General features: G+C 40.5%; 150 protein-coding genes, 2 long non-coding RNA genes, 6 other non-coding genes and 1 pseudogene across 237 annotated transcripts in view; 74 read left to right on the forward strand and 85 right to left on the reverse strand.

Annotated features, from left to right (window-relative positions):
* The window catches only part of LOC108049748 (protein sickie), a 146593-nt gene extending 72946 nt beyond the window's left edge, over nt 1-73647 (reverse strand). The window contains 3 exon segments of the mRNA XM_044459770.1: nt 7294-7658; nt 40138-40308; nt 71965-73647. Coding sequence (XP_044315705.1) covers nt 7294-7658; nt 40138-40308; nt 71965-73554 — 2126 coding nt within the window. The 5' untranslated portion in view covers nt 73555-73647.
* LOC108043823 (xenotropic and polytropic retrovirus receptor 1) lies at nt 540-3088 on the forward strand. The gene is made up of 6 exons (XM_017122635.1): nt 540-636; nt 698-1050; nt 1292-1626; nt 1696-2403; nt 2550-2716; nt 2774-3088. The coding sequence occupies exons 1-6, from the start codon at nt 568-570 to the stop codon at nt 3086-3088; spliced, it is 1947 nt and encodes a 648-aa protein (XP_016978124.1). The 5' UTR covers nt 540-567.
* A 17624-nt stretch (nt 73648-91271) lies between the features above and the next one.
* On the reverse strand, nt 91272-91467 carry LOC123037858. The gene has a single exon (XR_006417665.1). It is a non-coding gene; the product is annotated as a U2 spliceosomal RNA (small nuclear RNA).
* A 2059-nt stretch (nt 91468-93526) lies between these two features.
* LOC123037844 lies at nt 93527-93634 on the forward strand. The gene has a single exon (XR_006417651.1). It is a non-coding gene; the product is annotated as a U5 spliceosomal RNA (small nuclear RNA).
* Nucleotides 93635-94637: 1003 nt separating this feature from the next.
* On the reverse strand, nt 94638-94833 carry LOC123037835. Its single transcript, XR_006417642.1, has one exon. It is a non-coding gene; the product is annotated as a U2 spliceosomal RNA (small nuclear RNA).
* Nucleotides 94834-95777: 944 nt separating this feature from the next.
* LOC123037842 lies at nt 95778-95901 on the forward strand. Its single transcript, XR_006417649.1, has one exon. It is a non-coding gene; the product is annotated as a U5 spliceosomal RNA (small nuclear RNA).
* A 1187-nt stretch (nt 95902-97088) lies between these two features.
* On the reverse strand, nt 97089-97228 carry LOC123037839. Its single transcript, XR_006417646.1, has one exon. It is a non-coding gene; the product is annotated as a U4 spliceosomal RNA (small nuclear RNA).
* A 17445-nt stretch (nt 97229-114673) lies between these two features.
* Nucleotides 114674-117803, forward strand: LOC108039120 (probable RNA polymerase II nuclear localization protein SLC7A6OS). 2 transcript variants are annotated; one of them, XM_017116044.2, is made up of 4 exons: nt 114759-114959; nt 115563-116032; nt 117250-117428; nt 117494-117803. In XM_017116044.2, exons 1-4 carry the CDS (start codon nt 114765-114767, stop codon nt 117739-117741), a joined length of 1092 nt encoding a protein of 363 aa, XP_016971533.1. In that variant the 5' UTR covers nt 114759-114764; the 3' UTR covers nt 117742-117803. The 2 variants fall into 2 exon arrangements, with proteins under 2 accessions (XP_016971541.1, XP_016971533.1); XM_017116052.2 differs by lacking the exons at nt 117250-117428; nt 117494-117803 and adding an exon at nt 116293-116721 and having other exon boundaries at nt 114674-114959.
* Nucleotides 117804-117987: 184 nt separating this feature from the next.
* On the reverse strand, nt 117988-118640 carry LOC108039135 (RNA-binding motif protein, X-linked 2). The gene is made up of 2 exons (XM_017116063.2): nt 118342-118640; nt 117988-118286 (listed from the first exon to the last, which is right to left on the reverse strand). The coding sequence occupies exons 1-2, from the start codon at nt 118564-118566 to the stop codon at nt 118044-118046; spliced, it is 468 nt and encodes a 155-aa protein (XP_016971552.2). The 5' UTR covers nt 118567-118640; the 3' UTR covers nt 117988-118043.
* A 154-nt stretch (nt 118641-118794) lies between these two features.
* LOC108043753 (GTPase-activating protein CdGAPr) lies at nt 118795-135572 on the forward strand. 2 transcript variants are annotated; one of them, XM_044459460.1, is made up of 8 exons: nt 118795-118944; nt 119318-119387; nt 128776-129174; nt 129243-130516; nt 130777-132408; nt 132476-132785; nt 132882-134749; nt 134810-135572. In XM_044459460.1, the coding sequence occupies exons 3-8, from the start codon at nt 128812-128814 to the stop codon at nt 134886-134888; spliced, it is 5526 nt and encodes a 1841-aa protein (XP_044315395.1). In that variant the 5' UTR covers nt 118795-118944; nt 119318-119387; nt 128776-128811; the 3' UTR covers nt 134889-135572. The 2 variants fall into 2 exon arrangements, with proteins under 2 accessions (XP_044315395.1, XP_044315394.1); XM_044459459.1 differs by lacking the exon at nt 119318-119387.
* A 1622-nt stretch (nt 135573-137194) lies between these two features.
* On the reverse strand, nt 137195-138271 carry LOC108043754 (C-type lectin 37Db-like). The gene is made up of 2 exons (XM_017122560.2): nt 138137-138271; nt 137195-138079 (listed from the first exon to the last, which is right to left on the reverse strand). The coding sequence occupies exons 1-2, from the start codon at nt 138209-138211 to the stop codon at nt 137441-137443; spliced, it is 714 nt and encodes a 237-aa protein (XP_016978049.2). The 5' UTR covers nt 138212-138271; the 3' UTR covers nt 137195-137440.
* A 4960-nt stretch (nt 138272-143231) lies between these two features.
* On the forward strand, nt 143232-146824 carry LOC108043752 (brain-specific homeobox protein). Its single transcript, XM_044460088.1, has 4 exons — nt 143232-143668; nt 144205-144473; nt 145112-145414; nt 146010-146824. The coding sequence occupies exons 1-4, from the start codon at nt 143232-143234 to the stop codon at nt 146282-146284; spliced, it is 1284 nt and encodes a 427-aa protein (XP_044316023.1). The 3' UTR covers nt 146285-146824.
* Nucleotides 146825-148776: 1952 nt separating this feature from the next.
* On the forward strand, nt 148777-151631 carry LOC108049172 (fructose-1,6-bisphosphatase 1). Of its 2 annotated transcripts, XM_017130273.2 has the most exons (4): nt 148785-148874; nt 149460-149518; nt 150232-150575; nt 150910-151631. In XM_017130273.2, the coding sequence occupies exons 2-4, from the start codon at nt 149497-149499 to the stop codon at nt 151573-151575; spliced, it is 1032 nt and encodes a 343-aa protein (XP_016985762.1). In that variant the 5' UTR covers nt 148785-148874; nt 149460-149496; the 3' UTR covers nt 151576-151631. The 2 variants fall into 2 exon arrangements, with proteins under 2 accessions (XP_016985763.1, XP_016985762.1); XM_017130274.2 differs by lacking the exon at nt 149460-149518 and having other exon boundaries at nt 148777-148874.
* Nucleotides 151632-151768: 137 nt separating this feature from the next.
* LOC123037837 lies at nt 151769-151965 on the forward strand. The gene has a single exon (XR_006417644.1). It is a non-coding gene; the product is annotated as a U2 spliceosomal RNA (small nuclear RNA).
* A 320-nt stretch (nt 151966-152285) lies between these two features.
* LOC108049173 (tRNA-dihydrouridine(47) synthase [NAD(P)(+)]-like) lies at nt 152286-154619 on the reverse strand. The gene is made up of 4 exons (XM_017130275.2): nt 154537-154619; nt 154331-154478; nt 153975-154275; nt 152286-153788 (listed from the first exon to the last, which is right to left on the reverse strand). Exons 1-4 carry the CDS (start codon nt 154566-154568, stop codon nt 152422-152424), a joined length of 1848 nt encoding a protein of 615 aa, XP_016985764.1. The 5' UTR covers nt 154569-154619; the 3' UTR covers nt 152286-152421.
* Nucleotides 154620-155019: 400 nt separating this feature from the next.
* On the forward strand, nt 155020-156601 carry LOC108049165 (GTP-binding protein 10 homolog). The gene is made up of 3 exons (XM_017130264.2): nt 155020-155117; nt 155177-155699; nt 155932-156601. The coding sequence occupies exons 1-3, from the start codon at nt 155076-155078 to the stop codon at nt 156516-156518; spliced, it is 1152 nt and encodes a 383-aa protein (XP_016985753.1). The 5' UTR covers nt 155020-155075; the 3' UTR covers nt 156519-156601.
* Nucleotides 156602-157123: 522 nt separating this feature from the next.
* Nucleotides 157124-171897, forward strand: LOC108049169. Its single transcript, XM_017130269.2, is given in 9 exon segments — nt 157124-158076; nt 159764-159909; nt 159970-160051; nt 160054-160298; nt 160360-160624; nt 161225-162307; nt 162394-164891; nt 164961-170901; nt 170957-171897. Coding segments are annotated over 9 exon segments (11280 nt in total). The 5' UTR covers nt 157124-157481; the 3' UTR covers nt 171382-171897.
* A 450-nt stretch (nt 171898-172347) lies between these two features.
* LOC108049167 (transcriptional activator hap3) lies at nt 172348-173525 on the reverse strand. The gene is made up of 3 exons (XM_017130265.2): nt 173374-173525; nt 173000-173307; nt 172348-172938 (listed from the first exon to the last, which is right to left on the reverse strand). Exons 1-3 carry the CDS (start codon nt 173444-173446, stop codon nt 172849-172851), a joined length of 471 nt encoding a protein of 156 aa, XP_016985754.1. The 5' UTR covers nt 173447-173525; the 3' UTR covers nt 172348-172848.
* A 99-nt stretch (nt 173526-173624) lies between these two features.
* On the forward strand, nt 173625-177004 carry LOC108049171 (zinc finger protein 574). Its single transcript, XM_017130272.2, has 7 exons — nt 173625-173769; nt 173903-174024; nt 174254-174475; nt 174532-175015; nt 175068-175868; nt 175946-176370; nt 176428-177004. Exons 1-7 carry the CDS (start codon nt 173667-173669, stop codon nt 176755-176757), a joined length of 2487 nt encoding a protein of 828 aa, XP_016985761.2. The 5' UTR covers nt 173625-173666; the 3' UTR covers nt 176758-177004.
* Nucleotides 177005-177106: 102 nt separating this feature from the next.
* On the reverse strand, nt 177107-177844 carry LOC108049168. 2 transcript variants are annotated; one of them, XM_017130267.1, is made up of 2 exons: nt 177802-177844; nt 177107-177715 (listed from the first exon to the last, which is right to left on the reverse strand). In XM_017130267.1, the coding sequence occupies exon 2, from the start codon at nt 177648-177650 to the stop codon at nt 177195-177197; it is 456 nt and encodes a 151-aa protein (XP_016985756.1). In that variant the 5' UTR covers nt 177651-177715; nt 177802-177844; the 3' UTR covers nt 177107-177194. The 2 variants fall into 2 exon arrangements, with proteins under 2 accessions (XP_016985756.1, XP_016985755.1); XM_017130266.1 differs by having other exon boundaries at nt 177107-177746; nt 177802-177839.
* A 731-nt stretch (nt 177845-178575) lies between these two features.
* On the reverse strand, nt 178576-302246 carry LOC108049170 (tyrosine-protein phosphatase Lar). Of its 6 annotated transcripts, none has more exons than XM_044459533.1 (20): nt 301590-302246; nt 285497-285571; nt 274478-274751; nt 240721-240852; nt 240471-240632; nt 212028-212207; nt 200388-200624; nt 200183-200329; nt 199572-199847; nt 199274-199297; nt 195774-195874; nt 194822-195014; nt 193540-193690; nt 193334-193470; nt 190797-191093; nt 184473-184612; nt 180857-184198; nt 180622-180732; nt 180084-180389; nt 178576-180018 (listed from the first exon to the last, which is right to left on the reverse strand). In XM_044459533.1, exons 3-20 carry the CDS (start codon nt 274572-274574, stop codon nt 179950-179952), a joined length of 6102 nt encoding a protein of 2033 aa, XP_044315468.1. In that variant the 5' UTR covers nt 274575-274751; nt 285497-285571; nt 301590-302246; the 3' UTR covers nt 178576-179949. The 6 variants fall into 6 exon arrangements, with proteins under 6 accessions (XP_044315468.1, XP_044315469.1, XP_044315467.1 ...); XM_044459534.1 differs by lacking the exon at nt 301590-302246 and adding an exon at nt 301204-301447; XM_044459532.1 differs by lacking the exon at nt 301590-302246 and adding an exon at nt 301168-301447.
* LOC108053755 (protein screw) lies at nt 201061-202271 on the forward strand. The gene has a single exon (XM_017136468.2). It carries the CDS (start codon nt 201072-201074, stop codon nt 202269-202271), a length of 1200 nt encoding a protein of 399 aa, XP_016991957.2. The 5' UTR covers nt 201061-201071.
* LOC123037726 lies at nt 280601-285776 on the forward strand. Its single transcript, XR_006417604.1, has 3 exons — nt 280601-281260; nt 282363-282440; nt 285666-285776. It is a non-coding gene; the product is annotated as an uncharacterized LOC123037726 (long non-coding RNA).
* Nucleotides 302247-302431: 185 nt separating the features above from the next.
* Nucleotides 302432-304619, reverse strand: LOC108048567 (zinc finger protein weckle). The gene is made up of 3 exons (XM_017129317.2): nt 304347-304619; nt 302995-304280; nt 302432-302922 (listed from the first exon to the last, which is right to left on the reverse strand). The coding sequence occupies exons 1-3, from the start codon at nt 304545-304547 to the stop codon at nt 302667-302669; spliced, it is 1743 nt and encodes a 580-aa protein (XP_016984806.1). The 5' UTR covers nt 304548-304619; the 3' UTR covers nt 302432-302666.
* Nucleotides 304620-305008: 389 nt separating this feature from the next.
* On the forward strand, nt 305009-306282 carry LOC108048553 (proliferating cell nuclear antigen 2). 3 transcript variants are annotated; one of them, XM_017129296.2, is made up of 3 exons: nt 305009-305184; nt 305380-306048; nt 306099-306281. In XM_017129296.2, the coding sequence occupies exons 1-2, from the start codon at nt 305077-305079 to the stop codon at nt 306037-306039; spliced, it is 768 nt and encodes a 255-aa protein (XP_016984785.1). In that variant the 5' UTR covers nt 305009-305076; the 3' UTR covers nt 306040-306048; nt 306099-306281. The 3 variants fall into 3 exon arrangements, with proteins under 3 accessions (XP_016984785.1, XP_016984784.1, XP_016984786.1); XM_017129295.2 differs by having other exon boundaries at nt 305380-306278; XM_017129297.2 differs by having other exon boundaries at nt 305174-305192; nt 305380-306282.
* Nucleotides 306283-306711: 429 nt separating this feature from the next.
* LOC108048558 (E3 ubiquitin-protein ligase Hakai) lies at nt 306712-308589 on the forward strand. Its single transcript, XM_017129304.2, has 3 exons — nt 306712-307190; nt 307308-307807; nt 307874-308589. Exons 1-3 carry the CDS (start codon nt 306833-306835, stop codon nt 308348-308350), a joined length of 1335 nt encoding a protein of 444 aa, XP_016984793.1. The 5' UTR covers nt 306712-306832; the 3' UTR covers nt 308351-308589.
* A 122-nt stretch (nt 308590-308711) lies between these two features.
* LOC108048560 (probable phosphomevalonate kinase) lies at nt 308712-310304 on the forward strand. The gene is made up of 2 exons (XM_017129307.2): nt 308712-309043; nt 309442-310304. The coding sequence occupies exons 1-2, from the start codon at nt 308970-308972 to the stop codon at nt 309935-309937; spliced, it is 570 nt and encodes a 189-aa protein (XP_016984796.1). The 5' UTR covers nt 308712-308969; the 3' UTR covers nt 309938-310304.
* A 65-nt stretch (nt 310305-310369) lies between these two features.
* Nucleotides 310370-311844, reverse strand: LOC108048559. 2 transcript variants are annotated; one of them, XM_017129306.2, is made up of 2 exons: nt 311571-311844; nt 310370-311506 (listed from the first exon to the last, which is right to left on the reverse strand). In XM_017129306.2, exons 1-2 carry the CDS (start codon nt 311745-311747, stop codon nt 310553-310555), a joined length of 1131 nt encoding a protein of 376 aa, XP_016984795.2. In that variant the 5' UTR covers nt 311748-311844; the 3' UTR covers nt 310370-310552. The 2 variants fall into 2 exon arrangements, with proteins under 2 accessions (XP_016984795.2, XP_016984794.2); XM_017129305.2 differs by having other exon boundaries at nt 310370-311515; nt 311571-311843.
* A 380-nt stretch (nt 311845-312224) lies between these two features.
* On the forward strand, nt 312225-323196 carry LOC108048563 (protein spitz). Of its 3 annotated transcripts, none has more exons than XM_017129312.2 (3): nt 312225-312356; nt 319185-319375; nt 321872-323196. In XM_017129312.2, exon 3 carries the CDS (start codon nt 322106-322108, stop codon nt 322811-322813), a length of 708 nt encoding a protein of 235 aa, XP_016984801.2. In that variant the 5' UTR covers nt 312225-312356; nt 319185-319375; nt 321872-322105; the 3' UTR covers nt 322814-323196. The 3 variants fall into 3 exon arrangements, with proteins under 3 accessions (XP_016984801.2, XP_016984803.2, XP_016984802.2); XM_017129313.2 differs by lacking the exon at nt 312225-312356 and adding an exon at nt 318374-318483; XM_017129314.2 differs by lacking the exon at nt 319185-319375 and having other exon boundaries at nt 312232-312356.
* A 645-nt stretch (nt 323197-323841) lies between these two features.
* LOC108048554 (transmembrane reductase CYB561D2) lies at nt 323842-325704 on the reverse strand. The gene is made up of 3 exons (XM_017129298.2): nt 325096-325704; nt 324841-325033; nt 323842-324227 (listed from the first exon to the last, which is right to left on the reverse strand). Exons 1-3 carry the CDS (start codon nt 325399-325401, stop codon nt 323917-323919), a joined length of 810 nt encoding a protein of 269 aa, XP_016984787.1. The 5' UTR covers nt 325402-325704; the 3' UTR covers nt 323842-323916.
* Nucleotides 325705-327337: 1633 nt separating this feature from the next.
* Nucleotides 327338-328423, reverse strand: LOC108048555. The gene has a single exon (XM_017129299.2). The coding sequence runs from the start codon at nt 328140-328142 to the stop codon at nt 327474-327476; it is 669 nt and encodes a 222-aa protein (XP_016984788.1). The 5' UTR covers nt 328143-328423; the 3' UTR covers nt 327338-327473.
* Nucleotides 328424-329291: 868 nt separating this feature from the next.
* On the reverse strand, nt 329292-330622 carry LOC108048551 (annotated as a pseudogene).
* A 120-nt stretch (nt 330623-330742) lies between these two features.
* LOC108048557 (alpha-2-macroglobulin) lies at nt 330743-339246 on the reverse strand. 2 transcript variants are annotated; one of them, XM_017129303.2, is made up of 8 exons: nt 339072-339246; nt 337888-337957; nt 335326-336051; nt 334838-335264; nt 334435-334775; nt 333767-334320; nt 331121-333267; nt 330743-331053 (listed from the first exon to the last, which is right to left on the reverse strand). In XM_017129303.2, the coding sequence occupies exons 2-8, from the start codon at nt 337908-337910 to the stop codon at nt 330814-330816; spliced, it is 4458 nt and encodes a 1485-aa protein (XP_016984792.2). In that variant the 5' UTR covers nt 337911-337957; nt 339072-339246; the 3' UTR covers nt 330743-330813. The 2 variants fall into 2 exon arrangements, with proteins under 2 accessions (XP_016984792.2, XP_016984791.2); XM_017129302.2 differs by lacking the exon at nt 339072-339246 and having other exon boundaries at nt 337888-338133.
* A 1844-nt stretch (nt 339247-341090) lies between these two features.
* On the forward strand, nt 341091-342909 carry LOC108048562. Its single transcript, XM_017129311.2, has 3 exons — nt 341091-341378; nt 341912-342134; nt 342200-342909. The coding sequence occupies exons 1-3, from the start codon at nt 341214-341216 to the stop codon at nt 342529-342531; spliced, it is 720 nt and encodes a 239-aa protein (XP_016984800.1). The 5' UTR covers nt 341091-341213; the 3' UTR covers nt 342532-342909.
* LOC108048561 (protein ref(2)P) lies at nt 342817-345869 on the reverse strand. Of its 3 annotated transcripts, none has more exons than XM_017129310.2 (4): nt 345812-345865; nt 345356-345749; nt 343250-344794; nt 342817-343193 (listed from the first exon to the last, which is right to left on the reverse strand). In XM_017129310.2, the coding sequence occupies exons 2-4, from the start codon at nt 345534-345536 to the stop codon at nt 343048-343050; spliced, it is 1872 nt and encodes a 623-aa protein (XP_016984799.2). In that variant the 5' UTR covers nt 345537-345749; nt 345812-345865; the 3' UTR covers nt 342817-343047. The 3 variants fall into 3 exon arrangements, with proteins under 3 accessions (XP_016984799.2, XP_044315968.1, XP_016984798.2); XM_044460033.1 differs by having other exon boundaries at nt 345356-345756; nt 345812-345848; XM_017129309.2 differs by having other exon boundaries at nt 345356-345869.
* Nucleotides 345870-346357: 488 nt separating this feature from the next.
* LOC108048556 lies at nt 346358-347417 on the reverse strand. Its single transcript, XM_017129301.1, has 3 exons — nt 346739-347417; nt 346506-346683; nt 346358-346442 (listed from the first exon to the last, which is right to left on the reverse strand). Exons 1-3 carry the CDS (start codon nt 347037-347039, stop codon nt 346388-346390), a joined length of 534 nt encoding a protein of 177 aa, XP_016984790.1. The 5' UTR covers nt 347040-347417; the 3' UTR covers nt 346358-346387.
* An 841-nt stretch (nt 347418-348258) lies between these two features.
* LOC108048552 lies at nt 348259-349591 on the reverse strand. The gene has a single exon (XM_017129294.2). The coding sequence runs from the start codon at nt 349500-349502 to the stop codon at nt 348366-348368; it is 1137 nt and encodes a 378-aa protein (XP_016984783.1). The 5' UTR covers nt 349503-349591; the 3' UTR covers nt 348259-348365.
* Nucleotides 349592-350902: 1311 nt separating this feature from the next.
* On the reverse strand, nt 350903-354914 carry LOC108048564 (ethanolaminephosphotransferase 1). Its single transcript, XM_017129315.2, has 5 exons — nt 354518-354914; nt 354149-354217; nt 353434-354056; nt 353196-353376; nt 350903-352147 (listed from the first exon to the last, which is right to left on the reverse strand). The coding sequence occupies exons 1-5, from the start codon at nt 354593-354595 to the stop codon at nt 351818-351820; spliced, it is 1281 nt and encodes a 426-aa protein (XP_016984804.1). The 5' UTR covers nt 354596-354914; the 3' UTR covers nt 350903-351817.
* Nucleotides 352260-352929, reverse strand: LOC108048565. The gene has a single exon (XM_017129316.2). The coding sequence runs from the start codon at nt 352756-352758 to the stop codon at nt 352315-352317; it is 444 nt and encodes a 147-aa protein (XP_016984805.1). The 5' UTR covers nt 352759-352929; the 3' UTR covers nt 352260-352314.
* Nucleotides 354915-355506: 592 nt separating the features above from the next.
* Nucleotides 355507-363321, reverse strand: LOC108048550 (centrosomal protein of 104 kDa). 2 transcript variants are annotated; one of them, XM_044459383.1, is made up of 8 exons: nt 363088-363321; nt 360872-361039; nt 359425-360517; nt 357893-358007; nt 356514-357532; nt 356189-356334; nt 356029-356130; nt 355507-355965 (listed from the first exon to the last, which is right to left on the reverse strand). In XM_044459383.1, the coding sequence occupies exons 1-8, from the start codon at nt 363125-363127 to the stop codon at nt 355823-355825; spliced, it is 2826 nt and encodes a 941-aa protein (XP_044315318.1). In that variant the 5' UTR covers nt 363128-363321; the 3' UTR covers nt 355507-355822. The 2 variants fall into 2 exon arrangements, with proteins under 2 accessions (XP_044315318.1, XP_044315317.1); XM_044459382.1 differs by having other exon boundaries at nt 357893-358031.
* LOC108042259 lies at nt 359348-362645 on the forward strand. 2 transcript variants are annotated; one of them, XM_044459384.1, is made up of 5 exons: nt 359348-359363; nt 360840-360951; nt 361500-361830; nt 361952-362144; nt 362212-362645. In XM_044459384.1, the coding sequence occupies exons 3-5, from the start codon at nt 361666-361668 to the stop codon at nt 362538-362540; spliced, it is 687 nt and encodes a 228-aa protein (XP_044315319.1). In that variant the 5' UTR covers nt 359348-359363; nt 360840-360951; nt 361500-361665; the 3' UTR covers nt 362541-362645. The 2 variants fall into 2 exon arrangements, with proteins under 2 accessions (XP_044315319.1, XP_016975939.2); XM_017120450.2 differs by lacking the exons at nt 359348-359363; nt 360840-360951 and adding an exon at nt 360987-361091.
* A 12-nt stretch (nt 363322-363333) lies between the features above and the next one.
* Nucleotides 363334-364258, forward strand: LOC108042258 (dolichol-phosphate mannosyltransferase subunit 1). The gene is made up of 3 exons (XM_017120449.2): nt 363334-363501; nt 363559-363769; nt 363833-364258. Exons 1-3 carry the CDS (start codon nt 363398-363400, stop codon nt 364241-364243), a joined length of 726 nt encoding a protein of 241 aa, XP_016975938.1. The 5' UTR covers nt 363334-363397; the 3' UTR covers nt 364244-364258.
* Nucleotides 364259-364261: 3 nt separating this feature from the next.
* On the reverse strand, nt 364262-371787 carry LOC108042255. Of its 2 annotated transcripts, none has more exons than XM_017120446.2 (10): nt 371454-371787; nt 369937-370057; nt 369670-369875; nt 367881-369147; nt 367396-367501; nt 366523-367337; nt 365597-366332; nt 365285-365475; nt 364751-365226; nt 364262-364695 (listed from the first exon to the last, which is right to left on the reverse strand). In XM_017120446.2, the coding sequence occupies exons 2-10, from the start codon at nt 370005-370007 to the stop codon at nt 364475-364477; spliced, it is 4089 nt and encodes a 1362-aa protein (XP_016975935.2). In that variant the 5' UTR covers nt 370008-370057; nt 371454-371787; the 3' UTR covers nt 364262-364474. The 2 variants fall into 2 exon arrangements, with proteins under 2 accessions (XP_016975935.2, XP_016975936.2); XM_017120447.2 differs by lacking the exon at nt 371454-371787 and adding an exon at nt 370464-371439.
* A 2664-nt stretch (nt 371788-374451) lies between these two features.
* On the forward strand, nt 374452-383014 carry LOC108042246 (protein lev-9). 2 transcript variants are annotated; one of them, XM_044459938.1, is made up of 16 exons: nt 374452-374726; nt 375136-375435; nt 375819-375998; nt 376059-376250; nt 376316-376492; nt 377039-377221; nt 377572-378368; nt 378421-378628; nt 378894-379882; nt 380032-380139; nt 380199-380509; nt 380564-380709; nt 380814-380928; nt 380989-381107; nt 381165-381324; nt 381869-383014. In XM_044459938.1, exons 1-16 carry the CDS (start codon nt 374675-374677, stop codon nt 382809-382811), a joined length of 4980 nt encoding a protein of 1659 aa, XP_044315873.1. In that variant the 5' UTR covers nt 374452-374674; the 3' UTR covers nt 382812-383014. The 2 variants fall into 2 exon arrangements, with proteins under 2 accessions (XP_044315873.1, XP_044315874.1); XM_044459939.1 differs by lacking the exons at nt 377039-377221; nt 377572-378368; nt 378421-378628; ... (6 more) ...; nt 381165-381324; nt 381869-383014 and adding an exon at nt 376547-376891 and having other exon boundaries at nt 374456-374726.
* A 373-nt stretch (nt 383015-383387) lies between these two features.
* On the forward strand, nt 383388-389482 carry LOC108042252 (rho guanine nucleotide exchange factor 18). 2 transcript variants are annotated; one of them, XM_017120441.2, is made up of 3 exons: nt 383388-383766; nt 383835-384604; nt 385365-389482. In XM_017120441.2, exons 2-3 carry the CDS (start codon nt 383902-383904, stop codon nt 388586-388588), a joined length of 3927 nt encoding a protein of 1308 aa, XP_016975930.1. In that variant the 5' UTR covers nt 383388-383766; nt 383835-383901; the 3' UTR covers nt 388589-389482. The 2 variants fall into 2 exon arrangements, with proteins under 2 accessions (XP_016975930.1, XP_016975931.1); XM_017120442.2 differs by having other exon boundaries at nt 383839-384604.
* Nucleotides 389483-389878: 396 nt separating this feature from the next.
* LOC108042253 (DNA topoisomerase 3-alpha) lies at nt 389879-394084 on the reverse strand. Its single transcript, XM_017120443.2, has 5 exons — nt 393851-394084; nt 393145-393778; nt 392628-393089; nt 390239-392560; nt 389879-390178 (listed from the first exon to the last, which is right to left on the reverse strand). The coding sequence occupies exons 1-5, from the start codon at nt 394004-394006 to the stop codon at nt 390006-390008; spliced, it is 3747 nt and encodes a 1248-aa protein (XP_016975932.2). The 5' UTR covers nt 394007-394084; the 3' UTR covers nt 389879-390005.
* A 170-nt stretch (nt 394085-394254) lies between these two features.
* LOC108042254 (zinc finger protein swm) lies at nt 394255-398749 on the reverse strand. The gene is given in 6 exon segments (XM_017120444.2): nt 394255-395084; nt 395150-395278; nt 395471-397771; nt 397828-398105; nt 398108-398292; nt 398352-398749. Coding segments are annotated over 6 exon segments (3177 nt in total). The 5' UTR covers nt 398411-398749; the 3' UTR covers nt 394255-394859.
* A 618-nt stretch (nt 398750-399367) lies between these two features.
* LOC108042264 (cytoplasmic tRNA 2-thiolation protein 2) lies at nt 399368-400818 on the forward strand. Of its 2 annotated transcripts, XM_017120459.2 has the most exons (2): nt 399368-400634; nt 400704-400818. In XM_017120459.2, the coding sequence occupies exons 1-2, from the start codon at nt 399431-399433 to the stop codon at nt 400712-400714; spliced, it is 1215 nt and encodes a 404-aa protein (XP_016975948.2). In that variant the 5' UTR covers nt 399368-399430; the 3' UTR covers nt 400715-400818. The 2 variants fall into 2 exon arrangements, with proteins under 2 accessions (XP_016975948.2, XP_016975947.2); XM_017120458.2 differs by lacking the exon at nt 400704-400818 and having other exon boundaries at nt 399368-400678.
* On the reverse strand, nt 400639-401869 carry LOC108042265 (nucleoside diphosphate-linked moiety X motif 19). The gene is made up of 2 exons (XM_017120460.2): nt 401741-401869; nt 400639-401684 (listed from the first exon to the last, which is right to left on the reverse strand). The coding sequence occupies exons 1-2, from the start codon at nt 401831-401833 to the stop codon at nt 400689-400691; spliced, it is 1089 nt and encodes a 362-aa protein (XP_016975949.2). The 5' UTR covers nt 401834-401869; the 3' UTR covers nt 400639-400688.
* LOC108042266 (nucleoside diphosphate-linked moiety X motif 19) lies at nt 401612-403626 on the forward strand. The gene is made up of 5 exons (XM_017120461.2): nt 401612-401696; nt 402105-402286; nt 402345-402559; nt 402621-402963; nt 403095-403626. The coding sequence occupies exons 2-5, from the start codon at nt 402194-402196 to the stop codon at nt 403497-403499; spliced, it is 1056 nt and encodes a 351-aa protein (XP_016975950.1). The 5' UTR covers nt 401612-401696; nt 402105-402193; the 3' UTR covers nt 403500-403626.
* A 48-nt stretch (nt 403627-403674) lies between these two features.
* LOC108042267 lies at nt 403675-404847 on the reverse strand. The gene is made up of 2 exons (XM_017120462.2): nt 403972-404847; nt 403675-403912 (listed from the first exon to the last, which is right to left on the reverse strand). Exons 1-2 carry the CDS (start codon nt 404823-404825, stop codon nt 403810-403812), a joined length of 957 nt encoding a protein of 318 aa, XP_016975951.1. The 5' UTR covers nt 404826-404847; the 3' UTR covers nt 403675-403809.
* Nucleotides 404848-405887: 1040 nt separating this feature from the next.
* On the reverse strand, nt 405888-407724 carry LOC108042271. The gene is made up of 2 exons (XM_017120470.2): nt 406620-407724; nt 405888-406557 (listed from the first exon to the last, which is right to left on the reverse strand). Exons 1-2 carry the CDS (start codon nt 407548-407550, stop codon nt 406046-406048), a joined length of 1443 nt encoding a protein of 480 aa, XP_016975959.1. The 5' UTR covers nt 407551-407724; the 3' UTR covers nt 405888-406045.
* A 109-nt stretch (nt 407725-407833) lies between these two features.
* On the forward strand, nt 407834-409827 carry LOC108042272 (nucleoside diphosphate-linked moiety X motif 19). Its single transcript, XM_017120471.2, has 6 exons — nt 407834-408002; nt 408061-408302; nt 408370-408627; nt 408794-408875; nt 408936-409143; nt 409206-409827. The coding sequence occupies exons 1-6, from the start codon at nt 407913-407915 to the stop codon at nt 409406-409408; spliced, it is 1083 nt and encodes a 360-aa protein (XP_016975960.1). The 5' UTR covers nt 407834-407912; the 3' UTR covers nt 409409-409827.
* Nucleotides 409828-419589: 9762 nt separating this feature from the next.
* LOC123037694 (collagen alpha-1(I) chain-like) lies at nt 419590-420381 on the forward strand. Its single transcript, XM_044459402.1, has 2 exons — nt 419590-419681; nt 419857-420381. The coding sequence occupies exons 1-2, from the start codon at nt 419616-419618 to the stop codon at nt 420379-420381; spliced, it is 591 nt and encodes a 196-aa protein (XP_044315337.1). The 5' UTR covers nt 419590-419615.
* A 7809-nt stretch (nt 420382-428190) lies between these two features.
* On the reverse strand, nt 428191-431798 carry LOC108042274 (transcription factor Maf). Its single transcript, XM_017120473.2, has one exon. The coding sequence runs from the start codon at nt 431318-431320 to the stop codon at nt 429746-429748; it is 1575 nt and encodes a 524-aa protein (XP_016975962.1). The 5' UTR covers nt 431321-431798; the 3' UTR covers nt 428191-429745.
* A 7403-nt stretch (nt 431799-439201) lies between these two features.
* LOC108042249 (alpha-tocopherol transfer protein) lies at nt 439202-442687 on the reverse strand. 2 transcript variants are annotated; one of them, XM_017120439.2, is made up of 6 exons: nt 442562-442687; nt 440678-440837; nt 440515-440609; nt 439828-440172; nt 439574-439752; nt 439202-439514 (listed from the first exon to the last, which is right to left on the reverse strand). In XM_017120439.2, the coding sequence occupies exons 2-6, from the start codon at nt 440811-440813 to the stop codon at nt 439385-439387; spliced, it is 885 nt and encodes a 294-aa protein (XP_016975928.1). In that variant the 5' UTR covers nt 440814-440837; nt 442562-442687; the 3' UTR covers nt 439202-439384. The 2 variants fall into 2 exon arrangements, with proteins under 2 accessions (XP_016975928.1, XP_016975927.1); XM_017120438.2 differs by lacking the exon at nt 442562-442687 and adding an exon at nt 441081-441199.
* Nucleotides 442688-444619: 1932 nt separating this feature from the next.
* Nucleotides 444620-450764, forward strand: LOC108042263 (DNA topoisomerase 2). The gene is made up of 5 exons (XM_044459945.1): nt 444620-444879; nt 445848-446435; nt 446491-446917; nt 446973-449992; nt 450053-450764. Exons 2-5 carry the CDS (start codon nt 445872-445874, stop codon nt 450392-450394), a joined length of 4353 nt encoding a protein of 1450 aa, XP_044315880.1. The 5' UTR covers nt 444620-444879; nt 445848-445871; the 3' UTR covers nt 450395-450764.
* A 356-nt stretch (nt 450765-451120) lies between these two features.
* On the reverse strand, nt 451121-453439 carry LOC108042273 (ran GTPase-activating protein). Its single transcript, XM_017120472.2, has 5 exons — nt 453186-453439; nt 452446-453127; nt 451898-452378; nt 451627-451803; nt 451121-451551 (listed from the first exon to the last, which is right to left on the reverse strand). The coding sequence occupies exons 1-5, from the start codon at nt 453289-453291 to the stop codon at nt 451222-451224; spliced, it is 1776 nt and encodes a 591-aa protein (XP_016975961.1). The 5' UTR covers nt 453292-453439; the 3' UTR covers nt 451121-451221.
* Nucleotides 453440-454396: 957 nt separating this feature from the next.
* On the forward strand, nt 454397-455103 carry LOC108042250 (C-type lectin 37Da-like). Its single transcript, XM_017120440.1, has 2 exons — nt 454397-454495; nt 454552-455103. The coding sequence occupies exons 1-2, from the start codon at nt 454405-454407 to the stop codon at nt 455019-455021; spliced, it is 561 nt and encodes a 186-aa protein (XP_016975929.1). The 5' UTR covers nt 454397-454404; the 3' UTR covers nt 455022-455103.
* Nucleotides 455104-455626: 523 nt separating this feature from the next.
* Nucleotides 455627-457608, forward strand: LOC108042260 (heparin sulfate O-sulfotransferase). 2 transcript variants are annotated; one of them, XM_017120452.2, is made up of 5 exons: nt 455627-455891; nt 455948-456266; nt 456319-456457; nt 456517-456737; nt 456858-457608. In XM_017120452.2, exons 1-5 carry the CDS (start codon nt 455765-455767, stop codon nt 457099-457101), a joined length of 1050 nt encoding a protein of 349 aa, XP_016975941.2. In that variant the 5' UTR covers nt 455627-455764; the 3' UTR covers nt 457102-457608. The 2 variants fall into 2 exon arrangements, with proteins under 2 accessions (XP_016975941.2, XP_044315455.1); XM_044459520.1 differs by having other exon boundaries at nt 455627-455888.
* Nucleotides 457609-457986: 378 nt separating this feature from the next.
* On the forward strand, nt 457987-466601 carry LOC108042261 (alpha-tocopherol transfer protein-like). Of its 4 annotated transcripts, none has more exons than XM_017120455.2 (6): nt 457987-458114; nt 459038-459137; nt 463409-463588; nt 465250-465344; nt 465409-465562; nt 465836-466601. In XM_017120455.2, the coding sequence occupies exons 3-6, from the start codon at nt 463420-463422 to the stop codon at nt 466321-466323; spliced, it is 906 nt and encodes a 301-aa protein (XP_016975944.1). In that variant the 5' UTR covers nt 457987-458114; nt 459038-459137; nt 463409-463419; the 3' UTR covers nt 466324-466601. The 4 variants fall into 4 exon arrangements, with proteins under 4 accessions (XP_016975944.1, XP_016975945.1, XP_016975942.1 ...); XM_017120454.2 differs by lacking the exons at nt 457987-458114; nt 459038-459137 and adding exons at nt 462280-462406; nt 463099-463230; XM_017120456.2 differs by lacking the exon at nt 457987-458114 and having other exon boundaries at nt 459002-459137.
* Nucleotides 466596-470492, reverse strand: LOC108042245 (ras-related protein Rab-9A). Its single transcript, XM_044459521.1, has 3 exons — nt 470004-470492; nt 468067-468261; nt 466596-467665 (listed from the first exon to the last, which is right to left on the reverse strand). Exons 1-3 carry the CDS (start codon nt 470193-470195, stop codon nt 467297-467299), a joined length of 756 nt encoding a protein of 251 aa, XP_044315456.1. The 5' UTR covers nt 470196-470492; the 3' UTR covers nt 466596-467296.
* A 195-nt stretch (nt 470493-470687) lies between these two features.
* LOC108039037 (RNA-splicing ligase RtcB homolog) lies at nt 470688-472785 on the reverse strand. Its single transcript, XM_017115937.2, has 2 exons — nt 471394-472785; nt 470688-470961 (listed from the first exon to the last, which is right to left on the reverse strand). The coding sequence occupies exons 1-2, from the start codon at nt 472684-472686 to the stop codon at nt 470734-470736; spliced, it is 1521 nt and encodes a 506-aa protein (XP_016971426.2). The 5' UTR covers nt 472687-472785; the 3' UTR covers nt 470688-470733.
* Nucleotides 472786-473005: 220 nt separating this feature from the next.
* LOC108042270 lies at nt 473006-480117 on the reverse strand. Its single transcript, XM_017120467.2, has 2 exons — nt 480012-480117; nt 473006-473967 (listed from the first exon to the last, which is right to left on the reverse strand). The coding sequence occupies exon 2, from the start codon at nt 473959-473961 to the stop codon at nt 473239-473241; it is 723 nt and encodes a 240-aa protein (XP_016975956.1). The 5' UTR covers nt 473962-473967; nt 480012-480117; the 3' UTR covers nt 473006-473238.
* Nucleotides 473993-480114, reverse strand: LOC108042268 (alkaline phosphatase). 2 transcript variants are annotated; one of them, XM_017120463.2, is made up of 2 exons: nt 480012-480114; nt 473993-476261 (listed from the first exon to the last, which is right to left on the reverse strand). In XM_017120463.2, the coding sequence occupies exon 2, from the start codon at nt 476220-476222 to the stop codon at nt 474417-474419; it is 1806 nt and encodes a 601-aa protein (XP_016975952.1). In that variant the 5' UTR covers nt 476223-476261; nt 480012-480114; the 3' UTR covers nt 473993-474416. The 2 variants fall into 2 exon arrangements, with proteins under 2 accessions (XP_016975952.1, XP_016975953.1); XM_017120464.2 differs by lacking the exon at nt 480012-480114 and adding an exon at nt 476907-476979.
* LOC108043349 (leupaxin) lies at nt 477154-503453 on the forward strand. Of its 9 annotated transcripts, none has more exons than XM_044460365.1 (9): nt 489836-489919; nt 492362-492548; nt 493595-493767; nt 493831-494029; nt 494504-494645; nt 494716-494807; nt 494880-495025; nt 499437-500120; nt 502877-503453. In XM_044460365.1, the coding sequence occupies exons 2-9, from the start codon at nt 492464-492466 to the stop codon at nt 503141-503143; spliced, it is 1788 nt and encodes a 595-aa protein (XP_044316300.1). In that variant the 5' UTR covers nt 489836-489919; nt 492362-492463; the 3' UTR covers nt 503144-503453. The 9 variants fall into 9 exon arrangements, with proteins under 9 accessions (XP_044316306.1, XP_044316301.1, XP_044316303.1 ...); XM_044460367.1 differs by having other exon boundaries at nt 493834-494029; XM_044460373.1 differs by lacking the exon at nt 502877-503453 and adding an exon at nt 500548-501212.
* Nucleotides 484988-485677, reverse strand: LOC108042248 (C-type lectin 37Db). Its single transcript, XM_017120437.2, has 2 exons — nt 485478-485677; nt 484988-485398 (listed from the first exon to the last, which is right to left on the reverse strand). Exons 1-2 carry the CDS (start codon nt 485551-485553, stop codon nt 485025-485027), a joined length of 450 nt encoding a protein of 149 aa, XP_016975926.2. The 5' UTR covers nt 485554-485677; the 3' UTR covers nt 484988-485024.
* LOC108042247 (C-type lectin 37Da) lies at nt 485838-486543 on the reverse strand. Its single transcript, XM_017120436.2, has 2 exons — nt 486418-486543; nt 485838-486358 (listed from the first exon to the last, which is right to left on the reverse strand). The coding sequence occupies exons 1-2, from the start codon at nt 486506-486508 to the stop codon at nt 485889-485891; spliced, it is 561 nt and encodes a 186-aa protein (XP_016975925.2). The 5' UTR covers nt 486509-486543; the 3' UTR covers nt 485838-485888.
* Nucleotides 503454-504710: 1257 nt separating the features above from the next.
* Nucleotides 504711-513962, forward strand: LOC108044204 (peroxisomal acyl-coenzyme A oxidase 3). Of its 2 annotated transcripts, none has more exons than XM_017123112.2 (6): nt 504711-504847; nt 510062-510216; nt 510777-511700; nt 512158-512283; nt 512339-512684; nt 513130-513962. In XM_017123112.2, the coding sequence occupies exons 2-6, from the start codon at nt 510082-510084 to the stop codon at nt 513678-513680; spliced, it is 2082 nt and encodes a 693-aa protein (XP_016978601.1). In that variant the 5' UTR covers nt 504711-504847; nt 510062-510081; the 3' UTR covers nt 513681-513962. The 2 variants fall into 2 exon arrangements, with proteins under 2 accessions (XP_016978601.1, XP_016978600.1); XM_017123111.2 differs by having other exon boundaries at nt 504711-504843.
* LOC108044205 lies at nt 507659-509504 on the reverse strand. Its single transcript, XM_017123114.2, has 3 exons — nt 508650-509504; nt 508294-508489; nt 507659-508233 (listed from the first exon to the last, which is right to left on the reverse strand). Exons 1-3 carry the CDS (start codon nt 509434-509436, stop codon nt 507741-507743), a joined length of 1476 nt encoding a protein of 491 aa, XP_016978603.1. The 5' UTR covers nt 509437-509504; the 3' UTR covers nt 507659-507740.
* A 619-nt stretch (nt 513963-514581) lies between the features above and the next one.
* On the forward strand, nt 514582-518392 carry LOC108038753 (keratin, type I cytoskeletal 9). 3 transcript variants are annotated; one of them, XM_017115579.2, is made up of 6 exons: nt 514583-514710; nt 516061-516169; nt 516814-517096; nt 517200-517274; nt 517370-517598; nt 518038-518392. In XM_017115579.2, the coding sequence occupies exons 2-6, from the start codon at nt 516109-516111 to the stop codon at nt 518266-518268; spliced, it is 879 nt and encodes a 292-aa protein (XP_016971068.2). In that variant the 5' UTR covers nt 514583-514710; nt 516061-516108; the 3' UTR covers nt 518269-518392. The 3 variants fall into 3 exon arrangements, with proteins under 3 accessions (XP_016971070.2, XP_016971068.2, XP_016971069.2); XM_017115580.2 differs by lacking the exon at nt 514583-514710 and adding an exon at nt 514808-514896; XM_017115581.2 differs by lacking the exon at nt 517200-517274 and having other exon boundaries at nt 514582-514710.
* Nucleotides 518393-519718: 1326 nt separating this feature from the next.
* Nucleotides 519719-523160, forward strand: LOC108038752 (fibroin heavy chain). Of its 2 annotated transcripts, XM_044459662.1 has the most exons (5): nt 519719-519837; nt 520422-520434; nt 520515-520541; nt 521003-522545; nt 522894-523160. In XM_044459662.1, exons 1-5 carry the CDS (start codon nt 519789-519791, stop codon nt 523044-523046), a joined length of 1785 nt encoding a protein of 594 aa, XP_044315597.1. In that variant the 5' UTR covers nt 519719-519788; the 3' UTR covers nt 523047-523160. The 2 variants fall into 2 exon arrangements, with proteins under 2 accessions (XP_044315597.1, XP_044315598.1); XM_044459663.1 differs by lacking the exon at nt 520515-520541.
* Nucleotides 523161-523443: 283 nt separating this feature from the next.
* On the reverse strand, nt 523444-526242 carry LOC108038751 (keratin, type I cytoskeletal 9). Its single transcript, XM_017115575.2, has 4 exons — nt 526055-526242; nt 524782-525051; nt 524536-524673; nt 523444-523960 (listed from the first exon to the last, which is right to left on the reverse strand). Exons 1-4 carry the CDS (start codon nt 526134-526136, stop codon nt 523482-523484), a joined length of 969 nt encoding a protein of 322 aa, XP_016971064.1. The 5' UTR covers nt 526137-526242; the 3' UTR covers nt 523444-523481.
* A 9874-nt stretch (nt 526243-536116) lies between these two features.
* Nucleotides 536117-549237, reverse strand: LOC108038948 (parkin coregulated gene protein homolog). 2 transcript variants are annotated; one of them, XM_044459967.1, is made up of 4 exons: nt 548823-549237; nt 540613-540683; nt 540169-540548; nt 536117-536553 (listed from the first exon to the last, which is right to left on the reverse strand). In XM_044459967.1, exons 3-4 carry the CDS (start codon nt 540467-540469, stop codon nt 536291-536293), a joined length of 564 nt encoding a protein of 187 aa, XP_044315902.1. In that variant the 5' UTR covers nt 540470-540548; nt 540613-540683; nt 548823-549237; the 3' UTR covers nt 536117-536290. The 2 variants fall into 2 exon arrangements, with proteins under 2 accessions (XP_044315902.1, XP_044315901.1); XM_044459966.1 differs by lacking the exon at nt 548823-549237 and adding an exon at nt 540878-541538.
* Nucleotides 549238-549655: 418 nt separating this feature from the next.
* Nucleotides 549656-550833, reverse strand: LOC123037749. Its single transcript, XM_044459968.1, has 2 exons — nt 550681-550833; nt 549656-550204 (listed from the first exon to the last, which is right to left on the reverse strand). The coding sequence occupies exons 1-2, from the start codon at nt 550786-550788 to the stop codon at nt 549689-549691; spliced, it is 624 nt and encodes a 207-aa protein (XP_044315903.1). The 5' UTR covers nt 550789-550833; the 3' UTR covers nt 549656-549688.
* An 830-nt stretch (nt 550834-551663) lies between these two features.
* On the reverse strand, nt 551664-558718 carry LOC108040195. Of its 2 annotated transcripts, XM_017117522.2 has the most exons (3): nt 558511-558718; nt 553188-553365; nt 551664-552153 (listed from the first exon to the last, which is right to left on the reverse strand). In XM_017117522.2, the coding sequence occupies exons 2-3, from the start codon at nt 553359-553361 to the stop codon at nt 551779-551781; spliced, it is 549 nt and encodes a 182-aa protein (XP_016973011.2). In that variant the 5' UTR covers nt 553362-553365; nt 558511-558718; the 3' UTR covers nt 551664-551778. The 2 variants fall into 2 exon arrangements, with proteins under 2 accessions (XP_016973011.2, XP_016973019.2); XM_017117530.2 differs by lacking the exon at nt 558511-558718 and having other exon boundaries at nt 553188-553376.
* LOC108040191 (tyrosine-protein kinase Dnt) lies at nt 554785-567796 on the forward strand. Its single transcript, XM_017117509.2, has 4 exons — nt 554785-555335; nt 565354-566521; nt 566817-567113; nt 567192-567796. Exons 1-4 carry the CDS (start codon nt 555164-555166, stop codon nt 567301-567303), a joined length of 1749 nt encoding a protein of 582 aa, XP_016972998.2. The 5' UTR covers nt 554785-555163; the 3' UTR covers nt 567304-567796.
* A 42135-nt stretch (nt 567797-609931) lies between these two features.
* On the reverse strand, nt 609932-611225 carry LOC108040466. The gene is made up of 4 exons (XM_017117948.2): nt 611043-611225; nt 610531-610985; nt 610189-610476; nt 609932-610132 (listed from the first exon to the last, which is right to left on the reverse strand). Exons 1-4 carry the CDS (start codon nt 611153-611155, stop codon nt 609993-609995), a joined length of 996 nt encoding a protein of 331 aa, XP_016973437.2. The 5' UTR covers nt 611156-611225; the 3' UTR covers nt 609932-609992.
* Nucleotides 611226-612411: 1186 nt separating this feature from the next.
* Nucleotides 612412-614219, forward strand: LOC108052131. Its single transcript, XM_044460005.1, has 4 exons — nt 612412-612706; nt 612917-613371; nt 613611-613898; nt 613990-614219. Exons 1-4 carry the CDS (start codon nt 612594-612596, stop codon nt 614139-614141), a joined length of 1008 nt encoding a protein of 335 aa, XP_044315940.1. The 5' UTR covers nt 612412-612593; the 3' UTR covers nt 614142-614219.
* A 41071-nt stretch (nt 614220-655290) lies between these two features.
* Nucleotides 655291-657719, forward strand: LOC108042276. The gene has a single exon (XM_044459403.1). It carries the CDS (start codon nt 655406-655408, stop codon nt 657695-657697), a length of 2292 nt encoding a protein of 763 aa, XP_044315338.1. The 5' UTR covers nt 655291-655405; the 3' UTR covers nt 657698-657719.
* Nucleotides 657720-695559: 37840 nt separating this feature from the next.
* On the reverse strand, nt 695560-696246 carry LOC108042586. Its single transcript, XR_001769212.1, has 3 exons — nt 696106-696246; nt 695973-696035; nt 695560-695908 (listed from the first exon to the last, which is right to left on the reverse strand). It is a non-coding gene; the product is annotated as an uncharacterized LOC108042586 (long non-coding RNA).
* Nucleotides 696247-718909: 22663 nt separating this feature from the next.
* Nucleotides 718910-738405, reverse strand: LOC108042370 (tyrosine-protein kinase Drl). The gene is made up of 4 exons (XM_044460157.1): nt 737930-738405; nt 720610-721954; nt 720034-720330; nt 718910-719885 (listed from the first exon to the last, which is right to left on the reverse strand). Exons 1-4 carry the CDS (start codon nt 738042-738044, stop codon nt 719774-719776), a joined length of 1869 nt encoding a protein of 622 aa, XP_044316092.1. The 5' UTR covers nt 738045-738405; the 3' UTR covers nt 718910-719773.
* A 2238-nt stretch (nt 738406-740643) lies between these two features.
* LOC108038835 (protein pigeon) lies at nt 740644-744652 on the reverse strand. 2 transcript variants are annotated; one of them, XM_017115703.2, is made up of 9 exons: nt 744496-744652; nt 744026-744433; nt 743662-743963; nt 742333-743496; nt 742040-742272; nt 741766-741980; nt 741481-741705; nt 741251-741398; nt 741024-741136 (listed from the first exon to the last, which is right to left on the reverse strand). In XM_017115703.2, exons 1-8 carry the CDS (start codon nt 744557-744559, stop codon nt 741274-741276), a joined length of 2736 nt encoding a protein of 911 aa, XP_016971192.1. In that variant the 5' UTR covers nt 744560-744652; the 3' UTR covers nt 741024-741136; nt 741251-741273. The 2 variants fall into 2 exon arrangements, with proteins under 2 accessions (XP_016971184.1, XP_016971192.1); XM_017115695.2 differs by lacking the exon at nt 741251-741398 and having other exon boundaries at nt 740644-741136.
* A 424-nt stretch (nt 744653-745076) lies between these two features.
* LOC108038850 (tubulin gamma-2 chain) lies at nt 745077-747606 on the forward strand. Its single transcript, XM_017115714.2, has 4 exons — nt 745077-745250; nt 745307-745509; nt 745997-746587; nt 746967-747606. The coding sequence occupies exons 1-4, from the start codon at nt 745202-745204 to the stop codon at nt 747495-747497; spliced, it is 1374 nt and encodes a 457-aa protein (XP_016971203.1). The 5' UTR covers nt 745077-745201; the 3' UTR covers nt 747498-747606.
* A 332-nt stretch (nt 747607-747938) lies between these two features.
* On the forward strand, nt 747939-748504 carry LOC108038859 (male-specific sperm protein Mst84Dd). The gene is made up of 3 exons (XM_017115725.2): nt 747939-748068; nt 748117-748191; nt 748249-748504. The coding sequence occupies exon 3, from the start codon at nt 748252-748254 to the stop codon at nt 748393-748395; it is 144 nt and encodes a 47-aa protein (XP_016971214.1). The 5' UTR covers nt 747939-748068; nt 748117-748191; nt 748249-748251; the 3' UTR covers nt 748396-748504.
* A 1164-nt stretch (nt 748505-749668) lies between these two features.
* LOC108038799 (keratin-associated protein 9-2) lies at nt 749669-750123 on the forward strand. The gene is made up of 2 exons (XM_017115643.1): nt 749669-749780; nt 749838-750123. The coding sequence occupies exon 2, from the start codon at nt 749910-749912 to the stop codon at nt 750057-750059; it is 150 nt and encodes a 49-aa protein (XP_016971132.1). The 5' UTR covers nt 749669-749780; nt 749838-749909; the 3' UTR covers nt 750060-750123.
* Nucleotides 750124-750286: 163 nt separating this feature from the next.
* LOC108038825 (zinc finger protein weckle) lies at nt 750287-752327 on the forward strand. The gene is made up of 3 exons (XM_017115685.2): nt 750287-750576; nt 750638-752004; nt 752066-752327. The coding sequence occupies exons 1-3, from the start codon at nt 750433-750435 to the stop codon at nt 752094-752096; spliced, it is 1542 nt and encodes a 513-aa protein (XP_016971174.2). The 5' UTR covers nt 750287-750432; the 3' UTR covers nt 752097-752327.
* A 112-nt stretch (nt 752328-752439) lies between these two features.
* On the reverse strand, nt 752440-793729 carry LOC108038807 (brain tumor protein). 7 transcript variants are annotated; one of them, XM_044460183.1, is made up of 5 exons: nt 793281-793729; nt 779653-779714; nt 765526-765786; nt 760678-763843; nt 752440-754626 (listed from the first exon to the last, which is right to left on the reverse strand). In XM_044460183.1, the coding sequence occupies exons 4-5, from the start codon at nt 763790-763792 to the stop codon at nt 754547-754549; spliced, it is 3195 nt and encodes a 1064-aa protein (XP_044316118.1). In that variant the 5' UTR covers nt 763793-763843; nt 765526-765786; nt 779653-779714; nt 793281-793729; the 3' UTR covers nt 752440-754546. The 7 variants fall into 7 exon arrangements, with proteins under 7 accessions (XP_044316118.1, XP_044316120.1, XP_044316119.1 ...); XM_044460185.1 differs by lacking the exons at nt 779653-779714; nt 793281-793729 and adding an exon at nt 775682-775698; XM_044460184.1 differs by lacking the exons at nt 779653-779714; nt 793281-793729 and adding an exon at nt 773088-773293.
* Nucleotides 793730-794183: 454 nt separating this feature from the next.
* On the forward strand, nt 794184-794661 carry LOC108052190 (probable DNA-directed RNA polymerases I and III subunit RPAC2). The gene is made up of 2 exons (XM_017134532.1): nt 794184-794270; nt 794332-794661. Exons 1-2 carry the CDS (start codon nt 794253-794255, stop codon nt 794632-794634), a joined length of 321 nt encoding a protein of 106 aa, XP_016990021.1. The 5' UTR covers nt 794184-794252; the 3' UTR covers nt 794635-794661.
* Nucleotides 794580-795335, reverse strand: LOC108052189 (dynactin subunit 6). Its single transcript, XM_044460187.1, has 2 exons — nt 795268-795335; nt 794580-795199 (listed from the first exon to the last, which is right to left on the reverse strand). Exons 1-2 carry the CDS (start codon nt 795282-795284, stop codon nt 794659-794661), a joined length of 558 nt encoding a protein of 185 aa, XP_044316122.1. The 5' UTR covers nt 795285-795335; the 3' UTR covers nt 794580-794658.
* A 543-nt stretch (nt 795336-795878) lies between these two features.
* Nucleotides 795879-797964, forward strand: LOC108043592 (asparagine--tRNA ligase, cytoplasmic). The gene is made up of 2 exons (XM_017122367.2): nt 795879-796054; nt 796149-797964. The coding sequence occupies exons 1-2, from the start codon at nt 796021-796023 to the stop codon at nt 797789-797791; spliced, it is 1677 nt and encodes a 558-aa protein (XP_016977856.1). The 5' UTR covers nt 795879-796020; the 3' UTR covers nt 797792-797964.
* Nucleotides 797965-799048: 1084 nt separating this feature from the next.
* Nucleotides 799049-801079, forward strand: LOC108043593 (asparagine--tRNA ligase, cytoplasmic-like). Its single transcript, XM_017122368.2, has 2 exons — nt 799049-799177; nt 799275-801079. Exons 1-2 carry the CDS (start codon nt 799159-799161, stop codon nt 800915-800917), a joined length of 1662 nt encoding a protein of 553 aa, XP_016977857.2. The 5' UTR covers nt 799049-799158; the 3' UTR covers nt 800918-801079.
* A 1446-nt stretch (nt 801080-802525) lies between these two features.
* Nucleotides 802526-804474, reverse strand: LOC108043589 (general transcription factor 3C polypeptide 5). 2 transcript variants are annotated; one of them, XM_017122362.2, is made up of 4 exons: nt 804347-804474; nt 804088-804289; nt 803902-804031; nt 802526-803597 (listed from the first exon to the last, which is right to left on the reverse strand). In XM_017122362.2, exons 1-4 carry the CDS (start codon nt 804464-804466, stop codon nt 802613-802615), a joined length of 1437 nt encoding a protein of 478 aa, XP_016977851.1. In that variant the 5' UTR covers nt 804467-804474; the 3' UTR covers nt 802526-802612. The 2 variants fall into 2 exon arrangements, with proteins under 2 accessions (XP_016977851.1, XP_016977850.1); XM_017122361.2 differs by having other exon boundaries at nt 802528-803600.
* A 281-nt stretch (nt 804475-804755) lies between these two features.
* LOC108043595 (pre-mRNA-splicing factor ATP-dependent RNA helicase DHX16) lies at nt 804756-807734 on the forward strand. Its single transcript, XM_017122369.2, has 4 exons — nt 804756-805160; nt 805225-805361; nt 805435-807004; nt 807066-807734. Exons 1-4 carry the CDS (start codon nt 804811-804813, stop codon nt 807691-807693), a joined length of 2685 nt encoding a protein of 894 aa, XP_016977858.1. The 5' UTR covers nt 804756-804810; the 3' UTR covers nt 807694-807734.
* A 391-nt stretch (nt 807735-808125) lies between these two features.
* On the forward strand, nt 808126-810178 carry LOC108043596 (protein l(2)37Cc). Its single transcript, XM_017122370.2, has 3 exons — nt 808126-808236; nt 808439-808873; nt 809407-810178. The coding sequence occupies exons 2-3, from the start codon at nt 808442-808444 to the stop codon at nt 809803-809805; spliced, it is 831 nt and encodes a 276-aa protein (XP_016977859.1). The 5' UTR covers nt 808126-808236; nt 808439-808441; the 3' UTR covers nt 809806-810178.
* Nucleotides 810179-812223: 2045 nt separating this feature from the next.
* Nucleotides 812224-816281, forward strand: LOC108037866 (aromatic-L-amino-acid decarboxylase). 2 transcript variants are annotated; one of them, XM_044460416.1, is made up of 4 exons: nt 812224-812468; nt 813141-813288; nt 813360-813445; nt 814581-816281. In XM_044460416.1, the coding sequence occupies exons 2-4, from the start codon at nt 813190-813192 to the stop codon at nt 815926-815928; spliced, it is 1533 nt and encodes a 510-aa protein (XP_044316351.1). In that variant the 5' UTR covers nt 812224-812468; nt 813141-813189; the 3' UTR covers nt 815929-816281. The 2 variants fall into 2 exon arrangements, with proteins under 2 accessions (XP_044316351.1, XP_044316352.1); XM_044460417.1 differs by lacking the exon at nt 813141-813288 and having other exon boundaries at nt 812278-812468.
* On the reverse strand, nt 816191-818028 carry LOC108043590 (protein anon-37Cs). The gene is made up of 2 exons (XM_017122363.1): nt 817930-818028; nt 816191-817872 (listed from the first exon to the last, which is right to left on the reverse strand). The coding sequence occupies exons 1-2, from the start codon at nt 817935-817937 to the stop codon at nt 816351-816353; spliced, it is 1530 nt and encodes a 509-aa protein (XP_016977852.1). The 5' UTR covers nt 817938-818028; the 3' UTR covers nt 816191-816350.
* A 307-nt stretch (nt 818029-818335) lies between these two features.
* On the reverse strand, nt 818336-824093 carry LOC108046297 (3,4-dihydroxyphenylacetaldehyde synthase). 2 transcript variants are annotated; one of them, XM_044459652.1, is made up of 3 exons: nt 823904-824093; nt 823606-823840; nt 818336-819702 (listed from the first exon to the last, which is right to left on the reverse strand). In XM_044459652.1, exons 1-3 carry the CDS (start codon nt 823981-823983, stop codon nt 818485-818487), a joined length of 1533 nt encoding a protein of 510 aa, XP_044315587.1. In that variant the 5' UTR covers nt 823984-824093; the 3' UTR covers nt 818336-818484. The 2 variants fall into 2 exon arrangements, with proteins under 2 accessions (XP_044315587.1, XP_044315588.1); XM_044459653.1 differs by lacking the exons at nt 823606-823840; nt 823904-824093 and adding an exon at nt 821976-822424.
* Nucleotides 824094-826088: 1995 nt separating this feature from the next.
* Nucleotides 826089-860082, forward strand: LOC108043887 (LIM/homeobox protein Lhx3). Of its 6 annotated transcripts, none has more exons than XM_044460064.1 (8): nt 826089-826806; nt 828160-828614; nt 857147-857321; nt 857424-857635; nt 857704-857896; nt 857963-858114; nt 858579-858773; nt 858830-860082. In XM_044460064.1, the coding sequence occupies exons 2-8, from the start codon at nt 828248-828250 to the stop codon at nt 859138-859140; spliced, it is 1605 nt and encodes a 534-aa protein (XP_044315999.1). In that variant the 5' UTR covers nt 826089-826806; nt 828160-828247; the 3' UTR covers nt 859141-860082. The 6 variants fall into 6 exon arrangements, with proteins under 6 accessions (XP_044315999.1, XP_044316000.1, XP_044315998.1 ...); XM_044460065.1 differs by having other exon boundaries at nt 826089-826518; XM_044460063.1 differs by lacking the exon at nt 826089-826806 and having other exon boundaries at nt 827226-828614.
* On the reverse strand, nt 832033-832696 carry LOC108049372. The gene has a single exon (XM_017130523.2). The coding sequence runs from the start codon at nt 832694-832696 to the stop codon at nt 832169-832171; it is 528 nt and encodes a 175-aa protein (XP_016986012.1). The 3' UTR covers nt 832033-832168.
* LOC108049373 lies at nt 832788-833111 on the reverse strand. Its single transcript, XM_044460067.1, has 2 exons — nt 833047-833111; nt 832788-832984 (listed from the first exon to the last, which is right to left on the reverse strand). The coding sequence occupies exon 2, from the start codon at nt 832982-832984 to the stop codon at nt 832802-832804; it is 183 nt and encodes a 60-aa protein (XP_044316002.1). The 5' UTR covers nt 833047-833111; the 3' UTR covers nt 832788-832801.
* Nucleotides 860083-860347: 265 nt separating the features above from the next.
* Nucleotides 860348-861976, forward strand: LOC108043885 (apoptosis-inducing factor 3). The gene has a single exon (XM_017122700.1). It carries the CDS (start codon nt 860348-860350, stop codon nt 861974-861976), a length of 1629 nt encoding a protein of 542 aa, XP_016978189.1.
* A 1410-nt stretch (nt 861977-863386) lies between these two features.
* On the forward strand, nt 863387-864026 carry LOC108044454. The gene has a single exon (XM_017123467.2). The coding sequence runs from the start codon at nt 863518-863520 to the stop codon at nt 863872-863874; it is 357 nt and encodes a 118-aa protein (XP_016978956.2). The 5' UTR covers nt 863387-863517; the 3' UTR covers nt 863875-864026.
* Nucleotides 864027-865044: 1018 nt separating this feature from the next.
* On the forward strand, nt 865045-868777 carry LOC108044452 (chymotrypsin-like protease CTRL-1). Its single transcript, XM_017123466.2, has 6 exons — nt 865045-865215; nt 865638-866012; nt 866338-866446; nt 866523-866707; nt 868109-868410; nt 868593-868777. The coding sequence occupies exons 1-6, from the start codon at nt 865143-865145 to the stop codon at nt 868704-868706; spliced, it is 1158 nt and encodes a 385-aa protein (XP_016978955.1). The 5' UTR covers nt 865045-865142; the 3' UTR covers nt 868707-868777.
* A 1586-nt stretch (nt 868778-870363) lies between these two features.
* On the reverse strand, nt 870364-875452 carry LOC108044459. Its single transcript, XM_017123475.2, has 2 exons — nt 875089-875452; nt 870364-870602 (listed from the first exon to the last, which is right to left on the reverse strand). The coding sequence occupies exon 1, from the start codon at nt 875360-875362 to the stop codon at nt 875105-875107; it is 258 nt and encodes an 85-aa protein (XP_016978964.1). The 5' UTR covers nt 875363-875452; the 3' UTR covers nt 870364-870602; nt 875089-875104.
* On the forward strand, nt 870423-875088 carry LOC108044457 (insulin-like growth factor 1 receptor). 2 transcript variants are annotated; one of them, XM_017123471.2, is made up of 7 exons: nt 870423-870523; nt 871199-872065; nt 872344-872585; nt 872676-872804; nt 872857-873210; nt 873272-873575; nt 873635-875088. In XM_017123471.2, the coding sequence occupies exons 2-7, from the start codon at nt 871691-871693 to the stop codon at nt 875060-875062; spliced, it is 2832 nt and encodes a 943-aa protein (XP_016978960.2). In that variant the 5' UTR covers nt 870423-870523; nt 871199-871690; the 3' UTR covers nt 875063-875088. The 2 variants fall into 2 exon arrangements, with proteins under 2 accessions (XP_016978960.2, XP_016978961.2); XM_017123472.2 differs by lacking the exon at nt 870423-870523 and having other exon boundaries at nt 871199-871586; nt 871676-872065.
* Nucleotides 875453-875579: 127 nt separating the features above from the next.
* On the reverse strand, nt 875580-876954 carry LOC108044458 (tRNA-dihydrouridine(20a/20b) synthase [NAD(P)+]-like). Its single transcript, XM_017123473.1, has one exon. The coding sequence runs from the start codon at nt 876873-876875 to the stop codon at nt 875685-875687; it is 1191 nt and encodes a 396-aa protein (XP_016978962.1). The 5' UTR covers nt 876876-876954; the 3' UTR covers nt 875580-875684.
* Nucleotides 876955-877288: 334 nt separating this feature from the next.
* LOC108044451 (protein phosphatase PHLPP-like protein) lies at nt 877289-882597 on the reverse strand. Its single transcript, XM_017123465.2, has 5 exons — nt 882059-882597; nt 881795-881948; nt 880591-881387; nt 879589-880215; nt 877289-878466 (listed from the first exon to the last, which is right to left on the reverse strand). The coding sequence occupies exons 1-5, from the start codon at nt 882260-882262 to the stop codon at nt 877378-877380; spliced, it is 2871 nt and encodes a 956-aa protein (XP_016978954.1). The 5' UTR covers nt 882263-882597; the 3' UTR covers nt 877289-877377.
* Nucleotides 882598-883335: 738 nt separating this feature from the next.
* LOC108044460 (trithorax group protein osa) lies at nt 883336-888076 on the reverse strand. The gene is made up of 3 exons (XM_017123476.2): nt 886516-888076; nt 886029-886457; nt 883336-885765 (listed from the first exon to the last, which is right to left on the reverse strand). Exons 1-3 carry the CDS (start codon nt 887233-887235, stop codon nt 884509-884511), a joined length of 2406 nt encoding a protein of 801 aa, XP_016978965.2. The 5' UTR covers nt 887236-888076; the 3' UTR covers nt 883336-884508.
* Nucleotides 888077-888473: 397 nt separating this feature from the next.
* LOC108044462 (probable 26S proteasome non-ATPase regulatory subunit 3) lies at nt 888474-890240 on the reverse strand. Its single transcript, XM_017123478.2, has 2 exons — nt 889946-890240; nt 888474-889886 (listed from the first exon to the last, which is right to left on the reverse strand). The coding sequence occupies exons 1-2, from the start codon at nt 890107-890109 to the stop codon at nt 888566-888568; spliced, it is 1485 nt and encodes a 494-aa protein (XP_016978967.1). The 5' UTR covers nt 890110-890240; the 3' UTR covers nt 888474-888565.
* A 260-nt stretch (nt 890241-890500) lies between these two features.
* LOC108044461 (FAD-dependent oxidoreductase domain-containing protein 1) lies at nt 890501-892250 on the forward strand. The gene is made up of 2 exons (XM_017123477.2): nt 890501-891009; nt 891069-892250. Exons 1-2 carry the CDS (start codon nt 890614-890616, stop codon nt 892206-892208), a joined length of 1536 nt encoding a protein of 511 aa, XP_016978966.1. The 5' UTR covers nt 890501-890613; the 3' UTR covers nt 892209-892250.
* Nucleotides 892211-892990, reverse strand: LOC108044463 (calcium load-activated calcium channel). Its single transcript, XM_017123480.2, has 3 exons — nt 892862-892990; nt 892733-892810; nt 892211-892675 (listed from the first exon to the last, which is right to left on the reverse strand). The coding sequence occupies exons 1-3, from the start codon at nt 892920-892922 to the stop codon at nt 892263-892265; spliced, it is 552 nt and encodes a 183-aa protein (XP_016978969.1). The 5' UTR covers nt 892923-892990; the 3' UTR covers nt 892211-892262.
* Nucleotides 892991-893320: 330 nt separating this feature from the next.
* On the reverse strand, nt 893321-897082 carry LOC108044464 (apoptotic chromatin condensation inducer in the nucleus). Its single transcript, XM_017123481.2, has 6 exons — nt 896987-897082; nt 895367-896901; nt 894812-895022; nt 894507-894747; nt 894335-894447; nt 893321-894181 (listed from the first exon to the last, which is right to left on the reverse strand). The coding sequence occupies exons 2-6, from the start codon at nt 896857-896859 to the stop codon at nt 893999-894001; spliced, it is 2241 nt and encodes a 746-aa protein (XP_016978970.1). The 5' UTR covers nt 896860-896901; nt 896987-897082; the 3' UTR covers nt 893321-893998.
* Nucleotides 897083-897583: 501 nt separating this feature from the next.
* Nucleotides 897584-899076, forward strand: LOC108044456 (tetratricopeptide repeat protein 19 homolog, mitochondrial). The gene is made up of 4 exons (XM_017123469.2): nt 897584-898249; nt 898305-898468; nt 898551-898698; nt 898751-899076. Exons 1-4 carry the CDS (start codon nt 897716-897718, stop codon nt 899012-899014), a joined length of 1110 nt encoding a protein of 369 aa, XP_016978958.1. The 5' UTR covers nt 897584-897715; the 3' UTR covers nt 899015-899076.
* On the reverse strand, nt 899012-900789 carry LOC108044455 (protein catecholamines up). The gene is made up of 2 exons (XM_017123468.2): nt 900349-900789; nt 899012-900292 (listed from the first exon to the last, which is right to left on the reverse strand). The coding sequence occupies exons 1-2, from the start codon at nt 900698-900700 to the stop codon at nt 899316-899318; spliced, it is 1329 nt and encodes a 442-aa protein (XP_016978957.2). The 5' UTR covers nt 900701-900789; the 3' UTR covers nt 899012-899315.
* Nucleotides 900790-901260: 471 nt separating this feature from the next.
* On the reverse strand, nt 901261-908375 carry LOC108044450 (E3 ubiquitin-protein ligase MIB2). Its single transcript, XM_044459518.1, has 6 exons — nt 908030-908375; nt 907198-907303; nt 904840-905007; nt 904056-904725; nt 903831-903993; nt 901261-903703 (listed from the first exon to the last, which is right to left on the reverse strand). Exons 2-6 carry the CDS (start codon nt 907262-907264, stop codon nt 901619-901621), a joined length of 3153 nt encoding a protein of 1050 aa, XP_044315453.1. The 5' UTR covers nt 907265-907303; nt 908030-908375; the 3' UTR covers nt 901261-901618.
* Nucleotides 908376-908449: 74 nt separating this feature from the next.
* Nucleotides 908450-909341, forward strand: LOC123037722 (uncharacterized protein C1orf50 homolog). Its single transcript, XM_044459519.1, has 4 exons — nt 908450-908612; nt 908673-908830; nt 908884-909045; nt 909103-909341. Exons 1-4 carry the CDS (start codon nt 908558-908560, stop codon nt 909292-909294), a joined length of 567 nt encoding a protein of 188 aa, XP_044315454.1. The 5' UTR covers nt 908450-908557; the 3' UTR covers nt 909295-909341.
* A 132-nt stretch (nt 909342-909473) lies between these two features.
* On the forward strand, nt 909474-912148 carry LOC108053015 (protein hook). The gene is made up of 6 exons (XM_044460180.1): nt 909474-910471; nt 910584-911144; nt 911204-911322; nt 911484-911536; nt 911595-911771; nt 911830-912148. Exons 1-6 carry the CDS (start codon nt 909581-909583, stop codon nt 912066-912068), a joined length of 2040 nt encoding a protein of 679 aa, XP_044316115.1. The 5' UTR covers nt 909474-909580; the 3' UTR covers nt 912069-912148.
* A 110-nt stretch (nt 912149-912258) lies between these two features.
* On the reverse strand, nt 912259-915507 carry LOC108053473 (protein hairy). The gene is made up of 3 exons (XM_044460181.1): nt 915151-915507; nt 914267-914578; nt 912259-913817 (listed from the first exon to the last, which is right to left on the reverse strand). Exons 1-3 carry the CDS (start codon nt 915197-915199, stop codon nt 912646-912648), a joined length of 1533 nt encoding a protein of 510 aa, XP_044316116.1. The 5' UTR covers nt 915200-915507; the 3' UTR covers nt 912259-912645.
* Nucleotides 915508-931879: 16372 nt separating this feature from the next.
* On the reverse strand, nt 931880-932570 carry LOC123037790 (dynein light chain roadblock-type 2). Its single transcript, XM_044460207.1, has one exon. The coding sequence runs from the start codon at nt 932433-932435 to the stop codon at nt 932088-932090; it is 348 nt and encodes a 115-aa protein (XP_044316142.1). The 5' UTR covers nt 932436-932570; the 3' UTR covers nt 931880-932087.
* Nucleotides 932571-934285: 1715 nt separating this feature from the next.
* On the forward strand, nt 934286-935014 carry LOC108042005 (histone H3.3-like). The gene has a single exon (XM_017120098.2). The coding sequence runs from the start codon at nt 934370-934372 to the stop codon at nt 934778-934780; it is 411 nt and encodes a 136-aa protein (XP_016975587.2). The 5' UTR covers nt 934286-934369; the 3' UTR covers nt 934781-935014.
* A 471-nt stretch (nt 935015-935485) lies between these two features.
* Nucleotides 935486-936507, forward strand: LOC108042004 (60S ribosomal protein L30). Its single transcript, XM_017120097.2, has 3 exons — nt 935486-935564; nt 935627-935817; nt 936250-936507. Exons 2-3 carry the CDS (start codon nt 935651-935653, stop codon nt 936416-936418), a joined length of 336 nt encoding a protein of 111 aa, XP_016975586.1. The 5' UTR covers nt 935486-935564; nt 935627-935650; the 3' UTR covers nt 936419-936507.
* Nucleotides 936508-936512: 5 nt separating this feature from the next.
* LOC108042001 (probable multidrug resistance-associated protein lethal(2)03659) lies at nt 936513-941765 on the reverse strand. Its single transcript, XM_017120095.2, has 7 exons — nt 941560-941765; nt 941105-941359; nt 940886-941039; nt 938717-940509; nt 937445-938654; nt 936969-937385; nt 936513-936906 (listed from the first exon to the last, which is right to left on the reverse strand). Exons 1-7 carry the CDS (start codon nt 941625-941627, stop codon nt 936886-936888), a joined length of 3918 nt encoding a protein of 1305 aa, XP_016975584.1. The 5' UTR covers nt 941628-941765; the 3' UTR covers nt 936513-936885.
* A 1819-nt stretch (nt 941766-943584) lies between these two features.
* Nucleotides 943585-948344, reverse strand: LOC108042002 (probable multidrug resistance-associated protein lethal(2)03659). Its single transcript, XM_044460482.1, has 10 exons — nt 948280-948344; nt 948082-948185; nt 947942-948027; nt 947575-947880; nt 947306-947514; nt 945668-947250; nt 945083-945597; nt 944755-945020; nt 943768-944697; nt 943585-943709 (listed from the first exon to the last, which is right to left on the reverse strand). The coding sequence occupies exons 2-10, from the start codon at nt 948156-948158 to the stop codon at nt 943665-943667; spliced, it is 4017 nt and encodes a 1338-aa protein (XP_044316417.1). The 5' UTR covers nt 948159-948185; nt 948280-948344; the 3' UTR covers nt 943585-943664.
* Nucleotides 948345-948961: 617 nt separating this feature from the next.
* LOC108045805 (probable multidrug resistance-associated protein lethal(2)03659) lies at nt 948962-954314 on the reverse strand. Its single transcript, XM_044460483.1, is given in 9 exon segments — nt 948962-949007; nt 949069-949998; nt 950057-950322; nt 950407-950909; nt 950959-952526; nt 952587-952795; nt 953036-953344; nt 954083-954168; nt 954233-954314. Coding segments are annotated over 9 exon segments (3987 nt in total). The 5' UTR covers nt 954310-954314; the 3' UTR covers nt 948962-948968.
* A 608-nt stretch (nt 954315-954922) lies between these two features.
* Nucleotides 954923-959517, reverse strand: LOC108038246 (probable multidrug resistance-associated protein lethal(2)03659). The gene is made up of 7 exons (XM_044460484.1): nt 959282-959517; nt 959012-959220; nt 957396-958951; nt 956844-957346; nt 956515-956780; nt 955527-956456; nt 954923-955465 (listed from the first exon to the last, which is right to left on the reverse strand). Exons 1-7 carry the CDS (start codon nt 959454-959456, stop codon nt 955430-955432), a joined length of 3675 nt encoding a protein of 1224 aa, XP_044316419.1. The 5' UTR covers nt 959457-959517; the 3' UTR covers nt 954923-955429.
* A 1086-nt stretch (nt 959518-960603) lies between these two features.
* LOC108038222 (probable multidrug resistance-associated protein lethal(2)03659) lies at nt 960604-965939 on the reverse strand. Its single transcript, XM_044459622.1, has 10 exons — nt 965300-965939; nt 964987-965082; nt 964835-964920; nt 964417-964725; nt 964155-964363; nt 962563-964103; nt 962046-962506; nt 961721-961986; nt 960732-961661; nt 960604-960670 (listed from the first exon to the last, which is right to left on the reverse strand). Exons 2-10 carry the CDS (start codon nt 965061-965063, stop codon nt 960647-960649), a joined length of 3903 nt encoding a protein of 1300 aa, XP_044315557.1. The 5' UTR covers nt 965064-965082; nt 965300-965939; the 3' UTR covers nt 960604-960646.
* A 102-nt stretch (nt 965940-966041) lies between these two features.
* LOC108038215 (probable multidrug resistance-associated protein lethal(2)03659) lies at nt 966042-966634 on the reverse strand. The gene is made up of 2 exons (XM_017114965.2): nt 966179-966634; nt 966042-966126 (listed from the first exon to the last, which is right to left on the reverse strand). The coding sequence occupies exons 1-2, from the start codon at nt 966562-966564 to the stop codon at nt 966048-966050; spliced, it is 465 nt and encodes a 154-aa protein (XP_016970454.2). The 5' UTR covers nt 966565-966634; the 3' UTR covers nt 966042-966047.
* Nucleotides 966635-967764: 1130 nt separating this feature from the next.
* On the forward strand, nt 967765-970853 carry LOC108038223 (variant-specific surface protein VSP4A1). The gene is made up of 4 exons (XM_017114972.2): nt 967765-967923; nt 967982-968089; nt 968930-969817; nt 970225-970853. The coding sequence occupies exons 1-4, from the start codon at nt 967848-967850 to the stop codon at nt 970428-970430; spliced, it is 1278 nt and encodes a 425-aa protein (XP_016970461.1). The 5' UTR covers nt 967765-967847; the 3' UTR covers nt 970431-970853.
* A 321-nt stretch (nt 970854-971174) lies between these two features.
* On the reverse strand, nt 971175-971774 carry LOC123037695. Its single transcript, XM_044459404.1, has one exon. The coding sequence runs from the start codon at nt 971772-971774 to the stop codon at nt 971175-971177; it is 600 nt and encodes a 199-aa protein (XP_044315339.1).
* A 1838-nt stretch (nt 971775-973612) lies between these two features.
* On the reverse strand, nt 973613-974867 carry LOC108038224 (mucin-7). The gene has a single exon (XM_017114974.2). It carries the CDS (start codon nt 974689-974691, stop codon nt 973684-973686), a length of 1008 nt encoding a protein of 335 aa, XP_016970463.2. The 5' UTR covers nt 974692-974867; the 3' UTR covers nt 973613-973683.
* A 703-nt stretch (nt 974868-975570) lies between these two features.
* On the forward strand, nt 975571-977555 carry LOC108038218. Its single transcript, XM_017114968.2, has 3 exons — nt 975571-975662; nt 975730-975861; nt 976076-977555. The coding sequence occupies exons 1-3, from the start codon at nt 975602-975604 to the stop codon at nt 977551-977553; spliced, it is 1671 nt and encodes a 556-aa protein (XP_016970457.2). The 5' UTR covers nt 975571-975601; the 3' UTR covers nt 977554-977555.
* Nucleotides 977556-977615: 60 nt separating this feature from the next.
* LOC108038219 (ER membrane protein complex subunit 5) lies at nt 977616-978244 on the reverse strand. The gene is made up of 3 exons (XM_017114969.2): nt 978080-978244; nt 977957-978009; nt 977616-977888 (listed from the first exon to the last, which is right to left on the reverse strand). Exons 1-3 carry the CDS (start codon nt 978159-978161, stop codon nt 977694-977696), a joined length of 330 nt encoding a protein of 109 aa, XP_016970458.1. The 5' UTR covers nt 978162-978244; the 3' UTR covers nt 977616-977693.
* Nucleotides 978245-979227: 983 nt separating this feature from the next.
* LOC108038216 (proline-rich protein 36) lies at nt 979228-1004638 on the reverse strand. 2 transcript variants are annotated; one of them, XM_044460398.1, is made up of 8 exons: nt 1004238-1004638; nt 981909-985726; nt 981734-981848; nt 981196-981672; nt 980722-981140; nt 980131-980655; nt 979826-980073; nt 979228-979755 (listed from the first exon to the last, which is right to left on the reverse strand). In XM_044460398.1, exons 1-8 carry the CDS (start codon nt 1004455-1004457, stop codon nt 979605-979607), a joined length of 5973 nt encoding a protein of 1990 aa, XP_044316333.1. In that variant the 5' UTR covers nt 1004458-1004638; the 3' UTR covers nt 979228-979604. The 2 variants fall into 2 exon arrangements, with proteins under 2 accessions (XP_044316333.1, XP_044316332.1); XM_044460397.1 differs by having other exon boundaries at nt 980131-980658.
* Nucleotides 988637-989183, reverse strand: LOC108038221. Its single transcript, XM_017114970.2, is given in 3 exon segments — nt 988637-988830; nt 988833-989082; nt 989140-989183. Coding segments are annotated over 3 exon segments (483 nt in total). The 5' UTR covers nt 989179-989183.
* LOC108045163 lies at nt 990020-1003434 on the forward strand. Of its 3 annotated transcripts, none has more exons than XM_044460400.1 (9): nt 990020-990211; nt 997039-998161; nt 998529-998746; nt 998847-998999; nt 999606-999735; nt 1001697-1001891; nt 1002172-1002583; nt 1002641-1002803; nt 1002880-1003434. In XM_044460400.1, the coding sequence occupies exons 2-9, from the start codon at nt 997087-997089 to the stop codon at nt 1003345-1003347; spliced, it is 2814 nt and encodes a 937-aa protein (XP_044316335.1). In that variant the 5' UTR covers nt 990020-990211; nt 997039-997086; the 3' UTR covers nt 1003348-1003434. The 3 variants fall into 3 exon arrangements, with proteins under 3 accessions (XP_044316335.1, XP_044316336.1, XP_044316334.1); XM_044460401.1 differs by having other exon boundaries at nt 990020-990207; XM_044460399.1 differs by lacking the exon at nt 990020-990211 and adding an exon at nt 993297-993809.
* LOC108038217 lies at nt 992201-992695 on the forward strand. The gene is made up of 2 exons (XM_017114967.1): nt 992201-992220; nt 992295-992695. The coding sequence occupies exons 1-2, from the start codon at nt 992201-992203 to the stop codon at nt 992644-992646; spliced, it is 372 nt and encodes a 123-aa protein (XP_016970456.1). The 3' UTR covers nt 992647-992695.
* Nucleotides 1004639-1004875: 237 nt separating the features above from the next.
* On the forward strand, nt 1004876-1006837 carry LOC108045164 (rabenosyn-5). Its single transcript, XM_017124388.2, has 3 exons — nt 1004876-1005810; nt 1005865-1006475; nt 1006532-1006837. Exons 1-3 carry the CDS (start codon nt 1005144-1005146, stop codon nt 1006769-1006771), a joined length of 1518 nt encoding a protein of 505 aa, XP_016979877.2. The 5' UTR covers nt 1004876-1005143; the 3' UTR covers nt 1006772-1006837.
* LOC108045165 (acyl-CoA-binding protein) lies at nt 1006827-1007458 on the reverse strand. Its single transcript, XM_017124390.2, has 3 exons — nt 1007325-1007458; nt 1007138-1007252; nt 1006827-1007077 (listed from the first exon to the last, which is right to left on the reverse strand). The coding sequence occupies exons 1-3, from the start codon at nt 1007337-1007339 to the stop codon at nt 1006935-1006937; spliced, it is 273 nt and encodes a 90-aa protein (XP_016979879.1). The 5' UTR covers nt 1007340-1007458; the 3' UTR covers nt 1006827-1006934.
* Nucleotides 1007459-1008578: 1120 nt separating this feature from the next.
* LOC108046745 (piezo-type mechanosensitive ion channel component) lies at nt 1008579-1039438 on the forward strand. Of its 12 annotated transcripts, none has more exons than XM_044460441.1 (31): nt 1008579-1009000; nt 1022014-1022201; nt 1022417-1022681; nt 1022740-1023044; nt 1023439-1023565; nt 1023645-1023764; nt 1023834-1023996; nt 1024478-1024696; nt 1025404-1025460; nt 1025945-1026178; nt 1026233-1026430; nt 1026486-1027045; nt 1027128-1027746; nt 1027810-1028302; nt 1028363-1029167; nt 1029237-1029394; nt 1031424-1031489; nt 1031744-1031889; nt 1032581-1032955; nt 1033020-1033096; nt 1033498-1033749; nt 1034244-1034279; nt 1034533-1034685; nt 1035380-1035518; nt 1035575-1035936; nt 1035999-1036145; nt 1036205-1036349; nt 1036412-1037345; nt 1037407-1037926; nt 1037987-1038128; nt 1038190-1039438. In XM_044460441.1, the coding sequence occupies exons 2-31, from the start codon at nt 1022138-1022140 to the stop codon at nt 1038385-1038387; spliced, it is 8079 nt and encodes a 2692-aa protein (XP_044316376.1). In that variant the 5' UTR covers nt 1008579-1009000; nt 1022014-1022137; the 3' UTR covers nt 1038388-1039438. The 12 variants fall into 12 exon arrangements, with proteins under 12 accessions (XP_044316376.1, XP_044316377.1, XP_044316378.1 ...); XM_044460442.1 differs by having other exon boundaries at nt 1032584-1032955; XM_044460443.1 differs by having other exon boundaries at nt 1026233-1026424.
* Nucleotides 1039439-1039723: 285 nt separating this feature from the next.
* On the reverse strand, nt 1039724-1040278 carry LOC108046753. Its single transcript, XM_017126630.2, has one exon. It carries the CDS (start codon nt 1040190-1040192, stop codon nt 1039833-1039835), a length of 360 nt encoding a protein of 119 aa, XP_016982119.1. The 5' UTR covers nt 1040193-1040278; the 3' UTR covers nt 1039724-1039832.
* Nucleotides 1040279-1040398: 120 nt separating this feature from the next.
* On the reverse strand, nt 1040399-1046542 carry LOC108046752 (probable phosphorylase b kinase regulatory subunit beta). Of its 3 annotated transcripts, none has more exons than XM_017126627.2 (11): nt 1046422-1046542; nt 1046210-1046361; nt 1045671-1046023; nt 1045264-1045611; nt 1044657-1045205; nt 1043634-1043648; nt 1042657-1042761; nt 1042026-1042598; nt 1041350-1041966; nt 1041020-1041292; nt 1040399-1040877 (listed from the first exon to the last, which is right to left on the reverse strand). In XM_017126627.2, the coding sequence occupies exons 1-11, from the start codon at nt 1046439-1046441 to the stop codon at nt 1040586-1040588; spliced, it is 3297 nt and encodes a 1098-aa protein (XP_016982116.1). In that variant the 5' UTR covers nt 1046442-1046542; the 3' UTR covers nt 1040399-1040585. The 3 variants fall into 3 exon arrangements, with proteins under 3 accessions (XP_016982116.1, XP_016982114.1, XP_016982117.1); XM_017126625.2 differs by lacking the exon at nt 1043634-1043648 and adding an exon at nt 1044083-1044109; XM_017126628.2 differs by lacking the exon at nt 1043634-1043648.
* Nucleotides 1046543-1046829: 287 nt separating this feature from the next.
* On the forward strand, nt 1046830-1048558 carry LOC108046746 (chitinase domain-containing protein 1). Its single transcript, XM_017126616.2, has 5 exons — nt 1046830-1047201; nt 1047260-1047449; nt 1047509-1047712; nt 1047876-1048275; nt 1048333-1048558. Exons 1-5 carry the CDS (start codon nt 1046929-1046931, stop codon nt 1048472-1048474), a joined length of 1209 nt encoding a protein of 402 aa, XP_016982105.1. The 5' UTR covers nt 1046830-1046928; the 3' UTR covers nt 1048475-1048558.
* Nucleotides 1048559-1048830: 272 nt separating this feature from the next.
* On the forward strand, nt 1048831-1050527 carry LOC108046756 (metallophosphoesterase 1 homolog). Its single transcript, XM_017126633.1, has 3 exons — nt 1048831-1049330; nt 1049403-1049907; nt 1049978-1050527. Exons 1-3 carry the CDS (start codon nt 1048912-1048914, stop codon nt 1050155-1050157), a joined length of 1104 nt encoding a protein of 367 aa, XP_016982122.1. The 5' UTR covers nt 1048831-1048911; the 3' UTR covers nt 1050158-1050527.
* On the reverse strand, nt 1050336-1054570 carry LOC108046755 (sodium-coupled monocarboxylate transporter 2). Its single transcript, XM_017126632.2, has 10 exons — nt 1054461-1054570; nt 1053495-1053604; nt 1053286-1053441; nt 1053065-1053224; nt 1052378-1052443; nt 1052268-1052319; nt 1052142-1052209; nt 1051669-1052082; nt 1050924-1051615; nt 1050336-1050856 (listed from the first exon to the last, which is right to left on the reverse strand). The coding sequence occupies exons 1-10, from the start codon at nt 1054467-1054469 to the stop codon at nt 1050781-1050783; spliced, it is 1803 nt and encodes a 600-aa protein (XP_016982121.1). The 5' UTR covers nt 1054470-1054570; the 3' UTR covers nt 1050336-1050780.
* Nucleotides 1054571-1055479: 909 nt separating this feature from the next.
* Nucleotides 1055480-1059415, forward strand: LOC108046758 (tripartite motif-containing protein 45). The gene is made up of 5 exons (XM_017126635.2): nt 1055480-1057326; nt 1057379-1057627; nt 1057710-1058268; nt 1058324-1058472; nt 1058528-1059415. Exons 1-5 carry the CDS (start codon nt 1056145-1056147, stop codon nt 1059143-1059145), a joined length of 2757 nt encoding a protein of 918 aa, XP_016982124.1. The 5' UTR covers nt 1055480-1056144; the 3' UTR covers nt 1059146-1059415.
* On the reverse strand, nt 1059315-1060755 carry LOC108046759 (heterochromatin protein 1). The gene is made up of 5 exons (XM_017126636.2): nt 1060592-1060755; nt 1060366-1060492; nt 1060185-1060301; nt 1059993-1060113; nt 1059315-1059809 (listed from the first exon to the last, which is right to left on the reverse strand). Exons 2-5 carry the CDS (start codon nt 1060471-1060473, stop codon nt 1059535-1059537), a joined length of 621 nt encoding a protein of 206 aa, XP_016982125.1. The 5' UTR covers nt 1060474-1060492; nt 1060592-1060755; the 3' UTR covers nt 1059315-1059534.
* A 311-nt stretch (nt 1060756-1061066) lies between these two features.
* LOC108046761 (RNA polymerase II transcriptional coactivator) lies at nt 1061067-1061692 on the forward strand. The gene is made up of 2 exons (XM_017126639.2): nt 1061067-1061229; nt 1061292-1061692. The coding sequence occupies exons 1-2, from the start codon at nt 1061167-1061169 to the stop codon at nt 1061574-1061576; spliced, it is 348 nt and encodes a 115-aa protein (XP_016982128.1). The 5' UTR covers nt 1061067-1061166; the 3' UTR covers nt 1061577-1061692.
* Nucleotides 1061693-1061995: 303 nt separating this feature from the next.
* LOC108046760 (transmembrane protein 222) lies at nt 1061996-1062878 on the reverse strand. Of its 2 annotated transcripts, none has more exons than XM_017126637.2 (2): nt 1062728-1062878; nt 1061996-1062677 (listed from the first exon to the last, which is right to left on the reverse strand). In XM_017126637.2, the coding sequence occupies exon 2, from the start codon at nt 1062668-1062670 to the stop codon at nt 1062092-1062094; it is 579 nt and encodes a 192-aa protein (XP_016982126.2). In that variant the 5' UTR covers nt 1062671-1062677; nt 1062728-1062878; the 3' UTR covers nt 1061996-1062091. The 2 variants fall into 2 exon arrangements, with proteins under 2 accessions (XP_016982126.2, XP_016982127.2); XM_017126638.2 differs by having other exon boundaries at nt 1061996-1062653; nt 1062728-1062877.
* A 284-nt stretch (nt 1062879-1063162) lies between these two features.
* On the forward strand, nt 1063163-1064420 carry LOC108046751 (cytidine deaminase). The gene is made up of 3 exons (XM_017126624.2): nt 1063163-1063320; nt 1063376-1063568; nt 1064066-1064420. The coding sequence occupies exons 1-3, from the start codon at nt 1063257-1063259 to the stop codon at nt 1064283-1064285; spliced, it is 477 nt and encodes a 158-aa protein (XP_016982113.1). The 5' UTR covers nt 1063163-1063256; the 3' UTR covers nt 1064286-1064420.
* A 108-nt stretch (nt 1064421-1064528) lies between these two features.
* Nucleotides 1064529-1066106, forward strand: LOC108046750 (cytidine deaminase). 2 transcript variants are annotated; one of them, XM_017126623.2, is made up of 3 exons: nt 1064529-1064763; nt 1064969-1065448; nt 1066090-1066106. In XM_017126623.2, exons 1-2 carry the CDS (start codon nt 1064694-1064696, stop codon nt 1065409-1065411), a joined length of 513 nt encoding a protein of 170 aa, XP_016982112.1. In that variant the 5' UTR covers nt 1064529-1064693; the 3' UTR covers nt 1065412-1065448; nt 1066090-1066106. The 2 variants fall into 2 exon arrangements, with proteins under 2 accessions (XP_016982112.1, XP_016982111.1); XM_017126622.2 differs by lacking the exon at nt 1066090-1066106 and having other exon boundaries at nt 1064969-1065544.
* Nucleotides 1066107-1066163: 57 nt separating this feature from the next.
* On the forward strand, nt 1066164-1067125 carry LOC108046749 (cytidine deaminase). Its single transcript, XM_017126621.2, has 2 exons — nt 1066164-1066521; nt 1066589-1067125. The coding sequence occupies exons 1-2, from the start codon at nt 1066164-1066166 to the stop codon at nt 1067023-1067025; spliced, it is 795 nt and encodes a 264-aa protein (XP_016982110.1). The 3' UTR covers nt 1067026-1067125.
* Nucleotides 1067126-1067190: 65 nt separating this feature from the next.
* Nucleotides 1067191-1068271, reverse strand: LOC108046748. The gene is made up of 2 exons (XM_017126620.2): nt 1067973-1068271; nt 1067191-1067911 (listed from the first exon to the last, which is right to left on the reverse strand). Exons 1-2 carry the CDS (start codon nt 1068183-1068185, stop codon nt 1067264-1067266), a joined length of 861 nt encoding a protein of 286 aa, XP_016982109.1. The 5' UTR covers nt 1068186-1068271; the 3' UTR covers nt 1067191-1067263.
* A 104-nt stretch (nt 1068272-1068375) lies between these two features.
* Nucleotides 1068376-1071054, reverse strand: LOC108046747 (sorting nexin-32). Of its 2 annotated transcripts, XM_017126617.2 has the most exons (8): nt 1070957-1071054; nt 1070379-1070768; nt 1070202-1070323; nt 1069695-1070139; nt 1069451-1069633; nt 1069183-1069200; nt 1068900-1069009; nt 1068376-1068833 (listed from the first exon to the last, which is right to left on the reverse strand). In XM_017126617.2, exons 1-8 carry the CDS (start codon nt 1070960-1070962, stop codon nt 1068740-1068742), a joined length of 1368 nt encoding a protein of 455 aa, XP_016982106.2. In that variant the 5' UTR covers nt 1070963-1071054; the 3' UTR covers nt 1068376-1068739. The 2 variants fall into 2 exon arrangements, with proteins under 2 accessions (XP_016982106.2, XP_016982108.2); XM_017126619.2 differs by lacking the exon at nt 1069183-1069200.
* Nucleotides 1071055-1071375: 321 nt separating this feature from the next.
* Nucleotides 1071376-1072265, forward strand: LOC108046743 (myb/SANT-like DNA-binding domain-containing protein 3). The gene is made up of 3 exons (XM_017126614.2): nt 1071376-1071778; nt 1071832-1071878; nt 1071934-1072265. Exons 1-3 carry the CDS (start codon nt 1071376-1071378, stop codon nt 1072243-1072245), a joined length of 762 nt encoding a protein of 253 aa, XP_016982103.2. The 3' UTR covers nt 1072246-1072265.
* Nucleotides 1072266-1072274: 9 nt separating this feature from the next.
* On the reverse strand, nt 1072275-1094001 carry LOC108046754 (vascular endothelial growth factor receptor 1). Its single transcript, XM_044459392.1, has 20 exons — nt 1093837-1094001; nt 1083031-1083228; nt 1081154-1081665; nt 1080287-1080461; nt 1079422-1079670; nt 1078906-1079054; nt 1078531-1078714; nt 1077999-1078468; nt 1077575-1077601; nt 1077188-1077497; nt 1076666-1077115; nt 1076126-1076605; nt 1075870-1076029; nt 1075277-1075503; nt 1074528-1074797; nt 1074212-1074461; nt 1074075-1074147; nt 1073869-1074019; nt 1073119-1073754; nt 1072275-1072577 (listed from the first exon to the last, which is right to left on the reverse strand). Exons 2-19 carry the CDS (start codon nt 1083092-1083094, stop codon nt 1073186-1073188), a joined length of 4770 nt encoding a protein of 1589 aa, XP_044315327.1. The 5' UTR covers nt 1083095-1083228; nt 1093837-1094001; the 3' UTR covers nt 1072275-1072577; nt 1073119-1073185.
* A 542-nt stretch (nt 1094002-1094543) lies between these two features.
* LOC108051615 (serine protease inhibitor 42Dd-like) lies at nt 1094544-1096074 on the forward strand. Its single transcript, XM_017133759.2, has 4 exons — nt 1094544-1094574; nt 1094627-1095471; nt 1095523-1095661; nt 1095727-1096074. The coding sequence occupies exons 1-4, from the start codon at nt 1094562-1094564 to the stop codon at nt 1095849-1095851; spliced, it is 1122 nt and encodes a 373-aa protein (XP_016989248.2). The 5' UTR covers nt 1094544-1094561; the 3' UTR covers nt 1095852-1096074.
* A 484-nt stretch (nt 1096075-1096558) lies between these two features.
* Nucleotides 1096559-1097475, forward strand: LOC108051629. Its single transcript, XM_017133779.2, has 3 exons — nt 1096559-1096773; nt 1096838-1097239; nt 1097299-1097475. Exons 1-3 carry the CDS (start codon nt 1096711-1096713, stop codon nt 1097341-1097343), a joined length of 510 nt encoding a protein of 169 aa, XP_016989268.1. The 5' UTR covers nt 1096559-1096710; the 3' UTR covers nt 1097344-1097475.
* A 721-nt stretch (nt 1097476-1098196) lies between these two features.
* The window catches only part of LOC108051623, a 1393-nt gene continuing 577 nt past the window's right edge, over nt 1098197-1099012 (reverse strand). The window contains exons 1-2 of one of the 2 annotated variants that reach the window (XM_017133772.2): nt 1098740-1099012; nt 1098197-1098572 (exon numbers count right to left, since the gene is read on the reverse strand). The exon at nt 1098740-1099012 is cut by the window's right edge and continues 577 nt beyond it. In XM_017133772.2, coding sequence (XP_016989261.1) covers nt 1098438-1098572; nt 1098740-1099012 — 408 coding nt within the window. In that variant the 3' untranslated portion in view covers nt 1098197-1098437. The remainder of the gene's footprint in view (nt 1098573-1098739) is intronic. The other variant, XM_017133773.2, reaches the window with a different exon arrangement.

Genomic DNA, 1099012 nt, shown 5'->3' on the forward strand with positions numbered 1-1099012 from the left:
CCAAACGCAGTCACTTCAAAACAGGCGGAAAACGCACAAAAAAAAAGGGAATAAATATAAGCTGCTAGAACATGAAAAGCCAGACAAGTTTAAGGAGGATGAGCTGTGTTTCTGCGGACATCGTCTGCTGAAACAAAAGCGAAATTGTCAACTCTCAACGAAAAGGAAAGGGAAACGCATGTCAAAATTTGCGTGGGTTGACCGCGGACAATGGCAAATTTTTCCTATCTGAGGGATATCCTGATGACCGGAAAGGGAGCTCCATCGCCATGAAAGGGATGAAAAATCTGCAATTAGAGATTTCAAGGGCGGTTGATTTTCGTACCTAATTATGGTTAAGGTAGGGCACATTTATAATAATAATGGGCATTGAGCAAACTAATAATATGGCTTAAGGGCAATATAGAATGATCAAAAGGTTGTTAGCATAATCTCTCAACTTTTTTAATGGCGTACACATTCTGTAAAATTTAAAGAGTTAAAATACTTTAAACACTTTACCCTTCTCCAAGACTTCATTGTCAACATATCAAAACTCAGAAATAAACAGAGTAAAAGTCAAATAAAATGAAGTTCGGCAAGACGCTTGAGACTCTTATGGTAGCGGAATGGCGGTATCAGTATATGAACTACAATGTAACTTTGACTTATTTGCAATTCTGTCTTATTTGATTAATATTTCAAATACATTTCCAAGGAGCTTAAGACCTTGATAAGAAATGCAGTGGACAAAGCTCCGGATTCTAGCGTGGTGAATAATGATGTGATTGTCGCTTACTTCAAGGATTTCGAGGAGCTCTTTTTCAACACCTGCGACGAGGAGCTGACCAAAGTAAACGACTTCTTTGCCCACAAACAGGCGGAGGCACATCGCAAGTTGGCCAGCCTGAATTACCAGCTAACACTAATGGTCCACGATCAACAGGATCCCCGAGAATCGCAATCGACTTCCAGGGGATCGGCCACATCAAGGAGCCGCCAACTGGAGGACAACCGTCAGAAGCCGCCCATCAATAAACTCCGGCTGGCCATGAGCGAGTTTTATCTAAGGTAGTTGCACTTTTATTTTATCATAGCTTATAACATAACTAGAGAACTAGTCAAATTTGCATCCTGCCAAATCAAAAATTGAGTTAGTTAACATGCTCGATAAAAATTAAAAGAGAATTCTTTAAGACAAAACTTTAAACATCAATCTTTTGATAATTCATAGTCTTAATAATATTAAAAAATTATTTTTGATTAGAACATATATATTTTTTCTATCACATTGAAACTATACCCCTCTTAGCCTAATTATGCTGCAGAATTTCCAAACGCTAAACATGACGGCCTTTCGCAAGATTTGCAAAAAGTACGATAAGAATTTAAAGTCCGATGCTGGATTGATCTGGTACGAGCGTTTTGTTGTTCGGGCGACCTTTTCCACAGGCTCGCGTCTCGATCGAATGATTGTGACCGTGGAGGATCTATACACGGAGTACCTGGCCAATGGAGATCGGTCCAAAGCGATGGCCAAGTTGAGGGTGCCGCCTTTGGGCCATTCCACTTCACCGATTCACGTTTTCTGCGCAGGACTTCTTCTGGGACTTTTCTTGGTGGGAGCCATCATTTGTTTCATTTTGTGTAGGTGGTTTTACCATTGAATAGCAAGGAAACCCCTTCTTAACTTTATATTTTTCTCTATACCCCTAGATTTTTGCCTGGATCTAAGCGATGAGTTCCGGTTCACGTTTGCCAGTCTTTTTAGAGGACCCATTTCAGGTGTGGTCTTTGGTTTTTGTCTGGTTTTGAATGTGAAAATCTTCGAGAAAATGGGCATCGACCATGTTTTGATTTTCGAGGTGGAGCGAAGAAATGCAGTGAGTGCCATGCGTGGTTTGGAAATAGTTGGTTTCTTTGGATACCTTTGCACTCTGAGCATTTTGCTGTACTTGCTCCACAAAGAGTTTTATATAAGTGATCCGTATTATATACCACTTGTCCAGTTCCTAACTGCGGTCGTATTCTTTTTCAATCCCATACAAACCTTTTTCTACTCGGCCAGGATTTGGCTGATGACCACAGTGGGTCGCATTTTTTTAGCTCCCTTTTTCTTTGTGAATTTCGTGGACTTTTGGGTTGCGGATCAGTTTACCTCGCTGGTAATCTGTTTTGTGGATCACTATTACCTTTTGAGGTTCTATGTGAGATATATTCTGGATCGAAGCGATGCCTTTGACTTTGAACCCGACTACGCAGTGGCCATCATTCGATGCATTCCCGCTTGGATTCGATTCTGCCAGAGTCTTCGGCGATTTAGGGACAGCGGCTCCAAGTCCACTGATTATCTGATCAATGCATTTAAGTACTTCCTGACCCCGATGGAGGTTTTATTTTCAACAGTCCAAATGGAGACTATGGGTGAGTGGCAAATTGATAATACAATAAAAACTAACAGAGTTATTTGGAAATACGAATTTTAAAAGGATTTTTTCTTAATAAATAAAATACAAATATATATAATGATCAAATTTCCGCGATTTCTAAATCATAAAATACAATTTTAGACAAGTACAGTAATATTTTCGAAAACCCCTGGACTTGGGCCTATATAATGATATGCATTTATTCGTCAATATACTCTCTACTTTGGGATTTCCTGATGGACTTTGGTTTATTTAAAGTGTGGAAGGGTGAGAACATATTTCTGCGCGATAATCTAGTCTATCCCAAGGTAAAGCCTTAAATCTTAATTAACTTATGAATATTAAATGGAATTGCCTAATTGCAGGGGTTTTACTACTTGGTGATTGTGGAAAATACACTGTTGCGATTTGCTTGGACTTTGGAGATCGTTTTGGTTTATCAGGAATTGTTGGCTCCCTACAATGGCAAATCGATTGTTTGTTTCAGTGAGATAGTTCGACGATTCTTTTGGAACTTTTTGCGACTGGAAAATGAGCATCTGTATAATTGCGGACAATTCAGAGCCACACGGGACATATTCGTAACCAGATTAGATCCGCAAGAGGAAAGGTTTTTGGAGGACATGATGGATGAAACAGAACACATGGGAAATGAAAACCTGAATAAAAAGTATTTTTAAGATGCAAATTTGCTAATATTTAATTGGGTTTTCTTCTTCAGAATGCTTTGTATAAATACATTTCTTAAAGTAGTGAAACATTTTGGGTCCTGAATCAAAATCTCCACCTTTCAATGACTTTATTGCATTGACCACATCCTTTCCTTACTCCTCAGTTTCCTTTCTCACTGCTTCAATTGCCAACAATTGACAGTCAATGAAGTGTTAAGCCCAGACCTAAACACAGGCTTGCAGGACTTGCCTCACCCCTTTCCCCATTCTGGGCACACAAATTGAATAAAATTAATCTCACATTTACGAAATTAAAACCACAAATGGAATTATAAATTCAGCACAGAGGAGCAGACCATGTGGAAAAAACCAAGCCTGCAGGACAACAAAAGTTAAGCCAGACGAAGCGACCAGGGGACTTGACAATTTGCCAGTGAAGAGTGGCCACACAGGAAGGACGAGTGCATTTTGGTTGGAGCAAAGGATGGCAGGACATCCTGTCCTGGGGGAGTGAGACTGCTCCTTGTTCATGGTCACGCATAAATGCATGCGAATTAGAGAGCTTCGGGAAACACACGCACGTGGGCGGATTTATCCCATTCAGGGGGTGGATTCGGGGGCCAACATCCATGGGAATTTCCTCCCCTTTAAAGGACCTCCCGTCTTCAGGGGTTACTTTCAAGCCAATTCCAGAAGGAAAGCTCGGTTACAACTGCTATAAATACATTTCGGTGGGGGCAACATATTGTTGGCATGTCTGCCAAAGCAATTTGCAGTTATAAATGGTGGGAGCTCTGCACTCTGGGGTTGTATCGTCATCAGCTGTTGCTGAAATCTTGAGAATATTTAAGGAGATTTCGGGAATCTATGCAGGAGCGGCTTGGGAATGTCCTCTTATTTTAATTATGTGCGTCAGTGCAACATGTTGCTCCTGCCAGCAGGTTGTCCCCAACAAATCACAGCCCGCGCTTTAAAAAATAGCAAACTTGTGAAGTGCCATGAAATTGGAATTCCCCAAAAGCAAACGACCCCACCTCTGCCCAAAAAAACTCAGTAGCAGCTGCCGTCGTTAAAATGCTTTTGAATTTTGCATTTGAAAAATACTAGGCAACGACTGTCGTTAATGGTACACTACTAAAAATTACCTTATGTATGTATTGTTTATATATTTCTGGCGAAGTTTATTGTCTCTAACAGGATAAGTTTATGATTTTAGATAAACTTTAATAAAAGAAAAATTTAACTAAAGAATTAAATGAAAATTGTTGAATGAGAATTCTATTGAAATAATTAATCAAAATATATTTTTCTTATTTAATAGTAAGATATTGGAAAGAACTTAGAGATTTCTTGAATGGCGTACTTTAGATTTATTTCATTAAAAATAATATTTTTGTGCTCCTTATTGAAGAATTTTAGAAAGAATTTAAGCATTTCTCTATATAATTGTAGATATTCTGAAAAAGTTCTTGACTTTCTAATGTTTTCGTTTAGGTGTACCATTTTTGGGGTTGCTGTTTTGTCACCGTTCCGGGTGGCTGGCGGGGAATCCCCTGAGCTGGGTCTAGGTCGACAGACCGCAGACATTATAAACAACGGTCCGGAGGGTCGCCGCCCGACTCGCAAGTGAAAGTTTAATGGCGCAACTTTAAATGAACCGACCGCTGCAGCCTGCTGATTGCGTCGCCTACCACAAACTAGGCGCAAGGACGACCATAAAAATCCTTTGTAATTTATTTGTCTGCTCGACCAAAAGCGAACGCAAGACATTTCCGTAACGCATTTAAATTTCATAGTCAGTGAAAGTCATCAACACATTGGGCCCGTGCCCCGAGTTAAACGACCGATTCGAAGGATGGGGAAATGGGAATGGGGGCGCCGCACAAAAGCTTCCGCTTCCTGTCTGCAACTTCAAGGATTTCCCCGAGGGTTGCAAACACGGTGCGCAATGGGGGAAAACCCCACAGCGAAGTCAAAACCGAAGACCTCCCAACAGACATTGGGCAAATAAAGTTTTCTAATTTTGCCATCTTCTTGCTTTGAATTTTTCAGAGAGCACTTTGCGGAGTTTTCCCCCTTGGCAGAGATTTTCCTCTCTTTAAACTTGTAGCATGCCAATTTTGTTTGCCTTTCAGGGGTTTTTCCTACCATTTTCCTGATGACATCTGTTGGTCGAGGTGTGAGGCGGAACCCCCAAAAAAAATGGATCAAGTTAAACCAGGACCCAACTGCCTGTAATTTCCGGCAAACAAACCAATAAATCATATTAAACTTGCTCGGAATTCTAGGAAAGCGCAGAAAGAAATGCGTGCCGGATGTCTTATGACAGTCTAAGCGAAATTCAAAGGAAATCTCCGACATTGGATATGCAATGTTTTGGGTGGGTAAGGATTTCTGCATCGAAGGGGAGTTTTGGGAAACGCTAAGAGTGGGAAGGAGAACTAGTTGAGTTTGATTAAGTGTTGGTAGCAGAACTGAATTCAAATTATTTTGAACGAGATTTGCTAACATTTGTAAGTGATAATCTCTAATTAATGGCGTACTGGTCTAATGAATATTGTCTTGTCTGAACCTAAAATCGAGGGACTGGGGTGTGTACATTAATTGCATTGACAATGTCCTATAAAATATATTTATATATTGCGCTCTCTAGCGCACATGGCATAGTTGGTAACCCCAATTAAAAGAGGTTTTAACCTATTTTGTTAAAAAAACTTTAAAAAACATTTGAAGATAGCCTAAGGATTAAATTTACTAGGATATATTTACTAGACGTTATTTAGTTAGTTTCTAAAGCGCCACCTTTGGTTGGTGCACGTGCTAACAGTATAAGAGTGAGCAAGTGCAAATGCAAAACATAGCGATTACTCAAACCGATACAGAAAGAAAAGCTGGCTGCTACATCACTTTTCTCAAGATAGAGGGCGCTGTGCAATAAAGAGTACTGAATGTAAAATGTATAATATAAGTAAAATAACATAGGAGTCGTGGAGGTCTTGAAAATAGCAGGACCAGATATAAGGCTTTTCCGCCCTTTTCCGGCGGAACAGGACTGTGAACCTTTTCCGGCAGTTTTCGTGGGTGGGACTGTCTCAAAATTCAGTTCGACGATCAGGACGACTTTGTTTTTTAGGTGGGTAATTAGAGCGTCTGGAAAATTAATATATCGCCTCCGGCAACATACGATAATACTTTTGACACGCGGAAAATGAGGTGGATCGGAATATTTCGCGAAAATTGGTTTGGAAAAGCCTTGCGCCATATATAAAGTTTTAAAGTAAGGCAAAAGAATTTAGGATCTTTTGATTTTCAAACAAGAAAGGCAAGCTAACTTCGGGCGGAGCCGAAGTTGATATACCCTTGCAGAATACTCTGTAAATTATATTCTCCAAAATTATTCATATGATGCATTCTTAATACTCATAAAAAATCCCAACATCCTAACTTTAAAAACACCAAAGTTATAGCATTTCCAATTGTTCAGTTATATGGCAGCTATAAGATATAGTCGGCCGATCCCTATGAACTTTGGTAGGTCGGATTGATTGGCCAAAAATAAAACCCATAGAAAATCCCAACTTCCTAACTTAACAAACACCAAAGTTATGGCATTTCAGATCAATCAGTTATATGGCGGCTATAGGATATAGTCGGCCGATCCTTATGAAATTTGGTAGGTCGGATTGATTGACCAAATATAAAACCGATAGAAAATCCCAACTTCCTAACTTTACAAACACCAAAGTTATGGCATTTCCGATCAATCAGTTATATGGCAGCTATAAGATATAGTCGGCCGATCCTTATGAAATTTGGTAGGTCAGATTGATTGGCCAAATATAAAGCCCATAGAAAATTCCAACTTCCTAACTTTACAAACACCAAAGTTATGGCATTTCCGATCAATCAGTTATATGGCAGCTATAGGATATAGTCGGCCGATCCCGGCCGTTCCGACTTATATACTGCGTGCAAAGGAAAGAAGGCTGTGTGCAAAGTTTCAACTCGATAGCTTTAAAACTGAGAGACTAGTTTGCGTAGAAACAGACAGACGGACAGACGGACATGGCTATATCAACTCAGGAGGTGATCCTGATCAAGAATATATATACTTTATAGGGTCGGAGATGTCTCCTTCACTGCGTTGCACACTTTTGACCAAAATTATAATACCCTCTGCAAGGGTATAAAAATGGTATTCAAAATTCACTTACCGGTTCACCATCTCATTGCCGTTTTCCAGGGACTGGGCCAATTGCTGCGGCGTCTGCTGCTGCTGCTGCTGATCCTGTTGGTTTTTATCCTGGTGCAGACTGGATCCCGGGGTCCTCAGACCGCCGCCCACTCCGATTCCCAAAACAGAGCCGCCCGAGAGGGTCGACGAGGAGCCCACTCCGCCGCCGCAGCCCACGCCGATGGACTTGGTCTGCTTGGCCTGCTGCTTGAAGCGACTCAAGGCGAAGAAGAGGGCGAGGACGGCTTTCAGGCGACCGGCGCAGATGTCATTGGTGGTGATGTTCTCCAAGCCGCCGACCGACTGACTTCGCAGCACATGCAGACACGAGTTGACGTTGTCAAACTAACCGGGAAAACGGGGAGAGAAGCGGAATGCAAATGAAATCAAAGCACGGAAAATGCCAACACTTAAAGCTATTTAAGTACAGCGATGATTCATTGGGCGGAGCTCTTTGAGCTGCCTAATATAAATGTAAATCCCCGAGCTGTTTTATCGCCGGGCGCCTGCGATGTCGTGATTTTGACATGGCTTCCAAATGAGGCGCCCCAACACCGATACACAAATGCGTTTTTTATGGCTAATTTCCCCCAGTCGTTTTAAACTGCTTCACGCACACGACCTGGCCAGAAAAACCCTTCGAATCAAACCAAAGCCAAACGAAACAAAAAATTGACATTAAGATAAAGTGTTCAGACATCAACTGCCCTTCTTCAGCACCCTTTCTCATTTGTCAACACCAGGAGAATCTAGAATGACAGGCCGCACGACTTTGAGATACCCTAAGCCGGGATTAAAGAACAGAAAAGGTTGTGGAAATCTTAAATATGCTAAGTTAACGACTTCTTGTTGACTATTGGAAAACGAAAATGCATTAAAATATATATTTATGTCAAGCAGTGTCGTGGGTTTTGATTAAAGAAATTTATTTATAAGTTTTGTTGAATGTTTCATCATAAATAATAAAACTGTGTTCCTTAAAAATCTACATAGATTTCTCCCACAAGCAAATATGGAAAAATATAAAATAAGAAGCTCTTACTGTGTATTCTCTTAAACTAATGGAACTTCAAGTTTTCCCAAGTTCCAAAAATCATTTCTTGACCGTCGACACGACTAACCACTTTGCTGAGACACCCACAATCAGCAATTGTACAGAATAATGTCAGCGCGCTTCCGAAAAGCTTCACGAATTTGTCTTTTGTATATCATAGAGCACTATATTTCATATTTTTTTCCCCACTTTATCACAGTGGTTGCAACAATTTAGGAGACACAAAAAGTATTCATATAGTAAAATAGAACTGGGAGGCAAATGTCGAAAAATCAAACTTGACAACTGACATGACGGCAGACAAATGACAAACGTCTGCCGGCTGTGTGCACTCAATTTGCTGGTCGAGTCGAGTATAGAAGTCGGAACTGAGATGAGATCCGATGCAGCATCGCATCCAAGGGCCCAAAGTTATCTATCCAGATGACAGTGGGGCTGGGAGATGGCGAAACTTTAAAAGGCTGCCAAACTTATATGGCAAACTTTATAATAACTTTCTGAGAGACAAAATGGCAGCAACTTTTCGCCCAATGACTTTGGCAAACAATTGAAAAACTCCAATCGCAGATAAGTTCAAGTTCAATGCCGCGTCAGAACGGCAGTATCTACCAGATACTTTCCTCTGGGATTTTGTCCCCGGCTGCTGTCAACATTCATTTTTGGCCAAAGTATCTTAGCCGGCTCACTTTGCTCGATTTGTGGCATTATAAATTGAGACAATAAATTTACATTAATTTTTGCCTCCTCTTCTTTGTTCAATGAAAACGGGGGCCATTTGTGGAAAGAGGAGAGCTCCCACTTACGTACTCACAATTTGTATCTGTTGCCCGTTATCGATGGGTGTATATTTATCTTCTGATAGATACCTCCTTTCAAATGCGACAATAACTTTTGTACTTGCCGATGAAAGTTTCGCTGTTTTCCGAACAAACTCTAACAACTATAATGTTGCACTAATTGGTAAGAGTTTTCACTTAACTTTTAAGGATACAAACTTTGAAACTTACTAATGGGCTTAAGCAATTCTTGACAAAATTATTGTGTAATCAATGTGTTAAGTCTTGAAGATCAAGTCTTTATTTTAGTTATATGAAGTAGAATACAAATTGGGTACTTGCAGAAGTAACTAATTTTTTTTATTGGTTGAGAATTGTTATATTTACTAGCTACGCATATTGAAGAACGCCAAAATGTAACATGTTTAATATACAATTAATCGCCTTTGTATTTCCCTGCGTTTAATCAAACTGTCTAGCTGCGATTGAGCCAACAGATCGTTCCATTTGTTATGGGCATGTTAATGGGGAACTCCTCCATTAGCTCTCGCCCTGACGACATCATTTCTCTCCATGGAACCCCTTTTCCACCCGATTCGAGGGGCAAGTACTATCGCTCGATCAATCACGCACCGCGTTGACAGCTGCAAGTGTCAAACAGAGCGGTGCACTTATTTACTATGCTCCGCAATGAACACCGCCCACAGTAGCCACAAAGCCATGGTAGCCTAGTGCACTCAGAAAAAAATCCTTCTCAATCTGATAATTAGGTTAATGTTTTACGAATTTGAAAATCAAAAATTTGTCCAAAGTAGGATAGTACAAATAACTTAGCACTCTTCAACTCTTAGCACTCTTTAACTCTTCAAAAATAGGTAAAAATTGTAAGTCACCTGTTGGGATCGAACTCGGCCCTTCCGCGCAAAAGTTTATTGACGGGATAACGTTTTCGAATCAATGATTTAACTGTCTTTTTTCTCCTAATAACATAATACCAATCCTCTTTCCCTTATATTTCAAAAACATTTCTTTTCAAAATAGCAAGTACACAAAGATTCTTTGTCAACAGCATTATTTCTTGATTTTATACAATCTCAAATTGTTCAAGTGTAGATACGTAAGGGCACCAATCAAGAACGCGGGTGTGGGTGTGTGCGGCACAGTTAAGACCCATTGAATCGCGTAGTTGGTGCATGCAAAGAGCATTGAGACCCCGACTTACGTAATATGCAACAAAAGTCAAATAAACCACAATAGATGGGAGTAGGAGGGGCGGAAAGTGCAACGCGATGCGGCAGCTGTTGCCTCTCAGAAGAAGACGGCAAAAACCACAACTTCAATGTAACGAAATCGCGAACTCGCGAAACCGATGCGATACTCCAGCAAAGTCTGTGAAGCCACAGAGTAAGGAGCTCCACTCAGATGCCCAGACGCAAACGGGTTGAACAACAAAATATTGGGAAATCTCCCTTCCTTGCGGACCCCACTCCTTTTTGGCAAAAACGAAAAGTCGAACAAAAATAAATGCAAATAATACTGTTCCCATTGAAGTTGTCAATTGCAGTGAAGAGCGCGAGTCTTATCAATGACCCCTCCACCAAATTGGTAAACAGTGGTTCAAAAAGTTGAATAGTATTCGGCGAAATCAATTGTAAAATTATAAAACAACAGTATCTAATGAAAAGTGTTTTTTATTCCTCAATTATTTTTGTCATTTGATAATTCAAAGTACCTATTGTCTTATTTAACATTCCTGCTTCGTGAAGCAATAGTTTTTTTTAACATCAACATCAAAATAAAACTTACTTGCTTAAAGTTTCCTATTTTTTAATCTGCGAAAACCTTTGTTTTTTTTAAATAAAACTAAAGAATTACAGTTGATTGTAAGATGCAAAAAAATAGCTTTACAAAGTTATCCTTTCTCCTACAATAAAGTCTTCAAACTTATTTACTTTTCCACATCGCTTGAGCAATGTAAGCACTGTAACGAAATGATGGGACTTTTCAACTCGCATTCTGTGCGATCGAAAATGAAGACAACAAACTGGCCAAGTGACGCTTATTGTCACAGGATGCAGCGTCATTAAAGCTAAAATGGATGGGCGAGGGGGGGTTCAGGACGAGGGAGAGGACGAGGTCCTGAGGCAGAAACTGCACCAGCCATTATTGACATTCTTCGATTTTTCTATCTGTGTGTTTGTGTGCCAAGCGCAGAGAATTTCTGAATTGCACTCGTCGACGCATTGTTGGTGGTGGCCATGGCCAGTGAGTCTGTATTTAAGTCCCTTGCCTTCGGAGCAGCAGAGCTTCACTCATTTAATGCGAATTTATCGCAGAATGCAATGCGCTTCTCCTTTCATCCGGCTCGAGGCTCCGCCAAAGGATTAAGAGTGGTCAACAAAGACGACGCAAATGAAAAGGCAAACGCAATCGAACGGTCTGCGGGCAGGGAAAGTCCTTTGTTAATGGTGCTAAAGAGTTGGCCAGCCAGAACAGGACATGTCGGCCCACCGCCAAAGTCAACTTATGCCAACGCTCCGCTATGACATTTTATTTAATATATCCGAGTGTATATGTGCCTTTCATTTGATTTATACACACTTTAAAGCGCACTGCTATAAATCAACGTGGGCGTCTGCTTCTCTACCCAAAAACCCCGCGGCCAAGCCCCTTTTTTTAATTAACCGCCGGCCAAAGGAATTATACAACAAAAAAGCTGAATACATGTGTGTTTTCGTCTGCGATTTCGGCCACAATACCAATATGGTTGTTATATCTGTGAATCTGTCAGGTGGGACAGCCGAAAATTGAATTATTTAATGGGTATTCGGCCGGCAAATTGATCATTCAATTAATGTATAAGTCTATTTAAAAAATGAGTATAAATTAAAACGACATTTTTTATTTAACAAGCTTATGTAGAAAAGGGTATAATGACATTTAGGTAAATTTAAGTACTGACCGTAAGTATTAGTTTAAAGTATTTTTAAAAAATTATGTTCCTAAAAGCGTCAGTGCTTAAATTTTTATTCAGGGGTCCATTTTAGATATTTTTTTATAAAACAAAGTGTGTTTTTCTCATGTCTAAAGCAACAATAGCATGTCACAAAGTCTGTAAGTGGTCACACTTTAGTTCTCCGTTCAATTAAAACCAATTAGAAACTAATTAAAAGCTCAAAGTAACACACTCACTTCCATTTTCCAGCCAAGAGAGATCCTCGTGCTGCAGAGCAGACATCTTGGCATTCGGCGGAAATCAATAACCAAAATCCACACAAATTCTTCGAATCACTCAAAATGAGAAAATTCCAGAGCAATGATAAGCAGACAGACAATTGCATTCAGACACCCACTCGATTGGGAATTTGGGAATGCGGAAGGGCAGCGCAAAATGGCAAAACAATTTCAATAATTTCAAGTGTCCTTCGTGGCCGACAGGACTCACTCACACTCCGGCAACGCCAAGGATTCGAGAACGATTTCGGACAATTGTCGCCAAAGTCACGACTCGTAGTCTACCAAAAGGGCGATAAGAAATCGACAAATAAAATAAAAATCAAGTGGAATTGTTCAGGGGAGTTGAGGAAATAAGGCCAGCTAAGACTGAACTGTAAATTCAATTTACGAATGACTGAAAGTGCAACACGCGTACTGCACAAACTATTTTTTCGGTTGCCTGAGATGGCCAAAGGCCAAAGGCCAAAGCGAAATGCGATTTGATTGAAGTGAAGAAATGTAATTGAAATCGCCGGACATATGTGAGTGCAGAAGACAGGAAGCGGCGCAGAAAGAGCCGGGGAGTTCGCAGATAGAGCCAGTTTAATTTGCCAAGTGCAATCGAGTGAAAGTTAAAACGGCAATCGCCGCTGCAATGGCTTTCTGAACACTTTGCCCAAGTTTAAGTTTCCAAATTTAAATTGTTGTAGTTGCAGTGGCTATCAAACTCAGCTTTTATGACGGAAAAAAAAATACTTTAAATTACACAACTTCCTTAACTTTAGAGAATAAATTGTTAAATTCCTTTTTGGCCTTAAAGTGTATTAAAGAGATTTATTGTACTTGAGTTCTTATTATTACTAATGAAAATAATTTAAAATAATATTTGATGTCTTGTTATATAAATATTCTAAGCACTGATTCATCTCCACGACAAGCTTAAATACCTTAGTTAAACTTTGCGATTCAAAAGCATCTTTAAGCGTCGAATAAGGAAGAGAAAGCCAAACTGATTGTACTCAAACTTACAATATCCTGCCAAAAGTAATAAGTGTTGCGAGGAAACTTAATTCCTGTTCATATCAATAAAGTTAATAAGAAACTTGTATGGTTTTCTAAAGACTCTGGAGACCTCCATCCCCTCCACTTGAATTGCGCAACACAAAACTCCGCTATATCCCCCATTTCCTACCCACTCCGATACATTTTCCAGCAGCCACATCGTTACTTTCCTCTGTGTTGAAATATTTAGTAAGATTTCAGCGTATTCGCAGCATTTGTAGCAACTTTTCAGCAAGCAAACGAAATCACTTTCAGGGCTTCTCCGGCGGGGAAATCCACCCACTCCATGAAATCGTTTCTATAGCGACCTTTAGCAAAGTGCGTGTGCTTCGGCGCATTAAATTGATTGCGATAAAAATTTTTCCAAGATGAGGCGCGGCCAATTTGAGTTTAAGTTGCCTCATCCACCCACACTTTTCTCTGGGATTCTCTTTTATTTTGTATGGAAACTGTAGCAGAAGAAAATGAAATTATTGATAAGGCCAGGGGAGGAGTTTAAAAGCGTCTTAATAAAACTGCAGCCATGAGATGACGATAGCTATCGGAGGTGGTGGCTCAGGAAATGCCAAGGAAGGAAGTCAGGAGGAAAACTAGTGGGGAACGGAGGTAAGCACACGCCACTATTCGCATACACGGTCACAATTTAAATATGTATTATGATTATTTACTGCCAGCGCAAGTTAAATAAAAATACAGTGGAAAATAAAAATAAAATGTGCATAAAGAGGGTCTGAGCTCGAGATGATGATAAGCCTGGGGTTGGCTGTGGGGAAAGGAAGGCATAAGCAGGCAAATTGCACACGCAAGCCCCTCAATTTCCGCCCGTAGATGCGAACCTATGTTCCCGGGGACCAAAGCCTCCTCCTCCTCCTCCTCCTCCCCATCCTTCTCCTCTTCCCCTTCCTTCTTAGCCAAGATTAGCCTCGGCGATATGGTATGCTAAGGTGCCGCTCCACTCTGCTCCACGTTTCGTTTCACTTGAGGCTGCTTTCAATAGGCGTCCGAAGAAAGTGCAGCGAAGGCTAAGAGCATTCGCAGCGAACGTGCCTGCAAATTGCACTTGTGAAAATGGGGGAAAAGTAGAAGAGAATGATTTAACAAGCCAATCAATTCCCTAATTAAAAACATTTTATTCTTATATAGCATTGACTAACAATACTTCTATACTTTTTTATACTTTTTTATTAACTAAAGAAGAGAATCCCAATCAAAATAACTTTTTTTACCATTTTATCCTATTTAAAATATGGTTTGCCTTATAGATGTATTTACTGAAAAATGTTTAGAATTTTGATTACTTAATTCAATTTGTGGACGATGACGATTGCACTATTTTTTGGTATACAACATTTATATAATATATATATATAAGTTAAGAATTTTATTTAAAAACTCAGGTTGCTGTCTACTCAATTTTCGACTAATATTTATATTTTGGAGTTATGTGTCCTTTGAATTAAAGTGGATTTAAAATTGTTAAAGCCTCTAACGAGAAAATTGTTATTAAATTTATATTTCTGCATGAATAACAACAGGTATGTCATTATTTTGACTCCCAAATTTAATTAGTTTTGGGATAAATCACCCTGCAAGGTTTTCGAAAATTTCTGATAAAGAAACTTTTTTCACAATTCATAATCCAATGCCAATGAATTTCTTTAAGTGTTTTAAGCGCTTTGTACTGCATTTGCCAATGGCACACAATTGGGTGAATTCTGTTTTTTTTTTCTGAACTGTCGGGTCGCAACACCATCGCCTTAGCTACGCCTTAAGTTATGCTGTGCAAGTTGCGCCCTCAGCCCCGAACTCCCACTTTGGCGTCCTGCCACCCAACACCCAACTACCAACAAGCAACTACCAACATTCAACATTCAACATCAAACAGCCAACACGGATGCCGCTCTAAGCTGTTTTCATTTTTATCCTTCGCGCTGCGATGCGAATGTTTAGATTGCGAGAAATTGCTAGTTGCGTCAAAATATTTACACCGACTGACACGGAATGCAAGCTAATATTATGGGAAAATGAAGGGGTTATCGAGTATAAAAACTAAATTCCCCGCAAAACAACGCATTTAAATTGGCTGCGACGTGTGGCGAAGGATCAAAAGCACAAAATTTGTAAAATTAATTAGAAACATCAATATGCGTTCGGAGTTTGTTTCATGCCCGGCTGCATCGATGCATCGATGCATCGATGGAAAATATTTGTCCAGGTTTCAGCATTTTCAAAATCACTAATTGGCTGGCGTAATCACTGAGCACAAAATATGCCCATAAATATGTATGAAACGGCGCACAAAAATCATATAATTAATAACCAGTCATTTGTTTTGTTTGCTGACTCTCCACACCCCACGAAATAAATGCAAACATTTAAGTTTAAATTTCATTTTGTACAGAGAAACAGGGAGCATCAATGCCAGCTGCAATTTGCATTGTTTGCATAATAGTCAAAGATTCGTTTGTTTTACAAATTTACAGATATAAAATCAATACAAATACCGTGTTGGTGAAACGTCATCAAGTCCACTCACCTGCAATGAAAGAGAGAAATGATTGGTCAGAATGGTTGAATATGGCCAAAGTGTTAAGCTTTAAAGCGAGAATATTTTCGAATCGCGAAACAAATGATAATGGAAAAAAAATATGGAATATGTATGCTGAGAGCGTGAGCGGCTTTCATATCGATGATAAATTGTGACAGCCATTGAAATTCCCAACAAGGATACGATGGCAAATGAAACATGATTGCTCCTTCATTTTTTCGAGTTTTATGAAAGCCAAGTTGATGGGCTTTGTCTTTAACGATTATTTAAAAATAAATTAATAAGTCTAAACAGGTATTTCCCTTAATTTTCGCATACTTAAAAAGATTTTCCCACTTCAAACATCAATCACATACATGCATTTTCTGGATAGATTCCATCATTGTCTTTCATTTTTTCCGCAAATCGCTTATAATACATTTTCAACTTGCCACAAGTGTTATTCAAAATATCGTCTATAGAAAAACGTCAGAAAAATACATGAATATATTACCAAAAATATATTTTGCTTCATTTTTACTGCAATGCATTTTTCAATTACTTCTTTTTTCTTTGCACACATTTTATTTCGATATTTTATCCTGTTTGGATTCTCTTTTTACCCGGAGAGAGACTCATAAGTTCTCGTTCGATTTTGGCGTTTGTTGTAAAGCGAAATTGATATTTTATGGCCATGCTCATCTGCAGCAACAACGTGGCCAAAAGGGGGAAAACGGGGGCACTGGCGTGAAGCATACGATTTTCGAAGTTTATGGCGCGTGTATCTGTTAGATACGTTCCCCTACACTTTTTCAGTGTTATTTACATGAATACTTTGTGCGGAGATTTGCTAGTTTTTTGTTGCAGTTATTTATGCATGGGGCATTGTTTAAGCCGCACACGAGCATTGCACAAACTCAATCGACACATGGCCAACTGCAATGCGCGTTTAGATTTTGATTTAAACCCCGATGCAGTTTGTAAATGGATTTTCCTTTTGAAGTTGTTTGTGAAAAATAATTTTGCCATTTTGTAATTAGTAAAACTGGCAGCATAACCCTCTGCAAAACAAATGAAATAAAAACCCAAACAAATATTCTTTTAACCATCAATTATTTGTATAAGGGAATAAAAGGGCATTCAATTAAAATCATTAAATTAAATATGGGCAAACAAAAACTAAAAAGTCAAATACAAATATTTTCTTTATCATTGAGCCCAGGTATTGTTTGTAATATCATTGAATTGTAACTAATTGATGAAATAGACTTTGATGAGAACAAATATTTTAACGATAAACAGAATATTTTGTTCGGTCTTAATTTTAAGTTTCTTGGCTGACTTTTAGGCTCAGTTCGCACTTCTTAATCAGAGTTATTTATATTTTTATTATGTTGCCTAATAGATGACCACTGGTTACTCTTGAAATAGCTCACAATCTTTGCAGCAAATCTGGATAACTTCTTGAGAAGTCTTCAAGACAGAACACGTGCCATTTGTCAGTCCCCAGACTCATTTGATTAGCATGTGACAGGACTGAGGTAGGCAATGTACTTGTACATGATAATCAACTTCTGACAACTTCAAATTGTATCTTTTTCTTAGCAGCGAGATGTATTTATGGGGCCCATAAATAAAATGGCACAGCAAGACGAAGAAATGCCTTTGGCCAATGAGAAATGTGGAAACGTGTTGGGCATAAAATTTACCAAAAATTCAAATTTTGTTTTAGCCCCCTATCTGCCAGTCGCTCACGTAGGAGAATGCCGAAATAAATGGTCTGAGGCAGGTATAAAAAATCCGAGTGTGGTATTCAAACAAAATTTGATATTTTCATTAAATGATATTTGGCTGCTGCGATGTCATAGTCACATCGCACATCCGTTCCCAGCATTTTTGCTGTGCTAAAACTGCAGCCGAGCGTGAATCCGAGGTTCTGTCTCTGTGGCTCCGTGGCAAAAAAATACATCGTATATATATTTTTTGCGATTCTACCAACGGCAACGCGGACACCGAAAATGTAAACAAACAAATGGACTGTGCAAGCAAATGAAATATTGAAACTAAACAAGCTGGAACAGGTGTCAACGTCATCGTTTGGAGGTTTCAGTTGACGAGTCTCTGTATTGTATTATTTGCATTTCATTTACGTTTCCCATTTTTATTTACCCGGGCCTCTCTCCAGATTTTTTTTTTTTTTTGATGTTTGTTATTCTTTCATTTTGCAGGTGTCCAGGCCAATTCGGAGCCCAGAAATCAATCAGCATTCGATACGCTCACTTATTTATCAATTGTTGTCGGCGGTTGGCTCTTTTGTTTTCGGCTCTTTTGTGCCATGAACTTGACACTTGCCACTTGGCCAACAAACTGGCCAATACCGCTAGACCCCTGGCCCAAAATAGGTCCGAAACGTTCGTACTTGAAACGTTTCTAATTTCATGCTAATGACAGAGCCAACGCAAACGGAAGTCGTGATTTGGGAAAGCTCAAATTGTAGCTTATGGCAGGAGAAAATGTTTCGGTTCGAGCGAGATGGTAACACAGATAATTATGGCTAATTGGGTAAATAGGCTCGTCGAATCAGTCAACAAATGCAGCTACAAATCAACTACGCGTGGACAATTTGAGTTAATTAGGTGACGGGTGAATGAAAGTTTAGTTGCTAATTTATAGGCACACGTATTTACCCAAAGCGACAGTAAAATTGTAGCTCGAAAACTTAATTTGGTAATGGTGTTCTTTTTATAGAAATTAATTGGGATTAAAGGCAGTTCAAGTTTACTTGGTAATAACTTAGTTACCAGAAAAAATTTATGGCTAGAAAATGAATTGCTTGGTTGAAAAGTTAGAAGTGAATGTTAGAGGTGTAAAAAATATCTCATCATCAACATTAGATTAAATGTATAAGATTAATTAAATGTATAAGTTTTTAGAAATATTTTTAAAATGCATTTTTAGTTTGAATGATATACAAAATATTTACAAATGGAATTTTTTTTAACTTAATAGTTGCTAAAGAGTAATCCAATTTTCCTTTCTTGTTTTTAAACATTCTGTGAATACAATTTAGCAGTTGAAAAAAAACCAAGTCAAAATTTAAATGATCGATCTAAAGCAACCATTTTCATTAAGGTAATATCAGCAATTTCTAAAATCAGGTCAGCAATCAAAGGTTGCTATGCAAAAGCAACCGAACAATCAAGACAATCGTTAGAATTTCGAGTTGGTGGAGCCAAGGCGTTTGTAATTTTGCATTTATGGGCGCAAAGTGAGCTAGATTTAGATATGAGTACGAGTATGAGTACGAGTACCAAGGTGTGTCACAGCCAATATTTTCTGTACTTTGGAACTGGCTACAATGAGCGGCAGCCAGAAATATGACATGTATGAGCACTCGGCGAGATGTCAGCGTCGGCGTTTAAATAATTGCGCTGTCAAAATGCGTTAGGCGTTCTACTCCCAAAAACCCACTCCTCCGCCAACCTCCTCAATTTCGCCATCTCGCTGCGCACAATATTTAATTATAGGCTACATTTAACACGAACTCCCCTTGTTGCTGTTATTTGTTATGCATAATGAACTTACGCATGCAAAATTAATCAAATTTACCACGCAACGCGAACGCAGAATATTTTATTTCGCTTGATAGAATTGTATATTTTTCGACGATATAAAAAAAAAATGGTTTGCGTGTAAAAAATTATTTTAAATGTAATTTTCATAATTCAGATTTTTATACCCTTGCAGAGGGTATTATAATTTTGGTCAAAAGTGTGCAACGCAGTGAAGGAGACGTCTCCGACCCTATAAAGTATATATATTCTTGATCAGGATCACCTCCTGAGTTGATATAGCCATGTCCGTCTGTCCGTCTGTCCGTCTGTCCGTCTGTCCGTCTGTCCGTCTGTCTGTCCGTCTGTCCGTCTGTCTGTTTCTACGCAAACTAGTCTCTCAGTTTTAAAGCTATCGAATTGAAACTTTGCACACACCCTTCTTTCCTTTGCACGCAGTATATAAGTCGGAACGGCCGGGATCGGCCGACTATATCCTATAGCTGCCATATAACTGATTGATCGGAAATGCCATAACTTTCGTGTTTGTAAAGTTAGGAAGTTGAGATTTTCTATGGGTTTTATATTTGGCCAATCAATCCGACTCACCAAATTTCATAAGGATCGGCCGACTATATCCTATAGCTGCCATATAACTGATTGATCGGAAATGCCATAACTTTCGTGTTTGTAAAGTTAGGAAGTTGAGATTTTCTATGGGTTTTATATTTGGCCAATCAATCCGACCTACCAAATTTCATAAGGATCGGCCGACTATATCCTATAGCTGCCATATAACTGATTGATCGGAAATGCCATAACTTTCGTGTTTGTAAAGTTAGGAAGTTGGGATTTTCTATGGATTTTATATTTGGCCAATCAGTCCGACCTACCAAATTTCAAAAGGATCGGCCGACTATATCCTATAGCTGCCATATAACTGATTGATCGGAAATGCCATAACTTTCGTGTTTGTAAAGTTAGGAAGTTGGGATTTTTTATGAGTATTAAGAATGCATTATATGAATAATTTTGGAGAATATAATTTACAGAGTATTCTGCAAGGGTATATCAACTTCGGCTCCGCCCGAAGTTAGCTTTCCTTTCTTGTTATAGCTATAACTGTACGATTGTGTTGACAACTTAATTATGCATTGATATGTGGTTTTAATGCTTACTGAGGCGTACTGTTATTTGTTCGGTAATATCATACTAAAATTGCTCACGAGATTAAATTAAATTTTTCGAAAAGGTGATTAGGTGAAATTCCGTTAATTAGTTCTCTGTTCACCTTTTATAAATTCAATTATGGAGACTGAAGCAGTAGAAAAAAAATAAATATATACTTTATGTTATCGTACACGTTCTCTACATTTCATGGATTGTTTGTATTTTATTACCAATAGAATCATTTTGCTTGTATGATTTACAGTTTAATTTTCAAACCTCCGTAATATTTTTACCCGGAAATAAAAGCCAATCGGTGTAGCATTAATCAGTAATTGTATAGCTGGTTGGAAGATCAATGAAAATCAGGAGATGGATATTATTGAGACCTTTTCCAGGAAGTCATGTTAACGAATTGTGGCTCCCATTCAGGCCATCACGCACAGCTATCTTTTTGCAGGTAATACCTGAAAGGCGATGGGCTAGGTAGCATGAAATTCCCAGGTTCCCTGGTTGGACACATCCTTGAAGCTTACATTTCTCGGCTGTCAACTGTTTAACTTGGCTTAACCCGCCCCACTAGCCCCCCTTTGGTTTTTTGCATATTTGACTTTGACACTTTGCAGTTGCTATTGTGATGTTGTTGCTCTCGCTCCTGTTAACATGTCCAACTGTTCGTTGTTGGCTCTGTCCGTCTGTTTGTCCGTCTGTCCGTTTGTCCGTCTGTCTGTTTGTCCGTCCATATGGCGGTCTATATGTCCGTCCGTTCGCCAGTCGGTCGGTCTTGCAGCTCGACTATAGCTCTGCGTCCATTCCTCTTGAACACGCAACGTGCAATTGTCAGTGTCAAGCGTTGTGGCAACTGCAAATATATATGCATGCCTACAGCGAATATATATCTGTATCTGCAGATAAAATGTACGGATGGAAGATATATGTGCAGTGCATGAGTAGGTAGCAATGCTGGTGCCACTCAGTTATATTTGCCACATACTGTAGCACCTTGGTAAGAAATGGTTGTTTCTTAAAAAAATATTAATATTTTAAAAAAATAAAATAATAAAATGCCTTATCAAATGTTTTGTTATCAACAATTATTAATAAATTTCATTTCCTCAGGGCATTTCCACTTCGTTGTTATTTTGAGAAGCCATCAATTTGACAACTTTTTTAATGTCACCATCAGTCAGTTGAGAGATAAACTCAGCAAATTGAGTGATGGTTCTCAGGCCGAATGCATTTTGTTCCTTTTTTCCCATGAGCCGGGACAATTGCATCTTGCTGACCGAACACAATAGCATAAAGTTGGCAATTCAATTTAAAGGCCACGACTTGAAGTTCATGGCCAACGCAAATTGTCGGTGGAATCCCGTTTGCCCGGCCTAATATGCCGTTTAACAAGCAAAGCTCTTCAAATGACTAGAGGCCATGGAAAAATCCTTGTACACGCGTTTTCTGGTCATGTTTGACAACTGCCGAAAATGCAATTAACATTTGTGCCCGGTAGTTGTCAACAGTTTCGCAGACAAACACATTCTCATGCGAAAACACGCTTCGAGCCAAGGGCGGTGCTTTGGAAATTACTAAGGGATCGTTAAAAGTATGAAAAATGTTGTTCATATATAATAGGGGAAATCTAATTAATGTTACATGCTTCACGTGATAAACATGTTTGAAGAAATATAAGGGCGCTCCGACAGCCCATTGAAATATTTCTTTCCCTCCAATTACTTAATAAATTTATTACAAATAATTGATTGTACAAATTATAAAAATACTGACAAGAAATGGTACTTTCTTTTAATACGATTAAAGGATTTGTTTTAATGTATTATTTTCTGCATTCGTGATTTTATCAAAACAGTGTTTGAAATGTTATTGATTTTACATTCCGCAATTAGTTTTAAGCGAATATAGGCATGCCCCTCAATGTTCCAAGCGAGTTTAAATAAAAACCGTTTGATTTGGAAATACTTTGAATAACTCCCCCCAAATTGGGGGTCCAGTTCGAATCCCCTTGCCACTTAATTGGGACTGAGCCACTGCCGCGGGCGGAGGTTGTCATGCACAAACAGAGCCAGAGACAATTGCACCGCTAGAACTGCACACAAATGAATGCCCTTTGGCACCTGTCGACATCAACCTGGTTGTCGAGAATTTTGCATAGTTTAGTTGCTCTCTGCGAAATTAGCCAATGGCCCGGGCCCCACCCAGAACTCCAAATTCGGCATTTGGACTTAGATTGCACTGGGCCGGGCCGGAGCAACAAATTTACCTGCATTATTTGCACGTACAAACCCCCCAGTGGAATGGGGGCCGACCTGGCCGACATTAATGCATAATTTTGCCAAACTATTTTGAGGTTTGTTTGCCTGGCAGCCAAACCGCATGCAGCAGCATCAGTAGCTTCCCCTTTTCACTCACTCACTCTCAAGCAGGCCAATTTATTTGTCATGTCAATATTAACGTCGTGTATCCCCACAGAGGCGGCACGAATACGTACACTCAGAGAGAATTTAGCTCTGTTTAAAAATATTAATACAGAAAATATATATATAATTCTTAAGTAAACTCCAATTTTAGAAATCAAGAACAATTATCAATAAATTCATTGCAGCTTTTGAAATCCATACATTACATTGTGAAAAATATACAAGTACTTTTTCTACTGAAAAATCTCATTATATATAGGAACCGATCATGAAAATATAAATAATTCAAACAAGTGGAAAAGGAATGTTTATACAGCATTAAATGTTCTTACTTAAAAAAGGGCACTCTTTAAATTAAAAACCAATGTTCTCCATTATTCGAAAAGAATTGCTTTAAAATAAATGAAATATGGGGCGGATTTGTTATAGTGCTTTATAAAAAAGGTAAAACTGTGACCCGAAAAAATATATAAGCCCTTTTTTTGTGACTTTGCCATCATATATTTCGTTTATTGTTTAAAATGCGTTTCCACACTTAATTCAATTTAAAGATTATTTTTCTCGGTATATGGACGTTTAGCGAACATGTGGAAGTTGCAAGTTGCTGCTTGAAGCCGAAACATAATTTACTGTGCCTTCGGTTAAATTTCGTTTGGGATGCGGTTTTTGTTGCTGCTGTCAACTTGCCGAGCTGACAAATATTTGCCAAAATCCAGGCAACCAACTACTCAGCAATTGTGAATTTAATTAGATTTTATCGGACAGGGGAGTTGCAGAATGGAAGTGAATTGGTTGTCTAATGCAGTTCGACGGTTCTAGAGCGTGCCAAAATATCTGGTAGTCACCGATAGACAGATGTTAATTCACTGATTGAGTTTCATCAGTGGAATATAGTTTCCTTATTTGTAGAATCGTTTTGTTTATGGTTTCGAATTGCCAATCTGCAGTAGTTTACTCTACCCACCCGACAGTATTCAATTAGGCTGAACAAACGCGGCGCAGCTAGGCCTCAAATTATAGTCTTATGATTTCCTGTCAATCTTAATGAATGTCTCTAACTGCACTACATATTCATACAATACGGCAGCTAGAAATCGTTTGAGCAAACAAGTAATAACCATAACAACGAACTGATTTGTCGGCCCATGAAGCGTGGCTAATTGCCGGCACTTGAATGCGTCAAAGTGAAAACTTGTCGACTCACCTAATGAAGTCATAAACAAGAATGCAGACTATGCAAATCGGCGAAAACCCTATTCCCATGTTGGACCTGACATAACAATGGCCAGAAGGCGCCTTTCGACCAGGCCAAAATCGCTTCGAAGGCGCAGCCTTCAGTGCCCAACTGTTGCCACTTTCAACTTTTTACTTCTTACGATTTTTTAACGCCTTTGCCACAAGATTTATGGTCGCACAATGCGTGACCAAGTCGCGGGAAAATAAGGAGTGGTTGCTCTTAGGCGGGGCAGACTGTGGGGCGAGTGGGGCACGCACCTTTCTTCCATGTTCATTTCGCACGAAATAAGAGTTGTCGTGTTAAAAATGTGTTCAATCAATATTTTTATTGCGTGCAATTCATTTTCAATGCAACCGAAGAAAACGAAAGAAAGGCAGAGTTTTGTAAATTAAATAAATTAATCAGGCATTAAGGAATGCAATTCGAAAGGCTTCTACTAAGTATTGCACCCAAATGAAATTTTATTATTTTCCCAGTTGATTACAATTTAGATATATACAATTTTTATCTTTTATAACTTTCTTTAATGAAGTCATTTAATCATTATTAATTTTCAGTAACGCATTTCATTTTAAAAACAATTTTAATTTAAAATTTTCGCATTGTCTTCGTCATTCCTTGGCAACCGGCCAAATTAAAAAGAAAAACATTGCGGCCGATCCCCCATAATTTATAATTACTCAGTTCCCGTAATTCAGTTTTCCTCGAATTGTAAAATGTGTCACACCATTCGCGCATAGAATTGCGTGGCGAATATTTTATGCTAAAGAGGCGAAAACTGAAACCGCAAAATGCAGCTGCAAATGCAGATGCAGATGGATATGGAATGGAAATGGCCATGCAACCGGAGGCGGTGGCATATGTGGGTGGCTTGACTGTCTGCCACCGTCATCACATCATCATCATCATCATGAACAGCATTGTAATCTGCGGCACGATCATCATCGTCATTGAGATTTATGTTTGTGTTTATGCTGCTGCTTGACATTTCCGCTGCGCTTCTTCAATCAAAAGACGAAGAAGCGCGAAAAAAATAAAAAAACTAAAATAAAATAAAACCTGCACGTACCAAAAAAATAATACAAGACCATCGTATCTGGACAGAGTGACAATGTGAACCAAAGTGGCAAACAATAAAAAGCAAGGTGGGGCGATAAATGATAAGGCACGTCGACTGCCTGATTGCAGTTCGAGTTGGACTTGCAGTTTAAGTTGAAGTTGAAGTTGGAGTTGAAGGAGAAGTAGTCCGTAATAAATGGGACTCTGCCCCACTTGGTTTCCTTTTGAGTGCCAGGGATTGCAGGGAAATGACGTGCTGCAGCAATTGTCCAATCTCGAACTGATTGAGTGGACGGCTATCTATTCAGCCGAGCTCCTTTGAAGGGCTCGACAGCCGAGGAAAATCATTCACGTGCAATTAATTAAGCCATTAGGTTCTGTTCAGGTGGGTTCGAGGAGTTCAATCGGCCAATAACCAAGACAAAGTGTATTTATATTAGAGGTATGGAAAATAAAAGAAGGATAGGAAGCATAGGCATAAATACACCCATTTATAGTATTTTAAAAAAGCTTTTAAGGTTCAGCAACCAAAAGATATATACTTTATAAATTATAAATAAATGTAGGTTTTATAGTTTATAGACTGCCATCTCCAACCTTCAACCGAAATTTGCTAAGATTCTGTTCTTTAATGTCTATGATTTTGAAAAAGTTACCGCCCTTTTGCAGCCTTTTGTTTTATCTGATTTTCGTGCTACCGTCCAAATGCGTCTACGTTTATATTTTATTCTTCCTGGTTATTATTAAACGTATTTTGATTGCCGGTTAGCTGAGCTACCTAAAAAGTTACTTCCTCGCTAAAGTCCTATATAATTAATGTGAATTTCGCCCACGAAGTTTGGCAATAATTCGCCCTCTGGCATACAAGAAAAAAAAAATTGGAACAAAACTGCTGTTGACTGAAGTTCGCCGACCATCGAGGGGCCCTCTAACAAGCCCAACGAAAACCCGAAACAAAATAACCGCAAGCCATAATAAATTAAATCAAATAATTTGTTTACTTTTGTCAAGAAATTTGTTGTGGCCACACAGAAAACACCAACGGGTATTACTCTAAACTCTGAACGACTATTTGATGAGCTGTGTTATCCATTAAGATATAGTTTAAATCACATCAGTTTGAATTATAACTTTACAGGTATTTTAAGTCCTTGATGTATCTATATACTATTTATAGCTATTGTATTTTTTTTACAAAAATATAATGTGTATATCAACTTACAAATTTGAATACAGATTTTATAGATTCAGCTTATGTTTTCACAGCCTAATATCTCACATGTATTGCCCTGGCTTATAGGCAATTGGTTATGAAAATATAAGCAATTTGTTTGTATACAAAATGTATTGATCAATTAAAGTTTCCAAGGCCTTATATGCCACTTCCATAGCCCTGACTTACAGGGTATCTCCGATTTTGGTTCACACACTGGCCAGAGCCAAGGCGAGACATTCGGAGTCGTGCTAATTTGTAGCGCCCATTTCCGTTCTTTATGTGTCGGATCCTCCGCGGATCCTTTGCTGCGGTTTTTTTGTGTTTTATTGGCAACCTCCGATTCGCGCTGTGCGGTCCACGAAAGTTTTTCTTTATTGATGCCCCACAATTAGCACGCCGCAAAGCCAACCGCCGTCCGTCGGCCGTCGTAAACAAAGCTTAACGCCCTTTAACCAGACGATACTTGGCTAACACAAAGTACACAAACCGCAAATAAACCAGCGACCTTGACTGCAGACCACTGGGTGAGCCCTGTGGATGACCACTGGCCACCGCCAACTGCAGCCGAACTGAGTCACTTTCGGTAACCCGGGAACAGGAAACCGGTTTAACATTCAACATTTGGTCGGGACGGCAAAAGGTTCTTTGAACCACCCGTTCTGAACCCGCTGATGGATTTATTTTGTGTTTAATGCGGCCGATTGTCGAGTAACGCGTGCCGTTTTTGAAATTTATTTCAAGGGAAGCGCGCCAGTTGACACAACTAATGGACTGCGTTAATGATGGGATATTAAAGGAATGTTTAGGGTAGTATCTCTGTGAAATCTCCATAAAATATGGGACGCTCTTCGTGGCCTAATAAAGTTTTATAAAATGCCACAGCAATATATCAAAGGAGTTTAGAATTAGGGTTTCCGAGAATGATGTTCAAATCTATTATTCATATGTTTATTAAAAAGCCAAAAGTGAAATAAATCATAATAAACTAAAATAAAGGATTTAAGCTATCCTCGATTATCAAAATTTTATCAAGAGTATCAGTGAAGTAATTATCAGTTAAATAATAATATATTGGCTCCCTAACAATTTACCTTTTTGGGTCCTTAATAATTTCATAAATTAAACCAAGACAATAAAGAAGTATTGATGCTGAAACACCTTAGATAGCCCATGTTTAATAATGATAAATGAATATTCCACAAGTTAACATTATGTTATGTCCCAAATCAACAAGCAAGTTTATTTTCACAGTCCAAATGTGCAAGAAAAGTAGTTTAATTTAAGCCCGGCATAAAATCTGCATTAGCACAGCCCACTAACCCACTCGCCACCCACTAATTGAGGTCTAGGGTCTTTCCACCTAATTGGCAAACACAATTTATGGCACCGAAAAACACTTTCCACACCTTTGCGACCACCACAGCCAGCAATAATTGGGAACAATCGGGCTTCAAGCAATGTTTGCCGTTTGCAAATTGGACAAATGTGTTGCGGAAGTTGTTAGAGAATCAAGAAGGGGAGGGGGGTGGTTGGTTAAATACGAGACACAGAATTCCATTTGCCATTCCATCGAGTGGCAAATCGGAAACAGACAAAACCAACTGACATGTCCGTGTTTTGAGCAAGTTTCGCCGTTGGCATTAATGGGTAACCAACTTGACAATGCGCATCGACGATTAGCAAGAGGTTTTTTGTCTTCTCCTCGCTTTGATGGCATTTTAAATTTCTCTTTGCATTCAATGAGAATGGAAAATCAAGACATGAAAAAAGAAGTGGTTAAAAATACAAGAACATGAACCTTTTTGCTCGATTCATTATACTTTTTAAATGGGATTTCGCAAAAGCTTATAATCATTTTTTATATTGGATATATCATCCATCATCTTTATTTATTTTCATTTTTATTGCATTTAATACTTTTTAAAATTTGTACTTTAAGTTTTAATAAAACACAAGGTCTTTCATGGTAAGCTAAAAGTGGGTTTTTAACTATACAATTCGTCTAAACGGAGTTAAAGATTTATAAATTTATAAATTTATTGATTTATAAGTATTAAAAATAAAAATAGTCGGACTTTCATATCTCGAACTTTGCCAACTTGAAAAGTCTAGCTAGTGTAATGGAAAAGACATACATGTAGAATAAATTCCCTCACTAATTGTTTATGTTCAATGACAGATGTTATTTCTGAACTTTAAAGCTCCACTTGGATTAATTCCGATTTCTCCCTAATTTCAGTTTGGTATGCCGGATCACACTTGTTGGTTTTATGTACATTTGGGAAGTCTCAATTAATCCAATTCCTCAGCCAGATCGGAGAACATGACGCACACGATGACTCACCATCGAGGGCAACTTCAACTCTACCACTTTGCAACTTCATTGGCCCCGCGGGCCAAAGTCCACAGACACACAGTTGCAACAGTTGTTTGTCTCGTGGCTGCGGCTTCAATTCAACATTTATCCGGCTAGACAAGCGACCAAAAACAAAAAGGCCTAATTCCGTCTGGCCAACCAGCTGTCAGCTTTGCCCATGCCGCACATATGTAAGGCTATGACTACCTCATTCCCACTAAACGGAGATGAATCCGGCCTAACTAGCGGGGAAAATTAAATTTAATTTTTGCCACACCGCCCAAATCTCGTTAAATTAATAAACTTCCAAGTCACTAAGACAGTTCGCGATGCAGTGGCAAGTCGGGCTCGATTTAACGCTCAATTTGGTGGCTTAGGCTTAGAGTTAAGCTCGAGTCTTAGCCTTCCATGGATGATGAATAGCCGGCGGTGGCCGAGGCTCATCGCAGTGTCAGTGATAAATAAAAGCTCATTAGTTGGCCCAATCTTTTGGCCAGGCCAGCTCAGCTCAGCTCAGCACCCACCCCCCACAGAAAACAGGGGCAATCGGACAATCTTGACAGATAGCCAGCCATTGACTTTTCGGTTCCCGTTCCCAGAAAGCCCAGCGGGTATTTCTATAAAATCACGATAACTGCACACGAAATCTGGCCAAAAAGCCACCCAAAAGTCGATCTCTCTGGGGGATTAGTTCAACGAAATTTAATAAGCCCCCGCGTTAACAAAGGTCAATAGCAATAATTATGTAATTTGTAGTTAGAATGGGCATTTTATTGTCAACCTCTGAAGAGCGACCGCCATCATAGCCATTGGCATCAACAATAAGAGGCAATAGAATGACAATAAACTTGGCCAACAATGAAGGGAAATGGGAATGAAAAGGTAATTTAATGGATGGAGAGTACGTTAAGAGTGGCTTATGAGGCAGTGGCTTGGTTTAGGACTTTGAGAGGGGTTTATAATTTTACTACATTTATTTTAAATAAGATAGAAATTAAGAATTAAGCCCTTTGGAATCTTTCAATATTTTGTTACATAGCTTGTTAGAAAAGGTAAACCATTTTTCCCACATTGGAAAAGTATAACAATTTTGCCAGTAATTTACTTCTCACGAATTTTTAATACATTTTTAAAGAAAAAATTAAGTTTGTACCTTAATTAAAAAGAACCAAATGTTTAATATTCGTTAAAATTTAGAATTTGCAGAGGCTAAGGTAATTAAGTTAAAATCCTAAAATTGTAATTAATTTATAAATTTGCTACTTATTTGTATGGTTTACAATCAACACAGTGTTCTCCTAGATTCTCCTATCACAATTAATATCCATGAAATTCCAATTGACCTATTGACTTCCATTCCTTTTACTACCTATATGTGCTACCTCCATTCACACCGATTACAGCAGAACCCCCGTGGCCAAGACTACGCCACTGATCCGGCGCAGCTGTGCCCCGATTTTAGCCGGAATAGATGGGCACGTAGCCGAAGTTTTGCCGCACACGCCTAGCCACAAAAGGCCAAAAATTACCTATAGGTATGGGTATACATGTGGCTGTATGTAGGTGAAAAGGTGAGCCGAAAGGAGGCATATAGAGTGGTGGGGAAAAAGGTTCACGATTTGGGCAGGGGAAAGTCATAAAAATGACGTGGCTAACAGGACGCGCAGATGGGAGGGGCGGGGGTTGGAGATCGAGGACGATAGGTTAACTGGGGGCGTGGCAATCGCGCCTGCCAACGGTTTTCTTTTCGTTCATTTTTTCCTTCACCTTTTGACAGATGTGTCATGATAATTAGTTTTGGCCCGGTCTATTCCAAAAAACTGACGGGGGTTTCATGCGTGTGTGTGGTGACTTCTTTTTTATGACTCCTCGCATTGTTTATGTTGATTTGATGTTAATTTATCGTAAAATTGATAAATATCTCAGAGGGAAACAATGGGGGAATAGGTCAAACATTTTCATTTACCTCTTCAACTTTTTCGTTTGTTTTTTGGCTGCTGTTGTGTTAGCTACTTGAGGTTACTTGACCTGCATACGTCGGTGGCACGAAATGGTTTTCGTTTCTCTTGTTTATTTTTAAGTTTCGTTATTTCTTTTTTTTCGAGTTTAATTGGAGCAAGGCAAAAGACACTTGAACGAAATTTTTAATTGATATAATCTATTGTGGAATTCGCGCACAAAATTGTATGTACAATATGCACATTTAAGGCAATCAACGCTCGCAATTAAACAAATGAAATTTTCTTTCTCAAGCTTAAAAGATCATCGAAAAAAATTTGCATGAAATCAGCATCTGCACTGGCAGAAAACTCAAGCTTACACACTTTATTTATTTGTTTTTTATGGACACTTAACACTTCTAATTAGCCAATCAGCTGATTTTAATTAGCAATCAATTTTATACGCTCGTTTTTATTAATTCCCGCGTAAACTCTGTTTTATGTTTCTTTTTTGGGGAGTTTTTAACACACACGAGACTTTCGAGCGATGAAAACCAAACTGACTTCAGCAACAGTTGGTTGTCTACTGACTCGTAACCGGCAAAATATCATCGATCGTGCCATCGATTCTTCGGTCGACTTCGGCTTGACTTCGGTTTAAACGTCTTGATTGTTTTGGATGGTATCATCTGTTTCTGCCTTTGTTTTGTTTGTCCATTGATCGCACAGCTGTGAGGCCCAAAAGTCCCCAGCAACATTTTGCAGACAGGTTTAGTGTGTTGACAGACACAAATGACTGGGAAATGTTGCCGAGCATGGCAGTGTTTTTCTGACAGTGCTGACGGTTTGGCGGGTTTTTGTTTAACTCAGATGTGTGAGATATCTGCTAATTATAACTTTTAGATATATTTTAACAAGTCATTTGGTATTTAATTTGGATCAAAGATATTATTTTGCTTTCTTCTTAAGTTTTATTTTTTCATGAGAAGTGATATACAAAAAATCAATATTTTGTTAAAACAGTTTATCCATTTCTTTCCAGTTTTTTGCAATATTCTTATTTAAATTAATAATTAAATCTTTTCCCTTTTGATATATTTTAATTTAATATTAAAACGTGCGAAACTTGGGAGCACATATGCTACTTTATAAAAATATACAGTTTCGATATATATTTATTAAGTAGCATATGTACTCCCCAGAAACTCTTGGCAACATGTTGCTGAAAAGATATTGTACTAGCTGGATTGTATTTGTTGTTGCTGCCATGCCCAGACATAAACACATTTCAGTTCTTCAATTTTGATTTCTGCTTTTTTTTGACAGTTGTGGGGGTGTGCGGGACTGTCTGCTATATCGTTCTGGTTGCAATGAGTAAACAAATTTTAAATGGAATTTTCAATAAGTCATCAAAGAGGTACGCAAGCCATACATATATCCCGCAGCATCTAGATGATGCCTTTGTCTTGACGGATCACCTCTTGTTTTTGTTCCCTTGAATAGGCTCGTAAACTCCGACTGTCCCACATGCCACACTCCCCAAGATAAACTCAATGATCTCGCGGGTAATTCATTCAATGAACATCGCCGAGTTCAATAGTTTCATAAATTTTAATTGCAAAAACATTCAAGACAATGCCCAAAGAACAAAACCCGAACTCACTGCCAAAATGAAGAAGTAGGCCAAGCTGTGCAGTTTGTTCTTTCGAGTTGTGATTTACATGGCACAGCGAACTCGCGAGTCAACAATTAAAGTAACCACAAGCGAATGAATAACAAAAGTGGCAATCGATAAATCTATATGATGATCACGATTTGTTCGCATCGCCAAAAAATAAGTGCTATTGAATTAAGGAGATGGATTGAGTTGGGTTCCTAAAATACTCTTTTAACACATTTTTTTTTAAATTCAAATATTTTTATCTTTTTATCATTCCCTAAGATCAATAATTTGTTAAAGAAACAGCAGATCAGAATGCAAAAAAAATATTAATCTATGAAATTTTGAATATTTAACTTACAAATTAAATCATGTTTAAAGCATAATTACAAAATGCTATTAATTAAAGCTATTATTTTAATGTTCTGCCAGATTTTATTTTTATTAATTAATTTCCCTTTAATATTTTTAAAGAATTTTTTAAGTGTCTAAAGGGATCAATCTTTGTCGCTCTTTAACCAAATCCTCTTAAAATGAATGACCCAACCATATCTCCTCGCCATTATACTTCCATCCCAAGACCACAAAGCAATTGCGACATGCTGAGATCCCAGATCGTTCCTCAGATCGTGAAAATCCCCTTTGTAACCCCAGCAATGCCAATCTTAAATAATGTGGGTGGCTTCGGCCACAAAATCCGAATCGATGATAAATTGCAATGAACTTCTCGCTGTGGCCTCCAAAAAATGATGTCAACAAGAAGTTCGCTGCCCATAAATTTGGAAAAAGCCAGACCACAGTGGAAGAAATCGGGGGGGAAAACACACACAGAAATATGCTGGCTGGGTCAACCTGTAGCCACAGAGCACAAAGACTGCCAAGTGTATGTAGAGGCCTTTGGAAGTCTGCATCTCCGTCTAAATTTAGATAAAACATCTTGCAGAGCACTCGAAATGAGGTCGACGCTATGTTCCGCTGTTTGAAGTCGTTTTCGAGGAGGCAGGCAGTGCAATTAGAGGAGCATCAGCAGCATCCATAACGCTTTTGGGGCCCCGTGTCTAATTAAGTGCGTGAATCTTGGCAAGACTTGCTCAAAAAAACAGACCGAAAATAGAAATGTATTTCCACACATTACACATTTTGGACTCGGTCCAAACTTCTAGCAGTTTAGCCAGCCAATTGAAGTGTATTTCACTTCCGCTTTTGTTTGTCGACCAAACAACCAGTCGCAAAGCCAGAGAACCCAAAAACCATAACCGCAGCGAAAACAAAATCCAGACGGACCGAAGACCAAAGACCATCCATGTCCATGTCCATGTCAACTGGCACAGCAGGCGACAACCGGCAAACATCTGTCCAAGTTATCAGTGGAGCTAATGCCAGTCGGACTAGTCGGAATCCTTTGGCCATGAGTCTGGGTCTGGGTCTGGACTGCCCCAATGACAATTAACGGGGTACAACCGCAGTTAAGTACCAGACTGGGCCCTGCACCACCGCAATCCCCTCTTGTGAGTTGCTGGAAAAGCTAAACAAAGTTCTCGAACACACAGAAACACACACGACCGAAGGGGGATTTACATTTGTAATTAGAAAGCTTTGGCGAAACTTTGACGAATGAACAACCAAAAAACGAAAAAGGGAAAATACATCGAAATAAACTGCTGATGGATACCCTTAAAATAACACACATAATTCAGGAAAAGGTTTTAAAATTAAATATTACATGGCGTTTATTTAAATAAATACAAATTTTGTGATAATCTTAAAGTTCATGGATAGGAAATGTGTAGGAAATTACACATATAAATAAGACAAATATCAAATAAAATAAGTTATGGAGAACCCGTAATTTTAATTTTATAAAAATTAACATTCTTTTATTTATCAATATATTTCTAAAGTACTCTTTTATAGCATACATATATCCAAACGCAATTAAGAAACTTTCAGTTGCCAACTTGTTTATTACAAATTATATATCCAATTAACTGGAAGAGCACTTCAGAGAAAAAGAACAAACTAATGAAATAATGTTGTGGTCCAAACAGTTTTCGAGATGGCTCAATTTTGCCATTTCAACCGGCTTACATGGCGTATGATAAACAAACTTTCAAAGCGAATCAAGTGCACTTGTTCTGTTGGCCAATAGCAACTTGGCTTATGGGACCCGCTTAAAGCAGGCTTAGAGTTGTTATATTTCTAAGTGAAAAGAATTGCCATTTAAGTGGAGGGGTAACTAAAGTTTAGTGCGGCAACTGTACTTGAAAGTTTTCCGCTGGCCTGATCACGTGCCGCAACTAATTTATGCAACAGAAGGCGCCGTCATTGATTGGCTGCCACGCCCTCTTTTCCAGCCACATCTCCGCCGCCCACAATTCTTTTCTTCTCGTGCAACTTAATTTGTGTGGCGAAATTTATGGATGCTGCACGTGCAAAATGGGCCTGGTTGGGCCTCCCAGAAAGTTTTTACCGCCTGATTTGTGGTTACAAAACTTTTTTGTGTTTCTTTTTTTCTTTTTTCATTGAAAAAGGGAACAGTTGATTTTAATTTTGTTTGTTTAACCCGTAAAATTGCAGAAGATTGTGCAAGCGAGAAGTCGACTAAAATTAGACAATTGAAATGTACACAGAAAAAAGCTTAGCCCCCGACCAACATTTGTGGCATTGTTAACTTTAATGTAGCCATAAAAAAAACTATGCATTGTTTACCATGAAAACGATGCAGGAAAGGCGAAAGAGAAGGTATTTGGGCAACGAGAGGAATTTCCCTAAAAATAAATCAAAGTCTGCTGCATTAATGAACTTCAATTTGAGGCCAGATGCTGCATCCTGGATGCAAACACGGAAAAAAGGGGAGGAAATCCTATCCCCTTCCTCTGTTGCCTGCCACCTAAGCAGATTTCATTTTAGATAAAGCAAACGTAAGCTTTTCCATTGAACTGCGAACATTGAAAATGCCCGACAGGTGAAGAGATGGAAAAGCCAACGAAAAAGATTTAGGAAAAGGGATTGGAGTGGAAATAGGGCTTGTGCACGAAATTTTTATGCATTTGCATTTATCTTAAGTGGGCTTCGACGTGTAAACTGATTGGAGCCGTAATTTTTTTGAAAAGATTGAAATTGGCTGGGTGCTTTCGATCCTTGCTTACATTTTGTCCGGAGTCGCATTATAATTTAAAAGGAATTTTATTGATCCATAAAGGCAAATCTGTTTGCAATTTTCATATTTTTCTAATAAATCAATTGTTTGCTGCAAAGTTCTTAAGCTGTTTAAATGTTCTCTCTAAAATCACAATAAGTCTTTAAGTCATATGAACAATTATTTTTGCATGGTCTTTCCTTGCGTATTTGCATAATATTTACTCAACTTTTTAAGCACTTAAATCCATTTAAGCCTGAAAAGAAAACCTCAAACTCCCTTATTGCACTTCAATCAGGGCGTTTATCATAACAACAATGGCAAGGATTACTTCCTTCGAAAGGCAAATCAGTCAAGCGCATTAAATTGTGCTATTGTTTTAGTTTAATTACATAATAATTGGCTTGTAGGTTGTTATTCATGTTTACCCTGTGCTAATAACTGCAAGCAGCTTATGGAAAAAGCCACAACAACTCCAGCAAAGCGTAATCAATGCAGGAAGAATGGCCATGGAAATTGGCAACAACAGGCGTTTCTTGGCCTGTAAAAGACAGGACCAAAAGGACAAAGGACAAAGAAGCAAGACGGGCAATTATATAAGACACAGCATGTGCTTATTTTGATTTAATTTCCCATTTAAGACTTTGCCTGCACGTTATTTACATACTTGATTGGGAAAATCTTCATGTAAGGCAGAAAGTGGGAGCGTTTACCATTTTACCTTTTTGACTTGCAGCTTCCACATGCTCCCTTTGTTTAGTTTGAGAGTGGAAATCAAATTAGTAGCGTAGTAAAATTCATTTGAGTAAATTTGCACAAATTGCTCTTTGTTACGGCAATGACTCAGCTGAAGGCAGGACCTTAAGAACAAAGTGAAGGGAGTCCAGTTGAAAGGATTCTTTAAGATTCACAGACATGTTCCATTGGAAAATTTTCACAAAGTGGATCCTGGCAAATATAATTATTTGGTTTACTTTAAATCGTTTGCCTAAAGTAATTAAAAATTAAGCTTGGTTTATGGTAATTACACCATGGACATTAGCCTGAGGCAGGAACAATTAAATATTAGACTAAGTACAAGAAAAGCTTTAATATATCTTTACTCTCAACGACAAAAAATTCCCAAGGAGAATGTTTAATAAAAAAGGCACTTTTTCAATGGCGAAAACTATTTTAACGACTCTGTTAACTCTTCCATATTAACAAGAGTGCAGTTCAAACTGCATTCCGATGTTGGCAAACTTTAAGCCACCTTTTCAACCCGTTTCTGCTTAAACTCAATTTCTGCGGTCTTTAATTTGGATGCCTGAGAACTTTGGTGTTCGGGTTTTCTCCTACGCGTTGGCAAGTGCCGTCGCTAAAGTTGACTTTGAACACTTTTACGTTTCGCTGATTTTTCAAGAGTTTCGTTTTCCCATTTTTTGTTTTCGCCTGTGGTTCCAGCCACATTTGACTTTGGTCCGGATCCTTTGGCCGTTTCAGCTGCTGCCGCTGCCTGCTTCGTCGTCACTCATTAGAAAAACGTTGCAAAGTCGAAAAAAATGTGCACTACGTGTTGCAGGGGAGAAAAAACGGCAATGAAAACCCTCATGTAAAGTTTGCACTGGCAAAAAGTAGCTGGCAGCAAAAAAAAAAAAAGAAAAGGTAAAGATGGTGGAGAAAAGACCAAGAAAAGTTTATTACAAAGTTTGGACTGAAACACGCGCCAAAGAAAGGAGAGCGAAAAACTAAAGTTTAATATTTGATTTAAAAGTTGATAAAATTTACTTTAGTCTGCACTCAATGCACTCAGCACGGTGTTATTTGTTTTTATTGAATTTGTTCAAATGTGTCTTGGCCAGATTCCCTTGTTCGTCGTCCTTTTTTTCGTCCTTTCCCACAGGCTTTCATTTTTTGGCCGAGCTGCACTTGGTTTGCGTCCTGGCTACCACGTGGATTTCTCATTTCGCCATGCAAATATGAAAAACAAATGGGGGAAATGAAAGAGGAGTGCAGTGAAGAGAAGTCGCCGGTTTTGCAACAAAAAGCACTGCCCTGAAAATGGGAAAATTTTCAAATGCATTGTTTGCTGGCTTTGAAATGGAAAACACGAATAGTGCGATAAAAAGGGACAGAGCATGGGCATTGTTATGAGCCAGGATATGAATGCAGTGGCGGGGGTCACTGGGGGGTTGCTAAACAGGTATAAAGCCACGGGGGCACTCTGTTTTGGGTAATAGATAAAGTTGTAAAGGTACAATCTGCGGGGAGTATGGGGCCACAACAAACAGAAATTTAAATGGCACACGACGCAAAATGATTGAACAGGGAATAACAATTGAATTCTATTGCAATTTTACCAGCAACAGGGGTTACATAAAAATAACATTTGAATTGATTTAATATTAGAGTCCTTTGTACTATGTATGTTTAATAAAGAATACAAAATTACTTAACTTGGAATCTTTAAATTCAGTTTTCAAATGTTTTAACTAATTTTCTACCATTCAATAAAATATTTTTATATGTTACAACCTGTTCCAATTTTCAGTAGTTCATTAATTCCTCAGAGCCACTAAAACTAAATGTAGAATGTTATAGAAAATTATATAATATTGGTAATAGCAGGTATAGATATATATAAAATTATAAATTTAATTGAACCAGTTATCAAAACAAGGAACTTTATTAGCAAATAGACTCTTTAGAAAGTTGCACCTGGTTCAATCGTCGAATAAATGTGGCTACATTTAAATATAGGTGCATTAAATTTGTGAATTTCATTTTAGCATGCAAATATATTTTCATGTTTTCCTGTTCCGCCCGCAGTTATTTGCATTTCCATTCGGAGCGGAAAGCATTCGCTCGCCATATAATCATAAACCTGCACCTAAACGTGTTAGCCTTCCCCTTCCACATAGAAAACACACAATTTTCGCATGCTACCTACTAATTTCGGTTATATTTTTTTACCATTCTTTTATTCGTCTATATTTGAGCGGCAAATTGGCAAATTGAGTTTGTTAGTCCAAGCTCCTGCTCGTCAACTATATATATATATATATAGATATATAGAGAAATGTGCAATGCATTGCATGGCTCCGAGCTCCTTCATCTCAAATAAACCCAATTTGGCGCCCATGTCACATACGTCATCGCGACTGGGCCACGCCCATTTTGGGGCAAGTTTCGCTGGCAATTTGTCAGCTATTTTTTCCCCGTTTTTTGGTTTTTGTTTTCCCGATTCTTATATTTTCCTTTGCTGCATCACGTGCCACAACGGCGCACGTTTAGCTGAGCTTATCATTTTCTCAAAGTCTTTGTGTCTCGTGCCATCTCTATCGCGCAGTCCCTGCTCACTATTTAATATGCAAAACGTCAACTAACCAAAAACTGACAAAGTTGAAATAAATTTTTATTTCATGGACCCGCTTTCAGTCTCTGTTTATATATCGGCAATGAACTTGCCGCAGATTCAGCGCAGAACCTTGGGGAGCCTTTTTTGGCGTTCTAAGCTGAGAGAGCCTAGCGAAAGCATTTTTTTTTGGCAATCTTCTCACGTAGCAGACGGAAAAGTAAAAGAAAATGAAAATAAAAATAAAAAACACCGACAAATTCACCGCTGTGAAGAATCCTTGCGGCATCCGAAAAGCCAAACTTTTTAATTTTAATTTTAATTTCATAAATGCAGTGAAGTGCAGTGCGGGCATCGCTGCTGCAGTTTCGAAATCGCTGTCATCATCCCAATTCAATCAGAGGAACCGGAGGAGCAAATGCCACCTGGCGCCAAATTGCTTAGTGCGGCGGAAATCATCATTTTCCAACTCGTAACTGAATTGCGGAGCTGCCGCCGCAACACGGATAAAAAAGTTTGTCATACGCCCCGTGGTACGGCCAACACGGCAGATGACGGATCTACCTTTCAAATGCACGCCACACTCGAACTGTCGCGTGTGTGTGAGTGTGTGTGTTTGGAATATTTTCACGTTGAGCCGGCATTTGCATATGCCGGATAATGGTCTGGCTTTGGCCGCTTTCCCTCTGTTTTTCCATTTCCACTGCCCTTTTTTTTGTCATGTAAAAAACAATTAACGCGAAAAAAGGGAGTGACTCATGGAGCTTTTGGATGAAATAATAAACGCTTAGATTTTTTCACGTTTTCAAGGGTATTTCATTGATGCGGAAAATGAGCAAATGCCAAAGGAGTTCAGCTAGTCATCGTCTAATGAAAGTTTTTTCTGCATTGGACTGTTGGCCTTTAAATCAAATTAATCAAGTTCAATTGGAAAGGGTTTTTCTTTAAGCGAGAGGTCATAGGAAATCGATTGGATAAGAAGTAATCCAGAATAACTACGTTGACTTTATTATTAAAAGAAAAATATTTATCCCAATTATCTTTTTCTAGAGTGGTTTTTTGCATATCTTAAGGAATAATTTAGTGCTATAAACTTACCATTTGTTGTTGATTTTTTGGCTTCTTGACCAAATCGGGCACCTTGAAGCTGGTGACCGCCTCGATGACCTCGGCCAGTAAAAGGCCATCCCGACAATCGGCCGAAAGATCTGTGACTTTTCTTTTCGATTTGGCACGTTCCAAGTAATAGTTTGCCCAGTCTGTGTATATCTGAAAAGAGATTAAAATATATGAATTTAAATGTTTACGAAGCGACGGCCTAATGGTCCATTCAAGTTGTAATTAAGAGCTGTCCCTTGGAGCTGCACAAACTGCAGTCCTTTACGCAATTTGGTTATCAGGAAATCATTAGCCATCCTGCCTCTCTGCCGAAAACAACATATGCACAAGGAGTTGAGCAAACAAATTAAAATTGAAGACATTTCCGCCCAAAAGAGCCCTTCGAAGTCGTTAAGAAAATCTGTGCAACAATTTTGGCTAAACGAAAAATCCTTTTTATTTCTTTGGCAGTCCTAGTGGCCCTATCCTTATCCTATTTATATCCTCTTTGCCTCGCAATGTCCTGCAAAGTTTCATTTGTTGTCTTCCGACGTCCTTGGCCTGGTCTATCCCTCATCTGTCTGTCTTTCCAGATTTGGTTATATAAATTGGACTGCTAAGACTACAAGTTTGGTGATATAATGGCAAATGGGATTAGGTTTTTATAGGGTATTTGGGAATTTGTGATGCCTTATGTAAGTTAGGCTTGGTAATATAAATGATTAGGCATTATTGAGGAAAGTAAGAAATATTTATAGAAAAATTGTTTAAAAATGTGCACACTCAAATACATTTATATAGCTTTTTAAATGATATTATTAATAAGTAAAGTATTTATTATCAATATTACAAATGTTGAAAATGCAAAACACTCTTTGGGGATTTTCTAATTCAAACAGAAGCAACTTTTATACACTTTCTATTGCCTAACTTCTGATCTTCAGGGTATTTGAACTTTCCTTTTTGTTCATCGCAAGGGCATTATTAGCTTTCCAGACATTGGCTGCCCTCACGTCGTTAGCCACATCCTTACATAGTTTTTATTGTGGATCTCCCCCCTCCCCCCTAGTTGTCAGTGGTAATCCTAATGTGGCCCTCATCTCCCAACTCCTCTGCATATGCATGCGACACATTTTATGTTCGCCTTGCTTGGCAATAAAAATATCTTGCATTGTACTTTTGCTATCTTTTGAAAGCCTTCTGTTTGTCTAGCTGCCATTCTGTTATTGTCCCTCGGTTCTGGCCCTCTACTGTTTAGCCATATTCCATTTCCGACCAAGTTACGAGCGGGCTTTACATCTCAAAGGGCCAGACACACAACAATGGACTTGGGCCAGGACTTTGAGCTTGCCTATGCAACTTTTCCACATTTTTTAGTACGTTCTGGTGTTTTCTTTAGGCTTGGGATTTGGCTTTGGCATTGGCTTTTTGAACAATAAACTGAAAACTTGTTAGTGGAAAATAGCTGGCGAATGTCATTGCCACTGGCTTATAGCACATATACTGGAAGGACACCCCTCTGTGACTGCATATAAGAGATACTTTTGTTTATGAAGCGACATTTTTCCCTTTTCCACACTCGCATTGTTACTTAAATTTAGTTAGCTTTGCTGAGCACAAAAAGCTACTCTTTCACTAATTAATTTAGTTCCATTAGTTAGTTTTCTTTGTCCCTTATACAAACCTCTGCATAGTCACGCGTCAGGATGCCGTTGATATTATCACAGGATCCTTGATAGCTCACACAACGAGCCAACATTTTTTCTCTGCTAAAAGGTTCGCTGATTGATGGAGTTGATTACTTTTTTTATTTACACTTTTTTACACATTTTATTTGCATTTACAGAGAGTCATTTATCAATCGGAATGGGAAATGGCTTTAAGAATTGATTTAATAATAAAATGTATGGCAGTGAAAATAATAATAAACTTTTTTAAAACCTATACCTTATTTATACGAATTTAAAAAGCTGGGACCCAAAATAATCCCTATTTGTGACTTTTATTTTTAACGGACTACATGGATTTTCATTTATTAACGTCACAAAAAAAACTCTTGTTCAGAAATTGTATACAAATCAAACAAAATGTAAAACGGATAAAACTCAATTCGGTTTTGTCCATAAAGTCTATAACAATCAGTCAAATTGGGGAACAATTGTCTCAATAGTCACAAAAACCATTATTTTTGGTGGCGCCTTAAAAATTTTAGAATAATTCTTTATAATAGTAACCTAAAATCTGATGAAAGAACAATACCCGCATCTAACCAAACCCATTTGTTACACCCGCGTACTTATCACGCATTATGCACCTTTCAACCGCAGCCATGTTTATGGGTAAGCCCTCTCAACACTCTTTATTTTCTCTAGACCGTTTCATAAATATTAAATTACTTCCAACGGTTGCCCGCAAGTAAGTATGCTCTAAGCACTGTGTGTTCTTTGCTGTAAAATGTATGATTATTTTTTTGCCATCCCCATTAAAATGTCAATTATGATAAAGTTTTATTGAAACACCGAGCCCCGAACACATTAAGCCTTATCAGCGGGGCCAGAAAGGAACCAGCTCCGGTAATAATAATAATAAAAAACATTAGGCAAGGTTTTCCCTTTCACCCTTTTCAAACACATTTCCCGTCTTTTGAATATTACTGGTAATTTTCGGGGTGTATTGCTTTCTTGAGAAAGATGTTACTTGCATTTAGAAGGGGTTATAAATTTTAAATTTATTTTGCAATGAATTTTAAGCAAATTTTCTTACAGTCTTGTACTATGTCGAAGTTAATTTGCTTAAAAATTGGTAACGCAGGATATTTAAATTAACTAACTAGTACATGTCACACAAACTCCCCAATTTAATGGGTACTTTCAATTCGATTAATTTGTAAAATCGTTTTCACTTATTGTATTTTTTTTTAAGTTCCGTGTTGAAAATCACACGCCCACTTGGACAAACTAATTGAAAATGAAAGTGGCACCCAAAAACTGACAGTAGCAGCAACACCACCGTAATCATTTTGCCAACAGGTTGGTTGCTGTTGAACCCGCGTTCCCGGAAATGGGTTTTTGGGTCCACTCCCCCAACTTTTCCGCTTTTTTGGTGGAGGTAAGGCTTATGCATAATTGGGGCTGACACCCTTGTCAGCGACAATTCAGATTTGTGTAGGCCAAGCAATTTTGTTAGCCTGATAAATTTTAGTTTGCCCCTGAAAAGGGGTTGACAAATCGCCCAGGAAATCAATTTCGTTGGGGTATGAAAAAGGTCAAACAGCCATTTAGGAAATGAAAAACCAGCCACGCCCACCTTCTGGAGCTCTCTTATCTAGTGTGTGAACATTTTCCGAGGGTTGAGTGGTGGGTTGGCTTGAACTTTGGCCTCGAGTACTTTACTTTACTTTCTGTGAAATGTCAGTGAAATGTCAGAATAAAAGTAATGCTGATAAAAATTTTATAGCTTGTCAGAAATGTGCAAAAAACAAAAAAAAAAAAGAATGTAACCGCCCCCGAGGGGTTGCTGTCGCTTTCCCTGCTGCTTCTGTTCTTTATCAAAAAATGTCGCGACTTTGGTACTTTAGTTTATTGGAATTTGCATGGCAGTACAGTAGCGAAAGCGACAGGTGATTGGCGTTGCGTGGTGGGAATTTCACTTCAAATTTATGTTAAATCGAACGCCCGTAAATGTTGTCTGCCGGCTGTTAAATAACTCCATTGATGTGTGTGGACTGGGCCCCAGTGGGTTTCGGTTATCTCGCAGTTAACAGTCGCTTTAAGCCGCTTTAAGGATTGGGCCGAAAAGCCTCCGAATGTGAACTCAGGTGTGTAAGCTCCTAGCACTCGGCACAATTTAAACACATTTCAGATTGAAGAGTTCATTGTATTACAGTGCGTTTCAGAAACGATATGGCACTTCTTTTTTACTAGTAAAAAGGTAGCTTAAAGGCCACAGATTTTAAAAATGTTTAACAGTAACCATACCTTACTCCAATCATTTAAAAAAAGGTTATTTAAATGCAATTATCATTTAATTCAATAAAATGTTCAAATATTCGTTACACACTATTCATCATATTTTCAATAAACAGAATTAAAGTGCCAATAAATTCAGAAAAAAATATTAAAGTACAAGCCATTTCTGTTTTGTTGCCTTAAATGTATGAAACGCATTGTAAATGGGCTTTCAATATTAAGCATCTCAAATTCGTTGTCCCTGGAAAATCGAATAGGCTCAATGGCATCCAATGACAACCTGTTGTCAGAGAGGCCCTTTGATAATGGAGCTCCCGAATCTCCCCTTCGCAATATGAGGAAAACTCACCCCAATATATGGCTTTGTAGTCACCATCCCCCTCTAACCTCATTAAATTCGATTGTATTATCGGCTTTTATCGCATTTGACCCCAACAGTTTCAGGCATCTCCACTTCCACCTGAAACTCAATTTGCCCAAACTCAATGAAAGCCTCGGAAGAAGAAATCAAATCACAGGCGATTGACATTTGAAAGTAATGTCAAAACAATCTTGGACACCTTTTGCCCGGCAACTTTGATTTGGCCAAAAAGGAAGGGGATCTGGCTGAAATGTAAGGCAAGGCGAGTGGACTGATTGGGCAAATGTGTTGATGTGCCCAATCAACTGAGTTTCATATCAAAGGCAAGTACGTTGACATTGCCAAGACTTGGGGGCGGAATGGGAGCACAAAATATGACATCACTTTAGATGGGTCAATCGCATGAAAGGGCCATAAAACGGCCTTTAAACGATAAATACATTTCAAATGCTTTAAAGTGAGTTTACAGAGTGCAACATATAAAAACTATAAAACGGGGGCTTATTTTTTATGAACTATAAAGTATTTATTAAGTGATAGTCTGTTTTATATACATACCTACTTGAAATATTCTACAGATACATAAAAACAAACATAAAATTTAGTTTTTAATCTATTAAATTGACAAAACTGTTTTCATTCGAAAATAATTTACAGCAGTGAACATAAATAGCAGACGTACCTACAACATCTGCAGAAAAGAGTTACAGTTGTTTTAAATAATGCAATAAATTCTACTCTAGTGCCAATTACTTTTCGCAGGGTGTTTTTTCAATTTCGAATTTACAATTTAAAATAAAAAGGCAATTCAAATGTTTTATGACACTCAAATGGCCGGCAAAATTTCCAACAAATGCCCTTCGTTCATTTTCACAGACACATTTCCCACCACACTTTATCGCCGACAAAGGCCAATAAACTAAGCCCTTGTCTTCGCCATATAAACCCCTCCCTGGCCATTCAACCATTTGTGTAGGTGTGTCAAGTGAATAAAAAAGAACCCAAAATGATTATGGGCAATTTCCAATGCCCACGCAGAAAAACTCGTGAAAGAAGATCGAAAAGAAGCTCCCAACGAACAGACTATTGCTATTTGTTTTTCTCTATTGGCGTCCCATTCATTAATTGATAACAATTCGTGACACAATTAATGGAAAGCTTTGCCTCAATTCTTTTATTACCCATAACAACTAGGCAAAATTCAAGGCAAAACAAATAAAGAAAAACAAAAGTTGCAAAAAATTGTCAGGTGGAGCAGAAGTGAAATCAGCAAAATGAAAAAGGAAAATATAAAAGTTGAGACAGAAACGCTTGTCAACTGTCACATAAATAAAATATATAAATATATTTTTAGGCAAAGGCAAGCGGAAATTCCCTCCCCTTCGTTTAGTGATGTCAGGAAAAAAAGGAGAGGTGAGGGATGGCTTGTCGCATTTAATAATGACAACTCATCAAAAATGTATATGACCCAGTTGCCTGAATTTCACTCACCCCGAAACAAATCAACAAACTAAAAGATGCCAAAAATAAAGGAACAACTTTTACAAATAAAACAAACACGAAACCGAAACCGAAAAAAAAACAAAAATATATATATATATATATCATCCGACAAGTTGGCCAAACTTTTGCCTCACTGTTTTGCTAAAGTGCCGCCGGCTCTTTTATGGCAATTGGATAAGGTCCTTGGTGGGGAGATCCCAGCTGGGGCTAAGTGCCCGAATTAGCGATGCACGGGGGGCGGTGGCCTAAAAAGTCTCATCGGGGGAGTATTTACGGGTCAGATGAGGGCAAAAATAACATGCTGGGGCACCAAACATGGGGCATCGAAAGATGTATTGATTATTAATAAGTGTTTTATGAATTTTATATCTCTCAATAAGCGGAGTCAAAAAGACTTAAAAAGTGCTCACAGTTATTAGAAGCAGCAAAAGTAAATAACAACCAATTTTATTTCCATGAGAACTTTATTTAAGAAAAGTCTTTAAACAAAATGCTCAACTAACTAATTTATTAATTTGTATTACACTTAAAATATTAGACAATACATATTGTCCTTTAATTTTATGTATATTCACAAACAAACCCATTAAAATAATGTAAGCCTTTTAAAATTTGGCAATTCATTTGAGTCCGGTAATGACAATTTATCCAGCCTTTCAATTACTGGTATCTCTTAAAATCAATGTGCATTATTGAGGCAATTATCGTGATTCACACATCGACAGCACTTGAATAAACCGAACATTTTCCTGGTAGTTTTCCCGACCATTAACCGGCTTGACCTGCCTCTTCTGCTGGGAATCCAATGAAAGCGGCTTTATACAGACATTAAACTAATTGCCTGATGCATCAGCTGCTTGCCTAATTTTGCATAAAATTTGCACATAGTGAAGAAAAAACATCAATGGTTGACCGCCACAGGCAGGAAGAGAAAGCCGGAATGACCGCATATTGGACCGCAGGATACACACGAAAGGACTAAAAACAGGCAACTGCGGCAAAGTCAATGGCCATTCGGGCAATTGGGCACAGATGCGATTCGGATTGCTCGAATCCGAGTGTGAGTGACACGTGGGTTGGGTTGTCAAACCCCCAGCATCCTCGTCCTTCAAAAAGCGTAATGGAACAATGGAAATCGATATGTGGGCATCTAAAAATAGCACAGGAAAAGAAAACCCAATTTCATAATGAGCGGGAATGGCTGACCCAAAAACTTGCAGCCAAAGAAGAAAACATTTTTAATTATGTTTTCAATTAATTATGCGCCAGCACATTGTGGCACCCTTAAAAAATGTAAGAAAACGCAAAGAAAAACTTTTTGGCGTTAATTTAATTACCTCTAAAATGCGGAATGAGGGACAGGAATGGGCTTAACTGCTTATTATTATGCCACACGAATGGCAGGGCCGTGTTAACAGCTGTTAAGGCCATGGCGTGTTTGGGCCAACTTAACAGCCATGAGTCACCTGCAATTGACGTCAGTGGAATGGGGAAAATCAAGACCCCCTCGAGAAGCTTAAGGCTTATATTACGCATACGCAACGAGCAACGAGCCAACCGAAAAATCGTTGGCAAATGAAGGTCCCACCAACAAGGTGAAAAGTTGCCCGGGGTGGCAAACAATCAAAGTTTGCCACAGGCAAAAGAAAAAATGTTTCGAAAAGGGTGCCTCCTTTTAACAGCTTGTTTCTACGTTCGAATTTAAAACAGCTTGCAGAAAGGGGGAAAATCAAAGTACACAGCGTGATAAAGGGTTGGGGTTTTGTGAAAGCAAAGTGGAAAGGGGAAAATAAGTGGGGCTAAAAAGAAATTGTTGCCTAATGGCTTCATTGGTGATGGGTTAAATGGGTTTGGGTTTCAACGACGAACCCGATGGAGCTCGTAATGCGCCGTTTTTCCAGATGCCTAGGGGATTATTAGAATATAATATAATTAGGTTTTCACCCTGGAAAATGATTTGTTGTTCATTAATGAAGTGAAGATTTTTCCAAGAAAGATTCAGATTCTACATTTTTTAGTCTGGAGTTTCATTACTATAAAAGCTGGCCTGTTGTATTTATCAATTGATTTAAATATTGCATTTAAAGTTCAGTAATTTGATTGAAAGAAGTATATAAATTATTTTCACTGGTTATATTTATTTATACATGATTAAAAATTCAACTGACATCTTTAAATTTATTTCTCTATTAATAGCTATTAAAATGGTGTTTAATTCAATTTAACTTTTAATCATTATTCAAATTAAGTTAATTTTATAAAGTCTACGACGCACAGTTTTATTGTCTTATTTTACTTTAGGAAAATTTATGTTTTAACATTCACCACAACCTTTTTCATTAACTGTCATAAGTAGTAGTTGAAAACTATTTAATTTGAAATTTATTAACCACATCAATTACCACGCATTTTGGTCATTATAATGTGAATTCAATTATATTGTTTGATAAACAATAAGCCCTCAGCACTCCGAGAATTGATTTATTGTTGGTCGCACTATCATTTAATCGAACATGTACATTATTCAATAATTTCTCTTTCCTGAGAAAAAAAGGAGGCATTTTCCGCCCCCATCAATCGCAGAGCGAACTTTTTTATTTACACTTAATTAACTGCATTTTCCGGAGCACATAAATTTCACTTGATTAAACCATTTGGTGCACTATTTTCTCAGAATGCGTTTTAAACAAAAAACGAACGAAGGGGCAATTAATTCATTAAAAAGAAGCCAAGGCGGGGGAAAACTCTAGGCACGCTTTTCAATTCTATTTTCAACCGAACAGAACTTTTTTCCAACCGATACGCGGCACGATCAACAACGAACTGAGAATCCGAGAGAAATGGGAGCATCTTGCCCCTCTTCCAGTTGGGGAATCTATTTTTGGTAGAATGCCAGCAACATTTCCGAGCTGGCCGGCAACATTTCGACGAAACATACGAAAATAAATGCATGTTAAGCGGAAATGTTACTGCCTGCCGGATTATGCGATCGTCAGATGGAAAATCTGTGCACACTCACCGAAAATTCAATTACTCAACCCATTTCGGAAAAAATCTCAAATTTAAATTACAAAATAAACAATTAGATTTGGGCAAAAGTGAGCGATGGCAAAGCAGCAATGGCAATGCCAACATGCCAAATGCAGTGCCATGAAAAACAATAAAATGAAAATATTCATGAGTCAGGGAAAACAGGGAAAACCGGGGTGCAACCGGGGTTGCTGCTAGTGAGTTCCTGTAATACAATATCACTCAAGAAGAAAAGTTTTCAGTTTCAGTGGTGAAACTCCGGTGTGGAGAAGATGGTGGCCAATGCAAATAAGTCAAGTTAAAATTAATTTACATTTTACAATGGCAGCAGCAACAACAACAACATGTTGACTCAAGGCAAATGGTTAAACAAAAAATAAGAAAAGAATCCCTTGCATACTTTCTGGGGATGTTCCGAACAGCAAATTGATAGGATGGACAAAAGGCAGGACGTGAAAGTCAAGATGGAAAGTCAGCGAAGGAAAGCCATCTCCTTTTTCTATGCTCACACCGAAGCACTTTAAAAGTTCTCCATCCCAAACGCTCGTATTTAATTTTCTGTTAAGTCAACTGTCAAAGCAGTGTAAAATTAGCACTGCAGCCCCTACAATGAAAAACTACAAGTTGTGTGCCAGTCATGCAACAGTTTTTCCTTATCCAGCCACAAAACATGCAAAGTCACAAGAGAGGCGAACAAGCATATTCGAAATCTTGGGTTTGGTAAGGGAGTTGAAAAGGATTTTGATATGACTGCTGCTTGCAAACACATAAATTAAAGATTTGTAGGTATTTCTATGCTAAAGCTTATTTTTGTTATTTTTTAAAGTGACTTGACCATAATTAATCTCAACTTAATCTTAATATCTTTACGAAAATAGTTAGACTTAAGAGTATCCGACTTTCCATTGATTTAAATCAACTATGGTAAACTACATTATAGAAATAGATTTTAATACAATTTGTTTATATAGTACGTAAATTTTCTTATAAATTTTAATTTTCGATATATACATCATGCAAAATTATTTAATTTTAAAAATGTATGCATATCAATTTAGGAAAAAACAAACCAATACAAAGGACTTTATAAAATGTTTTCCACGCAAGCTTTACCATTTTTTCCACGACAAACTTCCTTATTAAACATGAAGCACGACAATATTAGCATTTTGCCAATTTGTCCCTAGTTTATTTTTATTTTTTCTAAAACCCACACTTGACAACCAGCCGCAGACCACTTCTGATTAACCCAGGCTGAAGTTTATCGATGCAACCGATTTAATAGGAAGCCACTCGTGAGACCCCGTTGAGTCCCAACCATACCAACCATACCAACCATACCAACCATACCAACCAAACCATCCACACAATTCATGCCACCTTGGCAGCACTTCGTCTACATCAAAAGCAATTGTTAAACGGAGACCCCCTCCATTCGACGCCACTGAACCCAGACAATGCATCAACAATATCTAAATATATGCAGTTTGTCCACTCTTTTAGCCAGCATACCCAATGAAAAGAGTGCCCCACCAACTTTATGCCACTGCCACACGCTATTTTTACAAACAATTTTGCCAGTTGACAAGGATTGGGGAGCAGAACAACGAGACGTCTAGGATGGAGCACACGACATTGAACCACAACACGGAACAGGCAATGCGGATTGGGGATTGGGGATTGGGGGGCATCTGGGGGAAAGAAGTCCTCAGAACAACATGGCAACTAAGTGGCCCTCCACCTAGTTAGTTGTTTTGCAAATTTCCCTCTGGCTTGGCCAAAGTCAATACAGCAATACAGCAAATTTTTGCTGACTGCTGACGTTGGCACTGATGAAGACTAATTGCAGTTAATGTGGCGTGAAAACGGCGTCATCTATCGGGTCTTAAAGTGTTGCAAGTTATGAATCCACTATATGTGAAAAACCACCACCACCACCACCATTCCACTGCAGACATAAACAAAGGGAAAACGCGAAGAGTTTACGCCTAATTAAGTAAACTACTCATGTTAATTAACACAAAAGACAAACAAAAGGCGCGGCAAAGCGCATTTCGGGGCACATGAATTTGGAGCTATTTATAGGACGCTGACAAGGGGCACTTCAAAACCAAAATTCTTCCAATAAGCAAACAGGCAGCGGGAATCAAAGGGGAAAGTCAACAAACTTGAGAGTGGGCAAATCGTTTCGAAAACAAATTACTTTGCTCATATAAAGTTCAAGGTCCGAATAGCTAATGAGAAACTATAAGGAATTTGGGTAGCCTAACCAATTAAGTTTGAAAAATATATTTTCTTGTATATATATAGAAACACTTAATAATACAAAACTATTTCGAAATTGTTTCAGATTTTCAAGAACCAAATAATAACGAATTGAAACTATTTTTGGTCATATTTTTAAGCGAATCAAATCATGTTTATAATAAATAACTATCTTGAAAACTGTCTGTTTTAGATTTACCCAATTTTCTATTCTATTCTATTATTATTTATTTTTAATGGGTAGAAATCTGGCTACACGAAACTGTATTTAGATTATTGGTTTCCAAGTAACTTTAGATTGGCTAAAAATTTGTATATTAAATTATGTTTTTGGGACAAAAAACTATATTTTTCTAGCTGGCTGGAAGTTGAATGCTTTTAATCAGTGTTTGCATATAATTCGAGTAATCAACTATTTTTTCCAGTAGAATCAGAGCTGTGAGTCAATGACTGGGTATTCCCCAGTGGCAGCTAAGGTGCCAGTTCATTTGACTGTGCGTATTTGTATATTTATAGAAATAACACAAGGAAAACATGTGCCACACTCTCAACTAGGCGTGTCTGTGTCTGATGGCGCTGCATCTTTGACAAAATAAATTGCGTCAAGTTCAACGCAAATGTCGAAGTCAAAATAGGGAAACTCGTGGCTAAAAATAAGTTATGAAATAGCGACAAGTTGTGAGCAGGGCCGAACAGAAAAAAACTGTCAACGTGCTTCATAATTAATTGCAACACTGCACCGACCGAAGGGCAACTTCCTTCGTTATTAGAGAGGCAGCTTCAATAAAAAAGGAAAATGAAACCCATGTGCGAAGCTGGAAAAACTTTTGACTGATCACATGCGGAAGGAAAGGCGGAGGAGTGTTCTCAGCCATCTGAGTTCATGGAGACATAATTTATGGTCTCTCATTAGGAGTTGTTATAATTTCATAATTTTTCAAGGAAAAAGGGTTCAGCATGTGACAACGCGGCATAATTAATTTTCCCACTAAGTCTTTAAACTTAATCGTAAAATAGTTTTCACAACGAACACTTCCAAATATTGTGTCACGTTTTTATACGGACCATTGCGAAAGAAGTTTATGGGCACACAACTTAAGACCTCTTTAAGAACTACTCACCCTTTGGGCCGCCATCGTAAATTACGAATAAACCACAAATCACACATTATTACAGCATATTAAACCATTCCGAGAACATCAATAAAACAAAAAGAAGGAGGACAAGAACAAGTATATGCCCTGCGTCTCTCGATTTCTCCCTCTTAACTTTGCGGCCAATGGGGCATTTGCATGTTGCCCCGCAACATTGTTGCAAGGCCCAGACCAATGTGTTGACAGTTTCAGTTTCTGGCCATTTTCACTCAGGTCGGTTTTGTGGTACCCAGTACATGTCAAATACATGAATATATTGCACCACATTTTGTGGAGTAAGTAGGACTTCTCAGGGGGAACATATTTCCATTCAAAAACAGACGGTTATGATATTAAAGGCAGGAATTGTTCAGAATTTCTGAGTCACAACATCATGATTTTGACATTAAAATAATAATTTGTTCACAAAATTTAAAATACCAGATAAACTTAAAAATGTAGACATATTATGTAAATCAATAATTGTTTTAAAATATCAAAACAAAAAGAATCTTAAATAAGATCTTAACTTCTATTAATTGTAATTTAAAATAATAAAATGTGCATTTTTTTTTTGCAATGTATCATTAGCAAATATTAGTTTTTCAAAACTTTTACTAATGGGTAATAAAAAAAACAATTTTCCCGTATCAGGTAACTTTTAGTCGACGTATTTTTGACACAATGTCAGAGTACATTTTTTGTGCAATTTTCTCCGTCTTTTCGCCTCTACTCTCGGTATTTTTAAACTTTCATGCGGCAGCTCGTCGGATGTCACATAATTATGAGCATGAAGCACGCTTCTGAGGCAGCTGGCTTTATTATTTAAGCCTTTATGCGTGAGCATGTGAACTATGTGCAACATGGCAGCATATAACATATACGGTAGGTATGTATGCATAATTTTGTGTTTTTAATATGTCTGTTTTTTACGATCCGCTAACTAGGATGCGATGGCCTCGACAGGCGCCACTACGACAAGCGATTTCCTTTGGCTTCCGTGGCCGTGTCTGGTCATAAAGTCAATTAAATGTGTATAAATTTAATGAGGACGGCGGTGAGGCTTAATGAGCCCGTAATGCGCACTGCACAAAGAGCGATGAAAGCTGCTTGTCTCTAGGTGCATAAAGGGGATTTCGATGGACATACGCAATAATATTCACATGCCAATGATGAAATCGAGACTATTAATGGGTCTGCAGTTCACAGGTTAACTACGACACAACGAAATATGAAAGCCTTTAAGCATTACTTGTGATTAAAAAGGGGCTTGTAGGTATATTTAAATTTATTTACTTAAGCACTTACTTTCTGGTGAAAAAAATTTTTAATATATTTAATAATGCCTTGTATAAAACTCTGACAATTAAAAATATAATTATTTTATCCTATGTAATTCTGAATTAAAGAAATACTCCGCAGAATTTTTAAAATTTATTCAAAAGTTTATTATTAATAAGGTACAAAAAAGTATTGCAAACTTAATTTTTCTTTTCACATTTAAGAAATAGATATTATTCAAATAAAATTATGTTTCTCGTCTCTCCAAAAAGATAATATAATTACAAATTGACACATTTGTTTTACAACAACAACTCAGAAAATTTGATTAGAAACTCTTGCATAATTAATGCTTTCATTCGTCCAATGTTTTTTGATACGTTTCTAATCCACTTACAACTTATTAGCATCGACAACATCGAGCGAACAAACCAAATCGCAAAATCGGCTTACCTGAAACGGAAGAATAGGCGGGGCAAATTAGAATTTTGATGAAGAAACCCAATTAAAGTTCATTTAAATATGAAAATGAAACAGAAAGCTAATTAGCGGCAACAGACTCAGATTAAGTTACCAAGGCTTTAGGCCAAGTATCAACAGCAATTAGGGGGCCAAGATTTAAAATACGTGAAATTCCCTTTACATTTACCACAAAATCCCTTCCACTTTGGCCTGGTAAATATTAAGAAATTCCTTGCATTTGCCATGAGCTTCGTCGCTTCATTTTACGCTTCAAGTGTAGTTAATGCCATGAAAATTCCTCTGGTCTGCCCAAAAAAAAAATAGAATAAAAGGAGCAACAAAAGGCAGGCTACTACTTGCAGTTGGGAACTTTGTCCATTGGCCATCTGGCGACCATTTTGGCTTCAGAATGGAGAAACGAAGAGCCAACCATGTCAGCCAGCTTCCTGTCTAATACTCTAATATCCGTTCTACTCGTTATCCCTTTTCTTTGTATTTCTTTTTTTCTCCCCCATTTTTTCTCGGTTTCCTAGTCTTATCCACTTTGGTGTTGTTGCATTTGACATGTGTAAGTGGCTGTCAAGCGTTTTCAGAATGATATTTTTCCTGTCGAGCGGCACCTTCTGCTTTTTGCTGCCCACCATTGTTGTCCCTTTTTGTCCTTCCGCAGTTGATTTTATTTACATTTCTTGAATTTTCAACCTGCCCAGAAGCCCAAGACTCGTCCTGAATTCGGGGCACTTATGCTAATATTTTTTGGGAGGGTCAGGCAACAACAACAGAAAGTATTTCTATTTGCACTCATCCTACAAATTGTTGAATCCATTTCACAAATTGTAAATCCTTTCTGCAGGCCTTTTATAAAAAAAAGGCATTGCCTACTTCCTGGATAAATCTTTTAGTTATTCGCTACCTTAAATAGATCCTCGTCGTTTTCACCTTTTGACAAGGGATGCCAACAAATCAGTCAAACAAAATCTTTCTGATACATTTCCACTTTGGGCACATGTGGAAAAGGTTATAACTTTAAATTGAGCTTAAGTTTTTGACATTAACAATCATCGAATTAGGATACTGTAACAATAAGAGGGGTATTCAAATATTTCTTTTAATATATTTACAGCTCTGGTATTGCCCATATTTTGTATATATAAAACTTAATAGATAGAACTCTTCTTAAAAACTTACTAAGCTTTAAGCAAGCTGAAACGAGTTATGTATTCTAAAAACAACCAAAAACAACTTTATCCAGATGGTCTAGACTTTTAAAACCAATTATAGAACCACACATAAAACATCGCCTGAAGTTTGCATCAGAAACACAAGCAAATTAACCTTTTGAAAACCAGGAAACTTTAACACCCGAAGACTTTTAAACTCACATTTGGAGCTTCACGAAACCTTTCAAATTCTAGTTAGGAACCCAAGCGAAATAACCTTTCAAGTTTAGTTTTACAAGCTTAGCCTGAACTCCCAACATTTCCAAGTTTAATTCACTGCAGCCCCACTGAAGGAAACCATATTCTGCACATCTTTGGGCACACGGAGTGTGGTACAAACAAAAGTTTATCATTAAACCGAAACTTTGTTGCATTAAAACCGACTGGGCCTGGGACTTTGGGCAGCCCCAGACTCTTAACACCACCGACATGCATATGAGTTTTCCAATCCCCGAAGCAAACGAGTGTCTTTAAACTGATAATTGGATTTAATTTTTGAATAGACGACCGAGCTTGACTGGACCGGGGCCAAGACAAAACCCATTAAAATTGTAGTCACCTTAACCCTAAGTCCTCCATTCGGGTTTCTAAGGCCCCATACAAGCGACTGGTTTTTGGCCAGCAGCAGTTTTCCTTTTTGAGCTGTGAAAATTTTGACATGTGCTTGCCATATAACAATGGACTGAAAGTGGGGGACTCCCCCGAGTGTCGCATAAATATTCATTTTCTTGACTTTAGCGTCGTCGGTGAAAGGGTGACTGTTTCCATGGCCCAGCTCCTCTCTCCTGTTGACTCGCCCGAATGCGTGTTACATAATCCCCTTAGAGCTGCCACGGGCTAATTTTTAATTTTTATGGTTCACATGCTTTCCCCACGTTCAGCGAGAGGGCTCATAAAATGAATAATTGCCACTTTTTGGCTCCAGTAGCTCGTTGGATGCTAATAAAGCGGGACCCGAGCCAGACTGGTCGTCCACCCCATCAAACAAATGGAGATTAATTTTATTATAATGTTTCCCGACTCTGGCGACTCTTTTCCATTCCACACTCCTCCACTCCCCCCTTTGGCTTTCCCTTTTTGTTTTGTTTGGGTGTTTTTTTTTGTCCCGGTATTAAATTAATTTGGGGGCTACGTTGGGCTTTGGCCAACGTAATTCTGTTTGACCAACTCCAACGGCTGTGGAGTGGATACTTGATTACATTACAGAGGTCCTGAATATTGGGGGTGGACATGTGACTTTGAGTGCCGGCTTGAGTATGTGATGTGGTTTGGCTTAAAATGAGCGCTTATTTGCCTTTGATATGGTCTTTGGGCGAGTGGCTTTTGTGTCCTGGCTTAAACGGCTCATTAAGGTCTGTTATTGGCTAATAACTTCTTATGCTCTTGCAAAACAGTTGGCACTCGAGTTGGCTGAATATAGAAATGTTAATTAAACATTTACAAGATATTTAGTTACTACAACTCGGGTCTTTCTTTAAAAAACAATAAGAATATCAAACAAATTTTTCAATTTTAAAGAAAATTATTATTATTTTATTATTATTGTTAATATTGAAAACACAAAGTATATGTAAGCTCCGTCCTAGATAACCCTATATGATCATCTTTAAAGGGTTTTCTTAAAATGTTTTAAAATATAAACAAGCCAAATATTTTTTTTGAGCTTATACAGTATTCTAAAATCAATTTTCCTTTAATTCTCAGACGTCTACTTTCGCAGCTTCAATTTCAATACGAATATTAGGTGTTCGTATTCCGGATGAAAATTTCTGTTCCAAAGGCAATGCATTAAGCCCATCCAGACAGCCCCCCAAAATTTTCAGATATTTGTATAATGCTTATGCCTTAAAAGGACGCAAATCCAGACACTCGAAAACAATCATTCGGCTGAGTCAACAAGGACATGAAGTTGGAGCTTTGGGAGCCACGCATTTCGGCGGGCGTTATTCCAATGACAGGTTGAGCGGTTGTGGGCGGACTTTTGGGTATGCATAAATCACTCTCACTTGTTTACACAAATAGGCGCAGATTCGAGCGTGGGGCGTCCACCGGAAAATAGAAATATTCCTGCCAGTCCTGCTGGGCTTAACGCAATTTTCAATTTTTTTCCTGTTGCTATTTTGCTGTTTTGCTGTTTGTTCTCTCTTACCAACAGCAGAAGGACAAAGGACCAAAACCGGACGTAGCTGTGGGTCAAACACTCGTTCATATATATATTCAGACCAGTTTCATTTGGCAGGACCTTCCACCAATCCTCCCACACACACACACATGGGCAAATATTGAAAGGGAATAATAACAACAGTTAAGGCAAACAATGTGCCGCCCGTTCAGGTCACGTTCCTGGGCTTAAGCCTGTCAAATCGGGTTGGTGGGGGGAAAAGGGGGGTCTGGAATTTCGGGAAAACCATTTCTCGAGTTGTATAAACAATTTAAACGATACATGGCATATTTTTTGTTTATTATTTTGTGCTGCGCCTGCCGCAAAATGTTAAATTAATACGCAGCCCATCGCCTCTCTTGCTTTTGTCCCTTTGTCAATTGGCATGTTATGAATTTTGTCGCTGCATACTTTTAGGGTGCCGTATTTGCCCTGTTTATAAGCCGCTTTTTGTACACTCCCCCTTAGAACGGAAAAATAAATAATTAACTGAACGACAGCCTGCCCTTTCCCCGCCTCCTCAATTAAGTTGATGGCCTCATAACACATTTGGCTCAATTAAATCAACACACGACGAGCGTTCACATCTAAATAAATAAACAATGAAATCAAAACAAGTTCCGACAAAAAAAAAACAACAACATGGAAAAGTTTAGCCGAAAAAAAAAATAACATAACAATCCAGCGAAAGGAAGTTTTGTCAAAACTTTGGCAAACTCAAACTTTGCCTTCTATTAGCTGAAACAACAAGGGAAATGGGCGGAGGTTTCGAGATGGCAAGTTTCAGGGTGAGGACACTGTCCTGTCAAATTATCTAGGGAAATTATTTTTTAACACGCACCAGGACTACAACGACAGAATTCGTGGGATACACTTTGGGAATTTGCTCTGGGAAGTGAGGAAAACATGTAGCGAAGCCGTTTTATGTTTCATAAGATGTTGTTATTAATGTCACTGCTGTGGGGGATTAAAAATAAATATGACAGCCACCCATTTTATAAGTAAAGTTCAAATTTACCTAAATTTATGTTCGCCTACCGAAAAAATTCTGTGACTTAATTTCATATAATTCTGTCTTGAAATATTTCTGAGCAGCACGCAAATTTGTTCTGGAAAAATTATAATAGCATGCTTACATTACGGCGATAGAAATCATTTCCGTTTCTAAGCCAAGAAAAAATATAATCTTGCTACATATCGTTTAGGTTTAAATGGTGTTTTAAATAGCATTTTAAAATGGCTAAGACCCTAGTTATAGTTAATAATTATATCATTTAAGATTTTTAAAATACAATAAATTAATATTTTTATATTCCAAAGTTTATTCCCAAAAATGGCAAGTCCAAGTTAATTTGGGGGAATTCACCATATCACCAATTAGTTGGAACTCCGAATTCTCAGTCCAATGGCACTGTTGCTTTTAGCCAAACAAATAAAACGTAAACAAGCAACAATCTAAACACTCCCAGCAGAATCATCGGAAACAAGTTTATTTTAACTTCCATTTGCCCGGCACTTTTTGGGTGGAAGGGGAGGGGGTAATGAAAGGGTGGTTGGCGGAACCAGGGGTATTTACACTGGCACCGAAAACGTCCTTAATTAACCCCAAACAATTTCAAGTGCTAGTGCGGAAAGCAACAGAAATATTTGCACTACAATTTAGCAGGAGGCCAAGCCCACTCCGCTGCGAAAAGTCGCTCGGTTTCTGAAGGATTTACCTATTCGTTTCGGTTGGCACCTGCGGCTAGTTGGCCAAGTTATAACTGTTGCCTAGGTAAGTTTGCGTTTGACTCGACCACAAATCAAGGCAAAAGTTGCAGAATATTTTTATGACTTTCTCATAAGTTCGTCCACACGCAAAGCAATTTTTCAATTTTGTGCCACGCTGATAGGCCGGCACGATTTCCGCTGACTTGACAAATCGTGCAGGAATGAAATGTAAACCTTTACATACAAAAACTTTCATTCCAGCCCGCTTCTTTCTTTATATTCATGCCCTTTTCTTTTTCTCTTTTTTTTTTTTGCTTATTACGTGAGCGTGTTACCAAACACGGAATCGTCACAGGATTCGAAGGACCCACTGATGATGATGATGAGGAGGCACAACCGGCGACCCAAAGGGACCTTTCGGGACAGCCTAATATGTTCGGGGGCTTGCGGCCTGAGCTTAAGTGAAATCAACGAGAAATATATCCATTTATCTAAAGTAAGAAATCATAAGCAATCAAATGCAGTGAGACTCTCGAAAAGATACTCTGTAGTTTTTGAGGGATAGTTTGGACTATGTCCTATGTTCGTTGCTTTTGAATACTTTACGAAAAATATAATAAGAACTTTTTTCTGACAAAAATTAATATATTAGTAACAATACATTTTCTTTAGTTTCTAATTTAAAGTTGTAGGGCCTAGAAAGATTTTAACAGTTTTTTGGAATAGACTGATAAACTTTTAAGAAATTAAAGTTAATATAGCAGTTTCAATGCACTTCTAAAGTGTTTATGTTTCTTCAAAATGATAATAAAATACTTAAATAGATTGTAATGCTATGAAATTAATTATGTTTATTTATGTTTATGTTTAATTATTAATTATTGAAGATTAAAATCTTTTATTTTATAAAGAAACATACAACAGGGATCCTATACCTGCGAAATAATAAGCTCCAAAATATTTTCAATAAATGTTTTTCATAGGTAATATACTCAGATCGACTCACTTCAAGGAGTGCACCATGGAGGCCAGAAATCACGACCAGGACGAGCTCAATGGTTGCCTTTACTGCTAACACTGTCCATTCATCACTCACGAAAAAGAAGCAAAAAGTGGGGGATTAAGGTGGAGAAAAAGTTGAGTTCAGTCTGGAGAAAGATGAATGACTTGACAAATGCTCTGGTCATGAATCAAATATCAATTTGACAAGCGGAAAACTCCAGGGAAGCTCAGGTGGCCCTCTCTCCGGAAAATAATCCAAACTTTATTCAATTTAATTGCGGCGGACCCAGTGTAACTGACGTCTTGCTGTGTGGCTAAGGAATTTTCGGCTTAGATTAAACTTCAAATACGCTGAGGGGCCAAAGATTAATGAAAAACTTTATCGGTGCACTTTGCAATTTTCGCCGAAAGTGTTTATTAAGTTGAACTGCAAGTTAGATTGGCCTGCTCCGGCATAAAAGAAGCCAAGGAGCCATCAAAACATGACGACGTTTCATTAGCAGGCGGCGAAAAGCTGAAAGCTTAAGTTAGAAGGACAGGACAGCACGTCTGGGGAATTTGCATAGAGCCAGCGAAACACACACACATCACATTAATTATAAACAAGGCAGCCGCATCCGCATCCGCTGGGAATTTCGGGAAAGCCCAATCTACTTGATTAATAGTGTGCAAGAGGCAGGCAGCTCGAAATCTCTTCGTCACTCGCCTGTTCGCCGCTAGATAAATGGGGAAAAAGCAAACAATTAACCCAACAAAAGCAGTGTCACCTGCGACTCACGATTGGGGGTTTAGGGGGATACAAAAACATCCCCATACCATTCCATTCCGGACTTATCAAACAGACAGACAGAGCTGGACTCGATGGAAATAGTTCAACTTCCTGGCGCTGCACTCCAGGCGTTTCCACTTTTATTGCCACTGTCCGGGGAAAAAATCAAGCGAGGACCCAAAACGAAACCGGAACTCGAACGGATGCCAAATGCCACAGTCAGTTTTTGCAATATGTCGCCAGTCGATATGGCCACTCCTATCTATCTATACATATATCCATGGCACTCCGTTCCTTCCTTTTCCCCCTCATTGCCATGCAAATCTATGCCAAACTCAGCGACATTTATGCCTTCAAAATCGGAATAGGAGCTGGCAAAAAATATTTTATACTTTCCCGTTTCGCAGTCTTAAAATATTCTAGAAAATCTGATTTAAAGCATTGAGTAAAATAAAGATATTTGCAATATTTGAATCTGTGAAACGTTGTCAGCAACTCAACTTGCTCTCAAGAAAATAAAAAGTTTAGATATTTTAACATTTTGATTTTGATCTATTAGAGCACTTTTTTTCTGGTCCAATTTTTATTTAACTTCTACCTCTTATTATACAGACTAGATATATTAAAGTAAACTGCTTTAATAAAAGATTTTTTTTCCTTTCATAACAAAGCTTTAAATAAATGATCTTTCATAAGCTCGTTAGCCAAGATGCATATCTTATCCAGCCATACGTCTTTTATCTTATTATAGCTCGGATCATTATTTACGCCGTCAACAGTCTTTTCAGATATTTAAAAAATATGTAAATGCAGCTGCAAGTGGGTGAGAAAAATTCCAAGGGGTCTGGCCGTTTAGCAAAACGAAAAAAGTGCAAATGCATTTTTCAATGACGCCCGAGAGCTAAAAACTTGCATTTGCATGCGTAAGCTAGTAAAACCAAGGGGATCCCTCAACCACGAAACATTTGAAATGAGGCTTCGCGGTGCTTTTGCACAGTTGAAATGTGGCCAAGCCAGACGAGAAGCTGGAAAAATGGGGGGCTAAACTGAGTTGAAATGCGGTTGGTTTGGGGATATTATTAAAAATTCTCGCAATGCCAGTGGCAGTGAAGTCCAGCTATGCGACGAGGTGTTAGAAAATACCCAGCTCATTACTCCTGACCCTTTTTTCCCCCTCCACTCGAAAGTGTGACAACCCACTTCCAAACTGGTTAAAACATTTGAAACACTTTCGCAGTGAGTGCTGCTGGAAAAGTGCTGACGAAACCCGCATTCCTCTCCCCTTTTTTGGCCCAAAAAACGGAACCATCAATTTCTAATAATGTAATTTGGTAAACGTCATTTTGTGCGAAGAACAACCCCCCGAGGGTGGAAAACTTTCTCTGCCCCACACTCTATCCGCACTTTCATCACGTTCCGCTGGGTGAAAATTTGCATTGCCCCAGCGCAAAAAAAAAGAAGGAAAATGTTGTTTAACGAAGGCAGTTAGTCAAATATTTGCAAGTTGCATCAGCAAATGCCAAAATGAGCAGGGAGACTGAAACTCAATTACTGGCCATGACACCTCACAACAATGCTGGCGGAAAATTCAGGGGAATTGCCTCCCCCAAGGGGATTGAGCCATCCACGCCCACTCAGCAAAAGCAAATGCAAATGCAAATACAAACACAAGCCAGAAACATTCGCACGCCTTATCCCGAATGAAATCGGTTCGACAAGGGTGGGCAATCATTTCCATGGGTGCAAGAAATTAAAATCTAATAACACAGCTCAGAGCATAAATATTTGTTATACTTTCCACATCAAGTTTAAGGCTCGAAATCGGCATAGAAAGGGGACCTTTTTCCGACCCACCCACACAACCCCCGGTTTATATAGTTTACGGTCGCCGGGAAAAAGATGCGAATCCAGAGGGATGAGTTCCGGCTACATAAAAACAAATGATTCAACACTCCATAAGCCCCGGATGGAAGGTGGGTGGCCTGGACTCCAGGGTAACTGCAACAGACAGCCTTGATATGTCCGCATGATCCTGTTCCTATTCCAGTTCCTGTTTCTGTTGGCAGGGCAACCTGTGCAACATTCTGCTGCCGCCTTAGGTGAGGCTTCTGTTTTTCCGACCGTCTGCAATGCTCAAACTCCATTTCCGCAGATTGCTCTTTGTTGTTTCGTCCCCTTTATTTTGCGGTGGGTTTTTCGGTGGTTGCAAAGGCGAGGGTTGACTCAGGAGTTATCCTTTGACTGATCCTATGATAGATGGTAGTTTAATACTGTTCGAGAGATAAGATCTTTCTTTGTAATTTGTCATATCTCTGACAGATCTGACAGCGATGAAATATTTTTAATTTTAGATTAGATTTTCTTATTGCCTAACATGATTTTAATAAATGTATAGAAGGGGAAAATTGGTTTGGTTATAACTCATTTTTACAATTTATAAATTATAAGGATAATATTCTGCTTAGACTAAAACTCATTTTGCTTATCTTTAAAGCCAATATAAGAAAATTCGATTAAAGATATTGATATTATTTATCAATTGCCCATTTTAAAAATTTTAAACAAATTATGAAAGTACAAATTATGTGTGCAAATTCTTAAACATTTGTATTATTTTTTATACTTCATACTTTTTTTTATAGAATGAACAATTTTTTTTTAGAATACTTTGCTGAATCGACCCTCTTCATCCGGATGTGAACCCCCGCATCATTTTTGAGCTTAGACTAGCACAAATGTCCTGAGATGGGAGTTGTCTACGGCAGGTCTATTACAGGTAGAAACAACACTGGCAGGAGGGTTACTTTTCCTGTTCGAGATTCGAAGTTTTTAAATGAAATTTAGTTCAATTTGATTATGACAGAGGCACATACTGCATTTTATATGGCACAGCTGGTGTGTAGTTGACGTTTAGTCGATGGGTGTAATCTTTGCTGGGAATTTATTTCAACACCCTTTCACCATTTTCCCCTTTGTTCAGTGGGCGTGATTGATGGGAGAGAATTTTTTTCTTTTTGCCGAGGAAAGTCTTTGAAATTCAATATGCAGTTTGGGTCCAACGTTGGGCCAACATACCCTTATCGAAGGCCAATACAGAATCAATTATGGGAATCAGCGCGCCTGGGAACGTACACACACACACTGATACCATATATCATGGAGGTCCTTCGAACTGTACGTGCGTGTAAAGCAAGTTCTAAGCCTGTGTAAAACTATAAATGGCACACAGGACTCGGCGATGTCGCCTGCGTAGGCTTAAGTGTGTTTGACTGCGGCTAATATTTATTTCCGGCAAATAAATCCTCCCCAAACCCGAACCCTAAGCCAACAGCCAGCACCCCGTCCTGGGGCGCAAAAAAAAAAACAGGATCAGCAAACAGCAAAACAAAAAAGAAAATACAGTAAAACCAGGTTATTAATTTCTCACAAAGGGTCCCCCAAATGTATCTATATGGCTAACCTTTGACAAAGGAAAGGGTATATTAATTTCAAAGAAAGGCAGCTCTTGGAATAAAGAAAGAAACAATTTGTAAAGTTATTTGAAAAGTGTAATCAACAATTTTAAATATGCTTAACAACATTGGTTATTAGATATTATGATAATGAAATTTTATATATTGCTTATGTAAGAATTTTTCAAGAGAATTTGAGGATTCGAAAATATGTTCAACATTTTTTTAATTTTATAGTATCATAATGCCCTTGGACAGTCAAAGAACCTTAAGTGAAAAATGCAGAAAAATTAAAAATGTGTAGTTCAACATTAGTTATTGATAATTAGTGGTCATTAAATTTTAAATGCATTTTACCTAACAACTTTCCAAGAGTATTCGAGGTTCCAAAAACCTTTGTGCCAATTTTTTTATATTTTATTTCCCTTAATGATTCTGCACGGGGACACATTTGGGCATTAGTTTTATGGCATTTATGTCGCAACCCCAAAGTGGCACAATAACAGCGGGAACCAGGGAAAAAATCGTTATTGATAGCCCCCTAGTTGGAGGATATGTTGTGTGTGTGTTGTATACATTTTGGGTGCACATCATAAATTTACCCCACCCTTGGTTTCAGTTGTTATTTGCTTGTTATAACTCTTATCACTAGGTTACGTCTGTGGCCATTCATCTTGTCAATTTTTGTGAGTTGTTGTCTCTTCTAATTAGCTACAAATCTCAGACATTTGCCTTTGCCGTAGCTTTTTGACAGCACAACCATGATAAATATTTAATGCTATTAGTATTTGCACAAAAAGCCAGCCATTTCCCAACAAGAAGTTGAATTCAAAGTAAGCCATTTCCACAAGAAACCCGAAACGGATTCTGGATCTGACTAAAAGGTGAGGTACAAAATAATCTTTATGCATTTCACTTTGCTTGCAGAAATATTTTTTGCTTATTTACCTTCAAAGTTGGGCAACCCACATTTAGTGAACTTGTGGGTATATGTGTTCAATAAACAAATAGGAAAATATTAATGAATTTCAAATTATGATAGACATAAAAGTTGTAATAAAATATTCATTTAATTTTATTTGAAAATATCCATGTGACAGAATGAAGAAGAGATTTTATTTTGATTATTTATTAATTTCGTTGGTATTTACTTCTACTAATAGCAATCATCGCTGAATTTATGAGAAACTCTTAGTCCTCAGAGTATTTCTGTTTACTTCCATTCACATTTATGTAAAGTGTGTCAGCAAAGCTCTTTTGCTGAGATAATATTATCTCTGATTCTCAAGTTTCTTTGGTTACAAAAAGAAAAAATCACAGACAAGAGAAAACTCCTTTCCCGGCATTTTGCACTGATTTATTTGCCATGTTTTCTTACCTTTCAAATGCACAAATATACAACAGCTGGAGAGGGAAAAATGGGGAGGATAGAGGGCATCATGCGCCAAAAGAAATGTAAATAATTGCGCCGAGAAAATCTTTTTGCTGTTTGCCAAGAAATGCCAGAAACAATGCAATTATTTTATGTGCTCAGCATACTTGGCTGCATTGACTTGTAAATTAATTGCATATTTTCGAAGGCCAAGCTCGGGCTTATGGCGCCAATGCAATGCAAGCTGTGCCGGCCCAAGGGCAAAAAACCAAAAACTTTTAATTAGTTGCACAAACAACAACAAGCCATAGACTTGAAGTAGAATTTAATAAATAAATTTCCCAATAAGCCAAAAATGCGCAATTTCAGTTACCCACTGAAACTAGACGGCGAAGCAGTTTAAAATATGCATTAACTGGCCGAAAGCGCCAACAAAGTGCCGAGTGCAAGCCTCCGTGGAAGCCTGCCCATTCTGGTTAGTGGCCAAAAATTATGGCTATAATTTTTCACAGCTTCCAAAAGAACCAGAACAGCCGGAACGAGGCCCAGGAAACTTTCCCAGCTCCGCTCCAGCGATTATCCCATAAGCAACAAAAAAAAAAAAGGGGAAAAAATAAAAGAATTCTGAAACTTTTCCCTTTTCAACATTGCTGGTCTGATGCATTCTTGCAATAGAAATAGGGAATTGCAAACCAGGAAGCAAAACAGGATCTGGGGACATTATAAATCTGTCACGATTATTGTTAAATAATGCATAGGACTTGATGTTTGGCTTGGCCAAGGGAAAGCAACTAAGTCGCCGTCCAGACGGTGCCATTGCAAATTTAAATTTAAAACTTGTTGGTTTACCTTACCGTTTCAAGTCGTTTGGGATACATTACTGTAAAAGTTTGGCAACTTTTAAGCCAGTTAGCACTCTCTTTTATGTATTTGCTTAAATATGAAACAAGGAGTGCTTTTCATTTTGAATATTATATCAGTAAAACCTCTAAGCTACTATGCATATAAAACTCAATAAATCTTGTTGTTTTCTCCAAAAATATCTACAAGTTATGTCAGTAAAATAAATGTGTATTTTAGGTAACTCAAAAAGATATCGAAGACTTGTAACTAAAATTAAAATTTATAAAAGAAAATAATTATTTTAAAAACTAGTAACTAGTAAAAATATCTAACTGTTTTAGAAAACTTATACAACTTAAACCACATTCAATAAGGCACCTGTGTATTCTAAGTAACTCATAAATTTATTTTATTTATTTAATTTACCTTCTAATTTAATTTAAAACATACTTAAGATAATGAAATGGTTTTCCCTTTATAGGACATGACCTTATGTTACAGTAAATACTTATATTTTTCTCCAACTATTTGCAGCGCTCGCTAAGTCCTTTGGAGAACCATTTCCCCTGAGAACCTAATCTTCGGCTTCTGTTCTATTTTCTGCCGGTCTATTACTCTAACTATAATTTAAAAGTGGGGAGTGGGGAGGGGGGAGTTTGGGGGAAGTCCCTACTGGAAGAGCTTCTTTCTACGTCTGTTTGAGTGCTGTCTGGACGGCCTGACATGTTTTAAGCATAAGTGCAACGCATTTAGCTGTCAGGGCTGCATTCTGCAGTGGAGTGCGAGTGCAAGGAGGAGCCTTCGTCGTCCTCGTCCTCGTCCTCATCCTGGCTGACTGCCTTTAATGTCCCGCATGCGGCCACTAAGTGACGTCGACGGAGCCGCCGTCCATGTAAATAAAATGGATACGAAAACCCGAGGCCTGCAGCAAAGGACACTTCCCAACTGGTGGCTTATAGTGCGGCAAATTGAAAACTTTAAGTGTGCCGGAAAATTATGAAATGTGCATTTAAGCAAGGCATTTCGCATTTCCCATTTTGAGTTGGAAAATGGAAGAAAGGGGAAGTCGTTGTCCTGCTGTCGCCATCACATGAGCAGCAAACTTTGGCATTAATAATTCAGTGCCGCCAGCTGGAAAATGCCTCGAAGGACAACTGCACTGGCCACCAAATTAATGCAGAAACATTAAAATTATTATTTTTCTCCGCCAATATAATTATGGATGAAAAAAATATATTTTCTCTATAAATTGCAGCTTAATATGTTTTTTTTTTTTTTGTGGAGGAATGGAATGTCCGTTGGGGAAAACATGCAGGGCAATGAGTTGAAGCATTTACAATATTGACAGTGGCAGTTGCAGTTCCTTATCGAGGACATCCATGCTCGCTTAATTGTTAAATGCAAAAGCGAAAATAATTTCTCGTTTTTTGTTTGCATGGATGAAACAGGCTTTTGTTGTTTTATTTTTTAATCGCCGTTGCCTGAAATACAAATGGAAAATGGATTCACGTGCACCATAAACTGAAAGCTGAGATGATTAACCATTTGAAATGGTTTTTTTATTACAGCTTTCAGCTTTTATCCTGATGATCTTTATGGAGGGTTTTGGTGTTTTAAAGCTGTTTATTTTTTCTGTAAAGAACATATTTTCTATAGTTTATATGTGCCTATTCATCATTTTTAAACTTCTACGCAATTTAATGATGGAAAATGCTTATGAAACTAAATTTTCCATTTCATTTGATTATCCCCTTTGAACAAAAATACTCTTAAATTATTGTAGTTAAAACTGTATGCTGTATAAAATTAATCTATTTTTTTTGCTATTAGCAATTATTGGTAATGACATTTAAAAACAGTAATTCCTCTGCAAAGTCATAGAAATACTAGTTAAGCTTTAAAATGAATTTAATTTTATGATACCCTTTCAATAATAACAGTGCATTAACGAGCTGCATAAAATGAAACATAATTTTCGTGCAAAAAAGTAAAAATCCAATTCATAATTATGTGCAGTTTCGCACATATGGCAATGGCATTTTCCGTTCATTTGTCGCTGCAGGCGCAACATAATTATAAAATGCATTGAACATTTATTGCCGGTCATAAATCAAAAAGTTATCGAAATGAAATCCCAACCCTCGGAAGGCAGCCCATCTGATAATCACCAAGGGAATGCAGCAGCCGTAGCGACACTTTTTACAACTTATTGGACTAATCAGTGGTGTTTTTTCGAGGGGAGACAGGGTGTGTGTGTGGGTCTATAAAGTGGCCGCACGACACGCGACTTGCGAATGGCCATCCCCGGGATGAAACTGCCTCCCCCGCGGAAAAACAACCCACTTTTCCTCCCCAAAAGGGTAAACGATTTTTGGGAGCCACCCCTTTTCGGTGGCGTTGCAGGATGCGGCATCCTGTAGCTGCGGCAAGGACACACAACTATGCCCGACAGTTGACAGCTTAGCGCCTCGCGACAAGTTCTCGCTGTGCGGAAAACTCCGGGAAAATTCAAGGAACGCGTCAGGGGTGCGGCTGCATCATTGCATGCCTCACTGCTGTGTGCAATTTGCAATTGCAATTGAGACTTTCGCTCAAGCAGGGGCAAAGTCGAAAATTTTTGGACAAAACTGGCAGTAGCCAAACACATAGACCTAGTCCAAAAAACCCATTGACCATTCCCAAGCAGCGAAAAAGGGGAAGGGGACAGTAATTTATGGTTGTGCAAGCGCCAGCCGCCGTTTGCATAAATTCCAAAAATGTTTTTGTTTGCTTTGACTTTGATGGAAAGTGGCATTTGGAGTCGAGCCGGAGTTGCGATATAGTGGACTTGAGCCATGGGGGTGGAATATGTGAAGTGGAAAACTGTGGTTTAAGTCCGCAATGAAAATTGTGCAGACAATTACAACACTTGACTCTTGATGCTGCAGCTGTTTGTATCTTGATTATAACTTCTGGTTTTTACTGGCGATAAAAATTTTGAAACAAATGAGATACTTCAGAGTTGTGCTGTATAATTTTTATGAGGAATTTTTGGGTTTAATTATAAAATGTACAAATATTAAACAAGAACATAAAAGTAAAAAGGAAAACTGATTTACTTGAGCAAACACCTTTTTGATTTAGAATATTTTTCTCTAATAAATTTGATTGTGGTACTTAAATAAAATATATATTTTATAAACTTTCTTAGAAGAGTTACAGAAATGTTAATTTAACTCTTAACCCTTTCAGAAAGATCTACTTGTTCTTTCCTTTTGCTCTATTGTAACATTTTTGTACTTTATTTTATATACATTTTGTTAAGCAAAGTCATTCTTTTATCTGGTCAATGTATGCCACCTTCTCGACTGACCTATTTTTTTCCAATTTCCTTTTCTAATCTATTTTCATAACTATCTCTTGTGAAACTAATTTTCCCTTCTCAACTACATCCATTGCAGGCTATGACAGCATTTCACCTTTGAGCCCGCCAGCTGATCCTGGTGTGCCCCCCTATCGCGTATATCAATTTACATCCCATTTGCTGCAGGACACCCCCTCATGCCTGGCTTTTGGCGAAAAACCTTCATTTGCAGCTCGCCCGGCCATCTATCCAGATCCTGGTAACCACCACCGCCCACAAGGATATGAAAAGCAGGCCACTCCAGTGGGCCAAAAAGTGTGCTTCACTTGATGTCCTGTCGTCGTTTCATTAGATGGTCCAGACAGCAAAAAATCGCCCCAAGAGTTTCTTTTGGACGCACTTGCTCAGGGTTGTATTTCTTGCATTTTTTGGTAGCATGCCTCAAAGCAAAAATGTACAGCGCGTATTTCAATTTGCAAATGATGGAAAATGCCTGTGGCTGGGAAAATTGGAAAGGGAAAAGCTTATGTGGCCCTCCGTATACGTAAGTACTTCCCCATTCTGCACTCAACACCATGGCAACAATTTTAATTCAATTCCATTAAAAAAAGAGAAGTCGCTAAGATTGAAACACAGCTGGTGTGGTTGGTTGTTGTTTTCCCTGTGCTCGGCACTTTCCCGGCTTTTCTCTCAACCTGTCCCTCACTTGGCCACACAATCAAACTAATGTTCGGCGGTGGAGAAACTAATGAAGCGAGCAGCGAAAACGCGACGATTGATTGCTCCCCAGAGGCAACAAGAACAAGAGACGGGGGGGCCAAGGAAAATCGGGAAATTGGGAAAGCCAGATGCAACCCAGCAGAACCAAATTCCTTTTCCCGAAGCCCGGGGAAATCATTCGCAATGCACTGTGCCCCCGATGCACTGTATTTTTTGATAATTTATACCCAACGATTCGGGGTTGACAATTGTTCGTTCACCCGGCCTTTTGCGGGTGGTTTTGGCCATGGGGTTGAGGGTTTTGCGGGTTTTGCGGGGGATGTGAGGGACTATCTAACACCTCCCCTGGGGTGTTTCAAGATGCATAATAAGACTTGTTAAGTTGCTCGCTCGTTAAGATAAGTGAGCCGGCAAATGGCGACAAGTGCGACATCGGAAACAGCCCGCAATGATTACCGGCTTAAGATATGCGAAATTATACATATAGATAAGCCGATGTGACCTGCTGTGTGGGGTGCTTCCAATGGTTAATGCTGCGATTCACATTACGGTAAGAGGATTATATGCGAAATGGATGAAAGTTAGTTAAATGCCCTGGGAATATTGTGGAGGTCATAAGAACGCCAAAAGTAAGCCATGAGGCGACCCCACGTTTTGAACATTATGGTGGCACTTTTTGGGCTGCATCTTAGCATTAGTACTCAAATTTGCATTGGGATAATAGATTTTTAATCTTTTTGAAAGCTCTTAAATAATGGAAAAATCCGAATGCACTTAATTTAAGTCAGATATTTCATAAAAGTCGCATATCCTCCCAATTTTGTAATTTATTTATATAAACATATTTTTGGAGGTGTTTCGGAACTTCCGAATATAAAATATTTTGTTGAATACTCTTGGTGGTTCATGGTCCCACATAAAATAATAATTTAATAATAATTTAAGTAAAAGAAACATTTTCTATTTGAAAGATAAATAAATAAGCTATAACTGTATTATGTGTATTGCCACTCTAAGAATTTTAAATTTATAATTAAATAAGGAAATCCTTATTTAGATTGTATGAACGTTTTGTATTTCACTGTTTTTATGAGAATTTAAGAGTTTAGGAGTCAGTGACAATTTCAGATGAAAGTATTTTGAATTTTTAAGGTATTTTAAGGTATACAAAGTTAATAACTAAATACAACTTGTTAAAATGGATATATTTTTCGAATCAAATCCAAACTCACCTCCAAATAACCCTGGACACTGTCGCACTGCTGCAGCACCAGGATGGCCGGATTGGCTTTCATTTCGTCGGGGGAGCAGGGCGATAGGAATCCGCTGTCCGCATCGCTGTGCGTCGATTGAGGTCGTGGCTTCCGTATCTTGTACTGGACATGACGACTGGGCACCGGACCAGGATTGAACAGCACGTAATTGGACTCCGTGGGCACAGTGTGCGATCGCTGGTCCCTGCGCTGTTGCTGCAACAACTGTTGCAGGTGCAACATGTGATCGGTGCTGACCAGTTCGGAAATGGCCCTCTGCTGCTCATAGGTATTCTTATCGCTGGACTTTTTGCCACTCCGAAAGGGCGAAAGATTAAGGAAAGTCAGCTTTTTCTTCATCGATTGCTGGGCGGGATTGGCCATGGAGCAACTGCCCGCGGAACTGGCCGAATTGGTGGAGGTGGATGACTCCACCAGGGCAGTGGAAGTGGTCTCTGTGTCCTTGGACTCCTGGCTATTCGACATACTTGCAGTGTTCTCCAGCTCGTTGAAGAGCTTCTCCAGATTCTGCTGCTCCAGCTTGGCATTCACCAGCTGTTCGTTGGTATAGGGATTGGGTATGCCAATGTCCAAGGAAAAATCACCTGGTTCTATGATAAAGTAGTTGTGGTGATCAAAGCTGGCCAGGATCTCTGGACTCTTCGGCCTCTTCGGTTCTGCATCGGATTCGGCCTCTGGCATCGCAGAAGTCTCTATGATAATTGTCTCCTCCAACTCCAGTTCATCGTTGTCGTATATGACTTCCGGCACCAATTCATCCTCATCCTCGCAAACTAAATGCTGTCTGGAGCTGAACAGTGGATCCCTTAAGCCATGGACAGTGGAACTAGGATACCTCATGGCTTTTTCATTGATAAAGTCCACTGGATCGAAGAGGCAGTAGTTTTCCATGTGCGAAGTGGCAGCCTTTCGTTGTCTCACTGGCAGATTCTTTAGCTTCTCGGAATAGTCGGCTATGTCTTCATTATTATTTGCCGATTCTGGGGCCGGCGGTGGCGGAGATATCTCCTGGCTGGTGGGTCTCTCCTCCTGCTGTTGCAAGGACTTCTGCGAACCGCGATGCAGGGTGGCAAACAGGCCGCGAGCAATGCAGTTCTTCAACTCACTCACTCGTCCTTTGTAGGGACTCGACTGGGCACTGCTGCTCAGGATGGAGGACTCATCGATGCCCAGCTGCTTGCTCAGCTCCTTGCGCTCCTTCTTGCTCAGCACGACCTTGCCCCGACTGGGCGTATTGGGGGCGGAGTGGAGCAGCCGGGAGGGCATTTGCGAGAGGGGCGGTGGTGTGGGCGGCGGTGGATCCCGATAGGGTGGTGGACCCACCAAGCATGTGGCATAGCTAACTGGCAGATCCGGATAGGCCGCACTCGATGTCGTCGGCTCCGTGGCCAGGAACTCCAACTCCATGTAGTTGGGATGTGGCAGCATCTTCTGCTGATTGTCAGTTCTTTGGCCCTTCGGCTTGGCGCCCAGTTGATTCTCCTCGTTGGCATTGCGATCCGGTTTGCTAGAGCATCCCGGCCGCAGTTTACCCGCCTGACTGGACATTTCTAGGATTTCATTGCCGCTTCCATGGGTCCAGCACTTTGCACTCGCTAACTCACTCACTCACAAATTTGTATACATTTTTTCCACGCTTCGGGCAAAATTAATGGTTTCATAAATCTTCATCTTTATGGAGGGCAAAAAGGCGTTAATGGGGTTTCTAGTCTCACAACATAAAAAAGGGACTGCCTCTCTCTCTCTGTTTGCATTTGTGTTTTGTAATTGGATTTTTGAGCTGATGCATGTCAAAGTTAAATTAAAACTGTCCCAGCGAGTCAGTAAAAAAAAGAGTTTTTTTTTTGGGTTTTGTTGCGGGCAAAGTCATGGTCATGGTTACTTCGTGGTTTTGTCTGCTTTTGAAGTGTTTCAGGGAGCCCCAAAACAATGCGAAAGTCGAGGTTTTTATAATTTGTCTACAAAAGCAATTAACAGGAACGACATCGCTTCAAGGGTTATGCAAAAAAGGTGAACAGTTCATATTAAATTACTGCATACTCCGTTGTATCTTAAATTATTGCAATAAAACTAGAGAATAGCATTTTCACTTAAAGAATTTATCTTTGAAAGCTAGATATATCTCCAAACAAACGTAGGTTTGTTGAAATAATCAAGAACAATAGCCATAAATTCCACCTTTTGCTATAAATTTATTTAAACATTTTGAACAAGTTTTCCTTTTCCCCTATTTTATACCACTTCATACCTATTTTTGTTTCTAGCTACCGACAAAAGCACCGGAACTCTTTTTATTTGTATAAATATACTTCAATAAAAATGTTTGTGCGATGAAAGGAGAAAAGGATATTCAATAGGAAAATGCATATCAAGTGCTCACTAAAGTTTCACATTTGATTAAGTTTCGTTTTACCTTCAGTTTCCTTCAATGGAAACATGCCAGGGATATCAATAACAAATTGACAGAAAATGGATACATGAATTTATTAAGTGTAAAGCGAAATGAACACAATATAACTGTTGAACACTCAAGTTTAGGTATCTTTCCACTACATCAGGTATCCTTCCCACTCAAATTTAACAGGAATAAATAGAACAAATATCATTCTGTTTACCGAAAAAGCGATTATCTCAGCATTGTTTCCACTAGGAAAAGCAACATGAAACTTTTCGTTGTACGGTTTTTAATTTCTTTTATTTTAGCTTACTCACAAAACTATGACGAGGCACCCGCAGAAAAGAGCAATTGTGCCGGGCCAATGTGGAAACAACTGAGAGGGAAAACCGAAATGGAAAAAGTTTTATTGGCAACAAATTGAAAACCGCCTGGCCATTTGAGCCAGTGAACCAACAAGTTGCATAATTGTTGGCGCATGATAAAATTAAACGCCCTGAAATGAGCCGATGTCCCAATGGCTCCTGCTCCTTTTCCAGCTGCTTTTCCAGCTTTTCCTGCTCCTGCTCCTGCTCCTACTGCCACTTCTTCCGTTTCCGGCAGGCTGCAGGTGGCATATAAAAGAAGTTACTCCACTTAAGTGGAGTTTCTCCAACGGTGTCTGTGCGACGCCCCATAAAGTATACACAAAGTAATTTGCAATTAAAATGTTAATTTTTAATTGAATTGCAGATGGCAGTATGCAATGGCAGTTGTCTCGAATACTGAATCAAGTTAATTAGTGCCAAAGAAGGGGTCGGGAAAAGGGGAAATGCACTCCAAGGTTGATTAATCCAGATTAGAGATGGTTTCGTGAGCAAAGTATGCAAATTAGATGGTGATAAATTGTAATAAATATGTTTGCCACTTTGGGTTACTTCTGTGACTAAAAAGGAGCAGGTACTCTTTTGACCCATTCTTCGCATATTTAATTGGAAAGAGATACAGAAACAGGTAAATAGGAGAAACAGGAGATCATAATTCTAATGGTAGTTAATAGTAATAAACAAGATAGAACTTATATGGCAATAATTAGAGATTTATAAAATAATAATTCATAAAATAAATGTATGTTATTAAGGTCTATGAAGTATTTCAAGCCAATTTTTTATGTTTTTCAAAAAAACAAGATTAGGTGCTTGTAAGTTAGTCTAAAGTTTAAACACTTCAACATTTTTTGAACGAGTTTGGCAATCAGAACTTATAATACATAGCCAAAGCAAATAAATTTAAAAACTCAGCTTCAAAGTCTCAGTCCTCATCTGTTCCTTTAAGCTTCAAACCCATCTGAAAGCCAGAAGACTATAGTGCACTACTCCGCCATCACCTAATCCCTGACACTTTCAGTTTCTATGACTACTCACATAAAGGAGAAGGAAAAAAGTGAAAGACACCGACAAGAAAAGCGGGCGGCAGGACTTAAAGTTAAACACTTTTGCTTTGAGGTTGAAGTTACTCGCACTTCATCTGCCTTTGCTTCCAGCTGGCAGCAGTCAAAGTTGACAAAATACTTGTCATGATTTGTGCATTGAGTTCTGGGCGCACTTCCAGCCCACAGTTTTCAACTTGTAATTGCAGCTTTTCCAGCTCTGCAGAGGGAAAAAAAACGCAGAGTTCCACCCACTGAGAAACCAGACGTTTTGCTCTGGGCCATCAAGCCGCAAACTTTACGAGTTTGATAGCTGAAATAAAGTGGAGCATGCATTGCGGCGCTTTTAGCCCACCCACCCACTTCATGACATCATTTTATTTGCACTCAATCTCGGCTCCCTTAGTGGAGCTTTCTGCGCTCAACACGCTGTGCAAACTTCGCTGCCAAGTTGGTTAGAAATGCTTTTGATTTGCTGGTAAGTTGACCAGCCACCCCTTCCCCCCATTACTTTTCTCGACTCCCTTTTCACACAAAGCCCACTTAGAAAAGTGCACGCTTTTCTTTCTTTCTTTCAGCTGCTCTTATTCTACCAAAAGCCCAACCAAACCTAAAATGTTATTCAAACAGAAAGGCAAAGTATAAGTATGGTTATGCACAAATAAAAACTAGCTGAGGAGAGAGCCTTTAAATATCTTTTAGATACACTATTAAATAGTTTAAGATTTAATATCATAACTACTTATTATTGCACGCAAGGAATCTATTCAAATCGCTTCAGAATTCTTTACATATTATTTCACTTTGGCCCAATCTTAATTTTTCCTTCTTTAGTAAAATGACATGTTAATCAGATTAACATTCGCACATTATTTTAGAAAACTTTATGTTTAAATTTTATTATTATTAAATAATTTAAAAAATTTCGAAGTTTAATTTTATTTCTCTAAAAAGCACTAATCCAAAGTATAATTATTAATTTCGTTGAAAAGCCTTTAAAAATGCTGAACGTTCTTTATAAGCAACACTATTTTTGTAATAATTATATTTATTAAGTATAAACATTAATCAAAATTATACCTAATACTTTATTTGAAATCAATCTAAACTATCTGTTCACCTCAACTTTCTGAGATAGGGTATAATAAAGTGGTAAAGCCTGTAACAAAAATCAAAAGAGAGAAAAAAGCGAACTACAGTGCGTATGACAGTTTGAAACACTTCTAAAGACTTTTGAGTTATGCTGCAAGTTGGGGGGCGGTAGGCGTGGCAAGGACCCACGAAACCAACGCTTCAGCTAGAGGGCAAAAACAAAAAGAAAATCCTAAAGCAGAATCTATGTGCAATTCAATTAAAGCGCAATTTGCAAGCAGTCATCATATTTTCGTTACTTAACGAGCCAACTACAAGGGCGGTTGGTGGATAATGAGGGGCGTGGGGCATGTGGCATGGGGCATGGGGCATGTGGCATGGGGAATGGGGCGGTTGCAATTTAATAAGACCCATCGAGTGGGGAAAACGGAAATCGCTTGAGGAAATTGTGTGTTTCAAGCAAAAGCATACATAATAAACTCATATAAAAGATTGTTGCATACTTCGGGGGGCAACCGGGAGCGGTGTGGCAGGACATAAATACCCATATTTGCAATTCGAAGAAGTGGAAGTGGAAATGGTAGTGGAAGTGGAAGTGGAAGTGGAAGTGGAAGTGGATGGGGAAAAGGCAGGAGGAGAGTCAGGAGTGTGGAGACAGGCGTATATCCCCAGGCGGACAACGGCGAACACGAGGAAAAAGCGAAAAACCAGCGGGGACTACGTCGAATGTTATTAAAAAAAGGAAAGCAAAGCACTCATTTCCCCTCTGCTCCACCAACGAAATCATAAAATTTATTAAATGCCTAAAAGTATGACAGCAATAGACAATTTATGGTGGGGGCAAGAGAAAAGGAAAACGAAAAAATGGAAAAAAAACAAACTAACTGCGGAAATGAAAACAAGATTTTTCTCTGCTTTCGTATACCCTGAGAAATTCTGTAAACATTAGCGGAATTTTAATAGCCCTGTGTTAATTCAAGCATGATTTATAAATATTTATCAAGGAGATTTTTATAAGCGTCAGCTGCAATCGAAATTAGCTGGAAAATATATTAATATTTATGAGAGAACTGTCATTCGGCAACCAATAAAGTACTTGTCGGAATTTTGAAGGGCTTACTGTTGGTGACTCCTGTACGATTTTTAACCAAGACAATTGGTTAAGAATAAAATATACTATTCTAAAAACACCTTGAAATATTTCTCATGCATTTAAATATAAACAAATTTCAAGGATGGCTTATTAATTGTAAATTTACAATAGCATTCAATAAAAGTGTAAACAAAAAATTCTAAAGTTGCTTTAAGACTAAATAAAAATTATATATGTTAGTATTATTAAACAAATTAAAATTCTGCATTTATTTGGATTAAATAATTTTCAGTCACTTATGTCATAGTTCCCAAAATAACAAAGCTAATTCCGAACTAAAAGTACCCATGTTCTGTTGGGTGTGTACAATGACTTGTTTCTCCATTAGTGAAATAGCCACCATTTGCGCCCTTGATAACAATCGAAAAACCTTTGAATATTTATAAGCCAGACCGCATACAATTTACACTAATTTAAAGTTACTTCCAAGCGACGCCCCGACAATTTTCCGAGTCATTGTCGACGTGGACGGCAAAAGCATATTTCAACTTCATAAATTGAGCAAATAAACAGGGACGAGTGTCCCTGCAGACGGATGTGCAACCATATGGTCACGCCTCAAGCTCATAAATTAGCACCATACGACGACGGACGCACCGAGGACTATTCAATTTGAGGATGGCAAGAGGGACATTTGTAAGGATTTGGCCAGGTGCACGAAAGCCATTAGCATAAATGGTTCGAAAGCTGCTAACAAGGATAACAACCAGTTCGCATTCAATTCGCCGCCCTGTGTTTTTAATTACGTAAGCGGAGAAGACATTTCCAACTTATTACGTGTCTTCACTAATCCGCTAAGGACAAAAAATTGCGTACAATCAATTCTCAGGATTTCACAGTGCGAGGAAAACAATTTTCCTGGCAGCTTGTTTCGCATGGCGCAATTTTCCACTACATCGGATTAAAATGTGATATGTTTGCGATTGTTTACACACAGTTGGGGGAGTTTTTTTGGAGGGGGTGTTCGCCTTTTTTGGGGGGCGAGTAAACGGGAGCAGACAGTCGAGACATGTGTTTGTTTACGAACTTTTGGCAGCTTTGTTTTCGGGGGCGTGGCACGTTACGTTTCACTGGAGTGGGTCTTAATTTCCGCTTCGTAAGCATTTCTTTTTCACACACAGCATCTTTTTTTCTTCGTCCTTTTGCTTGTATTTTTTTATTCTTTGTATCCATGATTTTTGTTTATTTTGGATTTGTTTGCCCTTTTCCCTTTACATGCTTGCTTGAGTACTTCCGGTTACACCGGAAGTGAGAGGAGCACATATCAGACGCAGTGGGACACAACGCATGTCAGGCGATGGGGAAGGGGGAGGGGTTGGATGGTCTGTGGGGGCTTTAATTGCTACGAGTGGAAAATTGAATTTATCTTCAATGCCTCCATATGTGCGGAAAGTATGTTCCACATCCTTAATGCAGTTTGAACTTGCCAAGTCTTCTTTGTATAATTGTATGTTTTTAAGCCCCAACAACTAAAAGAAAATTGCTTAATTAAATATTCTGTTTTAGTAAAAACGGGGTCACCATTCAGGATCCAACCAATTCAGATATATACGAAAATAAGACTTTTTAAGTAAATAAAATAATACTTTAGCCTAACGGCAAAAGCATATCCTACACATTTTCTAAAAATATGCTTTTGTATATGAATAATGTAAAGCGGTAAGTTAAAGCCTTCTTAAGATGATGTGTAAAACATATTGTGTTAACAAACTTTAAGCAGATTTTATATTGCTCAACACGTTCGCGGAAGTTTTGGCTTCCGAAAATTAGACAAACACGTCTTATTCTTGTGTTCACTTCCACTTTCGGCAGCACTTGACGCATAATAAGTAAGGCAAACACACATGAAGAAAATAAATGCCGATGGATATGTAATGTTTTGTTCAAGGATGAGCTAAAATTAAACTTTTTATTTGAGTTCGGATTAAATGAAATCTTTATACCCTGGAATTCCTTTTTAAAGTATTAAGGATACGTTGCTTAAAAATTAAATAAATTTTGAAAGTTTTGTAGAGCATTTAGCGTTTTAAGACTAACCTTAGGTTTAACTATCAAACGACAACAGTGTTGAAATTCACGAAATAATTTGTTGAATAAATAATGCGCAAGCCTAAAAGCTCACAAGCTGAATCTAATTAAATCAATGAATTAATGTTCAATTGAATTTTAAATAAGTTTGCATATTTAATCAGGCATACATAATACATCGCTTTAATACATAGGCTTAACAAAAAAGTTAGTTAGTTAAATATGTATCCTATATGTGAAGAATTAAATGCCCTTTTGTTTTTCAGCTCCCATTAATGAGATTTCATTACTAGAGTTCAATACATTAAGCTTAACTTTAACTGGCTATAAAGATTTCCCTAATCCTTTCCAAATCCATCCTACAGTAAGCTTTCCCCGAGATCGTACAAATTAATATACCCTGTTTATTTGACTCAACAACAACGCCCACAAACGCACTTTGAGATCCTCATTATGGCACATCATCCCATCTAATTTAAGGCATGACGATGGCTTGTCGTTTCTTGATACATTTTCGGCGAACGAGAGATTTTCTGCGACTGATTTTTATTATGCCCACAAGCGCAATAATCGAGCGAGGGCACGCACCAAATGTCAAAGAGGCGACTTCCTTAAAACGAAACATTCCCATTCCGGGGGCCTAAGCCAAAAAGACGACGTTACATTTTATTATCTATTATATCGTGGCGCCTACATTAGCTAAAAATCCAAACACACACACATGATAGAGAGAGAGAAGGACTTGTTTTTGTCGGGCATAAAGCAAAGTAAACATTAAAACAGGAAACGGAAGTCACGGCGGTGCCAAAATGGCAAACCGACATTCATAGACAATGTCCTGTGGCGGTGGTTATGATTATTTTGACTCGCTTATCCTGGCGAGTGTGTGTTCTGGCATTTATGATTTTTTTCGCCTCGCTTTTTGTTTCACATGTTTGTCGCGGGGGAAAGGGTTTAAAAGGGGTTCGGCAGTGGGGTTAATTTACTATGCATAAAGTGTTGCCTGTGTCGCGAACTTCTTGCCACGTTTGCATAACAAATCACTTGACGATTGCACATATATTTGTTAATTCTTCACTTTTTTTCGCTGGTCGTTGGCGGTCGGAAAAAAAAGGAAGACATTTCTTTATGATAATCCACAGTTGGTAAAGAATGCCGAGTTCCTTTGGCCAGGACCCAAACTCACGAAATGACGTAAAAAATGCGGCAAAAGCGACAAACTGAAATCCTTGCGAACGCGTGCGTCGAGCGGTGAAAACGAAGCGCGCGCCACCACAGTCAAAAAAGCACTGGCAGGACTTCGAAGGACTCGCAAAGCCAAAAACACAGAACAACAGGGAAATTTCCCAAGGACATTTGCCGCTCACTGGAAGTGCCGCCGGTTTTCCCCTGCGCCGATTGCAATTGACCTTAGCCTTCGAGGATATCCGCCCGCCAGCCGGCTTCGGTTCAATGCACCACCAGTCCAGGACGAGGGTTGAATTCCTCTCTCGTCTCGGGGAAATTTTCTCCTCCTTAGCCTTGTGCTAGGTCCTTGCTCTGTGAATCGTTGAATGCCACAGGTCTAACAGGTTGATTCATGACGTCACAGCTGGACAGGGGAAATGTCGCCAAGGGATATTTTTTTGGGATTCCAGGATATGGCTTCGGCGGGAACGGAAGTTACCTTTGTGAGTTTTAATAAATGTTTTAATGATGAGAAGGTTTTAACGTCAACACGTTATAAAAAAATTCTAGTATTAGGAAATTATTATTAAAACAAATACAATTAAAATTAAATTTAAAATTTTAGCTTTTATTTTGGTATTTTTTTATTAGGCTCGATATTTGTTTTTCATTTCTATCAATTATATCATGTAAATAAGATTTAAATTGTGACTCAAGAAACAGTTTAAAAGATTTAATTTAAAAATAAATATATTCAAATTATATACACAATTGATGAATTATTCAAAAACTATAAAATCTTAATTCACCACAAAAATTAAACTTAACTGACAATCTTAGTTTTTTTTTATAAAATAAAAGCCCAGAAAGTTTTTCATTGTCTTGCAGCACCGTAAAATGTATTTAAATTATGTATAATCTAATACAGTTTATTATAAAATATCTATTTATTATAGCATTTTGAATACATCATATTATAGAAGTTTCAATATATCAATCTATTTCTTGTGGCTCTTTGGCCTGCCAAGTTCTAACAACAATTTAAAGATCCCGTTCTTTTATTATTGCCAACTTGATTAGTGCCCTATACGAGTAAAAGCCCTCCAATAAAGCCGAAGAAAGACCGTCTAAATGAGTTGTGTTTTCCATCCCTCTTAGTCTGATGTCTCTTCCGATTCTCCACAACTTGTTCATCATGTGTCTAGGTCTATGCACTGATAACTCCCCGTTGCGACTATAAAACAATAGAGCCCCAATTTCCATAGCACGGACCTGCACATTCATTCAAACAAAATAAAACCAAAACAGCATAGAAAATGGATGAAACCATCTAGGGAATTTCGGAGCAATAACTATAAAATGTCCGTCGAGTCGCGTCGCGTCGCGTGTATGCAGTCAACCAGGACGCAGGACAACACAACCAAAAAAAAAGGTCCTTCGCTGTCGCAGTCAATGGGTAAAGGATTAAAAAACAAGGCAACGGCGACAACAAAATATTATCTCAATAGAAAAATCTCAGGCACATGGACAAAACAAAAGCCAAGTTAAAAAAAACGGGGAGTAGAAGAATTAAGGACAGACTTTGATAAAAACAAAGTGAAAATTTATGCAAAACGCAGATAGAAAGCCTCGCAAAGAACAGAAAAGCCGGAAACGATGAAATAAATTGAAAATAGGCGTAGATAACACTAGGTAAAGGCCAAACTCAAAGAGTTGAAACTCTTTTTAAACATTGCTTTTTAATTACGCATTTAATCTACACTACGAAAGTCGCTTTTAAAGTGAAATCACTTGTATAATGTTTTAAAAAAATATATAAACTTTATTGACGCCAAATTTTTGTTAAAACAATTTGAAACATTTCAAAGATGAATCGAACCTGGGATCTTAAAGCAGCAGGTTTTGCATAAATCATAGCAACAATTCTAGTTCATCAAATGAAATGCTCTTAGCAAGAAGCCACATTTCTTCAATTACAAAGGCAAAAACATTGGCGGCATGAAGTGAATTTTCATTTAAATACAATTTAGTTTCTATTAATTACGATCAAAACTTCAGTGCCACCTGTTAGTTCGTTCTGCACTCAAAAGATATAAAATAATTTTGGACACTATCAACATTTTGAGCTACAAGATTTAAATAGTGTCCAAAATTAGTTTATTTATTTTAAGTGCCTTTCAAAGTGTCAGATTGAAAGAAAGGGCACCTGTTTGTTGCAGATTTGCAATCTGTCAATGGAGACGGAACACCGGTAGCCAGTGAAGCTAATAACCTAGTCCGGCTCCTTCGGTACATGCCACATCTTGGTGGAGTTTCGACGTGTTACCACAGGCCGGGTTTCTTTGTAATTGGCACCTTCCATTCGCAGGACGTCTCAGAGGACTCTGCTTCCTAAAGAACACGTATTATTGTAGTAAAAGTTTATTTTCAATTTTGAGAACGACAATAACTTACACGTTCTTTTTTCAGATGTTGAGCTGTAAATACGACGTGAGATCGGAAATGGAAGCTTACGTGGAGCTTATGAAGATGTATAAACTTATAACTGGGCTCCAGTCATTTATTTTTTGGACTTTCAAAAAAGGCCTCTGATGTATTACTGTTCCAGGTCATGATAATCCTTTAAAAAAGGTTGTACTCTGCTGGTTTCGTGCACATTTATTTAAATAATACACGGAACCGAAAACTCGATTTCAATACTAAAACTAATCTAGCGCTTCATGAGTAATGTCTATATGATGTGGGTTTTGCCCTCTTCTATTTCCAGCCTCTTCTTATCATCATCTCATTGATATTGATATGAAAAAGATCTTACGTGGAAAACATAAAGTTTAAAAGCTAATCGCTGATTCACGGTTTTTATGTATAAATGTAAGACTCACTTTAGTCAGAAATATAAAATAAGCCCACTAGAGTAATAACCGGGGTGACACAGAATCTCTTGCAACCAAATTAAGTTGATTATTTTTTAACACCTTTATTCCGTAAAACACTGCCTTTGTTCCAAAAATTTGCATACATATAAACTGCTAGTATGTAAAACCATTCTAACTGACTTCAAAAAATCTAAGAGCAAATAACTCAAAGTAAGCTTTGCGGTTGTGACCTGAGCTCAAGGGGCTGAGCCCATATTTTTTGTTTAAAATATACTTTAGTCGGTTTTGCCACCTCCCCTGTATTCGTCCTTTGCTGCAAAAACGGGAAAAACTTTTTGGAGCGAAGAAAATGGTTGTCTAGTAAAGACACAAACCTTGTAGTCCTTTGTTGTCCATTACAGGGAAATTTAATATTGGCAAAATTCCTAATATTCGAGTATCCTTAACTGTTAGCTTAGTGTGGGATATAGATGGCGACTGTTTTTATATTCTTTCTATATAAAAATAAATATTTAAGTTGTACAACATCAATATTGTTCCAGACTTCCAGAGTCCATAACTTTGCCAAATTTTAACCGATTTCAAAGTGGCATACCTCTAAAGACTTCTGTTTCGATTCTCAAAAAAACTACATTCAAATTTTTCATTTTAACGTTGATCAAATTTTCGACCCATTTTCATGTCAGTTATTTCCAAGTTTCCGAAGACTTGTAAAAAAGGTGACTCCCAATTGGACTTCCTGAGTCCATAACTTTGCCAAATTTTAACCGGTTTCAAAGTGGCATACCTCTAAAGACTTCTGTTTCGATTCTCAAAAAAACTACATTCAAATTTTTCATTTTAACGTTGATCAAATTTTCGACCCATTTTCATGTCAGTTATTTCCAAGTTTCCGAAGACTTGTAAAAATGGTGACTCCCAATTGGACTTCCTGAGTCCATAACTTTTTCAAATTTAAACCGATTTCAAAGTGGCATACCTCTAAAGACTTCTGTTTCGATTCTCAAAAAAACTACATTCAAATTTTTCATTTTAACGTTGATCAAATTTTCGACCCATTTTCATGTCAGTTATTTCCAAGTTTCCGAAGACTTGTAAAAAAGGTGACTCCCAATTGGACTTCCTGAGTCCATAACTTTTTCAAATTTAAACCGATTTCAAAGTGGCATACCTCTAAAGACTTCTGTTTCGATTCTCAAAAAAACTGCATTCAAATTTTTCATTTTAACGTTGATCAAATTTTCGACCCATTTTCATGTCAGTTATTTCCAAGTTTCCGAAGACTTGTAAAAAAGGTGACTCCCAATTAGACTTCCTGAGTCCATAACTTTTTCAAATTTAAACCGATTTCAAAGTGGCATACCTCTACAGACTTCTGTTTCGATTCTCAAAAAAACTGCATTCAAATTTTTCATTTTAACGTTGATCAAATTTTTGACCCATTTTCATGTCAGTTATTTCCAAGTTTCCGCATACTTGTAAAAAAGGTGACTCCCAATTGGACTTCCTGAGTCCATAACTTTTTCAAATTTAAACCGATTTCAAAGTGGCATACCTCTACAGACTTCTGTTTCGATTCTCAAAAAAACTGCATTCAAATTTTTCATTTTAACGTTGATCAAATTTTTGACCCATTTTCATGTCAGTTATTTCCAAGTTTCCGCATACTTGTAAAAAGGTGACTCCCAATTGGACTTCCTGAGTCCATAACTTTTTCAAATTTAAACCGATTTCAAAGTGGCATACCTCTAAAGACTTCTGTTTCGATTCTCAAAAAAACTGCATTCAAATTTTCCATTTTAACGTTGATCAAATTTTCGACCCATTTTCATGTCAGTTATTTCCAAGTTTCCGAAGACTTGTAAAAAATGTGACTCCCAATTGGCCTTCCAGAGTCCATAACTTTGCCAAATTTAAACCGATTTCAAAGTGGCACACCTCTAAAGACTTCTCTTTCGATTCTCAAAAAAACTGCATTCAAATTTTTCATTTTAACGTTGATCAAATTTTTGACCCATTTTCATGTCAAGTTCCAAGTTTCCGAAGACTTGTAAAAAATGTGACTCCCAATTGGCCTTCCAGAGTCCATAACTTTGGCAAACTTAAACCGATTTCAAAGTGGCATACCTCTAAAAACTTCTGTTTCGATTCTCAAAAAAACTGCATTCAAATTTTTCATTTTAACGTTGATCAAATTTTTGACCCATTTTCATGTCAGTTATTTCCAAGTTTCCGAAGACTTGTAAAAAATGTGACTCCCAATTGGCCTTCCAGAGTCCATAACTTTGGCAAACTTAAACCGATTTCAAAGTGGCATACCTCTAAAAACTTCTGTTTCGATTCTCAAAAAAACTGCATTCAAATTTTTCATTTTAACGTTGATCAAATTTTCGACCCATTTTCATGTCAGTTATTTCCAAGTTTCCGAAGACTTGTAAAAAATATGCCTCCCAATTGGCCTTCCAGAGTCCATAACTTTGGCAAACTTAAACCGATTTCAAAGTGGCATACCTCTAAAAACTTCTGTTTCGATTCTCAAAAAAACTACATACAAATTTTTCATTTTAACGTTGATCAAATTTTCGACCCATTTTCATGTCAGTTATTTCCAAGTTTCCGCATACTTGTAAAAGGTGACTCCCAATTGGCCTTCCTGAGTCCATAACTTTTTCAAATTTAAACCGATTTCAAAGTGGCATACCTCTAAAGACTTCTGTTTCGATTCTCAAAAAAACTACATTCAAATTTTTCATTTTAACGTTGATCAAATTTTCGACCCATTTTCATGTCAGTTATTTCCAAGTTTCCGAAGACTTGTAAAAAGGTGACTCCCAATTAGACTTCCTGAGTCCATAACTTTTTCAAATTTAAACCGATTTCAAAGTGGCATACCTCTAAAGACTTCTGTTTCGATTCTCAAAAAAACTACATTAAAATTTTTCATTTTAACGTTGATCAAATTTTCGACCCATTTTCATGTCAGTTATTTCCAAGTTTCCGCATACTTGTAAAAGGTGACTCCCAATTGGACTTCCTGAGTCCATAACTTTTTCAAATTTAAACCGATTTCAAAGTGGCATACCTCTAAAGACTTCTGTTTCGATTCTCAAAAAAACTGCATTCAAATTTTCCATTTTAACGTTGATCAAATTTTCGACCCATTTTCATGTCAGTTATTTCCAAGTTTCCGAAGACTTGTAAAAAATGTGACTCCCAATTGGCCTTCCAGAGTCCATAACTTTGGCAAACTTAAACCGATTTCAAAGTGGCATACCTCTAAAAACTTCTGTTTCGATTCTCAAAAAAACTGCATTCAAATTTTTCATTTTAACGTTGATCAAATTTTTGACCCATTTTCATGTCAAATATTTCCAAGTTTCCATAGACTTGTAAAAAATGTGACTCCCAATTGGCCTTCCAGAGTCCATAACTTTGCCAAATTTAAACCGATTTCAAAGTGGCATACCTCTAAAGACTTCTGTTTCAAAAAAATTGCATTCAAATTTTTCATTTTAACGTTGATCAAATTTTTGATCCATTTTCATGTCAGTTATTTCCAAGTTTCCGAAGACTTGTAAAAAATGTGACTCCCAGTTGGCCTTCCAGAGTCCATAACTTTGCCAAATTTAAACCGATTTCAAAGTGGCATACCTCTAAGGACTTGTGATTTGATTCTCAAAAAAACTGCATTCAAATTTTTCATTTTAAACGTTGATCAAATTTTTGACCCATTTTCATGTCAGTTATTTCCAAGTTTCCGAAGACTTGTAAAAAATGTGACTCCCAATTGGCCTTCCAGAGTCCATAACTTTGCCAAATTTAAACCGATTTCAAAGTGGCACACCTCTAAAGACTTCTCTTTCGATTCTCAAAAAAACTGCATTCAAATTTTTCATTTTAACGTTGATCAAATTTTTGACCCATTTTCATGTCAAGTTCCAAGTTTCCGAAGACTTGTAAAAAATGTGACTCCCAATTGGCCTTCCAGAGTCCATAACTTTGGCAAACTTAAACCGATTTCAAAGTGGCATACCTCTAAAAACTTCTGTTTCGATTCTCAAAAAAACTGCATTCAAATTTTTCATTTTAACGTTGATCAAATTTTTGACCCATTTTCATGTCAGTTATTTCCAAGTTTCCGAAGACTTGTAAAAATATGCCTCCCAATTGGCCTTCCAGAGTCCATAACTTTGGCAAACTTAAACCGATTTCAAAGTGGCATACCTCTAAAAACTTCTGTTTCGATTCTCAAAAAAACTACATACAAATTTTTCATTTTAACGTTGATCAAATTTTCGACCCATTTTCATGTCAGTTATTTCCAAGTTTCCGCATACTTGTAAAAGGTGACTCCCAATTGGCCTTCCTGAGTCCATAACTTTTTCAAATTTAAACCGATTTCAAAGTGGCATACCTCTAAAGACTTCTGTTTCGATTCTCAAAAAAACTACATTCAAATTTTTCATTTTAACGTTGATCAAATTTTCGACCCATTTTCATGTCAGTTATTTCCAAGTTTCCGAAGACTTGTAAAAAAGGTGACTCCCAATTAGACTTCCTGAGTCCATAACTTTTTCAAATTTAAACCGATTTCAAAGTGGCATACCTCTAAAGACTTCTGTTTCGATTCTCAAAAAAACTACATTAAAATTTTTCATTTTAACGTTGATCAAATTTTCGACCCATTTTCATGTCAGTTATTTCCAAGTTTCCGCATACTTGTAAAAGGTGACTCCCAATTGGACTTCCTGAGTCCATAACTTTTTCAAATTTAAACCGATTTCAAAGTGGCATACCTCTAAAGACTTCTGTTTCGATTCTCAAAAAAACTGCATTCAAATTTTCCATTTTAACGTTGATCAAATTTTCGACCCATTTTCATGTCAGTTATTTCCAAGTTTCCGAAGACTTGTAAAAAATGTGACTCCCAATTGGCCTTCCAGAGTCCATAACTTTGGCAAACTTAAACCGATTTCAAAGTGGCATACCTCTAAAAACTTCTGTTTCGATTCTCAAAAAAACTGCATTCAAATTTTTCATTTTAACGTTGATCAAATTTTTGACCCATTTTCATGTCAAATATTTCCAAGTTTCCATAGACTTGTAAAAAATGTGACTCCCAATTGGCCTTCCAGAGTCCATAACTTTGCCAAATTTAAACCGATTTCAAAGTGGCATACCTCTAAAGACTTCTGTTTCAAAAAAATTGCATTCAAATTTTTCATTTTAACGTTGATCAAATTTTTGATCCATTTTCATGTCAGTTATTTCCAAGTTTCCGAAGACTTGTAAAAAATGTGACTCCCAGTTGGCCTTCCAGAGTCCATAACTTTGCCAAATTTAAACCGATTTCAAAGTGGCATACCTCTAAGGACTTGTGATTTGATTCTCAAAAAAACTGCATTCAAATTTTTCATTTTAAACGTTGATCAAATTTTTGACCCATTTTCATGTCAGTTATTTCCAAGTTTCCGAAGACTTGTAAAAAATGTGACTCCCAATTGGCCTTCCAGAGTCCATAACTTTGGCAAACTTAAACCGATTTCAAAGTGGCATACCTCTAAAAACTTCTGTTTCGATTCTCAAAAAAACTGCATTCAAATTTTTCATTTTAACGTTGATCAAATTTTTGACCCATTTTCATGTCAGTTATTTCCAAGTTTCCGAAGACTTGTAAAAAATGTGACTCCCAATTGGCCTTCCAGAGTCCATAACTTTGGCAAACCTAAACCGATTTCAAAGTGGCATACCTCTAAAAACTTCTGTTTCGATTCTCAAAAAAACTGCATTAAAATTTTTCATTTTTACGTTGATCAAATTTTTGATCCATTTTCATGTCAGTTATTTCCAAGTTTCCGAAGACTTGTAAAAAATGTGACTCCCAATTGGCCTTCCAGAGTCCATAACTTTGCCAAATTTAAACCGATTTCAAAGTGGCATACCTCTAAGGACTTGTGATTTGATTCTCAAAAAAACTGCATTCAAATTTTTCATTTTTACGTTGATCAAATTTTTGACCCATTTTCATGTCAGTTATTTCCAAGTTTCCGAAGACTTGTAAAAAATGTGACTCCCAATTGGCCTTCCAGAGTCCATAACTTTGGCAAACTTAAACCGATTTCAAAGTGGCATACCTCTAAAAACTTATGTTTCGATTCTCAAAAAAACTGCATTCAAATTTTTCATTTTAAACGTTGATCAAATTTTTGACCCATTTTCATGTCAGTTATTTCCAAGTTTCCGAAGACTTGTAAAAAATGTGACTCCCAATTGGCCTTCCAGAGTCCATAACTTTGGCAAACTTAAACCGATTTCAAAGTGGCATACCTCTAAAAACTTCTGTTTCGATTCTCAAAAAAACTGCATTCAAATTTTTCATTTTTACGTTGATCAAATTTTTGATCCATTTTCATGTCAGTTATTTCCAAGTTTCCGAAGACTTGTAAAAAATGTGACTCCCAATTGGCCTTCCAGAGTCCATAACTTTGCCAAATTTAAACCGATTTCAAAGTGGCATACCTCTAAGGACTTGTGATTTGATTCTCAAAAAATCTGCATTTAAAATTTTTAATTTACCGTTGATCAAGTTTCTGTCAAAAGTTTGCAACGCAGTGAAGGGCACATTTCACACCCTATAAAGTACATTTTTCTTGAACGCAAAGTAGTCCCTCAGTTTTTTAACCTATTTTTATAAAGTCTTCTTTCTTTTGCAGGTTATATATAAATTTTGTTCTCTTATTGGGCTCGGCGGCTTATCAAAATGAGCACCGAAAGCTAAAAAATCATTAAACTTTTCAATAAAAAGTATTTTGATTCTTAAAGTTTCTGATTGGGGGCAATCAATACAGTTTAGCCAGCCAGCCCGCAGTTCAAAACAATTAATCAATTCAATTTTCCAAATCACTTGACAACGACGAACGACAAAACAATTTCCGAAGGACTGAAACTTAAAAGAAGCTTGTCTCCGCCCAAAAGTAGCCAAGCCGGAGCAACGGCAAGGACTCGTTGGCAATGTCAGCAAGAAACTATCATGACAGACATCCTTCGAATTTGCATGTTAGACAGGAATTTGTTTCAACGATGGAAAAGGAAGGATTTCACAACTCAATAAAGAAAAGTGTTTTCCACAAATGGTAAAATTTATCAATCAGTTGGGCCGAAATCCCGGCGGTACTGCAATACCGGGCCAACCCGCGACAGAGGTGGAGCAAGCCCCTAGCACTCCGTCTGATTCCAAAAATCAGTTTAACATTTGTTGTCCTCCAATGGAGGAACTATCAGATGTTAAGCTGATAAGAACAGATACTACACTTTGATCTTAGCCATAAGGCCGAGAAGCGATAACTATTTCAGCACAAACCAAAGCACTTGGTTCGTATGCAGCTAAAACTAGTTGTGAATTATAAGGTTTACAAATAAGAAAAAAACAACAAAATATTGCAGTACACTTTGGGGGATGTTTATCACATACTTTGGCGTATAGAATATTTCCATCAAAATAATTCAACGACAACGAGAAGTTATTAGCCAACATCATTTACTTCCGGATCACCAGTTTGTCTTCAGACATGGACATGGCACAGTAGAGCAGGTTCACAGACTTGCCTTGCACATCCTGCAGGCTTTTGATGAGCGTGAATACTGCAATGCAGTTTGATACGGCATATAAATATGGGGGATCGCAGCCAAACAACAAGCAAAACCGAGCTTTGAGGAAAATAAAGAATTTCCCTTGGTATGTGCGTGGGTCCACCCTCCACAAGGATATAAAAAAAAAATCAAAATAATAATACACTACGGTCAGGAGAAGACTGAAAGGCCATCATCCTCAAGACCTGCTGGCTCGGGTTTTGACTTAATGATTACCAGTAATGCTATACTTAAATTTCTCGCATAATCTTAGCCTCAATTTATTTAATTTTTCTATAAATTATATTTATTATGTGCTGCTGACATAATTAATTTTTCCGTTTATTATTTCTGATTGGTTTAAGTTCCCCAGTTAGGTAACAGTGAACCAATCTTTGTTACCATTTCGTTGTTATATCACAATAAAAAAAAATAATAATAATAAATACATATTGCCAATATAGTAAGTTATGTTTTATATTTGTATTGCATTTTTAAGCCATTTATTCTCTTAACAAAGTTTCAGGGCCACATGGAACTCCTCGGGCGGTTGTACATCTACCCTCAATATTAACAAAACAGTCATTCCTCCAAGTGGTGCACCTTCGACGACCTATTGGTACAATTTTTGTCCAAGTAGATTCAGTTGTAAATAGTATAGAAAAAAAAACAACAGCCAGTAAAAAGGTCATCATCGTGTTGATTTTTTAAGGCACTCTGTTAAAAAGATTGATGCGAAAGAGGTTTATATGTACAAATGAGTGTCCAGACACAATTTTAAAAAAGATAACCAGATTATATAGAACCAAAAAAGTTAAAAATTTAATTTGTTCTGTGAAATTAATTTTCACACAAAGCTTCCCAAGACTAAAGTGTTTATTGACTGCAAACCTAACGACCTCGACAATACTCAGCAACACAACTAACATAAGAATTGGTTTGAATTTAAAAATAATGAGGACGGCAACCCGAAGTTTTATTACCCCTGCAGACTTTGCCGAAATTGCTAAAATTTAAAAAGTAGCGAAAGAAATAAGTTATACATAAATAAACTAGATTTGCAGAGTTTCATGTCAATAGCTTATATACTGCAAAAATGTCATATAAAAATAGAAAAAAAGGGATACTTTCGCAGCCTTTAACAATTTTTTCTACGGAAGCTATAAGATATAGACGTCTGATCGGCAAGCGCTTTTACCCTGATCAAGATGTGCGTAAATAAATAAGACTTGGAAAATGTATTTCAATTGCTTACACACTGCGCGAAATATTCTGAAAAACATCAAATTTGGACCGATTTCACCCTATTGTTCCGATGGGAGCTATATGATATAGACATCCGATCGGGGTTTTCAAACTTGAAAACACATGTTTTAGGATGACTGTGAATGTTTCAGATCGCTAGCTTTTAAACTAAGCTCGCAAACTGTATTGAAACAGACGGACATGGCAATATCGACTCCCCTATTGATCCTGATCAAGAATATATATACTTTATGGGGTCGGAAACGTCTCCTTCATCATTAGGAAAATGCCGGTATCCCATAGCTGTAAAAACATACATATAATATCAATTATCTACCTCATAATGTATAAACATAAACCCTACAATTTTTTTGTTTAAATTAACTCCCTTATTCCCCTTAACACCCTTTCCAGGTAGCTGGATTGACCACCTTTCAGTTGCAATCTACTTCGAACAGTCATTTTAATAATTCCCAACTAGTTCTAGCCATTTCTGAACCTAGAACCGTGCGTTTGGTGTTGTTAAATCACTCTGGTTTCTCTTCAATTGTCGAATAAATCTTTCGCCTTTTACTAAAGATTTCCGTGGAGAGGGACACTCAAATGAGTCTAAACTCAATTTTTGTTTAGGCCTAGCGACTTCGGTTGCCGGGCAAATCGATTATAAATTTAACAAATACTCAAACAAGTATATCTCATGAAAGATATCAATGCTGTTGTTTTAATACCTTTTAAAGTTTGTGGCTGCTACCTCCAAATGTTCAATAAAAAGGTGAAATACAAGACACGTTATTGTAATAATTCGAGTTTTTGGTGACGGAGTCTTAACGAAGGGCTAACAAATTTGAGGAACACCATTTTCTGTCCTTAAGCGTTTGAAACCAAATTAAAGAAATAAAGAAGCAGCAGCAGCAATGAACTATTAAAATTAATAAAAGTAAAGTTACCATTTTGTAATGGTTTTTAAAGGAACTGCCAGACTCTTGGCGCTAATTAGCTGTCAGCTCTGTATATAAATACATATAAAGATTCAATTATTATTCATATTCAGTTTCTATTATTTAATTATAATTTGTAATATTATATGACAAATTAAAATATTCCAAAACGAACACAGATACTTTTGAGGAAGTAGAAGATCACACCTTGACAATACCGAAATCAAGTAAAAGTCTTATGGGAGGTGATAAAAATTGTGCCTGTGGAGCACAGAACACATTTTATTAAGTCCCCTAAGTTGATATTGTTTTTAATCGCACTTATTTAGTACTTATAAAACAGCGAAAACTCTTCGGCTGTCGGTAAGAACTTAGTCTAGAAGCATTAGTAAAGAGAGACAACAGACAACAAAAACGGTATGACTAAAAAATTAATCCATTCAATTTTCCAAATCACTTGACAGAGACCGAGTGGCAAAACAATTTTCTATAAAACTGAAAAGCAGCTTGTCTCCACCCAAATAAAACAAAAACAAACCTGGGCCAAAAGTGCACACTTGCAATGTCAGCAAAAACAACTATCATGACACACAATCCTTTCAATTTGCATCCCACACAGGAATTGCTTTCAACTATGAACAACAGGGATTTCACAACTCAATAGAGTCCTGTTTTTCTCCCTAGATATTAGCATTTATCAATCAGTTGGGCCGAAATCCCGGCGGTACTGCAATACCGGGCCAACCCGCGACAGAGGTGGAGCAAGCCCCTAGCACTCCGTCTGATTCCAAAAATCAGTTTAACATTTGTTGTCCTCCAATGGAGGAACTATCAGATGTTAAGCTGATAAGAACAGATACTACACTTTGATCTTAGCCATAAGGCCGAGAAGCGATAACTATTTCTGCACAAACCAAAGAAGTTGATTCGTATGCAGCTAAAACTAGTTGTGAATTATTAGGTTTAAAAATGAAAAAAAAAAAACAAAAATTGCAGAATACTTTGGGGGATGTTTATTACACACTTTCGCTTATAGAATATTTCCAGCAAAATAAAATATACAATATTGCCAATATAGTAAGTAATGTTTTATATTTGGTTAACATTGTATTGCATTTTTAAGCCATTTATTATCATTTATCTCTTATCAAAATGTCAAGGCCACATGGACCTCCTCGCGTGCTTACACAATTTCCCTGACTATTAATATAACAGTTATCCCTCCATGTGCCGCACCTTCGACGACCTCTTGGTACATTTATAGATTGAGTTGTAAATAGTATAGCAAAAACAACAGCCAGTAAAAAGGTCATCATCGTGTTTATTTACTAGCGATGTTTATAGGTACAAATGACAGTTCAGACAGAATTTCATAAAAGATAACCCGATTATATAGAACAATAAAAGTTAATAATTTAATTTGTTCGGTGAAATTAATTTACCAAGACTAAAGTGTTAATTGACTGCAAATCTAACGACCTCAACAATACTCAACAACACAACTAACAAAGGAATTGGTATGAATTCAAAAATAGTAAGTACTTCGGCAAAACTTTGATGTTCTTCAGCATAGCTGTCAAAACCTAGTCGCCAAATAAACATAAGGTGATACAGGTGATTGTTTAATAAGTATAATATCAATTATCTACCTCAAAAAGTATAAACATCAACCCTACAATTTTGTTGTTTAAATTAACTCCCTTACTCCCCTTAACACCTTTTTCCAGGTAGCTGGATTGACCGCCTTTCATTTGCAATCTACTTCGTACAGTCATTTTAATAATTCCCAACTAGTTCTAGCCATTTCTGAACCTAGAACCGTGCGTTTGGTGTTGTTAAATTACTCTGGTTTCTCTTCAATTGTCGAATAAATCTTTCGCCTTTTACTAAAGATTTCCGTGGAGAGGGACACCCAAATGAGTCTAAACTCAATTTTTGTTAAGGCCTAGCGACTATTGTTGCTGGGCCAATTGATAATACATTTTTAAATCAAAATACCATTCGAAAGAGTTATCTGTATACTTTCTAATTTAAAGAAAAATCCATTTTATTTGCAATAAAAAGAATTTGAAGCCTTTAAGAAAACGGAATTCCTTGAACAGTTCTAAAATAAAGATGGTATCAACAACAGTACGCTTTGCACCTTCCTTTTTGCCATTCCCATAAATTTTAATTGAATCATTTTATCTCTTCCTGGGCTTTTCCCAGGGCTCACGGTCCTGGCTTTATTCGAAGGCATCTTCATCAATGCGGGATTGTTTTGCATAAATAACGCATAAATTGAGGCGATCCAAGAAAAGGCCACAATCCAAATCAGTGCTACATGCTCGGCATTGACAAAAAGTAGGCTAAGCGTAAAAAATGAAATATGTTCGGGGTCATGGGTCGCTTCGGAATTACATTTGCTAAGTTCATAAAAAGGAAAACAAGCCAGCCCGTCAGTCTCTAGAGTTGAACCGACGTTACGCATCGGAAAATCTGAATTCAGTGTGGGGGCATTCTTTTTTTTTTCTCGTGTCTAAATTGGCAAAAGTAAAAACCAAAAAGGCTCGGTTGAAGTTTTTCGAAAGCCAAAACTAACCAAGTAGTAAATTCACACAGAAGTTAAAGGTTTCAGTTTATCTGGTTTCCTTCCCCTGTCGAACTTGAACTATAAAAACACAAAAATCTAGCCAGAGGAAAAAGTTTCCAGTCACATAAACATAAATTGCGACAGTAATTTTCGGTCAGGAACATTTGGGGAATTTTCCCGCATTCACACACCAACAGGCATTTGTATGCAAAGGACGGTTATTGTAATTTAGCTGAAGTAGGCTATAAATGGGAGTTAGCATTAAGTTTAATTTGTCTAATGTCCATGAACCCTTTAGCATGGCTTTGCTTGGTCTGAAATTAATGGTTGAGGCAAAATAGTTTTACACAATGATTTGCCATTTGTGTGGACTTCATATCCTTTTTAAGCCAACTCAGTTTATCCCAAGTATCTTAGTTATATGGTCACTTAATGATTATGACTCATCAAGATTTGCCTTTGGTGTCGTTTCATTAACACGTTTTAAGGACTTCCTTTAGAGAGAAGATGCTGAGTTCAGCAGCTACTACTTTTGGGATGTTAATAGAGTAAATCTAATATTTTAATGTATTTTTAATGGCCCTCTCGGGCTCCCAAAAATTGCCGTAGTGGACGGTATTTCACGTCCCCATGGCGGGGTATTGGTTAAAGTTTTCAACTAGCAATAATCGCACCTCAGTAGAACTTCATTGGTTACGATATCGCCTCTGCGCAAAGATAACTTTCAACTCCAAATCTATTCCTATACCACTCGAAAAAGGATAGAACTAGTTGGGAATTATTAGAATTATTAAACTAAGGGTGCATCGTGAGATAGGGAATTGCTGCATACTTTTCAAGGACTACCTACCTGAGTAGTAGTTTTGATCTCATGTTTGGAAAACAGGGAAAATGCATTTAAGGGTGTTTTATCTAAAGAGCTGAGCAACTGTACGATACCTACATTAATATAATTGGTGAGTTTTGTTGAATGTACTATAAAATATATTTTTCAAGTTAAAAAAATTATTTGGACGCTAATTTTTTTTTACGCTAATTTGCATTTTCGAAACTAAAGAAGAATAAGGATTCATGAATTAACTATTTGTTGCACCTATAACATATGATCTTTTTTTGCGGGGTACAAATTTACTGCGGCACAGTGTAATTAAAATAAATATTAACCATTTTCATTTAACCATCTACATTTAACAACAAAATTTATAGTCAAATTTGAAACAGTTAGGAAATAATATTAACACGTTTGGACTTTAAATTTAAGTGTTAAGAAGTATCCTTTTTATGTTTCTAATCTCTACCACCTTGAAATTTTACCCATTACCGGTAATCATTGTTAAATTTAGCTCATTTAAATTTCCACTTGTACTTTTTTCTTCGGCGAACCATTTTAAATACAATTAATGAAAAATTCAGAGGCCCAAATGGCAAAGAATCAGAGGAGTGCGGTGAATGGGGGCACAAGGTTCCTTGAGGTCATGTTCGCCTACTCTAAAATGCTAAATAGCCACTTTTGCGGCCAGGCACGACAAACTTTTTTTTTCTTTGCGACTTTCCATCGTTCTTTGCTCCTCCACGGCTTTGTCATAAAAAATTGAACAAGTTTTCCTAGCGAAAGCCAAGTGGGGATGTGGATGGGCGGTATCCAGTGGGGTGGCAGAGACAGCGACGACAATACCGGAAATCCGTTTCATGACAAATGCGTCACATTGTCCTTTCGTCCTGGCTGAGTGTTAAGAGAAGTGCCAGTGCCAGTGCCAATGCTCGTGCCCCCATCTCATCCGGCTGCTCTCCTTTACGACCCAGCCGGCAGTGAAATTCCTTCAATGGCAGCACGTGACTTGGCCCAAAAGAGAGCAGGAACATGGCTAAGAGAGCACGACATTGACATTGGGGGAGAGCAAAACAAATCGAATGCGCAGGCTCCGCTCTCGCAGGACTCGAAGGACTCGCAGCATTTCCATCTACGTGCCGGCATAACTTTGGCATTTTAATGAGAAATCCATATTTATGTTGTTTGTTTTGCCAAAAAAAAGAAGAAAAATGAAATGGCCAAAAAAGGCAAGTTGCAAGTGGGCAGCATATGCGGCGAAAAGTGAAATTAGATTCGTGGGCGGGTGTGCTAAGGCATTTCTGTAATCATTTTTAATGGCCGCGTCGTCTGCGGGTATAAAACACGGCATATGGCCGCTATTTACGTTCAGATACACGACCATTAGGCAATACTAGAAAGCTGTTAATGGTATTTAGGCGGGAAGAAATGGGTGATCGGAAATATAGCTAGTTGAGTCTCTAACTCTTTAATACTTAAACAAAATGAAAGTTATTTTAAAAACATACGGCTTACATAGCGATACTAATATTTTACCAATTAAAAGTGTAAGAGAAATGCTTTAAGAGAAGGTCAACACTTAACAAATTTAATTTTGTTAGTTCTCAAAATCAACTAACTACTTCTTCTAACTTTGAACATATAAAGTCTTTGAACAGCAAGTTTTAAGTTGATCAAATTGTCTACAAGCTATAGCAAATATATGACATATGTTTGATATATATATAATATATATCAATACTGATCAAAAAACTTAAAATTTATTTATCTTTTTGGCTGCCTAAAAGCATGTAAAAATATATTTTTTTAACTGACTAAGAATAATTTTACTGATTTTAGTAGCATTATTTTTGATATGATCAAAATAAAAATATATATCCCATGCTCTTGTATTATTTGTTTCTAAATTGTGCTGCTTATCTCATGAGTGAGAATAAACCATCCTTTCAGATAATCCCGCATGACCAGACAATTTTAACTAAACCACGTTCGCGACTTGTCACAATGGAGTCATAACGTTATCATTCCAACGTGAAAGCCATAAAAATAGCGGCTTAAATAGCAACAGCCAGCACGTCTAGCATGACAACCAAGGGATGCAATTCCCCGGGAAAAGTCCACTTCACACATTTTGCTCTGGCGCTTTTTTCACCCAACTTTAATACTAGAGAAGCAACTCTAGCGAAACAAAAAAAAAACGTTATGTTTTTATTGTGCAAATAAAAGCACGCGGAAACTACTTAATCAAGTTTCAGAGACGAAGTCTCCCCTTCTCTTTCGCCGCTTATGTCCATCTCGCTTTAACGCAGGACTAAAGGAATCCGGAAGCCACGTTCTCTACGAGGAAAAACACAAAACGAAAGCAGCTGGGAAATAAAAAGCAACAGCAGCCAGTACAGACGACTTTCCCGACGTTGTTTCTAGCGATTTTCATTCCGGGTGACAAGGGAGAAAGCGCGGGGAAAGTACGGGGAAAGTGGTCGCGGGAAGAGCCCAAGCTGAGACAACATGCAAACCAAAACAAATGGAAGCTAAAGAGTAACACCATTCTATTGTTTCGAATAAAATATACTCTTTAAAATGATTTACCAGATAATGTTATAAATATTAGGATCTACATTTACAGATTTAGCCTTGTCCTTCCTCAAACCACCCTTTATATAGTCTTAAAATTATATGTCATAAAGTAAATATAATTTTTTATTTTTTAAATTTTGGGAAATTACTTCTACAACAGCATTAGACATTGAAATTTAACATTTTCACACTTATATTTTAAGAAAAATAGGTTTTCCATTTAAGAATCCCCACATATTCATTGATGGATATAATTCGCTAAAATCCTTTTCAGTTTCAAGAGAACATTCATTAATTTAATAAATAATCTTCATGAACTTAACACAAGTACCACCAAGATATCGTTTGTAAGTTCCGAATTTTAAGGGAAATAGGCTTAGACAATTTTTGTTTCCCTCAAGAACGCTTTCCATTAAGTTATTTCTTTCTCTAATTGCTCAATCTTCAAACTTGCCCTATACAACCCTTTGGTAATAGCGTATCTACCCCCTTTTCACCATTTTCCTCAACGACCGAATACAACAATTTGCCGAAAGAATGTTTCCCAGCGAGTTGAGTTCAAAATTTATGACAGCAATTAGCGGGACAGTAGGCGTGTCTTGGGGGTTGCTCCCAGGATTACCATTGCCCAGCGCACTCCATTGCCGAAAAAAAACACGGAAACTCTTCAATTAATTTGTTGAGCTCTGCGCAAACAACAAAACGACGGTGCACATCAATCAAGTCGGTGGGCAAGTCAAACGTAAAGTCTCCATTCGGACATGACCAGTGTCTTGGGTGTGAAAAATCGCCAGGATAGATAGAGCTGGGAACGCCCACAACTTTGGTCGCGTGCCAGACTCCTCAGATCGCACTCGTAAATTGTTCGTTTCATTTTTAATTATCGCACTTAAGTTGTACTTTTTAATGCTCGCCCAGCAGGCGATTCGACTTAAATGGCAAAGAAATTGGCGGAGCAGAAGGAGCTTACCTGAATCGTTTCCGTGGCGGAATACTTTCGATTGTAGTCGACGTGATGGAGGTTCGGCATGTTTGCTCACAGTTCACAAACTGATAATGACTATGGATAGGGCTACTTAACACGTGTCCTTGAGCTGGTGGGTGGCTCTTCCGTTTCCCGTTTCCGTTCCCTTTCCTGTTCATCAAGATATGCCAGTTTATGAGGCATTTGTGTTAATTTCTCTTGTCGTTCCACTTTTTCGCCTTTTTATTGTGGGTTCCCTGCAAAGGAGAGCAAAGTTTGTAAAGTTGAAGTTAGAAAAGTGTAAATTACTTCGAGCAATCGAGAGACCTCTCCCCAGATCCCCCTTGGGCATTTGTTTACTCATGTCGATATTGTTAATACGCCACGTGTTCCACAGCGGGATGCGTGTAAGTCGGGAATTTGGGGTGGTGGTGGTGGCGGTCCATGGACGGTTGGGCTTACGGATTTATTGCCAAGTTTACGCTACGTGCTTTGACTAAATTTATAAGCCGAAAACGCACAAAGAATCGAGCAATGGCCCAAAGGCACCGGCAGAAACAAATAAGCACGCACACACAAATATGTACTCTAAGAAGACATTCGAATACAGTTGGATTCAAGCTATTAGAAGCGGTTACGTGGCTAAACGATGCTGGGAATATCGATTTTTGCTTGAGATAAATGTTTTATCATTTGATGACTTAAGTCTTAGTTAGTAATAATTAAAGCAACCAATTAGAGAAGTTTCCCTTTTCTAAAATTATTTTTTTTAAATGAGTAAAACGACATAAGTCTAAATCCAAATAACTTTGTAGAAAGTTGTTTTACTAAATACAATGCAGTCAAAAGTACCAATAATTAAATGATAACAACCCATTTGTGGATTAATAATGACTAATAATCTTTAGTTTCCAATTAATTATTTAATCTGTATTCTGGCTTCGAAGAAATGGAAGAAATATTGTAATACAAGAGACTAGAAAAGTGTGTTAACCCTTTATAAAAGTTTTAAACATTATAGAAGTTCATTAAAAATTTGTTTTTTAGACTTCCTAAGCTAAAGTTTGCTCCTTTGCTGTGAGCGAATGTACTTAAATCTCTCAAAATGTATCTCGCTGTTATATGTATGATGTACGTGCAGTTAAATATCCAAAAGTTTGCCAAAAGCAAACTTTCCGCTAAGCTGTACACAATCCCCAGCCTTCCCAAACCCATTTCCCTGGCAAAATGTCATTCCGTTCGTGTCCAACTAGACTGCTTAAGCATTCATCATCATGGTTAATACGCTTCAAATAACTAATTAGTTAGTATCCTAGCGATACCGGATATTGGAATTCCCTTAAAAAACAGCATCGTTTCTACATGGCTAATTGACTTTTGTTGCCGTCATAAATGTTGACACACAAAATAAGGACGATAAACAACGTAATATCCATAGCGAAGGGCAGAGGTCGTGCAACAGCTGTAATTTTGTAATGCCCATTAAGTTTTATGCGTAGACAAAGCCAAATTTACGTCCAATACAAGCTATGAGAAATTATATCGTAAAGTGGATGTTATGCTTTCGTTTTCTTTGGCCTCATAAAAGTCAAGGAAAGAAAAACTTGTTGATTGCCGCAAGTTTTTTACATAGTTCCATAATAAGTGGGGAAATCATATTCGGATTTTAGTGAAGTAAAGATCAATAAGTAGTAAACTGACTTAATTTACAAGAACACTTTATTAGCATTTGCTTAAGTTAACTACTTAATGGTTAAGTTATTAAAGAAATCAACTCAAATAAAACCATTAAACATTTTAAATCGTATAGAATGTTGCAATGGATAGAGTTATCGAAAACTTGCTTTACAAAAAAAAGGGAACAATATTTAAAAATCATTTTAAAGAACATGATAAAATCATTTTTAAAGAATATTATCCCCCATTACAATATATAACATTATTATTAAAGATGTTAACAAAGTATATATCAACTTTCAGTCACCATTAATAATATGTCAGCGCTCCCTTGGCAGTGCTTTAAAATTAATGATGCATTTCATTGGAGGCGTCAGAGAACGTGGCAACTTTAATCATAAATTGTGGAGTGGTTCGGTGGTTCCAGTCATTTCACTAATTACGCCCAGAACAACATACATGTTTGCCCTCCAGTGGGGGGTCCTTTTTGGCCAGGAAATGGAACTGAAACTCCGCCCAAAATCTCTCCACACGATGCATGACCAAAATTTATTAGCTGCTTATGGATTAGAAATGTATAGTGTGTTTGTGTGGGGGGCACGCAAATGTGTTGAGGACATGTTAATCTCAGAACACTCAGATGGCCAGGAGCAACAGGAAGTCGGACCCTGAAAGTCAAGCAGTGCAGGCCTAAATTAAATTGTTCAATAATTGAGTTAGCAGCGGAGAATTCCCCCAAACAGACCTGGGGCGCTTAAAGCCATCGATTCGGACTGGGTGTAAATAACCTGGCCATATATCAATCGATTTACAAACTGATTTAAGGCTCCGCCATGAGGTCCTGTCCCTGTGTTGTTGGCTAACAAAAAACAGCTTGAGTGCCAGCCAGCCAGCCAGTAAGCAGTCATAAATTATGCAGCGACATAGTCAAAGGACAACAGGCCAGGACACGGCCCGAGCAGCCAGGATATGCAGTTGCATAGTCAAGCTGTCCCTTTTTCCTAGCAGCGCCCCTTGTGCGCCCCATCACAGTCTATTAACTCTTCTGGAGAACTCAGAATGGCTGAGCAGTTAATAAGAACAACTGGTGCAGGAGGTGCAGGGGCAGTGGTAGATGTAGTGCAGCAGTTGCAAATTATGACAAAGTAGTGAAAAAGAGCTGTGGCAGGAGGCGACTCGAACGGGTTGAATGTGCCTCATGGCGTGGCAAAGGAGGCCCCTGAGAGGCGCTAACTTGCAGAGGAAAATACACCAAACAGGATACTATTTTCAATTAAAACACTGCGGCTTGCATGGCGCAGTCAAATGGAAATTGCAGTTGAAAGTTAGCTGAATAAGATCAAAGAAAAAGAATTCCATTCATACTATATTTCAGTTATATTCACAAAATTTTCAATTAATTTAAATTTTATTTTTCTAAAAAAAAACGGCTTTAAGATTCTTTTTCGAAGTAAGCTACAATATGTAAACCAAAACTAAATTTCTTTATATCAATAATTAAATTGGTTTTATTTTTACTTATTACTTATTTATTGTAATATTTTTAATATTATAAAGAAAAACGGACTATTTCAGATATATACAAATTGTTTTTGTATAAATTATATAAACAATGATTTCATAACAGTTTTAAGAGCTTCGAGAAATATGCCGATGTAAATAGTGCGGAAAGTGCGATAATCCTATTAAAGCTTATTTAAAACTCCATTACGTTTACATGAAATATAATTATAATGAGCTTGCATAATATGAGTTAATCGGATTATGCTGTGAAGGTGTCAAAAAAAGAAATCTGTTTAAAAATATTTGAGCCCATGATTGTTAATAAAATTCAAAATTATAAAAAGGGATGAATATGAACATCCTACTTTCTAACTAACTGTTCTACACTTCAGAAACTTTCAACCCCACTTAATCCCCTTTGAAACAGCACAACAATTCCATTATCTTTTTGGCCACATTTGGTTCTTCAACAAGTTACAAAACTTCGCATCGCAGGCAGAATATCTTTATTCAGAGACACAACTGTGTTGCCCTGGAAACTACATGAAAGTGTAAAAACAGGCAACAGTTGTAACGGGAGAAAGCCCAACAGGTTAAGAAAAAGCAGACGGCGATGTTAATTACAAAAAGTCCCCACAGTTATGACAATTTGCACAAGTCAGCTGGCAGCCCCACCCATTATCCTTTACTGTTGTTCTGGGACATTAACTTGGTCCTTGTGCTGCAGACGGCAAATTTGACAAACGGAAAGAGGAAAACAACAAAAATTAAAAACCTAATGAAGTTTACAGTTTGCTCGGCAGCTATTTAATTGGATTAAATAAACTTTCAAGCAGAACAACCGCCAAGAAAAAACTTTCCGACAAAGTTTAGATCATTTGTCAGCCACAGTTATAGCCGCAAGTATTGCCAAAAAAAAACACAGAAAAAACAAAGAATTCTTTCGCATTTGAAAATTCAAACAAAAAATCAATAAATGAGAAAGCAGCCAGACAAATCCAAAAACACAAACCCAACAAACAAGTAAAAACGAAATGCGGCCGTAACAACAATAAAAATTGATGGTTTTCCCACAGAAAAGTGAAACAATCAGTAATAAAAACCAAAAATAAAAAGTTAAAGAACTCGGAGGGTTCGAATACCTTAAAGTAGTTGAAATATGCCAAACTTCAGGTTTTCGGAACTTTAAATCAACCTTTTCTAAATGGTTAAGTTAGTATTTTATTCAAAAGAATCTCTGCACTCAAGATAAACAAAATGTTTAAATTAAGAGATTAAGAAATAAACACACTAACAACTTGTTTTATTATTGAAAATTATTTAATTGATTTGTGTTAACTTAATAAGCAAATTATAAATAAAATATTTGTTCATAGTCACATTCGCCATATGCTGACTAAAATCATTTTAAGTAATGACTAACAAATGTATAATATTAGCATGTTTTTAAACCACAAATCATATACAGTTCACACCATAATACAAGCTTCATCTGAGACCCACAAAACTCTCATCCAAGGATTAAAATAAAGATAGAAAAAGTAAAAGAACATCAAGGAAAATCAAAAGATAGCACACATTCTCCCCTCGATGCGTCATCGCACCCATCCTTACAATTTTTTCGGCAAGTAATTGTAGCTTTGCGTACTTTTAGGCCGCAGAAGCGCGTGAAAATACTTGGAATACTCGGAATGGGAGGGCGTTTAGCCTAATCCGGCAAGGACTTAGCACGGCTGTTAGGTGTATCAAGCTGCTACTCGGAAATATAAGGTAGATGAAGATTGGGATTCTGGAAAATTTTGGGGTGGAGCCAAAGGAGCAAAGTTGCCAGCTCGGCAGTTTAAATTTGGCAAGACCTAAAGGGCCATCTGCGATTTTTAATTCAAGTGAAAGGCAGCTCGTATGTCTTCACCAACGAAGGTGTAATGCTCTTTACCCTGAAAAATATATGCAACAAAAATAAATAAATTAGAAACAAATAATTTACATCTGAAACAAGTAGTGAGTATTCGACAAACTTCCAGTTTTTCACGTTTTCAACTGAAAAGAATACCCTAAAAATTGGTTAACCCACTTTAAATCTTAAATACAAGCAAAAACCATCTTCTTGATCCAACAAAGTGAGCCAAAGTGTTTCAAGAGTATCGAAAAACAGGTGTACAAACAGCACCAATAATAAAGCAGGCATAACCGTAAAAGCACAACGCCCCAAACTCACATTTTGGGCTTAAATTTCGAAAAAGGCCAAAACGACCTAAAATTCAAATAGAAAAGAAAACACTTGAAATTGAAGTGCTGTGGAACAAGGATATGTAAGGATGCGAGCCCAATGTTACCCCACTTGTTTACGCTTGTAGTGTTTTGATTGAATTTTTTTCAAGAGGAGGGAAACAGCAAATGGGGAAGAAAGGCAACAATCTGACGAGGCAACAAAATTATAGAAACTCTGTAGACGGAAAAAACCGTATGAAAAAAGTACAAAATATCCAGAATGTAGCGATCCGAATTCAAGTTTGGCTGTTGTCCATCTGCAGGTGGACAAGTGGGCTCATCTGCCCGCTCCTTCGACTGACTTTTTCCATAGGAATGTGCAGTGGAAAATTCAAAATCAAAATGCGCGCAAAATGGAGGCCAAATGGGGTTACAAAAACACAAACGCTGTCAATTCCCATGAGGGCCATAGTATCAGGCTTTTAAACAGTGGAACAAGTCGGTTAATTACCTAACAAATTTAATGTTCTAAACGTACGCATGTATGTATGTATACAGTTTTATTATAATAAATATGTTTAAGTCTTAAGCTCTGTAATACTTTTTCTGTTGAAAAATAATTCTTAAAATAATATTTTTATTTATTTAACTAAGCTTAGAGTATTACAAAAACTAGTCCTCATTTAAAAATAAAGAACTAAGCAATTGATGATTATTTTATGTTTATGTTTTTTTAAATTATAAAAATGAAAAAAATTTCAAGAATATTCATACATAGACAATGAAATGCAGAATAGGCGTTTGGCCACTAGGTTTGAGGGGTTGTCTATTAAAAAATGTACCACTGCAATTTGATTATTTCCATTAAAATCAATAAATAAAATGAAAATAAAATGTATACCACTGTGATCCTACGGCCCTGGGGGAATACTAAGAGGAGGAGCATTCGCTTCAAATGACAGCGGTTGAAATTGAAGTTGGCAAACGATTTTCGAGGGTGGATTTTAAAATGCAAACATACTCGATATGGAAACATGGACAGGGGTAGCCACAGGACCTGGTCCCGCTCCTGAATGTCCTGGGGAGGCGGCGACCCGTGGCATAGCTTTACATGCCACTGGAATCCGAACACGTGTCCTGCTCTTTGGCCTGTGTCCTGGGCAGCTGCCAATTCCACGGCTTGCCTCAATTTATGTTTATCCTGTTTTGTGCCCAGGCCAAAAATCAAAACAGGAAAACAGCCAAGAAACCCAAACAAAGACTAAGAACTTATCTCGAGGCAGTTAAATCAAGGACGTTTTCCCATCGCGTGCCAATGAAAACAGGCTGGTGGGTGGGGCAAATCCTGTGGGTGGGGCTAATAACCAAAGCTAAACAATAGCGGAAATAATTTTATTACACTTGGCATGCTATTTGCATTAACAAGCAGACCATAAAAGTCGCCCGAGCAACGGATGAACGCACTTTTTGTTCCACTCTCTTGTGGCCTTAATATTAATGTCACTCAAAGTGCTAATGAGAAAAAAGGTCAGGAATGTTTTTCCTTTTCCCAGTCAAGCAGAAAATTATGGTAAATGGAAAGAAAATCTTAAAATCATTTTTTAGGATCATAAGATGATTTATAATGGTTTAAAAAGCTCTAAACTGTGATTTTTCTATTACATTTTTCTATTTCTTTAAAACATATTTACCTGCTCATTCTTGTACTGATAGCAAATACTTTTAAGCTGAAATATAAGGTTCCTGCATTTTTGTTTGATATATTTTATCTAATTTAAAGTTTGTCCTGCCTTTAAGTAAGGACCAAAGTAAATAGCTCCTGTGCATGTAGCTCGAATTTCAATTCCTCTCATATTTTATTCAAGTACAGAAAGTGGAAAGAAATAGAAGCCAGACTAAGCAGAGTATTCTGTAAAATGAAAATGGATTTATGCGTCTTTTGATAACTAATTCCCTTTGGGCAGCTGTCAACAAGCAGATAAACTGCTAGGCAACCCAAAAAAAACATAGAATAAACTCATATTAAGCCGAAAGGAGGAAACTGCGAACGGAGGGGAATCCTTTAAGGACCTTTAGCGATATTACGCCAGAGAACTTTGACTCATATTAGTTTGGTATTAAATGAAAAGAAAGAATTTTCGCATTGCCTCCTCTGACACACGACCACCCCCTTCTATCCTGTCACAGTTAAACGCCTGTCAAATGTGTTCGAAAAAATGGGCGAAAACAATTTGAGGCAATCAGCTGGCAGGAGTACGTGACAAGAGCGGTTTCCTCACTCCTTTTTCGAATGTGGCTGGCCATCTACACTCTCAGAAATTTATTTATGAATATATAAATTATTAGAAGAAGTAATAAAGTATTGGTTTTAAATAAAAATTTGTATAATAAATGATACAAGCTTAGAGCTTTAAGGACCTGAATTTGAACTCTTAACCATACATTTAAAAACTGAAGTTCATATGGAAAATTTATTAAATTACTTAGATAAAATATTTAAAAATAAAATATTTCTGATTTTAAATTTAAATAACAGCCATCTATTTTATGATACTTTTAAAAAAGTCTGTTAGATCGGTAATCCTTAAATTAAGTTGCTTTTATAGTTGAAATAAATGAATATCAATTTAAGCCACAAAGTATTGCACATTTAAGGCGGTTATAACAAAGTACAAATTATCTTTAGGAGGCCATTAAACGAATATTTTTTACTTGTGCATTGTTAGGAGAACTCTGAACTTGAGTAGTGCAGAATGCAAACATCTGCTGCCCAGTGGCTCCACCCGAGACCAAGTCGGGGGAGTCCAAGGATTCGAGGGATGCTGGTCGAGTGTCAATGACCTGCTGCTCCTTTGGAACTGGATGCTAACGAGCACGTGAGGCAAGTGTAGCGGAAAATGAGCTAATTTGTGCTGCGTTTCTTTTGGCCAACTCCACCGGCCACGTGTGACCCCCGACTTCCCATCTTTTCCCCCAGACTTTGGCCAAGAAAAAGTCAAGAAATTCAATTGCGAACATAAATCATGGCCGAGACGAACATGCAGGACGTCAGACAGGATGAACACGCAATCAGCTGTTTGTCACAAAGCATATCGGGTGAATGAGGCTGTGCTCGAGTGTGTGGGTGTGTTGGGGGCATGTCAATCAAGCCGCAAGCAACCACTGGCACCCACAACCTTGGCTGCACCACCACCACTTACCCTTCTTTGTGACAGGCCAAAGGGAGTGAACTGAAGAGAAAGGACCCAAATCGTACCAGTCTCAGAATCCTGCTGTGGGTGTCAAGTTCACCTCAAGTTCTTACGACTTAAAATGTACCCAACCAAACTTGTGAATTGTTTTTCTTTAGAATTTGTTTTTTATATTTGTTACTGATTGATTAATATAATTTTACATTAGGAATACAAATGTATTGGAATAAAAAGGTAATACAATTTTACTAACCACATAAGAAATATACCTATAAATAGGAGATCAAATCAATATACCCCAATATGTAAACCAAAGTTACATGAGGGTTCTTTTTATAATTTTTTGGTCAATTTGTTTTTTTGGTGCATGGATAGAACCGACATTTTAGAAGTATAACATTGCGTTTTTATATCTTTATAATCATTTCTTTTTAAAATACTCTAACCCACAATTAATAACATTTTGACACTAGCCCAAAAAACTGTTTAGATTAAATTTCATCAGCAGATTTGATCAATCAAACTACCATACAAGATCAAATGCAATTTTCTTAAAGGGTATCACAAAAGGCAGACTCAATGGCAGCGATTTCATCGATGGCTCTCCAAAGCGTAGGCGATAATTTATTTAACAATGTGTGGCATGCGTTTTTCTGGGGAGCCCCAGTCGAAGCCTTTGTCCATTGAAATGTAAACGCCATTGGGATGTGTTGGCCTGGCCAGCTGCGAGCTGTGAGCTGGCTGGGAAACATTTGTAGCCCCGGGGCTAGAACAAAGGAGAGAATCGTTTTTATCTGCCACAGCATTCACTCCTTTATTTGCCAAGTGCAAATTGCAAAATGATATTAGAGGGGTGGATTCGCCGCTGCACCAAGGGAGTTGGACCCCCCATTTGGGAAAAAGTGGCACGATGGCCAGGGTGAAAGTGGAAAGTGGAAAGTGCGTCCGGCACCAGTCAAGCCGAGCAGCTCGTCCGTAATGAGCACGAACAAAATTAATGTGATTTGTGTCGAAGGGTGCAACGACTGTATTATCGAGCAGGATTACAGGAATATAGGAATAGGAATACAGGAAGCCCGATGATGCTGGTATTGTGGCTGGCAGCAGATTTCTATTTGCACTTGTAATTGGCGCGTTGGTGCTGGTCCGGGTGAGCAATCCCAATCCGTAAGCCCTGACACTCCCCCCGATTTCACTGCACAGTCATCGACTTTAATGAATAATTGAGCACACAACTCCCCAAAAATAAAAGTGAATAATGTTTGATACGTGAAAATTTTCACATTTTATTGCTATATTCGGTTGTGGGTAAACACGGCGTCCCATTTTATCAAATTAAATCAATTTCCCGGGTTTTGTGAATAAATATTTTATCACGAACAATTATTTTAAAAATATTGTGCATAAAATTGAATTTTCATTGATTGGATTTATGCTGTCTATGAAACTCAATATTTTCTCATTGATTTTTCCATTTTATTTTAGTTGCTTTTGAAGAAGTGAAAATTATACATCTTTGCAATAAACACAGAAATAAAATAATATTGTATATACAAATAGACTACTGGAAATTACAAATACTAAACTTCTATTCTTCACATTTCACATTTTTTATAACAAAAATTAAACTTTCCACTTGCCCATTATAAATGGCTGTTGTCCATCATCATCTTCCATTTAAAACACATAATGAAGATGATAAATACGTTATTGAAATGACCACAGCACTTGACCGTAACAACTTGTCCCAAACAAAATGCATTATAATGATTTATGGACGCGAGTCCCTGACCAAAAATCAACCCTCTAGACAAATTAACAAGGATATATGATGATGATGATGCCTTTCTCCAAAACACACACACCCACACCCACCCAAAAACAAAGGCTGTCAAAGCCACAAAGAGACACTCGACCCAAGCAGATGCCCCAAGGTGTTTTCCCGACCAAGTTTAAACAAAAATTAAAACACCTACCCTCCCGCATTCGATGTCCACGACCTCCCAGCCCCTTTTCCTTGTTCTGAACTTGAAGCTAATCAAAAATGTTTCACAAAAGAGCGAGAGGAAGGAAAAGGAAAGGGCCACGCTTACATCGAAATCTTTATACCCTTTCTTTGATATTTAAATATTATTCTGAAATTCTATTTTTAAGCAAAGTATCATGATATTTAAAATATTTTTTATATTCATTTTATATGAAAGGTTTTTAAGCCCATAAATTAAATGTAAAACAAAATATTTTCTGTTTTTCCAAAAATGAGAAGGTTGTATTTACAGGTAGGTACTGATTTTTAAAAGTTTAAGTCCACTTTTGTTCTCTGCATGGTAAACTCACTTTTCAAACTACTTTTGACTTACCATGAAGACGAGAAAATAAACCTTAAGACCTCAAATAAAATAGACATTTTCCTCGTTGACCAACTAAGTCATGCTACCCGATTCAAAGCTAAAAAAAACTCCAAACTTGTGTTAAGCGAAAGTGCAAAAGTTGTTCAAGGAGTTTTTTCTGCTCAAACAACAACCACCGAAAAAAATCATAAAAAAAATTCCCAACTTGGATGGATACTTTCTTGTTGTAGTGGCAAGTAAGCCAACATTGTTGCCATGATTAGCATTTTATCAGCAGATCCTTTGCCTCATCATGCCGTGTCTTAGGACAAACACTTGGGCATCTTTATGGTAATTTAGTTTTTGCTAAGATGCGACAACAGCTGACAATGTTTCAGGAATTTCGCCCCCACCAAAATAAGATCACGAAAAACCCGAGCTCACTCCCTTAAAGTTGACTGGTAGGCAAGTAATACTTGCCACATGAGGAAGCTGCGTGTCACATAATCAAAATTGAGCAGAAAACAAAACCTGCAGGGTGCTTTTTATGTTTTTATGTGCGGATCCCATTAATTTATTGCCAGAGACATTGAGACACCTCCAGCCGAACAAAAGGCGACATTATTATTTCATTATTATGCCAAACGCATCAGGATCTCGCCCCCCCAAACTCAATGCACGTGGGCCGTCTCATATTACACGCGGTGGATTCAATGGAGGATTCGGAGGATGGGAGGTCGGAATGGAGGCCTTTGGAGGCCTTTAGAGGTGGCAGATGATTCATGCGCTGGCAAATTTTTTGACGCCCGCCACATAAATAAAACAGGCAGCCCGGGGGGCCCAGACATATGTTTGGATAGTCCCCGGGTCAAAGGGCCCAGGTCAGAGGCTGTAATATTTACTCGTAAATATTTTTATAGGCACTAAGGTTTCCGCTACAGATGAACAAAGCGCCAAGAGTCCACAAAAACAGGTGCTCTATAAAATTAAATTAAATATTTCTTACGAAAACCAAACTTATCTCTCTTTATTTAGGAAATCATGGTAAGTGCAAGTAACTTATTTTCTGCCCTATTGTCGTTATAAGGATTTTAAGTAAATTAAAACTTGGCCCTAGATTTGTTTTTCTGTAATATTTTCTTCACAAATGAGGATTGTATTTCTAGGTTTAAATATATGGTACGCTAAATTCGTTAAATTAATATATGTAAATATTTATTAATGAAGTTGAAATCAGGAGCATGGTAATACAAAGGGTTATAGCCACCGGATTGGACCCACAGACTTCTAGGAACCCCAAGCGTAAACGTATTTTACATTAAACAGGTGACTTGTTTCTTCTTAGGAACAGCTTCAAAAATCGAAAGTTCAAGATTATTATATTAATGGTGCTGCATTTTTATTCCGTATACTAATCAAAAAATATGAACTGTTTTATATCTATTTACAAAACTAATATATTTTATCAAAAGCATTTTGCATTTCTGAGTTATTTTGTTCAAATTAGAAAAAGAAATAAATACTTCGAAATGAAATCATTCGTAAAAATCAAAATAACATAAAATGGTTTCTTATTTTTTCAATTTCGAAAAGAGTTTGTAATTCAAGGATGAGCTTTTTATTCATTGAAATAAGGAAGAAAAAAACGTTGGGATTATACTTTAAAATTTGGAATGGTATAAAAACGTTGCACTCGTTCATGCAGCAAAAACTGACTGGCAGCTTCCAAACAATTTCCCTATAAGGATAAAAGTTCGTTATTCCGTTTGACTGCTTTATTTTCAATAAGCCCACATCATCTTCTCCTCTGCCAATTTGTTCAATAAATTTCCAATTTGCCAAAATCAACAGTGTTAAATACCTTCCACCAACCAACACATCAACCCACCTTTTTTCACAACGAACTTTTGACTCCTGCTGCTAATCCTTTTGTGCGTGCGCGTGTGTGTAAACCATTTAGCGCCAATTAAAACATAATTGCGGCATTCGCGGATAGCAATCGGGCACTAAATCATTCTCGGGCCTCTTCGTCCTTTTCCATTTTGGCAGGACGAAAATTGCGGCACATAAACGTTGAGAAACCACAACAAATGGCAAAAAGCGCGGGCGAAAACGCGTAAACACTTGGGCGCCATTCACCGTTTAATGGCTTCAATTCAATCTGAGGCGCACTTTAATCTTATTGCACTTGAAACGTTGATTAAAAACACAGAGCCACCGATACCCACACACGGCTCCACATTTTGTTTTAAGGACGTATTTCCGACGAGAGATTTTGGCTGGAAATCTCGAGCGCAGAAACCACCCGCTTAAACCACCACACACCGCCGGTTAAGAGCACTAACTGTTATTCCTAAGCGCTCCTTTTGGGGAGTTCACCCTCAGGGTGGTGAGTTCCAATCAGCTGATTTTGGGGTAGAACCATAATACCGGAAATGAGGGTGGAAAACTTTTAAAATTGCCGGGCTTTTCACTGGCGTATACAGGAATTTACATAAAAAAGCACTAGAGGTATTCCGTATGATTAAGACCTTTAACCATTGAAATAATAAAAACATCAATCTTACAAGTGTAACTTGATTGGAGCTTAAAACTAAGAAATCAAATTACTCTGTTAGTCTTTCCCAGTTACCTTCATATAAGTATTCTCGGATCAAGTTCGGATCTACAACATTATCCAATAACTGTCGTTGGAACCATTTCGCTGAATTTTTATTGCAAAAGTTATGAGTGACAAAAACTAGATAATCTTCAGAGTTTTTAATTAAACTTTTCAGATTTAAATAAAGTATGCGTTATTTTAACAGCCAGTATTCATCGCATCCAATCCCACCTCTATGTGGGTATGATGGTATTTCTGCAATGTTATATTTTGGCACACCCGAAACGGTCACACTGCGCGTCTATCACATTTTTGGTCGAATCGAATTGCATTGACTTCAATTGTTTTACGTATTTGCCGAATAAATCAAAATGCCAGCGGTTGTGCGTATAAAGCGGCGCATCGACGAGGAACCCCACACAGCATTTGTGCTAAATGGCAAGCGGAGGCGCCTCCAAAACGATGAGAATGCTCTGGATGATGCGGGGGAGGTGGCGGGAGCGGTGGCATCAGACAAAGACGAGCTGACCACCGTGCTCAAGTTTGCCGGCACGCTGGAAAAGCAGGTGAGAAATCCGGACTCATGATACTTCAAATAGCCCAATAATTTGTATGGATTCCAATGGATCCAAACACAAAAGTTGAGATATTCCTAAACATTTGATATAGTGTGTTGAGTTTGCTGTTCTTATGTTTAAAACTTAAAAAAATTGGCATATCAACTAAAGTATTCTGTAGTAGACCGAATTAAATAGAACTTCTTAACATAATTATTTCCAAACCCTTCCTAAATCAATAAATTATGTAGTTCAAAGAACTTATCTTTATAAAAATAATAAATTAAAGTAAGCAATATCAGGAAAGTTGGCACCATTTTAAAAACATTTTTTACCTGGAATGAGTTTGTTGCTATACTCGACTACCTTTTCAGTTCAATTAAATTATCTTTAGCCCAAACCAAACTCTGATAAAAGCAATATAGAGTCAATAAATTCTTATCTTTAAAATCGATGAATAAAGTTTAGGAACTTGTCAGCCGTATTCTTTATTTTATCGATCATATTGAGTAAACCTTTGCCCTTTGTCATGAATGAATTGCAAGGAAATAGAAGGAATTATATGAAGTCCATATTTCAGTTGGCTAATTTGCATTTAAATTCTCTCCCCAGGATGACTGTGCCACTCGACAATTCGCGGCTGCCAGACTGAACAAAACCACGGCCCGTGAGTTGGTGCAGCAGCAGCGATCCAATGATGCAGCCATCGCAAGTGCCCTGCGGCGGGATCGGCAGCGCCAGGAGGCTCAGCAATACGCCCGAGAGCAGCGTTTCCGGGTGGTGAACTGTCTACGCAGTACTCTCGAGGATAATGCCAGTGAATCTGAATTCTCGGAGAACCAGAACGAGGAACCCCAGCCCAGCAAACGTCACATAACCATTGTGGACATTGAATCGCAACAGCAGCAACAGCAAACGGGATCAGAGAATCCAGCAGTTCAAAATCAGCAACAGATTATAGAGCCCACCCATGATCAGCAACAGCCCGCCGATTCCGATGTGGGTTATGTTTACGATCTATATGTTCCCGAGAACGAGATGCAGGCGGCCTATGTCGATATGATGGATGACAACTATCTAAGGTTTGTCATACATATTGAGCCACAGAAAACGTTGAGCCTTACCAATTACTATATGTAACCGATTACTATATATCCATAAATATGGCATACATATAAGTAAGCGGTGTGTTTGTGTGTCGGTGCTAGCGTATCTGTGTGGGTGTGCGTGTGTCTGTATTCCTAGTCCTCGGGCCAAGTCTCATTTTCATATTACCCCCTACCATATAGACATAATTGCAATCACTGATTATAGCTCAATAATACAATTCGTTCTCCATAAGGTTGTATTATCCGTTTAATTACTACAACAACTGCTACTGGTAAACATGACAAAAACAAAGAGAGAGAGAGAGAGAGACAAAGCCCAGGCAATTAAGAAGTGTGATGACACCCTACACTTCACCCACGACAATAAAAAAAGGACTGCAACTGGCTACTCACATCACAAATAGTTCATTTATATCAGCATCTGACAAATGCCTAAACACTACCCAATGAATGGTTTGATTTTATGAGGTTAACGAGGCATGAACTAAAAACCATTTCAATCGACATTTCTATTAGAAAATCTGAAAAGTACATTTTAATCTGTTAACAAAACTGTGTTTGTGAGATTCTGTACAATTTTAATAAAAGTGTGTTATCCCATATTCCAATTTAAAAATATGTTATAATAAACAAAAAAGAATTTATTTAAATAATGTATCATAAATAAGTAAAGTTTTTATAATTCCTTCTTGCCAAAGTCTTAATAAAAATTTATATTATTAAGTTTTCTATTAAATTTTAATTTTAAATAGTAATAGTTTTCATTACTACTTGTTCCATAGTTCGGGTTCGAGTTTTAGGCAAATGTCTCATTACCATAAGCTTCTAGATTTAATTAGCTATTAGATTAGTATGACTTAGTTACACACGCACACAAACACACGCCGCATATTCTATCACTGTTATCACCGAGTATTTTTCATTAATTTTTTGCCAGTTGTCAGTTGTATTTTTTGTTCTTTTTTCCATTCCGAAAAAAACAGAAAACAAAAGTGCTGAAGTCTAATTAAGTGCATAGTTTTAATTTAGTTTGCCTAATTTTTGTTGGGGTCTAGCGTTGCCCAAAATCGAAAATAACTGAATAAAGAAATCGACTAAATACATGACAAACTTAGCTGTGTTTCAATTTCAAAGTGCTACTCGATAACAGCTCCGAAATAAACCCATTAATTATTTCGCTTATTCCGCAGAGTGATTCCAGTGGGTGAGATTGTGCTGGAGGATTGCTACAACGACCAGGATGAGGAATACGATTCGGAGGATTCAAATCAGGAGAATTACTTTACCAATGATTACCCTGACGACGAGGAACCGGGCGCCATGGGATCCGATGAGGAATTGTGCCGGCAAATGAACAAGTTTATGCTCGGTAAGCAAGGGGTAAATAGTATTTTTTCATATTTCATTGAGCTAATGAATGGATCGTACTTTCAGATGACGACGAGGATGAGTTTGCCACCACCAGCGATGATGAAGACTATGCCACCTACCAAGATCCCTATGTCCACACGATTGACACTCAAGAGGACTCATTTGTGGACGATGTGGACTTTTACAATGCGGAGCGGGAAAGAGGCAGCGCCTATGAACGTTATAAGAGAAGGATTCTAAAAGAGTTAGAGGGTCAGGATGACGATGAGAATGATGATAGTGACTCATTTGCGAGCGCTGATGGTGAATGAATGATAGCAAAACCATTATACCAATTGAGAAATTAAATTTCTTACCTTTTAAGTGTCAGTTTTAAAAGAAAAAATTATATATATTTTAACATTACGGAAAATAAATTATAAGCTTAACTTACAATTGAAACAAAAAGTCGCCTAAAAAAAGTAATTTATTCGGCTTAAAAAACTAATTAATTTTGGATATTCATTTAGAAAAGCCATATAGCTAGCCACAACCGATCCCAAGTATTAGTCGAAGTATATTTTGATAAATTGTTTTATTTTCTAATGCTAATCTATTAGAAGTTTGTCGTTCATTATCTATACTTCTTCATGTCTTTTGTTTTCTCAGTCTTTATGTGTTGAATTTGAGGTTTCGGCGCACATCCTTCCATATAAAGTCGAAGAGTCTCCTCATCCATCTTTTCATTTTCCTTGGGGGGCTTATAGTCCGCCACATGGTCCACCCGTAGTGTTCTGTCAATGATTTTGATGCCATTTAGATTGTCAACGGCTAGAACTGTAGATCTTTGATCCTCGTAGCACAGGAAACAGAAGCCCTAATATGACAAGACATTACTATTATGTTATCCATTATGTATACTAATAAATTACCTTCGACTTTCCCGTTTTGGAGTCACGAATCAGGTTAATGTTGACCACCTCTCCGTACTGGGAAAACACACAGATCAAATCTCCCTCGGAAAGAGTATACGGAAATCCAGCGACGAATATCCAGGCTGAATCCCGGTACATATCATGCCAGCTCTTTTTTCCTCCATGTTGCAGCTCGTGTTCGCTCAGCTTAAGCACATTCTTCATATTTGTCAATGGATTCATTTCGAAAGCAAATTAAATTTATTTTTTTGTTTATATTTTGGTGGTAATATGACCGCTCGAAGTTTATTGAAAAACACCTTTGGAAGGGAATAGATTTTACTACTGCTTAGGTGTCATCGATAGTTTCATGGGCTGCAAACTACGGTCACATATAATAATCGCTGCCAAAAGAAGTTTATCGACTTCGCTCAATCGATATTACCTATCATTCTTCCACCTCCAGCAAGTAGTAGATATCGATACTCGTTCTCTGCTGAGCCGCACATTTGTTGTCGCGTTGTAAAAGGCTGCGGAACCCAGTTATTTGTGCAGTAGGGACAGTGAAAAATGTTGTAATATTACCACGATAGCACGGCCAGTGATCTGTTCGAAAATAAGGTGTGTACGAATGCGAAAATTTGGATTACATAGCCTCCCGTCTGACTGTGTGCGACTGTGCGTGTGTATGTCCGGGTGTATGTTCGTGTGCGTGCGAAAGAAAAAAGATATGCTGAAAAAAAGTATCTCTTCTCTATTTAAAAATGTGTGTCAGTGTATTGAGCGGCAGCAACAAAAATAATAAATAATAGCTGCCGCTGCTGCTACTGCTTGCTGAAAAGACCAGAAAAACCGTTTGGCGTCTTTGGGTCTTTTAATTGTGCCAAAGCCATTGTTTTATCATTTTTCCCATCATCATTTGAGACGCGTTCTGTGCCGAATAACAGCGAATAACGCCCCGTCTTTTTTTCTTTTTGTCTTTATTTTTGCGAAGGAAGCTGAGTGTTATTCCCTCTCTGTCTGGCACACGCAACTATGCCTGCGCCTTGCTATTTGAATAGTTGGTATGTAAAAGACATAAGTGCGATATGTCCGTTCCACACTAGATTTTTGTCACCCTGTGCCAGCCGCTCACACCAACACACATACACTCTCACCTGAGACAACTCCACCATATGTCTGTCTGTCTGTCTATCTGTCTGTTTTTCCTTAACACATTCACATTCCACCCCATTGGCAATGCCTCTCTTTCGTACAGCTGCAGTCAAAATAGTAGTAAAGGGCCTTCCGTAAACGTATCTTGTTTTTAAGGTCCTTGGTAATGGGAGAAGAGCGAACAAAAGCATTCCTTCAAAGCTGTTTTTTTGTCTTACTACTTCAACCCCAGGGAACCTGAGTTTTGAACCCTTTGTAACACCTTTAGAAACTTTACTATGATGTTAATAATAATATATAATAATATAATAATAATAAGAATATTAGGAGAATACAGAAACAAAACCATTCCTTCAAATCTATTCTCTTTTGTTTGAACCCTTTGTAATACCTTTAGAAATATTAATATTGAAAGTCAACTAAGATAGCTTCATTTTGTTTCACTGCTCATTCTTATTACTTTAAGTGTACCAAATAAAATAATGGCTCCCAGTGAATATTATAAAAATAAATTCCTTTAAAGCAACTTTCAACCCTATAGGGAATATGTAAAATTCCTTAAAATCGACTTTCAACCCTATAGGGAATTCCCAACCACTTTTGTTTTGTCCGTTTTGGTATTACGTTTCACTTTTGATTAACTTATAGTGTACATTCGCAAGCAATAAGATTTCTTTTATATATTTTCCAATATGTGTTTACATATTTTAACCCAGAGCTATGATAATAAATCTAAGAATTTTCTGTTCGGAAACTAATCTAGTTGATGATGTTGCAGATATATTAAAATGTGATTAAATATATTTCGGAAATCAGATTATATTACTGACCACTACTGTGTGGGCTGTTTGTCTTTTTGTTTTTGTCCACGCAAAAAGGAGGAAATATGTATTTTTCTTTGCTTGTTTTTAATGTTTAGGTGTGGTCGTGCTTTAGTTGCGGGCTTACACATATCCAGTTGTATATATTTTTTTAAGCGGAAGCGGTCGTAAAAAGTTTTCGTGGCGGTGCCCACACAGTTGACATTGAACTCTCGCCAGTGTCTCTGGATATCTCCCTCTCTCCTGCTCCTGGCCCAAAACCCCCTCCCCTTCCTACCACCCTGCTTACTGACTGATATTTTGGCCTGCTCTGTTACTTTCCAAAAAACCCAACTCCTGGCCTTTCATTTTTTTCGCTTGCCGGCCACATTTACTTTTCTTCATACCCTTTTGCAAAGTTAAAAGTTTTTGTGAAAGGAGAGTAGTGTGCGCTAAAACAATAAAGTGTTAAGGTGGGAGAGAAAATCAGTTAACATATATTTTTAGCTAATTGTTAAAGGGGATTTTATAAAAGCTTTTCTATTATTGTTTTACACCTCATACGAAAAGTCTAGTTCATCCAGCTTTATATCAACGCAATTTAGTAAGAGGATAAATTTAGTTACAGCTGTAGCTAAAATGTTAGAATAAAAAGAAATTTATTTTAATGTATTTCTTATTTTACCATAATTTTTAAGTTTTTAAGATGAAGATTGTAGGGAGTGAGACTTAGTTTATTTAAGAATTTTTAGATTAAATCATTTCTTTAAGTTCCTTAAAAATGTATGGTAATATTAGACGAGAGACTCTTATCTCTCTTTAAAGAATACCCATCTTAAATCTCCGCCCATCCTTATATTCCACCCACAATTTGAATTATATATATTCTATGAGAGCATTTTGGGTTCATGTTGGTTGACTCATTTTAGCTGTTGTATGCGGGGGCCTGTGCGGGCAAGCTTTCTCGTTATTATTATTACGAGATATGTACAGATATGTACTGGTGCGCCGTACATATGTACGGCTCCTACTGCGGTTATTATGTGGCTCACGTCTCTGGGAAAGATTCGCGCCGCGACTGCGCACGATTATGGCACATTTCGAGTGACGAGAGCAAAGTTGACTGCTCTGCGACCGCCTGTTGCAGAAAACGTGTCAAGTTGGCCAGATACATCTACTATATGTTTATTTGTTGCCTTTTTTTCTGTTCGACTATGGCTATATGTGCAAGAGCATAACCGAGCTAGCTGCCCCGGCGAGAGCCCGATTTCGAGTTCGATTAATTTCGTTGCGCCTCGGTAGCTGTGCACTCAACTCAAACATCCGCTCAAACGGACGGCGAGCTCACACTAATTCCGATGGGGAACGTTTAACTCGCAGCCGTCCAACCCATTGCACACTGCCCACATCTGCCAGGCCCAGTCCCCGTCCCCCGGATTCCCTTCCCATCGGCATACCTTCGAAGAAACCCTTTTTATCTACGAGGGTTGCGTTTACTCGGCTGACAACATCTGGGAGGGGACTTTACCAATTTACACTACAATGCATTGTATTGACTCACTGAAATATGTAAAGCGAGCCTTATTGTATCGGATTTGTTTGATTTTGTAATATCTTTAACTCGAACTTTTGCAATACAAGTTTGATAACTTAGAAGTTATGTTACAGCAGCTGCATATATACACTCTGTTTGAACTACGTGATTATAAAATGTTCTTTGAATCACTAATTGTGGTAAATAGCTTTATATCTAAGGGGCCTATATTACGTGATTATATATAACCAACCCCATATAATCATTTCGCTGCAGATATCAAAAACAAAGTATGTAGGAGTAAAGACGTCCTACTATTAATGCTGTCAATTGTTTGCCTTTTATAAAATATGGTTGCAGAAAGAACATGATTTTAAAAATGTAATCTTAAGTTTTTAATTAATTTAACATTTAATTTGCCCTATAACAACTATGTAGAAAATTGTAACCTGCTTACAATAGCAGAAACATAAAACATTTCAAAGAAACTGGCAACAGAAAATTCGCTGCTTTACACATTTTACCTTGTATCTTATTGCTGTTTACACCTGTTCATGCCGACGCCGCCGCCGTCGACGTTTTTTATTTGCATTTTGTTTTTGTTTACATTTATGTAAAAAATTCTTTTTTATTTGGCGACGGACACACCCCCCACCGTTTGCGGCTATATATGTGGGGGAAATGCCAAACCCACATACGGAGTATAAGAATTTTTGGGTTGGCGGGCTTTTGTTGCCGCTGCTGATGTTTCATATGCGTATCAAATAATTGAGCTCAATTGATTTCAATTAAAACTGACAAGTCGCTGAGACTTTTGTTGTTGCTGCTGTTATGGTTGTTAGTGCTAAGTCAGATGAAACAAAAACCATCAAAATGCTTGAAATGTGTGGTCTCTGTTTTCTTGATCAGATGAGTCGAATATGAAATGCGCTAAGAATTATTTACTTCATCAGCCAATGAAAGACACCTGTAGAAAATATAAGAACTAAGGAAAAACGAATGCTTAATCTTATATTGACATGCATTATTCAAATAATGAGTGTGTTTTTCCATCGCTTGATATAGTATATCAAATATTGTGTATATTTGATCACTTGATTCTGAGTTTCATTTACATGTTTTTGTTTGAGTGTGAACATGACCTGCTGATAAGAATTCAGCAATCATTAAAATTATGAGTGATTGCTAGAATTGTATTTTTTGATAAGAATATTTTGGTCGAATTTGGTAATTATTTTTCATTTCCATATCTTCCTAGTAATCCCAAGACTCAGATAAGAGAGAAAGTCCCATCTATCTTAGTGAGTCACCATTGTGACACAGAATCATGTTTAACAAAATATATAATTTATCCATGAATCACCTGGGGAAATAGAAGGTTAGGAATGTTGCGGTATTTGAATAATTGGAGCTCGAATAGATTCAATTGAACATATGTAATTTATTGATAGACAACTTTGCTGATTTCTAATAAGCACATGAACACTTACCTATATATATCGTAACCCAAAAAGAGAAGACACCAAATTTGGAAAACAAACTCTAAGCTTTTTCTGCCAAACGCCCCCGCGAATATTAAATACCATTACGAAGATATATTGCTCCCATTGTCAACAGACTTTCAATAACGATCGTAGAATAAATAAGGAATACATAAATAAAATAATTTTAATTGCGGTTGGTTATTTTAGATGAGCGCCTTCTATATTAATGAGACATTTCATGAATATACAAACCAGATTATTTAACATTTGTTTTTACAAGTAATATCTTGAAAACGGGAGCTGGTTTTATTCGCCTTATTTTTAGAATATCAAAAGCAAAAGCAATTCGAACGAATTGCTGTCCATCGAAACTATTTTTCGCTTCACTACAGGAATAGATATTTAAGAATAGCTCTTTGAAATACCAAATTCCTATAAAGGATTTTGCAGCCAAGCGATGATCAACCCTTAAACTGTGGAAACAGCCTTATACGCTCCACAATTCGTAGAGCACCTATTGTTTATTAATACGAACAAGTTTCATATGGAGGGTGATATTTTGTGTAGTTTTTCGCATTTGTTTATGAATTTCAACGCTTGTGCCAATTGCCCCCGTTTGTTATTGCCGTTTGTCTTATTGAAATTCAACACTTTATTTAACAATTCATATGCACGGCCACTCAGTCGGTCGCGCTCGGACAGAAATGAATAATAATTAAATTATATTGCTTCTGTCTGTGTCTCTGACTCTCGTCTGACGTTTGTTTCTAAATATTTGGCCAATGCGCTTTCTTCCAGCAGCTGCTTCGCATATTTGTTAATGTGATTTTTATTGTACGAATTTTTTTATTTTTTTTTTTTGCTTTTGTTTATTTTTTGAAAATTTGGCATGCCGGCGCCACGAGCCTAAGACAACCTAAAGAAAAAATATTTGGATATGGCCGGGCGCGTGTGTTTGACTTTAGTTTTGTATACGTATATATTTTTTTGATGCGCGCAAAACTTTCACTTCCATTAAAAATATAAAGTCTGGTCGGTGGAAGTGTCGTTGTGTGTGTTTATGTGTACCTGTTTGTCGACATCGTTAAATGACATTAGGCTAGGTTTTATGGTTCGCTGGGAGAGAAGAGTTCGGGGGCAGGTGGAGCGCAGGCGAAATTCTGCACAAATGTCAAAGTAGAAAATATGCATGGGCAGCGGAATTGAACGATTTCGCTTTTCTTTTCTACCCTTTTGCTTTCCTATCTTTTTCTATATCTGATGAACTCTTTTTTTTAATGCCCTAACAATGGCATTTTAATGGCCTGTTTGTAAAGTACCTTTTAGAAATTTGCTGTTGGTACATTTTGATTGTTATGCAATCTCCCCTATAATAAAGTATTTATGTGCGAATGAGACTGAAACCGTGCATGACCAATTATCAATTGTTTTTTAAATAGCTTTCAACAATATTACATGAACCACTCTGATAAAAAAATTAAAAGTATTTTTTTTTAGTCACAATGTAATCCTAAGGTAAATTTAAATGGGCAGAGTAAGGGTATTCAAACTTCATGGATAAGATAAAGTTTTCTCTTTTCTGTGGCACCTGCTATTTTGTGTGTACTTTGCATTTGTGTGTGCTACAGTCCATAATTGTGTGAACGGAAGTTGAAAGCTCGCTCGTCAATTAAGCCGGCCATGGGAGTATAAAGTTGGTCCGACGCCCAGTTAGAAATAATAGAACGGACTTGGGCAGTCCGAACCACGACCGTTGACTAATATGCCGGTTAGACTAATTGCATTTCTCACATGCTGGGCCCACAGTTTTTATTATGAGTCAGTCGACGGTGGGGTTGTGGTATCGATTCAGGAGCACTCCCCACAAAGGGCTCTAAAAAACTCGAGTATAGATGTCTCTGGCATGTAAGCCAACCCGCCATATGAGTCAGCCAAGCGAGCCAAACTGATCAGATTTCCAAAAGCACAAGTGCCACGGCGAGCTGTCAACTGGGGTGCAGATTGATACTGCTCTGTTCAACAGATTAACGGCAGTCGGCAGCCAGCAGCATATAGCAACCGGATCAGCCTTGGGCTGCAATTTGTTCATGCTGCATAGTTTATAGGAGCACTGGCATCAATTGGCCAGTTTAATGACTTCATGTTAGCCCATTAGTCATTCTGTCTGTCTATGTGTCTGTAGTGAAATTGCTTTCATTTAACTTGGTCCCGGCTGGATATATAATTAGGTTATATAATGCGGATCCGTCAAGGCCAATTATAATGTTTTGCAGTGACAATTTCTTGTGAGTCAGGGCTAGAAACACTCATCGAACAACCACAGAAAGGGTTGTCATTGATATTTATCGGCTAACTGAATCAAATGAATATATTAATGCACTCATTAGCTATCACTTTTTTTTTTGACTCACACAATTTGGAAGCAATTTAAAAAAATATATACTTTATAAGTACTAGAACTTCTTTAAAATCTTGTATATGTTTTAAAAGAAGAGTGATAAATCAGATCAACCAGAGACTAACTTGACAAGCATTTTCTTAAGATAAGATATCTACGAATTTTTGTAAACGGATCTCTAAGATTTTCATAGAATTGTAAATGTGTTAACTATTATTTCCGTCCAAAACCTATTTCGGTTTCAAATGCTTAGGAGAATAATGGTGCTTAGATGAAAATGGTCGATAAATGCATTCTATGTCCTGTCGTGAAGTGTGATTTTCGAGACCAGCTTCCTGGCATTTCGCAAGATAAACCGTCGCGGATCTATTTAATTGTCCGTCAGCGTATCCGTCTCATTTAGATGCACACCAGCATCGTTTAGCACTTGCCTGCTGAAGTGAGTGAGCGACTGAATGGAGTGACTGACTGACTAACTGGCTGAATGAATGAATGAATGTCGAACACACGGACTGGCAGTCTCAGCAACTAGGTTTAAGCACATTATGCATGCATTTGCAGCCTCGTAAGTCTTTTATGGCCGACAACCGACATCATTCGCTGCAATTGTTCGCTCTAGAAACCAGTGAGTGAGTGACCCACTTTGGGCCATAAATTAGCACAAACAACAGCAGCCTAGACAGGCAACTTTTATTCAGCTTATTAAATACGTACATGTATGTCTAGTTAGCCTCTCGGCTCTCGGACTCACGCACTTACGATTCCAGTCTTGTCTTTTTTTTATAGATCATTGTCATGTTTAGCTTTCGGTTTCTCGCTGTGAGTCAATTGGGTCAAACCCGAGAAGTCGGCTGTTGGGGGCAAAAAAGCAGACCAAGCTGAAGTGGAAAACGGAGCCTGAAACCTGCCATTAAAAAGCCATTAACTATTGTCCAATATTAAGTTATTTCATAGCATTAAATTAGCCTCTTGCAAAGCCGATTGAAATGTTTGCTCCTCCGGTGCTCTCACACACTCCGGACATAGACAATGTTGTTTAATTGATTGGAGAAAGTGAGCTGGTCGAACCGACCGATGGGAAAATGTCTTCATTGGGTTCGATTTTGGCCAAAGTGCAATGGGCAATCAAAGAAATTGAATATGCACACAGGTTCCAACTAAACATTTATATTATGTTGTTGCTTTTCCTCATAATTGGTTTGAGATTCATATGAATTTGAAGCAATCATCATCTGCTTAATTATATATGTTAATTTTAATCTCACAATCATTTGAATTTTCAATTGCAAAATATAACAACGTTTATATTTGTAGGTCAAAGTTACCAATCATTTTACCCCGTAGCTTATATTTATAATGTTTATTAAACATTAAAATTTTCAACTGTTATTTATTCAAAAAAAGCACAAAATATTTGATTACAGGAAATATTTAATTTTTATTTATTTAATGGCCATTGTTTGAGAGATATAAAGGAAAATCCAAATAAAAATTTAAGCAATAAATCTTCGGAAATAATTTGCATTTTCAGATGTATACATCATCCAAAACAAAATCATATGGTTTGTATCTTAAGAACGTGACTATAAAGAATTCTTTGGATATTGATGATGGGAGAACAACAGATTTAACAATATGAACCTTAATTAATTCATAAGAATACGATGAGAAAGCGGTAGATTGCGGTTTATGTGGAGTATTATCTCACTCGTTTATTCAACCATTGTTGGGTAGTCGTCGATTACAAGATCATTTTGATGACATCGTTTTGATCTTTTGTTATTTGTTTTGTTCCCAGGTCTTTGACACATGGTTGTTATATTGGTTTTACCAGATTTTATATGCACACTTTACATTTCTGTCACTTTGTCGATTGCTCTTTCTTTATGTGGCTGTATTTTGAGACCGTTAGCGTTAACAATTTTTAATAGTTTTGTTGCGCTTAGGCTGCAAGTGATGGACGGCCTCACCAGGCTGGACTTTTTCCTAGGCGAGTGGAAAAACCCGTTTCCGTAGCGCTCAAATGGTTTCGCTTCGGCAAAAGTTGTCCGCTGCTGGCTTAATTTATGAAAGTTTAAGTGCTGCAGCCTGGCGGCGATTGCATTTCGTGTCGCCTGTAAATCAGAACTACCGCTAGGCATCCAGCTTCATCCACATCTCCTCCAGTGGCATCCATTTCGAATCGCAATTCGAATCCGAGTCCCATTCTCATTCCCATTCCCAATCCCATTTCGAGTCCCCCAACTGGTTTGAACTTTATAAATATTTATTGTATATATTTATGGGACCGCGGCGAGCTGAGCCATACCCCTACATGTGCCACATCCTGCCGCATGTGTGAGCCAGTGACCTTATTTATTCCCGCGCCAAGACAAGGCAAATCCACATCGCCGAGAGAGTACAGCTTTTATTTTTGCCCGAAAGTAGAACATTTTGGCCTGGCGAGACTCCAGGTCGCTTAGTTGATGAAAAGATCGCGCGTGCCATTAGAAAGTAAACGCCAATAAACGAGGCCTGAATGTTTAATTTGGCCTTTGGTTAGTTTAAATTAAACTGCACTCAATTTGGGGTGGGAATTTCTACTGAGGAATTGGATCAGACGAAAGTGAAACACTGGCTACTGTCTGGGTTCCGGATTCAAGCTCTAGATTCTGGAATTAGAACGCCAAGATTCTAAGAACAAGTAGATGAGATCTAAATAACTAGTTAGAAAGGAGTTTAAGTGTAGAGTATTTTATTTATTTTGATATTATAGGTATTTTACTTAATTTGGAGGGCTTGCTAAATAGCTTATTAATTATACAGGTAAATTTGTGGAAGAAATTTATAAATAGATGTATGCAATTTACCAACTTTAACGTTGAGTATATAAAGTTTGTGAATGGTTTATGCAAATGACATCGAAAGGCTTGAGAGCAGAATAATAATGATGCCCCTTGTGAAAAGAATAACTGTGGGAAGCCATTAAGCCTTCGCATTGTTCTTTTTGATGGGCTTAAACCTTTGAAGGCCTAAAGAATAAAGAAAATAAATGCATTGCCAACACATTTAATAAAAATTATATTCTTTCCCTTCTTTCAGATGTTGCAACTGGCGTAGAGTGATCGAGTGGCCATCATGTCGGACAAGATCAGCACATCCTTGGCAGCCCAACTGCACTCCCATGCCCTGGCATCGGCGGAAGGTGGTGCTGGAGTGAATGGTGGTGCTCCTGTGTGCCATGCCAGCACTGAGAAGGACATCCAGGCTCCCCTCCAGTTCGAAATGGATGCCCCGGCTGCTGTGATCGGCGCCCAGTTGAACTTTAAAATCGTGCCCGCCGACAGTTTGCCCGGGCTGAGCCACCAGGACATGTTCGCCTCTATGAATACATCACAAATCTCCAATGCCTCCACGGAGTCCAGCTGCAGTCCGCTTATCCAGGGCATGGTACCGCCTCCAAAACCCAGTCGACATATGGCTGTGCAGCCGCTGAATAGCGTGAGTAGTCTTAAAAATGCAGTTCAAAACCCTCGAAATTATAACTTAATCTTATTTCATATCTTTAGAAGTCCTGCCGATTTCCCAAGCTTGAAGAGTGCGCTCACTTCCACTATGAACGGGTCCAGCTGGGCCCGCTATCCGTGCAACTTTTGGATGACAAATCGGAGCACATGGGCAGTAGTATTGCCTCTCAGTCGATCGGCGGCGATCTTCCGCACAGCTCTCTGCGCAGCTTTTCCCCGGAGAGCTGCTGGTTCATCATCCGCGTGTGCCCACAGCGCTGCGAACCGTTCCTGATCAAGCGCAGTTTCGAGAATATGCAGCTTCTGGACGAGATGCTCCATCGGTGCGTGTATGATCGCAAGATAAGTGGATTGCGCAACATGGAGGAGTTGGCAGCCGAACTTCCAAGCGAGTCGGATGTGGAGTATGCGGTCGCCAAGTACCTGGAGCGTTTTTCGAAGATCGCCTCCGATTCGCTGACCTGCGGCACCATTCTCACCTGGCTGCAGTTGGACAATAAGGGGAGGCGACTTCCCTTGGCGGATGGTGAGACACAAAGGACGATCAATACCCCGGCGGTGGGTGCCGCCTACGGAGTGAGGCGTTATCAGGCACAAGCTCCCGATGAGATCAACATCGAGGTGGGCGACATGATCTCCGTGATCGATATGCCCAGTCCGGCGGAGTCGGTTTGGTGGCGCGGCAAGAAGTCCCACCTGCAGAAGTCCCTTTATGAGGTGGGCTTTTTCCCCCAATCCTGTGTGGCCACCATCGGCGATAAGGTGCCCAGGAATTTTCCAATGCCAGCTCCACTCGTCGGCCACCTGGATGCTTCCCCCACCAAGCCGGTGCTGCGTAAGCACGGCAAGCTGATCGCCTTCTTCCGCTCCTTCATACTGTCGCGACCATCTCGTCGTCGCCTAAAACAGAGCGGCATCTACCGTGAGCGCGTCTTTAACTGTGACCTGTCCGAGCACCTGCTCAACAGCGGCCAGGACATTCCCATGGTTCTCCGCTCCTGTGCGGAGTTTATCGAGAACTATGGCGTTATCGACGGCATTTACCGGCTCTCTGGCATCACCTCTAACATCCAGCGGCTGAGGCGTGCCTTTGACGAGGAGCGAGTACCGGATTTGGGTAACCCCGAGATGAAGCAGGATATCCATGCGGTCAGCTCGCTGCTCAAGATGTACTTCCGTGAGCTTCCAAATCCTTTGTGCACCTACCAGCTGTACGACAACTTTGTGGAGGCCATCCAAGTGAAGGCCGACGAGGCGGACGAGCGGCTGCGACTCATGAAGGAGACGGTCCTTAAGCTTCCACCTCCGCACTATCGGTGAGTAATATAGAAATCATCCATTTTATATGATTTTTATATTTCAATTAAATTTTAAACGAAATTCAATTGAAATTCGCATGTGTGAATGAATACTTAATTATGGTTATACACATATACACAGCTTGGAAAAAATACATCAATTTTTATCGTTTCTTTGTGATGTTTCATCATTTTAATTTACAAGTTAATTTCTTATTTGTTAAATATAATTGAATTATCATTTTCAAAAATGTAATATTTTTGTATCTTCTTTGCAGAACACTTAAATATCTGGCCGAGCACTTGTATAAGGTGTCGCAGCACCACGAGCGTACTGGAATGACGGATAAGAATCTGGCCATTGTGTGGGCACCGAATCTACTACGTTCGCCCGCCCTCGAGTCAGGGGGCGTGGCCGCCCTGCGAGGAGTGGGCGTTCAAGCGGTGGTCACAGAGTACCTGATACGGAATTGCCATAACATCTTCGATGCTCTGGAGGATCACCCGGCGCGTCAGTGCATGGTGACAAGTGCTGCTGCTGCTGCTTCCAATGCGCCGGGTGGAGAGCTACGTTTGGAGTCACTCACAGATTGCGAAAGTCTTCTGGTGGAACAGCGGGAGCAGGATCAATCTTTGGGCATGGTGGAGCGTCCGAAGAGCCTGAGCACCGGTGGAGCCAAGTTGATAAGCCTGGAAGAGGCGCAAGAACGACACTCGCGGGTCGAGGGCGGTGATCTCAAACAGTCTCTGCCTATTAGCATGCTGACGAGTGCAAGTAGCAATGCGGCCAGCAACATTGGATCTTATATCGAAGTGGGCGGTGGTCCGTCTAGTTTGCCGGATAAATACCACACCGTACTTTCGGCACCACGCAGCTGGCAAAAGCGAAAACCGGACAAGACCCCCTCCTGGAAGTCGATATTCACCCGCAGTCAGCGGCAGGGCAACCCGGATCCTGGCCAGAAAATCACGACCGATGCCAAGGATTCCGTTGCTTCCCGGGTAAGCTTTGTGCAGGCTTCGCATGCGCATGCCAGCAAGGAACTGACGAAGCACGACAAACCCAAATCTATTGAACTGCTAGAGACAACAAACAATGAACGCGATCCGAAACCGATGGATCTGTGCATACGCTCCAATTCGATTGATAGCCTACGCACGGTGGGACATTCGAGGAGCGTTTCGCATGACTCCTACTTCGATCTGTTGCAGTCGCCGCAACGGGGTCACATGACCACCTGTCCGTCGCGCGAGCTCTCCGAATTGGGACTGAATTTCGACCGTGAGGAGCCGGAAATGCGCATCTTCTCGGAGAGCGAGTCCTTGGTCAGCTCCCCGCGGGTGGGCAAGGAGAATGTACCGCCTGCCTCTGGATGTGCCACCCGTCGCATAATGCGCGCCCGTCCTGAGGAGTTCTCCAGTCAGACGAACAGCGTTAATCCCAGTCCCAAGAAGCAACCACGTCTCAATCTACTGTCTCCCAGTGCAGCCAGGACCATGCCGCCACTACCTTCTCCAGCGGCTGCAGCTGCATCATCCACCTCCTGTGGCCACGAATCCGCTGGAGCAGAGAACTGTTGCAAGCGCTACAAGTTGGAGGATCAGTTGTGCGACATTCAGTTCATTGACTGCGGCACTCCGGAAAATGTGCCCACTGCACAGCAACAGTTCGCCAGTGTCGAAGTGCATCCGCCGCCAAAGCCGGCGCGGGCAGCCCAATCCCCCATTTCGCCATCGAAGGGTGCACCTGGTGGATCCTCCTCCTCCTCGTTGACCCGCTACAGCTATCCGTCGGTGCAGCTGGGGGCCAAGCGGAAGGAGCAGCAGGCTGCCAAGGAGCGATTTAGCTATCAGGGCACCTTCACGCAGCCGGGACAGAAGCAGGAACCACCTGCTCCGAGATCAGTGCAGTAAGTATAGATCAAAGGCTATATATGTTCAGTTGAAAAATGTAACATAATTTTAAACCACCTGCAGTACCAACAATACCGCACTTCTAAGGAAACCACGAGTGGAACTTCTGGATGATGGCCAGACCAAGCTCGCTGTGCCCACGCCCACAACTCCTGCCCGCAGTCCTCGTTACTCCTTGCTGTTATGTGACACCGAAAGCTCCGAGAACAGTTCGGCGGTCAACACGCCGCAGTACGACATGGAGCCCCTCATGCTGACCTCGGCCATGTCCGGCGTATCCGGAGTTTCATCAAACATGCAGCAGCAGCTGCTTTTGGGTCTGGATGCGGCCAGCAGTTATCTGGGCAGCTCGCACGAGAGTCTGGGCCAACACGTAAGAAAATCCTCATCAATTTGAAGTGTTCCTCAAAAGATAATCTTTGATTGCAAAAGTCCCCAGAATATTGAATTGACAATTTCTTTATTGCAGTTCAACAACCTTCAGGATGCTGAGCAACGTGATATGAATGCTCTAAAGCGGGAGCTATCTTTAGACCTTCAACCAATGCAGCCACGATTGCCACAGCCGGCGAATCGAGCTGCCACATTGCCAGTGAAGGAACAACTGCAGGCAGCGGCGGCGGCGGCCATGTGCTCCTCCCCCAACAACTCCAATTTCACGGACAATACTAGTCAGTCGGTGACGCCCAGCGAGTTTGGGTACCAGCATTTGCAGCGGCAACTGAGCATGCACTCACTGCTGGCCACCGATGATAGTTCGCCGGTATACGAGGATTTTGAACAGACTCCCGTCAAGATGGTGGCCACCAGCCCGATCAAGTCAACCATTAGCATAACGTACAAGTCCCCGGAAAAGGAGAAGAAACCTTCGGCACTTTTGGAGACAAATTTCGATGAAAACATTGTCTATGAGCAGGTGAAGCTGTTCCGCAACTCGGTTACCGAAGTGAATCAAATGCTGCATGAGCGGTCCAGCCTAAAAAAGATAGCTGAGGAGGAGCAGCAGGATGGGTGTGCCTTTAAGGCTGCGGAGATGACCCAGCAACTGCTGCAGCTAGAACAGGAACACCAGGAGCAGGAGCAGGAGGCGGAAGAGCCGGAGGACGAAGAGCAGTCCCAGTTGCTCTACGAAAACATCGAGCTGCGCAAACCGAAAACAGTTTACGAAAACCTACGTGGCGAGGAGATGAAATTCAACATAGAAGAACAAAAGCCTAGTAGTGATAGAATCGAACTCGATAGTCTAGACAGTTTGCCGGACAACATGGAGCACGAGCAGTCCTCACCCAGCAAGTCGCCCTCATTCAGTGTCAAGGAGTTGGCCAACAAATTCGAGAGCTCGCCGGTGGAGCAACTGCCCTGCTTCGATTTTTCGGTGCGTGGTGGTTCCATGAAGAAGCCCAATGAGCTGAGCGTGCCCAAGGCCATGCCAGCACCAGTGCCGCTAAAGAAACTGAGCAGCAGTGCCCAGAAGATAACGCGGTCGCTGGATGAAAACGCGTTTGTTCGGGAGTTCGGGGGTAAGCAGCTGCAAGATCTGTCGGCTTCGGGCAAGCTGCCTGAGGTTATGCCAGAGCTCAACAGCAGGCGCAAGAGCTTCGACTTTACGCGACCCAAAACCCTGAATCCACCAAAGCGTTTGCCGGGTATGAGCATCACCGAGGAGATCTGCCAGAAGCGCGGAGGAGAACCGGAGCCCATCACTCCCACCACCGAGAATCGCATTTCGCTTATTCAGCAGAATAATATGCCTAAGGATCAGCAGACGGCCGCTAATCAGTTCCTGCCTCCGGCGGGACGCAAGAGCGTGCTAACCGGTGTGATCCTGGATCGCGAACGCATCGACAAGATTAAGGAGGAAAGGCGTCAGCAGTTGACGCAGAAGTACTACGGCGACACTCTCAAATCTCGCTCGCGCACGGAACTCAATGCGGAGGACAACTTTCAGGCAGCCGAATCTCTGCGCATCAAGTCGAAGTCCCGCGGCGATATGCACACCCTGCAAAAGGACATGGACATGAATCTGAGGCAGTTGACCCGAGAGCCTGCGGGTGGATCGGAGAGCACCCTCCACATGGGCTTGAGCCAGGGTAATGGACAAGAACAACTGGGACAGCAGCGGGTGCGGCGCATTTCGGACGAGAAAAATCAAAATTGTGATACCAGTAATGGTGGCGTGAGTGGAATAACATCCACTTCGCTCCTCAGCGTCAAGACGGCGGCCCAGAAATATGGAAGCACCAGCAAGGCACCAGCGAATAAGTTTGAACGTGGCCAGCCGATGCCACGCGAGCGTTTGCAGCGGAACTCGTTGGCCGAGAGCAATATAGGCACCAAGTGAGTGGAAAGACAATAAACCCTAATTAAAAATATTTTCTAATCGTTTTTCCTTTACAGCAACAGAGAAAAGATCTCACCACAATTCTCAATACGCGACGTGACAGCGATGTTCGAATCTCGTTCACAAAACCAATAGGCTAAGGCAACTTTAGCAACTAATTACATCGAAATATTGAGACCGCTACCTACATATAATCACAGTACTGGCGCAACAGCATATATATGCATATAAGAGCATATATATTTTATTTAGTTTTTAAACATTCACTTAAGCGCATCCAAATTCTCGAAAGTGTTATTGATATTTACGGCGCAAGCGGCTCCAAAGACATTCAGATTTACAACGCCGCGCTTGATTGCAACATTTATAATGATACTGATAATCATAATGACGACGCTTTGCGCCTTGAATCATATGCAAAATTCAATTTTGTTTTGAAGAAGCATGAAGAGAGTTTAACTAAAAGACCATCATCATCACACCCCGAAAGTCCTTCGATCCTAAACAATGCATATTGTTATTGCATTTTAGGCGTTTCTTTACTTAGGTGTTAAGTTTCATTCGTTTAACCTTAAAAGAAAAAACAGTGAATTCAGAATATTTGAATTTAATTTTGGTTTGTTTTTGCGTGATTTGTGTCTCGAATGTTTTTATTTTCTTGTTTTGCGACTAAATTGTGACCCGAATGTATCGGAATGAATCGTTTTCTTAATTTAAAATTAAAGCATTTTCAACAACTTAAACAAGTTGTTCTAAGTTAATTATTATACGATTAATTTATATATATTTTTTAAAACAATAAACTCAATTGCATTGTCACTCAAATACTCTTTCTTCATCCAATACCTGTATATACCCTTTGGCTTTGCTTATAAAAACTGTTGTTAGGGAAACTATAAAGATAACTGGAGATTTGAAAAGTCTGTGTACGCGACTTAAGCGAAATGTCGATTGAAACTAAGACTTCCAGGAAGCTTATATAAATATCATAATTAATGTTTGAAATGACGCATTTGTCAGAATGCAATGAATTAATATGACTCTGAAACTGAAGTTACAAATATATTTTCTTTACAAATAAAAAGATTTAAATTGAGAATAGTAAAACAAAAAATAACAAAAAAATGGTTGTCTATTAATATATATTAATACATTTACACTAACTGGTAACAGTTCGCTATAAAAGAAAACTGAATATTTTATATTTAGAAATATTCACTAAGAAATGCAGTAAACAGAATGGTTATCTACTATTTAGGGCTAGAACTCATGTACTAAACTTTACACTTATCATTGAAAGTAATTCAATAGGTTTTATTCGTAAACATTTGAATAATTTTGTATACTTCAGAAAGCCTAATGAAATCCAGGCTTATTAGCTTGGTGGATATTATATTCCTGAAATCTAGACATAAATGGCTGGAAACCTGCTGAATGAAATTGGCCAACGGCTGTTACAATATTTAAGGGCAAATACAACTTTATTTTGGTCGAAATATTTATTTTTCCTTTTTTGCTCTAACCAATTTTTAAGCTTTGTTAAGTTTAATATGCGATTTTGTTTTATAAATATATGAACTTAAAAAATACTACCCTGGAAGTCATGAAGCGCGTACACAGCAAGCATATTCTTACAATACTAAAATTTTGACCAATAAAAGGCACATTTGATGCATAACTAAATAAAGAATTTTTACGTGGGGCTAGTGCTTTGACTAATAGATAAATTTGATATTGAAAAAGAAAGCATTAGTTTGAAAAATTATTCATCTTTTAAATTACTCCAGAGCAGCTGCCAAAACTTTTATATTCAAATTTATCAAAATTTTAAAAGGGAATGACAACAAAACTACAAAATGGAAGCAAAACGGAGATTAACAGAATTGTAATACAATAACTAAATAGAAAGCTTTAAAACATAAGTTAGCATTTGATATATTTTGATAAAATACAAGAAACCCTTAATATAGTTATAAACAATTGTATTTCATAATGACTGAACCAACAAACAGGCAAAGGACTAAAAGAACATTTGAGCAACGCTTGCGACAACAATTACAAGCAAAACCATTTATATATATATATATATATGTCATACTTACAAACTGGATAAAAAACGTATATTTAATAGGGCAAGGATCAATCAACCAATAAATGAAATGGAACATAAAACATCATGTGATGAGTTCACAATTTGCATTAACATTTTTATAAGCAGTAACATACGACATGAATAAATCAACAACTACTATAACGCATTTAAATAAAACCAGATTATTAAATACAGACAATTTCGTTGTTTTATCTCGGCCGCATTTTGTTTGTGGTCAATGTGGTTATGTGTAATTAAAATTATCAGAATAAGTGTTAGAGGGGACTTAGGTTCTCATTAGCCCAATTGAAAAATAGACAAGAAAGCTAGATAGCATTTCTGCAAGATGTTATTTATCACGAACTTTTCGAAGTGTATATTTTATTTATTCATTTTTAACTTTGATATAATATTTCTCCTCTCCGCCTTTAATTTTTATGTACAAATTTGGATATTCTCCATGAAACTGCTGTTTTTAGTTTATTTCCCAAGTTTAAGGTCTGTTATCCAATCTTTTTTAAATTAAATACATTTAAATACCAATATATTTATTGATCGCTAAGATACTACGAAATCGCGGAATAAATCAAAATCCTTATATCAAGGATGACTCGCAAATGAAAAACTTTCGGTGGGAGCAAAGGATATCGTTCATGACAGGAGCTCCTTCGAAGGTATGAAGTTCCACGCAATGTTCTCCGTCACCAGCATTGTTGGGTTCGTCGGGACCCCATTTAAAAAAGGTCGCATTTAAGCCCGTTGAAACGGACACAAATGCTCCTTCCTTATACTGATCGGTCACGTCAATCCAGTAGCCAGAGTACTCCTTCAGTTTCCCATCAATAGCGTCAATATCTTCTTGGCTTTGGAAGCTGGCCAGGTGACCACCTAAATCATAACATCTCTGTAAAGCTCCGTGCCAGGTTTTCCTATCGGTACTTTCAATGTAAAATAGCTTTGAACCCAGTTTTTGAAAATTCCGCTTGATTTTTTCTCCTATTTCGGTACTTAAAGTGTTACCAGGAGGAGTAGGTGACATTTGTTGCTTCAGTTGAAGTAGTTCCGCCTGGGTGTTTCTTCCGATTTCCTCTAATTGGGCTATCCTACCAAGTATATCGGATGGCCCAGCAGCCTCACAAAGCTCTACCCGCTTCAAGGTGTTTTCTAGTTGGGACAAACAGGTCTGTACAGCTGAGAAGCAATACTGCCCGCACTGGGATAGTTGTTCATCCTCCTATTTGAAATGAGTATTTGAGTTTCCCTTAGTAATATATTATTTGGTGAAACTTACCAAGAAACTTGTCGAAATGGAACAGGAACATCCAAAGCTAATGGACAATAAAAGCAGAAAAACCGTATACTCCATTTTTGGGATTGAGATTGACTTGCCTGATCGCAAGATGCAAACAGACTGACTTAAATTCGCTAGTTTAATAAATATCAGAGTTTATTTAACCCCTGCTCAACTGGTAACGACGAGTCTCGGAAAATCCCAGCTGATAACGACGAGTCTCGGAAAATCCCAGCTGTCTATCAGCTTACATAAAGATGTAAGATTTTCGCAGTCTATTCCTTATCAGTTCTGAAATGAGGTCTTAACTTAACTTATTCTTTCTAGATAGAACAGAATCCTTTTGCGGTTTCAAATATGCAAATTTAACAGAATTGCAATTTCATTGCTTGTCTGAAACTAGTAGATTTTTTCCGTATCCAGCTTTTAACAATAAACTGATTGTAATATTCGCCCTCTGTCAATTTAAAATAAGTTCATAGAAAAGGCGTCTTGCCACCCATGGTTAGGACATAGGTCCATAACTTTATTAGCTTAACGCTTTGTCCTTTGCATTTATTGTTGAACCTGCTGGGCGGCAGTGGAAAAGAGCACGTGAGAAAATTAATTTGATTAAATTTCCATAGAGACGCGCAGCAGGTCAGAAGTGTGGCGGGGTGGGAGAGTAGCGATATGGGATGTCTTATCGCAGAATCTGTTGTTGTTAGCCGGCTACTTAACGCGGATGCGGAGCCACCACCAAAGGACACACAGGACACATCCTTCGATGCGGGTTCACAGCGGTGAACGCACTAAATGATGTGCATAAGTGCGAAAACGTTTTGCACATGGAATGCCTCCTCGCCTCTGATGTTTTACTTTTTATTTTCTCTTTTTTTTGCCCTGGCTGTCTGTTTGGGTTGATTGACGCTGATAGGGCACGTGCTGGCAATTATTTTAGAATAAACATAACAAGCCTCTCCACGGGACCAAATCATCAGATGACTTCTCCTCTCCAGCTTCTCGCTCTTGGGCACGGTCGAAATATATTTTCACAAGAAAATATGCAGGCAGATTAGAACAGGCGATAGGAAATCACTACCACTGATAACGCAAGCTTGAATAAAATTATTTAATTCTGTTCCATTTCACGCTGTTGATTAAAAATTTGTTTTCTATATAGTCACTTAAGTTAGTTAGGTTATGAAGATTTTTTACACAGTCTGATTTCTAATTATTTTATTGGTTACTGTTTTTGCATCATTGGAGTACTTTTTACATTTTAATTTTAAGTTGGGAATCAAATTAATTTTCATATCCGATAGATTTACGACATTGTTCAGTGACTGTTACTTCTAAATATTTAAGCACCTCATTACTTTCCATTTTTCAAATGCATTATGGTATTAACCTAATTGTAGGTTCCGAAACGGGTCGAAATCACTGAGTTCGGATCGTTTAAACACCCACTATTTCCTCCCTCGAGGGTATTCGAATTCCCATCTGATTCCAGTGGCTGCTTTTATTAAGGCTTGGGTTTTGGGGCGGTCGGCTGCTTATTAAAAGTCTCTTGTTGTGATCCTAGGCCCAGTAACCTTTTCACCCGGCCCCTCGTCCTCGAATTAGTCCGCCGCCCTGACAATTAGAGCACTAACAAATGCAATTATCCCGGCACCTCCCTCCACTTGTGCGCCATTCCTTCACCCCTTGCGGCACACAATTGCTCTCATTGGCAACAATTGTAGATGAACTCTTCGCACGGAGTCACAAGTCCTTTCCCAGCCAACAAACAGCGAAAATTCAAAGGAAAAAAAATGAAAATACGTGAGGAGTAGAAAAAGCCAAGCTAGGAGAGTGCAAACAGCCAAGGCAAAAGTTTCCCAAACGCGTGCCACATATTAAATTACATCGAAATATGTGCACACGATGATTTGTCGAAGGGCAGTTTGTAATTTGCTGGCATTTTTTCGATTTTATCAGCCGGCGGGGGCAGCATCGCTGTTATTTTGATACAGTTGTTGGATTCTACGGCCATGTAGTGCGCTATTTAATTGAATTTATCTCGCGCAATTATCGTAAAATTTACTGAACAACCAAGAGCTGCAAAATGGGGGATTGTTCGGGCACAGGATTTCCGGATATGGCACTTATGGTGGGCGTAACGCAACAATTTTGGAACATATTTGTTATTTAAATGTGGTTGAATTAGAATAGTGTTTTGAAAAGAACATAAAAGAGGGTTTTGAAAAATAGTTTTATTTGTTTTATTTACCTATTAAATTTGCATATCTTAAAGGTTACAAGGCTTTTAAATGAGTCTGAAACTTCTAAGTCGTTTAGTTTAATAATTTTGGGGATATGGACTTTGAAAGCTTAGCACTTTTGTGTTTATTTTTTAAGAGTTTCGACCAAAATATATACTTTATAAACTTTTCTATAAATTAAGAAATAAAACATTATATATATAATTTCCTATTTTATCAAAAAACACTTCATTGAACTGCTGGTTTCTATAAGATAAAAGGACCTATGTATGTAAAGGAAGTGCCACTTGCTGAGGATGTAGCCACTTGAGCTTCTGCTCTGAGCCCTTCCCCAAGGACAAAGGACCCGCAAGGATGATCAAGTTTGTTGTATCAGAAGTTAATTTACCGAGAATCAAACTTAAATGCGAAAAAGGATCTGAGGATTTGTACCGCCGACATTTCACCCCTATTCCAAACACCGGCACGACCTATGGCTTATGTAACCCGATCGGTGACACACTTCAACTTTGATTTCAGGGAATTATGCTAACACAAAAAAGGAAACGGAGACGTCGATGTCGACAATACAAAAGGATTTGCCAGGCAAACTGACACAAAACGCTGTAATTGCCCCAAGGAAGCGCACCCTCCTGCAGACTCAACCGCAAAGTGGCTGGCAATTCGATGCCCGAGACATAGTAGCATTTTTATTATTATAAAAATTAGGCTTAGCCAAAATGACGGGCCACGTGCAACAATGGAAATTAAGCAGACTAAATGATGGCTCAAAAATATGATCAGCTTTCTGACTTGGCCATGGGAAAATCTCTTCGAGTTAAGGAAAAAATCAATAAACAACACAGGCACACAGACTTAAAAAAAACTTTAAAAAATGGTATACCCATGTTTTTCACAAAATGCCCTTTGGCACGTTCATGTCAGCGGGTTAACAATGGATGACAATGAGGTGGAGCAGCAAGTTAAGTGCTTTCAGCCAGGTGAGATGAGCTAAGGAGTGCTCATCTCTGTTAGTGAGAGCCCTAGTTGACAGACTCCACTTGTCCATTCCTTGTTCGGCTCATTTTGTGGCAGTACCAATTCAAATATGATGTTCCAAATTTTTCAGATCGATAAGCCATTTTATTTCAAGTTACCGACCGAACCTTTTAATTCTTACCCTCCAAAAACAAAATGACTAAAATAAATTTCTAAAGTCTTATAAATCTTTAAAAAATCTTTATTTCAGTTTTTATTATCAAGAATAATTATTTTAAAGCTTTTCGGTTACTTTCATGATTTATAAAATGTTGGCTTTTCAAATATAGTTTCAATGATATATAATTTTGTAAGCATTTAATTTGAGGGTATTTTAGTTTTCAAAAGAAAAAATAATATTTTATTTAACTAAACTACATTCGTCCCTGAAGGTAATATAAACAAAGTCTAATGGCCAATTACCAGTAATTAGTACTCAAAAAATATAAGTGATTTAAATTCATTAGAGAAGCAGAGACATTTGACTTCAGGGGCACCATAGCCCCCTTAACCTCTCCTTCGATCCCTCGAATACCATCCTAACGCGCCCGTTTTAGGGCTTTAACCTAATAATGATGTTCGACTTAGTTTGCGTGACTTATTTTATTAATAAAACGAGCAAATTTGTCTTGCTTTTTGGTCGCATCCTCGCCATGCTCTCTCTCCCTCAGTGATGTCTCGTTATTGTCTGCCTTCCTGCTCTCTAGTTAGTCATTCCCCGCTATTACGCGCCCCTCAACGGACCTATTCTCGATCTCAATAGGAGGAAACAGGACGAATATACTGGCGAAAGCAACCCCTTGGCAGGCTCTTCGCTGATTGGTGGCTAAAAGCCAAGGACTCACGCCCTCTTTTCGGATGTGTTATGGGTGTGGGAATTAGGTGTCCTCTTCTGTGGGTGGTGTTCTGCTATGTTGGACACTGATTAAATTACCCGCGGCGCGGGGAATATATATATAAATTTGAGAAGCAGGAGAATATGTCAACCCAAACCCAACAGGCGGTACAGTTGCGTTTGGCTCCACCTAGCAATTATCCTGTCGCAGCTCTTTTCACCACCCCGCGGCAGCAGAATCGATTGTTTAATTCAATTATAATAATTGTGGCATTTAATGCATGCACATCATCGCCAGACAGACAACAATGGCGGCCATGACACGTTAATTATGATCATTGGGGGGCCAAAATGGGTGGCAATGGGTGGATGGAAGGACGGGTGGACGGCTCAACAAAATGGCGGCAGAGCAAGGACGCATAGTTGTGCAAATTATTTGCGGTTAACAGGGGTCAATTAAACTAAGGTTTTATTTGTTTAGCAGGGGGAGGGGGCTAAAAGTACTCGGATAATCGGAGGTCCAGCAGATGCCAGCAGAGAAATTTTGGATGGGCGGAGGGGGTATGCTAAACTTCAGGGAGAAAGCAGGACAACCGTATGCGCATGCAAATCCTGGGGGTGTGTTCTCCGTATAACACTGCCGGGGATTCCCCCGAATTGCCGCTCTAAGCGGGCACCGCAAACGACAGCCAACTGCAACTGGATTGAAGAGGGGGTGGCGCAAGTTGAGAAGGGGTTTCTTTTTTCTTTTTTCATTGCCCTCCGTTTGCAGGATGCAGGACATTATCGCTGGCTCGCTCGCACATGTCTGCTGGCAGCTCGTTTAGAGCAATTTGCTGGTTGATGTGCGGTGATTGCCGCAAACTCAACGCGACCGTCAACGAGCAAACAACATAAACGCGCGCGCGGCCAAAGGACATACATATACATATATCCTGGCATATCCTCCGCCGACTCCGACACCGCCACCTCCACCCCCACCTCCTGCTCGTCCAGCGAAATGGCAATGCTTAATGAGGCCAGCTTGAGTCCTGCGGACGCACATGCTCATGCCAATGCCACCACGCCCACGCACAGCAAGGCGGCGATGGCGATGGCCAGTAGTGCCACCACAATGCTGACCACAAAAACGCCGTTCTCCATCGAGCATATATTGTTTCAAAATTTAAATAGTGCCAGCAATAATAATGCCAACAGTATCACCGGTAATAGCAGTAATTATGCGCAAAAGAGCAGCAAAAACGCGATGAAAAGTGCCAGGAGTAGCTATGCCCACCTCGACAATAATCCACAGAAACATCCGTCGCATCATTCGCATCATCCGCCCCAATCACATCCGCCGGCATCCGCATCCGCGACGGCAACAACGCGAGGCAATCAGGCAGCGTCGGGATATGGCAGCGAGGATTACGCCAAGTCCTTGCACAACGCCCAACGGTTGGTTGTAGTAACAATAATATGTGTACAATGCAATGAATAGTGGATTTATATGTGAACTGTATTAATTCAAACCAAATTATTCCTATTTTTAAAACATCAAATTTGGAGGAAACTAAAAAAATACAGTTCAATTCAGTGAAATAATTAAGAAAAATAGAAAAAAAAAATATTTGTTCGATAATTAAATTGAAAAAGGATACAGATTGTGTTATTTTGTTTAAAAAAAGGGAAATTTTGAAGATCGTAGGCTTACTATTAAAGCGAGATAAAGGGCAAAACAGTTTCTTCAGCATAATGAAACATTGATTTAAACTTAGTGTAATAGCAATACATTTGTGTAACCTTAGGTGCAGAATTTAAGAACTAATAATTCAAAAGACCACTACCGAATAAGCAGTGAATAACAGAAATCTCATTAAGAATACATACATAGTTTTCAGGAAATTAAAAACTTAGGAGACTTAAGATTTTGTAGAGCTTCTGATGAAAAGGGATTAAATAAATATCAAACTCTTTCACCCATTGAAATCTAGGTCCAGTCACCATTCCCGTCCAGGAGCTTCCCACTACAGCGGAGATCAGAATTCTCAGCAATTGGGATCTGGGGCAGGACAGCATCCGCCAGTACCAGCGCCCCAGCCACCTCCTCCGCCGCCACTGAATGGAGGAACTGGTGGGTCCAATGGGGTCTTATACCCAAATGCCCCGTACACCGATCACGGATTTCTTCAAATGACCCTCGGCTATCTGTCTCCGTCGTCGGGCACTTACAAGTCCGTGGATCCCTATTTTCTATCACAAGGTGCGTGTTGTTTGGAGAGTATGATTAGATAAGAGTATGTCTCAACCAAGTGACATTTTTAGTAATAAGAACCTTATTTGTTTTTTTCTTATTATGTTACAAGCCAAGTACATGAGTAATAATTACTTAATTAAATTTAGGTCTAATATTAAAACTAAATTAAACTTTGACTTTCTCAAACAAAAGTTCTCGCTACTGTCTCTTCAAAAAGTAGGTGCAAATCGACCACGTGGCGTATGAGTGATATTTATAATCTTTAGATCACATAATAAATTTGAACTAAATATAACGTTTACCAATGAAAATATTTGTGTTAACAATTCGTATCAAGATAAATGCTTAATTATTTTGGTTGGATTTTTTCAAAACAGTTTAATAATCTGAAAAGTCTTTGTAATTGACCAAAACAAAAAGTTGTGAAGCAACCAAATAATTAATTTTATTTTTCTGTGTCCGAATTAAAAGAACCTTTATTTTTTTGTCTACTTACACAATTTTTCAAATGGTGCCCAAATTGAGGAACCCCTTTAAGGGAACTAGATAGCATCTAAAGTCGGTGTAAATGTCAATCAACACCGAAAGTTTCCATTTCTGCAAACTATAACAAAGTTAACGAATTTTGGCATTCGACCTTTCAGCCAGCCTTTTCGGGGGAGCACCCTTCTTCGGGGGACCTGGTTGTGTTCCGGAATTGGCCCTCGGATTGGGGATGGGCGTGAATGCCCTCCGTCACTGCCGCCGGAGGAAGGCCCGCACGGTGTTCAGCGATCCGCAATTGTCCGGCCTGGAAAAGCGATTCGAGGGTCAGCGATACCTCTCCACGCCGGAGCGAGTGGAACTGGCCACGGCACTGGGTCTCAGCGAAACCCAGGTGAAGACCTGGTTCCAGAACCGCCGCATGAAGCACAAAAAGCAGCTGCGCCGCCGTGATAATACCAATGGTGAGTCTTTTAAAGTTAAAGCACTTAAACTTTAGTTATTCCTGGTGACAAGTGCCTTTAAAATAACATATACCCAACTTTTAACCCTGAGACAAAGTAAATCTAAAGTATTTGCCAAAGATATTAAAAGTACATATGCGAATCAGCATTTTAGAGAACATATACATATATTGTTGTTAGCCCTTTTTAAGGGCTAAGAAAAAACGAAAATATTTAACAATAAGATAGATACCAACCTAACATTAACTTTTGATAAGATTAAAACTTTGATTAATACAAAATTATTTGTCTCAAATCTGCAATTGTAATAGCCTTGTGTTAGTTTTTAAATAAATAATCAAAATAAGTTACGCATCTTAAATAGAATTGGTTACAGTTTTTAAATTGTTTAGAACGCTCAAAAACTAGACCACTTGAAAATAGTTGAACAGACAAAAGAGTGTGAGTAGTTTCTTTGTGAAACTTTTGGACTTTCAATTAGACCTTTTGGCTTTTAGCTGCCTCCTTGAGTTGCAAAAAGTTTTGCTCAAGTTTCTCCACAAATCAAATTAGTTCTAAATTTGGTGGAAATTTCTTTGACTCTTCCATGCCGCAGAACCCGTTGACTTCTCACGCAGCGAGCTGGGCAAACAGCCGGGCGAAGCCACCTCCTCCTCCGGAAACTCCAAGCACGCCAAACTCACCTCCGGATCCGGATCCGGGGGCACGCCCACTCAGCCCACGAGTGAGCAGCAGCAGCTGCAGATGTGCCTCATGCAGCAGGGTTACTCCACGGACGACTACTCCGACCTGGAGGCGGATAGTGCCGATGAGGACAACTCCAGCGACGTGGACATCGTGGGCGATGCGAAACTCTACCAGTTAACATAGATAGTTGGATCGGGATCAGAACCTTGATCTTATATTAGTAATGTTTTTGATATTTTTGTTGGGGAAATACAACAATTAAATCATTGTTTGATTTATGAGTGGCAATTTAAGGAGATTATATAAGATTTGTCTTATATAAAGTATTAAACATTTATCAAGGTTAAGTTTGGAAAAACTAACAACCATTTTAAGTATGTTCTCTTATTTATCAAGGTTAAGTTTGGAAAAACTAACAACCATTTTAAGTATGTTCTCTTACTATTTGTTTTATATTTATTTTTCTCACGCCCTTTTCAAAATGCTATCCAACTAAAATCTAAATGTTTCCTTAAAATTTAATTTAAGACAAATGTTTGATCAAATTGTAAGTGTATTTCCCCCAATTTTAAAATTGAAAAGAAAAACCGTGTAAATACTAACGAGCTGCTTTCTAGTCATATATTAAATCTTAAATCTAATCAAATTTAGTGATTGTATTCGAGAACTTCCATTTTAAGATATTTTAGTTCCCTGCCCGCTCGACTTCTTATCCAGAACATAGTGCTTACAATAAACAGAACAGAGCAGAATTATGTGAATATCCCAAAAGTGTTAGTTGGTTGGGCGAATTTTTCCATCTATGCTGGGCAATCAAATCCAATTGACAACATAAAGTAGCAACTAATATGGTTAAACATCAGGGGTATTTGAGCATGGGGTTCACGTTGACTGACTGCCACGCCCTGCGCATGTCCAAGTGCCCGTGAGTGGGCGGATTCGGGGAAAGATTGGATTGATTCGGGGTGGATGTGGATGGGAATGCACTTAACAATGCGAAAATAATTGCGGGTTTTCAGACAGCCATTTTAGTGAGACACTCATTGTCAAGAGTGGGAAGTGAATGTTAAATGTTTCAGATTGATTGGTAATTATGGGTTAACAGAAATGCCCACCCAAATATTTAACTATTGGATGGCAGTAGGAATATGTGCTTTATAAGAGCAATAATGAATTCAATCTCTTACTTAACATTTTAAAGTTCTCCATTTTTAGATACAACAACCTCCTAAAAGATATCATCGAAATGCAGCTGTAAGTATTTCCTAAATTATTATTCTTATAAACTTTTGGTTAAAGACTACAATTCTTGATTTGATAATTTATAAGAGTTTAATTAATCTTATATTACGTCTACCAATCACTTAATTTCGTATTGTAAAATCATTTCCTGACGTCAAAGAAGCAAAGTGCAAATTTAATCCCAAATCTGAATAAAAATAAAACTACAAACTGATAGACATATATGTATTTCTATAAAATATGTATTATTGTATTTCTGAATGTGTTTTGTTTTATGCTCAACTTGGTAGACACACTCTAATCAGACGCGAATTAACAAAAAGTCGGGAGATTGGCAAATAATGAAATACTATCTGAGGTCGAAGCAATGACAAGGCGCCTCTGGTATTTTCGGAACGAATACATAGTTTAATAAGTAGTACTTTAAAGCTTATCTTATTGTTGATTAGGTAAATACGAAAACAAACTGGTGGAGGCGAGCCTCCCACGATTAGAATGGGTTGGTAATAAAAATCACACATTCCACTTAGGAACTATAACCATTAAAGGCTTTAATTTGAGTGCTCTGTTTAAATGAAACACCTAGTATACGTATAGAAACTAACACACATTCATTGTCCATTAAATAAGTAAACTTATGAGTTTATTATTTTAATATTTTACCAAGATACTTCTACTTTATAAAATGGTTTTTAATTTTTTCTTCGTAGCTTGCCTTTATTGTATTATAAATTGTTTGTTCACAAGTACCCTCCTCTCTTTATTTAATTTTTGTTTTTTGACTCCCTCTTATTTTTTTCAAGCCATATGTCTGCAATTTATGCTCCCCATCTGCACTCTCTTTTACTCCGACACTCTCTTTTATATACTTTTTCTGTATGTATGTATGTTATTTACATGCTATCAGTCGTTGAAAACAAAACAAAATAGTAGAAGAAAAAGAGAAACCGATGTTCGAATACTTTACCATTTAGATCTGCAATTAACAATTAGGTCCCGGGATCTTAACTGTATTCTCCAGATTTAATAAAAATGTTACAAAGTTTTTGAAGGACCTATAATATGGTATTTTTCTTTTTCTGTGAAATAATTTGAAAAATTATAAAATAAAAGCTTGAGTGAGTATAAGTGTTTCAGCTCTCCGGTATAAAATACAACATTACCTAGAAATTTAAATTTCAGAATGAAAGCGAATAAATAATATCAGTTTACTACTTCACTTGACAAAGTCGGGAACACGACTATAGTCTTCAATTCAGTATATTTTGGACATCGAAATAAAACATTTTTAATTTGCATGCGTAAAGTTAAAAGGATTAATGTCGTATATTAATGTTAGAGTAGTAGGGTGTACTGGCAGCCTGATCGTCAAAGTGCATATACCCTCTGAAAGGGCGTGGCAAACAGTGACGTTTCGCTGCCTTTTTTCCGCTGTCGTCGTGGCCGTGGACTAAAGCCAACAGGCAGTCTCTTTAGTTCAGCCGTCGACCGCGGTTCGTTGTTTTGCTTGCCAGTCTTTCCCCGTTTTGTTGTAAGTGAAAGTGCATTTCGGTCTCATGTATTCTTTGAAGCTCCACAAATGTTGGGGGTCATAGTAGTGTTAAGGACAAGTCTGAAAGTCATTTAGTTCTCATTGATATAGATGAATGAAGGAGATACATATATGTACAAAAGATATTTCTCTATAGATACTCTGTGTTTACTTATACTCTATGCGTTGGTATATATTCAGCTAATCGGGTGCTACTCAGAGACGTTCCAAAAATAAATAAGGGGGCACGTGTCGATCTATAAAATCGGCCGGCAGAAATATTATTTTGCGGTTCCGGCTTTATAAATTTTTTCTTTATATGTACATTTGTATATTTTTGTAGAACAAACAGGTTATCAGCTAGTCAAAAACAAAATAACAACCAGTAACCACAACCACACAAACAAACACGCATACTCAGAGTGACAAGTTTTTGATAGTGATTTTTTATGCAACAAGCCCCCGAAAAAAAACAGGGGAAATAGTGGTCAACAGAAAGATACTAAAGAGGGTCACTTATATGACCTTCATAAAACGAACTCACAGACCCTTGGTAATTGTTTTTATTTTTATGGATCCCCACAGGAACCACATCATTTAGAGAGCGTATATATAACCAATAATGGCGGCTAGTAACGGTGATTGTAAGTGAAGTTGCTTTCTGCCTCCTTAAATGTTGCCTGGCTCCTTTCGCTCCAATATGAATTTTCCCAACTCACACTTTATAACACCCGCCTGCACTTCCCTCAATTCGCAATGCTCCCAAACTTGTTCCTCTGCCTTGAAAAAGTATAACCTGTTGCTAAGCTCAACGTTTTATGTCCTACCGCACAATTCCTTTTTTTATTAATCCCCTTTTAAATCCTTTACATATAAATATTAATTAAGTATGCTTTTGTATAATATTACCATTTAAGGGTTAAACAAAAAATATTCTTATAAATACTTTCACTGAAAGTAAGCCGCAAATATATTTTATTCAAAGAAAAGTTTAAGGACCTAGAAAAGCCACAACCAAAAAAAGACATTTTTGGGATTAGTTATAAACCGAAGTTAAAAAAATTTTTTAAATATAAATGATAAGTAAAAAAAACTTCTTATTTCAAGCTAGACAGATTTCGTTTTCGCAAAGCTCTTTAAATTTTCATCTCAGAAATATATATACATATGTATGCACAAATTGTTTTCAACTTTGCTTATTGAAAACAATATTTTACTGATATGGTAGTATACCATTACATAAAGCATATTAATTAAATGTATTGAATTAATCCCTAACCCATATGCTAATCCTATTCCAATCGAAACCCGACGAATAAAACTTACCATTTAAAAAAAAATTTTTAATTCCCAATAGCCAAAATGAGCCAACAGGGACCAGCTTTTGACTCCAATGCGATGACGCTGACGCGTTTCGTGTTACAGGAGCAGCGTAAGTTTAAGGATGCCACCGGAGATTTGTCCCAGCTGCTTAACTGCATCCAGACGGCGATCAAGGCGACTGCTTCGGCAGTCCGAAAGGCAGGAATCGCCAAGCTCCATGGAATTGCCGGCGACGTGAATGTTCAGGGTGAGGAAGTGAAGAAACTGGACGTGCTTTCCAATGAATTGTTCATCAACATGCTCAAATCCTCCTACACCACATGTCTGATGGTTTCCGAGGAGAACGAGAATGTGATTGAGGTGGAAGTGGAGAAACAGGTAATATTTAAATAAATAATAATTTTGAAAAACAATAATACTTATGTTTAATCGCTCTGGTGACCTTATTAAAACTCCTAATAATAACTATTTGTTTATTCTTAAAATCAGATAACTGTATCTTTAAAGCTTTTTCTAATTTTCGAATCCCAAAATCCTTTAGCTATTTAAGTTACGTTAAGTTTAGTTATTTAAGTTACCTTTATCTTTTTTTTTATACAGAGCCTTAATCAAATGTATTTTTAAAGCTTATTAAGTAAATCGTAGCTTTAGATTTATAGATAGAAATCCAAATTTACTTTTTTAATGAATGCCAATTTATTTTCCTTTTCAGGGCAAATACATTGTGTGTTTCGATCCGCTGGATGGATCCTCCAATATAGACTGTCTGGTGTCGATCGGCTCGATCTTCGCCATCTACCGCAAGAAGGGCGATGGTCCGCCCTCCGTCGAGGATGCACTGCAGCCCGGCAATCAGTTGGTGGCCGCCGGCTATGCGCTGTACGGCTCAGCCACGGCTATTGTTTTGGGTCTGGGATCCGGAGTAAATTGCTTCACCTATGATCCGGCCATCGGAGAGTTCATCCTGACCGATCCCAATATGCGGGTGCCTGAGAAGGGCAAGATCTACTCGATCAACGAGGGCTACGCCGGCGATTGGGAGGCGGGCGTGTTCAACTACATTGCCGCCAAGAAGGATGCCACCAAGGGCAAGCCCTACGGAGCTCGGTACGTGGGTTCCATGGTCGCAGATGTTCATCGCACCATCAAGTACGGGGGTATCTTCATCTACCCAGCTACCAAATCCGCTCCAAACGGAAAACTTCGCCTGCTCTACGAGTGCAATCCGATGGCCTATCTAATGATACAGGCTGGAGGACTAGCCAGCGATGGAAAAATCAGCATTTTGGACATTGTACCCAAGAAGATACACGAACGCAGTCCCATATTCCTGGGATCCAAGGCCGACGTGGAGGAGGCGCTTAGCTACTTGAAGTGATTTTTGAAATTTCTGTAATTTATGAATAAAGGACATTTTTATTTTTTACTAAGGAATCGGAATTCCTATGACATCCTGTCCCTAAAAAGTATGCCCAAAAAAGTTGTTAAGAACTGTTACCAATGTAAGTTAATAATTCTCAGCCGGTTCAACCCACTTTTGAATGAAGTTTTGTGTTTCGGACGTTTTAATTATCGCTTCTCGGCCTTATGGCTAAGATCAAAATGTAGTATCTGTTCTTATCAGCTTAACATCTGATAGTTCCCCCATAGGGGGACAACAAATGTTAAACTGATTTTTGTAATCAGACGGAGTGGTAGGAGCTAGCTCCACCTCTGTCGCGGGTTGGCCCGGTATTGCAGTACAGCCGGGTTTTTCAGCCCAACAAAATAATACATGTGACCTTAAAGAGATAACCATAATAAGGCGTGAACCATCACTTGGGTAACCTTCCTAAGCGATGGTTCACGCTTCGGAATTATGAAATTAAGGCTTGAAGTTTAAATAGGTCCTTTTGTTGCTGTTTGTTCAGTCCATATCAAAATATTTATTGATTTCTGAAATATTTGAGTTGCTTTAATTGCATCAGTTCGGCTTGGGCTTTGTTCTTCAATTGTTGTGAAATTTGATAAAATCAAAAGGTTTTCCAAGTAAGAGTTACAAAATTGTATTTTTCCAATTTACTTGACCAAGATAAAGAAAACATCAAATTTTTCAGTTTTATAAAGTTAGGACTCAACGTCGCATACTTAAAAAGATTTTAATTAATTTTAATCATTAAGGGATTATAACAATATTGATATTGATGTTACAAAACATACATATTCATGTATGTATAGTACAATTCTAAAAAGCGTTTGCCTTGTGTTTGGGCACAAAGCTGAAGCCATCTGGCACCCGACCCAGGAGCGATTCGCTAAGCTTCACCCAGTCAGCGGCGTTGCCGGAACTCATGAGGGTTTCCATTTCGTCGCGTCCCCGGTATTTTTGCGGCCGAGCATTGATCTTTTGCGGCGGAGCTGTTTGCAGGGCTTCGGGTATGTAGCGGTACAAGAAAGACTGCCACTCGAGGAGGAAGCGTCGTGTGGTCTCCACACCCTTGGTGTCCGAGCCCCAGTGTTCCAGTCCGTAGTTGGAGAACTTTTGCAACATCTCATAGCGTTGGCTTGAAGAAGGAGACCAGGCTTGTTTCTCCTTGATCTCCTGGAATATCCACGGTTTAATTAACGCTCCGCGACCAATCATCACGGAGCTAACGTGCGGTGCTAGAGTTCTTCGCTCCACATAGTCCTCGTAGCTAAGTATATCGCCATTTCCGATCACCGGCATCCGCTTGGCCTTAGCGGCACACTCCTCGATATAATTCCAGTTGGCATGCTTGGTGTAGCGCTGCTCCCTGGATCGTCCGTGCAGGGTCACCGCCGAGGCGCCCCACTCCTCGACCAGCGGCAGGAGTTCGTGCGCCACACTCTTGTCTGCATAGATACCGGTGCGCATCTTGACGGTGAACGGCAGACGATCGGATAACACAGCACAACTGCGCACGGTCAGCTCCAAAATGTTGGTTCGTCGCATCAGAGCGCTGCCCCCACCTTGCTGGTAAATCAAATCAATGGGGCAGCCAATATTAAGATCGATGAAATCCGCCTGGGCCGTCTCGTGAATAACCTGCGCGGCCTGGTTAAGCATGTTGGGATTATTCCCGCACAGCTGGACCCCGAAGACGTCCTCGCTCTGGTGGCGCTTGGTCAGAGCCCACTCCTGGCCCATACCCTTTAGCAGGGGCTGGGCACAGGCCATCTCGCCACAGGTGATATCCGCCCCGAACTCCTTGCAGATCCGTCGGAAGGGCAAGTTGCCCAACGTGGTTAGTGGTGACAGGACGAGTTTCTCGCGAAAATCAACGGCTGGCTTTTGATCAGCGTCTCTGCCGACAGGAGAATCATCAATTGCACATCCAGTGGAAGCTTCAGTTGCTACTGGTGGGTTATCCTGTGTGACCGGTTCCTTGGAATCGATCTGTTGCTCCCCGTCCAATTTTTCGCTGGTCTCAGATTGTTTTTCCTCTATAGTTCCTACAGATTGTTCCTGTTTTCCATCCTTTTTCTTTTGCTCTATTTGTTTTCGAACATCTCGCAGTTTCTCTGCTAATTTAATGAGCTCCTTGCTGCGACTAAAATCGTATTCATGCTTTCGCAGGCGCACCTGGATTTCTGAAAATGATGTAATACATTTAGTTATGTATTTTACAAAATAATAATTGTGTTTCGTAAACATCTCTTAATCAGTTTATGTTGGAATATATAAGCTAAATACAAATAATAAATACATAAAAAACTTTTTCCACATAAAAACTTTTGTACAATGTTGAAAACAATGTGCATAGGAATATATCCAACCTGAACTAACGCCATTGAATGTGGTCGGAGGAGCCTTGTCGTCGTAGTCTTCCCTTTTGAGGTTCCTGCCCTGCTCACTCGTGTGGGCCTTGCTGAACCGGCAACTCACACCGCGGGCACAGTATCCCTTGGTGGTGTACACATAGCACTTGGGGCCCAGATCCTCACCCTTGGCGGCCAGGAAGGCATCTAGATCATGGACATAGCGACAATTGGCCAGGGAGCACGGTTCCCCACCGGTTCCATCGATCAACGAATGACACAGATGCGAATACCGCTCGTCCTTGAAAACTGGACGATTCTGTGGGCAGCAAAGTATTAATAATATGCCAAATTACCAAAAATTGTTTACTAGCCTTGTTCTGTCCACGCTTGCGTTCCTTTTTATCCCATTTCTTATTCCCACCGGCTTTATCTTCGCCATCCTCGCGTTTTCTTTTGTTAGTCTCGCTGTTTTCGGTGTTAATTGTATCACTGCTGCCATTGGCTTCAGTCACCAAGTATCTGAAGGATATATCAAGTAAATTAGTTTAATAATATTTTACAAAACAGGGGTACTTACTCTGGTTTTATATAGCAAATACCCGCTTCCATTTCACAATAAACAATCGCACGTGTTGGTCTATGTTCTTTTTCTTTACCTTTGTTTTTATCAGTCAGCTGATTCAAGTGCCCTCGTTATCGATAGTTTCAAAGTCACTGAGTGCGTTCAGCATAAACTTCTGAATCGATGAAAACTCTATCGATAAGAGTTTAAACTATCCAATATGTTTAATTTACACGGAAAGTATGTAAACATATATGAACTGGCACCTTCAAGAACTTGCAGAAATTATTTGAAATTGACACACATAACTAGATTAGTTTCAAATTATTAAAGTAACAATATATTAGAGAGTGTATATTGGCTTATCTGTTATATTATATTTACATATATTATTTATACTTCATTGCGTTGAAAACTTCTAACTAACATGAAATGGAATTCAAAATATTCTTTGTTTCTGTGATTATAATAAAATAAAATTATATCGATATATTCCTCTTCACGGTCACTGTAAGTTAAAGCGCTCATCACTGTTGTATAATGCCGCCAGTGAGATGGTGCAGCTGTGTAAATTCCTGTTAAAATCTAGCAAATCGGTGAGAGTAGAGCTAAAATAACTTATTAAAAAATACCATAAATGTTTTTCAATGCTTAGCCCGGTCGTGCCCACTTTCGGCCCACCTTCCTGGACACCCTGCGTCTGGCGGTTCGCGGAGGACATGGTGGCAATGGATTTCCCAAGTACGGAGGAGTCGGTGGCCAAGGCGGTTGCGTTTACTTGGTGGCCAAGGAAGGTCTGACTCTACGGAAGGTCGTCCAGGGATTGAAGGACAAACGGGTTGCCGCCTCCAGCGGTGAGGACAGCAGCAAGGCCAGCATCTTTGGACGCCGTGGAGTCGATCAAAAGATTGAGGTGCCGGTGGGGGTCCAGGTGTTTGACGACCGGCAGAAACTCATCGCCGATCTGGACGAGCACGAGGCTACCTGCATTGTGGCGGGTGGAGGTACCGGCGGCTGCACGGCTACCAATTTCCTGGGGCGTCCCGGAGAGAATCGCACTGTGAATCTGGACCTGAAGCTCATAGCGGACGTGGGACTCGTCGGATTCCCCAATGCTGGCAAGAGCACACTACTCAAGGCCGTCTCCAATGCCAAACCCAAGATTGCGGCTTACCCTTGTGAGTAATAATAAGGTTCTAAATAATATAAAATGCATTAGCCATATTTCTGGCTTATGTACATATATAATCTGCTCACAACAAGTTACTCTCAAATGAAAAGCAATATAGGACTAGAAATCCTAATTTTTACTTATTTATTCCTTATTTTGACTTAGTGGCTTTTCAATTAAATAGAAATCGACAGAGAAGAACTTCTAGTTAATAATGTCACCTTCTTTTTTTACCCAAGTTACCACCATACGGCCCCAGATTGGAACCATCGAGTATAGCGACCTACGCTCCATCACCGTTGCCGATCTTCCCGGCCTCATCGAGGGTGCTCACTCCAACTTCGGAATGGGTCACAAATTCCTGAAGCACATCGAACGCACCCGCCTACTGCTCTTTATGGTGGATATATTCGGCTTCCAGCTGAGTCCTCGCCATCCGCATCGCGACTGTGTGGCCAACATATATGCGCTAGTGAAGGAGTTGGAGCTCTACGATCCATCGCTGCTTGAGAAGCCCAGTGTCCTGTTGCTGAACAAAATGGACAAGGAGGGTGCGCATGAGATCCTCACCAAAGTCAAGCCGATCATCAGCGACCTGGCCAGCGGCCTGGAACAGTGTCCCGAGGAACTGCGTCCAAAACGGGTTGTGAAGTTTGACAGTATTGTCCCCATATCGGCCATGAACTCCACGAAGGTCACGCAAGTGAAGTCCCAGCTGAGGAGGACGCTGGTGCGACTGGCGGAAAAACAGTTTCTGGCTAATGAGGAGCAGATCAAGGAGCAGTTGAAGCAGCGTGTGGGCCTGGTGGGTCCAAAAATTACCTAGTTCTAAGTGTAAAGTAATTTGTCTTAGTTTAGTAGAGTTCGAAATGAAGAAATTAAGATTTAAAATCCTTTGAACATTAAAAAGTTTGATTGTTGCATTTTATTTAATACAATTTGTATCTTAAGTTACTATTTACCTTCTACTCCGTGCAAATAATTTTTGAAGTTATACACAACAAAATGTTAACAATAAAGTTTCAAATGATTTGTTACTAAAAAAAATGATGTTAATAGGATATTTTTTTATTTTTATGTTTCAAATGTTATGTTTAGTTTTTAAGTAATGTCTTAAAATCTTTCGTTTTATTAATAAACTACATTTTGAAAATGTGTTCAAAATAAAAACATGATTTCGGAATAAGATTTAAATTCGAAATGAAGTTTCGAGAAAAAATTGTGCGGAATTACAAAGGGTTTTTGTTTTTTAAGTTATAATTATATATTTCGAAATTTAAACCAGAATCCTTTTTAATGCAAAAATATTGCGAAAGCTCCACAATCGATAATAAAGCTCCCTTTTCGATAAGGCGCTCAGGTCTGCTCTCGATAACGGGGTTAGCCCCATCGCTATGTGCGCTCCTCAAACAGTTTGTTGTTGTGTCTCGCTGGACGTTTCGTTCGTCGCGCGTTCGGGAGCAAAAAAAACGAAAAATGATTAAAACCCAACGCCCGCCCAGAGCCAATAAGATTAGCAATTGCAGAGCAGTTGCAGAGTGCCATGTGTGAAGTGCATCCGCAGTTGTACAATGCAAATGCCGAAGGACAATAGCAACAATGCCAGTTCGATACATACACACAGACGAGGGCCGATGAAAAACTGGTATATAAAAGACGCCAAAAGCTTGCGAAAAAGAGAGCAAACGCGCCCCTAACTTGGCTGCAGGATATCCAAGAAAAGGCGACTCAAAACAGGCGACGATTTGACAGGGACAGGATAAACAAGAAGAGCAACAAACCGTCCGCGATGTCACAACAACACCCCCATCACGCCCACCCCCACTACCACCACTACCCGCCCCCTGCGACGCCCATGTCCCTGCAGCAGCAGCAGCCGCAACAGCACCAGCAGTCGCAACAGCAGCAGCAGCAGCACGCCAATTGGTACTCACATGTTGCTTCCTACCCCACACCCCACTCGGCCTTCAGCTCCGCCCACCCCTCCCCCTGCAAGGCCACCAACAACAACATCATCATGGGTGGTGGCTATGGCTCAGGGGTACCAGGGGGTGTTGGTGGTGGCACGCAGGGGTATTATGGCGCCGCTGGCGGTGGCCTCAATGTCAGTGGGGCGGCGGTGGGTGGTGGCCCAGGCTACGGCCTTGGGGCCAACACAGTGGCATATGCCCACAACCAACTGCTGCAGTACCAACAACAGCAACAGCAACAACAGCAGCAGCAACATCAGCAACTTCAACAGCATCTAAACCCGCAGCGCTCCTATATGGGCCACGAAATCATGACCGGCAGCTACCCTTATATCAAAAGCGAACCGCTGGAGGCTTTCCAGCAGCCCCCCAATCCCATGGCCCCGCCCCCAGCTCCAGAAATATTAATAAAATGTGAGTTACCTCTTCATAATAGTTATACACAAAATGACTATACCTAAAAATACACACTAAATGGTTTTTTTTAAAACAGTAGAACTCCCTTTTAAAAGCCCAGAGAATCAAAAAATTTGTGTATTTTATTAAAAAGATTCTTACAGAAAATGTTTGTAACATAGAGATGAAAATATAAAGTGTAATAATGCTTAAATAATATTTAAATATATGTTATAATTTATCTAGGCAAACCGTTTAATTTTGTAGAACATTCACTATTTCATATATACTTCATATATATTACGAAGATTACAATTACCTAGAAATAATAATCCCTTAAATTAGGACAGGAAAATCGGAAAACTTAATCACCAAATTATTTAAATGTAAAATCCATTTTAATTAAGCCAAGCGATTCCGGGAAGTTAAGCGCAAAATCCATTTTTGCCATAGATACAGATACAGAATACACGCACTACACCAAACTTACTTGGGGCCATTTTCCTATAAGTAGCGTAATTTCAGCTCCGTTTTGGCGTTGAATCAATAAAACGTTTGTTGAGTTTCGCTGAGGTTTGGCGCTTGTTTCGTTCGGTTGGTTTTCGGATTGGGATTCGGTTCTGTCGCTCGTCTCGTCAACCTACGGCTCTGTATCTCTGCCCTGTTCGGTTCCGTACCGGACAATTCTGTTCTGTTTGCGCGTCTCTCGGTATGTGCGAAAGTACGGTTGTCTGTATGTATCCATTTAGCCAATGTATACTCGGATAGATGCTTTATACTACCGGCGTAACCTATTCAGTTCGATTCGTACGCACACATATAACCCAATAAGTGTGCATATCATCTCCCCCTTTCGGTTTTCGGAATGGGTTGTAGGTTGTGGGGTACGGAACTGTCTTCCAAGTCGCATCTTATGTAACGTGCTCCCATAGACTAACCTAAAAATGATTGGTTCCGCCCGGTACTCCCCGCACTGTCAATTTAATGGGCGTGTGGGTGGGGCGAAATCCAGAGAGTAAAACAAATATTATTGAGTACGCACAAAATACGTAGCCCGCCCAGAAACAACGATTTTACTATAATTAATAAGTTCAACCTCTCATATCTGATATGTTTGCCAACTCGTATTCCACTTATGTGTTTTTTTACAATCCATACCAAAACATATATGTACATATCTGGTTGATGCAAAACTGAAAATTAAAAAGAGAATAAATATAAGTTCTCTTATCTTTTATTTTGTCAATCAATCAGATAAGCATGTATTTTTAAAACTATTTTATTTAGTTCAAATGTACAAAGGCCAATTTAGTACCATAAATAATGTAAATGGATGAAATATCTGTTTGTCTGCAGAGCACTCTGTTATCTATCAATTTTGTGTAGGCGCATTCTTATCAGCAACCAAAGGGGAGTTCAAAATACAATTCGAAACCATAGAAACAAACAATGGGTACATAATTTTCATCTGCGCAGAGTTTTCCGGAACAGTTTTTTTTTGTATTTGTGTAAGACTCGGTTGAACAAATTTATATAATTCTGTAGGAATAAATAAATAAAATAATTACAGTTACAATTATATAACAACTAAAGGCTCACATTTTTTAAAAGACTTAATATACTTTTTGTATAAGTTTTTCTGTCAAAGCTAACTAACTTTTAAAGTAGTCGTGCAATAATTAACAAAATATTTTTTTTTCCACAGCGGAACCTATTGATGAACATTCCTACAAGTCCAACTATATAGACGATAACACGCCATTTGCCGACTTCAGCAAGTTCAGCGAATTCAGCGAGGACATGCTGAGTCCCAAAGTGGAGTTGACCGTCAAGGATGAGTCCTACGGAAGAGTAAGTGAAGAGGTCTACTTCTCAGACAAAACGTCTAAACAATCATTATTTCCATTTCAGAATCCCAACAGCTTTCTGCGCCGGAAACAGCAGTTGGATCGCAGCGCCGAAAGTCTGCCGATCTGCCAGCGTTGCAAAGAGGTCTTTTCAAGAAGCAAACCTATCTGCGGCATGTGGCCGAGAGCAACTGCGGCATACAGGAGTACGACTTCAAGTGCAGCACCTGCCCCATGTCCTTCATGACCACCGAGGAGCTGCAGAGGCACAAGCACCAGCACCGGGCAGACAGGTTCTTCTGCCACAAGTACTGCGGCAAGCACTTTGACACGATCGCAGAGTGCGAGGCGCACGAGTACATGCAGCACGAATACGAGAGCTTTGTGTGCAACGTAAGCCGATTTATTTTGATGGTCGTCTGGATCCCTGTAACATTGATCTACCGTTTTGCAGATGTGCTCAGGAACCTTCGCCAATCGAGAGCAGCTATATGCACATCTTCCTCAACACAAGTTCCAGCAGCGATTCGACTGTCCCATCTGCCGTTTATGGTACCAGACAGCCCTCGAGCTTCACGAGCATCGCCTGGCAGCACCATACTTTTGTGGCAAATACTACACGGGCGGACAGTCCTCCTCAGCTTCACAGCCGCAGACACAGCAGCACCAAAACCAGACGAATTACAAGCTACAAGATTGCCATATGGCAACCATGGAAAGTAAGTGTGAAGGCAGGCAGATTTTTCCAATCAAATGAATTATGTTTATTGCATCTGTATAACATCACTTTTGAAATGCAATTAATAGCTGTTTTATAAGCATATGTAATCCAATTTCACTAAGGGTTCTCATAGAAGCTTATTTACTCACCTATAACAAAACTATTACTTACAAGAAATATTCAAAAATTGTGGCACCAATATTAAAACATACCAAACTCAACATAGAAAGACGATTTTTGTGGCACCCAGAAGATAACCTTGTGACCTCTAGATGATTTAAACATTCAATTTTAGAGGAGAGATGGGAGGTTGAGTTTACATTTCGTACTCATAGAACAATGTTTTGTATTGTACCATAAAGCAGCGTTTCCAATTTTATAAAGCACCGAAACTTATAAACACTTGTAATGCACACCCATGTCAAAATTGTTTTAATTTTGATTGTTTTGAATTGCTCAAAAACAAGACAACTGAGTGATTAGTTTATGTATAAACTTGTATTTAAGGAAAGTACACAAATTTTCTGGTTGGAATAGTTATACCCTCCAAAGCTACATAAAGCTATTTATAAAACGAGTTAATTGTCTTTCTTTTTAGTGCCCACCGCCCCGCATCACAAATCTAACCCATCCAGCTCATCCTTGCCGGCTACAGCTGCACTAAATTCACTGCTGCAGCAGCGGCAGGCGAATGCCGATGGAGCGGCCATGTTTGCCGCATCCGCGCTGAAGAATGAGGTGAATGTTAAGCTAGAGCGTAGCTATAGCAACTCGACCAGTGAGTCATCCTACAGCGTTCAGGATAGCAGCTACAACAATGCCTATGGCAGCGATAGCTCCATCCACGGCGGAGCCATCGCGGGTCCGCAGGCCCATTCTTCCACGCTGGACGACTCCGAGGACGCCCTGTGCTGTGTACCGCTGTGCGGAGTGCGCAAAAGCACAAGTCCCACGCTGCAGTTTTTCACGTTCCCCAAGGACGAGAAGTACCTCAACCAGTGGCTGCACAATCTCAAGATGTTCCACATACCCGCCGCAAGCTACACCAATTTCCGCATCTGCAGCATGCACTTCCCGAAGCGCTGCATCAACCGCTACTCGCTGTGCTATTGGGCGGTGCCCACCTTCAACCTGGGCCACGACGACGTAGCCAATCTCTACCAGAACCGGGAACTTACCAACACCTTTACTACCGGCGAAGTAGCCCGCTGCAGCATGCCACACTGCACCAGCCAACGGGGTGAGAGCAACCTGAAGTTCTACAATTTTCCCAAGGACATCAAGAGCCTGATCAAGTGGTGCCAGAACGCACGACTTCCTGTGCAGGCGAAGGAGCCGCGACACTTCTGCAGCCGCCACTTTGAGGAGCGCTGCATCGGCAAGTTCCGACTGAAGCCCTGGGCGGTGCCCACTTTGCATCTGGGTGCCCAATATGGCAAGATACACGACAATCCAAAGAATCTCTACGTGGAGGAAAAACGCTGCTGCCTGAACTTCTGCCGCCGAAGCCGATCCTCTGACTTCAATATGTCGCTATATCGATTCCCCAGAGACGAGGTGCTCCTGCGGCGCTGGTGCTATAATCTCCGCCTGGATCCGGGAGTGTATCGCGGAAAGAACCATAAAATATGCAGCGCCCACTTTATCAAGGAGGCGTTGGGTCTGCGGAAACTATCACCGGGTAAGCTTTGAAATAATAATTGCATCTGCCTTTTTATCTAAAATTAAAATATTCGTAAGACATACTAACCAATTTCCTTAATGCAGGTGCCGTTCCAACGCTCCACCTGGGTCACACTGACACCTTTAACATCTACGAGAACGAGCTGTGGCCCCCGCCGACAGCCTCTGGCAGTGGCCTCCAGCAGCACCAGGCGCAACATCACACCTCGCAACACTCATTGCAGCAGCAGCTGCACAGCAAATCCTACCAGCGTCACTCGGCGGCCTCTACGTCGTCCTCGGCCAGTTCTGCCACCTCGCACTACGTGGATCCGGAAATGAACGCCTCCTATCTGGCCATGGGTGCCGGCGGATCCTCGGCGATTAACGCCAGCGACTGCATGGACATCTGCTGCGTGCCTAGTTGCGAGAGCAAGCGGCACAACAACGAGAACATTACATTCCACACCATCCCACGCCGGCCGGAGCAAATGCGCAAGTGGTGCCACAACCTGAAGATACCCGAGGAAAAGATGCACAAGGGCATGCGGATCTGCAGTCTGCACTTCGAGCCCTACTGCATCGGCGGCTGCATGCGTCCGTTTGCGGTGCCCACCCTTCAGTTGGGTCACGATGACGAGGATATTCATCGGAATCCGGACGTGATTAAGAAGCTCAACATCCGGGAAACGTGCTGCGTCGCCGTTTGCAAACGAAATCGGGACAGGGACCATGCCAACCTGCATCGGTTCCCTAGCAACGTGTCGCTACTGACAAAGTGGTGTGGCAATCTGCAGCGGTCTGTTCCGGATGGCAGTAAGCTTTTCAACGACGCCATCTGCGAGGTGCACTTCGAGGATCGATGCCTGCGCAACAAAAGGCTAGAAAAGTGGGCGGTGCCCACCCTGATTCTGGGTCACGAGAACATCCCCTATCCGCTGCCAACGCCGGAACAGGTGGCCGAGTTCTACGCTCGACCCACGGCTCCCAATAATGGCGAGGAGCAGGGCGAGTGCTGTGTAGAGAGCTGCAAGAGGAATCCCAGTGTGGACGACATCAAGCTATACCGGCCGCCTGAGGAAGCCTCTGTGCTGGCCAAGTGGGCGCACAACCTGCAAACGGAGGCCGGTCAGCTGACGAGTATGAGGATCTGTAATCTTCACTTCGAGGCACACTGCATTGGCAAGCGAATGCGGCCGTGGGCCATACCCACACTAAATCTGGCAGGTAACATAGAGAATCTCTACGAGAATCCGGAGCACTCAATGCTGTACAAGCGACGAACTCATGCAAAGACTAAGCTTCCGGCCTCGGTGAAGCCCACTTGGGTGCCCAGGTGCTGTCTTCCACATTGCCGCAAAGTTCGAGCTCTTCACAACGTCCAACTGTATCGCTTCCCCAAGCTCAATCGCTCCACTCTGGCCAAGTGGTCGCATAATCTGCAGGTTCCCATGGTGGGTAGTGCCCAACGCCGGCTATGTTCGGCTCATTTTGAGCCGCATGTGCTGAGCAAGAAGTGTCCGGTGCCGCTGGCGGTGCCCACGCTAGATCTTAACTCTCCGCCCGGCCTGAAAATCTACCAGAATCCGGCCAAGCTGAAGGCAAGCAAGCTGTGCCTACAGCGGGTGTGCATAGTAGAAAGCTGTCGCAAGACGAGGGCGCAGGGCGTCCAGCTATTCCGACTTCCCCATAGTCCCACGCAGCTGCGCAAGTGGATGCACAACATCAAGACGCGTCCGAGGGCGGCGATGAGGGCTCAGTACCGGGTTTGTTCCCGCCATTTTGAGACGCACTCGTTCAATGGCCGGAGACTAAGTGCTGGCGCCATTCCCACCCTGGAACTGGGTCATGACGACGAGGACATCTATCCCAACGAAGCTCAGGCCTTTGCGGACGAGCACTGTGTTGTGGAGGGCTGCGAGGCATCCAAGGAACAGGCGGATGTGAGACTCTTCCGTTTTCCGACCGATGACGACGACATGCTGTGGAAGTGGTGCAACAACCTCAAGATGAATCCCGTGGATTGCACCGGAGTGCGCATATGTAACAAACACTTCGAAGCGGATTGTATCGGACCCAAGCACCTGTACAAGTGGGCTATTCCCACCCAAGAACTGGGCCACGACGACGCCCAGATCGAGCTGATACCGAATCCCAAGCCAGAGGACAGGTATGTGGACCCGGTGTTCAAGTGCATCGTACCCACTTGCGGAAAGACGCGTCGCTTCGACGAGGTGCAGATGAACAGCTTCCCCAAGGACCCGAATCACTTCCAACGCTGGCAGCACAACCTGCGGCTGGAGCACCTTAATTTCCTGGAACGCGAGCGCTATAAGATCTGCAATGCCCACTTTGAGGATATCTGTATTGGCAAGACACGGCTGAACATAGGTTCAATTCCCACTTTGGAGCTTGGTCACGACGAAACGGAGGACCTGTTCCAGGTAAATCCGGAGGAGTTGCAGAGTAACCTTTTCGGACGCCAGCGGCGGGTTCACGAGGAATCAGGCGGAATAAGCATCAAGCAGGAACTTTCGGAGCCGGAAGACATTAAGCCGGATGTGACGATCATGTCCGGTCTCAGAGATCCCATTACCAGACAGGTGAGTTTCTCTATGCTAAGTATTATTCTATTATTATATTACATACATTTCTGTTTTTTTTTAATTCAGGCTAAGTTCAAGAAAACGATGTGCGAACTAAAGTGCTGTGTGCACAGCTGTGGACGCAGTCGCCTGGAGCACGGAGCTCGGCTCTTTCCGTTTCCCACCGGCAAGCAGCAGCATCTCAAGTGGCGCCACAATCTGCGCCTGGAGCCCGACGAGGTGGACCGTTCGACGAGGGTTTGCAGTGCCCACTTCAATCGGCGCTGCATCGACGGCAAGCAATTGAGGAGCTGGGCAATGCCCACCCAGCAATTGGGTCATCAGGAGCAGCCGATCTACGAGAACCCAAAGAACATTCCAGGATTCTTCACGCCCACCTGTGCCCTCGGTCACTGTCGCAAGCGGAGGAGCATCGACAACGACCTGCGCACGTATCGGTACCCAAGAAGTGAGGATCTGCTGGAGAAATGGAGGGCGAATCTGCGACTATCGCCGGATCAGTGCCGCGGTCGCATTTGTGCGGATCATTTTGAGGCCCAAGTGCGAGGCAAGCTGAAGCTCAAGACTGGGGCGGTGCCCACTTTAAAACTGGGCCATGATGAGGGCTTAATATTCGACAATGAGGCCATTAAGGTGGGCGTGCCAGAAGATGAGGAAGGCAGCTCGGAGTTGCCGCGACTGAAGCCCAAAAGGGAGCCAATCGATGAGGAGGAGGAAGACGGCGAGGTTGACGAGGAGCACCATGACCAGGATAACGAGGATGAAGATGAGAAAGACGACCACTATTTTGATCCCCTTGAACTGGTTGAGACCTTTGCCGAGCATGCATCCGATGAGGAAGCGGAATATCGTGGGGATGAGGAGGACGATCGAGACGAAGAGGACCTGGAGGAAGTCCTGCCGGACATGCCACCCACTCCTCCAATCGTGCCTCTGCGTCGCGAAAAGCCCGCCAACAATGTGACGCCCATTTGCTGCCTCAAGCACTGCAGAAAGGAACGCACTGCCTTTCACTTGCTCAGCACCTTTGGTTTCCCCAAGGATCGCCAGCTGCTGCTTAAGTGGTGCGCAAATCTCCACCTCAATCCGGATGACTGCATCGGCCGAGTTTGCATCGAGCACTTCCAGTCGGAGGTACTCGGAACCCGTAAGCTTAAGCAGAATGCAGTGCCCACTCTCAATGTAGGACATAATGAGCCACTCAAATACTCATACAACGGCGTGGACCAGGATCAGGAGCAATCGCCGGCACAGCAGTCGGTTTTTCGGCTTTGGAGCCTAAAACACTGCCGCAAGAGGAAACTAACAGAGCCGCCGGACATTCGCCCAAGCAAGTGGAATTCGATGGAGGTTCAGATGATGCGGAGATTGAAGATGGAAATGCAGATAGAGAGGGAGATCAAGATGGAGATGAAGATGGAGCGGGAGATAAAGACAGAGGCGAAGACTCCAACGAAGAATCTGAGGGAGAGTGAAGTGGAAAGATGTTGCATCAGCACCTGCGAAAACAAGGATGTTAGCCAGTTACTTCCAATGCCTGAGGACCCAACTCTTTTAAGAAAATGGCAGCATAACCTGAAGCTGTCAATGGACACGGTGCCAAGCAAGATTCGCGTATGCCTGGATCATTTTGAGCCGAAAGTTGTGCGAAATAGAAAGCCCACAGAGCAGGCAGTACCGACCTTAAAACTGGACCAAATAAGTTCGAACATCTACAGAAACAACGGGTCGTGTTTGGTGCCCGACTGCGCCAGTTCCCTTTCGGATCGCTTGAGCTTTGTGGATTTGCCGGAAAATATGGTCATAAGAGCGGAATGGATGTCCTACCTAAAACTGTCTCTCAGTGAGGGACTATTATGTGGTATCCACTTTATAGAACTGTATGAGAATGTGGTTTTGCCAAAGGTTTTGCCCGCACAAGATTTCGAAATGCTGCATTTGACTTTTGATGAATTTAAATGCGCTGTGCCGGACTGCTCCTCCAAAATTGACCATGATCTTCAGCTTGTCCCGCTGCCAGACAAGGAAGTGACTCTTTTTAAGTGGCTGCATAACACTAAGATTGCATACGATCAATCAAGGCATAAGAGCTATCGCATCTGTCTGCATCACTTTGAGCCAACGTGCCTAGAGTCGGATTTACCGAAGGTTTGGGCTTTACCCACTTTGCATCTGAACCATGAGGACAAGATTCATTTGAATCCTGGCCAGGAATCCCGCAGTGAAACCCCTAATAGCAACTCCAGACTGACTCCTCTAAGAATAAAGACAGATCTTGCCTCACTAGGCAGTCCCTGCGCGAGTGCAAGTCCCAGTCCTCGAGGCAGGATCAGGATATGCTGCATTCCTTCATGCGGACAGTTTGGGAATAGTCAAATACGTCTCTACCGCTTCCCCACCGAAGAGCAGGCCTTGCTACGTTGGCTGGTGAACACACAGCAACAGCCTCGCCTGGTGGATCCCCTCGAGCTTTACGTGTGCCAGTCCCACTTCGAACCCGATGCCATATGCAAGAAGCAGCTTCGCAGCTGGGCGGAGCCCACCTTGAACCTGGGCCACGACGGTCATGTCATCCCCAATGCCAGGCACAACGGGAACATCGCCGACAGCCAGGAGACTGAGCAAGCGATGACGTTCATCCGGGAACGCTATTGCTCCGTACTGACCTGCTTCCAGGCTGAAGGTAATGGAGTGAGGCTCTATGAGTATCCCAAGGATATGGCAACTATACGAAAGTGGGCAGCAGCATGTCGACATCGCTCCATGCAAGCCAGCAGCCATGGGTTCAAAGTGTGCCAGTCTCACTTTGCTCCGGAGTGCTTCGATCCTATCACTTTAGATCTGATTGACGGATCGGTTCCCACTCTGGAGTTGAGTAGAGATGACATTGAACGACACTGCCTAGTGTCGGGATGTGTGAAGGATGCGACTGGAGAACGTCTGCGCTACTACAAGGTGCCAAAGACTGCGGCTCAGCTGGATGCCTGGAGTAATAACCTGAAGATCAATTCTATGGACCTCCTTCAGGGAGATCAGCTCATCTGCGAGCGTCACTTTGAATCCTTTTGCTTTGGTGCCAGCAAGGGACTGCGGCCTGGAGCGCTTCCAACTCTCCAGCTAGGTCATGACGAAGAGGTGGAGATGTTACCCAATCCTGAAAGCCTCTGCCAGAGCAAGTCGCAGGTTTGCTGCGCCCCAGGATGCGGTAGTATTTGGCAGCTTGGAGAAACTCACTTCAGTGGATTTCCCAAAGTATGGGCGTTGGCCGACAAATGGATGTATAATCTCCGACTGAAAGCATCTAAGGATCAGATAGGCAAGCTGAAAGTCTGCGGTTCCCATTTCGAAGCCTCCCTATTCGATAAAAGCGGATTAATATTTGGTGCGATCCCCACTCTGGAGCTGGGTCATTCCTCTCCGGACATTTTTCAAACGGATAAGCAAAGCCTTGGCAAGAGCTTAAAGTTGTCCAAGCGTTCCCAGATAGCGGAGACCGATTGCTGTTATCCTGAGTGCAAGGAACTGTCTAAAAGCTTGTCATTCAATCTGCCCCAGGATGAGCACCTTAGAATAGCATGGTTGCGTCATTTGGGCATGGAAGAGCCGTCGAATGGTGTCGCACTGCTTTGCCCGCTGCACTACGTCATTCTATATGAGCTTAGTGTCAAAAGTTTTCCAGAGCATGTTCCAAATCGAATACTTGAGGATAATTACCATTCTGCTAGGAGCAACAGGCGTGTAAAGATCGTTAGCTGTGCGGTCAGAGGTTGTGATATGATCCGGCCCCGGGATAAGGTTCTCCTGCACGGATTGCCGCAAAGAAAAGACATCCTGATGATGTGGGTAGAAAATGGCCAGTTGGAGATCACCGAGCAGCAGCAACAGTACATGCTCAAGGTATGCCGCAATCACTTTGAGTCACGATGCTCGTTTGACGACAGGCGTTTGCATCCTTGGAGCGTTCCCACTCTACTTTTACCAGCTGATCCAGTGTATCAGATTCCCACCAAAGAGGAGTGGCTGGAGATGACGGCCAAAATTAGACAGGATCCAGGGGAAATCAATGAGGAAAGGGAGGAAGAGCTGCCGGTGCAGGAAGAGGATGAGGCGGATAACTCTCTGTTGGAGCCAATTGTGAGAATGGAGCACATCGAGTCGGAGGAGGAAGACTCGGAGATGCAGGCCCTGGAGGTGCTCTTGGAGGTCGGTCACGTTGAGCGGATGGACAGCTACGAACACGTGGACACCGAACATGCAACCTACCAATCTGGTGGCATTCGGAACCAGTATAATGCGAACCACTGCGCCGTTGAGGGATGTGAGGTGACCGCCGAGGACGTGGACGGAACCATCAAGCTGCACAAGTTTCCCGCCTCTTCGGAGGCCGCCCAAAAGTGGATGCACAACACCCAAGTTCACATGGACGAGAAGTTCTGGTGGCGCTATCGCATTTGCAGTTACCATTTCGACCAGGAGTGCTTCCAGAGCGCCAGGATTAAGAAGGGAGCGATGCCCACACTGCTTTTGGGACCTAATAGACCGGACAAGCTGTACGACAATGAATTCGCATTGCAGGAGGCAGAAGAGCCGCCTCCCTTGCCAGCAGAAGTTCTGTTAGAGGAGCAAGAGGAGCCGCTAATTGAAAAGGTGACCAATCTGTGCCTGCCGCCGCCAGCTCCGCCTCGAAAGTCTAGCAAGTTTTGCCAGGTAGACGGATGTACGAATCACCTGACCACCGAGAACATGACGCTACACAAGTTTCCCCACTCAGAGGACATGTGCCTCAAGTGGCAGCACAACACGCAGGTGCCATTCAATCCCTACTACCGGTGGCGGTATCGCATCTGCAGTGCCCACTTCCATCCCGTGTGCCTGGTGAACATGCGCCTAGTCCACGGCAGCGTGCCCACCTTGAAGCTGGGAACTAAGGCTCCCACCGAGCTCTTCGACAACGACTTCGAGGCCATCAACCTAAGGCTGGACAAGCGGTCGGGAGCGGAGCCAAGTTCCGTGCAGATCAAGGAGGAACGGGATGAGGATGAAGACTCAATGCTGTTCCTAGAGCCCGAACTGCAGCTGCACGAAGACAAAGAGGAGGAGGAAATGGCAGAGACGCAAATACCCTTCAATCACTCCAACTGGAAGAGCCAGCTCCGCCTGCCCGTAAAACAGGTGAAGGTGTACTACAACCAGGTGAAGTCAGGCTACGATAAGTGCTCGTTGAGTCATTGCCAGCGACAGAGATCTCAGCACGGCGTCCACATCTACAAGTTTCCGAAATCAAAGCAACAACAGGACCGTTGGATGCACAACCTCCGCATTCGTTACGATGAGCGGCGACCCTGGAAGTTCATGATCTGCAGTGTGCACTTTGAGCCACACTGCATCAGTCTGAGAAAGCTGCGTCCCTGGGCGGTGCCCACGCTGGAACTGGGCGACAATGTGCCGGAGAAGATCTTCACAAACGAGCAATGCCAGGAACTTTCCACTGATCGCAGCGAGGCGGACAGTGAAGGCGACGAGGAGGAGGATGGCCTGCAGGAGGACGAGGAAGAGGAGGAGGAAGAGTATGACGAGGACATGGAGCCGGAGGTTCGCGTCAAGCGGGAGCGACGTTCCAAGCTGGATCCTTGGCCTCCCGGGCAGGTTCCGCCCTGGAAGGTCAAGCAGTGCTGCCTTCCATATTGCCGTGCTTTCCGGGGTGATGGCATCAAGCTTTTCCGACTGCCTAACAATCGCAACTCCATCCGCAACTGGGAAGTGGCAACAGGAATGGTTTTCAAGGAGTCACAGCGAAACACTCGTCTGATCTGTAGCCGCCATTTCGAGCCCGAGCTGATTGGAGTAAGGCGTCTCATGCGAAACGCCATCCCCACAAGGCATTTGAATTCCCAAGGAGCACCTGACGATGTGAAGAGGAAGCCGGATCCTCCTGTTCCCATTGCAACTTGCTGCATGGCTGACTGCCATCACAATGGAAACGTCAAGCTGCACAAGTTTCCCAGTGGTAAGTGAAGAGCTTTGTGCAAGCGGAATTCAGTTCAAACGTTTCGTTTTTATAGATCCCGCGCTGCTTAGGCAGTGGTGCCAAGCACTCCGACTAACGGATACGCAACGATACCGGGGCAAACATATCTGCTCGGTCCACCTGCCCACCGACAAGACGATTAGCTGCGTTGTCTGCGGGGTGGACAACGTTCAGCTGCCGATGCTGGACTTTCCGCAGCAGCGCAATCAACGCGCAAAGTGGTGCTACAATCTCAAGATCGAGGCCATACCAAAGTGGGACCACTCCAAGCACATCTGCTGTCGTCACTTTGAGTCCCATTGCTTTGTCCAGCCGGATGAACTACGACCAGGAGCGATTCCCACGCTGCATCTGAATCACGATGATACAAACATATTCCTTCTCGACTATGCCGCTGGTCCGACGGGCAATCGGATCAAAGACGAGCCCTTGTTCAACGACGACATGCTGCTGGTTTAGTCTACCCACAAGGAATCATTTTAGTCTAGTTTTAGCTGTACCATTTTATAGACCTTTTTGTACATTCATTGTACCAATGCCACATCACGTCTTCTAGTTTTACCATGTAGTCTCTACCGGTGATTTTAATGCGTTATTAACTCGTAAGTGGCTTTAGGATAAAACGCCATACAAAGAAACAAACAACACACAATGTTCCTTAAGTTTTTGTTTTTACTTTTTATACATCGTACTTTAACTGTGAATGAAATGTGTTTTAGTTTCCATGATACATATATAGATATAAACTATAGACGCATACATATTATGTAATATCCTTGAGCGTATATGTGTAGACTTGTAGAAGATGACCCAATAATAGTTGGTGTTTTTCTAAATATACATATTACTGAAATTGAAACTGAGCGAATTGAAAAGAGTATGATTAACTCATAATATCATACATAGCATTTCTTTTTGGGAAAAAGGCTCTGTAAATCAAAAATAAAAGGTATTCCTTACTAACAAATATGGTAATACAACAACACAATGTTTGTGATATCCTGCGGTTTAAAATTTACAAAAAATTTTAATAATGAATTAACACAAAATTAATGTTTTTTAAAAAGTAAATATTTCAGAATGGATTCCGAGGATGCCGTTAAAATGTGGCTGTACAACACCCAGGTGAAATTGCCCAGGGAGCTGCAACTTTCGGATCTGAGGCCTCCACTTTAATCAGGATTGTTTTCAAGCATCCAGGGTTTTGATCAAAAAACCGAAATAAAAGTTGATTTTTCAGCATCTGCCGGATTTTGGCATTTTTCATAAGATTTTTTGCGGAAAATCGACTGAAAGGATATTATTTTAGCTGTAAATGCCACTCGGTTGGAATTTAACGAGGTATGCCATTCCAACATTCGACCATTATTTGCCAGGGCTTCAAAAAATTGGATTTAACAGATCATAATAAAAAAAGACAACAAATGAGTATGTGTGTCCTAACTTTAGCCATTTATTTTAAATTTATAAATGGACATGTTTTCTTTATAAATTTGATTACTGGTTATATATATTGGTAATTTTCTTAATTTACGTATACGTAACAATTAATATCCTTAATTTTTGTAATATGAATACCTTAAAACTTGAGTTTGACTATGTTTTGTGCAAAAACGGCGTATGCTTACAAAATCTGTTATTACAATCCGTAAAAAAGATGTACATATATTGCTTAAACACTACCTGATAGTTTTGGCAGGGAAGTGTTCTTGTTTATGTTCTTAAATGACAAGTTTCTAACTTTATTTCAAAATTTTAAGAGATGATAAAAAGTTGAAAAAAAATATATTTGTGAAGGTAATGCATTGTTTACTTAAAAAGCTAACGCTTTAGTTTATAGAGAAACACTTTAAATTATTCTAAGAATTATTCTTTATGCCAGAACTTTGTTTGGAAACTTAGCTACCAATGTAGGTGAATTTGGGGCTACTGCTTTCCGGCCTCGTTCGCGGATGATCCATCTTCGTTATGTGGGTAACCGGCGTCCAGGAAGAGATTGCGATCCGATTTGTTTGACTGCAATGGGGCATGTGATTGGATTAATATGGATAGTGGGGGATCCAGTAACCTCACTTACATCTCGGTACTTTTGCAGGTAAATGGAGAGTGGTTCCACGTAATTGTCAAATCCCAGATTGCTGAACGCCACCAGCAGGTCGTCCCCGTTAACCGTTTTGCGATTCTCCGCCACGCTGCGTTCGATTGCCTCGCTGCTGATGAAGGATATAAACTCGGAGACGCACTCCTGGATGCATTCGCGGGCGTCCTTGGCGATCTTCCCGTTCTGCGGCACAGGCACCTTCATGATCTTGATGATGTTGCATATGGGCAGGAAGCGGTCCTGTTCGCGCAGCATAATCCCCCCATCCTGTTTGTCCGATTCGTCTGCGGGGGTTGAAAGCAGGAGGATTCGTAGGCAAATTCATATTGCGTAGTTGATTTCCCACTTACCGCCGGAGGCCTCGTCTTCCTCTTTGACCAGCATGTCGTTCAGATACTGCTGCGAGTCCTCGCTATTGCTCATATCTTAAGATTTACCTGATTTCCTCAAAGGATTCGGTTTTGTTTACTTTACTTTTTTGCTTTTGGTTATTAGTGGTGGTAGCTTAGTGCGCCTATCGATATACGTACTTCAACCGATAGTCGCTTTGTGGGGTCTGGCAACGCTCTGAATATCGATAGAAAGATAGATCAGTGAACGGATCGCAGCGGTATATTTATTGCATGCAAAAAAACGGAGCAAGATGCGCGTGGATTTGGCTCTGGTCAAGGAGGAAATGGAAATAGATGAGGTCAAGTTGGAGCCCCAGGACGATTTGCAGGACAGTGGCATCAAAATATTGAGCGGTAAGCTTGCAATTGCTCTCCGCTCACATGGGCCTGTGTGTGTGCCGCTGGGTGCACGAGTGTGGGTGTCGCTATTCTATTACGCACTATACCGTTAACTTTTAATTTTTGCTACTTTTTTGCAAAACTTCAGCATGTGATACGTTGAAAATCCTTGAAGAGGGTTCCCACATTATAACCGTGCCGGTTAGGGATCGCCCGGAATCGGAGGACGAGCGCGAATTCATTGCCAGCCTCGGACTCGATCGGCAACAGGTAAATATAACCTAAAAAGCACGCCCACACAAGGGCGTAGGGAAATGAGCCTGGGAGGATCGCTTTTATTTCATGAATCGTTTCTGTTCTTAGAAAATATAAAAAGCGTATTTTCTTTTCTTTTTCTAATGTTAAAGTATTTTGTATTAGGCAAACTTATCTCAGCTTGAAGATCATGTTATTTCTCTATGTACACATAAAATATACATTTTAATATTCTTTATTGCAGATATTTTCGGTTTCATCGGAAGGCAACCCATTGCAAAGAAAATGCAACATCTGCAATTATGTCCTTGAAAGTCAACTGGAGATCTCGAGCCACCAAGTCAACCATGAAATGAACCGGCATTTCTGTCGTCTGGGATGTATCATTTGGTTAGACACCCTAGAGCAGATCCTTGAGCATGAATATCGCCACCACTCACAGCCAGGACATGTATTCTGTTGTAGGGTAAGCTCTTAAAAGTATTATACATTTTTTCAAATGCATTAACAATTTATTTTTAGGTTTGTGATTATCTAGCCACAGACGCGGATTGCCTGGCTACCCATATGAAAACACATATTTATCTATATCGTTTTGTTTGTGCCATTTGTCGTCGCCATTTTGAGTCCCACCAGAGCCTTAATCTGCATTGGAAGGATGACCAGTTCGTCTGCGGGCAGGTGCAGTACATGGAGGCGCTATCCTCCAAAGCAGAGCTTGTGGCAGTTAAGACACCAGTTTCTACAGAGTCGCTGTGCGACGTACAAATCAAAACGGAGCCGCTCAGTTCTGAGGAAATAGAACAAATGCTATTGGAAGGCATTCCTCCAAACAGCGTTAAATTCGAACCCCAGGACGAGGAAATGCTAGAAGATAGCATTAAGAAGGAATTCAAGGAACACTCTATCGATAATGGTTCTGTCTGGCCAACCATACCTATTCCACTCAGGAACAAACTGCGCCTGCCTGCTTTGAGCTCCAACAAACTGCATTCGGATTCAAAAAGTAAGAACTTTCAACTATAATCTATAAATTCATTAAAATTCGATTTTTGCAGGTGTGAAATGGAATAATCGACCCATTTCAAATGTGATGGCCGACAATACAAGGATTCTACAAAGTGGTAGACAAGACTCAGTGGAACAAAGAAAGACGCCCATCGCAGCAAATATACTGAAAGTATTGCCCAGCAACTGCATGGTCATTAAGTTGCCGCCCAACACAAAAATCTTTAAGATGCCTGATCAAGCTCCGACTGGCCTTAAGATGCCAGGTCAAGCTCCGGCTGTCTTAAAGGACTCCCTTCAAGTTAGTCTAAGTGGCATGGAAAAGGCAGCAAGTGTCATTAAGATACCGCATGCAATTAGTATAACCAAAGTCAATTTTGCGGAAAATTCTGTTTCCACTCCTGTTTCCATTATCCAAACTGCGCTCCCGGCACAGACCCACAATCGGTCGTGCTTTCTCAGTGACGCGTTTAACAAATCGGAGAGCCGACCCGAATCACTGAAGATAATTTCCGAAATTCGTAATCAAATTCGCTCCATAGAGAAGACATTGCCTCTGCCGGGAACAGTGCTGCAAACTTCAAAGATGAAAAAGGATAACCATTTGCCAACTCCTTTGATTGCTTCAAAGGATGCACCAAAGCCCATTGAACTAATTCTCAGCCCATTGTCTTTTATGTTGGCCAAGGAGCTGCAGAACAAGCATCCACTTTATCGTTTTATGTGGACTTGTCCGGAATGCCAGCGCTCTTTTGAGAAGCATTCCGCATTTCGTACGCACTTGACTACCAAGCATGATTTAAGCCAGGAAAAACTGAACAGTCTCAAAGTGATCTTAATGCCATACAAAAGTAAGTTCTTGAAATTATTGTGGGTTATTTGTTTCCTTGAAATTTTTAAATTTTTTTCCTCTTCTTTTTTTTTATAGTACTCTCACAGAATTCATTGGAAACGCTTGTAGACTCTAAGCTACAAGTACCTGAACCTTCTCCAGTCCCGGACAAGGTTGTTAATTTGCCTTGTCCGCTAAACGCTAGTGAAGGTGTTGCTCCCTTGATAGATCAGACATCGGCTAAACCAAATATTTGTGAAGATGTATCACCGCCAATGAAAACCGATGAGAAATCAGCAGGCTCGAAGAAGTCGACGAAGAATAAATTAAAATGCACAGAGTTCCAGTGCACGGAGTGCTCTAAAGTATTTACCACATTTGGAGCGCTACGCATCCACAAGTCAATTCACACAGGAGATTTGCCGCATAAGTGTAACTATTGTGACAAACGCTTTCGAACTCCTGGCCAGGTGCGGGTACACCACCGTCGTCACACCGGGGAGAAACCCTTTAAATGCAAGGTGAGCACTGGTAAAAGCAAACGCATGCAGTCTTTAATATTTTTTTCCGTTTTGCAGGTCTGCTCATTGGATTTTACTCACCGTGAAACTCTAATTTCTCATCTATCGCGCCATATTGGAATGAAGCGTTATAAATGCTATGGATGCGACAAATATTTTGTAGTTGTCAGCGGATTACGAGCCCATCGTCGCCTCCGTCCGGACACCTGCGGCAAGGTCAAATTTACTGCGCGAGCGCACGGCCCTCGGGTAAGGGTCATCAGGGGGGAGGTGGTCTTCGAACATCACCCAGAACACAATGGCTACCTACGCAGTGAGGATCCGCTCAACATTTTGTCACAGCGCGATCAGACCGACTCGACCCCAGTTGAAATTGCTAGGGTCTGAACTAATTGTTATGTTTGTTTTTCTCACCAATCTATCTTTACCTTTTCCATTCGAATGGCACCACTATGATATATTTTGTATTTTTTTAAAAAATGCATTCAAAATTAAAATATTTAAAGGTTTAAGATCTTGAATCATAAGATACATTTGTTACCAATGAATATTCATTGACTTCTAAGACTTCCTTTATGTTTGAACAAAACCCACGCACATATAAATAAATCTGTTTATACAAAGACACACATAATTATTAATGATTTAATTATTCAAAAAAATCATATACGATAATTTAATAATTAAGGAGAAACTTCGATTATAGAAATTGCAAATATAGGCTAGTCTTCCCTTATCGCTAAATCACGAATTATGATTAAAATTTGATGACAGGGGGTTGATGTTATTAAATGCTTTAATTTTATTGCATTGCTTTGAGCATTTTAGTACCTATTTTTGAAGCTTAGAAATTGTTGAATTAGGTCCTCACGATGGTGAAAATCAGAATTTATGCATTCGTTGATCACATTAAAAAGATCGCTCTCTCGGGCTATTGTGGTTGGAGTCAACTTTGCCTTCATTTGGGATGCTCCTTGAAGGAATTTATTGTGGAATTTTTCACCCTCCCTGACGAAATCACGAGAAACGTTTAGTAAACCCAATGATGTCAATCCGATCACTTGAGATTCGTGTGTCGATGGATCTATGTTGCCCTTTACTGTATTGATTATATTTAGCAGATTGTAGAAGTAGTTATATTTTTCATCACTTGTGCCGCGCTCAATGAGCTCTCTACCATGGTTAATATAGGACTCAAGAGCAGCTGTTCCCGGTCCACGATGCTCATTCGGCACGCTGTCCACTATTTCCTGCACAAACTTTATTGTGACCATCAGCATATTTCGAGCTTGAATGCTACGAATGGTCTCGGCATATCCAAAAAATTGAGCAATGATCTCATTTTCTGTTTTTGGTGGAGCAGCCCAGGCAAGGCTCTGGGGAACAATTCCAACAATTATGCGATAACAGACGTCTTTTGGGAGTACTCACCAAAAACAAAATCGAAATTGTCAGCGTGTAACCCATATTTGGCAAGTGCATTAATTCGACTAAAATGTTTTTGAGCAGAGTCTGAGTTTTTATACAACTGTCACTATCAGCGGGTACGAGAATTAATTGACGGGAAAGATTAAATCTGTGACACTTCAATAACAATATTTCTTGATCATAGGAAAATTTTCTATAAGAGAATCATTAAGAGAATCATATAAATGTAGGTCAGTCTAGAATCAAAGATGAAAGAATAAAATCTTGGTTCGTTTCTTTTATTTCATCTTTTATTATTTATTTTCATTCGTTTTTGCAGTTTTTTGAAAATGATATATTATTTATATGGTATTTTTAAACATAATATGATACTCTTACTCATACATAATTGCGAAATACATACGCTCATCTTTTGCTTGATTAGTATAATCATTATAATGTTTGCTTGTCAGTATTATTATGTTACCTTTAAAATTGTTATATCTTTCTATTTGGTAAAACATATAAAACAATTTATATTTTTAACAAAATTTGACAAGCCGACAAATTTGTGTAATATACAATATATTCGTACTTTTCAATTGATTTATATGTTATGTTTAATACGATTGCAACACTCTGCGGGGGTACCTTTATCTAGACATCTATTGTTGCTAGCACTATAGTTTAATTTTGTATCTCTCGTTTTATTCCAAACATGCCCAGCCAGCCAACATCGCCGCCAAATTTTCTACTTTCTAACACTTCCGATCCAATTGGCAGGGCAGCGCGCTAAAGTTGTTGTAACAAATACCTTTATTTCATATAAATATTTAGTTTACATATGACTATTGTTGTTTAACATGTGTTTCAGCTAATAATTTAGTGTTTGCTTTTACGCATTTGCTTGCTAACTTTGTTTATTATATATTAATGCATAAATACGAGGCCGAATTTAAACGTTCTGCAAAACAGCTTATCAGTTATATACATTATAATGTACTTAAGACCTATTGCCAATGTCTCTTTTAATCATTATTTTGGCTTATGCCGTTCTAATTTATGGTAAAAATTATAATCTACAGTACATATCTACAGTTATCATTCTAATCTGTTCGCTTGGTTATTATCTATGCCTTCATACACCTTAGGTACAATAATTGTTTAGCTTTTCAATCTAAATTACACATACATACGTGGCTAGCTTGGGTATCGACTGTGGTATATACAGAAATGTACTGGAGAACAGAATAAAAGTCGTGGGAATGAGGGTAAAGTTCCAATTAGCTGATTAGCTGGAAGTTACGTCTGCGTCTCTTATCTTTGAACCGAACATCGATCAGTCCTTCAAGTTCGTCATTTTTTTTGGGAGAGATCAAAACTTAAGTCGTGTACGAAAACTAATTTTAGAAAATAGCTGCCTTATAAAATATGCACTATGCAAGACTTTTGACTAATTGCACGGATTGTTTATACTGGTTTCCAACAACCTAGGCATAAAAACTGATTAACATAGCAGTATTTGATTGATTGTATTACTCATACGTGTTTATAATATATTGGAGATTGGATTTAGCTGCCAATCCGCCAGAAGATTGCGTTTTAATCCAAATGTCTTTTACTTGCGACCCTATCCTTTCGTTCGAGATTCGCATTAGGCGGTAAGACTAATAGCTACCAAGTCCTTAGTTCAAATATGTATCGGTTTCCAGTGGTTCGCCCCTTTCATGACCATTCTGGCGGCAGTTCCACGAACAACAAGTTGATTGACTTCCTCCTTCGTTAGCGAGCAAATACTTGATGCACATATAGAAGTGTATATGAGCTGATATATAAATTTCTGATAATTAAACGTGTAACAGTCTTTTTTAGTTTACATTATCATTAAAATCAAACGCAGTAAAAGACCGAGGGGGCCCCGAAAAGATCGTAATGGTAACATAACCTGCGGGCGGGGGATGCGCTTATCAACTAAAATATCCACGTATATAAGTATAGGTGTATTAAGTAAGTGTGGGCAGTAGCTGGCTATAATACTTTAGAGTTATGATATCCGTGTATATCGTAAATGCGTATTATGCGTAGAGTTCGAAATAAGTATGCAACGAACGCAGGGTCAATGAGTTTTTAGCTCTGTGGGTGGAACAATTCCGTCCAGAGTTCGGAATGCACTCAATTCGCATAGTTGTCAAATGAGCCCAAGTACTCCAATGCAGCGCGATAGCAAAAGTGGTATTGATCCTGTTGATGGTTAACAAAATATGAAATTAATCCTTAATCTTTTAAAATGCATGTGTAAGACCCACCTCGGTTTGCACCATAGCCGGACGCTGGGAGCGCAGGATGCGCACTGTCTGGAAGACATCCAGCACTCCCTCGTACTGCATCCGCTCGAGCACGATGCTCAGGGTAATGAAGACACCCGAACGTCCCACACCCGCCGAACAGTGCACGGTGATGGGTCCATCCTGGCCAAACTGCTCCTTGGTCTTGTGCACCTGTCCGATGAAATCGATGAAGCCTTCGCCCGACTTGGGCACCCCCTGCTCCGGCCAATCGATGAACTGGAACTGCCGAACTGTACGCGAGGACCCATCTCGAGCATCGGTCACCTAAAGAAGAAAATCATTCAATTAGTTTCGAGGTAATTCACTTTTATCGCTTTTATTCGTAGAGTAACAATTATTTCACGTGTTTAGAAATTAAGTTCAACACAGTCAATAACGTCAGCTCTAACATATAAATATACCCTAACGCCAGATGGCGCCAATAGAATTGCGAATGGCGCCATCTGTGAGGGGGAAGAAATAATTTAACAGTCGTGGACTCGACTATAGTGCTCACCTTGAATTCACGCAGCTTATACTGCGGCATGTTGTACTCAGCAATGGGATCCACGACATAATACTGATAGCGCACAGATCGCTCGTGAGGCCAGTACTGGAAGCATTTCTCCTGCGAAAACAACAAAAAAATTGTATGTCATTTAATATTAAGATAAAGCTATACGATAAAATTGTCCCCATTTTAAAAAGACCCAATGGCTAATCATAAAGTAATAATTGCAGAGATCGCTTACCCTGCCCATTTCCTTGAGCTTGGTCAGCATGACCACAATGGTGGAGTTGTGCTCCCAGAGCATGCGCCAAAAGTCCTCGGCCGCATCCTGCACCGGACCCTGGGCGGCGATGTAGGCGGAGCGGTAGCGGTAGCCGTCGATGAAGCTGGCGTTGACATAGTCGCTGCCCTCGATGCCGTGGATGGGGGTCAGGAAGACGCGACTCGATTCGTAGGGCAGAATGTGGACCAGGCGGTTCTTGTGCTTGTTGCACGGCAGATTGGCCGTGACGAACTTGGACGAGTCCATCTTGACGTTGGACAGCTTCTTGAACTCCACCTCCATGCCCGAGATGCTCTCGCCAGGCTCCGTGATCAGTAGCTTTTGCAGGTGCGTGTGCAGGTTGCGGGCCGGCACCTCCGTCATCCCGCAGATGATGGCCTCCAGGATGGCGTCGTGTATGAAGATGTACTGATCCTCCGTCTGCACCATGTAGTTGCGCTGCGCCCGCAGGCAAGTCACATGACCGTAGATGTCGATTATCTTCTCGTGCTTCATCCGCTCTAGCATCGAATCGATCACAATGTAGCAGCCGGTGCGACCCACTCCCGCCGAGCAGTGAACGATCACGGGTCCGGACTCCGGCGGCGTGAGAGCGCGGCATCGGCGGAGGAACTGCAGGAAGGGAGCCGGATGATCGGGCACTCCGTGATCCGGCCAGGCGGTGAACTGCAGCTGCTTGATCTCGCGACGGTCGTTGAATCCCTGCCGGCACAACTGGAACGTCCGGATGCTGTAGGTGGCCAGCTCCTGCGTCTCCGTGATGGTCACAAAGATCTGGCCGTAGGTCTCCGTTCCGCGTGTGGGCCAGTACTGGTCGCACTTGATGCGCGTCCGCTCCTCCAGCCGCGTCATCATCACAATGGTGGCCGTCTTCAGCTCCCAGCACATGCGCCAGAAGTCCACGAAGGTCTCCTGCAGCGGTCCCTGGGTGGCCACGTAGGCGTTGTGCTTCCGATAGCCATCGCAGTAGTTGGCATTGATGTAGTCCGACCCGGCCACGCCCTCCGCCGGCGGCAACTGGACACGGGAGTGATCGTAGGCGGTGACATTGGCATAGCGATTCTTCGACTTGTTGTGCTCCAGGTTCGAGTTGTCCCACGTGAACTGCTGGCCCGGCTCGATGCTCTCGTACTCCTGCGAGAACTTCTGATTGTCGTTGGTCTTGAGGCGCTCGATGTGGTTGGCGAACTCCGAGATGGGTATGGGCGGGTGTGAGATCATTCCGGGCGTCTGGAAGTTGAGGCGCCGCATGTCCACGGGATCGCTGGGCGTGGGTCCGGCTCCCAAATCGGCAGCCATCAGAGGACGCGTCACGGCCGCCTGGTCCGGAGTTTTGCACGGCTGGCGACGACGCTTGACCACACAGAGCACAATCAGGGCGGTGGACACGACGAAGGTGGACACCATCAGGGGCAGCACCACCCATAGGATCTCCGGTTCGTCCTTGTTGCGATTCACCGACACCTCCGGCTCCGATGGCCAGTTGGGATCGGGTCGGTGGGGCCGTTCACCCGGCGGCGCTTCCCTCATGTCCAGCGAGAGGAACTCGGAGAAGGGACTGGAGGTGTAGAGGTGCTTCTGCGGCGTGTCCACCACCGCCCGCACAAAGATGCGGTAGCGCTTCTCCCGCTCCAACTTGCGATTCGTGAAGTTATGGTAGTCATCACCAGATCCCAGGTGGAAGGTGAAGGGTATGGAACGCTGCGGGAACTTGGCCGCAATGTAGGGGGCATTCGGACGCTCCGGCTTATTCCTGCCCGGCAGAAGGTCATCGGTGAGGAACTGATCGGGAATCTTGTGTAGATTGGACTTGTCCTCCGGCACCACCACCAGATAATAGTGCGAGATGGGTCCGTATTCCTCCGAGGCCTGAGGCAGTATCACCAGAATCTCCTCGCCCAGAACCACGCCGTAGAAATCTGGCTTGACCATCGGCTGAGGGGCGGCCATTTGGGTGGTGACCGTGATCTTGGTGGGCGGGCGGTAGGAATAGTCCGAGGGAATGGCACTCACGTTCACATTGTATGTGGTAAATGGACTCAGCTCGTTGATCGTGTGCGTCTTCATATAGTGCTTCAGGATGATCTCTCGCTTGGGAACGATCTGGGTCTGCGAGAATCCCTGCGAGTCCACAAACACCTTCATGGCATCGAAGCTGATCTTGTAGTTCACGGGCGTAAGGCGAATGGGCGGCGACCAACTTAAGGTCATTGAATGGGTGCTGACATCGTGGGCGCGCAAATTAAGAGGCACATCCTCCGGCTTGATGCGTACGGTCACCTTCTCACTGAGGCGTCCCAATCCGTTGTCGAACCTCGCCGCAATGGCCACGGCATATTGGGCAAACTTCTCGAGATTGACCAAATCAGCGGATTCCGTCAGTCCAACGGTTTTCGTCTGCCAATCGTCCAGATCCTCGACGGCGGTCATGGTGTAGAAGATCTTGTAGCCGAGCAACTTGCCACGACTTGTCACCGGCTCCCACCAGATCTCCGCCGTCTGCTCCGAGGTGGCCTCCGCCTGCAAGGACATCGGTGCGCGTCCCATGTCGCGCTCCGTCTCCACAATCAACTTGTCGCTGAAGGGTCCGGCTCCCTGCTTGGTGTAGGCCCTCACCCGGAATATGTACTCGGTGTTCTCCTCCAGATTCGTGAACACCGCCTTTCGAAGCGTCATATTCCGCTCGGATCCCAGGCCATGGTCGATTTTCTTGTGGAACTGGACGTCGTACCGGGTGATTAAGCCATTCCGATGCTCCCTCGTGGGCGGATCCCAGGTCACGCACAGCACATCCGGAGTTTGGAAGCGAATGGTGATGTTCGAGGGCGGTCCACCGGGCGTTCCTTCGGGCGTCTGGAATATTTTCACCGTCTCCTGGCCGATGCCGATATGATTGCTACCCGCCACTCGGAACTCGTACTCCACGCCACGTTCCAAGTTGTCGAAGCGTTTCTTGGTCATCTGCGGACCCGACAACATCTCCTCCTTGAGAGCCTGATCCTTGACGCCCCAGCGCAGTCGGTATCCGCGCAGTTCGCCATAAGTCTGCGCCGGACGCTCCCACTCCAGTTCGATGGACACGATCGGTTCCCGCTCCATGATCTTCAGACTCACTGTTGGCCGGACTGGAACACCTCCCGGCGTTTTCACCACTATCGCCGCACTTCGGTCGCCGTCGCCCTTGCGGGTTAGTGCGGCCACCTGGATGGAGTACTTGGTGTCCGGCTGCAAACCCGTCACATTGAACTCCAGCGTGTCCACCACATCAAACTTGAAAGGTTCGTTGAGGAAGCCCTTGCCCTGGTTGCGAATTTCAGGTGAGTAAAATTAGTATCTAAGCGATATTTCTTTCGTATTGATTGATTTTAAAACCAATATATAAAATAAGTATCACTTAAAACAAAAACCCTTAGCTTGATATTAATGGGAATTGTAATTTATTTATTTCAAAAATATAATTTTTATACGTATTTCATTTAAAAATTGATCATACTTAATAGTTTATAATTCATTCTAGTTTCTTTAATAATTTGTTAAGTGTAGGTAAGTAGCATTCGTTTTTCTATTAATTTACCTCATCGCGTAGTTCCTGGGCATGTATGTGATATCCTCGGATGATGCCATTGCGGTCCTTCTCGAGTGGGGGCTTCCAGCTCACATGGATCGATGTGGAGTTCAGGGGAGTGGCCTTAACATCTTGCGGATCGCCGGGCACTAAATGCGACGACGAAGAAAAACGAGATTAGAGGGAGGTACTCACAGTGGCGAAAACAACTGAAATTATTCACTTTAAATGTAGCTTAACTTATACCAAGAATATTGGCTAGGGTGATTAACACTAACTTACTTAACGAGGTTACATACATGTTTTTAAATGTTTAGTATACAGACAGAAAACTAGGCAACTAATACTAAGTGCTTAGACCCTAGGAGTAATACATATATGGAGGAATATATGTTGGTAGTACAGAACCAGAACAAACCTAGTTCCAAGTCAATGCCATCACCACATCACAGACAAAAACAGATTCAAATCAACATAATAATTGGGAACTGGAGGAACCAAACAATAAAGTGCTGCTTAGGTGCTATATAGTTGGTATTTGGAAGGGGTTGCTCAATTGGTGCTCAAAAGTTATTAGGAGGTGCAGTTTATACCTTGCTATAGTAATATAGTATAGTATAGACCAGTACTTAAGGAGTATGGTGGCAAAAAAGTACACAAAAATGTTGGCTATCGTAAACACTTTGATTTCGATGTCCATCTCGTTTCACTTAGCAAAAACAAACATGTAAGCATTCAAAAATTTGTTACTTGGTTGTGTGCAAAAAACATACATTGGTAGTTCAAAAAATTGTTTATATATATTTTCTATACACGTGTGCTGCCTTTTTAAGAGCATCAAAAATCCTTGCCGACCTCTTAAATGGTTTGGTAAGATTTTCAAAAAATGTCGAAATAGAGAAACAAATCAAAAAACAAAAGAGATTTGATTCTTTTAGTTATCGGTCGATATTTTATGGACCAATTCAAAAATATGTTTTTGGGAAAAAAGAGTATAGGTTTAGAAATAGAGATGTAAAGTAGATAGTATAGATAGTATGTTGCTATAGGGCATTCTTAAACATAATACATAGTCAACCATTAAATATACTCACTCTTTTTCTCTAAATAGTTTTAAAATGTTTTATTTGTATTATATATATAAACCACCATCCATTAAATGTTGCGTTCAAAAATCAAATTTCGCATAATTTCGTATTCACATCAAAAAAGTTTCAAAAAGATTTTGGTTTATGTTTTTTTTTTTTTGGTTTTTTCCATTTTGATTTGCATTCAAAAAAAGGTGCACGAAACAGAGCAATTGGTGCAAGGTGCGAGTGGCCAAGCAAAGTTATTTGGTTTTGTTTTTATAGTATGTGAAAAAAGATATAAAATATAGGTATTTAGTTTACAGTATACAGTTCCAAAAAGGGTTACTAGTGCACAAAAATAGTTAAAATCCAGAAAAGGAAAATTTAACAACTAAAGATCGAAAACATGATACAAAATCTACATATTTGTTGGCACACCGCTTTGATACTGTACAGTGTTTTTTTAAGGATTTAAATTTTTTTAATTTTTTCAAAATTATGTGGTAGTTTGTAGATTTAGAACACCTAATTAGTATTATTTATCGATTAGCCTAAATTAACTTACCTTATAGATCTTAAGAATACCTTAAAGAAATTGTTGTAAAATTAGTCTGAATTATTTTCAACTTAGCATTTGTTACATTGTTTTATAACGTTTTCGAATAACTTTTTAATATAAATTTATACACTTTTGTTTAATTTTGTAGCAAGAAACTCTTTTAACGCTGAACATGCTTCTTAAATATAGCCTTCATTATTTAGACAGAGATTCACTGCTTGGCGGTTCCTTGCCCTCAATCATTGCATTTGGGTTCATTAAAAATGTTAAATAAATGCATAATACAAATTATTCAAATGCAACTGACGGCGCAAAAATGTTAAATTATGCTTCATTAGTGTCCTGCAGCTTGGCAGCTCATCTGGTTAACTTTTGCAGCCGAAAGCAAATGGAAGGGGTCAAATGCTGTAGTTTTGTCTCATTTTTTGTCGTTTCACATCCATTCACACCAGGTGAGATACCTGCACACACTCACACACACACATCAGTGCACTAAAAATATAAAATAATTAAAATGCCACCGTAGAAGTGTTCTCTATTTTGTGTTTCTTTTTTTTTCCCCGTGCTTCTTTCTGTGCTGAATGGAACAAACGAAGCAAGGAGCGCGTGCTAAGCTTCCAATGCTCGAGGTGCTCATTTTTTAGCTTTTTTCTTTATTTTGATGTATGTTTTATTTTTTATTTTTTGGTGCATATAAAACGTGGGCAGGACGTGTGCGAGACTGCGAGAGTGCGACTGTCTGGGTGCACAAAGGGGAATCTGCTTGCCATGCGAATCTCCCAGGCGGATTGAAAAGCAAGTGCCCAGCTTTAGACAGGTGGAATGCATTTGCGTTTGTGCTGTGCCAGCTAACAAGCGCATCACATCATAACGAAATACGCTCCCGACATACGAAACACAAAAATTAGTAGAAAAAGACAAGAATGAATGAAATAGTCGAGTGTCCCGACCATTGAATACCCGGCACTTTAAAAAAATTATTTGCTTACTATCTTGCGAACGATTGTATATAATTTAAGCCAAGATTTACTCTTTTAAGACTGTAATATTACTCCGAACAATAAGACATTGGTTATGCGGCTGAAAAATTAAAAAAAAACAAAGTTTTTGTTTTTAACTTGGTAGCCTGGTATCCTTGACTTGGTATATCTTGGAAGTCCAATTTCTCTACCTGTTTGTTTTAAAACAGATGGTTGTAGAGTCTAATCAAAAACATAACAGGAACGTTATATAATTTCCCTTGTAACATACTTTTTACCAAACACAATATACCTTTTTATCTACCAGGTACCGGGTATAATAAAAATTAGTGTAAAAAGAAAATGGTGAAATTGGCAAATAGAGTTGTATGTACTGAGAGCACTACCATGTGCTGACCTGACCCTTTAATGCTGGCCCAGAAACTTCAACTGCAGCTTGCGAGCCGCAGGCTACAAGTGCGACAGGGGGAAACTGAAGGGAAGGAAGTGAGTTCGGTTTGAGATATGTGGCCGGTTGCCTCTGGTTATGCCAAATTGAGTACAATTAAAACGAAATTCAAGTCAGTCACATATAGCTCAATGGCAGTGCGGTGCTTTGATGCTGTTCTTGCTGCTGCTGGGTTCTGCACAGAGAGAAAATATAAATCGACAATCTCAGTATTTGACTCTGCCTAAGGATTAAAAAAATACTTTTTCTTTTAGGCGATTTATGTTATTTTTCGTGTGAAAGATGAATATATTTATCCAAAAAATAAAAATTATTCAGTTTTTATATTATACGGCTACGTAATAAATATAAATATTACGTAGCCGACTAGTTGAACCTCCTGTTCTTAGCTACATTAAATATTAACATTCAAATATCATTGTTATTGTTATTGCTATTATTATATTATTAAGGGATCTACAAAACTGTCAAACTGATTATAATTTTTCTCTGTGCTGCCCTGCATGTGATTGTCGTAAACTTTGTGCAGAAAACATTCACTCATTTACGTGTCCTTCAAATTGGCATTGTGTGTGTGCCTGTGCATAAGGTGCGGTGCTATCGGTGCTGCAGACTTAATGCTAAGCTTATTATAACATCTAGAGTGAGCTAAAAGATGCCAGGAGCGTGTCACAATAAGAGAGAGAGAGAGGGAGAGAGAGGGGGCGAGTGAGACGTACACTAAGGTGCTTAACAATAAGTACATTTAATTTACAGTGCTTAGCCAAAATAAAACGAAGTGAATGGGCCACCACACTCAGATGGTGTTGAGCTCTTAAAACACACAAATTGAGTAGGTACTTTATAAAGAAAACTGTTTTCTGTTGAACAAGCAAGTAAACAGCTAACAAGCAAATGAAGGAAGGTTTAAACATCGTGTGGATATATGTATATGGTTCTTGAGGGTATTTTTTTAATTGAGTGGAATTCATGATTGAGAACAAAAATAAAAATCATGTTAAATGGATTTGGGTCATGGGCGTTTGTCTGACTCAGATTGAAATCAAATTCACAATTTATTTCTTAAAAATTGAGTTTGAGTATGAGCGTTTAAAAATGCTCCATATATGCATGATAATTTGGATTGGTTTTAAGTTTGGTTGTTATTGCCATAAAGGCAATCATATTTTTCAGACTGGACAAGAGTATGTAACCAATGAGTTCATAACATATAAAGTTGAAGTTCAGCAAAGTGCTTGTGTAATGAAAACACTGATCAGTAATTCACAGCGACAAAACCATTTTCAATCGGACAAAAACGCTTGAGGAATGGGAAAGCAATGAAAAGTGCAAATATGCAAATGTGTTAACTGTGCAAACATGCAGGTGATTGCAAATAAAACTTAATAAAATGGGTCAACAATACAAAATCTACAAAATTATGTGCGTAAATAAAAAATTCGGTTAATTTTGTGCAAAAATCAATTTAAGGATTTGTCATTTGCTGTGCCTGGCTTCGTTATTTGCATAGCAATACACAAAAAACAAAAAACAAAAATCCATTTAAAAACGTGCGACATTGCGGGGCTTACGAGGCATTCGTGGTGGGATGTGTGGAGCTTCACTGGTGACAAAAGTGCAAAAACCGTGTGCCAAAAACCAAACAGATAGGGGAAGGCAGTAGCTGTATACTGGATACTGGATACTGGATGGGGGCTCAAAAATTATAGTACACCGAGCTTTTGTAAACGTTATTAAATATGTATGCATTTATGTAAATATCACACATGTGGATGTATTGGCAAAGGTATGTTTGCAGGTGAGCGCAACTGAGAAAAAAAATAATAAATAAATAGAGCGAAACATTTTGCGCTATTTGCCTTGGGTAAACATTTGAAATCAAAATAAAAATGTGCGGAATATTTATTGGGTTCAGGAACGGGGTTATTATGGTTATAGCCCCTGTTTAGTTTGGCCTGGGTATGTTTACATTTATAATTGCATACATTTAATTATGCAAATAATTAAATAAAATATTTAATGCAAACAACCTAAAATCAAATTTGTGTATTGGTTTTGGGAATTCGGTTGTTATTGTTGTTGTTGTTGTATAGGTTGTGCTTACAAAAACTATATGAAAATGCCAAAAATACAAAAAGATTACATTGAGTTCATGGCGTTTTTTTGTGCTATACAAATTACCACAAACAATTGATGCATTATATTCAAAAATATTTATTTATAAAATTTGATTCTTTATTTATATTAAGAGATATATCTTGGTTTTTGTGCATTTCTCGAGACGATTGCCAGTCAAGAAGTAAAAAGAACAAAAATATTGTTGCTTGCATATAGTACACAATACATAGGAGTTCTTCTAAAAAGAGATATTTCTTTTTTCGTAAGAGATTTTGTGCAAAAAAGTAGTCAAAAATTGCGCCAAAAAATATGCAATTTTATAGTGCCAATAAGAAAATTTTGTAAATATTTTAAAATTTTATTTTACAAACGAATTTTTATAAAGTATAATAACGTAAATTATATAATATGATTATAATAAAACTAAATTATACATGGTGGGTGGTAAGAGACCGCAAATATGTTTCTCTTAACATAACAAATTTATTATCACCGGATTTCTAGCGATCCTGCGTAAAGAGAAATGTTTTTATGAAATTTAAAGACAATATCAGACCAGATAAGATTAGAGATAACAGATAAGACTTAAGATCAAACTGTTTGCAGCCTGGAAGGCAAAAAGAATTAACGTTAAATTTTAATATAAACAATAAAATGTTGTTTTTAATTTTGTAATAAATTAGAACTGGTCTGACCTCGGACAAACTTTTAATTTTGAAATCATACATTTTGGGCTAAACTACAAATGAAAATATTAGCTGTTTTCAAAACGCTTATTTACAGCTAATTGGTTATAGAGGTAAGTATTGGTAAAATTAAGAAATTAAATTTGGTTGACAAAAAATATATATAGATATATATATATATATATCAGATAACGCTCCATAGTGCTTAGCCGCTCCTGTGGTGGATGCTCCCGATATCAAAATTCAAAAACTGTACAAAATACTTTCGATTAGTTTTAGGTTCAAATTTTTTCTGGGAATTGTTAATGGGCTAATGGTGACGATATAAAAACCAAATAACTAACTTAAGATGAGTGTAAAATAAAGAGTAAAGTAACCGAAAATCAATTGGTATCAAGTAAGAAAATAATAAGGAAATTAAATGATTTTGATAGGACTTACGCATAGGTAAGATCGTTAAGGGCATACATACCATCCTCTTGGGTTCGCAAAATGATGGGATGGGATCGCGGCCCATCGCCGACGGATGTGCCGGCTAGCACCCAGATTTTGTACTCTGTCCAGCGCTTCAGCTCGTCCAGCACAATGCTGGTCATATTGAGGGTCATCGTGGTGGCCTCGTCGTCTTCGCGACCCACCTCCACGAAGAACACCTTATAGTAAATGATCCGACCGTTCGAACGCTCGACGGGCGGCGGCAGCCAGTTCAGCGATATCGTCGTCGAGCTGGTGGCTATGGCGGTGATATTTCGAGGCGGTGCACCTGGTACTAATTACATAGATGGGAACGGAACGTATTTGTGTGTGCATTGATTTTTTTTTCGATTTTTTTGTTTGATGTTTGGGTTTTTATGGGATTTTTGGTTGTTCATTGTTGTTGTTGATGCATAGCCATGGTTTTTGGATATGAGAGAGTTGGTTTTTTTCATAGCGTTCAGCAATTAGCGCAGAGAATACAAAAAATTTCAAACCAAAATAATATGGATAACATGAAAAGAAAAAGCCATAAAGCAAAATAATATTAAAATCAAATCGAATAACATGGTTTATATAGACATAAAAATATCGAAATAAATTTAAATATCAAGACATAGATCCAATGGTTTATGCAAATAATGTTGACTCCTTTTTGCGTTCGTCATTAATTTGTGCATATTTTTTGGTAACGACTTTTTGAGCTGAAAATTTTCCCAACTATCTACTGGATGGAGAGGCAAACCCATGTCATGCATAGCTTAGAAAAAACGATATCAAAATTTGTAACTACACATTCACACAACATTTACATACACACGAAATGACATTCATTTGCATAAACCATGGGAATTTGGCATACTTTAATACATATAGAGATGAAAAATGAATAGTCTACTAAACTTAAATGTAATGAAAGTGCGCAAAGTTTTAAAGGCAGAGTAGCTATTGCGATCTAGATACTTAAGATAACTGAACAAAATAGGAATGCAAACTAATTAGGAAACTAGTAATATATTCTAATTTCAGCAGGCAATACAAACTTGAAATAAAGCTCTATGCTAAAAACAGTTCCAAAATAACTTTGTGGCTTGCCTTCATTGCAACCGTCTGGGCCACATTTAGTGCCGTGCCACAGACAATCATCTACATTTTAATTATGCGAATATGCAAAACGTGCAAATATGGAAACCAAAAGTGATATTTATGCCACTGCCAAGAACTTTGCACTTCCGGCATTTGTCTTCGCGCCGGTCTATTAAAATATCATTCAAAATCAATTTTCTAGACACTGATGCAGACGGAGAGAGAGAAGTTAAGGAATTTTCGGTTTTTGGTTTTGTGGTCTCAGTGCTTCTGGTGCAGAGTGCAGTGTGCAGTGTGCAAAGTGCATTAGGAATTTTAGCACTTAAATAGTGGTCTAAAGTTGGAAATTGTTTGGGCATAATTTACATGATTTAACACTCACCGAGCCACAAATGATAAATGGAATATAATCGAGCATTGCAAAACACATCAATTCAAATACGCATTCCGTAATAGTTTGGTTTTTTTTCTCCCTTATATTTTGCATTACATTATCGTGCTATTTTCTTTTGAACTTAAACTGAAAAGGTGTTTTTGGTTTGGAAATGTTGTTGGTTGTTGGTTGTGTTTGCTGTTTATGGTTTAGTCCTGTGTGTGATGTGGATTGTGGACTGATAGCTATTGTTCAGTGAAGTTTGGTCTGTAATTGGATTAGTTGAACAGATTGCAGTGCAGAGAACAAAGTTTTCAAAAGATTTTAAAATACGTGATCCAATTTCGATTTAAATTTCATTATGAACAGATTTAATGAAAAGTATTTGAGGTACTATTGAATCTACAAAGATAGCATTGTTCATAGTTATAATTTTTATTATTCTGCAATCTGTTAAACTCAAGTTTATAGTTTAATTTACTATGTATTATTTGTGTAATGCTAAGTGTCTTATTTTCTATGTAGTAATAGTATATTTATGTGTAAACTATGTATATATTTGTCTGTATTCGGTGTAGTTTTAAACAAACTAACTATTTTATTTTCAGAGTATCTGATCTAAACAACTAAAACTTAAGGCTAACTTGCAAGGAACCAGAACGATAACATGACAAACAATATATATATATATATATAGGTATATGGATATATGTATGTATAGTTAAGATATACGTGGGTAAGTGCATAAAATTCACTGCACTCCGGGAACACACATCCGATATCATTTATTCATTACATTCGCTCACACTTTACCTGTTTCCACGAAGGCACAACTCAATAAAATGTAATCTCGCACTCAGACATTTTATGGTTTGGGTAACTGAATAATCAACTACATGTTTATAGACACATGTTCATGTGTCAGGGTTAATATATCATATATATATATATAAATGTGGATTTGTATTAAAAATCAATGTAGTTCGTTGTACTTAAGTCTATGGAAATTTGTACGACTACGGCGGTTTGAACTAACTTAAGAGTTATAGAATTCAGTGGTCGCTTGGCAAACTTACCATATTGCTTGGTGCGAACTGGAATGGGTGGTGTTGTGGCCCCCTCGCCCCTCTGTGATCGTGCCGCCAGCCAGATATAGTATAGAGTATCAGGATATAGACCATCCAGAGTATAGGCCTCCGAATTGGAAATGCGTCTGTGGGGAGAGGATGTTTGGTTAGGTATATTGCTAATTTTTAGAGGCTCTTCGAGAACCAAAACTCACTTGTGATGGGCCTGATTGGCGTATGTGTCATTCCAGTAGAGCTCGTAATGAACGATATTCTCGCTGGAATGCGTCGGCTTGGTCCATTGCAGTGTGACTGCGGTCTCGCCGATATCGGTTGCCCGGAAATTGCTCGGTTGCGATGGCACACCTTTGTAGACATATCCGTATTTCATATTCCATGTTTTTGGGGGGTTCGGGGTTTCCAGTGTCGATGTTTCGAGGGTCGGGGTTGGTGCGTACGCCGGTTGGGAATTGCATTTGGTTTTTGGTTTGGTAATAATGAAACGGAAATTACGGAAATTAAATAAAATACAAACAAATCAATGTGGGCATTTGTTTGTATGCCGATGGATCCGACCGATAGCGTTTGCGATTCGGTTTCCAATTCAGAATGCTGCATGATATTGATGAGGTGACACACGCACAGCAATCGCTGCATCAGCATTTTGAATTCGTATTGGTTTTTGCATGAATTTGATTGAGATGTGTCCATCTAGCCAACAACCCGATTCCCCATTTCAATGTTTGAATATTTCAGCGCTAACCACAGAAACCAGCTGGGAAAAACCCGTAGAGAGAAAATGATTATCAATTTTCAAATTATTTCTGCTCCCCAGGGAATCCCGAAGAACCTCTCATCGCTTTGATGTTTTACGCTTTAATGAATATAAACCGAAATTATTTTTTTTGAATGCCAAGTGGCTGTGTATACTGCTTTTATTGGCTTTCAAAGAGTTAGACAGTTCAATTGAATGAAGCTTGTCGGCCGTAAGCAAGAGTCACGTCTGACCCAAATGTAAGTGGACATTTTGCAGTTTACATAACCCCAAGTAATAAGTCTAAGCAGTTCAAAGTTGAACCCCTGTTTTGGTTAGTTATTGTTGCCGTTAAAGCTGCTTAAGATGGCCACAAAGGCAGTAAGTCAGCAGCAGTCTGACCGGCCACGCCCCCACTTAAGAGCCCAAAATACACTCGGTCAAATGCATTTGCATCCAATAACCAATGATTGCAGCCAGTTAATGAATATCTGCCGGACATGCCCACAAGTGCAGTTGGTGTTTGTGTGTCGGACGGAGATAAATATTTCATTGAACGGACACACGTTTCGCCTGACATTTTGTATTATAATTAAATAATTGGTGTGATCTATGTTAGCCGATTGAGTTGAGCAATTAAATTGCAAAATGCCCGATTCAAAATGCAACATTAGTCGTTGCGTGTGTGTCTGCCTCATGTGCCTAATTGCAGCTGATTGCCCAATCAATTTGGCTTAGCTTACCTTGCTGGGCCTTCACTTGCACTGGCGTGGACATTGGACCGGCTCCCATCGAGGTGTAGGCCTGGACCCGAACTGTATAGATGGCATGGGGCGTCAGCTCAGAGACTGTGGTCAGCTCACTATTGTCGACCATCTGCGAGTTCCAAGAGGCCTCCGGTTGATTCGAATTGGTCGTGTAGTACACCTTGTAGCCCTGTTTTTAGCAAGACATAAGGAATTAGGTAAGTTATTTACACTATTGGTACAAAACAAACACTGCTATGTGCTTAGATAATATAAAATATTTTTAAGATTTATTTATAATAAATATGTACAACTTTTATTAACATCAAGTCACATTTTTATAGAGAAATCAATTGAATTCCGATCATTTATTCAAGAGAAATGCTTGGAAAGATTTTTTACTAATACCATTTATTTTCGTTTCACTAAAACTCAACCTTGCAGTGAGAACTAGGATTACAAATTTATTTTCCAGCCACTTTTGTACTGAAATAAATCAGAGCTGCGATATGAAGGCTATTTGAAATCGGGAAACCAAATCCGATTTTCAGCTTTCATTAACTGATAAACCGAAAATGATATATTGCTGCTGGCCAGAGATTTGTGAACCCATAAGGAAGGCCCCGGCAAACTCGGCCTGCCCCGCCGGAGACCACAACGATTGCCCACTCGGAATGGAGACCTGTGGACAGGTGTCTAGGATTTGCATACGAACGTTCGCCGTCGTTAGCCATCGTGCCCGGAACATGGCTAAAGGCATTTTGCCAATTTCCCTTCGACGGGACGGACCCCTCCATTCGAGCCATCGGACTGACGTGACAAAGTGCGTTGGTTGGGCTCCGGGTTACGGGTTTCGGGTGCCGGGTTACGGGTTTCTGGTGCCGGGTCTCTCTGTGTCCGGACTCCGGATCTTATCGTTTAATATGCGCACTTGATGCCAGGTACTTACGGTCACTTGTCCATTGGGCGTCTCTGGTGGTTCCCAAGTAATAACCATGGTGGACGAGCTCAGCGTGCGCACTTGAACATTACGTGGTGCACTTTCCATTTCTGCAGGCGAAAGGGGAAGAGGGGAAATGGGTAATATTAGCATTGTCATGACAAAGGGTGGGCATATAACAATGGCTGTTTGGCTTGGCCAGTTGCTCAGTAGAGATTTGGCTGCCTAAGCGAATTCCGAAAATGTATTGCTCTAATGAAACATTATTTGTTACCGGCTTAGAGAAACCAGACAATGGGGGTTATTATGACTAGTAAATCTAACAGACGGGGCCATTTCGTTTTATAAGATAGGTTTACTTGTTCTTATTGAACTTAACTAATACTTTCATACTTTAAAAACAATGGATCTTTTCTAACTTTTAATAACAACTAATACTTTTAAAAACAAGAGGATAGATTACTCTCATTTTTTGTGACATTTGTATTCTGTTTTTTTACTGACACTGATTTCTGTTTGAATTGAATATTCCTTTTCAACCTGCAACAATTTCTCCCATAAGATATTTATTGGAAACATGCCTAACAATTATTTGTCAGTTTGAAATTAATTATAATTTCTGCTCACTGTCAATATTAAATGATTTTAAAATATGCTGAGCAGACCAGCACACAAATCATAAATATGCAATTTTGTTAAATGATTTTCTGGGGCAAAATGCGCAGAACGACAAACAAATGCCATTATCGAGAAACTAGTGAAGCCACGAGGCGAAAAGTTGTGAGGGGGAAAGTATAGTCTATGGCATTAGGGCTGCGCAAATGTTTTGCAAAGCAAACAATCCTCATCCATCACAATTTGTTTATACAATGAACGGTTGGTTGTTGTTTTAGCTTCTGCTCCTGCTGCTGGAGATGCGTATTTCATGTCGTTTCATGGTCGCAGCAGGTTGCTGGTGCAGGTCAGCAGGATTTCGAGGGAGGCGAGGGGGAGGGGGAGGAGGAGACTGTGCATTTCCGGGAAAATTGAGGAAATTGTTATGGCGCGTCGAAGCCAACGGCTGGCGGCTGTTATAGTGAGAATTTTGCATTTATAAACTGATTGTTGTGTGCTGCGCCAAAAATGTTTTCCCGCGAAGCATGAATCTAGCTCTATGCGTCATGCAATTTTCTGCCATGAATTTGCACGATTCAAACATTTGTCGGTCAACTGCATTGTCAGCCGCAAAATCATCGGCGGAATTCGACCATCTACCCCCACCGCATCATGAATTGCAATTAGTGGAACATCTCTATCACTCAATTTTCCTTATGTGTGATGGGGTGTGTAACCGATTCGTAAACCGATTGGTTAATGGGCAATCAATAAATTCCAATTTCTCACAATTTTACTGCAATATCCACAAACGGTGCAGCAGCAGTTTTATCCACAATTTATATCGCAGTCATCTCATCTGTTACCCAAGTGCTACCCCAATGTGTATGTGTGTTGGCCTGGTCCATTGCTTGTTATAGCCAAGATTTGCATGCAGCTCGCACACACCGATTTACCGATAGATTCCGGCAAAAATTTCCTCTTCGCCCTTCTGTGTGTGTGTGTGTGTGTGAGTCCTGCGAGTGGAGGAGCATCACGTAAGCTGCATTTAAGGGCATATACATTACATACGGATACGCTCCATTAATATGTATCCTTGCATGCCTGCGCACACGCCTACTCCTTATAGCACCAGCACATAGCACTAAATCGTAACCCTTAAACTCAATCCCCACCCCAACCCCCTCACAAGGATGCGAGGCAGGAGCATGTGCAGACCATACATCTGATTACTTGACGAAAGGATATGTTGAAGACTCGTTCAAGGCGACCCAGCCCCAATTGCGGTCCACACACTTAAAATGTGGGTTTTGATTACTGCCCCTCAAAAACAGTTTCTGCCCTCAAACGCTTTCACAAACATTAATGAGTACGTTTTCCAAATGCAGAAGGAACTTGTTTTACTAATTAACAGCTGTGTTGTGTCTGCTATGAAACTAACTGCAAGGAATAAGTAAAAATTACCAATGCTAGGTAATAGAAATAGTTTGTAGTGTTCAGTTTGAACATGTATTAAATTATGCAACATTGAGGCAAAATAATTTCAACTTTGTTTGAGGAATATATATATTAATTTCTGGTATTAATATCTATAGATACAAGAGCTAGAAAGTCTAAATTATAAATTTGGTTACTTAACTTATTAAAATAGCTAAAGGAATTAATTAAAACAGTTCTGAAAATCAGTAAATTCAAAGGAAAATGTCTACCTTCATGTTTTCTATGTACTTGGTAGAATATGAAAATGAATAATATAGAATCTAGTATACCTAAACAATCTATTAAGTAACCTGAATGTCCTGATGCTTTCGAACACAGGTGCGTGCGATGGCATCACCTTGGGATTCTCCTACCCATTCCATTAATGTACTCGTCCCCTTCTTTGCAATGTAATGTTACTGGCCATAAGAAAAGCTGCGGATTATCCACTTGGCTCAGCTGCTACCTAAACCAGTGACACGTGTTAAGCATTGCGTTGACCTGCTGATGCCAGTCTGCGGGCCCAGGAGCTCTACTTGAACCGCCCATAAACGTTGCTATCGAAATATTATTTCGAAACGATATTGGGCAGGCGATAAGCATAATTGCGGCAATAAAAGTTTTCAACTTTTGTACGACACGCTCTTGGATCTGCTAGTGAAAACTGCAAATGCAGCTGCTGCTGTTGTATGAAAAAGCATTGAACGAAGTCAGAAATACCCTGCAAATCAATAGTCGCTTTTATAGTGGACTATATTTTAAGATTATTTAAATATAAATAATTTTAAAATGTCAGACAATTTTTAATATTCTTTTTATTATGTTTCTAGAATGTTTACCAATGAATCCATTTAGATTTTCTTTTTAAATAAAAAATATCTGTTCTTAAAATTCAAACAGTGAGCACAAAATTATTGAGGTACTAACCTATTGTTAAAACATAGAAAAATCAGTTCGTTTCCAGCTCCTGAGAAAAAGGATCACAGAAAAGGCAGAAGGGACCGGAAATGCTTGTCAGACAAGCGCATGCTTACGCGGGAATTGCCAGGACTAAAACAGCGTTGCATGCACCCAAATACAACCATCCGCATCGAAACGGACGCATAACAATGCAAACTTTATGGGATGTTTGGGGGAGGATATCCCCCTTAGCCATTTCCATCCCCCCACCGCCCACTCACATACGTCAGGATATCGCCAGGACTCGTGGTTGTGGATCGCAGCTGCGTATGCAACGATTTTTTAACATTGCATTTACCTTTGATTCTATCTAGCTACTTGTTATTCCGCTTTCTTTACTTTTTATACTTATTCCTTTTTTTTGTACCCTTTTCACAATTTTTGGGTCGGATTTTGTGCTGCTCAACAATTGTTATTGAAATTGTTTTCGCAATTTTTTGGCCAACCATAAAATTTTGTTTGCCAAGGATACTTACTTGTGCCACCGAATGAGAAATCGCCTGAGAAGGCAAAAGCATGTGCAGCATGGCGAGTGGAAGAGAGAAAGGACAAATAGACATTTTCAAGAAGGGTTAGTACGATTGCCGACATAATGGACCAAGGCAAATAAAAACGGATCTAAGAGCGTATTCTAAATTCAAAACGAAATTGGTTAAAAATCCTTTTTTGTGCAGCATGTGAAAGACACCGGAATGGAAGAGTGAGGCAGTTAGTTAAATGTCCTCCAATGGGGGGCAGCAGCTCATCCGCTCATCCGATACTCACTTGTCTCACCGGTGGTACATGTCGCCGGGGCGGAGGGCGGTCCACGTCCAATATTGTTCACGGCTATCACGTAGAACTCGTACTCGGTGTAGGGACTCAGGGCACGGACCACATAGTACATGGTGATGATGCCGCTTATCTCGCTGAAGGCCTGGTTCGCGTTCTTCGGCTTGTACTGGATCACGTAGTACTGCAAGTCCTCGGGACCCTTGTACGACCACTCCAGACGCACCGAAGTGGCGGTCACCTCGGAGATTTGCACATCGGTGGGTGCGGTGGGCAGAGCTGGCAAAGGATATGAAAAGATATATGGTAAGCAATGGTAATGAGGTATGGTATGGTAATGAGAAAAGCCATTTCTTTTGTTTGCTAAAAATTACTATAAAACAATTATCGTGTTTTTATTTAAACTGAAATGATATTAACCATTAATGTACAATTTCGATAAAGTTAAAACAATATGGTTTTAAGTTGTTTTTAAGTCTGTCTTCTGAATATAAAGACATTGTTGCGTGTTACGTTAGTTACGCTTTCAAGTAATTTTACAAAAATATTTTTTAAAGTTTACGTAAATTTGTGTTAATCAGCATTATTTAAATTTATTCTTCCTATTTTCTTACATTGCACTTTAACCACCGAAACCGAATCAATTTGTCCTAGTGTGGAGGCAGCAATGCAAGTGTAATTTGCACTCTCTTGAATATTAACCAGATGCAGGATATTGCGGCCGATTGGCATCTCACTCTCGGGTGTTAGATCTTCAAAGCCTGAATAAAAGCATTGATTAAAGATGGGTAAGACAGTTGATTAGAACCATTTGCTTACCCTTCATCCACTTGACATGTGGCATGGGTGAGCCGACGGCAATGCAGGAAAGATTCAGATTGGAGCCCAGCATCACCTCGCTGATGCTCTCTGGAGGGCGGGAGAAAGTGGGCGGAACACGACGGACTTTCACATACAAATTGGTAGCCTTTGAGTGTTCGGTGCCAATTGAGTTCTCGGCCACACATTCGTACTTCCCTTGATCCTCCTCGCGGCTGTTTTCGATTTGCAGGAAGCCTAAAATAAAGTAGATGGCCAAATTTTAATTAAAACTTTGTTTTATTTAATTTGTTTATAGTTAGACTAATTTTAGTTTAAAATATATTAAATATTTATTAAACTTTTTATACAACTAGCAATCTTTCCCTGGGTACTGGTTGGTTTTAGACTACCCAAAAGACTTCGCTACCTACATATCCTTTGCGCCTATGCTTATTGGTATTATACCTGTAAGCTGAATACGTAAAACAGCTGCAACTTTTGAAGTTAATACCTGATTAAAAGGGGTTGCTTCTACCTAAGTGTGAACCAATTGGTTTTATAGAAGCAACCCTTCAACCGGCTTATAGAAAGACTATTATCATGTTGCAAATTATATCTCTACCTGATCTGGAATATAAGACATAGTTTTCTGGGAAAGGAAATTAGTTCCATTCTGACTCTTGCCAAGAAAACAACGCAAAGATGTTCATTGTGCTTATATTAACAAGCTTGTTATATTTTGTGGGTGGCACCACTTATGTAACCACCGACAGTCACGTTGAGGTGCCAATATACCAGAAACGACCGTTGAGCGAGCAAATGGAGATGATTGATATCCTGGATTTGGGAGACCGACCGCGACGACAGGCGGAACCCAATCTGCACAATTCAGCCTCCAAATTCCTGCTGGAGGTGTACAATGAGATTAGCGAGGACCAGGAACCCAAGGAGGTCCTGCATCAGCGCCACAAACGCTCGCTCGACGATGATATCCTGATTTCCAACGAGGATCGACAAGAGATTGCCAGTTGCAATAGCATTCTGACCTTTTCCAGTCGAGCGAAGCCCGATGAACTGGGAAACGAGCTGGATATGCACGTAACCTTCAATACCAACGATGTGCCAGTGGATTTGAGCCTGGTTCAGGCCATGCTCAGGATATACAAACAGCCCAGTTTGGTTGACAGGAGGGAGAACTTTACGGTTTCTGTGTATAGGAAACTGGACAACCGACAGGACTATTCCTACCGCATCCTGGGCTCCGTGAACACTACATCCAATCAGCGTGGCTGGCTGGAATTCAATTTGACCGAATCCCTGAGAATGTGGTTGGCCAACAAGGGTTTGCCACGACGAAACGAGTTAAGGATCTCCATTGGCGACTCCCAGCTGAGCACCTTTGCAGCCGGATTGGTGGCTCCACAGGCCAGTCGTTCCAACTTGGAACCCTTCATAGTGGGCTATTTCAATGGGCCCGAACTCTTGGTCAAAATACAGAAGCTTCGTTTCAAAAGGGATCTGGAGAAGCGACGGGCCGGTGGAAGTCCACCACCTCCTCCACCACCACCCGGGGATTCATACAGGCCACCACAATCCTGCGAGCGACTCAATTTCACTGTGAACTTTAAGGAGCTGCAGATGCACAACTGGGTGATTGCACCCAAAAAGTTCGAGGCTTACTTCTGCGGCGGTGGATGCAACTTCCCGCTGGGCACCAAAATGAATGCCACCAACCACGCCATCGTCCAAACCCTGATGCATCTCAAACAGCCGCATCTGCCCAAGCCCTGCTGTGTGCCCACGGTCCTGGGAGCCATCACCATACTGCGCTATCTCAACGAAGACATCATCGACCTCACCAAGTACCAAAAGGCAGTGGCCAAGGAGTGTGGCTGCCACTAGCTTGGCTTTAAATTAATGTATAACCAGTTCTCAAAATAGTTTTTAATGGATATAGGATTCAATGTACATATAAATATTTTAGAAGTAAATAAAAACATTTTCTTAAAGAAAAATAAACCTAATTTTCCTAGAAACTATTGCTATTATTGCCATAACATTTTGTAGGAAAAGGACTTATGGAAAGTTTTTCTGAGACTCAACTAGTCTTTAGGCTTAGAAATACTTATTTTCACAAACTTCCCTTATTTGAATTTTGAGAGTGTACAAACTTTTATGTTTATTAAGCAAAACCTTTACTTGTTACGCCCTTTTATGACGCCTTTGGGTTCTGGGGGCATGGGTTTAACCGTAACAGAGTCGTAAGATCTTAGATTTATCAATAAATTTGAAAGTCAAATGATGTTTGTTTATCTCACATCACTTTAATAGGCAACCCACATTATCCTCATTGCCCCATAAAAAATTCTCAATTCACCTTGCTTTTATGTACGGATTCCATCCACTCCACTTCAGGATGTGGATGTTGCACTGCCCGAGAAGCAACACATGGAAAATTAACACTTTTTATATGATTTTAAAAGCCATATAAATTTTACGACAAGTCTCCTGCCCCCAAAAAAATGTTGCAATCTCTCCAAAGAGAAAAGACACACAGACACAGTCATCTATTAAATATCGGGGCTCGCTTTTCCGGGATATTACGCTAATGTGAATGACACATACGGTGGAAAAACTGGCGGAGTACTTGGAGGTTGGAAAGGGAGAAAGCCATAAACTGGCTTCACTTTGACATTATATTTATATGACTAATAAACAATGATGCACAAGACGGCGATGAGTAGACAATATGAAATTTACGTACACAAAATTCACTCCTAAAAGCCAGTGGCTTTTAAATCAACAGTTATGAATATATATTCCAGGCACACAATTTGTTTAATAGCCATTGGAATTTTTGGCTCTAACGGAAACCAAAAAGTTATGACACGAATATGTCCGTTATTGCGCTTTTTAATTGACCAATAACTATTATTTCACACGATAATTTAGAGAGACATAGTAGAGAGCCAATGATTTGTTTTGCTTGGTTTATAATTTATTTTGCAAATTTATTTCATATTTTTTGCAAAATTATATTAGCATTTTAAATGAAGCATGAGCGATTCGGTAACAGCGTGTGAATTTCTAAGCGTTTAAATGCAAAACTCTGTGATATCGTCGTGTTACTGTGTGCGTATGTGCGAAATTAATCATATTGAGTTTCGATATTCAATTTTCTCCTCCATACAATAAATCAACTACCTCAATTTAACATGCACACATACCCGTATTAAAGAATGAGTCAGTGTGCGTGTCCATATAGGTAAGCAAATTTAAAATCTGCATGAAATATGACAATTAATTTGCGAAACAAGAGTTTTTTATATGCAATATTATCGTTTAATTATGTATTGCTGCATTTTGTGCATATACAAGCAGTATTGATCAGGCTTAACCGAAAAGCTTAAATTACAAAATCGTATTTTCGTTTGATATGATACTGAACTGAATATTGTGAAAAGTCATTTGATGAAAATTGTATGAATTAAGGCCTAAAGACTTGTATTTAAACTGTATACATTTCAAAGAAAACCCAACATTTTATAATATCATAAAATTGCCAACAAGATTTTTTAAAAGCAATTCATTTTTATTTGTTCAATGTGTTGAAGTTACACATTGCAAATGCATGTTGACTAAATATATCTTGGTAAAGGGTTATACAATTACCATTTGAAAAGAAAAATAAATAAGCCGTGTCAATAAACAAATATAAGAGTAAACTCGGCTACAGTTGAGTGAATCATTTTAATGACTCCTGTTGATGCAGAATAATAAAAAATATAGTGACCAGAGGCCTCAAATGTGGGGAAGTATAAAAATTAACAAGTGACTTGGTATGACAACTTTATTAAATATTTTTTAATATATTGATCACCTATGACTTAACCTTAGTAAACGACCTCATTTATGTTTTCATGAAACTTAAGCTTCATTTTACCTTAAATTGTATAAGTAAATCTCTATAAATATTAACGTTTTGAATAAGAACCCCCACAAAAAAGGATCCCCAACTACGCTTCTGGCATTTCAATATCGAACAAAAAATGTCGAGCAGCGCTAAATGCTACAAAAATCGCTTGGTTCGCACTAAAGCCATGTTTATTGTGTCTATTTTATGTACCTTTCCGTTTTATTTTAGTTGTCATTTTGTGTTTGATACAAAAAAAAAAAAAGATGAAGGAGGGGAGAAATAAAAAATAAACCGACTAAAAGTGATATATGCTGTGCAGATTGCTGTGTGGTTTTTAGTGCACCGCCATTGCAAGCTGGATGTGTTTTATGTTTTGTTTTGCTTGTAAAAAGAGCGCTTTGTGCTTTTATTTTCGCTACTACTGCCGCTCACCTACAACATGCATCAAAGTTGATTGTTGCGAAATTTATTGCATACTATTTGGCCTGTATGGCTGAACATTTATTACGCTTGTTGCACTTCCTGTACAGCCGGGATTCCCCCGGCGTCGCTGTCTCCAACCGTCTGGGCTATTGTTTAGGAACCGTTGAACCATTCAAACAACCATTAAATGTTGCAACTTTTATAAATAATCGACCACTTTCGTTCTAGCCGACATGTGTAGTTCAGCGATCCAAATGAATATTTTTTGCCTCTATCAAATGCTGGCATTACTTAAAATAAAAATGATGAAAAATGATTAAAAACAAAAAAAGAAAGACAACGTCTGTGGAGAACGTTGATTAAAATTTATGAAGGCAAGTTTCATTAAAACTCTTGGCAAGCTCCTGCCAAAAACATTAACGTAAGCCGCACACTTTGCGTGCAGGATGGCTGTAGCAATAAAAATTAAGCTAGCATACATCTGGGCTCCCGTCTGTGTCCCGAATGTAAGTCATTCCATTCCCCGTGTTTTTGGCCTTGTCTCTCCCTGCGTGCGTGTGCTACTCTTATGAAAATTAAAAATTCTTTCAAGGGCCATAAAAAAGAAATATAAACAAATGGACAGGCTGCTGGCTAGCAAAAGAGTTTGTCCGTTGAACAGGTGAATATTTTATGGAAAATGTTATTCAACCGAAGGGGTTTGGCACACAAGTCCAGAATTAAAGCTTCGCAGGACTATCTTCAGTGTATTGTTTAAATTTAAATGATTGCTTGTCCAATACAATTAAGTTTGAAAATTAGAATTTGGAAAACCTTTAGTTATCCTTTAAACTATTTAATCAAATTATATGGCTATATTTAATTAAGAGAATAAGAATATAAGTAAAAGTTTGAGAGCGGTATAATCAAAATTTTCAAATTACGATTCTTCTTGAGAGTTTTTCGAGAATAAAATAAAAAGTTTAAATACTTTCAATTTAGAACACCTTTTCAAATCTAAAATTAGAAAAGTTTTAAGCGATTTCGTAAGCTATTAAGAGCCACAATAGTTTCAAGCACCAGAGTTTGATCCGTTTTAACAGGAAGAAAACTAAAAGACACGTTGACAAAGGAAAAAGGGCGCTAGAGAGCCAAAGTCCCAAGCAATTCTTCCACCTATTTATGTGGCCGCTGTAAATGTGGCAAGACATTGGTTGCGGGTTAGTTTGGACGTGGCACACATGTGGCACGCCACACAGCTGCACTTCCGCTAGCGCAGTCATTTTCATATTCTGCAACTTCCGCCGCTCGCACATTTACACTCACAAAGCCAAAAGCCCCACGAAACGCACACGCTAACACTTTGGCTACCAAGGACCTGGGTCCTTCGACTTTGGCTTCAGCTTCAGCTTCGGCTTCAAACGCTTGGCTGCACGCCCAAATGGGATTATTAATTTAATTATGCTTTAATTTAAGTAGTCCTCGTTGTCGTCGTTACAAAGTGACATTTATGGGGCGGCTGGCTGGCTTTCTTCTTCCCCATCTCCACCGCCCAAGTTCATTCACATAAAAGTGTGCAAAGTTTCAATTTTGGTAATGCAAGTGACGACGACTTATCGTCAACCGAAAAGAAACTCAACTGACCCCTCCTCTACCCGCATCCTTACACTCGAGGAGTGAAGGACATGCCCCCGCTGGGAGAAAGCCGTTCTAGTCATGCACATTTTGGCAATTACTGTCTCATTTTCAACAAAAGTGACTGTCAACTCTTTCGAGCAGGAGCAAATGACAAGGAGAAGCTCATAATTTAAGCATTAAACTTTTCCCGAAATGCTTTCAAGTTGACTTGCCTTAACTACAGTTTTACGGCTCAAGTAAATAATTGCGTGCAGACCCCATTTTCCATTTCCCTCAGCCATTTCCTCCCGGGCCACAGGTTGGTCACGTCAAGTGGCAAGGCGATTGTAATGATGGAGCCCAGCAATTAAAGAGTTGGAGCCCAGGTCGCAGGTCGAGGGGCCATCATCCTAGCAGCTGCTGCCCTATTTTTTTTTGGGGGGGAGGGAGGGGTGTGTAGCTGCCACGTGTAAGTTTCGAACAAAAGAAGGCATAAAAATGTCATATAAAAAATAAGACGATGTTGCAAGCTGAGCACTCGGCTATATTCGAGTCAAGCAGCCCGGAGTTGCTTTTAAGTTTTCGAAATTAAGGTTAACCTGCTGAGTTATATGGCCTCTATTCGCTGTTTTACGCCCCGGTAATCCTGCGAGCAATCCAACTCAATATTCAGCTAGTTAAAACTTAAGTATCCACTTGAGGAAAGTTGTGTTTAATTTTAACTAGGCTTTTATTATCATGTTTGCTTATATTTTACAAGATCTGGTTCTTGATATTCACTTAAAGGAATGTGTCGGGGCTAAGAGGGGTATTAATTGTGCGCATTTTTATACCCTTGCAGAGGGTATTATAATTTCAGTCAAAAGTTTGCAACGCAGTGAAGGAGACATTTCCGACCCTATAAAGTATATATATTCTTGATCAGCATCACCAGGAGAGTCGATCTAGCCATGTCCGTCTGTCCGTCTGTCCGTCCGTCCGTTTCTACGCAAACTAGTCCCTCAGTTTTAAAGCTATCTGCTTGAAACTTTCCCAAAAGTTGTCTTTCTATTGCAGGTAGTATATAAGTCGGAACGAGCCGGATCGGGCCACTATATCATATAGCTGCCATATAACTGAACGATCGGAAATGCCATAACTTTGGTGTTTTTAAAGTTAGGAAGTTGGGATTTCCTATGAGTTTTATTTTTGGCCAATTAATCCGACCTACCGAATTTCATAAGGATCGGACGACTATATCCTATAGCCGCCATATAATTGATTGATCGGAAATGCCATAACTTTGGTATTTGTAAAGTTATCAAGTTGGGATTTTCTATGGGTTTTATTTTTGGCCAATCAATCCGACCTACCAAATTTCATAAGGATCGGCCGACTATATCCTATAGCTGCCATATAACTGAACGATTGGAAATGCCATAACTTTGGTGTTTTTAAAGTTAGGAAGTTAGGACTTTTTATGAGTATTAAGAATATATGAATATATGAATAATTTTGAAGAATATAATTTACAGAATATTCTGCAAGGGTATATCAACTTCGGCTCCGTCCGAAGTTAGCTTTCCTTTCTTGTAAAAGTTGAAAATTGGTAAAGACTAGTTTAAGTTATGTTATTGTGTATTGTTGAGGACATAAAGGGATATTATATATCCAATAGTACCCAATGCAGGACAATTGAAATCAAATATCCATACCCAAAATACGCATTCAATTCTGTCAAATACAATTTCTAGTGCACCTGCTCAAGCAAAGGAAACCATTATCCTTTGAATTGCTCCCAGACAGACCCTTCGTTGACACTTCCATTCAGTTGAGTTCATCTGCTCACACACACAGCCCATTAAGACAATTGGCTCTGGCGAAACCAATTTCTGATAAGCCTCTTTTGCTTAAAAGCCAAATTATGATATTTGAAAAAGCCCAACATTTTTCTGTTACTCCTTTCCTTTTACTTTTTGCCAATGAGTGTGTTCCCAACCCCGAGAAAGTAATTTCCCCAGACGCTGCGCCAGAACCTTTTCAGCAAAAAAAAAAAAGGAAAGCGTAAGGGAAACAGGGAAAAACCGTGGTCACTACGGCAAAGGTTTTTTTTATTCCTTCCGTTATGCTTTTTATTGAACAAAAGCCCAGAGGGACTATTTGGCGAAATAAAAATAAAGGTATAATACTCAATAATATTGTCGCTGGTCGTTGCCCGCTTTATTCTATTGGAAGCATACCCGTTCTCGGCTCGAAGGACTAAATTAACTACCAACTGCCAAAGAGTATGAAAATGACCCACGAGGTAATTTTAAATAAATTATTTATAAATGTATTTGTGCACTGAAGTGCGACCGCTGTCATTTGCCTTTGCCATACGCTGAAGAGGAAAATGTTGAAGTCCAAAGGAACTTAATAAACCAGGGAATTCAGAATAATAATTCTGGGTAGGAATTATTCTTACTTTAAGAAAATGTCGTTATAATAAATCTACCAGACAAGCGTAATTTTGGAGATTTTTTTATGCCTTGAAAAAAGACCAGATTAAGAGTATTTTATAAATATCGTTCATATTTAACTGCTTTGTTTTGATTTTGTATGTTCTGTTTTAGAAATATATGCCTGGTTAAATAGTAAAAGAATTTTAAAGATTTTTTTGACGTTTTCTAAATGCGTTTCTAATATTTTATTATATCTAAAGACTTTTCTTTGGCCATTCCTTAACATTTCTTTGCGAAATTCGGACCAACCCGAGGGCTGGTAGTAAAGAGGAGTGTATAATAATCACATTAATATATCCAGCTAAGGCGATTGGGTGTACGACAAAGGAATGAGGGAACGTCGCCATAAGGTCCTTCGGGCTCTCGAGACGGTTTTATTAAAATAATAAAGTTCTAATTTAATTATGGCGCGAACAAAATGAAGTACGACTGCCGAGTTACTTTTCATTTGATAACTCACGTACCCCCGCCACCGAGGACCACGCCCACATTATCCACCGCCCACCTTGTGTCCCTGCAGGCTCTAATTAGCAGGCGGCGGCCGTATAACCGAAAAATCAACGCGCTCTGGGAAAAAGGACTTGGGGGTAAGGAGTACAATAAAGGACCATAAAGTGCTAATTGAATAAAACGGCACATGACTTGCATAACTTATTATGTGAAATATATATTCTCGCCACTCGGTTTGGCGTCATTGGGAATGCAGACCCAGGATCCAGGATCCAGAACCCAGGACCCTGGGATCTCCCACAATAGAGCAAAGCAAACCCGTCCGAGCCTCACCTCAGGCGAAATATTTATTTTCATAAATTTAAAGCGCGCTTTAAGGCAGCCGACGGGGGGATGCCAACAGGGGAGTGGGGGGGATGGACGTTTAGGGCACCCAAAAGGATATTTAGCTGGCGGAAATACTTTTACGTTTCGTTTAACGCGGCAAAGATGGTGCCAGTCTGGTCGGACCCTCCTCCCCCCTTGAACATTCCACACCTTTTGAGGGAAAAAGAAAAAGTTACTCGGCCCACGTAAAACTAATTTAACCCGCAAAAACCTTCTACTTCTACTTCTACTCCGGCGTCCACAAGCGAACACGGCGGCCACTTTGGTTCGTGTTGCGCTAAATTAGTCGACCTCCACATCCGTGAAAAGCGAGCAAAAAATAACAGAATCCAACAAATAAGCCCGGACTATGTTTGCATGGAGTCTCATCGTTGAAGCGGTAAAAATAATTTCACCTTGGGGAAATACATGTAACAGTTTTTAATTTGCATCGCTGTAGGCCAACAAAAGGCGATGGATAGTTTGGTCAGCGTTTGCAATTGCAAATGGAGGAGTCGGTGGAAAGCTAAGCCAATCTATTTCGCTTGAATGGTATATTAGAAGCCATTTGAGAAGTCGTAACTACTTTGACGATGGGAATAACTTTTATTTTATTCATTGAAAAACTAGTTCCAATTATTAACTATTCGTTTTTTAATTCTATAACTCATAATATTACATATGCGACTTAAACATTTAATATAAATTCTCACAGGCCTTTTCTTTTGGCAGTATTTTAAATGGTTAAACATTGTTTATTATTCATTAAAGCAATAATTACCAATTTAATTAACTTTTCATAGTATAATCTTTTAAACTTGTATTTTTAACATATTTATAAGCTTCCAATTACAAATATAATTCAAAAAACTTTTTCCTAACAGGACATGCACTTTACAAAATGAATACCATCAATGAATATGTTTATGTTTTCGGACCTTTTTTATCTACTGCCGAGATAATCTCTTTGAACATGTCCTTTGAACAGCATACACCATAAAAAAGAACCCTAGTTAATCTCAGGGCATTTGAAAGTCAGTCGCTGCATGGGAAGGACATTCCAGGGAGCACACTCAATTGTTTGGCAGGCTGTCATTACGCGTAAGCGACCATTTCATTAGCATTGCGGCGCCAGAGGCCCGATTCTGGAACCCAGAGCCTGCGAGGACATCGCGTAATGTTTTTGTTAACGTCGTTGTTGTTTCCTTGCCATGCCCAACACGTTCCAATTGTTAAGGCCCAGCTAGGTGGATGGCCTGCTGGAAAACATTTGTCCGATCATCGCGTCCCGGCAATTGAAATAATGCCCCTCCGGCTCACTCCGCGATTTTCTAAAGGCCCCAACCCCAGTCCCCCCGCTTTCCATTCGATTCGGTTGTCAACGTGACCATTATTGATGTCGTTTTAAAAGGCACTCTTTAATGCATATTTATGTCAATATTAATGTCAATATTTGAGCCTCTAATGACCAGCGGCCCTGGCCTCTGCAGATGGCAGCTTTTGTGTTAGTTTTGCCCACTTTGCCCCCGTTTGATGTGACACAGATCGGCGATAACGATGCGACCTGACATTGAACATATAATTATCAAATGCTGCCAATGCTGCGACGCCTGATTAAAGGACCCGGCGACATTTTGTTGACATTCGGAAAGTTTCTGAAAGCTGAAAAAGGTCCGTCTCCCCCACCTGCAATTCAAAGGACGAACTTTGCTCGGGTAAGAGTAGGTAGATGGCAGCCCTGCTACCTGACAAAAGTCAAACGTTAACTAAGCGCCCAAAAACTTGCGACACAAAGTGCGTCGAAGCGTAAGTAAACTCCTAAGAAATTCAAATGAGCGTAAGGAAAAAAGCAGATGGAAAAAATAATAAAGATGAAACCCGCTCGAAAAGGTAACAGACACAGTCTGCGACTACAGTTTTAATAAATGAAGTCTTTGGTCCATTGAAGTTGCCGAGCGGACATAATGTAACATAATGCATAGCAGATGGAAGATAATCAAAGTCTACTTCTATACCTAGCTTACAAAAGTAGAAATCTAATATTTGTATACAGAAATTATTGTTTAAATGCATCACAGGCTTTGAATACCCTATTAGTCTTTTGATTTTTGAAATTAAACAGCCAATAACATATATATAAAGCTAGTCAGTTTTATATTTCCTTTTGTTTGAGCTTATTTTAATTAGGTATTTAAAATGAGTTACATAGAACAGTGAACCAAATTGGTTTAAATTGGTTAAAATTGGTTTAAGTGTTGACATTGGGCATCGAATATCACGTTTGAATTTACGTAGCTGAAGACTCTTAAATAGTAAGGAAAAGTATATATATATTTAGTCCTTTTTAATTTGGTAATTCGTTCATATGTTACTTGGAGACTTAGATGAAAGTATTTCAATAAAACTTACTCACTAAATTGTACTTACCGTCCTTGAGTGAGTAGCGCGGATTGGTCATATCAACCTTTGTCTGATTCTTAATCCAGTAAATGTTGGGCGTGGGATTGCCGATGGCTTTGCATGTCATGAGGACCGTGTGACCCACTTCAATGACGCGAGTGCCTGGACCCTGGGTTATAATCGGAAAGCCTGAGGGTGTTTTTTCGCCTGCAACGGAGAGAAAGTCGCGAATAACAAAGGGTTAAAAATTATTATGTTGCGAAATACAAGTAGCAGGCGAAAAATGTTCATATGCCAGTTTAAGGAGGTGCCGGGGGTCTAGGAGTTTTGGACAAACAATATGGCGTTGCACACACAAACACACCAGAGCAAAGTATTGTTTTACACGACTCTTTTATACGTACGGAAGTTGCCGTTTTCTGCTATTTTTTTTATACACATATTTTTGTGTGTGAAAGCTTGGCTGCGTCGTCAGTTGCTTTTGTTGGCGCTTTCTACGCCATTTTGTAAGTCAAACAATGGCGTTCCCGCACTCCCACACCCGCACACACACGCACACGCACACACGCAGTATATGCATATAAGTATTTGTGTGAGGTCAGCATTTACCCCTACTCCGGGTGACATTTCCTTTGTTGCAACGCGAGCCAGCTTTAAGGGAATTTCAGTTCAGTTCTGTTCCGTTTTCTTCCCTTCCCCTATTGCGAAACCTTGTCCCTTTTTTGCGACAAGCTTAAAGAAAACTCTCGCGGTGGCTGTCAAGTGGCCCCGGCTGCGACTGTCATCTGCCCTCCCAACTGCATCTTTCAAATGAACAAAGCTCATTTACATTTTCCAATTAAATCCGTCGGCGGCCATGGCAATTGGCAAAAACGGAGCACAAGGAGAGGCACCGAGGATGAGGATGAGGATGACGATGAGGATCAGGATGTGGATGCAGATGAGGAGCCAGTGGAAGTGGATGCGGATGATTCCAACTGCCATCGTTGCCGGCAGCAGCTGCCATTGCATTCCATCTGCCGACTGTTGCCGACGGATCTGTTACTCTATGCGAAAGAGTTATAATGACTAAAGGTTTTCGGTCTATTTTTAAAATTTATACTCCCCCAAACATCGATATTTATTTCAATTCAGAAGTATATTAGTAAAATGGCAACCAAAATTCTTTTTTAAAATATAAAAATGTATTGTAGTCATGTATGTAGTACATGTAGTCATCTCATTAAACTTGTATAAAATACCCAGTATTGACAACCATTAAATAGAGCATCAATAGATTTAGTCTATGGATAAGTACCCTCAAAAGGACTGAGAAAAACTTGAATAACAGATATAAATGATTTAGATTCATAATTTCTCTGTCATCTCAAAATAGGTAGTATAGTTTTTGGGCAAGAGTATATGCCCGTTGCTGCTGCCCCTTTGACTTTTCTAAGCCAGTTTTTTGGCATTTACTGAAACATTTAACAGCGACAAAGTCCACAATAAACGGGCGCCCAGAAGTTAGTTGCAGTCGGTTGTTTTTTGCTCTGGCCTGTCCCTGTTAACTGCTGCATCCCTTGGTTCCTCTGCATTCCCCGAATATTCTGCCAAAATGTCTTGCTTCTCACTTAGTTGTGCGGAGCTCTTGCTCCTTCTGGTGGAATCCTGATGCAGGATTCGGGCCCTCTGCGTTTGCGTGTTTGTGTGTTTCCAGCGTGAAATTAAAATTTTAACACAGAGGCAAAAAATGCGGTTGAATGTGAATATGTATATGCTTTGCACAAAGGCATAAAATGCAAAACTACAGTACCAAAAAGAATAAACAACAGCGGCATTGATGTTGACATTTGACGTTGCCGTCATCATCATCATCATCATCCACACATCGTGTCCCAATGTCCTTCCGCACTTTCGTCCCAATGTCCTTCCTCTCAGCCCTTTATCCCATATTGTCTGTTGCCATTTTCAGTCATTTTCACATCACCCCTTCCGATCCCTTCCCGCCGTTTGTTTCGTTGCTTTATTTATTATTGCAGTGTCACTTCTTCGCAAATGCATAACGAAACAAACACACACGGCGACGAAACAAAAAAATAAAGGCACAAATGGAAAATAATGAAACTGGGCCAAAATTAACAAATAAAACTTCAACATTTCTATTAAACAATGTAGAAAACTGCATTCTATTTGACTAACAAATATGCATGACTGCATACAGCGACAAAACTCCGACTAAGCGTATACCAATGAACAAAAAAACTAAAGGGATAAATCCTCTTTGGAAATGGTTCCGTTTTGCCAATGGTTGAGCGAAGAATACTGAATGTTTGTATATGATAGAACTCTGAAAAGCCAATCAGAGTTGCACCAATTTGGGAAAAGCTTGAATTCTTTTTTCTAATGGTTTTCAAAATAAGAGAAGTACAAGAGTTTAGTTCACCAATTTTTGAGAGAATATTTGTTTATGGAACTAAGATAGGAATCTGTAAATTGATGTGGATTAATGGAAAGGTTTACATAAATAAACTCGTATGATTTAAATGTATACAGAAATATACAAACGAATTTAAGGTTAAAGAGACCTCTAACTGGCTTTCCTTTTGATTAGCACACTATACTCGTACAAACACAAATTCAGCATAGATAGCCCTGCTTTCGACAGGCTATAATGCAATTTCATGGGACGTTCCACCCGCTGCAAAACACTTTGAAAACCTTTCATTATGTGACAAAAATTGCACAGCCTGTTCTCGCAACTGACGACAAGTGCCACACGAAATATCCACAACAACAGTTCACACTTAACACTGAAGCTGCCGTACGTTGTTCGCCAGTTGTGCGAACGGAAATTTTTGGGTAAAATGCCATGGAAAAGCTGGCCAACACTTAATTTACAGCATTAGAGCGAACCGAGCAGAGGCAAAAATGTGTTGCACGAGAATGCCCATGGCCCAAAAATATAGAACGCATGGTTGGGCAGCAATATGTATGTGCAAGGCGGCAGTGCGTGGCCAAAAACTGATGAAGGCAGGCAGGCAGTTTTGTTGGGATTTATTAAAAAACCAAAAGCAGCAGCAGCAGCAACATCATCACACCATCGAATTCGTTTGACATTTTCATGCATTTCAATTAAGCTGTCGTCTGAGTGTGAAAATGTACAAGGCTAAATGGTTGAATAATTCCGAAGTTGGGGGGCTGAACAACACATAAAGACTGACTAGACGGCAGCACCACCACCAACACCACCGCCACCTTGTTAATCTCGGCGACAGATTTTAATGAATTAGCTAATAAAAAGGACGAAAGGACCTCATGGTTTCCTTTCATATGGAGTACGTAACGCGTATGTCTTGGAAACGATAAACATCATTAGTCGGCACAAAGAGCTTTATTTGCATCTCGTCTGCTTTTAGGTGCCACTGACCCCCCGCGAGGATGAATGGAATCCGACGTGATTCAGGTTTTCGCCTTATCGAGTCCATTTCAAAAGGCACATTTTCACGCCGTGTTTTTTTTCCACCTCTTTTGTCTATGGTCAAAGAGATGGAAAATATGTTGTTTACCGGCTGAAGCAAGACACGTTGGATGAATGTCACTCAAACCAGGTGTTGGGCATGGGCAAACATTTTCGGAGCGAAGTGCTTTAAGCAAACTCCACTTTTTGGCTTTAAAGTCACCGACGATTTCGCACAGCGACACAACGACGAACGCCTGGTCACAAGGCATAAATTTGCATATTTTAATTATTCATGCATTTTTAAGATTGATAAGGAATGTTGTGGCCGAGCGGTGGGTCGTCGTCGTCGTCTGTCCAAGGATTTTTGTAGCCCCTTTGCCCGAGGCTAGTTAAAACACCATTTTCCATTGGTCAGCAGAAGCAGCAGATCCGGAAAATTTAGACCCCACCCTGAATGACACAAAGTGTGAACTGGCATGGCAAAAGAGTTGGAAATATGATTAAATTGTAGCAAAATAAAGTTTATATATTTTGATTATTCTTCAAATTCACAAGGTTAGAATTTGAACTAACAAAATGTTGAGCACAGTAAGTAAATAGTTTTAAAAGGCTTTATTTAGTGGCTTGGATGTGCTACGACCTGTAGTATATTGTTCGTATTTAATTTTCAAAGCAAATATTTTTTGATATTGTAAAAACTTAAATTGGTTCTGGTTTTTCAAATTGGGAAATGTAAATAGCTGCCCTTAAAATGCTAGTAACTCTAACAATACAAAATCGAAAGCGAACCATAATACAAATTATCCGGTTTTAAAAGTAATTTGAAATGAACTTTCAAAACAAGTTCACAGTTATTTTTAATTTAAATAATCCCCAAAATGTATTTCTCTCTTTAGGGAAACACAATTATTTTTTAAGACTCTCCCTGATGAAAAATCCAATGAACAAGAAAAGACAAAAGCTAAATCAAGCAATCCAGAGCAAATCAAACTTGGTGTCAACTTATTTCGGATTATACTCGACAAACTTTTCTTCTTCTGAGTAGCCAAGCAATTGAAAACAAATCAAAACCGAGGAAGAAGCCGTGGCAGCCACACGGTCCACAATTGACAATCTTGAGATATATATATATATATATTTATAGGCCGGCGAACGCTGGAGCTGGAGATAAAAGCTGGGGCCAACCAGAAAGTTCCTCACCGACTGAGCAAACAGTTACGGGCTTCTAAGCAAAGTTTCCAGCTATAGTTAAGGCAAAATCCCAAACAAAACATGCTCGAAAATTGAGTGTTTATTGTGTTAAGTAGACGACACACTCACACACAACCACCGATGGGGGATAGAATGGGGTCTACGGGCGCTAGACATCCAAAAACCCAGAGGAAGTGAAAAGTGTGCGACAAGACGAGCCAAAGCTGAAGAGCCTCTGGCAGAGTAAATAACCGTTTTTTAGTGGCAGGCTGGTTGGCTGGTTGGCAAAAAAAAAAGACAACTGGCTAAAGATGTTAGACAATGCCAACAATAAAGCCGCAAGTGCCGGCGGCTTCAGTAAAGAATAAAAAAAAAGGAACAAAAAAAAAAGTGGAACCCAGAGCAACACGAGGAAGTTTCATGCCCAAGATGTCGACAAATTTGTGGCCAGTCAACACTTCCTGTTTCCGGATTCGCATATGCCATGCGGCTGTGTGTGCGACTCGGACTGTCTATAAGTGACATCCAGAAGCCCCATTGATCAGCGTAATGAAGGGGCCGACGTTTCCCTAATTGCCGTTGCTTCTAGGCCCACTCATAAAGCGGCTCAGATGCAGTCACGCCCGAGAAGATGATGCGGATGAGCTCTTGGGCTTTCCAAGGGTCCTTGGAGCCGGCAGCCATGATGGCAGTTAATAGATAATAGCAGTTGACGAAATGATGGCACACAGCAGTCGTACAACAAGGAGATGGGTTTGAGTGGGATAGAAGGGGGTACCTCGTTTAATTATAATAACATCTTGCAGTACATCTCCGTAGATTGGATACAGCTTGTGAATAACTTTAAATTCTAATGATTTCATTCCTTAGATAATTGTGGGTATTTCTTATAGTAACATGCAGAAATAGTATTCGGATTTATACAAATGTTTAACTTAAAATAAAAAGGTAAGGTTCAACATCTGATAGTCTATTGCAAGTACAAAAGATTAAGTACATTCATTTCCATTCATTTTCTGGCAGCTATAAACTACTTCACAAATATATGATATGGTGACATTAAAACACCTTTGCCTCTTTGACTAAAAAACAATTTATCTGGCTACAAAAATAGTTGGTATATAATAATATAATATAATAGTTAAATAATTACAATATAGTTAGCTGATCCTTTAGTGTCCTACAGCGATATATTACCAACTGCACTTTATGTTGAACCTTAAAATATTTACTGATTACGGATATATGGGAATAATGTACATATATGAAAAGCGTAAAACGCTCGAAGCCATTTGTCGATTCCTGCAAGGGGCAAGACTGTCCGCTCAGATGAGGAGGAGATGGAAAAAGGATGCGATGTCCTCTCCGTCTGACAAACTGACGGACTGGGATGGCTTGTCTGTTTGTCTAACTGTCAGTTCCGTCTGATGGCTGCATGTGTATCCACTGACAGACGACATGCACAGCGTACATCTTATTAAGTTTGCATTACGATGTTGTACTCGGAGCTAGGTGCTTGTGTCCCTGCTGTTTTTCGGCCCTTGTAGATAGCCGAATCGACTCAATTCCTAAGATGGCTTACACTGACTCAAAAATGAAGATGAAACTTAAATAAAAAGGATTTTTTGCTAAGTAATATTATGGTTATATGGTTAAGTGAAACTTTATTTTGATCTATCATAACACAGCTTTCATAAACATTTTAGAAATGTATTTTAAAATGCCAGTTTTTAGTTACTTGCTCATCAAAAAAAAAACCTGCCAGAAGTTCAATAATCCAACTTCTGGCAGTGTTTTGATAAATAAAAGCAATAATTTAGATTTTTAAGAAGAGTGATCTAAATTCGAAAAAGATAAGAGACAATCTTTGTTTTTAAAATTTTTGTGTGAAATACATTTCTTTTCAGTGCAAAGAAATGAGATAGTGAGCTGCCGGGCGGAGTGGATTGAAGTGAGCCAGAGTTTCAATTTCTCTGTCCAGGCCATGACTGTCGAAGTCTATTTTAACATACGTCTGACGTCTCGTTCGCCCCGAATGGCACAGACTCTCTCTTTCATTCTGCATTTCGCAATTTAATTTAATTTTTCCTGTACTAGACGTTTGATAATGCGGCCCCGCCTGGCGACCAGTTACTATTACTGCTGCTGCTGCTGCTGCTTCTGCCACTGGTCTTTCTTCGCAGTTATGGGCTGGCTGGCGCATTTTATAAATTTTTAAACTTATGGCTCATTTTTATGCATTTCCACAGAATGCGCAGTGAGACTGCAAGGAAAAATAAACGAAAAAAGGAAATAAATGGGACGAATGCGACGAGAAGGAAAGGATGTCGGCGAAAATGCCTGGGAGGTATGCGGACCCAGCCGATTTTCTCCTCAAACCCATCTCCGCAGAACAGACCTCTGCACTTGTCTCCCCTTGTCAATTTCTAATGCGTTTTAATGCGATAATAAATCATTGGAAATCCATTTGTATTGTCAACACAAGTTGACAACCGAAACGAACACAAGACGCCTTGGCTTGCATGCGTGTTGACCATTAAACGCCAACTGGTATGCAATAAAAAAGTGGGAGAATCAGGAAAGCTGTTATATTTAGACAGCGAGACACATAAACACCTCACCTCCTGGCATTCTTTAATAGTCATTGTTAATGATTTGCCAGCTAAAGCTATTTAATTGGATGAGGAGAAAGTTTTAATGAGTTCAAAATATGCTGGTAGCGGCCAAATTAGTTTACTGTCGAAAAAGACAATACACTCAGGTTAAAACGCTGTCGTAAACAAAAAAGAAATGAAAATGCAGAATGGTTTTTTATTTCAGTAAATTTCGAGAGCACTACTTTCGATTTTATGCCTAAGAACAGAGGTGTGTATTTATGTACCTTTGACCCACTTGCCATCATAGATCAAGCGCCATTCAGACTGGTAAACATCAAAAGCAACGGCGCCAGCAGGCAGAACAAACAAATAGCCATAAAGGAGACGGTGAAATTAATAAATAAATTAATAAATTACAAATAATTTATCACGATTCTCACATACACACACACGCGCCCGTGGAACTTCTCCTTTTACCCGCCACCACCTTCTGTCTAAATAAGTCTATTAGAGAAATGAAAATAAATTGTGTGCTTTCAGGCGCCTGCCAGTTGCCAGTTGCCAGGACGAGCCATCGATTGCCGACAACATGCCAACTTGGACAGACACACAGACACAGTCACAGACACACACACACATGCACAGACACAGACAGGATCACAACAACAACAACGGAAACAACAACAGGAGCAAAAACAAAAGCCAAATTCAATTATAAATGCGTGTAGCAGGCATTGTCTATAAGTCCATTTCGTATATACTATATATACAGACGCCGTGTGCTTGTGTACTAAGTGTAAGTGATTAATTTTTGACAGGCGCATTTGTTGTGCGGTATTGAAAACAATCAATGCTCAATCTTCGACAAGGCTCCCCAATGGATTGGACCCCCTCCCCTCCTTCTCCACCCACCATCCACCATCAGCAATTAGAGAACTTAAGCAAAAATTTCCTGCAAACCTCAAGTGGATTGCTCGAGATTGTGTTTATTGAGAACAGAGCAGATGTGGCCAGCATTTAAATAAATATTTTGCATATCATTCCTAATTGACTACGTATCGAGGCCAACTATGACAGCCATTCGATATAATATGTGTCGGCAAAGTCAACTCTGAGAGGATTTCATTGTTATTTAAATATATTTAAAATGTATGAACCAACAGCTGATTTGCGTGAAGGCAATATCTTCAATTATCTTTATTTAACATTTGTATACCCTTGCAGAGGGTATTATAATTTCAGTCAAAAGTTTGCAACGCAGTAAAGGAGACATTTCCGACCATATAAAGTATATATATTCCTGATCAGCATTACCAGGAAAAATGGGTCAAAAATTGGACCAACGATAAAATTAAAAATTTTGATGCAGTTATTTTGAGAATCAAATTACGAATCTTCAGAGGTATGCCACTTTGAAATCGGATAAAATTTGGTAAAGTTATGGACTTCGGAAGTCCAGTTATGGGCCACCTTTTAACAACACATCGGAAACTTGGAAATAAATGGCATGAAAATGGGTCAAAAATTTGACCAACGCTAAAATGAAAAATTTTAATGCAGATTTTTTGAGAATCAAATTACGAGTCTTCAGAGGTATGCCACTTTGAAATTGGATAAAATTTGGTAAAGTTATGGACTTCGAAAGTCCAGTTATGGGCCACCTTTTAACAACACATCGGAAACTTGGAAATAAATGGCATGAAAATGGGTCAAAAATTTGACCAACGCTAATATTAAAAATTTTGATGCAGTTTTTTTGAGAATCAAATTACGAGTCTTCAGAGGTATGCCACTTTGAAATCGGATAAAATTTGGTAAAGTTATGGACTTCGGAAGTCCAGTTATGGGCCACCTTTGAACAACACATCGGAAACTTGAAAATAAATGACATGAAAATGGGTCAAAAATTTCACCAACGCTAAAATGAAAAATTTTGATGCATATTTTTTGTGAATCAAATTACGAGTCTTCAGAGGTATGCCACTTTGAAATTGGATAAAATTTGTAAAAGTTATGGACTTCGGAAGTCCAGTTATGGGCCACCTTTGAACAACACATCGGAAACTTGGAAATAAATGACATGCAAATGGGTCAAAAATTTGACTAACGCTAAAATGAAAAATTTTGATGCAGATTTTTTGAGAATCAATCCACAAGTCTTTAGAGGTATGCCACTTTGGAATCAGATTAAATTTGATAAAGTTATGGACTTCGGAAGTCCAGTTATGGGCCACCTTTTAACAACACATCGGAAACTTGGAAATAAATGACATGAAAATGGGTCAAAAATTTGATCAACGGTAAAATGAAAATTTTGAATGCAGTTTTTTAGAGAATCAATCCACAAGTCTTCAGAGGTATGCCACTTTGGAATCGGATAAAATTTGATAAAGTTATGGACTTCGGAATCCCAGTTGTGGGCCACTTATTAACAAAATTGGGAAACTTGGAAATAAATGACATGAAAATGGGTCCAAAATTTGATCAACGTTAAAATGAAAATTTTAAATGCAGTTTTTTAGAGAATCAATCCACAAGTCTTTAGAGGTATGCCACTTTGGAATCGGATAAAATTTGATAAAGTTATGGACTTCGGAATCCCAGTTGTGGGCCACTTATTAACAAAATTGGGAAACTTGGAAATAAATGACATGAAAATGGGTCCAAAATTTGATCAACGTTAAAATGAAAATTTTAAATGCAGTTTTTTAGAGAATCAATCCACAAGTCTTTAGAGGTATGCCACTTTGGAATCGGATAAAATTTGGTAAAGTTATGGACTTCGGAAGTCCAGTTATGGGCCAGCCATGTCCGTCTGTCCGTCCGTCCGTTTCTACGCAAACTAGTCCTTCAGTTTTAAAGCTATCTGCTTGAAACTTTCCCAAAAGTTGTCTTTTTATTGCAGGTAGTATTTAAGTCGGAACAAGCGGGATCGGACGACTATATCATTAATTGGAGTTAATTGTATAAGAAAGGCAAATTATTACTTGCATTGAAATTTTTAATAATTTTATGGTTTTAATAATCAATGCATAAATTCTCGGGGATTCGTTGAAACTGTTTTCTCCCGAAGTTAGCACCAAAAAATGAATCCTCGTACCCATGTTATATTTTCGTCTCATTTAGTGTCGATAACTGAAATATTTACATGCCTGTTTTTACGACTATCTGCTGGAGACTCCCCCCAAAAACCCCGGGCCAATTGGCAAATGTGCGTTTTGGGTAAAATTATGACAAAAACCACCTGCGCCCCGCCTAACCGATCCTGGTTTTACTCCTGCACAGAGCGCCTTCGCATGCAGGTGGTAAATATAAAAATCAAGCGGAAAACCAAAACCAAAGCCGAAAGCCGCCAGAAACCCAGCGAAGCTCTGGCCATAATGCAAATTTATGATCAGAATTCAATTATGTGCTTATTGAAACGCAGCTGCTGCCAAATGTTGCCAAATGTGAGGGGAAGGGAGAGGGTGAGGAAAGGGGGGCCAGGGGCCAGCCGGCCATTCACGCATCCGGCCAGCAGTTAATACTGCCCAGTTTAACGGCTGAAGCCAAAAGGCTATGATTTACGCACACCCAAACAGATACATCGTACATGTCCGTGGTGTCCGTGTGCAGAAACACACAGAATAACAATTGCGGCTTAAAGTGCGTGGCAAGCATTTTATGAGCAACGGGAGGCGTCATTAAACCAGTTAACAAATAAATACCGAACACAGCACAGGGCCGAAATGAATCGCGGCTTCACTGACCGAGCCAGTTATGGTTGGCCTAATGCCCTCGCTGGCTAAAAAGGGGAAGCATATTACTGGCTTCAAATTAGATCAGCAAAAAAGTATACATACATACAAAAAACAAAAAAATATTTTACAACAAGAAATGAAGCAAACTTTGGCAAGCTGAAGTTTGTATTGTTTTATTTTTGTGCAGCTCACACATAGTAAAAATTTAAATAAAAAATACCAAGTTTAAGAATAGTTATAATTAAATAGAAATATTTAATAAATAAAAATAAATAAAATTTGAATTTTTATAATGCTTATACACATTTTTTTTATTATTTATTATTATTTATTTTTAACTAAAATTTATATTAAAGTCTTTCTCCTTACATACTTTTAAATAAAGTCTTTTGGTATGACTGTTAATTAAACTTGCCCAGATTGCTGCAATATTTCCTCAGTTAAACAGTTTTCTTTTTCAATTTTTCCCCTATTCATATTATTATTTTATTTACTTTTTATTGCCGTTTAAAACAAGCTATTTAATTGAGACACACAAACACCGCAGGCTATGGCTACAAATAAAAAAAAATATATATATTTCTTTTGCATTCTTTTCATTCGTTTTGTTAGCAGGATTCTGATGGGACTATTGCTGCTATTTTCACTGTCTGGGCGTTCATGTATAAATAATTTGAAATTAATTACATGTAACAGGCTACTGGTTCTCCCATCTGTCTGCTTTATGCGAGTTTGTTGTTGAAATAACACAACACACAATATATGGTATAAAAAAAAAGGAGAAGCGGAAAAAGGTTTCCGTTTTATCGTTGTCAAAGGTGGTCGGTCAATTGGCAGTAGTATTGTGAGCCATGGGTTATAAAATATATATAAAGTATATGGGGGAAACAAGATGTGCGACGACTGCTGCACAGATTTATGCTACGCAATTAACAATGCCGGCCATTAAGCGCAACTACAACTCCAACTACAGCTACATATATACATATACATATACATATACAGGCCACAACTACAATTGCATATCCGCGTGTGAGTGCGTTCAGCATTTTATAGCATACTTTTATGGGGCAACAAACAGTCTTTTATTCGCATTCGCACAGCCACACGTACACAGGCAAACAGCCACCGGGAGCTTAAATGTTTTTGAATTTAAACTTATAATTAAAAAACTTTTCTTCTCTGCCGGCCCCCACATTGTTAGCCCTTTAATTGGCTCTTTGTTACAGTAGTTGTCCGCTTTCCGCATTCCGCTCCTTTCTTTCGCCCTCAACTCAAAAGTGTGTGTGAGTGGTGTGTGTTGTGTGTTGCTGCATTTGCCATTTCAATTCATTGGCATTTTTTATTTTGGGCTACACGGGACGGCCCTTAAATCTTTCATATGTAAATGGAATGTTAAACATTGAAATGAACTTGCATTAAGTTGCATAATTACATTTCGCAATAAACGTTGGACACCGCACACATATAATTGAGTGCCTCTGCCTTCCCATTTGGATGGCACTCTGGTTGGGCATCCGGCGTGTATACTATATATTATTTATTGCAAATATGCCCATAAAAAGCACAATGTAGTCGGTGCAGTGTGGATTGTGGAGTGGGGGGAATTGGAATGGCGTCTGAGGTAAAAATAATGGCAACTACCTTTTGCACTTTGACATATGACAACAGTTGCCCTGCTGCAAGCTGTGCATAGTGCTACGCTGACATGGTGCATAAAAAATTATTACAACGCACAAAAGTCCGGGAATGCAGTAAAATGTTTGCACTTTTATCCCGTGATAATGCCCAGTCGAGGGATTTTGCAGGCGACTTTCAGGGTTCTGTTGCATTATAAAATCAGTCATAGAAACGGTGAAATTACTTCCATGGCAACTTTAATTCCGTTTACCATTTGCTTTAATTAACTGCTCGCTCTTTAATGAAGACAGTAATGCCATAACAATAACAGGAATAATGTACACCAAAATCCCCGCCACGTCGTCCATATACACACAGAAACCCAGAGAGCGTCGCATATGGCGCATAAAAATGCCGGAAATGCCGTACAAAAACTAATAACCAAACGGAAATGCAAAAATGCAAACGAGCATACGTATTTAAAAAAACAAACAGCCGAAACAAAAAGTGAATACAGGACCATAAAAACCTGCGCCGTGCAGGAGAATCAACAAAAGTGATGCAGAAATGGGGGTCTGAACTGAATCCTGGCACTATTGCGAAGGTAGCGACCATAAACCAAAGGACATTTTATGTTCAACTGACAGCGTAAAAAATGAAATTTAATTAATTTCATATGCGAGTCAAATATTTTCAGTTCCCAGCAATAGGTCTTCCCATTCTTAACGTATTCACGTCGTTGTTTTCCCCCTTTTGGCAAGTTAACCTAGCGCTTCATTTAATATATATATATTCCCAATTTTTCACCCTGCATAAGTTTATATGTTTTTACTGCGTTTGCGATTCAATTTGTGTTTGACATCTATTAACATTTTTCTTGTTCGCTGCGGTGTTCGTTGCTGAATCCCTTCGTTTTTTTTTGTTTTTTGATTTGTTTTTTATAGCCAGACATTTACATAATTAAATTTATAAACATTATTGGTAGCATGCTTTTAGCTTTATTAATTTTGTGCCCGTTTTCGGATGCATATGTCAGGGGAAATAACTGTGGACACACACCGCGATACTCGGACCCCAAGAGTTTGGGGAAATGGGTTTTGCTTCCTGTTTGCCAGCCAGCCAGCCAACAACATATGCCAGATATGTGCGGTTCGGTTTGTTTATTAATTATATATGTTTGCTTTCCAGCGAATCCGTTTGGGTGTACGCAAGTGTGCAGTTCATTTAATCAATTTACCTGTTCTCAATGATGAGTGGAAGCGCCGTAAAGGCAAATTAATTACAAATAATAGATCTTGATACTGTCATTGGGTAACTGGTCTATAAAGGACAAATATTCAGCTTATATTTACTCTCTAACACTTAAAGCGGCAATCTAAATACACATTTGTTTAATGTTTAATTGGTTATGAAAATTATGCAAGTGGCATTGCAAAACCACATTAAATAATTTATGAAGCAAATAAAACACATATTTTTATGCATTGATTAAATATGTGCCAAGGATAGGTAAAAACTCTATTTGAATTTTCTATAAAAAAACCAAGGAACTCTAGTTAGTGCAGCTTAAATTTATGCTTAAATGGGTTTATTGGAAATTTAATTATGTGTTTATTAAATGCATTAACATACAACATTTAAGCTTATAGTGGTTCCACAAAAAAATATGTTAAAGCAATGGCTATTTATTCATGCATGCGCATAGTAAATCCTTATTAAATAATTTATGTGATTTGCCGTGGACCATTTTTTAAGGTTATAAGTCTTTATAGATTGATAAAATGTGTAATTAGTCCTGCCTTTTGATTATCCAACCATCCATTAAAACAGTTTAATTAGGAATAAGCAAACGTTCATAGATAAAAACATATATTTACTCTTTTTTAAATAATCCTTTTCAAACATTTGATGGATTATAGATAATCACTTTCGGTTTTAAACTATTTTCTTAGTGTTCGTTTGTTTTGCGCATTAACCAATAAACAAGAACATTTCATTGAAGAATAATTTATACTGAGTTATTGCGAGAACAGTGAAGAGAATGTCCAACATTTAATTAAAAAACGCTCGCCAATAAGGATAAATAGTCAAACAGAGAGGAGCTCTCTAATTAATTAGTTCATAATTAACGCAAAAGGACTTATATATATATAGATATCTGGAAAGGCAGAAACAGAAGCACTCGTGCATGTGGGCGTGTCCGAATGACAGACGCAGAAGCCAGCTGCAAATGGAGATGAGCTTGAGTTGCTCGAGTTGCCGTCATCATCGCCATTATCATTATCATCAAACAACAAGTGCATCCATAATTGCTTTCGCTGGGGAGCAGTAGTACAAGTTTTTTAGTTGTCCTCCCATTTTAAGTTGGACTTATTATTTGCTCATAAAGCAAATGCGTATAACTCAGCAAAGAAGTTTATAATTATGCTGATTGCGGCGACAGAGTGGCGATGACGTTCTTGAATCTTTGCCCATTGGGCAGTACCGCTCAAAACTTATTCACAGAGATTTATCTTTTTAGATGTTTGAGCTGAGGAGTGGAGTGGAGTGGGGGATTGCCGGATTTTAGGCCAGAAATATATCGGTGAGCCGCATTTCCACTTCTGCCATAGATATGCAAATGTAATTAGTTGCACGCCAGGACATGGACACGGATGCAGCCACGGATACGCGGGCACAGGATACGGACAGCAGCCAACTGTGAAACGCCACACGGCGCTCTCGACGCCTGGCGCCTTGTAAAATGTTAGCGTACCGAAACAATTTATAGCGAAAATAGAATTAAAACCACAAAAGCAAAACATGCCAACAAAGGGGCGAACAGAAAGGCAACACAAAAAAAAAAATGAAATCGCAGAAGAGAAAGGAAGCAGTGAAAAGGGAACTAAACGATATAAAAAATACAAGCAGCTAGCCAAAAGGCAGCACTACTGCGAAAAAAATGGGTGGCGTGGGGCGGCAAGAAAGAGCAGTCGGCTAAACCAAGATTTATATGCGGAAAAATCGACCAAGGAGTCCTCACTGGAGTCGTATAATACCCTCTTAGGCGTGGTCACAAAATGAATTAATATAAATAAAAATATATTGAAAAGCTTAGGGCATGTACAATTGCTTATTTAGAGGCTTGACTTATTTAAAAATCATTTTAAAATTACAACATAATATATTTTTATATCATGAAAAATTATAAACAGAAAGATTCAGATTAGTACAATTGCATGTACAATTGCTTTTTCAGTTATTTAGAGGCTTGACTTATTTAAAAATCATTTTAAAATTACAACATAATATATTTTTATATCATGAAAAATTATAAACAGAAAGATTCAGATTAGTTTGTACAAATTATAAATTTAGCAGCAGCACTCTATGAAATATGTTTTCTAACCATTAAAAACCAAATTATAAATACTTGTCGACTATTCAAGACTTTATTTTAATGGAAGTTGCAAACCATGGTACAAGTAAGAATTAAAAATGTAAAATTTAATTTTGTATTATTCAATCTGTTCTATGGCTTTGCTCTTCAGAAATCAGTTTTCGTACTGTAAAAATATTTAACCAGTCAGCTTATCCTATCCCCATTTCCAAATATGCATACCTGTGGTTACAGGGTATGCGCACAAGAGGCAACAAAACAAAATCAAGATGGAAAAGGCTGAAGGAGCCAGGTTCGGAGTTTGGGGGCATCACGGCTAACAAAAAATGTGCATAGATTTGGCCACAATGCCTGGAACGCGGCAGGAACTCTACGGAGCGAGGACAACGAAGAAGAACGATGCATATAAATTTGTAATTCTTGATGCAACCGCTACGTTTATTAATTTAAAATTCAATTTCAAAGTGGTCAAGACTTCGTTTTGCAATAAAACGTGGTCACTCGAGACCAAGACCAAGTCCTTGCAATCGTAGCACGTCTTTCAGTGGGTGGCATGGAATCAATAGTGCTCGTATTAATGCCTCGGCAATTAGTACGATCAAGAGTCTAATTGCTTTTCCCAAGTCCATCTCAAAACAAATGGAGATGGAATTATTAATGTGTTGGACATTTATTGTGCGAGGAGATGTGCAGCTGTCACGTATACGTATTTAAAACTGCAAATATGCTTTGGTAAGTAGTAATAGATTACAGGGTGTCATTTAAATCTCAAGAGATTATCATGGTGGTTGCTTCAAAAATCACTTTTCCATGTCACACAGTTTGTACGGAGTTTCGGTTATATAGTTCTAATACATTAGTAACTAAACCCCTGCAGTTTTCTGGTAATGAAATTATTATTAAATTAGGGATTCAATTTTGTATTATTTTTCTCAAAGTATTGTAGCAACATAAAATATTTCACTTAGCAAAACCTTTATCTTTAAGGAATTATCACTCAGACAAATTAAAAAGTAGAGCATTTTCTTCACGAGATAGCACTGTAAAAGTGCCAAAGAAGAAACAAAGGAACGAGGAACGAAAGAAAGCATGAGATACGAAAAGAAAAGGAAAAGAAAAAACTATGCAAAACATTAAACACAACTGACAGCTCGAACATACGTCACGTGGCGCTGTCGTAAAGTTTCTGGCGTTGTGTTGCAGCCACAATTTGTGGAGGGCGATCCCGAACCCAGACAGGCAACAATGCAGCGACACACATGGCCAACAACATCGATGACTCCGGGGCATTTTTAATGGAAACTCATTTTTGAGGTTAATTGTGAGCAAAAGATGGCTGGTGGTTGGTGGGGTTTTTGGCCGGGTTCCGGGCGTTTCAGCCACTATCCAAAGGCAAATGCATATGTGGAAGGGCGGAGGGCTCAACTGGCTCAAGGCTAGTAACGTTCATTGTGTGCGGAAAATTATGAAAAAGCACACTGGGTGGCTGACCTGGTGGTGCGATGTCGGCTGGATGTGCCCCACACTTGGTGGCACCACCAACACAAACACCACCATATGCGGTTAATGTTCTCCACTGCATTTTATAATGAGCGGAAGGATTTTAAACGCCGTTCTTCAAATAAAATACCCAGTTATTTTTCTTTCAAACGAAAGCATTCAAAAGCTAACTAAATAAGTGTCTTAAACATTTTACCGTAACTTTATTTAAATTTAAAGCACTTAAGTTTGTATAAAAACCAATATTTGTTTCCCTTTAAAAGACTGTTACCTTCAAATAGAACGTCAGTTTATTAAATTTGTAATTTTTACAAATGCGTAATGAATTTATTATAGGAAGGTCTTACCCAAACAAAGGAATGCCAAATGAAGCTCGGAAAAAACGTTACCGTAGAATATAAAAAAGAACATTAAAATTTCTAGAGTGATGTAACCTCGTAAATCATTCAATTCTGTGCAACACTCTGTGATAATAAAATACACTTTGATGTGCTGTACATCCTGTGCATAATATACAGAAACAACCTTAAAATAATGTGGCTGCAAAAACATTTAGCTTAGTAAAAGGTACATCATGAACTTGCTATGGATGAAAGGCTAACAAAACAGCAAACCCATGCATTTTCATTATATTACATAGAATTTGCAGCTGAAAATTACCCAGCTTTTTAACCATTAAAAGCACAATTAGGGGCATCGAAGCTTGATTGTAAATACTCACACTTCGCAAAACTTTAAGTCTGCACATTTTTTGATTGCATTTTCATGTGTAAGCCTCATTTCCAGGGTCCAAAGAAAAGCCTCTTTAGTCCACAATTCACATACATTTTTGCTGATTTGACTTGACTTGACTTTGGCCAGCCAAATTCCACTACGTATTTCCGTTTGCTGATGTTTACCCTTAACCAAAATGCTTTAATTAGTCCGTCGCACACAAATTCAAGTTCAGTAGGAGGTCACCACCCCCAACCTCGTTCTTTCGCAAAAAGGAAAGTGCTTAACATTTTTCCGCTGCCTTGGCATAAATGGCTTAATCGGCGCCTTCAAGCGACACTAGAAGAAATTCCATTTGCAATTACTTTAATTACGCTGAGGCAGATTTATCGGTTGGGGTGCCCCAAAAGAACGCAGTGTTATGATACTACAAAATTGTTGGCACATATTTCAAGTCGGTGACAATGACACACACAGATGTTGCTCGCTCCTGGGGCACGCTTTTGCATACTCGGAAAATGTTATTTATAAAAATGACAGACACTTCTATTTCGCCTCGGTCCCTTATATAGTACATGGTATGGTTTATTTTTTTCGTGTTTTGTTTCGTTTGGAGGGCAGGAAAACGATGTGAAAAATGGTAATGTGTGCGCGGCGTCACGTTCCACAGTCTGCGAGTCGTCTTGTCGCACATACCACACTAGATTAAATTATAATCGAGCGACGAATGGGCTCCGAACTTGGCCAGATTTGTGCAATTGACTGTGTAAGTGTTGGCATTGTCAGAATACCTCTCTGACCCCCAGACCTTCCCCTATTTTTTTAATGAAATGTCACTCACTCGACGGGACCATTTTTCATCGCAACACAAAAAAGAGCAACAACATCGGCAGTAACTGATTAACTTTTAACACCAGCTTTTGCATTAAAATAAAAATAAAAAAAAATAGCGATGTAAGAATACTTTTGCGCCTTGCCATTTTGATAGGCCATCGTAAATCATACAAGTCAAAGCAGAAGCCATTTCCCCGCGGGATAAACCCAAACCCTTTTGGCTTGGCTGCAAGTTTGACATTTTGCGTTAGTTTATGTGATATTTCATATGTGATAAGCTAGTGACATTTAGATAGGTCTCGCCCTCTGGAAAACGCGGTCAACTATTTTTTCTCGACCTTTTTTTTCCTTTTTGGTCCTGCTGCTGGTCAGTGTCAAAGGGCATTCGACGCCTTTTTGCATGGCTCATTGAGCATTTTGTTTGGGTGGCGGCAAAAAGGTCGAAAAAACGGTTGAGCTAAGCTAAAAATTATTTGAGCGGCAAGAGTAAGTGATAAACTATGAGATGAAATGTCCGGAAAAAAGTGTCAAATAAGACATTTTCTGGTATTAACTTAAACACAATGTTTATGGACTGAAGCGAGAAGCTCTTTTGGGGTAGAAATAGAAGATAAAGCGGTAAAAAGCAGATAAGCCAAATAGAAGGAGGAAATTTGCCTAAATAAGGGATGCAAAATATTACCCACATTTTCCTTTAGAAAAATGGAATATTTCCGTGAGAAATCCAATTATTAATTAACACTCAAATGCCAGAGTGTTGACATTAATATTTAGGATATGTGAAAGCCAAGAGCTTACAACGTATAATATTTCAACGTTTTTCCTAGGCCCTCCAATTGACTTATTGCTGGATCTTTAACATCCTGACAAGCCGAAATAATTTTTCACTCCCGATTCGCAATTTTTGGTGAAACGCAAAACAGAGAAATTGGAAACCTCCCCAACTCTGCACTTGTTTACAATTGTTTTACGCGATTTATGCCACATGTCAAATGCCTGACAAAGGATGACCTGTTTCCATTCCCCTTTCGCCCCTTCTTAACCCAACTCCACATGACAGATAAGTAAAAACTTTTTCTGCGTATGCTAAAAAAAAACAAACAGCATCCCAAATAAAAAGTGGGGCTACAAAAATTTCACATGTTTAGAATTTTTTCAAGATTTTTTTTTTCTGTTTAATGTGTGACATGCTCAAAGCAAATGCAAAACTTTGTTACACATGTAATGAAAAAATAAATAAATAAACAAGAATTTTTGCAGGGGGTGGTAGAGGGTGGCTGTGATACCCTGTGACAAGTCGAAGGTCCTTGTTGTCTGTCTGTGCCACCGATAACAAATATATACATACACACACAGGACGATTGCCTCGATTTACAATGCGCTAAGTGTCGCCAAAGCCACGCGCCCAAAAGTTGAGATATCAAAAGGCAAGGCAAACAAGAACAAACAAATAAATAAGAACAGGACGAGGGGGGAAACAAAGCAAACGGAAAGGAAACAAAGACATATCGTAAGTGGCATCGTATGTCAAGTCGTGTCAGGATCACGTCAAGGTGTGTGTGTGGCAAAAACACGTCCTTTCCCTCCCCCTCCCCCTTTATGCCTTACTTATTTGCCTGCGAGGCAAACGAACTTTACATCATGAAAAATGCTTGATTAAGTCGTAGGCATTCTGACTGTTGACGTGTAAAATATATTTCACGAGCACAACGGAATTTTCCATTTCCGGGCAACGATCGAGTGTCGGGTAAATGCATTTATTATTTAGCAGTCAAAAATATAACCGCATGACTTCGTCTCCATCATTGTTAGCTTCACCGTGGTCTCTGGAAAAGCCCCAGTCGCTGTACAATGCATTTCCCAAACAAAGCAGCCAAAACAGCCAAAACTAAAGCCAACACACAACTACAAAAGACAGCTCTGCCCACAAAAGTATGCTTTAAAAAATAAATTCCCTGTTCTTTTTTTTGGCGGGAATAGAATAATAAACAAACAGTGCCTGCTTATAGAAGCTGAAATTATGTATGAATGGCTGGCTGAGCACGGGGAAATTCGCTTCCCGAGTGTGTTTGCGGTGCCACATTCAAGTCTTGCAAAGAAACTCCCAGTTGAACACAGCTCTCAGCGGGAGGGAATTAATTAAGTTGAATTTAGAGTTTAGAATTTAGATATTTACACAATGAACAACGCGGAATTAATTGAAGTTATATCCAAAAAATCATCATAGTTTATAAATATGCCAATGTCAAACGTACAAACATTAGAAAGGTCCAAAAATAAACCTTATTAAGGTACAAAAAAATAAATCGAACCCCGAGAAATTGTAGTTAAAGATTTAGGAGTTGCTTAAAGTTTAATACAAATTGAAGAGAGTCGAAATAGGGAGAAGAGTAATAAAACCAAGCATACATTATCTAGATAAAAATAACTCATTTAATCAGAGAAAATAGTACTATGAATGACGTATAACGAGACTATAAGATTCATCTGTTCTTAACTGAAACATTTATTGCATTTCGTATTTATAGACTTGCATTGTGTCGAAAATGATAGCTTATCATCAGCTTTTATTGCAGTACTTACAACAATCTGTTTCACAAAGCTATTGTTGCGATCCACTATCGAACAAAAACGAAAGCAAAAGAGAATTGATGAGAGAGAATAGGAATAAATTGCATGTAAAAAACTGTATAGTGAACTAAAGCAAGCAATTTCACTTTTCATATTTATTTTCGCCTTTTTTTTCTTTTTCGTGAAGCCAATAAAAGTTCAATTTTTTGAAGTCGCTTCCAATTTTATTTAACGTCATTACATCTGAAACTTTAATACCGAAAAAAAACTGAGATGGCGGATGGGAAAAGAGGCGACTGACTTGCACTTACTTGGCAGCCTGAAGCAAAAGTGGGTTGATTGAAGGCGGAGCAGATAGATATATATAGATATAGATATATATATAGATGCAAAAGCGGACTGTCATGTGTGGGTATCTATCTAGGTCTGCTACCTATTTCTACTGATGAATTTCAAATGCATTTTCCGGCATAATAAAATGTGTATATTGGGGTTAGAGCAAAAAAAAAATCGAATGCAGCCTTGAGGAAACGGAAATCGGATTTAGATGATATAAAATATATTCCTCTCGTCACCTCCAGTTCATGTATAATTCAAACTAACTTGGCTAATCTCCAAATACATTTACCAATGCGTTCTAAGCCTGTTCGAGTCGTTTGATTAAAATCTTTGGTAACTGGGGCTTCCTTCATTTCCACCACCTATTGTGACTCCTTTCCATCAAACTTGCAATATGACTTGGAGGAAATTTTCTGCTGCTTTCCCATTGAAAAGGCAGCCAGCAAGTTACACAATTTAAGACGACGACTTTTGATATTTACGTGTGCAATTCGCTCACACGCAACTCAGCAATTGCCAGAAATATATATACGGTGGCGAGTTTTTGAAATATTTTTGCAATTTAGAGCGCCACTTTATGGCTTTTCGGCAGCACAAATCATATTAAGTGAAATTCGAGTGTGCGAGATGTACATTTAATTGGTTTAGATTCGAAAAGCAGCGGGCTGTGTTTAGTTGAACTATTATGGCATAATTTATTCAACACCGTTAGTGGTTACCATGTTGAAATATGGTCATAATAAATGATAATTCATGGAAATGAAGTGACAAGTATTTGCGTTAAGCGAGGTTTTTTATACGACATTGTTGGCAATTTGACTGTGGAATATTTAAAATATGTAATATTAAAAAAAGGAAATACAATTTGAATACATATCGCAGATGATTATCTTTAACTTAAACTCATCTTTAGATGAAATTTGTTGAAACTCCATAAATTAAGAACAATAAAAATCTATCGAGTAACTTAAAAATAATTGACTCAAAATTTATTTTAGCTATGGAAGTTAGGAAAGTTTAACTACTTCAACTTTTCAATAATGTAGATTGGCTGACTGGCTATTGTGAGCAGTTTTTTCTAGACTTTTTGCTTTAAGTTCAGCACTTTTGTCATACATTAAATATAAACAGCTATAAGCCCAATAACTTTGCAGCACACACACTTCATTGTACTGTAGTCCAGGATCCTTATTCCTGGCACAGCTTGGTGCCACAGCTGCATTGCTGCAGGGCTAAAAGTAGCCGTCTCTTCTCCGCAGCAAATTTCGCCCATTTAAACTTTTCGCTCGCTACTGTGGAATTTTCATTATTAATATGACTTTTTAGGCAAACCGCAAACGGTGCTAAGGGAAGAGGTCCAGGATGAGGACGAGGACGAAGAGGACTCCTGGCCGAGGATGTGGCCAATGCCGTTGGCCAGTTAAATGCGCCCAGTGTATTGTCAATGTTTGTCTATGTGAGCAGCACAGCGGGCGAGAGAACCAAGGATGAAGTTTTCCCCAATGCCCAGGACATGCCATTTGACTTTGCAACAAGTGCAGGCTAGCTTCCCTGTTCAGTCCAGCGTTTTAATCAAGCCCAAACTAATGGTCCACCAGTTCGGACTTCTCCCTCCCAAAAAACCCCAAAAAAAAAGGGAATAAAAAAGGAGAAAACCAAACCGTAACCAGCAAAGCCGCTTATTACTATAAAGTGAGATTAATGAATGCGCCCGGCCCCCAACTGCGAAACGCTAGAACGATGCCATCGCAGTCTCCTTTTCGGCTGGCAATTAATGAAATTTATTTGCGCCTCCACCTCCACGGCATATTGTTTTTAGCCCAGGGATTGCCAGGATGCGACGAGCGACCAGAAAAGGGAAGATTGTTGGCTGTTTGAGGTGCTAAAATGTTTTTTTGGCAGGCAAATTTAAAAGTAAATTGTTTTGGGTTTGCCGGTTTCTGTTTTAGTAGCCGCTCTGCGGCGAAGTAGATTGGCTTTCAGATGATTTTATTGCAATTTACCAGTAAGGCAGTGGCTTTCATTAGTTGTTCGCCCGTCTAGACCACGACAACGGAAGCTACAAAGATTCTGTAACTAAATGGAAAGGGGATAACCCAAAAAATAATTAAATGCTTCACAGATTACAAAAGTTTAAAAAGGCTACAAAAATTTGTTAGTTATTAAAAATCGTAATAGTTTAACAAATCATGTTCAAATTTCGAACAACTATAAATATGTTACACTTAAAATTTTTAGGTATCTCACAGGGAAATCATGTTTAAATGTGCTCAACTTTTTTATAAAGTTGCTCTTACCTATAACAAACAAAGTTCTTGTAACTTGTAACTATTTTAACACCTTTAAATTACTGCCTTTAAAAATACATTTAGTTAATTACTTTAGATAATCATACGCCACAACAGTGGCAGCATCCAAACACTGACAATTAATATTCGCATGTAAAAAGTAACCGTGGCATGTGGCAAGTTTATACTTTTAACTTTTTGTTCGCATACCTTTTTCTACCTTTGTTTCACCATTCACGCGCTTATATGTATGCATATCGTTTTTTTTTTATTTTTTGCGTGATAAATCTCAATGTAAAAATGTTCACACACACGCCGGGAAAAAGCGCGAAAAAATAAACGCCACCCCGAATGCCAATAAAGGCGCCCACATATGCAGAGCAGCAGAGCTGGGGCACGTTTGAGTTTCACGTGAAAGCATTTTTAATCAAAATTCTCAACAGGCTAAAGCGCAGCTCGAGATCAAAAACACTTGCCACAGCGATGAGTACGTGTGTGTGTGTGTGTGTGTATGAGGAGCTGGGCTCTGGACTCCTGCAACTCCTTGCCACAAAAGCCGACGAGCTGACACACCCACACGGGCCAGGTTTTTGGATAGATTGCAGCTGCAACACCTGCAACACCTGGAAGTAACGTGACTCTGTCTCCTCACCGACTGGAGCAATATCTTGACTAAAGGGGGCGGGACAGTAAATCCCCCTGTTTGCCTTTGCAGCTTTATGCACTCCCCCAAAAAAAGGGGGATCTAGAAAGGAAGCAAACTCCGGAAAGTTAAAGTTTAAATACCCTTGCACCTTTTACAAAAATTTAAAATTCTATAAAACGACTAAGTTTCTAAACAATGAAGCTATGTCGATTTTATGATAAAATTTTAGATAATTTTAATGGGAGCTACAGATACAGTCGTCTGATTTTTATAAAATTAAAAAACAACAAAGTTATAATTTTTTTATTTGTTCCCATAGTTTCTATATTATGTAGCCGTTCGATCGAACACGTTCTGTTATAGAAAAAAAAACTTTTGAGAAAGTTTCATCGCTTTAAAACTATGAGACTATTTTGCGTATAAACGGACAGATGGACGGACAAACAGACTAACAAACGGATATAGCTAGATCAACTCTCCTGCTGATCAAGAATATATATATGTTCACTGCATTCCAAACTTTTAACTGAAATTATAATACCTTTTGTAAAGGGTATAAAAATAGGGGAGATTAACTAAAACAAAAACTGTGTGAAGCGGATTCTCGCTCTTACATTTATTTTTTGACATGTTTGTTTTTTATGCAAATATCGGAAAAAAGATTAGTTTTGTCTGGGGGAATAAATCTCCTCACCGGAGGCGTGACTCCGCAGCATCCTTCTTCTTTTTGTTTTTTTTTTGTTTTGTGCTCTATTCTGCGTGTGTATTTATGCCCGAAACGCTTAACCAACTGACTGCGTTAGTCGTTGCGATTTAGTGCTAATGTGGCCCGGTCTTTTGGCCAACTCACCGCCCCATTCACTGCTGGCTGCTGAAATTTACTGTTTACAATTTGTTGGCTGATTGCTTCTGTTCTCCGCACGCTTTGACTAAATTTATAGCAAGCGATAAGTTGCTTTTTCCCCCTTCCCTTCCCGCCCTGCTATTCTATTTTTTTGGTATTAGTGTATTTATTATAATGCTGTCTTCCATTTGTTGGCTGCATTATTATTTTGCTATTAAGTCGAGGTTTACTCTTTTTTTTTGACAGTCTGCTCTTGGCTGTGTGACTTTGTTATCTGCGGATGGCGGTCATGTTTTCAGCTGAATCTCTGGATGAATGTTTTGCTCTTGACACTACATGCAACATTTTAATTAAGTGCCAAAGCAAAAATGGGGTTCTCAGAAAACGGGGTAATAAATTTTGGTTTTAAGTTGCAGAACTTTTACATGTAATTTCTTACCCAACTTGGTCATACATATAGATAGATATGTTTTTTTGGAGGGAAATCTGTTTATTATTCACCATATTTTCAACCATAATCACACCCACAACCTACACTGATGACTTCCAGGTGTTTGGCAGTCATTTTGTAAACGGAAAATAATTACGTACCCGAAGGCTGGGTGGAAAATTTATGTACGCGGCGTATGAGTAATGTGCACTAGTTTATCCCCAAGTCTAGGAGTTATACAGCTCCAACTTATAATTTACTACTGTCTGCCAGCTATTTTAGCTTGTTTATTATTGTTGTTGTTTGGGCTTTAGCCAGTTGTTTGTTGGTTGTTTATGAGGCCGCCAAAGGGAACCGCAAAATGTGTGAAAATTGCACGGAGGCCAGGTGAACGATGCAAAAATATTTTTGTGTTGATACACTATGGCCGGTCCGGCCTCCCTCTACCCTTCCCTTTCCCACAATGTCTCTATCCTGGTCGCTCACTTGGACTTTTTATGCGGCCGGTGGCAACGTTGGCATTTTTAGTTGTTAATTATGCCAGTTGATTATGCTCTCTGTGCACTCTGGCGCCACGTAATTGGTGTGCATTTGATTTGTGGCAGGTTGTAACGCTCGCCGATAGACTCAAAAGCGAATGGAGGCCCCATATGGAAGTAATTAGTGTAGTTTAGCGGGGACTAACAACCATGCGAATAATGAAGGTAAAAGTTCTGCACAAGACTGCAAAGGCAGGCCAAGGTAAAGTAATGCACTCGCCTCGTTACCTATTAACACAACCGGGCTTTGAGACACACAAAACATGGAAATCAATCAATATTAATTTATCCTGTTTTGAATTTCCACAGATATATAAACTGGTTACCGGATTGCTTCGTCCTTTACTAATCAAAGCATTCTAATTTTCCTTTTGCAATATGGTCTAAAAAAGATTCCTTTAAATGCATTAATATCTCTGACAAATGTTTTACATTTATTTTAAGCTCGTTTGTCATTCCTAATATTAAACATTTTTAAACCAAATGAAATGCTTTGATTTAATAAATAATATATATATAATAATAAATTTAATAATTTAATTAAGTTAAACAATTTTGTTATTTTATAAACCAAGACCGCTTTTAATTGATTTATCAAAGCAAAAATATAAATTTGACTTCATTTTGAAACTAACTAAAATGTTTCATATTCCTTAAGAAAGTGGCATAATCGGTTTAAAAACATTGAACGAATTTGACTACTTTATAAGCCAAAATCGCTTTTAATTAATTTACCAAGAATTTGAATTCACTTCGAATAAACTCAACCGTCCAGAGACCATCGATCAATATGTATTTTGTATTGGAGTTGATTTACCAAATAATTTGCTGCTTTAATCTCATTAAAAGTTATAACTTCTCCCTTTCCCACGTTCAAGTCCCATTAGGGAGAAGAATTTTTGTTATTGAACTTTTTGCTGTTTATAATTTGGTAACGAAAAGAGTGGGAGAAATGAGAGCAGAATGTATAAATACTTGGCCTGCTCTCAGTTTAAGCAAATTAGTTCAATTGCCTGGCTATCCAAGCCCATCCGCCCCGCACAGACTTGATTAGGCTTAGAGAGCAAAAACTTTATCCTTTGCACAGTTGTAAATAAGCAAAAGTAAATTTTGGCAAGTAATTTAAGCCACACAAACAAGCTGGCAAATAACTTTCCACCGCCACCCTTGGGGGCCTGGTGGTTTCTGCTCCCCAAAAGTTTACCATTTACGCCAACTTCTTTGCCCAGTTTTAATTCAAAATCAATGTATGAACGTAGTTTACATTGCGACGCATACTAAACGAAACTTTTTGTGTCGCTCTATCACGACTCTTTTCTTCGTGTACCGGAAAATAAAAGGATTCAGTTAGTTCGGTAATAGAAACTTTGTTTTTAAAAACACAAACAAAAAAATGTATTTTGAATTTTAATGTAGTAAAAATGTATGCTCACTATAAAGGTTTAAAAGCTAACCACCCTAGATCATTAAGGCACTATTGAACCATAGATGTCATCTTGTTGTTTTAAATGATAAATCGATTTGTTAAAAATTCAGTAATTTTTGATACTTAAAGTGTGAGCTCTTTTTATATTATTTTATCAATATAATTTAAATCGAAGGTTATCAAATAACAACTTATCTGTGAATTTTCTGAAAATATCTGACTCAGTGATGGAAACTTTCCAGCATTGAGCTCGTTTTAAGCCACTAGAATGTGCTCCAGTGCATTTGCCATTGAGAGGGGTTCAATTAGGAAGCTGCACTCGACAGCCATAAATAACTGCACAGGATGATGCCGATGACGGCGTGGCACTTACCTTCATAGATGGTTAGAGTTGCATCTGCGTAAACGGCATCGCCCACCCCGTTCTCAGCCACACATTCGTAGGGGGCATCGTCGCGTCCTGCCCGCACCGGCTCAATCCGGAGTATGGAAATCCCGCCGGGCTGTTCCAGCACCGTGTAACGAGACTGGGTTCCTGAAAGGGTTGAAAACATAACGAGGCCCGGTTAAGAAGGGGATTTTGGGTAAGATGGGAAGATGGGGAGGCCACTGCTGAAACTTACCCGAAACTTTTTTGCCATTCTTGCGCCACACTATCGATGGAGGCGGATCACCGCGGGCCGCACAATAGAAACTTGCAACGCCGCCCACTCGAACGCCCTGATTCTGCGGCTTCCTGATGATCTCCGGCGGATCTGTGGAGGGTCGTAAAAGAACATGGCCAACATGGGTTACTAACTGGGCTTAAAAGGCTCTTCAAAGGCAACAATTTTATTGCGGGCTTATATATTTAACGTTTTGAGCGCCTTTTTTGACGCCACACATGCTGGGTTTCCCGCCGAAATTTCCTTGCTAATCTGCAAGCCAGTTATAATATTCCGTATGCTTTTATTTTGGAAAAAAAATATCTGCAAATTTATAAAGCTCATATGTATCTTCAAAAACTATATTTACGTTCGGTTTTTTAGTTTCATCATTACAAAGATTTTATTATTCGGTTTGCTTTCTCGAAAAAAATATGTGCAAGAATCATATTTACGTTTAATTTTTATTTTATTTGGGAGTTTAATATGAGCGTTAAGTAGGCATCTGTCATCAACACAGTTTTTATTACACTGAGTTTTTATACCCTTGCAGAGGGTATTATAATTTTGGTCAAAAGTGTGCAACGCAGTGAAGGAGACATCTCCGACCCTATAAAGTATATATATTCTTGATCAGGATCACCTCCTGAGTTGATATAGCCATGTCCGTCTGTCCGTCTGTCCGTCTGTCCGTCTGTCTGTCCGTCTGTCCGTCTGTCTGTTTCTACGCAAACTAGTCTCTCAGTTTTAAAGCTATCGAATTGAAACTTTGCACACACCCTTCTTTCCTTTGCACGCAGTATATAAGTCGGAACGGCCGGGATCGGCCGACTATATCCTATAGCTGCCATATAACTGAACGATCGGAAATGCCATAACTTTGGTGTTTTTAAAGTTAGGAAGTTGGGATTTTCTATGGGTTTTGTATTTGGCCATTCAATTTGACGTACCAAATTTTATAAAGATCGGCCGACTATATCCTATAACTTCCATATAACTGATTGATCGGAAATGCCATAACTTTGGTGTTTGTAAAGTTAGGAAGTTGGGATTTTCTATGGGTTTTATTTTTGGCCAATCAATCCGACCTACCAAACTTCATAAGGATCGACCGACTATATCCTATAGCTGCCATATAACTGATTGATCGGAAATGCCATAACTTTGGTGTTTTTAAAGTTACGAAGTTGGGATTTTTTATGAGTATTAAGAATGCATCATATGAATAATTTTGGAAAATATAATTTACAGAGTATTCTGCAAGGGTATATCAACTTCGGCTCCGCCCGAAGTTAGCTTTCCTTTCTTGTTATAACTCGGTTTGCTTTTAGCTTTTATTTTGGAAAAAAGAGATCTACAAAATTATGGAGCTTCTATGTCCAAGAACTATATTTACGTTAAGTTTATTATTTGTTTTGGGCATCAGTCGTTTTAAAGCTGCTGCTGAATAACTCGAATGCATTTCCATTATTTCATACATTTCACTTTTTGCTCGTTCCTCTGAGCGAGAGTTTTTGTATATTCTTTTTACATATTTGTCACAATATGCTGTCAATACAACGTCGCATGTTGTTTGCCCACACACACACTCACACACACCCTCGGCGAACGTGCTTCGCAAATGTGTGAGTGAGCCAAAAAGGATGCCAGGATGCGAGGATTGCGGGAATAGGGAAGCCAGGCGGTGGCAGGGAAAACAGATGTGTGGCATTAAAAATCTGGCAAAAATCACGAAACGTTAAACAACCAGCAAAAATATTGTCATGTGCATGTTGCATGCTGCAATAGCATCAGCATCAGCAGCAGCAGCAGAGGCCATGTCCTGCTTTCTGTCAGAAATACGCTCCTGTCGACCCGGAACGTAAAGTAGTTTACCCAACATATCAATTGGATTTATGATTTTCATTCTCGGTTTTTTTCTTTTTTTTGCATCAGTTCTTGATTGAAATTAAATATAAAACGCGACATTTAAATTGTTGAGCAAGAGCACCTAAGGCCGCAGCTAGACTTACGTGTGAGATATTGTATATATGGTATATCCGAATAATTTGCATCTGTAATGGGCATCAGACCGGTTAGTAATGACGTTACAAAACGCGCACGAGAACGACGACAAATTTGCTTCCGATTAACGCGAATTATATATTATTTAATCTTCGGTTATATTTCATTGAATCTCTGCCGTTTTTATTTATATATACTTAATAATAGTGCTAAACCATAAAGTGTGTAAGAAGTACTTAAAATTATCCTAACTTCGTTAGACAATATCATTAACTAGATAATTACTTAAAACTGTCTTATTATATATTAATAATACATAGTAAGATAAAGCAGATTAACCAGGTGTTTTTATTTTTTATGATTTCAATTTATGTGTATATTAATGCTACAACTTATTGTTATATAACTGATTTCGTTCAATAAGCTCTATCGTTTTGAAAACCACTCAATAGCCAATTACGCCGTTCACTTGCAACCAAGTATTATTGAAATAGTACTATAGCTTTTTCGTCACTAAAAGGGGCTTAAAAACTTGGGGTCATTGTCCACCGTACAATGTAAGAGTAGTCTAAATAATTTAAAGTTTTCCACAAGGCAAGCATCCTCTGGCTACCGCTTTGTGGGCAGACTATTTTGGTTTGCGATGCCTGGCCATAATAGAAGCAAATTTGCTGCCGTGCGGCATAGTCAGTGTGTATCATTTACAAAACTTTATCGTCTCAACTTTGGTCGGACAAGTTTTCTGACCAAGCGACAGTGCAATAAGTTAAAGCAGCATCACAAAAAAAATATTTAATTTCTCGAATACTTATTTTAGACATTATATTTTCATAGAGAAAATACTAATCACTTTCATTTGGCAGCAAATTAAGAAAAGTTATCTTGAAGGAAGCAGAAAATTGGCAAAAGCAGAAATAATTTTGCCACCTACTACAATTGCAGCTTTTCCTCATTATAAAAGACGAAGGGGAAAAAATAAAAATACGCCTTACCCCACAAAATGATTTGCCAGCGTGCATTTGCTAGATTTGCGAAGCACTTGAAAGCATTTTACGCTTACGTTAACAGTTTTTATAGCCATGTCTGAGCTGTCGGCGAATCAGCAATAAGCATATTGGTTTTTGTGGCTGTAATGAGCTCTTCTTTCCTCCAAGGTTCTGCCAACTTCAGAGGCGAACGCAAATTCTCGGTAAATATTTTTTTCTCGCATTTGTAAAGTTTTATGTTTGCTTAAACAATTTGATGGCATGGCAATGGCTAAAGGCAAATGCAAAAAAAAAAAAAAAAAAAGAGAGAAAAGCAAAACAGACATTCAAGACACTTCCGTGCCGACTCATAAAAAGCGTATCATTAAGGCTATAAAACAGGGATTTGTGTTTATTTGCGGGATTGCCAACACTGCTCGTTGTTGGTTTTAGGCGAAAATACAGAGATAAAATTTAAATAAATTTAATTATGTTTGTGCTATTCGTGGCTGATATTTCCGGGGATTCATTGCTTGTTTCAAAGATTAAAGGCATAGCAAATGAAATTTGTAGATTACATAAATACATAGCCGCAGGTTATGAAAGGCGAAAATCAAGGAATTCGAAATTGCAGCCAGTTTGGTTCGCGTGCAACTTTTTGCTGATTTTTCATTTCGCACGTTCGGGTGGAAAAATGAAGCTCCGACAACGCAGTCCACATTGAGCAAACAATTTCGTTGTTGATATGTGCAAATTGATTTGAGCGTTTGAAATGTGCAGTTATAGATACACTCGCACACACACTAAGCCCTTACTGGCACACACTCGCACACACGGGCACAAATACAACTATGCGCATTCAAGCAATTTATATGGAAATTAATACTAACATTTTTACTATGGCCGCTACAAAAAAAGAGTTCAGAAAAAAATAGCTCCACATGAAATAGAAAATTCGAATTGATTTTGCGAAATATATTCTATAAGCTTTTTTCCCAATCAGGGGCGTAGTTAATAGAACTAAAAAACAGGGTCAGGCAAAGCGAGAATGGGTCAAAGTGCAAATTGAGAGATGAAAATGATAATAGGTCAAGTGAATCATAAAAGGATGATAGGCCAAGGGTAAAAAATTAAATGGATTTTTTTTAATTTAAATCAAATATCCACCAAGGTGTCTACTTCAGATTAATTTCATTCAAGGGGATCCTTTTAATTTATTAAAATCTACTATACGTACAACAATAGGTATGTATAATGCATTTTCCATGTTGACTATTTAGATTTTATTTCCATTTTTGTAAAATGTATTTAAATTAAATTTGCAAAAGAAAAAGTAGGGGTAACCACATTAATATGATTGGAAATATTTATACCATTTGTATATTATGCAGGCAATAGTAGAAAAAAATAATTAACAAATACCTTTTCCACTTCAATATCTAGTAACATTTAAGACCTATATATTTGCAAATACGATTGCTAAATTCAACTTTCCACAGAAGCCACTAAATTACGCCAAATGTATGATAAGTCTGCCCCTTTTGCCGCCACCGCTGAACTCGTTTTCGTTTTTCCCCTTTAAATTATACCCATAACTTTTGGCCCCATTTTCCAATATGCCAAAATGCTCATAAAAATTGACCCCGTGTGGCATTCACGGGGGAAAAAAAAAAGAAATAGGGAATATGCCTCAATCTCTACTTTAGCCGGCATATGGATGTGTGCATATATAAAATCAGCATATGCTGGAGAGAGAATCGTAAAGTATGCAGCTGGGTTTTATGGCCCCAGGCCTAGTTAGGGAAAAACTTCAAAAGTTAGGCCTGCTGCGGCGTCTACATTCTGGCAATTTATGCCCGAAGCCAGAATTTAACCCCACATCAAGAGTACGACTTTTTAATAAGTGCAAAGTGCGAGTGGGTAACATTTTATGGGCCAAAGGGGTTCAGGTTTTGTATAGCAATGCTCCATTGCCCTTCGCCCCCCTCCTCCCTGCAAATAGTCCTAAGATGCTGCTGCACAGGAAGGATGAGCTGCTAAGCTGCTTGCCCAACTCTATAAGTCCGTATATATGTGTGTGGGCATGTTGGGGACAAATCATTTGGCAGGCAGCACGGGGAAAAATAGGGAAAAAGAGGAAACGAATGGAATAGGAGAAGATGAGCCGAGCGGTTCGTTTCCACTGACTGACAGCTGCAATTCACCTGTCAGCATCAGAAGCGCTTTCTTTCCGTTTCGTTCTACTGAATTGCATTGAAATACGATGCTAAATTTAACGATTCATTGCATTTCCCACCCTACCCCGGGGGCACTTTCCCCCCCCAATCCCCCCCCAAATCCTATGAGCAAATTGCAACTCTGTGTGTTTGGCACAACCAACCAACTCGGTTGCAACCCCTCAACCTCTCAACCCTCGACCCTCGCGTTGTATTTTTAATGCGGCAACTTTGGCAAAGCATTGCTAAATCTGCTGAGTCTAAGGAACAGAGAGTGCCGTGCCGTGCCGTACCGTGCCTCCTCCTCCTTTGGGATGCTACAAATAAAATACTTATAAAAGCGCAGCATAGTTTTACACTGGAGGATTTTTATAGCCAAACGAATCCCGTCCGCCCTCCTTGGAGCTGTTGCGTATGCAACTAAATTTTAATGTTACTTGAAAGAGTAATAAAAATAAACTTTACGCCAGTTGAGAAACACCGAAGGAAAAACAGCAAGCGATTATGACCAACTCCTTGGGAAAGTATGCAGTTGAAAATTTTAATTAAATTGCTAAAGCGAACGTATTTCTTGGACTCGGCGAAACTCTGGTCGGGATTCGACAAAGTGTCAACCGAATCGTGCAGGGCAATTCATCATGGAATCGATAACAACAAAATAAAATAAAAAACTTTCGGTATAAAGTTTTAGAAAGGCCTACGCCGAATGCTCGGTCAGTCAGGCATATAAATGATGCGGGCCAAAATGTCGACATTGATGCCATTAATCAAAATTAAAAGCGTGTTAGTTGGTTCTAATACACAGAACATTTTTAACCAAAGTCTTGGAAAAATTAAGAGTCAATTTAAAATTTATAATAATTATTATATATATTTTAAAAATATTTTTGTAACATTAGTTTTTCAATAACAAGGTGTTAAAGCCTTAAAGAAAAATCATTTTCTAAACTAAATAAGAATAGAATAGAAATATAATTTTACATTATTTAATTATACATTTTTTCTTAAGTGCACTCAATACAATATAAAGTAACCTTGTCCAAGCTGACATTGATGTAAAGGTGATAAAATGTGTACAGTTTTAAAGGCAAGGTTTCAAAATGATTATTTTTATGTACCATTCTCCGTAAACAACCCTTTCAAAAGGGTTATTGAAAAAGGTATTTCAACCAGCTGTCATCTGTCAAGGCAAGCCCCAAAACAGATATTGAAGTAAATTATCGCTTCACTTCAATTTGGTTTCGATATGGGCAGAAGTAAACTGGGCCATCTTAACTATCAATGAAGCATCATAGAATATTTATGGATTGTGAATTAGTGAAAATACCGAGCATTTGGATTGCAAGTTTGTTATCGAGTGTGTTGATTTGGTTTTCAATATTTCCCGGCCTGACCCACTTAACTCTTCATTTAAATATCCATTAAAAGGCTTAGCAAAAGTTCGGCAACAACTTTTAGCCCATAACTTGTAGCCACATCTCAGTTCCTGTGCCAAAAATGACTTGGCAAACTCACACGTTTGTGTATGCATTAAACTGTATAAACTAACCAACTGGTTGGCCAAACTCAAAATCCCGGCCAGCATTTTCGACCAATGCCAGAGCCAACAGCCATGAATAAAAACAAAAAAGTACGAACAATTTTCCATGACATTTTAATATAATTAGTTTTTGCTTCTAGCCTAATGTAAAGTTGTGGCCAAAAAATTGTCAACACGTGCGAAGAGGGTCTGTCGAGAAGAGAGAGAATCCTTCGCCTGGAGGCATGGCGCATACAGGACATGGCAAAGTTTACTTGACTGGGATGCGGTTTCGCTTTAGCTGGATGGAAAAACTATTCTGTGTGAGAGACAAAATTTCATAGACCACAGCATATTTAATGGCGGAATTTCTCAATGCCCTCACGCCTACTCTATTAAATGGGGATTTGTTGTTTTTTGCCCCAGACCCAAAACACTACAATCTATCTGTATGTTTTTTAAAAGGAAAGCAAGCCGAAGACGTTCGGCCACATGGCAACACTCATTATTTCTATGCGGGATTACCTAGTAAGCTGGGGCAGCTTAAAATGCCGCAAACTTTATGAGACGCAACACACGTGTGGTATGGTCCTCTCTAGTCTGATTTTAGTCCCCCCCAACTTTCACGGAATCCTGCGATATCCTTGGCGAGTAGGCCCTAGCAATTTATGATTGCCAGTGAACAGGATACAAGCGACAAACAAAAAAAAAACCCAACAACAGGAGCTGGAAGGACAATGATGATGACAAGAAAAAGGAATGTTCTGCAGACAACCTGGCAATTTCATAAACTGTCCCGGGCACTTGCCAAATTGCCAGGAGAAAAACCAAAACACCAAAGCCAAAATAAATCCACAAATTGAAGGAGATTTGGGGAACGTTAACAGTGTAGGCATATCAGCTACGTAAAAAAGCATAGGATAACATTTTAAAATATAGTCCAAAATATAATGAAATACATTTTAAAAGATCAAAAATATCAAATTTTTTAAAGGTGTAAGCCAGTTTTAATTTATTGATTTTAACAAATGCATGGAAACATAAAAAATGTATAGTTGCAAATACACTCTACTTAATTTAAAAACCCATAAGATCCTAGTTATCCTCTTTTCTTGGTGTTTAATAAAAACAAAATATCCATAATTACATTACAATCATAATCATAAATCAATATGATCAATAATTACAACAATATACCGCATAGAGCATCCAATGTCTACGTGCCATTAAAAGATCTCCGTGCCTTGCTTTCATTTTGCGCACGTAGACGCCTCAGTAAGCATACTTTGATATTTTATTGAGCTTGTCATAATATTTATGAAATGTATTAGATGCATATAGAGATTCATCTACTGCCGGAGCAATCACAAAACCAAACTAAAGCCTAAGTGTCAACCGAATGTTTCGGTGAGCCTGTGAGTGGAGGTGAGGTGCGAGCGACAGGGACAATGCAAAAAGTTTGCCCAGAGGAGTGCAGGACAAAGTTTTATTATTATTAGCATGGCTTTTGGCTTTCATTAGTTTCAACTTTTGACAGAAATTATATTGAGTATATACATTCTCTGGTGGAGATACCTACATACAAACATCTACATATATTGATGTTGATCATGATGGAAGAAAAAGTTTCCTGCCAGCCGCAAAGTTTCTTTTTCATTTTTGCTGTTTTGTTTAATTTGCGTTATTTATAAGCTGCCAAAAGAGCCGCCGGCCAGATGGTTGGCCAGTCGAAAAACTTGTCTAGCACTTGATGTTGGTTCAACACACGCATTAACTTAAGGCGGCGGCAGCCCCCGTAAGTAGGCAACAGTCAAGAATGGCTGGCAGCCAAATGTGCGCACAACATTCAGCCACACTTAAGTCGAGCTCTCAGGAAAAACAATGCAAAGTAAGCCCGGGGCCAACTGCTTCTATGGAAGCCCTACTCTCTACACGTGCCCCCAAAAAGTGAGGCGCAAATCTGAAGTTTGAGATTTGCTGGAATTTTAAATGCCTGCGAAATCCGCATTGTCATACCTTGATAAATAGCACGAAATTACTCTGACAAACACTCCTGGCATTCGCCACTTGGCGAAAGTTCTTCAAAAAGCACACGGCTAAGCCGGTGTCAAGTTGAGGAACTAAAATGAATTCCATGTATTTCATAAGATTCTCTCGCGTTCTGCAGAGGTTTCCGAATACGAGACAGGAATGCTAAGTTTTGAGGAGTATGTCATTAAGTTAGAACCTGATATAGCTTATTTTCGTTTTCTTTGCTTATTTTTGTTAAAATTAACAAGCAACAAGTAGACAGTCATAAATAAGCTTTAATTTTTGTATTAAATTTTATTTAAATCAATCTTTTAGAACTTAAAGAACTACTTTAAAGTAGCTATGGTTGGAAAGCTATTAAAATATCGTTTTTAAAGTTATTTAAATTCCTTTTATATAATGACGTGGGATTGCTCTAAGTCTTATTAACTTTCTAGATCTTTCTAGGCGGTTAAACAATTCTTTGCCTTGATTAAGTGATATTTCTGTTGAAAAATAATATCTTATCTTTCTTTTTAATCAAAGTTAAAATGCAAATTTATAAAATCGTTCTTTCCAGGTAACATGCCTTGGAACCCAACTAGTACATTTAACATTCAGCTCAATCTTCTGAAAGTCACCCCACCCCATTTGGCTTTTGCCATTTATAAACCTAATACCATGCTGGTTCCCAATCCAGCGGCAAACTTCTTTATCTCCCATCTCACCTTAACCTTTGAGCTGAGAATTAATATGTAGCCTCATCTCCCGCCGCCTGAACCTGGCGAAACTACCAGACGGAGACAATCCCGTCAGGTCCCGAGTTTCCTTTACAAAATCCAACAAAGCATAAATGTTTTGTCGCTAAGCCTACAGTCATATAGCCGTAAAGTATGCATTGCCTCTTTTGGCCCTTTGTTTCATCCGGGCCATGGCAAAAACCCACCCAGGATGGCAGTATGTACCCCCACTCCATTCTATTCTCGGCTAGTCCTTGTTTTATTGTTTCTCAAATCGCTGCCTGTCGCTGACTTTTTTCTGCCCGCCCGTCTAGAGTCTTTTGCTTTTGTTTATTATTATGCAGCAAATGTCGCGACGCGTCGAGATTATGGAGGGAAATGGAAGAGGGGGAACTCTATAGGCATTTGTGTTTCACAACTTTGTCACGTGGCCCTAAACGCATTATTTAAAAAAATAAACATACATACATACATTCCTAAGAAGTTTGGATACTCTTCTTGTAATGGTACACCATGAATTGAGTTTAAACAAGGCATAACAATCGATACTCTATAAAATATAACAATTTTTCTTATCTAAACAATGTTTGAACCTGCTAAATTCTATAATATTTTTCCAATTTAAGCTATTAAAATTACTAAACGGTTTAAAAAATCCTAAAACTCATTTCATAATCTTCTAAAGAGTCTTTTTCGTATTACAACTTCTTCATTTTTGTTAGAGCATCACCAGAAAACACGGTTGTGAAAATATCCAGGTACTTTCAAAATTTGATAAATGTTCTCTAGTCTAAGGGTTTATGTAAATTCATGAAGCGAAACCAGCACCGCAGGTCGTCCAGAAGCCAGAAGTTAGAAAGTGGAGCTAAGTTCACGGAGTGCTTAGTGAAAGTTTCATCAATTTTCATGCTTTGCCCAACTGTTGCAACGACAGGCAATTACGACAAGGGCGGGAGTGTAGTACATAAAAGAACGAAATAACACCCAACAAAAAAAAAAAGAATATATATACATTAATGTTCCAAAAAAAAAGATCGAGTCGGAGACGATTAAGACGATAATAACAAGCGACAAGTTTATTGCCCGCACACACATCAGTTGTCGGCGGTGGGGGAAAAAACAGATGGGGATGGAATGGATATTGGGCAGCCGCAAAAACTCTTCCATAAGGAGGAAAAGCCTAAGCTTTTGTGGCCCCAAAGCCTAATGCGCCAACAACAGCAATAACAACAATATCAGCAGCAAAATGTGGGCGAGCTGTGTCCACATTTTGCCACAAAGCACCACATACAGCCAACATTTGCTCGCCTTAAAAGCCAGTCCACTAATGCTAACAGCTGGCGACATAAATATCAAAAAGTGAAGGGGGGATGCGGGGCCGTCAATGGGAGGAGCTACGGCTTTTGTCTTTGACCAAACACCAGACTAAAACCGACCATGAGAACCGGGCGCACTAAACCACTAAGTAAGATAAGTGAGGTCAAGCAAAAGGGGTCATGTGCGCGCATTGTCACCGGGTTTGCTCACGCCTCCTCCTCCTCCAAGTCCACCTCCAACTCCTCCTGCTCCACCCACGCCATCCCATCCCACTGGTTATCTAACCACAGGGGAGGAACGACGACGACGAGCAATTCCAAAGTAAACCTGGACAATGATGGTATGAAGGGAACAGGAACAAGTGAAAGCGCAACCAGGTAACAGCGGTCAAAGTCACTGATAAAAGAAAGTACACGAACACTCAAGCCACAAAATAGTAAATCAATAAGTTAACGTATGGCAGTCCTTTGGGTTTTTTCGATTGAAAACCTTCTTTTTACTAAACAATCATTTTTTTCAGACCCCTATTGTTAACTCTAAATGAAAACTTTACTCATAGAATAAAACTAAATTTAATTTGTAAATACATAAATAAAAGCTTTTTTTATTAAGTTAAATTAATATTTTCAACAGAGAAAATTACACAAAAACCAAAGGATTTACTTAATAGTAGGGTTAAGCTGGGAAATTATTTTAATAATATACTTTGTGCATTTAATTAAGAATCAAACCATTTTTGTTTGCCTAATATTCCCTTATTGAAAACACATTCCCAAATGACTTATTTAACCTAATAAATTAATAAATCAATTATCTAGTTTGCCATATTTAATGCATTTAGACTATGTTACAGTAAAAGTAATAACATGCAAATACAATCCCACAACAAACGTGCATATATACCACATTTCTGGGAATGTGCACACTCATAAATCGTGTACAGCAATCAAAAGTCATCAATTTGCATCTCCGAGAATCCTGCGTTTACCTCTCGTGGACAGATAAAGGAATCTTTACCATTTTCTAAGCCATGTGATGACTCTCTATACGCGTTCAGGATGATAGTGCTGCTTTTTCTTGTAATTACTTTCACTTTTGCGATATATGCTGAATCATGTAAAATAATTTCCTTATTGGCCAGAAAAATGCACAACTTAACTTTTTGACAAAACGCTGCCTGATCCAAGTTCCCCCGAACGGAATGTGCAAAAAGTTATCCATCCCTCGTGATGACTTTCATGCTTTCATTATTCATTATCTATGCCTAGAGCAAATCTGGGAATCAAGGCTTTGGTTTGCGTTTTTCGTATGGGCTTAACGTTGCCTGGGTTTTAATTAATGAAGCTACAATATGACAACAAAGCTTAACTAATTAATTTGTTGCCAGAGAATTCGTTCCAGAAAATATAACAATTAGGTATGTTTGGAGATAGCCATTTCCGCAGGGCATTACAGGTACATAAAATTCGGAAATTAAAATAAAGATATAAAATAGAATGTGCATAAGGTAAACAACAAATATATTTATAAAGGGTTCCCAGGGTTCTTGTTTTTACGGATTTATGTATGTTTTTCTTCACAACAATTTTATTTTGTCGGGAAAGTTATCTTGGAATTTACATGTCTGCTTTGTTGTGCCTGCTAAATATACAAATATGTGCAAAGAAAAACACGTGTCAATTTATTTAATAACCAGCATATCAAATATTTAAGCAGTCAAACAAAATGTACAACAAATACCACAAAATGGTGCTATATAATATAAAATTCTGGTAGGTTTGAATGCCAGCTTATGAAAAATTACCCAAATTACTTAAAAATGGCACAAGCACACACACATAAGAATACAACATGCTTTGTAAGACAAACTGCCCCATAAATTTCGTAAAATTTGACTTTTTCATCTGCACTTCGCAGGGAAAGTCAGCAAAAGTGAACTTGGGGGCTGGTTGGACTGCAAAGTCAAGATGCGTTTGCTAATGTTGTGAAAAAATCGAGAACAAACAGAGTAAAAATACCAAAAATATGCAAATCAACTTACTACAACGTCGAGTAACAAAAGAAAAAAACCAAACATGTGGGTGGGCATGGTATCCATTCGTTTCGATATGGATTGATGTAAAATTGATGCGACGCAGAGAGGGTTAGTGTCTGGCCCGCATAAACAACAAAAAGTAAAAACAAAGCAACAAAGAAAAAAACAAGAAATTTCAATAATGCCAAGGCATTTGTTCGCCACTTGAAAAATGGTTGGGAGTAAAAATATGAGGGAGCAGAGAAAGTCGGTAGAGCACTTCAGGCAATTTATGGCATATGTTACCTAACACACAAAACTCCCATACACCACACACACTCATATGTAAATGCTAAAATAATACATATGCGTATGGCATAAAAATTGATATGCCAACATTTCTTTCATGTGTGAGTAATTCACAAGTAAAATGCAGAAAGTTTTTAAATAAAATATAAAATATAGCTCGAGTGCCAGCAACACAACAGAAAGTCAGTATACTATATATTGTTGACTTGATGTTTACCCTATAAGTGATTGATCTTAAGGGTAAAGAAAATGTAATATAATGGAAACAGAGGGAAAATTTCCTTCAAGCGTAATTTCTGCCATCATTTATGGGTTATGGATTTTAAATTAATAGCCCCCTTGCCAAATATTTCGCAGGCTATTCAAAAGGCAGAGGGCTCCAACCCTCCAAAAAACAACTATGTGCTGAAATAATGTCGCACAATAAATTGAACTTTTCATAAATTTTCAGCACAAATTGGCCCAGGGTTTGGGTCTACTCCAATCCACTCAACTTCGATATCCGTTAGCCGTTCCGTTCCGTTCCTTTCGAATCCTGCAAGCCATCCTGACATTGTCAACGTCTTGCCACGCCTACCCGCCGCCTCCTGCCAAGTGAATTTATGGTTGGCAGCTTTTAGGCTTTGTTTTGCTGCTTATTATTGTTATTGGCACCAACAGTGACATATTAGGAGCACCGCCTCCGCCTTCTTTCTTCTGTCCAAACTCATTTGTTGGCCCCGACTAGAGATGGCTGATCGCTTTTGGGCCCGGAGTCCTCAAAGGTCCTGGTCTGCGGTCCGTTGCGTATGCCGGATTATTAATATTAGAGGAACATAAGAACAAAAAAAAACGAAACGAAGGAAATATATTTTCTACTGACCGGCTGCTGCTACTTCTGCTGCTGTTTTCGATTATTGTCCTTCGCATCGTCCTGTTTCTTATCCCGTAAATTGTTATTGACAACGGAAGCAGCAGCGCGGCACAAATTGGGCGTTGAATTTGCGGCTTGGTTGGTGTTTTCCCTCTACTTTCCTTTATTTCGTTTAGCTTTTCTGTTCGCTTCTGTTGTATGCGGCCGACCATTTGTTGTGGTTATTATTATGGTTGATTTAGTGGCCACAAATTGAATGAATTGTCTTATTTAACCGAAATAAGCAATATCGCATAAGTTTTTTAAATTCAATAATGCCAGCCAGAGTGCCTTGTCCTCAAATCAGATTAAAACGAAGACACCAAGACATGGGCAATGGGAAAAAAAAGAAGGCGAATTCAACGGAAATGACAGACGCAGCATTCAATTGAATTAATTAATGCCAAACCGATGAAAAGAAGCGGAGGAAATTGAGTTTAAGCGCCTGCTGAAGGCACAACAGCAGGCGAGAATGTTGACAGTGCGACATGGCGCAGATAATATTTAAATAAAGTTGTAATTAAATGCATAGCGAAATGCCATGTTCGCAACCAACACCACCACACACTCATGCACTCCTTTTCAGCAATAAAGTTGAGCAACAGTTGGGATAGAATGGAAATCACTCATACGATGACAACTGAAGCCAAAGGATGATGAGTGTTCAAGTGGTTCGCTGTATGAAGGGTGAAAATGTGTGAAGGTGGGGCACACGCACAACTTTTACAATTAGAAAATTTAAATTACACTGAAGAAAAGCGGATCACTTCTGTGTAATAGGGTTATCTTTTCAACAAAACATTTCTTCATATTTTTACAGCAATTGAAAATATGTTTTTAATACTTAATACTTTATATACTCTTTATTACACTAATATTATATTATTTGAGGTTCCCTTTAATAAGGTTCACCAATAACTCTGTCAAAAATGTAATTTACATTTTCACTTCTAAATCTCTTTGCTGTTCTGGTCTTTATTTATAATTTATTCAAAAAAGTCTTCAAGTTATGGAAGTTCAAAAATATATTTTAAAATTTCCAAGAAAACTGCTACCCCCTTTGTTAATTATTTCGTAGCAGCAATAACATCGCAAAAGTATAAAAGCCTCTTATGGCTTTGTTCAAGTGTACTAACTTTGAAATGTGTGTAACACACACGCACACACACACACAATGGCTGACAATTTGTTGCGTTCTGCAGACTTGGCAAGCTGTTGGCAATTTTAACCACCGCCAGTGGGATCTCTTCATTTCCAGCGAAAAACAGTCGCCAAAACCAGAACCGAAAACCAAGACCGAGACCAAAAACCAAACTGCGAAGCCTCCAATGGGAGCCAAGTTGAGTGCTAAATGGCGGGGAAGTTCGCCAACATCCAACATTTCTGCCGCACACAGGCATATTAAAATATTTAATTACCATGTAAACTTACGACTTTTGTTTTTGCCTTTGTTTTTGTTTTAATTGTGACAACAACTGTCATAATAATGAATAATATGATGATGTTTGCCAGGCTGCAAGTCCCCGATATTCCACACACACACTTTTCCCTCATGCCGCAAAAGTGCACAACGCATGGGGAACATGATATGGAATTGCGTAACCGGCTGCGAGTTTTGCGAGGGAGCAGGATGAAAAAGGACGAGAGCATAGCAAAGCTTTATTACATTTCGTGTGTGTGAGTGTGTGATTCATGGCACATATGTCTCAGTGGTTTGGTGGTACGGGCTTTGGCGGTTTTCTAAGAATTGTCTGCCGCTTTTCAACACATTGAGTTGTTTGTCCTCCTCCCCCGCAGTCTCAAAATCTCCTCTTTTTCTCGTCCTGCATGTTATTTGAATTTTAATTGCAAACTTTTGTTGCATACTTTTGGCGTGGATTTATTTTATGGTCGAAGCACTGTTCTTCCTTCGCTCCTTTTCCATTCTCGCCGGCTTCATCTTCTTTTTCGACGCCGCGCGCGCCTGTTTAATTAAAAATGCTTTGCGGTCTTCCCTTCTTGCTATCTCCCCATTTCCCATGGCGATGCATTTTCATTGTTCTTGCCAGGTGTTTCCGCGAAAAATTAAGAAAATGTCACGCGGATGGTGTAATTGATACCCTTTCGAAATGTATTTATCTACAAGGAAAATACTGGATCCAAATCGATGAGCAATGTTTAAAAGAAATTCAATATTATATTGTGAGTATCAATATGGAAATTAAAAACACATTGTGGCTTCTTGGATAAATGTGTAGAGTGAATATGAATGGAGCCACTAACAACACCCGATGAAATATTTGATAAATGATTTCATTATATTTTTCATTAATTAAAAAGTCTGTTAAAAAGTCTGTTAAAAAGTCTGTTAAAAAGTCTGTAAATATTCTGTCATATAAAATCATAGTTCTCTTTTATTAAACGATTTTAAAAAACCAAAGTTAAAGCAATTTATTTTGAGTTAAAAATAAAGCTCTAAAGATTTTAAAATTATTATATTTTTGAGTTCTCTATGTCGGAATACCTCCGAATACCCCTCAATTACAGCTATTAGCACTGAATGGTGCCCATTTTGTTTGCTCATTGGAACTAATTAGTTTGCCTTCGCCTGCTTATTGACTGACCCTCATGCCAGTCTCCGTTTTTCAGGGCCAGTCCGTGGATGAGATTTTTCAATTGACATTGTCAGTGGCGGCGGAACGCTTTCTTGCTTTCAGCAGACATTTTTTCGTGGGACTTTCCTATTTAGTATGCGGCACACAATGCACATAAAACATTAATAAAGCTTGTTGTCCTTTTTGGATGGCTGCGTAGCCGTGCGTATCCCCAACTCGAGCGAGCCCTTGTCATTACCAGGACTCGGCCCACGTCCTTGCCGCTCCTTTCGTCCCATCGTAAGTATATGCTTAGCATAAATTCAAGAAACTCTGTATTTTGGTATGCAAGTGATGCCGGGCTGATGATACTTGAAGGCACTGCGGCAGACAACTTTGATTTGGGGCCACGTTTAAAGCCGGGCGTGGCTTAATTAAAAAATGCGAAGAAAAAAAACACAGCAACAATCGTTTAAAGTTTTTCGTTTTCCCTTATTTTCTATTTTTCCCCAGCAAATTATTAACGGGCAGTTCTCTTGGCCATGGTTCATACAACATAATTCAGTCATATAAAATTTGTCTAGCGTAAAATTAGAAATGCTGCTCAACGGCAGCAGCAGCAGCAGCATCAGAAACAGGACCAACAAGGACGCGGCAGACGCTGCGTAATTAAAATGGGCAAAAAATCATAGCACACTTTTTGGGGCCCAGCCATTGATATGCTGATGAGAATCATCATCGTCCTGGTGGCAAGAGGAACTCGCTGGGGCTTGACATTGAAGTGACTACTTCAATAGTGGGTGAGCATGTGGAAACGGGCAGGAAGCTGCGTGTTTGTGTGTCTGGGGTGTGCGCGCGTGTGTCCCGGCTTGTTTACATAAAAATTTAAAGCGAAAACCCAGTGATTTTTATGCTTATCAACAGCTAAATTGAAAATAACGCCTGGGTACAGATTCCCCCTCCGAAGCGAAAGGAAACACAATATTTGTTCGGATTAAGCTTCAGACACAGTGGGATAATGAAGTTGAATTGATTTAGCTTTTTAAAATGTTCTATCTTATTTAAAATTATAAGGAATATTTCGGAATGTTATTTAAATCTTTGTTCAGGAAATTCATATATTTACAGGAAGTCTATCTTAGACATAAGAAACTTTAAAAAATATAATTAAACACATAATTTATTCTATTGTGAGTGTGTTATTGTGTTAAAAAATGCTAGTGCATTATGTAAAAACTATTTCATAATAGACCTATTATAAAATAAATGATTGGCTTTTAGTTACACTCTTTTATTACTCGGAGTATAAGCTTAATTTTCGTGTTTTAAGGACACTGTGCACCTTCATTTGGCAGCATCAAATCAACACACACATGTGTGATCCTGGGCGTGCGTGTGAGAGTTGATTTTCAATCGAAGAAGCAGTCAACGGGCCGCTTTTCCGGTATTCTTTTACCCCTAAGAACCCATCCAAAAAGGAGAAAAAAAATATTGAAAAAAAAACTTATTTGCCAAGTTTTGCGGTTTTTGAGGTTGACATGTTGCCGTTTTTGTGACCCAAAGAAGTGAGCAGCGGCAGCAGCTGCTCGACAGCCATTCCTGATTATGATGAGACCGAGACAGGCCGTTCGGAAAATCCCTTTTCGTTACAAATTTGTGCCAAGCTGTCGAAACTTTTATTTAAAATGGGTATACGGCACACACACACACACACATACAGGGTAGACGGACACGCCTTCTTTCCGCAGGATGGGGCGATCGAATGTGGATGTGAAAGAAAAATAATCGTATCCTTTGGCTAGATTTGCATTTCCTGTCAGGTAATTACCCGGTGATAGAGGCAGGCTCTCCTCATTCAACAAAACGAGCCGCTGACTTGGCCCGTCATCAATTCTAGCACCGTTCTAATTAAAGATAGGCATCAAACATGCAAACTGAACCGAACCGAACAGAACGGAACTACGGACAACGAACTCCAAAGGATTCTAGCTGGTGAAGTATACATATATGTATATAAGCACTTCCATTGTGAGTTCCTCGGTGAGTGGGATTGGCGAGAGTGCTTTGTAATTGATTTGCTGGCACTTTGTTGTTTGCCAAAGGTCGGTCACAGGAGGCAGCGGGTGGAATTTAATAAATATGAAAACATCAAATTATTTCAAATGCCTGAACTATCTTGTCCGGCGGTCGGTCTATCTGTCTGTCCGTCTGACTGACTGACAAACGCCCGCCAAGCACGGAAAATATGCTTTCTAAAGCGCGGGTAAAGGTGAATGGAAGGAAGAAGGTGGCCGCCTGACTTTTGCATAATTCCGCAATTTCTCCACAACAAATCGCAGTTGATTGTTTTTGTTCTCGTTGTTTTTTTTTTTGTTTTTTTTGTTTACCCCACTGCTAGTACATACATAACTGCAGCCGGCAAAACTGCCTTAAAATATGCAACGAAACTTTGCTCAAAGCATAAAATAAACTCGGAGCAATTCCACTTTTGCCGCCCAAAAGGGTGAAGCAATGGGATTGGGATTGGAATGGGGATTGGGATTGGGGAAAATGGGGAGTGGAGAATGGAGAATGGTCGGGGGCAAATAGGAAATCAGTGTTTGCGAAAAACAAGCGCTGAAAATAAAGCTCACCAACACACTCGCATTAAACTGAAACGGAAATGCAAGGCATTCTTATGCATATCCTCTAAACAACTGCACACAAACACTCACACACACACACATACAAAAGCACCGCGAGAAAGACACACACACACACACATAGAGCGAAAGAGGGAGAAAGGAGCATGGAGAAAGTAGCAGCCAGGAACTCTAGAGCTAACTCGTTTGGGGAATTGCTGCTGCTTCCACAACTGCCACTGCAAAAGGAATTTTTCATACGCAAATTAAATCTACTTCAAGTCTTCAGCTATGTGCGCCTCTCCTCCTCTCTGCCTTCCCGCCCCTCCGCGACCACGCCCTTTCCTCACTGCAGTCGGCGAGATTTGCAAATATTCATTACATAAAAAACTAAATAAAATGTGAGAATCCTGCACAACTTGAGATTTTCTGAAGTCAAGAACGGCTGGCTTACCAGCGCACAAACCAAGTCAAGTTAACAATCGCAGTATTCACCCGATGTGAGAGGCTATGAAAACAATTTGTGCCTGCAGAATTGTATAATCTTCTTATATTTAGTGTTGGTAAGACATTCATTACTTAACTATTTGGGCATTATGTTATAGTAGGTTTAAGATTACCTAGTTAATGAAATAACAAACATATTTTACTATTGTTTATTCCCACGAATAATAATCAAGAACAACATTACAATGCTCATTCTACTCTTCTCCACATACGGTTTAATCAGTCAAATTGGATAACAAATAAAAGTGAATTCGCAAATATTCATCAAATGGAATTATTGAAAACCAAAAGTTTGGAAATCAAAGAATGAAAAATCTGAGTTTACTCCTCAAAGTAATTTTAATATATGAAAGCATCGATATATAAATAAATAAAATATTATATTTATTATACAATTTTTTACAGAGCTATTGAATTCTTTTACAGATAGTAGCATTTCTTCAATTCGTAAACAAAAAATTTACAAATAAAACGCAGTGAAGTAAAGTTTACCTTTTGTAACAAAAACACCAGAAATTAATGTTTCTTTCGTGATTGCACTCGTTACGCCTTTTCCCAGCAATCAAACCAACACCAAAGGCAACAAATCAAATTGTACATCAAATACGTATATGACTCTAGGAATGTGTGTGGCAAATCAATGACACGTAAAAGCTCTAATTAAACGCACATTTCTGGCGCGCTATGTTCAAATTTTGGGTTCTCGGACTCCGGCACGCGGACGCCATGTGGATTGGCCAAGGGTCATAAACTGGTCTACCCCTCATAAACACCAGACCGTTTCCTTCCTTCCGGATTTCGATGGTGAGGGGTTTCGCTTCTGGTCGTGGTGGCTTAACAACATGTGCGCCTTTTAGGCCAGATATAATTGAAGGGTAGTGAACCTGCTATATGATCTATGACTGTATTTAGATTAGGCCGTCGAAGGAAAGGGGGGATTACAGAAAATTGATGTTGGAATTGTGAGTTTTCAGGTATGAGAAAAGCCCTCTAAAATAAACCATACTCCGAAAACAAAGTAATATTTATTGCACTAATTTAATGAAATTAATTTAATATATACTCTCACAAAACAAAGCATCTCAAATTAATGTCTGTCATTTATTTCCGTTGCCCCATTTGCATAATTCTGGTTACAATACGTTTACCACAACAACTTTGTTAGTAGCACATGACTAACTAAGCACCAGAACTATGTCGAAAACCAACTGAGCAGTTAGCCTTTTCGCCGCTTAACCCCTAACCAACTGCCTGTCACAACAACAATACCTACATAATTATTTCGTATTTATACGGTTTATATATGGCGTATAATTTCCCATGCTTTTCTCTTCACATTTTTACAGCGCTTTAACATGTAAATTCGATTTGAGTGGACGCAGCGAGCCTGGCTCACAAACACACACACACCACACACACACCTTAATTAAATTTCTAATTATTGTAATTAACCACATTAATATGACCTCATGCGCACCCTAATTTGCTGAAATACCAGGCGAAAAACAAAAAGTCGGAAAAGACCGAGACCGAATGCGAATCCGAATCCGAGGAGTCTTGTGGGATATAAAATTGTGTAGAAAATTGTCGGTAAACATTTTTACAGTTTATTTGGAGAGGGAGCGTGGAAATGCGACGCGACGCGACTTTACGCCACCCAATTGGTTGTATATTTGTGGGCTTGTGGATGTGGTTTTCGGACCCTGGCCTTATTGCCCTTTTATTATATGTATATACCAGTGTATATATATATATGTATATCCAAAGGACGAAGGAGCAACAATGCTGTTCCAACGGTTTTGGCCTTAATGAGGTCATGTGTGGCGACCACGACAACGACTAAGGACGACGGCACTGGTGATTATGATGGCATGAAATTAACATTTAATTTGAGTTGAAGCCACCTAGCGGGAAATGGCTTTTGGCTAATTTATACCGCCGATGCCGACGATGCCGCCGCCGCCGTCGACCGTCTGAATGTGGCATCATTAGAGGGCCAAAGTTTGCGGTTCTGCGGCAGATTTCATTGGACAATGGCATCTAATTTATGTTTGTCTTAGCAGATGCTGCCTGCCTCCCCCAAAACCGCCTTCTACACCTTCAACACTTTCGGAGGCAACAAGTACCAGCCAGAAGGCCCAATGCGAACCAGTTAAAAACTTTTTTTTTTTGCGCCCACAAAAGTTTTTCCTGTCTGCGTTTAAGCGCAACCAAAGAAAAGTTTACGGTTGAGAAACAAATTTTTGTGCGGTGCAAAGTCGAAACTTTCTTCGGGCTTATCAATGCTTTCACATTGATCAGCTGAATTTTTATTGGAAATAAGCAAGGCCACAGCAGGAAAACCCGTCTTTTTCCCTACTCCGGTATTCATCTCTAAATATTCGCTGCATTATTTATTAATGAGGCTTAAGCAGCGTCTAACATTTCAAAGCTTAAACCTCGCCTGCGGATAAAAGGAAACCGGAAACACAACAGGGGAAAAATTACAAGCGAAAAAGGCAAAAATGCGAGAACATTAAATATTAATTTCCATTTCGTAACTGATAAGAGCTAAAGTTGGTTCTCGGAAAGCCAAAAGGTCAGCGGCGAATAGAGCTTTCAATTAGCCGCGCCAAAGGAGCATTATAAATAGCGCAAAAAGGGTTAAGTTTTGGGGAAAAGGGGTTTTGCAGCCACATAAATCAGGCTAGGATAGTTTGAAATATTATTTTAGAGCGAAGGGTAGAAAAGTTCTGTTGCTGTTTCTTTGCTAATGGAAGTGGTTTATTTATGAAGGCAAATTTTTATATTATATTTCATAAATAAACTCTTTTAGAATCAGAGGAAAGTTACCAATTGCTAGTTGTAAAAAAAATACAATGGAAAGATGGAAAAATATTTACTGGATCAAAAACTAAGAAAAATAACTGAGTTTGAAGAATAATATGCTTCATTTTGCACTATGCAAGAAATTTAAAGCTGTGATTTGATTTTATGAACACAATTTGTATTTTAAGTCCTTTTCAAGTATATCCAGCTGAGATGAATTAACACCTTTTTAAAGAATTGAAAAAACGTAATAGGAAAAGTCCATGATATGCCCTGACAATCACAAGTCGAAAGTCGGCTTCAATTGGATTTCTGCCGGGTTTATTGCTGCTTGTTAGGTCTCTGAATTGAGTCCGCCCAACACTTGTTTCTTGACCCAGGCAACACTTCATTTTCGGCACTTTGAAACAACAAAAACCCGTAACGGACTGAAGTTAATTCTCGGTGCCCTTATCCTATCAAAGTCGGGGTAAAAAACGACATATAAATTCCATGAACAAAATGAAATGTCAACAGTAAATTTACCTTCGAGTTTTCCTTTTTTCCCCTCTGTTGTTGTTGTTGGCCTTTGATTATTTCCTTTTCTAATGCGGCGAAAGCTCATTTTTCTTATTTTGAAACGAAATTTTTCTTAATGGGATTTACAGAACGAAATGTCTACACAAATTCTTTGTGTGGGTCGTCTCCTTTTTCTTTTTTTTTTTTGGTTTTCTTTCTCGGGTCATTGACGTAGTGTGTAAAATGGCGCATAAATATGTTGGAAATGGACTTGAGAATTTATTTACATAAAAAGGATTTAACAAATAAGGGAGAACGGGGATGCGGCCTTGGTGATTTGTTGTTTGGTTATTCGTTTCTTTTGTTATTTTAAGCTGGTGAGCGATCCGATTTTCTCGAGAAGGTTGCTTGGCGACAGATGATGATGATGGGAATAATGGTGAGGCTGTTTATTGGATTTATATGTTATACAATGGTCAATGATCACAAGTCGAAAGGAAATACTTTGCTTTCGAAATTTTGCACGTTTCGCTCAGCGAAAAATGCAGGAATGGAAGTTCATTTAAAAACGAAGCCAAGTTGCTGGATCCGAGAATGCGAAGTTTGTCGCGCTCTAAGCAGCAAATCCCTTCATCCGATTTAAGTAAATGCAAACAAAATAAGTAAATAGCAAGAAGCAACACTTCGTCTCCATTGCCTTGTAGCTTTTGTTGGGCTCCCCTTTTGGAAAAAAGAAACAAGAAAAAAAGATGGAAAAAAGGAAAAAGGGGCTTAGGAGGCACAAACGTGGGTACCCTCTCATCTTCCCCAGCACTTGGATGAAAGCTTGTTAAAACTTTAAGTCCGTTTTACTTAACGTGGCTACATTTTAGCTGACAGTTGTAACTGCTTCTGGTGCCGTCTCTGTTTTGGCTTTGATTTCTCGTCTCCCTTGGCTTTCTATTCACCATGTTTCCGCATTTGTCTTTCAATCTTTAAGTTGTTAATTTTTAAAGGCGCCAAGGATTAAGTCCTTTAACTATTTAACACATTTCCCTTAAGTTTTTCATCCCTTGCCTTCTATTTTCCACTCTCTGACGTGTGTTTTGCCATCGACAACGCCTTTAATTGACTTGCATTGTTGCCTTTCCTTCTCCGAATCGTTCTCGGTCTCGCTCTTTTGCGCTGACAAGTCTTGTAATTAGTCATCTTGGTTTGAGCCACTTTTTGCTATTGACACTTGGCCAAAAGCAACGCTGCCTTTTAAGTTGGCTCCTCTTGCGCTTGTGCCTTCCTTTTTAATTGAAAGACGTCCTTTGCTGAGTCCTGATTAGGTTTATTAATACGCCAGGCTTCTACTGAACATGAAAACCGCGGTGGGGGGCTCAGTAATATTCCAGTCATTTGAATATAATGAGCGGAAATATGGGGTTAACGATAACTTTATGACAAACGTGGAAAGTTGAAGGAAGGTAATAATAGACTGATGACTTGGCATGTTCAAAAACGAAATGGTTCTAGTAATTGCTTACTTACAAAAAATTTAAGGCTAGGCAACTAAATATTAAATATACAATAGTTTATTGTACCACTAAACATATTTTGCATATTTTAAATTTCTTAAATACTCGACGTTTCAGACTGGCGTTTGCCATTAACAACTAATGTCTGGCATTTAAGACCACAAGTCAACTTATTTATGACTCATTCATGAACACTTTTCTGTGCCCTGAGGAGCAGTTTAAAAATGCCCAACACATTTAGCACTCCAACTCTTTAAAAATGTTTCCCTTTCGGAAGTCGAAACCAATTCATTCGCTTGCCCATCTCTCGTCGCAGAGTGCGCGCATATTTGCCTACCTCGGCATAATTTGAAATTAGTGCACTCAATGGCTATGGGTTTCTCTACTTTTCCTACATTTTCGGCCTGCATATTTACATAGGACGATGGGTTTGAGGGGCGGATGGCTAAATGTTGGGCCTACCAGCTCACCAACTCACCAGCTGCTTCAGCTAAAAATGCAAAAGTGCTTACGCCGGCCACCAATTTCAGTGGGTGTGTGTGGGATGTTGGTGGTGGTGGTGCTAGTGGTGCTGGTGGTTCCTACCAAAAAAAAAAAAAGTGAGCATCAATTTCTGCAACTGCAGCTCGGTGAATTCCGACAAAAGAGGGAAAGGAGTAGCATCGGACTATAGGACAGGAAAATGCAACGATGAACGCCATTTTGGCGATGGCTTTAAAGTTTCGCTGCATAAGTTAAGGCGTTGGCGCTGGAATATGAAAAATGTCTCTAATGCTTTGACATTTCCCTCGTTCTCTGGGCTTCTGCCTCTGTCCCAACCACCACCACTACCCCCTCGTTTTGTCTGTCTCTTGTCGCCGAAATGCCCCTGAAATGGCAAGGGCGTAAAATTGCCGTAACATGACAGCGAACAACTTGGCCAAAAGGTAACTCAAAACGCGCTGCAAACACGCACCACCCAGCCACGCCATTTGGCCAAGAGTATGCTCCCCCGCTTGTTAGTGTTGAGTTAGACGACCACCCACCACTACCCCATATATATATATATATAGAGATATATATATACCCGCTATATATTCCCCGAGATGGAGAGCTTTATCAGTGCGCTCTAGTAGAAAGTTTTCCATAATGTGTGTGAGAAAAACTTTCGGAAAAAGAAGGTACACCAAAGAAAAGACAAAACTGTCAACGATTCAAATTTTTTAAAGGTTGTTTCACAAATGTACAATGCTTAAAACATACATTCACAATATATTTGATATTTATTACTTTTTAGAAGACTACAAAATATTTGGTCAATATCTTAGTTGGATTTAATAAATTCCTAATTGAAACTCAATATTTTATTAAGCTCTTGTCTCATTTACAACGAGATGGTCGGCTAGGAAATTTGTCGTAATATACGAAGGAATAAGGAAAAACTGTCAACTTCTCAAATTTCAGGAATATTTCTTATTGATTTTCGGAAATGTAATTTCCTTTCATAAGAGAAAATATTTTGTAATTCAATTTCCTTAGTTGTGGTCAAAAAATGTGTAATTGACTTCCAATATTTTATTACATTTTTTCATCTTACAGATTTAAACATAGCCACATTTAGAAATATTTTATAATTCGATTTCCTCAGTTGAACTCAATAAAAGTCTAATTGACAGTCAATATTTTATTAAATTCTTGTCTCAAGTGTATTGCATCTTCGGTTTCTTGGCTTGAAGAAATAAATATTTTCCTTTTTTCCCGTGCGGCTTTTCTCCTTTATTTTTTCCCCCTTGTCTACATTATTTATGCATTTTACTCTCGGCTGCTGCTGTTGGCTTTTAATAGTTCTGCATGTGTGCTGCGTGTGTTTACCACATTGAAAAGTTTTCTTTGCAAAGTGCTTGGTACATACAAGCGCGCAAATATGCCAAAAAATATGCTACACAAAAATCGCTCAAGTGCAAAGTTTTAACAATTGAAAACTTCGCATGGCTGGCGCAGTGTGAAAAAAAATATCTAAGAAAACTTAAAAACGCTTCTCCCCAAAGTAGTTAACTCAAAGTGTACGGAGTGTCAAACTGGAAGGTTGAGGTGAGAGTGCATTGCTTGAAGATTTTGCCTGAAATCGAGCAGACTTAAAAATCACATAAAGTTCAACCTTTCCGGGTAATATATCATTAATCATAATCCCTTACAAAGAAAATGAATCTACATAAAATCACAGGGTTTCTTTACAACAAATTTAAGCTATACTTTTTTGTTTCGGTTTCCGCAAGGCCAAAAGTTTATTTTAAAAATTTTTGCCCGAACCCTATCAAGTTTAAAGGTTTAGCTTTAGCAAGAACAGCACACAAAAAACGCATAAAGGAAAGCGGAATGAAGGAAAATGCCACTAAAAACAAACTATGCTAGCTTTTTTATACGCTCTGCAAGTGGCCAAGAAAGAGGTAAGTCCTTCCCTTAGTGATTCCATTTCTGTGCTTTTATTCCCTCCCATTTCGGCTCTTTGAGCCACCTTGCCGGAGCAATGAGGTGTGAAGATGAACTGTCGCAATTGTCTAGCGGCTTTGTTGTAGCTGCAGTTGAATGCACATATATGCACAATCAGGGGCTCAGCCAAAGGGGATATGGAATCGGTATTGGGTGGAAGTCTTCCTAATCCGAGGCAGATTGAACAAATTAAAAACAGGTCAAACCTAAATTCATTTAATAAAGGCTTCCTCAAAGGCAAATACAATGGTTAAATTGATTATTCACTTCAAAATGATTAAAATAATTTAAGGAAATTTCATTCCTCAAGTTTTCTTGGGAAGGGTAAATCCAAATGGAAACAAAAAGAGAAGCAAATCAAATTGAATATTAATGTTTGTAACTTATAAATTATATATTATCTTTTAGTCTTTATATGACTTCAAAACTAGAGAAAGAATGAATAATTGCGATAATAATTGCTAAGCTTGGTTTATTTAGTTATATTCTTTTTGAATCGGAAACTAAAGAAACCACAATTTAGTGAGTTACCAAATATTAAAGAAAACATATTCCTTAGGCCTACACCATTTTATATGCTTTTATAGCTCCGTTACATTGAAGAAAACCTTTTAAGGAATTAGTTTTCAAATTTCTACTTCGTATCCAATTTATGTGAATTCGCCGGAATTCCCAAAGCCCAGTTGAATCCCCCTGGAATGCAAATGCTCTGAGCTACGCACCTGACAACAGGTGGACAGCAGGACAAAGGACATAGGACATCTTCTTGCCTTGACTGGGTATTTTTGTAGCGCTGCCTCTTCAGTTCACAGTACCCACTGTGAGTGTGTGTGTGTAAAACAAATATCGCACTAAGGCGAAACCAAATCAAATGTAAAACCCGGTGTGTCAGTCGGTGTGAGTGTGCCTTGTGGTCGCCCCAACCAACCGACCATCCCACCAACCCCCCTCCATCACCACCCATCCTTTGGCATGCTCGACTTGGCTACACCTTTTGTGGAAATCCAACAATGTCAACTATGCAACACAAAAGCGACAATGCTGTTGCTTTGTCTGACTGAAAAGGAGAACGAAAGTGTGGCAAGGTGGTTGTGGCGCCCTTGTTGTTGCCGTTTTTATGTGCCACAAAAAAATAGCTCACTTTTACCCCCAACATTGTCCGCTTTCTCTTCTTCGGTATAATTTGTTTTGGTCTTTCATGCTCACAATTTGCATTGGTGGTTTTTGTTCCCCACGACTCTTATTCAACCGTTTCCATCTTAAAGCGACGCAGAAATAATGACATTAAAATGCACATTATATTAAAACCAAAAAAAAAAAAAAAGGAAACAAAAATACAAACAAAATTCTAGATTTTCCAGCGCGTGCCGGTTTAACCCCTTGGCGTGTGCCCCATAAAAGAAAAAACCAAAAAAAAAAAAAAAAAAAAAAAAAAAAAAAAAAAAGCGAAGCCAAACCAAACCAAAGCAAACCAAACCCCAAAATGAAACGAACAACATGCAAATCAGCCAACAAACAGCGGCAGCTACAATAACAGCCATAACTACAACTACTTCAGTTTTATGAGCTCCAACCTCACCCAACTGAACCTCCACCCCCGCATTGACAATTATTAGACCGACCACGCCCCTTGTCGTGCTCATAAATTTTGTAATTATTCCCCTGCGTGCGGAAAGAAAGTCCAAAAACAAAAAAAAACACAAGAAGGAACAACACAAAATTGAGCGAAACACACGCATGTCTGGGCCAAATATGGCAAAGTGGAGAGATGAGTTAAGATTGCTGACGGAACGATTGTTTACCTAAAACTGTGCTACCAATATCCTTAAAGTGCTGTATCTCGCAAATTTAATTTATTAACTAGGCCATTATACGCTTAGCTTTTATACCATAAAGTTGTTTTTATATATTTTCTTTATTAGTTCAACAAGACGTTAACTAACTTTTTTAATATTCTTATAATAATTATGTTTACTGAATGAAGAAAACTTATACAGTAAGCTTTACAATATGGAAAAAAAGTTTATTTATTGCTCAAAAGACATTCTTGGTAATTGAAATGAGTCTCTTATTAATACTACTACCATTAATATAATCATAGCTGTATATAAGCTATAAATTGATAATAATTCAAATCAAAAAGAACTCATAAAGTAACTTTAATCACACACCCACGCAAGTACTAAATTATGAGAATAAAAAATAAAAGAAAAACTTTTTTTTACGCCACCATCAGCACCCTTGAAAGTGTGCCTTGAATATTTTATTTGTACAAACCAAGCTCCCCTAATCGATTAAATTGGTTTGAGTCACATGGGAAAATTTCCCGAAAATATTAATTAAAATTTAACAAAGTCTGTGGTCTTAGGCCGAAGCCAAGACAAAGATGAAAACCGAGCGGAAAAAAAATTGTTTTATAAATTTAACTTAAAAGGCTTGCGAGTCACTCGGTACCGCAGTGCAGCCATAAACATTAATTAAAAGTTTTGACCCTTTTTGCCGTTGCTCAGGGGCTCATCAGCTGCAATATTCATGCGCAGCCAGCACACACAACTACAATAAAATGCACTCAAATTGTTGCTGTGGGAGGGAATAGAAGAAAAAACCAGGAGTAGAAAGCCCAGTGAGCTGAGGAGAAATGGAGAAAGGAGAAAGGGCAGAAGGAGAAAGCGAAAAGCGCGGAAAAGCTGTCCGGCCTCAGTGGCCTTATTTGCACGTAGCGCTAACAAAAATTACGAGTTAAGCACTTTTCTGCCCAACGCAAACACACTCGTCCACACACATTCTGCAGTCCACAGTCTACAGTCTTCAATCTCCACATTCGCGGTCCACATATGACTCATGAATCATTTAGCACACACTCCTCCGCCGACCAACTTTTATTTTTCGCCATTTACATGAAAAGTGTTCGCGGCAAAATGTTCAGTTTTTCACTGCCCTCTGCGGTTGTTTTTTTTGTGTTTTTTTGCGGCTTGTCGAAAATATGACTGGGACATATGGGCAAACAATTGTCATCGTGTTGTGAGTGTAGCTATCTGTATAAGTATTCATGGCCGTGGGTGCTGGTGGCATACTTTCCGGCGTCAGCAAACGGCAGTAAAACAAACGAACAAGTGCCAAATTCACCGAAAACACACCGATTCACCCCGAACAAGTCAAGTACGAATTCAGCCAAGCATTTAATTAACATTTTTTCTAATTAAACGGTCAGTAAAAGTGGTCCAGAAAATAACTGTCCCTGAGACAGTTAAAAGCCAAATGCAAGTATTTGCATAAAATGTTACTTTAAGGTTTTTAAGTCAAACAATTTAAGCGAAGAAAGTAAAAGTAAAAGTAGGTTCATGTTGCTTATATATTTCTTAAATAAAAAAAACAAAATTTACTCGATTAGAAAGTATAATAATGGTTATAATATTTACAATTCTTCTTAAGACTTTGCAAAATTATAAGATAATACAAACCATCAACATTTTATGAATTCCTATTTAGATTGCCACATTGGTTTTCCTTTCAACATTGATAAATATGGGCTTTTTGCCAAAAATACATTTCGTACTTTTAATAGGCCATAATTAGCCGTAAGATATAGACGGTCATTTTCAATTGTCAGCAATGGCCGCAGATAAATGTTGATTTATCTTAAGGCGGCCGACTCCTCTCACATTAATGTGTTGACATTTTGGGGCAGCATTCCTATGCCCTTGCCCCAAAAAACATATAAATAAAAAAAAACTAACAGCCATTTCGGCCAAAAAAAAAGAGGAAAGAGATGTGCCTTGTTGTAATGAAAAGTAATAATATTAAATTAACAGAACTCTCATGAATTGTTGCCGCTTGGCCAGAGACAACCTCTGGGAAATGGGAAATGTGGAATGGTCCGTACAATTTCGGGATCCCCCCTCAGAGGTCCACACTATTTTTCGCTAGGCCGCAACAAACATCTTATTTATGGTCTCGCTTCTCGTAAAAATTTGTTATTTAGATTTATGGCGCTTTGCTCTTTGTTGTTGCCAACATTTATTTATCTTTCTTTCATTCCGTCTTTTCTTCCGTCGCTCCTCTTATTTTTTTTCTCCTGTTTTGTAACCCACTAAGTGGGAGGTGGGGCCTCCACTCATTTGGGCACTGAAATTTTAGAGCCACTTTAGCTGGTCACTTGTCCGGCAGCGAGCAACGCGAAAAAAAATGTGATAAATGCCAGGACATTATTATTGTTGAACAACTCAGATATATGCGAATCGTGAGTATTTCTATATGGGATGTCTGCTATAATAATGATATGCGGCATTAGCCAGTTGCACACGCATTTTCTTTCGGACATTTGCCATTTGCCCAACTGCCAGGAAATACAATTGATGGGCGTTCTGCCTTTATTTCGGGATAGGAATTTTCCTAATATCCTGAAATTTTATATTGTTAAATCAATTTGAACTTGTAGCCTGAGAAATCTGACTGAAACTGTTTGAAATATTTAATGACTGACTAACAGATATTTTACATTCTTTAATGTTGTTTATAAATATCAAAAAATATATGCCTATTTTTAATAGTATTTAATAGTTTTCTTTAACACTTTTCTTTTTTTTTTCGTATATCCATATACTAAGATAAAAAGTCCCGAACACCCTAATAACCATAGGAAAACTTTTCGAATTGATTTGTGATTGCCAGCCTTGGAATTTTCCTACCCCCAACGATTATTCTCACGTCTACTGTTTAATTACCTTTCGCTTGGCGAACTCCATCAAGCTGAAAGTTATCAATTTCGGATTACTTCTACCCACAAAAGCAAACACGAGCGAAATTCGACTTTAACCATATTTCATCCAGACACTTTTCCGCCCTCGCGTAGTTTAACTTGCGGCTTTGGAGGGAAAACTTTTGCTATATGTTAATTATGGCTCGGCATTTATTTGCGGCTTAATATAGCATATGGGTGTACGCACATATAGTTTAGTGCCGTTCGCCTCTAAATTAGGAAGCGATTTTCCCAGGCCGTCGCTCTGACATTTGCTGTTCCACATTCCCATTTTTTTTTGTGTTTTTTTTTTTTTTTGTTGCTCCCACTCGCTGTCTAAACGAAAACTTTTCAAATTATCGTAGCATCAACTTTTTCCTCCTTCATTTTTTTTTTCGCCGCTGATGAGTGGAATGAAAGGAAAGCAAGAGATTGGAGCATTGGAGCCTGGAGTTGCGGCAAATTAATTAAAACTTGTTGCAAAAACCAAAAGTGAAATAAGTTCCCTTTGCGTGAAATATATTTCGGAGCTGGACAGAGCGCGCCAGTTGAGTTAAGTCGGCAATTGTCGAGCGGGGCTTTTGTGTCATAATTTCCAACAAACGACAAATTAGCTGGCTAAAAGTGGGCGGACGGAAGGGCCGGAAAAAAGCTGGAAGTGGGCTGGATTTGTGGGGGTGCCCAAAAACCATTTACATGGCAAACAGCAAACAGTTTTGCATATGTTTTTAGATACTTTCCCCTGCAATGCTGTCCAACAGTTTGTCGGTCTGTCAACAAAACAAAAAGGGGAGCACACCAAAAACACAGAGAGAAAAAAAAACACCAGCAAGCCGCAACCCGCAACGAGTTGTACAAACATTTCACGCGGCAAAGTGCCGCATAAATTTCAATTTAATGCCACATACACAAAAAGAGGTGCGACAAACTGCAAACTGCAAACTGCAGGCTAACCAGGCAAAAGCAGCAGCAGCAGCTCCAGTAACGACAACAAATAAAAAGGCAACAAAACCAGAAAATACATCAGGATGTGCAATGTTTGTGTTGCCTGTTTTTCTGACTCTGTCCCCTGCAGCTTGTTTATCGCTCCACGTACCCCGCTTCATGCCACCCATTCCCATTCCCATTTTCCATTTCCCCTCCCAACCCTCAAAATGAAATGAAGCGTCTATGAAAGGTAAGTGCCACGGCGAGTGGATAGCGCCAGGAGGCAGAAGTCAGCCTCGACACTTCCACAAAAGGCCTTGGCGCAAAATATGAGGCACATTTGACTGCAATTCTGAAATGTCAACACTTTGATTGTTATTTGTTTTTCCTTTCTCTTAAGTGACGAAAATGGCTTCAGTGGAGCGAATTGGACTTAGGTGGCATTGGTAATTGAATTTCAAATGTATGCAAAGGGAAAAACAGGAATTCTATGATTACTAATTAGCAAGAATGTACAGAATACTAGGGCAGTGCTTTTGGGGGAAGACACTAATTTTAATTTTCCGGTTTTTCTATTAAATTATAGACAGTAAGATTTATTTTGTTTTTTAAGTTCAGTTTTCTTTATTAAACATACAAGTTGCTATTTTGTGGTTTAATATGCTTAAAACATGCTAATTAGTAAGAAAACTGTGCAGCCATATTTGTTAGGAAAACTTATCGACATCCTTATTCATCACTTTTAATTATAAATTTTCAAGTTAGTTGCCTGGTTTCCGCTTTGGCTAATTTGAGCTTCAACTGATTAAAAAATTCTTCTTTATTTTTAGAATACTTGAGCTTTATAAATATTATGCTCTTCAAGTTAAATTTAACACTTGAACCGAGCGAACTTTAGCTGAAATCCAAGTAAACTCAACTCCACTTAAAAGTTGAACTCACTGGCTAGAATGTTCAAAATTAAGAGCGAACTTAACGAAAACTTAGCCTAACTTGCGTGTAAAGTGGCGGAATAAATACGGCTAGAGAAAAAAAAATGTCAAGTATATAAAAATAGTTCTTAGGCATAATTTTCATTTTTAAGGAGAGTTTAGTAAGAATACTTACGGGATGCATCGACGTTAGTAGGCGTCCAGGTGAGCAAGAACAACACTAATAGGCTGGAAGCAGCAATTGGACTGGCTGCTGTCATCTGCAGACCCATTATTTCGATATATTTGCGTCGGAAATTGGGGGGATCGACAGTCGATAACAACAACAATGGTTAATAACTTTTAAATGCTTTTATTTACACAGTACAGTACGGGCTATGTCTCTGTCAGACTTACTCTTTGGCTGACGGACACACTCACTCGTTCGCCAAATGGCACTTTAGCTTTTGCTGCAGGTGCCAAAAAGCCAAGTCGATAGGAAAAATCAACACAAATAATTTTTTTTTTTTTGTGGGAAAGTGGAGGTGTATTTGGTGTGTGTATTTGTGTCAAGGGTGCGTGTGTTTTGTAATTGATTTTATATTATTTTGTAGTCGTAGTTAAACATCAGTGTTTCAATCGTTCGTTAAATACATTTTCGCAAGCCGAAAATCATCGGATATTACAAGATGTGTTAGTAAATGCGATGTCATCATCATTATTGGCATGATAGCAACATGTCGTATGCGTTATAAATATTTGCAATTGTTGTCGTCACGTCGCATTCAGTTGTAAAATTTGTTGTTGTCGTTGTTGATCACACATATTGATTGTTGTCGACATTTTGTAGTTCCAATCGCCAAGTATATTACAGTCGTCGTAGCGATGATATCGCCATCATATTGTGGTTACCATGTGGAGGGAAGCTGTTGTTACTTATCTGACCAAATACCCTTACCTGCCTAAGCTTGAACTTAATACTTAAAGAACTCTTATATTTATATGATTTATATCTAAAATATAATCTGAGATATGCAGTTTATTCTTTTGTCTTATTGGTTTATTTATTTTTTGTTTTGTTGCGATTCAATGCTGTTTGCCGGTTGGATCCTGCAAAAAAAAAAGGGACGCACAAAAGAAAGGGGAGAAAGAGGAAAAAACAATTGTTAAGGATAAAAGTCAGTCGACCTGGCTTAAATTGTCAAAGACCTTTGTGTGTGGTTTTGTGGCGAAAGGAGAAAAGTGAAAATCCATTGGACTCGTTTAGCTTGCAAAATTCAATAACAAATATATTTTTAACAATAAATGCCTGACTCTGAGAAAAACAAATAAATTTTGAAATGTGCTTTAAAAATTCAAAAACAAATTGTGTTGTCGAGGAAATATAACAAATTCATTTGAAATTCAATCAGTTGAACTTAAAATAAACATAATTACAAAAGCCCATAAAGATAATATATTTTCAGAATATAAAAGATTACTTGACAGTTTGAAAACCTAAAGAATTATACTTTACTACCAATGTGAACTATTTTTGAGTATGGTTGGAAATTGATATTTCCAAGTAATTAACTAAACAAAAAATCAAGTTTCGTACCAAGTACTCTTAAGCCTAAATAAAGGGAACCAAATTTGAGATCTCATCTAAATTGACTGTAAAATCCACAACTAAATTACAGAATATGTGCCTTTGCAATGGAGTTCAGTTAAATGCTCTGCTGCGAATAAACTTAATCACGGTAAATTGCATCGGTTCCAAGCTCTTTGCCTAACGTGAAGCACTCATTAAGGCAATCACCTAAAAGCAAATCCCTCAAAGGCAAACCCAATAATTACAGTAACAGGAGCACACTCAGCAGCAATTAAAAAGTCAGGTTTAGCAGCCAAAAGAAAAACCTAAAAGTCAGGCAAGAATTGAACAAACCAAAAAGAAAAGTAAAGAAAAAACCAAACCAATTGGAAGAGCCTAACCAATTTGCACCTCAGTTCATGAGGCAATTCTGCTTTTGATTTCTTTTCTTGTTACCCCTTGTTACCCCTTTGCATCTACTTTGTTTACACCAAGTTATAGACCCACTTAGCTAAACGAAAAAGAGTAAAAAACCACGACTGCAGGTAGGCTGGCTGACCCCCCACAAAATCCCTTTCCATACGTCCATCTACATATATATGCACTTGTAAAAATCAATTAAACTTTTCAAGTGAAGTTATAATGGCTGGCAACCCTTTTCAACCATTCTCACACTCTTTTCTGCTTGATTTTTTGCGGACTTTCGACTTTCTCCTCTATATATATTGTTTTTGTTGCCTCTGGCTGGCAGTCAGTTTTCTTATTGTTTTCATAGCCTCGCATCGCAACGCTTGCTTGTTGTTGCAGTTGTCAAAAGTTTTAAAATAATTGGATTTTTTTTGGTGTTCATGTGCGAGTGAGTGAGTGCACTGTGAGCACAGTGCACGAACATCGGAATGTTGACGACTGCAGAGGGAGTGAAAGGTACTACCTTCCCAACTTCACAACGCCCCCAACTCATTCTATATAAATTAAAATTTCTTTGTTGCAAACCCCTTCGCTCAAATACAGACACACAGGCGGGTACTTAATGCAGGATTGCTGCAGTCATCCAACCAACGCCATCATCGCAAGTATTACCCAATTGCCGGCTGAAGTTTTCAACACCAAATTGTAAACGTCAACAACAACCAGGGAAAGCGTGGGCGTGGCCGATCAGACGCCTATATATGTATATATATAATACCAGCCACGCCATGACGAACGTTTGGTAAAACGCTATTTGAACAAACTGAAGAGGCCACGTTGAAATTGGGTTTTAGCTCAGCCCCGTAAGGAAAAGGTAAGTGGAAAATTTTCTATTAGCATTTCTGGAAACTCAGTTCCCCTATTCATCAGTAATCAATCTATTAACTATCCACGTTTTAATATAATAAACAAATTGCATTGTAATCTCTGGTTGGTCAGCACCTAATTAGCCCCGAAACACATATGTTTTAGCCTTGGAATGATATATCACGGATATCATTTCAATTAGGTTAATGGTAGCCATAAAATATCCTGTGGCTTCAAATGTTATAGCTGTTGACAACAAGATCTAATGATTTCTGGTTTCCACAATAATTCTCTTTATATACGAAGGCTATTTTGGGTATTCATTATACGTGGCGTATGCATAATATATTACTCTGGCAGATGAGAACGGGTTTGGTTTATAACCTTTATTCATGTCTGACTGAAAAGAAAGTCATTTCTCCTTATTAAAAAAAACACTTGGCACAAAAACGGGGAATGTTCCTTCAGGCAAGTAGTAAAAACCATTTTAGGTTGAGCAAAATAAAAGTATTAACAAAATTCTTTACATTTTGCTATTTAAAATCCAAAAGTACTTTAATGAGCATTAAGGAGGCATTTACACGAAAGGTTAAATTAGCTTTATTAATTCACAAAGAAGTTTTGTGCAACCTTGCTGCTACATAGCTTGCATTTTGAGAACAGCTTTGATATCACAGCCGAATCGGCTTGGCAATTGCAATATAACTAGCATTCTAAAAATGTAGTTCAGCTAAGTTAGAATTCAAAGAAAGCCAGTGGTTTTATCTGATATTTCTGGTTTCTACCTACTCAAAGGAATCTCAATTGCTACAAATAGCTTTTATGCTTATTAAATTCTTTGACATAACCAAATAGAACTAAAGGACTCTGGATTTTCATCAAACATTGCTCTTTCACAAGAGCACAAACATTGCTCTTTCACAAGAGCACACTTAGTAAAGAATTTCTTTGGCTTAGAAATTAAAAAAAAGGATTAAGCAAAAATAAGGACTCGAAATTTGTACATCATTTGAAAAATTTACTTTCAATATTAAGAATAAAATACTGTATTACTTCATCATCTTATTTGACTCTGAATTTAATATAAATTCGGACTGGGTCTTTAACCAAGATATAAAAATTGGTCAAGCACTTGTAAGGTCAGCCCCAAAGAAAACTTAAGTTTTCTTGAGCTCTTGCCAAGGATTTCCCATTACTCGCCGAGAACATAACTGTGTCAATCTGCAGAACCCACTTTCCACACACACTGCAGTCCTTTTTTTTCCGTTGCTGGAAATCACTTCGCAGCTGGTCCTAAAACGATTTTAGGCCGCTCCAATCACAAACACACACTCGGCACACCCGAATCGGAAACCAACGAAAACATCAGCCACAACAATCCTTCTCGAAGGCAGCGGTTTTTTCGCACCAAACTGCAGATACCCCTTAAGGCCCACCCAATCGCAAAGGAACTGTGAAAAATTGCCAACGGTTTTGCTTTAAGCCAAAATCAAGTCAGCCCGAAGGCAGCAGGCAAGGAAAGAAAAAAAATGGTAGCTGCTCGTAAAACTGCAAATGAAAATAGATAAAAAGTATCTGTCGACCAGTAAACTTCATTTTGTAAATCAATTGAATTTTCAATTGTGTGCGAGCAAACTAAACCAAACCACGACGAAACGAGGGAACACAAAAAAAAAGGTAAACATAAAAGGACAAATAAAGGAAACGACACTATTACTGAAGAAAGGATGGGGACCCCGAAATAAAAAAGATTCTCTTCCCTGGGCAATGGTTTCAATCTCCATCTCGAAAGGGAGAAGATTGGCGTTTCTTATTAGCTGGTCCAAACGATAAGGACTTTATCTTTATTTATACGTAATATAAAGCCATCCGGGACACACACACACACAAAGGTTCTGATAATTTTTCTTCTATAGATTTTACCAATTTTTTTTTTCTGCCAGGTATTATCGGCGGCTTTGGTTGTTCTTCGTTAATTATGTTTCACGGGAAATTTAGCTCAACTTGTGGGTGGTGTAAATATAGAAAATTTTTAACCGGCTTGCGGCAAAACACGCTCACAAAAACATATACACATACGAGTACAAGAAAGGGGGGCGGGGGAGCATTGTAGAACCGAGGCAAGCCGAAGACTTCGACGATTTGGTTTTTGGTTAACTTGACTAAAATCACTTTTTTGCCGGCGAATTTCTATAGATTTTCTCTTTGCTATTGCATTATATATCCATATATTTCGTTATATCACTTGAAAACAGCTTCAAACGATTTGTTAGATTTTTACAGATTTTTTGAATATACAATTTGTTGTCGCGTCGCTTGTTGTTGATTATCGCACACGGTGAAGAGGACGCGCTCTGTTTCTTACACGTTCGTTACATCCTGCCAAATCCCGAAATTGTACTAAATACGTACAAAACTTTTACGATTGGCTAAGGCTAGGAGCAGCCGTGCTCGTGTTTTTCCGTGAGTCAAGTGTGTGCGTTTGTGTGTCGCCACTCGACCCGAAGGGTCCTCCAGCGAGCACGAGGATGCTCCGACCGAGTCGAGTGTGGTGGATTTACCAGAGAGCGGAAAAGCCGAGCAAATTCGGATGCCGAACGTATGAGCGATGAAAGAGAAAAAGTGGACGATGCCATCCACTCAAAAGTGAGTTTCGCACGAAGCAATGCTCAATAAAATGAACTACTCAGAAAAGGTTAACAGCGTAACAATTGGAGAGATTTTTTGGCAAGAACAGCTCTTGAGCACTTTTTGAGTTTATAATTTTAACTTAAAAATTCGTCCACGGAGATTTATTTATATTTTACGATAGAACTTTGTAAAACTAAATTGTATTTTAACAGCCATTATTAATTTTCAAAAAATTAAATTTTAATCAAACCCAAAAAAAAATTTTAAAAATTTAAAAAAGAAACTATTTCTTAGCAGAGCTGCCTTCCTCAACATTGAGTTTAATATATTTTAAGGATTTTTGTTCCATAACAGTGGAGAGGAAAGAAAAATTCTCTTAGATGCTTAAACTTATTTTAACAGTCACTTTTAGTTTGTGAAACCCAACTCAAAATCAAATTTGAGCCATTTTAGCTGGGACCATGCGACTCGTTTCACTGAGTCTAAGAGAAATGGTTAGAATGGGATCTGTAAACGCATTTAAAAGACTCCAATGTTAACAGGGGCCTTTGTATCATTACTCATATTTTAGCTCAACTCGAAATCAAATTTTGAGAGATGTTTCTACTAGAAACATAAGACCTAAGAGAACTGTTTACGATGAGATAAAAGCAGCTAAGTCCTTCTCAGCAAAAACTCACAAAAAGAGAGTAGGCTAAGGGTGAAAATGAGCTTTCACCGTTGATAAATCGGAAATGTTCGTTTTAAAGCGAACCGAACTCACCGACGAAGGTGAAAACGAATCGCATCCACGAAAAACCCGCCATTGACTTTGACCGTCGTTCGCCAGTCGTCAGTCTCAACTGGAGCGGCGGGCAGTAAGCTGAAATCGGCTAAAAGGACGCACAGGCAGGACATTTCGCAGAAAACCGAACCAGAACAGTTCGAAAAAAGCGAGAACCAATTGTCCTGTGCTAATTTTGCTGGGTAGCATACTTTTTGGCGCGCTCCTGCTTTAATCCTGCCGTCTAAGTGATTGTGAAATGTGACAAGCCAAGTGACAGTTAGCAAAAGCCAAGAAGAGGAGAAAGGGGAACAGAGAAAGGAGAAAGAAGAAAGCAACCAAACAGATGGAAACAACTTGCAGATGCTGATGTTCGAGGTCCCAGGAGACATTTAACATAATAAAAACGAACGTGTGTGGCATTTTTGTGTTGCCTGTTGGCCAAGTTAACTCCTGTGTGTTTGTGTGCGCGTTTGTTTAATGCTAATATCACAGACACTCGCCCCCGCACACACACACCAACTTACAAACAAACAATATTGCAAATGTGTGCGTCAGGCAGTTGGCAAAAGTGTCGTAAATCGTTTAGACAGCGCAACGTGGCCCAGAAACTGGAGAAGAGGGCCAAAAACGAAACGATATGTAAACGACACAGCCGCCGTGGGAAAAACTGCCAAAAATACCCAAACAATAAGCTAAGAAAATGGAAGATCTGCCGATGAACTGCATTTGTTGCTCATGTGAGTATCCCGCCACAAAGATATTATTTCCTCCTTTTTTTCGTTACTTTCGCGCCCTCTTATTTGTATTTATTTTTATGCGGCTTTGACGTGGAACAATTGGGGCGGTGTTCGGAGTGCTGGGCGTGGCGTAATAAATTTTTATGTGCGATTTCTTTTGTATGCGAGTGCGTTTGCTAATAATGCCACAAAAATAAAGGGGCTGCGGGACTGTCCGTAAAATTCCTACAACACAATAAATGCAATTAGAGAGTGATAAACATAAAAATCGAGCTGATTAATTTATTTGAGTGCCATATAAACAACACGTAAATTCCTTTTTGCAACCGCGCATTGTGGTTCTTTGTCAATCACTTATTGTTATTTGGACATTTAAATCACAACAATACCAATATTTCAAGTGCCATTTAAACAAAAAAAAAATTTCGATCTTTTTAAAAAAATTGTATTTTTCTGCTGAGTTTTTAACATTTGAAATAATGTTAGTTTTCTGTAAAATAAAAAAATGTTGATGGGGGCTTACAACGTCGGGGTAAAAGTCAAAAGCTTTTATAATGTGAAACTCTATTAATTTGCATGTGAATTTACTTTTGAAGCATAGCATACAAAAAGGAATTTAATTATTTCGGGCACACCTATTGTTTATTTTCACTATTGACAAACAATTACCATGTCACCATTTATTAGGATTAACAACTATGCCAGTCAGATAGGCATATTCATACATATTCCATTGGAAAATATTCAGCAGAAACTAAAATCGAATTCCAGATGAAAATGTTCGATATCAAATTCATTTGCATAAATGTTCAGAAAAAGCTAAAACAAAAAAATTCAATTGCATTTGTATCCCATTTCAGACCTAAAAACTTTGAATTGCAAATAGAAAAAAATGTCTCCGTTATCAATTGCAAACAAAATTAGGCAAATGGAAAAGCAAACAGCATTTTGCTTTGACATAAATTCTCCACAAAAATTAAGGAACGAACGAGAGAAATGTCGAAATGAAAATATTTTATACTTCGCAATTATTACCACATTTATACTTATGCAGAATTTATAAGCAAAAATATTTCTATCTTTTCTTTTCTTTACTTTTCAGATGTGAAAATAATAAGTCGAGGCAAAGTTGATTTTAACAATGATGACTATCTGCTGGCTTTTGGAGTTTTTATGAAAAGTAAGTAATTTTGAAAATTACATTTTAAGTGTATATCCATTAAAAACAAAAATTTGACATCAAAATTCGTGAAAAGTTAAGAAATGTTTTGGCAAGTTAAGCTATTAAACGTCCTGCTAAGGATAAAGTTTTTTTTATCGACAGGCAACATAACAGAATAAGTATAAAGATAAAAATATGGTTTTTTTTAAGCCTTAAAAAAGCAGTGGGAAAAAGAATAATTTTATGTTCCGAGTCTGTACATTTGTAGAAATATAATAATATCATAATCACAACGGCAAGCCAAATCGTATAAGAAAACATCTGCAAAAAATCGTACAAAAATATATCTATTATGCTTTTACTTTTTTTTCTGCCGATAAAATTTATTTTTCCATTTTTTCTCAGCAAAGCAATTTTTCCTTTAAACACAAAGGTTTTGTTTATTCTATCTTCCTTGAGTAAATACATCTCCGATTTATAAACGAAACTCGGACTTAAAGTGATTTTTTAATAATCTGTGGCAAACTTCACACATTTTATGTTTACTCTTAAACGTTATCCTGTTAATCCCATCCGGAAAGAATCCTTGTCTCCACTGCACCAAACTTAGTAACTTCTACAATCTGTCACAAAGTGTGTATGAGCCAAACTGTTCGCCGATGAATCGTAAAAAATGACAAAGCACACAAAATATAGGGGAATAAGCGTAGTCAACGCAACAAGCAAATGCACTCAAAAATGGAATCTATAAAAATTGCCAACAACAGGACGTGTCCATTGATAAAATATGCGCCAAACAAAAGCAACTTTTCGTACATATTTTTTTTTTGGTTTATGATCAAAGAGTAAAGTAGGGAAAAGTATTCATAAAACAAGAGTTCGGCGAAACAGGGACACCCTGCAGCAGGCACGTAGCTGCTTGCTACTTGGCGTTGCATACTTTTACGCGTCTCTTTAGTATTAATTTGCAAAGGTAACCCGCATCCAGGTAAAAGGATCGTGGGGCTCATTATGCATGCTTGTCCGCACGTAAACCAGCTCTCACTCCCCTTCGACATCTCAAAAGAACAGATGCCCAGATGCCACACACATCGAGGCGGTGGCTCGAGTTTTCGGTTCTGTTTCTGCTAACTTTTACCAATTTCATTTTCAATTGACTGTCGACCAGAACACGCAGCCGGGCTCGGCTAACCACCAGCAATTGAGCGTATGAAACGCCAGAAAGGACCTGGGCCCTCACAAAAAGTTTCTACGGCCAGGACACCAGCACTCACACACAGACACACACTCGCACACACACACACACACACACAACAGGACACGCACAAAGAGATATCAGCAGAGATACAAAGATTTTTTTGTTTTGCTCAAGAATCCTTTTCTTTCATTTCAATTTCGGTGGCAGAAAGTTGCCTTCTGTATTATACTACTTATTTTATTTCAAGCGGAAGGAACGTGTGTGCCCTGTGCAAACCATCACATCGATCCTGCCTTATCCCTTAGAAAGTTTTGCTGCGAAATTACGCCACGCACAATTCATTTGCAAATAGGAACAGTTTAATTTGTTGCTTTTGTGTGTGTGCTGTATGACAAGGATATCCCTGACCGGTTTACAAAGTTTTTGAAAGGACCCGCATTCGGTGCGGAGACACTCACACTCGCACACAAAAGGCTTCTTTATGGGGCATATTGCATTAAACGAGCCGGCCCACAATCAAATCAGTTCGATTGGGGGCTTTCCCCGTCCAACCAAGCGCAGTAATTAAGCCAGGATACGTCGTTCTTTTTCTGAACAGATCAAAATCACCCCAACTCATTCCCAGGGTCCTTTGAGTGAAAGGCAAATATGCTTGGCCAACTGTTTACTGCATTCATTCCATAGTTGTCAGAAGTCTAGACACTTGAAAAGCTTTCTCAAGTCCGCCTTGGCACGTAAGCGAATTGATAATCGAAAAAAAGAGGGATGGCTAAAAAATAAACCCTTAGGGTAGAACTCAGGGTGTGCTAAGTTGTTGACCGGATTTGACAAGTCCTGACAAATGAGCAAGAGATGGAAATGTGATAGCCAACCGAAAGACTTTTGCATGACCAGTGTGAGGAAATTCCAATGCTTACTGTCTATTTGCTAGCCAATTCTGTGTGTCGTTGATCGAATTTTCATCAATATTTTTATTCTATTTTCTTACAATTGTAAGAAATTAATAAATGTAACTTTTTATTCATAACAATCAATCTACTCTAAAACAAAAGTACCTTACTGAACTTCTTGTACCTGTGTTTTAAATATAAAATAATAATTTGTCATGAACGAACATTTCTCTTTTAAAAAAAACATTTTATCGTAGAATTCTGTAATGAATGAATATTTCACTTTTAAAAGTTAGAAATTTAAAAGTGAAATGTTTATTCTACGATAAACTATTGAACTAATCTTCTTATATATTTGAAAAGTATGCTTCAACTGTTTAATTTGGCATTTTATTGTTTAAAATTAACCAAAGTCGTAATCTTTTTATTGGTTTTGTATTTTTTGTTATAGTGTCTATAAAAATTCTAATATCTTTAAAACAGCCATACGTACTAAACTTAAAATATTAAGGAATTGAATGGGTTGGTTTTTTTTTTATTAGGGTCATGTGTGCATCGGATTTTAAAAGGCAGCAGGTTAAATAATTTGGTTTTAGCGATCATTATTCATTCATGTCTTATCAATTATATTGATAATATATATTATTAGTCAGCATTAACATGTTTAACAGACATCGATATTTTGTATTTTTCGGCAAACAGCATTTTATAATTTTGTTCTAGCGATTTTAATGTGTCTTAATTTAAGACTTCAGGTAATAATTGGCATTACCAAACATTTAACATCCGAAATAGTAATTGTTAACCATTTGATATATGTTAAATTAAATCAATCCCTTACAGCACTATTTTGTTTTTATTTCTTATAAAAACATTTTTGTATATTTATTAAATAACTGCATATCTCTTAGTTTTATAAACATACTTTAATAAGAGTTCTTTAAATATTAGTACCAGCATTATTAAATGTTTATTACAATACTCACGTTTTGAAACATAACCATTATTTATATTTTTCTGTTTCCTCGGTTCTTCAGAAGTTTTCGGTTCATTGACATCACCTATAAATAAAAAAATACAAAAAATACATTTTATTAACTGTGAATAAACATTTGGTCTAATTTTATAAATGTTTTTATTTCCTATTTATTGCAGATGCTCCTAAGACGACAATGATGTATGGCCTCTCAATATTGTTATAAATATAAATATTGTCATAAATAAAGAAATTTTGTAGAACAAATAAAATAAAATATACAGTCTATAAAAAATACCTTGAATTGTGTTCGTTAATAAAAGGGGGTTGGACCTGAGCTAAGGTGTATACCATTTAGGGGTCACAAAATGATTGTTATTATAGGCTCTTATTATTATGATTATTATTGTTATCAAAGCCAATGTCAAGCCACCGCAAAAACAAGAACAATAGTCAAGGAGCTCAGCAGGACAACGTCAAAAAGCCAAGAACATTGTCAGGCGACAAAGAATGGAATGGAAAAAAGGAGGAGAACGTGCTCGACACAAGGAGCCGAACATACATTTCTCGTTGGTCTCAAAAATTTATGTATTGTTTGTTTATTTGTTTATGCAGTGCTTTTCTCCTGCTCAAGGATCTCACACACACACATAGACACACACACACTCACACACATGATACACCGCTTCAGAGTTTCCTTCTTCCAGTCAGTTTCTCATGCAAATTTATACACCTTCGCAGGCTGCCATAATAAATATTCCCAAAAATATATCTCAGCGCCTTTTGTCTACTTTACGCTCCGTCTGCCTTTTCTGCTCTCCCTAGTTGTCGCCTTGTCACGTGTCGGCATCATTACCACACGTACCAGAATTATTTGTATAAAAAATATATATCGTTTATAAGCCCCAGCAATTGCCAACACCAAAAATAACGTTGAATTGCGAATGCTCTTTAATGAAAGGGTCCCTCAGTGTGATAGATTAAAAAGGCATTTAAAGAACTCCCCGGGCGGTTAGAATGGGGAGAAAAATTTAAATCACCAGTAAATGTTTGCCATGAGCAGAGCTAATTGTTCAATATTTGTGGCCAAAAGCAGCTGGCAGTTTGGTCCCTTTGGGAAATGCGGGGGTAAATTTACGACACATATTCTCGCCTAAAACTGGGCAACAAAACATGCCAAGCATGTCGAGCCCAATCGTCCTGAAAACAGTCCTCTCCCCTTCTCCCACCGGTCCTTTCCCCCCTCTTTATAGACCCCACCCATATGTCCGCTTCCCCATAAGCGTCACAGTTAATTTGTTGACAGCTTTGTTGGAAAAGCGGGCTGGGAGTAGGAGCCCAAGTCCGAACCAAGGAGGAAACGGAAACGTTGGGCGGTATAATATGGCTGCAGGACACATTGGTGGACAACCAGACAAATGTCCTCCTCCGCTGGGACTACAAGGCGGAGCCATGTAAAGTGTGCAAATGACCAAAGAGAAAAGCCTGAGAAATATCAGGGCACAAAATTGTAATAAGTGGGGTGGGCAGAAGGCGGTAGAAAATGTTCGACATTCCATATAGATTTGTGGGCGGCACAAAGACAGAGTGATAGACCCGATAAGCAATGCAAAGTATCTTTATTACTTGCAAAAATAAAGAACGCTTAGTAAATAATTATTCAATACTCTTATGTACTCAATCAACTGCTTTTTCAAAATAAGAGATAATTTAACTTATATTCCAAAATTTCTTACTTATGTAGGTGTTTCCCCCATAAACTTTGATCAACCTGAAAAATGAAATAGAGAACATAATAACTTCCGCATCCATTCTCCGGAAAATAAAAAGCCCGTAACCTACCAACATATAAATAAATACAAAGTCAATCTAGTTTTGTCCACCATTATTTTTTGATTTGATTATCGATTGCAAGTAAGGGAAATCTAAGCGAATCAAAAATATAGATGACCACCATTTGATGTATTTTTTAAATACAATTTGGAGTAGAATTTTCGATGGGTATCTGGTGCCAAAAGGTCTAGTCAGTCAGTTTCGTTTACTGTGATGTCAAATGCCGGCATCGACGTCGTCATCGTCAACTAATTGGGTTTTCGGCTCCTTCCATGAAAACAAAAAATATTGGCGTATATTTTTTGGGAAGGAGAGAAGAGCACAAGGAAGTGAAATGCCAGGAGGTGAAGATACAAAAAAAAGCTACGTGAAAAAAGATTAAATTTCCTCGTTACGACTTTCATCTGAGCTGCAAAATAAGAAACCGAAAATTGCGACAAAAATGAAAATAAATATTGAATTATTGATATACAATATCTCAAACGAGTATTGAGTGCCAGCTCACGAAATGACAAGGATTTTTTTGGGGGTAGCTTGTAAATAAAAATGACAAAAACACACTTATATATATATATATAAATGGGTTCTTATTTAAAATGCAACAGACAATTTTCTTTGCTTAAACTTAAAAGTTTGATGTATTAAACCGATAATCTTTTGACTTCAAGTTATGGCTCCGATTTTTAGATATTTTATAACCCGCTGTTAAAATGATATTAATGATGTATTTTATTTATAAAGTGAAGATATCAACTCTTTTATTACTTTTCCTCGCTATCTGAGAAGAGTACATTTTTAAAAAGTTTGTTAATCTCTTGAAATTCCAGAAAAATCATTTTCTGGGGCGTATATTCCACTCTCTTTTCGCAGCTTATTGTCAACGCAAATATTTGTTTATTTATTTTCTTACGTAAGACGCGGGTAGCCCACCGTTTCCAACCATCCAACGTGGCTCAGCATGGGCCCTGGCTTATTTATTTTTACGACGAGTGCGCTTTTTCTACCTTTTTTTCTTTTTGGTGGGGCCCGCAACAATATTTTGCATGTTTGCATACAAAATATCATATTTGCAGAGATTGTTTCATTAAAAAAAGCAGGTGCCGCTGCTGTGCACATATTTCATCTGCCTACTCTCCAGCGATGAAGCCTGCCCCATCCTGTAGTACGTGTTTAGCTTTAGCACCTCCCTTTGGCTTCCAAAACGCCTACACATGCGTGAGTCATAAAATGGTCATATTACCAAAATAGCAGTAAGTGCTACGCCAAGGAAATTGGTTTCCCCACGCACCAAATATTGCCGGTAGTATGGATATGTATATGATAGGGTAGTCAAAGGGAAAACGGCTTCTAGTTTTGTATGCTGAACAGGTGGACTTCACTGGTAAACTCGTAAAAGTTTCACCGATTTCTGTTGTATATTGCTGTGGCTCAATGCATTGGAAACGCATAAAGCCTAAGAGTATGCCCGCGTTTAAGCCATAAAAAGACTGAAAGAAATATTGTGTACCAAGTAATAAGCCTAAAAAAGAGGGCTGAAGTAAACGACTATTTAGCCTTTTTTTTTAGTTTACATGATAATCACTCAAGCAATCTCAAGTCGACCAGCGTTTGTGTTCTTTAATATCATTTTTATATATTTAAGGAAGTAGAGAGAAAAAGTGATTTGAAGTTCGTTCTAGTTGCATTTGAATAATCATTTTTTGGATCAGATAAAATTTAAAAGCTGTGACCTTTTACTTTTTTTATTAATAGACATTTGTTGTTTTTTGACAATGATTTACTATGCTGTCATTGGAGTTTATTTTGGTACGTAATTTTTTTATATGAATACCAAAGTTTAATTGCAGTACTACTTTAACTCATTAAAATTGACTGATTTCTTGTTATACCCTATATGGCCTACCATCCTCCCTTCAAGCCGAATATAAGTTAAAACATTTCCGGTTTCCTGACACTTACTCTGCCTTTCACTTAAGATGTCAACAGCTACCCACCTGGCCGGTCACCTCGGACCACTCACAGCTAACCCCTGCAAACACAATGTTAGTCAATTATTTCGTTGACAGTAAGCACATAAAAATACAAATAGATGACACCCAATGACAACGAAGCGCAGAAAGGCAGCAAAAAAAAAAGAGGAAAAGAAAAAAGGACCACGAGGAGTTCCTGTAATGGGTTTGAGGCATTCGAAGTCATGTTCTAGTTCCACTCGGCAGTGGAACGATTTGTCGCTACCTTTTCTCTAATCTATATTTTGCTGCTCACTTGCTGCTCCTTTCTGCCTATGAAAAGGGGGACAAAGGACGCACGCCTTTATCGGAGATTAAGTGCGATGACATCGTTATACTCATAGTCGCAGTCATAGTCCCAGTCTTCGTTAGTTATATTGTGTTGAAATGTGCTTACAGGACATTAATTTCTTGCACCTGGCATTAAGATAATTGTTGCCTTTTGTTAGGCGATGGCTAGGCGAGATAATCAAGTCGTAATTTGGCAATGTGTTGCTGGGCCTCTTGATAACATAGTACAATGTGTGCAGCAGTTGATTCGGGATAGCAGGACAGTCGAAAAGGACGACTGGTGGGCGATGTAGCAAATCAATCAATTTCCATGGAAGCTACAAGGACTTTAAAGTATCAGCAGTAAATTTTAATTTAATTATAAAGAAAATACTTATGTTATTACTTTAATTACTAATTTTATCGTTATTATTAGTTGTAAAATAAATTTAAAACACAATCAGTAATCGTTGGGGTTCATCATACTAATTTTTCTAATATTACTTTGGTTTTCAAGTCTCTTTTTAAAACACCTGACATTTTGAGTCACCCCTGGCATATGACTTTTATTTATTGTCACAGGTAATTCATTTTAATGAGAGTGAAACCACAATTTATTATCCATTAGGAAGCAACAGCCAAGCCAACAAAAAATTAATAATAAAAGAAATCATCACAACGCCTTATAGCTTGGGCAAATGTAATACGACAAAATCAGCTTTTAATGGGATGGAATTTGGAATTTGAGAGGAGGCTGTCAATCGCTTTGAACTTTGAAAGGTCACACACACACACGGCCTGAACTCAAAGCAATTTTGTGTAATTTAATAACAAAATAATAGGAAGCAATGACTTAAAAAAGGCTAAAACAAGAGCATGAAGAACAATAGGGTGGATAGCATGAGTATGGGGATTGCGTGTGTGCTGTCATAAAATGAAATCATAAATTATGTGGCCCACTTTTGAGCACTTCTTGTCATCTGCGCCAATTCAGTTGGACGAGTGGCGATTTAATTTTTTGGCTGATGTTTGTTATTTTTTGTTTTCCTTTGGTAACTCAACACAACGACAAATGACTAAAAGCCGCCTACGAGCTTTTCGCAGACCTTGCTTAGTAATTGCTTATGAAATATGCATAGACCGCCTTCTCCGCCATCATCTCTCTACAGTTAACAGCAGGCACGCACCCTTTTCAGCCGGAAATCTTTGGGGGCTTCTTCTCTGCCTTCTCTGCCTTCTCTTTTCACTTTTTTTTTTGTACTTTTTTTATACAAATATATATGACTAGATATATTGGGGGTAAGACCAGCCTAGCATGACATAGCCACTTAGCGGCTACATTAATGGCAGTGCCAAATGACTCTATCTTGTGTTTGCGTGTGTGTGTATGTTAGCCGTAACTGAGCGTGTAACGGTAAATAAACTAATACCAACATTTTGCAGACGAAATGTCTTAGGCATAAAAGTGTAGCCGACTTTCCTGCGTATGAAGATGTTACGTTATGCTTTTCCCACCCCCATTCCCACGCCCCACCCCCCCACCGCCTGTCGCTCGTCCACCGACTGCATCATGAATATTTAATGCTGACATGTACAAAGTATGGCACATATATACGAAAACTTGTAACTGTACATCAACAACATCTGAAGGAAGGAAAAGCGCCACCGAATGACAAGAAAAATTACAAACGTAACAAGAAAGTTTCGTTTTTTTTCCTCCCTCGGCTTAATTTTTCTTTTTTTTTCCCCAATCTTGCGGTTGGAATCGAACATACAAGAGCGAGATCTTTACCAAGTTTTGGCGGTAAAACCAAAAAAAAACTAGGTCAATATTGGCAATGAAGAAGATTACAATTTAATATTATTATTTTGGAACTGTTGTGAAGTTGACTGATATAAAATAGAGCAGTTTTACTAGGAAGCAGTATGAGGTATTCGAATATAGCCATAAAAGTGCTTGGTGGTTTTGTGTTTCAAAAATGTATTAAGGATCAACTAAAGTATATGATTTTATTTTATGCAGCAGCCCTTAGGCATAAATTTCAATAAATTTTCTACCTCAGTTAAAATTTGGATACAAATTAAAGAGTTGCAGATTTATACTGCAGCTCAACCAATGACCTTATCAATCATAATTGGGTAATCCAAAACTAAACTCATAATCAAGAACACCATTCGCTTCAAATTTCTTCGATGCTCATTAGAAACATGATTCCATCTACTCTAACCCACAGGAATATCTGGGCAGAATACGTTTCGTATAGTTTACATCTATACACACATGGTTTGGTTTTTAAAAAAGCTAAAATTTTTATGTCAAACTACAATTAAATTGACTTAGGTGGGTTTTGTCAAAGAGTTTTTAATAACAAGCGAGTGCAGTAAAATAAAATAAATATATTTGATAAACAAGAATTTTATCGATTGTAAAAAAAAAGAGCTCTTGTAAAATAGCATTTTTTAACAAAAATACTTTTTCAAAATACCGAATTTTAGACGATTTTTGTTAAAAAGTGCTATAAACCCACAGTTATAAACACCCAAATCATCAAAATAAATGATGAGAGTTTCGGTTGCACGTGAAACTTCCAAAACTTCAACTAACACACTCTCGCCTGTTCACAAAGCAATTTATACATTATACATATACTAAGACAACAGAACAATTTAACGCTTTAATGATAATGATGTATGAACAAGGCAAGGACAACAAACAGAGGCGAAAGTTGCACGTGTGTTAGCCTTGTTATTCCCGAACGAAATATTTGGCGGCGGAAAAGACGAAGGAGAAGAGGTGAACCAACGCTTAACAAGCTAATGTGCTTTTAATGGTTCCGTTGGTTTCGTTTTTTGGCCCAGCCTGATTATGCCATTCCGGGTGAAGGAGGAGGACGGGGGGGCAAAGAAATACAAGTAAAATACACAAATAATTAAAATTAATTATCTTGCAATTAGTTTACGATTTACTCATTAAGCTGAAGGTTGAAACGTGGCGGACGATGTCCAGAAAAGTATGCAGCGCCTTTGTTTGTTTGCTTAATTTACCTCACTCCCGCACACACACACTCACACACACAGGCACTCTGTGGCATGATACAATGCATGTATGGAGGATAATGGCTATGACAATATAATTATGAAATTAGTGCTCTAACATTTCAATTGAGTTGTTTATTTGATTTATGTGCAATTGCAGAAGCAAATGGAATATGACGCCCACTTAGCATGCTCTCAAACACACATACAAATACCCACAGCCAACTAATGACATTTATTACGCATACGGCATGTTGACTCTGACAATTATACTCAGCAGGAGTCGGCCTTCCTTTTATTGACATTTAACACACTCCCCATCATCCAGGACATGTTCGTTCCTTTTTTGTCCATGATTTATGACTCTAGTCCTGATTTCACCGATTGGTTAAAATCACTAAATTGTTTAATTTTCACTTTTCTCTATTGCCTTCCTTCCACATTCAGTTTAAATGTATTTGGGCCCCCTGACTGCCACGGCGCTTTGCAAAGTAAAGTACTTAACCGTCTGCTTATTATTAAAAGGCAAAGCTTAAGTGGCAAAGTCAAGCTAATTGAATTAGCCTGGCCCAAACCCCGTTGCGCGAGGTGCGTGAAAAAAGCAGCAGCACAACAAACCCAGCAAAAACACACAGAAACGATAAAAAAAAAGGCAACAAGAAGCGGTAATGTTGATAAAGTGCCACCAACTCAAAAAGATTTTACATTATTTTTGACAAAAAGGAGATGATGATGGACAGGCTTCTGTGCACTCAAAAATGCCCTTTTTATTACGTTTATGGTGCCTAAATAAAATGTATAGCTAAACTATTTTTTTAAGTTTCTAAAAATGGTAGCTATATTTGAAATGCTTGATAAAAACAAATACTGAGAAATGTTTTGAGAGGAATTTACATAGGAATTCTAAATAACTCCCTTAAAATAATTAAGTTTCTATAAAAGATTTTTAAGTTTGAAATGTCATGTTTAAATCAAGTAAACTATGTAAAATTAAATCTTTAAAAAAATTTATAAATCCGTTGAAAGGAATATTGAGATATAAGAGATCGATCAAAATTAAACATATTTTTTTTTTAAATAAAAGTTTCTAAACCACTTTCTTACATGTTCGAAAAAAAATTATAACAAATTTTATTCAAAGCCCAAAGTTATGTATTGTTTTGCTTTAAATTAAAAGTGTAAAATATTCGTCTTCTTGGCCAATCCCAAAGTCACCTCCTCTGCCTGTCGTGTAACCTTTGGGCAATAGCATTAAAAAGGGTTTTTAACGCAACGGACAACACCCTATATTCGGTCACCCTAGCCCAACTTGGCTATCGGTTTACGCGCTATGCTTCGTTAAGTGCATTTTGAATTTTTAATGTTGAGCGCGCTTTACCCGCTCGCTGCGGAGAACTCGGAAAATGAAAGAGGCGGCTGGTCGGAGAAAGGAACCCGAAGTCTTCAGCTTTTGCTGTTGCTGTTGCCGGCGGGGTCCTGGGCCCTGATTAATTCGCTTTATTAAAAAACCATACGCCAAGAAATGCGTAATACTTTTTAGCACTTGGCCGGGACCAGCAGCTGCTCCACTCAGCAGTAACAACAAACAAGGCAAAATAATCAACACAAATTACACGGCGCGCATAAATATTCCACGCTGTCTGGGAGAAAAGAGGTAAGGGCATTGGGGAATGGGGAATGGTGCACTGTTGCTGTTAAGGATATATACCCTTGGCCAATTAATTTTTAATATACGCTAAACATTGCAACGAATTTTTGAAAATTTAGCCAGCGAACTTAAGACAAGCGGCCAATGAGTTCTGCCTAGGTTTGCGTATTATTATCTTAGGATAATCAGTGGGTATCATGAGTACTTGTGTAAAGGGTATATGTACTGTCAGTCAGTTGGTTTATTTCTATTTATTCCAAAACAAGATTTTGTATAAATTCTCATAATTTGCAGTATTTATAAATTTATGTAGATCAAATTATTATAAGAAATTTTAAAAATTTAAAAGTATTGTCCAAACAGTAATTTTAGATATATTTATATCCGAGAATTTTCAATTTGATACCATTAGAACATGAATACTAACCTTCTTGAAACTATATAAAACATTGTTTTTAGTCGAATTAAGCACATTATAAGCTCATGGGATAAGTAAATAAATATTACTTTCTTCAGCAGTGATTGAAAAAAGTAAAATATATCCTCTTTTCGTATAATCGCTTAAGTTCCAAAGCCTGCGCATAAAATAGTCGAGCCCCCAGGATGCACTGGTACTACATATTTTTCTTAAGCTTGCGGTTTCTTTTTCATGATTTGCAAAAGTGCCAACAGCAGTGTAAAGGATTTTAGACCAAGCCAAGGGGATTAATAAAAGGATTACGCAGCGGAAAATGCCAGCTGTGATGCTTCGAGAGTTGGCAATGCTAATGCGGATGCGGATGAGGAAGTCGGTGGTGTCGGTGGAACTGAGGGCGAGGATGCTGCTGATGGCAATTTGTAGCAACACTCGACTAGGATAAGGATATGTGGGTGTGGGCGTTGTGTGGGCGGTATGGGCGGTGTGGGCGGTGTTCTCGGTGTGGGAGGCACTTGCAGCAGCAGGCTAATTGCGATCCGGTTCGCCTTGGCTGCACCAGCATCAATGGGCTTTCGCCTCTGCCACAGGCTGCAGTTTTTCGATGGCCGGCTTTTGCGTCTACGGGTTTTGTATGGAGTGTCTGCGCTCGAATATATGGTTGGTCATATATTAAAAATAATCCATTCGATATCTGTTTTAATACTTCAAATTTATAGCACTTGCTCCAAACAGAAGCAACAGCAGCACCACCAGCTACAATAACAACAAACCACTCTCTGTGTCATTTTGAAGGGCTTTTAGCTTGGTATTTTATTGCTTAAAGGATGCGTCTGCCCATCAACATGCGAGGGAAGATACCAAAATAGCATTTGTTATTGCATAAGTTCAGAGCTTAAAGGTTTTCGTTGTCTAGGCTTGGTTTGTTTAAATGTATATTTGTATGCAAAAGGAATAGGAAGTTGCAAACAGACGAAACTTTACAATTTAAAGTTGGAATGTGGAATGTGAAAACGACTTTAGCTCGAATTTATTAACTGCAACTGAATTTTAAAAAATTATTTTAATAAAGAACGGGTTTTTTTAATTTGTCTGGCAGCGAATTTATTAAATTACTCTAAATTCAAAACATAAAAGCTCTAAAATATGCTCCCAATTTTGATTTGTTTAAATTTATTTTATATTTTTAATTTTTTTAATTGTCAAAAGAATCCAGTAATACAATTTTTTTTTAAATTCAAATATCTTCAATAAAGTCACAAATCCACCCTCGCACTACATTCGCCGAGATGTCATTTGTTATTTTTATGCCCATTTTAATAATGACATTTGTCTCGGTTTTCGCTGCGGTTACTTTCTTATATACGGTCTCCATATTTTTATGGATAATGCCCGAGCGCTGATTTGCTTACAATTGACATAAACGACCATCGGATGAGTTATGTCATAGCTCAGGCGGGCTTACCGAACTCCCACATATAGCATATAGCTATAGCATAAGGCATATGGCGTATGGCAATGCAGATAAGCCGCACTCAATCAGCATAAAAGTGTGCTATGCAAAATCATCAGGGAGCAAGGAGCATCGGGAAAGGAGCGCTGCCGTTAATCAAGGCACCAACATCTGGGGGATATAGAACAAAGTCAGAGAAAATCTAAATTGGGACTCTCCCAACACGCACGCATTTAATTAAAGTAAAAGCTTTGCTTTTTTTACTCATTTTGCATGGGTTGCTTATTTTTCTGTTAGTGGGGAAATGCAAAAAAATACTTGCAAAAAATGTGACCGTCAAGGGATCCAATGCCTTTCCGACTCTACAGTTGCAGTTGCACCGGGTAATAACGTGCAATTTATATGCGTGCCACTAGTTTTTTTATTCCGTAGAAGCCTTGGCAGAGCAAGGCACTCTGAGGATTTCAACTAGGGGAAATGCACTTTCAGCTCATTCATTATCTTTGCAGCTGAGTGAGCAGATTACATTGGTATAGGTAAAGTGGCTTTCCCCTCTGTATTCATTCGAATTGTCGGGGGTTAGTAGTGAGAATGAACTCAAATTATCGGGGGTGCTTTATAGTGAAAATGAACACAAATAGGGGTAGTAAATTCAGTTTGTATGAGGGTTATACATTCCGTCTAAAAACAGGGGAGGACTTTTCACCGTTATACAAGTAAAAACGCTTTATAGCACTATAATATAAAAATAAATGACATAATGTGACGTCACATTTATACAGAAAATTAGTTATATTTCTTCTGATGTTATAAGAAAGCTTTGCTATTAAATATAACTACTTCTGCGGTAAAACTTTTATATTAGTTATATGCTTGAACTTTATTTACACATGTAAAACAAGGTTATAATTTTATACGGAAAATATTTTTGGATTAGGAAGCAATCCAGATGTTATATATAGAACAGATTGAAGGCTTTTTGTTTACCTTATACAAGAAATAAAATACATATGAAGTAGAATGCTTTTATCCTGTGATAATTCATTATATTTCTACAGTTATAGACTACATCTCTAGGATGTTATAAATCTGCGAGTCTTATTTTATACAGAAATTTGCTAATTATAGTCTAAGTCACGAACATTTTGATAAGAATGATAATGGATTATTTTTCTTAGTGTGGAAAGTTAAATGAAAAAAAAATACAAGTTATCAGCTTTGCTACTTTAGGAATACAAATAAGAAATTGTTATAATTCGGAAGGACTTCTTTCATACAACTAATCAGTTATATTTTTGGATTTCGATTATACTAACCGAAAATTGTTATAATTCGGAAGGTCTTCTTTTATACAACTTTTATACTTGTATACTTTTTATACTGTACTAAGAACCGATTATTTTTCTTAATGTGGAAAGTTAAATGAAAAAAAAAATACAAGTCATCAGCTTTGCTGCTTTAGGAATACAAATAAGAAATTATTATAATTCGGAAGGACTTCTTTCATACAACTAATCAGTTATATTTTTGTATTTCGATTATACTAACTGGAAATTGTTATAAATCTGAAGGACTTCTTTTATACTTGTATACTTTTTATACTTTACTAAGAACCGATACTGCGCGCAAGGACTAAATCAACACAAGGAACGAACAAAAAGCTGTATTTTTAAAAACTCTACACATTGGGCTAAAATCTTTATAAAAAGCTCTAGAGGTTATAGGATTTTCTACTTTTATAGACCGGCTAAAACATAGATTTTGAAAGGATATCAAAAATGTAACATTGCAGGCCATAATGTTACGAAACTGTTAGACATGTCAAATGTAAAGTAAGGTAGAATCGTTTTACATGTGTTTATGATTTTACTACCTTGATAAAGTGGCACGTTACAAACAATAAAATGTATGTGTTCTAAACAAAAAGAATATTTTCTTTTAAACACGATATTTAAAATTAATCACAAATCAAACAAATAATCTGATCATTATTTTACAGCATACGAGATAGTTTATTAACTCTTAATCAGAAACTTATTTTAAAACATTTTTTTTTTAGTGAATCATAATTATTTTTATAAAAAATTATTTAATGATGTGGTTAAAAAGGTTGACATTTACATACTTCAGATAATGACAATAGAAAAATACCTTTAGTAAATATAATATAATTGATTAAATACGTTGCAGATAATTTCACGAGTATCTACAATAATTGTGTAAAAGTGTTTACTTTTAGTGACTTATGCATAAACAACCAGCATGACTGAACTACATTCATAACATCATATCACAAAAGCAAACATTTTTTCACATGCGGAAAACCATGACACAAAGTTGACCAAAGCTTATCAATGAGTGAATGAATGAAGGCTCTTAAGCATGCGTATGCCAAGTGGATTATATTTCAGCATTTTGCGTAGGCGCTCTTCAAGAGCCAAATAAGCCAACCAAGGGAACACATATGTATATAACAAATAAAATTGACTAACGGCCAAGATATGAAGCAAGTTGGCTGGCAAGAGCTATTTTCATTTTATGAGTGTATATATGGATCAGAGACTACCACAAGGCAACTTCTATTGAAGCGCCAGTTGAGCAGTTGACACAAATAAAGAACATTCAATTTAGATCAGAAGTATACTTTAGATAAGATAAGAAAATATAACCAGATAGAAAAACGTTAAGAAAGAGCATTGGATACTACTTTTTAGTATTTAAAAAAAATTGAATTTGATACGCGTGTGATAAAAATAAACTACAGACAATACTAAATAGTATAGGGCCTATACTTTGTATTTTTATTTATATACCGAGAATCACACCATTGGGATCGGTGTTGATATTTTAAAATCACATACATATAAATGTTCAGTTCAAAATTAATAGTCTTGATTTTAAGAAAAACCTGTAGTATACAGAAGTGCTGTATTGTCTATTAAAATACAATATGAAAATTATACACAGTAGTAGTAATTCAATACTATGCATTATTGACCCAAAAATTCGTGGGCGATATTTTAATTTCGTACAAAAAATAGTGTACAATTTATACTACAGCTCTCAGTAAGTAGTATTGTATCCTATTAGTATCCTATATTATTAAAGTTTTTTCGATCCCAGAAGGTCAACTTTGTATGTTAAATCAAATTTGTGTAGATCAGGCTACAGAGAACAATTAAATAGGTATGTTTTAAATGTACACAAATTTGATCGAAATGGATTTTAAATACCATTAAACTTTTCTATTTAATAAAATGCAATTTTAGTTACATTCAAAAATTGCAATATATATTTACCCAGATAAACAGGGATGCAATCTAATACTAGAAACCCCTCCGGAATCAATTTCCATCCACCCCCGCAGGAACAAGGATTAAGGGGATGCCTAGCATGGTCAATGGACTCAGAGCAACCCCAAAGGAAAACTGCAAACTTTTCTAAGGCGAATGCATCCCGTCCCAACCAGCCAAGAATTTCCACACTAGGGTGTATCGGGTGTCCTGTGTATTCAGCTAAAACATCTAATTAAAACGCCGCCTCCGTCAAATAGAAATGAAAAGTCATTTAAGCGGGTGGAAATAAGCATTTGCAGTCGGGCAAGGGAAGCGAAAAAATAGCGAACCTATTGATAACCAAGGAACTGGAGAATCTTCACCCTCTGGGCAAAACAATTTCAATAAGAAAATTCTTACTTTGACAAGCCATTTGGCCTGGTGGGCCCAATGGCCCATAATTGCCAACTAATGAGGCCGGCGGGCGAATTTTTAATTTCGTCCTGGCTAAAATGAGACGGGGTGGGGTGAGATACTTTAAAAACTTGCCACAGATAAAAGGCGACAGCAGCAACAGCTCGGCAAAGTTCTTTCGGCAATTAACTTGCCGCACATTAAATGATAAAAAAAAAAAAATCGAACAAAAAGCAGAGTTGGAAGTAAGATATTCTGGAGTGGGAAAAAACCCGCGACACAGAAGGACAATGAAGTTTAAGGAACAAAGACAAAGCAAAGGCCACAGGCGGGAGTTCAGAGGTTGCAGTTGCAATTTGGGTCAAGCCAAAAAGATAATGCGGTTTGCGACTTCCCTTTTTTACTGCCACAAAAACTTTTGTTTGGATCTTCTAATCCTTACTTTGGAGAAGAATTCGGTAGTGAACTTAACACAATTAAATTGTTTAACCACTTCTAAGAAAATTTTTCGGATTTAATGCAATATAGTTCGAGTTCATTAATTAACAAAAATTCGTGCAGATTTATAAAAGCCTTCGTTAACTGTAAACTTTAAAAATTGTGATGATTTCCACATCGATTCCTTCAAACTTTTGCTATAGTTTAGGACTTAATTAATGGACCGCAAACTAAGATCAGCAGTCCAGAAAGCTAAGCTTTTAAATGCTTAGATACTGCGCCGATTAAAGTGTATCTTATAGAATATACTTATTTACTGGCCATTTTTGAGGTAATGAAATTTCCAAACTTTTTATAAATAAAGCAAAGAATGCATTACTATTAAAAGTATAAGTATTTACCGAATTATAAAACAAATGTATATAGATCTAAGCTCTTAATCTTTAAAAAACTTTATATTTAATTGATTAAAACGAGCTATTTAGGATTAACATCTTTGTGCTGCCGTAGACCCTTCATCTTGGAAATCCTATATGTATTATTATTCCAATTAGATTTGAAAGGACAGTCAAATTGAGACCCTTTTGCTTTGTTCAATTCTGTGTACGGTAATTAAAAACCGGGCTTGCTGCACTGTTGCATCGTCGGATTACAGATACTATGGACATTTTTGTGGCAACTTTGGGACTTTGCGTCCGATGGGAACTTCAAGTCCGCCCACGCCACTTTTTTAGGACTGGTTTGGCTTTATAAACAGCAACAACCGACCAGCATAACAAGATTTCTATGTTGTCTGGGGCTTGGTCAACTCAGCACACATGTTACACATATTCATCGATTCGTGGGTATTACTTTAATATGTGGCGGAGTAATTAATGGCAAAAACTTACAACAGAATCGATTTTTTTATTCACACAAACACTCACATCACACACACAGACACAGTCCGACACGCGCGTAGTGTGCGTAAAAAACAAGTGGGAAAAACGCCGACAAAAACGGTCGAAAGACAAAGGGCGATTTCATAAACAATAACTTTTTAATACGCAGAAAACCGAAACTATCTTGTCACACATTTAATCATATTCCAGAATATTGAAAAACAACGATTTTTTGGGTAATTTCGCGCAGCCAAATGAAATTTTGGTGTTGTTCTTTCTTGTTGTTCGCGAGCGAACTGATTCCGAAAACCCAAAACCAGGGATGAAACGGAATATAAACAGCTGTGGAATCGAAAACCAGGGCGGAATTTATTTAATCTTTTTAGATCCCTAAGTATTTTATTTAAACATTGCCTTTTAAATTTACTTACACTTCTAATTTGTTTATCAAGATTTTTGTTCAGTTTTTTTTAATGTCAGCTGCTGTGCCTGCTCTTTTGATTTTTTTCTTACTTTACTTTTTCAATTAATATTTAATTTAACGACTTTTTCGGTTTTAAAGCATACAGTTTTCAACACACAATTTTTACGGTTTAAAGCACAGTTGGTTTATTTGAAATTCATCGGGCTTTAGGACCGTTTAATGCACTTTGTTTTTATTGGGGGACAAATCGATTTTTTTGATTTTTCGGCTCACACATCGGAGTAAAGGTGCCACTGACACAATTTTTTACTTTGTTTGTTGCCCAATTCTGCCATTTTCAGATTGGGAAATATCGTTAGATTTTTTACACATCTTCAACATTTTAATTCACTCGATTTGGGCGAAAAATTTTAAAGAAATATTAATGAAGAGCAGGACACGAGGTAGGCGCACGCTGTCAACTGAACTAAATTCCCTTATACCAGGATAAATGGGGGTGACTTGTCTTCGCCTCAGATTCCGACTCCAAACCCCAAGGCACATGCGCCAAATCTTTTAAAACCGATTTTCGCGCTTAAATACATGGCTAATTGAAATAGTTTAAGTATATATAAATTACCTCAACCACAAAATAGCAGGATAACGCTGAGGTCATTAAATTTAAAAGCTACATTATTTTCAATTGAATTTTGAAATGAATTATTTTTTAAAATATTTTTCAAAACATTTTAAAGTTACAAAATTGTTACATTCCTACACATAAGAACAATATTTTGTTTTAATCTCTTTTTTAAATAGCAATGACAAACTTTCACCACTCGGAAAAGGACATTTTAAATAAATAATCACTTGAGGTTTTCAAGTCACATTATATTTGTGATCAATGAACGGTTGTCAAAATAAACAATTAAACTAAGTTTATACAGTTTTTTTAAAATAACTTGTTAAAATTCCTAAATAAAAATGTTTGCTACTGGAAGCAAGGAAATCAGGTTCTAAATTTGTTTAAAAAAATTATTAATCTTTTCGTGTTGCAAATAATATATATAATTAAGAAACACGCTTGCCCACAGTTTCGCCGCCATCAGCGGTAGTCAATCATAATATGATTGTATATATTGTCTATCGTGGGTATGGCCGTAGCTGGAGGATTGGGCTGGGCTGTGTTCTCCCCTCCGGGATCAGGCTCTGGATCAGGCTGGGCGTCTTGAGTGGGAGTTGGATTCGAAGCAGGCGTGAGACTGGCAGTATCCTTCATGGATGGCTTGGGCTTTTTTCCGAAAGCGAAACAGCCACTCTGTTTAGTGGCCACCGGCGAAAGGTTGTCCTTGTTCTTGGTGCTGCAAAAGAAAAGGGTAAAATTTTAACATATATTCCCTCAGAAAACTAAATTGATTTTTGAGTGAACTTACAACGCCTTGAGGGCCTCTAGCTTGGGTATATTTCTATTATGGGACTTGCCACCGCCTGCCGCCTCCTGGGCAGCCAGCTCCTCGGGATGCGACTTCTTTTTGTGCGTGCGACAGTTTGAGCCATTGGCAAAGGTACGATCGCAAAAGTCACAGGAGTACGGCTTTAAGCCAGTGTGCAGAATGAGGTGATTCTTCAGCGCCTTGGCCCGTTTAAACTCCCGGCCGCAGTAGTCGCACTTATGCTGCATCTGATCCGTATGCACCAACCGATGGCGATTAAGAGTGGTTCGCGAATTCAGCTGCATGCCGCACTCCGGGCAGATGTACTTGTGCGGATCGTGCGTCTCCTTGTGGTGTTTCAGTCGATTTGCCGACTTAAAGCACTTCTTGCACACCTCGCACTCGAAGGGGGCATAGTCGGTGTGCTTCAGGACATGCTCCTTAAGAGCGCTCATCGAATGGACACCCACGCCGCACTGCTCGCAAATCACCGGTCTCGGTCGCTCATCCAGGTGCATGTACTGTTCGTGATGCTGGGCGGACGCACTGGTGGCGAACTTCTTGTCGCAATTGCTGCAGGCATACTGTTTTCGCTTGGGCAAGGGCACGTGCCATTTGATGTGCCGCTCCAGTTGGTAATGAAGCCGGAACTTTTTGGGGCAATCCGGACATTGCAGCTGATCGGATGACTGTTCAATCTTGCCGTGATCCTGCCGCAGGTGACGTTGCAGAGTCCTAGCGGTGGCATAGCTTCGCAAACACTCGCTACACTGATGTCTCTTATCGGAGTCGAGTGCTCCTTTCCCGGCTTTTTCTTGCCTTGGCGAGGAGTCACTTAAACTGCCACTGGAAGACTGATCGTCCTGGATTCCATAGGCATCGCATAGCTTCAGCAGCACGGCGTCTTCGTCGGCATCGTAGTCTGGATCCTGGTCATCCGGCTCTTCCTGCTCTACCTCTTCATCCGGCTGGTCCAGCTCCTGTTTTCCCTCCGGAGTTAATGGGTTCTCCAACTCGTAAGCCGACTCCTCTGGCAGAAATTGTACCTCTTCACCCATTTTTGGCTTCTTATCAACATAGTGGACCTCTGTCAGAGTCTCCTCGTCCATTAACCCGAATTTTGAGCGCAGCTCCTGGAGATTTAGGGTCTCCTGGCCGGACGAACTCTGCAGGATGCAGTAAAGCTTCTGCACCCGGGTTATCCGCTCCGAGAAATTCACCAGCGAGGTGACCAGCGACAGGCACTCATTGCAAATCATCTCCGGCAGTTCCTCACCCCGTGTTATCTGGTTTGGGAATGATGGAAGTCAACAATTAACCGGGATTTTCAAGGAGCTCCAAGGTCCACTCACATTCACCCAGAAGTACTTGCCAATGGCGGTGGCCAGCTCCAATGAGAATGCCTCGCCGGAGTCCTCGTTCTTGAGGAACACATTCATGTTGCCCTCCAAGTCGTCCTTGGCGCACAGGCGACACCACTGCAGCCATTCGCTGGGATTACGCCGGAGATGTGGATCTGCGGGTGGAGCATGCTCCAATTGGGCGGTGGCCATCACAAACCTCAGCAATTGGTTATGAATAAATTCCCGTGCAGCGTAAACATATTGGACATGGCTGGATCCGAACTGGAACTACGAACTAAAGGGATTGGTTCCACTCGGAACCGGAACCCGCTTCGTAGGTGCTGCCACATCTCCCAAAAGAGGTCAAAACCAAACTACGAGTCCGAATGGGCTGAAATTTCGCCAGTAGCCGTCTACGAGAATGTACTACACGATAGTGAATTTCTCTTGCGTACTTGTACTTATCGGAAACTATAGTTTAAATCAAAGTTATTCAATAATACATCAAATAATTGTGTTCAATTTGTTTTTATAATAAAAGTTAAGTATTTGGAAAAAATACAACACAAATACAAAAAAAAAGTGTTTTAAAACAACAGAATCAATGTAAAAATCCGTTACAGGAATGCCCCTAATAAGCTCAACCACTGTTTTCGACAACAGCTGACTAGCTTCAGAATGTTTATTTCCAATTGTGAAATTAACGGGACTTTACTTTGTGATTGTTACTTTTCGAAATATGCTGGAGGCACGATTAACATGCACTTTGCTGCTAAAGAAAATCGTTGATGCTCTGAAAGAGATAATCCCTCAGGGAACGCTGGATTGCAGCGATTCTGGCTTGCAGGTGAATTAGTAAAAACTTATCGCTTATAGGGCTATTTGTCACTTTTATTATAGCCTTATTATTTTTATAATTAAAGATTTTGACAAAGCCTTAAAATTTGGATTTAAGATTGTATAGCTTAGCTATCCAGATCGGGATGTTTTCTCATCGTGCAATGTATTATCAATTTTAAAATGTGACTAATTTTGATTCCAGCTGCAATCAATGGACAATTCGCATGTGTCACTAGTCGCTCTTTGCTTGAAATCAGAATGCTTCGAGAAGTTCCGATGTGATCGCAATGTATCCTTGGGACTGGACCTTAAATCCCTGGCCAAGGTGTTGAAGTGCGCCAATAGCGACGATATGGTCACAATAAAGGCCATCGACAAACCCGACAAGATCCTGTTGAGCTTCGAATCGGATGGCAAGGAACGCACAGCGGACTACGAACTGAAATTACTAAATCTGGATCAGGATCACTTGGGGATTCCAGACACGGACTACTCCTGCATAGTCCAACTACCGTCGATGGAGTTCGCCCGCATCTGCCGGGACATGAGCATGTTCAGTGAATCCCTAACGATCGCCTGCTCCAAACAGGGTGTCAAGTTCTCGGCCAACGGGGATTTGGGTTCGGCCAATATCCAATTGAGTGAGGGTAGCAAAATGGACGTCAGCATCGAGGTGAAGGATCCACTGACCCAGACCTTCGCCGGTCGGTACCTGAACACCTTCACCAAGGCCACTCCGCTGGCGGATCGGGTCAAGATTTGCCTGGCCCCCGAGGTGCCGCTCCTGGTGGAATATCCCATCGAGGATTTTGGCTACATCCGATACTATCTCGCCCCCAAGGTGGATGAAGCCGACTCGTAATTGACTTAAGTACAATTATCAGCTTTCTGTTTAACCTTTTTCTAACAACATTTTTATAGAACTAACTCTAACTCTGATGCTTGACTGAAAATGTCCAAAGATTTAAAGACAACACGAATATAACACGTAAAAGACACATCCAGAAAACCTATTTAATCCATTTGTTGTTTTATTTTTTTAATGTGATTTTGTATAAACAACCACGCATTGATTGATTTTTATTAATATTCGGTTAAGATATTATTATACTATAAATAAAAACAAAATATATAAATATAAACTAGGCGGTTTCACTTCACAATCCCCTTTAAATGAAAAATATTTTAATTTAAATAGCTATAAGATGTAGTTGTTGTTATAAAGAAAACCACAAAATTCTTTTTGAATAAACAAGAGCTCTAAGTTAATATTCGATTTTACCCATACTTAAACCTTTCAAAACAAACAAGATATAAAATGTTTTTCCTTATGTAAATAACTTTATAAATTATACTGTGTATTATTACATTATAAAAGTACCGTTGTTCCGTTAAAAATAAGATAGTTATTAATTTAGTAGCATTTGAATACAAATATTGTAAAGAAAAACAAATTTCAAATATATTTAAATTTGACCAGCGTGGCCACCCTTCAGTTTTCAGTGTTGTTGGCTCGAGGGATGGTCACCCTTAGACTAAAACTGTGCAGCTCTGTCAGTAGTGTTGACAACCCTGCCCGGGCGCAAATGCGGAGCTAAACAAAAACCGAAAAACGTAAAAATCAGCCAAAAACCCCAGGGGATTACGACTAAACCATGGACACGGAGGAAGTGAAGCGTGGTCGTGGACGTGGGCGTGGCACAAGAGCCCGTGGGAGAGGCCGTGGGCGGGGACGCGGTCGTGGCAAGAAAATCGACGACAGCAGTATCGCAGATTCAGCCCTGGTAGTCACCAGTGGTGCAGCCCTGGAGGACAGTCCCATCAGGCTGGAGCCTTCCGAGGATTCGGTCATGCAGGAACTGGACAAGGAGGCAGAAGTGGAGGTGGCTCCGGCCTTGGAAGAGCCCCTGCCAGGAGCACAAGGTCCACTCGCCGTCTCAGCAGACATGACGCCACCAACGCCACAGCCACAGGCCCTGCAGCAGGTGCCACCGCCTGTTCTCAGCCAAACAAGTGAGATTCTTTTGGTTTTCCAAGTTAAATTTGATGGACAAAAATTAAATATATTTGCCTCAATCGATTCCTCATATTCCAAACCTGTGGATTTTTAACCTATCTCCGCTTTTACAGTTGACATGGAGGCGGACATATCGCAGCTGGAGGCGCCCACCTTCACTACACTGTCGCGAGGACCTCCGGAGCCGATGCTGCGCCTGAAGTGGAGCCACAAGGTGAGCCTGATCGGCGAGAAGGTTCTCAATCCGATGATCCACTGCTGCGATCAGTGCGACAAGCCGATCCTCGTCTACGGCCGAATGATACCCTGCAAGCACGTCTTCTGCCTCAAGTGCGCCCGTTCAGAGCCCATTAAAAGCTGTCCGCGGTGCACGGACAAGGTGCTCCGTGTGGAGCAGAGTGGCTTGGGCACCGTGTTCATGTGCACCCACGGGGGCAGTCGGTACGGAAGCTCTGGCTGCCGGCGAACCTACCTTTCGCAGAGGGACCTGCAGGCGCACATCAATCACAGACATGTACAGCCACTGCCGCAGCTGGCGTCCATGGCGGAGCAGCCCAAGATGTCGGATCTGGGCGGCGTCGGCCTGGGGCTGGAGTTGCACAAGCAGCGCAAGGCGAGTGGTAGCTATGGCTCCTAAACTAAGCTGTCCTGTCTATAAAAACCCGCTTGCCCCTTGCAGCTCTCCGAGTCGTCTCTCCCCGTATCCGTCTCCTCCTCCTCTGCCTCCATTGTCCGTCCCCTGTCGCGACCACTGACCGCAGTAGGAGGTGGCATCGGTAGCATACCGCCACCAGGATCCTCCGCCGTTCAAAACGCCATCCATGGCCACTCCACGCTAACACTGGCCAATTTGGCCAGGATCAACAATGCCAATGCCCAGGACTGCCACCAGGGCAAGGCCTCGTTGCACCACAGCCTCAAGAAGGGTCCGCCCCATCAGTCCGAATCGGTGGCAGATGCCTCCTACTACAGCAGCGTGCTTGCCTCCTTCGGCAGTGCGGGAGGAGGATCGGGGGCTCCAGGCGTGCCGACCACAGGACCGCCGACTGGTCCAAACTCCACCGGAATTGGCCCGGGTTCCCAGGTTGGTGGCTCCGCCGAGACGACAGTGGGTGGCTCGAGTGGCAACTGGCAGCAATCGCAATACTACAGATAAGGGGCGGACCAAGGGGCAATCCCATGAGACCCACAGAAGTACACAGGGGCAGCAGTTTTTTACGCAGGCACGGCTTTTAATTAAGTGAACTACATGTATGTTAAGAAGTAAATAATTAAATGTATTTTACGGGTTTAGAGAAGCCCGAAAAATATAAACATAAGTTGCTCTTATTTTTTCTTAGTTCATTGACAGGAAATTTAAGAAGTTAATAAACTAAAAGACAATCTATCGTAATGAAAATGACTAAAATAGGGAAATAAATAAAGTAAATATACTATTATAGAAAGTTTCGTTGGTATTTTCGGGGCTGTTTTGAAAAAGCCCGCTCGATTGTTTAGTAATCGATATGCTTGCGTAAACGATAAACTCTCCAGCTGGTTGTTCAGCCAGTGAAATACAAAAGGTAAACAAATCCGAAGCCGAACGCATTTGTTTATTAAAACATTAGCATAAGTACAAAAGGTAAGGCGCAGCGAAGTCAAGTCGTAGGCCAGACAAACTCTGTATCCGATGAGCTCTACCAAGAATAATAAACCATAATATCGAGGCCAAAAACAGAGGCAGTTGTATTGGAAATAACGAGCAACCAAAAAAGTGAAAGTTGGCCATCAAAAAAATGATGAAAATCGTGCTGATCAGTGGCAAGCGAAAGTGCGGCAAGGATTACATTTCTGAGAGGTTGCAACAAAGGTAATTAGATTTCTTCTATAATTCCCACGTTGTCTATTAAGGTTCCATAAATAATACCCATTTCTCGCAGTGATTGCTGCAAAATGTTCGTTTAAAAATAATGGTATTTAAAGGTTTATTAAAAAACAAGTGAAATATGACTGCTTTTTAGAATTCAAAAAACATATTGTTGAAGAATTTCTAAAAAAAAAAAAACATTTCTAAACAGAAAATCATTTTTAGATATAATTTTTAAAATGAAATGGAATTTGTTTCATAGAAACCTATTCTGAAAATCAAAACCCATATTAAATCCATTAAGTATATTTTTGGAACTTTAAGATACCTTTTCTGGGGAATGAATAAAAAAACAGCTATATGAATAAAGATCTTAAAACACCATAAATCTGAATTTTCAGATTAGGCTCACGATCCCGGATCGTTCGAATCTCGGAGCCGATTAAGTCGGAATGGGCTCGTAAGCTGCAGCTGGACCTGGATGCCCTGCTCAGCGATGGACCCTACAAGGAGAAGTATCGCCGCGACATGATCGTGTGGAGCGATGAGGTGCGGGCCAAGGATTACGGCTACTTCTGTCGCGTGGCGATGGAGGAGGCTGTGAGCCGCGAGCAGACGCCCTACATCCTGGTCAGCGATGTGCGGCGCAAGAACGACATCAAGTGGTTCCGGGAAACCTACGGTCCGGAAAGGGTAGTAACCCTGCGACTCACCTCTCGTCCGGAAACGCGATGCGCACGGGGCTGGACCTTCACTGTTGGGATCGACGATGTGCCATCGGAGTGCGATCTGGACGATATGGCCGATGGCTTCGACTTCGTGTTGGCCAACGAGGAGGAGCTGGATCAGGAGGCCATTGACTGCCTGCTGGACAAACTGCAACTACAGTATGACTAAAGCTTTAACTTATTACTCGAATCAAGGCTTTTGCACAAATGTATTTTTGATAAAGAATGTATTCCGGTTCCTTTTCAATTTGAATCAGGACTTCACAAAAACTTAGATAATGCAATATTACACTCTACAAAGAACGAAGTTGTACTTGATAGTTATGTTATAAAATACTCTTAGAACTTAATGGAGCTTTTGTGGCAGGTATACATACGTACAACAAAAATATGGCATGGTTTTAACGGGATAACGTAGTCGATCGACTACTAAGATAAAAATGTAGCAACGGAAATATTATTGGCCAATGTAGAACAATAAAACATATATCTATTTTTATACCAAAACTGTTAAAAAATATAGGCAGTGTCTTTAATTTTACATTTTTGAGCATTGGGAACTTGGTTGGTCGTGCTTATTTATTCATGTTATTTACTTTACGAGCCTCTATTAAAAACATTTAAAATTTAAAAAATATCCATTCAGAGATATCTGATAAGAAAAACCAGATACTTGAAAGCAAACTAATAAAATGATTTATTAAAATATGAATGAAGTGAGAATTATAAGGTGCAAAATGATTTGGTGGGTTTTCGGTGGGCAATTTAAAACTACTAAACTTGGTTAGTATATAGGTCCGTTCAGTCCCTCGCCGCCGGAGATTAGCAGCATCTGATCGTTGAAGGTCTGCACAGGAGGAATCTGCGTCTTCCTGAGATCCCTTTCCCCGGAACGCGACCGCAGATGCGTTTTATTCTTAACACAACTGAGTGGGGTACGCTTCTGAGCGGACAGGGGTGTACTGTTCGACTTGGGTGTGATGGATCCTCCTGCCACTGGCGACTCCTCCTCCTGATCGACATAGATCTTTGGCTTGTTGGCCCTTGCGGGCTTGCGCGGCGGAACCCTTCGCTTGTGACCCAAACGCACGCGCTCCAAAGGTTTGTTGGCTGGCATAGCTGAGGGCTGATCCTCGCCAGTAGCAAAGGAGGCCATACTGCTGCCAGTGCTTAGATTTAGGGTCAGGGTTTCCAGGATGTGCTCCAGCATCTGAGCCTCACGAGCCTCCTCCTCCTCGTCGTCGCAGAAGATAATGGGTGTGCGATCGACGCCCATGCTGGGCGAACGGGGATCACTATGAAGCTGCTGTGCAGGAGGCGGGGTCTCCATCTTGACCGGATCCTGCTCCCGTTTCTGCAACAGCTGACTTTCACAAGGCAAGGTCTCCTCCTCGTCAAAGGGCAATGAAACAATCTCCAGGGAACTATTGTTGTGGGCATTAGACGGTGGTGTGCCATAGCTATCGCAGCTCTCCTCCAAATCCACTTGAGGAGGAGTAGCTGGCACTGCTCGTTGGACTGAGCCCGCCCTGGTGTCCACAAAGAGATCGGCAAAGGTGTCGTCCATATTGAGGGAGCGCACCTCGTCGAGAACCAAAGGAGTACGATTTAGTTTAGGAGAACGGGGATCATTAAGCGAGAAGCCTTTGAGCAAACGTTTTCGCAACATTGCAAAGGCATTCTCACTGGTGGCCACCTGCTCCTCTGCCTCCTCAGCACGCGGTTTTTGCTGTCCGGCCTGCAAAAACTGCTCCCCTTCTTTAACAACACACAATAACCACCTTAAACCCCAAAAAACTCACATTTAGAGGTGTGCGACAGCCATTTGGAGATCGAGGATCTAGTAAAGCGTTATTTTGCTCTCTATTCGGCGTCGTCATTTCCACATTTTCCTGTTTTTCGCTGGCCAGGCGCATTCTGTTTAGTGTCGGCGTATCCGGCAAATATTCACCCTCCATTTTTGTTGCTTTTGCTCCCATTTTGATAAATTTATCTGTCTTCTTTCACGACTTTTCACTCAATGTTTCGGTGTGAAATAAAATTCGTTGCCGCGCATTTGTTTTGAAATGGCGTCGTGTGGCGTTGCCAGACCATAAAATGAAAGCAGGGTTGTAGTGCTAGTCTAGCTGTTTTCAAGCCACATCTTGCTGTATTAAAAAAAGGATTTCATTACAACTTTTAATTGGAAGATTATGTAATTATTAGAATACAAAATTAAAAATTAGACAATCATATTATTTTGGCGCTTTTCTGAAATGGCAGCAAAAATAAGTTTTTTATATTAGTTATTTTCTATCGGTATTTTTTCTTATTCTTGTACTATTTTTAACATATGTGATTTTAAATAACTAATTAAAAGGTATTATTTTAAAACCGATGATACTTTATTTAAAATCACATATCTAGCTTTAGCGTTTTACAACACTACTTTATGTTTTAACGCGATGGCACCTTCGCCTCTTCCATGAACTCTGGTCACACTTGTTAATTTAAGACGCGACAGAGCGATTTGTACATTTTCAGTTTTCTAAAAAGAAAATGGCATAAAAACCGGCCAAAAAAGTGCATCAATCGAAGCAAAACCAAAAGTAAGTGAACTTCCTGAGGAGATACTGCATAAACTCTGTAAAATCGACCATAAAAACGTAGCCAACATGTATGCGTGTGTGTGTGAGATAAAATTAGTAACTGTGAGTAACGATTAGTTGCGGCGAAAAAAAATGGGAAATGAAGGCAGGAGACAATATTTTTTTATTCCAGAAAACTATTTTATTGAATATACGCAGTAGCTGTACTGAGAAGGTGTGTTTGTGTATGTGTGTGGGCGCCGCAAGCAGCAATAAATTCTCCTGTGTGTATATGTGTATTTTTTTTCTATGTCCGTCTCCTTTTCACACACTAGCGCGCAATACAGTTGCGCTCTGCATGTTTTTTTTTACCGACATTTTTTTTTATTATTTTAATCCATAAACTTTATTGACAATTGAACGTTATTTGCCTGTTTGGTGAGCCATTAATGTAGGTTAGTACGCTAAAATGCTTTATAAAAGTGTGCTATTGTTTTATTTGCCAATTGTAGCGCAAAAAAGTAAACAAATTGTATACACACAAACGTCAGAGCGCATGTCGTGCAGACTTTCTCTCTTGCTCTAAATTGCAATAGTGTGTGTGTGTGAGTTCACGCTGAAAACAACCGAATTTCATTCATTGCTCATTTCCGAGAAAAACTACACACGCTATATTCGTCGCCATCTGCAATTGCGCCCATGTGTGTGTGCATGTATATAGGACTCGTTGCAATTGTGCAACATGTTAATAGTTTCCAGGGGCAGCTGGGCGTGGCAGGTGCAAAAGTCTCGCCTATCCCCCTCCCTTCCATTTCTATTTACAGAAACTTCTTTCCAGCCGCATTCCAGCGTTCAACATTCTTGCTCCTCTCGTCGTTTGATTGCCGTCATTGGCCGCGTTTTTCACACATTCCTCGAGCGGTCTTAACACACTCACACACCGATACACTTGTCTACGGCTTTCGCACACTATTGATTTCAATCAACTTTGTAAGCGCTCGCCCGCTCTTTTCCCTCTCTTTCCTGCTCATTTGTCAATTAAGCACCGCGTCCAATTCACAGACAGTCGGGGCTGCTGCATCCGTGTGGGTAAATTCCATTTCCTGTTTATAATATTGTTGCAGACCCCCTACACCCGTCGCTCCCTTTCAGGCTCATCCGTACGCATGTCTTGTCTGTCTGCCGCACAGCAGAGACGCAAACCAGCCGACTCTCTTGCTTTCTCCTCTCACTCCGCTCTTCCATCTGTACAATGGATCGATCGATCTTACAATGTTGATGCCTTTAAAGTTAAATATAATTTGAACTTTAGCACGAAAATTAAGTACAAAGGTGGCTCAAAAATGTGTGATAAGCTTTAAAGGAACATAAACCATAAAGTCTTCTGAATATTCGTCCTATAAACGTAAAAATAATAACGATTGAGTCAAACTAGGATGTTCATTCCTCTTAATTTTTTGTTGACAACCCACATTTTCTTTGTTTTATTGTAGACTAGTACAGTAGTATTACTAGTACTAAATTAAAAAGGTTCACTTATTGGGTTTTATTAAAAATTTTGTATTTTACTGGTTAACTGTTTGGAGTGTGCACCAGCAATATCTTTGCTGTAATGTAAATATACCTGTTTGTTCACCCTCGCAAAACGGATTTCCGTCTACTTTCGCTCTTGTCCGTATCTTTTGCCCATGATCATTTACGAACTCGGTTTCATTGCATTTCACTTTTCGCAACCACTGTGCTCAGGAACGACGCGGAATTGGAACGCGAATCCGACGCGCTCCGCTCTCATTCCACATTTCCAATTTCGAATTCCCGGCCTGATCCGGCTGTCACTGCTCTTGTTGTTGTTGTTGGTAGCGGCAGCGGTGAGTTTGAGTAGTACAGTACGTGCCACTTCCTTTACATTCAGAAAAATAAAAATTGCTCACAAACACATACACACCCAAAGCATACATAAAGAGACGTCCCAGACAGACAGACAAACATGAAGGGGAGGGGGAGCGGTTTGCTTGGCGTCTGCGCAGTGTGTTGTTGCTTTTATGCTGGCTTTGGTTCGTATATACTTATTGTTCTTGTACAGTTGCAAAGACACTCACTCATACGTACATATGTATGGAGTCAAAACAGTGAAAACGAGTTTGATGTCTCGCTCGATATGGCAACACTGCGGCGAGTGCATATCCCACCAGCCCCCATCTACAAGCGACCGCTTATTAGAAGAGAAATACCGTCAGAGCGTTGTTGTTGATTTTACGTAAGAAGGCCGTCGAACTCAGCATAGAAAATAGGGAGAGAGAGCAAAAGAGAGAGTACGTGCAAATAAAATGGGAATGCGAGTGTGTGAGTCTAATGATTACCGTTACTATTTGCATGTTGTCTAGTCAGACGTCTCGCGACCCAGACTATTCGACCCACCAACAATTGGCAAAAAATTCCCCCATCATGACCTTTTATCGACATCATTTTATACGAGGATTCGATTCATTAATACATACATATGAAAATGTATTTTTACTAGTGCGCCTTCAAAATGATTTTTCAAATGTCCATATAAATTTACAACTATGCTTGTAAAAATGTGAGCAACTGGCAAAAATTCACAGAGAAAAAAGATACATTTGTTCTAAACGAAACGAAAAAAGTACATATGTATGATAATGCATTTTTAATGATTTTACATATACCAAAACTTTACTATGACATGTATGATTAAACTTCAAATAAAAACATTAAATTAGTAACATATTAATGAAAATAAAAATAGTAAGCGATTTGAACTCGGGCTTTTGCTACCAGAAGTAGCAGAGGTTACTCCGTATTAAATCAGTTAAAGCAAACGAAAAAAAGTTCGATAAAAAAATCTAGTTGTTTAGGGGTAATGATTATTCATTATTATTCAAAATAATTATCTGGTATAACAGATTACCTTTATTTTGTGATTATACAACATTTCTTAACTAATAGGAATCTCTTATGAATAAGATTAAGTTTTATATACGATATTTTTGCTTATTTTTTTTGTTTAAGTGAGGGAAACCCTACGTGCGTATGCATTGCTAATTCTTTGACCGCAGCTGTACAATTGCTTTTCAGTTGCGTGCAGTTCTGCATTTCTGTCGGCTGTGGTTCAATGTCCTAAACCGCACACAACAAGTGCAACAATTGTAACATCAACAAAAGCAACAGAACACCGCAAAAAGGGGCAAGAAAAAAGGTGGCGAAGAAGCACGACGAAATGGAAATGGGGGAATGCACAAGTGCAGAAGCGAAGCGACAAAGATGGCAAACGGAATGAGGGCAGGTCCTAGGGCAATCCATTAACATTTCGCCCATCCCATCCCCCAACATTGTATCTGGGTATTGTACAGTGTACAGTTGAACCTGTGACATTCGAGTGCCGCCGGGTTGTGAACTAAGCCGATTGATTGGCCAAAACTCTACCAAACCAACTTGTCCCATTCGGTGACTCTTTATTTCTTTTTTGTTTTTTGAAGCATTCCGACATCCGTGAGCTGTTGTAACCCAGAAAACGTTGTGCCAGGTTGTTGCTGTTGTGTGTCGCTTGTGACGTCAATTGGCTTTGGAATGGTGTCGGCGGCCCACATTACGGACTGACTACCCACCGGAAACGAGTAGTTGTGCTGCTTTTATACTTGCAGTTGTACTTCCCTAACTCGAATCGGCAGCTGCCACGAAAGAATATTGAAAACAAATTCCATTTTTTCCAAACCGTTTGAACTTTTGGGGATTTCGGTCTCCCGATGTCAGATAAAACAACTAAATTGTCCCAAATCCCATTTAAGTTTACATTATATACATAAATCCTATTTCAATGAATGTTTTCTTATTATTTTAGAGAACTCAGTCGCAAAAACTTTACAACCGGGAATTTGTTTTTTGTTATTAATAGACATTTTGGCTCTATATTTTTATACCCTTGCAGAGGGTATTATAATTTTGGTCAAAAGTGTGCAACGCAGTGAAGGAGACATCTCCGACCCTATAAAGTATATATATTCTTGATCAGGATCACCTCCTGAGTTGATATAGCCATGTCCGTCTGTCCGTCTGTCCGTCTGTCCGTCTGTCCGTCTGTCCGTCTGTCCGTCTGTCCGTCTGTCCGTCTGTCTGTTTCTACGCAAACTAGTCTCTCAGTTTTAAAGCTATCGGATTGAAACTTTGCACACACCCTTCTTTCCTTTGCACGCAGTATATAAGTCGGAACGGCCGGGATCGGCCGACTATATCCTATAGCTGCCATATAACTGATTGATCGGAAATGCCATAACTTTCGTGTTTGTAAAGTTAGGAAGTTGGGATTTTCTATGGGTTTTATATTTGGCCAATCAATCCAACCTACCAAATTTCATAAGGATCGGCCGACTATATCCTATAGCTGCCATATAACTGATTGATCGGAAATGCCATAACTTTGGTGTTTGTAAAGTTAGAAAGTTGGGATTTTCTATGGGTTTTATATTTGGCCAATCAATCCGACCCACCAAATTTCATAAGGATCGGCCGACTATATCCTATAGCTGCCATATAACTGAATGATCGGAAATGCCATAACTTTGGTGTTTGTTAAGTTAGGAAGTTGGGATTTTCTATGGATTTTATTTTTGGCCAATCAATCCGACCTACCAAATTTCATAAGGATCGGCCGACTATATCCTATAGCTGCCATATAACTGATTGATCGGAAATGCCATAACTTTGGTGTTTGTAAAGTTAGGAAGTTGGGATTTTCTATGGATTTTATTTTTGGCCAATCAATCCGACCTATCAAATTTCATAAGGATCGGCCGACTATATCCTATAGCTGCCATATAACTGAACGATTGGAAATGCCATAACTTTGTTGTTGTTAAAGTTAGGAAGTTCGGATTTTTTATGAGTATTAAGAATGCATCATATGAATAATTTTGGAGAATATAATTTACAGAGTATTCTGCAAGGGTATATCAACTTCGGCTCCGCCCGAAGTTAGCTTTCCTTTCTTGTTTAGATAAACATTTCATGTTTGAATTGTGTACCAGATTGAGTTCTTAAGTTTTTAATTTATAGTTTTAAAAGTTCGAACAAAGTGTGGTTCTCTAATTTAAAAAAAGGGCGTTAAATTGAACAAAATCAAAATCGCAATAAGGCGACTGCTGGCCAACTTTAGCGGGGTTTTATTTTTGGCGCGCTTCTTGAGCGGCAACAAAGAAATTTCCCGAGGAACGGAATGTTGTTTACTTGCGCGCCTGCGCATCCTCAACCTTCGGCCAGTTCCATGAAATCTCCAGTTGGTTTGAACTCGTCTGGGTTTCATCCTGTTCGTCCCGTTTGGCCGGCTACCTGCCCCGCCCTTGCTCCCCCGCCACGCCCCCTTGCTCTCGGTGGTTTTCGTACCACCGCTTGCGTCGCTTCTTGTTTGTGTGCTTTTAGCTCCACCGAACTTAAACTGACGGCGTCGGCGGCGTCGTGTCAATAACATGTTGAACCTACATCGTGCGAAATCTTCTGGCAACACCAAAACAAAAACAAAACAAGAAATCCTGAAACAAGTCTCTGGTATTCCGACTACAAGATACCCCGGACTGCTACAAGTTATGTAGCCTACTTGTAAAGTAGTATGACTGCTACAAATCATTTGCATTTCTGCGCGCATTCCACAGTGTTAAACATTTGTCTAGTTGTGGAATACTAAATTAATTCTAAATACTTCTGAGTTATAATTCTAGACATCCAGAAATGCATTTAAAGAAGGTATTAGTTGAATATCTTTTAAGTAAATGGATCATTTATTTGAGGTTATGTCTTTTTTGGTTTAAAAAATCTTCTCCCCAACAGCTAATATACCCTTCAAGTTCTACGAGTAACGGGTACAAAACTACAGCTCCAAAGCCGCTCGCCGCGTTGTTGTTATTATGCCGCATTTTGAGTTGAGAGACTCATTTGCTCTCGTTCGCTCTCTCCAGGAGAGTCTCGCTCTTTTGCAGCTCTCGCTCAGCCAAAACAAGTCCATCTTTAGAACTCATTTTGTTGTTGTTCGGCACTCGGTGTTGGAATCTTTTGCGGAGCGGTTGTGTATTTTCTTGTGCGCGGCGACTTTCGATGGCGTTTTATACTAATGTTTTCAAAATTTAAATGCAAACAGTTGGTAATTTGTGAAATTAAAGTATAATCATTCTGTGTTTGTGTGAATAGCGGTTCATTCCGCTTGGTTATTGAAAAATCAAAAAAGTGTTGTCAACGCCTACACACGCGCTCTGTCTTTCATTTCCCCATCTTTTGCGTCTTTTTTTTTTGCTCTGACTAGGTTTTTGTGTTGGTGTGATATATATTTCGTTTTTGGCTGCTTAACGCTTTTGGCATAACGACGCATAAAGTATTTTCTATACTCTCGAAATTTTTTGTTTGGTTTTCATTTGTCGTTCGTGCAAAATTCTTAGAATTCCTCACAACATTCCCGCGCACACACACACATGTAGACGGTGGTACATACATACATAATTTATCCCCCCTTGAAAGGCATGGAGTAAGAGTGGGACAGGAAGAGAGACCGAGAGAGAGAGAGCGTTGGTATCTGTTAATATGCACGTATACGCAACACACCTCAAAAGGTTTTTGTCTCTGCTAAATGTGCCTTCTTTCCGCTCTCACGCCTTTTTGGCCTCTCCCTCTCTGGAAATAAAACTTGTAGGACTTGTTTTATGAGCTTTTTGCAAACGCAAAACATAAAAACCGGTAGATTTTTTTTTTAAAACTGCAAGCTAAGAAAAGAGAGAGCGAGCGGTTGTTGTTCCTGTGTAGGAATTTTTACTTAAACCATATTTTTCACACACTCTGCTTTTCTTACAGTTTTCTAAACACACACACAAACAGACACGGGAAGAGCCAACGAACTCGTGCAGCGACGCCCAAGAATGAAAGAGAGCAAGGCAACATGAAAATTACAGCAACAACAACGGGCTCGAAGAAGTTGTAAAAGACGCAGAAGAAGAAGCAGCAGCCACAACAGTATTTTTATTAGCGGGTGTTGTTGTTGTCATGTATGTATGCACACTTTTTGTTGTCCACACATTCATATAGTTGTATGTTACTGTTGTTGTAATTATTCTGGTGCTTGTATGTTGTTGTTTTTATTGAGTTTTGTGTTGGCTCATATCTCATAATTTATATTCACTTAAAGATCATCGAACTTGCTTTTCAATTGCTTTGGCAAAAAATTGTATAAAGTGCCGCCACTGATCTTGACCTACACGCTCGCAAGTTCAGCGCATTTTATATGGCTATTCAACTTGATTTTTGCGCACATTACCTTAATTCCACTTCCTCTCGCACACACAATCACTTGTACACATGTACATAAGAGCGGCGGCGGATTTAATTTTTATAACGGAAATTTTAATAAGCTGCCGCCGATTGTGAGCGGGAAAGGTAGGGGAGAGAATGCAACAATTGTTAACAGTAAAAGCATTCTAATACTTACATAAATAAGTCCCCACAAGCCATGCAATAATTTTTTTCCACTTGGGTGTTCACTGTATTGAATTTATTCTCCATAACAATTCGAAAAGATCACAACTTTTTATTTTACGTTCACATGCCTGCCCGTTTCACATTTTTGACCACGTAATGTAATGAAAATTTATGCTTGCTGGTTATGTTAAAAAATCACATTGAGTGCAGGACAATATCCTTTAAAATTTTTTTTACATTTTTCCAGTCTAAGCTAAGCTTACAAATGTAGTTTTAAATAATATCGAACAGGTTTTCGATGATATCAGAAAGTAAGCCTTTTGAATTCAATAACCGTCTTGTTAAAAACCACGTTCATTTTAGTACTTCAGAAATTCAAAGTTTGCTCTCTTTACCGCTCTTGATTCGATCCCCTTTTGATTTTTTTTCATCTGAATTTTACCTTATCAATTCGAATATTGAAAAAAATAAAACCAAATTTGGCGACAAATTGCAAAGGCTGGCGCCAAAATTATGTTTACATTTTTATTATAATTTGGGGTGCATTGCTTTTTGCCCGTTGCGCCCTTTTCTGTGTTGTTTTTCGATGTTGTGTGTGTGCCTGTTGAATTTTATTATTATTGAAATGATGGCCAGCCTATCGCGTAGAGATGTACGAAAATTGCTCCATTCACTCGCGCGTTGTCGCCATTCATGTCAATTCATATTTGTTTATTATCGCCAGCCTCATCATCATTATTGTCGTCATGATCATCATTATTATCATCGTGTTGTTGTAGTCGTCGTCGCATTTATTTTCGTATTTTTTCATATTTGTTTATTGTACCGTGGCTGCAAAAAAAAAAGTACAAGACTCAAAGCCCGCGGCCGTGAGAACGTTGAAAAAGATTCGAGAAGAAAATGAGTCTCAATCTGAACCTGAATCCGAATCTCGGCACTCTCATCGAATCGAAGCAGGAGAATTGTGTCATTCTTCAAAGTGGTTGTGAAATGTTTGCCTTTTTATGCCTATTCATATCACAGCCAGCTTTGAGGAGCGACGCGATGCTCAAAACAAAAAGGACAAATTAAAAAAAAAAAAATCATTAAAAAATTTAAAATAACTATTTGATAAATATATAAAATAAAATAAAGACAAAATTATTTTAAAAAGGAAAATGTGTAAAATTACAACGATAAATCGTAACAAGTGTATAATTTTATTTATATCATTACATGAGCATAAAAATCGAAATTGAAAATTCTGAAATCCCGCAGTCAAATATCCTGAAACCTCAATCAAACTATATTGGCGCATTCATGCTGGGCTCACAAAGTGGTTGTGAAATGCATTTCCGCTTTGTCCGGGCATATCACAGCCAGCTTTGATGAGCTTAGCGTAATGTATCGTACATCCAATCATGATAATACTCCCCCCGCCACATAATTCACACGCCCAAAACATATCTGTCATAAAACATGTCCACCTCAGATCTGTATTTGTAGTGAATTGCAATCGGAAAAGAAATGCGCGGCGGACAAAGATCAAAATTTGGAAGGACGGAGGAGAAATGCATGCCGCCACAACACCGAAAAATGGCATAACTGGATTTCCAACTTTGATTTAGGGCTAAACAACACACATTCGGTGCAATATTTTTACTAACCCCACCATCCATGAATATTTACAAAAGCGATGCTAATCCGTACGATGTTGATTATCTAAGCCTCATCAAGTGGTTGTGATATGGATACCCAACGCATATCACAGCCAGCTTTGATGAGCTAGGATAATCAACGGGAAACAACATAAATCGGATTTGAGACAAAAAAGTGAATTGGTTGTGTATAAAAAACTAAAACAAAATTCTGAAATCTATGTAAAATTTGCTGATTGTAACATAATGGTCCATAAACACATACTGATTTTTGATAACATTTGATATACATATATATATATATATATATTTATGATTTTATGCAGTTTAATTTTTTTCCCTTTTGTTGAGTACACAATTTTAGAGTTAAATACCCCCGATAGTACTAAGAAATTACTTGCCACTAATGCCTTTTTATCTTTCTCACAGATACACACATCTCCCCTAACTCAACGTTTACGTTCCACCAGCAGCATATATATAGAGAAAACCAATTCCAAAGAGATCTGACGACGCCCTTGCAGCGAACAACACGAATATTCTAATTTATTATTGTGATAGTTACTAGTTTTAGTATTTGTAAGCTTTTAAACAACCAAACGTTGCGAGCCAAAAACGAGAGCAGATATCCAAAAAGCTATAGATTAAAGCTGAACAATTGTAATGCATTCCAAAATGATCGGACATCAAGGTATAGCTACCCTGTTGCTGATCGCCTGCCTGGCATATCCGTCGCACATCGAGGCCTGCTCCAGCCGTACGGTGCCCAAGCCGCGCTCCTCGATCTCCTCGTCCATGTCCGGTGCAGCCTTACCGCCCACTCAAGCTCCGGTCACAAGTAGCACAACAATGCGCACCACCACGACGACCACTCCGCGACCAAACATCACATTCCCCACGTACAAATGTCCGGAGAACTTCGATGCCTGGTACTGCCTGAACGATGCCCGTTGCTTTGCGGTGACGATTGCCGATCTGCCGGTGTATAGCTGCGAGTGCGTCATTGGCTTTATGGGCCAGCGATGCGAGTTTAAGGAGATCGACAGCACATATCTGCCCAAACGACCGCGTCCTATGTTGGAAAAGGCGAGCATTGCCAGTGGAGCCATGTGTGCCCTGGTCTTTATGCTGTTTGTTTGCCTGGCATTTTATTTGCGCTTCGAACAGAGGGCAGCCAAGAAGGCCTACGAGTTTGAGCAGGAACTGCAGCAGGAATACGATGATGATGATGGGCAGTGCGAGTGCTGCCGGAATCAGTGCTGTCTGGACGGCGATGATGAGCCGGTCGTCCTGGAGCGCAAGCTTCCCTACCACATGCGGCTGGAGCACGCGCTGATGTCCTTTGCCGTTCGACGTAGCAACAAGCTGTGAGGAAAGTGAAAAATACAGGAAGCCGAATATCGAATATGCCTTGCCCATCAAATTGCATAGGGCTTTAGTCGAAAGTTGATAATACCTATTTACTGTATTCTAAATGTATACCCAAAAACTGTCTACTCAATCATATCTAGAGACCTTAACTTTCGTTTACCGAAAGTTTGCACCCAGAAAAATGGTTAAAGCCAGCCAGCCTTGTATTACCGAAAGTCGACTATGAATTTTTATACCTTATGCTAGCTATTTATTATTATTGCTAACTGATATGCGTATCACACACACAACGCGAAACACGCGCCAAGTATTATTTATTGCGAGAGATTTAAAAAAAATGATATGAATTTTTTAAATAAACATACAGAAATGCACCATGCAAATCTAATAGTTTTTTATTTATAATACCGGAAATATATATTTTCTTTTCAAAAGGTTCCAATAGTGTATAAACTTATTTAGGATACGTACTACTACTATCAACTATACGGTCTCCATGTGCCAGAAATTGATCAGATAAATAGCTTGCATGGTTTCCAATTTTCAGGTGGGAAATAAATGTTTGTCGAAACATAATAAATAAAATAATCATTTGAGGCGATCTTTAAAATTTAGTTTGAGCATGTCCCGTTGGAAAAATTGTTAAATTGTCTGATCGACTTAAATTAAATTTGTTTTAAAGCGACCAATTATAAATTTTAAATTTGCCACTTATTAAGTAATAGACTACTTAAGCTGATAGCATCTTGAAGCTAAACAATGAAGTATAGTTGATAGCCGGTTTATAACACGAGCAGTTCTTATCACCTGTCAATCAAAAGGCGGTAATCTTTTTTTTTGAAGGGGGATTTTCAGACGGTGACAATGAGTGTGTTACAACACCGGGATTTCCCAGTCACTAATGATGCATTGACGAAGTATTTACCCAAGTTTATGGGGTCCATAAATTAAATGTACTCAAAAATGAATGAACGATAAGATTAGCCACGAATTGTTAGAAAGGTCAGAAAAGAATGAAACCAAAGAAATTTAAGATATTGACGAAATTTAATTTTAATTTAATTTTCTATTTACATTCATAAGGCTAAGTCTATTTCTTCTACTTAAAACTGATTTGATATATTTTTAAACTTTTGATAGAGCGCCTTCATCGGTCCGTAGCTCGAAAGAACCAGAGATATGAGGGTGAGGCACTTCATCAGGATCTGAAAGTCTGTCTCACTGCGGCTCTTAAAGTATCCCGTCTGGTAGCCGTAATACTGGGTCACCAGTGCGATCACAAAGCAAGCAAATCCGAGGAAATTGTGGAACGTCTTGTTCAGCAATGGTGTAATCAGCTTCTTCACGCGGGCGGAGAAAAGTGCAGCCACGCCGGAGGACATGGCCAGAATGCACAGTATAAAGGCGGTCATCCCTGCGGGCGATTAACACATAGATTACTTAGAGACCGATAAGAGTTTAAATAATGTAAATATTATCAAGGCAATTGATTGTGATTATAGCCACATGTTGGACTTCGAATCACACACAATAAAAAAGTAGCTGTATGACAGTTTAAAATATCAAACAGCGCAGGAAAAAAATCATAATTGGTAACATATTATAAATAAATCACTCCCTGCTCATTTTTTTTTTGTTACAAAAACGATGAAAGCATATCCAGCTTTTTTAACAAAAAAGTTACTAAAACTGAGACGGAATATTTTTAGCAGATTTAACGGCTCAGGCGTATTTTTAAAATAAATGCCCTAAACACAAGGAGTTATTGCTATATAAATCAAGTTAATTATAGATATATGTGATAGTAAATACTATTATGATTTTCTTTTGTTTTGTTTGGGTGATAATTGCCTTATTTTTGTTTCGTCCGAGTGAGGTTTAATTTTAAAATAAAACCGTTTGTAAAAGTTAAGTATTTATTGCTTTTAAAATAAGGCCTTAAAAACTTTTAAAATGTAGTTTTCCACAAGTATTTATACATTTGCGTGCTGCCCAATAATATGCACAATTTGTCTGTGTTTACTTACCCAGCTTCCCATGTGTTGACTGGAGCAAAAACCCCTTCTGAATCATTTTGATAAGGGCTCCAGCTGCCCCACATCCGCCCCCCAGTGTGAGGAGTACCCAATGTATCGTGGTCTTCGTTTGGCGTTTATATCCGTTGGTCAAGACATTTCCACCGTAGTGGACCATAACGCCCTCGGCCATGAAGAACGAGAACTGTGATAAACAAGATCCTGTTTAGTCTCCGATTACTAGGCGATAATCGTATATATATTTACCCCTATGGTGACCAGCCAGGCGTGCAGTCCAGTGCCGGATAATCCAGTGCGCAGGGTCAGATATGATATATAGATGGTGATAAATCCAATGCACATCTGATTCAAAACATTCAGGAAGTACTCCACTCTCTGGAGGCGATTCTGGGCCTCATGGCCGGACAGCGAATTGTGGCTCATTTTTGAATAACGTCGCGGGGATTCGATCGGAATAAATGTGGGACGGCGCTGTGATTCCGTCCGGATCGTGCTGCCGTAGTCGACGGTTGACTGGGTTCTACTAACCACTGGCTGCTGACTCTCGGACATTGTAGTTTCCGTTTTTCACCCGCCGGCTTTTATCAGTACGTTAAAATAATGTTATTTTCGTGTTAACATTCATACAATTGTCGCCTGATAATACTCCTGCCAATGTTCACTGACAAATTAGCACAAATTTTTTATTGACGTAATATTGGGCAAAACCAAGCGGGTGCCTAAACTATGATAGCAATTTAAAATGTTTCAAGTGCGACCGATACGCCCATTGAACTTTGTTAGTCAGACCATCGGCTCGAATGTTTATGAAGCGACTGCCGAAGCCTTTCTTGCAGCGTCATTTACACGATCACCCGTCTAGACCACAGAAAGATTGTTCTTTTTATTCCTATTGATATCGGTTTACGCCACGGGAAGCTATTAAAGTGCTTACCAAACCGCAAATAGACCTTCAATCGCGTGCCTGTTTTTTAAATTTACGATAGCGCGCAATTGTTGGATGCGATAGATTGTTAACTGATTAATTTGCACTTATCAACACTACATTTGCAAGCTTTATCAATGCAACAGTGCTGACAGTATAGCTATTGTAAATTTAATATAAAAAAACAAGCTACACAACTTATTTTGTTGGTAAACAATTATAATTAATCAGGACAGGAAATAATAATATAAAAATATAATAGAATTCACTGGAATAGTAGGGCTTTCAAAATCCGTGTAGCTACATATGTAGGGTGTTTTTCTAACGTAAATAAATATTAACGGGTTTGGCTTGAATATGGTTGTTTTCCAATCTCTGCTGATTTCCACAATTATAATAATTGAAACAATAAGTTGTGTTTGTCTAAGGTCCACATTCACAAAAAACAAAGAAGGAATGCTATACTTTTCTTTCCAATTACTCCCTTTGCGTTGCATAAGTTGCGGGGCTATATTATATTTATCTTTTACTTTGAATGTAACCGTTTAGAAAGAGATCTAAAAATGCCAAAGATAGGCGATGTATGCCGAACACACTCGGAAAATTATTTCACTCGTCTGGGTGAGAACCCTAACTCATTGGCGAAAAGGCTGTTATGGACCCCGAGAAAAAAGAAGATTAAAAAGATGCCACCCACATGACCTCCCATCAAGACACATATGTATTTAAAAGCATAAAGGTATTAAAATCGAAATTAAATATATATCTCGTATAATTTGTTATCCCCTATACTTACAACCTGCTCAAGCCGCCACATAGGTAGCAGTATACCTGTTAAGTTTTGCAATAAATATAAAATTTTGTACTTTTATAAAAAAAATAAGAAAGTAACCGTTAAATTTATACAGGTTTTGTGAATTGAGCGTTTGAGAAAAACAAAAACTCAACCCTCCCATATTTAAAGGTTAAATAAGTTGTTTATTTATAAAATTATGATGCCCTTACTGTTATTATAGCTATACATTTGAACAAGATTATGATGCGCTAACTTTTATAGCTATATGTACATCATTACAAGACTTGCTTGTGATAATTTTCAAATTTTATTTATTAATTTATTTGCTTTAATAAGTCTAGAAAGTTTACGAATTTATAAATTATTATAGTGATTACAATAAATAGTTAATTTCTTCTTAATAAACTAATTGAAATTAGCAAATTAACATTGAAAAACAGGAAGTTTGCCAGTTTGTGTTCACCAGTTTCATTTGTTAAGAGTTTTTAACTGGTTTTTGTAAGGTTTAAACATTCTATTAGCCCATTATATATATTCTTCAGGCCTAGATTTTTTTTAGTTTAAAGATGTCTTTAAAGGTATTTAGTAGGAAATATGTTTAATATATTTTAACGAATAATTATATTACTATTTGGGACTTTTAATTTATCTTAAGCTTACTTATTTGTTCGATTTCAAATTAAAACACGAATTTCAGATAGATAAAATTTCTTAGCATTTATTAAAAGAATTTCTTAAGGTAATAAAATTTTTTTTAATTGTAATATTTTGTCAGTCGATTTATTTGATGTTCTCTTAGCTTAAAATATGAAACAAATCTTTGGTGTAAGTTTTTTATGAAATAAAATTACTTTAAACAATAGATAAATAAATTTTTCATCTTAACTAAATTATGAGTATGTTCTAACTGGCCAAGCTGCCAAATTTCTGGTAGAGAGATTTCATGGCGCCAATGCTGGTGAGGACCATCAGGACCATAGTGACGACCTGCATCAGGATAACGAAGTCCTGCCCTTGGCCTCGGAAAATTCCTGTTTGTGTATATCCATAGAACTGAGCCATCATGGCGATCACGAATGCAGCAAAACTGAGGACCACATGGAAGGTCTTGTTGATCAGCGGCGGGATAGCCCGACTGAAGGATCTGGCCAGAAAGGCGGCCACACCGCTGAGCAACGAGATGAGGCACAGGACGAAGGCGGCAAAACCCAAGCGGGCATGGATTGTAACACTAACTGACCAGTCGTCACGTATTAATTGTATCAAACATCCAGCCACGCCCATGCCGCCGCCTAGGATCTGAAGGACCACGTGAAAGGCAGTCTTGTATTTCCGGGAATAGCGAAGTGTTAGCCAACTGCCATCGTAGAAGCACATCATGCCCTCGGCCATTAGGAAAACAAATCCAAAGGTCACCAGCCAGGCGTGCAGCCGAATTCCCGAGAGGTCCTTGCGCAAACAGGTCCAGCTAACCCAAATGGTCACGAATCCTATGCACAGCTGGTTGATCACATACAGCGTCGATTCAATGTGCTGAAGGACCGACGTCGGTTTGGATTTTTCGTCACTCATTGTCGCACTGTTTTCTTTTTTATTTCACCAAAAATGTAATTGTAATTAAACCAACTACACCTGTGTTATTTTTATTTCACCAAAAATGTAATTGTTATTCAACCAACTACACCTCTATTATTTTTATTTCACCAAAAATGTAATTTAAATCTAACTAACTACTCCTTTATTTCTAAAAATCCTTTGATTTTCATAAGGATGCGTTACGTTTTTAATGTTAAAAATCCTGCAAGAGGGTGTTATTTTCATATAACAACTGCCTGTTAAATATCGAACCGTTGTGCATAAGCTATTACAACGAACTACTGAGGTTTTTATTGCCTTCAGAATGGCTTTGTGCCTTTCACTAGACTGGCAGCCTATTTGTTTGTTGTCGGTTTATCAGCAACATTGGGTACCCCATTTAATGCAGTTAATTTAAAGGATTATACAATGTTATTGAGTGGGCCGTTGCAAGTTCACGTTCGCATTATCGTTGGCCAAACGATCTAATCATTCTTATCGCCATCCACCCATTCATTCAGTCATTGATGTTGAGGCTTTTGAAGCAGAAGTAGGAAGGATTACCATTTGGTAGCGCTTGTATATGCGCTCGCGCTCACGTTGCCTATTCCCCGAAACCGACATGAGCCGGGGGCTAAATTTAGAGGGGTTATTAATATTAATTAGATTCTTGTAGCTCGAGTACTCCTCCACTTCGAGCCACTTACCGAAACATATATAATACACATGTAGTTCCGTTGAATCGCAAGTCACCACCGCCTTATCGGTATGCAAAATCGCACGTAGCAGATAAGGGTTACCGCACCAGACATACTCACACCTCAAAATGCCACATATTATTTTGTGTCATCGTGCCAAGTGTTTGAAATGACAAAAATTGTTTGAATTCAGCTAATCATTTTAAATTAAAGATAAACCCCTAAGTTTTAATGACATAAACTAGCACAATGTTTACAAATATTAACTGGTGACTCGGCAGTTTCTTATCTGCGATCTGACATTGAGCGTGATTAAAGTATATTGGATTTAACTTGAAGGAGTGCTATAAAAAGGTGGGCGATTAGATCAACAGTGCCGAAAATGATTTACGAGGCTTAGCACTAGTTACTGGGACTTCAAGTCAATGAGCTTCGATTCCAATTTGTATTATTCGGTTACCATCCTGTCATTATAATCGTAGATAAAAACGGACTGTTTCAGATTGGTCACCATAAATGGCTTGTATGCCTCGACGGGAATGCATTTGCTTTCATTCCTTTTCAGACTTTCAAAGTAGACGGCCAACACTGATTCTTTATTCTTGCGCTCCACCAACTGCGATAAATATTGGTGCATTAATTAAGTAAATGGTGCAAGGATTTAGAAGTACTTATAAAAAAAACAATAAATACTTTTTTTTATTTTGTTAAATAAGCCAGATTGTTGAATGGATCGCGTAAATGGAGATTGGATTTCTTGGCCTTGTCCTTCTCCAGGAAGTTCATGCACACTCTTAGCTCCATTTTAGATGACAACGTCCTGGATTTGACTATTACAATTTGAATTTGGTTCCTTCTCGAATGATGTGTCAGTTTTCCTTTCGAAATCCGGTAACCTGGTTACCTGGGTAAAGACCATAACTTTCCAGATTTTCGAAAAATGGCTATGCAGAAAAGTTCCCTAAAACCTGCACTTCTAAGACCATAACTTTACTTACAGACATGCGATTTTTAAGTGGGATACTTATAAATGATTGTGGTTTGACTCTCTTAAAATCTGTCTTTAAATGTCTTGTCTTGTATTTTTGGGTCGATTTTTTGTCCATTAATCCAATGCGCGATTTTTAGAGCTCGAGCGTATTTGAAAGTCAATGCCGAAAAGACAGCTTGTTTAAGATACTTGATTTTTAAAGTTTTCCCTTAAAGTATACTACACATTAAATAATATACTTACTATAGTTGTTTTAAAAATCAAGGTGTTTATTTTTTTGTGGGATGTTTTATTATTTTGAGATAAAAACAGAAAAGTACATTGCCATCTTGGTTTTTAGTAGGCAAATTACAGTGACGTTATTTATTACCTGAAAGTGAACCATCATGAGCTTAATTCCACACCAGAATGGATATGGTTTCCAACTTGGGAGCCTTGCATATATAACTTAGCATAGCGTTTATATGATTGGAGCATGGACGATCGTTCAAAACGTAATGTTGCCCTAGTGAGTATTCCAGGTTGATGCAGTGCTCTATTCCACCAGCGTTGTCGGGTTCATTAAGACCCCACCGATCTGAAATTAAGGGCTGAGCATTGGTGAACCAATAGTGTTTGCCGGTATTTGCCAGGTCATTGCCAGATGTCCAGTAATGCGAGCTGTATCCATTGCTTTTTAAATACTGAGCAACAGCATCAAATTCTTCGTTGGTTTCGAGGGTCACCAATTCGGATCCCAACTTGCGGCAGTTCTCATAGCCAGCGTATCAATTCACCGTTTCCACTCTTGTTTCTCTTGAATTTGAATATGGTTTTGATTTCTTCCAGGGAATACTACGAAGACAGACTTTCAGAAGGGTCCCAATAATATAGGTCCCTTTTAAAAAAACAGCAATGCAATAAATGTATACATTATAATCACAATATTTTATTTGATGTTAGGACAGAAGGTATTGTAGTTCGTTTTGGTTTGATTAGTTTAGCACTTGCTCTTGCACTCGTCACCTTCGCAAATGTCGCAGAGCTTCGAGTCGATGGAGTAGTACTCGGTGGCCTTCTTGTTCGTGTCATAGTAATCGTAGAGGATCACAGAGGATGGCTTCTGGTTGGCCACGGCATGGGTCCTGTAGGCCTCGATGGGAATGCATTTGTTTTCGTTCTTGGCCAGATTCTCGAAGTAGACAACCACCACTGAGTCACCGTTCTTGGTCTCCACCAACTACAAAAGGGTAAAAAAAGTGAGTGTTATTTTTGTAAAACTAATAGCTAAGAGGCCTCTAACTCACCCGCACTCGAGCAATATCTCGGATGTTCTTGAAGCTATCCTCATCGGCGGTGTAGCCGGAGGGCAGGGCCACCTCCAGAATGGCCATGTTGGATTCCTTGGCCTCGCCCTCCTCCACGAAGTCCACGCAAACGCCCAATTCCAGTTTCGCTGGCGAAGTCTCAGGCAAGACGGTGGTCTGGACCTTGAAACTCTGTTTCGGCACCTTCTCCACCACATTGTACTGGTAGCTGATCTGGACGAGAGCCGCGCCAGTGCCCTTGGCCTCGAACTCCAGAGACTTGGTGCCCTGCGGGAACTCGACCGTCTGGAGCAGCAGATCGTTCTCCTCCGATGTGGTCAGCTTCTCGGTCTTCTCACGCTTGCCCTTGTTGGAGACGGTCACCTCCCACTTGGCTGCCTCGTAGCCAGACTTCTCGGCGAACTTGATCAGGGCGGTGAGCCCGACCACTGTGTCCTGGCTGGAGGCGAATCCTCCGAAGCTATTCCGCTGGGCCACCAGCCAGCGCACCGTGTTCAGCACAGTGTCGGCCGTCTCGTCTTCCGACTCCAGAAGTGAAAGCAGGGCATAGGAGGTGATCTCCACATCCTGACTCCACACCCAACACCACCAGCGTCTGCAGTTCCCGGAGGTACGCAGCTTGTCCAGATCCTCGGTCCACCAGGTGCGATCCTCCTCCTGCTTGGCCAGGGATTTAAGGGCGGCCACCTGTTTGGCAGCTCCTGGCGCCTTGGCCTTTTGCAGGGCATAGATGGCGATGGATTTGGGCAACAGCTCCAGGGATTCCTCCGTGTTGGCGCTCAGGTAGGACACTGCCTTGTCGATGGCCTCCTGCTTGGGCTTCTCCTCCTCCAGCAGAGCCAACAGGGAGCTGGCGGTGAGGGTGAGCAGGGATCGCTGCGAGCCGTAGAAGTATTCACCGGTTTCCGTAAAGCTGCCATTTTCCGCCTGGCGAGTCAGCAGGAATTCATAGCCCTTGGCCAAGAGCTGCTCATCCAGATCAACGATGTCCTTGATCTTGCTGAACGAACGCAGGACATAGGCGGTCAGCCAGGTGGAGCCATTGCGCTCCGGGTCCTCCTCCCTCCACTTGTAGGGTCCAAAGGAACTGAAGCTGCCGTCGTCGTGGCGATAGTGCAACATATTCTGATAGCCCTCCTGCAGATTCCGCTTGATGCGAGTGTCCAGGGCTGGAGTCAACTTCTTGATGCTCTTCAGGTAATCCCGGACCAGATAGTTGGGCACCAGCTTGGACATGGTCTGCTCCCCGCAACCGCTGGGCAATCGCAGGAGATTCTCCAGGTTCTTGACCACTGGTCCCAGGAGATCACCCACCAGTCCGAATTCCACGCGCTCCGAATCGGGAACCACCTCCTCCGGCACCTCCAGCTGGAAGGTGTTCTTGAACTCGCCCGTATCCTTGAGATTGATGAAGAATGCCCGGTTCTGGTACTGAGTGGTACCCTCTGGAATTACCTTCAGTGCCTTGTGCACAGCATCGCCGGCCAGCGGTGAGATGGCCGTGAATTTGAGTAGAATATTGCCAATGACCTTTGGTCGGATTAGGAAAGAGGCGCCCGCAGCTTCGTTGGCACCCACTCGGATCTTCTGCGAACGCTTTTGGTCACCAATAACCTCGTTGGAGGCATCCACAAAGTCGTACTCGGCATCCTCGTTGTCCAGGGTCAGTTCCACGTCCAGTTGCTTGGGCAGATAGTTAAAGACCAGGGCCGGCACATTGATCACCTCTCCGCGTTTCACCGAGAAGGGCAGTCGGACGGAGACGAAGAACGGCTGGAAAGTCTTGACGTTCACCTTCTCGTCCGTGACACCCAATCCCTTGACCGGATGCAGCGAGAAGCCGGTGACCACCCAGTTGGTAATCGTATCGGGTATGGTCTTCACCCACTTGAAGACCTCCTCCTCCGTGCTCTCAATGTCGGCGAAAATCCAGGTCTCCGCAAAGTTCTTTCGCACTACAGGGGCTGCTGCAGATGCTCCTTCGGCAGCGAATCCCACGGCTTGTGGAGCAGCTCCCATCATTGCGGTGGTTGTGTGGAATGCCGCGGAATCGTGTGCCACTGCCGTTTTCCTCATGGCGAAGTTTCCTCCACCAACTCCAGCAACTCCAGCAGATCCGAAGGCTTCTGAAATGGTTTTAAAGAGGTATATTTGAGTAAGTCTTTTCGAGACAATGTAATCTAAGCGCCATTAAGAAGAAATAACAAAATTTATTCAATATAATTTTTTGTAAAGAAGATTTGATAATTGATATTCATTAAAATTTGTATCTACTCGGATACTTCAAAAACTGAAAATTAAAGACTTAAAATAATATAAACGAAATGGGACTTAACCAATTCGTGTAGTATTACTTGCCTAATTTTATAAGAATGAAAAATGTGATACCTTATAGACCATTTAAAAAAAAAACCATTTAATAGAAAAAAAGTACATCCTAGCACGAAAGGGATCGGTTTACGATGGACAATAAATAAATGCTTTTTTTATAACTACCCTAAATTTAAACTTTTTTTAAGTTCTACAGTTGATATGGAAGTTGACTTTGGCTTAAAAATATGTAATACATTTTTACAATCATATTTTGAATCATATTATTATATTAAAAAGTTGTAATTCACTTACGTAAATGGGAGATTGGAGCAGTGCGATTGTAGAAGAAATAGGCATTGGTCATCGTGACGACTCCGGAACGTTCTCCGGGGAAGTAGGAGTAGCCACCCTGCCAGGGAGTGGAGGTTTCATAGCCATTCAGACGCCAGTTGAACGAGTCCTTGTTCAAGTCGTTGTTGTTGCCCAGCAGGAGCACACTCTGATCGACGGCCAGCAGGCCAACGAAGGACTTTGGCGGCGTCTTGATCTCCAGCTCGACATCGGCACCAGGCTTCACCTCCTCGGGGGCCTTGATCTCGATCTTGTTCTGCAGCTCCACCTCCACGCTAAAGGTTTCCTCGGCATATCGGAACTCGCCAGTCTCATCCACGTAGTAGAAGTACACACGGCCATTGGGAGAAGTAAGGAAGGTGGGCTTAATGGTGACATTGACGGTTTTCTTGGGCTCTTCCAGCTCGACTCGCTTCGTTTCCAGAATGTTTCCACGTCCCACGATGTTGTACACAAAGTATTTGAGCGGACGGCTGGAGTTGAGGGTCACCTGATACTCCTGGCCGATCTTGAGGCTGTAATAAATGTTGAGTTATATTCATTGGTCTTAGTAGTGGAGGATTTCACGGTATTCATTTATTTAAATATTTTATTTTTTTTTGTTATGCCCATTGATTGCTCTTACTAACCTCCAGGTGTCCTTGGGCCTGTGCACTTCGGCCCTGAACCACTCCTTTTCCTCCTCCTCAGGATCGGGATTTTCAATCTTCTTTGGCTCCCTATAGGGATAGGTGGTGTAGAGTTCGCGCTTCTCGTCGACAAACTCCAGCTCAATGCTATAGAAGCGGGTGAAGTTGGCCATGTCCGGCAGATCGGGTAGAGTCACCTTGAAAGGCGCCACGCTGGACTCATTCAAATGGCTCTCGAACACGATAGTCTTCTTCTCAATCTTGGGCAGTGGTTGCTCCTCATGTACCTGTCCATAGCCATAGAAACCGTAATTGCGTCGGATTCCCTCAGTGAACTTGGCCTTTGTTTGGAATATATATATGTTAGTTAGCATATCCAGGACTTCCAAGATCGTGTACCCACCTTCACCACGGATTTGGTGTCCGTGACCAGTGAACCATCGACGAATGTTATTTTGAAGTCTATTTCGTGCTCCTTGTCGGGCTTGAAGGAGAAGCATGTGGAGTAGTCCGTGCAGGACATCTCGTAGCGATAGGGATACAGTTGGACACCAGCCGTCTCGTTCAGCTTCACGCCGGTGAAATCCTCCTCGACGGTGGCCGTGATCGTGGCATAGGAAGAGGAGGTCTTGTGCGGCAGATAGCTGGCGAACTCCTTGAGATCCAAGGTCAGCTTGGCCTTGCCACCGACCATGTCGGCGGTGCCAATCACGGAGTGGCCGGGGAAGTCGTTGCGCACGGTCTTGCCATCGACATTCTCCCACACGCTCGTCTCATCCAAGTGGACATTGACCAGAACCTTGCCGTTCACGGGCTTGCCGTAAGTGTAGCTAAGGGGATTTTTTGAATATTACGATCATTAGGAAAATGCTGATTAAGGGGTATACTTACTTGGCCTTCAGCACAACGTTTAGTTCGCCATCTCGCACTGAAACCTGCTTGGTGGCCTCCATTTTGACCGAGTACTTGGGCAGCACGTACTTCTCCACCTCGAAGTTGACCCGTTCATCCGACCGACGCCAGAAGGGATAAGGTCTGTAATGACGTCCGAACATACCGCCCTCCGTATTTGACTGCTGCCCACCATTCTGGACCTGCAGGGACCAGGAGCCCAAGGTGGCGAATTCGGAGAGCTCGAATTTTCCAGTGTACACGCCACCAGTGGTCTTGATGTGCTTCTCCTGCTTGATGCGATTCCGCTTGGAGTCCTCGAACCACACCACCACCTCATCCTCGGCCGTATCCGGCAACAGGTTCTCGTTGAGGAAGAGCACACGGTAGTTGATCGTATCGCCGGGCTTGTACTTGCCCTTGTCGGTCTGGATTTTGATGTACGGCTTGAAGTTCTCATAGTTCAGCTTGGTGGAGTTCTTGAACTCCAGCCCCTTGATGCCCTCGGCCGTGAGATTATAGTCACCCGACTCCAGGGGAGGCAGTTTGAAGGTGATCTGCTTGAACTCATCGGACTTGGCCAGCTCCACGGTCTGGGTCTCGTTGTAGGAGGGTCCGGTGATGCCCACCTTCAGGGTGACCGGCTCCTTGGTCTGGTGCACAGCCACGGCCACATTGTATTCGCGATGAGAGTGGATGGTTCCGGGACCCACAATGGTGTATTTACTGGAATCGAATTAGTCAAACAATGTTAGCACCACAGAAAATTTTACATTATAGAAATTATCTTAAATACATTCTTTTTCTTCTAAGTCTCTTACATATTAGGTTAAGATCGAATAATTAATATTTTATTACTATAGTACATTGAAATTTCCACTTTAAAATATTTCTATTCTTGATCTCAATTTTGTAATTATCAAAATATAACATTCACTTTATAGTTAAACTTAATATTAATAGATCGTGTTATTTAGGTTTGATGTCAAGGCCAATTGATAGGACATGGCACTTATAAGATTGTTTTTGGTTTCAAAATATTTCTATTCTTGATCTCTATTCCGTAATTATCAAAATTGAAACTGTTATTGACAAACTCAAACTTGAATATTAATAAATCATGTTAATTAGGTTTAATCTCTAAGCGAATTGAAACGACATGGAACTCTTAAGATTGGTTGTGCAATCGCCTTTAACCTCATCTTTATCAATGTTCTCGGCACTCAAAAATGCTTTTTAGGCTAATGTGTTTTGGTTTTTTTTTTGTTCTGTGACAATATGTACATAAATACATAAATTTCTATACATATGTATTTATACATGCATTCATAATAGCCCTGGAGATAACGGTAAAGATTTCAGGAACCTGATCTGCTTCAAAAAAAAATTTGAAACCGGCTCAGAGTTGATATAATCCAAGTTTATTACGATCAGCCATTTTTCTCGCACTTACAGTCCTCGATCACGTACACCAATGTTGTTAACTTTGATCATCACTTATTTTTTGTATAGCTTACTTTGTTTCCTACATTTCGCACAGTAAAATTATTACACACCTTCACTGGGATTATTCTAACTTTTTGAAATTCTTAATTGCCTTCAATATTCCACCTCTACATTCGATTATAATTACTGATAATTAACATTGTAAAAAGAACAGATACGCGATCGTGTCATAAATTAATGATGTATTCATCAACAGAACCATTAAGCCAAACAAAATATGTGACGTGTTCACTTGTTTAATTATAAAATATAATAATTCTTATGTATAAAGGCTTATTGTGATATTCAATTAGCACCACAAGTTGAAGTGAACAAGAAATTCCATTTAGAGATGTGATAAAGAACACGTAATTGATTTCCATACAATTCATTAAAACACTTAGCTACCTTTTGGACCTAGCAAAACGAAAATTAATAATTTTTTTTGGTTTCTAACAAATAAATAGTTATTTGGTTTTATTTATAATAAAATTAATGGGCTACAAAGATTAGAAAACTTTCCTCTATTACCCCAAAGGCAATCAAGATGGAACAAACAAGTATACTAATAAATGAGTAAACGTATAAAAAAGGGAATAAATTCAAAACACAATATAATTACCTTGAAGCTCATTTCAAAACGACCCTATCAGCTTATATGCATACTTAATTAATTAAACAGACACCAACATCAATACAGTTGCTGGTAAAATAATAGTAGTAATTGCTATAAAATATTTTAAGTAATTATGTGGTGAGAGTTATAATAACCAAATTTAAATAATTCTTATTTTTAAATAAGTTTAATTTCAACCAATATTATCTTAATCGATGCCTTTTTCCTAACTTCATTAAGAACTCAACCGAATACCAATATTATTTTGATCAATAGCTATACTTTTAATTTTTCCACACCCTATTAATACTATAAATAATGTGTTTTTGTGAGAACTAGACCTATCTTGCTTGGATTAGACTTAGGATTTTGCCTTCCTCAAACCTTAAATTACTAATATTCTGGACTTGGGTGTGTGTTTCGGCCAATCAGATAACATAGTATATTGGGAATTGACTTACCCCTCGGCCTTTACCGGTTCCATCGTCTGCAGCAGGGCCAAAATCGCACAAACCGTGACAGCAAAAGCGTCTGCGCGACGCATTTTGTTTGCGTTGGTGGTCAAAGGAGGGCAGGACGGGAAAAGTACAAATGAAATAAAATAAAATTAGTTCTCTGGTTGCGATGGTTGCGGAAATTATGGCAAGCGCGGCTACAACCGATGGGGCTCAGAGTCGAGCTGGGACTGGTTCGGCTTGATGCCCCACGGATTTGTTATAGCATCGAGACTCCACAATCCAAAGCCGGCCAGACGAAGCCGAGTTCGACTGAGTCGTTCGAGTCGTAAAAAAACTGATAAAAAATAATAAGTAAATAATACTGGGAGTGAGTGGGGCTATTTACTCGCTTATGTGAGCACTGAAATCGATGACGAGTTGGGCAAACAAAACCAAAACAATAACACAGACCACAAAAAAAGCCGGCAATCGCTACTTGAATATCAATATTGGTATGTATTCAGTTCGGCCAGCACTCCCAAAATATATCATTTATATTGGATTATAGATTATTGATGACATGGCACACAAAAATATTTGTTTTTCTATTACATTTTTTTTTCTAAAAGTGGCAAATGACTTGTCTTGAAATTATTAATTATCAGTACACTGTGTTATAGGAACAAAGAATAAAAAAGGAAGTATAAATAATTGATTACCTGTGTAAGCCAAACAAGGAAATAGCTTAAGAATGTTTGACAAGTTTTAATTGTAATATTTTAAAGAGTTTGGGGCTAAAGAAGAAATTCTGAACTGAATTTATATAATTTTTAAAGTAATCAAGTGCAAAGTAATTTTTATAAACACAATTAATAAATATAATTTGACAAGGATAGAGTAATTAATTATTTCATCATATCTAGAAATGGAGATATACAGTGAAAAATGAAATGCTTATATAGAACAACAGAAAATAGGTACTGCCCCTGACTTATCTGATTTAGAATGAATGGCATTTCAGGCATTTGTCACAGAACTATGGTCATGCAATTGTAAAATATAACGGCTTTTGTATATATTATCTCTGGTTTTTTTTTTCAATATTTAACACTTTAATAGTCACTAATAACTGTCGCTTCGTGCTTGTCACAATAATTTATTTAATTTAATTTATTTTGATTTTTTGAATATTTTAATGATTTACGTACATGAGCTGAGGTAATCTGAAAAACCCAAATTATTTTTTGTAGAAGCACAGAAAGTGTTCTCGCGTAAAATCCCAATATATGTTATTGAATATATTGTTTACGTTTTTTTTTGGGTGTCAATAAGGGGTTGGGTTATATTTTCGTGGACTTGTTGATTAGCAGTGCCAACAGAACTGGCGTTTCCATCGGAATACATCGCCCGACTGGCTGGTCGTTATATATATCAAAACTCTCTGGCTCTTTATCTGAGTCAGCTGTTGTTGCTGTGGCACATTACGCTATATGTGGCTCTCTCGACTTGCCCAAGAATGACGTCACTTGCCAGTATTTCACAGGGAACTGAAAATTAAATGGGTACATAACGTCGAAATGACTAATGCTAGAGAGATACTGGCGTATATAAAAGAGATTCGCTAAGCTAAATCCAGTTTGGCTTGGTGATTCCCCTTTTGCTCTCTCTTGGGCGGTGCGTTCCCCATTAATACCCTATAATCTGAACAGGGGAAAGATCTTGGAAGATAAGTTTTTCATTGTGAAATAATACAACAAAATTATTATGTATCTTTATTTGCTAAATTATGCCATGCATTTCTTAACAAGGAGGACACACACAAGTCCAAAACGTTTTACAGTTTTCTTGTTCCATTTACATTTATTAGAACAATATTGTTACACATAACAAAGCTTTACTAAGTGTGTAAAAAAATATTTGAAGCATTTATAAATCGTTAACTATTTTCAAAAGATTTTTACAAATAACAGGCTTCAAAGTAAACATATTCGTCTGCATAAAAACACAATATTGAATTTTAAATTTAAAAATTACTCATACGTCTCGGGTGCCAGTTCAAATATTTTGAAATGAAAAAATCAAATAAAATATTTATATATGTCTATGGCCAGAATTCTTGGAACTGAAGTCACTTTCTTTCAAGTGGTCGTATGTACATACATGTATTGCGATTAAGTCCAACCACTATCAGAATTACGGGTAATCACTGTTATAAATATAATAATACCTAATCAATCACAAGTTCCTCAGAATTGTATCTACTTGTACTATTTTCTATAAAGACACTTGATTATATAGAGTAAAACTTCCATAACTTAAACTTTACTATATTCTTATCTTGAATGTTGTTTGTGATCGATCTCAAAATTTTCCAAAAAATTACTCATACGACCCGGATGCCATTTTTTTTAGCTTGTCAACCTATTGATCTTAATAATCACGAGATTGTTGAATTTATTGGAATACAAAAACATTATACATTCAAATGGTACAAAATCTTTGTAGAACAGTGTTGTTATTGGATTTCCCCGTACACACATTTCTCGCTCCCTATCTATTTCTCTTTCCTACGCTTTTAGCAGTTTATTCATCGGACATTTGGTTTTGTTGTTAATTTCACAACATCGATCATCATAGCTAACATTTTTGGATGGACCTTAACAAACGCAGTAATACAACAATCCTCATTCGGAAAAAATGAAATATCATGTTAAAACAACTATGTATATTTATAGAAGGAAATCATAAGGGTTCTGTAATCATTTATAAAGTTTTCTATTTTTCACTGAATTAATTTGACAGATTTAAAAACTTTTCTTATTTTAATATAATTAAAATAAGTGTCCTTTCCTTTCCTTTGTTTAAGACATTTCAACTACCATGACTCTTTTTTTGGGAATCACTCATGGTGGAGAGTATGATTAATTCCGGACACATGGCAGGGCCAATTAAACAAACTGGTTTTAGAATGCTCCAAAAATAACAATAATCGCCGGAGAGCAATGCCAATCAATACCACCTGTGGCTGCTGCCGCCTTTCCCGCCCCAAGGTAAAAACACGTGAACGGGGCAATCCGCTGAGTCAACTTTTGCCAACGCCGCGCTCCACTGCCTTTCAAAGTACGATTTTGTGATTTTTTCGGATTTCGCTGGCGGTATTTTCCGGGGAGAGAGAATAGCGAGCTTTAGGTGGCTTTTTTCCAGCTGTTCCATGGCGTCAGGTCGTCAAAAGCGTTCTAACACTCGCATCGAGCGGTCGCGATCATATTTTGAGTGCCAACACGCTTATCGGTTTTACGTGCACATCTCACGTAGCAGATAAGGAATATCTTCATAAAATTCACAACATAATGACAAGTGCCGAATTACAAGGCTCCTATGGAGGGTTCTACTTTGGTTTCTGCACTCTGATCTCGCACGTTCTTCTGGCGGGGATCACCGCAGCCATTGTTTACAAGTGTCTGGTGCTCAAGTTGGTACACACCGCCGGACATGCCTTCTACTGCACAATCGCCGTGAGTACTCTAATTTATATCTGAATTCAGATATTTTTGCAGAAATTTTTATATTCATAAGAACCATATGAAAAATGGAATGTTTGAGGTCATAGTTTCTCACAGAAGTTGATTTACTCTTACAGTTTTATAATTTTATTCAGAAGTTTGCCGCGCAATAAGGGAATCAACCATAAAGTTGATATATTCTCTATCAGCACTATCAGGCGATGTCCGTCTGTCTGTTTCTATGTTAAGTAGTCTCTCTTGTATAACTTTCTGACTGAATATCTTTGTTCATTGTGAGCTTTATGTAAATAGTTTTAGATTTGTTTTGGTCCAACCACTCTCTCGTAGAAATGATCATTCTTAGCTTCATTCAGGATTCAAATACATCCTGAACAATTATAAGACATACATTTTAAAGTGTTAGACAGATTCTAGCCATAAGATAAGGTTTATAACAATTTATGTAAGTAATCTTCCTTTTATATATTATTATTATTATATTATTTATCTAATAATCTAATATTTTTGTCCCATCTCCCCCTTAGTTTGTCTTCTTCATGGGCGAAGCGCTGCTGGTGCGAAACAGCACATATTTGGAGTCCTGGATGGGTCCTCTTAATCTGAACCGCCTACATGCTGGCCTGGGTCTGTTGGCTTTCCTGGTTGGAGTCGGAGGCATCGGCATCAAGACGTGGCAGAAGATGGAGCGCAAACGGGAAGATCCCAATGCCACCGTGCGGCACTTCAAAACCAACCACGGCTTCTATGGTGGGTTTGTCGATTTGTTTCCCGAAATATAATGATAATTTATTCCTCTATCTGTTTCACCTCAGGTATTGTCGGCTGTGCTCTTTTGCTTGGTAGCGTTCTCAGTGGTCTTCCGCTGTATTTCATCAGCGGGGGCTTCACCTTGAAATTGCTCCATCGATTCTTTGGGTTGGCTGGATTCCTAGCCCTAATGGTCTCGCAAATGTTCGGCTACAACACAGGATTCGGCAGGCGTCAATGGAAGCCGCATCATCAGAAGCTATTTAAGTTTTTCACATTTATCGCTACAGTAACGACTGCCAATTACGAATTCAGGAGATTTGCACGAGATATCGCTGGATTGACGACAAATTATTTATTCGGATCGGAAGCAGCAGAGGCAAGAGAAGATCTTTGAGGCTATGGCAATGATCGAGTGATATTACTCTGGAACACCAATACTTTATGAAACATTTAATTCCGCAACAACGTATTGTAGATTTAACAATTATTAATAGTTTATGCGGAAATAATATGAATTTAAATTTTCATTGTGAATTTTGTTCTTATGAATTTCGCAACTGATTTGCCCAGTATGAAAATTTTGTTATCTAGTTTGTGATGGCTTTAGTTGTCAATGTCTACTATAATTGACCTTATCAATGCAATGTGAGAAAGAACCATTAGGTCTTAAGAACATGAATCATTTTCACTTTGTGCCTTTATTGTAATTTCACATACATATGATAACATTCTGTTGATTATTAAAACATAAAATACATATATTTTCACTTTTTTTTGGCAACGATATTATTCAATCACCACAGAAAAACCTAAAGCTACAAATTAAGTTGATAAAATGAATTTCCTTTCTCATTGGGTCCTATAAATATTGAAGATACATAACAGATATATGGGTTTTGAATATGCTTATTTAGTTGCGGTTCTGCGAGACATGCATAATGTCTAGAGCGGCTGGAATATTGCCCTGGACTGATTCCAGGAGCTGGGTGAGCCAGGCGCCCTCGTTGCTGAATCCCATAGCCATCATGGCATGGATCGAGGAATTAATGCGTTCATCTAAAAATGGAAAAACAATTAATAGGAAGCTCTGAAAGATTCGTCTGCAAACTTACCAGTGTGGTAAACGGGAACGCTGCGCTTTTCCTCGGGAGCTGCTGGAGAGGTGCCGACGCTACTGGTGGACACCGAAGAGGTCGAGGTTGCTGTACTGACCGTATCCACCTGAGCGGTCTGGGTGTTGACCGTAGCCTGCTCCACGCGAGCCTCCTCATTTATGTGCTGGCGCAGGAGTTCGCCCAGCTGACCAAAGTCACGCACCGGCTGCTGAGGAGCAGCTGTGGGATTGGTCGAGTCCAGATTGATCAGGTTGGTGTTGTTCGCGGAGTAAGCGTTGTCGATAACCTGCCAGTCCTGGTCCAAGCTGTCCGAACGGCGTCTCTCCTCCTCGTTGTTGGTAGCCGAAACTGGTGCAGCTTCAGTTGGTTTGGTAATCAATGGCTCCGTCTCTAGCGGAGCGTCAGAAATAGATCCAGAAATTGAGGGAGTTGCTGAGGGGTTAGCAGATGGGGCATTCGATTGATTAGCCGAAGGAACCTCGGAGGGAGCAGCGGAAGGAACCGCTGAGGGAGCAGCGGAAGGAACCGCTGAGGGAGCAGATGACTGGCTGGTCGAAGAAGCCGCCGACTGGCCGCTGGATTGAGCCTTTTCCTCTGGTTTCTTTGCCTCAGTACTAGGGGTCATTGAAGGACCAAAAATTCCCGAATCCCCCGACTCAGTGGGATCGATCATCTTGGCGAACAATTCGCTGAAATTATTCAGGATCTCGATGCCAGCGCGCATGTATTCTGGTGGCACGATCTGGGAAATGTTCTCCAGATTGATTACTGGAGTAGTGGGCTCCGAGGAGCGTGGAGCAGTTACTGGATCCTCGGTGGGAGGAACAGTTGGTGCGATGTTAATCTTCTTCGGCTCAGTTGGCTTGGCCTCAGTCTCGGCTGCCTTTTGAGCGGTTGCAGTGGGCTCAGCTTGGGGAGCACTTGGTGCTGGTTCTGCCGCCTTGGGCTTCTGGGGTTCTGACGTTGCAGTGCCTGCTGTCTCGTTAAGCGGCAAGTTGGTCATCATCTCCACAAACTGGGACAAGACACCGCCATGGCGACGGGCGTGACGACGCTCGCGGCGACTATCCCTGGAGGATTCGGCAGCCGGAGCGGTCTGGGTCGCCTCCTGGAACGGGCAGTGACCCCTGGAGCGACGGCTACAGCGGCGACCCCATGGATTCGGGCCGGTAAGCCAGGCATCCACCGTTGTGGGTCCATTGTTGGTCGGCATGCGCACCATCATGTGCTCTGGATGCTTGTGGGCCGCCTCGCATTTCTGACAAAGATCATAGTTGTTGCACTGAATGCACTTGTAACGGAAGCCAACGATTGGGGCCAAGCCGCAGCCATCGCACTCAACAGAGTCGTGGATAGTGAAATTGCTCGGATCGTCCACGGATGGAGCGCCAGCGTTGGCCGACGAATCCTGCTGCTGGGAGGCCTTCGGCTCCTCAACGGTCACCAATGGAGCCACCTGCACATGCATATTGGCTTCGCACTTCGCCATGAAAATCTCGTAGTCATTTTGGTTCACAATTTCGATTTCATCGTGATCCGTATCTGAAAATTTGGAAGGAATAAAGAAAACAAAACATTCATGAGTCATAATAGGTTATCACAGGTTATTTTTTAAGGTGAATCACGAAGAGAACTAGCTAGACAATTTAGCTATAGTTCCGGATTTATAGGCATTACCAATCTAATTTGTTTTGTACTAGAAAATGGTTATATAAAAAATACTTTTTAATCATTATGTTTTAAAGTTTTTTTTTATTGAAAATTTCGTCCTTAAAATAGGAATATTTTATCTATTGGTTTTATTTTGAAAAGGGTAGAATTTTGTAAAGATTTGTTTTTTATTGTAACTTTTCACTTTTGTGACTGTTGTATACAAATGTGAACACATTTTACAACATTGTTAAGCATGAAAGCCAATAATAAGTCTTATACATAGAGAAATTGGTAGTTTGAAGATTTTCCAAACAAGCTAGATTTCATAGCCAAAAGGTCTGCACCGCTCTGTCGAATGCAATTACATATGTATAAGACGAAAGGACAATATTTAAGACTTGTCTACTTGGAACATTAATTTGTTCCCACACTTTTGTTTATAAAACTCACCGATCCAGAAGGTCCTAAATTCGCATCTGGGGAGCTGACGTTCCTGAAAAAGATACAGCTCGATTTCGCGACGCAGTATGGTGTAATTCTGGGAGGGCATACGCAAGTATGCATTTATTTTCTTCTGAGGGCCAGCGACTGCGGCACCCTGATAGGTGATTTTCAACAATTTCTCCGGCATTTTCGCAATGTTCACTTTAGTTTCGTTGAATTTTATTGATTATGTAGTTTGTGCTGACGCGTTTTATTTCTCGTTTGACTTGTTGCAGTGAATTTATGTGACAGATTAGAATAATTTTTGGAGCTCGTGGACTACTGCGTCGTATTTGTTCGGGCGTTCGATTGTGTATACAACTGCAGCTGAGGCGGCGGCAGGTTTTTATACTATTGCGAACTAGTCACTGGAAGGTTCTTGAAACGTCTAGGCTATAAAATTATTGCAAATCACCGTCCTACCTGCAATCCCGTAATGGCTGATCTGTCTCAAAAATTGTGTAGTAATGCCAAAGCTGGTCTTTGACAAAGAATAATAATATTTTGGTTATCGATTAGTGTGAATATTTTTATGCCACTGGAATAGTAATCGTAAGGTGGAAAGTCACCACTTTTGGTATTTTATATTTTAATCATACTTTTCTTCAGCAACTGCACATTGCACACTTTTTGAATTTGTATACAGGTTGTTGCTTTGGAAAACCGTTATATGAGTAAAACAAATAAAAGAGAATTTCTTCGAATAGTATAATAAGACCATAACTCCAACAAATATGTCAGTTTTTTCTTTAAAAAAAACTTTTAAAAACTTGTCAAAAATAATTGAATTTTGTTAACAGGTATTTCATTCGATAAACGTCTTTTGAAGTGAGCAATTTTATTGAACGGTGATTTTGAATACTTAATTCCATGAGAAAAATACCAAAACAGTGTACCCTTTACAATATCTCCAACAGATATTTAAATATGAAGAAGGATTTTATTTTGAATATGTCATCTATAAACATACAACTAACTGCATTTTCTAAATATACAATTTTATGCCTTTGAGCTTTTCAGCATCTTTAGCAACTGGAGCAGTTGAGATGGAGTCCTGAAAAAGGATGGAAATAATGACAATTGATAGCCAACAAGTACATTGTTCTATGCAACTAACCGGCTTGAGTTCTGAGAAGCTATAATTTGATGTTGTCTACTTTCCAAATCATTTTTGATCTGCTCTGGAATTTTAGTAACGTTCTCGGGGGCTCCAGATTCCGTTTCTGTACCTGAATCCTTTTCGTACATTTGAATTGTATCCGGTTCTGGAGTAGATTGTCGCAACATCATTTCACCTGAGGAGGAGGACACTTTATATCGGAATTTTGCATACCCCTTTTCAGTACTCACTCAAGTAGTATTCAGCCATTGAATACAGCCAGTTGGAACCCATTTGAGGGGCCATGCCTATGACGACCCCATCCACCTTGAGTTGAAAGTTTTCGGCGCCCTTCTGCCTCTGATCGTAGAGAATGTCCTCCCGCTGGAAACCATTTTCGGAGTAATCATCATACAAGACCTCCAGCAGGTCGCTGACCACGTTCCTCGAATTCCCCGGCCTAATCTTTCCACCAACGGGTTGGGCCAGCAGTTTGCCAAATGCCAGCATGAGCAGGGCAAAGACGAACAGCCGGTTGGTGAACTTGCACATTTTTCCCAAGCGAAAAACGACAGGACCGATGTGCTCCAAAGACGTTTGGTGAATGATTTTAGGTTCTTAGCCGCACTGAAGGCGAGCCCACCTCTGGACAAGAAGACCAAGAAAACCCGATTTCTGGACACGGTTCAATGGCCGCCGATCCAAGCCCAAAGACTTCCGCATTGCCAGGGAGCTGTGGGAATCATCTTATACTCAGTGCATTTTTAATGCTTCCTCGCAGCCATATAAGAAAGCATTTCCATTCGAGAGGAGCTATCTGCAGAGATCTGTGGTTGATGTTCTCCGATTCCACATTTCTATTTATGTGTAAGATTGTTCGCTAAACTAAAGGATTCCTTCTTAAAGGTTATCTATTGGCTTTTAGGTCTTACATTTAAAAAATATATGTATTAGAAGAGCCTACTTGAACAAGTTTTTAATAACCAAATTTCGTTTCAGTGGAAGATTATCGAGACAACAATCTTCAAATAAAATACTTTTTGTTCCAACTTCTAAAATATTTTCTTATTAATAACTTACGTATGTAAGTTTTCCTACTTCAAAGTAAAAATAGAAATAAATATTTTTTGTTAAAAGATGAGCCTCCCATCATTGACTTCAAGAAATGACGCCGGTGAGCATGATTCCAAAAAATGTTAACCCAATAACCTCGATTCGAGCTAAGCCCAAAAGAAATAGGAAATCTTCATGACTATACTAATTGCCCCGCTTGCAATATATGTGCGTCCGAAATCTGTTGACTCTTCCAGTTATCTAGTCTGGGTGCAGTTCTGGGCGCAGGTTCAATGACTTGACCACAGGAAGAGGCTGGCAGTCGCCTTTGGGTGCGCCCACCTGCAAACTGGTTTTGGCCTAGAAAACTTGAGCATTGCAAATTATGGAGCAGCTGGCCTTTGTCTCTGGATAGTAATTGCCGTTTTCTGGCCCCTGGCTGTCAAGAGTTTAGCCTCATCCTTCAGCGCATCGTTATTATCATAGTCGAACCGTTAGATCCAGTGCCCACTTCCGCTATTGTTTTAAGGTAAACCTCTAAATGGTAATGATATGTGAGCTTAACACTTAAATGGTATTAAATAATAAAGTGATTACAACTTTCGTTATGAGTAATGTAAGATTCAGATTAATAGTTATCCAAATCCCATTATTAATGATTACGATTTAAAAATTAAGATCATATTCCAATTTTTCTTGATATTTTTCTCAGTAGCGATTAAGTTTTTGTATTTATTGGTAAGACGTTTTCGTCGACTTAATTCTAGAGTGTGCAAAGTATGAAACTAACATTTAGGCTGGCAGTCTGGCGGTTCTCACTCCTCCTCAGTAGCCCTCGATCTGGCGACAGGCTCCGTAGCTGTCCCGCCGCTCTCCGCGGGCACAGCGGGCCAATCCGTCCCGGAGGAGGGTCCGGGACTCGGCCAGGTCGTCATCGGCCAACAGGTCGAAGCTAACGATCTCCGGCTCCAGCGCTTGTGCCCTGGTGGGCTCCTCGTCCAGCTGCCAAGAGCGAGATTGGTCTGAGAAGTAGGTGGGGGCATCTATTGGGGGATAGAGACCATTGGCTCCGCCTCCAAGATCGCTGCGGTAAATGGGAGCACTGATGGAGCGCGGACTTGCAAAGTCACCGCCAGTCAGACGATTGGTATCCAGGTAGCTATCGCCCCTCAGGGATCGGGAACTGCGAAAGTATTGCGATCCCGGATGGTTGTAGCTCTCGAGGAGATTAGAGCCACTGCTGCTGCTAGCGGAAACAGGGGGCAGGGCCTGAATCAGCTCCGGTTCCGCCTCCAAATGATAGGGTTTAATCAGCTGCGGCATGGGTATCAATTGCGGAGGCAGCACGTCCACCTGCTGGCGCTGCAGACGTTGTGCCTGCTCGGGATCGCTGGCCGAGATGTCCACATGATAGGGCGAGCGTCCCTCAATGAATTCAGGCAGGGCCACCGCTGGCGAGGATTGATGATGGTGGTGCTGTTGCTGCTGCAACTTCTGGAGCTGGCTCTTCTGGTAGAAGGACTTCAGGGAGTTGCTCCTCAACGGATTCTTACGCTTGAGGGCTCCTGGGCCCTTAGTGTTTCCGCGGCCCAACAGCTCCAGTAGGCTGATTCCCTCCTGCGGTCCGGGCGGGATCAGCAGGATCATAAAGTTCTCGAGATCCGCACGTATGTTATACTGCCCTTCCTGTCGCTGATCGTAGGTTACAGTCCGCCGACGCAAAGCATCATCATCTCCGGTGGAGGAGACTAGAGGAGGTTGAAGTAAAATGGGTTGGCCACTGGATCCACTGGATTCAATTGCCTGGGGCGGAGCCATGGCCGGGAAGTGTTCCTCCTTAATGATCTGGGTCAGCTCCGAAGTAGAAGCTGGTGGGGAAGATAGCTCCGTTGTGGAACTCAAGGGATTGGCCAAAGTGGCTGCCAATAGGAGCGCTAATAGCGTAAAAGTCTTCCAGGCCATCTCTCTTGGTCGATCTTAGTTCTTCAGGTCAGGTTGCTCCGCTCGGCGTTCTTAACTCGCGCGCTTCTGCCTCGCAACTGATTCCCAGTCCGACGGGAGAGATCCGATGTCAGCGCAGGCGCAACTTTCATATTCTGGCGCTGGCGTCGTCGGTACACTGAGCAAAATATATTGAATTACAAAAGCGATTCTCTAATTTATTTAATTAGATGAGAAAAATATATTTCAAGATTATTTCAGAACAACTGTAGTACATTTCTCATCAACTTCAAAGATTGAAAAGAAAACAACAATTGTGGTTTGAAAAAATAACTTTTGGAATTAAATAAATATTAGAAAAACAAAGAGAACTATATCTGGTTGAAATTCGTAAAAGTTTTAAGTTGTATATTTTTATTCTTATCAGTTTGCTTAGAAACAAATAGAGATGGCTACATTAAAACCTGATCAAAAATATAAAATATATAGTTGGCGAAGTCTCATAAGGACGTCTTTTGATTTAAGGACCTGAAATGACTATCATTACACACACTTTTTTCTGAGTGTAACTCCTCTGCTGCTGCGGCTTTCTTCTCTCTTCTTGATGCTCGATTCTCGTTCTGGTTTTGCTTTTATTTATGCCACTTACTTTCTGACCGTCTCTTTTTGTTCGGCCGTGCCCATTTCGACGGCGTGACTTGGTAGCCGGTGACCATCTCCGTTTATTGATATTGCCCAGCCGTTAGGCGGGGTGTGGCGGCGGAGGGGGAGGAGCTGTCACCGCGGTTCCCATCGTCCGGCACAGTGGAGCTCGTCGCCGATTTTCACGCCAATTAGCTAATGAGGAAGCGTTTTGTTCCCCCATTGACTAGGCTAACAGCCACATCACGTACGCATCACAGTCCGCTGTCACCTGAGCAAACGATATCAATCCGATCATGAGGGTTCTATTAAATTGATTTATGCCTTCGCCAAACATAGGTGCAGCATTTATGTACTCACAGGTGCGGTCATAAATAAAGTTCTACAGATTCTGACCATAAGATTGGGCGATTGAAAGCCGAAATACTAGAAAATGTATGATTATGGATATAGAAGTTAATATTCGTTCAAAAATATTTGTAAACCCTGACCAAGTGACCTTGAAATGGTCTTAAGAACCTTAGGAACTTTAAGATAACATCTTTAAAATATATTAATAAACCTTTCAGATACATAGATTATTGAGGTGGCTAACATTGAACAAATCAAGTTGGAAAGTAAATTCTTTTTATTTAATCTGATTTTAAAATTTAAGTGTGACTAAGGACTTTAAACTGTCATTAAGGCCTACAAATTAATCTTTGAGCAGGCAAAATGCTTAGTTGTGATCTGGAATCTCGATAAAAGGGGTCAGCGGATAGTCATAAATCAAATGGCGATCTCATCTCAAAACTCGGTTTGAGCATTTCAAAATATTTTGTTTTATTTGTATACTGTCTTGTCTTTTACACTGTCTTGTCTTTTACGTGTGTTTCAGGCGGGTACATTAATTGGTTTCATACAAAATAAAGCGTGCAGTGGCGCTATGGACGACGTCACATTACAGTTGAATGACATTGGGATTTACTTTAAAAATAATGGATTTGTTTATGTGTTTAGGTAATTAGAGGTCTTTGCGGTTATTTTAGTTTAAAACGTTGCTGCAGTGTTTGTGTATTTGCTTTTGTGGAGCATTACGAAGTAATACAATGTAAATAAATTAAGCATAGAGCATGGAAATTATTCGATTATGTCTAGACGAATATAAAACATTAAAATATTGGTTGATATTTTAAGGTCAGCGGAAGCGAGCGTTGTTTATAAAAGTGTTTTTAAGGATTTTGCGTAACGATTTCAATACAATTAAAAAGCTAAAGGTTATAATAAGTTGTAAACTGTTCTGTTCTTGCATTATTGTGTTTATGGACTGGAACTTGTCTGGCCGCTACTATAACCTAACAACTAATACTAATTTTATAACTTAGCAGCAGATCAGATCACTTGTCTTGCTTACTTGTATAATTGATCGACTATGGGTCATTAGAGTTTGAATTCAAAAACGTCAAGTTGGTATTAAACCGTAGAGTTTAAAAATTATCATTGGAAGAGAGCATTACATGAATAGTCATTGGGGAGAAGCCGGAACAAGCTCCAACATAACTGTAGCACTAGGATAAAGTCCATTTTTAAGTATATTCTAACTAAGAAAAATTATACATAATCTCACAAGAATTGTTTAACTAAACAGCCTCCATGATGCCCAGAAAACTTGGACATTAACTCGCAGATAAATAAAAGCCGCGTAATTCAATGCCCTAATCCTTTTTCTTCAACGGCTCCTCGTGTTGTCTCTCTGACTGGGTGATCTCCTCTGAAAGCAGAACCTTCCCTTTGGACAGGTCCTCCTCAGGCACCCGTTTGTGGACAGTGAAGCAGACCCGGTTAAAGTGCTGGCACATCTGGTTCACGACGCTGGCTCCGTACTGCCAGTGACTCAATGTAGTCACCAGCAGGAGCATGTACAGCAAGGGCCTCTCCAGCAGCGGCAGCCATAGGCTGACTAGGAAGGACATGACAAACATGGGCGTCTGCCAGTGCCACGCCTCGCATCTCGTCACGGACATTTGGGAGACAATCAGCCGGCACTGCAATAGAAATTTTAAAGTATTAATAAAAGTGGGTCATTAATTTTAAAACCCATTTAAATATTTTTATGTAACTATTTTTGTTATCGAATCGAAATTATATTTAATGGAAGCTGACTTAAATTTGTAACACGTTGGAATCTTAAAGGGTTGAACTGCAAAATGGTCTAAGTTGGTTTAAGTTTGTTTCTCAAAATTTGCTCAATCATTGGATCGTTTTCGTGGGGGAAGACGAAAGTTCCTCGGTCTTTTTTCAAATAGCGATAAGCCCTATCCGAATACCAGCCGTAGATCTGGTTGACCGTCATCGGCTGCGGCGTTCCATGCTTCATGTCGTACTTATGCTCAATTCCCTCGTCGTGGCTAGCTATTTTTTGCTCATTCTGCAGCGACTCCGGATCAAGCTTCTCACGTATGCGCCGTACCTCCGGACTCATACAGTTGAAATAGGGCCAGTCGTGACGGGCGTAGAATTTCAGGGATAACGGACGCTCATATTCCGGGGCCGTTGTGTATATTGTATCCTTTAGTGAATCGCGACCGCCTTCATTCAGCTTTTCCAATTCAAGATCCTTGGCACAGCGCCGACCACCACAACAAAAGGGTGGCATTTCGAACTGTTTTTCCCCGTGTGCGTTTTATCACAGTCAAATGACTCATTAAATGTTGTTTGTGGCTGTTTGGCAGTAAACTCCGTGCCAAGGGGACAGAAAAAGCGGTAGACACACCCGCCTCTTATCTAGATTGTGTGTGATTCAACCTACACGCGACACGATTTGATAATTGGAGTGGAACAGCACGGTGACTGATTACATTTTTTAGCAATACAATAAACAATTTTAAAACTTCCAGTAGAATTAAAAAATTGTAAATGGCAATTTATCTAATAATATACTCCAAATGAGTAAGAGAGAAATACAACTTTATCAATATCAAATGCTATTGTTCTTAAAAAGTAAAGTCATCAAATATGAGGTCATATAAGTTATTTTTATACCGATGAAGCTTAGTATGTATATCACCCATAAAATAATTTTTAAGGACTTACGCTGACATTGGAGAAGATGGTGCCGCTCAGCATAAATATGGCACGCGGATCCTTTTCCATGATGTCGTTTGGTGAAGCATATGGCCAGACCAGCAGGATAACGAAGTAGGTGAGGAAGGGCCACATGGGCCTAATGGCCTCCCAAAAGGACAGCATGCGTCCCGTGCGATGCGCATAGGAACTGCAAATAGAAGAAGTTAAAAATGGTGTTCTAACCAAATTTGAAAGCAAGACCTACTTGTACACATTAATGATGACTAGGGGAAGATTAGCCATGGCACTGACATGCAGCACAGCCTCCATAACATTGCCCAAAGGCAAGGTGCCGTAGGATCCCAGCGGCAGCTCAAACTTCCAGCGTTCAAAGCCCATCCACCAGGTGACTAGGTACATGGCTGTGCTGCCCCACATGCTAAGGTCATAGCCCCAGGGCAGGTACAATATACCTGTATTGTACTTTTCCCAGTGGGAAACGAAGAAGTTGAAGTAGACCGTCAGACAGACGTAGTACATCCTCATGGGTCGCACCGAGTACACCCGGCTCCTGCCGAAAATACTGTACAGACACGTTGGAATCAGCATAGCCGTGTACGAATCCAATCCGTGGTCGAAGAGCTCCCCCAGTGGGCCCGATAATCCGATCCTTCGCGCCTGCTTGCCATCAATTCCGTCCAGCGTGTAGGCCAAGAAGATGTTGACTCCTGTGCAGAACCAGACCCATGGGGGAATGGGCGTGGTGCCCTCCTCCCCGGAACTGGCCTCAAAGTTCCAGTCGTAGTATGACAGCAGCACCAGGTTCATGGCGCCGAACAGGAAGCCCAGGAAGGTCATCAGGTTGGGCGCAAACCAGCGCGGGAAGAACTACAGTGGGTGGGTTGTTGGTTGGGTTGATTAGTGGTTTGCCCTCTTATGAGTATTGATTTTTGCATGATATAATTCTGCGGAGCACTTACCTTGACTAGCCAATTCCAAAAGGGATGCATCACATACTGACTCAGGGGGGAAGTGTCGATGGCGCTGTACTGTAAGTAAGAAACTCTGATTAAAAAACCAATTCCGCGGTTGTAAGTATAGAAATTTCTTATTAAACTGATGAGTTTCAGTTTAACGACTATTTCAATGGCTTTAGCTTTCTTTTCTTGCTTTATTTTGCTTTGTCTGGGTTCCGCTGGCTTTCTATAAAAAGAATTTTAATTAAAAACAAGTACGGGGGCACCGAGAACTGGTTTTGATGTTGGTTTCTGGGAATTAAGAAGGTCACCCCCTCTTGAAGGAAAGTACAGCCGCCCCCGTAAATCCTTATTTCAGATCCTTTTGCGCACCTTGTAATTGTCGAATCCATTAATGTGGTCCCGCGTCAGATATTGATGGTCCATCAACCGTCTGAATAGCTTCTGCATTTTATTATAGCTTTAGTGCGGCTACGAGTAGAAATTGGGTTTTCAAGTATTTTAATCTAAACGGAAAAACACGCGATGGGAGGCGGGGGTTTTTGATAAAAGCAACGCCTGAACGCTTCCGAACGTTTATTAACTGGATGGCCAAATCAAAACATGATGACTGAATGTTAACCGAACTCGACGCGAAAATGCTGGGCACGACTTTCAGCTATTGCTGGCGTTTATTTTTATTGCGAAAACTATTTCTTTTCTGCCGCTGCTGTTGCCGCCGCTGCTGCCGGCTGTTTTTTTCACGCTCTCACACGCACACCGACCAACACTGACGCACTTGACTGGGGATGTTTTGCAACACTGAAGTCGCACAGTTGTGCGCACTAAAATAGTACTGGCGCAAATTATAACATTCGAAAAATCCACTTATCGTAGTTCTCACAAATTCAAAATTTTCCGTTAAAAAATGTTTGCTTTGTTGAATCATTAAACTTTCACTTTCTTATTTGATGTGCAAAAAATATCTTTATAACGATTAGTGAGTTCATATATTTTAAAACGAATTTAACTAAGCACCGTGTGCATTGAAAAAACGGAGTTTCTATACAAATATATGACAATAAATACTATTTTGGGAAAACCAGACATTTTTTTTTGATATTTATCTTTATTGCTGAGATATATCTTTTACAAGTAAATGAAAAAAAGACTTCTAAAAATTTGAGCTGCAGTTTTTCTATTCCCATGACCGCATTTGTTCATACATATAACCATTATTTTGTAATCAATCGTGCAATTGTGTTGCATATGCCTTATATGCAAAGCAATTAAAAATTTATTAACGAATGTGGGTTTCGCATGTAAATGCAGTGAAAATATTGGAGCTTCCCCTCCAAATAATGTTACTTAAGTAATGACAATTAAAATTGATGTTTAAAACTGTATGGATGGGCTTTATTTATTGTAAGGACGTTTCAAAAATTCGAGTTACTGTTAACAAATCACATTGCTTACAAAAAATACAAAAATTAGCATTATAAATAAATCTAACTAATTGACTTAACAAAATGTTTTTAAATGAAATGTGGAGAGTGTGAACAAATTGGTTTAATTAACTTAACGGCTATGGCTACTGCGGATGTAATTAGTTAGCTCCTTTCAGTACGCCTCCTGACTAGTATAGTTGCCCTAATAAATTCGCTACGCATGCCAATAGATCGGTTAATTTTAAGGTGCCTAATTTGACTTTTTGAGATTCTTTTTGCGTATATTTCCAGGACATCCGCCAGCGCTGAGTAGGTGTAACTTCCAGCCCCCATCTTGGGGCAGGTGCACATCGTCATGACACAGAGGACATCGAGCAGCTCCCGTTTTCAGTTCTGAAAAGGAGAGAATAATAAAATTAGTGCCCATATAGAGTAGATCTTAGTTTTGAGGCGTACCCCGACAATAGTCTTCCATTTGGTGCAGCTCATACAGCTGCTTGTGCACCGATTCAGTGCAGCGGGCACAGACCACATAGCTCTCCTTGGCATCGCATTCAGCTGTGGAATATCAATCATATTTATTATATTGTATCATATAGGTATCCCTTGAACTTACTAGTCAGATGGTAGTTGAGGGCGGCTACCTCAAGCACTTGACTGCATTGTGGGCACTTGGTGAGAAAAGGACAGGCCTTCCAGTAGTGTCGGTCCAACTGGCTAGCGTCACTGCCAACACACGACCAGTTGCAGAAGGGGCATCGTCTAAAAAAATTTACAAATAATTATAGCACATAAAAAAACTTTTCAAACTTATCAAAAACTATTAAAATATATTTAAATAAATATAATAAAGACCCAAGAAAAATAGAAGTTGTAGCTTATATTAATAAAAAATTGGATGAAATTGGAAAGTTGTGTCATTGTCAACTTTTACTACTCACATCTTAGGTGAGTTATCTTCAGTGGACTCCGAGTTGGAAGCGGACCCCTTGCGCGAGTTTGAAACGGATAGCATAGAGCGCTTCAACTGCTCATTGTACTGCTGTTTTCCATTGCAGCTCGCGAATCCATTGCTAGAGCTGGCCACTGGGCCCAGACCATGTCCACTTCGGCTGTTCATCATCAGCCGAGAAGCATCTGAGCTAGTTGATGCCTTGTCCGCAGGGGGTGTGGCCGCATCACCCGAACTGTGACCCCCGGCGTATTTGTTGGCCTCCAGCAGCTCCTGCTTACGGTCCAAGTCCAATTTGTCGAACTCGGTGAAGAGTTGGCGGTACAGGAGATTACGACGAGTGATGTCATCATCCGGAGGCAATTGTTTGCGCACCAGTCGAGGATTAACCTTGTACACGAGCACCAGGATGCGTTCGGCCACCTTTCGCACAGGCTCCGCCGGATGATGGATGCCGGAGCAGCCGCACTCGGAGAGTGCCCTACACGTTAGCCCACTGTGCTTATCTGTGCTGATGCCCTGTGTGTGCACCAGTTGCTCCAGCATCTGAAGGCGACTCATGGCCAGTCGCTGGTGGGTTCCAGATCCAACGCTTCGCGATAGTGCCGGTGCGACCAGATGCTGCTCCGCCACCTCCGGACAGGCGGCGATGCTGAGGATGGTGTGCTGGGCCAGAGTGTGCAGTCGAGCCGATGGATCTCCGGACTTGGCCAGCAATTCGGGCAGCAGGCGGTCCACACAACGAGCCACCTCGTTGGGCGAAACGCGTCCCGGTACGTATTCCAGGAACAGCATGCGCACCGTCTCCGTGGCCTGGCCGAATACGGAGTAAACAGCGTCCCTCACTGCGCGATGGAGGAGCAGGGCTGCGCTGCGGGCTACTTTGTTGGGACTGGCGGCGTGCTCGTTGCCCGTAATCTCCACCAGGTCATGTTCCTTTAGGAAGTTGCGCAGACGCAATAAACCATCCTCTCGATCCTGAAACTGACGTGAGTAGAATTGCTCCACCTGGTGAATGAATGAATAAATTACTAAAAAAAACCACTTAAAAGTTTTATAAAATATTTATTTAGAACTAGAAATAACACTATACTCAAGAATCGTGGGTTTTTGGTAATGCTTGCTATGTTACTACTAATGAAATTGTGGTTTTATTGTATCTCCTTAAAATTGTGAAACGAATAACAACAGTAGCCTAAGCTAATTGATGATCTGAAGAATTCTTGGTTTGATTTGTACATATTTATTATAGAGAGTTCCGAGTTTATTCATCTAAGTGTGTGAACTTTTTACAATAATTTATTGAAGCACAGACTTGGAAGAGTCCCCCTTTTTAGTTTCATTTATGACATTTATAACAGGACTCACCAACTCACTGCCGAAAACCAGGATGGGTAGGGCTGCCTGGCGGCGTTCGCGGTCGTTCAAACGCGAACGTCCCCGGTTTGGATCCGCTTCTAGTATCGCGTTGCCTTGGCACTCCCTTAAAAATTCATTAGTATTTGAACTGTGAGCGGTTTATGTTTTGTGGTATCGGAATGGCAACGTTTACGGATGCGGTTACAATATATATATAGGAGTAGAAAAGTAAGTACAATTAAAGGTAAATCAACAGGAAATTATTTCTTGCTTCGGCTCACCGAAGCTTTAGGTACCCTTTCAGACAAATATACCCATAATAATTTAATTGAAATTCAAATTTAGTATTTTTATCTTTAAGCCATCTTAAGCTTGTTTTGAGTAAAATTGGAAACTATAATTGAAACTAAGCTGGGAACATTTCAAGAAACAAAAACCAAGATATTAATCAATATTAGTTTGAAAAAAATAAAAAAGAAAAGTTATGGGCTTAGAAGTGCAGGTTTTAGGTCACTTTTCTGCATAGCCATTTTTAGAAAATTTTAGAATGACGAAAAATCGACCCCAAAAAACAAAACAAGTTAAAACGCAGTTTTTCAGAGAATTATACCACAATCATTTAGAAGTATGCCACTTTGAAATCGGATGTCTGCAAGAAAAGTTATGGGATTAGAAGTGCAGGTCTTAGGTCACTTTTCTGCATAGCCATTTTTCGAAAATTTGGAAAGGGGTAACACCATTAAAATGACGAAAAAACGACCCCAAAAAACAAACCAAGTTGAAAACGCAGTTTTTTAGAGAATCTAACCACAATCATTTAGAAGTATGCCACTTTGAAATCGGATGTCTGCAAGAAAAGTTATGGGATTAGAAGTGCAGGTTTTTGGTCACTTTTCTGCATAGCCATTTTTCAAAAATTTGGAAAGGGGTAACACCATTAAAATGACAAAAAAGCGACCCCAAAAAACAAAACAAGTTGAAAACGCAGTTTTTCAGAGAATTATACCACAATCATTTAGAAGTAAGCCACTTTGAAATCGGATGTCTGCAAGAAAAGTTATGGGCTTAGAAGTGCAGGTTTTAGGTCACTTTTCTGCATAGCCATTTTTCGAAAATTTGGAAAGGGGTAACACCATTAAATGACGAAAAATCGACCCCAAAAAAAAAACCAAGTTGAAAACGCAGTTTTTTAAAGAATTGAACCAGAATCATTTTAAGAATGCCATTTTGCTAGAAATTTCCAAAATGGAAGTGTCCACCAAGTTCTATGCAAATAGTCAGCCTCCAAAATGATATTAAAAATATTCTCTTCTGTGCAGATCTAAGAAATAATTTTAAATTTTAAAACAACGAACGGTTACGGTTGATCTTTCGATTGACTACTGGTCGTTAGTGTTGACAAACATTCAAACTAAGACTACGTCATGCAACACTGTAATTGACAGCTGTATAAACAAAGAATAATTTCTATTCCAAATTGGTAAACCTATTTCGTAGACAACTAGACAACGATTACGCCTCACTCTACACTTGGTACTCACTGTCGAAGCGTGGGAATGGCCCGCTCCTCGTAGTCCTCGTAGGAGTTGCGGGGAACGCTCTTGTTTCGCCTGCGCAGCGATCCCTGTCTACTGGACATGGGTGAACTGTGCCTGGAAGGCAGACGCGGCGACTGGGGCAGCTCATCATGGGACTTGCGCCAGCCGCCCAGAGTAGGGGTGGGCGTGGCCTGGAGGGAGGCGGGCGCAGGTGCGGGAGCAGGAGTTGCCACCACACCATCATTACCAGGCTGTCCCTGAGAGCCATCTGTGGAGGACTTGTCATCCAAACTGAGACTCGTCAGGCTCTTGGGACTGAAGGTGGCTTCCGCGAGGGCCTGGGCCACGTCCTGAAGACTCGGAGCGGCGGGTAGACTGGGTTTACCGCCCGCATAGATCTCACAGCTCTGGTCATTGGAGCCAATAGCCACGCCCTGCGGTTCCAGCAGCTGTTGCACCTGCAATTGGCGCAGCACTGCCGCCCTGTACATCTCGATCTGCTCCTTGCGCAGCCTCGCCGTGGTGAAGTCCTCCTGCTGGACAGCCTGCCGTTTGGCCAGAGCATAACGTCCCAAACGCTCGCCGGCGCTCCTCAGAGCCGTCATGCAGAGCTTCAGTTTGCGGGCGTACTCGAACCGCTCGGCGTTCACGGCCAAAACCTTGCGCTGCTCCAACTCCCGGATGGACTGCACAATGGACTCTTCGACGTACATTGAGAACAGCAGGTCATCGCAGATGGAGGCCAGGGCCAGTTCCCCGGTGGCCGTGTCCAGCGGTGGGGCATCACTGTTGCCCAGGTGGTCTTCTCCATTGCCATTATTTGGCCCAACTTCCAGATCCTCGCCCAGGACGTTCACAGCCAACAGGGAGATCTGACCCGTGCCATTGTAGTCGTTGCCCTGTACGCCAATCAGTCGCAACTTAAGGTGGGTGCCCCGCCGGGGACACACGGTGACGCTCTGTAGCTCCCGCGACTTGTAGTTGGTATTCGCATTGTCCGCCAAGGCAACGAAGCCCAGGAAGTCAAAGTATTGCGAGGATGGAGTGCTCGGCAGGGATTTGGGTGAGTAGTGCAGCCAGAGCTCCACTTTCTCAGCTATAGAAAAAATGAGAAAATATTACTTGAGATTATTAAGATCACATAAGATACTATATAACGTAGTGTATATACTATATACTTTATTAACGTGTTAGACAATAACCTTTTTAAAACTATTAATATTAACTATTATAATAACTTCTATGAATTTCAATACAAGCGTAGTTTAAACCAATAGCTTTAACCAGATGTTTTGAGATACTTGAAACAAATATCCACCTCGAATTATTTAAGACAAACATTTTTCAATAGTTAAAACGCATATACTAGTGTTATTATCTTTCTATACATTTTTTCAGCACATTCCATTTTATTCTAGATACAACTGTAATTGGCAGGGGATTTACTTACGTATAAGATACTGGTGGGCAAGGAGTTGGATTCGATAAATCTTGGCCGGCTGCTGGAAACGGAGGATAATGTCATGTGAGGTGAGTCCGCCATCCGGAGCACTCCGCCAGCCATGAACAGTGGGTCCGTGATTGTTAAGCTCGCTGGCCGGAAAGTTCACGTCTTCGTCTGGAAGGCACAAAAAGTGATCAAGTCATCATTACTAGCCCCGACTTATGAGGTAATAGAGCAGGGGACAAAAGTTCTCTTATCAGGTCTCTTTTTTCGCATATTCAGCCAAAATTTTACCAGTGGTTAAGATAACATTCTCTTTTTTCCTTCTCTTTCGCACTTTAAGCTCTTTAATAACTGCGGTCAAAACTAAAGCATTTTATAGTCTTAGAAAATGTAAAATAACTAAACAATTTTGTAAGAGAAAATTATAATTCTATTGAAAACTTAATAGGAAAAGTGTTTGAGTTTCCAAAAAACTTTTATTCCAAAATTCTACAAATATCAAATGTAGTTTTAAATCATTTCCAAGTCGAGGCTTTTGATTAACTAATAAGAAGTTAGGTGGATCTGTTATTTTGGACACAGCTGTACAACCATATCTCACTTGTTGTTCTCTCTTTTTCTCTATCTCCAGGTTCCACGTTCTCTGTGCTGTATTTAAGCGCTGCCGAGCAACATGCTAGTTTAGTCGAGTTGCTCGTGCCGTGCTCTGCATCTGATGTAGTAAAATTGACGGCGGCATCTAATAGTATAAATAACTGACTTGAGGTCTCTTAACAAATTGAAAGAAAACAACGAAAATGCCGGAAGGTTACACGGGAGCAACTGCCTGGGTGCAAATCCAAAGCATACTGAACAGCATAAACCACATGCTGATCTTTCTGGTGGCCGCCTTCTTTTTTGTCCTGGCCCGCAGTCTGGATTTTAAGGATACGGCCATGCATATGTTCATGACTGGCACTGGTGTGAGTACATTGTGATAAGAAGTCGACACTATAATCAATGGTGTTAGATTGACCTGGATAACAGGCATGCAAGTTATCTTATCTAAGGGTTGAATTATAAGGCTTTCCCTGCTCTCGACAGTTCCACGTCCTAATCGCCCAGGCCATGATGTCGCACTCAAAGGTGAATCCGCTCACCCGCTGGCTGTCGCACCGCAACAAGGCGCGTTTCCACGCCATCCTGCAAATTGTAGGTGGTACCATGGTCCTGTTGGGCTCACTCGGCAAATTCTCCAACAAGGATATCCACTTTAACACCTGGCACGGCCGAGTAGGTGAGTGTATAATTGAGTTATCAGGATCCTATACTTCTAGTTAACTAATAAAAATGACATTTTGTAGGTGGAGCAGCTGCTTTTGGCTGTGCGGCTAGCATTGTGGGCGGTTTTGTCAACTATTTCCAGCCCAAGTTCGCCCTGAAGGTGATGCCTCCTTCGGAGTTGCGTTTCCGCCATAATCTATTTGGTTTGCTCACCTTCAGCCTGGGCATGGGTGCCATCTACCTGGGTTACTATTCCAAGTTCTTCACCAAGTTTGTGGACAATGACTTTATTCCCGGCATGATGGCAATCACCGCGCTGGTTTATGTTCTCACCATCATTGCACCAGTGTCATCGCTCCTGACTAAACTTAAATATAGGTCCAAGAGGAAGGCGGAGCAGGCACAGTAAGCAATTCTGGAGAGGATGAGGCTGAGGCCAGTAAGGCTAACCGGAATTTGTCAGGTCCTAGCACAAAAATAAAGAGCTTGGCGCCTAGCCAAATTTAAACTTCTGGCCGCCACTCTAATTGCATATGCAGACGCAGAAAGAGCCGACAACCGGCAATCTGTCAATATTATAATGAAATATTATACTCATTATAATATGGTTTTAGCCCGTGGTAAATTGGCCGAGACTATGGAAAATTGATTTAGCAGCTCACAGTATTTAAATTGAATATTGTCAACAGATTAGCTGCAGCGACACTCCATTTTAAATTCCAACGTCCTGGCGCACTAGGCGTATGCGTGTTATATCGATTTCTCAAGTGCAGTGGATTTTGAAAGGAGTAAAGGTAAAAAAAAAATGCTGACTTCAGCCAATTCCAGCCGGAGCTAACACTATAATCTAAAACGTAAAGAAAACATAAAATAAAGAAAACAAATAAGCAAACTATAGAAAGCAAATAAAGTCTATTTGCTGTTTTGCGTTTAAAAATTCCCCAACAATTGTTTACCTGAGGCGAATACTACGTTGAAAGGTATTTTCTTGGCCATGTTGACGACGTCAAAAGCGCACAACTATGCCTAAATCTCTGGCCAACCCGCACATAAAGACCACAATTTGTTTTAAGCGGCCGTTCGCGAACTAAACTGGCACAAAATTACAGGAAATTCCTCTACAAAATCGCAGATTCCGCGTTGCCAACTAGCCGAAAGCTATCGATAATAATTTCGATTCCTCAACAGCTGTTTGTAATTTTACACTTTTCAACACTGCTCTAATTGGCACTAGAACTATTTACACGGTCCAAAAGAAAATTAGCCATGCCAACAAATGCCCATAAATACAGTATACTGCTGCCCACCTACAATGAGAAGGACAATTTACCCATTATAATATGGCTAATTGTGAAATACATGAAGGCTAGGTGAGCAGGGGTCTCTTTAAGGCGTAAAAACAGGCATTTAAAGTTATCCTATTACAGCGGCTTGGAGTACGAGGTGATTGTTATTGATGACGGCAGTCCGGATGGAACGTTGGACGTAGCTAAGGATCTGCAAAAGATTTACGGCGAGGACAGGATTGTTCTAAGGCCTCGGGGCTCCAAACTGGGACTGGGCACGGCATACATACATGGCATCAAACATGCTACTGGGGACTTCATAATTATCATTGATGCGGATCTGAGTCACCATGTGAGCAAAGATAACAGAAGTTGATAAATTGGCTTAAAGTAATGTGTATTTATTCCGCAACAGCCCAAATTTATACCGGAATTCATCAAGCTGCAGGAAGAGGGAGACTACGATATTGTATCTGGCACTCGGTACGCCGGGAATGGAGGCGTTTTTGGTTGGGACTTCAAGCGCAAGCTTATCTCGCGCGGTGCCAATTTTCTATCCCAGGTGCTTCTGCGTCCTGATGCTAGTGATCTGACCGGCTCCTTCCGACTCTACAAGAAGGACGTTCTGGAGAAATGTATCGCCAGTTGCGTGTCCAAGGGCTATGTCTTTCAAATGGAGATGTTGGTGCGGGCCAGACAGCACGGTTACACCATCGCCGAGGTGCCCATCACCTTCGTGGATCGCATTTACGGCACCTCAAAGCTCGGCGGCACCGAGATCATCCAGTTTGCCAAGAACCTGCTGTATCTGTTCGCAACCACATAAAGAACACCCATCATCAACTGAGTAGATTTTTAAATTTTTAATTTTCTTTGGATTTCCTTTGCTTTGTACATTTGGTAAGATTTGTTCAAAGAATTTTACATACATCTAATGAATTATGCATGAGAAATTTGTTTGCCATATTTATAATAATTCAGAGTTCTGCTTTTCTTGGGCTGTCCCCCTGGTAGATTTCATTTATAATTTGAATAATGATAGCTAGCGTTAATTGATTTAATTACTCAAGTCGAAAACTTTGTGCTGGTTGTCCGGATTGCCGTACAGAGTGCCGCAATCATCGTCCAGGGCGTCGCCCGAGCCTCCGCCGTAGTTCTTTAAGGCCAGGGTCAGCAGGGAGTTGCGATCCTTGAGGGCCAGCACCACAAAGGCTCCGTTGGGCAAGATCTCACAAGTGCTAACCTGCGCCGGCGGCTTGAACACGGCCAAGGATTTGGCTGCAATAAATAATTGTATAAATCTTTTGGACCAGAAGAAGGCTCTGGGACTTACCCGAATTTAACTCCCACATGCGGACGGCCGAGTCACGTCCCTCCTTGTCGTAGGAGAGCAGCACCTTGCCCAGCGGATCCAGCTTCAAGAATGTCACCGGAGCATTGTGGCCGATGAGGGTGCTCTTGCAGTTACCCGTGACCAGGTCCCAGATCAGAATTTTGGCATCCTCCAAGCCGGCGATGACGCAGGCGTTCACCTGGGAAATGGCCAGGGAGACGCTGTTGCAGGTGGGCTTCCACTTCTTGAACAGAGTACCACTTTGCAGGTCGTACACCACAATGAAGTTGGGCGTCGTCGGCTCGTTCAGCTCCTTGGCCACCACGCAAACGTAGGAGCCCTCGTGGGTGATTGCCGACAGGGAGGTGATGAAGTCGTGGTGGGGAATTCGGAGGTCATAGAGAAGCTTGCGCTGCGAAAGGTGCCAAACGAGAAGCGGGAAAGGCTTTTGGGTCTCATCGCCGCATACCAAGATTCTAAAAGTCAAATAAGAACTAAGAAACTCCTTTAATTGGCAATTATTCAACTAGTTACCTTCCGTCTCCTGAGACCAAAAGGGAGTTGAGGAAGCGGTCTTCGCCTGCCTTGAAAGTGGTAACGCAGTCGCCCGACTCTAGATTCATCAAATTCACATACATCCGGTTCCGGGACAGACAGACCAAGTGGTTCTGGTCGTGGAGACCAAAGTACGGCATCTTCTGGTTCATTACACCTTTGAGAGTGACCTGGAATCCGGAGGAAAATGTATGTATATTGGAAGTATAATTAGGGACTCAAAGTTATAGTTAATAGTTATAATAATATGTAAAGTCATTATCTTTATTTTCCAATTTAACTGTCACTCACCTTGAACTTTCCCTCGTCCAGATTGATAACCCTAATCTCGCGACGGCACAGAACAGCCGCCTCATAGTTGCCCACAGGACACATCGCCGTCGGCTGCTGGATGCCCTGCAGCTCACGGATGCGGCAGCAGTTCTTCACATCCCAGATGCAAATCTCAGCTCGCTCCGTGCACATGGATGCCACATAGCAGCCGGATTGGGGCAGATTCATCAGGACGTCGTAGCCCTTCACTGGAATCGAGGTTGGAGTATCGTCCTCCGAGGGCTTCTCCTGCTCCTGATTGCCGTTCTCCGCATCCAGATCAGCGTTCAGAATCTCGAGGAAGGCAAACTCCAGCTCGTTGGTGTACTCCCACCACGAGCGTATCTTCTCGTCGTCCTTGAGCTCCGGCGACACCCTGAATCGCGTCTTCAGATAGTACTTCATCAGCGTGTAGAACTGCTGGCCGTCGTAGCTCAGCTCGTGGAGATACTGCTCGATAAATTGCTTTAGGAAATGGATGTGCACGTAGTCGGTGGAGCAATCGTCGCCGCCGGACTTGGCCAGCCACTCCGCCTGCAGGATGTCATGAAGCAGGTGCTCGGGTCCCGTGGCATGCACCTTGTTGGCGATCCACTGCAGGTCCGTAAAGTAAAAGCAATTGAAGAGTATGTCGATCTTGTGCGGCGCCGGCTTGTCCTCGATTACGGCACAGAAGTGATGATAAGGCAGTTTTAAGTACTTTTGGTAATTGTAGCTATCGGAGAGAAAAAAATTTTAAATGGTGTGTATTATTTTTGTATGCTAATCTAGTTTTTAAATATTAATATCTTTAATCATTGGTTGGTTTTTTGAATTGAAAAGGGCTTTAATAGCTAACTATGGTTTTACTGTTTTAACGAAATTATTTCTAATGAATTTTTTAAATGCAAGCGATGGATACTCACGTGTTGGCACCCTGGCTACTCTTGAACTCGCTGTCCTGCCGGTCGAAGTAGTCCCGCAGCGCTTCATGTACCAGCCACTGTTTCTGCGCATACCTCGCCAGGACCGCGCGTCCAAAGCTCCTGTCCGCTATCCTAATATTCTTAAGACCTAAGAGCATTGGTCCCATCAGCCAGCAGAACTTGGACCAGACCTTGAAGGCGACCTGCGCCTCCAGCTGGGTCATTTTCTGGAACACGCCCAGGCAGTCGCTCTCCCGGATGCCCCACGGCGACAGGCGGACGATCAGCAGCAGCAGTTCCACCTGATCGGCGGCGAACTTGGACTCCAGGACCTGCAGAATCCGGCCAGAGATGTCCCCGATCTCACCGATCGGCTGGGCCACATGTCCCAGCCAGGCGAGCCACCACAAGGACTTGGCATGGTAGGGTGTCTTGCCGTGCAGCGTCTTCCATTCGTCCGGCAGTTTGAGTGCCCCATTGGCCGCGTAGAAGTCACCACCGCCGGAACTGAGGATGTCGTGCCACTGGCGCTCCGTGAATTGACGCAACCGCAGGAAGCACCGCTGTGGTATGCCCAATTGCGCCAGCGCGGCGAGCATATCAAAGGAGTCCCCAGCCTCCGTCCCGTCCACGTCCTCGCCCTCATCCGCCAGCTCGCTGATGGTGAGGATCAGTTTGGCGCTGCCCAGCTGCTGGGGAAGCCAATCGAGCAGTTCATCGCGCTGCAGTTCGTCCACGCCGTCGATGATCAGCACAAAGAAGCGTTGTTGCCGGTCCAGGATCTCGCGAATCACACGGGCATAGGCCTCAAGAGTCTGATTTTAGGAAAGGACATTATCAGTGTGCATTTTTGATAAACACTGGTCTCCTTACGTGAGGCACTTGACATTGATGACCTGTCTCCAGGACCGACATCTGGTTGGCCATTGAACCCAGCAACGAGGTGAGATCCGAAGACCGGGCACTGAGATTGGCATATCTGAAAAAGTAAGAGAAAGATTGAAAATAATTATAGCATTAACAATTCGAAAGTGTCGGGGAATTGAGCATAAACAATTGGTGTCTCAAATCCGACCCCCTCTAAAATTACACGATGAAATTTGCGACAAAAATATTAACAACATCAATGGAAATATCGTAAACAATTATCAATTTGTTTACACTTCGTTTTCAATTATGTTTATTTGATATTGAGCTATCGGCTCATATTATTTTTCAGACTAAAAAAAGGAGAGACACATAAATTTATTTGTTTTTATTTAAATGCAGAATTTTATATGATTAAATTTACAAACTCTGAACTGTATGGCCCATACCATTCGAGGTTTGACCCCAACCCTAAGTATTGTTAGACATACCTCAGTATGAGCTGGGCATCCGGCTTCCAGCGGTGCACGTTCTCCATGATTTTGGAGACCAGGACACTCTTTCCGCTACCCCGGGCGCCGGAAACGACCAGCGGTTGGGCGGTGCTGTCCCGGATGTAGCGCTTTACGTCGTTCATTATGTCGAAGTTGGCCGAGTTCTGGGCCAGCAGCTTCGAGTAGTGGCCCACCAGGCGCAGCTCCTCGAGCAGCACCCGGTCCACGCCCAGCGTGTTGTAGGGAATGCTGCTCTTCTGCTGGTGCTCCTCAAAGATCCCGGCCAGAGCCTTGTCCAGCAGGTTCTCGATCACCGCCGATAACTCCTCGTCCAGGATGCTCATCGTGGGCAGCAGCCGGATGAGATTCTTTTCGCTCAACTGGCTTTTTAGCCCGGAATAGACATGACTGATCCTCCGCTGGACCTCCAGCTCCAACTGGCTGGCATTCTCCGTCGGCCGCGCCATCTGGCTGCCCATCTGGATCCAGATGCAACGCTTGGCCAGCTCCTGGCTTATTAGCACCGTGTTGTTGATCTCCTGCTCCACCACGGTGGTCAGATACGAGTCCTTGACGTCGTCGGAGAACAGGCGCAACAGGACTGCCAGCAGCTCGTTCAGCTCGCCGTTCGCCTGGCCGGAGTACGGGTCCACCTGTTGGGCATGGAGGCGGTGGCACATCGGCTGGTACGAGTTGTCAATGGTGTACCACTTCTCTAGGAGCAGGCGCTCCGCTTCGCTGGCTGTGCCCAGCACCGAGGTGAAGTCCTGGCTCTCGATGGTCAGCGGCAGCATCGGAGTGCCCAGGGTGGCGCCCAGGAAGAGCACCGGCACCACATACGCTCCGGCCGAGTGGCGCGTGATCTCGCACAGGCAGTTGGCCGCCTCCTCGTGACCGCCCTGCGCCTCCAGCGGCGTCTGTGTCCAGCGCTTCACCTCCTGCAGGCGCGAGAAATCCTTCCGGGCATTGCCATTGCCCGGCTCCGTCTCCGGCTCGCTGTCGTGGACATCGGCGATGATGAAGTCGAAGCCGCGGCTTTGGCACTTGCTCTTGAAGTGTTTGTACAGGCTGTGGACGACGCGCTTGTGCTTCTTGTACTCGGTGCTGTTGTCGGCTAGGATATAGACCACTATCTTCTTGTCCCGCTCAATCTTCCGGCCGGGCGGCGGCTTGCCCTGCAGCACGCTCAGGTTTCCCGCTCCGGGATTGGCATTGGCCACGTCACTGGGCGCCTGCGCCCCCTGCGGTGTGGTACTGCTTGAATCTGTAAAAGAGACAAAAGCGATAAATCCCGCAGAAATCAAAACCTCACTTAAATCAATCGTTCTGTTTTTGGGTACCTATATAAATTTTGAATCAATCTTCAAGTTTGTAACTGCTTTAATGGTTAAAAAATATTCATAGCAAGTTTATATTTCTAAGCTAAAGAACTTGATTTAATGATATGCGGTACCCTCCATACATGATGAGAAATCAAAGCCCTACTTAAATCACTGAATCTATTTTTATTCTTTGTTAGATTTTCTAAACATTTTGTTTAGAAAGAAATCTTAGGCCTGAGCTGAATTCGATAACTTGAAAAATAATCAAAAATAGTATATGAAAAATTATACACCTCAAAAATCAATCACTAAATTTATAAGAGCCTCAATAAACTTTTCATAATATAAAAAGAAGTCGGACAAAGAAGATATTCCAAGAAAATTTTACAAAAAAAGTCGATGAAGATGAAGAAAAATTCTAGTACATCTAGATGTTAGAAATATTCAAGATATAGGTTACTTACCCTTGTCTGCTCCTCCGCTGGTCTTGCCGGGAACAGTCGGTGGCTGCTGCTTCTGGCCCTGCGGCTGGTTGCCATTGGCCTCCGGCAGTGGAGTCACCTCCGGCAGCGCCTCCACGGCTGCCAAAGGAGCGCGCTTCTCGTCGCCAGCATTGGAGTCGGTGGAGATCAGGGTGTTCTTGTGTTCCGCCTCCTGGTACGGAGGTGAGCTGTAATTGCAACCAAAATCAGTTTTCTTCAGAGATTGATTGCCATTAGCCAACCACTTACTCGTCTGACTTTTCGGAGGCACTGTCCTTGTCCTTCTTTTTCTTCTGGCCGGAACTGCACACGTTGCCCATTGCGGTCTTTCGATTCCCTACTCTTTAAATTACAATTGACTATTTATGTCCTGCAATGAATGGTAGTAATGGAATCATATTACAAACATTTAAAAGAAAGTAGAAAGCAGACAAAAAGGAACAAATTGATATGTTAATTATGTGCATCTATCTCATATAAAGTTAATAAGATCTTCAATTAATAACTAATAAAGGAAAATCACACGGGTTTCATTTACTTAATTTGCCTTAATTAGAATAATTTTAACTCTTTATAAATCTATTATAATCTTTATAATGGCCCCGATTTCACGCATTTAAAATCGAGGGCCAAAATATGTCGAAACTTTACCACTGTTTTAGAGTTTATAAAAAATAATGGGTTATAAAAAAAATAACTTCTATTGCTCGTAATCCTGGTCCTAAATCGTTCATTAATTCATATGTTAATAGGTGTTTTAGTAAGTTCTAAATTACCGTTTTGTAATTTGCAAGGAAAAAAGACAGTGAGAACATCACAGCTGTTGGAGGAAATCTCATACCCATATCGATTGAGGACCAATTAAGGTGTATAGAATTCAGACTTGAAGTCCTTTTATAAAGATGTTTTCCTTTTGCGATACAACAGAGCACTTAATTTTGTATAATTGTTCCGTAATCAGGGTTGTAAATAGTTTATAAACTGCCCATATATAGTTTTTCTCCACAACAGGTCAATGACAAAAACAAAGTGCTCGGGGACAGGACAACGAGCACGTCCTGCGTGCGAGCGAGATGGTGCGACTGGGGGGCAGAAAGAGAGGGGACAAACTGAGAGAAAAGCTCTCCGAAAAAGCGGACGAACGCATGCTCTCTGCGGGAACTTTTTATAGAGATTTTCTGCGTTGAATTGGCATTGGCGTTAATCAAGTGGTCGAGTGAACTGGCCCAAGTGGGTGGTGGGTGGTGGGTGGTAGGTGGTGGGTGGTGGTTGGATGGTCTTGGTCTGGGTCTCGTCTCGGATTTATTGCGGGCAATGCGCTTGGCTGGATTTTTGTGTACACGCTTGAAAATTGTTGACGCGCGAGCATATATTTCACCTATGGATGCTTAAGTCTATGCCTTTAGTTGGTTATTTATTGGATATCAAAATATTTTCGATCGCTCGACCCACAATACACACAGCATTTGTCTTTCGCTACCGATTTGAATTCTTTTGCGGGATGGGGAGAAAAACGCTAAAAATAAATCCCCCCTATATACACAGAATATATGTTTTTGAATCTGTTAGTTCGACATTTTGTCGCAGCGGAATTTCGAAATGGTTCAATATCAATTAATTTGTCAAAGACACCGTGAATCTGTAGATTTTCGCTCGCAATTCTCTATTCGCAGATGCCATTTGCAGCGCACTCATTGGATGCGGTGTGTATACATCGTTTAGTTGGTTATTTGATTTATTTTAATACACAAATTCCCGTCACTTACTTTTCTTTACGCGCTTTTCACATGCGCCCCCGAAAACCCGCCGCTCCCCGTAACCCCCGTAATCTGGCGAACCGAGTCTAAAACATTTTCCACCCACTGCACTTGCACTTTGCTCAATTAATTGCCTAATCAAAATGTTTGTTACACACACGCCGCGAAGACATTTCGTCCGAAAAGTGTATCTTTCGAGTGCGTTTTTCGTATTAGGTTTTTCGCCTTTTTCCGCTCGATTCTCTATCTTTTTTCCTTTTTTTTTTTGGATGGCAGTGCGCGCCTCGGCTAGTTTTTCCTTATCCCGCCGCTGTGCGTCGTCGTGTTGCTCGGCGCTCTGGGTTTTCACTGCTTCTGGTTCTGTTCTGAATCCGTTCCGTTGGAAAATCGGTCGCCAGCGAGTGCGTATAGCAGAAAGCTCCGGAGCTTTTCCGACCGTCCGCTCTCGAAGCTCCAAAAACGAGGGCTGCAGTCCGTTCGATTGGGTTAACCGCGATCTTTTAAGAGGTACGGTGGTTCCCGCAGGCCCCAAAGGACTAATATCCTTAATAAAAGAGTTCCAGGTTGGGCATTGGTAACATTATCAAAAGGTAGTGTTTTGAAATTGTCATACAGTATTGGTTTAAATAATAATAGTTCAATTAATTATATATACCAGAGGGTGTAAACTTAAAAAACACCCACAAATACAAATCAGCTAAACAGTTAAAAAAAATGTTTTAAAATTTTAAATATATTGCCTTGCATTTTTTAAAATCATATTTGGTAGAACTGTTGAAAAACTTTAATAACAATAAAATGACTGCTCAACATAATCCCGGGTGGCGTTCTACATCAGTTACAATTTGGTTGAAAAAGTTTTCTGTTATACCCTCGATTTTTTAACCTTTAACAGGGTTATTATACCCTTGCAGAGGGTATTATAATTTTGGTCAAAAGTGTGCAACGCAGTAAAGGAGACATCTCCGACCCTATAAAGTATATATATTCTTGATCAGGATCACCTCCTGAGTTGATATAGCCATGTCCGTCTGTCCGTCTGTCCGTCTGTCTGTTTCTACGCAAACTAGTCTCTCAGTTTTAAAGCTATCGAGTTGAAACTTTGCACACACCCTTCTTTCCTTTGCACGCAGTATATAAGTCGGAACGGCCGGGATCGGCCGACTATATCCTATAGCTGCCATATAACTGATTGATCGGAAATGCCATAACTCTGCTGTTTGTTAAGTTAGGAAGTTGGGACTTTCTGTGGGTTCTATATTTGGCCAATCAATCCGACGTACCAAATTTCATAAGGATCGGCCGACTATATCTTATAGCTGCCATATAACTGATTGATCGGAAATGCCATAACTTTGGTGTTTGTAAAGTTAGAAAGTTGGAATTTTCTATGGGTTTTATATTTGGCCAATCAATCCGACCTACCAAATTTCATAAGGATCGGCCGACTATATCTTATAGCTGCCATATAACTGATTGATCGGAAATGCCATAACTTTGGTGTTTGTAAAGTTAGAAAGTTGGAATTTTCTATGGGTTTTATATTTGGCCAATCAATCCGACCTACCAAATTTCATAAGGATCGGCCGACTATATCTTATAGCTGCCATATAACTGATTGATCGGAAATGCCATAACTTTGGTGTTTGTAAAGTTAGGAAGTTGGGATTTTCTATGGGTTTTATTTTTGCCCAATCAATTCGACATATTAAATTTCATAAGGATCGGCCGACTATATCCTATATCTGCCATATAACTGATTGATCGGAAATGAAATAACTTTGGTGTTTTTAAAGTTAGGAAGGTGGAGAATATAATTTGCAGAATATTCTGCAAGGGTATTTCAACTTCGGCTCCGCCCGAAGTTAGCTTTCCTTTCTTGTTATACCCTTGCAGAGGGTATTATAATTTTGGTCAAAAGTGTGCAACGCAGTGAAGGAGGCATCTCCGACCCTATAAAGTATATATATTCTTGATCAGGATCACCTCCTGAGTTGATATAGCCATGTCCGTCTGTCCGTCTGTCCGTCTGTCCGTCTGTCTGTCCGTCTGTCCGTCTGTCTGTTTCTACGCAAACTAGTCTCTCAGTTTTAAAGCTATCGAGTTGAAACTTTGCACACAGCCTTCTTTCCTTTGCACGCAGTATATAAGTCGGAACGGCCGGGATCGGTCGACTATATCCTATAGCTGCCATATAACTGATTGATCGGAAATGCCATAACTTTCGTGTTTATAAAGTTAGGAAGTTGGGATTTTCTATGGGCTTTATATTTGGCCAGTCAATCCAACCTACCAAATTTCATAAGGATCGGCCGACTATATCCTATAGCTGCCATATAACTGATTGATCGGAAATGCCATAACTTTGGTGTTTGTAAAGTTAGAAAGTTGGGATTTTCTATGGGTTTTATATTTGGCCAATCAATCCGACCTACCAAATTTCATAAGGATCGGCCGACTATATCCTATAGCTGCCATATAACTGAACGATTCGAAATGCCATAACTTTGGTGTTTTTAAAGTTAGGAAGTTTGGATTTTTTATGAGTATTAAGAATGCATCATAGGAATAATTTTGGAGAATATAATTATAGAGTATTCTGCAAGGGTATATCAACTTCGGCTCCGCCCGAAGTTAGCTTTCCTTTCTTGTTTTTAATCTATTTTCAGCTAGCCAAAAAGATGCATTTACATACATGTATGTAATTATTTTTCTAAATGTAAAAAACATATTTTATTGAAATATTACATAAATTACAATTTGCAAATAGTTATCTATTTACGAACTTAAATAAAACCATAAATTCAAAGTCAATTTCAACTCAGCCATGATACTAACAAAAGGATAATTAAGTGTTGCCAATAAGCCCCAATAAGTATGCTACTATTTTAAAAGCGTACAAGAAAACTTGTCTCGCATATTTTCGGAATTTCCCTTAGATTCCCCTTTTCCGTTAAAAGGACCAACCACCATCGAGAGCTGTCAAACTCGCTTGATCTGTCAAAAAACAGAGAGCTGAAAAGGACGAAAGCAGCTGGCACTGCTGCATTTCGTTTCTTTGCCTCAAAGTGAGAAGTTTCGAGGCACCGAACTTGTCGAAAAAGTTACCAATAAATTGGCATTGGCAGAGCAATTACAAATCTAAAAGCTAAAATGATATAAAGCCACGGCCGACACGGCGAAAAAGAGAAAAATCAAAAAGGGAAAATCCAGTTAAACTCGAAATCAAAATGAATCGTCTGCTGCTGCAGTGCCTGGTTACCACCATTCTAGTCTACAAAGGTCAATAACTAAACCCTAAAGATAACTATACTGAAAAACATGAACTCTTAAAGAGCGTTAAAAAGGATAAGCCAACGTTTGACGGGGATAACTATTTTTAAATTTTGGAAATTGTCGAAATTGCCAAGATGAAAAATGTATATGCTGCTGGATTATATAAGATTGGCGGTCAGTGCGCAGACTCCCAAAGAGTCTGGGACCGAGCCATCAGACATCTGGACCAGGCATCGGGGGAAATAGGTCAATGTTTTTGCCAGCACGCGAGGCGGAGCAAAACAGACGCGAATCCGGAACCAAAACAGAAGCCTCGTTAAGGGGTGGATTATTATTTGGAGGCGGAGGGCAGAGGACCGAACAGGGAGTACGTTTTCCCAGATGACTGACAGCTGTGCTTTATTTATTCCTGCAGTGACTTCGGTGCCCACCAGCACGATGAGCACCAGTGTGCAGACCACCTCGGAGATACCGCAGCAAGATGACGACGACGACGACTGGGAGGAGGATGACGACTCCCTGGAATCCGATGACGATGGACGCGTCTACAAGAATCCCCGCAACTCGCCCTCCACCGAGTGTCCCCGCGATGAGGAGCAGGCCACCCTTCTCGGCCAGAAATGCCTGAGGAAGTGCTCCTCGGACGAGGACTGCAAGAGCAAGAAGAAAAAGTGCTTGTGCGACGGCGTCTGCGGCAACTCCTGCATCAAACCGGGTGAGTCACCAGACTTTCATACTTTTATACTAAATCATTTAAAAAACTTTTTAAAGAAAATGAGGTCTAAGAATTATTTATATATTTTAGTTCCCAACAAAGTGAATTTTCTTAAAATCAAAACACCAAAATAAATGTATTTCTTACGCATTTAAAACCTTTTTCTTTGACTCAGACCATTCTTAACGAAATGAAATAAATAGGATTAGCTGGTATCCATTTTGTAAAATAAAAAGATGATATTTATTTAAGTAAAATAATGCAAAGAAAAATTTAAGATATAGGGAAAGATATAGATCCATTACAGGAAAAAAACAAATGATAAATAATTTATTGAACTCATTGTTTATTTAAATTATACAATTTAAACCCATTTTTCACAGATCGCGAATGTCCAGAGCTAGCGCAGCCCAGTTTGGGTCAGGTCACTGTTGGTGGACGCCACTTTGGAGCCCGTGCCTCCTACGCCTGTCCCCATGGCTACCATGTGGTGGGTCTGCAGAGTCGTCTTTGCCAGGCGGATGGCAATTGGGCCGGAGCCGAGCCAGCTTGCAAGCAGAATAGTGAGTAAAAGCCTTAGAAATATAACAAAAGAAACCTAATATCCTTTGAAACTCCGCTAGTTTACTGCCTAAAGCCACCTCAAATTGAACATGCCCGGAATTCGGCGCTGCCGGAACAGGAAACCTTCGACCTGGACTCCACGGTGCAGTACCATTGCCACACCGGCTATGTGACCAATGGCTTTCCGCGGGCCAAGTGCCTGGCCATCGATAACCTGGCCAGTTGGTATGGACCGGATATTCAGTGCGAACGTGAGTGATTCAGGATCACTTAAGGTCTATAAGATCCATTAATAAAACGAAATAAACGCTTCCAGCTCGATCATGTGGCCAGCCACCGGATCCGGCCTATGGATGGCATGCTGGCGAGTGCTACACCTACGGATGCAAGATCACCTACAATTGCGGAACCGGATACGAGCTGGTGGGCAAACATGAGCGGTACTGCCAGTCGGATGGATCGTGGACGCCCAAGGAGCTGCCCACCTGTGTCTGTGAGTATTGCGTTGGCGCCACTTTGGAACCACTCTGACCTCTGACCTTTAAAGCGGATAGCGCAAATGTAACCACCACCCAGGCGTCGTTGTCCTAGGCGTTTCGTTTCCGACTCCTTGGATCCCCAATATCCGAATAACTATATGCATATGTATTAAGCGTACTTTGGTCAGGGCTCAAGTTCTCCACTCGGAGTCCTCCGACCCTGTTAACCACACACACTCTCTCTCTATCCTATCCTATCTCTAACTCTGATTTGATCTAGCGTTACAACAGATTGTTCAAATTTTATGCAATACCTTGTTGTCGTTGTTGTTGGCCTATTAATGTTGAATGAATAAATAAAAGTTACCGCAAATCTTGAGCAAAACAAAAAACGAAAAACATAAAAAAAGAAATTTATTCAAATCGAAACCGATACCTAGAAGTTGTTTTATTTGGTGGATCGATCGCGAGCGGCTTCCCAAGATTTGTGGTAACTTTTAGCGTGCCCATACCCTCGGCTAATCCTCTTGCTAATCCGCCTCTCCCCGCTTCCCGCACAGTGGTCACCTCGGTGGTGTGTCCCACGCCGGAGAATCCCAAGAATGGCAAGGCCACCTACACCACCCTGGCCTACAACTCGGTGGTCAGCTACGAGTGCCGCTATGGATACACCCTGATGGGCGAGAGTTCCAGTCGCTGCGGAGCGGATCGGAAATGGAGCGGCACACTGCCCACTTGCAAGGGTAAGTTTGAATGGGTGTCTATGAGGGACTTCCACTTCTTGAACTGCACATATATCTAGGCTAAAAGTCATAGAAAAGCCTTACCAGTTAGTTTCGATCTAATACTATATAAAATCGAAGGGTCTCATTTAAGGAATTTAAAGAATTAGGTGAATAAACTTGGAAAACTCAGAAAGAGTAATGTATTATTACTAAGAAATTTAAATAAATAAAGTTATATCTGGCCATAAGAATTTAAACTGCAAACAGTAGTGTAAAATATGCAGTAAAAAGTCATTTCTGAATGACTCCCTGATCAATAGTTAGTAAGTACTATATAATAAAACCCCAATCCAATTCCCAATCCACAGAGATCAACTGCGGCCATCCAGGAGTGCTGTACAACGGGTACATCGAGAACATAGAGGCGGGCACTGGACTGGGGGCCAGCATAATCTTCCGCTGCCAGCCGGAGATGATGATCAATGGGCTGGGCTCGAGTGTGTGCCAGATCGACGGAAGGTGGCGGAACGCACTGCCCGAGTGCTTGGCTCCCTGTGTGGTGCCCACCATATCGCAGGGCAATGTCTACCCCATTGAGATAACCACGGATGAGAACGGAACGGCCATTGTCAGTCCGCCGACGACCACAACTCAGTCGCCCAGCCAAACTCAGAGCATTGGCGGCGTGGAGACGGTGAAGCACGGAACGGCACTGGAGGTCAAGTGCGATGAGAACTATGAGTTTCCGGTGTCGCTGCTGAGTCCGCCCACCTGCAACAATGGCACCTGGAGCATCATTCCGCGCTGTGTGCCCGCCAGGTGCAAAAGTATGCCGCGTCCACCCAAACACGGCATGGTGATGGCGCCCAAGACGGAGCACGGCATGAAGGCGCGGTTCAAGTGCAAGGATGGCTTCAAGCTGGTCAGTCCCGAGGGCAAGGATGTCACCGATCCGCACGACTATGTGCTCACCTGCTCCTTCGGCAACTGGACGGGGGAGACGCCCAAGTGCGACGAGGTCTTCTGCTCCTTCCCTGGCTACATTCCCAATGGCAAGGTCCTGCTCGTGGGCAACATGGGGCTCTACGACTACCGACCATATGTGAAGAAGATCGTGAACAACAAGCAGATCATGTACGATTGCGACAAAGGATATGTCTTGGAGGTACTTTGATTTGAAGGCTTGGTAATCCGATTTAACTGGCTGGTTTCTTTAGGTGGGTCCACCCGGTGCCACCTGTGTGGGCGGCAAGTGGCGTCCTTTGGACCTGCCGCAGTGCCTCCTGGGGCAACATCCCCGTCTCCGCTGGAATCGCCGCCGACGTCGCTCCCTGGAGATACGCCAGTTGAGATCCATGTACCTCCTGCAGCGCCAGCGACAGCTTCAAAGGCAACTAGTTGAAAACCAGAAGTATATCAATGAGGGTAAGCATATTAAACCACTGAAGGTCAAAACAAAATTTTGGAAATTACGGTGACACTCACTTTTCCCAAAAATCTATTTTATACTCTCTATCTAAAATCAAAACCTAAGTTAAGTTAAGACTATAAAAAAAAAAAAAATGACCCCTTAAGTCGGAATTTATTTAAGCCAAAACCAAGTTTAGTTTAAATTGTTTTGGAATTTGTGCAAAGTGAAAACGTAGTTCCATCCTATTTACAAGTTTTTATATACTACATAACCTTCTAGTTATAAATCCAGCCAAGACTTCGGTGGCCCGGGTGAAGCGTAGCGCGAGTCCCTATCCGAATCCGCAGCCACATCCCTTGGATGACATGGGCTTCTCCAAGTATTACCAGAAGATTAAGGAGCGCTATCAGCGATACGTTAAGAAGATGCTGGGCCGAGACCGGATCTACCAGAAGCTTCACGCCCAGGATGCAATGAGTAGGGTGGGAAACAACCTCAATGCCCACGATGGCGGACAGGTGATGCGGGGCAAAGCCAACTTCAGGGAACTCGAAAGCGCCAACAACTATTTGGGAGGCAGAGGAATTGGAACAGGCGGTGGAGTGGTGCCCCTGCCCAATATCAACCAGGCATCGCGGAGTCAGGTGGCTCACATGGTGCGCAGCTCCAAGGACGAGCTGCTATCAAATGGGTCGCCGCCAGTGGGATCACGCACCTTCCACATGAACTCTACCAGGTCCTACATGGATCAACTGAGATCGCAGATAGTACGTCGCAGGCGCAAGCGGAGCTCCAGCATTGGACAGTCGCCTCCTTCTTCGGGGGCCACTCTTCCGGATGCAGAGGTGGATATAAGCGATGGAGGAGAGGGTGGAAAGGGTGGCGGTGGCAAGAGGCTACGTGGACCCTGCGAGGATCTCGACTGGGACTCCTTTGGCAATGTGACCACACTGCGTCCGGGCAAAGTGCCGGGTAGAAATGCCGTGGGAATCATGCTGCATCTGGAGTGCAATGCCGGGTTCAAGCTGAACATCAAGGGTGATAATGTAACGGCACGATGCATAAGGGGAATCTGGAAGCCGGAGACGCCCAAGTGCCTCTCCGCTCCATGTTTGGTGCCCGCCGTGGAACATGGCCAATACTACAAAGTGGAGCCCCACACAAAACAACTGAGCGACAAGCCATCGCTGACCCCACTCTCCACCTACGAGGAGATTCAGTCCAACGAGTTCATCACCCTGGAGTGCGAAGATGGGTTCAACATTCAGGTGGGTAATATTTGGAATGAAAAATACTTACCGCCTGCTCATTTATTTTTTTTAAATTACTTAACCAAAATATTACATTAAATATATTTTAAATAGTGCTTAAAAATATTCTGGAGAAACCCATTTAAATGTTCTTATTAAAATTTCAGGGCTCGGCTCAGCTGCGTTGTGCCCATGGATCCTGGTCGGTCAATGCGTTCTCCGAGTGCACATCGGTGCCCTGCACCTTACCCAATATTCCGGGAGTGATTTACGATGTAAGGATCTCTTATCCATATATCTACACAATCTCTAATATATTTTGTCCATTTTTTAGGGAGGCTATCGGGCGGGATTGACCATTGGTCATGGCAGCAGCGTAAGCGTTCGCTGTGAACTCTCCACCAATGCCAATCCCATCGAGATGTCCTGCCGCAAAGGCGTCCTCACCCCTCCCAGTATTCCCTGTGAGTCTGGACTGCGGAAATCGCGCGAGGAACTGGAACATGCCACGCCCACTCCGCATCCTAAGGTGGAGCACAACGAACTGGACAACGATCATGACCACCTCGACAACGGTACCGATGAGCACGACGACATGAAGATGTGTGGTTCACCCATGCTTACGGATGGCGCTCTGGTCTACAAGTGAGTTATATTTTGTCCTGGCATGAGCTATTAATAGTCCTCTGATCCCTGAAGGAATGCCGAACATCCAGAGCTTGATGGCGCCTATGAAAGCGGCACGGAGATTTTCTTCAACTGCATCCCAAATGCGGCTGGGGATCGACAGACCTGGCGCATCATTTGCGATAATGGACTGTGGATAGGACGATCCTATAATTGCGGTAAGTTTAAAAGGAAGATCTGGAACTGGAAGCTAGTAATTCCAAACTGAGTAATTTTAATAAGAAACTGTTTTGAATTGATATAAATATTTTAAATGCTTTAGAGAACGGAACTTGTGTGTTCAGAAACAACGAAGCTAATGTAGTTAGCTTTTATAACGACCTGGAGATCCGTGAAGATGTTGTGGACTTTCCCCCAGGAGCTACAATCATATCCAGGTGAGCTTAATCTTAATCTTTTATGTGGATTGTTATATATTTTGAAACATTTAATTTCAGATGTATGGACATTGGCAAATTTTCGATGACGGGCAGTCACGAGAGGACCTGCATCCACTCGGAATGGACAAACACCAAGCCCGTGTGCTCTGGTCTCAACCAGGAGAACGACTATGCCAGTAGGTAATTTAGTTTATGAATCGGGATTTGTAAAACTTACCTATCTCGGAATGCAGTGGAGAAGGCCCCGACCATCCTGTTCCGACACCAGAACGGACCCATTGCCCAGAGCAACGATGGCAAGCTGATCGTCTATCCGGGAACCACCCTGCACATGGAGTGCCTGTGGATGCGGCGCTTCGGCAATCCCAAGTGGAACGTCAGTCATACGCACAAGTGGGTATCGGGTAATTGGGTACACTAAATGAGCTTCAAAGTTTTGCTATTTATATGTTACTGACTATTGAATTTCAGCAAGGGGTATGTTTAAAATCTACTTCTGCTCTTTATTTCGACTATCAATTTGGGTCATTCCCAGAATATTTTTTTGTATAATAATTTAGGACCAAGTAGTTTTATTTTAATATTAAAAGTGTACTTTGCTTTATGAAAATAGGCTTTTGAAACTAATTTACCGTGAGGATTTGAGAATACATATGTCTACTAGAAATAGGATTATGTTTATGATGTAGTGAGTACCTTAAGGTACTTTATGTCTTTACTATTTTTTTAAAGATAGTTCTGGTTTTAAAAAGATTCTTCTTGTATTTGTATAACTAAAAATAACTGAATATTATAAATATATAGAGGGACATTGTGTAGGATCTACTAGTAAATAGATTTTAAATCCGGCTAGATTAAACTGGTAATGAGAAAGGGTTTTGTCTAGCAACGTTTGATTTTTATTAGACACCTCCTAATCAATCTCCGTGACTTGCAGGAACTACACGGAGGGCTGGGTGACCGAGGCGGACGAGGGACGCGACTCAACGCTGGAGTACCGTCTGAGCATCGTGGACGCGGCCAGCGACGACAGCGGCTTCTACTCGTGCATGACACCGGCTCGGCATGAGCATGCCGTGGAGGTGGTGGTGCGGGCGATCAACTGCCCGGAGATACCGATGCGACGTGGCCTGATCGTTAACACCAACGATACGAAGCTGAGCACGCGGGCGCTGATGTCCTGCGCGAATGGGAACTCATTGATTGGCGCCTCGGAGCTGTTCTGCATGCCGAGTGGCAATTGGAGCGCTCCGTTGCCGGTTTGCGAGAGCGTCGAGTGCGGCGACATCCCGCTGGGGATGGGTAGCAACGCTAGCTCGCCGCGAGTCTCCGTGCTGTCGCGCGAGGTGGGCGGTCGGGCGGCCTTCTCGTGCTCCTCCGGATACGGGCTGCGCGGCCCGGCGGAGGCCATCTGCAATCCCACGGGCGAGTGGTCGGCGCCTCTGCCCACCTGCGTCGAGGTGCAGTGCGACAATCCGGGGGCGCCGCAAAACGGTTACGCCCAGGGCTCGGCACCTTATCGTGCCGGCGATGTGGTCCAGTTCAATTGCAACCCGGAGTACATGATGCAGGGCCAGCCGATCATTGCCTGCCAGGATAACGGGCGCTGGTCGGGCGGCCTGCCCAAGTGCGTACAGGCCTGCTCCTATCCCGGCACCGTCATCAGCGGTCGGATGTCCTCCGTCAAGTTCTACTACGCCATCGGAGAGAGCATCACCTTCACCTGCGATGCCGGCTTGGATCTGCGCGGCTCCAAGGTGCTCAAGTGCCTCAAGAACGGCAAGTGGTCCAGCGCCATTCCCACGTGCGTGACCAATGAGGGTCCCGCCGGCGGAGGAAACACGGCCTCCGGCAAGCACCTGTCCACCAGCATGGGCTAGGGCGACCGGATCCGACTGGGATCGGCACCAGAGTGATACTAATACATATTACCTACTAACTAATGCACATTCCAGGCGCACAGTCACGCGTTTACTAACTAATAACGACATTATTGCGATTCAATTGTAACTGTAACGTAACTGTAGCCCTGTACTGTATTGCACGGCCATCATTTTACTATTAATAAATGTTCGTCGAATAATAATATGTTTAGGTATGTATTCATTTCTTTAATGGTAAAAATATCAAATGTTACACATTTTTTTACATTTTCAACCAGAATCTTCCTTTAGCTTTGCAAATCAAATGAATCCTTCAAAAAAATCAAAGTTATATTAAAAAAATAAAAACAAAATTCCAGCATAGAAACTGGCTGGCTGTTATATATTTAAATTTGAATTGAAATTCAAATATAAAACAGAACTGATAATTACCGTTAGTTAACTTGATCTTTACAACACTGATCGATGCTATTCGATTGGTCCGATTACTTTTTCAGTAAAAATAATCGATGCTTGCTGAAAAACATCGATGTTGCCAAATTTATGGAACCATCGATAGTATCGTATAAACATTCCAGCACTACTCGAATCGCATTTAAATTTTAAAACGCTGGCAAAAATCTCACTAGCTTAAGTTTCTATTTAGTTTTTTTTGATTAAGTGCAAGGGAAAGTCCGCCCTCCTCGTCCGCAGATGATTTTTTTAAAAATTAAAGTTTTAAATTGCTAAATACCCGTCGCCCACGCACTGCTATTGTTCTTGTTGCTGCTGTGTGTTGTTGTTGTCGCTGCTGTTTCTGCTGATCTTGTTGTTGTTGTTGGTGCAAGGACAAGTGACGTCCTTCGAAAAAGGCGCAACAATTTACCCCGCGCAACAAGGTGTTTTCGGGGGGTGGCGGGAAAATCAATAAATAGCAAAAGCAAGTGCATACACAAGTGCGCTATTTCGCTGTGTATGTATATACATATACCTTTGTGGCCTAGTGTGTGTGCGTTGTATACTAAAACTTTCTTTTTCTAGGCAGCCAGCTGTAAAAAATAGCCAGCTAAACAAAGGCATTTCGCCTTAAGAAATAGGCCGCCCTATTATGGACAACACGGGCGAGGACAGCGACAATGATGTGGTCACCGATTTCCTAAACTCTAACTGCAGTGAATCCTCGGAAGCGGTGATCAATGGTGGCTCTGCCACCCGGGGTGCCTCCATCGAAAGCCAGAACTACTGCATACCGGTGATAAACGCACCTGCTCCTGCTCCTGCGCCCGCTGCAGTGGCTCCTGCTCCTGTTCCCACATCCACTCCTGCCAGCATCATAAACAACAACATGATACCCACCATCAATGTGACTCCACACAGTCCGGCCTTGGCCTCCAAATACAACAACATATTCGAGGACACGCTCAGCCAGCTGCAAAGTATACGGGAAACGGTCGTCCAGATGAAGAACTCCTCCTCCACCAGTCAGCACATGCAGGATGGCAACCTAGCCAATCATGGCCTGCTCAGCGCAGCCCTACTGAGTGCCTCGCTGCCCGACCTTACGGGCATGACCACGGGAACAGGAGCCGTGTCCGGTGGCGCAAACTACGCCATGTGGTCGTCGACGGCGCCGCAGCAGTGCCTACTCCTGCACACGGACAGGAGGAAGTCCTGGACAGCGGTGGACGATGCCAGTGGCGGGGGGGACTGCACCAACAAGAGCGTAAGCCTATCCAGTCTGGACAGCGAGGAGCAGGAGACCATCCGCGTCACCGAACAGCGACGAAGGTCGGCCAGGAACAGCACTGGAGGTAAATATCCACTGTTAAGGTTTGTGGGTGGGTTTTACTAGTGGAATGTCGAGTAGATTAGATTTTGTATTTTAAATTAAATCTTTAAGAACTCTATTTTGTTCGTAAAAATTAGATATTTTCATTCCACTCAAATGCCAAGTTTAAAACCAAACAACATAATCAAATTTTCAAAAGAGGAACATTGATAGCTGACCGACATTTTTAATCGAATCGTTTGTTTAAAAATATTTATAATAGCTAGTGTTTAGACCTGAAATGTTAGCTTGCAATGAATGAAAAAATCAATTTGAAAAGGTACTGTCGCTGCCTTTTATCTTTATACCACTGGTGGGTTTTTTTTTATGAGAGTTATATAGGTGAAAAAGTAATTATAAAATCTGAAAATATATTTACCACACCCCTGAGTGTTCCCAAATCCCCTACATAATTCGATTAACGAGTTTTTTAATTACTCTTTTATGTAACTAATATTTAGATGATGGGAATAAATAGACTTGATTTTATTAAATATATTTTATAACGATAAATCACTTTAAAAGTGACAATTACCAATAGTTAGCTTTGAAATAGATATGCCTCCGAACCAAAGCGTAGGGGCTGCTACCAAGTTAGTGTCGATTTCGATAAGAAATTCCACAAAAGCCCCTTATCTGGGAGCACCTGTAGAGCTTTGGCATTGGTAGCTCTGGAGGCATGCGAATAGAAACCCTAACGATTAGTAATTAACTAACTGAGTCTCTAACTCCCGTCGCTCTAGGTATTTCCACCCACTCCCTGAACGAGGCGGAGCTGGCCCGTGACTTCGAGAGGATTGCAGCCAAACGAAGCCTGGCCACGGAAATCATCAGCCGGATACCGCTGCAGAAAAGCATATCGACGAGCTCCATCATCGCCAAGGAGGATATCAAGGCGATCGCCCGCCACCTTACGGACAGCGAGGATGAGAACCAAAGCCTGCTGCGGGCCCACGCAAAGATCGAGGTGTATGACAACGTAGAGAAGCGTCCCAAGCGAGGTTCCCTATTCTTCCGCAAAAAGAAGCCCAAGGCGAAAACGAAGTCTTTAGTCGGTGGACAACTTAGTGCTTGCGACGTTTGCGGGGCAGCCATAACACTGGCGCAAATCAAGGAGCACCACCTGGAGTGCAAGGTGAAGAAGATGGCTGCGGGCCAGGACTTTTACGACGGGCCAGATGCCAATGCCTATAGCAATCCAGAGGATCAGCCGCTGATACGTTCCGACCTGCAGTTCCTCAACGAGCCGCTTATCGAAGCGCAGGACTTGGGCGCGGATCCCGCTTTGGGCATTGTTCTCAAGGAGCACGACTCCTGGACTCCCAATGTGCCCAGGGAGCTGCTCAAGACGCTCAAGGAACTGCAAATTAAGCGGCAGGAGCACATCTATGAGTTCATCATGACCGAAAAGCACCACTGCCAGACGCTGATCGTTATGCAGAAGGTGTTCGTGGAGAGTCTGGAGCGGCACTTCCCATCCCTCAACCTGAACAGCATGTTTCCGCGCCTGCAGCAGCTCACAGATATGCACACCTGCTTCCTGCGTCAACTGCGACTTAAACAACGCGAGCAGCCGATGGTGGACAGCATTGCCGACATCCTGTTGGACTTTTTCTCGCTGGAACAGGCCCAATGCCTGCGTTTGGCCTACGGCGAATTCTGCGCCAATCACCGCAGCGCCCTGGACCAGTTTAAGCTCTGCCTGACCGAACCGAGCTTCGCAGAGTGGTACAAGCACTGTTTGCAGAATCCGTTGCTCAAAAAGAAGGGCATTCCCGAGTGCATCTTGTTTGTGACCCAGCGCCTTACCAAATATCCTTTGCTAATCGAACCGCTGCTGAAGAGCGCCAGGGACAACAAGTTGGAGACAGACAAGCTGCAGCATGCCCTCAATCTGGTAAAATCTCTCCTGGTCGATGTGGATGCGTGTGTGGCGGAGAAGGAGTTGCGCGAACGACAGCTGGAAATCTATGGTCGAGTGGATGCCAAGTCTTTTGCCATCTACAAGAACAAACCTTTCCGCAAAACTGAGCTTGGAGTGGAGTCGCGACGTCGTCTGAAGTTTGATGGGTTGGCCACGCTGATGCAGGGCAGGGCTAAAACACAGCTGGTCCTGGTCGTTGTGCTCACTGACTGCCTGTGCTTTCTGAGCGAGAACTCCGGCCACAATAAGTACTCCTTCTTTACCCCGGAACATAAGGCGGGTGTGGTTCCCCTCCAGAAGCTGCTTATCCGCGAAAAGGCAGGCACCGAGTCCCGAGGAATATATATCATCAGCTCTAATCCTGACTTTCCAGAGATGTACGAACTGAAAGTGCAGACGCCCAAGGACAAGAACACCTGGATCCAGACCATCCGGCAGGCTGTACTCGATTGCCCAGCCACGGACATCATCGAGGCGGAAGATCTGACAGCGGAGGAAAAGCTGCGAATTGGTGTGAACAAGAGGGAAACCATAGAGAAGATGCGACAGAAGGACATAGAACAGGCGCTATTGCTAGAGGAGAAACTGATGCTTCAGTTTAATCTTCTCAAGGAACAGCAGCCATTCGGCGATTTGCCCGGCTCCAGTTCTAATGGCAGTGCAGCCAATTTTTTGGCAGCTTTTGGCTCTTACAAGGATCTCGTTAGCGCTGACTGCGACACGGCTGAGCTCTGGCGCAGAGTGCTCAACACGGTGCAGGACATTAGCCAGCTGGCGTCCACCATCTACTCGGCGGCCACCGGGCAGCCGGTGTCACGAACTCTGAGCAGCGTGGGCGAGAAGCAGAGCGAGCAGTACGCCTCGCCAACACTTCCAAAGCGGGCGGAAACCTTTGCCGGCTTCGACGAGAAGCGTGGCAAGCTGGCCTCCAAGCTGGTACTCACTCCGCGACTTCAGGAGCTGGAGGAGAAGCGCGAACCAAAGAGCGGAACAGGTTCCGTGGTCGATCAGCCACTGGAAAACAACTATGCTGTGCTGCAGGTGTCGCACCATCTGCAGACTCTGCTCTGCATCATCTCCCAGCAGATGACCTCCATCCATAACTTGCAATTGCAGTTGGCCCTGTACCGGGAGAGTCCTCGTTCGAGTGCTTACACGCACAAGGATCAGCTGGAGGAGTTGCGGAACCTGCAGGACAAGCAGCAGGAAGAGAAGACCGCCTGGCAGCGGCAGCAGAAACAGCAACAGGAGGAGCTCGCCGAATTGCGGGCACAGCAGCTGCAGTTGCAGCAGCAGATAAAAGCCGAGCAGGAGGATGTGCGACAACAGCGTGAACAGCTGTACAGAAAGATGGAACTGCTTTCCAGTCAGGGTCTGCTGCTTTCGCCCAGCACTCCGCTGCCCCCGGTAACCACCAACCATCCGCCACCTGCTGCACTGTTTGATGATCACCATGAGACGGACAATGGACTGAGTGGAGCCGGGAGCAGCACACCCAGTGTGACTGGTACTGTGGATCGACGCAAAGAGAAGTGGCTGAGCGGAGCCTCCAACTGCAAAACTCCACCTGTGAATTTGCTCAGTGCTAACAATGCACCTAAAGCCAACTCCACTTTGGTCAAGCAGAAGCTGCCCATGAAGCTCTCCTCGCTCTCGTCCAGCGGCAGTTCCAGCTCCCGTGTGGACAAGTCCGCTAGCTTCAATAGCGCCTCACCGGCACCCTACATGTCCTCGGGCAGTGTGCAGCAGATGTTTCCCCTTAAGCTGGCTGACCGGAGGATTGCCACGCCCTCCAATTATTCACCGACTCCCACGGGAATTGTGCCGCAGCACTCGCGAACCGGAAGCTCGCCGGCAATCATTCAGCAAACAACGACCACCACAACGCCCACTCAGGCCGTCGTATCCCGGACAGAATCCGCCGCCCACTACTCACGGACACCGACGAGCAGCCGGACGGGAATTGCAAGGACGACAGGAATTGGAGTGGCCACTGGCACAGCTCCTCGAGCGAAGCCCGAGGAAGAGGAGATCTATTTCTGACGCCAGTTCACGCCGGAAGTCGAAATATAAATGTTGAACCATTTAATCCAAGCTCATCGGTCCGGTCTTAGATTTTATTCTAATCCTCCCTTTGCTAGAGCAAAGACGGAAACCTATACTTCCTGAAATATTAAATCGGCAAAGAAGATCGAAATGAAAAACAGGAATTGGAATTGTTTATCCATATCTGTTGAACTGTACTTAAAACATTCCAAACTCTACAATGCATATTTTCATACTGCCCATTTTAGGCTCAACATCGCATATAAATTATCTTTAACTTAAGCAAACGTACTGTACTTAATGGTATTTTTCACAGACTCGCTACCGATCCAATGCATCTCAAACTGTTCAGTAATTTATTTTAAAAATTATTTATTTACAATTATTTATATATATTTTAAAGCAATTTAACTTCAGACAAAAGTAAAAATACAATAAGTATGAGTGTTTTCTAACGAATTTTACTTCTTCCAATAAAAGAAACATATTAAATATTTATGATATAGCCAAAACGAAATGTAAAAAGCGTTTAAGCGTTTATCCAAATTAGGTTTAGGCACATATATACCCAATAGATGTTTATATATATATATATATATATATATATATATAACCACGAGTAATGACATTCCATCGAGAGTGGTGTCCGATTTTATTTAAAACATGCTTTCGCGATTTTTTAATTTTCAATTTGTGACTTAACGTTATACAAGCTATTTGCGGTGTAGTTTATACACTTTGTACATAAGTTTAAAGAACTATTTGTATTTTAAATTTCCGTTCCTCGCTATAAGTGTTTTTGAATTGAGAGGGCACTCGAAACTGATCCTAATCCTTCTCATCTACGCAATAATTTAAGCTCGCTCCAATAAATGTTTAAAATTGAAAAAATTTAATGTTTTAAGGGGTAACACCATATTTTCCAAAAATTGGTCTAAATTAAAATAGCTGTGAATGCTAATCGATTGGAAATTTTATAACGAATTCAACCAGGTATGACATTCCAACACTTGACTAAAAGTTGATTTATCCGCGTCTTCGGAATTTTGGCATTTCACTTCATGAATTTTTCCAAGAATCGACTAACATGAAATTTTTTAGCTGTGAATGCCACTCGATTAGAAATTTTCTAACGAATTTATCGAGGTATGACAATCCAGCAATTGACCATTATTTCCCAGGGTTTTGATAAAAAAATCGAAATGAAAGTTGATTTTTTAGCATCTTCCGGATCTGGGCATTTTTCATAATAAGCTACAATTGGCTACAAACAACATACGATATGCCTTTTACTCTACGAATAACAGATAAAAAAATGTAAATTTATTAACATTATATACAGTTTACATGAAAATTTGTACATCTCTGTCTAATACCTGCATATCTTTTCTATGGCAAATAGTATTTTTCTCAATTACATATCAAAGTCATTTTTGCGCGGACACTTATTTCGGGTGTGTCCCTCCTTCCGACAGAGACCACAACGCCGTGATTTTGGTCCATCGGATTTAGAAGCAGCGGGTTGGCTGCGTCCGGGTGGATTCTGATTCGATGATCCCCACGAAGAAGTGGAACTACTGCTGGAACCTGGCATAAATATTATATAGTCATTGAAATTAAGTTTTATAGTAATAAGACAAATCTCACCTTGACTTTGGTCTTCATCGCCCCATTTAAAAAAGCCGCATGACTTTTCCCGCGTAGGACACGAGAAGAAGGGTCTGCCCTGGTTGGGTCCGTCCTTTCGCACGGTCAACTTGCTTGCCAACTGCCCGCAACTGCACATCACCTCATCCTCATCACCTTGGGTCGAGGTCTTAGTTTTTGTTTGAGTTATGGTGACAGTGCTGCTAGAGTTCGATCTCATGGATGATTGGCCCCGCTGGGAGCTGCTCTGGTGATTACTGGGCAGAGTCACCAAGCGATTGGTGCCCCAGGAGGAGGCACTACTTGCGTTCTGAGCGGCACCGCCGAAGGAACTACCGCTTCTGGATGAGGATGGTGGCTCATCAGCCCACTGAAAGAAGTTACACTTATCCGATTTGGGGCAATTATAGAATAGCCGGCCCTGATTGGGTCCATCTCTGCGAACGGTCTGCTGGCGAGCTGGCTGTTGGCATCCGGAGCACAGCACTGTTTCCGGCTCGGTTGCTGAAGAGGGTGCAGTATCCCATTCGTCATTGTCCCACCTCGCTCTTTTGGCAGCTGGTTTTGGGGGAGGAGTTGGGGCAGCCGAGCCGAACGTTGTCCGTTCCCGACTTCCCCAAGCCATGGGCATTTCTTTAGCTTTGTCCTGCTCTTGCACCCATTCCGAAAGACTTATGTCCAACTGATCGTCCGGAAAGGAGTTACCCTGTACATTTCCTCCTCCGTTCACCAAAGCCTCAAATTCGGCATCATCGTCCGCGGCAAAAGCGGCTGCAATATCATCATCCAGTGGTTCCAAGTTAGTAGTTTTGAATTTGGTTGTACCCGATTCTACGGAGTCGGCAGCAGCCAACATGGCTTCCTCGAAGCCATCGTTGCTATCGAAGAATTCATCCAGTTGGTTGGTGGGTGAATTCGTAGTGGCTGCACTGGTAAAGAAGCTGCGTATGGTCCCAGAGGATTTGCTGCTTGCGTTTTTATTGGTAGTGGTTTTTGGGGCCTTTTTCGGCTTTGGTTCGCTTGGTGGTTTTTTGGTTGCTGGTTTTTTAGGTCCGTTTCCAGGTTTATTTCCTTTTGCTGCTGAAGGATTTCCGAGACCACTTTCAGAGTTCGAGCTGCCTCCTCCTCCTCTCCCCGTACCGCCACCTCCCAGTCCGCTGCTCCATCCTCCACCGCCTCCTCCTCCAGAACCACCGCCTCCGCCTCCAGAACCACCACCTCCTCCTGAGCCGCCACCACCTCCTCCTGGACCTGGTCCAGGACCCCAGCCTCCACCTCTCGCCTCGCCCACAATGCCGCCCACTCTCTTCACCGAATCCAAATTGATGTTAAACGTGGTGCGGAAGAGATTATCGCAGGGCAGACAGGTCTTGTACCACCCGCTAGGAGTGTTAAACACCCCGCGATAGTATGGCGTACTGAGGCGGAACTTAAGCATTCGATGGCCATCGCCACAGGTGGGACAGCACTCGTCCAGCACGGTCACATCTTTGCACTCCGTTGGGATCCAGACGACATTCTTGCAGTCGGGAAAGTTTGTGCAGCCAATAAACCAACCCTGCTGGTTCTTCTTGGCCTTCAACGCCAATGGCGCTTGATTGCACTTTGGGCACTGGAAGAGCGTTTGCATTGTGGCTTGATTCTGATCGGATCCCTCCTGGCCCGAAGGATTCGCAGCAGGCGTCTCATTGATGCGAGCAGCTATCTTGGCATCCATGGCGGTGATCTTGTCAGTGATCTGCCGATAGGACTGTTTGTACTTGGTTATCTGTTCGGCAAGGACAGCATTTGGCTCTTTCTGACCCTGACAAATAAGTTTCAAGTCCGACTCAAACTCCGCCCGCAGCATGGGTTTAGCTAGAGCCAGTTCCATGGCATCATAGCCCTCATAGAGACCCATTCCTATGACTCCGGGCACCAGGAAACCCTTGTCCAAAACTCCGATATAGCCGCGCTCCTTAATTGTGTTGATGTGCTCAGCGTGCGTGGCATCAGTGCCAATGCCATGCTTCTCCATCAGAGCAATCAGATCCGCTTCGGTCAGGAGTGGCGGGGCAGTGGTGGCTCCTTCGTGCAGCGACACTTCCGTGGGCTCAAAGCGCTGGCCGTTTTCATAGTGATGGATCTGCTTGGCACTCCACTTGTCATACACGTAAACGTCCAAGTAGTTGCGCTCGTGAATGACCAGACCGTTGGCCGTGAACTTCTCGCCGGCGATGTCGATGTGGACAAGTGTTTCGGAGCCAACGGCATCCTTGCTGACGCAAGCAAGAAAGTGTCGAACCACCAGTTCGTAAACTCGAGCCTCGTTTCCCTGCAAATCTGCAGGAGAAATTAAAAATGAGTAAGTCATCACAGGGCAGCAGCTGTAAAGTAAGTTTTTACTCACTATCCGCCATCTTCGTGGGGTGAATTGGAGGATGCGCCTGATCCGACTTGTTGCCGTTACGAGGATTGGGGCCCCACTCCACCACCCGCTGGGCAAAGGCTCCCCAGTCGCGGTGACCCGTTTGCATCTCAACAAGTGGCGCCAGGGCGAACTCCTTGGAGAACTGGTTGGTTTCCGTTCGGGGATAGCTGATAAAACCCTTGCTATACAGTTTCTCGGCTATGGTCATGGTCTCCTTTGCCGACAGCTTGAGTTTTCTTGAGCCGAGCTTTTCCATTTCCACGGTATCTAAAGGAGTAGGTCGCCATTTGTGTTTGGGCTTCACGGTAACGCTCTCGACCAGCGCCCGAGGAGCTGGCTCGGCCAGGCAGAGGAGCAGGTGGTTCTCACAGGCTTCCTTGTCAAAGAGACGATTTCGGGCCCAGTTAAACTCCACCGTCAAGTCATCAATGGTGTGCAGGACTAAGATATATTACAAAGCGTTTACCTTAGGCTCATTTGTAAATTAGAAAAGTACCTTTAATCTTCCAAAAGGGCTCCGAAACAAAGGCCTCAACCTCCTTGTACCGCTCTGCGACGAATCCCAATGTGGGAATCTGACAGCTACCGTACGAGATGAGCTTGTCGGCGATTTTCTCGGGAAATAATCGCTGCAGGCGCATGGTCTGGAATCGGGTTATGGCGGCGCCAGTTCGTAGATCCAGTTCTGTGCGCACATCCACCGCATCGCTCTGCCTTTTGTCCGGCTGTCCAAGTTGCTGGAGAGCGCGACGCACAGCCACCGTGGTGATCTCCGAGAAACTGGCCCGGTAAACGGTGAGATTCGGCTTAATGGCACGGCATACATTGATGATTTCGAAGCCAATGTTTTCGCCCTCGCGATCGCAATCCGTCCAGACTATCAATCCCTGACAGCCGCGCACCTCGCGCTCCAAAGTCCGTTTAATGGGCTCGTAGTCCTTACCCACGGACTTCCTCACTGGAGCATCGAACAGGGCGCTGGGATCCACCGTTCGCCAGTTTTTGTAGGACACCATGAACTCCAGTTGCATCAGGTGACCGGATACGGAGGTCATGACCATTTTAGCATTCTGGCCGCGCACCGGAGCCTCGAATTCGAAGACCTTGTTGTACACCGAGTAGCCCTCGCGCTGGAGGCAGACAAACATAAAAGATATAGGGTTTATATACTAATATATAATATATATATATATATTCCTTACCCTCCGTGCGGAGCCATTAGAGAGCAATCCAGCAATTGTTTTGGCGGCATCGTTCTTCTCCGCCACATTGAGGAACTTCATCTCCTTGCAGGGATTAGCGCAGTAGCATCTGTGTGCAGCGAGAACGGGGCGAAAACATTTTAAAACAGATAGCATTCAAGAAAAACGCAATAACAAAAACCTAAATGCCTTGGTTTTGCGCCATACGTAAAGATAACATGGCGATAAATTCATCGTTGGCAACGCGACTATATCCGTTTGGTCACACTGAATGAATTGCTGATGGTCACATCAAGAAAATGGCGGGCTTTTTAAAAAAAATTCCAAATCAACCAAAAATGGTATCTTCTGATAATGGTAAATTTCGAATCTGAAATAGTCCCCTTATCCCAAAAAACACATTGTTTTCTCCTGAAATACGAAACTATTTATTTTATTTATTATATCTCTCTATATAACTTGCTGTTTTGCATTCACGTTGCTACGATTTTTTTCTTTTTCTTTTCATTGCGCTTGTTTTTGAGGACTTTTTCTTTTGCAATTTTTTTGTTTCTTTTAGTGTTTTATCGTTTTAACTCAACATAAAATCTTAACAATTATATATCTGCATATATATATATTTGTATGTAAGAAAAGGATAGAGTGAAAAATGTGTAAATACAAAGGTAGTTCACGATCTATAACCAATGTTTTGCCGTGGAGTTGGTTGCATTTCGCTTTTTAAAGTTGTAGTTTGTTTCAGTGTTGTTATTTCGGACTTAGGCTTAGCTAAACTCATTCGTATTTGTATGCGATTCATAACTTATGTTCAGTAAAATATTAGTAATATTTAGAGCGTTTAATTATGCCGAAAGTGTGCAGAGTGCTTCGCTGTGCTCCTGTTTTCCCTGCACCTGCCACACACTCCGCAGTTAGATATAGAATAACAACAAATACATGTTAAGGGTTTCCTAACACTTGTGAGCCACTCGGAGCTTCCCCGGACGCCTCAGCAGCGCAGGGCGGTGCATCAACGGCGCCAGGAACGATCCTCGGACTCCTCGTCCTCCTCCTCATCCTCCAGACGCAGCTCCGGCAGCGTGTCGCTTCCCAACAGACTCTCGCTCTCGCTGACGGACTGGATAAACTGTTTTGGGTTCTCTAGGCTGGCGGCCATGGCAGCTGGTGTATTGGTCTTCTCAACCGGTGCCGCCATCGGAACCGGTGCGGGTGTCACCACGGGCGCCCACGAAATCTGAGATTGTACATCCATAATTAAAAAACGCCTTACGCGGAAGGCAAAGTTTGTCTTTCACTTACTTGTAGGCGCTTGTCTTTGTAAGTTTTGCCTCGGAGCACGGCTTGTTCGGCATTAAGGCGGGTCGCATAGGAGAGTATTAACTGTGGAATCTCACGGTCTACATCATGCTTGGAAATCTCGCCAAAATTCTGTGAAAAACAGCAGAGCGTATGTAATTAGACACTGCGAAAAATGCAGTTTACTAAAAAGGAGACTGCGTATGGACAATACAAATTAAAAAACCAAAAACTTATTTCTTAAATCTTTTCTCATGTTTTTGTTGCAATGCAAACTTTTAGATTTGAATCTGTAAGCTTAATTAATATCTGCGGATAACTCACCTTAAAGTGCCCCAGGACAAAGTCAGCCTCTTCCGCCGCAAAGCCAGTGACCACAATAGCCTTTGGTCGCCTATCGACGCGCGTGGGTCCTTCGGGCAGATTTGGACGCTTGCGTCCTCCACCGGGTGCTCCGGAAGCTGCCGCAAAGTGAGGTGACTTGTTGTTTGCGGCTGGTCTTCCGCCAACGCCTAGATTACGCTGCAGCTCCTCCAGTCGCTTCTGTATGGCCGTGGTATCGTTGCCCTCCTGCTGCTGGGCAATCAGCTCCAGCTCCATATCCAGCAGCTCCTTCTTCTGTTGCTCCTTCGTCTTTTTGACGGGCGGCTGCTGATGCTGCTGTTGCTGGAGGATTTGAGCCTGAAGCTGATCTTGCTCGGCCTGGATCTCCTTGCGAAGCTTGTCGATTGTCATCTGCAGCACTTTTATTGTTTGCAGGGTGGGGGCCCTCTGGGCATCCTGCTGGTCCATACGCTCCACTAGTTCCAATGCCGTCTTCATCTGCTTCATGTAGCTCTGGAGCAATTCCTGTTTGCGTTTGCGCAGCCCGTTAGCCAACAGGTGCACTGCCTTTTGCTGCTCTTCCTGCTTTTTGCGTATGCTAGCGGCATTGGCAGCCGGATTCATTGGACGACCTGTTGCAGCACCTCCTGAACCTGGTCCAGCCGCCCCGCCCGCTGGCGTCGTGTTCAGCTTGAGACGCATGGATGCAGGAGCTGCTGTGCTGGCCTGTTCTGCAGCAGGCGTGCCAATGTTACCCGCTCCCGCCTCGGTCAGAGGATTTGCGTTGCTGATCTTCGCACTATCTGCATTGGGCGTGGGTACGGCGGGAACGTTGTGCAGATGGTACTGGCTCGCGTTTTTCCGCCCACCGCCTCCTCCTCCGCCGCCCATTTGATTCATCTGTCCCACGTCCGCTCCACTGCTGTCGTTGTGCCAGAAGACCTTGATAAATCTATTATTTAGCACTGCCTCCGTGCTCCTGTATGCCACATTTGCTTCCGCATGGGTAGAGAAAGTCACAATAGCTGCCTCTGGATCTCCCTCGTACGATACCTGAATGTTGACGATCTTTCCAAACTTGGCAAAGTGGTTGTTCAAGTGGGCAATGGTGTTCAGTCCTCGTGGTACCTTCCTAAGCTCCAGCGAGCTGTTGTGTTGTTGCATGTTGGGATTAACCCGTGGGCCAAGGCGACTGTTGATTGGCACTTTTCGTTTGGTGGGCACATCCGCAATGGCCACCGTATCTTCCAGCTCGAAGCGGCGCTTTCCAATCTCTGCTACGCCGCCCGAGGGAGCGCCATCAACCACTGGTATGGGTATCAATTGACGCTGAAGCGGCGTGGTCACCGCAGTGGGATTGAAAGGGAATGGCATCATGGCGGGCTGCGGCGGGGCACCTGGATTGCGCGCGTAGTCAGCGGGGTTAGGAACGCCCATCGGATTCGGACCAGACCCGCTCATCAGCGTGCTGGGTCGCACATTTCCGCTGAACGGATTAATGGTGGTCTGACCTGGCTGCGTTGGCGGGGGCACTGGTCCCTGTCCAGCTCCAGGCGGAGGTCCTCCACCTCTCGCCCATATCTCTGGCGCATCCGGATTGTATTCTCGCATGGACATCATAAGGGCCGAGTTGTTAATGCCCTCAAACACCACCGGGTTGATGCCGTGGTCCCAGGGACAGGTCTCGCCCCTGACACAATAGCCCTTCTCGTCAAAGTCACGACAGCGCTGGCGAGGATGGGCAGCCGGATGCTCTACGGGCGTAGGTGCTGCCACTGGAGCGGGAGCTTGGCTGGCTTGGGCTGCTTGTACTCGCTCCGGGGAACTCTGGTTGCGACGCGCGTTTCGCTCGGGCGACATGGATCGGCTGTGTGACCGCCGGCTCTTATTGTTGCCAAATCGAGGACGTTCGTCCGCATTGCCACCGATGCGCCGACGATCAAAGTTGCGCCGTCCATGATGTCGATTGTCGGTCTGAGAGCCTGGCGGGGATTTGTTTCGGAACTGGCGTTGAGTTTTCTCGCGCTCGTTCACTCGCCGGTCGCGGGACCTAGAGCGTCGAAAGGCGCGCTCGTTAGAACGAGACCTAGAGCGCGATCGGGAACGCAGGGAAGCACGACGCCGACGACTATCGCGTGGCTGGTTTTCCTTGTCAGCATAGCCCGCCGTCAGACCCGCTCCGCCGACTCCTCCTGTCCCGCTAACGCCGCTGCTTCTGCCCGGTGGACTGGCACTGCGCACATGGTGGTGTTGGTAGTTGGAGGCGGACTGAGGATTATGGGACTCTTTGGTTTTGTGCTGCTGAAAAATATGGAAATTACAAAAGATGCTAACAGTGAGAGACACAAAAGACTCACATCGAAGGCTGGCTTGGCATCTGTAGAGGCGTGAGAGGCAATGCCGGCTTCCTGGCTGATAAAGGCCAGCGCCTCGGCTTCCCTGGCATCGTGGCTTGCCTGTTCCAGCGTGACCTGATTGCTATCTGGGTTTATCACATTGTCTTTAGGTGCCGGCGGCGGGGAATCGGCGGCCAGCACGGCCTCGATATCGTCATGGGCCCCGTCAATGGCCAGGGCTAGTTCGTGGTCGAGATCCAGCTCAGCGGCGGAGGCACTGGAGGCCGCTATCAGGGGGCGGCAGGCACCGTCAGGTACTCCTCGGTGGCAATGGCATCGAAGAGGCGCTCCACGAAGCGCGTCGTCTCCTCGGACAGGAAGACATCCAGCTGCTCGATCATGATCCGTTTGAGGTCCTTATCCGATTTGTCTTTTTTAAGCAATGCGATGACATAGCGGGCCAAGGCAGAGGAGTCTGCATCGCAGCTGTAAAAGGGATTTGAAAGTAAGATATAGGAATTCCAGAGGAGAAAACAAGAACTTACAGTGGCTCCAGGACCACGCTCAGCCAATCCTTGAGCTTGTCCGAATTTTCCAGTATCATGCTGAGGCGGGCGGTTGCTACTGGTTGATGTATTTTTTTTGGTTGGGGCTACTTGCGTTGGTCTGGGCTAATCTGGGTGGGGGGTTAATCGTGCACGGGGGGTACACACGCCCGAAAATGTATTTTTAAGATGACCTCTGCCGCTCAGGTGACGTTTTTGCGGGAATTTGGGGCACTTTTGACTTTCGGCAACGTTTTCTTCTGCTTTGATCCTCTGCAATGAGATTTCTGCGTTTATTTCACTTTTCGGCAAGTTTTTCCCTGCCCTTTCAATTAAATGTCAGCGCTGAGCTGTTTCTTCTTCTTGCTCGGCTATCGTCAATAAGAAAGTTTCTCGATTTTGCTACCCGATACTTTTTGCTTGCGTACGAGCACGACGCACACACAGCCAAACACACGTACACACACACACAGGCACGCAGGCACTCACATACATACGACCCAGCAGCACCCAGTTTTTTGCGCCCAAATTTCATGTGTTTTTTGGACGCTTTTCCCCACACAAGCACTTATGGGACATACCTCAAGCCTTAAATATAACTTATGAATAATATTTGTACAACAAATTTAAGTTTAAACAGTTATTTTTGTAATTTTCACTGCACTTTTCCTGTCGCAAGGTTGCTTCTTGACGAGTCTAGGCTGCGTAGTCGATATATCGGTAGAGTAATCGATAGCCGTAGCGTATGCCCTCGAACCAGTGCTGTCAACTATCGAGTGGTAGGAGTAGCAAGAAACAACTTAACTGATAATGTAAATATGTTTGTAATATAATTTCTAAAATCTTAAAAAAACTGTGTTAAAGTCGTTACAATATATTTACATCTTAAGCAAGTACGGACGGTTGGTTTTGAAAACAAGTTTCAGAACTGAGGATTTCTGTGACACACCCGTTTCAAACAAAAATATTTGGCTTGAAAAAGGCTAAATTGTCAAGATATTATTTTAAACGTTTCCATCCCTGGTCATTTCGTTTATCTGTGAAATTCGTATTCTTCTGATTGGGCGTAAATAATTGCCATGTGCAGCATTGGCGAAGATGATTTTGGAGACGAGGGGGCCGTCCATGCCATGGTGGCTGAATCCCTGCCCTCGGGAATCGTCCTCCGCCCAGGGGATTGCAACAAATGCGGCCTAACCTCCAGCGAACTCTATAAACTAAACTTTCGAACGGAGGAATGCCGCGACTGCTTCCTGGCATATGCAAGGCACAAATTCCGGGCTGCTCTGGGTGCAGCCAAGATCCTGCCACGAAACGCCGAGGTGCTCCTTGTGCTGGACGGGTCCGCAGAGTCTTTAGTACTCCTGGACATGCTACACTTTGCCCAAACGCAGAACACGTTTAAAAGACTTCACTGCAACGCACGTGTGCTCTACGTGGAGGATCAGCAAGTGCAGGAGCGTGTTCCAATAGACATGGATGCGATCAAGACCTTGTCTACCCAATATACTCCCTTTGAGTTTTATGTGATTGAGTTGGGTGCCTTGCCCAGCTCCTTGCAGCGAATCAAGGAGTACAGTCCTTCTCCCAAAGAAACCAACGAGCTTTTAAAGAAACTGGGGAGTCTGCGCAGCCTGACAGCTCGCCAGGATTTCCTGCAGCAGCAGCGCAAAAACCTTGTTGCCTCGGTGGCCGAGAAGTTACAATGTAGCCATGTCTTTGAGCCCAGTATAAGTGTGGATTTGGCCACCCAGCTCTTGATCGCGATAGCCCTAGGACGTGGTGGCAGTGCAGCCTTGGATGTGGCTCTACTGGACGATCGGTTAGCAGGCGATATAAAATTACTGCGACCCCTTAAAGACCTTAACGAGCAGGAGATTCAGTTCTATATACATGCCCAGCGGTTGAAGACCCTGCTGCAGAGTGGCTCTCGATATGGTCAGGAGAGAGGACAGACAGCCAGCTTACAGAACCTCACGACGGCCTTTGTGGCTAACCTGCAGAAGAATTACGCATCCACCGTGTCCACAGTGTTCCGAACTGGTGACAAAATAGCAGTCAATGCCCATCCAGAGCAGGCATTTTGTATCCAATGCCAGTCTGCCCTAGACTCCGAAATCTCCGACACTCTGCTGGCTATTGAGTATTCAAGATCTGTTTCAGAGGCCGGCGTAGGTCTGTATAAGAACGGAGATGACCTCGAAGATTTGGCAAAGAGGCGACTGGATGCACAGGATGGGCTGTGTCACGCCTGTCGCGGCATACAGGCAGAGCTGGAGAGCGGTAATTTGTTGTAGCCAATCAGAAATATATTTTTTTAACAACTACTACTTTTTATTACAACTTGGCTAGTTTGGTGTTAACGAGCGACTGCAATGGCAGATGACCGTCGCAGGGCGGGACGTTGGATGCCAGAACGACCCGGTGGAAATCGTAGACTATATATCGGTTGTATTGCTGGGCCTTGCCATGAAGTTCATTCACCGATCCAGGCAAGATGATAGATTGTGTGCAAGTGAGAGGCTCCTTAGGATACAGTTCATCTCCAGGAAGCACTCCAAACATGCAGTCATCGCAGCGATAGTAAACGGGCTGCACCATTGTGCTTCCTCGGCTGCTTCTTTGGCGGGAAAACTTAAGAAGCTCCTGCCAGCTATGCAAGTTCATCAGACGTGCGATATCATAAAGCAGCATGAAAGGAAGCCAAATGGTGCCATCCTGGGAGCTTGTCCAGGCCTCCGCCGGACTCATCCAATGGGCTGAGGCCACTTCGTGAGGTTCCAGTAGGAGACTTACCTCATTGACCTGCTCATCCAGCGTGGTGACATAGTAAACCGTGTCAAATTTTCGATTGGCTGTAGCTGCTGTCCTCCAAATTGACCATTCCTGCAGAGACCACAGGTTGGGGATGACATTGAGGTGCCTGCACAGCTCCAGAAACTGTGAGGCATTATTGTGAACTCTATGCTGCCACTCAGAACGATCGCTTGGCTCTAGGAGCAAAGTCCGAGGATGTCCGGACTTAGAATCCCAACTTTTCAAGCTGTCCTGATTTGTGCAGATCAGGATGCCCACCTCCTCGAAGGTTTCCCTAAGCGCAGTCAGCCGCAGTGCGATGTCCCTTGAAAAGTGTTTTCCTCTGGACAGAAATTCAGGCCTGGGATTATCCTGATTGTGACTGAGCTTTTTGAATTGGTCATCGGTCACGCCAAAGGATTTGAAATAAGTGATCCATTCAGGAGATTCGTCCTCTCTGGGATCAAAAACGCCGCCAGGGAAGACGCAGTGATTCAATGCATAAGAAGTAGCCTCAGTTCGTTTGATCAAAAGTAACTTTACCGAAAGGTAATCAAGTTAATTTAAATTCGAATTTTAATAAAGATACCCACCCTGTAGTCATACTCTTTTAAAGTATCATCTTTGGCAGCCAATATTAGGCTAGCCGAAGGCCTGTAAGATCCAGTTTGAGTAGCAGCTCCCATAGTTTAGAGTCCACTGCAATAAAATTTCCTGCTCGACTAACACAAACCTTTGATCTTGAGTTTTATATCAATAAAAGCAAGAACAATGAGTAAGTAAGTTGAGAGAAACGACTATTAGATACCATTGCTAATAGATTTATAAATAATAATCAAGCGATGAAATTTAAAGATTAGAAAATATGAAAGCTATTCAATTGTTTTAAACATGTCGAAATTATTTTTTTTGTTTTTTTAAATTTTAACCATGTCAATATACCCTTGTATTCAACAGGTGGAGGGTATTTAAAACGTAAACAACAGCTGGCGAGTAATCGATAATACCGGCCACCCAATCGATATCGCCGTGTTACCTAAACAAATATGTCGAAGCTCTTGCCCAAAATCCGTTCCTCTTCCAGCCTGATCCTGCTGGCCAAGGACTCAGCAGCGAAAGCTAAATCATTCGACTACAATGTGAGTTACATTTTATTTTTAATAAAAACCATATAAACATAATCATTTGCACTGTTAGGCCCTCCTTCTTACGCGAACGCAAAAATCCAGTTTTATGCCGGAGTCCTCGGTGTTTCCGGGCGGAGTTTGCGATGCCACAGACAGTTCGCCCGCCTGGTTGGATCACTTTCGCCGAAACGAAATCAGTGCCGCCAAGTTGCAAGATGTGGGTCATGTGAAGGGACCACGGCCGGAGATTTTTAAGATCAAGTCGGATAAGGAAGCGATAGATCCGTATGAATCTAAAATATTTCTCTAGAAAAGTCCTGGTTCTTTCTATTTTTACATTTTACAGATCTCTAGCGCTCCGTCTAACTGCCTTACGCGAGACTTTTGAGGAGTTGGGCATCCTGCTGTGCAGGGACAGTAAATCATTGACCTCCACCAGCGGCTACGGTCGCTTCCATGAGCAGTTCGATCGCGTCCACTGGCAACACATAGTCCACAACGATGCCAGTCAGTTCCTGGAGCTTTGCAAGCAGCTGGATGTATTTCCAGACGTGTGGTCACTCCACGAATGGTCCGCCTGGCGCACGCCGTCTACTTTCAAGAAACGGTTTGAGACGGCCTTCTTTATGACCGCCCTGGAGCAGCAGCCCAGCGTACACATAGAACCCAACGAGGTCAAGGATTGTGCGGTAAGTGGGCGGGATCTTAAACTTTTATAAATTATACTTTGACCTTATCCGTTGCTTAAAAGATTATTACGTATACGTAACGTATATCAATGTAAATATATAACACTTATTCTTACTTTCTCTTTTTGTAGTGGCGCTCCCCATTGGATTACCTTCATGCGTGCCTGAGAGAGGAGCTTTGGTTGCCGCCTCCCCAATTCTATGAACTTTCGCGCATCCTAAACTTCTCCTCTTTGGAAAGTTTGCGTCAATTCGCCGCAGAGCGTGAGGTCAAAGGCCTTGGTCTGATCCATCCTGTGATGTACAAATGCAAAAATGGAACTGTCCACCTCCTGCCAGGAGACGAAGCCTATCCCGCCGATCCAGATGCTAGTAGCGATAAAATAGAGACCGGGTTGTCAGTCGAGGAATTTCGTTCACAGGCCACTGACAAACTACATCGGTCTGAGCACTGGAACCAGCATCAGTCGCAGCTGCTCATAAACTTTGACCGGGATGATGGTCAAGTACATCCCTTAAACCCTTCCAAGCTATAGAGGCGAAAACTGTTTCCTTGATAAAATGTGCATTTATTTGGTTTTAATGTGTAGTCTGGCCAAAATATTATAATGTAGGTGAGATTTATTTTCTATTTGGTTTTATACGTATTTCTACCTTCTTAAATCCTTTTTGTTTTATTTATTATAGACTAATTTATAAAAAGAGAGAAGATTGAACAATTAGATGTACTTTTATTCAATTTTAATATATTGAGGAAAGTAAAAGAGGAGTTAAAGGCAGATACAAATATGAAGGCGAGGCCTTTCTTATAAATTGGCTAGGGTTGTTTGATTAGAGCTGTCTAGATTACTCCTCCTGCCTTTTACCGTACCACAGCTTGTGAAGGTAGTCAGCCTCCTCTTCGGAGGCATATCTGCTCTCGAAGCCCGGTTTCTGCGACGGCTTTGATCTAAAAATTAAATGGGGATAGAGAAATAAGGAAATCAAAATTTAGGCTTAAAAACTCACTGCGAACCGGGGGCGTATTCCGGATGGGTCCAGACCTCGTGGGGCTTATGATTTGGGGGGTTTTGGCGCTTGCAGCCCTCCAGTGTCTTTTCAATGCTCTTCTGGTTGTCCAGCAGGGCACCAAGTTTATTATCTATCTGAGAAGTAGCCACCTGCACTCCATGAACAGTGTTTTCGATGCCTTTGAGGCTCTCGGACTGGGTGCGATTGAGTATGACTAGACCCCACTCCAGCTGATTCACCTTGCGATTGGCGCGATCAGCCAAGCCATTAAGTTGTTCCAGGTATCCCACTTGACCAATGATATTGCGCTGCTGCTGCTGTAGAACCTTGGCTTTGTTGTCCAACCCGAAGAGCTGGCTGATGACGGCCTGACCTATCAGCTGCTGGATCTCGCCTAGATGTGAGTTGACGGACGAGGCCACCGCATCCAGGTCCTGCTCGTATTTGTTCTGATTGTTAGCCAGCTGACCTAGTGCACTCCTGATGTCCAGTTCCACTTTTGTTAGGTTCTGAATGGCCTGTTCATTTTGGCTCTGAGTTGCCTTGACAATGGCAGTCAAGTTGCCAACTCCGGAAGCAGTTTCCTGGAAGCTACTGAGAATTTTTCCCTCCAGTTGGGCTAGTGCACCCTCCAGTCCTGCAATAAGTTCGATCTCATCTCGTTGATGCTTGAACTTCTCCTCGATGCCCTTTTGAACTCTTTTCACTTCCTCCACCCCAACGACAAGCTTCTCGGTTCCCTTTAATAGCTTTATCACGTCGCCACGGATCTCGGGGTTTGAATTCAGATCCTCGGCTGAAGCAATGCAAAGGCAAATGCAGATCGTTACCAAAATCATTTGGGTCCTCATGGTGCTTCTCTGTCGAACGTCGGCAGCTGTGTGTCTTCTTTCGATCTGAAGTTCACCTTAAGTAGCCCAACTTAAGGTCCAAAACGTGTCTCAGACTGGGTTAAGTTCTATCAGTCCAGAAACCACCCACTTGTACTTTAGCAGCTGCAAACGCTTCTCTAATCTGCAAACTTTTATAACTCTTCAAAACAGATCAACTAATTCGTGCACATAACAAGATAGTCGCGATCAAATGTTTGGTCACAATCTGATGTCTAAGCTCAAACAAAAAGCAAACCATGTTTCATGTTGTCTTACTAAATAATTTTCGGTTCATCGACTTTATAAGAAAATACGTAGACGGCACGTCTTGAAATTCTTCTTTGTTTCTAAACTCTTGAGTTAGAGATTGACCTGGTTTTTTGTGTGTAACGGTAGTAACGATACCAACGACAAACGTGCCGCAGCTGCTTCTCGTTAAAGTTCATTAAGAAAATAGGTCTTTATGTGTCTGATAGCAATGTTAAATTATTAAGTACTAACTTATCGTATCATAAGCATTTCAGAATTCCATTTTTTTAAAGTCCTTCGCCTTTAAATTTTATTGTATTATTTCTGAGGATACTTAGATATTTTCTCCTAATCATTTTCTCAATAGCTTGAAACTTTAAAGGATTCTTCCGAGCTTTGTCCTTTAATTCTTAAATGCCTTCGTTTACATCTAAAATGGTTTGATAAAGTTATTTTTTGAGGACTTCAATAAAATGCAGTGCATAAAAAATTATAATACCCTCTGCAAGGGTATAAAAATAATACTTATTCGTCCTATTCCCTATTTTGTTGCAACCAAAAAAGTTAATGTTAAGCCTTTTAGGAAGCGAAGGCGAAAAGTTTTGTTATCTTATGAGTACAAAACTTAAAATAATAATGATAATAAGTAATCGTGATCTTAACCAAATGTTCACATAAATAGTACTGTTTTTGTGCTTCATATTGAGTGGATTTCCATAAAAACACAAACATTTCCAATTGGTTTTTCGAAATATTTTGGTTCCTTGTTAAGAAAAATATAAAATAATGGAATTTAGTTTGCATTAATATTTATTCGTTTATTTATGACATGTTTTTTTTAAAAATGACGATTACAATTTGCTATATATGTAAGTATGTATGTGTACTATAAATTGTTGCTAAAAGATTTATCGGTTTCGGGAATTGCTTTGTGATAGCTCGATGTGTCTTCAGTATCCTTGGGGTAGTGAACCATCTCCGTACCAAATCCTGTAGGATTCTCCTTGCTGGATGGGTTCTGGTTGCTTAAAGGATTGCTCCTGGCGTGATTGCGGCTTGTAGGATTGCTCCTGGAATGATGGTGGCTTGTAGGATTGCTCGTGGTTTGATTGTGGTTTGGGCTCGGACTTGTGTGGGGACTGCTCGTGGCTAGATTTAGGATGGTATTCTACAGAAGGCTTGTAAGGTTCAGGATTATGGTGGGCCGGCGGTAAAGGTCCGTGGGATGACGGAGCAGAGTGTTCTCCCTTGGGACACGGCTTCGGTCTAGGCTTCGACGTGGGACCGTAGGCAGGCGCTGGCTTCCAATGCTGGTGATGGGGAACTGGAGCGGACTGGTATGTGGGGGCTGTGTCCCAGGGTAGCGACTCCCGCCAGGACACGGCGCTGGTGCTCTGATGGTTTTTCTTGGGCTCGGGTGACTGGGCATAGGCAGTTACTCTGTGGTTTCCTGAATACTCTCCTGGAAATGGAAAAATTGATTATTACTTAGTCAAACCTGGTGTGAAAAAAAAGCAAACTTACCCTCTTTTGGAGGTTCTTTGATGCTCCACACTTGCTCCAGATCCACCTGCTTGGGCTTGGGTTGAGAATATTGAGGCTCCAGAGCTTCAACTCCATAGCTGGATGCATAGGACTCATCTTGGTGGCCATATTGAGGGTAGGGCGAGTGACGGCTGCACTGATCTAGATCCAGCTCGATGCGTTTCTGGGAGATGATCAGTTCACGCAGGACAGCGTCCACTTTCCAAGGATTTAGTGGCTGCAAATGCTTCACTGCATCGATCAGGATGTCCAGGCGCTGCTCCTGCGTTTGATTAATCTGCTTCAGCTGTTGCTCCAGCACGTTCAGTTTGTGATTCGAGTCCTCGCTGAGTTCCTTCACTCCAGCCAAATTCTTCAGCTCCACCTCTACGTTGATCTGGGATGTCTCCAGGTTGTCGAAGGTGCATTTAAGCCCATTAATTTGGGGCAGCACCGTCCTGGTGATCAGCTTGGCCAGTCCATCGATGCTCTTGTCAATGTTGCGGGAACTGTGGAGCACATGCCTCTGGTAGGCATCCAGCTTGGCCTCCAGCACATTGAGCAGCTGTTTGGTGCCCTCTTGAAGGCGGGCCAGTGCCAGGAGTTCTGCCTCAGTGCGATGACCATACTCTTGGCCCTCCTTGGAGATGTTTAATAAGGTGGCCACCAGATTCTGGGAACTTGCCTCCAGGGCCAATGCGAGTTTAGCCAGAAGCCCTTCCACGAGGGCCAAGGATTTCAGGGCTTCCTTTTGCTCCGCCAAGCCAACCTGGGCCTCCTTGCTGACTATTGCGATCCTGGACAGGAGCACATTGGCCGCCTCCAAGCCTTCGGCATTATCCTTCAGGAGACCAGCGATGCTCTCCTCCTTCTCCGCTTGGCTACCACTGAAGCACAAGCCCAGAAACAAGATCGTGATCAAAACTTTCATTTCAACTGCAAGTTGCTTTCGAGTGGAAACACCAATTGCAAGTGTCTCTTGTTGTCCAAGGGCAGCGCTTAAATATGTTTTCGAACACGTGTGAGAGCACCTAATCTATTTGTGTTTTTTGTTCTTCTAGTGAAGCATGCCCCAGTTATTCTTTTGTGGCTTAATCTTGCAAAAGGTAAAAGTTTGAATTTCGCACGAATTTAAATTTACAAATATTCAGCGCGCTTTAAAGCGGATATCGATAATTTCCTTGAGGAGGCATTATCGCTATCGATAGGAACAAGGCAATCAGCTGATTGGAGGGAGCAAACACCATTTTGATTTGAGTGGGGGAATAAATACAAATTTTGTTAAACTTAAGCATGAGCCAAACTGCTTTTCCGGCCAAGTGGCGCACCTCGGCCAGTGTGATCCTGGTGTCTCGAGATGCTGGCGAAAGCAAGGATTACAAGGTAAGTTAAAAATCTTCACCAGAAATTAATGAATCTCACATTCCGTTCGATCTTACAGTTGTTAATGCTTAAACGCAGTGATGTCACGGCAATGATGATCAACCAGACCGTATTCCCAGGTGGACTCCTTGACAAGGCCGATGAGAGCGTGGCCTGGCTGCAGTACCTGGAGGAGTTTGGGGTCCCGCAGGAGGCACTGCGAAGACTAGTGCTCATCCGCGATGACCGTCCAGCCATCCTGGCACCCCAGGGCACCGGCTGCTACGATAGGTTCTTCAAGCGCTCCAGCATTTGGTCGCGGTGGGTCCAAGGTTTATAGTTACCTCGTCTAGATTAGGAGTTTAATCTTTGACCTTTGCCTTTTCAGGGAGATTACACTGCGACTCACCGCCGTGAGGGAGTGCTTCGAAGAGGTGGGTCTGCTGATGTGCCGCAACCGAAGTCAGCTGGACTTTGGTGGCGTGATCTGTGTGCAGGATGTGCCCGATCTGGAGGAGTGGCAGCGACGGGTGCACGACAAGCCCAGCGAGTTCCTGACCCTATGCCGGGAGCTAAAGGTGGTGCCGGATTTGTGGGCCCTGCACGAATGGTCCGCCTGGGGGAGTCCGGGATTCATGCGCTATGGGTGGGTATTGAATTGAGAACCACATATCCTTAGTAATAGATCTCTTTAAATTATAAGTTTGCTTAAATAGAATTATTGTGTGATAACTTTATTGTGTGATAAATCATAGGTGTATGTCAATATTTTTGATTGTTATTTATGTAGTATTATTTTTAAATGCCCGTAGCCACGAGACGGTTTTCTTTATGGCTTTTGTGGACAAGCAGCCCAAACTGCTGGCGGAACCTTCGGAGGTTAAGGAGACGCTGGTTAGTATCTCATTCCAATAACGACATTTAACTAAATTATTATTTTCTTAACTTTACTAGTGGCTGATACCGAAAGAACTGCTGGAACTGGTCGATCACGGTGAAATTTGGTTGCTTCCGCCACAAGTCTACGAATTATCGCGACTAATCGGAGTCAAGGAGTACCAGAATCTTTTGGATTTTGCCATCAAGCGCAGCAGATTAGGCACTACTATGTATCTGCCGGTGGGTTATGACTGCCAGGGATCTGTGGTTTTTGTTCTACCAGGTATGTCTAAGAAACCACCTTTGCATCTTAATTTCTAATGCTTTTTTCATCTCTTTCTTTAGGCGATGACTTCTATTTGCCAGAGCCGCACTTGGTTCACAAAATAATCGGTTTTTCTGGATCAGAAGAAGAGTTTAGAGGTCGTTCGAAGCGTCTGCATCGTTATACCTACGGACCATCAATTCAGAGCCTGGATTTAAATTTTGCCCCGCCCAATGGACATTTAAAACCGCTGAAATTTCAACAGGAGCGCCAAAAGCTGTAATCACATTCCGTAGCTAGCCATCGACGCGAGTGGTGACCCCAGCTGCTAAGCTCTGATAAGATGCTAAATGTGACCCCTGAAATGCGGCAGTCACAAATTGTTGTTTTGAAATTATTCTAAGCGGCTTTAGCCGGCCATCAAATTATCAAGACGCTGGCCCTAAAGGACATTAATTATTATTTTATTGGAGAAATCTTAATTAAAAAATGTACAGTTTAAGTTTAAGTTGGTCGTAAGTTTGCTTAAGATGAAGATGCCCCCTTTCGGTTATGCCTTTTTGATGGTTAGCACATCAAAAGCGCAATCCCATGCATATTCATGTCCTCCCCTTGAAACCGCAAATCGGAGTGGGAATTGAATTGATATAAGAGGGGGAGTACCACAAGCTCAGACAGAATATAATTTCATCCCATTAGAAATGCATTTAAATCACTTTGTGTGCTAAGGTCCCCACCCACTCTTTGAATGCTCAACGCCACCTGCCGTGTGACTTTGTGCGCTTTACAGGCTTGTCTTTTGAAACCCAACCAGTCTATATTTCCACCCCCCGATGGGCCGTTTAAAAATCAAAATCTCAACGAGCTTCGTTTCCCCACTTTTGTTTGCTCCGTGCCCGCTCGACTGTTTATTATGCATTGTAAAGGACCCAGTCAGGACAACCCTCCTCAGGGATGGCCAAACTGTGAGTGGGGGTCGATTTTCGACGGCTGAGGCTGTGTAACAATTACTTCGTTTAATTTAACCTTTTGTGGCTGGCTTCCGGCGTTTATTGTTCCGCTGCTGTTCATTTAATATCGATTAATTATGCTATTATGTGGCCCAGCGGAAGTAACCATTATGGAGTGTAATTAATAGAGTACCCCCATGTATCATGGTAGACCAATGAGTACTCCCACGCATCAGGGATAGAGGTGTGATAGCAGAGGTGCTTCAAATTGGACTTAAAGGGATGGAAATACATAGAACTTAACTTAAATTTGTATGACATGTTTTTAAGCTATCATTTGTTCCGGAAACAGTTTTTATTTATTGTTTTTATTTTTTAAATTAACATATTTTAGAGAACTAAAGTATTTGATAAATTTGATTCAATAAAAAAGCTTTTATGATTGTAGGTTTCATTGGTTTAAACATTTTTAAATGGTCTTACTTAATGATCTAGTATATAAACTATGTATGTTTAATATATTTAAGAAATAAACTTACCTCAGAGTATAACAAATAGTAATTTTACGAAAAATAGTACCCCTGACATCACTGTTCCAAACTGACTTTCTAATTAACAGGAATCGCAGGCGGGAAGGTCGCCAAATCCGCCCATAAATAACACATTAAATTTAAATGCATAATGTGACAAAGTGTCCGGGTGAGTTATGAGCGGCAAAGCCGCTTAGCATCTACTAAGACATTTCGGGACCCGGGTAAATTAGCATCTCAGGACCAGGCAGCCAGGACTCTTGATTTATGCTGGAATGGGGACTTACGAAAATGGAGAAGACAAGGCCTGTAATTGAATTTAGAGCTCATTTTCATTGCCCCCGACATAATGCTGATTTACGTGGCCGCCGATTGGTTGGAATTTCAAATTGGCTTGCTTATTAATTGCCTAGAAAGGTGGAAATGCATATCACGTACTTTCTCGGCATGTCTTCTATGAAAGCGCCCAATTAGAGCGATTATACGAGGATGTCCCGGTCACCTGGCGGTGACATGAATGCCAAAACAGAATTTGGCCAGATCGATTCGCAAGTAATTGACAACTTCTCGCCCGGACTTCCCACGGGTGTAACAAAACACACACTTGTTCCGGAGAGATTTATTTTTATTGTGAGCATTGTTTGCACTCAACTCGACTCAAGTCGCTTTTTATACCCTCTATTGGGGTGGTCGGGTATGTTCCACTCAAGCGGATTTATGTAATAGAAAGAAAAAGGTTATTTCTTGAAGGACCTATTAAAAATCTGTAAAAATGAATTAAGATTGCAGTTGTAAACAAAATCGGTTATTGGTAGTATAAGGTCTGTAGACTTTCAGAGTGTTTATAAGCACTAGTTTGTTTTCTAAATTTTCTCGATTGATTCGATTTTTGTTAAAAAACAAGAAAGGAAAGCTAACTTCGGGCGGAGCCGAAGTTGATATACCCTTGCAGAATATTTTATAAATTATATTGTCCAAAATTATTCATATGATGTATTCTTAATACTCATAAAATGTCCCAACTTCCTAACTTTAAAAACACCAAAGTTATGTTATTTCCAATCGTTCAGTTATATGGCAGCTATAAGATATAGTCGGCCGATCCTTATGAAATTTGGTAGGTCGGATTGATTAGCCAAAAATAAAACCCATAGAAAATCCCAACTTCCTAACTTTAAAAACACCAAAGTTATGGCTTTTCCGATCAATCAGTTATATGGCGGCTATAGGATATAGTCGTCCGATCCTTATGAAATTTGGTAGGTCGGATTGATTAGCCAAAAATAAAACCCATAGAAAATCCCAACTTCCTAACTTTAAAAACACCAAAGTTATGGCTTTTCCGATCGTTCAGTTATATGGCAGCTATATGATATAGTGGCCCGATCCGGCTCGTTCCGACTTATATACTACCTGCAATAGAAATACAACTTTTGGGAAAATTTCAAGCAGATAGCTTTAAAACTGAGGGACTAGTTTGCGTAGAAACGGACGGACAGACGGACAGACGGACAGACGGACAGACGGACAGACGGACGGACAGACGGACGGACAGACGGACAGACGGACATGGCTAGATCGACTCTCCTGGTGATGCTGATCAAGAATATATATACTTTATAGGGTCGGAAATGTCTCCTTCACTGCGTTGCAAACTTTTGACTGAAATTATAATACCCTCTGCAAGGGTATAAAAAGTTAGCTACAACTTAGTAAAGTCTAAAATTGGATTTTGTTGACTTCGAACAAGTTTCTTATATGCTTAGAAAATTATTTTAAAACTCGGTAATTATGACTTTGTTTTCGCAAAGTCTTGCGAAAATATCGGACAGTCTTTATACATTGATAAAGTGGGTCTTCAAATCCGACCATTTTAGAGGAAGCTTTCAGCCTAAGGATAGGGAAAAAATTGGTAAAAACTCTTGATAGTACTAGGTATTTCGTGGTCTGTTCTTTTAACTATATCGTTCATGTTCTATTTTTTCATCTCCCCTCGGGGCAGGTCCGCTAAATGAGTATTACCGCAATAAATCGCCGCAATTCATTTAAGGGCGAACCGGCTGGCTGGCAACCCTTAAATCACCAGCAGAAGCTGCTAACTGTTGATGAGAGCAGGCGGTCGGTTTCACCCCCTCTTCCCCACTCCATTGAACCCCTGCACCCACGCAGGGCACCACCCACTATTCGTCAGACCGTGAACCTGTTACGGCATGTCAGATTGTCACTGGGGAAATTGCCCCTGGCCGGAGGAACGCTCTCCGGCTGGTCGGACAAATTGCATCAATTGACTTGCGTGTTCAACATAATGGCAATTGCGGCTGCCTCCCGGAGAGGAATGGGTGCGGTCGGAGGTCCTGGGGAATGGCACATGGAGTGTGGGGTGTGGCGACGACAGTTCGACTAATGCACTACATGATTTTCTAATGATGTCTTAACTTTCTTCTCCCACTTACATGGGTATTTTGCTCAAAGGAAGAGTTGCAATCTTAAAGAAATGCTATAAGCCAATTATAACTCTAATGGTATGAAAAGAAAAATGGAAATAAAATATTTTAAAAAGGAATTACCAATTAGGGAATAAAAGTTTGATATTCAATTACTTTTACCTACTTTTTTGTTAAGTCGTTATAAGAGTTTGCAAGTGTGCTCAAGTAATGTTGATCAAGAAAATAAAACTGCTACCAACATAACTCATTCGCCATGTGGGTTATATACATATTTCAAAATTCAGCTTTTTATCTCAATTGATTTTTAATTTATAGTAATTGATAGTAATCAAATAATCTTTCGATAACCAAGACAAAATAAAAGTTGTCTATTTGTATTCGAACGATCTTGCTTAATTCTTATATTGATTTCTAAAATATTATCAAAAAGTTGAAGAAATTTTGTGCTTAATATGTATACTTAGACGAAGTGTACCTATTGTTAGTTTAATTCATATAGACAGACCGATATCCCAGACATGTTAGTGTCTTAAAACATATAATAAACTTAATGTACATATAATTATTAATAAGTTGACATTAGGTGGCTGGGACTCATCACAATTAGCACTGTAAAAACAATGAAAACATATGCAAGAATCTCTTTATATGCAAAGGTAAGTAAATGAAAAGACGTTTATGTATGTACTTCTTTATTTATTTAACATTTCAACAAGGATAATTGAAAAGCACCTGCACACACACAGCCCCAAATGAGCATACACACACAGATGCAGAGTGGGCGTGGGCGTTTCTGTTAAAATATGAATTATGCGCTTGCTCCAATAGGTTTGTTGTTGTTACCGTTAATTCCTATTTAGTCCTTGCTCTCTATCTCTCTCATTCTCACACACACAACTTTACTCTTTCTCTCTGCAGAATTCACACCTAAACAACAGCCACCATTACAAAAGACACACACACAGATACGCACTGAAGGAGGGGATTCCCCTCCTTTTGGAGGACACTACGTAATTCATTTTCCAGTCTCGGACCTGCGCAAAGATCCCGCTGGAAAATTAAGCTTTTCCTGGTGCTGCATTTCTGGTTTTTGCTGTTGCCTACATTGGGGTAGGTGTACGGCATTATGTTGTCACCGATTTCAATTGCATTCCACATATATATGCAGACATATGTATATGTAGGTATGGTATACCATACAACACAGCATTGCATTTCGGTACATGTGCAAAATTTGCAATTTTGTTAGCGGCGCCACTTTTTGCATTATTCTGTTATCTGTGCAAAAAAACAGTGACCTTGTAACATTGTTTTAATTGCAATTGGCAATGCACTGCACATCGAAAGCCGCAGGGAAATATATTTTTATTTTCCTTAAACTTCAAAGAAAGTTTCTCCTCTGTCTTATCGCTCCACCCAATAAACTTTACCAGCTGTCGAGCTATTGACCAATAGATTTAACGAAGCTCCACAAAAGAAACCCCCGGAACCCTTATCAAAATCGCAGCCACCATCTCATATTTCCATTCAGGAAGTCAGTCCATTTAAGAAACCATAAATTTGACGGCAATAACGGATAAAGTATGTTTATTTGGATATTAGGCTAAGCTGAAACGGCGCTCAGAAAACGGGATCATAAAAGTAAAAGGGGTAGCAAGACCAAAAAGAAATTGCGACACAAGACGAGGCCAAACGAGACGAAGATGTCTCTCAAAAAACTCTTTAACACTTGACTTAACCCGCAAGCATACAGTGCCAGGCATATGTATAAGTTTAGTTTAAAAATTAATATTATTGAATATCTAAAACTTGAATTACCATCTTCCACAAAAATCGTCTATAAGCCATCTTTTCACTACAAGACATATTTCCGTTATTAGTTACTCAATATAGTTATGATGTGGGGAATTGGAAATACCTCACTAATACAATTTAAAGCCTACATTATCTATTAACTTTCGTTTATTATCCTTAGTACATTAGTTTGTGGTTGTTTACTAAAAATTTCACAAAATCCAATTTAGATATAAGGTTAAAAAAAAGGAAGAACTAGCGGCAAGAACATATCTCTTCGAACCACACTGTTTCCCCTCTCACGTAAAATTAAAAGTTTCAGTGTGGGAGGGTGGATATCTGTGTGCTTGGCATATAAATATGAATTGTAATAGATTTAGATATGAATCAGACATATGTACGAATACCGAGGGACATCCAACAAAGGTTTGGCCATCTGAAAGGAATAGTCCCAGCGTAAAAGCCAAGAAAATTGATTGAAGATACCGCTTCTTTGAGGAACTCGAAAAAAAATAACAAAAATATTCTGTAAAATGACACAAAGGGAAATATTAATTTTCCATCTGCTGGTGAATGAGGATAATGGAATTTTAAGCCAAATGAGTTAGCCGCTTCAGTGGAAAGTCTCACACAGAAAACGACCGACGAAAAGTTTAAAGTTTCCTCCACTGAAAAAATGTTGAAAAATTCTTCAGCATATTGAGCGTATCAAATTCGACACCCACCGAAGTTTTTGGGGTCTCCTTTGCCCTTTTTTTTTCGCCATTATAAATTATATGGCACTTGCCACGTGTCTCTGATTTGTACGGGCGAAGTGTGAAATATTCCGGAAAGGACTCTATAATATGGCTTACCCTCATTCCCTCCCCTCCAATCGTCAATCTGTCGAAGCGTGAAATATTTTTCGCTTCTTCACTTGGCAGGAAAAAATTTAATTCGTGCGGAAATTCAACCAATTTAAAAGGCGAACACACACGACCAGAAAGGGCACGCCCCCTTTTCTCGGTTCTGACTTCATTGTATCCTTTTTCCAGCTCCAAAGGAAGGGCGAGCTGCTTAATCCGTTTTATTGTGGTAATAAAACTACGATACAAATTGTTTGAATGAGATTGAACAACATTTGAATTGAGCATGAAATGATGCTGGTTCTTTGACTGCTGCTGGGTCTTTCCATATCGACTGCTCCCATGATTCCGAGTCGATATTTATGGATTTCTTGTGGCTCATTTTGGGGTACATTTGGGAAAAATGTTAAAGTATTGTCCTCAATTGCTCTTTAAATTGTTGCCCTTAGATTCCGATTGAAATGTTTCATTTTAAAGGGGTTTTCTAAATGTTCTGCAAAGGTTTGAAAATTTGAAGAAATTTTTAAGGTAAGTAAATATAATGTAAAGTCTGATTTTTAAATTTTCAAAACCAAAATATATAAAATCAATAAGAAAAGAAAGTTTTGGACGCTTTTAATAATCCTTTAAAAAGGCATTAATTTAAGGATCCGATTTTTATTACGGTTTCATATAGGCAACTCCCATAAGTATGCTAGAAAATAAACCTAATAAAATCCCAGTTACACTGAACAGCTTTCAAACTTGGTCAAATATTTATCCTCAATCCATAAAACTAGACTTTTAATTATCAGGAGTCAGGAGATTAATATGCAAATATATATGGGCTGCATTGTGGACCCCATTAAAGGGTTTAGACCTAATAAAATTCCCGGAAGAAACAAGGTCACCCAGGAAGCCAAGTGGGTGACGGGACCTGGTCAATGGGGATTTAATCTACATGTTTATGGCTATTTGCGTTTTGACCTCCGCCATGTCGACACCATCCAAGAGATAAGCCATAATTTGATTAAGCCAGGGGCCACCTTCCCACATGTATATCGTTGCCCCAGCTCTTGCACCCCTTTTTGTGTTAAGTGAATAAAAATATGTAAAAGCATAATTCAAACAAGGTCCACAAAAGGGATCCGGTTGGGACTTAGGACTCATGGCCGTAAAACCCGGGGCATAAACTGCGGTCAGCTTGACCAGGCATGTGTGAGCGGTCTTGTTTAACCAACGATTATGGAAATTGTCCCGGAGTCCGGAGCTGCGAAGAGCACAGAGCGGTAGCTGAAAGATTTGCTCGACCAGATAGCACAAATGACACGTAGCCGGGGCTGGACACCAGGAAGGACACTAGAAAGGACCCGCATAAAGGGCGGACACCCTCTAAAAAATATTTGTTCACACATATGGGCGGAAAAGGGCGGTGGGCGGTGGGTGGCGAAAGCAACCTTCACTGCAGTCACGTGTGTCTCGCTTCTACACATTCCTTTTTTTTCCGGATGCCCTTCCCCAAAACACATAAATTGCATTTTCCGGGAGATGTGCGTACACTGAAAATTTACAATAGACCATGATACAAATTTAATTTAAATATGTTTGTGTGTACTTCAATCAAAATTCGGTCTTTTAAACTAATGTAAATATAAATTAATGAAAAAAAAGTAAAAAAAAAACCTTTTTATTGTCTTTAAAAAGCTTTAAGTTTTCAGAATTATGTGTGTCTTCCTTCTGTTAACAATTTTCCTAACAACTATATTATTTCTTAACATTCTAATTTGTCAACAAAAGTATTTCAGTGACATATAGAGTTTGAATAAGAATAGTTTGGGTTTGGATGATATTTTTCCTGGGTGTACTTGTGTCCCTTCCTCCATTTCCCTCAGCGCTATTTAAACTAAATCAAGTCCCTGTATATATCAGCGTCAAATTGGCAAGCCAACATCGAGTCGAGACTCGAACGGATGAAACATAAAAATAATCATAAACGTTTATCACATGACCAACGGACAAGCGTAAAGGATAAGAAAATGTGGGGAGGGGAGTTGTTGGACAAGGAGAGATATGATGAAAAGGATAGCGACAATTTGAGTCCAACAACAGGAACAAGAAGGGATCACGAAACGTGATGTTTGGTCGCTGGAATTAGGGATTCAATGTGGGTCACTTCCTTGGCAGGTTGGCCGGAAATCTGATTGGGAAGGATGTAAGCAAACGGTGTACATTATGATGGAAAGGAACTAAGAGGCGAGCTTAATACATATGATTTGATTCGGTGTGATTACAAGATCACAAGTATATAGCTTTCATATTTATATTACACTAATTAAAATCACAATTCCTTTTATTAGTTGCTAAGTTCTCCTTTGACTATATCCTGTTTCCCATATGTCTTTTCAAAAAGTATTTTTCTCTAGAGATAATAGCAGGAAGGTCTAAGTAGTAGTTAATTACAATAGTAAATATATGTTATCAGGTCCACAAATAATTTCATGTTCGGGTTTTTAAAATAAAATGATCGAAATAATCAATACGTATTAGGTTATATATTTGTATTTCTTTAGATAATAATAAATATCAGTCAAATAGTCCAAGGAACCAAAGGATTAATTAATACTGTGACTGCGGGACTTTGTTTGCGTAAGATTCACATTTGTGTGTCCATAAGCTCAACAACCACCAACCACATCACCCGAAAATGTGCAATTCAAAACCCGAAATTGCACTTAAGTGATTTTCAACTGGCGACTTCCGCTTTGCATTTGCCATCGAGACAGTGGCAGTCAGCACATCATCGTCATCATACCACACATATGGGCACATGTGCCTTTCAAAGGGGGTCTGTAAACATCAACATTGTTGGCGAAACAATGAGCACTTAACAAGCCAAAAGCCAGGAGCAACAGTGATTTCACCTTTTCACACACGAAGACCAATCTGAGTGCCAACCGCATGTGAAAAGTCTCCTTTGGACGGCAATTAAATTTGGCCAGAAGCAAAATGGGCCAGACCACCAGGCTATACAGCAAATGAGGGTCATTTCGCTGCCCAGTTCTGGGCGGTTTTATCGATGGAATCGACATTGCTGCTGTTCCTGCTCAATGTGTGCTAATCTCTTAATGCGTTTAGCGCACATTTCTATTTGCTTAATGAATTGTTACCGAATACATTCATGGCGAGTTGCCGACTTACTGCTATTCATTTATTCACTGCGCCGGGTCATTTGTCGACGTTTGTCTTTTGATTTAGAACGGTTTCGGTTTGGGCTTGGATTTGGGTTTGGGTTTGGCTTGGGTTTGTGTTAAGCTTCGGGGAGAAGCGGGTGGCAGAAGTTGGCCATTGGGGCAGCTCAATTAGGTTGATTGCTGAGCGTGCAGCGCGGTCATGGTCAAGTTCCCAGTTGGACCAAGAAATGTACATAAAATAATGTGAAGCTGCACTAAATAAACGAAAACATACAATACAAAGCTTTGTATGACAATTTTAGTCAAAAGTTTGCAACGCAGTAAATGAGAAATTTTCGACCCTATAAAGATTATATATTCTTGATCAACATCACAAAGAGAGTCGATCTAATCATGTCCGTCTGTCCGTCCTTCTGTTTCTTCGAAAACTAGACTCCTAACTAAGAGGAAGTTTGTTTCTTTAAAATATATACTTTATGTCGTATTATTATATCAGTAGTTTTAACAAATTATAAAATATGTTAAAACATAGGTCAAATATGCAAACAATACGTATAGAAAACCATTTTCAATTAGATTTAAACATACAAAATCAAATTTGTATTTATAACAAGAAAAAATGGGTGAACTTTGTGATAGCCGCAAATCGAGGAGATAAGAAATACAAAGCTATATAATGAAAGCCAAACAACAATTGCTCATTAGCTTTCAGTTTTCGGCTGCCTTTGATTCAGCTTAGTTCGTTTTTTTAACAATGAAGAAACTAGTAGTCATCACTTATTTCTTTATTTTGTTGTGCACTTCAAATGGTTCTGAACCGGTAAATACAAATTAAAAAATAATGTTTTTCAATGTGCAATTAATGCTGGCGGTTCCCAAATTGCACCCATATTTTTTAAACTATAATGTTTTGTTTTTGTTGATTTAACTATGTAAACTAGTGTAATCAAATTAATTATGCAAGCAACCAAATTATCTCTACCTTGTTTTTTTAGGTGACAAGAGAAGAATTTGAGCACTTTCAAGCTGAAATATTTGGAAAACTAGAACGAATATTAACCGAGCGAGACAAAATGAAAGATATAGAATTCTCGGGTATTCCTGGTCCTCCTGGAGTTGATGGAAAAGATGGCATTCCAGGTGCTATCGGTCCTATCGGTCCTCCAGGCAAAAAAGGTTCCCGTGGAAGGGTGGGCAAAACAGGCCTTAATGGAATTAATGGTTTTAATGGAGCTCCCGGTCCCGTTGGCCCCCAAGGTCCTGTAGGTCGCCCCGGTCCCATTGGCCCTCAAGGTCCTATTGGCCCATTCGGTCCCCTTGGCCCCCAAGGTCCTGTTGGCCCCCCCGGTCGCACTGGCCATACAGTCGTTGATCCATATAATTATTATTATTTAGTTCCCCATCATCTAAACAGAGGCTACTTGACTTTTAATCGAGTACCAACTATTGCTAGAAAACCGTCAACGAAAACAGTGATGTCTTCGACCACGGATCAGACAGTGAAAGTTCAATTTTTCTAATCAATTAATATATAAACTGCATATTTATATATATATACATGTTCGTTAAAGCTATATATTTAAGCTTCATATCAGCTGAACTTTTAAAATAAAATCTACGCATCGACCAAAAGGTTTGATTTAATCGCAAATACACTACCAACACAAATATTCATAAGTTAAGGGGGTAATATCAAATTTGTACAATAATTCTCAATAAGTTTGATTTTAAAATAAAAGTGTCGATATCGAAAAATCTTAAAAAGTTATCATATACGACTTTTTTAAATAATTATAATTTTATTCAATTAAAATTTAAATTTTAATGGGTTGTGAGTGCAAAGGACGACGAATCAGCCAATCGTATTACAGTGTTGTGGCATTTATAAAAACGTCCGTTAACTTTCTTATTTCGACCATATTATTTGCAAGGACAAGTTTTAAAAGAATACTTTGGCAAAACATCATAAACCCCCCCATATGAGTGTGTCCTTGCCGAAAAGCGATTTCCATTTCAAGATCACGCTCCACTAAACAGAAAGAAAAGCCAAAATAGCCAAGTGACTTACTTTCCTTCTCCAATTTTGTGTTGCTTTTAACTGCAGCCGCAACCGCTATCTATCCATCTATAAACAATAATTTTATTACCCCGGTCGAAATGGTGGGAGGGGTGGATGATGTGAGCGATATGCAGCGATTGGCTACGGCATAAATTACAATCAAAATGAATTGATATGCGTGTTAATAAAGGGGAGCCGGGGGAAAAGAGGGAGGCAGACAGGACGTAACCAGAAACAGGAAGTAGTCAGCTTGGCAGCCACCACGGAATGGCGGCATTTCGATTTTACGCTTTTATGATTTCCCGATTTCCGAGGCAAAAGGACATGCAGGATACGGGGGAAACTGTGTGCGTCTGAGTCTACGGGTCTCTTAATTAATAAGCCCGGTCCTGGCCGAAGTTGTGTGTGCGTGTTTGTTGGCTAAATATTTGCCATGGCATAATTTAAAGGCCACTTGCCAGCCAGGTACAGTCCCGCCCGAAACATCCGAGCTGCCTCCCAGTCCTCCAGTTCAATTGCTCTGCTGCAGATTGTATAATTACCGAGCCGCTCTTAATGGCAGTGTAATTCAATATTAATTAAATCATCAAATTGCATTTACAGCCGTCGACGACAACAATAAATAAATTAAGCGGCGAATTGACGGAATGCTGATCCCTGCAATCGATTCCGTTTTTTTTTCTGTTCTCGACTTTATTGCCATTTCAGCAGTTTAATTTTTGCGCAAAAGTTTCAATCATTTTTTTTAAGTTGCTCGCTCTGATAACAATATGTTGGCGAAAAACGCAAATTGATTTAATAAAAAAGAATATATATATAAATTGTTTTGTAACCTCATTATGAGCGCAAGTTGCGCGTGCAATTTGTTGTAGTCTTTTCGCAGAGAAAGAGCTCGACTTGAAATCGCTATTTCGCTATGGCAATCATTTTTTTTCCCGATTGTTGTTATTTTTGTTTAGTTTTCCGCCTGGGGTTCATCGACCGACAGTGTCGACCTCAAAGTGCTGACACGAGCTGGTTGAAAGTCCCCCTCATACACCTCGTGTTGCAATCTCCGGTATTTCTCATTTTTTATTTTCGCATTTATTTCTAATCAGCACTAATCGATGGAAGACGGAGGTGATACTTCTGCGTGAGTAAATTAGTCTCAGGGAAGTCTATATACTGTCACTGACGATCTATCAATGATTAATAGTAATCGCGTCGGGATCATACTTCAATTGAAATTTGTTACAATGTCATGCTCTAAAGCTCACATTCTAAATCTAAATCTTTTGATTTATTAGAAATTCTTATAGCTTTATTCTTTTGTTGGATTATACAAGGATTTCTTTCAGGAATTAAATATAAAATTTGCAGTAAAAAGGATCTTTTGAAAACCACTCTAAGATTATAATTAAAGGAAGTATTTTTTAATATACCGATAAATCTATAAAGCTTGAATCTATATATTCTCATTCCGAAGTCATCAAAAGTCACATTATCAAAATATTCCCCACTCGAATTCTGCACCGTGATTGATGATCACAAAGCTCTAATTGCACTTGTCGGAGTTGTGTAATGTCTCGGGGTTTCACTTATACTCTAAAATATTTATATATGCAAACGGAACGTGAGGAAAGCCGTTCTTTATGTTCCCACGGTTGTTGTACAATATTCGAGGTAATTGAGAGTCTACAAATAATCTGAAATTTATTTAAAGAACGATGTATGCATGTCTAGGTTTGAAAAACTAGGAGTACATTAAACCACTTTTTGGAAAACATTTAACATTAAGTTAAATTTTGAATATCCCTTTGATTTACCTGGAATATTTTCGTTCCTGTCATTCCTAGAAAACTCGCCATGGGAAGCCATACCAAAAGTTTCTATTTTTCCCCGTCTAGGTCCAAAACATTCTTATCAACGAATATTTGGGTTATCTCACTGAAAGATGGCCTGCAACATTCCGTACGCGGTTCCTGGAACCTCATTTGCATTATGTTATACATAGCTCAAGCATAATATAAATATGCATATCCGATCTTGAGCCATGTACAAGTGTACTCATTACTCATCTAGCTTTTAGCGGTTGCATTTTGTTTGTCTCTTTGCATAAGCCACTTCAAAAAAAGAACAACAATATAAATCTGCTGAGTTGGCGGAAAGAAAACACCCAGCTCGGAGCGAAGAAAAAAATAATAATACAAAATGAATATAATACAACGAAATGAAAAGCGAAAAGAGCAAAAAAAAAATTAATGGAGGCAAAAACAATTTGGATGCACCTGTGTCGCCAGCACTACCTGGTTCTTGCTTCTCGGATCTAGATTGAGGCTTCGGCGGCGACGGCGGGGCATTCACCAACTGGCTCAACCTTCTGCTCTAGCCACCGCTCACCGAAGGTTGCCCCAGAATAGTTTCGCCCATCGACCATTGCCCATCTCCCATCTACCAACACAAGACACAAAACCCATAACCCAACCCAAAAGCCACCCAAAGCCACCCAAAGCCACCAAAACCATTCGAACAGTGGACACCGCAGCTCGCTTTTTTGGGCCAAAATCAAATTCAACCAATTTGTAATGGCCCGTAGTTGAAGGCAAAGGCAAATGTCTTCATATGCTTTATGCTACGACTTGGTCCTCCTCCACTTTGCCGCTTTTTATGGGCCACAGCCAATGAACCGGAGAGACATCATGCAGGGGCCCACACACTTGGACGCACAGAAAGCGCCCTAAAAAGCCAGTGATTATGTATGTTTATGCCGAAAATTCAAGTTCCCTTCCATGTCAATGGTATAACGAAAATAAAATAATACCAAATTATGTATCCCTCTATTAAGCTTTATTCCTTTTGGGTAAATACATTGAGCATTAAAATCAATTCTTTAATAATATTATAAAAAAATATAATAAATCATATTAGCTTCCCATATTTTTTTGGTAAAATACCTTAACAAGGCATGCATAGATAAAAAAACAACATTATCTACATATTAAATATATTTTCTTTTTTAAGAGATTTTTTCGACAACGATTCGATATATAAGATTAGTAGGTACATTTATTGTATTTTTCTTGGAAACAAACCAAAATAATATAAATAAAGTAATAGTTAACTATCACTAAAGTCTAATCGAGATATTTGTGAACCAAGAAAAGCTGTCGATTACTTAACCATCCGAAGTTCTTCCCCTTTAAGTAACCCTTAGTAAGGGTATCAAAGAAAGGAAAAATCCGAAATGTGATTTAATTTATTATTACAAACGTTAAAGGAGTCCACGTCGTCCATGGACAAGGAAGGTCCAGGAAAACTTGTAACTCTCGGCGGAGGGGGTGCAAAGCGATTTACGGCAGCGCATCAATACAACTGGGGAGCCCAAGAACTCGGGGACTGGCAAATGAGTTCCATTTATATCATTGGTCATTACGGAAATTATGCGACGCCGAAGGAGTCGAAGTCCTGGCCACGGAAGCGGTATAAAACGATAAAGATACATTGCAAACGGATGTCCAAGTATGAAAATCGCCTCGGGGACGCCCCATAGAGCTGCATGGCCAAGGATGTACGGATGGCGATGACGCTGGCGGAGATTGGGAAAGGGGATGACACTGAACTGACACTGACCATTCACCAAGCGGCCGGGGTGAAGTCGTAAAAAACATTCAAGGCAGCCCATCAATAAAAAACGCAAGACAATGGACTCGGTTTCATGGGGATGAGATGAGCGGATTTCTTTGGAGGAAAAGAAGGACATTCAGACTCGAACAAGATGCCAGCCCACAGATTAGAAATGGGAAGAATCCTGTGAGGAAAGGAGGTGACAGATGCAGAGATTACATTTTGGCGATTAACAATGGTAGTAAAATCAGTGTATGTTGTTATAGATTGGAAATCTTCTATACTATTGTTGTTTAAATAAGTGTATCTTTTTAGAAAAGTTTAATATGTTCATACCTAAAAATAAAACGATATAAAAATAAGCTTAATATATTATATATTCACTTTATGAATTATAAAGTACAATAATCCAGTTTGAACCCCAAGCTTTTGACAACTTTTTTATAATACTTCATTGATAATAGTCTCTTGATTAAAGACATTTTTTTTGTTGAGCCTTTCGTCTTTTAAAGACAACTATTAAACTCTGCTTTCCCATCCCATTTTATACCCATACACACATCAATGATTGATAGGCTTTTGGTCGAAAACTTTTTGGCACTTGTCCTTTGACGCGATAAATTTCCCTTTTTCGATGCTGCCAAATGGAGATTTACGAGCATATTTTGGTGAAAAACTTTCGAGGACCGAACTATGCGACAGCTAATGAGCTTCTGAAGGACTCGGTGGCCGCTCTTCATTAAGCTAATGAGTAGAGTGACGCGGCAACTGCTGGAAACCAATGTGTAATGTGCCAGCGATTTAAGGTTAAAGTCAGATCGCAGAATAGGAACAAAGCAAGCCCCATTCCCCGTTCAATGTCAACGCTACGTGTTTGGCATGCAAACCCAAAGACGCAGAGTAAAAGTGGAATGCAGAAGGAAGCCCCCCAATCATCCGGCCATGCGATTACATGTGTGAACTATCGATTGAATTAAGACAAGACAAAAGGGAGGGGTGGGGCGTGGGCGGGCTCACTTAAGCGTGTCGCTCGACGGCGGCTTATCCTCGTCCACTCGAGGAGCATCATAAAAAATGCACCACCCCGCAATCCAGACAGGCCGAGTGGAAACTCCCCATTCCAAACCATCCGATCCCATCGCTACACTCAAAGAAATCAACATCTACCCTGAGCTGTAGCTTTAATTTTATATATACATCAAACATATATATTTAAACTCATTTTTAATTTTGTTTATATAGCTGCTTTTAAAATTAACAACCAAAAACATTTATATAAATTATTCCCTTTTAATGCATTATTTTAATATTGTATACTTTCCGAAAATATTTACTTTCTACATTTTTTTAATGGGGAAAAAAGTCATATTTACAAAACCAATTAAATTGTATTGTATGACTTTGTAGACATTAAATGAAATTTTATAACTATTGCAATCAGTCCAAATCGAAATTTTGATTCCTACACTTGGTCAGATATTTTTTGAACAAATACTTTTCAATGGTAATATATTTTTCACAGTGTATATCTCATCAAAGCCGTCACACGTCGCAGTGCAGGCATAAAAAGAGTGCCCCGAATGCGCAGCATAATCAAACGGTGTGTGTGTGTGTGGACCATAATAATGTTGACAATCATCCCAGTTGTCCGAGATGGTTTTGGCTTGGGTTCTGCCCGTAAGCACTGATTATGCCCACGATGAACTTAGCCCCATGGCCATGACAATTTACCGATTGTCATTGCCGTGTCTATAAATTTCATTTGACAAGATGCCGGGCACTCAACGCTTCTCCCACTCCTCCGACTCATCCACTCCTGACTTCCACTTCAAGCTTCGCCCGTATCCCGGATTTCACTCGTGTCTGGCCTGCGGCTGAAAATATGAAAAGGACTCGGGAAAAGGTGATGGGGACAAGGAGACTTTCGGTCGCCAGCGATTTGCATCAGAATTTCATAATTATTGTTTAATCTGCACTTGAAGCTGAATCCCAAAATGTCGCAGACCTCAAGAGGAATCGAAGTTGAAATTGCTATCGGATTGGTTGCGAGCCAAAAAGTCTAAGTGTGCGATCAACGAAAGTGAAATATGATGGGCGGGTAAATATTTTAAGATATTATGGGTTTGTTCCACCCAGACAAGATTAGTAATAAATTGCAGTCAATGTCTTTTGAGAAAAATCTGCATACAGTATACAAACGTAAAACAAATAGCTGGCAATAATATTCCCTATCTATTGGCATTTGGTAGATCTCAATAAGAATTTTTTTTAATTATTACACCTTTTGTTATATATGCGTCAAAATTTGCACATATATTTAAATTTAATCAATAAGAATGGAATTAAAGTCTCTTCCCGTCAGACGGTCGTCTGATTCCAATTTCGGCTATAGTCATTTTCCAACATTTTTTATTGCATGCACAAGAAATCGAAATTTGACACTTCCTGCTGGCCGAGAAATAAGCTAGAAAAAAATAAATAAAAAAGGCAAAGGAAAACAAAGTAAAATGGCCACTTGATGGCGATCGACATCAGTTTGGGGACACAAAAAGAACCCCCAATTTCAACAAAAACTCTTGCGCAACCCGTCTATCGAGTGGCTTCGTCTGGTTACATAAACTCCAAAGACGACCGATATCGTTGGGGAGGAGCTCCGAGTTCTTGGTAGAGCAGGAAATTCATATAATGAAAATAAAAATAATAAATTCAAGACCAGAGTCTGAAAAGACCGCCGCGGTTGATACCGAAAAAGAGTGAAATCAAAAAGGGAATGAAAACAAACAAGCTGGAAGACCCAATTTTTTATTAATGAACATTTACAGAGCAGGGCGTCTATGGATATTTCGACTCATTACCGAATTACGCCGCCACGATCGAATCTTGGATGTTCAGAGTCCAGCAGATTGCGATTGCCTCATGATGTTGATCTCCATGTCGACGATTGTAATTCAATGCTGCAGTTGAGATCCAACCCAAACTCCATCTCATCGATTGCTCCTGCATGCGCCGTTACGCGACCAAAGTTTGTTGACAGAATTATCCGAGGCTTGGAGAGATCGAGATGTTTATTTTGATTCTTAAACTGTTGCCCGCGGTGGTCGTCGTCGCTGGAAGCCCATTTATCCATGCCGACAGACCACACAGCAAATGTACTTCTCGGAAATCGAGGATATCAGAAACCAACTATGATAAAAATGGAAAAATAGTTTCTCAAGCCTAGATTTGAATATAGATATTTTTGCCAATATGATCTGAACTTAAATGAAATGTCGAACGGAATGTTCAAATAGAATAACACTATCTTAATTGTGTCAATATTACCTAGATGCTCACAATTTGATAATAGAAATGGTTTATTATTACGTATCCAAAATTACAGATCAAAAATTGGTAACAAACAGGTATTTGAAAAGGTCCAAATATTTCTAAAAAGAATAGCACTAAGTTCGACTTATTTTGTTTGCATATGTAAACTTTTTTTAGATAAAGTTTTTATACCCACAAATTATTAAAACTATGATCTTATCCTCAAAATTTGTTTTCATTAATATCCCAACTTTCTTTTTAAAGGAAGAACCTATCTCCAATTTATTAGACTTCTTCAATATAAGAAATTGAGAATTTGCTGTAAAAAAATTCCAATAAAATAACAATATACGGACATTAATTTATGCTTTAATTTAGATTTATTTATTACTAAATTGTTTTATGCACACTTATCAACTACTCACAATTGTTTTTAGTTATTAATTTATCTTAAATTTGTTGTATTCAGTATTCGCATTTTTCTTCTAGGTTCACAAAGACAGAAATTTGAATCCTTTCCAAAAATCTTAAAATGTACAGAATCGTCTTTTTATTCATAAGTGTGTGGGTGTATATACATTTTATATTATCGTTCTCAGTGCTTATTACATTGTATAGGACTTGTTTGTTTAGTTTACTTCAGTTAAGTTTTGCTCATCGTTTCGTTTCAGTTTCACTTTATACAACATCGACTTCGAGTGCGGTTCTTTAAGTTTGCGGTCTTTAAACGTAATACAACCTTTAGTTTTAGTAATTTTATTGCTTACTGAGGGGGTGGAGTGGGGGTGTGGCTAAAACGGAAACGGAAACGGAAACACGGCCTCTAAGAACAACTATCGCATCTATGATATTATTATTCGCTTCTGCTGTCGCTTAATACTAGTAGGGAAACTAAGGCTAGAACTAATCAACAAATAAGCGTGTGTTACTAACTCGTAATTTGTAATAATGTAGCGATTGTTAATCAGAAGCTGCTAGTTTTAGTTTACTTTGTTTTGTTTTTGTTCCTTTCAATTTATACAATGTTTGTCCTTTATACATACGAGTTCGAATTAATTTTATTTATAATCGATCTTTGCTTTAGTCAGACTGATAATCAGCAAAAGTTCCATCCAAATATGCACTCTCTCCTCTCTCTTTTCTCCCTATCTATTTCAATCTCAATCGATCACTTTCGAAGTTCTCAAACTGATATTCAATCGGAATTTATTGTCGCAATCTAAATACAAGGGAAATCAAACGCCAAATAGTTCCCTCAAAAACTGCCGCATAATTTGAATAATTTTTACATAAATGGGAGAATGCATAGGAATATAAGTGGAAAGAAATAAGATCTATGTTAAACTTTTCTTAATATAATAAACTACTCAAAGATGATTTTAACATAGTAAATCGCGTGAATAAATATCAACAGTGGTGGTAATGGGAATGCATTGCTCTTAAAATCAAAATTATAAATCAAATATAGAAGCTCTTGAAAATACACCTATTTTTTCGTTAACAATACAATAATAATCTGGAGAAACTTAAAAAAAATTCTTGGTACTTGAAAATATAACATAGATTTTGGGAATACAAATTAACGTTCAATAATATGGTTTCTAACCCATTGAAAATTCTATAACAATTTTTTTGAAAATTTCTTTCTTTTGAGAGGAACCTAAATTCTTTAAAATCATTCTTGGAATTGTATTGATTTACTTTAAATTATGTCTAGGGAAAACCTCTGGAAATGACCAACTGCCGTTGGAAACAAACTCTTTGGGGGAATACCTTGCACCCGCAACGCTTTACATTTAGTTGACCAACTGCTGGGGATTCCATTGCGGACCCCGATGATGGAGATGGTGCTGCTGGTGCTGCTGCGCGGCGGATGATGAGGATGCGGAGGAGCCGCTGGCCACCGCCAGTTGGCGTCATAGGTAGAACTCCGGCGAGCTCTGGCTATCGCCGCCGGCGGCACCTGCTCCTCCGGCGCCTCCTCCATTGCCGGCGCCCACTCGCTGCAGGCGCTGCATGAGCGCATCCCGCTCCTGGCAGACCCTCGAGTACTCCACCTTCAGGCGATGCAGATCCTGGTTGAGCACCCGGTTGGCCTTCTCCAGTTCGTGGCGCTGATGGAGTCGCTTGGACCGGCAGTTCTGGGCATAGCCGCGATTCTTCAGGGTGCGCCTCTTCTGCTTCAGACGCACTACCTCCTCGCGTGGGCAGCCGTGGAGCCTCTTGTTCAGCTCCCTCACCGTCAACGTGGTCAGCATGTCGTCGTTGAGGCAATCCTCCAGCGTGGCATTGCTGTAGGCACCCGAACAGGTTCTGGGCGACATGTTGTTTGAGGATCTGGTCGAGCTGGCGGACAGTGGGCGGCATGGCTGCAGTGCAGCGCGTGTGAGCACGCATGATCCGCCGCCCACGCTGCCGGGACCGCCACTGCCACTCCCACCACCGCCGCCGCCTCCTCCTCCGCTACTGCCACTCCCATTGCTGGGCACCTGGGGCAGACAGGTGGGCGTGAGGGCACCCGGGGCACCACTGCCGTACGAATTCGAGTGCATATTGATGGGTGCCAGGTCGAGGTTGTGGAAATGGTGGTGGTGGTGGTGCGGGTATTTGCCCTGCTGCAGCACCACCTGGTGCGGATGCGGATGCGGGTGGCCTCCGTGTCCGTGTGGATGATGTTGCGCCTGCATCAGCGGCTGTCCGTGGTGATGATGGTGAGCTGCTGCCGCCTGCAGGGCATAGTCCCGCTGCCTGTCCCACTCCTCCGCCTCCTCCTGGGATCCGGGGTAGGCCAGGGGTCGCAGATCCAGCGGCTGTTGCTCCGCCCGTATGGAGTTGGTCAGCCACATCATGTCGTGGCTCAGTCCGGCACTCACCGAGGCTGCGCCGGCGGAGGCAGCTGCTGCGGCGGCGGCGGCGGATGCGGATACGGATACGGAACTGCCCGGAGTCCGGGCGTAGTGGTGGGCATAGGTCTGGGCCGGACAACTGCTGCTGCCGGTGGGCGAACCCACGACGGGCGGCGTTTCCGGTGGCGTTGAGGGCACTCCGCCCGGAACGCCAGCTGCCGCCGCTCCCGAGGATGTGTTCACCAAAATGGCCTGTCCAGGCAGCGGACCATATTGCTCCGGCGGCGGTGACAGCGGTTGCAGTCGCCGTTCGTCCATGTGCCACTGGTGGTGACCCGAAAAGGACCTCAGCTTGATGTGCGGCGAGGGGGAGACCTCCACGGCTCCGGCGGGCTCTGGCCCAGAAAGGGGCAGCGATTCCGGTTCGTCCTCCGGATTTGTCGGCTCGCCGTGGATCGTCGTCCATTTAACTGCCACCGGTTGCGGCGGACTGTGATCCTCGCGCTTCACATGACCAATGGTGGCCACCTGGGAGCCGGAGCCACCGTGGGCCTGGCCATGAGCTCCATTCACGCCCACTTCCAGGTGGTGCAGATCGAACTCCTGCACGTACGTGTCGTTTATGGTGGGATCTTCCATTTTCATTGGATCGACCAGGGACCGGAGAGGGTCGTTTACGGGTCTCACATGCAAGGGAGTGACCGTGGTGGGTGGTGGGTGGAGGGCGGTCTCGAAGGTCAGCTACGCGATCGGAAACTGGGCACTTTTGGCGACTTTTGTTTAATAAAATTTATATGGATTTCGGTATGAATTTATCATACAAATTAAAATAATAATTGATTTTTTCTCAGGTTATTAGTTTTTTGAATCAAACAATGATTTATTTGCAAGATTTTCGCATAGTTAGTAGTGATATCCAGGTATGTTTATTTGAAATTCTACCTTAACCAGTAGATGATTATGCTATTATATTATTAGTTTTAATTTAAAAAGTAACTGTTAATTTCAATTTAGCGATCACTTTCCGCACTTTAGGGCTTTCTTCATAAGCTCGCTCTCTTTCTCAACTTTCTAACTCGCTCACTAATTTCCCGAACGCGCTTTTCGCGTCCAATTTGAAAGAGTTAACGGTGGCGACTGAACTCCGGATCCGGTTTTTACTACTGCCGGACTGACTGGAGGGTGGCTCTGGTCTGGAAGCTCTGCTCTGGATGCTCTGCTCCCCGGACTGGATGTTTACAGTTAGAATGGCAGCGACGCGCGCACACCCATACCCCCATCCATTCCCACACTCACACACCTTTTCCCATAAAGCCAAAAAAGCCGACCAACACAACAACAATGCAAACCAAGCTCGAACGCCATTCGCTGATAGCTTTTTGCTCCGAGGGCTCCTGCTGGAAATGGAACTAGCAGTGGAAGTGGAAGTGACGGTGGCCAGTGGAAGGGAAGGGAAAGCACTTGTCGGCGAGAGAGAGAGAAAAGCGGAGAGCCAGGGCACCCTTTCGCAATGTGGTTGTTGTTCTTGTTGCTTCCGCCGGCTGCTGCTCTCGCGCACAACAACAAAAGTCATGCCGGGAAAGCTTCGTAGATTCAGTACACTTCACAGTGGAACGAAAAGTAAAATTTAATCGTATTCAATTACAAAAGTTAACATTTAAGTGATTTTTATTAGTTTCTACAAGAAACTTTTCTATCTCAAAGATGCTTTTACAATCATAAGATACATTTATAACTGAAAGATACATTTATAGCTGAAAGATACATTTTCATTTTCGACCTTCAAAAATATCAATGTTATTTTAAAACATAATAGATCAGCATCAACAGCTCCTTTTTTATACTATCTCCAGAATCTAGGCCACTCTAGAAAAAAGATTGAACATGCTCCCGTTCCAACATATATTTATTTTGATATTACATTGCTCTGAATACAATTTAGTTTTACCAAGTAGGTTATATTTAATTACCTCTATTATTTTGTTTTAAAAAGAATCCGAATATTTTACTGGTTGCGTCACTGTGCAGGAGTTCAAATCTATGCTCTGGGGTTTATACTTTGGTGGTGGAATCTCCGCATTTGTTGTTGTTGCACTGCCATTCAGTTCGGTTCATTTTGGCAGAGCTCTTGAAGTAGGCGTTTTGAATTGCCATGGAGGGCATAAAAAATAGCACACATAGACACACCGACACACCTTATGCTGTCGTCGGCTCCGCCCACTTGTCCATTGTGTGTGTGTATCTGTGTATTTTTGGCGCTCTCGCCATTCTTAAGTGTATTGGTGTCTGAATATTTATGAGCAACTACCACGGAAATTCCTACATAGCCCCATTCACCGATTTCCAGTCTCATTTGGCTGGCCATCGCTATAAGAAGTCATAGATGGAGATGGATATATCTACACATATATAGGTATTTATGGGCAGGAGTGGGTCGCAAACAGCACACACAACCGGGAATATCCACATCCACTGTTCCATTTTCCAGTGCATAAGTCAATGGGAGATGTTTTAGCCGAGATAAGTCGCTCGATTTGTTTTGGCTCGTATATAATACACTCCCCAGTTCTCTATATGGTATGTGTGTTTGCTTTTGGGCAAAGGATTCCATGGTGCACAGGTGCATTTTGTTGCTGAGCCAGCAAAAACGGACGCGCAGACCTTACCAACCTCCAAAAAAACATCTTGGACATGCGATTCTCTTGTTTTACTTTAATTTGGTCTCTTCTTTTTTTTGTTTTGAGCAAATGTTTTGTCTACGTTGGCCAAACAGATTTCTCTGATGTAATATTGTTGCGAGATATGAGCAGAGATTGAGAGGCTCCTGCTTTGTTTGTGCAACAAGTTCTGGGTCTGCAGAGTGGGAGGACGGAATATGGGCTAGCAATGTCAATAATCCTTTCATATTTTAAATTCTTAAAAAAGTTTTTGTTATAAAGGTAGTATTGCACTTGATAAAAAACGAAAGATAGATTGTAGTATGAATGTAGATCTGACGACATTTTTATGTGCCGGAAAATATGGGGTTCCAATAAATTGAGTAATAATTTATGATTCTAATTCAAAATATACATTCGCAATTAAATGCTTTTTAATATTTTAAAGAGTGTGTCCCTTTTGAATACCCGACAATGTTAAAACGCTCAATTCCCGTTCGAATCGTTTGGATGTTTAAGAATCATTCATTTTTTCGATTTTACTGTCACCACCTAGTGTTCATACGTTCTTAATTTTATTAAATAATTTTTTTAACAAGTAAGATAAAGATTTCCAACATTTTTCTGGCCATATGAATTTATTTTTCGCGGAATGCTAAGAAATTATATTTTCAATAAAACAAAACATCTATCATCTCGCAAGAAAATGTCTTTGGTGAGAGTAGGCTATAACCAGTTTTAAATATTAAAAGTTAATGTACATGCAACGATTTTTAAATAAAACAAAAATTATCAATTTTCTTTTATAGCGAAAAATGAGGAATTTATTTATAAAATAAATCAGAAATATTTCCATATTAGTGATTTAAATCTTTTTTTACCTTTTTTTTCTTTGCCTGAACTTTTTCTTTTCTGCAGTAGAACATTTCAATAAACTACTTCCCCCAGAGAACTATTCTCGTATTTGGTTAGCTTGTGAGCCACAAAAGTGACCACAAAAACTTTGTTCCACTTGCTACGACAACTGGGCTTCGTGGCCGTAACCCCACCCCCACCACAACCCTCATCCTCCCCCGGCACACCCATTCTCCACGCAATTGTTGTGTCGAAGGGAATTGCGAAAGGGGCGGATGGAGGCATTAAACAGGATTCTTCTTGGCCTCTCTGCCAGCAGGAAAAACATAAAACAAAATCAAATCAAGCGCTGTGGGTGGGAAATGCAAAGGAAGGGGAGTACTGGGCTTCATTGAAGCTTGTCAAAATTAAATTGAACACAATCGAATTATCCTCTGTATGCTCCATTTGGCTGTCTGTGCTGATTTCCAGCGAAGCAGGGGGTTTGAGGGGGATTAACCAGACAAGGACAAAGAACCAACAGAAAAATGAGAGGTGGATGGTCAGGGAAGAGCAGCACTTAAGCATATTAAAAAGGGTTAAAGGTGTGCAAATATTTATCTGCGGCCAATTAAAAATATTTTTAATAATCAACTCGAGAAGAGTCAGTCTGCTGGAGTTCGTTGTTACAGACACGTGTTAGCAACCAAACTTTTTCGAATCTATTATTTGCACTTAACCCCCATGCCTGAAAGTATGCAACGATAACGCTGGAGAAAATATAGTCCTATGGCATAAGGGTGTTACATGATTCGAGTTCATAACAGAATAGGATGAGGAATACAACTTAATCTTAAACTATGAAATGTTCATTTCTTATATTTAATTTTTTAAATATTGTTTAATTGATGACACGTTATTTACGTAAGAAATCTTAGCATCTGAAAATATCCATACTATAATTATAGAATTATAATCCTGCAAAACTGAAGATGCACAAGAACAAACTATCATTTATATTTTAAAGGTACATTTTTAAATATGAATAACTTTTCGCTTATTCCTAAAAATGGAATCAATATATTTTTCTTAGTTTCCTTTCCTGTTAAATACAAAGTTCATGCTAAGTACAAGAAGAAACAACGAAAATCCGCGGGTATATATACAGTCGTATTTCGAAGCCTAGATCTACCTCGTTTTTATATCTTCTCATTTGCATCCACTTCGAAGGGCTCCCATTGTCAACGGCTGCTGAATCCGAGTGCAAATATTTGTACGCGATTCCTTTCAATTGCATTTCAATTGTTGGCGATGTTGATGATGATGTGTATGTAGATGTCAATAATCATGTCCTCCCGCATCGAGTGAACGCATTTGACAATGTTTATTACGCCGGATTAGGCAGCATTACAACTTACGAAAAAAAGGCGCTCAATCGTGGTCGCCATTCTATCATGTGGTGATGTGATGTGATTGATTGAACCCGGCAGTGGCGGTCCATCCCCCCACAAACCCCGCTGATCATCGCCTGAAGTGCACTTTAAGCACGAAGTCGAAGTCGTGTTTTATCACAAACAATTTCTGGTAAATCTACAGAAAATCGATTTTGAAAAAAACAAAAATCGTTGACATGTTCTTGTCAATTTACCTTCTGTACCCCAGTGAAAAGCCACCGTCCTCGTTTTTTCGTCCACATGTCTCAGTGCACATTCTCAGCGGGATTGCAACGCGATTGGGGGTCGCCAGTCTGCTAGGCAATGAATTTTTACTCTACTCTTGCCCCTATTTCCAAACGACGGGTTTAATGACTTGTGAAAAGGAATTCAAGAATAAGAGCAGCCAATTTGTATTAGATTATATTTCAATGCTTTGGCATAAAATTTGATTTAATTTTGGGGCTTTTAAATTAGATTTTTTTCAGAATCCAACATAAATTTAAAAACCTTAATAATAGCACTTAAATTGAGTTTTAACTGCCGTCAGACAATCATATAAGCCATTTAAAGCCTTAACAATATACCATTCATAACTTAAAAACTTTTCAAAGTGTTTTTTTTTTAGCCAAAACATTTTAGATATTATTTCGATATGAAATGTTTGGGCTACAATAATAATAATAATAACTAAAAATATAATTTGTTTCATTTATACATAAGAACATTCTTTATTTAGAAAGCAGAGCCAATTGATTGCTTAATTGAAAGCCTATTTTCTTAAAAGAAACTCACCACATAAATTCCCCTTTTTGATGTTTCAATTTCACATAATCCGAAATAATTCCCTTTGGCACACACAGTTACCAATCGGTAGTGCAAGGAAAATAAATTTCGCAACCATTTATCACTTGGGTGGTCCTTCGCTGAGCAAACAGGCTTCGTCCTGCGGCAGGACCTGTGATAATCGGTGTCTGTGGCAACAGGACCATAACGATCCACCATTTATACGGCTTACACCTTCGCCTCGGGCCCAGAATCGTCGTCGTCTTCCGGAGTCAACAAATTGACAGCAAATATTTCAATTATTCTGCCCCGGTTCTTATTTATGGAAATCCCCCAAACAATACCCATTTCGCAGGGGGGAGGAAAGGGGAAGGCTGACCCCCGTTTAGACCAGTTGATGTTTGTTTACAAATCGCTGGACATAATTTATTTGTTCCCATTGTTTTGCTTTTAGCTTTGACTCTGCCTGCCAATCGCCGAATGATAAACTGCTTTCGATGATAAGAATAGGAAACCCATGGAGTGTGACTGAGGGGTTGATTTGGTCGGGGTCACCCCTGCCAGCTCATTAGGAAGCAATTATCCGTTTAGGGTTGCAAACACACCACCCACCCCTTTATGTGCGAAGAAAAATTGAAGGTCAGGTACACTGCCAACGGATGTCAACGACTGTCAGTTTGACGTTTGACACTGCCATCGGTGACAGTTGACAGCCGGGGAAACGCCCCCAAATGTGTCGTCTGGATAATATGGCCAATTTCGAGTAACCTCTAACTGAGTACGAAATAAGCAAGTTCTTAAAGGGATTCGGTACTGTATGTCCACAGAATAATAAATCAGAGGTTTAATTTGAGGTGTAAATTGAATTTAGAACTCATTATCAGGCTTATCAACCAATAAATTTTCAAAAAATAATAAAGATACCTTAATAAATAGTTTCTTTGTCGAAAAAGCGCACAATAACACAGATTTTAGATTAGTTTTAAAAGAAGTAGTTACGATTACAAAATATTTGTAAAATGGTAAGACAATGGTAATATTTGATTATAATTATTAACTTTCCTGTTTATTATAAGCTATTGCTCTATTTTTAAACAACTCTTAAGAAATCACCAAACGGCAAGAATTTAATTTATTTCATATTCAAAACATACTAAAATTATTTATACTTATAGTAAAAAAAATTTATCGAAAATGCAGTGTGGAAAGTTTATGGTCAAATAGAATAATCTCAATTTTAAATACCTGTCGAACTCAGAATGATATATGTGTAATTTGAAATCCGATACAAATGGGCAGTGGCTACTTAAATGCGTTTGGGCAAATATAAGAGTCTGTGCCACATGTTGGAGAAGGCGAATCCTTTCCCCCTTCTGACCGCCTTCTTTGTTTTTCAATAAAATTCGAATAAATTCAGTTTGCAAGCCATAAATTATGTCCAGTTCGGTTTCGACTCACACACGTGTTGCCAGAGGCCAGAAGCCAGAATCCAAATACCAAATGCCAAAAGCCAACTAATAACGCGCAGCGGTCGTGCCTCCCAAAATGTAGGCTATGCGATATGTGTTTTTTGTCTGAATGTTTTTTCCGTTCTGACTGCCACTGTGTTACTGTCCCCCATAAATATTTGCGCAATAAATTTTTTAATCTTGTCGCTTTAATCGCACAAATGTCGCTGCCTTTTATACGCACTCACACAGATGCCCAGCACGCACCCAGATTATGGACCCCCCCTCCCCAATTCGCCATTATAGTCAACCTAGACCCCCGGTAGCAGCAAAATCAATTTCACTATCGTTGACCAAAGGGCATAGCAAGGCCACAGAATGAAGGAGCAGGAATCATAACGAGACTTTGGATACCCTGCACTCAGATAGTTTGCAGGAACGTAGAAAATGGCATTCCTGATAACTCAACAAGTCCGTGTATGTATACATTATTAAACACGTCTATTAAGCAACCTTTTTATTTAATTTAAAAAAATGAAATTAAACTAATATATCCAACGATTTATCATTAAAAGTACTACTATATTATGGCTTTTAAACTTTTAGCATTTATTGAAATACTTTTGATATAGAGTATCTTTTGGTCGAAATCGTAACTCAAAATGTCCAATCTGTGTTCTTTACCGTCTTTTTTTTCTTTTTTGTGAACGGTACAGACGGCAACGACTTCCGGAGGACGGGGGATGATGTTGAGACAACGGGATTCAATAAAAAATATCAAACATATTCGTAACGGTCAGGAGGAGGAATCTCCACCACCCTTTCCCTCTCTCACAATCTCTATCACCCCCTCTCGCTCACATCCGGTGGCAGGACGAGTGCAAACATATTTATGGCCGCCGACTGCATTTTATGCGTTGTCCAACACTCAATTACCATAACGGCGAATGGTCGTGTGGCTAGTTGTCTCGCTCTGGCACCTAGCGCACTTTGCATACGAATCGCATAAAACTGAAAGGACCAAGATGATATGCTTCCCTGACCGAAACGGATCTTCTGGGAGCTCGTTTTGGGCCATTTGATTCGGTTAGGACCAAATTATTATTGCCCCGAGCTCGGTCGTCATCGGTCATTGATGTGGCCGGCAAATGTGCGAGGCATTATAATTTATGTCGTTTCTAACCTCAAATGGTTGGGACCTAACCTCAAATAGGGTATGAAATTTAAGGATAACGATTTCTTCATATTAGGATATGTCAAAGAAGATATTTGTCTTAATCAGTGGAACATTTAAAACCAGAATTATAAAAGATATATTATTATTTGATTTTTAGTAAAGATATCCCTATTTGCTGAACAAAGGAAATATCTGACTTCGATTTAAAATTTATTAAATTCTTAAAATATATCCTATTTTGTGTCACTATATAACATTTAAGTATCAACACAAACAGTTGATTTCCATGAGAATACAAAATTACAAAATTATTATCAACTTTATATTTCCCTTTCAGTGCCTAGTGGAGCATATGCAAATATATCAAATTAGACTTAGCTTAAAACCTGGTCAAAGATGAAACCCAATTGTTCCATATCCTTCTGGACACTATTACCCGTGCACTGCTCCCTCAGCATGTCCAGCCAGAGAGTATAAGAGTAATCCTCGTGCAAACCACCATAACTGAAAGGAGGTAATTAAAATTACATTTTTTTAACTTATTAAAATATCTTAATTCTTACCGCTTGGGAAGATGTTCTGGATTGATGTGTTTGTGCAGAGAAGTCATATCACTGCCATGGATGTAGAGCTTTTCCTTCATGGCGGAATTGAGGAAAGGATTAAATATCTTGAATGCCGCATTGAAGACCCAATTCTGGTTCACAATATGGAGGGCGGATGTCCTGATGGGCATGGAGGTCTATAAAGGCAAATGATAGAAATAAATTGTAGCAACTAATCTTGAATTAAGGTTTCCATATTCCCCCCAACTTACCACCAGAAGGGCTATCATCCTTTGTGCCACACTGGGACTCAGGTGGAGTATGTGTTCCAGGCCCAGATCCTTCAGGTCAAAGATTCCCACTCCACCCACGATCTGTGAGATGGGCTCCAAGCTGCCCAGCTCCTGCAGGACAATGGTGGCCCGGAATATATCGTCGATGGTCACGCGGTTGGGTCGCCACAGTCCGAATCGATAGATGAGTATGCGATGGCCATGTTGATCCCGATAGGGCGTCACCGTCAGGATGTTCGACTGCCCAATGTGACGCAGCTCCAGAGGACGAACCTTCTCGTAGTAGCTTTTGTTGTGCTCCCGAAACTTGTAATAGCTGCAGAGCTGAAAAGCAAATAAGTTGTTTATTGTTTCTCAGGAATTTGTATTTAAAAGTAAACAAACAGAATTGATTAAATTAGGAAGTCTTTATAATTACAATTTAAAGGTCGTATTACTACATAGAGACAAAGCTTGAAGAGTCGTTGTTTTAGGTGCAAAACAGGATAAAAACATATTTTAAAAGTAAAGGAAAAATACTTTAAGAATCATCAAGATGAACCTAAATATTTTCCCAAATTGCTTTCTGTTAAAAAAAAATATTGAAAAAAAAAAACAATTAAGCCTATGTTTTTTGCCCTAATATACTTTTTCAAAACTGAAATTGTTTTCAATTATTTAACATACCAATTTGTAGCTATTTTCGATCTTCCAATAGCGGGCTCTCAGAAATTTCTGTAGATATTTCGCATCATTTCGGTGTGGCTGGCAACCGTTTTGTTCTGCAAAGGATTTAACAAGGATTGATTCCAAATAATCTTTCTATGATAAGAGGGATATAGTAACCCACCTAATATGTAGTTCCGGAACTGTTCGATGATCTGATCCTTTGAACTGGGACACTCGCCCTGCTCCTCGGCAAGTCGACGAATGTGCTCCGGAACCTCCTCCTCCGTGATGTTCAACTTGTGCTCGATGGTGGGCATGTTGAGGGATCCACTGCTGGTCGTCTAAAATAAAACCCCAAGGAGTGGGAGTAAACAAGTAGATATAGAGTGGCTATAAAGTATACCGCTAAACGTTTTGCACCAGCAAATAAAGTTCAGAATAAATTGTTAAATAGTAAACACACAAAGCACCGATTGGGAAAAACGCATATGACAGCGATCGACCTTCCCGATTCTCATTGTTAGCAACATTTTCCCCAGATTGACAATTAAATTCCAGCTATTGATGGGTGATTTTCTAGTTACCATTTGATTTGTTGCGATCCGCTCGACTTCAAGTGTGAAACTGAGCCCCCGAACGGAATCAGAACCCGGCCAAATGTTCCCAGTCCCATGCGAAATGCTGTTTGTCGTTACACATGTATGCCACCATTAAATATTAAGTAGAAACCGAACAACAATGGACATGACTGATAGCGGGAAAGAGACAGCCAATCGCCCGATAACAGTATGTCGCAAAACTCATGTTATTTTTAGTAAATCATCAAGTTAATCCGCGAGGGCAATAATGTGAAGAAACATATTAAATGCGTACCTTTAAACAATTTAAATGAACCTTAGTTAATATTCTTTTTAATTAATAGGATTTTAATTAGCCCAATATTTTTGTTTTATTTCTTCGGTCAATTAAGAGACCGGTCTCAAAAAGTTTTCTAGCGGCAATTAATCAATTTAAATTTATTTCCACAAAACGATTTAAAACAAAAATATTGGAAAGAGATCAAATATTTATTCAACGCTTTATTTATAAAAAAAATAAGCCAAGTATACAAAGTCATGATTTTGATTGTTAATTTCAGAATAATTATAAACCGGCTATATAAGTTTTAAAATTGGCCTTTAATCAAAATATGTTATTCAAATTTTATTCAATTATTCAGTAAAATATTTTTGCAACTTAATTGAATGTTTTTGTTTATATTATTAAAATTCAATTTATATTGTGACTATTAAAAGTACATGATAAACGTTATCATGAATAAGGCGTAATGATTTTATAAATTAACATAATAAGCAATGTTAAATTTACCAAGGAATAATTATATGTTAATAATTATGAGTTAAATCTGAAATTATTTGATGTTCAAACAGTTAAGACCCAGTGCAACTAATTGATTTATTCACAACTAAAATTGTTCTGTTGCAAAGTGTAATTATTGTTTTCCGCCCTTGGCCGGTATCCCCGATTTCCGATCCCCTTCTCCCGCTCCCTGATCCCTGAACCCCGCGATTACGTTATATTGGAGCCGGTGGTCACTGATAAGAGGATCGGTATGCGGCTCATCATCGATGGCTAATCAGGTCGCTTGGGGTCCGCCGGTGCAATGTTGTGACTTCGACACCGGGGTATTTGTATTTCGCAGATAATGATGATGCCACCGCGATCTCAAAGTGCAGTTCGCAGAAATATCACACGTGGTGGGCCGTGCAAAGTGCCTGGGTCAATATTTAATTGTATTCAACAAATTCCGGCTAATTACATAGTACTAGGCTTTTCCAAGGGTGTAACCAATTGCAATGTTAAAACTTCAGTGCGGCACTACTTCGGTTCAAATGTTAATGAACTCGCCATTGTTGTCGTTAATTGTCTCCGCACAATTGCAGATAATCACAAGAATTGTTGGCTTCATTAGTGTGTTTGATAATAAGCAATTATTTCAATGGCCCGCCTCCCGGCCAACACCTTGTTTATCACCCCATTAGTTCGGGGTCTCCACTTTCATTACCAGGTAATAGTGCTACGATCCGAGCTGTGGTTACTGTTTCTGGTCACGGTTTTGTTTTTGGATTGGAATACGCGGAACCCGGCTCAACAAAGATCGCACACAGCTCACACAAGTGGCATCGCAGAAGTTGGCGATGAAACTGAGCTGCGGATCGTTTAGAACAAAACTTTTTATGAGACAGAACTCTCAAAGGGAAAAAGTCGAGAAAAAGCGCAGCAGTAATGACTACAAACCAGTATGGGAGAACAAAAAACCAGCATCTCAATAGGGAGAGCTAATTCAACGAATCGAGACTGAAAACACCCTTGAAGTGCAGTGGGGTCATAATCATAAATAGATTTATTTACTATTATTTATGTATTATGTTATTTATTTATTTAGTATATTGATCATCAGTTAATGCTAAGAAAAAAGTTTTGAAAGAAGAGTATAGAATAATAGAGGACCTCAAAAATTTCATTGCAGAAATATCTTATAAATATGTTATTTATTTTGTCTGCAAGTACAAATAGTTTCTTGTGATTCTTTTGCAGATTTTTATTAACCTAATATTAAAAAAGGTTTTGGTACGTAAAATCAGTTGTTTTAATGACAAATCATAATTAAATAATTTCTAGGAATTTTATTTTTGAAATCTTTTTTGCGAATTCTGCAGTCGAACATGTGCAATTATCAAAATGATTTAATCCGGAATATCCAAATAAATTCAATTTTTTCCCCAATGAGAACATTTCCATATATCAGCCAAAAATTCCCCAGCTAAGTAGGGTACAAACTGCACTTCACGTATAGAGAGATCTCAACTGATGCTTGTCAAACGAGAAATTACAGAGTTTGTGGGTGAGAGAACATTTCTGGACGAGATTTGATGCTGGATAAGTTCAATGAGCTCCGGTGACGTCACAGCCAGAAGGGTTCTCAGCGGCCCCACGCAAACTTTTCAAGTGAATCGGACCAAAACAGGATCGGCTCTCCAGAATATTCTTAATATTTTGTTTACCATTTAAAACTGGTTTGGGTTTTGCAGTGAAAATTGCAAGCGGAATGGGGAGTGTTCCTGCCCCTTTATGACGTCTTGTTGGGCAAGGTCAGTCGGCGGCAGAAAGAAAACCTGTTCGCTTTTAGCCATGGTCTTGGCTATGACCACCTAAGCAAATGGTTTTGAAATATTCATACCAGCAGGTGGTTAATTGAAAAGCAATCTGCATTTCAACTGTGCAGATTGTAATTGTACAACTTGTTGTAACTGTATCATTTTCTCTAATCGCTGTACCTAAGCTAATTAACTATAATTAAAAATGTATATTTTTTAAGTTGTAGTTATCTATATAATTCATATCAATTATTAAGTAAATTATGCTAATATTGTGAAAGGAGTAAGTGAAACCATTTTGACTCATAACTAATATAAATTAAGATTATTCTTTAATTTTGCAGCAATTGTCTTTTGTAAGTCTGAAAAAAAACAACGCTTAACAACAAAAATTGCAAAAATTTTTGCATTTTCAGGCTGTGCTAGTTTCAGGCAAAAAAACATTTAATGTGGAAATTGTCAAATTTTTGGGACAAATAACATGGTTAATTTTATTTTTCATTGTAAGTTGAACTATTATTAAGGTAATTGAGTTACACTGCATCTCAATTTCGCTTGTTTTTGTTTAATATTAAACTACAAATGTAATTTAAAGAAGTTCAAATATTTTTAGTCCATTTTTAAAACATAGAATTTAAATTCATAGAAAAACATGGAAACCATCGTTAGTGAATACACCAACCGACATCGGAGACACCAATATAGTCGATTGTTAGCTGGGACTTACTCCGCAGGAAGCGAGTACATAAACGATTTTATTTGCTTATTTTGAATAAAGTAATTAGAGCGTTATAACTGAAGTGAGAACTTCAAGAGTGCGCTTAAGAAATGCAGTAGAAAATAAGAGCGTCCTTAAGAACTCGATAACATGGGGCCAGAAGTGGAGTGCGATTTTCGATACTAGCTAGATATGGAGAATCGTCGATTGTACCCGCCCATCGATATTCTTAGCATCGATATCGGCATCGATGTTTTCCCACCTTTTGTTCTGCATATTTTGTTGTCGGCTCGGTTCGTTGTGAAAAGTTAATAAATGTGTGAATTTTAATAGTTAGCCGCGATCTGTACGAGTTTTACCGAAAGGCAGTAGACGCGAAGACGCACATACATATTAAAAATTGTAGTGCGTCGCCTCGTTTTTCGCCTGCAACCAACAGTTTGGCTGCGCTTTGATTGTCGGTGGCAGCAACAAAAAACATCAAAATCTCTTCCAATTTTTAATCAGGTGAGGTGGAACTTGCATTAAGTATAAATAAAATATGGTTAAACCGGAAAAAGGCGTAATTGCCTTAAACGTTCTCGTAAAATAAAAGAGTTCGCAATTTCCCGGCAGCGTCGCTTGCAAATTAAAAATGGCGCTACCGGTATACAGAGCGCAATTAATGAGTGCAAAAAATCCATCCACGTGCCGGCAACCAAGCCAAGCTCAAATGCGCCTTTAAAATAGTTTAAATTAAACGTTAAATTGTTGTAAGCCTTAAAATAATCATTTAATTTTATCAATTACCGGCAAATGCTAGTAACACACGCACACAGACAAGGGCACGCCAAGCGTAGAGTTGCCGCCAAATGGGCTGAATATCTGTTCCTAGTACAGTAACACCCGCGGAAATGTTAGCTCTTTTACAATTTAAATAGTTTATTGGTTTTAAAGCGCCATAATTAGTTTCAGTCTGCCGGACCCAACATATTCCCATTTGACGTAGTCCCATTCCAGGGTTTGTCTGGCCAAATATTGGACTCAGTGCGCGCGCGCGCGTTTGTTTTTTATTTTGCCGTCGCCGTGAGTACAGTGTGCCTTCATTAAGGGTGATCTGAGTAAAGGTCGGCGTAGAGAGGGAAAAATTCATATTTTTAGAAAACATCCCTTGAAATTAAAAAAAAAACATTTGACGGAAATCGTTTAATATATTCCATTTTATTGATTCTTTAAACGACGAACAAGGAATAAATCTTTAAAAGCATCTGAATTATTAAATATCTTAAAAAAAATCGTATATTTGTGTTAAAAAAATAAAAAATTATTATAAATCTTAACACACTGTAGTTTTCTGTTAGTTGGTTTGTTTTTTGCCTCCGACGAAAAAGACAACGTATACGAAGTGATTAATAGTGCCTTAGGCAGTAGCTGGGAAATGTTCCGCGTACAGTCGCATCAGTAAATTAAAAATATTTCTTTTGTACATTTTAAAGATCCAGCTAAAGCACAGCGGCATCATGGAGAACGGCAGCAAGGCATCTGCCATGTCCATCGAACAGATGTACCAGAAGAAGTCGCAGCTGGAGCACATCCTGCTGCGCCCGGACTCGTACATCGGCTCCGTGGAGTTCACCAAGGAGTTGATGTGGGTGTACGACACCGCGCAAAAGCGGATGGTGCAGAAGGAGATCTCATTCGTACCCGGCCTGTACAAGATCTTCGACGAGATTCTCGTGAATGCGGCGGACAACAAGCAGCGCGACAAAACTATGAACACCATCAAGGTTGACATTGATCCTGAGCGAAATGTGGTATCCGTGTGGAACAATGGCCAGGGTATTCCAGTGACCATGCACAAGGAGCAGAAGATGTACGTACCCACGATGATCTTCGGTCACCTGCTGACCTCCTCGAACTACAACGATGACGAGAAGAAGGTCACTGGCGGCAGGAACGGCTATGGAGCGAAACTCTGCAACATATTTTCCACCAGCTTCACCGTGGAGACCGCCACGAAGGAGTACAAGAGGAGCTTCAAGCAGACCTGGGGCGACAACATGCAAAAGGCCTCGGACGCAAAGGTAAAAATTCTGAATCTTGTTCAATAACTTTATCTTATTATTGATAACCCCACAGATCAAGGACTTCAGTGGCACCGATTTCACTCGCATCACGTTCAGTCCCGATCTAGCCAAGTTCAAGATGGAGAGTCTCGATGAAGACATTGTGGCGTTGATGTCGCGTCGCGCCTACGATGTGGCCGCCTCATCTAAAGGCGTATCCGTGTATCTCAACGGCACCAAACTGTCGGTGAAAAACTTTAAGGACTACATCGATCTCCACATCAAGAGCACGGACGACGACTCTGGTCCGCCCATCAAGATCGTGCACGAGGTTGCCAACGAGCGGTGGGAGGTTGCCTGCTGTCCTTCGGACCGCGGCTTTCAGCAGGTCTCGTTTGTCAACTCAATAGCCACCTACAAGGGCGGTCGGCATGTTGACCATGTGGTGGATAATGTCATCAAACAGCTCCTCGAGGTTCTAAAAAAAAGAACAAAGGTGGGTTGAATGGTTTTACGTACTTACTATCTCATACTGATATTTGCAATCGCTTCTAGGTGGCATTAACATCAAGCCCTTCCAGGTGCGAAATCACCTGTGGGTTTTCGTCAACTGTTTGATTGAAAACCCCACGTTCGACTCGCAGACCAAGGAAAACATGACGCTGCAACAAAAGGGATTCGGTTCCAAGTGCACACTATCCGAGAAGTTCATCTCGAACATGTCCAAGTCGGGCATCGTGGAGTCCGTGCTGGCGTGGGCCAAGTTCAAGGCCCAAAACGACATTGCCAAGACGGGCGGACGCAAGTCGAGCAAAATAAAGGGCATTCCGAAGCTGGAGGACGCTAACGAGGCTGGTGGCAAGAATTCTATCAACTGCACCCTCATCCTAACCGAGGGAGACTCAGCTAAGTCTTTGGCAGTCTCCGGTCTAGGCGTCATCGGTCGTAATTTCTACGGAGTATTCCCACTTAGGGGAAAGCTTCTCAATGTGCGCGAAGCTAATTTTAAGCAGCTTTCCGAGAATGCTGAGATCAACAACTTGTGCAAAATAATAGGGTTGCAGTACAAAAAGAAGTATCTCAACGAAGATGATCTGAAGACACTGCGTTACGGCAAACTGATGATCATGACAGATCAGGATCAGGACGGCTCCCACATTAAGGGATTGCTGATCAACTTTATCCACACCAATTGGCCAGAACTTCTGCGTCTGCCCTTCCTTGAGGAGTTCATAACGCCGATTGTGAAAGCAACCAAAAAGAACGAGGAGCTCTCCTTCTACTCACTGCCCGAGTTCGAGGAGTGGAAGAACGATACGGCCAACCACCACACCTACAATATAAAGTACTATAAGGGTTTGGGTACTTCGACCTCCAAGGAGGCGAAGGAGTACTTCCAGGACATGGAACGCCATCGAATCCTTTTCAGGTACGACGGCTCGGTGGATGATGAGAGTATCGTTATGGCATTCTCAAGGAAGCATATAGAGTCTAGGAAGGTGTGGCTCACTAACCACATGGACGAGGTGAAGCGTCGCAAGGTGCTGGGACTGCCAGAACGCTATCTTTACGCTAAGGGAACCAAGCACATTACCTATGCCGACTTCATCAACCTGGAGCTGGTGCTGTTCTCCAATGCGGACAACGAGCGCTCTATTCCCAGTCTGGTGGATGGACTTAAGCCGGGTCAGCGCAAGGTAATGTTCACCTGCTTCAAGAGGAACGACAAGCGCGAGGTGAAGGTCGCCCAGCTATCCGGATCGGTGGCCGAGATGTCCGCCTACCACCACGGCGAGGTCTCGTTGCAGATGACCATTGTGAATCTCGCCCAGAACTTTGTGGGCGCAAACAACATCAATCTGCTGGAACCACGCGGTCAGTTCGGTACTCGTTTGACGGGTGGCAAAGATAGCGCCAGCGCTCGTTACATTTTCACTTTGATGTCTCCCTTGACGCGACTCATCTTTCATCCCTTGGACGATCCGCTTCTGGATTACCAGGTGGACGATGGCCAAAAGATTGAACCCCTATGGTATTTGCCCATCATACCGATGGTGCTGGTCAACGGAGCCGAGGGCATCGGCACTGGTTGGTCCACCAAGATAGCCAATCATAACCCCCGTGAGATAATGCGCAACCTGAAAGGGATGATCAACGGGGAAGAGCCGAAGGTGATGCATCCCTGGTACAAGAACTTCCACGGACGCATGGAATACGTGTCGGATGGGCGGTATGTGCAGACAGGAAACATTCAAATCCTCCCAGGCAATCGGGTGGAAATTACGGAACTTCCTGTGGGAGTTTGGACGCAGAACTATAAGGAAAACGTGCTGGAGCCGCTTTCAAACGGCTCCGAGAAAGTGAAGGCTATTATATCCGACTACAGGGAGTATCATACGGATACCACAGTTCGCTTTGTAATTAGCTTTGCGAACGGCGAATTTGAACGCATTTATGCTGAGGAAGGTGGCTTCTATCGAGAGCTCAAACTCACCACGACCCTGTCCACCAACCAGATGCACGCGTTCGACCAGAACAACTGCCTACGACGATTTCCCACCTCAGTCGAAATCCTCAAGGAGTTCTACAAGTTGCGGCTGGAGTACTATGCCCGCCGAAAGGACTTTTTGGTGGGTCAGCTGACGGCGCAGGCGGATCGGCTCAGCGATCAGGCGCGCTTTATCCTCGAGAAGTGCGAGAAGACATTGGTGGTGGAGAACAAGCAGCGCAAGGCTATGTGCGATGAGCTGGTAAAGCGTGGCTACCGTCCCGATCCCGTCAAGGAGTGGCAGCGCCGCATAAAGATGGAGGATGCTGAGGCGGCTAACGATGATGACGAAGAGGAGGAGGGAGCTCCCAGTACCAGCTCAAAGGTTAAAAAGGAGAAGGATTTAGATCCGGATAAGGCTTTCAAGAAGCTGACTGATGTCAAAAAGTTCGACTACCTTCTCGGCATGTCCATGTGGATGTTGACCGAAGAGAAGAAGAACGAGCTGCTCAAGCAGCGCGATGCCAAGCTTGCAGAACTGGAGAGTCTTCTCAAAAAGACGCCGGAGCTGCTCTGGCTTGACGATTTGGATGCCCTTGAGGCGAAGCTAAATGAAGTGGAGGAGAAGGAACGCCTCGAGGAGCAAGGCATCAATCTGAAGACAGCCAAGGCGATGAAGGGCCAGAAGGCTACCGCACCTAAGGCCAGGAAGGCCAAAGTATCAATGGGCGGGCCTGCTGGCTCTGGAGACATCTTCCCTCATCCCGATGGAGAGCGTATCGAGTTTAAGGTCACTGAGGAAATTGTCAAGAAGATGGCACAGGCTGCGAAGCTAGCGCAGGCTGCGAAGCAACCGAAGGAACCCAAGGTGAAGAAGGAGCCAAAGGGCAAGAAGATTAAAGCGGATCCCGATGCTATCGAAGAGGAGGTAGACGAGTTTGATGCCATGGTCGAGGGCGGAACAAAAGCCTCACCCAAGGCCAAGAAGGCGACTGTCAAGAAGGAGCCGGCCGAGAGAAAGCCGCGTCAAAAGAAGGAGAACGGCGGCGCCCTTAAGCAGAGCAAGCTTGACTTCAGTAAAGCAAAGGTAAGCTTTTTCAAATTTTAATTCTTCGACAAACCATTTAAATCTGCTTACTTCTTACAGTCAAAGAAATCCAACGGCGAGAGCGAAGATGATGATGAAGTAATTGAAGTAGCTCCTCGTGCGGAGCGTCCTGGACGACGGGCGGCCAGCAAGAAGATCGACTACAGTTTGCTGCTTTCCGATGATGAGGAAGGCAATGTTGGATCTGGTGATGATTCCAGTCCCGGAGACAACGACGACGAGGATTCTCCCATCAAGCGTCCAGCCAAACGTAGTCGTGATGAAGAGAGCAGCGGAGGAGCGAAAAAGAAATCGGCGCCAAAGAAGAGGCGCGCGGTACTGGAAAGCGATGATGATGTCGATCTCGATTTAGATGAAGATGATTCTGATTTCCAGTGTTGAGAGACTGGTTGGCCTATAACATATTTGCCTAATATTGGTATGAGTATTTAGCAAGCAAATCAACGATTTGGAATCAGCATTATCGGAATCGGAAATCCCGGGGAGGCTCTTTCATCGCAACGGTAGTTTATAATTTCATAATCTTTTAATGCTCTCCTCGAAGTTTTGTCAATGTTTTATTTTCCGTGTTTTAATTTAACCTAAGCAGATAACTTCGCTACATTCGTTCACTGTAGCTGATTCTGTGTTTCAGAACAGCAGGAATTCACAAACATAATATTGGTGTATTAAGATGTTTCATAAACGTAGTTTGTAGTCTCGAAAGTTTTCTTAATGTAAATAAATCAATTTTACCTAATGGCTACTTAAAGACTTTATTGATGTTATTGGGCCGAACGAAAATATGAAAAAGCTGAACATAGTTATAGTGAACACCCTACTTGACCTACTTATTTATCATTTTTGGTATTTATACTCAATGATATTGATATTATACTCAATATTGGTTGCTCTCCTTTATAATCAAATTTGTGGAAACGTTTTAAATTAAAGTGATTTTAATATACTTCAGAATAAATCTTCTTAGTTATATTTCTGATATAAAAAAATCTCAACGAGTTATTATGGGCATCTTTTAATTAATTTGACTATTCCGTAATTGATAGATTTTCTACCCTTTTCTTGAATAAACACCCCGTCATATCCGCTAAATTTTAAAAAAAACAGTATTTGAATAATATGTTTTATTCACCAAAGATGCAATGTATTGGAACGTAGAAAATATAAATAATCTCTTAGGGCCGATAAAATGTCGGCTTCTGCAAGGTTTACACATCGACCGCCTCGAGGAAAGTCTTAAAGGAATTCTTTATGTTGTCGTTGGCAAACTTCGGCTGCTTAAGCGCCTCGCGCAGTGCGAATCGGCAGCTCTTGACATCGTAGTCGGACTTAAATGCCTCCTCGCAGCGCAGTAGGCGAAGCTGCATCAGGACGTAGTTCAGCACACGGGTCTCCTGCTTTGTTTTTAGGGCGTAGTCAAAGGTGGCCTGGTACAGCGAGACGGCCAGATCCAATGCAGCTTTCGATGATTGCGACAAATGCGCGCACTTCAAAGTAGTAAAGACAAGCAGCAGCAAATGGTTGTCGCCCGTGAATTGCTGTTGAAGAACATTAGTTTATTATTAGTTTACTAAAATGTAAACCCAAAATTGGTTTAGCCATATACAACATACATTGACAATGTACTGCAGGGCTTGCAGCTTGTTTTCCGGATCCAGAGAGTCAAACTGTTGCTGAGAGCAGGGCGTCTGGCTCAGGCAGAACTCCTCGGGCGTGCACTTTTGGCTAATCGTCTTGTTGGCGACCGCAAAAGTATCGCTGGCCTTTGAGTTGGTTGATTCGTTAAAAAGCTGCATAATATTTGTATGTATTAATGCATTTGAAGAGTTCTTATTTCTATTTAACGAAATGTATGTGATTACATTGTAAATATAGTAGGCTTACCTTGGTCGTGTAGGCATCGGTGGTGACATAGGCAGTCTCTTCGGCCAGGGTGCCATACTCCTCATCGTCCTCGTCGGCCTCTTCGGTGGTATCGTTGGCATGCTCATGCTCGTCGTACTCCTCTTCGTCATCATATTCATCATCCTGATCCTCAGCTTCATCCTCATCCCCAGAAGCCTCATCATCTTCGGAAAGAATTTCCTCGAAAGGTTGCAGGGCGGCAGCATTTGGCAGCTTGGCCATTTCTTTGATTATCTGATCGACGCCCTCATGACCAAAGTAATTGCCATCGAGGCTGAAGAAGCGCAGTTTGGACTTGTTTCGCATGGCGTTCACCAAGACCATACCACCATCGCTGTTAATTTCATTGAAGCCCAAGTCGACAACCTCCAGCTGCTCGTTATAGTTCTCCAGAACCTCTCCAAAGTGGTACGCGCCATTTGTACGGATCAGGCAGTCGCCAAAGTTGAATTCCCGCAGCCTGCAAAGGAAGCGAGTCTTAAATTAACTACTTTCTAACCTTCCTTTTAAACCAAACAAAAACTTACAAGGGTAGAAAAGGCAGGACTTCGGCGATCTTTTCCGCTCCCTTGGACCTTAGTGTGTTATCGTTCATGTTCAATACCTTTAGATGCGGATTCTCCTTAAAAGATTCCGCCAGGGCCTCGACGCCGTCGAAGTAAATGGAGTTCTGCAGCAGGACAATCTCCTCAAAGGTCTTGAGGGTTTTGAAAGCGGTGGCTAGGGACTTGGCGCCGGCATTCTCTAGGCGATTACGTCCGCCGACAAAGACGCGCAACTGCAACGGTGATCCAGCCTTCTTGGCATTGGCATGGAGATCAATCAGAGCCTTGGACAGCATGCTGCCGCCCTCGGGACCCAGGCCACAATTATACAGTAGTAGCTCTTGCAGGGAATAACAGGCGGGCGATCGCAGGAACTCTTCCAATCCCCGCATGCCATTGGGTCCCAAAGCATTGTCGCTAAGGTCGAGAACTGTCAGCTTAGCCCCCGCCACATTTAGAGCTGCTCCCAGGTTCTTCAGTGCATCCGGAATCTCCGATTTGAGGCGACGCGTAAAAAGATTCTTCCACAGCGCCTTTCGGAACTCCGGATGACGCTTTAGAGCCTCACCAATCGCCTTGGCCGCCTCCACGCCTAGCGTATTCCCGTCCAGATTGAGGTAGTGCACCGTAGTCTGTTTGTTAAGGGCATCCACCACATCCTGGACTATAAGGAGCCTTGATTTAGCTACCATATGAAGGACGAAATCGGCTTTTTCACTCACCATCGGCGGCTGTGTCCCAGGTGAGTGCCTTGTCTTGGAATGAAAGTCCCTGCTCCCGGCCAGATTGGGCCGCCATGCTGGCGAAGTTAAAGCTGGACGCAGACATTGTAAGTTTATTTTGTTTTCAATTAATTTAATCAGCTACTGGCACTGTACTTTGCAATTGCAGCCGGCTTGCAAAATTTATTTTAACCTCGCAAAAATAGGCGCTAGAATATTGGCATTGTTTGGTATTATCAGCCGGCAGCGATGGTCACATTCATCGCATCAGTGTTGCTCAAAGCGCAACAGGGTGACGTCCAGCCAAAGACCAATATAATCATTGTTTATATTGGTCTTTGGTCCAGCCGACCTATCTAGCTTTTTTCTTAATGGAGAACAATTAAAAAGTACTCACTTCAATCGTGTGTTTTACTTATTTTGTTAGTAGTTGCTGCAGATTAAATTCTACCCATTTGCTAAACTTGTCTAAAGCCGTGGATTCATTCCCCTGACGTATTAATCTAGCATACCTCATTCAACATTTTTTTAGAATCGGCTGTGGCAGTTCAGTTATCTTCATTTTCATTCGATTAATTAATGGATAAAGAAATGTTTGATTTAGATTTTGTAATTTCCGAAGCTGTATGTCCATTCAAAGCTAACTTCATATTTCTTTCTGGTTCAGTAAAGGGATTATTTACGATTTAATGTTAGCCTGGTGAGACTTAAATGAATCGGATGAAACTATCCTAAAGCTCTAAAAGAATTAGATTTCTTTTTAAATGTTTGAATTCTCTTGTGTTTAAGATATTTTATCCTTGCTGGCATATCATAAGTGTGAGTGTTTTGCGCGCCGAAAAATCTTACCCCTTAAGATATGGCCATTTTAATTACTGTTTTAAAGTATCTGTATTTTTTTGACTCGCCGACTAATGACTTTTACCGTCCTTTGTCATGCTTGCTCTTTGTGCATTTCTAAGAAGGAAAAATTGACTCATCCTATTTCTTCAAGTTTAGCAATCAGTGAGTACGGATTTATGATTGCAGGTGATGTATACATATATATTAATAAGTCTCTATCAGTCCCTATCTCATGGGTATTGAACCTTTGCTGATCTTCTGTCTTCACAAGTACAATGCAAAACACAGACAAACACATATGTATAATGTCAGCATATGTACACCACCGGTATAAATAGAGCTTCAAACACCTCCGAGTTAAGTAGAAAGCAGCAAGATGTTGAAAAAATTCGTTCAACTCCTTTTGGTTCTCGCGAGTTTTAAATTGGGATTTTCTTACAAGAAATTCTCATATTTTAATACTACTGGTAAGCAACGTATACAAAATGTAATTATTATTTAATAGCTTAACCCAAATTTTAAGGAAACCCAAACAACATTACCATAGACTCGAGTCCCTTCATTAAGATCGGAAGTGGATTCTATTACTTTGGACAGGATAAGGTAAATTGGTATACTGCATATGGAAACTGCCGAAAGTTGGGATCCGAATTGGTGACCTTCGAAACCAACCAGGAGTTTGATGCCGTTGCTGCACATTTAAAAAAGAATGGAGAACGGTCGGAGCACTGGACATCCGGCAATGACCTGGGAAAAACCGGCACCCACACTTGGTTTACCAATGCTGAGCCCCTAAAAATAACTCGGTGGGCTCCTGACCAACCCGACTATAATGGCGGTATAGAGCATTGCATACACCTGGGCTACATATACGGCCATTCCACGGAAATCCAACTTAACGATCGTCCCTGCAATAATCATAATAGCAGCTTACTTAAATATGTTTGCGAGGCTCCAAAGCAAGAAACCATATCTATAGTTGTTTGGAAGTAGAGGTGTACATTGAGACTATAGAGATTGTAATCAGTTTTGGTCGTACATACTAAAATAAACTACATTTTTTAATAAACCTCGAAGTTACAGCCCAAATCAGAATTTATAATATACATTTTATTGTTGGCAATTATGTTTAATATTGTGAGCTAACACACCTTATTAAAAAGTTTATCAGTAATTTATTCAACTGAAGCGATTTTTGTTTCTAATTTTTTCACTTACGACCCACACTGTAAAATATAAAATCAATACGTACCGCACAGATTATTAATGGAAGAAAAATAGGCTTTTGTCATTATACGTTGGTATTAACCAACAAATATATGTTCCACTTGTTGCATACATTTTTGTCTAAATAATGTTGGGTGGGTTTTGACCATTAATATCATGTGACTAGTGGTTTAAACATAAGTTAGCTTTGTAGCAAGTATATGATGTAAGTGACACTGACCACGAGATCAGGACACTGAGATCAGGATGCAGACAAATCTCCGTGATGGAATATAGGTATTTCTCATCTCTCTCTTAAAGCTAACTGCTCATCTCTGCTGCAACTGCACATTCCGACAAACCTATTTCAGCAGTTTGCAACACTGCTGAGCAGCTGCTGTGCAGCGCTGACCAACACCGCACTGAGTTGTTTGCAGATAAAAAACAAGCAAAACTACTTCAAATTATGCTGAAATTACTCACCTGAAATGAGCTGTAGTGCTGACCACTAAAGCAAACCGACTGAAGGCATGATTAGGAAACTGCTTAAGATGTGGATTCTGCTGCGACCCACACACTGGCTGATTTTGATAGCCCTGTGCGTGCTGACCTGCGCTGGTTACTGGTTGCTCTGGTCAGAGATTCGCTTGGAACGTGGTGAGTTGAGACCTGGAAGCGATATCAGTTCCTAATTTACTACTCCTAATACACAGCATTCAAGCCGCTGTCCAAACTGGGTGAATCCCTGAGCCCCGATCAGCATGCCTCCTCATCCACCGACGACTTTGACTACGAGGAGCACCTGGTGGTGCTGTACAATCGCGTTCCAAAGACAGGATCCACCAGTTTCGTCAACATCGCCTACGATCTGTGCAAGCTGAACAAATTCCATGTGCTGCACATCAATGTGACTGCCAATATGCACGTCCTCTCGCTTCCGAACCAAATTCAATTCGTGCGCAACGTTTCCAGGTGGAATGAGATGAAGCCAGCTCTGTATCACGGACACATGGCGTTCCTGGAGTTCTCCAAGTACGTACACCATCTTAATTCAGAAGTAGTAAGTAGCATCCCTATTTCGCAGGTTCCAAATCGCCCACAAGCCCATCTATATAAATCTGGTCCGCAAACCTCTGGACAGACTGGTCTCCTACTATTACTTTCTACGCTTTGGGGACAACTACCGACCGAATTTAGTGCGCAAGAAGGCGGGCAATAAAATTGTTAGTATATTTAAATTATTTTTCATTGGAACAATTAAATATATTACCTTTATCCGTAGACCTTCGATGAGTGCGTGGTACAAAAACAACCCGACTGTGATCCCAAAAATATGTGGCTCCAAATACCCTTCTTCTGTGGCCACGCTGCCGAGTGCTGGGAACCCGGTAGCAGTTGGGCATTGGAACAGGCCAAGCGCAATCTAGTCAACGAGTACTTCTTAGTTGGAGTCACCGAGCAGATGTACGAGTTTGTAGATCTGCTGGAGAGATCACTGCCCAGGTGAGATTTACTTTCCTTTTTCTTTCCTGGAAAATCCCGTCTTAATCAACACTTAATTGCATTAACGGACGATGCGTTGGGACTTAATTTTATTCATTACTAATATGTTTCCTTCTACAGAATTTTCCACGGCTTTCGTGAGCACTATCATAATTCAAACAAATCTCATCTGCGGGTGACTTCATCCAAGCTGCCGCCGAGCGAATCGACAATAAAAGCTATTCAAAAGACTAAAATCTGGCAAATGGAAAACGATCTGTACGAGTTTGCACTGACCCAATTCGAGTTCAACAAGAAGAAGCTTATGCAGCCGGATAACAAGCACGTGCAAAAGTTCATGTACGAAAAAATTCGACCCAAATGATTGCAGAGACGGCGACGGAGTCGCAGAACAAGAATTCGGCCGACTCCAGTGGGCTAACAGTCTGCCAGGAGTCCCCGTTTTTGTATTGTAAATAACTATTCCCCCAATTAGATTTGATTTGTACTTAAGAGTAACTATTCGTACACTCAAGCGCTACTAAAGACTTTAGCAGTGAATATCGTTGACATATTAATAACCGAACCTTTTATATGTAGTCTAAGCTTTAATCTTGTAAAACATCCGAGAACGCTTTTGTAGTTCATCGTAAGCAATATCTAGCAACAATTGTCTGCACAATATCTCTTCGTTTAGTCAAACATACGTTTTATACTCGACAATACAATGGAATGAATGGATGAATCTAGGCCATAGATCGATTTTGTAGAACTTATAAGTGTATTCATATGTAAACGACTCTCATTAATTGTAACTGTCATAGGCTAAGCTCTAAATCTGGATTTGACATTCAAATTAAATGCATGTAAATAGTAGATAATTGATTGTCTATACCGAGCGTTGTGCGTATCAACAGCTGTCGTTGGGATTGCGTGTTCGAGAATTGATTAATGCCATCAGTGGGTTACTTTTAACTTTCAGCGTGCTGTACTTTGCCTAAGCTAACTGCAATCGACTGTCAAGCGAAAATCCGCCGAACTTTAAAGCCTGACGTAGCAGTAGCTCTGCCTCCATGGGCGAAGGTGATTGACTGGCGATTGGACGGAATGGCGGAATGACGATCCGACACGCAGAATGGGCTCAAGCAAGTGCAAGAAAATGAAATTGAAATACATTTGGAAACGACGGCAGGCAGCGAAATACTTAATTAATTGCCCGCGCTTAAAACTAAAAGCAAATGAGCTCGCTTTACCCACAGCCCCCGTCAGTTGATCACTTGATCGTGGATCGCGGACACGCAAGTCGAAAGTAGCTACTGACTGCCAGAAAATCATTGTGGTTGAAAGAGTGATAACCAAAGTATTAACTACCCGTTAAGCTGACCACATTCACGACCCGTAAGAGAGATTTAAAACAAGTTTTTTACTCAGTCACAGAGGCGATTAGTCTTTAAACTAGTTGTGTACGGAGCGTTCAAAAGTTCAAGTCTAATTACGACCAAGTCGCGTAACCATCAGAAGTTTAACCGCGATACACTGTGCGAAATGGTTATACGAGATTAAAAAATCTCGAAAAACGGTGTTTACCCAGAGGAATATTATCACGAAAAATAATATGGTTGTGTCGAAAGCTATTAAAGTGTTCCACGATTTACGTTTTAACAAATATAAGAAGTGTACTTTTCGCAAGTGCTTCGATGAGAATTTCTCCGAAAAGCGAGAATAAATAATCCAGTGAAAATGCAGCTACAAAATACTGCATTTTGTATTGCACATATTGATAAACAAAGAATGAGAAATTTCCACCGGTCTGTTAAATGCACCATTTATTTATTTTTACTGTTTAAAGTGCGTATAAAGCTAAAAAAGTTAACCAATATAAGATGAATAAGTCGGGTTACAGTGTACTTACTTAAACATTATATTTAATAATTTTAATTGGTGTAGAGAATCGATTAACTGCACTACACTGTGAGAAACGCCCTACAAACCAATATTTTTTAACAGTGCCTAAAACAATGGAAAAAGCATAACATTTATGCTGAGTTCACAAATAAAATTTAAACTTGACTTATCAAAGAAACCCCAAAAACAAAGATCACCATAGGCGATTCGCGACGTGATCTTTAACGATTTTTGACTCGACTTTAGTCGCTTATAATGACCTATTAAATCGAGTTGGCCTTTTTTTAAATGCCCGACTATTCCGACCGACATTTGTACATACTTGATAACTTTGCTATATATGTAATGAACGCAGTATATATGTACATAAATGGGGCGGCTATAAAACGATTTGACAAGCAGCTTTATATTTTCAGTCTCTAAACGCGATCCAAGCTCACTATATCAGTGTCAAAAGACGGCCCAAAAAGGATTTCATTCATATATCTTTGGATTAGCAGATTTAATTTAACTAAGGTTAGTAAATCTTCATTTTAATTTTGTACGACGCCACTGTCAAGCTTTAGAATTTTCTGTAACTCGATTTCAATTTCAAGATAATCGTAAAATTTCTGATGTTTTCTTTAACAAATTATATTTTGTTTTTAATGTCCTTTTTTGCATTATTTAGTCATTTTTCTTTGGTAAAAAAAGCTTACATTTCTATTAGTTCAACCATTACCGTATGAGATAAGAACCAATTTAAATTTTCTTTACCTCATTTAAATGCCCTGACTATATGATTTCAATAAAAATAATATGGGTCACCTAATTTAACTATAGATATGCTAAGTAGTGTGATTTACAGAGTGGTGACTGTTTAACAGTGGTCATCACTGACTGGCTGTATTTTTCGCATTGCCTTTTCCTCATTATTTTTGCAAGTATTCCTTTTTTGCGTTCGTCGGTCGAGAATTTCAAGTAAAGTTCAGTAACTCGCGACATTGACCCATTTACTGTGCCTTCGATCCGGTGCTCCCGACCTGAACAATTCGGCAAAAAATATTAATTTATTTGCGTTGGCATTTGCATGTGCAATACTTATCGCGTTCAACAGTTTTTTCATGTAGTTATATCGTGTTGTCGGTTTGCATCGTCATGGCAATGTTGACCGCTGCATCTGCGATGAGGAGCCTGCCCTCCGAAGCGGCCCCCTCTTTTCCAACTAAATTTGCCCACATTGGTGAGGGTCAACAGTAAAAACTCGCTGTAGAAATAAATTACTACTAACGTTATCAAATAAACAATATTTAATACATTTCCTTAGAATTATCTGTACTGCAACAGCAAATTTGCATGGCAAAGCGTGGGCGCAGATACTGCGCATGCCTACAGTTAAGGTCATAATAAAACCTGATAAAACTAACACTGTAAACTTTATTACAAATTATTTAAGTTACAGCGCTTATATTATATAATAATAAAAATGAGTCTTACACAAGTAACCAGAAATAAAAAATAGAGTGCATATATATTGAAGTATTGAAATAATAGTTATCGCAAGTAACGTTTTATAGGTTATTAATACAAACAATATCCCTGATATTCCTAAAACTAATATTGAAAAACCAAAACTTTATCTTTAACTTAATAAAATATATAGGATTAATATAATATATTAATATTATTTAAGTTTTTTATTTTTTTGATATTTTTAGTAAGTCGACTAGTTATGTTCAACTGTAATTTAATATTGCAGGCATGAGTGGACAGGTATTTATGTTACTTTTCTTTTTGTATTTTTTTACTAAAGTTTACATGTACTTTTTATTATCTTAAGAGTAAGGTTAAAGCACTTTGTACATTGGGATTGCCCTTGCCATTGTCAGGTTTTTCAAAATCATGTTTCTCATGTAGTGTTTTTTTTAATTTTTTGCAAGAAACCGAAGGGCGAGAGCTGACATTGCAAAGGGATCTTAACCCCAGATTTACTCATATTACATTTTTTAAATTTTAGCTTTTTCCCAAGTCGTCGTTTTATAGCACTCAGGTTTCGTCAGCATCCACCTCAAGTTCGTTAATAAAAATAGACCAATAGTCCGAAACAGGCCCAAATGAAATCGAGAGTATAACGAAGCGTAAAACCATGAATGGCCGAAGTCTTCGCACGTGCGATCGTGCGATTGAACCGATTTGTCCAAAATCGGGCGGCAAAACATTTTCTGTCTACAAAGCACAGGGTGCTGAGCTTTGAGACGTGTTAATTATACCAAATATGCCTGCCTTACACATGGGGTTATAAACCTAGGACATAAAAATATGATAGGTGTAACGGATATGGTGTTAATCAAAAGTATTTCATGTATTTCCTTACTAATTCATGTATTTTCTTACTAATACTCAGTATTCGTTTATTAAACTGAATTTTAAAATTTTATTAGTTCCTATTCAAAGTTTAATTAAGACATTGCTATTAAAAAAAAAGAATTTACCAAGCCTTGTTCTTCATTTGATTTATTTTTAAATGTTTGCAAATTTTTCGGCTTCTAGTATCACAATCAACTAACAATAATAAACCTTTTAGTTCTCAAAAAATATTTTATTGAGAATTATTTTTTTTTTTAAGTATTATAATTTAAAGGATTGAATTGATTGTTTTGAATGTGGAATTTGGGAGATCCCAATAACTTTGATTGACAGTGCTATATTGGCATGACCCCAAGTGTAATTTTGACGAACAGGTGTAAGCAATAATTGGCGTAGAGCGGGGCAGCATTGAAACCGGATAGCACAGAGCACGGAGTTTCAGGGTCGCCGTAGGAAATGCCTATGCCGAGGGATTTTTGACCGCCCTGTACTCTGAACAATTACACTTGAAGAAAACCCGAATAAATTAGGTGGGCTCAGAAAGCGTTGAAGTTGAAAGCGAAACTGAAACCGGCTTGAGGTGGCATCATTTCCCAATGACGATGCACCCAGATTAAGCTCTCTCACGGGGCAAACTCTAAATATCTCACACCTCGCCTCTCTGGTCGACACACGTGAATGTCGTGCTCAAGTTCAGATTTATATTGAGATGTCCACTTTTATAATTGAAAAAAATCTTTTTTTCTTACCCCATTTTGAATATTAATATGAATTTTTGAAGTGGTTATTGCTTATAAAGATTAATGGAAATACTATTTGATATCTATCTACAACACATATTAAGTAAAATATAGAAGGTTTTAGAATAATACTCCAAATTATCCAGGTTTTCTAGATTTTAGAAAATTTGAATTCTGAATTGTGATTTAAAGGACCCTTTTCTTAAAAAATTGATTGGGTTTAATTGTATTAACTTTTTATAAATCCCTGTTTCTACCGCCGATTCAGAACGATTAAGTAAAGTACTCGTTAACGCAGTACCGAAAAATGACCTATAAAAAATTGGTTTTTATGAATTTCCATTTTAAAATGGCAAGCTAAAATGGTATTTATTTAGTATCAAAACGTGGAATATATTTTTAGAAAATCGTCTCTAAAAAGTCATACCTTATTAAAAAAATAATAATCTGTTTTGGCAACACTCGAAGCTCGAAGCGCATCGCTCGGCAACACCCACTCTCTGGGCGCTCTCTTCACAAATCCAGTTTCGATTCTTGGCCTGGCATAAAATCTCAGACTCGCGCTTTTGGCCGCAACAGTTTCATCTGGGCTTTCGGCTCCGTTGCACGCGTAACTCAGCTGGCTTTTAGACCCTCTTCGCGGATTACTGTTAGCCACTAGCCACTAGTCATTTAGCCATTTGGCCCAAACAAGTTTCGGTTTGTGTTGTGATCCGTGTGTACTATTTAAGATCTCGTATTTTCCCAGACAAATGCTTGGCCAAAATATTAATAATTTAAAAATTCATTTTTGAATGCGAAAATAGTCGAGATCTTTAGCATATCACCTGGCCCATCTAACCGAAGTTGGTAGAAAAATTCAATGTCACCTCGTCGGATGTTAATTTCCAAGTCTTTTGTTTTCGATTCATTTCGAGCTGCGCAACAAAATGGAAAATTTATGGCGCTAATTTCTAATTTGACTTCATTAATCAGCAAGATGGGAAATCTATGGCGCTAATTTCAGACCCTGAGCACTAGTATCGCAATTAAAAACTAGATTTACTAGAATTTCGCTCAAGTAGAACGTGTCACAAACGTCTCGAGAATTGAGTTCAAGGTTTTAAAAAAATGTTTTTTCTGACAGCTCGATAGCATCTCTGCAAAAATTGCATTAGCCATGATAATGATTATCTTTGCGGGCCAGCGATTTGCGAAAATGCAAATTCCCTCGCTTCGTCTTCCGTTATAAGTTGCGAATGTCAAGGTGAAGGTTGGCCAGGTGATCAATAAGGTGATCAATCGATCGGTGGGGAAGTCTAGAAATTCAATGCAGTTTCTCCCTTGAGCCGGTTCCGAGTCACTTGTATCATTAATATATTTAAATTTCTACCCTCTTTCCCTATAAATAGCGTGCACAATTTGTCATTAGGCAAACTGAAACTTGAGATCGCAAATATTAAACGCGAAACGCTTAGAAAAAAATTGAAAATTATCACAGAATAATTTCAGTTGAGCGCAGAGCAACAACAATTGCAAAATGAGTAAGTAATTGTGAAGTACCGCCGTCATTATATGGGCAACTAATTGGCAATTGTTGTCAGTTAGCTTAAGTTATTTAGTTGGAACCGAAGTTCCAAGTGCGCCGAGTGAAAAAACCTGTCTCTCAAGCTCAAAGTACAGAAGCAATTGCTAACTGAATCCAAATTGCCTTCCTTCCAGGAGTGCCCACAATGCTGTCGGATATCGACCAACTGCCCACGCTCCAGGTGGGCGACTACACGCTCCAGTTCGACCTGGGCGAGCCGACGGCCCAGGGAAAGGAGGTGGCCATCAAGGAGCTCCGGGAAACCCCCGAGCGCCAGAAGGAGGCCGCCAAGGAGCTGGCCCGCCTCTTGGAGGGTAAGTAATGATCAGGAATAGACTACCTTTAGTTAAGAAATATATACTTTTTAATAGGATTAAAAAAAAAAATACTTCAAAAAATGTATTTTATAAAAAAATATATACATACGCATACATATTAAAATTAGGTCTGGTAAAAAAAAAGATAATTAAAAAAAAAAGACAAGAGGATCTAACCTTTTAATCAATAAACCCATATTTAATTCGTGTCAGTTTATTTTTAAACTAAATTGTTTAAATGAAACCTGTATACTGTATAAGTGATTGTTATTGTAACAAGCAAAACCAAGCAGAAAATAAAGTAATTTATATGATTTTTGTAAAGAAAAAATTAAATACTTATTATTCAGGTGTTTCCACTTTTTCATATAATTTGCGGCGAAACCGCAATTATCAACAGCCATCAGATTTTGAATATTTAATTAAAATATATTCAATTTAAAACGAATAATGCTCACTTGTAACCTTTCATGAATAAGCAATGAGTTTAATATACTTTTGTTATTGAGAACAATTTTTTGTCAGTGATTAAAAAAAACCTAATTTTGACAGGTCTTAAGTCTTATTTTAATGTTTGTACAATCCGGTTTTTGAATAATTTAAATTCATTTTAAGTCTTTTTTAGAAGTGAACAAATTAAATTTCTTATTATACCCTTGCAGAGGGTATTATAATTTTGGTCAAAAGTGTGCAACGCAGTGAAGGAGACATATCCGACCCTATAAAGTATATATATTCTTGATCAGGATCACCTCCTGAGTTGATATAGCCATGTCCGTCTGTCCGTCTGTCTGTCCGTCTGTCTGTCCGTCTGTCTGTCCGTCTGTCTGTCTGTTTCTACGCGAACTAGTCTCTCAGTTTTGAAGATATCGAATTGAAACTTTGCACACACCCTTCTTTCCTTTGCACGCAGTATATAAGTCGGAACGGCCGGGATCGGCCGACTATATCCTATAGCTGCCATATAACTGATTGATCGGAAATGCCATAACTTTGTTGTTTGTAAAGTTAGAAAGTTGGGATTTTCTATGAGTTTTATATTTGGCCAATCAATCCGACATACCAAATTTCATAAGGATCGGCCGACTATATTCTATAGCTGTCATATAACTGAACGATTGGAAATTCCATAACTTTGGTGTTTTTAAAGTTAGGAAGTTGGGATTTTTATGAGTGTTAACAATGCATCATATAAATAATTTTGGAGAATATAATTTACAGAATATTCTGCAAGGGTATTTCAACTTCGGCTCCGCCCGAAGTTAGCTTTCCTTTCTTGTTAAGTATCTAATTGTGCAGGTTTTTTTATATTTAAAATAAATATTTTTGCAAGTGCATCCATATATTTTGTACACTTCTGAAACAAAGTGCCTGCAATAGTTTAGACGCTAGTCAAACATTAGAAATCAAGTTGTACACAACAACTGAACGTAAAGTTCTATATTATTAGTTTACGATTTCGTGTCACTAATAACAAGTATCACACCCTTGAGAGGATTTGATTGCATAACTTAATAATACGTTATAGCAGAATACCATTGGCTTCTTAAATGCATCTGTACAACCGATCAACCTAATTTAAGTGTGGGTTTTTTTTCAAGCTTGTGACTTTTATGATACTGGAGGTGTGGTCGATTAATTTATTAATACTTTTTCAGCGGAGACGGATTTGCTCTATCCCAAGGGAAACGAGGAGTGGCTGATTAGATATCTGCGGCCGTGCAAGTATTACCCGGAGAGTGCTCGCGATCTGGTAAGATTTTAATAATAGTATAAACTGAAATGAAATAACAACTTTATATTTGACCCTTAAACAGATCAAGCGCTACTACTCCTTCAAGGTGAAGCACTCTGATGTGTACAACAACCTGAAGCCTTCGAACGAGGCCAACATTTTTAAGCACAACATACTCACCGTCTTCCCCAATCGAGATCAGTGTGGGCGTCGCATTCTGGTTCTGGAACTGGGCAGTAAGTACACCAAAAATAGACTAGATTTATCACAGGAATCTCTAAAAATCTGGTTTAATTAATGGCCCATGCTAATATGTGCCTTACAATAGAAATATTATCTTTGTTCGAAACGGTTCTGTTATTTTTTCATTAATAATTTGTTTAAACCAATCTTTGAAGCACTCCCATTTGTGTGATTTAATGTTTAGGAACTAGCTTGACCAATTTTTAAGAGATTTCTGGGAAATTATTAAATGAATTCTTTATTAATTTATTTTAAATTTTTTTTAGAGCGCTGGAAGCACAAGCAGGTCACCCTGGATGAAGTGTTCAAGGGAGCCGTATTGTTCCTGGAGGCGGCCATGCTGGAGCCGGAAACGCAGATCTGCGGTGCCGTTGTGATCTTCGATATGGATGGCCTAAGTCTGCAGCAAACCTGGCAGTTTACGCCGCCGTTTGCCAAGAGAATTGTGGATTGGCTGCAGGATTCGGTGCCACTGAGGATCAAGGCCATACACATTGTGAACCAGCCGAAGATCTTCCAGGTGGTCTTCGCACTATTCAAGCCATTCCTGAAGGAGAAGCTGCGCAGCAGGATCATATTCCATGGCACCGATCGCGAGTCCCTGCACAAGTACATGTCGCCCAAGTGCCTGCCAGCTGCCTACGGAGGATTCCGGGAGGCCAGCCGCATCGATAGTGACCAGTGGTACCAGTTGCTGCTCAAGTGCGACTCCGAGTTCGACACCATCAACTCGTATGGCTACAAGAAGAAGTGATCTGGTTTTAGCTGCTGCAAGTGATATGTAATTAACTCCCCCAAGTCCCAATTTTAAGCACACGTTATAGTTAAGCACTCGATCTGTCATACGCTTGTCCTGTTAGTGAATAGCGCCTAGAGTTTGCCTTAGTCTTAATCAGGATCGGAGCCTCGATCGCATCCAGAAAAAGTGTTATACCTACAAATTATATTTAATCCGGGGTAAGCGTATTTATATCATGTTACTATTGTTCATTCAAAACAAATTGTTGAAATATAAACACACATTCGTATAGACATGCGGTATATTTTCTTATCTTTTGTAGACCTTTTTTTAATGGTTTTTCAGCACAGTTTTCAGATAAATAAATTTAAGGCACTCTAATACTTTGCCATAGATATTTGTGGTACAAAAAGTGTTTGTTTTGTATAAATTATGATTTTTAATGCTTTATAAGGCACCAAAGCTTGTTTTTTTATAAGACACTTGGTTTTTCTGTTATACAGTATCAGAGTATTCAATTTTTGTATGCTGTACAACAATTAAATTAAAGAATAATTTCTATCTGAAATAAAACATATTTCGGGATACCGCAGAAACTAATAGAATAGATATTTTAATAACAATTTGGTAGTCATAATAGATTCTTTCATATTTGTAAGCGTACCAAAAAATATTCAAACCTACTTTCATATTTGTAAGCGTACCAAAAAATATTCAAACCTACTTATTTGTTAGATAAATGGCCAAAACAGACGTTATAAAGCTAATGTTATCTGTGCCGTTTGCTCTTAAGTAGTTCGTTTAAAAACATCGTTTCTTTAGAATATCATCAGCTTCAGGTTAATCGCTTTAAATGTAAACAACATCAATTGATTACTTTTTGGTCTGGGACACTTTCCCCTCGCGGAATGAAAAGCACTGAAGGTCAACCCGGTGGGGTAAGTGGTTAAATTAAGCGTAAGTTCCCTGGCAGCTCCAGTCTGTCTGCTCATAGCCTATAATTGGTGGCCGGCGCCTTTGCTGTGTTGCGCTTCTGTCCAAACATTTTGCTTCCCGGACTTCGCATGGCGTCATCGCCGCCATCCGCAGCCTGCCCCTCGCCACCGCCCGTGCAACAGATGCGACGCTGCACCAGACGAATGGGGCGGGTGAGGTCGATGGTGTCGCCTTGCTGGCGCAGCTCCGCCTCCGCCACGCATTCCATGTGCCGCCACTGGCGAAGGCCAAGGACGAAGGCGTCGGTTACATTGGTCGCCGCCTTCGAGGACGTCTCGATGTGGCAGGCGATCTTCTGGTCGGCGCACCACTGCTGCACTAGCTCGAAGTTCACCTGTCGCTTCTGCGCCGGAATGTCGTTCTGAAAACAAAATTTAAGAAGATTAGAAGTTATAATAAGAAAAAATAAACATTCTTAGTATTGGAAGCTAATATTCATAGGAAAAATACGTCCCTATTTATAATATTTAAATATTCAAACAGAAATTAGTTCTTATGATTATGCTTAAGATAACTTTTCACTGCCGATAAAGTTGAATCCTTCTAAAAACTATAATATCTATGTTAGGCACACAAATAAAATAGTAGTTTAACATTAAATTATTTTTTGAAGCATGTCTAAATTTAATGAAGGGAATGAAATGTATATTTTAGTTGCTTAAAGTAGAAAGTTCCTATTTAAAAATGGTTTAGTGCAATAATATAAATATATGCTCTAGAAATATTAAGTCCTAAATTTTTAGTCTACTCAATAATTCTAACCTTATTTCCCACCACGATGAAGGGGAACTTGTCCTGGTCTACGTCTGCATAGTTGAGGAACTCGTTGCGCCACAGAGTCAATCCTTTCAAGCTGTCCCGATCGTCGAGGGCGTAGCAGAGCAGGCAGATGTCCGATCCCCTGTAGAAAGGTGTGCGCAACGCCCGAAATCGCTCCTGTCCAGCCGTATCCCATATCTGTGTAGTGTGGGAAAATATACAATCTCAATAAATGCTGCAATCAACTTTGATTCAATTGACGAACCAATTAACGCTCTATTAAAATTTGCATTCGATTTAGAAATGAACTAGCTGGGAATCAGGCAAATGTCCCAAAGCGAGTGTTTGCATACCTGACTCACTTACATCAGCACATATACTCGCCTTTTTTGTGGGCTAAACAAATATTTCGTTTAAGAAATAGTCAGAACCGGTAACTGATAACAAAGTGGCGGCGATAAGCAAATTACTCGAAAAATAAATAATTGGATCTGCTTTCATCAAGAATTTCAAGGTACCTTTGGTAAAACATTTTACATGTTTTTCATTAATAGCTTTTAAGTTATGTACTTTAATCAAATATTTTTTATTGATCTGTTTTTGAGCAATTTTATTATTTAAATAACAAAATTCCAATGAAGAAATATATAGCAGCACAGGGGTATACATAAGAACGTAAGCAATTTACATGGTAACATGAATATATAGAATATATAACATATAAAAAGCACCCTTCGTATTCCCATTTTTTGCAATACCGGCTTTTGGAGTCCACATTTCTACGAGTTCTTCTGCGGCTCAGCGAACCGTGACCTAAAAATATTTTCTGGATTCTTCCATTTTGGAAAATTCTCCTGGGATTAATCATCTATCAATCTACATTCCTGCACTTTCTATACCAGGTAAAATCGGCTGGTTTAATTAGAATCATTATTCCAATTCGCGCCACCTTGGCTGCACTTTGCTTACTCACTGAGACGCGCTTGAATATTTATAAGTTTCCGAGCTTGGCGAACTGTGAACAGCATTTTGTTTTGGTTTCGATAATTTAGAAGACAAGTGACAAGCATAAATGAAAAACAATTGCGAAATAGATAAGATTGAGAACAAAAACTGCGGCGGCGTATAAAACAAAACCACTTTGTTGCTGAATAGAGGGAACATGTCATTATTGTTATTATTTCGGTTTTGTTTTTCGCAATGCCAAGCTCTACGTTAATTGAGTAGAAATTTAAAACCTATATGTGTGTGGGCATGGGGCAGATGGAAGAGATACAGCTTTAAATATACAAAAGTACAGATACAGTGGTAACTTGTGGGATTTGACAACGTTTACCTAAATTGGTGTTTAAAACTACTAATCTATATATTTTCTGGGAATGTGAAACCGCATAATCTACTCATTAAAAATGAATAATAAAAATCAAATTGATAACATTGTTAAAAATGAAGAATATTTTTATAATTTCTTATTATAAACACGGCTTATCTCGAACAAATATTTTTTATTTAAATGTTGGTTTTTATTTGTTTTGTTAACTGAACTTAATTGAACTATTAAGAAAAATATTTATTACAAATTAAATTAGGCAACATTTTAGAAATTATTCTTTTAGGCCGTTTGAATTTAACATTACCACTGTACTACGAATGATAGGGAAAGAAAAACAAAGCTCGATCGTTGTTCAGTTTTTAAGTGTTTACATCAACAAAATGCCGGTGGGTTGATCGTAGATGAGGGGAAAATCGGGCAAAGGAGGGGGCTTTACACGTAAAGGAAATACGCTTGGCTTGTCGCTATCTTGCTTAACTGTTGCATTTGCTCTAAAAATTGCAAAAGTTCTACGACCTTAAAACCGTAACTATTTTTATTGATTTATGGTATTTACTTTGGTAATAATTGCATTATATAATATTCTGAGAAGTAGCCAAAACCTTACCTGCAATGTGAAGCGCTCGCCATCGACGACTATATCCTTGTTCATAAACTCCACGCCAATGGTGTGGAAATTGTTTTCCTCGTAGCGATTCGAAACGAAGCGCGTGAGGAGGGCGGACTTTCCAACCCCGCCGTCGCCCAATATGACGACCTTCAGCAACTTGGATTTCTGCGGTGGCCGCATGTTTGTCATATTGAATGTGTTTGTTTGTTCTTACAATTAAGCCCGGCAACAGTGTGTGGATTTCTTTAGTTTTCCCCTACTGCGCAGCTGAAAACTACTGCCGATTTGCAATGACTCTTTAATTTAATTTCACCCACGACTCTCGATCGATTAACATGCACTTTTACAATTGCAATCCGTCGTGTACTTTACAAAAAATAGCAATTAATGGTTTTTGTTAGAACTAATTTGAATCGAATGCTCAACCGAAATCCGCCGTGGAGCAAGTCCAATTGAATGGGCTGTCAGCTGACAACTAACAGACCGGTGCTAACGGCACAACATGCGGCGACTGGGAGATAACACTGCCGTTAACAGAGCCCCAATTTAGGGTGACCATTAACATCTGTTAACTTTGAATATTTAGTTACAATATTAATTTAAATATATTCAAAAGTGTAAGGCAATAAGTTTTAACATCAATATCTCAAAACACTTACCTATTTAAAGAACATGATGATGTATATTTATAAATCTTTATTGATTTAATCACAAAAATAAATTAAGATCAGCCCTTGATAACCGCAATGGGTCGCATTTTGATGCACTTTTTGCTTATGCCCGCTGCGTGACAGGTGTCCACGACATCGGTGACGTCCTTGTAGGATTCAGGAGCCTCCTCCATTACCAACTTCGGCGAGGCCACGCGAATGGCAATACCCATCTGATCCAGCTTGTCCAACACCTCTTTGTAGTCCAGATTGCGGCGGGATTTGGCACGAGATAAAGCGCGACCCTAAAAAAAAGGAAAATAGCATTCAATGAAAATGTTGAATTTAATATAATTATTTAAATTTTTCTTGATCAAATTTAATATTTTATTTGATACTAAGTTAGGGAATAAATGTGGGTCTTAAATTAACGTGACTTGGAAAATGATGAATTGCTTTGTTTAGGGCTGTCTTTAATTAGACTAATTTTGAGTAATTGCTGGGTTATTGCTTTCGCACTCATCATTTTTAAAAAATAATCAAAATTAACTACTTTAAGAAAATAAATAACCAATATCCCAATGACACACTTTGCATTATGCTTATAATAAGGATTAACTATTAGAAACCCAGTTAATGTTTTGTGTTCATTTTGTAATCCCATGTCATATTAATTTTCCCTAAATTTTCATTGCAATTTTCTCATTAAATAAATAATATGAATTTACAAAACTCACCGCTCCGTGGCAGGTGCTACCAAAGGTCTCATGCATGCCCTGCTCCGTTCCGGTCAGAACATAACTGCAGGTGCCCATGGTTCCGCCCACCAGGACAGGCTGTCCTGTGAGCTGATAATCCACCGGGATGAGGGGATGATGTGGAGGAAAGGCGCGCGTGGAACCCTTGCGGTGGACCAGCAGCTTCCGCTCCTTGCCGTCCACAATGTGGTTCTCCACCTTGGCAATATTGTGAGATACATCATAGATAACATGCATGTCGAGATCATCCGGGGTGGTGTTAAACATCTTGGCGAAAGCCTGGCGGGTGAGGAATGTCATGGAGCTGCGATTCACCCAGGCGAAGTTCGCAGCCGCTGCCATGGCCTTCAGGTAGTCCTGTCCCTCCACTGAATTGATCCTGGCGCAGGCCAGCTGTCGGTCATTGGTCTCGATCTTGTCCCGCTTCATGGCCTTCTCCATCTGCACCAAGGCATCGGTGGCCACCTGGTGGCCGAAGCCACGGCTGCCCGAGTGAATCATCACCACCACCTGGCCCTTCTCCTCGATGCCCATCTTGGAGGCGCTCCACTTGTCGTAGATCTCGTCCACCACCTGGATCTCGGCGTAATGATTGCCGGCACCCAGGGTTCCCAACTGGGGCAGTCCTCGCTTCTTGGCCCGCATGCTCACCTTGGCGGGATCGGCATTTAGCATTCGACCGTACTCCTCGCAGTGCTCCTTGTCCTCGGCCCAGACATAGCCCTCCCTCAGCGACCAGTCCATGCCCATTTCGAGGGCCTCCTCCAGATCGCGGGCATTCATCGGGATGATGCCCTTGGAGCCCACGCCCACGGGGATGTGATCGAACAGGGACTGGGCCAGTTGCTCCTTCACCGGCTGCACGTCCTTCTCGTACAGATTGGTGCGCAGCAGACGGACGCCGCAGTTGATGTCGAAGCCCACGCCGCCGGGACTCACGACGGACAGGGGATCATCCATATCGAAGGCGGCCATGTTGCCAATGGCGAAACCATAGCCGGAATGGATGTCCGGCAGGCCAATGGACCGACCCACGATTCCCGGCAGGGCAGCCACATTGGCAATCTGTTTTACGCCCGGCAGGAAGCCACCCACTGCTCCCGGGCGACAGGAGTTCTTCAGCTCCTCCAGCATCAGGCGCTCCAGGCGACTGTTCACGTAGAAGCATCCCTCCACGTTCATGTTCGGCTGGAAGCCCTTCTTGATCCGCCAGCAGTGGTCGCTCACCTTCTCCAGGTACTTGAGCTCATCGTTGTATGGCCGCACCACCATCCTGATCTTCGGGGGATTTAATTTGCCAGCTAATCGATTGCTATTTATAAGTTTGTTATTTCGTCAACTTTTTGCATTGCTTGCCGGCATGAAATGTAGATGCAGTGTGACCGACCAAAAGTAACTAAATATACCGTCAGGTTCTCAAAAATATACTTTTTATACCATTCTTATATTTCAAATTTTAAAACTACAAATATGGTCGCACTAAAACCGTTATTTTAGACTTTTTATTCTCTGTAAAAAAGTTGTTTCAATTCATTTAGGTATAAAAAATAGAAGGTATTAAAAAATTTTTGTATAAAAAATCGCTGCGGATCTTATTTATTATATATATACATTCATTATAGTTAACAAATTGTTATATAAGAAATGATTAACAAACAATACAAATCTTTCATATTTATAAATCTCATTTAAATGCATTTAAAGTGCCTTTATTAGTAAAAGCAAACTAAAGTATAAAAATATAAAAAATTATGGGAACTAGAAAACAGTTTTAACGACCAAATCCAAATCCATTGAGATCGTTTTTAAATGATTATTGAGTCCTCAAGGCATCTTGAAATAGTCATTGTAGTAACTATAATAGTTCTGCATATTAGCAGGTGGACCATAAATCTTGATATCGCTATTAATTAGGTCACTGACGAGGAAACTCAGGTGTGGACATTGGTGGGCCAGATTTTCCAGAGCAAAGGGCACTGGACCTAGGATTGTAATATGAATGAGTCTCAGTGATGGCAACCTGTTGAGTATTTGCGGCTGAAGATAGGAATCTCCCGTCTGATTGTTCACATGGAGTAGACCGAGTGCCTTCAACTTATCTGCCGATTCCAAGAGCTGTGCTATCTGGTAATCGCGCATATCGCAGTGACGCATGTCCAAAAATAACAGCGATGGAACCACTTTATCCACGGCACTCAATATATCAAATGACCACTTGGCATGATCCAATTTTAAGGCTTTCATTCGGCGACTCTCCGAAGCTCCTTGGCATAAGGGGTTTAAATATCGCAGGACATCTTCGTCTTTGGTGGAGTAGCCCACGGTGATGTGGAGACTGTTCAGGTGGCGACCCAGTTTAATCAGTAGATCCTCGTTGAAAACAGGAGGTTGTCTCATGCTAAACTTGAAATCCCTAAATCGGTGCAGCTGTCTTTCGATGGCCCCATCGAAACATTCAAATTCATTGTAGAGCGGCAGTAATTCGTCGAATTTTAGATAACTAAATATGAGATCCAAGCAATCGTCATTCAGCTGCAGCAAATCCATTTTTAACTAAAAATAAAATAAAACAGCCTCGTTTAATAACCACCATGTATATTTATTTTTCAAAAACACAAGCCTTCAAGATCACGCTCTGTTAGCTTCTAAAGCAATCTTAGTGTTGGCCATTGAGATAATGAACTCTCTTACGGGTTTTATGGCCTAAAATTATAAAATAGAAGAACTTTTAATCAAGTAAGATAATAGACTTTATCAGGTTAGGTAAACAAAATAAATGTTATAACAATTCATTTAACAAATTCATTACTTAAAATTCTTTAGCATCAACAGCTATTTGTTTTAATCAGGTATTCAAGACTGGTCGCATTTGGCAGACCATTGCTTAATCTAAAATCCTGTTGGACTTCCAGCCATATCCATTAGTGGTCTAGTTTTTGGCAAGATTAATTTTCCTATATATAATTCTGAATATTTCTGAGTATAAGTGGAGTTTTGGTTGGCTATATTGGCGTCAGCTCAGCCAGAGTTTCGGCAATGGAGCTATCCCGGAACCGCCCGATCCTTAGGGCGTAGGATATGGCATGTGCCACATAGCTCTGTTCATGGACTCCGTGGAATAGGTATGACATGGCCCCATCTGCGTGAATGGTGACATCCGATCCACCGTGTAGATTTTCATCTGTATTTATGGCTGCCTGCTGGGTGTATTCCCAATCGGAAATATTGTCCCCCGTCGGATCCCTACGCTTCTGGGTGTCGGGATCCACCTGAAATCCTTGATAGCTGGTGCCATAAGTCAGCGTGGTGTACGGCGTTTGTTCTGTCTTTGATTTACCGGCAAATCCCAGTATACTGGATCCTCGTTCCGCGTGACCATTAATGGTCAGACTATGCGAATGATCGGCGGTTACTATAACCAGAGTTTCGTCCAAGCGATCCGTTGATTTCAGGAAGGAAAGAGTGGACTCCACGGCGGTATTTAGCTCGAGAACCTCATTAAGTGCCCTGCGAGCTGTTCCCCGATGATGAGCCTGATCGATTAGGCCAGCTTCCACCACGAGTAGAAATCCTTTATCACTGTTTCCCAGAACTTCAAGCGCTTTGAGGGTCATATTGGACAACGATGGCATGCCGGATTCACCTCGATCCCGCTCATGATCGTACATTAGATGTCCATTGGCGAATATGCCCAGTAGATAGTCAATGTCCTGACCATTGAGATTCCATAACTCACGATTGTTTTGGATTACGGCATGGGATACACCGTCGGCTTCTTTCTTTCGCCTCCAATCTTGGATGAGATCCCTGCCATCCGCCGACTTGCTGGCCCAAGTATCCAGGGGATCGGCTGGTGAGTCGGTGACATTGGATACCAGCATCTGGCGACCACCACCCATGATTACGTTAATTTTCTGACCCGTGGGTAGTTCGATCAGCTGACGCGCTATGTCCATACAACCCTGATCCCGGTCCTCGTCTTTCATTCCGGTCTCACACTCCCACCGACGATCCGGCACATGGGCATAGAGGGCTGCCGGAGTGGCGTGAGTAACCCGGGTGGTGGTCACGAATCCCGTTCGCATTCCGTCCACCTGGGCCCACTTGAGGATCGTCTGGACATGGTGATCCTCCTTCAACGAGGCGGTGCAGTTTCCCAGCGGAACATTCGCATCCACGCCGCCCGTTTCGTAGTTGACCTTGACTCCGCCAAAGAGAGCCGTAGCCGTGGAAAAGGAATCCGGTACTTGCTTATCTGCACAGTAGGTCTTCAGCAGTCCCATGTCCGGAAAGTGCTCCCAACTGAGCAGTCCCTCCTCCTTGAATCCGTAAATTCGAGCTGCTGTCACCGTATTCGGTCCCATTCCGTCGCCCACAAACAGTATGACGTTCTTCGCTCGACGACGATTGAATTCCCGGGAAACGGCCTTTTTCAGCTCGTCTATTCCTTGATCGTACCACTCCTGCTGTTCCTTGGGCAGATTGACGGGCCAGTAGGACACCTCCTCCATGTCGCCCACATCGCCAGCCATTCCGTAGTGCACAACAAAGCCAATACACATTGCTGTCATCAAGAGGGCCGAGAAAACCACAGAAATGATAAACAGCCGCGATCTGAACCACTTTGAGTGTTGGACGGGACTATTGGAATTAGGTACCGAATGTCCCTCCCCTTGGAAGCTTCCATTTTCGACACTGTCCTTGGATCTGAGGTCCTCCAAACTATTCAGCTGCACCTCCGTCATGTCCACATCGCTCAGCTTTCGAAACTTTGTGCTTTTTATCGGCGCTTCACTTCTCTTTTCCATTTCGCATTCACGACTAGATCGGCCTAATCTTTACCCAGACTGAAAATGCGAGATATATGGCAGATTTTTAACTAATCATTGTTTACCACAGATAAAAAGGCAATTTATAGACAGAAAGACGTAACTGGCATTGATATTTGGTATTTTTCTGTTGCTTTTAAATAACGAAAGTGAACAGCCGTTATCTGCGAAGACTTATATTCCTGATCAGAAGTTGTTATATTTTTTACTTTATATGTGTAATATTTAGAAGTGATCTGTGAAACAAATACGTTTGAAGTTGTGTTGTTTTTTACACGATGTTATTTTGATTTATTTAATTTAAGGAGGAGTAAGGAAAAAATAACCAATTTATTAATTATTTGTCTTCCCAAACATTTTAATAAGTATCTGGATATCTCCGAACTATTTTTAAATATTATTATTGTTTATAAAAACAACAAATTACATTAATTCTTAGCCATTAAACAATGCTTTAAGTTATTTTGAGTAGGCTCACCATTATTATTTTGAAAATGTACTATGAAATTTTTATTTCACTGAACAATAGAAATATTTATCAAATAGTTTGTTACCGCCGAAAACACACTAGCTACTAGAACTTCAAAGCTATAGCCAGCCCAGAATATTTTTAAAGTTTTTTTTTTACCACAGTTAAATTATGCGTATTTTGCTTAAATTTACCAGTTTCTAGGTATTGTAGCGCGGTATTTTTAACGATACCGATACCACCTATCGATAGGCAAACAGCTGTTATGGCTCTCTCGCGTTGCCCCAGTGTGGGAGTGTTTGTGTCCGTGTACGTGCTCCAATGTTTTTTTTGTATTGTTTATTACCGACGTCGCCGCTCCAAAATTAAAGTGATTCATATAATAAAACTCGTCTCCGACTCGCGGCGAAATCCACCGATACTCGCCATTCGACCGCTGGCAACAGCTTAATATTTAGTCTCGATTGAAACTCCGCGCTTTTCGAGTCGCGAGTGAAAAAAAGTGTTTGCGTGGATTTGTGCTCTTCGTTTTCAATCAGCATCAATTTAAAACGCGTGTGGCTGTGCCAAATATATCCAATAAACTAAGCATTCCAATTGGAGAGCAGCGGAAAACACATACACCAACACATCAGCAAAGCGAAACAAAAACAACGCCATGGATGATTTGGGTGAGTGCTCCACTTTTCCCCAGCGAAAGGAAAGTACTTCCTCAACTAGGAGAATTCCACAACATTAAAGTGTGACGTAGGCAAAAGCCACAAAGATTATGCTCCAACTTCAAGGTCAGTCGTTAATTTGAGTTAATTGGAGTTAAGTATCATGCCGCGGGGGACTCTGACATTGGCCGCCAGGTGGCGACACCGAAAGTCGGAAATCTCACGGATGAATAATTATCTTTATACAGTGAAGATTGGTTAAGATAAACTTTGGACCCTATGCCTACTGAAAATACAATTTAGCAATGCAAAGTGTTTGTATTATTTACAAAATGGGAGTTCTTCACTGACTCATTATTCACCTCTGTTTCTGGAATTGATATGAATCAACCAACTTCCTGTGCTTCAAAAAAAAGTGGCTGAACTAAAACAATAAATAAAATAAATTCTTATGTCCAGGCAGTAATAATAGTGAACTCTAACTAAAGTTAAGTCTAATTGAACCTGATAATGTTTATGTTATTTTATATACAACTTTGGGTTTTTAACCGATTATTTTCATATAAATGCGTAGTGACCAATATTTACTGTATTTTGAAATTCTTATCGTTAGCATACAAGCATTAATCACGATTAAAAATGGTTGCGTTACGTGAGGTTTAATTCTGGATGTTGAATTCCAAGTGCACGTCTTATCGCTGAACCATACATGTGTACATATGTACATATGTATATAAAAATGAATTCAGCAATTTGGGAAGTGGTTTCCACACACTATATCACGCTAAGTTTAACCCGATTTGCATTCCTTGCAGTTTTATGATTTATCCGAATACCTAGAAGTCGAACATAAAACATCAAGGCCCGTACTTCCAGCGTGAGATCATTCACAATTCCCCACTGCGAAGAGGGTGTGGTTTCTTTTAGCTCCAAGTTCAAAACCCTTGGACTTTAGTGAATGATCTGAGAGAGCGAGCTGATTTGCCTGGCAGTTTTATTTGTTTTCTTTCACTGTCACAAAGCGCTCTTTTAGTCACCATCAGCGAAATAAAAGTGTATCTGTCGTCTTACTTTATTTTCTTTATGACACAATTCTTCGCTGTTAACAGTCTCTCTGCGTGTTCTTCTGAATGTCTTTTGATAAAACCAGCTCATGGAATTGCAGCCATCTCTCCAAGTGGATATGTGTGTAATCTTATTATATTTGGCTCAGACATTCTTAAGAAATGAGTAAAGGCCAGGTCACAAACACTCTCCAAAAATTCCAGCTGACTAGCACTCCACCTACGCACATTGGTCTGCTGTCCACCAATAATTAAAATTAAAATTATAAATAGGAAAACCACTTGTCAAATTTAACTAAGGTTAAGAAGAACCGACTTATTAATACAATTATTTGATCTGGTAGCCAACCTTCATCATCGGCTTTTATTTAGTAATATACTATTTGAAATGGCATCATAGCAAAATCAAACCATTCTTAAAGCAATATTATATTCTACTCTATTTATTGGTTGCATGTTAAATCTATCAACACAAATCTTTGCGCCTCAGAGTCTGCACTATAATTGTTATTAAGTGGTCGCACAGGAAGTTGGGACTTCAACTTCATCATCTTGATCTTCTTTACCGGCTTCAATTGCATCAATTTTTCTTTGCAGCCATTAGTGAGTGCGCGCCCACTTCATCGCCCACTCGACACGCAATGTCTTCTGTTCGTGTTGCGTGAGCGCACTGTAACACCAGTGACGAGATGATCTGTCGAGATCAGTTATGTCTATATGGGCCTTGAGTGTCGTTGAAAACTTTATTAAAAGTTTATAAAACTACTTTAAAAGCTTCCATCGCATTAATTTCAGCCATTGAGCCTTCCGACTTGTTTACTAGTCAAAACAAGAGAGAACGCTATAGTCGGGTGCCCCGACTATCAGATACCCGTTACTCAGGTAAAGGGAGTGCGAGGGAGATGGAGATAGAAACTTTGATCACGCATAACTTTTTAACGAATGGTCCGATTTGAAAAATTTCTTCTACATTTCGATAGGTATTGATAAACACAATAAAACTGCATTTTTTCTTTTCCGAAATATTTAAATTTTTAAAATCGTATATAAGCGATTGTGGGCGATAAAGGGGGCGTGGCACCATTTTGAAACAAACTTGCGCTGCGTAGGAACTCCTAGAATCTGCATGCAAAATGCCAATCTTCTAGCTTTTATAGTTTCCGAGATCTCAGCGTTCATACGGACAGACAGACAGACGGACAGACAGACGGACAGACGGACAGACGGACAGACGGACACGGCTATATCGACTCGGCTAGTGACCCTGATCAAGAATATATATACTTTATAGGGTCGGAAACGCTTCCTTCTAGCTGTTACATACTTTTGCACGAATACAATATACCCTTTTACTCTACGAGTAACGGGTATAAATACCAAGCCCTAAATTCAATAACGAAATCGTCCTTAAATTTTGAAACTCGTCATTAAACTGAATAAAAAAAATGTTTTAGAACTTTCTAATGTCTAGATGTATTTTATTCTTGTGTTTTTATGTAAATTATATATAGAAATTGTAAGTCTTTTTTGAGCGCAAAATAATAACACAAAATGTATTGATTTAACATGTACTCACGTTTCTTATATATTTTTACCAAGGAAAAGGTCGTTTTTATTGGCAACTAGCCCACTGTTCACACACCCAAAGAAAAGCTCCAAACTGGCGACAATATTTTCATTCGCTCTGGTTTCCTTTTCCTTGTTCCTCCCACATGCGGTCGAGATACTCCGCCGCAGGCCGCGAAGCCAAATGAAAAGGCACTCAAAAGGCAAATGAATAGCGACTTTACAGCGACTACTGCTAAATGGCTCTTACTCTCGTTCTCTCATATGCTCTCTTGACACTCAGAAAAACAAACTGGATCAAATTGTAATATTTGCAATTTGTGAAAATGTATAATGTAAAAATAAAACTAGTAAAAATAATCTCCAAATAATCTCTAATAAAATATAACTATTTAGTTAGGGTTGAGTAAAACTTTAATCAAAACAGTAATTACGAAACGAAAATGTCTAAAAAACTTAAAAGTCATATGAAATTGTAAATTTGTCTATTTTAATCTATTTTCTCTTTAATGCAAATAATATTTTTCGACTGCAGTTTGTTTACCTGCTCCCAAACACTGGGGCTCTCGCGTTGTCCGCTATTCATGAGAGAGCCTAGGAGAGCCGGAGAGCGAGAGAGCTCTTCTATTGGAGCCCAAGCACTGGGTCCCCTTTTGACTTCAGTCGATTGCGACGCTTTTACTGAGACGCGAGCGCAGCGCGTGTGTTTTCAGGGGTCTCTCGTTCTTTTGCGTCCTATGTTCTCCATCGACTGTGGAATTATAAACAAAATATGTGACAACACACTGCCAAAGCGCAGCCAAAAGTGCACAGATAACACGGGGGAAAATAAAATAAACAAAGCCAAAACCAAAACAAAAGGCAATCAAGTGCTTAGCGAAAAACTAAAGCGGGAAAAAGTTAATGAAAAATCTGTGGAACTGTGTTAGTGATATTGTGGCAGGTTGGAGCGTGGGAAATTGTTTACTTCGAGTGTAAGGTAGATCCATAGCAAAAAAGTTGACAAACCTCGTAGATAGCAAAGAGCTGAGATAAACGATAAAGCAGGAATGCCAGTTTCAGTTAGATATATTCGAAATAAAGAATTTGCCAAGATTAATGGATCCGTGTCACTCGCCTTAAGATTTCACTAATTCTTGGCAAAACTTTTCGGCAAGTTGTTCGAAAAACATTTTAATTTCATTAGCATTTCCACTAATTATGGAACTAATTATCAACGGACAAGACATTCAAATAGATGACTTATTTGCCTCGATCTGGCAGAGCATAGAATTTTGGTTAGCCCCATTAATTTTCGCCTCGGTGCCCCAAACGGATTAAAATCGTGGGCGTTGAGATGGAAATTAGTTTGTTTTTATTTTCTGGAGGAAAGTGCTCGAAATAACCAAACTATAACAGCAAACAACAAAAGCAATTAAATTGTGCCCACTTAATCTATTAAAATTATGACATTTTCCCCATATTTCCATCATTTAAAGCCAAGTGCATTTATGGGGGGCGACTTCCTTCCCCTTCCTCGTAAAAGTATCTCAAGTTACGACAGCAAATGGAAATGCTGGAAAATGATGTAAACTCGGCTGACATAGTGCTCAAAAATATATTTACATTTTGTTGTGAGTTGTGCACTTATGAGAATCGCTTTCGTTTTCGTTTTTAATATATCTTTTTATCTCTCAGATACGGTCAGTGGCTGCCATTTGTTTACGATCACACAGCTGCTGTCTTTGTCTTTTGCCATCCCATCTAAAACCGCAAATATATCTACCGATCACTGATCTCTGGATTATTTACCGCCTTTCCTCCCCTTTTCCTTTAAGCCCGTTTTTGGTATACATCTACTTAGCACCTCTAGATTCTCTCTCACCGTATTCGTAGTGCAATGAGTTCATCGCTTGGTTTTAGTTTGAATTTCGATTGTTCAGCAAGTCCCCCTCTGCAGTTTGCTCCCTCCCTCACTCAACAAGCTGATTCTTATCGCCCAGTCATAAAATTTCAATTAGAGTGTGTTGTTTTCATTGCTTGAGAAATATGAGTGAGGCCCAAGCTGTGTGTTGCTCTTTTGATCGGGGCTTTGATAGAATTTCGAAATCGTTAATTGGTTTCAGAGAGTTGTTGGAATCGGAGATTTATACATTTTTAAGAAAAATCCATTTTTTAAGCCTTTAAACCTACTCTTCAAACTAATACGTTTTCAATTAAATAATTTAAATCTACTCAAAAGAAAATAAAATTGAAATTGTCACTGTCATATAGTACAATCGAGAATCCAGTAGTATTTTTGCAAATAAAGGCAATTAAGCTTTTATAAAACCAATCAAAAGACTCCAATCTTTAGTTCCAGAAAATACTTTATCTAATTAACCAAAATTTGATTCCCAAGAGACCCCTTATCTTATAAATACCGCAAAAACCCCAGAAGGGAGTGAGCGATACCGCGTTGTTTTTAGCGCCCTTTTAATATACATTTTACAGCTGCATAAATTGGCCAAGTTTATTGGAAGACCTGGGCAAAGGCCACTAACCGGAGGAGAGATCTCGCCCTGGGATCAATATCACCCACATGAATTTTCGCTGGGTTTGGTGCCGTCGATCGCTCTTTTTTTTTTCGGGTCACGCATTGCGTTTTCACCTTAGCGCCTTCAGCAAGGTCAACACTCGCATTCACACACATTTTATCTACTTACTAATAAAATATTTATATTGAGATCGTGGCGATCGGCCGACGGTAGATCGCTTGGAATTTCCTGCGAAAGAAACGAAATCGTGCCTTTGACTTTTAAATATAGATGGAAGACCGGGCCGAAAACAATTGCCCACAATTTCTGCCCGACGTCATCCCAAATAGACTGAGTAATGCCTCAGGTGTGGAGGGAAATAGATTTTCCTTAACGAAGACCTGGAACGAAAGTGAGATTTTCACTGGTTTTGCAGTTTCTTTTTATGGCTTTTCTTTTGGCAACGCTCTGCGGAAATCTCCTGCTGTATTTTCAATTAATTTCCCTCATTTTCCCAGTTCAGCTTACCCTTCATTAGACGACGAAACGTCGCCTTTGATTTGCTAGAAATGCTTTTTTCCTTTTTCATTTTTTTTTTTTTTTTTTCTGGTTATTTTTAGTTGGCGATCATGGTGTGTTGACGTAATTTGGCAACCTTGATTCCCCGTTCCCTCCCTTGTCTTTGTATTTTGCCCGAATCGCTTTGTTTTTAGTCGGTGAATTTATGTTTATTATTTTTTACCTTTTTCCAATGTGTCGTTATTTGTTTGAAACAAATGTAAAATGTGGCCTGCATGTTCATTTTGGTATTTTTATGATTCCATAAATCTGTCTTTATAGATCGTTTGCCTCAACTAAATCTACAGATGATCGTAAATATTGTTAGTTGCATAGATCATCTATTGAGATCCACCCACACACTACGGATTAGGGAGTCCGAGTAAATGACTCGGATATTTGGTTGTTGCCGGTCTTTGGTGGCCTCAGATCTAATTTATTGATCTTGTTGATGCCTTTTGATCTTTAGATCACATATATTGAAAAATCGTTTCAGAGATCACTCTTTTTTGCGCAAGCAAGTGCTTAAAAAGATCGTGATAAAAATCGGAAATATCTTTTTTCCCATTATTTGATGAATGATCTGTTGTAAATTTATAGGCGAATGTTTTCATAGATTTATAGATCTTCATTCTGTGGTGGTATTTTTTGTAGCTTGCATTGGAAAAAAACACCCTAAGTCAAACAAATTTTTAAATTTGAAGAATGAAGTATTGATGGATTTTGTTTACTTTTCCATCTATTAATATTTTTTCATGATTTACCTATGATCCACCGATCTTTCACTCTTCAACGTATCGCTTTAATCCTCTAATGCCGTATTTTTTCAGTCCCAGTCAATTAATAGCCAATTTCAAATGCACAAAGCACTCCCCAGACAATAATTTCCAACATTAAATCACTTGGACTTCCACTGGGGGCAGGCAACTAGTTGTTTTTGTTGGTGTACTGGGGTATCGCTCTGATAGACGGGCAAAGACAACGAAAGCATCGACAACGACAACTACAACATCCACTCTGACAGGCTAACTCAACGCAAACAAAAACGACAAATCCGTCGTCGAGCCCCGAAAGGCCAAAAATAAAAATGCGCTTATAAATAATTCAAATGAAACGGTTTTTGCCAGTCGCAGTGCAACAACGTCGGCAAAACCTGAAGATTTTGAGAGTACAAAATGTTACTAAACAGTTTCCTAATCACATATTAACGTTTAAATCAAATCAGTGAGCAAAACAAGTGAATCTCATCCGAAACCATGGATAGAACAATGTACGGCAAGATCGATCCGGGAGCCCGTCAACCTTATCGCACAGCCCGAAGCAAGGGCATTCTGCCAGGGTGTAAGTACCATTAATGAAACAATACAAAGAAAACCAGCTAAAAAAGGTTAAACTAATAAAAAATTGAAGTTTAAATAATGAAATTAGATTGATATTTATATCAAAAGAATCTTATTTTGCTTGTTCTAATATAGAGCAATATATTATCTTTAAAAAATGTTCGGAGGAAGTTAACTTTACTAACGTGTTTGTATCGATTTTGATTCAATCCCTAGTTTAATATTTTATATTATAATGTTGACCCAGAAGACTTAAAACAAAATAGTTAATAAGCTTTGCGGTGATAAAGTTTTAAAGTCAGTCATTGTACAGTCAAGTACATTGATTTGCCTTGCATTGTAAACATGATAAGAAAACTTTATATATAATTTACTGAATGGCTTCCTTGCAATTACGTTAAAGATAAACTAAGCAAAAAAATACTTGAAAATCTAAGATTAGCAATCAGTAATAAATAGATAAGAATGTAAACCTTTATAGATGTTTTAAAGTTTAACAATACTGGTAACACTATTAAACTATTGAATAGTTTCCTTAGAAAAAAGGGCTTAACAATTGGTTTCAGCACTAAATTAAAAAACAGCATTTTTTGTACGCTGGGTAATTAAGAACTTAAAACTTTAATCAATTTAGTTCAATTGACAAATAAAGCCGAGTGAATTTTGGCAGGAGAGGTCGTTCATCTGAAAGGATCTTGTCGATAGCCAGAGCTCAACGCACCGATCGTCGCCATTGCTGTTGTCCGGCTGTCCGGTAGACCAATTAAGAAAAGGAGCCTCGAGACCAGTGGCTTCCGATACGTATACGCCCCGTGCTCCAAGATCATTGATGGACAGCCAGTAGCTGTGAGCTGGGTGTAGGTGAGGGCTCAAAAGTTCAAGCTCCTCTTTGCTCTCCAAATTCACCAAAAATCCACCCTTTTGTCGGCATCGATTGGTTGCCTCGAACCAATTCGATTCGGTCAACGAAATGTAGTAACGCTTTTCACCGACCTCTAGAAGACCTATTAAAAATATTTGTTTTATGAAGGTTTTTTTTAATAAAAAAACTATATATAACTAGGAAAAATGAGTAAAACTTACTTTGATAACCCAAAGGAGAGCCCTCTGAAAGAAGGACATTCCATAAAATCAGACAAGACAGGAGTACTTTAAACATCTTTCTTCAAGTTTCAAGTAGCAACTGACAAATAAAGCGGAAATTGTTTAAGTTGAACAGATATCAAATACTGATAACACGTCTCAAAGATAAGTCTACGATTCTTGACTGATAATTTAAACTAATTCCGGGGAATACCATTATTAACAATCAAAAAGGCAAGTTTGTATGTAGTTAATAGATTTCACATTTATTTGACCAATTATATTTATAAAATTTTAAAAAATTCAAACGATTGCCAAAAATTAGTAAAACAAGATGAATCACAATAAAGAGAAGCAATATAAGCTTTTTAGACAACACATTTTTATATACATCCGTTTTAATTCACACCCCTACTTCCAAACAACAATTGAAATAGTTTCTTGCTTTGGAGCCTCGCAAACATATTTAAATAAGCTGTTATTATCGTTATTGCAGGGTCGATCGTTAAGTTGGATTTCCGTGGAGTGGCCGTATACGTAGCCCAGGTGTATGCAATGCTCTCTACCGCCAGCATTGTCTGGTTGGTTAGGGGCCCACCTAGTTATTCTTAGGGGCTGAGCATTGGTAAACCAAGTGTGGGTGCCGGTTTTTGCCAGGTCAATGCCGGATGTCCAGTGCTCGGAGCGATCTCCCTTGCTTACTAAATACGCAGCAACGGCATCAAACTCATCGTTGGTTTCGAAAGTCACCAATTCCGAATTCAAGTATCGGCAGTTCTCATAGCCTGTGTACCAATTCACTTTATCCTGTCCAAAGTAATAGAAGCCACCTCCGATCTCAATGAAGGGAAACGAGTGGATAGACACATTGTTGGGATTTCCTTTAAATAAAGGTTAACGCATGGAGTATTGATTATATAATTATACAATGAATGCTTACCACTTTCTATTTGGGTAGTATATATTTCATAGGAAAAGCCAAGCTTAAAGCTGGCGAAAAGCATAATGATTTGAACTAACTTCACCAACATGACTGACTTGACTGAGAAAATGGGAAGAGCTCTCGCTGTATTTATACCTTATAATGTATTTACAGTTTCAAATATTGCGCAACAGATAAGGCCTATCTTCTAAGATTGAATTACGTTTGTCTTGTTGATTACATAGTGCTATTATATTTATTTGTGTACAATTCTAGTCATATTTTACAATTACACAAACTGGGGTAATTCCTTTTACGGAAAAATAAAGTAATCGATTTGTGTGACATGAATTTATTTAAAAATCAACAAATTGATAAAGTTTTAGGAGTTGGGCAATATTTTGTGTCTTTACAGATTTTATGTTCAAGTTTTTTTCAGTTAAGTAAGAAATTTAAGTAAGCTAAGAACAAAATAAGACTAACGGGTTTCCTCAGATTTTGGTGCAAACTGTTTTGCTTGGGGACAATTTCGCGCTTACTTTAAGTTCTCGTTTATCTAAACTGCTAATTGAGGAATGTGCACTTTATTTGAAATATTACTTTTAAAAATGCCATGTCATTAACTTTAATTTGAGTTTATTTGATACAGCAAGTATGTGTTATTTTTCGATTTTTAAGGATGTTTTATTTTGTTCTGATAAAAAAGATAAGTACATTGACGTCTTAGTTTTTAGTATTAAATATACAGAGACCTTAAATATTATCTCAATTTAACTATCATTGGTTTACTTTCACACCACAATTGGTTTATTTGTATATATATTTCCAAGAACTGTTATAATCCTCAGTGCAAGGAATGTCGTTAAGTACAAACCTTCTGAAGGCGTTATATTACATTTTTTTTTATATTTTAAAATGAATTACAACATTGTTTTTCCTTTTATGCTTAAACAAAGCAAACCTATAGAAAGTTTATTATAAAAGTGTAGTATACTTTTAGGAATAAATTACTAACAACAAGTTTCTTAAGATTAGCTGTCTTTTTGGCATTGCCTTTTAAATATGCTCGAACTCCGAAAATCGTGCATTGGATTACAAAAGACTTTTCCAAATCTTTAGGAATCATAGGAAATCATCATTAAAGTAAATGTAAGCAATTGCACCACAAACGCGCAGCAGATGACGCAATCAAAAAATACAGTGTATACAAAATGCATAGCGTGTAAAATAAAAAAAAGTCATGCACTCAAAAAAAAAAGGTTACTTAAAATAAATCAAAATAAATACTTTAGCCCTAATAATCCACAAATTATATCGTGGAAATTTGGCATACATTAATTATCCTTATATAATGATAATGGACATTACCTCGTGAAAATTTCTCCCTGTATTTTTTAAGTGTATTTGCCCAGCATGTTTGTTTACATCTGCTTGGAGTAATGTTAATTGCACACAGACTAACACCTTCTATTGCACTGGCATCGTAATATCCAGTTGTCAGCACACAATTTGAATATTCCCCATTCAGTTTGCATTTCGACTTTGTGCAGTCTTCATCGGATTTTGTTTAACAAGTGATCGGAAAGCAAACAGTCAGTCAATTGACATGAAAATCGGTAAGCTTCAGTCTGTCGAGCTTTGCGGTGTGGGATTCGGTTTACAATTCGTAGACTGGTAGTCGCTGACCTTACTACGCGTTTCATTCATTAGATCATTAGATCATTGTTTCCATTGAGATGGCAGCCGATCCAAGTATCGTTGGTGGGCGTCAGTGGTTTCCAAACGATTCGTGTTCTATTTATTACCAGACACGACACTTTGGCAATAAATACAAATATTATCCATGTAGATAAGGTGCGTTTCGCAATGAAAAGATTATTTTATATATATTTAAAATCTAAAGAGATTGAGATGTTTATGAGACTTCTAGTTTTTAAAGACTACCTCCAATTTTTATTTACTTGAGGTAACCAAAATTCTGAATAGTTTAATCGACAGGTTACAAAATCAAGAAAAGTTCTATAACCGGCATTTGGTTTTTTTAAGATAACCGGCCATTTTAATTCCAACCTACCCACAACTTGTCCTACAGTTTTGTCTGGTAGCTTTAATAGTGACAGTATACACCTGTTTAGGTTGGCATTACGCAAGATATTCTAATTGTCGAGGTGATCACCTCAGGGCATATGAAATTCGATTGATTGATTACATTGTCTGTCGGTTTATCTTATAAGTTGGGCTTTACAGGTAGTAAGGAAGTTGGGTTGGTCCAACAACAAAAAGATATACAACGTTGTTGAAAGCTTATCGATAGAGCAGAACCCGTTTTTAAGGCTTTGAATTGGCACAGGTCGGGGCCATCTGTTTATTTTTTTCTGATAGATAATCTCTTATATCGTAGAATTCCAATGGTGGAAGCACTTAAATTGTTCACCTTTAAAACCTAAAAATCAATTGAGCAAATCATCGCCATCAAAGCGACACAAAACAAAAAGAGTAAAACAAAACACTTAATTCCGAACAAAAGCCATAACAAATTGTGGCTATATGTTGCTTTTGTTGTTATAATACTAATTTTAGTTTTCATTTCAAAGTCAAGTGATTCATTCATTTTGAAAAAAAAAGACAACACACTCGGGAATTGAGTGGAAAGGGGATTGCAAAAGGCGGTCGGCAGGTGGCGCCAACAGCTAGTGACACACTCACCCACGCAACAACAAATGAACATAATTACTCAACACTTATACTCAGAAAAATATACTTGAAGTTGAAGTAAATAAAGAAAAATATATCTTGTTATTTTAATGTTCTTAATAGAATGTATATAGAAAGCTATAAAACCCAGGAATTTGTCATTTTATTTAAATTACTTTTATTACTTTATATTCTGTTGCTTTAAGAACCCGTGTTCAATCCCCTACATAGGGGACCTGTTGTTTTCAAAGCTTTACCGGTGTCATTTATATTTAAAGAAATACAATGATATAGTATTCATATAGTAGTATAGTAATAGTAGTGTAGTCATTATTTGATGATAAATAAAATTATATGGGGCTGTATACAACATCTGTTGTTAAATATGAATGTTTTTTTTATTAGGAATGGGATGATTACTACAAAAATTCATTACATATTATAGCTTTAATGAAATACAACAAAACAACTTTTATTTGTTATACGTATGTGCTAAAAACTGACCAAATTGACTGGTTTAGTACTTGATTCCTTAGGAATCTTAGAAATTATATTTAAAATATTAGTTTTTGTATTATTTTTTCCTAGGTGCATTGCTTTTGGCTGCTGTTTGTTGCTCCAACTGTAAATGTTTTGCAACTGGGCGCTTGAGTTGCACTCAATTCGATTTTGATTTCGAGTGAGTGGCTATGTTTTGAGTTGAGTGAGGAGGGCGGTTGAGTGCGGGCAGCTTCGACGGCATTTGTTGTCGAGCGTCTTGTTCAGTTGCTTATAAGATTTTGCCGAGCGAAAATAATTTCTGTGCTGTGCTGCTGCTGCCTCGAATGTGAGAAATCTTTGCGCGGGTGTGTGCGTGTGTGCGGGAATTTAATTAAGGCAGCCGCAATCGATCAGCAATATCAACAAAAAAAAACCGCAAACAAGCCGCCAAAATGAAAATCGAAAGTGCTCCCAAAACGAGCTAAACAAAACCAAAAACAACATTAATATGTAACATTGTCAACAACAACAATGAGAGTGCAAAATGGAGAGCAAAAATAAAAACAATTCGCGAGTGACTCTCACCCACGCTCTCTACATCTCCACTCCCATTCGCCCATTCGTTGCATCCAGTTGTCATCGCTAAATTTCAAAAGCTGTCATGTGGAGCTGCCTCCCTCCCTCTTACTCCCACTCTCACTACAACTCTACTGCAAACCACGTTTGAGTGCAACTCCGCCTTGGAAAAAAAAACATTTTTCAGTCAGCTGCCGGATCTTAATTGATTTTAATTGCATTTTAATCAAGCCACATGCTTCTGCCAATTGCATTCTACGAAACTAATATTTGAAATGTCTTTTTAATGAAATGTCCCCTCGTGCAGCAATCAAGTTTGTTATTGGGCATATTTTCACACTCAGAGAAAAAAAAAGTTACACTCAAGCAGGAACAAATTCTAGGTGTTCTTTAGCGATTGACATAAAATCAAGTTATTGTTCTTAGGAAAAAATGAGGATAATTTTCTACTTGATTTTACACAGATCAGCATTTATTAAAAAATCAAAACATTTTGATCTTTTTTCAAATTGCAACTTGGTACTTGTATTAAAATTCGTTTCGTTACTTTAAAATGTTTAAAAAATTACCGAATAATTTGGTAATTGGGACAAATTTTGATTTTTCTTAAAAATAAAATTATAGTTTTGATATTGGGTCTATTTTAAATGTTTCCGTACTGATATTCAAAATGCTACCAATGGTTATCACTACAAATTAATGAAATGTTTGTGGAGCATGAGATTTAAGAAATTTATTTCCGTTTCGCCATCATAAATTTAAAAATCCCGTTCATCTTTTTTGTCGGCTCTTCTGTAGACGTTGACCCAGTGAGGCGTGACGTTCTGATAACCCTGCCCTGTCCTATTTATAGATGATCCCCCTTCGCCTGTCTATCCCCAACCGGAGAATTCATGGAAATGGGGGTACAGACCCCACATATGGTGGTTCGAATGATTTTCTCGTCAACCACATGTTCGATCTCTCGGTTTGGGACTATTTTTAAAAATATTGCGAAATAATTTGCCTTATTTTCTTGCCCAATAATGCAAAATGTTTTCGAATATAAAATCGAGCATCGTTCCACCGATGCTTTCTTGGTGATTTTTATACATACTTGTTATGAATTCGCTTGCCAAAACGTATGAATCGCGTCACACCTTATTTTCCTTTATATAACTCAATGTGAGTGCTAAATTTGAGTTCCCACTCAATGTTCTAAACTTTTGGCATTGGCCCAGTTACAGGTGTGCCTTTTTCCTACACTTCCCCCAGACTTTTGAACTCTCGGATGAAATGTTTGAATTTTGTTTGATTTATTTTCTGGCCTTATAGCTTAATCGCCTGCTGTCATGTCTTCCTGCTGTTTTAGTGATTATTGTTGTTGTGGGTGGGTCAAATAAGTGGCGTTGAGTGCGATTATATGACAGCTGATGATACAAGACAACCAATAGATACTTTCGGCATGCCTCAAAGTAACTTGAAGCATACTCAATCAAATGTTTAATGCACGGGGAAAAAATGAATGAAGTACTTAATTTTTATTAATTAAAATAGACCCGATATGTAATACAAGATAAAAATAGTAGAGTTTAAAAATTATATCTTATAGATTGATATATGAATAAAATCATAAATGTATTTGTAATTCCATATAATTTTTATTCGTATGTAAAATTGAAAATTTGCTATTTTCATAATAGGACACTTATTCGAATTTTTCTCTGTGTTTTTCTCTCGCTTTATTCATGCGCTTTTATCATGTTTATTTAGCCACTTCCTATCCCCTATTGCTCTTAGCAAAATTATAGGCAAAAAGAATGCAAACAATATTAATTTGATCAAATATGTTGTCTATAAGACAAGACGTACATTAAAGAAACACTAACACACCGGCAGATATTATGGCATCGTGTAGATGCTATATTTCTTGACTTGGTGCGATTTTTAGCCCGTTCGACAACTTCGTCCCACCTAAACTGAATCAAAAATTGTGTGTAGATGTTAGGTCCCCCGCTCACCCGCCATTATATATACATTTCTATATAATCACCCTGTTTGTGTTTGGCTAGTTTTGGGCTGCAGTGTGGGTGTCTTTTTGGCCTGACTTTGTTTGGCCCCGAGTTGATTGAGTTTTCGGTGCTTTCATTTGGTCAGTTGGCAACTGAACTTACAGTTTTACTGTTGTTGTTGCTGTGCCGGTCAAAATATTTAACTAAACTACCGTTTATAGTGGTGCAGACAAATCAAAATTTTGCATATCGCAACGGCAACCGAGTGACAATCAAACGAAACATTTCGATACCATCGATTCTGGCCAAATTTAGTGCGCGAAATGTCTTCAAGACTGATATCATCGTCGTTCCACAGTTCGCCCCTCAGCGATTGCTTTAAAGTGGGCGAATTTGAGAGACGTCTGGGTAAGTTTGCTCAATGGGAACAAGTGGTGCGTGGGCATTAAAGGGTTAATGATGGTGTGTTTAAAAACATTTTCGGGGGCGGCTTGGGGTCAAGTTCAAGTATGGCTACAGGTGATTTAAAATATATTAATTGCTAAATTGTTGTTTTAGTATTAAGTGAGTTTTGGAATTATACATATTTTCCTACTCAGTAAATTATATCACCCAACGAAAATATTGCTTATGTGTTTTTAAAAGATAGTAAAAAGCTTATGAATCCGTTTCTATATACATTTTTGTTGTAGTGTAACCTTGTTATTTTCTTCCGGATTGGATAACAAATTGAACATCCTATTGCTTAACTTCTTATCACTTAAAAACAAGCTTTCGACCCTCCTCCAATATCAAATACCCTAGACACAAACCAGAAACAAGACCAAAAAAGTAATTTTAGGTTTTGTGCGATATCGCCCAAGACAAAAGAAAATAAACAAAATGTTATCAGAAACTTTTGTTGCTTGATATGTGTCAGCAAACGAAGGTAACTGCCAACGGAATGGGAACTTCGTTTAGTTAGCAACGGACTATGCGTCAGAGGTGCAGTCACAGGTGCTTGAAGTTTGGAATTTAAAAAGAAAATACCTGAGAGGGACTGGAAAAAAAGTGATATGGCCAACTATGGGGATTACGACAATCTGGGTAGCTAAGAAAATATAAAATATAAAATAAACATTAAAAATAGTGTGGATATAACACCGTTTAATTCAATATTTCTATTGTTTATTGATCATATACAATGAAAAAATAACAATTATACCAATCAAAGCTATACAGAAGTAATAAAAATGTGAAGCTTCCCGTTTGAAAAAAAGAATAATGACGAACGTTCATTCATTAGTAAGATTAAGTAGATCCTGGTTTAAAAAAATTAAAACTATTGAAAAACTTGTTTAATGGATTTGAAGATGCGAACAGATTCTCATCAAGAGTATACCGATGACTTGTACATTAACATCGTTGTTTTTAGTATTTATTTTATATTTATTTTATTATTTATTTTTTTATAGATGCTCTCTTAGCCGATCTGCAAAACAGTGTGCCAGGTCAACCGCAACATCCTCAGCCGCAATATGGAACTGTCCAACCCAAACATCAACCATTGCAACATCAACAGCCACAGCAGTTTGTGGACAACACTCCAGGTTATGGAAGTCTCAGGGGCAAGGCCCAGCCTCAGGTGGTGAGTAGATGTTAATTTAATTAATTTATTAAATATATACTTATTAAATTTTATTGGTTTTAGCAGTATCAAGAGCACTATAGCGTAGAGACTCGCTCTCCAACAGCGGGACAGGACTTCAATGGCTCCTCGACGATTCCAGGCTATGCCAACCAGGGATCCCTGCCCCGTCAAGCGGCACCGGGAAGCACAGGATTATCAGAATTGGACTCCTTGTTGCAGGATCTGCAGAATGCTCGCTACAATGGGGCGGATAGGAAGGGTGAGGGAAATTACCAATTTTTTGAGGAAGCAATATGTTCGACAGTTACTTTAAAATGTTATTAGACGTCTGCTGTCGAAAAAGTTTAACATAATTGTAAAGAATTTTCGGTGTATAAAAATCGCTGGTAGATTATTGAAAAGTATATTAACTCTTGTGAGTGTCAAACCCGAGCTATTTATGGCACATAAACCAACACATTTTATAGCTTAATACAAAATAGAGCCGTTTCTAGTGAGTTAGTTTGCACAAAATAATCTAGCATATTTAAAAATATTTACTAAATGCGACTTTTTACTATTACCAAAAGAATTATAATTGTTTTGAATAGTTTTCAAAATATAAAGACATAATTTAACTGCCATATATAAACTATAAAATGGTTTTAGGAACACTAGTGAATCGGAAAGACTTTAAGTACATGTAGCTCTTGTCTTCCATTATTATTAATTTATTTTCTTTGACTCTCCTCAGAAGTTGATGTACCGGTGAACTACAGCACTCCAGTCTCGAAATACAATACGATCAATAGCTATGCCACCGTGGAGGAGCGTCCCACAATGGACAGCCTGCTGAATGAACTGGACAATGCTCACATCTATGCTGTGCCTAATGGGTATGCAACAAACTCATCCCACCTTTGGATGCAGGAATTAACTTTACATTATTATTCATGTACTTGACAGAACTGCACACAAATCCCCGACGCCGGGACGCCATGTCACCATCACCGTTCGAGAAACCAAAACGGAGAAGCTCTCGGGTCCCGATGGTCCAGGTATATACCCATTTACACTCAAATCTACTCGGTTTAATCTTTACTAATCTGTTCTGGGTTTTCAATTTGCAGTTGGCACCGTGGAAGAACAGATTGTGCAGCAGAAAGATTCGTATACACCCAATCATGCTGTTCCGAATCAACAGGTGCACCAGGCTTATACGTCGCAAGCTACCAAGGAATTGGACGACCTGATGGCATCGTTATCCGACTTCAAGGTAAGTCATTGCTAATTGGGGTTCCTTGCAGCCATTAAGTAATTATGGTCACCAACGTGTGATGTATAATGGAAAAGAACTAATGAGTTTAAGGAGTAAACAATTAAACAGTTGTTTTTAATTTCCTAAAATGAAAATCCTTCCGCCTGTTATATTTTCTTTTACTTAGAAATTCAAAAACTATGGTATCATAAATGTGCCAATTGAATTGCTCTAATAGGGTTGTAAAAACTATGTTAAAAAATCGCTTTTTTGTACAAACTTATTCATAAGTTTTAAATATGACAATATGATTAACTTATTGAAAAACGAAACAAGCCTCCACACAGAAAAATAAGGCTAGCTAGATAATAATATATTAAAATGGTTTTAGTCCTAAACCGATCTGTAATTGCTATGTTTATTTCTTTCATACTTTAGCAATTACATGTACTACAAAATGTGAACATTTTTGATGATTGTCAATATTCAATATTTATAAACTGCAGTAAAAGGTTGTTGATAAGCAGATACAAATTTGTAACTATAACACGCATTGGCCACGCGTTTTATATATATTGAATAAAATTCAAGTGGATACTTCGGTGGTCGGAATCGATTCATTCTCTAACAAATACAGGAACACAATAATCCATTGTCATTAAAATTAATTTTCCAAAATACATAATTTTGCAAAACAAAGCGTATTCTATTTACCCAAATCCACATCGATATACAATATTTGCAAGTACTTTTTGTAAACAACACATTTGTTTTCACTTTTTCACCTGTCTGAGGGATTCGCTCACTTTGAACAGCGTCATAACAAATTGCATGTGGCCAAAGGCTTCCTATCTCCTGCTTCGTTTATTTTTGGATATTCTTAGCAGGCGACATCCCATTTCTCGGTTAGATTGTGTTTTGTAATAATAACCATAAAATGAACAGATATATCATCGCAAATCGTCTGACGCATGGCAACCGAGCGAATCTAATGACACCGCCGATCCATGGATACCCGGCCCATGCCCATTGACGATCCCTTAGAAAAGTCGCCGGGCATCTGAAAAGATCTTGACTTTGACATCTGCCAACGCAACCCGAAGGTGGATATTGGGTATACTTTAATGGGCCACATAAATTGATTAGGCTAATGAAGTCTGATTATGATGGCGAGCATTTATAGTGACTGTCACACGATTTATTGCACACGGCGCCAAAACATTTAATGTTCTTCCACATCTCTACCAAAAGTTATTTTAAATTCTATCTGTACCCCATTAAGCCATCAATCAAATCGAGTAAACAAAAATGTATTTAATTATTCGTACAGTGCACATCTCCTTAGAATATATCCAAAACAAAAAAAATATTGTTTCCGTTCATTTGGATTAGCCTGTTTTTCTTTAATGGCGATGCCTTAATTTCTCTTCCTCTCACATGTCTGACATTTGTTTTTAGAACTTTCTGACATCTTGAACAGAGCGCCTACTTGGATGATGTATTTCAGCAGATGTCTTTTGCATTTTATTCGGTCTTTCTACGCCTTGTTTCAGTTTGCTTTTTATGACCTTATTTAATATACTGCAGTCCGTCTGCTCCTTTCACTCGTTTAAATGGAATTGGGTCAAGGCTGGAGGGACGTTTCCTTTTATCGACTGTCCTTGGCTCACTTAGTTAATGGAATGCATCAATCATTGGATTGGAACCGAAAAATAAATTTCAGTGAAGGCAAAGAATGCGGTTTATTAATAGTTTGTAAATGTGTTAAAAAGCATTCAAATTCTTTATTTTTTCTGACTACAATGATTATTTACAAACATACAAAGTACTAGTTATGCAAAAAATTCAAATAATACTTGTTGAATCTCAATTATAATAAATACCTACCATATATTATTTTTTTGCACCTATAAATTCTCTTAAGCTTATTTCACTTTAAAATGTATTTAAACTCTTTTTGACTGTCAGATAAACAAGAGTGTTTAAATAATTTTTTGTGGCTTTTCTCAAAGTAATTTATTGGCAATATCTTTAATTTAATTATACTTCATGATGTGACAGTTAGTATCATTTTAGTTTAAGTAGGCATTTTTGAAAAGTTTTATAATTTGTATTAAATATTTTAAATGTTAAAAATGTAAACCTAATGAACACTGAGAGACTCGACCTTATTTCGCGCAAAAATTTTAAGATGTCAGCAGGGAATGCCGCGAATTGTCAGTTTGTCGCGAAGGTGTTCGGCGTGCATTAATTATTAATTAATTACTAAGTGAAAAATATTTTTGCACAGTTTTATTTTGTTGGCAATCGATTCGATGGCCATTGCGTCCAAATTAGCAGACACAGAAGTGAGAAGGAGGTGAATGGATTCTTAAGATTTTGAGTAAATTGCAATTCAATGTCATTGACGAATGGCAGGCGTGCATATACAAAGTATATATGAAAGGTCGGTCTTGTTAATTATTTAATATCATTTTCAATTTTCTGCCAACCGCCTGGGTGGGCGCAAAAACGGGGCAAGGGGCGTGGCAAGGCGTGTCCGTGACTTTTGTTGATATGATAAATATGAGAATTAAATAGAAAAGCCTCTTAGCCCCTTGCTCTTTTTGTGTATATGTGGAAGGCGCAGAAAAAAAAGTGAAATACAAATATATTCGGATATAAACAATATTGCACACGGCACGTAGGATTTTCCCGGCGATTTTCCTACCCACACATCAGCACAAACGGACAGTTAGTCGCCCGCCCACCCCCACACTCGCCCAACACCCCCTCCCTCCAACTTGTCAACGCGTTTTCCACAGCGCCGCTTTTGCTATAGTTTTTCATTGCAAATCATTTGCATGGCTATTTTCGAAAGCGTTTTTTATTCTATTTTCTTTCATTTCTATAACCCAAGCGATCCATTCGGCTGTGGGTGTTTTAGTGTGTCTGATTTATTTTCTATATTTTTGTTTGCGCTTTCATTGCCATCATCTGGCGTTCAAAACCGCATTCGTATTCGCATTTTCCGTCCATTACTCCGCCCTAACCCCGCCACGCATTCATTGATCGAGATTTCCTATGGGCCTGCTTCCTGTCCCCCATTTTATAATCCCACTGCTTTCCACCTTTTCCCCGCTTTCCCAAATTATTGACCGCGACTGGAAGCGTGTGCCATGCTCATGCTCTTTTTATGGGGAAATCCTGTCCAACAGCCGGTCGACGTTCATTTTTATACTCCACGCCAAGCGACGATTTCAGCGGTTCCACTTCGCTTTGTATACGATTTGGGTCTTAAAATAGCCAATGAAAATATTAGAATCAGAAAACCCCGCCAACGCTAAAGCCAATGGCAATTGGTGCGGTAGCGGAAACAGGAGCGGAGTTTCTTTGGTCCGGGTGGGGTCAATAGATCTAAATAGCCGTGAAATATCTTACCCTTTTAAACTCTTTACTCGAAAATTACATTTGAAAATGAATATTTTGTAATATCTTTACAACAAAATCTAAGCTCGGAAAGTTCTTTAAAGCAATCTTTTGGATATTTGGTGTAGGATACAGTCATAGCATTTAGGTACTACATTATAATAACTTTTTTATAAATCACTATGTTGGATAAGTCTATATATTTATAAGGTCAAGAATTATTCCTGATATGAACATTTAATAACTATAACTATATTGTTATTAAAGATAATTTTATATAACTGGTTAGAATGATGTTTGTATCCTAACATACTAATTTATTGTCTTGAATTTTTGTAATATTTTTGGGGTCAAATAAAAAGTATTTATTTAGTTTGCCACATTGATTAACCGAATAGGATTTCATTCCGCAACACATTTATTTAATTCTAACTCTCGACTGTAGTTTAGTAGCCCCCTTTCCAGTCCTGATCCGCCCCTTGCCAAAGGCGGAGGACGCTCAATTAGGCGTCTACTTAGTTAGGCTGAAGCAGGCAGAACACAAGCACGCCCAATGAAAACGCAAAGTTTATGAAAGAAAAATTGAATATTGAAATGGAGACTCGACAGACAAGATCCACATACACACATGCACACAGAGGAGAATCCCCGCGACCGCCCACTCTCTTCCTTCCATCGAAGGCGTTCTTTCGTATTTTTGGCAATGAACGAAAACTACGTCAACGTAGAAGAAAAATGCTTTGCATATGAGGAGAGCGTCGTGCGCAACGAGGTCCACAAACACACAGATACTCGGCTATATAGTTCAGGCAGGAGAATCTGTGCGAAGAGGAAGAGAAACATTATTTTTGATATTTTGATTTTATTTTTTTTTTTTGGCTGTGGGTAAAAGCAAAAGTTTTTGTGCTAGCGCTCGCACAACTTTTGATTCAGTCGAGTCAGGCACATCGACGTAAGACCACCGCGACAGGATCATCAAGGATAGTGGATAGCACTAATCGGAATCATTGTCCATTCGCAGGTTAGCAACGGAACGAACGGCATCGGAAACGGAAGTCATCCGCAACAGCACTCGTCGACAGTGCAACACCAGACGGTAACCGACTACGCCAGACCGAACAAGGGAAGCCAACAGGCCCATCTCACCCAGACGATCGAGGAGACGACCATCGTCGAGGACAGTCGCGAGGATCAGTTGGATTCTATGCTAGGCAATTTACAGGCCAATATGAGTCGCCAAGGAGTCAATACCGTGCAGAAGGGCTGCTGCAATGCCTGCGAGAAGCCGATTGTCGGCCAGGTGATCACCGCCTTGGGCAAGACCTGGCATCCGGAGCACTTTACGTGCAACCACTGCAGCCAGGAGTTGGGCACCCGCAATTTCTTCGAACGCGACGGCTTCCCCTACTGCGAGCCGGACTACCACAATCTGTTCAGCCCGCGTTGCGCCTACTGCAATGGGGCCATTCTGGACAAGTGCGTCACGGCGCTGGACAAGACCTGGCACACGGAGCACTTCTTCTGCGCCCAGTGCGGCCAGCAGTTCGGCGAGGAGGGATTCCATGAGCGCGATGGCAAGCCCTACTGCCGCAACGACTACTTCGAGATGTTCGCCCCGAAGTGCAACGGCTGCAACAGGGCCATCATGGAGAACTACATCTCGGCACTGAACTCGCAGTGGCATCCAGACTGCTTCGTCTGCAGGGTAAGTTTCTATCCAATAATAATCCTTATTAAATGCTATTTTCTTTTCGCCCAGAAGGTAGCAAACTTTTCACAGTTCAAAAAGTCAATTAAAATATGGATTTCATTAATCTATATTTTTATTTACCATCCAAACACTATGGCCAGATATTGGTTTTTAAATAATATAGACCTTCTGTTTAAACATAAATTATATTAATTCCACTGCAACATATATTAACTAATATTGACCTTTTCAAGAATACTATTCTTTTGTCTTCTAAAAAACATGCATTAACTAGAAAGCAATTAAATTCCATTGCCTAACTAAATATTTAGATAGTTGAAAAAATATTTAATAATCTCTGGAGATTATCTGCTGCCCCAATGATAATTTGTAACAAGAGTGCACTTTTTAATCGCTCATCCTGGTCACGTTTATCCTTTAGGATTGCAAGGAGGCCGTTCGCGGCAAGTCCTTCTATGCCATGGAGGGCAAGCCCGTGTGTCCAAAGTGCGTGGGCGTCGATGAGGAGGAATAGGAGAGATCCAACAGCAGCAGCAGCACCAAAACTTGTTGCTGAAGTTCAGCAGCCAAACGAAAATAGAACCCGGTGGCAGCAGCGGCTTTAGATACATTTTTGTATCTAGTTGCGTGCCACTTTTTTTTTTATTATCAACGTCATGAAGAACTGGCGGCCCAAAACAGCTGCCCGCCGTCCGTCTCGGGCTATTTTCGTTGCGGGTCTAGGAGCAACACAACAGCAGCAACATATATACAGCAGCAGCAGCAGCAACACGCACAGCAGCAACATCGGCAGTGGCAACAGCAATTTAAACCCCTTTTAACCCCCCTTTTTCGCTCGCCCAGCTGGCCCGCTCCTTTGGGGCAGGTGCCGCTGGGGAAAATGAGTCTCGAGATCCCTGAAAACCAGCCCTCTATGATGGTCTTTTTGCCCCCAATCCGCCCTTGCCCCTGAACCCCCGACTTGTTGAACTTTTTCTATGCAATTTTTGTAGGCTTAAGTTTATAGGTACTTTTTAAATTTAAAATCATTTATGAAAATGACCAACAATATTGTAATTTGTTTTTGTAAATAAAATTTTAATAATTACACATTAAAAATGAAAAACAAACTAAAAAAGAGAACAAAACAACCAACAAAAAACAAGAACAGAAAATGGGAAATGGAAAAGATGAAAAGTGTTTGTAAGCTTTTCAAGGTGGCGGCGACCTTCGGGCGGCATCCACCCACCCAAAGCCACCCAATGAGACCTCGTGTCAAGGTCAGTGTCAGTGTGCTGGCCTTGACACATGTGTCTGTTGCCATCGACTTGGAACCACCCCCACAGTTTTCTGTTCTTGTTGCTGTTGTTCCGGTTGATAAACAAATTACAATATTGTGGATTAGATTTTCGATTAGCGAAAGCAATAATTTTTAGCAGCTGAGACTATTTTCGTTGCTGACGTTGTAGTCAGCATTTCTATGCTTCCCATAGTACTTGTCTATATATCTGTCTATAATGGACGTAAGATTCGCACTGTTTATTGCCCGACTTTAATGGGCACCCCAGGGTGTTAATTGAATTGATTGTTCTAACTAAATTTAAATATATTCGTCAATCGTAGTCAACTGGATCTCGCCAGTTCTCGATTTGGATAGCCAAAAATAGCAGAACTGCAATCTTTATAAAATTATATAAAATACGTAATTGAAATTCTCCATTGACTGAAGGAAAATTCGTGCCATATATACTTTTGGTTTATTTTTAGTTCATATCGATATTGATTATTTGTTTTAATTTTTGTTGCTGTGTGCCCCACTTATGAGTTTCCTTTCATATAATCAAAAAAGAAAATTTATGAAATGTTTCAGGGGAAATAGTTGCACCTGTTGTTTATGGAATGATTGATTCGTATGAGGTGGTGAAAAACGAAAATAGGTTTTCACCCGCAGCTATCACGTTCTCAATGATCCTTTTGCTCCACAGTTCGTTTGCTGTTGTCGGTTGAATGATATTGTCCTCTGCCCTTCTCTGTTTCTTTCCACCCACCAACATTTGGATACTGGCCAAAAGCGTGCGCAAAATGTTATTGTCTTAAGACAATTGTTGCTGTTCCTGCTGCTGCTGAAATGTTTTTCCAAAAGACCAACAAAAATGAAACAAATGTCTTGGCCACTGTTCTTTCATATATTTATCATATTTAAATTTCCTCGAATCTTGTTTTTGAAATGTACAATCTCTTCTTTCCAATTAGCTTGACACTATGCACAGTGGGACCAGAGATGGTATCGTATTGGCCCGTTCGACACTTTTGGTTTGACAAAATTCTAATTAGGTACTTCAGGCCAGGCGTAAAATTTTGCACATCAAATATTATGTTGTCGACTCTCGATCGGTTTGCTGGTTCGTCATGCTATATGACAACTAATTTATGGTCGTAATTAGCCTCCGACGGGGACTGCACGACCATTTGGCCCACAATACATCATCCTAGTACCTCACATATATTTTTAAATCACACATAATCGTACATCTAGTACCCAAATAATGTAGTTTTTATTTTAAGGCGCAGTAACTATTTCTAGTTGCTATATACTGTGTTTTTAAGAAATCCATGCCTTATAGAAATATTTAGTATTATAAACCATACACACCATAATATCATAAACCATGCACAGTTAAGACTTTTGGGCTTAAAAAACTATGATATATAAATTTATAATTTACCTTCAAGACACTAATATTCACCGTGATTTTTTCTCCCACACACAGGACTGTCGACAGCCCTTCCAGGGAGGATCGTTCTTTGACCACGAGGGACTACCGTACTGTGAGACGCACTACCATGCCAAGCGGGGATCACTGTGCGCCGGGTGCTCGAAACCCATCACCGGACGCTGCATCACGGCCATGTTCAAGAAATTCCACCCGGAACACTTTGTCTGCGCCTTCTGCCTCAAGCAGTTGAACAAGGGCACTTTCAAGGAGCAGAAGGACAAGCCGTACTGCCACACCTGCTTTGACAAGATATTCGGTTAAATTCGCAGCTGCCAAAACCTAGTTATGGATACAATACTGTTTTTTATACGATTTACGAACCCTATCCCACACGCACAACACACCTATACACCCGTACACCTACTTACCGTGCATCTGTGCTTTGTATAACCGAGTCAATTTAGTAATTTAATTAACGCCATTCGAGCAGGATACGATAATAAAATGCAATCGTAATCAATTAGCAGACACTAATCCTAATAAATTATGTTGGTCACTTTGATATTGCTACTCGTTCGACAAGAAAAAGACCACAGAATGATAAATAAATAAATATGAGAATGTCAAAATATGCAATTTTTATTGCCTACCTCAATGGTTGGTGGGGTAGTAGGTAAAAGCTGAGGGAAAACTTTCACAAAGTGTTCAACAATTTCAACGAGAAAACTAAACGATTTGTGCAAAATTATATGGTATACTTATAGGCAAACAACTAAATTTCAGATAACTATTAGTGATGTTAAGCTAACAGTTGCTTAATCTTTAATTCCTGTCAATTGAGGATAATTTTCACGGATATATTTCGTCGTTGGCTGGATATTTACAGAAAAAAGAAATAAATGAAAAATGGGAGAAAAGGTTGAAAAGTAAAGTTGAGATTTATGAATTCAGCTTAAGAATTTTTTTTACTAGTACTGTAAACGAATTAAATTTAAAACCGATACTGGAGTTAATCACAACTTTGGTCAACCAAAAAAAGTAGGCAATTGATATTGACTAAGCTTTTTCGACCAGTGTAAGTACAAAGATGTAAAATATAAAATTAATATTTCAAGGCCAAGGACTTTCTGGATAAGCCACTTAGCCAAGACCCGAACCCCAGCGTAGTTTTTAGCTTTCTGTTTCTTGTTTGCTCCACATCTTTGTATCTCACTCTCATTCCGAATCTTTTGGATACGGATACAATATACTCACCCACACAGATGAATAACGATGCCGGCCGGTTAACTAATAGTCTCCTGCCTTCTCGCTCTGACAACAGCCACTTGACATTGAGGCCGAAAAGAAGAGGAAGAGGCCAGCTCTCATCGACCCACTCCCCCACACCCCACCACCATCCCCCGCCCAATATTCATCGTACATCCCCAAGAGAGAGAACATCGAGTACACAAAAAGAAAAAACGTTGTCATATCAAGATACTAGGCGAACATTCCAGAATTTTAAAAAAAAATGCTTTTATATGATTTTAAGCTATCTACATAACTACATTAAAAATATATAAATATTTCAAAAAGAGATTGGATCACTGTTCTAGTGAGAGAGTTTCCAGAAGCAGGAGCTTTATTGTCTAAGCCTTTAGTATGTGTCAGCTTTTGTAAACAAAATTGGAGTTCATCTTAATTTACTTAACTTTTTCTACAAAGAAAAATTATATGGAAAATCTAGATGTTTATTTAACCTGCAAATTTTGATATCCATCTGTGTTTATTTGTTTGCTGTGTTCGTGTGGGACTCGCCCCTATAAAAGACCGTAGGGTTCCCATACTTTTATGATTCAGGCGGCGTTATTTTCGCTCTGCTCCGCTCATTCACTTCCCATCCGTTGGCCGTGTCGGTTCGTGGTTTCCCCAATCCAATTCTCCGGTTCACCGCTCCCCGATTCTCAGATTCTCTCGCGGTCGTGTGCCGGTTGTTGTTGCTGTTGTTGTTCTCGGTGCTTTTTTCAATTCCGCGTGCGTGGGTGTGTATGTATATTATTTGTGTTTAATTGCCATTATATTATGAGCTCAGCTGGTAAAGAGTTTTCTAATTTTTGAATCTAATCAGAGCGAAATTTCTTCGGGAGAGAAGAAAAGAGAAGAAAAACAGGGCGGGACGAAGAGAAGCGCCACAGGTTGGTGGTTCGCACACAGATACAGATGCAACGAGAGCATCTCTCACGTGGCCAAAACCAGAGTTTCTGACTCCGATTCTTGGACTTTTCTCTCTCCCGCCTTTTGGGCCCAAAACAGTGCCGTTTCTACCTACTTGTTGTTTTCGCGGTGATGTAATATAAGCCAGCCCCGAAACCGAACCCGAACCCGAGTCCTTAGCCAAACAAATCGCGTACAGGGTGTGTTGATAATACGGTAAAAGCTTTAATGGGGATTTTCGTTTTATTAAAAAATCTTTATTAGATCACAAAAAATACTAGTAAAAATATTTTAGATTTTCCTTGAATCTTTGCTAATATAAAATTGCATTTTAACTGTAGTAATCCATTAAATTGGATTGGAATACTTTAAAGACAACACATACAAAATATAGCAAAAGTCATGGAAATACAATAAATATAAAGCTTACAAATACAAAAGCATTGTGCACCTGTGATTTAGATTATCTTAAAATCATTTCACCTAATTGGCGGCAATTTCAAAATTGATTCTAATCAAGATTGTAAAAGGTATTTAAGTGTTAGTAAGATTAAATCTGTCACGAGAATATTCCGTTTTTATGTATTATTTCCCAGTTCATGTTCACTTCAATTCGGAGATCTAAATTTAAAAGATATTATTGGATTTTCTAACTGAAATTTAGTCATATTTTTTCATGCACAAATTTTTTTAATGTGTTTCGGTTAATGAAACCTTCTACTGTACCACGTCCCTGATATCAGCCTCAATTGGGCTGAATGTGGCCACAATTGAGGGCCCTCTGTGCCGAAGTGTTGATTGTGCGCTAATTTGTCTGGGGTGTGTGTAAATAAAAGTGAAATTAGCCGCTGCAAATTGCATTGTAATTCATTTGAAAACGTCGCTTATGTCGCTTGGCTCCAATTGATTGATAAAAAGGGGAGAGAATAAAAATAAACCACAGGCTATTTTCATGTTCAAGGTTGACTCACAATAGAGTAGTGGTCGGTCAGCAAATTGGGACAATTTCCACCGGCACGCAACAGCGATTGGGTGTACTAATGGGTTTTGCTCATTACATCCTCACCTGGCCACAAATTTCGAGCGGGCTTATCACGTAAGCCAATAGTTTTGTGGCCACTTGGTCGGCCAGCTGTTCAGTGCTTCTCCAACTGTTCCCCCTTATCAGTTTCGGGATTTTTTTTCGTTATTTTATTTTTGTTTGGATTTATGCTTTACAATACACATACTTGTTTATTCTTACTGTTTGATGACATTCGCATACGCCCCTTCTTAAAGCTCTTGACTTCCATTTCCGTTTAAAGTTCTTATTTTGTTTATTTTTCAAACCATCCCCATTGTTTTTCTACCAAGTCGAGTGCAAGCAAACAATTTCGAGTGAAGTGCGGTTTCCTCGTGATTTCGCAAAAATACAGATTGTTAGAATTTCTTGGGTACGAGTACATATCTGAGATTGCGAATTGAGTTGTGCTAATTAAGTGTAGCAGTAAACATTCTGAGAAGGCTATAAGAACCAGTTTATGGTCGGTTTTTCGACCATTTCGTCAACGAAATCTACCCGAACCTAGACAACAAAAACTTATCACTGTGACTGCGGGTTCACGGGTATATTTATTGCTAATTGTTATAATTAGTCGATGGGTGACAACGAATCGGACATTTGTGTTTGTTTTTATCTGTGCTTGAAACGAATAGTGAGTTGACTTGAAAATGACTCAGGTAGAGAAACGATTTGTCGTAAGTGACCGAATGAAACGCTTTAGGGTTTGAATATAATTATATATACGAACTTATTGCTAAGGTTCTTAAGTGAAGAATCTATAATATTACATATATATATATATAGTCACAAAACCTCTATTTGAAGTTATAATGAGGGAATCTACTTTTATTAAGTGCCGTGCTTTTGACGACCAATTTCAGCCTTATCATATTTTTTCGATTTCTCAGAAACCCCGAAAGTGGCTAAATCAAAGTCCACTAGACAAAATTTGACGTATAATTGTATACAAAAAGATAAGATGGTCAACATTAATTGAACTTTGCTTCTGAAGTATCGAATTGTAAGCCGCTAGAAATCTAATTAATTATATGTAGATTATCCGTATCGATGATATTCTCCCTCTTTGAAGTCGTCGGTTTTTAGAGTGAGATATAAATAAACACTGTTTTTCTACTGTATTACCGCATGATCGCTTCATGTTTGAGACTTCTGAGTACTTAATTGACCGGGTGCTCTTTGGGTCACGTAATTCTATTTTTATTCCAAGGACAGGCTTGCAATGCGGGTTGAATGCGTGATTAAATACCTTAGATATCAAGTGTCAATAAATTCAAGCAATTCGTACAAGATTTGATAATCTACGATATATTTATACACTTAGGGCGATTGTGGCAAAACTTCAAAAGGGGATTCCATAATGCTGACGAGTTCTAGACATTTGTCGGAAGCGTGTAGAGAACATTAGTCAGAGGGTACACAGATTATGCTTATCAAGTATAGATTTTTATTGGAATAATATTACCAAAATAGGGAATAAGCGATCGAAAACCTACCTCTCTATCTCTATCTATATCTATTCCGCTCATCCTGATTGATTTCCTATTATCATTTCCAAAGATACATTTTTCAATAGAGATCAATTACTTGCTGCACATAATTTAATTAAACGCCAAGAGCAATAAACAATATAATTTGCTTAACTTGTAAACAAGTCGGGGTAATCTAGATATCGCCCTCCGCCAGCTTGAATGTCTTGAGATCCACATCATCGTACAGAGCCACTTCGTGACCAGGATCCTCCTTCTCCTCGTCCAGCAGACAGTAGATGCTGTCCGACTCCTGTTTAATGATCTCATCCCCCAGTCGCTTCCAGAAGGGACGACAGCGGTTTTTCCACTGGCGCAGGTTGAAGAAGGCACAGTATCTTGTAGTGGATGACTTAAGCATTGCCATATAAAGTGGTGTTATCTCGTCGGCCATTAACTTGGCCTGCAGGTAATTGGCCATCTTGCGTCTGTGTTGATCGTTAAAGTCCACATAAATGCGTTTGGCATGCTCGTAGCACTTCTTTGCAATGCTCGTCATCTGAGTGTCCTTGGCGAAGATTTTCCCCAAGTGTAAAAGGATCTCTGCCTCCAAATCGCGATGGGTGTAAAGACGCGACAAACGAAGTGCACGCTTGTAGCACGAGATCGCTTTGTCCACGTGATCAAAGCTTTTTGATAAGAAAAGGGTTAACAAATACTAAAGAGGCCAAGGAAAGTAAGCTACTTACATCTCAGAACATTGGCCCTGGAATAAATAGTACTTAATGTTCAGCTTGACGAAGCGGTACTCTGTGCAGGCCAAGATCTGGGTGCGGATCTGGTCCAGACATTGCTGTGCCGAGTTATAGTTTCCGATCTCCATTAGAAAGTAAGCACGCTCCAGGAAGGTGTCACAAAAGATTTCCATGTTCTTCTCCCTACCAACTAATAGGGTTGAAATGGGGGTTATTTTGGGCAGTTTTAATAAATGCATACAAAATTTTTTTCAAAGACTATAAAAAAAGCATTAAAATTTTGTGTGTATCAGGAAACTTAGGAATGTTTGCAGAACGGAAATAAATTGAAGGAATGAAATCGTACTCACTTTCCGCTATCAAGACTGTAGCCCTGCGTGCCATGGCCACCGCATCCTCGGGATGCTGGCGCACAATGGCCTTGCCTTGGATGAGGAGTTGCCTGGCGAGATTCTGGGCCACCAGTTCGTGGAGCGTGAGGCTGCCGGCGGGCATGCCAATCTCGGCGGTCCAGACATGACCCCGCACCAGATCCATGGCGATCTGCAGGTAGTTAATGGCCTGGGTGCGCTGACCCGTGTTCACCAGATACGAAGCGTAGGAGTAGTAAATGCGAGAGATGGACTCGGCTGCCTCCCGCTCCTGACCCTCGATTTTGTGACACAGCGAGATGATGTGCTCGTTGAGGGCCACCAGGGCGTATGCGTATTTCTGGCGATATGGCTCCAGCAATTGCATCGTCTCGAAGAACAGGGCGAAACACTGCTTGAGTCCGCGGTGTTTGTTCAGGCAAACGGCCAGTTCGGCATCCCGCAATCGGTGCACCATTCCGTAGAGCAACTCCGAGTCATCGGAAAGGCGTTCCCGGATATTTAGGCTCTCGAAAAGAGCCTGCTCCTTGGTGGCCAGGCAGTGCAGGAAGTCCGGCAGCATGGTGCATCCCGCCCGGCGCAACTCGTCCTCCAGGGCCTCGAAAACTGGTCCCTTAATCCGACGCGCTTCATCGTATGTCAGTGAAGTGATGCCCTCGCGAATGGACTTGCGATCAAAGTTGATCTCCCGGAAGTTTCGGTGCGGAAGATTTCGCTTCACCTGGCGCTTGATTCGCACCACCTCATTCTGCCGCTGAATGGACATAATCCCCGTTTAGTTTTAGGCCAGTGTTTCCTAAAATGTATTCAGTCTATTTTGTATAGTAGAGTATATAGATTCTATACTCTGGGTTATATTTTTTGGAGTGACAATTTAAGCAAAGGTTACTTGTAAATGAAACAACAAACAAATTGATAAATGTTTAGTTAAATTTTACTATTCCCAATGTTTTTTATTGTTGCAACACATTTACATTTATTTGCATAATTTATTCACAAGTTTCATGACCTACTTTATTCTGTTCCCATTTTGGGTTCTGGTATTTACCAAGACTATTCCCAATGGTTCGGAACTGCACTTGGCAGTTGTGCTGCTGGAAAGTTTTAGGAACACTGTGACTCGAATAGGTTAGCTGTTAGCAGTGGCTTTAAAACCACTAACCAGTTGTTTAAAGGCTCTAAAACCAGCAGCTCTTGAGGTTTTCCTTTCTACGGCTTCAGTTGACTGCACGCTTGCAGATAATGCAGTTCGAGTGCTCCACTTGTTGGGCATATCGTCTGGGCCATTTGGGGCATTTAAGCATTGGTTTTAGATCGCATTCCCTCTGTGGCCTCTCGACTGCAAGCAGCTCCACTGATCCATTTAATTGATCACTTCCTTTTGTTTCTAGAAATCAAATAAAAACACACAATGGCCAGCGAGGACACGAGCTTTATTCCCGATCTTCCCATCGGCGGACCATTGGCCGTTTATCGAAAGAGGGCTAACTTTGACTGGAAACGACTGCGCTTGATATTCGAAAAGGAGCAGGGATTGCGTATTAAGGTAAGTGGATCAGTGTATCTTATCTCTCTTTATTTGATGAATGCTGAAATATATTTTTGAGAGGTTGCATAAGGCTTTCTATAGTTAGTAAAGTCAATTGATATCATTAACCAAGAATGAATCAAGAACCGTTAAAAAGCAATTTCAGGCACTCAAAATACGCTAGAAAACAAAATAAAGTGCCGTGAGGTGTAATAATTTTTGTGCTTAGATTAGATTAGTTATAAGTTCGAAATGCAGTAACTAAAAAATATTAGGCAAGTAAAGCTTTAAATGCTTTCTGTATATTGTAGGCAAAACTCATTAATACCTGTAGCCTAAACTAACGCAAGTTAACTGCTTGGTCCATTATACTTGCAATATATAAAATAAATCTTTTCAGAATTTAAATAACTAAAATATGTATTTTAAATTAAAATAGGATTGAAAAATAAAATTGTAAAGGTGCTGATATTTCTGTAGCATTCATGAAACACATTTCTTGGAGAACCGCTGAAATACAATTTTTCTGTAAAATCGGTATAAAATAAAACCCACTCATGACCCCCTTTAACTTGCAGTACAAAGTGTGGCGCCGCTTGGAGAATGATCCCCTCTTCGCCCACCCCTCCCGCACTTTGCCCATGGACGAGCAGAAGCGTTTGTGCGCCATGCAGGTGAATCGCATGAAGCACTTGGACCTGGTGCCCAAGGAGATCGAGCAACTGAGCTTCTCGGCCAAGACCAAGTACTTGATGTACATTAACGAGGCACTGGCCTGCTATTCGCCCAGTTTATCGGTGAAGATCGCCCTGGGAGTTGGACTGTTCAACAATGCCATCCGTGCAATGGGCACCGAAAAGCACACGAAATATATCGAGGCTGCCTGGAATCGGGAAGTGATCACCTGTCTGGCCATCACGGAATTATCACATGGCAGCAATACGAAGAGCATCCGGACAACGGCCACCTATGATCCGAGTACCCAGGAGTTTGTGATCAATACGCCGGACTTTGAGGCGGCCAAATGCTGGGTGGGAAATCTGGGGAAAACTGCCACAGTGGCCATGACTTTCGCCAATCTCTATACCGCTGATGGTCAAAACCATGGTCTTCATGGCTTCCTGATTCCCATTCGTGATCCCAAGACACTGCTCTCGTATCCCGGTGTTTTGGTGGGCGACATTGGTGAGAAGTGTGGCCTAAATGGCATTGACAATGGCTTCGTGGTCTTTACCAACTATCGCATTCCACGCGACAATCTGCTCAATCGCACCAGTGACGTAACGCCGGAGGGGGCTTACGAGAGTGTGTTCACCGAGCCGGGAAAGGTCCTTGGAGCGGCACTCGAAAGCTTCTCCGCCGGCAGGATTGGCATAATGCAGGAGTCGGCTAATACCCTTTGCAGTGCAGCCGTTATCGCAGTTCGCTACGCGGCAGTTCGCAAGCAATTTGGCCCGGAACGACAAGGCGAGGAGATGGCCATCCTGGAGTACCAACTGCATGTGAGTAAAGTCTGCTAAAATGGACTTAAATTATAATTTTTGAATTAAAAAAAAAATATATAGAAAAATGAACAAGCTTGATGACTGAATTTCATTATTACAAGCATTTATAAACATTATTTGCAATATACACACATCTATGGTAAAATTAAAAACAACTTGAAACTAATTTTCATAGAATAATCAAAGATTAAAGGTTTAATTTGCAGTTTAAAAATATCAGTTGCATTTTACACTCCATATCAGTTAGAGTACCAAGCCTCAATTTAAATGTTTAAACATTTGTATGTAGCATACATTTTTCATTACAAAACATAGTAGTAATTAAGATCAGTAAATAATTGGTAGGTCTAGTTTTTTTTTGTTTGAAGCAAGACCTTGTTACATGAACGTCGTGCTGAATTATAAAATATATTGATGTCTATTGAATACTAATTTGTATTTATTTCCTCCCCAGCAATATCGCATATTTCCCTATTTGGCGGCTGCTTGTGTCCAGAAAATCGCCACCGAAGAGCTGACAATCACGTATATGGAGATCATAGCCCGATCCCAGGCGGATTCCAATGGCTTTGATATTTTGGTGGGTTGTTTTAGTACCTTTTGTAATATAAAATCTAATGTAAACTATTTTGTAGACCCAAAACGCCGCGGAGATCCATGCCTTGATCTCCTCGTCAAAGCCTTTGATCACCTGGGCAGCTCGGGATGCTATTCAGGAAGCACGTGAGGCCTGCGGAGGACATGGCTACCTGGCAGCAGCAAAACTTGGCCAGATGCGCACCGATCACGATCCCCTGTGCACCTACGAAGGTGACAACAATGTCCTGGGACAACAGGCCTCCAATTGGCTACTGCGCCAGTGGAGTGCAAAGCAACTGGAGACGCCCATTGGCAGTGTGAAATTCCTGGAGCACCGCAAGGAGTTGCTGGCCCTCAATTACGCATCCTTGGTGCAGAAGACTTCTATGTCCAGCTGGCAGTGTGAGTTAACCCCATTCCATTAAATCCTATTTCAATATATTTTTTCAGTCCTTTATTTTTTTGTTTTTAAACCATAACTTTTGAGTAAATTTTATAAAACAATATTCTAAAAACTAGAGAAACATTTACCTAACTTAAAATACTATTTATAACATATAGACAAATTAATGTTTAACAGAAAATCAAATTAGGATTACTTAAAGTTTATTACAAAAACAGGAAAAAGGATTTTATGGAAATGGATAAAACATGATCATTTTTCAAAAATCCTATTTATTTTTTTATCACAAGAATTTTTTTTGATTTAAGGGGTATTACAACAAGTTACATATCATTTAGTAAAAATTTGAAAGAATTTGGAGAATATCTTGTATATATGGCAATTGTTTTTATAGTTGTTTCTTTTTATTGAATTTATTTGACTAAAGAAATATTTTCCTTGCAGTTTCCTTGAGGTGCTACGAGTGGCTGCTTTGCCATTTGATGGCCCGAACCACAACTCACATCGAGGGTCAGTTGGCAGCGGGATGCAGTCGATTTGAAGCCAGGAACAACTCCCAAGTGGCCGGAGCTCGGGAATTATCCTTGGCCTATGCCGAGTACTATGCTCTTACGCGATATGTTAATCATGTCAGCAAACTGACAGTGGAGGCCCCATATGCCTCCATTCTCCGCCTGCTGTTCGATGTCTATGCCATGTGGTTGCTGGAGAAGCACATGACCACCTTTTATGTGGGTGGCTTTGCAGCTGGACGAGATTTCTCGGCTGCAGTGCGTCAGCTGCTGCTGGATAGTTGCCTGCAACTAAAAGATGTGGCTGTGAGCATAGCAGATGCCATTTCGCCACCCGATTTTGCCCTGAATTCGGTGATCGCCCGGGCAGATGGTCTGCTCTACGAGAATTTGCAAAACGAATTTATGACCAATGAAGGTGCGTTCCAGCGACCTTCCTGGTGGCGTGACGTCATCATACCGCAGGCTCAGTCGAAACTCTGAGCAATCCCCACCGAGTTTTCCAGGAGACGAGGATGAAGACAAGTGCCTGACTAGGAAATTTGAGCATTTGGCTCGCGCTAAGCAAATCAAGATGTTTTGAAGTTATTGTTGCCTCATTTGAAATCAGGTATTATGGCAAACCACATTCGCATCGATCCTAGTAAAACGTTTTATATCATATATGTACCAACTATAACATACATTCGAGTATTTTAAGATCAAATCTGTTACTAGTTTATGTTTAAACGAGTTAAATAAAATATATAAAAATGTGTTAAAAAACTTTAAATCTGGCAGTTATTTAAACGAAAACATTTTCAACATTATTTTATATAATAAATTGTAAACAACACAATGCAATTTTATTTTCTTAAAAATCCCAGAAGCCGAAAAAAATAAAAATCATTAAAAATTGGTTTAGGTTGTTAACTTTTTTTATATGAGGAATCCTATTCCATCTTGCTCCAATAGAAATTAATAGGATTTAGTTTTAAAATATAATGAATAAAAAAATAAAAATAATAGCAGATTAAACAATTTTACAAGCAAAAGGTATTTTCGGATCAAGATACGGAGATTAACATAAAAATTTAGACCTGAATTCTTGGCCAAGTATTTAAGAATGATTTTAGGCATAAATGGTAATACCACCACAACCAACCCTTTTGTAAAAGCTTTTATCAAAAGTAACGCTTTCCATAAAAAATAAGAAACAGAAACAACAATTTTTATTATAATTATTCAGTCAGCGAGCCTCCCTTTTACATTAAATCCCCGAGGCGAGTGATTCGGTAAGCGGTTTCGGTTTTGGTTTCGGTTTCGACTCTCTAGTCGGTGTCATCTCAGTCGTCGTCATCGCCACAATGTCGGATCCGCAGGTGTCGGATCGTTTATAAGAGGACCTGGACCCACCTGTTCCGAGTCAGACGTTGCCCAGTTCTCGACCAGTGAAGAAGATCGCGAGAGAGAATACCAGAAAGTCAGAACGAAAAACCGAAACTGGTCAAGAACCGAATCATAAACAAATCAAGTGAGTCGTGCTCGCAGTGTTTCAGTTTCTGTATCTCTATCTGTGAACCGAGTGAGAACTCTTTGAAGTACTCTATCTATATGACAAGAGTAGCCTCTCCCTATAACATTGATAGTTTTGCCAATTTGTTGCGCAGTTTTGGTTCCGTATTTGGGAGTGTATGTGGTGCGGCACTAAGTGTTCAATGTTAGTCTGTCTTATCGCCGTGATTTAAATGATGTTGTATGGGAGAGCTCGAAAACAGTGATCGGTGATCATCAAAGTCAGGGCAAAATAAAAAACAAAACGCGTCGTTCATCGGTAGTGCTTCTCAGTCGAGTTCCTTTGTTTCAACAGATCCGCGCAAAAAATTGTTAATTATTAATATTTTATATATAAAAAAAGGAAAATAACTAATCATCTTCAGACCGGTTGCTTAGCTCAAAAGTCAGTCAATTAGAACACCTCAATTGTTGAAAACACAAAAAATTCCCTCTCCTAATGGCAACTTGAAAAACTTCTGTAAAAAAATAACAAAAAAGCGTTAACAAATTGGAATATAAATGGCGCACCAAAAATATATACAGATGGCAAATCCAAACAAAATAAAAAATCTGAAACACAAAACATTCAATATCAATTTCTAAACTCTGAACAAATTAGTGAGAACCGGTTTGTTCTTCTCTTTTTTCTCTTGGCAGCCGAACAATCGAATTGAGTCAATAATAATATACAGAGTCATATGGGGATCCATTAATTTACATTTTGGGGTTTTCTGTTTTCGATTTGGTAGGCCAGACCGAACCCCACCCCGCCGTCCCCCGTGATTTCTTTTCGCCAATTCATTATTGAAAAATCGTGTAAGGGCAATTAGTTGTGGGGCTGGGCCAGTAAAATGAATATGAAATGCTTGTAATTGCTGGCTATGGGGTATAAAAACATCGTGGCTAGTTAGGCGGGGGTGCAGTGCGAAGCCAATGACCCTGTGAAAGGCATCCATCCAAGAATCGATTACCGGGAGTGCATCCCCCATGCATTTGCACCCCGCACAGATTACCGGCTTATGCAAGCGGATTTATGGATTCTGGCCTGGGGTCGCCTAATGACAATGGGTGCGAAAGTATCGGGAAACAATGGGCCCAGTCATTAGCAGATGCTACTGGGCAAACTTCAGATCTGATCTTACATAAGAATAAGTCATCTTGCGATCCATATATATACGCGAGTAAATCCATTTCCGCTTTGGTCTTAAAAAACACAAATTGAATAGGGTCTAAACCATGCATCGCTGGGCTCGAACAAGTTCCATTTACACTAATTTCAGAACCAGTTTTTAATGATTTCTTTGTTTTATTTATTTTACACCCCCAGCTCAAAAATACAAGCGAATTTCGCATACGCAGATGCCTGTCAAATAAAATGTGGAAGTTTCTGCTTATTTGTGTGGTGATGAGTGCTCTGAATCAAGAATCTTCGGGGGGTAAGTAAACTCATAAATAAATAAATTCCCGATTTATAAAAATCATGTTTTCCCTGAAGTTTGTTTTGTTTGTAATAACAAGTATACGAAGGCTTCAATAGAGCACCAATCTTATTTTTAAATATTTTTTAAAGTTGTGATCAAATTGTATACTTTAAGACCCTCATCTTCTTAGTAAGCTTTAAGTAGCTTATAAAATACCAAATTAATGGCTTATACCTTTAGACCTTTTTTTAACGATCACTAGTCACTTATAGTGACTAGGTTTTAGTTGCATAAGTAAATTCATAATTCTTAAAAAATGAACTGCAAAATTCATTAAATAAAAATGTTTTATTAGGAATATTAAATATATTTCTAGAGCAAAATATAAATTAAGACTACCTCAAGCGTTCAAGCGTTTTTAATCGTTATCTTATATAAATAAAATTACCGAATGATTAGTTTTTTTAAAGGGAGAAAACCAAAGTATTTTTTATTTTAATTTTCATTACTCTTTAAAATTAATTGGGCAAGAAAAATATATGTTTGCTATTGCCGGAACTTAACAAAAATGTAGTTTTAAAGGGAATACTATATCTTTTATTATTCTAAATTTTTTTTTAAAAGTAAAACCAATATTTATGATGATGTTTCTAATTCAGCTAACAGCGGACCTTCCCGTAGGAGACGCGCCTACGCCGGAGGATATGCGGGGGGATATGCCAGCAGTGGAGGAGGAGGCGGAGGCTATTCGGGATCCTACAACAGCGGCGGTGGAGGCTATGGACACAGCAGCTATGTGGGTACTGGTGGTGGTGGAGGTGGTGGCTACTACGATTACGATGACTACGATGGAAACTCGCCCAACTTTGGCATCATCGATCCGTATCTTTTCCACCAGCAGCTGACGAATCACATTCTGGCCCAGAACTACGCCAACCAACAGTAAGCATCGATCTTCTCCAGGGGATTTTTGGGCTGGGGTTGTTTGGTAGTCTTACGGCGGGCTAAGGGTTAACCTAACGCTTGAATCTATCTATTCTTGTAGAGCTATAACGGGTCTGGCCACGGCTGGCAATGCTTTTGCATCTGCGGATGCTTCCCTAGTCAACGACAACGATGAGTAATTACCATTAGCTAGTCTTTAAATAATCCCAATACTAATCTGTGGGTTTTTTTGTCTCTGAAATGCTAATCTATATTCCTATCCCTTCGCAGTCGCATCCTGCAGCAGATTGCCGCTCAGCAGGCCTATCATGACAATTTGGTGCGTCAGAATCGGTACAGGGGAGGATCAGGATCCGCATCCGGATCCTCATCTGGATCTGGATCTGGTGGTGTATCTTCCTATAACTCACATCGCTATGCACCCAGCTATGCCGCCGCCTCGGGATCCATCGGACCCAATGGCTATCGCCAAACGGCCTTTATCAACCCAGCCAATCCGGTAAGTCATTGGATCATTAATTTAAGGAAAAATACTTTTGGGGTTTTTGGATAAGTAAAACCAGTTTATACATCATATAATTCAAGACTTATTGCCTTCAGTTAGGGCACAATTATTTTGTATTTTAAATTCACATCTGATTTGGAATTTATCTTTGCGTATCTTAAACTCAGATTAGAGACCTGAAAATTAAATTATTGCTTTATTGAAGCGAAATAATAATCTTAGCTTACTAACTAATTAACTTGGACGCAATCCTTCCAACGTTGTGAACATTATATACATTTAAAATGTTTAATATTTTCAATGGATATTGAACAGCTTGAAATTAAACTATTATTTTAGTGAAGTATAATTTTAATATTATAAAAACTTATTTTACTAATTCATGTTGAAATGGATTGACTGGATTAAACTAATCAATATTCTTTATGTGCAGGCCTCCCCCAACATTGTGAATCGTTTCGGAGGTGGAAGCGGAAGCGGCGGCGGCTCCTCATACTCCAGTTCCAGCAGCTCTGGAGGAGGAAGCGGTGGTGGTGGTGGTGGCTACAAGGGCGTCTCGGTGTCCTCCTACAGTCACAGCAACGGAGATGGAACCAGCCGACGTGGAGCCCAGACCACAGTGAACGACAACGGAAAGGTCACCTCGTACTCAGTGCACTCTTAATGAGATCGCTGGCGACTTTCTGGTGGCTAGACCAACATTTACTCCGGTCTGACAAAAGCAAACCGATCCCATTTAATTTGTATAAAAAAATATATATATATAAATATACGTGTATTTTATTGTATATTCTTATCGGTGGCGTTTCTAAAGCGGCGCTTTCTTTAATTAGAAAGTTTCCCTCTCTTTTACTCGCATAGACAATAAAAATATGTAAATTTTATATATTTGTTTATTGCCCTTGATTTCAACGTTGTTGCTGGAATAGCATACAATTTTTGCAAAATTTTAAATATATAAATAAATTGAGTAATTAAATACGTTTATTTGAATGTCACTATAAAAGATTATTTTTATTTCAATGTTTTCGTTTTTCATTGGATGAATGACCGTATCAAAGGTGACAGGAAGTGATCTATCTCAAGTTGAAAATCTCGACACATTTAATTCAATATAAAATGGCAAACTTCAAGATCGAATTTCTTATTCGAGGTTGACTGGAACGCGAGCCAAGATCTGGAATTTAATAAATATTTTACACATATTTAAAACGTGAAATTTATCTTGAAACTGAAGGAAGGAGAATTTATTTACCAGATAATCAAGAATTTTTTATTTAAGTTGCATAATCACCTTGAAGCTATTTTATTTTCTATTAAATAATGCCAGGAAAATATTACATACTAAAAACATCAAAAAATGTTGTTTATTTTTGAAAAATTTAAAAATAAATTTAAAAAAATCTTTAAACGATAATTGTTATAGGTATTTAAAACTTAATATAAGTATAGGTGTATTTCCATGTAGTAAAAAGTAATACCTATAATCAAAATTGTTTTCAATTGATTTAAAATATTATTTTGATTATTGATGTAAGTCTCCCGATCATAATAACCAGATCGTTATCTCTTCGAGCCTCAATTAAATTCATAAGGCGCAATATTGTTTACAACATTCATGAGACGACTCTTTTTTTATAACTAGCTATTTGGAAAGGGAAATTAATACTTCCTGAATACGAATTAGAGCTCAAGGTTTTTCATATATTCCTTCACCTTGGTCACAATTCTTCTAAGTTCAAAGTGAGCTCATTATAAACATATACGTATGTACAAACAACCGCTGAAGAGATAATGCTCATAGTCGTACATGGCAACTATATAGCAGGTACATATTTCTTGACCAAGGTTCCGACGATTATCAAAAATGAATTTTAAAAAATATTCTATATGGGGCGATGATGTCGCAATTAACTTTCATCACTCGGCTTTCTGCACCAATTGTCGAGCTCCAATTTTAATTGTATATACATATGTAAGCTTTATCAGTTCCGCAGCCCAGAGTCCCATCCTCTCTAGGTCAAGAATCAATCGGTTCAAGTCTGAGTTATATGTGAGTCTTATCAACTTTTCACCGATTCCTGAGGCTTTAAAGCGCGGATCCGCTTGCCCGATTGCATTAGTAGAATTTCAACCGCGAGTGTCGAACGTTTTTCCGGAGGAAAATAAGAACAAATTACCACAATGAATAAATTGCTGATTTTGGCCCTTTGTCTGGGTGTGGTCTGTGGAGGTAGTGAAATATTTCTAAAATTAAATATTCTTTAAAATTACAAATAAAAAGTAAAGTGCGTACATATGTTCAGATCCTGTTTTTTGGGCTGCTTATCAGCTCCGGTGAATCTCAGTAATCTTAGTGTCGTCAGCAGCATTGTTGGTTTTTCCCTGAATGAAATATTTACACAACATCTTGGGAAAATTGTGTAATTTACTAAAAATGTGGCGCGTGTGGCGATAAGAGATTGTAAATCTTTCCAAAGGGTATCATTTTCCCTTGAAAAATACAAAAGTTAGAATGTATATTTTCAACTAAACCATTGGAATCGAGTTATATAAAATAGGAAATTATGCGTGGATTGTGAATTATATTTGATGTTTATATTTTCGAATTGGAAGTTCAGTTAACTGAAATGACAAATATTTATTTCAAATTTTTAATTGTATATAATGTGAATAAACTTTAAATTTTATTTCGAAAATTACCCCTTTAACAACATTTATATTTTCGCACAGTAAATTTTGGATCATTAATTTTTATACGCACTCTATTTATAATCAAAGAAAATGTAATTAATCTTGATTTTTTTATCTTTACAGATTTCGAGGGCAGGTAAATTGGTCTAAAAACTACTTATTCGTGACTTAAAGTTATAATGTGTTTTCTATTCCATAATTTTGAAATATATTTAGAACCAAACGCGATGATTTTCAGTCTCGGTAAGTGCCGTGTGGCAAATGTTAAAGATCTTTCTTTTTTTGATTCCAAAAAAAATTGAAATTTCCCCATTGGCTAACATGACACTTTAAAATTTAAATCAAAAGTAAATCGAATGGTTAAAAAGATGTTTAGGTAGAGAACTGGGTGAAAAACTTTCTAAAATCAATCATAATAACAACAAAAAAATGTTTTGTAATTAATTTTTACAACTTATTTTCAAATGAAAACATAATCATTTTTTAAATCTATTATATAATTTTTTTTACCGTTTTGAAATTATTTACTTGCCAATAGCGTTTTAGGTTTGAAACTTTAAAAAACTTTATTTAAGTTTGTAGTTTTCTTTTTAAATAGTCTTATCATTTTTAGTGTTTTTGATTTTAGAGACTGTTTAAAGCCCCAGTTTATTTTATTTCCTCTTTTGAGTATTATTTATTAACTTTTTTGGTAAAATCTTTAGCCACAACAGTGCGCACCAGCAGGCGGTGGAGCTGGCACGCAGAAACTCTGGCTACAATGGTGGCTACAGTGGCGGCTACGGTGGTGGCTACGGAGGTGGCTACGGAGGAGCCTCTGGCCAGGCTGATGGCTCCGCCAGCTTGGGAAAACTGGACTCCTACGACTCTGTGGGTGCGACCGAATCAGCGGAAGGTGCACTCGCTGGAGGATCAGGAGGATCAGCCGTCGAGACTTTGGGTGGAGCTGGTGTAGGACTTGGTGGTGGTGCTGGTGTGGGACTTGGTGGTGGAGCTAGTGGTTCCTTCGGCGGAAGCAGTGGCTCCTCTTTTGGATCTGGTTTCGGTACCCAGAATGCTGGATCTTTTGGAACCCAGAATGCAGGATCTTTCGGAACCCAAAATGCTGGATCTTTCGGAAGCCAGAGTGCTGGCTCCTTCGGCGCTCAGAATGCTGCCTCTTTCGGCTCCCAGAACGCCGCCTCTTTCGGCTCAACCTTCTCCACCAACGCCGCCTTCCAGAGCAGCTCCGCCTCCAACCTCGCCCACCAAACGGGCAGCAATGTTGAGTTCGCCGAGAACGCCAATGCCGGCAACCTGGTCAACTTCGGTGGCTCCAGTGGCCAGCTGGGCGGAGGCCAGGCTGCTTCCGATTTCTACAGCCACGAGAAGACTGTGGTTGCCCCACAGCAGACGTACACTTACTCAGTTCCCGGCTCCTCCCAGCGGATTATTCGTACCGAGGAGCATGTGGTGGAGCAACCTCGCCAGGTGGTGGTCCAGACTCCAGTTCAGACAGCGCACTACTACCAACGAAAGGTCACCTCCACTGCCTCCGCACCGCAGGTGGTGCAGCCATCCGCCGGTTTCACCTATGGATCGAATGCCGCCTCCACTTTCGGAAACAATGCCGCCTCCACTTTCGGTAGCAATGCCGCCTACAAGTTCGGTAGCAATTCCGCCAGCACCTTCGGCAGCAACTCCGCTTTCAACAGCCAGTTCGGACAGAACTCGGCCCTCACCTCGGGAGTGAACTTCCAGAGCGGCCAACTGAACCAGCTGCTCAACCAGGCCCAACAGGGTGCCCGCCAGCAGGCCTCCTCTTATGGTGGATCCTCGGCCAACCAGGTTCAGGCCGGCAGTGGCTTCAATGCAGGCTCTCAAGCCGGCTACAACAACGCCTTCCAATCCGGCTTTGGCTTCAACTCCGCCAGCTCCTTGAACTCCGCCAGCTCCTTGAACTCCGCTAGCACCTTAAACTCCGCTAGCACCTTAAACGCCGGAAACAGTGGATCTCTGCTGAGTGGATCCCTGCTGGGCGGCAGCCAAGGATCTCTGCTCTCGGGACAGGTGGGTGGACAGCAGGGCCTGCTCAGTGGAAACCTGTTGGGAGGCCAGCAGAACTTTGGACTTGGACTCAACGCGGGTCAGCAGCTGGCCGGATCGGGCAACTTTGGCGCCGGATTCGGAGCCGGAGCGGGCAATTCCGGCAGTGGCTACCAGACCAAGCAGTGGGAGAAGCAGGCCAAGTGGTCTTCCCAGTCTGAGGTAAGTCGTTATTTATATTTTCCAGAAAAAAATAATTTATATATAATACCTAACACAGAAAACGATTATTACTTTAATGCTTTAGCAAAATATTTCTTTAGTTATTTTAAAAATTTTAGACAGTTTTAATTTAAAAGTTTTACTACTGAAATATCAAAAATCTTTTATTTAAATTGTAGGAAGTCTAACATTTTGTATTTTGTATTAAATGCTGTACTTATTTTAAAGGTTTCAACAAATATTATAATTTCTTTTTACCTGACAATGTTCTAAAAAGTACTTTGGCTCTCTTTTAATTGATACTTTCTTATTTTGGAATAATTATAAACATTTTTACTTTCTCTGTAGTTCGATTCCAACGGCAAAGTGAACAACTACAAGGATCTGGCCACCGGCGAGAGGGAAGAAGTTGACATCAACGGCAAGAAGACCGGCTACCATGCGGCCACAGCCTCCGTCGACGACAACGGCAAGTTCGGCACCCACAGTGTTCACTCGTAAACGACGACCAGGGTATGCACCCAACACTAGAAACCTTTCGTGTTCTTAGGGAGTGGACTAATCAACTCCAAATGTTTTTTGTAAAATAAAGTTAAATGAATTGTTTAAATGTCAGATTTTATGTTTTATTTCGTATTTTTGGGTTATAAAAAATTGCAAACTAAAAGGTTTTTATAATTTCCGTCGAACAGGTGCTTACCTTGCATCTTATTTTATTTGAAAAAAATATATATAATCACCCATTGTTGTAGGAAAAATAATTTTGATAATTTATGACGTTTAGTAAGGTGATCTTATCCCACTTATTACTTCGTATATTAAACATTGAAAAAGGTACTGCAAAATAAAAAACTAAAACGACTCTTTATTAAAATAAACCAATTGTGGATAGTTAAGAGCTAGGAGGAAGTGTGATCGGAGGGGAGGGCTCCTCCCTCAGGAGAAGGGTCTCTCCAGTTTTCCATCCACCACCTGGACGACGCCGCTGTTGATGACATCCTTATGGTGATCCGCCGGCTCTCTTCTGGCTTTGCTATCCCGACGACGCCTGAAATCCGCAGAGGACATGCAGTAGCAGGGCTTCCAACTGGGCCGTCGATAGATCTGGCCCTGCTCCTGCGGCACCCGCTCCGTGGTCCAAACCGGGACGTAGTGCGTCCACGTCTCACCGTTCCTGTAGATGCTGCCCGCATCGGAACCTCCGCTGGTGTAGACGTTCTCCGGATAGTATTGCGGATAGTAGTCACCGCGATTGGATCCTGATCCCTGATAGCCACCTCGATTTCCTCCTTGGTAGCCACGCTGCTCGCCGGAGAAGTTCGGATTCCACTGGGATTTGGGATCATACGGCTTTCGGGTCTTGTGCTTGGAGTCGCTACCACCACGACCCTTGTAGATGGGAACACTGGCGTCCTCTGTTTGGGAATTTAGGGATACCAAATTAAAACCAAAATATATGTTAATCACACTGATCAGCCAAGTATTATTTCCTATAAAGGTCAATTATAATTTCTAAAATGAATAATAGTTTGATAAGTTTGCACAAATTAAAATAATAATTTCTTTTGAAATTTAAAGATTCCCTTTCCTATCTGCTGTAAATATGTATATATTGTTTAAAATATATTTTAATATTGTCTTATTTTTAAATCATAATTCGTATTTAAATTAAGGCCCAAATAATATGTATTTAAATTGTAATCATTTGAGAATTTGTCTTGTAGCTTTGATTTGTTTAAAAATCGACTTTCTTTAAATTAAGTATTTTAATTTTTAGCTAATGAAAATAATTCTTCCGACATTCTTTTATATTTTGAATTTTAATTTTGAGGGGTTTTGATTGCTTTATGTCTAAGCCCTTAGTATTGACACTTCGTGACACTTTTGCCAAGACATCTTGAAGCCCTGCTCCAATTTTAATTCGCAAATCCTCGACCCATTATTTACTTTGGTGCGAAAGAGGGAAAGTGAAATCGAAAGGACCACTCACCCTTGTCGCCCTGTTGCTGAGCGGAACTGGTCTCGTTTCCATCCGGATCGGAGGTTATCTCGAACGTGATGTCCGTGTGGATGCCCACACGCTTCTTGTGCTTGCCCAAATCCGTAATTTCCACGCTCTCCTTGGACTCTTTATTTATTTTTTTTTGTGTCAATTCAGAGCGCCGTAGGGAATCGAGTTTGTTAGTTTCTTTTTTTTTTTGGTATTTTGCATTTCGGCGTGGGGGAATTTAATTACCTTTCGTTTGCTGCTGTCCATCGCCGGTATCGACGGTGACCCGAACTCCATGGATCTTGGGTCGATTTCCCCCGCTGGTTGTTCCACTGCCGCCCCCTCCGGAATTACCAGAGCCCCCGCCTCCACTTAAACTTCGTCCTGTTCCCGGGTCGTAGCTCCCGTTCATCCCAGTTCCGCCCACCTGTCCTGGCTGCCCGGGTAATCCGGTCTGATTGTTGCTGCCATCGCTCTCATCGAAATCCAACTTGGAGGACACTTTACTCGCCTGACCTGGTTGCCAACGCCATCATCGTTGTTTGTTTTCGGTTTAGCATGGAAATTAGATTTAACAGAAATTTAATTAAAGTTATGCAAACACTATGGACTTCCCCCCATCCCCCAATCTTCTCCAGCCCGGACTTTAATCGGAGGAATTGGAGCGTGTGTCAGTAGTCCACGGGTCCATATAAGTGGATGCAATTAGCACACGCTGACTTATTTATGGATATGCACCGCTCGTCGAGTCGCCGATTCAACCAACTGAACTAATCTGGAACTTGAGCTGCTGCTGACCGATTTGAGGTTGCACTTGAATATGCACGGCCACAGCCACAATTATGGGATTAGTCGCAATCAGAATCGGATTTCGCTGGGGGAGTGACTACCAATTAGGTGGGCAAAGGGTCGTCCTTCGATGAGCCAAGGACTTTGCCTTCCAGAGATTCGAGTGCTTGTAATCACTGCGGCTTGTTCAGTTAATTCCGCGGCAATCCCATCATTATTTCGTTTACTTTTGGGGTGAAATTTTTAGTTTTAATTCAAAACGATAAGCTCTTGGATTTTCAAAGGGAATTAGTTGGGCTTTAGTTTTAATTAGTTCGTTGTTGACAACTTGAGAGTAAGCCGAAGTATTGTTATCTAAAGCTTTTTAATCATAATTCATTGCAGTTTTATTTGTATACTAAGAATGTATAGAATAGCTTCAAAAGTAAAAAAAAAAGTGTATAAAACACAGCTATTTGTAAGTAATGTCTTTTATGATTTGAAAGTTAACTTAAAATGTTCTGTGATTAATTTGGAATTTTGGATTGCCAAAATAAAACAATGATGCCTTTCGCCTACAAAATCATCACCGTCAATCAGATTAGATCGTATAGTAGTTCCCCCATTACTGGAATTTCCCTGGGATTGAGTGGCACGAAGCCACATCTATTCCCGAAAAATCCAGCTGACTCATGGAGGAACTTATTCCGCCCGTCGCGTGATTGATTGTCGACCAATTACTCTGAACAACCTTGGACACAGTGATGAGTTAGCAGCAGGCCACCAAATAACAACAAAAGGTGGGCGGTGAAAGAGCTCGTTGTTGACAGCATTTTGCCGTGGAGAACAATAAAAGAAGCTGGTGCTCTAATGGGTATTTCCTTAGGAGTTTCTCAAACAGATCTCGAGAATGGAGCGCGTCTCGTGTGCGCACTTGAAAACCGCCGACTAACAACTAAGCCAGGCAAAACGACCAAGCTGATTTCGAATATCTACGGAGATTCATTAAAATTAACTGGCCAAGCTGGAGAGCAAAAAAAAGTTGCTTTTGTTTTTAAGTCTACTTAAGTTTTAGTTACTGTTGATGTTTTTGCACAGTGAAAAAATTTACAACGAATTTTTAATTAATTTTATATTATCTCTTTTTAATAATGATTGATGGAGTTTTTTGTTAAACAAAAAACTGTTTATTCTGGTTTGAAGATCCTAATGAAATCGCAATAAGTTTAATGTATAACAATAAACATCAATTTATTATTTTGAACATCTTAAAGATGTTACCTAATATTCCTGCATTATATATAGAATATTACAAAATACTTTTTCAAGTGAGAGCTGAAGTATATTACATTTTTCAAATTTACTTCTTATGCATTGTGGCAAAAATAAGTTTTCGTCCGTTAGTTTTTTGGGACACTTTTTAAGTATATGGCAAAGGAAATTTTAATATTAATTTAAAGAAATATCCCAATTCTATTTCAGAAAGAAAGCTACAATATCTTATAGGAAAATCTATATGTAACAGTTTCTTAACACACTTAAATTCACTAAAAGATATTTTAGAATTATATTTTAAAGTATAAAGTATAAGTATCTGAACAAAAAGAATTTCAGTATGTAGTTGTGGGATGAGACGCTTTTTAAGTATTAAACAAAGTACACCATTTGCGTGATATTTTCTCTCAGTGTGCTTCTGTTGTTGACGGCTTGTTAGAGCTTTGCGGATAAGATCTTGACTGGGCCGAAGTGAGTTGTTGCTGTTGTTTCAGATGCATTCGTGGGTGGGGTCTGTTGCATCTGAGCGTTATGCGTAGATCAGGGCCCCGTACCCCCGATCCAGTAATTGGACCTAATCGGTTGGCTAGCATCTTTTGTGATTGTTTCGATGTAGTTTCCGTTGTATCTTGGAGATTCCATTGTATAGAGCTGGCACTTATTTTTTGTTCTCCATTCAGAGTTTTGTTTTGGGCTTTTTCATAACGCTCTCATCGTTAATCATGGGACGTCGAGCGATTCTCTATGGCCAGTTGGCAATTATATTCTGCGGCAATTTTGACAGCCACCAAGCGATTATCATCATTAGCCCAACGAAAAACCCGCATACGAAGTTCATCTCGTCTCAAGTTCAAGTTGGCTATGAAAATAAATTGCGTTTTATTCGAAGGTTTATCGAGTGATTTTTTTGGGGGCTTTCTTATTCGTTGGGTAATCTTGGGCTGCATTGTTTTTCCTCCCCTAAGCTCGGTGGTGGTGCACTAATGAAGCACTTTCTCATTTGTCAAGCAACGCCCCCGAATCAACCACTTCCTCGAGAAGGGGAAATTGCATTAGATGGATCTAGATCTCCCCATAACCGCACATGTTGGAATAATAATGTCGGGCCAAACAAATGTATAAGCCATAAATTCCACAACCCCCATCATCGTACAGTAGTAGTCGTGGTCCAGTGGCAATTAATTAGCAATTGCATTTGGCGCTGTCGTTACGTGTGATAATTAAAAGGACTCCCCCGGTATTCTGGCAATAAGAAAACGAAAGAAATCCTGCAAATGTATGGCCATAAATTGTATGGCCTTTTGGGCCGGCCAACAGATCCTGGCCCGTCTGCAAATGCACTTTAATCTCGAATTTATCAAGCGTAATAGTTTTGCCCCTTCCTGCGGTTGGGTCGCTCTAGAAGGCTTTTGTAATCTCAGGGATAAGACGGGCATACATGTGGACACGTGGGGAAAGGCACATATCAACTGAAAGTGGGTGTTTTTGGACAGTGGGTTGGCCCGAAACCATTAAACAGATGGATTTCGTTGTCAACCTTTTTATTACAAGGTATGAGTGGTCCAGAAACTCGAAATGATCAGGGGTATAGTGCATTCGAAGACAATGCTTCCGAACTCACAATTTATTAATCCTACCACGTTTTGCACTGTCCGTTCTATAAATCAACAAATTTATTAATTAAAACTCAATAATAATTAAAGAATGAACATTAAATTCCTAGCCGCAATCTGGGCTTAAAATTATATTGTTAGTTGCTTGCAACACAGAAATATATGGATGTTTAAATCTGATTTGTAATATTTTGAAAACCTTAAAAAGCAATTCATCTATTAAGATTTTTACACAGTTTCAACTACAATATTACAAATGTAAAATATTTTAATATCACTATTCCAGTTCCTGTTTATTTTCTAATATATTTTCTAATAATATGGTAAAGTTGTTTTTAAGGGCCACCAAAGAAAGGTAACTATAAGGTATCGAGTCGCCTTAATTTATTTTTCCTCAGCACTCTGACTAGTTTAATACAGTGCTTGTTGACTCCATCTCGGTGGGTCCAATCCGAGCCAGAATCAGATCCCCATTTGGACTCTGGTTTCGACCGCTTCTGACTGACAGCTTCTTGCCAATTCTGCTGCTGTTGATGTTGCTGCTGCGGTGCGTTGTTGTGTGGTGGCCGGCGATTTGCATAAAGTTTTGCATTTGCTTACATCAACTTAATTCTCATTGTTTCTATGCATTTGTGCTGAACTGGACGGACGGAGGAGAAGTTCAAGTGCGTTTCCAGCGAGTTGCTTGCATAATTCTATGGGCACTTCAAGACCAGAAAAACTTTTCACTCGAAAATCTGCTGGAGAGTGGGGCTGCAAAACGCATTCGGACAAAAGGCATACTTTCGGGCTGTCCTTTGAATGGAAATTGGATTTTTGATATACTCACTTTGATAATTTTCGGGGGTATCCAAGCAGAGTTGTGTTGTGTCTGACTTGAACACAGTCGGTTCTTTGTCCATAAATGTTAATTACACAAAATATTTGTATAATGGCCGGCAGAAGGCCGAGCAGTCACCTATCTAACAGATGCAGATACAAAGATACAACATGTTTGCCTAACCAAAGACAATTACCATTGTTTTGGGGGAGCCGACAAGGACCGGTTTTCGCAAACAATTAAACTGGCAAAATCAAAATCGAAATTTACTAATTTATGCGTCTAGCTGCCAATTGCAGTTTATACAATATTACTTCTGCCATTTCCCTTTCCATATCTTATTTTCCAGACCATGTCGGCGTGGGCCATCCTTGAACTAATGAAATAATGGGCCAGCCGAATTAAATTATGGCCGAAGCAGTCCCAAAGGATTCAGGTCCCAGGACTCGCAGGACAATAACTAAATTTGCACCCACCCGGGTACCGAAATTTTTTGATTGCATTGTTGCCGTTTGATTTGCAACCACTCGAGGAAAGGCCACCACCCATCCCATTTGAGGGCAATTCGACACCTTGCAGGAATACCACCCCACATCCCCTCATCCCCTGCGATCCCAGCGATCCACATCCACATCCGCATCCGGACTTCCGACCCTCATTGACTATTCACACTCTTGTATTTCTACATCGCTTCGTATTATTACAATTTTTTCCTCCTTTGGCTGTATATAAAATTTTTATTATTTGCTCGTTTACGGCTTTAGCATTTGCTCTTTCCCCCCTTCTGGTTTTCCCTTCCTCTGTCTGCCCGGGTTTATCGTTTCTCGTGTAGTGCGAAATTATCACAAAACGCATTGAATTTGCTTTTATTGTTCGCGGGTGTCGGCTGCCTTTGGCCGAAGTGGAAATCATTTTCCACCCCCTCTTCATCATGCTCCCACCCAAAATCCACAATATTACCCTGCACTTGGAAAAATATTTAAAAATCAGCATACCTTTTCTAAATATGTATTGGGCTCACTAGAGTTCAAACCATCCCGTTATCTAATATAAATAGGTTTTAAATATTCTTTTTGTCTTATACAAGACAGATTGCAAATAAAAGAACAGAAAGTTTGTTCTTGAAAAACTACATTTATTCCTCGCTAAAGCTGAGAAAATATTATTTTTAAGGCATTGTGAAATGTTTAAATACCAAGTTATTATTTTTAGTTTTCCTAGAAAAAACTGTTAAATTATTCCAAATATTTTTTGGTAGCTGTTTTTTAAGGGAAATGATATTCCATTCTTTTCCATACTTCTATATCCTAAGTGTAGATGCAGCGGAAGCCACAAGAGCCGGCTGCCTTTGCCTTTGCCTTCGTCTTATCATCCATGTGTCCTTTGTTGTGTCGCCACCGACATCGCCATCGCTGCTCCTGATGCTCCTGATGCTGCTGATGCGGTGGTACTCTGTCGGTGGATGGCAGCCACAGTGGTTCACTGCCAATTTTAATGCTGATCAAACTAAAACCATGAAAAACTCAAACAAAAAATATGGGATTAATTTTAAAAATATTTTCTTATTTGACTAACTTTAAATAAAATTCTAAAGTATTCGTGAAAAAAAAAATTATAAATAAACTCATGTGATCTTAGGCATCTAAGAATTTGTTTAATGGTAATCAGAAGTGTGATTTTATTAGCATTAAAAACTATTATTAATAAAATAATGTTTTATTTTTGTTTTAGTTAAGAAAGTGTGGTTCTTTAGATAGTCAGTTATAGTAGCTATTGAACTTATTTACATTTTAGATTTCTTCTGCATCGTGACCCACTGTGCATGCAACGATTTTTTATGCCCACCTACCCACATCGACGTAATCTGGCAGGTTGCTTGAGTGCAAAAAAGTTGGTTTAAGGCCCTTGAAAATGGAAATGTTCGGTGCTGTTTTGAGGGCTGTAGCTGCCGTTGTGGCTTGTTGACCGTCGGCCCACTCTGCTCTGCTCCGCTCCACCCACCCCCAAGGCCACCCCCTCCCCGACACTTAGCTGACAATGAGCAGTGACAGAGCAAGGGGGAAGGGGGGCGGCAGAATAGGGTGGCACTTTTAAGACCCTCTTGCGGTCGTACCACAAACCCCAGACCTCAGACCCCGGAAGTCTGCACGTCTGTTGCATCTGTCGCATGCCGGAACTAAGCGAAAAACTTGGGTGGGTGTATTATTTTGGGGGAGGGGGGAGGGGGTCTATCAACCCCCCGGGGAATTTGCAGTCGATAATGATGCGTACTCGCATTGGCGATTATGATGAGTTCGATAGAGCTGCAAGCGGCAGAACTACTCGACTTGACATGCATGATTTAGTGTCCCATCCACTTGGCCATCCAAACACCCAGTCCACACCCACACCCACCCCACGCCCCGTGACCTTCATCCTCTCTCGCTCCCGTTTTCATTTGGCAAATTGCAAATAAGTCAGTACAAAGTGCCCCGACCGTGTCGTGTGACAATTCTCGCAAATTATGTTTTTTTGTTGTGCTTCCCTCCAAATGGCTAGGAATCTGCAGCCAGCCTAATCCGATTACACTATGCAACATGGTTGGAAAGTAGCTTACCAATATTTTTAGCAATTTACTTGATATAAAATATTTTATAAAAATAAAGGGAGAGATACGAAGCTTAATTTGTCAATTTCAAAAAGATTCTTTCAAATAAATATTATGTTAATTTAATGTCCTAAAGTGATTATGATTTATGATTAAGTAACATTTTTAACCTTATAGATTCATAAATCGATTCTCAAAGAAAATATATATATATCTTGTGTGTTGACTAATATGATAATTTTAATAACACAAATTCAAAAATTCATTATGGATCGGTAATAATTTTACCTGAGGCTCTTCTTACTGGGGTTACTAAAGTTGTGTTGCAGAGTGTCCCTGCACCCATTTCTATTCCGATTCGCGCTGCACTTTTGGGTATCTCGCTGCCAGCATATGGCACACTTGGCTGCAGAGGATTCGAGGACCTCCAGTATTCGGGTTACAAACGGATCTGGAACCGGTCTCACACACGCCCCATAATTGGATTTCGATGACTGCAAATTGGTGATAATTTCGATTCGCTTCCGGGCAGCTTCCACAAAACGCACGTGGTTCGTGAAAATGCGACCATCTGCGCCCGATAGGGCAGACTCTTTATGTCTGGTCGTGACCGGCTAAGTGCGGATTGCACAAATGGACAAACGGATTGGCGGGGCCCAAAGTCCACAATGGCTCTTTGTGTCTGGCCAAACAGCCTCGATCACACAAACGCGGTTTATGGACCAAAGCTGACCCCCCAAAATGTGGGAGGTGGAACGCGAAAAGCAAAAGAAATCGCGCCTAGTACTTAATAAGAACTCTTATAAGTGTCTGGGAAATATAGAATATAGCATGAAGAACTTAGTAATTCTGACGACACTAATGTCCTTTGTCCTGGTTAAGCCTGTGCCACTTGCAGCGTAAAATTTCCCAAGCTTAAAATATAGAAGAGTTTCTAAAAACCAATTAATGCTTGAATTATTCTTTAATTATTTTTGCAGAAAAAGCTATTTTTGGTGTTGTGTTATTATTTATGATGTTAAAGCGAAAGCACAAATGAAATATTTTATAAATATAAGTCCCACAAAATAACCTTTCACCCAAAAAACACCCATCGCCTAAGTGAAATTCTTTGTTAGTAAGTATATAGTTTCCAAATAATAGTTTCCAATAAATAAATTGTAATGTTACATAACTAGTATCAATTAAGATCTTATATCATTTAATTGAGATTTCTTCTGGCTAAAAAAGCCTTTCTATTTAATAAGATATAAGACTTTAAAATTTTTTTCTTGCCACAAAGTATTTCTTTTCGCAGAACAAAGGCAATAAGTAGTTAAAATCCTGCATTTAGGCTTCTCCAAGGGCAGACACCAAAATAACTAACACCAAACGTTCCATCTTTAATCTTCTAAATTGAGTGATGATCTCAGCTTAATTACAGATTTACATGGCAGTTTCTCACTGGGTTTCCCTTTGTTTTCAATACTTGCACTAAAAATGGGGTTCCTCGCCTCAACCCCAATCGATAAGAATTTGGGGGCAGAGTGGGGCAGTCTGAAACACTCATTACACTGGATTGGATGGGATTGCGCCCACGGGGCGTTGCGTGTCAATTTATGCAACTCTCCTGCAATTTCCGGGGTATTAAAGCAATTTCCAACCCACCGGCCACAGCATATACACCCGTAGACAGGGCATGACTTAATGGGGAAGTCCTGCATGTGACTACTGCTCCCACAACGCCAGTTTGGGTGTGACCGAAAAGCCCTTCTGGGCATTTACTCCAATTCAGAAAGAGTGGGCGAATCGACGGCATCGAGGAGGGAATGTTTCGGTAGCTTACCGAAAATTGATATCACATTTGGATAAGGTGAGACTAGGCGGGGATGTAATTGCAGGGCGGCTGGTCGTTTTAGGGAGAATATTTGGGAATTTTCAATCCATCAATTTATTGGCAAACATCTACCTACATCCGCACTAAAATTACATTCATTTCTTTAATGCTAGTGACAATAAACAATCTTGATTCGCTTTTATTTTTAATTCGTTGTAATAATATATAATATAAGAGCAAAAGGAAAGTGTCTGTTATCATTAATTGATTTCAATGAATGTTATTTATCTTATTTAAAGGAGCAGCACAAAGATATTTTATTAAATTATTCAAATTATTACTTTTTGAAATGATTAATATATCTTGTAACATAAATGGCTTACTTATTTTACATTAAGTGCTTAATATATCACGAACTATTCTGACTTTAGGGTCCCAAAAACGTTTATGGAAAAGTAAACATTTAATGGCTTTTTTACCCTACAAATCAAAAGATTTTTTTTCTCCAACCATACTTAAACTAGGTTTGGCATCTCATTATATTCCAATTCCGTTTATAATCTTTTGAGAGGATTTAGCTTTTAAATCAAAGTTTTGGCACCCTGTTGAGAACCGTTTTTGGAAACTTCCACCCCAGTCATTATAGAGACAAGTCCCAAATCTTCCGGCGCAATAAAAAATACTCTTCGAGAAATACGTATAAAATGTCAAAACGTTTTAACAGCATTTTGAATCCGGTAGCATCACAATAAAATGGAAAATTCGCAGCAAGTAAATGCAATTTAGTCAAACGGGGGAGGGTCGTCAAGTCAGGCTGCACCCAGGGGGACTGTTTGATTTACCGTCAACAGGAGATTGAAAAAAGAAATTCTGAAATAGAATCAAGCGGGCCAAAGTAAAAAAAAAACACGCGCCACCAAAAAGTGAATTAAGAACTTGTGTGCTGGAACGATGCGAGGCCAACTCAACGAGGGGTGATTTTCAGATGGGGTGTGGTTTGGCTTGGGGGGGCAAATTGAGTTGCAACACTTGGCAGGTTTTTATCTACGCACCACAATCAACCAGCCAACCAGCCAAACGGCCAACGAGTCGAGGTGGGGGTCCCAGACCCTGTCAGCAGGTCACAGACCATCCAAACCACCATCCCATTCCAGAATACACTCGAAGAATTGCAATACCAATCTTTTGGGAATAACTAATCATACCAAAGCGATTAAGGTTTTAGGCATTTCAAATAATTTATAAAAGGTAATTGGTAAAAAACCTTGACCACATTTTCCGATCACATTTAGGACCGAAATGGTATACCAGTGATTTTTTAAGACATGAAATGTTTGTAATGTTTCGGAATTTAAGTTAGTTGATGAAATACATTTTTTTAATTAACAATTTTTTCTACAGAAGTTCGAACCCATTTAAAAAACTAATGAAAAATATTTGTTTTAATATTGTCAATCAAAATGTATATAAACTTTATTTTAGTAAAAAATTAACCAATATCGCAGATGATTCTCTTAAAAGTAGTACAAATTTGTTTAGAATTTCTCACCGTGTAGGCCAATTCGGATGAATTAAGGCAGTTAAATGTGCTGAGTGTAGGCGGAGTGACCAAAAGCCTAGCCAGAAACCGAAGAGAAGCAACTGTTTCGTGTTGGTGCCCGTTGATAACAAGATTTGTTTTTGAAAATTTCTGGAGGGTCGTCCTTAATTACGCCGAAAAGCGCAATGAGCAATTTGGAAATGGCAAGTGAGCAGGATGGCAGAGGTCTGAAAACCACATCCACCCCAAGCAATTTAGGTAAATTAAATTTAGAGTGAGCCCATCCTTCGATTTTTCAACAGAGCAGCGTGGAGTAGCGCTCAAAAGTCAAAAGTGTATGGCCCGTCCGGTTGATTTAAGCCAGAGATAAGGGAATTCGGAGGAGAGACCCAGACAGGACATCGAGTGGGGGGAGGAGTGGTTCCACCCTCTCCCGAACACGCATCCTTAGACAAATACTGCTATCCAGACACTCGACAACTCGCTACACGGATATTCCATTAAAAAACCCAGAGCGAATTGAACAATTTTCGCTTTATGATTTATTGTAATGAGCTTTTTATTTATGGCACGACTTCTTCTATTGGCCAGAAACAGAGAACATCTAAATTTATATTGCAGTGTCTGCTTTTGTCTGTCTTTCCCCGGCCGTTTTTTCTGCGTTTTCGAAAATTAAAAATTAATTAGGCATTTATCACTTGACTGTCTAACAGATGGCGGCTTTCCAGGGGTTTGAGGTGGTAGGTATTTGTCACAAGTACGGGGTAAGTGCATCTGAACAAGACAATTCCTTTAGGCAAAAAGCCCAACACGGAAATATAGTTAAGGTGGAAATATTTACATGAAGGTTTAGGGATTAAGTTTGGAGCTTGGGGCAGAATTCAGAACATGACTTTAAGCTTTGGAGAGGATTTAACATTTCCATGAGTAATTGTCATTCAGCACATATATTTTTTGCTATTTTGTTTTTATTGGGGAATTTCTTTACCTTCTAAACAATTTAATCCAATAGAAATACATTTTTTAAACTATATATTTGAGAATAAAAAACAGATAACTAAACAATTTAATCCAATACAAATACATTTTTTAAACTTTATATTTGAGAATAAAAAACAGATAATTAAGTCAAGACAATTGTCAAGAAATCAAAATATACAGCTTTTGAATTCAAGATTTTTAGAACTTTTTATCTAGACAAATTAATGCAAAATTTTGATTTTACTTATCTTCGAATTGAAGGTTCACAACTTTAATTTAGTAGCTTTAACTCTGTCACGAATGTTCGTTAACTGAACCAGTTAATTGGAGAATTGCGAACTGGAAAGCGGAAATCTCATAAATCTCTGGGCACTGGAGCTTCGCATTTGGGGAAGACGCTGCTCTCGTAGGTGGGCACCATGTACTTGATGTTGATGAAGGCATTGGGACCTCCGCAATACTCCAGCAACTTTAGGGTGTCCTCGATGACGTCACCGATGCGGCAGTTGCGATCGGGATCGATTCCCTCGCCCAGATTCACATTGATGTTCTTGTAAAGGTTGCAAACGGCCAGCAATTGGCGGTAGAAGGGCACAAGGGCCTGACCAACACAAGGACCTGAAAATTTAATTCAAATATTGAGTTATATTTTAACCACATCATTTCTTAAACAAGATGGGCAGAAATGCAAAGTATCTTAATGACTTGTAAAAAAGGTGACTCACAATTGGACTTCAAGAGTCCATAACTTTACCAAATTTAAACCGATTTCAAAGTGGCATACCTCTAAAGACTTGTGATTTGATTCTCAAAAAATCTGCATTCAAATTTTTCATTTTAACGTTGATCAAATTTTTGACCCATTTTCATGTCAGTTATTTCCAAGTTTCCGAAGGCATGTAAAAAAGGTGACTCCCAATTGGACTTCCAGAGTCCATAACTTTGCCAAATTTAAACCGATTTCAAAGTGGTATACCTCTAAAGACTTCTGATTTGATTCTCAAAAAATCTGCATTCAAATTTTTCATTTTAACGTTGATCAAATTTTTGACCCATTTTCATGTCAGTTATTTCCAAGTTTCCGAAGACTTGTAAAAAGGTGACTCCCAATTGGACTTCAAGAGTCCATAACTTTGCCAAATTTAAACCGATTTCAAAGTGGCATACCTCTAAAGACTTGTGATTTGATTCTCAAAAAATCTGCATTCAAATTTTTCATTTTAACGTTGATCAAATTTTTGACCCATTTTCATGTCAGTTATTTCCAAGTTTCCGAAGGCATGTAAAAAAGGTGACTCCCAATTGGACTTCCAGAGTCCATAACTTTGCCAAATTTAAACCGATTTCAAAGTGGTATACCTCTAAAGACTTCTGATTTGATTCTCAAAAAATCTGCATTCAAATTTTTCATTTTAACGTTGATCAAATTTTTGACCCATTTTCATGTCAGTTATTTCCAAGTTTCCGAAGGCTTGTAAAAAAGGTGACTCCCAATTGGACTTCAAGAGTCCATAACTTTGCCAAATTTAAACCGATTTCAAAGTGGCATACCTCTAAAGATTTGTGGTCAAATTCTCTGAAAATCTGGATTCAAAATTTTCAATTTAACGTTGATCAAATTTTTGACCCATTTTCATGTCAGTTATTTCCAAGTTTCCGATAACTTGTAAAAAAGGTGACTCCCAATTGGACTTCCAGAGTCCATAACTTTGACAAATTTAAACCGATTTCTAAGTGGCATACCTCTAAGGACTTGTGATTTGATTCTCAAAGAATCTGCATTCAAATTTTTCATTTTAACGTTGATTAAATTTTTGACCCATTTTCATGTCAGTTATTTCCAAGTTTCCGATAACTTGTAAAAAATGTGACTCACAATTGGACTTCCAGAGTCCATAACTTTTCCAAATTTAAACCGATTTCAAAGTGGCATACCTCTAAAGACTTGTGTTTCGATTCTCAAAAAATCTGCATTCAAATTTTTCATTTTAACGTTGATCAAATTTTTGACCCATTTTCATGTCAGTTATTTCCAAGTTTCCGAAGGCTTGTAAAAAAGGTGACTCCCAATTGGACTTCCAGAGTCCATAACTTTTCCAAATTTAAACCGATTTCAAAGTGGCATACCTCTAAAGACTTGTGTTTCGATTCTCAAAAAATCTGCATTCAAATTTTTCATTTTAACGTTGATCAAATTTTTGACCCATTTTCATGTCAGTTATTTCCAGTTTTCGAAGACTTGTAAAAAATGTGACTCCCAATTGGACTTCAAGAGTCCATAACTTTGCCAAATTTAAACCGATTTCAAAGTGGCATACCTCTAAAGACTTCTGATTTGATTCTCAAAAAATCTGCATTCAAATTTTTCATTTTAACGTTGATCAAATTTTTGACCCATTTTCATGTCAGTTATTTCCAAGTTTCCGATAACTTGTAAAAAATGTGACTCCCAATTGGACTTCCAGAGTCCATAACTTTGCCAAATTTAAACCGATTTCAAAGTGGCATACCTCTAAAGATTTGTGATCCAATTCTCTGAAAATCTGCATTCAAAATTTTCAATTTAACGTTGATCAAATTTTTGACCCATTTTCATGTCAGTTATTTCCAAGTTTCCGAAGGCTTGTAAAAAAGGTGACTCACAATTGGACTTCCAGAGTCCATAACTTTTCCAAATTTAAACCGATTTCAAAGTGGCATACCTCTAAAGACTTGTGTTTCGATTCTCAAAAAATCTGCATTCAAATTTTTGACCCATTTTCATGTCAGTTATTTCCAAGTTTCCGAGACTTGTAAAAAAAGTGACTCCCAATTGGACTTCAGGAGTCCATAACTTTGCCAAATTTAAACCGATTTCAAAGTGGCATACATCTAAAGACTTGTGATTTGATTCTCAAAAAATCTGCATTTAAATTTTTCATTTTAACGTTGATCAAATTTTTGACCCATTTTCATGTCAGTTATTTCCAAGTTTCCGAAGACTTGTAAAAAAGGTGACTCCCAATTGGACTTCAAGAGTCCATAACTTTGCCAAATTTAAACCGATTTCAAAGTGGCATACCTCTAAAGATTTGTGATCCAATTCTCTGAAAATCTGCATTCAAAATTTTCAATTTAACGTTGATCAAATTTTTGACCCATTTTCATGTCAGTTATTTCCAAGTTTCCGATAACTTGTAAAAAATGTGACTCACAATTGGACTTCCAGAGTCCATAACTTTTCCAAATTTAAACCGATTTCAAAGTGGCATACCTCTAAAGACTTGTGTTTCGATTCTCAAAAAATCTGCATTCAAATTTTTGACCCATTTTCATGTCAGTTATTTCCAAGTTTCCGAGACTTGTAAAAAAAGTTACTCCCAATTGGACTTCAGGAGTCCATAACTTTGCCAAATTTAAACCGATTTCAAAGTGGCATACCTCTAAAGACTTGTGATTTGATTCTCAAAAAATCTGCATTCAAATTTTTCATTTTAACGTTGATCAAATTTTTGACCCATTTTCATGTCAGTTATTTCCAAGTTTCCGAAGACTTGTAAAAAGGTGACTCCCAATTGGACTTCAAGAGTCCATAACTTTGCCAAATTTAAACCGATTTCAAAGTGGCATACCTCTAAAGACTTGTGATTTGATTCTCAAAAAATCTGCATTCAAATTTTTCAATTTAACGTTGATCAAATTTTTGACCCATTTTCATGTCAGTTATTTCCAAGTTTCCGAAGACTTGTAAAAAAGGTGACTCCCAATTGGACTTCCAGAGTCCATAACTTTGACAAATTTAAACCGATTTCAAAGTGGCATACCTCTAAAGATTTGTGATCCAATCCTCTGAAAATCTGCATTCAAATTTTTCATTTTAACGGTGATCAAATTTTTGACCCATTTTCATGTGAGTTATTTCCAGTTTTCGAAGACTTGTAAAAAATGTGACTCCCAATTGGACTTCAAGAGTCCATAACTTTGCCAAATTTAAACCGATTTCAAAGTGGCATACCTCTAAAGACTTGTGATTTGATTCTCAAAAAATCTGCATTCAAATTTTTCATTTTAACGGTGATCAAATTTTTGACCCATTTTCATTATAGTTTTTGTAAGTTTCCAATGACTTGTAATAAGGTGACCCAATCTTCGGCTTCTAGAGTCCATATCCTTACCAAATTTATGCCAATTTCAAAGTGACATAGCACTTTGATTCTCTAATAATCTGCATTATAATTTGATCAATTTTCTCACCCAATCGGACCATAAGCTGTATTACTTGAAGGGCGGAGATGATAATCCGCTTGTCTCGGGTCTGAAAGGCCCGTTTCAGTGGAAGGATCAGCTTGGGCAACACCGGGAGCACTTTTTTGGGGGACCTCATGATGAGATCGATGGCTCCGTTGACGGCCAGCAACCGCGTGTCGTAGTCCATGTCCGCCAGTCCGTCCACGAAGATGGGCAGGTAGTAGCAGTAGTCGAGATTCTCCGGCACACAGTGCCACTTCACCGGACGCTCCTTGGTCGGATCCTGTTTGCTACTCCGGCCGGACATCACGCACGGAATGTCCCCGCGGTTGAAGTAGATCTTGAACACCGTCTCCTTCACGGGCTTCCTTTTAAATATGTCGATCCTGTGGATCAATGGTTGAAATTCATAATTTTTTAATCAAATTTTGTGATTTATATTTAACTTACTTTGGAGGCGGCTTTACTACCGTGTTGGGCTGCAGTGCTTGATAGGTAAAGGCAGGGACTTCACGTACCGGCTAAAATTATAATAAATTCCTTTACTAACTTTAATAAATTTAAACCTCTCTAAGGCTAGTGGGGAAATTAATATGATAGCTTGATTTTAAATATTTTTATATCCATATTTAAAGAGCTCGGAAATGTTGTTTAATAGTCAAGTGTGGTTTAATAGCTTTAGTATCTCATATTCACTCTCTTGTTATTCACTTACCACCTTCGACCTGAGATACAGTAGTTCCCGACAAACCTTTCCCGGTTCGTGGATTCGTGTGGCACGTTCGTTGGTCTTGGAACACATTGTCAGTAGAATTAAAACCACTAACAACTTAAAAAAACAATTATAAAACTATGTGTGTGGAGCCTAAGCTTCGAAGCATTCAAATATAAATAAGTCTCGTGGACAAGATTTTTTGGAATTGTTGTAGAAAATATTCACGGATGTTTTTTGAATGGGCTACTGGGTAAAAATGCCAATGAAACCACATACAAATATTGGAATTTCGAGAGTGGCCTGACAGTATGGACCAAGATTGCTCATAGATAAATTGTAAAAAACCGAAGCAGACAACAAAAAAAAGAAATAAAGTGTAAATAAATTATACGCATATGTATGAAAATATTTTTCTATACGTTCTTATCAAGACGTCAACACTCGCCCCCATCCGTGAAACCGAATAATTTTGGGGTGTCGTCACCCCTCGCACTTTCACACCTAAAAGTGTTTGGCGTCTCTAAATAGTCATAAAGGGAAAGTGCAAACATTTGCGCACTTTATCATCTTTTCCCATTTCCCATTTCCCGTCCCCCAAGTTTTTTGAGCGGTAAATGTTACGGTAAATATTTTGTAACTCCCGCCAATTAAGGCGTCTACTGGAGGTCCCCCCCCAACTTTCATTTTGAAAAGCCCCCTCCCCTCGCAAAGCATTAACCTACTTAAAACGCTGGGAAAACGAGACAGATACCCAAGTCGACCTATCTCTGTTGCTGTTGCCCTGAATTAATTAAAATCCGACATGCGAATTACTTGACTGTCCTTATCTGACTCTGTTTTCCAGCTTCGTCTTTGGCTTTTCCAGCTCCTGTTTTTAATTACCCACGCACAGCTTTTCACTTTCGCCCAACACATCGTTGCACGTCGCGATTTATCCGTTTTAATAATGTCGAGAGGATTGGGGGCGTGGCATCCCGTGACTCCCCAACTTTGCCTGGATTTGCCTTTGCCCGGGTTAAGCTTCTGTCGCTTTCTGGCATGCAAATTGAGTTAAAGGCATTTAGGATTATGGAGCATAAGGACGGGCCTCGCTAATTGCTTTACATTTCTCCAAGGAAATATGATGGGTCTCAACGCGAGGAATTAGCAAATATGAATAAATAGTGGGGATTATCAAATAAAATGCATCTTAATGAACTTGGGCATTAGTTTATCAGTTTTATAGTAGGTCGCTGAATTTCATATTTAATGGTGCGTTGTTAAGACCGCGTAGTTTTTTTAACTACTCCAAAATAAGACTCACAGCCAAAAGAATGACTCTTTAGTGCAGCTAAGAACCTATAGAATCAATTCCTGGTTGATTAGGGAAAAATAATTTTTTCACAGATTTTCGCATTTTTTATAAGGGATATCCTCATAATTTTTTTCGAAAATTGGACCAAAATACAATTTTTTAGCTGAGAATACCAATAAATGGGAAATTTTGTAACAAATTCAACGAGGTATTACAAGATCTGACCATTATTTCCAAGGCTTCTAATCAAAAAAACGATCTGATTTTTTCAAACTTTTGGTTTAACATTTTTTTTTATTGGTGTAAAGCAGGAAATGAGATATTTCCGAATAAGCATCATATGAGCCAGACTTTGTTAAACTTTGATTTCATTTTATATTCACTGATCAGCCCCAAAGTAGGCAATTTATCAAATGCAAAATAATTATTAAATTTCACCCATTAGGCGACCACTGAATGGAAAATCGAAACAAAAGACAGCGTCGGCAGACGACAACTCGCAAATTCGCACTGTGGAAGCGAGGGCTTTTACAATGGCCACAGCGCAAATCAGCCGGATCATAATTTATTGGGCCCAAAATGGGAAGTATAACCCACAGAGCTATGATGGGGACCAAAATGGACAAAAGGTCCGGGATTTAGGTGAGGTGAGCCATCGGTGAGCCGAGTCCGTGGGTTTGGGGTGCGTTTGTCTAGCTGACACTTTCATTAACAAAAAGTCAGAGCGATGACAACGGGGTGTGTGTGTGTGGAGGGAGGGGGAGGGGGAGGGGGTGGACCTGTCTGGTTGTTTTTGCATTGTTACAAAGTGCAATTCTGGGTGGGAATCGAGGGGGAGGTGAGGGAAGGGGTGGCGTACTTCATATGGCTTGTGGGTGGTGATGGCCATTCAGCTGACATGGCTGCAGTGCGGCACGTAAATCTAAACAGCCACTGACAGCTTTCAACTGGCACTCACTCCCACTTTTTATGTGCTGCTCGAAATGGACAGTCGGAGGGGGAGTTGGAGGGGGGAGAGGGGGTCTGAGCCCATCTTGAATGTCATATAAGCCATATACATATATATCAATATCCTGGCCATATATCAATATGCACGCGCTCACATATATCTACTTTCGTTGGCTTGTTTGTCTGAAATTGACATCGCCTGTATGCTGTATTCAGTATGCCCCTTCATCCCAAAACATGGCCAACAGGGTTTTGGCCTTTTGTTTTCGGCCCGGTAGTAGACCGTATACTACTCCTACAGTCCGGCCGAGATTTTATGTTCGCATACATTTTGAGCGCTTTATTGTTTGTCCAATTTCATGCAACATGGCCGGGCCAAAACGACAGGGAGAGTAATCGAGTATCCGTTGTCTGTCTCGTGTCAGGAATAAAGAGCTCCATCTCCATCCTGCTGGCCGTTAGGTGTTAATCTAATAACTGTCAAATGCAGGATGTTGGTACTTCAGATTGGTAGGAAAATTGCTGCTAACTCGCTTCGAGTGGCGTATAAATTGTATCGAAAGGAGATCAGCGATAAAATGGGAAAACTGAAAGGATTAGAGCAGAACAAAAAAGAGTTTAGAACACTTTACAAAATGTAATAACCAAAAATAGAGAACATTTTTAAATATGTGCCAATAAACAGACTAAAATCAAAGAGTTTTCATTGACTGCAAAATGTGGGAAAATGGTTTATTACATAGCCTTGTTTGAACCCAGAGCAGATACAAATAAAAATAGTGATTTGGTACTTAAAGTATTTTCCTCCATCCCTTTTGCTCGGCAACCATTCAGAGATCAGACTTCAGTTCCAACTTATAATGGCTTTCACTGTGTTTATTTGGCTCAATTGCGCTTCTGGCAGCCTAAGAATAATTTCTGCATCGCCAAAATCCCATAAAAATCAACAACTTCGAGACGGGGCCCATATGAGCATCTAACTGCTAACTGCAGGCCCGGTCACAAGAGCAGTCGAGCATTAAATGGCCACGACCGAATCGAAGGGCCAGAGGGCTGGGATTCTGGGACAAGGATAGTGTAGTTCCAGCACATCCCATGCAGACAGATAAAAGTCCCGCTCTGTAGTCTAACATTTTTATGAGTCGTAAATCGAAGCGATAAAAATCACAAGAAATGGAGATACAAAAACAAACAAGCCTGCGAACCGAGTGAGAGGTCAGTCCGGAGTGTCTAGACCGGACTGGGTTAGACTCTCGGTCCCATCGTATCTCTCGCAAGTCACACGATAAATTCTGCAACATTGCGCTAATAACAACAATGCACTTGCAAAAATACAAACAAAGTATAGGCTTTTAAAAGACACTTCTATGATTTAGCTCATTTTGCATTTTAGTATTTTAAATAAAAAGGTCTTAATAACATATGAATAATTAAATAGATAATGGTCAGTTCACTTTCATAAGAAATGTTGAATTATTAAGTTTAGTTTCTAATATGTTGAAAATCAAAAAACGTTCAACTTCTTGGAAAAATATAATTACAAATAATTATTTCCTAAAAATAAATTTTCCAAATTTTGGAAATATAGAAATTCTTGTATGTTAAATAAGGTTGGATAAAATAAATCCCATGTTTTAACTGTCAAACCAAAGTTTATTTAATGGGTCCTATTCAGTTTGGGATTATATATTTATATTTAACGAGGACGGAAGCTAACTTCGGCAAGCCGAAGTTTTAATACCCTTGCAGACTTTGACGAAATTGCTAAAAGTGAAAAAGTAGCGAAAGGAATAAGGTATACATAAGTAAACTAGATTTGCATCGTTTCAAGTCAATTGATTTTATACTGCAAAAATGTCATATACAAATAGAAAAAAAGGGATACTTTCGCAGCCTTTAACAATTTTTCCTATCTCCTTTAAGATATAGACTTCCGAGCGGCAAGCGCTTTTACCCTAATCAAGATATGCGTAAATAAATAAGAATTGGAAAATTTTATGTTAGTAGCTTACACACTGCGCGAAATATTCTGATAATCATCAAATTTGGACCGATTTCACCCTATTGTTCCTATGGGAGCTATAGGATATAGACGTCCGATCGGCACGCGCTTTCACCTTGATCAATGTATGCATAAAAAAATAGGATTTGGAAAGATTCATGTCAATAGCTTGTATACTGCGTGAAATATCCTAAAAATCATTAAATTTTAACCGATTTTACCCTTTTGTTCCTATGGGAGCTATAGGATATAGACGTCCGATCGTCACGCGCTTTTACTCTGATCAAGGTTCGCATAAAAAAATAAGATTTGGAAAGATTTATGTCAATAGCTTTTACACTGCGCGAAATATCTTCCATTCTTGCAAGTTATATCCGATTGTTCCTATGGGAGCTATAGGATATAGACATCCGATCGGGGCGGTTTTCAAACTTGATCTGCGTACACTTGTTTTAGGACGACTGTGAAAGTTTCAGATCGCTAGCTTTTAAACTGAGCTCGCAAACGGTATTGAAACAGACGGACAGACGGACAGACGGACAGACGGACAGACGGACAGACGGACAGACGGACAGACGGACATGGCTATATCGACTCCCCTATTGATCCTGATCAAGAATATATATACTTTATAGGGTCGGAAACGTCTCCTTCACTGCGTTACAAACTTCTGACCAAAATTATAATACCCTCTGCAAGGGTATAAAAATATCCAAATGTTGGTGATAGGAAAACTGGTTAATACAATTTTTGTGATATAATTTTTTTACCTTCCAGTTGCAAAATATAATTGTTTTGGGCGTTTCATCTAAATGAGTTTGACATTATATGTTTAAAATTATAAAAAAAGGAGGATGACCGGGTTGAAATGGAAAGTCTCATATACTAACAACCTTTGTTGAAAGCACACCCCCAAAAAAAGCGGATAATGTTTTCCGAGTGCATTTGCCCAGATCGACAGAAGTCGCCCTGCATTCTGAAAGCGGCGGAAGTTCATTATTGTCAGTGATTAATGACAAGAAGCGCGGATGGATTTCGGGACGTGGATATGGCCAGTGGCTCTGCAGTTGACTCTCTGCCCGGGCCACATAAGTTAGCTGTTGCTGTCAGCTGGACCGAACCCGAACTCAAACCCAAACTCGAAACCGAAACCGCCTGGCTGGAAACAAAAAAAATCGGAAGCCAGGACTCGCAGAGTCTGAAGCCTGAGGGCAGGCCAGAAAAAGCGGGGACCACAGGACTTCGGAGCACAGGGACGAGCTGTTGACATCACTCCGTCCGTCAGTTAGCTGGAAAATGCATTGCTGCCAGCTGCCAACATGATTAGCGCGTTGATTTGGCAACCGATTGCCGAGTGCAGTGCATCCGAGCCAGCTTTTCAGCCATCCTCAACAGAGTTTGACTTGCCAACTTCGCTCCTCCGCCAATGCCAATCCGGCATTTATCCCGACCCTCCTGGAATGTCCTTAAACTTATGCAGTGCTAAGCGGCATTGACAACGGCACGCACACATCGTTTGACAGAGGCGGAGTTTTCAAAGGGGGGTAGCGCAAATCGGAGGACTCGGGCCGCCCTTCTGATGGTTCAATGTACGACAAGTGAAATTAATTTCAAACAATGCAGCAAACTCCGAAAACAACAAAGCCGGAAAAGCTAAAACCCCTCGACAGCAGAAGCAAATTAAATAAAAATTCCAACATGAACGTTACCACGGAGAGAGTTGAACTTCACTGAGCAAAAATAGTTAAAGGATTCATTTTAATTTGCTTCGAAATACTTAGGACATCTTCAAATGTCCCTTTTCTCATAAATATTTTGTTGTATTCATTTTTCGAATATAAATTAATGTTTTCTTAAATATTTTCAGAATTAGCATATAATTTTAAGCCTAATATTTCAATTTAAATGCATTGACCTAGAACTTAATCATTACAAATACATTTTTCAGTATATATATCTAAAAAAATATATTTATTGGGTCGTCAAAAGTTTTCAAAGACATCGAAATTAAATCATATAATTTTTGTATATTTAGTTTTGATGAATTTTATTCAAACAAAGATTTATTTTAATAACTTAAGCTGTTTACTGAGAGATTTTTTAAAATTGTAAATCAGTAATCGTTGGCTTTTGATAGTGTACTTTTAGCATCCTGATGAGGAGTCTCGGGAGCACAGTGGATTGCCATATGACAGACTCAATCTACGTGCTTCGGGTCGATGAGTAAGCCAAGTTAAGGGCAAGCAAAAAAAAATAGAAGACGAAGCAAACCAAACTTGTCGAAAATTATTTCGTTTTAATTATGCCAAAGGGCGTTGTCAAAAGACGTGTCGAAATGTGTCGCCGTTGTGGATGCACTCTAAATGAAATCACGTCACCGATTTGCCCCGCCCCTTAAAGCACCGCCCACCCCTCAGACCAAATTCCCGACACTTCAGGTTGCCTACTACAACTTTTCCGTTGTCATTATCAATTTGAGTTAATTGCCGCAGCCATCCTGGCCAGAATGTTGCCATTTTGCTGCTGGATGGTTGGCAGCAGCCATAGCCGTTCTGCTGTCGTCACTTCCGGTCTGGGGATTCCCCTTCTTCCCTCCCTTCGATGTTCCCCACTTTCCCCCCTCCCTTCACTAGACGACGCGACAACGCATTGTCTGTGACTGTTTGAAAGCGTTTAGTCGAAATTTATTTGTATTACATGTACATGCCAAAAACTGCAGACATTTTCAGGACTAAGGGAAAGGAGCCGTGGCGAAATGTTGAATTATTAAATTAAGTACTTGTTTGATTATGATATAAATTCCCTCGAACAGCGAAAACAAGTTTAAGCATTGAAGTACCTGTGGCAATTTATTGCAGCAATTGGCAAACAAGTCTTAAGAAAGATAATATGACTTTGTTGGTATGTAATGTAAAAAGTAGAGACTTTAAAGACCAACAACCTTACATATTCCAAGAAAATATTTGCAGTCTTAATCTTTTGCTTTATAAAAAACAGTCACTAAGTTAAATAAAAGAAGCTTTGAAAACAAGCGTTCCATATCTTAAGTGGTTTTTAAATTATCCATGCCTTAAACGGCTTTCTTTACTCTGTGTACTCGTTTTCCGTTTTGATAAATATTAATCAAAACCGCAATTTATCAACCGCTTGCTTGCATAAACAATATACTAAAAAAAAATACTGTGAACTCAATAAAAAAAAACTGTAAAAGCTTCATAATACCAGATTATTACAAAATAATCAATGATCTTATATTATTCTATGTATAAATGTTCTTTGTTCCTTCATGAGAAGTAATCTTTGCATCTAAAACGTGTAATCAGAATAGGCACAAAAGTTATACGTTGAGTAATTTGTAAACAAAGCGCAGAACAAAATAAAACTATACAGTTTATATATAAATTGAAAAATGAATCATTTTTATATAAAAATTAGAAAATGAGGAAGCATTTGAACTTCAGAAGTCGATAAATTCTATGAGCAATCAAACGCTAAGAAAAAAAATGTAATGAGGTTTTGCTTTATTTTTAGCTATCATTTGACCTAGACTACTATTTGTTTTTCTATCATACACTGATCTCACTTCACTGATCGATTTGAGCTTGTATTTGATGTATTTCATTTCTCAACTTTTCGTTATTTATTTATTTATTTAATGTAACAGAACCTAGAAATTTTTAATAAAACCTAATATAACTTACTCAATTCAATTCGCAGACAAATGATATTTTTCTGACACATTTTTCGTCACCCATCAACAGCTCCTCGCCCTTGAACTCTAAGGACCCACAGAAGCCAGTCGCAAACATCGGAGCTCAATTTTGCATGTGATTGGGCAACATTTAAACAATATGTGTGATTTTTTTCTTCCAAAAATATTAAAAATTGTCTGAGATACAGGCAATCTCCGGCGGCGCCTCAAATAAAAGATGTCACAGAATCATCTGAAATGCATAAATCCAATTACATTAGTTAAAGAACAATATTCCTCAGGTAACGCTGTCGAGTTTTTATTTTTTTTTTTCGATTTTTTAAGGCATTTGAAAGTTAAAAACACCAATTTTCGCGTACAACGTCGAGATATTTGTTGTTATAAAAATAATATATTTTCAAAAAAAAAAAAAACTCGACAGCCTTACCTGAGGAATTTAGTTGAGAACAACTGTGCAAAATTTTAAAACGACCCGTCCGATAGATTTTGCAGGATCGTGTACACCGAATTTGAAAAGGGTAACTTTTCAGGAGAGCGTTTTAAAGTTTTGCACACCCATACAAAACGAGCTAACTTACCAACGTTCAACTGCCCATAAGTTCGGAAGCTTTACTCGGATCGATCTTAAGCTCTTTTCTTACTTACCGCCTTGTTAGAGTAGATTTTCACAAATGGTTTTGAACAGCAACCAGTTTTAATAGTCAATAGTCCTTAATTTTGAAAAAATTAGTTGCCAAGCTCACTATCCGGCCATTAGGAGGAGAAAGCCCGTTAGACACACGAAGGATTAGATTTAAACATGTAGTAAATGAAAAAATATAATATAATTAAACATTTTATTATTTTTGCTTGGAGTTATAGTATTTCCGACATGAGTTGAACCTTGTCCGCTGCGGGTTGGCTTGATTTTTTTGTCACTTGCCATCTGAGGTAAAGAATCAATAAACAAAACCACACAAAAAACACGATCACTATTAGAATGTCCCTATTTGGAGAATCCAGGGAAAGCCAGAGTTGCCAAATGGAAAAGTGGTACTCGCAGATATAGTAGTCGTCGAGGCCGTAAGTTGGTATCATATACAGCGAGGAGTTGGTCAGCTTCAGACTGAGATAGGACCTTTCCGGCAGTTTCTCTGTCCCTGGAAGCCAGTTGGTGAAGGCCAACGGCTCGTCGGTTGCCTCCCATGAATAGGGTGTCGGGCTGTTGAAACTATTGCCCGAGGTAGCGAAAGTGCTGCCATCGGGAAAGCCCTTCGATACGATGTACTGCTCCAAGTTGACCAGCTCATCCCTCGTCTCCACGGACACAAGTGTTGACACATTTCGCCTGCAATGTTGTCGCGCGATAAACCAGTCGAAGTAGTGCCCCGCCTTTAAGGAAAACCAAAAAGATTACATTATTTTTTATAACAAAAGTCCCATAATGCATAAATTTGTAAATTTCATATGATAAGCTTTTCAACTAGATTAATTGCACTACAAAAAGTAAATTTCACAACAATTTATATAACAATATTTATATTCATTTTATATAACAATATTTTTAGAACAAAAGTCCTCTGGAATGCATATTTATTTGTTAGTTTTTTAACGTTCCTTAGATTTAATATTATTTATTGCGAAATTGATTTTAAATTCGACGAACAATCTTAAATTTGTTTAATATTTTCAGAATCGTTTGGTATCATTTCATTGAAATATTTGATCAAACTTTTTAATAGTTTAATGGTTAACTGAACACTTTTTTATAACCGCATACTTACACGAACAATTACTTTATATTTTCAATAACTTTTCTTATTATAAGCCACATAAGTAGTCTAGTTTTCTGTTTGATCGTAACTCACTGTCTTTTCACTCCCTATATAGTAGTAACCATCGCCGATCCGATCGAAAACAGGCTCGCTTCTGCAGAAAGCTAATAGACAAACAGTGAAAAGAAACACTGCGTTCATTCTGCGTTGTTATTCCGTTTCGCTTGAAATCCACAATGAGTGCCTGGGGTAAAGTCATATTTAAAATGACCAGCACTCAGTCTTATCAGTGTTTTCCAAAGCTACACAATCAATAGCTTGTAAGCACTTGTAAGCGCAGTTGACGGATTTATTACGCTTTTATATATTTATTAGTTATTTAGAGTGTGAGAAGAGGACAAGTGAAATACCGATCAAGAGGTATTGTGCTAACTAGGGGAATAACCCCGAAACTACTTTGCAAAAATAAGCTGGCCTCAAAGAAATAGCAGTGAAAGAAATGGCACGCTTCAATAAAAATGCCTGTGTAGACAGAAAACTTATTTTCTTTGTTGAATAGGTTTCCAATCTAATCTAAATCGATTTTGCAAGCTGCATACAAGCATTCTAATACTTTTGAACAATTTACATTTTGAGCACGACTAATTTAAAATGAAAATCGCACTGTCTAACATTGAAAATATGTTATGTGTAATAAAGTATTTTGAATGTACGAATAATTTCGATTATACTATACGGGCAATTGAAATCTCTACATGAGCAGCACTCAGTTGTATTTAAAAAAGTCATTAGAAAATAAACAAATCTTTATCTTTCTGTTTACTTAAAAAACAATTTTTTTTTTTTTAATTTTAAGGTTTTAAAAACCAAAAATAGGGTATCGCAACTGTTTTTTAAAACACTGTGAGAACTGTACGTAATCTTATGTTTGAAACGAAGGTAAGTATTTAACATCCCCTTTATGATAACAATTATCAGGTTCTGATAAGCAGTTTAATGCACTTATAAGACCAACAGAAATGATTTTTTCATTGCACACACTGCATTTTACAGTGGTCTTATTTTAACATGCTTCCTTTTGTCGGAATTCAATTTTATTTCACAACCAGTTTATGAAAATAAAATAACACTGGACAACTCGAGATGTGTGTAGTAGGTACATATGTAGATATGTTGAGATACATCTGGCGATCAGTGCATAATCGAGTGCGAATCGGTGCCATTCAATGACTGTTCACAAATATCGATAGCTCGCACATAGCAGGATTCACTACTCATTATCAGTTCTCCACCTTTCAGTGTGAGTATTAGACAATTGCGACCCATTTCTGGAGTGGGCTCGTCCGGCGCCCAGTTCGAGTAGCTCAGCGGCCGGGCTCTGCCAAAGTAGTTCCAGTAGAAGCGATTATCCCCTGGCCACCGGTGGCCGGCACTCCAGAATTGGGTTCCATTCGGGTAGCCCATCTCGTAGAGGTGCTCGGCCAGAAACCGCATCTTCTCATCACTATCCAGGCAGACGCGCGAGGTGCGCTTGTCCTGATAGCAGAAGTTGTGGAACGATGTGTGCTGTGGGTCAGAATAAAAGAATGTAGTCTCAGAATACATTTTTGTATACCCTTGCAGAGGGTATTATAATTATTATAATTGGTCAAAAGTTTGCAGCCCACTGAGGGGCACATTTCCGACCCTATAAAGTATATATAGTTTTGATTAGCATCGTCAGGCGAGTCTGCCTAGCCATTTCCTTCTGTCCGAACAATCGTAAGAAAAAAGTGAAATAAAACTATAACTTCGTTGTTTCTTAACATACTTCGATGTATTGCATCTTACTTTTATATAAATCGGACGATTATATCTTATTACTGCCATTGGAATGATTGAATAATTGACCTAGCTTCATTGTATTAAGGCATCGAAATCGAAATATTGAATATTTAATTTTAGTAACAGCTGCAAGGGTACATAAACTTCGGCTAGCCGAGTTTGCTTCTTTTCTTGTTATATTTTTTTATATAGAACCCAATCGCTAAATAAATTGTCAACTTTTTAAATGACTAAAAACAAATGGTCTTTATCATGGTCCCTCATTAACATTACATTTTTTTCATTTCGCGAATGTATTTTAAGCCTGCTCAGTTAAGAATTTTTAAATGATTAACTCGAACTCAATTTTCACTAACTCATTTAAATTAGTTAGTTTCAGTTAGTACAACCATATTGCAAAAAGTTTCCTATATTGCATATAAAACTGATCAAAACTCAAATTGAATTCGAGTAAAACGCTCGAAAGTGAAAACCGGAACACCCCTGCAAAATGTTTCTCAACTGATATGGGGCTTCAGTGAATGATCGTCTAACAAATGCTGTTATAAACAGAATGCGATTAAACTCAACTTTAAAGACTCAACAGAGTTAAAGTTATTATCTGGGAAACAAAAAAACATTTATGTTTCACGTTAGCGATAGAGAGTTAAAAAATATACATTTTTTGGTCGAAATATGGATTTATTCCCTGCATTTCACTATATTTAAGGAACAAAATTGTATGGCAGATGTAACGTAGAGACTTGAATGGGTATTGCACCGAACTACTGACTCACCAGCGGTTTCTCATCGGCCACAAAGTAGCAATAGTTTTCCCGGACCCTCTCGTACGGAATCCTGCATCGCATTCCATCAGCCGGATTTCCCAGGAAAATGAGGCAACAGGAAATCGCCAGGAGATACTGGAGGGAATTGCGTCGATCTTTCTTCGGCTTCGGGCGATTCGGCATTCTGCTGAAATAAAACTGCCGGCAGTTTAAAATTGTGGCGTTATCGGTGTGAGCGGGGTGCTTATCAGCAAAGCGCTTGTTTGGGCTTTTTTTGCCTTTGCTGATAAGGCATTTCGCTGAACTAGCTCAAGATCACGACCAATAAAAGCTTTGCAGGCTTGAAATAATCAGTCACTTGTATTGTTTCAATGAGTTGTATGTAATTAGTCACTGTTTTTATTTCTCTGAATTGTATGTACAGTCAAACTTTACTAAGTACAATTTTCTCTAATAACTTAATTTTTGTTATATTAGAAGTTTTAAAAATTCAATTTGGGGTCGGCTCCTAATCACATTCGGTTAATGTATTGCATACTTGTTGGAGAATTGTAACGGTTTTGATCAGATTCAATATTACAAAAAGACTCGTAGAAAAAACGTAACTACTAATTTACTAAATTCATGAAATTAAACAAATTAAAAATTGCACTTCTAAAAATTATGATTAAGTGAATATAAATTTCGACTGATGCATATTGCAGTTTAAGTTGCGAAGGCATTCGAGCATTTTTGTTCACATTTCCTAAGGATCTACAGGACCTAAATTATAATGTTTTTGGGGATGGGTGATACATTCTTTAGATATTCCTATGGTAATGGGGTAAGTCATCTTTGCAACTTAGTTTGGGATCCACATCGAACATATTCACGTGCAACTTACCTTTTCAGATTTCTTGTACGCCCTTCCCCAATTTTGAGACCCACTGTAATACACAATTTTCCCCTGAACCAACTGTTATATAGAAATATCTCTCTCTTCGAACATTTCTTGTGTGTATGCCGCGCCGGCTTGCACGGAACCGCCGCCAGGTGGCGTCTTGCCCTATTGACATTTTGCTTTACTTCGCTCTTTCGCTAAAGCCGAAGACTGAACGAGAGAGCATCAGACATCGAACTCGTTACGAACATGCAACTTAAGCCGCCGGCTCGAACGTCAAACAGATTTTGGATAAATTTATGATTTTTAAATTATTTATTAAAATATGGCGTATACGAATTTTGTAATGATTCTAATGTGAGACCACAAAATTATCCGAAATGCTCGAACTTAATTGCACGCTATGATTTAAAATGTTCTTTAAATAATTGTTTAATAAACAGAAAGATATTGCTTTTAAATTTGGATAAGTGAAGAGATTGAAGAATTACATAGTTTTGGTAGACTTGGAACTATAGTAATAACATACAGATTAGCTAAGTCAAATTTAATATAAAATTTAAAAAAAACATAGAACGATTTGGAAAAACATAATTCCAGATAAAATATTGTAAACAACGGTCTTGGATTGCAACAAGTTGCAATACATGTTTGAACCGAACTTCGCAGTCAAACGACGCTGGCAGAGAAAATGTTCGACAGACAATTTTGCGTATCTATATCTATGCCTCTTCACAAGTCTCTGTTCGAACTGAAATTCCATGCCGCGAAGAAATACGTCCGTTGCTCCGTTGTGGAAAACAGTGAAAATCTAAAAGAAAAGCGTGTTAACCGCGCTAAGAATTAGAAGTGCGTGAAGAAGTGAACAATGTTTTGTTTATAGACCGATTTAGTTGGGATTTTAGCGGTAAAACAATGTTTTTTCGGTTTTTTTGGTGCTAAAACGACGCCGTCGCACTCGCACTCTTTCTCTCTCGCGGCGTCTCTGTCTCTCGCCCTCTCAATTTTTGAATTGCTTTTGTGCTGGTCGTTCGCCTTAAGATTGTTTACGAATTGCAGTGTGTGATAAAAGTGCAAAAAACTGGCGAAAAGTACAGAGAATCCAATGGAGTCCGCAATTAAATGCCACAAAACCGCAAAAAATATAGTGAAAATGAGCCGAAAACTGTGGTTACTTTCTCTGCTGACGCTGGCAGCTCTGCAACTGCGCTCGAGCAGCGGAGTGGCCGCACATTTGAATGTTTTCCTAAATCCCGTGGAAGTAATGCGTTTACTAGGTAAGTTTTTTTACCCCTTTTTTCATATTCTTTAGTTAGTTTTACCGATATTTTGAGTTGATATTTCTTTCCAATTAACTCTCTCTTTCACTCTCTATTTAAAATAAACAAAAGTTGAACAACTAAAAAGACAACTTAAAGTTTTCACTCATTGAAAAAAAAGCGCACTTCCTTTACGAAATTATGTTTATTTGTTTGCTTTTGGCTTAATTTAGATGCCCTCGCTCTATCGCCTCTCTCCGTCGCTCCCACTCCCACTCTCTCTCTCTCCTTTTTGCGCATGCCGCAGGTGTTGTTAAACAGTAAAACAAATAAACAAACCGCCCACAACAACAACAACCAACTTTCGTTTGCTTCGTTAGAAAATTTTACGCTTCGTAAAAGACCAAAAAACAAAAAAGGTAAAGAAGAGGAAGCAGCAGACACGGCAAAAAATTAAAACAACAACCAAGTCTGAAAATCTACATGCTGCATTCAATTTATCTCCATGGTGGGGAATATTTTTGAATATTTCTTGGAACTCAAATTCCTTGGCTCCCCAAAAACAAAAAAGGGATGGGAAAAGGCAAAAGAGATAGAGAGGGAGGAACATGCAAACGAGATGACAACGCAAAGGAGACAACAGCAAAGGCAAAAAAACAACAACGCAAACGTGACTGCGTGGAGCAGCGAAAAGAATATGGGGTGCGCAAGGGGGCAGGGCATCAGCTGTGAGGGGCGGAAGAATGCACAGTGGGGTGCATTTCATATATTCTACGAACTACACAAGTACACAGCCAAAACAAAAGTTTCCAATTCTCTGAGAATATAAATTCCTCACAAAGTTCTAAAGATCTATTTATGTTCTTTTATATATGTATTTCGAATTTCAAATTTGTTGAGAATTATACATTTGTCAAGGCTTTATGTCAATAATATCAATAAATAATGTTTTGCACATTGTGTTTATAAGATTACCTATAATTTCAGAAAAATATACTAAATAGTTTTAAATTTTTCCAGCAGACAGAACTTTGTTTTTTCTTTTAATACATACATAACTAGCAAGATAGTTAGGTAGACACTGTAAATTTAAAATTTTGTAAAATAGATGCTGAAATGCAAAGTTGTAACACCCACAGTGTGCCACTTCCTCCTCGGAGGGCTCACTGTATTTTTGGGAGTATTTAGCATGACAAGTCTGCCCACTTCAGTTGAGTTTTCTGCAGCTCCAGATTTTGGCATGCAACGCGCCTTGTTAAATCGAAGTTTTCTTCAACTTTTTCTAACATGTGTGGGAGCCGATTCGCTGACGATGATGACGATGCGCATAATTTTGCGTATGCATTTCGGATTTGCGATTTCGGGGGCGTGAAATCAAGTATGCAGAATATGCCAAAAGTCTGTGGGCTGCACTTCTCCAGCAAAACGCTGCAAATTGTATACACATACATATATCTACGGGGTAATTAAGACAAAGTCGAAAAGTTTCGCAGACTTGCGTAGGATATAAACGGCCATAAAGAAATGCGCAAATGCTTTGTACTCCTCACTCCGTGGGCCATAAATCAATTAAGCTGCATAATTTGCATTTGATTTGTGTGCGCAAAAAGGGGTTTAGGTGGAGGGGTTTCTGCGCGGTCTTTAGCCAAAGTTGCCGGCTTAAATAAATTTCATTTGCATTTACGCGTAATTTATAGCTGGCCGATGATCACACAAGTTCAGTTCCCTTTTTTTCTTTATCATCCCCACAGGGGTCCCGGCAAAGTTCAATGCTAAAAGTTTGAGTCATAAAGTTCCTGGCATCTGACAGTCATATGAAATACGATCCAGCCAGAATGGGTTGGGCTCACGATCGAATCATCCCATCATGCGTTTTCCAACTTTATTCCCATTTTAATTCCAATCATATTCCTCAGAAATAAACCATTACAAAGAGGAGCACCCAAAAAAGTTTAACGACTTTTTTTGCTGCTGTGACACGCGCTACATTTTAAATAGACAAAAGTACATTATTTAAATTTAATTTTATTGCCTGCCTGCTACAGTTTTCGTAGTTTTCCCTCTTTCTGTACGTTTTATGGCATTTTATTGACGATTTGGAATTTTTCCAGCTTTTTATGGCGACCATTTTTGGGTGCTTCGATTTAATTTAACTGTTTCTAGCCTGCTAATGAAGCTGCAATTAAAACTGAAATGGGAAAAGTAGAGATTAGGGGCCTTGCCAACGGCTTCGGCACGATTTTCACACTCTCGACCCGAAGAATGTGCTAAAATCGACACGCCCCCTCGCAAATGATCGATTGGCAGCCGCTTTGGGCCATAAATTAGTCGCTATGAAGTCGAAGATACTCAGAATATCGGGGAAAACGGAAAGATGGATGTATTAAATTTACCACCAACTGTGCTAAATGAATTGAGAGCTTGCGGGCCGAAGTGTGTTTGGCTTTTGTTTAGGCCAATTTAAATATTTTCATATTTGCCTATGTATCGGGGAACATATTGATGGCTTTTGTTATTTGAAGTGAGCCGCGGCTAAGCGGCTTACAACGCAAACAAGCTGCCAAGGTACGAGTATCTCGAAGATACACACAACGCGCTACTGTGGCAACTTTTAGCACCTAACCGTGGCTAAAGCTGTTGTATCTGTCGGATGGCCGTAACAAGCCAGGCATGTATCTCGTTTAACTCTCCTGCCGGCTTGTTTCTTTTTACACATATATTTTTGTATCTTGCGTTTTGTTTTCCCCTCGGCCAAGTAGAGACATTTGCGCGCTTCTCCGGTTTATGGCTTGTTCTTGGCTGCCTTTCCAAGATCTTGCCAGCCGATAATTGTGAACGAGCAGGCCGTTTTCATCTGGTCGTGCTAAAAGCCTTCCGAGAAACGCCACCGATCCTCGCAAACATTACTCCCTCCCCTCCCAACATCCCAATGCTCCCCTGCTAACGGTTTTGCGCTAGCTTGCTACTTGCTGGATATGATCAGCAGGCATGATCTATATTTTAATTGGTGTTTGGCAATTTATTGTCCAGTTTCGCCTTTCGCTGGGCTCCAGCCACACATAATGAAGTGGCCATTAGCTAATGAAGCTGTGCCCCTCTTGAAAGCAAAAAAAAAAATGGTGAGGGAGGGGAAAGTTTATGGACCTGATCGTGCCAGTTTTTGCTATACGATGTGCTAGCGTTAACAGCTCACCTGACAGATCGTAAAAAGTGCTATCCTAAGGAGTTGACACAGCTGTCGCGTCTACAGATCTTATCTGTTCAATTAGTGGTCGCGAAAGGGGACCGTAAACTGTGTTAACCGGAAAGATCTTGATCCAGAGTATCACATCTTCAAGGTAAAAATGTCTTTACTTTTTATATCTGACCATCACTTAGCATATAGTTTAAATACATCGAGTTGTTAACGAATGAAAGGCATTTTCTTTTCTATTTGAAGTTTAACACTGCTGAGTTAGTTAAAGATTCTCATCATAAAAATAGTTAAGGTGGCACTAATCGATTTAATTTACTGCATTGATTTTTCCGTGTCTAATTTATCGTAGATGTATGTAATATCATCTTTAAGCCATACCAATTTCGATCTTGGGATTATACTCTCAAAGCAATTTTTAACAATCGTCTAATCAGATCCTCTCTTGATTTTTATCTGACAGCGTGGATAACTGATCATCTCTGCCTTTATTAAATTTATTATCTATTTCGGACCCAGTTTATCACGTTGTTCTGTGATCACTTCCGAACCAGCTTTCTATGGTCCACGATCATCACAGATATTTATCTGTTCGTACGTGACTTATGAGCCAGTCCCAAAAGTTCGTGTCTGGGCATTGGGATCAATATTTCGATTTTATTTTCAATCTATTTTTAATGCGATCAAAGATCGTGCGGCCTCGTAGGGCTATCGATTTCGAATTGATGGGCACTTGGCGGGTCATAAAGTCTCCCCAAACCAAACAAGATCTCAACTCTCCGATTTCATTACGATTTTTTGATAGCAGAGTGTCGCATTACCCGGCGACGTGTTTTGACATTGGGAACTGCGATTTGATTAGGCGCGGTTTGTGGACTGCAACAGGGCCAAATGGGAGGCTCAGGGCCATTTGCATACTTATTTTATGGGTTCATATGTCTGCCGACTGTAAACCGCCATAAACTTGGCTAAGCCCGGGCTTAAAGCCATTTCCATTACCAACGAAACTATTGACAAAAAACGGCATTTAAACAAATGAAAATCGCATAAACCGATTGCAGGCAATAAAAGCGACTGCATACTTTGCCGGCAAATAAACAATGAGGGGAGTGAGAGTGGGGCTCGATGCTCGTCAAAGGCTTACTGAGGGGCTGACTCCGACTGAAACTGTGGTTATCACTGGCAACTGACAACTCTGATAACCCCGCCGGGGGCTGCCAGATGCAGAGCATCGATGAGGGGCGTGGGGCGAATGTCAATAATAAATATCAGCCATTGTTTGCCCGGCTTGTGCTCCCTATACAATATATGCATACATGCAAGCTCAATATGCATGCACTGTATGGCAAAAAACGAATAATCATATTTACTTTAAGCAAGAACAAGCGCTATCAATATCTGTCTCTGCACAGAGAAAAACTATTCAAAAGTGACTTTTGCATTGTTCTAGTTCACATTTGGAAGGAAGGAAGAAATAGTTCAGCAACATTTATTCCCAATTTCTTAACGACCTGAATCCTAAACAAAATGAGTAAAGATTCTTTGACAGTTTACCAACTCAAAGCTTTACATTACATTAAGAAATCGGCCAATAATGATGAAACTAACAATAATGTTGAGGTATACTAACTTTCTTTTGTGTTATTTTGTTGGGCTTAGTTTAAATGTAATTTATTTAAGATACAAGTGCTTCTTTAGACCTGGAGTCGTGTCCTTATTAAAATTTAACTTTTTTTCTCTGTATAGCGTTGGAGCAGCAACCGAGTTTATTTCCATGTCACTGTGACATGTGGGCGCTACAAAGGGGGGCGTGGCAGCTTTGGGCAACTGCAAAGATGCAGATGCAGTGCGTGCATCTGGTCTTTGTTGTCGCTGCACTGTGTTTATTGAGTTGTTCGGTGTTTATTTGGGTTATGCGCTGTGGGAGTTTTCCGTTGCAGAAAGTTACATGGAAAGTATCGAAGGGATGGCGAATAATACCCATCGGAGTGGGCGGCGGAGCGGAATGTGTATAAAAACAAGCAGTTGGCATGTTTCTCTGAACCATCTATGTGCATCGCTAACTAGGCATAGTATGGCAATCCGTGAGATGTATGTGCTGCTAACACGATTTTGCTGACATTCCCACAATGGGAAAATTCGTGATACGCCTTGAAGTATTGGTATAGATGGCTTTGCAAACTGGTAGATAGCGTGGCATCTGCAAGATGCTAATCTACAGAGATTTTATCTGATTCGTGTGCCCTAAAGTTGTTGCAGCTAGGACATTTTTGATTTTTATCACATTCATTTTAATACAAATATTAAAGCCAATAACTTTTCAAGCTACTGAAGAAAAACATGATTTGTTTATACAGCTATTGGTATGATTTGCTCTTTGAGAGGATTGTACTTCTCCGATTGATATTGTGTAATGCATATTGCCTTGTGTCATTTATTTCCCTCAAAAATCCGTTTGTATTTTGGAAAACTTTGGCTAACCGACAGTTTATAGCTTGGCAGCTGCAGACACTCGAAGCTCAATTATCTTCAAGCACCATCACTCTTGACCCGCATCATTTATACATATACTTTTGGGAGGCTGTCCTCTTCTCTCACAACTCAACGCTCCGTAAGACAACAGAAAACTGACAAAAAATGAATAACGATTAAGGTTAATTACTATTGATTCTGGATATAACAATAAGCCGGCCGGTCAAAGCCGTTTTCTTTGTCAGCCGGCCAAGTTGTTTGAAAAACGTCAACTCTCGAAATTTGAATGATTAATTCGAGCTAATTTTCGGAGAGCCCCCGAAAAAGGGAAAACCAAATCTCCGCGTTAACTGTGCCAAATCGCTTGACTTGGCAGAGATTTTGCCCTAAAGAGATGGCTAATTTTGCTGGCACAAATTTGTTACAATCAAAAGACGAAAACGAGAAACGAGAACGTTTGAGCCCGCGGCTGGAAAAAAGGCCAACCAAGCAGGAAAAAAAATATTAGGCAAAACAAAAGGAGCGCAGCATCATTTATCATAACGACGTGAGGCAACTAAGAAACGATTCACACAAAGATACGGATGCGAGTGGGGGAGATTTTCAGGATGAGGTGGTGTGTCGGTTGGAGACATGGCTCAAAAACATGTTAAATGTTGACATGTGGTGGGCGTTCGTTTTTGGGGGTGGTGCCCCGAGCTTGTAAGCGAGATTGTTGTGCGTGATAAGCCGGGGGGATTGGGGACTTGGGGGGGGGTGAACATTGAAGGCGGTTCCCGGCAGGCGCCGATCATTTGTTTTATTTATTTTTCGATTTGGCCACAAACTGCACAAAAGACCCGGAGCAGATTTCAAGCCAATGCAGCCAAAGTGACATATTAGCCATTAGATGGGGGAAACCGAAGCCCGGAATATTGGCCGACTGGCTGGGGTTGCAGAGTCTCCAAGTCGGAGGCTGCAAAGGTTCAATGCGGTTACGGTGCAGATGGAGTCGCTGTGCCATCATTTATCATCTATTGCAATTTTGTTTGCCTGGGAGGATTGGACAAGATAAAAGACGCTGGAGTTGCCCGAAGACCTCGGCAGAGGGTTGTCGTTGTCCATCTGCCCCACGTACCAGTCTGTTTGCTTAAACAAAATTGCTTGTAGTCACAAGCTGAGCCTGGGATATTTGTCAAATGGAGATAATGGCTAAGGAAGCCTTGAAGTTGATGAAGGAATACGACAGTAAATCGAAGGTGTTGCTATGGCGCTAGTTTTCATAAATTACCCATCACTTACGGTCCATTTATATACATCAGGGATCTAACTTCGAAATACCCTCATTTATCTTTCCAAAGACCCAGTTCCGAAGTGTATAAAGAAAATTAAAAGCAGGGGTGTTTGGTTTTAATGCATACTTTTTTTATGATAACAAATTATTATAAGGTATAGATCATTATAAAGCTTAAATATAAATGTTTAAAAACAGGTATTAATCAATCGAATCCTGCCTGCTATATTTTTATTAAAAATCAGTGTGCGGAAAACTTCATTGAATTCGATTAAATAAAGTATTTTAATTTTCTAAAAATGGCATCGTTAACCCCAAGTAGTTAATTTGCAAAACAAATACTTCCAGCCTTTGCTCCTTGGGAGTACCCCATTCAGATGGCTTCCCACACCCAACCACCACTCCCTGCCCAAAAAAAAACAAAGTTATGAGATGGCCACTGCCAACTCACTGACCCCAAAGAGTGACCCCAGCGAAAACTCTAATTTTTTGCTGGTCTTTGTTTTGGGTTGGGAAAAATCAGCATAGGAAATCGGCACAGCGGAAAGCACTTCACGAATTGCAACGCTAATTACATGAAAATGGAAACCGAACCGTAGACATTTTTTTTCCGTTTTTTTTTTTTTTTTTATTTTGGTGTACGAGTGTCTCCGGCCAGTCGTTTCGGCAGTTCTATGTGGATGCCCCTCCGCTTCTTGGCAGCGGTGTAACAATGGTCACGACTGTGACTGTGACTCTGAGCAGTAGCAAGCTATTAAAAAGTTGCAAAAAATACTAGCAACGACAGCATCATGACTGCACGCTCCGAAAAATTCGACATACGATATGGGAGACTCTCGACGCCGCCACCACCACTACCACCTCTTTTTGCAGCTCCTCATCGCAGGCACGCCCACACGGAGAAAAAATATCATTGATAGCACAGCCATTCGGTAGATTTTAGTATCACAGAAACTTCTTTATGAAATATATTAAAATGGTCTAGGCAATATGTACAAAAACCTTATTTTAAGACATGTTAAAGGTTTTCTTAATCATAAGCTATTACCTTTTTGATCTTAGTTTATATTATCTCTTGTGATTTCTAAGAGAATAGACTGAAGTGATATTCATGCGATTTTCTCTCTGTGCGTTGAGAAACCCAGCCAGTTATGAACATGGCGGATAATACGGGCACAAAAAGGTTAAAAAAGTTCAAGAGCCGACCCGCGTTGGGCGCATGCAAGTGACATTTGCTCGTGACATGAGGTAGACGACAACGAATCCACTCCAAGACGCGGCCCTCGACAATCCCATCCCAGATCCCAGATCTCAGCCCCGTGCACCTTATGAAAATGCAATAGAGCGGCAACTTTCACATGAACCTGTGAACTCCGGGCCCAAGTGACGACTCTTGGCCGGGACATCTTTGGGCCTCGGTGAAAAGGGTCAATGGAAGCGTGTCTGAGGCTGAAAAGCTGCCTGGAGGGAAATTGCGACAGGGACAGGACACGTTGCATTTGATTAAGTCATGGGCGCTATTTTTAAAATGCTGCCGAGGAATTTGTCGTAGCCGTAGCAACTCAGCAACAGCAACGTGCAACATGTTGCACATTGCAGAGGAAGTCGGCAAGGCAGAGCCCATTGGGGAGCTAACTCTGCAAGACCCAAGTGTATATGCACTGGGAAAAAAATATATAGAACTACTGGAGTGAAAAAAAATTGTCTGTAGAAATAGAGGTTTTTTAAATGCCATGAAATTGTATATTTTAGATAATAGATATTGTTACATATGATTGTCTGAATAGCAATTATTTGCTATCGCGATATATTTAAAATAAATGCAGTAGTTTAATTAGCAGGTTTATTTGTCCGAGTGCATGTGTATACCCGCAAGTCTGACACAATTTATACGCCACCCAGTTGAGCCATTTGCGGGGTCTGTTTCGTCTTCGCCTTCGACCATATCTACTTATACGTCTAGGGCGATGTCTGGTCTGGGCCTCTCTGTCTACCTACAAGCTCGCTGATTTTTATTGTTATTGCCAGTTGTCAAAGGAAGTGCGCGCCACGTTCCACGGGTGTTCCAGCGATTTTCGTAAATTATTTCCTGGGCCACAGTTTGCCAAAGTCTGCCGGCTCTCGTTCTCGAACGATTTTTATTTGGGGGAAAGTTGAATGCACTCAAATGGCAGTTGAAAATTGGGCAACGACTGCACGTCATTGTTGATCAATGTTGGCTTGCTTAAATTTCGATTTGTGTGGTCCAGGAAAATCTTGTTAGGACGAACAATAAAGCAGTATGAACTACCTGCTCGCATCATTATCATTAGCATAAGACGTCATAACAAACCAAATGAGTTGGCAATCGCGGCCAGACATCTCTGAAAAAAAGGGAAAAACGAAAAAAAAAAACACTACCGAAGATGCTTCATTAACTCGATTCGACCTGGGTCAAACCGCAATCAGCCAGACAGGCAATCGAAGTTAAAGGGAACAAATCTCAGACATGGCTTATTTTGTTTGTCTTTACCTTGTTCTTGTTTTGCCAACCTCGGATCGATGTTCCATTGCCGTTTCTCCCTAAATCCAGTTTGTGCTGTTGTTCTACATCGATTTCGAAGCGGGTTCAGTAGATACAGATACAACTGATGATAATCTCGAAAATAGTTTCCAGGGAATTCCCTTAACTCGAGCATTTGCTCGTGTTTATTTATATAAACTGTTGCCGGCGACTGTCTGTGGATCGGGCTGAGCAAACAAGCCTCTAGAAAAACTCATTGCTCTGAGTGCATTCAGAAAGATTTACATGCAAAGTAGCGGATGAGTTTGTTTTATCAACTAGCATGGGTGATGGGAATGTTCTTGGGGAGGATACGAAAAGTTTACAGAAGAGTAAATGCTACAATGTAATTGTCGATAAAGTTGAAGAAGAATGAGATTTTTGTAATAAGATTATTTTTTTGGTATTTCAACTTAAGTCAATGACTTGAAGAAGTGTAAAACGATATTTTTAATTGGGTTTTTTACAAAAAAATAAACAGAATACAGCCAGTTTTAGGTTTAAGTTTTTTTATGATATTTATTATGTAAATTCATGTATTTATTTTATTTTCCAGGTGTCTCTGCTGAGGTGTACTACGTTCGCGAGGGTCACATAAATAACTACGCCCTTAACTTTATTGTTCCGGTTCCGGCGAATGTCAAGGACATTAGTTTCACCTGGCAATCCCTAGCTGGGCGTGGCCTTCCCTACAGCATCAATGTGGTCAGCTCCGACCAGGAAGTGCTGCCCCGACCGGCGATCAATGTGTCACACAGTGGAGAGATCCCCACCAGCATCCAAACCTGGGCCATTGCCCTCAAGTGCAGCGGGTTGAAGGCAGCGGAGGTGGATGTGACTGTTAGTCTGGAAGTGGTGCTGAACCGATCGCTTAATAATGTGACTCACCTGGTATTTCGGCGGAAGAAGATCTGCCTTGTGAGTGATACTGCTGAAGGATGGATGGAGGAGGATGTGGATGATCCCCAGCTGCTGGAGACCGTGATGCTGCCACCCACCGGTTTGATCACCCTTGTGGTGGGTGTGTCTGTGGCCATGGGATCCGTGTGCCTGCTCCTGATGATTGCCTATTGTGTGAAGGGAGCAGCCAACAAGAGGCAGCATCATCAGCACGGGGGACAGCCCATGAGGACATCGAGTTTCCAGCGTTTGAATACCCATCCGCCTTGCCAGTCTTCCATGGGATCGGCAGCCTATATGTCACCATCGATTATTGCCCCTGTTCATGGCTCGTCGTTGCCTCGCAAAGTTCCCGTTTCCGTGGAGCAACAACATCCGGAGGAGCTGCATCGCCGTATTTCCGAGCTAACCGTTGAGCGCTGCAGAGTCCGACTCTCCAGTCTTCTGCAGGAGGGAACCTTTGGTAGGGTTTATCGCGGCACCTACAACGACAACCAGGATGTTTTGGTTAAGACGGTGGCCCAGCATGCCAGCCAAATGCAGGTGCTGCTCCTTCTCCAGGAGGGAATGCTGCTGTATGGTGCCTCTCATCCCGGAATTCTTTCGGTTCTTGGCGTTTCCATCGAGGATCACACCACACCATTTGTACTGTATCCCGCTCTGAATAACACCCGCAATCTGAAGCTGTTCCTGCTGGATCCGGCTTGTGCTCGCACGGTGACCACCATCCAAATTGTAATGATGGCCTCCCAACTTTCCATGGCTTTGGATCATCTGCATAGTCATGGTGTTGTGCACAAGGATATTGCCACAAGGAACTGTGTGTAAGTATAAATATATATATACAAAAAATACATTTTGTTAAGTATAAAGTTAATAATATTGATATATTAACTTAACAGTTTATAAATTATCTTGCAAATATCAGAAATCAATTTTTTAAACAAACATAAACAAATTATTTCTATAAGTATATCTTAATTGTGAACTTCACGGTTGATTGAATTGAGTCAATATTCAAAATGTGCAAATTGGACAGTTAGAGATTGGAATTCAATTATTTTATTAATTCACATATATAGTCTAATTTAATTACTTAAATCCTAATTTCTTTTTTAGCATTGACGATCAGCTGCGTGTGAAGCTGTCTGATAGTTCCCTGTCTCGGGATCTGTTCCCCTCGGACTACAACTGCCTGGGTGACAGTGAAAATAGGCCTGTCAAATGGATGTCCCTGGAGGCACTGCAGCACAAACAGTTCTCCGAGGCCAGCGACTCGTGGGCTTTTGGGGTGCTGATGTGGGAGCTGTGTACCTCGGCTAAGCAACCCTATGCCGAGGTGGATCCCTTCGAGATGGAACACTATCTCAAGGACGGCTATCGGCTGGCACAGCCCTTCAACTGTCCCGATGAACTGTGAGTATTCGAATTGATAGAGATCTTAACCGATTGTTTTACTAATTCAATGGCCGTTCTTTTATCTTCTCATTAAAGGTTTACGATCATGGCCTATTGTTGGGCCCTTCTACCTGGCGAGCGACCGACCTTTGCCCAGCTGCAATCTTGTCTTTCGGAATTCTATTCACAAATCACACGCTATGTCTAGGACATCGACATCATCCGAGCGGGGATCGGCTCTTTTGAAGAGCTCCAGCGAATTAACCCTAGTTAAATAAAGTCCTGTAGCCTACTCTACTTTGTTATAACGAGATTTGCCAAATCGAATGTTTAGCCTAGCCCTAACCCATCATCTGTACATATAGTTAACATATTCATCTCTTTAGGTACTTATCTTTAAGATTACTCTATCATAAACTTCACTCTTAACACATAGATGAAATAGTTCAGTTTGCACAGTTCTCTTTTTAATCCATCAAACCTAGCTAAAACGAAAGCCGAAATCAAATATAGTGATATTTATCAATAGGATTAGCTAAACCCATAAGATTACACATAAATATTTATGATGCATATAATACATGTTGTATGTTTAGCATTTTTGACAGTTTACCATTTATATGAGAGATTAAAACATGATATACAAATATATACACGTATATATACACTCATATATATATATGCCAAAACAATTCCAGAAATTACCAATTTGTTTTTATCCGATTTTATGGTTTCGTCGTTAAGGTTTTATCACCGTATTCTGAAGGGTTCTTTTCCAGCACAAGTCACGCCCTCGCCCTTGGAACTTGAGGTCGGGGCTTAGGCTGTCTCCCACACTTTTCTGGTGAAAATCGCCCAGGCAAATGAGGGAAATTTACGGCTTTCCTACTCAAGAGTACCGAAGGAAAAGGGCCAGGCAAGAAAGTTACGTTCACGCACACAAATTAGCCATAAATTTTAATTTTACATGACAATGTTTTCGGGCTCAAGTGCAGGGAGTAGGGATAAAAAGAATTTTCCCAGATACCCTAGAAGATGAATCAATTTTTTTTGCCTCTCCACCTTGCTATCGCTGTGTGCGTGTGTGTGGGAGTGTCCTTGGCAGCGTAGATGAGCTCGGAAATATATATCCTGGTGCTGGCCCACAAATAGCATGTGCTACACATGTCCTGCGTCCTTCGGCTATTGTGTTTGTGTTCATGGGCGTGGGCGTGGGTATCCCTACACTTTGAAAGCCATTGCCAGGAGAGACGACGGCATATCGTAAATATTTTGACAGAATCGCCTTTTGCTTTTGCTTTGGCGTTTTGGCCATTGTGTTGCCAGCATCAACTTCCTTTATCCTTAGCACCTGCTGCCCCGCACCACACAGAACAACATCAACAGCCATGGTGGTAATCCTCGTGTTTGTGCGACTTGACCTGCTCCGTTTGCCATGGCATTTCTGGTTATGGCCTTAAGCGGCTTTAAACTTGCTGCCTGTTGCTGTTCGTGTTGTTGTTTGGCTTGTCGTCATTGCTGCTAATATATATTCCCCGAATGGAACAACAGGGCATTACGAATACGAGCCCCACGAAACGCAAACAGTGTACTTAAGCGCATAGTTTGTTTATACTTATTAGTTGATAATGTGGCATGTTGCACTGCCGTCAAGGGACCAAACCAAGCGGGTGGCCAAGTTGGATGACGACAGGTGAAGACGTTCAACTCGGAGTCGTTGGTAAACTAGTTAACTATTTTATGGAAGTGGGTTTAGGAAAACAGGACTTACAGCCACAGAAAAGACGCAAGCTATATAAACACAAAATTAACAGCTATGGGTTACTAATTTTAATATCCTATTGCCACAGTTAAGCAACTGGAAACTTAAGACTTTGGCAGATGATTTTAATTTATTTTATTATTTAAATGTTAAAGTCATTGACTTGTTCTAAAAAAGGATTGAAAGCTAATAGGCTGATTCTTAATTGCCCGCAGTTATGCTAAGTTAAAATGGAAGATTTAGCCATGAAAGATGCTTTAAAAAATATTTAAAGCTGGTATCAATAATTCTTAAAGAATTTTAAGGTTTTTAGATAGTTTTTTCATAAACAATCAAGTCATCTCCATATAAAGACATTAGCTTTAAAGCCCTAAGATGATCTTTTCCGTTCCCTGTCCAAGGTAAATTCTGCACTTCCTCCCATCATTCTTTTCCCCCAGTAAACAAGCCACCCAGACGATAAGCAAAATACTGACTTGCATTTCCGGCTTCTATGGGGGCGCCATAGCAAGACGAGTGCCACCAACATTGATTTCATTCAGATAGACTGTTCGGAAGCCAACCCCACCTCATCAATGCCGATGTACTTTTCGAACATTTCCCGGGAAGCTGAAAAGGGGATACTAAACCGTCGGGAAAGGAGGGAGTCTTGTAGTGCCACCATTTCCATTTCACATGGCCATGCGATTTCCATGTACATCCACGTCTGCCTCAAGTGGCAGCCTCGGCCTCAATACCCCCTCCCCTGATTTCCCATCCATTGGGTGTAACCCTACCACCCGCACTCGCTATCCGACTGCGCTTCGGTGATAATTTAAAAAGTTTATATGGCCAAACTGCCATGGTTTGCCAGCGGTGCTGCCGTTGCTTTGCCCCATTCTAATGACAACTTAAATAAACATCAACAATGGGGCAATGCGAGGAAAATTGTTGGGAGAAAACCCAGCTAAAGTCTCAAGAAATGTGCGAGAAATCGAGTTGATGGCTTCGAATCAAAGATACCCACTCAATAAAACTATTCATATTTCAGCGAAGTCTAGATTGAATTTATTCTGTAATTTATAACAATTTTATTTTTTAGTAATGCTTGAATTTAAAAGCTATTATTGTCTTGTAGTACTTTATCGACATTTAATTTTTAATAAGAACTCTTTCCGTTACAAATTACTTCAGAAGCCTAAAAAGCCTTAAGATTCCTTAAGTACCCTTTATAAAAAACGATCTGCGAGTAAAATAGAAGTTCAAGTTTCTCATCGTCTAGGGCGGCCCATTGTGAGGAAATATTTATTTACTATAAATTATTTTCGATTATCGCTTCGCAGCACCCCTCTCCATAGCTGGGAACTAAATAAATACACTGAGCTGCAATTAAAGCTAAACAAAATGCATAATTTCTGCTCATTTGTTGATAAGCTGGCATTCGTTTGGGGAAATCCAATCCCCACGCTGTTTTTAGGGGAGTAGGGGTACAAATTTATGTGCCTCGCTTCCGCTAATGGAATTTTAATGTTTCATTGGAAGTAGACGCATAAATTTCGGTTTTGGTCAAAAAACCAATATCGGAGTCCGTAGGAGAAAATTCTCATTGAGTTTCCCATATTTTTACAATCCAATTGCTAACAAGTAAAATTGTTGTTATGAGTAAACGAGTTGGCCCATTTAGTTCATTGGCGCCGCAATTCCATAGAATTGGACAAACAGAAAAATAAATAAAAAACACAAAACATTTTTGAATTTTTTTTAATTGGAAGACAGCAGGTAACAGTGGGGGATTTGAGTTTGAAAGTGTCGAGAGAAATACTGATCAAGTTATTTATATTTGGGTGTTTAAATATCATTGTTTATAGGATATGGGAAACCACAAATTCTTTTATGGTCAACTATCAAGAATAATCTGTTGTAAATATTCTTAATTAACTAATTAAGCAATTGGGTAACTCATGCCACTTTCAGTCGCCTAAGCATTTTCTATAACGAAAGTTTTCCAATCCCTTTAGTAATCCTTCTAACTCATTCTCTAGAAACATATTCGATTGCACACTTTGTTTGGATGGCAGAGTCTTTGCCAACTATTTGGCAGATAGAAAAATGTAAGTCCTAACTGAGTTATTCACGCAAATCCTTTAATGCCATTTATCATATGAGGTGCACACACATTGCAAATTCATGTAAAGTACAATGCAGCCTGGCACTGGCACTGGCATCGAGCCTGATCCCTTGGCAAGAACAACATTAAATTGAAACAAATTGAACATAAAAAGCATTCAAAATAAGGCAAACACCTCGACGATGAGAAAGGTGTCAGGACTCAGGACCCTGCAGCCAGGACGCAGAATTTAGGACACAGACGAAGACGAGTTGCTGCCAAGGAAAACACACAACGACACCGAAAACTACGAGGGAAAGTTTCTTGTGGAAAGTTAATTTTTTCCCTGTGCTGCTGCTGTACTGGAAAAAAATTAAGTCATTTATTTTATGTTTTGGATAAAAGGGTATATTTTCGTTAGTGGTTGAAGAGCAGGTTAAGGAATCAGCTCTTGCAACTTAACAAAAAATGCAATGAAAGTCATTTAAACCTAATACATCGATTGTAACTTTTAAGTACTTTATAAGTACTATAAAAAAATATTTTGGTTTTATTATATTATTAGTTATAATTACTATAAGAGCAAAGTACTTATAAAAACTTCAACTGCATACATAATACTATATCTTGGTGATATAAATATAAAATATTGAGAAACTGAAACTTTTTTTCAGTGTTGTGCTGCTGGAAAATCAGGCAAAGGTACACAACAGCAAAGGGAAGAGCATAGGAAACGGAAGTATTTTCTGTTGATACTGAACTCAATTTAGACGAAATCAAGTCAAACATGGCAGCTACCAGAAAAAGGAGCAGGGGACTGGTGGCACAGAAAGCGGCCACAGGAAATGTTGTAGTAAATCATGTGGGAGCCGTGAGGTAAGTGGAAGCCGGAGGAAGTGGGCTGTGTGCAGATGCCAAAGAAAGGCGAATGCTCAAGACGATGTCCTCCCACACTTTCCCGAAAAGAAGTTGACAAAAATACAAGCACTCGGGAAAAAAAGAGGAGACCAAACTCGGGGCTTGATTGATGTTTGTGCTGTTAGTTGTTGTTTGCGCAGGGCGGCAAGTGGCGACCGAAGTCGGGGTATTAAAGTTTCGATTAAAGATTTCGATTTGGGGCGGACAGCAATTTGGTCTGTCTAAGCCTGGAGAGTCGCCACTAATCAATCCTTGTCCAAATGTTTATATGTCCCGAGCTAAATGAAATCAGTCCAAAGTGAAAGTCATGGATTGAGTAACCAAATAACTAGGAAACTTGTAACAAAAAATTGGGTTTGATTTAAGAAAGAGATGCGAACTTGATGCACCTATGATTAAATACGTTATAAGTATGTTTTCAGTTGAATTACATTTCTTTTAATTTTTGGAACGGACAAAATTTAATTTAAAGGTACATACAGTTTATTAATTGCTGTTATCAAATCATTTTTATCGTACAAATATATATATTTTATAGTCTTGAAACAGTAATATATTGCGCTTTTAATATCATAAAATATTGTTTATTACTAAAATTGCAGATACTTTGCAAATGATTCATTATTATTATTTTAAGAACCTTTTGTTGTTTGCCAGCTATCAATTATCGAAAAGGACCAAACACAAATCAAAGTTGTGTAAACAAGCTGTTTCAAATCTATTGCCAACCGTGGCTTTGACTGCACACATTTCATGGCAAACGAGTATACCCCTCAACTGTGCGGGGTATAAAACAAACAAAAAAATTGGTAAAAACTGTTTCAGGTTGCCATTTTTCTAGTTCCACTCCGGGGCTCGTTTTAATGGCCTTAGCTCTCGTTTTCCTCGTTTCGGAAGGACTCCGACTCGGATTTAGGGTTAGAGTTGCAGTTGGAGTTAGAGTTAGAGGCTCTCAGCATGTGGTGCCAGGGATTTGGTGTCCTTGCTGTCCGTCCGCACTTTCACTGCCCGCCGCGCTCTATTTACAGTTTTCGGGACGAAGGGAGGGAAGTCCTGTGGCCAGGGACACTGAGGATTTGCCGGAATTGTGTTTGGTAAACATTTTTCGGCTCTCTGTTATTTTTAATAAGAAAATTGGCCAAAGGCCACACACACACCACACACACAATGGACACAGCGGACACACAGTTGAGGATTTCGTATCCCAGATTGCTTTTAAATTTTGGCTTGAGTTCTGCTTTTTTCTCTGGTTTATTTTCTTTGCTTTGTCTCGCTGGTGATTTATGTGTTTGTTTTGGGCTGCTCTGTGGGTCAAGCCGTGGATGAGTGGAACCGTTTATAGGAATTAGTCGGGTAGTAGCAGTTCAGTTCAGTTCAGTTCGGATCGGATCGGACTATTGGCTGGAATTCAACTGAGCCACGGATGCTGGCTGAATAAACAAAACCGAAATAAGTCCGAAAAGCAATTGAGTTGACAATTTCCACCCTAGTCAAAAACAAAATCCAATTCCTCTCACTCCGTTCGCATAAATAGACTTCGATTATAATCTTGAAAGAAAATACGACGGAGACAAAACTTATTCCCTAAGCAAATAGAAATATGCATTGATTTTTTCTCTCCATATTAAAATTTAAATAAATATAGAAAGTATGGAATACAAAATATGAAATAGGTTGGGGTAGAAAACTTTAAATGCCAATAGAAAGCGATACAAATCGCAGCTGAAACAATCAGAGGGGAGATTTGGAAAGAGTTAAATGTTTTTCTATAGAGAAGGAAGGACCGTCGTTTATCGCTACCATCAGCAGAGGCAAAAGGGTTACCCTACCCCGCATTATGTTTTTTCGATTCGATTTAGGGAAGTCTTGGGTTCTGGGCGTAATCAATTAGGCCCAAAAGGTAAACAAACCCAGACGAGCCTCGAAAAAATCGTTAGCCATAATCAAGTCTGATGATAATAATGATGATGATGATGCAGCTCCCGTTGACAGAGACCCTGGCTTAGACGCAATTCATTTACCGATAATCTCCCAGACGGAACCTCTTCAGGCCAACTGATTAATGTTGATTATTATTATCAGATCCGTCGCTGAAACGACCAACTTTTCATTTGTTCGATTTGATAAATTATTAAGGTATATGGGAAAATCATTCTTCCATACCCACTTCTCCATCCAAGGAGAAATTTCTGGAAAGTGTTGAAGAGTTTAACAACTGGAAATGTTTCCAAAAAGTTTAAAAGGCTTGCCAAAATAGGACAATCAATATTCTCAATTAATTATGGTTATTTTCTAGAGGGAGTGGCTTAATAAGGCTAATTAATAAAAAGGAGCACATTACGATTCAATGATTAATGTTCAAATAAATATAATATTATAAAAAATAAAATGAATCTTGATTTTATTTGTTTTATTGTTTCACAACTAATTCTTTCTTAGAATTTCCTAAAATCATTAATACTGTCAGTTATAAATATTGCAATTATATTATTTCAGACGATATAAAAAGCTGCTTACCACTTTTCAATAACTTTATTATCCACTTGTACTAGTTTCCACTTTGCTAGACACACAACTAAATAATCTACGACAATAAAGTATTCTATTTAAATCGTAACCAGCTTGCCTCTAAAGCACCTTATTTGTCAACTGAGTAACTTGAAACATCTTTGACTTCCCATCTCAACAGTATTAGCTGTGTGCAGAAAAAATAAGTTAAAAAGAATACGCCAAGCTAAAGATCCTTCCATCCTGGGTTGAGCAAAAATTCTAACGATATAACTTATATATTTATGAGTACAGTGCGTTGCAAAATAATGAGATTGCGGGAACCATGCTTCTTGTCGCATACGGTTTCCGCAATCTCATTATTTATACATTAGTAAAGTAAATTTTAAAGTCGCAAGACCAGATAATAAATCAAAAATGCAAATATATTATTTACAAGACTTCATAAAAAGGACATGATAATTTGGCAGTTGATTTACTATAGTAGAGTGAACCGATTTTGTAAATGCCACAAAAAATGGCAACCTGCCAGACTTTGTTTATTATTATTCTGAATAAACAAAAATTTAAGCTGTTTGTTCTTTGTTTTTCTATAAATTTTGCAAATATTTTCTTGGTTATGAAACGCACTGTATCAAGAGCAGGATGCTATGTACAACTGTCAGCCATCAACGGCGAAAGTGTTGACAAAAGCGGCCGACAACATCAGACGTCAACAGATGCGGTCCACACGACCAGCCAGCCACTTCCCAACCGCCGACCTGCCACGCCCCCTTGGCCCCCGCCTCCGCCACCGCCCCCTTTCTTCGGGACAGCAGCAAATCCAAGGTATTTTGCAGCGGAAATAAACCGCGCACATTGCACAAACTTTTGAGTCTTTATGGCAGCGTGGAAAATTGTCTAAGGGGGAATAAAATTTGCCCAAGTTTGCTGAACATATTAAAAAAAAAAGTAGGATAAAAAGAGATATAGTGGGTAGTATATATATGTAGTAAAGGAACTGTAAAAATTTGCTGCACTTCCAACGGAAATAAAATAAATAGGAAAAAATAACTAGCATTAAAAAAAATGACAGGAGTTTATAGTTGAAGTCTTCAGCTAGTTTTCCTTTATGGTTGGAAAGTTTTTTTTTCCCCGTCCGCATGCGTTTCCATTACCAAGCTCCTTAAATTTTCGCCATCCGATGCAGCTGCTCCAAGAAGGGGGCGTACGGGGGGGCGTGGCAGTGGCTTATTTAGCATTAGATTTGGCCAAGCCAGGCCACCCATTTCGAGGAGCACACAGGCTGCCAAACATGGTAAACTAATTCCGTATGCAAACTTGGCCCAAACCCAGGACCATGAAAGCCAAATGCCCGTTCGGGTCAGGCGGACCACCCCAAAATGCTATTGAAATTTCGGAATTTGCAATCCCAGAAATCACGAGAACTAACTGAGTTTTATGGCAAAATAATCATTGGCACTCGTGTGGCCTATTGATTAGCATTTGCCTCTGATTGCATGATTCTCGAATCGAATGCCCAATCCTCTCCATTCTATCGTCTCCTGAATGGCCTTATGCTAATGTCCATGTTCATGTTGCAGGTGCAACGCGTTGGCATTTGCATGCAAATTAGTTGACAACGCTCAACACTTGACTTCGATTGGGTTCTCAGTCGGATTGCGAGATGGGCAGAAATCGGAGGGGGTCAAGGCGATTTTGTAATGTCACACATTCCCACACTCGCAGAAAATGTCGGATGTGTGAAAAAAGTTATGACAACAATAGGGTACTATTTATTTGGGTTAGCAAATGTTGTTTGTTTATTCCCAGTTATATATCCAGTTTTAAAGTCACTTAAATCTGCCAACGTTTGATTTAAATGAAAACTTCCCCAATAAATCTATACTCTGAAAATAAGCTAAATCATACATTTGATAACGAAATACAACTTAAATATAAATCAATTATATTATATCACCACACTAAATTATTCTTGTTGATTTTCATTTATGCTTATACCGATTTATTTCATGTTTATATCCGTTTAAAAATAATATCATGCATGTGCAATTTATATCCAGACATTTATTGAAATGATTTTGTGCAATGATAGTGTATAATTGTTTTTAGGATAAATGCTAAGTATGTTGGAAAAGCTTTTCCCATTCAATATTTAAAGTTTTCTTTTAATGTAGTTTTCTGCATGAAGAAGTCTTCTTTGCTATAAGAACTTCAACTAACTTATTCCCAAGTGTTGTTTTTCCCTTAATGCCAGCACACACTGAACTTAAATCAAATCAAAGTCAAGGCGGGCATAAATGTAAATCTTATATTTGGTCATGCAAAAGTTTTTTTTTTTATTTGTCTACTCTGGATGTGCTACCCACGTTGCTGCTGCTTCATTTGCATTGAGGAAAGTCCCACACAGAGAGCTGGAAAATGGGGAAATCTATGTGCGGCAACTCTTCAATTTGGTATTCCGTTCGCCGTCTGCCGTACTGCCTACTGCAAAGCCCCTGGAACTCCTCTCCTTTTTAATCAATTTCTGTCAGTTGGCTGTCAGTTTGGGCCAGAAATCCGCTCGGCCTCGCCATGCGGGCCACATATAGTATGGGTTCGGTACAGTAAGGCCGCATATAGACGGCCATTTACATGGCGAGGCTGGAATTATGCGCATAGTTTTTCCAGTTCGTGACACTGTCCGGCAGACGCGAGAAGCTTTTTGGGTGGGTGAACTTGGTGATTTTTAATTATGATAAGTCGCCAGAGACATTTCCGCAGCCGATTAAAATCTAGAGCAAATTGTTGCAAGCACAGTCACTGCAATTGCAGTTGAAATTGAAATGCAGGAACACAATTTGGTTCCGTGTTTATCCGGCAACATTGAAAAGCTTTGAATAGAGGTGCGGAAATGTGGGCGAACAGGGCGGAAAATGCACGTTGATGCCACTGACCCATTGATTCAGTTTCCGTCCATTGAATGCATTCAGTAACTTAAAACTTTTCAGTGGGGCAAATGAATGGTAAGTATTCTTCAAAAAAAGTAATAAAGAAATCAATTCAAAGGATATTTTTAGTATTAATGAATAACCAAATACCAACAAGGCAGATATACCTTTCAATAACATTTTAACGAAGTTCCAAAAACACAATGTTCATAAAGTAGCTATTAAAGGACTAATCAGTTTCTTTAAACCTATTTCTATAGAATTTGAATAGCCTTTAAGCATAAGCCTCTTAGCAGATTTGTCTATTTAAATGTGTTTTTCCCATAAATATGCACTTGCTTGAGGTGCTTTTGCATTGAATGGCTTTTTTAATGCTGCCATTCAAAGACAATCCCTCCGCAGATTTAAATCTCGGTCTTTTGTTTGGTTTTCGCTTAAAGTGAACCCTGATTAGGACCTCACAAGGGGTCAGGACGTCGGGCGACTACTTAAGCACCTTAAAGACGATGGATTGCGTGGGCTTGTCGGCACCTCCTCCTGGCAGATCCCTTCCTCATCCGAGAGATGGACCTCCTCCAGATTCTCCTCCTCGGGAAAATAAAAAACAAGCTGCGTGCATGACGCATTGCCTCGTTGGCATTTGGGCTCAAACGATCGTGTTTGGGAGGCATCTCATCCGGTCTTTGAGTATTTAGAGGCTGCTTGTTTGCGCCGCGTATCGCGTTACTTATGCAAATAATTTCAGTGGAAACGAGGAGACATGAAATCTTAACTGCAGCCGCCCCCTTCTCCTTCTCCTGCTCCTCGCAACTCCATCTTCATTTTTCTTTCGAAAAATTTTTTGGTGTCTCTCGCAGTGTGAGTCGCAGCCCCGTTGTTGTAATTTAATAACCAGGCAAGTCATATTTTTTTACCTCCTGCTGCTTAAGGCCAGCGGCATCGAAATGGAGCCCAAACGGGAGTGGGAGGAGCCGTGGGTTGTTGCTGCCGTGGCTTTTAAAGCACTTGTGCAATAAATTAAAAAGGCGATTTCGTGTCGCCCGTTGTTGCTGTCCCCTCGCCTGTATATTTTCTAGGGGGGGAGGCGACGGCGGACAGCAAGTGGTGGCAGACATGCAGATTTTTGACATACTTGTTTGCATTTTGCTGCCGTGGCTGCTGTTGCAGCTTCTCCGCCTGCTGCAGTCGCTGTAGTTGCTGCATCAGCATCAGCAACATGTCGCAGTTGCTGCCCGGCAGCAACCTCAAGCTATGGGCGACACACAGAAAAAGCAGAGCCAACAATTTAATCCTGTAAGTCGACTTCAAGGTACTTCAAAGCTGAAAATACTTAGTTGCAACTACTTACTTGCAACTTTTATAATTCCTGTTTTTATTGAGTAAGTAAAAAATGTTGAAATGGAACATTTTAAAGTACCAACAAAGCTTGCAAAATGTAAAAAATTGTCTTTACCATGGTTTTATTTTATGTTAAAATTGTTAATATGAACAATACATCGAAAATTTGGAATTATTTTACTTTTTCCAGGATAATTTTGAACACGGTTTTAGGCAGTTAATAAAAGTGGATTGATAACTAGTCATTCAACAATTATAACTAAAAACAAGAGAGAACGCTATAGTCGGGTGCCCTGACTATCAGATACCCGTTACTCAGGTAAAGGGAGTGCGAGGGAGATGGAGATAGAAACTTTGATCACGCATAACTTTTTAACGAATGGTCCGATTTAAAAAATTTCTTCTACATTTCGATAGGTATTGATAAACACAATAAAACTGCATTTTTACTTTTCCGAAATATTTAAATTTTTAAAATCGTATATAAGCGATTGTGGGCGTTAAAGGGGGCGTGGCACCATTTTGAAACAAACTTGCGCTGCGTAGGAACTTCTAAAATCTACATGCAAAATGCCAATCTTCTAGCTTTTATAGTTTCCGAGATCTCAGCGTTCATACGGACAGACAGACAGACAGACAGACAGACAGACAGACGGACAGACAGACGGACAGACGGACAGACGGACATGGCTAGATCGACTCGGCTAGTGATCCTGATCAAGAATATATATACTTTATAGGGTCGGAAACGCTTCCTTCTAGCTGTTACATACTTTTGCACGAATACAATATACCCTTTTACTCTACGAGTAACGGGTATAATAAGCTATATTTTATTTTAAGTACATATCAATTTCATAACCATGAAATACAAAAATAAGTTATCTTAAACTTTAATATGCCATGTCTTGTTTGCTATTAATGGGTTAGATTTCTGTTATTTTTTAAATACTTTTGAATATATTATTTAAATAGAGCCATCGGGTATTTTCTTTAAGTGTTTTAAACGATGTACGACCAGTGACATGCCACGCCCCCCGACAGACCCGCCCAACTGACATGACACTGCAGTTGGGACCGGCTCATCGTCATCCTCATCATCACGAGCATCGCCGGCGTCTCTGGATATGAATCCGATTCTGAATGTGAATCTGGACAGCCGCTCGGGCATCGTTTGTCAGCTTAAACGTGTCCCTGTTTTCGCCCATCCCCTTTACCCGCTTTCCCGCCTTTCCCCCCGCGGACAGATGTTTAGCATACCCGGGAAAATTGTTTTTCAACTGCAGCGTAAGGATTTATGTCCCCACTGGGGGTCGCGATGCATCCAACATCTCTTAACTCCCAATTTCCAGTGGCCTGCTTGGCCATTTAGTGGCTGCCAGTCACGCTATGATTTGACCCACTTTTATTGGCTCCACATAAGCCGACACGTAATGAGCTCAAGGCTTAGCTGGAAAGTGGACACAGCATCTGCAGTCGCACTCAGAAAAAATTGACATAATATTGGATCTAATAAAAGATCAATACGATTCGACCTTGTGATTGGATTGTAGCTTAAAATTCTATTTGTTTGCAAGGTAACCAAAAAATGTAGATGTTTTGCTGGACACTGCTGCCAAGCAGTTAATAAACGACTTTTTAATATCTTTATATATAATAACTAGACTTGAAGATTAGTATAATTTTCAAGGTAACAAAAAACTGACATCGTTGGAACTCAGGAAATCAATTGTTATAAATCATATAGTTCTTAGGTTTGAGCAATCACAGTTTCTTCATACTAAGTTTATTGAGATTTTGTGGGCCTAAATATAATAGCAGATTAAGAGTTGCTGCACTGAATTTGAAAAGTTATAACTGGCATATTGGTCTTGAGAAATATTTAAATTTTCTCCGTGCAGTTGCAGCACCTGCAGGTAAGATTTCCGATGGCAGACCCCTGCACATTGGCACCTACGTTGCTGTCGACCGGAGAATAGTGGTTCTGTTGTCCTGTCACCCGACAATAAGCTGGGACTTCGAGCCCCCCGCACCACCACCACCACCGGCCACAGTGCCTGCGAAAAACACAAAAGACCCAAACACACAACTTTGGCAGAAGTCACAGCAGGCCGTCGGGAGATCGGACAAATTGCTGGGCAGTCTGGTGGGGGAAATGCAAAATTATGACAACTGCATTTGCAGTAAGCCAGCCTCCTGGCAGGCGGTCTCCTCGGTCGAAGCCCAGTTCCAGTTGCAAGTGTCAAAGTTAACTCGAAATTATTGTTGGCTAAACTTTTGTGGCGCTTAGTTGTAGGTACACTTCCCCCTTTCTGTGTCCAGAATTTATTGTTTGCGGTGTTGGGCAATTGCAGTTGTTGTGCCTTGGCTTAATCAACTGCAATTGCTGGCTGTTTCACAATTTTTGCATTTCCATTCAACAGTTTTTCCTGCAGAGTTGCATTAAAACTTTTGATTGTGGCTGCGGCAGTCACATCGGCTTAGTCTATCTCAAAACTCTACCCATTGAGTACTCAATTTTCCACTTAACCCACCGTTTGACCTCAATTAAACCTTGCCTAATCCAATTTTCACGCTACGCAGAGACACAAGATTTTGTCTTGACCTAATCACCTTGGCGGCTCAGTGTCCTCGCCCGAATTTAATTCTACCTGAGTGGAAAACAAACCAATTTCCCAGTTCCCATTTCCCAGTTCCCAGTCGTGACCTTTCATAAAGGCAGCGTGACACTTTCGTCGGGCTGACAGGCACGCCCCTTTCCAAATATTTTTCAAATCTTATGTGTGTGTATTGTGTATTTTTCAATTTTCGGGCTGTCAGTCCCGCTGAGAGGCAATCAGTGTCGGGGCCACGCCTAGAAATACTATAAATTCGAAAAGGACACGGGCACAACACACAACACGGCTCTGCGGTTAGCAGCTGGAGGTTGTCTTCAAGGAATGCATCTCCGATTCGGATACACGTACACAAACATCTTTCGGGGAAACCTCTCGCTTTAAACGTGCATTAAGTAAAACGCAAAAATATTTCGTGTCAGCACACATGATAAACTCGAATGACTGCCGCATAAAAATGCACAAAGTTGCAGTTTCAGTTTTACACTAAAAGAAAAAGGTTTAGCCGGTAAAATGGTTAGATTTTACTTTTAAATGGATTTAATGCTTGAAGTTTTCTTTTCAGTAAACTGAACTTTTTAAGAAAATTCCTCTTGATTTGATAAATACTTTATTTATACTTTATGTTACTTAAAATGAGTTTTTAACAAGCGTTGATAAGTAACATATTGTGATGAAAGATACACCAAAGAGATAAATCTTAAGTACACAGATATCAAATTAAAAAGAATGAAAACTTATATATTTAAAAATTTATTTATAATCCCAGCATTAGCTTATAATCTCCAATTAAATTTCAGCTTTAATATTAAATAAGCTACCGGTTTTTTTGAGGCTTGTGGAGGTGCAGGACATGAGCGCCGGGTCCAGGTTCTGCCCACACACACTCTGGCCTGCCATCCCAGGCACAACTCAAACTTTGATAATAATGACGCTGCATAAATTGCATTTTAATGTCAACAAAGAGACAAATATTATAATATCCCCCCAGAGAGTGCATCGCAGACCCCGAGGCCCCCCAATTCCAGCCACTCCCCCACATTTCCCCCGCCACAACAACTCGACCCGAGCCAGATGTCAAAGTGCGAACGCAAACGTGGGGAATTATTTGCGGCTGGCGAAAGATATTTCCTGTGGCTGCGGCGAAACTTTCATGCCACATGCAACTTGCTGCAATCTAATGGAAATTTATGTTGAAGGCATGCCATTCTGCCTCCACTACCTTCGACTTTTCCTCCGCCCAACAGATGATTGCTGGCTGGTTAGTTAGACTGGCCGCCCGGCAACAATGGCAACAACAATTTGTAGGCATTTTCATATCGAACTGACCAAAAAGACGACCCAAGGAATGACACTGGTCAGCCAAGGATTAAACAGTATCGAGCATAATACTTATTTTTGGAAATATCTCAGTCACTAATTCATACATTTTAATTACCTATATTACTTTGGAATACAAACTAATCTCTAGACTTTTAAAGGATACATACTGTAAATATGAATTTTACCAAGCTCAACAGTATTATAATAGTATTGTGATATTGGAACTCCATTACCATAAATCCACATTTATGAAGTAAATTTGTTTTGCATTTATTGAATAGAAAAGCATAAAGCAGAGTACATAAATATTGTTCAATTTGTAAATTGTATATTTTCTATTAGCAATGGTATAATGGTAAATCCAATATCTATAATTTTTGAGAATTCCTTGTTGATATTTATTGTGCAGCTTAGTGTAAAGTTCAATGCAAGTCACAAATGGCCGTTGGAAGAAGGCGAGGGAAATGTAATTTCGCAATTATTTGCTTGCCAAGACCATAACTCACAGTACTTGTCATCGGGTGGTGGTGGAGGGGGAGGGGGAGGCTGGGGAGTGTGGGTGCCGTCCTAACCCCGACGTGCCCCCTTCTCCCCACCCCTGAGCCCATTATGATCCTTGGTGGCCTGTGGATTTTTGCGGCCTGCACGTTTCCAATGCCTGAACTTTGACACACATTCACCCCCGCCCATCGTCCATCGCCCAACGCCCATTTAATTGATAATCGCAGGCCACAGAGAAAGACTGAAATATGCTCCACGTTCGAGCCTTTGGGGCGTATGCCGTGAAAGTTTGTGGGATGCAGATAGAGCCTTACTATTTTCACTGCTTTTTCGAAAGGTTTCTCGGGTTAAACGGCATATGGAAGTGGTCTAACTACCTGGGTTCCCTTCCCTTCTGCACTGTTTTTTTTTAACTGGATATCTCCCTGGGCTATCTCATGACCCTTACACGATCAGCATGCCCAGATAAGGATTATAAATCATTTCTACAGTATTTTCCACATAAACACACACACGACAATAAATCAAATCAAAGAAAAACTGTCAGTTGGCGCCAGTCACCACCAACCTAAAGACAGTTTTCGAAAAGATTCTCACATTTAACGAAAAACCGTTTAAATGATTAATGTCAACTCTACGCGTTTATGATAAAACGTCCAAAGGTAATTTGCATAATTACGCGAACGGCCTTTGTCATTGAGGAAGCAGAACCTGATTTGATAATAATAATACAATATTCAAAGAATGAATGATGGTTACATTTTAATATGATACTGAATTACATATACTGGCAGACCCTCAAAGCCACCCTTAATTGTGGATGAAAAATGTTTGGTTTTAGGTTAAAAAACATTATTAAAGGTAATTTTTAATTTATTCTATTAAATTAAAAGATCAGGAATCCTTTTGTGGCAAGCTTATAATTTTTTCCAAATGCTTTAGGTTGTTTAAAGAGCCATTTCTTTTTAAATATTTGTATTCATTTAAAAATCATTAAAAGTTGCAGAGAAAAATACATTACTTAATGTAATGTGAAAGATTTAAGATACCCGGTTTTTAACTGAAAATAAAGACTTGGAAAGAACTAGTAAAAACAATGTGGCTTACAATACTCTTTATTACATTAAATAGTTTTCAATCCAGATATCGATACGTGATTCGGGACCACGATTGTTGCACCCGGCCATAAATCACGGCATTTCGTCCAAATTCTTATCAGCGGCCGAAATGAGGACCTCAGCCTGCCCTACATGCAACCTGCTGATAAGGAGAACGCACACAAATCGTAATCTCTGACCCGAAATCGCTGTGTTGCTCTCCTAAGAATTGCTTTATTACCACATGGATTCCAAACGCTTCCAAAGAACTTTTCGCTATCCGAAGGTGAAGGGCTGCCTTTTTAATTGATTGCTCTCCGTCTCGTCCGATGTCTTGCATTATTATCACAACAGGGCAATCTGGCTTTGCAACGTAACAGAAAAAAACACGATAAATAACAGCTCGCAGCGGGGAGTGGAGTGGAGTGAGGTGGAGTGGAGTGGGGTAAGTTCTGGAGGCCCTTTCTAGGGTTCTTCTTGTTCGTACGTGCCCTGCCTGCCGAGGGTCTTGGCCATAAAGACCATAATGAACCCTTTCTCTCTGCACCTTGTCTGGCCGACTTCTCGACTTGGCCGAAGGCGCGATAAACATCGGGCATCGTTAGTCTTTCACTCCGTCTTCGGGCCCAGCCTCACCTCCATCCAAGTCCAGCTTCAACTCCAGCTCCATCTCCATCTTCATCTCGATTTCCATCTCGGTTCTTGTTTTGACTGTCCACCAGTTTGCTTCGTTGCCAGTTGATCTTTGTTTGCTTCGTGTTCTTAACGAGCTTGTACTTGGGCTATCGATTAAGCGATCCCAATCTGGAGGCTCTGGACCCAGTGATTTTCACTTAGCCAGGAAGCACCTTATTAAGTGTTTTATAACCCGCTCGAGTTAATTTTATAATCGGTTCCCATTATTAACAATGAAAAAATTGGCTTCCGTAAAATGGTTCTTACCAGAATGATTTTTTAACTTCAGTATACCTTTATTTCTGAGAGAAAAAATATAATAAATGAGTGGAACACATAATTTTTTATTTAAGCAAACAAATTACGTTTTTATTCGTTGTTGTATAAATTATTATTTTATTTCTTATTGCAGTCGTTAAATACAATACTTTATACTTTATGCTTTGTATTTATCTTCTACCTTATTATAGTTTTATTACTAAATTAGATTTCATCTTTTGAACTAGTTTGTATTTGCAGCAACCCCCTTCTTTTCTTGATTAAGTTCCATAACAATTTCTTTAATCTCATTTGTAGTCTGCATACAAAGTGGGGCCTGCTCATTTGTTGTTCTTACAAATTACCGACAGGAAAGGACGATAAAACTGTCTGCTGCCTGCGGCTTAGTCAGCTGTCAGCACTTGATAGTTGGGCCACCAAAACGAGATCAAGCCGCACCCAGTTGCAGTCTGTTTCCTCGGTTCCATATTCAAAGGCAGATCCCGAGTGGAGACTCCTCCCGAAAACAGTGCCAACATATGTGTCGTCATTCCCTTTCGTCGCTGGCATTATTTTGACAGTTCATTTGTCACATCTCTTGATTTGACTGAATGGGAGCGGTAACCGGGGACTGGGGAATGGGGAATGGGATGGGATCTACAGTAAACCCTCAGCAGATGTGTGAAAAATCACCAGTCACCATCTTCCATTCAGCCGGCACTTGAGGGCCTCAAAAGAGGCGTGACCTATGATCACAAAGGAAATCTTAATTGCCGATTAAGAGCAATTGGGAAATCCATATAAGGGAGTGTCGGAAATAACTTGGAGGTAAATAAGTAGAGTAATATACATAAGTTTATTTGGTAATAAATTGCATTGTTATAATATTAATAAAAATATTGAATTAATAAAAGTCCATAGCTTAAGCTTCAAAATACAACAGCAACCTCTGCATATACATATTTTTGAAATCCAAACCCCATGCCATTCCATAACTCATGAGCATTCTAATCAGCCAGAGTCGGTATCGAAGAAAGCCACCTTTAAATGGGAATTTATTGCCCCCATCGTATTTGTTTTTCCCCCATTGTGCGTTCCCCTGGCCGAACTCCCATCATCGATGACCCCATCGGAATCCACAGCGGTCTTGTTAGCAAAATCACCTGCAGTGCAGACGGCCAAGCGGGCCGAAGGAATTAATAATTCAGGCTGGAGCCGCCCAATGGCTTTTTGCCGGACTGCCAGACTGGAGTGGAGTGGACTGGTTTGGGTTTGGGTTCGGGTTCGGGATTGGGATTGGGATTTTGGCTACCTGCAGGGCAATACGTCCAGCGGTCGGTGAATGATGCATTCCGCTGACTTGGGGCCCCTTTTGGCTTACTGAATTATGGAGGCGACTCTTGTCAAATTTAAAGTAATTGATGGCTGTGAGTAGAAACCTAAAGTATCATGTGTAAAGCGAGTAGCGAAAAAAGTTTGACTTGAGGCTTAAATAAACACTTTCGGTAGAGTGAAATGGAAGAGGAGGTATCCCCAAATGCTTCAGGTATTTTTTCCTTTTTTTCGTTTTACTGAATATTTAAAAAGCATAATAACAAGTGTCTGTCTCACATGGGAATCAATAAATATGCATTTTAATTAAATATTTGCATTAAATAGTCTTAAGAAGATTTTTTTATAAAACACAGATAATAACAGTGTAACTGATAATAACACACTAAAACTGTCTAGAAATATTTAAATTTAAATAAAAGTGAACTCTCGTTTAATAATGATTTCCTTATTTTCTGATGGCTTTACTCTTCTAAAAGGAAGGAGTCAGGACACAAATGGCAGACAAATTGTTAACACCATTTATAAATTGACATCGGTTAAATATTGACTGCAACAAGAATGTCCCTTATTTTCCTATATAGTTCTTAATTAAAGCATAATTTCCAATTTGGATCCCATCCAGCTAATCCCATTCTAAAGTGTATCCCCATCAAATCCATTGTTAACATTTAAAATCAAAGCGAACTAGTTCGTTTTACGACCCACAAATAGGCGCAACATTTGACTTTGATTCTGGTCCCACAGAGAGGGCATGGAAAATTATGTAAATTTGTGCAGGGCCGGGCAATGAGAAAACTGTAAACATGTCGCATAAATTTAATTAATTACGATTTCTTTATCCAATCGACCCAGTTCGGACCGGGGTCCTCCATCTCCTGAGACCTCGGGGTAAACGTTTTATGGGCGCACAGCAGCCGCCTACAGATCATCGAAGATTAGGAATTATTTTGGGGATTGGACGGGGGTTTCGTGCCCAAATGCCGAAATCACTTGATCACACTGCCCCGGGTTGTTGTCATCCAATCAAAATGACTTTTACAGGGGCCCATTTCTTATTCAAATTTGATTTAGTTTTTCATTCCAGTTTTGGGCCCGAGTAGTTCGATTGGGGGGAATTTTGGGGGGAAATACTGACCGCCTTTGGCAGCTCATTAAGAAAGTTGTTCCGCATTCATTTTTTATCGCCGTTGTTTATCGTGCCGCTTGATTATCTCTGTGTATTGCTTTATGGAGCTTTCCTCTCTTCATCTTGTCGCTTTTTTTTTATTGTCAGGCGTTTATTCTATCTAAATGTTTTGATAAGTTTCCCTGAAAATTTGGGGCGGGTAGTTGGAAAATTTATGTGGCATCGTTTGTCATTTGGTTTATGGCTTGTTTAGGTGAGATGAAAAGCGATATGGGGGCTTTATGGTCTCAGGTTCTCCCGGTGTGTTATAGTTGGGCCCAGCATTAAATGGGATCAGAAGTGTATGTTGCAACCATATGCACCTGCCACTATATCACGATCCTATTCTTATCTTATCTCAAATCGCTTTCTATTTTCCATGTCGCCTGTTGATTTCCCTTTCTGCATAATTAATTTCAAATAAAAAACATTTCCAGCTCTTCTTTTATCTAATCATCTATTGATTAAAATCAGGCATAGCATATCTTATATCTTATCAAAACAATTCATTATGAAAATTTAAAAGCATTAATTTCAAATTGTTACCCAACAAATTTATTCAGTTTTCACAAATTTAATTACCTTCCTTTCGATTTAAATTGTAAAGTTGTTTGAGGTTCATGTACTTCATACATTATTTAGTATTCCAAAACGCTTCTTTTATTATAGCATTTAATATTTCAATGTTTGTAAAGAATAGGGTAATGAACCATCAATAAAAATTATTTTAAGAAATAACTATCCCCCATGGTCGTAAAATTAGCTTGTCTATACATTGTCTTGTAAATTGTAAATCTTGTCTGAGTTTTAAACATGTCAGCGCTACTTGGGGACAATGTCATCATATAATCATCGGACACATATAAACTATAATTTTTTTATGACCGACTACCACAACTGCCCGATGCGGGACATAATTTCAACATTAAGGCATCGTAAAACCGTCATGATAATTGAACGAAAAAATTATTTTCCTCTTTTGTTCTTGTATCTCCCTCAACTTTTTATGGAATTACGAAAAAATGTTCATTAAAAAAGAATCGAAGGGCGCCCTCGCGCAGCCTGAGGCTGAAGAAAAATATTTTATTAACACTTCATTCCAATGAAGATCAATATTATTTTTAAACGTGCAACTTGCGCAGCGCCGGAGTCGCCTCCCACTTCCAACCAAATGGGTTAAGCTGAATAAAGCGCGGGGATGGGGATTTTTTGTGGTATTTTTCATCAGCTGCAACAAGAAGGAAATACATTTCACATTTCCACCAGCGAGGTTTCTCAAACACACACTTTAATTATACCATAAAAACGTCAGCAACTTGCAGTCGAAGAACTATTCTTAATTTGTTTATTTTAATTTATATTTGTTGAAGTTTTTATTTATTTTCCTAGCTATTTTTTTGTGGGTGAGAGAGAATACCGAGAAGCGAGCAGTTTATAAACACATGAATCACTCGGCAAGCGGAAACTTTTTTGGGGCCAGATTTTGTATATTCTCCTCTTCCCCTGGGTATCCTTGAATTTCTTCGTTCTTTCTGGTTGGGATGGCCAGTCATTAGCCGGGAAATTGCATGAGGCGCCCCCTGCCGGTGATGTGCGCCATTTCTCAGGAACCCCCACCTCTTAAATAAGGAGTCTCCACCTCAGACTCCGCCTAGGTAATTACCGGTCATTAATAATATGCAGATGTGCACTCCGTTCCCATTTTTGGGGGCAGGACTCATCAACTCGCATTTCACTTGTGCCATTCCTGTAACATTTTTCGGTTATGTTCTGTTTATGTTTTTATGGGCCACATATTTTCGAATACATAAGTACCCGAGTAGGAATTCATTTTAAAGTGGCCGTTAAAAAAGCAAGACCCGTTTTCCCAGTCTTTTCCCCATTTCCATTTCTTGACCCCACGGGACCGGCAACAAACAAGAATTTTATGATGGCAAAAATGAGAATCTTCCGTTTGTATATTAAGTAGGTGACAGGATGAAGGATCCCGAGGTATAGGGACCCAATTGTTGGGGAGCATCTGTGCCTCCAGAATGTGGAGAGGCATAAACGGAAATGCCGTGGGGATGAAACTTAAATTACCCAATAAAATATGTACAGTATACAAATGTTTTAATTTGAAATTTACTTTAGATCGATTGAAATTTAAATCTCAGCTTAGGCAAGGCAAACATAACTTCATGCTTGTTTTAGTTTCTATATTTGTTTGTCATGCAAAATATAACATCTTTATGTATTTTAAACTTTGAGAAAATGTGAAACAAACAAAATGTAAAACCGGAATAGTTAATCGCATTTGGCAAAACAAATATAAACTAAATTGTAACTTTTTAAATGCCACAACGCTGTATTTTATAGAGATCCAAAAAAGATTTTTGGAAACAACATGACCATTTAAAAGTCAACAGCTACATATTTTTGGGGGTAGAAAGAAAAACATGGTATAAAGTAATTTTGCAATCTGCAGAAAGATAATAAACGTATGTAAACCAGCGTTTATTAAGGAATAAAAAAATCTGTGTATGCTGTAAACTGTTGTGAAAAGCCATTTTAGGTATCGCCTAGAATGGCATAACAATATTCGCCAATCGCATTGACAATTTTTTGCATCTGCGCTCCAACTCAATTAAAGCGTATCTGGCTCGCCTAATGAATTGTCTCGAATAATGAAATCAAATTTTATTATACATCGCTGCAGCTGTTGCATGTTGCAACTAATGAATAAGTGTAAATTCTAATGGAAAAAGCGTTAAGCCAAAAAGAGAAAGGGTGAGGAGAGCAGCTGGAGTTGCAACTATAAGAGCATCAAGTGCTGCAAAAGAATGCAAACTATGGCGAAAATTCAATTAAAAATGTAAAACAACTCAAAAGCGTGAAACAGGAGAGAGAGGGGGAAAGGGAAAGGGAAACTGGAAAAGGGGGCGAAAGAATGAAAGGGGGCGCGGTCGGAGGAAGCTGATGGAGCGTACGAGAAGCGACAATGCAAACGAACCCACTACATGCAATTAGAAGAGGAGATCGGTGGAGCCGGAAGAGAAGCTGGCCAAAGGGAAGTATCGGGGACACCCGTCCTTAAATACACTCCAAATAAATATTCTACTTAAAAATACTTTAAAATAATTTCTTTCCCTTATTCTAAGCTATAAAAATAATTTTAAAGTTTTTAGTTTATATATGTATTAGACTTAAGATTATATTTCCATATTACAAAATATATACTAAAGTATATTTTTGAAATTTATTAATTAGTCAGTGAAAGATAAAGTGGGTAATATGTTCCAAAAAACCATATTCTGTTTAGACATCAACGAGTTTTTAAGTCACATAACAAGAATTCTATAAATTGATTATTTTAATTACATTGCAGTACATTCTTAAAATCTGCCAGATATTTAATATAACATTTTTCCCCTTTTTTTCAGTGTATAAACTGAATCGGAGGCTGGGGCACAGTTGGCTTTGATTGCTCAATATGCGTGTCTGGTGGGACGGTTGGTTTATTGTATCGCGGCTTTAGTGCGAATAGAGAGTGGTTTCCCCTGCCCCGAAATCCCCGCCCCTGGAACACATAATGCCCAGTGGAATGGATGGAACCGTGCCGTAAAATTGACAAAGAACTTAGTTAAAGCGGACACAACATCGTCATTGCATCTGTGGCAAAAATGGGGGGATCGGGTTGGAAGTGAGCACAGGCCTTGTTGTGGGCACCCACGAAGGATTATGCTTTGACTAGTGGCTTAAAATAGCAAATACGCAATGAAGCTAACTCAGCTTAGAAGTGAGCCTCATGGAAGTACTGCAACTTAAATATAAATTCTATTTGACCAGCAAACATGCAGAAGAAGGATTTGAAAAACAATTTCCAACTAGCATTCTGAAAATAGCTTTAAGATCAAGAAGAAATAAACAGTCTTTTACTGATAATAAGTAAATGTAAAAAAAATGTTCAGAATTTTTGTAAAGCAATTGATTAATGTTAAGGTTCTATTTCAGATGGACTGAAAAATCCCTGTTCTTGAATCAACCTTTTGCTAACCCAAATCAACCCTTTGGAGTTTGCCCAGCTGGACAGGCAGAATCCCCAAAGCTTTATCTTCTCTTCTAATATTTTTACTTAAGTCAATTAAAGTTGTTCCCTCAGAGAACGCAGAATCCTTTCGCAGACTCGCATCCAAAGCCGACAAATCGCAGTTCCTGCAAGCCAGGACTATCATTTATATTGAGTCTGAGGAGGAATAACTCCGTTCCACCCTCGGCAGAGATTTATTTGCTGAGATTTTGGGGAAAGAGTTGTGGCCCCAGCCGCGTGATTATCCAGTGCATTGAACGCGGCCAGACATTAATTACCAGCAGCTGTTGGAGATGCCTCTTCAGCCCCTTCCCAAATCCCACTGAGAGTTCCCAACCGCATTTTTGCCTATTTATGAAAAATTATTTCCCACCCGTGAAGAGTAGAAATTAAATATTTTAAAGGAATTTCCGTGTCATCTTTTGTCCCCCGACAGAAATGAATTCCACGGTTATGGCGTTGGATATCCCCAATTGTTGTGGTTAGTTTCAGTTTTTAGTTGCCCCCCGTTTCGTTTATATTGTTTATACAAATATCCGTGTTTTCCTCTTTATGTGTTTTTTCCCTGCTCTGCGGCATGCTGCTCCACCCCTTTTATGGCTGCACGGCTTTTATGGTGCTAAAGACATTAAAACTGTCATAGCATTGGGCACTTAATTTGATATTCGAGCGGGGAATAATTGGAGCAGACTCCGTCGTGTCGCACGAGGATGTCTGTGGAAATGGGATCCGCATGCAAGTCGGTCCGGTGTTTTCGTTGCGACGTGGAAATCATTTATGACAAATACTTGGCGGGTTCATGGGTGGCCCACACACAGCAGGCTCAGATCCGGGGGCGTTTGGCGTGGGAGTCCCCGGATGGGTGGGGCAAGTTGCTCTATTTCCGTCCCTCGCGGTCGGGAGTTCGGTAAACATTAGCTGGGACCTGGAGCGGGGCATCAAGTTACAGATCTCTGGGAAGACGCCTTCCGAAACGTGCCTCTTGTGATTACCTAATTTTTCGAGTGAAAAGTTCTCCTTAGAAACATTATTTACTTTTTTTTAAATTTTGAATTAAACGTCATGCATTTTTTATTTACAGTTACAAAGCTTTTTAGCACCAGAAATGTCTGCCTTTCCCTTTGATCGCCTGTCTGACATTTAATTGGAAATTTTATAATGAATTCTACTAAAACATCTGACCTCTATTTTCAAATGTTTTGATTAGAAAACCCAAAAACTGGTCTATAATTTTATGGGTTTTGACCAAAAAATTCAAATTTTTAAGAGGTTTTTAGTTATAACTTCGCCAAAATAAGACTCACAGCCAAAAGAATGACTGTTATGTGCAGCTGAGAACCTAAAGAATCAATTTCAGTTTGATTTGGAGAAATTTTTTTTTTCGTCGATTTTCGCATTTTTCATAAGGGGTAACACTTGATTTTTTGCCAAAATTCGCCCAAAATTAAATTTTTTAACTGTAAATGCCAGATTATTGGAAATTTTATAACGAATTCAACGAGATATGACACCCCAACTTTTGAGCATTATTTCCAATTGTTTTTATTAAAAAACCGGAAATCTGGGCTAACATTTTTTGAGTTTTGGCCGTAAAATTCATTTTTTTAAAGCGGTATTTAGTTATAAATTCGCCAAATTAAGGCTCATAGCAAAAAGAATGACTGTTTTGTGCAGCTGCGAACCTATACTATCAATTCTAGGTTGATTTAGAAAAATTTATTTTTTCACCGATTTTCGCATTTTTTATAAGGGGTAACACTTCATTTTTTGCCAAAAATGGCCAAAAATTAAATTTTTTAGCTGTAAGTACCAGTTGATTGGAAATTTTATGACGAATTTAACGAGGTATGACACTCTAACTTTTACCATTTTTTCCAAGTGTTTTGATTTAAAAACCCGAAAATTGGGTAATAATTTTTTGGGTTTTGGCCGTAAATGTCAAGCTTTTAAATAATGTTACGCCGATAAAATGTTTATGAATGTAAGCACATGTGGCTGACTTTGTTCAATTTTGTATAATAATTGTGAAAAACATCACGAAAAAATCCGCTTACCCTATAATCGGTTATCAGGTAATTACTATACAACAGGGCTCTTAGGTTTCATCGATTATATATTTTTTTTGTTGCGTTTTTTATTATTACATACGTAAGTACTTTTATAAATATGAGAAGGTTGATTTTTTTTAATTAATTGATTGGTAATTTCGTTAAAAAAATTATATACTTTTAAGTGGATGTTTTAATGTACATAAGGATTAACTAAAGGCATTCCTTGACTGCAGAGTCTGGTGATTGGTCATTGTCCAACATTCCGATTCGGGGGCCATCGTCACCCCATGACCAGGCTCCACTTTCCATCTTGTCCCATCGCTGGCACGTTTATATCGCGCCAATCTGTAGCATAAATCAGAATCATAGTCATCGCCGGCCGTTTGCAATTGCAATGACCATGGGTATGGCACTTTCCCACGCCCGAAAAGGGGGTGGTGATTCAGGGACATAAACCATGCGTTGTTCTCGATGGGTTGGGGAAGGGGAGGAGGGGGTTGCACATAAAAAAAGCTCTATGTCTCTCCCTCCTTGAATATAATAAACAATTTCCTGATAAATCGCGGAAGGACGGGCTTAAGTCTGCAATTGGGTATTGCCATTCTGCAACTCACTCATTGGACATGCCGCGAATGGCCAAGACGACGACGACGGGCCATGAAATTTATGGCAAACTCAAATTTATGCATTTTAAAATGTAAGCGAAGGCGAAACAGAGACGTACGTGTCTAATGTGCGAATGGGGAGAGCCTCATTACGGGCTTCTGCCGCCACCCCAACCCCCCCTTCGGCTGCATTGTTGCACAAATAACTCAAGTTGCAACTAATTACGACGCATTTCGTACTTAACAACTGTGGCAATAAATTTCGAGCGTGGCCCATGACACGACTGACGTCAGCGGCGGCGACTGCTGGTCGCCGTTTTCCCCAACGCTGCCAGATTTCAGCGCAGATTTTTCCACCCCTCCCCCCCCCGGGAGGCTGGGTTTCCCTTTCCTCCTTAACACGCCTCGTCATCATATTCGGAAGCAATACATCATTCGAGTCGGGGGCCGAGAGTCCGGAGTCGCGAAAAGTACACTCGAAAGATTATAATCGGCTAAAAGGGATAAGCCCTTGAAGGACTGCTAAATAAAGGAGAAAGTACAACATAAATGATAAGCCGAACAGGAAAAAAGATTTCCATCTTTAGGTATTACACTGACTTTTATGCCACTTAGTTGTCATCGTAATACTGACTTTTAAATTCCACCAATAGCCAAATAACAAAATTTATAGATTATATGTTTAAAGCTAAGAAAATGCATATCTTACACGTATTTGTTATTAAAATTCTCTAATCTTAAATGAGATTATAAAATAATCTTTAACACTTTATGAACTAAAATCAATAAACTAGAAATATAGTGTTTCATTTTATCATTTTTTCATTTCTGATTAAAAAAACATCAGTAGGGGTCCATATGATTATAGGTTTATACCATATCAAAGATTTGTTATATTCCATAGGTACCACAATTTTTTTTTTAGTGTGTAAGTCAACTTTGCAATAAAATTGCAGTATAAGTTTTTTCCTTCTTTTCTGCCAATTAGGGCCTAACAACACTTTTTTAAGTGTACGAGGGGAGGTAGAGCTCATGTCCGCGGCATGTGTCACGATGGCAACCGAGTCACTTGCCGCAAATTGGTTTGCATTTCGCAGGGGAAGGACTGAAAAGCATACCTCCCATCTCGTTAGTTGAGCAGCATACGCAAATTGTGTGCTTGATGGGTTAAGGGAAATGAGGAGCGGAGTGCGGGAGGGTTAAGTCGGATGTTGAGTCAGGTAGTCTGTGGTTGTAAATGAGTTTGACACTGGGGACGACACGCATCACGGATCGAAGTAGAAGGATGTCGCCCAAGTTAGTATGCTTGCAATAATAATCCAGATTACCCCTTCTTACCTCAGATTGAACAAAATAAGTTAAGATTGTTCATATCATTAACTTAGTTGGTCAGTTTAAAATAATCAAAATTATTACTATAAGTTTAAGCCGAAATAGAATACTGTTATATATACCTATTCTCACAGTTCAGCAAATTTTATTGATGGTTTTCTCTAAAAAGTATTACGTATTTGGGGCATTGTTAAAAGTATTTAATACAAAAAAAAATGTTCTAAAAAATGTATTATTTAAGTTGAACTAATTGGATTTATTACACTTGGTTTATTGGAAAAAAGAATTTCTCGTTATATGCATTTGTTTCCATTGAATAATATTGTAAGTTTAGTACTCCATTGTTGAAATTTACTCTATTGTTCGATCACATTGCACCGTCTTAATTTATTCCGCTTGCTAATTTAATTAAATTTTGTGATATGCAACTTAAATTTCAGTATGGTTTGCTACCCCTTCGGTAAAATAGTGCCTCATTAATTTCAATTGAAGCAGACAACGCCCCAATGCAACTTCATACCTCAGACGTGAAGTTAACAGCACTTTTAGCACCTGACCGCAACAATTGCAGTATTTCAGCCTTACGGAGTGGGGGCAACCTACACAAGTCCCACAAATTCGCGACAAATTCGATAATCAGTTGTATATATTCGCATTTAATTGTAAGTCAAATGTCGCATCAACTCCCGGTCACGCACCGAAACAACAAAAAAAAGAAATATCCCCTTTCCAGCTGAAACTTTAGGGGCTGCATACAAATCGCAGCCACGCCCACCTATCGCCTAATCAGGCAAACACATGTGCGCTCCATAATTACATCGGAGCGGCAGATACGTGTTCTGTTCACTGAAACCCGAAATTAAGAGCAATGCAACACAGCTACACAGCGGCAATGCCAACAAATAACTCGTACTCGTACATTATTCCCCCGAAATAAGCCACGAATGCAGACAGTGTAAAGGTGTCGCAGAGCTAAATCAGTCGCCAGTTTTGGAGTGGATTAGATATGAGCAGCCGATCACAGGAAATTGGTTCTGTGACTACTTTGTATTGGAAAGATATTGAAGATACAGGAAATAAAATAGAATATTACTTTAGTTATCAAAACTGAATTCCATGATCACTGTAAGGTAAGTTGACCTTTGCTAAATAGATTTAAAATAGATCATAACACTATATAAATAAAATACAAATTACTATTTTCTACAAAATGAATTAATGATATATATATATTAAAGGAAAAAAATGTAATTAACCAATTTATTATTCTTGAAAGATTTTAAACTTAAACTTTTTTTATGATTTCCTGTTTTTTAAAGTATTTAAATTAATTACTTTTTCAAATTATAGTCATAAAATCCCGTAAACAGTATCTCTTAATAAGGAGTTGGTGATTTAAAGTTACACCCTTCCTTATAGCTTTTAAATCTATTCTTTAAACATAAAAGATAATGCGCTCAACTTCGTTAGGGGTCCTTTGTATTCAATATATTTTTTATAGCCAATCACTTTTACTTAAAATTCCCCAGAACGTATTATTCCCGGTAACCCAACCGAACTGGTTACCCTTCACTGCATTTGCCACCATCGTTGCGCCCCAGCCCAATCACTTCCTCGCTAATCACTTTGATTGCCAAATCACCGACGACCCTCCCTTCCCTTCCCTTTTCCCATACCTCTATCCATGCCCACGAGAGTCCCGACCCCGCCCCCATTCCCGCCCCCGCCTTCATTATTGCACTCATCACGTGCGAGCTGCAACAACAGCAATTGCAGCAGCAACACCAACAAGAACGCCGGCAATTGTAACAACAACCGCACAATCAGTCGGCTTGTTGCCCCCTTACCCCTGCGCTCACATTAACCCCTTTCCCGCGAGTTTTCCTCTGATTTTCCCCAGATTTTCCCCCCGCTGCGGACTGCGTAAAAATCACTCGTTGGCTTCGCTGACTATTGAAGTTTTATTGGGCAGCGCCGTCGATATTGCAGCTTGATGTTGCTGCTGTTGCTGGTGTTGCTCTTGCCTGTGTTGCTGTTGCTTGTGTTGCTGTTGCTGCAGTTGCTGTTGTGTTGGTTACCGCTGTTGTCATCGGCGGCGTCGTCGTTTCCGTTTGACATTTTGTTAACAATTTCGACCACAATGCGTTTTCATTGCAGTCCAAAAACGATGGGTGGAGATTGCCGGGAGAAGGCATGCGTGTGAATGGTGAATGAATGCTTGAATGAGTTTGAATTCAGTCGAACCCGGAGGGGGGATTCGGGAAAGGGGGGTTCGGTCGACCAAGTTATTGCTCGGGTGAAATCAAACGACAAATGTCACGAATCTAATGAATCGAAACGTGCCAAAGATGTGGCCCCCAAATTAAGGAAGTGTTTGGGGAGTGACAGAATACACATGTGATGTCTGAGAAAGAAAGCATTAATATAACACTAAATAACAAATAAAGGCATTTTATGAAACATTAAGTCACTGGTTCTAAGCAACATTTATTTGATTTTGTATATTAACTTAGATTAACAGCTTACGAATCTAAGTAGTTCTTTAAAATCCGAAATCCGAATTGTATTGCAAAGTAAACTTAGTCAATTTATAAAAATATTAATATAATCAAAACTGCAACTTAATTAAAAGTAAGATAATTTTTATATACGTACAAAATCTACTTTATTCATTTCATTACTTGTAAATACACAAAATGGTTGTAAGATCTGCATAACGATTCATTATCTAATAGATTCTGAATAGTTTAAAATCAGGCCCAGTAGCGCGATCGAATCCTGGCCACCGAGGTTGGCTTAGCAGCAATCTTAAATGACTTATGTCTGACATTTCCCGGTTGGGGATGGCCAAGGGACCTTTCTTCTCATCGCCAGCTGGATGAGCAAGGACAAGGCCACGCACTTGCTTTCCCGACAACCCACCACCCACCAGCCACCCACTAAACACCCCTCATCAACGGCAATGTGGCAACATTGTGCAGCTCTTTTCCCCTCGTTCTCTGGAGACACTGACATTGCAATTCCGCCTGCCATTCTTTTTCAAGCACTTTCCTTCGAGGGACTGCGTTGGGGTGGCGGATTCCTTTTCCGGACCCGGATCCGGACTTGGGGACCGGGGTCCGGGGTCGGGGGCCTGGGGCCCACTTGTAACCGTCGTAGTCGCCCATTGTCACTGCAACTTTTGTTGCAAGGCGCAACGCTTTAATCTTAAACACGCCAGCGGAACACTCGAGCGTTGTCAAGTGGCTGCCTCGACTGCCTCGACTGCTTGACTGCCAGCTGCCGCAGTTTCATTCGCAGTGCCAGTCAGAGTCGGGATCCAAAAGTCAAGACCCTGAGAGGCAGTGATGTCGGTAGCCTGTTCCTGAAGAACTTTGGACAAACCTAAATGATGTCTTCAGCAAAAAATGGAAAATTCTGACAGAACTTAAATGATATCCTCAGTAATGTAATAAAAAGGGAGTTTAAGTTTTGAATAACTTGCCATGTGTACTATTCATAAGCGGCTTTTTGTGACTGGCGCATTTATATAAAAGTAAATAAATAAAATCACATTAATTAAACAATATTTTGTGGAATAAGTATGTGTTATAAATATTGTGCCTTAAGGTTTGATTTTAATACTATCAGAGGAACTTATCAAAAGAAAATATTGTTTTAAATACCCTTTATAACATTGCATAAGCCTTATTGTTGATAAAATCAGAATTGGATTAAAAATACTACTTTAATTTAGCAATTTTCAGCAGTTACCCATAAATAAATGTAATTTGATATTTCTTAATACATCAGTGTAGCTGTATGCATTCAATATAATCCACTCTTACTAATGTTGTCGTAAGTCAAGTTACCAGTAACTTTTTAAAGTATATTTTATAGTCAAACATTTTTGTTAAAGGAGTTTTTAAGCAATGTAGGCGTGTTCTTTGCAAGTTAGTACAAATGTAAATATGGAAATCAATAAGTATATTATTTCTTGTATAAAAACTGTAAGTGGTTTAAAAACGCCAAATGAACATATCTGCTGACGACGCCCTCAACACGACACTGACAGTTGTCCTGGGCACACGCAAAGTAGACAGTTGACTTGCAGCCAGCTCTTGGCTGCGGCCCCCTTCTGGCCCCTCAAGGCCCCCTTTTGGCCCACCAATGACCCCCTTCAGGGGAGTGGGCACCGGTCCACCCTAGCCGAGTGTGGCGATGGCTTAAAGCGCTGCCTGATTTCCATTTCATGCCACGCCCTCGCGCGAAAGCAGCTTAGACACCCAAGTCGAATCCCCAAATCCTTTTTGCCATCCTCAAGTGTTTATCTATATCGCTTACTGGCACCGAAGTTCCGCCATTCCAGTTCAAACGATGATGCCCTAGGCAAGGGGTGATGTAAATTTAAGCGAAGCTTCTCGATTGAATATTTATTACCATAAATAAACCCTTAGATTGAAAATCAATTTATAAGAATGATTACAGGTGCTCATATGATTGATTACAAGGAATTAGCAGAGTGTTATTTATTAATTGAGAATATGTTACTATACTATTTTTACTTATTATTTGTAAATGTATAGCGTTTTTCTGATTCCATTAGGTCGAAAGAGTATCTAAAACAGCGGCCCCTAAACACGACCTTCCAATTTGTTTTGGTCTCGGTTCAGTTGCCCTTTTTTGGCATGTGCGCATTTAATTGAAATTTCCACAGACGCCCATTTTTAGAGGCGGGCGTTGGCATTGGCCACGCCCCCATTGCCAGCTATGTTACGCACTCGCTTTTGTCTTGGCGAATTTTAATTAAAATTTTCGTAAAGCATTCACGTTTTCCGGGCATTTTTTCCAATTGCTTCGTCGCCGCCGCTTTAAAGTGTGAAGTTCCGAGACAATTTTCCGGTTACTACTGGGCTTCTACTTCCGCCCAACGCCACCCACTTTGGGTGGGTGAAATATTTAACATGCAAATGAGTTTGGCTGTGCATAAAGTTTCGCTTTAAATGTGTTTATTTTAGTTGCCACGCCCACTCTGCCAACGCATCGCTCGTTAAAAAGAGTTACAAAGTTGGTGAATATTTTAACACTTCTTCGCTGCGTTTTAACATTTATTTAGTCCTGGGCCAGGATTTGCCCTTTGCCCTTACACCACCCCGCCACCCCCTCACCTATTACCGTCTTTTAATGAGTTTTTCAATTTCAATGAGTTCGGTTCGGTCCCTTTTCTGTCACTTCATTAGGCTACTCTCTGCAAACACCTTTGGCTGGGATCATTCACTTGTTCGTGAAAGGCAAGGACAAACAAACATCGCTGTTTGGGAGCACTTCGAATGAAGGATTCTCAATACTCTAAATAGTACTTGTTAACTAAACAGTGTTTTGTCTTCTTCATTAAGAAGATTTCTACCGATATTTGTTATCTAACAATATACACTGTGTGATTCACTAACATGAGTTAGGAATTTATTTATTGCAATCAGATTAAATATTTTATTTAAATGCAATCGTAGGCTTAAAATTTTTTAACTTTCGTTCAATATAAGAATTAAGGAACTACAGTATTAATAATATATATTTAATCTAGAATTTAAACAGCCATTTCACCTAGCTTATACCTAGCACAATCAATTCGATTATGCGTAACCATTAGCAAAGTTTTATCTTATCGATTTTAAATCCAATTATTTGCTTTAAAAGAAGGCAACTATGCCGTATCACCCACTTCAGATGGATTCAATCATGACCAACTATAAACAGACTTATCAAGGAGTCTCCCCAGCTCACCTGAGTTTACTTAGCCATTGATGGCGCCACACCAAGACATCCCCGGTAAACTGCATTCAGGCATCAGAAGTTGGCAAACTTTTTGCATTAGCAACTGCCACCGAGAGAACCCCTGCCACCCGATTATCTGGCTCTTTGTCTCTGCTGCAGTGGCTTTCTGGGCTGGGAACTGATTGCAACTGGTGTCTGTGGCATAATTGATTCGCCAGCCACCGAAGATCTCGGGCTGACTCTGCCCCGGCAATGTGTATCTTGCCACTAAACGCTTTGCTGACAAGCAGCCACTTGTCTGCCTTCAGCTCTCCACATCTCCGCAGCTCCTCATCGTGTTAGTCAATCAGTGACTTTTCTTTGGCAACAAATTTCCTAAATGAAAATGCAACATCATTTATCAACATCAAAACGGCAAACGCCAGCACATTGGCCAAGCCAAATGCACTTGAATAAAAGTAATTTTAGGAACTAAAAGTTTAAAAACAAAGCAGCGGCTTCATCCTCTTTTTATTAAGAGTTTTGGAAAATAAAAAGATTTTATTATTTTCCACATATTTAAAATTTTGATTGCACTTTAATTTTGGTTAAAATAAAAGCTTACATTAATAACTTATTTTGTATAAGCTTAAGCCAATACAATTATAAATTTATTGGACTTTAGTGAGTGATTGGATTTTTAAAATAGGTGTAAAGGTGTCCTTCAGGTTAATACTTTTCCCAAAGTGTATATGCTAGAAAAATAGTTGGGAAAAGGAGGGGCGAATGGAACTGCCTCATGGTTACTCTTGAAGTGGCAAAGTTGAACACTCAGCACTGCACGTTCCAAGCAACTGAAGGGAGCTGGGCTGCATTAAAACTTGGGCCCAGATGCCACACCTTTTAGCCACAAAACTTGGACTCATTAGAAGGCGCCGGTGCTCACATCAAGAGATTTGCATGCACTTCATTAGGCGCAGTTCCAAAGGACGCCCACATGGATGTCACATCTCAAGCCGGGCCCGATCATCCATCCATGTCCTCCGGCCACATCAATGACAATCCCGAAATTGCGGCTCCTGCTGCCTGTCTGTTTATTCTGGATCCCTCCTTTCCGCACCATCTCTTTGGCCGGGGCTAAGTAAACACAGTCGAAGTGGAAATAAATTACAGGCGACTTTGTCATGTTGTCCACTCTGCCAAGTCAGCCTCCTTCGAAAGTCTTCGACTTACTTACACTGCTGCTTACACTCCCAACGTTTTGGCTAAATAATTGCAATTTTTATCAGAGAACGCAATAAATGCCAGACAGTCGAGGAGAGTGGCCAAACTATCCACTCACTACCGTGGCCATAATCTCATCGTCATTGCCATCGGAGACTACATCAATGACGCTGTTGCTTCGGGGACTGGGGAAAGTTGTTGACCGGTCGTAGTTAGGATACTCTAGGAAGGAGTTAAATGATTTTCTCAAGCGAGATATTAAATTTAAGAAAAATATGCAATCTCTTTAAAGTAGAAGTAAGAGCAGATGTATTTGGATAACTTTTAGAACTTATTTTCTAGTAATTAACCAACAAGAATTCAAAACCCTGAACATGAAACTAAGTTCTTGACGTTGACTAAATGTGAGGAAAACCATGGCATTAAAATGATTTAAAAAATCATTTGCAAAATGTTTATAATTTATTACACATCTATTTTGAGTAGAAAGTCCATCAGCTTAGTCTCCAGATATAAATATGCATAAATGCCTTTATGAAATTAATTAAGTTATTAGGGCATTGCCACTTCATTATGCGAAAGTTTTGATCAATTTCTAGTTTCGCCGAATGGCAAACTTTCTTGAAGAGACGTCTCGGCTCATATGCCTCGGCACTTAATTGGATTTCTGCTAAAATTGCGTTTATTATTGTGGTCACTTTGCCAGTGCCTGTGTGAGTGGCTCTTTATGAGGTGTGAAGGGGCCAATCATGTCTACGGATCCCCAGTTCCCCCACTTACTCAACTCCCCCAATAAGTAGCTGATGACCAGGCGGTAATTAAGTTTTTGGAATGCCCCTGGTCTATGCATAGCTTGTGGTTTCTGTGGTCAGTGCCCTGTTCAACGACTGAATCGAGGTGCGAAGTGGGTGGGAGTTGGAGTTCAGATGCCTTAAAGCCACCTGAGTTAAAGGGGGAGATTGTTCAACGAACTGACAACCGAAAAATCTCATGTCAATTGCAGTACATAAATCTGCAGCTAGTTAAATTGAGCAGATGTAAATGTGAGACCCTTTGGATGGGGAGCATATTTAACCAGGTTGACTTTCTGCGAAGGACCTTTGGGTGCTCAACATCGGTAAATGGCGACAATTTGTAAAGCGAGAAGGAAAGTTGAATGGAAGTGGGAGCTCCACTGAATGCCTGGCTCACATGTGGGGCGCTGCTTGAGCTCACTTTTTATTTGCCTGACCCAGTTTGCTTACTTTTCTGTAAGACTTTCGACTTGATTACACTTTTCTGGGGGCCCCCGGTTGAATGGCGTTCTGATGGGTTCTAATGCAGCTATCTGGCCACCCGATGCAGTCCACTTAGGGCCAGTTAAACTGAGTGCACTGCCCACTTTCACTGCCACACTCTGCTTATCATCGGCCAGTACGACTTCCTCCATCTCGGGTCGGGTTCTATGCAAATCTTGGTCCTTGAGCCCGGACACTTCCAGTGGCTCAGATCCTGGCCGACCCCACGCCAGCAATCTGCCATAATACACTTGATATATACGAGTATTTTTGCATAGCACTCGACGTTGTTTCGCTTTGTGACAAAGTGTCAGGAAAGGTCGCTCGACATTCCGGCCATATCTGGCTGAATTATATTAAAAATTACCGCCTCTGCTGGCACTCGTTTTGCCACTGAGGGCTCTCGAGATTTATGGCTCTGTGATTATTGCTTCACTTGTCTGGAGATAGAACAGAATCTGTCTCATAAATCCCACGTCACTTTGGATTGGTTTATCATTGTGAAGTGGGGGTGGTGTACACAGTAGATTGGATTTAAACCTAAGCGACTTCCGGTCTGGGGTCTTAAAATCCCTGCCTCCACCCGTTATCCCCTCTATATATATATATAAATACACATCACCCCGCCACGGGCCACACATTCATACAATTAAGCACTTAATTGTCTGACAGGCAAATTGCTTTGTCAATATTTTCACCAAGTCACCGACCCTCTATCTATCCGTCCATCCATCCATCCATCCATCCCTAGCTATCGCACGCACTTCTGACAGCCCCGAGTGGCGAACTTCATTACCCAAACCCTGAGTTTCGAGGAGCAAAACCATCAAAGAGGCTTTCAAGTTTGACCACAAGTGTTGTTGTTGATGTTACCTAAAAAGCTTCCTTTTTCCTGCTGGCTGAGGGGTGCTCGTGCTCTGTCTGCCTCGTGTCACTTATAAACTTCACTTTAAGCTGTCAATATTTATAAATATTTACACGCCACGAATGGTGGCAGGATTGTTTGCGGGGTTGGGCGGCCCAGAAGCTCTGGAGCTCTGCGCTTTGGAGTGGCGCCTGTCTAGGAAGATTGTGGCCCTGACACCAACCAGACTCAGAGTAAATGGATGCAGGATGAACAGGTATTTTTGGGTGGCTATAAAATAAACCTTAAATAATTTGGCTGAGTACTTTCGGAATTTAAATGCGACTGGAGCAACTTTAAAAATATTTCGTAAAAAAGGTTCTGACTTCTTAAAAATAAACATGACTTTAGATGCCTAATTATAATTCATTTTCTTCAGAAAAAAGTCATATCCAAAATTTGGTTGCAGCTTGAAAAATTCAGAGTAAATTTTTTTATTTTTTTATTTTTTTATTTTTTATACATTATAAATATTAAAAAAAACATTATTTACTAGGCTAATTTTTCGAAATTGTTAGCATTTAAAGCTGTATTTGCTCATCACAAAATCACACTTCCTATTTTGTATTAAGCAAAGAATATGAATAAAAAATACAACATTTCATTCGTTGTAAATAAAGAACCATGTCTGGCTTATCCCCAAAATGTTTTACACTGTTAAAACTTTTCCACCCCAACTGATGGTCGGAACAGCCTAACCCACATCTGACAATCATTAGGCGTAATAAATTTCTGCTGTCATCCATCTTAAACCCTTCCGAGGAGACTACCTTGTGGACCCCAACTCCTCCATCCGGATAACAAAGGAAAGCGATAAAAGACAAGAGTTCGCTTCCTTTAAGGCTCGATTCGGGGCCCATAAATGTGCAACATAATTCTCGGGGCCCTCAATTGGAACGATATTTTTATGCAAATTGTAATCAAGGAGCAGAGGGCACACAATCAGAATCACACACGGACATATGCCGAGCAAACAATTCGGCTCAATAAAAAGCGAACAAATGCCGCTTGGATAAGTGTAAAATTTACAATTCCAATTCCAATTCCGCATCCGTTTTCAATTTTCCAACAGTTGTGTGTGAGAGTCTTTAAAATCGAACAATGGGCTGGAAAATTGTTAAGGCTTAAGCGAGGGTCTGACAACAATGGGAATGGGGTTCGGTTAGGGACTTAAGGAACAATGCCGCAGATGTTTAACACATATTTTGCACAACTACATAAGCCGTTGATTTTGACGCCCAATCAAATTAAAAATCTTTAATGCCATTCGATTCCAATATTTTCTTCGCGGGGTAGGTTGTTTTGCCATCTCAAACAGCGGGATTCTAATGAAGCCATTAAGGGTTGCTAGTTTCCAGGTTTTACGTCTTGTCATGTGTGTGGTTAACTTTCGGCAAACACAGAGGTCCATAAATGTTGTCGTTCCAGCCGGCAAATGAATAAATTATCAACTATGTGAGGTAGCAAAAGTCCTTCGGCCTCATCTCGTCCGGGTAGTTGACTTCCCAGCTAGAGTGTGCTCTAATTGCAGCTCCTTGTCGTCGGGCCATTAGAACCCGGCTCTAATGGCTCTCATTGAGGGGGCGGTGGGTGGTGGGTGGTTGGCTGGTGTTCCGGTAACTTAAAGTTGCCATAAGCCGCAGCAACATTAGCGCATAAAAAAGGCATTTGTAAGACATGAAAGGTACTCAGTCAAGCGAGTTGGGGGCGGCAGGTGGCATTCATCTCCGCCCACCGAGTCCAATGACACAATAAAGGCAGTGAATATGGAATCACGAAATAAATATACCCTCTAAGTGGGAACCACCTCGAAAAGATTACTTGCCTACATTGAAACTTTATTCTTACAATCTTGAGAATGGTTGCATGAAAAAACGTGTTATGATATATTAAAAATGTATTTATTTTTAACAGAATTCACTTCGATTGTTTTTAGTAGAGGTTGTATTTGTAACAACAACCAATATTGTTAGTAAAATGGTAAATCACAGAAACCTGTTCTAGAAAATTGCTAAAATTACAAAATAAATATAGAAGTAAATACCCATAGCAAACAATATCATTTAATCGGCATTTATTATTGCATTTTTAGAATAGTTGCAAGCAAATATATGTTTTAATAAGTGAAAAATTATAGTATTACACATTTTACTTTCTGAAATGGTAAAATTCCTATTTATGAATACTATAAGAGTGCTGTAGCCTGTTGATTACACGTCCAGGCACATCATACCCTTCGATTGCAAGGCAACGGGGTACAAAAAAGGAAGACAAATCAATGCAGGTGTCACAAATGTCAGACGACAGCTTTTGGATCCGTCCCTTTGCCGAGAGGATATTAATGTCGCCAAGTGAATTGATGATGCCGATTGCTGTTGTCCCTGGGCATAAGCCGATTTGCCATCTTATCACAGGCCCCGTCGCTCCACTCGACTCGACTCCGTTAGTATAAAGTAAATCCAACTCCGTCTCCGACGCCCCAAAACGATTCCGATTTCAATCTCTGAGGCGAGCTTTCATAATGGGACTTCACCTCCGCCGATTGACAGGCATAATAAATCATGTGTTATAGTATTAATCAAGCTGCTGGCTTCTGGTTGCTCTTCTGATTGCCGAGCCTGCCTTTGTTGTCGGGGTAATCGCTTGACATTTATTGCAGTTACCGCCCGGATATGCCAACTTTAAACCGACTTTAAGTTGTCCTTCGCAAAGTGTCCTTTAATTGCGCCTATTTTGTCTGTTGCCTCTTGCCTTTGCAGTCGTTTTGCCAGGCATTGTTTCTCTAATTGCTATTTGTCGCCAGTGTCCCATACAAGTGGCCGGCCCACTTCGTCCCGATTTGCCGCCAAACTCTTCTGTCTGGCCGTCACATTAAGAACTTGTAAAGTTAAATTAAGTGTTTCGTCTAGTAAGCGGAAAAAAGCAAATGGCAGCAAAGGCGCCAAGATGCTGCAGAACTTTCCAAAAGGATAATTGCGGAGGCGGAAAGGTAGTTTTAAGTTCAGCCTGATATATATGTTGAACAATGGGAGCTATCTGCCTTTACAGAGTATTATTTTACACCATGTTCAGGATTTCTTTGAGCGACAACAACTAGTTAAATTGAAAATACATCGAAGGTCAAATGCTAAAATAGAATATTTACAAGCTAAAATGTCTATATCAGCAAATTGGTTAAATGTTTGACAAAATTATTATTTTGAATTAATTCTTCGAACATTTTAAATGTTTCAGATATAATAGGTTTTAAATTTAACAAGCTATTTTTGTTTTAATTGAATAAATATAGTTTGCAGAGAATTACAAACAAAACTTCGTAAACATAAATAAGCTTTCACACATTTTCTGCCAAAATTCTAGCTAACATAATAATCTGACACTCTTACCTCCTAAATTATTTTGATAGTTAAAAACTATTCTGGCCAAACACTGTTTGCCTCAATTACAATGCTACTTAAACCCTAAAACATTGGCAAACAAAGTTTTAAACCACCCACGCAATTTGCGTGGCCTCGTTTCACCTACACCGCATTGCTGGCAATATTATTTAATTCGCAGACAGTTAATTGTAATGCAATTAAGGGATTAGCTGAGAATGCCATTAGGCTTTATTGTTCATACGGACAGGGCACAAATGAATTGGGAGCTGCGATGAATAAATTCGCAGATAGCTGCTCATTGCTCTAAAAGATTCATTTTAATGCCAAAGCACTACAATAACTCAAACCAAAACGAGAGTGGAATGCATTTTTCAATTATTCAAATGGCAGCCAACAAATCTTAAGTGTTTACACGATTTGCCTAAGAGGCAGCCGTGCCGCTGAGCAATTTAATGTAATTGCTATCGATGAGGCTGGAGGACCTCAAAAGCCGAATCCCAAATATAGAAAACAACGCCGGCAGCCAGGACAACTTGTGGGACGTCCATACGGTCCATTTAAATAAACCAAATGTTTATTTTACCCAACTAGTTTCATTTCTTTTTCTCCATCTTTTCTCATTTTGTTTTCTTTTTTGTTGGCTCAAAATAAATGTCCCTGCATTTTATTTTGCTTTCCATTTGATTTGATTTTTAGCCTAGGTCTATCTGCGACTGTCCTCTCGGGAGTTTCTTTTCCAGCTGATATCAGCAAAAATCGCAAATCAAATAAAGCAAATTGAATAAGAGACAAGTGCCACGCCTCCGCTGGCGACTGAACTACGTATCCGGGGCGTGGGCGTACATGGAGGCGGGGGCGTGGCAACGGTTCTTTTGGTACAAAATTAGTTGCTAGTTCCGTTCGGCCAACGTTGTTGTAAATGCGAGGACAGAAATCAAAATGTTCGCATAAAAGAATTATCTGTGCTTAAGTTAGATTATCCGTGGGCCATAGAATCCAATTGGCAATTGAATGGAAAGATGTCTCAGATTCGATTTGCCAACTTTATTTTCCTGCCCATCGGTTTGCTACCACCCCCCTACCCCCTCCCTCCCGATTTGAAGTTCGAGTGCCACTTGAAAGTTGCTCAACCCCAGTATCTCTGCCTCCGAATGCATTTCCTTTTTATCGAATTTCATTTGATTTTCTTTTGGGCTTAGGCAACAACAAAGCTCATTCGAATGCTGTGGGTTTCGTTTTTTGGGGGCTGGCAAGGTTTTAGGGTTAGACAACTGTTATGGCAGCCATAAGCCAGAAGGTGGTTGAGCCCATTAAAGTTGTTAGCCATGGAGCCACCCAATGCGATTGTGGCGACTCTGCAAGGCTGATAGGACCTACATTGTTCGGAGCCCGTAAATCAACCCGTTCATTGTATTCTTTTATCTTTCCATTTTGGGGTTGGAGCTTCATAACCCTGTCTTTTAGTGTTGTTAATATTTAGGATAATTGGATTTTTTTAAATCTTAAATCACGTTTTCTTAGCCGCATGGTAAGCTCAAAATAGGATGAAAATGAGAAAACATGTAAAACATTGCAGTGTAAAGCTTTATTTTAGCTTAGCCCAAAGACGACAACGACGGTCTTAGTTCATAAAATATATCAGACTATTACAACATTTTCAAACTCATTAACTTTACAGTTTACATATGTAAGGTGTTTAAGTAGTTATTTAAATCAACCCATTTCCCTTTCCCACAAAAAACAAGCGCCATTAGTAAAAGCATTTAAAACAATTTATTCATGCATCACTAAAAAACATATCTGAATTCCAGTTAACACAAACTTCCTGCCCCAACTTTATCGCCTTTGGTGGCCTCCAATTCCTGGAGGACAGACGAAAGGAGTCTGATTTCGCGCATGGCAAAGCTCAGGATGTGATCGATCTCGTAGCTGTGATAGCTGGGCACAATGTCTGTGGAGAGATAGTGTCTGGATATCCAATTAGGTTAAAGGATTTTCAGGACTCACCGCGGCGCTTGCAGAGCATGCGGTACAGGATCTGGATGCCGTCGAACATGCGCTCCTTGTCGAGATTGTAGTACGAGGTGGTATCCTTGCAGGTGCTCAATATCTTCTCCCACTTGAGACAAGTGGCCCGCGAGTTGACATAGGATCGGTCCAGTCGGGCCAGATCGTTTTTGAGACCCAAGACGGTCAGAGCCGCCTCACTGGTGATCTGGACCATACGCTGGCGCATCTCCTCGATCTCGTTAAGTTTCTGGGCCTCCAACTTGGTTATCTCCACTTGGGCCAGCACTGCAAGAGGGGATTAGTCAACGCAAATCGAAAAGGAAAGTACCAAGAACTCACTCAGAGCATCGCATCGGTCGATGCAGTCCTTGGTGGAGATAAAAATGTCGGAAACCTTGACCACCTCCTCCAGGACCCTTTCGTATGGCTGGAATTGGGCCACCGTGGCCTTGAGGGCGTTGCGGAAGGTGCCCAGTTCGGCAATGGAGGTCTTGAACTCGTCTATCTCCCTGGTGACCTCCTCGTGGAGAACCGACTCCTCGCGAATCGACTTGTCCGCACTGCGCTTCTTGTCCGCACAATCCTTGATAAAACCATTGACCTCGACGAAGCGTTTGCGCAGGCGCTCCTGAATTTTGTACATCTTACGGATGCGCTGCACATTCAATGCCGTCTGCCGTTTGGCATCCTTCAGCAACTGCATCTGCACCTGCTTCATGGCATCGTGCTCTCGCAAATTGGCTATATACAGCATTTCAATGGTATCCCCAGCCGAATCCCAATTCGGTGGTTTTCTAGAGCATCCCCATTCAATGAGTTATTATAATTTTACCTTCGAGATCTTACCTTACACGAAAAATTCATCCTGCTGACGTGAGACGCGATAGTCATCGATGGCCACCTCTGGGTTAAGGTCCAGGTCGCCAATCACATCGGTCTTTATGGTGGGCTTACGGCGCGGCATCTTGACTTTTTTTTAAATAGTCTTTTTAAAATATTTATGGGTAAATATTTAGGAATATATGTTAGGCAACGTTGTGTCGAAGAGGTTTGGAGTTAAACTGAACGTTTGAAAGCAGGCAGCAAAGTCAGTGCTTTTATGAATACAATTCGCTTCGCAAATTTATATAAAAACACTATAGATTACAAAAAATACATTTCCCAAGGTCAACATAGAATTGATTGTATAGGTCCTCAGCTGTTGTGCGTCTTACTTTAACAAAGTTACAACAAAAAACGCTTAAAAATGTGTTTTTAAATATAATTTTTGTTATGGCAGAAATACGGAAAAAGCCAGCTTGTTTTCTGGATTTTTGATCAAAACCTTTGGAATTAATGGTCAGATCTGGAACTGTCATACCTCGTTGAACTCGTTACAAAATTACCAATCCATTCGTACTCTCAGCTAAAAAATTTAATTTTGGGCCAATTTTGGCAAAAAATCAAGTGTTACCCCTTATGAAAATTGCGAAAATCGATGAAAATTTTTTTTTCCCAAATCAACCCAGATTTGATAGTATAGGTTCTCAGCTGCACAAAACAGTTATTCTTTTGGCTGAGAGTCGAATTTCGGTAAAGTTATAACTAAAAAACTTTAATTTTATGACTAAAACCCAAAAAATGATCACCCAATTTTTTGAGTTTTTTAATCAAAACACTTGGAAATAATGGTCAAAAGTTGGAGTGTCATACCTCGTTAAATTCGTTATAAAATTTCCAATCAACTGGCATTTACAGCTAAAAAATTTAATTTTTGGCCATTTTTGGCAAAAAATCAAGTGTTACCCCTTATAAAAAATGCCAAATCTGATGAAAAAACAAATTTCCCCAAATCAAACTGAAATTGAAAGTTTGGGTTCTCAGCTGCAGAAAACAGTAATTCTTTTGGCTGTGCGTCTTATTTTGGAAAAGTTACAACAAAAACCCTGGTGTTAAAACAAATATTTGATGGCCAAAATCCGAAAAAAAAGAAGATCGATTTTTCGGTTTTTCGATCAAAACCATTGGAAATAATGGAATGTCATACATCGTTGGATTCGTTGGAAACTTATAGATGTAAAGAAAAAATAAATTAATTTTTGGCAGTGAACATCGTCACTATAACAACGAGCGAAAACAGTTTTCCTGGTTTTCGCACGCCTACACAACTATTGCCATAGTGATTGGGGAACCTCCTGGAAACCAATGTTATTTTATGTCACCCAAATACAAATCATGTTCCAAGTAGGTCTTGTTAATTTTTTATTACAAAACAATAACACATTCCGAAAAGTAAACACAAAGCACACGCAGCTACAAAAAGCACAATCCGCAGTAACGCGGTAACCAAACCAAAAAGAAAAAGGAAAAAAACTAAACCAAACTTACACTCCAAGCTTTTTGTTCCGGTCAAGGGATCCAAGATGCCACGCGTGAAGCCCACCAAGAAGCTCGATGTCCTGGGAAATCTGGACCTGCGGCCCGAGGATGCGGTGGGCGACTATATCAGTTCAAAGCAGCAGAAGAAATTCTTCGTGTGAGTACCAAATGGGTAGCAAAAATTGGCAACTTACAGAAGAGTTTTCATTCCGCGATGTTAAAGATATTATTTAAGAAATTTTTTTAAGCAGAATAATTTTAAGAATTTTAATATCGGAAATTCATATGAATAATTTGAAGACTTTCATGATACTTTCAATTAGTGTTTTTATAAAGTTAATATAAATCCGTAATCTTGTTTTTGTAGGATTCCACCGAACTCAGACTCCGCGGGCGACTCCATCGAGTTGATTTTCGTGAACAATCTTCGCGAACACGATGCCATGCTTAAGTTGCAGGACGAGATGCTGTCCAATGCCAAGCGGCAGACCAAGGTGAACTCCACCAGGGTGAAGAACATGTACAAGATCCAGGAGCGGCTGAGGCGGCGCTTCATCGAGGTGAACAGCTTCATCAAGGACTGCGCGGACAAGAAGCGAGCCGCCGAGAAGACCGCCCAAGGGGAGAGCCTCTACCACAAGGAGCTCGGCGAGGGCATTGAGAGCTTCAAGGGGGAGATCGGGGAGCTCAAGGCCTTTCGGGAGGCTCTCAAGGCCACCGTCCACGAGTTCCAGCCCTACGAGAAGGTGCTCGACGAGGTGGTGAAGGTATCCAGCATATTCGTATCCCCGAAGGACTGCATCGACCGCTGTGATGCATTAAGTAAGCATTACATTACATTAATAAACTTGATATGACAATCAACATTAATAAGAATTTATTTTAAATTTTACAACATTTTCAAGTTAGACTTTATAAAATAAACTCGATCTTTAAGTTCTTAAAGCTTATAACATTATTATTCCATATACAAAAGTTTTCGAATGTATGTTAGCCATAAAGCAAACCAGAATTAGTTACCTTTAATGTTTAAAATATTTAATAATTTAATATATTATTAGTGCTAGCTCAAGTGGAGATCAACAAACTGGAGCATCAAAAATTGATGGAGATTGAGAGTATGCGGCAGCGTATAGTACAGATTACTAACGAAGCGGCTCTGACTGTGTTGGGCCTCAAGAATGATCTAGCCAGGCTCGAAAGATCTTACAACGAGTCCAGAGTTCAGTGTCTCAGGTGGGAGAAGATCTTGGCGAACACCAAGGATGTAATTAACAACTGTTATATGGACAAGGAACGCACGTTAGAGGCGATTAACAACCTTCATCGGATTCTTTGCCGTCGACGAGGTGAGCACCTAAACTTATGTTATTTATCTAAAAAAAAAAAAACATTTTTTATACAAAATTGATTTACTATAAATATATTTATTGTCTATAGATATAACTTCGTCCTCTGCTCGCGGTGACTTAGCCAAAACGTTGGATTCCATCAAAAACGAAGTGGAGATATTGACTGGTGTTCTGAAGCAGATCGAATCATCCGACTCCGCTGTAAAAATGGGTGAAGTAAGAGATATAACCCTCTGCTAGTCTAAAGAAAAAATTCCGAGTATTCAAATAAAAACTTAAATAATTATTAAAGCCAATAAAAATATTTATGCAATGTAATATTGAAAGTTAATAAGTTCTTAAGTGTTTATGGATAAACTAATCTATACTATTTTACGAGACAATTTTGCTTAATTGAGACTTAAGCAAGAAGCTTAAATATTTCTATGTGTTATTGTAGATGGTTTTTATGTGAGCTGCGTCTGCGCTTGTAGCAGTTATTAATTGTCCTACGCTCTGCATTCGGTTGTTAATGCCACTTTCTAATTGCTTTTACCTCATAAATCTTTTTCCACAACTTCCTCAATGCTATTGTCCGAGTGCAGGGTCCCAAAGTGGATCCTGGTCCGGCTTTCGTCGCGTCCTGGCTCTGCAGTCATCATAAGTCACCAAATTGTCGGACACTCAAGACAAATGTGACACTGGCTTATTTAATTAGAGAACGGCAGACGGGATGAGAAAGAAGTACTTAAGCACCAGAGTCTGTGCATCAATTGGACATTTAGCGCTAACTGCGCCAACTTCGCTTGACGGCTTTTTAATTACGTCAGCCCGGGAAAATGTTCCTCTTTCTCCATTCGCTGCATGACAATTAGCCGGTCTAAAAAAAAAGAGAGAATGCCCTAGTCAATTGGCAATTTCTTTCTATTTTTCAGTTTTCAGTTGGCAAAAAACTTTTTTAATTACCACTGAAAAGAGACGTTGACAAAAAAACACTGGCCAACAATTCTGCCGACGGCTCTGATTTTCAATTATTTATTGACAGGAGTCTCGATTCGTCGTTTAACCTGTCCAACTCTTGACACGACGACCTCCGCACTCTGAACAAATGCACAAGAAAGGTTTCGGTTCAACACTTTTGCGGAAATGCAACTTTAGTGTCAGATAGCAGTCGGTTTTGGCTTAAATAATTATTGTGAAAATGTACAAAAGTTTTTAAAAAGCATTTTAAATACACACAAGCTACAAAAACATTAGCTCTTTTAATAAGTTTTAAGTAAAGTTAAGAGTGGCAAATATTAATAAGCACAGGAGGCAAAAACTCAACACCACAAATTATCGGATTGATAAATGCCCTGCGGCCAGAAATAAATTTGAAGTTTTCCAGAAACATGCGATCTGGCAAGATGTTTCTGGGCCCCCAACTCAATAGGTCTTTGACATCTTTATGCTTCTGGTCGTGTTTCAGATACCCACTCTCCAAAGACATTTCCGCTCTGGTTGGTCTTTCGATTGGGACCCCGAAAAGGTGTAAGAACTCGGCCGAAGTTAATGTATGGAAACATTTTAATTAATGCTGACAGCTGAAAATGTCGCGGCCAGCTTTTGTTGTGTAAATTTCATCGACTCGAGGCGTTGGACTTTATAATTATGATTGGATTTCGTTGCACGTTGCCCGTTGCCCGTTCCTATTTCTTTCTATTTTCTTTTTCAATTTGCCTTACCCGTTTCCCCATTGAGCAGCACGTCAGTAAATTAATCCGCTTAGCCGTCGCATATTCCTATGCCCCTTGGGGTCCACCAGACTAGACAACTAACAGACCCACAGAACCAAACCCGATGAATCAGATTTGGAGTAGGAGAAACCCGCCAGACGTTTGACCAGACGGTTAAGCCTTAATCCTTGATAGTTGTTGGCCCTCGAACTTTTCTAGGGTTTCCACTCGGGCGTTTTTTCCAGGTGTCAAGGTAAATGAATGGGACAATGGGGAGTTGGGGCTCCACTTGCCCGAGGAGCTAATTAATGGGTTCAATTGTTCCCTTAATGCATGACAAATAAATTAAGATAAGCATTAATTGGAGATTATTCAAAGATTAATGCGCTGGGAAAATTAATTTCAAACAAATCACTGAAAAATAGATGGAAATAAAGTGTTTATCTACAAGAAATGTCAAAATACATTGTAAATTATTAGATTCAGTGTGAAATTGTGCGGGAATGATTATTAATTGTACTAATTGTTTGCTGATAAGAAATAATTATAAAATAAAGGAACTTAATTCTCCGACTGAAGAGAATATAAACAATATTAACAAGGAAATGGAATATATTGGTTTTTTTGTTTCCGTTTATAATATCTGTTTGAAATATTCAGAAATAAGCATTTAAGCCATTTATTAAATTTAAAACTAAAATCTCAACATTTGGTTCATTGCGTGCTAGCGATGGAGCTGAAAACTAATTATAATTTTATGTTCTTTCTACGTTAGCTGGGAGTCAGATGCTTGGAATATATCTTATAGATAAACTATCAGTATAATCTCACCAACTTTGTAATAGGAACAGTATTGTGAGATAATAAATAATTCAGCTCGGAGACCATTAAATCGATGGACTTGAAAGAGGAGTCACCTCAATGCCAACTGAAACTATTGACCCTGGATATAACCTTTGCTGTGCCCGTCGGCCAAAACAAGTGGACTGCACTCCTGACCAGTCCAGCAGGAGCAGCAACAATTTTCATTGTAATAACAATATATAACACACAAATTTGAATAACAAATTAACTGGCGCACACACATGGGCACATGGTGACATTCGGGAAGTCTTTGGCTACAGGACCAGTCCTTCTCCTTGTGGCGCGAGACTGGAAATAGCCATTCGACTTGGGCTCCTGTGCGAGCCCACAAACAACACACAACATGCAATATAATTGAATGCCTGCAGGATGTATAGACACATGTGTGTGTATGCGCCATACACAATATAGCAGCAGGCATGGTAGCCGCAAAATATTTGCTTATGTGGCCCAAACCAAGCCAGACCAGACCAAACCCGACTAGCAGAGTTAGAGCCGGGCCCAAACAGCTTTCGACCAACAGCCAAATGTGACTTTGCAGCGTCAACGTCAATGTTGCATAAATCAACACACCGACGATGGCGCTGCCAATTTTGTGGCTCTATATCCGCCCCCGCAGATACCCCTCCGCCCCACCGTCGACTTGATTGAATATTTCAAGCCATGCATCTTTAATAATGCGCCACGAAGGCGATGTCGATGTCGATGTCGATGACGATGACGTCGCCTCGGGCCAGTTTTCATGGCACCGGCCATGCAAATGCAAATGTGCAAAATGCAAAATGCAAAGTGCACAGTAGCCGTCGCCACACAGCCGAGGATGTAATTTGGGCGTTTTTTCCTTCTTCCTACACTAAACTGACCGATGTCTAAGTCAGCCGTCCCGGTTCACGGAGCTAGAAACGCCTTCTAATCAAACTACGTAGACTTGACTTTTATTTTCTACGTGCTGCGGTATACTCTAGCGAGGGTATATAAATATTTTAAATAAGGTCTGCCTTTGGTTGAGATAAAGTATTTTGAAAGCATTTTAGCTCATCAAACTTTGTAGATTAAATAATCTCTAAACAACATTATTAATTTATCAACAGAAGTTTTAACTAACATCACAAAATTTGATGAGATCAATACATGGTATTTTAATATACTTAATTTTAAATTGTTTAAACTACGCTAATCTTTATTGGTAGATTTGTTTGTAATTAAATAACTCATATAACCTTTTGCTTAATATTTAAATAAATATAAAATGATCAAATATCGACAAGATTTATATATTGTTCAAACAAATCTAAAGCTTGATAACATTTAAACAGGTCGATATTAAAAAGGGAACTGTCTGTAGCTAAGGTACGTTCTTATATAATGAAAATTACTATACAATTATTGCTTAAGACTCATATTTATTTATAGCAATTTTAAATTTAGAAAAACATATATATTTTTATTTTAGCTAGCAAGACAACTTTCAACTATTTACTTTTAGATATAGTATTTCTTTTTTTACAATTTGTTAGACCTATAAGGGTAGGCGTTCGTTTTTCTACAGTCGCTGTCTTTTTGCCGCCCAAGAATAACTTTAAAATGTGAATTGAGCCTGGGTCTCGGTTAAGGTTTCCTTTTCGGTTTCGGTCTGGCAACATCTAATTGAATCCGACCGCATCAAGATGAAGTTCGTCTTTGGCGACAGTTTTGTTTGGGGTTTCCCCTCCCTGGGCCCTTTTGGGTCCATCTACTTTGTGTGTGTTTAGTTGACCGCAGTCAAAAATAGCTTTGAAAAACTTTGGCTGGCAAAGTCTCGCCTGCGGAACAGCTCCACTCGGTCCCTTCGAGAAAGATGATGCGATGCCGGGTGGATTTTCGGTTGCTGGCATCTTTGTCAAAGTCAAAAGTTTGTCATAGTTCAAGTTAATGTTCTGTGACTTTTCGCAGTTTTCTTTTCGCCCAGGCAAATGAACCATGTTTCGGATGATGTATTGATGTATTGCCAACAGAGGAATAAAGATAAACTTTTAATAAGTTTGTCAATTGCTGGCATAGATTGCATAATGTCGGGTTGAATAACTTTCGTGGCTAATAGACAACTATTGTGTAGGGAGAACCTGAACCGCGGGGCCCTATCCTACCTACAACTTTTCAGTTAATTAAAATGTTCCATAAAAATCAGGTATTGCGGAGGCTAATGCTATTATTTTAGCTACTCGTTGCGTATACGCCATGTTGCAGTCGACTAAGACGGCCACCCAATCGGCTTAGTTCGGCTCAGCCCGGACTACGACTAGTGGTCTATCTCCAAGATCCAACAATGGGTGAATTTAATTACGCCACTGCTGTGTATTGTTCACCATGGCCTAGGTGAGCAAGCAACATGAGACGCATTACACATACGCAACGTTGTCCGACCATTGTGGCCTTTCCCCACTGGGGCTAACCACAGGAAATTAATTTGGTGTCTGTGCATTTTATTCCCAGTAAAATGCACTGGGGGTCCGCAGACAACAAGTCCTAATCCCACTTGGAACAGGGTGGGCCAGCCACTAAGGTTGCTTTAAGGCGCGTTGTTCTCAAGTTGGTTTTGACAATGTTAACTTAACATGCAACCTTAAAGCCCGGATTTTTATAGTTAAACATGAGCAAAAAATAATTCGCATATCGCTATTACAATCTGATGTTCATGTCGAGCTAAGTTCTCGATAGATACAACTCGCTTTAATATAAAATCCCATCAAAAATGAATAAGATAATCAGAGCCACTGGCATTTATTATGTGCTTGCAAATTGCCCAAATGTCCAGCCACAGATCAAGACTTCATGGACAGATTGGTCGTTAAGCGGCAATTAGTCACACGACAGCTTCCACAGGCACTCTTGATTGGGCGAGTGGGCGTGCCAATCAAAATTACACCCCCTCGATATTATCGACACGCACTATAAGCCCTTTCCATGTCACACCACCAATCCACCCATCCACACGCCCAATCCCGATGCCATCGCACTTGAGGAGCCACCGCTGGCCATCGCCGCTGCTGGAAATAATATCCTGCTGACACTTTAGACAGGCCGCAGACCCCACGACTTTGATGTGGGCACTGCGATAAGTCGAGCCAAGGGGCGCCGAATTTGGGGCCTTCACAAAGGTGTGTGTCCAGCAGCGGAAGCTGTGCATAATTGGAAAATAGTTTGGACGGCCAGCGGGCGGAGGCCATTAAGTAGCTCTGGCCACTGCGACTGGCAACTGGCTGTGGCTTTCCCTAGTAATTGGCCCTGATCTGGGTTCGGTTGAAATGCCTGAAGTTGCCAAATCACTCTGTAAATCAAACTTAAGAGAAGATTAATTAAAATTGTACTTGAATTCTGAGCTCTGATGGGCTAATAAATACCTTGGATTAAATTATTAATTTGATTTTTATAGCAAGTATATAAGATGAAGTGTTATCAAATAAAATATAACTAGTATACAGTCGTATAGAATTTCACTTCATTGCAATTTTCTTTATCACTGTTAATGGTGAGTTTTAATAGTTTTTAAAGAAAATACACTTTTAATATTTAAGTTTTTAAAAAACCAAAAAAATTTGTATTCTGTTTTAATCTACCAAATTAGTCAAACATGTCTTTAAAATGGAGTAAACCGTAATACCGTGGGTCTACTCATCAGGCTCCACTTTAATATTCACTTTCCCATTAAGTAAAAGTTGTGAAGCTACCACCACTCTCCTTTGGCAGCTGGTAGATGGTAGGCAAAAAGTTTGCTGGCGTTGGCTCATAAATTTCAAATTTGGAACCATGAACATAAGTTCTCGGAGTTCCCCCAGTTTGGCGAACAAAAAAGAAAATTCCGCAAATACACAAATCGCAAAACTCATTACGGTAATTAGACGGGGGGCATGGCACAATAGGCGGATGCTATAAATTTATGTGGAACGAACTAAGTGCCTCTGCGGCTGATGGAGGCATTTGAAATTTTCAATATTTCGAATTGATTTCTGTTTCCCGCCAACAAGCGCTATCATTTAGGCCAATTTGCTGTGGCTGTGTGCGATAAGCGGAGTGGGTGGGCCAAATACATGTATGGTATATTGCTTATCAACTGTCAGTTGCATTTCGCTCTTCTGGGTCAGTGAGCTTAAATGGGATTGCTAATTGAGTGGAAGGTGGTTTGGGCAACAGGAAGCGGACCCGTCCATCCGTCCATCCAGCCACCCCGCACTTTGTAAACACTTCATAAATAATTTGTTGATAAAACTGTAGTTGTTGTCGTGTTGTCGGACATGCTGTGAAGTAAGGCAATAAGTGCATTGACAATGGCACCGTAATTATGAATTTTACATCGATAAAAATTGCATTTAAATTCATTAATTTTTGCCGCAATAATAGTCCGCACTCATTATATATTGTTCATTATTGTGCCTGTCGCGTTATGTAATGCAGCAGTTGTTAAGTCCTTTAATTCATTTTCGAGCCATTGACACTTACAGGCAATTTATTTTCACCCATTTAAGTGCCCCAGATTGGGTCAGTGAACTCTGATTCCATATTGACACCGTTTCGAAACCACAACCTTAAATTGGGCCCTTCTACGCACTTCTCATGGTTAGGTGTCTCATGCGCTCTGTTGCATAACATTAAGCTTTTGTTAGCCAGTAAGTACACTTCCCGTTCGGATCTGTGTGTACAAGGGAGAAAACCACAGCCACGCCCTCTTTTCCCAGCCACCGCCTTTGCACGTATATACATACATATATATGTGTGTGTATTTATATGTACACATGGAAGTGCCGGCCCTTTTGTCTGAGGCAACCGCATTGAAATTAACTTTAGTGCCATTTAAAGTTATGCGCTTCATAAATTTGCAAAAACAGTTTCAATTAAAATGCGGCCATCATAAAAAGGAAATGCTGTCGGCTCATATTGCTCCTGCAAATGCAATACAGTTGTTGTAGTGGTTCCTGTTGTTGCTCTAGTGGCTCGTCGTAGTTGCTATATAGAGAGGCGAACAAAAGGCGCAGCATCCGACCGCACGGCCAATAATACAACAGCCCAGAGGCGTGGACTCAAGCAACATTTCGCAAGTTAGGAAACAATTTTTCCTATTGATTTATTTTATGTTACTTTGTCAGAGTTTTAATTACCTGTCAAGATAATAATTATTTGAAATGTAGTTTTAAATATTTCAATAGACAGAAAAATATTAAATCAATATCCACTTGAAGACTTCAGTTTTAGAAACATCATTTTTATCCATCTTATGATTATCATAAAATTATCATTACAATAACAAAGTGAAAAACATATTAATATATAGACTTTTAAGAAATGCTACTTATTAATAATACTGCAAGGTATAAACCAAGGTATTATATATGTATATCTTTCTTGTTCAGTATAAAAATAATCAGGTCATTCCGAAATAAAAATAAAACGCATACCTCTTTCCGATTCTTCTACTTTAATTTACAATAGATGTTTATTTAAGGCGATTTGATATTTCTCTCTTAACTATTTATATTTATTTTTACCTGATTTTTCATTTTGCAGTGGTAAATTGTTGTATTCTGCTGGCATAAAGGGATTCCCCACTTTTGGGATCTGTTTTACCACGCCACTGCCGCCTGAATGTCTCTTCTGTTCACAGTTGGCTCGTTTGCATGGACTGCGTCCGGTTATGTGCCCCTCGCCCGACTACGTCGACCACGTCAGGCGGCCATCATCATCAACATAATTTGAATGCAATGCTTTTAATTGCAAACTTGCATTAATTATGATTGAACAATTTTAAAATGCAACTGCGCATACAAAAGACATTCTCTGCTTTTCCGCCATTTTCCCGGGCTGTGAATTTGCGGTTGCTCTTTTATCGTTGAGAATGGAGAATGGATTGTTGGCAGCCTTTGTCTGCCTTATCTATTCCACGCCAGAACTTCAAAGCAGCTTGAGGCGACGCGAGGAAATTTTAATTTTCCCTCACCCCTTGCCACACTGCTTTTCATGCCGCTTATCGAGTCAGAAATTCCATAGGCTCACCTTGGCGGCCCTTTCCTGCGGCAATTGGGATCGATAAGGGGCAATTTTTAAACGGGAGTGAGTGGAGGATGCTGCCCTAGTAAGGTGACGCCATCAAGTTTATCGAATTTTGTAAATTGACGGTAAATTGCCGGCGCCAGTGAAAGTTTTTCACCAAGAAATTATACAAGTTTTCTGCTAACGATGGGAAACTCTTAAGTAGACGGTTTTCTCGATGGCAAAGTTAGTGGGCTTTAAGAGTCGCCGGCAAAAAGAGCTTGCTTTCAATTAATTTAACCAACGCATTTCCATATTATTTTTTCCGCTTAATGAAATTACAATTCAGCAAGGAAACCGAGCCAATCAGTGGCCATGGCCAGTGGCAGTGTGGTAAATGCAGAATTCAATGTATAAATATTTGGCGTTAATTTGTTGCGTAAATTTACTTATGATATTACCAATTTCGACTACTGTTGCCTCACAATTTCAATTGGATAATTTCTTAAAATGCAAACAGTTCGTTAAATATAAAGCAAAATGCCAGGTTATATAGTGCTGAATGCCAATCGAATCGTTTCGATTAAGGAGAGATTCGGGTGGAAAAAATTGAATTTACAGTTAATCAGACATGGCCACAAATGCGCTATAAGCAAATACAAAAAGGCAGCAGCAGCAGCAGGCATTAAAAAAAAAGGAAAATGAAAATGGCTAACGATCCCAATGGCCTGAAGCACGGATTGAAGCGTTGGCTTTCCATTACACACGTGCCTTTTTTTTTTACTTCTGTTCAGTTTTTGCCTCAGCTGCTGTGATTTTTCCCCTACGCACCCACTGCCCAGGATCATAATTGTTGAATATACACCGTTGACGATGGCGCCCATAAAATAAATCAAGGATAATGCCGAACGGAATTAAAAATTAAACGAAGTGCGCCATTTACGGCTCCTTTTTTTGTTCTCCTCCCAATGAAATCATCCGTGGCCACAGTGAGTATCAGATCCCGATGACGGTCCACGTAGACTACGGGCATCCATATAGCAATATTGTGTGGGCATAGCCGATTTTTATAGACGCTTTTTATTGCGCATTTTCCATTGATGTTGAAAACCTCGCCCGTTTTTCCTTTCACCCTCCCCAACCCGGGTCCGCTTTTCGCCCTGTTCGCTGATTTTATTTGAATGAAAATTGGCGAATTGTATGATAGACGATGTCTACAATTGGGCGTGGCATGCGGGCGTGGCGTATGCGTAATATTTTACGGCGCTGCAGGAAGTAGGACCTCTCAGACGAAATGGACTGATTGGGGAGGCGTGGGGGTGAGGTCGTTTGCTTGGCTGCACATCTGTTCAAGTAGCTGATTATATTTGGAGGGCAAACATTAACTTTAAGAACTTTACGTGGAATGAGTGGTATTTAAAAATCAATGCACAGTGTGTGAAAATCATCAGGAGCTAGGAGAAAATTCTGTCATGAGGATCGATTTTAAAAATTCGTTTTAAGTTTACAGAAAATGTTATATTTTTTTGAAATTATTTTCAAAGAAAACTTCATACCCAATTTAAACTCTGACCCAATGTCATTAACCAGAATAAATAAATAAACACTCATTTCTCCATTAATATCAGTGACCTTTCCATACTCTGAAAATTGATTTGGGTGGCTACATGAAAAATTTGTCAATCTAAGCTAACAAATACTCACAGCGTAAAGGACTCGCAAACACATTCCCACCAACATCAGACCCTAGCTCCTTTTTTTTTGGGACCATCATTTATGTCAAATGACCCTCATTATTCTATCTTATTACCAAAATAAATTGAGTTTTGGCTGAAAAATCCGCTTTGTCTGGTGACCATGGAAAGGGCCTCATGTGCTCGCCAGCCAAATGAGCTGCTAGGGACACTTTGTGTTGGATTTTTTCCTATTTATCCCCATAGTATTATAAAGCGATTGAAATTAAAGTTAAATGACTGTTTTCTTTTCGCACACAAATTGTGAGAAATTGAAGTGAAAATTGAGTTTACCTGGGGCGAAAAAGTGAGAAGAAACTGTTTGTCCTACTGCTCCATTGAAAATCCATCATGGGAGCCGTCAAAAAGCAGACTCCCCCTCCCATTCCAGTTCCGAACTTTAATTGCTGTTGCCGCTGGCGCCTCTGTAAATGTGAGAAAGGCCAAATCAAATATTGACAGAAAGTAAGTAAAAGCGCGGGCTCTCGTTCGCGTCAACAACATGGTAAATTCGATTAAGTGCCACGCCTCCAGCGCCGCATTGTGAAGCCATTAGCTGGGATCCTTCGGTCCGCCCCCATTCCAGATTTCGAGTCCAGCTAAATTGAATTAAAAATGCATCATAAAATGGACGTAGATTTGATTAATGGCCTTCGTCCCAGCTACGGAAACTCGAAATGTAAAATTCAGACTGCTACAAAATGGCGAAATATGCAAAAAGGTTCTCCAAATAAATGACGGTCGAGACTTTTTCGCAAGACAGTCCAACTAATCATAAAACTGGGTCGTTGCTCATATGCAAGAGGAGCTAGGGAAAACAATAGTTTTTCCTTGCCAACTCGTCCATCTTTTTTCCAAAACAGATCCTTTTTGACGCGTTGCCTGTTAATGAAGCCCTTTCAGGGCAGTAAAAACTTGCAGAAACTTGAGATGGTGCCAGTCCCATTCTGCTCACAAATTGGGCAAGGACGAGACGCATAAATTAGAGGACAACGAATGGGTTCTAGGACAACTTTTTTTGCGAAATGAAGGGGCGGCCAAATGGGTTGAGTACAAACCGTTGCCTTCGGTGTATCGTAAAAGTCAACTGCCATATGGTGAGGTAACAAAAAATAACAAGCCCAAGTGCGAGGACTTTAATGTTAGTCACCCTCTGGTGACACATTACCCGAACCCCCTTCCCCCATCCCCATCCCCACCCTCGTTGTCCTTCCTGCTTGATCCTTGAGCGGCGAACGTGCTTGCGGCACATAAACGTATAAAAATATATTTCAATTAGTCGCGTCTTTTTTGAGAGCGTAGTTTAACTTTGAACGCCCAGCCATAAAACGTTCGTGAAGCGGTTGCGAGTTCATTTCTGGTTCGGTTCGACAGACTCGTAAATTACGCGGCGGCAAATCGTAAATAATTTTTTAGACTCCTAATAGGTTTTTACAGCTCTCCTAGAACGAAGCAGCAGATGTTCCTGTCTGTTTTCATGGCCCATAAAGACACGAGCCGGTTCATCTAAAGAAGGGGTTCCAAAACTGCATGGGGTTTCTCTTTTCAGAAATATGATATGTGTGCCTCACTGATGGATGAAGTGTTTATGAGTAGTCCGCTGAAAGAGATTTAATTGCAGGCTTCTTTAATTAGTTAGAACTTCTTTGAGGATCTAAAAGATAAAGTAATAAGTTCCGTTGCTTATTTTTGTAGTCTATGTTCTTCGTTTTTATACAACCGTATAATAATTATTAAATTATTTTAATAGTTACATTTTAAGGCCTTATGATAAATGTATTTCAACTAGTGCAAATACAGGCACAAAATGTATTCTATCTGGTCGTCCTGGAAATTTTAAAATTTTCCCCAACATTAGGCGCATTATAAATCCTGCACAAACGTTTGAATTTAGATCCTGTCACAACACCACCACCCTCTGATGATTTAATTCAAATGGACAGATGCAAAAACTTTCGGTGCACCGCTTAAAATCATCAAAGCAATGCAAATAAAATCAAACCGAATTATTTTCGTAGCATTTTCGGGTATACAGTGCCGCTCAACTGAATAGGTTTGAAAATTATTTCTTCTATTTTTACTTCTCTCTTTGTTCCTATGGCATTTGTGCCTTCTTTCTTTTTTGTTTTGAACATTCATTTGTTTTCTCATAATATGACAACAAAAATTTAACGGGTTGTATGCAACGGTAAATCAGAATTTTGCTTTCATCGTGAAATTCGCTAAATGTGTGTTCTATTTTTGGCTCATCTGATTAGGTTGGACAACTTTGACTTCACTTTGTGACTGACTGCGTGATTGAAAACATATAATTTCTTTTGTTTACTTAAATCTAAAGTAATTGCTATTATTTAAGTATTATTTTATTATTTAAGTTACCAAGTACCATGAAATATTGCTGTGAATAATTTTTTTTTAATAGTTTTGTTGGTCAAACCTATTCACTTGAGCCAAAAATAATGTAGGTTTTCAGTTATGTTTTTGAAAAAAAGATAAAAAAAATATAAAAACCAAACCAAAAAAAAAAAAAACTTTTGTATTTTATAAAGAATTGATCGTTTTACTTAAAAAAATTTATTTGGTTTAAATCCGAGTGCTCGTTATGAAGATATTATGTTCTAAGTCTAAAAAAGAAGTCAAACCTATTCAGTTGAGCGGCAGTGTATCTATATGTATATGTATATGGATGGTGTATGGCATGTCCTGCTGGCTGCATGTTTTGCTTTGCGTGCGATGAAAATTCGCTGCGAATAAATTCAATTTGAATTTGACCGTTTAGGACACCAATCCCAGGAAAAAACCCCAAGCCCACAACCGAATAAGCCCAGCGTCGAATGAAAAAAAAGTAACCAAAACCCGACAAAGCCCTTCCAAAAACATTTTGAAATGCCCAAAACAAATTGAATTTGCGCTGACGCAAAAAGCGACATAGTTGTATATGTGCTCCACTCGATTCCTTTTTTGTCCTTGGGCTCGCAGAGTTTCCGGACTCGTCATCTTGGTAGCTATGCAAACCAGCTTAAGAAATTGAAAAACCAAAATTAGTTTTCCTGCCCCTTTGTTTTTTTTTTGTTATCGGCGTTGTTGCTTGTTTTATGCCAATCTTACATTATCATTTGCCTTTAGTTTGTCTGTGGTTTCGATGATAAGAGTGAATAGAAAAATAAAAACACGGGCATGCTCAAAAAAATGGACAGGAATAAGCCTTAAAAATGTGTGGTCTAATGGACATCGCTAACCAAATAGAAAATTTAGTTAATTGTTTTTTATCTAGAGTACAGAAATACGGCGTAGCTTTTTGCATAAGCTAATACATATATATTTTTTGATTTTATAACGCTGTGCATACAAAAAAAAACTCCGAGACTTCCCTTAACATCCGTAGTTTTTTAACAATTTCCTTCAGCTCCATCAAATTTCCCACTGGGCTTGCGGCATCCGCAGCTTACTTCTGCCACCGACAGTAGCATCCGCAGTTAGCAGTAGGCAATTTCAGTTACGACGACAGTCAGCAAAATAAAATTATTTCTTCCATTCGGCGGTCGGTATGTATGTCTATTCGTCTGTGAGCCAAAGGAAAAATATCATAAAATACGTAACGAACGACGATTTGCCTGCCATCTACACGGGCCGCGTTCAGCTTTTTTTTTAGATACCCCTAAATTTAAAAAGTATATGGGTTTTACCTAAGATTGCAAGACATTGCAAGTTAAATAAAAATAAATTTAGGAAAATTATTTTCTTAGCATGTATATTTTTATAACAATAGTAACAATTCTACCTATGGTATGGTTTTAAATATAAATGAGTTCATTAACATTTTTAGAGTCTATCGAATTTTAAAATAATGTCTTAAGACCTAAGGTTGTGAAATTGAGAAAATCACCTCTAAAAATGTTACTGATGGGTACAATAACTTCGAAATCAATTTTAAGGATTTCACTTCTATACTTGTTCGTAGCATTCACATGTCCAGGGCGGTAGTCCTGCATTTAGTTTCCTGTTCGCATTGCTTTTTGCATGCTCAGTCCGTTGGCAGATAGAATTTTCCGCTTTGTGTGAAAGTTTTCCTTTTCTAGGCTTGCTTTTCCCGAGCCCAGTGAAGCGTGTAAATGGCGCTGACAATGGGCGGTGGGTGGTGGGTGGCTTGCTGTTTGTGGGTGGACGTGGACTGGCTGACTGCGACGTCAGTGGCAGTGGGGAAATTCCATCTATCAACAAATCAGCTGCCAAATTCTTGTTCACGCGTGTAGCCATTGACAACGTTTGCCGGTTTTCCTCAGGTTTCCCCCTTTCCCAATTGCCAGTACCCTATTTTATACCCCCCCTTTCCCAATATCACACAAACTGCTGACGCGATGGTGGCGCAAAAAAGCGTATCAGCTGAAACAAATGCAAAAAAGGCGGCGGCCAAATCAAATAAAATTGTTAAATTGAATAAAAATCGGCAGCTGGAAAACGGAAAAATATTTGCGCATTTAATGCAATTGCAGACATGGGAATGCCGCCACAGCCGGGAGGCCAATTTGTAGTGGCCCCCGGTGCCGTCACCTCCAAACTGGGGTACCAGGATCTGGTGAATCTGGTGGATCTGGTGATTCCCCTGACCACCGGAGCGTGGCGTAATTAATGGCCCATCGCCGGCATCGCTTTAATGGACAGATGCTGGCCCTCGCGACCCTCCGCTCAAAGCGATAAGGTCTTCATTTGGCATTCTCATTGGTAACTCCATTAGCGCCGCCATTCAGCGGCCCACATTAAGCAAATGTAAATGGCCAACAATCAAAACGAAGGAAGTGCTCTCATCGTATATAAAAGGTCCCTGAACGATGAGTTAAGGATGTTGAGGCAAAACTGTGCAGGGACAAGCAAACTCTAACCTTAAAGCTGAAAGGGACAACATAAACACACGATATGCCAACATTTTTTTATGGACAACTACAGAATCAACTTTAGTTTCAAAATACTGCTCCACATGAAAATACTGGTGGGTAAATGAATCTGTATAAAATGTAGAGTTCCAACATAATTAGCTTTACACTTCAGTTAATTATATTTTCCTTAATGGGAAGAACTAATTGGGAAGAAACTTCGAAAAAACAATTAAATAAATTATAATATCAAATATAATAAAGCTAGGAGGTGCGGATTCTTATATTCTAGGACAATTTTGTTTTAGCCCTTCAGACTGAATCTCTTTGCTAGGATGCAAGCCATTCATTCTGTATTTTATCGTGCTGCTCATCAGATTCAACTCCACTGGAGTACACGCACACCTTTGTGCTCTGATTTCCTCTGATTAATTAAGGACTAACCACTGGGCAGTGAAAGGCCTGTTGGCAGCTCAAAAGTCGCCAAGTGAGCAGTTTGTAGTGCTGCAACTCTACTACAAATTGTATTTACTGTTGCCACTGAGCAGTGGCAAACTTCAAAATTAGTTTCAAGTTCAGTCGCAGTGCGCTCGACTCATTAAAGTTACACAAAGATGTTCTGGCAGAAAGAAAAGCCGCAGGAGCAGGACTTGATGTGGCAGCTCAATCGGAGCTGCATGTAGAATGGCCAAGTTGATGTCTCAAGCAGCCCACAACTTTTTCCTCTTGGCCTCGTTGTTTGCACAATAAATGCCACAAGAAATGGGCATGTCGAGGAGAAGGAGTTGTTTTCAGTCCGTTCCCTTCATCAGGATTTCGAAACGAAATCGTCAAAAATCGCACTTATCGCCCTGGCTAAGAAGTCGACGAGTGGCTTCCAAGACGAAGCAACTGAAAACTTAATTTCCGCTTTTGGTGCGAGTAGAGGCCCTGAAAGTTTATGGCTGCTCGAGAGCCCCATGGAACAACAAAATAAAACTTAAAATAACAACAACTATTTGCTCGTAAACAAGAAAATTCCACCCAGACACTAGATGGATGGATAGATGGATGGCTGGGGTCCTGTGCGAAAAACTTTTGGGGGCAGAAACAGCCATGAAAAACCCAGCCAACGAACCAAACTCTGAATTTGTCTGCCGGAAATCCGCAGGAAATCGTTGGATTGTACCGGTCCCATTCCCTCCGTTTATCGAGACACAAAAACGAAGGGCTGTGGGCTGCATAAAATGAAGACATTGAAGGGTTGACCTCGAGCAAATTGTCTCGACTTTAGTTTAATTTCCATGGCACTGACTCACGTTCATCGCCTGGTAATTATGCGTCCGACAATTTGGACCCCGGCCAATCGAGTTAATGTGGCAAACATTTGGCATTAGCATCCAGCCGATGAGCGAGCAATCGAATGGGTGGCCATTTGACGTACAAATAATTTCCAATGAGTTTGCGCCCCATTGAGCTCCGGGACGTGAGCGAAATCGGAGGGGGGGAGGAAATGCCCAATTCGCCTTTTGTCCTGAACAATTGACCATGGTCTACAGTTCGGCTTAAATGTTTGGCCCGACTTGAGGCTAACCGTTGCGTATTTTCCACTGGCCGGCAGTTTGGGTCTGCTCAATCGAGTTCTTGGCATATTCAGGCGAAACAATTTGACATCAATTAATGCAAATGAATGTCTTCATATGTGGGGATTCTTTGCAGAACAGACCTTTGGGCTCGACTCCCAGCATTTGGCTTTTGAACTCATTAGGGGCCATACATACATGCCGGAATGTTGGCTGAGAATGTAATTTCATATTAATTATACAAGAGCCGGAGAAATTCCGAACAACTATTCCCTGTTGAAGTCGGCGCATTAATAAAGGAGTGTCTTGTAAAAGGACTGAACTAATTGTTTGTACATTAATTAAAGTGCTGAAATTCAATTATATATATCTTACCCCAAAGGGTAAATATTTTTTAAAAACTTAACTTATTTTAAGTTTTATTGTTTTTAACTACTTATTTATTACATTTTTATTAACCTCTTTTATTTTAGAACCGCTGTTCGAAGGTTTAATAAATATCAATAAGTTTGGCAGTCATCCAAGCCAAGGATTAATAAAAACCTCACAATTATTTAGAGGTAAAAGAAACCTTTGAATAGGGCTTCAAATAGTTTTATACACAGTTTGAATCCTGCAATAGTTATGTCGACTTCAAATATTATTCATAGGTGCTTAAATACAATCACGACTAAGTTTTAGGATATACAATCGATTTGCTAATTTGAAACAAGAAGCCTTTTTCAACTGATTAAATTGATGGCCAGAAGTTTCCCCAAAGTGAGCCACTTAAATTTCAATAAACAGCAGGTAAAGCTCCCCACGTGATGCAGTACTATGCCACCGAGTCCCCAGCATTCAACGACCCGGCACAATGCATAAACTTATTCCGCTCTAGCCCCCCGTGGGAAATGGAGGAGCTCCGGCTTCGGCTCACGTGGGTGCAATGGAAAACTGGCACTTTTCAAGTGCCCCGGCACAAAGAGCAGCTGAAAAGGGGTTTTGCATTTTCATAAATGCCATCGCATAAAGCAAAGTTGTTGAAGCTGTTATTAAGTACATAATTTCGGGCAGGCAGCGAGCAGTGAGCAGCTATGGTTGCCACGCCCATGCAGACGTACGCCCAGATTCGCTCGTTTCCGTTCAACTTCCGCCCTTTCGCCGCAGAAATGTGTTTCTATTTAATTTTTATGAAATTGCAACGCAACCAAAAATGCGAGATGGCAAAGGCAAAAAGGCAAGCAGGCAAGAACTTTTTGCCAGGGAGGTCGTTAACACGTTTACTACCAACTCTTCGTTCTCCGAGGAGCAACAGTTAACGTGGCGTATGCGCAACGTATGCATTTAATTTAATTTCATTATATTTATGCGCATCTATAGAGCTGTGGGCGGCTTGGTGGTGTGTGTATGCTGGTGGGCGTGGCATGCAAATTGCAAAACTTTCAGCTCGTCCCCATTTTATGTTAAATAATTTATGTGGCAATGTATGCCACACACACACACACGCACGCACTCAAACGATATGTTGCCGTTTATGAATTTAATATTAAAGTGTCATTTAATTGACATTTTTTGATAAAATATAACGTTTATTCGTATTTCGCATGCATATATATAAACGCATTAATTTTTATGCCGAGTATGCTGCATTAAAATAGGCTGTGAAAATAACTCAATTAATTAGCAACAAGTATTTTGACTTTAAAACGATTTAACCGCTCTTAGTACACACAAACAAGCAACATTTTCGAAAAAAAAAAAACATTTTGTTGGAATTCAATTAGCCAACAGTATATTTTTGTTCTTGGCGGATAGGGTGGAATATACCATCTGCTATTTAAACAGTTTGCTAATTTGCATTTGCTTTTAGCCAAAACACCTCCGACACTCTGCTTCTAAGCGCTAATAGCCAAAAATGGTGCGATAACATTGCCGACTGGGGCTTCAGCAATCATTTTATTTGTCGCGACAAAATTTCATAAATAAACATTCGGTAAAATTATGCGAAATTTTGAAATTGAAAATTCGTAGAATGGTGTTGGTTGAGGCTGATGCTGCTGGTTTTGCTTTCAACTAAGCACTTGGGCAATTGCATTAATGCTGCTGCAATTTAAATTTGGAATTATGCTTTTGGGATACAAATTAGAAGGCGAGTGGAGCCGGGAGGACCAGCTGCATTCGTTAGTTATGCAGATGCAGGGCAGATGCGGAGTACGAAAAAAGGGTTCGGATATCAAAGGCAAGGCTTTTTATGGGTTTAATGAGAGAAACTGTTTTGGATGCGGTGTAAATTCACACCACCCGCCTTGAATGCAATTCCCACTGCAAAATGATTCTATGGCCAGTTTCATTTGAAATGCAAATCGGTTTTGTCGTTCCGTTTGGATTTGGTGAGAACTGGGTTTGGATGGTACTTAAGTGGTTCATTTTAGCAATTTGTTAATAATCAGAATGTGAGGGAGCTTTGACTTACCTTTTTTGTAGCATTTTTACAAATGGGATGAGACACAGAAACTCTTATAATACACAATTAACACAATATATTTTAAGCCCGGAAGTCTGATGGTAATAAAAGACAAAGTTCGTTTTTTCGTTGCATACTTTTAGACACCGTTAAAAGTGATTTTAAAACAATAGTGGTTTCTCATTTGCCCCAATACAAAATTGATTATTAAAGATCCTTTATCATCTATTTGTGAATTCTTTACCAATTTAGAGAAACATCAAAACGGTTAAGAAACCCTCTCATCTAACTTGTTTCCCCTTAACGCTAATCCAAAATTGGACCCAAAACAATGCGCCATACCTGAAAAGCACTTTCGCTCATCTTCAGCCTACTTGTGTTCGCTTCCAACTTGCAAGCTGGCCAAGCTCTTTGACCAAGTTATTTACAAGCGAATTAACTTATTATCCATAAAGTAAACCCCATTTGGCGGGGCTTTTAAATGCAACAAGCAGCTGGCTTCTGCCGTGCTTTTGCCTTTCTTTGGCGCCCCCCTTTGTTTGAGTTACTTGCAGTTGGCAATTGTCGGGCCACAATGGACCAGACCAGACCAGACCAGACCAGACCAGACCGAACCAGACCAGAAGAGTCCGTGCTCCAGACCGAGCATCATCATCATCCTCATCCTCGTCATTGCAGTGGAGCCGTGGAAGTCAAGCCAAGCGGAAATGCTGCTTTTAGCTCGTTTTTAGCTCGTTTTTCAGGATAAATTTTACTCATTGTTTTTAGCATTTCCATTTTTCGTTCCATGTTTCCCTGCCCAGTTAAGAGATTTTTGCACGACTAACACAGTTCCGCTTTTTATGTGCCACATTTTAGTTTAAGTCGTAGTTTTTCCGTATGCCTTTGTTGGGTTTTCTGCCATTATTTTTGCTGTGTTCCTCTTTTGTTATATAGATTCGTTAGTTGGCAACAAAGTGGGCAAAGGGGAGGAAATGTGCGGGAGAAAGGCTAATGCAGATGCAAATGCGAACGTGAATGATATTTAAGTGCACTTTTAGCCAGATTAGGCATTCGCCACGGGGTCCCTATAATTATGCACAAAGGCAGGTGACCTAATTTGCTATTCCGCAGCTCTTCATATATGACTTTTTACTCTTTCCATTTCTTTTATAGTCCGGGATTATGCCGCTTTGATAGCTGTCAATTAAGCTGGCAACCGAGCCCTCTTGATTAACCTATCTACCAAAATTAACTCGCCCACAAAAAGAAATAATAAACAGTAGAGAAAAAGCATAAAAATCTTTTCTCGTAATTGAATTTCACTCTTGAGTTGTGTTCTGAAGTTTTGTTTGCTGCTCTCTTTTTGACGCCCCCAAAAAGAGATTTAAATAAATATACGAATGCCATAAATGTACAGGAAACTTTTTAATTACTTTATATGCGAGCGTATTTCGTACTGTTTTTCCTTGTTATTGTTTATATTTAAATAATTTCTCCGTTGTCTTCTTGCTCGATTTGCCTTTCTCGGTCTGCAGAGAGCTAGGCTTGTGCTCTTGTTTGTTGAATTATTATCATAAATTTGTGCGCTTCTTGTTGCCACTCCCCCCGCTAATTAGAAGTGTTTGTTCCGAGTGGGCTTCGCCCTATTGTGACCCTGTTTGCGTCCTTCCCTTTGGTGTGTGTACGTGTCACAAAAGTTTTCATAAACTTTTTCAGCAATTTTTTTTTTTTTTTTGATTGCTTTGACACTTTTAAGGAATTTGTGCTGTTGTTTTTCTGGCTCTTGGAATATAATTGGATTGTTTATCTAAATTAAGCCAGCATGATTGCCTGCTTTGTGTTTCTTTATCGGAGATGGAGGGAAAAGGAAATCTATTATATTATTGATTTATTTTTCTGATCAAAAATTACGTATTTATAAAAAATAAAAATTGTATGATGGTAATTAATCCTGCTATTTTTTACGGTTTAAGGGTGAGTGATTACACATAACTATAAGTAGATTAGATGATTTTATAGGCGAACTTTGTTATACCCTTGCAGAGGGTATTATAATTTTGGTCAAAAGTGTGCAACGCAGTGAAGGAGACATCTCCGACCCTATAAAGTATATATATTCTTGATCAGGATCACCTCCTGAGTTGATATAGCCATGTCCGTCTGTCCGTCTGTCCGTCTGTCCGTCTGTCTGTCCGTCTGTCCGTCTGTCTGTTTATACGCGAACTAGTCTCTCAGTTTTAAAGATATCGAATTGAAACTTTGCACACACCCTTCTTTCCTTTGCACGCAGTATATAAGTCGGAACGGCCGGGATCGGCCGACTATATCCTATAGCTGCCATATAACTGATTGATCGGAAATGCCATAACTCTGCTGTTTGTTAAGTTAGGAAGTTGGGATTTTCTATGGGTTTTATTTTTGCCCAATCAATACCACATATCAAATTTCATATGGATCGGCCGACTATATTCTATAGCTGCCATATAACTGAACGATTGGAAGTGCCATAACTTTGGTATTTTTAAAGTTAGGAAGTTGGGATTTTTTATGAGTATTTAGAATGCATCATATGAATAATTTTGGAGAATATAATTTGCAGAATATTCTGCAAGGGTATTTCAACTTCGGCTCCGCCCGAAGTTAGCTTTAATTTCTTGTTTTTATTTAAATTTAACCACTTCCACTTTAAAGTGATTTGCTTCCTCAAACAAATACAATCGAGAGAATCCACTATTTTGGGTTTTATTCATGTTATTGTTTATATTTTTTAAGCCTGCCTATGGTCTAAACAAATCTGTGAAATTCATATATAAAACCTAATAAATTCATAGTAAAGACTTTTCTAAAATCCGACATGAATGGTTGCGTTCACATTTAAATATGCATTGTTCTATTGCTGGTAAACTGAGTACGCAAATTTTCCACCCAACTGGGATTTATCCAACAATCTCATTAAAGTTTCTTCTGCTCACCATTCACTCTAATCTGAGATACCTTAAAAGTTTTCCGAAACATCCACAGCGCAACAGTTAAAACATTTGAAAGTTTACATTTCCAGCTCATTAACTGGCACAAACTGTGAACATTTCTCTAATTCCCATGCAGCCGGAGAATAAAAGGGCATTCCGGGAATATTCCGCCAAGGAGCAACCTAAAAGCCTGGGCTTGACCTTCCGGCAACCAAAACCAGCAAACAATGACAGGAGCAACAACTAATGCTTAACTAAGAACATATATTAGGGGCAAGAGACGGCAGTGAGCCGCAAACTATTTCTATACCCCAACTTTGAGACACACTTCTAAAACTTTGCGAGCTGCACAGAAACTTGCAGAGGGAAATTGATAAAATTTCTTAAAGTCGCCTTGGGGACACATTCCCGGCGAGCCAGAAGCAGAATTGGTATCCTTGTGGTCCTTAAAGACTCGTGGCGAGCAAAGCGCATAATCATTTGCACTAAGTGGGAAAGTAGAGATGTAGGATGTGGAACCTGGCATGCCAAAATGCGTGCGCACGCGTTGCAACTGCCAAATTTGCATTTAAAACTGTTGACGGCATTTTATTAAGTTGGAGATAAAACCAGGAAAGCCACAAACTAAAAGTAAAACACGAAACTTCCCCCAAAAAGCTGCCGAGCGAAGCTGTGAAACGCCACGCACCTACAAGGAACCCAAGGGATTGAGTTTTTGGGGCAGAATGGCAAAGTAGATGCAAGCCGCAGAAAGCAACGAATTTCGGTGGGGCACTGTGGCAGAATATGATTGAAAAAAAATACATTAAGAGAGGGTTTTAGTGGCAAACAGCGTGGGGACTTGCACTCATTTCTATTATTTAAATTCTTCTGAGTTTTAGGCAAAAGCAAACACCCAATGACTTTTTTGTGCAGCTACAATATCATGATTTTTTACGAAAGTTTGCCAAAAATTAAGTTTGATTTTGTAGGTCTTTTGGGATCCAAAACATTTCTAACTTCCCCAAAATACGACTCTTAGCCAAAAGAATGACTGTTTTGTGCAGCTGCGAACCTAAACTATCGATTCTAGGTTGTTTTAGAAAAAAAAATTTTTCACCGATTTTTGCTTTTTTTATAAGGGGTAACACTTGATTTTTTGCCAAAAATGGCCAAAAATTAAATTTTGTAACTGTAAATGCCAGTTGATTGGAAATTTTTTAACGAATTTAACGAGGTATGACACTCCAACTTTTGACCATTATTTCCAAGTGTTTTTTTTAAAAAACCCAAAAATTGCGTGATTAGTTTTTGGGTTTTAGCCATAAAATTCGAATTTTTAAGAGGCTTTTAGTTATAACTTTACCGAAACTCGACTCTCAGCCAAAAGAATGACTGTTTTGTGCAGCTGAGAACCTATGCTATCGAATCTGGTTTGATTTGGGAAAACAAAAATTTTCATCGATTTTCGCAATTTTCATAAGGGGTTACACTTGATTTTTTGCCTAAAATGGCCAAAAATTAAAATTTTTTAGCTGTAAATGCCAGATTATTGGAAATTTTATAACGAATTCAACGAGATATGACACTCCAACATATGTCTATTATTTCCCAGAGTTTTGATTAAAAAACGCCAAAATTGGGTTAAATATTTTTGGGTTTTGGGCATAAAATGTATTTTTTTAAGGGGTTTTTAGATCTGTCTTTTCCAAACTAAAACTCACAGGCAAATTCAAACTCAAATTTATATAAATTAATTAAATATTTGGTTGCAATAAAAAAATCAGTATAACTTTTTCAGCAGGTTTTTGGCGTGCTCTCACAGGACACTGTGCATCGTCGATGTCGACGCCCTGGTTGTGAGTTGTGGGTCCTGGAGCCTCCTGCACCACCCTTCATCCTGCCAGTGGTCGACGGTCGACTTTGTGTGTTAAGGGATATGTAACTTGCGGGCTGCCTTACACAACCCCAACCCCACCTAAACCCCTTTTTGGTGCCATCCCTTTCGCCGGTTGCAGGTTTTATTTCGGTGAGCTTTTTTGTGGGGCCAAAAGTTGTATGTAAACGAAAGTGTTTACAAAATGAAGTTGCCACTTGAACGAGTAAACAAATGAATGAATTCATTGCTTCCTGCGGGGGGTAGTGGGGTATGAGGGGAATGAGGGGAAAGGACGACCCCTGGCCCGAGGGCTGCCATCAGTTCCGGTCTGGGACTCTGCTTTTCGAGGTCGGACTATTTGCCCGTCGTAGGTGTCAAAAGTTAAAGCATCGGAGCGCAAAAGTTGCGCAAATTTTAAATGCTTCGCCATTTATATATATTTGGCAGTGGAGCAACTTTTTCGGGTCACAATGTGGGCGAGGTCGAGTGGGCGGCTGTGGTTTTCAGGGGCAGGGGAGGCGTGGGAGGCGGCGCGTGTGCCAAAGCAATTATTTCCCGCTGGCAGCATTCTAAATTGAGGCTGCTAATAGAGCCAGAGATGGCCAGAAGCAAAGCTTAGTTAGCGGAACACTTGCCATAAGCTATGTCCTCGATTAAGTTGAGTTGCCGCCGCAAGAAGGACACAATTAACTCTGCCGGCTTAGTCAGGAGATTGAGGGGCTTTTCCACAATCGCTTTAAATTGTGTTTTATTAGGTCAGGCGGATAGACATGTACAATTTAATGAATTTAATTTAAGCTTTGAATAACGCATATAATTTTCCAAGAACAATTGCTTTAGGTCTAACACATAATTAAATTTTATGTTATGTTGGGTACAAGAATATGTGTGTTTTCATTTAAAAAGGATCTGGGATAAAAAGAGCAATAAAAGGTTCATTAGAACTGAAAGTGATTTCTTTATGTGACAGTATGGTAAAGATTTTCCAACATATGTAGAAAAAACTTCTCATTAGACCACTTAAAAAAAGTAATTATGGACCAAGTTCTTTTAGCTTTGAATTTTGTAAGATGAGCACTTTAATGAAAGTCCAGATTCTTCAATCATCTTTCACCATGGTCAACCCATTTAGCTTTGCAACCAAAACTTTTCTTCTACCGTATTATCCTTTTCATTTATATATTTCCTTATCCTTATTATCACATTCCATTTCCTTCTGTTATGCTAAAGAAAACCTCACACCCAATCGAAAGAATAAATTTGTATTCTTTTTTGGCTTTCCCTTCCAATTAGATGTGTATTATGCAATCCACTTTCATAAATCCGTTCCAAAGCGCTTTCCCACAATAAGTTATTCCTTTAGCTCACTGAGTCCATCTTGGTCCGACTACAACATGCTGAATACTAAACATTTTAAGCAAATGGCCATAACCAATGGCCATTGGCCATAACTTATGCCATTCAAAATGTTTTTCATATTTTCCACTTTCGCACTTCATGACCATAAAACATTTTCGCCTGCTTATATATCAGGGGCTAACGAATATTAGACCGGAAACTTACCAGAGTGCTCCCTGCATTCCACCGCCCTATAAACTAGACGACCACCATCATCCGAAGCTCTGTGCCGTAGAAACAAGCCAGCAGCCAACCCCCAGAACAGACAACTTGAACTTTCGCCCTGGAATTGCGCAACAAAATGCAAAAGTCAAAATTCTGCGGTGCTACTTGTGGGTGGAGAGGTGGTGAGGGGGGGTTGGGGTGGATGCTATGGGCGTGGGCGTGGCTGGGGCGTGGCTATAAAATGAGCGTTGCCAAATTTTCTGTACTGTTGTTGTGGAAACCTAATGCATGCATAATCAACTTTGTTTAAACTTGGGCGCCATTTTCACAGTTCAAAATTGTTGCTGTTGCTGCTGTTTATGCCCCAATTGCTGTTAGCCTTCTTATTCTGGCCATGTTGTTGTTGCTGATGTTGCTGCTGCTGGTGGCGCCTTATCTCTCCGGCTAAAATGGCGCCAAGTTAAACTCAAGTTAAAGGTTCATTTCATTAATTTGCAAGTCGCATTTAGTGCGTCGATGTCGACAGAAATTTGCATTTAAATCCCGTGGCAAAACGAGCAGAAAAGCGCCGAAAGTCGGCGATGACAACGAGGCAAGAACTACTACTGGGGATTTTGGCCGGGTCGGAGGCGGTATCAGTATGGGTGTGGTAATGGATGGCTAGATGGCTGGATGGAAGTTGGGTGGCCGGAAGCTGATTTTAGCGGCTGCCAGGCAACTTATGTCACTGACAGATACTCTACGATGGCAAATCTGCTTGGTGGCTTCTTTCACATTGATTCTACATGTATGTGGGCTATGGGCATCAAATATTTAGAAGAAAGCTAGAACAGCTGAAAACTTAAAAATAGATTTTTAAAGAAAATTCTCATTATTATATTACCAATTATTTAAAAACTATTAAAGATCCTTTGAGTATAATTTATTTTGCGCTTTAGCTTTGTTTCAAAGTCGCGCAATTAGTAATTTTTAATTGGCTACAAATGTAACTTATTACATATTGCATTTTTTTACAAAATAGGTAGTCCATAAAATGTTTTTCATTTGATTTCAATGAACTCCGAGTATCAAGTTATTTCTAGTGATTAATCAAAGCCAAACCCTTGTTAAGCATTCCTAGTTTATAAGTACTCGTATCGGTAGGGTACTTCAACTGCCGACCTTTTTATCCCGGGTGACTCATGCAAGCGGAAATTGTTTAGCAAATTAAGTTGCCACTTGAGCCGCTGATAACTTTTTTCCGCCCCACCCCAAGCTATACTTGCTATCTTTTCATTAGCCGTTAATAACTTGATATCGATGAGCGGACCAAGGACGCAAAAAAAGATCCTTGGGGGCAGAGTGCTTGGGAGTGAGTGCTTCTGTGGCTGGTCAGTGGGTGGTTGCTAGCCGCAAGCCCACAATTGGATACGTTGCCGGGACATCCAACATCCGACATCCGAATTCCATTCCATTCGATTTTGGCCTGCCTCGCCTGCGGTTAGACGCTGCCCATTCGAGTGGCGCAAGTTCTCCAATTCCCCGGCACTCTGATTTAAGGCTTTAACTCTGGCATTACGCATACGCCGCGTGGCCGCATTACAAGCAGCAGCTCTCTGAGCACTCTATCGCCTGATGCGCGCCACGCTCCTTTGCATAATCAGAAGTCCCATTCCCAAGAGCCGAGTCCTCGAGGACCCGATTCGGGAAGTCCCCCATTAAGTGCCGCGTGAGAAACGGCACAGCTGCTCCAATTGTGAAATAGGAGCCGAGGAAGGCGAACCAGGAAGGACTTGGCCGGAATGATGGGTTTTTTGGACCATAAGCGTCGCCCTGTAGCCGTTAAAATAAACACAAATTATTTGTGTAAACTTTGCCGGGATCTCCCACACTTAGCGCACACAGTTTGGAATACGAATTGAGGGATTGCGATGCTGATGCCGATGCCGATGCCGATGCCTAAGTGGCCACCCTCCAACCAACCGGGTTTAGACTTTGATATGAGGGCAGGCCAGTGGAAGTTGATTGATTGAAATTGATCGCCTTGCAACTGAAAGGCACTCTATGGATTGTGGCAATGGAAACGCAACCCTTCTCAGGCGTCCTGTCAAATAAACACAGCGGAGAAGTTGAGCAACTCCTTGGGTCAAGGATGGTTAGGTATGCGAAACATGCAAATCGATATGTCAATTTGTCACGCCTTTCATTTGGATGCTGGGTAAATGGCTCAAAATTGAAATAAACAACAAATTTGTTTGTTTTTGAGTAAGCCGATAAAGAAAATACAGCAACACAAAATCGGATTTCAGTTTGTTTTGAATTTTATAAAATTTCGTTTTATGGAAATAACTTTGATTTGTCCAAGGCTTATAAAAATAATCTTTATTCTAAAATTGTTATCTTTACATTTTAAGGCAATCAAAAATCTATGGTTGAAAATCAAAATTCTCTAGTGTAGAAAGTATTTAGCTCATACATATAAATATTTGAATAGAGTACTTCTTCTTTTAGTCTCCTCACGGAACACAGCAAACATGTGCTTTAATTTTCTCTTACAACTTAATTGACTCAATCTCGGAAGTGTCGTGGCCATCAAGAAGTCTTCCAGTTTATGCCCAATTCGGTTTACCATTTCAACACCCACGCAATGTCGAACATAACTCATTGACATTATAAATGAAAGCAGCACCGACAAACAGTGAACGCCCGTCTCATGTTCCGTTCGAATAATTTCGGAGTGGAAAAAAAACCGAAACAGAGACACCTTCATCGCAGACGAATGTCAATTTCTTACCCCAACCATTGTCAAGGGTCGGATCTTTAAATGTTGCCGCTGCAACGCCACATATTGTTGTCATTAATTAAAACGTTTTATGGATTACATGGAGCGAGACGGAGCGTGTTATTCTTGTCTCGGGAGGATTGGGACAGCGTGTATTTTCACCTTTCCAATGATTTTTCACCATTTTTCAGCCGGCCACTAAATCACTTTAATATTCAAATATTTCGAGAGTCGCAGACCCAAAGCGAAAGAATGAAAGACAAACTCGAACAATAAAACATAAAAATGTCAGGGAGATGCCAAGGCCCCACGACAGGAAACTGGAGGGAGTGGGGAATCGATGGCGGGAATTCTCCCAAATTCCCATCCCCACTCGCCCATTGATATTCTATAGGGCGTTTGGCAGTCGGGGTCCTACGGAGGAGCAAATGTTCGCTATAAAAATGTCACATAAATACCAAGTCGAAGATGGAACTTTCTTGGCTTTGCTCCTCGGCTCGTTTTTCGACAATTGTGACCCAGTTTTCGGGACCAAGGAATTCCAATTTGGCCGCCTGCGTTTCGCTTTTCTTTTGGGGATGTGTCGATGGCGTTGCCATTACCATCATCCGGCTGCCGGAAATTAAATGCAATGACAGGCAAGCCCCGGACAAGGCTACGGCCGCATATTTTAACCCTTTGTTGACACAGGCAGAAGCCTAACCCATCCACCACCCCACTCACTTCACTTTGACGCCTCAGATGTCAGAGGCACACGGCTCCCCTCACCTGTCGTCCCCTGTTTATATTTATGAAATATGCCAGGGAGGTGCCAACTCCTTTCCCCCTTGGGGGTTATCCTGCCAACTGCACATCAAAGGCAATTCCCAAGGAGCTGGTGGAGAGTTTTCGGCTGACTTTCGCTCATTTGCGAGCGAATGGCAAACATGCAAATCCAGGCAAAAGCAGTTTTTAATTTATTTTATGCAACTTGTGAAAACACCAAAAGCGAAAATTGTCAAAGGCCGAGAGACGAGCACAAAGGATGAAATTCAGAAAAGTTCGCCCTGGCTTTGTGCATCCTTCACGGGGTCGATGTGGGTTAAGAGCTCCGAAGTGGAGGGCAGCTGCAACTGAAGAGTTTGGCGGCAAGTCAAAGGTGTCGATCAAAGAGCCAAGGCAAGTCCTTTTGGTGAAGCAAAAAAAAACTTAAATCGAATTCTGTACGAAGGAAAAATTGCAATTTATGAGAGATATCTCTTTAAGGTCTCTTTTTCCGCGTTAGTACTATCTTGGTTTTCATTTAATTTGTTTTACTATAAATTTAATTAAAAATTGTTGAACCTACCATTCTTCACGATTAGTTTCTGCCACTTAAAAACCTTTCAAAAATTCAGCCACTGCTCTTATGAAAACATCCTCTAATTGCGTATCATTCAGCTAATCTGAACAGTTCTTCAGCTCGCCTTCAATCGCTTCAAACTGCATTAGGTATAAAAGCACTCCAGATCCGAAGCTTCGATTCCATCAAAGGCAGGACGATGCCACGCCCCTTATCCCGATGCAGAGGCGCCAAATGCAAGTGTCAAAAACTTAATTAAAAACGCGCTGCTCGAGCTGCTCGACCAAAGTGCCATGGCAAACAAACTTCGGCGCCAGCTACAGCTACTTGCACTTCTACTGCAACTGCAACTACGACTACAACTACATCCACTGCCACGGCAGCCACTTAATTAGACGTTAAACACTTGTAAAGTGCTCAGCGATAATGGATGCGTGAGAGGACTGAGTCCTCAAGGGCCAGGAGTTTGGGTAATGCGCCTGGCGTTAAGGACAATTAAACAAAGGGAAGCCGAAAAATATAGTGTAACAATTTGTAAAAACTTCATTTGATTTCATTAATTGAGGGCAAATACAATATACTTAGTTTTTTATGCACACCATTTCTATTAAGGGGTTTCATGGGTTTCACAAGCCAAAAACAAACAAACTTTTGCAACATTTTTTTAGAATATAGATACACAGACTTAAAAGTTACATACTTATATTTGTATTAAAAGCCTTAGCAGACTGTGAACTTTTCCTCACCATTGTGCAAATTTAAAAGAGTTACCACATTAAAGGCACAACATAATTGAATAAGATCATTGCCGATTTGATAAATACATACCCGGCGAATGTGCTAATTTTTCCAACATCAACTGTGTATTTAGCAAATTAATTACTCGTGATGGGAAGCGGATGGTCAGGTGGAGAATGGCAGGCCAAAGATAGCTTCTCGGTTACCTGTCCATGCTGCAAACTTGGTCATTAGTTAATTCACAGTGCGGAGAACGTAGCAACTAGCTAACCATAAATACGGGGGGATTGCCGTTCGAGGCATTAGGATCAACGATGCCGGTGCTGGGGAGCTGCCAAAGTGAAATCGTGTAAATTGGACCACACAGACACCAGAAACAAGCCGGGTTAGAGCCCCCTTTCTGGCCGGGCCAAAACATCAACTCAGGTTAGTTGGGCGGGCCTGGAAAAGTTGGCATGCAACTCTCAGACGAAGATGGAACGGGCGAAACTTTATGCATATCATGCACATGAGGTAGCCAACGTGGCTGGGGGATTTGGGGGGGTATATTTCGGTCTCCACTCACATATATTTTGCATAAATTATCATCCGAGACTGGGCGGCCAGGGCTACAAACAAGATAATGCCACAGCGGTGCAACATCATTAAGGAAATTACTTGTAGTACCGGCAGCAGGTACTTACTGCTCCTAGTTACCCAGTCACAAGCTTTCTGCTCGCTGCTCACCTAAAACTGTTGCACTTAAAAAAAAAACACTTTTCTGAAGTGGCAAATCCACCACTTTAAATATTATAAAGGTATTTTAATGGTAAAGAAACAATAAAAACTCACGGACTTTAATATTTGTTAAATAATATCATAAAATCTCAACCAAAATAAAACAAATGATATATATTTACTTCGGTTCAAACGATATTATTGTCATATTTTATAATTTTAGGATGACACAAACTCTAAAAATTGGAACTATTATATAATTTGACTTAAACCTTAATCTAAACTGTAAACAAAATGTTTTGTGATAAAAATATTTTATTGAAATATTTTTTACATCTGTAGTTATTTTCCTAAGTGTATCGGTCTGGCTGAGGTGGTAATTCTGGCCATGGAAAATTATCATAACTGCTGCAAACTCTGGTCGACTCGTGCGTTCTCAATATTTGTGATGCAAAAATAATTAATGTGAGAAGAGCTTTGGCAGCTTGGTTGGTTTTGGATCTGGTTTCTGATTCTCACCCTGATTTTGATTTGGATTCCCTTCCCCAGTTTGCGCGACTTTTGCTACTTTAGTCGTGGTCGTGGTTGGTTTAATTAGTTCACCTGCACGTAGCTGTCATTCCATCGAAAGGCTTACAAATTAAGCTATTTGCTGTAGTTGTTTCACTGATTATCAGTGGGTTGGTTGAGGGCATAAAAGGTATCCAAGCAAAGTCACGAAACGCAACACAAATTAAGGCAACTTAAGGTTAGATTGAAGGGTGGGCACAAAAGCTTGTGCTGGTTCAAAAAAGGCTTTAGTACGCCAACTGACAATTACTTATAAATTATTCATTTAATTTAATAGCCATGTATTGCATAAAAACTTTGTAAAATTCACCACGTCAAAAAGGCAAATATTAAAAAACAATTGAATCCATACATGCAAAAGCTGCGAATAAAAAACACAGGTAACATGAATAAATGAAAATGTAAATTTTTAAATAAACAATGAAATATTTTTGATACAGTGGAAGAGGAAAATACAGTCTAGCTTTTATAACCTAAATTCTGGACCCAAAATTCTATTTAATTTAGTAGTCACTTAAATAGGATTGAAAACGGATAGTGTGTGCGATGAATGTGTGCCTATACTAAATTAATGATGCAATTGGGCTAAGAATGGGATATATATTTTATTCTTTATAATTGGACAATATTTTATTACCTGAATGCCCCAGTAACCACATGTATTGGAATTTCATTAATATTGGTTTACATTTTCCCAGATGCCCGATGCGTGGAAAGCCAAATTTCCATCTCGAACATTTGCCGCAGAAGGCAAAGCATTTGCTGCCTTTGGTCAGACCCACAAACACTTTCACTGGCCAATTCCACCCACATCATCCACACCGCCCACAAATCCGAACCGAGGGCCACCACCCAAAAAACACAGATTGGACCACATTGAGGAGGAAATCCTTGTAAGGACGAAACATTTCGGTTTCGTTGGCTTTGCTCTGCTAGTTACCCGAAATTCTGCTGCAAATTACACAAAAATTAAATGCATGAATAATTCGAATGGTTGCTGTGGTCAACAGCCCGAGACCCGTAGGCGTGGCAGCGCCCCCAAACTAATCATACAAAAGGACCAGAAGGACCTCAAAGGATGCGGGGAACGGTATACGCCAGTATGGGTGAATTGGGTTAGCTGCTTTGTATTTACACTGCATTTTATCGCTTTAACACTCTGACACAATGAATATAAATATTTGGACAGCAAAAACAGCAGCAGCAACGGCATGTCCTGGCAGCAGGACATGGGCTCCATCTACGCCCGAGTGCGGGAATGTGTGGACTTGACCTGCGCATAAATTTTAATATTGAATGAAATGCTGTCCGACGATTACAAAATTGTACGTGAATTTCGGTCTGTCCAATTTCGGTCTCTATTCACTTAACAGGTTCATTTTTCCGCAACTGCTTATGAAAGATCGATTTATTGATCGAGAAGTAAATACATTGTACGACTATTAAAAATTGAAGGCAAAGCCTTGTTTATGTGCGCTTTTAGTTAACTTTCTGCAGGGACACAAAAAAAAAAGGGAAGGGGAACAACGACATAGTAGCAAACTCGATAGACCCATAAATTGAGTACCAAACAAGAAGTCAAAGTTCGCTTAAAAGGAGCACTCTGCTCCCGTCTCCACTTCCACTTTGTCCGCAACCTTTTCGCCTGGCAAATTTGTCGCAGGAAATGTGCGTTGTGTCCTTTGGCCCTTTTTGGGTAGGTGCCAGTATTGCTCCTTATTCTGCGCTCAAAGCGAAATCAATTTCCGCTGTAGAAAACCGCCTGCTCCATACTCCTCCCGGCTGCCGTGTTTCCAACTTTCTTCCTGTTGCACAAATAAATATTTTGCACCGGATGTTTGGGTCACAATTTTCGTCTGAGTCACACACACACAAGGTGCTCCGAATTTTATTTTAAGTGTAAAAGTTAAAATGCTTTGGCAACAGAGTATGCAAAATAATTGCAGCAATTATACGACTGTTTGATTTTCATATTTTATTCTCTAAGAGAAAATTGTTAATATATATTAGAGAAGTTATTTACTGGCTTTATTTTTCGAAAGGCAATAATATGCAATATATATTTTATGATTGATAAATTATTCCTATCTTTAATTCAAGAATAATTTTGCAAAACCAATATTTAATATTTAATCACTTCAGTGTGAGCTCAGTGAAAGTAGCAAAAAAGTGTGACACATTTGTTTGCATACATATAAATTAAATTTCACAAATATTTGTTATTTATTTCCATTTTAATTAAATCAGAGGATACAATTTAATTAATTAATGCAATCACATCAGAAAATTCAAAAAGCAACTGAAGCTCTTCTGGTGTGACTTGATTGCTTACTGGAAATATGAGGAATATTTTATAAATTTTATTTGAAAGTTAGCTTTTGTACCAAATGAATTTATTAGGTTAATCGCATAGCTTATAACGATTAACTTAAATGAAAATATTTTAGGTTTACCGTAATTGTTTGTAGGTATTAAATATTCTTCTTGATGGGTAAGAAAATAATCGAATCTCGTGGAATTAAAGAGTGGAAATAGGAGATTACCCAAGATTCTGGTGGCTTTCCTGACTGGCTTTAAACTTCGCCCGAGAACGGCTTCATTAGTTGCCCGGCACGACTTTGTCTGCGTCTGCATCTCCATCTCCATTTCCGTCTACGCTGCTGTCTGGACAAAAAACCGCAAAAACTTTAAGGCACGCACTGCCCCAATCCCAGCACCAATTCCTGGCCAACCTGTCCTGGCCATCCTTCCCCCCATCCCACTTCCAATCCCACTCCCAATCGCTGGAGTCCTTGGCCAGTGCTCAGCTAGCTGATTCTTAAGTCGCAAAAAGAGTGGCAAAGTTTTTCTGGAATTCATTTTTTTTTTCCTACTTCTGGCGTTGTTCGACTGCCGACGGCAAAGTTCCTTTCTTATTGTTGTCCTGGCATGTTGCTAAAAGTTATATTATGATTTTTCCTGCTCGGTTTGGTCTCTGTTTTCCTCTTTTTTTCCCAGTTGCTTTTTGTGGGATTTTCATCCTGTTTTGACTTTGTTGACAATTGAAATTGATTTTGCGGTTAGGCACAATGGCTGTTGATTTTCGCAAAATGATATATATTTTTTTATTCACAACACGGAGATTTGATCACACGTCGCATGACCAAATTTGAATCAGTTTCAATGTAGCAAATATTATTTGATATTTTGGCGCGATAAAATTTAGTGCCATGGCGCAAAATGTCATTAAATTTGTATTTATTTTCTGCCACTAAACAAGAACAGCTGAAAAGTCTTTAGCAAATAACAAACACGTTGATTCAGAAAAACAAATAAAAATCGAAACCAAACAAATAAATCACATACAAAATGTTGCGCATTAATTCAAACCCACCTGAAGGCACACAGGAAACTGAGCGACGGGTTGGTGGGTAAAACAGGAAGAAATGTTCAACTTAATTGACATTTTAATACGCTGATAGTTGGCCAACGATAAAAAGCGATTTAATATTCTGATAATTGTAGCACTCACAGGAACAATTATGCCGAACTTAATCGAATTGTCAGTTGGGCGAATGGCGAAAATGTTTTGAGTTCAACGCCTCGTATGCGCAATGTTATCAAATGACATTTAATATTTTTGGACAAATGAAAAGAGCTATATATGTAAAAAATATGTAGTTCTTAACGTTAAGTTGCGCTTTTGTTCAGCTCAGTTTGTAAAATTCAGATAATTTCTTTATTTTTCAGCTCAATAAATAAACAAATAATATTCCCCCTTTCACAATTTCGATGGAGTCACAGCTTGAGATCACTCGAATCGCTCGATCACTGCTCCATTGCTTTTCATTTTCCGCCCCCTGTGGATGTTCTCACCGATTTCCCCCATCTTCCCAAAACACAATTTGCTGTGACATTTTTATAAATGAGGCCCGGCATTATATCATGAAGCATATCCAAACATTTTAGCTTCATAAATATTAAATTGGTTTTGGGCTTTGAATAGCTATGAAATATATTGACAAATAAAACTGTTAATTGTTAAGTTTTGGTAATTAAGATAGTAAATAATTTATTTGTTATTGATTTCCAGCAATCACAAAACATCATTTTTATACCCTTGCAGAGGGTATTATAATTTTGGTCAAAAGTGTGCAACGCAGTGAAGGAGACATCTCCGACCCTATAAAGTATATATATTCTTGATCAGGATCACCTCCTGAGTTGATATAGCCATGTCCGTCTGTCCGTCTGTCCGTCTGTCCGTCTGTCCGTCTGTCCGTCTGTCCGTCTGTCCGTCTGTCTGTCCGTCTGTCTGTTTCTACGCGAACTAGTCTCTCAGTTTTAAAGATATCGAACTGAAACTTTGCACACACCCTTCTTTCCTTTGCACGCAGTATATAAGTCGGAACGGCCGGGATCGGACGACTATATCCTATAGCTGTCATATAACTGAACGATCGGAAATGCCATAACTTTGGTGTTTGTAAAGTTAGGAAGTTGAGATTTTCTATAGGTTTTATTTTTGGCCAATCAATCTGACCTACCGAATTTCATGAGAATCGGCCGACTATATCTTATAGCTGCCATATAACTGAACGATCGGAAATGCCATAACTTTGGTGTTTGTTAAGTTAGGAAGTTGAGATTTTCTATAGGTTTTATTTTTGGCCAATCAATCTGACCTACCGAATTTCATGAGAATCGTCCGACTATATCTTATAGCTGCCATATAACTGAACGATCGGAAATGCCATAACTTTGGTGTTTGTTAAGTTAGGAAGTTGGGATTTTCTATGGGTTTTATTTTTAGCCAATCAATCCTACCTATTAAATTTCATAAGGATCGGCCGACTATATCCTATAGCTGCCATATAACTGAACGATTGGAAATGCCATAACTTTGGTGTTTTTAAAGTTAGGAAGTTGGGATTTTTGATGAGTATTAAGAATGCATATGAATAATTTTGGAGAATATAATTTTCAGAGTATTCTGCAAGGGTATATCAACTTCGGCTCCGCCCGAAGTTAGCTTTCCTTTCTTGTTTATTATACAATAATAAATTAATTGATATACACAAAGGCAAACGATAAATGTTTAGTATAAATTTTGACCTGGTTTGCTTGCTGATTATTTGGGATGTTCATTATTAAAGCAAGTTCTCATCTGAACATATCTATTTTTTTGAAGCGTTAAAGAAAATATTTAGTGGCTAAGACATTATTAAGTGATATTTCTTATTGTAAGTTCAGATAAGTTTTATTTAGATTCCGAACTCTGTGAAATAAGCAATGTGTTTTTCAATAATGAAAACACATCAGTTGGTTTAATCATTGAAATACACATTTTACTCGTATATTTATATATTTTTTACTTTTAACAAACAGACATGTTCTGCTCTTAAAACCACTCACAAGCTTATGTTCTTTTGAGATTTTCTTGTAATGTGGAAGCTGGTGAAGCGAATTTCCCTCAACTTTTTTGGTAATCCCTTGATACGCCCTCCACCTTCCCACTCCCGAAAAGTTCCCAACTGGCGGTACACCTTGAGCAAATAGTGAGGAATAATGATTTCGTACGTTTTATTTGCGCCTTTTTGTGGCTGGCATTAAAATTGAAATTGAAATGCCACAGACGGGCCGCAGCAGTGGGACCCAACTAAAACCCACACCAGCTGCTCTGTCAGCTCCTGATGATGATGACAGCGTGGCCGAAAGGAAGGAAGCGAAAACCACGTACAGTGGGCCCTAGATTTCAGGGCCATCCGACGGGTGCCAATCACATGTCCATTTCGGGCGGCTGCTCCAACCGAGGGCGCACTTTAGACCAAATTCGCAGTGGGAGTTTGGGTGGGCGTGTAAAACAAACGGAATGGCGACAAGCGCATAGTTTCATTATCCTTCGCCAAGCAGACAGCGGAACAGGCACGGAACAGGACCCGTCGCTACACGAGGCGCATTACAAATTTTCGAAATGAAACTGAAATCAAATAAAGGACAGCGCTTCGTACACAAACATCAGACTGACGGCAGGACGAAATCTATATGTACATATATAAAGAAAACCCAACAAAACCAGCAACAATGCCACGCAATTAAAAATGGCCGTGCTGGACCAAAAAAGGAAAACACACGACGGGGGTCGGGAAAATTCGGAAAAAATAAATAAAACAACCGAAAATTGGCAGCAGCAGCAGCAACAACAAAACTGTGGAATGACAAACATGCTGCGAATTTGTAATCTGTAATATGAATTCGAATTTTAAAGATACATTCCCAGGCAGCCGTGGGGAGCTGGAACAATGTGCAGCATGAAGCGGAAACGGATGCAGGTGAATATGATTGCAGTTCGATTTAATTGAGTTACCCTGGAATGCCGGGGAAGTACTGAACAGACACTTTACATACTCACACATGCATGCTTTTCGGAAAAAATGAGGAAAAACAATCAGAAAAAGATTGGCAACAATCCAATCAGCTATACTGTAATTGGCAAAATGCAAAATTGCGAATGAGCGAATACTTTTTGCGGCAAATTGATTGAGAACTCAAAATTGGCGAAATGATAAAATGATGAAATGTAATTCAAATGCGGTTTCAGTTCGATTTGCTTTCGGGGCCTCCAGAAGTAATGTTCGTGAATGGACCAAATTGTGTGAATGATATCCACTGTTCAATCGAGCGTAAAAATGTGTTAAGTTTTATATTTAAGTGCGATAAGCAGACATAATTAATGGGGTGAAATGTTACAAATCTGTTGAGTTCAATGTAGTTTCAATTACATTAATTAAACATTTTATGCATTAAGAGATTTTTCCATTTCCATAAAGGCACTTTACAAATAATTTCGATTATTTTAAATAAACAATTATTTGCAATCACTTTTGAATAATTCTAATAATTTGGTTAATTCGCAAATCGAAATGCAATCGCGTCTTTGACAATACCGTATAATTCATTTCACACATCTAATCGATCACTTTACCAATTATATCATCCTTCGATGCTGCCAACATTTATTTTGCACACTCACATCCAATTTGCCTTTACTTTTGGCCAGTTTTCAAACTTCCTGACTGGCTGACTGATTGCTTTGTCTTATCAATGCCCTCGAACCGAATACAATTCAATTTGTACAACTGCCACACCCACCGGGCAAGTGACGCCCAATTTGTCTTCTTTCCAGTATTTATTCCTTTTTGGCCTTGTTTTACCTCTGTCTGTTTTGCTGGCGCTTCTAATCAGAATTTGTAACCAATTTTCAATGCTCGGTGCGTTTCCTTTGTCGCTTACGCAATCATCCAAAAACCATTTTGTACCAGCTTCGAAAAAAAAGCATTTGACTTTGCGATTGAATCAAACAATCAATTATCTTGTCTTCTTCTGCCTTCCGCCTTTTTTCGTAATATTTTCTTCATCTGGCTCAGCCTGTGTTTTCGTCATTCCTGTCTTTGATGTTATCCACCAGCAGTTGCCATTTTTATTGGCCACATTTTTGTTCAAATGCGCAATGACAAAAAGAACTGACTGCACTTGAAAAGAAGACAAGGAATCGGACTGAAATGCAAATAGCTGGCAAACAAAAGAGTCAGTCCCGCGAATTATAACGAATAACAAATCCTATAGGAATGACAAAATTTAAAAAGTACATTATTGTACTTGAAATTCTCGTAAATTAGGTTTTTAGAAAAATATATTTAGCCCTTAAAGACTTTCAACGCCCCCAAAGAAAAGCATCAGCAACTGAAGAAATATATCTTATCAATGTCTAAAATATACATCTATAATATTTAATATTGAACATATATATAATTTAATTACAATTAAATTTACCTAATATTTATTTAGATTTGGTCAGAATATTTTGTAGTGGATATTATCCACTGGATAATGATAATTGCAATCTTCGAGAAAATATTTAAACAGACATTTATTTTATTAATGCACTATGCCAGAAAAGAAATCTTTCGGCGATTTCCCCGGCAATTTGAGAACCTTCCCGGCCCTTTAGTGGTCGACGCTCTTTTGTCGACCATCTTGCACGTCAACAGGAAGTCAAATACACGCACACGCAGACATGCACACAGAATACAAACATGTCCTCGCAAAATGGCGAGCATAAATTTCCGCTTGCCATCCGCCGTCTGACGTTTTATGAGCAGCGGGGGGGGCAAGGAAAGGCGGCAACTGAGTCAAAGATTGTTTATGGTGGCCAACAGTTGATTCATCGCATTTAATGGATAACGCCGAAGCAGATTCAGCACAAAAAGAATCAAATTCGCGAGCGCAGAGTAAGCATATGCGAGGTCTGCTATTTCGTGCTGAATTTATGAATTTATTTTCAGATGGCGAGAATGCGCAAAGGGTCGTCTAATAAATAGCGCAATAAATTTGCCAAGGGAACACGTCTCTTTGCAGATATACCAGGGCGTAAATTCCTCAACTCCTTCATCAATTATGATTATTTACATGTTGATGTCTTGCTCTTCAGCACGCGCCCCTTTAAAGCCCCCAATTACCAGTGATTGTTTCTCAACTGGTCTGAAATTGCATCGCCTGATCCCCCAATTGTTCGGCCAAATGTCGATGGCTTATCATTTAATGAACTTCCCGCCCAGGAACAACATCAACACAATATGACTATTGTACTTATGGCAATATCCCCCTTTTATTGTCCACTGTGTGTGTATATTCAGGCATTGGCTTTTATTTAACGCGCTAAAGTCGGCGCTTATTTTTATTTAGGTCAACTTTATTATATGCACATAATTACAAAAGCCAACACACTGAGCCTCCGTGTGTGTGCTGGCCGGAGATAAAGCATTTATGAAGACAGACATGTGGGAATTGCGGTGCTGGCAGGGCAAACAAAGTGCCATCGGGGGGACATCCTTCTGCCTTCCGAGTCTCATTTATTTGCGCTGTTCTAATAATAAGAAATAATGTCGTTTCATGTCCTATCCCAGCTTGGCCTATTGTCTATGTCGTCGCTACCACTGCTGCTGCTGCTTCTCCAGTTGCCAGGACCTTAGCTCTAAAGGCCCAAGTAAAATATTTATGCGACAAAAGACAATTTTGGATTTATGCTCCTCTATATATGTACTTCGCTCACAGCCAACCACCAGCACTAAAAGCAGCTGACTTTGGCTTTTTGTTCCTCTAGTATTTTTCCCTTTTTTGGTTGAACAGGAACTGCTCCATAAATAGCACAGGCTTGTCAGGCTCTTTCGTGTGCGAATTTATGTGGCAATGGGCAGGAAATTGTATGGCTAAACATGGCTCGATTGGGGGAACATTATGGCCTGAATCTGGGACAGCAATTTAAAGTGTGCAAACTTTAATTGAAGCTCATGGATGCAAAAGCAGTGCATCCTCTGGCTAAACACATTTTAAAACTGCCAGAGACTAGGTTTCAGTGACTGGATTTTCACAAAGTCGAGGTGGCAATCATACTTTAAAAGCATTACTTGGCTTCCTAAAATATAAACAAAAGGAAATTCTGTTTTAAAAATTTTACTGGCAATGCCAAAAGTGAGAAAATTTTGTTAAAAATTGTACAAAAAAAATTTAGCCCTATTATGTATGATCTCTAATTTGTTGTATTTTTTTGTGGTTTTAAGCCGTATGTCAACTCACATTTATAAAAACGCTTGCGAAATGAAAAATATTTTTGTTCCTCAAATGTTCACTACATATTTAATGCATCCAAAAATCATTGTAGAGATGGACAGAAGGGCTGGGACTGGGATCATCGCTGAGTCTTAGCTCCAGCTCTCATATCCCCGGAACTCGGGCCCTTTGGCACACAGAAGTAAAACAGAAATACAAAATTGAATAGTGAAAGAAAATTAAGAGTGGTACTTTTCTATCAAACAGGAAATGAGGCGGCGCCGATCCGCTTGCCAGGAGATTGACCCTCCACCAACCATTAACAACTCCCTTTTTGTGCCCTGCAAGGAAATGTGGCGGGGCAACATTCAGGATGCCTGGATCCCAATGGAGGAGTCACATTGCCACACCAACAAGGACGAGACCAACTCTCTCGGGGCTGAGGGCCGTGGGCGACCCTTCGACATGGTCAAGGACGACGTGCTGCTCGCTTGGCAGCAGAGTCCTCACAAGGACACGTTGGGCTTCTATGGCGTCGGCTCGCCCAGCCAGCAGCCCGAGTCGGTGGCTTTCAACCAGGTGCTTTCGGACTGCCTGGCCAAGGTCAGCAGTGGCGTCACCCAGCTGCGTCGCCCCAAAAAGGAACCCCCTCCATCTCCCAGGATAACGCCAGCGGGAAATATCATGAATCCTGAGATTTGTAAACCCTTCATCCTCAACCGCCAGGCACTGCAAACGGAGATGGAGCTAATGCCCAATGTGAAACTACAGCTGGATCCCCGAAAAGCTTATGAGTCTATATATTGCAATGATCCACCCGATCCCCATGATCCCCTTGGAGTTAATCGACAGCTGGAGGGAGAGATGGATCCCAAACCGAAAAAGGAACCACATGGGTTGCGACGCCGTCACTGGTACTGTCCCATGGATTGTGGCCAAGCTGGAAATGCGTGCACTCAGTACGAGTGGGCTAAGTACAAGATGGATCCCCGTCCCTATAACAAGGAATTCCGGGAGTGGCTCCAGGGACAGAAGGAGCAGCAGAGCCCAGAGCCCAAGGACTACAATGAGTTGTACGAGAGGTTTCTGAAGTGCTTCGAGCCAAAGCCTTTGCCAGATCCACTTTGCAGGACCTATAATGAATGCTGCAAGCCCAAGAAACCGAAAGAAAATGAAGCCCAAGGAGGTGGCGATGGACATGGAGGTTTTGGTGATGGTCACAGACCCGGAAGACCTTACCCTAATAAAGGTAAACCAACTGGAGTAGATAAGACCGGAACCGGAAATGGAAAGGAAGATAGAGGAAGTGGCGAGGGAGGCGAAGGAGCCGATGGTACCGGCGATGACAAGGATAAAGGAGATGACAAGAATAAAGACGGAGGGGTAGACAAAGAAAGAGATAAGAATAAAGATAAAACGAAAGACAAAGATAAAGATAAGGATACAACTAAAGATCAAAATAAAGATACGGATCAAACTAAAGATAAAAATAAATATACGGATAAAACTAAAGATAAAAATAAAGATAAGAATAAAACTAAAGATAAAAATAAAGATAAGGATAAAACTAAAGATAAAAATAAAGATATTGATGAGGATTCATATAAGGGAACGGATACAAATGAAGATGAAGACAAAGATAAAGATAAACCAAAACCCAAAGGTAAAAATAAAGGCAAAGGTAAAGGCAAAGGTAAAGGCAAAGATAAAGGCAAAGATGAAAGCAAGGATAAAGGTAAACATAAAGACAAAGATATAGGCAAAGATAAAGGCAAAGATAAAGGCAAAGGTAAGGGCAAAGATAAAGGCAAAGATAAAGGCAAAAATAAAGGCAAAGATAAAGGCAAAGATAAAGGTAAAGATAAAGACCAAAATATATACAAGGATATATATGAAGATATCGATAAAGACAAAGGAGAAGGATCGGATAAAAAGAAAAATGAAACACCGGAAGTGCCAAGGGAATCCGACAAAGGAAGTCCTAGTATGAAACCAGATTTTCCTTGGGGCAACGATCCTTGCGGCAACGATCCCCAAATACCCACCAATATAGGATCCACAGAAGACTTTGAAAAGTACAAGCCCGAAGAACCCAAAGATGTATTGAAAGTTCCACCCAAATGCAAGCAAACGGAAAAGAGTAATAAGGACAGGAAGTCCTGCAAGCCTTGTCCACCGCCGGGTTGCCAGTGTGAGATCTGCCACTTCCTGGATCGCAAGGATCCGGAGGCTCCCTTCATGCGGGATATGAGGCGGGCGGATCAGAGGCGCCAGCTCCGCGCCTACTATCGTCAAATGTGCCACCGCGAATACATACGGAATCGATGTCGGGAGGAAGAGTACCGGGCACCCAGGCACAAATGCGATCCCATCTGCTGCGACAACTTCCTGTGCCGCAATCCCCGACTCGCCGAGTACTGTGACTGCCTTGGAGCCGTGCAGGAGCTGCAGAAGCTCCTCTCCGGCGCCAAGGATAACCAGGACTACTCCAAACCACTTCACTGCGTCGAAAATCTGCGCAGGCGCGTCTGCCAGCAGATGTGTGATTGCATTCTGGCATGAATTGGATCGGAGTCTATTTTTGTTTTTAGTTTTAGCTGGTTTTTTTTTTACATTGACAGTAATTATTGTAATATTTTTTATGCGTCAAGAAATTCAGAATTTCTGAATTAGTTAAGGCCTTTTTACACATTATGAATTCTTATTTGAGATTTTAAAATTTAAGATCAGGTCTGAAATCAAAAAATCGGAAAGACAAAATCTTAAATAAGAAATCAAATGTGTAAAGAGGCCTTTAAATATAAGTTATTTTCAACATTATAAAATAAAGCCTTTTCTGTTTTTTTAGTAACTATAAACCTTTTAGGCCAGCCGAGTCATCCTTAATATATATTATCAAAAAAATTGAAGGAATAACATGAGCCCAGGCAATTTTACCACTGAGCCATAATTCTGCAAGTACAATACACTTATTATACAATACACATTATGCCACTCAGCAAACAAATCCTGAGCGGCAAACTCAAGCACAAAAACACAAAATCCCAAGGCAATCCGAGGCTTGGATGAATCTGGCCAAGCCGGGCATTACAGCCACTTTATTTTCAATATCGAATTTCCCAAAATTTTCAACAGCCGCAAACACTTGAACGTTTTCCCAGCGCTCAATTAAAGGCCATTAGGCGGGAGTCAGAGGGAGTGGGAGAGGGGGGGAAAAGTCCACACCCAGCCAGTAAAAACTACCCGAACCCCTTCCCAAATCCATTGCAAAATGTGCGCTATGTATGGCCAAAGGATATACTGGAAACACGCATTGAATTTCGCAGACAAAGGACACAGGCTTTTGGAGAATTCCCCCATATGCGAAAATTCACATGGTGGAAATCTTTTTCCCCTCCAACCCCCTCCCCCCGCTCTAGAGATTTTTGCCCCCAGGCACATTACTAGGCGAAAAATGTTTCGGTCCTCGGGCTGGGGAGTAATTAAAGTTTTGCTCAAGTGTCGATAAATTATGCGGAAGACGCTCTATGCAAATGACTTACAGCAATACGAGCAGCTGCCAAGCGGAGCTTGACGAACTGACAAGTTGACAGAATGCTGGACGGACAAATGGACGGGAGGATGGAAGGACAGAAGGACGGAAGGACGGATGGAAGGTCGGACGGACGGGCAGTTGGGCATTCTTTCAGCCTTCGAATGACAGGCACTTCATCATCGTGTCCTTCGGCGAGTGTGTAATTCATCACGCGAACAACCGCAGCTTCCCGCCCCATCCGCAAAAGTGACATGACATGTTGAGCCTGCAGTTTCGCCCAAATGGTGTGGGGAGGGGGGGGGGGGTTATACGTTTCCAGTAATTTCCCATCTCTTGGAGGCGGAGGAAGGGGGGGACAGAAGGCTTTAAGTTCGGTGAGCCGCTTTTCGTGATGAGGCAAAAGGAATGCTATTAAGCAAGTTGACATTAATCGTTCTGACTTCCAGCGAGGTAAAGTCAAGAGGGGAGGGGTTGGACCTCATGTGTCCTGGTGCTAATGAAGCTCTGGCAGTCACTCGGCTGCCTGTAATGGGAAAACAATTAAGTATGTAAAATGCAAATGACGAGCCCTAAAAATCTTGTCAAAATGTTCGTCATGCATATTGATAAGTTTAAGGAGTATAAGTGAGAAGGGGGTATTACATGTGCTGTGCAATTAGTTCATCCTTCTTTGGCTGTCGTCAGTGAATAAATATGAGCTTCAAGATTGGCAAAGATTTCCCTATATCACACACATGTTTTGAGTTTGCTAATATAACCTAACCATATGGTTTTTAAGGATTTTTGGATTTATGGAAATTAGTTTTTCTATTCTATGCCTGAGCAATAATTGTCTACATAAATTACTTATAATTTACGGGGCTTACTACCTGTAATTATACTATTTACGGCGCCAAAAGTACTACTTTAAACACAATTCTTAACAACACACACACATGAGCAAAATAATAGAAATTTATTCCATTTAATTATGAGCATTTTAAGCCGACTTTCTTGATTTCAACACGAGTGTAGCCTCACATTCCAAAAGCTTAGAATCTATTCAAGTGTGGTATTAATTCTCGAATCCAACAAACCATCCTCAATAATGTGCAAATAAACATGCATTTACCTATCTCTCAGTCCTCTTGAATGTGAGTCGCTTTTATGAATTTAATTTGGTGCCATGCTGGCCCGAACAAAAGCCTAATTAGCCCCACGAAGCTCCTCCACAATCAGTAGTTATATGCTTAAATCCTAATTTATGTTGACAATGGGAAATTGTGTTGGTGCAGCCTGAATGATAAAACGCAATGCGAAATGGTTAGAGATATCCAATAAACAGGATTACGCATACGTCACGTGGCCACCCCCATATTTCCGCTTAAGCCTCCTGTCTGCTTAAACTACTGAAAATTTTCGAATGCACTATATATGTGTTTATGTTTGCTTAATTAATGAACACTAATTCGGTTGTTTACTTGCCCTCAGCCCTTAACCCTGGCTTCTCCGCCCACCTTACTTAACCAATTTCCTGTTGCTCGAGCCCAGGAGCAAATTTCAGTTAGTTGGTATAGATGCTGGGATCTATTGCATGTATTGTTTGCGGCAAGCTGCACATTAATGTTAATGCAATTATAATATTCAAACCTTGTTTATTTGTGTGCTGATAATTCAAGGGTTTTGATTTAAGCTTACCGAGTAATTGCCGTAGGATGCTTGATCCTGACAAAAACCAAATGCAAAGCTGAAGCATTAGAAACGAGTACAATATTTATTAAGTGCGTTAATAGTGGTCTAATAACGCTTCAAAACTGTAGTTTAAATCTTTTAGGGTATTAAAACTGAGCTGGTAATTACTCAGAAAGAAAACTGTAATTAAAGCACACTGCAAATAAAACTATTTATTTTTATTTCTTAAGAAATTCTCTGTGTTTTCTTATACAACCCTTTGTAAAGCGATTCTTTCCGGGTAATATTTCAAACATTAAGTAATTTGTGCTTTGCTTTCATGGCGGTTCCAACTTCAGTTACCAATGAGCAGTGAAGTTTAATTTTAAGCCCACAATAAAACCGAAAATTGCTTACAACTAATTTTGTTTTATTGAAATTGGGTTTTCCCCCGAGTTTTCTTACAAAACTTTTCCCGCAGTTCACTCTCTTAAATAGCGCTAATAATAAGAATGAAGTTGAAGTGCCTTTACGAGCGCTTTCAACGTATGATGATGGCGATTAGCATTAAATTGGGCCCAGACCCGCACATAAAACCATTTTATATCCTCGCATAAACAGGTGAGGGGCCCAAGAAAAGGGGGAGGGAAGGAACTGGAACAGTTGACATTCCCTACCACCGAACCTCCCCCAACAAGGTGCCCAATTTCCCGCAAATGTTTCGGCTTTTTATTGGACGCGTGTCCCATCATCCCAGTGCTGCTCTTTAGACGCCGCAGTTGACTCTTCAAAATGGCCAGAACATAAAAATTGTATTAAGCCATAAAGTGGAGCGTTGAGTGAAGGAATAAAAGCAGCTAAAATATACACAAGACGATTTTATATGCGGCTGGCAGACAATTGAATTGACTTCTTGTACTTTTCTCAAAGGCGTGTCTTGATTCATCTATTAAACTCCATTGTTCTGGCAGTCAAAACTTCATTGGATCTGAATTCGTGTTTTCGCCATTTCTACTTGCCAAGTCCTTCTGCTAGCGTGAACGCAAAAAATGAAATCTTCTATTTGAATTTTTTCGATTTTCATTTCATATTTCCTTTCATGTCCATTAGTAAATCTTTAAGGGTATATGCGCATATCCTCTTTATCCCACCTATTTACCATTAGTCAAAGTAAAATGAGTTTGGGTTGAAGGTTAAACCATTTATTTTTTATTACTTTTTAGGGTTCAACATTAAATTATTTTGTTCCTGTACAGGACGCATATAAATAAACAATAAATTTATAAAAAGGAATTTAATTATTTAACAAGTAATTTCGTCAAAATATATACATTTTAAGCTGCATACAAGATTGATTCTGATTTAATTTTGCCTTGCTAAAAAGAAAATGCTACAGGGTATTTTAAAGTTGCATTTCCATGTCCTCATTCTTTTTTTTACTGATGTTTGTCATTTGTGAGTTGTGTGATGTTTGTGTGAGGGGTGGTTGGACCACTCGAATCCGGATTCCACCCGACACTGAGTTCGCAGTCTAAAGTCAAGTGCGTCTGTTCCATGCTCCTGCACTTGCCCCAAATATGATTTCAATATTTTTTCTGCTAAGAACATTTCAATTTATGTTCTTTCGTTTCTGGTTTTGGGTCTTGCTCCAGTATGCGAGTGGTTGTTCCCTCTCCAGAGTCCTCCGGCTTAGTACAAACATAAATCGCAGAGCATATTACACAACGCTAGATGCGTGCCCAGCTTGTATGGGTAGGAAAAAAGAGGTCCTGCTGGCTGCATCTCCTTGTTCCTGGCAGTGTTTGCATTGCAAATGGCTGCAAACGATGGTGGGGCAGCGGATTGAGTAAGCATAGTTTGGGTTACGGGAACAAAGAGCAAACTTTTTACGCTACGATTGTCCTGTTGCTGCTCTAGAGGGGATCGACAGGAAGGGAAAGGGGACTGCCCCCTAACGAAGGAACCAGCTTAAGCTTCTGTGGGTAGAGATGAGGGCTTTGGAGGCCCCAGGAACCCAGCACGCTCCGATTAGGGCCACACAACGTGGGAAACTGTTGAACTATCAATATTAAAAAGGGGAGCGTGCAAAGGGATTTTTAAAATATTCATTCGCCCTTGATTAATCTTGTTCTGCAATCAATCACTGCTTTGGAAAGGGTCGAAGTTCAGTATTTCTTCTAGGTAAATTTAGCGTTATTGAAGGAAGTGTTACAAGTGCTTCACTTGTATTAAATATTTAATGTTTTCTCGAAAATTATAGTTTGCAAATGTGAAATAAAATTTGCATGCTTTTAATTTCCTTTAAGTTAACAAAAGACTTAACGATTTCGACAAATTCCGAATTTATCCAATCACTGAAATAAGTACATTAAGTTAAAACAATTATTTAATAAAAAGGTGGCTACATAGCTTAAAATGAAAGTAAAGCACTTCAAGTAAGTACTGGCCGCTTCCCGCAAACATTTATATAGAAATAATTTTTGAAAATGTATTGTCATAATAAATACTAAATATTTAACGTGACCTTTTTTTTATAGAGTAAAAACATTCAAGGTAATATTTTTGAAAACTTTATTGGTGTACTCGTGAGTAAAGCCAGCTAATCAAAGCGATCCCCAACTCGTTCGTGTCACTCTGCAATCGCCATCGCCAAGATAGTTGCTGGGGGAAAAGAGACATCCCCAGTCAGTGGTTCGCCTCCTGAAGCGTCCTGGCTGCTCCTCGTCTACGTGTCCTGCCTGCCAAAGCATTCAAATTGTTTACCGTATGAGCGGGGTGCGCACGTGAAAGCCAAAAGAAAATTGTAGTAAATTTTAAATGGTACGGCGGCAGCAGAAATGTGCAGCGGCTCCGATGCTGCTCTCCACCCAGGAACCAAGTGCCGGGATCCAGGATCTAGAATCCAGGAAGCAGGACCCGTTGCCTTGACGCAGTGTAATTTATTGGCAGCACGTTTATCATGCCGTCGACTCGGCCCAAGCCTCGTCACCCCTCCTTGTGCTCCTCCTCAGGCTCCCAGGGACTCGGAGTCAGCAACTCTCGCCTACATGCAGTGCAGTCTCATCCTTTTGCCCCTAGTTCACCACAACTCCCCGTGTTCCAACTCCCTGGTAAGCCCAAAAAATGCAGCCATGCGCCGCATGCAAAAATGCCTATGCCTAGGCATGCACTAAGCTTTAAAGCGTGATCTAAAGTAAAGAATAAAGTTCCCTAAATGGTCTAAAAATTTGTAATGTCTGTCTAATCCTATATACTATATTATAGTAACAAACAAATATTATACAAAGCTGTTACGCTCATTTAAAACTAAATGTAGGATTTCAGCTAAAAAAGTGTTTGTTTTTTTTTTGTATTTTAAAAATTACTTTTAGACCACAATAAAGACGAAAAAAATGGACATTCACAATTTTAGATTTCTTTGAGATTTCCCAAATTAAAAAAGTTTTTTTTTTAATTATATTTATAGTTTATTTAGCTACACAAAATTAGTAAAAAATAAATTATTCGTCTCTAGAAAATGGGTTTATAAACTAATATAAAAATGTCGACTACGTGGAATACAAAAAGTTAAATAAAGAAGGTTCCAAATTTAAATAAAAGAGTATTAGTATTATAGATATATTGTATATTATCGAACAAATTGAGAAAAACAAATCGTCAAGAACTGGAAATTTTAGATCCCCGTTTTTTTCAGTGTAGTCTCAACCAAGAGTGCTGCAGTTGTATCTGTTTCCGCCCCTTTTCCTGCCGCCAGCTTGCCACAATATTTGCACAAATTGCATCCAACGAGCGGGCGATGGCGGGCTCCTTTTCCACATCCTTTTTACTTACTTTTATCGCTCGGGCCAATGTTTGTCGAGCATTTTGAAAGCCGGGCTCGAAGCCCTTTTCCCATTGTTTGTCTGCGGCAGCGGCGGCTGCAACATTCATTAAAATGTTGCCAATGTGTTTTTGTGGCAAATTGAAGCTGTCTGAGGCCTCTCCACCGTCGGCTGGGCATCTGGGATATGCATTTTCCGAGTAGTTTCATATGCATAAGCATGAGGCATCGGATTAGGCAGCAGGTGGATAGGTTTTTGGGGAGGAGATATAGCAATGATTGGAAATCAGAAGTCTCTAATGGCTGTGTTAGGTGTTGCGGTAGAGTGGTTCGTAGCCTACCAAAACTGGAAAGCAGGAATCTGTGAAATCTTTACCAGTGAGTTCATAGAATCTATCTCACATTAATATATTTTTACAAACCGTCATTTATTGTTCATTGGAAAATCTTTAAATAAATAACGTAAGCTGTCTTATAAATTCATTAAACTTTTGCAACTTTTTAACCAACACTTTAAATTTTTACAAAATTCTGTGAGACTTAAAAATTAGGAATTTGACTTAATTTCTTGCCCAAATATGTTATACTTGCCTTTGTGGTATAGAAGTGTCTTTTGATACCCCTGCACTTCCGCTTCCAGTTGGCATATTCATCTTCAAGCACTTTTTGTTGGCTTATTCTTTTCTTCCCTGACTGTCTCTCGTTTCAATTGCCGGGCTTCCAGCGTGAGCAACTGCATCTAATTGTTATTTAACTAAATCATAAACGTTTGCAATTAAGACGGCGCCTGAACTCCTCTCTTTTGCCATGGCTTTTCCCACAAACTGTTGACACTTTGTTAGCAATTAGTCTGGTCAATAGAGTGGGAGAAAGTGAGAGGGGGATGGAAACTACTGAACTGGGCCCGAACTCAAGTGGAGCTGACAGAAGCTGAGACGGAAAAAGTGACTGGACCAGGCATCGCTTCAAATGTGGAAAATTGCAGCAATTTTTTGCCTTCTAATTGGGGCAGTCACAAAAAGGAAATGACGATGGCAAGAAACGGAGGAAACGGCAATAGGAAAAATAAGAGGGACGGGGTGGAGGAGAATCCTCGCCAGAAAATTAATTAAAATGCTGACTTATTTTCTATTTACACAACAAATTGCGGCAAATGCGCATAAATCAAATTGTTCGCACCATTCGATGTTTGCTTTTCCTGGGCCATCCCCACAAAAATATGGGACCGAGGGAAATTCAATTTTCCATGCATATTTCATGTGTTTGTGTGTTTTTCGGCGTGTTTAAAGCCGCACTCGATGTGGCCCCTTGAAACAAACCCCCAGCCAGCCAAAAAAAACCCCAGAGCAACCCAACCATGCGCAAGCCAACAGGTTTTTCCCACTCATCGTTGGTGTTTGCGGGGGTCAAATCGGTGGAAAACAAAGCAATGCAGCGGAAAAAAAACAATAGAATAAGTCTCAGGACTCATTAATACCTAGCAACATTTAAATATATTGTTCAAAGTTTTGAAGCACCTTTATAAAAATAAAATAGTAACTGATTATAAGTGATATTTTAGGTATAACTAATTTTTACTCTTAAAAGGGTATTAAAAAGTAAAGATTATGAGAAAAACAATACACCCTAGTACAGGGTGCGGAAAGCAGCAGAAAAAATGAAATGCGTGAACAAAAAGCGACCCAGGGGAGCACGCCAAAAGGGCAGGACCATAATGGCAGGAAGGGATGGAGGAGCACTTGGAGTGGGTGAAAGGGCATTTGGAGCAGGGACACTCGTGCTTTTGGCAGTGACTGTCAGCCTGTTTTTGATTCATGCGTTAAATGAAAATTAATCCGATTTAATCTGTCGCTAATTAGGTTTACTTTGGGTTTGTTTCGCACCTCTCAGCGAATTCTCTGCACTTCCCCACCAGCTCCATCCTTCGGTAATTGTAACGAATCGTATCGATTTCGAAATCCACTTTTACCATGAGTATTGTATTCGAAATCAATTAGTGTTCCAAGCCCAGTTCGGAATACAGTCAGCAATTTGCAAACGCCCAAATAGATTAATGGCTTGGCTATGGGAAAAGCCTTGATTTATTGCTCGGTTAAATAATGCGATATTCCATTTGAAATATTTATTTCATTGAGTAATTAATATCTGCCTTTGTAATATATTAAAGTCTGTTAATTATAATCCGTAATTGGTTAAAGATTAATATGGTTTTGCACTATCACAAGAGGGTTCCTGTACATAAGAAATAATAATACCTATAAAATAATAATATTTTCATAAATTTAAAGTATATAATAAGCTAATACTAAAACAAGTAAATATCAATAAGCTGCACGTTAATCCTTAATTTTTAAACGATTCACAATAACACCCTTATAAGGCTCTAAGCCAATTTAAATAACAAGCTTTAATCGTACTATGCTCATACCTGTTCAAAGGCCTCCCCAAATCAATGCTGATGATGACACTCATACGCACTGTTGCCCTTTCGTTATAGCCCTTGCTCTGCGTCGGCTGTTGTTGACAACATTGTTTCAAGCGCACACCCAGACACAAACGCCGAAACGTTCACCCGCCCACATGTGTGTGCTGCATCATATGGCCCTGTCCGTATCTTAGCAGCTACACTTAAAGCAATATCGGAGTGAATCTAGTTTTTTGACTTAGGTCAGAAAATAATAACAAGAAAAATTTATCAACGTTAAAGACACAAATTTGAATGCAGATTTTTTGAGAATGGAAACACAAGTCTATAGAGGTACGCCACTTTGAAATCGGTTTAAATTTGGTAAAGTTATGGACTCTGGAAGTCCAATTGGGAGTCACCTTTTTTACAAGTCTTCGGAAACTTGGAAATAACTGACATGAAAATGGGTCAAAAATTTGATCAACGTTAAAACGAAAAATTTGAATGCAGTTTTTTTGAGAATCGAAACACAAGTCTTTAGAGGTATGCCACTTTGAAATCGGTTTAAATTGGGAAAAGTTATGGACTCTGGAAGTGCTATTGTGAGTCACCTTTTTTACAAGTCTTCGGAAACTTGGAAATAACTGACATGAAAATGAGTCAAAAATTTGATCAACGTTAAAATGAAAATGTTAAATACAGATTTTTAGAGAATTAAACCACATTTTGGTAAAAATACAAATATAGCACCAAAATGCCAAAATATAATTCTGTTATTATTTAAGTTCCGCATTTATTAGGCCAAAAATCATAAATAAAAATCATAAAAAAAATAGCTAAACGCCGTGGATTTTATTTAACTTAACCTTTTAATGGCTATTTTCATGGTAGATTATAGTTAACCCATTTTTCCTCGGTGCATCTGCGTAAGGTTGCTCCTGGCTGGTTTGACTGGCTCATTTCCATAACGAAAACAAAGCCAAAAATCTGAAGTTTCATTAGACGAGGATGGCTCCTGCTTCCGCTCGCAGCCCCGTGTCATCCCGATTTTGGGCTCCTATTCCGGGCGATGTCAAGAACCGGCAAATCCAAAGTCTGGCAGGCGTCTGTGCCTGCCTAGATAATATGCTTAATACGTTTTTATGTGCTCGTAGTTGGGCCTGAGCCTGCATCCTCTGTCGGCTGTTTCATTGTTGGTGCCAACTACCAACTACCAACTGCCATCGACTGCTGGTTGTGCCTCGCGTGAAATCAAATTTCCACTGAAATGACTTTTGGTCCAAAACAAAAACTTTTTGCTGTGGCTTTTGTTCGCTTTGGGTTGCTTTTTGGGGAGCCATGAATTATGCAAAAGGACTCTAGGCCGGAGTTTGGTTGCCTGTTGGTTATCAGAAACTATTGACCCATTAACGGGTGTTGTCTGTACGGAGACGAGTGTGTGTATGTGAGTCTGTGTGTGTGAATGGCACTCGAGTGCAACAGCAGGCGATGCCAAACAACCCGCAAACTAATTAACATAACGCATTAAAGCGGCAAACACTTTGGAATTATGTCAAGTGCCTCAGCCGGCAGAGGCATCAAAGGATTACCAGTTCTGGATAGCTGCATGGCTGATAAGCATATGGTCGCAGATATTTCGATTCGGTTTTTGATACCCATCACGTCAGTAAAGAATATTATTCCTATTGATTTGGTAAGAGGTTCGTAACGTTGCAAAAAAGACAAGCATAGTATTTCTATTTTGAATAGATTTTCCGAAAAATATATATAAAACAATTTCCTCCTAATAATATATTCTTATATTTTATTTTTCCGAAAATATATCTGTAAGCTAGAGTTTTGAAATTAAATAAAACTTATTTTCGTATTGTATTTTGAATTTTGCATTTTTTATACATCGCTACCTTACATTTACATCGAAGAGCCAACAAAGAAACGTTAATTAAATTGTAGTGTTATTGAATTACTCGAGGTCATAAAAATATTTTAATAAATTTAAGGCTTGATATGAAAGTAAGTACGTTAGTAACTCCACGATTTTTTAAAGGGAAAGAGGTGCCTTTCAGTCGATTACTTGACAGGGTTCTTTTTTTCCCTTGCAAAAATGCATTTGCATTCATCAGGAAGGGAGATGGAGGATTCTGGAAATTCTGGAAGATGGGTGCGACTTGGACGCTTGGAGCTTTGTTTGCGCTTTGACACGCGCTCCAACACTCTAAAAGGCAGCTCAAAGAAACGACGAAGATGACGATGATGAGGATAGTGATGGTGATGGTGATGTGATGGCGAAGTCCCGACATTTTCGACAGCGAACAACGCTCGAAAGCGGCAGACGCTGCATATTAAACACTCAAGAGGCGCCATTCGCCTCCAGTTAGTCAAAGGAACTCAGACTGAGAAACGAACCGACCATCTTGCAGAACTGCAGCATGTGGAAAGGATTTGGTTGAACAGAAATCACATGTGATTAGTTCAGTTGGATGAATGGCAGGTTATCTCCCATTCAAAAGAATTTCGCTCTTGAGAATGATGGATTTTTTAATGAAGAATTTTGGTCTGTAATGCACAATAAAAATTTAATAATAAAATTCATGGCATTCAACGCAATATGATATACAATTTTAAGTTATACAGATATCCATTTAATTGGAATTTCATTTGGTTATGTTCTCAATTTCTCATTTAAATGCACTTATCCAAATAGTAATGTAATTTATATTAAAGAACAAAATTATGGATTTCATGAAGCAACCAAATATTTTAAGAATATAATAAAATTGAAACTTTTTTATTTAAATATTTCTTAAGCTTTAACAATTCGCGTGAAAAGTGCTCGAAACAATCACTTAATTGGCCACATCTCTAGAGCTGTTGGCACTTGTGCTCCACTCATTATTTGCTCATTATTTACATTAAAACAATGGCTGGCCGTAATAAGCAATTACATAAAAGTTGATGTAATTATTAATTATTTAATGTAAATATAAATAAAAGTCACAACGCTTGCGACGTCATGTGTGTGGACTGCAATAAATGTATTTAAATTTATTGCATAATAAAGATTAAATATTTATTTACACAACGTTTCAATTAACTTTCGGCTTTGCTGACCCTCCATTGCATTGCATTCCATCCGCCACTATTATTCCTACTTTTTTGCGCCAATTTAATTATAAAATTTATTGTTTAAGCTCGCGTCAGCAACAAAATGGCGGCCGACAAACCGGAAGTAGGTTGCCGCCGGCAGCCAAAAACCAGTTGAACGACCTTCTGCCTCTCCCTCTGAACATATATATATTTGTATATATCTCTTTGTATCCCTCACTATCCCCATCGTCTGGGAATGTGCTACATTTTATGCGGCAAGGCGCGGGAATGTAGGCCGTAAACTTGCCATAAATTTCCCAACACCACACGCACAAATGGCAAGGAATTTACAGTGGTCGTTGTTTTTTTTGTGTCTATGTAAATTTCACTCAATTGACATTGGTCAAGGGGTTGCAGTTTTCCCCCAGGAGCTGCAGTTTTCCCCGTTAGCTCTCGTTTTCCTGCACTTCAAAGTCAACGCAGCTGTTGCCCGGGCACAGGAAAAAAGAGAGTCCGGAAACTGTACGGAAACGGAAGTCGCAGTGGCAGTGGCAATGGCGTCGCACAGAGGCAGGGAAAAATGGTAGGAGCACAGACAGATATGGCCAGAAGTAGCAGCTGTGCTGACCAGCCACACACATCCTACCACCCACCCACATCGCCCACCGTCCTCGTCCTTTTTCTTCTTTGCCAAATGTCCGTGGAGAGATGAAAGTCGCGCTGCTGCTGTCGCTTTCAAAAATTCATATTCGTAATTGTTGACTGTATTGTCGCCCCAGAATTGCTGCCACTGCCACAAACACACTCTGTTGCCAAGAGGAGTGCCACAGTCAAGATCCGTTAATAGAGATAACCGAGTGGCTGAAACTGAAGTGGAGCTGGAGGAAATTAAATTGAATGAACTCGTCCAGAAAATACACATTCCACAATTGAATAGTACTGTGGACTCATTATTAAGTCATTAAAATATGACACCTCTTTAAATAAATTTAAAATGTTAACTAATTGAGAAAGCATTATAAAGAGATTAAAATTAACCAAATAGAAATTCTTAAAAAAACTAAGCTGTAAAAAGATAATGTGTTATTTATGTTACATATTTTGTACTTTTAAAATTGTTTATAAGTTGCATCAAGTGTCTATCACAATAACGCAAGAATTCTTTGACATCAAAATATTTTACATTAAATAATCATTGAATTATTTAAGCCCTTAAACCTTCCTCTATCTAATCCCTACTGTATCGCTAAAACTTTACACTCTCCTTTTGGATTTGGCACTCAGCTGGACTCTCATGGAAAATACACAATATTTTACTGGCTAATCTTATGCGGCCGGAACCGTTGAGTTCCGGCTCAGCTTTGCCAGCGTTTTCCGCTATCCGGCCAGATCCTCGGCCCGTGCATATGTCTTGCACATCCTGTCCCGCCAGCAACATGCAACATGCAACATGCAACGAGCTTAGGAGGTTCTTAAAAGAAAAGCTAGAAAGCTATTCGCGGCACACCAAATATATTATTACGGGTGGAACTTTTCTCTGCCATAAATTGTCGCCTGAGCCTCTGTTTTATGAGATTCCCCCCTGCAAATTGTGGGGAAATTATTTTTAGCGTTTCCCTGATAAGCAACTCGAAAATTGATGGAACTTTCTTTTGCTTCCCCGCGGCTCAATGGCTTTGGGTGCACGGTAAAAAATTAAATTAAATAAAATTGATCTCAAACCTATTTTATTTTGTTTTATTTTTAACAATTTACATTTATTTAAAAATATAATCAGTTTGGCAAATTTAATAAAATTTGGTTCTTAAAACACTCGAGTAATGCTCGAATATCAGTAATAATAGTTTGAAAATTTGAAAATTTGTTTCTGTGTGCACTTAGCAAAGTGCCGCCAGCATTATTCCACACATCATATTTATGTGACCCACACCCGCACCGAGTGCCACCTCCACCCGGACCCCACTCCCCCTCCCCCCTCCCCTCCGAATCTCCGGTTCTCCGGAGCGGAGTCAAGTGCAGACATCGCTTTGTTAATTGCAGTCGAGAGAGACCGCCGGCACTGATGAGTTTAATTGAAATAATGTGATGCACTCTTGGCGGGGGCACAAGTGGAAAAGACATTAATAATAATTTTGTATTTTTTCGGTTTGTCTTTCTAATGAAGTTCAGACCCCAAAAAAAACAGAATGGACATGAGCAGAAGCCGCATTGTAAAGTGCTTAATTGCTAAAGCCTAATGAAGCTTATGATTTGTCGCAGAAGTCTTATACATTTGTTCTTTAAATACTTCTCGAGTTGCAGCTGCTCCAGTTTAAGCTCTTGAGATTGACATTTATATTCTTCATATCCCCGATTTTATTTAGCTTGAATAATGGTACAACATATTTCATTCAGTAATATAAAGACAAAAATCTTCTTAAGTTTTCCGTAAAAAAAGCAACCATTTGCCTTATTAACAATGTTGTATATATTTATTTTTTAGAGTCTTTTAACGCAATGTCATCAGAACAAAATTTTTAAATTGTTGTGGGAGTAAAGGTAACTACAGTATTAAGAGAATTTATTTATAAACACTTAAATGGATTAAATCTTTGAATACCATTAAATTATAGCATTTTTGCTAAGCTAACTTTAACATTAAACAAAAACTTTCCATTTCCCGCTCTCGTAATCTGAACTTCGATTGCGAATTATTGGCCTTTGAATGGAATCAAATTCCGGGTTCAACATTCAATTTGCCAGCGGAATGTTAATAGGTTAGAGCTCAACTGACAAATAAAATAATTGAAGTAAGTTTCTGACTAAATGCAATCGAGTTGAAAATATTTGCACGCTTCCACCTCGTCGCTGTCCCGATCCAACTTGTCGGAACTTTATGCAGATTGTCCGCCCAACCCCCCCAACACTCCCCAACTCTCCTGGCAACCCCCAAAATGATCTATTGTGATGCTGCTGCCGCTAAAGTCATCTTCGGAGGACAAATGGAACGGGACTGGTGAGGGAAAAGAGTCAGGAGTCGTACTGCGAAACTTGCGGCTGCTGCCCAGAAAGTTAAGTGAATTGTGCAAAAGTTTCTCGCTCGCTGCAAATTTGTTCAAGGCCCCCGCACCCGAAAAAAAGTTGTAGGAAATAAGAAAAAAAAAAGAAATAGTGCCCCGTGCCGAATCCCTTTCCCGAAACAAGCTAAAAGGTAAATATGCCACAGCAAAAGCAAGAATGGCCGTACAATGGGCCCCATGGAATGTGCTACCAAATGCAAAAATGGCTTCTGTGGTTTCAATGGCAACGCGACTCAACGACTCGACTTCTCCGAGTTGGGGACTTCCCCCCACTTTTTCTACATTTGGTGAACCGCTGACGCTATGAAATTTACCGTTGCGAACTTTTATGGTGTTGCGCTTGGCCAGGCGTCCGCCAGGTGGCGCCCCAGCATCCACACACACCTGAGCCACCAGTTGCATTGACACAAACAACGTAAAATGAAAAGTTTTTATAAGCGGTACGAGATGGGCCGAAGGGTATGATGAACACTTGATGGAGAACGTAACGCTTGGCTTTAAGCTGATCATTAATAACGATTAAGTCAGGCCTAAAAAAATATTTTATAAGTTACCTTTAAGATCATCAACTGTTTTAATCCACTCATTTGTTTTAGATCCTTTCTAATGATTTACAAGTATTGTGTTATTGCTCAATTCAATTAATATTAAGTTCAAGAATTTTTAATGAATCCACGTTTACAGATTTGTGATATTTTAAAATTGATTGCTTGATTTTACCAGATTTTAATTGGTTTTTCTTTTAAACATATATACAGCATTTATTTGTAAAAAAAATATATGAACATAATGGGTAGATCACATTCCAATCTAATTATTCTGCCTGGAACATCAGCTCAGGTGTAATTTGCATCTGCTGTTGTTGCATGAGCTCTTTGCCAGATGAAGTAATAAATGTTGCATTTAATGTATTAGGGGTGTTGTGGTGTCAGAGGGATCTGGTTCGAGATGGAAATGGGTGAGAAGCAGGGAGATTTTATGCACGCCATAAAAGTGATTTACGAATGAGATTGGTTTGGCTACGCTGGTAATGATGGCTTCAAAGGAAGTTCATTAAAGGCATGTGTAACAGGGATGTGCATATATCCAGATTATAAATAAAACATGATTTATCTGCATAAATATTGCGTTCAATATCATATCGTTTTAAATATCAAATAATAAATTTAAAAAAAAATATAAGATCAAATTAACAAAGTAATTAATTATGAGGTTGAAACTATGGAAACCATGGATGTTTCGTCAGTTTTCAAATGGCCCATTTTCACAGTATTTTAAGTCTCTTCCCAATTATTTTAACAAATTACATTTCAGCTTTTGGGCATACTTACCTTAATCTACCAACTTATATACTATTGCCCCTTGAAGCCCCACAAATGGTCACGTCTTCAATTATATCGCTGTAATCGGCTGTTAAATTCGTATCACAACCAAATAAAGTTTGCGCACTGGTGAGCTTGAATTTCCCGAACATGTCCCCAGCAACACTGATCCCTCACTTGTAGGACTTCCCAATACCAATACCAACTTAATGACATTACTGGGGGAACGAGGCATTCGAAATATGTGCGGACCTTGTTCAACTGTCACTCGATATCATAAATCAAGTTGGACACTCTCTCGACTTAGCTCCTCAATCGCACCATGGGACACTGCAGTCGATTAATTGATTGTCTAAATGCACTTGTAAGCAACTCGGCAAATCAATGAAGTGTGGAAAACAACCTAAAGTCTCCCAACCGCCCTCGCAAATCATGGATTTCTGGCTTGGAGGCGGAGGAATGAGGAACTGACGGCGACTCCCAGACGGGCAAATAAAAAAATAAAAGAGGCGAAAAGACAGCAATAAAAAAGAAACCTCGAGAAACAAAGAACTCTTGTCTGGGAATTGGATTTTGCGGTTTCACGTTTCAAATTACCATCGACAGCAGCTGACAGATATACCAGGGGATAACCGGGCGGGCAGGAGATTCCCGGAATGCCGCAGCAGAGTTAGCCACTGTTAATTGTCACTATCGTTGTCTGGTCGGATCGGATCGGTCTGGTCCCACCTCCGAGTGTCGCAATTATGCCGTATAGCGTTTCAGAGGGCGTGTGTGGCGCTCTTTTTTTTATAGGAATCGCTGGCATGACACTAGGCGGAGCACCTCCTGTCCTCCACTCCGTGCGACAAGCACAGCGAATGATTCCATGGTAATCGCTTGGAATTTGTCTGGAATTCATCCGCATCTAAGCCACGCTTCGTTGGCTCTTGAAGGTCTTGAGCTGTGAGAAGGCGACTTGGGAATTATGTTGGCAAGTTCATCAAGTTGTTAAATATTTAAGAGTCTTTTACCTGTTACTCTTTAACTTTAGAGTCTATACATTTAATGGTAAATAAGGTATGCTTATTATTAAAGAACTAGCTTATTTTTATCAGAGTTTTTGGTCATATTTTTTTTTAAATATTATCTGTAAAAGAAATCAACAAGGTGTCATAAGGACATGTGATCCGTAAAACAAGCCAACAAGAAACCATAAGGATATAAAATTGGCTTAAAAATACTTTTTGAGTGCATTAAAAACAAGTTAAACTACCATCGCCGTTTTTTCCAGTAATTGAATAAATAATAAAGATATCAAATGGTAGAGGTATTATTTTCATACACTTAATTAATTGTCTACTTTGCAAATATGCTTTGAGTTATAATAATAAATTGTTATTTTTAATGTATTTATTTATTTAGCTATTTGAGTCATTAACCAACAAATCTTGAAGACGACCCTGCTCCTTTAACTTTATTACTAGGATTTTGATTAAAGCTCCAAATATTCATATTTTTTGTAGTCTTTTAAGCCTAGTACAAGGTAATTTTATCCAAAGTCCAAAACCAAGCCGTTATTACTCATTCCTTGTCATCTCTCTGCTTTGTTTCACACTGCAGTAAAGCTGCCGGGCTGGTTGGTTTAATCATGTTAAACATTTTATGGACAAGGCTCGGCGGCGATGCTCCCAGGCTGCTGACTCTTTTTGTTGGTGCACCAGAAAACCTTTTTGCGGTTGTCATAATTGTAATTTCGGTCACTGCAGGGCTGCGGCACAAAGTGCATAAATTTATGATGACCGGCCCAGAGTCGGAGTCAGCTTGAGACCAGGAGCAGGACCGGGAGCAGTCAGCCACTCCCGTTGCTACCCCTGACACAGATTCGGCAATGTCCGCATCATAAATGTCACAGGATGGCTTAAATGTATATATACGTATGTACTCCATCTATATGCTAAGTTATGGTCCGTACACTTTACATTTCCAACTGGTCCAGAGTCTAGTCAAAGTTGCCGGAGACTTGTGGTTAAGTGCATATTGAGCAGACTTTTTTGATGGAAAGCAAAAGTTTTCAACATGCTGTTGCCGGTGCTCGAAGTTAAGTGCTTGACCGTTGGGAGGTGGATTCAAAGTTGGTTAATAGAATGGCCAAGTGAACTCGAGACTCGAGTCCACCAGAGCCTTGAGTATCAATAGCCGCATCTTTCAACTTCCTCACAATTGATTGGCTCTGCCCTTCTATATATATATAACATATATATATAAATACATATCCAAGTTACCGACTTGTTGGCCAGTGCACTCAGGCAATCATTTTGGGCCACACTTTGTTAGATCAAACCCTCACTGGTGCCGATTTTATTGTTGACTGAACATTTGCACAATTTATACGTCAACGTTTATTCTATTTAAAACTCAAAACAATTTCCACGGGCTTAGTGAGGAACAACAGAGCAGAATGTTAGGCCACAAATAAAGGTCCATCAGATACATCAACCGAAATTGTTATCCACATTCGGATGGCTGCATGGTTACTAGATGGCTGTTATCAACGCATATATGCATATGCACCAAAATATATACATATCTAAGCTTGGCTGAATCGCTCTTAAATAACCAAACAATAACTACAAGTGGAAACATACAGCATGCGATTGTCGTTGCTGCTGCTGCATTTTTTATTTACTCCAGCACACGCCACAAAAAAGATTCAATTTGGTGAAAGAGCAGAAGCCAACAGCAGGGAAAATTGAAAATGCATTCTGTTTGTTGGAAATTTATTTGGAAATTGCTGGCCATTTCAGACCAAGTTAAACCAAAAAAAATCATATACAATTTTGGTGAGCTTAAGTTGATGTATTAGTTTAAGCAAACAGTTAATAAAAGTAACTTACAATTATTCCCACAACTATTGTTATTGTATCAATTTTTATTGTGGTTGTTTTTGATGCATTTCAAAAATTTTTGACATTTGTTTTTTTCCGTTTTTAAAACAATAACTAAGTGAAATTGTAAATAAAATAGGTCAACATTTTCTCTGTATTTTACGAAGAAAAAATTAGCAAAAGTATTTACTCTGGATTCTATAAAAACAAACTATTTGTACGGTCTATTATCCACTTTACGTACAGCCATTATTTTTAAAGTATTACATATAAATTAGAGTTATTCCACAGTAATAAAAGTTATTCTGTTTTTTGCCAAAGACAAACCTTAGATTTGTATTAATGATGTGAGGAGTGGTGAAAAAAATATATTTTAAAAAACCTGTCTCATCGTTTTCATCCAATTAGAGTATTTTCCACTCCCGCCAGTCTCTTCCTGATCAATTTCATTTCCTGCATCCGCATCAAATGCATCCTACCCCATAAAGTTGTACAGCATACCGCCAATAAACATAACAATGGATGGTCGATCCAGGGAATGGTTGGGGGAAATATGTAGGACCCGTTTAGGAGCAGGACCTCAATTTGTTTTAGCGCTAAAAATACAAATAAAACACAACCTCCTCGTGGCATCCACGGGAGGGGGGGACCCTTGAAAAAACCACACCAATTTGCAGCTGCAGCCAACATTTTACGTCGGGATATTCAACACCAAAAAACAACAACTGAAAAATCGTAAAAACAGTAAAGAAATATCGCTGGTAAGGGCAGTAAATGGGGCAGCAAGGGAAGCTGGCCGGCGAAAAAATATGTCTATTTAAATTTGTTTTGTGGTCTCGTTGTGTTCGTCTGCGGTTCTTTTAGGTAATTTGCACATTTTACACGCAGACAGGACGATCCCAGGACATCCATAGACACATATTGAACCGTAGACGAACGGGACCCAGCTATAACGTAAATATTGAAATGTATTTGGCAGCTGCGCTCGAATTTCGGCCAAAAGTAAATAAGTGGCGACGCGACGGGCGGGCGAAAAGATATGGGTATTTTCCCCAACTCCAACCCAAAAATTGGGTAGCTAACATATGGGCTTAGCATACGACGGCACGTGATTTGCATTTCAAAACGATTGCCGAGCGCTTTATAATGTGTAATATGTAATCATAATGCAGCGGGAATTAAAGACGATGAAAATATTAATCATACGCCGCGTGGCGCTCATTATGCGCCACTTGAGGAAAATTCCAAGACGCAGCCACCGGCAACGGGGCCAAATAAAAAGAAAACTCCACTCCCCGAGGAGCGAGGCTGGTAAGCTGGTAAAGAGTAAGCTCCCAGCTGAATGGTGAAAGTGAAAGGCACCACACAGAGAGGGGCGGAGCGGTACACGAGTCCAACGAGTCCTTTTGCCAGCCCGAAACGGAAGTTGGAAAAATTTAATTAAAGCTGACTACGCTGTAGGCGCCCCACACAAACACAAGGGCGGCGGCAAGCTAGGCAAAGTGGGGGAAAGTTCCTGGCTAAAAAGTTTATTTTATTTAAGACTTTTCCCATAAAAAAGAAGATTGTGTTAGTCCAACGGAAGCAGAAAGATCGATGGAAAAAGAAAATAATTCCATAAAATAACTTAATCGAATAGAGCCTTCAAAGAAGTTTCAAGTGCCACAGAGGAATATAATAATGATATTATTATATTTTATATTTAAAAAAATTAGTTTTAGGTTTTTGTAGCCTTCAGTAGTTAAATTAAACTGTGATGGTTAGTTTATTATATTTGTTTTGAGAGCGATGGTAAAACACATAATGTTTATGGTTAAATTGGTGCAGACCCTCTTCTCAAAGCTATTCTGCATTTTACCACCAATTGCAGATATTTAGGTTAGTGCCTTTCAAATTTGAGTCGATAAATAAAGCACATTTGGTGGGAATTCGCGGAAACTTGCGTTCACTAAGCGAGGCAGTAGTTTATGGTGTGGCCTCTTTTATGTCCAACCAAATGTCTGCCCGATCGTCTTTATGTCCTGACATGTCCTGTTCTACTCCCGGCTGGATGTGTGTGCATGTGGGTTAATAACGTCATTTATTATGCACTTCTTTCCGGCATTTCCGGTATTTACCGCGCACGCGACACGACACATAAATGTTGCCATAAATTTTGCACTGCAGCTCCGCAGGACACGTGTGTGAGATGGTGTGTGTGTGTGTGTGTGTGTGGCGGTGTGTGTTGGTGAGTCGAATGCAGTTCACGTTTGTTCGGCATTTCTGCTTACGACTCCTCCGACGATGTCTTCACTGCGGTCTCGGGAGGTACGTACTTCTGCTCAAATAACTCGCAATTTATTTGCCGTGCAAGTGTGCTAGGGTGTGTGTGTGTGTGTATGTGTGTGTTGCGAAAAGCAACTTCCGCTGACGCCTCCGCCATTTTGTTGGCGCGCCGCAAACGCCATTTTGCAAGGGCAACAACATGGCGTCGAAAGAAATGCAAATGCAAACTACAAACTGCATGCCACCTGCCCAGAATCCTGCGGATCCTCTCCTCACCTGAGCTGTATTTTATTTTATTCCGCTGCCTTGCCGGTTTATAAATTTGTATTTCCCCGCTTGCTTGTTTTTTGCGATTTTACGGCGCAAAAGTTTACGGTTTACGCGGTGAAAGTGGCTTCGGTTACGCCAGAGTTCTTTCGCTGCACATAAATTTCCATTTCGTTTCAGCCATTGGTTTTGCCCAGAAATTGAGTAGCTGCGAGTCCTCATAAATCTCAGCCAGTTCAATAAGGTAAACAGCATAAAAAAAAAAAAAAAACTTAAGCCTGAACTTTGAAAGTTTTTGGCCCTCCGTTACATGATTTGCATTTATATGCAGTTTGGCTTTCCAAGCAAGCGTCTAGCGGAAGTGTATTAAATGTACATGCATGGGGAGTAAATTGAGGAAGTTTGTTCTTGTCTGGTATTTTGGCAATCTTAAGTGCTTGAAATAAGCTACTTTTGTGGTGTCAAGACATAATCGTATTATACCATATATACGGTCGCTTCATATTTACACACCACATCGTGGACAACACAGCTAATTAATATCAACGACGACCACCAAGAGAGCTGCTCAATTAGAAAACATCAATATGTACATGGGTTCGACTGCGGTGGACTCCAGGCCACCCACAACGAAGAAATTGACATAAATTAATATCAACATCAGTGGTGTAGTAGATGACAACACTCGAGGGGTTCTTCTAAGCAGAGGAATATTTTCTAGCAGATACAAATATTTATGGTGTTACTTATTCAATTAGTTACTAACTACATAATTAGTTATTATAAGTGATTTATTTATACTGGTACTATTAACTAAATAAGAAATTGGCTTTGAATATGATTAATAAACAAAGTTAAAGTATTTTGTAAATTTGATTTATTAGGTATAAATATTAAACTATTTATAATAGTTTTATGTATATTAATGGTAAATTGATCTATTATTAAAAAATCTATTTAATTTTCTTTGGACAAACTAACATAAAACACTTTGCTTATATACATATAAGTTTACAATGCCCCCAAAGATAGTCTAAATTTATAAATTCAAAGAACAAAACTGAGCCCCCCTAAAGTTTATTTTTCCTTAAACTACGCCTCTGATCAAAATAGCAAGCTGCAACAAGCTCGGCGCCATCCTCTGTTCGTCGGGCTGCCCTTGTCCTGTTTATTTATTGCCATAATTCAAACTCAATTTTTATCTTTCAATGCTAGTGTTCCTCGTAATTTGTTGGAATTGCCGGGTGGGGGTCAATGGGTGGCGGGACGGTCTGTAAAATATGCAAAAATAATTATGCGCAAAGTGCAACCAAACAGGCAGGACTGTACCGCCTCGCAATGAATCGCTGAATGCAGTTGTAATTGTGTCCGTTTATTTGTTTGCCTATTTGTTTGTCTATCTGTTTGTTTGCCGCTCCTGACAAACCGAATGGTGAGATGTCAGGGCGGCATGCCTGTTTATTTGCATAGTTTTGTGGGGCGGCGGCTGTAGGGCGGCGATTTCAAAAATTTAAAACTCATTTGATTTGCATGAAATTTCATTGGCTTTCCTCGGTTTATTTACCTCACTTTGATGTGTCTGCACTGTCAAAAAAAGGGAGAGATCTATTTTATTGTCTTACTTGGAACAATAAAGGAAGAAAACTTCGGCAAGCCGAGCTTTATAAACTCTTGCAGTTATCACAAAACGCGTACAATTTCTAATTTTTTTGAATTGCTTTTTATGGCATTTCCGATCAGTCAGTTATATGGCGGCTATAGGATATAGTCGGCCGAATATAAAACCCATAAAAAATCACAACTTCATAACTTTAAAAACATCAAAGTTATGGCATTTCCGGTCGTTCAGTTATATGGCAGCTTTTATGAGTATTAAGAATGCATCATATGAATAATTTTGCAGAATATAATTTACAGAATACTCTGCAATGGTATATCAACTTCGGCTCCGCCCGAAGTTAGCTTTCCTTTCTTGTTAACGGCTACCATTGCTGGAAAAATTGAAACGTCTAGGTCTTAAATTGGTGTTTAATCATTTATTAGGCACATTCTTAAAAAATTGATTTAATTGCAATGCAAACGTTGATGGATTGCTGGTAGATTTTGCAGTTGTATTTAGTTTTTAAAGTATTTTTTTTTCTGCATTTTGCAATACTTGCTCGTTTGCCAATCTCTCCTAAAAAAAACAATAGAAAATTATTTTTAAGGTGATTTTTCTTTCTTCTTGAAGAATTTCAATTAATTAAAACCGTAATTCAATAATATTTAAATAAAATCAAGTCCCAAAGAACAAAACAAATAATTAAAAACAACAAAGTTATAATTTTTTTGAATTATTTTTTTCCGACTGTTCCTATGTAGTCGCCCGATCCGACTCGTTCCGACTTATGCTATATACTACCTGCAATAGAAAGACAACTTTTGGGAAAGTTGAAAGCAGATAGCTTTAAAACTGAGGGTCTAGTTTGCGTAGAAACGGACGGACAGACGGCCATGGCTAGATCGACTGTCCTGGTGATGCCGATCAAGAATATATATACTTTTTAGGGTCGGAAATGTCTCCTTCACTGCGTTGCAAACTTTTGACTGAAATTATAATACCCTCTGCAAGGGTATAAAAATTAATCGGTCAATTAAAAATTAGTCACATTCTTTATGGATCTATAACACAATAACTGATTATCATCTTATTTGCAAACAAATCTTATTTGAAACAAAAATTTCACACTGTATAACTGACTTATCGATCACTTTGTGATTGCAAATAATCCGGGCATATCAACGTATTATGTACTGACACGATTAGGCTGATTAGAGAATGTTAGAAAATTCGCTTTAGAAATATGTTGCCAGAAATATAATCCGCTGTGTAGTGGAATAATAAAATAAATAGTTATATTTATAGTTGTATTACCTTTTCTTTCTTAAAATTGTTTGCAAAGTTTTTCGCGACCTGTTTGTAGTTCTCAGGAGTGGTGCTACCATCCTCAAGAGAGCCGCTACCAGCCATGACCACCTGAAACGAAAAATTTACCTGAAAGGTAAATCAGACATATTTGATTATTTTGATCAAATTTAAGGAACAAACTGACAAAAATGTATATTAACAAGAAAGGAACCCTTGCAGTTATTACAAATCGACCATATTTCGATTTCTATGCCTATATTACTAAAAACAATGAAACTACGATTTTGCGCTGCATTTTGCCATTGTTTCTATAGCAGCTATGATATTGTTGTCCGATTTTAATTTAATTTAAACCGCAATTCAATAATATTTAAATAAAATCAAATCCCAAAGAACAAAAACAAATAATTAAAAACAAGAAAGTAAAGCTAACTTCGGGCTGAGCCGAAGTTGATATACCCAGGCAGAATATGCTGTAAATTATATTTGTTGGCCAAAAATAAAACCAATCAAAAAATCAATCCGGCCCGTTCCGACTTATATACTACCTGCAAAAGAAAAACAACTTCTGGGAAAGTTGAAAGCAGATAGCTTTAAAACTGAGGGACTAGTTTGCGTAGGGACAGACGGACGGACAGACGGACATGGCTAGATCGACTCTTCTGGTGATAAATAATAAATAATTCGGGCATATCAACGAATTATGTACGGTCACGATTAGGCTGATTAGAGAATGTTAGCAAATTCTTATTTTTCGCTTTAGAAATATGTTGTCAGAAATATAATCCGCTGTGCAGTGGTATAATAAAACAAGAAAGGAAAGCTAACTTCGGGCGGAGCCGAAGTTGATATACCCTTGCAGAATACTCTGTAAATTATATTCTCCAAAATTATTCATATGATGCATTCTTAATACTCATAAAAAATCCCAGCTTCCTAACTTTAAAAACACCAAAGTTATGGCATTTCCAATCGTTCAGTTTTATGGCAGCTATAGGATATAGTCAGCCGATCCTTATGAAATTTGGTAGGTCGGATTATTTGGCCAAAAATAAAACCCACAGGAAATCCCAACTTTCTAACTTTACAAACACCAAAGTTATGGCATTTCCTATCAATCAGTTATATGGCGGCAATAGGATATAGTCGGCCGATCCTTATGAAATTTGGTAGGTCGGAGTGATTGGCCAAATATAAAACCCATAGGAAATTATAGCTTCCTAACTTTACAAACACCAAAGTTATGCCATTTCCGATCAATCAGTTATATGGCAGCTATAGGATATAGTTGGCCGATCCCGGCCGTTCCGACATATATACTGCGTGCAAAGAAAAGAAGGGTGTGTGCAAAGTTTCAATTCGATATCTTTAAAACTGAGCGACTAGTTCGCGTAGAAACAGACAGACGGACAGACGGACAGACGGACGGACAGACGGACATGGCTAGATCGACTCTTCTGGTGATAAATAATAAATAATTCGGGCATATCAACGAATTATGTACGGTCACGATTAGGCTGATTAGAGAATGTTAGCAAATTCTTATTTTTCGCTTTAGAAATATGTTGTCAGAAATATAATCCGCTGTGCAGTGGTATAATAAAACAAGAAAGGAAAGCTAACTTCGGGCGGAGCCGAAGTTGATATACCCTTGCAGAATACTCTGTAAATTATATTCTCCAAAATTATTCATATGATGCATTCTTAATACTCATAAAAAATCCCAGCTTCCTAACTTTAAAAACACCAAAGTTATGGCATTTCCAATCGTTCAGTTTTATGGCAGCTATAGGATATAGTCAGCCGATCCTTATGAAATTTGGTAGGTCGGAGTGATTGGCCAAATATAAAACCCATAGGAAATTATAGCTTCCTAACTTTACAAACACCAAAGTTATGCCATTTCCGATCAATCAGTTATATGGCAGCTATAGGATATAGTTGGCCGATCCCGGCCGTTCCGACATATATACTGCGTGCAAAGAAAAGAAGGGTGTGTGCAAAGTTTCAATTCGATATCTTTAAAACTGAGCGACTAGTTCGCGTAGAAACAGACAGACGGACAGACAGACGGACAGACGGACAGACGGACAGACGCACATGGCTATATCAACTCAGGAGGTGATCCTGATCAAGAATATATATACTTTATAGGGTCGAAGATGCCTCCTTCACTGCGTTGCACACTTTTGACCAAAATTATAATACCCTCTGCAAGGGTATAATAAATTGTTATATGTATAGTTGTATTACCACTTCTTTGTTAAGCTTGATTGCAAATTCTGACTGTGGGGCTTCCTCACGAGTGATGCGAGCAGCCATGGCCACCTGAAACCAAAGATCCGCATTACAACTTTCCCGTACACATCGCGGTGCGGATCCTTTTCAGAAGTCGAAACTTTAACTTACGGCGAACAGGGCGAACAGAAGGAAGATCAGTGCAATCCTTGCCATTTTGAGTTGGTTTTTTTTAGTGCTACGAAGCTCTAAACTGGAGAACGTTGACTTGAGTACTGATTGAACGTCTGCCAAACTACTCATAACAACACCTCGTTTTGCGTAGCAGACGGTCCGAATTTGAGACCGGCTTATGGTCACTATGAAGGCCGAGTGTTTAGAGCTCCGCAACTGACCCTTGATAAGCGTGGTGGAATGCTGGAATGTAGCTGGAGACAACTCTATTTTAGAGCTTACATTTACATGAAACCACTGCCAAACTACTCATAGCAACACCTCGTTTTGCGTCGCAGATGGGCCGAATTTAAGACCGGCTTATAGCCACTATGAAGGCCGAGCGTTTATAGCTCCGGAACTGAGCCGTGATAAGCGTGGTGGGATGCTGGAATGTATTGCCCAAACTCATCGGTAATCTCTAATTTGGTGTATTTACAGAAGATAACGTTTATATGAAACCTCATATAAGTCATTGTGGTAAACTCAACATTATTCAGATTTAATTTACTTACCTAACACATTTTGACTGTTAAATATATTTTTAAATATATATTAATGTTCTTTTATATTAAATTTATTAAACTACATCTTTACAAATCTTAAAAAAGTAATAACTACAAGGGTATATAAACTTCGGCTTAATTATTAACTCAAATAACTGAATCATCAATTATAATTTTAAACCGTTCATTAGAATTTTTCTTGACGTGTATGCGTAGCAATTCACTACTATAACTACATAAATTGATGTGCATTTATAATTGTTCGGAATGTACACACTGAGTGTGCTTTCATTTTATCATCAGCAGAACAGAGCACGAGCCAGTCCTGAATTCGGAATTGGAATAATGAAAATGTAATTTCATTTCTGGCCAAAAGACCCATCACTTAAAATCCTCCTATCAGCCCATCCAGCTCCTCACCAACATCCTCATACTCCATTTCCCAGTTTTCCCACTTGTTTGTCGTTTGTTTTCCCTGTTCTCGTTGTTGCTGTTTTCTGCTTATGAAATTAATTTTCATTGATTTGGCAAACGTTGAATTCATAATTTTGACGCATTATTTTTGTGTGAATTTCGAATTGTGTTTATCTGATAGCATTGGCGCATTAAAAGATAATGAACCAGTTGGGGGAAGTGCTCGGATTTATTGGTTGGGGCTGCCAGTGTCTGTTAACTGTTTGCGGCCTACGATTGCAATTCTCATATAAAAATGAGAAAAATGTTAAATAAAATGCGAATGGGTGATGAGGCATGACTCATTTCGATAATGAAGAAAGCTTTGGAAATCAAAATGTGCAAATCAACTGTGCAAAATGTAAATAACATTTACTTAATTTAAAACATTTGTTCAATAAACCAAATATATTAGGTTGCACATTGGAAATAATGTTGGTAGTGATAAACATATATATTTATTAAGAAAACAAGCACTACAACATGTTATAGACCAAAGAAAAATATAATCTTAAATAATTAAAGGCGAAAAAAAAAAATTATAGCATTAATTTAACGAAAAAATGTAATTCAAGCTTATTAAGCACCGTCAACCGCCAAGGCATCAGTGAAAATTCGTAATTATAAATGGAGCCACTTCAGGGCCACTCTCAAAAACAATAACCTTGACATCTTAATTAAGCAACTTGCCATCCACGGAATTGGCACTCGAAAAGCCAAGTACGACTCCAACGAAAGCCAGCTGGAAATTTCAACAACATTTAACACATTGCCAAATCTAGCGAAACCCCCATTTCAGCCCCGGAAAAGTGCAAAGCCGGGGCCAGAGAGCTGGACTGGAAAATCTGGGGAGAAAAACTACGAGAAACACCCACAGCAGAAGTTCATGAAAATTTTATTTACACGCTACCAAACGGTCCGAATTAATCTCTTGGCAAATTTATTTGAAAATGTGCCATAAAAATGCATACAAAAAAGAAAAGCCAGGCGCTGAGGGTGAGAGCTGAGCAAACAAGCTCTATACAATTTTCCCTCACTTGACGCTTTTCCCAATTTTCGCCCAGCACCCTCCCCCCACTTCAAGTACATCTCCCACACTTCTCTAGTTTCTTCTGTGTGAGCTGCTTGATTTTCGATTTGTTTCTTAATTTCTGCGAATTTGTTCGCTGCTCAACGATTTGGGCAAGCAAACACACACACACACACACAGAAAAAATGAGGAAACGGGGGAAGAAAAACCCTGGAGCGTCCACCCAGTCGAACCATAAATACTTCCTCCCCTTCTGTCAGCAACTGATTTCCCTCTGATTTATTTGCAAATGCGAAATTTGCTTTTTATGTTTTTATTTTTATTTACTTTATATTCGCACCACGAATTCGGTAAGCAGTCCGCACAAAAATCTCGAGGGGCAAATGTCGCCCATGCCAAAATCCACGCCCATTCCATTGCCTCCCATTCTCAACCCCTCGGAGGTGTGAACCTGTTTTCTTTTTGGCTTCCCCTTCAGAATCACCCACCCAACCACCCACCCTCACCCCGCAGTTGGGTAATTTTTCTCTATTTTGTTCAGCACTTTCACTTGGCTTCACCGCATTTCCAATTTTTCCTAGCTGCCTTCGTTTTTCCTCTACTCTACTCCAACTGCCTTCGCCTCTTTTTTCTGTGTTCTTTTTTCGTATGCCTGGCATTTGCTATACACACAATAATCATTGCAATTTTGATGCTCCAATAATTTGGAAATAAGTTGGCAACGACGAAAGGGTTTTTATTTACTTGGGAACCTCGAGTTGAAGGAGCTCGAAATGTTCGCCAAGGAAATTTGGGTCAAAGGCATTTTATTTACTGACGAATGGCTTAAAATTAGTTACTTAAAAGGGAATTTCAAAAACAAAAGTATTGCTTGAGATCGATTCCCACTTATATACACATTATACATCAAAACCCTTTAAAAGTGATGGAGATTTTCTTTCGTTGAAAAAAAAATTAAATATTCAGACACTTTTCAAATTAATTACATATTTACGTTCCCCGACGCAGAACTACAAAATCCGGTAAAAGAGTATAATAAATAAGTCAAAGAATTGACAGCTCGTTTGGCTTCTCTTCACCCCAGTTGCAAACACACCTAAACCAGTAACAAATCCCTCAGGAGCTCTTAGGCAACACCCACCAACAACTGGCAGATTTTCCGGGTTCCTCGCATCTAATGAATCAATTCACCTTTACCCATGCTATTCAACCACCGAATTCGGTTGAAAAGTTGCTCCTCAAAAGGACACCATACCCGGGAAATGAGTCATATGTGAGTTGGACCTGCCCACCGAGAGCGGAAATCACAGTTCCGTGGTCGAAGCACCCGAAAAAGCCATAACTCTAACCCCGGGAATTAACCAAAAATCCCTCACTGGGCTATGAATAAAAGCGACAAATGTCAGTTAACGCCTAACGCCTGGGTATCTAGGCAAAACAGTCGCGATGTCTATATAAATTTGCATTACTACCGAAGGGTCGCATTATATCGTTTCCTATCAGTTCGGTTCAGTTCAGTTTGGCCTGTATCCTCCTGGCGTCCTTCTTCATATGCATAAATTATCTGCAGAAAAGGAAGTGCGCAACATTTTCATTTGCCGTCAGAGAATCCGAAATGGGAGAGTGCGAGAACTTGTTTATATTTAAATTAGTAGGCAACGCAAACAAGGACATTCGGGTGTCCAAAGGGTGATGGCAGATGCCTCGCACCATGGCCATGGGCATTAGCAACCACCCCCCTCGGCAAAAGCCACCACCTTCGAGGAAAGGACCTTGAATTGTGACATCTGATTTGCTTTGGTTTGCGCGGTAATGAGCATTTTATGAAGATGCCACCGAACTGACAACTTAATTAAGTTGCTATTGTATGCACAGGCGGTTGGGGGAGAGGACTTCTTAAATGGGGGAAGGGGATTGGAAACGAAGAGGGGAGTGGTGTTGAAGGCAGGGCTCTGTCTTCTCCGTTCGAAGCATGTAACAATTTCTGGGCAATCAGAGTTCATTGTGAGCCGAGTGTCACAGCAACATCGGAATATGCCGCTCCAGAACGCGCCCCATTATGATCGATCGATCCGAACCCAAGTCGAGCTGAAAATCAGACCGCTGACTGTGCAGCAAATAGCTGCAATTAATTTCAAGCGTTCCGCTTATTAATTAATAACTGGGCTGGCCAAAGGCTCTGCACTTAAAGTATTTCTTACAGAATTTAAAATGGAAACAATTGAGAATAAGTTTTTTAAACTATTACCATATTGGTTAGCATTTGGTTTATTATTTGAATTGTTATTTACAGTAGTTACATTAAATGCAGATGTATAAGTGAATCTTTACAACGATCACAATTAAAATCTTTATACAATATTAAACACAATTCATACCTTTTAATTTTCGTTTGTAGGCTACAACTTATGAATACGATTTTATTTCAGTGCAGGAATGGACAACTTTAGTCGGTACTAAGACCAAACTTGTTCCTGGCTTTCTTGGAGCTCAATAATCGCCCCAGCCTCCCGAAATGCCCCTGCTGACTAATTTGTGGTTGTTGCAACTCATTAGCGTGCAATTTTGGTGTGAAATTGATTGTTGGTCGCTGCAAGATTTTCAGTTAGTCGATCAATCAACATGAAAACAAGTTTTCCCGTGAGGTGAGTGGTTGATAAGTTGTTCGGCATGATTTAGATATGGCAATAGCTAGATTGCAAGAATTATGGATGGCTGAAATGGTTTCGTGAGTAATTGATTTTAAAATTTCAAAAACTTAACTTTAGCAAAGAATTTGCTGTGGAGCCGAACAAATTATTTTCTTTAAACGTTTCTTACTTTTAGCAAGAATGGAGTTACAAATAAAGTTGCACAACTGACAGCCAAGTAATTTCCTGAAAACTTTTCATCAGACTGCCCCTGCCGATTAAACATTGTCCTAACATTTCTATTGTCAAACCCATTTCCCTCTGTGGTAACCCCAGCTTAATCCCAAACAAAAACCGCCTTCCAACAATGATTACCGGACTCATGGCCAGAGTCAAATATATTTTAATAAAGTGCCCAAAAACTGTCAGTGGCAAAAACTCAAATTACACTTCATTCCAGAGGAGATCCCCCTCTCAATCTCTCAAACTCTATGTTTACCATCTGCCGGGGACTGTGTAAAATGCAAAGGAACCCATTCTCCACCAACTCAATGGCATTGTTTGGTGCACGTTGGACTCGGTAAGAGTTTGCCTGGTGGCATATTTATTTAAGCAATCAACAGACCGCTGCTGGAGCTCAGCTCATGCCTCCTTCCGCAAATCAAAAACACAGAACTAATTCCTTTGACAATGCCACACGCAGGAGCAGAAGGAGGGGCATTTTGAGTGGGAGGCTGGGACCCAAATGAAAATCCCGGGCCGTTGGCTTAAACCCTCCACCCCCCTCCACAGTGCGGGATGATGATGCTGTCAAAGATGCATTCAAGGATTAAATTAATGTCACTGCCAGTGGACAATGGCACAGGATGGGCCCCGAAGAGCCTGCAGTGTTAACGCTTAATTGTTTGTAGGCAGCGGAGGAACCTGCTGCTACCGAAATGAAGCCATAAAGAACCTCTTAAATATGGAAATGTATTCCCATCGGTCGCGGGATCTTCGCAGGCCAAGGGTCTTCACTTCTTCATCTTCATCTACATCTACGTCTTGATTCTGTTCGGCTCTATTCTTTAAATCAAATCGCATTAACATTTCTATACAATTTTCTGCCCAGCTTCTTGACAAAGCGGTGGAAAAAAGAAATATATATTCTCGTTGGAATATAAAGTGTTTTGTTGTTGGTCGGCCAGAAAGTGGCTGGGGGGGGGAGGGAGGGGGGCAAAGCGCATAAAAAGGATATTTGACACTTTTAAATGTGCGCTTATTGTGACTGCTGCCGCTCTTCCTTTCCCTATTTTTTATATATATTCCTCTTTTTATTCCTTTTGTCTGTTGAACTATTTGCTGGCTGCCTTCAATTTTTGTTATATTTCTTGCGCTTCTTTTTTATCGTTTGCTTTGTGTGTCTTGGGTCTTGACTGCCATCACAGCAGCAAGCAAAAGTCCCCGAGGTCGCCCCTTTCCTCGCTGGTAAAATCAAATCTATTGTCATTTTGCCAGCTTCGTGTAGTGTTCATCCACACACTGCAAAAAAGAACTGACAAATTTTAAATTATTCTATAATTTTTAGCACAGGAAAAGCTGATTGAACAATGTACAGGCCTAGAAAGCTAAGCCTTTTACTACTCTAAACAATGGTAAAATAATATTAATCAAAATCTTTGTTGATTGCAGGGAAATAAAATAATTTGTAAATTTTTAAATCAAAAATAAACAGTACAATACAAAATAAAGAACTTTGCGATCATTTACTTTTGATTCACAAATGGCAGTGTCTCCGTTATTTTTAAACGATGATAATTGATGAGAAATTATGGAAATATATTTTAATTTTTACCGTGTAGCTCCTGAGGTCCTTCCGCTGAAAGGGCCTGCTTTGCGCTTAGCACTTTGGCGGTGTCTCCATCCATCGCAACCTTCGCATCCTTGGGCTGTGTGGCGTGGTTTAAAAGCCCCGAGCATTTGCTTTTATTGAGTTTTTATTGTTTTTTATACGCCCTGCCTCGATATAGAATACTGCCAGCCTGCTGCGGACTCGAGATGCGGTACGTCATTGCTGATAGTTTCATTATCAAGAATCAATGATCTATAAGTATTTTCTTGCCACGTTTCTCGTTTCCGTTTCTTTTCTCGTTGGTTGCAAACTGTCAGCACGTACAGTGGAGAATACAATTTTTTGCCGCAAAACAGAGGATACTAGCTATAATGAAATTTAAAATACATTTTTCCAATTAGAAAACAGAATATTTTTCAATAATTTTATTTTAATGGAATCAGGTTTGAGAGTTTTTCACTATACAAATATTGAAACATACAATATGTTGTTTAATGGTCGTGAAAAGAATTTCTTTTGCTAAGCTTTTTTTCCTTTTTTCCTCTTAATCTCTCTTGAACAATAAAAATTGTTTTTTCTGTTTATATATTCTAAAAAAAGCTACATGCATTTCCTCTATTCAATTTATAATCTATGTTGGTATTAGGAGGAAAATCCATCTCTCCATCCATTTTCCGAACGGCAGACAGTCAGTACTATGCTCAAAACATCAAATGTATGTCAACAACACTGGCCAACACAATTCACATTGCTGTCAGCACGACTAGCTACCTTGTCTACTTTTACTCCCCTCCTCAAGACATTCGGCAAATCGTATTTCAAAAATTCATTCCATTTCCCCGTTACAGGATGAAGGAAGTTTGAAAAATAAAAGCAAAAATAGCTGGATGGAATAAAGAAATACACACAACGCAGTCGCAGCATGAAGCTCTAGAAAATTGAGAAATGAGAAGTATTTTCTGCAATCGTTCATTGAAATTATGACAAACGCATTTCTAAGCTGTCGCATTGATTGAATTTTCCGCCATCCACTGAATCCCCATTTTCCGCATTCTATTCATTCCACATCCATTGTGCGTTTGAAATTTTGCACCTTTTCATCAGCGCGCGACATTCATTCAGATTAAGAAGGGCTCAAAGCCGTACAATTCGATTTTGAGTTCGGTTTGGAAAAATTAAATCTCACCTACAGTTCACGATTGCATTTTCATTTGTGTCACCTTTGTGTCGACACCTTTTCCTTTTGTGCCTCAATCATTATGAGCGACAGCTACAAGCGCTTAGAAATCAATTAACCAAATCTTCTTAAGTGGAAATAAAAGGCACCTGGTTTTTGTTAGAGCTGGCAGATATTTCTCGGTAAATCAAAGGATAATCGGATGTATTGTTTTTAAAAATACTTGGAAACTGCAGTAGTATAATAAATATTTTCTTGCAATTTCCTTATGGTACATTACTTGTTATGTGTTGTGGCGCGTAAAGGTATTTAAATGCCTTGTTTTGATATTTATTTATGTATCTTTTTCTATCATCTAATTGACACTCTCCATCCATAACCCCCTTTAATTGACTTTGACATTTGAGGTTTTTTTCTTTGGTTGGCTTGGAGGGACCGAAATCAATTTTCATAAATATTGAGACAGGCGCATAATTGATGACGGAAACCTCAAAAAGTGCGAGAACTATTTTCGAGCTCTTTGCATAGTTTCGCAGTTGATTGATGGATGAAACCGAAAACGAAACCGAGACCGAGATCAAAATTGGGAAATGGCTTGGCCACAGATCGAGATGTGTGGCTGTCTAAGAAGCGCCAATGGACAGTGTTATTTATTATCTATTGCGGAAGCATTTCCCCCATAAATTTCGACATCCCCCCTCCGCCTGCCGGTCCGACAGATCTCCTTATCAGGGAATGATTACTAATTGACTGATTTTCCCGACCCCCTACCCTCACTCCTGCTAATATTGTTAGCCACTTTCCCGGCTTCTTTTGTTTTATTAATGCGCCTGGCTGGGGGCAGATGAAAATCTTCGGCCCACACTCAAATGGTTTGCCCGCGGAGGCGGGGGGTAATCAAGTCGATCAATCATTTGATTGACGCCACACAGCGCAGTGTGAAGGATATGGACGTATGTGGAGTGAGTGGAAAAGCGGGAAATGTGAGAAAGTCGAAAGAGGTGAAAAAAAAAGTGAGAAAAACAGCAGAGGCAGCGCCACCTGTTTCGATGTGGGTGTTTGTAAGGAAAACAGGCAAAAAGTTGTTTGGTCAGCAAGCTGACGCCCGTTACACTGTTGCGAAAAGAGAAGGCATCGCTCATCTGGTAAAAAGCAGTCACTTTGACTCATGCCCACTAACGGCTGTTTGGATTTAGCCATGTTTACACACCTCTTTGGTTCGCACTCGGCCAAAAGTAGTGCGCCCAACTGCAATCAACTCTGTTCGCCAATTTCTTTCCTTCGAACCTTTTGCAGCTGACAGCCTTTGATGAGCTGCTGTTTTACGCTTTCCCAACTAATCATCAAACAAAATGCATTGACATGTAAACAACGTTTGATTAATTCTCCCATTCGCGGTTTAGCCGTACTTTTTTCTGCTGGATTCCATTCAGGTTCAGGTTGAGTAAATTATTGGCCAGAGCAAAGGGCACGCCATTTTGTTGTTAGCCTGTCGACAATTTTTTTTCCTTGCCATTTACAGGGTGAGTTTTACTAATCGGGAGGATGAACGAAACAGATTTTGTGTGGACTAGAAATACAGCTTTACCTTATAGAAATTCTTACAAAATTGTTCTCTTACTTATAGGTACTTACCAAAATAAACGGACTTATGTTAATGTTTACATTTGATTGTTTTATATAAACAAGAAATACAAAACCATCTCATATTATAAAACATTGATGATATATAAAAATATACCTATTTATAATATTTATTGTATAATCTTTAAACTATCTAAAAAAAAATGTTTAAACTTTAAAAACTCAATAACAAAGAGGATTCTCACAGCAGTAAATAAATTTTTTCATTCCTTATTTCCCACTATTTCCCACTATTTCCCACTATTTCCCACTATTTCCCACTTACCCCTTTGACCCCGTCGCATTTTAATTATAAACTCAATTTTCCCCCTAAAGAAAAGCAGAGAAGATGTGAAAATCTGGCAGTCTTCTTTGGGTATCTTATGGTCGGTAGCGATAATTAAAGTGTTCCTTCTTTGTCGTTCTCTTTTTTTTTTTGTTTGGTGCCAGTAACGCCAACAAACAAGGCAGCAAACCAAACAAAGGTTTTTTTTGGACTTACTTTTATTATTGAAAATCGCTGGCCAAAAAAAGGAGGCAGAAAGACGGGTAAGAAAAACAAAAACAAATGGCGGAGCCAAAAAATTCGCTGCTAATTGCTTTTAAAATGCAAAAGCTCAAAGGCAGACAGAGGTAGTCGGTACAAAGGACCAACATTGACTTTGCCGTTGGACAGACAGGCGAATAATAAAAACCGCAGCTGGCCGAAGCGAACAGTGAGTGCAAAAAGTAAACGGTCCCCGTAATTGTTTATGGCAAAGGCCCGAAAAAACCGGCCCCGCTCGGATGGATGTGTACCAGCAGGATACACATAAATCAAGGATAATGGCCAGCGTCGTCGAGTCGTCGTCGTCATCCGTGCGGTTTGAAATCCGTAATTCGATGCCTCTTGCATTGGATTCGATTCCCGCTAGCCGAGTCGCTCGTTCATTTCTGCTTTATTAAAAATTGAAAACGCATTCAATTTATTCATTCGAGAGCAAGGTCGTCCCTGTTCCATCTCCTCCTCCTGGTTCATGGCCAGCATCCCATTCAAATCGATTCAATGCCTCCGCCCCAGGGGGTGTGGATATAGCGGATATATCAGAGGGGAAAAGAGAGGTGGACTTTTCCTAGGGACCCGGGATTAGGGCGTTGTCTGGCCTGACGTTTCGTGGCAGTTGTGTGAAATGCCGCCCCGCTCTGGGTTCCTTTTTTCCTTTCCTGCCTTGTCTTTAAATCAATGTTAAAGCAATTTGTCACGGCCGACGTTCCCGGTGACAATGAGACCAAGGAGCGTTGAGTGGTTGACAGGGCAAAGGGGTACCAGCACACTTGAAAAAATACTCAACAATTTAGATTCAGGCATTTAACCACAGGGTTCGCCCTCATTGAAAATCAAGATTTGATTGACATCAATAAAAATCGCTGACCCTATTTTATTTTCTCTTACTTATCACTTCATTATTGGTTTGTCAAATAAATAAAGTTTTTATTTTTACCAATCAAAGCATTAAATTGTTTCATGTGAATTTAAAAGTTATTCATTCTTTTGGAATAAAAACGTTTAATTGTTTTGATAAGATAGGTAGATTAAGTTTCGTAAGTATCGTAATCTGAGATTTAGAGTATTAAGTGTGTATTCCAGAATTCACTACCACTTTTTATAAGTTTTCTTTACAGTGCACCTCCGGCGGATGGCAGAGAAGTTCCAGTGGGCTGCCATTACCTGTCAAGTGAGCTGAAAACAAATCGCAATGGGAATGTCAATAGGCCAGGACCAGTAGAGCCGAGTCGAATCGCAATGCTCCCAATCGAGAATGCAAAGTGGCGGCAAAAAGGCCGACAACGTCGTCGGGTCAAGTCAATTGAGTTAGTGGTTGACGGATAAAATCAATTCGCATTGCTGAAACTCGAAAGTGAATGCGATGAAGTCGAATTTATGCATTTTGTGGCTCAGGTTTACTTACCGTTCATGCCTGTTCAATGTGTTCAACTAGCCCCTCATGTGTAATGCGCATAATTGAGTTCGTCTAGTAGAAACATAACAACTCCATTAGAGGGAAACGCAGGCAGCGCGAGGAAATAGTGTCCTGTACTCACAGATAATCCAATTAGAGCGGTCGGTAAACGAAAATTTCATTTGAATAAAACTGAACAGACACAAAAACCGTACCAGACAAAGCTAAACTCAACCACAGCTGGAAAATAAAGGCAAAGTTGAGGTGGCTATTGGAAGCTGTATGCTACAACTCGATTTGGTGAAAGTTGGAATACGAATATGACTATATTCTCTAATGTGGTTAGGATGTTAAGAAAAAAGCAAATTAATTTACTTGTTACAGGAATTTTATGAAATTTTGATAGATTTTCTTAAAGATATGTTGAGCTAATAGCCTTTGAAATCTTTTCTTTATTTTGTATTTTGCATTTTATATTATATTATTATTTATATTATTATATTTGAATATAACATAATATTTTAAAATTAAATAACACTTTAATAAAATAGAATAATTATTAACAAAAACGAGAAACTTAAATACGTACATTTTTCAGATTAAATTGTATCTATGTTAGGGTGTGCATAATGTACACAAAATAGATACAAAAGAGGAAATGTTAATAAATGATAAAAAGCTACAACCAAATGTTGTACATTTTACAAGTGCAGAATATGTTACATGTTTTCTTGACAATTGATAAACTACACAAAAAAGAGTGAGAGTAAGATTTAGGTTGGGATTAAGGCGCGTGCAAGGAAGTCGAGTCGATGGCAATAATTATGTGGGCGTGCCGGTGGCCAAATAGAGCTATGCCGCACGTGTCGCCGTGGCAGCCTCATCTATGGTATATCCTCCGCCACATCCACCATCCACCATACACCATCCACCTTTATTTCCATTCCAGGCGTGTGGGTGTACGACAATTGCTGATAATCGCGCCTGATCGGCGGCGGCCTTTTTGCAACGCCCCCGCGGCACCTGCCATTCCCATCAAGGCTGCACTTCACTTAATTAAATTGCAACGCAGCAACGGTCGCCTCGCCACGCGGATGTGCCGCATTCAGTGGTGCGCTGCTTGAAAGTCGCCGCACCATAATCGAATTATGCGGCAAGTCGGTACTGAAAAGAGAATTACGATGGCAAAAGGCGAACGACAAAAAATACAGAAAGTACAGAAAGTGAAGAAAAAAAACGCAGCAGAAAGGAAAAACATTATTAAAAGCTCATCAGCAATTGACATGCTGAGGAGTTGACGAGGCCAGCGGAAAGGTTAGACAGCAACGACCCGCAATTAAACGGAAGCAGCAACTTAAAAACGACTTCATTAACTAACCTTTTAGGAGAACAATGGTTGGAGCCCATCGGCTGTGGAGCCGTGGTCCCTCATCACCATCTCGTCATCAGGAGGAAGTAATGAAGCAATGCGAATATGGAAATCCAGCTTAACTTGGTTAACTCGGTTCCGGATCAATAATGAACCTCGATTGAAACGTAAATCCTTTTTTAATCAGGACTGTGGATGGAGAAAATCGAATTAGTTACGGAATTGCCCATTGTTTTTTTAATGATAAATTAATTAGAACATTTTTCTGAATCTGTTTTTTGAAATTTCTTTTGTATTCTCTATTAAAATGAGTAAAATTAATAATAATCATTGGGCGAACTATCATTTTTATGTCAATAAAAAGCAAAACTATCTATATTAAATAAAGGTGTCATATTTATTGATTATAAGTAAAAAAAAATTATCAAAATCGCCTTTAGAGAAAAAGACATTTTGTAATCTATTAAATAATGTTTCACCACATCATTTTTTATTTAGAACAGCATAAATTTTTAAATCTTTCATCAAACATTTAAATTGTCATCTTCTTAGCATCAATACAGAAACCTCATATAAAATTTAGTTGAATCGCTTTAATCTTATTTTTTATACATTTTCCTACTTCCACTTTCCATATCTCAGGAAAAACTTCTTTCATGCGAATTCAAATGCTGTCATTCTATTTATTGTCCAGCTATATCGCCCAGCAATTCATCCACTTGCACTCCTCCCGCACTTCCCAGCCAAATTGCACCCATATCGCTCACATCGAGACCTCTGAGAAGTGCTCAGCAAATGTTCAAATAACGTGTGCACATCGCCATGCCCATTATCGGCGACATCAGGACCAAGAGTGCGACACTCTGAGGTTCTCTAGACTCCGGACTCCGGACTCTAGACTCCTGCATCTTGTGATGCAATCCACGTGCAAGTTTTTCAAGCTTGTTGTTTGTTTTTTGTGTGCGCGCATCTCATATTGAATGCGACAGGAAAATTATGTCCACACATTAAATTGACGCTGGTCGTTTTTGGGGCGACAAAGTCCCCAAGAAGCAGGGCTGAAATTCAGAAAAAGTTGCGTATAACGACTATAAGATACCTAGATTTTACAAATATTTCTTATTACTAAAAATACCATGTGAATATATAAAATAAATTATGCTAATCTTTATAAGGGAACATAACAATTGATTTTATGCGCAACGTCTGTGACTAAAAGCAAAGAACTAAGCTTGATAATCTTATTTAAAGATGTATTGGGTTAACTAATTTGGTTTCTTAAAGAACAACAAGTCATTAAATACAAGTTATTAAATTACACATTCAGATTAGTCTGGGAATGAGTTGGAAGTTAAGATTAATGGACTTGAAAATAAAGTAGGCAATCACCAAAATGTTAGAAGAGATACCAACTTAAAAGAAATAATTGTCAGCAAGTATGTAGCTCAAAGAAAATATTTAAATAATCAATAAAATATGACATATTTTAAGACTTATAACCACTTGGCTGATAAGCCCACAATCCCGAAAAGTAATGGGTATTTGAAGCGGAATGGAGTGTGGAACTACGAGTACTAGTACAAACACTCAGTCACTCGATGTGGCAGGGATTGAACGAGAGGGGCCACATCTTGTCAACTTAATTTATGCTCGATTCCGAAAGCAGGCAAACAGCCATCCTGCACACCTCCTTTCCCCTGATGTGTGTACACTGCATTTGGCAAAGGCCATCGATCGATTCGAATCGGATCGGAACGCATTGGATCGGATCGGATCGTTCGGTTTTGGTCTGGTCTGGTCTGGTCTGGTGGGGCTGGGATGGCAGATCCAAGATCGGAGATCTCGGATCGCAACGTGGTCGTCATCTCATTGCTGTGGCAACTTGCGGCGACATTTTTCATGTCTTCATGTGATCGAAGGCATAAATTATCGCAGATCGCGCTGCGTTGTTTGTCTTCTTATGGCCTCCAGTCTGCGATTCTCGCTGCCACAAGAGGCATTCAATCTTTGTGTCAACAGAAATTATTTTTAACAGCAACTACAACCAGAAGACGCGGGCAAACTCGAACCAACGGCGAAACGAGTCTCCAGATTAATTGGACCTGATTACAAATGTTTTGTATGGCAAACTAGCTGCCACTGCCACTGCAAGTTGCCACTTGGAGGGGGAAATTTAAGAGTTGTAAAATAAGCATTTGGATCCATTAAGGCTAAATTGTGATAATGGTTAATGGTTAGCATCGCAAGATATTCCCAGTTTGTAGGGTGAATTTGCAATGCTAAAGTTCGACCGAAGAGGTCCATATATGTACATACGTAAGACCTTGGCAGCCTCGAATGTTGAGTGATGAGAACGTGATCGGAATGAGTTATGCGGGGATGGCACCTGCGGACCAAAAGAATGAGTTATTTCCCCCAGATCTTTCGATTATCAAGTGGAAATGTCGCTTTATGAATTGTTTGCAATCTTTCGGTTATCTTACTTTGATCGTGTGGCATTATTTGATTGAATTATTTGAGGAATTCGGGAAAGAGTTCGGTGATAAATGTATTAATTGTATTTTAATGAATTGCAGTGCTGAAAGGAATTTTCAAAAAATGTAATAAAACATTATTACTTAATTTTAGACAAGTAAGACCAGTTAAGCATATGATTATCTTAGTAAAGATGGCTTATAATTTTCAGTACAATTTTTTGATTAGAATGTTAAAGTTGTGTATTAAAGAAATCTCAGCACCAACATCTTATTTCCCTTTAGCCTTGATAACATTATTCCTTAAATAGATTTTCTTGACTCTCTGATTCCGGATAAAGCTTCGCTTAACCAAAACTGTTGCCAGGCTACAGAAAGCCCTCCCATCCAATTTTCATTCTTAATGTGGATATCTGCGGCTTCCGCTTGGAGATCAAAATTCCGACGTCTGCCACGAAAGTTTGCTGCAGGCCCTGAACTCGGGGAAGTCCCCAGCCCGGACCACTCGCAAGTTCGAGAGGGCGGTAAGAAATACCTTAATAGTTTATTAATGATTTTGCTGTTGCCGTCTAGGGCTTTTGTTGCTCTAGGTGGAAGTTTATTATAAGCGGCTCGAGTAAAGTGGAGTGCAACAAGGAGAGCGGGGGGAACGGGGATTATTATCTGCAAGTATCAAACCAGCCAACACTTTCTTTTCACGTTTTTTAAACCAATTATAAAAGTATTCAGTGCAAGAAGTTGCAAATGGGGGGCGGGGCAGGGCTGGGGCCAAAGTCTATGAAGCCATCATGTGGAAAAACACTTAATTACTTTAGAAGAGCTTGCCTGCTTGGCACAAAAGTGTAAAGTGCTTGGCCACGCCCCTTCCGATGCCCCTGCTAGTTCATAAACAGTTAACTAACTAAGGCAAAACTGGTAACTCCATTGGGGGGGGGATGGTTAGGTGTTGTTGGAAGCCATCAAAGGTTGCCCAAACCCATTAGATCCTCGGTTCCTGTTCCTTACAAACCTGACGTGTATTCGTATTTAAATTAGATTTGCCTGAAATCGTGCGTGATTGTCAGCGTTCCAAGGGGTTCGGTTCGTAGAAGTCGGAGTGGTAAAAAGTATGGGTAGTATACCTGAGCAAACACCATTACCTATTGGGCTTGTGCGTGTGCGTGTGTGTGTGTGCCACTTGAGAAACTTGCAAATTGGATTTCGGTTTTTCGCCCACCACGCCCCAAAAGTCGGCGGCAACTTTGAGTGTTAAAGTTCTTATTTTCCCGGCCCACGTGGGTGCCTCATAAGTGGCAAGGGCCTCGAGCAGTACTTTTTCACGTTCTGCCCGAACTCGAGTCTAGTCTCCCGCTCCTTGAATTTAAATTATTTCGAATTTCTTTTATTTGGATTTGCTCCCAGTTGGTTTCTGGGTCAATTAAAGTGAAGCATTTGCTCTTGATCAATTAAATAAAGTCCAGTGACAGGCCGTTGTCTGAAGAGGCCCTCGCGAACAGAATTGTTAGTCTTGATTCCCATTTTAGCTTTTGCCAGGGGTATATTAGTTTTGGATATATTTGTATCATTTTAGTACTTAAGAAATAAATATTATACCCCTTGTATTACTAAGTGGTACATCTGTATGTATTGTTAAAGGTTTAAATACAAAATCATTGTAGGCTCTCTTATATGTGGAATTTAATTTAATTTCAAATATATTTGTATACCATTGACTCTTTTAAAACAAATGTATAAAAATAGGTATCAATGATTCGAAGTTTTTCAAGAAACCTATGTATAGAAATATATTTTTTATTTTTGTTTTATTTAAACTTTTTTACGTTGGAAAGGAAATGAATCATTAATGGTTCTTGAATACTCGAAATGAATTGGTAATTTGTCTTAATCAGCGTTTAAGTGGTGGGAACTTCACTGCCCCGAAAAAGTTCCAAGTTCAGCAGCCATTACAATATCAAGAAATACTCCAACTGCAGGAGATCCGCAAGCGGAAGTATAAATAATGAAATGAAATGGCTGACAATTAAAGCCGTTTTAACGCGCATTTGTTGCCCGAACACCGCAGGACATTTATCCCAGCCAAGGACAAGGATATCCAGCCAGACCAAGTCCCTGCATAACATAGATAATAAATGAGCCTTGAGGGGCTGCCGGGTGGCGGCGGCTAAACTGTTTTGACTTTGTTAATAAATTGAAAAATTATGATAATGCCACCGGGAGAACGACAACTGTGTGGGCACATTAAATTAAACAAAAGCAGCTCCTGGAGGACTGTCCTGCGACTCGGACTTACAGACTCGTGCAATGCGCAACGCAACATTAAGCAGGCGACGCGTCGCTCCAGGACATTAAGGCCACCGAGGCAATGATGCAACACATTCCGGCGACCGTTGAGGACTCCAAGACGCCGCAAATGCGCAATTACAATCTCCCCGTGTCCTGAGTCCTGCGTCCTGCGCCTTGCGTCCTTCGTCTCCCAGACCCCAGTCGCCGTTTCGGATCGACTTCCTGTGTATGTATGTATCCGCATCCCCGTGCGAGGACGAGTGCGTGTGCATATCCTGCAGCCGTTGCCGGTGGCACTGCAATAAAGTGTCACTATAAATAAATAATAACGCCCTCAAAGAGAAGCCAACAGTGAGAGCGTGAGCCGCCAAGAGCCCTTTAGCCGAATATTGCAACTATCTGAATACCTTTTGGGTAGTAAATGCTAATACTCATTAGAAAAACTTAAATTTTTGGAAGTCCAAAAAAAAAATTAATAAAAATAATAAGAAACTTAAAGAAAACAATTCACATTTTTGGTACTTATAATTTATATTTTTTTATATTTATAACAAGCAAATATATAATTTAAAGGCAGTTTTTCAAAAACTTTTTCAAATGAAAAATAGGCACACAATCTAAAAATCGAAAACACTAACGTTAGATTTGTTGACCAAGAAAAAATATTATAAATTTTGTTTATAATACCTTTTTTGCCTTAGCTGATATTTTAAATAAATTTCTTCGATTAAAATTCACTCATTTCAGAGACCATAAAGTAATATTAAAAGTAAATGTATAAAAATAAAATCAAAAAAGTTCGGCATACCCCGAAACTATAACGAGTGCGCGGTACCAAACTGTCTCCCAGCACACGCTCGAGCGGCAGGGCGCCCGCTGTGCGAAAATATTGAAAAATTGTAATTGTATCTATAAGATACAATTACAGAACGGAGCCTGACACGTGACCATCGCATCGCATCGGCGGATCGAGTGCGAAAAGTCACCAGCGGCGACGTCCTTCGACGACACTTAATGGACCAGAGTTCCGAAAAGCAAACAAAAGTAACGCTTGATTGCGGGCGGATCGGTGAAAGGGCAAAGGGCAACGAGGGTTGGGTGCGGGGGTCTTCATTGGCGAAAAGGGCAGTGCGTAAGCGCCCTTGGCGAATGCAAACAAACACATTCGAGGAGAGATGGTGGGTGGAGAAGGGGAGAAGGGAAAGGGAAACTGGACAGGAAGACCGGAAGCGACTAACGTGCCACTGCAGATGAGAGATGCGCTGTGATGAGTCGCCGGCCGAGAGGAAATGGGATGCCATTGGACTGGGTAAAGTACGCTCGAGGGCAGGACAACGGCTCCTGCTAAATGCGAAATGTTCCGGACGAGCGAAAGTGTGAAGCTGAAAGCAGATGTCAGTGGCAAACACTGCAGAAAATTGCAAAAAGAGTTCCAGGGCAGATGAGCAACGTGCGAATGGGTTTCGCAGCATTTGCTTAAAGAGCGAATTCATTTTGCCCTAAGGTTCGGACTAAAAGAGAGCTGTAATAGTTGTGATAAAAAATCAATTTTTATTAAAAAATTTTATTTTAAGAGTACTTTAAAAATACATTTTAAGTAATAGTTTTTTCTTGATAGCATAGTAACCCTAGAAAAAAAGTAAATAATACAAATTATAATAGCCCTAAGTATAGTTTTAAAAACCAACAACATAATAGAACGATTTTTAGGTTAAAACCCTTTTTTCAATTTTAAAAACTTCTCGAGAAATATTTCTTGTTGTTCGAATTGAGTTATTTAGACAATTTAGTGATTCTTTCAACAAAACTTTAAATGTATTACTGATAATTTGAAGAATATAAACGCTAAATTGGGCAAGGAGTTATCTTTTAAAAATGTTTCTTTGTTTTTATTTTCATTCATATAAATACAAATGTATATGACAAAGCCTTATCTTTTATAAATGCTTCTTTGTTTTTAGTCGCATTCATATATATACATACATTTTAAAAAGATAACCCTTTGTCAAATTTAACAAATATTTATAAGAAAATATCTGTTTGGTTCCAGCTTCCGTACTCCATATTATTTTGGTTTTATTTGTCACAAAAACAAAAATTAATAAATACAGAATATAATTTAGCTTGCAATACATAATCCTGCTTAATCTCTAAAAAAAGGCATCTTCAACCCTAAACTACCGAAAACTTGAATTGATAACCTCCCCTCGACCCATCGCCACTATTAGTTACCCCATTAGCAAATCTCATTATACAAAACGTTTGATTTATGATTGCAATCTATGGATGTGAGAAACGCACACAAAGCATTTCCTGCTGTCTGTAAATGCGGCTCTCTGAAGGACTCTCGAGGAGGGGCGCGTGTCCTTCGGATGGGCTGAAAGCCAGGCGCATAACCAAAGGCCCAGGATCAACTTAAGTACAGGCCACAAGGACACACGAGACGCGTGTCCGTGGCCCAAAGTCGCATAAAGTATATATAATCTCTTATTACAAGTACGACAAAAGCGACCCGACTGCCATATGCTGCCACGCCTCCTCCCCCCACCAAACTCAAGTCCGCCCCCTTTTTGCAGAAGCCATCGCAATCTCTGCAGGCAGTCCGAATCTCTTGGCCCGAATTTATTGCCCCTGCAGTGCAATGCGAACTGCGGAGTGCAACAAGCGGTGGCTCGGAAAAAGTATTTATAACTAAGGCATAATGAACTCATATTTTATAACCGCGTTTATTAACCCATTGATAACCAGTCGTCCCAAAGAATTTATGCGTCTGTCCGTGGGCAAACCCATTTAAGGGGGTTGATAGATGGCCAAAAGGGCCAATGGGGGAGGGGGTGGAAGCAGAATGCGTCTGACGGGTTATCGGGCAGTCCTAAGCAGGCGGGTCTTGTGACAAATAAATGTCATATTAATGTCACAAGGCCCACAAGCAGAATTGATTCGCTGCGGTGCTTGGGACCCCAACTTTGGTCCCCGTCCTCCGATCGCCCTGTATTCAAATCCCTACGATGCCCAACTCAAGAAATGGGTCGGCATTCGTAAGTTGGAGTTGAATGCGTGAGCCGTTTTTATGTTACATAGTCTAGAGTGGTTTTTTTAAAAGAAATTTATCTTTAATATGCTTTGTTTAGGTGGTTTTTATTAACAAAAACAATATATATTTAAACAGTTAAATTTGTATTTTAACTTTAAAGTTAATAACAAAGTAGTAAATCCTTGTACACATGTTTACATAAAAGTAGCTGTATAAAAACATTTAAAGCGAATAAAAGTTCTAACCTTAAAAACTCTTACTCTTTGGATGCATAAGTAAGTACAAAATAGTATATATATAATTACAACAACTTTTTGATTGATATTTGAACTTAATGGTGTTTTAAACTTTAATAAAGTGTCACAATTCAGTCTTAGTTTTTCGAGTTTTTTTATTGTTAATAATTTTATTTAAACAAACAGCTTTATTCGTGTCACGGCGGCATCTCGACAAACCAGAAGCATGTGTTTATCCAGCTTCAAAGATTTCATGAGTGTCTCGAATGGCAAGCGTTTTATTTCGGGAATGTCTGCGATAAGCATGCATTATGGCTTTGGGATAGTCGTGAATGGATGTCTGGTCCGGTCTGTTTTTGCTGGGACTGGCTTAGTTAATTTGCCGATATCGCAAAACAAATTGTTCTCAGATATTAAGGGAGAAATAATGGGATAATGCGAGTATAGAAAGTCCACTGGGAATTGGAAACGTCTTCATTCAGCCATCGATGACTCGCATTACCCATTGTTCGTTTTTCGTATTATGCCAATTGTTTCAGGTGCTACTTGTGTGGCTTCCTAGGGCCGCTACCTCAGTTCGTGTTACCCGAATTCTCAATAACCGAAACAAAGGGAAAGCCGAGACCTATTGACCGCCTGCCAATTTCACGTTAATAATACCCGTAAAACGAGCCAATCCCATAATGAAGCTGTCTGTCTGGGCCCAGTCCAACTGCCTCTAAGCCAGTTCTAGCTGTGATTCTGCAAAATAGAGGAGAGTAACTAAGCCGTGACCAGGATGACCGGATCGAACCGTATTGTGTCTGGATGGACGCGTGTGGTCGACCAGTCGGCCCTCAAACATAAGAAAAGCAAACAGGGCAACAGACAATAAATAAACAATAGATCTGTTTAAGGATTGCTACCTCATGTTCCTCCTCCTCCTTCCGCTGACTTTTCCTTGCCCAGGACATGCGTTTTAAATTTGTCGCCTGCATAAATTTACCATCCGCCTTCGATTATTCTTTCGCATCCATTGTTGTCCTTTCTTGAGTGCGTGTTTGGCCTAACAAATTTCCAGCTAATGCCTATTTCCTTTCCCTCGGCTAGCTACTATCCTATCCAATATCCAATATTGTGTAAACAAATGATAGCTGTAGGTGTCGCCTTACAGTTTCCTCTGTCATACCATCCTTTTTGTGCCTATAGAAAGTGGTGTGTGTCGCATAGATCATGTCTCAGCGGCAGCAGCCTGTTGGATTCGGTTCCGCCCATATCTTTTCATATCCTGTACTGAAAAATTGAATGGGATGAACTCAATTTGTGTTCACTACAAGAAAGAATGACTTTCAGTAATAATATTTACTCTTTTTTTATATATTCTATACATTTTTAGTAAATAAGCAATACATATAACACACAACAATTTTTTCTGATTTTCTTTTCAATTTAAAATCAAATAATCTAGCCGTTAAAAAAAGTCCCACTAAAACTTTTAATATATCATATTTTAAGTTTTTTATATGAAATACAATTGAATCTGAATTGGCATAATAGGTGCATTTTATTCGTTAGTTTCGGGGCATTTTCGAAAATTCCAACTTATTTGAGTCAGACTCACTGGGTTGACAGTTGCCAGCAGCTGTTCGTGACCATTATCATTTTGTGTTTATCTGTCTCCGAATGCGGGTGAACCTATTGACACAATTGTTTTCGCCCAGAAGAGACCAGGGGTTGGACCTTCTTCCTCCTTGGGATGTTTGACAGTCGGACAATTTGCGCCATTGTCTCTCCCTGGGCTATTTTTAATTATTTGTATTATGTTTCAGTTGTTTACGTTGATGCATTTCGAGTGCAGCCGTAACCTCAACCTCTCCATTTCCCCATAAATTTCTCCTCGTTAATAGCATTAGAAATTAATGTTCTGCTCGTTGAGAATAGATAGATAGATAGATAGATGTGTGTGGCAGCTTTTTCAATATTTGCTGTTGGGTTTGGGTTTGGGTTTCACTTACATGGTGGTCGGTCATAGTTATAGGGGATCTAATGCGGTTACTGTGTTAGGTCAGTTGGGTTAAGCACTTTGCCGCGAATGACTTTCACTTCGATTCCAGCTGCCTAAATCTGAAACCTTAAATTTCAATTACCCAATCTCCCCCGAACCATCCATCATTATGGGCGACTGTCTGGGAGGCTTAAGCCACGTTAATACCTTCAAAATTGCCAAGAGCCATGGGAAGGAATTACGCTTTATTGCCAGATAATTTCATTATTTAGCCAAAACATAATCAAATGTGCCCATATCCATATCCATCACCGCATCTACCCCTACACACACACAATTAATTTCGTAAGCCTATAAAAACGTGCCAAAGGGAGAGGCAAAAAAAAATCACACACAAAAAATTATATACCTAGCGAATCTGATAAACCAGGAGGTGCTAAAAAGGCGGATGGTTGGGTTTTTGGGAAGACCGAAAAACCGAAGAGAAATTATACATAATCCCGTCGTGCAATCAGCGTGTAAATTATAAGGGACGAAGCCTGTGCCAAAGGACCGCAAAACTTGCTAGCGGTTCTGAAAATAAAGTAATGCGAAATAATCCTCGGTTTGTTATCACACACACACCCGTACACAGAGAGAAAATCCTGGCCCAGCACGACACTCCGCCGTGTGCCAGACAAAAGCCTAATATCACCGTATCGCTGGATGGGGCGGGGGAAAACTGGAAAATGCAAAGTGGAAAGCGGAAAGCGCAGCCACGATATGGAGACAGGATATTTACACAACGTACAATATTTGCTTGCCGTATGTGGGCGCTTTTCTTGGTCGTGTTCCTGTATGTGTAATTCGAGTAAGGCAATAGATTTTGAACAGTACATTTCGTAATCGTAAGGATTGACAATAATAGCTAAAAATATTAAATTTTAAATAATTAATTTAGTTTTTCCCATCAAGAGCTAAGAACTTTATCATTTCAGTAAATTTTTAAAATGATTGATGTTAAATTGTTTTTAATTTTTTCAAAAAAAGAACTAAATACTTCAAATCATTGGTAAAGTAAGACATTCTTTAAAATTATGTAAAAATTATTATTAACAACTAAAACAGACAGTTCATTTTATATTATATTCAATAATAAAGTAAAAGTTTTTAGAATCTATCATCAGCTTTCCTTAAGTTGTATAACGGCAATTAATTATTTTATTTGGGTAGATTTAGTCGAAAGTGAAACACATTTCCTGATTTTCAATAATATTACATTGTACATTTTTGAAACGCACTGTAAGCCCGTACATATTGAATACTTTGTGTCCTCCACCCCAATGGGGATGATATATGGGATATGCGATGAGTTGGCATCGGTGAAAGGCGATCTGATGTGGGCGGAGTTCGATAACAGGCAAAGATATTTATTGAGTTCCATGTTTAATTGGTGGTTAGAAACGGTTTATCTGCAATGAAATGGCGTAACCGAAATCTATCGAATTAAAGCGATTTAACTGGAAGAGATCTTTTGTGCGATAAGGAAATAGAATTGATTGAGGTTTTAATTGGGGATTAAGAAAGCCTAAATTGAAGAAATAAAACTCATTTGCTTTTGCTAACAATTAAGAATATATAACAGTTGGGCTTGAAAGGGTTTTTGGTAGTAGTCTTGGTTTCTTTTGAAATAAGAAACAGTTATTCATTTCGGTTCATCAGAAATGGGAGATCGCGGTTTCCCTCAGCTCTGCGTGGTTTAATTCACAGGCTACCTAAAATAAATAAAAAATTAAAATACATCTATAAACATACTCTATTCAATACACCCTCTAAGCATTTTAACAAGGAGTTCTCAGCATGGATTTCCACAAAGGATCCCCTCATTATCCGGTTAAGTGTAGCGCCTTCGATAGGCGTCGAATGGAGAAGGTATGCTCTTTCACTTGGCCCGCTCAAATTGTAAGCCCTCTTATTCATATTCTCTTTTTTTTGTCTGCTGCAAAATCAGTTTATAATGGTTTTAATGAAAATTTTTATCTTTTGTTACGCACACACACACACACACACAAAAGTGAAGGCTGGCGAGGCGATGAAAAGCCGCATTGTCATCAATTTTGCCTTTGAAAGGAAAAACACAGCGGAGTGGATGGAAAATGGAGGCTGACAGGGCAATCTCCTTTGGCAGGGCCGTTGTGGCACCCGTTTTCATGGCTTTATAGTTTATGTTATGAACCAATTTTTTAATTTATGCACAATTTTGCTCACCCGTAAATGTTTTGGATAAGGTTCCCTATGTGCGCCCAACAAGTAGGTCATTGTCACTAAATAGTGCGGCAGCACAGGCAATTGCCCAAGGGTAGAACCTCTAAAAAATAAACCCATCCGGCCTTTTAAATCCGATTATGTGCGCATGCAACAATTTGGTGACCTGAAATGGATTAACGCTTCAATGGGAATTTATTTTCGGGGGAAGGAATAAAGTAAGCCATATACCGAATCCTTTTCCAATCAATTGTTCGCAGCAGCCCCTGGCAAAGTTTCGTGTTACTCGCTGTCTGAAATTTGAGCTCCAGCAATTCTTCAACACATCCCAGATACAAGACTCGAGATACAAGATACGAGGTACAAGATACAAGATACGGGCCAACGAATTCGTTCGTATTTATTCGAGCTCGCAAAATCTGTTCATAATTCGTGGAAGTAACATGTTAATTGAGTTATCAGAATGCACACACACCTTCCAATGGACCCCCAAAAAATTAATCTTTCATTCGAGTGTTGTATTCCGCACTCGATTGGATTGAATTACATTGGGATGACAGCTGTGTGTTTTATCGCCACTGATTGATTTATTGGATCTCAGTTCTCAGTTCTCCTCTTACGATTACAAAAGGTTATGCGGAATATTTCTCAGCTGTGACCCATAACATATTTTTATTGGTATACATACTTGGCATACCATGACCATTCAGCCGCAGAGCATGAATATATTTGCCCACAGAAAAAGCTTTCAGAGCCGAGAAGTCAAGCGTATCGGGCAACCGACTACCAACTGTGTGCTCCTTGCCAATCTATCTGCTTATCCATCTATGCAAAAGAAATAACTCGTGTACCGCACCATTTTATTGATAAACTTCTGCCCACACTCCCTTCCAAACTCCACTTGCCTCCCCAAAAATGGCACACTTCACTGGGCACAAGCCAGCTCCATTCGGAACATGACGACCAGACTCCAAAACTTTTTCATCATTGCAGGCCAGAAAAGCCAGCTCCAGTCCCATTCCAATAGTACAAAAATAAAATAAAATAAAATATAAGTCCGAAGAGACAGTGCGTTATGAAAGTTTAAATCTGCACAGCAAGCCACCAGACGCATTTAAAATATAGTTAAGAACACCCAAATAAAATACTACAGTTTTAGTTTTTTATTCTAGTTTTGTATAATAGTTACCTATTACCATATAATAGGTATTACCATATTTAAAAAACAACGATGATAGTTTTAATAAAGTCAATAAAAACTCTGACGCAAAATATTTATTCAATATTTTTTAAGTTTGTCTCCAAAGTTTATTGTGACATCCTTTTAAAAGGATCAATATCTCTTAAAAGAATAAACAGAAGCATAACGCTAAAATAATCAAATGATGATTTTTTTGATAATTTGAAATTTCCCGTAAATATCGAAAATAACCCAAACGCTTAGTTTCATTTTATACTTCCGAGATGCGCCGTAAATATCTTCAATAAGTGCGGAGCTCAAACTTTATGGCTCTGGCTTGAGAAGGGGAGCAGCTGGAGGGGCGCCAACGAAAGACACCTTTTTGGAAATTGAATCGGACGTGAGCCAAAAAAACTGCAACAACGATATAAATACGGTGGGTAAGTGTACCATGGAGACCTGAAGGGGGGCAGAAATGATTAACTGCTCAACTGCAAGCCGGGCGAGAACGAGTAATGCGAATAATGTTGTCGCAGTCGGGTGGCTGCAAAAGAAAAATGAATTTAAATCAATAAAATAAAATATACACATACACATACACAAACCGTTGGTTGTGTCTCAAGGAGTTTCGCCCAGGCGAGAAAAACTAATGAGCAGTGCCTACACGTTTATGGCCAAAAGCCAGAGGCAACTGGCAGGTGGCAGTTACCTCGAAAGTACGTGAGCCAGTTCGTTTTCCTCGGCTCGCAAAGAGTGTTTAATTTATGCGCCGCATATGTCGCCATACGACAGACTTTCCAGGTATATAACATACACCATATTCCTGTGTGTTCATGGCTCATGGAGAGCCACTCGCTCCTCTGCTTTTGGGCACGTAGTTGTTGGGATCGTAACTCGAACCCCAAAACTAGACCAGAGCACCATACCACCACTGGTCTTGGCCAAAAAATTTAATTAAATTGCCAGTTGTGAGCGTCAGCGTTTGCAACTATTATTGTTTGCTATTGGCGCTGCTTCCTGGCCAACATTTCCCCTCTCGGCCATCTGCATCCAGTTTGTCTAGGTGCCGGCAAGTTGCCATAAACAAGTTGCCGGAATAAGTGGCTCAGATTTCTGGGGTGGTAGAAACTTATTAACTTAATACGTTGAAAATGTAATTATATTCACATTATTTATCTGCTTCTATTAAATAATATTATTAAATAAATGTTATATTTAAGATCAATTTACTAATTTAATTTTAAATATGAAATAATAAATAATATTATTTTAAGTTCAGAGATCATACATAAGCCATTTCAATCCCATTCCAATATTCAACTGTATCTTTGAAAATGTTTCTCCCTCCTAAGCATTTAATCGAATGATATTGGTGAAAATTATTCAAGCTTGTCGTACGAATTACCACAATTTAAGAAGTCAAAACATCAGTTGATGTTCCTTTTATCCTGACAAGGCTGAAAAGGAGGAGAATTTAATACGGTTTATACTCAGCAAGCAAACTGTACGCAACAACATTTATGGAGTGGGGCAGCAGTAGAAGATGGGACAGAAGCCTCATTAATCTCCGACCACATTCAATAATCATGCAGAATACGGGAAATAGAAATGGGAACTGTGGAGACCAGAGAGATACTGGGAATCCCAGTCATGCATGGCACTTAACCCCTTGGTGGCCACCATCCATAGCCAGCAGAAGGCCCAGAAAGAGATGGGTGCTTTAAATTATGCCAATGATTTGTTGCATAAAACCAAGTGGCAAGTGGCAATATGGCAGCAAGTGGATGCCCCAAAAACGGAACCCCCAGCCGGCAAATTGTGCAACTGCAGTCGGCCAAAAGCCAAAGCTGTGGCTGTAGCTGTAGCTGAAGCTGAAGCCAAAAACCGAAGTCAAGTAGAGCTAGGCCCCCATCTCCTGCCCCTTTTTGGGCCGAGCTGATTTTGGCAGCAAGTGGCATGGCCACATTTGTCGGTTGAATGGAGCTGCACCCATGCCACCACCCACCGTCCTTGTTTCGAGTCTGCATAATTTTTATTCGAAGCCTTGGCAACGTTTCTGTTCCATTCGAGTTCGGCCAGCTGCCGGCCATCCTCCGCCGGGCTTAAGTTCGCTTCGAGTTCCGGTCATCCTGCCTTTTGGATCCACCACCATCCCAACCATCCTTTCAGCCTTTCGGGCAACAGCATCGGTAATGCCAAAAGGCAGCCGCATTGCATTGACAATGGCAAATGATTAAGTTGCTTATTCGACAAATTGATGTAGCGTCCGCTGCATCCCAAAGCGATGTTTGTGTGTGCTGTGTTTGGCTCCGGGAGTCCGTATTTCGCCGATATAATGGTTAGACTGGCGCTGCCCTGTGCAATTGTTTCAAGCTGATGCCAACCGAGAAATCTGTGCGGCAGAAATGCATAAAGAGCAGGGCTAGAACGGAAAACATCATCCGGAAATCGACATAAAGGATGGCACAAGTGCTGAAATACACTTTGCTTAAAATGTATTAACAGAGTACAAAATGTACTTTAATAAAGGTGTTACAAAAAGATACTTACTAGAAATAAAAAAAAAATATATATAAGTATGAATAACAATAATATAAATAAGAACTTCATCAAAATCCATTACACGTTGACTTTTTCGGAAGCTTTACATAGGAGATTTTTCATACCGGTAATTATTTAATAAATATAATATAACATTTTTGTAATAAATTGGTGACCAAGATGTGCCAAGCCGTTAAAAGAAACCCATTTATCGAGGTTGACAGGAACAACAACTCGAATAACTCCAGTTCGACAGCACTTGATTAGCCAAGTTTATAAATCACATGAGTGAAACTTGTCATTGCCCGCTTAAAGTACAGACAATCGATCCCAATTCCCCGTTACCAATCGCAAGTTTCGCAAGTGTTTTATGAGCCCTGACTGCAGAGTTTAGCGTCAACACAAATAACCAGAAATAACCCAACTCACTTGAATCTAGGAGGAACTCGGAACATAGGCAGCAGTCGCCATACTTTCGACAATTAATCACACCGTGTCCGGCATATGTGGGAAATTTTCGGCCAACTTGCTGAAGGGAAACTCACTGTTTTCATCCTGGCCAAGTGGAAATGGAGGTGGAAGCTCGCAGCGAACAGTTTGCGATGAATAATGACAATTGGCAGAAAGTCAAAGGCAAAGTCAAAGGCGCCAAGCGACGAAAAGTGGCGGTGCAAAATGATAAATGAATGCAGGTGGTGTTGTTTTTTTTGTTTTGTTCTTTTCTTTTTTCGTCTGAAAAAGGGAGGCAGGAAGGCTAATCGATTGACAACGTTGGCAAAAAAGTGGAAAAAAAAGTTTTTAATGAATTTTCAAAAGGCGTTATAATCAAAAGGAAGACGAACTTCCTACCCAGTTCGTTTTGGCGAAAGTCCTCCAACCACTCGAAACGATAGACAGTCTGCGACTGGAGGCACGCCCGAGTAATTCAATAAAACTTTGCGACAAATGAAGCGGTAGCTTCAGCTAGAGCTATACACTGAAAATAAAATATTTTATGGAAGTTGAAAACGCGACTATACCGTTGAATAAAAAAAATACGTCTTTCAGCTTATAAAGGCTTCGAAATAAATATAAATATTAATAAAATTAAATTTTTATATTTAATTTAGTTTAACACTTTTAGCTGTTTGAAGAAATTCAAATTTATGAAAAAAACATGAAGAAATTAGTATTATTAAATATATTTTAAAAATTAAAAGCACAAAAATCAAAAGGAATATATTTAACCAAAGGATAATTAATATTTTATTGTATACTTTCTAAGCTACACATTTTGTTTAGAGTGTAGCTGAAGTTGGGTAACCGTAACTCCAATCAAGCGATGGCTGGCAAATGAAAATCATTTCCTTCCATGTCATTATTATGTATTTTAAGCCAACTCGCGATGGTTTTCACTTTTCATCCATTGGCTTTGACTCATCGACACAGCTCCAGATACAAATACAGATACATCTGCAGATAGAGCCACAGATAGAGATGCAAAATACTGAGATACAGTCCTTCGTTACACCACCGAGCAAAGTAAATTTTCCTTTGGCGTTTGTCTGGCGTTGTATGCTTTCCGTTTCCGCTTCCTTGGCCGTTTGCAGTTTTGTTGCTGACGGCCCTCCTCCCCTTTCCCGCTTTCACTAGCTCCTTATCCTGAAACTCCTTTCCCATTTCCCATTTCCCATTTCGCAGCGACGGCGGCAATTTGGAGAATTTTTCACATAAAAAATAATAAGAAAAGTTGTATGCTAATGTTGTTCTCTGTTCTGCTCGCTCTTCACCCCCTCTGCTTCGTTCCGCTGCGTGTATTGAAAAGAAAAGAAAAAAAGAAAAGAAATTGAAAAACAATTTTTGCATTTGGCATTTTCACAGCGGGCGGGAAAATCGGTTAGGGTCCAATGGAGAAAGTGGCTTAAGCAGCTCTTAGCTTAAAACTTAGGAACTGTCTTTAGACATTCTTTAACCCAAGAGAAAAGGTGGCGCTTAAGTCACTAAAATACATTTAAATATATATAAGACATTTTTTTTGTACATATCTATGTAACGAAAAGCCAATAATGCTTACGATCATAACAAAATTTAAAATTTACTCCAAATGTAAATAAGCAAAACATACTTATGTCTTTTAGTGAAGTTTTAAAATATTTTGTATAGTTTTCTTTACCCCAAAAAAGTATTATAATAACCTTTTTAATTAATAACAGCTGTTTTAATACAATATAATTTAAATAACCTTTCAAAAAAAACTATACTTACAGTATAATTACAATTTCTAACCTGTCATTGCCAAGGGCAACCTTAAAAGAAATTAACTCTAACCCTTTTAAAAAGTCCCTTTAATCAAACACTCTCTCTCTCATCCACAATGAACGAATTAAATCTTTAAAAGTAATTCCAAGCGGCGAACTTCATCAACTTTTTAATTAGTTTTGCAATCGAAAAAAAAAACTTTTTGAAGCGAATCAAGCTGATGCAACAATCATAGGATTCATACCAGAAGCTGGCAAACTTTGCCTTATAATTTCAAAGGTAAATATTTATTTTTCAGCTAATGCCCCGTGGCCATAATCAACAGCTTGAAAATGCCAACCGAACCGCACTGAACCAAACTGGACCGCTTCGCGCTCTCGACAAAGTAATCAATTTTTTGAGGACAGGCCGGGCCCCTACCGACTTTGGCCAAAGTTGGGTTGCAGTTAGCAAAGCCATCAGCAAAATGATGCCTATCCCTCTGTAGATCAGTGTCGCCAATTCTGGCTTTTTTATTAGACAAAACAAATCTCAGAAGAATCTCAAAAGTCATTAAATGTGCACAAGTGAGTCTTAAACAACTAGAAACTTAAGTGAATATTTGTTGTTCCTAAAAAAAACAATTCCATTTTAATTTAATTGAACTTATATCTACCAAATATATAAGTACACTCATTAAAAATGCTAATTTTCATCTTTAAAAAGTTCACTTTAAATTTTCTACAGAAGTTAGCAACCTTTTTTCTTAAAAAAATGTGTACCTTAATTTGAAGGTAAACGTAAAAAATAATTAAAAATAGAAAAACTCAGTTAAAATGGATAAACATCAACACAAAAGGCGGACAAAATTAAAGGTTCAGTTTGTCCAAAAAAATATAATCCAAAAAAATATAATCCAAAAAAATAGTAAGGAATATTTATGGAAATACAAAATGAGTTCCCCTTATTTCTTTCTTTTTTACAAAGAGGTACATTTAAAATAAAAATAATGTATTTTCAGTTTCAAACAGGTTATATATATGTAGTTAAACATCTAACTTGTTTATGTGGGATAGTTCGCTGTTTATTTTATTGGCCAGCAAAAGTTGTCATCACTGGCAGCTACTCATCAACCCACACCAGCTCATCCCACAAAAAGTTCAGACATCAGGTAGCCGCAGGATGGGAAACAGGTGAGGAACTGAGGCAGGGGCTGGGGGCATGGGACATGGGGCATGGGGCATGGCCGATGGCTTCCCAAATGGCACCCAACGGACTCCACTCTCGCTGACTGACGACCAAAATGTCGCCCCACTCTCACTCACTCTTGTTTTCCCGCTTTCCCCGCTTTTTCCACTTTTTCCGCTCACCGGTTGCTGGTGTTTTATGGTATTGGTTGGTAAGAGGTGTGGGGGAGGGGGGGCGTGGTTCCCCGCCCATGCTGACGAAAAGTTTCAGCGCTAAAAAATTGAAATGCTGCCTCACGTGCCACGAAATTTTTTATATTTGTTGATTTTTGGCTTAGAGTGTTGACCGAAAACAAAGTTCCAGTTGGCTTTTGTTTTTCAATTTCAAGTTTTTTTTTCCGCACTCACTTTTGCGATGGTTTCCTTTTTCCGCCCATTTCTGGGCTTCGGTTTCACTGCGACCTCTTTGACGTTTCGGTTTTTGGGTGCGTACCACTCTGCGGCTCGCTTCCATTTATTTGGCCAGTCTGCCTTACCGTTTTGAGTTTTTAATAACTTAATATCCTTTGTACGCCCCCGCGGGCTTGCAGTTTAATTTGATTGAAACGCAACTATTCGAGTTCACCGGCTGTTCAGCCCTTTTGATTGGCTTCCTTTGACTCTATAAATCTTTGTCGACCGCAAGGCGATTTTTATGGATATTAACTGACGGTTGGCAATTTGTTCAAAAGTCAAAAGGATTCCCCTTTCATCGATGTCACTGGAGTCAGGAGTTCGCAGCCCTCTCATCGATATCACTTTGAAGTTTTGAACTTTTTAGAGTAACTAAAAAGTTTTTTTTGTTGGATTTCTCTGTGTTGAAGATTGGATTTTAAACTACTTTTTACTTGCAGTTTGATATTTATAGAAACTAGAAGAAGCTAGGCAAATTTGAAAAACAATAAGCAAGGTTGATATTTCAGATACTTAAATATATCTTATAATTATTAAATACGCTCTCTTATTTTTAATAATTTAAGAGTAAGCAAAAACCATGTTTTAGTTGATACGCCATTTCATCTTAAAATGAACTGAATTTATGCATAAGCCTGGAGATTTGTGATGCTGTACAAGCCACTTTGGTGGAGGACTCGAGTCCTTGGTGGCCTCGTACTTATTAGCTTTCGATTTGCGTAGTGGCTTTAGCTAAATGCCCCGGTTGTGGGCACGTGCCAAACGAGCAGCCCACTCTGAGCGTTTTTTAAAGGATCTTCGAAGGTGGGGGCAGGCCAGAGTTGGACAAAAACTAGTCTTGCCTCGTTGACGGTGTGACGGGCATATTAAAAAGGACGCTGCCAACATCATGTCCCCGGCATGACGTGCCAAAAACTAAGTAGTGTCAGCATGGCAATCAAAAGGCATGCCGTGACCTCGCCCCTCCACAATTCACGTGCAGGTGAGCGGGAAAGGACTTTACCTGTGTGTGTACACTGTACAGTAGTTGTTCTCTGAGGAGGATATTTTAGTATTCACTTAAGATATGTTCTTTTTAAGACATATATGTTGCAAGCTTAATAATGAATGGGTTATGATTAATATATATATAGATAGATTAATAGATGTTAAAAAATATAAAAAAATTTAAGATTTTATATTTCTTTCTCTATAAAAAACATGTTATTTAACGACTTACAATTTTTGAAGAATTAATTTTCGGAAACAAACATAGAAAGAATACATTTTATAAATATAATTAAACTTTTAATATAATACTTTAACTGCTTTTAATCTATTTTTATTTTTTCCAAAATGTGGCCAACCTTACATTAAATAATGAATACTTCTGTAATAAAAAGCGATCCAGAGAAATGACTTTAAATGTCAGAATTGGTCCATTTTCGAGGGATCCCTGTAGTTGGAGGTGGAGGGATCGCCTGCTCTGAAATAGGCAGTTGGCATTACATGCCTTTTGTGTTGCAAAGAGATTGGTACGGTGGCGTTGGGTTTGGTTAGGTTCACTTGGGTTTGGGGCTTGGTTTTGGGATGGCTGGGTGGCGGAGGTGGTATCCAAACAGCACATTGCTCTTAGAGTGCGTTGTTTTAGGCTAAGTGACGGGCGTGGTCGGGCTCAATGAGAATGCCTTACTTACCAGCAGCCTTTTCTATATTGCGTTGCTTGTTCCATTTCCCTTGCCCACTTAAAAAAGAAATCATTTAGTTTTTTGTTTTTAAATATTATGCACGGACGTTTATTGAAATCGTTTTTCTTTTGTGTCTTTGCCATAGAAAACCATAAGGAGTAACTTAACAACTAATGCAAACTGCTTAAGTATATTACACAAAAACTTACAACTCGAGACTGTAAGGGGCATTAACTTAGGGTTAAGGATTTCGGATCGCGTGTGCACTAACATTAGATAAATATTTCGAGTTCTTACTAGCACTACGGTTCTTAGACATAAACACACACGTGAATACATTTACATAGATATATGTATGTTTCGGTATCGTATTGGTATCCCATTATAATGACAAACTTGCAACGCTCTCCTCTTTCAAAACTACGACTTATTTTTTGGGGACCTATCCTAGCACTGGTTTTTTGTGGGATTCTGATTTAAATGGATCTGCTTTAGCTATGATTACTATATCAATATTTTCTATTTCTTTATATTTTATGATGGGTTCTTCGAGATAACTTGTAACTGGGACTTAGCTCTTCTTATCGAGAGAACGGGTGTGTGTTTGTCTTAACAGGGCGATGTTTATGTTTTCTTTTTTTATAATCCTAACTTTTGCATTGAAATGTCACATGTCCTTACTGACTAAACATATAACTACGAGTTGTGTGGGGAGACATTGTAGTCCCGCTTCACCCATTTATCTCTCCTGCTATATAATTCTTATTTTCTCGTAAGTCATTCATGTATGTACTTCTGGGGATCTGCTACCAACCCCAATATCTAGGCGCTTGCATTTAATATGTCTTTGGGAACAGAGTGGACGACGTGGTCTGCTGGAAAATCTTGCGACGTCGCCTCTTGTTATATTTACAGGTCTTGGCATGTTTCAGCACCGCTGGTTAAACATATCTGGTAATCTGGGTATGGAACTCCGATAGGCAGATCTGAAGCTGACTGAACGAGGGTCTCTCAGTCGGCATCGAGGCCCAGCAATAGGCCATAATGGTAAAGCTGTAAATGAGACAGTATTATGTTAGCAAAATCAATTAATTGTTAATTTACAATATGAAAGAAAAATGCCTACAACTACAGAATAGCTTAAATTAAAATAAATCATAGAGTATAGAGTGATAAATCATATAAAATATAGAGTACTTACAGCTCATCGGGGCAATTGAAGGGCTGAGCCAGTCGATAGCCATCCTTGAGATAGTGCTCCATCTCGTAGGGATCGATTTCGGCGTAGGGTAACTTTCCTAACGTACACATTTCCCACATGAGAACGCCGAAGGACCAGACATCACTGCCCTCGTTATAATGCGACTTTTGCAAAGCCTCCAACGATAGCCACTTGATGGGTCGATACTCGCCATCGCCCAGAGAATTGTAGTCACCCGGGAAGAGATCACGACTAAGGGCACTATCCGTGAGCTTCACACGCAATTGATCATCGATCCTGGGGAAGAGGCAATAATTTAAATTTATGATTAGTTTACATTTTATAAAATAAAAAAACACAAAGTCTGTTAAACATTTTATTCGCAATAGCTTAGAAAAACTTTTAAACTGTTTTCTATACTTATGTTTGGAAAATAATTGTTAATAACTTTTTAACCCTTAAGTTAAATGGCTAAACCTCTTTAAGATAGAAAACAAATTTCAACAATGCAGTTATTTAAAGCTCCTTCTTGCATTTTAACCGCCATGTATAAGGACATTTAAGGGTAACACTTACACACAGTTCCTGGCCGCAATGTCCTTGTGGATGACGCCGTGGTTGTGGAGGTGCTCCATGGCCATGGCCAGTTGGGAGCCCATTAGCACCGTCTGGATGGTGGTGACACTCCTGGCATACGACGGATCCTGCAGGAAGCTCTTCAGGTTCCGCACGCTTCCCGTGGCGGCATAGAGGACAAAGGGCGTGGCATAGTCCTCGATGGAGATGCCCAGCACGGAGAGGACATTCGGATGCGAGGCCTCGTAGAGCATCATGGACTCCTGGAGCAGGAGGTTCACTTGCAGCTGGCTGGCGTGCTGGGCCACGGTCTTGACCAATACCTCCTGGCAGTCGTTGTAAGTGCCGCGATAGATCCGACCAAAGTTTCCCTCCTGGACGAGACAGGAGAGCCGGACGCGGCACTTCTGGACTGTCAGCTCCTGGAGGCGGCGGTTGAACTCCTCAGGCTCATGCTCATATTCGCGAAAGGGCCGCGTCAGTGTGGCATATGTGGGTGTGATGGTCGATGGGCAGACATATATCGAGTTGTGGGCCGTCGACGAAATGGTGGGCAGTCTCTGGAAGCTGGACGTCTTGATCAGATGCACTCCGTTCGAGGGATGCCGCTTGGAGGGTCCCTTGGCACAGTAGGCGATCAGGATGAGGGTGGAGACCAGCACCAGGGCCAGAATGCCACCCACAATGAGGGTGACCAGGCCACTGGCCGGCGGCACCAGGTTCTCCCTCAGCATGGGATCGAAGTCCCGCTTAGATCCCCCGGAGTTTCCCCTGCCCACATTCACCGGCGACTCCGTGACCACCGGCCGTTGCTTCTCCTTCTCTCCACGCTCTCGCTCCGGCGACAGGTGTCCATTGGCCACCACATGCTCCTCGTTGCGATCCACATAGTGGATGTCGCTGCCATGTCCACCACGCGCCGTCTGCATTAAGTCCACATCATCATCGTCGTACTCCTCGTGCGCACTATCCTGCTCCTCCCGCAAACAGATCTTCTTCCGCTTGAATATCAGGTTCGTGTTATTGTTGGTCGCCCTGTCCAGGATCACCTCCACATTGATGGTGACCGTCACCTCCGCATTCCTGGTGCCCGAGCACTTGAGGGCAATGCCCCAGGTCTGCGGCTCCATGGGCACATCCCCGATCCGGGAGATGTTCAGCATGGGCCGGGGCAACACCTCCGTATCCGAAGTGACGATGTTGATGCTGTAGGGCAGTGGGTGGTCCACCAGCGACTGCCACGTGAAGGTCACGTCGCTGATGTTCGCCGGCACGGGCACGGCGAAGTTCAAGGCGTAGTCGTTAATGGCACCCTCTCGCACGTAGTAAAGCTCCGCTGAGACTCCTGCAAATGGATGGAAAAGGGGTAAACATAGTTAGTACACTCGAAAAAATTTGACAATCATAATTTAAAAGTTTCTTGTTGAATTAAAGTCATGAAATTCAACCTATTTTTAAATGAACACTAATACTTATGCTATAAAAATATGATATAGAGATTTGCGTTTTACCAAGAATAATTAAATTATCCATATTTGAAATTAACTGGACATTTTGTAAATTTAAGATAAGTTTTTGTTAAATCAATTTTTAAAACCCTAATAAATATGTATGTTTATTCGTTAAAACACTTTAAATGGTACAATGGAAACTTAAAGATCATTCTGAGAAGAATTAAAAAATTAGGAAATTAATGATCTTGAAAATTGTTTTTTTATGGTTTACATTAATTTAAATTGCACAACTTAGAAATATTCTTTTATGTGCAATGCTTGTTGCACATCACCTAAGTCCCCATGCCATTGCTAATCCCATCCAGCCGAGGCGAAATTAATGATATATTTGTGGGCCAAGTGAATTGAAGAAAAACTTTTCGCTCAGTCACTCGACCCGACTGCATAATCAATCACAAGGGATAACAGTTTTCTTCTGCTCGTTGGGGGCGTGGAAAATTGATTTTCTCCGAACTGGATCGGAGCTCGGAAAATATCTGTCCATCGAGACACTTTAGTGACATATTGAAGGAGTTAAATGGCATGCTGCGCGTTCCTAAAGTGATTGTCAAGTTTCCCTGTTCGCCTTGCTCCTTTTTTTTTATTGCAGACAATCAACAAATAAGTTTGACTAACAATGCGGGGATTGATGGACGGACTTAAAGACATTGAGCCTGTGTAAGGAGAACTTCACAGTAGAGCCGAAAATGATGCCTATCTGTGGGCACCCACGTCACACCTGCTGGCACCTGTCTATGGTTATCCCTCTTTTCTCCCCTCTATTTATCCTTATCCACAAATTGATCTGATAGTTTTGACAGCCCCGGTGTTTGTAACCTGCAACTGTTACCTGTCCAGCAATGCATTTTTAATTAAATTAGCCATGCGCTTGTGGGAAAGGGACCTCCTTTTTGTTGCATCTGTGAGGCGCCTCCATGGGATACACAATAAATCAATCAAATTATAAAAAACGGAAAGGAGACCCTTGGCCAAGACACGCGACTCCCTCTCGATGTGGAATAAAGGAGGCGTGGCCGAGTGGGCAGGTTAAATGTTCATGCTTAATTAATGCTGATGTAGCTGTGTTGTTGTTGTTGTTGCTGCTGTTGCTGTTGCTGCTGTGTGCGTTGCATGTTGCTGCTGCAGCGTGTTTATTTTAGATTTTTATCGCAGTCGTCTCCCGGCCGCAGTTACATTTCATACTTGTACATTTTATTTTAATTTATGCCACTTATTCCTCGGTCTATTCATGCCACCGGGAACCAGAGGAGCGCATAAAGCGGTCCGCATTATAAACACATATATATATATCGTACTAATTAGTGGGGCAAACCCCCAGACAAACCCCCTTCGCTGCTCGCACGCTTCGTTTGCACTTTGAAAATGTAATTAGTAAGCCCTGCGAGTTGGTAGGGAATGAAATTCCGAGGTCTAAGGGTAGATATGAGAAACTGTCGCATAATGAACCGAGCTCAGCCAGATAGAGAGCTTGTGATAGCTGCACCACTGCGTTGCGGGGGTCAAAGGGTTAATGGGCCTGCGACATGTGAGGTGCAGCTCATTAAACAGAAAAAGAAATGGATATGTAAACAGAAATAAATGAGACGATTATATCCCAAAGTCTGAATTCATTTAAACTTGGTTGCTTACCTAATTACGAAAACCTTTTTTTATGACTTTATAATATTAATTAAAATTTTAAAGTAAAAATCCTTAAAGTGTAGCTTGTAAAACAATTAAAACGCGTGTAAAGATTAGTAAACTTCAAAGGATGAATCCTCAAAACGTTGCCAAAGATGACCGTTAATTTTTTAATGGTTTAGCTTAATGCTAAACCTATCTTAAAAATCTTTTAAAAAAAAGTTCAACAATCAATTAATGTAAAAAAAAAGTAATCTCCGAAGAAGTTTTAATAGTGTAAACCCCATTTCACCAACTATTTAAGAGTACTTAGGTCTTTAAAGGAAGCGAATCTTTTTCTCTTTTACTTTTGTTCAGTCACTCATTCTAGCATTCAACTTTGAAAACAATTACAATTAAAATTCCGCAGATGTAAAACTTTTGAACCCCCTCCCCCAGTTCCTAACACAATTATAGACAAGTAATAGCAATTTACTTTGAGCAACCCATCACCCGCAACCCCTGAAAATCCCCTAGCGACGCGTTTTGCATTTCAACTTGCTCTGGTGCTAATTAGAGCTGATTGCCCAACAAATGGAGTCGATGCCGTGGATGTGGGGATGCTGAAGTGCTGGGATGCCAGGTGCCATGAAGTAAAATCGATTTGGCCAGCATCAATCAAGGGGGAAAAGAACGAAGAGGAAAGTCCTAGGGACGACGCCCAAAAACTTCCACTTCAAGTGCCAGTGACACATAAATTCAAAGCTCGGAGAAAAGTAAAAGTTGTTCAAGCTGTGCGAAAATAGTTACCCAAGTGCAGGAAATATGTCTGAAGGGGAGGAAAACCAATTGCTTTTCTCGCTGGGCGTTGATAAAGAAAATAAAAAATCGAGGGAAAGAGTTGAGTTTAAGTACAGCAATTTTAACTGGAGCGCAGAAAAAGGATGAATGCATTTCAGCTAACAATTTTCTTTTTAGCTATTTTTTATTATCCAACTGAAGAATTTCACTAGTTTTAAGCAATATTCTTGAATTTAGTTAGAGATAGCCCAACAATTTTTCTACATTTATTTAGTTTTCAGCCATCGTTAACTCTTTAATATACCCATTTTGCATGGCAAACGAGAACGATTTGAATTCATGGCACGACATCTATTTAATTTCAATTACAACCCCAAAAATGCCATAGCAAACGCATCAACCAAAAAGGGAAAACTCTTTCACACACACAGGGAGTGTAGAACTAAAAAAAAAAAAAAAGAAATGGCCATTTTTTGCGCTACCAACTGAATATTTGCCCCTTCCCAAACTTCCTTTTCCTTTCAGCAACCCGTCCAGATCCTAATTTATGCAAACCCAAGGCAGACATGAACGAGATTTCCAAACGGACCAGACTGAAACCCAGACCAGATCATAGTGGGTAGTTTGGATATCATTTTATGCTTTCTTAACATATTTTTTTGTCGTTGTTGGTTGTTTGCCCACATTGCGTCATTCGCTGGATTCTTTTTGGAGGGGAAAGGGGGGGATTTCGCAGGCCATAAATCCGAAATTGTCTTTTGACACATGAATATGTTGTGCATTAAAGCCAGACAGAGGGCCCCGAAAAGAACCCCAAAAGGGGGAGACACCCCCATCGAAAGTCAGACGACATTTTTATTACAATCTGGGGATTGGGTTGGGGTTATCTCTTGGAAGACCCGCGGCCGATGATGACATTCGGTTGGGCATTGGCCTAGAAGCTGATGCTGATTTAGGGTCATTACCGCGGGGTTTTTCGGGGGGAGAAGGCTTGTCTCGACATCTAATGGGCTCTGCCCTTTCAATTCGCATCTGCATGCGAGGCCCAGAGAGCCTGAAATTTATCTAAGCCAATGGCAAGCACATCATAACCCAAGCGTATTCAATTTACCGGCCTCCTTTTGAAACGAGGAATACTATTGAGCCTGGGAACTGAACTACCATTGTCCCTATCATGCAACTTGCAATTCACAAAATTATATGTTAGTTGCAAGGCTGATTAAATCGAGTGCTGAGTTGAAAATCCGAGACTCAAGCTTACCATAAAAAGGTCAAGAGAAGTCGAGGAAGTGGGTACACTCAGAAATATTTATTAATCAATCACGGAGCTTCAATGGATAAAAAACTCTTTTAAAAAAAAAATAAATCTTGTAAAATAATCATTTTATGACTGACACTAAAATTTAAGAATGTTAAATTAGATTAAATCAATTAGAGAATTTCAAGCTGGTCAATTGCTCATTTTCAAATTATATTATTATTACCAAACCGAGTCAACTTATTTTTCTGCCACTGTACAATTGGCCAAGCAAAGGTAGTTTTAATGCCCAAATGGTCATGATTCGAGCTCGACTTCGTTGGCCCGACATTTGGCCAAGTCTTGTCTGGCCAAACAACTTTACTTCACTCGGCCGCGATCCACGGAGCGTCAGAGTGTAAGACAAACAAGCCGAAGGACATGTGAAGTGACTGCGACTGACAGTGGGCCCCTCTTCGGATGCCCTGCCACTCGGGCAACTCTGTGGCAACTTCATCCAACGTCCAGTAGCTGCCAAGTATTTCTATTTGTATTTCATCGCCCCGGTCGAGCAGCTGCAATTTATTTGCCTTGGTCTTTGGTCTTTGGGTCTGTTCGGCTCTGTTCTGTTCTGTTCTGTTCTGGACCGCGATGCTGTAGCTCTTCTTATAGTTATGGCCAGGCTGAATGGCTGCCTGCAGCACATCCAGAACCCCAATCGTGTGTTTTCCCTTACATTATCACCTCGAAGAGGCCTGGCAAATGGATTCTCTCCTCTTCTGGTCAAGACCATAAATTCCGCGCAGCAAGGCGGACGATGGTGCATAAATTATGTTGCCAACTGTTGGTGGATTTCTAAGACAAAGCCCATAAAAGAAACGCATTACATTTATGGCGTTTGCTGGCCTTGGCCATCGGCAATGGGAGTGTAAAGCATCGTTACTTCATTCTTGTTCTTCAATTAAAAATGTAAATTCCCCATCGTAACAAGCTATGAACGGTTAACTATTGCCACGACTTGCGATGTTTACGGGGTTCTAAATGATTTTTTCTCTTCTGTTCAGGGAAACAGTTAATTAGCTCTGTTTAACCATAAAAAACGATAAATATGGGTCTACCACTCGAAACTATTAAAATTAGCAATTAAAAATACTCAATACTTTAGATAGCTGCACCTAAGGCTAGAAAATAAAAAGGATTTCGTTCTCTTTTGAGTAATTCTGCAAGCTTAAGGACCTTTAATGACTGAAACCCATTTGGGTCAAGGCAATTAAACAGCTTAATTATTTCACCACTAATCGGTAATTAATCTAATGCCCGAGCTACTTGGCTGATATCCAGGAGTAATTCCTTTGGTAAGTACTTGAGCAGGTGCGCAGTAGAGCCGCAAATGTTAAGTTAATGCCATTGAAGGCGTGATACGGAGTGAAGTGAACTGAAGTGAAGTCTTATTGACTCATAAAAAATCAAAAGAAGCATTAACTGGCGAGCTCTTAAATTTAATGTGATTATCTGGAGAAGTTAATGTGATTATTATCCGAGCGATAGCAACCGACACCTGGCAAAGACAACGGGAAATCAAGGTAGATGTGCTAACACCCACCCATGCACATTCATCAGTCCTGCCTCCGGGCTCCACCCTCGACAGGGATTTCTGCCACACTGTTGGCCATTAACTTGCCACTGGTGCCAAGTTTTCTTTCAATTTCTCTGGTCATGCACAGAACGAAATATACAGCTCTAACATGAATCGTAAGTGGATACAATGCAGGTATGGTTAAAGAATAAAAACATTTTGTCGTATTATATCATATATTATATCTTATATATTTATTATGAGCTCCTAATGGGTTTTATCTATTTATGTTTAACCAATAAAAAATATTTGTTGCCTTCACATTTCAACTGATTTATGCTTTTATTCTTATTTTAAAAACCTAACACTTTGTCATATAGTTTCCTTGAAATATATTTTTCATTTAAACATCCAATTTCTTGCTCCCTTTTTTTTCTAAGTGTTTTTTGCTAGCTTTTTGCCCGAGCTGCATTGCGTGACGTAATGAAATTTTTATCACCTTTGGCTGAGGGATCTCCGAATCCGTCTGTATATCGGTGTCTAGGCGCTGTCATAAAATTTATGGTAAGTCATAAAGCGAGGGCGGTGGGTCCGCCGCCACCAGACAGGTAATGGGATGGTTCAAATGCTGCATGGGTTGGGTTTTTGGGGGGCTTTGGGGCATTCTGGGGGCGGCAGGTGGTACCACCTCCACTTGGCTGGAAGACGAAGCCCACAGCTCTGCCCTGCGGTTAACGGCTGAGTCTGCTCGGGTCAGCTCCTAATGTGCGTTGTGGATTTGGATCTGCATGCAGCATCCATGGGTGGGCTGCCGGTCAAAAGACAAAACACATTGCCCATCGCATGTGTGTGTGAGCAAAGTGTGTGTTAAGTAAACAGCAACTTCCTGTGCTGAAATTTCAGCCAGGCACTCTCGGGGTTGGGCCCAAAAAATTTATGAACAACTTTTGACAAGGCAGTCGAGGAGCAGTTTGGGCCAACGGCGGATCCTCTCCTCGGGGCATCGTTTCTGGGCTCAAAAACAGGAACAAACAGGGATGGAGGCGAAACCAAAAGGGAGCGAAACGCACATATTTTTCAATAGCACCCCAGGGATGCGGTAATTTATGACTCTGACCGAGTGAGGAGCAGCCCCGCAGTCCGTAGTCCGTGGACCGTAGTCCTTTGTCCCCTGCACCCGTACTATTGACTTTTTTCCTCGACCAGCTGCCTACAGCCAAGGCAACAAAATACAAAATACAGAATACAAAAAACAAAGAGCAGGAAGAGCAGATTAGCATTGTTGCATTGGCGTAGGCGTTGCTGCCACTGAAGTGGACATTGTCACCCGGGCTCCCAAAAACCCACCGAATAAATGTGGCTGGTGTACAACCATCCCCCCCAAAAAGTTTTCAGCTTTTGTTTGTTTCAAGTGTTTTTTGGGTCAGGCAAATATATATATTTCGGGTTTGTTTTCATTCGTCGTTGAAAAGTGGTTAAGGCTTTATCATCTTGTAAACGTGACGATGCAGAAGAGAGGAAAATAACACAGAATATCCACCAAAAAAAAAGTGTAAACTTTGCCACACACGAAGCAGAAGCTTTTGTACGCCTTTTCCCACTACTTTCCTTTATTCTCTTTGGCGGTTTGTTTTACTCATCAAGTCCGGCGGATAAGTGGAATACAGAAACAAAAAATACTGTTAAGATCTGTATAATTAACACAGCTTAGCGGTGAGGTAATTGTGTGTGTGTGTGTGTGGAGGGGTTTTAAGTAATTTACAGGATGTTAAATAAATGTTTATTTAAGTGGTTAAATGGTAAGCATTATAATGACGTACCTACTTAAAAACAAGAACGCGAAAAATGTAAACGATAACAAGGTGTTTAAGCACTTAATTGGGTGAACAATCAAATTTGTTAAATATTTGATACTCATTATATTGGTTAACATAACAAATATGTACCTATTGTTCATACAAGGCTTTTGGGTGCAGCAGCTCTGCACCTGTGTAATTAAAAACATTGCTGACATTTTACATTTTCTTTATTTACAGACTTAAAAAGTGTTGTCCTACTAAATTCATTCATAAGACTTCATGCTATTTTTACGCTCACTTAATAGATTTCCATTTGAATGCATTCATTCACTTATTTATTCATTGGTAGACACCCCAGGCTTATCCCACATTTAAATATGTTAATGACAATGTTGCCAATGCCGACTCACCCTCAAACTACTGGATATTTCACGCCCCAAACCGAATAAAATCCAACAATAACCAAACCAATTTGGGAGTATACACACATACATATACAATAAACGAAGGGGGAACAGACATGATAATAACCGCGACTAATTCACGGAAGAACGCAGAGCGAATTGCATTCGCCGTGGAACGAATCAGCCAAATACCCCTGGAAATTCCCCCAGTGCCCCCATAAGTAAATGAAATTTATAAATATTCTGTATCATCGCTTAATTAAACTTAAAATAAACCGCAAAATAATCAGGACTCTGGGGCTGGCTCTCATCCACTCTTCACGTGCCATGTGGAGTTTCCATCGGGCGTGACAGGAAAATTACCAAAGCAGATGGAAAAAGAACTCTTCACTGTCGTCAGATTGCAGACATAAATTATATGGGGGATATTATGGCTGTTGGTCAAACAATTTCAGGAAGGGGTAAACATAATGTCGGCGTTATTTCGATTAGCGCGAAATTATTGGGCTAACGATTGGCACATGTCCGAAAGTGTTGAGATCCATCGCAGACTGACAGGGTGGATCCAGAAAAATAAAAGCGGAAATTGGGTCAATCCGGCGCATTGGAATTTCGAAATTTTTGGTCGAGAGTGTTTATATGAGTTATGGGATTTAGTTTGTGCACGCTTCTGAACGAAAGTTGGCTTTTTATGATGCCCAAGAAATAGCATCTGAAGTTTTAGCTGCTCTGAAAACTTTTGGCAAACGTGCTAAACTTTGCAAATAAACTTGTTTTATTCATGCTTCAAACTCTGTTGTTTTAAATTAAAATTTCCCATATACATAGATAAAATTATAGACAATTAAAAACTTATGAAATATGATTTGATTTCTGAAAAAATTACTTATTTATTTGTCTATAAAACACCTATTCTCTATATTGATCAAATTTTACAGACCTGAATTATAGTTTATATTTTACTCACAACAGAGGATTGCATTAAATATCAATAAGTGCTTTCTTCGGCAGAGAAAACTATAAAATATGATCTCCTTCCCAGTTGTGTTTTCCATCTTTGGATTATCCCCCCGAAGAAACTCATTACGAGCTCCCACATGCATATCGTTTTTTCGGCACTTAAGTGCTCCAGAAAATGGTTAATTGCCATCCATGTTATCAGGACACACACACACTCTCAGCCAGATGTGTTTTCATAGCGGGAAAGTCCCCCACTTTTTCAATCTTTTCACTGTGCGTGGGAAGCTGGTGCTACTGCATCTGTGGAAGCTTGTGCGGGCGTGTGAAATTTTCCAATAAGCTGCATTTGTTAAATATGTGCTTACGGATTTTTGTGCTCGAAGCAGATAATTGTGCGGAAAGTAATTAGCATTTCGTTAATGGATTCCCTGACATCCCCATAATATGCTTCATTTAGGGAACTTTAGTGCAGAATTGTGCCTCGCCGTCTCGTTGAATATCGATTGGCCGTGCCGATTTTCTCTTCTTTATTCATCAGGCCCATCGGATTCGATTCCCACAATCAATTCGAATATCGAATGGATGCCACACACGCGCCGTCATTTTCCCTCTTCCTGTTGGTGTCCTGAATGTAAAGGAGTAGCGAAAAGGAACCATAGCGGGGCAATGAAAAAATTAAATACAAAATAATAAAAAATAATTTACGGGCTCATTACGCGAGTCATGTCGAGGGGACCAGGGGTGGTGGGCCATGAGGGGAGGAAAGCAAGGCGCCCGCCGGAATTCGCCAGCAATAAAAATATGAGAAGTGTAACAGTGGTATCAAAATGGTTTAAAATATAAGGGAGAGATATATTAGAACTGAAATCTGATATCCTTTATTTTAGTTAACTAAAAATCCTTTAGATATTTTTATTTCCACTAAAAATATATATATTTTTATTAATAGTATTATTTGCATTATACCATTTTTATTTTCACAAGCATAAAATATTACCGTATACATACTGTATACCTAAGTTTTATTTATTAAATGTATAGATTATCAGAGCATATTACTTTTATCTTTACAAAGTTTACATTTTGGAATTCTAATCAAACGCTCATTAAATTGATAAGCTTCTGCAATATATAAAAAATAGTATATTAAATTACACCAATGAGTAAACTGTTGATGTATACATACAAATATTCTAAGTTAACTTTTTTTAAACAACCATCCCGATGTCAACTTATAACTTTATTATTTATGCATATGTACCATATATATTTCTTAATTTATAATGATATCATATTATTAGTCTTTTGTTGCGGGGCATTAAAAAAATAATGTTATTAAGTACACACCAGTGTGCCAGTGTCATCGTTGGGAATGTCAGCCTGCAGTTTGCCTGCAGGCGAAGGCTTCTGGCCTGGTCCACCTCCACCTCCACCTCCAACTCCACCCCTAGTGCCACCAGCGGTTGCAAATAAAGCACTCAACGCGGGTCGCTGCCAGGGATGAAGGGAGGTCCCTGCCTCGCCAGGGGTGGCTGCCTCTGTCCTCTGTCTGCCGTGCCACTGGCTTTGAGACCCTGATTCGGGGGGCAGAAACACCGGGAGTGGAGTGTGGAGTGGAAGCCACGGCGTGCTCAAGTGCCGGGCCCGCCTGCCTTTCATTCAATGCCAGGGCTTTCCCTGCGATCCTGCCCGCCTGCCTGCCATTTCGCTTCCGGGCCAAAGTCCTCCGCCCGTTTGTTTGCATACGCAGCGCTGCCAGGACGAGGGTCAGGGACACAAAATTGTGATGGTTGAAAGGGGGAGAGGGGGGAGAGGGTGGGAGAGACTGCTGCTGTTTGCACGACGCATTTCTGGTCCATTAAGTAGCGACGTCGTTCTGCTGCAAAGGTAGACCACCCCCTCCTCCTCCTTCTCCCCCCCTCCAACTCATCATCGTTGTGTGCGACTTTTCTCACTTTTAGATAAAAGAGGTGGAGGGTTAGATACGTAGGTATCCACTAGATACAATTGCTTTTTGGCCAGCACGCGTCGCGCTGCATTTGCCTTTGTTTATTTAGACATTTTATTTGCAGCTTAGCCAATGCATTTGCAGGACAACCCCTCTGCTAATCACCCATCATGACTGTGGGAAAGCGATTTTGCCAGCAGCTTTGGCTTAATTACCCCCAGGCGTTTTTCCTTTTTTTGCATTTCGTCTCTGAGGTTATTTGATTAGCTTTTCGTGCGAGGGTAAGATGATTTGGGCATTTTCCCAAGGATTAACATAAATGCGAGAGAGAGGCTTTTCTTTTGATTTAATCCCCACACGCAATCGGTGTGCGTTTTGTGAAAATTCATAAATTAATTCCAACGCCCACATGTGTTTGCCATCGAAGCAAACCATTAAATCCGCCGCATAATGGACGCAACAATTTGTCTAGGCAGATAATTGCCGGGGAAAAAAAAAAAAAACAGAAATCATAAAAACCAAATGATGAAGTCCAACCAAAAAATGGGGGAAAAGCTCAAGTCGACTGGAAGTTGTGCAACTCATTCTTTATGCGGGGGTGTGGGAAATGGGCGGCAACGGAAAACTCTCCCATTTCGTGTCTGACCACCACCAATCATGCAAAAATCCAAAAAAAAAAGAAGTAAACAGAAGGAAAATGCACCCGAAAACAGAACCCCAGCAAGAAGTCCAAAAGAACATAAACAATTGAAACTGATTAAATTAATTTGATAACAAGTCCGGACTGACTGACAGACCGAGCATTGAAGCACTTTAGATATGACTGAAGAAACTCAATTTTTCTCTGAGGGGGTGAAAATAGAGTTGATATGTGAAGCACTTTGGGGAATTTCGTTGCTAAATTGGAATGTGAAATATGATTTTAATTTAAATAAATTTAGTTTAATTGAAATCCGGATAAATGGGCTGGCCCAAAGCAATTACAGATAGTTTAATTCAGTTTTCTTTTTTGTTGGCCTTTTTTGGGGCCAGTTAATTGCTATAAATTATAAAGATTGACATGGAAGTGGGTACTTGGTTCAGTTGAAGTTATTTTTCCTCTCAAACTCTTAAGCTGCGTGAAATTTTTAGTATAAAAGTCACTAATGCTTTTAATAAAAATTCAGGACTTTTAGCTTCATCTGTTCATCTGTTTAGATTTAATAAAAATTAAAAAACGTAGAAATTATAGAGGCCCCAATTCCACTGAGTTTCTTTGCTCTGATCAAAGTATTTCATTTATGTTTGCAACATTATATTTAAGTTCCGCTCAAAAATTAATTATTAAAGAAACTTTCACAACTTTTGGCTGTACAAGCTGTGGAGGTGTGAAAGCGTTATGAAAAACACGTTGTATTTGATATTTGGTTATTATTGTCACCCACAATAGCTTCTGAACAATAATTGAACAAACAACATCCCGAATTATTTAGTGATTTAATTAAGCTCAAGTGGTGGCGACAATTACGTAGGCGTGGTCACTCAACCATAACCGATTTTTTGTTAATGTTGCATAACACTATTTATGCAACACATGGGGTTGAAGTGAAAGCCAATAAAGGGACAATGACTTGCCAATGGTTCGCGGGATGAGGTGAAAATGCACTCAGAAAAATTACACACTATAATATATCATTATAAACTGGCTAATAAAGATAAAACGTTATAAATATTTAAACTTAATATTTTTAATGAGCTATACAAACTTTCTATAATTATTGCAATGCTATATTTTTCATTTATACCAAAAGTTTAAGTTGGGGACTCTCAGTTTAATTCTAGTGACACGTGAGTAGTATTCCCTGCTGGATTTTGAGTGGCAACAGATATTTTTGCCCATCTAGCGAATAGTTGCACATGCTGTTACCACAGAAGTTGCCATTGCTGTTGCTGCAGCAATGGATGTTGCTGTTGCTGTTGCTGTTGCTGCTGCAATGTGTGTTGCTGTTGCCTCCGCGTCATCGTCCTTGTCACTGCAACAGCATCGACTTTGCAGCCTTCCGTCCGTGTTGTTCATTTGCCAATTACGCGTTTAACTCTGCATGAAGCCAGACATAACAACCTGGCAACTGGATGGATCGGTACACGCAGAGAATGTATCTTAAAAATTGGTCGTATATATTTTAAAATTCGTAATTTAAATGTATATATGTTATTTTGAATAGCCAAGCTAGCACATTGAAACAAACTTTTTTGTGGAGAGATAGAAAAAAACATATAAAATATACATAGAAAATTGAATTGTTTATAATCAGCATTTGAAAGCTTTGCTCGTTAGATATTTAATCAGTTTCACAGCATATATAGAAAATATTCATTCCAAGTACACCATGAACTTTTGAAACACAGTATGTTCGATTATTTAAATAATAGTTAGACATTATTTTGTGTTTTTCTCCGTGTAAAGGGGAGACAGGTGGCAGGGGGAAACCGCTTGTTTATGTTGTCGTGGCAAGTTGGCAACACATGCCGCACGCTCGGGCAAATCTAATGCCTTCGATTCGAACTGCAGCATTAATTATTCCGAGGGTGAAATATTTTTGGCCACGCACACAAGAGATTTCGCTTAAGTTCTGAGCCCCGGGATGCTGATGATGCTGATGATGCTGCTGCGCCCTAATTGAGTTCACATTACTTGCCGAAAATATGTTTTGTATTTCGGCCAAATGTTTTTGCTTTTATTAGCCAAACGTGAGTTGGCAACAATTTCCATTGTGCGCCGGAAAATCATGTTCAGTTGGATATGATGAATCCTTGGCCCGCGTCAGTTGAAAGTGTCAAACCATTTAGTGAGATGGGGTTGAGATTAGCAAGTGTTGATAGACAGACCCGAAACGTGACTGGCAATGTCCATGGCTAACGTGGATCCAAGGATCTGTTCAGACAGCTGGCAGGGATACAAAGTTGGGCAAACTTGCGATACAACCTTATTGAGCGAAGTGTGAAGGAAAACCTTTTAGGGTGCTATTTGTAAAAGTCTGCAGTGTCTGGAAATATGATTTTAATTGGTTTTTTTTCTTTATATCCTATAGGTTGCAATTATAATGATGTGAAACTTATGATGGTCTGGGTATAAGTTTATTCCCTTTCAGTCACGATTAAACAAAATTTCTGTATGTTAGATAATTATTTACTGTGTGATTTTGATTTAAAAAGAAATAACAAACGATAAAAAAAATATGATGTTCTAGATATTAGTGGGTATTATCCTTAGGATATGCTTAAAAATATCCCTTAAAATTAAGTTTATCCCTTTTTTGTGTAGGAAGTTGGCAAACTGTCGTTCTTTAAATTATCTAATGGTGTCCCCAACTTTTGGCTGACAGCTTGCAAGCTGTCTTTCAACCGAACTCTTTTGGTCACTCATTGCAACCGCAAAATCCATCATCTGAACCGACTTTTACATATCCGCTCATTTTGCTAACGAGCTGAGCCACAGAACCACCGAACCAAGAAGACCCCACTTCTTCCCCGTTTCGATCCACACCTGACATGGTTTACATAGAGCACAGCAATTTGGGGCGCACTTCTGGGTGAAAAAAAAGTGGGTGGGTGGGTGGTATGGTAAAGTATAGTATGTGGCATGGATGTTAACCTAACGAACAGTGAATGCCATGCCACAGCTGCAAGTGCATAAAACTCTTCTTCGGGCGATTCTCCTTCACTTTGCTGCTGTCGGGTTGACAATTTAATTGATGTGCACTCACACAAAGGCTTTTGAACCGACCGCTAAAAAAATAAAATAAAAAATAAAATAAAATAAAAGTGACACCTAGCCGGGCGATGCGAACACATGGTGGAGGATCGAAAAGTAGGTCAGGCATGCAACCCGCTGTCAGCGTTGAATAATTGGAGAGGGTATCGTCACCAAAAACCCACCCAAAACCCACCCAAATCCCGAAAACCCTCCTCCTCCGGTGGAGAATGCAATTGGAGGAGCCGGGCAAAAATGAATAGCGGCCACCGCTTAATGGGTTTTAATTCTGATTTCGTTTGACACACGTCTGACACAACTAATAAATTTCCCGGTGCCGTGTCAAGTGGAAAGCCTCAACTGCCCATCCCGACTACCCACCCACTTGCCACATCACCTTTGATTGATTGTCTGCTGGCGCTTCCAACTGACGATAAAAGGCAGTCAAGAAGCGAGAGCAAAGAGTTCGAATTATGAACGTGAATTACGACGAGTGGCAAGCGCTGATAACCGGCTAGATAAGCGCCTGATTAGCCCTGCACTATAGACCAAATATTTACTCAGTTATTCACAAATGACGCGATGCAATCTGTGGACCTACTCCACAACTCCACAACTCCTGACGACTATCAATCAAGCGGCCTGTTTGCACACGAATGTTGTAAATTTTACAACATAATTTTTGATAATTTTTCCCTATCTCCTACGGCCGATCCCACCCATCTCCCCCGTACTCCCCACATATAAAAACAAACACTTTGCATGTGTTTTATGATTCCACATGGATTTGTCCCCACTCCGGCCACCCTTTCCTCAGGCTACTGATTTATTTTTTATATTCACTGGGTTGTAAATTCTTTGTCTGGGCTTGTGACACATTGTAAAACAATTTTCCTCACTTTTATTAGCTTGGCAATCTTTTCGGCAGGATTGTGTGTGTGTTTTTTCTGGTCGAAAATATCTTGGGTTTAAGAATATACAGTAGTGAGCGATGGTGAGAAATAAATTGGGAAGTAGATTAAAGGTTTTTGGGCTTTGGTCTGAAGGTATCTTAAAGCCGATTAGTCTACTCAAATGGAAACTTGATTTTTAAGTAGGATAAGAATTAAACGTCAGAGATTCGGATTTTTTAATTTGAATTAAGATTAAAATGAATAGGAATAAAGCAATATACAGTTTTGTATTTTGTTGTATTTTTTATTATTGTCATGTCTCAATCAGTACCTAAATATATTTGAATGGCTATTGATATATATTTGTAAAGTATTATTATTTAGAAAAAATTCATTTTTTTCCTCAGCTTATTTAATCAGATTTCCAAGCAAACATTTATCAATAAGATTTGAAAGTAAACAGGCCAATTTGACAAACGGAAATTAGGAGAAAATATCAATATAACTTTGTTATTTATCAAGTTGAATTCACGAATAAATTAGAATAAAGGAAAACTTCTTAGACAATTATAAATACCCAAAAATCCAAATAAATTGACCAATTTAACGAAATAAAATTTAACTTTGTAGCTCTAAGCCAAAAAGCAATTAAAAGCATAAATTATTCACCGAAAAAAGAGTAAATAATCAAGTCATTTGCATTTGGCCAAAGCCAAGCAGGAAAACTTGGCTTGGCATAAATCAAATTTTGATTTAAAGTCGGACGCACACAAAAGTGGCAAATAATTGGTCATTTAATTGAAAAACCATTTTGCGATTTAAGTTTTAGATTAGCCTAAGAAACCTGACAACTCACCGATTAAACGCAACACCTCGTGCAGATTCAGGAAGATATTTAGATGGGAATGACCGCTGGCGACCAGGGTCAAAAGTAATCCGATTGTCAGGAAATTGCTCCGGCTATTGGCCATCTTGAGAATATGTTTTACCGATTTAATCGCTATAAGAGTTTAAGCAGTTTTTCAATTTTTCACGTTTTTTATTTTGGGGCACTGCCAAACAATTTAATTTTAAAAGCACTCGCTGTTCACTTTTCTCGTTGCATTTGAATTATTTGTATGGCGCGTAGATTTTAATCCCGGTGATTATTACAGGAATTATTTGTCAGAGCATTTGGCACTTTGCCTTCTGGCCGGGAAACTCAGGCGCACATATTTCCCAATCGGCAGTCTCTGCACCCGTTTTTCCTCGCTTTTCCTCGCAGTTTTCCGCGTTCGATTCCCGTTTGATGCGAGCACCGTGACGATTTTCCACAAACTGTCAACTGGATAAACAAACAGTTTGCCACGAAGCGAATGCGTTCCACCCGAATGCGGTGGATAGTGGATGGTGGACTGAGTGGACTGAGTGGACTGAATGGACTTCTTGGACCCGGTGGAACATGTTGCATCGACGGTGGACCATGTGCATGTGCTGCGGAGTCCACTTAGCAGCTGATTGGATTCGGTTGGGTATAACAGTTCGACATGGCAACTCCCATTCGTTGTGGTTCGATGTTGGATGCTGATTCCAGACGGTTCGATGTCGATGTCAGCCTCATCGAACCCAAGCCAACTAAAGGGGATTCAAAAATCTAATCAGAAAATATTTTATTTAAAACCAAGGAAATTCGGTGCATTGCTTGGTTTTTTTAATTAATTATATTATTTTTAAGGATGAATTAATGAAATCAATTGTATTAAACTTTAAACTAGTCATTCTATCTAAAACAATTTTGTTTCATTTAAATATCAGCATATTATGTAAAGAAATATATTCTTAAAGGTCAACATGCATGTTATGCCAATAATTAAGTTCACTGTTTGTACATATATATATAAACGTTTGTATTCATTTCTTAATAATAATAAATAATATGTATTATTTTATATTATCAGAAACGAAATGATTTGTGTTTGTGAGGCCTATCACCTTCGAATAATAGACATACAATTTTGAGTGATTAGTATATTTTTGGAAAACATAACAAATGTTCACAAGTATATGTGAACGATCAAGGGGCTCTTCGAAAGTCAACGATTAAAGTCAGAATTAGTTCATTCGCAACATTCGCCACCCGTGGTTCTTCGTTCTGCAAAATGTTTAAGTTCCAAATTTGTTTTTTATTAACCATCGCCGCTTGCAATCTACACGTCATGGCTGAGTCCAAGGACCAAAGGTGTTCGGTGTGCATCCTGGAGGATGCCCCAACCCAATGCGGTGCCTTTGTTCATGCAGCACTCCTCCCGTTGTATGATATTGTTGAAAACATCCAGCAACAAATAGACAATCAAGCTGTAGATTTTTCAGCAATGCTTAATAAAACGCAGGAAATTCAAAAAGAAACTCTCGCTTTTCTAAAACGCAATTTAAAAGAAAATGAAGCACAATCGAGCATCACACAGCAGAAGCTAGTTCCTGTTCAACCACCTCAACTGGGAACACCAGTCTTTCAGCCAAGATCCGAAAGTGTTGGTTATGCGGTGAGTGCACCCACGGTGAGCTCAGGATCTCCGTTCCCCGATACGGTTTGGCGGACAGCAGAACCTGCCCATGGGGAGTACACCCACGGTGAGCCCAGGATATCGGCTCCCCGTACAGGTTGGCCGTCAGCCCAGCCAGCAGAACTTTCAGCTTGGAACGCCCGGATCGGACCCCTTTGGCGAAGGACTTAAATTTGGATTCGAAAATTCCGGCAGTGCCTTCCAGACCAATCCGTTGAATACTCCCTATATGGTTAGTGTAAGTATTTAAATATAAATTTAAAAAAAACATATAATTTGAATCACAGAATACGATTATCAATATAATTATTTAGCTAAATATTTCTTTTGTTATTTTGAAAACTTTCATAGTACATCATAAACTTTTTAACAACATTTTTTTTTATTTTAGAGATTTTTAGCGTGTTAAATTAATCAATGATTTTTTAAGTAGAAATTAAAAGCAAAACTTGAAAAATTGTTTAAAATACCTACTTTTACAACTTTATTTTAAAAATTTGTTTGTTAAATTCAAAAGTAAAAGGAATTTAAATTTAATATTAGTATTTCTTTAACCCTGATAATTTTATTGAATTGATTTATTAACAACTTTATTATATCAACTTTTCCTTTCACTCTAGTACTCTACCCTTGCCCAACTATTAGACCAAGAGCGTAAATCGAAGGAAGCGACAAATTGTAACTTCTGTAACTAAAAATAAATATTCTATGTTCCGATTTCGATTATCCGCTTAAAAACAATAAAGCTTGGCCGATTTTCAGAAAGTTTTTTTTTGATCGTATCTATGGCAGCTTTAATATAGTCGACCGATTATAAAGTAAAACCAATTATAAAGTAAATCGTTGAAAATGACTATATATCGGAGTTTATAAGAACATATATGTCAAAAAATATCGAAGTATTAATTTGATTTACCTTTTCCCGATTGTTTCTATGGCAACAATTATTCGATATGAAAAAAATATAAAAACATGATTTTTATTTCATAAATAATTAATTTATTATATTAATAGTAATAAACTTACATTGGGATTACTCACATATAAAATAAAAAATTACAAGCAGGTTTTTAGGTACATAAAGTTTCAACAAAAATTATTTATAAATAGACATGGAATGCGTATATGTAAATATCATACATATTCTAGGAACCAAAAAGTAATACAAAAAATCACATTGGACAATTAATAAGTTCTAAGCTGCACATTGAAAAATCTTAGTTGAGAAACTTGACAAATCAAAGCTTTCTATAAACTGGCGTTGACTAAACATAACATGAGGCTAGATGAGCGTCGAACCTAATTTCTTGATATTTTGACACAGTACTTTGGACTTAAACTAATTACCATTAATACTACTTATTTTTAAGTACAAAAACGTTATCCGTCCACCTTCAACTGATCGATGGAGCTCAAAGTCGTTTCAATAAGCAGATTGTAGTCCAATTCGTTTAGACTGGCCTTGGCCGTCAGCAAGTCAAGAAAGGAATCTAGCGGCGTAAGGGCTTCGGCAGTTAAATCTATAAAAATATAAAATAATGTACTCTTTAAAATGTTTAAGCAAGAATATAAAAACGAGAAACGAAATGTGCAAATGGAACAACGACTGACAAACACTGATCATGGTTTCTTACCGGGCAGCAATATGGGATTCGTTCTACCAAGTGAGCGGACGTTGCCTGAACACATAGCTCGTTATGCTCAGAACGACCGTGGTCAAAATTATAAGGAGAAAAACCAAAAGCAGCGAGTGGCAAACAACAGTGTAGGGTTTGCCCAAAGCTGGACGAGATGTGTGGGTGAAGAGTGTGCAAACGAAATGTGATCATGATGACATAGGTGTGGTATTCAAACTAGTTCTCACCGCTACGCGCATTATTTCGCGATTGGTTGGCACAGGCCGATGGTCGCTGCTGGTGCAAGACCTCCTGTTGCTGACCCGATAGAATGTTGGCCGCATGCTCGCGGCCCCGAATCATAAGGCTATCCGGATGCTGCCAGCATTTGAGCAGCCGCTGGGCCCGCTGCTTGGGAAGAGCCGACAAGAGCGACAGCTTTCGCTCGATACCAAGTGGCGAGTCCTCAATGTCTGCAGGGGATACAAACATATAAACAGAAGCTAGACAAAACTATGATCTCCAAAACACACCAAAGACAATGGCCTTCATCACATCCACTTGCAGTTCGAACACATGGTTCTCCACGTACTGCAGGAACATATCATAGCCCAACGCCCGGTAGCCCAAATATGTGAAGAACGATGAAAAGCCCTCGGGCAGGGGAAAGGCAATCGATTCAACCGCCAGGCAGTAGCGCTCAAGGATGAGGAACAGCGGGTGTTGCTGGTTGGCAGCCATCTGGTCACTGCAATTATCATGTTTATAGGTTACAAATGAACAGATTTAAGACCGTTACAAACCCACATTAATTGAAACCCCCTCAAAGTCTCCATGCGAGCATCTAGGCCCGCAGCTCGACAAACTAGAGAGCAAAGAGCACGCGACAGCTCCAGCTGGGAGGAAACGAACTGCGAGGCCACCGCGTGAACGTGAGCTGGAGCCTGGGAGCGCTCGAAAAAGGTCTCCTTCAGCCAGCGAAAACCGGTGTGCGGCTTAGAGGAGTGCTTCACCAAATGGACGCTCAGTTCGCGCAGATACTGTAAGATGTACATAAAGGCTTTTGTAAAAATCTTCAGACGTATTATGGACCAACTTACCACAGAGATGACATGCTCCTGCTTGCTGGCCGTGCATCCCTCTAACTCGATGAAGGGCAACACCTCGTTACTGAAGGGAAAAGCACTGCCACTACTATAGTCGCCAAAGCCACCAGTGCCCGCATCCGGCGAAAGGGGCGTGGTGCATCTAGAAAGTGCCTCCGGCTGATAGCAGGCCAGGCTAAATATCAACTTCTCGGTTACCTTGTCAGCACTAAATCTTGGCTGCTCCTGCTTGGCGGACTCGTTTAGCAGATCCCATAACCTCGTCCAGATATCCGTGCGATATGGCGAAAGTCGCTGCTGCGGCGAAAGCAGCATCATACTGGTATTGTGAAGGGTTTCATGGGAGAGACCGACGCTAATATCAGCAACTTTTGCATGAATTGGTCGCGAAGCTATAGCCGTAGTCAATGGTAAAAGCCTCATCAGTGGCTTGGCCTCCTCCGGCAAACCGCGAACTGCAGCCGCATAGCTACCAGCCACCAGGGCCTCCTTCAGAAGGGCCACCGTGTCCAGGGAGAGCGGACGTTCCAAGATGCTGTTCAGTAGCTCTGCCAAAACATCCATGTCATTCGAGTGCAGCAAAAAGTAGTGGATAATGCTGATTCTATTGTCCAGCGAACTGTCATTCCGGAAGGCCTCGATTAAGTGTGACTTGGGCACGGTCAGCGAGACAAGATCCAAGGTGGCAGCATCGTAGGCCAGGGCTCCCCACTTTCGCAAGGGCACCAGCTGCGTGAGATCGGGACTCCGATTGTGGGCGGCACACACGATGTGACAGTTTGGTTCATGCTGCAGTCCCACGTCCAGTAGATGGACAAAAAAGGCAGACGACACCAGCAGATGGTGCTGGCCATGTAGTGCAAATGTGGGCCTCAGCAGACGGGCCTTTTGCCACGGCACACCGGGCATCACGCAGTGCACCACACAGCCGTGGTGCAGCAAAGTCACCGAGTACGCAAAGTGCACGTCCTTCTGCTCCGACTGCATCGGCTGGTACAGGTAGTAGTGGCACACGAAGAACATCCCCGAGGTGTCCGCCAGGATGATGAGATTCAGCGAACTGTCGTGCACTCGCAGTGGAACTGCATCGTCATCGTAGCTGGGAGTTTCCTCATTAGTACCACTTGGCAGCTTGGGCAAGTTGAGGGGTATATTAAGCTGGAAGGATAGAGGATAAGAACAATATTAGTTGATTTTAACATCAATAAACAAGAACTAGTTATTAAATAAAATGTTTTTAAAAATGTCAAATAGGTCCACTTATTGACAATTTCATAATGGTTTCCAGAATAGATAGTCTATATTACAATTTTTAGCACCCACCACTGTTTCCGTGGGCTGTTTCTCGTTAAACTGAAAGGCCGAGAGTGTGGGACTCAAAATGGGAGCCGCCTGCTCGCCGGCCTCCTCCCTTTCGTCTAGCAGACTGAGGCTCTTGGCCTTCGGCTTCAGGTGGATGTAGTAGAGAGCCTGGCACTCGGGATCCCACTGGGCCCAGCTGAAGTTCTTGGCCAGCGTTTCGTGGGTGAGGATGCTGGTGTCCAGCCGCCAGGCACTGCCTTCACCGCCGCCAATCGACGAAGTCGTCGAGCTCTGCTTTACCACGCAGCTATACTGCTTGATGGCTGGGAAAACAAATCGAATATTATAGTATTTAGTGATAGGTTGAGCTATCGGGGAGACCTACATTCCCCGTGGGTGAGCACCAGGAGCTTGTCCTGCCAGCAGGTGCGCGTGGCACTCTCCACTCGCCACAGGAACTGGGTCATCATTTGGCGGGGAGTGGGCTCTAGATTTATGGGCGTGGCCGTGCCGCCCTCGGAGCTCCGTACCTCCACAACAAAGGCCTGATATAGTTTGCCCTCGGTTTTCTCCACAAAGGACAACAAAGTCACACTACTATTGATCGTTGCCTGGACTATCTCACAGCATTTGTCCAAGGTCCAGAGGAGTCGCAACTGCTTCTTGGTCGCATGGAAGTGTCCAATGCACGTCTCCTTGCGCTGCTGCTCCTCATCCGAGTACTCAAATATCCAGGATGTCAGCAGTGATCCATCCTGCTCCTGCCCCAAAATTCGCCACTCGTTTGCCTTTTCTGTGAATTGGTGATTTTGATAACATGAAATCTATGGTGAAACCTTGCCAAACTGATCTTACCTTTATACCCCTGGGTGGCCAGCAGGCCGCAGAAGTTCGCCGCCAAATTCTCCTGCCGCAGCATTTTGGTTTTTATTTAATATTCTTAAAATAACATTTAGCAAAAGTTGTTTAGTGGTCCAATTGGATTTTTGCCGCCAGTGTGAACGTTTTGCGGTGTCAAAAAAATACCAACTGTTAAAGAACCGTTACGCTTAGCTACAGGGTGTGTCTGGCAGTTTACTTGCTGCTTTAAAAAAAAACTTAAAATTTTTCCGTTAACTACTATTTATTATTAATTAAATGTAAGAAAACTAGAAATAGAAAAAACCTCACCTTATTTTTAATAAACATAATAATAATAATAATAATAAGGAACACACTCATGCAGTTTGGACAAATGGAATAAAACAAAACAAAAAGTTTTCAGATCTATAAATAAAATATACATTCTAGATTTGTTGGATCATTTTTAAGATTTATAAATAAATTTCATAAAAATTAGAATCATTAATCTAACCTCTTCTTCTTCTGGATCTTTAGGACATGGTTATCCAATATCGATATTCAATATTTTCCATCGTCATCATCCAATTATTCAGCAAGAACAGTTAAACTTCTTTAATATTTTCCATCGCCATCATCCAATTATTCAGCAAGAACAGTTAAACTTCCGTGAAAGCAAAAGCCAAAGAAAAGAAAGAAACTAGCAAAAAACTAAAGAAAAATGCCAAGTGAAATAATAACCCTTCAATTGGGTCAATGTGGAAACCAAAGTAAGTTCATAAAATAAGGAAAATCTTCCGCTTTGGCTAAGCTCACATTCCCACAGTTGGCTTTGAGTTCTGGAAGAGATTGTGCCTGGAGCACGGGATCTCCCCAGATGGCGTCCTGGAAGACTTCGCCACCGATGGGCAGGATCGAAAGGATGTGTTCTTCTATCAGGCGGATGACAATCACTACATTCCGAGGGCCGTGCTCTTGGACTTGGAGCCGCGAGTCATCAACAACATCATGACCTCTCCGTATGCCAAGGTCAGTCAGTAGTATTTTAAATAAACGTAGTACATATATTTTTGACTATTAAATAGTTCCCATTTCAAAATGTGTGCATACTTTTGGTCTGGAAAAGGATTAAGGCTCTATTTTGTCTGAATAAAAATAGGTGTTATTAATTAATTAGTTAGTTACTATAACATTAATATTTTATTCTCATATTCTATCCTCACAATATTTAAAGCTATTACAAATGAAGACTTATACTTAATGCCTTCATTTATTATTAATTTGCATATTCCTTAAGTTTCCTAAACGGAAAATTACCCTACTATTAAATCAAAATATTAATATTATTTTAATAGAATTTTAGGTATCGATAGTAAAAATATATTTAAGAGTAATGTCTTACTATCAAGATATTATATAATAATTTGAAAATTTAAGTGACCTTCAGTAGATGAATAAGATTTTGTTCTACCACATTTCATTTAATACTTACTGATTTGTTATTCCTTTTTGTAAGCTCTACAACCAGGAGAATGTGTATCTCTCGAAGCACGGCGGAGGAGCAGGCAACAACTGGGCATCCGGTTTTAGCCAGGGCGAGAAGGTTCAGGAGGAGGTGTTCGACATCCTGGACCGCGAGGCGGATGGCAGCGATTCGCTGGAGGGGTTCGTCCTGTGCCACTCGATTGCCGGCGGCACTGGGTCAGGAATGGGATCATATGTGCTGGAGCGATTGTCGGACCGCTTCCCCAAGAAGCTCATCCAGACGTACAGCGTTTTCCCCAACCAGGACGAGATCAGCGACGTGGTCGTTCAGCCATACAACTCGATTCTCACGCTGAAGCGACTGACCAAGTGCGCGGATAGTGTGGTGGTCCTGGATAATACCGCCCTCAATCGCATCGCCACCGAGAGGCTGCACATCCAGACGCCAACTTTCACCCAGATCAACAATCTGGTGTCCACCATCATGAGCTTGAGCACCACCACTCTGCGATATCCCTCGTATATGAACAACAATCTGATCGGACTGACGGCATCGCTAATTCCCACACCTCAGCTGCACTTTCTGATGACTGGATATACCCCACTGATCACAGATTATGAGGTGAGACTACTTCACTTTATAATATTTTACTGCATCTGTATAGATACTCTTATTTATACAATGATCCTAGGCAGAAGTTACTTTATTTGCAAGCATACTTATTTATTACAGAACTTAACAGATTACATTTTTAAATTTTTTTGATAAGAGTTTTTGATATCATTTTAGCAATTTATGCCTTATGAATAGTTTGTAGGATCAATATTTTTTCTTTGGTATTTCAAATTCCTTGGTAAATAAAATTGGTTTGAAAACTAAACTACCCTTTTTCGAAAGTCCCTTTTTGCGAAAGCCTTTAAGTGAGTTTGGTTTTCTTTTTGTCCAAACACACTTATTAAAATTAGAGTGCAAAAAATGTTAAACGTACAATTCTTTCCAGACCAAAACGAATGTGCGAAAGACCACTGTGCTGGATGTGATGCGCCGTTTACTCCAGCCCAAGAACATGATGGTGTCCGCCACGGCCGACAAGCAGAATCGTCACTGTTTCATCTCCATTCTGAACATTATCCAGGGTGAGGTGGATCCTTCGCAGGTGCACAAGTCGCTGCAGCGCATCCGGGAGCGGAAGCTGGCCAATTTCATACCTTGGGGTCCGGCCAGCATCCAGGTGGCCCTGCCGCGGAGTTCGCCCTATGTCCAGTCGGCCCACAAGGTATCCGGACTGATGCTGGCCAACCACACGGGGATCAGTGCGCTGTTCAAGAGGGCCCTGGCCCAGTACGATAAGTTGAAGAAGCGAAACGCCTTTCTGGACAATTTCCGCCGGGAGTCCATGTTCAAGGACGACCTGACCGAACTGGACTTGGCCCGGGAAACGGTCGACTGCCTGGTGCAGGAATACGAGGCGGCCACCCAGATCGACTATCCGCAGTGGAGTCCTGGCATCGAAGCCTCCAAGGCCGGTTGATTTCCTGGCAGTCTACGATCAATTATTCTTAATCAAAAATAAAATATTTATTTATCTTATCAACATTTAAAAACACTACTTGTACAATAAAAAGGAATTTTAAAGGAGAGTTGTTAATGAAGTTTGGAATGGATTCTATTGAAACTCTAAGCATATGTAATTAATTAGGTTTTCAATAATCTTAGATAAGATCTTTTTCCTATTCCTAACAAAATTACTTTAAAATGCGAATACTTAAAAGTTGTACGAAAAAAATTTATGTTTAATGGCAAAATTGTATAAATGTAACCCTGTTTTAAATAAAAAAAAAAAATTTTGTAAACAATTTCTTGAAAACACCTTTTGTATCGTGTGTTCTCGTATTTCTGCTTTAAAATTAATTTATTAATTTAGAAATGTAGGCCTTGCCATTAGTTGTCATTTTTCATATAGTTAAACCCAAAGCTAAATAATTTCGTCATTCGTTTTTCAAAATTCGTTTTGTAAACATCTTTAAAAATAGTTTTTGTCCAACATATTTCAGTACATATTTTGTTGGTTGTACGATCCTGTTTCTGTAATTTAGCCGAATGTAAGTTAAAACGAATTTGTAAATAACAAAATTAATATATTTTTTTAGCTACTTAAGTGGCTTTTTTAGAAGGGAACAAGGATACGTTAAAGACTTTGGCAAAAACTAAATTAAAAAAAAACAGTAAGTGTTGGAAGTCTATATTTTATGGTTCCTAACAACAATTGATCAAATTGCCAGATCATGTGCTGCGGACCCTGTGGACCTCGATGCTGTGATCCTTGTGGAGGATGCTATAACTGCTGCGTTGAACTTTGTTGTTCTCCCTGCACTCCAGCTTACATTCAATGCACTTTTATGCCCTGCGGTCCCAGTGGATGCTGCTAGGATATGGTTTTCCTTATCCATCAACTGTTCTAGCTTTCTACAACAAACCCAACTGAATCACACGAATCTTTATACCAACATGATTAAATAAACGAATTGATTGACTTTATTTCAGATGTTGGTTTTGCGTAAGTTAATTTTTAAAAATGGAAAAATGGCTTTGCAGAAAAGTGACCTAAAACATGCACTTCTAGGCTTTGTGGAAATGTGTCCAAGAACTTCACTTCTAAGCCCATAACTTTTTTTGCAGACATCCGATTTCAAAGTGGCATACTTCTAAATGATTGTGGGTAAATTCTCTATAAAACTGCATTTACAGTTTGGCTTGTAATTTTTGGGTCGGTTTTTCGTCATTTTTATAATGCTAACCCTTTTGTGGAAATGTGTCCAAAAACTGTACTTCTAAGCCCATAACTTTTCTTGCAGACATCCGATTTCAAAGTGGCATACTTCTAAATGATTGTAGGTTAATTCTCTATAAAACTGCATTTTCAGTTTTTTTTGTAATTTTAGGTCGCTTTTTCGTCATTTTTATAATGCTTTCCAAATTTTTGAAAAATGGCTTTTCCAAAAATTGTCCAAAAACTGCACTTCTAAGCCCATAACTTTTCTTGCATACATCCGATTTCAAAGTGGCATACTTCTAAATGTTTGTGGTTTAATTCTCTAAAAAACTGCATTTTCAGTTTGATTTGTAATTTTGGATCAATTTTTCGTCATTTTTACAAATTTTCGAAAAATGGCTTCGTGGAAATGTGTCCAAAAACTGCACTTCTAAGCCCATAACTTTTCTTGCAGACATCCGATTTCAAAGTGGCATACTTCTAAATCATTGTGGGTTAATTCTATAAAAAACTGCATTTACAGTTTGGTTTGTAATTTTGGGTCGGTTTTTCGTCATTTTTATAATGCTAACCCCTTTCCAAATTTTCGAAAAAATGGCTTTGTGGAAATGTGTCCAAAAACTGCACTTCTAAGCCCATAACTTTTCTTGCAGACATCCGATTTCAAAGTGGCATACTTCTAAATGCTTGTGGATTGATTCAATAAAAATCTACGTTTAAATCTTGGTGTGAAAATTTTGCCCAATCTTTGCAGAAAGGTGTATAAAAACTCAACTTTTAAGTGGCATTCTTCTTAAATTTATCAATGATATGATGTCCTCCCGATCGCAGTGCCACAGCAACGTACTTTTCAGTAACCATATCCATTTTTTTCCATCTAGTAGACTCTGAATTTTTATTTCAGTCAAATGTTCAGAAACTACCAAATGTCGACTAAGGATATAGTCATTCCGTCTCTGTGAGCCGATGTAAACACATCAAAAATAAAACAAAAAAATTCCAATGACAAACACCTTTTGGAAGTAAATTGTTTTTGTTGTGGTAAGGATGACAAAAATTATTTTGCAAAGTAGTATTACTTTTAACCAAAATTTCTAGGACACGAGTCGTTTTTTCCTATACTACACCTTCCCTTAAGTCCTTACACCAACTGAAATCAACGGCTCCAAGATGTGCTGCAATCCCGGAGGCTGCTGCAACCTGCCCACCTGCATCCAGTGCACCAACTTCTGTTTCAACTGCTGGACTGGAACTGCCGCAGTGCCATGTTGCCGTCGTAGTTGCATTCCGTGTTGCCGTGGAAGTCCTTGTTGCTGTTGATTGACACCAAAATTTCTGTGACCATAAAACAAATAAATTCCAAAATAATCTCCTAACTCAAAAATAAATAGTTATTTTTCTAAACGTGGGATAAAGAGTATTGTATTAAATCCTAGATAATATTTTTTTAAAATGTTTCTATTCCTTTAATCCAAAATAAAATTATGATAGATCTGCCTTCTTCGTTCACATAAGGGTTAAGCGATAATAGTAATTTTAAAAAACCGTTTGGTATTTGCCGCTGCCATAGTTTGAAAAATGATACCTGGTCACACCGCACCAAACAAATACTCTAATCTGTAGAATAAAAGTAAACAATTGATATTTATAGACGATAAGACGGCCAAAAAGACGACTGCATTCGGGTGCCAAGATGACGGACTGCCACTGGCTGAACTGGTGTCGCCTGTGCGCCAAGGACGACGCCCGTGGCAATGTGAAGGTGCAAATGAGCGGCAATGACCAAGCCTGGGACAACGTCCTGATAATGGCCATTCGCAAGTACTTCGAGGTGCAAGTAAGTCGGCCAACAATAAGGCATATATATAGTGATAAACCCTGCGATACTTATTCTACAGATGCGACTGGAGGATGATCTGAGCAGCGTGCTGTGCACAGAGTGCTACACTCTTATCAGTGAACTAATCGATTTTGCGGAGCATGTGACCAAGGTTCAGGCAATTTTTGAGGTCCTGCGCCGCACTGAAACGGAGCCCGGCAAGCACTTGGATGTGGCTGCACTGCGTCAGCAGTATGGGCTCTGCGAAGACGACTGGACGCACATCATCAAGCCCATGCAGGCACCGGAAATTGATTCGGTGATGGACGCCAACGAAATGGATCAAAAGCAAAATAGGGTATTACAAGAATCTCCCATCGGAGTGGAAGCCAGCATAGAAATTGAAATGTCAATGCGGGAAACCGAACCACACCTAGTCCCATCCAAAAACAGTCTGGAAATTGGGATACCTAAGCAGGAATTTATTGACATAGGTCCTCTTTTATTAGAAAAACCCAAGAATGGACTGGATTTGGAGGATGTACTAGTCGAACTGAATGAAGACGAGCTATGCCATTCCCGAGTGGACAGCACAGTCTCTCCAGTTTCTCAGGAGCAGGATATCAAGCCCGAAATGTTGGGAATCTGTGACGATGATGCCGAATTCCTGCCCGAAAAAAGTCAGCAAATGAATCTAGTCATTATAGCGACCACACAAAATGCTCCAGAGTTAATTGCAGAGGAAAAGGCCAAACGTGGACGCATGAACTGCGAAAAGTGTGGAAAGGTTTACAGGAACCGCGCCTCCTACGAGAAGCACTTAGAACGCGAGTGTCGCCGAGTCGAGCGGCGAGTGAAGGTGGACAAGGCAACAACCACCTGTGACCTGTGCAACAAAACTCTATCCTCCGCGACGGCCCTGAAGCTTCACAAAGAGGGTATCCATCAGAATGTCAAGCCATATATTTGCGATAGTTGCGGCAAGCAACTGAAGACAATTACGGCCCTAAATGAGCACAAGCTGGTGCACACAGACAATCGCCCCTTCGAGTGTACCGTTTGTAAGGCGAGCTTCAAGAACAGGGCTCGCCTGAAGGCCCACCATCAAATCCATGCGGAGCCCAGTTTCGTCTGCAACATCTGCGGCAAGAAGCTGCAGACGCGGCGGACCTGGAACATGCACAAGGTGGTCCACAGCGAGGAGCGACGACTGAAGTGCGATGTCTGCGGGGCGCTCTTTAAGCGCTCGAAAACTCTCAAGACGCACCTGCTCAGCCACACGGGCTTGCGACCGTATGTCTGCAACTACTGCGGAAAGTCCTTCGCTTGCAATGCCAATTGCCGGTCGCACAAGCTGAAGAAGCATCCGCAGGAAGTGCAACAGGAGGATGGCACAAAGCTCTCTTCTCGCGTAAATGTCCCCACTCTGGAAGAGCTGCGTGTTATGTAAGTATTGCTTTTAAAGACCTTGTGTATCTGATTAACTTGAATAATTTTATATTTTCAGGACTCAAAAGTTACCGAAAGGAACTGATTAAAATTAACCATTTTACCAATAAATTGTTTTGATATTATTTAATTGCATCACTATATGGAATGCCGTGTGCCGAACGCTGTGTTTCGGTAGATTGGTAGGATAAACATTTAGGATCAGTAGATGTCAATGCTTCTTATACAGTTTCTACAGATCCTTTCCTTCATTGTAAAATATTTCCTTATATCTTGCCATCTTATAAAAATAAGGTATTGTCAACCTTTGCATAAATGATATTTACTATTTAATGGACCAACGGAAAACTTACCTGTCAATATGAAAGTATTTTGTAAATTATGTGCTGACAGCTTCATCTGTAATTTATCCTTATCATATATTAAAACGCATTTTTATTATTTAAAAACAAAATAATTTTATTGTGGTTTAATGGAAATAGAAATTCTTACAATACAATTGTTGTTGCTGGTTGTTCTTGTTGGTTGGTTTAATATTAATGTTACACAACATTTTTCAAATGTTAATTAATACCATATTTTAATATAATAATAATTTCATGTTTTTTTTTCATTTTTTAATTACTTCGAAAATTGTGGCCCCTAAGCATTAAAAAGACTTTTGTTTGTTTCTATTATTATTTTTCAAGTTCCCGCTGACGCTGTTGACTTTGCTATTGGATTTTTGAGTAGAGTTCAAAACCTGTTATATCAAATTCAAATAGGTGTTCCCGAACTTGCCACTCTAGCAAATTGCAGCTTTTAATAAATTATCATGGTTTTTTCTTTGTTTTACGTTTTTCCACATGTATAAAAATATTTATATATAATTTACTGTAAGTACTTTTGGTTTTCTCTTACACATTACATTAATGAGTTGTTATCTTGTGTTTGCCTTATTTTTTTATATATAAGTATATATATAAAATGCGCATACAGTTGGAATCTTAGTTAATAATAATAGTTAATGAGTTAATAACGTTCACATTCAATTACATCGTATTCGATTTAGTTACGATTATGATTACATTTTAATTTGCTTTTCTTTTTTTTGCTTGTTCTTGATGAATTCAAATTCAAAAATTTACAAAAAAAAAAACAGTTTGTTGTAATTGAAAATATAAAATATTCAAGTTAAATGCGTATTTGGTTTCGTTTTCTCAAGAAAATTGCTATTAGTTTATTACATTTAATTGTGCTTGATTTTTGGGAAAGATTGGTTGAGTGTTGAATGACTGATTGAATGCTTGAATGCTTGGGTGACTGACTGATTGAGTATCATGCAGGGTGTCTGAGGAGCTGAGCTGAGCTGATCCTGGCAGTAAGTTGAGTCAGTTACAAACTTGAACCAAATTGTAATTGTTCTGTACTGTGGTTAAATCTTTGTATGCATATTAGAAACAGTATATAGCATATAGTATGCATTTGGTGGGCGTGTATATATTTTTTTTATTTATTTTCCTTTTCATTTCAACGCAAAAAGTTAACAATTTCCTCGTTCGAAACAGCTGAGAATGGCCTGCCTGACAAAGTCTACTTGTAATATAGATTTTTATATATATTTATAGAATAAAAATGCCAACCCTCAATGATATACATTATTTGCTTGTCAGTCCATATTTTCCACTTTTTCTTGTCCTTTACTTAACATTTTTCATTTTTTTTTTGTTTTGTTTTAGTTTTTCTTTGTATTTCTTAAATGTAAAACAAAATTTGAGCGAAATATACGAGTTGTAACTGAATGTACAGTGTAAACAATTAACCATAAAGAAAACATATCATTTTAGCAGATAAAATGTTTTATTTTCATATCACTATATAAATAGTATATGAAAGCCATTTAAGCAACACCCTTTATACAGTATACTCTGTTTTTTATTTTTAAATTCAACTTGGCTTTAGCAGAGAAATTCAAATCGCGGGAGACATTAAAATCAATTAAATCGTTAGCTAAAACATAATATATATGTGTATATAAAGAAAACTTAATTATAACGACATTTAACATTAGATTGGTGTTCTTTTTCGGTTTCTTTTTCGTTTTTTTTTTTTAATATTAATTATTATAAAAATACATATATGTATGCATGATGACTAGATGATGATTCCATGATCGGCTTAGTTGCACTATATAGCTTTATAAATACTAAAATCTATATTGAATGCGTGATTATGAGTAAGATGAGCTAACATTTATGCATATTTCAATGATTTAGCAACGTTGATTCTTGTCTGTGTGTATGTTTTTTTTTTGGGTGCGCTGTTCGACCGTAGAGACTCATTTCCACTAATTGCAAATATATTAATATTTATATAATTTTTTGAGTCCCAAAATTGATTTAAAATAATTGCGTAACGTAAACTTGTCCATGCATTGCCATCGAAATGAATGCGATCCATTCATTAATTACATCTTCCTTTCTCCAATAACAAATTTAACATAACACAATTTAATGGGGAATGTTTGGTCATATTAAAAATATTTCTTTTTTTTTTTTTTTCAAATGAAATGTTGCTGTATTCTGTCTGCCAAGTAGCTCTTGTTGTTGTCAATGATGTTGCTGTGCAATTTGTGCAAAACTGTAAGAAATAAAATTAAAAATTGAATAAATCAAATAGTGTTTCTTACAAAATAAAGACAATTTATAATCAATTTGTAATTTTGCTTTTTTTGAAAAAGAAAAAATTTGAATCAAATAACTACAAGAAATATTATAAATAACTAATGATTTTATAAACTTCCTATTTAGTTATTGCATCTTACATTGCCCATTTGGTTCTCATTTAAAGTTAGATTAACTTTTGCCTTAATGTTTGACTTAAAAAATGTATTTTTTTTTGTTTTTGCTGTTTTTGTTGTATTTTTAGTGTTAATTTTCAATATGTTGCTTTTGCTTTAAAAATTACAAAAATGCTTGGGATATGAATGTGTTTTTTTTTTAGATTTTATTTTTGGTAATCTTCAATAGGAAGAATAAGCAGCTAACAACAAACAGTTAATATGCCTTATATTTTGTATATGCATTATAATTATTGATTATATTTACCGATGTATATAAATATTTTATTTTGCAGCTAGAAAAATTAGCGAAAATATTAATTTTCCATGTTCTTGTTGTTTGTCTTGCGCGTTTAGAGTTTTTAGTTCATTAAAGAGTGAAAAATCAGTTTTCAGCTTAAGTCAGTTTAATTTGAATTTCTCAGTTTAAACAAGTGCAGAGGGAGAGTAAAAGCGGAAACGGAAAAATCTGTTCAGAAAAATTCCCTAAACGAGTCTCATATTCATTTTATTTCACAAGATTCTTTTTATATATTTTTGTTTAGTTTCACGTTTACGTTTTCGAAGCAGTCTAAGATTTTGTTGTTTCTGAGTGTTAAAAAACTTTTGAGTTCACTACTAAGTGGTTGGATTTTTGCCTTTAAACACGCACATAAATATATTTTTATATACTCGTAGATATATAAGTATGTAGTGGTAAATAGCCTAATGTGTAAAATGTATTACAGATGGAGAGGTCCAGGACTTTATCCAGGGCTTCAACTTCAACTTGATTTATTTTTATATAGTAGCAACATTATAAATATAAATATTCATATATATGTATGTATATGTGTATAATTTGTTGTGTAAATCTTTTTTTCAATTCGTGTATAAAATCAGTCATAGTTAATTATTTTGTTTGGTATTTATCATTTATGTTAGTTGTGGTTTGGATTGCTACTTGAATGTTCGGTGAAGTTCGTAACCAAGCGGTAAAAATGTCTATATAACTTATTTATCGAATGAATTGATCTTGTTCCTCAATTTCTATTCTATTTAATCATAGAAATATCTTACTCCTAATGAGAAAATAGGGAAATCAAAAAGGGAATAAACCGATCATTTGACACTAATTCTATGTTGAGTTACATACAAATTACAGACATTCAAACAGACACTACTCAAGCATGCATATTAAACATATTTTGTTTCTCATATTTTCGTATTATTCTGTTAAAACCTTTGACGGACTACAAGAATTAAAAACCTACTTATTGAAAAGGCCCAGCTCCGAACGCAAAACCATTTCGAATCGGTTAGAAAGATCAACCCTGATCTGAGATCGTTTTACATTGGATGCTGGACGAAACATAGACACACACACTTATTGATTATTCAGTTAGCTGCATATATCTATATGTTATATCCATAATAATTTAGTGGTTCAAGCATTTTGTTCAGAGCTTTCTTTATGCATAATCTAATAATACTTAAAAACACTTCTACGAAGCCAGTTTGAATTTTAATTTACTTTTTGGATTTGGTTTTCATTCATTATAGTTCGCTGCTATTTTGCCTTTTCTCTATCCTTTTCGAATTCGAACTGCCGCCGATCTGATCTACTAGAACTTGTACAAAATTTAAATTCCATACAAATATGCTCAACAATGCCGACAAATGACTTTGATTTAAGTTTTTTTCCGTTCCTTAATAACATTTATCAAAAATATAAACTACAATTAAAATGATTTTTTTAGATATGACATACAAACACCAATATGCTCGTATTTATATATCCTAACCTCTAGTTCTGTTCTGTGTAACTTGTGCCTGACAGTCTCTTAACCAACCTAAAAAAGAGAGGGACCGATCCGTAGATGGATCGATCTCGATTCGATTTCGCTTCGATTCCTTTCAACATTCATAGAGAGCTCCTAACAATCACAAAAAATAATAGTAGCAATAATATGATTAATATATGTTTATGTGGTGTCTTTCGACACCAGCATGCATTGCCATTTATTAAACAACACTTACACTTAGCACTACTCAAAATGTCTTAATGGTTTTTGACTTCCTAAATGGTTTTCGCGACTGGTGGAGTTACTTTACTTTTGAATTTCCTTTCAGAATTTTCCTTACATTTTTTGGCGTCTTTTTTTTCTGGGTTACACGAGACTTTGCCCCAAAAAAATACTAATCACAAATGGCGACACACGCAAAATGCCCAACTACATATACTATATCGGCAATGTTAACATACATAAATCGGTTTATATATATAGAGCAAGATACCAAAGCAGGTGTCAAAGGGCCTTGACGCCTATGTTTGGTTATTTAGAGGGTTAGAGCACAGTTAATTGGCGGTATAAATCGTTTACATATCGATCTGGAATATCGGAAATAAAACTGCTAATATAGTTAGTTTTGATAGCTCACTGTGCTATAGTTACACAATTTATCTTATAGGTAAATATAAATATTATTTGTTTTTTTTTCGTTTTTCCTCTAGGGTTGTGTTGTTGTTCCTTAACCGATGTTTAAATATATCGAAATATATATATTTAAAAAACTTGTATCGGTTTTCCATTTTTTGTTGCACAGTCTATTAGATTCTCAATTCATCAATTTGTTTATCAACATACATTCACATATATATCCATATAAAGATTAAATAGTTTACCACTACTATAGATAGATGTCAGAGACGGAGAAAAGGGGGTTTTTAGGGCCAGGAAGAAAGGGTTTAAGGGAAGCAGAAGGGTCGGCATCAGAGTGTTTACAACATCGCATCTGTTCAAACCAATACAAAAATCTAAAAATTCTAAGAAAGTAAAAAAGAAAATATAATCAATACAAATAAATAATAAATAAAGCAAACAGTTTGTTGGGTTTTTTTTTTTATCAGAATATGTATAAAAATCTTTAATTGTTTCTCAGTTGGTTTTTGTGGCATTTGTTGGGTTGTGTTTTTGTGTCGGCTTTAACAACAGTTTCGTAGAGCAGATTTTTGCTAGGCTATTGTTTAATTATAGTTTTATTATTTGTTATCTTATTTGTTGTGTCCCATGTTGTGTGTTTGTAGTTCGTTTCTTGTATAACATTTAAAAATGTAATAATAATAATAATAGTTGATAAACATAAAAACAAATTTATGCAAGCACAAAATACAAATAAAGGTCCTTGTCAGAAACTGTTTGTGCACGCTAAAATGCTAATAATAAATACAATTAAATATTATGCATTAGGCCATAATAAATACCATCAATTAGCAGTTTCTTTTGTGTTTTAGGGTTTTTTTTCAACAATTTTTATATAAAAATTTTCAACAGTTTTTGTTTTTTTGGTTGTCAAGTAAAAAGTGTTTCTCACACAGAAAACGTACAATACTTTTGTTTAAACCCTTCATCGTTATTACAGCTACTTTTACATAGATACATCATCTTCAATACAATAAGTCAATTAAGTTTACAACAAGAAAGAACTAAAAAATATATTTTCGTATATTTAATAATCTCACTTAAGTAAATACACACAAAACATAATTAATTATAGAATAAATCAAATAATAAATCAAACCAAATCAAAAATTACACAAAGCAAAGCGTTTTTTCAAAACAAACAAAGAGGAAACTATTTTAGTTAAATACTACGTTTTTTAATACAATAATGTAAAATTATATTCAAGAAATCTAATACCTGCTTATGTGTGGGTGTGTCAATGGGGGGACGATATGGGTTTGAAGGGGCGGGGTTCGCGTCGCGTTCCAAGCAAAACCAACAAAAAATAGTAATTACTTTTAAAATTACAAAATAAACATTTTTTAAATGCTGTTCCTGTTAATGTTGCGTTTGTAGTCTCAAAAAGTTTTATTTCCTTTCCTTAATAGTATATTAAATATTCACTTTAAAAATCTAACTTTTTATCTTCCTTTTTAACTAACCCTTAAAGAACACTTTCGTTAGGTTTGCAATCATTCTTTCAAAATAAATGCTTTTAATTAAAATCATTGCAAGCAAAAGAGTCCAAATACATACAGTGCGTAACACAACAATAAGACACCACAAATCAAAGAAATTGTCTAGTAAATGCTTCAACAACTTATTAGATCCTAATTTCTGTCCATTCTGTTGCGCACTGTATGGCTTTTATATTTAATACCTATTACTTTCGAAGAACGAAACATAAAGAAGCTATTGGTCTGGCTTGGCTTGGCATGTTTTTTCTTACTCTTCTTCTTTATAACTATTAAATTATTTGAGATTTGTTTGTTTTACTCGTTTAAGTGTTTATCATACATTAATATATAAATACATATGCATATGTGGGGACATAGTCATATTTAATTGTATAATTATAATAGTTATAAATGTTTTAAGTCTTCTGCGCTGATTGCCAACTTTCAGTTAAATGTTACTTGTTTATTTTTTAAATAGATTTATGCACACGCCACTAACTGCGAGGGGAGGGGCACAGCATCAAAAACATTTGCATGATGTATATAAATATCGCATTGTTTTATTTGATATACACATTTTAATATTTATTTAAATTCAATTCGACAACAAATAATTTTTGCATATAATATAGTAATATAGTTTTGGGCAAAACAACAAATTCGTCCGTGTTGCTTTTAAACAAAGAAATTATTTTAAAAAATAAATGCCTAAACAAAAAAATAGTTCAACAATTAAGAACACAAATTTCAACTATTTTCAGTGCGTTTAGTTGGTTTTGTTTAAAATTAAGAAACGGCAAAAGGTTTTTGTCTGCATTATTATTAGTGTTATTTTTTTTTCTTTCTCCTGTTGTGGTACAAGTACAATTAAACAATGAAAAAACATAAAAACTAAGCGAGTATAAAAATTGTGAATTGTTGTTTGTGTCGCGGTTCGGTTTTGGGTTCGGTTGATTTCGTATAAAAGTAGCAAACATGTCTTAGAAGATAATTAATTAATGTATACATATAAATAATCAGTAATCAATAAGTAGTATAATCAAAAATAATTTATAAACGTAAAAAACAGTTATATAATATATAATGTATCAAATGTTTATGCAATCAAAAATAATAATAACAAACAATTTGCGCAATCATATATCTAAGAATTACAATCAATTATTAATTAATTAATGCTCGATACGCGGCTTCCTTTACTTTTCGACATTTTGTAAGCGGTTAATTGTTAAATTTATTTTATATTAACTTTTTTTTGTTAATTTTTTATCATATTTTTTGTTTGCTTGCAGTCTGCAATGAACATAAAAAAGTGGAGGGATTCCTTCTGGTATTTATATAGTTAAAAAGTGTCATTTTTTTGTTTGTTTCTGGTGTGTTTTGTTTTTTGTTTGGTGTGCCCTTTTAATCGACAACCAAAACGAATGAGAGACTTGCACGCGAGAGAGGAGGGTTCGAAGTGAGAAGTGTGCAAAGATATAGAGAGGAGGCGGCACTATCCGATTTGAACATGAACATGAATACACATTATATATATTTATCATAAACAAATACACACAAAATAAAAACTAAGCTTAACAGTGTAAATATATATATAAAAAAAATAAAACAAAATTCAACAATAATTTAAAAGATAATAAAAATCATTCCAACAGTGTGCGTGTGTGTTATTACATAGCGAGCAAAGTCTAAGGCTATGAGAGATGTGACAGATCGGAGGAGATAAGGGGGGTTATAGATTTCGATTTCAATTTCGATTCCGTAGATTTAGAATTAGAGCTGGAAAGACCGCGCAAGTCAGACTATTGAGAACTTAGCTTGGAGCAGTAGTGAGAGCCGGACCACAGATCCTCCTCCTTTCCGGACTCCCATCCATGGAGTGTGTGTCTGTGTGTGTGTGTGTTTACATACCCACTGGCGCCAATTGGACATAGCGATAGATGTAGAGCCGGTAGTCCTTGCTGGCCAGCACCACACTGCCGTCGTCCATGAGCGCCACATCGAAGCACTGGGCGTGCTTCACCTTCGACTCGAGCGCCGAGATCAGCTGCCCGTCCTGCGTGAAGATCGTCAGGTTGAAGTTGTTGTGGTTGTCCGCGATGAGGATCTCTCCGTTCGAGTTGATCCCGACGCCAATTGGATAGTTGGTTATGCCCTCGCCGCCAATCTGCCGCAGATACTGGCCCTCATAGTTGAACACCTTGACGCAGTGCGCCCGATTGTCGCTGATGAAGATTTCCTGCTTGTCGTTGACCACCACGCCGTTGGGGAACTCCAGGTGCTTGGAGCACCCGAACTTGTGCAGCACATTGCCGCTCTGATCGAAGATGATCACCCGCATCACCTTGCACTCCACCACAATGATGCGTCCCTTGTTGTCCACGGTCACACCGCGCGGATGCTGCAGTATGGTGGCTCCGAACTTCCTCACAAACTGGCCGTACTGATTGTAAATCTGTATTTGGTGTGTGGGCGAGCGTTCGGTGACGATGATGTCGCCGGAATTGCGCACTACGGCCACACGATTGGGATACAGCAGTTGGGAATCCCGCTTGCCGCACTCGCCAAACTGGAATTTGAAACGTCCCTCCTTGTCGAAGATTTGGATGCGGTGGTTGTTTGTATCCGCAACAATGATGTCGTTCTGGGCATTCACCGCCACGCCGCTGGGCTCCGTGAACTGGCCCTCCATCACGCCGAATTCGCCAAACTTGCAGTGGTAGATCATCTTCTGGCGCTTGATCTGCGACTTGGGCGGATAGATGGTGGCCGAGAGCAGTTTGTTGGTAAGGTCCAGCAGTGACTCCGAGCTCACGGTACTACCGCCGGCTCCACCGCCACTCACCACGGTTCCTCCAACCGAAGACAGGCTGGCGAAGGCATCAGCCACGGCGGAGCTACCGGCTCCTCCGCTAGTTACAGACGAAAAAAGATTGTCGCTGCCGCCGTTGCTCCACTTTTCGTATGGGTTGTAGTGAGCCACTGTCCCGGCGGCTGATCCATTGCTGCCGCTGTAGCCACCGCCTCCTCGCTTGGGCATCAGCTCGCCGAAATGCTGCTCCACGGCCAGGGCGCTGCGATCGCGACCGCTCAACAGAAGTCCTCCATTGCTGAAGGCTCCACCAGCTCCACTTCCGTTGGTGCTGCTGTCCAATAGGCTAGCGCCACTCAATCCAAGACCCAAGCCATGCAGCGAAGATTGCGCCTGCAGCTGTTGATGGTGTGCCGACTGGTGGTGACTGTGGTGGCCATGGCCATGTGACTGCTGATGGTGACCATGGTGGCCACTGCCTGCACTGCTGGCGCTACTGTTGCTGGCGCTCTGCGTGGGCCGGGCAATCGGGGGCTGCTTTCCATGGCCATTGCTGGTCAGGCTGAGGCCAGCATGGCCTCCATCTGAGCTGGTTGCCCGAATATAACCAAACGTGTTGCGCACGCCGGCCTGAATCGACTGATAGTTGGACATGAACTCCATCTCGAAGGGCAGCTGCATCTCCTGGATGCCTGTCTGCAACTGCTGCTCCAGGGATTTGCGCAGAAGCAATGCCTCCGCCAGCAAAGGTGATGACGGAGCTGGACTCCGCTCCACCGCCTCACAGGTGGCTAATCCCTTGTCGATCAAGTCGCGGGAACGTTGCTGCCACGAACTGTTGCTGTTCACCTTCGCCGAGTACAGTGTCTCCAGTTCCTTCAGAAGCTCCGTCTTACGCTCATCCAGCATGGAGGCGAAGAACTGGTGAGTCTCGTTCAGTTCGTTGTGCGCCTTCTGGTACTGCAGCTTAACCTTAGTGAGATTCTGGTCCGAATTACCGGCAATGCCAACAATCTCGCCAATCTTGCCGCGCATATCGGCGAGCAGAGTCTGCAAAGCTGTCTCATTAGCCGTAGATCCCGTCGAGGTTGTCAATCCGGGTGACTGCACCATCTCCAGCTCATGGAGTCCCGTGGAGTGCTCCAATACAATGCATTCCTTGCACACCAGAATGCAGCAGGTGCGGCAGCTGAACTTGAGCAGTTCCTGTTTGTGTCGTGGGCAGAAGATTTGCCTCTGCTGTTGCGGCTGCTGCTGCTGCTGTGGGTGCAGCGAACCGTAGATGCTCTCCTCCCGCTGTTGCTGTTGATCCTGGTTGGCCTGGGCGGCGGCTGCCAGTACAATCTTCGAGAGCTGCGACATGGGTTGGGCCGGCAGCAACTGTTGCTGCTGTTGCTGTTGTTGCTGCGAGTCGAGCTGTTGCTGCTGCTGCTGCAGCATCATAGTCAGCGAACTGGCGTATTTAAACTCATTCGAGGCCGGATTGTTGCTGGGCGAACCCACGGACAGAGGAGTACCAGTGGTGCTCGCTTCGAAACCCTTGATCAAGCACACATTATGCCCGTTGAAGCAGTGCATGAACTCGTGAGCAGTCACACAATTGGCGCACAGATAGCTCTGGCAATCGAAGCATTTGGCCACCGCATCGCTGCACTTGCTCTTGCAGGCCGTGCAACGTGGCGGGGATCCATTGGCGGATGTGTTGCCCGAGGAGCTGTTGCTACTGCTGTTGCTGCCCTTGCCGGCACCCACGACCAGACTGCTGATGCCCGAGTTGCTGCCATTGTTGGATCCCTGAAGATTGCTGCCAATTACGCCCGGTCCATTGCTGCTGGGCACATTGTTGGCGCTAATTACACTGCTGCTAGTACTGCCGCAACCGCTGAGGCCGCTGGTCGAGGAGCTGGACGATGACGAGGACGAAGACGAGGATGAGGACGATGACGACGAGCAGGATGACGAGCTGGCCGAGGAGCTGGACGAGACCGAGGCCGAGATGGGGTGATGGCCATTGATCACGGTCACCTCGGAGCGCGACTTTACGCTGCTGCCGCCTGTGTACTCGTCACTGCAGATTGCCGAATCGCTGGCCGGTGGCGATGAGCCGCTCAGCGTGAGCGGGGAGTCTGATAGATAGCCGGCGTGTTCGTACGATTCAATCGAGTTCGCCCCGCCCCGCATTGAGTCCAGAGATGGTGTCGGTGAGGACGCCATCTTTGTGGAGTAATTGCCGTCGGTGGCTCCGTTTACCTTTAGGAGTAACAGCTGCAAAGAAACAGAGCAAGCAGAAAATTAAGACTATGTATGTTTCGCAGAATTCTAAAATATTAAAGAATTTTATTGCTTAGTGCTACTATTAAAACCCTACATACCATTCTTGTACATTTTCATTGTTGAATGGTAACTAAGAACCGCTAATGTGCCTACTTGCTGATCCTAATTTAGTGGTTTAACTTCCCTTTACATTTTACATTAACTAATCTCAGCTTTTATTTTAATACTGTCAGCTTATTTCTTTGTTCCCCTGGCTCCCCTCCGAATCCTTCCCTTAAATCGAATGACCCATGAGTCACCTGCGGTTCTTGTCTTTTATCCTTATGAGTCAGCAGCACCTCCACTTGAACCGAAACGTTTTGGCATTTCCATGGTCCCCCAAACAAACAAATATGCCACACCCCACAAATGGCCCCCTTTCTCGTAGTCATCCCCTTTTTGTTATCATAATTTGTAGTTAATTGCCTCCTTCCAACTCTCTTGTCTAATCCCCTAAAGGGCGACAGCTGTGCCCAGTGTTTTATTAAACATCTTCGAAGACAGTATGTATATCCCCCCCAATATTACTATACCCCCTCCTCAACAGAATCGAATCAAACTAGAAAACACGCCCCCACGGAATGCTTTTAAACACAATTCCAATTGCTTACGGCAGAGAGGAGCGAAGCTAAAAGTGAAGCTGTACGACGGGATGAAAGGACTTTGACCGGGAACAGAATCCATATCCCCCACCCTTTATCCTTCGTTCAGAGACGGACAGAAATGCAATAAACGCACGCACAGACAGAAGGACACCCCGTAATCATAATTTTACTTCCCCTTTTTGCTGCCTTCGCGGTTCGTTGCCTTTGAGTTGGGAATATAGCAGAAGCAGGAGCAGAAAAAATAAATGGGGAGTTTCACAACAAACCCCTGTCGCAGAAAAGTAAACAAAAAAAAAAACCTTGGAGCCCCGGAGAAACTTCTCTAGATTTCCAGAGCAGGCGAAACTTCCGTCAACAAGAAAATCAACGTAAAAGGCAATTGAAGTGAAAGCCAAGAGAGCCAGCGAAACGAAATACAAAATCAACCCCGAAAAATGCGCCCAAGGGGGGAAGGTTGTATGCGAAGGGGATGGGGGAAAGGGACTGCAACTGTCTAGACTGAATGTACATTTATCATGCACACACACCCAAGCTAAATGTCATTCACAGTGGTCTCTAGAAAATCCTTTATAATATTAATATATTTTCATTTTCGTTGTGAAGAACACTAAAGTTCAGAATTTAAAATTTAAAAAAAATATAATCTTTATAAACAAATAAACACATTTTATTTTGTACATAAGTTCCCCAGAGTTTGGTCCACTACAATCGCTTTGTGACATTTTTTTAACTTTCGTCAATAAAATGGGTATATCTGCATACCAAGTTTGATCTAGATCGGCAGGCTGCAACTTCAATATAATTAAATAAATTTGTTGGAACTTAAAATGACCAAGTTTTCTGAAATTAAATAGATATTAATATTGAGTATGATACTTTGCAACCGCGCATCCTGAATTCCTTGCACCCAATATAGGCCCTCGTAATCCCTGATAAAAACCAATATCTCCCGGTGATTTTCCCTTCAAAGCAACCAATGTACAGAAAAAAAACACATAAAACTAGTTAAACGGAGATAAGCCGACTTACCTTAACTGCTTTGTTGTTGTATTTTGTTGTAGAATTTTCTATATATTCCAGTTCGTTTCCTGGTTTCCTGTTTGTTGTTGTTGTTGCTTCTTGTTGCTAGTTGCTTTTGCTTTCTCGCTCTTTCTCACTAACGCAGTCTATATAATAAATTGCGTGGGATGGTTGCCGTTGTTGTTGTTATTGTTGCAGTAACAAGTTAAAACAAATTTGTGTAGCATACTTTCAAGTGCTGTCAGTTAATTGCGTCGCGCGCACAAAAGGCTGCAATGACAAAAAGGGCACAAAATGATTATTAGAAAGGATAATTGAATGCAAGGTTAATTGAGAGTTTTTTTTTGTTCGTTGTTCATTACAATGACGTGCGCGGTGTTTTTCCGGCAAGGACACTGCAGACTAAATTAAAGGTAAAATACATTTTCGCTATTTTTATGTACAAAATTGCGTGTGTGACGTGAATGCGACGCGGTTCCCTGCAAAACTAACTCTGCGCATAATGCAGCGACCCGGGTAAAGCTCAAAGTCCCGGCAGCGACGCCGGCAGAGGCAGCGACCGAGAGAGCGGCAAAATGTCCTGGGGATTTTCCTGCTCAAAAAACAGCAACTTCAAAAGTTGCAGCAATGCAATGCAATGCTACTCCGCAGTCTGAAATGTTTGTGTCTGCAATTTAGCCAACAAACTGCTTCAAATATACATGGGGAAAAGGCTAGAGGAAATCAGGGAAAAATCAATACATCCTATTTACATTTACAAAGAGAGGGACTGACGTCGACGAGCCCAAAAATGAGCGCTCTTTTTGCCGAACTGTTGAATGCCGGCTGCAAAAGCAACAATACAACTGCACAATCACCACCCCCTTTTGCTTATGTTTTAGCCACCCCCAAAACAATATGGCGGCCAATCACCCACAACAAAATAAATAAAAAAGAAAACCTCCCCCCAGGAAAGAGCAACAATTTTCTACGGAAAAAGATTTTTTTGCGCGCGCTACAGGTTGCGTGGGAGAACTAATGAGAGAAATGAGAGAGAGCAGGTGAGAGAAAGTGTCAAGAGAGATGCACACCAAGCAGGAAGCGATAAACGATAACTACACACCGAAAAAAACTGTTTAATATAAAAGATAAGCTGGACAGATACATATGCAAAATAAAATGTTAAATTGTTTGGCAATTAAGTCCAAGTCAACGAATATCTGGTCTAATATGGTATGTCATACCATAAAACAGATAATAATAAATGTATAAACTTTTCTAAGTGTACGGTCTTGCGCATGTTTTTCCCCAATTTGGGCAACGACCGCATCCAAAAGCAATAAAAACAAAAGGTTCTCTCATGCTATCTCTTCCCATCTCTCTCATTCTCTCCCTATCTCTCTCAATTTCTCTGTTCTATGTTTCCGCAGAACTGTCGAGAAGAAGAGACAACTATGCTAGAAATGACGTTGCAGTTGCAGCAGCATAGCATCATCACATCTCATCATCATACATAGCTGACTAGCGAAAATTTCTGTACACCGGCAGACACGGCAGCGGGAAAGAGACAGCAGATAGCAGAGAGAGAGGAAAAATAGCCAGACGACAGGCACATAAATCCGCACAGAGAATTACATATATACACACATGCATATAAATACAGATTTACATGTGTAAAATAGCGGCTTTTTTTCTGCAACATTACCAACTGTTGCGAATCGAGGAAAATGAGGGAGGGCAAAAAAAAGCGGAGATCTTCAAAAGGTATCGATCACTCACTTAAGCACTTTCCGCTCACACCTGGCACGCACACACTTGTATGTATGTATATAACTAGACAAAAAAACCTGACTCATAAATTTACCACAGGTAATTTCAACAAATTAGTTAATAAACACAAGAATAGCACCAAAACGTCACCGTTCTAAGGGGCAAACAAAAAATAGACCTGTATTTTTGACCTAACGAAACTGCAATACCCTTCCAATCTTGGTTCGGTCGATTTATTTACTTCAACCAGAAGATAAGGTATCATCTTGGATAACATAGTGGACATTTTGAAGTACTCTTAAATACTACACCACTTTTAAACCCACATAAAAAAACATCTAGCTTGACAATCTTTTTATATAAAAGCTGTTTAGAAATATTTTGTAAATTGGTTCCTACAAAGTAAGCTAGTATTTCCAATTATACACCAATTTTCAAGTCTACCATATTCATTTTAAAAAGCAATATTATACTAGTCTTATGTCAGAAGTCTAAATGACTTTGTTATACATGTAACCAAACATACAGCTTGTCAAAATAATTAAGAAGTGCACGACCCCTCAGTTAGAGCACAAGAGCAATAATTTAGCTTTGCTAGGAAGAGGATTGTAGGTTGATAATAAGCGAGTTGCCTATTGATTAGATTAGCAAATTTCGTAGAGATAGTTGACGGAAAGCAGGCGGGAGGGTGCTAAAGTGGTTCGGGCCAAATCAAACTGACAGTTGGATTGTATATCATGACAAGATTAATATCATTTGGGGCCACAGGCCATCAAAAGAATTGTATCGTCTCGACTTTTCGGGAAAAGGGAGTGGAGACCATGTGCCATATGTTTTACTTAGCATTCTTTTGGGGTGAAAAGAGGGGTGTACCAACAAATTCCAGACCGCTTGTAAAAGTGTTTAAAAATAGAGCGGCTAATAATCAGAAATGCGAGTGCAGTGCACTGAGGGCGTGCCCGATCCCCCCATTTTCCTCCTTTCCATAATTAAGCACAAAAAAAGAAGAAGAATCGAGGGAGGACGGAAGAAAGAATGAACAAGAAAAGGGAGCAAAGCAAAGCGGAGCAAAAGAATCGACGTGGTTACCCCATGTGAGAAGTGGAACAAACTGCACACAGGCATTACTAATGCAAAACAATTTGTACAAGATTATAAATTTCATGGCTCAGGAGAAGTGGAAAGAAAACAAAACAAGGCATTGCGATGTGCTGATGACGATGATTATGGAAAAAATAATGATCAAGAACAAGAGTGGCCAGCAGCACCAAGTTCAAGCCAAATCTAGAGTGTGTGGGAGAGAAAAAAAAAGGTGGACACCACCTATACATTAACAAATACAGTCAAGCCTACCTAACTAGAAAATAAAAACCAGTTATGAGCGCTTCGAGTTTCATTCTCAAAAAAAGTAATCCCAAAACAAATTATGTTGAAATACGTCCTGTAAATTTAATTCCAAAATAATAAATTGTTAGCGAACTTTAAATCATTATAAGTTTTTATTCTTAGAATTACCACTGTAATTCCGCAAAAATGCAAAACGAACTAACAACACCCAGAGAAGGGGACGAGGAGCAGCGCGAATGTTCTGGTTGTGCAGCAAAATAAACAAGGCTGTGTTCAACTTCCATGCATTCCCCTGCGGAATGCTTTTGGGGTTGCAACTGCGATGGCAGCGCTGCAGCAGAGAGTTCAATGGTACCAAAAGCAGCAATAGCAACAAAAACAAAGGCAATTAACATGACACATACACCTACGACAGCCGTGGCCGAAATATTGGCACAGCCTAAATCTAACTATTTAACATATTAAATTATTATTTCCAATAACGCTTTTTTGAATTTGCCAACCACATCGATAATAGCACATTACATTTTCTTGTACTTATGCATTCATGTTTAAAATTAAAAACTAATGGAAATAAAACCAGTTAATGTTTGCAGAGTAGCTTTTATCTTAAGTGCTATTACTTTGACCGCAACTATATGCAGAGGATACAGACTCAAAACCAGCAAAAAAAAAAAAAAGAAGCACAAAGAGCAAGCCATAAAACAGAACAAAGAAAACTACCTTTACCTGCTCGGGGCACACACACACACACAAGGCATCTTCTAAGCGAGACAACAACAAAAATGCTGGCAGTTTGCAGATAAAATATCCGTCCCGATCCCAATTCCAATCCTCATCCCATAGCAACCATCCCATCTCATCCTCAATTTCAATGCAAAGGCACCGCCAAAACATCACGACCGCTGCCTTGGTTCGATGCAAATTACGATACTGTGGATACTACCAAAGAGCAACTGAGTTGATTTTGAAGAGAAATTTAGGCCAGTGATTCATTTATCTCTAGTTTATGATTAGATTATAAATCGAGAATCTTAAGTTGAACTATCTTAGATATTTTTTTGTAAGTTACGCAGTGACTATTGTAGCTCAAATTTATGTTCCTCCTATTCACGAAATAGTGAGTTGGTGGTTTACCGATCTTGACTGTAATCCCTAGTGAAATTCGTCGAATTCTGAGACGGTTGCTCCTCCCGCCTCAATTTTTTTTTGTTGACGACGCCAACTATGCGTCAGCAGAGATGCGACCCCCAAAGCAGCAGCTGCTGCTGAATGAAATTGACTTGACGCATTTTATTGAAGGAGACAACGGATGAAAAAAAGAAGAAAAAATCTGCACAAGGGAAGAGTTTTATTGTTGCCAAAGAGGAGGAGAAAAGAAGAGGAGGTTGAACACCAGCATCCAATTTAACAGAGGGTCCCGAGATCCCAGACGCTCTTTCCCCCTCTGCCTTTCCCATCTTTCGTTCGCCGTTCTCCCACGTCTATCTCCTTTCTTTCTCCCACTCGCATTAAAGTCCCCGCAGGTCAACGGCGTCGTTGCAATTCTTGTTCTTCTTTCTGTTGTCTCCTCCTTTTTTTGTTCTGCACATTTTTCTTTCTTACTGCGCTTTGTAGTGTCTGTGGTTCGTTAGCTGCTGCTTCTTTTTCTGCCTTCCTGCTCGAGAGCACGAGAGAGTGAGCGAGATGGGAAGTGTCTGTGTGTCCTGGCTTCTACAGTGGTGGTAGGAAATATTGAGGGAACCTTGCACAGGTACAGTGTCGGCTGGGAATATCCATTCACAAATCGAGCATTCCAAAGACGAATTCGGGACCCTTTTGTCAAACAAGGATAATTTAAATCTAAATTATTCTAACCATGAACTGGAATACAAAAGTATTTCTAATTTCGAATATTCATTTGGCGCATTATCGTATTTTTTTTCATTTCCACTTTTATCAAAAGCTACATAGCTCTGGTTTAAATTAGTTTAAATTATCTTTAAAAGAAAATTCCGAAATGCGCAAAACTGTCAAACAAAAGACAAGATTGGCTATTTGAAAACGACCCATTATTTTTGAGTCTCGAAAATCTACTTTTTAAAGGAAGTTCAACCGTAGATGCACTTTAGTGGCATGCTATCTTCTAGTGCTGCAACCCCACATCATCCAATCAATTGGAACGTGTTCTCAACTCGCCTCGTTTGCGTGTTAACTTCTGATAAATATTTACTATCTGCTTTTTACATTTTCAATTAGAGTTGTACCACTTTCGGGTTCTCAGCGTTATCTATTACGTGGTGTTGAAGAGACGCTTTCTGATAATGGAAACACACTCAACACAAAGCAAAGGAAAACACAAAATTGGTACATCGCAGAAGAGCTGGCAAAGATTGGCGGGAACAAACGAGGGAGCGACCTCGACCAAGTTCTAGAAAAACTCAGTAAATAACAAAAACAGTACAGGAAATGCATTTTACATAAGACATTGGTTGGCAAAAGCAAATCGATTGGAGATGGTCCAAATCGTTACTGATCAAAATTGTTAATAAGAAAATTCTCGACACATCTGTGAGATTACAGTGATCACCGAGTGGATGACAATTACTTAATAGCTTTGTATGTTCTAAAATTTAACTTTAACGAATATTAATATAAATTTACGTTCTATAAAACCATACCAAAACAATACAATACACACCTAATTTAAGTTATTTTTTTTTAAAGAAAACCTTTCTGTTTAGAGAACAGTTGTAGCTAATAACAGTTGTAACATGTAGTTCTCGAGTTCCGGAAAAAAAAACTGAAAAACCAATCTGTTAATAAACGAAAGCCTGTTACTTGGAGCATATGTATACTACGGGGTTTTTAATCTTATATCTGCCTTTTTCAAATTCCCGCTTCCTATTGCCCACTGCAATCAGTTCCATATATAAAATCCAGCGACAGCTTTTAATCAGTAAGCGTAGCTTTTAGCTCTGCTGGCGTCACCAAATCGAGCGTGAAACAAGACACATGGAATATATATCAATCGATAGGTTTATGTTTCGTCTCTCCGTTCTGTACGTTTTTATGTTTGTACACTGGACGCAGACAACAACAGAGATAGGAACAAATTTTAAACACGTTTTTAGTTTTTTTTTGTTGTTTTCTTGTCTTGTATTTTTGCTTTCGGCGTAAATAAAACAGGCACTCACACATACCGGCAGTTTGTATATTAATGAGAAGCCCCAAGCGTGGCTCGCACGTCGATCAGTCTACAGTGATTAAATTTAAAGAACATTGCCGTAATAATTTTTGTTTAAAATACACACAGAAACAAGAAAACAAACTCGTGTTTTATTCTTCCGCATCGCGGCGGCAGCAACAACAAAAACAACAACAATATCGACAACAAAAACCCATGAACACATTCGTCGAGAGTTGAATGTTGGGGAATTGAATTGTTTAAACAGTTGGGTCGCGATAAATAGGCTCGACTCGCGGACTTTTTGGACGGGGGAAGGTCGTCGCGCATTGAGTTGAAGGAAGTGCGCACCCCTCTGGCTTAAAAGGTTGTTAAACCATTTTATCATTGCCGAATCTTGTTTGCTTTTGCAATTACTGTGGTTATTGGCCAAGAGAAATTGCACAAAAGATATTGATTTAACTGTCTTCCCTATATAAAGATTTTTAAACAAAGTTAAATTAATTAAAAGGTATCTTGAACTTGTTCATTTTTTGTGTTCGTTTTCAGCCTTTTTTAATTATTTGACATTTAATATATATATTTGACATATAGTAAGTAAGTAAGTGTTTTTTTAAGGTTTCATTAAAAGTTTAGATTTTTTAAAATAATTATACTAGAATACCATTATTTAGTAATATATTAGGAAAAGTTATTACCAACTTTAGTTACAATTTTTTTTCAAGTTGATCAACTGGCGATTAAAGGAAAATTGCCTTAAATTATGGGTTTTGTCAAAAATACCGACGGTTGTTTTTTTCATTATGTTTCTAACACTGCAGAAAGGGACTTTCCTATCTACAAAAACTGCTGCTGGCGAGTATAGAAAGCACAGACAGTGGCGCAAAACGAAATAAGAAATGAGATAATAATAACAAAAAGCGTAGAGACGTAAAAAGTTAATGCAAACAACAACAATGCGCGCGGCCGATGAAAAGAACAAACACACAGAGAAATAAACAGACGACGAAGGAAGCGAAGAGGAGGAGGGGGAATAGGCAAGAAAAAAATGTTTTGTTGCAACAAACAACAACAATGCAAGTGATGCGCTGCCAGAAAGAGACGGAAGAAACCGAACAAGAAGCGCAGCAGGAAAAGGCAATACCAACACATATACAGTCACGCACTCACGTACGCGGTTCTAAACAAGTTGATGAACTCTACGGCGTCAGAGTAAGAAGAAGAGCAAGAGCAGAACTAAACAATTTGTTTCTTTTTGTTTGTTTTTTAGATACAGATAATTTGCATATTCATGGCGTGGCATACGTACATAGGCTAGGTATGTGTATGTTTCGGTTGCACTTAGATTTACTTATTATTCCACTAGTATTAATACTTTTTATTGCTTCTTTTCGCACAGTTCACACGGACACACACACGCAGCAGTGGTAGTATGTATATTTTCTCTGAGCGCGACGGGAAATGAACGCGTTGTGTTGTTTATCCGGCGAGTGTTAAGAACTGAATGAGAATGAACCAGCATGGCAAAGAAGAATTTTTACAAGACGCGGAACGGAACGGGGAACGACATGGAACGGAACGAAACGAAACGAGCCAAGCCGACATAAAAAGAAACGAGGAGGCAACTATGTTGCTCTGTTCATGTCGATTGTTTTATACCCTTCCAGATTCTACATACAATTATTTTGGAACCTTTGTTAGAAAAAAGAAGAAACCCGACTTGAGCAACCAATGCGCCTTTGGGAGCTAGAAATTAATATTATTAAATTGAAAATGGTTACCAAAATTAGTAATCTCGATATCAAGCCGAATATGCGATTTTTAAACATCTGACTTAATTATAATACTCTCTTCAAGGGTATAAAAAACTCACTCAACCAGTTATAGCCAGCGGGAGAGAGAGAAAGACAAAGAACCAGCAAGATAGAGAGAGAGAGGGTAAGAGAGCGGGAAATCTAGTTTCGGCTCTGCAGAACGCCAAAGGGAATGGAGTGGCAATTGGAACGGGTATATATATACAGACGATGAGACTGACCTCTGACAACCTCCTACACTGGCATACGTTCATATAAATGTATGTTTGTATGTACTCGAACAGAACATAAATTGCACGAGGGAGCAGTGCACTCCAAGTATTCCGGGCTCTGTATATATGTACATGTATACATGAGTGGGAGTGAGCTGCACTTACAAAAAGAGAGCGGTGAAGGAGATGACGAAAAAGAACGAAGAGCAACACAGAAGAGGCCGAAAAAGGGCTGCGAAGAGCGAAAGCAGCGGAGAATGCAGAAAATAACACTGTTCATGGGGTAATTTGTACTATTTTTCGATTTTCGGGGCAAAACCCCATGCATAGAACCGTTGCAGTGAGTCAAAAGATTATCATCCTCATTTATTTTTGGGATTCTTTCGCAATAAGCGATTATTCGTTTTTAATTTGCATAAATTCAGATTTCTCGCAAAAGTGTCATAATTCGAATGAAACCAGAACTGGAAATGATTGCAGGTCTCGCGGTGTGGAACAATGATGGATGGCTGGTTCCTGAAATTTGTATTCTTCTGAAATCTAGAATGACTATTTGATTTTTAATAAATTTAGCAATAGCTATTAAAATCTAAGAATGAATTTAAAACCCTAAATCATTATAAGAGCTTGTGTCTAAAAATGGTATTAAACGTTGGTATTAAACGTTAATCTTCCAAAATGTTATTCTTTATTTTAATAAAAGCAACAAAAACTATTATTTATTAAATAACACTAACAGAAATTTCTTTTAACACTTTTATGAATTTTGATATTTCTATATTTCCCTACAATTGATTGGAATTAATCCATAAAAGTGATCAAGTGAAACAAGTGACCCAGCATCACTTACCTCTAAGTGAGTTAACTTTATTTCTATTACTATATTTAATAAAAATGTATTTTGTAGCTTAAAAATGCAATCAAAGATTAAAGTTAAGGTATTTTTTAAAGAAATTTTCAACAAGCACAAAATATTCACGACATTTACTAAACTGTTAATTCTTTTGCTGCAGAGGAAGAAAGAACCAAACGCGATCAAGACCAGAAATACTTCACTCCATTGTAAATATGTCTAAACTTGGGTATAAGCAAGTTTAGCTTTTTATGGTCATTACCAACTAGGCTAGTTTACAACTGGTGACTTTTCTCATACCGCTGATGCAATAGGAATATGTGAAAGAGAGATGGGGAATTAGAAAGAGAAAGAGAGGGGGGGACAAGGTAAAAGTCTGCGCGCTTGCGTCATGTGCGTTTTCAACGTTTTCTGATCAAAATCAAAAGAATAACGTGGAATGGCAACCGCCGACGTCGACGTCCGGGGACTTTGGAGAATAAACCAGTCTAGAAACGCCGCTCGGCTCTATAATTATGCTGCTTGTTCGAGTATGTACATACATATATACATAAATATACATGCATACAAATACAACGAAATACACCTATATACTGGTGGCTGCTACAAAGGGCCTTAAACTTTGTTTAAAGTCAAGGTCAGTGATTTCTTGTGCGCCAATTGCGATGGTATCGCTCGTGAGGCTGCGTGCCTCACGCACTGACGCACCGACCTTTGGGATATATGTACATATGTACATACAATCAATTCTATATACGGAAATGGGTATTACCATTCCAGATTATTATGATTTTTGAAGACTGTAGGCAGAGTTATAAAGAGTAATCGCTTAAAAAGCTACAAATTGTAATAGCTTTTTTATAAATAAGACTATTTGTATTTAAATATCTTTTAATACCCATGTTTTTTTAACCACTTTATGTTTCCTTAAAAATGATACATATACACATGTACCTATTTACGTTTATCTTTAATTGGTAATATCCTCTACGGGTATTTATAAGCTCCAGTTCCCGAACCTTACCTTATTTTTTTTTCCTTTTTCTGGTTTAGCCCGTCTGAATTCCACGAATTGATGGGTTCAAGTGTCTTTCTGGGATGGGAAGATATTGCTGCTGGGAAACAAGTGGAATAGTGGGATGTGGCACGGGCATAAAAATCTGTTCCGTTTTCAGTCTCCCTATGTGATCGATATGTCCGAATATATATATATATATATATAGCCATCTCTGTCCCGTCGCCAGAGCCTCAACTTTTGTCCTTGCCGGCGGTTCATGAACCTTCGACTTTACTCCTCTGACGAACGACGTGCTTAAAGTAGCAAAAAAGATACGGCCGCAAAAAATCCAGCAAATACAATACAGCAAAAAAAAAGCCAGCCACCAATGGCAAAGAAAAAACAATTACGCCAAGCGCTGAAATATTTTCGCTACGGACAGAAATACAGTCAAACCTGGCAAACTGGAATACATCTGCCACATTTACTAACGATCCAACCATAAAAATTACAGAATAGTACCAACATTAAAGTGCTATTTTAAAGTTTCATTTAACAAACATACACATGTAAGACATCAAAATTTGGACTTGTACTGAAATGTTTATGCAAACTAAAATATTTAGGCTTACATAATTTGGGGACAATTGGCGCAACAAACGAAATATTAAAAATGAACAAGTCATTGACGTTATACAGAACGTGTAATTTTATGATAAAGAAACAGTTTAAACATCAGATAAATTTTATACTGAAATATAATTCAACAGAAATCTTTTTTAAACAAATTTTAACAACAATATTTTAGCTGTAAACCTGAATATATTATTGTAAATTCCATATTTACACATCTTGACATGTTGTTGTTTATACTTTTTCATTCATTCATTTACATGACCAAAAGTGTGATATGATCATCACGGTTTATTATTCATTGTGAGAAGAATGGAAAGCAAATACTGAATTCTGGCTCTTAAAAAGTTTATACCCAAAAACCCACTTTCAAAGCAATAAAATTATATAATGTTAGCAAAATGATATCCAAAGTCATAACACTAATTCATTAATAATTTTTGAGGAAACTCTTTAATAGGTAATATACAAACAAACATATGTTTCAAAGTTGTTTTTTTATACAATTTAATCATTACATTATTTTGATTTTGATGAAGATGTGTTGACATCTGAAATAGAATGAGTTGAAGAAATTCCGAATCCTATATCTTTCTCCAGATGAATGGGAGGGGGAATTATGGCAGGGGTCCCGAAACGACAGCGTTCATTAGCCGACCGACCTCAGCCTCAATAGTTTTATTGCCATATTGACAGACAATTCAATCGAGCGCTTTTCAATAACCCAGCCAGGCTAATTTCCATTGGCAAGAGTGAGAGAGGACCAAAAAAAACAAAAAAAAATTAAGGGAACGAGCGATCCCTTTTAGCAGCTGTCACACACAACCAATAACAACAACTACCACCGCCAGATGTTTCCCTTGATCGGAGGGGGAAAGCCCAACCCATAAACCATATAAAATGCAGCAACAACAACACCAAACGATCACATATTTGTTATGGCTCTTTCAATAATTTTTGGGAAAGACATTGGGCTGAAAAAAAAAATGTGACACTTGAAACCGGAAATTAGCAGCAGCAGGAGCTGCAGCTGTCGCTCCCTCTCTTTCCCTCTTTCTCGCCCCGTCCCTCTCACTCATTTTAACGCCAGGTGAAGTCGGGTTTTAAGAGCCGTATGGGGTTTATATGTACATACATAAATAATCATTCGATCGAGCCTCTCTTACGAAAGCAGGAAGTGGTAGAAATTCTGAAAGTGTTGCATGTTCTCTTCTCAACTATGGACACATTTGTCATTTCTTATGTCATTAATGGATCTGCGCGTTGGCATTATAAACAGTTAGTTACACCTTTTAGTTCCGGAACACGAGCGATTTATTCATGGCATAATGGAAACCATCTTAAGCGAGAAAAAAAACGGGGATTCTGAAACTCATTTCTTCGTAAGTCTATGCCATTACTCTTTTAGTAACCCAGATATCTGATACTTAAAGAACGAAACAATTTGAATGCTTGGGAGAAGTTGAAGATGATTGTTGATTCTTGTACAATTAGTTAATTTTTTAAATCGATCGAACTAATACCAAAAAAGTTGCCTTCAAATAAATGGCAAAATAATACTAAGCAATAAAAGTATCTTTTGCTCATTTCAACCTTAAAAAAAAAAAAAAACTGCAAACAAAAACCTTTGAAGATTCTTAATTGTTTATTTTTTATTCATTAATTTGAGTTGGCAACAGAATACTAAGAATATGAATCCAATGAAAGACACGCGAATGTTATCTTTTATTTACTCTTTTTTTCATAATTTAAATTTGTTGGAAGGGAGTAAGTAACTTTAGCCACTTGGCCCGCATGTGGATGGGGATCTGTTTTGGGACACTATTAAAGGTTCGAGGCCGATCGTTCTCGGTTTTCAACGCCCACCATATCCCCTTACATTAAAGCTAATGAGGGCACTTCATTGAACTCTCTTCTGTCGTCTGGCCCCCTTATTCTTTTTTTTTCGGTATCTTCACGCGGGTTTTTTTTGTGTATTATGTTTGTTTCTGCACTGACCTCATAATTCGCATTAAACTAATAAGTGAAGAAGACGCCCCCTCAGGAAATTTCAATCAGCTCGTTGAAATCCGAACTTTAGTTGCGCTTTTTTTTTCGTTCTGCTCCCCTTCTTATTTCTGTTTTTCTTTTCCTTTTCCTTTGTGATTCTCGGAAAGTTCACGGTTTGGTCAAAATGTTGCGAAAATATTGTTGCAAAGGGGGCAAGAGACTTTTAACTAGAAGCGAATGGCGAAACCAAAAAAAAAAAAGAAGAGATACAGAGACAGCCTCAAAATGACATTAGTTTGGACATAATAAATAAAACGTTAACAGACATAGAAATACAACAACGGCAAGAGTCAACGAACGGCTAAAAAATTCACGAACTTGAAAAAAGTGTGTGTGGCTAACGACGACGTCGACGCAGGCAGAACGGCGATGTCAATAAACCAACTAACCGGCGACCTGCGGACCATGAATAGGCAAAAAAAAAATCCACACAAAAACTTGAGAACTTGTTGCTCTCGCACAACAACAAAAACAATTTTGACATTAATACAAAAAGTGAAATAAAATCTGTGATCTCTTGATAAATGTCCTGTGGTAAAATATATATCACTTATGCCACAATCCTTCGAGCGGAAGTTGAAACAACAAGTTAGAACGATAAAGTCAAGTGTCTCGACGGTAAAATACCTTGCAATCAGTTTGTAAAGTCGTTGCCTGCAGTGCTAAACCTTAAAGGACACATTTAAAAAACTAACTAATCTAAAATTTTGTACTGTACCACAATTTTATAGCTCCATATTCAACAAGGTCGACATTCCACATTCCTTTAAATAAAGATACCTTCTTTGTAGGATCCTAAATGCTTCCTTTGCCCTGTTTACATACCTTTGCAAGAATACAATATACCCTTTAACTTTAAGAGTGTCGGGTATAACCAGATAAATAATAACAGCATTAGCACATGTTTCGCATTCGATATGTGGGGTCCCATTCACCATCTCTTTCTCTCTGTCCCCCTGTCTCTGTCTCCCTCTAATGGGCACCCGCATGGCATACAAATGAGAAGAAGAGGAGCTACTCCAGACATCAGACGCGTACGTGAGATATGATGAATAAGCCAACGTCCGTCCCTTTTTCCGCCTTCCCCATTATAACTCACTCCATTGAGCTTCTCTTCACATGCTGGCAGGTATTGGGTTTCTAGTACGAAGGACACACGGCGCAGAAAAATAGAGAGGGATATACAAAAGAGGTCTCAAGATAGATTTATTGTCTATGCGGATGTATAAAAAAAAACCCAAAAAAAATAACAGCACGAAACTCTTACTACCCTAAAACATCTAATAATCGAGCAATTAAAAACATCTTAAACTTACCTTATAATTATTCCAATGTCAGCCGTAAGATTTCCACCTCTGGTCAAGTTTAACAGGTTTTTCTAAAAATAAATAAAGACAAAATTAATCATGATTTGATGACTATTTTCTTTGTATATTTTATTATGGTCCAAAGTTTAGAAACATGTATGGAAATCATTAAGTCATTACTTAATATTATTTAAAAGACATTTAATGTCTCAGACATACTTTACTTTAATTTTCCGTGAGCTCTATTTATAAAATTATGCGGAGAAGAATAAAGTCTTTATTTATAAAACGCTACGTGTTAGCCCACGTTATACAAATGTAAACCTTAATTAAGATTTAATTGGCTTTCTTTTATTGACGGCCAAATTGTTGGCCAGCTAATAAAGCCATTTGCTAGGGTATAAAAGCCCTTAAGTACACGCATTATTTCTAACATGTCCTTTGGATCTCTTGTACTCTTCCTCCCCTGCTTTTTATTTGGTTTGCCCTGTGAAACACTTTACGTTAATTATGCACTGTACACAAAAAAAGGAGCTTCCCTGCGGGTGATGGTGGGTGGAAAGTGGGCGGATGAGGCCGTATTCAAGAGCTTTGTCACTGCGGTCTACTGCCAAAGGTGGGATTTTCTATATGTGTGGGCCGTTCTCATGTAATTGATGAACGCTGTTAATTATGACCGGCTTTAACTGTCACTTTTTGGGCAATTTCTCAGCTCGAGTGGTTTAATGAAAAGGGGGTGGTGGGTGGTTGGTTGGTTGTCCAATGGTATGAGATATAAAATTCCACCTTTGTCACCTTTGCTCCCCGCTGAGTTTGAATTTGACTTTGTATAGGGTCTTACCACGGTTGCTGGAGACGGCACAACCATGATTATTTACATTTTGGCTTGACCACCATTATCTAGAACGTTAATTTTCCTGACCTCAGAATATTAATAGGTTTAACGACCAGATTTTGAAAAGTTCTAACAGTAAAAGGTTATTTTGGTTTTAAAATCGAAAGACATTTATCGAAATTTAGTATGAAAATAAAAAAAAAGTTAGACTATAAAAGGAGAATCCAGGGAGTTTATCTTTGGAAAGCTCTCCCCGAATCAAAAACCTAAAATCATGGTTATAAGCACTCTAATATACCAAAAACAAATTCCTTAACACTAACAAAAATTCTTAAAACAGTTTAACTGTTGAGAATCGATTTAAACTTGGTGCAGACACCAATTATGTAGTTTCCATTTCGTATCATCTATCTGACTGTGAAATGATTGACCTGCAAGGGGGAGGAGGAGGTAATCGGCCCCCGGAGCTGTAGCCTTCCTTTCTGGTTTTCTTCTCGGCTCGGTTCAATGCCACAGAATCTGTTCCATTTACCATTTCGTTCCAATCCCCAGCGCCCACAGTTCGCGATCTTCACACGCGCAAAAAAGGGGGTGGCGAGGTCAAAAAGGGGGGCAGGGGAGAGGGGTTGGTAGATAGCTAAGCTAAGCGTCTGTTTCTGTTCTTTTGTTTCAAACTCGTTTATTGGCTCTACCTAGGCAAGCATTTCAACTTTCAAAAAGAGCCAAAGTCAGCGCCAGGTTATAGTACCCACATATATATGCATGTATAGTGGAGAGTATATAGTATATGTGCTTTAGACCCCGTGACTCCGCCGAAGAGTCTTTTGTGTCTGCGCTGTTGGCCAAAAATTTGCTTTGTTTTGCACTCGACAGCGCGCGCCTTCTTTATTATTACTATATATCTGCTTCTCCTTTGCTTGCTTACTTTTCAGAACTTTTTGTTCTTTTGGCGCATTTTCTTCTTGGTTCGTCGGGTTATTTTCTGAACCCCCCCCTCCCCCCATCTGTCATTAGGTTTTCCCCATCGCCCCTCGCCCTTGGTTTTTCGCAGCCTCTGCTAATGTCTTTGCTACCTTAATTTTTGGGGTCTATGTCTGTGTGTTCTTTCACCTTTTTCGGTTAGTGGAAACTTTTTTTTTGGCAGAAGGTCAACGTTCATAATTGCTTGCGATACACTCTTAAAGCCAACGAACCGCACGCTTTTCGACCAACGACTCCTTCTCGTAACACTCCAAATTGCAATATTAGATACGGCAAATTATTATGCCTCGTACAGTCAAAGTTGCCTAGAGGGGAAAATTAAGCTCCCATAACATATTTTCATCAGAGCTTCAACATTTAAAGAGTAGTTTCATTTCAGATAATACATTACGACTATTCTCTTATCTTAAGCAAAAGTAACTCGACAAAAATTTGATTGATAACGTCGAATCTTTTTGGATTTTTCTATTTTCTAATTATAAACAAATTTTTTAATAATTTAATTTAGCTAAAATTCAACTTTGTTTATCTGTTTATTTTCTTTTTGTATATATATTTTTTAGCTGGTGAAGCGGAAATGGCACTTCTGGGTTGATCCAGAGTTTTGATTTGCTTTTAAATTCCGTTTCACAGCTCCAAGGCCCTCGGCATATTTTGTATACCCCTTGATTATTTCTTTAATCAGATGTGGGAAGTTCTTTGAACTAAACTTGGCAAATGCGACCGACCGACCGACCTCCCTTTCTCTCAGGGGCATTTGAACGTTTCCTCTGCCGATTCGAGTGGGTTATTGCCCGACTAATTTCCCCAAAGAACTTTTGACGGAGACAATTCTCTGGGGAGCGTTACTCTGGGCAATCAGAGGGTTAGGTCGGTCAAAGGTTCCGCCAGATTACCGATGGGGCCAAGCCCGGAAAACATTAGTTTTTGAGGGGTGCCGCAGTGCAGGCATCAAACTCAAAATTGAAACAATTAAATTATTCCATAATTATATGGACTGTCTATGCTGGAGGTGGAGCAGCAGATGAAGAATTAAATGAAGGGAACTCCAGCAGAGAGCCACGCCTGCACAAAACATCAAGTATCATTAACCAGCTTTTATGGGTTGTATTTTATTTGGAGTTGTTTGTACTTAAATGAGCTCGAATTGGAAGACGAAAATGGGGAGATTGAGGAGAGCTGTTAATCTAAAACTTAACATAATCAAATGATAACAACAATAGAAGAAATAACTTAAGAAATGATGAGTGAATTTGAACCCTTGTTAATTTATTAAAGTCATCTCAATCTGTTAAACCTATACATTTGGTTGGTCTAATTATTTATTAGGGAAACAAGAAAAATATGATTGTACTTTTTATATTGAAGGCTAGTAATATACCTATTAACAATTTGGATACATTTTTTTCAAGTTTCATAACACAATCGTTTATATAGTGATTTTCTGGTAATTATATTATGCATTCAATATGAATACTTTAAGGTATTTCAGTAGGAATTTGATTTTAAAATGCTCAAATTTTTTAAAGTGTAAATTACAATCAGAACCAAAACAACAACGACAATGGCCAATCATCAAGCAACATGAACAACAAAGCGGCTGAAGAATCGGAGGAGAACGTCGACATCATCTGAAGAATCGGTGAATACTACGTTGGCGTTCGAACATTGACCTTCATTAAGAAAGAAGAAGAAGAAGGAGAAGCGGCAGAACCCACTGACAACGGCAGCAACAACAACATTTCAGGCTTTCTGCTTTAGCCATCATCAATCAGTCACTCAATCGCTCTCCCGCTCACTCAAGTGCAGTTTCCTTAAAGCTCAAGCCTCTCTTTTCCTCTCTCTCGCTCCCTCCTTCACTGCATCTATCGCTTACTCACCGCCAACAACGGTACATTTGCTTACGTTTTTCTGGTTTAATAAACACAATATTATTTAACACTGACATTTTACAACCAAGCAACACAAACGCCAAATGCAAAATAAGTTACACTGCAAATATTGATTCGTTTTCCGGGACTTCATTTATTAAGTATAAAAAAACTTATCCTAATTTGTTTACAACGTAGACATTATAGCCATAGTTTGACACTCAGGTCATTTTTCATGTATTCATGGTAATGAAAAATTCAGGATTGATAGATTTATATTTAAAATCATTTCCAAGATAGTTTGAAGTTCTATCATCAAATAATTTTTGAGATTATTAATATATGCATATGTGTCTAAATTAATTCTATATATACCCACGACAGTGATAAAATATAATTAACTACTTACAAACTAATTAATTTAGCATAGATACTTATAGTACAAACATTAGCAGATAATGATGTACATATATATTGTTTTAAGTGCACACTGGCGTCGCTGTCGACGCCTACTGCTCTGCCAGCACATTCACTTCTCGTTTTGAGCTGAATCACCATAAACCAAAAGCCACGAGTTGCGGGCCAGCGAAAGAATAAACAATAAGTGTCTTTGGGGCGGAAGAGAGAGCGGGACGGACTGATAGGGCGAGCGGGACGGACTGATGGGGAGACCGGGCCAAGCAACACAAGAATATCTAATAAGAAATCAGCAAAACCGAGTCTGAAAAACGTGTTTTTGTGTTTTTCGTTGTTATTCCTTTATTTTTATATATTTTTTTTATTTTTATTTAATTTGTTTTGTTTGTTGTTTTATTTCTTTCTTTTTTGGTTGGATTTTTAATAGCGTTCGGGAACTGTGGGGGGAGGAAAAACCGGGAGGTGGATCGGTGAGGTTAGCTGAACGAGACGAAACGGTCAACTGAAGCTCTAAGCGCGACACCAAAAAGTTCATTGTGAAATCATTTCTATTTCTAAACAACAACAAGCGGAAGCAACAACAAGAACACCAACACAGCACAGCAGCAACAAGAAGAATTTGATAGGCGGCTACAGTGCTCGATCGGAAATACGCGGTTAGCGAAATCCGGAATCGCAAATTTTCTTATTTGCAAAAGCCCGTAACATGAATCATCTTATCAGCAAGCGTATTTATTTTCTAAAGATTACGATTTCCAAAAATTTGATCATCGATCGGTTTAACCAATAAGTAATCATAAGAACGGAAATAAAAAATGCTTTAATATTTAAGAGCTTTTCCGTTGATTTAACTTATAGGTACTAATAGTACTGCTTTGATTTTTATCCAATTTTATTAGCCACAAAAAATAGGTTATGTGGAAATTAAGTCATTATAATCACATTGTACAAAACCTACCTTCGTAGAGAATGATATTAATATGATATACCGAAAAATGTTTGACGTTCCAAATACAAGTAGTTTATTTTGATTTTACAAATTCATATTTACCCATTATGAGTAGTTACTGTACATGTGTGCAACTGGCTGACTTGCCCCTCCTTCCCCGCCCACAATGCCAAGCCGCCTCATCCCACCTTCAAAAGGCATTTGCTTTGTTTTATCAGCAATTTCAGTTTCAGCTGAACTATACTCTGAATATTTCTACATACAATGTTTCAATATGGATTTCGAGTCGTCGGGCTGTGAATTTTAGTGCTGTTCTTTTTTGCCCGCTCTGTTTCTTCTGGCTCACAGTTGTTATTGTTGTTAGATTAATTTGCTTTAACAGCTGTCTTGTCGTCTGGTCTGCGAACATACAAATATACTCGTGAACCAAAAGGCAAACAAAGTCAAAGACAATCCCGAAGACTCCAAAACCAAGCAGCGTGTGAAACTTTTTGTGAGGGGAACCAAATGTGAGGAGACAGGAGGCGAACTTCCAACGCCAAGTGCAAAAAGACCCGAGAACTCAAGGCTGCGAAGAATTGAAGTTGAGCGGAAGAAAGAGAGACCTTTGGTGGAATCCAAAACATGGATACAGTGGAACGCGCTAGTTTCATTACTTTGGCTATAACCAAAACTATTTATTTAAAGATAAGCTTTAGTTTGTAGTTACAGTTTAGCTGTAGGTAATAGTTGAAAAATGAAAATCAGTGATTACCTTTTAAGTTTTATTAATTCAACAGTAATTATAAATATAGTTTATCACATAAGGATCAGAAAATATTTTTAATCACATAAATAATTTTAATAGTTAAGTATGTACATATAACATTAATACCATAATTAGAAAATCTTCGATTTTTATTAAGCTTAACAACAAAAATAAAAATATTATTTTTACGAAATATTTAAGTGTATTTCCTTGAGATTGTGAACTTTAAGTTATATTTACTGTACTCCTTTAGTTGAAAACTTCACATTTTTGAACGAACACTGTAAAACAATCAAAAAAGCAAGCCAGCTCATTAAATAATGAAACACATGCTGTTGCTTATGTTCCGAGAAAATCACACAAATGGAGCTTGAAGGAGACGAAATTCTCCTAAAAGATTTTAGCTGAGATACCCCTCTCTCTCAGTTTCCCACCTCTAAAAAGTAAAGATACCGGCAGACCTATTATGATAATGGAATCCAACTTAATAACAAAGGCCAACCTGTTCAAGCAAAACGGAAACATAGCTCGAAACCCATCCCAAAGCCATTTCAAAACAAAAGTTTTAACTAAATTCCCACGAACCGAGGGTTCCCGACACCCCTCGCCCTGTCATTTACAACCCTCTTTACAAGACCCATAAAGATTCATTTACAAGACAGTTTTCTTGGGACAATATCCCATTTGCATGCGTTAAATTTTCGCATATTCATGAAGACGTAAGGACACAGGACACGAGAATCCGAGACCGAAGCCGAAACGAACCTGAAACTATTGAGAAAACTACCCCTAAGGTTAACAAAAGTAAATGACCTTTAATATTGTTGTTGGGCAAATTTCACGGACAGAACGAAAAGCGGAAAACAAAGAGTGAATGGTTACAGGAACTTGGAACCGGTCGTCCTCACAGATCATTCAACTAAAACCCATCAATCCGTATACAAGAACCACACCCAAAATAATTTCAAGGGGGCGGAGATGGCAATAAAACCATTTTATATTCCGTACCCCCTCTAAGGTAAAATAACACTAAAACAAAAGCTTCGGGAGGCCCTCTCTATAGAGAGTGCAATTAAAGGTGCTTCTTGAATTTATGTTGTCATAAACCTGTAATCGAAGATGCCGCAGCGTGCACAGGGAAAACAAATAAACAATATTGATCTAAAATTGGATTTCACAACTTTAAAAAATATATGCATGGAATATTAGACATATTTAATGAAAAAATCTCAATAAAACATGTAGTCCACTATTGTTCTGTTAATTTGAGATACGTAATTAATTAATTATTAAACATCACATTGGTATGTTTATAATTTAATTTAATTAAATTAATTTTTGGCGGACCTAATTTAATACGATTTATTACGAATATCAAATATAAGCTCTTGTCGTTATAATAAATGCATTTTTTTGTTGCGGTGTACACACTTTGCAGCATGCATTTTAATATATAAAATCGTAAAAATAATAATATACAAAAATTCATAAAACTCCCGATAAAGGTGTACAAGAAACGAAGGCAAGGGCGTTGAATCCGAGAATCCATTCCACCCTCAAATCCCATTCAACATATGAAAATCAAATCAGCGAGGGTTGCCATTGTACTACGCAAACAAACAGATGTGTGTGTGTGTGTGTGTGTGTTAGGGGGAGGAAATCGTGTGCGTTTGTGTCGGAGTGTGGGTGGGGGGTGGCATTTTGGGGTGTGGGAGGGCTTCCGTCTGTCTGGGGTCAATGCACAAAAATGCGTAGAACGTGCTGGTGTCCGCCGTTTTCAACAGGGGGGTTTTTGGCTTGAGTTGAGCTCTGCTGGAAAATCGTTCACTTTTCGCACTCACCAATACTCGCCCGCACGCACTCTACACACACACAGACGCAGAATTGATGCTGGGGGCTGGCCCAAAAGTTTGTTGACCCCAACGCGAACAGACAGCAATGCGTAGTAGAATATACATACATATATTTCATACAGTGAATGCCCGCCAACTGTTCTCAGCGTTTATTGTTTTGGAAAGGTGATCTCCTTCTATTTTTGAATAATTTAATGTTTCAACTTCGAAAAACTAAATTATAAAACTTGTGATTAAAAGCATTGTACAAAACATTTTTTGTTCTTAAATTTTCAATTGAATATTAATATTTTTAAGATTCGTAAATAAATATTTGAATGTAAGGATTAAATTTTAAATTACATTTCGACCAAAACTTTTATTTTTGGTTTCTAAATGCCTTTATTACGAATGAACACTGTTCTACCAAAAGTCCTTAACTTTGAGTGAGCAGTGTATTTGGTTACCCTGTATTTCGGGGTAAGATGCGTTCCCCTTTCCTTTGTCGGCAGCCCAGGAGGGTTGATTAGCGCCACCCCCTCGGCACCCACCCCACCTATCAAGCCATGTGAAGGCAGACCTTAAGCTACCTTCCATCCCAGCCTTCCTTCCTTTCTTCCCGGGCATTAATAATATGGCTGACATGACTATTTATTTATTTGCAAGACACTTTCCCTAATGCTGCCGAGGGGGTGGCCAGACGAGAGAGGTCCGTCCCACCCTCCGGAAAAGGGATCAAAGTCAGACGCATACAAAATGCTGTTGTAAGTTTCATATAAGTTGAAACCACCCCTGCCAAAAATAAGCCACACCAATAGGGGAAAAATGCAAGTTGGGCAAGAAAATAAAAAAAACAAAATGAAATGAAAGCGGCAGCTGTAAAGTTCAACAATAAAAGTGGAAAGCAACAGAGCAAAAAAAAAAGTGAAACGAAAATGAAATGAAACTAGGCACAGGACAACACACAGGGGATGCGAGTCCTTTGAGGCCGCACAGCAACCACCACCGAAAGCAACAGCAACATGTACGGCAGCAACATCAACACCCATCAGCAATATGTGCGATGGCAACAGACGACATCGGACACATTTTACGGCTGCTCTACAGCGTATTATGCAAATCCCTTCAAGCGTAAATTGAAAAAATGTACAAATAATATAGGATACGAAATAAAACATGAATTTCAATAGCAAACCACAAGGATCACTGGCTTTTTTTCTCCATTTCCCTTTTTATTCACCTGAAAGTACAGGACGGAAATCAAAAGCTACATTTTTTTTTTAGTTCTGAAACGAAACTTTTCAATATTTTGCTTTAAAGATTTTGAAAGGCCAAAGAAATGGAATTGGGAATAAGGAATATAAAGGTATAAATTTAACATTAAAACAAGTATTAATTATTCCGGAGACAAAACATTCTTATTTAAAGAACTTTTCTTTTTCCTTTTGAATAAACGATTTTTATAAAGTCAGTTTGATATAGAGTTTGAGCCTAAATACAATAAGTAAGTATATTTTTAAGTTTAAAACAAAAAATAATATTAAATATATATTTTTCGATTGGTTTGTGTATTTTATTGATTGCACAGCAACTTTAAATCAAAAGATATAAAAAGAACGTAATTTCCTGATTGGCAAATAAGGTGGTGATCATCTTCCAAATCCTTAAGCTGAAATTCAGACGGCTTGGTATCTTGTTTTTCAACATTGCAAAATTTTGATACCCTATCGAATGCTATAAACAAGGAAACCCAAACTAAGGGGAAATAAGAGAAAAATGCATGTGTAGGTTTTGTTTGTTTTATGCCTCTCTGTCGCTGCATCTGTCGACGTCGCTGCTGCTGCGTCTGGGCTGCGATCACGCACACATAGACTAACAGAAAGAGGGGAGAGAAAAAAGGAGACTCGAGACTCAGCTTCCTTTTGACTGGCTTTTCTTACACTGTAAGGTTGGTCGAAATCAAAATAAACGTGATGTTTTATTTTCATAAAATCCCACCTCCAAACAGATAAACTATATATTAAAATATTTTTTTTTAGATTTTAGTTTTCAATTATGTTAAATCGAGATGAATAGAGGATTTTTGTTGGAGCGCAGAGCACCAGGGTTCAAACCGCATAGCCTTGTTTTATACGACATTTTTTAAATAATGAAGGACATTTTCTGCCATTGAATTAAGCATTGTATCCTAACAATTTTTCTTTCTGTGTAGTTTGTCTGGCCATCATTGTTCATTTACTTGCTTTTTATGTTGATTTTGGGAATTCTAAAAATGCCTTCATCCTTCTGCGTCTCAGTCCCCTTCTCTTCTCCTCCTTTCCATGGCCCGTATCGAATGCAGCCGGCAGCAGATGACAGGTTTTTCGCTCTCCCCCGCCTTCTGCTTCGCTGTCTTCTCCTGCTTTATTGCGCTCCCCACCTCCTTCGTGACTCGCTGCACAGGATGTTGGGAATATCACGTTGTCGTGTCCGTGTTTCCGTCTGTTCCTTGTTCTCTGTTCCTTATTCCCTGAGCTCTCCATCATCGTCTTGTGCCATTGCCACTTCGCCTTTTTCTGTCTGCTGTTGAACCCGGCTCCCCTTTGTCCCCTTCTACTTCACCGCATCCTCCATTTCATTTTGCACCCCCCCAACCGTCAATGTATTTTATTTTATTTCGTTTGGCTTTCGATGTCTGCAGCATCCTTGGAAATTTCTTGCACAGTGGAGCAGATTTAAAATATATTTATAAGGTACATAATTAAATACAAAGCAACAACTCTCCTTTTTTGATTATATATCCCTCTCTTCTCTTAAAGTCAGCATACTATCTCCCAAATTTTAGATTTGAACAATTGATTATTTTTCTTTAAGAAGTGCCCACTGTCTGACAGCATCCTGACAGGTTTTTGGTACTTCAAGTAGATACAGTCAGCACAAAATTTATTCGGACACTGTCTATTATCAAGTTTAACAGCTTATTTGCCGGAATTTTCGTAATTTTAGCAGGTTTTTTTTTACTTATCATAGAAACAGTGATTTTCAGAAGACATTACACAAACAAAAATGTAATTTTTTAAATTAGCCTTAAAAATATTAAAAGAAAAGCAAAAAAGTTGCTAAAATGTTGCACAAAAATTATTCGTACATTTCTCATTTATTGTGTTTATTTCTGAGCACAACGGTAATAGGCGATTCTTTTTAAAGTAGTTTAGTTGAAATTACTTCGGAGTAATTTTCGGCGTGCTTTTTTTTTTTTTTTTGTTAGTTTTTATGTGTTTTTTTGATACGATTGGTCAAAATAAAAGGAGTTCAAGATTTGTCACTAGATTTTCGAAAACCTATCTTAAATTCATTTTTGGAAAATCGTAGTTATCGCAAAATCGGTCGTATTAATGGAAAATCACCTTCCACAATACATAGTATAATCCAAAAATACTTAAAAACGGAATAATGAGCTTCAAATCACAAGAAAGCTAGAAGGTCTAAGATTCTGTACTCACGTGAGGGACGGAAATTTATGTCTACAGTCCTAAAAAATCCGAAAACAACATCTACAACAATTCAAAAGAATGTAGAGCAAGCGAAAATAAAAAAAGTTTGGGCCAAAACCATCCGAAACTACCTGTACAAGGCTGGTTTACATGGCAGAGTTGCTCGTCGAAAGCAATTATTTTCTGCCATCAACAAAAAAAAGCGTTTGGAGTTTGGAAAACTGCATATAACCACCCGGATTCGTTTTGGGAGAACGTAGTTTTAAGCGACAAATCCAAATTTTACATATTTGGACACTATGGGCCCTCGAAAGTGTGGAGGAAACCAAATGAAGCCATGAATGAGAAGAACTTAATTCCAACTGTTTAGCATGGTGGCGGGAATGTAATGATGTGGGGGTGTGTATCGGTAGAAGAAGTCGGTCAAATGGTCTTTATTGACGACAAAATTAATAAGAATATCTACAAAAACATTTTAAGCGAAAATTTGATTCCAAGTGATATAAAACTTGGTCTAGATCCGAAGACATTGTTGTTTCAACAAGACAACATTCTTCGTCTTTGGTGCAAGAGTGGCTTTTATATCACTGCAAGCAGCTGAAAACACCTCCCCAGTCACCTAATTTAAGTCCCATAGAACATGTTTGAGATATTCTTGAGAAAAGGATTCGGAAGCACGTCATTTCGTCCAGGGAGTCCTTAAAAACTGCATTGATGGCTGAATGGGGTCAAATTAGCGCTAATGAGACAAGCAACTTGGTAAAAAGCATGGGTCGACGCTTACAAGCTGTCATTGATGTTAGTGGAGGACCCACCAAATATTAAAAATATTAAAACATCAAGAAATATGTTTTTTTTTAATATTATATGAAGTGTCCGAATAATTTCTGTGCGTAAAATTATGACTTTTCAAGTTAATTTAAGAAAATATCTAATTTTACTGTTGAAAGTTCCTTATTTTTTTGTTAAAATATATTCTAAGAATGTTAACCTTCACGATGAAATATAAATTGTTTGTTTTCGTTACGTTTTTGTTGAGTTATTAATGAATCAAAATCAAAATCACGGGTGTCCGAATAAATATTGTGTTGACTGTATGTAGATCTTTGCAATATTCATGGCACAGATACATATTTTTACATATTTTTAATTGGTCACAACATTATATTTGTACTTGTATGACCTGTATGACTTTTGTCCAGGTTAGGCTTCTTGGGGTTTACTGTAAGTTAGGGTACAATCTTACACACGAGTGCGGAAAGTGTTTACGAATCAGTTTCGCATGAATATGCTGGGGAAGTTATTTTCCCTATATGCCATATAGTAAATGTTGTTTATTTACACGGGCCAAAAGAGAACCCTGTTTCGTATTCCCAGAACCATTTCGCACTTCTCTTTTCTCTACATTTTTTTTTGCCACGATCGTGACGCTTTTATGCAGTTCCTTTGTTGTAACCACTACAAAGCCAAAATAATTGCAAACGCAAAAAAGAAAACCATAAAAATAAGAATAGTCAGCCCAGGAGAGACCAAGAGCGAACCCCTTTTACGGCCAGGAGAGAGCAGCTGGCTCGCTCTTACACACACACAAATGTATGTAAGTCAGCAAACGCCGGCAGATATGTGTATATACTGCAGTCCATGTAAAAACAACAACAAGCAAAAAGGGCGCCCAGCATAATGGGGGAAACGATTTGGAAACGGAACGCAGCCTAGACCAAAATTGCAACGACTGCAAATTGGGGGGAACGCATGGCGCCAAACGAAACGTGAGACACACACGTACACATACAGATTATTACAACACAAGTTTATAAGCGTGGGTGAACGAAGGGATGGGGAGAGAGGAACACATGAGATAACGGAACATGCTGTCGCATTAGTCACCACCAAAACACAACAGATGTTTGTGTGTGTATGACCACCAAACAAATGAGTGCAAAGGAGTCAGAAGGATGCCAAAAAGGAGACCATACCAACCAGTGGAAACAAAATACAGTGCATATTGGCTAACCTCTATTGCGAAATTGTGAGTTTTCACAATAAGAGGTAAATGTTAAAAGACCACAAGGTGGTAGAGACCCTCTTAATTCATTTAGATAAACAATTTTTTTTCAAAATTGAATTTTCCAGAAAAAATGCCATATTTTATATATTTTAAGTTAATTTCCAGATCCAGGAATTAAATATTTTAACTGTCATTTAACGTATTCAAATTTAGTGTACTGGGAGTTGCAACAAAAAAAACAGAACAACTGTCAAAGTAATGCCAAAGCTAAAGCTTAAGCCTCTGGAACTGGTATTTTTTAGCCATCACTTCCGCCTTCGCCAGCAGCGGCGTCGTCGTCGACGGCGCAGCGGCAGAGGCAGCTGCCTTATTTTTTTAGGTGCATGAATTTGCATAATTTTTCGACCAAAAAAAGGGGGCGTGCCCCATGGCCAAAAACAAATATTAAATGACATTTTGGACTGTTCAATAAAGTTTATTTATGTGGTATTATTAATAAGCACATTTTGTGCATTTAACAAACCTGTATTGCAGTTTATTCCTGTTGCGCGCACAATGCAAAAAAACGTTAAATATTAAGAGCCGTTTTTTTACTGTATGCGTTTTTGGCCGAGTGTCGGTGTTTTTGGAGCAACTTTACGTTAAATGCATTGCGAAAATAATTGTTTGCCGTTGCAGTTTTTTTGTGTTTTCGTTTTCTTCTTCTTTTCAGGTCCCCTCTTTTTGCCGCCTTTTCTGCTGATGCTTTCAAACAAACTACACTGTGACATACACACATATACACGCAAAAGGCGGCATGCAATTATGCTAATGCGGCTGTTTGCGACACTTCTTTCTTTTTTATTTGGCCCACTCCGCACAAAACTGATTTCGCAGCTGGCCCCCAATAATATTGGCCACAAAACGAAACAAATTAGCAAACAACACACAAAGAGTCGAAAACCGCGTCCGTGTCAGAACGCGACAAGAACTAGGGCTGGTATAAACGTCGAGACCTTATCGATACATCGATAAAACAATGTGCAGAATCGACTACTTTCCGCTGCTAAATTTTTAATTTAAAATTCTAACAATAAGTACTAAAGAAAAGTTTTGTAATACATCAATTAGCTGATCGATGGGCGCGTTCAACTGAACAACTATACCACTAATCACTGATCAATAGTATTGCCGTACGTCTACTGTAAATAGCTGATGGCGTTAAAAAACACATCAATTTATATTGCATCTGTTGTTAATTTAACAGAATTTTGGAATTGGATGTTTCCGGAATGTTTACCACAGTGCTCTAACATGTAGTCTTAAGAAGAAGAATATACATTTAAAAAACAATCTTTTGGCGCCAATAACGACGCCACTGACAGTTTCCAGACCGATTAATTTAAAGTTAGCTATTTTCATATGCAGACAATCGATAGTCAAGCAATCGATTGTTAAGGCATGTGCCTCCCACGTTTTTTGTAAACAAACCAACAATAATTTAAAGGTTCTTAAAATGGGGGCATTGGCAGAGGTACTTATTAAATAAAATATTTTGTGACTTTTGATTGACTGATTTGTAAATATTTTACCAGCTAGCTGGCGATGAGAAAAACGGCGAGGGCTCGCGTACTTTTGTGTTTAGCAACGAGGGACACACGCTGGGCAATGCACTGAAAACCATTATAGCCCGCTATCCAGAGGTGGATTTCTGTGGCTACACCATTCCCCATCCCACCGAGCAGAAGCTGCACTTTCGCATTCAATCCCACCGAGATCGAGCCATCGATATACTCAAAAGGGGACTGGAGGATTTGGAGAAACTATGTGATCATACAATTGATACTTTTGTAAAGGAGATGTCTAATTTTAATGCTGTGAAGGTGGAGAATACATAAATGATTATATATAGGGACTACAATCTAGACAACACTGCGTGCCTTCTTGGGATCGTAGTTGGGCTTGCGGAGATGATGATAGTTCGGCAGCACCTTGCGAAGGAAATCGATCTGCAGGGTCTGTGATCCCTGCTTATCGATGGCCTCTCGCTGCAATCCTTGCTCGCCATAAACAATGGTGTTTTGCGGCAGAAGTTGACTGGTGTGTATCTTAATCCCAGCTCCCACAGCACAACCATTGGAAACGGTAACTCCACGGCCCACGAAACACTTGCTCTCGAATACGTTTTTATCGCCAATGCGAGAGGCCTCCACTTGGCATCCCACTTCAAAGACATTATGGTTGCCAATGCTCAAGATATTGTTGACGTCCCATGATGCGCCCGGTTCCAAGCGATGTGCTATGGTTGCATACTCCTCGATGATGCAGTTTTCCCCAATAATTATGGGTCCTGCGTCGGCGATAACGGTGGCACTTGGATGAACCACACAGCCCGACGAAAAGGTGATGTCACCGCGAAGGTTGCTCTCCTCGCAAACCACCGCTTTGGGCAGGATTTTAATCCTATGGACAAATTTTAGGGTTTAATACATTAGGTTTTCCTATTTTCCGGTGTTTAAAGCTTAAATTACCTATTTTCGGAGGGCATTTTCCAAATTGTTTACGTTTTTCTCACAATACATAAGGTGCTAAAAAATACCAACAGTGACCACCGATAAATAAAGTTCATAAGCTTTAAATGCAGATCTGTCTATTTTCAAATTACTGAGAAGTAATTCAGGAATTAAAAAAAGCTTTAACTATTATACTAATTTTGCTAACGCTTTATATTTTAGTTCACAGTAATAATGTGTCTTGTCAAATTTGTCACCTTTTTTAGTAGGCACTTCTAGTAACATCAATAAGGTTTTTTGTTTCTTATTTGTTTTTAAGCAAGATTTAAGTTTCTTCCATCAAAAATATTCCGTTTGATTATTACGAATTAAGTGCTTTGTATTTTGTGATATCCCATGGAAACGTTTTTTTTGCGTATGTCGATTTCTATGTATCCGAATTATTTGCAACGGGGCAATATATTCTGAATACGATTCTCAGCAATATTGGCAAGATTATTTATAGTCACTATTAATATTATACAAAAAGATGTTCAACAAGATTATGAATATAAATTATTAAACGTTGGTGAGCAATATTCAAAGGTGTAGCTAATTTTAGCTTTCAGCGTGTGCAATAGGTGATGGGCACCACTGGCTTTTAATCGGTCTATCGAGTATCCGGCGTGGAGTATTGTATTTTGTCAAGGTTTTAAGCTGATGCAATTTTGTGCATTAAAGTGCGAGACTTAAGGACGAGTTATCAGAAGTTTAAGTCACAAAGTAAACAACATGCCGGCCGACCAAATGGCAGATTTAACTTTGGGTAAGAAGGAGGTTCACCAGTAATAAAAAGTGCAACTATGTGGCCAGACCACGTTGTCAGTAAGTCTATAATGTGCAATATATATATATTGCAGGTGCTCTCTTTACATCGGAAAAGAAAGGAAGCGACGAGTCTGGCGATGGCAGTGAATCGAAACCCTTTAAGACCATTTTGCAGGCGATGCGTCATGCAGGAAAGGAACCCTTTCCCACTATTTACGTGGACAGCAAGGATCCCAATGCTGCGGAGTCCTTCGAACCGGCTGCCAAGTCGCAACTGAAGAAGATCCAAAAACTCTTTGTCCGCGAATCTCACAAGAATGTCGGGAAGGAGCAGCGCGAAGCGGAGGATGCAGTGAAACGTCAGCAAAATCTGGAGGATGCGCGCAAAATAAAGATCTCGGAGGATTCCAGTCTACCGGTGGCCCGTAAGATTCGCATCTTCGAGGGCGCCTCCAACCGGGACTCACGCGTCAAGGTCTACGGCTGGGTGCATCGCCTTCGGCGTCAGGGCAAATCCCTGATCTTCATCACCTTGCGCGATGGCACCGGTTTCCTGCAGTGCGTCCTCAACGATCAGCTTTGCCAGACCTACGATGCCCTTACCCTGAGTACGGAGAGCTCTGTGGTTCTGTTTGGCAAGCTAAAGCCGGTTCCTGAAGGAAAAACAGCTCCTGGTGGTCACGAGCTCAACGTGGACTATTGGGAATTGATTGGTCTGGCTCCGCCCGGCGGTGCGGATGCCATTCTCAACGAAGAGGCCCAGCCGGATGTGCAGCTGGACAACAGGCACATCATGATTCGCGGCGAGAATACCTCGAAGGTGCTGAAGATGCGAGCGGTGGTCGCGCAGGCTTTCCGTGCGCACTACGAGTCACGAGGCTACAACGAGGTAACGCCCCCGACTCTAGTGCAGACCCAGGTGGAGGGTGGCTCCACGCTTTTCAAGTTAAAGTACTTCAGCGAAGAGGCATACCTTACCCAGAGCTCGCAACTTTATCTGGAGACCTGCCTGCCGGCTTTAGGCGATGTCTTCACTATTTCCCAGAGCTATCGGGCCGAGCAGAGCCGCACCCGTCGCCACTTGGCTGAATACTCCCACGTCGAAGCCGAGTGTCCTTTCATTTCTTTCGATGACCTCCTGGATCGATTGGAGGACTTGGTTTGCGATGTGGTGGATCGTGTTTTAAAGTCCCCTTGGGGCTATTTGGTCAAGGAGCTCAACCCTAACTTCAAGCCGCCGCAGAAGCCGTTCCGTCGCATGAACTATGAGGATGCCATCAAGTGGCTGAAGGAGAACAACGTGACCAAGGACGATGGCACCTTCTACGAGTTTGGCGAGGACATTCCCGAGGCTCCGGAGCGCAAGATGACCGATACCATCAACGAACCAATTATGCTATGCCGTTTCCCGGCGGAGATCAAGTCCTTCTATATGCAGCGCTGCAAGGAGGATCAGCGTTTGACCGAAAGCGTGGACGTGCTGCTGCCAAATGTGGGCGAAATTGTGGGTGGATCGATGAGGATCTACGACAGCGAGGAGTTGCTCAAGGGATACGCACGCGAGGGCATTGATCCGACACCCTACTACTGGTACACTGACCAGCGCATCTACGGAACTATGCCCCATGGCGGCTATGGTTTGGGACTGGAGCGCTTCCTCTGCTGGTTGCTCAACCGCTACCACATCCGCGAAGTCTGTTTGTATCCCCGATTCCTCGATAGATGCAGGCCCTAAGCTGTGGAAGAGAATCTTTTCCGTCACTCGGCATTTAAAGCGGTTGAAAAATATATTGCAACACTAATCTAACTAGCTTCTGCTATTAAAAATGAAATTTATTACACTTATTAAACTGTATAACCATAAATAAAGGCCACGCCTCCGCTTCATTTCAATGATCAAAAATTAAAGATTTAGTTTATGATGATTTAATGGCTAATAAAATAGAACATATTCTTTTTAAAGTTACCCTCATTATTTCAGTCAGTTCTGGTCTCAGCTTGGTCTCAGCGACATGGTCCGAAACTGAGGTGAGTTATAAACTAAAAACAGCTGATAGCAATCAGTGCTGCCAACTTTTGAATATGTGACTTTTAAGCTTTCGCTGGTATATGAATTTTGAAATACAGATTATTATCAGAGGAACAATTTATTTCAAAATGTTTAATATTGTCGAACTATGAATTCTTACTAGGTATTGAAATATTAATATTTTTTAACGGAGCTTTAAACTAACCAATAAAATAATAGCTAAGTTAGTAGAACTATATGTTATCGACGTGTCTATCGGAGCCGGTTAATTCTTCTTCTGCATTGTTTTGATTTTGTATTTTCGGTTGTTTATTAAAGGAAATGTGGGGTAAAAACAAAAAACGGATGGCCAGCAGCAGCAGCAGTGCCGAACAGCGAGGAGGAGTCGCGCCAGGAGGATCTACAGGAGCGCGATGAGTTCGCCCACCGAATGAAACAGCGGGATGAAGTTCGCACGCGTAAGGTGGTGGACTTCATTGGCGGACGCAAGGCCATCGAGGAGGCCACCAAGCGCCTGAAGCCGGAGCATGAGAATCAAGATAAGATTGTGCCCCAAAAAAGAGAGCGAGAAGCGCCAGTACAAGAAGCAACTATTGAACATTGCCAAGGAGCCCGAGAAGGCGCGGGAACTGGAGCGCGTGCAGCGGTATTATATGCCACAGGACTTGAAAAAGGGCGAGCGATGTGAGTTAACTTTGTCTTGGGCGATATTTTGCTGTTCCTTACGGGTCAGGATGAGATCGATACCTGCCAGGAGGTTTTGCAGAATCGCGTCAAGCGGTTGGGCTCTAAAATCCGACACCTCATCGTTATACCCGTCTATGCGAATCGCCCGAGTGATATGCTGTCCGTCGATCAACATTAAACGTTGGCGCGCAATATTCAAAGGTGTAGCTTTCAGCGTCTACTGATTGCCAGGTGACGGGGACCACTGGCCTTTAATCGGTCTATCGAGTATCCGGCGGGGAATATTGTATTTTGCTGATGCAATTTTGTGCATATAAGTGCGAGACTTGAGGGCGAGTTATCAGTAAAGTTTTAGTCAGAAAGCAAGCAACACGCAGGCCGATCAAATGGCAGATTTAACTTTGGGTAAGAAGGGGGTTTCCCGGTAATAAAAAGTGCTACTACCTAGATCACGTTCTCATTCAGTCGAACGTGTCGATCTATAATGTGTAATATATTGCAGGTGCTATCTTTACATCGGAAAAGAAAGGGAGCGATGAGTCAGGCGATGGCAGTGAATCCAAGCCCTTTAAGACCATTTTGCAGGCGATGCGTCACTCTGGAAAGGAACCCTTTCCCACTATTTATGTGGACAGCAAGGATCCCAATGCTGCGGAGTCCTTCGAACCGGTTGCCAAGTCCCAGCTGAAGAAGATCCAAAAACTCTTCGGCCGCGAATCCCAAAAGAATGTCGAGAAGGAGCAGCGCGAGGAAGAGGATGCAGTGAAACGCCAGCAAAATCTGGAGGATGCGCGCAAAGTAAAGATCTCGGAGGATTCCAGTCTACCTGTAGCCCGTAAGATTCGCATCTTCGAGGGCGCCTCCAACCGGGACTCACGCGTCAAGGTCTACGGCTGGGTGCATCGCCTGCGGCGTCAGGGCAAATCCCTGATCTTCATCACCTTGCGTGATGGCACCGGTTTCCTGCAGTGCGTTCTGAACGATCAGCTTTGCCAGACCTACGATGCCCTTACCCTGAGTACGGAGAGCTCTGTGGTTCTGTTTGGCAAGCTAAAGCTTGTTCCTGAAGGAAAAACCGCTCCTGGTGGCCACGAGCTTAACGTGGACTATTGGGAATTGATTGGTCTGGCTCCGCCCGGCGGTGCGGATGCCATTCTCAACGAAGAGGCTCACCCGGATGTGCAGCTAGACAACAGGCACATCATGATTCGCGGCGAGAATACCTCGAAGGTGCTGAAGATGCGAGCGGTGGTCGCGCAGGCTTTCCGTGCGCACTACGAGTCACGAGGCTACAACGAGGTTACGCCACCGACTCTAGTGCAGACCCAGGTGGAGGGTGGCTCCACGCTTTTCAAGTTTCAGTTCTTTAGCGAAGAGGCATACCTTACCCAGAGCTCGCAACTTTATCTGGAGACCTGCCTGCCGGCCTTGGGCGATGTCTTCACTATTTCCCAGAGCTATCGGGCCGAGCAGAGCCGCACCCGTCGCCACTTGGCTGAGTACTCTCACGTCGAAGCCGAGTGTCCTTTCATTTCTTTCGATAACCTCCTGGATCGATTGGAGGACCTGATTTGCGATGTGGTGGATCGTGTTTTAAAGACCCCATGGGGCTATTTGGTCAAGGAGCTCAACCCTGACTTCAAGCCGCCGCAGAAGCCGTTCCGTCGCATGAACTACGCGGATGCAATCAAGTGGCTGAAGGAGAACAACGTGACCAAGGACGATGGCACCTTCTACGAGTTTGGCGAGGACATTCCCGAGGCTCCGGAGCGCAAGATGACCGATACCATCAACGAACCAATTATGCTGTGCCGTTTCCCGGCGGAGATCAAGTCCTTCTATATGCAGCGCTGCAAGGAGGATCAGCGTTTGACCGAAAGTGTGGACGTGCTGCTGCCCAATGTGGGCGAAATTGTGGGTGGATCGATGAGGATCTACGACAGCGAGGAGTTGCTCAAGGGATACGCACGCGAGGGCATTGATCCGACACCCTACTACTGGTACACCGACCAGCGCATCTACGGAACTATGCCCCATGGCGGCTATGGTTTGGGACTGGAGCGCTTCCTCTGCTGGTTGCTCAACCGCTACCACATCCGCGAGGTCTGTTTGTATCCCCGATTCCTCGATAGATGCAGGCCCTAAGTTGCGAAAGAGAAACTTTTTCGTCACTCAGCATTTAAAGCGGTTGAAAAATATCTTGCAACACTAATCCTAGCTTCTGCTATTAAAAATGAAATTTATTACACTTATTAAACTGTATAACCATGAATAAAGGCAGCTTCATTGCAATGAACAAAAATTAAAGACTTCTTTTATGATGATTTAATGGCTAATGAAATAGAACATAGGTAAAACCATTAGTTTACATATTTTAAATAAGGGTGTAATTCTTTTTAAAGTTAATCCTAATTATTTCAGTCAGTTCTTGTCTCAGCTTGTGATATTATCGAAGAGCTGCTCGATGTCATTGTCGACGAACTGCTCGGAGTTGTTCATGGTCTGCGTTTCGTCCAGCTCTATGTCCTCCTGCGATTCCTCGTCCTCGTCTTCTGAAAGAAAATAAAGTTTAAATTGTTTTTAAAAAATGTTATCAAGACTCTATAGCGGTTTGACCTACAATAATATGTTGTTTCTATCGGAGGAAATCATTTATTCTGTTTCTTGATCTAGAGAATTCACGATTTTTTAATTAATACCTAACAATGGAATTTGAAAACCAATATTTAATTCTCTTGATCTGGACAATAACATAGATCGAAGATAGATTAACAAGATTAATCTTAAAGATATCTATATTTAATGAATCCATCATTTGACATTTACGAATAGCAGATAGAAATGTAATTAGGACTTTGGAAATCATTGCATAATTCTTTGAATCTTAAGAAATCTTATAAATTGGGATCATCTTTATTAAAATTAATAAATGAGTAATAATCGGTCTATCGAGTATCCGGAGTATTATATTTAGCTGATGCAATTTTTTAAGCTGTTGCAATTTTGTCCATATATGTATGTAAGTGCGAGACTTGAGGGCGAGTTATCAGTAAAGTTTTAGTCAGAAAGCAAACAACGTGCCGGCCGATCAAATGGCAAATTTAACCTTGGGTTAGAAGGGTATTTACCAGTAATAAAAAGTACAACTATGTAGTTAGACCACGTAGTTAGTCAGTCAAACTTGTCTTGTTGTCGCGATGAGTGAGGCGATGGCAGTGAATCCAAGCCCTTTAAGACCATTTTGCAGGCGAAAGCGTGGACGTGCTGTTAAATGTGGGCGAAATTGTGGGTGGATCGATGAGGATCTACGACAGCGAGGAGCTGCTCAAGGGATACGCACGCGAGGGCATTGATCCGACACCCTACTACTGGTACACCGACCAGCGCATCTACCGAACTTTGCCCCATGGCGGCTATGGCTTGGGACTGGAGCGCTTCCTCTGCTGGTTGCTCAACTGCTACCACATCCGCGAGGTCTGTCTGTATCCCCGATTCGGAAGAGGAACTTTTCCGTCACTCAGGATTTAAAGCGGTTGAAAAATATCTTCCAACACTAATCCTAGCTTCTGCTATCAAAAATTAAATGTATTACACTTATTACACTGTATGACCAAAGACCAATATAGATTAACCAAAGACCAATATAATCTATATGGGTCTTTGGTATAACCATGAATAAAGGCCACGCCTCCGCTTCATTTCAATGAACAGAAATTAAAGATTTTTTTGATGATGATTTAATGGCCAATAGATAAACATAGCAAATGAACATAGTTATCTATCACAATTTTTATTTATTAAATAAGGGTGTAATTCTATTAAAATTATTCAGTTCTCGTCTCAGCTTGTGATATTATCGAAGAGCTGCTCGATGTCATTGTCGACGAACTGCTCGGAGTTGTTCATGGTCTGCGTTTCGTCCAGCTCCATGTCCTCCTCCTGCGTCTCCTCGTCCTCGGGCTCGTCCTCCTCTTCGTCGGCCTGGGTCACCGCTTCCACCTCAGCCGTGAGGTTCTCCTTTCGGTAATGGTTGCGCAAAAGTTCGCTAATGGTGCCACAGACAATCTGTCGCACCTGAGCATCGAATCCTGGTGGCAACCAACCTGTTCGTTCGTTGCACACGGCACCGGTCAGTGGTGTGGGAATCTTCTCCAGCATCTCCTGGATCTTCACCATGCGGACGTCGGAATACCGCAGCATGCACTGCCTCGAGCGCGGCAACTTGTGCTCATCGAAGTAGGGGTAGTCAATATCCTGAACCAAATCGGAAACGCGATCCTCGATGGGGGCGAACGGAGCATTAGCTGCCCTCCGTTGTTTAACGAATTTCTTAGCGTACACGAATTCCGAGAGGCCAGTGCTGAAACGGAGCCGGAAGTCGAAGGTCTGGTAGTAGCGACTGTTGAAATCCTTGCGAGGATCGTAACCAAAACGAACATACAAAGTTCGCCATGGACCGTTGCTGAAGTAAAATGCCAGCGAAGGAGTGATGCACTTGAGCTTGTCATTGGTCAACCCAGATTCATATTGCAGTGCAATCCTGGTCCAAATTGGGCAGTCATCGAATAGCTTTTTCACTACGGCCAATTGCTCATCGGAAACGTACTTCACCTTGAGACGTTTGAGGTTCTGCGAGTCCGCCTGAGTGGGAAAACTGTCCACCATGTTAAATGAGACCACGCCCTGGTTGTCGTACGTGGCCTTGGACTGCACGCCCAGCACCTCCTGTTGGCCATCCTCTGCTCCGTCGATGCGGTAGGTGCCCGAATATACCACGTCCACGTGGGTGAACAGTTCAGGCAGGGCCAGGAGTTGATTGTGCCGTCTTCTGAAAGATGATCAAGTTGAAAGTGCTGTTAAAAAATGTTATACTCTATAGCGTTTTAACCTGCAATGTTTCTTGATCTAGAGAATTCTAGATTTATTTTATTAATACCAAACAATGGAATTTGAAAACCAATATTTAATTCTCTTAATCATTGATAGATTTACAAGATTAATCTCTATATTTAATGAATCCATCGTTTGGTATTTACGGATAGCAGATAGTAATTTAATTAGGGACTTTAGAAATTCTTTGAATCTGAAGAAATCTTATAAATTGCGATCATCTTATTAAAATTACTCACTTAAAAAAATCCAAATCAGAGGTGTCCCTGGGTTTCAATTGATCTAAAGCATATGTGAGCTCCTGGGCAACATTGGCATTGTCACTTTTTGGAGTTGACCACAGAGGCAGATACTGAAAGTCACAAAGTGCTGAGGGCGGAGATTACATTATGATGTTTCGCCTTCAATCCCGACTTGAAACTTACTTTCGAAGGTAAAGCTCCTGCTGCAGTGGCCCAAAACCCGAACAAAGTATTCCGGAGGCCGTTGCTTGTCCTTTTTATGACGCCTCACAGTAATGGAGAGCAGGACGCCAGTTTTATCCGTGCAGTCACCAAAAGTTGGTTTGTTGTAGGGATTCTCCGGGTGGAAGTGCAACGCCATACGTTTTACTTCATCGCCCAGTACCTTGGAATTGGAGTAAGATTACTGATCATCTGGCCATAACAAGACCACCAAATTTACCTTGGACACATTGATAATGCCGCCCAGAGTGGCTATCATCCGGTCAGGATTGACCACTTTGCCAGGATATTCAATCAACTCATATTCCTTTTGCGGATTAAAACTCAATTGGCGCGACATGGTCCGAAACTGAGGTGAGTTGTAAACGAAAAACAGCTGATAGCAATCAGTGGTGCCAACTTTAGATTAGCTGAAAATTTTGAAAATGTGACTTATCATAAATAATACAAATACAAAATAATTATTCCCAAATGTTTCATCTTGAACTATTACTTGGTATTTGGTTATTGGAAATATATTTTATTGTTTACCAAAACTAATTTAAGCCAATCGCTTTTAAATGGATACCAATTTAAAAATAGCTAAGTTGGTAGCACTATATGTTATCGACGTGTTTATCGGAGCCGGTTAATTCTTCTTCTGCATTGTTTTGATTTTGTATTTTCGGTTGTTTATTAAAGAAAATGTCGGGTAAAAACAGGAAACGCACGGCCAGCAGCAGCAGCAGTGCCGAGGAGCCGGACAGCGAGGAGGAGTCGCGCCTGAAGGATCTGCAGGAGCGCGATGAGTTCGCGCATCGACTAAAACAGCGGGATGAGGATCGCACGCGTAAGGTGGTGGACTCCACCGGCGGGCGCAAGGCAATCGAGGAGGCCACCAAGCGCCTGAAGCTGGAGCATGAGGATCGGGATAAGATTGTGCCCCATTTGCGACTCCAGTCGCGTCGCCAGTACCTGGAGAAGCGCAAGGACGACAAGGTGGCCGAGCTGGAGGCAGACATCCTGGACGATGAATATCTCTTTGATGAGAGCGTGTAAGATCGTGGTTTTGTTTCCTTTTTAACCATCTGTAACCAAATAATCCTTTTCTTCCTTTAGCCTAACCAAAAGGGAGAAAGAGGAGCGCCAGTACAAGAAGCAACTGTTGAACATTGCCAAGGAGCACGAGAAGGCACGGGAACTGGAGCGCGTACAGCGCTATCATATGCCACAGGACTTGAAAAAAGGCGAGCGCTGTAAGTTATCTTTGTCTTAAGGATAATTCAGTAAAATTACTAATTATTTTTGATAATGTTATCTTATTCCCAGCTGAGTACGTTGAGGTTGATGACTTCGAGAAGCAACCCAACTCCGAGCAAAAGAAATGGGAAGCCGAGCAGTTGGCTTCGGCGCGTTTCCAGTTCGGTGCCAAGGACGCCAAGGCGCAGGAGGAGTACGAGTTGCTCCTTGATGATCAGATTGACTTCATTCAAGCTTTAACCCTGGATGGAAGTCGCGAAAAGTCCTCTAGCCGCCAGCCGGAACTCACTGAAAAAGAACGCAAACGTTTGACATTGGATGAAACCAAACGATCCCTGCCCGTTTATCCCTTCAAGGACGATTTAATAGCTGCTGTGAAGGAACACCAGGTGCTGATTATCGAAGGTGAAACGGGATCGGGCAAAACAACCCAGGTGCCTCAGTATCTTGTCGAAGCTGGATTTACCAAGGACAAGAAGATGATCGGGTGCACCCAGCCACGTCGAGTGGCCGCCATGTCTGTGGCGGCGCGTGTGGCCGAGGAAATGGGCGTGAAGCTGGGCAACGAGGTGGGCTACAGCATCCGTTTCGAGGACTGCACCTCCGACCGTACCATTTTGAAGTACATGACGGATGGTACACTTCATCGCGAGTTTCTTTCGGAACCGGATCTTGCTTCCTACAGTGTAATGATTATCGATGAGGCTCACGAGCGGACACTGCACACGGACATTTTGTTTGGTTTGGTCAAGGATATTGCTCGTTTTCGGCCTGAACTGAAGCTCCTCATCTCCAGTGCCACTCTGGATGCGGATAAGTTCTCCGCTTTCTTCGATGATGCTCCCATCTTTCGGATACCCGGTCGCCGTTATCCCGTAGATATATTTTACACCAAGGCCCCGGAAGCGGACTACATTGATGCGTGCTGCGTTTCAGTTTTGCAGATCCATGCCACTCAACCTTTGGGCGATATTTTGGTGTTCCTTACGGGTCAGGATGAGATCGAGACCTGCCAGGAGGTTCTGCAGGATCGCGTCAAGCGGTTGGGCTCTAAAATTCGAGAGCTTATCGTTATTCCCGTCTATGCGAATCTCCCGAGTGATATGCAGGCCAAAATCTTTGAGCCCACTCCTCCGAATGCTCGAAAAGTTATCCTGGCAACAAATATAGCAGAAACCTCGCTGACCATCGATAATATCATATATGTAATTGATCCTGGGTTTGCCAAGCAGAATAATTTTAATTCCCGCACTGGCATGGAGTCGCTTATGGTGGTGCCCATTTCAAAGGCTTCGGCCAATCAGCGAGCGGGCAGAGCGGGACGCACAGCACCAGGAAAGTGCTTCCGACTGTACACGGCATGGGCATACAAGCACGAGCTGGAGGATAACACAGTTCCGGAGATTCAACGCATCAATTTGGGCAATGCAGTGCTTATGCTTAAGGCTCTGGGCATCAACGATCTGATACACTTTGACTTCCTGGATCCTCCGCCGCACGAGACGTTGGTGTTGGCTCTTGAACAGTTGTATGCCCTGGGTGCACTGAATCATCACGGAGAGCTGACCAAGCTGGGTCGGCGAATGGCAGAGTTTCCAGTGGATCCCATGATGGGCAAGATGCTGCTTGCCAGCGAAAAGTGAGTAATGGGAACTTCATTCTTATTAAATTCTTGGTACATTTGCTAACTCCCTTTGCAGATACAAATGTTCGGAGGAGATGGTTACCATTGCAGCTATGCTGTCCGTCAATAGCGCCATTTTCTACAGACCCAAGGACAAAATTATCCACGCTGACACCGCCCGAAAGAACTTCAATCACGTGCACGGCGATCATCTAAGTCTGCTGCAGGTGTACAATCAGTGGGCGGAGACGGATTACAGCACCCAGTGGTGCTACGAGAACTTCATCCAGTACAGGTCCATGAAACGGGCTCGGGATGTGCGGGAGCAGCTGGTTGGACTCATGCAGCGCGTTGAAATCGATATGGTTAGCTGTCTTCCAGAGACTGTAAATGTTCGCAAGGCAGCCACCGCCGGATACTTTTATCATGTGGCGCGTCTTTCCAAGGGCGGTCACTACAAGACCATCAAGCACAACCAGACGGTGATGATACACCCGAACTCTTCGCTTTTTGAGGAGCTGCCACGATGGGTGCTCTACCACGAACTGGTCTTCACCTCCAAGGAGTACATGCGGCAGGTCATCGAGATCGAGAGCAAGTGGTTGCTGGAAGTGGCGCCACACTACTACAAGGCTAAGGAGCTCGAGGACTCCACAAACAAGAAGATGCCAAAGGGAGCAGGGCGGGCCGAAATGACGCAATAATTTGGGAGTTTCTAGGGATGCAAATAAAAAAACATTTTATCCTAAACGCTTTTAAAGTTTATTGGATAATATCTTTAAGAATGGATTTGTAAAATTGTAACAATTTTATATTGGGAAATTGCATTTTTAACAAAATAAATTTGGTTTATTTATTTGAATTCTCAAAAATTACCGCTCAGATAACTTGTCAATATATCGATAATTTGTAACTTTGTTTGGTGGCGCCATCTATTTGTCATATTCAAAAACTAATTTCTAATATATAATGCAGTATTTTTGTTTCCTTACAAAAACGATTTTACTCACCATAAGCTGACCTTTTTTTAATAAATATAAAAGAGAACGTGTAATTATTAAATTAGTTAATTTAAGGCATCGATTTTTCACATATGGTAAAAGAATCGATAAGTGCTGGCTTCCTGGCAACTCTGCTCTATCGATAACAGAGTTGCTCAGCCGTGCGCTTGAATTTCGTGTTTTGCTTATTCAAAGGGCAAAATTGCACAATAATTTGATTTAATTAAAACCAAAAAGCTTTAATAAGTAAGTTTTCAATCAGGCTGACTAAACTGCATTGGAAATCCCCGAGAAATGGGTGTAAAATCACATAAACAGCACGTTGTCGGCTAGAAGTGACGTTCTAACCTAAAAAACTGATGAAATTTCCAAAGTCCAGTCGGCTTTTTATTTACATATATATTTATAAGACAGTAACTATATACTTTCCGTTCTGTTGATTCCAAAGATAATGGCTGCTCAGTTCTTCAACCGCATTGGCCAATTGGGCCTCGGAGTGGCCGTGTTGGGTGGCGTTGTCAATTCGGCGTTATATAATGTGGAGGGAGGCCACCGGGCGGTCATCTTCGATCGCTTCACCGGCATCAAGGAGAACGTGGTCGGCGAGGGCACCCACTTCTTCATCCCGTGGGTGCAGCGACCCATCATCTTCGACATCCGCTCGCAGCCCCGCAATGTGCCTGTGATCACCGGCAGCAAGGATCTGCAGAATGTCAACATCACCCTGAGAATCCTGTACCGCCCCATTCCCGACCAGCTGCCCAAGATCTACACGATCCTCGGCCAGGACTACGACGAGCGCGTCCTGCCCTCCATTGCACCTGAGGTGCTGAAGGCCGTGGTCGCCCAATTCGACGCCGGCGAGCTGATCACCCAGCGTGAGGTGGGTACAACTGAAGGACGGTTTAGCTTTACTTATTACGAGCTTGGCAAAATAAGATATTGGAGCTTTAGAATCAAATTGAATTCATATTCTTATATCGTAGAAGTTTCAAGATATATGGTATCCCTTATGTTTTTTTTAGTATGTGATTGTCAAAGTAAAATCATAAAATCAGATATAGGTATTCCATTTCGAATTCCTTAGAATTCCAAAGATGAAAGCTTATTAACTAGTTTTATCGTTATTCACTTAGAGAAAAGTCTAGACTCTAGAAAGGTTTAATATAATCTACATAATTGGCTTTAACCTTTTTAGTTCTCAAAATGATTGCTTCGAAACCTTTGATTTTATTTCTGTCCATAATTCAAGTTCCTTTCTGTTATTTGTAAGACCACATTCCATTTTCGACATTTTAAACGCCATGAAAGAGATTTATTTGAAGGCCATTTTAAATGTGTTGGGCTATGTAAACACTTTTCCCCTTCACCTTTTTAATCCTATAATCATTATTAACTTTGTGTTTACCCTTGCAGATGGTGTCCCAGCGTGTTTCCCAGGAGTTGACGCTGCGCGCCAAGCAGTTCGGCTTCATTCTGGACGACATCTCGCTTACGCACTTGACCTTTGGTCGGGAATTCACGCTGGCCGTTGAGATGAAGCAGGTGGCCCAGCAGGAGGCCGAGAAGGCGCGTTTCGTCGTGGAGAAGGCCGAGCAGCAGAAGCTGGCTTCGATCATTTCCGCGGAGGGTGATGCCGAAGCCGCTGGTCTGCTGGCCAAGTCGTTCGGCGAGGCCGGTGACGGTCTGGTGGAGCTGCGTCGTATTGAGGCCGCCGAGGATATCGCCTACCAGCTATCCAGGTCCCGCGGAGTTGCCTACTTGCCCAGCGGACAGAGCACGCTGCTCAATCTGCCGTCCACCATCGCGCAGTAGCTGGGTGCATCTAGTTCCGTTAAGTTGTAACTACCTATAGCATTTACTAAGTACTTTTCGATTTTGTTTCTGCTGAAATATGCACTACTCTAATGCGTTCGCCCGACTGACTGGAGAATATGAAGCGAAACAACCAAAATTTGTCTCATGTAATCGGTTTTTCCATTATCTTCCCGATCGGGTTCTAAATCCGGTCGCAGTGCGCGTTTCGGATGGGGCTCAACTTTTGTTGTTTCCGTTTGGGCCGTTCGAAGGCGCGTCCTGCTGTATTGGTCCCTAAGATCTGCATTTGGATAAATACAACCCCAGTAATCAAAGAAACAGACCATTAAAAAATTTCATTATGAGAAATAACAATAAATAATACATTTTATTTCTGGTGTCTTATTGAGTTTTATAAAGGTTAGTGTCATTAGCTGGCATATTTATTTATATATTATAACATAAAGTTGACGTAGTGAAATTCATGAAAATTCTTTAATAATTCCTTAAAAGTTAGCATCTCTCGATGTTATCATTAAATTTGCCTATATTATCTTTTAAAACAGGTTAATCGACAGGTGCACGAAAATGCAAATTTTGTTTTTGTTTAATATTAATGGTTGCCAATGCTGTTAAATTGCTTTTATTGTTTTACAAATAGAGTATTCTTTAAATTTTGTTCCATGCTTATATTTTTTTGATTTCAAACTTTACAATCTTTAAAAACTGTCTATATATTCATTGATAGTTTAATAGTTTATAGTAGTTATACATCATCCTTTTCAAGCTCTCCAATTTAATGCACACAAAATATTTGATTTGCTATCTCCACTTGTATTAACCTCTTTGGCTTGGTTATGCAATCCCCCTCTTAAAGGCGCCATCGACATCGAGCCCCATAAGCGCCAGATTCTTTTTCTATTCATTCGCAACTCAAGTCGGCCATAAATCAAATTGTAGTATTCTTCACCCCAATCGACCCGAACTTCAGCCACCCGTAAAGATGCGTAATGTGGGTGGCTTGGTGGCTGGATGACTGGGTGGTTGGGTGGTGCACCCTACGCATTAAAATCGAAAGCAGAGCCGTTGGCATCGCATATAAATCTGTTGATTCAGTCAAGTGATTTGCCAAAGTGGCTTCGTTGAAATGTCAGGCACACACATTTCCTTCGCACTCAGCAACAGTTCACCCAGCAATCTTATACAGAAAGAAAAATAAATAAATTGCATGACATTAAATTGTTAAAATCACAAGTCATTTCTTAACCCACTCTTTAATTTAATATGTAGACACATCAGAACCATATTATTACCGTATCCATATACATTGATATTAAGATTTTAATATTATAAAAAAAATATATTATAAAATTCTATTGGTGAGCAGTGGGAATTGAACTCATAACTAGATGCCCTACCTCCATTATCGCTTCTTATGTACATGAACAAATGGGGAATTCATCTCGATTAAACATTGATCATTTAATATTAATTATTCAATATTATAAATCATATATATTTTTCTCTGTGCACTCCCTCATCCCTATTCAAAAGGCTCGACCTAGCTCACTTCCCCAGTAGCACAATGGGCATGTGAGTGAGAGGATTGGATTATTTGACGTCACAGTGACATGAGCGGTTCGGGCCCCAATCGAAAACCCCGTCATTTATGATGCTCGGAAAACCTGTTTCGCAGATGCGCGTAAAGCGTGCCATTAGCAGTATAACCGATTTCTTGTATTTACTATGAATTTTAATTTGCTTGCCTTTTTTCTGCGTGATTTTATTTTCTTCAGAGTTTAAGAAAACCCCATGAATGACTCATGATGGGGGATCCCAGCCGAGATCGATCTCTTTTCTTGAGGTACAGTTCAAAAGCACGTGATAAGAATTTAAGCAGATTTGTTTTTATGTTTTTAAGTTTCGGGGAGTAAAGATAATAAGGCTCAGCGAAAAGATATATTTCAAGGATCAATATTTAATTAAAGAATTTTATATATAAAAGCTTTAACAAAAACACCAAAACCAGATTAATTTAGGTTTTGGTGTTTTTGTTTAAATAAATAATATTCATGTTATTGCTCAGAAGTTGTTTGTTGAAATTATTTATCAATGTTTTCTGTTTATTTAGTAATGTTTTTGTTTTTATTTTTTGTTGAGCTAATAAAAAAAAAATTAAAGAAGAATTTGTGAAGAAGTGATATAGTACTTAGTTGAAGATATATATTAATAGAACAAAATGGTATCGGGGTGTTATTTTGCACCCCAACCGATATCGAGTTTACCGTCATAAAACTGAGTCACGAACAAATTAATGTACAAACATAACTTCCGAAAAAGTAACAAAATCACCGCGAAGAACGTGCACAAATCAAACCAGTGCAGAATGTATTTTTAATATGTTTTTTGTTTTTATCTGAAGTTCAGCGGCAGCAGCGTTTTGAACCGGTCCTGCGGAATGGGCAGCGCTGTTGGCCGGGCTTTAAAAGCCTTGGCCAAGAGCGAGTAGCGCTCAGTTAAGAGTCGAACGTCGAGCGCACAGCAGCTCCCCAAAAAATATTCAACAATTTATTTGCAGCCGACCTCAGTAAGGCAAACTCAAGTTGGGCAAAGATTTAGTTCGAAACGGAAACAAAGCTCGACAAGTGCAAATAATTAAAAGCAGTTAACTAAAGTGCACGGTGAGTGACGTGTGCCTCCCTATGGGTTTTTAAATACCTAAAGTGCTTGGCCAACATAATGAGTGCATGAAAAAGATTCATTTCGGTGCTAACGCTGCGTATACGTAATGCGGTTTGGGCATATCTATAACTGGGCATCTAGCCTCGCTTTTAGTTTAATTTCTAAGTTCACCTCAGCATTCTTTAGTGCCTTAGTTTTTTGGCTTTTGGTATCTGCATGTTTGTGTATCTATTAAAATAGGTTTTTGTGAGCTTAGTTGCTGGCAACAAGTCGCCGTCTCAATGCCAACTTGTTTACGTTGTTAAAAAGTGAATTGAGAAAAAATAATCCAGTATTAATTAACGCAAAGAATGCATTAAACATTCTAATTATCATATTAATTCACAGTGGAATAAATTAAGGTATATACTTTACTCAAGCATGCAACCAAAACGAAAAGGGCTTAAGAATAAAATGAAAAAAAAAACATAGATATACTAGTATGTAATTAATAGCATGAATTTAGCTAATTTGGTGTTTGTATACAAATAAGTCTCAGTGTCTCAGTCTCTCTAAATATAAATCTCTGTGTCTCATTTAGTAAATGTGTGATTAGCACTATCTGCAAATACTCTAAAAATACATCACCATTTCCACTTACTTTTAATAATCGCACATGTTTTTCCTATCAGTCTTTCACTAATAAAGTTCACTTCATCGCAAACACTTCGAAAAACCAAAATGAGCCATTTACCCATAAAAAACACTAACCTATCCAAACAAGCTAATGGCAATGGTAAAGCTAACAATTTGGAAGATAAGCTGGATCCCAAGGTTTCGGTATGTCTATAGGGATTACAAAAGCATCAAAAACCGATACTAATCCATTTTATTATTACCAATCCCTAAAGATCGACATGGAGGCCCCAGAGTTTAAAGATTTTGCCAAGACAATGGTCGATTTTATTGCCGAATATTTGGAGAACATACGCGAAAGGTAAGTGAGAATGAATCAGTGTTTTGTCAATTAACTTGAATTAAATTTGATTAGTCGCACTCGATACATATAGACTTTATTTATATAGAATCTGTTGCTCGACCTCAACTTTTGCGTTCAATTCGAAAGTACGATCTGTTCGATTCTGGGAAGTGAATGACATTTCGCACACGTTTGAGCATTAGTCATGGGAAAGTCTCGGCGATCGGACCTTCGCTTTGTTATATATATTTAAAGGCAGTTTAAGCACGACCTTCCAAGCACTTTCACAGTTTCTTTATCCATTGCTCTTGAGCCTAAAACTAATTAATCACTGCGGCATTAAAAAGGTTTTGTAAAGTTGGCGTGTCAAGGTCGATTTTTATGTAGATATAATTGTTTAGCAAACGCCTTGGGCAAAAACGAATGTCGGTTTATTATTCTTGAGAAATTCTAACGGTTTTGTTTCCATTACCTTGAAATAAAGTTTGAGACGGCAAAGTAATCAATTTTATTGAATTTTGCACCTGTTGTCCGTTTTTAGCCATTTACATTTCGTTTATATAGAAACCAGATTCATATAAAATCAACTTTTACTGCTGCGTAAATAAGATCATTGAATTTATTCCTAATTAAAAATTACGATATATGTATTTATATTTCTTATTGGGCAATCGTGACAACAAACTTTTTTTTGGCGCGCCTTACAAATAATAAATGTTTTCTGAAAATAAATTTACATTACCATATTATGTTTGCAAAATATTTTATCTTAATTTTATGAGATTTTTAAATTCAATTAAACTACATTTTTGTATTTGCATATTGTACCTAAATATTTTTTTTAATTAAGATGTCTGTATTTAATTCCGTAAAACCCCTAAGATTTCTTCCCCATTGGGAGCAGAGAAAGTGGAAACAAAGTCCTGTCTTCATCAGCTTTGCCACTCTTCATCCTTTTTATTATCACATTCCTACATATTGCTATTGATTTTTTGTTGCCACTGGCAACAAGTTGGGGATGCTTCTCCCCTTCCCCCTTTCCCCTTTCCCGATAGCTTTGTGTGGTAACTGAGTTTCAAAGTCAATTAGAAAGAAGCTTTTTCTGAATGGGGAAAGTGCAATCAAGAAGCTAACGCAATTATCCTTATTACAGACGCGTTCTGCCGGAAGTGAAGCCCGGGTACTTGAAGCCCCTGATTCCGGATGCCGCGCCCGAGAAGCCGGAGAACTGGCAGGATGTGATGCAGGACATCGAGCGGGTCATCATGCCGGGAGTGACCCACTGGCACAGTCCCAAGTTCCATGCCTACTTCCCCACGGCCAACTCATATCCAGCGATTGTGGCCGACATGCTGAGTGGTGCGATTGCCTGCATAGGATTCTCCTGGATCGCCAGTCCTGCCTGCACGGAACTCGAACTGGTCATGATGGATTGGCTGGGCAAGATGCTGGAGCTGCCTGCGGAATTCCTGGCCTGTTCGGGCGGCAAGGGTGGCGGTGTCATTCAGGGCACGGCCAGTGAGTCCACTTTGGTTGCTCTCCTGGGAGCGAAGGCCAAAAAGGTGAAGGAAGTGAAGGACCTGCATCCGGAGTGGGATGAGCACACCATCCTGGGCAAACTGGTGGGATACTGCTCCGATCAAGCTCACTCCTCCGTGGAGCGGGCTGGTCTCCTCGGAGGCGTCAAGCTGCGTTCCGTGAAATCGGAGAATCACAGGATGCGTGGTGATGCTCTGGAGAAGGCCATCGAGCAGGATCTGGCCGAGGGCTTGATACCCTTCTATGCCGTCGTGACCCTCGGCACCACCAACTCCTGTGCTTTTGATTTCCTGGATGAGTGTGGACCCGTCGGCCTGAAGCACAATGTGTGGATCCACGTGGATGCCGCCTATGCCGGATCCGCTTTCATCTGTCCCGAGTACCGTCACCTGATGAAGGGCATTGAGGCGGCCGATTCGTTCAACTTCAATCCGCACAAATGGATGCTGGTGAACTTTGACTGCTCGGCCATGTGGCTGAAGGATCCCAGCTGGGTGGTGAACGCCTTCAGTGTGGACCCGCTCTACCTGAAGCACGATAGCAAGGGAACTCTTCCCGACTATCGCCACTGGCAAATCCCCCTGGGTCGTCGTTTCCGCGCCTTGAAGCTCTGGTTTGTCCTCCGTCTGTACGGCGTGGAGAATCTGCAGGCCCACATCCGCAGGCATTGCAATTTTGCCCAGCAATTCGCTGATCTCTGCGTGGCGGATTCCAGATTTGAACTGGCCGCCGAGGTTAATATGGGATTGGTCTGTTTCCGATTGAACGGCAGCAATGAACAGAACGAAGCTCTTCTGAAACGAATCAATGGACGCGGCAACATCCACATGGTCCCATCCAAGATCAACGATGTGTACTTCCTGCGCATGGCCGTGTGCTCACGATTCACCCAGACCGAGGACATGGAGTACTCGTGGAAGGAGGTCAGTGCGGCTGCCGATGAAATGGAACAGGAGCAGTAAAGTGGAGATGAAGGTCTGTTCCGTGTTTTACATGGAAAATCAAATAGAAGAATTTCATTATTATTAGATGTTTACAAATGGACCAATATATCCAAGATACTTTAAAGTAAAATATTGATTGATATGTTAAACCGGAACAGATACTCAGCTATATTCCAATTGCGACATGTTTAGGGAATTTACATCGCAACAATAGATGGCAGGACTCGCCTTCCTTCATCGCTACATTAGACTTTTAGTGTCCTATCATCGTATCGTATCGTTGATGTTGTTAATGCTTTTATTGTTAACGTTCTACGCCTAATTAAAACATATGTATTCTGCTTAAAAATACAACAAAATGTAACTATAAATTTTGACTAGTGAGTTTCCATGTGGATATTTTGTACAATTTCGCAGCCAATTTAAAATTTCGCTTGCAGTTAAACGCAATGCTTGCAATTCAGATAGAAGTCAATGATGCGCTGGGCTTCCCGGATGCCACTGGACCGGGCTGCATCGATGGTTCCAAAGCCTTTGAGGGATGTGGCATCCCCGGCGAACAGTAGGCTTGGCGACTTCTCACCCAGCGGAGCGGCCAGACGCTGGACATCGCGGGCACTGCTGCTGGTAGAGAAGTACGGACGTCCGCCCAGGTAGCAGGCGGAGGTGCTCCAGTTGGAGCGCAGCAGTTCCTGCGGATATGGTACCAAGTGATTGCTTATACACCGCCTCAGCAGTCCGGTGATTTGTTCTAGCAGTTTGTCATCCGGCAGCTTCTCAATCTCCTCGTAGTAGCCGCCACCCACATGCACTTCCAGCACATGTTGGCTACTGGGCACTTGGCTGATCTCCACCACCTGTTGCGTCCAGTTTCGTTCCGGAACCTGCGGATCCAGGGAGGGATTTACGAGCGTTCCCAGCGGCCGCAGGTTGGCCTTTAGCCAGCGGCCAATGGGCTTCTTGTACGAAAGATAGATTTTGAGGGGATTGCCAAACCCCAGGTTGCGTATAGCCATCATCTTGTCCAGTGGCAGCGTTGGCCGGAAGAGTATGCCGGCAAAGCTTTTCAGTACGCCCAAAGGCAGGGTGCAAATAATATGGTCCGCACTGTACAGGCTGCCATCAAGACAACCCACACTTTTCAGGGGCGCTGGTGTCCACTGTATCTGGCCCACTGGCTTGCCGATTTGCACCTGCTCCTTGTCCAGTTGCTGAATGAGATCATCCACCACATTATCAAGGCCAGTGGGCACATAAAGTGGACGCTGTTCCTGTTGCACTGGACACTTGGCAATGTGCTCGATGTTCACGTACTCAAGACAGCAGCCGAGAATGCTGCCGAACTCCTTGAACAGCGACTGGAAGATCTCACGAGCAGCGAGCTGGTCTTCCGGCTGCTGAAAGGAGGCGCCAATGATGCGATCGCTTTCAGTCCTAAAGTAGTTCATCACATTGTCCAGAGAATGGAGGTCACCACCGGTTTTAACTCGCTCGGAGAGCTTGAAGCCGCGGCAGAGCTGCCGGAACAGGGTGTCGATAAGCTCCACCATGGCTGGCTTGATGTGACCACCTTCCTGCTCCACCTGGACATAGGTGGGTCGCTCCGGCTGCCTGATCTGCTTGCCCAGACCCTCGGTGTTGCGTAGTAGCTCGTACATCGAGTCCTGTGAGCCATCGATCTTCACCCACTTGGCGCCCAGTTCACAGTAGGTGTCGCCAAAGCGTTGGGTGTTAATCCTGCCGCCATACCGATCAGTGGCCTCCAGGATGACGGTGCGTCGAAAGCCATGGGACAACAGATGCTGGGCGGCCGAGAGTCCGGCGAGTCCTGCTCCAATGACCACTATCCGGGCACTCTGTCGGGCCGCCTCCAAATCCGGTCTGTGATGATGCTGGTCACCGATGTGATCCGCCTGGAGAACCCGTGCATTGTATAAGCCGCGCCTGCTGGCCAGTTTATAACTACGGGTAACGATAGAGCGTTTTAGTTGGTGGATCATCCCGGCAGCAGGAACTTACCATTGCATGGCAAGCGGCACTGGTTTCCCTATGTTCCGAAACGGATAAGTTTAATTTTGTGAGGACTTTTGAAAGGTTGTTGTGAGTACTAGAGGTGACACACCAAGTTATCGATTTTTGACCTTGCCGAATTTATCGATTGGCACGTAAGCATGGTATCGATGGGTAAGCTTGCGATGTTTTACAAAATACAGCCACACTTGCCCGCCAAGAATTTACATTTAAATTTAAATATATTTATATTAACTATCTATATATTTATTTAAATTTTAGTCCCTACACATCAGTTGTCGACTATTTAAGCCATTAGAAGGCCAATTATTATTGGAGAAAAGTAATATGTGTATTTACACACTCCGATGGGAAGAGTAAGATTTGGTGGAAAGAGATTTAAAAATGTGCTAGCTTAAAGATCGATATATTTTGAAAAAAACATTTGTATATTTTTCTCATTTTATTTATAAACATGTGATAAGCTAAGTAAAACAATTCGAACTAAGGACAACCTAAACATAAATAGTTAAACCGCAAGCGAATGGGACTGTTGCGTTCTTCTCACTGAGACTTCTCGTGCGATGCATTTTCGGTGGACAGTTGGACCTGGAAGTGTTGCGTAAGATCGGCCACGTTTCCCGTCTTCCGTGCCAGCAGGGATTGCTCCTCTTGCAGACCCGTCAGCTGTGATTCGATTTCCGTCCAGGCAAAGTCAATATCGGAGGCTTTGGCATCCATTCCACAAACGACGAACCTGAGAAACTGACGACCCGCATGCTCGGCCTTAACCATATAGATTTTCTTGCGATCCATGAGACGCTGCAGGAGTTGGGTCGTAACCTCATTACCACCTTTTGGTCGGAAGCAAACCAAACCGAGAGCTCGAGGAGCCACCAGCTCAAAGCGGGAATCCTTGATCACCAGTTGCTCGAACTGTTTGGCCAACTCGATATGTTTGCGCACATGATTCCTCAAGCCCTCCGCTCCCAAAGTCCGGAATGTGATCCAAACTTTGAGGGCCCGGAAGCGACGACCAAGTGGGATTTGCCAGTGCCGGAAATCGGGGATTTGCGACTGACCCTCGTGCTTGTGCTTCAGATAAATGCGGTCCACATTGAAGCTGTCGACCACTTTGTTCGCATCCCGCAGCCACATGGCCGAGCAATCGAAATTGACCAGCATGAACTTGTGCAGATTGAAGTTCAGCGAATCCACGCGATCCAATCCCTTGCGGAGATCCGCGCATTCATCTAGGGCAAAAGCCCCGCCAGCGTAGGCGGCATCCACATGGAGCCACACCTTGTACTCCTCGCAGACGGCGGACAAGGTTTCAATATCGTCGTAGGCACAAGTGCCTGTGGTGCCCAGGGTGGCGATGCAGATCACCGGAATCCTGCCCGCCGCCACATCCTCCTCGATGGCTTGCCTTAAAGTCTCCCCTCGCAGTACGAAATCCTCTCCAGCCGGGAGCAGCCGGATGGGCATGGCCGCCAGGACGCCAGCCTTCTCGATGCAACTATTGCTCTGATCCGAGGAGTAGGCCACCAAGCGACCCCGCACCTCGCTTTCGCTGAGTTCCGGATGCGATTCCCTGTAGCTGACGACCGCCTGTTCCCTGGCAGCCAGGACAGCCACCAGAACCGCCTCACTGGCCGATCCCTGGATCACACCGCCGCCGGGTCCCTCGCTGGAGTGCAAGAAGTGATCGGGCAGCTTAAGGAACTTGGCCAGCCAGTCCATGACCACCACTTCCAGTTCTGTGCACGCCGGGCTGCAGATCTGCGCGTGAAAAGGAGAATTAGTTACTATTGCGAATTGATAAATTGAGCTTAATAAAATATACATTCATTTTCTATAGGTATTTTCTTTTAAGAGATGTACGGAAAATATGGTAGCACTTCTTTTCTTCAAATAACTCTTTTTTTCATTTGTTTCCTTAATAAACACATTTTTTATTTATACCATTTTAACGTTGATTAATTTGTTAACCCATTTTCATGTTGGTTATTTTTAACTTGTTGATGCCTTGTAAATATATGACCTACAATTGGACTTCCAGAGTCCATAACTTTGCCAAATTTGAACCAATTTCAAAGTGACATACCTCTAAAGACTTGTGTTTTGCTTCTCAAAAAAACTGCATTCAAATTTTTCATTTTAACGTTGATCAAAATTTTGACCCATTTTCATGTCAGTTATTTCTATGTTTCCGATAACTTGTAAAAAAGGTGACTCCCATTTGGACTTCCAGAGTCCATAACTTTGCCAAATTTAACCTGATTTCAAAGTGGCATACCTCTAAAGACTTGTGTTTCGATTCTCAAAAAAACTTAATTCAAATTTTTCATTTTAACGTTGATCAAAATTTTGACCCATTTTCATGTCAGTTATTTCTAAGTTTACGATAACTTGTAAAAAAGGTGACCAACAATTGGACTTCCAGAGTCCATAACTTTGCCAAATTTAACCCGATTTCAATGTGGCATACCTCTAAAGACTTGTGTTTCGATTCTCAAAAAAACTGCATTCAAATTTTTCATTTTAACGTTGATCAAAATTTTGACCCATTTTCATGTCAGTTATTTCCAAGTTTCAAATGACTTGTAAAAAAGGTGACCCCCATTTGGACTTCCAGAGTCCATAACTTTGCCAAATTTAACCTGATTTCAAAGTGGCATACCTCTAAAGACTTGTGTTTCGATTCTCAAAAAAACTGCATTCAAATTTTTCATTTTAACGTTGATCAAAATTTTGACCCATTTTCATGTCAGTTATTTCCAAGTTTCCGATGACTTGTAAAAAAGGTGACTCACAATTGGACTTCCAGAGTCCATAACTTTGCCAAATTTAACCTGATTTCAAAGTGGCATACCTCTAAAGACTTGTGTTTCGATTCTCAAAAAAACTTAATTCAAATTTTTCATTTTAACGTTGATCAAAATTTTGACCCATTTTCATGTCAGTTATTTCTAAGTTTACGATAACTTGTAAAAAAGGTGACCAACAATTGGACTTCCAGAGTCCATAACTTTGCCAAATTTAACCCGATTTCAATGTGGCATACCTCTAAAGACTTGTGTTTCGATTCTCAAAAAAACTGCATTCAAATTTTTCATTTTAACGTTGATCAAAATTTTGACCCATTTTCATGTCTGTTATTTCTATGTTTCCGATAACTTGTAAAAAAGGTGACTCCCATTTGGACTTCCAGAGTCCATAACTTTGCCAAATTTAACCCGATTTCAATGTGGCATACCTCTAAAGACTTGTGTTTCGATTCTCAAAAAAAACTGCATTCAAATTTTTCATTTTAACGTTGATCAAAATTTTGACCCATTTTCATGTCAGTTATTTCTATGTTTCCGATAACTTGTAAAAAAGGTGACTCCCATTTGGACTTCCAGAGTCCATAACTTTGCCAAATTTAACCCGATTTCAATGTGGCATACCTCTAAAGACTTGTGTTTCGATTCTCAAAAAAACTGCATTCAAATTTTTCATTTTAACGTTGATCAAAATTTTGACCCATTTTCATGTCAGTTATTTTTAAGTTTCCGATGACTTGTAAAAAAGGTGACCAAAAATTGGACTTCCAGAGTCCATAACTTTGCCAAATTTTAACCTCTAAAGACTTGTGGCTTGATTCTCAAAACATTTATATTCAAATTTGTCAACTTAACTTTGATTAATTTTTCGAGCCATTTTTATGTTAGATATTTTTAGGTTTCCGTTTGCCAAAGTTTGCTGCCTTTCTTGTTGGGTCTGTAACTTATTGAAAACTTATTCTTTTACTTCGCTTAATCAATTCTTTGCATATTTAAATTTAATTATATGACCTGCTCAGATAAAGGTTCAACACAATGACTTTATATCGTGACAATTGCCGATTGATTTGTGGGAAAAACTCTCTTCGATCTGATTCAGTCGCAACCTGTTTGTCGAGTTCTTGTTTTTACTTTCACCCACTGAGCACAATGGGCACCCATTCAGGCGGCCAAAACAATGGTTAAAAGCGAGATTTCACCACCCATTTCACCAGCGATCCGACCTACCCAGCTGAATCCGATGATGCCGAACCCGCTGGCCAGCATCTCACCCACAATGGAGGGATATGAGGTGCTGGTTGGGTAGTAGGCGTGCATATGGGGCGATTGCCAATGGGTAATACCCGGCTTGATCACGCGATTGATGTCCCCAAGGACTTCTTTCCACGACTCGGGCTCTTCCGGCATCTCCGTGGGTAGCAGGTCCAAAAGATAGCCAGGCTCAACATTGGGCAGCACCTCATCATCCCGAATATTCTCCAGATAGTCGGCCACAAAATCGACTGCGGCCTTGCCAAATTCCCGAAACTCCTTGGCATCCATTTCGCTGACAATGTTTCGATTTCGTTTTCTATTTGCACTTTTCACGTTCTGTTTGTTTTGGTTTTATTTTTCCGCTTTCGGTTTGTTTACCCAACACGATTCCCAATCAATTCGGTGATGCTACTCCAAGTCGCCTGAGGTTCACTCTGAAACCGATCGCCGGTGACGACCGGCTTTTATACACCGACCTCTCTGGACAGACTCCAGTGCTGTCCGTTTAGTCGTTTTCCCAAAATCTGGCTACTTTAGTTTTATCATGTTAAAAGAATTTTTTTATTAATTAAAAAAAAAAAATTTGTCTTTGACTGCACAGAATTATTTGAACAATTAAATGTGGAATTTAATGCTATTGAAAAATAAATCAAAAATAATATTCAAAAATTTGTTGTTACCAAAAATTGGAATCTATTAATAGCCCTTACAAAAAAAAACACATTATAAAAAAATCCTTAATAATTTAAACTATTACCTATACCTAGGCATAGACAAATTATAATTATATTATAATTTATTATTTTATTATAATTTTCTTATAGCTATTGTTTTTTAAAGGCTCATCTTTAAATAGCACAGTGGGACTTGAAGCGTGTCGAATCTCTAAGATTAGGCAGTGCAAAACGAACGCCTGGAGAATAGTTTATGGCGATCGTATAGCTCCGCCATATCATTATAGAAAAACAATTACTTGGCAATTTTCTTAATCGATAATCGTGCCAAACTACCAAAGATACCGATTGCATAGTTCTATGAACTATGGATTCGATAGGGATTTCTCATGTTCTGCATTTGTTTGACCGACTGTTTTGTTACCAACCAAACCAAAGTAATCACTGATTCCAAATGCCTATGCCTACCAACTGTTCCCACTTTTTTGTTAAGGCTATTGCGCTGCTCTTTTCGCCTAATCAGTTCTCTCTTAGCCTTTACTCTTTTAACAAAAACGATTGATTAAATTTAAGCGTAAGAAATTAGTTCATCTAACCAGCAAAATTTGGCTAAAACTTAAATTATGTATTATATTATACACTGATTTTGATAAATGGTATTGATAATGGTTAAAAAATAACTTTTTCAGTTTAGAAGGATGACTTAAAACTGTTCCCACATACAACACTCCGGTTTTGGTGTTTTATTTAAGTGGTTATTACTGATCATTCTCTTAGCCTTGCTCTCTTAAATTTTTAATAACCACTAAATCACTATATGTTTAGGAGAATCCACTGATCTTAAATACATTTAAGATATTATTAATTTGAATTTTGATTTTTTTTAATCGGTGGGAAAATATCACTTTTGACCCATATAGTTTACTCACCCAACTGAAGCCCAGGACTCCGATGCCCGCGATCAGGAGTTCACCAATGATGGAGCCCGCCGACGAGGAGGACGGATAGAAGGCATTGAAGTACGGCGATTGCCAGTGGGTCAGACCGGGCAGGATAATGGTCTCCAGATCCTTGAGGACTTCTCGCCAGTGCTCCGGTTGCTCGGGAATTTCCTTGGGCAGTTGATTGATCACCGCATACGGAGTGGTGGTGGGTAGGACGTCTCTAGGGGAAGAGATGGCATGTTCAAAACACGTTTTAAAGGATTATCCTCTACTCGACACACACCTATCTCGTATCCCGCTCAGATAGTTAATGAGAAACTCGATAGAGGCATGACCAAAGTCACGAAACTCATCAAAATCCATGGCAAAGGATGATCCTGATTAATCCAAAACTAAAGCGCGATCTTTTTGAGGAAGTTTGAGAGTTAGCCGCTCGGTTAGTTCCGCACTTGTGCACCGCTGACATTCGAATCTACAAATGATCTGGCTGCGCTTTAACCAAGTCTCAATGGGCCCCGAATCTTAAGTCGTAGTCGCGTAGGCCCCCCCTCCTCCACTCGAATAAAAAGTTCAGAGGGAAAACAATAAAAATCTGGCTATGTGTGAAAATGTGCACTGGCAGCAAGTTTTTTGTGTCGGCCCATTGCCAAGATTTATATTTATATAACTATCACAAAACAAACAGAAAAAAGATCACCAGACAAAAGTGAAAAATGTCGAAGAAGAAAATTTAAATAAACTGCTTGTTAATTGTCTATTAAAATGTGTTATCCAAACATGAGCCGTCGTGGAATTGAAACTATACTTTGCTTACTAAATCCCCGTATTTCTCTCTGAATCACTGTCAATCCGGTTCCATATTATCGCATCATCAGCAATTAACTGTCCCAAGTCGAGCCCATTTGGCAAAATACTTCATGTGTTTAACCATTAACGGCTCCATTAGATAGTCCCAACAAAGCGTTGGAAAATTTGAAAGTCAAAGTTGATTTTGTAACCGCGGAAGTGAAGCACCGAATGGGACACCATAAATTGGGATTGGATAAAATTGGATCGACTTGAAACGGTCTTCGTTGAGTGCATTTCAACAGCCATTTCCATTCACGATCACTTTCAGGGTCATGCTGCATTTTTATGCTCTTAGCCTATATATCTTAAAACCCGGTACTCATTGGGTTCAAGGGTATACCTGTGTTTCTGTGTTAATGGCTGTTGCACATTGTTAATAGGTACCAAAAAATACAGGGTGCACATTGAAAATATATTTTAAACATTGTTGGACTTTATTCACAAATAAGGCATATTTGAATAAATTTATTACTTAACAAAATATTTATATATTCTGTTTATAATATACAAAACATAAATAGAATATGTTTTTGGGCATGTTAATATAATAATTAAAATTCCTTTTGCCTTAAAATAACTTAGGTTTTTTCTCTAACAAACGTGAATCTTAGTTATCCCTAAAGTGCAAATATTTTCATCATTAAATTGTAATTTATCGGTGTGCAACAAACTTTTCGAGCGAACCATGGATTCCAGCTGTTCGCGGTACTTGGGTACCCCATCCCGTTGAACCCAACCCATAAACGACCTTCTTCTAGTGTCCACTTCTGTGGGTGGGGAACTACTATAGAGAACCGTGTTCAGTTTTTCGGGGATGGCGTTGGGGTTTTTGGGGTTCAAAGTGTTTGGCAAAGTATTTGGCGCGCTCTAAGCGGCTCATAAATAAATGCGAAAACAAAATCGTTTTTGCAGACGCAACGCATTTGAGGGGTTTTGGGATGGGATGGTGGATATACTACATATAGGGAGGGGGGTCTGAAGCTACAGACAGACAACACCTTCCTTATGCAGATACAGCAAGCGCACGGATACCGGGTGTTTCGGGTTGGCTATTTCTCAAACCCCCCCACCATCCGATAGCGAATTTTTGAACTGCGCCGGCGCTGGAAAGACGTCGAACCCTAGGAATAGTATAGCCACCCACCCACTTTAATGGCGACGCTGGGGCGATAAGATAATGCCACTGTCTGCGCATGCCTGGATTTTTGATTTTTGTTGCTTTTGCCTATCAACGATTTCCAATGATTTCAATATAAAGGGGCGGTGCCTGTTTTTCCCCTGGAAGCCTGCTTTTTGGTGACCGCGCGCGTATTGACTTGGACTTTTGAGTTAAGTTTCTCATATTTGTTTCGTCTCTGCCGACGTCGCTGCTGACTTTTAAGTGCTGTTTACTGTTGTTTTGGGGCCAACGAAGGTGTCGCTCGACGTTGGTTGGCTTTTTGTTCTACCCACTTTTCTTTTTTTTTTTTGCCTCCTGCACTCATGCAGCTAGAAATTCTTGAGGCAGAGGGAAACAAAAGTTCCCCTGTATTTCGTTTTTTTTATTCTTTTTTGGGGCTAAAGTTTTTACGTTTTACAAATATTGTAATGCTCTTGGAATTTTTTGGGGGGTTGTGTGTGGAATGAGATCGGGAGAGAGATACACATGCGCATGGCCAAAAAACAAGCATAAAAATGTCGACGTTGTCGCTTTTGGCGTTGTCGCCTTGTTGCCATTGTTGTCCTGCCATTCAGGGCTGGCTGTATGCATTTTACCATATCATTTGTGTCACATTAAGATCAATTGGTAAACACACACTCACAAACACACACTCACACATACAAATAACACGCATACGCATAGCATACCCATATGGGCGGTCAAAAGGCAAGCGGCATAAAAAGTATCGTTAAAAGCTCACAGTCCAAATAAAAGCGTGAAAAAGTGCGCAAAATACAAAATACAAAAAAAAAGCGAAGGAAGTCGGCACGACAAAGAAAATAAATAAAGATGCAGCGCGGCAAATAGAGGTTTACTGGCCAGTGTTGCCATGTCCAGGGTTGTCGCTGGTAACGTACCGTTAGCCATTTACCGTTAGCCATGCCGTCGCCATTTTGACGCACTCGGTTCGCATTTGCCGTCGTCGTTTCCGTTAACGATACCGTTACCGTTGCCGTCGCAAAAATGGCGTTCGCATAAAATCGTGTTCGTGTGCGATTGCAAATCAAATCAAAATAAAACGGATTAATCAACAAAATCAATATAAAATATAACAAAAATAAACGAAAATTTAAGTAGAATCAATTAATAAATACTGGAAATAAATGTGAAAGTGTCTGAATAAATCTTCAAAAAGGGTAAATGCAGCTTGTTTTAGTTGGTTTTAAATTTTCCGTCGCAATGTTTGCAAGCCCAAATAAAACGATAAAAGTCTGATGTACTCTTGGGAAGTGGAAAACAAATAATGCATTCAAAAAGTGCAAGTCAAGGGCTAAAATTTTATGTAAACAAAATTTAAAGACTATTTGCTTCTAATAAAATAATAAGTCTTGTAAATAATAAATAATAATTTTATTTATAATTAATCGTCAAGTATTTACAAGTAACAAAAATTAATTAATTTGGCGACTTTCTAACTTAAAGTTATCAAAAGGATTACATAGGAAATAATGTGAGGAACTTTTAAAGAAAATAAACGATGGCTATTGTGTCAATAACAATGTGATGTGCTAGATATGAAATATTAGAAAAAGTGACTCCTTTGAAATAAATTCGATCAACACTTGACAATAAGCTGAATGAAAAATTAAAGATAATATAAAATATTGACTAACTTTACACATTCCTTACTCTACATTTTTATTTAAATTAATTTCTGTATGTAGGATCTAGTTTAAATTTCAATATGTACTATAATTATAATTGAAATACTCTTATAATCAACTTAGTAAATGTTGTAAACGTGTTTCAAGTCATAAAATTTAAACTGTTTTTTACTGCCGTCAATTAATTGACATGAAATGAATAATAGTTTGTATTGGCGATGAACATTTTCTTATTTTATGGAAAATAAGGTAATTTCTTAAAATATATAAAACAGGCATTTCCTAACAATTAGCTATTTGTAAAATGACTGCAGGACAATTACTAACTTAGCAACTTCACAGCTAATAATATTTTCATAAAAGGTACTCGGACCTTGACTTTTTCAGTAGATAATAATAATGACTGTCTCTGCTCGAGAATTAACCTAAGGCCAGACAATGAATAGATATGCGATGATCATACGTATATGCATATATACATATATATTGATCAATTTGGCTCTTCTCCACTTACATAAAATTCAGCTGACTTTCGCGTGGCCGAAAGCACCCCAACAATAGATGGTCTAGTGTCCCCCGTGTCGCAAACGAATTCGAATTGTTCAAGTCCCTGGCTACTTTAACTGATAGAGGCAGCCGAACGTCGTTGGGCACGATTCCAACCGAACGGCAAGTCTAGAATCTAAGAAACGAAAACCCCAAAGAGACCGCCGCGATAAGGAAAAAACAGAAACCGAAACCTAAACAGTCAACGGAGTTAAAAACGAGCCAATGCCAGTTATCGAGCAGACAGCGATCCCGCCTAGCGGAGTGGTCTCGTTTTGCCGTTAAACGGGACGCGAGTGCGGTATACTAACCAAAGAAACGTTTCTCTATACTTAATAGGGCATAAATCAAAACCGAGTGCTAATTGATATAAGCTAACTGAAATATAACTCATTCGACGCGTGTACAAATCGCCGGCCTCTTAGCAATGATGCAAACCCTGAAACCACCTCCACCGCTACATCATCATCACCAGCATCAGCAGCAGCCACATCAACACCAGCAGCATCCGCAGTTGCAACATCCACAGCTGCAGCAGCAGCAGCAGCAGCAGCAACAACAGCACCTGACAGTCATGGATAATCACCAGCAACATCAGCCGCATATCCATCAGCAACAGCAACAGCAGCAGCAGCAACAATTGCCACCCACGCCGCAGGCATCGCACCTGGTCGGTGGGCAGCAGCAGCAACAGCAGCAACAGCATCCGCACCACAATCACCTGGCTGTCGACCAGGATGACCCAAATCCCGAACTGGTGCTCGCCTTAATTTCCAGGAACCGTGCGCTCGAGGGTAAGTGGCCAAGTCATGCCATCTTTGATTCAGCCATGTCCATCTGAGATCTGCCTTGGAGTCCTTTTTGCACAGAGAATAAAATGTTTGTTTAAAATGTTTTTCCCTAAAGCAAAGTAATATTAGTAGAAACCTTAAGAATAAATAGCATGCTATATATATATAGTGCACTATTATATACAATTTATATGCTATTTGAGATATCAAAATTTGATCATGAAATCTCCAATTTCGTCGGAAAAACTTAATCGTTGCATATATAATATGTTTTTAAAAACTTTTCCCTACCTGGAAAGATATTACTTGGGATTACAATTTTTTTTAAAGGAACACGAAAAAAGTTAATTATATCCCTAACATTGATATGTTATAGAATGTATTGTTAAAAATACTAAACATATAAAGCTACAGTCTCAATATTTAAAAATAAGAATATTAAATTTATTCTTATTTTAAAAATCCTTTTAGTGTGTCACAAATGGAAGGCATTTGGTGATATTTGTACGTGTGGGCCGCGTTTTAATTATGCAAAGTTTTTGTTTGCCGCTCGCCTTTTGTTTTTATGAACAGCCAGAAAGGTCTTGCGATGAAGATGAGTTGGGGTTATAGGGTCGGTCTTTTGGGGTCATATGAGGGCCTTGCGGTTGGCCTGGCTTTGCCTTTGCCATTTCCATTTCCATTTTCGTCTTCCGACCCCGGACCGGCAGCTTAAGTGTTTTTCAATTAAATACGAAAGCTTTCCCGGTGGCAGACCGCCATCTTCACATCTCGGAGGAGCTCATTTCGAATGCCCTTTTAGGAGGGCTCAATGTTGTGGCTGCTTCTGGTTTGCCCGTCCACTTTTTTATGCACTCGGGTGAAATATATGGTCCGAGGGGACGCCAATATATAACTGGCAAACTCCTGCAGAAAGTTTTCTTTGGGCGAAATATGCTGAACAACTTACCAAGCAGATGATTTATTACTGCCCGGTTTTGTTGCTGGTCAAAGGGATTTCTTTGTCGGAGTTGCTTAAACCGACCGAGTAAGATCCTGGCTTGTCACATTTATGATTTCGTTTCATGTCCCCCACATTCACCGCATATGTACACACATGTGTACGCATATATCCCTCTCGAAAATCCCACGCCAAATCAATCGGCAATCCCCGGGCTAAAAGCCAGTCCAGAAAGATGACAACTGACTGCGGATTGGAGTCGAGTGGAGTGGAGTCGATTCGAGAGGAGTGGAGTGGAGAAGATGACATCGGACAGAGACACGCGCCGCTGACAAGGAAAAAAGCCAAATCCGTAACCAAATCCGAAGGCGAAACTGTTGACAAACTCCGAATGTCTCCGGCATTGTTGCTAATGCGCTGGGAATAGCCGAAGACCAGGAGAGGCGGTCCAATGCACGTGGCTCCGCGTCTAGTTGGGCATTGAAAAGAGCAGGCTCAGTCGATTTTTCCATTTTCACGGCTTCAATTCAAGTGCGGCGGGATTTCGTTTGAGAACACGCGTAATTACAAACAAATAAATAAAGGGGGTGGGAGGGGCTGTTCCCGGAAACCGCATGTGCTGGGACCTTCGGATCGCCTTGGTCGAGCCTTCGCCACGTGTCACTAATATCAGCTGCATCCCTGACAAAGTGCGTGCACTCAGGGAAAATCAGGGAAATCGGGGAAAACCTGATAGCCAGAACTGGATTTTCACATTCAGAAAATGATATGGTTAAATTCAATTGCCAAATTTCGATCTTGTGAAAATGTATTAAACTGAAAATGTCCAAAAGATTAGGATAATTTTACAATTACATTTATAGTACGAATTGAATACAGTGCTTGAATTTTACGAGCAAACTATAAAAAGAAAAAGGTTTTAAACATAGAGTTTTTTAAAAATCTTTACCTTATCTACATAATCATCATAATCATAACAGAAAGTCTTATATATGATGTTTATATTTCAGAAATAAAATATTTTAAAGTATTAAAATGTGCTAAACTTAATTGTCCTTCAATAATTCTGCAGTCAAAAGGAATGAAGTCCTCGAATTATTAAATTAATTTGAAGTGTTGTTATGTTTTTAATTTCCAATAAATCTCTGACTGTCTTCGAAAAGGATGGTATGAAATCCAACTTTAAAATCATTTGTTTTTACTGATTTTGTATAAGTCGATTAAAAAAGCCTGAATTTAAATGGTTGTGCTAAATTTAATAATTGTTAAATTTTCGGTTGAAATTTTATTAGAACAGATTTCTTAAAGGCCTTTTTCTCTGTGTACTAATTGTATCTGTTTGTTCTACACTTTTTCCTCGGTGCAGCTGGGCCGGGTTAGCTTTAGCTGGTGTAGCTCGGCAGTTCGATGTCCCAGCGGACTTGAATGACGTGTGCCGGGCGACGTGCAAAAACGAGCAGAAAAATTGAATTATGCGCTTGCGGTGCTTCCTGGGACCGCCCCCCTCCCTTAGCAGCCCTTAACCCTCCCCCCCCCCTCGGCCTTTTAGATCCTGCCCTACCCTGATCCCAAAGTCCCACCCCTTCCATCACTCGTTTTGGGCAATCGACAAATATTTTGTTATTTGCACATAAACATATTTATCGAGTTTGGGTTTGGTTTTCTTTTCGGTTGTTTCAAATGCTTACAGAAAAAATAAGGGGGGTGGAGTGGGGGGAAAGGGCTGGAGGACTGCACCCACGGGTGTTTTGTTTCACCCGTTCGCCTGTCAAAAATTGTGTAAATATGTTTATCATTTCCACTTGCCCACGGAACCGGTGCACTTAGCGCTGAGCAAACAGCCGATCCACCCCACAGCCAAAACCTCAATGTCCTGCCATTTTCCCGGCTTGCCGGCACTTGTCGCTCAACCGCTGGCCGCGTGTCCTTCGTTAGCAGTTCTTGTGTGGCTTTCCTATTAACGGGCCTACAGCCCGAACCACCCCATAAACCCCACTCCAAAAACCAGCCTAAGCGTATCCGTATTTGGCTTGTTCATTCCTTCCTTCCTTCCTTCCTTTTTCCCTCCCTTCGATCCGGAATGGGTTTCGGCAATTGTTGCCTTTAGCTTATGTAATTTGTCATAATGTCAACAGGCGCAGATCACGCAGTATGAACAAACACTTCATTCGAGAACTGATTGTCCATTGAAATGGTTGAAGAGAGTTAGCGTGCCCATTCGTAGCTGAAAAAGTGATTAAATAGATGACTTTTAAAAAGGGCGAAATTCCCTTTGAAGAGTCTCCAAATGTTTGTTTATTTTGCCTGAGGTCAATAAGTTTTGTTTTTGAGAAAGCATAAGATTTATTTCCTTTGGGAATTTTCATAAAAACCAAGTTATTCCAAAATGAACTAACAAAGCTAAGCTAATACATGGGTTTTAATCCATGTTTTGTTTTAAGACAATATTAAACATTTTTTTTGCATTGCTGATGTTTATTTTATTTTAGAAATAATTGTATATAACTTGGGAGACTCAGAGCGCGCTTTTCACTAACGATCTTAAAATACTTTCTATATCATCATATGTTTTTTAAAACTTCTTCTGCATCATGAACTATAAATTTGGAGAACCTGTCTACATATAGTGATATGCTATTAGATAGATGGCTTGATTATTCTCCCCTCCGATCAAACCCATCTCGTTGGTCAGCAACTCCCGCAGGTCGTGGTGAACCGACTGAATCTCCTCTCCAGAGGCTGAAGGGTCAATGGCCACGTGGATCTCCCGGAGGAAATCCGCGGGTGGAGGTCCGTAGTAAGTCTGGACACTGGCATAGGAGCTGGTTTGTGGAAGGCGTTCATATCCAGAGGCCGTTTGGTAACTGCTCTCTGTGGTGTAACCAGAAGTTTGAGAATCGGATGTGGAAAGTTGGGCACTGCCGATGGTGCTGATGGAACTGGTTCTAGAGTGCATATCCTCGAGGGGTGTTTGCGATGAGGTCTCCATTAGGTGACCCAACTGACTAGGTGATACGTCCCCAATAACTTGTGGATGCTCTTGGGACCTGGAACGCACCGATCCCAGAAGCCTTGTTCTACTAGATTCCATGTTGGCTTCAGATTGCGATCGTCGAACCCTCTTTCTCACCACCATCGATTCCATCTCGGTCTTCCACCTACTCGGATAACTTCTCTTTCGACTTGGCCCAGGGATTTCCGGACGATTTTCCCTTTCAGATGAAGACTCCTCTTCCATTATTCTACCTAACTAATCCAATTCCAGATCGTAAAGTTTTGAAAGACTCGATTCCGAACCGGCTTTGACATCAAGGTCAGTGCTTGTGCCGATTTCATCCGTAAAATCGGTTTGTGTAGACGAATTGAATGTCCTGAAGATCCTGGCCAGATCGCGTCGAAAGACGTTGTATGCAACCAAGTTGATATCGGACATCTGTGTGTAAAGAAGTTCGTACGAACAGTATAAAACATATTCGAAGTTCATTACACACTTACCTTGTTTTTGAATTTTGAAGTTCAGACCAGAATGGGTGTAGGATAAAAATTGAGCCTTGACTTTGACAAAAGTTACAAGGTTTCTTTGTTTGCTGCTTAAACAAACATTCTTTAATCAATTTATTTAAAAATTCTAAGCATTACATTAAATGTCTTACTTTAAAGTGTAAGTTTTAAAACTATAATTTTCAACCAACAAAAATAAATTATAGCATCAACCAAAACATAAACATTCTTCTATCTTTTTAAGTTATGTTGAACATCTTTTCATTCCTTGGAAAATGAGAACCTCTAGCATTAATATCTCATGCACCATCTATAAGGATTCCGTAACGTTTTTCCAAAGTGCAGGCCTAAAAAAAAACAACCCCCCCTTGGGGACATCAATATCTTATGCCTTTTCGGTGACCCCAATACCATTGGAGCCCGCTGTCTGTGAAGCATACTTTCAGCATTTTTCATTGCTGGAAAAACAAGAATGAAGTCCCAAACGGAAGGTAAAATTGTGGGTCTATCAGCATCCCCCAGCAAAAAGTCTGGCAAACAAAAGCAGGCCCAGAGCCAAGTTGAGAAATCAGTTGATTCTGTTATTTTTCCCGGTTATTGTTGGCTTTTCGTTTCCGCCCGTCCGTCCGTCCGTCCGTTCGTTCATTCGTTCATTCGTTCGTTCTCCTTCTTGCATGGCGTCCACATAAATCATTTTTTCGCCATTTTTCCGGAAATTCTGGGCCTGGGTTGTGATGGTGAATTGTGGGGTCCTGCACATTTCCTCCTCCTGCATATTTGATGGCTTTCTGGGTCTGCGCTTAGCATCGACGACAGCTTTTTGACTAGCCAACTGCCGGCTGGCAGGTAAGCCAAGCGACTACCTTCCACCCCCCACTCTCATTTTCCACCCCCCCCACACCACCTGATTCTTATTTTTCCTTTCTTTTTTTTTTTGGCTACGTCTGATGCTCCCCTTGGAGGGTATTTTTTTTTTGGTCGGGGGGTTGAAGGCGAATGTTCAAGTTATGTTAAGTAAATAATGGGGCGTTCATATGACGCTGGAAACGTGTGGGCGTGGGTTTTTGCGGGGTAAGGGCCTGTCTTTCTTCTCTCTTTTTTTTTTATTTTTTCCTCTTAGCAGGAGGGTGTATACAGTCATGTGTGTTTTTTGCAGTCAACTGTTTACTTTTATATTTCTTCGCTGCTTAATAAAATAAAATAGGAATTTCGCTTGGTAAAAAATAAACGACACACAAATGGTTGGAGATGTCAGCTGAGAATAGCAAAGACATCTGGGACTAGCTTTAAAAAGGGATATACTGGAGGGCTATTAAATACAGGTGTATATAAAATGTATATAAGACGTTACAACAAATTGTGAAGTTTAAAATAAGTAACTGTGAAATCCAAAACTTGCTTGAAACTATTTTATAATTTATTTTATAGTTTCATGGAGGATTGTATTTCTTTTAACATTTCCATTTTTATATTTATATAAATTGGTAGGCAATCATTAGTTAAACTTCCCCAATAATTTTTCTAAGACCTCCATTTGTAAAACTTATTAAGGAAGTTCCTTAAGTCAATAAAATACATTTTGAGCATAGGAAGTGGATTTAAGGACTTGAAAGTAAGACTGGGAGTAACATTTATTTAGATTTTGTCGTTTGCAAAGGTCTTAGACGTTGTCTCCACTCCAGAATTGCTTTCCACTCGCCACAACGCACAAGTTCTGTATATTTTCCAAAGTAAAAACTTTTTTCGCTGCTTTGGAGTAAACAAGTGAAATGTATGAAAACATTGCGCAGCTATATATGTTCATATCCATGGATATATATGTCCATATATATAGATATATATATATATGGGGTATTTGTCCCCCTTGAGTGTGTTTGTGGAGTGCCTGTGGCGGGCCCACAAGACAACATTGCGTTGTTGCAATGCTGTATGTAACTAAAGCGAACTGAATATTTTTGTATTTGTGCAGCACACTTTGAGGAGCCACATTGCCCCATCTCCCCTGAACAAAAAACAGCCACAATTTACCAGCCACTCCCCATTTGGCAGCTGGCAAAAGCTGTCTCAATGTTGCTCTGGCTTCTATAAAAAACAATATCCCGCAGCGAACTTTATTAAATTACACGATTTTGACAGTTAAGCAACAGCCTGCCCCTCTGCCCACCCGAAATTCTTCCACTTCCTTCCCCCCTTGTGAAAATCATAATTTTTCTTATTTTATGTAATATGCTCGAAGCTGCCAACAACCCGGAGAGGACTGAACAAGGCATCCCCATCCGCTTCCGCATCCGCATCCGAATCCTCATTTTTATCCCCATCCTCATCCTCGATTCCATACCCCCATCCACCGAAGGACTGTCTAGCAACGTGTTGGGGTTCAGAAGATTTTTCGTATTCCTTGGGGGCCGGTTTAGGCAAATACGAGTCGAAAATGCTGGCAATAACAAAGTGAACAGAGATACGAATTCTTATTTTATTTAATTGTCATACTCTTGCAGAGAGTTTTACGATTTTTCAACAGCTCTCAGCATTGAATTTAAGGAGGACTATATATTTATTTATTTTTCTGCGCTTTAAATATGAAGATAATACTTTCCTTAAAATATATATTTTTTATTTATTTGCATAAAAAACATAAGATTTCTTTTATACTTTTTAAAAATCTTTATGATATTTTAACACTTAATTAATCTTTCGGGGTCACCAATAATATGTCTTCAGAGCTTAATTGATTAAAAATCTGTTCAAAATTTTATTAAATTCAGCATAGCCATTGAAATAATAAATTACCTTATAGTTTTATTATTTTTCATGAGTTTACTTTGTTTTTAAGTCGAAACAATCATATAGTTTTGTTTACCATAAACAGTACATTTAAAAATACCTTTAGAAAAACAAATAAAATGCACAATCCATTTGAAAACTCTTGTTAAATGTTCACTAATTGTAGAGTGAAATAAAAATAATAGTAAATACCGATGTGTGCAAACATTTAGCCAGAGTATTTGAATTTTATACTGCCAAATAGAGAATAACTTGCTCGCGCTTTTATTATTTGACTGAATCCGAAATCCTGGCAATGGTAACCGAGTTGATGAAACATTTGCGTGGTTTTTGGCCCGCGGCCGTTGGCAATTGAAGGGGCTGGTGGTCCAAGGGAGTGGTAGTCCATGGTAGCCGCCACGGTTAGCTACTTTCGGTTTTTATCATTCCGCAATTAGCGCACCCATGTCCGCTCCCGCTTATCATCTTCTCCGGAGTCCGGACTCTGGAGCAGTAGCTCCGGGTGGAGGGTAATATCTTTTTGCTGCTGGTGTAAATATTTGAACGGCATTTCAGTCGATACCTTGAACATTGATAAGGCTTTACCCACCGCGATATCTAAGTATCTGGTTGGGTATCTATAAATACGCAACGTGTGCATTCTTCTCGTTTTCTATTTTCAGTTGTGTGCCCTGTGTGTTCCTGCGGTTATCGTATATATCGTCTGTATCTGGACTGGTACAAGATTTGCCCATTGAGAAGGCAACACTGTTGTTGACACTCTGTTTCACCGGTTACAAGGTGCCTACCTCGTGCTCAAGTAGAGACAACACACACACCGAATGTACCAATTGATAAGGCCAAAAACCAAAACATGAAACAGAAACTGTGTTCCGAAAGAAGTACGAGTATCTCGTTTTGCTTACCAACATGTTTTGGGCAGAGGGAAGGGGAAAGAAGTGATTTTTATGGTTTTATTGGCATTGCAGGTCTTCAAAATGGGTAGCCATCCTACCCCAGCAGCGTTAAATGAGGCCTATTAACATGAATCCGCAGGATAATGCACACAATTTTTCTTTTCATTCGGTCCACCCCTGAGAAGTGCCACTCCCATTTCCACTCCCGAATATAATTTATCCACCCCTTTTTGGTGGCGGTCCTTTTATGCTCTTATTTTATCACTGATTATTTTCCACATCGCTATGCTCTTTGTCTCGATTCCGGGACTCTTTTGTCCGAGGCATATCTAAACAGGTGGTCCCAGCAGGTGGCTATAAAGCCAGGACGCTTTGTCCATGGCCACCATCCATCTCTCCTGCTCCCGATCCTGTCCATTTGTGCTGTATTTACCTTTCAATCAAGCCGGATATAGTTGTTTGGATTTTTGATTCCATCTTTGTGTGTTTGCCTTCTTTGGCCAGCAAAGTTAACCGCACATTATTAGCAGCACAAATCAGAAAAAAATGGATTTAATGGATCGATGTTGCAGCCAAATTGGGGGTGACTATTATTCTTAATAATTTATAGATATTTTTGTATACCAAACCAAAATAATAGTTACAGGGTAATGAAGCTATTGAGTGTTATTCGAAGGTATTAAAATATAACTTTTAATATTAATTTAGCATCAGAGAACGAACAACTAAACAACTTATATGTAATATTGTGTATTGAATTCATTCTGTTCTATTATAGCTTAATAGTTTAACAAAAACGCCTATTAAACATGGACTATAACGTTTTTGGCATTAGTTTACTTTGACTTAGAAAAGTTATTTGAATGAAATATGATCTTAGTAGTAATTACATTTCAGGAAGTAAGCATTGTTCTAAGATCTCAGTTAAATGACTTTAATTGAATTCTTATTTAAAAAATGCGATTCTTTTAAAAATATCTGTAGAGAGTAGTGATTCTTTTGCTTAGTTAAATCCAACTAAAAGTACAGTCCAATTACCTGAAATAACATGCTTAGATGTATTTAATTTCATTTAATTTTGTTGCCAAGCTATTGATCGTTCAAATGAGTCACGAACCAAGATCGCGTAAGTCACTAATTTTAGCTGAAATTATCTTTTGGGTTTTTCGCTAGTTAACGATTATCGCGTCACAGACAATGCTAAAAAATCGAAGTGTTATTATTATTGGCAAAAAAAGCTATTCACGTGGGATCCACTTCTGTATATGCTGGAAATGTTGTCATTATAAAGCAATCTAATTCTCGATATGTCATTTTCAACAATAATAGCCGCGATTAGTTAACTTATCACTACTTTCAAGGAGAGTTTGATTTCACGCCAATCAGAAAAGCGGGCGGAAAGTGTATAGTCGATAAGTAGATAAAAAGAGTCGTTTGGGATGAGCCATGTGTTCAAGTTGCAAAGTTCGACCAGTAGACAGTGAACTCACCCACACGGAAATAGCAAAAAAAGGAGATTGCAGATTCGCTTTTTGTTTTGATTTCGGAACAGAACAGCCAGCAGTCAATCCTACGAGTATGGCCACTTATAGGGGCTTATCGGGCTTACGGCACGATAAGTTAAGTTCTGCCTAACCCTTTCCTTACCGCTCTCATGGAAACGATCACAACAGATAAGTGTCACTCGAGACCTATACAAACGGATCGAAAATAGAGTGTTATTGATGACTGTGTGACTTTATAATACCAGCTATTTGTTTTTAAAATATTTAAATTAAAATAAAAGTCCTAAAGTATACCCCTATTTTAAAAATGTTAATATGAGGAGATCCAAAATACTCACGATCTTAAATTTTGAATGTAAAAATTTCATTACATAATGTTCTAGTGAAAAGAATAAAATACGATTTTGATTTCCTTCACAAGTTTAAATATAATATTATATAATATTTTGTGGTTAAAGCTTAAAGAAATTTATTGTTTAAATGTTAGATTTAAATGAAAGTTAAGAAATAGTTTTTCATAAGAAACTTTAAGAACGAAGTTTCGTCGTTTTGTACAATTTATAATTTTATGATTATTTAAATATGTTCAAGAATTGTAGAAACCTATTAAATAAGTTCCAATAATTCAGAGAAAATATAGTAAAGGAACCAGAATAAAACCTCTTCCATAAGTAAGATCAACCATATTTTAACTGGGTATGAAATGTATCTTCAGGCATCCATTTGCTGAGTTTCCCCAAGCCTTCTTCAGTGGGTTGTTTGTCCGTTTGTCCGGACATCTAAGAAGTGCCGCTGGAGGTTCTGTATCTAGTTCGGTTTCTGTTTCAGTTTGCCGTAATGTTTACACAGATTGCTGTGAACTATTTTTCAACGAAACCAAAGCAGCGAGCACTTGAAAGTGTCAACCCAATGTTGTATAACTAGCGATGGCCTAACCCTCAGTTGGACGGGGGCACGCCGGCTATCTCTGGAGGGGATCGGGGGTAGGAGGATGGGGAAGAGGAAGAGAGGGCCAGATGGGGCTTACGGGCCACTCGAAAACCTGAGCTCCGTCGAGTGGCCATATAAATGTGTGGCACTGATTGCGCCTCAAGTAGCCGATTGGGGCAATTCACAAAGCAGCGTAAAGCCCATAGAGTACAAACACTGGCTACTACTTGGATTTAAGTCCAATATAATCGTTTATTAAATCTAGAGTAAAGTTATTTATAGGCTTTGAAGTCACCGGCAGTGCAGTCGCTATCGGATGTTTGTCTAAAAAGGTGGATTGCAGTTGACCCAGTAATCCGAATGTGGGGGAAGGGCAATCTTGCCACCCGATAAGAGGATAGCAAACCGAATCGAAAATCTCAAGCTGGCAAATAGATAAATGGGTTTATTTCCAAAACACCCAAACACCCATGACACACGAAGTCTCAAATACTTGCGATTCGTAGCACAATTCTGACCTGAAGCAGACTATTGACTTGAGCGTATGTCGCAAATTATTCGATGCTGAAAGCGTTCACTGAACGAAATGATTTTATTGCATGAGCCTTCGTCGTCCTTTGGCCACTTGAAACCATTCGCCCATATGTTGCCATTTGTGACAAAACTGCACCAGACACGCCAACTCCGGAAAGGGGATGGTGGATCAGGAGGTCCTGAAAGTCAGGATAGTCTGGGTAGAGAGGGTGAGGGGGGGTGGAAGCTGGTGCGGCTGTCGTTTGTTGTCGTTAATGCCCAATGGGTGGCAAATTGTTTTTTATTATCACTCGGGCCGTGGCGAGACAAGTTGGGTGGGATTGTGGGCTGGCCTTCGGATTGAATTTCTCCGTCCAAAAGGAGTAAACCGAAATCGAGTCCTTGCGCCAAGCCCCCTCCCCTCTTCACCCCCCTCTCCCCTGTCGATTGCGTGAATAAAACTTTAATGGAACGACACAAATCCCTGTTTGTTGGCAACCCTCGCAATCGGAACCCCACGTCTCTTTGGTGTCTCTAATGCAAAGTAATTGAGTGCGAAAATGCCGTCAGTTTTGTCAGAGGTTTTTGTGGCTGGTGCTTGAATTTTTGATACTTTATGTCCCCGGCACATCTACACGGATATGAGCAGGCATAAAGAATGCACTCCAAGTGCATTCCGCTCCCAGTTGCCAGCACATTGGGGAATCGCACAGCGACGGAAAATAAAAGCTGCACAACCGAGAATGCTAAAGTGAACTCCAAATGGTCAAACTACTTTAGGCAGTGCACCGAGAAAAAAGCCATAGTTTAAATTAAATTGGAATATAAATCTATAAGTCCCTAAAATATATGATATTAATTAAAAGCAAGACGATTATTCGAAAATGTATTTGGTGGCGTTGAGAAAATCTAATGTTATTTATAGTTAAAATTGGATAAGTTAACCTAAACTCTTTTCGAAAAATAATGACATATAAATAGTCTTGATATTATGTGTATAGTGCTAGATAGAAAATGTATTTAAACTGCAGTCGAATCTGTCAAAATTAAAACAAGAGAACAAACATGTGTATATTTATAATTGAATTTTAAAACAAAGTTTTTTCTAACATAGTTTTTAGAATTCTTAAATATAAAAACTGTTTTCCTTTTCAATATTTTGCCGTGTGTAAATGTGCAAGGGTTGGTCTGGTGGGTGGAAATGTTGTGATGACCTCTGGGTAGACATGCAGTTGGGTCACCATTGTGGGCGTGTCAGGACATTCCGAATCCTGTGCCACAGGGAGGTCACGTAAATTGGTGATTGCAGCGGGCCATTGCACGTCTCAATTTTTTGTTTGCCGAATCTCAACTGAGAACTTGCAGCTAAGTTGAGTTTATGGGCTTCACTCCGAGGAGGCGTTGGACAGGAAAGTGTGGGCGTGGCTCTGCGGACGTGACCATGCAGTTACGACATTCGTAGGGCCACAGATTGAAAGTATTTCGCTGCAAAGTGAATGTCGAGAGGCTAGAACTTCACTTTATTTGTCACGTGAAGGAGCGTCCGTAAAAATAGCTAATAAATCGTAGACAATTTTTATGTTGGTGAAGAAATAATCAAATAGTTTTACAAAACTTTCTGTTAAAAAAAAGATTTAGTTAGCTGAAAAGCGGAGTAAAATTAGTTTGTTTAAAACTAAAGACAAAAATAAATCTTCTGTTTTCTTAATTTATTACAGCAAGCTAAGTATAAGAAAAATTTCTGTGGTAAATGCAATCGTCTATATAGTGCAAAAAGCAACAACTAAAACTCGCTACCAAAAATGTATTGTAAAGTTTAAATGGTTCAACATAGAATATTTTTTCTATGTTGTTACTTTAATATAAATTAAGCAATGCCACAGAATTTCAAGCCGTAAAAAGTAAATGGTTCTTCCTTAAAGAGATGCGCATAAATTCTGGCAAAATTGAATCCGCAATCTCAATATTTCCACTCCTTTGCACAGAGTTTTCTTGCTTTCTTTTTGAGCGCACATTTTGCGTTTCTGGCCCCTTTATAAATATGGCGACGTCCATTTTTGTGGCTGATAATTCAACAACAGGCGGGCGGGCAGAAATAGCTCTTTGCTGCCCCTCCTGCGATTCTGGAGTTCTCTCCATCCTGCCCCACACACACCGACCCTGGCCAACCATTTTCTGCGCCATCTTGGCTTCATCAAACGCACACAAAAGACCATAAAGGCAAAGCCAAGATAATGGAGCACAGCACAGTCGAGTAGAGTCGAGCTCCGAGGAGCAGGCAAATAAAATGGGCACCAAAACGAAGTCGTTAGAGCAGACGTACCCAGCAGAACCACCCATCCACCTAACCCCCAAACAATGGCAGTCAGCTAACCCAAACCCAAACCCAACCCCAACGATTCCACGCCCTACCATCCCAATCCCAATCCCCATTCCCATCCCACCCACACCTAGGACGTTTTGTGCCAGCTTCAAAGGAGGAAATCACCCCAAGTGTGTATTTTTATAGAGACCGCAATAAACCTTTTTCTTCTGCCATTTTTTTTTTTTTTTTTTGCCTGCTGCTCCCACTTTTGCTTCTGGTACACTTAAACATAAATTTAGAACATCTTCAAAAAGTTTTCACCTATATATTTTATGAAAATAATATTTATTCATATTTCTTATAAAAATATAGTCCAAGAATTATACATTTTTTCAGAGAAAATAGCTTTACTATTTGTTTGGAAATTCAGGTTGTTTTACTTTTCTAACGAAGACATGCTTCTTTTTGACGATCAATCCATCTTTTAAAAATGTCTAGGCCAAATTTGAAGATTATACTTTTATTTATAAATCTTTCTGGAGTTAAACAGTTTAATTCTTTAACAAATCTATTTAAATAAATAGTAAGTTAAGTATTGCAAACGTAAGGTAGTGAAAAATAGGAGAATAATTTATTCAATCTTATAAAATGTCCCAAGATTTGCTGGAGTGCACAGAAAGGTTATGGAGGACCGGGACCTGACATGCCCGATGGTTCCTGCCAACTTGATGAAGTTGCAGTTGGGACACAATACGGAATACGGACGGGTCCAAGACCACGACCACGACGACGTGGAGGAGGAAACGGCCCGTCCATAACCATAAAGGCGGCTCAACGAGGCGGAGGCGAGCCCGATTGATGATGGGTCCCGAGCTGGGTGGCACTCAAAATTGGAAATGCGAGGACCACATTTCTCCTTTCTCCACTTTCTCCCCACTTTTCCACCAGCCCACTTTCCACATCCGACATGGGCTTGTCGTTGTCGCCCATTCTTCGCAGCTCCAGCATTTTCCCGCCCGTAAACCTTTTTTGTGACGTTTTACAGCTACGGTCAAGGGTGCCGGTGGTCGTTTGGTCAGCTTGCTTCTCGGACTTGACGCTTCAATGGCTGCCAACGGGCGTGCGCCTTTTGTTTGCCAGCAAAAAATACAAAAAAAAAGAGGCGGAAAACAGAGAAATATCAGCAAGCGAACAAAATGTTTTTTTGCAAAGTAGCCGAAAGCCAAGCGTACTACAAAAGCTTTAACAAAAAAAACAAAAAAAAACACTAAACTGAAAAGAGAAAGACTGAAACAAGAATGAAAAATACAGAAAATAGGAAAATGTGTGTGGCGAGTGGATCCCATTGTTTAATGGCCGTCAGATGGAATGTGCGCCATAAATTGAAAAGTTATTGTGTTGCACGGCCCGCAGTGCGCCCTGCCACGCCCCCGCCTTCGCTTGCCGCCCCATTGCCCCGCCCACCGCTCCCCTTTTTCCCCTGGTCCAATTGTCCTGACAAGCAGTTTTTGCTCTCAAATTGTTGAACTAACATTTTTGACAGTTAATTTTTGGTTAAAGCCAAGAATTTAATACAGTTTTTTGTTGGCTTTGATTTTAGTGGTTTATTACCACGTCCTGTTATTTAGGAGTGTGCAATAAATTAATGATTTAACAGGAGAACGCTATTACAATTTTTGATATTAGGGTACGCAATTAACAAATGAATTAAAACTAAATTTAGAAACTCTATGCAGTTCATGGCATAACATCACAATATTAAAAAGGTCCTTGGGATTTTCGATTTAAACATGATTTCCTAAAATTAAATGTGTTTGATATTTTGTAAAGTCAACGTTTTACAAATTTTAAAGAGAGCACGATAAATATATATAAGTACAAACTTTGTATTCGCCCAAGTCACACTTTGCTGTTCCATGTTATATATCCAAAAACAAAATCAAATTTCAAACTTGAAATAACCCTTTGAAGGGCAGGTAAAGTAACAAACCTTTGAAGGGCAGGTAAAGTACCAAACCATTTAAAAGACAATGGAACCCGGCTGTAACCACAATTAACAAATTGCATAAATGCCAAAGAAAAACACAACAAGCAGCTGTACGGTAAGGACTCCCCCACAAAAGTCCTGCCATAGAAAAGCCTTCCACAATTACTTAATCAGACTACCGAGTGCTTGAAAAGGAAACGGAATATGAAACAAGTGCATAAAGTAAATTATAATAGGCATAATAAAAAAGGACCTGCTGAAAGCCGAGGCAAACATGTCGCAGTGCTTTGTTGCCACTTACTTTGAATGCCTAAGAATGGTGGGGCATGAACGGTGGGGCAAGGACACGGCCATAAGTGCTCACGGCCCGGAATTAAAAGCAAACGCATTAAAAGGTGCCCAAAAAGACTTTCACCTTGGCAAATGGCGGCCAAACAGGCGACAAAATGGCCCAGCTGCAGATGGGGTTTCTGTCTTGGGGTTTGGGGACATGGGCCCACCTTGTGCGTCCCCGTGACTTAATATTGCATGAGCTGATGGTGGCTGCTATCCAGATCCAGAGTATCTGGTATCTGGTAACCGGAGAGCATGGCGACCACACGACACCGGCAACATTTTTAATTATGAAACACTAAAAGTGGCAAAGCCAAAGTGCAACACGCCGTCGGTTGGGGCACGGCACGCGCTAATGGAGGGGAGTCAGGATTCCGGACTCCGCACTCCGCACTCCGGAGTGGCAACGATGGCCTCGAATGGGAGTGCGAGTTCCGGGGGCCATTGCTATTAACTTAAACGCCTCTTTGCCGGTTAATGGAAATGAACTTGGTCGTCGTCGCAGCTGTCGGAGATGGGCAGTTATCTGGTTAAGACAGCTTTAGGGTGCTGAGCACACGCACTTCAGGTGCACTGTGCGAAAAATTAGGGCAGAGAAATGCATGGATTGCATTTTTAGATGTAAAATAATATGAATTTTACGGCACAACTTAAAATAAATCACCAATGGCAATCCGAAATCATCAATTCTTAATTTTATAGATACTATTGTATATGAAAGATATTGCAATCTGTAAGATATATTTGTGTTTCTTAAAGAATTTCATAAAAAGTATGGCTTTACTTCAATAGTATAAGTAAACATAGACCTAGTTAGCCATAAATTAATCAATTGAAACCGTAATTTCTTAATTTTTGAAAAAACATGTATAGGCAAACATTGTAACTTATTTTTCAGTTCAAAGCTAAGAAAGATTGTTATGGTTGATCAGGTAAAGTAATGATCAAATCCAAAGACATACTTCAATTACGGCCATTAATTTATAAACCATATATTTTTGTTTAACCCAATATAGACATAATATTTTATTAGTGTACCGTTGAAGGAAGGCTTCGTGTTAACACGGCCAAATTGCTGAGGTGCCCTCAGACCCGTTTCCGTATCGAGTTACCATTTCAGCCTTAATTGCAGGCACGTGTGATCCGCTTTTAACGTGGCTAACAAGTCAAGTGCGTGGCTCGCACCTACGAACTGAGCCCTCGCCACTTCGCATTGCAAAAAGTTAAAGGGAAACCTAAGTCGCGACTAAGCCGCACGCGTTTTTCCCGGAGTTTTTCCACGCGGCTAGAATTTCCATATGACGATGATAACTATCCGAGGAGGGTTGGGCCCTCGAGTCGCGTGTCCGGGATGATGAGTCCACTTAGCGGGTCGAGGGTTGCAGTTGCTCCTCGCCCCGAACCAAACTGACTCATCTCTGGTTACAGGAGGTCTGGAGTATTCCACTTTTTTTTTATTGCTGCGTTTTCCTTAGTTCAATATATCGATGACCGGGGGTTTAAGTGGAACCCATCTTGCAGCGGATGTGCATGCAACAGTTGAAAGAGTCCTGCTGAAAGCCCCGCAACGTTTTTCTCAGGGGTGGCTGGGCAAATTGATTAAGGTCATTATGCAGTTGGTAGACTGACACTTAATCCCAGCGGCATAATCAGCAACATATTGCAGCAAAAAGCTTCGCCATGAAATGTAGCAAGTTTTTGTTTTCACCGACAAATTTTCAGCACCCTTACAGTTTTGGAGGGTTTTACGGGGTTCAAAAGGTTAAGCACCAAGCCGTTCTTTTTATGGCTTACCCATTTTAGTTTCACAATAAACTTGCCTGCCTGTCTTCACCTGGCGAAATAGAGGGAGTGTCCTGGAAACCAGTTTTCCTCCTCCGGCACCGGCGCTCCCTTTCGCCGGAAAACCGGATTATTCATGAGGTCAGTGGGCATAGGAGCTGGGTGTATCTAAAAATCCCTGGACTTTAGTATCACTTGCTGACAAGTGACATAAACGATCGCGGCAACAAGTGAGAACAAACCCAAAACCTGTCCAATTTCAGACCGAGAAGCAAACCAACCAACCACTCAACCCACCCAAGAACGCCCTTAAATGCTGCAAATGCTTTTATTACATTAAAAGCATTAACATTAACGGTATGTAGAGCAAAGTACCCCCGAGTTTCGCCAATATGTCATCAATGCCCCACGCGAGTTAACCCACGACTGGTGCTACGCTTTGTTAACACCCCGCGGATCCCGGGGTGCATGTCCTTAAATATGGAGAGGCAATGAATATTTCGTGTGTGTGTGGACCTCTGAAAACAAACAGCGGGATTTTGTCATAAACGAGAGCTCAACGGCGGTCGCTCGGATATTCCTTTCTTATTTGTATTTCCAGAGTGGGGTGAACACTTGGTCGCAGCAATTTTAATCGAATAAAAAGTTTTTACTCCTTTTTTTTGGTTTCCATTCTCTTTGAACTTTTGTAATCATATAAATAAATTTTTAAATAGTTTTTATTTCACTTGAGTGGTTTTAATAAATCGGGTTTCCTTCAAAACTTTAAGGTGATTAAACTTTCCTTTTTCTGTGCAATTAGATTTTGTTGCAAATATAATAAAGCGAATAGATATTTAGATATTTTTCTATTGAACAAATAATTCTGAAGATTAAAAACGTAATACAAAATATAAATATATAAAATATAAATTGGTTAATCGAAATGAAAAAAAGCAAAAGATATTTTGGCAGAAAATTCTCTTGAATGCTGCCTTTTTCCTGTACAAAGACGTTCCTTGTTTTTAAGATATAAATAAACTTTCTATTATATATATTTTTTTAATTTTATTATAAGGCAATCGTGACCACTGTGCCACTCGGAACTTGACTTTGTCAATGAGGCAGCTCCGAGTCAGTCACGATTCGAGCCTGGGCAAGTCCTTTTGTCCGCCACCCTTCGTTTCGTCTTTATTTAACTTTGTCGAATTGATTTCGTTAGGGCAGCAACAACAACAACAACAGCTTCGGGGGGAGGGCAGTGGCAGGACGAGGGGAAGGATGTGGGCCAGGATACAGACAACACCCTCGAACAAGAGCACTTTCCTTTGGCTGAGCGGTTGCTGCTGCTGCTGGTGATGTTTCCATTTGTACAAAATAGAGCACTTAACGGGGAAAACTGCAAACAAATTATTGCACTTGCTGTCACCAGGCTGACTCAGTGCGTCTGTGTGCGAGTGCCACGCCCACTGGAATCCTTTGCCCCTCAAGCCCTCCCTCCACTTTATATATATATCCCATCCATATCCATGGCTGGCTGGCGCTGCATACACTTAAAGGATTACAAGCGGATCTGTCGCTTGTTTGCCGCTAAATGGACGCATTTACCCGTTTGCCCACGGAGTGGTGGGTGGTTGGGTGGATGGGTGGATGGGTGGGTAGGTGGGTGGGTGGATCACAATAGCCGGCGCTTTTTATGGCCAATGAATAGATGAATGAATGCATGACAAACTGACTGGATGACGGACTGGCTGACTGAATGAGTGCGGCTGCGGATGCGGAGGCTAAGGCGAAGTTACTTAATGGATTTGGTTAAGTGCTGCATTGACATTTTGATAAATGCTTTGGAACAGATGCGTTGCCATTCCCGCTTTCAAGGAGCAAGCCCCCGGAAAGCTTAAAAGGGGGCGTTGCCAGGCCGGCGCTCCCATCTCCTTTTGTCCAGGACACCGTCGCTGCTTTATGATAAATAGTTTGCCAGCCGACGGCCCAAGGAAAAGTCACCCCCATCCAATTCGACTTTCTTCAGTCGAATCTATTGACCGGAAAAACACTCTAGTGGTAAAGCCATTTGGCAACAATATTTGATTGTGGTAGGCAGACAACTATTAAAACTACCAAGTTTAATTTGCCTTTAGTTATGTTAGGTTCCTGGAATTGGGAATAAAAGAGGCTTTATAAATCCTTTTTTTTATAAATCATGATTACTCTTGAATTGAGAGAAGTATTTTTGTTTTTAGCTATGTTAGGTTTCTAACATTGATGAATAACAATGAAATTAAATAAATAAACCTAAGAAACCGAAGTTTTTGAAATTATAATACAACATAAACCTAAATCAGAATGTTTGTTTACTTTTTATGCGACTTATTCATAATTAAAAATGAAAATGTAAATATGTAATCATGATAAATGGTACAAATAAGGGGAGCAAAGTCGATCAACATTTCCTCATCTGTACTAATTTTTCCAAATAATCCACCACCAAATGTTGGTCTGTTTGACGTCATCTGTTTGCAATTAAAGAACCTCTAATTGCTTGTTTTGGTGATGATTCACAAACCATTTAAAGTTCCTTGGAGCCTAGTACTTATCTAAAACTCTTTTCAGGAAATCCCCGTCGGGACGTCTTTATTGACCTTTTTTGGTCTACAGTAACTTTTGTAACTTTTTTAATGTCTTCTCTTGTCCAACTTCACTTAATTTTTAGAGCCCGCAGTCAAATCGCTTTGCATCCCACCCGCAAATCAACCCCGACCAAAGTTGAGTGTCAATTTTTTTGTACATTGTTTGCCCCCAAATGGCGAAACTTTTTGTTTCGTAATGTTGTTCTTGAAGTACCGCCTAATTAAATAATATGCGGTGGCTATAGCCTTCGTGTCCTTTAGCCTGGACAACGAGTCCTTGCAGATGACGCCCTGCTTTTCCTATGCAAAGTGACGACGCGTGCAGTGGCTCAGATCAGCCCCCAAATTATAGACAAAGTCAAACCCTGTTCATTTAAAATTCGTTTAACATTATGAAAGTGGGTATACCCTTAAATAAGTTGTACATGAAAAATATTAAAATAAATATTACATTTTAAATTAGCTAATTTTTATGTTAATACTGTTTTTAAATTGTATCATGCTTTTCATTTGTTTAAAATGTGTTTTAGAATATCACACACTTAACAAGATGCAAGTATTTATGGTCTGGAATTAATTTACTTAGTGACCTTCAAAGTTTGTTTTCTATCACAAGGATTACCAAATGGATTTGACTAAGCTACAGCTAAATTAATTGAAAAAATATAACCTTCTGTATAAAAAAGACAAGTGATGAACATGAACCTAGCTTAGATGGTAAAAAATTATTTAAGTACTCAGACGAACATCTTGCGAACATTGCTTTGACTAATCGATTTGTTTTAAATTTGTATCTTATTTAAATAATTATAATGAGTTAAGTTTTTGATTTTTAATAATAATGCTTAACAAGTAGCTTTTCGAATTAGAGCACATCAAATCCATGAAACATAAACATTGTTTTTGTGAAAACTAAACTAGTACTTGTACTCTGTATTGTTTTTAAAGATACTTCCATAGAAAGTACCTCCTGAAAGGGTATTTAAAATAAAAGGGCAAAGTCAAAGAGGCCGGCGCATAAAAATGACGACCAGGACGAGGACGAGGACGAGGACGACGCCACCGCGCACAATTTGAATCCTAATGGATGCGTGCGCCGCGGCAAACGAGTGGCACGCACGCGATGAAGGCACAGCTGGCGGGGAATGCCGTGTCCTGGAGTCCTCGAGTCCTCGAGTCCTGGTGTCCCGGCCCGTCTGTTTTTTCCTTTTTTTTGTTGTGTTTCTGGCCGGGTTATGACGGAGGTGTAAAGTTCACGTGTGCCCACTTACCCAACCCACGGAGCGATGCCGTTTTATTAATGCTTTTGGAGTGCTTTCAATATTTTATCGCGCATTTTGCTCTATGACTTGGGTCTGTTCGGTGCTTCCTGGCAGGAGCACGTTATCTATCGATTCCCGTCGTCCTTTTTCTCTTTTTTTTTTACCCCTTTCGAAGTGCATCGGGCGTTGCGTAATAACTTTTAGTTGGTCACTTTGCGGGAGGTGGACTTCGGGTGGACAGGGAAATGTTTCAGGGGGCATATAAATAGTGGCCCGCTCCCGCCCGCTATTATGATTATGACTTCGAGCTGCCGACTTTTTATCTAAATGGGTCTTTTGTTTGTCTACGAGCGGGGTCTAATGGAAGAGGTGGAGCTATGTGGCCTAGAGTGAGTTCAGTTCAGTTCAGTTCAGTCCATGCCATGCCATTCACGTTGATTATGGTCATTTGCTGTTTGGAGTTGTCGAGTTGCAATTGGTGGGCACTCTTACTTGCTATTCAGGTGGAAAGGCTCAATTTAGTTGTCAATCTAATTACGTCAAAAGATCTGAACATATGTCGGCACTGTCCAAAATAAAATGGTGGCCCGAAATCGATCAGAACAGAGTTATTTATATCATTAGGATAGGAATACAATAACACAAATTGACCGACGGAAATTCAGTGCAGAATCTATGGAGTGTTTGATTTAGTTTATTAGATTTTAAGATCTCAAAACCTACTTTTTGGTTTCTTTAAAAACGTTTACTTAAAATTTGGGAGTTTTCTGTGACTCCGAGATTAGTTTTTTGGTTGAAATTTCTTTGGAAGAGATTTCGGTGATACTCCTGATAAAAATTCATATTTTTATGAACATTGCATATCCTGACCATGTTTACCAAGGACTTTACTTTGTTCTTTGCCTTAGTTGGTAAATGAATTTACTTTCTATGCAAACGGTTTGGGGATTTTTTCATGTTTTTTTTTTCTCAAAAATTTGGTAAGCTTCCGCAGACAGCTGAACCAGCTAAACCGAAGGGAAACAAAAAGTGTGTATAAATTATAAACCGAACAATATGGAGGAGTAAGCTTCAAAGTATTTGAGTGGTGGCAACGCTTTTAAGTTTTAACGTTGAGGCAACACGACAGGCTAAAGTCGCCAGGGGACTTTTGGCCCAAGCGTTGCAACAGCAACTACGGAAGCCAGCAGCTAGGATCGAAAAATGGGGCGCAGGATACAGTCAAGGGTGCACTTTAAAAAGAATAATATATTCCAGAAGCCAGAAAAATGATTAAGGAGTGACACCATCCCGAAAAGCCAAAGAATTTATATCTTTTTTACTGTAAGGTATTTCAGGTTCTTTAGTTATGGTTCTTAAAAATATGATATTTACGAATTTTATGATTGTGAGGTAAAGTTAACTAAAGACAGAATTTTATCAAGTTTTCCTTGACAAAAGTACAATCAACTTGAAAAAGAAGTGTTTAAAATTGTGATCTTAGATTTTGATTGTTTTATCCCTAACAAAAAATGTATTTCATTTGCCCATAAATTAATTCAAAGATTACACTTTATGGATAACTATTCAATTGAAATTTGATATCATTTAAACTTTTTTGCTTTGAGTTGAAACCCCAAATTGTTACATTGTTTATGTTGAGGTATTGATAATTTTTTAGCGGTTTTTCGCTGCAAGCAAGTTATTTTACAGGGCGTGCCCGCAACCCTCAGAGCACCTTCTACAGGAGAAGTGGCAGTTGTTGTTGTTGTGGCTGGTGTGGGTGTATCCCCGGCACCCACTGCCCACCCACCACCACCACCCTCCCCCTCTACGTTGATGAGCATTTTGTCTTTCGCCCGCTGCGATTAAGCAACAAGCTCGGACTAAAATAAACTGAGTAGTAGAGTGCGTGCTTGCGTGGGTTCACTTTGAAAAGTTTTTCTGGCTCTATGAATTTTTGAAAACCCTGTCTCTGCATGGCTAATACCTGCCCTTATGCCGGGGATATCGAGGGAGTGCGATATGCTTACACGAAAAAGAGCTGCTTTTGGGTCCTGCTAGACGTAATCCCAGCTTTGGCTGCCTTTTACCCGTCGCCAGCATATTTAAGCTCCCCTTCCAGAAAACCCGGTGTCCTGCAGGCAGATAATGCTTAGCGACAAGGATGTGTATATATATATATATACATATATCTGTTTGCCTGCCTGCGTATCGCTCAATTTGCCTTCGATTGCGGGCCGCCATTTTACCTGGGGCAGCCATTCAAAAAAGGTCCTTTCTTTTTCGATTTTTATACCCTTGCAGAGGGTATTATAATTTTGGTCAAAAGTGTGCAACGCAGTGAAGGAGACATCTCCGACCCTATAAAGTATATATATTCTTGATCAGGATCACCTCCTGAGTTGATATAGCCATGTCCGTCTGTCCGTCTGTCCGTCTGTCCGTCTGTCTGTCCGTCTGTCTGTTTCTACGCGAACTAGTCTCTCAGTTTTAAAGATATCGAATTGAAACTTTGCACACACCCTTCTTTCCTTTGCACGCAGTATATAAGTCGGAACGGCCGGGATCGGCCGACTATATCCTATAGCTGCCATATAACTGATTGATCGGAAATGCCATAACTCTGCTGTTTGTTAGGTTAGGAAGTTGGGACTTTCTATGGGTTTTATATTTGGCCAATCAATCCGACGTACCAAATTTCATAAGGATCGGCCGACTATATCTTATAGCTGCCATATAACTGATTGATCGGAAATGCCATAACTTTGGTGTTTGTAAAGTTAGGAAGTTGGGATTTTCTATGGGTTTTATATTTGGCCAATCAATCCGACGTACCAAATTTCATAAGGATCGGCCGACTATATCTTATAGCTGCCATATAACTGATTGATCGGAAATGCCATAACTTTGGTGTTTGTAAAGTTAGAAAGTTGGGATTTTCTATGGGTTTTATATTTGGCCAATCAATCCGACCTATCAAATTTCATAAGGATCGGCCGACTATATCGTATAGCTGCCATATAACTGATTGATCGGAAATGCCATAACTTTGGTGTTTGTTAAGTTAGGAACTTGGGATTTTCTATGGATTTTATTTTTGGCCAATCAATCGGACCTACCAAATTTCATAAGGATCGGCCGACTATATCCTATAGCTGCCATATAACTGATTGATCGGAAATGCCATAACTTTGGTGTTTGTAAAGTTAGGAAGTTGGGATTTTTTATGAGTATTAAGAATGCATCATATGAATAATTTTGGAAAATATAATTTACAGAGTATTCTGCAAGGGTATATCAACTTCGGCTCCGCCCGAAGTTAGCTTTCCTTTCTTGTTTTGTTGTGAATCCTGTTGTCGACTCCTGACAACGTCGCTGTCGGCTATGAATTTGTATCGGTTTTCTTTCATTTGGAGAGCACAATTGTACTATATGCTGCAATTCTTGCGTTGTTGTCAATATGGTTTGGGAAATCCCTAAGAAGTAGACTACGAATATTTAAGTGGAGTTGCAGAAATGTAAGGACACAGAAAAATATGAACGATGATTTTGTAATAAGCTGTTTATTGGAATAGCGTTAAATAACATGAATTAGAAACATTTACCATTTAAACTTTTTCAGAACTTAGTTTTTTTAAGACTAAAGTTTTAAACGAATTTGGTTTTTGTAATTTTCTTAACTATTATTTCTATAATAAATAAATAGTAAATAATTCAATAATATTATAAAAGTACTTACACTTTAAATATATATACATACAAATTGGCCTTTTAGAACCAAATTTGTAAAACCAAAATGACAACCAACATTTTTAAATGCTAAGAAATATATCCCCAACTGCTTCCCTTTTATAAATAAGGTTTCAGTGTAACATGCCATGAGGAATTAAATCTGAGAGACAAAAATAGCTTAAAACCGAAAAAATAACGAAAAATATTTCAGCCAGACTGTCAAGTCAAATTACAAAGAAGAGCCTTTAAAACGTCCAAAAGTCCGAATGTCAAATACGAATGTGTGGGATTCCTCGTTTGCGTGCGAATGTGTAGGTGTTGCTGCCTTTGGCCACGCACATTTTGGCTTTTGGAAAATGGCCGAGACCAAAGAGACTGTGAGCCTCGAACGCTTGGCAGCTCATAGGCGTACGTCTCGTCCTCGTCTCACCAACCGACTAACGGATGGCCGAAAGCGCTTGAATGCACTGGGAATAATAACAGATCGAACTTTACTTGATAGCAAAGTAATATAAACATAAGGTTGGGTTAGGATGCACTTTTAGTTTTAATTACTTTCGAAATGGAAATCGATTGTTTTTAAAATATAAGAAAGGTATAGAAAGAAATTGGGATGTTTAAAAAAAGAAAGAAAATTTATATAAATATATTTATATATTTTAGAAAAATTGTTTATATTGAAAAAGTTTTTTATTTTTAGAACTATTAGTGGTTTTCATTTAATAAACATATTACTTTGAAATCGAACTATGTATATTTAAATGTGTTTTAGAAAAAATAATGTCAATACTGTATGAGCTAAGCTAGTATAACCGCAGATATAATTTCAATTAGAATACTAAAGTTATTGAACTTAAGATACAAATCATTTGTATAAATGGGAACACTTTGAATTGGTGGGACAAAAGTATATTAAAATAAAAAGGATTTAAAAGTCACAATAATGATTTTATTGGATAATATGAATTGAAGAGCAATCAAAGTCGAATTTCTTTATGTGGCTTTTGTGGGGCTTGAGGGGCTGAGGGGTCAGGGGTCAGGGGGTAGTAGGTGCGCAGACGTGCTCTCGATCAGCCGGTCGGCCGAAGTCAGTCAGTCAGCTATTTAACGGCTTTAAGGTCATTTTCACAGTTACGAAACAATGACACAACAATAAGCAATGGCAGCCAAGTGCGCACACATACATTAACACATACACATGCAGGCAGGATATGGCAGGGAAGAAGAAGAAAGAGCCAAGCTGCAGTGCAAAACAATACAAACATATTTATGTGTATTTTTAGTACACTACAGTGTGTTTTCCAACCGAATTTGCCCACAAAACGAGAGAGCACACAAGTGGAAAAGAGACGGGGCTACGAATGCCAGAAAGAGAGGGCTGTCAAGGAGGGGGGGTTGGGAAGTGAGTAAAAAGCCGAGTTGAAAAGAGCTTTTCGAGAGACCACTCCCCGAAAACTGCAGGCGACGTCGACGCACACAAAACAACCAATCCCAGGCACAAACACACAAAAAAGCCAAAAGAAAACCCCCCTCCACACACACACATACACGCATAGACGCACACGCATATGGCAGTGGAAAATGGAATGTGGCAAAGTGTTACAATGCAATTTCCCCGCCGTTTTGTTTTTGGCGACCAACCCAAACTCAATTGTTGAGGGCAAAAACAGAAGTAGCAGAAGATGAAAAGCGAAAAAAGGCCAGTCTGGAAAACTGGCACAGTCGACACAACAGCAACAACAACGCAAACATTTGGCACAGGGTGCAGCCGAATCAGCTTTCCAATTGGAAGTGCTAAGGGTTGGGTTTCCCCATTCCAGCCGTGATTATGTCAGCCCCTGTACATGTGCGTCTGTGTGTGTGTGTGCAGACCACCCCCTTCCACGATGAGCAGTGCCATCGTGTGCCGTTAGTCGTCAGTTGCTTTCCAAGCCTCGAAGTTGCCGCTCGGTTTTTTCCCCGGTCATTCGTGCAGCTAAAATTCTGTGATAACGGTTTTGACAAGCCAACCAAAAAAAAAAAACAAAAACCAAAACTAAAACTAAATAAATAAAAAACGGAAAATTGCTAGGAAAACCCCTTATCTTGGCCTTCGGCGAAAGCATACAAAATGTGGATTAAATCAACAGAAACCACAGTGTGAAATAGTGAAAGTGATGGTGGATTGGTTCGCATAGAGCTAGAAACCAATCAGCAATTTGCATACCAAGGAGCGACGGGATTTCCACCGCCAACAGCAATGGAACTTTTGAAACTAATGATGTTCAAAAGTGACTTCCTGTCCAATGGCAAATGTGATGATCGCGTACCGCCGATTAATTTGAGTCAATTGCCAGAGTTCTTACTATGTAAGTCGCAATTGGGAAAGGATAATGGGTTACGACCTCGGTTTTTCACATCGGACCTGCACTCTTAGTGGGTCATAGGGGAAAATAGCTGGAAAACTTATGCCTCCACAAGGTGTGGGACATGGCAACAAGAAAATGAAAGCCTTCAATGAAATCAGAAAATCTATTTGATTTCAAGACATACAAATTTTGTTTCTTAAACTTTGGTTTACAAAAAGCTAGAATTTTATCATTTTATAATACCATATAAGTTAATATTATGAAAAAAAGGAAATTATTAATTTGCTACGATTTTCATTAGTCAATCGTCAAGATAAATGACCAGAATTCCAATAAGGTATAATCAAAATATAATTGTGTTTAACATGTTTAACATGTTACAACAATAACATAAGAAAATGAAAAAAAAAAGAATTTCAAAAGCAATTTTTAGTATTTTTAGCAATAACATAAAAAGTTGTTATGAAAGAACTAAAAATGCAATATAGAATGCATTACAAAGTCTTTTGCGTCAACTTGTTAATTCACTCGAAAAATAATCTTCTCTGGATAATTAACTAAACTAAAATGAGTTTCTACAACATAAAATTAACGAAAACACACCTAATCAAAAATTGGGTAATTCATAAATCGCTCAGTGCCGAAACAGCAATATACTTTAAAAGTTTCTAATTCAATTCCTACGTAACATATGTATGTAAAATACAAAGTACGTTAGAAAAAAATATTGTTGTAAAATCCGTAAGCCGACACAAATTTTCTTTATTAGGTGCATAAAAATCGAATTTTCTTTAATTCTTTTTTGGAAAAGCCATGTTATGAATCACTTTTTTTTTTTTTCAAAAACTTTGGACTGTAAAACTTTGTATGTTCAAACCAGATAATAACGTTTTCTATATAGTGACTTTTTAAATAGACGACAAAATCAAATTCAATTTAAAATCAAATAGCTCAATTAAATATTGTTTTGATTTGATTCAGTACATTTGTATCTGTGTTAGTCGTAAAAAGAAAAACAACAAACAGAATGGGTAAAGAAAATACAAAGGCTATTACTGCGAATGCAAACATAAACCCACATATATATGATCGATAGCAATTAATTGGATATTTTCGGGCTTTCTTTTAGCTACGATCCCCAAGTGCGGTGGCTGCCACGAGCTGATCCTGGACCGTTTTATCCTGAAGGTGCTGGAAAGGACGTGGCACGCCAAGTGCCTGCAGTGCAGCGAGTGCCATGGCCAGCTGAACGACAAGTGTTTCGCGCGGAATGGCCAGCTCTTCTGCAAGGAGGACTTCTTCAAGTAAGTAAATTTCTCAAATGCCAAATAAATGTATGCTTCCTTGTCGTGGCCAAATTGGTTTAATGAAAAATCTCCTTCCATGTCGCATTTGCCAATGTTCGGGTCGAACAGACGTTACGGTACAAAGTGTTCCGCTTGTGATATGGGCATACCGCCCACGCAGGTGGTGCGTCGGGCCCAGGACAACGTCTACCATCTGCAGTGCTTCCTGTGCGCCATGTGCTCCCGCACCCTGAACACCGGCGACGAGTTCTACCTGATGGAGGATCGCAAGCTCATCTGCAAGCGGGACTACGAGGAGGCCAAGGCCAAGGGTGGGTGATCCACTAATAACTTCCTTTAGAGGATCTCCTTAATATTATGGAATTCTCTCCCCCCTCAGGCCTCTATTTGGATGGCTCCTTGGATGGCGATCAGCCAAATAAGAGACCGCGCACCACGATCACCGCCAAGCAGCTGGAGACCCTGAAAACCGCCTACAACAACAGCCCCAAGCCCGCCCGCCATGTACGTGAGCAGCTCTCCCAGGACACGGGCCTGGACATGCGGGTGGTGCAGGTCTGGTTCCAGAACAGGTGCGTCCCTCTGGGTTCCTTTTTCCTTCTCTATCCGCTTACTAACACCACTGCATCCTTCGACAGGCGGGCCAAGGAGAAACGACTGAAAAAGGACGCGGGACGCACGCGATGGAGTCAATACTTCCGCTCGATGAAGGGCAACTGCTCGCCACGCACCGACAAATTCCTCGACAAGGATGAACTGAAGGTCGACTACGACAGCTTCAGTCACCACGGTGAGTCCTCGAGCTTATTTTGATTAGAAGGAAAACAGCTTAAGGCCCTGACAAAAAAATATGAATCCTCTGCAAGGCATAAGTCAGACAAAATGGACTTCATTACGTTTCCTTGAAAAACAATATTTATATTCTTTAAAACTGTGTACTAAGAAATGCTTCAAATTTAAAAAGGAATCGTCTATAGACAGTTAGTTAAAATTGTATAGGCAGTATTTTAGTAATAAGAATTTGGAAGTACAAAACAAAAAATGTTTGCTATGGAAAACCTCTTTTTAATAGAATTTCTCAAAGGCTCAAAAGACATATTTTGCCATTTAAAAACAAAGGAAAAAATCGAATTTACAGACAAACAAATGTTTGTCTTACCTTTATTTTGCTTTTACTCTTAATTTTTGCTTTCAAATAAAAGACATAACTTTTAAGTTAAAGGTATTATTATTATAATCCTCAAATTTTTGCAGATCTGAGCAACGACAGCTACAGCACCGTCAATTTGGGTCTGGATGAGGGCGCCTCGCCGCACAGCATCCGCGGCTCCTACATGCACGGCAGTTCGAGTCCGTCGCAGTTTCCGCCGAGCAGTCGCTCACCCCCGCCCGTGGGGCAGGGTCATACGTTCGGCACGTATCCGGATAATATAGTGTACACCAATATAGGTGAGTTTCGGATTGAGATATTACCTTGAATGTGTCCTAAACTTTTGCCCATTCAGATCAAGCGGTGGGCTCCAGTTTGCATGCCAACAAATCGCACCATCGCCTGCACAGTAGCAACAATGTCTCCGATCTGAGCAATGATTCTAGTCCCGATCAGGGATATCCCGATTTCCCGCCCAGTCCGGATTCCTGGCTGGGCGATTCGGGCAGCACGAACAACACCAGCGCCAACAACAATGCAAACAACAATAGTAGCAGCAACAACAACAATAACAGCAACAACAACAACAACAGCAGCAGCGGTGGAAGTGGCAGTGTTAGTGTTAGTACCGCCCCCAATTTGTCAGCGCCGGGCGTACATTACTGATACTCAAATTTGCTTTTGCGTTATTTTGAGATGCAGTCACGTAGTCTGCTGTTGGCGGCTGCCCAGCAGCAACATCAGCAACATTCATCGCAACTATAGCAGCGACGCCATATTGAAAGCTCACAACAGTAACAGCAGCAACACCAGATGTTGCAACAGCAGCAGAAATAGTAACAGCAACAGCAGTAAAATCTTGAGCTCCAACATTAACAGCAGCAATGTAAACAGCAGCAACATCAACAACAGCAACAACATTAACAGCTGCAACAGCAAGAGAAAAGCTTAACCCATGAGATATATATATATGGCAACGCTGTCGTGTGTGTCTTAACCCACATCTTATTGTTTACGCACTAAGCCTTTATAATTTTTAGTGAACAAACCCCAAAAAAAAACAACACAATTTGCTCAAAATCCTTGATTTCAATTCGGTTTGCCAACGGTGGGCTTAGCTTGAGAATACACCTTACACGGCTTGAATGTTACTAAGCGTTATGATTACATTTGTTCTTGAACGATTACTTCGCTCTATCATTTACATTCGTAACCCTGATATTTTATTGTAAATATTGTATATTTGTGTATAGTGAATGGAAACTAAAACTGAATTTTAAATTAATTAAGTCTGTATAGCGTCAAACAAATGCGGGGCATTGCGAGCACAACATTGGTTAGGCCCTGCCCCAAAAACAAAACAAAACAAAAAAATCAACAAGTTATTTATTGCTTTATATAGGAATACAACAAAATTGCATAGGAGAAATATCAATTACGAAAACGTGATGTCGTATTTATATCTAACAAAAAAAAAAAACAAATACAAAAACCAAAAAATATTTCAACCAAATAGAAATGTCAGTAAAACAGCAACTACGTAAAATGATAAAACGAATGCGATGAAATAAATTACTATTTGACACATAAGAATAAAAGACAACAAAAATTGTTAACCAGAAAGTTTTAATTCATTTTTTATGGTGGGTATTTTTGCTTAAGATAAATGGTAAATACTTTTTCAGTTTCCATATATGATTTAAACTAATTAAAAAATAGCATAAAACACTAAAATAAACGAAATTAAAGAAAGCTTTAAAGAAAGCATAAAAACATTTTCTCACAAGTATTCTATTAATACTCTGTCAATTAATTTTAATTCCTTAACTTTTAAAGTCAATTTTAATATAAGATTCAAAATGATTTTAAAATGATGTCCTTACCTGAAAAGTACGAGTACTCCGATCCTGTGGCCGTGTGCCATAAGTCCGATTTGCAGGATAACGAGATGAGGGAGGTGGTATTCAACGAGAACACCAATATCCTCTTGGTCAAGCAAAATGATATCCTGCGAGCGGTGGGCGGCACTTGTCCCCATCGTGGAGCTCCTTTGTCCAAGGGAGTCCTGCCCAGAAATCGTGTGCGATGTCCTTGGCACGGAGCCTGTTTTAATCTGGAAACTGGTGACATTGAGAACTTTCCCGGCCTTGATTCGCTTCCCTGTCACCAGGTGGAGGTCGAATCCAGCGGTCAGGTGCTGGTGCGGGTCAAACGATCTTATTTGGGAAAAAATCAGAGGACCAAGAAGATGTCCAGGCGTAACTGGCAGGATCAAAGATGCTTTGTGGTGGTAGGTGGTGGTCCTTCGGGGGCAGTCTGTGTGGAGACCCTGCGGCAGGAGGGCTTCACTGGCCGCTTGATCCTCCTTTGCCGGGAGAATCAACTGCCCTACGATCGAATTGAGATCATGAACTCTTTAAATATGAAACCTAATCAGTTGTGTCTTCGGGACGAGAAGTTTTACAAGCACTACGACATAGAGGTTTGCTTGGGAGTCTCCGCTGAAAAGTTGGATACAATTCGCAGTACTTTGTATTGCAGCAATGGAACGATTTTAATGTATGACAAAATCTATATAGCTACTGGTTATTCAGCTATAAGACCCAATATACCCGGCGTGCATTTGGGAAATGTAAGAACTATTCGAAATATTGACGATGCCAGGAGCATACTGCAAATGGTGGAAAAAACAACGCGGGTGGTGTGCCTGGGTTCCAGTTTCATGGCTGTGGAGGCTGCCGCCAATCTGGTTACCAAAGCGGGCAGCGTTACCCTGGTAGCCCGACAAGATGTTCCATTTAAGATCACTTTGGGTCAGGTGATAGGAAAGCGCATACTGCAACTCCTAGAGGAAAACAACGTAAAGCTGCGTATGAGCAGTGGTATCTCCCAGATCCTGGGAAACTCCTTTGATGAGGTTACGGAAGTGGAGCTACTGGATAAGTCGCGAATTCCATGCGATCTGCTCATTCTGGGCACTGGTTGCCAATGCAATACTGACTTTCTACAAAACTCTGGCGTAAAACTAAATCCCAATGGCTCGGTGGATGTTAACGACTTTTTGCAGACAAATGTGCGCAATGTTTATGTGGGTGGTGATATAGCCAACGCTCACATATTAGGAGGGGTCACAGATCGGGTAAATATAAGCCATTATGGATTGGCCCAATACCATGGACGCATAGCTGCGATGAACATGTGTGGCCGCATTGCAAAACTGGAGGCCATTCCCTTTTTCTATACCGTGATCTTCGGCAAGGCCTTTCGCTCCGCCGGCTATGGATCCTACAAGGAGGTAATCATTGACGGAAGCCTCGAGGATCTGCAGTTCGTAGCCTATTTCGTGAACGATGAGGATGCGGTGACGGCAGTGGCCTCTTGTGGTCGGGATCCCATTGTCGCCCAGTTTGCCGAGCTGATATCGCAGCACAAAGGATTGTGCCGGTGTCAGATCACCGATTTCACGAAACGAATTAACTGGATAACGAAGCTAATGAACTAGAACTAATCTGTCTTACTTCACATGTTATTTACACTCTCAGTACTTTTGAATTAACAAGCATTTCAGTTCTTTAAGTAAAAATAAAACACTTTTAAGCCTACTTTGTGGATTTCAAAGTTAATCTTTGCTCGGCCTGATTTTATATACCATTATTTTATAATCTTCTTAAAATAAAGTTTTTAACCATAAATTCATATCTAATGGCAAGCAAGTAAACTTTATATTAAGTCTACAAAAACCATTTGTAAAAATTAGACATATCTGTTAAATACATGTTTTTAATTACGCTGTTAGTCGAAGCTTATCGATAAAGTCTAAACCGACTTTGTTTCGACTTTATTCCACCAAAAAACGTTAGAGCTTAAACAACTGCATAGCATAATAATTAAATTAACTGCTTTAATTGCATAAGATTTGGCTATGAGCGATAAAGCCATATTCGTTTTCCAACTGCCGTGACGTTTGGAAGATGAAACTTCTCGGACTTTTAGTCGTTTCTTTGCTTCTGGCTTCAACTCAAGCTTATAGGGGTTGGTACTCCTATACCCCCGAAAAAAACTTTAAAAAAAAGCGCACTCAATTTTAACAATAAGGTTATTATGTTTTGTCTTCGAACTCTATAATTGATAGACAGTAAAAAGTAAGTAATAAATTTGTCATCAAACAAAGTAAACTAAACAAATCACCATTTATAATTCAAACTACCCTTTTAGATTGTGTAATTTAAAATATGGCAACATATAATATAACATATAATTTTTTGCTTAGAAATTCCACATAATATAGTAACCTAACCCTCTGTTTTTTCATCTGACCCCAAACCATTAATTTTGTTGTTTCTTTTTTTATACAGTATAGAGGGCAATTCCCTATGTGAGATTGTCATTATTATTTCAGCAATTTACTGACAGTTTAAACACGTTAATGGCCACATCAAAACGGCAATACGAGACATATAACGGTAATTTGGATGGCAAAAAGTGTTTTTTTTTTTGCAGACAACTCATATATGTTTGTGCTGTATTAATTGTACATATACATATATCACACTTTTAAATTTATGTGAATATGATTGTTTCCGTTCCTATTGAAAACTATTCCTTTGTTGGGCGTTTAATGGGTTAACAGTTTAGCAGGTAAATTATGCAATGTGCGTTGTAAAGCGATCACAAAAAATATATCAATGCAAATATAAAACGAGAACGTTAGCTAAGTTTAGTGAGCCATATTTCGCAAAAAAATGTATAAAAAATCCAATCTGAAATCAACAGTTTAGCACAAAACCGACATTTGTTTGTCGCCCGTTGCGAAAGATTCAAGTGACTAGCTATAGGTACCAAATTATAATATGCTCTGAAAGGGTATAGAAATGTGTTAAAGCCTTTTAAAATGATCGAGAGTAAGCCATGCTTTTAAATTCAAAGTAAAAAGAACCTATTCCATATTACTTCGAGCTAGAGCTCACAACCGTTTTCAAAATTAACACATTAAATTCGACGAACTACAAACTAAAAGAATAGAGTACTTCCACTCCGATCGACATGTGTTTCAACGAACTTGAGGATCGCAGTTTGCTGCCAGACTGTCACATCGCGAACAGAGTGTTCCTCTTCTCGCTGCTGCAGTCTCTCCAGGAGCAGGAGCGTCGTCCAGAGGAAGTGGATGTCCAGTTGCGGGATCGCTACAATGTATTCCGCCAGGTGCTGCCCAATTATCCGCTGCCTGAACAGGAGAACTCTGATGTCAGAATGTATTTTTTGCGGGATCAGGAGCAACAGCATTCAGTCCCAGTCTCCATGGACGCGGACTCATCTGGCGATGGGATGAGCGAATCCAGCCTGGACAATGATTCCAGCCAGATCGCCCTTTCCGGCAACAGGATGGACTGGCCGATTTAACTAAAATGTCTGGGCTTGTTTAAGCATCACAAACCCACATAAATTCAAAAAGTGAAATTATTTCTTTGGCTAAATGTCTGCCAAGTGATGTTAAACGTAATGAAAGTAAAACCTGACCATTAAACGCTAAACAATAAAAAAGAAAATAAAACATAAAATTACAAAACATTTTTGGGGGGGCATTTGGTACTACCAACATACATATTAAGCAATTTAATGTGCGTTTGTCGCGCTTGTTTTCCTGCTTACAAAACTGGAACCAGCTGGCCGTTTGTCCAGTGAAATGCGGCAAGCAAATCAAATCTAAATGATCTCATTCAACATATTTTATTATTACCCTCAAAAAAAAAACTGGAAAAAAACGTACGCTAATCTCACTTAAATAATAACATACATCACCAAACAGGGGAAAGTATAGGCCAATTGGAACTAAGTGTTCCCTACAACACAAGATTTAAATACAAATAATAATTAAACATTTTTATTTTGCTTGTAAAAAGATACAAGCTTAATTTCAATTACAATCTCTATTTTTAAAATTGTCGTAACTTGGTGATATATTCCTCGACTTAAAACTTAAGTCATGGGTTAATTTAAATTTAAATGGAATTTATAAATCAATTTAAAATCAATTTATAAAGAGCTATCAATTCTGGCTTATCAGATATGTTCACCTAAGTTCCCTATGATAACAAAGTACAATGATAAAATTAAAATTTTGAATTTATATAATAAGTCTCTTAAATCATTTACCTCACTCGTAGGGCATTATAAAGTCGATTAAGTCTAAATCAACGGCCCCAAACTCACTTTTACCTAAATGACCAACCAGTGATGGCCAGAAACAAAAATAAACGTATAATGCAACTGCGGACGGATTCATGAGATCGCTTGCAATGGACAGACGGACGGATCCGCATATTCTGCTATCAAATTGCCATAGAAATGTGTATCTGCCCAGCAAATGGGTAAATTACAACCTGGAAATGGTCGCGAATCGAGACCAAACTGTCATAAAAATCAGTTAATAACCGCAGACCCCGCCAGACCAGTAGCAACGAAGTGGTATATAGAAGCGACTATGTGTGTGAAATACTTATCTGCTTATGTGGATACGTATATTTTCATTTTCATTTGGCCAGATCGTTTCGTTTAGTTGACAAAGTTTTGTTCACCTGCACGGTTCGAATTACCGGAAACCGAAAGTTCTGAGCCCAATACCAGTATAATATAAAGTGCGGAAAATTAATTTAGATTGCATTAAAACAATGCAAGCGTTTCCTATATTTTGCCTAGTTTTGCAACTTTTGGCAATCGTTCGAACGGAATCGGGGGAATTCGGTAGGATATAAGTGTTACAGTGATGTCTTTTCCGAAAAGATAAAATAAAATCAAGCTTATAAAAAACTCCGCACAATAAACCATAACTAAGAAAAAACGGTTTATTATATATTTTATGCTAAAGGATAATCAAGCTTATAAAAAACTGAGCACAATGAAAAATAACTTGAACTTGTATAATTTCAAATATTCTTACTCGAATATCCTTCAATTTTAGAAAATCAATTCAAATGGCTGTTAGAAACTTAATTTGGTGCGATTCTGACAGTACAATTTAAATAACAATGTGTTAATTTCAATAAAAGTTTTTTTTAACATAGTTTTTACATTTAAGAAAAAGTAATGATGGTATCAAAATTTTGAAAGAAAAACGCCATTGCGTGTTAATAAAAATCGACTTACAAATTGGGTACATTTTCTAGAGAAATTGTTGGTTCCCGTGACCTATGCAAAGCCGGAGCAGAAAAGTGCGATACGGAGCAATGAGACGGCAGGACATTCGGTGGCTGCCCGCTCCTACTACGACGTGGGCCAATCCACCGGACAGACAGGATGTTCCGTGGGCACGGAATGTACGCCTCTGCACGACTGCACTGCCCTGATTTACGAGGTGGCCCGGAGTTGCTACTACGGCGACAAGTCACTCTACTGCGGTGGAGCCAGCGATGAGCTGCCCTACGTCTGCTGTCCTAGCAGTCCGCTGGAGAAGAACCAGGTCTGCGGAAAATCCCTGGTTCAGGGACACTTCTACAAGGGACTGGGCTCCTATCCCTTTGTCGCACGCATCGGTTTCAAACGTAAGACTTTCCCTGATTCTTTATTTAATTTATATGGATTACAAATTATATTACGATACCTATTTCAAAGCGATTTTATAAGCCTTAAGAAAGGGATTTACAAAAATGATTACAAATGACCAAAATGAATAAATTTTAGATTATTAGTTACTTGGATACTTCAAAGTCTATTCAAGTTGAGTCAGAATTGTTCTCAATAGTATAAAATACATTATTTGTAACACAACAAAAAGTAAGCACTTCTCGAATTTGTGTTTTTAAATGTATCGAAATTGTTTTCCATATAATTACTGAAATCATTTGTATTATTTTTTGTATTTTTCAGACGTTAATACGGGTGCATTTGCCTATCCGTGCGCCGGGGCAGTTATCGCCAGGCGGGTCATCCTCACGGCGGCCCACTGTGCTTTGGCCAAGGCCGACGGACACCGACTGTAAGTGGGTCACTGGGTGTGGGTGCAGTGCATCGTAGCGGGCAATCAAACGACTTTCTCCCCCGGACTCTTGCAGGTCATCGGTGCGGGTGGGCGAGTACGACACGTCCAGCGATCCGGACTGCGCCAACACCGGATTCTGTGCCCCGCGCTCCGTCAACCACGCCATCAGCCATGTGATCGTGCATCCCGACTACAAACAGGGCCAGTACCACCACGACATTGCTCTGCTGGTTCTCAAAACGCCGCTAAACTATTCGGGTGAGTTCTGGGCGGGATGGGCGGTATGGGCGGCATGTGCACGCCAGTATATAAGGGTCCAATGGGTGGTTACGCTTGGCGGTGTGGCCGTTAATTAAAAATCGTTTTGTTCTGTCATCTTTTTCCATCCACTCCACTCGCTCCAAGTTCACAAATGTCAAATGTGCTCCCCTCCAGCCGGCTGCATGTCGCTAATTCGAGGCTGGGATCCCCACATGTCACTTAATTGGGCGGCGTCGGGCTTTGGTGCGTGTTTACTGTACCAGCTAATGAGTTGATCGCGACCTGGTCACTGGATCCGCTTTGATTTGTAGCTTTTGGCCTCAGTTCAATGGCTATGAACTTTGGAATACTGATCTGTCGTGAACAAATTCGTCAGGAAAAAAGTCACGACTTAAAGAAGCTACGATCTTTGGAATACTGATTGCTCATGGTTAAATTTCTCAGGTTGAACATTTTTCGCCATATAATATAGAGCCTCTTTTAGTACCAAACGGCATACTCATATTACGAGCACAACAAAAAAGCAAAACAACTTTTCTCCCCATTCAACATTTCAATCCATTGAGAACTTGACTTTTTTAAAGATACTCGCAAATTGTTAGTTCCCCAATCACAGATATCGAAATTAACTGCGGACGTGACTTTGATGGTGCCTTCATAAGACTGACTTGGGTCAGAAATTGAATTTTAAAGCGTAAAAGCATATTACAGGCCATATCACCTCTCACACATGGCATTAAATGAAATAAGGGTTATTACCAAGCACCGGACGACCGATCGCCGAACGGTGAGGCAATCGATTGGTTAATTTCAACTTGGCCAGTTCGTAAACAGCTCATTATTTGCGATCCCAAAGGGGGCGTGGCCCAGATGGCTGCCCGACTTGTTTGCGTTCATCCTTATTGCTTTATAATGCCCAATAAAATACCACGGCCCGAAATAAATCAAAGGGTCAGGCAAGGGCGTGCAAAGGGGGTTCCTTTTTTGTTACTTCGATTTGACTAGAAAATATTGGCAATTAAAAGACCACCTTTTGATGACATATCGTAAAACATATATAGTTTACAGGTTAATATTTAAAATGAATATACGGCAGTATTTGTAAATGATATTTAAAGGGCTGTTCTGGTCTTCACTTGAGAACATTTTTTTAATTTAATAGTATTTTAAAATATGTTAAAGAATCTGTAAGGTTAAAGAAAAGTGCCTTTTTTTCTGTTATAAAACAATGGAACTTAAGATCTTTTAACTTTGCAAAGTGATTACCAAAACCCCTTCACCAAATATTGGTAAGCCCTTTTCGGTCTGGCAACAATGTTGCAATTTAGGGCAGGTAGCGATCAGAAGTCGAACATAAGATTAATGGAGACCAACCCACTTCCCATCTCGCACCGTCAGTGGCCACACAACCGATCTGCCTGCAGAAGACACGCGCCAACCTGGTGGTGGGAAAGCGAGCCACCATCGCCGGCTGGGGCAAGATGTCCACGTCGAGTGTCCGGCAGCCGGAGATGTCGCACCTGGACGTGCCGCTGACCAGCTGGGATCTGTGTCTCCGCAACTACGGCTCTACGGGCGCCCTGGAGTCGCCGAACTCCATCGAGGGTCAATGGATGTGCGCCGGCGGAGAGGGCAAGGACGTCTGCCAGGGATTCGGTGGAGCGCCGCTATTCGTACAGGAGAACGGAATCTTCTCACAGGTAATATATATTCATTTATAATATACATATATAATATACTATTAACCACTATCAGATTTTGTCTCAAAGTTATAGAAATAGGATTAAACATAGCCCTTAGGAAATAGTCATTAAGGAAAAGTTACTGAAATAAAATTATTGTTTAATTATATCTTTTTTTTTAATATCTTTGCATTCCACAGATTGGCATTATGTCCTTCGGATCGGATAACTGCGGCGGACTACGCATTCCGAGTGTCTACACCTCCGTGGCCCACTTTTCCGAGTGGATTCACGACAACACGCCGCCGGAGTAGGCTGATTGTCTTTAGCTTAGCCACTAACCTTAACTCGATTTAAAAGATGCATTATATAAATAAATATTTAAATAAACCTTAGCAATTGACTTTTATTCAAATATAAAATACGATATTCCATTGTAAAGCGCTTTCCATTGATCTGTCATGTTGATCTGAGTGTACACGCACCCAATAACTTAATTGAATTAATTGAACTTTGACACGAACCACTCGCATGGGCTTGAAAAATATGAAATGATCTTTTATACAAATAAGATGACAGTAAAAAACAAAAACAAGTCGACCATCGGAGCCTTACTCTTTCAAACGATCTGTACATTTTACCTTTGAGAAAAGGTATTGTAATGGTTTATTGTAATAAAACTAAATAAAAGTACGCATATTTAATATTTTATTATAGTTTAGTATAGAAAATTTAAAAGCTCATAAGAAATTACATAGTTTAAAAATTGCTTAACGGAAATATATATTTTCAAATTAGAAAATATTAGAAATATGATTCAACAATGGGCAATAGCGTGTATTGCTCTAAATTACGTAGATGATTTAAGCTTTCATCTTGGATTCTAATGAAAGCAATTCAATGGACGGAAGTTGATGTCAATAAAATGGGAGATGAGCTTGCCACAAGCTAAAAACTGGCCCTGTTTGGTCCAATCAGTTCAGTTTGAAGGTCGATGAGACTACTGGATGGTTCAGCTGTAAAGGATAAAAGGCTTTTAAGCCCTCTCTTTAGGGGAGTAAGAACTTCAACTTAAAAAAAATTATTGACCAAATTTTCAAAGTGATCTTAAAATTTGCCAGATTATTTATAAACGCAAATTAGTTAATTTTTAGCCGTTTTTAACTTATTTCAAAATAATTTCTATTAAGCTGTAGGGATTGAGTATCAATTAAACATTGTTTAAAAAATAAAAACGAAATTTACCAAGCTCATTTCGATTTGATATCGAGCTGGTTTTTGTTTTGTGTGCATTCTATGCTCTCTAAAATTTCTCATTGCCGGCTCGTTAAACTTAATCGCCTCTGAGTCTGCATGGGAATTCTCCTGACTTGATTTCAAGTTTTCCATGTCCATGTGCGTGTGGAGAGACGAATCCGATGGCGATGTGGATGCCGGTACCGGTGCCATGTGGCTAATTGGAGTCAGCTGTTTTTGTGAGCCACTGGGATCAGCTGGTGGTTTGGCAGGAGCTGCAGACCCATAAAAATCAAATGGCTGCACTGAGAGAAACCCAAACGGGTAGTGTTTCACCCATTTATTGATAAATTGTGGTTGCGTAAGCAATGCAGCAGATGACAAATTAACTGGTTCACATTCCCGCAGAAATCAAACGATCGCCTAATCAATTTACAGTAGCAACGGGAATGGGGGCAGGCAGTGTATCTGTCGATCGGCGAGACTCCAGGGTCGGAGGCTGAAGGCAGAAAACACTAAATGGAAAATCAATTTGTTTGCTCTCCACAGACGGACGAGGTCCCCAGACGGCCAGTCGGCAATCGGTCGTCGCGAGGTGAACATCGTCGGCGCGCTCTCACATATTTCGAATCTGCACAGGGCGAAAACATTCTTTGAACATTGCCCAAACATTTTAATTGCATACCGCCGCCTGTGTGGTCAGCTGGAATCGCCCAATAATGAAATCTTGAAATATTCTTCTTTTTTAAATTCTTTCTTATATTAAACAGTCTGCCTGTTGGGCACTAATTAATTATAGTGCCCGATTAAATACACTTAATATACAGTAGTGAACTGCCACTGTCGATTCGAATTCCGCTTGTATCTTGCGAAAAGATTAAATAACCTAGACTGTGTAAATTCTTAAGTATATATTTGTTAAGCTTAGGTGCCTTATCCAGCGAGGTAGTGACCATCAAAGTGTTAAAAATCCGCTGAAATTAAAAAAAATATATAAACTTTTTAAAATTTGATATACTCATATAACATATACTATAAATACATAAATTCTAAAAAAGTAACAATTAAACCTAAAATAAACTGAAATAACTTATTTTTGAAAGACATATATAGCCAATATATAAAATATGTTGCTTTATTGCCTTACATAAATTTAACTTGACCGTTCGAGTTAAATCTGCATAAATATATAAGTCCCTAGAATTGGTTGTAAAATAAGAATGTAATACCTTTTAAGTGTTTTATCAAATTATTTATTGTTTGAACGCATTAAGCCCACATAAAATTGACCTTTTTGTAGTTTAAAAAAAAAGAATAAATTAATTTGTCGTTCAGTGTGTAAACTTAATGCCATTATATGCGTTTCGTTTCTAAAGATTTCATACATTCTTGTTTTATGACTTCACCGGAATCTTTTTTAAGTACTTATTTTTTGGCATGTTTGAATCGTTCAAACCGAAACATAAAGATTTTTCTTAGCTTTTGATCGAACTCGGCCGTGTCCATCTGGGTTTCGAAATCGGATATTTGCTAACAGATTATATAGCCCAATCATCGTTCTCTCTATCAGCAAGACGATCTGAATATATGGCAACTCCCGCGATATGAATATGTGCCAAAAGCGACGAAAACAGAAGCGCAGACGTTTGCCTATAAAAAACAAACAATAAACAAATACCTCCGAAGAAGAAATTGTTTTTAGCCTGCGTAATGTGCTTGTGTGATAAAGTATTTGTTTACGCTTAAGCTCTAAAGTAAAGCAAAATAATTAGCAAAAAATAAAACAAAAGGCAGCCCTTCGTGTGTGATTTTTCGCCCCCGATAGCGAAGAGAAGAGCTGAAAAAGCCGCGTGAAAAGCGCGCAAGTCATAAATATCGGGGCTAATCAGATGGCCGGAGATTCGTGGTGCTAATTAGGAGTGTTATAACCGTAAGCGGATCGGATCGAAGAAACATAGGTACATAGTACTGCGAAGCAACGCAATATGTTGCGGCAGAAGAAGCTAAAGAGGAAAAACGAAAATTAAAGTTCAGAACATTTTTCAAGTCCCAGTTTTGCAACATGCAGTCCAGCCACATGTTGCTGGGCGTTGGCCTCATGTTGCTAGCGCTATATGTCCCTTGTGCCGACTCAAAATTGGAGCACGAATGCACCAGCATCGACATACGTAACGAGTGCAAGAATATGCACTTGCTCGACAACTGCACCGTGGTCACCGGCTACGTAATGATCACCCTGATCCCCATTGAACAGCACTGCAACTTCTCGAACTACTCCTTCCCACTCCTCACCGAGATCACCGAGTTCATGATCTTCACCGAGGTGAGGGGCATGGCCAACATCACGGATATGTTCCCCAACCTAGCCGTCATCCGGGGGCGCCGACTGTTCCTCAACTACGCCCTCGGCGTGACTAGCATGTACGACCTTGAACAGGTGAGTGCCAAAGTCTAATTTTTATGGTTCTTTATGATCTTATAAATATTATAACTTAGGTATTTAAAAAAAAGTTTATATTCCTATTGCAACCATTAGTATTTAACAAATTTAAGAGTTTTGTATGTTAATTTTCCATTTCTTTTTCTATTGACATTTTTGAAAAAATTAAATAAAAGTAATTTAATTCTCAATCGTTCCAATAAAAATTGTTTTGTTAAAAAGATTCTGTATTTATATTAAAAAACCAATGTCTTTTTAAAACCAATGGCTTTCAGTTGGCCTTTCCCCAATTGGTGGCAATACAACGCGGTCAAGTCTACATCGGCAACTGTCCACAGCTCTGCAACATCGACCGGGTTAACTGGGATCTGCTGACCCTCAGCAGAGGCGATAACCACATTATAGCGGCTGGTAAAAACTGCAGCACACCCGTGTGCAAGGGATGCACTTCCTCCTACTGCTGGTCGAACATTTACTGCCAGCGATCCCTAAACGAAAATGTCGTTAACCCACAGGCGTAAGTGAAATGATAAACTGTTTTGGTTTTAATATTAGAATTAGAGTTAAATATACGAAATTCAACTAATCTTTTTCTCAATCTTCCTAGCAACATTAACACCTGCCATGAGGAATGTTTGGGAGGCTGCCATGGAGACTCCGGATCCGCTGCTGACTGCGCAGTCTGCCGAGGACTTAGCGATGCCGGCGTCTGCGTGAAGAGCTGTCCGAAGAACAAGTGAGTGGTAGCTACTTATATATTCTGCTCTACATATCGAACTATCTGTCAGGTACGCCCTGGAGCATTTCCAGCGGTGTTACACCAAGGATGAGTGTGTGACCAAGCATGGCTTCGTTATTTCGGAGTCGCAGTGCGTAGCCTTCTGTCCCAGTGGCTACAAGGCGGATAACACCTCCGAGTGTGTGCCCTGTGGCATCGAAGAGGCTTGTGTTAGTGTCTGTACTCCGGACCAGGCTGGGTATGTTTTCAGCATATACAGCTTGGCCGATGCCGAGAAGTTACGCGGCTGCCAGATCTTTAACGGGAGCATGGTTATTACCATTCGCAACAAGGTAAACGAGACGCAGCTGGCCCAGAGCTTCCAAAGTATGCGCGAGATTCGAGGCTATCTCAAAATCTATCGGTGGGCATCAATTCCGTTGGTTTTCTCCTGCCAAATCAAGGAACTTCTATTTTTTTCGCAGCTCCTCCCAGCTAAAAAGCTTGGATTTTCTCAGCACTCTGGAGCGTGTTCACGGTGATCCTCTAGAGACTCGTCACTACTCCTTTGTACTCTACGACAACAAGCAGCTGGCCGGACTTTGGAAGCCCTCCCCACAACTGGAGTTTATGGAGGGCGGCATGTTCATGCATCGCAACAACAAGCTATGTAACCGACGGATGCGCGAGTTCCAGAACACTGCCTCCCACGACAGGTCCCTGGACTCACTGCAAACCAACGACCAGGAGGTTCAGTGCAGTCCCTTAAAAATGCTGCTGTTTGTGCAGGTAAAGTAGTTGTTTTGTAAGACATTTTGAATCTTCAAAACTATGAGTTTAATTTTCAGAAACGAACCCATCGGACGGTAAAGCTAAGCTGGCTAAAACACCAGACCAGCCAGAGGCTCGAACTAATTCACCGACCATTGCAGCCGGGGAAACTGTATCACGAGGAGAGTGACCTGGAGGCACCGGTATGTACACGAATCAACTGGAAGCGCCGGCTGCTTTTTCCCGATGATTTGATCGAGAATGGCACCCACTATCTATTCGAGTTGGATGATCTTGAACCGAGTACGCGATACGCCTGCCTGCTACGAACTTTTGGCGATGAATTGGCTCAGGAGGCGCGTAGCGAACTGACCTACGTGCAGACAGAGCAGGATATTCCTAAGCCACCAGTGCTGGAGCTGGTCAAGAAAACAGATAGTTCGCTAAGCATGCGAATGGCCGGTCGCGATCACGACAGCTTCGTGCTTACCGTCTTCGAACTGCCCGACGATCGGGCGTACATAGATCAGCGGAACTACTGCCGCCAGCCGTCGTATATGTGGCAGGCCATAAGCGGCGCCGAGTGGCTGTCTTTCGAGGACTACGACGACTGCTGTGCGGGGAAGGCAGAGCAATTGGACGACTCCCGCTTCATAGCGAACATGCGGGAGCAGTACCGCTGCAGTCTGGATGATCGCAAACAGTGCCGACGATTGGTGCTGGCGGAGGCTTCTCTACCGCAGCTCCGTCTGGCGGGAAACACCACAGAGTACGAGCTCAAATCACTGCATCGCTTTAGACTATATGCCCTCCAGCTGCAGGCCTGTAACCAACTCGGCTGCAGCAGCCACACAACGCTCTACGGTCGCACAAACTACACAATGGGCGCTGACCTTCTCTCCCAGCTGAATGCCTGTCACATTCCGGAGACGCAAAAGTACATCCTGCGCTTCGAAGAGCCCCAGAAACCGAACGGTATGGTGACCAACTATGTGATCCACTACCGCAACAACTTCAACCAGACCCACGCCGGCTGTGTCACGAGGCAGGAGCACAAGAGTGCCGGCTATGTGTATGTCAAGCAGCTAAATATCACCTTCAACGAGTGCGCTGTGCAGGTTCATTCCCTGGCCGGGGATGTGATGACGCCCTACATCCCAATCAAACTCTGCAGCGATGAGGAACAACGATTGTTGGCCCACAACCGGGAGGCCAAGGAAGTGTCCCCAGAAATGTCAGAGGTGCCAGCCACAACGACGCATGCCCACGGCATTAGCATATTCCTGGTTTGCTTCCTTTCTGGGTGCACTGCGTCACTTGTTTGGGTTCTCTACAAGCGACGCTGCTGGAGGCAGTTGCCCGGCCTCCGGCGCTATGTGCCCGTGAGGGAGCAGTGGCTACGGGACCGACAGCAGACCGAGGATCGCGAAATCCTGGTCGACGGCTTCGAGACGGTTCGTTTCCAAAACAATAACGACAGCCAGCCGAACGATTATACCATGTAAACGATAATATATGTATATGAACTTACCATGTGGGCCTTGATCCTAGTTGGCGGATGTGCTGGGCTTGATTGTGGGCTCCGACTTGGCGGCCTCCTCGTCCGGTTCGTTGCCGCTGGCCAGGAGAACCGCCGGGACGCTACTGGAGGTCACCGGCGGCAGCACTTCGCTGTCGGACGGGGGCGTGGGCGTCCGAGGAGTCAGCAGCTGCTGGCGGCTTCTCAGGCGCTCCATCTTGGCCTGCTCGTACTCCTTGAGATCGGACAGCTTCAGCTGGATGGTCTGCAGTTCGCGGCGTCGCATTTTCTCGGCTGTTTTCGTTTTTCGGGTATTTTCGAATGTATACACCAGCTGGGCTAGAGATGGTAGCTAGTGACCGCGGAACTATCGATAAAATATACCGACCGGTTTTCAAAAATATACTTTTTAATATTTTTTTGTAATTTTCGATCATATCACAACATTATATTTCCGCTTTTTAATTTTAATAATTATTATTATGTTGACAAAAATATGTAACTGTCGCGAGATTATTGCTAATATATTTATTTTTTGTAATATTAATCATTGTTTAATTTGTACAACCTTTTTACCTACAAAGCTAAGGATACATTAATACAACAATTCACTCCTCGTCACCAAAAAGTCCGCCCAGTTCCAGATCTTCTCCGCCAGTGCCGGTCAGCTGGTGCGCCCTGAACTCCGTAAAGAACTTGCCATCGCTCTTCGCACTCCAGGCCTGCTCATCCGACTCGGCGGCAATGTGCCGGGCGTGCTTGGGCGGTGTGAAGTGGGTGTACGTGCAATCCGTATAGTCAGCCGGGGTTGGGTCATCATTATCGTATTGCAGGTTGTAGTGCTCCTTGAGGAAATCCACCACCTGCCCTTTGCTTCCCAAGCTGTTGAACTGGACGCGCAGATCTCGCTGAATTTGGGCGCTCCACATAAAGGTCAGGTGGTGGTGGAAGCACTGGAACAGCAGGTTATCCCCGGCAGCTGACGCTATGTCTAACCACTGTTGCACACATTCCAGCGGCGTGTTCCTACCGTCCGGATAAGCGCTATTAAAGAGTGCCGGATTGGCAAGCAGTCCGCGTGCAGCCATCACACCAGCTGCTCCCGTCTTCTCATGCAAATCGCAGGCATCCCTGTAGGTCTCCACATTGCCATTGACTATCAGGGGGATTTGCAGGGACTGACGCACTTCTGACATGCCTGGGATATTGAGCGTGTCCTTTGAGTGCTTCTGTGCTGGAGTCCGTCCGTGGAGAGTGAGGAAGGTGACGCCGGCATGCTCCAACTGGCGGGCCAGATCAATGGTTCGCTGCAAGGAATCCTCGCCGCCCAAAAGGCGCATCTTCACCGAGACACTAAAGTCGGCGGGCAAGGTGCGTCTCACCTGCTGCACCACCTGTCGCACTAGCTCCGGCTGGCGCAGCATACCGCATCCATAGCCCTTGGCCATTGCCCAGCTCTGTGGACAGCCGCAGTTCAGATCGATGCCGTCTACATAAGGATAGATGAGCTGTGCGGAGGTCACAAATTCTGCTGGATCCTTGGCAGCAAACTGGGCGATAACCGGCTGGTCATCCGCACCCGTGGAGAACTCATTCTGACGCGCCTTCTCGCTGTTGTTGATCGAGTCGGATATCATCATGGGCGTGAAGGCGAGTTGTACTCCATTGAGCCGGACAAGTCGTCGGAACTCCAGCTTGCTGTAGCGCACCATTGGAGCTGAAATGCGTAGGAAGTCCGGTTGCGCCTCCGCGAAGAGCGCGGCGATGTCGTGGTGCGGCCTTTGTTGTGGCAGGTGCATCGTTAATTAGTGTAAAATAAACATAAACAATTACTAAACGTGGAGGAGATATAACTCTGCCGGGAAAATTGCCAATCGGCATTTCACACGCAAGAGTCTATCGATAATGCGGCAATCGATTGTTTATAGTGGTTTTCTTGAACGCTTATAACGGTTTTTTTGGTATGATATTTAAAACATGGGGAAATTTACTTCATAATAAACAATAAAAATATATATTTAAAAAAGCTATGAAATTTAATTACTATTGAAATACAGAATCTTAAATATTGATAATTCAATAGTTTTTAAATAAAATAGATGAATAAATGTATGAATAATAAACATAATTGGTTTATAAGTATGTGTATTTTATATAATCAAAAGAGTTTCAAACAAATTTGACTTTGAAAAACAGTGCGTAGTTCCAAGGCTCTGACAGCTGCCTAACAACACAATAAAATCTATTTTAAATAATACATTTGAACTTCTAGTAGATCTTCTGGCGAAAGTTATCCTAAGGCTAGAGTTCCGTGGTGGCCACTCCCCAGTATTTTCGCATGCGACTCTCATGCTCGTTGAGCTCATCGTCGTCCTGCTCCTCCTCGTCCAGGATGTTCCTCTCCCGCTCCTGGGTCACGGCAAAGTCATACTCGAAGTTGTAGGGCATCAGTCGCTGAAGGGATCCAAAGTAGGCGGAATTGGGTCCTCCGGCGCGTTTCACGTTGCCTCCGGAAGTCTTGCGCGGCTTGGCATCAAACAGATTGTAGCCGTAGCTCTGAGCCTGCTGGAAGGAGAGGGCACTGCCAAAATGTCCAGGAACCGGCTGTTTCACCGGATGATATGATCCCAGGGGCACGGAGTTCGGTGTGGAGCAGCTCAGTGGCTGGGGCAACTGCGGGGTGCTGCTCGAGATGAACTTATTGGTGACACTGCGCATTAGATTCGATGTGAAGTCATTGCGATCCGGTACGGCAGATGCTGCCATGATAGCATTCGGCACGGTCCTCTGCTTCGTGAAGGACTTGGAAATTGTGTTCAGCTCCTTGTCGAAGAGTAACTGGGTGTTCTGCTCCAACATGTACTCCCAGCATTTGAACTGCTCCTCGGACAGCACCGACTCGGTTTCGTCCAGCATCTCCAGCTGTTGCTCCTCCTGCAGAACGCGGGCATGGGCCAGTACGAATTCATCGTCCTTGCTGTCCTTGGCCAGCAGATCCCGATCGCTCTGGCCACTCGGCGAGGATCGTCCTGCCAGCGGCTCCTGCTCGATGGCCCGGTGGCGACATGCATTACTCCGGTCGCAGCAGGTCCGCTTGCAAACGGACCCACTGGACGAAGGCAAGGAGATCGGCTGAGGCTTCTTGCGCACACTCTGCTTCAGTTCCCGGATGAGGTGGTCCACATCGGTGCCCAGATGCCGGAAACGCACCACAATCACACTGAGATTTTCCACCGCCGCAAAACTCTGGGCAATGTCCACCAGTCGCTTTGCCGCCAACACGGCATTCTCCTCTTTGCGAATCTCTCGGGCAGCGCGATCTATGTCCATCACGGACCAGAGCTGGGCATTGCCCACCACCAGGTACTCGTCATCGTTGCTAAGGGTCAGCTGGAACATCGAGAAAGAAATATGATATTGAAATATTATTAATAACAAGAAAGGAATAAAACTTCGGCAGGAAGTTATGGGCTTTGAAGTTCAGTTTTTTGGACACTTTTCCATTTATCGAAAATTTTGAAAGCATTATAAAAATGACGAAAAACGACCCAAAATTACAAACAAAACTGAAAATGCAGTTTTATAGAGAATTAACCCACAATCATTTAGAAGTATGCCACTTTGAAATCGGATGTCTGCAAGAAAAGTTATGGGCTTAAAGGTGCAGTTTTTGGACACATTTCCACAAAGCCATTTTTCGAAAATTTGGAAAGGGCATTATAGAAATGACGAAAAACCGACCAAAAATTACAAACCAAACTGTAAATGCAGTTTTTTAGAGAATTTACCCACGATCATTTAGAAGTATGCCACTTTGAAATCGGATGTCTGCAAGAAAAGTTATGGGCTTAGAAGTGCAGTTTTTGAACACATTTCCACAAAGCCATTTTTCGAAAATTTGGAAAGGGGTTAGCATTATAGAAATGACGAAAAAACGACCAAAAATTACAAACCAAACTGTAAATGCAGTTTTTTAGAGAATTTACCCACAATCATTTAGAAGTATCTCACTTTGAAATCGGATGTCTGCAAGAAAAGTTATGGGCTTAAAGGTGCAGTTTTTGGACACATTTCCACAAACCCATTTTTCAAAAATTTGGAAAGGGGTTAGCATTATAAAAATGACGAAAAACCGACCAAAACTTACAAACCAAACTGAAAATGCAGTTTTTTAGAGAATTAACCCACAATCATTTAGAAGTGTGTCACTTTGAAATCGGATGTCTGCAAGAAAAGTTATGGGCTTAGAAGTGCAGTTTTTGGAAAGGGCTTAGCATTATGAAAATGACGGAAAATCGATCAAAAATTACAAACAAAGTTTTGAACAAAGGTTTTTAGAGAATTAAGCTACACGTTTTTAAAGGTATACCACTTTGAAATTGCCCATATGTTTTTAGAGAATTAAACCGCAAGTTTTTTACAGCTGGCAGTCTTTTTAACTTGAAGATCCCAGGTATTGGTTAAGGAAGTCTTATTTTGTGAGTAATTAGTAATGGTTATCTAAAAACCTACCTCAAGAACCTGTGGATCTGGCATTACCATGGAATGGCTCTTATCGCTGGGGGTGGTCTCCATTTCGGTCAGACGGAGTTGGGAAGTGCGTCGTATCAAATAGGCGTCCAGGCGTCCTGTGCTGGCCATGCGCAAGACATAGCGCTTACTTTTCAGCGGTCTCACCTTCGATGGAGCTCGTGTCCTGGTGAGATGGAACAAGGCGGCACTGCGGACACTGCCACACTGCTGCTGCGCCGCCAGCAGGGTGAACTTCATGTAATCCCTGACCGCCGAATCCTTGACCAACTGCTCCTGCCTCATCAGCTCGGGCACTAGATGAGCCATCTCCTGGGCCGCCCGACCATGCCCCTCCATCGCCTCGAACATCCCGTAGAGGGCTTCGTCGGACCCGCCGTAGTTGGCCGCCCGGAGTTGGCAGACCGAAAGCTTGCGGCAATCTCCAGAGCCCGGAGTCTCCGCAAAACCCATCGTCCAGGGTCCACTCGTCTTGTTCTGACCCCGTTGGGCATTCACCTGCCGGAGTGTGGCTGTGGGCAGGGCTGCTCTGTTGTTGCCGGACACATCGATCAGACTCCAGTGGCGCTGGCTCTGGGTCTGGCACACCTTGAACTGCTGCTCGTCCACCTGGAGAAGAATTCAAGTCGTCGTTAATATCCTTAGAGATTGCAATATTAAAAGGCTTTAAAATCATGTCGCCAATTCGTATACTTAGTTTAGCAATTGTCCAAATTGTATAATAAATTAGATCATGGATGTATACAAAAGGAAATAATCATATTTTAATAATAAACTCACAAAAGAAAATTAAGAAAAGAATAATCCGATTTTTGTTGGTCAATGTAGTCTTTTTTAAAATACAATTTTTTAAATTATTTTGATTTAAAAAACATTAAAATTGTAATGTACATTGGTTTTTAAAATGGAATTTTGATATACTCAAAACGATAAAGTATATATTTTCAAATATGAACAGAAGGTATAGGTATAATATTTTCTCACCTGCAATTGCAAGTTCCCCGAAAGGTCCAGGTACTTGAGGTTTCGCGAGGGAACCAGTGCCAGCAGATTGACCCGATCCAGATGATTGTGCGAGAGATCCAAAACCTTGAGCATGCCCAGCTTGGCCAGTTGCGGGGTGCAGAGGAGCAGGTTGTTGCAGCAGCGGAGCACCCTCAGCCGGCCCAGAGTGGCCACCTCCTCGGGCAGTTGTTGCAGCATGTTCCCAGACATAACCAGGATCTCCAGTTCCGGCCAGTTGCGGACACAGGCGGCGGGCAGAACACCAATGCGATTGTAGGCCAAATGCAGGAACCTCAATTTGGCGGCATTGTGCAAAGGCTCGAAGATACTGTCGTTCAGTTGATTCCCCGCCAGCGATAGATTCACCAGAGCAGCATGATTATTCTGCTCGTAGCGCGGCAAGGTGGCCAACTTGTTGCAGGAGACATTCAGCGTTTCCAGTCGGGTATGGGTCACGGCAAAGAAGTTATCGGGAAGACTCGGCAGCTCATTGCTCTGCAACTGGAGACTCCGGATGCTGCCAAACGCCTCCGGCAACATGTCCAGCTGCTTCAGGTCGTTGTATGCCAGGTTCAGGGATGCCAACTGACTGATCCTGTAATTTCGCAGCAGTCCCGTCACATTGCTAAGGCGATTGTGCGAGGCCTCCAGGGCTGACAATGATGCACATGCTCCGATCCAGTTGGGCAGCTCGCTGAAGTTGTTGTGCGAGATATCGATGCACTGCAGCTTCAGCGGAACCGGATGCGTGTTCGTTGTGGATATGTTGAGCAGGTCTGGGGGTATAAAATATATTATTATTTCGATCTTGAGCAAATTACAAGTTAATAAAATTATAACACAAACACAAGTATTTTTTTATTATTGAGAAAGCGTTACAAAACTCGATATCATAAACAAGAAAATAAATTGTGTTTAGACACAAAAATAAATTTATAATATTTCTACTATATTCCAATCTTTAAATGAGTATATGGCGGTTTCCATTAAACAAGAGTGGTACAAAATGGTAGTAAGCAAAAAAAAAACTTTTCTGCAAAGGAAATTATATTTATGCAAATTAAATTCAATAGTGTGGCTTATGATTTCCAGTATTTTAGCAATTTCAGACCACTTAAAACAACGGGAAGTATAAATATATCTTTTGGTGCTAAGCACACTCTATTAAAAGAAGCTCACTTACAATTATGGTCGGCGGTAAGTGTCTGCAGATTGGTGGCATTGATGATCAGTTCCATCAGCTTGTTCCGGCTGCACTTTAGCGTCTCCAGTTGGGCCAGGGAGCTGAGATCCAAGACCTCCATCTCGTTTTCGCATACCTCCAGCTGGGTCAAGTACTGCGGGCGAAAAGAGAAAACGGCGAATGGGGGAAAAGTTATCCACCGGATACGAAATACCGGATACCGGATGCCGGATACCGACAACCGGAATGGATGAGTCAACTCACGTTGTAGTTGCCAATCAAAATGCTTCCCCCTAGCTGGCTGCCCTTCAGGCTGAGCTTTTGGGGGGATGTCTGGCCACCAGTGGAGGCCTCCTCCACCTCCTTCCCCGCCAGCTCGACGGGCACTGGATGCGGTCCACTGTGGCTGGCATTAACTTTCAGCTTCGATTTGTATGGATCCGCTGGCTTCCTCGTGGCTTTGAGCATTGTTTCGGCCGTCTCGGGGGTTTCTTGTTTTTTTTCGAGCTCTTGGTAAGACTACAACTTCGCTATGCATCAACGAGCACCCACCGACTGAAGATCGCTTCGGATTTCATATGTTTTCGTGGAGCAATACACTGCACTGCACTTTTATTTTCAAAAACTCGACCTTTGCCAGATTACTCATGGAAAAACTTAATGTTTCTAACTATTGCATTTTGTACAGGGATTTCTCTGGATGTGGCAACAAAAACCTGTCTTGATTTCGGTAATATTTCTACATTTTACTGTAGGATCCACACCCGATAAATGCGACCGCTCAACTGAAGACAAACACAACAACTACGGCTATGACTCTGGGCCGTTACAGAAAGACGGACACGCTTGAGGGCTCCTCGGTCTTTCGGTTTCTGGTCGTATTGCCCAAATCCGAGTTGCGTTCAAGGCATGGAAGTACAGTGAAACACTTGCCGATGGGACACATACAAAGCTTATAAATTAAAAAAGGTATATTAAAGTAAACCGGTTGAATGAAGTCATCTAGCAATTGAATATTTGTTAAGGGTAATAAAATATTAAAATATGGGATAACAAGTTTTTTAACATTATTACCAACTACATTTCTTTGTGGTTTAGTCATTGTTTTGCTTTAACTTCAGATGTATATATTTGTTTTAAGAACAGTAGTCTACTACTGCATCACAAATTCCATTGAAGTAAGCAAGTCCATCTAGGCTCAATTTAAAAATAATAATATAAAACTAGTTTAAAGTTATGTTAAAATATATATGATCGTTCTCTTCAGTAGCAGCCACTGTATAGCAGCCGTATAAAGCAGAGAAGACTTGGCAATTTAACGAGGGTGCATTTCAGCAATCCATGTTAAGAGCACCAGCGGATCTCTTTTCCTTTGCTGCATATTGCCACCTGCTAAAAGTTATTAAAGTAAAAGATGGACTGAAAAGGTATTAAATATGAGCGTAAGAAATAAAGACAGTTGGCTTTTTAGCTTTGTGTTTTTACACGAATTTTAGAAACAATTTGTTTTTATTATTTCAATGAAATATAATAATTGTTTGTCATGCCTACGCATTAGCAGCAAACTCAGAAAAGTGTGTATTTCATGTAAATCATTTGCTTCTCTTCACATTATCTTGCAGTTCTTCTGCTGACTTTACAAAATTTTAACAACGTCTATACATAAGAAACTAAGGGCAGGCAATTGTATTTTGTGGTCAACCGTGGGCGGGTTTTGGCGTGACCTTAACGGTTATTTTCTATAACTTGGCCAGTTCATACATATACAGTTGCCCACACGATCGGGGGTCAAGTTGTGAGTACATAAAATAATAATTAGACAGAGTGCTTAGCAATAATGTACGCCCTATCCACATAAGAGTGTATCATATACGATTGTTTGCTTTAAAATAATATTAATATATATATATATATAAATGTATATAAGTATGTAGGTATTCGTATAAAGTACAAAAAAACATTGCTAAAATACATGTTTAAACAAAGGAGCAGCAAATAAATAGATGAAGGAGTAACTAGAGTAGGGTGGTGAAAAATCAGGTTTAATTGGAGTAAGAAGTTGGATAACTATGCACATTGTGCTGCTACGCTCGTTTGTTTATACACATAATCAATTTTTATATATTTGCTAGGTATTCCGTATGCTACGTGTGTTCTGTTTTCCTAGGTTACTTCATCTCTTCGATACGTTTACGGTTTGGGTATGCCTGCCGTGGTCGCGTAGTGGCTTACGTAATGGTTCTTTAGCTTAATTCGAACGCGGCATTTGTAACATCTGCCCGTGTGAGTGAGTGTACGGAACGCGGATTAGGATAATTACTTATTGCTGTTGTACATTCAACTTAACATTATAAATATTAAGAGTGGCATATGACTAAAATTCGTTATCGACTATGTGTGTGGGTCTGGGGTGTGGGGGAGTGGGTGTGTGGAGGTGTGTTTTGTGTGGCAGGACAGGGCGCATCTAAATCAATCTTATTTACGGATAAGGTTTGTCAAGACTTAGGCAGCCGCCTGCCGATCTTCAAATCGAATTAACGCGAATTGAGAGGCTTACCGAACTAAGAGACGTGGCAAAGGCGAGAAATTTGATTTCCGCACTACACAATCATAATAAATGGTAATTCGTATAAGTAGGTAAGGATTATGCATAATCATTAATATAGCAGTAATTATATTTCCATATATGTATGTGAATATATGGACCCTCCGTATTATTTCCCCGTACTGGTCACCGTCCCCGCAGTCGTCGCCGAACTGATCTGCATACCACCCACATCCTTGTGGTGATCGCCCGTGGCGTTCGCATCCATGCTCGTCTCCGAGTAGTCCAGCTTGTAGCTGGCGCTCCGCGTCACATCCTCCATTGACGCTTCCTGGCACTCCCGTCCACTGTGTGTCTGCGATCCGCAGTTGTAGCAGGAGATAACCTTCTGCCCGATCCCGCCACCGCCCGCTCCCGTTATAGGGCAGACGGTAAGCGCGCTGTAGGGCGTCGTGCTTGGAACCTGTTGCTGTTGCGGCGTGGGCACCGTCTGCACGGTCACCGCGTTCGTGCTGACCACGGGCGCCGTGCTCTGCATCTGGGGAGGCGTGACCGCCGTGGGAGTGCCGCCCGCTGTCATCGGCAGGAAGGCCAGGCTCGTGTGGAAGGCCGGGTAGATGAGCTCTCCGTTGTGCGGCGGAACCATCGGATAGCGGAAGCCACCGCGGACCGTCTGCGGCGGCGGCGCACTGTGCGCCTGGAATATCGCCGGCTGGGGCGGCGGGGGTCCTCGCTGGTGATATGGATAGCTCGTGTTGTAGGCTGTGGGCGGCGGTTGTTGCGGCTGCAGGAGCACTGTTGTCGTCGGCGTGCTCACCGGCGATTGGCTGATGAGCAGCGTTTGCTGCTGCTGCTGTTGTAGGCTGCCGCTGCTAATAGTCTGCGCATCGCTGACGATGCTCGGCGTTCCCGTCGTGTAGACTTGCTGGTAGCTTTTATCCATCCCATTGCGTCCATTTAGCCTCTGCTGCAAGTTAAGCTGCTGCTGTTGCTTGTAGCTGAGGTGATGCTGCTTTGGCTGATAGTTGCCCAGGCCGGTGGGCAACACCGTGGTAATCATGCCCATGCCCGCATCCACCGTAGTGTGCAGTGGCAGTGAGAGGTGCGTCGGCGTTGGCGTTTCCGAGGGCGACAGGTCGCCACAAGATCCATTCGAGCTGCCCGATTCACTTCCGGTGGTGGCTGCACTTTTGTTGGAGTTCATGCCCATCATCGAACCGCTGCCATCGTCGTTCATGTTCATACTTTGCATCATAACGTTCATGTTGTAGTTGGGGTTCTGAAAATGCTGCTGTTGCTGCTGGTGCTGTGGTATGAATGTGTTTGCCTTAACTCGATGATGGTGTCCTGGACGCGGGAAACCATTGCGGATGAGACTGTGCAGACTTGTTCCACTAGAATTGCTGCTTCCGCCTTCGTTGATACTCTGTAATTAGCAGATAATTTTTTTTTAGTAATGTTTGGGTTTAAAACTATAGATAACAAGCCGCAAATAAAAGTTAAATTACTAAATATTTCAACTGAAAAAATATTACAATGCATTGTGGTTAATACATGCAACAGCTACAGACTTTTTAAATTTTCTGTCTATTCTTATTCACTTCCGAAGGAAACTAATTACGCAGTCAATTTTTCATCAGAAAGGCTATAAGTCATTTAGTTCTAGTTATTTAGCGGTCCCATAATTACATCGTGCTGCTGCTCGCCGCCAATCGAGGTGGGCGGGGGCGTTGTCTCCGCCGAAGGACGTCGCGCATTCTTCTGCCCCGCCAGTCGCTGCGACATGTTCCTAATCGGCTGCTGATGCGGCTGCATTGGAACGGTTATGAGGGACCGTTCCCGCTGGGGACTCGTGGTCCGGCTGCTAGAGGGCGAGGACTGCTGGCTCAGCATTGGCGAGCTGGCCGGTGGCACTTGATGGTCCAGACTCTGCGGCTGCTGCTGCTGCAGAGCGGGCTGTTGGTGGGGCGGTTGTGGGACGAAGTGGCGCATCGTCCACCCAGTGTTCTGGTGACTGAGGATGGCACTAGTGTCCGCTGGAATGGTGATGTTTGGCTGCATCAGATGCGGCATGCCATCGACACTGATTTGGTGCGTTCCATCAGAGCCGGGTATTAGCTGGAATATTTAGGAATGACTTAATCAGCGCCATTTAGGATAATGCTTTAAGACCCACCTTGGAAAAGTGCTGGGGAAAGATCATGGGGATGTTGCCCTGCGGCGTCTGTACCATCTGCACGACCTGTGGATGCTGCGGGTGTGGTGGCGGCTGCTGTGGCCCTTGCATCTGGTGGATCACATGTGGTGGCTGCTGCTGGAGGATTAGGTCATGTGGGGACGGCGGGAGCGGATGATGGGGTGCTGGCGTCTGCGACTGTGCCTGCATCTGCGGCACAAACCGCTCGGCCACCAACTTGTTCTCCTTGATCTTGGCCAGAATGCCGAAGATCTTCTTCTGCTCCTCCATGGAGAACACAGGATGGATGGCCGCCATCGTGTAAACTAACAGCAGCTCCAACAGCGTGTCCTGGTCATTAATACAGCCAAAGTCGCATTCGCCCCAGCATTCCAGCGTGCGATAGATCTCACTGACGCAGTTCCGGTTGCAGGCACGGATCAAAGCCAGATACAGAGCCATCTTGCGCCGGATCTTCCGGTCGGTGGGGTCACCCTTCTGGCAATTGACCATGTCGGCGGCCAGCTCGTGCGGATTGTTCGCCCGCAGTTCCATGCCGCGCAACGTCTCGGAGTCACACCGACCCTGTTCCTCCAGCAACGTGCCCAGGAAGCGCAGCTCGAACGGCAGGCAGGCGGTGAGCAGGGCGTACATCGTTTCGATCCGATTGTAGCTCTCGAGTTTCTCAAACCACAGCAGCACGTCCTGTTTGCAAATCATCTCCACGTTTATCCCAGTCCTTTCACCTACCGATCCCGAATCCCTGCAAGCGGCGGCTGCACTGCATCAATGGCCACACGCTAGTGTGCCCGTTCGCCCGTTGGCCCGTCGCTCCCGTCCCGTTGCTCTGTGTGTGTGTGTATGTGCGCGCGTTTGTGTGGGTGCTCTAGTTACGTGTGGTGGGTGCAAAAGGCGTCCAGAATCTCGTTAGGTGGCAGCAGCTGCTGCTGCATCACAGCCGGAATTGGCCAAAGCTGGCTGGGATCCGTTCCTGGACAGTGGAAAGTGGACACCGGCCCAGCTACCCGGGGCACAGCTAATTGGCTTTTCGCTGGCGTTTTTCGCCACTAATCTGCTCACAAAGGCCGAGCTGATCGGCTGCTGCCCACAACTACAACTAGTGGCGTATATTTTGCGCGTTAGTGGGGTAGGGGGTGCGCGGGCGGCGGGCAGCAGGGGGCTGCACCACATTGGCCAGGCACTCGCTGCTTCGCAAAACACTCGCTGCTATTCTCGATGGGCCGCTGTTATTCGGGGGAGACTACTCGCCGCTGCCAAAAATTCTGCAATTTCCGCGATATTCCTTGCAACGCGCGCGCTTTCTTTTGTCCGGCGACAATTAATGCTACGTCAGCGTGGGCGTCTCGCGGATTTGGGCATTTAATGCGTGCACGCACTATATTTGGTTTGCATTGTGTGCACTTTTTGTCAAAATCAAATTTTCTATTTCCCTTCCACTTTGGCTCGGTGTGACCGTGGCTGCTGTTTGTGTTGTTTGCGCCAGTGTGACCGTGGATACCGGTTGCCATAAAACCGTCCATATGGCAATAGCCGATTTTTAAAACTGAATTTTTTTAAATAGTTTTTTGTTTGCTCAAGTGAATAAAATAGTTTGACTGGGTACTAAAAAGCCCTCTTATAAAATAGGGTTGGTGTACAGGAAGGAGCTAAAATTTGAGTGCCGCTGTTGCCAGACAATTTCGAAATCACGCGCCAGGGCTACCAGACTTGTATACTTATTAAAATTTTTAATTGATCTAAAAATATTTTTTTTGTACTATTAAATTTGTAAGAATGTTAATACAAAAATAAAAGAAAGGAAAAAAAACGAAACTAGGTCCTGTTTTCCCGTCCTTACGGTAAATAAAACATATATGTACGTAGATCTATGGTAAAAACCATTGATCTTGGGACAAATTAAATCAATATAATATGATAATAGATTAGTAATCCCTTAGTACTTTAGATTTTTTTAACTTATTTAATTGCGGATTATGTTTCTATGAAAAATTAATGCAAGTACAAATTGAATTGCAGCAGCAGCTGCCGCTTAGAAACCGTCCTCATCGTCCTCGGCCATCTCCTTGGCCAGTTCAAGGTCCTGCTGCTCCCGTTCACGCCGCTCCTCGGCGCTTTCCAAATCCTTGCCGTATGACTTTGGGGGATAGCGCATGGCTTTGACGCTCTGGTTGTGCAGGTTCAGGCAGAACGAGATGCGCTCGTGGAAGGCCAGCTGCGGCTCCCGGGTACTGTAGATGTCGGTGCTCTCCTTGCTTCGCATGTAGTTCTGGGCCGGGTCCAGCGTAGCCTCGATCACTCCATCCCGTATAGCCTTCGACACGATGAACTCGGCATCCTCGGCAGAGTCGAGCATAAGTCGCTTGGAAATGTCCTGTGGCGAGATGCGCGAGTAAGAAAGTCCAATGGAACGGATCGCTGTCTTGATCACGTTGTGGCGCAGCCGAATGATCAGCGTGAACGTGTGGTCCAGCTGGAATTTGGGACCGAACTGCGAGACCACGTCGCCGAACCTTTTCAGGTTGCCCAGACGCACGGCCTGCGTGAGCTGGAAGTAGGCGCCCAGTGATTGGCGCAGACCGGCCTGCCGAAACACCACGCGCTCCGGGATGTTGCCCAGCAGCAGCTCGACTACGATGATCAGCTTTTGTACCGTCTGGCGGAAACCGATAGCCGCGTGCTGCGGTGATTTGCGCAGCGCCTGGACCAGATGCTTATGTGCATCACTGTACTCCAGTTTGGCGGCCTTGATGCGACCCAAATAGTATAGGAAGCGGGCCCACTCATTGTTGCTGGCCGATTCCGGATAGACGGACTTCTTCACCAGCTTGTCGGCCTGATCGTACAAAGCATAGTGCAAATAGTTGCGCAGCAGACAGTTGATCAGCACCGCCTGGCCCTCGAAGTCGTTCCGCAGCGTGGCGGTGCGCAGGCGGGCGTGCAGAAAAGCGCGGATGCCCTCCAGAGAGTTTTTAAGCTCCGCCACGCGCGAAAAGTAGAAGTAGGATTTGGCTCCAATCAGGTCCAGTGTGCGGCGGTTCTGGATGGAAATCTTGGCCATCAAGGCGTCGGCGCAGGTTCCGGCGCGCTTCAAATCGTTGGCGTCGATCAACTTAACCAGCAAAAGTAGATAGAAGTATGCATCCACCTCGGCAATCGGAGCCTTGCTGGCTACTTGCTTCTTCGGCACATCGGGCAGTTCGGTGGCGTCCTTTTCCACTGCAGGCATTAGGGCCACGGCGGCTTCCCGATCCGCACCAGCTGGATAGATGCTTTGAGACAGATTCCGAAAGACGACACCGTTAAGCTTACGGCGGGTGCTGGGCAAATTGCGAAGGACGCGCAGGATGAAGCTGTCGGCGAAATTAAAACCATGAGCACAAGTAAAGATTGGGAGGCTCTACCCACTTACCGCGACTCCTTGGAGGCCACCCCCTTCTCGATCTGACGTATCTGCTCACGAATCTCCTGAACCGCGGCCACATCTTGGTTCTTTTTCTCATCAGCCAGGGTCTCGGCCGTGGGATCCACCTCCATCTCCACGTCCTGGGCACCGATGTCCGTTGCGTTGGTCATTTTGTAGAACTCTCAATTTGCAAATGTCACAATTATGGCCGACTTTTCTTTTGTTTTTTCTCCAATTCCAAATCAAAAATGCCTAGTAATGTTGCTTCCTCTTCTTCGTTTTCGGCTGCTTGACAGACAGTGTTGGAAAATGTGGTTAACAGCGCTGTTAAACTGAGCTATCGCTATCGATATGTTTAGTATCGTTGCTTTAAAAGGTTAAGTTATATATCAACAGTCTTTAATCTATACAAAAATATATAAATAAAAAGAATAAACAAGTATATAAATTATTTACTTTAAAAATTAATTCATTTTCTACAGTTATTGTACGACTAAGACAAAAACATATGGTTTTAACTAACAGCTTACTCGGTTTTTATATGCTAGTAACGGAAAGCGTATTTCGATTTCGATACCTATATCGATACCCCCGGCTTATTCGCACGTTATCACTATTACAAAATAAGTCCCAAAAAACGGAATATGAATTAGAATTAGTAAATATAGGCTAAAATGTTAAGGTATAGACATGTGGTGCGCCTCCTGCAGCAGCGGAGTTATTCGGCCGGAGCAGCTAGCAATGGAGGTGGACTACCTGGGGGCGACAAATCCGGCGAGGATTTACACCCAATACGGCGAACACTTCGTTTGCTCGGCAACGATATGCGCAAAGTCAAGGAGTTCTTTGTGCCCAAGGAGCAAGAGCCCGAGGATAAGGGCATCCTCACCCAGAGCAAATTTCAGTTTGCCGGGGAAAAAGGCAGAGATCCCACGCTGCCGGATGACTTCCAGACCCACTGCGATGTGCTTATCATAGGTGGAGGAGGAGTCGGCAGCTCCATCGCCTACTGGCTGAAGGAAAAGGCCCGAGATGGCCTTAATGTGGTGGTGGTAGAAAAGGATGACACGGTGAGTAAATCCTCAATGTCGTATACCCAAAATAACTCTGATTTCCATGATAATTACAGTATACTCATTCCGCCACTCGTGTGTCTGTGGGAGGTCTTTGCCAGCAATTTTCACTGCCCGAAAACATCGAAATGTCACTTTTTGCTGCCGACTTTTTGCGAGGCGCCAAGGTACACTTTGGTGAGGATGTACCCCTGCATTTCACTCCCCATGGCCACCTAATGCTAGCTGGCGACGAGCACGCAGAAAGCTTGATGCGCTCCTCCCAGATACAAAACGAACTGGGTGCCCGCAATGAACTGCTCACAGCGGATCGACTGGCGGCCCGTTTTCCCTGGCTAAACACCGAGGGCATCGTCTTGGGCTGTCACGGATTGGAGAAGGAGGGCTGGCTCAATCCATTGGCCCTGCTCAGTAACTTCAGGCGCACTGCCAGCGGGTATGGTGCTCATTTCGTCAGTGGCCAAGTAGTAGACTTCGAATTCCTATCCCAAACGGACATATCTGTGGTTGCCGGCTCCAACGAGGGTAGTTACACAGGCCTGGACAAGGCTATCATTCAACTGCCCGATGGCACGCGACGCACCTGCAAGTTTGCTCTGTGCGTAATAGCAGCTGGTGCAAGTTCCGGACAGGTGGCTAGACTGGCAAAGATAGGAGTGGGCCCGGGAATGCTTCAGGTTCCCCTGCCCATTGACGCCCGAAAACGGTTCATGTACGCCATCAACTCGCAGGCTCAAAGTGCACCTGGAATGACCATGCCCATGACCATCGATCCATCTGGCATATTTATCCGCAGAGATGGCTTAGGTGGCAACTACATATGCGGGCTGGATTCAATTGAGGAGAGTCAAAGCGCGTCGGTGGACCCGCAGTTCTTTGACCAGCACATCAGATCCAAGCTTGCGAAGCGAGTTCCCGCCCTTGGAGAAGCCCAATTGGTGGATAGTTGGGCGGGTAGCTACGATCAGAATGTCTACGACGAAAACGGAATTGTGGGACCCCACCCGTACTACCACAATCTGTATATTGCCACTGGTTTTAGTAAACATGGAATCCAGCAATCCCTAGCCGTGGGACGAGCCGTATCAGAGCTGATCATGGACGGCCAGTTTCGGACCATTGACCTCTCACGCTTGAGCTTCGACAGGCTGATTGTTGACCAACCCATGTACGAGTTGAATAATGTTTTAAGCTAGGATTGTTGATGGTGCATTAAAGACTAAATGCAGCTAATTTAATGTGTGAATTTCCTATTTAAACTGGCCTGGAGCCGGACCAAAAAGACCTACTCCTTGCTTGCTGGCGGCACGCGATGGCGCAAAGCCCAGCAACTTCTGAATATTCTGGCGAATGGACATTGTGCACAGGATGTAGAGGAAGATAAAGGAGCAGTCCGTGTAGTCATCGCCAGACAGATTCCGGTGGCTTAGGCCCTGGATCCAGGAGATGGGCGTGAAGGGCAGCTGTGCAACGACACGGCCGTCAAAGATGCTATTGAACATGCTCAATAAAGCTGTGAAGGCAAATCCTGTGGCGAACATCGACTTCATCTTGACCAGCGACAGGTCGCGGTTGTTGTTCTTCAGCTTCTCCTCGTCCCGCTCGATTTTCTTCTTTACCGACTTGTCCAGGGAGTCCCCGTGGATCTCCTTCCGGCGCTCCACTGCAAGAAAGTGTGGGTTACCTCGTGACCATTTTCTGTACTCTTTGACCAACTTACGCTTTTTGCTCTGCTTTTCCACCTCGGTCTTCAGCTTTTGGTACTTTTCCGTCCGGTAAACCAGAACCCAGGTGAGTCCTGAAATCAGCAAATGGTTAATACCCTTAATTTGACTGGGTTTTCACTCACCTTCGCCCAGGAAAGCGGTGCACACCGAAATAAATACAATTAATATTGTGTCGGACCACATTTTTTCACTAAATTAATGTTAATAAAAATAAAACATATCGATAGGGCAATGACATACTTTTATAGGTACTTTCGATAGGCGTGATTATTAGGAATAACTATCGATAAATCGCACTTTAATAGCGAGATTCCGGTAACGGTTATAACTTGCTTTCTACTTAAAAAAATATAATATAATGGTTACTGAATAGTTGCTTAACTTTCGTTTGAATTTACATACCTCATAATAAAAGTTATTAAGTTAAAAAATTTAATCTTGAAAAGAATGTGACTAAATTGTTAAGTAACCGCATAAAGATCCAAAAACATGACAAATTTAATAAAATCCTAAGAGATTACTCACTTTTACCATATAAATCGTCCTCCTTAGTTCTTTTCTTCAATTATAAACATACGATTTCTTGAAAGTCGAGCAGAATTAAAGTTTATTTTTCAGACATTTAAAACACATTTATGGTTTTGGCATTGTCACAAGCTTGCCGACTGTTGTTAAATTGTATTTCTAAGTTTATTAAAATTTTAAGAAATATTGATTTTACAATTGATCAATTTTCTGTTTGTTTAATATATAGATGTAAGCTTGATAACTTGCTGCAAGAGTTTCTAGATTCCGATGGTAAGTTTCCATTGCGTTGATGGTGATGCCGGCGCATTTCTCGCGTCGCTGAAGTGGGTTCTTTTTGGGGTGAGGTGACGTTAGGCGCTGTAAAATGCTACATTTAAGGAAAGAAATCAAATCAGGTTATATATATATATGTAATATATATGCTGTATATATGGAACAACAACAATGGGAAAAATAACGAAGAAAAGAGAGTGCGAAATCTCAAAATTAGAATATGGATGTGACGTTGGCGGAAATATTCAAATCGAAGTGCGTTCACTTCAAGTTGAATATTACAACATCAATATATTTATGAACGCAAAACGTTCGAAAAAATAGAAAATATTCGGGTGGTAATGGGACCCTGCAGAAGTTTTAGTTGCTGTTTTATCAATTTCGGTTTTTTTGGATGTTGATGTTGATGTTTTTTTGAGATATTTTCAACGTTTATTTGCTCAATCTCAAGCCTCCGCCTAGTAACGTCGACGCTCCCGCTCGCGACTGCGCGATCGGCGCCGTTCATTTGAACGATTGCGACGTGTGTCGCGCTGGCGGTCACGATCCTTCTCACGCTCTTTCTGGCGATCCTCCCGCTCCTTTATGCGCAGCTTATGCTCCTCGATGCGTTTCTGACGATATGCCTCCTTTTCTGCGATCTGAAAGGAGGATTTAACGATTAAGTAGTGAAAAATATTGTTGTATTGAAATCCATAATAAACAAATTTAAAAAATTTACCCGGATTTCAATAATGAATTATTTTTGGCGCCAACCAAAAATGTATTAAAAATACAATATTTTCCCAACTTACAGCTTCCGGCGTCAGTGGTAGCCAGTAGATGCAAGGCGTTCCCTTAGTCTTACGAAATAGATCATCTAATAGCCTAATTGGCGGTTCATTCTCCTTCCTTTTAGTTTTGGGCACTGATTAACAGAAATATAGATTATTAATAATGATCAAAACTGCACAATATTTAGCTTACCCGGTGATCCACTGCGGCTTCTTGCGTGTGTATTGCGATCGTTGCGCTCTCGTTCCCGTTCGCGGTCGCGTCCTCTCCCTTCCTTGTCCCTGGAGCGTTTGCGTTCCTGTCCGGGGCGATCCGCGTCCCGAGATCTCGAGTCCAGTCCATCCTTGCTCCCTCGACGTCTGTCGTTATTGGTTTTGTCGTGATCGCTCGGCTCCTTTTTGCCCACATCCCATTCGCGTACCGGGCGAACAGGCTGCACGGACAAAAGATAAATTAACCGACTCGCTATTTTTGTTGTTTTAATAATAATCTATTACCTTTTTGTCAGACGGTTCCAATCGGGACCAAGCGTTGCCCGACTGCTGGTTATCTCTGGTGTTTTCCTGGCCATACCTAGGAGCCTCGTCTTTCGTTGAAAGTATCGCACGATCCATGTCTGTGCGACTGCCGAAATCCACATTCAAGCATTTGGGATTCGAGACTGGCCACCGAACTCCGTGCAGGGCATGGCGGGTTTCAATGGCTTCGCTACAAAGGTGAAATGAAAAATAATATTAATTAATAAATTATTCTTGATACCTAAAATTGTCAGCTTATTCCACTAAATCCCGTTGTAAATTGATTCACTAATGGGTTTATTGTATTTGATACGCGATATGATAAAAGAAACACCGCAAGAATAATATTTTAGTACATTGTAGATTACCGAAGTAATTCAAGGAAATTATTTATTCCAGAAATGCTTTAAAAAAAAAGAGTACAGGAGTAACGACAACTAAGAATAGAATAGCACTTTACACATAAACCAATAAATTAAAATAGTTGTATATCTTAAGCTAGCTTTATATAAATAAACAAACAAAAATACTCACTCTTCAGTGGAATAGGCAACAAAGCACTTAGACTTAATGCGATCTATCCAAAAACCATCTTCCTCGACGATCTTTCCCGTCCGCGCCAGCAGTCCTTTTAGCTGCAGCACAGTGAAGGGGCGCACCAGATTGGTGATGTAGAGCACATGACTGGCGCGGTTCCGTGCAGGACTAGGAGAACGGACTATGTGAGGTGCCGCAGTGGCGGCTGTGGCTTTGCTCTGGCCGCCCTGAGGTGGTACCGTGTCTGTGGCTGGCGTCGGAGTGGTCCACCCAGTGTTTCCAGCGCCTTCCTTATTCGTCGACGCCTCTCCGCCGGTTTCGCAGGTTGTGGCGGTATTAACCTCGGATTCGCGTTCCTTGCGCGCCTCGGAGGCTGGCATCGGCGAACCGGATCGCTCCGACTCCCGATCGCTGGTGACCAGGCCCTCCTCCTCCGAAGAGGATTCTAGTTGCACATCGCTGAGAGACACGGGCTGTACCACATCGGCTATTATGTTCTTCAGTGAATCCGTCGAAATGGCAAGCACGGGTGGGGCGCGATCTGATGACTTTTTGTTTGTCAGCCACTTGCGCTTCCGCACCGATCGCTGCTGCTGAAGCACTGGAGCGGTGGTTGTATTGGATGCGCTGCTGTTTACGGATGTCTCGTGCTTGTCGTTCGGAAGATCTGCTGGTTCATCCTGAATTTGTTCTGGTTTTTCTTCTTGTTGCTTGCGGTTCTCCTTCTGCTCTTCCTCCTCCTGCTGTTCCTGTTTCTGCTCCTTGTGCTTCCTCTTGGACTCCCTGCGCTCCGCTGGAGCTGGGGCTTCTTCGTCCCTTTCCTCGACCTCTTCTGTTTGAATGTCTAATACATCGCTAGACGTTTTTAGATGTTCCTCGTCCTTGCTAGAAGGAGAAGGAACTTTTACCTCTTGCTTGCTGCTATCATCCTCGGCAGCTTGGTCATCCTGCTGTGTTTTTTCGTCCTCTTTCTCTGTATCCTTGGCAACAGTGGGTTCTGGCAGGGATTCTTCTACTGGAGCCGGCTCATCCTCCGTTTTGGCAAGCTTTTCAGACTCGCTCTCATGACCCGTTGCTGACGGCTCCAAATCCTTTTCCTCCTCCTGCACACTATCCTTGCCCACATCCTGGCCGTTCTCCGGCTCCTCCTCGGGTATGGTGTCCACCACCTTGTTCTTGTCGCCGCCCTTGGCCTCCGTGCGCTTCTTTGGCGTCGTCCGGCTGCCGCGACTCTTGCGCACTGGCGATGATCCGGATCCGGCACGTTCCTCGCTCGAGGCGCGCCCCTCATTGATTTCTTCGGAGCGAGCGGCAGAGGCGTGAGCCAATTGCGCCTGTCCGGTGTTGTCGGTGTCTGCGTTATCCTTCTGGCCGATGGTCTCGTCCTCGGTCTTCTCGTTCTCGGACACCTTGCGGGAGCGGCGACTACGCCGTGCCACCGGCACCGGAGCGGGCGACGACGACTTTTTTCGCTCGCTGCGCCGTCTCATGGCGAAAATCGCTGGCCACGCGTTGAGATGCACTGGAAAGATCTGAAATTAAACGTAGGTAACGCCGGCGGACCCACAACTATTTCATGCACTGCTATTAGAGTACACTCCTCGTCGTTTCAAGCACCTTTTATCGAACAAGAAAATTTATTTTGCCAGCGAAAGAGCGTCAATCCGCCATCAATATGCAGGGTTGCTTCGGGCCAAATTGAATGGGGGTGGCCTATCGCCCGCATCGTGGGTATCGATAGTTTTTGCAGGGTAGACATCGGTGAGTGAAAATAAACACCTCGCTTTTTGCCGTTTAAAAACTATTTATTAAAATAGATTTCGTAAAATGTATCTTTATGTAAATTTAAAAAATATTAAAATATTTAAAATACATTTTTTGAGCCCTAATTTTAAATAAATTTTGGATAAGATTACATAGACTTAACATATCTACTTACCTTTTGAAAAATTAAGATCTTAAAACGGTAATACGTAAATAATTATTTCATAGATCACAGTCATAAAACATTCAAATATTTGAACACCAAAATTTACAAATTGTCAGTTAAGTTGTTCTTGCAGGTGTCACCTCTAACCAATATGAAAAATAATAAAAAAAAATAAAAAAAACGTTTTAGTAACAAAACTAATAATCGGTTATTATTATGGCATAAACAAATATAACCATCTTTTTATCACTTTTTTTATCACGAAACATTTGAAAACGTTAGAAAATGCATATTCAAAACACTCTTACTGCACTTTGCAACACTGCAGTTCATTTCATAATAATAAATTACAGCAAAATCATATTTTTCAAAACTCCAGCTTAGTTGATATATAAAATGAATTAAGCTCTACAAATATGATTGTGAAAAACATTTGTAGATTGAGCCAAATAATAGGCAGGCTCCGACTTGTCCCGAATCCCAGGGAATACTGTCACTCGGCGCCGCTGAAGCGAAGTAATCAACGGTCGGGATTTGGACCAGGATCACGATCGCTGTGCCTTTATGCTGCAGATCACCAGGTTTCCTGGATAGCTCCACCCACTCCAAGCTCTTCCGGGGGAATGATCTGGGCCTTCTCAGCTGCCTTTACGCTGAATCTGTTTGGAGGCAGCGACGAAAAGGAGGAGTCACCGGAAGACAAGCTAGTAAAGACAATAAAAAGATCAATCCTCTGCATCCAGAGAGAACAGTACGACAAAGCCGAGCAGATGCTCCATCTGGCCCTGCGAATGGCCCAGGATATTCAAAGCAAGGACGGCATCACGTATGTTTTCGATCTGATGGCCAATTTGGCCATGGAACGAGAGCAGTTTAAGAAGGCGGAGAAGATCTTTACGGACGTGATGAAGCGCCTCTTTGCAGATGGCCACACCGAAGAAAGTCCGAAGGTGAGTGAACCACTTAGATTCCTGTTCCAGTTAAGATCTCCTTAATTTTCTTCAGATACTCCACATCAGCTCCAAGATAGCGCACATGTCTCAGCTGCAGGGTGATTTGGAAAAGAGCTTTCAAGGTTTCACCTGGACGCTGAAGCAGTTGTCAAAACTACTGGAGAAAATGCCCGACGACAAGGACATACTGGAGCTGTATGGCTTGACAAAAAATTGGTATTGAAGGTGTTTCCATTGCCGCTATCTAGCTCCCAATTGCAGTTCCAGTCAATGTGTTTCCTTGTGCTTGTCTTTCCAGGTTCGGTCAGCTGCTGATGAAGCAGGGAAAGTACCTAGAGGCCAAGAACCTTTTCAAGGAGGCCTTTGACACGCTAATCGATGTTTATGGTGCTGTTAACGACGCCTCTGTGACTATCCTAAACAACATTAGCGTGGCGTATGTAAACGTAGGTCCTTCTGGTTGCCCAATGTCCTTTGAGCTAACAATAAATATTGCAGCTGGAGAACTACACCGAGGCAAGGGAGACCCTTATGCAGGCCATGGAACTGACCAAGGAGCTGAAGGACGCCACCCAGGAGGGCATTCTGCTGGCCAATCTCGGTCTTGTGTATCTGCGCGAAGGTCTGATGAAGCAGGCGGAGGATGCATGCCGTCGGGCGTGGAAATTGGGCAAGCAGCACGAGAATCCTGACGCCGTCGAGCAGGCCGAGTATTGCCTCAATGAGATAAAAATTACTCTGAACGGGGAAAAGCGTCAGTGAGGTTTCTTTTTACAATGTATTTTTGACTATTTATAAACATTCATTTCGAAGTAAAGCGCAAATTTTGAAGGCTTAAAAACTCTTAAACAACGCTGCCTCGATTATATTGAGAAATAATCGAGTGGACTGAATGTTAACATTTAACAATTTTAAGAAATTTCCCCTGAAATTTAATAACTTCTTTGAGTAGGAATTGGGAAGTTACAATTTCTAAAAACAAATTTCAGAAAATGGTTTGCTGCTTTTTTTCAGCCCACTCAATTAAAACTTTTTTTTGCCTCAACCCACCCAACGCTGGAAACTACTCAAACGCGGCAATGACAATCATTAGGGCTACACCGGTGAGCAGTGCAAAGATCTCCTTCAGCGACTGTTTCAGCTTGGTGGACTCCTCCAGCAGCTCCGGCAGCACGCTTACCGTTGCAATGTAAATGAAACCGCCGGCGGTAAAGGGAAGAACCCAAGGCGCCGATCCGTCGCCGCTTCCGGCTCCCAAAAGGGCTAGAGCTGTTCCCGCCAGTGCTCCAAGGGCTGTGACTAGCTGCAGCAGCATTGCCTTGCGCCTGGAGCACCCCGACTTGATCAGAATGGCGAAGTCGCCAATCTCGTGGGGTACTTCGTGCAGCAGAATGGTGACGGTGGTTACAATGCCAATGCTGTTGCCAGCCAAGTAGGAAGCACCGATAGCAAGGCCGTCGGTGAAGTTGTGGGCAAAGTCGGCTGCCAAATTCAAGTAGCCCGAAATCTCCACTTCGCCCTCCGGTTCGGGTTCTTGTTTCTTCGACTTGGCCTTGGGTTGCTTAGCAGGTTTATCTCCATCTCCGTTGTCTTCCTTGTCAGAAGACTTCTTTTTCGCAGCCACGGGTTTGGGTTTTGGGGCTCCATGGCTATGCCCATGTCCTCCTTGTCCACCCTTAAGTATGCGCACCAGTTTCTCTACCGACAGGAAGGCAATGATACCGCCCAGGACCCATAGGCCAACGCTCATGTCGTGGCTATGTCCGTGTCCATTTTCCTCACCCCCGTGATGATGGTGGTGGTGGCCATGGTGATCGTGATCGTGATCGTCTTCTCCGTGGCTATGAGGGTGCGTGGCATGTGGAATTAAGTGCAGAAAGGCATCGCCCAGCAGGCCGCCGGATGCGAAGGCCAATAGAACTTTGAGACGCGGTTTCATCGCTTCACTGTTGTCGAGGGGAATGATGTAAAGAAGCACAAAGGGCGCTGCACTGATAAGCAGCGTGGAACCGATGGAGTGCAGCCAAATCGTGCTCATATCTATAAGAAAAACGGGGTCAGCTTGGGTATTTGATATATAGAAGCTAGTTTCTTACCCAATGCCGGCTTTGACTTGGTGTGACTTTCTCCGTGATGGTGGTGTTCATGATCGTGATCATGATGGTGATGATCGTGGTCATGGTGATGATGGTTATGGTCGTGGTCATGATGATGATGTTCGTGCCCATGGTCATGATCATGATCGTGGTCGTGATGGTGCTCCGCCGGCGGAGCCTTTTGCGGATCGAAGTTTTCGTTGGCTTCCCGCGAGTATTTGAAACTGGGATTGCCCTGGCCGGCGCATAAAGCCGGGAGGGAGAGGAGCACGGCTCCCAGGATAATGGCCAGGGCCAGCTTCTGGTAGAACTGGAGCTTGCTGCCCTGAAAATCGGCCACTTGTTTGGCCATTTTGTCCTAATATTTTATTACGCGTGGGACAGCAGCTAAAGTGTTGTGACGTGTTTGCTTTTTTTCTTGCTGCCAATTTATCGATGAACAGGAGATGCTTCATCTATCGATTGTTTTCATTAACACAATAAAAGCAACATGTATTGGTTACCCTACGATTTGTTTGACTTTGCTTATTTGTTTAATTTTCCCTGCAAATGGGGCCTACGGTTTTAGTTAGCCCCAGTAAAGATAACAACAATTATAGGTAAACATTAAAAAAACCACAGTTTACACCATATAAAATAAGCCATACACACAGTACTGAACCTAAAAAAGTGTACCTGTACCTATACTTCCATAGGTACATTTTATCTAATCTAGTTAAGAAAAATAAGTATAATAAAACCCAAGTTTTAAGGTTTTTTAAAGTATTATTGCTAAATTTTTTTTTAAATAAAAAAAAACGATAAAATATAAATTTTTAGGGAAACATACATACGCAATGGCCAGAGAAATTAGAAACACCAGTAACTAAATGTGTTGTGCCTTGACCGCTAACATCTATTAAAAAGCATTAATTTGAATTTATATTTTATATTTGTATATTTGCAATTAAATGACTATTAAATATCTTTATGCTTTTAGTTTGTTTCCTATTTGTTTTTATCGTTACCAGACATGGTTAAACGAGGCTAATAACTAGACACGTGAAGGGTGCACAATAATTTGTTTATGTATACGATGCCGTTGATAAACCGTTACAAAAAAGAACGCTTCAAATTCGTCAGTGTTCAATAAATAATTAGTTCGAGTTGCACATGACACGGCAATGTGGGGTTTCAGTGTTGATTTTGTGTATGTATATTTACAAGCCACTTTGGTTGCTGGTTGAATTGCTCCTGATCCTGCTGTCGTTTCCGCTTCCGTTTCCGCCCCTCAGTACAGGTTGATCTTTTTGAGTATTGTCTTGCGACACATGTGGCATGTCCGGAGCGTTTCGGCGCAGTGGGAGCAGGCTCCGTGGCCGCAGAGGAAGGCCACGTCCCGCTTTCGTTCCATACAGATGCCGCAGAAGTGCGATTCCTCGAACTCCTGCACCTTGTTCTCCAGGTAGCGCAGCAGATCCCCGGACGGCAGGCGTGTGGGGTCACTAGGTGACGATGTGGACGTGGGCAGGGCCACAATCCGCCCGCTTACTGTCAGACGGCGCTCGATTACCACGCCGCAGCGCAGGCACTTCTTCATTCGGATGCCGCACTCTTCACAGGCGATCTGATGCTGACATGGCTCAAAGCGCACCAGCTGCAGGATCTCATTGCACACAATGCACTCCTGGGGGCCGGACACGATCACCGGATTGGGACTGGGACCAGCCGCTCCGGCCTCCAACGCCGTGCTGCTCGTGCTAGAGGTCACCGGTGGCTTGGGCGCCTTCTTTCGCGGCGCCACCTGCGGCGAGACATTCTGCTGCACTGCATCCGAGTTCAGTTTCTTCACGCCCGGCGAGGCTGAGGGCGTCGATGGAGCGGCGGCTGCTGATGAGGCGGATGGTATCTCGTTTGGCTTTGGCATTAGATCCAATTGCTGGCGCTGCGGTGGCGTCGGTGCGGTTACATTTGCTGTACCAGCACCATTGGATTCTGCTCCAGCGACCGTTGGCACATCCTCGCCGGAGGTAGCAGGAGCGGACATTTCCAAGGCTTGGAGGTTCCTGGGCAACGCTTCTACTTCTCCCTGCTGCCCGAAGATCAGTTGCCTGATGTTGCGGTCCGTAATCCACTCGAAAATACTTGCATTGGCGTTGTTTAGCTCCACTCGGCAGCCGGCCCTCGAAAGATAGATCAGGATGCTGTACATCAGTCGATCCTCGGCTCGCACGCTCGTCTGCACTAGACTCAGGTAAAATTTGTGGATCTCAGGTGCTTCCTCGGGCTGCGGTTCGGCGGCCGACTGCAGATTGGACTTCTTAATCACGCACAGGTGCATGGCATTGTCTCCATCCTCATCCTTGGCGTTAACGTCGCAGGACAGCCGAACGAGTCGCTCGATCACCCCGGCGTGACCCTGCGAGACGGCTAGTAGGAAAGGCGTTTGCCGGCGATTGTTGCGAATATCCAACTCAGCTTGTCCCTCGGTGACCAGAGTTTCCACAACCTGCGCGTGTCCGTTAAGGGCTGCCAAATGAAGGGCTGCAAAGCCGTCGTCCTTGCGAACATTGACCAGCTGCCGGGAGAGCAGCAGGATTCGGCGGGCGGCCACTACGTTGCCCTTGAGCGCTGCGTGATGAAGCACATTGAAGCCGCGATTATTCTTCACCGTAAAATCCAGGTTGGGGGCATTGCAAAGCAGCTCCACCACTTCCGTGTTCTCCTTGCCGATGGCGTCGTGGAGTGCCGTATCACCGTACGAGTCCTGGATGTTTACGTTGGCGTTATGCTGCAGAAGCTCGCGGACGCAGTGCGGCGTTTTCTTGTGCGCGCATATGTGCAGTGCGGAGCAGTGACTCGAGTTGAGGAAGTTAACCTCAGCCCCATGCTGCAGAAGCACACGCATCGTGGCCGGCTGATTGCCGAAGGCTGCGTAATGCAGCGCTGAGTCGCCTTCCTTGTCAACCGCATTCACATTGGCACCCTTGGAGATGAGGTAACTGACAAGGTCTACGTAGCCCTGGTGTGAAGCCACCTGAATGCAAGCCTTCCCTCCGCTCATCACGTCCACCTGGCCGGGATTCACGTCCAGGTACTGGCGCACGAACTCCAGATGACCCTGGGCGGCCTCCCGTACCAGTTTGTCGGCCACCGAGCTGCCCGAGAGCCCTGAGAGCGGCGTCATCACGTGGTCCGCTCGCCGATGGCTCAGATCCATCATGCTGTTGGAGCGTTCAGCTGCCGTGGCCAGCGGCGAACGTTCCAGTTTGACACATTTCGGATTCAGCGTCCATTCGAAGCCGTCGTCTAGCTGCTGGATGCGCAGGTCACCGTCCGAGTAAACCTTTACGACCTTGCAGATTTTCCCAAGGGCCTAAAATAGGATTTTATTTTAAAATATCTTTAAGTATATATTAATTGCATTCACTTATAAATTCCAAAAACACAGTGTAATACAATAACAACAATGTTTTTAGAACCATTATGAAATCTTCACTTACATATCGCATGATTTCGATCCATTCGCCGTGACCCTTCTGCAACTGCTGCACCTTGTTGGCATCGTTGATAATGGTGACCAGATCACCGACACGAAAAGAGACAACCTTTACGAGAGCGGCGGGATGGAAGGTCCATCGATTGGGACAGTTCTCATACTGGACACTGTTAAGTTTTCTAATTGTGTTAGAGAGCCTAATACGTTTAAACGTACTCCAAATTCTCACCGTATGTCGCCCTTGTCCGTGATGCGATGCACAGTGCCCAGTTTGGATAAATGCTCGACCATGCGCGGATTCCATCCTCCATGGCCCTGCTGCAGCTTCATCAGGGCATCCACTTCCAGACAAACCTTGACGCGGTCGCCCACAGAGAAGCTTGGCTTCACCATCGGCGCCACCGGCTGCAACTCCTCCGGCTGCCCCAGCACAGGCATGTGGTCCTTGTAGTAGTGACCGCCGCACGTAGCAGTTATGTACTTGAGGTCCACGTTACCCTTGTGGCCCAGACGGTAGACGTTCGTCGATCCGGTTACCCACGATACGTTGGCCACGCTGCGACACGATTCGTTATCCCAGCCCCGGATTTCCATTACCCGCCCCGTCTTGCCCTCGCCGCCGTCCTGTTCACTCCACTCCCAATCAGGACCGCGCACCACCTTGGATCCGACGAAGATGCCGCGCAGTTGGATCCGCTTGGAGCCCTTTCTCGTTGGCACTCGTACGCCCAGCGAGTTTGGCGAGGTGTAGCGGACAAACGGGTGTTCTGAGTCGTGCAGATCCTCTGCGTAGCAGTAGGCGCAGAGGTGGTAGTTGGCACACTGGGCGCACTTGAATACTATGCCGGCAATGCCCGCCTTAGAACAGCCATCGCAGACGACATTCGAATGACGAACTCCTGCGGATGAACAATTAGAATGTTAAGCTTAGCAAAAAGTAAATAGTTATTCTTTCTTTTAAAACTTGCTCGATTGACCAAATTCGAATTGTAAATGTAAAGATTTTTACTTACCAACTTGAGCATTATCCACAATTATCAAGTCGTACTGGTTTTGATAGCCCACCCGGTAGTTGGTCCGGTGTCCGGAATCCCAGTTGACCACGACAGTGTTTTCCGGTGAGTGTGTGGATCCGCAACGTCCGATTTCGCAAACGGTTCCAACGTGACCTTCTCCGTCGTCTGTTGCGTAAGGAATGAAATAAAGTTGGAAGCGATGTGAAGTGAGTTAGCAAGATTAAGTTGGGAATCTATGTAGCTGCACCCAGGCTCCTCCTTGCATTGTATGCACATCTACATCCACATCCGGTGGATATCAGACATCTGTGGCGCACACTTCCCCCTCATAAACAACGCGCCATGACTATAAATACCCACAATCATTGACTCTGGCTCGGGCTCCAAGCGGATTTTGTTATGCACTCGGACTCGGTCGTGCAGCTGATCTATAATTACCCCAAAACACGGGTGTGGATGTGGAAACGTTCTCTAGAGGGTGACATTTGATGTTGGCCTGGGGAGGAATGGGAGCACCGAAAGTTGTGCTCCCGTCTGAAACTTTTGTTTATGTCTATTTTCAACGCACCCCAGCTAAAGAAATACAGTGGCCCTAAAATAAACTCTCCACATTCTCCCCAATCTACAGGCGCGCTGGAACTAAGAACTCGCTATCTCCACCCGGTGACTAAAAATAAACACTCGAAAAAGGTTGGAGACAAAATGGCACGCGCCCTTGCCGCCTGATGTGCTAGCCAGACATATGCCAGAGGCTTATTTCCCGAACGGGAACTGAAATTCAGGAAGGGAGGAACACATACCATGACCTAATCCGTGTGTGCATTTACTGCAACCAAGTGCAGCTGCAGTTGGAGCCTCCAATAGGCTCAAAGTATTATTCAGCTAAAAATATTTCTGGGAAATACCCAGCACTTTTGGATTCTATATCGGGTGTAATAGTAATACAACTATTGATATATAACTGTCATAGATTCTAAAAACTCGAATGTTTTTATTGGCTAAAAAACTATAAATGTGTTGAAAACTATTATTATTGTTCTTGAATTCTATTTTAACAAATGTAGTTTTCTGGTCTATTAAATAGACATGCTATTTAAATGTAATTGCTTTTGTAAAGGATAGTGGGCGTCATTATTAAGTTGCCAAACGTCTGCAGCGTTGTAAAGTTATAGTATTTTCTGGGGTTTTATAATTTTAATCTGATTAAGAGGTAAACTGCAGGCGGTTTAGTTTCCGCTTTTCTCTATGAACTTTAAGTTCTAAGTGTTCTTTGCGTATGATACGAATTATTTCCAGCTAAAGACAATTAATTCAATTAAAAACTACGCAATATTATTGTTTGGCGAGCAGCTGCCTACGGGCATATTTACCTGCCACGTAGGGTGCTATAGTGTATATGTACTATCGAGAACCACACATCCCGCCATATATGTATGAACCATAAAACGAAGCGACGAAAGCAGAAGCAATTGGTAAGCGCAAGAATTTCGCTGCTGCCGCAGTGAGTGTTGCTAAAAATAGCGAGGCGCGTCCTCTTTACATACAACAACGCCCCGAGCAGCAGCAGCGGACACGGACGTACACCTCTCCGTTCCGCCGCCCCCGAAACCCCCCCTCCCTCCCCGTCCAGCCACGGGTGCCAATGCCAAGTGAGTTTAGTTTCGGGTATACAGTAAATATTGGTCACAAAATAAGTCCCTTCAAAGTAAAATTTTCCTCGTAGTCTAATGAAATTGGATTGATTTTAGAATACTTTTTGTATTGAGCTATATTTATTGGGTAACAAATATGATTGCTATATAATAATACTTATTCCTTATCAACTTTTGAATACGAAATTAAAAGATCTGATATTTTTATTTTGTATTGTAACTTATTGGATCTTAAAAATGGCATGAACATGAATACTTGCATTTTAAGATCAGTAATATTCTTCACATCCTAATAGTATCAACGTAATATTATTTATTGCCAATAATCATTATAATCCTGATGTATAGCTACTACATTATGAACATGGTAAGTTTTCAGAAACTGAAAACATCAAAATCGTACAAATTTATAAATGTTTTTATCTTAAGAAAATTCTGTTTTAATTTGAAACGTGTATGATAATGGGTAGTCTATTTAGGATTGAATAAGAGAAGACATGTGCTATCCCAATAAATATGAAATTACTGATTAAATATCTTAGTTTCCCTTGACTAATCTCTACCGTACTCCGATTTCAGTCTATACTTTTTAATAAAAACACACGTTCATATGTATTTATAAACAGAGAGCGGATGGTAAGTTAATTCCCCCTTCGGAGGTGGGTAAACAAGTTGGCCCGTGGCTGCCTGGTTGCGTTCTTACCTTGATTCGACCAGATCCAATTGGGTCCCCTCACCACCCGAATGCCAGGCGGAATGGAGGCTCGCATGGCGCTTGGTTGGCTCAATTTATGTAATTCCGTTTTAGCCTGCAAGGATAAGGATAGCATAAATGTGACATTTGACATTACTCGGGGTGCGGAGTTTGATGGGACCTGGCTGATAATTGGGTCAACTAACTGGCACCCTCGTCAGCGCATGACTAAAAAGGAGAGGCGCATTTCGTGCCACAGAAATCTTTAGAGGTTTAAGAACACTTTGAAAAACAGAAAAAACCAGAACGTCTTATTTCCAGGTTTAAAATATATCGTAGCACTTTTTCAGGAAACTTTACAAATGATATTAAACCTCTAGAGCTTTCTAAGGCGCCCCAAAAATATTTGGGGTGTTTATATGCAGGGACTTCGGAGGGGGGAACTTGGTATTTAAATTCGAGATATGTGAGGCCTTCCCGATCGCCAGTGCTTCGGTTCCTGGGAGTCCATGTTTTGTGGTGCGGGTGCAGCCCAGTGGCTCGTCGTATGACGCATGCCGATAAGACAGATTGATATGTGTACATACATATATACGGCCTGGGATTCCAATTCTTCATTGCCTCGATGATAAAGCCAATAGTGGGTTTTTTTTGGTCAAATAAATTCATTCAAAATAATTGACCCGCATGTATTGTTTACGAAAGTCCAAGCACTCACACTAACGTCGGATTTGACATCACATATCGGGTATATATGTATATATATATATATGCGTATATGTACATAAGCAAAATCGGGTATGGTGAAAAATGATTATTGGGGGCATGTCTGATGGCTTACCAATGCAACTTTTGATACTCTCGCTGCTCCCAGCTGTTTGCAATGAAAAACTTTAAGTTCTGAGGCCTTTAATGGTGCATTTTATGCGCGCGTGCGCTTTTTATTGGGCATTTAGTGTTTCCTTTCGCTAAATTGCAGGGGCACCGTTGCTACGGTGGTCAGAAGGGGGCATAGTTCACTCGAACGCGAATCGTTTCTCGCAATATTTTAACACGCCGGTAACGCACGAATCGCCGACGTTCTCAGGCACATTACAATTTGATATTTATTGGCCAAAATTCACAAATTTGCTAGCACTAAAATATACAACTTCAATTTGGTCTGCTTCTTCTTTCTTTAGGTATGGCCTAAGGGTGGCCGTGCAAAAATCTATCTGCAATCGATAGTTGACGATAGTCGATGGAGCAATCGATGGTTATGAGAGAAATATCAACAAACACATGTTAATTTGTTTTTGGCAGTCTGCAGCTGTGTTTACTGTTTACTGGTGTTTGGCTAGTTATTTTTTTTCATGCTCGTAATAGTGTGATGAAAAGGGCTGCTAAAATGGACCAATTGACGTATCAGACAGCTGTTAAAAAGGGTAAATTTACTTGCTATCTGTGAGTGCAGTGAGGTAAACAAATATGTGTATTTTTTTTAGCCCAACTGGTCGAGAGGAACCCCCAGTCCCAAATAGATCCCATGCGGGTTTCTATGCATCAGGAGGAGGACATCATAGCCCTTGCCCAACAAATCCAAAATGCAGACAAGCAGTTGAAAAACACTACCTGCCATAAGTTGGGTGTTATAATGGAACAGGTAGATACAATTCTTGTTTAACTAAGTTTCATGCACTAATATGTAATTAATAGATCAAGATGCTCCAAGCCCAAGCTATGGATATTCTAAAAGAGTCCAATCTTAACCGAGATCTTCACAGTGCTGCCTGCAATTTTACAAAAAAACCCGGTAAAATATACTATCTATATCAAAGGGCATCGGGTCAAAACTATTTCAGCATGCTATCACCGGAAGTGAGTTTTGTTTTGCAATTCTTTTGAACAAACTAATTATAATCGCTTATGTTCTAGGAATGGAATCTATCTGTTGACCAGACCTTTAAGGGCAGCTATAGGTTGGAATTCGATTTGAGTTGGACACCTGTGGAAAAGATTAAAGAGCAGGATGAGAAGCTCAAGTGGGCGGAGGAATGTATGCAAAAGGCTCTGGATGGTGGGAGAGGTTCGGCCATGGCCATCGACTTTAATATCAACAATGATTAAAATATATTAAAATGTTTTTAAATATATTTTTATTTTCAATATGCAAAGTCCATCTTAAGAAAACAAACTATAACTAAAAGAAATAAATAAATAAAAGTATTACTAAAAAAGGACTCATATTTAATATCGATATGGCAAATGCATTTCAGTGCCTATCGATATCTGCCCTGCAATACGATTTCTGTTTTTGTTTTTAGTGCAACAGCTGATCAGCTCTCTTTTTTGTGAAATTGTGAATATTTTTAGTTTGTTTTGTTTCGTTTAGCGTTTCGTTCAGACCCGCAACATGTCCGCGTCCAAGAACGAGATGTACTACAGCCTGCTGGAGTGGTTCAAGACCCTCAATTTAAATGCGCCGCACGCAGATGCAGAGTCCCTGGCCGACGGAGTTGCTCTGGCCCAGGCGCTGAATCAGTTCGCCCCCGAATCTTTCACCGACGCCTGGTTGTCCAAGATCAAGGCCAGCGCCGTGGGCAGCAACTGGCGGCTACGGATGAGCAACCTGAAGAAGGTCTCCCAGTCGGTGTATGACTATTACAGCGAGGTTCTCAACTATTCGCTTAGTGATTTCTCTAAACCGGATCTTCAGCGAATTGCTGAGAAATGCGACCTGGGCGAGCTGGAGCGGCTGCTGCAGCTAGTTCTCGGGTGCGCTGTCAACTGTGCCAAAAAGCAGTCCTATATCACCGAGATCATGTGCCTGGAGGAAGAGCTACAGGCAAACATAATGCGCGCATTGCAGGAACTGGAGTCCACGAGGCAAGCCTCCTCCCCGGAGGGCGGTGTGGTCAGCTCCCTGTCGCGCAGCTCCCTTAGCGGAATTCTGGATAGCAAGGCTGTGCAAGAGGAGCGCGACGCCATGGCCCAGAAATGCTTTGAGACCGAGAAAAAAATGCTGCTGCTGATCGACGAGAAGACCAATCTGCAGCAGGAGTTGCAGAAGCTACAGCAGGAGTTTGCCCGCCTAGAGCAACATTCCACGGTGATCGGCGACGATGGAGTCTCTTTGGGGCCTGTCCAAACTGGATCTGTGCGCTACAATGAGCTACGCCGGCAGTTGGACCTTCTGAAGGAGGAGCTTCTTCAGTCCGATGGAGCACGAGAAGATTTAAAACTCAAGGCCCAGCAACAGGACACCGATATTTTGCAAATGCAAATGCGCATCGAGGAACTGATGGTATGGATACCTAGATAAAATAAACCTTACCTTCTGATCTCACCAAGATAATTATAGTATACAAATCTTTTTAAACCTTGATTGTATTTTTCTCTACTTATGTTACCCACAGAAAAGCTCTGCTGAAGTGACCACCCTCAAGGACGAGGTGGACGTTCTAAGGGAGTCCAATGACAAACTAAAGATATGCGAGGCCCAACTTGACACGTACAAGAAGAAGCTAGAGGACTATAACGACCTAAAGAAACAGGTCAAGATCCTCGAGGAGCGCAGTGCCGACTATGTGCAGCAGAACGCGCAGTTCGAGGAGGACGCTAAGCGATATGCCAACACCAAAGGTCAGGTGGAGCTGTTCAAGAAGGAGATCCAAGACCTGCATGCCAAGCTGGACGGAGAGAGCAGTAAGAACGTTAAGCTGGAGTTTGACAACAAGAATCTAGAGGGCAAAAACCTGGCGCTGCAGCGTGCAAAAGACAGTTTGCTAAAGGAGCGCGACAATCTCCGCGAAACCGTCGATGAGCTAAAGTGCGGGCAACTGTCCTCAAATACTGCGCTGACAGGCACCACCGTTTCCCGGGAGTTGCAGCCGTCGGCCACAGTAGAGAAACTACAACGTCTGGAGGCGGAGAACAAGGCGCTGCGCGAGGGGCAGGGTGGTCAGACTGCTTTGGCGGTGAGTAATCAAAGATAATATTACTTAAGAATTTTATATTAATAGGAATTTTTTTGTAGCAACTTCTGGACGATGCCAACAAGCGCTGCGAGAATTTGCGTGAACAGCTGAAGACAGCAAATGAACGTATTCTTTCCCTGTCGCATGCCTCCCAAAGCGATGATCCCATTTTAAAAGAGTAAATATATTTTTTTAACCTCGACAATTTTTCTAAACTAAAATTGCATCATTACATTCTAAATACCCTACTAATTCTGTTTAATTTCTTCAGAAATATTTATTTTATATCAGAATAGTGGTTATTTTTTTTATTTGAAACTAACTTTTCTTTCATCACAGGAGCGAGTTTGGCAAACAAATCAAGCAGTTAATGGAGCTTAATGAACAAAAGAGTGAGTACAAAATAAAATTGTGAAATAAACTAAAATAATTTGTTACTTGTGTATGCAGCACTCCAACTGGAGGAAGCAGTCACTCAGAGCACTTCCCTGCAATGTAAAGTGACCCAACTGGAAACAAATTTATCAGCACGTGAGCAAGAAATTTTGGCGTATGACGCAAAATACCGGAAATGCGTGGAGAAAGCCAAGGAGGTGATCAAGAGCATAGATCCACGAATTGCCAGTGGTAAGATATATAAACAGATAACGTATTATCTGGATATAAAATAGTTCTTAAATTCCAGCTCTAGATGCTAGTGTCCTGGAAAAGAGTGCTGAGCTCGTCGAGGAGGAACCCAAGCCTAAGATGAGCGTAATGGAGGAACAGCTGATGACGTCCGCCTTCTACAGGTTAGGTGTGAATGCCCAGCGCGATGCAATCGACTCGAAGCTGGCCATCTTAATGGGCTCGGGCCAGACATTCCTTGCCCGCCAGCGGCAGTCGGCGCCTCGTAAATCCCTAAGTGCAATGAAATCAAAGTAAAAAGCATGAACCTGATGTGTAGGCTAAGTCTCATTTCTTGTTTGAAAATTTATATAAATAATATATATTTCAAGTATTTATTGGACCTATATGGATCTATATCGTATTTATAGAATATACCTTAATAAAATTACTAAAACTATCTAAAGGCGAAAGTGAAGCTTTTAAATTGTTCACTATTTTTTCTGTCCATGGAAATAATAGCTTACAATTTTCCACGGAACCACCCACCTTTAAAAAAAACATTTCATTTTTTAGTAAATATCTTAGCTTTTAGTATTGAATTAAATACATTTAACGCAGAGTTCGGGGCAAAAACAAATGCACACATAAATGAAGGGGTCGCCCTTTTTGGCTCTGGAACCCATCTTGTAGAGAGTCACTCGGGCATTGGCACAGGTAGGAAACGCAATTGGGAAAGGAGCAGGAGCTACACAGACGAGCGGTAATAACAATAGGTATCATCCTTTAATTGGCGATCAGTTGGGGTTGCGAACCGCCGGCTGCCGGCTGGTTTTTCACTCAACTAACTGGTGCAGTCTACATACTTGGTACATAGGATCTCTGACCCACCGGTTCACCAGGGTCGCCACATGCTCTCATCCTGTCCAGCTGCTGCTGCCGCTGCAGCCGCCGCCGCCGCCTGGGCCATGTAGTGGTACTCCTCCTCCTGGCGTTGTCTTAAAGCCTGGCGAGCAGCGTTGCTCGTCTGGGGGCGTGGACTCGTCACCGGGGCCTCGTTGTCATTGGAGCCGATGCCACTCTCGGATCGAGGCGATGATTGCTGTGTGGCGGGCATGGACTTGAGTTCCGACATCGAGACACCCGAACTGACAGAGGCTGCCACCGAGGCTGGTCGCTCCTGGTGGCCTGATGGCGTTCCCGTACCGGAAGTGGCCATGGCGGAAACGGTGACTCCGGCGGAAGCGGCCACCGCCATGCTGTTGGCATAGGCTGCAGCTGCAGCGGCAGCCACATGGGCCGCCTCCAGTCCACCGGGAAAACTGGGACTCAGCTTCCCGGCCAAATGTGGTTGCACCCTTTGCAGCTCGATCAACCGCTCGAAATCCGTACGAGTGGCTATCGGATCCACCAGGGGCTGGGCACTCAGGCCAAGAGCAGCCGCTAGTTGGACATAGTGGGGCGGCAGGACCAGGACACCGTTGGTTCCGTCGGGTTGCTGCTGCACCTGTGCCTTAAGCTGCTGCTTGTACTGCTCCAGCACATTGGCGCACACTTTGTTGCGATCCTCCTCGTAGCTCAGCTCACTAGGAGCGGCTGCATCCTGCGGCGATGGCTGACTTTGTGGCTGGCCTTGCACCTGAATCGGAATCGGAGTTTGCGCCTGCGCCTGCAGTCCACGATTGTTGTTCTCGTCCTGCGGCACCGGCGTGGCGGGCAGGGTTCTCTGTTCCGTGGCCACCAGCTTCAGACCCTTGCTGTAGTCCAGAGGATTCGAGTCCTGACTGCTGTAGTCCAGGGAGTGCTCCTCCGGCTGGGCCTTCTTTGGGTGGTTCAGATCGAAGCAGCTACTGCTGCTGGGACTCTCCGCAAAGGTGGCCGTCGAGTGAGGACAGATCTCCACGTCAATCTCGGCGATGCACTGGTCCAAGTGTCTCAGGAGTCGCGCCTTGGAGCCGGGCTCCGCCAGCGTGGGCATGGTGCCCAATGGCGGTGGTTCCGGGGTGGCCAGGTATCGAGCCACTTCGCGAGCGCAGTCCGTGTAGCCCGCTCGGTATTTGTTGACCGCTGTGGAGAAGAGTAAAGTTGGCTTATCGTTAGTTATTTTAAGAATTAGAATTTAAATTTATAACCATTAACAAAATTTAAAAATTTGTACCTATTTAAATTGTTATTTTACAATTTTGAGAGTGCGTTTGTGTTTAGGAAAAACGTATAAAAAAAACATTTGTTATGTTTTTTAGAGCTTCTTTATTATATTTTTATTGAAAATAATTATTTTACGTTGTAAAGATTTAACAGATATATTCTTAAGGTTAAAATAATAAAAATGCAAGACTTAAAAACCTTTCAGATTTATTTTTTAAGAAATAAAAATCAACATTACCCCACATTTATGTTTGGATTATTAAATTAACGCACTTTTAATTATTTTAAAAACAAACCGTTTGTAAAACAAATCGTATGTATATTTATTAAGCTATAAGGACTTAGATTTTAAGAGGGGATGTACTCACTGGGATCATCGAGATTGCGATGCCGCTGGAAGTGTCGAACGGTCAGCTCCAGAATGTCGGCCTTCTCCAGCTTGGTGTGCTTCGCCTGGCCCTCGCCGTTCTTGGCATTCTGGCTCTTGGTGGACTCGAGGATGAGGGCCTTCAGGATGGCCAGGCTCTGGTTGATGCGCGCCCGCCGTCGCTTCTCCATGAGTGGTTTGTTTGTCCGCTTGCTGATGTCCTGCGACGAAGTCACATTCTGCGTCGAGCTAACCAGCCCGATGGACTTTATGCCGCTGCCATTGGTTGAGCCGGCGGCGGTGAATCCGATGCCTGAACGGAATATCAAAATATTAATTATAGATGTAGATTGATCTGCGGGTGCGATGGGTTTTAGTAAAACCAAATGATAAAGATGTCGCACTGACATCTAAACAGACAGCTCTTAATTTTTTGAAATTTTTAAAATATTGTTATTATTTAACTTTGTCAAATTAAAGAGTAGAACTTTTGATACTTGTATTTTACGATTAAAATCGTCAGACTGGTTTTTTCAAATTCTTTTTTTGATGCTTTGTTTTTGGTTTATTTCGCCACAGGTGTCTTTTTTCTGCCGATTTCGTGGTTTTCACTAATTTATTAGCTGTTTGAAAATCATTGTCATGTTCTGGTCCGCTTACACTTTTTATTGATATATAAAAGTTCTGAACCGGAGGTGTATTACTACTTAAGCATAAGGGTTTTTTTAAAGATCTAAGTTTTTAATTAGTAGTACAACATTTTACAATTTACGTTTTGCGTTAGAACTACTTTTTTCTAATATATGTTTCAAGGAAACATTTCCCGATTTAAAGTTTGCATTAAACTTTTTTGTTAAGCGGATCAGATATAAAATTGTATTTTACCAGGTGCTGATTTATTTTTCGAGTAATCCTTATCACGTTTTGCTGTCATTTTCTCATTTTTACGAAATCCACGCGAATTCGTTGCCAGTTAAATATTAATTAAAGTGTTGCCTTTGGTTTATTTAAATAATTTTGAATTGTTTAGCTTAGAGTCCGCGCCAACAATTACGTCTTTTGGTGGTTGTTCAAACACTCGAATTCCGTTCGGCAAGGACACACGTCCGTACTGTTCGAGGATACACGGCTAACTGAAGGCAAGGACCAAAAACAACAGCGACTTTTCACTTCATCGCTTGTCGGCTGTCTGGCTGGCTACTGGGTTTTCCGATTTTCCGCTGCCGCGTGCGTTTCGTTTGTGCAAAATTTCCCGACTGAAATGCTTGGTTAGCTCATGTTGCTGCCGTTGCTGTTGCTGTTTCTGCTGCTGCTGCTGTTGGTGTTGCTGTTGGTGTTGCTGTTGGTGTTGCTGATGTTGCTGCTGGCAGTGGCACGAGCCAGGCGGCCGTCGTCGTGTGGCGCAGCAACCAAAGCAGATTGGAGTCAACCGACAATAAAAGCAACAACAACATCACCAGCAGCAACAACAACAACAACAGCAATCAGCAGGAGCGGCAGCAACAACAGCAACAGCAACGCCTGGCTGCCTGCCACGTTAATGGTGGTTGTGGTAATGGTTGCCCCACCGACCTCCACACAGACATGCACACATAGATTTGGCCAGAGCTTAACGACGCAGCGGAGGCATGTTGCCAGTGGGCGGTGGGTGGTTGGATGGTTGGGTGGTTGGGGGGTTGGGCAGAGGGATTGGTGGCGCGCTGGCTGCGGCAAATGTCAGGCAGCCCAAGCGACAAGCCGGATCGACGTGCCGCCACTTGGACGGACGGCGTGACCATGTCTGGCTTTCACACACACACACACACAGGCATAGACACAGGAACCCACACACAGGCATACAAATCAATTCGCTTAGGCGCAAATAGGAAATTACCCAGCAAACATGGCGGATGAATTTTAGCTCCTGGACGAAAAGCAGAGCATACTTTTTGGGGCAAAATAGGGCAATCGTCATTTGATGAGCATTGAATGATGTCAGTGAACTCTAGAACTTATATCTTCTATTTAAAATTAAAAAACTAAAACTACCCTTTGTAAGTGGATTTTTCAAAATAATAAAATTTATATATTGAATGTCAAAAAAATTTTATTTTTTAACAATTTTCTTATTTTTATTTGTCTAAAAACTATCATATTTCTTCGTTTTATTAAAGTGTTCTGGTTAAAATTGTTTTAAATTATAATTGTGTATATTTTTTTCAATTCATTAGATTAGATTCCTTTAACGACTTGAAAATCTAATACTTTAAATTTTAATATTTAGTAAGAAATGTTTTCTAGAGTAATGGCTTTTCTAAGTAATTATTTTTGATACCTAAAATGTTTGTTATATTTTCTTTAATTTTTAACTGTTGTCTTGGGCACTTTGCTTGTTGGGTGGACTGCGTCAACGGCGTCAGCAGGCGGGTTAGCCGGAGTCGAGACCGGGACCGGGGCTGTGGCCTGCGGGCGACGAAGCAGCTCCTGCTCCTCCGACCAACTGACTGGGGGTCGTGCGGGGTCAGCGGGGATGGGAGGGGGTGGGGATTGCGGGGGTGGCTTGCTGTATGATGAGAGCGGGGTGTGTGGGTGTTTGCTGTCGCTGACTTTGCCATTCGGCTGCCCGCATTGAAATCATAACACCAACGAGGCGAAACTTCTGCGGCGCGGCAGTCGTGGCAAATAATAAGCCAGGCCAGCGGAAAACGGAGGAGGAGGAGTGTGGCAGTAGCAGGAGCAGGAGCAGGAGCAAAGGAGGAGCAGTGGCTGTGGCAGTGGCAGGAGCCAGACGAAGACAACTGTGACAGCGGCAGTAGAAAGGACTATTAGATAAATACGCTTGCTGGTGCGAGTTTGGGGAGCAGTGCCGTGGCAACAAAGTTGATGGCAACAAATTGGCGGGGATGTGGGACATCCCCATCAGCCGTGGCTTAACTAGGTGCGCAACGCATTCCCCGTCGATTCAAACAGTCGACAGCCAACAACAAGTGCCCCAAACTGTGCGCTATACAATATGGAAATTCCACATTGCTGCAGTGTCCCCACATGTGGCGGATTCACAGGACTCCAAAACCAATCGAATTTGTACGTAACATAATGCGTCACAAGGTTGGCAGGATAATCGGAGCTTAGCTTAGCTCTTTTTACAGACCATGAGTGGCATTCACATGGTGGTACCACATTGTGGATATTTATATATCGAGGGCTACTTGCATTATGTTGCATATTTTAAAACTTGAAGTTTCCATAAAGATAATTTACTAGTAGTACTTGATTATGATTAAATTCAATACAATCTATGATTTAAACTAAGAGACATATAATGGAAAATAAACTGCATGAGTGTATCATGAAACAAAATTATTCCAAATCAAAATCATTATAATTTTAGCGTTAATCTTAATCATACAAGTACTTAAGTACAATTATCTCTTGTTTATTAATCAGGTATACACCAGTGGAAACCAGTGCTTATTGGTATTTAATTACGTTAAAAAGCTTATAATTCTTCTTAAGAAACCACTAGAATGATTCGTTTGGGGCAAAATAAAGTATCTGTTGGTATTCCTTAATAACCGCACTGCCTTAATTTTTCTTGATTTAATTATGACAGATATCCCATTTCGGGAACTGATGCCACTTTCTGGCTACGCAGAATTTCAATTTTCAAGGCCTTGTCGGCGGTTTTCCCCACGGCAAACCGAACCGAATTTCTATGAAATTTTAAACAGCAGTTTGAATGGCGGCGAAAACTGGGGAGCATAATGAGCAATTAGCAGCCGCAGTTTAAAGCTGAGGAAAAGCCGCTCACAGTGACTCCAAGTGCGAGTCTCCTGGGTCGTTGGCACTCATCGGGTTGGGTTTTTTATGCGGCTTGGCCAGGTGCAATCAGAGTTGAGCGCACAAACATGGCCGGGGTACAAAGAGCTCTCGAAACTACGCACGTGAACGGGGGGCAGGATGGGCTGGATCGGGGGGATAATGCGGAGGATATAGGATGAGAGCTCGCTACCCAATCCACTTGGCGCATGTTGCCAGCTGCCGTTGCCGCCAGCCAAATTACTGAACTGAACCGAACTGAACGATGACTTGAATGCTGCCCTCGCGGATGGAGAATGGGTGGTGCGGCGGGTGGTTTTTGGTTCCGTGGGGTGTTTCGTGGGGTGTTCGGTGGGTCTGGGCCAGTCATGTGGTGCTGGCACACACATAAATCGTTTATAGCCACACCGAGACCAGGCAGGCCGCCACCAGCGTCATCATCGTCATCGCTAAGAGCCCTTCCACGACGACCCTGGCCGGGCTCCAGTTCTACGGCTTTGCCTCTCTCTCTCTGCTTTTCCTGCCTTCTGTCCAAACCCCACTTGCTGCCGATGTTTCTGGTCGACTTGACAGGCCCCACTGCCACTGCCACATCCCCTGGGCCACCACTAGCCCCACCCCACCACCCTGCCATCCCACTACCCAACCAGACGTGCGGGAGAAGTGGCAGTGTAACAGCCGGCAGCAGGCCACATGCAACCTTCGGCCACGGCTCGCTGACTGTGGGAAATGCCCTACCCGCTATGAGAGGCTACACTCAACGAAAAACTACTGCGTTTTAAGCCCTGCGAATAGGAAGCCTAATTGATATTGTATTGAATGAACCCTTTTCCTGACAAGCAGTCAGTAGATAAAATCTAGTAAAATTTAATAATGCTATTTTTATTTTTGTGCTTAGAGTATGCAAAATTATTTATACCAATTATAACTAAATTAACTATAAAATCTAACAGTTTGATTCAAACTTCTTCAGGCTTAAGAACACAAATAATGTTTACACACATAGATTTAAATCCTGGATTCAGTTCCTGATTCGGATCCCTCATTTAAAATATCGTAAATCCTTGAAGTAGTTATATTGGTTGATGTTTGATCACTTGAGATTAGATTATAACGATTATTTCTGATATATTTAATTGTATACCACCACCCGATAACTTATAACAAGGGCTTTAAACTAAAAAACCTACAAGTCAAGTATCGCGTATAAAATGAGATCTATAAATACAGCAATGTGTTTATGACCATTCTTAAAATACAGAAATATAGTTTACCATTCCTTTCAATAATATTATTGCCTTTAGCTACTTTACAAACTGTTTTTTTCTGTGCATTACCTCCGACTGGCAGTCGGAGTCAAAGGTATAAAAGGCAAGTTAAGCGCAGACAGCAGTGGCAACCGGAACCCGGAAAAAGTGGATGGGGGGCAGGAGGAGGAGAAGGAGAAGGAGCAGAAGCAGGAGCCGGAGAGCAGGTTGGAGACGGATCTCGTGCTCGGTCCCGGCAGCAAGAACAACAATAACAATGCGAAAAGGTATTGGTGGCAAAACAGAACTGAAAATCAAACTGCGGGGGCGAAGGACTCGCACACAGAAGGGAAAGCCCCACAGGAAAAGCTTCGGAAGTGCGCTCCATGCCGCAATGGCAACGGAAGCAGGACAGGACAGCAAGGACGAGGGGGCGACGGTGGTTTGGGGGGTGTGGAAGGCAGTTTGTCAAGTGGCAAGGGAGGAATGGGGGGCGCAGAGCGGGGTGCTGGGGTTTCGGGGGCATGACACGACCTGCTCCTGCCGTTGTGTCGGCTAAAGAGAGAAAAATGACTAAATCAAAAGGAAGTGCGCCACACTGTGCGGTGTAAGAGCACGTACAATACGCCGGAGCTCCACTCCGCCTGTATTAGTGTGTCTGCGTCTGTATCTGTGTGTGTGTGTTCAAGTGCCAGTGTCTGGGTGAATGTGTGTGTGTGTGTGTGTGTGTTGGCGCGTGCTTCGAAGACCGAAAACATGACGGGCCGAAACAACCGAAAAAAGTTTCAAGTACGTTAGCTGAGTTAAACTCAGAAAACTTTAAATATATGATTTTGAAAAACATTTTTTAAATCATTCACCATCTACTAAAAAATGCAAACCTTTAATTTCAGATTTTGCTTATTAATTTAATATATATTTATCCGATCAGGATGCTTATCAGCAAATTTAGGGAAGTTGATACATATGTACTTCCAATACTTTTGCTCAGTTAAGCGGATATATTAAGGGTAATATTTAGAGTTATATTTTAAAACCAAAACTGTTTGTTATTTATATGATATAAATAAATATATAATATATGTATATTTTTTTTTAAAGCAGTATTTTCTAACCATCATTGCTTTTCAAAATGGATTGTAATTGTTTGAAATAATTAGAAAACTCTTCTAGAAGAACTTGTAAATAAATGATAATGCTATTTCAAAGCATATTTTACCAAGATTGTGTACGTATCCGAAAATTTTGCCGGCTGAAGGCATGGCCACAATATGGCAGAGGACGAACGGATCGGCAGGCGGAGGATGAGGACGCAAACAGAGCAGAGAGCAGTGGTGTGAAAAAAATTGAAATTTGCGTGAGTGCTCCGACTGCGGCACTGGATGCCATGGCGTGGCATGGCATGGCATGGCTTGGTTTGGTATGGCTTGGTTTGGCATGCCAGCTCGGCAACTCGGCAACTCGGCAGCCAGGCATCCTGGCATATCCTGGCAGCCTGGCGCTTGGCTGCCTTCCAATCCCTCGATGCCTCGGTGGGTGTGAGTGTGTGGTGGTGTGGAGAGTGCGGGTGTGCGGGTGTGCGAGTGTGTGGGGGTGTGTCTGTGTGGGTGGGCATCGTTTGCACTTCAATGCTAATGTTGGCTTGGCAGCGACGTCTGTCGTCGACATTTTCCATGCTGAGGGGCCGGCGGATCCCGGGGAAATGGGGGCTACGGCTGGGGGACAGGCCATGGCCAGGACGCGTGTCGCTTGTTCGTTTTGGGCATTTTTGGGATTGCCAATAGCAGTGGTGTAAGCCGGACTTCGATCAGGGGGTTTTCGGAAGTCAATATAAGCTTCTTAGAAATTTTTGGATCTAGTTTTGGTATATAGACACTTGAATTATTGGTTTTTTACTTAACAATATAAAGGAATGGGTTTTTAATTAAAATGCATTTCTGTGTTTGGTGTGGTATTTCAAATCTTAAAAATATACCAACGGTTTTAAAAACATTTCTTAATAGTTTAATGAAGATTAAAAAATGTAAGTTTTTAAACTCGATCAAAAGACCCGCAAATGCTGGAAGATTTTCAGTTAAGGGTACTATGATAAGGTATGTAAATCATATATTTTCCTCAAAAAAACGTTTTTATATTTATCTTTTTAAATCATGAATAAATTACTGTCACTTTGATATATATATTTATACCAGGGCAATTTTAGGGCAATTTTATAGGGGGATTTCCCCAGTTTTCCTACGCCCCTAGTCGAGCAACCCGATTGAGTCCTGTGTGCCTCGTGCTTGGCTTGTCAACGGCAACAATGGGCGCGCTGCTGCTGGTTCGACCCTCGAATGTAGGCAACACTTTTTATTTATCTCTGCCATCCCTTAAACAAAATTGCTGCAACTTGGCTGGCTGGCAAACGTTGCATACGAAAAGTCCGCAACGAAATAAGAGAAGTGCGACCAATTTTGTCGACTTAATCCCCAATGACACCCACAAGCACACAGTGCTGAAGTTTAGGGCAACAAAATTAAACCAAACACAAAAGAGCGGCTTCAAAATTAAACTTTAAAAAAGGTTGCCAACCATTTTTTATTTGTTCAGCGTTGACGGCAAGTGCCAAAAGTTTGCGGGTCATACAGTGGTCGGCTTGGACGAAAAACAATTTAGGAAAACTATACTTAATTGCACCACTTATCGAATTGCTGTAATCCAAATGGCTTTGGCCCAAATCTAGTACTAAAGAAAATACAAAGGTTTGTTGGGATTGCTCTGAAGAATTGCTAGGGTATAAACTTTATTTCTTAATTTTAAAATGGAAAAGTTCGCTTAAGAAATTTTTTGTACTTGAACTGCCTTATTATCTTTAACTTTTTCGATTTTATTTAATATTTAACTTTTAAATTTAATGAAATCTTTGAATTCTTAAGCTAAGAGTTAAGTAACGAAACAAGTTGTAGCAAGCCATTTTTAGGAGATCATGGAAGAGCATTGGAGTTTTAATATAAGGACTAAGATGTAGTAAAAACTTGTTTAAAAATATATTTTGTAATACCATAAAGCTGTTTAACTGCCCAGCTGCACCACTGTATGAGTAATTGCAAGTGTGTGGGCGTGTGGGTTTTAAATGCCGTCGAGTTTTCCGAGTGTTTGTGTTGGCTCGGCGGCGCCCTTTTGCGCGTCAATGACTTGCTTCTGCTTTTGCTTTTCCTTTGCTGCCTCCGGCTGCCACATGTCAAGCCCAAGCCCACCTACCGGATGACCCACGAACCCTCGACCACCGCCCGCCGCCCTTCACCATCACCCCTCCATCCATAACCCACCACCCACCGCTGCCTCCCATTAAGCACACCGCATTTCGCACACAACTTTTGCCGCATTAAATTTGACGCAAAAAGCACGCGCGCTGGCGGCGTCAAAAAAAAAGCGAAACGAAAATTGGGGAGGGCGAGAAAACGAATGAGCGAATATAAACGAGCAGCAAGGAAAGCTTGGACCCGCCGCCGTCTAAAGTCGTTGTCTGACACCCCTCTCCCCCCAGCCTCGTGCCCACTTCCTGCCCCACCACGCCCCATCGTCAGCCGTCAGGCATCACCCATCACCCACAACCCACTAGCGGCAAACAAGCGTGACCTGCCACGCAGCAGACCGACTTTGACGCACCGAAAGTACACTCCGAAAAAAAAGGTGGCACTTTGAAGGGAACGAAAAGTTTCGCTTCTTTCACCATGACTCACCCACAGTTATAGGTTTTGCCATTCTTGACTTGAGAAGTATATATGGTCCTACGAGCAGGATATTTACAAGAAGTAATGGAAAGTTGTAGTGCAGTAATTCGAGGGAGTCCCTGAAATCTATTTGAACGATTTTCAAATCATAAGCCTACATACATTTTATTGGAATTTAATTGAATGAGATTTCCAAATATGCAAATGCAAGCTGATCGTTATATCGCAATAATATTTCTACACTGATTCATCAGGTGATGCTGATAATTTTTTTACATTTCTTCGGAGATGCACCAAAATCTTAACTCTAGCTTTAATTATCTTAAACTAAACTTAAAGTAACCAAATATTTATTTATTTTGAAAATCGTATCGTAAATAAAATTTATTGGAAGTATTCTCAGAGAGATCATATATACAACTGAACTTAAGTTAACCAATTATTAAAAAGCGTATATTAAGAAATAAATTAAATTTATTTGGACTTGTCTCAGAGAGATCCTAAGCTGATATGGTAGATTTAAACCATGTTTTTCAGTGGATCGCGTGGAGGGGATAAAGTAGGGTGCTCGCAGCTGTGGGACTCGAACTCGGGCTCGAGCTTGGGCGCCAGAGCCAATAGTCAGTCATCAAGGCTGTTTGCGGTCTGCTTTTCGGGGCGCTGTCTGGCTGTGTGTGTCTGGATTATATATACCTACATACGTAAATACACATATATTCGTGTGGGAATAAACACCCATGTAAATGTAAGAGTGTGCGCCGCTGTGTGAGCATTTGTATAGAATGGTAGCAAAAAAAACTTGAAAAAAAGAATGGAAAAGCAACAACCAGCTACCCAAAAAGAAAGGTTCGACTGACGACCGTCAGAAATATTTTATGGTTTCGCTTTTGGCACCTCTCTTCACCTCCATCGCACCTCCTCCCACATCGCTTTTCCATATTGATTTGCCACTTTTGCACATTTTTCAGAAAACCCGCTTCGCCACATGAAAGGAATGCATAGAAACGATGGAAGCACCGCCATCCAGTGGTAATTGCGAAATAATTGCTGAGACGTTGGAAAAGTTGTCTCCCCCAAATCACCCCCCATCCCTTTTTTGGGGGCGTGGCGGCGTCTTTAAGTTGTTGACTTCGAGTTCAAACACAAATCCGCAAACATTCGTGCCGCTTCCCCCACCCTTCCTCTTGGCCATTAATTGGTGGCGTGTTAGGAAGTTAAGCTCCTGCTGCTGCCCCTGTGCTCCTCTGCTTCACTGAGTCCTGTCATTACCCCCGGAGCTAGATGTCGGAGCGTAGCAAGTAATACGTTGGCAAATACCCACTTCCACAGCCACATCCTCATCCACATCCACTGGGGGATGGGCACTCCCACTCAGATGGAGGCAAGCTAAGTGTACATTCAGCTGTCTGTCGCTGACGCCACTTAAATACATGCGCATACAAACACAACAAAAATCCTCGCACAGTGGGACAAAAGGAAGAAAGAGTCCTCAAAAAAAAAAAAAGAACAACAAAAACTCTTGATTTAATGGAAAATATCGAAGTCAAAGATTGGCGCCAATACTAAGTGGTTTTGAACAATGCTTATCCTTCTTTATACATTACTTTCTTCTTGGGAAATAAATAACTTAGTAACTGAGCAAGTAGAACAACTATTATTTATACCTGTTTCCATACCTATTATAAATATACAACTTGGTCTAAATAACATCTCTATCAATAAATGCACAAACGAGCGTATTATACATCCCCTATACTGTCGGTATGGACAACCAATCAATGATTACAATCAGTAGCTCTTTAGCCCAAGGATTCGCAACCGAAATTTCCCACAAAAATCGCACCCCGGCCACTCAAAGTGAAATATTTAGCTTAATGAAGCAACGACTGCGTATCCTGCCCCAGCCAATTTAGTGTGAGTGTGTAATTCTTTAGGCATTATGGCTACCCAGCAACCAACCGCCTTTCCTTTCTGTCCCCCATCCATACTTCCTTCCCCCAGCCTTCATCCGCACCCTCGACAGTTTCACCTTTCAGCCTTGGAGTCGCGGCACCTGTGACAGACGGTTTGGGTGTGGGTGTGAGTGTGAGTGTGGGTATGGGGTGTTTTCCACCTCCGGGCATAAAAAGTTACGCACGGACCCGCCGGATTACCTCCCAATCCTTGGGCAACGGTCGGTGCTTTCAACATTTATCTGCGCTAAGGTGGTGGCGACAATCAGAGCCACAGCCCAAGCCACCCAACATCATTTCCGCAGCACTGCTCCACCACTTTGGCAACAAAATGTCCCACAATTACCACTGAGGCCACATCCACGTCTAACGAAGCCGATGATGATTCCTATGACAATTTTCTATAGCTGGCAAGTGGCAACTGCTCAACGGCTGAACCCAGAACCCAGAACCCCGACCCCAAGCCCCAAATCCCCAACTCCGTACTGAATCCAACTGACAATCAGACATTGCCACCGCCACTCGTTGGGGCAGCAAGTCGCCACTGTCCGTGTCCGTGTCCTGGTCCTTGTCCGTTTCCATGTCCCTGTCCGTCTGTCCGTATGTCTGTCCGTCCGTCTGCGACCCCTTTGCCATCCATAGCCGTTCTCCGACCCGTTATCATGTCTCCAGTTTCAAAGTTTTCTCATGTAACCCGGCTTTCGGGGGCCAGGGATCGGGGGAGGGGGGGAAATGGCCAAGGGGGCCGGCAGACGGTCGCACGTAACGGATGAATGGACGGACGTGGAGCACCACACCATGCCAATCGCAATCGCACTGGCACTGGCACTGGCACTCGCACCACAGGAGCGGCATTGCGGCTAAAAAGCCATACTACGTCGGTCCTTAACCGGCAGAAGGCTTCAAGGCAACCAGAACGTAGAAGTAGAACCATCCACAATACAGCCATGGAATGCCTAAATACACCAGGCGAAAACAAGGGAATTGCCGAAAGAGTTTGGTCTTTAGCAACACCCTAATATAAATTTACATTTTATTTGAGTGTTCGAATTTATTGATAATCTAAAAAGACAAACCTTTATAAAAATATATATAAGCAACTTTACAAATTGAACACTTATATTAAATCCTATCCTATCCTATGGATTTTTAACATAATTAAATTACGCCTAAAATACGCCTGTTTTGAATAATCTGAAAATATTATTTGACTAAGAAATATCTTACTATTAACTATTAACTTTAATTTTACTTTATTGTGATTCTAGTTTAACAGTATTTAAAATCTGGATCGTATGTAATATCAAGATTGACTATGCTTAGTCAAAGAAGAAAATTTTATTTAATGCTGTTTATGCTTTAAGTAATGCTCTTAAGACTTTTACTAAGGTTTATTTCAAGACTTTGCGTTTCTTCTGAGTAGAAAACAATTGAAAACAAATAATTTTAAGATCGAAGTCTCTTGGGCCAACCATATGTATAGTCACACAAAATAGGTAGTTAAAGTAGATCTGAGTCACCAATCGACCCGAGATTTGTCCTGATAATGGGTAAGTGAACATCCACGCTCCAGACGACACTTGCCAAGCGCCATGGAAATGGAGAGCAACTGCTGCTGAAGCCCTCGCCCCCGTCCCCGTCCCCCGTCCACAAGCCACATGCCCATCCAAATCCCCGCACACAACAGCACAAAGGACAAGTCGCCACCCACTCCGCACCCTGCATCCACACACCCACGGCCACAACAATAAGGCGTAAGCCCAGACTCGACCTCCGTCTGTGTGTGTACATTTCAGTGGGTGTGTGGCTGTGTGGGTGTGGTATCTATGTGCGAAATCAGCCAACTCGAAGGCAAAAGCAACAGCAAAAGCAAAAGCAAGCTGCCGCCGCCTGAACGTCTGGCTTCCGTTTGGAGTTGCCTGCAATTATTCCGTTAGTGTTGGGTCACCCACCCACTGGGCCACCCACCCAGCCACCCACTCAAAGAACCACCCACCCTCTTGCTTGGAAAAGGCGCGTCCGCATCGCTCGTTACTCACACCAACAAGTGCAGCTGCTGTTTTCCTTTGGGGCCCCAAAGTCGTCCTGTTGCCGCTGCCGTTGCTGTTTTTGTCGACACTTTTTTCACGGCTTGCTCGCTTGGCTGCTCTTTCGTGCGTTGCCACTGCCAGGAGTCCCAGTCCACCGTGCAACAAAGCCATCCAACCATCCGACCATCCACACCCATCACCCAGCCCCACGAAACTCGCAACCTGCCAAACCAAGCCAACCGCATCCCCGCCCAGCCCGCAGGTCCTTCTGCTTGTTTCCCCTCTGGGGTTCAGTCCTCCTCGTCCTCGTCCTTTTTTGCCTGAAAATCAAAACACACGTCTCGGCGTGCGGCGCACATCTGCATGGAATTTCTAAAGTACGTGCCACGGACGAACGGACGAGCGGACAGAAGGCAGAAGGCAGGAAACGCCATCGTCCTGGTCGTGGTCCTGGTCCTGGCCCGATGCCATCGCAATGCCACAGCCGGCAACTTTGGCGTGGTGCTCCTGCGTTCGTGCTATGTGCTGTGGCACATCCAAGGACTACATAGCCAGCCAGCCAGGCAGCCAGCCAGCCAGTACCAGGAGCAGCCATTCCTATTCCTATGCCGTCGTCGCCTGTCTGTTTGTATGTATTTGGCGGCATGGCGGCGAGAGCGTGAACCGAAACATGCTGAACCTTTAGTGAAAAGATACACTGAGCGAAAGGGGGACGACCAAAATGTAGAATAAATAAGTTAAGAATTTATTTTCAATAAATGCTCATTTGTATACGGAATCTTATTGTGTCTTTCTACTAAAAGGTTAAGTGTTCAAATCCACGGCTTTTATCTTACCCAGATTTTTTAAAATCTATTCTTATATAAAACCACTTAAAATCCCTTACTAAAATATTGAAGGGTGTCACAGAAACCGCTTCCAAGCACATTCCATTAAAAAATCAAATCTCGTTGCCACAGAAACCTTTTACCAACAAGAGAGTAGGTTTTAAAAATATTATTCCCAAAAAAATTCTATACCGCCGTCGGATTTTTGGGATAGATTTTATACTAACCATCCCGAAAACTTTTAGCTGAAAAGTAAATGAGAACAGAAAAACTCGTTGTTTAACTGAGGACATGAGCTTAAACATTACAACATAAAGTTAATAAGGCACGAAATTAGTTTCCAGTGTACATTTAGCACTGGCGTTGCGGAGCGCGCGTGCGGTGTTCAAGCTCGGCATTATAATTTCTTGCCCCGCACTGTGGCAGCCACACGCACACACTCAGCGGCTGGCACACAGACATTCGCAGGATAAGGCACACTTACAAGGCAAACTCACACATACAGGGCGCACATTTTAACACTCTCGACAATAAACAGCATGTCACTTAGCTCAAACTTCAAAAGTGCGCCAGTCTGTGCACAGGACTTGGGCTTAGGCAGGATTTGGGAGGGAGGGGGGAGGTAGTAAGGGATGGATAGAGTGGGGGGTCAGGATCAGGGGAAGGAGTCATCGCCGCAGTCACCGACATCGTTATGCGAATGCCGCCAGCAGGCTTCCGTGCCTTGCCAAAGTTTTTTATTTGTCATCCTCGTTCGGCCGACAACAAGACGCGGCGACAACGGCGAAACTTCCACCAGAAGGTGGTCGCTGATGGGCGATAATAAACAGGCCCGGACCACGCCCCACAGCCCACAGCCCACCCACTACCACCCACCACCGCCCACTTCCACCCGCAGACAGGCCAAGGCGCAACGGCATGAAAAAGGCGCTGGCTGAAGTGTGTCTCTGGTGCTCGAGAGCATCGTCAGAAACAGGCGCTTGTTGATATTGCCACACAGTGTGGCATTAATTGGGGCCACTCCAGTCGGATAAAGCCATACCTGGAGCCGCCGTTGGGATATGATTATAGCCAAAAACAAACAACTAAAAGCTCGGGCAGTCCAAATTCAAGAAGGTACTTTTTAACTGCGAAGGCTAGAATTTTTTACAAATTGGTTTCATTTCAGAGTAGTTAGCATCTTACCTGTAGTTTGACTAGTTTGAATATATTTCTGAAATCAATCGAATAATGATCATAACTATAGGGAAGGCATCATTTATATTCCACTATTTTGCGAACCTAGCATTGTGAATGCAATAACAATACCGATACAAGCAACTTTCCAAAAATCAAATCAATTATAATAATGTAAAAGCTCTTCCACCTGTACTTAAACAAATATATTTTCTATATCTCCAAATGATAAGAATATTTTGTTGTTAGTTTTTCAAACAAACTTTTTCAAACAAACTAATTTACAATATGGAAATAACTAAGGTGTTTTTAAAAGATATTAAAATGTTTTATAATTTTTTAGATATTGAAAAAACATCTATAACTAAAACTAAAAGTATAAAATAAATATGACAAGCGTTATATAAACTTTAAAAAGAATTTGTTTCAAGACCGAATAATAATTTATGAATTGTTTATATATCCTGTCCACTTCAGCGACCTCCCAGCCGAATAATAATTCAATGTGCCCCACTGTACGTGTAAGCGGTTTGATTGTCCTGGCAATTCGAAAGCATTTGTCGGTCGCTCGCCCCTCATCGCACACATTTGCAACGGAGGCAACTCGACGCAGACACAGAATTCCGGACCCCGGCAAACTCTAGTCCTGGCAAATACCATTCCCCCATCATCCCCTTCTCTTCCTGTCACCCCCCCCACAGCAGCAGCAACAGCAGCAATGGAGGGCAACAGCAACAGCAACAGCAACAGCAACATCGGCACGGCAGCAACAGCAACAGCACGGCAGCAACATCAGCCACTTGCCACATTTGGCTTTCTGCCAGGACCAGACTCCAGGACTCGTGCTGCCGGGGGCGGTAGTGCGATGGGCGGTGGGTGTGGCAGCTCGACGGCAACAACAAGGACATTCTACAGCAGGCAACGACTGTGGCAGCAGCAACAGCAACTAAAAATGCGACGTGCGAGATTATCGTGTCGCTTGATGGTCGTCCCCGTCCGCAGTTCCAGTCCCAGTCCCATTCCCACACAGACACAAACTCACTCTACGGCTGTTGGTGTTTCTGTGGCTGCGCACAAGCCCCCCCTTCACTCCCCTGCACCCTGAATCCTGGCCAACACACTCCAGCCCCTCCTCCATCCTCCGACTCTTCGACAGCGACACCATCACCACCAGGCGGCACAACTTACTGGCGCTGACGGAGGCAACTGCTGACTGCTACTTATGGCGCTGATGATGGCACAATGACAGCAACAACGATTTCACAATTCTGAGAGACGTCTACAGGACTAAAGGTTTCCTATAATATAATTATGTATTACAAATAATTCCAACAAAGATGGCTAATCTTTTTACAATTAAGCAGTCAAGCCGCAAAAACAAGCCAATCTTTTAAAGTTTTCTTCAAATGTATATAATACGTAAGTAAGAGTCTTCGTTTAAACCATTCTTTAACTGTAAGCTTAGAAACAAAAAAGTTGATCAAAATATAACAACAATATAACTTATTAAGGTTGATACTAGATAACAAAGTTATAATTAAGAGCTATCTTTATAATTCTTTGTTTTTATAAATTCAAAATAAAAGGTTAAAATGAGGCAAAATAAATAATTTTTATTCTAATCAAGCTGGTGTAAGTATTAATAAATCAATATCTTAATCAATTCCGATTGCGAACAAGTATATTGAAAGTCAACATCCTTCAGGTATATTATAACAAAGAAAACAAACTATTAAGTTGGCAAGATCTTCCAAGACACATATTGCAAGACTTGGCATGGATCCAGTAGCCCAATATACCCACTGATACCCCTTAGGCGAGCTCAGCCAGAAAGTATGCAGCGTGCGCACGCGAGGATAACGACTCGACTCGACTCGACTCTACTCAACTCGAGGGCGAGGACGACAAGGAGCAGGGGGACGAGGACGAGGACGACAACCAGCCCGACAGAGTGTGCGTGGGCGGGACAAACCAGGAGGAGGAGGGTCTGTCAGGATGTGGATGTGGGGTGCGGGGCGTGGGGGTGTGGGTGAGCTGTGTGCGACTAATTGGGTGAGAGAATGTGGGTGCTTAAATTGGTTTCGTGCTTTCGTGTGACGCGTGCGGAGGCGTGTAAAGCTTGGCGTGTTGCTGTGTAAGTGTGCCTGGGTGTGTGCGTGTCCACGAGTGTGTGTAAGTGTGCAGGCGACAGGCTGCTCTGCGGGTCCTTTTCCCCCACCTCCTCCTCCACCTCTTCGTCCTTGTTGTTGCTGTTGGCATGAATGCTTGATGGCGTGACGGCAGCCGGTTGTTGCCAGCAATCGAAACGAACTCAGAAAAAAGCATGGGGAAGGCAGCACTTATCACCGAACTTGGAACACCCTACATAAACAGAAAACAATTATATTAGGTATTAACGTACTAAAATAAAATTAAGCTAGCAGAAAATAGAAAGTTCATGTCTTCTATAAAATATAATATCATATATTTGGTTTGGTCATTTTCATTTCCTATATCAAACTTAATATTTTTTTTCGAAGTAAATTCAATGATATAATAATTTTTATACAAATTTACTTTATTATTTTATGTTAACTTAGTTAAATTATGAAAACAAAGTTCTTATATTATTTAACAGTATATTAATACAGCCGATTTAGAAGTGGACATAAAAAAGGATCGAAAAAGACTCATTTCATGATTAATATTTTAATAACAAAATATTATTAAATTTTGTGACTTAGTACTTATGTAAATTAAAACGTTAAATGCATTTTTAATGACTAAATGGTATAAATAGTTACCCTCTGTAGTATCGATTATGTCTGGTTAAACACTCCACAAGCCGCTGGCCGAAATTAAAGGACCCTCAACAAGGGTACACAAACACAATTTACCCTGCCTGGATGTGGATTTTTATTTTGCGTGCTTTTTTCGAGCGCAGCAATGCCCGGCTCACAATTTCAGTGCTGTGCTTGGGATTTGCGAGCTCGCCCGTGCAAGGACTTTTCACCCGACCGAACCTCCCCCCTCCTGTCGCAGCTTGTTTATGTCATTTTGTTTATGCTGCCCGCATGCAGGACCCTACTCCACTACTCCCCTACTCCCTCGAAGCCCTGCGCGAGGCGGCACTGTTCCGCCGGGATTCATCCAGCGCCTGGTTGTCCTGGATGAGGATGATCGTGTGCTGGTTCTCGGTGGCCACCATCAGCTCCTGCCGCCGGGTGCGCAGCCGTACGTAGCTGAGATGGTCGTCGGGCTCGATGTCATGGACCATGGAGCGGGCCAGCGTGACCAGCGGCCTCATCCGGTTGGCGTACATCTCGGCAGCACTCGCCGTCATATTGGTCCGCACGGGCACTCCATCGCCGTCGATCAGGATGGCCCCAACCACGCCCGGCAGTTGCACCAGGCGATCGAAGGTGGTCTGCACATTGCTCGACGCCATGGCTTTCCAAAGTTCAGGTGTAGAATTTCGACTTTATTCTAGAAGTTTGTGAGACATAAGACTCACCGTTTTGAAGCTTATAACTTCATATCTCCATTGCTACAAACTTGTTAGTATAAACTGTGCCAAGAGCGTTTTAAAAGTATATAAGAATCAAGAACAACTGTTTTCTAAAGGGTTATATTGTATTCCATTAGAGTGACAAAAAAGTCAAAAATTACAAAGTAGTACAAATTAGGATTTTCTGTTTTAAAAACGTTTTTAAAAAGTAATCTTTTTGGATATGTATTTTAAAGAATAAGAATTTAACTCACAATTACATAATTTGAGAAAGTAAATGTTTTGTATAAAAACTTTTGCAAGATTTAAATGAAAACTGAGACGAGATAAAAGCATTTGTTTTGGAAATATTATTTATTTTTCTTGGTTTCTATTTATGCATAAGTCTTTATGCTTTGAAGATTTCCAAGATAAAAAGCAAAGAATTTACGAAATATCCTAATTTCGATTAAGACTCTCGGTGCTTTAGTTTTTCAAACTCTTCCACAAAAATTATATTGCTTTAAGTCCTGCTAACGCTCCCAATCACGTAAGATACCACAGGGAAATGATTTGAGTCAATCCTCTAATTGAGTCTTTTATTATATATAGGGGACCAGTAAACACCCCATGACCAAGGGCATTCCGCAACTTCATTTCATCGGGACTTGCACTTATTTTCGCCCAGGGAGTCCAGACTTCCCCCGTGGCTATTGGCAAGGACACAGCCAGCTAGAGGAAGAACTGGGAGCCCGGCTCCGTGTCAAAGGTTGTACGTTATCCGTGTTGCAGCACGCGTCGCCGGGGGAGGAAGTGGGGGCCAGAAACGAGCCCAGACGAGGCGCCACCACCCACAGTGGTGGATGGCAGGCGGCAATCATTCCTGGCAGCATGCGGCCACGGCTGACGACGCCGGCGGAGTGGGGGTCACGTAAATGGCGTTGAATTACAGCCCGACAATCGAAGCGTTGAAGTCCCGGACTGAAAGGTTCCAGCAGCCAGTGCCAAAGGCCTGTGCATCATTTATAAGCCGGGCTAGGCCACAGATTGTGTCTGGAATCGAGTCGAGTCGAGTGCGCACGCACGCAGCGAAGCCGATGATGAGCTCAGGACGACCAAACAGGCAACTTTATGACTGTGGGTCATGTGCTGGAGTTGTGCTGGGTTGGGGTGTCACGTGCCGGTCTGCGTCTGACTCCGGGTACTGATGCACGGAGGGCTACGGATCCGGGCCAACGCCTCCATCCCCCTCCTTTTGCCCCCCTGTTCCACGTTGTATAATTCATTTGGCGTTGCGGACCCTTTCGTCGTGCGGAACTATGTATTTATTCAATAATTCGACGTAGAAGCTTGACACGACATCAAGGCAGCCACACGGCGGATGAGTCGTTTAAAAACACGCAGCTAAGGATTCTTTAATGCACACACCAACTGTCGAATATCACAAGTCCTTAAAACAGTTTTGTGAATATTTAAAATCACCAATTAAGATGATGTTAGGCCAGTATTTATATTTTTCCTAGAAGATGAATTTGACAATATCAGTACATTGTTAAATAATGAAACCTACGGCTTTACCCCAAAAAAATCTATTCGTTTATAATAAAACATTTTTCAGTAATTCGCATATCTTGGACTTACACTTTATGTGGAATAAGTTTTACGAAATTGGTAATAGATATTGGTAAAAGATAAAATATATAAAACTTTCTTTTAAAATTAAAAGTAATTTAATTTTGAAAATACGTTTTATTTGTCATAGAGCAATATCAAAAAAGGTTCATTGTGAAATGTTGTTCGTCCGAATCGTATCTATCATAGTTCTCGTGTGAAAGTATTCAATTGTGAAAATATCAGCTTTCCTTCGTGTTCAACGTTTGAGATAAGAAGTTAATATGGCCCGTACCAAGCAGACCGCCCGAAAGTCCACCGGAGGAAAGGATCCCCGTAAGCAGCTGGCCACCAAGGTCGCCCGCAAGTCGTCGCCATCCACCGGCGAAGTGAAGAGGCCCCATCGTTATCGTCCCGGAACCGTGGCCCTTCGTGAGATCCGTCGTTACCAAAGGTCGACCGAATTTCTCATCCGCAAGCTCCCCTTCCAACGCCTGGTGCGTGAAATCGCCCAGAATTTGCAGACTGATTTGCGCTTCCAGGCGGCGGCCATCGAAGCCCTGCAAGAAGCTTTAGAATCTTATTTGGTGGGTCTCTTCGAAGATTGTAACTTGTGTGCCATCCACGCCAAGCGCGTGACAATTATGCCCAAGGACTTACAATTGGCGCGCCGCATCCGTGGCGAGCGTTATTAAGCAAGATCACTAGGAGCAGAAGGATCACTGTCGTCCATCCCAAAACAGACCATTCTGATTTGCGTTTTTATGAGGGCAAGGACCACCAGGGACACTTTGATTCAATCTTTCAATCAAATTTTCGTTTATTATTTTTTGTTCAGTTGTCGGATCGTCAGATCTTGCCTTAAACTTATTATTTATCAATTAATATTTCAAGTGCTTTGACATCGTGGCGCTTTGGCATTAATATTACATTAGTTATTAATTATTTGTAGAAATAAAATTTGCTGATTCTGGGTTTGGCTTTAGATTAAAAACTTGCGTCACACTTTTTTACTACCCGAGTAGAAAAAAGTAAAGAACTTTTAACTAATGAAGAATACATGCAATCATGGATCTAGAAAATATTCTGTACATTTCATTAGAGAATTTGACTTTTAAAAAATATGTTTGTGAAAAAAAAAACTATTAGCTTCACAATTATTATTTGGCTTAACCTAAACATTTCATGCATATTTAAATTTGGCGCTACTGCCATAAATAAAACAAGTTGGCATTTATAAATTTTCGAACTTAATAACCGCGTTGCCAACAGTTTCACTTAGCAAAGATTCCCACCGTACTCGCGTTGCCAACTGTTTCGCTTAGCGGAGTTACTCACCCAATCAGCGTTTCTCTGGCGATGTATCGATAGAGCCAACGATGTTTAGCATCTCTGCACGATGCAACCCTGCGTATCGAAACGTGATTCCCATTTCCGCTAGCTCTTCCTCTTTCTTTTTGCCATTGTCAGCCGACGAAGGTGGGTGTTTTCTGAGCACCTCGTTAAAGTTGCTTAACTAATTCACATTTTACCATTTGCAGTGCTCTTTAACTTGAACTATCAACATGGTTGCTGTTAAGAAACAAAAGAAGGCGCTGGAGAGCACCAATGCGCGTCTGGCGCTGGTGATGAAGTCTGGCAAATACTGCCTGGGCTACAAACAGACCCTAAAGACCCTGCGTCAGGGCAAGGCCAAACTGGTGCTCATCGCCAGCAACACCCCCGCCCTGAGGTGAGATCGAGATCGCGATCGGGATAGAGATCCTAGTTGTGCTATTGAGAAGTAGATTTCCACTGCGCCCAAGTTGCCGTTTTTGTTGGAACCATATGGAGTCTGCCTTAAAGCTGACTGAGAAGTATGTTTCCGAGCGGAGTAGTTGATGATGGAAACTATGGAGTAGTACAATCAATCTCAAGCTTCGGACTGGTTCGCTTTATATCTGCGCCTCCACATGGTTCCACCAACGACGGGCCCACATCGCTTGGGGTAAGAAGTCTTCATAATATAGGTTTAATTTATCCACACCATGATGATCCTATGATTCCGAATGCCTTGACGAATCCATTTTATTACTAGAGACTCTTTCTGACTGCAAAACCAGCAGGTCACCTTCCCCATTTTAAAGGCATTGTTGCTAATGTAGCTTGTTTCGCTCCATTTCAGGAAGTCTGAGATCGAGTACTACGCCATGTTGGCCAAGACTGAGGTCCAGCACTACAGCGGCACCAACATCGAGCTGGGAACCGCCTGCGGTAAATACTTCCGCGTGTGCACCCTGTCCATCACCGATCCCGGAGATTCTGACATCATCCGCTCGCTGGAGTCGGCCTAAACTTATTTTTAATCGAACAAGACGACACAATAATGTTTTGTATGAGGAGAGATAATGTTAAAAATAAAAAACATCAATTATTTTGGTAATTTACGGAGAATATTTCAATGGGAGCAGTTATGAAACTTATAGGCATTTACAAGTAACTTTATTTTGCTCTTTTAGGATTAATCAAATGGGGAACTACATTATTTAGTCGCCATATGAAAAATTGGGCTACTTTAAAACCATTTTCAAATATAAATTGTTTATAACAACTATATTAATAGCCCATTCTTAATTTTCATAAATGCATATTTATTTGTAAATTTTATTTATGTGTATATATTGTCATTTTTTTACTATTTTAAGTACAAATTGTTTTTTTTTTGGCAGGGAACATTGACCTAAGAACTCATCCACAGCCATAAACAAGAGAGCCCGATATTGAATATATAGACTTACATTCTAAGAAGTTAGCTTTTAGCTTAAATATGGTTTTCATTGGCCTGCAATAAATGGAAAGTATATTAAATATTTTAAAATATTTCTTGTTGATTTAAGTACTTACATTCTGGGCAACTTTCAGGAGATGGTCGAAGCTGGCTTTTCCCGTCTGCATTACCATTCCATGGAACACTTTGGTCTCTGACTCCGTTAGGAGCTCATAGGGCGATCCAAATTCGACGACTTCACCTGCGTCTAAAACTAACACCTTGTCCGAGTCCATGATGGTGTTCAAACGGTGGGCAATCGTCAGGACAGTGCAGTCCTTGAACTTGTTCCGAATAGTGGCCTGGATAAGGGCGTCCGTCTGCGGATCCACATTGGCCGTGGCCTCGTCCATCACAAGGATTCTATTCTCGCGCAAAATGGCCCTTGCCAAGCAGACCAACTGGCGCTGACCCACGCTGAAGTTGGTTCCACCCTCGGAAATGCTGCTCTGCAGACCCGTGGGCAACTCTGAGATTTCCTCTTTGAGGTGAACCTAAAATAAGATGGTTTGTAAATCACATGTGCTATTTTCAAGAAACCACTTAATCTCACCTCTTCCAAAGCCTTCCAAAGCTTTTCATCGGGATACTGCTCGAAGGGATCCAAGTTGTACCGCATGGTACCGGAGAAGAGCACTGGTTCTTGCGGAATAATCGAGATCTTGCTGCGCAGTTCGTGCAGACCCATCTCACTTGTGTCCCGTCCGTCGATGACTATTGCTCCCTCGTTGTAGGAGAGTCGGAATAGTGCATTAATCAGCGAGGATTTGCCCGCACCAGTACGTCCCACGATGCCTACTTTCTCCTCGGACTTGATCGTAATGTTTAGCCCCTTGAGCACGTAATCCCCTTTAGGATCTGGCACGTATCTCAAGCTTAGATCCTTTGTTACCAATTGACCTCCTTCTGGCCAATTCTTTGGTGGTTGCTTGTCCGCCGGCGAAGTGAAATCTCCCTCACTTTCCAGGTCCTTGTACTCAAGCACTCGCTCCACTGAGGTCATGGAGTTCTCCAGTTCGGCGGACTGGCGCATTCCCCATTGCACCATGCCTGTCATGCCCAGTGCTTGGGTGATGGCCAGGCCAATCTGGCCAGGATTGTCTAATGGGGGATTAAAGAAGCTGTTCAATATCACCGATATCACGTACGCTACACAGAAAAGATCCAAGTAGTAGCCAAAAGCCCGACTCGTGGATACAAATGTGTAGTAGCCGGAGCTGTGCAGATCCTGGTAGTTATCGTACTGGCCAATCAATGTCTTTTGAGCGCCCATAGCCCGGATGGTTGGAAGTCCACTAAGAGTGGCACTAAAGTGCGAGTACATCGGCGACCGAGCCACTGCCTCCAGGCGTTTCACGTCCCTCGACGTACTTAGATAAAAATCACGCCAATAGTAAAATGCCAATACCATGGCGATTGTGCTGATCAGGTACAACGGGTTGGTTAAGCACAGCACGCAGATTATGCCAGTTAAGGTAAGGAAGATCTGTATGCAATCCAACATTACGGCGGGCAGTACCTCATCCACCTGTCCAAGGTCCATGGCGAAACGGTTAAGGATCCGGCCGGAGGGATTAGTGTGGAAAAAGTACAAAGCCGTGCGGGACACACCGCGGAACATGGTGTTGTGCAGCTCGGTAGAAGAATGCATGGTCACGTTGAAGAAAAGCATGGTCCTAAGTAGCGCGCAAATAACCAGGCCCACATTGATGGCAGTGAAATAATAAATGTCCAGCGTTGACGAAGTCGATGTGTTCTTAACCCTATGAAAAATAGATTTAATTAGTATGCAAGTATACATTTAGCTTGTGTGTAGAAAACTCACCAGTACGATAGAAAGTAATCCCCGCCAGACGCCAAAAGTTGCGTGCCAGTGCACAGGAACACCAGCAATGCGAAAACCAAAAGGCTACAGCCTGCGCCGAAATACTTTTTATACATGGCCATGCCAATTTTACCACCACTACGGGATTCCTGCACTGCAGTTGCACTTGGCTTTGGTTTTTCCTTCTCCACCATGGATTCCAGCGAGGAGGAGCTTCCTCCGGCACTGCCCGTGCTTTGAGAGCTGCTCTGGCGGGAATAGGTCGGAGACTTCTCATCCGCATTATCTCCTCCCCCATTTTGAGTGCTCTCAGCCAAAAGTTGGGCGAAGTCCTGTCCGCTCTTTAGCATCTCCTCGTATGTGCCGCAGGCTGATACCTTTCCCTTATCCATGATTATAATGAGATCGGCGTGCTCCAGAAACTGCAGCTGGTGGGTGACAAGTACCACCAACTTTTTACCCAAGAAGCCCCGCATGCATTCGTCGAAGAGATGCCTACCCACATGCGTGTCCACTGCGCTGAGGGGATCGTCCAAGAGGTAGACATCTGCCTTGCGGTACACAGCTCGAGCCAAACTGATTCTAGCTCTCTGACCGCCGGACAGGGAAGCTCCGCGCTCGCCCACGATGGTTCCATCACCTTGCAGCAACTCTAAGTCCCGTTCCAGGGCACACCTTTTCAGAACGGTTCGATAGCGTTGCTTGTCCATGGGCAAACCAAACAGGATGTTGTCGCGCACAGAGGCATTGAAAAGCCATGGTTCTTGTGAGGCGTACGAGTACCTGCCCAGCACTTCAACAGATCCTGATTCAGGCGGCAACTCGCCTAGGATTGCCTGAACGAGACTTGATTTTCCAGATCCCACAGGTCCGATTACAGCTACTAGTTTGCCACCTTGCAGCGACATATTGATGTTGTCCAGGACGGGTTCATTATGTTCCATGCTCCAGCGTGCCCTTAAGCCTTTGATGTTTATTTGGACTTCCGATACCTTGCCATTTCCTAAAGAATTCTGCAGCTTCTTCGCCAGTAAATGTTGCTCCTCAGCAGGTTTTTCTTCCGTTTCTTCTGACACATCAATTATATTTGCCTCCTCGCGCATCATAAATTTCTTGATACGACGCATGGAGACCAGTAGTTCGGCAAACTGTGACATTCCACTGGGAAAGAACTTGCTCACAGTGCGCCTAAGGATGTTGTAGAAGGCAGTGACGCAGAAAGCCCGTTCTGCCGTCAACTGACCGCCCATTAGGACAAATCCCAATAGGCTTACAAAGATGGCTATGCGTCCAAGGGTAATCTCAAAGGAGAGCAAGACGCCACGCAACAGATTCATCTTGCGTATGGCGCTCATCTCGCTGCGACGCATCTGCTCAATTAATTTCCCGAATGGACGCTCCCATGTATACATCTTGATCACCTGGATGCCCGAGATGATCTCGTTCATCATTCGCACCCTCTCGTCCGTCCGGAGAGCAGTCTGCAAGCGTAATTTGGAGGTAACTCGGCTTAAGTAAGTCTGCAGTGGCAGGTAGAGTATTAAGATGCTGATGCCATAAAGGGAAGCCACTCCGATCTGCTGGTACAGGAAGTAGGCGGAGATTAGCAGCTCCAGCGGACCCAGCCATAGAAAATGGAAATGAATAAGGCATCGATCGAAGCGGTTGAGGTCGTTGGAGAGCAGGTTCACCACCTGACCGATTGTGGTATCACCCAGCGATGTGCGGCTTAGGCGCAGGGCCTTTCGATAGATAGCACTGCTCACTGCGACCCTCATCTTCATGGCTATGTGCTGGAAAGATTCAGTAAGAAATAATTAGAAATGGTTCAACGTGACAAGATCATTATAGAGTTACGATTTTAACACCTCCACTTGGGTATGTTGCGTTTGAATTGAATAATGTAATATTTAAATTAATATGAACACTAATATTAAATGTATTTGAACTATTAGTTAGGTAAATTTATGTTAAGGAGTATCAAATCGACTTAAAGTCGAATTGTAAGTAAATCAACATATATTCAAAGCAGTTTTAAATTGTATTTGTTACAAAAAATAAAACTCTATAAATTATTTAAATTCTTTAAGACCAGCGAATCGAACCTATCAGATTTCTAGAATAAAATGTATTTCGTGATATTGCAATTGGTTTTAAATGGATTCTTACCATCATACCCATCATGAAAGGATGAGTTAGCAGGACGCTGGACAAGACGCAGGATATCAAGAGTACAGCATAGATCTGCGCAGAGTAGCTATTACCATTTCCATTGGCACTGAACTCCGATATGAGCCCGGCCAAAAGAAGCGGCACCGTAGCCCTGAAATAAAATGAATTGTTATAATTATCAGTGACTTATCGATTGTTAAAACCCAAGGCTCTAACCTGGTGCCGAGTTCCAAGATGGCAATGGCAATGCCGGATAGGATTAGTTGCCAGCCAAAGACGCGTCCGATGACCCGGAGTACACTTGGCTCCCGGCGGGAATTGCCCTTCTGCCGGCACCGGGCCACCTCGTCCTCCCATCCTCGAAAGAACTCACTGCCCAGGCTCTCAGCTTCATGTTCGTTTAGAGGTTTGTACAGATCCGTGGGTTGGAGCGTCTGCCGGCGCCCCTTAAACAGAATGGGCAGGGCATAGCTGGAATAAGAGAACAATTATGTAAATTGATTTCGCAACGACGGGCAATTTAGAGTAATGCTACGAACAATATGTGGAATCCGATAACGCTTGGCTTCGGATGTCACTCAGCGGCAGTTGACTCTTAAAGGTAAGAGTATTTGGCATGTGATTACACATGAAACACAATTTCCTAGCGGTAAGATGAAACTTTTGCGTACCAGAACATTAGCGAGGATAGAATACCTGCCGACTCGCGCGGATTGGGGGGCAGTTTATTGGCCTGCATGATTATGTAAGTAATTTCACAAGCTTGTATAAATAATTAAGACGGGATTTGTTTGTATTCAATCATATCAACAAACTTAATGTTTTTATGAAAGTAAACAACGAATGTATCTATGTGTTTCAATTAAACTCGACAGATGCTGCAACAGGATTTGGCCACTTGATAACACAAATTGAATTGGGAACTGAAAACTTTCCACTCCGCAGTAGATACGTAATAAACAAATCACTTGGGCCGTCCACGACGCTCCGCTGTTCAATGGTCGCGTAAAAAAACGCTTCGATGCCAAATCAAACGCCCGTCGAACTGGATCAGCTGTTCGACCAGCTGACGCGTTACATGTGCGTACATATGTGTGGGAGAGCGCTGATTGAGATATGTATGTATATACATACATATATTTATTTACATTGCCACTTCACCTTCAAAACATTAGGGTGAACCTTTTAAAGATAAGATATATTTGTTTATGTACTTACAATAATATGTATGCACTTAAAAGTATGCATGCGAGGGCGTTTTTTTTATTTTAAAGTTATTTTAATACGTCACTATCACATTTAATGCTATAATAGTGAAATCTTTTAATAAATATATTTATGTACTTTCATAAATATGTATGAAACTACAATTTAATTGGTTCAATTATTTTATTTATGACTAGGCTTATTTTGAATTCATGTGTATTTATTTATTTCTCATTCTACGTTCTAGGCTATAGATAACTTTCAATGGATTTTACAGTGTCATTACAACCTTCATGGGGAAAGCTCTTAGTGATTAGATAACGCTTGTTGTAATTCAGTAAAACACTAGATTTATTTTCCGCCCCGAATTGAAATCTTTAGATAACAGATACAGATTACATATCTGGGAATTTTAATTCGCCTTAATAATATAATAACCGTTAAGATAGGTCTATTTAAATGTGATGGAGCGCTCAAAGATAAGATATCTGGCTTTCTAATTTGTTTCAATTAATTTATTTGTTAGTATACTTATCTGCCATTAAATAACCTAATTTAAACTTTTAATTCACTTTAATAATTTGATAAATACCTTTTGGTTTTTGGACACTTTTCTACAAAGTCATTTTTCCAAAATTAGGAAATGAAAAATCGACCAAAAACTACAAACCAAACTGAAAATGCAGGTTTTTAGAGAAGTAAACCACAATCATTTAGAAGTATGCCACTTTAAATTCGGATGTCTGTAACAAAAGTTATGGGCTGAGAAGTGCAGTTTTTTTACACTTTTCTGGAAAGCCATTTTTCGAAAATTTGGAAAGGGGTTAGCATTATAAAAATGACGAAAAACCGACCCAAAATTACAAACCAAACTGAAAATGCAGTTTTTTAGAGAATTAAACCACAATCATTTAGAAGTATGCCACTTTAAAATCGGATGTCTGCAAGAAAAGTTATGGGCTTAGAAGTGCAGTTTTTGGACAATATTCTGCAAAGCCATTTTTCGGAAATTTGGAAAGGGGTTAGCATTATGAAGATGACCAAAAATCGACCAAAAATTACAAACCAATCTGAAAATACAATTTTTTAGAGAATTAAACCACGATCATTTAGAACTTAGAAATCGGATGTCTGCAAGAAAAGTTATGGGCTTAGAAGTGCAGTTTTTGGACACATTTCCACAAAGCCATTTTTTCGAAAATTTGGAAAGGGGTTAGCATTATAAAAATGACGAAAAACCGACCCAAAATGACAAACCAAACTGAAAATGCAGTTTTTAGAGAATAAACCCACAATCATTTAGATGTATGTCACTTTGAAATCGGATGTCTGCAAGAAAAGTTATGGGCTTAGAAGTGCAGTTTTTGGACACATTTCCACAAAGACATTTATAATACCCTCGGCAAGGGTATAGAAATGTGTAAATATCAATTTAACGAAACTAAGTACTTCAAATGATCTCAAAGAAAACGTTGTAAAATTTGTCGAGATTGCTTTTATTTATTGTAAAAAACTATTTTTAAACTAATTGTTGAGGTAGATTTCATTTTAACTATAACTTTGCGGGTCTTTAAGAAGAAAAGCTGCGCCTCGGATTCTGGGCATCTTCGAAAGCCTGAAATGAGCAAGGTAGTTAAATTTTTGTTAAGTATTTTACAAGTAAATCGCCTTACTTTTTGAGCAATCTTCTGGAGACCTTCGTAATTAGTCTGCCCCGTCTGCTTAACCATGCCGTGGAACACCTTGGAATCAGCCACAGTCAGTAGTTCGTAAGGCGAGCCGAACTCCACAACTCGGCCGGCATCCATAACTATTACCTTGTCCGAGTCCATGATGGAGTGCAGTCGATGGGCAATCGTCAGGACAGTGCACTCCTTGAACTTGTTCCGAATGGTTGCCTGGATGAGGCTGTCCGTCTGGGGATCCACATTGGCCGTGGCCTCGTCCATCACAAGGATTCTATTCTCGCGCAGAATGGCCCGAGCCAAGCAGACCAACTGGCGCTGGCCCACGCTGAAGTTACTTCCTCCCTCGGTGACCTTGGTCTCTAGGCCAGTGGCCAGATTGGCCACCACATCCTTCATCTTGACCTCCTCCAAGGAGTGCCAGAGCTTCTCATCGCTGTACTCGTCAAAGGGATCCAAGTTGTGTCGCATTGTGCCAGAGAACAGAACGGGTTCCTGGGGAATAATGGAGATCTTGCTGCGCAGGTCGTGCAGACCCATCTCACCTGTGTCCCTCTTGTCTATGAGCACGGTTCCATCGTTGAAGGACAGTCGGAAGAGGGCGTTTATCAGCGAGGACTTGCCCGCCCCAGTGCGTCCCACAATGCCCACCTTTTCCTTTGGCTTGATGACGAAACTAAGTGACTTGAGCACAGTCTCCGCCTTCGGATCCGGCGAATAGCGCAGGCTTAGCTCATCAAACACTATCTTTCCTTGCTCTGGCCACGACTTAGGTGGCTTCTTATCAGCTGGGGCTTCGAGTATTCCTTCCGACTCAATGTCTTCGTACTCAGTTACTCGCTCCACGGAAATCATGTTGTTCTCCAACTCAGCTGACTGACGGATACCCCACTGGACTGTGCCCATCAAGCCTATGGCCTGGCAAATATTGGAAAAGTAAAGTTTCTATAGAATGTTGGCTTCTGCGGTTGTTACCTGTGATATAGCCAGACCCACATCGCCTCCATTGGCCGGCGGAAAGATGAAGAAGCCCAGCGTGACGATCGCTATATAGAGCATACAGAACATGTCCATCCAATAGCCAAAGAAGCGCGAGGTGCTAATGAACATGTAGGCGGCGGAGCTGTGCATATCTTGGTAACCATCAAACTCCGCCTCTAAAATTCTCTGGGCTCCAAAGGCACGGATCGTGGAAAGACCGGTCAGAGAAGCAGTCAAATGAGAGTACGCCGGAGATCGAGCTATTTAAAGATTGGGGTTTTAAAGGGGGTTATGTCAGTACTTTCCATTATTTATAACTCACCAGTGGCTTCCAAACGCTTAACAGCCCGCGAAGTTTTCAGATAAATGGTGCGCATGTGAAAGATGAGAACACCAAGTATTAGTGCGGGTATGAGGAACAAGGGATTGACAATGGATATCACAAGGATAGTGCCGGCCAGCGAAAGAAAGCCCTGGATGACGGCCATAATTAAAGTGGGCAGCATTTCATCGACCAGTCCCATGTCCTTGGAGAAGCGATTCAGAATACCACCCGAAGCGTTCGTGTTGAAAAAGTACAAGGAAGCTCGACAGATTCCACGAAACATAGAGTCGTGCAACCGAACCGATGCCTTCATTGCCAAGTTGTAGAACAGAAAGGATCTTTTAACGGTCACAACAACGGTCAGCACTGTGATCAGCATGAACATATAGGTGTCCAGCATTTCAACATTCGAAGGTAAGCCGAGATTTCGCAGGAATGACAGAAAACTTGTATCCACCACTTCAGAGCTTGGTGTTCCTTCTTGAACAACCATATTGCGTTTCTTGGAGACCCTAAAATGCGAAGAATTGAATACATATGGTCCACGATATTTAAGCATTATACAAACAAATCGAATCTTACCAGAAAGTCAGGAAGTAGTCTCCAAGTTTGGCCAGGCCCTCGGCTCCCAAATAAAAACTTAGCATTATGAGGAAGGCGAAGAGACCACCTCCTGCCCTGAAGTAATCCAAGTACACTCCCAAGCCGCTTTGTCCCGCCTCTTGTGGCTTCTGGTTGATCACTTGTTCCTCCGAAGCATCCTCTGGACAGGATTCCGCATTGGATAGCACAGATTTCACACTGTTGCGCCGCTGGTCTGTGACACTGGAGGTTCTTGATCGTACCTCCTCCGGCTCCTCGTTACTTTCCGGCTCTGTATTACTCAATATGCTGCCGAAATCCACTCCTGACTTGAGGAGCGCCTCATAGGTGCCAACAGCACCCACCGATCCCCTATCCATGACCACTATCTGATCGGCTTGATGCAGGAACTGCAGCTGATGGGTGGCCAGGATGACAATGCGGTCGCGCAGATAACCGCGCATGCAATGATCAAAGAGATGCCGTGCCACATTGGAGTCCACCGCACTCAGCGGATCATCTAGCAAGTAGATGGAGGCATCCCGGTAGACAGCCCTAGCCAAACTGATCCTCGCCTTCTGTCCACCCGACAGGGAAGCTCCACGATCTCCCACTATAGTTTTGTCCTTGAGTGGAAGCAGCTCAAAGTCTCGTTCCAGAGCGCACTTCTTTACTACCGAGTTGTACCTACGACGGTCCATGGGAAGGCCAAAGAGGATATTTTGACGCACTGTGCCGGAGAAGAGCCACGGATCCTGGGGGGCATAGGACATCGATCCGTTTACCTTTATCTCGCCAGATTCGGCTCGTAGCTCACCCAGAATGGCTTGAATTAGACTGGATTTTCCGGAGCCAGTGTGACCCACAATGGCCAGCAAAGTGCCAGGTTCGACCCGCAGACTTACTCCATTCAGTGTGTAATCGGGTGAGTTGGTATCCCACTTGGCTGTGAGTCCAGTTATGGATAGGTACGCATTTGAATGATTCTGTTTATCAGTGGAAGTGGCAGGAAGAGGAGTTCCTAACAGTTTCGTCTCAGCCTCATCGAGTTCTCCTCCTGCTTTGGAACATTCCACCCTGTCATTCGAGACCTCCGTCTCCCCGGATTTCAAGAACTTCTCCACACGCTTCATGGAAACGAGGGTCTCTGCCGTTTGTGTGATCCCCAATGGGAAAAAGGCGGTCATATTTGTGCGCAGAGCGTTATAGTAGGCGGTGATTAGAAAGGCCACTTCCGCCGTGAGGAACTGGCCCAGTAGAACAAATCCCACCAAACTGAGGAATATGGATACGCGGGTGAGGAAATTGTGGAAGGATGAGAGAATGCTCTTTATGTAGCCCATGTGCCGGATGGTATTGATCTCCTTCTCGCGTGCGTAGGCCACCATCCGCTCAAATGGCAGCTCCCAGGCATACATTTTGATTACCTGTATCCCGGAGATTATTTCGGTCATCATCCGCAACCGTTTATCCGTCCGAAGAGCGGTCTTCAGTCGCAGCTCCGAAATCTTGTTACCCAGATACATTTGCAGGGGTATGAAGAGCACCATAAAGGACACGCCTAACACGGCGGAGATTCCAATCTGAAGTGGAATTGGCCTTTAAATCACTTGGTGATTAATAGTTTGGAGAACCCACCTCTTGGTACATAAGGTAGGTGACCACCAGTGTCTGCAGTGGAGCCAACCAAAGGTAGTGCGTGAATTGGATGAAAGTGTCCATGCGGCCCAGGTCGTTGGAAATTAAATTCATTATGTGCCCGGCAGTAATTTCGCCGAGGGACGTCTTGCTTAGACGAAGGGCTTTCCTGTAGACCATGCTGCTCACACCCACCCGAATCTTGAGACCTGCAAATAAGAGAATTATGTAAAGGCATAGGGGGATACTTGAAAGAGTGGATAACACACCCAGATGAGTGATGGCAAAGGAGTAGGGATGTAAGAGGATTACGCTAAAGGCAGTGCACAAAATTATTCCAGCCGCATAGGCATATGCCGCCTCCATGGACTCCGAGTTGTGGGAGTGGTGCGAGATGAGCTTGGCCAGGAATATGGGTTGTACCGTCAGTATGACCTCAACGATGAAGAGAACTAGGCCAAGGTAGACAAAGTTCCAGCCGAATACCCGCAGAAGAGTCCTCAGTAAACTGGAGTCCTCCTTATGACTCTCGAGTTCTTGTTCCCAGGAACTGCATAATTTGTTGCCAAGGGCATCTGGTAAAATTATTTAATTTCGAAAGTTGTTCCAATAAGTAACATATTTCCGAAGTCATACCCGACTTGTGCTCCCTCAAGGGCCTGTAAAGGTCCTTTGCAACCAATGTTTTCTTGCGTCCCTTCATGAAAGTGGGCATGGTATACCTATATTAATTTGAAAACCTTTAGTTCTTTCGTTTAACAATTGCACTTTCTTACCAAAAACATAGTGCCGATATAATGTTTGATCGCTCTCGAGGATTCTCCGGCAGATTTTCAGTTTTCAACGACTGCATTTTACACGAAATCTAGTCAGCGAAAAGCTAGTTAAATTAAAATATCATAACTCGATTAAAACTTAAAGAATATTTGTATTAAATATTAAAGAATACAATTTTAAAGTTCGTTCAACCGCACCGAAATCTAGGTCAATAATCTGTGGTCAAATAAAATGATAATCAGAATTTCCAGACTTTGTGAAGACGTTTTATCTAATCGCTTTACTTTGTTGGTAATTACCCATTAACACGGAATCGAAAGCTTAATTAAAGTAAAAACAGAGCACGAGAAAATAAATTTATTAAATTATATTTATAATAAGAACGGCTGTCCTTTTTGCCGCCAAAAATTAGTAAAATATATAATCCGAGCCACAATCCGTCCGCGCACTGAAATGTTCTGCAATATACTGACTTATCGCGGAGACTACAAGCTCATATTGCCAAATTTCCATGGAATAAGTGAGATAAGGGCAATTTTATAGTGTTCATAGGATCGTGAGGGACCTATAAAAGTATATAATTTGAAGAGAAGTCACGAAAACGCGGCACTACTAAATTATCTTCATACAAGTTTATAAAGCCACATTACGTATGTTAGTAAGTAATAATAAACTTTTCTTTAAATAAAGTAAAAATTTTTGTCTGGACTTAAATTCATGTTAAAAAGGAGATATGGTATCAGGAAATAAAAAAAACTCTCTGGATACCAGCACGTTTGGTGTTAATGTTCTTAACTTGTTCTCATAAAAGAAGAAAAGTAATATAGTTATCAATAAATAACAAAAACAATAACAATTTAAAATATTTATGTTACATATTTGCAATTCATGAAGGAATATTCCGATCCGGGGAGCTTTGGAAGGCCTGAAATTAAAATTTTGTTAGTGGCCGAAGCAAATGTGTTACAATTCAAATAAAAGCAGACCTTTTGTGCGACTTTCAGCAGATCCTCGTAGGTGGCATGTCCCGTCTGCTTGACCATGCCGTGGAACACCTTGGAATCCGCCACGGTCAGGAGCTCATAGGGCGACCCAAACTCCACAGCGCGTCCAGCGTCCATGACCAGTACCTTGTCCGAGTCCATGATGGAGTGCAGTCGATGGGCAATCGTCAGGACAGTGCACTCCTTGAACTTGTTCCGAATGGTTGCCTGGATGAGGCTGTCCGTCTGGGGATCCACATTGGCCGTGGCCTCGTCCATCACAAGGATTCTATTCTCGCGCAGAATGGCCCGAGCCAAGCAGACCAACTGGCGCTGGCCCACGCTGAAGTTACTTCCTCCCTCCGTGACCTTGGTCTCTAGGCCAGTGGCCAGATTGGCCACCACATCCTTCATCTTGACCTCCTCCAAGGAGTGCCAGAGCTTCTCATCGCTGTACTCGTCGAAGGGATCCAAGTTGTGTCGCATTGTGCCGGAGAACAGAACGGGTTCCTGGGGAATAATGGAGATCTTGCTGCGCAGGTCGTGCAGACCCATCTCACCTGTGTCCTTCTTGTCTATGAGCACGGTTCCATCGTTGAAGGATAGTCGGAAGAGGGCGTTTATCAGCGAGGACTTGCCCGCCCCAGTGCGTCCCACGATGCCCACCTTTTCCTTTGGCTTGATGACGAGACTAAGTGACTTGAGCACAGTCTCCGCTTTCGGATCCGGCAAGTAGCGCAGGCTTAGCTCATCAAACACTATCTTTCCTTGCTCTGGCCACGACTTAGGTGGCTTCTTTTGGTCTGGGGACTCCAATGCTCCCTCCGGCTCAATGCCCTCGTACTCAACCACTCGCTCCACGGCCGTCATCGTGTTCTCCAGCTCGGCGGATTGACGCATTGCCCACTGCGCTAAGCCAGTTATTCCTAATGCCTGCAAATAATATAAAAGATGAGCAAATAAACAATATCTTTGGCTAGTACTGAGTAACCTGTGTTATGGCCAGACCCACATCTCCTCCGTTGGCCGGAGGAAAAACGAAGAAACTGAGCGTAATGATCGCTATGAAAATCACACTGAAAAAATCCACCCAGTAACCAAAAGTGCGCGATGTGCTAATGAACACGTAAAATGCGGAGCTATGCATGTCCTGGCAATTATCAAATTCCATCTCTAAGACTCTCTGAGCTCCAAAGGCTCGGATAGTGGACAGACCAGACAATGAAGTAGTCAAATGCGAGTACACAGGGGATCGAGCTTTAAAACAGAAATTAGTAAGATTTAGAGCAAAAGGAAAATATGAATATTATATGAATATCAAAAAAATAGTTAAGTACTCACTTGTTGCTTCGATACGCTTTATATCCCTTGATGTTTTCAGATAGAGGTTGCGCAGCTGGTAGAAAATGATTCCCACAACAAGTGCTGGAGCAAGCAACCACGGATTAACAATGGCTATCACGATTACTTTGCCGAACAGTAAAAGGGAAATCTGAATCACGTCGATGATCAGCTCGGGCAGTATCTCGTCTACTTGACTTATATCCTTGGAAAATCGATTCAGAATTCTCCCATGATCATTTATGCTGAAGAAGTACATGGACGCCCGCATAACTGCATTGAATATGGTGCTGTGCAGTCGAATAGATGCCTTCTTGGCCAGGTTAAATAACAGACTCGAGGCTGTCGCGCTCATTATGACGGTCATCAACATAATTGCAGAAAATATGTAAATGTCAATTGATTCAGACTCCATGGCCAATCCCATTTCGTTCGCAACCACCGAAAGATTCGACCTCAGAGCGTTTTCTCCTTCAATGCCAACACTTCGCTTCTTGGTGACCCTAAAAGAGAAGTAATTATAAATCAAATAACAAAACTTATTTGCCTTACCAGTAGTTTAGAAAGTAGTCGCCCGAGGAGGTGACAAACTGAGAAAGTAGAAAACAGCTCATCATGGTAAACGCGAAAAATCCTCCGGCAGCCTGGAAGTACTTTCTGTACACGGTTAGACTGATGCCACCTGATTCCTGGTGCTCCATATTAATCTTCTCCGGACAGGAATCTGCAATGGAGTGCTCTGAATTCCCGCTGTTGCGTCGCAGCTCATTAAGAGGTTTGCTAAAGCTATCCGAACGAGATTGTTCCTCTTCCGGATTATTTTCCTCTTTCGCTTGGTCCAGTATGGTGACACCCTTTTTGAGGAGGGACTCATAGGTACCCATATCACTCACTTGACCCTCATCCATGATTACAATCCGATCGGATTGCTGCAGAAACTGCTGTTGATGAGTGACCAGGACTACGGTGCGTCCTCGTAGATAGCCACTGATGCATTGATTGAAGATATGATGAGCTACTTTGGAGTCGACCGCACTCAGCGGATCATCCAGCAAGTAGATGGAGGCATCTCTGTAGACAGCCCTCGCCAAACTGATCCTCGCCCTCTAGCCACCCGACAGAGAAGATCCACGATCTCCCACGATTGTTTTGTCATGAAGCGGAAGTAGCTCCAAATCTCGTTCCAGAGCGCACTCTTTGACCACCGCCGCGTACTTGCGGCGATCCATGGGCTGCCCAAAGAGGATATTCTGGCGCACGGTGCCGGAGAAGAGCCACGGCTCCTGGGAAGCATAGGACATAGATCCAGTCACCTGGATCTCACCGGACTCCGCTGGCAGCTCGCCGAGAATGGCTTGGATGAGACTGGATTTCCCGGACCCAGTAGTACCTGTAATGGCCAACAAGGTCGCAGGCTGAATCTGCAGGCTTATCCCACTTAGTGTGAAGTGGGGTGATTCAGGGTCCCACTTGGCCCGAAGTCCGGTGATGGAGATACCAGACTCTGGAAGAATATAGTGATTATTTACGGCGGGGAGTGTCTTGGGTAAAAGAATTTCCTCCGCTTCATCTCGGTTTTTCTCCAGTTTGCGGACGACCATGACAGCCGGCAGACTTTCACTCGTCTCTTTTATCTCCTCGGATTGCATGAACTCTTCCACACGCTTGATAGAAACCAGGATTTTCGCTGTCTGGTTAATGGCTGTTGGGAAGAAATAGTTCATGGAACTGTCTAGTACATTGTAGTAGGCGGCAATCAGGAAGGCCACTTCCGGCGTGAGTAGCTTTCCCAGGATCACGTATCCAACCAAACTGAGGAAAATGGATACGCGCGACGCGAATATGGAAAACGCATAGGTGCTTGCTCTAATATATGCTCCTTGAAGTATAGTATTGACCTCCTTCATTCGTGCATTGGCCACCATCCTTTCGAAGGGTAACTCCCAAGCGTACATCTTGAGAACCTGTATGCCCGACAAGATTTCATTGACCAACCGCATTCGCTCATCCGTTCCTTTGGCGGCCTTCAGTCGCACCACTGAGGTGATCTTGCCCAGATACAACTGGAGGGGTACCAAGAGCAGCATGAAGGCTACGCCAAACACCGCAGCAATTCCAATCTGCAGAGAGATATAGACGGGGGTATTTATAAATTCTGAGAGCTTTTGAACAGAGCTCACCTCGCGGTACATCAAGAAAGTGATTAATAGCGTTTGCAGCGGTGCCAACCACAAATAGTGGCCATGGAAGGCACAGTTGTCCAGGCGGGCTATGTCGTTGGATATAAGGTTAACCACATGTCCAGACAAAGTGTCGCCAAGTGCTCTTTTGCTCAGCCGTAGGGCCTTCCGATAAATCATGCTGGTCAGGGCGACCCGCATCTTGAAGCCTATAAAACCAGATGGTATATCTTCCAATTAATATAGTGTAGTAGGCACCCTTACGCCCGATAAACTATCGATTGTTAATGTTAAGCTAACATTAAGGATAACATAATCTTTAAGCAAGCCCAATGTTAATCATTCTTTGTATATGGTTTGAATAAAGTGGACGTGTTTTGAGAGAAAGTGCCTAAATTATTATATATACCGCTCCTCTCACAATAGATATATCAATAAGCCCGACTCACAACAATGATGGATGCCAAAGTTGGCAGGATGCAGGATGATCATGGTGAAAAAACTGCTTAGGATGAGTCCAACCGCATAGTAATAGCCCTTCTCAAAGACTTCCGAGTCATTGACATAGTAGGAAATAAGCTTTAGCAAGAACATGGGTTGCAAAGTTGTCACTCCTAGTTCCATTAGAAAGAGTGCCAAGCCGAGAAATCCAAATTGCCAACCAAAAACACGAATCAGAGCTCTTAACAATTTCGGTTTTCCATTGCAATATTTTAATTCTCGGTTCCACGAGGCGCACAATTTGTTGCCCAGAGTATCTGAAATGATTTACACGTTTCAAGCATTAAATTATCCGGATAATAACTAAGATACATAAGTAGCTAGAAGAGAAACTCATTCAAGCTTCAATACCAGCTTAATTTTCGTAAGATAGGATAACAATACTATATAAGAACGAAAACTATGGGATGTAGCCATCCGATTTGGATGGATTACAAATATAACAAGAGAGAACGCTATAGTCGGGTGCCCCGACTATCAGATACCCGTTACTCAGGTAAAGGGAGTGCGAGGGAGATGGAGATAGAAACTTTGATCACGCATAACTTTTTAACGAATGGTCCGATTTGAAAAATTTCTTCTACATTTCGATAGGTATTGATAAACACAATAAAACTGCATTTTTACTTTTCCGAAATATTTAAATTTTTAAAATCGTATATAAGCGATTGTGGGCGTCAGAGGGGGCGTGGCACCATTTTGAAACAAACTTGCGCTGCGTAGGAACTCCTAGAATCTGCATGCAAAATGCCAATCTTCTAGCTTTTATAGTTTCCGAGATCTCAGCGTTCATACGGACAGACAGACAGACGGACAGACAGACAGACGGACAGACGGACAGACGGACATGGCTATATCGACTCGGCTAGTGACCCTGATCAAGAATATATATACTTTATAGGGTCGGAAACGCTTCCTTCTAGCTGTTACATACTTTTGCACGAATACAATATACCCTTTTACTCTACGAGTAACGGGTATAAAAACCATCTTACCCGACTTGTGTTCCTTTAAGGTCCTGTAAAGGTCCTTTGCTTCCAATGTCTCCTTAGCACCCTTTACAAATATGGGCATAGTATACCTACACAAATAAACTTACTTTCCTCAAATATTTTCATTAAATGTGTGCACACTAAATTTGTTACCAAAAACATAATGAGGAAATAAAATTCGATCGCTCCCTAGGATTCTCCGGCAGATCTCTAGTTTTTAACGACTGCATTTTACACGAATAAAAGATTGAGCACAACAACCATGTGCTAGCTACAATCTGTCCGCGCACCACAATGTAGTATAAACTACTGACTTGTGTCCTGAAGACTAACGGCTCATATAGCCAAATTCGCCTCTGATAACTGAGATAAGAGCTATTTTGTAGTTGTAAGATGATCGTGTTGAACATATAAAACTATAACACTTGAAAGGTTCTTTGTGAAAGCCTAAAATTAGGTGCAAAAACTTTTTAGATATGCCACGAAAACGAGGTGACCGATTTCGACTTAGCAGAAATTCGTTTGTTGCTGATAGCTACTTTGACCTAAATAAATATGTAGCTGATATCCTGGTCTGTGTACATCGGCATGTGATAACGGGTCACAAACCATATGCACCCAGACGACGAAAGTGTCTTCACACCATTTCTCATACCCTTGGGAAACTTAAACCCGACCATCTGATAGATGTAATTGCTTATTCAGGCTATTTTTGCTATAAACTGATAATAAACCATGTTGTCCATTTTTATCTAGACTAGACCTAAGTAAATATCCTTGTAAACCCAAATCATGTATATAAACCCGGATCCATGCTGAATAAAATCAGTACGAAAAGAAATCTTGACGTATTCACTTCTCCGCAGCCCAATTTGTTCTGTACTTATTGCGGCGACTTTTGCCACTGGTTCTGTACGCAACAAAAATATTTTCAGCATACAGATTTCGGTAGAAATCCAACACGCGGTAATCTCTACCTTTTACTAATTGAACTCCATATATTTTATTTTAGGTAAATAAAACAACACACAAGTTAATGTTTAATTATACACAGATCATTAATTAAACAATTTTTGTCTGGACTTAAATTGGTCTTCAAATTACTTAGATTAGATAACAGAAAATGAAAAAAGACGCTAGACACCAGCACGTGTGGGACTAAAGAGCTTAATATGTTAATTTGTACTCATAAAAGCATAAAAGTAATCCTATTTGTAAATATTCTTAAATAAAAATGGGTAAAAATCTAATTTGAAGAGCAACAATTCTGAACTAGCAGTAATGATGAAGTCGTAGGACATCTAATGCTTACAGAAAACGACAAGAACATATTTCTATAGTTTCATCTCATTAAGAACTATTTCCGTTCTGGACGCTTTCGAAGGCCTGAAATTAAAATTTGGTTAGCGGTCAAAGAAAATGTGGTACAACTCAAAACACCACGAACCTTTTGTGCGACTTTCAGCAGATCCTCGTAGGTGGCATGTCCCGTCTGCTTGACCATGCCGTGGAACACCTTGGAATCCGCCGCGGTCAGGAGCTCATAGGGCGACCCAAACTCCACAGCGCGTCCAGCGTCCATAACCAGTACCTTGTCGGAATCCATGATGGAGTGCAGTCGATGGGCAATCGTCAGGACAGTGCACTCCTTGAACTTGTTCCGAATGGTTGCCTGGATGAGGCTGTCCGTCTGGGGATCCACATTGGCCGTGGCCTCGTCCATCACAAGGATTCTATTCTCGCGCAGAATGGCCCGAGCCAAGCAGACCAACTGGCGCTGGCCCACGCTGAAGTTAGTTCCTCCCTCCGTGACCTTGGTCTCTAGGCCAGTGGCCAGATTGGCCACCACATCCTTCATCTTGACCTCCTCCAAGGAGTGCCAGAGCTTCTCATCGCTGTACTCGTCGAAGGGATCCAAGTTGTGTCGCATTGTGCCGGAGAACAGAACGGGTTCCTGGGGAATAATGGAGATCTTGCTGCGCAGGTCGTGCAGACCCATCTCACTTGTGTCCCTCTTGTCTATGAGCACGGTTCCATCGTTGAAGGACAGTCGGAAGAGGGCGTTAATCAGCGAGGACTTGCCCGCCCCAGTGCGTCCCACGATGCCCACCTTTTCCTTTGGCTTGATGACGAAACTAAGTGACTTGAGCACAGTCTCCGCTTTCGGATCCGGCAAGTAGCGCAGGCTCAGCTCATCAAACTCTATCTTTCCTTGCTCTGGCCAGGACTTAGGTGGCTTCTTTTCGTCTGGGGACTCCAATGCTCCCTCCGGCTCAATGCCCTCGTACTCAACTACTCGCTCCACGGCCGTCATCGTGTTCTCCAGCTCGGCGGATTGGCGCATTCCCCACTGCGATAAGTTAGTTATTCCTAATGCCTGCGAACAATAGAAAGGATGAGCAAATAAACAATATCTTTGGCTAGTATTGAGTAACCTGTGTTATGGCCAGACCCACATCTCCTCCGTTGGCCGGAGGAAAAACGAAGAAACTGAGCGTAATGATCGCTATGAAAATCACACTGAAAAAATCCACCCAGTAACCAAAAGTGCGCGATGTGCTAATAAACACGTAAAATGCGGAGCTATGCATGTCCTGGAAATTATCAAATTCCATCTCTAAGACTCTCTGAGCTCCAAAGGCTCGGATAGTGGACAGACCAGACAATGAAGTAGTCAAATGCGAGTACACAGGGGATCGAGCTTTAAAACAGAAACAGACAAATATGAATATTATATGAATATTAAAAATGGTTCAGTACTCACTTGTTGCTTCGATGCGCTTTATATCCCTTGATGTTTTTAGATAGAGGTTGCGCAGCTGGTAGAAAATGATTCCCACAACAAGTGCTGGAGCAAGCAACCACGGATTAACAATGGCTATAACGATTACATTGCCGACCACTAAAAGGAAAATCTGAATCACGTCTATCATCATATCGGGCAGTATCTCGTCTACTTGACTTATATCCTTGGAAAATCGATTCAGAATTCTCCCATGATCATTTATGCTGAAGAAGTACATGGACGCCCGCATAACTGCATTGAATATGGTGCTGTGCAGTCGAATAGATGCCTTCTTGGCCAAGTTAAATAACAGGCTCGAGGCCGTCACGTTCATTATGACGGTCAACAACATAATTGCAGAAAATATGTAAATGTCAATTGATTCAGATTCCATGGCCAATCCCATTTCGTTCCCAGTCACCGAAAGATTCGACCTCAGAGCGTTTTCTCCTTCAATGCCAACACTTCGCTTCTTGGTGACCCTAAAAGAGAAGTAATTATAAATCAAAAAACAAAACTTATTTGCCTTACCAGTAGTTTAGAAAGTAGTCGCCCGAGGAGGTGACAAACTGAGAAAGTAGAAAACAGCTCATCATGGTAAACGCGAAAAATCCTCCGGCAGCCTGGAAGTACTTTCTGTACACGGTTAGACTGATGCCACCTGATTCTTGGTGCTCCATATTAATTTTCTCCGGACAGGAATCTGCAATGGAGTTCTCTGAATTCCCGCTGTTGCGTCGCAGCTCCTTAAGAGGTTTACTAAAGCTATCCGAACGAGATTGTTCCTCTTCCGGATTATTTTCCTTTTTCGCTTGGTCCAGGATGGTGACACCCTTTTTGAGGAGGGACTCATAGGTACCCATATCACTCACTTGGCCCTCATCCATGATTACAATCCGATCGGATTGCTGCAGAAACTGCTGTTGATGAGTGACCAGGACTACGGTGCGTCCTCGTAGATAGCCACTGATGCATTGATTGAAGATATGATGAGCTACTTTGGAGTCGACCGCACTCAGCGGATCATCCAGCAAGTAGATGGAGGCATCTCTGTAGACAGCCCTCGCCAAACTGATCCTCGCCCTCTGGCCACCCGACAGAGAAGATCCACGATCTCCCACGATTGTTTTGTCATGAAGCGGAAGTAGCTCCAAATCTCGTTCCAGAGCGCACTCTTTGACCACCGCCGCGTACTTGCGGCGATCCATGGGCTGCCCAAAGAGGATATTCTGGCGCACGGTGCCGGAGAAGAGCCACGGCTCCTGGGAAGCATAGGACATAGATCCAGTCACCTGGATCTCACCGGACTCCGCTGGCAGCTCGCCGAGAATGGCTTGGATGAGACTGGATTTCCCGGACCCAGTAGTACCTGTAATGGCCAACAAGGTCGCAGGCTGAATCTGCAGGCTTATCCCACTTAGTGTGAAGTGGGGTGATTCAGGGTCCCACTTGGCCCGAAGTCCGGTGATGGAGATACCAGACTCTGGAAGAATATAGTGATTATTTACGGCGGAGAGTGTCTGGGGTAAAATATCATCTCGGTTCTCCTTCAGTTTGGGGACGACCATGCCAGCCGGCAGACTTTCACTCGTCTCTTTTGTCTCCTCGGATTGCATGAACTCTTCCACACGCTTGATAGAAACCAGGATTTGCGCCGTCTGATTAATGGCTGCTGGAAAGTAAAAGTTCATGGAATTATCTAGCACTTTGTAGTAGGCGGTAATCAGGAAGGCCACTTCCGGCGTGAGTAGCTTTCCCAGGATCACGTATCCAACCAAACTGAGGAAAATCGATACGCGCGACGCGAATATGGAAAACGCATAGGTGCTTGCTCTAATATATGCTCCTTGAAGTATAGTATTGACCTCCTTCATTCGTGCATTGGCCACCATCCTTTCGAAGGGTAACTCCCAAGCGTACATCTTGAGAACCTGTATGCCCGACAAGATTTCATTGACCAACCGCATTCGCTCATCCGTTCCTTTGGCGGCCTTCAGTCGCACCACTGAGGTGATCTTGCCCAGATACAACTGGAGGGGTACCAAGAGCAGCATGAAGGCTACGCCAAACACCGCAGCAATTCCAATCTGCAGAGATACATAGACGGGGGAATTTATAAATTCTCAGAGCTTTTGAACAGAGCTCACCTCTCGGTACATCAAGAAAGTGATTAATAGCGTTTGCAGCGGTGCCAACCACAAATAGTGGCCATAGAAGGCACAGTTGTCCAGGCGGGCTATGTCGTTGGATATAAGGTTGACCACATGTCCGGACATAGTGTCGCCAAGTGCCCTTTTGCTCAGCCGTAGTGCCTTCCGATAAATCATGCTGGTCAGGGCGACCCGCATCTTGAAGCCTATAAAACCAGATGGTATATCTTCCAATCAATATAGCTATATCAATGAGCCTCTTCTCACAACAATGATGTATGCCAAAGTTGGCAGGATGCAGGATGATCATGAAGATTAAACTGCTTAGGATGAGTCCAACCGCATAGTAATAGCCCTGCTCAACGACTTCCGAGTCATTGACATAGTAGGAAATAAGCTTTAGCAAGAGCACGGGCTGCAAAGTTGCCACTCCTAGTTCCATTAGAAAGAAAGCCAAGCCGAGAAATCCAAATTGCCAACCAAAAACACGAAGCAAAGCTCTTAACAAGTTCGGTTTTCCATTGCAATATTTTAATTCTCGGTTCCACGAGGCGCACAATTTGTTACCCAGAGTATCTGAAATGATTTACACGTTTCAAGCATTAAATTATCCGGATAATAACTAAGATACATAAGTAGCTAGAAGAGAAAGTCATTCAAGCTTCAATACCAGCTTAATTTTTGTAAAGCAGGATAACAATAGTATATGAGAAGGAAAACTATGGGATGTAGTCATCCGATTTGGATGGATTACAAATATAAAATCCATCTTACCCGACTTGTGCTCCTTTAAGGTCCTGTAAAGGTCCTTTGCTTCCAATGTCTCCTTAGCACCCTTTACAAATATGGGCATAGTATACCTACACAAATAAACTTACTTTCCTCAAATATTTTCATTAAACGTGAGTACTTTAAATTTGTTACCAAAAACATAATGAGGAAACAAAATTCGATCGCTCCCTAGGATTCTCCGGCAGATCTCTAGTTTTAAACGACTGCATTTTACAGGCTGCCTAAGTACTGAATAAGAGGTTGAGCACAACAACCATGTGCTAGCCACAATATGTCCGCAAACCACAATGTTCTAAAAAATACTGACTAGCGGCTTGAACACTAACGGCTCATTTTGCCAAATTCGCCTCTGATAAGTGAGATAAGAGCTATTTTATAGTTGTAAGATGATCGTGTTGAACATATAAAACTATAACACTTGAAAGGTTCTTTATGAAAACATTAAATAAGGTGCACGAGCTTTTTTGACATGCTACGAAAACGCGGTAATCTCAGCCTTTTACTAATTGAACTCCATATATTTTATTTTAGGTAAATAAAACTCCACACATGTTAATGTTTAATAATACACTTAAATTGGTCTTCAAATTACTTAGATTAGATAACAGGAAATAAAAAAGACGCTAGACACCAGCACATGTGGAACTAAAGAGCTTAATATGTTAATTTGTACTCATAAAAGCATAAAAGTAATCCTATTTGTAAATATTCTTAAATAAAAATGGGTAAAAATCTAATTTGAAGAGCAACATTTCTGAACTAGCAGTAATGAGTAGCAGTCGTAGGACATCTAAAACGACAAGAACATATTTCTATAGTTTCATCTCATGAAGAACTATTTCAGTTCTGGACGCTTTCGAAGGCCTGAAATTAAAATTTGGTTAGCGGTCAAAGAAAATGTGGTACAACTCAAAACACCACGAACCTTTTGTGCGACTTTCAGCAGATCCTCGTAGGTGGCATGTCCCGTCTGCTTGACCATGCCGTGGAACACCTTGGAATCCGCCGCGGTCAGGAGCTCATAGGGCGACCCAAACTCCACAGCGCGTCCAGCGTCCATAACCAGTACCTTGTCGGAATCCATGATGGAGTGCAGTCGATGGGCAATCGTCAGGACAGTGCACTCCTTGAACTTGTTCCGAATGGTTGCCTGGATGAGGCTGTCCGTCTGGGGATCCACATTGGCCGTGGCCTCGTCCATCACAAGGATTCTATTCTCGCGCAGAATGGCCCGAGCCAAGCAGACCAACTGGCGCTGGCCCACGCTGAAGTTAGTTCCTCCCTCGGTGACCTTGGTCTCTAGGCCAGTGGCCAGATTGGCCACCACATCCTTCATCTTGACCTCCTCCAAGGAGTGCCACAGCTTCTCATCGCTGTACTCGTCGAAGGGATCCAAGTTGTGTCGCATTGTGCCAGAGAACAGAACGGGTTCCTGGGGAATAATGGAGATCTTGCTGCGCAGGTCGTGCAGACCCATCTCACTTGTGTCCCTCTTGTCTATGAGCACGGTTCCATCGTTGAAGGACAGTCGGAAGAGGGCGTTAATCAGCGAGGACTTGCCCGCCCCAGTGCGTCCCACGATGCCCACCTTTTCTTTTGGCTTGATGACGAAACTAAGTGACTTGAGCACAGTCTCCGCTTTCGGATCCGGCAAGTAGCGCAGGCTCAGCTCATCAAACTCTATCTTTCCTTGCTCTGGCCACGACTTAGGTGGCTTCTTTTCGTCTGGGGACTCCAATGCTCCCTCCGGCTCAATGCCCTCGTACTCAACCACTCGCTCAACGGCCGTTATCGTGTTCTCCAGCTCGGCGGATTGACGCATTCCCCACTGCACCATTCCCATCAGTCCTGTGGCCTTAAAAGGACAGAAGCATTTTCAAGTCACGGTTAAAAACTACTATAACCTATATTAACCTGTGTTATGGCGAGACCCACAGCGCCTCCGTTGTCTGGGGGAAAGATGAAGAAACTGATTGTAATGATACCTATGTAAATAACACATAAGCAGTCCATCCAATAACCAAAGGCGTTCGAGGTACTAATGAACATAAAGCGTGCCGAGCTATGCATGTCCTGGTAGTTGTCGAACTCGGCCTCTAGGATGCGCTGAGCTTCGAAGGCACGGATGGTGGACAGACCGGTTAAGGAGGCAGCCAAATGGGAGTATACTGGAGATCGGGCTAAACACAGATTGAACTGATATCAGTACTGAATATTTCAAAACTAAATGAGCTCTTACTTATTGCTTCAATACGCTTCAAGTCCCTTGAGGTTTTAAGATAGAAGTTTCGCAGCTGATAGAAAATTATTCCCAGAATAAATGTTGGTGCAAGCAAAACAGGGTTGACAATGGCCACGAGGCTTATAATTCCGGCGAGCCACAAAAAAATCTGGGTAACATCTATTATCACATGAGGAAGGGTCTCGTCCACTTGACTCATATCCTTGGAAAACCGATTCAAAATACTCCCGAGTTCATTCAAGCTAAAAAAGTACATTGGAGCGCGCGTAATCCGGTTGAATATGGTGTTGTGCAAACGAATAGAAGCTTTCTTGGCGATGTTGTACAACAAGATCGATGACGATAAGGTCATTATAATGGACAATATTATGATCAGCGTAAATATGTTTACATCCTTGATTTCAGAGTCCATATTCTGGGGTTCTCCTAGGACAGCAACATTGTGCTTTTTGTCGACCCTAATATAGAAAGAGGACAATAAGAATTGTTAAATTATCAGTTGATTAAAACTTACCAGTAAATCAGGAAGTAGTCGCCCAAGGAAACCACCACCTGCGCCAGCACAGAGCAGGTCACCATTAGAAGGAAAGCGAAAAGTCCGCCGCCAGCCTGGAAGTACTTCCTGTATAATGCCAGACTGATATTACCTGATTGCTGGCTCTCCTTATTGATCTTCGACTGCACACTTTTCGCACTGTTGCGACGCACTTCGTTGGGGGATTTACCATTGCTGTCTGAACGTGGTCGTTCCTTCTCATGATCATCTTCCTTATCCGCTTCTTCCAGTATGGCGACAAAGTCGATGTCTGTTTTAAGGAGCGACTCGTAGGTGCCCACAGCACTCGCCTGTCCCTTCTCCAAGATCACAATCTGATCCGCGTGCTGCAGGAACTGCAGTTGATGGGTAACCAGAACTACGGTGCTGCCCCGCAAGAAGCCACGCACGCACTGCTCGAAGAGATGGCGGGCCACATGGGGGTCCACTGCACTTAATGGATCGTCCAGTAAGTAGATGGACGCTTCCCGGTAGACAGCCCTCGCCAAACTGATCCTTGCCCTCTGTCCACCAGACAGGGAAGCTCCCCGCTCTCCAACCATCGTTTTGTCCTTGAGTGGAAGAAGCTCGAAATCCCTCGTCAGGGCACAGTTCTCTACCACTTTGGCGTACCGCTGATGATCCATGGGCTGACCGAAAAGAATATTTTGGCGCACGGTGCCGGAAAAGAGCCATGGTTCTTGGGGGGCATAAGACATGGATCCATTAACCTTTATCTGGCCGGCATCTGCTTTGAGCTCGCCGAGAATGGCCTGGATGAGACTCGATTTGCCGGAACCAGTGGGACCCATGACCGCCACTATAGTCCCGGGCTGAATCTGCAGACTTACCCCACTAAGTGTATTGTCATGCGAATCGCGATCCCATTTGGCCCTGAGTCCGGTAATAGAGATACCAGGCTTTGGTAAACTGGTCTCTTGATAAATGACGGAGGGGGATGGAGGTAAAATACTTTCCTCTTCAGCAATGACGGAATATTTCGGTAGCTTTTCACCCTTATCCGTCTCATTTACCTCCTCGGATTGCATAAACTTCTGTACACGGTCGATTGATGCCAGGATTTGGGCTGTTTGGATGATGGCCATAGAAAAAAATATGGTCATGGAGGCTTGAAGTATGTTGTAGAAGGCGGTGATCAGAAAGGCCACTTCCGGCGTGAGAAACTGTCCCAGGATCACGTAGCCAACCAAACTCAGGAATATGGAAATGCGCGGGAGGATGACTCTGCTGGCAAAGCGGAAGCCTTTAATGTACTGTCCCTGGCGAATAGCATTGACCTCCTTCTGTCGCGCGAAAGCCACCATCTTCTCGAAGGGCCGTTCCCAGGCGTACATCTTCAGCACTTGGATGCCGGAGATGATCTCATTCACCATCCGCATCCGGTTGTCAGTTCTTTCAGAGGCCTTCAGCTGCAGCTCTGAGGTCTTTGTGCCTAGATACATCTGCAGGGGTATGAAGAGCACCATGAAGATCACGCCGAACACGGCTGCGATTCCAATCTGCAGAAGGATTAGGACTTAAATAGTTATAGAATCTACTGATTTGCTTACCTTCTGGTACATCAAGTAGGTAACCAGCAGAGCTTCCAATGGCCCCACCAAAAGATAGTGCAAGTAGAAGATTCCATCGTCCAGGCGGGAGACGTCGTTGGAGATTAGGTTGACCACATGTCCGGACATGGTGTCGCCCAGTGCCCTCTTGCTCAGTCGAAGGGACTTCCGGTAGATCATGCTGCTCAAGGCGACCCGCATCTTAAAGCCTGCAGAGAACACTTCAGTCGTAAACCACACAAATAAGATTTAGCAAACCCACACACATGATGGACGTCAAACATGGCAGGAGTTATGATCATCACACTGAGGGCAATACTTAGTGTCAGTAAGCCCGCATAAAAATAGCCCATCTCAACGGATTCTGAGTTGTTTGTGAAATACGAAATAAACTTCACCAAGAAGATCGGCAGGAAAGTTCTCAGACCCAGCTCCTCAACCAAAATTGCCAGACCGGGGAATCCCATTTGCCAGCCAAAAACCCGCAGCAGGGCCCTTAGAAGGTTCGGCTTTCCATTGGGATTTCTCAATTCTTGCTCCCACGAGGCGCACAATTTGTTGCCGAGAGTATCTGAAAAAGTTGCACAAGTTAGGACATTTAATTTAAAACAACTTCATAGCTTTGAAACTAGATTGCTTAATCCAAAGTTCGGGCTTACAGAAAATGTACTTAATCATACCTGACTTATGCTCCTTCAAGGGTCTGTAAAGGTCCTTTGTACCCAATGAATCTTTAGACCCTTTAAAAAATATGGGCATGGTATACCTGTGTAATTATAGGTATTATTAAATTACTTCAAACATTTAACGTAATTCTGTAAATTATTTATACCAAAACCATAATGACGTAATACAATTTGATCGCTCTCGAGGATTCTCTGGGAGATCTTCAGTCTTTACCGACTGCATATTACACACCAGCTAGAAACTGAAAAATAAGTGAACAACAAGTTAAATTCAAGTTAACTACAACGATTAGTTAAGTTCACAAAGGAGCATTACATTTTTTGTAAGACAACATTATTCTTTCCCACACAGTTAATAAATAAAACAAAAAACTCTATTTAAATATGGAGCGGTTTCTGCTTTTCGCTTTATAAAATCATGATCATATTTAATTAAATTTCGGGTCACAATTTGAATACCTTGTGATTTTTAAATAAATTTCTAGAGTACATCCAACCGCACCGAAAATGTAGGTCAATAGACTCGGTAAAATAAAATGAAAGTCAGAATTTCCAAACTTTGTGAAGGTGTTTTATCTTATCAGGATTTGCTAGTAGTGAAACAATAACCAGCAATTGAAAGCGTAGTTGTAATGAGTTTATTAAAATATATTTTTAATTAGAACGGCTCTCCTTATTTTTGGTGCAAAAAATTAAAAAGTTTTATGTCCGCGCACCTTAAACTTCTGAAAGATACTAACTTGTCGCGTGGAGACTACCGGCTGATATGAAAAATTCGCCTCTGATATGTGAGATAAGAGCTATTTTATAGCTATGAAAGTAATGTTATACATGTTGAATATTAAGATTAAGCCGACAAGGTATATTTAAAGGGGCCACATACATGCAGTAAAGTATACCTAAAGGTATCTTCTATTTTTTGGAAACTTAAACCACCTTAATCATAAACAGAACATTAGTTTAAAGTTTATCTCATGGGAAACTTTTGTCTCGACTTAAGTTCGTTTAAAATGATAAGACACAAGAAAAAAAAAAGATGCTAGACACCATCACGTGTGGAATTAAAAGGCTTTATATCCCTATTTGTACTCATAAAAGGATAAAAGTAATCATATTTGTAAATTAACTATAACTAAAAAGCTAATTTTAAGAACAACTTTTCTGAATTAGCAGCACCAGTGATGACGTAATCCTAGAACTTTCAATGTCAACAGAAATCAACGAAAAAATATTTCCATAGATGCAAATCATAAAGAAAGATTCCGGTTTTGGCCGCTTTCGAAGGCCTGAAATTAAAATTTGGTTAGTGGCTCAAGAAAATGTGATACAACTCAAAACCTCAAAACCCTCGTAGGTAGCATGACCATGCCGTGGAACACCTTGGAATCCGCCACGGTCAGGAGCTCATAGGGCGACCCAAACTCCACAGCGCGTCCAGCGTCCATAACCAGTACCTTGTCGGAATCCATGATGGAGTGCAGTCGATGGGCAATCGTCAGGACAGTGCACTCCTTGAACTTGTTCCGAATGGTTGCCTGGATGAGGCTGTCCGTCTGGGGATCCCAGACCGTGGCCGTGGCCTCGTCCATCACAAGGATTCTATTCTCGCGCAGAATGGCCCGAGCCAAGCAGACCAACTGGCGCTGGCCCACGCTGAAGTTAGTTCCTCCCTTGGTGACCTTGGTCTCTAGGCCAGTGGCCAGATTGGCCACCACATCCTTCATCGACAGTCGGAAGAGGGCGTTAATCAGGGAGGACTTGGCTTGATGACGAACCTAAGAGACTTGAGCACCGTCTCCGCATGTTCTCCGAAATGTTCTGAAAGGTACTAAATTGTGGGGTGAAGATTTCCTACATATAATACCAAATTCGTTAAGCACGATAAGCGTAACTTTATAGTTCTCTAGAATTCTTGCTGAAAATGTAAAAAATTTTTACATTTCATTACATTAACTACTTAAACATATTTATGTTTAATTATAAGCAGAACATTACTTTAAAGATATTCTTAACGGAAAATTAATTAATTAATTTGAAGATAAATTCATTTAATTACATAGATTAGATACCAGGAATAAAAATAAAGTCACACCAGCCCGTGTGGAATTAACATCCAAAGAAGTTAATATTTACTCAAAAAAAATTTGCTAATATTTAGAAATAAAGTAATTGAGATGGTTAAAAAATGTGAACACCAGTGATAAAGCACCTATAGTTCCAACAGAAAATAGTACACATATTTTACATAGTTGCAACTCATAAAGAATGAATCTGATTTTTGACACTTTTAAAGGCCTGCAAATAAATTGGTTTAATAAAAAATTAAGAGTTTAGTTTAGGTTCTACAAAGCTTTTTTTGTTCTGGGTTTAAGTCAGAGTAGTCAATGCACAAACCAGTTAACAGCTTTTTGTGCCCCACAGAAATTTTAAAAAACTGACAATTAATGTTAAAGAAACAGGCAAATGTATTTTTAAGTTAAGAAAAGTAGGCCATTATTAAACTTTATATATTTCTTTTGCAGATTAAGTTATCTTAAAAATACTTACTACTTACTTCCATTAGATAACTAAGACCTTTGATTAAAAAAAATTAAGTGGAGTTTTAGTTACTTTGTTTTTTTTAATAAATCTTTAAATTTCGTCAGCAATGGGTTAACTTTTAAACTTTCTTAAAAATTGTTTACCGAAAAGCTCGAAACTATAGGAAGTGCAAATGAAAACTTGGTTATGGTAAGTACCATCGCGTGTATAGATGCGATAGCACACCTATGTACACCTAATAACACACCAGCCTATTGAAGCTATCAGCAAAAAGAGAATATATAATATAGATAAGCATTGCAAACAGAGAGCTTCGTTCGTTTGCAACTGAGTTTAGGTGAAATTGATTAGGTGAATGGGGGTAAAAAAAAATTTGCCAGACAGCGACGAAGCCAGTTAACCCACGGTGGTCGAACGAACCAGTCAGAAGCTTAATTTGAGCTATTAAATATAAAAAACGACAGCCATGAGAGGATATAACCTGTGTGTCGTTTTGATAGCAGCCCTCATTGTCGGCCAGCTGGACAGCACTATGGCAACAAGTAAACTGGCCATTTCCCTACAAGTTTTCCAACTAATTTTCCTCTTCATTTAACGCAGTATGCTACAACTGCACCTCAACGGGATCAGATGGAAATTGCCTATTGAACCCCAGTGCCGAGGGTATTGAAACTTTCAATTGCACTGGTAATTGCTATACCAGCACAGGTGAGTTTCTATGAGTCATGCCCGACCATTTCATATTCTTAGACAAAGGTAAATGCTGCCGGACTCTCTTATCAAACTGGGCAGCTTTAAGCGATAAGCGATTATCTCTATTGATAACGCTTAAGGATCACTGCGTTTCAGAGAATTTCAATACCAACTTATTGATTTTCAACGGCACAAATATTTATGATTTGGTGATTCATTCAAGTATTTTTTATCCAGTTAGCTTCTGTTGTGCTTCTCCCTTTATTAAAACTTCAATGTTGACTTAAACTGTTCAAATATTTTGTAATTAGATTATAAAAAACTGGGTTACGATAAATGTTAAGAAAGCGGTTCTCTTTTTCACATTTTTTTTAAAGCGAGAAAATGTTGGGGAAACCGAAATGTGTAATTTTTTGTTTAAATATAAATATTATTATTTACTTATGATTATATAATTTTCGTAACGATTAAACCGTTACAAAGTGCATAGCTTATCTTTCTTAGATACTTTGGCTCTTTCTTTTATTATTATTACTTTATTGTTTCACAGTGTGTGGCTTATTAATATCAATATTTATACCCTTGTTATTTATGATATTACACATATATCACCACCACAATTGTGTGGTTTATCTGTAGACCTAACACACCAAGTATATTTATTTACGAATGCAAAACTACGATACTTTAATATACTTTCCCATTTCCATTTGGATAAATGCTTTATTTATTATTTTAATAATAACAATTGGTAAGCTGCCATACAAATTGAAAGTTGTCCTGATAGAAATTACTAGGAAGCCTTGGATTTTATTGATCTATACTGTATTGCTGTATTGATTGTGTCCTTTTCAGATCGTAACGGCGTCCTAAAGCGTGGCTGCTTGGACGCTACACCGAACTGCTCCGAACCCACTTGCTCGTCCTGCGACGGTGAAAAATGCAATTCGAATTTGCTGTGCCAGCAGTGCCTCGGCCTGGCGGAGTGTGCTCAGACCAATGTGACGGAGGCGAAGTACAATGCAGTGTGCGCCGCCGGCGAAGTCTGTGTGAACCAGGTGAATGACAACCAGACGGTGACCCGTCAGTGTGGCCCCGCTTGTGCCGATGGAGTGGCGGACACCAAGTGCCTCTCCTGCACGTCGTCGCTGTGCAATAAGGGAGTCTTCCCCGCCAACCGGCGGCAGTGTTATAACTGTACCGGAACCGAATGCGAAACTGACTCGACGGTCATTGGATGTAGCCAAACCGATGCCCAGTGCTTCACAACGGGAACGTCTGCGACCAACATGACCCGTGGCTGCACTTCGGCCACCACGGCGATCAAGTGCGAGGTCGATAGCACCGATTCCAGTTGCCTTCTCTGCGATTCGGACTTCTGCAACAATGTGGCGTACCAGAGGGATGCCGGATCCTGTATGGTTTGCGAAAACTGTTCGAGCCAGCAGAATGCGACCCAGGGGTCACCCTGCGGCTTGGTAACCTACCAACAGGCGATCGGCTGCTACACAATAACTTTCGGCGCCACGGTCAAGCGAGGATGTTTGAGCAGTTTGGAAGGAGAGTGCACCGAGGCCAATTCATGCACATCCTGCACGACATCTAATTGCAATGTGGCCGCCGAGGCTTTCAAGTGCATCGCCTGCATCTCCAATCAGATTGATGGCTGCTGGACTCCAAATGCACCGGCTAATGAGACCTTTGTCACCTGCCCCAGCGAAAAATGCTTTAGTGGAGTCTGGAGTAAGTTCCCCCCAATCAAACTACTAATACTACTGACTAGAAGTTGGATTATACGTCAACTTAATTATGAAGACTTGATTGCTGGAAATCAATCTTTGATTGAACAGGAATTTCAATCATTTAATCATAATTAGTTATGTCTTTAAGAAAAAAAAAATTATTATAAGTTCTTTAAAATCGGATTTGATTTCACATTTAATCCGACATTAACATAATCCCTTTACATTTTCATTTACGATTCTAATTTTTTTCCAAATGCTGAACTTTTATTACAAACAAAAATTAATACTTCTTTCTTGACTTATTATTTTTTTCGAATAAGTGTAGCTAAACCTTTATATGTTTGTTTCTAACCTTATATTCCTTCCGAAATATTATATTATATTTGTAACCCTTTTTTTTTGCAGATAACCTTGCGGTGCGAGACTGTTTTAGCGCCGCTAGTCAATTGATGCAGTACCAGTGCGATGCCGGAATAAAGGACTATCAGTGCACAACGTGCTCAGAGTCCGGGTGCAACAAGAATAAACTCAACGGAGCCTCCTCCCTCAGCCAGATGGGAGTGGTCGGTCTGCTGATGGCCCTCATGCTAACCCTTCGCAGTGCCCTTTAAGCCTGGAACCTCAGAGATACTAGCCTTATCTATTCAAGTTATCAGGTCGCTGGGTCCATGACTAATGCTGGCTTATGTAGAGCAACAGACCAAAAGAAATCATAATTTCTAACTAATTAGGAATACTTTTATTTCCAAAATAAAAAAATATGTAAATATAAATATTTTTAAGGCTTCTTACAGTTCTGAAATTATTAAAAAGGTCAAATCCTTTTTTCAGACGGTGTTGTCGGTACAAGATTGGTAAAAACTGTTAGAGCTTATCAAAATGGCAAAAAACATTATCAGATTATGATAACAGCTTATCAAAATAATTATTAATATTAATGCGCATTGTTTTCTGTCTATAAAAATGCATATATACAGACTCTAATAAAAATTCTTTACAAAAGTCTTTGGAATCAAATGGTGGAAAAAACTTAAGTCAATTAATTTTTACTTTTCTTAATGGCATTTATTTGCTTATAATTTACATCATATTAACCACAAACCACTTTTTCTAAATCAATCGCAACTGTTTTCTCTACTTTGGTAACAAATATTTTTTAATTATTTCTACACTTAAAAAGATAATTTAATTTTAGATAATTACAAAAAAGATTAAAATTAAATAAAATATTTTAAATTCTTAAGCGAAAGGGAATAAGATTTGGGAGCAAAAGACAGAAAATTTAATAATTGAAGTGCCTTTTGAGTAATTTGTAAACAACTTTTATATAAAAGCCTTAAAGACTTTTCACCTAATTACACAATACCTAAAATCCAACCGATCAAACTAGGGATTACTAGGAACATTGAGACCATTATTCGAGCTCCTCCTCCAGTCACCAACCCATTTGTGGTGATGTCCAGATAATTGCAATCATCGGAGTAACACTTGTGGCAGACCCTCTCATTTATCTTACAATAGTTGTGATCGCCCTCGCTTAGATCGGAAATGCAACTCCTTATGATATAGCCTTCTGGACCGCCAGCACTGCTGGAAAAATTGAAATAAATAGAGCTGCAACCATTTAGTACACCTGGATGTATGGGACAAAACTTTTTTCCTTTACTATCTCTTGTTTTTCCCTCATTTGGGGAACAAAATTTACAGCTAAGGCATCTTAAAGACGGATAAATGGTTGTTGTGCCTGGTTCTTCGGTTGTCACCAAAATTTGATTGTTTTCGTGTTCCTGGTTTTCAACTGCTGGCCAAGATGTTGAGCCAATAAGAGATCCTTCGCTGGGGAATATTGTGTTTTGATCATTGGACACAGTAAATGTCTTCTCCTGGTCTTTTTGCTGGGCTTTAAACAACGGCACTAAAGCAATAAGAATAGTAAACTTAAGTACCAGTTCCATTTCTTTTTTCATTCCGATTTTCTGGGAGTCTTGCTTACAACTAAAAGCAGTGGTCGTAAAAACTTTGAGTGCATGGCTAACTCCAATCCAATGAGTGTCACGCTTCCAAATTGTATCTGAAACTCAAGGGATTTTTAAGCACGTTTAAAGACCGATTCCATATCCCTGCACTATTAAAAGTTATGAATAATTAATGCCGTGGACCTCATTGTAATCAGGGTAATGTAAGTACTAGTAAGATTATTGAACAATGCATGGGAATACTTGACAATTTACGCCTAAATTATTTAAGGTTAAAACTTATAAGAAATCTAACAAACATTGTCTAAATTCTGGCATAGGCAGTTGTCAATTGATATTGGTATTTATTGGTATTGATATTTTAGAGGTAAAACAATTTCATCTAGGCGGACTGCCGATGTTCTTAAAATATAACAATATAAACTATACTTTTGATTGGTCTTGATAAACATTTTTATTGGTAGCCTTTGTGCAATTATTATTTTTGCTCATCTTGTTTGACTTGTGCATTAAGTAGAAGTGTGCACTGTTTATAAGTGTTAAAGCAAAGCAATTAAACTAGCGATCACTAAAAATATTGAGGACATTATTCGGGCTCCTCCCTCATTGCTTGAACCTTTTCCTTCATTTCCTTCAGTAACCAACCCATCTTTAGTTAAGTCCACATCATTACAATCAGAAGAGAAACACCTGTGGCAGAGATTCTCATTTTTCTTGCAGAACTTGAGACTTCCATCGTCTAATTCGGAAATACAACCCCTCACCAAAAAGCCGTCCGGACCTCCAGCGGTGTTGGGATAATTGAAGAAAATAGATATGCATCCATGCACTACACCCAGTATTAAGGGACACAACTTTTTTCCCTTATTACTTGTACCTTTTCCTTCATTTTTACCACAATATGCACATTTTAGACATCGTATAGGCGGAAGAAGGGTTGTGGTGCCTGGTTCTTCAGTAGTTACTGAAATTTTCCTAATTTCGTTATCCTGGCTAACAATTTCAGGCCAATGTGTTGAGAGTATGGTGTTTTTATTATTAGTCACATTCATAGTATCCTTGTGATCATGGTCCTGGGCTTTTAAAAACCGGAGTAAAGTGACTAAAATAACACACTTAAAGAGCAGCAACATTTGTATTAGTCGATAGAGTTCTATCCCCAATTTTGAAATCCTTTTTTTTCTTCCGCTTTCCTTTCAGTTTTCCCAACAACTGATTGAATAAAACGCTTTAGAGGACTGGTTAACTCCAATCCATTTAAATAAAATGGTTTTTGAAGCTCAAGGGGATGTTATATGCATTTAATGGTCGATCCCTTTTCCCTTCACCATTAAAAGATTGCTAAATAATTGATGATGACGTCCACATCATCACTTATGTAAATTACATACTACTAATTATATTGTCAAACTTATTGTTGAACTTTCAATATGTTTAGCTCATTAATATGGCGTTGAAACGATCAAATTGTAAGTGTTTCGAAAGTATGATTTAGATTTGATACAGCATTTAATAATAACTAATTTTACGATGAAAACACAGAAGTGAAAGCCAGTTTCAATCCAAATGTCTTTTAAAATTTGTTCAAGCTAAGGATAATTAGTAAATATTTTATTTGAAAATATATTTACCAGTTCCACATATTCTGTGTATTTTAAAGACAAAAGCTTTTATGCATTTTTAAGTTGCAAAGCGGTAAATATTACTAAGCAAACCAATCAACATTAATAAACTTATGTATTTTATAGATAAAATAAAATTATCTAGACAGACTGCCGATCTAATCTGCCATGTTCATTATTAGTCACACATATCGATTTTTAAGTGCGCCAAGCTTTATTAACTTTTTAATTGTTTTGATGACTCAGAATTGCGTGGGTGGGAGTTTTTAATAAAGCACCTGCCAACTGAATAAATAGATGCTCCAGATAAGGAGAGGGGCTACCAGATGATGAGCGGCAGCTGCAGAGCCCAGCGACTGCTCAAATTGAGTCATATTATGAACATTGCAATGGTTTTCGTAGCAGGTGGGGCACAGTTCCTTATTTTTATCGCAATAGACAGATAAAGTATCTAATTCGGATATGCAGCCTCGACTTATATAAATCTTTTTATCCGGAGTGACATTAGGATCTCGAACAAGAATGGTACGGCATCCATTATTTTTCCCCGGTATCGGTGGGCAGTTTGCCTTAGGCAGTTCCTTAGTTATATTGTTGCAGAACATGCAGGAATAACAGCTCAACATAGAGAATACTGGGTTGGGAATTGGGGGCGTAGCAGGTGTTAGGGTTCCAGGTGTGGTTGGGGCTGTGGTGTGATCTTGGTGACCAGGTCCATCACCCTGATAGTCGGGCGATCCTCCCGTTGATATTTCAGCAGTTTCGTTTGCGGAATGGGATTCCTCCATTGGTTTTTTAGGCATTTCGGGATCCGCTTCTAAAGATGGTTCTTCAGATACCGTAGGTATCTGGGAGGATGGGTCTGAATGGTCCGATGTTTCCGTTTCTTTATCTGATTCAGAAGTTTCTGGTGGCGGAGAAGTACTGGTAACTTCTTTTTCCGGCTCTTTTTTATCCTCTTCTGGTTTGGGATCATCCAATGAAGCCCCTTCAGAGGGTTTATCCTCTGCGTCCATATTTGTTTCTCCTGAATGATGTTCCATTTCTCCTTCAAATGGTATATTTTGTTGAATTATGGACGTTTCCACAGGCTCTTTGTCAACAGCAGGCATATCTGTTGTGCCCATAAAAGACGGACTTTCTTCATTCTTTTCTGGGCGTTCACCTTCTTCGGCTACACTTAGGCTGACCTCTTGTATATTGTCCTCCTGGGCCCTGCTCCATTGAAGTAGAGCAGTCATGGAAATCCAGATAACCAGCAGTCGCATCCGCATTGTGGTTACTGATCGGTTGAAACTTCGCAGAGCTTATGACTTTAATGGAGAAATAAATCTTCCACTGAACCCGCTGAGTGGATGGGCTTATCAGATCTGTATCTCTTGTTATCGTTTTATCCCCGCGCTGAAGAGCTCGGCAAATAGCAATATTTGTTCTGTACTCGCTACCGATGAGTTGGCTTTTCCCGACCTTTCCCGCGGTTGTTTAGCTCTAAACTGAGAACGTTGGTCATTAAACCGCCTGGACATACCATATGTGTACTAGAATCCGCTGATTGTCACGCAATTATCTGGTCTCTAAATTAAATCGATATCGAGGGGGGAAAGACATTGGTCGCGGAACCCTTGACCCACGCATTTGAGTCGCTCCCGACAATCCTGCAACAAATGCGAGCCCCTAAATTATTGATGATGTGAACCTTTCGATGGAACCGATGGGACACTCCGATAATGGGGTCAAGGCACAGACCATATTATGGTTATGTCATTTTTGGTCATTATGCATATGCTTGAAAAAAGCCGAGGTAAATATACCCGTACAACTGATGTGTGGGAAAGGTTCAGCACAAAATGTGCTCCAATTATTATATTATCAAACGATTGCATATTTTGGTACACATTCCGATGTTATGACCCGTTCAAGATACTTTTTTTATGAGTAATCCTTAAGTAAATGAGATAAAGTATTTTATTTTGAAATCCATTAAAAGGCAAATACTTAAATAATTAAAATTATTAAGTTGACTATAACCCTCTTTTGGAAATGGACTTTTTCTAGCTTATCCTTATCACCATTTCAACTATATCAACTCTTTGTTATATTGTCTGATAAGTCATAAACAGATTATGGATTTCAATGGGAAAACAAAGGTGCAATTTTAGTTTACATTCTTTATGAGCTGTCAAAATGCTTGGACTGCAGACGCCTCGTCATCTAATCCTTCTTCTCCTGATCGTCCTGTTAACAGGTGAGACAATTGCCATTTCTCCCAGAAATAATGCGTAGCTAAGCTTTGAAGGGGTTTCCAATAATAGGCCGTAGTACTGCTATTGTATGCTATAAATGTGATTCCATTGCCCTGCCGGAATGTTCCCAGACCCTCGGAGAGGTGGGAGTTCTTCCCTACGTGGAATGCCCGACGCAGCTGACGTGTGCCATGTCCATTGGTGAGTATTTACCTATATAAGTCTCAATTGAAATCTGGTTAGTACTTTCAAAGAATGAATTTTGCATTTCATTGATGTTTAATAAGTTAAGTTTAACTGATATTTTAAAATAGGTATTCAAGCTATAAAATTATTTAAAATACTTTTTTATTCTGTAATATCTCAAAATGATTGTATTTTTATAACCAGACGTAATCTGATTCCCCTCTTTCAGTGGACTCCATTACATATCGTGGGTGCGGAGCCGAAACCCCAACCACAGGAGCCACTTACTCGAAGAGTTGTTCCTCGAACCTGTGTAATGCCGGTGTCTATCCCCCGGGGCGCCTCAAGTGCCATCACTGCGCTGGACAGGATTGCGTGGCAGCACCAGGTGCAAAACCAAAACCCTGTCGCAATCACTTGGAAGAGGATCAGTGCTACACGGATGTTATAAGTTCATCCGAAGCATACAGAGGTTGCGTTTCCGAACAGAATCACACGCTGTCCAGTGCCGCCAAGCTGTGTGAAATAAATGGCTGCAATGAGGAACAGGGAGCTTGGACACAGGTTTGCGCCGCATGCGATTCTGCAGACGCCAGGGGCTGCAAGATGGACCTCTTCCAGGTGAACACCGGCAGGTGCAATGTGACGCTGTTTGAGGAATGCCAGCAGGAGGTTCTGTTGGGTGAGGAAGAGGACAAGTACTGCTTTAGCCATCGGAGATTAAGCCGCGTGGTTAGAGGCTGCTCTCAGACAATACCAGCAGATCTGGTACCCTATAAGGAGGAACTGGAAAAGTGTAGAACTAGTGACTACTGCAATGCTGGCTGCATTACCCGGCAGAAGTGTTTGACCTGCAACTCTCTGGATCAGGAACTTTGCAGAACGAATGTGACAGCCATAAGTAACACCACTTGCGGCTCCGCCGAGGCATCCTCCTGCTTCACCTGTGAGTACTCCAACTGGAGTGTACAAAGAGGATGTGGAGCTGCACCCATAAATCCCGGAATCCTCAACTGCTACGAATGCGATGAAAAAGATGGATGTAATAATAAGGATTTCACACGCTGCTATCAATGCAGTACGGATCAAGCTGGAGCAGGCTGTGCAAACTGGGAGAGACCAGGGGAAATATTCATCGAGGAATGTGTTGAGCCAGCAACTTCTTGTCTCACGGTTTCCTATAAAAACGGTACCACCTCGAGAGGTTGTCAAAAAGCCGATTTCAACTGTACTTCAGAAAATGCAGCCAACTGTCGTTCATGCCTAGGAAGCTTCTGCAATAAAGGAGCCTTTCCGGAGGAGCGTCTCTGGTGTCATCAGTGTGAAGGAGTGCAGGATTGTGAGGAGATATCTAGTGGACAAACTGCTATACCTTGCCCCGTTCAAGCAAACGAACCAGAGGACTTAAAAGAAGCCTGCTTGGAGTATTTCGACACCCACAGCAAGCAGATCGTAAGAGGATGCCGTTCTAATCCGGAGCTGTACTATGAATGCCTATTAAGGAGTAACCACCATGATAGTTGCCGCATTTGTCACGGTCAAGCCTGTAATAATAGTCCTGGAAAAGAGTTGAGAGCAGGATATGAGCTAGAAACCAAAGCAATGGCATTGCTACAGGCCAGAAGTTCCTCAACATCCTTAAAAAATTCCAAAGTGGGTTACGGAATATGGCCAATCTTGAGCGTTATTTATGTGCTAACTTTCTGAATTTACACAAAAAAAATGCATGCCACAGGATTATTTACAATCCTCTAATGATTTCAAATTGGTTGTTCTTTAGCGTTATTTATCTTGTAACTTGTGGAGACTATAAATAAAAGAAGAGCAGAACTTGAAAGAATGACCTCTTATTCCGGAGGCGTGTAGCCAGGGTTCAAGGCACGACCGCGGTGATTAAATGAATAAAACGATGGAAAGTTGCCCAAGGTGTCCCACGTTTTCTGCTGCATATCCACGGTGGCGCGAATTTCCTTGAAGTTGCCCACTACCTCGATGATATTGTAGATCACAATCACCAAACTGATGACGGTCTGCAGGATAATCTGATGATTGTCAAGGGAAACGATGCATTAGTTAACCACAGTAATACCTTAAACTAGTAAATACTCACATCTAAGGGAAGGCTAGTCCATTCCTGTTCCGTCAGCCTCAAATAAGTGCGATCTGTGGAATAAATTTAGCACCTTCAATAGCGGTCCAAAGTTTATTTACAAATTGTTAGTCAGAAACTTACGGTGGGCAGCCGAAAATGCGGCGTGAGCCAAGCTGGCAAATCCGGCAATCAGCAAAAGCTTATTGAAAAATTTACTGCCCATTTTTTATTGAACAATTACAAACTACAATCGCAGGCCGAACTATTTTCTATAAAATTTTTGCTAATTTACAACTGCGGGCACACCTAGCGATGGAGCATTAGCCGATAGTTAAGGGTTGCCTTAGTGCCTTACAATCTATATCGATATTTTTCTAAAGAAATAAATATAATAAAAAAAATAAAATTATAATAAAAAATTTTATGAATTAAAAATGTACTTTAAAAATTTTTACGCAATTTTGTAAATTACTAATTAGGCAGCGTGGGTGTTGGCATCAACTCTGCAAGAGCTGTGTTAATTAAAAAAGAAATTGCATCAAAAATTGCCCTGTTTTCATTCGGTTAATGTCGTGAATGGGCATTTTATATTAAGTTTTATTTTAATTAAACATTCTGACAATACAAGCTTTTGCATTGACGGTTAATAGAATGGCTTAGCGCGCATATTGCCCAAATTTCTGTAAAGGGAGCAATTATCAAAATTGTAAAGTCCCGATTTCTCTAATGAAGTTTTTAAATACTCGTAGACCTCCAACATTCCCAAATCTTATATATTTCTTTTTTTTAGTTTTTGCATTTAAAAGTTTTGTATTACTTGTCTAAATAGCGAGAAAATCAAAAATAAAACAATCCTTATGTTCCAAATTCCACAGTTCCCTGAAGAGTCTGTAGTATATTTGAACGGTCTTGTAGCGTTTGAGTCTTCTGTGTTTTGTAAAATATTTAGTTATAAGATATAGTGTTATTCTTTTGATTATTTCCATTAATTTCAAGTTTTTAAATTATTTGTTCATGTTGTGTTTTAAGTGCACTACACTCAAATCCACGCTGTTTGTACAATTTTGTATTGAAGTAAGAAGGAAATACGTTGTCATATATCTTTAATTCTCTATAATATAATAATAACTAAGTAATTTAATTTTGTAAGTCGATAAAACTTAACCCTGCACCGCAAATAAAATAAGCAGCTAATCAATAAAGTACATACCGTTTACGAGGCAGGAAGTAATCGGCTTTGCATTCGATAAACAGAAGAAACAGCAACCTCGATAAATAGACCCGCAAAATTTGAAAACAACGGTTATGTTATTTATTTTAAAAACTTTAGACATACACTTTGTTAAGCATAAATGTTACAAAGTCAATTACACAGGCGATATTACAAAAATAACAAACAGCACTCTTCGGTGCTCATCCGGTGAATATAAATGACAATTTGTTAAGCTCGAGAACTTGCTACGGATTAGTCACTCAAGCGATAAAGACTTCTTACTTTGATAATACCATTAACCATGTTAGAGTTGCACATATGGAAAATTCTTTGTATGATTCGGCTAACAAATAACATATCTAAATAAATTGGTACTAAATATATATATAGTTATGGTGTGGGTGATTCGTGGGATCGGAGGATCCAACAGAGCGCTCGTGTGGTTTGGTGGACTCACATCGGCAACAGCGAATTGCTGACACTGCTCTCGTGAGAGACCGGGCGCTCGATGGTCATTGAGGACTGCGGTACCTGGCTGTCGGTGCTGATGCCCAGGCTGGCATAGATCTCCTTCATCACGAAAAGGATCGTATCTTCGGATCCCCTATGAGAAAAAAAAACAACATTTAATCAGTAAATTCTTATGGTAGATAGAGAGCGAGAGTATCACTTACCAGTAGCACACATGGCTGCTCAGGGCAAAGATGTACTCGTTGATGAACTCCAAAGGTGCTTCCTGGAGCACGTAGTCCACTCGCTTCGAGTCGTTCAGCTTTCCCAGCGGGAAGTCAAGTTCTATAAACTCTGGATCGGAAGCCGTGGTCGAGTTGGAATCTGACCGATTTCGTAGTTTGCCGGATGAGCTGGCCACTGAGCTCTCCTCCTGATCCTCGATTTGCTTTTGCAAAGCATGTGAAGAGGTCTAGAATACAGTTACATATTGGAACTGGCTCGCGGAGATTAAAATGTATGAACTCACCTGACTTGTCTCCTTCTCCAGCGACTCTTCGGCTTCCTTCTTCACTTTCGTCACCGTGGCCAGGAAGTTTACACTGTCCAGCGTGGTCTTGAATGTGTCCATGAACCGCTGCTTGATGTCCGCACCCACCCGGGTCATTGTCTCCTTGAGCTCCAGATGCATCCGCTTGCGTCCCTTGTGATGGGGAATCAACACCGGGCGAATGCCATTCATGTCTGGATTGACGAGCGCCTCGATCCGATAGGCTACCGGATCGAACGGATGGAATATGTTGTAGAAGCCCGGACAAGTGGGTAGGTGGAAATCAAGGCCAAGCTTATCGATCCCCCGAATCGTTACAAACATCCCAATGGGCGAACCCAAAGCGAAGAACTTTTTCGGGTGGAATATGAGCTGCGTATATGTGATCACGGGTTGGCCAGTGCCCTCCGGTCCCATCGCGTAGCTGACTTGTTTGGGCAGAAGGTCACTGGTCGGGAGCTGAACCTTCTGGTAGGCTTGCTTCTGCGGCAGTTGATCGGGATTCTCCTTAAAGGATAAATTACTCGCTTATAATAAATATATATTATTGGTTGCTAATGATAAACCCACTTTATTTTCCTCTTCGCTTTCCTTGAGCGGCTCCTGATGGCACAGTAGATCGAACAGGATTAGCGAGCCAAGACTGTGTCCTGCCAACGAGACGCCTCCATTAAATTCTGGATGGCGCATTCGGTACTTTAGGTAGACGTCGTTTAGTGCATCGGCCACTGTGTTCATGATCTTCTGGCAGTACTTCGGGCTGGTGTAGAAGAGCACGTCGAGCAGCGTGTCGTTGGTAAAGTTTCGCAGACGTGGAATTGACTCCAAAGTGATGGACTTAAGCTTTTCGTCGATGCCTAGCTCCTCGGAGTGCAGGTGACCATGCCAGGAGATGGGCAAGACTTCCACGCGGCCAACTAGGCCCATATCCGTGGAGTTTTTATAGTGCGACTGAACCAATTGTTGGGCAATAACCCGGAAGTCGTCCACTGCAAAAGAATTTAAGATAGTAAATATTCCACGACATACCTTTAAGAAACCTACCAACTTCCTCCACCGAACGCATTTTCAAATCACAGGCTGATCCAATGCCATGAACCATAAAAAGCAGGTGATCCACTCGCTGTGATTCCCCCTGTTCAATGGTGAAATCATCCAGATCCCTCTTAACCACACGCGGGCGCATGGAGCTCTGCGTGCTAGCTCCCCAAGTGTCCGCATTCTGTTGCGGCAGGAAGTGCACGATGACGGTGGGTCCGTGGAAGACCACCTGCTCGCCGTTGGCCAGCATGATCTTCTGATGCCACTCGCCAGTCTCTGTAGATCGCTTGTACTCCGATTCCAGCAGAGCGGCCGTATCTTCGGTGTAGGGTACATACTTGGAGTCAACTCCCTTGTAGAACCAAGAGCAGCGTCGTACCTCGATTGCCTTTCCCTCCCAGTAAACGGGTGTCTTGGTCCGCTCCTTGATGTTCACATCGTAGCGACCACCCTCGACGGGAATTATCAATGTGGAATCGTCTGAAAATGAGAGTTACTTTTTAGATGATTTCCTCTTTAAAGAGATTTATTGTAGACTTACCAAGGTTTAGCCCCGTTTCCAACAAGGCTGAATCATAGTGGCTGAATGGTGTCCATAAGAATTTCGTGTCCACGCTGCGTTTGTAGAACCAATGAACCACCACTGGTGAATAAGACTACAAAGAATGGGGATTAAATAACCTGCTTTTGTATTTTCCAGTATTTGTTTAACTTACTATAGCCACGGGAGGTGTCGCCACCTGGCCCTTATCGCTGCTGGCAGTGGCCATCCTGAGCTCTCTGAGGATCTCCTCAGGCAACTCACCCAGGTGCTGCTGGAATAGATCCTCGCCTGATTGGCGATCGGTTTGCGTGGGAGCTGGCGCTACGGTAGAGAACTCGGAGCAGGCCGACGAGGGTGGCTCAACAAGATTGGAGATGGGTGTCTGCGAACGCTCCTGCAGCTGCTTCACAGCCACTCCACTGTGCACGATGTCGTATTTAAGTTCACCTGGTGCAGCAGGTTGATCTTGCAATGGCGGATTGTTGAAGAAGTTCTGGATCCGCTGATCCTCGTTGGCTTGTTGGATTTGCGACTGTGTCTGGGGCACCTGATCGAAGAAGTTGACCGGATCGCAATTTATAATTGGAGCAACAGGTTCTGGTGCTGCAGCTGGCTCAGGTGCGGCTGATGCCGGCGGAGGGACACCGGGGCCACCAAAATAGCCGGTGAAAGAGCTGACACTTGAATTTGGGTACGAATTTTCAATCGAACTTGGTGTTTGGTCTTGCGCTTGCTGGGATTGGCTCAGCAAGTCGAATCCAAGAGGAGCTGGGGCAATATTTAAGTCACCAGCCTGCGGAGGTGGCTCTTGTGCCAACGGTGGCGGGGCGATTCCCTGCTGGACTGGCAAATCAGGAAACACGCTGCTAGGTGCTGGATTTCCAAAGAAGTTAAAGTCCGCGGAAGGAGCTGCTCCTGGTGCCGGGTTAAAGAAGCTTTGCAAGGGCGAGGGAGCAAGTGGTGGGTGGTTAAGGGTTTCGGGCTCTGTCGGCTGTGAAAAGAATCCGATTGGAGGTGGAACCAATTCCTGTGCAGTTTCCTGAATCAAAGGTGTAGCTTTAGTTTGTGCAAATGGACTAAAAACTGTTTGGGTCACGGAGTTGCTCTGGAACAGATTTGTTGTGTTGGCCTCTGGTGTTCCAAGAAAGGCAGGTGGAGCATCCACTATCTCAGCCGATGTCGCTGGAACCAGATCTGGTGTAGATTGGATTGTTGGTATGGGAGCAAACAACGAAGTACTCGTCGGCTGAGCAGGTGTGAAAATTGCAGAATTTGCAGCCGGAGGCGGAGCAAATAATGAATTAGTAGAATCCACTTGTGTAGGGGCGAAAAACGACGAAACAGCTGATGTTACAGGCTCAGGAATGCGCGATGGATCACTTGAAACTGCTGGCGGTGGAGCAAAGAGCCCGCTGGGATCGGTGGATCCAGTTGGTGGTGGTGGGTACAATTGTACGCCCTGACTTTGTCCCGATAAAGCTGGCACTGGCACGAATAATGGGATCTCTGCTTCCACTGGCGCGGATGGAACGGGACAGAAATCAGCTTCTTGATCTGGTTCACTTGTGGGCGCAAAGAGTGGAACACTCGATGCCGAACTGCTTGCTGGAGTATCTTCAAAAACAGGTTCGATAACAGCAGGACAAAATAACGGAACTTCCTGGGTAGCAAAGAAGGAACTGGGAGTTGAAGATATCGGTGGTGGTGCAGTTGACAAATTAACACCTTGAGTTGTTTCTGGTTGTGGTGCAGTTAAACCCGCCTCTTGAATCTCTGACTGCTTGAATTCCTCTTTTAATGGTTTATTCTCCTGATTGATTTGCGGCGTAAACAGATTTATTCCTGTTGTCGCTGGAGGCGGTGGTGCAAAGAATGGTAATCCTTGGATCGATGGTTCTTGAACCAGTTTGTCACTTGCTGAGGAAACGCTAGGTGGTTCCTTTTCGGTTACAGTAGTTTGAGTCTCCTCTTTAGTTTCTTCCGACGATGGGGGAACAAAGAAGGGGCTGGCCGTGGATAAGGGCGCAAATAAGGGAATTCCTTGGTTTAATGGAGGTCCTTGAACCAGTGCTTCCAAAGCAGTCGGAGGTCCAGCTGAAGCTTCGTTTGGTACTTCTTTGTCTGTCGCTTGTGGATTGAAAAACGGTATACCCGAGGAGGATGTTGGAGGTGCAGCAAAGAGGGGTACACTTGCGATTTCAGCCGATGGAGGTGGATTAGCAACACTTGCTATCAATGATCCTGGCGGAGCTGCAACAGAGGCTACTGGCGGAGGGGCAATAGATGCTGCTGGCGGAAGAGCACTTGCAATGACAGCTGGTGGAGGAGCCGAGAGTTCAGTTATTTTTTCTTGGAAAACCGGCGGTACAAGGAGTGGCACTTCTTGGGTGCTTTGACCCACTGAACTGAAAGGTCCTGGAACAGGTGCTCCAAACGGGTTGAAAATGGCCGGAGGCACAGATGTGGGAGGCAAAGGAGCAGCAAAGCCAGTAGATGCTGCAGTTTCCTGTGCCGTCAATGGACTCTTGTAGAGACGAGTGCCCTTTTGGAGGCGATAAGATGCTTGTCCAGCGGCTGGTGGTGGTGCAGCTGCTACGGGCGGTGCTCCTGGCAAAGGATTCGGATTTAAAGAGGTTGGGGCAGGAGTAAAGAACCCTCCTACTGCCGATGTGGGAGGGAAAGTTGCTGTTCCTTCTGCTGATGTGGCCAAAGGTATTGTTGGAACAGCTGCAAATGATGTAACTGGAGGAACTGGTCCAGGATTTAAGAACGGTCCTGCTGCAGATGTTGACAAAAGATTTTGTGGTGCTGATGTAGGTAAAGGTATTGTTGGAACAGCTTGTGTGGCTACAGGTGGAATGGCTCCTGCGACCGATGCCGGGGCAGGAGTGAAAAATCCTCCTACAGCTGGGGGAACACCAGCCGGTGTGAATATTCCCTCAGCGACTGGAGCTACTCCGGATGATGGGACTCCAGGCAGTGGGCCAGGTGGTGCAAAGAAATTTCCCACAGGAGTGGGATCGGGCAAAGATGCAGCGGCACCCGGTACGAAATAGTTAACTCCTGACAGTGGAGCTGGAGTTGGACCCCCAAACAAGTTCGTCGGTGTAGCTGGTGGTCCTGTCGAAATGTCAAAGTAGCCTCCTGTCTGTGGAGGATTCGATAGAGGCACTGGCTCACTGATTCGGCCTGTGGCAGATTGCACGAGTCCTGAGATGTTCTGCAACACTCCCGTAGGCACGAGACTGGTCAGTGAGAAAAGTCCTCCGCCGGATTTGCGTTCCTCTGCGGGAATTGGCGCAGGCTGAGTTGATATGTCAAAGGGTGCTGGGTTTGCTGTGGTAATCGGCTGAGGCGGATATGGTGGTGTTTGGAACGATGGAGCCGCTTGAGGAGCCTGTGAAAACGGTCCAGCCTGTCCGGATCGCTCGGAGAGTCCGGGAATGGGAGCGTAAAGCTTCTTTCTGGCGGTGAACCGATAAGTGTTGGGATTTGCCGCTGCTTGCGGTGGTCCAGGAACTCCTATGTTCGGTGCAGGAACCTCAGTGGGTGCGTAAAACTTGGGCGGCTCGGGGGCAACCACTTCATTCGCAGCCGCTGGAGGAGCAGCGTAAAAGGGAGCGGGTACCGGAGCTACTGGCGGAGCGTAGGAAGCCTGCTGAATGTAAGTGGGCTGGATTTCAAATTTGGGCTCCTCCGAGGATTCCCTGCTGCCGGCGTAGATTCGCTTCGAGAAGGTGGAAAACACATTGGAGGCCACAGCGGGCAAAGCGGTGAAGGAGGAGGCGGCCTGGCTTAGCAGCGAATCGTTGCCAGCCTCCTGAGGTGGCTCCAACAGAGGATTGGCGTTTTGATCGCCTGCTCCTCGATATGGACTCGATCCTCCCGCGCTGATTGAATCGTCGCTGCTAGTGTTCAAGTTAATCTCGTCGAGCGCTTCGCTGTCGTCGATGCTCGATGGCTGGCCCACGGTAACCAATGTTTTCGGTTCTGGAATACAAGAGAAACAAATTAAAAAATAAAATATTATAAATAAAAACCGATCAGGAGATTTTATACCCTGATAAATTTTAATATTCAATTATCTTTAGAAGCTAACTCGGAAGTGGTTGGGTGGGTGGGGCCAGCTCCCAACTCTCGTTCTGTGCACAAAAACAACAAATATAAATCAAAACACAAAAGTTATGGCCTGTAATGAATGCAAATTGAAATCGACCAGCGGACAAACACAATTAAAAACGGAACCGCTTTAAACTGGTTTACGTGCTCGTACTTGGAATCAGAAGTTGATTCGGATCTGGATATATAGATTAAGAGGTATGGAAAAAGACGCACCCGATGCCTAGCATCATTATAATTAGCCATTTATACCCTTTTTATACTTTTTTATTTAATATACTCATTGCAAATCGTTTCCGCCTCCAATTTGATATTGTTTTAATGCTTCAACCATTTGAATAACCCATAATAAACAGCAACAACCTTTGGGAAGCAGGCAAACAAACAGGTCAGTTATTGTTTTAAAGCGGGCTTAGTCCACACTCTAAATCCAAACCGGGTTTTTTCTAATGCATTGGGGGTGTCATAAAAAGCCAAATCTTGACATTAGCGGCACCAAATGCCATGGCATTTGTAGAAGAAGCACTGCGATGAATGTGAAATGAAAGCAATTGGCCGCAAAACATGGCAAACGTGTCATTTGGCCAGCAAATACGTCAAAGAATTCACCTCGATCTTGAAACGTGATTGGATCCGAAGCGAGTATTGCTGGCCGAAAGGTTTTCACACCTCAACTTGAGACTATTTTAAGAACTGCATTGTTCACATACTTAAGAGCGAGTTTGGAATTTTTGCCGCAGCTGCATAACCAGATTCCGCGCCACAGCCAATGATTTAGAATTATGAATATGGTAAATTCTGGGATTTAATATGCGATCTAAAAATTAAGCGAGTTAGATTTCAAACCGATAGAGCTGGTCTGAGAACCATTAAGATGCGTCCGGAATAGTCTCTTACATTACTCATTTACATTTCAGTGTTCTTTTCGCCGGAGTAATTTCCATTTCGTTGTGTACGATCAAGTCTATTAATCACTTGCATACATGTTAGTTATTAAGACATTATATAGCATCCCATTAAAATGCTAATATTTTAACGATAGAATGGAAATAATAGAGATTTCTAAATGTAATGTATGGATTCGATGGAAATAATTAAAAATTAATATTATTTATAATAAATTACAGTTTCATTATCTAATCAATCCAGTTATTGTAACTAGATTTTGACTGAAATGCAATTTACTGGGAGAGTACATTTTCTTAGGTGTACATTTACTTCAGCGTTCTTTCATGTTTTAAATGTAAATTGAGTCATTATGTTTACCACTTTTGCTTTTAGCCTAATCTTTAACACAACTCGAAAAACTCAAATATTGGCTTACCCTTGAGGGATAATACAAACATAAAGTCATTGCAGGAATTCCGATAAAAAAGTGAAAAATTTTATGATGCAACGTTTTAAAACAAACGTTTATACTTTAGGGTTCAAATGTTTAAAAAACTTAATATTCTTTATAAGTTACAGTATTGATTAAAATTGAACTAAAAATTTGTATTTTTCCATTTCTTTAACAAAATGCTTAGTAAAAATATATATACACACTAACTATTTTGTTGGTGTATTTTTTTGCCACTTTAAAGCACTTGACATTGTCGACTTTGCTAGTTATGAACGCGTCAAGTGAATTATTGTTGTCACTTTTAGGGTCGTCATTTGTAACGGCTAGGCAAAGATTAGCTGTAGCAACTGCTTGAGGTGGGGCTTGGAAAATATTAAATAACGACGAAAAATTTCCAGTTTTCAGCATGAGCTTGAGGAGGTTTTTTGTTTTAATATTTACAAATGCCCGCAGTGACAATGACGCATTACGACAAATGTGTTAAAATAAATATAGACGGTCGCTCGTCTAACCGCAAAGGTGGAAAAAAGTAGAACAGCATAATTCATTCAAATTGCCCCCCACAAAAAAAAAACACACATAAAAAAGTCGAAGAATTTTTTGTTTTACTTTTGGGCATGACATCATAACCAGATTTCGGGCACTTCAGCGCTCAAAAGAAGAAGCATCTGAAAGATCTTCAACTCCAACTCTGGGGTCCGTCTTTCTGTCCCAAGTGCCTGCACATAATGGCACTCAAATAAAACAATTAAGGCCCACATGAGCACGTCAAGCACGATGAAATCATTTGCAGGATACCCAAGCATAATATGTATTCGACAAGGCAACAACAAACAATGCCACTATACTCGTAAAGCTGCCCCAAGAAAGATTGCCATCAATTTGGGGATTTAAACGCTGGCCAAAGGCTCGTGCAGGTCGCATGCCAAAAACGCGGTCCAAAAATCTCAAACAATACAAAAAAAGAAAAAAGAAAACAGAAGACGGCAAAAATGTTTGGCATTGAACCCCCAGGCCAAGAAATAAATATAAAAACAAAAAAAAAGAGACCGAAATTAAATCAAAATAAATCTCAATAAAATGCGTGCTTTTTGGAAATTGAGCGACGCGCCGGAGATGTTGAAGAAGCTGCTCGAGACGACGGCCAGTCTGCTGCTCCCGGCGGCTAAATAGTAAAAATAAACTGGGCTCGACTGCCGATACTCTATCCCAAAGGTATTCCTCTTGAAGCCAGAGTTTTGTTTGCAGACCAATAATAACTAAACTTACTGTTATGTGTTAACAAGATTAATTAATAAAGAAGATAACTTCAGATTTGATAAAATACAATATATGGTACTTTTGAAAACATTATTATATTATTATTATATTTTCATTTATCAATTACTATGGTTTTTTCACATACATTAATTGACACAAAGAGTTAGTATATAAAACATTTATGTTTTATGTCCAAAAAGAAATTGCTTACTTTTAAAGATTGTTTTGCCCAATCTATCATCTATTTTTTCGGAAACATTTATAAGTTTTCTGCTTAACTGTGTAAGTTTATCTACAGTTCTCCTAAATAAATGGATGACATTTTTTCCTAAAAAGGTGTGCGTACGAGTTGGTTCCCTTTTGGTATGCATTTTTGGTAGTCAATAAATTCAAGTACATACTGCATTTGTTCTTTTGGAGAAGAAATGCTCGTGGCGCGATCTAAACAACTTTGCAGAAATTCCACATGGGAGGCGCATTTTTCAGAATACGATCCACGTTTTATGGCATCTTCCAGAGATTTCTTGACGTTATTAAATATATTTTTCCACGTATCGTCCGTAGCAACATGTTCCAAGAGTTCGCAATTATTTCCCAATTCCGAGGGAAAGCCACTGGTTAGACTCTAGGATTACATATTAAATCAACTCAATGATGCTATGTCTCAAGACAAAATTCTTACCAGCAGAGTTAGCGAAATAAATATGAAACAGGAACGCATTTTGCAATGCATTTAAACAAACTGAATACCTTGAGTACTATTCTACCGTTTTTATAGGAACCCCTGAATGTAGACTTTTGCAAGGTCTCCAAAAGTATGTGTAACCTACCTGCATTTTATTATAATAAACATAATTTTACCGTTTGGCGGAATCGCATCATTCCGGGACCCAGTAATAAAAGATTTGAGCAACAAACTTAGGTAGTTGCAATTTCTGGTGAACAAGGTGACGGGACTCGCATCGTCTGGCAGATTAATACTATATACACATAAGGCTTTGTATATAAGCAATATAAATAATTTGTATATTTTAATATTTATTATTCATGATACCGAGTTGATAACATTTTCGAAAGACTCTCTTTAAGTTTTCCCTCAATCCTTTACCAAAATCACATTACCCTTTGGAGTAGGTGCATCATATCAGGAGCGACTAACAAAAGACTTAGGCAACAAACTCAGGTAGCCACAAATTCAGGGAAAAAAGGTGACGGGTCTCGCATATTTTCGAAGGTATTTTTCGGGTTTTTGCCCCGGGCATATGAGGCACCTCGGAGTATGCTAATTGTGTCAGCCACCCACTGCCACACCCACTGACCCGTGACGCATCTGCCACAATCTCGCTTCCTCCGGGTAATTCCGATTGTGGACTTCTATGACTCTATCTTATCGATTGAGTGGCACGAGGTGTGGCGTTCCTTTTCAACTTTATCTACCTCCATTTGCAACCAATTGTTCAATATTTAAACAATTTATGAGCCACAAAAGCACACAGCACATGCGACTGCGACAAGTACAAAAAGGTCAGTAATTAGTGGAGTTTGTTTTAGTCGATCGACAGTCGTGCAGTGATCCACAGGTGCTCCAGTGAACCCAGTGCAAGTGAAATAATACCAAAAGGATTAAAACAGTGAAGCAAAGGACTCAGTGACATCAGCACCGGTATCAGTCCGAAAATAACAAAAGCTGACACCGCCTTGCACCAGTTCGTTCTTCGAGAGGCTCGTTTGACTGCCACTGCGAAAACAAGTTGGTAATTTTTGATTAACACTCTTGGGACATGCGTACGTGTTTATATATTCATCATAAAATTAAACCAGCCTCGGCATCCATATGTGAACAACAGCACAAACAAAATCACAGGCCGTACAAGCGGCAAATGGAACGATAATCAACAAAATCGACACAAAACGATTGCCAAATATTTAATTTGTTTTATTGAAAGGGTTTTTCTTTCGATGCCGGAAAGTTGTTAATTGAAGCAATACCCGAAAGCAGGAGCGACTGCAGAAGGAGGCGAGAAACAAAATTGATTGCATAATTATTAACGAAAGCACGACACAAGCAAAAAATTCGCAGAGTGAAAATTGCGTGAGCTGCATAAATTCTCGATGCAATAAATTTGTTTTCAAAATATGGGGAACTCCTTGGATGCCTCGTTCGACTTTTACTCGTATATACCCTTGCGGCTTTTTCCAAAATTAAAAAGCAACGATATAAATTATTTAATAAAGTTAAATAATAAACTAGAGTAGGAAAATCAAGCTTATACTTTAACTTCTTCCAAGAAGATTAAGTTTGCACAAACACATCAACTTATGTAAACTATTTTTGGGGGTTTTACAAGGTTTTTTAATATGCACTTTTAAAATCTCTTACCAAATGAGAACTTTGACCAAATGCCCATGTCTTCGCAGTGAAACCACAAATGTAGTACTTAATAACTCAACGTAGTGCGGCAATTCAATACCAAATATAGAGTGGTTCAATGGTTTCTGCCTAGTTCCACAGTATTAGGAAGTTTTCGACATAAGCACGTAGGTCAAGATGGGCACGATTTTGCATGAAAAATACATCAAAGCAAGCTTAAGACGCTTAACAATTTGTCTTACAAGCTTAAAAGAATCATTGTGCTTAAACAGCGTAGCTGTGTTTACAAATTTGTTGAACATCCAAAGGTTTTGCGGGAATAACAATAAAAAGTGTTCTACAAGAAAAATTTCTTGTTCGAGCCACACATTATTCATAGTCAAAATAATAGAATAGTTTCGCTCTGTTTTACATTCTCGGTACTCACAGGTACTTCTTGCCTTGAGTGACAAGACCACAATAAACGTTTGCTAAAACTAATTTCTTTGGAATTTATAAGGTACAGGTAAAGCAAATAGTCCCGCTTAACCCTTTATTACTCACAGAAAAAGAGAGGAGGGAAACCTCAACGTTTCCGTATACACTATTTAAATAAACAAATATGTACACTGGCCCACTATATACGTACGCGGTTGTATTTATTATGATTTTATTGATGCTATCAGCGACTGACAGTCGGAGTTGTCATATTAAATTCATTCCACGCTCCATTTTAATGTGCCGTCCAGTCGGGTAGTCGAACTTCCTACACAAGTTCAGAGTCGCTCTTTTTTGCATGAATTTTGATGACTGCCGATACGATTATTTATTCACTTTGCATGCGCCCAATGCGGTAATTTTTTGCCATAATGATTCCCCCAAAAAAAGGTCAACATGCAAAGAACTTTGCCAGCCGAAAATCGCAAAATTTAATAATTTTGAACTTGAACAAATTTTGTTTACGTATTTTTTTCCCAAAAAATAAGTTTAAGAACACAGTAAATCATAGGTTTTTTTGAGATAATGCTTGAGTTCAGTTTAGTGACCCATTGTATGTAGATGTTGATAATGATTATCTTAAGCGTACAAACAAACCAAGCCTATAAAAGCAGCGTAAAATGTATTCCCACCTTTACAATTCAATAAAATTAATGTCCTCCGCATCTTGGATTTTTTCGCTTTTCTTTTGGTTAAAATCCAAAAAATAGAAAATAGCACAAGTACATCGATGTTGTAGAACATCTCTCTATTTTACTATACATATTGAAGTTAACAGACAAAGTCTATATATTGAAAAAACTACATAAACTCCTAATAAAGCAGTAGATTGCATTGAGAAACTCGCAGTCAATTATAAAGAATTAAGAAATGCTTTTCCCTCGGACAATTCAAGATGACCAGTGGGAAGAATCAGTAAATCTGATGAAAAGACTTCTAGAGAATATGGTTACTGCACTATTGCTATATCCTGAGTATGGCTAACACAGAGTCATGCAGGCCTATCTTGGTTCTGTGCAACAGAAGATGGAATATTTTCGAGGATTCAATGAATTTGGTGGTCAGCTAATATTAACAGGGTCTCCCGCCAAAAAGCAAGAGCTTACCAGACCCTTACATAATTTTCGAACGAACATGATTATTAATGTGTACACGGAATTCCACAAAAAGTTGATTAAAGCTGCAGACAACTTGGAGCGAGTAATCAGCTTTTCAGATAACTATTCTAAATCGGAACCATTTCTACTCATTGACCATTTTCGAACGGAAGGAATGGGAATTTCGACTGAAACCATTGCCTCCCATATCCTGGTATTCAAAGAACAATATCAATGTGATTAGTCATATAAATACAAAATAATTATTGTAGTTCTGTGAGGAATATTTATATATTACGATATTCCATTTGTTAAAATTTAGTTAAAGATTTAATCAATTGCAGCACACTTTTGAAATTATAAAATCTACTCTTAATATTCAAAGCTGCAGATGGAAATGATTTAATTTTTAATATTGCTAAAAATAACAATTTACAGCCCTGTTTAGCTGATGATAAATAGGTTAAGTTAAAATCTCTGTATTAATTACATTTAATCAAGATAAGATCTTGACATTTCAGCTGTGATATCAGCATGTTTGGTGTTGAGAATGATATAGCACTGGTTGCATAACAGGTTGATGATACTATGGGAACAGCCAACTGACCGAAGATATTTCCATGGCGCTGCCACCAAACAATCGTGTCATGAACATATCCAATTGTGGCATCAGCTCAGCTGCTCCAGCACGTTGCTTTGGTTTATCAGTGGCACGCTCTTCTAGATTCCAACCTGTATCCATATGGCAATAGCCATAACTCCATGGCTATATACCTGCTACGTCGGCCGAGTAAAGAGAGCCGAACCGAGCTGAGCCGAGTTGAGTTGAGGTGATCAGAGCTGAGTAGCAATGAGCAACGCGCTACTTCGCTGGCCGCAGCTTGTGTTTCTGCTTTCAGTTTCATTTGAGACGTTGACGCGATCGCCAGCAAAAACAGCAGCTGCCAAACTAAGCGGCCAGGCCAAAATCGCAGGCAAAAAGCAACTACAAGTCGCGCATGAGATATATATTTAAACGGGTTAATCCAATACACAGCCGAAAATCGAACGCTCTTAATTTTATACATTTTTTGTTTTGGTCGCTTGCAATTTGCCGAGCGTAAATTTCAGCTGCAAGTGAATTTCTGTGTGGTGGTGTTTTGTTGTTGTCGTAATTTGCATAATCTGCAAAGTTAATAAACAATGCAAAGAAGTGGGCAAAACTCATAAATAAAGTGCACCGCTTAAAGTGTAATTAAAATTCATTGAGATTTTTTACGTGCACACAGCAAGGAGAAAACAAGTTTGTTGCCTAAGTTATTTGTTTTGAATTTCAAAAATTTACAAAACATTTAATAAGAAGTATTAAAAAAAAAGCTGGAGAGCTGACTTGATCCCAGGCCACGTCGACAAGGTGTTCCATAAAAGGCAAGTGAAAGAATTAATTATAGCAGGTTTAAAAAAAATATTGAAACCATATAACAAAACGTAGGAAAAAGGTAAACACATCGTAACAAAAATAAGAGAAGTAAACTATAGTTAAATACAGATCTAATTTTCAAACAACAAAAGCAAGCCGGAACAAATCAAGTTCAGCAAAGAATAAAATGTGAATCAATTTTATTTTAAATTATTATTATGCAACAATCTAAGTTTAAACTTGGCTGACAACAAGGTTTTGTTGTTCGAACTGAATGCTTTTAGTTTTATGATTGTTAATTGCTGTTTCTAAGCCAAGTACAACCCTTCAAAAGGTTTCCAGCGCCCGTTAAAATCAACAAATCAATTGGTTTTTCAATGCCAAGAAAATCAACAATAAATGCGCGTGGGTTCTCCAAAGGGACCGCCCTCCCCAGTCCCCTTTCCATAAGTATTCATCGCTGATGATCGTCAAATAAAGCTGCCACAATTAGAGTGCATTTCAAGTCGATTCCGCTGACACGAAGGGGCTAGTCAGAACGAAAGGGGGATAAAGGGGCTGCCAAGCAAACGCAATTTGAATTTATAATTTTCGCAATTATTTTTCATTAATTTGTTGCGGCCATAAAAACGGCAGAATAACGTCCGAGTGATATAAAAATCATAGCGAAAATAAATGCTTACGCGTCTGTTAATCACATCTCGCCGACTTCACGTAATTGCAAAAGCAACAAAAAAGCGAAAAGAAATATGTAAATAAATAAAAACCGACAACGTGCTCGCCTCTCTAATTTGTTTATAGAACCTTTATGTTGGCTCTGTGTATTTTTTTATGAGCCCCTGCGAATCAGCTGCTGACGGCTGTTGTGGCTGATTAATGAACTGCCACAGCGGGTTTTGTTTTTCGGTTTTTTATCTAAGCACTTTTCCTTGATTACAAATCAAATAGCCTATAAATAATGAGGAGCCTCATTGCAATGGAGATTAAGGCCCACTTTAATCACGGCTATCTTTAAAATGGCATTTCGGTGTAAAATTAAGTACAAGAGCCATTAAATGGATATTACGTTAAAAATAATACATATGTAAATATATTTTATATCATTGCTTATATTATCGTAATATATCTCTCTCTAATCAAGCAATTATGTTGCCCAAATTAGTCAGTATTTATTTTAAAATGGTATTCATTAAATTATATACATATAAGGGGGATAATAATGAAATTATTAATTTTATTAATTTCCCCCGAAAAAGTTTTCACTTTTTGATCAAATTTACACACTTGTTCTTTGTCAAAACTTTCTTTCCATCGAAAAACTTTCAATTTCTGTAGGAACTTTGGAGACTGCCTGGCTTCGAGGCAATCTTCTCAAGAACTACGTGACCTGCAGATTCTGAGAATCTCAAAAATAAACGCTGCACAGCATTCACCCGAAGATGACTTATGAATGGGGATTGTGCAATGGTTTTTAACATTTAAACCGATAAAAACCTAAGATGGAAACGACAGACGAACGTGTCTTTTACGTATAAATCATGGCTAAGCTTTATAAAACGGGGAGACCTTAAGAGAGGCCTAAGCTCTAGCCATTAAATTGCATGATTCCCCTCTGACCGCCAACCGAGTGACCTTGCAACTCACAAAAATGTACAAATCAATTTGAAGTTGATTCAGGCTGCCTGCCAAACGAGAAAAACGAACGCAGAATATTTTAACTTAATTTATTTCCATTTTACGCATCAATGCGATACATTTTGGATTTTAACTTGACGGTATATTTCATTTTGTTTTACTTGTTTCTTGTTTTTTGCGGCTTTGCATATTGTTAATTAATGGCAGCTGCTCGTTTCGGAGGGGGCAAACGCCCCTCCCCAAAGCACTCTTCGCGCTGCAAATCACGAGGCGAGAGCCAAGAAATCAATCACTCAAATTGATTTGTGGGTATGTTGTTATTCAAACAACTCCAACACAAATCGACTGCAAAAATGCAACAAAAAGTTTAAATACACAAACGATGAATGCAAAGGAAAATGGCATATCATAAAAACGTTTGCACGCCGACTTAACCAATGTGTTAATTACATTTGCTTAATTAAATATTATAAATTGAGCAAATTGAAGCCACAAAGTTAGCGTGTTCCCTTCGGCTTTAATCAAGTTTAAACATTTATTTTTATTCATAAATGAATTCACATGTGTGAGCTTTACACATCCACGAGAAGTCGTTTTTATGGCAAATTTGTTTTATTGTCAACGTCGTCTTCGTTTTTTGTGTTTCTATTTTCCTCACCTGCAGCAGGTTTAACAAAACCTTGACCATATCTTTGTAGATATATATTTAATACCCTACCCGGTTTTTTCCAACGAGCTACTTGGGCTCTTAGTTGAATTTGGCCAAACATTTCATCACCAAGTAGTGGTTTTACTTGTGTTTTATGTTTGTTTCCACTAAATTATTTGGATAAGTTTCATGCAATAAGGCCATCTTTTTACTATACATTTGACAAGTGTTTTAGTTTCTTCCAAAGGCTTGAAATTGAATTGATATATAGTTATGAAACAAGTTAAGATTCGTTTTCCAACAAGGTAAACAGCAGATTAGATCAAAGTCGGTTTTAATACAATTATCAAGTTGTTATTTGATTTGTTTCCTGAAAGTTTTAACTCTGATATGATATTTATAGTTAGTCATTTCTTACAGCTTATATTTAAGTATAATTTCCTAGGAAATAGAACGGTTACACCGTATTTATTCGCTATTTACCATTATTGGAAAGTATTTTTTACTAACTTGCCTCTTTCTTTTACTAATATTGAAAACTTTCGAACTTGAAACTCAACCCTACTAACGAATTCTGCAGAATTTTAGAGTTAAGTGGAAATTTCCTCTAATTTCTGCTCTGGCAATTTGCTATAAATGTTCGATTTGTCAGAGATAATTATTTAAAATGATTTTAATAACAAACAAAATGATAATAGCAACGAGCAGTCATAACATTTCACTTTTCAACATTGCGAAAGTGTTGAAAAGAAGACAGCAGAGAGTAGAAAAAAAACACCAGACTATATAAAAACTAAAAATAACGGTTCAACAAAAGTGAACTCGAAATAATAATGAATAATTGCGTCAATTAAGTAAGCGAAAGAAGTCAGCCAATCAATCAATCATTGAACTCTCAAAAGCTTTCCAAAAATTGTATTTTGACATATTTCTCGGTTATTTTTTCTTCGCAGACTTTGATGGTGACAAGTGAGGATTGCTAGAGGCATTTAACGAACGAAATGATTTTGAGAACGCAGCTTTGGCTGGGTGTGCTCCTAGTGGCACTTCACCTCAGTCCCGCAGTTTTTTGCCTAGATGAGGATTACGGCGGCGGCGGCGAAATGGATGGATCCAGCCTGGGGGGCAATGATGAGATCTACGACCCGGCTCAATTGGAAGCCGAGGTGGAATCGGAAATGCAACAGCATCGCAATAGTTTGGAGGAGGGTCAAACCGAAAGTTCCCACACCATCGAGCTGGAAATGAGCACCATGAGGCCCATGGAGAGCAGATTGAACACCATGGCTCCCTACTCCGAGGAACACACAGTCGGAGATTTAATGGATGATACTCCAACGCAAAAGCGGGTGACAAAGGTGGACAACCCCCCTCGGGACTACTATTACGAGGACGCTCCCGAGGATGAGGTGGTGGCCAGCACTACAGCCAGGGTGGTCACCACCATGATCCCCGAATATGTGCGCCAGGCCAAGGCGGAGAGATTCCCACAGCGGGATCAAGAGCACAATGCATCCGACTACGTGGAGGAAGAGGCCACCAAACCGGTGGATGAGCAAGAAGAGCCACATGAGCCCATTCCCCAGGCTCAAGTCCAACAGCTGCCCAGTCAGGACAAACCCCATCCGTTCAAGTACTCCTCCGAGGACGATTACTACGATGAGCCGGCGGAAAAGAAGTCAAGTCCCACCACAACCACCACACCTTTGCCAATTCTAAGAGCTCGTTTCGGTGGCTTTCCCTGGGCCACCACCCTGGCACCCAATCCTCCTGCTGCCAATCCTACAACTTCTACTACAACCACATCGACAACAACAACGACAACCACATCAACAACAACGCCCAGTCCCAGGAAACAACCCAAACACATCCAAGTGACCGGTGGCTCAAAGCCGGAATTACTGCCAGCGGATCAACTGCGCAACTACATCAAGGATGTTTATATTCGAATGCCTTTGGCAGTGATCGTGGATCCATCTTCCGCATCCTTGGAGCAAGCAAAACGACTTTACATCGATGCTTTGCAAGACAAGAACATCGACATCAAGATTGTCTTGGTTACGCTTAACGGAGCGGGTAAGTCACTAGAATCGTTAATCATAATTCATTTAACATACCCAAAGACGTCAACCAAATCCATAATCATAACAATCTTTGGGAGCCTCTACATGTTTATGGAACTAGAATTATTTTTAAAATCAGTTAATCTCCTAAACCAGTAAAGTTTCTTAGCTATGAATATTAAAGTAGTCTATAAATTTGATTTAAATTTGAATATATTTAAGACCATTTTAAATCACATATTAAAACCAGTAAAGTGACTGAATTATTAATATTATTTTCGATTACTATTTCATAGCTGAATTGTAAATACTTTTAAAGGAATCTTTCTGTAAGAGAACTAGATATTTTCAACTTTAACTAACTGTTTTGAATTATATAGGTGCCCCCTCTGCCTTCAGCTTTAACAATACCCGCGAGTTTATCGCTGGATTGAACAGCACCAAGGAGCATGAGGGCGGCAACTCGTTTGTGGGCGTGCTCCATGCGGCCGAGCTGGTTCCCTACGATAGTGCCGTTTTCATCTCGACTGCAGCGATTCCACCGCACACGGAACTGGTCCAGGATGCGGCCATCACTCTGCTCAAGAAGAGGATCAGGGTGAGTTTGTCAACATATTAGTTTAAGGAATACCTAATGTTATAAATGAAGTAACTTGAACAATATAAAATGCCCCCTATAAACCCCTGAATCTTTTCAGCTATTCCTTCTGTGGTACGGTGAGCGATCGGGCAGTGAGAACGAAACGGAGGACGCAGTGGGCGGAATCCTGGGCGAGGTGGCCATTCGATCGGGTGGAGAGATCATCCACATCGTGAGCACCGAGCATGGACAGCACATAGCTGGCAATACGGTGAGATATGAGCGCGATGATAACCAGCAAACCTGACCCGCAATTGGGGTAATTAAAGTGTGCGGGCCAAAGCCAGATTCGGCGGGGAAGGCCTAAGTGTTGAGAAACTGAAAGTGGCAACCAGATCCAGCCGAGTGTTGCCCAAGCAGCCAACTGAGACGGAGCCACTTGGATTACCTCTCCAGTGGCCAGGCGGCAACGGCGGCAGGTGGTGCTCAAGACCCCGCGACTTGTTGTCGATGATGGTGCATCTTTTGTTGCTGTGCGGCGACTGCAAAACTAGGTTATGGAAAGAAAAGTGAAGGGCAAATCTGATGATAGAAAGGAAGTCTAGACAAAAATGCCGAAATTAACCCACACAGCGAAAATGGCAAATCAAGTATTTTGTACTCGAATTCTGCAATGCGGAACCAGAAATAAGCATAATTGAATTTCCTGAGCTGGGGGTTTTGGAACGCAAAAAAGAAGGAGACTTTTAAGTATTTGGCTTGCTCTTTAAGGTCAAATTTATTAATTAAACTACTATTTATCCTACCATAGGAAACATATTATTTATTGGCCCTTTTTATACATATGCATGTCATTTAACCTGTCTGTATTTTTCAGCTCACCCTGGTGGCGGATGCGTACCAGGGCGTCCAAGAGTTGGATCTGCCGGTGGACACGACGTTGTCCAGTCTCCATGTGCGCATCGATGCGAATATGAGACGGGCCACGATGGAGACGCCGAATGGTGGTTAGTCTTTCTCGAAAATCGAGTTTCCAAGCACCGACTCCATTGCTCTACCGCACTTACTAACGCAGGGTTGTATTTTAGTGTTTAGCGACTTAAATGTGTACGAGTCTGTGCCAAGCCTACCTAGATCCTAAGTCTAATCCTCTTGATAATGGCACAAGCTTTTAATAACTTCCCAGAAAGAAAAACAACTGTACAACTGTGTAATTTATGTCCTTAGCTCGTAAGATCCTTGACTAACCCCTAAAGAATCAATGCTCTCTAATCCCAAATCAGCTATGCTGATCTTTGTATATAGCCGAAGTCCCTACGCTTTCCTTAACCAAAACGCTAGTATAATAATAATGCTCAACAAAAGAACACCTAACACTTAATTGTAGTACAAAGGAATTTTCAATCTACATGTTTATTGTTTTACAGATATAAAGTAATCAATGTCTAGCTTTTAAGGGTACACAAATAAATCGAAAACGATGAAAAGTAAACTGATTTAACACTTAACCACACAGAAGATAACGATTTTATATGATGAGTGTTAATGGGCATTCTTTCAAAATAAATTCGTATTAATAAATGTAATACAATTTCACAAGGTGAAGTCGATTCTTTTGTGTGTGAAGCTATAAAATTATGCATTTTCGGACATCACCTTAACACTTTCTTAGCACTTTGTGTTCTAGTTCTTTTGTGTTTCGTCCTGAATGGTGAGTATTTTAAAATATATCTCTGTGATCCAATTTAATCTTAGAGCACTTTCAACTGTCCGGCACAAAATGTTTTTGTTGACTAACTAAAAACGTAGATTGGTTTAGAGAATGGATCAAATATAACAAGCGATTCCACATATTAATCATACGCCACGTCGAACCACCGGACAAAGTCCATTTTTGTATATAGGCAATAAAGAAAAGATTGTACGGGGTCAGACAAAAAACAATTATGACTCAAAAATGATGGAACAAAACGTTTCCAGTCAAAACAGGGACTTATCGGACAAGCTAAAAAAAAACTTGCGAAAGTATTGCAATCTTTTAATAACTTTTGGAAACGGCGATTATAAACAAAGTTATCTCCCGGAAGCTACTAATACAAACGCATGCAATACATATATGTACACCCTGAAGAAATCAATTCTTTGGGGCTGTTTTTTCATTATTGCCTGCCTCAACTTCAACTTGATTGTGACCTTTCCAACGAGATATTTAAATTTAAAACACCACAGAATCACACGCACATACTTATTTGTTAGGTTTTTGGCCATAATATATGCAAATTCCAAATTGACAAACAGCTAGGAATATATGTAGGAACCAAAACTACAATTTTAATGGCATTTTATCAGCCTTTTAAGCTTTGTTTCTTTTACAACTATTTTACTGGTTTTAAAATTGCACTTTTATGTGGAAATCACATAAATACATACGTTTTTTAACAACAAAATTAGACAATCCGCCTCACTGTCAAGGGCAAGTTCAAAAACTGCCCAGTTTTCGTAGGCTTTTTAACACTTTAAGGCTATGTCGTCAACGATTATTTAGACCGGTAATTTAAATGCCTCTTGGCCAACAATTTAGCGGCATTTAATGGTTCGTAATTCGCTGGTTTCACAAGGAAAAACAATTGTTTTTGTCGCGATTTCTTGTAGACGTGTTTCCTTTCACAACAACTACGGCGCAGCTGCAAGGCTAGGGTTGCCAAGGGGTTGCATTTGACGTCTGACTAGGCCAAAATGTGTTTATTTTGTTTTTGCTAATTAATAATTAACATTGTGGTTTTAAAAATCACGTTTTGCTTAACAAATTGAATGTTTATTGCACAATTTTGATGATTTAATTAAAAGAGAAACTGACGTCGAAGGTCTGGCAACGCTGGGCAAACACCTGTAACAGATGTTCGTGCTGCGCGGTGAATGGCAAACAGCTGTTCGATTTTTGTTTATTTTTGTGTTTACTTTATTTTAGAGATAAATTTGAAGAAACTGGTCAAATTTGTCGGAGCTAATTCCACGGATACGTCGAATCCCCAAGAACTGGATGCCTACGTACCACTTAACAAGCTGCGACGCGCGGCAATCTTCAAATTGAAACTACAGGCCGAGTTAGATGTAAAATACAATGTTTTCGTACGCGCCGAAAGAAAAGCAGATGTGTTTTTGGGTGAGTTTTAAAAACAAAGTAACAAACAACCTGGCGTTATTGATTCCCGCACAGAACTGAGTCCCCATTAGCTAATGAATTGCTTTTGGGGCTCTGTTTCGAGTGATAAGATCCCGGGATCTGTTCTGTTTGCCCCAATGAATACAAATCTCGGCTGATAACCGCGCTTCAACCTTGGATGGAAACGTCAGCGTTGACGCCATCATCGCTATATTTCCATATAATGACAAAAACACGTGTGCCAGGCTGATTTTCTTATGATTTATTTCTTTCCCCACAGGCGACATAATCAAACGAATCGATAGCTACTACAAAAGCGGACAAACAAAGGCCAAGTCGGCCAGAATCCAGTTTCCCGGCAAGGAAAAGGACACCGAGAAGCTGGAGGAGGATGTGGACTCGCCAAAAAACGAAATTGAAACTTTTTCGGAGAAGGAAATCCAGAGTTCTCCGAGTTTAAACCAAACCCTATTGGCTGCCACCACGGGACAGCCGAGGAGCACCTTAAATGCAATGCTTCTCCAGCGTTGTGGCACCAAAATTGAGCTAGGGACACAATCACAGCTTCTGGTGACGGCTGGTCAGACAGCCTCGCTGCTTTTTGAGGTCACCAACATGAAATCTGAGGCGGTTTACTCCACCATTCAAGTCACCGACGAGCGGCGATTCCTAGTACAGCTGAATCCCACCAGGTGAGTGTGCTGTAATCCTAACTCAATCTGATAATTAAGTGATTTTAACTTTTATAGATTGAATTTGCGCGCACTGGAGACGGGTACAGTGCGTCTGACCGTTTTAGTGCCAACTGGCACGGCTCAGGGCACAACAGACCGGATCACCTTCACCAACTATGGTCGCGAAACATCTACCCTGGCCGTTAACCTTAAAGTGGTGACCAGCATAGATGCTCAGGTTTGTCAGCTGCACTTTTACAGATTACTCAAGATATATACATATATTAACCCATTGCCCAATCCATATTCTTAAGGACTCTACTGGCCCTACATTGTCCTGGGAGTTTGGCAGCCGCTGTGATTACCTCACGCCCGAATCCCTGAATTGTGGGGAGCGCTTTTGGACGCTGGATGTCACCGCTCAGGACTGGCAGTCGGGAATGCTGCGTTTGCAGGCCACGCCGCCCGAGGGTCTTTTCTACAGGAACTACTATACCGCTGGGAGCACAGAACCCCTGAAGGCCACCTACATGGCCTCTTGCTGTGAACCAAAGGTATCGCTTGTGGCTTTTGATGCGGCAGGCAATCAGAGGAGCCTCACCATCGATGTGAGAGATGTGTATTTGAGCGAGGCCGCTATCGCAGCCATCTGTCTGGGAGTTATTTTACTTCTCCTGCTGATCGCTGCCCTCATCTGGAGCATTGTGTGGTGCTGCCGGCGGAGGAAAACGACGCTAGAGCTGCCCACATATAGATCCCACTCCACCAGGAGCATGGAGTAGAATGTTGTTGTGTTATGTTGTGCCAAATGCCAAATGCAAGTTGAAAATGACTCGATAGAGTCTAATTAAAATGCCATGGAAAAATCACTTTAGGAGTCTCGTCTTTAATGGATTGGCTTAAAAACCACTAAACAGTTTGACATACGGACCGCACCTTTAAATTTGCTATCAGCCACCATAAACCATAACAAATATTTTCTGCGATTATCGCGCACGGTCAATGGCAAAGAAAGCTTATTTTGATAAGAGATAGAAGAGTCATAAACTATGAATAGGAAATACTATCCCGAGATTTTTTGAGAGACCTTAATCAACGGGTTACATTTAAGTTCAGTACTAACCCAGTTGTAAGAAATGTATAAAACTCTGCTTTATTGTTTAAATTTTAAAAGCTTTACAATGAACGAATATTTCAGTTGCTTCTAATCTGCAGCTTATCAGGGAAAACATAGTCTAAGGCACATTAACCCATTTTAAAAGTGTGCCAAACATGAGATCAGAGGAGGAAAAAAAACGACTATAGCTAGATCCCCCGTAATACTAACCAAAATGAAGGTTAAAAATGTGTTTATTTAGTGATTTGGTTCACAACGCGGACTAGAAGTCTTTTAAAATACATAATAGATTTCCTGATTAAATAATGCTAAGTCTTCATTCTAGTTTCTTATATTTAAACCAGTATCCAGCCTAAGATTTTAATTGATGATAAGCAAACTTGGTGGAGGACAAAACCTGACTCATTTCATTTCTTGATATTTGCTAATTTAAAACATAGTAAACATTAGGGGTAGAAGGTCAAGCTCCTGCCTTATCAGCTTATCATTGGCGTACCCGAGCAACAGGTGACCCCCACCCGCGTTGGATTCCCGAGCGAACCGTGACCCACTTACCGCGGTTCAAGATGCCAGCGATGAGGACGGGCGCGGGCGCCGGGGGCGTGGCATGGACCACGGGTGGAGCAGCGGGCAGCAGTTGCGGCTTGTTGGGAAAGTCGTCAAAACTAAGCCCGGTAACGGAGGCGCTTAAAAGCGGATTTTTAACGACACGCGTCGGTTGGTTTGCATTGTTGTTTATGCGAGCGGACACGTCACCTTTCGATCTTTCCGACATGTTAGCGGCCGAAGAGGGGATTTATATTGTGTTTTTTCAATGCGTAGGGGTTCTGAAGGTACTAAGCTAGCTTAGAGACCTTTTTTCTCAAAGGATTTTCACACCCACGTCTGTTTTTATGCGGAAAACCCGAGAAAACTTCCAGGCAGGCAACTACTGCTTCTTCCCGCGCTTGACATTCACCACGAAGAGCTTTCGACCAGGGATGCAATGAGTGCAGTTTATTCAACGAATTTTGTAATTGCAACTGTCAAAAGTTATGTTTGCTTTGATTAAATATAAATATATTGTTTATAAACATACGCAGGAAGTTCCACGATATTTTTAAAAATACAAATATGTATCCAAACCGCTTTTACTCCCTACGAAGAGCTTAATTCTGAAATAACGAACGTTTATATCCGCACCTGCTGCAGCCCTATCCTTAACATTTCTGGTGATTGCCCATTTGGCATGAAGAAGATTAAACTGATGTTGATTATTTGTGGAAATATTTGGCAAAAAATTAAATTAATTAGTTTGTTGAAAGATTAGTCATTTAAATTTAGTGGAGGACTCAAGGAAAAGTTTCCCCCGTCATGCCATTTCCTTAGGACAGGTGAAACAAACCCATACGAACTGTTTTTCGGGGAGGAAACCACAACAAAGCACACCCACCAAATAATCCACGATTACTCATCGCCGAAATGTCTGGGAATCCTTTTGACAGCGATGAGGACCAAAGCTCGGCCAGCGGAGAGATCCTGGAGGGTTTCCTATGCCCTATTTGCCGGGCGGACCTCAAGTCCATCGATGTGCTCACGGATCATTTTGCCCGTCAGCACGCGGAAGAGGAGGCGACCTTGAAGTCCTTCAAAGACATCTTTACCAAGGCAAAAAAGAAGATCCTGAACCCCTTTGATGACGAAAGGGTACCCTCCGCACCCTCACCCGGAGGTTCTTCCTCTTCGGCGTCTGCGAAGAATCCTAATGGCAACGGAGATCGCAATGGACCCAGTAATGCTCGCTCCAGACTCAACGTTTTCAACCACATGGCCAAGCAGCAGCCGGGTGCCGAGTGCTCCCACTTTGAGTACTTCCAGACCATCCGAAATCCCCGCCTGGAACGATATGCCAGCGAAACGAACAAATTAATTATTCGACTGCATCGTCTGCTGAAGGACTTGCCCGCGGACTCAGTGCAGCGAAGGCAGCACGAGCAGCAAACAGTAGCCTGGCTGGACGGCAGTTCCGTGAAGTTGTGCCCCAGCTGCGCTAAGAGTTTCCACATTGCCAGGAGACAGCACCACTGCCGCTTGTGTGGGGGAATCATGTGCAACGATTGCTCCAAGTTCCTACCCCTGGAGGATGCCAGTTAGTCGCCCTACAAATTTTAATTAAAATATTGGCTAATCTCTTCTTTTACAGTGCAACTGGCCAGTCTCTCCACCACAAGAAGTGAGCCACTTCAGCAGCTGCATCAACATGAGAACGCAATCCGGCTGTGCGAGCACTGTCTCTGGCTACTGGACACGCGTCGTGACATGCACGAAAGTCGCACCTGCCGTCCCCTTCTCGTGCAGGTTTACGAACAGATCCGACAGTTGCAGAAGGAAGTTACCCCCGATCTGGACATGTATCTGAAGATCATTAATAGTTTAAACGAAGGGGACACCATCTTTACGCTGGCGGATGCCGGTGCTCTGCGCGGCAAAATTGGACAAGTGGCCGAAACAATGGACCTGCGGAGCAAGCGCATCTTAGCTATATTTTGTGAGCCAGGCAGCCGAGAGGAAGCCTTGAAGAAGGCTATTCGGTTGAGCTGCATCCAAGCTATAAAGGAACGTATGCTGTCACTGCCACCACTACCGGAGGAGGCGCACATTCGTCAGATGCAGGAGCGTCGGCGCATGGAGACACAGCAGCGTATTCTGACGGAGCAGCGTATGGCCATGGAAGCCTATGAGCGCAACAACCTGGCTGCAAACCAATCGGCAGTAGCAGTCCCGGGTCCAGAAAGCGGTTCCTTTGCTCAGGGGGTAAGTACCTTAAGATTGCTGGCAAAACTATATCTGCAATTTAATTTGCTTCCCAGTCTGATCTTCAATCCCTGAACAACTGGTCTGCACCGCAAGCGGCCAGCAAGTCCAGCCTAGACGATCCGCTGATCGAGCAGATCAACATCATCAAAGGCTACATTAAGCAGGCGCGCCAGGACATGAACTTCGAAGTAGTGGAGACATTGGAGCTTAATCTTCGCGAGTTGCAGCGAGAGGTGTACGAGCGACAGCGCCATTCCCAGGGCAGCACCGCCGCCTCACCCACGGAAGCCTAAACAGTATCCTATATAATTGAATATATAACCATTCCCGTTATGACAAATTAAATGCTTTACGTTACACATTCATGCTATATTTTGTGCAAACACTGGAAAATCGAAGATTGTGCGTTTCACGACAACTGAGATTTAAAAATGCAATATCCTTTGGTGATTAAATCTAGGACTTGAGACCCACGGCAGCGATCAGGGCCTTGGCCTTAGCGATGTAGGCGCCCTGGGCGTCGGCATTGCTCATTCCCTTGCGGTTGTTCCATGCTTCCCACTTGGCCTTGCCCTTGAAGTCCAAGAATCCGGGTTTATCTGAATTGGATTTCGATTTATTATGGTAAGGACATAATAACGATGATGTCCAAGACCCACCTGTATTGCAATCTCCCACTGTGGCCTGCTTGTACAGGCTGTATAGCTCCAAAAGGTCGTTGTCCGCGGGTGTGGTGTTCAGGTTCTTCACATCCTCGGCCGCCTGGTTAAATTCCTGTTGGTTTGTCGTTTAAAGATATACTCTTTAGCATACAGATAAAAGTTGCAAGAAGTTTTCCCGGCTCACCTGCAATTCAGACATGATTTCTAGTATTTCTATCTAGCGGAAGTGTATCTTTGGAAAAAATTGCAACAAAGGTAGGTCTAGTATTTGGTGTGACCATGATTTGGGCTCACAATTATACCACACTATTTAATCACCCAATTTCATTCTGGCAACACAACGATGATGCCGCATTTTATTTCGCAGGTCCGGCACTCTATACTCAAGTTTTAACCTCCGGACTCGACTAAATTGTAGGGATCCATTTTATTTAGGGGCATGGTAACGATTAAAAATATCAATCTTATGATCGGACTTGTCGCCGATTCCCTATTACTTTTTTTACGAAAAGCTAATACTAATACTTTACCAAAAAAGGTAAAAAGGTTTGCCTTCTAACTGACATTTTAAAACGAGCGCTCTATGTGAACAAATTGTATTATTTGTAGTTTTTTTAAACAAATCGTTCTTTTCGCCAACTTCAACCTAATTATTCATTACTAGGGCTCTAAAATACATGTTATTATCATTATTCCACCAAGACCAAAAAGTCATCAATATAAACATTCACTGATTTTTGCCAAGCCGAGATGTACCAAAAAAAAGTATATATAAAAAGTATAGGTTACAAATAATAATACCCAAAAAAAATCTTAGTTTTTAGTTTTTTCCAACAAAACGTTCTTGTGACCAACTTCAACCTTATTAGTCGTTAGCATAAGCGGAAAAAAGTCATCAATATAAACATTCAATGATTTTTAGAAAGCCGAAATGTTATGTCATTTCAATTTTTAATAATCTAGAAATCGTAATTAAAACAATATAATTTAATATAAGTCACATCAAGGAACTAAGTAAACTTAAGATCTGTATAATCGGTATATATATTTGCTAACTAAAAACAGCCCACTGTGCAATGCCATTCGTGCTCTTGATTTTGAGCGCAAAAAATGAGAGAATCTTACTCATTATGTTTATGCATCGAATTTCAGGAATTCTTTAATTCGATATGTTTTCAGTTGTTTATCCGTTAATTATTTTAAATTATTTATTTAAATTGACAGCATTAATGTTGAAATTAATATTTAATGTCGAAACTAAATTCATAATAAATATTCATGTGGAATGGAACACATTCAAGAATAACATGCTTGAAATTTGCTTCGTATAAACGCAGTAAGAGAGCGGGAGAGCGGGAGAGCGATTTTGAGTCGCCTTCACCGAGGGTATAAAAGGCGGCTGCAGCGCTCGAACACCCACTCAAATCGAAATGTTTTCATCCGCGCTGTTCGTGTTTTCGGTGCTCCGCTAAAAGTAACAAAAAGTGCACAATTCGCCGGGAGAAAATGTTAAATAAACGCCATTTGGGATCCTGTAAAGCACACGAATACTACGCTATATAGTTCTCAACCCAAATCGGTGAAACAAACGCGGATTCGCGCAACAGAACGCGACGCCTGTAAAAATCGAAGCCGATCCGAAAGAATAACAAATGCGCTAAGTGCTTACCAAATATTCCAAAGTTATTTTGCACCGACAAAAAAAGCGGTGAAAAGTGAGCCAAAGTGATCAAAAAAGATCTGAAAAGGTCAGAAAAGAAAGAAAGTTGATGGTTTAGAGTGCGTGAAGTTGATAAATCGGTAAAAATCGTTTTCGTTTGTTTTTGTTGTGGTCTCCTTCGCAGAGCTTATGCAAATGTGGTAAGACACCGTGCAAGTTACATATTTTTTGTTTTGCTCGACTCCAACTGCCTAGCAACTCGAATAGAGCGCTAAAACGTGAAGGTCCCGTCGCTGGTTAACATATTCGAGATTTACAAGTGTGAAGAGCAAACAAACAAGAAGGCCCATTTGATTTTCCATTCTGATTTCCCATGTTCTAGTTCTTTGTGTTCTTCTGTTCCCTTCTTGTTTTTCCCTGTTTGCTTTTGTTTGACTGTTCTGGCTACTTTTATTTGCCACTGCTCCTTCTCGCTCACACACCGTGTATTTTCAGCTGTTGATCTATTTTTAATTTCATTAACGTACTGCAGGTTTTTTAGATCCATTTCTACGCGTTTATCTGTGTCAATTAGTTTGAGGAATTAGCGCAAGCTCAAGAAGTGTCAAATCCGCGTAAATAACTTTCATTTATTTACATTTTACCGCGGAGATAAGCGGTTGAGTAGTTGCCCCTTTCATACAACAAGTATTCCCTTTCAACTGCACCGATAACGCCGCCCCAAAAGTGTTGACCCAGTAGCTTTTAAAGCTAGATTACTCATGGTCACGGATGGGGCGTTTAAAATCGGGCGTTAATCTAATCACAAGTGGGAATGCAGTTGCCGCCAAAAAATAGTATACGTTTTATTTCTTATTTATATTTTACATATGCGCAAATCCATACATACATAGATTATTTTTCCGGTCTATCGCCGCAGAATGCAAAAATATTTGTTTAAAATGTATTTTTTTCTAATATTATATTTCTTTCATTACCTTATACTAGAATTCTGACCGCAGCTGTATTCCTTTAAATGAATAAGGGTAAAAAACAAAGGGGTTCAGCGTTATCAGTCCTGAGCGTGCATTCTTGAGCATATGGCAAAAGGCCCACGACCTGCTGTTTGTTCTTTAGGGGACTGTAACTCTTGGCATTTGTTTATTATTTACACACTTTAAGTAAGTACTGGTAGTTAGGTGTAAATTACTATCAGATACGTAAGTTTACATGCTCATTAATTTAAAGTTTAAACTTGTCGTTAGATTATCTAAAATACAAACGAATACTGAAAAATGTTTAATGTTTAATTGCTTTATGAAATTGATTTTTGTACGACAAATAACAAAAAATATATACCTGGTATATGGTATATATTTTTTGTTATTTGTCGTACAAAAATGTATGTGTATGTAATGTGTATTCCAATTTGAAATTTCTTTCTTATTGACTCATTTTCAAATGATGCATTGCATATTATTTGGTTTTAGTTTTTGTCTTCAGTGTCGCTTGTTGCTTTCCCATATATTTATTTGCAATCAATAAATGACGCATTTCATTCCGTGGGACGCCTATCGTCTGTCTAAACCTGAGGCGTTATCATGGCTTGGGAATATAAATGTATTTGTTTTCCAAATGAAACAATAAATTTAGATGCTACTTATGACTTCATGAATATTTTTAAAAATTACTTAATCATGTACCTATTCTATTGATTCATTCTCATAATTTGCCTACTTTTTTTGTTTCGTGATCAGATCAATGAAATTAAACTTTGATTTTGGCGTGTGTTCTTCAAATCTGTGCAGTAAAATTAAAATTTGTACGCTTCTTTAAACAAAATTTTGTTGTGTTTTTCGGTAATGATGAAAACTCTGAAATATACACAAAATAAGCCATTCAACTTGGATGCAATGAGCAAACAATAGCCACATTGATTAATTGCCAACAAGAGGAAGAACATCTTTAGTTTGCTATCATTAGTTCTCATTTAATTTATCAAAGTAGCTTTTTTGATTACTTCTTGGCTGCACAGCGGACGGAAACGTTGTTGCAATTAGTTTATGTTGGCTTGTGCAACCTCGGAAAAGTTATCCACAAACTGTTTCAGTGTCAGTGCCTAACAGTCGTTACCACCGAAGACCCACCCACCGTCAACAAAATTTGGCACGAGAAAATTTCACTTTTATTGTGGAGAGCAAACCAACCGAGCGACAACAGACCAGTCTTTTCTACCCCCATCTATAAGCTATATACTATATGTGTGTGCAGATAGGATAGGTATCTTTTTTGGATGGGTGGCAGAGGGAGTAGGTTTTTGGGGAACCACATTTATAAAACTGCAACAGCTGCAGTTATTATACCCTTGCAGAGGGTATTATAATTTCAGTCAAAAGTTTGCAACGCAGTGAAGGAGACATTTCCGACCCTATAAAGTATATATATTCTTGATCAGCATCACCAGGAGAGTCGATCTAGCCATGTCCGTCTGTCCGTCTGTCCGTCCGTCTGTCCGTCCGTCTGTCCGTCTGTCCGTCTGTCCGTCTGTCCGTCCGTTTCTACGCAAACTAGTCCCTCAGTTTTAAAGCTATCTGCTTGAAACTTTCCCAAAAGTTGTATTTCTATTGCAGGTAGTATATAAGTCGGAACGAGCCGGATCGGGCCACTATATCATATAGCTGCCATATAACTGAACGATCGGAAAAGCCATAACTTTGGTGTTTTTAAAGTTAGGAAGTTGGGATTTTCTATGGGTTTTATTTTTGGCTAATCAATCCGACCTACCAAATTTCATAAGGATCTGACGACTATATCCTATAGCCGCCATATAACTGATTGATCGGAAAAGCCATAACTTTGGTGTTTTTAAAGTTAGGAAGTTGGGATTTTCTATGGGTTTTATTTTTGGCTAATCAATCCGACCTACCAAATTTCATAAGGATCGGCCGACTATATCTTATAGCTGCCATATAACTGAACGATTGGAAATGACATAACTTTGGTGTTTTTAAAGTTAGGAAGTTGGGACATTTTATGAGTATTAAGAATACATCATATGAATAATTTTGGACAATATAATTTATAAAATATTCTGCAAGGGTATATCAACTTCGGCTCCGCCCGAAGTTAGCTTTCCTTTCTTGTTTTTCAGCTTGTTTTGTTTGTCGCTCGACGATGCCACTACTATTTTTCTTTTGTGCTCATTCTGCCCTTCTCCCTCTCCCTCTGTTAACATATTTGATTTTCGATTTTTTCATAGAACTCGTTTCGGATAAAATCCACGTGGAATATATTGAAAAGGCTTATGGAGCGAATGAATTCACATTCGATTTGATTTCTGAAAAATGGTGTCTGGTTTCCGCTGAAGCGTATAAAAATGTTCGTAATTTTATGCTAGGAACAAAAAACTTTGGTTTAAATTCGTTTTAAAGTCAGCTGTCTTATTTGAAATACTAATTAATCTATTTTGCGGACATAAGAGAGCTTTATTTTTCTAAAAGAGAAGTAAATGTATTTTTTAAAAACACAACTCCTTTAGCTTGCCACGTCAAATACAACACTTGGTCAATTTTCTGTCTTAACCGCAGTAGCATCCTAACCTTTCCGGTTTTCGGCCCATCGCCTACAGGTAAAAGGATGCATTTTAAGGAGGCGATATGCAGCAGCTGTTATTGTTTCCTCTTCGTTTTCCTACCTGCTCTCATGGCCTTTGCCTTGTCGCGGCCTTTTTTGAACTAAAATACTTCAACAAAATGCTTCTGCCAGAGGCGAGTGAGAAAAAATAATATAAAGCAAACGAATTCCTTAACATTTTATGCGTTGTTGCGTCATCGCACACGGAACAGTATTGGTATAAACCCCCAAACACAAAGTCATGTATAAGCGTCTATTTAGATACAATAAAACAAAACTCTCACACTGTGTGAGTCTGGTTTTGAATTTAGTCATCTGCCGGTCGGCAGACCACAGAACTTGTTTTCGATTTAGTTTTATTTAAGCGCTTCAAGCGCATACCAACAACATATTTTACAATTCTGTTTATGCATGAATTTTCGCATTTTCACTTTTTTCACTAGCTGTCACCTATTCTAAATGCCTTAATTAAATTTTAGTTTATCGCAGACAGTTTTATTTCTATCAGAAACAAAATTAATTTTTGCTTATCGTGGCATTGTGGGTGTGGGGTTTGCAATCAGAAAATAAAATATTCGTTTGTATTCGCACACATATTCATTTAGATATATAGTCGGATAGTTCTTAGTATCTCGTATATATAGATGATTTCTAGCTGGTTGACTTCTCATGCGTGAATGTTTTTGTTTCGGATTATTTTGCAATATTTTGATGGCCGTGAGAATATGACTGAGTCTGGGTTTAGAATTTTCATTGAATTTTCTTCTCAGCTATCGTTTACTATGTGTAATTCACTCTTTATTTTCGATCTTGAATGCCCTTTTACAAAGTGTGCAATGACGCGTTTAGTTGGCTGTGGCCACGCTTCACTGCCAGTCAGGAATTTATTTATAAAGAACATTTTTGCATGTACGCCATCATGTTCTCAGATAAGCAGAGATGACCAAATAGTTTAAAACAATGTAGACTCAATAAGGGCCTTGAATGGGCGGTCAAAACACAAATAGTATCTGCTTGTTTGAGAGAACATAATTTTAATAAACTCAACTGCATTGGCTTTGTCCGTATTGAAGAACATAACCAATTAAACTAAACTTTTGCCTGACTCCCAAATCAAATTTATTTTGAAGAGTGTAAGAAGTCACACAATTGCATATTGCAAATACATAAATAAATAAATAAATGGCCTTTGAAAAACTTTGACAAAAGTTCTTAACATAATTGTTAGATAACTTTCGACGTAATATGACAAACCCTACCTACGCTTAAATAACATTTCTTTCCCTCACCTGTTGCCACAACTATGTCCCTGAAGTCAACTATTTGCAGGCATGTTAATGTCAGGTCATAATCCTAAGGACCGCCTGTCAGGACGACACTCATTTGACAGCCTGCCCCACGTTCCTTCCCCCAATTTACAAAGAAAAGTGTCTGGAAAAAACTGTTGCGTGTCTTCTCTGCAGAATGTAGGTATGGAATGAAGGTTGGACAAACTATTCCGTTGATGTATGATGATGAATGAGGGGAATATGACATTTTGCTGGCTTTAATGGTGCTTTCAGGCAAAAGAATCCTCCTGTTTTTTGTTTTTAACCGGGGTCAGAGTGTAATAAAATTAGCAAGTGAAAGGCAAAAGGACACTGTCATAAACCAGATAAAAAAGACTTTTACGACAGACCAAATGAAATGGAAAGTGGATGGATGGGACGAAGGATATAGTCGTGACCAGTCCATTACAATTTTGCTACATTTGTCACGATTAATGTCGCGTTAGCTGGACGCGACAATTTTCTGGGCGGAGTAATTGCACACATGTCGGCGAATGTACGTGCTCCGCGGGCTTGAGCCTTTCAAATAGATTAAAAAAGGGCAAAGGAAAAAGAGACACGTGAAATAAACCATGGAAACAGACGCGTAACTAACTGCTTCTGTTCTTTTGCTCGAATGCATCACTAAAATTGTTTGTTAATGGACAACATGGTATAGGAACTCCTCCTCTCGTTTTAGACACACAGCACACATGGCGGATGTGTAATATGCTCTGACAGGTCAAACAGAGAAGCGCGCTGCACATTTTATGATATTTGCACACTACGGCGAATTCACAGGCCACGCGGCACACTGCCCCCTGCCACTTTGTGGTCGATCCTCTTGTGCACAGCTGGTGCCGTTTACCATGGGCCAAAGTCAATAATTGCACCGTAAAACTGAGTGGGTTGTAGAAAGAATGAAGAGTTTAAGAATTGAAAGTGGGTAACTCATTATATTATTCTGTGCTTAAATTTAAATTTGTTAGTTCACTTGAATTGACAAACGATTCATGTTTTTGAAAAAAGTTTTAAATTCTAAAATGAACTGATTATAACTTTTTTGTTTATTAAAATATTTATTTTGAAAAAATCCTAATAATAGTTACAAGTTATAAAATTATTCATTTAAAAAATTTTTATTTTGGAAATTTGTAATGAAAACAAGAATGGGGTATTGTATTCATAGACTTTCTTATAATTTTGTCCACGGTGGGAGCGGTTTTTGGGGGCTCGGTCGCCAAGATAAATGTAGGCCAAGACCAAAGACGAATATGCATTTTGGTTGTGCCGCCTTCACTGCTCCTGCGCCCCAAACCCTGGCCATCTCCTGTCACTTTGAGTGAAACGAAGGCGTTGGCCACAGCTTGTTGGGCCATTAGCTCACTCTTTCTGCCCTTCGCCATGTGTGTGTGTATGTGGGATCACAACCACTTTGAAATTAATTTCCCTTGTGAAATTTACGTATACGTAATTGTAAGAACTGCCCTTACCCGCGCTATGCATAAAAGAGCAAGGAAAACGCTGCAACTGACCCAAATCTTATTCAGATGGCGTCGAAGCTGCTCCCGGTGCATATGAAATTACCAATTCCATTTGGGTTTATCGCACATTAACCATAAATTGTGTGATTCAATTAAACCGTGTTGATTAATGCGGGGAGGAATGAAATACAAAATATGATTCATTTTGCTTGTCATTCGTAATGAAATATATTCTGACTTTTTGAGCTGCCGGCTGCTGCTGTTCAGATAAGAATAATATTTCAAGAAATTTAATAAAAATGATCATATCTCAGTGTTGTGGTTTAAAGCACATGTTCCCAACAACATGACTATCTAGTGAATGAAAAAAGTTTAACCTTAAGAATAGTTCAAATTTAAAAAAACTTTGCGTTTTAAGAGGCAATGACAACTGTACCGTGTAACTTTCAGAAAGTAAACACATATTCGGTTGCCTTCTTCATCGCCTTTTAGTTATTTTAACTTACTGTAGAAAAATGGCATGAGAACTGGTTCGCTTTTTGCGCTTTTCAGGGCAAGCTTACTTGTCAAACGCACACGAAGAATGTCAAATGAAATTTGTTAATTTTTTCGCTACTCCCTCTTTTCAGAACGATTGTTGCGTGTTTTTAAGTAATTATGCTTTGATTCTCGAATAGGTTTTCTTTAAAAGCTCCAGCTCCCGCCTGGCAACAAGGGGTTATAACAATTACCCGTATAGTGACATTGACAGTCGTCAAACAAAGTGACGTCATCATCTGAAAAGTGGAACCAGAATCTAAGCGTGTAACATGCACCCGTGTGACATATATGTGTTTATAGCAACAATTGCAGCGAAAAGTAAAAAAATATTGGGAGAGCTCATTCAACCCACCACAATAATTCTAAGGTTACGAGGTTTTAAAAAAGTACTAAAGTGGACACTAAAAATAGAGCAAGATGAAAATGGGTAGAAAAAATAAAAGCTCAAGCTACTCGTTGGACATTTGTAATTAATGGTAAATTAATGGCCCACAGACATGCGGCAAGGGAAGAAAGAACAGACTAACTGGACAGAGATTAGTTGACTTTGTCAACGCTTTTCCGACTTTTTCCGTTTAGCCACTGCACTTGGAAAAAAAAGAATTGCATATATTATTGCAAGAGCTGCGCCGCTTAACGGGGGATGCCAACGCCCAGACAAAGTTCAAGTGGCTGGCAGACTTGGCAATGAAGCTGCGCTAATGAATGTCAGAAGTGTGGTGCGGGTTCCAAGATGAGTATGAAGGTCGGGTTGAGTGCGAGATGATAGCAGACTTGCAATTGAGTTCTCTCTCTCCTCTTGCAGCTCATTTTCGTTATTCATGTAAGCCGCTTAAGATAAGACATTCCATCTTAGTTATTCAGACACTTCTAGAAAGTTGAAACGGGTAGGATTATATGGGGGGATTTGTGGAGAATTTTAAATGATTTTGTTGGACTTTTATCTAGGGAACTAAAATAAAAACTTAAAACGAAAACAATCAATTGCTTAATTAATAAAAGTCTTGTAGCTAATACTTTAACGAAGAACATAATAATAAATTATTCTACAAATCTTAAGATGAAGAATGAAAAATACAATACAAGGCAATAAAATAAAAGTATCTACACTTGTTTTTGTGGAAAATTGTTACATATTTGCAAATGCAACATTTTAAAATTAAAAGTGATTTATTTAGACAAGATACTTTAAAATCACGTATACGCCACATGGACCGCACTTTGAGACATTTCGCCACCAGCTGTCTGCGTTCAATTCAAAACAAAAGTTAATGTTTGTTTTCAAGTGCCAAAATATGCATTTTGCCTGCCTAAACTATGTCGAACAATTGCAACATTGAAAATCTCAATACCGACAACGACATTGAAGTGCCCGTTGCAAATATGTGTGCCAAGTTAACCCAATGAAAGCACATGCAAATGCTGCTTATGTTTGATATTCTTTTTCTGGGGCAGCAAATAGAAAGACAATAAACATTTGGATCAAAAATGGAAATGGAATTGAAATTGAAACATAAAGAGAAACAGAAACAGCAAACGAAAGCCAATATGTGGCAGCAACAGGCCACAGAAAAAGGCACCCCCATCATTTCGGACAGACAACAGCAGCTGGCCCCTCGATTGGCATATAGATATCTCCGTATCCATATACATTATAATGCTTATTTTATAATGCCCAACAGCAGCAGCAGCTCAGCAATCGGCGATGCGTGCATGGCAAATGAATTAGTAGCGAATAACACGCTGGTTAAAGCCCCTTCTTCCGTCATTTCGTATTCATTGTCATTGCGGGTGGGAAACCACCAAAAAGGGGGTGTGTGCCTTGGCATGCCTTTAGGCCCATAATCAAGCCCCAAAGCATAGAAGCAACACGTGTCTCATTCGATTTTGATGAAACGATGCGACGTGCCGCTCTCTTCTCGCGGTCGGAAGTGAAAAAAAGTTCTGATTATGGGCCTACTCCGTTGCGGTAATGTCCAACAGTGGGTAAAAAAAGTATATGACCACGAACGACTATAAAAATCAGGGGTATTTTAAATAATAGATGACAATAGCCAAATATATTATTCATTAAAAATAGTAGAAGTAAAAATAAAGTAATTTAATCTTAATTATTGTTTGAAACAAAAGTAGTTGTAAATAACACATAAGCTGAAACGTTTGCAACTGTATAATTCGTTGTTTGAATATTGTGCATTTTATATAAATAAATCGAGAATTCTATAGCAATTATTATTAAAATATGTTATCACTCATCGAGGAAATAATAAATGTACATAGTTTAACACCCCTACTTAAAAATCCTGTTTAAACTGCAACAACTAACAAACTTATCTACTCGCTTATCGAGTAAGCTCAAACAATTTTAAAAATCAACATATTTTCCTTTTATCTTTGGTACGCAAACTTCTCGCTGCAATTGTGTATTAAACTTCCATATAGACAGACGCAGTTCCATCAGCATTATTGTGCCATTAGACATCTGCTCAGACAGGAATAACCTGCATCCCTCCCTTCGCCATGCCTTAACAGCCAGCATTTATTTTGCTGAAATTGTAGAGTGCTTTTTTTTGTTTTTTATGTGCCTACTACTACTTTTTATCGCCATTAGGGGGCTCTCCCGGCTCGTTGTTGTGGTTCTATCATTCGTTTTTTTGTTCTGTCTAGCTGAATCTGTTTGTTTGCCTAAAGGCGGTAGGGGGTGTGGTGGGTGGTGGTGGGGTTAGGTGTGGCACCACTTGAGGTTTGTCGGCTCGGTGGCTCAACTGCCAGCCCTCTCTTTTTCGAATTTCGAATGTTCTGCCTCTCTTATTAGCTGACTTTATGAGGGATATTTGCGTTGGAGGCGTGGGCGACTTTTCTTTCCCTCTCGAATTGTCACTCTTTTTGATTCTTTCTTTGTGTGCTCCATTGTTGTTTTTGTTAACCCAGCCAAAAAATGAAGAATTAAAAAGCGTTTGTACATGCCAAATTACGTCATGGCTGTTGATCTTTTTTCGCCATTCACTGATGTGTGCGAAATTAGCAGTTTTGTTGATGTTTTTGCTTGTTTTTTGCGTTAATTTGTATTTTGCCTCAGTAATACCATTGAGTATGTGAGCATTAGGTCAGGAATTTATCCGACTTTTCAATGTTATCCAACCGATCGGAAATGGATGCCGAATTTGAAGGAAAAAAGTTTTACATAAACCATTAAAAAATTGTTTACTGATAAGGCTCAACGGAATTTCAACAGCCTTTTTTTACGCTAATTTGGATTTATCTTAAAAGTGAAAAATAAATCCGTTTTATCAGTTTTTTTTGTCTGACAAATTTAATCCGATTTCACAGTGACATAACTCTAAAGACTTGTGGTTTCATTCTCTAAAAATCTGCATTCAAAATTTTCAATTTGCAGTTGATCAAATTTTTCACCCATTTTCATGTTAGTTTTTTCCAAGTTTCCAATGACTTGTAATGAGGGTTCCCCCAATTGGACTTCCAGAGTTCATAACTTTGCCAAATTTAATCCGATTTCAAAGGGACATACCTCTAAAGACTTGTGATTTCATTCTCTAAAAATCTGCATTCAAAATTTTCAATTTGACGTTGATCAAATTTTTGACCCATTTTCATGTTAGTTTTTTCCAAGTTTCCAATGACTTGTAATGAGGTGTCTCCCAATTGGACTTCCAGAGTTCATAACTTTGCCAAATTTAATCCGATTTCAAAGTGACATACCTCTAAAGACTTGTGGTTTCATTCTCTAAAAATCTGCATTCAAAATTTTCATTTTAACGTTGATCAAATTTATGACCCATTTTCATGTTAGTTATTTCCAAGTTTCCGATGGCTTGTTATACGGTGACTCCCAATTGGACTTCCAAAGTCAATAACTTTACCAAATTTAATCCGATTTCAAAGAGACATACCTCTAAAGACTTGTGGTTTCATTCTCTAAAAATCTGCATTCAAAATTTTCAATTTGACGTTGATCAAATTTTTGACCCATTTTCATGTTAGTTTTTTCCAAGTTTCCAATGACTTGTAATGAGGTGTCCCCCAATTGGACTTCCAGAGTTCATAACTTTGCCAAATTTATCCCGATTTCAAAGTGACATACCTCTAAAGACTTGTGGTTTCATTCTCTAAAAATCTGCATTCAAAATTTTCAATTTGACGTTGATCAAATTTTTGACCCATTTTCATGTTAGTTTTTTCCAAGTTTCCAATGACTTGTAATGAGGTGTCTCCCAATTGGACTTCCAGAGTTCATAACTTTGCCAAATTTAATCCGATTTCAAAGTGACATACCTCTAAAGACTTGTGGTTTCATTCTCTAAAAATCTGCATTCAAAATTTTCATTCTAACGTTGATCAAATTTATGACCCATTTTCATGTTAGTTATTTCCAAGTTTCCGATGGCTTGTTATACGGTGACTCCCAATTGGACTTCCAAAGTCAATAACTTTACCAAATTTAGTCCGATTTCAAAGTGACATACCTCTAAAGACTTGTGGTTTCATTCTCTAAAAATCTGCATTCAAAATTTTCATTTTAATGTATATCAAATTTTTGACCCATTTTCATGTTAGTTATTTCCAAGTTTCCGTTGACTTGTAATGAGGTGTCTCCAATTGGACTTCCAGAGTCCATAACTTTACCAAATTTAAACCGATTTCAAAGTGACATACCTCTAAAGACTTGTGGTTTCATTCTCTAAAAATCTGCATTCAAAATTTTTATTTTAACGTTGATCAAATTTATGACCCATTTTCATGTTACTTATTTCCAAGTTTCCAATGACTTGTAATAAGGTGTCCCCCATTTGGACTTCCAGAGTCCATAACTTTACCAAATTTAGTCCGATTTCAAAGTGACGTACCTCTAAAGACTTGTGGTTTGATTCTCTAAAAATCTGCATTCAAAATTTTCATTTTAATGTTGATCAAATTTTTGACCCATTTTCATGTTAGTTTTTTCCAAGTTTCCAATGACTTGTAATGAGGTGTCCCCCAATTGGACTTCCAGAGTTCATAACTTTGCCAAATTTATCCCGATTTCAAAGTGACATGGCTTGTTATACGGTGACTCCCAATTGGACTTCCAAAGTCAATAACTTTACCAAATTTAGTCCGATTTCAAAGTGACATACCTCTAAAGACTTGTGGTTTCATTCTCTAAAAATCTGCATTCAAAATTTTCATTTTAATGTTGATCAAATTTTTGACCCATTTTCATGTTAGTTATTTCCAAGTTTCCGTTGACTTGTAATGAGGTGTCTCCAATTGGACTTCCAGAGTCCATAACTTTACCAAATTTAAACCGATTTCAAAGTGACATACCTCTAAAGACTTGTGGTTTCATTCTCTAAAAATCTGCATTCAACATTTTCATATTAATGTTGATCAAATTTTTGACCCATTTTCATGTTAGTTATTTCCAAGTTTCCGATGACTTGTAATGGGGTGTCTCCAATTGGACTTCCCGAGTCCATAACTTTGCCAAATTTAATCCGATTTCAAAGTGACATACCTCTAAAGACTTGTGGTTTCATTCTGTAACAATCTGCATTCAAAATTTTCATTTTAATGTTGATCAAATTTTTGACCCATTTTCATGTTAGTTATTTCCAAGTTTCTGATTATAAAAACTATTATACAAATTTTAAACTTTCTAAATTGGCTCTTTGTTCAACTTATTCTACTACCTTTTTTATTAAGATTAAAATAATTTCCTCTGCAAAGGTTTGTCATGCTGGCTCGCCATTATCCTCAACATTCTGAATGGCTCTCTCTTTCATTGTCCCAGCAGTTTCTGCACCATTAGTTTAAACCGTACTCCAATAAATGCCACATTATGTGCCTTTGAATGTCAATTACACATTTACCATAAGCCAACTTGTCGGTGACCCGCGTCTCCTCGATTTACTCCTTAAAGCTCGAGCTACGTGGCCACTCCTCGCTTCTTTCGCAGCTGGAAAATGTGGAAAGCGGAAGTGGAAAATTGAAACTTACCCAACCCAAGGCAGAATAGCGTGCGACTACTGCCACGCCCACTTCTTAGCACGGGCTTGATTTTATTTCGTTTTTTTTTTGGTTTCGCCAGTGTTAATTAAAAGTGTGTCAATGTTTATATCCGTAAATTAATTGGTTTTTTTTGGGTTCGCTTAATTAAGCACTATTAAACCTTAAGCCTTTAAGTGGTAGCAACAGGCTCTGCAGGGTTCTTTAAACTGAAACTGAAATAAACTTAAACTGAATTGAAATTGGTTTCGTTCTACTTTCCAGCTGCTCTGCGCTGCTTGTGGCAACAAATTGCAGTCGAAGCTGAGGCTTTTATGAATGCTACTGGGTCGGAGTCTGAGTCCGGAGACGCTTCTGGAGGAGAACGGAGGCGGGAGCTTCCATCAAAATGGTCTTCAGCTATGCGTGCATGGTGCTCCAGCGCATCGTGGTGCCGGCGGTCCTGGTCCTCGGTGAGTATATGGCAGCAAAGATCTGCATTTTTAGATAATAATTGTATAAGAAACTCAATTAATTGTTCAAATCATATAGATGTTGTGTCAAATAGATTACTTTGTGTTTTTTTCCTGATTATTTTATTAATAACTCTTAGATTGTAAATTAAAAAATATACTTATAAATAGAGAATATTTGATAGTTTAAATTTAACATAAATTTAATTTTGTAGCTGCGCTGATGAGACCGGTGGGCATATCCTTTGTGTACCTGCTGATGTTCTTCGTGTCGCCCTTTGTGCCGCTGGCAACGCGTCGCAACTTCAAAGGATCTGTGACGGCCTTCTTCATCATCCTGCTGACGCTGAGCACGCTGGTCCTGTTGGGTCACATAACGCTCCAGATTCTGGCGGTCAGCCTCACCCTGCCGATCTACAACTGCTCGTTCAGTGAGCGCCTGCTGCGGCACATTGGCTTCGTGAGCTTTATCGATCTACAGTGGGTATTTTGGAGGTCACAAACTTTTCGTTTATTGATTCTGTATTCTGTTTTCCAGGCCATTTGCCATTATTGAGTGGCTAGTGCCTGAGGTGCTAGTTTTCGCCACTTCCCTGGGATCTTATCTTACGGTGAAGCGAGTGGCTTCTCAGCCCGTCGGTGCAGAGCAGCTGGAAAATGGCGAAGTGGTTGATGGACAGGCGGAAAACGCCCAATCTTCTCAGCCGCCTGCCTCAGATGCCAATGGTGGAGATGTGCAGCAGGCCACGGCCACCACGCCCCTGCAGCAGCAGCAACAGCAGCTGAGGAAACGCGTGTCCATGATCAGCCAGCACATCCACTTCGAGGGATTGATCAAGATCTGTGAGTATACAAAAGTTCTGTAAACTTAAATCAAGCAAAAAAATGCTCCAGAAATATTTTACAACTAAATTCCAGCCCAAGAAACAGGCTTAACCAAAATAAATCTTTAAAAATGCTTCCAAAAGATTTCGAAAATTTACCTTGAACCCCATTAAAACATTAAATTCATTAACACCGACGAATTATTTTGGACCCTTTTTAATACAAAGTAAATGTTTACCTCATAAGCTAACTAAAAAGTATTTTGTAGTAAAATTGCCCATACAACTAAAGTGTTCCAGCAAACACCAAAAGATATTTTGAGAGTTTTTGAAACTAGCGTCCAGAGATTTGCTGGAAAACCCTTGAATGAGATGTTTTTCAATCAAAATTAATGAATCGTTTCCATCGACAGCTCCTCTGTTCTGCCTGGCTACACTGTTCTTTGCGGCCGTGCTGCGTCCCTCGGTGCCAGGCGGCTTCTACTTTCTCATTTTCCTGCTGGCCGGCACCTACTGGGCAACCTGCCAGACGCTGCAACGGTGCGTGCCCCATCAGCGCCATCAATTCCGGATTCATTTCTGACTTTTCCTTTGTATTCTCGCACCTTTTTTTGTGCAGGGGCTTCGCGTTGTTGCTGCGCTGCGTGATGGTTGTACTCGTGCTGCACTCCCTGTCCATTGTGTCCTACCAAACGCCGTGGATGCAGAGCCACCTCAATCATACCACCCTGACAGCCCGGTAAGTGAAAGGGGAGGGGGATTTGCTGTGCTGGGAATCATCTGACTTTTATCTATCTCTGGCCATCAGTTTGATTGGACTGGAACCGCTCATTGAATCCTACTGCTCGCCGGATATCCGAGTATTTCTGTACAATAATAAGCTGTCTCTGGACTCGTACCTCAATCCGTTTGCGCTGTTCTTTGCGTATTTCGCTTTGGCCCTGACGACCAAGCATCTCATTAAGCCACGGGTAAGTTTCAATTACGGCGTGCTTTAAGTCCTTTGATCTCAGAATAGCTCTTATTCTGGCTTAGACTAGTTTAGAGCAACAAGGAATATTTTACCTTAATAACAGGCGTACATTAACAAGACTGAAAATCAATATTGTAATTTAGGAAATGTAGGACTAAATATTAAAAGGTAATCCCTTAATAAAAACCTTTTATATCATTCCTTCTTTAAATTTAAAAAAAAATAGTTTTCAGTCTTATTAATAACTGGCCAATCTGAAGGCATAGTTTTATCTGCTCTCAATTTCTGCTCTTCTTCTGCTGCCATTTGCATCCGGATAAACCATTTCAATTTCAAATTTAATAACACTGTATGCACGGCTACAAATAACATACAAAACACTTTTAACACCTAACAACATATTGTCACTAACACGCCACAACTGAACACCTGAACACCCAAACACTTGAACACCTGAAACGCTGAGCCACCGCGCTCAGGTGGAATCGAAGCCCGCCACCGCCTTTGGCCAGCAGTTAGATTGCAATAGCAGCAGCATCAACAACACCGGCAACAAGGTCAACCGCCAACTATCGCTACTCACCTCGCAGACATCGCGTGGTCGCCGGGATGGGTCCAATCCTGGCGGAGGTGGAGCCACCATTACCACCACTACCACAACGACCACATCGAGCACAATCCGCAATCAACGCTTGAGTGTAAGCGAGCGAGTGGATTGGGATTAGGGTTTTATTTCGATCTGGGTTCAGCGTGTGAATGTTGAATATTTTCAGGGATTCCGGGTGCACAATGAAGTTGAATAGGCGTGTTAGAATCAGGGACAGAAAATAAGCCGGCTTATCGAGACAACCGGAAAAGAATAATCCATTAACATTACTTGATAAAAACCTTATCTCGCCTTGAACACTTCTTTGCATTTGACTTTTTGAATTGCGAATTCGGAGCTTTGTTAGCTGAAATAAGATTGTCATCCTGACATTTAAAAATCCAGTTTTTTTTTTTATAATTTACATTGAATAATTTATTTTGCGTTAGAAAAATAATATTTAAATACGATTTTTATTATCATTATTTCCTAAAATCTTAGAATATGTGAATAAAGCCATTATAAATTCTGGTAGAGGGATACAAAAAACTAAAAATAAAATACTATTTAGTTCATGCAGGGCATAAATGTATTGCAAACACTATAAACAATTAGTGAGCCCAACTAAAAATCAACTAAATGTTCGTCTGTGCTTTAACATTTAACCCCAAAAACTCTGCCCAAAATGAGCTGATTTATGTGCGCTTTTGCTGAAATCTGACAACCTGGTTTGCGATTTTTCTTGCCATTTTCGTTTACGTATGTTTGGTTTTCTTTTGATTTTTGTTTATGCTCTCTCTTTTATTACTTCCGCTTTAGGTTTCTTTGCGACGTGATCAGCGTGCAACGTTGAATGAACCGACTGAGACGACGCCTGTACGTAAACTAACTCCACTATGCGCCAATACTTTGTATCTTTCTCCCAACCTAACCCTAATCATTAGACTAGCTCTGCCTCTGTCTTTCTATGTATCATTTGGTTTAAGCTTTTCTAACGTTTCCCATTTGTCGATGTAAAATTGTTTTCGTCTAACATATTTAGCGCTCTATAGTTCTAATAACCCTAGAAATATCATAAGAAACCCTAAACAAATTAAAACTAAACATGATACTAACCGCGTAAGTGTGACTGTACATGCGTATGTGTGTGTTCTGGGCCATAGAGCACCGCCAAAGCGATCTAAAATAGTCTGCAACTCTCACTCGGATAGTAACCTATCGACATCAACACCCGTAGTTGCCCTAGAATTCTAGAACTTTTTGTATGTACATATCTAAATTAGTAAGCTGAACTATCTCCTCTATGTCTGCATCGCTTTTTTAAACTCTAAATTAATTACTCCCATTTATTTCTATATAGTTGGTGCGGCAAAGCACTCGAAAGGCCCGCACACTTCAACCGATGGAAAGTGGATCCTCGGTGGCGCCCAGTGCCACTCAGCGGGGCAACGATATTCAGCTGGACTCCATGGAACAGCGATCGGAGCAGGAGAACACCACCACCTCTATACTGGATCAGATATCGTATGGTTTTGTCAGCGTGGGAGGTTTCATCTATCAGAACAGCTATATATTCACCAATATTCTGATGATGGTATGTCTGTTTGAACAATCTTTTGTTTAAATACATGTATAAGGGATTCCTTAGGCCTGGTCCATAGTCTACCACAGTTGGCTGACTTTTGTCCTGCTGCTTTGGGCCAACGTGCTGTGGATGATTCCCAACCAGCGAAAGGCCATGATGCGGTCGAGTCCCTTTATTGTCCTGTATGCCGAGGCGCTACTGGTGGCCCAGTATATTTACGGCATGGATCTGAACAACAGTGAACTTCCTACAAAGGTTTCCGTAAGACTGCTTCACTTAAAAACGAATTAAATTTAATTTACTGAATTATTTGCAGACGGCGGGCATTAACCTGCAGCAAATTGGCTTCGAACGACCCATCGAGAACCAAATGCGTCCGTGTGTGCCGTTGATCGTGAAGACGGCTTTTGTACTGATGTTTTGGGTGACGTCAAGGCAGTTCTTCAAGGAGAAGCGCGATCGGCGCAGGGATAGCACCCTGGCGGATATTATTGCACCACTGCAGATCACCGTGGGTTCGGCTGGTTCCAGCTACCTCATCAACGACGGCAAGAAGACCTCAAAGTTCCTAAAGAAGGCTGGCGATGTGATCAAGAATCTACTGGTACGCCTGTGGATTTGGCTGCTGGTGCTGGTGATCTTCCTATGTGCGATCACCGGCGAGAATATGACCGGCTTCCGGATCTGCTACATGGCCCTGTTCCTATTCTTCTTGCTGGTCTTTCAATCCTCGTCCAAGGCCTGGGTTAAGATCATGTACGGCTTCTGGCTATTCCTGATCTTCTACGCCATGTCCATACTCATATTGATCTATACATATCAATTCGACAAGTTCGATACGTACTGGAATGACTATATCAATGTGTCGAAGACGCTGTAAGTGATTTTTTAAGTTCTTAAAAACTAAAAGTAAAAGGTTTAATAAATTTTCCATTCAATAATGAATTTTTATTTCCAGGCAAAACGACATTGGTCTTAAGCGCTATCAGACCAAGGATCTGTTCCTGCATTTGGTCTCGCCCACGATAATTGTGATCCTGACTGTGATCCAAGTGCACTACTTCCACAAACGCTTTATCGCCTCACTGCAACAACAGCCGGCGGCTGGGGGCTCGGCACAGCAGAAACCTACGGAGACAACAGCCTTGGAACCGGCCCCATCCAAGCGTCGTGGCAGTGCCGGTTCATTGCGTCGATCCCAGGGTCCTTCGGCGGAAGCTCCTCCCGGAGCCACCACCGATTTCGAGACATCTGTGCGAGATTTGGTGCGGATTTCGTTCCGCAAAATCAAGAACAAGTCGGAGTACATTTTCAAAAACTTCAAGGACGTCTTCTGGCGCTTCCTGGAGCTGCACATCATGAAGGCGGTTTATATTGCAGCCTTCGTCTGCAGCGTCAGCGAAGTCTGCGTCCTGCATATTGTCTTCGTAGGCTTCTGTGTGCTGGGCGCCACTTCGCGAAAGGCTGTACAGGTGGTGATTAGCCGACTTATCTCGTTCATTGTCACGATCATAGTGCTGTCCAAGATGATCTACCAGATCGGTTATCTCAGTCACTCCCAATATAACGTGGTTTGTGTAAGTAATTGTTTAGGAACATTATTGATGTATTTAACTAATTCCCAATTCTTTTTTTATTAGTCGGACAACCAGACAGCTAACAATGCCGAATGGATTGGCCTGACCAAGGCCGACAAGGTAACAGGCGGACTGATGAGTCTTCTTCGCACCTACATCATCTATATGGTAATTGTGACCTTGCACGCTGTGATCACTCTGCGCCAGCTGCAAATGCGCGTGAAGATCGGAGCCTTGAATGCTCCACCCACCAAGCTGCTGTTCCCCCAAATCAATCGGGCTGATGCTGAGAAGGATTTAGTGGGCCTGGTGAAGTATCTCCTCAACTTTGGCTTTTACAAGTTTGGCATTGAGATATCGCTGATCGCCCTGGTCTCCACCATCACATACCGCCAGGACATTGTGGCCGTGGCCTATGCTCTGTGGCTGGTTGTGCTTCTGCTCCTTAGAAGATCGCAGTGTGCCAAAATATGGGGCGTGTTCCAGGCGTTCTTTGCCATCTCCATATTGACACAGTACATAGTTTTGGTTGGCTTGCCGCCAAGCTCGTGTCTGGGTAAGATCTAAATCGCTCAATTTAGTGTTATATGTATTAACCATTTTTTATATATTCTAGTTTATCCCTGGGATAATAGTATCTTTGGCGAGGGAATTCAACGCTGGACGATGCTGCCGGGATCCCTGCACTTTAATCACGTGCCCAAGCTGATCTTCGACTTCATTGTGCTGATCATTCTGAACCGTCAGAAGAGCATCTTCTGCATCGAGCAGCGTTATGCCAGCAACGATGACTATCCTGGTGGCAGCAACCGCAGTGTGATTGCTGATATCGCTCAACTAGGTCGCGTTCCGTTCGACAATCCCACCCATGATTTCTGCTCGTACATACGCAACTACTCGGACATCCTTAAGAACGGAGTGCTGTGCGGCTTCTACTGGTTCACCCTGGCGGTGGTTTTCCTGGCCGGCACCAATATTGCGGATCTGCTCGCCTTGGGATATCTGATCGGCGCTTTCATATTCCTGTGGCAGGGATCTGACTTCTATCTGCGGCCCATTCACACCATCATCTATCGCTGGAAGTGGCTGTTGGCCTTTAATGTGACGAATATACTGATCAAGACGACCTTCCAGATGGCCGGTTGTCTGTTTATGACACAACTGACTACCGACTGCTGTTGGCTGGTGCACATGCTGGGCATCACCTGCACGAGTAGCGTGCCCCAGGAGCTAACACCGATGCCCGAAGACACCGTGTTGGTACTAGCTCCCGGCGAGTGTCCTAAGATTACCCACCAAGTGGTCCTGCTGTGGGACACGATCTGCTTTGCCTTCATTATCTTCCAGCTGCGTATCTTCAAGTCCCACTACTTCTGTCACATCATCACGGACACCAAGGCAAATAATATCTTGGCCTCAAGGTGGGTTTGAACTATAGCTATAGTTTTTATTTTCAATTGTTTGACCGATTTAATATTTTTTTGCCACAGAGGAGCCGACATTATAGAAAGCCTGCGGCATAAACAGATTGCCCACCGTCACGACCACGAAAAGCAGGTGCTCCACAAGATAAAGCGAAAGATGGAGCGCATCCGAGCCACGCAGCAGAAGATGCTTCGACCCTTGGACAAGCAGACCCACTTTGATGGTAAGTTATTATACGATAACTATGAGGGGATTTTCCTCCCCTTTCTGGCATTTTTTTGGCTATCGTATTTCGCGTCGCGTTTTTTGCAATTTCCCATTTTGTTTTTGATCGTTGGAAATTGTCGCGTGTGTATCATAAATTATTCCTTGGATTCATGAAGGGCAACGCACGCCCACGGACCAGGCCATGTCGGAGGTGGCGCCTTTGGCCCACAACAGCAGCTTCACCTCTTGCCAGGGATCCGGTTATTTGACCCCCGATGAGCATAGCTCCTCCAGCTCGGCCGCTTCATCGCCGGCAAGGGCTTCGATCCTTTCCAGCAGTGCCAGCAGTGTGGACAGCGTGGACAGTGCAGATGCAGCAGTGGTCATTGAACCTGAGATCAATGTGATGCCTTGTGAGGAGGTCACGGATTATGTGGACGTGCAGTCAGTCAGCGAAGAGGAAACAACGGTGGCATTGCCTAAAAAACAGTTGGAACCCATGCCAACTAGTTCTAAAGACTCCCAAGGAAAGGAAAATGAATTTAAAAGTCTGGAATATTCGAAGCCAACCACGCCAAGCACGGATGCCTTGTCTACTCTTCTCACTGAGGGATTTTTGGAACCGAAGAGGATCTCCCTGGGATTAGCTCCCTCTGATCTCGGTGCACCTGTTGACATGCATACCCTGGCTCCTCCTTTGGCTGCCTATGCCACAGCCATGGCATCCAGTTCCGTGCTGCCCTCCAATCTGACTCCGAACCTTCGCCGGGAGCATCGCCGCCAGTCGTCAACCAATGCTGCTGTTTCCTGGAACGAAACAGTGTCCATCAAACGATCACCCATGAAAAAGCAACTGGTAAAGTGGGAAAAACAGGGATGCAAACCGCTTAGAATTAGTTTTTATTTCGGTTTGAAGTCTCTCTGGATATTGAAATTATTGATTTAGTTATTTCTCTTAAGTGTTACTTAAAGTTATTCATCATTTGTTGAGTTTTTTGTGCTTCACACAATAAATTAAGTGTTAAAGTCGGCTTGCATCCCTGGAGAAAACCTTCCTGCCCGATTATTCATTTCTCCCACACACAAAACAGTCGGCGGATAAGGAGGAGGTGGTGACTATGCGACACAAGTCCCTGCATCGCCGTCACCAGAGCATGGGAAACGCCAGCTACTCGTTGGACGAGGCCTCCCAGTCGCAGTCGCAAAGAAAGCGCCTGTCCAGCAATTTATCCGGGGCCAGGGAAGAGAACGCCTTGAGATCCGCCCAAAGACCGCATAGCTGGGGACCCGTGGGTACGGCCTCCTATATGGAGTCGCTGATGTGCGCCTTCTACGAGCCCACACTGCTGCATGGACCATGTATTGGATGAATCTTTACTCTCAAATAATAATAATAATTTTGCTAATTTCTAACGAAACTATGTACAAAAAAACAAACTGTTCAATGTGCGTGCTCTCCAAGCTAATAAAACCGATTGGGGTCGTGTGTAGCAGACCCCAAGCAACTGCCTTTTCGAGTCTGACCTGTAAATAACACTTAACTAGATCTACTTTACTCCCAATTACTTCTTTATTGGTGAATGAAGGCGCGATCAGAGTTCCTGAGCGCTTCTACAAGTGTATTATAAATAAATCTCTTCATCGATCTTAATGTGATTTCTAGAATCAATTTCTTAACGCTTCAGGGGGTTTACATATGTTGTAAATCAAGATTTTTGATCTGCATGAAGACTATATAAAACTTTTCTAAATTTTCCTAAACGCTTTTTATAATCCTTATTTATTTCTTCAAAACGATATGGAATCTAGTTTTATAATATTTCATTTGATTTACCAACTCGAAATAGATCCTTTTGCTATAAGCATATTGAATGCCTTGGGATCGGTTCAGAAATATACAATTTACAACATTTTAAACTTCGGCAAGCCGTTGTTAGAGTTATTTCCATCTTGATTTTAATTACAATTAACAGTCTAAATTCTATTCGTTTTTAAAATTTTATTTTTTAATTTTTATTTTATATTTATACTTGATTATTTTTTAGAACATGGTTATCCACTTCCTGCACCAACAGTACGCAGAAGGAAGGAAATTAAATTACATCCACATGGTAAAGTTTTTGTTTGTTGTGCCTTATTTGTTCGATATAAACTTCCGCTATATAAGCTGCCCATGCCATGTATATAAATTGTACCCGATTAACTGCATGAAGTTCTGTGTGCTGCTCTGTAAATTGAATGCAAAAAGAAAAGCCTACCCCTAGCAAATATTTACTAATATCCATCTGAATGTCGTTGAACACTATAATTGCAATAGTTGGTTAGAGACGAATGTGCTAATGTTATTTTTGATGTTCCCCCGCAGCTACACGTGCTGGTGATTACTATATGTTCGAGGAGATGGATGATAAGTTCGAACTTGACTTGATACACGATGAGATCGACTACCTGGAGGAGGAGAACATCACCGAGAGCGAGATGAAGATGCAGCGCCGCAAGACCCTTTACGATGTGAGTTTACATATATTTTTGATTGGGATTACTTCGAGATTAGGACATGCTGCATGCCACATTCGCCTGCATGACTTTTGAACCGTATTTAAATTCTTATAAATTCCCCAAAAAATCAAAAATTGCCCCGACTTGTAATCGAAGGTGTGGAAGGATCTCAATGATGCCGAGTACCGTCGCCACTTCTATATGCGTGAGCGTTCCTACGCCTCAGAGCCGGGATCTCGCATAGCCCTGAAGTTGGACGATGAGAAGGAAAAGGTTGCCCATGAACTGGGTCTAACCACCGACGACGAAGAGGATGACGATACCATTGAGTGCGATCTGGGCATGCGCACCTCGACGCTGTCCGAACCGCTAGACTTTGGTCGTCGCAGCCAGACGCTGCTCGAGGTTGTGAGTCCGAAGTGCTGAGTTATCTACATATCTTGTCTTTAATTGGCGCACCTCCCGTAGATTTCACTTATTTTGCTCACGAGCTCAAGTTTTTCAACTGCGCCCGCAATATCAGCCTGCCGACCAGCAGTTGGGCGCACTCACCTCAAAATATTGTACAAATCAAACAAGCAACCAACGATTTCTTGTATCTGCATAATGTATAAGCTTGCATTTTCGTTAAATCGTGTAAATGTTTTTACTTGTCTAAACCAGCCAGAAATAATCTAACTCATTGTGTTTATTGCCCCCACAGAAGTCCAAGGATGCACCCCCTGGTGATTTCCCGTCCACCAGCAAGGGCATCTCAAAGGAACGCGATGCGGCGACGGCATCCACTTCGGCTAGTCCAGCGCCCACCAGAGATGTGGCTGATCTGCCCGTGATACCTCCACCTTCCACAGGCCTGGGACGCGAGGCCACCTCCAGGGAAACTTCGGATAGCAAGTCCAAAATGGAAGTCGATAGCGGCGAGGTGACGGCCAAGGATTCCGATGAGGACTTCGACACCAATCCTATTATCAGACTGCTCGAGGGCTTCTTGGTCACACTGACCATAAGACTGAACCGCTTCTCACGCAACTATCGCTTTGTCAATCGCATCCTGGCCGGCGAGAAGAAGACCCTCAAGGTGGGTTGTAAAGTCCCTCCAATAAATTACAAATAAATCTAATTGCTCCATATTTTTTTTACAGGAATCCAGCTCGTTGAATCGCCTGGGACTGTCCAGTGCCGCTGCCATGTTCCACTTCCTAAAGTCCAATCTCGAGAGGTATTTAGAAAGCGATACTGGAAACCAGGTCCAGTGTGCGCCGCTTGCGTTAAATTTGAATTAAGTTTTGATTTTTGGAAACTGGAAACCCCGAGCGTCCCTAGAGTAGCGTGTTCTGGTCGCGTTACGAAACGTTGATTTTATTTGTACTTTACGTTCGTTAGGAGTTGTGTTCGGTTTTGATTTAATATTTATTTGGTATTCTTTTTCTTCTTTTTATTTGCATATCCGTTTTACTTTTGTGTTTCGTGTGTTTGAAACTCTGTACCTGCTTCCACAACATATTACTATTCTCGAAACCAACAACACACCTGCAACAATGTCTCACCACATCACCTTCATCATTTGTGCCACCATGTTGTTGTTGAACTCTATCGATGTTGCTGTTGCTGCTGTTGAAGCGATGAAAGCGGCCCGCCCGCCTCCACATCCACCCCGCGGCGGGTGGTTATCGCAACACCGAATGCCACTGAGCACACAGATCCCACCAGCACCACACTGAACACGAACACGACAACCACACCGCTATCACCACCCGAACCACTGCAACCACCAACTACAACCAGTACACCACAGCAACAGCATCAGCATATTCGCGCTGCCGACGAAATCATCGAACTGCCTGTAGATACTGTTGATGCAGTCACCTCTAGGTAACCAAAACCACCCGAAATTTTAGATTATATCTTTGATTATCTTGGAGGAGATTCAAATCCTATAGACCTCACTTTTTTTGTTTGTGTTTTCGTCTTTAAATATTTTAAGAATTCAAAACAAATATTCAAAATTTGCTATGACAATTGGATATTATTTTAAAAATTATTCATCAGTTATTAAAACATTTTATTAGTTCAAAAATAAATAGTTATTTACTATCCATTTGGCGAGAGCTAAATTAAATTCCAGTTGATCATATTTAAAGTTTTTTAAAGCAAATTCACATTATTTTATCTGCACATTTCAGATTAAATTTTATTTCACAATTGCTTTCATAAATAGAGCTAATTTAATTCGATGTGTTTATGTTTATGTCGAAAAACAAAAAATCCACAATGAACCAAAACAAATCCTTACTAATTTATTTTTCTTACATTTTACATTTTTCTGCGCGCATTTCGATCATCTGAATAAATTTTTGTTTTGTTAGAAAACAATCAATCAATTCATCGCCGCCAGCCAAGGGGTAAGTAGATCGAAACATAAAACAAATCTAAGACTAAATTGAGATCAGTAAAAATCGACTAACCACTCGATACATATGTCTATGTGTCTGCTCTTTAAGACTCTCTACTAAGATCTCCTATTACTTGAGCAATTTCTCTATATATGTAAACCTCATCTAAACTGCATTGTGACACCTATTTTCCATTACACTCCATTCCATTCCTCTTGCCACCCCATCCATGCGATGTGTCATATATAAATCGGGCGTATAGCACGATGCTCAGTCGAAAATCGGACTGTGGCCTGCCTGAGATCCGCATTAAAGCTCCTTCTCTCGAGCGCGGTGCACATTATTACCATAATCACCACAGCGGCGGTGGCTCAGGATCCTTGAGCAAACACTGGTCCTACGAGCAGGTGGACAGGTACTGGTCCCGCCCACTAACTATGCGTATTGCCCACTATCCCTTAGCCTATTGATGTGCCTATTAATGTGTTGGTGTCTTTCGGTTTGTGTTCGTAAAGCTCTATAACTCTCTGTAAACTGGTGGGTCGATTTAAATTAAAAGATTATTTTGTTACGAAAATTCTTACAAATCATTACAAAATATTAAGTTAATTTAATTATAACTCTTTATTAGTTTCCAATTTAAAATTATCCAAGAATTTTGTAATTTAAATCGATCCAGCTTACTCAATATCTATGTATCTTTCAAGCTCATGCCCATCCTCATGATCATGGCCCAGCCTCATGACTCTACTAAAACAACCATCACGACTTTCTGTCTTCCCCCTTTGTATCTTTTGGTAATACTGTAACTGCATCTATTTCTGTATTTGTATCTCTGCCTCTCCACTAAGTTGTTTTCGCTGCTATGATTTAAACCTATCTCTATGCGTTCTTTGCTAGTATGTACCGTTGTCTGGCTTCGATTAACCCTAGTTAAAACCTAGTTTTGTGTTTCACCCAAGTTCCACACGATGCACTCGCATGTAGACTGTGGAGCATGCAGCGCACACATTCCTAAAAAGAACAGCACCCGGCATGTCAAGTTGATAGATTCCACGAATCCGCATAGTGGTGATCCATGATCTAATAAATTTCTGACGATATTCCAGCGCGGGTGAATTCAACCTGGAGGAGGAGAACTTTGCCATGCGAGATCATCATATCATTGTGGAGTTGCTGATTTCCTCGTGGTACGCTTTGTTAGCCAATACGGATCTAATCTGCTATATTGTGGTGTTCATCAATCAGGCAAGTGGTTTTTTATTCTCTATAAAATTATATCTGAATTAATTTTCGTTTTACAGGTGGTTAATGCCAGTCTCATCTCGCTGCCGCTGCCCATTATGGTCTTTTTGTGGGGCACCTTGTCGCTGCCACGTCCCACTAAAACCTTCTGGGTCACCCTGATTGCCTACACCCAGGCTATTGTCCTGATCAAGTGCATCTTCCAATTTAAACTGATCTGGTCTAACTACCACCAACTGCCCAATCAACCGCTCGCACCTGCCAAAATTTTTGGAGTGGAGAATAAGGCGCACTATGCAATTTATGATCTGATTCTGCTGCTGGTACTGTTCCTGCATCGCTATCTGCTTAAATCGCAGGGCCTATGGAAATCGGGCTACAAGGATACGGACAACCAGTTTACCAAACCCACCGCTAGCATGTACGTTACAAAGGCTCTTTTGTAATAAGTATTTTTTTTTGATTTTAATGTTTTCTTTTTAGTGATGATCGCGATGATAGCGACAATCTATCCCAACCCGACTCTCGCCAGATGAATGAAGATGCTGCTCAGAAGTTGAGTCTCCAAGTGAGTCAGGCTTCTTTGCCAGGATCGCCGGAGTATAGCAAGAGTGGCATCAATCAGCTAGAGTAAGTTTACAACTAGACAAGAAATAAATCTCTAATAACAATCAACATTATTATTGCAGACGAACCAAGTACACCTCTTCGCTGTACAAGTTCTTTTTCAGCCTGGTTCACAAATCCCGCCTAGCCACAGATGTTTATGCCCTGATGTTCCTCTGTGATTTTGTAAACTTCTTTGTTCTGCTGTTTGGCTTCACTGCATTTGGAGTAAGTAAAATTATATTTTATAGATTTTAAAAAATGTACTTTATTATTTTCCCTGTTTTTAGACCCAACAAACAGAAAGCGATGAGGGTGTCCAGACTTATCTGGCGGAGAACAAAGTCCCCATACCTTTCCTGATCATGTTACTGGTTCAGTTCCTGCTGATCGTTATAGATCGAGCTTTGTACCTGCGCAAGGCTCTGGTGAACAAGATCATCTTCCACTTCTTCTCAGTGATTGGCATACACATCTGGATGTTCTTTGTGGTACCGGCTGTTACGGAGCGTACTTTCAATTCCCTGGCACCGCCGATAATTTTCTACGTGATTAAGTGCTTCTACATGCTGCTAAGCTCTTATCAAATCAAATCCGGTTACCCCAAGCGAATTCTGGGCAACTTCTTCACCAAGGGCTTCTCGATGGTCAACATGATTGCCTTTAAGGTGTATATGCAGATTCCATTCCTCTACGAGCTGCGAACAATTCTGGATTGGGTGTGCATCGACAGCACAATGACCATCTTTGACTGGCTGAAAATGGAAGACATTTTCTCGAATATCTATCTGATTCGCTGCACCAGGCAGTCGGAGACCGATTTTCCCGCCATGAGAGCTCAGAAGAAAGCCTCACTTTCCAAACTTATCATGGGCGGCACCGTTGTCCTGCTGATTGTGATTTGCATTTGGGGACCACTGTGTCTGTTTGCCCTGGGCAATGCCGTGGGCACCTCGAATGTGCCCTATCAGGTGTCGCTGTCGATACGAATTGGACCCTACGATCCCATCTACACCACGAATAACTACGATAGCATCTTTGAGATCAATCCCGAGATGTACTCTCAGATGACTAACGCGTACATTAAGGAGAAACAGGCTCTAACGTTTATTGCTGGCTATGATGCAACGGATGTGGCTGCGGTTAGATTGGCTGGGAACTCGCCATCTCTTTGGAATATAGCACCGCCGGATAGGCAGCGGTTGCTAAATGACTTGAGAAACAGTAAGATCTGTGCTTCTTTCCTTAATTTAATAATTTGAATATCCATATTTAATTATTTTAGATCACACACTAAAGGCTCGCTTCTCTTATTCGCTCACGCGAAAGGCTCCTGCCAAGGGTTTAAAGGAAAATGTTGGTGATGAGCATGCCATTTCCCTGGACGAAACCTTCGAAGGACGGGCAGCACTTATTCATATGCTAAGCGAGACTCAAGACGTGGAGCCAATTCAAAGCAATATCACCATCAATGAAACCACTATCACTAGCACTCCCAAAGTCGAAGAAGTAGTTGTGATTCCCGGCATGATACCCAAGTTTATCAAGGTACTCAATTCGGGAGACGCCGCCGTCGTCAGTGTGCTGAGCGAAAAACACCACGAATACCGACCGCTGGTGATCAAAATGCATCGAGACAAAGAAACCAATGGCTTGTGGTGGGAGATACGGGACTTCTGCGACGATACCTTCTACAACGAAACGCTCTCCAAGTTTGCCTACAGTAACTGCACATCCGGTATAGTGATGTACACATTCAACGATAAGAAGTTCCCATCGACGTTCAGTTTCCTCACAGCGGGAGGGTGAGTAAGCCGGAGATTCAGCAGGAATTAAAGATCTAAGTGTTATATTTATCCTAACAGCATTATTGGCTTGTACACCACCTTTGTGTTATTGGCCTCGCGCTTCATGAAGTCCTTCATTGGCGGTCAGAACCGAAAGATTATGTTCGAGGATCTGCCTTACGTTGATAGAGTACTGCAACTTTGCCTGGATATTTATCTGGTAATTAATAAAATATGGTTTTGAATCAGGGTTGTTACTCATATTCTAATTCAATTCTAAGGTACGCGAGGCTTTGGAATTTGCCTTGGAGGAAGATCTGTTTGCCAAATTACTCTTCCTGTACCGATCGCCCGAGACGTTAATCAAGTGGACGCGTCCCAAGGAGGAGTACGTGGATGATGACGGCGACACCGACTCGATCCCCAGCCGAATGAGCGTGCGCCGGCCCGAGCAGCTGCAGCAGCAGCAACTACAATAACATAGGCCTAACCCAAACGCTTAAGTAATTTAGTGTTTGTTTACGTATTTAGTACGTATTGCGTAGGTTTCATAGTCTTTTTTAAACATTTTTATATGAAGGGAAAAAACACAAATCAGAAACACAAAGTACACATCACCCATTTATACAGTTTACAGTTCGTTCGATTTTTTGTCAAAAGTACTGCCCTTGTGTGAAACTGTGTATTTAGACCTAAGTAAGCAAAAAGTGTTGCAGTTTGTTAGATTAAACGAATGAATATACTAGTTAATTATAATTGCCCAAACAAGCTAATAATTTAAATAAGTTACTTCTTAATATGTGTAAAAATTGAAGATTAAGTGCGGAAAAACTAATAATAATGATGAAAACTCATATTCAGGGAATTTAGCATTTTACAGAAACCTTAAATATAACAACTAACCTAAAGCATCCGAGTTAATAGGTAATAACTATAACACCTAGATAATTAATGTTTTATATTTATACGAAAATAATATCATGAAAAATTAACCAATTAGCTTCGAATCGCATACATATTTATATGCTATTTGCCTGTGTGTGCCCTTTACAAAACTGATTAAAGATATTAGGTATATGTTATACTGTTTGTTATAAAACTAAATCGATATGTTGCATATATATAGAGCGTTGACTTTAGTTATAGGCATATCAAGTGACATATTTTTGTATTAGATGCAAATATCATTTGCTTGAGCAACTATTTTCTAGGCAAATTCATATCAAAATTTAAGATGTATAATGCTTAAATGTGTTGGCTTTGAACGAAAATTGATCAACTACACTAATATCTCCCATATGCAATCTCTTTAAATTAGTAAATGCCAACAAACATCTGTATGTTCTATTTTATATGTATCGAATCGAAATTAAATTGATAAATTTAGAAATGAATGAATTTTTATACAAAGAACCGAACAACTTAAAACATAAATATGTACCTATTTTTTTAGCGTTTAATTTCCGAAATAAGCTTAATAACTACGTGGAATACTTACGAACTAAAATAAAGAATCGAAATTGATTGTCATAAATAATGTATTGCTTGTTTTTATAAATGTAACTAATTTGATCATTAAATCTTTTACAGAGGCTGTACTTTTTTCACATGACATGGAAAATTCGAAATCTTGTGCAAACATTTGAGCATTTGAGATTAACTAAATATCCTTGTAGAGTTCTACAAAGTAACAAAAGTAATCTATAGATTTGATTTTATTGATTAATGAATTCAAATTTATAATTTTTTAAGCAAACACTCTTTCCCATTCAATCCAATTAACTAGAACGGCCAAGCAAAACACCTTTCAATAACTAATTTGAAACGTATGTTATTTTTAGAGGTTATTTGTTGTTTTATTTTTTACTTAACACAGATAAAAGTTTACAAATATTGCAGAGTAGATAGAAGATATTACCCCTATTCAGGGAATTCGCGTGGCACAATTTCTATAGTGGGTAAATCGCATCTCACTGTCCTCACTGGTGGCACTTTCGCTACTCTCCTGGCGACTGAACTTGACGGCAGGATACACCTCCTCCCACTCGGATTCACTGCGACTAAGGACACCGCGCCGACGCGGCGTTGTAAAGGAGCTCTCCTGCTGCGTTCGGGCGGTGGCAGCGGCTGGTGCCGGGGGCATTGGATTGTTCAGCATTTGGGTAACGCTCTTGGACAGGCGGATCGACTGGATACGGTTGTAGCCACTGCCCGTTGGCTTGTAGCGTTCCAGTCTCGAAGTGAGGCGCGCCATCTCTGTGCTGATCCACTCGGGAGCGCGCATGTTGTTCAAGTGCGACGACTGCTGGTCAAGTAAACCGAGTGGGGAATCGGCCAAGAGCTTTTAAAGCCACGCTTGGGTGACATAAGTGGGGGCGAAAATCAATACGGCTTGCATTAAGCGAGGTTAGGGCTCAGTTGCTTGGGTTTCCACCCCCAGTGCTATTGACCTATTAACTAATCAAACACTCGGCCATGTAACACCTTCGATTATTGCAACAAAATATACATAACATTTAATTAAGATCTAGGCGAACGGCGAGAGACACAGAGAGAGACAAGTTGAATAAGAATAACAGAATAAAATAGCTACAAAATTCGAGCTAGTGGTGGGTCAGTGCAACGAAGATATGCCAAACTGTGCTATGTACATAATCTATTGTCGGGGTCTCTCCGCTTAAGACACCTTGCAGTTGTCGTCATGCAAACGATCTCCATCGAGCTGAACGTCCTCCTCGGTGGTGGAGAAGATGCCACCCTGCAAAACCTTGTTGACTGCGGCGCGAGCCAAGTAGCCCGTGGTCTCCGAATATGGCAGCGAATAGAATGCCTTGAGATCCTCTTTTTTGGTCTGCTGTGGCTGCGGCTCCGGCTGATGCTGTATATTGTTGTCCTTGCAGTACATGGCAAACGCCTCAGCCAAGATGCCGTCCAAATCAAGAGCTTGTTTAAAGTGCAGCTCCGGATTGCTAGGGACAACAAACATTAAATACTCGCTTAAAGATAAATTCTTATAAATAATTTTAAAATTACTATTTCTAAAAACTTTTATAACCTTCTAAAGATCTTGTTTTTAGATAATTATAATTTAACATTTTCTTAAAAACTTACCGATTAAGAATGGTTGCCACAATGCACAACAGCTCCACGGTTATTTGACGCCTTTCCGGTCGGTCAATGCAAATCAGAGTCTCCTCCACCAGCAGATTAAAGGTCAACTCGCCGCGGCTCATGTTAGTTAGTGTGGGCGTGGCGGGCAAGTGGTGACCCTGGGTTAAAATTCCCTGAGGGGTTCGCTGGAGGATCTCCCAGATTTTGTTGTAGAAATGTTTTGGCACGCGGCACAAGCAGCCTTCCAGTTGTCGGCGTTGGAGGGTAGTAAGCCTATTCAAAAGACATTTATTTATTAGTATCACAATAACTTAATATCTTTCGACTTACTTTTCCTCTACAGCCCACTCGCTGACGGTTAGAACTTTTTGAAGAAGTATGCGGACTTGGAAGGGCGAGAGATTGTCTACATCAATGCTCTGCTGACCTGAGATTTTCAAATAGATTCGCATAGCCTCCAGCACCCAGCCAATGCGAATTTTCAGTATACCACGGAACATGGATGGATTCGTAGCTATCAAGCGGCCACAATACAGTACCACTTCCTGCTGCAGCACCGCCTGGATCACGTCGTATGGCTGGACACTTGTGTACATAACATTTTGAATCTCCGCCGGCGTCATGGGCTTGTCGAATACCGTCTCCTTCTGGCCAATGATGCCCACGGTGAGTTCCTTGCCATTAACCAGCACGGTGGTAATAAATGGACTGATGGAGTCAACAATGTGGTGGAGAAGAGATGAGCAGTAGCGCACGGCCCGCCAGTAGCGCAGGGAACCAGCGCGATGGTACAGCTGAGTCAAAGCCGTATTCACATTAAGACCGTTCACCTCGAAGTGTGGACCCTCGCGGTTGAGAATAATACCCCATAGTTGGCACAAGCAGTAAATGGAATCGGTGTTGCGGAGTGCATTAATGATATCCGGCGTGGGTTTGGTATCAAAGTGCTGGAATATATATTAAGGAATAAGGCATCTCGTAGTTTAATGTTTTTAGAATTACTAACCGCAACGGAAATCTTCTCCTCCACGTAAGTCAATGCTTTGGGCACATCTGTCAGGGATTGGTAGCCAATATACTCATGGTTTATCTGCGAGAATGCATTCTCGTTATCGGTCAGATCGCTCTGGTTCATGAAATCCAGATGCTCGATGCAAGAGCTGCTAATGAGATTCTGCAGACGACCGATTCGCACTTTCATGCCATCGCAGTAGCCCTTCTTGAGCATAGCCAGCAAGTCGAGCATCTCCTTGAACTGCGGATCTCGCATGTGCTCCTCCCGGATCAGCAGGCACACTGTGGGTCTGCCCGACAAGCGCCAATATTTGCCCACAAACTGCAGCTCCGTCTTGATGTCATCGATTAGCAGTGCCATATCCCGGTAGAGATAAAAATCGGAGACCTCGAAGATCAGTGGGTAGCAAAGAACGGTCATGCCGCAGATGCGATACACCTTGCTGGTGCCCAAGGATCCCACCGGTCTCGATGGACGTCCGGACAAGCCAACCTTATTGTTGACTCCAAGATGTTGATAGACTTTGATGAGCTCCGTGGAACTCCAAATTTGCACAGGTTCCACCTGGTTATAGAAAAATGGTTATTATTGCAAAATAAGAGTTATTCGGATCATGACTTACCTCATGTGGCGTCTGTGTTTGGATGCCATAAGTGGCCATCATGGCCTGCAGTCTCATGGACTCGGCAATCAGGACAATCTGCACTACAAGATCAGTGGCAGTTCCCTGTAAGGATTATCAAAACATTATTACAATACGTACAACTTTCTTAGTTGGTGGATTAAAAATGTTAGGATGCATGAGGCCAATTCAAGATTCTTGGATTTTAATCACATGACAAGAAAATTTTGACTAGCCGAATGCCAAAATGCAAAAACACACAAAAGGGAATATATAGTGGGAAAGGATCAGGAGAAGTACTAGCAGAGAGTTAAGAGTGTGGGATATAGGAGAATATAAGTAAAAGTAGGATTTTAACATGCCAAACATATATTAGATGGCGATGAAGCCAAACACGAATTTTACAAAAGAATTTAGAAAACATTAAAAACCCTTCTGAATAATCGAAGATAATCCAGATATTTAATACGTGATTAAGTGCTAATTTTATGTGGTTAATTTTACTCTTTATGGGAAATTTAATTTTAAATAATCTATGCCGATTTTTGCCCTAATCAAATTAGAAGACCCAGCCCAGGCCCAAAAGTTCAACCACAAATTACCTTTTTGTCATCCAATATAATAGGTATGCGTGGTTTCTTTTTACATAGTATGGAATTTAGTAGAGGAACATATGGGTATTTAGCAATAGCGATTAATTAGTATTAAACATTTTCTAAGGGCTCAAGCAAAGCTGCTGTCTTTTGGCATTTCATTTTCAAGCACTGCCCCGATAACATTTTTAACTAAGAATGCTTTGCGAATTGGGAGGCGTGATCATTTTTTGAATATTTAAAAGCCAATTCCCATTGTTAACACCTTTGTAACATCATCAAGCCAAATCAAGCTTGATTGTTCTATGGCTTTTGGTTAATTACATGAATTAGGAACTGCAAACTACGTAAATAAACCCAAACGTCTGGTGACAAATTACTTACAGTGCCCGGTTTAGCCTATAGAGCGTGTGTTTATGTTGATTTTTAAACAAAATATGCAGTATATTGATAGGTATATAGAGAGGAAAGAAAACCGAAAAGAGTAAAGAGAAAACTTTTGATTTAGATACCAAAAAAGAATTTGTTCACTATATACAAATAAAACGGGAATACAGAAATAATAATTTATACTGAAAATAAGCAAAAAATCATTTCTATAGTGTAGGTGTGTGTTTTGATCGTTAAGTGTGTCATAGTTAAATCTTTTCGATCAGTGTGTCTTGCCGAACATGAAAAAGCCACAATAAGTTAACTAGGTGATCTTTGGTGCGAATGTGTCTGTGGTCTAAAAAGCATAATTTAGTTTGTACACATACGTATAATTTAGCGTCTATATAATTTTGAATTTAGATTTTCAATATTTATTTTGATATAGCAGGACATCTACTTACTTTGTGTTTTTCATCAATAGCTTTGCCCTGTTATTACGAAACCAATTATTTTACAATTTGGGTTTTTTATGAACGTTTTGATTTTGTTCATTTTGGATATATAGATGTGTGGTAGCAGTAGAATGTGGTAGTGGTTGGTAGTAGAGAATGAACAGAATGTAGATAGAATTAAATATCAAGAGCCAATTATTCACTTAACCCATACAAAGTACTTAGGCAACAAAACAGAACTTATGTGTAAAAGATTCCAATTGGGAGCGAACGTAGACACACACGGCAGACACACAAAACTCATCAGCGGCAGCGGGCAGCAGAAGCGGAGACTCCCAAATAGGCAAGTCGAAAACCTTTTATAAACCTTACGCTATGAAATGTGTTTTCAATCACCAGTAAAATTTTGTTTAATTTATGCGAAGTATTTAAACTGTTTAAGTTTGAGTTCTTTTGTCTGATTTATGATGGATTTTCTTGACTTCAATGAAAAAGATAAAATTGGAAAGCTTGTCCTTTAACTATATATTACAGTCACCACTTCATAGCGTTAAACACCCTACATATCCTGATTTGAACTCACCTGGAAAGCCGAATACCGACCAGCCCTTCTGGGGCGATTATAGCTTGGCAAATAGCGCCGAATTGGATCCAATTCGTTGATATGCAACAGTCCTGCGGTCAGCAGTTGAGCAATGATGAAGAAGGATTGTCCCCAGAGGAATAACGACTGCGATGGAGCACGCATGTAGGAACCATCTCCGTCCGGGGCATAGTACATCGTTACCACGGGATCTCCGTTGACATCGGTACGCAAACAGCGCCGCAGATCGTTCTGAAACTCTTCGATCTGTTCATTGTTGTTCTTAAATACGCCATCGATGATCATGGCTATGAAAAAGAGCGGCCATTCGCATTCCAGGCCTTCGAATTCCTTTAACTCCCCAGAGTGATAATAGCGACGTGATTTGTCCTCGTTTTTGCTGAGAAAGCCATCGCGGGTAAAACGTTTGAAGCCCATTTTGCAGCGCAAACGATTTACTACATTTTGCTTGGTCTGCTCCACCAGGCGGTCTTCATGCGAGGCAAAGGCTGGGAAGGAAAGCGTGAGCAGCAGTGAAGCATCCACACCCTGAAAAAGCGGTGAGCCAAATTACTTTATTCGAATTACTAAATAAATAATAACCCACCTTTGAGCTAGATTCCCTGGGCAGCATGGTTTCGAAAATACTGCGATTGCGGTTGTGAGCATCAATGTCCACATAGACAACACTCCACGAAGCTCCTTTCTCGCCAAACAGGTTGCAGCCATTGATGGCCTCCAAGGCGGACTTGGCCATTCCAATGGACGAGGCATGGATCTCCGGGGTACCATTGTTATACTTCGATCCACGCTCCCACATGCCAAAGTCAGGCGTTCGGTAGGCTCGCTCCACATAGTACACCAGATTCTGGACAAAAGCCACCTCGTCGTGGGTGTAGATGATCTGTAGGCCAGAGGTTATCATCTGGACGAGGAACAGCAGATAGAGAGATACCTAAGAGGGGGAAATCACTGTTTTAGGTACATTTCGATCAGAAACACGCCTCCACTCACGCAATCGATCTGCAGGTGGTTGTAGAACTCATCCGGATATATCTTTTCGCCGGTGTGCAGCTGAAACTTGCTGTGCAGAGCGTGCTGATTGGACTGACGCTGCTTGAAGAGCTCCACTCGCGACGCCTGTTTGACCCAGCACTCTAGGATGCCGCGCATGCACTTTACGGTGCTCTGGCCCAGTTCGTAGGACTTTCCTCGGTCATCGTCGATGCGACGATATGCCTGGTACAAGCTCCAGACGGCGGAGGCGCAGTAGACGCTATCCCGGACGGATCCCACAACCTGGTCAGTGCTCATCACGGGGAACAGCCCGGTGATGGGGCTCTGGTAGCGCAGCAACTGACGCTTCACTGCGGGAAGAGAAAGTGTTAGAACTCGCGGTTATCGCCTCTTGATTGGCATTGCAAATAAACAAACGAGTCTGTTTACAATCAAGCTTGGGGCGTCGACATTTCGCGATGATTATTAATAGACGCCTTTAATTGGTTCTCAATTGGCCGCCCTACAGACAGCTCCAAGGTTATATAAATCCTCACCGATGCCATAGTAGATGTCCAGCTGCTTCACCGTGTCCTCGTAGTTGGACGTCTTCAGGAACTGGTCCAAATTAATGTCCTCCAAGCTGTTGTGGCGTCCGCTGTCCGGAGCCCCCGAACTTCCGCCTGGGGTTGTGACCGAGAGACCGAGACTGCCGGATGGAGAGTTGAATATTCTTTTATTTCTGCATTTTTAATGTTTTATCACTTACGATTTCGGCACATTACGCATTGTTTGGTCGTTGCGCTTAAATTGCGCTTAAGAAAATGTATCAAAGTCAAAAAAAAGTCAAATGCTTCTAACAGCTGTTTTCCACAAGAGCAGCTTTTCACTGTTATCTGGCAACGCTAGGGGTTTTATATTGGCGATGCAAGGCTTTTCGATAGGTTTAGGGCGGGCTATTCAAATCAAACCAGTTAAATCAGTGTAACAAATCGAATTCGAATAAAGAATTTAAAATTGGAAACCCAAAAAGGATATGACTAATAATTGTTCCATAAAATAATCAAAAAGAAATCCCAGTATATAAAACAAAACCAGTACTTCATTGATTTTGGCTAGAAATTTTAAAAGTTCGATACCCTTTTTTTAGGCTGTGACACCCTCGCCGATAAGTTTCAGTTTACTTCGCTATGGTCACACTGCTACCGGCTTTCTTGTTGTATGCAATTTGTTTTTGTGCTATTTATGCGGTTGTCCTGATTTTCCTCCTGTCAAAATGCGTGCGCCTGATGCGCTCGTGTACCTCCTCGCTATCCTGTTTCTCGTGCTGACCTCCGTCCACGGTACCCTCGCCCCGGACAGCCATAAACCAAAAAGCAAACACAAGGAAAGTTCGCTGCGTGGCGGACCTCAAGACAGCGATGTTTTCGATCTGGGATTGGTAAATCCCGAACCCTTGGCCAAGGACATCGTGGCCAACCACAGAGGCTACTTTAAGGAGTCGGGACTGAGGCGATTCAATGGCACCACCTTGGGCTATGTGACCCCAGTGGGTACTCCCACTTTTTGTGTATGCATAGTAATTACATTGTTTACTTTACGTGTAGTGGAACTCCCATGGCTATGATGTGGCCAAGATCTTTGCCAAGAAGTTCGACATCATCTCCCCGGTTTGGCTGCAGATTGTGAAGCAGGAAGATCGCTATTCCGTGGCAGGAACGCATGACATCGATGCGGGCTGGGTGAGCGATGTCCGGAGAAAGGGAAAGCAGGCCCACAATCAGCGCACCGTGAAGGGTACTGCCGTATATGCTTAACATTTTTGTAATCTCATACTAACGCCCCCTAAATTTCAGTCTTCCCCCGCTTCATATTCGACCACTTCACCGATCGGGATATTAAGCTACTGCTTAGCGATGCCAGGGAAAGGACGAAAGTGAACGATGCCCTGATTAAGTGCTGCAAGGACAATGGCTTCGATGGTCTGGTCCTGGAAGTGTGGTCCCAGCTGGCTGGGCGCATAGATGACAAAATCCTTTTTGCACTGGTTCTGCAAATGGGTGGGTTTTGCAATGATTGCCCTTCATATTTAAAACTCATTTGCATTTTAAATTACATTTAGTTTTTCAATCTTTTTGTATATTCTAAAACTAACAGGACCATGAACACTAACTAAGTAACATTCTGGAAAAATATTAATTAAATTATTCCGTTTGATTTTAGCTAAAGAACTACAGAAGCAGCAGTTGCGCCTCATCCTAGTCATACCTCCATTTCGCAAGGACACGGGCAATCTTTTCGGGGAGAAGCACATGGACAAGCTTTACAAGCACATATTCGCCTTCTCGCTAATGACTTACGATTTCTCCAGCGTACAGCGACCTGGAGCGAATGCACCCCTCTATTTCGTACGCAAGGCTGTGGAAACAATTGCCCCCGAAGGATGTACCGATATGGCGGCAAAGCGTGCCAAAATTCTGATGGGTCTTAACATGTACGGCAATGATTACACACCCGATGGCGGCGGACCTATCACCTTCTCCCAGTACTTGGATTTGGTGAGGCATGTGAAGAAGCATTTGACTTACGATGAGCGGGATGTTGAGAATTTCTTTGAAATCAAGTGAGTTTCTTTTTAAACACGTTCAAGACGGAGTTATTTATTTTTGGAAATTTTTAGAAACCAAGACGGGCGTCACATTGTATTTTATCCCACTCTCTACTCAATTAACGAGCGAATAAAGCTGGCCCAGGAGTTGGGTACTGGCATTTCCATTTGGGAACTTGGGCAGGGACTGAACTATTTCTATGATCTCTTTTAGTTAGCTAATAAGCAGCATGCAAAGCATAAAAATATTCAGAATAAATGTCCGCTATTTTAGATAATGCGCTTCTTACCCATAAAACTATTAATTTACTTTGGACTAATACTACATATGTTAATGAACTAAGTTACACCATGAAAAACAATATTTTTTTCTTATAAAAGTTATTCTTGTACTAATTGCACATTGCAAATTAAAATTTTGTTAGCGAATTCGGACTGATCTTAAATAGATTGCAGTCCCAAAAATATGTTTGTAAAAATATTTTTGAATTGCGCGCCCACCTTCTAAGCCCTGGTAATCCGACCTACCAGTGCTGGACAACACTGACAAGGTTATCGAGTGTCGCTGGGCGAAAATGGTTATCGGATGATTCTCTATTATTTTTGAGCTGAATTTGTTATTATTTTTTTAAGCCGGTTTATAAACAAAAGATGCGATTTCTATACGCCTGCTTTGTGATCGTGCTGTGTGCTTTGATCTTCTGTGAATACGTGGCGGACTTTGTGGTGCTGCAGAAGTGCAAGTGGCCGGAGATTAAGCGCAAGAAGTATGTGGACGATCCGCTAAGAGCGATGATACTGGCGGATCCCCATCTCCTGGGACCGCATCGTGGGCACTGGCTGGACAAGCTGTACCGGGAGTGGCACATGACACGCGCCTTCCAGGCGGCATCCCGGTTGTTTCAACCGGATGTGGTCTTCGTCCTGGGGGACTTGTTTGATGAGGGCGACATGGTGAGCGACAAACAGTTCCAGGAGTATGTGTGGCGCTACCTAAAGATGTTCCACTTACCGCCGGGTATTCCGCTCATCAGCGTCGCCGGAAACCACGACGTGGGCTTCCACTACAAGTTAGTAGATCAACGATGTAACTACACAAACTCTTAATTTTCCTAATTAATAAATGTCAATGTGTCTTCCAGGATGCATCCATTCTTTATGTCGCGTTTCGAGAGCTATCTAAATAACTCCTCGGTGAACCTGTACACCATCAAACAGATCCATTTCGTGGTAATAAACTCAATGGCAATGGAGGCTGATGGCTGCATGTTTTGCACCCAGGCCGAGGATGAGCTAAAGAATATCTCGCGGACACTGCACTGCATGAAGTATCCACTGGAGGCGGAGTGCGCCCGGACCAGGCGGCATCCTTATAGCCAGCCGATCCTACTGCAGCACTTCCCCACATACCGAATTTCAGATACCATGTGCGAGGAGCACGATGCTCCTTACATCGAGACTTTTCGCGAACGTTTTCACGTGCTCTCCAAGGATGCCACGGATAAGCTGGGAAAACTACTAAAGCCTAGATTGGCGTTTGCGGGCCATTCACATCACTTTTGCCACAGCGTCAATCGGCTGGGCATTGATGAGTATACGGTGGCCTCTTTTAGCTGGCGGAACAAAGTCAATCCCAGCTTTATGCTGGTGGGTATTATTTTCGCTTTCTTATGATTGCAAACACTTTGAACTTTTACTAATAATTATCTGTTTTTAGGCCACCATCACTCCCGACGACTATGTTGTTTCCAAGTGCAAAATGCTGCCGCAGCAATTTGTATTTAACAGCTACCTGAGTGCTGGTATGCTCTGCCTAATTGTCATCGCATTCCAACTGCGCAAGTGCATCCAAAGCAGAAGACAGTCCTCAGCCGCTGATCATCGGAAGGTCAATTAGTTGTATGTACGAGCGAGCCTTTACAAGGCGCATCCTCTTTTGTGATTTACGCCTGATTGGGGCTTAGTTTAGACTAGATACAGCTACATTCCAGACTCAGATCCCAGATCCAAACAGTGGTCATATCATTCCTGCTGCTTTGCAATTGCTTAACTATATTCTAGGTGTAAACAATTCGGACAGTGTGTATGATTTATTTATTGAATTTATCACAGACATTATGCTTGTAAAGTCACACGGAATTCATAATGAGACACAGTCTGCTGACTACAAAACGAAAATGCCAAAGAATAATGCTTGAACATAAGCTGGAAAGTGAAGAACAGATACGAACAAACCAATTAAATAAAGCTATATTATAATACAATAATTACACTACGCTAATGATTGAGCACTCTGGAGTTGGAGATGCAGATTCATAGGTTCCTGTACTTCGGTTTGTGTTTTTCAATCCAATAGTTGGATCGCATTGTACTAGACTAGGCTATTTTTAAGGTAACTACCATAAATCAACTACAACTACGAACTAGGCCAACAAGAAATGTATGAGGAATACAATGCCACAGGTATAGGAGCTCGATTTCTCCAATAATTTTGGCACAGGATATTATGGCTTGTCTATTTTAGGATACGTTCAGAAGGTTTTTGTGCGCCTGCGCATTAAGATTCCGACCGTTGAAGCACTCTTTAGGGAGAAATCTAATAGAAGAAATAGATTCGATATAAGTATTTAAAAATATGATTACAATGCAATCTGTATATGTACCTATGAATCACTGGCGATATAAGATCGGGATCCAGAGTCTTGATATTCGTTGGCTTGGTCACAAGGGAGACCAGTGCACCCACAACGATGACTGTGACCACACCAATGGGGTTTATCCAGTGGTAGGACAGTCGGTACAGTGGGAAAACTTGCTCCTCATCCACCCATAAGTTTTCCCGAAGGGTTACATTACCCACACATCCTTCTACCGATACGGGTAGCTTTTGAGAATTCAATTCTCCCGCTGCAATGGTAAACTGCGTTCCAAAGGATATCCATCCGGCGAGCAAAGCACTGGCAATTCCGCCCACAGCAGTGCCCACAGTATTGGCCCAGGGAACAAGCATTCCCAGGGTAAACAAGCCAAAAGTGGTTCCAGCTGCGATGGCCGTCATTGAAGTGCAAATGCTCAGAATTCCACTCAGTTGTTCCAGGACAAACACCAGTGAGAGGGCCACTATACCAAGAACTATAATAGTTGACTTGACCAAAATTGTGGAGGCTCTTTCACTTGGTTGCATCTTGAAGCAGCCGCGAACTATATCCTCCAGGATCACCAAGGAAGTGGAATTAAGTACTACGGACAGAGAACTCAAGGCAGCTCCGAATATCCCAGCTATAAACAAACCAGACATTCCATAGATGTGACCGACACTCTGGACCACAAAGAGCGGCAGAAGCTGATCGTCGTGCTGAAATGGAATAAAAGTAAGTAAAGATTAATAGCTAATAATCATTAACTCACCGTAATTAGTCCAGCACTCAGAGGATCACAATCCTTGTACATCTCAAAGATTAGCAGACCCACATAACAACAAACTGAGACAAAGGCAGCCACTCCAATTGTGAAAATAGCCATGGAAGCTCGGGCTTTTTTTAGCGAGGGAAGAGACATATATCGCTGCACCATGGTCTGATTGACGGCATTAAAAGATGTCCAGTAAGAAAATCCCCCGATGAGAACGCTCCAAACAGTATGACGAACATATGGCGAGGGGTTTGTGTTGCTAAAAATCAATCGACCGCCCTTGGCGGCATCGTCAAAAAGAACATTTAAGCCGTTAGCATAAACAGTTGCCAATATCGCCACTGCAAGAACGGAAAGAAACATCACCAGCACCTGCCAGGCATCTGTGTGGACCACTGCCTTAATCCCTCCCTGGAAATATATATAATTGAATTTAATAGTTCAATTTTAATCATTCCTTTAAAATTTACCACAAAGGTGTAGAAAACACAAACGACCACAATTACCACGGCAACCACATGGAGATTAATGCCAGAAACTGCAAGATTAGCAAAAGATTAGAGAAGTGTTTGAAAGAAATAACAATTATCGCTTACCCTGATTCAGAGCTATAGCTGGAACATACACAATAAAAGGCAGAAACAATATCTGAAATCAGATCAATGATTTCTCAAATAAATATTTGTGAATTTGAACTTTGACTTACCTCATCCAATATAAACATAAAAGAAGCTATGCTTCGTATGACCGAATGAAAACGCATCTCCAAGTACTGAAAGTAAAGATGTCTTTAATCTTCGAAATAATTTGCTTGTAAGATTAGTTAGTAATAATTGCTGGCACTAAAGCTAACGTCATTTGGACTTTTTTTCAAGCAATCTAATTGCTTGAACACAATTGTCAAGTGGCAGCAGAATACTTTGCAATTAATCATATCGGAACCATGGAGACACAGAAAAAGCGTCGCAACAAGTGGGCGAGAGCAAAGTCCAAGAAATTCCACTTGAGGAGGGTGGTCTCCGACTCTCAGTTAATTAAAATGCTCACTAAGTTTTCCCTTAATTGATTGCAAATAAATAAAAGAGTAAAAGGGGAAGACGGAAACAACTTATATCATACTTATCAACGAACACAATGCAATTTTCATATGCCAAACTTTGAAGTTTTTAGTTTTTGGAAAGTTTTCTTATCATAATTAGTTTCTCTATACATGACTAAGTTTTTATAAAGAGTTTCCTTCTATTGAAATGAAATCGTAAAAATGGTTGAACTTTAATAAAAGAATTATAAATTAAATATTTCCATCAAAAATAATCTTACTTTAACCATAAGCTCCCCGAGTCATTAGACTGTAAATTAATAAATCAGTTTCTAGTAATTACGAATGTCGTACCTCATAGGAAGAGCCTACTTGAAGAGCCGAGAATACGGGTATGTAGACATAGGAGACGGCAATGCCTTGGAGTACGATTGCAATGGCTATAAACCAATATTGCGTGCCATAATTGTAGATTTCAGAGGTAGTTCCCAGTATCGTAACGCCCGATATATAGCTGGAAATAAAAGGGTAAAGATTACAGGGATGCTCAGGGGGTGTAATATCATCAACAGTACCTGGCTATTAGACTCATGGCAACGGGAAAAACTTTTAGATTGCGTGACCCAAGCAGGTACTCGCTCATCTTCTCCGATCCGAAATCGTTTTTTCGCCTTTCTGGCATTGTGGTCGGTAAAGTTGGTTCCGCCTCCTCGAGCTTCTTCTTGCTTTTCCTGTAATTAACACAAATGTTTGGCAATGGTCCGTGCTATTGAAGGTCACTCACTTGATGCACCCGAAATAGATGCCAGTGCCGGTAGATAATACGATCATGCCCAAAAAAACTATATAGTCCACACTGCCGAACCTGTAGGATTCCATGCCTTTCTTGGCTACCTGTTGAAAAAAATACTTTAATTATGGTTGCAATGATCTTATGCATGTGTATTAAAGGTCTTGTTATTTAATATCAGCTGGTACTAAGATTCTCAAAATTTATTTATTTTTTCTGTGTGAACAAGTGCGCGAAGTCAGCTTAAAAACCTTATAATGATTTGCACGACTGGGATTATGGGCATTAAATTGTAATTGCTTTACGTTATCTCGGTGGGTTATAAAAAATTAGATAATCTCAAATAGGGCAACAGACTGTTCCAGACCACATACAGTATTATCAAAGTATTAAAACTTTTAAATTCCATGCTAATAATAATTATCCCGGCTCGTTTATACATACATTTATTACCCCTATATACATTTTATCTCAGTTAAATTTTTCGTTCATTGCCCTATCATAATGTTCCGCTTAAATCTGATTATTTTAAATAAAAACGACTAAGGTCTAAATCCGAAATCCAAATTCTCCATGTGGAGTCATTGGAATCAGTTCTTATCAGCAACTGTCTGCTTATTATTCATAAAATATCATATCAAAACGGTCTGGCCAATCTCAATAGGCTATAGGATTTAACCCTGTTTTGTTTATTTAACATATTTTGCAATCAAAAACAATATTAACATTATACTATTTCCTTTGTGATTTCAGTTCATTGCCTGGGCAATCTTACGCCAGGATCAATCAAAACCGATCAAATCTCAGTTCGGCGAGAAGAGACTTTAACCTTTTACGCAATATCTCGAGCGGTATTATCGCCCTGGACTTGGACTTTGTAACACAGATGCCGGGTCCCCCGCTCTTCAGCTCATAAATAGCTTTGAATATTTGGGACCGGCGAATGGTGCGAATACGTACCGACTCCATATTGCTAAAGACCGGCAAAAACGATGGTGGGGGTGGTTCCCAGAACTGGAGCAGCAAACCAAACGGAAAATGGTGCGTCCCCCACGAAAATCAACACGAAAAGCAAAACACAATAAACGGCCAGCAACAGCAAACTACCAACAAATCCACCAAACGTAATGGAAATTGTCCTGTAGCACAAAGGTTCAACGGATTTTGTTGAATTGGTTTTATAATTGTTAATTAATTACGCCAAACACACAACACAGTCTGAGCATAACAACAATACTCGGAAATGTAAATCGAGGTGCGGAAAGCAAGAGTGAAAGGAAAGTTTTATGGGTCTATTCTGTGTCGGTTCTTTCAAAAGCGAAATATTCCACGTCCGAACCGAAGCAACGCAACAACATCAACCGATTCCGCTTCCGAACTGCAACTGATGTGTACGAGCGAATCGAAAATAAGAGCCACTGGGCCAGCTGCTTGACTAAAAACAAGTAGGAATACAACATCGAGTTGTTCGACTGTCCTTTACCCATTACCCAATAAGATAAAAGATACTCGTACTATTTGGAAACCGGATTTATTTACATAGTCTGTATAAATATGCGAATGCAATGATATCGATACATACTTTTTTAAATCAATAATTCATATGCTAAATGTGGTCTCTTAGTCACCTACATTATAACAAATATAATATACCCCTATATTCTAATAACAGAAAGCTCCCTCTCCTACCCATTTAGTGTGCCAGTGGGTTGGGTAGAGAGAGTGAAAGAGAGAGTAATTGTGGGTTTTGGCGAGAGTACCAGGTGGGAGAGTGAGATTAGGAGAGAAAGCTTCCCATGACTTTTGTAATCTTGTATTATGTCAATGCGAGTGGTTAACTTGACCATTCGATCAGCTAACAGAGTTAATAAAGATACTTATGCGTTGACTGATGCATTTGAAAGAAATTAGTATTTATATTTATACTTCCACATCATTCAAAATCATGTAAGCATCGATAATAAAGAAACGTGAATTTGTGGCTGTTACAGCTGTCAAAAATTTTAATTTCATATTTCTTAATAAAAAGTCTTTTTGATACATATGTATGACAAAGTACATACAAATTCAATTAAAAAAAATATATATATCTGTTATCAGACCCAAGGCAACGAAGGACCCCTTCTATATTTCGCGATATTATTGGATACTCAATAAATAAATTATAAATCCAATCCGGTAGATAAAACTGTCAACCTTAGGATGTTATATTCAACTCTGGGTTCTTTTTTCCTGCTGTCGTGAAATAAAAGTTTAAGATGTTGAGAGATTATTTCTTAGTAAGAATTATATTAACCGAAATTTCGGTCAACCATTTGAAGACCTTTGTTATTACACAGTTTTGCATTCGGTCAAATCGGAAAATAGTCAATCAATAGCCAGTGTCAAGTCTTCATGAGAGAATTATTTAGAATGAGAAACCACAACAGACAATTGCACAATTGTCAGTGTCAGACTTTTGCCACCTCTCCATTGGTACGGCACCGTGAGTTTCAATTGCGAAATGTAATTGGATTAGGCAGCAACCAAGTCCGAGACCCAGTCTCAGTCTCGGTCTCAATTGCAACGGGAACACTCGTAGTGCTCCAGATTGCCTCAAATCCGTGGTCAGAGCTGTAGGATTGCAATTGCATAATCTGGAGACATGAGCAGGGCCAACAACTCAAAAATCGTTTTCAAGCGGAAAACGAGCATCGGAAGCAAGAGTAACCAGCTAATCGACTATGAACGTATCCAGGGGGAATTGGAAGCGGTGGCTCCGACAGCGTCGCCTCCACCAGTTCTACCATCCAATGGTGGCCAGGGAAAACTCTTGTTAAAACTGAGCTCGGCCAAGATTTCCCTTCGCCAGAAATCGCAGATTCCGCAGAATAATCTTCAAGCTGCTTCCGTGCCAGATGCAGTGCGTCGTAAATCGGCACCACAGCTCTTTACCTTTACCATTGCACCAAAACTGGAAGGAAATTCGGATGTGCAACCTCCATTAGTGCCCAAACTGCCCGTTTTCGCACCAAACAGCTTCATTCGACGGTCAAGGACTTTGGGTTTGTCAAATGGCGCCCAAGCTGGAACATCTGGTTTACCCGGGGAAGACTTTGGATTGCAGGACAAGGACAGTGGCAGTGAGCCCAGCAGCAGCTTAGCTGGAGGTGGAAGTTCCACTTCACCTGAATCCTTACTAGATAATATTCTCAGTGGCGCGTCCTCCGTTTCCGTCCAAAGTAGCAGCAGCAGTCAGGTGAGCAATGCCACGGTGGCACAGCCCATCAAAGCCAAGGAGCAACTGCATCCGAAAAGGCTGTTAAGCTTGAAGGCTTCGCCGGAGTTGAGGATCTCGCCTCCCACACCAGACTCTAACCAACCCAAGCTGCAGATGCTACCCCAACTTCTGCTGGCAGCGTCAGCAAGGCCAGAGATCTTCGATGCACCATCGCCCCTGGTCAGAAGTCCTTCCCGATCGCCTGCGGCCTCCCCAGCAGTATCCCCATCACCGAGCTTTACCCTGAGACCTACTACTCCCCCCGAGAGCACCATAACCTTTACGGATGATCTTAAGTGCGGCATATGTCTAGATGTTTACACGGATCCCAGGACCTTGTATTGCTTGCACTCCTTCTGTCTGCAATGCCTGGTCAGCGAGAATTTTAAGGACGAGTCGTTCTGGGATCAGGATCAAGCCCGTAGCGAGGATCCCTCCTGCTATAGTCTAAAATCGGAGATGGGTGGATCTAGTGCGGAACTTACGGCTACGGTTTCGCCCGCCAGGCAGCGGGGTGCTAGTTTCAGTCTAAGAAGAAAGAAGTCTTTGGATCGCCTTGTAATCAGGGTAAGATTGGGGAAATAATGTAGATCCTCAGTAACCAACTCCTTATTAATAGTCAAAGAGTGAGGGAAAGCGATCGACAAGCTCCTTCGGAACCCGGCTCACGGGAAGCTTTGTAAGCGAAGTGCATACTCGATGCATCCGCTGCCACAGATGCAACTATCCAACCGAGCTCCCATTGGGTGGAGTGCGTCAGCTCCCACAGAATTATTTGTTGGTCAGACGCATAGAGGTCTTGCGATTACAGGCTGGGGAGGATGTAATCTCCAAGGTCTGGTGTTCTCTTTGCACCGATGAAATCAGTGTAAGTAATATGAATCATTAAGTCATTGACCATAATAACATAGGTTAGGGTCCACATTCTTATCGGCATTCCCTCATTCTAGGCCACATATCACTGCATAAGCTGTACCCTGAATCTCTGCACTTTGTGCAAGGAGGCACACGAGAGGCAAAGGACCACTGCAAATCACCGGATGAGGAGCATCCTAGAATTAAGACGCGCCAGGAAACAAAAACAACAGCAACTGGGATTGGGAGACAGTAGCAAACTAGTTCTTCGATGTGGAATCCATACCAACTTCGAACTAAAGGCATTCTGTACCCAATGCCGCCAATTGGCCTGTACCGATTGTTTGGTGTTACTCCATAAAGGTCATCGGCATGAGACTATAGCCCGGGCGATCGGTCATCAGGGAAAACTCCTTAAAGAAGCTACGGATCAAACTCGACCGCTATGTCAATATGCGGAACACTCCATTGAAAGGTTGAACGAGATCGCACGTGGAATAAACGCTAGATGCGACGACATCCAGAGTCAAGTAGAGCGGTATATGCAGAACTACATCGAGGCCTTAGAAGTGCATCGAAGGACCTTGATTCAGCAAATTAGTAGAGCTAGGGAGTCCAAAGTGGAGGTTGTACTCAAGCAGCAACTGGAACTGGGTGAGATTTTTCTTTCTTATAATTTTTACGTTAGTTTACTGGGGTATTCCTCTAGAGAAACGAACACAGCAGGCTCTGGATGCAGTAAGATTCAGTCAAGAGCTGTGCGAGATTGGTGCCGATGTGGAGATCTTGAGTTATGCGGCTATACTCCTCAGACGTTTGGAGTACTGTCAACAATTTAAACCGCCGGTCGATCCGAAGGTATGCGAACCATCAGTTAAAATCATTAAACAAAATTATATCATTTTTCTTCCAGATCTCCGATTCGCTGCACTTCCTTCCTAAAATCCGCGCTCCGTCGACAAAAGACCAGCGTGACATTCCTCTATATGGAATAATTACCATGCAGGTAGTGGAACCTGGTTTGTGCACCTTGGAGTGGGAGGGGTTTTCCCAGCTACGTCTCCACAAAAAGGCAGATCTCCTGTTACACTCCAGAGATGTCGATGGAGTTTCCCTGTGCCACGGGGGATTGGAGATTAATTGCATGCTCAAGTACAAGGACTCGAGTTCCAAGTTCCTGCCTGTGGAGGTGTCGGACAATCGGGATGGCACCTACAACATCTCATTTACGCCAGATGCCCAGGGCGCTCTTATCCTCACAGTTACGATCAACGAGCGGCCCATCAAAGGCGGTCCTTTCACATTTCAGGCTCGTCAGGTTCGTCCCCACACGGGCATATACCACTGCTGCTCCTTCTGCTCCGGAAAGGGCAACCGAAGTGTCATGTGCTCGTGCGAAGGTCGAATGCCTGGATATAGTGGCTGTGGTCATGGACATGCAGGACATCCAGGGAGACGACATTGGTCCTGCTGCGGTAATGTGCTCGAGAACTCCGAATGTAATGTGGCCAACAAACTTCTAAATACTTAAAAATGTCTCTAAGTGTGGGACTATTGTAAAATCAGCCTTGTCCTCAACCTAAGCGTTGACCTTGCAACTTAAAAGAGGGCAATAAAGAAAGGACTATTTCTGCCATATGGCCAGCACATGCACATCAGATCCCACCATTCGTCCGGACCTTAAGTTTGAACCACTTGCATAGGCTCCATCTGAACATAAGTTTTGTTTATTCACGAAAATGTTAATCATAAATACAAGCATGAATCCTGGACAGATATAGAAAGGTTGTCCGAAGCTTCACGAGTTGTGAGGAGTAAACGCCTGCAGGGGGGCCAGAGATAAATCTATGTGGTTGTTTCATTCGTTGGATGTGTTAACGCTCTTCTCGGTCTATTAATGCTCCAACTTCAAGGATGAGCCTAATCCTCATTGTCTGAGTACCAGGACAGACGCTCCTCGTAGAAGTGGATCACCATCTGCGGGATTTGGAGGTTGGCCACTGAAGAGGGCACCATTTCGGCCTGGTCCACTCCTTTGAACTGAATTAGGAATGTCAGACGGCCATTGTTGTCGGAGGCCCCCAGGATCTTCTCGGCCTCTAGGCCGCGATCAAATCCGGTTGATCCGGTCTGCAAGGAATCAGTGCTGTCCTGATCCGCCTCTGTTGTACGTTTTGATTTGTTGCTAGCGGGCGCTAAAAAAATAAGAAAGAATTAAGAAAAAGTTTCTTTAGAGCCGAAACGTTGACAGTCATTATTTACTATTTGTACAATTTTGCGCGGCAAAAATAAGTGTTAGTGTAGAGAAAAGATTTTTTGTAGATATATAGGGTCATTTTGTGGATTACGGTCTAGATCCTTTTGGGATAAGTGCCTACCTGCTGGTTCTTCGGACTTTCGCTTGCTTGTAGTTGACGCCGATGTGCTAACGCGTCCCGTGGTTTCCTTGGACTTGTTACTGCTGCTCGGTCGGTCCCTTCTGGATGCCGCCGCCCTTTCCTACGGATCAAAATTGGTTGTAATTGGAAACCAAGCGAGCACAACTGTACCTAGCATCGCATTTCACTTACCTCGTCCTTGCGGCTCAGCTCGTACTGCTGGATGAGATCCTGGCAGTCGAGATTGCTCTCCGGCTCCCAGGTGTTCTCCGTTTCGGCGTAGCCCTTCCACTTAAGGTAGTACTCCACCTGCGGGTGGAAAATGCCGTAGTAGGACCCGACATCAAGGAAATTTAAAAGGGGGATCACTCACCTTGCCCTTGCGCACCCGCCGGTCAATGATCTTCTCAACGGCGTACTCTTCCTCCTCGGCATCTGAGCCCTTGCCGGAGCTCTCGGTATTATCGGTTTTCTTGCCCATTTTGTTTGTACTTTAAAAACTTCGCACGGGTGAAAAAATAGAATTTGCACAGCCACACGCACACAAGCACATGCACCCTTTTAGTCGGTTTTACTTAATAGAACTGGCAGGCACTTACCTCTATTTAGTTATAGAACAAGAAAAAAACAATCTTCAGTTGCACGGTTAACTTTATTTGCAGCAGCGGCGGTGCTGACGCCAGGAGAATTTTTTATAAAATGATAAGTCTGCAAAAAAAATGCGCCTTCCGAAGTGACGCCGGTGAAACAGTGTGAGACAATGCGCACTGATTGCTAACACTGCGGTCAAATAATCGATAGTCAGATGGTCCGATACATTTTCCAGACTAAAAAACAAATTTAATTGTATTTAGGAATTATTTAAAGCGCTTTAAACATTTAATTAAAGTTGTATTTTTTTCTTAGAGCTTTTTACGTTTATCTTTAATATTTCATAGTATATCACAGTTTATTTCTTATTTCGTGATTAAGGAAATTAACTTAAAATAGCGGTTATAAAACAAATCCATTTGAACTTCCAACAATGAATCGTTGCTTCTGGATTAATTTATCGATTAAGGAATCGAATTTTTGTTCCTACTCTTTGGACGCGCTTAACAACACTAACTAACAAGCGCGAATTTTCACGCATTTTTTGCCAAATTATTCCGTTTTCCTAAAAATAAAAAAAAACATGCCCAAGACAAAAAAAAAGCAACAGGACTCCTCTTCAGAGAGCGACAGCGGCCCGGAGGATGTAAGTCTTCTCGAATTACACTTAAAACGGACTCGAGTCATTTCATGTACATAAAAACACAGCGCAATCCGCCGGCAAGCAAGAAACCGAAGGGATCTTCTGGCCCCGGCGAAGCTAAATCCGCTTCCGGAGATTCTGGTGGAGATGGGGCCACCACTTGGACCTTGGAAGGACTTCGCCAGGTGCGAATCAACGAGTTTCGCGGCCGCAAGATGGTGGACATTCGAGAGTTCTACGAGAAGAGCGGTGAAACCCTGCCGGGCAAGAAGGGCATCTCCCTGTCTATAAAGCAGTGGAAAAAACTTCTAGAAGTGGCGGAAGAGGTAACACGCGCCGTTGAGAATTGAAATATGTTAATTCACACTAAGCGCTAAGTCCTATCATAGATATAATGTCTCTACACCTTGTTAACAAGCATTTAAGATGAAAGTACCCAGTGAATAAACATTATCTTATACGTGGATTTTGACAATTTGTTCAGATTAAAATGCGTTAGTAAGCATTTAGGTCGGATGTACTTAAGGAATAGTCCTTTCCGGCCTTCAACCCGATAGATTTTGTCACAATTTAATATTAATACTAAGTTAATGATCAATAAAAATGGCTATTATGTTTCTTATCTGGCTTGTGAATACAAGCGTAAATGCGAATAAATAATCCATTTATTGCACCTATGTATATATGATAATGCGTTTAAACAAACCTATCTTATTTGCTTCTGTGCTGTTTTTCCCATCCCTTTTAAATAATACATATTTTCTAAGAGTTTCCGTTTTTAGTAAAATCCCGTACATATAATTAAACTACATCACTTTAACATGCATTTAAATAGAATAATATAAAATAAATGTAGTCTTAGCCACTAAAAGTAGACGCCTAGCAGTATACAAATGGTCAGGAAAATCGCAAACGGCAGCCAGGTCTTAAGGATGCCCCCGATTCCGACGTAACGCCCGCAGACAAAGAGCCACATGCTAAGGATTAGCATGTTCCATCCGGTGCTATTCTTGTAGCGCATGTTTATGAGGGCCGTGGCCACATGCGAGTGGCAGTTGTCGCAGAAGATGTTGTGAATGCGGGTGCCGTAGAGGACGGATGCCTTGGACACGGCCTCGTCCCAGGCAAAGCTACCGCCCTCCACATACTTTGGATGCAATCTCAAGTAGCGGGTAGGTCGCCCGAACGCCATGTTGTCCTCCGAGACGAAGTAGGCGCCGGCAAAGTCACGAATCACTCCGGCCGAGGTGCAAATGCCCATGTGACCTATCATGGGCAGCAGCCAGGTGAGCACTGGAATGGGAGTCCACACGATACAGTACGGAAAGCGCTGGTCCTCCGCGCTAATCGGGGGTAATCTTTCCGGCACGCCATTGCCGGATCCACCCATCGAGATCTGTACGTCCTCTGACGGTTGTCGCTGATGACTTGGGTGCGTCGACATTATTACACTGAATTGGGTAAAAATTTGTGCGGGGAAACCACAAAAACAGTCACTCACGGTCTTTCCGGTCTTAGTGCCCAGCAAATCGGTCGCTAACTTTTCCGATCGGGGTTGAATTACTCGATAAGAGAAAAATAAAGCAGACGCAATTCACGGATTGCTGAGAGCATATGTGTATGTACAAACAAAATTCACCCACATCTACCTGAATACATATGTATGTACATATGTATTTATTTATATGATGATTGGCAGTGTTGGACATCGTTGCCCGAAGTCAGGAGCCCCTCAAAGGGGTTAGTGTCATCAAAATCCTTCCAAAAGTATTTTATCGAAATTACATTAAGTGATTTTATTTTCTCAAAATAAATTACTATTTTGATTTAAATAAGTTTATTTTAGTATTTAATATTAAATATATTTTTTTTAATTGATCCCAATTATTCCCCACAAAAACAATTGAGCGTACGCCCCTGCCGAAAACAGCTGCTGCAGCCACCCTATTTGTATTGGGAGTGATAATTGGAGCTGTTTATTTGTTGAGCTGCTTTTTCTATTGCGAATTATTAGTTAACAAACGTTGGCCATGACACAGGTGTTTATTAATGGAGCAAGGGACGAGCCCAATGTGCGGGAGTTCGAGAGCTTGGGTACGAATTTGGGAAAATCGTGATAAAACCGTCTAATTTGTTCTCTATCCCAAAGATCCTTCGATTCAAGAGCTCATCCTGGCAGCCACGGAAGCCAGGAAGCAGGCTTATTGTCCGTACAGCAACTTTGCCGTGGGAGCTGCCCTGAGAACCAGCGATGGCACCATATATTCCGGTTGCAACATAGAAAACGGTGCATATGCGACTTGCATTTGTGCGGAACGCACTGCCGCCGTCAAGGCCATCAGGTCAGTGGGTCAATAATCTTGAGGGTCACCGATTTGTACATACATATATGTATGAAAATCCCACCAAGCAATCCGTATTTTTTTCTGTTAAAAAAATGAGTCTAACTTAAGAATTACGTTTTTATTATGCAAATAGTAATAATCTTTAATCAGTTGTTGCGTCTTGGTTATGCATTTCAAATGATTTAATTGGTCATAACACAACACATCTGGAATTACCCTGGGAAATTTAAGACAAATAGATGTTTTTTTCTTTGTAATTTTTTAACAAGGTTTTATGGTTTTTCAATTATTGAAGAAAAGAAACTGAATACAGTTTATATTTTGAGAGACAATTTGTATATATTGTTAAAGAGATATGTGAACAAATTATCAAATCAAAATAACTCAATGATAGGACCTCGAACGGGATTCTTTCTTTTGTTTTTTTTTGTTGGGAAATATTTCTGTAAATGATCGAATTAATGATCCAAAAAATAATGTTATATTTTTTTTAGCGAAGGCAAACGGGACTTTGTAGCCTGTGCGGTGGTAGCCCAGCAGGACAATGGCTTCACCACGCCTTGCGGCGTCTGCCGGCAGTTCCTTTCGGAGTTCGTCAACGGCAAGGACATCCCCCTGTACGCCGCCAAACCGACAAATCTTCCATTGAGGGTGCTCTGCACCAGCGTTCTGCAATTGCTGCCCAACGGCTTCAGCTTTTTGAACGGAAAATAGGAAAATGAGAAACTGGCAATGTGCCAGTCCGCTGCAATCCATGTGCAATATTTTATATGACTCCCAGTTTGCTGAATTCTGTAAACCCACCCCTCGTTATTTGTTAATTGAATAGCTTATACATGGCAGCTCGCATATGTTTGTGTTTTTCACTACTCTCTACGATCTATGCTTATCAGGCGGCTAGTTCTCTCTCCCGCTCCGAGTTGTCCAAGTGTTTATTTTTGTCACCACCACACGACGAGATGGCTATCATCATAGCCAACTTCGCGCGGCGTCGACACCACAACCCGTCCATTTTCCAGCGGACGTTCAGAGGAGACACAACCACTCACTCGGCTTGCTAAAAATATAACAAAATTTGAAAAAAAGAACCGTGCATCCATTGACCAAAAGTATTAAATAATAATGAAAAATCTGACCAAAAATTTTGCACGCGCGGAGAAGGCGGAAGAGGTTGTCACCTACGGCAGTCTGGGTAAGAAACCTGCTTCAGATTGATAATTAAAACCCGATCTTCACATACATCGAGCGCTATCCATAAGATATTTTTATAAATATTTATAATAACAACGATTTAATATTGTTGTAGACCTTTAATATAGGTTTGTGTTATGTATCTAAAGTTTTAATTTATAATTTTCTTTGTTACTACTGTGACGTGGATTGTTTTTGGCTTCCAGATCCCTCTGTTCAAGAACTTTTGTCAGCTGCTTTTGAAGTGCGTCAGCGGGCCTATGTGCCATACAGTGGGTTCAAAGTGGGTGCTGCTTTCCGGAGCAAAGTAAGTGGACAGATCTTCACCGGGTGTAATGTGGAGAACGCGGCCTTTACACCATGCTCATGTGCGGAGCGGACGGCTCTTGCTAAAGCCGTGAGCGAGGGAACCACCGAATTTTCTGTAGGAGCTGTTTTGGCCTACGAACCCGATGTTTTTACCACTCCCTGTGGTGTTTGCCGCCAGTTTATTCGGGAGTTTGCCACCGATGACATACCCATATATGTAGCCCAGGCCATCGATGCGAGGATAACAGCGAAGGAGGAACCTTTCCAGAATGAGGATCCTGTCCTGTGCACCTCAATCTTCAATCTGTTGCCGAGCAGTTTTCGCACCTATCGGAAGTAATGCCACTGGATAGAAGAATCGCGGAGAGAGAAAGGAGGTAGTTCAAGGTTGCTCCACAACCTCTTGTCAATAGTAATCTATATCATTTTAATCTAATCACTTGAAATAAAAAAAAATTACACTTCTTAACAAAGGCTAATGTTTCTGTCCAATAAAAATATGAGAGAATTGATTATTTTTCAAAGATTACAATTTGGAAATATTTTTAAAGAAACTGATTAAAAATTGTTTATTAAATCTTTAAAATAGGCTTATAAAAAAGTAAGTCAAATTTAAGATTATCACAACTGAAATTATAAACAGAAGTCATATGAGAAAAGGTAAAGTTTTATATAGGGGTAGACAAGTTAAAATAATAAAAGGTTCTTATTGTTTAAAGTAACAAAAAGGAAACTAGAATCTAATATCAATTTGAGCAATAGAAATCGAAGGAAAAACATTACACATTTATATGCAAGTATATATGTACATATGTACGTTAAGAAATTTGATAAATCACTATAGGGGGAATTCCCGACTTATTGAAAAGAGAACTAATACTACCTTAATTCACAAAAAAGATATCGTTGAACATATGTATAACATATTTTGGTATTTTATACCAACGGGATTAATCATAGAAACCTACGGAAATACAAATTTCAATCCCTTGGATAAGATGACGTTAATATTTTACAGGTTTTCAACAGAATCATTACCTCTTTCTGGCTAACAATAATAGGTGTTTTCCCAAAAATTTTAAGTAGACAAAAATGGCTGAAAAGCGGAAGGTCCTACAGCGGTATATGAAGAACCTAAACGACTTGAAGGATGAGCTGAAGCGAAAAGAGCTGGAGAAGAAGATGAAGGAGCTGGAGCTATTGCAGTGCGAATTGGCACGTCGCCAGGAGCGATCTGGCACCAAGTGTGCCGGCGGTAAGATTAAGGAGTTGCGCCAGCAAAAGCTCCGAAAGGTCCTCGGAGCCTACATGATGACATTGGAGGGCTTGCTTTGTGACCTGGCCCGCAGGCAGGCGCGCCTTAACGGGGACAAGGGTCGAGCAAGTGAATCCGAGAACCTGCCACATCCCCAGATGCTGGAGGAGTACACGGTGGCCTTCTGTGCAGTCGGTAAGTGTGCACTTGACCTGAATAGTAGTTCCCACCGTCACTCTCATATTATTCCTAAATCCCTAAGGTGAGGACGGTCGTGAGCTGCTGGAGGCAGCCCTCTCCGCCCGCAGGTGCGCCTATGTGCCGTACAGCAAATTCAAAGTGGGAGCAGCTTTCCGGGCCAAGTGCGGCAGGATCTATACTGGCTGCAATATCGAAAATGTGTCGTTTACTGCGGGCAATTGTGCGGAGCGATGTGCTCTGGCCAAGGGAATTAGCGAGGGTGAGAAGAAGTATACGGCGGGTGCTGTAGTTGCCTATCATCCGGATGAGTTCACCACACCTTGCGGTGTCTGCCGCCAGTTCATCCTGGAGTTTGTGCACAGGGACATTCCGATTTACATTGCCAAGGCTCCTCCGCCGGAGCAGGAGAACTGTATACCCGCCATCCAGGATGATGACGAGGTGCTGGTCACTTCCGCCTACCACCTCTTGCCTTACAGCTTTAGCTCATTTGAATGATATGAGAAAACTTAAAATTCTACAGTATATTCAGTTTTGACAAAAGTGTACCGTTGTAGGACTTTCTTTGAATAAAATATTTTATTTGTAAATTAAACAATTTAAATGTCAATCAAACTTTGTGGGCTAAGAACTCCCATATCCCACTTGATAGACAGTCGGGTATTAGTGACCATGTTCTTTATTTTGCTAACATAAATTTAGCTGAAAGTAAAGTCGAAACTATTCAAAGACAAAACTAAACATACTTAATAACGGGTTCACCCGATCCGTAGATTGCGTACTCGCTTCTCTTGGAAAACGGAATAACTTCCGTGTGCACCAGAATCGGCTTAACGTCTGGATCGAATTCCACTCTTCGGAACTGCGGATCCGTGAAGTTAGCGCGAACCTCGGTGACCATTCCCGAATGGGGCACTGGTTTTTTGAGATTCTGGAACTCGCGCCGCTTGGGACAGAGCTGTTTTGAGCCCTCGTCGCACATCGTGGGATCCACTTCGCGGGACACCTTCCGCGTGGGCGGCATCTTCTCCGACCAATTCCAGAATGTTATATTGTCGTGGGCCGCTACTCCGCCACATAAATCCTCGGGACTCAAGCGAACATAGGAGAGATTGTAGGTGGTGGATGAGGGGTCCAGGTACTTGCTGTACGACGCCTCCGAACGGTCGATGATAAGTTTGGTGGCTGCCACGGGAGTTGGCATTGTGATCGGCAGAATCTCCTGCTCCTCGGGCAGTTCTTTGAGAACAAAAGAGTCATGACTGACACTCGAGATGGGCTTCATCTTCCGCTTCACAAAGCGAAGACAGCCCTCCTCGAATGGCTTCATGTACTGCGTTTTCATGTTGAGCGAGGGATTCCTCAGGGTGTTGGGATTGCCGTACTGGGTGGATTGAGGGGCAACAGTTAATTTCATGGAAGAAAACACGATTCAAGCTACTCACCTGCCACACATAATTGGCCATGCATTCTGAAGTCGGTTTCTGCGACAGCAGAGGATCTCTTACATAAATGCTCTTGTCCGCAAATTTGGGATTTAACTTATTATCCATCCTAAGGTCCGTGATGTGACGATGCCCGTGATAGTACGAACTCCTCCAATCGGGATCCGTAGCGCTGGCAGGGCGCTTGTAATCGAAGACGCCATAATCATCCATGGCTTGGGGATTTTTCAATCCAAAAAACAACTAGAGGAAACTGAAAGAAACTCTAACAACAAACTAAATTGCTAGCGCCTTTGGAAAGTGCTATCCTTATAACGTTTAATTTGGGAACGCTTCCTGTTGCCTGGCTACCGAAACGATTCCAAGCAAATCTAGTATACTGACTGATTACAAACAGCCTGTCTTCTGTACAATAGTTCTCGTTTATATTCTGCTTCAAATGCAAGTGTTTACAATATAGTTGTAGTTTATGCTTTAGAGAGGAATGCTTGTTTGACAAATATAAAAGCGCTCTGTTCACAAAACAAATGGATATTCGTTAATACAATACGTGGGCTAAGAAATAATGTTGCACTCGCGCTGGCCTGTGCAATAATAAACTGTTTGCTTAGCAATTAAACAATTGATTTACTTCGTCTCCCGGGGTCGAGTTTTTTTAAGTGAGGCGTGCGTTTCAAAGGGGTGTGTAAACAATGTGCGGGTGACTCGTCCTCCTACCCCTCATCCGTTTCCGCTTCCGGTTCCTCCGCCTCCGCCGACTCCCCGTCTCAGGCAATTTCTTTGAGCGCAAGCAACGATTGGCGCAAATATTCGTACTGGGTCTTGGCATGCTTGATCTCTAGTTCCGATAGTTCCACGAGGCTTAAATTGGCAATTGAAAAATTTAAATTAATATTATAACAAAATATTTGGAAACTTATCCCTCACCTCTTCTTAAAAGCAGCTACCCGTCGGTTGCGGAAACCGATCAACTCCTCCTTTCCACAGGCAGACATCGATTCGAACTTCTCACAGGCCTCCGCCTGGGCAGTCTCAGCCTAAGTGGGTGTAAATAAGAAAGATTAGTCACTTTCTATACCAGGTACAATGGGTCACAACAAAGACATGCTAGAGTGAATATGAATGGAGCAACGGTGGAATACATGCATCAGTTACGTGGGGTGGCGACACATCTACTAAATCGACGGTTAATACGTTAAATGCCAAATACCTCTTGCACCTCCAAAGGCTGCAGAAACAGAACCACAAACACGCACAAAGAGTGAAGAGGGAGGGACAGGCAGAGTAGAGAGCAGAGCAATTTGGGTTGTGGACGGTAGAAATAAAATACAAGAACGCAAATAATTTGTTTTTTGTAATTAGTGAAGCGTGAGAATTAATTGCCCCGCTGGAAACTTTTTTTAGGGAAAACAATTGCTCTTGAAACTTTTTGAAACATTGTTTAGGAAGCACATATTTTAACCGCCACCAAAACTTACCGCATGCACATCTTTGTTTTTGGAACGCGCCTTTTCCAGGTTTCGATTGGCCGTCTCATAGGCGGCCAAACATCGCAGTCGCCGGATTAGAAGAGCTTTGGCAGCGTCACTATCCCGCTGATAGTAGCGCAAGGTGTCGCCCAACTTGAGATCCTGATCACTGGCCACTCGGGTCTCCAGATTCTAAGGGAAATTTAAAGATTTAAAAAATCAAATACAAGCGGGAATTAAGATTATGCCCCACCTTTATCCTCTCGAATATCTCCGCCGATTTGGCCACAAAAGTCTCCACATTACCCTTCTCTGTGGTCGAGAGTTGCGACAAAGCATTTGAAATCTTCTGATGCGAGTCGCCCACATCTTTGTGGCGCTGCGTCATTTTTTCCGTTCTGATCGCTGCCTCACGCAAATGGCCGTGGTATTCGGTGAGGAACTGCAGCTCGTTTTCGAAGAAGTCATTCACATCCCGCACAGTAGCGCTCAGCAGGATCTCGTCCGTGGTCTTCCCCAGGGACTTGACAAAGCCGCCAAAGATGGCCATCTTTTTGCGGGGTTTGGCGCACAGGTCCTGGTCGTATTCGAGGAACACCTTCAGGTGCTGGTCAACGCGAAAAACGGGATGGCTAGCGAGGCGGCGCAGGAACACCTCGTGCATGGCCACTGTCTTCTTGAAGGTGGCCAAATACTCCCTGCAAGTATATATGAATGTCATGAATAAAAAAAATTAATATTCGGAACAATTATCACTAACGCCTCCAGCTCCGATTTCATCTTCTTGAACTCCTCTTTGGTCATGTTGCCCTCGCCCTCGCCAAGGCGCTGTAGCTTTTCACGGGAGGCATCGAAGTCTGGACGAGGTGGACAGGGCGGAATCTAGGTAAGATAAACATAAATTAGCAATATGTTTATACGTTAACCGCAAACTCACGATGTAGCCGGCGTAGTCGTCGTTCTCCTCGATGCGGTCGTGCAGCCAGACGAACTCCTCATGCTGGCGCACCACATTGTTATCCTTTTTCGCGAATCCTGGCAGCGTGGTGCGGGTGTGCACTGTAAACTTGACCTTTTCCTTTTCGCTCAGCGCATCGGAGATCTCGACGTGGAGGGCGTTCTCGCCGAGAACGGCGGGGGTGGCCGGAGCGGAGGAGGAGCTATCCGGCGATGTGGCGGATCCGCTGCCATTTGTGGCACCACTTGGTGCGGGTGCCCCGCCTGTTGCTGGTGGATTGGCCAGTGGATTTGTGGGCGAGGCGATTTCCATTGTGCTGCCATTGTTGGCAGAGGGACTGTTCAGCAGATTTGAGTCATCCGTGCCGTCCTATGGGGGCAAAAAACCATTAAACCGATATGCACTCTAATTACGCCCATTTTTTTGTGATAAGACTTTCTTTGTGTGTGGGAGAGGCGTCATTTTAGATGCCACGAAATCTGAGTACTACTAAGCAATTTAATTGCTTAAATAATTTAAAGATTTAAATTAGTTTTTGGGTTTCAATATGTACTTACCATCATTTTGGGGCCGAGTAAATAACAATTGAATTGAGCTAAAAACAATTATTACAAATTACAGAGAGCAACACGAATTTCTACTAGAGGTGACACTAAGCGGCTATCGAGTAATCGATAGTTGACGGTCGGATAATCGGTAGCGGATAGTCCGTTAATCAGATTTAAAAAGTTTGAAATAGTAGTTTTTTTGAATTGCAATTTTTAATTATTTATTTTTTAGGTTTAGGTTAATATGAATGTTTTCTGTGCCAGTAATTGGTGTTTTACAATTATGAAAATTTTCGTGACCAATAATTTAAAATCCAATACTTATTTTATATAAGTTAGTTTTAGTAAACTGGTTAGTTTACTTTGCCATCAGCTTGGCTTAAACCAAAATGTCAATTGTGGCTTAGTTAATCTCGATTTAAAATAAAATGTTTAACCTCAGCCCCTTAAACAAACCAACCCGAAAAAGGGGCAAAAACTTTGCCGTCTCCGAAGAGATCATACTGTTGGAGCTGATCCAATCTTATAAGCACATCATCGACAACAAGTCTTCCGATGCGGTCACTTGCCAGTTGAAAAAGGACACCTGGGAGAAGTTGGCTCACCAGTTCTCCAACAAAACTGGGTCCAAGCGCACCTGGAGAACCCTTAAGGACAAGTACAAGAACATGAACACTAAATTCAAGACCGAGGGCTCAATGATTCCACGCTTCTTCACGGCGGAAGAGTTTGAACCAGCCACCAATTGTGTATCCGTGGTGTATGATAATATTGCTGGACATGAGTCTGATCCTGACAAATCGCTGGATAATGAACAACAGGATTATGAAGGTAAATAAGAAGATATTTATTTGAAATTAGAATAAATTTATTTTTATTTCTAGTCGACAGTATTAAAAGTCCAATATTTCGAACGGAATCAAACGATATGGTTTAGTATATAGTTTAACTAAATATAAAACTTTTGTAGCTAATTATAATTTTAGGATCTGCCTCAGGATGAAAATCAAACGCCAGTCGAATCTCAGTCTCCCCTTTCCCCCAACAAGAAAAAATTACCAAGAAGATTTATTTTAAGTAAACGAAACAAAATGAGATCATTGGCCGATGAGAAAATTGCCTTAATTCGACTTCAACAGAGATTCTTTTACAACGAAAATGTCAGATCTGCTGAGAAACATCGCCTGGAGCTAAAGTCAATTAATCTGAAGAATGAACTCATGGAATTAGAGCTGCAGGAAAAACGGAGGCGCATTGAAACGGACGGAAATTTAATCAAGACAGACAGCTTAAGCTAACCACCGTTTAAAAAAAAAGAGCTTGATAATATTGTTATTATACTCATTGTATTTGAGTAGTCGTAGGTGCATGCATACATAATACAAGACAAACAATTACATACATAGATAAGTTTATTCGGCTTAGATCTAGACTAAGCTAAAACATGAAATGGCATTAATAGTATTTAACATGGAGTGAGTGTGGGTGGTCTTAAAGCTATATCAGAATCTTGACAATGTCACTAAGTAGTATGGTTTTTTAAAGTCCCCTATATAGATCAGTTGGAACCTAAATATTTTTATCGTGCTGTATCATGTTTTATAATAATTTGTTTTCCTAAAATCAATTATTATACCCGTTACTCGTAGAGTAAAAGGGTATATTGTATTCGTGCAAAAGTATGTAACAGCTAGAAGGAAGCGTTTCCGACCCTATAAAGTATATATATTCTTGATCAGCGTCACTAGTCGAGTCGATATAGCCATGTCCGTCTGTCCGTCTGTCCGTCTGTCCGTCTGTCTGTCCGTCTGTCTGTCTGTCCGTATGAACGCTGAGATCTCGGAAACTATAAAAGCTAGAAGATTGGCATTTTGCATGCAGATTCTAGGAGTTCCTACGCAGCGCAAGTTTGTTTCAAAAAGGTGCCACGCCCCCTTTAAGCCCACAATCGCTTAGATACGATTTTAAAAATTTAAATATTTCGGAAAAGTAAAAATGCAGTTTTATTGTGTTTATCAATACCTATCGAAATGTAGAAGAAATTTTTCAAATCGGACCATTCGTTAAAAAGTTATGCGTGATCAAAGTTTCTATCTCCATCTCCCTCGCACTCCCTTTACCTGAGTAACGGGTATCTGATAGTCGGGGCACCCGACTATAGCGTTCTCTTGTTTTTCAATCCATTTAAAACTCCAACTAAGCTGTGTAGAGGACTTAAACTAATGGCTCCGGGACTTCCTAATACCTTCGCTGCTCGTTGACGGTGGACAGTGACTGGTAGCTGGGATTCGAGAAGGCTTCCGTGGGTGCCGCTCCCCCAACACCACCACCCCCTCCTCCAGTTGTGGTTTTGCCGGGTATATTCTTTCTGGGTGGCTTCACATTCACGTAGTTTTCGGCGGAATCCCCATTGAGTTTCGTCTCCACATGATGGCGGGGCGAAGGCGTGGGCGTGACATACTGCTGCTGGAGGGCCTGATTGAATCTCCTGCCCTGCTCCGGACTCTGGTCGTCCGATCCGTCGGAGCGGCGGTGCAGCATGGGTATCTCCTCCGGATCCTGATCCGCCGCTGCCACCGTGGGCAGGCCGTTCTTCTTGAGCAGCGGCTTGCTGGAACCGCTGTTCAGATTGTTGCTCAGCGTAGGCGATTGCCGCGCTCCTGGGAAATTGAAAGTGGTTTCGCTTGAGAAGTCCGGAAAGTCGGACGCCTCGCCTTTGAGGCGCGTGGGTGAGAATATGGCGGTGCCGGCATCGGGATCAGAGTCCGGACTCATTGCCATGTAATCATCCGGCAGCTCCTCGATGCCTGAGTTAGTGTGCCAGCATGGTTGTGGGTGCATTTGGATGGTCAGGTGACATATGGATGTGATTGTGCGCAGTTAGTAACCTGATCAATGTCCATGGCTGAAAGGATACTCACGGATATCGGGCACTATGTGTCCGTTCACGTAGCGTGGAGCGGCCGGTGCCAGCTCGTCGGGGGATCCCATCATGGACAGGTAGTCCGTCGGCTGGTTCTTCATGTACTCTATGTTGCTCTGCATGTACGGGTTGTTTAGGTCCAGATAGTGCTGTTAAGTACAGTAGAAAATAGTATACTTTGTGACTTAAAAGATTCCCACTTACATTGGCCACGTCCTCGCCCAGTAATCTGGCAAAACGCTTCTCCAGCTCTGTAAACAAAGGTCTGCTCTCAGGACTGTAAAAAGAAGTAGTAAATTAATATAATAGAGTGGTTTTTCACAGAGTTTTTAGACACTCACTTCTTTCGCCAGCACTCCAGCATAATCTCGTAGAGCTCCCCGTTGGCACAGGGCGGCTTCTCCATGCGGTAGCCATCGTTCAGCTTGTTGAACAGCTCCTGGTTGGGATCTATGCCCGGATACGGGACCTTGGCCAGCGAGAACATCTCCCAAAGCACAATGCCAAAGGACCAAACGTCGCTGTAGGTGCTGAACACATGGTCGCTCAGTGACTCCAGCGCCAGCCACTTAATGGGCAGCTTGCCACTCTCTAAAATGACGATACAAATTTAGTGAATCAACTTACAAATCATTTGCTTTTTAATTATTATAATACCTGACTTTTTGTAGTTATCCCCTCGGTACATGGACCGAGCCAGGCCAAAGTCGCAAATCTTCACCACATTGTCTTCGCAGAGGAGAATGTTTCTGGCAGCCAGATCACCATGTAATACCTTCTTGGATGACAGATAGTCCATGCCGCGGGCCACTTGGAAGGCCCAACTGACCAGGTCAATTGTGGTCACCGTCATGGCCTCCGTGGAGTCCGTCTTGTAATTGGAACGCCACGCGGGTTGCACGGAGTTGTTGGACATAATTTGTTCGTCTGTTAAATGGGATATTAAGTCCATTAAATAAATTGCTTAGAAAGTTAAGGCAATAAAAATAACAGTACTAATTATTGTAATATTCTTACACAGAAAAAAAAACTATTAGTTAAGAGATTATGGGCCGGAAATAATGATTTTGATTCGTGAACCTCACATATAAAATAGTTTTTACTTTTGTCCAAAATGTCTAAAAATCCGACAAAATAGAAAAACGAATATTAGTTATTTTCCCTTTAGCTTTACGTTTACTGTAAGGTTATTTCAAATACACTAAATATATAAAATGCTGTTTCTATGATATATTATGATGTCTTAATTGACTTAAATAAGGTGACCTGTTTTTATTTGATGTTATTTTTTCTTAAGCTTTCCTCAAATTGTAGATACAAGATATTTCAACTAGTTCTAATGTCTTAAGCTTGACAACTGTGGATATCTACATTTTGTGGCTATTATAATATGGTTAAGAACCAACCTTCCGGAACGGTGGTCATCACGGTGGCACAGGTGTCCATCTGCCGGTCGTAGCTGTAGGTGGCGGATCCGGATCCTGGTCGTCCGGCTCGGGTGCCCGGTCGGGGATCATTGTCCGAGTTCCTGCGGTGAGGCGGCGGTTGGGTGTTATTGTTGTGCGGCGAGTGCAATTGATTCATGTACGAGTGGACATTGGCGTACTTCAAGCCACCACCACCATTCGCATCGCTGTTAGTTGGAGTTTAGTCGCCACACCACATAACCACATAACCACAGGACACACAGAGGGAGACACATAGAGCGGGGAGCACAGAGGAGGAGACCACAACCAGGAGCGGGATCGTAAGCACAGGTGCAAAAACATTCAGTGTTTTGTGTGTGTGTGTGTGGAGTGTTGCAAGAGTTAATTAGATCGAGGATCGTGTTGGGTTGATTGTTAGTCGGTGGGTAAAATTTAGCGTATGTATACCAAAACCAAAAAAACAAAATAGTATAAGAGTTAGTCAACACAACGGTTATCTAAAGTAAGGTTTAAACTAAATGGTTAATTAAGGCCAGGCTTGTTAGTCATCATACTGCCCCGAAATCACTTACCGGTGCAGGTCAAAGTTATCGGAAATGCGCTGGGTCATGATGTTGGGATCTATGTGATCGGTATCTGGATTGATTTGATTGATGAAGCACTTCCTGTTCCTCAGCAGAAAGTTCTGAATATTGCCAAAGCGACAGTACTCAACAATAACCATGAGTTCCCCTATAAGAAGATAGATGTTAATATGAAATCAGTATTAACCAAATGTTATAATCATCATTATTTTAGTGATCTTAAAAACTTCTCACTAAAACTTACGTTTCACAATGTTTTTGGTAACGGCTCCCAGGAGATTGACCACGTTCAAGTGCTGGCCCAGATGGACCATTATCTTGAGCTCTGAGACCAGTGCCCGCACCACCTCGTTGTCGGCCGTCCGCTTGACCATCTTGACCGCCACCGTGGTGGTGGGCTCCTCCTTCCGGATGTTCCTGGCCTCTCCCTTGAGGACCACGCCAAAGGCTCCGGCTCCCAGCTGCTTGCCCAGCTTGAGGTTTTCCCGAGGGAACTCGAATTCTCGATTGTAGGGCAACAGTTCCGCCTGCTCGTCCAGGGTCAAATCGGGATTAATGTGCCCCACGGCACCCTCCTCGAAATTGGCCAGACCGGCGGCCTTTAGGGCCAGATTCCGCTTGTGCTCTTTCTGGTAGCGAAGGGCCAGGAAGACGCACAGGCTGATCAGCATCAGGAATATAATCGTACCGAGCCAAATCCAGAACGCGTTAATACCGGGCAGGTCTGCATTGAAATAATATAAATGATTTATAATAAGCCTACAGAAATGCAAGTCAAACTCACCTGAAATTACCACCGTGAAGTAGCTCTGAATGCTGCCCAGCCGGTTCTCCACCAGACACCTGTATGCGCCTTCGTCGCCGGGATAAAGGTGAGTGATCCGCAGCTTTTCGCCATTACCAATGAAGTGCCTGAGCTTCGATTCGGCCAACTCCACGTCGTCCTTGAACCACCGCACCGAGGCCACGGGAATAGCCTTGGAGACGCACTCCAGCTCCAGAGTTTGACTCAGATTCCTCTTGATTTTCGAGTTGGCATTCTGGCTGGGGCTCACCCACTGCGGAGGCGAAGGGTCGTGGACGTACATGGTTATCTCGCGGCTGGTGTACAGGGAGGAATTTCTGATCTCATAGGCCCGGCACTCATAGGTTCCGCGGTCCATGTCGGATACCGAAGTAAAATGCAGAGTGCTCTTGTAGGAGAAATTGGTATTACTGTTTTCAATAATAACACCTGTGGATTTGAAATATGTTGAATTAATTATAGTTTAATAAATCCCTAAAAATATATCCTCGATCTATATACCTTTGGACTCCTCCAATGTCTCGCCATCATGAAGCCATTTGAGATTGCCGTCGAAGTGATAGGCCAGTGCCTCGCAGGTAAAGTTCAAATTGTCTTCCTTGGCGATTTTCTGGTCCTTGTCGAAGCCATATATGGTCATATTCTCAGAGATATTGCCCAGCAATACGTGCGCCTTGGTTAGGGTCCTTCGTTCCTTGTCGCCCACCAGATTCTGGGCAATGCAGGTGAGGATTCCTGGCTCCGTGGGCCGGAAGGATACCTCGACTATGGTTTCCACACTCAACTTTCCGGGTCTCGGTTTGGTTTGGAACTGTGGGGTTGGGCCAAGAAGTGATTTGAAAATGTGCTGACAAGAATTTGCAAGTGGATTGCTAACAAAGAATTTACCTCATATTCCTCTTGTACTCTTGGCAACTGCAGATGAATAACACCAACGCATGGGACGACACAGGAGCAACAAATAAAATATAATTAAGCGGACAATGCAAATACCATTTAAGCTAAGCTTAAACATTTCATATATAGCTTTAGTTATTGAGATCTAATACTAATTTTGTTGACTAATCTCAGCCTCCACCAAAATGGTTTATTTGTTTAATAATTTAGAAAAAAAATAAATGGAAATGAAAAGAAAGTTTTGTATTCCATATATTTTTAGAGCTATGCTTTGTTTAAAAATTGTATAAGATTGGTAATGAAATTTAGAGATGGTGGTGATCGTAACATAAATGATTGCAATTCCTTCTACTTAAGATAGAATAGAATAAAGCCTTATACCCGGACCAACATTATGCAACATCGTTGTACTCACGCTGAAGTTCTGAAAGGGTTCGGTGCAGGTGGGCCAATTGGGCTCCAGGCGGCAGGGACGGAACACGAAGGTGACTATCGCCGGCGGAAAGGCGCTCACGCTGCACTCCAGTCGCACCACGGAGCCCACCTGGACATAGGCGTCCGACATCCTCAGTACCGGGGCGTCCATCACACTCACGTTGTACTCCCTGGTCTTGGTGCCAAAGGTATTCGTGCCCCGGAGGACGTATGTGCCGCTGTCCTGCAGCTGGGCATTCAGAATCTTGAGCGTTGTGCTCAGCTCCGTGGATATGATCTTCAGGTTGTTCTCCGACTGGCGCACCTCTGTTCCATCTGGCTTGAACCATTTGATTTCGGGCGTTGGATAACCCTCGAAGTTGGCCGTCATCTGGATAGTGCGGTTGGCATACTCCCGTACATCGTAATGTCCCGATGGCTCGTGCACATTCAAGTAGGTTTCGTCTGGACCTGTTTGTTTCGGTAAAAAGTGAATAAATATCTCTCACATTTCGTAATTTCCAACCACCTACCTAAGACTTTAATCTTGTACGAGGAGAATTGTATGTTTGACTTGGCATTTTCCGTGACCTGGCATTTGTACAGACCGGAATCTGAACGTTGGGTATTCAGTACCGTCAATGTGCTCCTACCCAACTGGTGGGTGCTGTTCTTGGTCTTCGTATCAATTGAGGCCTCCGTGAATGAGATGCGATCCTGGGGAAGAGCATTAACTTTTAACTTCGTATCTTATCCTATATGACAGCTATAGGTTATAGTCAGTTCAAGGTATGGACACAAAATTATTATAAATGGGATTCCTAAGTTGAACCGCAAAAAACTTAATTTTTTTTTAATTCTGAAAGCAATGTAACCCTTAAAACATACAAGAAGCCGATTTTACTAACCTTGTCTCTACCCGGAGTTTGCCATTTCATGGTGTATGTTGCGTGGAAGTAAGCGGACTGCTCGCAATCCAGGGTGAAGTTGGTGCCCGTGATGACGTGACGGTCTGGAAGGGGCTTGATCACGGGACTTGGCAGCGGTTTGCCGGCTTCTGTGGCGTTGGTAGAAAGTTTAGCTTTATTAGATACCCTTCGCAAGGGACTGGGCGTGGCCAGCAATGCTACAGCTTCATGCAGATGGTCGGGTTAGACATACATAGACGTGGACACAAATGGGTTAACGTTTCTACATAACATAGGTGGCAGGTGTGTTAGCCGGGATTAGTATTACCAAATTAGTGGCTAAGTTAATAGGTAGCAACTGGTGTTAAATAAGTCCATAACCAACAAAAAACGAGCACAAAGCGAGAACGTAGGGGATGCAAAATAAAGGGCACAGCCAGGAGGACAACACAACAAGGAGACAAACGAGACAAACAGAAACAGAAACAGATCAACAACAGCCAGGACAACACTTACGCCCTGGTCTGGGTGAGGGCGACGCATTCATCGGGGACAGCCGGGCTGGACTTCGCTTCGCCCGATTCCAGGGTGAAGCTCCATCGCCATCACCATCACTATCACCATCACCATCAGTATAGATTAGTGCCACTTTGCCCGTCGATTGGTTAGTAGGGAGGACTTCGTCATCGTCACCGGTGACCCGTGAGTTAGTGAAGGATCCCGATGGCGGTGGGTACTGGGTACTGGGAATTTCCAATCCTGATTCTGGAGGAGTTAGTACATTGACGTGACAGTGGGTACGGGTATAGATTCAATCAAGATTTTAACATGGGACATGGAGTGGGAGGAACGCAGAGAAAGAGAGAAATACCATAGGTTAGCACACGTACGTAATTAGCAAGCAGTGTTTGTGCGTTGTGGACACGGTACCACAAATAAACAGGTGAATGAGTGAAATTTAAAAAAATCTAACTTCTTAAACTTTATTAATAAATGTGTTAAAAAATAAGGCCTCTGAGTTCCGATTGTAATCATTGTGATTTAAAAAGATCCAAACATTAAAATCATACCACCAATAAAAGTATTACTAAATTAAAAGTTCAAACTTGAAAGCAGTATTTTAATGTTGTGTGAGTGGATACAACATGTGTATCGTTAATGTGTGTGTGTGTGTCGCCTACAGTGTGACTAAAGCCATGAATTTGGAAGAAAAAATAATTGCATAGATTAGATATTTGGCCGCAGGAGACCAAAACCGCAGCCAACCGAAACCGCTTCAGATGATCGATTTGAAAAATAATAGTGGAATAGTGGAAAGCAATATTTACGACATTTATAGACGGAAATCACAAATCACAAACTTTGGGGTGCAAAAACTCACTATCAATGTGACCGTTACCAATAAAGCGTACAGGAATGATGACCAATTCCTCTTCGTTATCCGGAAAGGCCTCTTTTGGCCGGCAGTAGTAATCGCCGCCATCTGCGATGCTGCGGATTGCGATGGTGAATCCCCGCTGTGGATCGTACCGACCGACGGATCTGCTGGAATGTACCTGCACACAGGTGTATTGGTCAGATATTGGGTAAAGAAATGGGAGCCTAGAAAACGGGTTGTCTTTCAGCAGCCTATCAATACTGTAACGGACTTTGGGACTGACTTGTTAATACTACGCTTTAATATTTAGTTATCGAGGATATAAATAGTCTGTACAGTATGGTATGTATATACAAGGATCAAAAGGGTTTAACTACGAATTTAATTTAAGGCAAACTGCGACATACTGTAGTTAACGTCAAAAATAGCGCATTGGTTCATTGCCTTGCAATTATAGTAACCGGATATATCGTCAATGACAAAGAAGGTGAATCCCCGCCTGGGATCGTACCGCACACTGTCGAACGATTTGGAATTGCCCTGAATGGTACCATTCGAACTCATCCATAGTTTCGTCACCTTGGGAAAGGAAAGTCATGATTTCGAAGGTTTTAGCCATACTAACTTAATGCTGTAAGTTTTCTTTCTTTTACTCTGCATAATCTAATTCTGAAAAAGGTGTCTAAAAGTGTGCCATGATATAAAAAGATCAATAAATCTTGATGCATACTTATAGACACATTTGTATGGGTTATCAAAGTGTATTATTATCATTGCAGTCCCTATTCAGATTCATGCAGGCCCTTCTTAATGGATTAAACTTGTTGTTTTTGGAAGGCTTTCAAAAAAAATTAGACCCTGTCCACTCACAGCTCCATCACTGGTCTCCAGCAGCACCTCTGTGTCGGGCATCGTTGGCTTGCAGGGTACAACCACGTCGGTGTACTGCACGGCCGTAGCTATGACATCGAGGAGGACCAGCTTATTGCTTGGGTCATTCACGTATACGTAGATGGAGCTGGCGTTGCCCAGGCTCACCAACTCGATCAATTCCTCCTCCGGCATTTCTCTGATTTTCGTATGATTCGTAGACTTCACGCAGTAATAGGCACCCACTTGGTCGGCCGTCACATCGATCAGTTCCAGGCTTGTGCCGTAGGGCCGTGTCGGATCCTCGGTATTTTCAAACGGAGTGCTTGGAAGTACTTGGTGGTTGTTCCACCAGATCATCGGCCCGTCCGCCTCGCATTTCAGCTCGGTTTTGGTATTGTATTCCAGAATTATGGAGTTCTTGCAGGGCGTCATCAGCGGAGCTCCATTCTCGCCTCCGCAGTTTGCGGTAATGTCCTCATCCTCCAACTCGACCAGGGGGGGCTGGGGAACTAAAAATGTATTCGAGAAAATATTGTAAGTTATTGTAATTGATTTTTTCTTAGGAAGGTAGTTTAATTTCATTTTAAATAATGAGGAATTTTAATGTGGAAGTAACATTTACAGAAGTTTACTTTAATTCATTCGAGTAAGAATTATACGTTGGTATATTGTGCTTATCTTTAAGAATGGTTTAATTGTTAATTAATAAAAAATAAATTTGATTCTTTCATACAGGTAATATGTTCCAAGTGAGAATAAATTGTATATTGCCATAACAACTAATAGTTTATTAATCTTTTAAATAGATCTAGGGTATTTTTTTATGTGTACCAGAAGGTCAACTGTACTCGTATGTGTATTGTTCATTGAGCGCTCGAATGCCCCACAACAGAGCACTTCACATGCAACTTTATCTAGCCTCCGGTTTCCAGATTGCATTGGACACATCCCCAGTCAATGGTGGCGCTATAATAATGACTTCGAGTGATTTGCGGTCGATCTGCCCCATAGGAGAAACATGAGCGCAGAGGCACTTGAACATACCGATCCCATTCTCCATACTTTATTGATCCCACTATACTACTATCCTATGCAATGATTACGCCTCTGCTCAGCGCGATTGTTTTCCCTCTTCGCTCAATTATTTGTTTACAGACGATAACAATAGGCATTCCCTGATAGGCATTATGCTCTCGGCTCTGCCTCGTGCACTACATATCATATATTTTATATGTGTGTATTCAAACATGTACATCGGATCAGGCATCACAATTATAACTAATAGAAACGACAGTTGAATGACAAAAGCGGCGTCAAGCCAGAAATTCGGATGTTTATCAACATCAGATCAAAGTTCAGATCGGTGTTTGTACACTCTAGTTGTAGAAACTTGGAAGATGAATGGATTACGGCATCACATAGAGAAAAATAAATTAAAATGTGCATTTAGGGAGTCTTTAGGAATTATACCTAAACAATTATAAATAATTATTTCAATATTTATAATTTTGATACTTATCAAAAATAGTATCCTAAAAAATAAATTAAAAAAAATTAAGTATATTTTTAAGTGTATATTATCAGCAAGGCACTGGTATTTCTGTGTTTTTTTTCGCAGGCTATATAAATTTTAAAAAAGGCGAGAAAGGAAGCGAAGTGGGCAGCTGCCCACACATAAATATCAATCCATATTCGCTTCCATATAAATCTGTATGTGGAGATATGTATATTTTTTTTTAAATGTGCAAGTTGAAAGCTTTATCACTGGTAACTTTTTTTTAAGTTTGCGGTTATTAATTCGACGATATTGTTTTGAACAACATTTAATTCCAAATATTATTATTCTTTATTGAGATATGCTCATTGCTACTTACATGCATAGCTCCAAGAGATCAAAACTAGCAGTGGCAGCACAATCCTCCTTTGGAACACTGCCATGTGGCTGGAGTTTTTTGTTTGCTTTGCGGTTATTTAGTATACCAATTTGATTATCCTAAACATTCAAATTTAACACATCTGGCTCAGTAATGCCATGTTCACGACGGAAGACACTTTGCTCACTTAGCGTTGCACTGCAAATAAAAGGAAATTTGTTGTTTTGGTTAAAGATTTCAAGGAATTATTTGAGAGTGGGTCTAATAATAATCTTTTTTGGTCTGTATTTCTATGTTTCACTAAGTAGCAAATTGTGTATCTATTTAAATTTTGTTGGTTACTTTATTTTTGCGTTTATTTCTTTATCAGCTTTTTTGTGGTCTGTTTTTAAGTCGTTGAATTGATGAAATGATTGAGAAAATGACACGCTTCCAAATATAAATGCTACATGTTGCTAAACGGTTATATATTTGGAAACAATGTTGCGGATATAAATAACTTAGATACATCGTTTACTAAGCTTATCGTGTATAAATACTTTTTGTTTATATAACACTTGTTATTAAAAAGTGCCAGTAAAATTGCTGTTTGCTTTTTGTGTACTTTATTGCTAGACTTGTATACTGGCTCATTTAACACAAAGTTCTTACACTATTAGTACTTTACTTTAAATTATTATTTTTTGTTTATATTTAATTTGATGATATAATTGAAATTAAATTGTCACCGAATTTTATACGCCTCTCAAAAACAAGCGAACTGCACAACAGTCTGGAGCGGAATAAAGCTTTTTGCAGGAGTGACACATTGAACGACAGAAGAATTGTTTTGATAAGAAGTGTTGCTAACAATAATCTTTTTCATTCAACAGACCGTTAAGAATAACAAAAGAGAAAAACAAGAAAGAACGCTTAAGCTGACATTCTCGACTTTGAGATACCCATTTCTTTACAAACATCCGAAATTGCATTTCCCAAAGACATGGAAAGCTGACCAAAAGCTTAAAAAACGCTTGCACATACTTTTCGGATATTTCAATATACCCTTGTGCTCTAAAAGTTATGTGTACCCAACAGTCGTTTAATCTGAGAAAAAAAAAATCGGCTTAATTATCAAAACTGCTTGTGCGCATAAACATCAACACAATACGCATACGCACTGTGGTGCATGGAGAGTTCTTGAGACATTTTTGTAATTTTATTTGTGTCATATCCGCATTTGTAAAGAGCGTTTCCGGCGTTACATTTATCGCCAGAGGGAAGGGGCTGGGACACACCTACGAGTGAGGCAACAGGTCACCCACGTGGCCATAATTCACTGTCACACACGCTGAGCTAGTCTAAGCCACCAAATGACAACGGGACATGCACAATTAAACAAGTTTACTGACCACTGTCCATTGCCGTTGGTCACTCGCCAAAAAAAGTTATCATCATTTGAAATTTTGGGTTTGGTATTCGTTCTATCAACATATTCATTTTTTTATTAGCTTGTTATTCAAATAAAATTCTTATGCCTCAACAATATTTTTAAATTAGAAGTGTTTATAATCTTGATTTATAAATTATGGATTTTTCTTAGACAAATTTTGGAATTTTTAAGAAATAGGCAATTGGACACATACTTTGTATTTATTTTATTATTATTTTATTTATTTTTGTTTCGAGTTTTTAACAAATAGAAACTTTAGACAATTAAAATTATAGGGTACATATCTTTTACATTGTATGATTTAACTTATTCAATCATTTAACTTAATAGGACGCATCAAAACAAAATAAATTTATAGTATTTCAAATTTTTTCCCTGAGTGAGAAACTGTTTGCCGACAATTAGAGCAATCGAGCTGGCTGGCTGCTGATGGGCCACTTCCGTGGCCGTGTCGTTAAAATGTAATCCCCCCAAGCCTCAGAAAACAAGTGTCCCGGCTCCTCGCTTGACATCGATAAACTGGAATTTAATTTGCTGGCAAACTTTGAGGGCACTCCTCCAAGCGCCTTCGTGATGACATTTTGGCCTAGTCGACTTATTGTGGCTAATTTCCAGTTGGCCAGCAAATAGAGCCATTCATCTTTGTCACTACCAGGACGCGAGGTCAGTTTTCAGCCCGTTCTGGCGTTTATTGGCTAATTGATATTGCCCTGGTTTCACCTGTCCCACATGTCCACACCACGAGCATTGCGGCTTAAACGCAATCAGCTGGCTAATATTGACTTGGCCGCTAATCACCTGCGAGCAGTAGCTAAATCCCCGATGAAAGGTGTAATACATTAAGAATGTGGAACACGCTTTCTTCAAGACTGACTCCAGTATTCAACTTTATAATTTTGTTAATATGATAAAAAATAAATGTTGTGGTTATCAATTTCTTTTTTATACTCTTGCAGAGGATATTGTAATTTTTATATAGTGAAGAGCACATTTCCGATCCTATAAAGTATCTGCTTTCATTTTTTGTTAAATTGTTATATTTTGAATTTAAAATTGCACAAAATGACACATTTTTGTAATATCTCTATAATTTTGAGTCATATTCTGTTTTTTTGTTCGATTTCTAAGCTTAAGGGCATTGCTCAGTTTTTTTAACAAATGGTTTTCCGGCATAAATGGAATTCCACAAATGAAATTCTTAGAATTTGGCGAAGATAAATATTATAAGTTGGTTTTTTAAAATTTCATTCCACCACCCCTGACTGAATCCGCATCAGGAATTCCCAGAGTGGATGGATGGTCGTTAATGAAACGCTGCCCAGTAGCCGACAGGTTATCAAATGTGTCTGGCAACATGTTGCAAGTTGCAAGTTGCTGCCCGCCAGCAATATCTTTGACTTTGACGAGGAGAACTTACAACTTCTCCAACTCCACCTATAAATGCCAGTCACTCTCAACACAGGAAAAAATATGTTTTAACATTTATTCGGTAGCGGTGCGAATTAAACCCTATCTTTTTTTCTTATCAGAGGTAATGCTTCTAGGCTCTACCTTTTTAATCACATTAAAAAGATGTATAAAATTTAAAAAGCCTGCTAACTTCGATCTGATATCGAGTTGCTTTTTTTTCCGTGCACCGGTTTGTGTTGTCGCTGGAATGCCTGTTGTCATGGCGACACGCCCACTTTGCAATTTTCAAGGGCGACGCTGGGCTATGGCATTTTCCTTCATCCCCGATTCAGGCTATTTATATCTTGGCTAAAGTTTTTTCTGCTGATTTTAAAGTTCCTCACGTGCCCGTGACGCAAATTACAGGGCGCCCTAATTGCAGCCAGTCCCAGCTGCAGGCAAATCCCCTTTTCAGCTCTGATATTTCTCTGATTGTTTTTCACAGCCTACGGAACTCAGGTCGTGCAATTAGCCCGAACATAATGAGGCCGGTTGGTGGCCAGCCAGGGGGATCTGTATCTTTATCTTTTCCCCTATCTTGAGTACACATTTCTGCACTTAGTGCGCAAACAGATCCCAATTACCTCTCAAAATATCTGCCCCAATTTCGGCTTATTTTATTTACATTGCTGAAATTATTACACAGCTTTTATTTTCTTCTAGTTCTGGCTAATATATTTATGCCAATACAAAAGGAAAAATGACAATCGATTCAAGAATTTTTTTTTAACATAAACAACTTGAAATATTTATAAACAGATCTTTAACTCGTCAATGATTTTATTTATATTGGACATTTATTGAAATAGGATGCTAAGATTTAATAAAAGAAGAGTAAGAAGAAAGACTTTTCCCATAATTTTCTAAAGACATTTTTTTATATATATATTGAGTCCGAACTAATCTGAGGAGATTACATATACCTTTGAAATCGATCAGAAATCCACTTCAAACCTTGAACCAATTTAAAATGTCTAGAACTATTTAATTGCATCTGGTTCAACTAGAAAACTTTCAGAATTAATTTAAAAATAAGAAACCACTTTAGCTTTTATTAATCTGCGCACTTAAAACCAGATATAAATTAATTTTTGCTGTACACCAGTGGAATAAATAAGAATTTCCCATATGTCTGTTTTGAACAAAAGAAAATATCCATTTTCTTATTAATTGGCTAGTCATTCTGCATAGCTTTTCCGCAGATGCATCACATTCACACTCTCTTTAATTTCTAAGTAGTTTTGTCAGATAACAAAGCGGAACAATAAATCAAGTCTTTTATAAAGCTTTCGTATTATTTGGGTCGTATCTCCTCAATCCGCGATTATCGGGGCTCATATCGATGTTTAACATATGTTTATCTCACAATTGTTTACGGCCATCAAGTCGTATAAATAATAAAGAATGACGTCATTCCATGGTCGAGTGGCGCCGCCTTAATTCTTTCATTAATGACCCCCTACCCAATGATCCCCTTTCCCACCATTTTGGTCACTCATGTGTGACGTTTGCACTCACGTTTTCATTTCAGACCTTCATGTAAATCTGTTTACATAAGTGACAATATTTGCGTATTAATTAAACTGCCTCGCACACAGCCTTTCCGTTATAAACATATGTGTAAAATACACAAATAGGTATATAGAAATTCCATATAGTACCAAAACCGGTTGGCTGACTGCATTTGTAAGCGGAGAACTTTTCTTGAGAGCAAGTGTCGCCTTGCATTAATCATTTTTCCATTGATCGAACACATATTGCGAAATCTTTTGTTTTCAAGAAGTGATCTTGCAGCAATAAAAAAATAAAATATATATTCAATGCGGGAATCATTGAAAAACATTTATGGTGTTTACAAGGTAGTAAAATCCTTTTATTTAGGAAACAGAAAGCCATTTTAAGAACTAAAAACAATATTGCAAAATTAAAAATTTTGATTTTATGAAAATATTGATAAGTAAAGTTTAGTGTTTACTTAATTTCTTGCAAAATCTATTTAAATTTTATCCTTAAATTTGAAATACAATTCAAGTTAATTAGGTGGAAATACATATTATTCATTTACAAGGTGTTTATAGACATGTCTTTAACAAAAAACTAAAAGAAAATCGTGTAGTTGATAAATGATTCGACGCATCTAGCATTACTCTTGTAATTTCTTAAAGTGTTATTCATATCTAAACATTTAATTCCGTGAACCAAGTGATAGATTTGTGCAGAGTTTTAAGTTTGTTTATGAATCTGATATCTGTTAACATAAACAAGTAATACTTTATCAACATTTTTTATAAATATTTCTAAGAATATATCATTATTCATAATAGTTGTTGGAAAACTCCAGGTTTTTTTTTATATTTAAACAGCAGTGGTACACTTAAGCACACGTTTGGCGCAAGTTTATGCACTGACCAGCCTTTTATTTATGGGGAGACAAGGAAATTCTTTCATGCGTTTTTGCCATAAAAACGGCTTGCCATTTCATGTTTTGGCTCCATAAACAAACAACATTCTTATTAGTTCCATGTTTTTCAACCAAAAAAAAAACTCCTACACCGTTTTACGTCCAAACTTTTGACAGTTTAACGCTTTGCCGGGAAAATCTTTCAACATCATTGGGTTCTTTATGGCCAATAAATGAAAATGTTGGCCAGCTCGTGCTTTTCACTCGCTGCATGTGCAACAGATTCAATTCGAGGTTTGTGTTTGGTTTCCCTGGTTTTCCGTCTCGTGTTTTGGATCGCGGTTCACGCCCCCACACTCCAAAATTTTCCAGATTACGTGCTCGGCATCCGCATACGAGTGACCCTCATCACGTGGAAACTTTCCTCCGCTTTTCCACTGCCGTCCATTTTAATTTGGAACTCCTTTTTTCTCAAATTGAATTTTCTATGGGCCACAACTCAGAGTTTATTTCTGCAATTATCTGGAGCCGGGAGAAGTGTCTCTTTGTTTGGATTACCTTTGTTTTTCCCTACGCCCATGGAAATTTACGACTCTTTCGCCTGAGTTTTCCTGGCTTTTATTTGATTTTCCCCGTTGACCTTTGTGTCGGTGCGTGTGTTTGTGCAAGAGTCAAGTGGTTTTTCGTCGAGCGCCTTTTGTTTTTCATTTCGATTGAAATTTGGCCCGCAACATCTTAATGGAAAGTTTGGTCGTACACAAATTCTGTGATTGCAATTGCAAACATGCCGCTGGCTCTTGGCCAAAAATAATGAGCAACAAGCCGAAGGAATGCGAAATATCAGGAAATATTTTTATGCATCTGCATTGCCTGGAAGCGGGAAAAAGGGGGTGTGGGTTGGTTGGCTTCATTAAAAATTCAAAAAGCGGCACGCAGGCAAATGGAAATTTGCAATTTGGGCCAAGCTAAGATTTGCAGCCTCATAAATCAAACTATTTGTCAATTGCTGCCAGCCATCTGTTAACAACGCTATCGAAATCTGGGCCCAATCTGCCCACCCAGGCCAAAAACCGCGTGTGGGCTTTGGGCCAACTCTCGCTTTTTGGCCCAAACCAATGTCTAATCATCGTTCTGCATAATGACGCGACTTTGGCACAGTTTGCGTGTCTTTTAATGATTGCGGGAATGGTGACACGGTAATGTTTCATTACAGGGAATGCCAGTTAATTCCATTAACCAAGTGTCTTTCGTTAGGACTAAAAATGGCCATAAGTAGGCGTGAGCTAACCAGGAACGCTAATGAAACCTACGGATGTCATACGAATTGGTAAGGGTACGCATTTTATTTGGAATTTAAATGTCGTCTTTAACCATACTAAAGCACAACCTAAATTACTTTTGCACAGAAACTTATTTCATAAGAAAGAAAAACTTTCGACAAAGTTTTGGGGTGACATAATTTATAACAAAAGAATTCTGACTAAGTCAAGCTTGTTTTTCTCGCCTAATTGAAGAAATTGTGCAAATTTTGTTGTTTTCCTAATCTATTTGCTTGTAGTAAAATATTATATATTAAATTAAACCTAAGAAGGTCCATTAAAATCCAAGTGTACTATAAAATATAATATAATTCCGAAAATAGTATTTACTAACCAAAGTTCTACATAATAATACATTAATTACTTTAAATTGTGGACAAGTAAAAGTTAATGACAATTCCTAGGTAATTTGTCAATCCAAAGTCTGCAGAATTAATAGATCTCGAATTGATTAATTAAGCAGACGTTTTGGCGCCATTACATCGAGGTCACTTTAGTTGTGGGGGAGTTATCAGCGGGAGCAATTCACCAACATCTTGTTTTATGTCTCTTGTCCGACTTTAATTAATTGATATATGGTCGCAGCACCCCACACCCCCTCTCCGCCTGCTCTTTTTTATTGACATTTTTTGTTGTACTTTTTTGGGCAAGTGCAGCTCCTGCTGCGAGTTCCACCCACACATTTCGTACAAGAGCGAGTTTAGCCATTTATGTGTTGGCTCTTTTTTTTCTGCTGTCAACCACGCCCCCGTCCACGCCCCTCTAACATTTCCCAGCTGAGGATTGGCATACGGGCTTCTGGTCGCAGATGTAATGCATTTTTGAAGCGATAGCAGCAGGCAGCGCTAATCGGCAAGACAAATGCATAAACAACATCCGAGAGACAAACAAAAGTGACGCCTTGATAAATTGGCAACTGGAAGGAGAAAGAAGGCAGTAGCAAGTCCCCGAGAAGCTGCCAGATAAGTTCAGCCCTTATAATCACAGCCAAGCTGTTGCTGAGCTGCGGGTATATAGCAGATAGATACAGTATCTGACAGATACTGATTCTAACCACGCACCTTATCATCGGTCTGTTTAGATAAGCGTTTCGCAACGGCCTATCTTAACAACGGCTATTAAATGGCGCTACAATAAGACCAGGAAATATACGTACTTTCTGGCTTTTTCTGCAGGTAGTTAAATAATGCCCTAGCAAAAAAAGAAAAATGAATTAAATGTACTTTTTTTTGGCAACATTTACATAACCGGCAAAGAAAGTCAAATGAAATAAAAGTGAAATTACCGGAGCAGGTAATGTATCTTTTAGATGTGTCATTTGAGAAACTTTTTACTTATGTAACCCTTAATCTCAACGCCTGTTGTAAGACTTGGGAAAAATGATTTCTTTTGTTTTCCATGAACTGCGAATCTAATAAAACCAAAATAAAAAGCAGCCAGTGAAATTGAATAGCTGGCATTCTGCCCAGATATTATACAACTACAACGCGTGGCGACAACAAGTTGTTGGCCAGCTGCTGCTGGGAAATAAATAGAAATGTTATATGCGTTCACTTAATAGCCGACAAGTGTTTAATTTGTTTGTTTTGGGTTTTGCTCGATTAATAAATAAATATACATATATATATAGCCGAGTATATGGCCCATTTCGTGCCTTGCCATGACCTCAAAACACGCTGCCATCAATGAAAGATTGCTCAATTTATTGTTTACCCAATGCATTTCTTCCTTCGGACATAATTGGGTGAATCGGTTGCGTTCATTTTTAATTTTATCGCCGGCGGAAACAAGAATGCAGCTATGTATATACATATACATATTTTCCTGGTTTTCTAAAGTGCAGTTGAGTAAGTTTATGAGGCTGGTGGTTAAGTTTGCAAACGGGAATTGCTGAGCTAATGAATGGGTTCTATTCTAGAGCTAGGGACCAGGTGAAAGCCAAGTGCCTTTTCAGCGATTTTGCCAGATTTATGGCCAGGCCATCGTTAAACGCTTACGCCCCATGCAGACAGTTCCGATGGCCTGGCCAAAAATATTTGTTGTCCGTTGTCCATTTATTATTTACGTTCTGACACAGACAGCCAACAAGCCAACCAGCGGATGTAAAGAGTCGAAGGTGTCCATTCATAGAATGCCAAACAAACCGCACAAAGTGGTGTGAAAACGTGTTCAATGTTGGGCGAGACTGTCGTAGATTGTCCGCCGAATGGCTTTTATTTATGACTATTGGTAACCGGCAAATTCAATTAAACAGATATTATCTCAAATGGTTATTTATGTGCCAATTCCCCAAAGAGTTAAGGAGTTTATCTAGTGCTTTTCTCAAAATTATATTGAGCTTATTCCGTAAACTGAAAGAAATAAAGAATAATAATAATAAAAAACTAAAATATAAACCATTCCTTGCTAAAATATTATCTGTGTTTTCGTTATTGTTTTTTTTTACAACCCCATCCAAAAATGATGTGACGGAAATTGCTTTTTATATATGGTTTTTTATGAATTGAAGCCAGACTTCCAGTGGACTTCAAGCTTCTTGAGATTAAAATTAAGTAATTTCATATTTACTGCCTCTGGAGAATTCAAATCGCTTGAAACACATTATCGTTGCCACCGAAAAGGCGAGTCAGAGTTTTAATAAACTACTGACAAGTGTTCCGCTTCTGTATTTATTGTGTAAATTAATACAAAAATAGTTTTCCAAACAAATAATATTGGTTTTTGCGCAGTGCAGGCAAAGTAATTTATACGTAATGAAACTCCTTAATTCAGCGTAATCAACTGCCGTAAAGTAACTTTAATTTGACACCAGCAAGGGGGAAGGGGGAGGGGGTATCTGCGTATCTGGTGGATAGTTGGCCATAAGCCCCCTTCTGATTAATGTGCCATGTGCATAAAGGAAAGGTGTGAAAAAGAGCTGCAAGTGGCAAGTGGCAAGTAGCAAGTGAGACGGACATTTTCCAAGAACCGCTTATGGCCATTGATTTTCGCAGGCTTAACCAAACAGTTGTTAGATGTTGCGAATTTGCGATGGGGGGAAATCCAGTAAATATTTATCCGTCCGATTAACCACCTATACCTCCCGGCCACGCTGACACTTTTATGACTCGAACTCCTGGCTGTTTTTCCTTTATTTTCCACTCCAGTCAGGAAAAGTGATTGACGGCCAGCAGAACAACAATTAACAGCCTGGCCAGCCTTTTGAAGTGGTCAGCTGAGATAAATGGAGCAGTGTGGGGTATCTGTATTTAATAAACAAATTGGGCACAGTGAGCAATTGCAGTGGCCCAATTGGAGGCAATGAATTATGGGCCTGTGATTCCATCGGAACTTCTGGATACTGAGTCACGCGCTGAGGGAAATGTATCAACAGTTTGGCTTGGTCAAGAAACCGATGAGGGAACCGGTTTAAGAAAGTCGCGTATAGATACTCCAATACAGTCTCCACTGTCCATCGAAACAAAAGAAAGGTGAATTCTTAATTTGTATTTCACTTTTTCACACAAACAATTCGGGAGTTTCTGGAAACCGCGGAGTGAGTAAGACAAATCGTAGATTTACCAATATTTGTAGTCTTACGCAGCATGGCAACAACAACGGGAAAAAAAAACATAACAATTACAGTCACGATCAGCGATGAATCATGATTTTGAATACCTGGCTACGGTGTTTTTGGTGTCGTTTACTTGGAATGCCGTTGACGTATTCAACCTAGCCATACGCACACATGTTGTATACTTAACACTTATCAATGAATAATACACCAGGCTCTGATAATACCACTCACACACACACACGCACAGCTAAAAAGGTCACTGATAATGGAAACACAATCAATATAATAGTATGGGTATTGAAATACTATATGCACAGCGACTTTTTCGGCTGTTTCAATTGCATTGAATTGAGCAACAGCATTGACACGAGCACACAATTCGATTTTGGGTTTACAATTCAATATTACTCTTGTCAACCACCTGTGGCTGCATTTGTATTGGTTTTCGATTTCGTATTTGTATCTGTGTTTTTGTTATTTACTTTTTTTTTAGAGGTGTGGGTTCTCTCTCATCGATATCTAAACTTTCAAATGCGGATTCATTTGCTTAGCACCTTTGATGCATCACATATATATACGGCACGACTTGGTTTCGGTTTGATATCATATATACTATATTATATTTTAACCTTCATAAATTTCCACTTACGTTGTGGATTTTTGTTCAACACTTCTTGCTTGGCGGACTTTTATTTATATTTGTGGCTCTTAAAAAACAGAACGTAAACTGCGTCGTCGGCAAAGTTTAAACAGTTTGCCACTGAAAAAGTCGAAAGCGCGCGATTGAATATTCCGCTCTGACGTCTGAACAGCTCGAAAAGTTATAATGAACTAAAGACCGAGCTAAAAATTGAATGGAGTCACGCAGTTGAAATAGCGTTGCCAGAACGCTTAAAAACGTTCACATGTGGCCACACTGTGAAAAAAGATTGCGTCCATGCTGCCAGAATTCCTCGATGGCGGTATAAGTTAGTTGGCGGTTACATTTTTCGGATTTAAATTTACTTATAAAGGGCAAAATTTAATTTATCTAAAACTAACTTTTTTGTAATTTAGTAATTATTTTTATTATAAACCAAAGTTCACAAAGAATAATTATAAAGTGTTTATATTTTTCAATGATTTTATGACTGCGCCAATTTTATTTTTGTGTAATTTTTATATTTTATTCAAAAATATAATTAGGTAGTATAGACAGAAGGACTTTTTATTTAATAACTTATTTTTGCATAACCTTTTTAAATCTTATTTGTTAGGGTAAAGTATATATATGCTTATCTAATGAAACTCCATGACGAATTTAACTTTATTATGATACCGAGTAAAATATCTCGCAACTTTAAGGTTTACTTTTAGTTAGCAACAGCGTTCCAAATGAAGTATTTATGTAAGTGGACAAATTCATTTCTTTCGAAAGTAACTAACTAATTTTTCCTTAGTTTTAATGTTGTTGGGCACTTCGGTGACTGCCCAATTCACTAGTAACTTTTACAAAATTTTGGCCACTGATACTTTGGATAAAAACCTAGCTACTTCGCCCATTTCCATTGAAATCTTGATGCGTATGGTTTACATGGGAGCTGGGGGATCCACAGCCCAAGAACTGAGAAAGGTACTGAAACTGCCCGCCGATAAAAAGGAAGTGGCCGAAAAGTACAAGAAACTCCTTACCAATCTCGAAGGACGTAAGAGGTTAGCCATCCTTGATTTGGCCAACCGCATATACGTCAGCGATGAATACCAGTTAAACTCGGAGTATAATAAGCTGGTTAAAGATTCCTTTAAGGCCGAAGCCAAAACTATTAACTTTAAAAGTCTCGGCAATGCAGTTTCGATTGTCAACAAGTGGGTAAACGATCAGACGAGCGGCCGGATCCGGGATATAGTTTCACCCAAAGATTTGGGAGCGGATCTAAAGGTGGCACTCTTGAGTGGTATAAATTTTAAAGCCCAGTGGCAGTACAAGTTCGACCCCAAGAAAACTTTCATTGCCGATTTCCATGTCACTGCCAAAAAACGCGTGCCTGTCGAGATGATGACTCTAATTGGCTATTTTGAGGTGAAACTTAGTTTTCGCCTAGATGCCCATATGATCGAGCTACCTTTCCGGGATTCCAGCCTATCCATGTTCATCTTTTTGCCCTTTAAAGTCGATGGCTTAAAGAAACTTGTGCCCAAGATTGGAACCTACTTCTACAGTCGTCCCGAAAAAGAGAAGGTGGTCTTAAAACTGCCCAAGTTTAAAATCGAATATTCCGCAGATCTAAGTAGAGTTCTTGAAAAGGTGGGTGTGAACTAAAAAGTGTATGGTTACTTTTATATTTTGTACTTATAGATGGGCATGCGAGATACATTTGGAGGCTCTGCGGACTTAAGTGGTCTTTTGAATTCGTCAAAGGTCCCGATCAACAAGGTCTTCCAAAAGGCCTTTATAGAGCTTGATGAAGAGGGTGCAGAGGAGCCTACTGTTCCAGGTATTAATGGTCTTATTTTTTGTTTAATGGTCTTAATTTTTTGCAACATCTCTTATAATCCTCAGTTGATAGACCTTGCAGGCAATGCGAATGGGATTTTAACGCAGAGCATCCGTTTGCATATGTCATTCGCGATCGCGAACAGAATACTACTTACCTTCAGGGACATTTCGTTAACCCAGAAAAATAAAATACAATTTACAAACAAATTAAAGAAAATACATAATAAGATAAGCCACAGTTTAATAAATATATTTGTTTGGCACGACAATTTTCGTACATATAATAAATGGCAATATTTTAGGAAGTCCTTTTGTCAAATATTTTGATTCTTGTAATTAGGTTTTAAATTAAATTGGATACACATTTGAAAAAGCCGGAAAAAGAGTTATTAAATCAAAGCATATTATTTATATTTTTTAGAATATTTATAATAAAATTGGTCCCACAAAAGTGGTATTATTAGACCCATACTGAAAGTCAAAGTAAAGTTTCAGTCTTAAACCAAATGCCTGCTGTTCAAATTGCCAACAAAGGCTTGGATATATCCATATTCATTTACTAATAATCTACATCTACGAATATTAAAACAATTGCATCATATACAAATTGCAACAAGCCAGTGCAGTTGGTGGCTAACTAGATTGATGGCCAGTTATCAATTACAGAGAACTGATTTTAACTGACTTTGAATGACTCGGCTTTTATACATATTTGGTTTTGGGTGCAAACAAAGTTCGGTAGATCGAGAGATCGAATTGTGTCGACACGCTAAACACAAAAAATACCATGTCGAGGGGCAATTAAAAATGTCGAGCCATCGAGTTCCGTAATTCCCGCATTTAGAGAACTCTAATGGATGACCATCTGCCCAGTGCTGGTTCAGCGATCAATTGAGCCGAACGATCACTGATCGCCGCAGCCAAATACCGCTTAATGCGCAAATAATTGTGGATATCCATAAAACGGGGCCACCAAGAGTTCCATATAAATAGGGGCTGGGCCATCGAGGAGTTCCCAAACGCATCTGAAAACTCCAAGTGTACAAAATGCTGCGAAGTATCTGCTTTTTCCTGTTCAGCTGTGTGGCCTTTGAGGCTGCCTTTGCCTGTGTAAGGATAGTTTAGGATATGTTTCGGGATAGACCTAATCCTCAGGTTATTTTATCCTTTGCAGAACGGCTACAAGGCCAAGCTGGTGAAGATGGAGAACTGCGCCGGCGAGGATGCCATCATGACGGTGGGCAGTGACTTCAACCTGAAGCTGAACAAGAAGTGCGAGCTGGTGCCCTCGGGCTGCATTTCCAACAAGGCCTTTGGAACCGCGGTGACCAAGTTCAAGGTGCAGAAGGATGGCATGGTGCTGAAGGAGGGCAAGATCGACCTCTGCGCCGCCATCGACCAGGCCTCTTCCGAAGGCAAGGACATGCTGAAGCTCTTCGGAGCACCCTCCTCCTGTCCGGTGGCCGAGGAGAAGGTGTGCGCCAACGACCACACCGTGGATCTCAGCAAGTACAAGGCCATGTTGGGCATGGCCCGCGGCCATCTGATCATCGATGCGGAGATCAAGCATGACACCGTGAGTTTGTCCCCATACTTAACCCACTTTTTATTGCCAACTTTGTGGTTCTTTTCCAGGGCAAGTCCTGCTACCATGCCGAAATAGAACTCACCAAGAACTAAGGAGGAGGAACGACCCAGGGTCTTATGTCTATATTATGAGTCTTGCAAATCTTGTAGTTGTAAATACGAATGCAATAAAATTGGTAATTCAGGAGCACAAACACGATAAATAAAGAAAATATACCGAATTTATTATTTGCTGTTTCAATTGGTATACTTAAGGCTTTTAACTTTGGGGGTTAAAAAATAATTTTAACATTATGTTCAGTTCTAAAGAGAGAAGAAAGAATAGGATTTCTTATGTGAAATAAAAGTAATTTTTTAACTAAGCGCATTCAAAAACAAGAATGGAAAGCTAACTTCGGGCGATGATGCAGTCCCAACTTCCTAAATTTAAAAACACCAAAGTTATTACATTTCCAATCGTTCAGTTATATGGCAGCTATACGATATAGTCGGCCGATCCTTATGAAATTTGGTAGGTCGGATTGATTGGCCAAAAATAAACCCTACTTCCTAACTTTATAAACACCAAAGTTATGGCATTTCCGATCAATCAGTGTTATGGCGGCTATAGGATATAGTCGTCCGATCCTTATGAAATTCGGTAGGTCGGATTGATTAGCCAAAAATAAAACCCATAGACAATCTCAACTTCCTAACTTTAAAAACACCAAAGTTATGGCTTTTCCGATCGTTCAGTTATATGGCAGCAATATGATATAGTCGCCCGATCCGGCTCGTTCCGAGTTATATACTACCTGCAATAGAAAGACAACTTTTGGGAAAGTTGCAAACAGATAACTGTAAAACTGAGGGATTAGTTTGCGTAGAAACGGACGGACGGACGGACAGGCGGACAGACGGATATGGCTAGATCGACTCTGCTGGTGATGCTGATCAAGAATATATATACTTTATAGGGTCGGAAAGTGAAATCTCTTTATTTGGCTTAAAAAGTTCATACATATAAGAAAAAATGTTTGCGTATCAAATAAATTGACGAGACAATTTGCAACAGTTTCGCGAAGCTTCCGATTGTAGATTAGCTCGTATAGATGTTGAAAATTTTTTTGTTTTTTTCAACAGTTTTTTGTGCATGTTTGGAAACAAATTTTACATTTCTGAAATTTTCATTCAAACCATGCCTGGTTTCAAGTCATAGTTGGTTGGTGTAATTGATAGCTTCTTGGCAACGGCTTCCCGTACGTGACGTAACTCTTACATGAAAGCTTAGTCAACGTGTAGACAAACAAACTACTGAATTCCGGAATCATCATATCATCGGGCTGTGAAATGAAAAAAATATTTTGAATTATTAAAGCGTTATTATATTGCTGTGTCTGGTATTGAGTAGCCTGTTAAAGTGACCAAAGTGACACTGAGGCCCACACATCCTTTTTCTAAACTAATTTGAAATCGTCTCATCATTTCGCGAAATGCACGAAAAACTTACTTGGGGTGTTTGAATGTCATTAGCTAGTTCAATGATTTCTTTCAGCTCCGTTTTCAAAGCCTCATCGACCTTACGGCATTCTTGCTTAGCACGAGCCAAAGCATCTCGCAGCTTTATGTAAAACTCGTCAATTATTATTAGTTTTTGCTCTAGCGTTGGTATTGGATCTGTGACAAAGCCCAATGCTTGACCAACCGCAGAACCTAGAGCAGCAATCCAACTTGATTTCGCTTTGAGGCTGCTTATTTTGTTGACCAGTTTACTGCGTTCAAT

Source organism: Drosophila rhopaloa, unplaced genomic scaffold, assembly GCF_018152115.1.
Source record: "Drosophila rhopaloa isolate 14029-0021.01 unplaced genomic scaffold, ASM1815211v1 contig_2, whole genome shotgun sequence".
Taxonomy (NCBI): domain Eukaryota; kingdom Metazoa; phylum Arthropoda; class Insecta; order Diptera; family Drosophilidae; genus Drosophila; species Drosophila rhopaloa.

What these genes read in the sequence shown, in the direction of transcription:
- LOC108043823 (XM_017122635.1), top strand. Translation starts at nt 568, where the DNA reads ATGAAGTTCGGCAAGACGCTTGAGACTCTTATGGTAGCGGAATGGCGG. An exon ending in ATCAGTATATGAACTACAAT is followed by an intron (nt 637 to 697) that starts GTAACTTTGACT and finishes TACATTTCCAAG; the next exon opens with GAGCTTAAGACCTTGATAAG. An exon ending in ATGAGCGAGTTTTATCTAAG is followed by an intron (nt 1,051 to 1,291) that starts GTAGTTGCACTT and finishes TACCCCTCTTAG; the next exon opens with CCTAATTATGCTGCAGAATT.
- LOC108039120 (XM_017116044.2), top strand. Translation starts at nt 114,765, where the DNA reads ATGCCAGCGGTTGTGCGTATAAAGCGGCGCATCGACGAGGAACCCCAC. An exon ending in CCGGCACGCTGGAAAAGCAG is followed by an intron (nt 114,960 to 115,562) that starts GTGAGAAATCCG and finishes TTCTCTCCCCAG; the next exon opens with GATGACTGTGCCACTCGACA. An exon ending in AATGAACAAGTTTATGCTCG is followed by an intron (nt 117,429 to 117,493) that starts GTAAGCAAGGGG and finishes TCGTACTTTCAG; the next exon opens with ATGACGACGAGGATGAGTTT.
- LOC108039135 (XM_017116063.2), bottom strand. Translation starts at nt 118,566, where the DNA reads ATGAATCCATTGACAAATATGAAGAATGTGCTTAAGCTGAGCGAACAC. An exon ending in CCAAAACGGGAAAGTCGAAG is followed by an intron (nt 118,287 to 118,341) that starts GTAATTTATTAG and finishes TTGTCATATTAG; the next exon opens with GGCTTCTGTTTCCTGTGCTA.
- LOC108043753 (XM_044459460.1), top strand. Translation starts at nt 128,812, where the DNA reads ATGTCGGACAAGATCAGCACATCCTTGGCAGCCCAACTGCACTCCCAT. An exon ending in CTTCCACCTCCGCACTATCG is followed by an intron (nt 130,517 to 130,776) that starts GTGAGTAATATA and finishes TCTTCTTTGCAG; the next exon opens with AACACTTAAATATCTGGCCG. An exon ending in GAGAGCAATATAGGCACCAA is followed by an intron (nt 134,750 to 134,809) that starts GTGAGTGGAAAG and finishes TTTCCTTTACAG; the next exon opens with CAACAGAGAAAAGATCTCAC.
- LOC108043754 (XM_017122560.2), bottom strand. Translation starts at nt 138,211, where the DNA reads ATGGAGTATACGGTTTTTCTGCTTTTATTGTCCATTAGCTTTGGATGT. An exon ending in CCATTTCGACAAGTTTCTTG is followed by an intron (nt 138,080 to 138,136) that starts GTAAGTTTCACC and finishes CATTTCAAATAG; the next exon opens with GAGGATGAACAACTATCCCA.
- LOC108043752 (XM_044460088.1), top strand. Translation starts at nt 143,232, where the DNA reads ATGGCAATGCTTAATGAGGCCAGCTTGAGTCCTGCGGACGCACATGCT. An exon ending in TCCTTGCACAACGCCCAACG is followed by an intron (nt 143,669 to 144,204) that starts GTTGGTTGTAGT and finishes ATTGAAATCTAG; the next exon opens with GTCCAGTCACCATTCCCGTC. An exon ending in CCGCCGTGATAATACCAATG is followed by an intron (nt 145,415 to 146,009) that starts GTGAGTCTTTTA and finishes TCCATGCCGCAG; the next exon opens with AACCCGTTGACTTCTCACGC.
- LOC108049172 (XM_017130273.2), top strand. Translation starts at nt 149,497, where the DNA reads ATGGCGGCTAGTAACGGTGATT. An exon ending in GGCGGCTAGTAACGGTGATT is followed by an intron (nt 149,519 to 150,231) that starts GTAAGTGAAGTT and finishes AATTCCCAATAG; the next exon opens with CCAAAATGAGCCAACAGGGA. An exon ending in AGGTGGAAGTGGAGAAACAG is followed by an intron (nt 150,576 to 150,909) that starts GTAATATTTAAA and finishes TTTCCTTTTCAG; the next exon opens with GGCAAATACATTGTGTGTTT.
- LOC108049173 (XM_017130275.2), bottom strand. Translation starts at nt 154,568, where the DNA reads ATGGAAGCGGGTATTTGCTATATAAAACCAGA. An exon ending in ATTTGCTATATAAAACCAGA is followed by an intron (nt 154,479 to 154,536) that starts GTAAGTACCCCT and finishes TATATCCTTCAG; the next exon opens with ATACTTGGTGACTGAAGCCA. An exon ending in ATTCAATGGCGTTAGTTCAG is followed by an intron (nt 153,789 to 153,974) that starts GTTGGATATATT and finishes CATCATTTTCAG; the next exon opens with AAATCCAGGTGCGCCTGCGA.
- LOC108049165 (XM_017130264.2), top strand. Translation starts at nt 155,076, where the DNA reads ATGGTGCAGCTGTGTAAATTCCTGTTAAAATCTAGCAAATCG. An exon ending in TGTTAAAATCTAGCAAATCG is followed by an intron (nt 155,118 to 155,176) that starts GTGAGAGTAGAG and finishes TTCAATGCTTAG; the next exon opens with CCCGGTCGTGCCCACTTTCG. An exon ending in CAAGATTGCGGCTTACCCTT is followed by an intron (nt 155,700 to 155,931) that starts GTGAGTAATAAT and finishes TTTTTACCCAAG; the next exon opens with TTACCACCATACGGCCCCAG.
- LOC108049167 (XM_017130265.2), bottom strand. Translation starts at nt 173,446, where the DNA reads ATGAGCAATAGCGAGGACTCGCAGCAGTATCTGAACGACATGCTGGTC. An exon ending in GGAAGACGAGGCCTCCGGCG is followed by an intron (nt 173,308 to 173,373) that starts GTAAGTGGGAAA and finishes CAACCCCCGCAG; the next exon opens with ACGAATCGGACAAACAGGAT. An exon ending in ACCTGCAAAAGTACCGAGAT is followed by an intron (nt 172,939 to 172,999) that starts GTAAGTGAGGTT and finishes GCCCCATTGCAG; the next exon opens with TCAAACAAATCGGATCGCAA.
- LOC108049171 (XM_017130272.2), top strand. Translation starts at nt 173,667, where the DNA reads ATGCGCGTGGATTTGGCTCTGGTCAAGGAGGAAATGGAAATAGATGAG. An exon ending in GACATGTATTCTGTTGTAGG is followed by an intron (nt 174,476 to 174,531) that starts GTAAGCTCTTAA and finishes ATTTATTTTTAG; the next exon opens with GTTTGTGATTATCTAGCCAC. An exon ending in AGAAACCCTTTAAATGCAAG is followed by an intron (nt 176,371 to 176,427) that starts GTGAGCACTGGT and finishes TCCGTTTTGCAG; the next exon opens with GTCTGCTCATTGGATTTTAC.
- LOC108049168 (XM_017130266.1), bottom strand. Translation starts at nt 177,837, where the DNA reads ATGGGTTACACGCTGACAATTTCGATTTTGTTTTTG. An exon ending in CAATTTCGATTTTGTTTTTG is followed by an intron (nt 177,747 to 177,801) that starts GTGAGTACTCCC and finishes ATTGTTCCCCAG; the next exon opens with AGCCTTGCCTGGGCTGCTCC.
- LOC108053755 (XM_017136468.2), top strand. Translation starts at nt 201,072, where the DNA reads ATGTTCATTGTGCTTATATTAACAAGCTTGTTATATTTTGTGGGTGGC.
- LOC108049170 (XM_044459533.1), bottom strand. Translation starts at nt 274,574, where the DNA reads ATGGGTCTGCAGATGACAGCAGCCAGTCCAATTGCTGCTTCCAGCCTA. An exon ending in GCAAGTGAAGGCCCAGCAAG is followed by an intron (nt 193,691 to 194,821) that starts GTAAGCTAAGCC and finishes ATGTCTACAAAG; the next exon opens with GTGTGCCATCGCAACCGAGC. An exon ending in AGCTCAAGGAAATGGGCAGG is followed by an intron (nt 180,733 to 180,856) that starts GTAAGCGATCTC and finishes TTGTTTTCGCAG; the next exon opens with GAGAAATGCTTCCAGTACTG.
- LOC108048567 (XM_017129317.2), bottom strand. Translation starts at nt 304,547, where the DNA reads ATGGCCACCGCCCAATTGGAGCATGCTCCACCCGCAGATCCACATCTC. An exon ending in GCAAGTACTTCTGGGTGAAT is followed by an intron (nt 304,281 to 304,346) that starts GTGAGTGGACCT and finishes TTCCCAAACCAG; the next exon opens with ATAACACGGGGTGAGGAACT. An exon ending in CTAGAGGCCCTCAAGGCGTT is followed by an intron (nt 302,923 to 302,994) that starts GTAAGTTCACTC and finishes TTTCTTTTGCAG; the next exon opens with CACCAAGAACAAGGACAACC.
- LOC108048553 (XM_017129296.2), top strand. Translation starts at nt 305,077, where the DNA reads ATGCTGGAGGCACGATTAACATGCACTTTGCTGCTAAAGAAAATCGTT. An exon ending in GCAGCGATTCTGGCTTGCAG is followed by an intron (nt 305,185 to 305,379) that starts GTGAATTAGTAA and finishes TTTTGATTCCAG; the next exon opens with CTGCAATCAATGGACAATTC.
- LOC108048558 (XM_017129304.2), top strand. Translation starts at nt 306,833, where the DNA reads ATGGACACGGAGGAAGTGAAGCGTGGTCGTGGACGTGGGCGTGGCACA. An exon ending in GCCTGTTCTCAGCCAAACAA is followed by an intron (nt 307,191 to 307,307) that starts GTGAGATTCTTT and finishes CCGCTTTTACAG; the next exon opens with TTGACATGGAGGCGGACATA. An exon ending in AGTTGCACAAGCAGCGCAAG is followed by an intron (nt 307,808 to 307,873) that starts GCGAGTGGTAGC and finishes TGCCCCTTGCAG; the next exon opens with CTCTCCGAGTCGTCTCTCCC.
- LOC108048560 (XM_017129307.2), top strand. Translation starts at nt 308,970, where the DNA reads ATGATGAAAATCGTGCTGATCAGTGGCAAGCGAAAGTGCGGCAAGGAT. An exon ending in TCTGAGAGGTTGCAACAAAG is followed by an intron (nt 309,044 to 309,441) that starts GTAATTAGATTT and finishes CTGAATTTTCAG; the next exon opens with ATTAGGCTCACGATCCCGGA.
- LOC108048559 (XM_017129305.2), bottom strand. Translation starts at nt 311,747, where the DNA reads ATGGGAGCAAAAGCAACAAAAATGGAGGGTGAATATTTGCCGGATACG. An exon ending in GCTGTCGCACACCTCTAAAT is followed by an intron (nt 311,516 to 311,570) that starts GTGAGTTTTTTG and finishes GAAGGGGAGCAG; the next exon opens with TTTTTGCAGGCCGGACAGCA.
- LOC108048563 (XM_017129312.2), top strand. Translation starts at nt 322,106, where the DNA reads ATGCATTCCAAAATGATCGGACATCAAGGTATAGCTACCCTGTTGCTG.
- LOC108048554 (XM_017129298.2), bottom strand. Translation starts at nt 325,401, where the DNA reads ATGTCCGAGAGTCAGCAGCCAGTGGTTAGTAGAACCCAGTCAACCGTC. An exon ending in CCTGGCTGGTCACCATAGGG is followed by an intron (nt 325,034 to 325,095) that starts GTAAATATATAT and finishes TGTTTATCACAG; the next exon opens with TTCTCGTTCTTCATGGCCGA. An exon ending in GTCAACACATGGGAAGCTGG is followed by an intron (nt 324,228 to 324,840) that starts GTAAGTAAACAC and finishes AATCGCCCGCAG; the next exon opens with GGATGACCGCCTTTATACTG.
- LOC108048555 (XM_017129299.2), bottom strand. Translation starts at nt 328,142, where the DNA reads ATGAGTGACGAAAAATCCAAACCGACGTCGGTCCTTCAGCACATTGAA.
- LOC108048557 (XM_017129302.2), bottom strand. Translation starts at nt 337,970, where the DNA reads ATGCGTCGCGCAGACGCTTTTGCTGTCACGGTTTGTGCGATTTTGGCC. An exon ending in AGGCCCAAGGACACCTGGAG is followed by an intron (nt 334,321 to 334,434) that starts GTTAGTAAGAGC and finishes CATTTATTACAG; the next exon opens with CCTCAAGATCGGCCAGGAGT. An exon ending in TGCTCCAATCTCCCATTTAC is followed by an intron (nt 333,268 to 333,766) that starts GTAAGTGAATTA and finishes AAACCATTTCAG; the next exon opens with AAGCCTTCGGATCTGCTGGA.
- LOC108048562 (XM_017129311.2), top strand. Translation starts at nt 341,214, where the DNA reads ATGACAAGTGCCGAATTACAAGGCTCCTATGGAGGGTTCTACTTTGGT. An exon ending in CCTTCTACTGCACAATCGCC is followed by an intron (nt 341,379 to 341,911) that starts GTGAGTACTCTA and finishes TCTCCCCCTTAG; the next exon opens with TTTGTCTTCTTCATGGGCGA. An exon ending in AACCAACCACGGCTTCTATG is followed by an intron (nt 342,135 to 342,199) that starts GTGGGTTTGTCG and finishes GTTTCACCTCAG; the next exon opens with GTATTGTCGGCTGTGCTCTT.
- LOC108048561 (XM_017129309.2), bottom strand. Translation starts at nt 345,536, where the DNA reads ATGCCGGAGAAATTGTTGAAAATCACCTATCAGGGTGCCGCAGTCGCT. An exon ending in ATTTAGGACCTTCTGGATCG is followed by an intron (nt 344,795 to 345,355) that starts GTGAGTTTTATA and finishes CCAAATTTTCAG; the next exon opens with ATACGGATCACGATGAAATC. An exon ending in CGTTCCCGTTTACCACACTG is followed by an intron (nt 343,194 to 343,249) that starts GTAAGTTTGCAG and finishes TTCCATTTTTAG; the next exon opens with ATGAACGCATTAATTCCTCG.
- LOC108048556 (XM_017129301.1), bottom strand. Translation starts at nt 347,039, where the DNA reads ATGTGCAAGTTCACCAACCGGCTGTTCGTCTTTGCCCTGCTCATGCTG. An exon ending in AATGGCTGAATACTACTTGA is followed by an intron (nt 346,684 to 346,738) that starts GTGAGTACTGAA and finishes CCTCCTCCTCAG; the next exon opens with GTGAAATGATGTTGCGACAA. An exon ending in GCTTCTCAGAACTCAAGCCG is followed by an intron (nt 346,443 to 346,505) that starts GTTAGTTGCATA and finishes ATCCTTTTTCAG; the next exon opens with GACTCCATCTCAACTGCTCC.
- LOC108048552 (XM_017129294.2), bottom strand. Translation starts at nt 349,502, where the DNA reads ATGGCCTGGAAGACTTTTACGCTATTAGCGCTCCTATTGGCAGCCACT.
- LOC108048565 (XM_017129316.2), bottom strand. Translation starts at nt 352,758, where the DNA reads ATGCCACCCTTTTGTTGTGGTGGTCGGCGCTGTGCCAAGGATCTTGAA.
- LOC108048564 (XM_017129315.2), bottom strand. Translation starts at nt 354,595, where the DNA reads ATGCAGAAGCTATTCAGACGGTTGATGGACCATCAATATCTGACGCGG. An exon ending in ATGGATTCGACAATTACAAG is followed by an intron (nt 354,218 to 354,517) that starts GTGCGCAAAAGG and finishes TCTTACTTACAG; the next exon opens with TACAGCGCCATCGACACTTC. An exon ending in GTCATCATTAATGTGTACAA is followed by an intron (nt 353,377 to 353,433) that starts GTAGGTCTTGCT and finishes TTCTATTTGCAG; the next exon opens with TTCCTATGCGCATCGCACGG.
- LOC108042259 (XM_044459384.1), top strand. Translation starts at nt 361,666, where the DNA reads ATGCCGGAAGGTTACACGGGAGCAACTGCCTGGGTGCAAATCCAAAGC. An exon ending in TGTTCATGACTGGCACTGGT is followed by an intron (nt 361,831 to 361,951) that starts GTGAGTACATTG and finishes TGCTCTCGACAG; the next exon opens with TTCCACGTCCTAATCGCCCA. An exon ending in CACCTGGCACGGCCGAGTAG is followed by an intron (nt 362,145 to 362,211) that starts GTGAGTGTATAA and finishes GACATTTTGTAG; the next exon opens with GTGGAGCAGCTGCTTTTGGC.
- LOC108048550 (XM_044459382.1), bottom strand. Translation starts at nt 363,127, where the DNA reads ATGGCCAAGAAAATACCTTTCAACGTAGTATTCGCCTCAG. An exon ending in TGCCCACCAGTATCTTATAC is followed by an intron (nt 360,518 to 360,871) that starts GTAAGTAAATCC and finishes TTTTTTCTATAG; the next exon opens with CTGAGAAAGTGGAGCTCTGG. An exon ending in GCCATTCCCACGCTTCGACA is followed by an intron (nt 358,032 to 359,424) that starts GTGAGTACCAAG and finishes AACCGCTCACAG; the next exon opens with TTCAAATACTAATGAATTTT.
- LOC108042258 (XM_017120449.2), top strand. Translation starts at nt 363,398, where the DNA reads ATGCCAACAAATGCCCATAAATACAGTATACTGCTGCCCACCTACAAT. An exon ending in GTGAAATACATGAAGGCTAG is followed by an intron (nt 363,502 to 363,558) that starts GTGAGCAGGGGT and finishes ATCCTATTACAG; the next exon opens with CGGCTTGGAGTACGAGGTGA. An exon ending in ATGCGGATCTGAGTCACCAT is followed by an intron (nt 363,770 to 363,832) that starts GTGAGCAAAGAT and finishes ATTCCGCAACAG; the next exon opens with CCCAAATTTATACCGGAATT.
- LOC108042255 (XM_017120446.2), bottom strand. Translation starts at nt 370,007, where the DNA reads ATGGGCAACGTGTGCAGTTCCGGCCAGAAGAAAAAGAAGGACAAGGAC. An exon ending in GCCTCCGAAAAGTCAGACGA is followed by an intron (nt 369,876 to 369,936) that starts GTAAGTGGTTGG and finishes TTGCAATTACAG; the next exon opens with CTCACCTCCGTACCAGGAGG. An exon ending in ATCAATGTCAAGTGCCTCAC is followed by an intron (nt 367,338 to 367,395) that starts GTAAGGAGACCA and finishes TCCTAAAATCAG; the next exon opens with ACTCTTGAGGCCTATGCCCG.
- LOC108042246 (XM_044459938.1), top strand. Translation starts at nt 374,675, where the DNA reads ATGAATCGTCTGCTGCTGCAGTGCCTGGTTACCACCATTCTAGTCTAC. An exon ending in CACACTGCCCACTTGCAAGG is followed by an intron (nt 377,222 to 377,571) that starts GTAAGTTTGAAT and finishes CCCAATCCACAG; the next exon opens with AGATCAACTGCGGCCATCCA. An exon ending in CCAGAAGTATATCAATGAGG is followed by an intron (nt 378,629 to 378,893) that starts GTAAGCATATTA and finishes ATAACCTTCTAG; the next exon opens with TTATAAATCCAGCCAAGACT.
- LOC108042252 (XM_017120441.2), top strand. Translation starts at nt 383,902, where the DNA reads ATGGACAACACGGGCGAGGACAGCGACAATGATGTGGTCACCGATTTC. An exon ending in GGCCAGGAACAGCACTGGAG is followed by an intron (nt 384,605 to 385,364) that starts GTAAATATCCAC and finishes CCGTCGCTCTAG; the next exon opens with GTATTTCCACCCACTCCCTG.
- LOC108042253 (XM_017120443.2), bottom strand. Translation starts at nt 394,006, where the DNA reads ATGCTATCTGTTTTAAAATGTTTTCGCCCCGTTCTCGCTGCACACAGA. An exon ending in GCCCTTTTGGAAGATTAAAG is followed by an intron (nt 393,090 to 393,144) that starts GTACTTTTCTAA and finishes AATATATCTTAG; the next exon opens with TCCTGCACACCATTGATGAC. An exon ending in CGATGAAGACCAAAGTCAAG is followed by an intron (nt 390,179 to 390,238) that starts GTGAGATTTGTC and finishes TATTTATGCCAG; the next exon opens with GTTCCAGCAGTAGTTCCACT.
- LOC108042264 (XM_017120458.2), top strand. Translation starts at nt 399,431, where the DNA reads ATGTGCAGCATTGGCGAAGATGATTTTGGAGACGAGGGGGCCGTCCAT.
- LOC108042265 (XM_017120460.2), bottom strand. Translation starts at nt 401,833, where the DNA reads ATGGGAGCTGCTACTCAAACTGGATCTTACAGGCCTTCGGCTAGCCTA. An exon ending in TAAAAGAGTATGACTACAGG is followed by an intron (nt 401,685 to 401,740) that starts GTGGGTATCTTT and finishes CTTTCGGTAAAG; the next exon opens with TTACTTTTGATCAAACGAAC.
- LOC108042266 (XM_017120461.2), top strand. Translation starts at nt 402,194, where the DNA reads ATGTCGAAGCTCTTGCCCAAAATCCGTTCCTCTTCCAGCCTGATCCTG. An exon ending in CTAAATCATTCGACTACAAT is followed by an intron (nt 402,287 to 402,344) that starts GTGAGTTACATT and finishes TTGCACTGTTAG; the next exon opens with GCCCTCCTTCTTACGCGAAC. An exon ending in GATAAGGAAGCGATAGATCC is followed by an intron (nt 402,560 to 402,620) that starts GTATGAATCTAA and finishes TACATTTTACAG; the next exon opens with ATCTCTAGCGCTCCGTCTAA.
- LOC108042267 (XM_017120462.2), bottom strand. Translation starts at nt 404,825, where the DNA reads ATGAGGACCCAAATGATTTTGGTAACGATCTGCATTTGCCTTTGCATT. An exon ending in GAATACGCCCCCGGTTCGCA is followed by an intron (nt 403,913 to 403,971) that starts GTGAGTTTTTAA and finishes TTTAATTTTTAG; the next exon opens with ATCAAAGCCGTCGCAGAAAC.
- LOC108042271 (XM_017120470.2), bottom strand. Translation starts at nt 407,550, where the DNA reads ATGAAAGTTTTGATCACGATCTTGTTTCTGGGCTTGTGCTTCAGTGGT. An exon ending in CAAAGAACCTCCAAAAGAGG is followed by an intron (nt 406,558 to 406,619) that starts GTAAGTTTGCTT and finishes TTCCATTTCCAG; the next exon opens with GAGAGTATTCAGGAAACCAC.
- LOC108042272 (XM_017120471.2), top strand. Translation starts at nt 407,913, where the DNA reads ATGAGCCAAACTGCTTTTCCGGCCAAGTGGCGCACCTCGGCCAGTGTG. An exon ending in GCGAAAGCAAGGATTACAAG is followed by an intron (nt 408,003 to 408,060) that starts GTAAGTTAAAAA and finishes TCGATCTTACAG; the next exon opens with TTGTTAATGCTTAAACGCAG. An exon ending in CCGGGATTCATGCGCTATGG is followed by an intron (nt 408,628 to 408,793) that starts GTGGGTATTGAA and finishes AAATGCCCGTAG; the next exon opens with CCACGAGACGGTTTTCTTTA.
- LOC123037694 (XM_044459402.1), top strand. Translation starts at nt 419,616, where the DNA reads ATGAAGAAACTAGTAGTCATCACTTATTTCTTTATTTTGTTGTGCACT. An exon ending in CTTCAAATGGTTCTGAACCG is followed by an intron (nt 419,682 to 419,856) that starts GTAAATACAAAT and finishes TTGTTTTTTTAG; the next exon opens with GTGACAAGAGAAGAATTTGA.
- LOC108042274 (XM_017120473.2), bottom strand. Translation starts at nt 431,320, where the DNA reads ATGAAAATGGAAGATCCCACCATAAACGACACGTACGTGCAGGAGTTC.
- LOC108042249 (XM_017120438.2), bottom strand. An exon ending in TCGAAAATAGCTACAAATTG is followed by an intron (nt 440,173 to 440,514) that starts GTATGTTAAATA and finishes TTTGCTTTTCAG; the next exon opens with CTCTGCAGCTATTACAAGTT. An exon ending in CCAGAACATCTTCCCAAGCG is followed by an intron (nt 439,515 to 439,573) that starts GTAAGAATTAAG and finishes ACCTCCTTTCAG; the next exon opens with TTATGGTGGTTTGCACGAGG.
- LOC108042263 (XM_044459945.1), top strand. Translation starts at nt 445,872, where the DNA reads ATGGAGAACGGCAGCAAGGCATCTGCCATGTCCATCGAACAGATGTAC. An exon ending in AAAAGGCCTCGGACGCAAAG is followed by an intron (nt 446,436 to 446,490) that starts GTAAAAATTCTG and finishes ATAACCCCACAG; the next exon opens with ATCAAGGACTTCAGTGGCAC. An exon ending in AAAAAAAAGAACAAAGGTGG is followed by an intron (nt 446,918 to 446,972) that starts GTTGAATGGTTT and finishes AATCGCTTCTAG; the next exon opens with GTGGCATTAACATCAAGCCC.
- LOC108042273 (XM_017120472.2), bottom strand. Translation starts at nt 453,291, where the DNA reads ATGTCTGCGTCCAGCTTTAACTTCGCCAGCATGGCGGCCCAATCTGGC. An exon ending in CTGGGACACAGCCGCCGATG is followed by an intron (nt 453,128 to 453,185) that starts GTGAGTGAAAAA and finishes GGCTCCTTATAG; the next exon opens with TCCAGGATGTGGTGGATGCC. An exon ending in CCCTGCAGTACATTGTCAAT is followed by an intron (nt 451,552 to 451,626) that starts GTATGTTGTATA and finishes GTTCTTCAACAG; the next exon opens with CAATTCACGGGCGACAACCA.
- LOC108042250 (XM_017120440.1), top strand. Translation starts at nt 454,405, where the DNA reads ATGTTGAAAAAATTCGTTCAACTCCTTTTGGTTCTCGCGAGTTTTAAA. An exon ending in CTCATATTTTAATACTACTG is followed by an intron (nt 454,496 to 454,551) that starts GTAAGCAACGTA and finishes CCAAATTTTAAG; the next exon opens with GAAACCCAAACAACATTACC.
- LOC108042260 (XM_017120452.2), top strand. Translation starts at nt 455,765, where the DNA reads ATGATTAGGAAACTGCTTAAGATGTGGATTCTGCTGCGACCCACACAC. An exon ending in GCGTTCCTGGAGTTCTCCAA is followed by an intron (nt 456,267 to 456,318) that starts GTACGTACACCA and finishes CCTATTTCGCAG; the next exon opens with GTTCCAAATCGCCCACAAGC. An exon ending in AGAAGGCGGGCAATAAAATT is followed by an intron (nt 456,458 to 456,516) that starts GTTAGTATATTT and finishes CTTTATCCGTAG; the next exon opens with ACCTTCGATGAGTGCGTGGT.
- LOC108042261 (XM_017120453.2), top strand. Translation starts at nt 459,759, where the DNA reads ATGGCAATGTTGACCGCTGCATCTGCGATGAGGAGCCTGCCCTCCGAA. An exon ending in AACTAAATTTGCCCACATTG is followed by an intron (nt 459,844 to 463,408) that starts GTGAGGGTCAAC and finishes CCTTCCTTCCAG; the next exon opens with GAGTGCCCACAATGCTGTCG. An exon ending in CGGAGAGTGCTCGCGATCTG is followed by an intron (nt 465,345 to 465,408) that starts GTAAGATTTTAA and finishes ACCCTTAAACAG; the next exon opens with ATCAAGCGCTACTACTCCTT.
- LOC108042245 (XM_044459521.1), bottom strand. Translation starts at nt 470,195, where the DNA reads ATGACAAACATGCGGCCACCGCAGAAATCCAAGTTGCTGAAGGTCGTC. An exon ending in GCGAGCGCTTCACATTGCAG is followed by an intron (nt 468,262 to 470,003) that starts GTAAGGTTTTGG and finishes CACACTACACAG; the next exon opens with ATATGGGATACGGCTGGACA. An exon ending in TCATCGTGGTGGGAAATAAG is followed by an intron (nt 467,666 to 468,066) that starts GTTAGAATTATT and finishes TTTTGTTTTCAG; the next exon opens with AACGACATTCCGGCGCAGAA.
- LOC108039037 (XM_017115937.2), bottom strand. Translation starts at nt 472,686, where the DNA reads ATGGTGGTGCGGCCATACAACGATGAGCTCAAGTACCTGGAGAAGGTG. An exon ending in GTAGCACCTGCCACGGAGCG is followed by an intron (nt 470,962 to 471,393) that starts GTGAGTTTTGTA and finishes CCTTTTTTTTAG; the next exon opens with GGTCGCGCTTTATCTCGTGC.
- LOC108042270 (XM_017120467.2), bottom strand. Translation starts at nt 473,961, where the DNA reads ATGGATTTGCTGCAGCTGAATGACGATTGCTTGGATCTCATATTTAGT.
- LOC108042268 (XM_017120463.2), bottom strand. Translation starts at nt 476,222, where the DNA reads ATGGAAAAGAGAAGTGAAGCGCCGATAAAAAGCACAAAGTTTCGAAAG.
- LOC108043349 (XM_044460366.1), top strand. Translation starts at nt 484,311, where the DNA reads ATGGATAGAACAATGTACGGCAAGATCGATCCGGGAGCCCGTCAACCT. An exon ending in CAATGGGGCGGATAGGAAGG is followed by an intron (nt 494,030 to 494,503) that starts GTGAGGGAAATT and finishes GACTCTCCTCAG; the next exon opens with AAGTTGATGTACCGGTGAAC. An exon ending in ATCTATGCTGTGCCTAATGG is followed by an intron (nt 494,646 to 494,715) that starts GTATGCAACAAA and finishes TGTACTTGACAG; the next exon opens with AACTGCACACAAATCCCCGA.
- LOC108042248 (XM_017120437.2), bottom strand. Translation starts at nt 485,553, where the DNA reads ATGTTTAAAGTACTCCTGTCTTGTCTGATTTTATGGAATGTCCTTCTT. An exon ending in CTCTCCTTTGGGTTATCAAA is followed by an intron (nt 485,399 to 485,477) that starts GTAAGTTTTACT and finishes TATTTTTAATAG; the next exon opens with GTCTTCTAGAGGTCGGTGAA.
- LOC108042247 (XM_017120436.2), bottom strand. Translation starts at nt 486,508, where the DNA reads ATGTTGGTGAAGTTAGTTCAAATCATTATGCTTTTCGCCAGCTTTAAG. An exon ending in TACTACCCAAATAGAAAGTG is followed by an intron (nt 486,359 to 486,417) that starts GTAAGCATTCAT and finishes CTTTATTTAAAG; the next exon opens with GAAATCCCAACAATGTGTCT.
- LOC108044205 (XM_017123114.2), bottom strand. Translation starts at nt 509,436, where the DNA reads ATGTCCATTCAGCGGCAGAATGAGGTGGTGCGAATCAAGCGCCAGGTG. An exon ending in TACAGTCTTGATAGCGGAAA is followed by an intron (nt 508,490 to 508,649) that starts GTGAGTACGATT and finishes CAACCCTATTAG; the next exon opens with TTGGTAGGGAGAAGAACATG. An exon ending in CAGGGCCAATGTTCTGAGAT is followed by an intron (nt 508,234 to 508,293) that starts GTAAGTAGCTTA and finishes CTTATCAAAAAG; the next exon opens with CTTTGATCACGTGGACAAAG.
- LOC108044204 (XM_017123112.2), top strand. Translation starts at nt 510,082, where the DNA reads ATGGCCAGCGAGGACACGAGCTTTATTCCCGATCTTCCCATCGGCGGA. An exon ending in TCCTGGAGTACCAACTGCAT is followed by an intron (nt 511,701 to 512,157) that starts GTGAGTAAAGTC and finishes TTTCCTCCCCAG; the next exon opens with CAATATCGCATATTTCCCTA. An exon ending in CCAATGGCTTTGATATTTTG is followed by an intron (nt 512,284 to 512,338) that starts GTGGGTTGTTTT and finishes ACTATTTTGTAG; the next exon opens with ACCCAAAACGCCGCGGAGAT.
- LOC108038753 (XM_017115579.2), top strand. Translation starts at nt 516,109, where the DNA reads ATGTGGAAGTTTCTGCTTATTTGTGTGGTGATGAGTGCTCTGAATCAA. An exon ending in CAGAACTACGCCAACCAACA is followed by an intron (nt 517,097 to 517,199) that starts GTAAGCATCGAT and finishes CTATTCTTGTAG; the next exon opens with AGCTATAACGGGTCTGGCCA. An exon ending in CTAGTCAACGACAACGATGA is followed by an intron (nt 517,275 to 517,369) that starts GTAATTACCATT and finishes ATCCCTTCGCAG; the next exon opens with TCGCATCCTGCAGCAGATTG.
- LOC108038752 (XM_044459662.1), top strand. Translation starts at nt 519,789, where the DNA reads ATGAATAAATTGCTGATTTTGGCCCTTTGTCTGGGTGTGGTCTGTGGA. An exon ending in CGCGATGATTTTCAGTCTCG is followed by an intron (nt 520,542 to 521,002) that starts GTAAGTGCCGTG and finishes TAAAATCTTTAG; the next exon opens with CCACAACAGTGCGCACCAGC. An exon ending in AGTGGTCTTCCCAGTCTGAG is followed by an intron (nt 522,546 to 522,893) that starts GTAAGTCGTTAT and finishes CTTTCTCTGTAG; the next exon opens with TTCGATTCCAACGGCAAAGT.
- LOC108038751 (XM_017115575.2), bottom strand. Translation starts at nt 526,136, where the DNA reads ATGCTGTCAACAACGAGCTCTTTCACCGCCCACCTTTTGTTGTTATTT. An exon ending in AACTCATCACTGTGTCCAAG is followed by an intron (nt 525,052 to 526,054) that starts GTTGTTCAGAGT and finishes GTTGGCAACCAG; the next exon opens with GTCAGGCGAGTAAAGTGTCC. An exon ending in TGGACAGCAGCAAACGAAAG is followed by an intron (nt 524,674 to 524,781) that starts GTAATTAAATTC and finishes AAATAAATAAAG; the next exon opens with AGTCCAAGGAGAGCGTGGAA.
- LOC108038948 (XM_044459966.1), bottom strand. Translation starts at nt 540,964, where the DNA reads ATGTGTTCCAAGACCAACGAACGTGCCACACGAATCCACGAACCGGGA. An exon ending in GTAGTAAAGCCGCCTCCAAA is followed by an intron (nt 540,549 to 540,612) that starts GTAAGTTAAATA and finishes ATTGATCCACAG; the next exon opens with GATCGACATATTTAAAAGGA. An exon ending in ACAGCTTATGGTCCGATTGG is followed by an intron (nt 536,554 to 540,168) that starts GTGAGAAAATTG and finishes TTAAATTTTCAG; the next exon opens with GTCCTTGTGTTGGTCAGGCC.
- LOC123037749 (XM_044459968.1), bottom strand. Translation starts at nt 550,788, where the DNA reads ATGAACGCAGTGTTTCTTTTCACTGTTTGTCTATTAGCTTTCTGCAGA. An exon ending in ATATAGGGAGTGAAAAGACA is followed by an intron (nt 550,205 to 550,680) that starts GTGAGTTACGAT and finishes TTTTCCTTAAAG; the next exon opens with GCGGGGCACTACTTCGACTG.
- LOC108040195 (XM_017117522.2), bottom strand. Translation starts at nt 553,361, where the DNA reads ATGCCGAATCGCCCGAAGCCGAAGAAAGATCGACGCAATTCCCTCCAG. An exon ending in TGGCCGATGAGAAACCGCTG is followed by an intron (nt 552,154 to 553,187) that starts GTGAGTCAGTAG and finishes TCTGACCCACAG; the next exon opens with CACACATCGTTCCACAACTT.
- LOC108040191 (XM_017117509.2), top strand. Translation starts at nt 555,164, where the DNA reads ATGGAGTCCGCAATTAAATGCCACAAAACCGCAAAAAATATAGTGAAA. An exon ending in GGAAGTAATGCGTTTACTAG is followed by an intron (nt 555,336 to 565,353) that starts GTAAGTTTTTTT and finishes TTTATTTTCCAG; the next exon opens with GTGTCTCTGCTGAGGTGTAC. An exon ending in TTCAACTGTCCCGATGAACT is followed by an intron (nt 567,114 to 567,191) that starts GTGAGTATTCGA and finishes TTCTCATTAAAG; the next exon opens with GTTTACGATCATGGCCTATT.
- LOC108040466 (XM_017117948.2), bottom strand. Translation starts at nt 611,155, where the DNA reads ATGCCGCGCCGTAAGCCCACCATAAAGACCGATGTGATTGGCGACCTG. An exon ending in CAGCAGGATGAATTTTTCGT is followed by an intron (nt 610,986 to 611,042) that starts GTAAGGTAAGAT and finishes GGGATGCTCTAG; the next exon opens with AAAACCACCGAATTGGGATT. An exon ending in CGACCGATGCGATGCTCTGA is followed by an intron (nt 610,477 to 610,530) that starts GTGAGTTCTTGG and finishes CCCCTCTTGCAG; the next exon opens with TGCTGGCCCAAGTGGAGATA.
- LOC108052131 (XM_044460005.1), top strand. Translation starts at nt 612,594, where the DNA reads ATGCCACGCGTGAAGCCCACCAAGAAGCTCGATGTCCTGGGAAATCTG. An exon ending in CAGCAGAAGAAATTCTTCGT is followed by an intron (nt 612,707 to 612,916) that starts GTGAGTACCAAA and finishes TTGTTTTTGTAG; the next exon opens with GATTCCACCGAACTCAGACT. An exon ending in CGACCGCTGTGATGCATTAA is followed by an intron (nt 613,372 to 613,610) that starts GTAAGCATTACA and finishes ATATATTATTAG; the next exon opens with TGCTAGCTCAAGTGGAGATC.
- LOC108042276 (XM_044459403.1), top strand. Translation starts at nt 655,406, where the DNA reads ATGAGGCGGCGCCGATCCGCTTGCCAGGAGATTGACCCTCCACCAACC.
- LOC108042370 (XM_044460157.1), bottom strand. Translation starts at nt 738,044, where the DNA reads ATGGCCAATAGCCGGAGCAATTTCCTGACAATCGGATTACTTTTGACC. An exon ending in ATTGCGGCCAGGAACTGTGT is followed by an intron (nt 720,331 to 720,609) that starts GTAAGTGTTACC and finishes CCTCTTCCCCAG; the next exon opens with GATCGATGATCAATTGCGTG. An exon ending in TTCAATTGCCCCGATGAGCT is followed by an intron (nt 719,886 to 720,033) that starts GTAAGTACTCTA and finishes TCTCATTTACAG; the next exon opens with CTTTACCATTATGGCCTATT.
- LOC108038835 (XM_017115695.2), bottom strand. Translation starts at nt 744,559, where the DNA reads ATGCTGCGGCAGGAGAATTTGGCGGCGAACTTCTGCGGCCTGCTGGCC. An exon ending in GGCCACCCAGGGGTATAAAG is followed by an intron (nt 744,434 to 744,495) that starts GTAAGATCAGTT and finishes ACCAATTCACAG; the next exon opens with AAAAGGCAAACGAGTGGCGA. An exon ending in AGGAGCATGTCATCTCTGTG is followed by an intron (nt 742,273 to 742,332) that starts GTAAGTTGGTCC and finishes TACATCTTACAG; the next exon opens with TATCTGCGCGAACTGAGCGT.
- LOC108038850 (XM_017115714.2), top strand. Translation starts at nt 745,202, where the DNA reads ATGCCAAGTGAAATAATAACCCTTCAATTGGGTCAATGTGGAAACCAA. An exon ending in TGACCTCTCCGTATGCCAAG is followed by an intron (nt 745,510 to 745,996) that starts GTCAGTCAGTAG and finishes CCTTTTTGTAAG; the next exon opens with CTCTACAACCAGGAGAATGT. An exon ending in CACTGATCACAGATTATGAG is followed by an intron (nt 746,588 to 746,966) that starts GTGAGACTACTT and finishes AATTCTTTCCAG; the next exon opens with ACCAAAACGAATGTGCGAAA.
- LOC108038859 (XM_017115725.2), top strand. Translation starts at nt 748,252, where the DNA reads ATGTGCTGCGGACCCTGTGGACCTCGATGCTGTGATCCTTGTGGAGGA.
- LOC108038799 (XM_017115643.1), top strand. Translation starts at nt 749,910, where the DNA reads ATGTGCTGCAATCCCGGAGGCTGCTGCAACCTGCCCACCTGCATCCAG.
- LOC108038825 (XM_017115685.2), top strand. Translation starts at nt 750,433, where the DNA reads ATGACGGACTGCCACTGGCTGAACTGGTGTCGCCTGTGCGCCAAGGAC. An exon ending in GCAAGTACTTCGAGGTGCAA is followed by an intron (nt 750,577 to 750,637) that starts GTAAGTCGGCCA and finishes CTTATTCTACAG; the next exon opens with ATGCGACTGGAGGATGATCT. An exon ending in CTGGAAGAGCTGCGTGTTAT is followed by an intron (nt 752,005 to 752,065) that starts GTAAGTATTGCT and finishes TTATATTTTCAG; the next exon opens with GACTCAAAAGTTACCGAAAG.
- LOC108038807 (XM_044460183.1), bottom strand. Translation starts at nt 763,792, where the DNA reads ATGGCGTCCTCACCGACACCATCTCTGGACTCAATGCGGGGCGGGGCG. An exon ending in TGTCCAATTGGCGCCAGTGG is followed by an intron (nt 754,627 to 760,677) that starts GTATGTAAACAC and finishes TATTTCTTACAG; the next exon opens with TTTTGCACAAATTGCACAGC.
- LOC108043592 (XM_017122367.2), top strand. Translation starts at nt 796,021, where the DNA reads ATGCCGGCCGACCAAATGGCAGATTTAACTTTGG. An exon ending in AATGGCAGATTTAACTTTGG is followed by an intron (nt 796,055 to 796,148) that starts GTAAGAAGGAGG and finishes TATATATTGCAG; the next exon opens with GTGCTCTCTTTACATCGGAA.
- LOC108043589 (XM_017122361.2), bottom strand. Translation starts at nt 804,466, where the DNA reads ATGTCGCGCCAATTGAGTTTTAATCCGCAAAAGGAATATGAGTTGATT. An exon ending in GCATTATCAATGTGTCCAAG is followed by an intron (nt 804,290 to 804,346) that starts GTAAATTTGGTG and finishes TCCAATTCCAAG; the next exon opens with GTACTGGGCGATGAAGTAAA. An exon ending in CAGGAGCTTTACCTTCGAAA is followed by an intron (nt 804,032 to 804,087) that starts GTAAGTTTCAAG and finishes CTCCGCCCTCAG; the next exon opens with CACTTTGTGACTTTCAGTAT.
- LOC108043595 (XM_017122369.2), top strand. Translation starts at nt 804,811, where the DNA reads ATGTCGGGTAAAAACAGGAAACGCACGGCCAGCAGCAGCAGCAGTGCC. An exon ending in TATCTCTTTGATGAGAGCGT is followed by an intron (nt 805,161 to 805,224) that starts GTAAGATCGTGG and finishes TTCTTCCTTTAG; the next exon opens with CCTAACCAAAAGGGAGAAAG. An exon ending in CTTGAAAAAAGGCGAGCGCT is followed by an intron (nt 805,362 to 805,434) that starts GTAAGTTATCTT and finishes TCTTATTCCCAG; the next exon opens with CTGAGTACGTTGAGGTTGAT.
- LOC108043596 (XM_017122370.2), top strand. Translation starts at nt 808,442, where the DNA reads ATGGCTGCTCAGTTCTTCAACCGCATTGGCCAATTGGGCCTCGGAGTG. An exon ending in AGCTGATCACCCAGCGTGAG is followed by an intron (nt 808,874 to 809,406) that starts GTGGGTACAACT and finishes TTACCCTTGCAG; the next exon opens with ATGGTGTCCCAGCGTGTTTC.
- LOC108037866 (XM_044460416.1), top strand. Translation starts at nt 813,190, where the DNA reads ATGAGCCATTTACCCATAAAAAACACTAACCTATCCAAACAAGCTAAT. An exon ending in AGCTGGATCCCAAGGTTTCG is followed by an intron (nt 813,289 to 813,359) that starts GTATGTCTATAG and finishes CAATCCCTAAAG; the next exon opens with ATCGACATGGAGGCCCCAGA. An exon ending in TTGGAGAACATACGCGAAAG is followed by an intron (nt 813,446 to 814,580) that starts GTAAGTGAGAAT and finishes TCCTTATTACAG; the next exon opens with ACGCGTTCTGCCGGAAGTGA.
- LOC108046297 (XM_044459652.1), bottom strand. Translation starts at nt 823,983, where the DNA reads ATGGATTTTGATGAGTTTCGTGACTTTGGTCATGCCTCTATCGAGTTT. An exon ending in CTGAGCGGGATACGAGATAG is followed by an intron (nt 823,841 to 823,903) that starts GTGTGTGTCGAG and finishes CTCTTCCCCTAG; the next exon opens with AGACGTCCTACCCACCACCA. An exon ending in GAGTCCTGGGCTTCAGTTGG is followed by an intron (nt 819,703 to 823,605) that starts GTGAGTAAACTA and finishes TTTCACGCGCAG; the next exon opens with ATCTGCAGCCCGGCGTGCAC.
- LOC108043887 (XM_044460064.1), top strand. Translation starts at nt 828,248, where the DNA reads ATGATGCAAACCCTGAAACCACCTCCACCGCTACATCATCATCACCAG. An exon ending in TGCAAGGAGGACTTCTTCAA is followed by an intron (nt 857,322 to 857,423) that starts GTAAGTAAATTT and finishes GCCAATGTTCGG; the next exon opens with GTCGAACAGACGTTACGGTA. An exon ending in TATAGTGTACACCAATATAG is followed by an intron (nt 858,774 to 858,829) that starts GTGAGTTTCGGA and finishes TTGCCCATTCAG; the next exon opens with ATCAAGCGGTGGGCTCCAGT.
- LOC108049372 (XM_017130523.2), bottom strand. Translation starts at nt 832,696, where the DNA reads ATGGAATCGATGGTGGTGAGAAAGAGGGTTCGACGATCGCAATCTGAA.
- LOC108049373 (XM_044460067.1), bottom strand. Translation starts at nt 832,984, where the DNA reads ATGTCCGATATCAACTTGGTTGCATACAACGTCTTTCGACGCGATCTG.
- LOC108043885 (XM_017122700.1), top strand. Translation starts at nt 860,348, where the DNA reads ATGTCCTTACCTGAAAAGTACGAGTACTCCGATCCTGTGGCCGTGTGC.
- LOC108044454 (XM_017123467.2), top strand. Translation starts at nt 863,518, where the DNA reads ATGTGTTTCAACGAACTTGAGGATCGCAGTTTGCTGCCAGACTGTCAC.
- LOC108044452 (XM_017123466.2), top strand. Translation starts at nt 865,143, where the DNA reads ATGCAAGCGTTTCCTATATTTTGCCTAGTTTTGCAACTTTTGGCAATC. An exon ending in AACGGAATCGGGGGAATTCG is followed by an intron (nt 865,216 to 865,637) that starts GTAGGATATAAG and finishes TACATTTTCTAG; the next exon opens with AGAAATTGTTGGTTCCCGTG. An exon ending in AGAACGGAATCTTCTCACAG is followed by an intron (nt 868,411 to 868,592) that starts GTAATATATATT and finishes TGCATTCCACAG; the next exon opens with ATTGGCATTATGTCCTTCGG.
- LOC108044457 (XM_017123471.2), top strand. Translation starts at nt 871,691, where the DNA reads ATGCAGTCCAGCCACATGTTGCTGGGCGTTGGCCTCATGTTGCTAGCG. An exon ending in GGCTATCTCAAAATCTATCG is followed by an intron (nt 873,211 to 873,271) that starts GTGGGCATCAAT and finishes TTTTTTTCGCAG; the next exon opens with CTCCTCCCAGCTAAAAAGCT. An exon ending in AAATGCTGCTGTTTGTGCAG is followed by an intron (nt 873,576 to 873,634) that starts GTAAAGTAGTTG and finishes TTTAATTTTCAG; the next exon opens with AAACGAACCCATCGGACGGT.
- LOC108044459 (XM_017123475.2), bottom strand. Translation starts at nt 875,362, where the DNA reads ATGCGACGCCGCGAACTGCAGACCATCCAGCTGAAGCTGTCCGATCTC.
- LOC108044458 (XM_017123473.1), bottom strand. Translation starts at nt 876,875, where the DNA reads ATGCACCTGCCACAACAAAGGCCGCACCACGACATCGCCGCGCTCTTC.
- LOC108044451 (XM_017123465.2), bottom strand. Translation starts at nt 882,262, where the DNA reads ATGCTCAAAGCCACGAGGAAGCCAGCGGATCCATACAAATCGAAGCTG. An exon ending in TTTTGATTGGCAACTACAAC is followed by an intron (nt 881,949 to 882,058) that starts GTGAGTTGACTC and finishes TTTCGCCCGCAG; the next exon opens with TACTTGACCCAGCTGGAGGT. An exon ending in CAGATCCACAGGTTCTTGAG is followed by an intron (nt 878,467 to 879,588) that starts GTAGGTTTTTAG and finishes TCGATGTTCCAG; the next exon opens with CTGACCCTTAGCAACGATGA.
- LOC108044460 (XM_017123476.2), bottom strand. Translation starts at nt 887,235, where the DNA reads ATGATTTGCAAACAGGACGTGCTGCTGTGGTTTGAGAAACTCGAGAGC. An exon ending in TTCCCCAGCACTTTTCCAAG is followed by an intron (nt 886,458 to 886,515) that starts GTGGGTCTTAAA and finishes TAAATATTCCAG; the next exon opens with CTAATACCCGGCTCTGATGG. An exon ending in GCGGCGAGCAGCAGCACGAT is followed by an intron (nt 885,766 to 886,028) that starts GTAATTATGGGA and finishes TGCTAATTACAG; the next exon opens with AGTATCAACGAAGGCGGAAG.
- LOC108044462 (XM_017123478.2), bottom strand. Translation starts at nt 890,109, where the DNA reads ATGACCAACGCAACGGACATCGGTGCCCAGGACGTGGAGATGGAGGTG. An exon ending in GTGGCCTCCAAGGAGTCGCG is followed by an intron (nt 889,887 to 889,945) that starts GTAAGTGGGTAG and finishes TTTCGCCGACAG; the next exon opens with CTTCATCCTGCGCGTCCTTC.
- LOC108044461 (XM_017123477.2), top strand. Translation starts at nt 890,614, where the DNA reads ATGTTAAGGTATAGACATGTGGTGCGCCTCCTGCAGCAGCGGAGTTAT. An exon ending in TGGTAGAAAAGGATGACACG is followed by an intron (nt 891,010 to 891,068) that starts GTGAGTAAATCC and finishes TGATAATTACAG; the next exon opens with TATACTCATTCCGCCACTCG.
- LOC108044463 (XM_017123480.2), bottom strand. Translation starts at nt 892,922, where the DNA reads ATGTGGTCCGACACAATATTAATTGTATTTATTTCGGTGTGCACCGCT. An exon ending in CACCGCTTTCCTGGGCGAAG is followed by an intron (nt 892,811 to 892,861) that starts GTGAGTGAAAAC and finishes TGCTGATTTCAG; the next exon opens with GACTCACCTGGGTTCTGGTT. An exon ending in GGAAAAGCAGAGCAAAAAGC is followed by an intron (nt 892,676 to 892,732) that starts GTAAGTTGGTCA and finishes ACTTTCTTGCAG; the next exon opens with TGGAGCGCCGGAAGGAGATC.
- LOC108044464 (XM_017123481.2), bottom strand. Translation starts at nt 896,859, where the DNA reads ATGAGACGGCGCAGCGAGCGAAAAAAGTCGTCGTCGCCCGCTCCGGTG. An exon ending in GTTGCCTATTCCACTGAAGA is followed by an intron (nt 895,023 to 895,366) that starts GTGAGTATTTTT and finishes TCACCTTTGTAG; the next exon opens with CGAAGCCATTGAAACCCGCC. An exon ending in AAGCCGCAGTGGATCACCGG is followed by an intron (nt 894,448 to 894,506) that starts GTAAGCTAAATA and finishes TCTGTTAATCAG; the next exon opens with TGCCCAAAACTAAAAGGAAG.
- LOC108044456 (XM_017123469.2), top strand. Translation starts at nt 897,716, where the DNA reads ATGATTGTGAAAAACATTTGTAGATTGAGCCAAATAATAGGCAGGCTC. An exon ending in ACACCGAAGAAAGTCCGAAG is followed by an intron (nt 898,250 to 898,304) that starts GTGAGTGAACCA and finishes AATTTTCTTCAG; the next exon opens with ATACTCCACATCAGCTCCAA. An exon ending in TTAGCGTGGCGTATGTAAAC is followed by an intron (nt 898,699 to 898,750) that starts GTAGGTCCTTCT and finishes TAAATATTGCAG; the next exon opens with CTGGAGAACTACACCGAGGC.
- LOC108044455 (XM_017123468.2), bottom strand. Translation starts at nt 900,700, where the DNA reads ATGGCCAAACAAGTGGCCGATTTTCAGGGCAGCAAGCTCCAGTTCTAC. An exon ending in CAAGTCAAAGCCGGCATTGG is followed by an intron (nt 900,293 to 900,348) that starts GTAAGAAACTAG and finishes TTTTTCTTATAG; the next exon opens with ATATGAGCACGATTTGGCTG.
- LOC108044450 (XM_044459518.1), bottom strand. Translation starts at nt 907,264, where the DNA reads ATGCGAGCCTCCATTCCGCCTGGCATTCGGGTGGTGAGGGGACCCAAT. An exon ending in TTGGATCTGGTCGAATCAAG is followed by an intron (nt 905,008 to 907,197) that starts GTAAGAACGCAA and finishes CTTACGCAACAG; the next exon opens with ACGACGGAGAAGGTCACGTT. An exon ending in GGATCGAAATCATGCGATAT is followed by an intron (nt 903,704 to 903,830) that starts GTAAGTGAAGAT and finishes ATCCTATTTTAG; the next exon opens with GCCCTTGGGAAAATCTGCAA.
- LOC123037722 (XM_044459519.1), top strand. Translation starts at nt 908,558, where the DNA reads ATGAAAAGGGCTGCTAAAATGGACCAATTGACGTATCAGACAGCTGTT. An exon ending in TGGGTGTTATAATGGAACAG is followed by an intron (nt 908,831 to 908,883) that starts GTAGATACAATT and finishes TGTAATTAATAG; the next exon opens with ATCAAGATGCTCCAAGCCCA. An exon ending in TCAGCATGCTATCACCGGAA is followed by an intron (nt 909,046 to 909,102) that starts GTGAGTTTTGTT and finishes CTTATGTTCTAG; the next exon opens with GAATGGAATCTATCTGTTGA.
- LOC108053015 (XM_044460180.1), top strand. Translation starts at nt 909,581, where the DNA reads ATGTCCGCGTCCAAGAACGAGATGTACTACAGCCTGCTGGAGTGGTTC. An exon ending in TGCGCATCGAGGAACTGATG is followed by an intron (nt 910,472 to 910,583) that starts GTATGGATACCT and finishes TGTTACCCACAG; the next exon opens with AAAAGCTCTGCTGAAGTGAC. An exon ending in GTGGTCAGACTGCTTTGGCG is followed by an intron (nt 911,145 to 911,203) that starts GTGAGTAATCAA and finishes ATTTTTTTGTAG; the next exon opens with CAACTTCTGGACGATGCCAA.
- LOC108053473 (XM_044460181.1), bottom strand. Translation starts at nt 915,199, where the DNA reads ATGACAGCAAAACGTGATAAGGATTACTCGAAAAATAAATCAGCACCT. An exon ending in GAAAAATAAATCAGCACCTG is followed by an intron (nt 914,579 to 915,150) that starts GTAAAATACAAT and finishes TATTCCGTTCAG; the next exon opens with GCATCGGATTCACCGCCGCC. An exon ending in TCGCAATCTCGATGATCCCA is followed by an intron (nt 913,818 to 914,266) that starts GTGAGTACATCC and finishes TCTTCTCCACAG; the next exon opens with CGGTCAACAAATACCGAGCG.
- LOC123037790 (XM_044460207.1), bottom strand. Translation starts at nt 932,435, where the DNA reads ATGGCGTCGAGCAATGTGCAGACCACCTTCGATCGCCTGGTGCAACTG.
- LOC108042005 (XM_017120098.2), top strand. Translation starts at nt 934,370, where the DNA reads ATGGCCCGTACCAAGCAGACCGCCCGAAAGTCCACCGGAGGAAAGGAT.
- LOC108042004 (XM_017120097.2), top strand. Translation starts at nt 935,651, where the DNA reads ATGGTTGCTGTTAAGAAACAAAAGAAGGCGCTGGAGAGCACCAATGCG. An exon ending in AGCAACACCCCCGCCCTGAG is followed by an intron (nt 935,818 to 936,249) that starts GTGAGATCGAGA and finishes GCTCCATTTCAG; the next exon opens with GAAGTCTGAGATCGAGTACT.
- LOC108042001 (XM_017120095.2), bottom strand. Translation starts at nt 941,627, where the DNA reads ATGCAGGCCAATAAACTGCCCCCCAATCCGCGCGAGTCGGCAGGTATT. An exon ending in ATCTTGGAACTCGGCACCAG is followed by an intron (nt 941,040 to 941,104) that starts GTTAGAGCCTTG and finishes ATTTTATTTCAG; the next exon opens with GGCTACGGTGCCGCTTCTTT. An exon ending in TTTGGAAGGCTTTGGAAGAG is followed by an intron (nt 937,386 to 937,444) that starts GTGAGATTAAGT and finishes ATCTTATTTTAG; the next exon opens with GTTCACCTCAAAGAGGAAAT.
- LOC108042002 (XM_044460482.1), bottom strand. Translation starts at nt 948,158, where the DNA reads ATGCAGTCGTTGAAAACTGAAAATCTGCCGGAGAATCCTCGAGAGCGA. An exon ending in CTTTGCCATCACTCATCTGG is followed by an intron (nt 947,515 to 947,574) that starts GTGTGTTATCCA and finishes TCTTATTTGCAG; the next exon opens with GTCTCAAGATTCGGGTGGGT. An exon ending in CCTACCTTATGTACCAAGAG is followed by an intron (nt 947,251 to 947,305) that starts GTGGGTTCTCCA and finishes ATTCCACTTCAG; the next exon opens with ATTGGAATCTCCGCCGTGTT.
- LOC108038246 (XM_044460484.1), bottom strand. Translation starts at nt 959,456, where the DNA reads ATGGAACTAGGAGTGGCAACTTTGCAGCCCGTGCTCTTGCTAAAGCTT. An exon ending in CTTTGGCATACATCATTGTT is followed by an intron (nt 959,221 to 959,281) that starts GTGAGAAGAGGC and finishes CTGGTTTTATAG; the next exon opens with GCTTCAAGATGCGGGTCGCC. An exon ending in GACTACTTTCTAAACTACTG is followed by an intron (nt 957,347 to 957,395) that starts GTAAGGCAAATA and finishes CTTCTCTTTTAG; the next exon opens with GGTCACCAAGAAGCGAAGTG.
- LOC108038222 (XM_044459622.1), bottom strand. Translation starts at nt 965,063, where the DNA reads ATGCAGTCGGTAAAGACTGAAGATCTCCCAGAGAATCCTCGAGAGCGA. An exon ending in CCTACTTGATGTACCAGAAG is followed by an intron (nt 964,104 to 964,154) that starts GTAAGCAAATCA and finishes ATCCTTCTGCAG; the next exon opens with ATTGGAATCGCAGCCGTGTT. An exon ending in GACTACTTCCTGATTTACTG is followed by an intron (nt 962,507 to 962,562) that starts GTAAGTTTTAAT and finishes TTTCTATATTAG; the next exon opens with GGTCGACAAAAAGCACAATG.
- LOC108038215 (XM_017114965.2), bottom strand. Translation starts at nt 966,564, where the DNA reads ATGAAGGATGTGGTGGCCAATCTGGCCACTGGCCTAGAGACCAAGGTC. An exon ending in CTACCTACGAGGGTTTTGAG is followed by an intron (nt 966,127 to 966,178) that starts GTTTTGAGTTGT and finishes TTTTAATTTCAG; the next exon opens with GCCTTCGAAAGCGGCCAAAA.
- LOC108038223 (XM_017114972.2), top strand. Translation starts at nt 967,848, where the DNA reads ATGAGAGGATATAACCTGTGTGTCGTTTTGATAGCAGCCCTCATTGTC. An exon ending in TAATTGCTATACCAGCACAG is followed by an intron (nt 968,090 to 968,929) that starts GTGAGTTTCTAT and finishes TGTCCTTTTCAG; the next exon opens with ATCGTAACGGCGTCCTAAAG. An exon ending in ATGCTTTAGTGGAGTCTGGA is followed by an intron (nt 969,818 to 970,224) that starts GTAAGTTCCCCC and finishes TTTTTTTTGCAG; the next exon opens with ATAACCTTGCGGTGCGAGAC.
- LOC123037695 (XM_044459404.1), bottom strand. Translation starts at nt 971,774, where the DNA reads ATGGAACTGGTACTTAAGTTTACTATTCTTATTGCTTTAGTGCCGTTG.
- LOC108038224 (XM_017114974.2), bottom strand. Translation starts at nt 974,691, where the DNA reads ATGCGGATGCGACTGCTGGTTATCTGGATTTCCATGACTGCTCTACTT.
- LOC108038218 (XM_017114968.2), top strand. Translation starts at nt 975,602, where the DNA reads ATGCTTGGACTGCAGACGCCTCGTCATCTAATCCTTCTTCTCCTGATC. An exon ending in CCTGATCGTCCTGTTAACAG is followed by an intron (nt 975,663 to 975,729) that starts GTGAGACAATTG and finishes TTCCAATAATAG; the next exon opens with GCCGTAGTACTGCTATTGTA. An exon ending in GACGTGTGCCATGTCCATTG is followed by an intron (nt 975,862 to 976,075) that starts GTGAGTATTTAC and finishes CCCCTCTTTCAG; the next exon opens with TGGACTCCATTACATATCGT.
- LOC108038219 (XM_017114969.2), bottom strand. Translation starts at nt 978,161, where the DNA reads ATGGGCAGTAAATTTTTCAATAAGCTTTTGCTGATTGCCGGATTTGCC. An exon ending in CGCATTTTCGGCTGCCCACC is followed by an intron (nt 978,010 to 978,079) that starts GTAAGTTTCTGA and finishes TTTATTCCACAG; the next exon opens with ATCGCACTTATTTGAGGCTG. An exon ending in GGACTAGCCTTCCCTTAGAT is followed by an intron (nt 977,889 to 977,956) that starts GTGAGTATTTAC and finishes GACAATCATCAG; the next exon opens with ATTATCCTGCAGACCGTCAT.
- LOC108038217 (XM_017114967.1), top strand. Translation starts at nt 992,201, where the DNA reads ATGACCAGTGGGAAGAATCA. An exon ending in ATGACCAGTGGGAAGAATCA is followed by an intron (nt 992,221 to 992,294) that starts GTAAATCTGATG and finishes TGGCTAACACAG; the next exon opens with AGTCATGCAGGCCTATCTTG.
- LOC108045163 (XM_044460400.1), top strand. Translation starts at nt 997,087, where the DNA reads ATGATTTTGAGAACGCAGCTTTGGCTGGGTGTGCTCCTAGTGGCACTT. An exon ending in GGTTACGCTTAACGGAGCGG is followed by an intron (nt 998,162 to 998,528) that starts GTAAGTCACTAG and finishes TGAATTATATAG; the next exon opens with GTGCCCCCTCTGCCTTCAGC. An exon ending in GTACAGCTGAATCCCACCAG is followed by an intron (nt 1,002,584 to 1,002,640) that starts GTGAGTGTGCTG and finishes TAACTTTTATAG; the next exon opens with ATTGAATTTGCGCGCACTGG.
- LOC108038216 (XM_044460397.1), bottom strand. Translation starts at nt 1,004,457, where the DNA reads ATGTCGGAAAGATCGAAAGGTGACGTGTCCGCTCGCATAAACAACAAT. An exon ending in GGAAACGGGGCTAAACCTTG is followed by an intron (nt 981,673 to 981,733) that starts GTAAGTCTACAA and finishes TCTCATTTTCAG; the next exon opens with ACGATTCCACATTGATAATT. An exon ending in GCGTTCGGTGGAGGAAGTTG is followed by an intron (nt 981,141 to 981,195) that starts GTAGGTTTCTTA and finishes ATTCTTTTGCAG; the next exon opens with TGGACGACTTCCGGGTTATT.
- LOC108045164 (XM_017124388.2), top strand. Translation starts at nt 1,005,144, where the DNA reads ATGTCTGGGAATCCTTTTGACAGCGATGAGGACCAAAGCTCGGCCAGC. An exon ending in CCTACCCCTGGAGGATGCCA is followed by an intron (nt 1,005,811 to 1,005,864) that starts GTTAGTCGCCCT and finishes CTTCTTTTACAG; the next exon opens with TGCAACTGGCCAGTCTCTCC. An exon ending in GCGGTTCCTTTGCTCAGGGG is followed by an intron (nt 1,006,476 to 1,006,531) that starts GTAAGTACCTTA and finishes TTTGCTTCCCAG; the next exon opens with TCTGATCTTCAATCCCTGAA.
- LOC108045165 (XM_017124390.2), bottom strand. An exon ending in AGTGGGAGATTGCAATACAG is followed by an intron (nt 1,007,078 to 1,007,137) that starts GTGGGTCTTGGA and finishes AATCCAATTCAG; the next exon opens with ATAAACCCGGATTCTTGGAC.
- LOC108046745 (XM_044460452.1), top strand. Translation starts at nt 1,022,138, where the DNA reads ATGGTCTTCAGCTATGCGTGCATGGTGCTCCAGCGCATCGTGGTGCCG. An exon ending in GTGAGCTTTATCGATCTACA is followed by an intron (nt 1,022,682 to 1,022,739) that starts GTGGGTATTTTG and finishes TCTGTTTTCCAG; the next exon opens with GCCATTTGCCATTATTGAGT. An exon ending in GCCGCCAAGCTCGTGTCTGG is followed by an intron (nt 1,028,303 to 1,028,362) that starts GTAAGATCTAAA and finishes TATATATTCTAG; the next exon opens with TTTATCCCTGGGATAATAGT.
- LOC108046753 (XM_017126630.2), bottom strand. Translation starts at nt 1,040,192, where the DNA reads ATGCGCGCTCCCGAGTGGATCAGCACAGAGATGGCGCGCCTCACTTCG.
- LOC108046752 (XM_017126625.2), bottom strand. Translation starts at nt 1,046,441, where the DNA reads ATGCGTAATGTGCCGAAATC. An exon ending in CTATTGATGAAAAACACAAA is followed by an intron (nt 1,042,762 to 1,044,082) that starts GTAAGTAGATGT and finishes TAATCCTTACAG; the next exon opens with GGAACTGCCACTGATCTTGT. An exon ending in AGGAGAAGATTTCCGTTGCG is followed by an intron (nt 1,041,967 to 1,042,025) that starts GTTAGTAATTCT and finishes TATATATTCCAG; the next exon opens with CACTTTGATACCAAACCCAC.
- LOC108046746 (XM_017126616.2), top strand. Translation starts at nt 1,046,929, where the DNA reads ATGCGTGCGCCTGATGCGCTCGTGTACCTCCTCGCTATCCTGTTTCTC. An exon ending in TGCACTGGTTCTGCAAATGG is followed by an intron (nt 1,047,713 to 1,047,875) that starts GTGGGTTTTGCA and finishes GTTTGATTTTAG; the next exon opens with CTAAAGAACTACAGAAGCAG. An exon ending in GAGAATTTCTTTGAAATCAA is followed by an intron (nt 1,048,276 to 1,048,332) that starts GTGAGTTTCTTT and finishes GGAAATTTTTAG; the next exon opens with AAACCAAGACGGGCGTCACA.
- LOC108046756 (XM_017126633.1), top strand. Translation starts at nt 1,048,912, where the DNA reads ATGCGATTTCTATACGCCTGCTTTGTGATCGTGCTGTGTGCTTTGATC. An exon ending in GACGTGGGCTTCCACTACAA is followed by an intron (nt 1,049,331 to 1,049,402) that starts GTTAGTAGATCA and finishes TGTGTCTTCCAG; the next exon opens with GATGCATCCATTCTTTATGT. An exon ending in TCAATCCCAGCTTTATGCTG is followed by an intron (nt 1,049,908 to 1,049,977) that starts GTGGGTATTATT and finishes ATCTGTTTTTAG; the next exon opens with GCCACCATCACTCCCGACGA.
- LOC108046755 (XM_017126632.2), bottom strand. An exon ending in GCCATGAGTCTAATAGCCAG is followed by an intron (nt 1,053,225 to 1,053,285) that starts GTACTGTTGATG and finishes TTTTATTTCCAG; the next exon opens with CTATATATCGGGCGTTACGA. An exon ending in TGAGTGCTGGACTAATTACG is followed by an intron (nt 1,051,616 to 1,051,668) that starts GTGAGTTAATGA and finishes ATTCCATTTCAG; the next exon opens with CACGACGATCAGCTTCTGCC.
- LOC108046758 (XM_017126635.2), top strand. Translation starts at nt 1,056,145, where the DNA reads ATGAGCAGGGCCAACAACTCAAAAATCGTTTTCAAGCGGAAAACGAGC. An exon ending in TGGATCGCCTTGTAATCAGG is followed by an intron (nt 1,057,327 to 1,057,378) that starts GTAAGATTGGGG and finishes CCTTATTAATAG; the next exon opens with TCAAAGAGTGAGGGAAAGCG. An exon ending in AACCGCCGGTCGATCCGAAG is followed by an intron (nt 1,058,473 to 1,058,527) that starts GTATGCGAACCA and finishes TTTTTCTTCCAG; the next exon opens with ATCTCCGATTCGCTGCACTT.
- LOC108046759 (XM_017126636.2), bottom strand. Translation starts at nt 1,060,473, where the DNA reads ATGGGCAAGAAAACCGATAATACCGAGAGCTCCGGCAAGGGCTCAGAT. An exon ending in AGCTGAGCCGCAAGGACGAG is followed by an intron (nt 1,060,114 to 1,060,184) that starts GTAAGTGAAATG and finishes TTTGATCCGTAG; the next exon opens with GAAAGGGCGGCGGCATCCAG. An exon ending in AAAGTCCGAAGAACCAGCAG is followed by an intron (nt 1,059,810 to 1,059,992) that starts GTAGGCACTTAT and finishes TTATTTTTTTAG; the next exon opens with CGCCCGCTAGCAACAAATCA.
- LOC108046761 (XM_017126639.2), top strand. Translation starts at nt 1,061,167, where the DNA reads ATGCCCAAGACAAAAAAAAAGCAACAGGACTCCTCTTCAGAGAGCGAC. An exon ending in GCGACAGCGGCCCGGAGGAT is followed by an intron (nt 1,061,230 to 1,061,291) that starts GTAAGTCTTCTC and finishes ATAAAAACACAG; the next exon opens with CGCAATCCGCCGGCAAGCAA.
- LOC108046760 (XM_017126637.2), bottom strand. Translation starts at nt 1,062,670, where the DNA reads ATGTCGACGCACCCAAGTCATCAGCGACAACCGTCAGAGGACGTACAG.
- LOC108046751 (XM_017126624.2), top strand. Translation starts at nt 1,063,257, where the DNA reads ATGACACAGGTGTTTATTAATGGAGCAAGGGACGAGCCCAATGTGCGG. An exon ending in GCGGGAGTTCGAGAGCTTGG is followed by an intron (nt 1,063,321 to 1,063,375) that starts GTACGAATTTGG and finishes TCTATCCCAAAG; the next exon opens with ATCCTTCGATTCAAGAGCTC. An exon ending in GCCGCCGTCAAGGCCATCAG is followed by an intron (nt 1,063,569 to 1,064,065) that starts GTCAGTGGGTCA and finishes TATTTTTTTTAG; the next exon opens with CGAAGGCAAACGGGACTTTG.
- LOC108046750 (XM_017126623.2), top strand. Translation starts at nt 1,064,694, where the DNA reads ATGAAAAATCTGACCAAAAATTTTGCACGCGCGGAGAAGGCGGAAGAG. An exon ending in TGTCACCTACGGCAGTCTGG is followed by an intron (nt 1,064,764 to 1,064,968) that starts GTAAGAAACCTG and finishes TTTGGCTTCCAG; the next exon opens with ATCCCTCTGTTCAAGAACTT.
- LOC108046749 (XM_017126621.2), top strand. Translation starts at nt 1,066,164, where the DNA reads ATGGCTGAAAAGCGGAAGGTCCTACAGCGGTATATGAAGAACCTAAAC. An exon ending in GGTGGCCTTCTGTGCAGTCG is followed by an intron (nt 1,066,522 to 1,066,588) that starts GTAAGTGTGCAC and finishes TAAATCCCTAAG; the next exon opens with GTGAGGACGGTCGTGAGCTG.
- LOC108046748 (XM_017126620.2), bottom strand. Translation starts at nt 1,068,185, where the DNA reads ATGGATGATTATGGCGTCTTCGATTACAAGCGCCCTGCCAGCGCTACG. An exon ending in TGGCCAATTATGTGTGGCAG is followed by an intron (nt 1,067,912 to 1,067,972) that starts GTGAGTAGCTTG and finishes CAATCCACCCAG; the next exon opens with TACGGCAATCCCAACACCCT.
- LOC108046747 (XM_017126617.2), bottom strand. An exon ending in ACGACTACGCCGGCTACATC is followed by an intron (nt 1,070,324 to 1,070,378) that starts GTGAGTTTGCGG and finishes TATCTTACCTAG; the next exon opens with ATTCCGCCCTGTCCACCTCG. An exon ending in AGATATTCGAGAGGATAAAG is followed by an intron (nt 1,069,634 to 1,069,694) that starts GTGGGGCATAAT and finishes AATTTCCCTTAG; the next exon opens with AATCTGGAGACCCGAGTGGC.
- LOC108046743 (XM_017126614.2), top strand. Translation starts at nt 1,071,376, where the DNA reads ATGTTTAACCTCAGCCCCTTAAACAAACCAACCCGAAAAAGGGGCAAA. An exon ending in TGAACAACAGGATTATGAAG is followed by an intron (nt 1,071,779 to 1,071,831) that starts GTAAATAAGAAG and finishes TTTTATTTCTAG; the next exon opens with TCGACAGTATTAAAAGTCCA. An exon ending in GAACGGAATCAAACGATATG is followed by an intron (nt 1,071,879 to 1,071,933) that starts GTTTAGTATATA and finishes TTATAATTTTAG; the next exon opens with GATCTGCCTCAGGATGAAAA.
- LOC108046754 (XM_044459392.1), bottom strand. Translation starts at nt 1,083,094, where the DNA reads ATGGCAGTGTTCCAAAGGAGGATTGTGCTGCCACTGCTAGTTTTGATC. An exon ending in GAGTACAAGAGGAATATGAG is followed by an intron (nt 1,077,498 to 1,077,574) that starts GTAAATTCTTTG and finishes CCAACCCCACAG; the next exon opens with TTCCAAACCAAACCGAGACC. An exon ending in GATAACTTTGACCTGCACCG is followed by an intron (nt 1,075,504 to 1,075,869) that starts GTAAGTGATTTC and finishes TCCAACTAACAG; the next exon opens with CGATGCGAATGGTGGTGGTG.
- LOC108051615 (XM_017133759.2), top strand. An exon ending in TAAGTAGAGTTCTTGAAAAG is followed by an intron (nt 1,095,472 to 1,095,522) that starts GTGGGTGTGAAC and finishes TTGTACTTATAG; the next exon opens with ATGGGCATGCGAGATACATT. An exon ending in AGAGGAGCCTACTGTTCCAG is followed by an intron (nt 1,095,662 to 1,095,726) that starts GTATTAATGGTC and finishes TATAATCCTCAG; the next exon opens with TTGATAGACCTTGCAGGCAA.
- LOC108051629 (XM_017133779.2), top strand. Translation starts at nt 1,096,711, where the DNA reads ATGCTGCGAAGTATCTGCTTTTTCCTGTTCAGCTGTGTGGCCTTTGAG. An exon ending in TTGAGGCTGCCTTTGCCTGT is followed by an intron (nt 1,096,774 to 1,096,837) that starts GTAAGGATAGTT and finishes TATCCTTTGCAG; the next exon opens with AACGGCTACAAGGCCAAGCT. An exon ending in CGGAGATCAAGCATGACACC is followed by an intron (nt 1,097,240 to 1,097,298) that starts GTGAGTTTGTCC and finishes GTTCTTTTCCAG; the next exon opens with GGCAAGTCCTGCTACCATGC.